At 34.0% G+C, this 1,153,433-nt stretch overlaps 11 protein-coding genes across 19 annotated transcripts in view; 5 read left to right on the top strand and 6 right to left on the bottom strand.

The window, feature by feature from the left end:
- The first annotated feature begins 19,909 nt into the window (after positions 1-19,909).
- Positions 19,910-215,133, top strand: tnc (tenectin). Of its 2 annotated transcripts, none has more exons than XM_072531431.1 (8): positions 19,910-20,021; positions 162,714-162,806; positions 197,904-197,954; positions 203,477-203,686; positions 203,855-204,121; positions 204,186-207,740; positions 207,820-212,359; positions 213,524-215,133. In XM_072531431.1, exons 2-8 carry the CDS (start codon positions 162,722-162,724, stop codon positions 213,621-213,623), a joined length of 8,808 nt encoding a protein of 2,935 aa, XP_072387532.1. In that variant the 5' UTR covers positions 19,910-20,021; positions 162,714-162,721; the 3' UTR covers positions 213,624-215,133. The 2 variants fall into 2 exon arrangements, with proteins under 2 accessions (XP_072387532.1, XP_072387531.1); XM_072531430.1 differs by lacking the exon at positions 19,910-20,021 and adding an exon at positions 69,689-69,881.
- On the bottom strand, positions 146,516-150,791 carry LOC140442077 (uncharacterized). Its single transcript, XM_072533150.1, has 3 exons — positions 148,746-150,791; positions 146,934-148,454; positions 146,516-146,605 (listed from the first exon to the last, which is right to left on the bottom strand). The coding sequence occupies exons 1-3, from the start codon at positions 150,789-150,791 to the stop codon at positions 146,516-146,518; spliced, it is 3,657 nt and encodes a 1,218-aa protein (XP_072389251.1).
- A 7,474-nt stretch (positions 215,134-222,607) lies between the features above and the next one.
- On the bottom strand, positions 222,608-231,148 carry LOC140440512 (FAD synthase-like). The gene is made up of 6 exons (XM_072530897.1): positions 230,938-231,148; positions 230,732-230,826; positions 230,555-230,678; positions 230,321-230,433; positions 229,859-230,142; positions 222,608-222,820 (listed from the first exon to the last, which is right to left on the bottom strand). The coding sequence occupies exons 1-6, from the start codon at positions 231,026-231,028 to the stop codon at positions 222,694-222,696; spliced, it is 834 nt and encodes a 277-aa protein (XP_072386998.1). The 5' UTR covers positions 231,029-231,148; the 3' UTR covers positions 222,608-222,693.
- Positions 231,149-237,965: 6,817 nt separating this feature from the next.
- LOC140441031 (sterol O-acyltransferase 1-like) lies at positions 237,966-305,582 on the top strand. Of its 5 annotated transcripts, none has more exons than XM_072531426.1 (8): positions 237,966-238,110; positions 266,091-266,225; positions 281,258-281,431; positions 283,757-283,905; positions 293,827-293,966; positions 294,045-294,205; positions 294,388-294,699; positions 304,246-305,582. In XM_072531426.1, the coding sequence occupies exons 2-8, from the start codon at positions 266,158-266,160 to the stop codon at positions 304,631-304,633; spliced, it is 1,392 nt and encodes a 463-aa protein (XP_072387527.1). In that variant the 5' UTR covers positions 237,966-238,110; positions 266,091-266,157; the 3' UTR covers positions 304,634-305,582. The 5 variants fall into 5 exon arrangements, with proteins under 5 accessions (XP_072387527.1, XP_072387529.1, XP_072387526.1 ...); XM_072531428.1 differs by lacking the exon at positions 237,966-238,110 and adding an exon at positions 241,680-241,826; XM_072531425.1 differs by lacking the exon at positions 237,966-238,110 and adding an exon at positions 256,726-256,840.
- Positions 305,583-364,661: 59,079 nt separating this feature from the next.
- LOC140441030 (myrosinase 1-like) lies at positions 364,662-389,255 on the top strand. Its single transcript, XM_072531424.1, has 10 exons — positions 364,662-364,798; positions 367,082-367,167; positions 372,117-372,317; positions 374,038-374,218; positions 378,937-379,148; positions 379,208-379,302; positions 384,103-384,375; positions 384,597-384,734; positions 385,111-385,211; positions 389,109-389,255. Exons 1-10 carry the CDS (start codon positions 364,749-364,751, stop codon positions 389,233-389,235), a joined length of 1,464 nt encoding a protein of 487 aa, XP_072387525.1. The 5' UTR covers positions 364,662-364,748; the 3' UTR covers positions 389,236-389,255.
- A 130,005-nt stretch (positions 389,256-519,260) lies between these two features.
- Positions 519,261-1,051,406, top strand: dpy (fibrillin-like protein dumpy). Of its 3 annotated transcripts, XM_072531421.1 has the most exons (113): positions 519,261-519,414; positions 645,887-645,942; positions 797,621-797,819; positions 825,200-825,313; positions 834,442-834,558; positions 863,262-863,393; positions 865,563-865,775; positions 866,311-866,469; positions 868,672-868,920; positions 873,254-873,507; positions 882,991-883,351; positions 883,445-883,813; positions 884,773-886,155; positions 886,235-886,528; positions 886,620-891,392; positions 901,947-902,796; positions 903,724-903,899; positions 904,064-904,987; positions 907,245-907,382; positions 910,762-911,544; positions 923,048-923,191; positions 924,112-924,183; positions 925,425-925,502; positions 926,034-940,436; positions 947,357-947,569; positions 952,796-952,978; positions 956,825-957,316; positions 957,379-958,857; positions 958,954-960,534; positions 960,591-960,905; positions 961,282-961,596; positions 962,435-962,749; positions 962,807-963,112; positions 963,565-963,894; positions 964,107-964,421; positions 964,479-965,117; positions 965,371-965,682; positions 967,176-967,493; positions 967,552-967,878; positions 967,997-968,305; positions 968,851-969,171; positions 969,583-969,909; positions 969,976-970,287; positions 970,659-970,979; positions 971,095-971,736; positions 971,828-973,408; positions 973,549-974,502; positions 974,582-974,890; positions 975,703-976,014; positions 979,000-979,329; positions 979,419-979,727; positions 979,791-980,432; positions 980,608-980,913; positions 981,129-981,770; positions 981,828-982,142; positions 982,200-982,832; positions 982,893-983,198; positions 983,258-983,896; positions 983,951-984,265; positions 984,322-984,654; positions 984,715-985,017; positions 985,072-985,377; positions 985,437-985,757; positions 985,819-986,145; positions 986,207-986,524; positions 986,583-987,221; positions 987,279-987,584; positions 987,646-988,287; positions 988,344-988,658; positions 988,716-989,045; positions 995,231-995,536; positions 995,589-995,894; positions 995,950-996,597; positions 996,684-996,992; positions 997,067-997,402; positions 997,533-998,144; positions 998,223-998,543; positions 998,597-998,917; positions 998,976-999,290; positions 999,345-999,680; positions 999,737-1,000,039; positions 1,000,095-1,000,400; positions 1,000,549-1,000,866; positions 1,008,204-1,008,524; positions 1,009,288-1,009,605; positions 1,009,663-1,010,298; positions 1,010,360-1,010,665; positions 1,010,726-1,011,040; positions 1,011,124-1,012,452; positions 1,012,513-1,012,818; positions 1,012,890-1,013,531; positions 1,013,614-1,013,925; positions 1,013,986-1,014,618; positions 1,014,676-1,015,620; positions 1,021,234-1,021,545; positions 1,021,599-1,022,225; positions 1,022,312-1,023,262; positions 1,023,319-1,023,624; positions 1,023,711-1,024,043; positions 1,024,114-1,024,410; positions 1,024,472-1,024,780; positions 1,025,012-1,025,338; positions 1,033,406-1,033,735; positions 1,038,303-1,039,649; positions 1,039,987-1,040,382; positions 1,040,444-1,041,427; positions 1,041,628-1,043,404; positions 1,043,642-1,044,165; positions 1,044,252-1,044,689; positions 1,044,872-1,045,107; positions 1,045,168-1,045,677; positions 1,048,589-1,048,775; positions 1,050,187-1,051,406. In XM_072531421.1, the coding sequence occupies exons 1-113, from the start codon at positions 519,405-519,407 to the stop codon at positions 1,050,423-1,050,425; spliced, it is 68,886 nt and encodes a 22,961-aa protein (XP_072387522.1). In that variant the 5' UTR covers positions 519,261-519,404; the 3' UTR covers positions 1,050,426-1,051,406. The 3 variants fall into 3 exon arrangements, with proteins under 3 accessions (XP_072387522.1, XP_072387523.1, XP_072387524.1); XM_072531422.1 differs by lacking the exons at positions 961,282-961,596; positions 962,435-962,749; positions 962,807-963,112; ... (9 more) ...; positions 969,976-970,287; positions 970,659-970,979; XM_072531423.1 differs by lacking the exons at positions 979,000-979,329; positions 979,419-979,727; positions 979,791-980,432; ... (29 more) ...; positions 1,000,095-1,000,400; positions 1,000,549-1,000,866.
- A 2,080-nt stretch (positions 1,051,407-1,053,486) lies between these two features.
- On the bottom strand, positions 1,053,487-1,090,212 carry Dp1 (satellite-binding protein 1 Dp1). Its single transcript, XM_072531420.1, has 15 exons — positions 1,090,127-1,090,212; positions 1,089,992-1,090,065; positions 1,080,782-1,081,001; positions 1,078,646-1,078,850; positions 1,077,135-1,077,282; positions 1,075,998-1,076,414; positions 1,071,759-1,072,115; positions 1,069,347-1,069,532; positions 1,069,061-1,069,288; positions 1,068,583-1,068,977; positions 1,068,014-1,068,211; positions 1,065,748-1,066,180; positions 1,065,201-1,065,611; positions 1,056,995-1,057,305; positions 1,053,487-1,056,720 (listed from the first exon to the last, which is right to left on the bottom strand). Exons 3-15 carry the CDS (start codon positions 1,080,955-1,080,957, stop codon positions 1,056,451-1,056,453), a joined length of 3,735 nt encoding a protein of 1,244 aa, XP_072387521.1. The 5' UTR covers positions 1,080,958-1,081,001; positions 1,089,992-1,090,065; positions 1,090,127-1,090,212; the 3' UTR covers positions 1,053,487-1,056,450.
- Positions 1,090,213-1,090,854: 642 nt separating this feature from the next.
- On the bottom strand, positions 1,090,855-1,102,871 carry LOC140440511 (lactosylceramide 4-alpha-galactosyltransferase-like). Its single transcript, XM_072530896.1, has 4 exons — positions 1,102,715-1,102,871; positions 1,095,459-1,096,036; positions 1,091,275-1,091,541; positions 1,090,855-1,091,154 (listed from the first exon to the last, which is right to left on the bottom strand). Exons 2-4 carry the CDS (start codon positions 1,096,004-1,096,006, stop codon positions 1,090,860-1,090,862), a joined length of 1,110 nt encoding a protein of 369 aa, XP_072386997.1. The 5' UTR covers positions 1,096,007-1,096,036; positions 1,102,715-1,102,871; the 3' UTR covers positions 1,090,855-1,090,859.
- Positions 1,102,872-1,105,608: 2,737 nt separating this feature from the next.
- On the bottom strand, positions 1,105,609-1,119,590 carry LOC140440510 (phospholipase A1 member A-like). Its single transcript, XM_072530895.1, has 6 exons — positions 1,119,456-1,119,590; positions 1,112,279-1,112,578; positions 1,108,414-1,108,599; positions 1,108,035-1,108,271; positions 1,107,640-1,107,808; positions 1,105,609-1,105,883 (listed from the first exon to the last, which is right to left on the bottom strand). The coding sequence occupies exons 1-6, from the start codon at positions 1,119,499-1,119,501 to the stop codon at positions 1,105,709-1,105,711; spliced, it is 1,113 nt and encodes a 370-aa protein (XP_072386996.1). The 5' UTR covers positions 1,119,502-1,119,590; the 3' UTR covers positions 1,105,609-1,105,708.
- Positions 1,119,591-1,134,150: 14,560 nt separating this feature from the next.
- LOC140440509 (protein BCCIP homolog) lies at positions 1,134,151-1,135,610 on the bottom strand. 2 transcript variants are annotated; one of them, XM_072530893.1, is made up of 4 exons: positions 1,135,384-1,135,610; positions 1,135,051-1,135,308; positions 1,134,715-1,134,994; positions 1,134,151-1,134,456 (listed from the first exon to the last, which is right to left on the bottom strand). In XM_072530893.1, exons 1-4 carry the CDS (start codon positions 1,135,504-1,135,506, stop codon positions 1,134,242-1,134,244), a joined length of 876 nt encoding a protein of 291 aa, XP_072386994.1. In that variant the 5' UTR covers positions 1,135,507-1,135,610; the 3' UTR covers positions 1,134,151-1,134,241. The 2 variants fall into 2 exon arrangements, with proteins under 2 accessions (XP_072386994.1, XP_072386995.1); XM_072530894.1 differs by having other exon boundaries at positions 1,135,408-1,135,606.
- A 1,756-nt stretch (positions 1,135,611-1,137,366) lies between these two features.
- The window catches only part of Pc (chromodomain protein polycomb), a 19,003-nt gene continuing 2,936 nt past the window's right edge, over positions 1,137,367-1,153,433 (top strand). The window contains exons 1-2 of the mRNA XM_072531419.1: positions 1,137,367-1,137,604; positions 1,147,429-1,147,756. Of these exons, the coding sequence (XP_072387520.1) occupies positions 1,137,536-1,137,604; positions 1,147,429-1,147,756 (397 nt within the window). The 5' untranslated portion in view covers positions 1,137,367-1,137,535. The remainder of the gene's footprint in view (positions 1,137,605-1,147,428; positions 1,147,757-1,153,433) is intronic.

Genomic DNA, 1,153,433 nt, shown 5'->3' with positions numbered 1-1,153,433 from the left:
TTGAAGCTGATTTCGTGTTTGCACCGCTCTTAAATGACGATGCCGCAAAACGTTGCGTTTTGCGCTTCCTATCACTTCCTGCTTTACGCTTGTTTGTTCCAGTTCGTATAAAACGTTCCACTATTCTTTGAATGGTAGAGAGATGAGTGTGCAGTACTAGCTTACTGACTGATTACTAACTGTAAAAGCTTTAAAATTTCACCATGCACCTCATCAAGTCCTGGTGATTTCCCATCTTTGATCCACTTAATGGCCATAGTTACTTATTCGTTTGTTATTTCTGGGTCGTAGGGATTGTTTACTTCAGTCGGACTTTGTGCTGCATCCTCGAATAATTCTTGCATATATTCTTTTCATCTTCGTAATTTATCTTCAATGGTAGTCAAAATCTGGCCTTCAATGTCTACAACTATGCCAATATTACGTTGTTTTCTGGTGTTCTGTACTTATTTAATTTTTTTGTGCTTATGGAAATCGTCAGGTTTGCGTTGTAGTGTTTCAATTTCCAATTCTTCTTCTAACTTTTAATTTTCTTCGCTCTTCCATCATCTGCAATATTTAGTCTGTCATCCATTCTTGCTTCTTTTCTCTTTTTGATTATAGATATTCAAATTGTGGTAATAGATGTCTTCATTTCGTTCCACTGTTCTTCTATGCCTCTAGTAGTGTCTTCAACTATTTTCGCAAAACTCTTATTAATCTCTGGATGTCATTTCCATTTAGTAGTCTTATATCTATCTTGGGCCTCATTTTCTTATGAATTATTTTAAGACGTATGTTAATATTTGCAACCAATAGACTATGATCTGAGAATTTCTAAACCTAATCTAAATTTTGTTTATATTGATAAAGTCAATTTGATTTCTTCTGATTTTCCCTGTTGTATCACCGGGTGCTTTCCATATATAAAGCCTTCTTGGGTGTAATTTAAAAAGTGTATTTAATACAACCATATCCGTCTCTTGGCAGAATTGGATCAGTCTTTCTCCTCTTTCTTTTCTTATGCCAAGACCATATGACCCCACAACGTTCTTGACTGTATCTCGTCCTAGTTTGGCATTGAAATCGTCCACGGTAATAATAAGTTCATGTTTTTTGGTCAGTTTTAGAGAGTCTTCTAGAGTCTGATTTCTGAGAAATTTTTTATTTCTTTTTTAGTGGATTCTGATGTCGTTGGATTTCTAGGAAGATTAAAAATCGTATTGTTTGTCGACGCTTCGTTTAGGTAGATACAACAATAGATGTTTTCCATCGCATTAGGAATTTTAATTAGTAATGGCTTTTAAAAGATATTGGTTAATCTTAACTGAATAATTTACACGGAAGTTTTTGTGGAGGACAGTATTGCGAGATAAAAAAATTCTGACGGGGAGAAAATTGATGAAGCTGATTGGTTAGAAACTATTTTAGGAGGTGAGGAAAAGAAGGAATAAAAATAAGGGAACAGAAGAAAGACAAAGCAGAAACATCTCTTTGTAAGCTTTGTCCATAAAATTGTACAATTCTCAGTGTCAATAAATCATATTTTTCTATTCTATTACTTTAGTTTGTATAATTTTCTGCTTCGGTATATTCGATATTTCTGTTTTATCTATATGTCAATAAATTTTGTTTTCTTTTATAGTTTAGTTTTATTCTCAATTCTCTTCTATGAATCTAAATGCAAAGCAGAAGTAAGACATGAAGCACAAAGCCTGAGCCTGAGAGCTTAATTTATAAAATTTACATTTTTTAACTTTTCTGTGAGAAGCGAAATAGATAAAAATTTCAGTAACGTATATTTTGATTATCATAACAATATATACAGAGTGGTCCTTAAGTAATTGTACAAAAAGAAACAGTAGATTCTACACTTTAAATTATTACGATTTAAGCCAAATTGCTTTTATAAAATGTTGATATTAAGAAAGATACAGGGTGTTAAAGTGCAAATTTAAAATTTTATTTTACGCTATATCTTTCATCTTTGTAAGCATTTATGTATAAAAATTTACAACTGGGTACTTTTAAATATAAGAAATTATAATTTGATGCACACTTTAATGTAGCTGATAGAGGGCGCCACATATGCCACATATCTGACATAAATGTTCACTTAACTTTTTTGCTTCTTAAGTTACCTGTATTTGTGATAAAAACTATTAAATATACATTATTTTAACAAAAAAAAACGGTATACCTGTTAATAACTTCAAAACTCAACAGTTTTCGAGATAATCGTATTTTAAAAATCAGCTGCATATTTCTGATTTAAGGCAATTGCTTCAGGAAACGAAGGAAAAATAGAGAAAAACATTAATACTTCTGAATTTTGGTATAAAATACTTTTAACTAAAGTTAATACTTAACGAAATATTAAATAAAATAAATATATCAGGAAGATAAAATAGGATTTGACAAAATAACAGAATAATAGGATTTTACATCAAACATTTTACGTTTTATGTTAAATTAAAGTCATAATCAAAACATTTTGTTCACAAACCAAATTAAGAAATAGTTAAACTACATAACATAACTTTTTGTCAAAGTAACTGTTCGATATTTCCACCATTTTCTTTGATTCATTTGTCAATATATTCCATAAAGATCGTCTCATATTAAATAGCATCATTGGTTCTAAAGAACCTGTTGCAGTGTTTATTTCTTCCCATAGTTGTTTGCGAATGTTTATGGGATTCTTATAGACACATTGCATTGCTTTAATGCGCCCCATACACCAAAAACCAAGCGGATTAAATTCTGGGCTACGTGGTGGCCATAATGTATATTGGATGAATATATTCTTTTGGATACATATCCAAATCTTATGGTATATTATGAAACTACATCTTAATTATCGCAAAGGTTAAATAATGTATTAAACTGTGATGTATCTCGTTCATTGGTTACTTATATAAACACAGAATAATCTATCGTTGACATTACTTATTTATATGATTAAGTTACAGCTTACGAGTAACTATAATTACATCTCGAACAAATGGACTATTATGATTTACTAACGAACTAATATTATGCTGAACTAAATTGCCTGTGTGTTTACTATATTTATAACAATATCGGTTATTAGGCCAACGATGATATTTTTGTAAAAATACTGAGTCTTTAAGGTTAGATTTGTAGCAAAAGTATTATGAAACAGGACACATATGTGTTATTCAATACCTGTGCTCTAGTTTCTAGTTGTCCTAATAAAAATGGGTAAACAATTTACGTAATGAATAATCAGTATTCTTTTGGGATTTTTTATGAATTAAATAATTATATCATTATCTCTCCACATTTCCAAGGAATATGACTACCACGACCAATCCAACGTTCAGAAAAATTTATTTAAATATGTTCTTACTGCCTTCTCTCTAGAATGTAGTGGGGTACCATCTTGTATAAACCACATATTTTGGGTTTTTAGCATTTTACAATAGATAAAAAGTAATACAACGCCATTATAGAAACTTAAGAAGCGATAGAAAAGGGAAATTGTAAACATGATGACGTCAAACGTCTGAATACGGACACGGCACCTAAAGAAGAAGATGAAGAATCTTTTCTTCAATAAGACATTTAGAAGCTATAACAAAGCATTTTATGATGTTACATTATCATCTTTGAGCTGTTTTAATAAGAATGAACTATGAAATATGCTTATCTACAGGTATTCAGTGCTTTACCGCACAAATATAATAACTAAGAATTATTATGCATCTGACTTATAAAATGCGATTATCTCGAAAACGGTTAAATTTTGAGGTTACTAATAAGTATACCTTTTCTTTGTAAAAAAAGGGTATCTTTAATATTTTTTAACACAAATTATGCTAACTCAAAGAGCAAAAAAGTTAAGCGCAAATGTATGCCTCATCATATATATATATCACGTATATCAGTTACATTAAAGTATGTATAAAATTATAATTTATCCTACTCAAAAGCATCCAATTTTAAATTTTTGTCCAAAAATATTCACAAACGTAAAAGTTATAGCGAAAAACATAATTTTAAATTTCCACTTTAACACCCTGTATCTTTCTTAATATCAACATTTTATTAAAGCACGTCGGCTTAAATCGTAATATTTTAAAGTGCAGAATCTACGGTTTCTGTACAATTACTTAAGGACCACCCTGTATGTATATAGGTTTGTGTTTATTCAGAGGTAAAAAGAAAATAAATAGAATAGAATACTATTACCAAAATACACATTTAGTTAACAACATATTCCAATTAATTTCACTTTGTTTTTCTTTAATTACCATTTTTTGGTTACGATTTTGTTTGTATTTTGACGGCCACTATCCTGCATCTTATTTACATAAATTATAAACGCACAATAAATCAATATAATAGTCACAAGAGCCGTATTATTATTGACAAATTAAACATTTTGTTAAAACTCAACTCCGAACATAATATCTTGCTGTATAACATTGTTATCTAACACCGAAATCTTTTAAACGATCTTGATAATAGCTGCTTCTATAATACATACGAAATTAATGCACAGATCATCCCAAGAGAAAAAAAGAAGACGAACGAATACGGGACCTCTTAATTAATCCATTTACACCCATGTGAAAAATGGTTTTATAAATCTTTAAGACTAATTGGCACCTAGTACAGTTTAGACACTGTATACGGGGTAATCCTTTAGGTTTACAAAAGATGTTATCGTCGTATAAACTTAAAGGGAAAGATAATAACGATTTTTAAAATTACAGTGTTGTTAAAGCAAGCCAAAATGGCTGTATTTAAAGTTAAAATCATCATCATCATCCTCAACCTCTTTCCATCTGTCTGTGTCTTGTGCAGCTTGTATCCAGTTATTGGTAAGACGCTTCTGGTCGTCAATAATCATTTTGTTTAAACCCCACTTACGCATTAAAGTCGCCCATAATTATTGTGTAATATACTGGTGTGGCATGTAACGCTGTTTCTAGGTCCTCAGAAAATTCTTCAATTTCGTCATCCGAATGAGAAGTCGTTGACTGGATTACCTTAAGGTTGTATCTTGCATTTAGTTTGAAGATGAGATATACAATCCTGGGGCTTATGCTGATAATTTCAACTATATTTTGTGTGTGTGCTTTCTATGTATAATGAATCCTACTCCACCATTTGAAGTGTCTTCTTCTCCTCTAAAATAAAATACGTGTCCTGATTTAAGAGTACTATGGGCTTCTCCTCTTCATCTTATTTCGCTGAGGCCGATGATGTCCCATTTTATTCTTTTCAGAGTTCTTCTTCTTCTTCTTCGCGTGACTAGGATTACTCCTGCCCCACTCTGCCCCTTATTCTGTTTCAGTCGTTGTTGACTGTACATTATCTTTCCACCTTTTTGGCGGCCTTCCAACGGGTCTTCTGCTATACGGCTTGTTGTTTTTACAGATGTTCGCTAATCTATCTGGTCCCATTCGGTTTACATGTTAGTTCCAGTGTTTTTTTCTTGTTTTTATCCACCTGTTAATATTTTGAATTTTGCATTGTTCGCGTATACTTCTGTTAGTTTGTCTGTCTCTTAATGATATGCCCACTATTGATCTTAATACTTTCATTTCGATATTGTTGATTTGTTGTTTCGTCTTTCTTGTATCGGTCCTTGTCTCCGCTGCATATGTTAGGATTGGTCTTACTGTTGTCTTGTATACTTTCATTTTGCTTTCCGTGGTCAGATATTTGTTTCTTCATATGGTTTCTCGGAGGCAACCACTTACTCTTGCCGCTTTTGATGCTTGCCTTGTGGTCTCTGTTCTTATATCCCTGTCACTAGTGATCTCTACTCCTAGGTAATTTAATTTCATTAGTTGTTCTACAATTTTGCCGTCTATTTCTAGTTTGCATCTACGCGGCTCTTTACTGATCACTATACATTTAGTTTTTTCTACTGATATTCTCATATTAAGTTGGTTTGCTGTGATATTGAAGGTGTAGAGCTGCCTTTGTAGGTTATCTTTGTTATCAGCAATTAGTACTGCATCATCGGCATAGCATAGTATCGTGATTTTATGCGCTCCCATGTGGTATCCGTGTCGTTTTCTTACTTCGTGAATTATTTGATTCGTCACCATATTGAATAACAATGGGCTGAGTAAGTCTTTTTGGCGGATTCCTCCTTTTAGTTCTATGCATTCTGTTTCCCCTGTTGGCATTATAACTCTGGTCTTGTTGTTCTTGTTAATTTCATTAATTGTCCTTATTATCTGATGGTCTATTTGTTCAGCTTGTAATAAATTTAAGATGTCATTTCGCTTCACCCTGTCAAAAGTACTTTTTAAATATACAAAGCACATGTATGCTGGTTTTCCATATTCAATAGACTTCTCTATTATTTGTCTGATAATAAAAATTGAGTCTATTGTGCTGCTGTTCTTCCGGAAGCCTTGTTGTTCATCTGCCATGTTCGCTTTTTCCTCGATTTTATCTTTTATGACTGCCGTTAACAATTTTAATGTACTATTCATCAGACTAATGCCTCTATAATTTTCAGGATTTCTTGAGTCTCCCTTTTTAAGTATCGGTAGAAGGAGACTTTCCTTCAATTCTGCTGGTACTACTCCGGTATTTATTATATCGACGAATAATTTTAGGAGCCATTTGCGTAGTGTTGTTCCTCCATATTTTAGCAGTTCATTGTTTATCTTATCAGGACTAGGTGCTTTTCTGTTTTTTAATTTTTTTATTCGTCTTGTAACTCTTCTTCTGATATTAGTACTCTATCGTAAGTTTCGTTAATGATTATTTCGCTGTTCTCTTCTTCTCCTTCTCCATATAATTTCGTGAAATTCCCAGTCCATTGTTCCTCCGTAATGTTATCTATGCGTACAAATTTATTCATTTCTGTTTTTTGTCTCCTTATCATATTCCACACCTTTTTCTGGGATCCATAGAGGTCGTATTCCATATCTTTGGTAAATTTCCCCCAGTGATCTTTTTTGATGTTATCTATTTCTTCTTTTACTCTTTTCCTGATTCTCACGTAGTCTTCTCGTGCCTCCGGTGTCTTCACTCCTTTGTATGTTAGGAAAGCTTCATTTGCTAGTGCTTTTACCCTTTCGTCGTACCATGGTGTTTTGTATTCCAGTTTATTTCTGTTAACTTGTCTTTTACCTAAAGCTTCTTCCGCTGCTTGTAGGATACATTTTTTAATAATTTTCCAGGTTTCTTCTATATTCTTTTTAGTCTCTAGGTTATGGCTGTTTAGTTTTTCTGTTAGTCTGTTTCTATACAAGTTTTGTGTCCCTTCTTCTTCTAAGCTTTCTATGTTTAACTTTTCTTCTACTTTTGTATTTCGCTTGCCTTGTGTGGTGATTGCTATATTTATTCTTTGATTGCTTTTCAGAGTTTATTTTTTTAAAATAGGAGTATATAAATATCTATATGATGAACTTAATCGTAGAAAAAGTAAAACAAAGATGCCAAAATGTGAGAGCATAGGTTAAGATGGATCGGACATGTTCAATGTCGAATTGTTAATCACTAAATACGAGGAACTGCTGATTGTCTAGTTTCTGTGATGCTAAATAACGAAATATTTAAGCTTTCTTAAACGGAACACCTGCACTTTAGTATTGTAATAAAATGTTATTTTTCTTATACTCCTTTAACAAGAACTAAGACTAGAACTTAACAACCTAGAATGATAACAAATTTTTTTTTATTTTTATGTGTTAACATAATTTTAGAGTGAAAAATAATTCAAACTTACCGTATTTTAGCGAGTTTCGCCACAAAAACTATAAAATATAAACAATTATTTGACGTCAGCTGGTATTGCAAAACCAGTAATGAAACAGAATGACATCTAACTTGTTAAACTGTTTGTTCGGGCTGTTAGGCAGTTGTCTTCTGAGATTAGTTCTAGATGTTTCACCAACACAAGGGGTTGGCATCTTCTAGAGATGTTAATGCTTCGTTTGTAACCTGAAAATGACATTGGTCATTTCAGGTAATTTTCAGGTTACAAGCGAAGCAGTAACATCTCCAGAAGATGCCAACCCCTAGTGTTGGCGAAACGTGGAGAACTAATCTCAGAAGACAACGGCCTAACAGCCCGAACAAACAGTTTAACAAGTTAGACGATGGCCGTGAAAGCCTAACGCAGTTTATTAGAATGACATCTGTATGTTTTATAACCTATTGTCAGAATAATTTAAAACTGAGTGACATTCTTAATGAATACTTAAAACAGGAATGCATCTGAGTTTATAATACGCAGTTTGATTCGTGAGAAATATTACGTACTTTTAACATAATCACACACAGACAAAATTAATTATAGGGAGAACTGAAGTACTGCATACTTAGACGTAGTCAATGGCAATAGAAACAGTCAACGAGATATTATAGGTACAGCACAACTAAAAATTTTAAGGGCCGTTTTTTTTTTAAATGAAACGTTATACTCTTACCACAAATGAGTAAATAAACTTCCTCGTATTAATTATAAAAGACAAAATAAGAAATCAAGACTTAAGGAAAAGAACAGGTATCAGTGATGTCGTCGAACGTATATCCAAGCTAAAATGGAATTGGGCAGGTCATAGCGAGACTGAAAGACACAAGATGGACCAGAAAACTAATTGACTGGCGCCCAAGAGAAGACAAACGCAGCAGAGGACGACCATCAACACGCTGGATGGACGACATTAGACGAATATCCAAGAAATGGCAAAAAGAAGAACAGAATCGTGAAGAGTGGCGAAAAATGGGAGAGACCTATGTCCAGCAGTGGACAGAAGAGGTTGCATGATGATGATGATGATGATGATGATGATTAATTTCATTGCTTAGTCAGACTTAGTCACTCCGACAAATTAAGATTTAATTGATTTAAAATGTGTTATAATAACACAATAAAATAATTTATTGTGTTTGTGTTTTTAAACATTCAAGTAAGTGATAACGATAGATTTGCTGTTTATTATCAATCCAATAATTATAATTCATATATAAAACTAGCACAAAGTTAATCATACCTAATACATCGTTTTGCGCTAATCGTTCAAAGCTAAGTTCTACCTCCAATAGAAAGGTCCTCTTTGATGGATGTAAGAAACCAATACACACCGCTTGTACGGATCTGTCAATCGATGATCGATTTATGAGGCAAAAAGTACGATAGGTATGTATACTTTGTTATGCAGGTAGTTCAAACATTGGGAATATTACTGAAATCGAGAGTCTACTAGTGGAGTTTAAAGCGGACATTAAGAAGAAAATTGAAGACTTTGATATTAAACTATCTAAACTCAGCAATAAATTAAATCTACTTGATTCTATTACAATAACAAAATTTACCTACAGCATTGTCAATGAAGCCGCTGACGGCATATCTCGTTCCCAAAATTTTTTGGTTAGAGGCATTCCTGAACCTACAGGAGACGCACAAAATAAAGAATATCATGATAAGAATAAAATAAATTTAGCCCTAGAAGTCATTGGATGTCAAGAAAGTCCTGTTACATTTTATAGAGTCGATAAACCACATAAAAATGAACGTTATCCCCGCAAGATAGAAGTGATAATGAGTTCCGAACACCACACTCGAAAAATTCTTCGTAACAAAAATAAACTTTTGGAAAACAAATCTACTGAAACTTATTCTGTTATTGACGATAAGACACCTATACAGCAACTTCGTTTAAAGGAACTTCGTACTGAGCTTGAAAGTAGTAAAAATATTTATTACAACTAATAACAACCTACAAGGTTTAGAGCCAACAATAATTCTTTAATTTTAGACTTATTTTTCACAAATGACGATCAATTAATTTCTACACTTGAAGTGTCCTCTTGTGTGGGTCGTTCTGACCACTCGCTTATTACTGCTCATATTTAATTTAGTTTAACACCGCCTTGCAAGGGACTCTTTTCTTCATACTTCTATTACATCAATTTCTGACCATACAACCGACCGGCAGCTATGGAGAAACTAAAACCTTAGAGTAACATCTAAGCTACCCATTTAATTCGACATAAGCGAAAGGTTTGGCGAACATATAAACTTACTGGTTCCCTTGATTTTCTTGTCCACCGTAATTTTTCTAACCGAGTCATGGCTAAAGTTAAGAACAGAATTTGAAAAATCTATCATTGCAAGTGGTAATAGTAAAAAAGTTTATAGGTACATTCGCACATCTTTATCTTCTAAAGTCTCCATATCATTACTTCAAAAAGCTGACCTTTCTTTATGTTCTTCGAATAACGAATCTTCGGAATGTTTATCGTTATTCCTTTCTCAGGTTTTTACAGATGAACCTAACAATATCTCAAATAATGTACCCACGTTTGTATAAAACTCTTGATAATATATCTTTCACACAGGATGCAATTAAACATCATTTATGGAAATATGCACTAATTCATCACCTAGATTAGACGGACTCACCTCCCTTTTCCTTAAAAAATATGCAAATTCTGTATCCATCCCCATATCTCTCATAATGAATGCTTCTTTTAATCAATGTTCTCCCCCTCTTCCTAAAAATTGGCTTCGATTACTCCGATATTCCAGGTCCGCCTGGTTTCTATTCACGGCAAGGCCATGGAATCGATTATTTTGGAAGCTATGTCTGAGTTTCTTCTAAAATTAAATGTCATCCCTGACCTACAGCATGGCTTTATCAAAGGTCGTTCAATGATCACAAACTTACTTCATTGTGTAAATGATTGGTCCTTATCTTTAAACATCGGCATCCTGTCGATGTAGTCTACTTAGACTTCTCCAAAGCTTCCGAACGGGTTCCAAAACGTCGATTACTATCTAAATTAGATCAATATGGTATCCGCGGAAAGTTATACATTTGGAACAAGATTTTCTATCCGACAGATACTTCAGGGTTCGTATTGGGAAAGACAACTCACTAGATAAGCCAGTCAAGAGTGGAGTTCCACAGGGATCAGTACTTGGACTGCTACGTTTTTGTATCTACACTAGTGATCTTCTGCTCATTGTATCTAGTAAGGTTTACATTTACGCTGATGATACGAAATTATATGTGAATCCAACTATTAACCAACATGTTCTTCAACACGATCTTGGTGCAATATTCAAATGGTCCTCGGAATGGTTACTTCCGCTTAACATTGAAAAATGCGTTATTTTACATATCGGCAAAAATAACCCATCACTGCCGTACTTTATTAATGGACTTCCGTTCAACTCGGTAATCTCACACAAGATCTCGGAGTAATAATTAAGAGTAACTTAAATTGGTCTGATCACATAGTGTCGGTGTGTAAACGTGCAAACTCGAAACTGCTTTTGATCCGTAAATGTTTTACACGTGTATCTCTAACCTCAGTTAGTAAACTTTACTCAATATACGTTAGAACTATTCTTGATTTTGCCGGGCTAGTGTGGAATCTAGATAACAGTGGCGATAAAATCCTACTTGAAAATGTTCAGCATAAAGCCACAAGACTGGTATACGACCGTGTAAGACCTAATTATGAAGACAGACTATCCATGGCTCATTTCATGACACTCCAGCAGAGACGTCTTCGAGGTGATCTAATTATGTCCTTCTGTATTTTAAAACATAATTTTGGGAACCTTAACACCATGTTCACTTTAAATCAAGACGAAAGAATAAGAGGCCATCGTTATAAATTAAAGATGGAACAAACTACTGCAAGGTCCAGGGTGAACTTCTTGTCAAATAGAATATTTAATATCTGTAACAATTTGGATCAAGACACCATATCAGCAACTAGTGTTAACATCTTTAAAAATAAACTCGATAGCACTTTTTGGGGCATAACAGGAGCTCGCTCCTCTGCCCTAATTTGTTATATAATAATAATGCCGTACCCTGTATAAAAATAAAATAAAATTTACCGTTTTTTTTTTTAATTTTTCGACGAACTTGATAGTTTATTGTAGCTTTATTACTATATGTATCGACCTGAAATTTTGGCTTCAGGTTAACTAATGATGGAGATATATTTTTAGTACTAGCAGTTGATTATGTCTCCGCGTGCAAAGCATAAAGGACGCGAAAACAAGTCAAAATTTCTAGCAAATGTAAAGTTCCTGCAATTAATTGTATTGTTCGAAAATATCTTCCAATGACCACCTTTGAATTTGCGCTTCATATAGATATTTGCACTTTAACGACCCTGTAAGAATCTCACGAAACAAGATAACAAAGTATATCGTACACATTCGATCTCTTCGCGGTCATAACAATAAAAGAAAAAAAAACTGCCCGGTTCAACGTCTGGGACCCACACTCCCTATCATTACAGAACTTTTTTCTTATCGCCAAATACCTGTCCGCTTATTACGGCCCGAAATTTCCAAAAAAGAACGAGTGCCCTCATACCGCAAACATGAATCAAGTTACGAGTGTTTCGAACTTTTTTCTTTTGCCAAAGTCCCAATGATGTTGTTGGGCGTGCAACAAAATGAAGTAATCTCTTGACTACATCATTAAGTAGTTTTTTTATTTGTTGCGTTGTGGAATTTTGTGTTGGAAGAGTCAGTTGTGATTATTCGGAAATATGCGTTGTAATATACTTCGCGTTTTATTAAACTGACAGTGGTACCAGAGTTTAAATATTGACGAAACTTTTTTTGTAAATATTATTTATCGATGCTAAAAAATGAAATGACACTATTGGTACATATAAGATTGGAATTTAAATTAACAATATCATATATGCCATCTGTACCTTCATCATCGCAGGCATACAAAAAAAATCATTCTTTTTCTTCTTCTTAAAGTGCCCTCTCCTCAATGGAGATTGGTTACTACAATTTCAAACCCTTCTCTGTCTTCAGCTGTTATAAATTTATTTATTTACTCATCCCTTGTCTTTTCCTTCCTAATCGTCTGTTTCTCTCAAGTTTTCCTTTGACTATTAGTTGAGCATATTGGTACTTAATATTTCTCAGTATATGGCCTATATAGATATAGATAGATATATAGTATAGATGAGGCCAAAGAACTTTTAAATCAGCTCTACCTTTCCTCGCTAGAAGAGGGATTGAAAATAAATATATCTAAAACCCAGATGATGACAAATCTTGTAGTCAGCGAAGATATATGCGTAGGAACAAGATCCATAGACCAGGTAATGGCCTATAAATACCTAGGTCATGAGATTCCCAAACCGTTGAGCTTCTGCGTCGTATAAGACTGACTTAAGCAGCCTTCGGCAAGCTGAACCATATTTTCAAATCGTCTGATATACCAATATGCCTTAAAAGAAAAACGTTTAATCAGTGTGTTTTGTCAGTGTTAACTTACGGTGCGGAAACGTTGACCATGACAAGGAGAACAGTTCAAAAGATCCGTGTGTGTCAAAGGGAGATGGAGCGTGCTATGTTGGGCGTTTCACTACGAGACAAGATCCCAAATCGCCAGCTACGACAAAGAACAGGAGTGGCTGATGCAGTAGAGAGAGTAGCAACACTGAAATGGAACTGGGCAGGTCACGTGGCTCGAATGACAGATAATATATGGGCAAAGCGGATACTGGAATGGAGACCAAGAGATGATGCTTACCGAAGCAGAGGTCGTCCACCAACACGTTGGACTGACGATCTAAAACGTTGTGATAGGAATTGGATGCAAAATTCACAAGATCGAAATAGATGGAAAATTATGAGGGAGATCTATGTCCAGCAGTGGATAAGCGAAGATTGAATGATGATGATATGGCCTATGTAATATGTTTTTCTAATTTTTACTGTGTTAAAAAGTTCTGGTTTGATGTATGAAATGTCCATGAAATCTTGAGGATTCTTCAGTAGATCCACATTTCAAGGGCTTCCAATTTATTTACGGTTGATGATTTAAGGGTGGGTCCACGTTTTAACTGCATAAAAAAAGTAAAGTTCGTGTAACCTTCTGGCTAAGGTCTAGTGTTAGGGTTTTCAGGTCGCGCAAGCGCCCCTAACATGACCTAACGACTACTTTCGTAGCCGGCACCGACGGCTTTACGTGCCCTCCGAAGCACGGTGGCAGCTCAGTTAAATTAGAAATTTTAAATTTTTGTCGGTGCCGGGAATTAACTGCATAGAAGAGAGTAGGATATCAGATATCGATACCTTAATTCGCAAATCGGCCTACTCCACGTTTCATCAAAAATAGTTTTTGGACGCAGTTGGTTTACAATTATAATCCCGCATGATTTGCAAAAACAATCACAAACAAATACAATCACTAGTTTCTGTGTAAATCGGTATTCGAAAACCAGCCACTTCCGTTTTTTCGGAACATTATAATTTTGTCAGCCAACTCACCTAAGTCGGCAATTTTATTCGGCGTTTCAACTACGTACGGGTATCGTTCCACAATAATTTATGGCAGAAAAATTGTTAAAACACAACATAAGGAGAGAATATATTGACAAACAGTTGGATAATAATACAAGTTATAAATATTTATTTATTTAGTAATTGGACATAATTGCTCACCTCCCTGTTTTAAAGATTTAATATTTGCTAGGAGATGGCTGGTTTGCTTTCTTCGTTTTCGGAGTAATCCAATGTTAAGTTTTTTTTAAGCTGTCGTAACCGATTTAAAAATAATTTTTTTCTTAAAGATTTTTGTTACATTAATGTATTGCACTTTTTTAATCTTTATTTTTGGTACTTATTTTCTTAAATTGCTCAATCTTGTATTTATTATTGAATTTATAGTGTAGTGATGGCTTTTTTTTAGATGTTGAAAGCACGCACTCAAAAAATATTGCAAATAAATACTCAAAATGAACAGGAGCGACAGTTAACTAACATTCCCACAGAGTCTTTATTATCGCTAGACTTCTATCATTTGGATATCATGAGCAAGATTGATAGATTAGCTTCTCAATCTGCTTCCTCTATGTTTTCTGCCAATAGCGACATAGATTGTATAAACAACGAACAGCTTCATATAGAAAAGATATTTAGCGCTGAATGCTTCAACGACAGTATTATGTTTGATAATTAGAGTTGTGTCCATAATAATATGCAGACAATTGATAATGTTAGACTTGAAGAGGTTTACTCATTCAATAATAAAAATTACAGTCAACCATTATTTGACGTGAACACCGAAAATACGGTTAATCTTAATGAACCAATTACGTCCCTTTCACACATAGGAGTCCGTTTTACTGGTTCCTTTTTAACGTATACGTCATAAATTTATGCTCTGTACACATAGGCACCGTATAACGTTCAACGGATCCGTCATTACTGGATGCGATGTGAACAGAAAACTCGCAGTGAATACGCCGATATTCTACAAGGATGGACGGTGTCGTGTTATATTGGTACTATCGTCGGAGAAGGAAGATTGAAGATTCGACGTTATTGGCAGCATCCACTTATGGCCCAAAGATCTAGAGATGGTGCTTACAGTTTACTTATGAGTCAGTTACGAGGTGATGAATCAAAATTTTACAATTACTTTCGTATGTCAATGTCTACTTTTGATGAACTTCTTAAATAATTGGAAAAAGATTTAAAAAAGCAAGATACTCGATGGAGGAAAAGTATCTGCCCAGAAGAAAAACTAGTGATATTTTTAAGGTACGTACTTTTATTTTTAAAACTCAGACAGATCTACTAACGTAGCACCAGTGTATACAGATTGTACTGGCGATAGTGCACAATTATTAGGCTGTGGTCTGCTAAAATAGTCCTGGGATTGATAGTGACTAGCACAAGATGTTTGTGTATAGGCTGACCACCCATAAGTTGACTGGCCAACTCTCCTATGTTTAATATTTTGTAGCAGGTTTATCACCCCTGATTGGAATTCCAGAGTTTGGTCATCATCAAGCAAAGCCAAGGACGGCAAAATACTTCAGAAAAACGATAAATTGCGATCATCCTGCTCAATTTTCTCCAGAAGTTTCAAGATGCATATGGAACAATTTAAGTGAAAAATTTATGCGACTTCCTACATCAGTCGGTGTAGTGGATTTAACAAAAATGCTAATTTTTCCCACTGTCTCGGAGCTGGCGACGGAAAAAATATCCGACTTATATATCCGGAATCCACTAAATAGCGGTTAACTGTATATCAATTACAAGGATTTTTTCTTCATCATATTATTAGCGATCGTAGACTCCGACTATCGCTTTGTATACGTCAATGTCGGATCTTATTTAAAAGAATGCGATTCATCAATATTCAAAGAGACAACATTTTGGAAAATGATGCCAGACGGCAGTCTACAAATACCAGCACCATGCGCATTAACAAGAAAAAAAAAACTAAAAGACGTTATCTATTGCTACTATTACAAACACCCTTACAATACGAAAAATATTTTCCTTTAAAACAAAGAAAGACATGCGAAATTTGTAATGGGTGCACGTTGGGTTATGTTGGAAAAGAAATTTATGAAGAGCACAGAAGTAAAAAATTTAGGCAAGAATGGAGAAGGAATCTGTTAAAGAAAAGAAAGAATTTGTCTTTACTGCCGATCTTCAAGCTGTACTTTTGGCGCCACACTCCAGCATGTCATCTAATTATTATAAGACTAAACTCTGAGTTCACAACTGGTACATTTATGACATAAAGCATACTAATGGATATTCCTTTTTGTAAAATGAGGCTGAAGGAGGTTTGAATTCTGATAAATTTGCTATGATTTTGGTAAACTTTCTTATGAAAAAAGTAATTCTAAAAATGGGAGACGACAACAGGCACATATATGTATAATGATGGGTGCTTTTATCAGAACCGAAACGTCACTTTAAGCAATGCTCTCGTTAACTTAATTTTGCTACACAATTTGACTATTGAACAAAAATATTTGAAAGTGGGCCACACACAAATGGAAGTCGACGAAAAAAAACTTTAAATAATTGATGTTCTAGCTGAGTACATTACCATTTGCAGGAAAGCCAAGAAATCAACACCTTACACAGTTGAATACTTAAACTATTCCTACTTTAAGAATTTTAAACAGCTAAATTTTTACAACTCCATAATATCAGGAAAACTGAAGAGAGATCCTAAGGTATTGCTATTTAGTAAATCGTTATCATTATTTTTGGATATATTGGATCGGTGTTTTTTATCTTTATTTTTCAGGTTACCGAAATTCGAGCTCTCATGTATACACCCTCTGGAGAAATATTTTATAAGCTTAGATTGTCTGAGGACTATAAATTACTCAACCAACGAAAAAATTCGTTGGTTGAACAGAATAAATACAATACCGTTTTAAGATTTGTCAAATTTGTACTCTGAAAGCAGAAAAATTACAAGAAAGAAATACTTGGATTTACAGCAAATAAAGAACTTGATGCCGAGAGATTACCATAAGTATTATGACGAGATTTCTCATGAAGACTAGAAATACGTTATAAATCATAATTATAAGTATAATTCCGTTTGTTTTGTTGTAAATTAAACCTATTTTATATTCACCAATAGATTTTTATTTGAATTAATTCTGGTGCATACCAACTAACCCCAACAGTATGTATTTTTCCTGTAAAAGAAAATTGGATAACTGCTTAAAATACCCTAGTGTTGTAGGGACCATTGTATAAATGATAATGTCTTTACATTTTTCCTTTACTTCTGTACAAAACTATGGACTTCTTCGTTTTAGAAATGATTTATGTTTATTTCTATTTCTTTCACAAGAACTTCCTTGGCCGAGGCTAAGATATTAGACTTAATTTTTGCCCAGCTTTCTTCGACTCCATCACTTTCTGTGATATATGTGTTTATATAAGTTACTTGATAAAGAAATTCCGAACGTTATTGTGAAGTTCTTTAACGGTATCTACGATACGGGCCAGATTTCAAAAGATTGCCTATCGCCCTAGCCAAAACAGCACGTGCTAAATTTTGCTAGGTCCTTCGGCTAATAAGCCATTTTTTTAAATTTTCTTAAGTATACTATACACAAGATTATTTAAGAAATGTAAAGAAGGCAGTGGCTGCTGGCTGGAGCCTGATTTCAAAATTGACTTGACACGATAGGGGCGACTTTTAATATGCAAACAATAATACATAATTGTAAATAGAATGTTATTAAATAACATTCTATTTACCGCTTCCAAATGATTTATTAATTTCAACTACCTAACTTAAATTTTGCCTTACCCTGGTATACCAAATTTATTTTACATCACAGTCACTCATTGTTTTACATTCTACCACCTCTTTAAAATACCAAAAATTGCTATTGATTTTACTACACACAAAACACAATACTTCACTAAAAACTGCCTATTCACAAACTTAAGCACAATGACTTTTGCTCCTACTACATCATTCCACTTGACATTGATGGGTACTAACTGATTTTTCATACCATCTTTATATCAGTTAGCCCAAGACTCCAGAACAGATCAGAGGTAATGTAAGTCGAAAAAACTTCACCAGCTACAGGGGGTCATGTAAGATGCCCCCATCTTCAGTTTTTAATAATCAATAAGTTAAGTCTATTGCATTTGCCTTGATAAAACCATGAGGATTATATTTTAATACGGATGTCCTTCGAAAGTTTTTTTAAGTGGCCATACAATGTTTTTTAACAACTTTTTATGTAAGTAGTAAAAAACCAACGTGTTATTTCTATATATTTAAATTTTAACTTGTGTTTTTTAATATTGGTATTTTTACTCTCTCTTTTAGTTAACTGATGATGGAATGATTTAATTCCGAAAAGATCTTCTTAAAATAAAAATCTAAGCTTGTAATAAGCAATTTGTTTATACCTTAATACACACGAACACCACGTGCTTTGTATTCAACAGGTATACTAGCCACTCCTGGATATTTCCACTTCATGGTTTGTTCCAGTTTCACTTTTAACAAAAAGATACCCCAAAACCTTCGAACAAAAGTGTTCGATTCTTGTATCCTTCCCGTTCTCACTTACGGAGCTCAAACCTGGACATTCACAAAAAAGAACATGGACAAGATTCGAAAAACTCAGCGAGCCATGGAACGACAGATGCTTGGTATCTCACTAATAGATCGGCAAACGAACGAAGCAATCCGGAACAAAACAAAAATAAAGGACACCGCGAAACAAGCAGCTAAATTAAAATGGAAATGGGCTGGACACAACGAACGTCTCGAAGATGGTAGATGGAACAAAGAAGTCGGAAACTGGCGACCGTACGATGCGAAGAGACCAAGAGGAAGACCTCAAATGCGCTGGAGCGACGATATCAAAAGAGTCTCAGGACCAATGTGGAAACGCCTAGCACACAACAGGGATGAATGGCGAGAAATGGGAGAGGCCTTTATTCGACAATTCGGATAGAAAAAGGGCTATAAAAAAAAAAAAATAGAAAGCCAGCAGTTACGGCAAAAATACGAGCCCAAAGAGCTAGATGGCTTGGTTACATTATACGAATGCCAGAAAATCGAAATGTTAAAACAATACTAAAGGGGGGAGAAATGGGGAAAAAAGAAGAAGACGTCCAAAATGGTTGGAAGCAGCAAAGCAAGATTTGTCAGAAATAGGCGTGAGAAATTGGAGAGAGAAAGCAAGGAACCGAAAAAAATGGAGGGAAATAACCAAGTTTTTAGAAGCCAGGGGCCTACAAGGCCTGTAGCGCTATGTTAAATATATATATATATATATATATATATATATATATATATATATTCCATTTCACTCCATTTGGGATTTATATCCCTGTAGAGATCCATAGCAATGTGAAATTTCCCTTTCCAGAATATTTATTAGACAAACCTTCCTACAGAGTTTTTTATTTTGTCTAAGTGACAATTTTCGCGAACTCGGAAGTATAACCGGCTTTTGGCACGTGTTCCGGCATCGTAAAGGTCGCTCACAGACCCACCACCTCCGCAGGTAAATCTCCTCTAAAAACGCCGTCCGTCGGCCCTTTGAATCGACGGCGGCGGCGCGCGTCTCTCTTCGGCACCGCCGGCATTGCCGGCGTCGATCGTGTCGTCGGCGTCGGGGCGCTGACTCTCTGTTGCTATCTCGTGGACCGATCTCGCGTGCTTCGAGGGTGCTGCCGCTTATCGTCTCGTGTGTGCGAAAAAGTGCGTTTCGCCGGTTTTCAGGAAATCCAGGTAAGTACGTTGATCTCGGTAATTTTTCATTCAGGTTATGTTTGGTTGCTGTCTTGATTTATTGTTGAAGTCTTTTATACACAAAATTTGGCGGATTCTCTTAAGAAACTAGCATACTAAGTTGCACGTTTTATCAAGGGCCATAGATTGGAATTTTCCTACTTATTTTTTTTTTGATAACCTGTGTTATTGTTCTCGAAATACAATATATTTGTTGCCATCTCTATATGCATCTAACCATTTTTTCATTCGTCTTGTTCTTATTTTTTTATTCTCTTATATTTTTAATCTATGAACTGCCCTACGAACTCTAGTCACGTATCCCAAGCAACAGCATATTTTTGCAGTTTGCCTGGGTTTTGGTCTCCCATAAGACTTTTTAGTTCTGGTAATTGTTCATCTCTTTCACTTATTTTTTTCTACTTTTGGTGCCATTCGCTATGCAGGTCTATGAATGCACAATTATCTTTCCTCCGCTTTTCTAAATACTATGCCAAAAACAGGTATGCCTGACCAGATTCATGGCTCTAAACCATAAATATTTCTGACGAGAAGGTCTTCTTCGACTTTCAAGTGTTTCCATTAAGATCGCATTTGAAGAGAGCAAAATTCGGAAAAGGTATGTGTAAGGCCAGTACTAACATACGCAGCAGAAACAAGAGCTGAAATATCGCTTACTAAAAGATTGATAAGAGATGAAACAGATAAAACTTCTTCTTCTGCGACACTACAGCTAAATTGAACCTTAGCCTACACTTTTCTGGGCCTTAATAGCTTTGAGAACTTCCTCTATGGTTGGAGCTTCTACTTTATTCTCTTTTACGTAGTTCGTACCCATTTTATCTTCCATGTCTACTTGTGTACCAAGTAGGGTCTGAAAATAATTCTAATTATTCGTAAGCCCCTCTAATTTCGCTGTTTTTGAAATTTTCTTGCATTTTTTCTATTTGTCCATTTTCATAGGCTCTTTTTTTATTTCTACATATCTTGTCTGCTTTCTGTCTTGCGACTTCATATGGTGTTCATCCTTCCCGTGTTCTTCTTGTTATATACATTTTGTGTGCTTTATTTCTTTCCTCTATTGCTTGTCTGCACTCGTCATCGAACCATGCTCCTCTTCTCGCCTTTTCCTTGTTTTCCAGGGTGGACGCTGCCGCCGTCAGTACTGCTGTTTTGATATTATTCCATTTGCTCTCTATGGAGTGCAGTTCTAGCGTCCTTAACTCATTTGCGACTTCTTTTTCGAACTTCTCTTTGCATTCCTGAATGTTCAGTTTTTCCAGGTCCAGTTTATTTGTTCTTTGTTGTCTTTCGTTTCTTTCTTTGGTAACTCTGCATCCAAATTTGGTTTGGAGTAAAAGATGGTCCGATCTACAGCATGCTTCTCGTCGTGTTCTCACATGTAAGATCCTACTTTCTGCCCTTTTGTCTATCTGCACATGGTCGATTTGATTGGTTGTGGTTCCATCTGGTGATATACATGTCATTTTGTGTATGTATTTATGTGTATGTGTATAAATTTATCAAAAACTCACCATCTCGCTTGTTTCATTGTGCAGTGGGTGTTTTTCTGTTGTGCCATAGAACTGTACCTCCTCGCCTATTTAAGCATTCATATCACCCATTATAATCTTGATGTCATTTTTGGGCGCATTGACATATACTATCTCTATTTCATTTTAAAAGTCTATAATTGACTGTTTCTTATTCTTCCCTTCCCAGTTTTAGCTCCCAAGCATAGATTTTCTATCATACTTTTCACAGTCAAAGTTTAAATCGTTCAAAACTTTCCACAATGTTTCTGATGGTATGTTCGTCAAAGTTTCATTTTTATTAATGTATGCTACAAGTTTGTGCATGTGCAAGTATCTTATTCTGAAAAAAAAATGATTGCACATTTCTTCGAATTGTTGCTTTTATAATATTTTTTATATCCTGGGGTTTTGTTTTTCTTTGGAGTAGTTTAAAATTGTATATCGATTGCAAATGTAAATCCTTTCTAAGAACTATAGACGCATTTTAATCATAATATTGAATACCGGAATAGATTATGTAGTTATCTCCGTTATTGCTTTATTAAAATTACTGCATTATTTGAAACAAGACCAATACAGGAATTATCAGCTGTGTCGCAAAAACTACGCTATCAATAATTTTGAATATTGATAGTATTCTTGAAAACTATAAACTTTTTCAATAAAATTTAACACAATACATCAATAATTAAAATATATATTGTATACCTTATTATGTAATTGACCTTTTGCATATGCCTATGTATGTCTTAATCATTTTTGTATTTTTCTTATGCTAATAACCCTAAGTGGTTGAAGCAAAATAATAAAAAAAAATAATAGTAATTTTTAAACAGAGTGCAGGACATTTTTGTTAATTAAGAACATGTAAAAGCACTGTTAACACTCTTGTAAATAACCGACTCTAACTACGAAATACTAGAAATTAAGAATAAAAGATTATTTTGGAATATCTTTAGCATTGCAAACAAATTTTTTCTTTTTTTAGCTACAATGCCAAATAATAAAAATAATACATGCAGTCAACGAATCTGGTCTTTCCCATAAATTTTGTTGACCTTATTCAAAATAAACACATGCAGTTTGTGTATACAATGGTCTAGAAATAAAGAGATATACCAAGAAATGACGTAAGATCTCTGTTTAAATAACAGTTAAGTTTTAATAATCAGTGATCAATGTTTCTTGGGAAACTGATTAGGTCAAGCAGTTTCTTAAAAGCTTTTAGTTAAAAGTTAGAATACATATTTAGTTTTAATTCTATATATATATATATATATATATATATATATATATATATATATATATATATATATATATATATGTATATATATTATATATATATAATATAATATATATATAATATATATTATATATATATATATATATATATATATATATATATATATATATATATATATATATATATATATATATATATATATATATATAAAGTAGTTAGGTATTATTGACTGACACGTTATGTAAAATAAAGTTTTATTTTGAGGTTGCAGTCATTAATGAATTTTTACAAAATTAAATTAAATTGGAATATTGCACTTACATAACTGTATAATTTTTAAAATAAGTTAAGTTTTAATGTTTTGCAAATTTGAAAATTTAATGGATTAACCTCATGTTGTAAGTTTTTTTACTAGTTTTATACAATGCTATTTAGTTCTAATTTCGTTGTATTTACTGATACCATATTTTAGCATATCCTGAAGAAGCAAATAAATTTTGCGAAAGCTTGATTAAAGAACAAAGAGTTTTACTTTCCTGCCCTATTAATGACTGCAACCTCAAAATAAAACTTTATTTATATATATATATATATATATATATATATATATATATATATATATATATAAGTATTTATGTATAACGTGTGATGAATTTTATTGAAAAATTTGAATTATTTTTCTCTCTATAAGTGCTGTCTTCTATCCATTGAGGTTTTCTTCTGATCACTGCTATCTGCTTTTTCTTTACTTTCTTTGTTTTACTTTTCTTTCTTTATTTCTTTACCTTGTTTGCTTCTTAGTCCTCAAATATCATTGTTGTCACTCCTATATTTTTTGTAAAAAAAAATCAAATTAATATAAAATACCTAAAAGTTTTCCTAAAAGAAAATTGCTTTTCTCGCGTCGCCCTTCTTTATTTAATCGCATATTTTTCTTCAGCTTTTGAATTCACCACAATCAGATGGATACACAAGACAAATGTTTCGCCATATTCCAGCATCTCTTCTATTTGATTCGAGTAGAGGTATTCTAGGCACAAGAGAGGCACTATTTTCTTTTAACGTGCTGACCCAAAGATGTTTGGATGTTCATCGAGATCTTTATGTATGCTTTATAGACTACAACAAGGCATTCGATTATGTAAAACATGACCGACTTATAGAAGTACTCAAAAACAAGAATCTGGATGTGAGGGATGTAACATTGATATCAAATTTATACTACAGCCAACGATCAAATGTGAAAATTGGAAGAGAAGTGTCAGAAGCAATGGAGATAAGGAGAGGGGTCAGGCAAGGTTGCATACTGTCGCCGTTATTGTTTAATGCTTATTCTGAAGAAATCATACAAGAAGCTTTGGTAAACGAGACAGTCGGCATAAAAGTGAACGGAAGTTAAATTAACAACATTAGGTATGCCGACGATACAGTCATAATAGCCGACAACTTGGAAGACTTAGAAAGAATAATGAACAAAATATTAAGATATAGTGGAGAATACGGACTCTTTCTTAACATCAAAAAAACCAAATTTATGAAAATTAGCAAGAACAACAATACAAACGAAATATTAACGGTAGGCGGCCAGCAGATTAAGAAAGTAAAAAGATATACTTACTTGGGAACGATAATCACAGAAAATAACGATTATACTGCAGAAATAAGAGTCAGAATTGGAAAAGCACGTGCCAACTTCGTGAAAATGAAAACGATTTTTTGCAGCAAAGATCTCTCCCCCAGAATAAGGCTAATTAAATGCTATGTACACAGTGTACTCTACTGTGGAGCTGAATCATGGACATTAAACCGGAATACAATAAATCGACTTAACGCTTTTGAAATATGGACATTTAGAAGATTGTTAAGGATTCCATGGGTAGATAGAATCACGAATACAGAAGTGTTAAGGAGAATAGGCAGAGAGAGGGAAATGGAAAATACAATAAAAGAAAGGAAATTGCAATATCTCGCACATGTGATGAGAGGCGAAATATACAATATCTTGAGACTCATAATTCAAGGAAAAGTAGAGGGTAGGAGAAGCGTAGGAAAAAGACGCGTTTCCTGGTTGAAGAAACTGAGAGAGTGGTTTGGTTGTAGCTCAAGGCAATTGTTCAGAGCAGCTGTCTCGAAGGTCAGAATAGCCATGATGATTGCCAACCTTCGTCGCGGAGATGGCACTTAAAGAAGAAGAAGAGGTATTCTTTAATTAAAACAACATTGAAGTTGGACAAAAGACATTGAGGTTGGACATCCACCTAGGCTTCAAAGAAAAATATTAAAGTTTAAAATTTTACAAGGAACCAATACCACTTTTGGTAAATCTTTGAACCAATATTCGTATGATCTATATACATCGTATGTAATTTAAGAAAAATGGCTTTGAGTATTTCAAATATTAATAATTTAAAATAAACCATATATATGGTATAAACCAAGCAGAATTTCACACTAAAATTGATCAATTATTTAATTGGTTAGGTAGAGGAAGCGAAAGAAATAACAAGCAGATGGGTCCAGCTTTTTTAACATATACTAAATACCAATGTCCCTGATTTAGAACAAAATTTAAATTTAGAAATGACCGAAGACTAAAATAATTACGTACTGCCAAGACATGGAAGAAGACAATTCATTAAAAATCTACTAATAATACGAGTGAAGATGCAAACGGAATTGTAATCGAGCTCATAAAGGAGAGAGGTCCAGAACTTATATAAGGAAGCTTTATATAATCTCTTGATGAAAATATTTGGAGAATAAAAATTCCGATCTTGATATTGGCTAACGTTATTAAGAGAACGATCAGTAAATATGAGATTATAGTTGAAAAGTTTCTAACAATGTAAGTAGTTTTTTGATTTTGCTGTATTTTCCTCAATTTTCTTTTATTCTGTGCCCTAAACTTCGATGATGTAACGATAAGCGTCCCTAAATCTTCCTTCTTGCTTCTTCTTTTTGCTTCCGTTATTCTTAACGTGTTCTTCGGCAATGTCGTTTAATGCATTTTTTCCATATGGAAACCTAAATCTTTTTGGATCTAATTTGAACCATTATCAAAAGACGTATATATTTCCATTATGTCAGTCTCTGTTTTTCTATGCAACCTTCCATCGTCTTTAATAGATTTATCCTGCGCAGGATTTTTCTCCCCCATATTTCAATCTTATTTTCTGAATTTCGGTTTATTATTTACTGTTTGCATCCGTACAACGTCCGGTTTTATGATAGTCCTATAGAGCTTTTCTTTGATGTTTCTTGTAATAAAACTAGTGTGCTTTTGTATTATTGTTGTATTAATTGTTGAACAACACATTACGGCACTAAATAGCAAGGAATCAGCTTTACTACAAAAATTGAAGGAATACATATTTTGAACAGTTTTATAATCAATTGCGGTTAACTTGTTTATTATTACTTGCACAGAGCTGTAGAAAAATTAAAAGTATGCAGTATAATGCTTCAAGTGTCTTTTATCCAATCGTAGGATTAAAAACTCACCTGATTGCTTGTGATGCAAGTTTTCCCTTCGTCAAAAAATTACTATGTTTTCCGTTTTTGCTTAAATTGTTATTCTAGCATCATACCTGGATATCCATACATTAATAAACATATAATAACTGCATTTAAATTTATCGATAACATCTTAACTAGAATTCGATGCCGATTTATCGATGTGATTTAGAAATATTAAAACATATTTCTCAGTAATTACATCTCATCAACGTACCAAGACTATAAATACGGAAATACCAATAACTTCTCTCCGTATCTAGGATAATGACATCGCAAAAACCTCAGAAAACCCGTAAAATAGTCGTAGTGTTTATAAATAATTAGTCCGCAGTGTTGTATACGTTGTGGTTTATTAGGTATAAATAAAAATTTTGAAGTATTAATAGTTAAGAGGATTTTCCGATATGGATGTTGTGTGACTAAAAACAGATAACAAAACAAAGTGGTGATAAAGATTGTTATTGTTTACTATGAAACCTCACCTGTATATTTGGTTTAAAATCTGAGTTGTAATTCACAAAGTGTTAACACAATAATCACTGAACAATATTAATTTCGCAAACGTAATTCTTATGTTCAAAGAATTTTCATTTCAATTTTCAAAAATATGTACCTAACAAGCAGATTAAACGACGTCCTAAATAAATACTACTAGTATTGCCTTAATTATTCATCGAAATTAACGGTACATTAAATATAATAACTAATTAAAAAACTGAAAGAACTGAAAAAGACAATCAAGAAATTGACAAATTAAAAAATTGCTAAGTTGCAGGAAAGATTCAAATTTAAGAATAATTAAGTTTCTGGTCCATATCTTAGTGTTACCGATCTATAACATATTAGCCCATAACAGTACTAGACATGGCAAGTGTTAACACACTTTTTCAAAAGGGAGAAAGTCGACTCTGACGGTGAATATATGCAATTATAAAAATCCTATATTAAAGATCCTTAATTTTGGAGAATGGTTCGTGATGAGGTAGTGATGCGACTCAAATATCTTCTCCTACTCAAATGTCAACCTAACCTTTATGTTGGAGAACCCCGCTATCACAAACAAAGCGCTTATTTGTAAGTATCAGCCGAATAGCTGTAACAACTGGAATTAAAGAAATGTAATTCTATTCTATTCTATTCTACATATAACTCAGCATAATCATAAAAGAAAAAATACAATACTTAAGTCATGTGTTAAGAGGTGAAAGATATGAATTACTCAAAATCATATTGGAAGCTAAAGTGCAGGGTAAACGGTCAGTTGGAAGACGCCAAAACTCGTGACTGAAAGACCTGAGGAGATGATTTGACCGCTCATCCACAGAAATCTTTCGTGCAGCAGTTTTCAAAGATACAATTGCCATTTGGATCGCCAACCTCCGAACGGATACGTCGCAATAAGAAGAATTCTATTAAAAGTAAGTGATGCCAATCCGTCTTTCCGAAGGATGTTGATTGAACAGAGTAGACTGCAATTCTTAACCTCTGTTATGGTTGACATAACACATTCTTCTTCTCCACAAACCCGTCTGGTCAGCGTGGTGGGATGTAGCCAAAACCTCTAGAAAATAACGATACCGATTTTAACAGGCACAGAAAGTACTCCAGGTGGGTAGTAATTTATTCCAAAAACCCACACCGAAGCAGCGGTCTGCTCCAAGGATTCTGGAGGGGAGGCAAGTCAACATCGAAGAAGAAGAAAAACAACATCAAACAACTCCTTATAGCAACATATAACATTTATTTCATGGCAAAACATGAAAAACTCTACGAACTAGTAGAGGGACTGTGTCATATGAATTGGGACTACCAAAAGTTAAAAGAAGATAAGAAAAATATGTGGATTTACATTCAACCGTTGATTGAATAGTTATTCAATCAACGATTCAACCCAAAGGCTCTATTATAAAGGCAAGGAAGACTCTATATATGGTGGAGTAAATTTCTTAATCAATAAGAAGAGGAAAAAACAAATTTAAGTATTTAATAGCATCTCGGACATTGTTACATCTTCTTTTTCTTGATGTGCCTATCCGTTACGAATGTTTGCGGTCATCATGGCAATCTTTATCTTATCTGCAGCAGCGCGGAAAAACTGCACAGATATTCTATTGAACCAGATTCTGAGGTTCTTGAACCAAGATGTTCTTCTTCTTCCTGGACCTCGTTTTTCAAATATTTTTCCTTGCAAGATGGCTTGAAGGAGAGCATATCTGGATTCATTTCGCGTAATATGTCCAAAGAAACTGTAACTTGCGAGACTGTTACATACATGACCTTAAATTTCACAAACCAGAACAAAGATTGTGCAGGTTTATGCTCTAACTCAAGAAGCAACTGATAACGAAATAAATACTTTTTAGTAAAAAAAACTATAGACGACACCAAAGAGCCTAAAATATTAATAATAAAAGGTTTTAAAGCCAAAATTTGAGGAAAGATTGAGGATACTGAAAACAAGATTGAAAATTTTGGATTCAGTATAAGCAACACTTAGCAGGAGAAAATCTAATGGAATTCGTCAAATAACAAAACATGTATGCTTAAAACATCTTTTACAAAATGAAACCTAAGCGAAAGTCGACATGGATCACACTTGTCCACCACAACGTGTCTGCAGGTGGATGTTTTCCTAAGTTGTCTCGTTCTAAAACGTGTTTATAATAGCTTAATTCTTCAATTCTCTTCCAGTTTAAATCATATTCCACGTTTTTCTGGCAATTTTCTTACTGCTTTTTCTGGTTTTACTTGCAAATATAACACATAGAAGGCTAATACTAAGAGAACATCACTCACCCCAGAAATAATGATCACGAACATCCGATAGAGTAAACTTGACATCGCAAGAAGAAGAAAAAAAGATATGTTGAGGTTAGGTCTAGTAGATAAGATACGATACATGGTTAGATATATTTAATGGTGGACAGGAGGCTCGACTTTTAAAATTTGACTCTAGTTCTGAAAACCGTTTTAAAATTAAAAAAATTATATCTGGTTTTATCAAAATATAAATTTTTCACCGAATCTATTCAATAACGGAAATAAAGAATGATCAAACTTTTCCTTTGACCATTAATTTGCACTTTTAATAGTATGTGTCTTTTAAAACCAAATGTCTTAGTCACACTTGTATTCGTATCAAAAACGCTTGGTCACAAAACTTCCCTCTTGACTTACGTCAACAAAAATCTACATTTTTCAATTTAGATGGTTACATCTTTCACAAAACCGATCGTCAGATGCGAAAATATCGTTATTTCCAATTTTATAGTGGTGTACGGTCATTTACATTGACGAAGGTCACTGAATCAGCCTCTAGACCTTGGCAAAGAAATTGTTTTCTTCTCGTGAATAATTCCAAGATACGTAAAACCAGAAATTTCTGTATTAACTGTAAAATAGGGAATTAACCGAAACGTTTTGAACTTATTTTAAGTGGGGATCTGTAATACCGCTGTATTTTTTTATGTATAAGGATAAATTATATCGAGCACTCGTATATTACACACAAAAATTATTTATCTTCTATTATTTTTATTCAGACGGCAGATTTTTGTCCAGACAAGAAGAATGTTTAATTAGATGAACAAACATATTAAATTTGAACACAAGAATAGCGAAAGTTGACACATTAGCACATTTATTTGAGCAAATGAGATACTAGAGAATTTTTCCAAAAAAAATGGAATTAAATGGAAATGGAAACTAAATGAAGAATACTTTAAAAAATGCAGACCCTTGCTACTAGATAGAAAGATAGATAAACCAATACAATGGAGTATCGAAAAAATTCTGTACCTGGATTTATCTACAGGGTATTCGGGTGTTCAGTATGTTCAGTAAAGAATAGCATCATAGAATCATCAATAGAATCATTATGATAGACTAATTGGATATAGGTATCCTCCATCCTCTTCCACTATTCTCTATCCTGTGCGTTCTGTGTCCAATTTTCTACTGTATTTGGTAAATCGTCAATCTATCTTGTTGGTGGTCTACCTCGATGTTTCTTGTTTTCTGTAGGTCTCTATTATATGAGTATTTTGGTCCACCTGCCTATTACCATTTAAACGTGTTATATGGCCAGCTCATCTTCATTTGGCTTGTGAAATCTTTTCTATGACATCTGTTGCTTTAGTCTTTTAGCCCCAGCATTGCTCTTTGAATTGCTCTTAATTTACTGGCAGATTTTTTATTTAATTCTTATTGTTCAATTCTTTACATTTGAAAAACAATATTATGTTTTTCGATACATACAATCCTAAATCAACAACCTTAATTTTATAATTATTACTTAATGCAACCATTAGTAATATTTCCTACTCCAACTATAACTCCAACTCTTTTGATAAAAATCAAAATATACCCCAAGATATTTTGTTTCTTTGGCAAATGAAATCTCTGTTCTTCTCTGCTTGAATTCTCTCAGACACTACCTGAGCAAACCTGCCCCTGACAACGATTGCTATATCGTCAGCATATCCTAGACAATAAAAGCCTTCTGTGGACAGCTTTCTGAGATCATCTACCAAGGTTGCCCAAAGTAGAGGGGACAGAACTCCTCCTTGTGGACAGCCTCCACCTACTTTTGCTTTGATGGTTGCTTTACCCAGAGTGGACATTACTGTCCTATTCTCCAGGAATGCCCTTATCCATCTGCATATTACCGTAGGTGCACGTTTGACTGCCGTAGACAACAGACATATTTTTCGCTTCTCTTATTTTGGTTACCGTAGACAACAGACGTGTTTTCACCTCTCTTAATTTGGTTACCGTAGTAGAAAGGACGCTCCCTTCTCCTCCTCTCTTAGTAAACCACTGCTCACAAAGAAACAGTGCCGATTATACAGTGTAAAAATACCGTGAATCTGTTGTAGACAAACAACGTTAATCTGCTATAGACAAATAAAACTCGTACGAGAAAGAGAATGTATATATAACAATAATATTTAAGCTTTATTATAAACTTAATTCAGCTATTGTCTGTATAACATTTAATTACCTCTCCTAATGATTATGAACCATACTTATTGATACAGTCCTAAAACTCTAAAATTACTTTAATAATTTGGCATATGTCCATAACCTAATCTCAGTGTTAATGTGTCTGTTTCGCTATAAAGTGTTATTAAGATATCCTACCAGTCTATTTGCTTTTTGTACTTAATCTCTCACTTCTTTGTCCAGGTCTCCATAGCTAGACAGTGTAATTTGCAGGTATTTTATTTCCATTACCTGTTTAATTAATTTCTATTTTACATCTGTTTGGTTCTTTACTGACTACTATTGTTTTAGTTTTCTTAGATGAGATTGTCATATTAAATTCTTTTCTCTTATGTTAAATCTGTGGACCAGTCTTTGCAGACTATCTTCATTTTGGGGTATCAATATTGCGTCGTATGCGAAACAGAGTATTTTTATTTCTTTGTTTCCCATTCTGTATCTTCTTCCTTTGTAAATGCTTTTGATGATTTCATCCATGATTAAATTGAAGAGCATGGAGCTGAACGAATCCCATTGTCTTATTCCGATGGCTATTTCCATAGGTTCTTTAAGTTGTCCATCTATTCTGACTTCCATTTTGTTGTTTTGGTAGATGTTTTAGATAGTTTTTATAACATGTTTTAGGGGAACTTCTCTGTTATACAGAAGATGGATTACATCTTTTGAGTCTTACTCTGTCAAACGCTTTCTTTAGGTCAACCAGACACAGAAATGCTGGTCTATTATATTCTAGTGATTTCTCAGTAATTTGCTTTATAACGAATATTGCATCAAATATTTTCATTTTATAACCAAGTAGTTTTATGGCGCTACAATGTATGCATTGTTGTATATCTCCTTTGTTTTTGTCAACAGGTCATAATATACTGCTTATTCATTCGTCTGGTATTTATTACACTTCCACAATTCCACAACAAAATGTTAGCCCTTACTGATATTTCTTCTAACGTTGTTCTCTCTAAATAGAGAATATATTATCTGTTTAACTTATTTGCCTTTGTTTATACCTACTTAGTAGCAATAACCAAGAAATATATATTATTCAGACTTAAATAGTCTTGCATTTTTTATTATTTATGTAAAAACAAAACATATCGATGACACAATCATCAAATATTAAAAAAAAACCCTGTATATGTCTACATAAATTTTTTTTATTAAAATCTTTAATTAACCTTTAATAATCTGTTTATTTTTCTAATCTCGGTCCAAACTGTGCAAATAATAACCGTACAGTATCTATAAACTGTTAAGGTTGATGGCTAAAAGAATGGTTACGCGAACTAGCCTCGGGGAAGGTCGATAGAATAAATAACGATTATACAAATTTTATATTTATTGGATGATTAAACATTCTTTGTTTGGGGATGACGTAAAAACAGTTCCTCTAATCCTCGGAAGATTCACCATCACGATATTCACGATCAGAGGCGCTTGGTGATGAATACGCCAAAGAACCATGAATGAAATCTACGCAGACCTGTGAATTCGACAAAAAAAAATTAATTGGGAAAATACAAGGTTAGCTTGAATGAATTGAAATGTGTACGAGTAGATTGACAGCTTTGGGAAACAAAACAGTCGGAAATTGGTTTCGGTAAAGTATATAAGAAATTACAGGTGATTTTAATTGTTAATTAGTAATTTTTAATTAATCCCATAATACAACATGTAAGAACAAATATATTTATGGGAGTATTTTACGTAGATTACTAATCATGATCGTTGCCGTTCAATCGCTTCCCATTATTGCTTACGCTTCTTCGTATTATCGTGTTCTGAGTTGCATTAGCCCTCTTTCTCTATATTTCGGTTATTGTTTATTGTGTGTCTGTAATGATTTCGTTATCTGTATCTATTCCTTGCCATTTTTGCATCTCTCTTTGCCATTGTGCTATTTTTATGATTTTTATGTAATGTTTTTTTATTCTCCCTTAACTACTTAAAGCCTGGACAAAATTATAATTGCCAAAATGATTTCTAATATCCAATAGGACGGGAACTTTAAGAAAAAGAAGCATTTTAAAAACTATAGTTTTATTCGTAATGTTTAATTGCTTACCATCTACCATCAAAATAATACATAACTATAAAAAATTAAAAAAAAATTAAAACAATGGATTCATGGTAACAGATATAAATTGCATGAAGTAATGAACAGCTATGAATGAGCTTCAATTTCAGATAAATGTTATATTTTAAAATTTTATATTTTACTCATTGTAATTTGTCAAGAGTTTGTATGTTAATCGTTTAGAAAATTTATAATTGTAATTTGTGCGAATATGTTAAAAAAAAATTCAACCCTCGCGTACAAGTTGTAGTCCATGTGACAAACAACTTCTATGAGAAACTGGGTTTATTTATATATTGTATAAAATATGTAAATTTATATTATTATGCATTTTTTTTTGTTATAAATAAACTCTATTATTATTATTATTATTATTATTATTCAGTAATGTTTTTATTGGTGCTAACTTACTTCTTAAAGTAATATTGAAGCATCAATAACTCGAAGCGTTTTGTCCCCTTGAGCCCAATATTCATTTGTTGGTCATGTCCGCTAGCACATTTGGCAATTATTTATGCAATCTATCCATGCTTCTATCTTGCGCCAATCTAATCAACTGTTTGCCTGCCACTGCTCTTATGTCAGTCATATAGTGTGTCCATCTCCAGATTTGGGAAGATGCAGTTACTTTTTACCTACCAAGTAGCCTATTCTGAAATCACTGTATTTTGGTGGTGCAAATAAATGCGGTCACTGCATTATGATCATACCAAAAAGTCTTCTAATACGAAAAGTATCCACCCAAAATAAAAAAAAAAAAGATCCAAAAGTCTACCGCCAGAAGACTGTACAGTAAGTCTTTGATAAATGGTACCTGAGTTACTCCCTCTTGCTTCTTCCATCATATTTTCCAATTGTTCTATGTATTTATTATTGACTATTTCACTAGACTATTTTTAACTGATAAAACGTCATAGCAACGCCACGTTTCCTACTGACAAAACTTCCTCCTGCCCGTGGTTTCTCAGCGAAAAAACAGATATAATAAATCCAGACGCAAAATCAAGATTTGGATGCTAGTCAGGTGAAGAAATAAAAAACTTGGTTTCGAAAAATGTCCCATTGAACACGCTCTCTCTCTCTCTCTCTCTCTCTCTCTATTTGTCAACCGTTTTCCATTCACTCCTGAATGTAGGTCTCTCAAAATTGCTTCCACCTATCCATGCTTCTATCTTGCGCCAATCCAATCCACTGTTTGCCTGCCACTGCTATTATGTCATCTACCCATCTTTTTTGAGGTCTTCCCATGCTTCTTGTTGTCGTCCTTGGTCTCCATTCTAGAATTCTCCGTGTTCACCTGTTGTCATCATATCGGGCTACGTGACCTGCCCAGCGCCATTTCATTTTTGTAATTTTTTCTACAATATCCCTAATCTTCGTTCTACGTCTTATCTCGGTGGTTTTAATCTTGTTTCTCAGTGATATTCCAAGCATGATTCGTTCCATTGCTCTTTACGTTGTTTCTAATTTTTTAGCAGATTTTTTGGTAAGGGTTACTGTCTCCAAGCCGTAGGTCTCCAAGTCTTCAAGGTACAAACTGGTAGTATACATGTGTTATATACCTTTTCTGTAAGTTTACAGAAATTAAGATGTTTTTCAAGATATATGCTAGTTTGCCGAAAGCGCCCCATGCCAGTTGTGTTCTTCTTTTAATTTTAGCATCTTGATTTGTTTTCCTAGTTTGATGACATGACCTAGATATACATAATGTTCAACATTTTCTCAGAACACGCAGAGGTCCAGAAGCTCTATTTGAACCCAATTGTCGGAGTTCCTAAGGGTGAGCAATTTTACGCTTGAAGGATGTACAGTTCTCGTCATATAAAACTAGTACACTTTTTTTTCCCAATGTAAACCTGTGTCTAGACTTGTTCGTGAATTAATTCGTTGTTGCCACACAAACAAGGGAATTGCACTAAATCTAAATAAAAAAGAAACGTTCAAAAATGTTTAAAGCTTTTTCAAAAAACCGTATCTAATAAATTTATTTACCAGAAAGACGGTTGCGTTAATGCATAAAATGTTTAAAGGATCTTAAAACGTAGCGGCCTTATTGGCACAGAGGCGAAATCTTTGTGGACTTTAAACAAGCTTACGATTCTGTTAGCAGAGAAGCATTGTGGGAAACCATGGTAGAAATGGGAATACCTGGAAAGCTGGTACGATTAGCACAGGTGAGTACAGAGAACGCTTCCGCACGGATCAGAATTGGCAGAATCACGTCGGAGAAATTCTTCATTGACACCGGGTTTAGACAAGAAGATCCTCTCGCCCCCTGCTATTTAATTTTGCACTAGAACATGCGGTAAGGAAAGCTCAACCACAACTAACAAACGGATTTGCTGCCCATGAATAAAAAATACTATTGGCGTTTGCGGATGACGTGGACACAATTGCACAATCCATCAGGAATGCAGAGAAGTTTTTACCCTATTCGAAAACGGAGCCAAGGAAGTTGGTCTGAAGGTCAACGACGACAAGACCAAGTACATGGTGGTTACGAAGAACCCAAGACCAAGGGTTTAATGAATACAACTTTGAAGTCATCAAAGAATTTAAGTACCTGGGAGCGATCATAACATTTGAAAATAAATATGAAAAGGACGTAGCCGCCAGGATCATCGCAGGAAACGGGGCATATTACTCATTAATGACTGTACTTAAATCAAAAATACTCTCAATACCAGCAAAAATAAGAATGTACAAGACAATAATTCGTCCCACAATAATGTCAGGAAGCGAGACATGGACTCTGAACCAGCGGGAAACGACAAAATTAGTAGTACTGGAAAAAAAAGATACTGCGGACTATCTATGGGCCTTGCAGAGAAGAGACAACAGGAGAATAGAGAAGAAGACACAATGATGAACTTCAGATAGTATATGGAGATGAAAACATAGTACGCTACATTAAAGCAAACCGAATAAGATGGGCGGGGCACGTACTAAGATCGAGTGACGAAAGATTCCTGAACGCCACATTCTGGGAAAGGCCCGATGGCAGAAGGTCAATTGGTTGCCCAAGAAAGAGATGGAAGGACGCAGTAGCCAGTGATCTACGCAAAATGGGAATACAGCAATGGAAAATAGCTGCTCAGGACCGATAACAATGGAGGAAAATAGTAAACGCAGCCAAGACACATAGAGTAGAGCCAAATGATAATGATGATGATTGGCACAGGGAAAATTGGAATGCATCTACTGTAATTTTATAATGTGCCTGTCGCACAGCCCTCCCTTTAGCTGATTTGATACAATATTTCGTTGAACTGGCAACGTTGCCCTAGAAATTAAAATGACATATGTGACAAGATCAACTTACACAACTTAAAAAACACGATTTTCGGTTATAAGAGTTGTACCAGTTTTTTATGACGTGAACGGTACTACCATAGCAGAACTAGCATAAATTCTCGAGGATTATGTTTATAACATGAAAAAAGGCAATGGCGAAGCCTATAAAGAGTCATCTGTAAAGTCAATGTGTATTCTACATTAAAAATGATACAAGAAAAATATTTTGCGGAGTACGGCATAAAAATCCACCCTTTCATAGATATATCTTTCAAATTGCAAGATTGGCCAGAGATATCAAGCGGAGGCAGCTTCAAAGTGTTCATGAAAAAAGAAAACCAAGTTCAAAAGCATTATCCACTAAAGAACTATTAAAAATAATTTAGCATCCCGATGGAGCACAACAAAAGGTTTTTCACCTTTGCTCACTTGAACTTGCAATGTGGCCGTAAACTGCAAGATTCACTTTTTTCAGAAGGAATTTGACATTATGGGAAAATTTACGGGCTGAAATGAATACAACAGCATTTTTTCCAAAACAGATCAAGGCGGTTCGAAAAGTTTGACAAGCAGCAAATGGCTGGTAAGAAATGCATCAAACGAAAATTTGTGCTCAGTTAGATTATTTTTGAAATTAATGGAAAAAAGGGAACCAAAGATTTTATTACACAGACTCTTTCTTACTGTTCACCCCAACTGGAAGGATGGATCATGGTTCAAAAACTGTTGACTTGGAATCATTACCGTATATAAGCTGAAAAAATTGGAATGGACACAAAAAAACATAAAATAACAAACCATCCTCATCGATCTTTAGCTGTGTCAGCCTTGTTCAAGCAAGCTGTTTCTGAACAAGAGTTAATTAAATTAACGGGTCACTCAAATTCAAGCTCTCTAAAACCATATCTGCAGCTGGATTCCAGTCATCACCAGAAGTTGATCGAAAATCTCAGAACAACAAATGAAGTTGAGCCTTCGAGTTTCCAAATGCTACAGGTCAATAATACACAAAATCATGCTTTGGTAGAAAAGAAAGGGCAAACTATTATTTTTTTTTATAGCCCTTTTTCTATCCGAATTGTCGAATAAAGGCCTCTCCCATTTCTCGCCATTCATCCCTGTTGTGTGCTAGGCGTTTCCACATTGGTCCTGCGGCTCTTTTGATATCGTCGCTTCAGCGCATTTGAGGTCTTCCTCTTGGTCTCTTCGCATCGTACGGTCGCCAGTTTCCGACTTCTTTGTTCCATCTACTATCTTCTAGACGTTCGTTGTGTCCAGCCCATTTCCATTTTAATTTAGCTGCTTGTTTCGCGGCGTCCTTTATTTTTGTTTTGTTCCGGATTGCTTCGTTCGTTTGCCGATCTATTAGTGAGATACCAAGCATCTGTCGTTCCATGGCTCGCTGAGTTTTTCGAATCTTGTCCATGTTCTTTTTTGTGAATGTCCAGGTTTGAGCTCCGTAAGTGAGAACGGGAAGGATACAAGAATCGAACACTTTGGTTCGAAGGTTTTGGGGTATCTTTTTGTCTTTCAGTATGTATGAGAGTTTTCCAAATGCGGCTCATCCCATTCTTACTCGTCTGTTTATTTCGGTAGTTTGGTTTTCCTTATTTACCTTGATATTCTGACCCAGATATATGTATTCTTCTACATGTTCCACTTTTGTTCCTTGGATGGTTATCGTCGGTTGATCATCTTTATTCGACATTAGCTTAGTTTTACTCAGATTCATTTTCAGTCCTTTTTTTATGGATTCCGTATGAAGCTCATCGATCATCGTCTTCAGTTCTTTCCAGCTGTCGGCTATTAGTACTACGTCATCTGCATATCTTAGATGGTTTAAATACTTTCCGTTTATCGATAGTCCCTTCGTTTCCCAATTTAGTGATTTAAATGTCTTCAAGTGCGGCAGTAAATAGTGTTGGAGATATGGTGTCTCCCTGTCTTACTCCTCGGTTGATTTTTATTGGCCTCTTTTTCATTCCGTTATCCATCGTGACTACCATTTCAGCGTGTTGATATATATTATGTATTAATATCCTATATCTAGAATCTATTCTGCTGTTGACCAGTGCTTCCTCAATAGCCCATAATTCTATGCTGTCAAAAGCTTTCTCGTAGTCTATAAATGCTAAACAGATTGGTAAATTGTATTCGTTAACTTTTCTATTAGGACCTTTAGTGTGTGAAGATGGTCACATGTACTGAACCCTTTTCTAAATCCGGCTTGCTCTACTGGTTGATATACATCGAACTTTGTTGTCAATCTATTTGTAATTATTTTTGTGAATGTTTTATAAAGTTGTGATAGTAGTGATATTGGACGATAATTTTTCAGATCTGTATTGTCCCCTTTTTTGTGTATTAATATTGTGTTAGCAGTATTTCATTCCTTTGGTATGAATTATTTCTGCCAGAATTTCTGCAAACTATTATAACTTATAATAATTGTACATTTATTGTTGTTAACAAATAATTAAAGATTATGTTTCGTTGATATGGTGCATTATTAAAGTTTCACTTAGGAAATTTTGATAAAATCACTCGACTGATGTCTCGTGATTTAACTGTCAAAATTTATGTCATTGCCAGTTTTCATGCCAGTCGAAAATATTGCCAGCAAAATTTTTTCACATATGATATTATATACTACAATTAACAATTGGTAATAAACAATTTAAAAAGAAATCCCTAATTATTTCAGCAAAATTTTTTTAATCATAAGATGAAAAATATTTTTCAATTCTATTTATTATGCAATATTCCTGTCCCGTCAAAATTTAAGTGGAAAGCTCATATGTATCTTACATTATATTTTTCATTCTGCTTTGATTTCCCTATTGTTTTGGTATCTAAGGAGATCGATGTAGTTTCATGGCAACAACTAAACGGTAAACAACTGTTTATTTTATTGGGTGAGTTTAATTTGAACCTTCATTATTAAAGCAGTGATAATAAAAACAATGTGATAATAAAATAAAAGATTATTGTGACTTCTGAATGTTTTAATCTACGTTTGATGGTTAGAGATTTCAGTTCAAAAAGACAGTAAAATATGAAGACTGTATTGGAGAATGTGGATGATAAAGCAGAAAAGAGGAAATACGTGACGAAACTGGTAAGAAATTTCTAAAAAGTATTGTTTGGCAAAAATATTCATCCTTTTCTATGAATTTGAGATAAATACGAGATTAATTTCATCTTCTTCGCTTCAGGGATTAAGCAGTTATTGTTCGTACAGATATTCAAATTAGCTGCATCTTTTGGCAACGTCCTATATTTCTTCTTTCATTTAATACGTAATTTAGTATTTAGTGTTTGGTTAGTTAATTTTCAGTCACTGGAGGTAGTTTGGCGATTCTAGGTTATTTTCAAGTAGGCAAGGGAGAATACAAACAAATCTTTACTAAGCGGCGTTCCAGTTTATTCTACATATTCTTGCAAGCACACACGAATTACTAACTCAGCACTTGCGCCCTAAGAATTATTACAAATATATATTAGTTTAGGCGATGATTAGGGTCTTGGTTATGTAGATTCTCTCAACGACGATCGTAGTTCAGAAGTTGATCGAGAATCTGGAATCAAATAAATAGTGAGAATCTTAAACTACTTTCTTGTGGAATCTCTAATTTAAATAACATGTTTATGGGACGTTATGTTTATGGAATTTAGTCACAATTATTGGTTGTAATGATAATCACATTTTTAACTAACTAATGCTTGCCGTTTCGACTTCCACTCCGGAAATCTCAATTTCTCAAATTCTCAAAAAAGATTACTATAAAATTCACATTCACAATTCTGCGAAAATTCACAGTAAAAATTTTTTTCTTTTTATTTTAGAAATCAACTGTTTTTCTTTATTGAACAATTGAAGAACTTCCTCATTGCGTACATGGTATACATCCTTTCAGGGTCTTTCAAGAGTCTTCTATAAATCCATGAAAATGGTTGCGTTTCGATTTAATTTGAGGCAACCATTTTCGTATATTTATCGTCCTTACTCGACGCAATGAGTACAAGAATGATGGTAATTTATATGGGTAAATTTTTGATGCATAGTGGAATATAAATATTCCCAGCATCACTCTTAATGGCTTGATTAAGCGTGAGTATACAGTTTACTTTAATTGCTATCGACACATTTAACTTCATCCATATTTTAAAGGCTTCTAAGCATCTTAAAGAGTTTATTTTAAGCAAACCAGGATTCTTCTTTTTCTTTGTGTGCCATGTTTCTTTTCATGCGTTGTCTCTTTTCATGCGTTGTCTATTGGCATGTTAACAAGCTGCTACAATGCTTCTCGGTGTACCAGACGTACATTTTACCACTTTTAGAAGCGTGTTCGCCGGGAGACTTCTATTGCATAATATAGAACTCCAATTAATGAAGCTTTATCTTGTCTGTTCTATTCTGGTCGAAATTTCCACGTCCTTTCAATCCTGCAGTCAATAATGTTGTAGAGTACTTCTAGCACTGACTCTTTAATATTAATTATTCCAACCACCATCCATTTCGTTTTCTCTAAGTTGATCGTTAAGCCCTTTTTATTGCGATATAAATACAAATTATTTTTATTATGATCCAATTAGTTTTGCGCATCAGAGTCTCCTAAATTTCCTTATCTTCCATCAGATGATACTTCAAAAATCGCTGTCGTGATCACTTGGTTCAAATTCATCGATTTTGGTAAGACTCTTATCATCAGAGAAAAATTGTGGGTCGTTTAGTATCGTTTTCAATTATTCCTCTTCAGTTCGAGGTTTACGCGTATTCCAATTTTTATTATTCATTGCTGAAATAAAATAAACTAACTCTAAATAAAAAACGGCAGTTATAACTTAATATACAGAATATTGTGTCGTCTGCATAACAGAGTGTTTAATATTTTGTTTCCCATTCTCTATCCTCTTCCTTTGTTAACGCTTTTGATGATTTCAACCATGATTAAATTGAAAAGCATGGGGCTCAATGAATTGTCTTGTCTTATTCCGCTGCCTATTTCTATAGGTTCTGAAAGTTGTCGATCTATTCTGACTTCCATTTTGTTGTTTTGGTAGATGTTTTCAATAGTTTTTATAATGTTTAGGGGAACTTCTCTATTATACAGAATATGGATTACATCTTTGAGTCTTACTCTGTCAAACGAAAAACGAAGAAAAGTTACAATAAGGTATAAGAAAATATACTCCAATTATGAAATAAAGCGCTGAGATGAAATGAAACAAATATTGAAAAAGTACAAGATACAGTTAGAAACATGAAATGTCAGAGAAACCTTTCCTGAAGGTGCTCTAAAAAACCAATCCATGCGGCAGGGAAGTATAAGATTGATTTAATGGCTCTGCAAGAGCAAAAACAATAATTAGGGTTTAAAATAACTTAAATAGAAGATATGATGCTCGTTAAAAGTGAATGAAAAGCCAGAATGCTCGGAACGCTTATCTAAACGTGATGTCAAAGTAATTATAGGTAATTGTAATGCTAAAGTGGGAAAAGAACTTCTGTACACTGCAGTAGTTTGTCACCACAGTAAACACGAAGTATCAGTGGTTAGAAGCACACAACCAAAAAGGAAAAGAGATGTACAAAGGTACGTGGGTCTCCCCAGATGGACGTACGGTGAACAAGATAGATGATGTTATGATTGAAAGTAAATACATAAATACTATTAAAAAGGTAAGAAAGGAGTTGTAATTGATTCGGACCATTTAGGAAAGAAAAGTGAAAACAAATAAATTAACCAAGAGAAAAGACCTAAGGAAGAATAAGTAAAAAATAAATATGACGAAGAAATAAATAAAATTTTTCAATATTGTGACCAAAATTTACAAACTAAGCAAGCCTGATAATCAATTAAATCTTCCTTAGAAGAAGCTAGCGAGAAAATAGTTAAAAGCGACTTCAAGCAAAGTAAAATCAAAGATTGGTTTCAAAAACAAAGACGGCAATTTAATTAGTCATCCGGTAAAAATAATGACGGAGTGGAAAAAACACTTCAAAGAGTTATTTAATGGTGAGTTGGAGCGCGAAGTAGTCAACTGGTAAGTTGCAGAAGATAGTTGAAAGGCAGCCTACAGAGAAGGAGATGGCGACAGCAATACAAAAAATGAAAAATAACAGGAGTCCTGGAAAAATGGTAAGAAGAGAGATTCGGAAATAGAATGGAGAGAAGAAAAACAAGAAGTTAATGGCTTTGTACAAAAAAACCTTCTTCTTAGAGTGCCGTCTCCCTACGGAAGTTGGCAATCATAATGGCTATTTTTATTTTTGAACTTGCTGCTCTAAACAAATCAATCGATATGCATTGATACCAATCACGTAGATTCTTCAACCATGTGTTCTGCCTTCGGCCAACAGATCTTCATCCTTGAATCTTTCCCTGTATGATAAGTCTCAAAATTTCATATTTTGGTCCCTTCATCACGTGGCCTAGGTATTCCAGTTTATATAGTGGTGATTAGTTCTGTTTCTTTACCAACCCTCTCCAGTACTTCTTTATTTGTAATTCTATCAGACCGTGATATTTTTAATACTCTGTGGTATAACCAGAGTTCGAAAGCCTCGATTATTTTTAAATTGCATTTTTTTATTGTCCGACTCTCAGCTGCATATAATAATATTGAAAATATATAACAGCGAATGGTACGTAGTCTAATCTCTAAATTTAGATTTTTGCACTTTACACAACTTTATACTTCTGTAGATCTTTTCCTTTATATTTCTTTCTTTTTTTCCAATCTGTAATAGTATTTCTTCTGTCATCCACTGTTTTTTAGCCTCTGACCTATGCTGTATCAAACTTTCTTGAGGTGGTTTCAGTAATGTGTTTTTTATATTATACCACTTTTTATTTACATCCATAATTTGTTTGTTGTCAGTTAGTGTTTTTTGCATATTAACATTCACATTCTTTTTTAATTCGTTTTTTATTTCTTCGTTTTTTAGCATTCTTACATTAATTTTTGGTTGTTGTTTTTTGAGTTCAGTTTTTTTAAATTTTATTTTCACGTCAGCAACTAACGGATTGTGGTCTGAGTTACCATCTGCTCCAGGATAAGTTTTAACTGAGGTTATAGAGTTTTTATATCTGCTATTTACGAGTATAAAGTCTATCTGGTTTCTGACAATGTGGTTTTCTGTATGTGAAGGAGACGTCCATGTATATAGTCTTCTCTTAGGAAGCTGAAACCAAGTATTGGCAATTACCATATTCTTTTCTTGGCAGAATTCTATGAGCCTTTCTCTCTCGTTTCTAGTTCCTAATCCGAACTGTCTAACTGTATTTTCAACTGTACCTAATCCACCAATTTTTGCATTAAAAACTCCTAAAATGTAAGTAATATCTATAGATTTTGTTAACTGGATTGTATTGTGCAATTCTGAATAAAACTTTTCGATCTCATCTTCGGTCTTATCAGCTTTGGGAGCATAAACTTGGATCATATTAATATTATAGTTTCGTGCTTGAATTTTTAGCATTATTATTCTTTCTGAGATTTGAATCACACCTAGCACTGATTTTCTAATAGTGTTGCTTATGATGAAAGCTACTACGTATCGATGATCAGTTTTGTCTCCTCCAGTGTAATAAATATTGTGGTTATTTATTGATATCTCTCCATTTCCTGACCATTGTACATCGCTAACCCCAAGTATATCTATATTTATCCACTCTTTCTCTTTAATAAAATGATGTAATTTTCCAGGCTGATACATACTTCTTACATTCCAGGTAGCAATTTTTATCTGAGAGGGTTGAGTATTATTTTTTTTTTGGTTTTTTGTGCAAGGATTTTGCATGTTGACGAACGAGGAGGCCTTGCGTTCTGATCGTTGTCCTTCCCTACCGTATTTTGGTCTCCGATTACCATAATCAATAATGTCTCTTGCGCAAATAGTGTTAGCCATTATAATTTATACTAGAGATGTTATCAGGGACCTTTAATGCAGTGGTTTCTCGTTGCCTTCTGCATTCTGATGCCGTTGACCACTTTCTTGGTTCTTCCGCCTTCGAGACCAATTTCTCAGTCTCAGGATAACAGAGTGTCCTTCCACTTACTAAGTCATCCGCCTTAAGCCGTTGGTCAGTAAATGGTGGATTGCTTATCCCGGCAAAAACCTAGCATTACCAAATTCGTCAAGTCACAAAGGATCAGATACTTGGGACATTTAGAAAAAATTGCAGCAAATAGAATACCTAAACTGGAATCACGAAACTATACGGTCTCAGAAGAAGAGGTGGGTCCAGAACGAGGTAGATTAAGACTGGAAAAGTAAAGCATAAAACAGAAGCAAATGGAGAAATATTGTTCATCGGGATTTAGAGCAGTTAAAAACTTACTATTTATATTAGGAATAAGCCACAATTTGAGTTTAAAATAAGTTTATTTTTAACGTTTCAATTTCCACTTTGGAAATCGTTCTCAAAATTTCTGAAGTGGAAATTGAAACGTCAAAAAAAAAAATCGGTTGCCTGTAAAGTCGGTTTTACGGGCGAAGATTTTACGTGACAACGTCTTTTTCTCGGTAGAATATTTATTGATATGAATATTATTAAATTGCACAATAGGAACAAGGAATTGAATGAAAATAAGAATTGCATTACTGATTTATTAGGTATTTTATATATTATTTATATTTTATATATTATATTTTTATATATTATTTTATATATTATTTATTTTATATTATATTATTGATCTTATTATTTTCTACAAAATTTATTTGAAAATTTTTTCGATATATCAATTAGTTGCGGAGATATCGATCATTGAAGTTATTGTTTGCTACCAGTATTTTATATATTTATTTTTTTCAGTTATAAAAAATTACTATTTCCAATTGTGTCTACCAAGTATGGCCACATGTATTTGCCTACATATTAAATAATAATAAGTACAGATAATGTTATGTGACGTTCACTTCTGATTAAATATATTTTAATATTTTTAATTTTAAAGAATCAATTTGAAAATCAAAACACTTATTCAGATCGAAGGTTCAAATTTTTGCTAAATAAATTTGAAATTAATTAAAATTTGTAAATGTAAATGGTAAAGTTGGAAATTAAAACATTTACTAAAATTGGAATTTGAAATTCTTGCTAAACACAGTTAAATTCTAACTCCGCGCGTGGTGATTGGTCGGTTTAATTCGTTTGTTTGGTCGCCCTGTTTTGACAGGTTAGAAGTTATAATTTGTTATTTTAAATGTTTGACTAGCAATACGCGCTGTTTCTTCTCAATCGACTGAATTACGATTGATTGCAGAGTGATTTAAACTAATAATTTACTTAACACTATCAACATTTGTCAATAGTATGACATAACCTATAAACTCAGTTTCTCAACTTTTGTGTCAATCTAACAATTAATCAATCAATCATAGTTTACGATAATGAAATATTAGTGTACAATTATTTACCTTTATTGTTGTAGTTGTTGTAAATGACGAATCTAAGCACTCCACATTTTCACTACAGACACAGCTGACGATACTTTCAACGATTTTCAACTTTAGCGATTCAACGCGCCTAATTCTCTAGTGCCGCGCGCAGTGGACCGATCATGTTTGAGTGGGAGAGAGACGCAAGGCATTCGCCGGTCCGGCGGGCCTCTCTCTCGTTCGGCGACTCACTGTAACAGACGTGAGCGGGCGTTACACTTTTTCTTAAATGACTCCGAGCCACAACCTAATTTAAGACGTTGTCACGTCAAAACTTATTTTAAACTTAAATTGTGGCTTATTCACAATAAAAATAGTAACTGCATTAAGATGCCACGAAAAAATAGCTTCAAAATAATAGTTAAAAACTTTGTATTTACTTAAGTTTGAGTATTGATTAAAATAATTGTAATTCGTTAATGTTATGTTTGTATTTTATAAAAACTTGGTCTTAACTGTCTGTTTGCGTATCAATATATTAATAAAAAATATAGATGTCAATTAATTGTGACTTATTCCCAAAGAAAAAATATTTAGTCTACTCCATTCTGTTATATTCTATCTGTGTCTGAATGTCTTCACTTTTATGCAATGAAGTGGCTTTCTCTGTTTGGGGAAAAATGTTTTCATTCGTACCATCATTTCTTTCTCTAAGAAAAGTAAAAAACAATCACTTATAAATAAGTGGACCGTACTTATACGGATCGAACCGATCAAAACAAACCTAAAACCCAAATTCTCTCTAACAATTTCCTCATAATTAAAGTCATCGCCACATTAGGCCGATTCGTTTAAAAAGTGACCTCATATCGTCGAATTCTTTGGATGCCACTATCGAACCACGGTCCGTATTTCGCATTGTAGCCTGTAATTAGGTAACATCTCTAAGAAATTCGGTAGCACCTACGAAATATTCCATTTTTTTTATGTTAAATAGGAGTAATTGCTTCTAACAGTAACTTATACGAACACACAAAAACGTCTGCGATGAGAAAATTTACGTTTGGTTCATTATTATTAAATATTCTCGGTGGAAACGAGTACGAATGCGACCTGACTGGCCCAGATATTTATAATGTTATTATGCTACCAGCTACAAAATGGAATTTGGTAGTTTTTATAGACTTTAATAGTAAACATTAGGCAGAAAAACAGTAAGAATAAAAAAGTACGGTACAAGGTACAAATACGAAAGTTACATACCATGATCAAAAAAAAAAGAATTTAAAAACGAAACTCATGACGTAAGAAATAATATAAAGGGTTTGTAAAAATCTGAAAATATTCTTATTTAAATGAGAAAAAAAATCAAAAACACAGATCACTTTTGTTCTCAAACAGGATACTTTTATTCCTCCAACGTACCAAACCATGATGTTAAAATAGTTTTAGATGTTTTTAATACGAAAATGTAAAGAAAGGAAATATGCAAAATGGTGATATCAAGGAAAAGTCTGCATACTGAGAGCAATGACAATTAATTAACGGTAATTGTATCGCGCAGAGTAAAAGGATGACACGGAGTAGCGCTTGGTGCCATTAAAAAGATGACATGGTGCTCACCAGACAAGATAACAAAAAACCAAATAGACAATGCAAGATACGCAACAAATTTAAAGAACGTAAAGACATCCAAAGAAGATGAAATTAGTTCAGGTCACTCCAAGATTTGCTGTAAGTACAATCAAAAAATAATACTGCACAGAGAAGAAAACAAAGAATCCCAATATAAGGTCGAGGCCCAAGAAAATAAAACTAAAAAACAAAAAGAGAGAACGTTTGAATGACATGCAAATAGCATATGTCTTTTCTTAATTGCCGTATTTTCAGACTTCAGTAAGAGCCTTAGAAGGTGTCCATTTAATTCTGGCAGGTAGCGGTGGGGAAAATCTTTTTTAGACATCTAATGTGCAAGACATCCTGGCATCTTCCGGCCGAATATGATACTTGATCAGAAGATTACAGGGTAGTTCCGGAGTAACCGTGTTCCGGTTAAAACGTTAATAGAGTAGTGGTCTTACCACTCTATAAAAAAACGAAAATCCATTATATTAACCATCACCTTAAAAGAAGAATAACTATATTATATTAATGAAAAACTTATATCTAACCATACCTATCACCATAAATCAGAAAAAAAGTTAAAGAACTGCCTATTACCAAAAGAAAACAAAAATATTTCCGTGGGGCCATAAACTAATTTTAGTACTTATCGTCTTGATTCTCGAGAAAAAAAGAAACCAGATTTTGTATCCCCGGTTTAGTTTCTTTTTCTGTCCTTCTCCTCCTTCTTCTTGATCACCCCAGAGATCAGATAGACTCCACTCTCTCTCCTCTGATCATTATGTTTACCATGATTCTTTCCTCCGGTCTGAAACTGAGTCGCCTCTCGAAGTATCCTCTTTTATTTGCCCATCACTGGTAGTTGAAAATGTGGACGGAGCGTCAGGTACCCCATAAACAGTACCGTCCGCCAAGGCAAATTTGCCTATCCTATTTATGAAGGTGCCCAAACTACCATGTCCGGTCAAAAACTGCATCCCCACCACGGCCTCAGATCTGGAATAAGCTCCTTTATCCACTTTGCCTTTCCGCTATCATTCTTCCATTCCCTCTGCCTCCTCTATCGTTCTCTCCCTCTTCATCATATATATTTCCATCCATCTTCCTCTCATACACCCCTGCCCACTCTTTGCACAACACGATTGGTATCACCGCTCCAATGACATACCTCAGAAAGCTTCATTTGAAACCGTCCTGTAGACGCTAGATACCTTAAGGAGCATTCGCCTCTGCGAAGTCTTCATCAGCTGTGCGCATTTTGTAGTGTTTAGCACGCTACACCACACGAGGGCATCGTAGGTCACCACCGACTGGAAAACTCCATTTAGCACCCTTCTTTTGGTACTAACTGGGCTTCAAATGTTCGGTATTACCCATACCCACGCCTCCAGACTTCGGTTTGCCTTCTCCACCGTGTTTTAGACGTATACTCCGAAACTCAGTCCTTCCGACAGTCAGACTCCAAGATACTTAACTGATTTAACCGGTGCAACCTCCACCAGTTCCACTATAAAGCGAAGAGAGGATTTATTCCGGCTCCCTTTGAAAACTACAACCTCCGTTTTTTAAGGTGCTAGCTGTAGATCGTTATCTCTACCTACTAATAGCATTAGCCAGGGCCGTTTGCTGACTCACCTTCGCAACCAGTGCGGGATCATCGGCATAAGTTACAAGAGTGCATCCCTTTGGCACCTGTATCCTTAGCACGCCGTCGTACAGGTCATTTCACTGGGTGGGAGCTAGTACTGAACCATGCGGAACACCTTGCGACAAGCTGATGCTGGTATCTTTTTCCGTTATGGACCTGTTAGTAAAGTATCTATTCACTACGTTGACCAGGTATAGAATAAAATAAAATTAAATAGAATCTGTTTGGGAAAGCATACAGAAAGGAGTGAACAAAGTAATAGGTATAGCTACTACAGGAAGGAGAGAAGATTAGAAAGATAACGAATGTGCATAAGTAGTTACAGAAAGAATACAACATGGCAACAGATACACTAAAGCAATAACTGAATAATATAGAAAATACCTTAGAACAGCTAACAAAATGTGCCGAAAAGAGGTCATTTGGGTTGAAAAAAAAAATTAAAGAGTTAAAAGATCTAAGAGAAGCAAAACACGTAATAGAATTCTATAAGCAGGTAAAGAACGAAGGAGAAGGCTTCCAACCAAATCCAATTTTCTGTAAAGATAGACGTAGGTAAAGGATAGACAAAGTATTTCAATAAGCTAATGAACCATATAGAACACACAGGGGTAACGTCAATAAAGCAAAAAGAGGAAATATTCAGAAAGCTTTCAAAAATAAAAATAGAGATACCTGGTAGGAAAAAAGTTGTTGACGCTATCAAAGGTCAAAGGACGCTATCAAAATTATAAATCGCAACCATGATCTTACAACAAGAAGAGGAAACCCTAGTTGACAAAATATATGAGCTGATTATATAGCGTATTCACGTGGCAAAAAGAAGAGATGAGATCCGTTCTTTTATATAATAAGATTCGATTATTGTTTTATATTATAATACCGATTAAGTCCAAGAAGTCGTACTGTAAACTCTTTTTTCACTTTGTCAACATTATGGTTATTCAAGCTTTGCTTTCATATAGAAAAAATAGTAATTCTTTAACAGTACCAAACGAAGGAAAGTTACCTCCGCCAAAATTAAAAGCAGAAGCCGTTTGAAAATAAGGTAAATTGTTCTAATAGGGGACGTCCATCTAGTTTCAAAGTAGCTACGGCAGGCGAGGAAAAGAAAAAGAAATCATCATCATCATTGGTGCTACAGCCCTATAAAAGAGCCTCGACCTTCCCAAGTCTATTACGCCAGTCAGTTCTATCCATTGCCAACTGTTGCCAGTTTGCTGCGCCTATTTGTCTACCATCCTCATCTACACCATCCCTCCATCTGAGTTTTGGTCTACCCCTATTTCTACTTCCCACAGGTTGTGACATAAGGATTCTTCTAGGAGGGTTGTTCTGCTGTGATCTTGCCAGATGTCCTGCCCATCTTAGTCTTCCTATTTTTATAAAGGATACTACGTCTTTACCACCAAATATATGTTTATATCTGTGATATATCTCGTAGTTGTACCTCCTTCTCCAAACACCATTTTCACAGATGCCACCAAATATTCGTCTCAGGATCCTTCGTTCAAATATAAGCAGGAGATTTTCATCTGCCTTGGAAATGGTCCATGTCTCCGACCCATATGTCAACACTGGTTGTATAAGGGTTTTGTATATGGTTATTTTTGTTTTTTGGCTTAAGTTTCTGCTTCTTATATGTCTACTCAGTCCAAAATAGCATTTGTTTGCTAGGATTATTCTTCGCTTGATTTCTTCCGTCATGACGTTCTCCTTGGTGATCAGGGAGCCTAAGTATGTGAATTTGTCCACAACTTCAAAGGTAGAATTATCAACCGTGAATTGGTGGCCGATGTTTCTGGCTCTATTGTTGGGTGTTGATGCCATTATCTTAGTAGAAAAAGAAATACCATGCAACAAAACCCATTCTTTGAGAATAAATTATAATTTTAAATAAAATTTGTATCAACTATCATTTAGTTTTCTATGACCTGTTTCACAATTCACCACACGGTATTGATATATTTACATATGTTCTACAAAAAGTATCATTCCGTATTTTCTAAATATATGTATCATTGTGCTCTCCATGTTTTACATTCTCCTAGGGGTAAGGGAAAGCTTCATACGTGCTCGCCCTCAGTGCGTTTAATGGGAAATTAATCCCCATTTAGGCCGAAAATTAAAACAGAGCTACAAATAATCTTCCCCATCTCATGAAATATTCATATCTGATATATTTAGGTGTTAAATATTCAAAAACCTAGGTCAACATGTTTGTCTCGCAGCCTCCCCTCGTGCACAGACACACCCTGTAGCCATAAATTAGTGCCTTAACTGAATCATCATTTCCAACGAAAATCTGAGAGCCTCTCGCTATGAATGAGTGAGAAGGTTGGGGACATACCACCCGACATTGTATGTGAAGTCGTATCGATTTAGGATGAACCGGATTTAGGTAGCAGCAAAAGAGACAGATTTGAAGCTTATTGTACATCTTACAAAAATATCGGAAACCTCTGACATAAAATCCCAGGTCTCTATAGGTATTTATAGAATAAATAGATTTTCAATACAAATATTTGAAATTTCGTATTCTCTAGCTATTTTTGTAGATATCCAGCTTTCAAGACGCTTTAAAACGATTATATCACATTTTCCATCAATGTACAAAATGGCAGATGATCTTCAACGACAATGACCGGTATAACCGTGATGTCTATATAATGCTCCCATAATTTCAATAAATAATATAACCTAAATGTACAATTAATGTCATGAACATATAAGAAATTATTGAAATATTGTTAGGACTGTATCAATAGGGTTGGTAACTAATTAGATAAGGTAATTAACTGTTATATACACCATAGTTAATTAAGTTTATAAAAAACGCTTACCAATATTACTGTTATATACACTCACACACCAATATTTACTTTAGGATTCGTGGTACGTCGCTGCTTCTGTTTGACTAGTCGTTATCAAGAGCCAATAGGTAAGAGCGGCAAAAGCGTTTGTTCTCTACAAGAACCAAATTAAGGGAGGCGATTTTTCTTTTGTATTGTCCAAGAATGTCTGTACTTCTCGCGAGTGGAGATAAAAATAGGTAGGAGGAGTTATTACTAAGGGATGGTTTAAGTAATGGTTTTGATATTGAGGTTGGTAATTACAGGAATGATACAGCGAAAAATGTAATATTGTTTTTCGCGTGTAAAAAATTGAACACTAAAGCAAATAAGAAATTTTGGAAGAAATATATTAAGAAGGATATTGGGACTCATGTGGGATAATGGTTTGTGGAGATTGAATCTGAAGATTTAACCACGAGTTTATTACAAAGAAGCCTGTATAGCAAATTATGCTAAAACACAAATATTTCGCTGGGCAGGTCACCTTATAAAAATGAATAATAACAGAACACCTAGTGGAAAACTTATGGCACGTCGGCTAGTGCAAAGACCAATGAAGAGGTGGATGGACCAAATGAAAATCGATGCTAAAGAGACATTGAGGATAGATAACGAGATAGATAATGAGGAGAGCAGCCGAGGAAAGGGATGCTTGGAGGCGTATACTGGGTGAGGCCGGGATGTTCCAGAGAGAAGCAAAAAGAGGTTTTGAATAAATCAGAAAAATATGCATAAGTATTTACCCAATGCAAAAGAAAAATTTCATCAGTTGCTTTGTTTCTTTGTTCCTTTATTTACAAAAATATCTTAGCTTCTTCTTCAGCCTTAAGTAATCCAACTTTGGACATAGGCCTCCCTTAAATCAATCCAGTGTCTTCTATTTTGCGCCACTTGCTTCCAGTTGTGTCCTCCAATCTTCTTATTATCATCAGCCCATCTCATTTGTGGTCTTCCTCTGCTTCTCTTTCCTAACTATGACCTCCACTGTTGTATTTCGTGGTTCCATCTCTTATCCTTCAGTCGGGCATTGTGTCCTACGAAGCTCCATTTTAATTTGGCAGCATGTTCTCCTGCGTCTTTTACTTTGGTTTTGCTTCTAATCCATTTGTTTGTTTTTTTGTCTATAAGTCTCACCCCGAGCATTGATCTTTCCATCGCTCTTTGTGCTTTTACTATTTTATCCATATTGGACATGGTGAGTGTCCACGTCTGTGAACCATACATGAGTATAGGGAGGATACACTGATCGTAAATTCTGGTTTTCAAATACTGTTCTATTTTAGTGCTTTTCAAGATCCAACTCAGTTTTCCAAATCCTGCCCACGCTAACCTTATTCTTCTGGTAATTTCGGCAGTTTGATTTTCTTTGTTAATTTTCATTATCTGTTTCAGGTAGATGTATTCGCTTACTGTTTCTAAATTTATGTCGTTCAATGTTATTTCTGGAATGTTCTGTGTATTTGTCATTATTTTTGTTTTTTCCAAGTTCATCTTAAGACCTACTTTTTCCGAAGCTTGAAATAGTTGGGTCATCATTGTCTGTGGTTCTTCGAAACTTGTAGCAAATATTACAATGTCATCAGCGTATCTTAAATGACTCCGTTTTCTTCCATTAACATTTACTCCCTTATCTGCTCAGTTAATGTCTTTGAACACGTCTTCAAGTCCAAGTGTGAATAGCTTTGGTGAGATAACATCTCCTTGGCGAACTCCTCTGTTGATTGGTATAGCTTTGGTTTTCGCATCAATTTGTATTTTCATTGTAGCTTTCTTGTAAATATTGTGTATGAGCATTCTGTATCGGGAGTCTATCCTGCAGTTGTTCATAGCTCTCTCTATTGCCCAAAGTTCTATAGAGTCGAATACCTTTTCATAATCAACGAAGCCAATATATAAGTTCAAGTGATATTCATTGGCTTTCTCTATTAGAGTTCTGACTGGAAGAAGATGATCCGCTGTACTGTAACCTTTTCGGAATCCTGCCTGCTCTACCGGTTGATAGCTATCGAGCTTCGACGTTAACCTGTTAGTTATTACTCTCATAAACAATTTGTACATTTGGGACAATCTGATAATAAATGGTAAGACGATCAACAATATAAGGTATGCTGACGATACGGTTCTACTAACGGGAACGCTAGTAGAACTACAACATCTCGTTCAAAGTCTCAATATATACTGTAACAGTTACGGCTTGAAAATTAATTTGAAAAAAACTAAATTTATGGTAATCACGAAATCAAAGAACATCAGAGCTAATCTTGTAATAGACAATACAACGATTGAGCGTGTGTCCTGTTATAAATATCTAGGTGCTTGGATCACAGACGATACTGATCAAACAAAAGAGATTAGATGTAGAATAGAAATCGCTAGATCAGTCTTTAATAGAATGCGCAAACTCTTTTGCAATCGTGATATCAATATAAAGTTACGAATACGAATGCTGCGGTGTTATGTCTTTTCTACCCTGTTGTATGGAGTAGAGGCTTGGACACTAAAACAGTTGACCACAAAAAACATCGAAGCTTTCGAGATGTGGTGCTATAGGCGCATTCTTAGAATATCATGGATGGACCGCGTCACTAACACGCAAGTACTCCAAACTTTAGACAAAAGATGCGAAATTCTAAATGAGATAAAAACTAGAAAGATGGAATACTTGGGGCACATTGTGAGAGGTGAAAACTACGAACTTTTAAGAAATATCATGCAGGGCAAAATTAAGGGCAAAAGAAGTGTGGGAAGAAGAAAAATATCGTGGCTTCGTAATCTACGTGAATGGTTCGGGTGTAGTTCGATTGAACTTTTTAGGCGCGCTGCTAACAAAGTCGCAGTGGCCATGATGATTTCCAATCTCCGCTAGGAGTGGCACGAGAAGAAGAAGACATTTGGGACAGCAGGGAGATTGGCCTATAGTTCTTGGGATCTCCCCTGTCTCCCTTTTTGAAGAGAAGTATTTTCAAACTCTCATTCCAATCATCTGGGACTTCTCCTCTGTGAAGACATTCGTTGATAAGTTTTTTTAATTCTTCGAGAATAATTTCATTCCCCTTCTTCAACATTTCTACAAGTATTCCATCTAGACCCGGAGCCTTATTGTTCTTTAGTTGTGACATTCGTTATCTTAGAAAGATAACTACCGCTACCACTTTTTCCCTCCTCCTTTTTCGAAGTCTCTGAAGTTCAACGAATTGTGAGATCGGTGTCTCTTTGAACAGTTGGTAGATGGATTTCCATAATCCATTTATAATAATAGCTCCAAATATCTTCCTTATGACTTTTCTTTCAAATATTTCCAGTTTTCTTTTGTTTATTCTGTCTCACCCATATCTCATACCCATAGCATCCTATTGGTCTAATAATAGTTTTGTAGATCTTGATTTTCGATCTCCAGTGTGTGTTTTTGAAGCAGAACACATAAGCTAGTAAAAATAACCTTTATTTACCGTCACTATTTTTTAATTTCTGATTTTCTTTCGTGCTTAACGCAACTCCCAAATATGCGACACTTTATACAGTTTCAATACCGTCCTCTAATTCAGTTGTGCGTCTGTTTCCTCTAGCTCCTGCCTGCGTTAGCTTTTTGTCTTTTGAATGTTTATTTCTAGTCCAGTCTCTTTTGATGAGACATAATTTTGATGTCATCGGCAGAGGTAGCAATCTGTATTTATTTATTTGTTAGGTGATTAGCTCTTTCTTTTTTCAACTGACTTTCATACATTTGGGAAACAGGTTGAATAGTGTCGGTACCAGTCCTTCTCCTTGCTTTAATCCTTTGACTACTGAAAAGTTCCCACTGAGCTCATTTTGTATTCTGACAATTGCTGTTGACGAGTTTATTGTTGTTTTTACTATTTGAATGTATTTTTGGGGGATGTTAAAGCCATGCAATATATAATATAACTTCTGTCTATTAATTGAGTGGTAGGCCTGCTTGAAATCAGTGAATATATTGTAGATGTCAATTTCGTATTTTTTTTATAGCCCTTTTTCTATCCGAATTGTCGAATAAAGGCCTCTCCCATTTCTCGCCATTCATCCCTGTTGTGTGCTAGGCGTTTCCACATTGGTCCTGCGACTCTTTTGATATCGTCGCTCCAGCGCATTTGAGGTCTTCCTCTTGGTCTCTTCGCATCGTACGGTCTCCAGTTTCCGACTTCTTTGTTCCATCTACCATCTTCGAGACGTTCGTTGTGTCCAGCCCATTTCCATTTTAATTTAGCTGCTTGTTTCGCGGCGTCCTTTATTTTTGTTCTGTTCCGGATTGCTTCGTTCGTTTGCCGATCTATTAGTGAGATACCAAGCATCTGTCGTTCCATGGCTCGCTGAGTTTTTCGAATCTTGTCCATGTTCTTTTTTGTGAATGTCCAGGTTTGAGCTCCGTAAGTGAGAACGGGAAGGATACAAGAATCGAAAACTTTTGTTCGAAGGTTTTGGGGTATCTTTTTGTCTTTCAGTATGTATGAGAGTTTTCCAAATGCGGCCCATCCCATTCTTACTCGTCTGCTTATTTCGGTAGTTTGGTTTTCTTTGTTTACCTTGATATTCTGACCCAGATATATGTATTCTTCTACATGTTCCACTTTTGTTCTTTGGATGGTTATCGTCGGTTGATCATCTTTATTCGACATTAGCTTAGTTTTACTCAGATTCATTTTCAGTCCTTTTTTTATGGATTCCGTATGAAGCTCATCGATCATCGTCTTCAGTTCTTTCCAGCTGTCGGCTATTAGTAATTTCGTATATTGTTTTGTATTTTGAGGACGATTTCCCATCGGAAAATTGAAACGTCAAAAACAAACTTATTTTAAACTTAAATTGTGACTTATTCTCAATGAAAATAGTAATTGTATTAAGATGCCACACGAAAATAGCTTCAGAACAATATTAAGAGTTGAGTTTCTTTCTTCATTTTCAACATAAAAATGATCAACAACCACGTAGCATCACAAGTAACATAACTACCTAACATCCTTAACAGCCTTAAGCTTGTAGTAATCGCGTACACTTGTTACGAACGTTCGGATGCCAGATCCATCCCTGGTTATCGTAAGAGTGCCACTAATTAGTATAGTGCCATCACACAGGGGTGCAACCCCTCCTGCATCCTGCACACTTGTCGCTCGAAAGCGGCGGCTCTCAAAATATGAAAATACCCAGAGGGTAGACATCCCCGCCCCCTTTGCGCCGGATTCCGTAAAATTGATAATCCATTTAAATGGCGGTTAAACTTCTGGTTAAAGTTATTTAGTAGTTAGTAGCGGGTGATGGAAATAGACTCACTTCGCTTTTTATGTTTTATTTTGATGTTTAGGGCTCGAGGGGAAAGGTTCCCGTCAATATTTCGGGAGTGCTTTATTTTTGGACGAGCAGTACGTTTCGGTTGATTTATAGGTTGTAAAAGATAAACAAAAATAGGACATAGTTCAGTAAACTTTGCTTGGAACATTCTGTAGAAAAATGACAAGAAAATTTATTCTAAAATATACTATAAAACTATCGTCGAACTACTGCTGTTTAAAAAATATCCATGTCGTTACGCTAAATCAAGAAACGGAAAACTACCATTTAATTAGAGAAAAAGAACCATTCCCCTAGTTGTAATTCATTATTCTAACAATAATTTTTGTATAACTTTACTGAATTGACAAGAATGATCTCATGAAAAATGTTGACGATGATTTGTAGCACAAAAAAAATTATTCATTAGATAATGCAGTAATTTTTGAACTAAAAGTGTACAAACCTAAGCGGTATTTGTCGGTTTTTAAATTAAAATGAAAGATGATTAAGAATAAAAAAAAATTGGACTAAAAAATATTTTACTTTTCAATTCAGTTCATATCTAATTGACTATGACACTAAGTATAATACTGACAGTCTATGCCATGCAGGATATCTGTTAAAAACTTTAACATTACATCATCTTTTTAACAAATATTATAACACATAAAAAATGTACAATTTTAAGAGTTTTTACCCAAATATTTTGTGTCTTGATTCATTTATACCTGGTAATAGACTGATAATGGACTTTTTGGTCCAAAAACCTTCTGTGCTGTAGCCCGAAAGTGTCTTTTAATTATAAACCTTTTATAAAGGATTTTTAAAGAAAATTTTTGATTTATTATAGTTTATTTTTGTGTTAAATCCCACAGGATCTTTGCTGTTAGTTGTTGATGATCCCATTGTTGTTTGTAACCAAGCAACAATAAACTGTAACGACTGGGAAAAGTGTTTGTTATATAGGACAGACTTTTCAGAAACTGAAACCACGAATTACAGTGCATAAAAGTGACTGCAGATTAAGACCATGATGAAGACCCAAATTTGACAGCCATGTAAATAGCTTAGGTAGCATTAAACTTGCAAATACAACAATTTTGGGGAAAAACACTAACAATGTCGCCTTTTATTCTCTCTAGTGAGTTATATAACTTAGTAATACAATCAGTAAATTATAAAAGACCCAGATAAAAATACGATAAGTTTATAGAACTTTGGATGGATTTTCTTGGGTAAAAATAGAAGCTTTGATTGTAAATTCTTGTGATGACATATTTGGCTGTGTTAAGATACATCTTTTTCAATTGTTATTGTTCAATTGTTCGATAACTGTACAGTACGAAACCATCCCTGTACATTTTAACAAGTTTTATTAATGATCCGTAAAAAACACATGCGTTTTGTGGGTATATTGTAAATGCAAAAGAACGCAGATACAAAGTGATGTAAAAAGCATTACATTAACTTTTTAATGTATTCTCTCATGTCTGTTAGTTTTATAAACGAAGAGCATACCTCTGCTGTCTGTAAAAATAGAAAATCGTTCATCTAAAAGTGTTCACCAAAGCCATCAATTATCATAAAAAACTCTCTTATACTATACCTGCCATGCACATGCAAACTTGCACTCAATGTTCTGCAACCTCCCAACAGTGGAGGAACTTCGAAGAGGGCAACTGGTGTATGAATTTAAAATTTGCACTTGATTTAATTTGAAAAAATGTAGTTGGTAATTAGCATGGTACTGATCCTGAACGCACAGAAGTTCTTTAGCTGTTAGAGCTAAAAAGGTTCTTAATAAGAATATATATATATATATATACATATTATATATATATATATATATATATATATATATATATATATATATATATATATATATAGATATATATATACATATATATATTTTTTTAAGCAAAAATATGTATTTTAAATTATAATATATTACTTCATCAAACCCACCTATAACTCAATTTGTCTCAGGCTCTATTCTCGTGGCTTAGTATCTCTGTTGTTGTATTTGCAAGTAAGAGGACCAAAGAAATTATAAAAACACACATAAATATCAAATGTAAAATTCATCAATATACTGAATCAACACAAAATTCCTATACCTGCTATATAAAGTGAATAAAATTTTTTAACAGATTAAAATGACATCTAAATTGTAATAATCTAAACATAAAGATCATATATTCCTAACATCTTCTTTAATTCTAGAAATCAAATCAGAAAAACTGTTTCTATTCACAAACCGACAACTTTTCAAACACCTCTATCTCCCTGTAACTGAAAATTTAATCTGCAAATTGACAGGCCTTCTCTTCTTAAAATTCTGCTTCTCCTAGTTCAATGTACTCTCCCCTAGGGTCGATCTTTGCCCAAAGAAATCTCTTATCGAAATAAAATATTGACAATTAAATGCTGCTTACAACATTCCAAATCTGGTGACTTCTCAAAAAAAAAACTTCTACAGCATCGCTTCAGATAATTTGTTTTACTTAAAAAAAAACTTACAATTTGTTTGAAAATGTCTGCTTTGCACTGCTTGGCTGCTACCACAAAACTTTACGACTTTTCCTACTATTTACTTTTTATCAAACTACCAAAAACATCAAAATTTATTTTCTCTTATAACTTTATAAACGAAAAAAATCAAAACAACCTCTTTCTACCAATCTCATATCGAACTCACTCTTTAAAATTGTCTCCTTTTTCCAAAACGAAACCTCTCGTTTTCTTTCATACCATTTTCTAAAATCTCTTCCTTGACTAATCAACACACTCCAATAAAAGACATCTTTATCACTCTTTCTTTTCGATTCAATCCTCTTCTCCTTTCGTTTTATTATACACACAACATACTACTCCTTTTTTGTACACACAACATACTACCCGCTTCTGGCTTGACAACAAAAGCTACGTCATATACTCATTTGGAATACCCCAAAGTCAAACTCTACTGTTGACGGTGGTATCAGAAAACAATTTTCTTTCTTATTCTTTCTTAATATGATTAGATTTAGTTTTCAGAATGTTTAGAGTTTCGTCTATAAATATGTTTGTAAAGAGTAAAACGATGTAGAAACTTACTAGAATATCTGACGGTGATATAGGGTATTTTTTAAAAAGTTCTTCATGCAATTCCGATTCAATTTCAGCTTTAGGTTAACACCATCTTCATACCACGCTAACCTCCACCCAAACCACGTCACAATCGACGGTATAAATGAACCGTCCGCTGTTCCCAGTAGCAATAGTGCATTGATTAGTGATCACTGTAGTAGTGTCTGGGGCTGGGGAGATTGACTTCGGAAGCCCTGAAGAAGATATCAGAGAGTAGTAATGGAAATACTAGAAACAACAGTCATCTCTAAATTGAAGTAGAATATACATTTCTACAAACGATATGTTGATGACTGCTTACTCTGCATTCCGGATCATGAAATGGATCTTTTTAAATGTTCAATAATTTCCATAATAACATTCTATTTACTTATCAACTAGAAGAAAACAATAAAATTACTTTTCTTGATTTAAGTTTAGAATATAACAACACTAACCGAATGATAACAACTAACGGGTTTACAAAAGATGTTTGGTCCGAAAGATATCTAAATTTCAATACCCATTCACCCATAGCCCATAAAATAGGTGTTATGTTCAGTCTTACTGACAGAGCAATTATGCTATCTAGCCCACAATACCATTCCGCAAAATTGAGAAAAGTTAAAGATATTTTCGAAAAAAATAATTATGCACCAGAATTTAAAGACCATCTTTAAAAAAAAGTTATATTATCAAAAATCAATCTAATTCCAATACAAAACCAAAAAAAACCCAAACCATATCTATTTCTAATCCATACATTAATGGATTTCCCGAAAAAATATCAAAATATCAAAAATGAAATCATGATATCATTGGTATGATATTAATGTTGGACATAAATCATCAAAAACATCTAGAATCAAATGTTATTTATAAAATAAATTGTAAAGACTGTAATTCAACATATTATATTGGGCAAACGCACCAATATCTGCATAGAAGAGTTGTTGCACACAAACATATTGTACATACCAACAGATTAAACACAACAGACCTAGCCAAAGATTCTCTAGAAAAAAGCCATTCTTTTGATTTTGGAAATGTACAGATTTTGGAAAAAGAACAAAATTACAACAAAAGATGCATATTGGAGATAATTCACAAAAAAAAAGATCCAAATTCTATCAATAATAAGACGAAAATCAAAGATATTTCCAATATGTATCATAATTTAATAAATTGAGTTGTTTTTAAACGCTCTATGTTAATTTTTTAAGATACGACTCTGAACCACTCGTATTTTAAGATACCTGTCAGATGTCATCTGTCAATGTCAGATAGCAATTTTTTTAATCCATATTAAACTTTTAAAAAGTGTAATACAGCATGGGACACAAAAAAAATTTCCTATTAACACTACATCATAAAAATACGTTAAAGACCATAGATGCAATCCTACTTTCACATAAAAATTTCAGCGTCCCCCATATCAATTAAAGCAAAGATAATTTCAAACGGTTCTCGTCTATAAAATAAATTTTACGTAAACTCTACTCTCGAATTGTACAAATATTTCAATTTCTTTCTTCATTGGCCCCCACTTCTACAACGCTGACTCCTGGATGGAGATCTAACGAGCATTAGTAAAGCTAATCCACAATTAATTTCAGTAAATTAGTTCCTAGACAAACGCGATTGGAACATTGGCAATAAGGATGAAGAGATAGGTCGAAATTATGATTTAGTATTATGGAAATATATATACCTATATATTTATTTACAACCGATCCTCGACTGCCGTATAAATAATTAACAGTTACAATTTTAATAGCTTTCAGAACGATGCTTTGCTTTGAAACCACTTGAGACATAAACATGAACTCCTCAGCGGACAAATATGTTGCATATTTGAATTTATATCTTGTCTATTTTCGATTACTTTATTACTTTAAATATATACATACTCGTACATTGGCAACATCTATTATAAAAGCTCATACTTTTTTAAAGCTTGGACCGTTAGTCATTTAGCCAGCCACATATGATATACAGGGTTAATGTGTAGTGTATAGTGTGTGCATTGAGAAAATGCCTTTTTACTAGGTACAGTCGGCTTCATTGTCTAAGCGAGTACTAATCGGTGAATATAAAATTATATTGAAATGGTTTTGATGTCCTAATACGCTTTTCCGTTCCTAATCGCCAGTGTTTTCCATTTTGATAATCGTCTTTACCACTCAGATTTCTTTTAAACATCGCCTTGACGATACCCTTCATCCATGCTGTAGCCGACAGTATTTTTTGGGGATTCTGCTTTATTCCATTCGTCTGACATGAATTTGCTGTTTTCCTACGTCTTCTATTATATTCCTTTGTACTTCCATTTGTCTCCTAATATCGATATTTCTTATGTCTTTATCGAAACAGTATCTTCGAGACCGTTTAGTCCGGATAACGATGTACAAGAGATGAGATATAGAAATATCTGGGAAATAAACAAACGAAAGTATACACTTCTGTACAGTGGCAAAAATAAACGAGGGAAAATCAGGCTTATATGTGTTTAGAAATATTAGCTAAAAGATACTGAATTTTAACCCAATAAACAAAAAAATACCAAAAATAAACAAACATCCACTAAAAATAGTAGATATTTATCCACTGAAGAACCTAAAAAAATAAGACTGGCGTATTAGTAAGGGATTTTAGATAAAGAGAGGTGGCCTTCGGCCTATTCCACCGCGACCTTTTCAGATCTATTGTGGTCCTCTAGTTCTAGATAACATTCTCTAGCCTGACCCTTCTAATAAAGTCTAGTAGCTTCGAGACTGTACCTTCCATGTAGTATTTGCTGGTGGATTTTCTTCTCCTAATGCAAAGAACCGCACATTTGCCAGACTGTCACACTGACATAAAATGTGCTCTGCTGTTTCTTCTTCGAGGTGACCGAATCTGCACAGGTTATCATCTGATAATCCCATCAGCTTCAAGTACCTATTTAGCTTACAATGCCCTCTTAGAAGACCTACTATGGCCTTGACTATTTTCCTGTCTTTGCTTATTAGGTCTGCCGTTAATTTTGGCAAATGTTCTGTAATGAACTGTTTCGCCTGTCTTTGTCCTGGTGCATTCCTCCACCATTCCAGATGAATGAATGGTATTGATGAGCCTTGTTTGGCCATTTTATCTGCTTTTTCATTGCCCTTATGAACCTCGTGCCCCGGTACCCAGGCTACCGTAACCTTGCTACGGTCTCCTAGTTTATTTAAGGCATGCACGCAATCCCATACTAGCTTAGAATTGACCTCTGCAGAATTGAGTGCCTTAAGTGCTGCCTGTGTACCTGTGTACGAATACAAAACAACCGGACAGACTTTTTCAAAATCTCGCAGGGACTAAAGCAGGGAGATGGGCTGGCACCAACATTGTTTAACCTGGCACTGGAGTATGCGGTTAGGCAAATGCAAACTGGACGAGAAAACCTACTGACCAATAAAACGGTTCAACTGGCTGCCTACGCCGATGATATTAATATTATGAGTAGAACATCAACAGGAGCACAGGAAGCATACGCAGAGTTAAAAACACAAACGAAAAGGCTAGGTCTGGAAATTAACACAGAAAAAACAAAAATAATGGTACAGACGAGAAGAAATATAATCCCACAAAACATTATGCATGAAGATGACATTGAAACGGTTGGAAAGTTTACATACCTGGGAGTAGAAATATATGCCGATGGAGCAGAGGATGGAGAAATACGAAAAAGGATAACGCAGGCAAACAAAGCTTATTTTGCCCTCTCCCATATATTTCGGTCTAAAAGTGTCACCGAAATACAAAGATGAGAATCTATAAAACTTTAATTCGGCCAATAGCATGTTATGGCAGCGAAGCATGGGTCCTGAAAGAAAGTCTCAAAAACAAACTCGACACATTCGAAAGAAAAGTACTGAGGAGAATACTAGGACCTGTGAGGGAAAACGGAATCTTCAGAATTCGATATAACAACGAGCTCTATCAACTGTATAAGGAAACACCCCTGTCAGACTTCATTAGAATACAAAGATTGCAATGGGCCGGACATGTGATACGAATGGGAGAGGATAGGCTACCAAAACGAGCACTGAACGCCAGAATGCAGGGAAAGAGACCAGTTGGAAAGCCAAGAAAGCGCTGGGAAGACACAGTAAGCAGCGACGCACAAGCACTTTTAGGAGTCCGTGTATGGAGAAGAGCAGCCACAGACAGACAAGGGTAGAGGCAAAAAATAAAGGAGGCCAAGGCTCATTTTGGGCTGTAGTGCCGTAGAAGAAGAAGAAGAAGTGCTGCCTGACTATCTGTGAAGATGGCAACTGAACAGAACGTGCTTTCCTGCCTTTCTATTTCTTCCACGCAGTGATGGATTGCAGTTATTTCCGCCTGGAAATAAGGTATTGGTAAGGGAAGTAAGTGATGGACCAAAATAATAAATTGGGCAGAGAAGAGTAAGTTGACAAAGATAATAAAATTAAGATTTCTAATCACACAACATAAACATTAAAGCCCATATAAAATCAGCCGAGATTATATAGAACCAAATTATTCACTCCGCCTGCAGTTTTTTTGGTGGATCAAGTAGTTCGACAGAACTGTTGCCGGTCCCAAGCTCGGGTAAAGGAGGAGGGGGAACCTACAGCCAGGTTAGCATCCTACTGATAGACTTTAAAACCATACAGCTTATAGAAACAGGATTATGCCTCGGAACAGGAATGATTTTATTACGACGACTAACGCGAGAAAAAGGAAAGAGAACGAGTTTATGGAAAACGAAAGAAATATGTTTCACATTGGTACTTGGAATGTAATGTCTCTAAACACAAGAGAGCAGGAAATTACAAAAGAGCTTGTAGAAAAAAATATAGACATATATGCACTACAAGAGACGAAGAAAAAAGGAAAGGGTCAAATTATGCTGGTCAAAATAAACCAGAGCCAAAGAAGGAGGAGGAGGAGGTTGGTACACAGAAAATTTTTACACCAAGTACAAGAATGTAAATATACATCTGAAGAATAGTAAGTGTAAAAGTTAAACTGGATGTCAAACCTCTCTAATAATGTGGACATCATAAGAGAATTTGCAGAGGAACTGCTACCGATTATAGCTAAATTATTTAACCTCTCTCTTATCACTGGATTAATTCCAAACTCTATGAAAATGACGACAGTGTTACCATTATATAAAGAAGAGGACTCAAAGCAACCTGGAAGATATCTCCTTTAACGGACATGTCAAAGATCTTGGAATCATCTGTGAATAACCAAATTGTACAATTCTTTGATTCATCCAGCTAGTGAATTAACAGGCAATATGAATTTAGACATGTTTCACAGTCTCTGCTGCTACTGACTTAATTACAGACATATACAACAAATTAGACAAGGGGTTAAGTTGTATATTTGTATCATCGGATTTGCAAAAAGCTTTCGATACGGTTGACCATGATATACTTATTTCGGTGCTTTAACAATATGGGACTATTTGAGTGGCAGAATACGAAAGGTGCTATGTAACAATGTGTTAAGTACTGCTGTAGATATTGTATGTGGAGTTCCTCAAGGGTCTAAATTGGATCCAACACTTTTTTTGATTTATATGAATTATTTATCCAATTTACCGCTGTAGTCTATGTTGTATCTGTATGCTGATGACACTGGTCTTCTGTATGTCAATGTCAATACCGATCCCAGAAAATTAGAAACTGATGTAGAAAAAGACTTAATAGAATTCCGGTTCAGCCCGGAAGACTGGTAAGTAATGACATACGTGGCAGAAACACCACCTGACACAGAGGGGACAAAAAGGATGTTAGAAACAGCAGAGATGAAAACATTTAGAAAAATTGATGGCAAGACACTATGGGAAAGAGCTAGATGTACATATATACGAAGTAGATGCAAGGTGAAGAACATCAAGAACTGGGTAAAAAATAGAAAAGTAGAATGGAACGATCATATAAGCCGAATGACAACAAATTGAGTAGTAAAGACGGCAAGAGACCAATTAGGAAGACGATCAGTCGGAAGACCACGAAAACGACGGGACTACAACTTACTTCTTCTTTAAGTTCCATCTTCTATCGAAGATTGGAAATCATCATGGCTATGCGGACTCTGTTGATTGCCGCTCTAAAAAGTTTGCACTACTGCATTCAAACCATTCCCTTAAGTTCTTAAGCCAGGATATTCTTCGTCTTCCCACATTTCGCTTTCCTCGGATTTTGTCTTGCATAATAAGTTGTAATAATGCGTATTTTTGCCCTCTCATCACATGTCCTAAGTACTCAAGTTTTCGTCTTTTGATAGGTAAAATTATTTCCGTCCCGTTTCCTATTCTTCTAGTTACTTTCACGTTTGACATTCTTTGAATCCATGATATTCGTAGGATTCTTCTGTAACACCCAAATTCAAAGGCGGCCAACTTATTCAGATGGACTTGTTTTAGTGTCCACGCTTCCAAGCCATAAAGAAGAGTAGGGAACACGTAACATCGAAGCATTCTCAGGCGTAGTTCTAACCTTATATCCCGACAACAAAGAACCTTTTTAAGTTTAATGAATGATGCACGTGCTATTTCAATGCGTGTCTTAATTTCTTTGGTTTGGTCTGCATCTGAGGTTATCTATGTTCCTAAGTATTTATAGTTATTAACACTCTCAATTCCAGTATCTTCGTAAAGTTATTCAGTAACGTAAAGTAAAACGTAAGTTATTCAAAACTTCTCCATTGATAGATATACCTTCTATTGAGTCTGAGAGCGCCTTTTAAAATACCGCTTCACTGTAGACATTGAAAAGTAGTGGGGACAGCACGCAACCCTGGCGGACTCCTCTCTATATTTTGATATTTTGGGTGTACTGGTTGTTAACTTTTACCTTGGCAGTTTGATTCCAATATAAATTAGATATAATTTTCATATCACGACTGTCAATATTTTTGCTTTTTAATATATCTACAAGCTTTTTATGTTGAACCTTATCAAATGCTTTTCAAAGTCTACAAAACATAAGTACATGTCCTGATTCATGGCCATGCATCTCTGAGCCAGCACATTCAAGCCGAACAAAGCATCTCTTGTACTCATACCAATTCTAAAACCAAATTGTGTGTCACTAATTTCATACTCAAGAGTTTTAACAATTCTGCTGTGAATTATTTTCAAAAATGTTTTAATTGTGTGACTCATTAAAGCTATTGTTCTGTGATCTGAGCAAGTTGTTGCACTTGGCTTTTTTTGAATTGCTACAAAGGTCGATTGCAGCCATTGTCTGGGGATTGTGGCAGTCTGATATATTAGATTAAAGAGTTCAACCATTACATCAATAACATCTTCATCGATGAGTTTTAATAATTCGATTGGCACATCATCTGGTTCAGTAGCTTCACCCTCATTTGTGTTTTTAATGGCATAGATGACTTTTTTTCTTAATATTGGTGGTCCGATATCCTCGGTGATTTCTAATGACAGTTCTTCTCTTTCATCATTAAATAGTTGTTGGATGTACTTGGTCCAGTGACATAATCTCTCCTTCATATCAGTAATAATATCCCCTTTATCATTTTTAAGGATATTCGTTCTTGTACGTTTTCTAGAACCTGTCATTTCTTTGATTTTTTTGTGTAAATTAAAGCTATGATACTTTTTATCCAGATCTTCTATTTCCTTGCATCTTTCGGAGAGCCACCTCTCTTTTGCCTCTCGAATTTTCTTTCTGATATTTCACTGAATTTTTTTGTATTTATTCAGGTCTTTTGCTTTATGTTTTCTTCGTTCTTCCATAAGTTCAAGAAGTTCTACTGTCATCCACCTTACTGGAAGCACATTAAAAAACAGACAGAGTCATGTCTATATAAAAAGAAGAAGAAAGAGAAGAAAAAAAAAGAGGAAAAAGAAGAAGAAGACGACGAAGAAGGTGCAATTATATGATAATTTTAAATGTAGATGCACATAGAGAGATGCAGTTGAACTTTGGAAAATTCAAATTTAATACAAAGGAGATGATGAAGTATCCTGGATTGTATATAGGTAAATGACTTACTTGGGAACAACACATATTACAGATATATCATAAAATAGCTCCAGTAGTGAGCATGTCAGGAAGAATTGCTAAATTTATAATTCTCCCTCATCGTAAAATGGTTTAATATTCTGTAATAAACCCACATCCTCTTATATAACCATCATATGGGGTAATACCAATCACAAACAGCTTCATCCACTTACATATTACAGAACATTGCTATTAAATATGTTTTTTAACTGCCACGCCTTCATCCAACAGATCTGTACTGTCCAAAAAGCATATTAAATCAATGTGTACTATGCAAGTTTGTTTATTAATTCATAAATATAAGCTTTCTCAAATAATTACAAATATTTCCCTAATACTGGCCGAAGTGTTAGTGTTAATATGACTATCATACTAGGCAAAGGGGTACTTTTCATACAAGAAGAATTCGTACTTTTTGTACAGAAAGAATGCGAACTTCTGGTGAACAAAAAAGATATACGCAAATGACATGATTTTGTATAATAACCTTCCCGGTAATATGAAGAAGTCAACTAGGAAGATTTAAAATTGAACTAAAACAATTACTTTTTGATAACTACTTTAAACCAGATTTGAATCATTTAAATTTCTGATTGTATGTTAATTAATGAACAAAAACCTTTGTATATATGTAACATATATTAATTAATCAAATTTTTTCTATATTGTGAAATTAATAAACTAAAAAAAAAAGGATTTTATGTAAAGAAAAATTAGCATTTCTACGACAATTATCTTATCGGAAACATTTTACCACCAGTAAACGATTAACTTTTTGCAGTTGGGGATATAAAATTATTGCTTTTATACACCGACCCTTTAAAAGTGAAAAAATTTAACAACTTTAACTAACAAAAGTGTAAAATCTTCAGGCTGTACAGGCATACATAATGTGTGAATGAATTATTAACATTGCACTGGCTGCAACCCAAACCGTACTGGCACTGGCAACGGCAACTGGCGAACCAAAGACCCAAGAGTTCCTCCGAAGCGAAGACTTCGACTTACCCCCGCTCTACCACTATTTAAACTTGCGTCGCCAAGAATCGCACAAGTTGATGTAGAAAAGTGGCGGACGACTGGATTTCGCGGCATACGGTCTTTCGCGAACACACTGTACACTAGGTGACTCGTTCTGCGTGATCTAGTGATCCTTGGAGAGGACTAAAGTGCGATACGGCTAGGACGAGGCAGGATTCTGCTGCAATCTCGACTTTTTTGGTTTTTTTTTGAGGATATTGCTTGAGGTAAGTGAGGTGTTGACAGTGATACAGTGTTGTGATAAGGTGGAAAGGATTTTTCTTTCACACAAAAAGAATTTATGCGGTGATTTTGGGCAACTTGGATTTCCTTCATTTTTCTCTAAATCTCTTAGTATGTTGGAAAATATTGTAATTCAATTATTAATATTAATAGGAAAAATCCCTAATTTAGAATGTATTGATTACTATTTTTTTTGCTTAATATGTTTAAGAAATATATTTAAAAAAGATGAATAACTGTCCATAGAATTTGTGGTATTTTATTAATAAATAAAAAAATATCAGAAAAATGATTAAAATTAAGAAAACTTTTCTATTTTTAAAACGTGAACTTCTAGCGATGTGAACATTTTTTGAGAACAAACGTTTGATATTTTTTTAAAGTGAATGGTGAAAAAATGGGACAAATAAATTTTATCTAGAACTCTATGACAATGTATTGCGAATATAATTTCAAAATTTGTTTAAAATAAATTTTCATAACACAAATTACATTTTAATTATATAAAATAAATTTCAAAAATAGACTACGTAAGTTTCTAATAGCCATATTATTTATAATATTTATATAGGTAAAGAAACATAATATTTCCTAACAAAAAAATATGTAAAAATTAAAATAAAATTATATGGTATTCAATATTCCAAGAATGTTTGGTGTGGTGTCACAAGAATTAAAAAAAATGTTAAAAAATGGATTTTGATATTTTTTTTCTCTTAAATATTTACATTGCTGCTACCCTAGTTTTTCAGTGACACAGAATTTTAAAAATTTTTTTATATAAACAACTAAAAATATATAAAGCTTATATATTGCGTTAAAACTGGATTTTATGATTTTTTCGCTTTTAAATATTTAAATTGCTACTACCCTAGTTTTTTAGTGTCACAGAATTTAAAAAAAGTTGGTATAAACAAGTAAAAAATATATAGAGTACATATTGCATCACGAATGGATTTTGAAATTTTTTGGCTTTTAAAAATTTAGCTACTACACTAGTTTTTTAGCCGTTTTTCCATTTATTGTATAATCTTCATTCAAATATTGTGTTATTTATCATTAGTTAAAAGAAAATTGTGAAAATCTCTTCTTTATTGGTTTGGTTATGACAACTGGATATTCTCCATCCTTTTTGAAATTAAGCAAAAATTATAAGAAGACAATTAAAAATTTCTTATTTATGATCTAATATTTTATTAAATTGACGGTTCTTTATTGTATTTTTATTAAAAAAAAAGTATTTTCGTATTTTTGTTGAATATAAAAATATATCAAATATTTACCCATTTATATTTGGTATTTATTTTAAATTGCATTAAAATTTTTTTACACAGAATACTTATTTGTTTCATATATTATGATTCTGAAGTTTAAATAATATGTACGAAAAATATTGAATTAATTACACGATAATCTGCAAAAATTTTAAAAGATTTTGGGGATTTTTGTATTAAATAATATATTTATTTGCATAACTGGCAAAATCATAGGTAATAATTATAAATTCCAAATATTATTTAATATAAATAACAACAAAGAGACGTTCAGGATATATTCGTATGGATAGTTACTCGAACCGCTGTATTGTTACATTAAAAAATTAAAAAGAACATACCCATCAATACTTAACATCATATGGTTCTGTGAAACTTTTCTAAATATTTTCCAAAAACTCGTAGTAAATTTTTCACAATTTTTATATAAAGCTTTGATGAATATGTACTTGTTTTGAAAAATGACCTTGTTCAATTAACAAATTAATTAATATAGAATAAGAGATCTGCTATGTTCTTGGATAAAATTTCGACAGTATTATTTGTAATGACATCTAGGCCCTTTGTTATTCTTTACATTGTGTCTCAACTTTTTTAGTGGGATGATTAAATATTGTAAAATTACACGTACATAAGTCCCCTATTGAAGTAAATACATAGGGTTGTTGCACGGGCCCGAAATCATATTTAGCTTGACTTAGAAAATCGAGACGCGTGCAGTAACCTTACGGTTTACAGTAATATACATAATATATACATATACACTTATAAAAATAAAAAGATGTTTAACAAACGCCATTTTATTTTTTTATAACTACTAAATTAATAAAATAAAATAAAATTAAAATTAAATGAATTACCTAAAATTAAATAAAATTAACTAACATTAAATAGAATCAAATCGAGCCAAATCGAATAAAATAAATTAAATTAAAAATTATCGCTCAGTGCGTAGATGATTGGAAAATTATTCTTCCCCCTCGGTCCTTCCAGAGTGCCGCATCCCGTTTTTTGATTTATTTTTAAATCCATTATAATGAAATATAATAAAAATCAAAATTAAGTAATTAAACACAAATACAAGATAATAATGTAAATGTAAATGATCAATAAATTCTATATTAATATTGTTCTGAAGCCATTTTCTTGTGGCATTTTAAAGTGATTACTATTTAAATGGGAATAAGCCACAATGAAAGGTTAAAGGACGTTTATTGACGTTTCAATTTTCACTTCGGAAATCTTGAGAATTTTAAATAATAAATTTTGAGAACGATTTCCAAAGTGGAAATTGAAACGTCAATAAACGTACTTTAACCTTTAATTGTGGCTTATTCCCATAGTAATTAAATTCTATATTATATTTAACAAATTTTGAAAATTACCAAAATAAGTTTTTTGAAATTTTAAAGAACTTAAATGTGTGGTATTATTATAAATAAAAAACATTATCAATTCAGTAATTAGCAGACATAAAATTTAATTGATATTGAAATTTATTTTAAAATATTTTTTTTAATTAATTTAATTTCTTTTCTTTTTTATGAACATCTTATTTAGCTTTTTCTATTAGACAATTAAATAGTCTCAGTTAATTTATTGAAATAGTTAGAAATTTTATTCTAACGCCTTATTTTTTTTACGTCACCAGATTTTGTGTTTTAAATTTTTTTCAGGTTTTTAATGTATTTTTTTTTACTTTTCTCTAAAACAAATTAACACTTTTTTTAGTTAATAATCCATAAATAATAAAGGCAAAATTTTGAGTTTTTTGCCTACAACAAAAGCTCCCAACAATATTTCATCATGCATTCACGTACTCATTTTTTGCTGTGATTTAAATAAACAAATTGTCCACAAACATTTATGACTGTTATGTCATTAAACAGTTTATATGGAATTAAAATCTGCCAATAACGTTTTAATGTACATTTCTGTCTGGCAACTGTTTGTTAGTTGCCAGTCAGAAAGATTTTACAGAAGACTTTGGCATTGGAATTCACCGGATTCCAGTCTCAAAAACTCAACCTGTTTTTTTCGTTTCAACAATTTCTTCATTGGAATAAATATTTATATCAACGTATTTCAAATTGCAAATTATTTCGAGTTTTCAGTTTAAAGAATATTCAAAGATTTGGCAATTAGAATTTCGATTTACACGTTTCATAATGTATTTGTAATTTTTTTGAATTATAAAGCCATATCGAAATAAAAATTATAATTATCTAATTTAATTATTTTACTTCGTCATTATCATTGCCTTTGTCCCAATTCGGGGTCGGTTTCCCCAATTACATTTTTCCATCCATAATCTTCTGTTGCTTGTTCATTGGCTGTGTAGGGTCTTGATTCGGAAAAACCATAATATTGCATTTTCACCTTGCTGCAATCTTGTTGCCCATCGACTGTCTTATAGTATTGCTAATTTTAATGTTGTCAGTTGATCCGTCATTGCCGCCCCAACATATTTCAACAATTCATTTGGTATCCTATCTTTACCTGCAGCTCTTCTGTTTTTTAGTTTTTTAAGTACAAGTTTTTTTTAGACTTCATGCTTGCTTATGAGAACTTCTTCGTTTATGGTAATTTCTTATGTTTGTGGTTCCATGTGTTTTTCCAGGTGTTTTTACTTTATCGACATATCCTGCCTAGTCATCTCCATCCAGATATTCGTTTGCCTTCTTCTTCTACTCTTTCCAGAAACTTGCAAATGAACAATTTTTCGTATTGGCTAATTAAGGTCTCGACTTTGAACATGGCATGGTCTTGGTATCTGCTCTCTCAGCTTGGCGTCAATTGCTGCTATCTCTAGACTTCCCTTAACATAGGCATTCTTAATTTTATACTGTTTTGTTACTACACTCATCCACCTAAGCATTATCATTTGCATTCTTATTACACCCCTACTACTTACAACTTACACTGAATTACATGTTGTAAATATCCTATCTTCTTTTAAATTAATCAATTCTAAAATTGTGTGTCTATGAACTTTTTAAGATTATACAATAAATTAGACATGTGATTTTCAAAATCATTATATCTTTCAATATATAAGTATATTCGCAGTAAACTCTTCTAGTCTGTTTATTAGATATTACCTCAACACAGTCTCATGATTGTCGTTATCAGCGTCATGGATCTCCCATTTTCATTTCAGCTATTCATTTCAGCACCATTAAGTGTACTGATAGTTGCTAGGTCATCATCACATTGTATTTACAGTTTATGCCAATCTATGTATTATGGAAAAGCTTCTTCCAAAGTTTATTTACACGTTGTCAAAAATCCTTATGTCTTCAAACGATTTCAATATTTTAGATTCAGATGCACCTCTTCAAAAATTGTCTGCCAGTCTAATTGCATGCAAATCCTTTATAGATGGAACTGTCTGTTTTTTCATCTCAATTATCAGCTTTTCAAAAATTTCCTTTCTATACAGTGATTCAATGTTTTTTGTATAATTTCTTGATCTAAAGGTCTTGACGTTGTATTAGATGGGAAAATTAACGTTCACTGCTTTCATTGGGGGAATCACATGTGTGCAGTAGGTACAGTTGCCTGTAAGGCGAAATTTTTTTTAAACAAGTTCATATGGTTTGTAAAATTTACTAACCAGTTCCACAAGAATTAGGTGCTAGTGTTTTTGAAAATTCTTTCGCCTTTTTACGTAAAATTTTACTCGTTTCGAGTATGAACAAATATTTCATCTATGAGCAATAGTTTAAAAGATATTCTAAATATTTATAATTTAAAAATGAGTACCCGGTAGAGGTGCACTCGGGACGGGAGGAGACAGAAAAAAAATGTTTTGGTTTAGGTCGTCTTAATAAACCGCCACCCGACATTACGGCGACACCGCCAGATGATGATACCTTTAAATCTAACCGTGAACGTGATAAATAAAAAGAAATAAGGGAAAGGTGCCACTTGAAGAAACTAAAGCAATTGTTAAATAGGTCTAATAAATTCACTTTGCGGGACAATGGGACGTCCTGCGGGACGCAAGATAGGACGCGGGACGTGACAGCGAAAATAGCTGCAAGGCTTGACTCTAAAGATGGAAAAGTGCGGGACATGGGACGGGACAATATCCTGTCCCGCATGAAACCCTAGTACCCGGAGAATTGCCATCTCATCATTATTTGATGGCTAATGCTAAAAGGCCGTCGGTAAAAAAATTTAATATTTATCTATTTTAAACTGATTGGTGAACAGATCTGAAATTTTGACGTTTTGTTAAAATATGGTTTTCTGTAATTATTTCCTCTAAACTATAGTTTAGCTATATATAGCTATAGCTAGTATAGCTTTTATAGTTTTTTAAGAAAACAATCGAGTTTCGATGTCAGTCTATTACTGATATCTGCAGCTAATATTTTGTAAGCCATATTAAGTAGAATAGAATAGAAATATGTTTTATTGTCACTAAAAATTGTACAATTTAATTGTACAAAAATTACATAAATTGTCAATATCACAAAATAAAAAGTAATAAAATACACAATCCGCGTATTTATTTAAACATGTATGAGTTATTTAATCGATTTCTACGTTTTTATTTCTTTTCAGGCTGTCAGTTATGTTCTTTTATTTCATGTAATCGATCCTTTGATATATTTCATCCTTATCATACTCGATATTATCAGTTCCGTTTCTCAATTTTTCAAGGTGTTCGTGCCATCATCGATATAATTTGCATTAATCAATTTAACATTCTTCAAAGGGAGATCACCTTTTGTGAATTCGACCAGGAATTTCTTAGAAGGATTCTAAGACCGAAACAAGTCTGGTGGTGTGATTCAACCGTCTTTTATATCGTCATCGATAAAATGGAATATTTTTAATTGCCACTAAAATATTGACTATTACTCAGTACTACAAATGAATATTTTCTAAAATATCTACACTAAATATATATAAAAAATAATTTTGTTATATATAGTCATTTTTTCTGTATAAATGCTAAAACATCTTGTTTAATTCGTCGATTATCTTCCAAGGTTATTTTTTTAGTAGATAATCAGTGATTCAGTTTGATGGAATTTGTTTAGAATTCACAGAGGTATTCGCTATGAGTATGTGTCTTTTATCATCAGTAAACTTTAATTATATTCGTCAGCAAATTCTTCAATTTAAGCAAAGTTTTGTGTGAGTGACAAAAAGATAAGAATATGATGATATTTAAGGCACTATTAATTATTCATATTGATTATAATGCATTGCTAAATAAACAAACCATCCACATTAGTCAAATATGAATTGATACAAAAGAATACATATTTCTACATCAAAAAAATTATTCATCTGGAAATTCAACAAAGGTAGAACATCATATAAATAGCTCTTTTTTAAACTCGGATTGCATCTAATTAATTTTTACCCCTTTTTAGCCGTACATTATTTTTATGTATCTATTATGGGCTCGAGGATGGGTATTAATTTTGGTATAAATAAATCCTTGACTGATCGTGGCTTCCAAATGACTTTGACCATTGTTTGTTTTGGTCTCACATGTATTTTTTAATTTCATCCAGTTCACTTCTGTTATCAAGATGGATTTTTTCGAATTTGTGTTGAGAAAGTTTAAAGTCCAGAAAGAAGTATTTACCTTTATACAGATTCAGCTCGATATTTTTTAGTTTTTCTAATTAAAATGATTTCTTTTAGTTTGCTCTTAATATTAACAGCAAACTCTAATTTTAGTCTACTAAATTCTCTCTTCAGTCTTACTCCCTTCGCCCCGAAGGAGTGTATTGGTTCTTATGATGTAGTACATCTCCATAGATTTCTGTCTCTGGTCATTACCAATAATTCGTGCATTTTCTGTGAATTGGTCAATATATCTTGCTTCGTTTTTGAGTGTATCAGGTTCTTTTTCTATTGCATCGTATTTCTCCTGAATATATTACCGTTTTTTGGTTGTCTTTATACAGATCTTGGCATTATGATCTTCCTCTATGCTCTCTCTTTCTCTACTGGTAGAAATAAAGGGAAAATTTGTTCCGCAAAGTAGTACGGCGATCTTACTACCATTTAGAGCGTACCAAGTAATTAAATTTAGTTAACTCCAATTCGAAGGACCACCCATTAACGTGAAAAATAAGAACACAAGCATTAAACAACACGTAATTTACTGATTAATTTCTAACAGAAATTTCTTCATACTGGAAGGTACACGGCTAGGTGAAGTATCACTTCAGCTAGAAATATCCTATACTTCTTAAGCACAACTACAGTGCTACAGAAGGCTATCGGCTTCAGACAATGGAAGGGGAATCAGCTTAGTGATAGGGCGAATAAATTCTCCAGTACAAACACGGACAATTTTAACTTCTTCATCTTTGCTGCTAATTGATTATATCACTGTTGCTAAGGACCACCGTAACGGAGGTGTATTTTCACTTGTGATTAGAAGGTTTTCAATGTTCTTGCATATATTGTGATATTATTGTTTTTCATCCTTACATTTCTGTAATATTACTACTAAATTATATGAATCAATTTTAAATTATAAATTATGACACTTGACAACAAGTCTATAAAATGTAATTTAATATTAAACCTATGGGTTTTTTTTAATAAAAACAAGGCAAATTATTGCAATTCAAAATAAGATGCCATGAAAGAGGTATGACAAATGACAGTATATATTAAAACAATAAAATTTGAAGTAAAAGTTTTTAGAAATATTGCAATACATGAAATAATGTTGGTCTCGTCGATGTTCCACCATTTATACCACTTATGAAATAGTCGTCCATGTCTTCTATTACTTGAATTCTTAGTCTTGTACTGATCATTCATTTTGGCTAACTATTTCCTCATTTTTCAAATCACATTTCAAAGAACTACAACTTATTTATGTGTTCTTGCTTTAATGTCCAGCTTTCAAGTCCATATTGCAGTATCGAAAACACGTAACATCTCAGTGCTCTTACTCTCAGTTCTAATCTAAGGTCTTTGTTGCAGATAATTGTTTTCATTTTTACAAAGCATTTCTTGCTATTTCTATCCTGGCTCTTATGTCGGTTATTTGATCATTATTGTCTGAAATCCAGGTTCCTAGGTATTTGTATTTATCAACCCTTTCTATCGGTACATTTCCCAAATGTATGTTTGTTGGTATATTTGTTTTCTTTGTTATTATCATGTATTTGGTCTTTTTTATATTCATTTTTAGTCCATATTTTTCACAGAAACTGTTTGTTTTTGTTTAGCAGTAATTGGAGTTGTTCAGCAGAGCTTGCCATAATCACGGTGTCATCTGCATATCTTATGTTGTGTTAATACGCCGTGTTAGTTATTATATTATATTATATAAGTGTTATTCGTCGTTGAAATTCACAGGTCTGATTATCCTTGCTTATTCTGATTTAATGACCAAGATACTTATTAAAAGTACTTTTCTGTCAATTCTACCACTTGATTTTGGATGGTTCGGTGTTCGCTAGGAACCGAATTTGTCATAAATTTGTCAGATCCGCCCATCTTTATAGCTTCTATTACGACGACTCTTTCACATTTTCCATTGTTTAGCCGTCTTCTTAGGACTTTCAGACTTTTATTCTCTTCTATAGGTCGGTGGACCTTTTCATTCTTAAATTTTCTTAAATCTGTCCTTATAGCTTTTCATACTTCTTTATTTATTTTTCGTAGTTTTTCTTCGTCAATGCTTTCGTTTTCTTTGATTTCTCTTCTAGTTTCCATTAGTTGCTTTTGTTGTAATGGTTATTTTTCGTCTTGGCGTCTTTTAGGGTAGCATTTTACTTGAGCCTCTCGAATAGCTTCTACGATATTTTCGTTTAGGGTATTTACATTATTTATGCATTCATTTTGTTGTAGGATTTTATTGAGATATTTTCTTGGTATTCATTTAAATTCATTGGGTTGTTCCATATCGGGTTGGCTTTCTTCCTAATCATTTTGGGTCTTTCTGTTATTAAATTTAATTTTAGTTTGGCTCTTACCATTCTATGATCGCTGCCTGTGGTAAAGCTATGAAGGACTGTGACATCGTTGAATACATGATACTGGTTGAATATATGTTTTTTGTCACTGATTATGTAGCCTATCTCGTTTCTGATCTTGCCATCTTCTGACCATGACTTCTGTGGTCTTTTCTAGGGAAGAAACTATTCATCTGGTATAGATTTTGTTGTAATAGAAATTCTAGCAGTGTTTGTCCACGCTCGTTTCTACCTTTGGATCCAAATTTACCTAGTATTTTTATACCTTGTAAATATTCCCTTTCATATATCAGTAGGTTGACTAGAGGCTATATGTATAACTCGTCCAGAATACCACAGAATAGAAAATATATTACACGATATTTCGCATGTAAAAATCTATACCCTTCAACTTCACGGCCTGACATTAATATTGTATACATTTTGTCCGAATTTATAGATCTGTCATCTAATTAAATTTCATTTTCATTTATATTTTACTGGTAATTAATGAACACCATCGAAATAACCCGTTTTACCAAATATATTAACATTCTTCTCTTAAATATATACATGACCAGACATTAAAATCGTTAACGACGAGACTGACTCAGTGTCAATATTAATTGGCCAATGCTGAAAACTATACATTTAAGATACCTGTTATTAAATATGTTTTAATAAAGCAAAAGGTCAAATATATAATATAAACGATCAGGAAGAAACGTTTAAGAATGTCAAAAAAAGTTGTAAACTTTGACGATTACATAAAACATGTTAGATAATACCAAAGTGGGTGCTTATAAAAAATTGTGTAAGGATTATTATTATACGACAAAACTGTCTGATTCATAATATACTCAAGTTACAAGCAATTCATATAGATTTTTATGGTTTGTTTATAGTGTTTTAATAATGATTCCGTAAAGTCAAACGTTAGTTAGATGATTGGTATTTTTTTGTTTAACTCCGTTTAAAATATATTATTAATCATACAATGAGTAAACTTTTGAGATTTGTAGATCTGTAATGAACATAAAAAGGACTTGATCTACAGTTCCATGTCCTTTTCTAAATCCAAATTGATGTTCTAAGATGAGATGTTTGCTATGATTTGTTTGACCCCGAGCACTGATCTTTCCATCGCATTGGCTTTCTCTATTAGCGTTCTGACTATAAGAAGATGATCCGCTGTAATGTAACCCTTTCGGAATCCTGTCTGCTCTACCGGTTGATAGCTATCGAGCTTCGACGTTAACCTGTTAGTTAATACTCTCATAAATAGTTTGTACATTTGGGACAGCAGGGAGATTGGCCTATAGTTCTTCAGATCTCCCCTGTCTCCTTTTTTGAGAAGAAGTATTGTCAAACTTTCATTCCAATCATCTGGGACTTCACTCCTCTGTGAAGACATTCGTTGCGGTGTTATCAGGGTTCTTGTTTGAGAAATTTAAAACACGGTAAAATGTTTGAGTAACTTTTAGGAATTCGTTCTTTTTTCTTATTTCTTTTTCATCTTTATCCTTCAATGAGATTATTATAGGCTTTCCTAAGTTTGATCTTAAGCATTTCAGGCCTCGATTCTTTTCTACCTTGTTTTCATTGTAGATTCCTAAATCTTCCTTTACTCCCTTCTTTATTTGTTTATTCAATTTTTTGAAACCATCGATGTTTCGCTTTCCTTCGCTTAGAAATGTGCGTCTCTTGTCCATCAACCATTTTGTTCCATCACTTATTCTGTCTTCTTTATTTTTCGTTTTCTTTGCAACAGTCAGTCCTGCTTTCAAGAACTTTCGTTGCATTTTTTTATTAATTGTGTTCATGTCGGAATATTCTTGTTGTGATGTTCTACAAATTCTTTTCTTAAGACTTCTCTGTACTCATCTCCCTTCTGTCGCATTTTAGTTTGATTTATCTGATTACAATAATTATGTGGCCCGTTTCTACTATTCATTTGTTAACTTTTGCAACATTCTATATCTTTGTTGGAAAAAATTAAAACGAAATTTTTCATACGAAATATAATATTGCTCAATGAAATATAAGTGACAATCTTTTGTCTTTTAAATATTAAATTTCTTGCTGATCTGTACAAAGATAAAGTCCGGTGGAGCAAAAATCGCTTAATCTTCTTCAGGTTCGAGTTCTATTTACACAATTAAATAATTTTCCAATGGTATGCAATCGATAACGAAGACATAACTGTTAAATACATGTCCTGAAGATAATTTATACGATATCAAGTGTGATGTGAATTCATGTACCACCGGAGGGCAGCCAACTCAATTAATTATAGATGTTTAGGAGTCTAGGTTACAAATCTTGACGAAATTTGATTTATCGCTGTGTTGTTTGGCTATTTATAGCCCGGCGATGTGAACAGTTACAAAAGAGGAGGAGTTAGGTTTTTATTCGATAAGCATCATTGTTCCCAACATGTTAATTCGTAATTGGATTTTTAATAGATTTTTAAAGAAAAAAATTGAGCTATGATGCGAAACCTAATAACCTACATATTGTTGATGTTCTTAGAAACAATTTAGAACTTTTATTTAATATTTCAAGTAGGTCAGTGTATTTTTTATGCTCTGGTGTACGGTATTCGATTTAGAGCGAAGACTGACCTAATATACACTGACATTTTTTGCATTTTTAATGCATAAATGTATTTTGTGTGGCTGTGACACTATCGTGCTGTTTTTCTTGGCGATAGCTTCATCTACCATCAACCATCACTAAACAAGTTCTTGGAAAGTACTTTTTAACATTCCTACGCGGCAATTATTATAAAATATTGTATCAGAAACCTCCATACGAAGAAATTTGCAGTGAAAAAACTTCTCATCGATGATGATATAAGTAAACTGTAAAATGCGAGCTTGCTAAAAGCTATATGACGATGATAGGAATACATCAGTGATATCTCTTTTCATTGGATAAATCCTGATGATAGAAAAACCATAAAATTCGTATAGAGAAATGGTGAGACTCCAATTTAATATGTCTATATTTATTTTTTAGTGATAATAAAATCTCTACATGACCAGTTTTCTTCTTTCTTTCTTTCTTTCTCCCCTTCCTTTCACCCTATCAGGGTGTCGGATTTGGGCTAGCTGTTTTAATTTCCATTTACCAACCTCTTTCATTCTTTTCTGTTTTCTGCCATTATTTTCAATTCCTCGAGTGATTTTTTAAAGTTTTCAAGCCTCTACTACTTGCTGTATCTATTGGTTTCTTGGTCTGTCCCTTTTTCTTTTTCCGATGTTTTTTGCTTCATAAACTTTTCTTGTTATTCTATTGGATTGCATCCTCATCAGATGCCCATACCAGTTCATTTGTCTCTTTGCTATTTTGTTCATTATCGGTTCCTGGTTGGCCATTCTCCTAATAGTCTCTTTGCTAAATCTATCCCATTTTGTCTTTCCAACTATCCTTTTTAGATGTCTCATCTCCATTGCGTTTATTCTGCTCTTATGTTTTTCCAGAATTGTCCAGTTTTCACTTGCATAGAGCACAGTCGGTATCACTATTGTGTTATATATTTTTATTCTTGTTTCTCGTGCAAGTTCTGTTTTCCCATTATTGGGGATAGCGCATAATATAACTTGTTTGATTTCTTTGCTCTATTTGTTATTTCCCAGTCTATTTTTCCGTCATTAGTTATTATACTTCCCAGGTATTTGTTACTATCTCCAATGTTAGTTGTTACTATTCCCAATTCTGAGTTTTTACATTTTATCTTTATCTTCCTTATCTCCTTTGCTGCTGATTATCATTATCTTACTTTTTTCCTCGTTTATCTCCATTTTTAGTTCTTCTATTTGTTCTACCCATATATCCATTAGTTTCTGCATTTTATTCTCGGAATCTGCTATTAGTACTATGTCGTCTGCATACATTAAGGACTCTATTCTTACCGGTTGTAATCTGCGGTAACCTATTATTGTCTGTTGATTGGTTCTGACTCTAGTGTTTCTTATGAATTTGTTCATTACTATTATGAATAGCAAAGGGCTGAGACTCTCTCCTTGTTTAATACCTCTCTTCCAATTAAATGCTTCCGATATTTCCCCTGTTATTTGTACCCTTCCTTTTACCTCTTTGTAAGTACTTTCTATAATTTTTATCAAAGCATTAGGTACGTTTATTTTCCTCAAGCATTTCCCTATAATATGTCTTTCTATCGTGTCAAATGCTGCTCTTAGGTCTATGAATGCTAATACTAGTTTTCCCCCGTATCTATGCTTCTTTCTGTTAAGTTTCTAATGATATATATGTTGTCATTTGTCTGTCTTCCCGGTCTAAATGCCATTTGTTCTTCTCCCAATACCATTCCTACTTCTTGTCTCAGTCTTTTCTCTATTATTTTCGTATATATTTTAAAGCATACCGATGACAGACATATTGCTCTATAGTTGTCGCAGTTTACATGTTCCCCTTTTTTGTATATTGGCACGATGATATTGTTCTGCCAGTCTTTAGGGATTGTTTGTTTTTCCCACGCCTCTTTATATATTTTCCCTAGCCAGTTTATTCCTTCGTCTCCCACGTATTTTACCATTTCCGGTTCAATTTCATCATCTCCACCTGCCTTGCCTATTTTTATATTTGATAATCCTTCTATTACTTCTTCTCTACTTATTTGCTCTGGCTCTGTGTTTTCTTCGCCTTCATTGATTATATTGTCTTCCTTTATCACTTCGGTATCAAATTTTTTCTCATAATATTCTTTCCATACCCTAGCTACTTGTTCTGGGCTTATTTGTATTTGGTTTGAAGTATCTCTTACTGCGTTTATTTCCTTTCGTTTTCCTTGCCTTATGTGTCGTATTGTCGTCCAAAAGTTTCTATTATTTGTTATATATTCTTCCTGAAGTTCTTCTCCAAATTCTTTTCATGTTTTTGCTTTTGCTTGTGTGACTGTCTTTTTTACCAATCGTCTCTGCCTATAGTATTTTTCTTTATCTTCTTCTAGTCTCGTTTCAATGTATTTTTTCCATGCTATTTTCTTCTTTTTTATTTCTGTCTTCACTTCTTTATTCCACCATCTTGTCCTTTTCAACTGTTTATTATATTTTTTGATTCCACACACTTCAATTGCTGTTGTCTTTAATACTTCACTGTAGGTATTTCATCTTTCTTCCATTGTCCATGTTTCTTTTTGGCAATCTATTTGTCTCAGTCTTTTGTTAGTTTCCTCCTTGTAAAATTCTCGCACACTTTCTATCTTTAGTTTGTTTACATTTACTTTCTTGTACTCTTTTCTTTCCACTTCCTCCATTTTTTCATCCTTCAGTTTTGCAGTGACCATCCTGTGTTGTGTAGACAGTTCCGGTTCCTTTTCCGTTAAGATTTTGTTTATATTTTGTTCTAGGTTTCTCGTATAGACTATATAGTCGATTAAGCTTTTCGCATTTCTCTCTTCAGCCACAAATGTATATTTGTCGTTAATGGTTTGTTCACTGAATGTGTTTCCTATTATCAGGTCATTGGTTTGGCAGAATTCCAGCATTTTAATTCCATTTCTGTTTAATGTTTCTTCCCTATATTGTCCAATGCATCCTAATCCCCTGTTAATGTCCTTACCTACTCTTGAATTCCAATCGCCTAAGATTATTATTTTTTCTTTTGTCTCTCTTAATTTGTCTAATGCTTTTTTAGTTCGTAGAATTCTATCATTATCTCTTCTTCATTACTTTCTGTTGGTCCGTGTATTTGTATTATTCCTATCTTGTCTTTTAGTTCTATTTGGGCTGTGATTATTCTAGATGTTATTGCTTCGTAGTTTGTTATTCTTGATTCTATTATTTTATTCACTATTATACCGACTCCTTCTTTTGCTCTGTGAACCTGTGGTAATTCGGAATAATATAGACTATAGACCAGTTTTCTTAAAGGATATATCATGTGAATATGAGGATGAATTTTGTGCATTAGAAATTACAGATATGAAAACTGTTCTGGTTTTTTTAGACCTATTTGAAAAATTATTAATGTTTTGATCTGCTAATTTTTTAGAAATAATAATAATTGATGATTTGAACACTTAGGAAATAGTGTTAAACTATTAGGAATCTTCTTAGACAATAATTTGGAGTGGAGTGCTCATTCAGGCGACTCAAATTCAGCTTTTACGCAATAGTGCTAGTTCGGTTAGGCTATTTGACAGTTTCGTGAGATGTATTACCTATAGAAAAAGTCCTTTGACGAAAAATAAGAAGTATTAAAAAAATCTAGAATGTTCTAGAATGTCATCGAAAAATCCTGAAATGTCTAGTAATGTCTGGAATCTCAAAAAATGTATATAAGCACAGGGAGTTGACAGTTTAAATAACAGTAGTATTGTGAATATTTATTATTTTGTAGACGTTGTAAACAAGTATTGTAATATGGTTGGTATTTGAGTAAAATAAATTTAAAGAAGTTTGACAGTATGTATGTAATAATTTTCACTCTATAACGCTGCTTTACTTTTCTTGTCTAATTCTGAGTACAAGTTCAATTTTTTGTAATGTACATTTTATTTTTTTTTCTTTTTGTTATAAATTACTTATCGTTTAATAAAATTAATATAAAATAAATTTCGGTCGTTCCTATTTTTGACTTCGTTGTTTCTTTCGTTCAGTTATAGGACAAATTAGATCATAAAACATCAGTAATATTACTTATAGAAATGCCCGTTTGTCCCTTAACTCTCCGCCAATGTATAGTATCAGCAAAGACAATACTCCACCGTTAAGTACAAGTTTAGCCAGTTTCTTCTTCGTTCGAGGTCTTCTTATTTCTTCTACCAGTTAAAGCAAACGATAGTTCTTTAAGATACCTCCGCAATGTTTACCTACACACTTTGCATCCCTGTGTGAGTACCAATGAGAGGACAAACACACACTTTTTCCCACGATCCCCGATGTCTGCTATCATTAGTGATGATTTACTAAGCCTGATGATGGTGCTTTTTGAGTTTTACGACTTATTAACTGATCAAAAAAATATTGCAAAATACGCAAGCGATTTTTCTTACGAAAAAATTTTATTTATGGAAAAATGTTTGACTAACAAAAATTATGAATGAAACATTAAAAACTATACCTAAAATCTATTAAAAGGTAGTGAATTATTTCAACTATATTGGCTGTTATGTTCAACAAATTTATATAAGGAAAAACGTAAAAGAATATGCGTAAAATTTTTAAAAACAAAACAATTCTTAGAAAATTTCCCAAAATATCTTCACAAAAATAAATAATTGAAAAAGTAGTTGGAAAAATATTAATACGTTCAAAACTGTAAGCCAGTCCATTCCAATAATGTCCAAATTAAAATAATTATCAAGCAATTGAACAATCGTTACCTCATTGGGCAAAGAATTCTTATATCAAATATTTTAAACGTTCAATAAGTTTATCTAATGAATTTTTTAAATAGTACCTTTCACAAATTTGCGACCATTTTGGATTAGCGAAGAAATCTTTCTTTCTCAAATTAACTGCGATTCTATTGAACCCTGAGAGCTTCCGGAATTATGTTAATTCATTACGAAAATGTCATGGTATTCCTAATAAATTATTGTTTTTCAATGGTAGTATGGCAGCTTTATTAGTATATAATGTATTGATATTGCCAACTTGAACAAAATGCATATATTGCAGATTTTATGCAAATATCTGGGGATTTTGCATAATGGTATGACTAAGTAACTGGAAATTCCACTTTTAATTTTATTTCATTATTTCAGTCTTAATATTACCGATAGTACCTAATATTCTTGGTATTGCTGTAGCAGGTAACCGATTATAATCCCGTAATAAAAGAGCATTTCAAAAGTTTATTGCGGGGGGATGAATAGAATTTCCTTTTGCAAATGATTTTGTTCTTAAAAATGAACATGAAAACTTAGCATCGTCAGTCGAGCTTGTTTAATTTGTTAACTATGCAACAACAAAGAGTTATCTATAAAGCAATAACTGTAAAACTTTGGCTTAAATGGAAGGTTTTTGTCGAACTACAAATTTGTTACAATTTTCAATTAAGTAAATGTTCAAAGTGGATTTCGTTGTATTGTAAACAATAATACTGTCTATTTTCAAATTTTGCACGAACTTTGGAAAATGTTGTTCTAGTAATAGCGCGATATGCTTGCGTAATTCTTTCTCGCAATTCTCCAAGTAACGCAGGTTGAGTTTTATAAACAACTAACTTGAGGTAACCTTACAGAAAAAAGTCAGGTGGCGGTAAGTCTGGTGACCTTGATGGTCACTCAATAGGACCTCTCCTTCCAATCCATTTGTTCGGATAATTAGTATCCAACTAGTGCCTAACATGAGCTGCATAGTGAGTAGGTGCTCCATCTTGTTGGAAGTGCAGCAAATCTTCGTCTATGTATAGGTTGCCTTGATTATCCCTTTGGTTCTCTAATTCATACACAATTAAAGGTTTGATGGTATTTTCCAGCATATCGACATAAATGTTGCCACTTAAATTGTCTGGTATAAACAAGGGGCCAATTATAGCGTCGCCTAATATTCCTGCCCAAACATTCAGTTTTTCAGGATATTGAGTGTGACCTCTGAATCGATGCGGGTTCGCATCACTCCAGTACTGAGAGTTTTGTTGAAAAGTACATTCATCAGTGAAACAAATACTTTTTAACATTCTCGGTTCAACGCGAATTATTTCAGTCATTTGTTCACAAAACTTAACTTGTCTGGATCATCATCGCCTAGTTTTTAAAGAATTTGTGTTTTGTACGGGGGAAACTTATGTAATTTTAACACATTTCTAACTGACTCATGTGAAAGTTCTGTCACTGCAGATACTTGACGTGTTGATGAAGTGGGCTCTATTGCAAAATTTCCAAGCACCTCAATCTGGGATGCTTCATTCAGTAATCTTGGAGCATCCCTTTTTTATGTTGCACTGATCCCGTTTCTCTAAACTTTTCAACTAAATCGCGGACGTACACGTGACTTACATTTTTGTCCGGATGCCTTTCATGAAATATTTGAGCTGTTCGTAAATAACACTGGTTCTGGGACGCAAATATGAAAATGATCAGGTATACTGTAAACCATCGTGACAACTACAGCTAAATGACACTACTGATCGTACAAATGATGAAAACTAATGACATTTAAAATTCTCAAATAAACCAAAAATTATTGAATCTGACAGAACCCAAAAACATGTTTTATTTAACAAAAACAAATTCCCTCTTATGATTAAAAATAATAGTACGGGAGATAACATTACAAATACAAAAGTCATAGTAAGCTGGCTGATATTAACACCCTGTATAATTATTAAACAATAATTATTCAGGGTCATCAATAGAATCAATAAAAACTCATTAAATTTTCCATTTCAGCCAAAGTTTCACAATTATTGCTTCACCCTGTATAATTATTATTTATACCATTGGATAGCATTTTTATAGTCTTTTCAATGATATATCACAAGTAGGGGTTTGCAATTTGAACTTTTTTGCCCATTGCCCAGATATAGCCCATTGTAAGCTTTAAAATTGACACACTGTATAGGAGTGTATCTAGTAACTTTTAAAACGGGCGACAATTTTTGGATGTGTCTGTAACATATTATTTCACTTCAAGTGCCAATATACTACAGAACGCCACTGCAATCTAATTCAAAATGACGGAAAGAACTCGATAAGCCTTGCAACAGTTGCAAAGCAATTTTAATCCTGAAATATTTGAGCACTAATCAACGTGATGGCGATACTCTCCTAATGATTGTTATTTTATAGATACATAATACTCGATAAAGTAATTGTGTAGTAGATAAGAAAATGAGCAATAACTTTAATAATATTATTTGCGAATGGTCGGTGAGATAATCTGTTTAGAGCGATTTGCATTAAACATTTTTGTGAACAATAATGTTAAGCGTCTTTTATTATATATATAAAACTAAACTTGCTCTAAACAGATTATCTCACCGACCATTCGCAAATATTATTATTAAAGTTATTGCTATATATATATATATATATATATATATATATATATATATATATATATATATATATATATATATATATAATATTTTTTTACTTGAAAGGGAGTATAATTGAGGGAGTGTTATATATGGAATATTTTGTGTTTATGTAAAATTAAATGTTACGCTACCTTTTTGATGGATGCATTCTTTTCTCTCTCCAGAGCGCTGGGTCTGTAGAATCTTGTGTTTTGCTTCTTATACTTGGTTGGCGGTTTATATAAAACTCGCGGTGTTAATCTCGCGGTGGTTATACGAAGCCTGAATTAGGTGAGTGCAGGCCGAATGAACTTTGCATCTCTTAAGTATATTAAGGCGGTGTCTACATGCCTATAGTAGTTGCATAACGTAGCGACACATACAAACATACACTATTTTAACTAAATAGGAAAAGAAAATCCGCTTATACGTATTTCAACGTTATTACGTATCATTAGAGCGTCATATGCAGTGACAATAAAATTACTTTTAAACTATTTGACCAATCGCTTTGAAATTTTGATCGTAGTGTAAGCATCACAATTCCCAACATTCCATGTAATATGAAAGTTCTAAGTTCATTAAAAGAAATTTATAATATTTTTAAAGAACCGAAATTTCTGACTTATTTTGCAGACCTACGTAACAAATAAGGATAGTAGCATTTAAAAAATATTATTTTGAAAGGTTTTATATGACTAATAAGTTTTTTACTCTCAAATCTGTTTCAAATGCTTCACTCTTTGCTGATAGACGAAAACTGCGGAAATTGACCGTTTATTAATTAATTACGTCCAAAAATCGACTGCAGGAAACATATAGGCTCTTGTAATAGACGTCCATACTAGTCAAAACAAATATTGCCTAGAGGAATATGTGTCACAACCAGGGTAATTTCACTAGTAACCCGGTACTAAAAAAAGAAGCTTACAGAAAGATGCTTACCCGACGATCTAGAATAACTGTAGAGAATTACCAGACAAAGAGAAGAGAAGAAAAGAGGATACACAAAAGAAAAAAACGGAACCACTTTAATAAGGAAATTAAATATATAGAAAACCTCAACAGAGAACAAGAATTCAGAGCATTCCATAAGAAGGTTAACATTAACAGAAAAGAATTTAAGGCATTTAATTGGAATAATAGGAATTTAAGCTATTAACTACAATGAAAGATGTATTGAATAGATGAGTGAAATACTGTAACCAGACACTTAATATAGAGGAAGAAGAAGAATACCTGAAAGACGAAAGAAACTAGGAAAAGGAAACAGACGAGAGAGAAGAGGAACCACCAACGATTCTTGAAGTTAAAGATGCAGTTCAAAAACTAGCAAGAAACAACACCTGGAATAGATAATCTCTTAGCTGAACTATATAAAGAAGGTCCGATATCATAATGGCATTGCAACAGCTTATAAAAGAAATATGGATACAGAAATCTCTCCCCAATGATTGGAATATTGGAATACTTTACACCATACACAAAAAGGGAGATATCTTTGAATGCTCTAACCACAGAGGAATCACACTTCTAAATGCAGCGTATAAAATACGGATAGTAGGAAAATACCAGGCTAGTTTGAGAGGTAGTAGATCGACCATTCATCAGATTGCAACCCTAAAACAAATTATAGAAAAAAACAGTGCTATATAGCATAAATACTCATCACATATTTATAAACTACAAAGCAGCCTACGACTCATACAGCAGCCTACATTAAAAGAATCAGCTACAAAAATGGGTTTTAATAATAAACACCAACAAAACGAAGTATATGATAATAAGCACGTAAGCACAAATCCTACAACCACTTGTTATAGGCAAGGACCCACACAGGGTTGTAAAGCCAAAATGATGATGACAGAGTAGTTTTTTTAATTTCCTTGAACTATATATGTCGAGAAGTACGTGTAAGAGCATGCGCGGCTCAAATGTAGACTAGTCAGACTGAGTGGAGAGAGAACCTTAAATCTATGCGTTCAGAAAAGGACAAAGCAACTTTAAATTTCTTCATTTTTCTATATATCTGTCTATATATCTATCAAAAGATTGTTAATACAACAGAAGACGCAACTTTGAAAATATTAATAATCAAATATGTAGATTGATTTTTCTAAGACTTATAAATTATTATATTTTTGTTATATTTTATATTTTTTGGAATAGGCAATTGTGAAGGTTTTTTATGAAGGACAACATTTTGGAATTTGAAATTTTAATAACTAAAAAACAACAGCGACTTCTCTACACAGTACAGCAGAGAGTTTTTCTGTTAAAAAAATGTAGTATGTTACATTTTCACGGTATTTTCATGACTACAATTGAACTACTTTTCCGGGAAATTCATGTGTTGAATTTTTCAATACCTGCTGCGTGTATTTTCTGTAGCAACTTGTGAATCATTGGAAACTTTATTGTACAATAAACGTTTTCTTAAGTTAATTCTAATTCAATTACTGTCTTTATGCGTTGTAAATAAAAGTTATAAAAAATTGTATAAAACATACAGCAATATATCTTGTCGTAATCTTCAGTTGCATCGGTAGATTTATTCGTATTGTGGTACTTGATATAATCGTCATCCGGCTAAAAGAACCCGAATCAATAGAAGATCCCGCGACATCTTAACCTTCGAATCGTAAAAGACCATCCATTTAAGATTGTAAATAAATATTAATAGAATACAAAACGAATGTGCAGCTTAAAATACAAATAGTCAGTACATAAATATTGACTATACAAATACGTTTAAAACGACAATGTATCAGACATAAAAATCCGAATGTAGTGACCGCAACATGGCTACGAACCCGCTCCGTGGAGGTCACTACCATGTGAACATACAGCCAGGCAAGATGAAGAAGATGCATACCTTCCGACTGTGCCGAAGAATCTCCTCCTAACTGTTTTTTTATTGTTGTTATATGCCATTGCTTTTATAGAGATTTGCGTTTTTTGCCACTTATTGGCCGCTGGGAGATTTAAGGATAGTCATCAACTGCTTTGTTCAGGCGGCTTTAACTGCTAAAAATTATGGTGAAACTATTACATACCTTGTTTTTCTAACAATTTCGTTTAGAACTTTCTTAATTATGCACAAAGGCACATACTGCAGATAAATATATATATATATATATATATATATATATATATATATATATATATATATATAATTGTAAACTGTAACTCATGATACACTCCGATGCAAAAAAAACGCAACGGAGAAAATTTTGGTCAAATTCTTCAAAGCATTTCAGTTTTTTTTATTTTTATCCCTCTTTTGATGATTTTTTAGCACACTGTGTAAAAAGTTATAAATTTTAATTTAGTATATTGAGTTTTTTAATACAATTTTATATATATATATATATATATATATATATATATATATATTCAGGGATTCTACAGTATTTACCGCCTTCCCTGGCTCAACCATTTCCATCTCTCTCTCCATCGTTTAGGAATCTCTTACTCATTTCGTCGTCTACTTCGTTCCTCCAGTATTTTCGGGGTCGTCCTCTTTTCCTCCTTCCTATGGGGCTCCATTCAGTTATTCTCTTTATCCATCTGCTCTCGCTAGTTCTTCTTACATGTCCATACCACTTTAGTCTTTTTTGTTCTATATATGTTAGTATGTCTGTTTCTATTGATGCTCTTTGCTTTATTTCGTCATTACTTCTCCTATTCATTCTTGTTACTCTACAGCATCTTCGCAGGCATTCCATCTCTGTTGCTACTATCTTACTGCTGTTTTTCTTGTTTATGATCCAATTTTCAGCTCCATGTCATAATACTTCGCACTAATGTTTTATAAACCTGTGTTTATATCTTCATATTTAGGTGTCTATCCCACCATACTGAGTTAAGTTGTCGGATTGCTGTTCTTGTTTGTCCTAATCTTTGTGTAATTTTTTCCTCTGTTGTTGCCTTTTTCGTGATTATAAACCCCAAGTATTTGAATTTATCGTTTCCTTTGATTGTAACGTTGTCATCAATCTGTTGATCTTCTATGTCTTCTTCACTTGTAGATAGGTACTCTGTTTTCGCGAGGTTAATATTTAGGCCAGCCTTGGTATATTCTTCTTGTAGTTTCTTCATCACATAGCTGAGGTCGTCTTGGTCTTGTGCAATCACTACTTGATCGTCTGCAAAGCTTAACGTATATAGGGATTCGTTCCGTACCGGTACTCCCATGCCTTCGCATTTTCTTTTCCATGTAGTCACAATTTTATATTTGACTTATTATACAGGGTTAATCGAACGGTGGTTTTTATCCTAACTTTGAAATATCCTGTGGAATAATTCCGTTTGAGGATTTTCGTAAAACCTTGTTTTTCGGTTGCAACCATGTCTTCTAAGTATTAAGTTTTTTGTTTCATGTGAAAATATGGATTGTAGGATTTGTAGGAGCGAAATGACTTTGCCACCCACAATTTATGACTTTTTCTATTATTACCATTATTTTTTGAATCAATTTGTAACACAACGATGGGGGCTTTGGTGACCGATATCGAAGGAATATCATATCGACATCCTATAAACACTGTATTTAAATAATGATTAAAAGCAACGACATGATCTTGGTTTTAATGAACAATGATAACAATAACAAAACCTAAAAAAAACAACTTAAATGTAACTTAACCTAAGTACGCAAATAACAAAGAAAAACTATTAAAACCGAACTTAATACTTCGTATTGTCTCCCCTAGCCTCTATAACTGCCTGTACACGTCGGCTCATGCTATCTATGAGGTTGCGAATATCATCTTGCTGGATTTTTTGCCATTCCTCTTCTAGAGCCAAGCGAAGTTCGTTAATTAAGGCTGGTGCGACTTCGCGACCTCTAATATTTTTACCAAACATGTCCCAAACGTGCTTTATTACGTTCAGATCTAGCGAACACGCTGGCCAGTTCATTTGATTAATACCAACTTCCACTAAATATTGCGTGACACACATTGCAGAGTGGGGTCGCGCATTATCTTCCATTAATAGAAAATCATCGACGATATATTGAGAAAGGGGTACTGCGTGATTCGCTAAAAGTTCCTCAATATACCGATGTGCATTCAACGAACCCTCAATAAATACCAATTCAGTGTGCGCCTCTCGGGATATTCCTGCCCATACCATCACCGAACCTTCTCCGTGGCTAACGCGGGTACTCCGTTGTAATGTAATGTAATGTAAAGAACATTACTCCATTGTCCTAAATTCCAATGTAAATGTTCCTTGAAAAATTGTAGTCTAGCCACTCTGTGTCGTGGAAGTAACTTGGGCCCAGTTGCTGGTCTGCAACTTTGCAAACCAAATTCATGTAATCTTCAACGAACTGTTAATACACTTACATTAATGACGATCCAGTAAAACGTTGGCTCTTATAAAACGATCATCTAAAGCGGTAGTTTTGAACTTCCTGCTACTTCCCGCTTTAGACTTGTTTGTTCCAGTTCGTATAAAACGTTCCACTACCCTTTGGATGGTAGAGCGATGAGTGTATAGTACTCTAGCCACATATTCATAATTTCGCCGATCTTCAACCAGAGCAACGGCTTTCGCACAATCTTCGACACTAAGTACCATGATTAATCATAGGTAAACAAAATGTAAGTGTCAATATGACATAATGACAACAGTCACCAAAACCACCTCGTCGTATTACAAAATAACTCCAAAATAATCATAATTAAAAAAATCCTAAATTGTGGGTGGCAAATTCATTTGGCTCTAAAAAATGAACCAAGGCATATTTTGATATGAAACAAAAAACACAATACTTAGGAGACATGGTTGCAACCGAAAAATAAGGTTTCACGAAAATTCGCAAACGGAATTATTCCACAGGATGTTTCAAAGTTAGGATAATAAAACCACGTTTTAATTAACCCCTTACAATAAGTCAAATATAAAATTTTATCAAAAAACTGACTATACCAAATTAAAATTTAGAAATTTATACACAGTGAGTTAAAAAAACATTAAAGTAGGGCTAAAAATAAAAAAAAGAAAGAAATCAAAATTTTCTCCGTTGCATTTTTCTTGCATCTGCGTGTATTAAAAAGCAGTTGTATATTAAAGGATTTTTGCGATGTCTTCTGAATAACTTATTCACAATATTTTTGCACCGGCAACAAAATATCTCACGTATAAAACATTAATATCTTCTTGGCTACAGTTCCATATTTTTTGTGCAAGCTTACTTTGCAATGAATATTTTTACCATTAACAATAACCAGTAAAGGCGACAACGCACATCCTTGTTGTATTCTACGCCTTAATCTTATTTTGTTTTAAAATAAGGTGATATATTAAATTTTTAAATATGTTTTTGTACCCCCTATATTTAAATTATCCCTTATTTCAATTATTTATATGCATATAATGGTCGTTAATGGTAAAAAAGGATAAAATATGGTTTTAAAACTGCCATCCTTTATAGTTGATTGTTTTAAAATGAGGATTACCTATTCTGATTACTTTTTATAAGAACCTACTTTTACTATCAGGAAAATTTTGCCAAACTTCGATATCAGAACATAAAAACGAATTTACCTATCCCAAATATTCTAATCGGAACTTAACAAGATCGAATCAAAAATTTATATCAATCAATCCAGCAATTGCTTTTTTTTAATGTTGAGATCAATGGGCATATCATTTACCCGTTGATATTCTTTCACGATACTTTAAATATTTCTCGATACTTAGAAGTTTTTTAAAATTAATTAAATTACGAAGCTAATTAAAATGCCATGCTATTTCCATTTTTATCCTTTACATAGGGTCATAGAAAAAAGATTGTGTGCAAAATATGCATAAAGTATCTTTTTGTCTTTCAACGCATTATAATAATAAATTAATTTTCTTTCTATTTACATATTGTTATTATAGTTATTTAAAAGCAATTTGTTGCTAATGGATTCGGTCCTCATAATTCTTCTATACATACTAATTATTGCACGTGGACATAAAGTATTTATGAGCTGAGTAGTTACATTCATAGTGGATATTACAAATGTAATCATAATTACTACAAAGTTTACATAAAATGTTAAAAAGCTCTTTAAAACGAAAAAACTTTTTGTGGATATTAAAAATATTCTCTGCTGTAAATTTATAACATGTCATTTATGGTTTTTATCTCTCAAGAAACTAATTTTCTTGCGTTTTCTTATATATTTTTTTCTTTTGCAGGTAAGGCCTTAACTGTAAAATTCACAAAGAGTGTATGACACATCAGGTTATTTATTTCTTCTGTCTGGTGAGTAGCAACAACTGGGTTTTTCCGTGTTTTTAAACTTAACAAAAATTTCTTGTTACTGTTTTAATTGTTTATAACGCAATTTCCATGAAGAATCCCAAATCGTCGCCATCCCAATTTTGTTTATATTGAAAAACAATGTCGTAAATAATAATAATTTTCCCAAGATTTTTTATATAAACGTAGAAGCCGCAAGATAATGATGTATATACTATACAGGGATCATTTCAAAGAAATATGAATCTGATACATCATTCGCGATCTATTATGTGGATAAAGTCTCATTAGTAAAGATAAATGATTAGTTCTTAGTATTTTTGTAGTGTGGTATAATTATTATACAGGGTGTTTCAAAAAGGGATATCATAAATTAAATCACGCATTCCGGGGACAAAAATAAATTGATTGAATCCAACTTACCTTAGTACAAAAGTGTACACAAAAAAGTTACAGCCCTTTGAAGTTACAAAATAAAAATTGTTTTTTTTTGCATTATCTCCTAAACTACTTGACATTTTGTAATAAAAATGGACACGTTACTTTCTTGTTCTGAAAGCATTGTTCATAAAAAAAGAAACAACAAAATCTAAGCGCACAGAAAAATTTTAAGGGGGTGTGCAGCCCTAAATCCCCCTAAACTTTTGAGTACGTTCAAATCAAATGAATTTTGTGGCATCATTAGTTTAACACATTATTTTTAAAAAAATTTTGCCTCTTATCACTTTTTTCAAAAAACAGTTTTTATTGAGTTACGGCCCTTTTCATTAACCTTTAAAAAATTTTGTGCAACTAAATAAATGGCTTAAATGAATTAAAAAGTACAAGAAATGTCTATAACCTCTATAAATATGATATTACAATAAATGTTCAAAATGACCCCCATTTTCTTCAATACATATTCAGTACCGTTTTAATAAGGAAAACCGAATGCACTGAAAAATCATATTTTTCTGACGAAATTGACTTGCAGCTTCAATTATTCTAACCCTCAATTGCTGTTCGTCCTCTATTGTTACAGAATACACTTTCTCTTTCATAAACCCCCAAAAGCAAAAGTCCATGGAGTTAAGACCTGGACTTCTAGGTGGCCAAGAAATAAGTGCGTCACGACCCCTTCCAATCCACCGACCAGGATACTGCCTGCAAAGGTATTCCCGGACTTCATTACTGTAATGCGGTGGAGCGCCATCTTGTAGAAACCACTAATTTTGCCTTATTGCAATATTCACTTCTTCCAAATATTCTTAAATCGTTTGCCAAGAACTGCAAATAATTATCACCATTGTTGGGAAGAAATACTGGGTCTATTAGATTGTTATCCACAATTCAAGATCTTCTTGAGTAGAAGCTAGGAGTACTGTGTCATCCGCATATCGCAAATTAATATTGACTTCACCGTTTACAATTATTTCTTCTTTTTTTTTTTAAGAGACTGCATTTGTGAAAATTCTTTTGGAGTAAATGTGATAATAGTTTACCTCTCCGTATTCCTAGCCCACTCATGTCTTGATTGTGATAAAACGCTGCATCCATTCAACCTTCCCCCTTGCTTTCCTTCTTCTCATTTGCTGTTCTTCTATCACTCTTCCTCTATCTTTCTTATCTTCCCCATGAAAGCTTTTTTATTTTAGTCCCTGTCGCCACAAAGTCTTTTGTTTTCGTCTCCAATTATTCTTCCGTTTCATAGCATTAGATCTATTTAGGAAGTTTTTCATCCGTTTCAGACATATTGTACGTTTGCTAATTGATCAGGCCATTATTACAAATCACCTTAAAGTAATAGTATACGCAGATGATGTAGTTATCATAGCTAAGACAAAGATTACAGTTATAAGAGCAATTGAAAAATTAGATAATGAAGCAAAGAGAATATACATATAGAAAACATATAGATATTAAAGGAAGCACAGTCAAACAAAGACTCTTCCCTTAGAATGGATTGGACACATACTGAGATGACCACAAACAGATATGCTAAGAAGGATAATTAACTGCAGAACACTATGGCCCAGATCTAGATAAAGGCCTTAAAGAAGATACAATTCCAGTAATTATAAAGGCTGGACAGTTCAATTCAAAAACAAAAAGAAAATTAAAAGAGTTACCAGAAAAATCACAAGCCAAATTATAAATGATAAAGGGGAAATAATCCTTCTCACCTCAGAATAGGATTTCCGAAATTCCCTAACGTTAATCATAATCCACAGGAATTGCAAGCCTTTGATGATGATAAGGATGAGTATCAGGCATTAAGGATCATATTATTCTTGCTCAAAATTTGTTGATATGAAAAACATGGGATAGAAAAAACAGTATATATTAACCCATCCCTGTACTTTACGTCCAACCTCGCTAGATTTATCATTACCAATTCAATCCGTATAAAAATTCCTAATGAGTAATCATTAGTATGGACATCTGATACTGCAAACCACACCTACCTTCTTAGCTAAATAATCTGGTTACCAAAAGACTAGTAATAACTTTCTATGTATCATTAACCATGTTAGACAATTTCTTAAAGTCGAGTACGTGAAAACATTCGTAAGTCTGAGCTAAATCCGACGACATTGACATTGTTTCGGACGGTTATGCAAATCATTATGCTACTTTTTAGGTTTTTGTTTGTTATTGTACGAGATTTATGATCGTTTCCGTAAAGTACGTGAACTGAAAGTCACTGACATACTGTCTCGACGACTTTTTATAGAAATCGGAGTAAAAATGAACATTTATTATATTAACTTATGTTCCGTTTGGGCTAAAAATAGCAGAGACGGGTTGTCATAAATTGGAAACAACCGGTTGTTAGGCGTCTAGATCTTGTAGTGTTGCTTTTTAGATACAAACATACGAAATGATATAAAAAAAGTTGTTTGCCTTCTTTGGCTATCACCGTCTATTTGAAAATGACTATGCGGGCACTTACCTCTAATGTTAAAAAAAGAATGCATAACAATTATAGTGTATTTTTATGTATGAGAGAGTAATAAAACAATAAATTATGTATGCAAATCCCTAAACTGTTGATACGGGTGACTCAATGAAAAACAGATATTTGTCAACAAGTTTACAGAAGTATATAGGAAAACAATTTTAAATTGAGTATGACCACCAGGTATAAAGGTTGGAGCAGAATAGAATACAATAGTTGTGAGGCTTACTAATCCCTAAATAAGGTTGCCAGTGTCGGAGTGATGGAGGTTAACAGGTACTAATGAATTTGCAAGAAATGTAAGATGTTTATTTTATTGGTTATATATAACCAATAAAAGTTTAATAAATACCTACCTATTTGCAAAATAAAGTTTAATTCTTTAGATAAAATAAAACGTTTTATTTTATCTGAAATGAGTGCATTCCACGAAGTAAGGGTTTCAACAATCAAACATTTAATTCTTTAATTCCAGGAATCTACGACAGTAATTGACTAGATAATTACCTTCTAAACTTATTCCACAGAAAATGTGATAGTGGGTTTTTCCATTTTGTAGGAAGGTCCAAGTGGCGTATTCAAAATTCTTAACAGTTCACTAAAAGTAGGTACTTCAGTTGCAAGGTGCAGTTTATTGTGTATACTAGTGTTATGGAAAATTTGGAAGTGCCGTGTAAACGCCGAAAAATTGGTCCTCTAACAGTTAATGAAAAAACATTAATATTTAATTGTTTTAAATCATTTACAGACAAACGTTTATGTGAAAGTGTTGATGAGACCGTTGAGTTAGTTAGCAGTACACATGGTGTTGGGAAATCTACGATTTACAGAGTTATTAAAGAAGAGAAATGTGGTAGTTTTCAAATGCCATGTAATGCTCCAGGTAAACCAAAATTTCAAATAGAATATCATTTTAAAGAAGGACTTCGACGGAAAGTGCATGAATTCTTCTTTAGACAAGAATTTCCAACATTGGATAAAGTTCTTGTCTCAGTTCGAGATGATAAGGATTACCCAGAAATGAGTCGAAGTACGTTATGGAAACTTTTAAAAGAAATAGGCTTCCGCTGGAAAAAGAATCCCAGAAAGTCTATTTTATTAGAAAGAAGCGATATTGTCATATGGAGAAGACATTTTCTAAGAACCATAAAGGAAATGAGAAACCAAAAAAGAAAAATATTTTATCTTGATGAAACATGGATCAACGAGGGTCATACACCAAATAAATTTTGGCAGGATGAAACTGTTACAAGTCAAAGGCACGCTTTTGTAAATAACTTATCTACTGGTTTAAACCCACCATCAGGAAAGGGACGCAGGCTGATAAAAGTACACATTGGCAGTTCAGACGGTTTTGTTGAAGGTGGTTTATTAACTTTTGAATCAACTCGTACCGGTGACTACCATGAAGACATGAACGCTGATGTCTTTCAAGAATGGTTCGAACAAATGATAGATCTTCTTCCTAAGAACTGTGTAATAGTAATGGATAATGCAAGTTATCACTCCAGACTTATAGAAGGACTGTCCACAACCAAGTGGTTAAAAAAAGACTTGCAGAATTGGCTGAGTTCAAAAAATATTACGTACCATCCCGGATCTATAAGAAAGGAACTGTATTCGTTGTGTGCCCTTCATAAAGAAAAATTTAAAAAATACGAAATTGATGAAATTGCCAAAAATCGTGGAATGACAGTACTTAGATCCCCACCATATCATTGTGAATTAAACCCGATTGAACTGGTATGGGCACAAATAAAGAGTGAAGTTTCAAGAAAAAATACCACTTTTAAAATTCATGATGTTAAACAGTTGTTTTTGGAGGCCGTAAATAATGTAAAACCTGAAAACTGGGAAAAGGCAGTAAATCACACTATTAAAGAAGAGGAAAAAATGTGGAAGCTGGACAATATTACTGATAAAATGATCGAGCCAGTTATTATAAATCTTGGTTCTGAAAGTTCATCTTCTGAATCTGATTTGGATTTGTAACAAGTAGCTGTAAGTTTTATATTAATATTTTTATTCATCTATTTAACATACCTTAGACGGTTTTAAAAACTCTTTTTCTCTTTTGTAATTTTTAAAAATTAAAAAAAATGTGAATTTTTTAAAACCCTTTTTAATGTAGGCCAGTCAGTTCTAATATAGTGTGTGATAAAAGAGGTCACTTTTGTTTACATACACATAACACTTTATAACACTGAAATAATTCATTTATTTTTTACAATTATTCAAAGTAATTTTTCAATTAATCTTGAGCACGCCCATGGAGTGGTCGGAGCTACCAGTTAAAATTATGCTAATTATTCTCTCGTTCATAAAAATAAACTATAACAAATCATTAAAAGTATTATTTTATTCATAATAAACCATAATGGAACACTGAGATTTATGTTCATTTGGAGCCACCTTTAGTGGATATGATATTTCATGTATTCGCTAGGTACTTTTTAATTACAGCTTTTTGTTCTTTCTTTTTAATTGATAAGATTTAAGATTTAATCTATCTCAAGCATTTTTTTCTAAGCTCTTTCTTATTCAATGTGTTGTATAAACTTTTGCTTCTTCTTTTTTACTGGTTTTTCAACTTGGGGCGAGTCTTCGCCGCATCCACTATAGGTCTCCATCTTCTACGATCTTCTTCTTCTTTGTGTACCGTGCCCAAGTTTTAGGCATGGGTAGCTTCCATGACGATTTGCCGATATCGTTCTCGATCTTGCGCGGCCTGTATTAATTCATCTGCTGATAAGACAGTCCATTGACGAAGGTTTCGGAGGCATGAGTATTTCTTCCTACCAGTTCCTCTTTTTCCGACGATCTTTCCATTGAGTATCAACTGCATTATCCTGTATCTGCTTCGTTTCATTATATGCGAGTTTTCTCTTTTTTATCATCTTTACTAAGTCGTCTTCACCTTGACCTACTCTGTTCAAGACTACTTTGTTTGAAATGTGTTGAATCTACGATATTCTGAGCATTCTACAATATAACCACATCTCGAAGGCTTCTAATTTGTTCATCATGTTAACCTTCATAATCCAGGTTTCACATCCATACAGTAATATAGGATACACATAACATTTTAGGAACTTAATTCTTAGCTGTAAGTTCAGCTGAGAATTGCTCAGAATAGATCTAAGCTTCATAAATTCTCCTCTTGCAATTTCTATACGAGTTTTAATTTCTTCATCCGGATTTAGTGTCTCGTGTATCCAACATCCTTGTTTACTAACCACAAGTAACTTTGTCTTTGTTGTATTTATGCTTAGTTCGTTATTAGAGCATTCTCTAGTGATTCGATCTATAAGGAATTGAAGATCTTCGATACTTTCAGCCATGATCGCGGTGTCATCTGCATATCTGATGTTGTTAATAGTTTCTCCCCCGATTCTAATTCCACATTGCCCTTCCAAGGCTTCGTTAAAAATTATTTCTGAGTAAACGTTAAACAAATTTGGGGACAACACACAACCCTGTCTAACACCTCTTTGAATACAAATTTTGTCTGTTTCTTTGCCGTCTACCAGAATAGAAGCTTCTTGATTCCAATATACATGTTGTAAAAGTCTCAGATCTTTATCATCTATTCCAATCACTTCTAGATATTCGAACAGCCTACCATGTTGAGCCCTACCAAATGCCTTCCCAAAATCTATAAAACAGACGTAAATTGGTTTATGTACTTCCCATGATTGTTGAACTAGTGTTAGCATTGAAAAAAAAGCTTCCTTTGTTCCCAATCCTTCTCTGAAACCGAATTGTTTATTTCCCATTGTGTCTTCACATTTCTGCTTGATTCTATTAAGAATTATCCTAAGAAGTAGCTTGAGAGAGTGACTCATGAGACTAATTAGTCTTAAGTCTAAACATGATGATGTATTAGGTTTTTTTGGAAGTGGGATAAATGTAGACTTAAACCATATTCGTGGCAGTGTTCCAGTTTCATATATCTACGATCTTGCGCTTTCATTTCTCATTATTGTACCCCTCCTCCTCCTAAGTGCATTCTCTGTTGAGGTTGGCGATCAATATGGCAAAATTCTCTCTATTCTGGGCTTGATGAATTAATTCATTTACTTTTGTGTGGGTCCAATCTCTGATGTTTCGTAGCCAAGATTTTTTCTTTCGTCCTATGCCCCTTTTACCTTTAATCTTGCCTTCTAATATTACCTGGAGCTGCTCAAATTCCCTATGGCGCATTATGTACCCCAACCCTAGATAAATCGGCTTCAACATCATCCTTCCATGTTCTTCCTACTGATCTTTCAAAAAACACTGTCTTTGGCCCTGTGTCTTCCTTTGATCTTACTATATGACCTATCCATCTTATTCGGTTAGCTTTTATGTGTCTGATGATGTTTTCAGTACCATGCAGAGTCACGAATTCAGCATTACGGTGCCTGTAGGGAGTATAATGCCCTATTCCCCGTAGCTTTCCTTATTGAAACCTCTTTTTCTACTTCTCTGATTCACTACGGCAGATAGTGACCAACTATCTTCTAATTTCGTTACAATTCTTGCTTTTAGTTCTTTGCTAGCATGTGGAGTCATTTTTGAGGCTGATCAGAATACATTATCTGACAAATTTTAAGATTTGGTAGTAACAGCGACAGTATGTAAATAATAAGTATTTATCCTTCAAAATACACTGCTCAATTTTCTACAAAATACACTTTAAGAGTCGTATCAGTTTTTTTAGGAACCAGCTATACATTAAAAACTTTGTTATTATTTTTATTATCCCCAAGGCAAGCTTTTTTACAGCAACGTACTGAATTCTAGTACTTATTTAATAACAGTTTACTACTTACAACAAATTGTATCACATGTATCGTCTACATTTTTATGCAATCTGTTCTCAACCTACCGGCGTGGTATTGTTATTGTGGGTAATTCTCAAGGGAACCGAACCAGCCTAGAATCTGCTACAATGTTATATAGTATTCAATGCAATTAATAAAATTAATAGGAATATTAATTTAATGAGGCATTTCCTATCTTTATTCGTTGGTTGGGATTCTAGATCTTCGTGGTTAGCAGTTGTTGCGAGCTTGAGTTAATATTTTGTTTTAACTGTCAACACACTTGATATCAGATTAAAGTATTTATTTAAAATTAAATATATCAGAAGTAGAAAGTTCTATTATACAAGATACGAGTATATTATCTAATACTAGTTCATATACATCGTATACAAAAAACTTTACCACTAAATTCGGTCACCTTTTAGTAAAGAATATTAAAATAAATTTTTGAAATATTCATAGTCCAAAAGCCATAGTCCAAAAGATGTATTCAAACTAGAACTTTCGATAGTAGGTGATCAATAATGTAGTTAATGAATTATGCAACCAAAAAATAACAAAACTTCACAAATGATCACATAGCTTACAAAAAAATCACGACAATCTTTACCTTTCACACTAATAGTCAAATTTAATAAAATTGTGACTAATAAAGGGCAAATTATTGGTAGAAAGACACATTAATATAGAAGAAAATAAACAAAGAACTGTAGATCTATAATTAGACACGAAGAGAAAGAGCAAGAATTGTTAATTTGTTGATCAATAATAGATTACAAAAATGTCAAAATTGAACAAACCACCTGTACTCTAAAGAAAAAAAAGTGGTGTACTCCAGTCGTCAGAGATTCGACCGCTAGAAATCATACGAACAAGCTAAATTTTGCTGATAATATCAATTCTGGGACCTCAAAGCAGATGCATAAAAGTTCACCACTTTTACCCACTGGCTTCCCCGTAAACCGCCCCCTCGAAGGAGCGGGAAACGGAAAAAATCATCTTGTTCGGATTTTTTGATATTTTTTAAATGGCAACCATGTCAACAACGCGCTTGGTTATGCGCATTGATTCCGTTTTTAGAATTAAGTAAGAAGTAAGAGTGAACATATACCTAGACGTGTAACATCTATTCTATTACAATTAAACGAAATTACAGTCCACAGCGTTTCAATTCAGTTCTATTTACCAGTGAACCAGCGAAGAAGTGAAGACAAACCAGTGTTTTCACATTCTATTAAACACATCTTACAAAGAATCTGTACGCCGTAGCTTTATTAAAGGTTCGATCTGTTCAAATAAAGACAACTGGTCCCTTTATATCGATTTGTTAAGTAAGAAACTACCCTCAGACTGCTATGCAATAAGATCTGTTTCGAAAGAAATCAATTTAGCATCTTCCAAAACAACATATTTTTCTTTGTTGGAGTCTCATTTTCATTGATGTTATTTTTAAATTACAAAAAAGAGCACTACGATATCTTTTTGGCCTCAGTAGAATAACACATTGCAGAAGCTACTTCAAAAATCACGGGATTTTAACTCTTCCCTCTTTATATATTTTAGAAACTGTTTGATTAATTCGTAAATACTTACATGTTTTTCCAGATCTAATCTAAGATCTAATCATGACTACTCCACCAGAAATTCAACCTTTGATGTGTATTTCCCGATCCCTTCCACTAATTTTTCACGCTTGTCGCGACTTGTGGCACTAGTTCCGTGACACTTGCGTCAGAATTTTACTATAGAAAAAAATAATAGAAGTTTCGCTTCAAAAGAATTCAGAAATTTGTGTGAATCTAATAAATAAAACCCAACATTCGGTTTCAGCAAACACCTTCTTCTACAACGTAGTCTAACTCCGGTCCTGTCCTATTATATCACAATGACAAACCGCCTGGTCAATTAGAATCAAAAGTATTTCCAACATAACTGTACTTAGTACCTACAATTCATCAATCAACAATAAAAAAAACCTCTCGAAAAAATCGCACGATTTAGATCTCGTAGTAATCAGTCCCGAAACGGATCCTTTACATCATCTTAATTGTTCCTTATTACACATCCTTTGCTTCGACTTGAACTTGTTTTCCATGCAGATTCATTAGGTGGATGGATATTTTTTTCGCTGGACGGAGGAGTCACTGACACGTCTGGTTTAACCGCTGATATTCATCTTCCTGTTGCCAATGTACATACCAACTACCCATTGGTAAACACTTGAGATGGTTATTAATAGAATAGGTTCGTAGAAAGAACTGTATTTGGTTGGTAATATGGAATATTTTTTATTGATTTAAAAGATATGTCTATAACTGAATAACCAATAAAAACACAAAATAGTATATTATTGATTTTATATACGGATCAAGAATAATATTGTTGGGATATTAGAGTTGATACAAAAATATAAGACATAAAAATTATCATTAAAAATTTTATATTCGTAATAGACCAGCTAGCTAACGATTTTCCTAAGACGCTAGTTGATACAGGTATCTAAGAACTGTTTTGAATAAATTTGGTAATGATAGTTATGTAATAAACAAAATTATGCAAAAGATTAAACGTCATATTTTACTTATAAACAATATATAAACAATGTAAGATCATTTGATTTTAAATACTAAAGATGAAGACCGATCAATTATATTGACAAGATTGATCATATCTCTCTCTCTCTCTCTCTCTCTCTCTCTCTCTCTCTCTCTCTCTCTCTCTCTCTCTCTGTCTCTCTCTCTGTGTCTCTCTCTCTCTGTGTCTCTCTCTCTGTCTCTCTCTCTCTCTCTGTCTCTCTCTCTGTATTATGAGATTCAGATAACATAAAACGAAAACGAAGGATTTGTCGATGAATGAAATGAAATCAAATTAAAAAATATGGTTTTTTGTCACAACTGTATAGATGAAATGTGTAGTATGAGATATTACAAAAAGACTCTCATCTAGAGATTTATGAATTTTTTAGTGGAAATTTTTTTAAATTAACAAACTTGTGTGCAAAAATCAAAACGACAGACTCACTATTTTGTTCATAACTTAAAAACTTGTCTATCTTGTGTGCAAAAGATGGGCCTGATCGGTTAAATAGTTTTTGCGAAAGTTAATTTCTCTATCAGATTTTTGAAAATTTAACTAATTTCTAAGGCTGGTCCAGATAATATTAGTGAATGAATCTCAGTAATCCGGGGGTTATTGTCTTCGTTAAGTCTTGTACTAGTCTTCTTCTTAAAGTGCCTATCCGTTCCGGACGTTGGCGATCATCACGGCTATCTTCACTTTGCTTATTGCAGCGCGGAACAGTTCAGTGGTAGTCGTGTTATACCACTTTCGCAAATTTTGAAGCCAGGAAATGCGTCTTCTTCCCGGTCCTCTCTTACCATTTACTTTCCCTTGGAGAATCAGCTGGAGAAGGCCGTAACGTTCTTGATTTCTCATTACATGACCTAGATATTCCAACTTTTTAGTTTTGACGGTCATGAGAATTTCACATTCTTTCCCCATTCTACGCAGGACCTCCACATTAGTAACTCTGTCAACCCAGGATATACGTAAGATGCGCCTATAACACCACATTTCGAAAGCTTCGAGCCGATTCATAGATGCAACAGTCAGTGTCCATGCTTCCATTCCGTAGAGCAGAACTGTGAATATGTAGCAGTTCAATAGACGGCATTTTGTTTTTAATGATATGTCTCGACTGTTGAAAATAGTTCTCATTCTAACGAATGCTGCTTTTGCTTTTATTATTCGCTGTTTAATTTCTGTTGAGTGGTCCCATTGGCTATTTAAATTGGTGCCTAGATATGTATATTGCTCGACTCTTTCGATATTCTGTTGGTTGATTGTAAGTTGAGCGTTTAGTATTGGTTTTTTACTAATTGTCATAAATTTGGTTTTCTTTATGTTAAGAGCTAGTCCGTATCTGTTGCTGACTTCTGTTATGCGATTTGTTAATATCTGTAAGTCATTCAGATTATCGGCAAAAACTATAGTGTCATCTGCATATCTAATGTTATTCAACCATTCACCGTTTATTAGTATTCCTTTCGCACAACCGTCTAAAGCTTCCTTAAATACCCATTCAGAATAAATATTGAACAACAATGGAGACAAAATACAGCCCTGTCGTACTCCACGTTCTATTGCAATTTTATCAGTTTTATCTTGTACTAGTAAGCTATGGAAAAAAATAACATTCAAAAAAATAACAAGTACAGTTAATCCGCGATCTTTAGCTTTTCCATCGATTACATATTTTTTATATTTTTGTTTGCGTTGTTAAACGATATTCATGAGTTCTTTTTTAACCATTATCATCATATTATCAAATATGATCTTTTTTTTAACTAGTACTTAAGCATCTTCTTAAAAAATGCCTTTTTCACGCCAAAGTTGGTAGTTTTTCAATTAAACCAGAACCGTAACTGGCATTATCCATTACTATGACAGAATTTTGTGTTATTTTACTAGTCATATAAAAGAAATATTCTTCAAATACTTCTGCAGTCATTTCCTCGTGATAATATTTAGTGGTTCTTGAAATAAATTCTAATAAACCACTATTTACAAAGCCTGTTTCAGATCCAATGTAAGTATAAAAATATTAGTGTACGACCGTTTCCAAGAGGTGGGTTCAAACCATAGGAATAACCTTCCATAAAAGCCTGTCGCGAATTGGTAATATTTTTATCAACCCAACATTTTAAAACAGTGTGCCCTTGGTTTAAACAGGTTTCATCTAAATGATAAATTGTTTTTGTGTTTTGAACCTTTTAATTGTTCTTAGACACTCCCTTCTTCAACAAACAATATGATCTTTGTCAAAAAGTAAAGCTCTTTTAATACATTTTTTCCATGAAAACCTATTTCTTTAAGACATTTAAACAATTTTGTTCTCCCAAAAATATTTCTTTATATAAATAAAAAGACTGAATTTTACGACGTATGGCAGTTTAAACGAAGTCATCAGTTTTCATTAGTTTCTTTCCGATGGGTTTTTTGGCTTGACACCTCTACCAGCTTTCCTTTCTTTTAAAAATCGATAAATTGTTGCTTCCCCAACTCCTGTCTTAACTGAACAACAACCAATAATTTCCCGAACAGTAATGTTTGGAATTTTGTGGACTAACGCATCATACACATTCAATATAATAATTTTTTCCCGTTGAGAAGGACTTTTACGGACCAGTTTCTGTGGAAGTTGACGTGGTTACCATCGTGGAATATATATATATATATATATATATATATATATATATATATATATATATATATATATATATATATATATATATATATATAAGCATCGATTGCGCTTAAATGTCAGCAAAGAGCAAACAATTTAATTTAATCCAGCCTGTGAGACATGTTCACCCCTAAAAATTACGTTTGGGTGTAACAATTCTTTGGAGCGAGGTGTATTAACTCGAATAAAACAGGAGTCACTCCACTCCGTTCCAATGCTCCAGACCATTCCTTTCCTCCCTATAGCACTCTGATGCGCGACAAGGGCACAACTATCAGCCAAATGCTCTTCATGTGGGATTCCTGGGTAATAGAACTCCAACATGGCTCCCTAATCGATTTTAAAATCAGGTCAGCATGACACGCTTTATTCCTGTCATCCTCTAGTGACGTATCCGCGGAACTAAAATTGCTTGCTTGGTCTCAAGCCTGCGCTCCGGACTACGTCTCGTTCGTTGGTGCTCAAGAGTTTGGGCCCTATGTGCCCGGGTTATTTGTTTTTATTTTTTGTTGGCTTTCGCCGGTTTTTGTTAGTTTTTTGTTAATTATTTTTGTTGGCCGAAGCCGTTTTTTATGTTGTTTGTTAGTTTTTTTTGCACTGACTTGAAATTATTGAAGCTACTTATTGACGTACGAAAATAATTTAAAAAATCGTCTTTATCTTCAAGTAATTTAGCAAAAATGAGATTAAATTCTTTATGATCTTTTCGCTTGCTGTTAATTGGGTGCACCCAGAATTTCCTTTTCCTTTTTTTCTTTTAGTCCCCACACTCACCAAAAGAAATTCTTCGTCGTCGGAAAAACTATCTGAGAACATGTTTCAGGTTCAATACTTGGAAAGAAACTAAAATTGACCGGCGCATGTATGCGATCGGAACTCCAAAAAAGAACGCAGAACTCGGAACGCCTGACCCTGTCTGTTTACGCGCGGGCTAAAATATTGCACTTGTTAAACAAAATTCTAAAAAAAATTGCTTTCCCTGGTCGTCAGTCAGTTTAGGGGACTACCCATCTTTTCATTGATCTTTTAATTAAGTGTATAATAATATCTAGCCGTAAGAATACAAAAATATAATAAAGAATCGATCAAACTTTAAATGAAAACCACTTCGATTGATATGAATAACTTAAAACCGTTACGTTTCAAATCTGAATAAAACTTCTTGAACTTATTATCTCCAATTTTCAATAATCAGGTTCATTAACATAGCACTCTACTATCTGTTCTTTTCATATGCTGATATATATCGTATAAAAAATGCAAACAATACGGATCTCAAGAAAAATAACGTCTTTACAGGTATTGTTAGATTTGAAGTGGCTAGTGGTCAAGTTTAGACGTAGGCAGTCGAACAGTATCTTGACATTCTTTGCCAAGTCTTGCGTTGATGGAGACCGTTGCTTTTATTTAGTCATCCCCATATCGAGAGAACTGTTATATCTTACAAGATATCTTTGGGCGGAGGTTTATATACACGGTGGACAATTCACCCGCGATTTTTTACGTAAATTTAGCAATAATAAATCATAATGTTTCTATTTTAAATAGTTTTTAACAAGCTGACAAAATTTTAGTTGATAAAGGTACTTATTAAATCAGCTGAACAGCAAGATCGTAGAAAATAAAGACTCTGTAAAGATGCGGTATTTTTAACGACGTAAGTAGCTGAGAAATGTATATAATATATTAAAACAGTCTATGTTTTTTGCATAGTCTACTAAAGATAAGGTACATCTAGAGAAAAACAAAAAATTACTAAGCATTGTTGCCAAAAATTTATATCAAAGGTTTAAAAATTAAAACATACTTAAACGAATAAACCCTCCTGTACAATTTCCTTCCACTTTCCACTTCCAACAATTTGTAAATGTTCTTCCAGCTTGCAAGAATTTAGCTGCAGGTCTTGATAAAATCTTTTTCAATAAAATCCTTTATAAAAAGGTATATAAAAAACCCAGTCGGGCTATGTTAAATAGACATAACGTTTTCGGAATAAGTATTCCATCATCAGTGTAGGTTAATACATGAATGTAGCCACTAAATATGGGGGTAAAAACCCTTTAAAAATTACTAAATGAAATTTAGTTTACATTATGTTTTTTTTTAAATTAAGATGGTAAAGTTACCGTTGGATTGGTAACATGGCGACATATGACTCTACATTAAGTTGCAAGTCCTGAGACGGTATGGGTCTATTTAACATAGCCCGACTGGGTTTTTTATATACCTTTTTATAAAGGATTTTATTGAAAACTTTTTTAATATATGGTATACAGCCAACTACAGGAACTTAGTTTCCTTGTGGATTTTGATAAAATCTCTTTCTTTTCGGAAAATCTTTTCATTTCTGCCGATACAAAACTTCATAAATTGTACTACATAATACTACCAAAAACTTCCATCATTATGGAGGGAATGTATCGCCATATTAATAAGAAAACAGAAGTTTATAAACTTATTCAAATTCTCACCGTCCTATTTCACTAAAATGCACCATGTGTAAGCTGCTAAAAAACTGATAAAAAACACTTGGTATCTAGAGGTGGTATCTAGAGAAACACATAATTTCAGATTCAGCTCAATACGGTTTCAGACCATCTCGTAGCACTACTGACAGCTTAGTAGTATTACAGATATCACAACCGCCTTCCAAAACAAGAAAGATTATTTGATATCGAAAGCGCCTTCGACACTCTATTATGTTCTACTGTATTGACCAAATTAAAAGAATACATTACATGGAAGAATTAGCATAAAAGCTTTCTCAACTTGCGTTCAAGAAAATGGTGTATATCAGGGATCAGTTCTAAGTTTCACTTTATTCGTAATAACCATCGATATTTAAAAAAATATTTAAACCTATTGCAGTATAGTTTGTATAAAGATGACCTGAGTTTATGTTGTCACGGTAAACATACAAGTACGTTCAGAATTACAAATGTAATCCTAGGTAAAGTTCAAGCTGATATATATGTGTAAATGAACGTGGTCTAAAAGTTTTGGTATTAATTTATATGCTGAAACATCCAAAGTAGTCAATTTTAGTCATATTCAAAGAACGCGCACCGTTCTAATACCTCATATTACATTAAATGATACTCCGCTTACAGTTGGCAGTCAACAAAAGATACTAGGTTTAATTTTTGACAGTCACCTCATGTGGAAACTACTGATCACAAATGTCAAAACCAATTGCTTAAGTAGATTTAATTTTCTACAATCTCTAGCAAACCATCACTGGAAATCTGATGAAAACATAAGGAATCTCTTATCTAAGAAATCTTGACATTATTCCGAATACAGCATTACGAATATGCCTCGGAGAATTTTGATCCAGTTCTGCCGAAAGCATTCGCTGTGAAACCACTGAACTTTCCCTCTCGCTTCGCAGACAATTTTTTCTAACATACTTTACTAGGGTGTCTTTGAATCTAAACAACCCTGTATATGAGATAATTCACAAACCCTATAATTGTAAGCATAACAATAAGACATTACCTGAAATTTTACTTCCCCTTATATAATCGGTTAATATTTCAACTTAAAAAATCCTAAAATCTTATCTTAAAAACAAAACCAACAGCCCAATTCTGAGACAATCTTCCTAGAACTGGTCAACAAAAACTTATATGATGAAATATGATTTTTGGATATTTTACTGCATGTCTTTCAATTACTCTATCCCACATTGTCATTGTGGTTAGTTTTATGGCCCTGTACTTTGTGGAATCTTTATCTAACTTGTTTCTGTTTCCCCTAAAGTTGCCCAAACTTCTCCAGGGAGAAACTTCTCATCTCTTCCAACTGCTTTACGTATTTTTCGAAGTGTTTCTGCAACTAGTTTGATATTTTAGTGATCATTAATTCAACTAGTTTCCTGTTCATTTAATGAACTGTCATCTGTCATTTAATGAACAAATAAATACTTTTTCATCGTTTTTTGGCATCTTTTTCGTGAACTAGTATTTTTCATTTAATCTAATTTTACATCTAATCTAATTATAGATGTAATATAAAAGTTTTATTAACGTATATAAGGACCATAAGACATATTCTTTTTAAGCTGTTACAATTTGGAGGTTAGATTTCCGAATGACAGTTTTATTTCAATCCATAATAAAATGATGCGCACTTTTTTTCAATATTCATTAAAATTATTCTGCTATAATTAATTACTACTACTACTAATTAAAAAATTGTATAATTGTGTAATTGTATACACAAAAGGTGTAGTTAATATAAAATTAGTCAGTGACACTGACAGTATCTTATATTTCTTTCTTTTTTGATTTATTGAGGTTAGAATGTATCAATAAATCCATGAATTTCGTTGCCTAAAATCTGCTCAAAGAAAGATGCTGTATTCAAATATGTGTTTTATCTTGTCAGGTATTAACCTCAAATCGGTAACCTTAGCCAACTATGTAAAGTTAGGAATTATTCGCAGGTTTATAGTAAACGAATTTTAATGACAAGATTTTATATTTCAGGTACTTTCTTGGTGCATTCCGAGCAATAAATCTAACTCATATCCTTGATTAAATGCAGCTCTTCTTCTTTTTCTGCTTTTTTCATTCCCACGAAAGCCATTTCGCACGGCAGGTTATAAGCTAAAACGAGGTCGGCTGTAATTGTATTTCAACTATTTTAGCTGTCTGTCACTCATCTGAAGCGACTATTTTACGACAATCTTTCTTAGCGCTAGTACGTCCATAAAGACTTTATGTTTCATTTGAAACTGAATATAAATTTACTCATTGATCTTTCTTGGGAATTACGTTTCTTCTTCACGTTGCGGTGCAAGCTAGTAATTGCATTCTCGATGGATTGCTAACGTCTTTAAGGCTCTAAGATGGATTCTTAGTGGGTGTACGTAAAAAATTAAGTCTTATGCAAGAGACTGCGCATTTTCTTGACAGTGTGAAAGATCTAAACCAACTAAAGGATATTAGTCTATTGTATATTAATATACATAGACAACTGAACTTTGACATTAATGAAGCACAATTTGGGATTCACAAAAGTCTAGAAATGCGTGAGGATCTTTTTTCACTGATTCAAAGGTGCCTGGACGTCAATCAAGATATAGGCATATGCGTGTTTTTTTTTGGCTGTAATAAAGCATTTGATGACGTGCGACAAGAACAGTTAATGAATGTCCTGAAATCAAAGAAGATACACTTTAGAATCATATCGAGTTTACACTATAAGCAGCAAGCAAAAGTGAGCGTTAATGATCAGCTTTCAGAGGAAAATGAAATTAGATATGGGGTGAGACAGGAATGCGTATTATCGCCAATCCTTTTTAATATCGGAAGAGATTCTGGGAAAACTCTTGAGGGTAAAACATTTGGAATTAAGGTAAATGAAGTTTCAATAATTATTAATATTACTACCAAAAAATGTAACAATATAGCTTTCTTCTGCTTATCTCTCTCTCTCTCTCTCTCTCTCTCTCTCTCTCTCTCTCTCTCTCTCTCTCAAAATAATGCGTTGGCAAATTATCTTAAGGCCAGAGTTTTTTTTGTGCAGAATGCAAAAGCTCATTAGTGTTATTTATGACTGTCCAGACTTTTATATTTTGTAGCCACGACATTTGTTTGCGATCTACTCCTTTCTTGTCCTCAATCTTGCCTTGGATAATTAGTTGAGGGATTGGGGATAGAGGAAGACGGGAAGGAAAAATGGGCTCGGGAAGAAAAAAACTCTCGTAGCTGGTATAAATATTTGTAGCTTTCCAGGGTTTTGGATCAATCCCCAAACGATCTACGTTCCAATTCTTTGACATTTTCCTAAATTTAGTTTAGGTTTGGATTCAGTCGCACAGTTTCTGCACGATGCCTGATCCCTTATACCTTGGCAGCCTATAGCACGTTTCACAATGTCTAAGTAATGCTTTCAAGTTATTTGGAAAATTATAAGAATGTCTTTGAATTACAAATTTTAAAACACTCTATCAGAAAATGCTTTATACTGTCTACTGCATTGCAAGTTTCGCACTTTGGAGGTTTGCTATTTGAGAAGAGATATTCATAAGTGTACCTACAGTGTCCAAGTAGTAGTTGTCTTTGTCCAAACTTTTACATCGTTGGTGACACTCCGATACACCGGTTTCTAATACGTCATTGGTGATAGCGTTACGTGCTACTAGTATCTGCTTGTTCATTCCCTTTGAAATCTGTATAAGATAGTATCCACAAGAAGTGGACTCTTTTGAAATGTTCTTGAGCTTGCATTAGTTCGGTCTTGATCATTTTTTCAGTGGGGTTTATAGGGTAGATGTTTTGCATAGCTTTGACTGAAATTGAGCGAGTTAAAAAAGACTAGACCACAACGAGTTTTTGGTATGTACATGTGTGATAGCTTTAATCAAACCAAATAGTTCTAGAGTATAGATGCTGCAATTTTGAGGAAGTTTAAATTGTGTAATCAAGTGTCATAAAAGTGTAATCCATCTCGTGGGAGGCAAAGTATTGTTATGAAGGACGTCTCTTAAAAATTATCTTGTCCTATCTGTCGTTAATTTAATACCTTTACCCTTATTTTTCTACCCTACCTACTGCCTTAATTTATTTTGCCACTTGCTTTTCCCGTTTCCCGCGTTGTTTATAATCAAAACTTTAATACTATAAAAATATAGCGTATTATTTATTTCTTTTTGATTTAACATGCTACAAACTAAACTTTAATCAAAGTGGCCATCAATTCGCATAAAAAATCGTCGTCCTCACTGCTCTGGTTAATCCAGTACAAGTCTAAACGTTCAAGTTAATTTTTTTAACATACCAGTTAAAAAAATCCACGTCCAGTTCCTCAACCTGTTCATAAGACGTAACTAAAAGAACATTATGCCAAAATAATCGCACCATTAACCTACTAAACTCTACTCTACAACTGACTCACTTCAATGTCTTATGTTAATTCATGTGGTCTTTGACTTGATTTGTTATTGACGGATAAGATCGCACATTAACATTCATAATTCCGGAGCAGAGATACAATGCCTTGTTAAATTGGGTGTATTAGCAACTTTTTATGATTCGTTTGCTTTCGCTAACTGCTTCGTGCTATGAAAATGGGGTTTATGAGGTTTATGCTACCCAAATTACCCTATTTCATTATTTTCTTTTGTAAAATTATTGATGGTTGATATGTATATAACTTTAAATAGATAATTTTATTAATATTTAGTACACAATATTATTCAATTAAAATTACTAAAATGTCAGCTTAGTGTGATTTTATATTACTAATTCCAATAATAAACCCAGACATTGCTCGAAATGGTACGGTACAACCTGATCTACCTCCAGATGAAATAAATCAATTTTTTACTGCAATTGCAGAGAATATAATTACATCTCTTCCCACTATTAATGTCGATGTCCTCTTCAATTATAGAAATTATCCTTCTCCAAGCAAGTCCTTTTTTTTTTCATCCCGTTGTGGAAGAAGAGGTCTCTCAAATAATAAAGTCTCTTGTATTCTAAGTATAATTATATGGTTGTTCACGAAAGTAATAGTTAAATGTTAAAAGTAACTTACCAAATAGTTTTAACACCTTTCACTCTTATTAATTTAATCAACTGGAGTATTTCCACAAATACTAAAATACCCAAAAGAACTACCTATCTACAAAAAAGGCGATTCCTCAAAAACTGACAATTACAGACTCATAAGCATTGTTTCTACTTTTGGGAAAGTGATTGAAAAGGTTATCAAACAACAATTTTATTCCTATTTTAAGTCAAATAATTACTTTAGAAACTCACAATATGGATTCAAAAGTACTCGTTCTACTACGAACGCGGTATTTAATGTTGTGAGCGAGGTGATTGAGTGGCTTGAACGCGGCAATCACATAGCAATTTCTCTTTGTGACTTGTCGAAGGCTTTTGACTGCGTTTCACACGACATGTTTCTCTATAAATTAACTTACTATGGCATCAAAAGTATTCCTTTTAAGCTTTTAACTTCTTATCTATGTGGCAGACACCAGGCGGTAGTTTCTAAAGGTAATCTCTCGATGATTTAAAAATGTCTCATGAGGAAGTTTCTACTAAATATAGCACATGGTTTGCTGAAACAAACTAAGACTTAACTTTGATAAAACGCAAAATTTGGTTAAATCTAGAAGTAATTTATACGATCCAAAACAGATCCAGAACTTCATTAGTTCATTATCATTCATCGACATGAAGTTCATTATTTGTTATTCGCCAAGTAGCAAGGGTTGTCAACTTTGAAACATTAAAAATGACATATTTTTCTTTATTCCACTCTTACCTAAACTATGATTTAATCATATGGGACAATTCAACAAATGCACTTCAAATTTTTAGAATGCAAAAGAAAGCTATCAGGATTTTAGCAGGGGTTGGTTATCTAGAACACTGCCGACCTTTCTTTATAACATTCAAAATTATGCCGCTACCTACTCTGTAGATTACATCTTTCAGATAAAAATTGCCTTAATTATAACTATTACAATATTTTATTATAACTGCAATCTGATCTATAAAGATTAATAAGCAGTTTTGTCACTAACTCACTAGCGATCCTTAGACTCTAATAACTTAATTAAGGACATTTTGATGAGTATCACTGTTGCACTTTACTCTGCAACTTGACCAACTCAAAAGGCTTCTTCCTCTTGAGTCTTCTGACCAAATTCACATTGTCGAGGAGCTGGATGGCCTAGGGGTTACTGTAATTGAGAAGTTGTTTTTCGAGACTTCCGGTAAATTTCTCGACAGTCTGATTAACAGTGTATATCTCTAATTCTCTATGTAGGTCACTGTTTTTGAAATACCAAGGGCATTAACGATGTTCCTTAGCACTTTATTCCAAAAACGCTGGATTATATCTATATGACTTTACTCGGGCACAATCCCACAGCTGAATGCCATATATACGGGCTGAAGAGTTTTTTTTGTACAGAAGAATTTTTATTGCAGATTGGCATGGTGAAATGTCTTCCCAATAACCAATACATTTTCTTGTACCTGATGCCGAACTCTTTTCGTTTCTTGTTTACGTGCAAGCCTGGCGTCTAGAGTGATACCCAAATATTTGGCTGTGCCTGAATAAGGTATCTGGGTATTATTTGGGCTAACTGAAATGTATTTTTCATTCAACTTAATACTCCACAGTTTAGTCTATTCATTAATAAGATTAATGAAAGTTCGTAGATTTGTAGCTGATTCTTCGTGATCTTTGCCTACGGCCAAGAGGGCGGTGTCATCTACGAAGATGGCTAGAGTGTCACGTGTTAATTCGGGAATATCACTGGTATATAGCAGATCTAGGACTGAGCTCAAAACACTATCCTGTGTGTATATTGTTTGAGCCAAAGCTTAAGTAATTTGGATATAAGCCCCTTGTGCCACACCTTATCAAAAGTCTGCTCCACATCAAGAAAGACAGTGGAGCAGACTTTTCCTTCTTCTAATTTTCAATTATATCCGTTATTCTCTGAACTTCATCTTTAGTCAAGTGCCGTTCTCTGAAGCCAAACTGGTGGGATCAAATTAAGTTTTTGTCTTCTATAATTGGTTTCAACCTCCCGAGTAATAATTTTTCGAACAGTTTTGAAATTATAGGAAATAAGTAAATTGGCCTATAGGATAAATCCTCAGTTGGTGGTTTTCTAGGTGTAGCAATCATTATCACCTTTGCTACCTTCCATATCTTTGGTACATACCTAAATCTGAATGAGGCATTAATAAGATGGTTAAGTTTAACTAAGGCTTTCCTAGGAAGTTGTTTTAAAATCTACCCGGTTACTAAATCATACCCAGGAGCTTTCTTAAGGTTAAGTTTTTCTTTTATTTTATTCGCAACTTCTATTGGTGTAGTTTGTCGAATTTCTTTTTTAAGATCATTGTCCTAAGACTCAGAAATCAATTGTTTTTGAGTTAGAGATTCAAAGTATCGGTTTTTATCAAAAATCAATTGTTTTTGAGTTACAGAGATTCAAAGTATCGGTTTTTAGTCCATTTGAATATTAAATATTTGTATAATATAGAAGGTGTTAGTAAATAAGTTTAACAAACTTCAGGGAGAAATTCTGCATGAAAATTATGACAGCTAGATAAACGTATGTCCGAAAATGCTTAGTTTCCAAGATACGGAGTGTTGAAATTTTTCTTATAAATTGACCACTTTATTTATTGCTCTGAAACTGGTTGAATTTGGTGAGTTTTAGTAGGTAGTTATTTCTCGTTTTGCTGTACAAAATTAAGAATTGTGTATTCATCATTTGCGTAGAATCATTGCAGGGACGCAGCTTTCGTCAAGCTGATCAAAAGTTTTCAGTGCTCCATCTTAAAACATCATAAATACTATTAATATAAATGTTTCAGAGACGAGGTTTAAGATGTCTTCCCTCGTATACGAAGAACGTTACTTCCAAGCTAAAGATATCTGTGCAAAATCTGTATCTTCTTCAGTTAGTCGCAACATGTGAGAACACATCTCGCCAAGGTCAACAATACTGTTAGCTAACACAGAGTACAGGGCAATTCAGCCCAATTTTTATAATGCTGCTATTATGGTATAGAATATTCGTCGGAAAATATGAGAATGTCGACAATAACAGCTGTTGTTTACAGTTTCGTAATTTTGAATAAACCGATAGTCTAATAGACGATGGTCGTTATGGGGTAATAGGTACTGGATATTACCGTTACTAATTTCAGTACCAAACGTAGAGTCTTGTAAATGTTGTATATAATTGTCTGTGGCATATAACATGATCAATATCGAGGCATCACACAGAAAATCAAATGATTTATGTGTGTCTTTTATTGTAAAAGTGAACTCGTTCTTGTTAATTGTCCATTTCCATTTCTGGTTGCTGTACGCCTCTTTTAAACAGCGGTATCTTTTGTGCTATTTGCCTTATTTTAAATTTCAACTAATATTTATATATCAGATGTATATTCTTTAGAGACCTCACCATCTTGTTTCAAGATCCATGTTAATTTGGTCTACTCCAGTTGTTTTTTATTGTTCGTTGATGAATTGTGAGTATATTATCTTCTGTGTTATTTTTATTTGGTTTGATTATTAGACAAATTATTAATTTGTCTAATAAAATTTTCCATTGACTGCTAATTTTTTGCAATGGAGTACTTTTTGCCGGTCAAAAAGTGTCAAAGTTTTGATCAATTCATTGATCACTTAGTGATTCAATTATCGTAATCCATTCCTGCTTCTTGTTTTGTTTTTGGTACCCACGATCTCATAACGGTTTTCAAAAAGGTCTACTACCAACAATGTTTTAATATTAAAGAAATTATCAAAATTACAAAGGCACAAAACACAGGAAAAGAGCAATACTTGAGATTTGTTGATATGGAAAAAGTCTTTGACAGAGTGCTAAAGACCAACATGTGGAAATGCCTAGCGAATGTCAATATACCGAGTAAACTTATAAAAAGGCAACAAAGTCTGCACAAACAAACTATCTTAAATGTAGACTTATGCAAATATGCACATAGCATATTTTATGCAAGTATTTTACAATAGATAAAAATCGCTTTAATAATCATCAGAAATACCCATTATTCGCAGTTTGAATGGAAATAAATGGTGCTGATAAATTCTCTTGGTATTTTACACTATAACAATAACAATATACTCCTGAAGAGCTGATTTATATTCCTACATATTTGTTGGAGCTGAACTATGAAGAAGAAACTTAGGAAGACACAAAGTTTTCTTTGAAATGAAATGAAAGCTCTTAAAAGTGCTTAAAATATCCACGAAGATTTTAAACCTCCAAGAGGAGAAAGAACCTGAAGAATAAGTGCGATGCTTTTAATGACAAAATTAAATTTTAATTACAACAGTGCATTGGAGTGATATCAATCCTATACGAAACACCTTCAGCACAGAAAGTGCGAAGGAATGGTTATACCAGTAAGGAACGAATATCTATATACGCTAAAAAAATATATAATACCATGACAAGAAGTATCCTCACTTATAAAATTGGACAATAAATAAGAAAACCAAAAACAAAATAAGAGCAACAGAGATGGAATTCCTAAGGAGAAGCTGCAGAGTAACAAGAAGAGATAGAATAAATAACATGGAGATTAAGAGGAGAATGGGAATGAACTCCGACATAATAGACTACATCGAACAGAAGAGGTTAACCTGGTACGGACATGTCAGAAGAGCAGACCAAAATCGGTGGATAAATAGAATAACAGAGTGGAGCCCGATAGGAAGAAGAAAGAGAGGCAGACCCCAAAGATCTTTCAGAGATGAAGTGGACGAAGCAATGAGTAGAAGAAACCTACAGAAAGGGGACTGGCTAAACAGGAAAAATTGGAGAAAACGGTTAAGTGAAGGAATACAGTAAAAACTGTGAAAATCCTTGTATATATATACGAAACACTTAGGATAACAACCAAAGGAAAGGATAAATTCAAATTCTTGGAGTTTATCATCACGAAAAAGGCAACAACAGAGGAAGAACAACCTTTTTACACAAAGATTGGGACAAACAAGAACAGCAATCCGACAACTTAACTCAGTATGATGGGATAGACACCTAAATATGAAGACAAAAACACAGATTTATAAAACATTAGTGCGAAGTAATATGACATATGGGGCTGAAAATTGGATCATAAACAAGAAAAACAGCAGTAAGATAGTAGCAACAGAGATGGAATGCCTGCGAAGATGCTGCAGAGTAACAAGAATGGATAGGAGAAGTAATGACGAAATAAAGCAAAGAACATCAATAGAAACAGACATACTAACATATATAGAACAAAAAAGACTAAAGTGGTATGGACATGTAAGAAGAACTAGCGACAGCAGATGGATAAAGAGAATAACCGAATAACCGAGCTCTATAGGAAGGAGGAAAAGAGGACGACCCCGAAAATCCTGGAGGAACGAAGTAGACGACGCCATAAGTAAGAGAGGGCTAAGCGATGGAGAATGGGACAACAGAGAGAGATGGAAACGGTTGAGCGAGGGAAGGCAGTGAATACTGTAGAATCCCTGAATATATATATATTCAATATAACAGGGTAAGATGAAAATATTGAATTGAATAGACTAGAATAGAGAAACATAAAATAATCTGATAATAGAGATCATCTTACAAATATAATACTGATGATTACCTGTCATATAAAAAATAAATAATTTTAAACCAACAATACTTCTTTTCGTTCGTTCTTTTAATTATTTTTGTAACGTAAACCTTCCTGTAATGAAATTTTTTTAGTAAATGAGCAAATCACAATATACTTTTACATATTGTAATAATATTCAATATTTTGATACACCATTTGAAAATTTTTTGTCCCTATTTTAATAGCGCCTAGTTCATTATTTATAATTGAGAAATAAACGAAAAATCCCATATCAAACTCTCAACCTAAGCCGTTTTGGCACGTGGGTCCTTTCTAAGCCTCCTGACCCGGTGTTTTGACAGAGCCATTATTGTTGAACGAAAACCAACACCTGGTAGGCCTTCTGTTGCTTTTATTAATTGAACAAAGCTTCTTTATTTTCGAAATAGCATTCTAGGAAATACACGGAAGAGCCATTTTCGGATATGCGGAGGATGTTTGCTTATTTTATAGCGATGATAGTTCGAGATAGTTCTTGAAAAAATAAAATATACAGTTAGTAGAAAGTTTTCGAATGGTTTCTACAGATTCATTTTTAGAAACATGAAACTAAAGTAATTTTTGGTTTCTCAAGTTGACATAAAGTTATTTCAAGTGAGGGCTGTTGATTATTTTATTAAGGGAAAGGAGAAGATTCGAGAATACAAAAAATAAATAGTTATTTACCAAAGCCTACTTAAAATGAGACTCAATTCTTCTGTTTTTATTTGATATGAAGCTTTTTGTCATCTGTTTGTTAAACTCAGCAATTGCATTCGATGGTAAGCGGCGTCAGTCTTTCTTACGACGTTTACACTAAGATTCCAATTTCAGGGCATGTTTTTTACCCATTGGAAACCCATTGCAGAAGATATCAATTTCTTCTAAATGTAGTTTCCTTCCTTAATATTGATATTTTCTATAAATGTTCTGTTTGAAACAATTTTGTATTAGATTTTAAGCATTTTAAAAGCAAAATGATCCCTAGTTTGAAATTTATTATTGTCTCCTACAAAATTCTCCACATTTCGTACCCGTCTCTTCCCCCCAATTCTTGTATATGTTTCGTTACCGTATTTTTTTAAGACTCAATAGAATATTACAATTTCACAGGGTTCGTTTCAATTTGGTTTGTCAGTTGATCAAATAATGTGTTAACATGTGGAATTATTTTGTAAAATGTAGGATTATTAAACTATCTAACGAAATCGTTTGCTTGAACTGTGGTTTCCTTAATTTAAAAGCAAATATGTTGCCGATGGCTAAGATCCTCATATTCTTTATGTACTAATTATTGCTATAGTGAATATTACAAATTTAATAAGAATTGCTACAGTCTCAATAAAAAGCTTCAGAGCTCTTCAGAAAAAGAAACTCCTTGTCGATATTAGATATTCAGTACGATAAATTTGTATTTTAACTCTTAGTAAGCAAATTTTCTTCTGTTTATTTATACATATATTTTTTCTTTTGCAGGTAAGGGTTTAACTCTTAAGCACACAAACAGTTTATGACACATCAGATTATTTACTTCTCCTGTGTGGTGAGTAGCTATAACTAGGTTTTTCTGTGTTTTTAATTTTAAATTTCTTGTTAGTGTTTTAATTGTTTATAATACAATTTCCATAAAGAATAGAAATCGTCACCATACTAATTTTTTTGATAACGAAAAAAATGTAAATAAAGTATTTTCCCAATATTTTTTATATAAACGTAAAAGCCGCAAGGTGATATAGAGTATATATATATATATATATATATATATATATATATATATATATATATATATATATATATATATATATATATATATATATATATGTATATATAATCAGAATTTGGTGTTTATTGAAGGTAAATTAAATGCACGACCAAATACTTACCATGTCGGGATAGTATTATGAGGTTTTTTTCCTGGTTTTTCCCTCATAATTTACTATGGAATCACTAACAGGAGAATTTTACTGTCATCCTGGCATGTGTTTGTCTTTTTAAAGACGAATTACATGCTATGATCTTTTCTGACGGAAATTCTCAAGTTAAAGTTGATTTCATGTAATCGAATGAACTATCTTATAAGTAAAGTCGTCCCAGGAACGCAACTCAACAATATTGGCAATATTATTTTAAAGTCGTCTACTTTAAAATGTATAATGTATGTCTGAATTGTCAATATAAATGAGTCAGATAAAATTAAATTATTAGAAGAATTTTTCACCAAGTAACGAAAAAACAAAATTTGTTTAATTTACTAATGTTTGTATTTTGAGAACGATTTCCGAAGTGGAAATTGAAACGTCAATAAACGTACTTTAACCTTTAATTGTGGCTTATTCCCATTTAAATAGTAATTACTTTAAAATGCCATAAGAAAATAGCTTCAGAACAGACGAAATAATCTGTGCTCTCTTGCATTTTCAGATCGACTATAATTATTTTATCCCCTTAACAGTTTTCACTGCTATCTGCTTATACTTCTCTACGTATCATGTTACCTTTATAATTTTTTGCTAAATCGTCTTTTTATGTTTTCAACAATTTTCTTGTTTTTTTTTTTGTACTTTTTGTAACTCTTGTGCTGATTTTTTTAGTGACAATATTTTCTTAATGCTATATTAGGAATAACTAATTTTCTAAAAACTATTAGCACATTGTTACTTGTATATAAAAAATAGTTTTCTAATAGTCTAGTATAGAAATCCAAGTTCTTGCTAATTTTAGAACGATTTTCAACAGTGTTCTCTACCACAGAACGGAAATATGGTCACAGTTTGGTACCGTAAAATAAGAAGCTTGACGATAGCGAAAGAAGATATAAAATCTCAGTCGGTGGCCCTTTTGTGCCGCACTCACAACACACTATTTGTGGTACTTTAGAAATAAAATGGGTGAAAATGGCGTGCCCGTATATTTTTCTTAGAGGGTGTTACTTTTATTAACTTTAGAGGGTTATGAGAAACATCAATGCAGCTCAGTATTACATAATGATAACTAAATAGGGATAAAAAATATCCGCTCTAAAAATTTTTATTTAAATGGGAATAAGCCACAATTAAATGTTAAATTACGTTTATTGACGTTTCAATTTCCACTTCGGAAATCGGAAGAACGATTTCCGAAGTGGAAATTGAAACGTCAATAAACGTAATTTAACCTTTAATTGTGGCTTATTCCCATTTAAATAGTAATTACTTTAAAATGCCACAAGAAAATAGCTTCAGAACAATATTAAAAAAATCGGTTGCCTGTAAAGTCGGTTTTACGGGCGAAGATTTTACGTGTCAACGTCTTTTTTATATATTATTTTATATATTATATATTATTATATTATTATTTTATATATTATTTATATTTAATATATTATATTTTTATATATTATTTTATATATTATTTATTTTATATTATATTATTGATCTTATTATTTTCTACAAAATTTATTTGAAAATTTGTTCGATATATCAATTAGTTGCGGAGATATCGATCATTGAAGTTATTGTTTGCTACCAGTATTTTATATATTTATTTTTTTCAGTTATAAAAAATTACTATTTTCAATTGTATCTACCAAGTATGGTCACATGTATTTGCCTACATATTAAAAAATAATAAGTACAGATAATGTTATGTGACGTTCACTTCTGATTATATATATTTTAATATTTTTAATTTTAAAGAATCAATTTGAAAATCAAAACACTTATTCAGATCGAAGGTTCAAATTTTTGCTAAATAAATTTGAAATTAATTAAAATTTGTAAATGTAAATGGTAAAGTTGAAAATTAAAACATTTACTAAAATTGGAATTTGAAATTCTTGCTAAACACAGTTAAATTCTAACTCCGCGCGTGGTGATTGGTCGGTTTAGTTCGTTTGTTTGGTCGCCCTGTTTTGACAGGTTAGAAGTTATAATTTGTTATTTTAAATGTTTGACTAGAAATACGCGCTGTTTCTTCTCAATCGACTGAATTACGATTGATTGCAGAGTGATTTAAACTAATAATTTACTTAACACTATCAACATTTGTCAATAGTATGACATAACCTATAAACTCAGTTTCTCAACTTTTGTGTCAATCTAACAATTAATCAATCAATCATAGTTTACGATAATGAAATATTAGTGTACAATTATTTACCTTTATTGTTGTAGTTGTTGTAAATGACGAATCTAAGCACTCCACATTTTCACTACAGACACAGCTGACGATACTTTCAACAATTTTCAACTTTAGCGATTCAACGCGCCTAATTCTCTAGTGCCGCGCGCAGCGGACCGATCATGTTTGAGTGGGAGACGCAAGGCATTCGCCGGTCCGGCGGGCCTCTCTCTCGTTCGGCGACTCACTGTAACAGACGTGAGCGGGCGTTACACTTTTTCTTAAATGACTCCGAGCCACAACCTAATTTAAGACGTTGTCACGTCAAAATTTTTAATACAAGAAAAACAAAACAACTGTGCATTCATATCAATATGTGTATTTCTGTCTGTGTGTATAATTTACACTGAATTCCCGTATTATGTTTCTCATTCTTTCTATCTTGAGTTTGTATCTTCATATGAGATAAATTCAGATCCTATCCATTTTTTTTACTTCCATCTTCTGCTGTTTTAAGAAAATTTACACTTAGAAAATCTTTGAATTGGATAAATATTACTTCTGCTTTAAACGAGTACTTACCATATCAACCAATGCCCCCTCATGTTGGCACCAATTGATGCCGTATCAATATTTTGCTTATCAGCTTCATAGAAAGAGTTTATTAGCCGAATTGAAAATAATTTAGATGCTTACAAAATATTAAAATAAATGAAAAGAACGAAAAAACAGCGTTCCCTCAGAAGTTATCAAAAATATTTTGAGTAGAGACTGGAATTTAGGTACTAAAAATGTCAACAATAGAAATACTATCGTAATAACATAAATTTTGAGCCTCTAATTTTGTAGTTGAATTTTCTTTAAGGATATTTTGACATTTACCAATAGCGGTACTAGTCGGATCAAAACTTGAAATAACCTTTTGATGTCGTCATAGTTTTCAGCTAAAAATATAGCACTTTTAAGCTAAGTTCCCGATCTGGTTAAGACTGGTTCTGGTGGCCAAAGAATATCCTATATACCCATAACGTAGTGGTGCTTTCAGAAATAGGAGTAGGAGCCTTATTTTTGTTTCTAGGGTGAGGGCATGGCTCTTGAACACAAAGCTTATAGTCAAGAATGTACTTTTTGCCTTTCCGATGCGACATTTAGTCTCTTGGGTATTGTCCCATAACTCATTGATTACAGTTGTATTGTGAGACACGTTCAATTCTCATTTGGTTCACATACAGATTTTATCTAGTTATGTTTTCCTTGCTGATGATCATTAGCTTGATTTTGCCGGTGTTTATATCCAGTCCATATGTTCTACTTGTTTCCGTTATTTTGTTTATTAGCCATTCTATGGTATTGTAAAACACTATTATATCATCTGCATATTGCAGGTTATTGAGCTTGACTCCCTTTATTGAGATGCCTTCATCAATATCTTTTATAGCCTCTTTAAAAATGTGCTCCGAGTACAGATTGAATATCAGTGGTAAAATTATGCACCCCTGTCTCACTCCCCTTAAGATTTTGACCTGATCTGTATATTCTACATCTATTCGGAGCACCGCTGATTGATTCCAATACAGGTTAGCTATTATTTTTAGGTCTTTTCCGTCAGTATCTGTCCTCTTCAGCAATTCCATCATTTGTTTCTTGTAGCCAATCAGGCATGCAAAAACATTACAGCTGACGTCTTCGGTATTCTTACCATACTTTCTTTTTATCTTCTTTGGTTATGGTAAGATTGCCTTCATCATCTGTTATTTATCCGCTGTTGCATTTTCAGAACTTTCCAGCTATTTCCTTCACCTTTCGATGGACATTGAAGTTATCATCGACTCTGATACTCCTCTATTTCTTGACCTTGTTTTGTCTTTTGTTTCTCTTTGGCTTCTCTTATCTTTGTTCTGACGATGGTATGTATTCTCTTATATTCTTGGAGATTTTCTTTGCTTTTATTTTCTGATCCTTAAGTTCAAGTATTTCATCGATCATCCACGATTTCCGTGTCTCTGTATCTTTCTTCAGGTGTTGTTCTTTTATTTCTCTCACTGTTTCTTGTATGATGGTCAGGCTTTCCCCTATAGTTCCTGCATTGCTGCATTTTAGCACCTTTTAGCACCTTCAGTCGAACATAGGAATCTTTCATTTTTTTAACATCATACTTCTTCGTCGACTTATTTATAATCTTCTTCATTCTGACTTTAAAATTACCTACAACTGGTATATGATCAGAAGTTATGTCTGCCCCCGGGTATGTTTTGACACATGTACAGCTGTTCCTATTCCTCTTATTGACATACTGTTGGTGTTTGGGAAAGTATGTGGTATTTATTTTCATGTTTTACATTGATTATTTTTTTTTTGCTGTACTATAATGTGATCTAATTCAATGCTGTATTCTAACGACTTTGTTAAAATATATTGCTTCCTGTTATTTCGTAAAATCGAATTGTTAAACTGGCTATCTCATTTATTATTATTTACGTACGGAGAATTCGACTTCTTTTGTTATCTTTGTGTCGCCAATACACACAAGAGTAAAGTATCGTATTACCGTGACAATTAACTTAAATTATCGCAACTCAAAATCGCAATACAATAGAGTGATTTATTGGTATACCCTCTTGGTATACGGACCACCACATAACGGTTAGAGGGTTCTTTCTGGCCATCTTAAGTCTCCAGACGACACTTCGACTTCAACACCGAAACAGTAAAAAGTAACACGGGGCGTCCTGCCTTCTGTGCCTCGGCTGGCGTCGTGACGCACCGCGACCAATTCTTCTGCCTGCCACGAATACATCAATATTTCAAAAGGTGGATCTATATTCTTTGTACAGATAACAGTATGGGTTAAGACCAGTTAATTTCGTAATTTATTCACAGTTGTATTTGCTATTTTTCACTAATTTATTTACAGTCAAAATATTGCATTTTTTCACCATTATTATTCTAATATCACTTAACCAACGACACTTAACACTTAAGTTTTATACAAAACAGTTGGAATACAAAGACTATAATAAATCAGACATTTAGGTAGAATGGAAAATAAAAAACAGGTAAATGATATTAAAAGGATTGGGCAAGGTTTGATGCCAAAACAGGCAATAAATGTCTAAGCTGTGGATTGAAAAACAAAAGTAACAGTGAAAGGGTTAATAAGGAAATTAAGAATGCCAAGTTTTTATTAAAATATCGCTTAAAGAAACTATTATTTTAGCTACATAAATTTCTTCTTCCTCTATATTCTCTTATATCTTTCTCCACAGTGAAATTACGAACTTTTTGCTTCTATTTAATTAGACGCCTTCAAATGATTTATATGATTGTATTTGATTTAACACCATATATCTTTATATATTCATTATCTATTTATTTCCTTTGCTATTTCTATTCAAACTGTTTTCTACAGTTATCCAATATTACGTACTTCAGTTTTTCTGTGTTACGTATTTTAGTCCATACTTATAACATCCAATGTCATCTGTCTCCTATCTTAGAAAAGCTGTTCAATTTTTATTTGTATTTTATATTTTATATACTTGGAAACTTCTCTGTTACGCTAGTTACGCCTCTGACTGCGGAGCTAAGACGAGTGACCAACTATGCCACCAAATGTTTCCTCATATAAAAATAAATTTAATGGCCGTCTCTTCCGCTGTTTTTGACACTTGACCGATAACTCTGTTAAAGAAACCCAGCGTGAGCTCGAAAAGCGCTGTGCGCGCTGTGCCCATTGTACAAGGTGTTGATTATATTCTTTTAATAGTTGTTTGTGCAAGTGTTTATAAAGGATTGTTTAGGTTTTAATGGTTATAGTGTGGTCTCCCTTGTTATTAAACGCTCGCCGTTAATGTTTATTTGAGGTTAAGTACTTGACGACCCTAAGCCGTATGAGATATGGTAAGGAAATGGTGTGCCCGTGGTTTCCTTAACTAATTGATGGATGTAACGGATGATCGACTGACGAGTTTCATCATTTTCATCATTTTTGTCCTTTCTACTTCGACTCTTGAGGCAAGCAATTTGTACTCTTCGTCTTTCCTAATAGATAAACAGATCAACAGAATATAGGATTGATATATTTACTAAATAAGTTGTAAAGACTGCAATTTAACATATATTGGGCAAACACACAAATATCTACATAGAAGGGTTGTTGCACACAAACGTAGTGTATGTACAACAACCAATATGTATATATATATATACAGTAGAGCGTCAATTATCTGAACGTCGATCAACCGAACGACTGGTTATCCGAACTCCCGACTCCCACAATTTTTACAAGACGCTGATTCATTAATTCATTGTCACTGTCACTCGGCATTTAACATAGATAAGAGGGTCATTTAATAGTGTATGCGTCATATTTTTTAAATTATTGTCGATTGTAAATGTTCATATTATGTATTAGTCACTTCTGAGTAGCCGATATTCAATAAACGAAATTTTGTCGCGTCAAAAGCAAACACTTCTTGATAGAAAATGCCAAAACGTAAACGTGTTGTCCTTTCCATGAAAGATAAATACGATATTAATAAACTGTTGGAAGGTGAATCTTCAAAACAGTTATCCAATGAGTACAAGTTGGTAAATCTACCATTACGGATATGTCCCAGCTTGATTCTTCTGATTGATCCACAAGTCGTAAAACTATGAAACTCGCCTCAAACATGGATTTAGATTATGCTGTATATATAATTATGAACATATCGAAGACTGTAAATGTCTCGCAAGTTTAACATGAGCGAATACTATTTAAAGCCCGTGTACGCTAAAATAATACGGTTTTCTATCCAATCGTTCCAGTTCTTAACCGATCATCTAAGAGATAATATCAATTTTTTTGTGGTAAGTGTGACACTTCGAAATATCGCAGATTCTATAGCCAATGACTTGTGAAATTGCCTTAAAGATTGTGTTACGAAATCATGACGGACCTCTAAAAAAGCCGTTAGTTGAGACTTCGCCTTACAATTTCTACCTTTACGTGGAATATTAAATGCTTCCTTTAATGAATCGTACTGTTATCGTCTCAAAAACTGTTAAGTAAACGTCGTTTGTGTTTTCTTTGCAATTTTCGTCTATTTATTATGCAAATTGGAGAAAGAGATTATCTAGAGATCGACGATCGGCACCTTGTTATGACTGTAGATTTTAAATCTTGACACAAACGATTGTGTAAGAATAATTATTGGGAGTTTTAATTTGTTCCGTAAAGAAAGTTAGCCTAAAAAAAATTTTGTAACAAAGCATATCAAATATCTTCTTCTTCTTTCAATACCCTGTCCGATAATCGAACGTTGGTAATTATATTGGCAATAATAACTTTGTTTATGGCGGGTCTAAATAAATGAGCGGTGGTCTCTTGATACCATTCTCGGAGATTTTGGAGCCAGGATGTTCTTCTTCGGCCTGGGCCTCTACTTCAGGCGATCTTACCCTGTTTATGAGGTGTAGAAATGCTGGATGTCTCATTACATGACCGAAATATTGTAACTTTCGAGTTTTTATCGTTTTTTTATTTCTGTGCTCTTTTTCATTCGATGTAAAACTATTTCATTTCTTATTCGATCAACTCAACTTATCCGCAGCACTCTTCTTCTACTAGGCTTCTTTGAAAATAAATTCGGACTAGATATTAAAAAGTAGAGGCGATAGAATACATCCTTGCTTCTCACATTCTGATACCTGATTTTATTCTTATTTCTTTTCCATTATCGCAGGGATTTCGCTGGATAACAGACTGGGAAGCCCTGTGTGCTTGTCTTCTTCTGTCGGATCTTGGTGTCCGAGGACCATGATCAGTATACCTTTCCTTATCATATGATATGGCCATTATGATTAAACTAGGGAATAATAATGGGTTGGTTTCCCGTTGCCTTCTCCATCTCAATATCACAACCATTTAAACTGCTCCAATCATGCATGTGATAGTCCAGTTTCAAGCCGATGCAGAATTATTTCCTCTGCGCCTTGAGCTGGTACTGATGATCGCTGCTGCCCTTTATCGCATATAGTGGTTTTATATAATCCCTAAAATCACGGGATTGCCACTTCCGCAATCCACACCGTACCGAAGGAATTCTTCCCCGGCATGGCTGCCGTTGTGGACTTCATCCGTGACGCTGGATAAGGAACCCTAAGCAGGTACTAGTTTACCGGGTCAAGAAACACCTGGAATCTGAGGAGGGTAGGGATTGATTCATTTTCCATGATAGGACTTTTCAGCGGCAGGCGAACTTTCGACACCAAATTGTCTTTGTACCTGGGGTAATCGAAGGGTCAAATTTTATTATAGGAAATTTCGACACCGCGGCGTAAAGCAGGTAGGTAGGTAATTAGCGGCGATGGACATTTGCACCCAAGCAGGACAAGCGGGTTTTCCCAATATTTATTGTCACGGCGGGGGGCGTGGCACTTCAGTTGTAATTTATTTCTTGTTTGACGTTGACTTGTGCACGTATACGGATATTTAAAAAATGAGTTTGATAAAAAGTTCCCGTGGTCGAGATTTATTAGTGGTGGAGCATTATTCGTTCTCGAAACAGAAAGTGTTAAAAAGCGGCGAGATATTTTGGCGCTGCATCCAAAGAAACACTAAGTGTTCCGCAAAAGTGTTTACAATAGGCTGTGAGGACCTCACCATCACAAGAAGTAATTTGGTACATAATCATGAAGCCGATCCAAAAAAGCTTGAAGTAAAGATGGTAACCAATGCATGTAAAAGAAAAGCCCAAGAGGACATATCGGAAAAGCCTACCAAAATTACAAGAAGTGCTGTTGCTGAGTGTGATGCCAATTTGCTGACGAAAGTTTGTTATTTTTAAATCATCCTGAATTAAATGTAATTGTATTTTCTTTATGTAATATTCGTTTGTTGTGTAAATTAAAAACTTTGTATATGGATGGTACATTTTCATACAGTACCAAATATTTTCTACAATTATTTACTATACATGGCTTGGAAAATGGACATTATTTTCCTTTAGCATACTGTTTGTTAAAGGACAAATTGTCAATGACATACAAAAATTTATTTTCTTTATTAAGGTCTAAGGTTTTTGAAACATTTCAATTATCATTAGAGCCAACTGAAATATTTGTGGACTTTGAAAAAGCAATTCACTGTGCTTTATTGTATATGTGGCCCAATGCAAAAATTAGTGGATGCCGTTTTCACTTACACCAAAACTGGTTTAAAAAAATTCAATCTTTGGGTTTGGTACAAGAATATAAGGATACAAATTCAGAAATTGGAAAATGATTAAGGCATATGTTTGGTTTAACTTATTTAAATCCAGCAGAAGTTGAAGAATGCTTTCTTTATGATTTAATGTCATATAAACCTATAAACGCAACACTTGATATATATGCAGATTATTTACTGGAAAATTACATTTTCGATAGCGCTCTATTTCCACCACACATATGGTCTAATCAGAATCCGTCTATTGCGAGGACCACAAATGCCTGTGAATCCTTTCATTCGAGATTTAATTCTTCTTTTTATTCAACACATCCTTCTATTTTTATTTTTATTAATAAGTAGACACTTATGTCAAAATAAATAGTTTACATATACCAGCAAAAATCAAAGATACTACTGTTAAGGCTACATTGGCATTTTTGGAGAAAATGATGGATAAACTACGATCCCAACAAATACGTAGGTTAGATTTTATAAAAGCTGTATCGTATCATTCCTATAATAGCAAATAAATCATTGTATACAAGTATATTAACGGTAAAATGTACAAAAATTAGGTACTAGTTGTATTATATTTAGATATTATTACAGTTATAAAGAAATAAAATGCATATTACTTTTATTAAAATAAATAAATTAATTAATTATGGTATTTTATTTATGTCGCAGCTATATTTATTTGGTGTCGAATATACATGTAAGATAAAAACGGGAATTGGGGCTGGTGTCGAAAATTGCCATTAAATTTTAGTCGCTGCCTGCTTAGTGTCGAAATTTCCCTAGGCCCACTAACAATAAAGTGGGCAACATTGGGATTAGAAATACCAAAAAAAGAAAGTCTAGTTATTGAAGATAAAAGAAATACTAAAATAAATAAAAAAGTACCTAAATTAGCAAATCAATTTAATACCTATACAAAAAAGGAACAACGAAGCGATGTCGTTCTGAAGTGTATAAGAGTGATACACGCTCTAAATTGTTTAAAGACAATTTTAAATTATAAAGACAAATTTATTTTATAAATTTTCTAAAGCCTTTATTTATTCTTTATAATAATTTTATTTCTTTATTAAATAAATATATTTATTTAATAAATATTTGTTATTATATTCTCGTATAATATATATTATACGTCATTAATCAAAATTGTTAGCAATAAATCAACCGTATCACACCAAATATGATTGAAATGTCAGATTTTAGTCGTTCAGTTTTCTTTCCTAGATGACTTAGTTACCCTACCGGACACACAGTGTGACTTGTCGTCCTAGCCTTTTATATAGATAGATAAGTCACAATTTTACTTTAAAATAAATTTATTTTTACGTTTCATGAAAAATTGTGTAAAATTATAGCTATTTCCAATAAAATTAGTAAATTGTATGACGGTGCCACAAGAAAATAGCCTCAGAACAATATATTTTATTACAGGTAGCTCCTTTTTCCAAAATTTACATAATTAAAGCAACCTGCTGGGATTATAACAACTGCTGTATCTAAATTTAGCATAGTTGATTAAAAAATTCGTATTTCATTATTAAAATATGTATGACCGCTCGTCAACAGCTGTACCACAGGTCAAAAACACCCACATAATTTTTTTTGTCGTAAAAACCCATGTTACGCAAATGAGGTAATCGTTACTTCATAAACCAGCAAAATTCCTTTTGTTTCTGGGAAGCATTCGGCGATTCAAAGAAGAATTGCAGGTTTTGAACGGTTTGCCAATATAGTGGTCAAGGTGAACCAAATTTTCTAGACGTCAAGACATGAATCACTCCGATTGAGTAAGATAAACTCGATTGTAGAGTTAGGATATGTCTATACATCTTAAGAAACATTTTTTTTTTAAAACCATTAAAAATCATCTAAAGAAATCTTGTGTATATAAATAAAAAATTATTTTTGTTAAAAATTTGGACAATCTAATGTGATTAACGTTATTATAAAATGAGGACAGTCTTCATTTTGAAGTTTCTTCACCTGTCGCAGGTTAAAAATCGTTATGACGATTCTACTTTATTCACAGCTATTTTATATACTTGCATTAAACCCATATTAAACCATTTCCTTAAATTTTTAAGCCAAGAAATACTTTCAATGCTGCTCTTGCCTTTTATCTGTCCTTCCATTATTAGACGCTGCATCTCATATCTGGTTCTCCTCAACCATAATATTCCAGTTTTCGTATTAATTCCTATTTTTTATTCATTCTTCACAACAATTCTTCAAGAGGCCAAAAGGTAATGTCAGAGGTGCCATTGAAATCAACGTTTTGGCAAGTAACCCTTGCCTTTCTGAAGATTCTAAAGTGTTTAAAATTTACTCTGCATTAATTTCATTGATATCAGTGTCCCGCTTTACGTTTTGGTAAGTTTATTTTATATATTTTACAATAAATTTTTGTTCTCAATCTTGTACATTTTAGAATGGTGACAAAGGCAAGGGTTACCTGTCGAAAAGTTGATTTCACTGGCACAATAAAATCTAGTTCCAAATTTAATATTTTTTTATTGAACCTAAACCCAACGTTTCTGACAGTAAGATTTTGATTGGCGGGTGAAGCGACGATATTTTCTTTATGAGATGTCTTCATGTCGAAGTTAACCGTATGCCGTCATCTCTTTTATTGAGACAATTTGGCCTTTTTTCAATTTCTAAGGGTTCTCGGATAATTCTTGGTTCAAGACATCAGAGAGGATGTCGAAAGCTCGGCGCAATGATAATCGACGAGGTTCAACCTGGTAATAGTATTAATTCATTACGTGATTTATCAAAGCAATTGTTCAATGTTTTAAACATTCTTTTGCGTCATTCTTTTTCAATATATGAATAACCGTCGATATCAGCCACTGATTCACCTGTCGAATATTTAAAAAACAGGAAGTATAAGCCAATTATAGCTTATAAAAGTTAAATAACCAGACAATATGAAGAATATACCAATAAAAATCTTGGTCTAGATATATTATTCGATATAATACAGAAGACAGTACACAGAAGTGTCTTAATCAATTATAACCAAAATCCGAAACAGACAAGACATACTTGCACATATGAATTTTACCAGAGATTTAAGAAAATAGGCAACCTTCCTAATTTTAATTTATATACGATGACGCAAAAATATTCAGTAAATACCACATTATAATTCAAAGCAATAGAATTTCCTGTCAGTTATAGAGCAGATGGTCAAAAATTCTTGCAAATAAAAATACTTGTATATTCTTGAATAGAAATTGCCTTAATTATTGATACCTAATATCAACCTATTACTTTTAATGAGGCAGAAATATTAAATATGTGAAGTAAGACCAATATTTGGAACCAGGAAATTGATAATATGAATTCTACTGTTATTTCAATATAATTTCAATAAAAGGACTTAGTATGTTAATAAAATATTAGAAAGTTAATTAAGACTTGAGTAAAATTAAGTAATAGATTGACTTGTATTGTGACTGTGTAAAAAACTGTTAAAGGCTGTTACGTACTGGTATCAGGTCAGATTTCTAACCCATTTTCCATTCTCATTTCAAGGTTTGTTTCTTAATTAACTACTTAAAATTGAAAAGAACCTAATTCATTGATGACATTATCTTCAATCATAACTTAGCTCCCAACATTATTCCCTAGGGAACCAGTATTTTACCTTCTGTTCATTAACTTCTATATTTCATAAAAAATTTGATCATCATCATCATAAGTGGCTCGACAATCCCTTGTGGATCTTGACCTGCTCACAAAGAAGTCGCCACTCCTGTCAATTCCTGGCAACTTTTCTCCATTTTCTGACCCTTAGAATCTGTAGGTCTTCTTCCACATCATCCATCCATCTTCTTTATGGTCATCCTCTATTTCTTGTGCCCTCTGGTTTTGAAAATGTTAATCTCTCCGTGTATTCGTTATCTGACATCCTAGCAATATGTTCAGCTCATCTAAGTCTCTGCACTTTAACGAATTTCACAGTATCTGGATCGTTGTATAACTGATATAGTTCAAAGTTGTATCTTCGATGTCATAGTCCATTTTCATTTATGGCCCCAAAAATATTTCTAAGAATTTTTCTCTCAAAAATACCAAGAAGTATTTCATCATTTTGAGATAAGGTCCACGTTTTAGCCCCATATATCAAAACCGGTCTTATTAAGGTCTTATATACATTGAACTTGTGCAACAAGACCGGTGCAACAACACTTTATTGACGATATAGAACATGTAAATAGATTCACATACCTAGGAATGGATCTGGTCGCAAGCAATGAAGAAGAACCGGAAATAAATAGAAGGCTTGTGCTGGCAAATAAAGCCTATTTCGCGATGGGCCACATATTCAAATCGCGAGACGTACACCGGAAAACAAAACTCCGGGTCTATAAAACAATAATCAGGCCCATAGTAAGTTATGGTTGCGAAACATGGGTGGTGACACAGAAATCTGCCAATGCATTAGATGTGTTTGAAAGAAAAATATTACGTAGGATCCTGGGCCCAATAAGTGAAAACAACAACTGGCGAATTAGGTACAATAGAGAAATATACGAGCAATATAGCGAACCAACTCTAGCACAACATACTAAACTGCAGAGATTACGATGGGCAGGGCACGTGGTCCGCATGCATGAGAATAGAATCCCCAGAAAATTATTAAATGCAAGAATGCAGGGAAAAAGACCTGTTGGAAGACCTAAAAAGAGACGGGAAGATGAAGTCGATGAGGATGCCAGGAACTGCCTGGGAACGCGTTCATGGAAAAGAACAGCGGTAAATAGAGATGGTTGGAGAAGCCTGTTGAAGGAGGCCAAGGCCCGATTTGGGCTGTAGCGCCATTGGATGGATGGATGGATGGATGGATACATTGAACTTTACTGCACGTTTTATATTTTTATTTTTTAAATGTTTCTAGACACTGTGAACAGTTCTGTTTGCTATTGCTATGTGTCTTTTTATTTCGTCGCTGAAGGATGTTAACGCAGATGCTAACAGAGTAATGCCTCTATAGTTCTTACACTCCAGTTGATCATCCTTTTTATGCAACGGACATATTATTCCCTTTAGCCACACCTCTGATACCAATATTCTGCCATATAAGTCTTTTAGTTTATGGTTTGCTGCAAAAAGTTGATCACCACCTTTTTTATATATTTCCGAACAGACTTCATCGATTCTCGGGGTTTTATTGTCTTGTGTCTTAGGATTGCATTTGACACTTCTTTTCTTGTTGGCTCTTCACTTTGTAGTTGACGTTGTAGATTTTGTTGATTGTCTATGTTGTAACCTCCTCCAATATCGTTTATATTTAGATGTTCGCTAAAGTGTTGTGCCAATCTGTTAAGGACTTAGTTTTTATTATGTAGAACTTCACCGTTAGTGTCTGTATATTTGCCCATAGTTGGAGAATGTCTTCTTCTTCTTCTAAGTTTTCTGTCCTTATTTGATCTTCTATTTGCTGTCTGTATACATTTACAATGTCGTAATCTATTAGTTTATTAATGTCGATTTTTTCTCTCCTTTTCCCGATCTCCTTTTTTAAATTGGATATTTTCTCTTTAAATCGTGCTTTAACTAAATAGTGGTCACTATCTACGTTTGCTCCTCTAAAAGACCTAACATCTAATAATAATCAATGATTATATGATCTCGTCACCGGTTCTTTGAGCTTTTTTTATTTTTATATATGGCAGGCTGCTAACCTAACCCTACAACCCTCCTCCTTTATCCGGGCTTGGGATCGGCAACATCACCCACCAAGCTACTCGATCCACCGAGTGGGCAATGCAGGCGAATAACACTCAAAGACTACTGGAAACAACAGAAATGAAAGTCTTACGAAAAATAGCAAACCAAACTCTAAGAGACAGAGTAAGAAGTGAGGAAATACGAGCGAGATGTGCTATAGAGGAAATAAACGCGTGGACCAAAAGAAGAAAAATGGAATGGAATCAACACATCGAAAGAATGACGGAAAATAGAATAGTACGAATAGCAGGAGACAAATCGCCAAATGGAAGAAGATCATTGGGACGACCGAGGAAAAGATGGTCAGACAACGTCAATTGAGGCTAAAAACCGAAGTAAAACAGGCATTTTGCCTATTTATAAAGTAGGAAGAAGAAGAAGATTATATGATCTATTTGGTTAATCGTTTCATTATCAGGAGATTTCCAAGTTCCCTTATGTATATCTATATGGGGAAATCGTGTCCCACCTATTAAAAAGTCCTTAGACAACGCAAAGTTTATGATTCTGAGACAAAAAATTTGATAATGTTATAATTGTCATAATGTTTGTATTTATGTAAAATCAATACAAAAGTTACAAAATGCATTTATATTGACTTCGCCAATAAGAGTAGCAATCAGTATAAATTATGTTTAAATGATCACTCAAAATTGGAATGGAAAAATTTGCGAAGAAGAAAAAAGAAAGAAAAAAAAGTTAACTTTAAGACCAAATGACTTCAGCCTAAGTCGAAATTTTTCACTCATAGCAGCTGGTCCATATATAAATAAATTCATAAGCCGATATGCAGTTATGACATACTCTAATACTGTTGATAAGGTAAGCTGATGATAAGCATCAATTTCTTCGTCTATATTCCTATACGGGGTCGGTTTCCGTAACAACATTTCTCCATAAGTTTCTACCTTGGGTCATACTAATATCAATCTCTTTTATCGACTTATTCTGCCTAAATGTCTCCCCCAGGTCTTATTTGCTATTCCTATCCTACTCCCTCCAGGAAGCCGTAGATCGGCAATTCTTCGTATTGTGTGATTAATTGGTGCCAGCTCTAGACTCCCTAATATACTCATTTTTAATTTTATCATTTTTTGTTACTCCACTCATCCATCTAAGCATTCTCATTTTCGCCACATTTATTTGTTGTTCCTTTTTCTTTTGAACTGCTTAACACTCAGTTCCGTACATCATAGCTAAGTCTTATGGCTGTTTTATAGAATTTTCCCTTCAGCTTTATTGGAATTTTTCTGTCACACAACACATCACTCGCTTCCACTTCATCCATCGAACTCTAATTCTGCTGCATGCATCTCCATCCATTTATTTTTCTTGAACCTTGCGTGACTTCCACTAGGTCTCTTTAATCTCAAACTTTTGTTTCCTGACGTCTTTCCAAGTATTTTAATAGCATTATATCTACTGATACTGGCCATCTTCCTCCAAATTGTAATAGCATCATAGATACCAACATAGTACCTTCATTTCATCAGTTCTAATATTTAATTACTATTGGCATTAAATAAATAGTAACTAAAAGAAGTTTTTCACAAAAATCCACATGGATGCTAAATATCTTGTGTAAAAAATGCAATGCACAGTTATTTACATTAGTGTCATAAATCTTGAAATATTTACTTCGCTAGTATTGCTACGAACAAAACATCTTTTATTCAATAAATGTGTACATCGCAAAATACTTACATTGAAATGATTTATACTAATTTTTATTTATAAAACAGAAACATTTAGTATCTACCTGCTATTTTCCTTGCAATCAATCTCTAAATCCTTGTACTTGAATTTTCCTATGAGGCAGACGTATTTATTAGCTGTTTCCCACAAGTATAATGCATAATAAAACTCGTAATTTTTCTATATTACAGTAACAAAAACAAAAGTTGTGAACTCAATACAAAGTACCTCTCATTAGTGGTTTCAACAATACAAGGTCAGGCAATCCTTGAACTTAAAATCAGTGCTTAGAATGCTGTAATATTATAACAATTGCAATGCTTATAGAAGAGGAAGTTCGTAAAAGATGTCAAACAATTAAAATAATAAATACTGAGAGAATTTGCAATTATTATAATAGATGAAGAATTGGGATTGGATGCGTTATCAAACTAAAGCAAGACAGGATTAAAAAAATTATATTAATCAACAAAATTGATGCTTTTACTATTCTCTTTACAATTTTATAATATTTTCAATCAAATTTCCATTCAGCAGCAGTTTTTGTTAGTGTATCTTTTTTAAACTTATTAAATACTTTATCGCATTCGTTAGTAAGATCGTTTTTACGTCTCCTATACAAAAAATTATGAAACATTTCAAAAATCAAATTATAGTCAGGTTTGACTAACGGTTACCCCTTCGTTAGATACACAAATGGACTCTTCCGCCAAACGACCATAGCTCTTACTGATAGGAGGTATCCAGCCCAGGCACTTAACAAGGTCAGAAGCGAACTTTCCCCAGTCTGCTACATTTATGGTATTCTTCCTGTATTTCCACTGCTCGTAATGACTATTGAAATCTCCTACATACATCGCTGGATGGGGATAAGTTTCTAGAACGTGCGTTGGCCATTGCTGTCTGGAGGTTTATAGACGTTGGTGATGGTGATGCTGCCGACTTTTGTAACAGCGGTTTGTATGTTGTCCTTAGAGGAGGAGGTAACAAGGGATGCGTTTTCTATATTGGTTTTTTATGTATGTGGCTGTGCCGTATGTTTGATGATAGGTAGCACCCAGCAGTTCGTAGCCTGGTATTTTTCCCCTTTTTCGGAGATCATGTTCTGTGGGTTTCCTGTATGGCACATATGTAGATATCGTTATGTTTTAGTATCCCTGATAGATACTGTCTTTTGGCGTAGCTTATGTTTTCTATATTAATGTGACAAATTCGAACTGAAGGCCCGAAGTTTTGAGTCATACTTCTGTCATGGTCAGGAGATACTAAGATTGTCTGACCGCCAGTATTTGCTAGTTCATTTAGCGTTACCCAGGGTGCACGTGTAGTATGCTACTACGGACGCGAACTAGCTCTACACCCCAATTAAAAATTGTACGGTATCAAAGAGACAAATACTAGGTATCTTGAATGTAGTTTTATCAAGTACAGTATTTATAATATCTAAGAAATAGGGTTGGTGAGAAAAAGTCTTCAGGCTTGACCCCCTGGAGGGTGTGAAGGGAGAGAATTGTCCACAAACTTTTGTTAGTGTTAAAATCGTTAATGTGGCATTTTGCTACTGATCAAGACTTCCATTCCTTATCTCGTGAAAAATTTATTAGGTCACTACCAGCATTTATAAGCAGTTTGTGCTTCGTCGAAAACAATGGAAAGTACGTTAAAAGCACATTTTTTTAAAGATTTTACCTTGTTTTTAAAAGTTCACCCTATTAATTATTGGTAAATGACTTTAGACAAGAACTGCATCTATAAAATATCCTGTGAATAAAACAATTTTTATGTGGGCGAAACAGCAAGACCAGGATAAATAAGCGTAAAGCATACATCAAAAACAGTGACTTCGACAAATCACAGATATGCAAACATGGGACAATGAGCACAGAGTACATGAAAAGATGCATCAATAATCATTAAAGAAACTGACATGAGTAAGAGAAAAATCAAAGAAGCCCTTTTTAAGTTTAAAAAGAAACCCTTCAGCAGAATGTAGCACATTTTGGTAGCAAGTCCAATACTAAAAGAAGAGGACTCCAAGAATATACCAACCGTAGCGGATATGCAACACACATTACACAAATATAATATACGGACATACCTACATAATGCGCATTCAAATAACGCAGAAACACACAATAATCCGAATTTTATATTCTAAGTTCACAATTTTTTTCAGCTAAAAGCATGGGTGTTGCCTACAGGACCGTGCCCAAGTAAGCCAACCGTCAATTTTGAAAAGACATAATCCCTTCAGTAACATTGACGGTCAAACTGTTTTCACAAAATTCTTGAATAATCTTTTTAAAAACGTAAAACATTAGTTAGTTAAAAATGTAATTTTCATTACAATCAATTGTACTCAGCTATGCCACAAAAAGACAGTTTCAGAATCTCACACTTTTGTTTAAAACTACTTATAATGTATTGCAGCAGTAATAATGAATTAAATTCTTGAACTTTGAACAAAACAATACTTTTGTATCGCTCCAACCGTTCTTTGAACTCGCAATTAGTATTTAAAACAGTATAATCACTGTAACGGTGAAAAAAAGGAAGCAGAAAAAAACCGAAAAGAATTACGCATATTTAACAACCTACTACTTAAGAGTAACGCTAATATTCCGAATATATGTATGAAAACATCCATCACAGCTGTCATTTGTTTGTATTGTTTGCAGAAGATTCATATGTTTACACGCGGGACGAAAGAGCTCGGCAGCTACCAGAGCGTGCGATTCGACGTTTTTGGTAGTAGTACAGTTAAGATTTTTTCGAGCAATTTCGGTAATAAGACAAACAATTCGCCGTTAGTTCGGAATTTTTTTCGACTAGACAAATAGCAAGTCATTTAGTTTAAAAGAAAGGATGCGGCGCTGGCAAGGTAAGTGACATACCTCGAGATCACTCAAGTAAAGTAAAAATTTTAAAATCTTGTGTAAATAGGAAAGAAAAAAGTGCTGGAAAAAAGTGATGGTTCTTTAGATTTAATTAAAAATGTCGAAGCAACTAAGTGCCGTTGGTCATTGGAGTGTTTTAAAAGAAAATTGTAATTAGAAACTCTTATTCTAATAAGAGGTAATTTAATTTTGTACAGTTTTTTTATAATTTCAGATATATATATATATATATATATATATATATATATATATATATATATATATATATATATATATATAGGTATATAGGGTTTTTATCGCTGTTCTCAAAGAATTAGTTTGTAAGCACATTTTGAAATTATCTTTAATATATCTATTATGAAACACACATATATATCTAACATAGCCAATGTAAATTTAAAGCAAAGTATCTTTAAATTGAAATTCTTATGAAACTAAATAAATTATATAGACAATGTAAATTTTAAACAAACTATCTTTAAAATTGAAATTCTTATGACACTAATTAAATTATATTAACAAAATTTTGTACCTTGCTGTCACTGAATGCCTAAATGAAACTGTTCTCCAAAATAAACGTTTTAATCACCACTCAATGTCTTCGTTCTCAGCCTCGGTTATCTTTCTTTTGTAAACTTGCCTTGCCAAATACTCCACAATGTTTTAATTATCAGCTTCCACCATTTTAGAATATTTTTCTTCTTAATAGTATTTATAAATCAGTAAAATATTGTTCTTTCCTCTTTTCTATTTATTCTTCTTTCTAATAATCTTATTTTTTTCAATCACCAAATATTAACTCCAATCCAACATACATTAACTCCAATAAATATATCTCCAATCACAATAATTATACATAACATAATTTTTAATCTTCAATAATATTCTCTTTGTTCTGTTTCTTAATCTTCATTGAACTTACTGAATAATGTTTATATTTCTGAGCCTTCAGAATTATTGTGGACTGTATTCCTTGTATAAAAAATATTTATTCTGACTTTAACACCTTTATTATAATAATTTTATAAGAACTTAAAATTAACAAAACCCAAAAAAGAATGTCTTATTTCTCCTTGACAGCTACGCGCCGTCGTTGTCGCTAGTGTTCGATCCATGCGCCCTGTGGTCCGTGCAGGGACGGCTCTTGCACTGTTGACTGCTGAACATGCCGCCCCCCTTGAAAGGCTTAAGTGATGCCTTTCAAACAACGCTTCTTGTAAACCATAACCATTATTGTTCATCCATTGGCAGGACGGCTAACTTTACACAAGGCCTTTTGAATTCACCTTTAGAAGTACGCACAGTCACAACCCGCACAACATTATCTGTCCCAGCATGTAGTTGCAATATTCTACCCAATTCCCATTTAGTAGGAGGAAGACCATCCTCTTGAATAATAACCAATGATCCAATTTTCACGTTGTCAGCTGCTGTTCTCCATTTGGTTCGCTGCTGAAGTGAAGAGAGGTACTCACGTGACCAGCGTACCCAAAAACTCTGAATTATCTGAGTCAGGTGATGATACCGTTTCAACTTATTCGGATTTATTTCAGTTAGCTCTTCTTGTGGCAGTGCTACAAGTGGTGCTCCAATTAGAAAATGTCCAGGGGTGAGTACACCAAGGTCTTCTGGACTTTCCGACAGAGGTAATAAAGGACGGGAATTTAGGAGAGACTCAATTTGCGTCAACAAAGTATACATTTCGTCATATGTAAATTTATTATTACACATTACCCTTCGTATATGAAACTTTACCGATTTTACAGTTGATTCCCAGATGCCACCAAAATGTGGTGAGTGAGCTGGAATAAAATGCCAATGAATCTTATGTTCCGAAAAATAATCTAAAAAATTTGATTTTACCGTTGCATCATTCATAAATGAATATAACTCCTGCAAATGATTATTTGCCCCAACGAAGTTAGTTCCATTATCAGAATACATATTTTTACATAGACCTCTTCTAGCAATGAAACGTTTAAATGAATTTAAGAATGAATTAGTACTTAAATCATATACAAGTTCAATATGTGTCGCCCTTGTTGTAAAACATGTAAAAATACATATATAGCATTTAACTACTTTACAATTCCGTAAATAGCTTGTTTTCAATTCAAAGGGACCCCCATAATCTACACCACAATTATAAAATGGCCTTGTAGGCAGAAGTCTAGATTTAGGTAAATCTCCCATAAGAGGTACAAGCAATGTAGGTTTGACACGAAAGCAAGTAACACATTTATGCAGAATGTGCCTAACCGTGCTACGTCCAGATAATAACCAAAATTTTAAACGAATTATTGATAGCAATGCTTGTGGACCTGCATGCAAGTATTTATGATGATACGATATCACTATAAGTTTAGTTAATACATGACCGTTCGGGAGTATGATTGGATGCTTCTGGTCAAAAGACAATTCTGACTTTTGAAGACGTCCACCAACTCGTAATAGTCCTGTATCATCAAGAAAAGGATTTAATGATAAGATTTTACTCGATTTATGTATTGGTAATAAGATTTTACTCGATTTATGTATTGGTTTTGATTTTTTTATTGATTGTATTTCCTGATGAAATACTTCATTTTGTGCCATATATACCAAACAGAAAAAACTTCTTTCTTTTTCATCTACAGTAAAAGGACCCGTTGTCTTATTATTAGATGATTTACAATTGGTGACAAACCGAAGTATATATGCAAAAACACGCTGCAATTTAGCTAAGCTGGAAAAACGGTTCCAAATTTCAGCAAATTGGACAGTTGATATAAATGTTTGAATTACCTTCTGGTCAGGTATGATAGAAATGTGTGAATTTGACAAAGCCTTAGTAGGCCAAGACAATTTATGAGAAGCTAACCATGGTGGCCCATTCCACCACAATTTTGAAGTGTTTAATAACTTTGGTTCATATCCGCGCGTAATTATGTCGGCTGGGTTATCATGCGAGTCAACATGATGCCAGCTATATCCATTAGAAAGCCTTTGTATTTCCGACACCCTATTTCCAACGAAGGTTTTCCATTGTGACGGTTCACCCAAAATCCAATGAAGAATTATCATTGAATCAGACCAAAAATGTACCTCATCAAAGCTAACACCTATTGTTGCGATAACCGCCGATGCCAATTTGGCAGCCAATAAGGCACCACACAATTCCAATCTAGGCAAAGATATTGTTTTTAAGGGTGCTACCCTTGATTTCGCACATAATAAATGAACTAAGCAAGAACCACCTTGATCCAGTGACCGAATGTAGAGTGCTGCTCCATAAGCAGACTCTGAAGCGTCACTGAAACAATGTAATTGTCTATTAATTGGATTAGAACACAAAACTTGCCTGCTAATGTGAGTTTTCTCCAAATCTGCAATTGATTCCCTAAACTGGTTCCAAGCTGTGTGTAAATCTAAAGGTAAAGACTCATCCCAATTTAATTTTAATTGCCATAGTGATTGCATTATTAATTTAGCTTTAATTATAACTGGCCCTACTAGTCCAAGAGGATCAAATATCTGTGAAACTAAAGACAGAACTGTTCTTTTGCTAACCTTTGTGTAATTAGAAAAATTGATTTTATATTGAAGCGAATCTATCTTTGAGTTCCAATAAAGCCCTAATGTTTTTGTTGTAACATCATCTGCAAGATAATGTTCAATGTCTCCCTTTATTTGAATATCCTCATCAAAAATTTCAGGTTTGTTTGATACCCATTTTCTAAGTGAAAATCCTGCTGTGCACAAAATATTATTTAATTCATCCTTTAATGATTTTACTTCTTCAATTGAACTCCCTCCTGTAAGCAAATCATCAACATAAAAATCCTTTAAAATCACCTGGGAAGCTAGAGGCAGGTTCAATTGATTCTCATGAGCTAATTGTTGTAAGCTTCTTATAGCCAAAAATGCTGCTGGAGCGGTCCCATATGTTAGCGTTTTCAGCTTGTATGTCTCAATTGGTTGCTCATCCGAAAACCTCCATAATATTTGTTGTAGTTTTTGCTGAGTTTTGCAAACAAAAACCTGTCGATACATCTTTTCGATGTCTGAAGCTATAACTACATTATGTTTTCGAAAACGAAGAAGAATGCACATTAAATCATCTTGTAATTTTGGTCCGACCATTAGAACATCATTTAATGACAAACCACTGTCAGTTCTAGCTGACCCATCAAACACTACCCTTAATTTTGTAGTTAAAGACGTTTCTTTTAAAACTCCATGATGTGGAAGATAGTAGTTGGGTGTTTCTGAATTGAAGTCAGTTTTATCTTCAACCTTTGACATGTGACCCAACTGGATATATTCCTGCATAAACTCATGGTATTTAATTTTCATTTCCAAATTTTTATTTAATTTATTTTCCAATAATTCAAATCTTTTTAGTGCATTACTATAAGAATCTCCTAAGTCAGAAATGTTTGACCTTGTTGGTAATTTAACAACAAAATGACCGTTTTCATTTTTAATCGTGCTAGCTTCAAACAACTCTTGACAATAAATGTCCTCCTTGGACATAACCTTTTTTGCACCAAATTCTTCTATTAACCAAAATTTTTCAATTTGGTTTTCCAAAACATTAGACGAAAAATTACATACCACTGAATTGTTGCTAACCTTAATTGATTGACTAACTGGCCCTGAAATAACCCATCCCAACTTAGTTTTTTGGAGAATTGGTTGATCTTTGCCAAGTTTTATCTGACCCACACATAATAATTGCCAAAAAACTGATGCTCCCAGTAATACATCAATTTGTTTTGAAACCCCAAATGTTTCATCTGCAAGTACAATGTTTTTAGGAATATTTATAAAATCCAAGTTTAAATCCGAAGTTGGTAAATTGTCAGAAATTTTATCAATTACCAATAAAAATGCATTTGTTTGATAATTGCTAAACTTTGATAAAAGTGTCCCATTTAATGCCTGAGAAATGTTTGTTATACCTTGACCTAAACCTTTAACCGGAATGTGTACCTTATCTGCCCGTAATTGTAATTTTTCAAAAAATGAACGTGATATAAAATTTGACTGTGAACCTGAGTCCAATAAAACTCTACATTCATGCAAAATTCCATATTTGTCTTGCATATATACTAAGGCCGTTGAAAGTAAAATATCAGTTTTTAATCTGTATGATATACCTTGCTTAGAATGATTTAAAAAATTAATTGAATCCTGACCTATATCACCCGAATGTGATTCTAAAAAACATGTCTGACCTATATCACCCGAATGTGATTCCAAAAAACCTGTCTGACCCAAAAAGTTTAATTGAGATGTACCTTCCATTGAATTATTATGGAATGCACCTTGTCCCTGAATATGTACTTCCTTTCCCTGATTAGATATGCCATTTCCCTGTGTGTGTGTTTCTTTCTGGGTAGATATACCACAAATTTGTGATTCAACCTTTGATCCGTTGAGTTGAGTTGCATTTGTTTGTAAATGAGAATTGTTTATAAATTTACCATCCATATGTAAAAGAGTATTGTGTCGTTTTCCACAAAGTTTACAACCTCCCCATGTACAATGTTGTACTAAGTGTCCATCCTTTAGACAGTTCCAACATGCTTTTGATTTTGTTACCTCTTGTCTTCTAGCTGACACTGATAAATTATGAAATTTTTTACATGAATAAAAATAGTGCGGTAAATTACAAAGTGCACATTGTTTGGACGTTGCAATGAATGACTTTGATAATGTCATTTTTTGCACCCTTTTTTTTGTTTCCTTTGATATTTGCTCTATATCTTGTTTATCCCTTTCTGAATTTTGTAAGTGTTGTACTTTATGATCTATAAATGCTAAGAATTCCTGTATCGTAGAAAATTCATTAACTGGACCCTTTTCTTGCCATTCCTTATTTGTGTAATAATCAAGCTTTTTCTCTATGGTACAAAGTAAAAGAACATCCCAATGTTCAACTGGATAACCTAACATACCTAGTGACTTTAAATTTCTTTTTATACAACCTGACAATTTCTTTAATTCTAAACTATTTACCTGAGTTATTTTTGGATATTCATATATAGCTTCAATATGACCACGTGCAATAAGTTTTTTCTTTTCATATGTTTCAGATAAAAGTTGCCATGCAATAGTAAAATTTTTGCTAGTAGTTTTTAGCTGCTCCAGTTCATCCTGGGCATCCCCTATTAAAGCCCTTTTTAAATAGTGAAGCTTGTCAACATCATTTAAATCAGAATTTTCTATGACCATACTAGTAAAACTATCTCTAAATTCTAACCAATGTTGATAACAACCATTAAAAGTTGGAACCTCCAGTGGTGGTAACCGTACATTTTTTAAGCTATTTCGATCTAAACTAGTATTGTGACCTGAGTTTGCTATAGTAGCGTTTAAATTAACTTCATTCTTTAATATAATTTCTGCAGAGGCTATTAGTTTAAAATATGCATCCTGAAAATCTAACCTTTCTTGTAATTGTTCCTCTGATGTGTCTAATAAGTCAATTTCACTTTGTATTTGATCAAAATCATTCCACCATTCTTTGCATTTGTCAACCCTAACTTGTAATTCTACTATTTTATCGTGAGTAAAACTGCTTATAAATGAATCAAATTTTGTAATTTGTGCCTTAAAGATACCACGCTTTCTTTTTAAAACTGTTAACTGATCCATTGCATCGACTATGTATAATATTAATAAAGTTTAAAGCTTGCTATTAATAAATCCTAACAAACCGAAATTATAATAACCTTGTGACACAAATTAATATCTCTCTTATTCCAGGATAGGTATTATAGGAATGAAAAATGTGTACTCACCACATACCATGCCATATAAACTTTTTCACTTGCCGATAAAAAATACACTAACTTGTTGCTTGTTGATAAAATCCGTTCGAATGACCATGTATAATGTTTATATTTCTGAGCCTTCAGAATTATTGTGGACTGTATTCCTTGTATAAAAAATATTTATTCTGACTTTAACACCTTTATTATAATAATTTTATAAGAACTTAAAATTAACAAAACCCAAAAAAGAATGTCTTATTTCTCCTTGACAGCTACGCGCCGTCGTTGTCGCTAGTGTTCGATCCATGCGCCCTGTGGTCCGTGCAGGGACGGCTCTTGCACTGTTGACTGCTGAACACTTACTATATTGAACATCTGGACCTTCTGACTGACTATCTTGAAAATCTGACTAACTGACTGACTTTCTGTCCTTACTATCTCAAAATTACTGAACAACTGACTTCCCTATATTGAAATTATGACCGACTGACTTTATACTGACTTCATACTAACTGTGTCTATCGTTTTTTTTCCAAATCACCGAGTATTTATATCTTTTCAATGTTCCCGAATCATCTGGAAAGAAATCATATTCGAATTGTTCTATTTCCTAAATATATGAATCTTCTCGAATAGTCTACCTCGCAAACAGGGTTAACTTCCGTGTTCTAGAGAATTCTTTACTTTTCTATCGAGAATTTTATTGACATTTAGGCTTTTCAGATCAGAATATAAACTTATATGTAAATTAAACACCCCAAATTAATAAATCACACTATTTCAAATCCGTATGTAAACTAAACATCCCAAACCAATAAACAACCCTATTTTACATTCGTAATTATTATTTAACTGTCACTTATTCAGAGTATATTTGGTTGCCTATGCACATGGCTCACTTAAATATATCATAATTATTAAAAAAAAAACTTTTTACACTTATTATATGCTAATTTCTTAAGAATACCCTCATATAAATAATTTTTATAATATTCTCTAGTATATAACTTATAAAGTTTATTAATTAAAAATCATAATATTATTATGCTAATTTCTTTTATATTTATTATTATCTCATATATATATATATATATATATATATATATATATATATATATATATATATATATATATATATATATATATATATATATATATATATATATATATATATATATATATATATATATATAGATGGCAAATTGTTTATTCTGAAACGAGTTGGATTGGTAATCAATTGATGTAGATTAGAACTTTACAAGTCTATAAAATGTTTCCCTCAAAATAAGTCTTAAAAGAAAAGTTCAAGGATATTGGGAATTTTGTACATAGATTCCTTCTGGTGTAAGGAAGAACTCTGTTAAATTTGGAGTTAATTGGTCTTCTTTTTCTTCTCGTTAATATTATTAAGCGTTTTCTTTTTCCTCGATGAAAGGTCATAGAATCTTAAGACTTGGTACATAAATTCTACTAGGTGAAAGGAAAAAGAAAGAAAACTTTGTCACGGATGACAACCAAGTATAAAAATAGATCTCAACAAGAATAACTGCTGGGAATGGAGCATTACCCCTTTTTTCTCTTTTTCAACATTATTGAGATCTACGCTTTTAAAAACACAATCTAAAGTAACACTGTACTTATCAATTATTCATCCAGTTGTTACGGTAGTGAAACCTGAACTCCCAAAGAGACTCTAGTAGCAGATTTGTCTAGGATTAGCAAATTTTGTCAAGAGAAGAAGTGAAAAAGGTGTAAGTAGATTTTCAACCCATACTTGTATTCTTATGCCTTTTATTTTTCATTAATAAAAGTTCCAAAGGCTTGAAACTGGCTGCATAATATGTTCCTCTTGGTGTAAGGAAAAACTATATTGAATTTGGAGTCAATTAATGCCTTCTCAGATTATTATGCTTTTTCTTTTTCTTACAGAAAAAATACTATTGATTTGATTTGAGAGTATTGACCAAAGTCTACGAAATTTTGAGTCAATCAATTTTCTTCTCCTATTCTTATGCCTTTTCTTGTTCTTTTAGAAAAAGTATTCAAGAATTTTGTATGGTACTTCGAGACTTCGTTGTATAGGATAATTCCTTTTCATTTCGTTATTGGTTTATTGTTTATAAAAACCATGAAAAAGATTTGTAGTTGTATATGAAAAATCACAACATTGGATATTTTATCCAGTTATTTTTTCTTCTTGATCATTTGCCAGTTTGCATAAAAACCTTACTTTATCATCCTGCTCTCAGTTCTAATAATGTGTTTATTACATTTAAGTATGTGTCTTATATTGCGTTGGTTGTTATGATAGAGGCCAAAGTCTTCTTGCTTCTAATCATTTCGTTTTCTTCAGATTGAATCAATCCGTATGATTCTTTAATTTTTGATTATTATATTATTAGCTCTAGTAATATTCTATGATAGTATGACTTGTACTTATATAACACTGATTAATTTCAACTCTTTAAGTCAAATTTGCCATTACAATTTTGCGCAAACTTCTTCTTTTTTCAATAATTTTTCTATTCTATTCTGTTCTAGATCAACTAATCCGTCCTACTAAGCTTAAAATATTCAAAGTAGCACCTTTTAAAAGCCTATTAAATAATAACGAACAGGTTAAGATAACATTACTTTGCCGACTTTCGATTTTTTTCAAACAACTTGCCATCCGACACTGTTGTGCCGACGTAAATGGGCCTAACAGTAATCTGAAGAATTATATTCAGCGCTTCTGTCGGTCAAAAGAGATGGGCAACCTCGTTTTGTAGATGGGTAAATATAACGAGAAGATGATGAAAAGAACAATATTGATCTCACACTATTTTTCCTTGTGGCGTTTTTGTCCGATACCTACAGTAATAAGGTTATTATATTATGAATGACAATAAAAGAAGTATGTTATCTTAAACGAAATTAAAAAAAAATTAAAAAGTAAAACAAAACATATATTCGGAAACAATTACAAGTACTATAGAGTTATCTGTCTGTTGAATGTAATCTAAAATTATTAATAATCTAACATTCTCCGAGAAAAATTAAAAGAACTAAACTTTTTAGCTATTTTTTGGGTAGTAATGACTAAAACAAAGCACGATGCTGACAAATACATATTAATTTTGGTGTATTACTCATCAAAAAAGCTAATTAGACATCTTTAAATGAATTTATATCACTTAAAATAATTTAAAACCACAATAAAAATCTTAAAGTCACATTAAATCACTTCAGGTTACTTTAAATCATTTTGCATCAGTTTAAACTAGCTCTATCAATTATTTATTACTTTGTATCAGTTAGGATTACATTTGAACTTTCAAATAATTTTGGATCACTTTAAATTACTTTGGTTTACTAAAAATTAGTAATAAGCAATTTAGGTTCTGATAATTTAATTTATCTCTCACTTTAGGTCAATTTAAATCAATTTAGATCACTTAGTGTCGCTTAAAATAACTTAAGATCACTTTAAATAGCTTCATATTATTTTAGGTCACCTAAGGTTCCTTAACTAATGACTCTAAATCACTTTAAAATTACCTTATACCATTAAAATTACTTAATGTCACTTTAAATTACTTTAGATCACTTTAAATAAGTTTATATTCCTTTGCATAATTCTATATCACTTTTAATTTCTTAGGATTACTGTAAGTTAGTTAGGATCAACTTGGACCTGTTTAAATATATTTATGTCACTTTACAATAATTGATATCACTTAAGATCACTTAAAAACGCTTTAATTTACTTTATGTCATTTTAGACCACCTCAGATTCCTTAAGATGACTTTAAATCCCTTAAAAATACATTAAATCGCTTTAAAATGACTTTGTAGCATTTAAGTTACCTAATATAACTTTAGATAACAATAAATTTGTTTGGTCAATCAAATTATATGATTTTGGATCACTTAAAATCATAGTAAATCATTCTAGATATCTTTAAATTATTCTAGATTACTGTCACTTTGGATTAATTTAAGTTAGAGATAATTTATACGAGTTGGGTTTAATTTAAATATAACTTTAGATCAATTAAAAACACTTTGGGTCATTTAATATTCCTTAAAATTACCTAAGATCGCTTTGAATCACTTTATATCATTTTAGACTTGTTAAGATAACTTTAAATCTTTTTAGACTACATTAAATCACTTTAAAATTGCATAAAATAACTTTAAACTACTTCAGATCTTTTACTTAAATTACTTTAGATCACTTTAAATAATTCTATGTCGCTTTAAATTACTTCTTATTATTCAATAAGTTAGGATCAATTTAGATCTGATTCAATATATTTATATGTCACTTTAGATCAATTGATAACATTTCAAGAACACTTGAAATTGCTTCATATTACTTAAGATCACCTATTATTACTTAAGATAACTTTTAATCATTTAAGCCTACAATAAGTCACTTTAAAACCACTGTATACCATTTAAATTACATAATATCAATTGGATAAAAATAAATGGGTTTGGTTAATAAAATTCTGTTATTTTGGATCACTTAAGATCACATTAAATCGGTCTAGATGACTTCAAATCATTTTAGACAAAGTTAAGCCACTTTGTATTATTTTAAATTAAAGTGAATGTAGATATATTTAGTTCAATTTATCACTTCGGGTCAATTTAAAATACTTTGGATTATTTATAGTTACGTCAAATCATTTAAGATCGCTTTATATCACTTTATAAAGAACAATTAATTGTCACTCAAGAACAATTAATTACAGCATATCACTTCAGACCACCTGAAATTCCTTAAGATGACTTTAAATCACTTAAGCGTACATTTCGCAACAACAGCTTACAATTCGCATTAAAATCACTGTATACCATATAAATTACTTAATATCACTTGGATAAGAATAGATTAGTTTACTCTATCAAATTATAATATTTTGGATCACTTCTATGACAATACATCGAACTAGATCGCTTCAACTCATTATTGATAAAAGTCTTTGAGCCACTTTAAATTAATTTAAATTAGAGGTAATTTAGATCGGTTTACTTTAAATCATAGATTACTTTGTGTCAATCTAAAACAGTTTGGATCATTTAATGTTATTTAAGATCACTTAAGATTGCTTCAGATGACTTTGTAGCACTTTACACCTTTTAATCCCTTTAGATGACTTCAAATCACTTATTACTTAATTAAATGACCGTAATTATTATATCAGTTCATCACTAAATATTATTGAAATTACTTAAAATCACTCTAAATCACTTTATATTATTTTATATTAATTCTGCTGCGTTCATAGATCTGTCAGCTGCTTTCGACACCGTCAAGAAGGAATGATTTATAAACTATTATGCACTATTCCTTGCAAATTCACCGCTAGATTATTACAAAATATGCTCCCCGACAGAGTATTTCAAGTAACTATAGGATCCGAAGTAAGCACCCACAGAAAGCTCAAAAATGGTCTGCCACAAGGCTCGGTACTCGCACCACTGATTTTTAGCCTTTACAACGTAGACATGCCGACAAAAACATCAACAAAGTTTGGCTATGCTGATGAATGGGCTTGATTAACCCAAACAAAGTCACTAGAAGAAGCTGAAGAGATTCTTACAAAAGACCTAGAAGTTACGGGAAATTACTTTCAAAAATGGGGACTTCGCCCCAATGCCTTCAAGACCGAAGTAACCTGCTTCCACCTAAACAACAATCTGGCCTCAAGAACCCTTAACGTTCACTTTGATAACACACGACTTAACCACAATAAACATCCAAAATATCTTGGCTTTGCCTTGGACAAAACGTTAAGCTTTAGAAAACATTTAAGTACAGTTGCCGAGAAGCTAACAACCAGAAAAAACATCATTTAAAGCTCTGCGGCACAACATGGGGGACATCGACATCCACACTCAGGTCTTCAGGCTTAGCTCTTGTTTATTCCGTAGCTGAATACTGCCCGCCAATATGGATCAACAGTGCTCACGTTAGATGTCCAACTAAATAACACCATGCGAATAATCGCTGGAGTAATCAAATCTACAACCAAACACATTGGCTACCAGTTCTGAGCGGCATTCAACCACAACATCTTCACCGACTCAATCTGCTTGAGTCTATACTATATAGAAGAGACTATATAGAAGATACAACCTCCAATAAAAACTGCAGAATCGGCCGCAGCCACAGGGTTTAACATGATCACCAAATGGATCCATGAATGGTCGACAGCTCAACCAAATACAGCCATACCTTGCATCACAGAGACACCTCCTGGATTTGACCTACCACGTAAGACCTGGTGCACACTTAACCGCATCAGAACTCAACATGGTCGATGTGCAGATATGTTGCACACATGTGGTAAGCTACCATCACTGTCATGCAGCTGCGGCGAGGTCCAATCTATCAAGCACATAACGGAAGAGTGCCACCAGCGAGCCTACTAGGGCAGTTTACAAGACTTCCTGTTTGCGACCATCTAGCCGATTAACTATATATACATCCCCGACGTTTGCCCATAAACTGGGTAGGATTTAAGTATTTTTATATCGAGTCAATTTTAACGTTTATTGTAATATTGTAGATGTGTCGAAATGCCATATGCTAAATAAAAAATAAATATCAATTCTACTACTCGGTTCACTTTAAATTAGATAGGATTAACTTAAATCAGTCAAAATGTGCGCCGATATTAAGGATCACTCAGGATCGCTTTTACATGGCCTTATATCACCAATTTAAGATGGCTATAAATCACTTGAGATCAATTTATACCAGTGCAGATTAGTTCCCGTTCGTTTCAAATGGTCCAGATATGATTTGTTCGGATCGGATCACTTGTCCAAATCAATTTAAATTCTGCTAATATATCAAATTCCTATTAATTGCTTTTTAAGAACCGCTGATAAAAGAATGTATGCAAACACCTTAGGTATTTTTAAAATATACCCGTTCCCAGCTCCGGTTGTTTGTCGGACCGGCAGATACTTTAATTAACGAACATGCAGTAACGGTACTGCACGAGAATCTCACAATATATTCAGACGTTTAGACATGCTTGATTAGATTAAACAAATCGAGTTTGTTAATAAGGAAAGTTGCTTGAAATCTATTTCTAGTTAGAATTGGAATTGACTGCAGGCTGTTATTTGCCATTGGGCAGTGACGGACTGCGGATATGGATATCATTAATAAATGACCAGTCTCTATTGATATGGTGGAACTCTCATGTAAGAACAACTAAAAGAAGTCGATGATGTTGTTAGTTATCATAAATTTATACTAACTAATGACGCAATGTATCACGTAGATAATTCTTTGACAATCTCAATTATGTCTAATACTAAAACTAAATTTTTCCTGATAAGTAATTGAAAAGCTAATTTAGGTATGCTCAAATTTTCACGCATATCTATAATATTATCTATTATAAAGTTTTTTATAAGTTCTTTAAAGGTTGTATCATATAAACAGGTGTTGGACATCATATAAATATGCCTACCTAATAATATAATAGTCTCCCATTTTATACCGCTTCGCGACTTTGGGAGTATAGCAGGGTAGTCTGCTATATCTAGGGCCTACGGTATACAAGGAAGGTATCATGGCCAGGGCTACGCTTCAACCGCCTATTATTACCCCTGGTTTTACCCAAGGTACTCATTTTATTTTTTAAATGTCATATCAGACAAATATTAGAAAAAACGACGGAGTACGACATAGACTGCCATTACATCTTCGTAGACTTTAAGGCAGCGTACGATACTATTGACAGGTCCCAATTATATTCGGCGATGATCGAATTAGGAATACCAAAAGGATTGGTAGAATTAATTAAAATGACAATGATGAAAGTCGAATGTAAAGTGCGCGTACAAGGGGATGTTTCAAAACCATTTAAAACCAACAGAGGACTGCGCCAGGGAGATGCGCTATCATGCACGCTGTTCAACCTACCGTTAGAAAAAGTTATGAGAGATTCGGGAATAAACTTAAGAGGTACGATATATACCCGTAGTATACAAATAATGGCATACGCTGATGATATTGTCATAATTGGAAGAACCCAAAATGAAGCAGTGGAGGCTTTCGCACGTATCAAAAATGCCGCAGAAAACATCGGACTTTTGATTAACATCCAGAAAACTAAATATGTGCCGGCCATATCAAGAATTCAACAAAATAACTTAGAGGTGCAGCACGAAACGATAGAAATGGTAGACTACAAAAATAAGACATCCAACGAGATAAAAAAAAGAATATGCGTGGCTAACCGCTGTTATTTTGGCCTGGGCCCTCAACTAAGAGCGAGAAGTATGTCAATAGCAACAAAGTGCAAACTTTATAAAACAATAATACGCCCAGTGCTCACATACGGATCGGAAACATGGGCAATGACGACCCGAGATGAAGAGTTACTGCGAGTCTTTGAAAGAAAAGTATTGAGGACCATATATGGCGGAGTAAACGAACAGGGTTTGTGGAGAAGGCGATATAACTTTGAACTCTATAGACTTTTTGGTGATGCAGATATTGTGAAGACCATCAAAATAAACCGCCTAAGGTGGGTGGACCACGTTATGCGGATGGATGAGAGTGATCCCACTAAAATAACTATGCTAAACAGGCCGGTCGGAAGAAGAAGAAGGGGGCGACCTAAACTCAGATATCTGGACGATGTACAGGAAGATCTGAGGGAGATTTTAGTAAGGGGCTGGAGGAGACAGACACTCGATAGGGAAGGATGGAAGAATGTTTTGAAGCAGGCCAAGGCTCACGAAGGGCTGTAGCGCCAACTGATGATGGGGAGTACACCGGGTACGATAGTTAAAAAATGGCACAATCCTGTTTGGTAACCCTAATCTAACACTAAAAACTATTGAAACACCTGCAAGGTCCCTTTTTCATTTTGTTATTTTCCAAAACCGGATGTAGAAAAGTTAATTTCTAATTTATGTTTAAAAATTATGCCTTAATTACAATCACCGTATTGGATAGCATTTAATGAACCTGTCCAATATCATTTACACATCTAAATTATAGTATAATCATGTAAAATATTGCAGAAGCTGAAAATTACGGCACTGCATTACTGCCAAAGAAAACCTATCAAAGTGTGCGACCAATGCCTCTAATTTTATGTATTGATGGAACAGGAAATAGTTGTAACAGGAAAAAACACCTTCATCTCTGGGAAATAATTAAACATTCAGCTTCGTAACAACTGACAAATTTTATGATCTGTAACAAATTTTATAATTTTATGTTACTTACGGCTAGTCCCAGTAATGGCACTAATTTCTTTACTCATTAAAGGTAATTCTAGCGCGGTTATAATACTTGAGGTGAATTCTAATAGGAAAATGAGGAGAGCTTTGATAAATAATTGTTTTTATCAAGTTAAATTATGTTTTCTGATAATCTGTCAACTATAATTTAATAATAATTGAATATGATTAAAATTGTTCGAAAATTGCCAATTTTTCATAGCCTTTCCTGTGAGATATACAGTATAAGAGAGAATCCAAGATGGGTATGCACTTACAACGGTAAAAAATGAGAGTAAAATATTTAAAACGACATAGCAATATTAGTTGCTTCAAATCATCATATAACGGGGGTCCTACGGCGATTGCCGGTTCCCGCATTTCAGCCTTCATCTTTTCCTATCTCTCCAATCTCCCTCTTCTAAGCCTCTAGATTGCATTGTTTTTGTAATTACTCTTCTCCAGGAATTTGGTGGTCTTCCCCTTTTCCTTCTTTCTGGCGGAACATACATTAAGGCTTTCTTTGGCCACCGCTCCTCCTCCATTCTCATCACGTGACCATACCATTGTAATTGCCTTCCTTGTATTCTATCTGAAACAGTATCTCTAATTCCTGTATGGTTTCGTATTTCCTCATTCCTGATTCTTTCCATTCTCGATACTCGACATGACCTTCTAAGATAATCCATTTCCACAACGTCTACTTTATCTCGTTCATTCTTTGTCATCGTCCAACATTCGGCACCATATGTGGTAATTGGTTCTACAATTGCTCTGTATACGCGAAGTTTGGTGTGCATCTTTATTTAATTAGACCACAGTAATGAATTCAGTATTCGTATGCATTTTTTCCTTGGGTTATTCGGTTTAGTACATCTATCTTAACTCTGCCATCTACTGATATGATGCTTCCTAGATATTTATACTGGTTGTAGCCTTTTATGACTGCGTTTTCAAGCCTCAGATCTGTGGTATTTCCTCCAATTTTTAAATATTCTGTTTTGCTTATGTTTACAGTAAGCCCCCATTTGGCATATTTCTCAAATAATTTTCGATTCATATAATTTATATCTTCCTCATCGGCTGCAACCACCACCTGATCATCTGCAAACAACAATGTATACAGAGTTTCTTGTCCCACTTCGATGCCCATAAATCTACATTTATTTCTCCAATTCCTCAATGCTTCTTGGACGTATATTTTAAAGAGTGTCGGTGACAAACAGCATCCTTGCTTTAGGCCTTTAGTGACTTTAAATTCATTTGAGGTTCTGGTTCCAATTTTTACACAACTAACTGCATTTTCGTACAATTTATATATCGCTCGGATATACGTCGAATCCAATCCGGACCTTTCGAGGACCTCAAACATTTTCTTTAACGGGACACTATCATATGCTTTCTCAAGGTCTATAAATACCAAATGGGTCTCTCTACTTCTTTCGACGCGCTTTTCAATTATTTGTCGTAGGATAAATATATTATCAAGGCAGGATCTCCCGGTACGAAAGCCGCTTTGTTCTTCAATATCTTGTATCTGTCTTCTATCTGTTGCTTCAAATACCTTTCCAAAAAATTTAAAGATTTTTATTTAAAGGAGGAATCGGCGAGAAGAAGCATTATTGACGAAATTATTATTTTTTTACACTGTTGTTTTTTTGACAGCATTTGAAAAATGTAAAAGATTACAATGAACTCACATTCACATTGACGAAGCCACCAAACGAATTTGTTTCGTAGGTTGCTGTGAGAGTAAGATTAATCATTTACATGAGAATGCACTACTTAAATTTAAAAAAATTCCAAAGAATTAGTAACTATCGAATTCGGAATCCACCACTTCTGTAAAACAGAAATAAAATAACACCTTTCTCATGATGTTGAGTTAATTTGATGTGCATGTTTAGAAAAAAACCCAAAAAAAAAACTAGGGGAGTTAAGTCTGGTGACCAAAGAGACCATTTCATTGTACCTCCATTTACTGTCTTGTTTGGCAAATGGAACTCGATTCCCTGAGAATCAGCGGTTGGTTTAAGAGTTGTTTTTTACAAGTGGAAGGAAAGCATAGGTCTATAATTACCCAAGCGATCTGTAATTTTTCTGTGCTTGCTTATTAACAACAATGTATAAAATAACAGTCTATTCATTGCTACATTGTATCGCCAACTGTTTGATTGTTCGATAGTGTCTGCATTTTTTGAAGCGAAATCTTGGCTAACTATACAGGGGGAAACAAAACTAACAAAATATCTGTTAATATTTTAGTAATGTTTATATACAGTTGCGAAACTGCAACAAATGGAACCAGCTTATCATCAGCTAAAAGAGACACTAAGAAAACGACAGTCAGGCAATATTTGAAACCTGCAAACCTGAATTCGAAGAGCTCAAAAGATTAATAATAAACCTAAAGATAACAGTAAGCATGAGAAAACATATTAGCATATTCCTTTTCACATTTATTTGTCCCATAATAGTTGTGAGTATTGTCCCAATACTCACAAAAATAAAAAAACTGTATATGTACTTGATTTTTAATATTTTTTGTTTGTTACAGGAAGCGCCATGTTGGCGTGGACTCGATTGGCAGAGCCAGGACCGGCCTTATTATTTTTCGTCGTAGTATTTGCTCCACAATTTGCGTCTTCCGGTAAGTAAATTGAATTAATTTATATATAAAACTATATCTCTATAAGAGAGAAAATTTTGCCGGCAATATTTTCGACTGGTATGAAAGTTTGTTGACTGGCAATTTTCGCGAATTAAATTTTGACAGTTAAACATCCACTTGACTGACGAGACGTCAGTCGAGTGATTTTGTCAAAATTTCATAAGCGACAATTGCCAAAAGGCAACAAACTTGAATAAAACCAGAAGAAAATTTTGACGGTAACTAATTTTCTCTCGAATAATATTCGACAAGACTATGTCACGAGACAATTAATGCACCATATCAACAAAACATTATCTTTATTTATTTGTTAACAATATTAAATGTATAATTATTATAAGCTATAGTAGTTTTCCCATTCTTGTCCACCAAAGCATGATTTTGTGTATCGAAGGTCCAGCTTCATTTGTTGCTCTGAGATTTTCGATCAACTTCTGGTGGTGACTGGAAACCAGCTGCAGATATGTTTTAGAGAGCTTGAATTTGAGTGACCTGTTAATTTAATTAACTCTTGTTCAGGAACACCTTGGTTGAACAAGGCTGACAAAGCTGAAGATCGATGAGAATGGTTTGTTATTTTATGTTTTTTGTGTCTACTCCAATTTTTTGAGCTGACATTTTTGTCCACTTAGAAACGGTGTAAATTCCAAGTGAACAATTTTTGAACCGATCTATCCTTCCAGTTGGGGTGAACGGTAAGAAATCTGTCTGATAAAATCTTTGGTCCCCTTTTTTATATTAATTTCAAAAATAATCTAACTGGGTATAAATTATCGTTTGATGAATTTCTTACCAGCCATTTGCTGCTTGCCAAACTTTTCGAACCGCCATGATTTGTTTTGGAAAAAGTGCTGTTGTATTTAATTCGGCCCGTAAATTCTTCGATAACATCAAATTATTTCTGGAAAAAGTGAATCTTGCAGTTTACGGCCTCATTGCCTCTCCAAGCAAGTTTAAATGAGCAAAGGTGAAGAAACTTTTTTTGTGCTCCATCGGGGGTTTTCTCGTCGTAGCTTTGGATGATATTTAATAGTTCTCGGTGGATAATGCTTTTCAACTGAGTTTTCTTTTTTCTTGAACGCTTTGAAGCTGCCTATTCTTGATATCTCTGGCCAATTTTGCACATTTGAAAGATATATCTGTGAAAGGGTCGATTTTCTGTACGATACTCTGTAAAATATCTTTCTTGTACCATTTTTGTTGTAGTCACGAGAAATCAAGGACAGAAAGGAGTTTTGTCCGTAGGAAACGTGGCATTGCTATAAAGTTTTATCATTTAAAAATAGTCTAGTGAAATGGTCTGATAAATTTGTTGATCTAACTAACTATTGTTTCTTAACATTAAAGACACAAACGAGTTAGAATTATAACCTAAAAAGGGTAAAACAGCATGACAAATTATAATTGTACACGTATTTTCTGCCAGGTTATAATTACACTTTATAATTAAAAAACACCATACACACTTCTAAATTAAACCTGTATTTGCCATATGTCGAGAAACTGATAACTACTTACAATTATTGAGATGCAAATTATCACTTATATCCATTTTTCTATCGTTCTGGTTGATTATTTTATATTTTTGTTGCGATATTTTTAAAGTAATGATCTGGAAGTGTTTTTTATAACCTCTTAATTATTATTACTGCGTATTGTATATAATTCAAAGTAATTGACAATTATTGTATAAAAAACCCGGGCATTTATATACAGGTACGCCTAAGAAACGATTATTTGATAGGAATTGATCACTTTCTCTAAATGTTGGACAAAAAAAATTATGTTCTCGTTTTATACATATATTATGCTATAATAGGTAATTTATGCTACTGTTCAGGTTTCTGTTGTGACTGAGCATTGAATTCTCCAATATAATTTTATAAATGCTATTAATCCAAGCCGTAGAGACAAAAATGAATGCTTTTGTGCATTAATTAGTGATTTTTTGAAATTAGCACAGCGTAATGAACGACACTGCCTGGAGTAACCTCCAGGTGCGTGCAACTCCAAATTGTTGGTTATAATTGAGGCGTTCTTTGCAAAACTTCATTTGTCAAATTAGATACAACATTAAAAAAAATTAAAAAAAGTTATTTGATTGAATAATATTAAGTTTGTGAAAATTCTCAAATTAGTGCGAATTTTTTTGCGAAGGTCATTTTTTCTTCCGACATATGTGCTTCTGCAGGAAATTTTCGTTAATTGATAGGAAAAAAGATATTTATGGTAGCAAACTAAAAAAAAATGAACAAAAACTTTTGTTTGAAATGTATACAAAATATTTAGTTTTAATCACTTACACAATAACAAAAAAAAATAAAATAAAAAAAAATAAAATAAAAAAAAAATAAAAAAAAAATACAAATAAAAAAAAAATAATAAATAAAAAAATAGAAATAAAAAAAAATATAATGATAATAACAAAAAAAAATTAACGTAGGTACGTACTTATATGTAAGTTAATAGAAGATAAGATTTTATTGTTGTTACGGGTTCTCTCTATAACAATTGTTTAAAAAAAAAATTAATTAATAACTCAAAACATAATAGGCTAATAGATTATGTCTCTAGTCATAAAATGAAACTACACACACACACACACCACTGCTGGTATCATCTTCGCCTGAATCGGTAATCTTTTTAGACTGGTGACCAGATTTTGTGAGCAGTTAGTTATAAAAGTTTTGAGCCCCTGTTTTTTTTTTCAAATATTAGATTAAATCTCTAATGTTTTCTTTTTTCATTTGAGGAATATCCAAACCCTTACTATATAAAGATTTAAATTAAAACTCTTTCGGTATAGCATGTTTGTTTCTTATAAGAAATTTTTACTTGCTACCTGTATAAGTCTGTCTTACTAAAACAACCAGGTTCATCAACTAAATATCTCAACATACGCGCGGTTTTGATTTTTACTGGATGACGAGCAGATCTAAGAAAAAATGGAGCTACTGCTTCTGAAATGTTAAATATCATATACTGATTAACATCAGTTGCGGTAAATGGTGATAGTTTGCTCCTCGCATTCTTGATAACGTTCTCCTATTCTTTAGGCATTTCGATGGTTTCAAATTTTTTATTTTTTTTTTTTTTCAATGAAAAATCTTGGTCGCCACTTACAAATGAATAACCTTGAATAGGAAATACATGTGAGATAGTTTCAAACCTTTGTAAACCATGGAGAAGCAGGAACAAAAATGTCATAAGAACATAGTTTTTATTTTGACCGGCACATTCTTTGTCGTCGCCTTATTAGATCGTAAATATTGAAACAATAATGAAGCTGCTTTGCTTACAATGGTTTCCTCGTAAGAGAATATAGTTGCAGTATTATTTCCGCAATGTGCACACCAAATACGTATAGCTACCTAGCGTAGAAAACTGCATTACTACGTATATGTGGCATTTAAAGGTTTTGTATGTGGTCAAAAGACAAACAACTGTAGTTGTCTGGATCAGCACGTGCTTTCAATTTATAGTTTCTTTTTGTTTATAAAACTTCTCAGCTTCTCTTCCTTAAGTAGAGTTCTTTCTCAGTATTTAATTTTCGCACGTCTTCTGGATCTCCACAACTAGCTAATAGTTTACTTTGATACTAATCACAAGTACCACATGTATCACTTTTCGGTGTAACAATTATATTTGTTTATTCGGGGCTAAAAGGGGGACTGAACAATTACTGGGCTTGAAGATAGAATAAGCAAAAAAATTGAAACGTTTGCGAACGGCCACACGTGTTTTGGTTGGAGAGCACGGTCGTAGACAAGAAATCAAGAAATACTTACAAAGATGTACTGGGCAAATACTAAACAAGAAGATTTCTAAACTATTTAAAATTAGGACTCCCTTTAAAAAAATCCTCTTGCCGCTTTAGGGTTTTTCTTTCTAAAACCATGTCGGTTTACTTAGCCCTCAGACTGTTATCAAATCCCTTGTCACTGGATACAGCTTACAACAAAACTGTGATTAACTCACTTTAAAAAGATTGCCACATGACATTTTGAGCTCAAAGATAATCATTAACAAAACTCATGGAATTGAGGGAAATTTGCCGGTTTTTTTAAAACTCTACGAAAACGAAACTTCTTTCTCAGTCGCAGCCATTACTCTTCTCTTTAGACCGCCACACTCTCTTTGTGTCAAGATCGTACATCCTCGTAATCGATTTTACCCGCATTCAATCTGATTTCTCCTCTGCAATACCTTGAATTCGGAATTGAACCTTAAGGGTGCTGGGTCTTCAAATTTTTGTGGGAACTTATTTAAAATTAAAATGCAATGCAAAAGGCGAGGTCAAATTTGACAATTACGCCATTAATATTTGTTTCCAGATGATTCGGCAAAAACATTTAGAAGTAAACAGCTTCAGGTCGCTGTCACGCATCAGTCAGAGGCGTATCAAATAAATTTTTTATGTGTTTAATATTCGATTTTTAAAAGAAAAAATTATGCTACATTAGTAAGCCGAATTTAAGATTAAATTCGATATGGAATAGTCTCAAATATACTTTATAAGAAGACTTGACACTGGGATCTTCTGCTATGAATATTTTATACATCTTTTTCACAGATAGCGTTTCATGGAGGTAACAGGTATTCGGATTATTTCTTCTTGAAAAATGAAACTGTCGGTTTCAAAAATATTTGAAATGGTTCTTAATCAAAGCCAATCAAAGCAATCGTTTATCCTTTGGTGCTAATCCACTATTAAAGACATTTGTTTGTAGCCTTCGAACTCTTTTATATGTTATTCCATGAAGACCGCAAAAAGCCTTTACACATACTAGTTCTTCTCTTTTTTCCAACCTTATTTTATAATTATAGGCAGCAGAATGTTGGCCTTGGAGCATTTGCGGCACATTACCTCAACTTAGCGTATTATCTCCTTGTTCTGTTAGTAAAACATCTCCAAGTTCGGTGTTTTTTCGGCTTCTTCTTTGTTTTGGAATGTGATAAGATATTAGCCCTACAATAAAATACACTTGTTAATATTTTAATTGTTTATAAAAAGCGGTTAATTTTACCTGCCAAATAACTATTTTGCTTGTTTTTAGTTTCCAAATCATAGAAGTAACCGAAAACTCGAGATTTTTCTTCATCAATAATTTTAGAATAACATTTAAACACCTAAAAAGAACATAAATATTTCACTCCCCATTTTTTAGAATTAATATTTATAACGAACTTCCAATTTGGACCCAGTTGTACTTGTGATTTTTGCATGCCCTTGTAATTAATATGTTTTGTCCCTTTACTTTTTTTTAATGGCACATTTTCACTTGAACATTGTCGTTAGAGTTTATTGCTACTTACAATGAACCTTCTGACAGCCAAGATTTTTCCGCAAAAATACCAATAGCCATTAAAAACTGTGGTTTTTACAGTAAACTGCGCTTGACATATGGGGCGACTCATTCGTCACGGTCCAACTAGCCGTTCTCGAGCTGAACGAAGTCAGAGTGGAAGTGGTAAGGGTAGTCCCACTGCCCCAACCTCTAATACAATTTAAACAAATTCTAAGCTAACTAAACAAAACTAACTCCACTTCTATTGACCGTAGAGAACTGTTTTTTGTAAATTTTTTCTTGACTTGAGCTATAAGAATTAATAAGTTAGAAATATCTGTAATTTATAAGTAGGCTGTAGCTAAATTAATTAATATTATAAAAGGACTACAATCTAATGCTTTTTGCATCAAAATAAGAATTTTTACAAAAGTTATTTTAAATTGAAAATGGCGAAAAATTTACATTTTTAAGTTTTCGATCGTTAATTTTGCGTAAACCATTGGGTTAACTTTTAACCTTAAGAGTGAAAATTATTGCTCAAAAATTAGTTCGGTATATCAATTTTGTAAAATGTAATGTTGTCACCCCTTTTCCGCTTATTTTTATTCCTAACTTGTTGTCAATTGTTGCCCGTTTTATTGACATTACGATTACTATTCATCTCGGCGCTCATCTTTATAGGCAAATTAAAATTGCGATCGTAATCAAAAGTGAAAACTAACAAATCGTCTTCAAGGCAACAATAAACAATTAAACGATGTTTTACAATATGTTGCACCTACTTTTAGCACCTACTTCGGATTTGTTCAGACGACGAACTGAAGTGGCACGACATTGCAATAATTTTTCGAGGTTACTTGGTATGTGTACCAGTAAAAAGAGTTGTAAGCATTTTATAGAACACATGTTAAGTCTCTACACACAATGCATAACCGATTACTAGTTATAACGACATGTCGTGAATAATTAAAGTGGAATGGGAGTGGATAAGCAACCGTAACGACGAGCGATAATATATTTATGTATACTAAACTTTATAAGTAACTAAAAATACATTTTATAGTAGTATGAGAAAAAATACGAGTAAACAAGCTCAGACATAAAAAATCATTCAGAGATATGACAGCAGCAAACAACGATAAAGAAATATGATATACAATTGGAAATGTAATAAAGACGAATTACAGGTAGAAGTAGAAACACTCTGGGAAATGACGAAATATGCACTGGAAAAGTCTTTATTAGTATCAGAAATAAAGTTATGAGGAAGTATACATAGCTCTCAACAGCGACAAATGCAACAAAACTCCTGGTTCTGACAGGGTCCCTAATGAATTCTTAAAACATCTTCCTGACAACTTATAACTACCTTCACTTTTTAATAAAATACTTGAGAAAAAGCAAGTTCCTTCATTCTGGAGTAATATAATCACAACAATGATACATGAAAAAGAACCAAAGAAAGACCCTAAGTTGTTTATGTAAAGTGTGTATGCACATTTTATATAACCGTCTCATGCCATGGTGCGAGCAATTTTCTATACTTCCAGAATGTCACTCAGGATGTCGGCTGAATGAAGGGATAAATGGTCTTCTTCTTCAAGTGCCATCTCCGCGGCAGAGGTCGGCAATCATCATAGCTATTCGGACTTTTGAGACGGCTGCTCTGAAAAATGATCTAAAAAGAAATAAAACAATTTTTAACATATTTGAACCACCAATGCGTAGCTTTTGTAAATGATTTAACAGTACTTGTTGAGATAAAGATAGACTTAGTGAGGGTATTTAAAAAATTAGAAAGAGAAGCAAGAAGTTATCTTCTTCTTCTTCAACTGCCTTGTTAGCTCTTTAGTCAGTCAATTCTGATATTGGTTACTGAATTTCTGAATAATTCATGCGATGTGAGCCTGAACCACTTCCGCAGATTTTGTAGTCGCGAATGTATTCTTCTACCTGACTCACGTCTACTGTCTATTTTTCAATTTGAATTCTGTGGATTACTTGTTGGTGATATGTTTCGTCCAGCGTCGGTGTATCCACATTTCGAATGCTTCTAGTTTTTTCATGAGCCTCTCTCTCCACGTTCAGGCCTACGCGCCCTATAGGAAGATCGGCAAAGTGTAGTGTTTAACAATTTAACTGTAGTTTCAGAGGAAGAGACAAATCCTTGCTTGTGAGGAGCTTTTTTATATTGTTACATGTTGCTCTTGCCTTAATTTCTGTGATCTCTTTCCTCCCATTTTGCATTTACGTTGGTGCCAAGAAGTTATACAAAAATAAAATAAATAAATTCAGAGAGTTACTATAAAAAGTAATCAAGTCTATTCTAGATCACGAAGAAGATTTCTGTGGTTAAATCCACGTCTACTAAGAGAAATAGCCACTCCCATAAAAATATTTAGATACTTACAGATCCATTCATAGTTTTCATTCATAAGCCGATCGCTTGTTCCTGTAGCAAGATTCTATTTTTGTAAGATATACTTGGAAGTTGCAATAAATATGCGGGATTTTTTCTACGTACTGCACACTAACCGAGCGGGAACGTTTGAAAAGGAGCGCGAATTTTTTAGAAATCGCCGGTGGGAAAGCATTAAAATGAAGCATTCAATCAATATTTATAGGCTGTAAGTACAGAGCGTCCGTGTATAATTTGCTGTTAAAATAAATTAAATAGTTGGTGGGAAGTATCTAAGGTAATTTTTGTTGTTCTACATAAATAGTACTGAGTACTTACTGTCACGTATGGCACACACTCTTTAATCTACTTATTGTACCGACTTACTTAAATATTTTGCATAACTACCTAGTTCTAGATATAGTAGTATACCAGGTATATTGGAAGTTCTCCATTAGGAAAAGCATTAAAGAATATCAAATCTGTCAAAACTAATACATCGCAAAATATAAGATCATATCGGAATAAAAAATTGAAAAAATTATATTATCAGAGCTTGTCGATAGAAAACAGATTTGAATTTTAGAACAGAAAAAAAAAGGTTGGCAAGTTCATATCCAAAAACGAGAAATAACAATAAATGAAATCAAAGCAAACTTAAGAAACATGGAAAATAAAAATGCCGGAGGACCTACAGGAAAACCCAAAAGAGATTGGTAAAATTACAAGTGTATCAGTGTTACATTGCCTGTGGGTAGATTATATAGTGGCACAATAAAATCGTGAATCGAATAATAACTCATGGAATCCATGGAAGCGTGGAAATCCTAAAAACTAACAAAATATGGAAACTTCAAGAGCAAAATGGAACAAATCAGAAGCTTGGACGTCCTGGAGGAAAAAAAGTTAACTATTTTATTCATTAAGAAAAGCAATTTGCTTTTAATTAAATTAATTTGTGCACATTAAAGATTTGGTTACGCTATAAGGATTTCGCTTTGTGTTTCTCGTTCTCTCTGTTCTTGAATATTTAGTTGACAAATCTTGGTAAGGCTTCCAAGGCATCTGGTCAGTTGGTTCTTAAAAGAACCGTTTGTATTAGTCGTGTTTGCTGTCTCTTCCATTTTCCTTGTAAAAATTAACCAGGAAAAGATGTGTGGACTGATCTCAGAACGCTCTAGCTCATTTAGCATTACTCAGGCCGTCCGTGTGATATTTCTATGTAAATAATGGAAGAATTGCAATAAAAAAAATGGAGAAAGTGTACTTGTGCTAGCAAAATTAACATGTGTCCGCCCGTATGGCTCTTGCACACGGTATATCGATAACAAATTTCATAGTACTCTGCGCATGATAACTGGAGCTTTAAGATAGCTTTATGGAAATGCAGAACTATACATTCGTATAGTAATTTATACTAGTCGACTGATTTCAAGAGGTGAATAACAAGGATTCAGATCCGGAAGATCCTGAGTAGATGCCGTATTTGTTATAAGACAAATCACAGAAAAGGCCATCGAGTATAATAAACCAGCATATCTATGTTTTATAGATCTGACAATGGCTTTTGATCGCATCCAAGTCGAAGACGTCTTACACCTACTGTATAAAAGAAACATACCAATCAATATTATACAAACCATTAAAAACGTCTACTTCCATAATCGAATACAGGCAAAGATAAATGGAAAACTAACACAGTGTATACCAGTACAAAGCGGTATCCAAAAAAGAAATGTATGACAACTTCTAAATACCCACTACGATGTCAAATCGAAATTGATGGAAAAATAATAAACAGGAAGCAAGGTTTAGATATCTGGGAATAGATATAACTAGTTACGGAGATGTTGAAGAAGAAGTACGAGAACAAAGCCTAAACGCAAGTAAAGCGGCGGGTTGTCATAATGACACAATCTGGAAGAACAAACACCTAAGACAAGACACGAAAACAAGAATCTATAAAGCATCAGTTAGACCTATATTAACATACACGGCGCAGACAAGACCTGGCACACCTAAAACGAGACGACTACTAGAAACAACAGAGATGAAAATACTTCGATGAATACCAGGGAAAAGTCTGGTGGATAGGAAGAGAAGCAAAAGCATAAGAAGAGCATTCAATATAGAAGACATGAATGGATGGGTGACAAAACGGAAACAGGAGTGGAACGAACACATTAGTAGAATGGCAGAGGACAGGATAGTACGAATAGCACGAGATAAGTCAGCAAATGGACGAAGAAGTATTGGCAGACCAAGAAACAAATGGTACGATAATTTGAACAATTTAGGAGGCTAATATTGAAGAAGAAACAGGCTTTAAAGCCTACATACAAGAAGGAAGTAGACGAAAAAGACTGATTCCAGGATTTCATTTGAATTTTAAGAGCCCTTACCAAATGGGGTAGATCTGCTGATTTCTTAGCAAAATGGGGTGGTAAGTTTCAGTGTTCAAATTGTTAATACGACCATAAAAGACAAACCATACATCGCATTACCTCTAAATGCTCTCTCTGAGAGTATCCAGGACTGTGGAGTGACTTCCTTGAAGCAACACTTAAAGCAATGAAATTATTTGTAAAATTCTGTTTTATGTAAATTTTATAGTTTATAACATTTTTCTTAGTTTCTACCATGAGCTTAATAAATTAAATCTGTTCTTCAAGTTGCGAGACAGTTTCGAGATAAAAATTGCTCTCGAGCTTGTCAGTTTTGAGCTTTTTTAGAGCCACGTAAAATATTGTTGATACAGCCAACTTTAGCGTGCTCCCTATATAATTATTGAGCTATTTAAAAAACGATTCTGCAACTTTTTCTATCTTTCTTAATGCAGTCCTGGTTTTGCTGGAGCACACGTCATCGCCGAGTCCACCTGTTATATACCAAGTAACAGTAAATTCTGTTACATAATCACGATTCGACAATATTATCGATTTTTCGAATGCCCGCAGAAAAAGACGGAGAAAAAATAGTACACGACACGAAGCGATATATACGAGAACGGGACAGGACTTGATTCGTCGATTGTTTTTCAAAGGTGCGATCAGAACCATGGACGTATCCCGTGGGACCTTAGAATAAGCGTGAGAAAGAAAAAATCCGAGTAACTTAAAAAATAAAAAAATAATTTTTTTGTAATATCTATTACCACTAATGCCTCCAGGTGGGTCAAGGGTAAAGACATTCAACAAACTTTAAATAACCCTAGAAGATGAGTAGATTGAATAGTTAGATACAAGTCCCTACCAATTCTAAAATTAAATTTTATATATCGTCTGGGTATTTTCATTCTTCACTGTCTTCTTATTCGTCCATTTTGTTTATATACTGTATTTTTTTGAACTGTGTTGCTATTTTTTCTCAACAACACTAGATAGAGACCAGTAGAGTAGTCAAGAGATGTTCCATCTTGAAAATTTGTTAGACTAAGACACTATCGACTGATAATTAATTATGACAAAAGTAACTTGGCTTCTAAATTATACTCTTATGATTTAAAACAAGGTTTGGTACATACTAAAGACTGTTTACATGTGCATACCGAAGATACATGGTATTTAAACTATGACAATCTGTTGATGTCTATCTATTAAATTCAATGTTTGGTAAATTATTTGAAACATTCGAACTACACCAAGCTACTACACAAATCATCCAGATTGCATGAAACACGGAGGTACCGCAATTATTATTAGATCGACAATCAAATATTACGATCTAAATTAATATTCAAAAGATCACATACAAGCACCAAATATAAGCATAGAACTGACTAGGGTTCAATATGAGCAAATACAATAAAAGAAAGCAAATTGCAATATCTCGGACATGTGATGCGAGGCGACAGATACAACATCTTGAGACTCATAATTCAAGGAAAAGTAGAGGGTAGGAGAAGCGTAGGAAGAAGATGCGTTTCCTGGTTGAAGAACCTGAGAGAGTGGTTTGGTTGTAGCTCAAGGCAATTGTTCAGAGCAGCTGCCTCGAAGGTCAGAATAGCCATGATGATTGCCAACCTTCGTCGCGGAGATGGCACTTAAAGAAGAAGAATATGAGCAGCTGTTTACGACACTTCGCAACAGATTTATTGCGGCTGGTGATTATAATGCCACCCATATACAATGGTGCAATAGATGGCATCACCAAAAGGTAGATAACCAATAAAAGCAGCAGAAAACAAAAGTCTTGATTTCAACAGGTGAACCACGTTATTAGCAAACCGAGAGAACCCAAATCTCTGATCTTGTTCATTGCAAAGTATGCAGATGATAATGCTGTCATGGCATCTCACAAAGATCCTGTCATCGCTTCTCAAATCTTACAGACTCACTTGGATGTTATTTCCTAATCGCTAAAAACCCAGCGAATTAAAACAAACGATAGATATGCCTGTTCAACTGTGGCATTAAATGGTCAGTTCCTTCAATAAAAAGAAGATGAAAATATCTTGGAATCTATCTGGACCGACGATTAACTTAGAGGACAATATATTTGCCAAGAGAAAACTGGGCTTAAAACTTAGCAAATTGTATTGGATGTTAGGTCGTAAATCACAATTAACTGTTACCAATAAATTGCTAATTTATAAAGTCGTCCTAAAACCGATATGGAGCTACAGAATCCATTTGTGAGGAACAGCATTCCAGTCAAATATTGAAATCCTATAGAGATTACAGTCCAAAGTACTTAGGATTATCGTAAACGCTCCATGGTACGTAACTAACAGAAGACATCCTACTTCTTCCAGAAGTATGAAGACAGCATAGAAAATCACACCAACTCATTGGTTTAACTCCTAATGAGACGTTCCGTTCAGCAAGGTTAAAAAGATATCTTCCATTTGATCTGTTTGTCAGATTTTCGAACTATAGTACTGTTCGATAGTGTAGTGTTTTGTAGTAGTTAACTTTCCCAAACCAAGCCTTCAATACGTAAAAGGAAAGTGTCACTGGGCAATTTTCCTAAATGTTTTGTTACTGTCATTAACATTTGCCTATTAAAAAAATTTACAGATTGCAAATTAAATGAGATGTTGATTAAAAAAAATGTTTGGTAAAATCATCGATCACAAAAATAGCTTATAAACAAGTAATAGAATAACAAAACCGTTTGCAAACTCAACACAAAACTTGTAGGAGATTGGTGGATTTCAAACAGAAGATGAAACTGGAATGGGAGCATTCAACAAGTTGCTTAGAAAGTGGTCAGTTTCCAAATACTGTAAATTCAACTGATGGAGCTTTCTAAATATCTCATCTGCCTACTTCTCTTTAAATACAAAAGGAGTATTGAAATCCCTAAGACTAAATCCTTGTGAAAACTATATGAAGTATCAGAACAACTCCCAAAGAATAAATGGTACTCCAAAATAAAATGAACTGCGTCTTATTAAAGCCTTTTAGTTTATTATATTGTAAAGTACAGTTCATTCATACATATATGTGATCCAGATTTCCCTAGATTCAAAAACTCACGCCCATTGGAGGAGAAGAAGGTTTGTTAGTCCCCCAACGAAGACGCCGCAACTTAAATTAATTCTGAAGGATCTAAATTTCTCTGAAGGACGATTGGTCTTAAAAATTATGTTGACAAGTATCCAATATACTTTATTTTTGTTTTTTCATGTTCCTCTTAAAATATTGTTAAAACTGTAGACTTCTCGTCTCCAGTAAATAAAGTCAATATTGTAGGTGGCTTCTGTTGTTATAATAACTTGTAAGGAAAAGCTTATGATATTGGAAGATTTATCTGTCTCCAATGGCGCTCCAGCCTAAATCGAGCCTGGTCCTCATCCAAACTATGCCTCCACTTTTGCCGGTCCCGCGCCGATCTTTTTCAGCTTCTCACGTCCAGCAAATTTTGCTCGTCGGTGTCTTTAGATCGGTGCCTCTTTGAACAGTTGGTAGGGTTCATGGTTGTACCTGGATCTACATACTTTGTTTTCAGTAATAGGTCCAAATATCTTCCTTTGGAAGAATTCCAGCTCTCGTTTTGTGTCTTCATTCATCACCCATGTCTCGCATCCATAACATAATATTGGCCTGATAATAGTTTTGTAGATCCTGATTTTCGATCTCCAGTGTGTGTTTTTGGAGCAGAATACATGGACGAGTGAAAAGTAAGCTTTGTTTTCCTTTACTATTCTTCTTTGAATTGCTGGTTCTTCTATGCCATCCTTGTTTAATGCAACTCCCAAATATGTTCAGCTTTCTACAGTTTCAATATCTTCCTCTAATTCAACTGTGTGTCTGTTTCCCCTATCTCTTGCCCGTGTTAGCTTTTTGTCTTTTCAATATTTATTTCTAGTCCGGTCTCTTTTAACTCTGTTTTTAATTCCTCTTCTGTTCTGCGAGACATAATGCTAATTTCATCGGCATAGGCGGCAATCTGTATTGATTTATTTGTTAGGAGAAACCTCTTCCTATATTCAGCTGTCTTATCACATATTCAAGAGTCAGGTTGAATAGGGTCTGTGTCAACCCATCTCCTTGCTTTAATCCTTTGACTATTGAAAAGTTCTCAGTGAGCTTATTTTGCACTCTGACAGTTGCTATTGACCAGCAACTGTCAAAGTCCATTCTTGCTTTTACTTTTACTAGTGGGATATATTTTTGGGAGATGTTAAAGCTATGCAGTATTTGATATAACTTTTGTCTATTAAAGTCGTAGGCCTGTTTGAAATCTATGATATTGGAAGATATGCTAGCTTAAAATCGTGGTTAAAAGATTGTTCTAGCGCTTCATATTAAAAAAAAGTATTCCTGTAACTTTCTTTTATGGACAAAATACTGCAAGAAACTAAAAAAAATGTAAAATCAGCTTTTATAAAGAAAATCTTTAAGAAATAAGGCAGTGAAATATCTACAAAACCCCAAAGAGGGTTTATAGCTCTCGAAAATTTGTTAAACAAACTCATAAAATACTTTTTACTACAAAAGTATTTTAAAACAGTGTAACTCTTCGAGAAACCAGTAGAAAACTTGATAAAATAGTAGAAAAATGTCCTCAAAATAGATCTAAAAGGATCTGATAATTTGATAAATTATAAATTCAACTAGTTTTGATTCCTAATTGCAGAACCAGCTTTCCCTGGCCACTAACGCCTCCTTTAATATACCCACCGATTCTTTACCATTATTCGCTCCTCTAACATTTATAAATATCAATACAATCTCAGTAAGCTACTTATATGGTCGTCAATGATCAAATTATACGCTCATTTCCTGAAAAAGTATCACCAGTCACGACTATGGTTAGCTCAATAGTCGAGTTGGATTTTTTCGAAAGTTGAGATGAGAAGCGTCAAAGGTGGCGTGGGAGAGACGGAATGGTACTCTATGCTGGTACTAGTACTGGTCTCGCAGAAATGGAGACTACTTGGGAGGTCAAGCGGGAAACTCTTTCTTGGATCGATTCAATCATACGGGGTGGATCGATTTTAAAAGAAATATTGTTATAGTTTTTATATAGGTTTACTCATTTACAAACAGACATTGAAGGGTTTCACAATGTTTCTTCCAAAGTTATTGGTTTTTGTTGTGTCTTTTGTATTTGACAGACGTAATTGTAATTAATTACCTCAGTAATATTGTAATAACGTAACGTAATAATGTAAAAATGTTTTATTTCGGAAAAGTATACAAACGTGATCTATTTATGAATCTTCGAGTGACAGCCGTCCTTCAGCGTCATACCAACTTACCTTTCTTGTTAGGTTTCCTGGGTTTGTCGTCTGTTATAAATAAAGCACTTAATTATTGCTTAAACGTCTCGACCATTTACCATTTTCAATAAGCACTTTAATCATATTATAAGCATTACGTAATACACTTTATATTTATGTCTGCACTTTAATTTAGTTTGCGATGAAATGCAAAAGTGATACCTACCCTAAAGCCCCATGGCAAGTACTTTAAAATACGATCGGTGTATATTTTAATTTAAAATATTTGCGATTTAAAATATTTGCCAATGGTGCATTTATGAAAACACCTGAATTTATTAAATTATGATATATATTTTAGAGATCTTTTATACCGCTCTTAGTATTAATAGAATTTTGATCTTTTTTATGTGGATCACCTCTAATATACAACTTTTGTTGTAGTCTTCTTCTTTTTCCAAAATCACTACATTTTTAAAATCAAGAGAATGGCTATTTTCTAGAGAATACTTAGCTAATGTTAAGAGAATACTTCTAGATAGCTGTATAAAAGAGTTTACAGAATAGATGAACACTGTTCAACTCATAATTAAATATATCGTCATCATGTGAGATGTAATATCAATATCAACATAATTCTTACATTTAATTTATAATGATCATTGTATTGTATTAACAATACTTTAAAATAAAAATAAAACTAACTAGTTGATAGAGATATTATAAATTTAAAGATCTTTCTTATGCGTCAACAATGAAAATATGTTTGTGTTATGTAAACACTCAAAGCACTTCTTCTTCTTCTTCTTTTTTAATCATAACCCTGGATTAGTCTTTGCCTATCTGACAATGTCCTTCCATTCAGATCTCTCTTGGGCCCTTCTTCTCCATTGTCTTAGGTTCATGGTTTTCAGGTCGTCTGGAAGACGTGGACGTCATCCAACCATCTCGTCCTGGGCGTTCCTTTTTTCCGCCTTCCTAGCAGCTTAGACTGTAACATGTTCTTTGTCGTTTTCGTGTCTTCTTGCCGCTGAACATGTCCCTACCATGACAGTGTTTGACTTTTCGCAAATCTTACAATGTTATAACCTTCATTTTTAGTTCATTAACCTCGTCGTTTCTCCTGATTCTCCATGTGCCGTCTTCCTCCTGCACTGGGCCATATACATTTCTCAGTATCTTTCTCTCGAATGTCCTGCCTGAGTTGGGCTTCCCCTTTTTTCATCATTACCCAGATTTCACAACCATAGGTTATTACGGTTCTAATCAAAGATCTGTAGATAGTCATTTTGGTTCTTTTGTCTAATAAAAATCATAGTATGTACGATTTACACTGGAAATACGTGCATTAATTTCGCTACTTACGGAATTCTTCTGATTGATTTCTGTGCTCAGATATGTGAAGGCATCCACACGTTCAATATCAAACATCACACACATCCACACGTTGTCTTTTGCTATATTTTCATTCTCAGGTGTTCTTTTGATAGTCATGTACTTTTTTTTTTGTTTCGTTGATTTTAAGCCCTCTTTTTTGTGCTTCAGGATCAATTTCCTTGAACGTTTCCATTAGTCGTGTCTTGCTTTTACTAATAATGGCGACATCGTCTGCATATGCAGTAATTTATACTGTTTTTGGTGTTTGTATGGCCGGTTACATTGGTTTTTCTGTTGACTGCTTTAAGAACTAGGTTGAACAGCATGGTTGAAAGTGCGTCTCCCTGTCTCACCCCCATGTTGACGTCAATCAGGGGAGACAGTTCTCCATCTACTCTAATTGCAGCTTTTGAAACCTACAACGTTATTTTTATGAGGCTGATATATTTTTTGGTATACCTAGATTTTGGAGGTCTTCCAGCATTTTGTCTCTTTTCACACTATCAAAAGCTTATTTAAAGTCTATGTACATATTATATAGTTCTATGTCGTATTCATAAGCTTTCTCTTGTATTGTTTTAAGTATGAATATGTTGTTGCCAGAATGTATTTTGTATATTACATTTAGCAATGTAATTGGTCTGCAATTCTGGCATTCCCTCTTATCTCCTTTTTTATATATTGGCTGTATAAGACCAACTGCTTATTCCTCCGGCATTTGCTCCTTAGTCCATACCAACTTTATCAGGTAATGGATTGTTTCCCAGAGTTCGGGTCCTCCATATTTCAACAATTCTGCCGAAACTACGTCCGTTCCTGGCGCTTTACTGTTTTTTAGTTTCTTTATTATTTGAACTACATCTTTATAGCTCGGTTTTTTAATGCGCTGCTCCGCCGTAAAATACATTGTCTCGTTTTGATCATTTCCATTGTCTGCATTTAGGTTTTCCTCAAAGTATTCTTTCCATCTCATTATAATTTTTTGTTTCTCTGTTAGTATTTTTCCATCTTTGTCTTTGCATATTGTCAATTTTGGTCTAAATGACTATGTGCTTTCTTTTATTCTTTTATAGAATTTCTTGCTCTCGTGTCTGTTGTTATGTTCTAGGATTTTTTGTACTTGTTTTTTCTCTTTTTTTTCTGCATATTCTAGTCGCTTGTATTCTCTCTTTTCATTATAAATTTCTCTGCTATTTCTTGTGTTTCTTTAAAGTTGGTTAAGACTAACTTGAGTGTTTTCCTCTACTGCAGTTCTGCATTTATCTAGCACTACCTTTGAAGATCTATAGTTCGAATGAGATACTAGTTTCACGTGTCTAGAATCTCAGTACAATGACGTAAGCCAGGAGATCACCAAAAATAATTGTGGCACGAAACAGAGCTTCCTTTGCTAATGTAAAGCTATTAAAGGTCACGTTTCTGTCCAGAAAAATTAAAATAAATTGTATAGACAATTAATTTAATCGTAATGACACTGATAAGACCAGTTATCACCTTTGCTGCTAAAACTTGATGGATGATAAAGGAAGATGAGTCCTCTCTTCAAATTTTTAACAGTAAATACTTCAAAGAGTCTACAGACCGGGAAAGATGTAATAATGCTGAAAAAAATACATTATTAGCCAGAAGGAGCAGGTTTTTTTCAATATTAAGGAGTAGGGAGAGTCATCATCTCTACTTGATGAAGTCTAGAAGCGTAGCTTTAATAATCGTGACATTTTACATTTATAAATATAAAAACAATATAAACAATAGTGTATGTATATATAGATTATTAAAATCTAATCTACTATTTACTGAATTACCCAAATACTATACTCCTTATAACACTACAAAGGTACTTCATGAAGATTTATAAGTAATTTGGAATTTTTCGAAGTGAATCAAGGGAGAGAACATGGTTAGGTTTACAAAGTCGAAAAGACTGACGGGACTTGTACTCGTTTAAAGAATATCCCTGGAAAAACCACGTAGACGAAAAAATAAAAGGGCCCAGGAAGTTTGGACCAAGGAAGTGATGGCTGGAGGATGTGCAGTAGGATTTAGGAACGATGCATGTAAGGCGGGGGAGAGATGTGATAAAAGGAGAAAATATTGGATGTAATTAATCATGTCTATAAACGTATTAAGCACAATGAATAAAGACAAACATACCACGTACCTTGTAAAGTTGAGCATGGCAGCAATGACACAAAATATTGTTATGTACTATGATAATCGTCATAAAAAGAGAAAAATATGCGCATAAATATACACTAACTTACCCAAAAATATGCATTAAATATGCATTTTTTGTAGAAAATGCATTTTTTTTTTAGAAAATATGCATACTGTCAATGTAAACATATATTTAATAATGATAACGACAAGGAAGCTAAATTCCTGTAGCTGTCTGTATACCATGTATCACAGAACGTTTTCGGAATTAATATTCCATCATCAGTGTTATCTATATGTACATGTTTTGAGCCACTAAATACTTGGGTAAAAATCCTTTAAATGTTGTTACATTAAATTTCAGTTACATTACAACAGGATAGATACATGACAACGTAAGACTCCACTGGAGATTGCTCTTTTAGTCCTAAGACAAAGTGTCTACGACGATTTGTTGATAGCAACTAGTTGTTGCCTATTAATTGGTATTTTATAAATTGTGACGACGTAATAAAATGTAATAAAATACAAATAAATATGTAAATGTACTTTGCATTTAAATACAAACCCGTTTTAAACAAAATTTTAATAACTAGTACTAATAAATTCAGCACATACTGTATATCTGCTAACACCTGTACCCACCACTCAAAAAAGCATCCTACGAAAGAAAAACACAACCTCTAAAAACCACCTCGCCAACCTGCATAGAAAATAGATCAGAACGTTAGCCAGACACGCTGACGGTGCAATTTCTTTCGCAATTTTCGTTTAAGTCAAGATTCCTTATATAACTATTAGATAACGAACAACACACGTTATGCTCATGGTTGATGCATTCCGTCTAGCGACCGTGAAAACGTTACTTTGCGAGAAATAGTTCTCTCTCTTATGTGCGTATGCATGTATCTATGAACGAGACCGAGAAGTTCATTACCACGGAATTCATTATATTCAGCACGATTTAATGTACGAGAACGGAGAAATGATTCTGAGTCCGTAAGTGTAACCTATGGTTAGTGGTATAGAGGTGGGAAAGTTAAAACTGAGGAAAAAACGTTAATTGGGAGCGATTAAACCTTCTGGATGATAAACATAACTACAACGAAAGAAATACAGATTTAAAAGTTTTAAGTAAGGTGGAGAAGCAATAAAAAGGATATTAACATATTAGAACAAGCTGACTTTCTGATATGGTGAGCGTAATTAAAAATAAGAATAAAAAAGAGATGAATTGAGTTAGAAACACTCGTGTGATAATGTTCCCATATTCCTACGCAAGCTAAAAGCTTTAAAAACTACTAAGATAAAGAAAGCTGTATACGAGCTCTTCAACAAGTAAAAATAATGATTCAGCAAACTGGACTTATTATAAATGTGGACAATGGGAAACATGTCATCATGGGACATTCTCCTGTTTTATGATTACCTCCTATCTGTGATTGGATATTAGAAACACTATTCTAATGTTATTTATAACTGTTTTAAACAGTTGGTTTGTGGTGCAATCAAAAATTCTCGTAAGTTTCTCATCCAGAATATTCTTCTGTACTTTTGGAGTTGTCGTTCATCAGTTTTAATAGTTGAGCAGGGATTTTGTTGAGTCCACTTGCTTTTTCTATTATTTGGATTTTTTATTGCGTCTTTCGTTTCGTTCTTTACTTGTGGAAGGTTGATTCTATTGTCAGCAAATAATTCATGTATGTATTCAATCCATCTTTCAATTTGTTTTTTATCCTGCTTCTCCTGTTATCTCTTTTAATTTTTTGTACATATGGAGTCATATTTTTTGTCATTATTTTTCATTTCTTCCATTGATGGATAAAGAGAATAACCGAACGGAGCCCCATAGGAAGGAGGAAAAGAAGACGACCCCGTAGATCCTGGAGAAAAAAAGTAGACGACGCCATGAGTAAGAGAGGCCTAAACGATGATGGAGAATGGGAATGGGGAGATGGAAACGGTTGAGCGAGGGAAGGCAGTGAATACTGAAAAATCCCTAAATATATATACTTTGGTGTCTTTTATTTTTTTATGTAAATCTTTGTACTCCTCTGGATAGTTTATTTCTTGGCTTTGGTTCGTTTGGTTTGGCAGCGATGTCGTGATGTAAAGGTTGACCTACAGTTGTGAAAAAATGAAAAAGCTTTCGATAGAGCATGACATGAAAAATTAATATCAATACTGAAAAGGTTGCCAATGTGAGTCCATAATACTAGTAGATGGGAAATGAGTCAATACTCACAATCTTAAGTAGTTTTTATTAAACAATTTGGTTTGGTTTCAAGGTAGCCCCAGCCCCTTCATATTTGCCCCAGTACGTTATTCTTATTTGTGTTAAAAACTACAACCTAAAACAACATAAAAACAAGCAATAAACAACTGAAATACAATAAATGACACTAAATAGTAACAAATTGAGTGAGCAGCTATAACATTAATTGAGAGTGAGATTGACAAACCAACCATTGTATTGAGACATTAGTGCCATTGGGTGTCACCAATCTGATGGAAGCTGCACTAAGTCAGCTGTTAGTATAGGGTTTATTAGAGGGACTAATTTCACATACACTAGTAATATCAATACTTATAAATAAACACATTGACAGTAGAATCATAAAGAGAATCCAAACATTATATTACAACCAAAGTGGATAAAGAAATTTAAAAACATTGAAAAAACATTGGACGGAAAACAGTAAAATAAGAATATCAATTTCGATCGGAAAAATTGTTAACTTGTTAAAATAATTCTAATTTTGTTGACTTCACCCTTAGAGTTTGACCAAATCGTCAGAAGTTTAGATATAGTTCATTAAAAAGCTTTTTTTAATGGTTTTCGATACAGATATTATATAAGAAAATACTTAATTCGCTAATCAGCACCTGTAACAGTTATATCACCGCTAGCGCCTCCCACCTCTATAGTGTAACCTGTGGTTAGTACACTCAGGCAGACCAGAAAATAAAGGCCTACGTGCTGGGATATTAGCAAAGATAATACTAAGTAACTACCGGATGATAGAAGACTTTTTACCGGTTTCCTACTCAACAGAAACAAAAGGAAAATCGTTATTTTATGTAATAGCAGGAGTGTGATTCTGCGTTAAGCGTGGATACTCAGCGTGAAGCAATTACTCTGGAGAATACTTAAAATGTTCTGGTTGCGATAAAAATAGGAGACTGTAACGTGTTTTATATTGATTAAATTGATTTTCTATACGTGGTATAACAGGCAGCTGAAAATCTATACACCAGGAAAGAAAGATTGGATGAATTGTACAAAACATTAAGTTGTCATTGTGTAAGATTTATTTATTTGTTTTTCAAAATGTTTTGCATTATTGATTATTTGAAAGAAAAAAGTCATTTAGCGTTAAATCAGGACAGTATGGGGGATGTTTCAATAATTAGATTTTTCTAGAAAACCAATACGACGGCTCTCCTTGGTTTTTTTAAACACGTATACAGACAGCTGCGTTTTAATTTGTAACTTATGTGGAATCCAGCTAGAACAAGCCTTTTCTAAGACGAAATAGTCCAGCAATTTGTTACATCTGCTGGTGTAATACTGCCTAAGGTTGTCCTAATCGTACAGGTTATGACATGAACATCTTGCATTATTAGTTTTTATTCAGCTTAATTTTTTCTGCTATAGCAACTGATTTTTGACCACTTTCACAAACTTCATTGTTAAAAACAGTTGCCATAATTCAGTTCATTACACCAATATTTCACAGTGGTAAATAATAAGGCTTTTTCTCCAAAAGCTGAAGTAGATTGATCGATGCACTCCTGTATTGATAATCCACGGCATTTGGGGTCGATGGAATATTTGCCAGATAAGAACCAGGTGTTTAATAGACAACAAACACCTTTGGCTTGTCTCCATGCTTTGGATGTATAATAACTTTGGACATAACTACTCATCATATGCAGAAACCACTCTAACGTTTGCGGATAAAAACCCTCGATTTACTCTCTGCGAATGTTGTAAGTACCTGATGCTTTGTTACTTTTCATAATTTTCATCATTGAAAGATTCCTTTAACTGACTGGTTCCCTTGTAACACATTCTTTTTTGTACGAGCTTTTCTTGTTTTTCAAGAAGTTGAAGGAGTCACTTGGTCTAGTAAGATCTTCAGGCAACATTTAATTATTTCAATGGTGCCCTGGCAAAGATTATTTATTCTACTATCGTTATTGATCTCAAGGTTGTCAGTCTTCAGATTTTGTATTACTACAACTGCTTTGGTATCAATAAGAATAAGATGTACCAATCTGACGAGTTTTTTGGGTATATCCATAAGCACCAGACTTTCATATAATTTCTTTTTGTTTCTAGTGTCAAAGGCTTTTGAAATCAGTGAAGATCGATGTATTCATGGCTCTTTTCTAACACTTGCCTCAGTATATGTAGTCGCCAAGAGTCTCTTCCGCAAAGGGCGTTAGATTGTTGTATAGGAGAGAAGAAAACACTTTGTATGATATGTTCATTAACATAATTTCTCTATGGTTCGAGCGTTCTTGCTTATTCTCTTTCTTGTGAATGGAGTGTATAAGGCCCTATTTCTATTCTTCATAGATTGTTTTATCATCCCATCCTAAACTATTGATTAAACAGAATAATAATAAATTAAAAAAAACGCATAGAATATTCCTGATTCCTGAAGTCCTGACAAAATTCTAATGTAAACGAATCCCATATTTCTTGCAATTTTTTTTTTCAATTCGTTGATGGACCTGGCAGGATGTTTCCTCAAAGCTTTTTTCATTTCGCGCCACAAAGTCTCTATCGGCGACAAGTCGGGACTGTTAGAAACATATTCCAGAAGGGGGATGCCATGGTCTTCAATCAATTTTAAACTCTTTTTTGAGGTATAACAACCTGCGCCGTCCTGTTGGAAGACAAAATCTTTCGCTGTTCTTTCTCTTTAGACAGTCGGGATGGAAAGCTTCATTTTTCCTGCGAATGACGCGACTCCTACTGCTTCATTTTTCGTACATTTCTAGGTTTTGTAACGACCGAACCTGTAGTTTTGGATCTTCTGACTATTATTCTTACATTATAGCGTGACAATTACAACATATTTGCGATTTCCGAATTAGATTTTCCAGAATTAAAAAGTCTAATAATGATTGAACAAATTTTCTCATCGATAACTTTACCTCGACCCATTGTACAAGCCACGAACGGCAAAAAGCTTTACAATACTACAAAATACATTTGACCTTAACTGACAATATTATTTTGATGTCAATTTTCCATAGCTCTGGATTTTAATAATTATGAAAACATCAACGTATGTTGACATAAGTGAATGCATAGCCAGAGATTAGTGATTTTTTTTTATTGTTGAAAATAAATAAAAAACCATAATTTTTTTTAATAAATATTAATTTTTTAATAAATAATAAAAATGCCATATTAATTAAGATGGGAACTTTATTTATGTTTATGGTAATCGACTTATACTGCAAATTCCATAGGTGGGCCAAATGATATGGGAAGGGGCTCGTAGGTTATGTTATTTTTTAAAGGACTTATTATACTTTCATCTTCGGAAGGTTCATGAATGTCTTTTTCAGCTGATAGGATTACTGATGCATTTTCCACCTCTTTTGCATTCTCATGATTTAGTAGCTGATGGAAATAACAACTATGCTATCAATAATTTTTAAATAAAGTATAGTAAAACTGTAACTAAAACTTTTCTCGACATGCGATCAATGACAAATGCCACCACTTCTTAACAAGGACAGGTGAAACAATCAGGTCAACCGTAATCAAAATAAATGTGACAGCCAGTGTAACATTTGTTCTGTATTTAGTTTACCATAATTCTAAAATATTTTATTAATTACCCAATCATTGTGGTAAATTCTATTGTCAGAATGTTACATCAATATTCATAATAAAAAACGTATCCTTGTCAACTTGCCAATTTATTTGTAGACATCACTTTTGTCACACATTCCATAAAAGTATTTTATAATAGCTCAAATGACACCGAAACACACAATTTTATTATAAAATCAAAATATTTGGGTAGCTTATTTACATATGTTTCGTCGATTTATCTTCATCACTCACAAACACGCAATATATTTATTGAATAATGGAAATAATATTTCATTTTCACTTTCTTTTTATATTTTCATGATCTCATAGTGTTCTACAAATTGGTAAACATATTTCTGAATAATTGTTTTTGAAATTATTGTTTTGTAACTGGTTCCGCGTACTTCCTGTCCACACGTGGACTTTTCGGTTCTACGAAGATTGTTTTTACTTTCTTATATAATCAAAATGGGGACATATTAATATTTATCATAAGTTGTAACCAATCATTTCAGTTTCACTCATAGCATCGGCTATTTTTAGATCAACAACTTAAATTTGCTCAAATGGTTTATTTTCTGGAAATACACCATAATTTTTTATTTTTTGAGGCAAAGTGATTATTGTAAGAACTCGATAAAAACAAAAATCTAAACAAAATAGAAACAAAACAATGGATATATTTATATTTCATTAAAGAACTTTACAATGGTGACATTATTAGACTTACAAAATTAGGAGAGAAAAACGAAAGTGACGAAAATTTTCTCAGTTAACAATCCCCAGACGTAAGCATCAAGCGGTGTCACGTCAGGAGAATTTTTTGGATAGAAGTAATCCCAGTATCCTTTGCCCTGCTTCCTGGCATCTTATCAGTTTTCTATATGTTCATACCTTCGTTTCCTACTCCATACATATGTCCAATGTCAAGGATAATCTCCATGGAGGCGGTTGGGGCAGTCGACATCGTTCCTGGTAATGTTAAATATGCCTATCATGCAAGTTTATTTTTGGTGGTCTTTTGTTGACGTTCAGACAGTGCACCATACGTAATCATCGGTCTGACTACAGCCAAATACAGTCAGTACATCTGTTTGAATTTCATACTCCATGCTTTCCGACCACATATTCTTCGACGTATCCAAAGGGAACAATTTGCTTTGTAGGTTATTCTTTCAAATGAGCGTTCCATGTAAGCTGTCTGATATAATTCCTAGATATTTGCCCTCATTTGCCTCTTTAACAGTTTCTCCATACAGAGCAGGCATCTACATGTTATCTAGGTTCCATCTCCTTGTGAAACTGAATACTACTCTTTACTACTATAGAGAGTTTTTTCCTGTCGCGCCACCTTCTTCTTTTTCTTAGCCTTCTGTCTTCCATGTTTGGACATAGGCCTCTCCCAACTCCCTCCATCGGTCTCTTTTTTGTTGCTATGTCCTCGACTTTTGTTTTGGATCTTACCCAGTCGTTCCTCTTTTTATCTGACAGTCGTATACCTAACATTACTCTTTCCATTGTTCTTTCTGTTGTGGCTAGTTAATTCATGTTTGCCTTGGTTAGGGTCCAGGTTTGACATCCATATGTCGTGATAGGAAGGATGCATTGGTTGAACACTTTGCTCCTCAAGTATTGGGGTATTTTACGGTTCTTAAGTATCCAACTAAGTTTTTCAAATCCTGCCCATGCTAGTCTTGCTCTTCTAGTAATTTCCGAACTTTGGTTCTCTTTGTCAAGTCTCAGGATTTGGTCTAGGTAGATATATTCCTGGATTTATAGTGATACTATCTCACTGCCATTTATAGTTATACCTACATCTGGGGTCATCTGTGTTTGTCATTATTTTTGTTTTTTTTTCATATTCGTTTTTAGGTCGACGTATTGGGAGCTGGCTGCTAATTCCCCCATCATAATTTGCAGTTCCTCGAATGTGCTCTCGCGCCACCTAGTGAGGATATTTAATGTTCTTTGGAGTGTGCTGGATAGAACGTTACCGTATTTTTCTCTTACCATAATTGCTAGATCATCCGCATAGGCCTGTATTTCTACCCTTTGTGCGTCAAGAAGCGAGATTAAGTCGTTCATCAAAAGTGACCATAAGAGCGGAGAAAGCACTTCCCCCTGTGTGTAGCCCTTGACTGGCCAAATCCCCTCCTTAGAATCAGCCTATTTTCCAGCATTGCTTTGATCCAGTTGCATACAGTAGCGGATATCCCTTGTGATGCTGGTGCATCATAAAGAGAATTTCAAATGAGAATGTCAAAATATCTAAAAAGGCGGTTAATGAAATCTCTCCATTATTAATGGTGTGGTTGATTTGTCTAGTGCTGCTTCTGTTGCTTTTTCTTCTTGATATTCATGCTGGTTGCCATTAAGGAGATGATCCCCTAATGTACTCTCCTTAATATGTCTATCAAGAATTTTTTCTATTGCCTTCAACAGAAATGATAAATAAAACAGACCTAGGAAACATACGTTTTGCTGAGACTGAAGCTGACAAAGCAAGTTGTTTGGTGATGAATAATCAGTATTTTAACTTCGGCGAAATAATGTATATATAGCAATACCTCCGAAATTATGATCTTTAAGTATACAAAACATTACTTACATGAAAAATAATCAGTATTTCTTTAGGAAAAATATATAGTGTAATCTATTTGAAATAAGAAAGTATATTAGATTTTCAGAAAAACGAAAGATCTAACAACAACGTAAATACCACCATAGTATTAGCTACATCACAAGACCCTTACCCTTATAAAAATCGTTCAAGCCGTTTTAATTGAGGCGTTCCATACTTAATACTCACTCTATATGTGTTTTTGATTTTTGACAGTCCCAAAATATCGCAGAAATGCTGGTTCTACATTGAATGTCATCGATGACGTTTCACAAAGCCAATCAATAAATGCTGCGTGTGTTCTCTTGACTGTAAAGCATTCCTCTGCCGTCGTTAAGGTAGGTAATTAAATTTTTTGCAACAAATTTTGTGGGTTTACGGTAGTATTAGAACGCGCTGCTTTTACAATGATCGTTTTGATGCGGTTTTTCCTTCGATTTGACTTGCTTCAAATGCGGCACACTTGAATTGTTCCTGTAAATGTATTAACAGCGCTGTTAAACTCGTATAAAAATCTTTCGAATTGTGTTAGAAGAATCAGTGAATCGGAAACATCGTATGCTAAGGTACAGTAATGATGTATGTTAAGTATGAGGAAGTTCTTTTTATCTGTTAATAAAAAACAGACGAAAAGAAGGGACTACAAGTACGTGTCCAGCGAGTATTACGACGGGTAAAGCATAAAATACGAAAAAGCATATCAACAGTTGTACTATCCTTGGTTATATATATTATTAATTAAAATTGGTTATTTTAGTACCCAAGAAAATGTAAAGAAAACTTGCCGAGAGTCTTACAATTTTCCATATCTAACTTAGTTTACTAATGGTTTTCTTAAAACTAAGACACTCTCCTATGTTGTGCTGGTATAATATCTAACAAATATTGCCCTAGTTTAACATGAATTAACATTCATAAGCCTATGAAGTCTCTACTCGTAAATTGCTGCTATATGCTTTCTATTGTGTCGATTGAAATCCCTGGTATGCAAGTACCAAAATCTTCATTTTTCTTTTTAATTTGTACATAGCAAAATTTATTAAAGCTTTGGGTTACATATAGAAATACAACAGTATTGTTTCTTTTAGGACTATACTTGAATCTTTCCATTGAACCCTATGTTCATTTTCCCATGCATGTTTACATATTATTTGGATACACCAAAAATTACCACAAATGAAGAACTTAATATAAATGTACAGGAAGTTCGGAAAATACTTGAAAAGCTCTAGGTAATGACGGAATACCAAACGAGTTACTGAAATATTGTGGAGCAGCAATGACAGAACAATTAACAACATTAATTAATTAAAATTTTAAAAACACAATAATATACCGGAAGAATGGAGAACAAGCGAACTATTTCTAATATTCAAAAAAGGAAATAAAAGACAGCCAGAAAACTACAGAGGTATACTTGTTTAATACTACCCTAAAACCTACAACTAAAATTTTACAAGTGCTAATAAATCAGTGGATAAGTTTAACAGATAAACAACAGGGTTCTCGTAGTGGAAGATCGTGTACAGATGTAATATTCGTTATAAAGCAAATTACTGAGAAATCACTAGAGTATAATAGACCAGCATTTCTCTGTCTGATTGACCTAAAAAAGTGTTTGACAGAGTAAGACTCAAAGATGTAATCCATGTTCTGTATAATAGAGAATTTCTCCTAAATATTATAAAACTATCGAAAACATCTACCAAAACAACCAAATGGAAGTCAGAATAAATGGACACCTTACAGAACCTATAGAAATAGGCAGCGGAATAAGACAAGGGATTCATTGAGCCCCATGCTCTTCAATTTAATTATGGATGAAATCTTCAAAAACGTTAACAAAGGAGGAAGATACAGAATGGGGAACAAAGAAATAAAAATACTCGGTAACGCAGACGATGTAATATTGATAAATTGGGATGAAGATAGTCTGCAAAGACTGATCCATATATTTAACATAGAAACAAAAGAATTTAATATGACAATACCATCTCAGAAAACTAAAACAATAGTAGTCAGCAAAGAGCCAACCAGATGTAAAATAGAAATTGATGGCATCATTATTGAACAAGTAATGGAAATAAAATACCTGGGAATTACACTGTCTAGCTATGGAGACCTGGACAACGAAGGGAGAGATCAAATACAAAAAGCAAATAGACTGGCAGGAAGCCTTAATAACACTATATGGCAAAATGGACACATATTTGAGATCTATCAAATTCTCTACTTTTAATATAAGATTGATGTTCATTTATTCTAACATTTAAATATCTTGGTGGTTCATCATCATCATCATCATAATCAACCTGTATGCGTCGTCCACTGCTGGACATAGGTCTCCTTCAGCTCTTTCCATCTATCTTTGTCTTGTGCGTCTTGATGTTTCACCTAAATAAAATTAATCTTCTTTTCTTTTGCATTTTATTTGTCAAATAATACTTTTTAATAAAAGATTGAAAATCGTTTTTCTTCATGTGCGTCATTTTTCCAAATACGGCAATTTTATACAGCTGTCAAAAATATACTAATGGAAAAATCACGTAAAAATTTGACATGTTAGACTTTGCAAAACGAATGTTTTTTTTTGAGATCGCAGTGCCCTAATCGACAATGGAGATTACATATCAGACCATCAAATAAGGTTGTATGAAATAATAAAAAATGCAACAAGGGGGGCAATGTTAAAGGGACCAACATGACTAATAAAATAACAATCAACGACGAATAGTAGCATATTATTACATGAATTAACTCATTAGATTTTAGCACCTGATCAGCACCGAATAAGTTTTTGCGAAATAAAAATATCTTTACAATCAGATCAAAACATTGTTCTTTTTAACGTTGCCGAAAGTTTCCAGTAATCCATATGCTCTTAGCGACTGCGCGTACGTCTCGAGTTGACAAAAAAAAATAAACCTCGTAACGTAATAAGAAACTTCAATTTTTGCAAACGAAACCGGCAAAACGCTCAAGCAACTTCCAACTGGGGATTCGGAGGCAAAACGCGAGCCAAAACTTATGCATAAATAACGAGAAGTTTGAAAGTTTCATGGGAAAAGTTTAGCATTTCAGCAAAAGGTGTAACTTATTGGGATACTTGGGTTTAAAATTTCATACCGGGAAAAATGTTATTATTCATAACAGGTAACAGATGGTTGGATTAAGTTTGGTAAGTTTATATTACAACACGTACAAGGGGGAGGAACGGTTTAGTCTGCGTTGTTATGCTAAGAAAAAGTTGCTTTTAGTCAATTTTAAACCGACGTTGATGATGTATGATAAATAGCAATTGCTGAGCTTTGGTAAATATATTTTTTGCCGATATCCTGATTATTTGGTTTAATTTAAAAGTCTTTCGGTTATTTAAGACAACTTATTTACTTACCAGTAAAATAAAAAATAACATTTAACCATCCAGTCTTCTGAGTCCAAGATATTCAACATAGAACTTAGAGAATATTCAAATTTCCAGTTATTTCGGTCTTTTAATTCCCAGCGGTTCTTTTGACGTCGTCTGTCCATCGTGCAAGTCATCCACCTCTGTTTCTTCTGTCTGTTCGTAGTCATTTGTCATTTATTCTAGCCACATGGCCCGTCCAGCTCCACTTGAGCCATGCTATGCGCTGTATGACATCTGTGACGCTCCTTCTTCTTATTTCCTCATTTCTAACCCTGTCTCTAAGAGACCTTCCAAGTAACCACCGTTCCATTCTTCTCTGGGCCACTCAGTCTGGTTGCTGTGACCTGGGTTAAAGAAAATGTTTGGGCTGGATGCACAAATTGGTGTTAAGCCACTTGCGTTTTGTAGATGAAATTGTTAATGCAGCCGAGAGTTTAAAGAACGCTTACAAACCAAAATAAATGACCGGTGATGTTATGAGAATAGGTGCCAATGAAGTACGCCAGATTTTTAGCTATATTTACTTGGAACATGAAATTACAATGGGAAAAGACAATCAAACCTGTGAGATTCAGCACCGTATAGGTTTAGAATGCGCAGCATGTGACATATTTTAAAAGGAACGCTACCTATTTGCTTAAAGAAAAAAGTTTACAGCCAATGCATAATGCCAGTAATAACATATGATTCCGAAACAGTAACGTGGACAAAAAAATCTACCAGTAAATTAAAAGTAACTCAAAAAGCAATGAATAATACTATGCTGTTGATAACAAGAAGATATATGATACCAAGCAGGGGATAATACCAATTAAAGCAATTAAAATAAGAGCATTTTGAACTGGTTCCACATAAAGAAACTGTGAAACATGAGATTTTTAAAGATGTATTTAAGTCAGATGTACCTCCATTCGTTTCCGAATTTAGTAAGCAACCAAGTGTACCAGTACAGCCTGAAACTACAAAACCACAACCAGAGAAAATTATACCATCTGACCCTGCTACTTTCAGCTTCAGAAAAGAAAACACAACCAGAAAAAAATGTCAAAAAAGTGGACGAAAAACCTGAAGAGATAATAAAAATGTGGTAAAATAACCAGTAGTTACTCCTGCTAAAATTGCTCCTAATAACGCAGCAGCTATATTGGGTAATGGGCTAAGTAGAGAGTCTGATCTATTGGCGTGATCCCAAGAAGTCTTCTCTCTAATCTTGACTTTAACTTTTAGGATGTATAAAAGTGTTGTACAAGCTGTTCAAAAGACTAGTAATGGAGATCCATTCAAAGAATATCTTGAACCCGATATATCGCTACCCAGGAAAAAATCAAACAGGTTACAGAAGTGGCCATTGCACACGCTTATCCATGCCGCTATCGTGGAACATAGAAGATTAGTTTTGGTCACAGATTTGGTAGACTTCATCAACTTTGCAGTTTTATTATGGACCCTTACTCATGTGGGAGCATAGTTCAATGGAATAACTCTAATATTTCTTGCTTGTGTCGCCCTCTTCACTTTTTAAAAGTTTACTAAGCAAATAAGACTCAAATTGATGCTAATTTCGAGATTTTTGGGACAAAATTGGCTGAACTTACTTCAAAGATAAAAGAGAGGACTAAAACAACAAAAGAATGGAGACCTAGATAAAACAAGGGATACCAAGGTGGGCCACCAATAAAATGGATGGACGACTTACGAAAAACAGCAGGAAATTGGAAGCAGAAAGAACAATGGTGAATGCAAGAGGTTGACAGATGATGATGATGTTAGAATACATCTGGAAGGATGGAAACGAAAGAAATAAGGCAGATCCTACGAAAATATAAATAGAATGGGAAAAGAGGTAAAAGAAATAAATAATAATATGCTTGACCCTAACTTACCTTGTAATAAAATGCAGAAAATAACAATATTATGCGAAAATGAACCGATAATTAGAATATGTAGAAGGTTGTTTAGGAAAGCTACTTCGTTGCTAGAGTAGCAGATGACATATTCATCCAAAAAAATGCAGTGCTTAATAATGGGATATTGACGAAACCCTGAACAAATTATTGCATTAAGCAATTAAGATTATAATCCAGTGGGAAATTAAGTTCTTCATCAAAATATGACCACAAAAAACTTGATTTTACAAAAAAAATACCGTTTTATGCCAAGTCGTGAAGGTAATAATTACGGATATATTTTCGAATTCACTAAATAAAATTAAATAACCCATCAGAGTGGGCAGATAAGCATAAAATTCCCATTTCCTTTTATAATGATAAAGTGATGTAACGACCATTTCGATTCATTCATAAAAGAACGGAGAAAATACCGTTTTAAAATCATTGCGGACTAGAGCTGGCTAGAGTCGTTCTCTTTATTGATTCGGTTGCTTCTTAGGGAATCACAGCTCAGGATTATTTTTTTAGTTAATTTAACGACAGTTTTGTTTGAAATTTAGCAATGTTTTAAAGAAATTTTGATTTATAATTAATAATTTGTAATTTATCAGTCGTAAATTCTATAAAATCGAAACTAAAACTCGATTCAGTATCGTTCCTGCTATGGATTCATTAATGACCGACTCATCTCTATTAAAAACCTGCAAGCACGGAAATGAAATTCTTTTTTCTTTCGCGAGTTTATAAATAGCTGCCAGATCGGACACGATTCAACTTTTTTAAAGCTATTTATATTTATTGCAGTCGTAATGCAGCCACGGAGAAGGACAACTTTTTCGACTAGCTTTAAAGTATTGCTTGAAAGGTCGACATAATCGACAATATCACGAGATAATCGTAGTTTTGTAGTGCTGGAACAAACAGCTAGTCAATATACACTTTTTTGTCTGTCTTTTTGAAACTTTAATATTCTTTTTAATAGTAAGTTCGGTTTAAATTGTATTTTTTCATATTTCTTCTCATATTTTTTTAACTACTCTAGTTTGGGAATAATTTTGATGTTAAGTAAAAAAAAATGTTATTTCATTTAAGATTATTTGTTGACAGCTGACAGTTGCCGCCCTCCGATCTAGAAGCCAAAATGTGGAATAAATCATTTATTCTGTAGTTTGTTATTTTCAACAAAATATTTAGTTACTCTACAGCAACAGTATTAAAACTAAAGTACAAGTATTTATGTATATTAAGAGTGTATTTATACGATTTTAGATACAAAATATTACATCAATCATACTCTTCCAGAACTGTATAACGCTCTGTTTGTTATTTCTCCTCGGCTGCAGCAATTTATTGATTTTATTGGATTATAAAATATCCATATTTACCTGATAACATAAAACTTCCTATTGTATCGTTTAAAGGAAACTAAACAATGACATTATTGTTATATTTCACCTCTAAACTGACTGTTAACAATGGAAAATGACTTTTGGTTTACGTTATGACATTATTAATCACAGGTGATTCACGATGTAGGCAAAAAATATCGGTTCTAGGAATTTGGTCACATAAAAAATGTCGCAATGAAGTACTTACGTGATTTAATATCCGCGCGATAAATATTAGAAAAATAAAAACAATTTCTGAATAAAAACGATACTTGTCACATTTGGAGTAATTATGTTAAAGTAATATTGTTAAAGCTACTTTACTCCAGGCAACAAAAGAGAAAATTCAGGGCTATATGAAAGAATTTTAAGCAATTGTATACAATAATTTTATGCCAACAGATTACACCCTACCAACATAACAGAGAAAACTTTTATTCGTTATGAACCAATTACAAATTTATCGTTGTTATTTAAAAATCTGCAATTTTACCAAAATTACTCCTTGTGGAATGTTTGGCAAAACAAATTATCAACATCCCAAGACGTTTTCTAGTTCGTCGACCCGCAAATCTGCGGTAGGATACCTTATTCTTCATTAGAAACCCACGATTCCAGTTTCCACTTGCTCTAAATGTCACCGCGACTTTGTAAAGACGCTAACTACTATGGTAATTAGGCACTTTTAACCGAAAAATTACAACATTTATAGTCGACGGACGTGTTCCGGTAACGCCTTGAACTTAAACGTTCTTTGAACACATTATATACAGGGGAAAATACTTTTTGTGAGATTGTGAATTACAGATTCGCATAAAATATATTTACTTATAATAAAACATATGGATATAATTTTTACTGAAATTTTGCTGATGATATAAACTCTTTTACAACAATTAATACATCTAAAATATATTTAAACATATTTACAACTATATAAAGAAAATTACATGTACGTCTCACTGGGGGGCTTATTAGATTGTATTTTATTGACCGATTATGATAAGCATTTTAATGATTTTTCTTTTTGTTTCAGCTCCTCTAGAAAACGAACATGAACAAAGCACTGATATCGAGTATTACCCAGGTAAGAATATTGTATATTATTTATAAAACTAAAAATTTGGTACGAGCATTATCTCTGACCAGTAACAACTCATAGAGGGTAATGGCTCGGGTTTCTGGGTTTTACAATTTGACATGGTGTGGAGGCCGAGCAGAGGCATAATCCTTCGACGGCTCGATTCAAATGAGACGATTCCGGCCCTGTTATTACGTATTTTTCGGATTTTGCACTACAGTCCATCATATTATTACGTTTTTCTGTTGTTAAGAGATTAAATGAATTAAACGTGGTTTAACCAACTTTATTTAAACTCCAAAACAACTCACTCACTTACAAATATCACAAATTCTAATAACATTAATAATTGTCGCTTATAATTCATACTGATTGCTTACAAAATAATTCGCGTATACTATAATATAATACTAATAATCTAATGCCGCCTTGGCGGGCTTATATAATGCGACCACAACATATCCACATCGATAGAAATGGTTCGTACAATAATACTCTGGCGGTGAAGAGAGAATTCAGGTCGTCACTAAAGACAGGCCCGCAATAAGGGGTGACGCAACAATATAGTACGATGCTTAGCTTGCATTTTATAATTTAGACTCTTAAATTAGGCTATTTACAATCCAATTAAGTACGTGGAAAATAATATCATCAAGATGGTGACCATCACGTTGGATGCAGTTTTCGATCCTCTTTATGAAATCCTCCATAACACCCTCTAACATCGCTCGATCAATAGTCAGAATTTCTTGGTGAATTGCGTTCTTCAACCCCAATGAAATTACGAAGCTTGTTAGCATATACACGACTCTTTAAATACCACTTTGGAAAAAAATCACAACGTGACAGGTCTGGAGACCTTGGAGGCCACCGTAAATCTGCGAAACGTGAAATGAGTTGTCCTTTTTCCCTTCTGCGTAGTTCTGGAACCAAAAAATTTTGGATCATGTCAACGTAGCGACTAGAATTATGGCAAAAATGGCATAATAATGCCAGTCGGACCAATGGCACACCACACTGTGACTTTTTGAGAATGTAAAGGAAGCTCATGAAGATTTCGTGGGTTTTCAGGAGCCCAGTACCTGTAATTCTGTTTATTACCGGTTCCTTCCAAATGGAAATGAGCATAGTCACTCATTAGAAAATGCTGACCTGTTATCCTCCAAAAGAACTTGCATTCTCGTAGCGAAATCCTCACGTTGTTCAACATTTCTTTCCATTAATTTCTGGACAATCTGCAATTTGTCGAGGTGAAATTTTGGGTCCTTATTCAACATTTTTCTAAACAATTTCTGATTAATGTTTAGCTCAATTGCATGTTTTCGGGCTGACCGTGTAGCTTTTCTGACGACGGTATCTCTCACTCGCTGTATGTTTACAGAAGTTCTTACTGTTCTATTCGGACCTTGTTGCTTTTTTTTTCATGATACTGCCTGTTGTTCTAAAATTCTTTATCCATCTTAAGATTGTGTTGCGAAATGGAACCGCTTCACGTCTACCAATATTAAATTGAGTGCGAAAAAGCCACTGCGTAGCGATCACTGATGCGCTTGTCCCACTCTCATACCCTCAAGCTTCGTACTATACGTTCTAAAAACAACCGGCTCCCGATTGTCACCCAGTATTAGAATATCAAACAATCTTTGACAAAATATTTTAGCGTTATTCTTAATTGTTGTAAGCTTTACTTTTAGCTTATATAAGATTGAACAATAAGGGGTAGCTTTCACTCTAAAAAATGTTAGCACATATTTGCATAGGAAAGATTTCGGATTGGAAGGTATATTGGAAGGTATATCCCCATAAAGTTTCATGTAAATCGATGCATATAAAAATATTCTGAGGTTTTCTACTGTTTAACGTCATATTATGAACAACTATAAGAAGTATAAACCTGAAGAACATGTTGCACTTAACGCTCTGTTACAAAATGCTAATATGCTCAGACAATAAAATGTTTACTTTGCTTATCGATTATTATTATTTATAAAATAATATTATTATCTACTGCTCTAATTTTAGAACGATCTCGTCACCGTTTTCCTTCGTACACTAATGGCTGTGTTTTTTCTTGGTCTTCTAAATGTACCGTATGATGTTGATGGTTAATCACTACCGTGTTTTTGTATATGTCTCTAGGCGATAACGTTAAGAAAGGAATATGTTATAATGTATAATAATTATTGAGGTAATTATAGTTATTTATGGATTTAGAGCAATATATTATTGTCCTGGAGTAACAATTACCACGTTAAGCGATACGGAACACGATAATTACTTGAAATCGATATTGTCACTTTTTGCTCATAATACAACATTTTCGTACAAGCCTTTAATATAAAAAGAAGACTATACTTAAGTCATTAACTTTATTATAACTATCTATTTATAACAGATAGGTATACTAAATAAGTGTTCTAAATGACCGATTTATTTTATCAACAAATCCCTTGGTCCTTTGGTGGACCCATGAACTTGAAACTTTGGCGAAATAGACAAAGAAAGCTTGCGACAAATGCTACTGGATCTCACGATTATTATAGTGCAGCAAATAAAAAATGAAATGAATTATAAACATAATCACTTACGTTTATCGTATCGTTTAGGTATCGCTATGACTTTTACCATGAATAGTGTCAGTAGCGGAAAAAGGATAGGAAAATCAGTATATAGTTAGTTTCCTCAGAGTTATAAGTACAGAAGTATACAAATGTCTTTGTGTTTAACAATATATTGCTTTAATTAAATATTATTTAATCCAATAAAAATGGAGGAAGCTATCTATCATATTTACTCTACTGGTGATTTTAAAGTACTTTTCTTTTCGAGCGAAGTGAAGACATTTTTAAAATCATAACATCAAAAATATTTAAAATTCGTTATTTCTCAAGCACTAAATATTTTCATTTTGTTGGGCTGTGATATTATTCCTGCTTCATATCATGTACGTTAAGTATTTACTTTGTATTCCAGTTCTTCCTTTGGCGAAAATCTCAGTTTTTTATTGATGCTTGTAAAATGAAAGTATTTGCTTGCTAACTGACTGCTGATTTAGCTGTTGATTAATCTAATTTTACTGTGTAAACACATTTCGACTACATTGTCAGTACATTGATTAATTCCGCTCTTACAATAAACTAACTCGTTTATTTTGGCACTTAAGAGAATTAAATTTTTCTCAGAATAAACTTTAAATCTTGATAATTGCCTTTCGTTTTGGTTACTGCTGAATATGAAGGATCAAGTGCGAGAAAGATTATATTTGTAACAATATGATTCATCTAACACATTACTCTTCTTCCAAATAAACACGTTTTGGCCTTTTTTTTGACGTAAGTAATCTTTCTATTGATAGACTAAATCATTGAATATCCTTCTGAAATAAAAAGAATATACTAATCTGGGTATTTTAGATCTTTAAATATATATTCGACTCCCACCCATCCGCAAGGGGATTATCCGCGACTCTATAGAAGCTAGTTTTAATCTGAATACTTATTAATATACTAGATCTAATGTATTATTTTTATTATTATAAGCATTTTCTTACGTGCCACCAATGATCGAATTCACAATTTCCGATAATTCATGATTGACACATAATACCGGCTACTTTTGACCAGTTACGACGCGTGACTTTGGATATAAATTTTTTGTTTGCTGGACCACAGTAACAAATGAAGTAAAGAATGTTAAAAACAATTACTGGGAAAGAATATGCGAAGAAGTAAATAAGTGTGCCAAAAATACAAGATCAAATAGAGCCTGGAAAGTTATTAGAGGACTACAAACACAGAATAAAGACGCTACAGGACTACATCTTATTAACATTCAAGAGTGAAAAGAATATTCTCATAAGCTCCTAACAGGAGATAAAACCGAATTTTATAAAGACGCTTCAGAAGAAATCTACGAAGGGAATGTTCAACAAGAAGTCATAATAACTACAGCCGAAGTACGAAAAAGCCTCATGCAGCTAAAAAATAGAAAAGCTCCTGGTCCAGGAAATTTAAGTAACAAACTACTCAAAGCAGCTTTCGATAAATTAATGGAGATCCTTGCACGTATCTCTAATAAGATAAGTAGAAGACGGGCCTCCACCCAAAAAATGAAATAAAGCCATCATATCTTCCTTTTAAAATAAAGGAAGCCGAAAAAATTGCAAAATTTACAGGGAAAATAGTGTAATATGTTATGTAGCAGGGCGTTATGGACAAGTACTTCTTCGTCTTCTTTTTATATAGACATGATTCATTTTTCAGTGTGCCTCCAGTAAGTTGTCGTTCCATCGTTTTGGTGGTCTTCCACTGATCGTCTTCCTATTGGGGAATCGTCTCTAGACGTCTTTACTACTCTATTTGTTTTCGGCTTGTATGATCATTCCATTCTACTCTTCTATTTCTTACCCAGTCCTTGATGTTACCCACCTTGCATCTACGTCGTATATCTGTACTTCTAGCTCTGCCCCATAGTGTTTTACTATCCGTTTTTTATCTCTGCTGTTCCTTACATCCTTTTTGTCCTCTCTGTGTCAGGTCGTGTCTTTGCGCATATGTCATTATTGGTCTGATGGCTGTTTTGTAAATTCTGCCTTTCATTTCTTTTTCGATATTTTTATTTCTCCATATTGTTTAATTCAGCAACCTGCGGCTCTGTTTGCTCTATTCACCTGATCTTCGACTTCTGTTTCGAGCTTTCCGTAGATAGATAATGTGATGCCTATATATTTAAACTCCATCACTTGTTCTATTACCTGACCTTCCAGGTCCAATTTACATCTTAAAAAATTTGATGTTGTAACCATGCATTTTGCCTTTTTGAGGAAATTAACATGTTAAATTTTCTGGCGATTATGTTAAATTAAATTAAATTAATTATTAAATTAAATTAAATTGGTGCAGCATACGGTGTAAATCATCTTCACTTTGAGAGAGTAGTATTGCGTCGTCTGTACTTGTTGTATTCTTACCTCGCAATAAAATGGTAGCTCTTGTATAAAGAAGATTGGGGTGTACCATTCTGAGGCTGCTGAACCATTACAACCAGTAATCTGGAGTCCATAAGGATCCTTTTGCATGACTAGTGTTTTACAATTCTGTTTTACCATATTGTTTTTATATTTATTACTTATATTAAGTACTTACTAGTATTGTTTATTGGACAGATTGGTCCTATGCAGTTGACAGTTGTGTGCACATTAATCGATTTACTGTTTCAATTTTTAAAATTTTTTTAATTGAATACTTAACTTGCTGAATACTCAATGTTAGTACTCTAATAAAAACTAACTATTGCTTTCAAAGTCCGTGGTTTTTTAACTCTTACTTATTAAAAGCGGCGTCCACATTCGGTGGTTTCTAAAATCGGTGATTTCTAACATCATACTAATAACAACCTAACTTATTCTTTTCTGGGTTTTGGTGAAAAACTACTCGGTAGGATTATTACTCGCGGGAAAAAATATTTGACTACCAGTGGCGTAGCCAAACACTTTTTTCTACGTATATTAATTATTTATTTTGTTTCAGTCGCTGACGCAACTGGCTGTTACTATAATTTCGAGCACTACGATGAAGGTGATAGGATAATAACGAACGAGCCATGTTTAAATTGCACTTGCCACAATAGGATGTTAATGTGCTACCTTAGGGTGTGTCCTTTCACGAAAGCCATCGGACAAGACTGTAAAGTAGAAAAGAAACCCGACCAATGCTGTCCAACTATTACCTGCCCCGAAGGTAAGCTAAATTATTTCCTATTAACAAAAGTACTTCTTTAAAATATAATTATCGAGACTTGGTGCAATGCAATTTTGGTTCAAGTAACCTATCCCTGGTGTGTCTCAATAGTTATAGCAATAATCACTGTATAAGACCAGTAATAAAGATTCTTTTTATTTTGTTCAGTTCCTGTTCAGCTGGTCCCCCACGCCTCAACGACACCATCTACAGCGATAGGTCACCTCAACGAATATGGTTGCTCAATAGATAACTTGTTCTACGCTGACGGTGCTAAAGTGCCATCAAATCCCAACAACCCTTGCGAGGTTTGCTACTGCATTAGAAACAAGACTGCCTGTATCATACAAGAATGTACCTTAACTGGAAAATTGGTCGAAGGCTGCAAACCTGTATATCTCGAAGGAGTTTGCTGTCCATTGCGATATGATTGCGGTAAGATTACCTGAAAAAGTTTAAAACTGCAATGAAAATAAAAACTATTTTTTTTCTTTTTTAGATCATCCAGAATATCCCGAGATCGAAACAACCGCCAGACCTCTTCTTACTACAACGACTACAGAAGTACCGACAACCACTCTTATTCCGACTACTACTGCAGTTCCAACACACTGCACCTACCGCAATGAACTATATGCCGATGGTGCTTTGGTCAAGAAGGACATACCATGCGAAAAGTGTTATTGTATGAGAGGCGATATTGTCTGTGCCGTTCAAGAATGTGGACCAACTCCTTTGGATAAAGTCAAATGTAAAGCTCTTCCACGAAAAGAAGGCCACTGTTGTCCCGATACTTATGACTGCAATATGATTTCAGAAGAGGATCTAACAACTATATCGTCCTATGAGGTTACTACAACGCAGCCTTCAATTGTAACTCCAGAATCACAAACAAGTAAACCCGAAGAAATCGTTACCCCCGACCTTAAAGACAGGGGAGAATTCAGTACAGATGCTGCAGAAACGAAACCAGAAACTACTACCGAAAGATTGACCTCTGTAGTGACAGAAGTAGTAACTGAAATTGCACAAACAATATCATCTTTAGTATTCGGTAATACTGAAGAACCAAAGAAAACCGATAAATCAGAGGAGCCTACCACAGAAATTTCGAAAGAACCTACAAAACAACCGGAAATTCATGAAACCCCAACTGAGAAGACACAAGAAGATACTGAAGCTCCAATAGAGAAAGTAACAGAACCTGCTCAACATGAAACAATTGCTCATGACGAAACTGAAGAACCAGAAGAACCAGAAGACCACCACACTTCGACCGTTGCCAGTAAAGACACATCTACATCATTACCCTCAGGCTTTGAAGACGAACGAACAAGACCAATAGACAAAGAAGGAGAAACCAGAAAACCAACAACACAAGAACCATCCAAAGAAGGCGAAGAAAGCACTACCAAGTTACCTAAAGATACTACTGAAAGTGAAACAGATAAAGGCACTTACGCTGACATAACTCCTCAAGAAACAACCGTTGTTAAAGAAGAGGTAACAACACAACGAGTAGCTATTTCTGAAGAAACAACTATCCGACAGGCTGCTGAAACTACCAAACTTCCTGAAGAAGAACCAATAACGACAGTAAAGGACAAAGAAACAGAATTGCCCAAAGCTGAAACGACTGAAGGACCTAAAGAGTCCCAAGAGCCTAATGATATCACTAGTGAGCAACCTATAGAAACAGAAAAACCATTTGAAACTACATATAAACAGGAAGTTACAAAAGATACTTCTGCTCCCGTAGATGTTACTAGTGAATCATCCAAACCAGAAGAGTCCCAAACAGAAAGTTCCAAATCAGATGTTACAACTGAACTAGAAACTACTAAAGCCACTGACTCTGTTAAATTAGATACAATAACAGAATCACTTCCAACAGAGCAACCAGGAGTTACTAGATTACAACCAATAGAAACACAACCTCCACAGAAAGAATCTACGACTGAGGAAAATCACGAAACAACTGAGAAAGCTCAAGAAACCACTGAGAAGGTTCAAGAAGCCACGCAGAAGGCGCAAGACTTGACTGAAAATACTCAAGGACCATCTGAAAAAGCTCAAGAAACACAATCTCCTAGAGATGTGACTACGGAACCCATTACATCTGTAACACAATCTGAAGTAGCAGATGAATCAAGCGAAAAACCCAAAGACACACAGCCTACTGAGGAGCAAGTACCTACTGAATCAGGTATCACCACGAAGTTGCCTGAAGAAACACCAGCGCCCAATAGAGATATAACTAGTGAACAAACAACGGAAACAAAATCTCAATCAACAGAAACGCAACCATCCAAACCTGATGCAACTACTGAAACATCTTTAGAAACACAAACTATTACGGAAAAAATTGAACCAGTAGAAACATTACCTCCACAGACAAAGGCAACAACAGAACGAATTCAAGAAACAGAAGCCACTAAAGCCTCACCGACAGAAGTATCTGACGAAACGGAACCCACTAATTTGCCACCTATAGAAGTCTCACAAGATACAGACCGTCCTACAGAATTGGCTACAGAAAAGTCTGAAGAAACTGAAGCTCCCAAGGTATCTTCTACAGAAGAACCTGAAGGAACAGAACCATCTAAAGCCCCATCTACAGACAAAACTCAAGAAACAGAATCACCTAATGAACAACCTATAGAAACACAACCTCCTAAGAATCTACCTACAGAAGAACCTAATAAGGCAGAATCAGACGAGCCTACAAAAGAATCATCCACAGAAAACGCTAAAGAAACGGAACCTTCGAAGGTTACATCTACAGAAGGTCCTAAAGAAACTAAACCAATAACTGAAACACCTACCACGAAAGCTGCTGAATTGACAACAATAGAAGAAATGGAGATAGTCACAAGTGCGCCATTAAACGAAACTGAAAAACCACTTTCAATGGATCACAAATCTGAAACAATAGTGCCAACTAAAGAACAACCCGCAGAGACCACAAAACCAGCAGAAACTGTGACAGAAGGTCTAGCTGTTCAAACAACTGAACCTCCTAAGGCGGAGATCCCAACAACACAAGAACCAGTAAAGGAATCTAATGAAATACCGAAAGCTGTATGTACCAAAGAAACGTGTGGCACACAAGACCAAGCTCCTTCAAGTTCGGAAAAACCCACGTCTGTTGAAAAAGACCATACTGAATCTAACCAAATACCCGAGGGCCCATTAAAAGAAACAACTGAAAAAGAAACGCAGAAGCCTTTAGATATTACTGACAAAACACCAACCATATCAGAAACTGAAGGTCCAACCGTTGGTACCACAACAGAAGCTGAAGTTCAAACAACAGAACCAAGAGTTAAGCAAACTGTACCAGCGGAAAGTTCAGCTCATGAATCTACAACGCCCAAAGACATTTCAGAAAGTTCAACAGAAGTTAAGTTGCCAGAGATTACAACAGAAACTCAAGCAGAAACTACATCACATGATATTAGAGAGAATGAAATCATTCCTTCGGTAACAACTGACAAACAACCACAAGAGACAGAATCTACCGAAAGCCAAACTGCAGAGGATAGCGCTACCAAATCAACTCAGGAACCAATTGGAGAAACTAAACAGCCTGAGTCTGTTACAACTTCGGAAGAAATATCCACACAACAAGCACCTGTTGTGCCCTCAGATCAAACAAAATCAGCAGAAGCAACTACAGATTCAAAAACAAGACCAGAAAGCTCCAGTGATGCAACTTCAGAGCCCATAACTGTTATTCCATCGAAACAACCTGAAACTGCAACCCAACACGATGCAACTCCAGATGTTACTGCCACAGAAATTCCAGAAGAACCAGAGGTAACTACAATTGAAGAAAGAGTCCATGGTATTCCTGGAGAGGGTAGCTGTCTGGTAGAAGGACGTACATACAACAACAACTCCAATGTGCCTCCTGTCAATCACTGCCAAGTTGCCTGTAAGTGTGTCAGCTCTATCCTCAAATGTTCCCATGTTCCATGTCCAGATGCACCGAAGGATTGTGTTACTGTAGTACCAAGACCAGAAAATAGTTGCTGCCCTGTATTCCAATGCAGTAAGTGTCATATTTTAAGCTTACGAAAAGAAAAGCGAGTTTTTAAAATTTTTATTTATTATTTATTTTTACTTTTCAGGTACGACAACGTTAGATAGTGGAATGGAATCAAGCAGTCAAGTTATTGAAACAACTACACCCATTCTAGAAGAATCTGTAACTACAGCCGCTAAATCTACTGGATTGCCAGAGGACGAAACTAAATCGCCAGAAACAGTGACCACAGTCAGAATTTCAAGTTCAGAAGACACAGAGAAATCAACAACAGTAGCTTCTGTCACTAATCAGCATGATGTAACTGAGAATGAAATTACAGAACCCGTTATTAAAGTAGAAAGCTGTTCGGGAGAAGCCTGTGCACCATCCAAACCAAGCGAGTCGACTTCACCTGCTGAGCAAGTAACGGAGGCACAAAAAGAAGGTGAAAGCTGTACAGGAGAGGAATGTGTTCCATCAAAGACAAATGATTCGACTGAACCCGTTGAACAAACTACACAAACACAAAAAGAAGGACAAAGTTGTACTGAAGAAGAAGGATGCGCACCACCTAAATCAAGCGAGTCTACACCCCCAGTTGAGGAAGTAACTGAAACTCAAAAAGAAAGTGGAGTCTGTACAGATGAAGGATGTGCTCCATCGAAATCAAGTGAGCCTATACCAACAGTTCAACAAGTAACTGAAAGTCAACAAGAAGGAGAAAGTTGTACTGAAGAAGGATGTGCTCCATCTAAATCCAGTCAAACTACACCGCCCACTGAACATGTAACTGAAACTCAAAAAGAAGGAGAAAGTTGTACCGAAGAAGGATGTGCTCCATCTAAATCTAGTCAGACTACACCGCCCACTGAACAGGTAACTGAAACGCAAAAAGAAGGAGAAAGTTGTACCGAAGAAGGATGTGCTCCATCTAAATCAGGCGAGTTTACTCCATCAGTTGACCAAGTAACTGAAAGACAACATGAAGGAGAAAGTTGTACAGAAGAAGGATGTGCTCCATCTAAATCTAGCCAGACTACACCGCCCACTGAACAGGTAACTGAAACACAAAAAGAAGGAGAAAGTTGTACCGAAGAAGGATGTACTTCATCTAAACCTAGCGAGACTAAAGCACCCGTTGAACAGGTAACTGAAACACAAAAAGAAGGAGAAAGTTGTACAGAAGAAGGATGTACTCCATCTAAATCTAGTGAGACTGTACCACCCGTTGAACAGGTAACTGAAACACAAAAAGAAGGAGAAAGTTGTACCGAAGAAGGATGTGCTCCATCTAAACCTAGTGAATCTGTACCACCTGTAGAACAGGTAACTGAAACACAAAAAGAAGGAGAAAGTTGTACCGAAGAAGGATGTGCTCCATCTAAATCTAGTGAAACTGTACCACCCGTTGAACAGGTAACTGAAACACAAAAAGAAGGAGAAAGTTGTACCGAAGAAGGATGTGTTCCATCTAAATCTAGTGAATCTGTACCACCTGTAGAACAAACAACTGAAGTACAAAGTGAAGGCGAGATTACTACTGTAAAACAAATGCCTGAAAAATCAGAGTCTTCTACAATAAAATCCGAAGGACAAAATGATATAAGTACAGAAGGACAAGAAACCCCTACGGCACATATCCCGGTAGACAGAGTTCAAGAAGTAACTACAGAAAAAGCAACAGAAGTTACTACAGAAATTCGAATTACTCCCAGCACAGAATCGGCTAAACCAGAAGAAATTACTACCAAAACTGGAGATGATAAAACTGAAACCGATGTAATTACTCCTCTGGTTGGTTCCACAGAAGAATCAATACATATTACAACAGATAAAAATGTTGAAACGACAAGTAAATCAACAGAAATTACAGATGCTCCTGTTACCACTAATATTTTACCAGTAGAAAGCTCTAAAGATACAGTAGAACCAACTGAGGAGCTACCAACTGACAAACCAGAAGAATCTAAATCATCAGATACAACTGCGTCTGAACAATTACCTACTAAAGCTCCAGAAGAAAAATTAGTTACTGATGAAACTCCTACAGAAACAGAATCTTCTCAAAAACCTAAAGAGACGGAAGCACCAACTGAAAGTACTGTTAAATTAACTGAAACCGAAAGACCTACAGTTTCTTCAAATGAACCATCTAAGAAGGTGACACCCATTTCAGAACAGGAAACTGAGAAACCGACGACAGAACCTTCATCAGATTACACGCTGACAGAAACAATTGAATCAGAACGTCCATTGGATTCAGGAGCACATATTACCGAAACTACATCTTCAACGTCTACTGAACAAAGTTCCAAACCGTCAATAGAAACTGAAGCGCCAAGCGACCAACATAAAACTGAAGCTACTACGTTATCCATGAAAATAAATGAACCGGTCGAATCTACAACCACAATTAGAAATGAAATTGCAGTTACACAAAAAGACGAAGGTGCAGAAGATACAACAATTAACGCAGTTACACAATCTCAACCAGTATCGGGAGCAACCGAAGGAAGTCCTACAGAAAAAGTAACAACAACCAATGTATCAGAGACAAAAGCTGAAGTGACAACAGTAGGCAGTGACAAAGAAGAACCAGTTGCAGTGACCAAAGAAGAAACAACAGTTGCCAGTACGAAATATCAATCAGAAAATACAGAAGAGGCAACAACGATAGGTTCCACTAAACTGGAAGAAGATAAGCAAGAAGAACCAACGACAATAGGCACTACTAAATTGGAAGAAGATAAAAAAGAAGAACCGACGACAATAGGTACGACAAAATTAGAAGAAGATAAGAAGGAAGAACCAACGACAATAGCTACTACAAAATTGGACGAAGATAAGAAGCAAGAACCAACGACAATAGGTACTACAAAATTGGAAGAAGATAAGAAGGAAGAACCAACGACAATAGCTACTACAAAATTGGAAGAAGATAAGAAGCAAGAACCAACGACAATAGGTACTACAAAATTGGAAGAAGGTAAGGAGGAAGAACCAACGACAATAAGTACTACAAAATTGAGTGAAGATAACAAAGAACAATCTACGACGATAGGTACTACCAAAGTAGAAGAAGATAAGAAAGAAGAAGCTTCAACGATAGGTACGACACGATTGGAAGAAGATAAGAAAGAAGAACCGTCCACAATAGGTACTACAAAACTTCAGGATGATGATAACGAAGAACCAACAACAATTAGTAGTACAAAAGAAGAATCAGATGTAACAACAGTAGCTTCAGCACAAACTGAAAAATCAGCTATATTACCTACAAAACCATCTGAAACCTCGACCGAAGTACCAAAAGAGGCTGAGTCAACCACGAGTAGATTAGACGACGAATCTATCACTAGATCTACTTCCAAACCGTCGGAGACGACAGTTAGTCAGCAAACCACAGAACAGGTTGGCATAACGGAAGCAACTATCAAACCAACACACCTCCCAATCGATGATTCTGTTACAGACGAAAAAGTTTCGGAACCCGTTCAAACCACAGCTGCTGAGCCAGAAACTGCAACAGAAGAAAAGGTACCATTAACTGAATCTTCAAGTCAGTCACCGGTTACAGAACAAAAAACAAATGAACCTGAAGGTACTACACCTGAGTTACGTGTACCAGTAACCGAGCAGTCAAGTCAACCATCGATTACAGAACAAAAGACACAAGAATCTGAAGGTACAACACGACCAACAGTTTCTGAAGAGCAACCAATAGAAGTGGAGCCAACAGTAGAGAGCAACCCTGCTGAAGCAGAACAGACAACAACGGAAGGAAAAATTGAAACAACTAATAAAGCAGTTACCGAACCAGAAACGTCCAGTGCTTCTACTGAGAGCGAACCAGTCACAACAAGTATTGAAGACAGACTGAAACCAGAAGTATCGAATGCCTCTACAGAGAGCGAACCAAATAGTACAACGTCTCCAGTTGATGTGAAACCGGAAACCGAAGCTCCACAAATGTCATCATCTAAAGATGAAATATTTACGTCTCCTCACATTACCACCGAAAGTCCAAAGAATGAATCATCGGAATTATTTACATCTGGACCTCATCAAGAGGCCACAACAAGAATATACCCCGTCGATGGTGAGCTCTCCACGTCACATCCACTGTCTCCGCTTTCAACATCCGAACATCCAACAACCCTGGTACCTACACATGCCAATATTCCTGGTGAACACGAACACGTTCCTGACCTACCGGATTATCACTCTCCTGGAGAAGATTATGACGATGAAGAACCAAGTCCCTTGGGTCCAGGAACCTGCCGATACGGCGGAAAAGTATTCGTATCAGCCCAACAAATTCCAAGAGATGATCCTTGTGATTTCTGCTTCTGCTTCAGAAGCGATATAATTTGTCTGCAGCAGAGTTGTCCTCCTCCTATTCCCAACTGCCACGAAGAACCAATCAGAGGTTTCTGTTGTCCAAGATACGAATGCCCTGTTGCGATGGCAACTGCTCTCAACTTTACAACGACGACAACCACAACGACGACGACGCTGCCGCCACACTTCTTGGCGCACGCGTACCGAGGTAGAGCTACGAAAGTGGGATGCCAAATCAAGGGGCAGGCGTATAATGTAGGAGACTTCATTAGATCTGCTTCAGGGCCATGCATGCACTGCACGTAAGTAGCTGTTTATCTAATATCTACTTATCTAACTATCTAACTCTTAAAACATTTCTATGAGATATTTTTCTTTGTGGGAATTGGAACCATTATCTGATCTAATATGATTGACCAAAACAGTCAATATCTTTGTTTCCTTAAAATGCATCTGGTAAATGTTAGGTTCTTTATTGTGTTGACAAGTTTAGTTAAAGCATTAATTAGTACCAGGAAACAGTGGAAAATCGAGAAACAAAGGAAAGACATTAAATGGAGTTTGACCAAATGCCCTGTTATCAAATTGGTAAGGCAAATAGAATTGCAGGATCATGATTGAATATCAAAGAAGAATCAAATGTGTCCAGAAACAGGACTACAAAATTAGAGACCAACTGCTCTATAAATTTCTCATGTAACATCACGGATGCCTTTATTTTGGTGTTTTGATGGAGTACTATAAAATTAGTCTTAGATGTTCATTAAGAGCCCTAGAACCTAAGGAACCTAGGAACAACCTAGAAGGTGATACATAAGGGTTTAAATTTCTCGTAGATTTTTGGTATTTTCTTCTTCTTTAAGCGCATTGGGTTGCAAGGAAATTGACTACAAGTCACATAATCTTTACTTCATTCGCAGCTGACTTTAATAGTGTCGTAGTGTCAACTGCATAGCACCAGCTAATATTCTTGAGCCAGGCTATTCTTCGTCGTCCAGGGTCACGTTTCCCTTCTATTTATCACTAAATAATTACCTGTTTTAATCACAATTTGATACAAAAGTCTGTAAGTCATCTTTATCTGAAAAACTATGTCATCAGCATATGTTAAGTTGTTGATGAATACTCCGTTGGTAATTATACCTTCTGGAGATCTGCTCCGAAAATCTTTTCTGCATATAAATTAAATAAAAGAAGAGACAATACATAGCTTTGTTGAATTTCTCTCACAGTAGGATATTCTTCAGATGGTATAACCCAAGATATCATGAGCACTGCTGGTATAACCAAATTTAACCCATAAGCATAACGAAAATTATTAATACTCCTAAGGGCGATTGATTTTCATGACTACTTTAATATTTTCAGAGAACTTACTCACACGTCTCTTTTTATATTATACTCTTCTAAAAATATATATTGATATATTATGTAGATTTAATACTTAAAATATTTTTTTGTTTTAGATGTGGTGGAGATGGCCAAATGCAATGTGATCCAAAACAATGTAGTCCAGAACCAATGTTAAGGCAAATGATCCAAGCAGTGTCGAAGAGGAGGAGATGAGCTGCTGCTATTTTATAACTAGTGACAATGCCAGAGAACTGTGCAAAGTGATACAGACATTTTTATACAAATTGACGAACTAGTGTCGAAGAACTTTTTTACAAAAGAATAATATAAACAAGCATTCTCGGGTGCCAAAAATACAGACGTTAATTAGGTAGCGTGCCTTTTTTTATAAAAGAAGAAAATGTCTTTGCGTATTGGTGCAATAGAGTAAAAACAGATATCTAAGAGGAAACAGTGACCAAAGTCCTTATGTATTACTTCAGAACCATACAACAGCTCAATTTACATATTTAAACGTAATCTAACATAACCTTAATCTTTGTAGACCTTATCTCGGATTAATATAATGCCCAAACAAACCAAAAAATACATACATTATTTAATCTGTAATATTTTGAACTTAAATATAATTTTTCTCTAGAAATGAAGAAACTGCTCCCAAGTTTCTTTTTTTGGGTTTGTAACATCACGTAACCTTTCTTTTTAATATAAGCACAAATAATCTCTCTAGAAATAAAGAGACTGCTCCTAAGTTTCATTTCTTTTAGTTTCTAACCTCACATAACCTGTCTTTTTAATTTAAGCCCAAAGCAAACTAGGAATGACTTCTGTATCTGGAGTTAATCCGAAATAAACGTATATAAAGATACCTGTTACCTGATCAAGTTATTATTAAATAGGTATATCTTCTTTATTAGGACTAACTGGTCACTATTATGACAAATAGACTGTTTTTACTTTACATCATAAATGTATACTCGATTATGTAGAATATTTGTAGGTCAGATCTCAGAAAACCTCTTGAAAGGGTGAATTACTATTAATACTATATATTATTTTTTTTTACTACAATAAAAATATATTCAGTAATTATATATTGAATAAAAGCTTCTCATATTTGAGTTAAACAGTTAAAACTGTTGTGTCGAATTGTTGTATGATAAAAAGTATGCCGTTTGTTTTCAATTTGATCTTTCACTAACATGTTCAAGTCAATTTTGTAATAAAAATTAAAAAAAATTACGAATGTTAGTGAGAAAAAACATTTTAAAAAAGAGCTCTTCATGATAATGTTCTGTAACTATTACTTATATAAGAAAATAACTGCAATGAAAAACTGGGCATTTCCTGGAATCTGACCTCATGTAGTGAACATGACTGACGAAATTTTTACACTTTTGTATTTATACAAGTTTTTGGAGTGTCGTTTTTTTATTTTATTTTTGAAAAAAGCCATTTCTTGTAACACGCCGGCTCTTTTAATATTTATATAGTGTTATTTGTGTTGCGTATCCCCAATCGGTCTCAGTTGTTTGACTAGCAGAAATATTGTTTTGTTTCGTGTTTTTTTTTGTGTAGTTAGGTGAATATTGGAAAACCCCCTTTTCTGCTACTTGAACGCTTAGACTACTTCTTGTATATTTATGGATGCTCAATATTATAAGTATAAGTAGATTATGTAGTATTTATCAATAATAATGAATAAATTGTGTAAAGAATATGATATTTTTGTTTTATTTTTGCCACCGTTCCTAATACTGCCATCTCCATATCATGGATAGTATCGTCTCTGCAATGTAGGGTGGCAACTTTTTTCTATTCGGCAGTTTTAGTCTATCTAACTTAACTGGGCAATCGACCAGTCAAGCACGGAAATGTGGAACAACTGCAAGGAGGCTCTGAAATTAGCATCCGAAAGCACATTGGGAATATCCCGAACCCAAGAAAGAAAAGACTGCTTCGACCAAGACCGCAAAAAAAATAACAGATGAGAAGAACGAGGCATTTAGGACCATGCAACAACGGAAAACTAGGACAACAATAGATAGATACAAAAACTTAAGGAGAGAGAAAAACGCATAAACCCAAAAAAGAAACGAGACTCGGAAAATGACATATTAGAACGGCTCGAAAGCCATATGAGTCACGGAGAAACAAGAAAATTCTATCATCAAATAAATATTATTAGAAAAGAATTCAAACCAAGAATCAACTATTGTAATGATAAGGAAGGTAACTTACTTACCAACAAAGAGAATATCCTGTTACGATGGGTAGAGCACTTTCGAGAGTTACTGGAAGGGGAACCTACTAACACTATAGAGCTGGAATACCGAAATGAGGAACTCGTGGAACCCCCCTCGGTAGATGAAGTGAAAATATCTATAGAAAACCTAAGCAGCATCCCAGCAGAGTTATTTAAACACTGTGGAGAGCAGCTCACCAAAGTGATGCGAGAAATTGTTTGTAAAATTTGGTCTGAGTTGCAAATGCCTGTAGAATGGAGCTCAAGCTTAATTTGCCCGTAACACAAAAAGGGAAACCAACTGGAATGCAATAGTTACCACGGAATAACTCTCCTAAATACAGCATACAAGATATTGTCAAACATTTTGCACGAGAGATTGAAGCCTTATACCGAAACGTTTCTAGGAGATTATCAGGCAGGATTCAGGAGTGGACGTTCAACCATTAACCAGATCTTTACACTACGATAGATCCTCGAAAAATCGCAAGAGTTTAACATAGATATGTATCATATTTTGGTCGATTTTAAAGCGGCATATGACAGAGTCTTAAGACCAAGTCTTTATAACGCTATGAATAAGTTAGGAATTCCAAAAAAACTATATGTTTGATAAAAGCGACAATATGGAGGCGTAGATATAACTTTGAACTGAAGTTAGGTTTATTAACCACACTTCAGTGGTTCTTATTTTATGAATTGCATGAATTATTTTAAAAGCAATTTTAAGTTACGGATTTTTTTTTCTGTGTATCATTTGTTTCTAATATTGCCATCGCTAATAATTCGTAACATTGCCATCGACAATATTAGGGACCAAATATTAAACTCTTGCAGAATGCCAAGAAAACGAGTTGTGTGGTCAGAAGAAGATCTACGTTTGGCGCTGCAAGCCATGGCAAACGGAATGTCCATCAAAGGTGCTGCTAAGCGTTACAACATTCCTCGCTCAACGCTAGGTCTTTATCACAGAACATAAAATCCTGTAAGAAAGAATTCACAGATTACCTGAGGTAGCAATGCCTATTACAGGAAAGATTCTAATGAATAGTATGTTTTCTTGAACTACAACAAATCACATACCAAATCCGTTTTCTAAAGAGTCGAATAAAGCTGGTAGAAAATGGCTTATATTTTCTTGAGCAGGCATCCAGACGTAGCTAGGCAAAAAGTTCAACAAATGAATATGGCCCGAGACCAAAAAATGAATAAAACAATCGTCGATTATTACTTTCTTACCTTAAGAGATACCATAGAAAATCTAAACATATTTGACAAACCTGGTAGCATATATAATGTGTGGACGAAAAAGCATGCAGATTTTTATATTCAGTATAACTTCTGGATCGTTATTTATTTTGCGTATTACCTCTTCATTTGTAATTTTATCCACCCAACTTATTTTTAGTATAAGGTGGTAGCACCACATCTGAAAGCTTTCAAGATTTTTAACATTCCTCTGTTTAAGAGTCCATGCCTCCACACCGTAAAGCAAAGTACTGAATACATAGCATTTTAACATTCTAGTTCGTAGTTCGTAGAATACTAATATCACGATTACAAAATAATTTTTTCATTTTTATAAAGGTAGACCTGGCAATTTCAATACGTCTTTTTATCTCGTGATTTTGGTCACCTGTTTCATTGATGAGGGTTCCCAAGTATTTGTATTCGCTTACTTTTTCGAGTTGGGTACCGTTTATTGCGATATAATCTAATCTAATTATACTAGTGTCATGTATTGGATTCTTATCGAAGGTCATATATTTGATTTTTTTGACGTTCATCCTTATGCCGTAGTTATTACATATCTCATTCATACTTTCAACTAGATGTTGTAGATCTTTGTTCTTGCCATTATCACAGTATCGTCAGCATATCGAATGTTATTGATAACTTCTCGATTGACTATTATCCCTTCGTTTGCATGTGAGAGAGCTTCGTTCACTGTAGATATTAAACAAGAGCGGTGACAATATACAACCCTGTCGTACTCCTCTACCTATTTTTATTTCGTCCATGTTTGGTCTTCTATTTTTATATTAGCTCGCTGATTCCAGTACAGATTTAATATTATTTGTATGTCTCTGGTGTCGATGTACTTACCCTCCATGATTTCTTTGAGTTTTTTGTGGCGTACTTTGTCAAAGGCCTGTTCAAAGTCTATAAAGCAGGCGTGTACGTCTTAGTTAACATCTAGACATCTCTGTGTTAGGACGTTTAAGGCAAAGAGAGCTTCTCTTGTACCTAATCCTTTTCTGAATCCCGTCTGTGTATCGTTAATATCGATATCTAACTTTTGATAGATTCGGTTGTGGATGACTCTAAGAAATATTTTAATCTGTTCGATTATCTGAACATTGCATTGCCTTAGTTTTCTTCGGTAAAGTGACAAACGTAGACAGCAACCATTCTTGAGGTATTATACCAGTACTGTATATTGTATTGAATAGATGTTATATTATTCTTCGGTATGGTGACAAACGTAGACAGCAGCCATTCTTGAGGTATTATACCAGTACTGTATATTGTATTGAATAGATGTAATATTATGGTTACGGATTTATCATTCACAAGCTTCAACAGTTCTGTAGGAATTTCATCAGGTCCATTTGCTTTTCCATTTTTAGCGTTTCTTATTGCGTATTCTACTTCTTTTTTCAATATGTCTGGCCCAATTGCATTGATTATCTGAGTTAAGTTGTTTCTATCGCCTTCAAATAATTCATTCAGGTATTCTGTCCCTCTTTTTATTTTATTCTCTAGATCTACAATAAGAAACCCTGGTCCTACTAATAGTTGATGGAGCTTAAAGTCACCTAGATATTTCCATAGTTAAGGCAGTTAACCTCATGGACATGACTTTATTTTGTCTTCCTAGCAACACGTCACACGAGTTACAAGATATGAATAAATTAGTGTTTAAAAGCTTTGAAACGTTTTGGGACCAAGAACTTCTACAGTTTTTAATAACAAACTCTGGCAAGGCAATCACCAAAATGAGGTTTGGAGAAATTTTTACTCCAGTTTGGCTAAAAACAATGACACCATCAACCATTTCTCTGGCTTTGCAGCCACCACATTTATTCGTTTAGACCAGACGCTATATCTGAAGCTGCCTTTGCACCAAGTTTGATCACTTACAGAGAAGAAGACGAAGTAAACTACAGTAGCTTTTAAGATTGATTAGATGTCGTTAGAAGTTCTAGTAAGTCGATTGAAAACGAAGATAAAAACGGGACGAGTACAAATGAAAATCATGTGCCAGAGAAAACTAATAACAAAAAAAGTGTTTAATAACTGTCTAATATACCAAATTATTATCAGATTTTAGTCTTCACATCTTCACAATGACTTACTTGACGATGTCTCCCTCTAGCGAAGATGAACCTATGAAAAGATCTAAGAGAAACTGCAGCTCTGAAGATGGCAGTCCACTAATTGAATTGGTATTTTGATAACGATTTCCGAAGTGGAAATTGAAACGACAATAAATTTAATTCAAATTTCAATTGTTGCTTATTCCCATTAAAATAGTAATTATTGTCTAATTAAATTAAGTATTTTTCACAATAGACCCATGATTTCTCTTACAAATAAAAAACAGAACTTAATTTATATATTATAATATTCTGGAACAGATGTATAAAATATTAGCATTTACTAATAACTATTATACTACTATTGCCACCTGTCATCAAAAGCTCAAAGTTTTGCACAAACTGTACAAATACTATATTGCAAGTTTATACTTTTTTTCTTATATCATAATCCGACATGTCAGTTATTTCAAATTTTATTGTTAAACATCTTAGTTTATATGATAATAATTAAATTTAGTATCAAATAATAATTATAATAAATTATATATTATTATTTTTAATTTAATATTTAGCCTGACTTTAGTGCCATCTATGTAACGTATGCTAAAGGTTTCAAACTCGCAAAAAAAGGAAACTTTAACAGCGCCAGGAAAGTTGTGGCGTAAATTGTCAAGGTGATGAAGGTGAACTATGTATTATAAATTTTATCGAAATCAAAACCATAAAAAAATCTAGTATAATAAATTTTATTGGTGTATTTTGCCTATTTATATAACTTTTTAATAAATAACTGCTTTCTGGAATTAATTTGTTAATAAAGTTTAATGCATGCGGAGGCATTAGAAGTAAATAACGTATGCTTGGCAATATTGCAGTCAAAACTTTGTTAATGTGTTAAGAGGTGGCGCTAGGAGCAAACATAATACATTATTGAATTATTTTAATATTATTTATATAAATTTTTTAAAATATAGTCACTTCGTTATTATCATATAACAACATTATTATCCAGATTTAGCCTTACGGCCCACACTCCCTCTAAGGGGAAACCCCACTCATCCCAGATGCCTACCGTATCAAAAGGATTGTGCTCTGGTGGGACTCTTTCGGTGATATCGAGCCCTAGGTGACTTGGTACGCTGGAGTATCTCCCAAAAATTTTCGTACAATAACATTATTCACATGACAGTCTTCTCACACTTCTGTTATCTTAATTTCTTAATACTAAATCTAGCAAACCCAATTCGTTAATAGAGTTTTGAGATGACTGAAAATCAAAAATAGATAGATATATATTAATTTTAAAAAGTAATATAAAAAATGTTGTTTTATATTCCTTAAAATAAAGTTTGATTAATTCTCGTGACATTTCCTATCTATTAGGTAGGTCTAATAACAGAAAAATGTGAACAATTTTATGGAACAAAAGGCACACTACACGATTTTGAAGAATATATGTAGCGCAATAAGGTTGCCATCACAGTTGCCATTATTCAATACGTCCAAGTCCGTGCGTCATTGATCAAAAAGGCGTACTGTTAATAATTATTAATCCTTTCGCTACGATATTTAAATAAGAGTAGTAGCGGAGAGGGCAGAGTGGGGTATCTAAGATACTATGCCTGAAAATTCAAGAAATCATGGAATTAGGGTTACTATGAAGGCTTTTTTCATTGTACAACAGTATCTATAATTGACTGACATACCTATTTACTATTATAGCAGTTAGGTACAGTTTGAATAGTTTGACTGACAGAACGAAACACACTCAGAGTGAAGTTTACCGCAATTTGCCCCGTAAAGTGAGGAACTAGGACATTGTGGGATGTTTTTATATGATAAATGATGTCAACACCTTTATGTAATCAAAATATAAATTTTTAATTGTAAAAGTCTCTTAAAACAAAATTAAACAATTATACTCAAAATTTGAAAACATACAATGAAATGATATCAAAAGCCTTAAAATAATTAGTCAACAACGCATATGGCACATACAAGTGAGGCATCGTATCCAACCCTCCGTAGACAGCGTCCATGAATAACCACAGTAAATACATACAGCTTCTTCGCCTCATCGGTTTTCTTTATCTTTTTTGGTTTTCTGGCCATTTGGTTATCTGTGCTAAGTCGATAGTTTTGGTGACATTTCTTTGCTCTCTTTGGTAGCCTTTAATGCAACAAGCTCATTTTTATAGGGCGATTCTGTAAGGATTGCCGATTGTGAGGTAATAAATAAACTTCATTCTCAATTTGTTTCGTTCATATTGACAATAGAAGACATTCTCGAACTATTTCCAGACTTATTTGGATCCCTCTTGTGTTTTGAAGCTCAGATTACAACTGTCAGATTGTTACAAACCATTGTTTAGGGCAGAAAGCTTTAATAAACAGTCAACACGTTACCTGCGGAAGTCCCATCATGAGACTTAGACTCTGAACTGAAACTTATTTATTAATAAGAATGTGTATAATCAATGGCATACATGCGCGCCATCCGCACATTGGTGAAAGCACCATGTGGCTCACATGTATGCCATCCGCACGGAACGTGTTGCAGGGATTGTGACATTGTTTAGGTCCTCTGATATTCTTACCAATTACACTGTATATTATATTGTTGACCAAAGCAGAGAAATCAAAGTCCGAATTGAAACTGCAAGGCAAGCATTTGTGAAAATGAAGACAATGCTTACCAACAGAGACCTTCAGTTGCATCTCAGATTGAGGGCTCTAAGATGTTACATATTTTCTATTTTACTATACGGAATGGAAGCTTGGACATTGAAGAAACAACACATAAGAAAAATAGAAGCGTTTGAAATGTGGTGTTACAGAAGAATATTAAAAATTCAGTGGGTTCAAAGGATTACCAATGCTGAGGTACTACGACGTCTAAATAAGGAGTTAGAAATTATGAACAGCATAAAAAGAAGAAAACTAGAATATTTGGGTCACATAACCAGAGGAGAAAAATATGAGCTGCTGAGAATTATTATGCAAGGAAGGATCCAAGAAAGAAGACGCATCTCCTGGCTGAAGAACCTTAAAGAGTGGTTTAACTGTAGTTCACTACAACTTTTCAGAGCAGCAGCCAACAAAGTGACCATAGCCGTTATGATATCCAACCTCCGATAGGAGATGGAACTTTAAGAAGAAGATTATATTGTTCAATCATTCGCAATTCTGCTATGGAACATACCGAATCAACGTTAACTCTAAACTTTTTTGTGTACCTAATACAACAGCTTGAATACATAATGTTATATTTCTTGATTCTCTGGATCTTAACAGTTCGAAGAAAACAATTTGGAAACGGGTAAAAATCAAACTTAGTTTTCTGTAGACTTAGATTACATATTCTTCATTCACTTTTGTGATTAATACATCCAGAAATGGTAGTAAGTTGTTGTTTTCCTTTTCCATAGTGAATTTGAATAATTCTTCTTTACAGTTAATGTTCATCAAAAATTTATTCAGTGCTACTTGTCCATAAGAAAAAAACAAACAAAAATTCCTGAAAAATATGACAAATCTGTGCAAGGTTCTAATACCCCTATAAAGAAGTATTTATTACATTTATCATTTAGGAAGTTTTGGGAAAAAATAAAACAGAAAAAAAGTAACTCTGCATTAATTTTATTTTTGACGTTTTTCCTTAACATTCAAAAACAAATGTTACAAATAAATAATATTAGAAAGTATCCACTGATCGTTACATTTCATCTATGTCATTATTATCTACTATAGATTCCCTAGGAAGTAGTTTCACTAGTGTTTCGTATGCCATTTTTGTGCTCTTCTCACTAACTGACTCCACTGTTAATTTAACCTGATACCGACTGAAACAAATGATATTATTATAGAGGAGATAATAGAAGATATTATAAATTAACTATTTACTGTAGCATCTTCTTGTTTACAAAGTAAATCACAAAAATCGATATGGTTCATATTTTTTTGGTTTGAAAATAGTAATTTAAACTACTTAAAAAATGTGTTTGTTATAGCAGAAAGGTGTTTTCAAAGGGGAGAACTATTAACTGTCTCTTTTCAATCCGGTTTTTTCCTTATTCCACTTACAGAGATTTTAAGACTATTGGCTGAGTTTTGAAGGATTGACAAATGTTTTGTTTTGAACTAGACATTAGAAAAACAGGAAACTTGGCGACACTGAGAACGTGTATCATTTTCAGTGTATCAAGACTTCTCACTCATCACTGAGGCAATAAGAATGAGAATAAGGGGACTTGTAGGTTAGGGAGCAGAAATGTCTATTTGTTGGGCAGCTTGTATAATTTGCTGGTACAAGCAGGTAAATAAAGTTACCAGAAATGTCTGATAATAGCTGTCAGCATTAATAAACAGTAAAGTGTCATTATTATACAGATTCGGCAAATTTTCAACTACCGTATACGTTATTCAGTATGTGGAACAAAGATAACACTTAACTGTTTGAATAGAAGTGAGAGGCAGTCATCATCTCGACGGAGTAGGTATGACTTTTAAACAGTGTTGCTATTATTTCTGTTACATCTTTCCTTCTAAAATTTTAGTCCGATACATGAGTCTAAAATAATATTTAAATCCACTACAGTTCATTGTAGAATAAAAATTAATATTGTCCCAAAAAAATTCAAATAAAGTAGCCACGTAATTGTTATTTTCTAATCGATTTTATTAATTACTTTATTAGTTAACAAAGAACAGTGATTTAAGTAGTTTATGTGTGGCAACAAAGCATTATTCCCCTGAAAAGTTTAAAATTTTAAGCAACGCCTTCTTTTACAGTGCGAAGCGGCATAAAAATACACCGATGACCGACAGTAATTATCAGACATTGATGGGGTGCAGTTCTTTGCATAAAATTATTTCGTCGCCAACTTTTCGTCGGTACATCTTTAAGAAAAACTCAAACACTTATAGGTATTCGAGTTTTAAATGTAATTTTTGTAGATTTTTAGCTGTGGTAGCTAGGAAATAAAACAATAATTAACTTAACAAACATTAACTAAATATAAATATTATTTTTATAAGAAAAAAACCAATCAAAAAATTATTCTAAATAATTAAAATTAAAGGCATTTTTAAAAAATCTCTAACCAATTAAATGTTCAAACAAACCACCATTTTAAGCTAAACAAAATCCGAATCTATCAATTAAAGCAAGTCTCATTGCATTTAGCTGATTTGGTTGTACTCGACTACAAAGTTGAACAATTTTTTTTTTACAATTCTGCTAAATTGGTGGCTCGTTCGAATTCATGCCGATATAATTTTGATTTTAGCATTCCTAAGAAATAAAATACCAAAGGTGCTAAATCTGGTGATCTAGGGGGCCATTTTATTGTTCCTCGTGTAGAAATTATTCGTCCAGGAAATGTTTGTTCCAAATAATTTGTAACTTCGATTGCATTATGTGCTGGGCAACCATCCTGTTGAAACCAAACATCATCGAAGTTGACCGCAAGGTTTCGAACTGCTGGAATAATCTGATTGCGTAATAAATCTAGATACTTTCGTCCATTCAGATTTCCCGTAATAAAAACTGTACCAATTATATTATCGTTATAAATGCCAGTCCACACATTTAATTTATTTCTTTGGGAATTGTGTTTTCACAGCAATACTCAAATGTTTCTTTTCCCTAGACCAATAGCGGACGACAGATGGATTATGACGTTTATGGATTGTGAATGAAGATTCATCGGAAAACATTTTTTAAAAAGTTATTGTTTTTAAAAAGCAGCAATAAATAACTGTATTATTTCTACAATAGAATGGTTCCCATAATACCATTTCACCATTTGAATCTTTTCTTTTTGAAAATACAGTAGAACCTCGATAGGTCAAACCTCAATAAATTAAAAACCTCTATAACTTCAAAAAATTATATGTTCCCTTCCCATCGGAGCCCAAAGCCTCTACAACTTAAAATACACAATCTCGATAACTTAAATAAATAATATCAATATTGGCCCTCAGTAACTTAAAGAAATGTTTTCACAATCCCTATAACATAAAATTGTTTACCAATGACAGCTGAATAGCTTACTGTATCATAAGTTTTGATCACTGTTCTAGAAACATCGATTTAGGTACTGTGTGATACCTTGCTTAAAATGAGTTCAAAAAGAAAATTAACAACGCTAACATATGCTGATAAATTAAAAGCTATAGAAGCAGTGAAAAATGGATTCAAAAGAAAAGAAGTTGCGGCTCTGTTTGGAATACACGAGAGTACATTATCAATCATCATAAAAAAAGAAACCGAACTATTGAAAAAACAAGAATCAGGAGACAAAAATTGCCGAATTCCCTAATTTGGAACAGTGTTTGTTTACGTGGTTAAAACAATATCGAAACAAAAACATCAGTATCAGTGGACCCATACTGAAAGAAAAGGCTATAGAGTTCGCTAATTCACTAAAAATCGATAATTTTAAAGCCAGCAATGGCTGGTTAGAGAATTTCAATAAACGAATGATTTAGCCTTAAAAAAATGTGCGGCGAAAGTACGAGCGTAAGCAAATCAGTCTGCCAAGAATGGAAATCTGACTTGCATAATGTAGTGAATAATTATGATCCCAATGATGTTTTTAATGCTGATGAAACTGGTCTTTTTTTTAAATGTCTGCTTTGTGCAAATACTACGGGCACAGAAAAACTCAAACCTTTAATTATATAGGTAAGTCAAAAAAACCTCGGTGTTTTGCAGGTTTAAAATCACTACCCATGGATTATGAAGCCAATAAAAAAGCATGGATGACAGCAGAACTGGATGAAAAAATGGATGAATAATATAGATTAGCAAAGGGCAACTTGAAATAGAAAAATTGTTCTGTTCATCGACAACTGAACAGCACACGGAGACATACCACCATTAAAGGCAATCAAAGTATAAATAAATGCCTATATTTTAATGAACTTCTGACCTATATTAATCCATCACAACATAGACCCTTGATAACTTAAAACCTGTATAACTTAAAATATTTGGTTTTTCCCTTGGAATTTAACTTATCGAGGTTCTACTGTATACGCTTGGCATGTTAATTATTTGTTTTCAACCTTTTACCACGACAGCTAAAAATCAAAGAAATAGACCTTACCTTATTGACCTTAAACCTGCTGTACAGATAAGGACCGCCTATTCTTTTGAGGGGAAGTCGTAGAGGGGGCAAATGGTTTATACTATTTGTCTGTCTACTGAAGTGCGATATTTATTTAGCTCACGCTGTTGTCGCATCTCAATTTCTCAATTCAGTATTCTTTGTTAATTAATGAAGTAATGATATAATCGTTTAAAAAATAATACTTACATGATTACTTCATGTAAGGTTTGTTGGGGCAATATTAATTTTCATTCTACAATGAACTGTAGTGGATTTAAACATTATGTTACACTCATGTATCCGACTAATGTTTTAGAAGGAGTTATGTTACAGAAATTTCGCAACACTGTTAAAAAATTAGACTCGCTACTCCAAGTGCGTGGATTGTGTCTCACTCGTATTCAAACAATTAAGTGTTATCTTTGTTCCACATACTGAATAACGTATACGGTAGTTGAAAATTTGCCGAATCGGTATATAGTAAACAATATACCTGTCATTATTTTTATTGTAGTCATATGTACTTAGTGCAGTTTAGTGCTTTGTTTTTTTAAATAGGAGATGTCCTCCAATCTTTTTGCATTTCAGAATAACCATTTTTTTATGTACCGTTCGCGTCATAAAAAACTGGTACAACTCTTATTACCGAAAATCATGTTTTTCAAGTTGTGTAAGTTGATCTTGTCACATGTGTCATTCTCATTTCTAGGGCACTGTTGCCAGTTCAACGAAACTATTATATGAAATCAGCTAAAAGCAGGGCTGTGTGACAGACCGCCAGTTTTGAGTATTCTAAAAACTAAAACATCGAGCATTCTCGATCAGTCAGTCACATTAAATTTGTTTAAACATGCATCCTAAAAAATTCTCATATTAATTTTGTAATTTTTCATTTTCTCAATTAAGTACTTATACCTTGATTTGTGTTTTATTATAATTTATGAAAATATTTCAATTCAAATATAGTGATAGATAAAATCAATCTAGACATAACTTTAAATTGTTATAATAAAACATTACAGTGACGTATTGGATCTGTCACTTTATAATCTACGTAGGATAAAGTATAATGTTAGTTTTTGTTAATGTTATCGTTTATATAATAAATAATAAATTAATTTTGGTAGTTGGCCTGTGACTAAACTTATTGATACAAAATACAGTTCGTGTTCGCTAGGTAATTGAAGTAAAAAATTAGATAAAGTAGATGCGTTCCAATGTTCCCTGTGCCAATAATCTAGGTTTAAAGATCCTTCAAATATTTTGGATATTAGCTGAACCCTATCTCTGGTTATTAAATTTATTAAATACGGTTTTTTATTGTTAATGATAAAAATAATACCTATCTAATAATAACTTTATTTTTTTTAATTAGATTTAGTGCAATTCCGTTATCTGTGATGGCAACAGCGAACTAATTCACGAACCACTGTATCCAGTCTGAACCCAGGTTTACATTGGGAAAAAAAAGTGTACCAGTTTTATATGACGGGAAGTGTACAACCCAAAATTTTGTATGTTCAGTATTCTAGTAATCAGGTGACAATTACTATACTTTTGTTGGGCTATATTTGTAGGAATATTTTATTAAATAATCAAGTTGTCATACCTACATATAATGATATGCTAATAACTGAGATAATTCTTGACATTTTTGTTTATTTTCACTATTTAATTTGAGTATCATTTAATTTAAAACGAAATTTACACTTCTACTGTACCCAGTTATAAAGGTACTCCATATAATTCTAAAAATATTTCTTTAAAACCTGAGTTCTTTTAATTTACATTTTTAATTTTGCTATTGGCATGTTTGGTTTATGTCTATTTTGTTAATATGTTGATATTTCTATATTAACTTTTACTTGGCTAAATTTTCTACTGTATTAGAAATAAAAGTTGTTAATCAATAGCAATTATTTATTTATTCTTCTTCTTCTAATGGCGCTACAACCCTTTGTGAGTCTTGGCCTGCTTAACAATGTTCTTCCATTCTGCCCTGTCGGATACTTTCCTTCGCCACTGCCTGATGTTCATGGTTTTAAGATCCCGCTCTACGTCGTCTATCCATCTTTTACGGGGCCTTCCTCTTGTTCTGTTTCCTTGGGGCTTCCATCTCTGGACTACTTTTACAGCTCGATTATCTGGCATTCTTTCTAGGTGACCAAGCCAGTTTAGTCTTTGTGATTTTACAAATCTGACAATATCTGCGCTCTGCATTAGTTCATCCAGCTCGTGGTTCATTTTAATTCTCCACGAACTATCGCTGCATTGGGTTGGTCCAAATATCTTCCTTAGTATTTTGCGCTCAAATATTCTCAGTTGATTTTCATCAGTGGTTGAGAGGGTCCACGTTTCACATCCATATGTGACCACTGGTCTAATTACTGTTTTGTAGATTCTCAGCTTAGTCTCACGATTCAGTAACTTACTTTTCATTAAGTCTTTGTATGCATAAAAGCACTTATTACCGCTAAGAATCCGTGCTTGTATTTCTTGACTGATGTTGTTGTTGTCATTTATTATTGAGCCTAGGTAGGGAAAAGTGGAGGCATATTTGTAGGTATGGTTGTCTACCTTCAGATTCTCATGTTCATTCGATTTTGTGCACTCCATATTTATTTATTTATTACTCTCTCATAATCTTGTTTTCTTTTGGAAAATAATAAGATAATTATGGCAAGAATGTAGAGCGTTATAAGGTAAATGTGTGATTGTATCTTCTTTTTGGTATATATAAATTGTTCAGAAAAAGTTAAATCATAAGTTCTCATAAATAATCTCAATAAATAATGTTTCAATCAATTTATTTTTGTCCAAATATACCCCATACTAGATTTATATATCCATTTCCTAAAACTCCCTCTTCTGTCTTCCAAAAAACCTGGGCAGAATAGTGCACCAAATAAGGGGTACTATTTTTTCGAAAATAATTTTTTAGTTTAACTTATACTTAAGTTTCTTTACATATAGTTTCTTTGGAAGGTTTTCATTATTTCTACATATCAAATGTTAGGGTCGTCCCAGATTTTATCCAGTAATTGAAGTAACTCACACTTAAATCTGTCTTTATTTAGCCTATTAAACATACAACAGTGTTCAGATTGATTGGACTGTGTTTGACTGCACACGATTTAAACTCAGTGATCACTGATATATGCTTCTACAAGTGCCAGTTCATGATTTGATTTAGTATTGGTGAATGTATAGTCTATAGTGTTTTTGAATTTCTTGTGACTCCAGTATGTATACTTTGATTTACAGAGAAAAAGTGTTTATTATTAAAAAAGCCACATTTAGAAGCACTTCAAGGTCATTTTTTGGTTTGATACTTGATATATAGTCGACATTAATATCACCCATAATCTAAAACTTCTTATTCAGCTCTTTTAACATGCCATGTCAAGTTTGTCTTCTAGGATAGAATAAAATTTATTTGGCATAATTCATCACATTTGTATAAATTATGCTAAACTGATAACATAAGCTTTGAGAAGATATTGCCTATCTTACAATGCATTTAAAATCAGTAGACACTATTGAACCATTCAAACAATGACCACTCCCAGAAAGTTTAGAAGACGAGTTATCAACAAAAATCTAGTTTAACATACCAGACACTTATCTATGTTTTTACTTTTTTTTATCTTACGTTTTAATACTTTTTAGTATGCGAACACAATGAAATTAATTTACAAGAACAGTTGACTATTTAGAAAAACGACTGAACCATCTAAATCTATATCAGTAGCAAAAAGACCTTACCTGTTAAATAATTTAGGATAAGATCCAAACTGTACATCAGGAAATTCGTGTACCACTTTGTTCAATATCTGCACAACGTCAGATTCCTTACTTTTCAGGTACAGACATTTTGTGAAAAACTGTTCTTTAGATTGAAATATTGTTGCTTTTACTGAACTAAATGACTTCATCATTAATTCAGGTATTCCAGGAAATATGTACACGTTTCTAACTGAAATGTTTGGGTAGATCAGAGGCTCGGGAGTTATGTTCGACTTAAAGTTGAGCTTTGCAGATTGGGGAATCTAAAAAATATATAATTGTATTGTAATAAGTGTGATGTTTTAATTATCTTGATTATTTAAATAAAGTGTGATGATTCTGTGTACTTCTTTATATAAAACTTGTAGGTTTTCTTAATTAGGCTACATTATGTTGCATTTACCCTCGTATATTGATAATGATTACTCAAAATATACTCACATATGCCATTTTCATTCCAGGAATATTTACATCATTAGTTTTATAAAACTTTAGACACAATTCCTTCAAGGTTGGATCCAGAATTAACTCTTCATTGAAAGCTTTTGCTACGGCTAGACAAAAGTTGTAACTATCAAAACATATTACAGATCAATATTTATTTTATTTACATATAAAGCTGATATAAATTTCAGGTTTGTAGAGCTCGTAGTGATTTTAAAAACAACAACTGACCTTCAAAAGTAATATCATCATGTGTAGGTCCAATTCCACCTGTAGTGATGACATAATCGAAAGAATTGGAAAACTCCTTGACTTCCCTGGAAACATCTTCTACAACATCACCTATAACCGAGATCTGTAAGCATCAACTGCCTATATAAAGGGACAAAGTAAAATGCTGCATCAAACCTTTTTAACATGTACTCCCGCTTTGTAAATTTCCTTTGACAGGTACCTGGAGTTGGTGTCTTCTGTTTGTCCTTTAAGTATCTCATCTCCAATGACTAAAAACCAAACGAATTATTTATGTATTAGTGATATATTCAATTAACATAAAGTTTATGTAACATTTGTTTTCAGTTATATTCAACATGAAAAACTACAGTTTATCTAACCTAAAATTCCTGCAGTTGTTTGCTTTCGTCTTGTTTTGCAAATATGTCTTAAGAGAATTTTATGTGTTGTCCTCCATTTATTAAGTACCATTTTAAAACAAAAAAATATATGTAAGTGTGATGTGAATGTATAACTAGAATTTTAAAGGTTTTAAATGTATATTATGACTTTTATGACCACATGATTTTGACGTTTAACGATACAAGAGTCAGGGTCAGGAGTGTCTATTACTCCATCGCAACGGCAAATGCTGTAAATTTCATGTGCCTCTCGAATTTAAACAAAAATTGTCTTGAGTTTTCAATTTTGATTTGATTTTAAAAAGTGACATAAACATACTAGACACGGTTTTCAAGATCTTATTAAACAGGAACGGATCATATTGCCTTAAAATGAAATTGATAAGTAATTTAATTTTAAGCATACCAAGGAGGTGTTAAGCTGTAATTAATGCTGATAAAAAGGAAACATATTATAATGTTTCCTTTTGACTTTTGACTTTAGTTTTCTTAACACTTTTGTCACTTGAATCTTGCCAACAACGACTAAAGAGTACCATCTTGTCCATGTCTCGTCCAAGAAAACAAATGTGTATAGATCTTCATTTTTAGTTTCACATACTGCTGCATACAGTTTGCAGTTTTTGGCATTTGCCACACATTGCCTTGTTACAGCCGTGGCACTGATTGGAAGTATGATTTCCTTTACAAAATATTTTCAACTGACATTTTTTTCGTTTTTGGATAGTAACAAGTGCTGGTTGTTGGTAGAACCAGAGTTGCTGTGTGTATTTCGGGAGGCAAAGTATGGAGCCTGTAATTCTTCACATAACTGAAGAATACACTTACGACGACTGAGTCTATTTCTAGTTACTTCTTTATAAATAATCCGTAAGACGCGCCATTTGGTCCACTAAATCAACCCCGTATTTGGTTTGGTTATAAAAACTTACTGTTTCAGGACGTGTTTTTCCATCGACAGTAACATCCACTGATTGATGTAACGAGCTCAACAAAAGTACATATTTGTGAATCTTTCCTTGGTATGCAGTAAGTGTTATTTTTTCATTGCATTTCAAGTGTTATATTTAAATATATAAAACATACAATTCTCTACTTTCACGCTTTACGCTTACAGTAACTTCCTTTTTGTTGCGATTCAAAGTATCCACATGACTTGTTGATTTCTTTTGCAATGTCTTGGTTAATTTCATCAATGTGAAGTAGTTATCTGTGGTAACATTTTTGCCCTTTGTGAATTGATTTTTCATTATCCGCAAAACAACGTGTTCACCAACACTTGTATCTTTATTGCGTAGAAGATCAGGACCAGTATAAGGGTAACCATTTACAATATGTTTTGATTCCACGCAAGCCAAAAGTCAAAATTTTGTGCCAAACTTATTTGATATGTACTGTGTGAACATGCACCTGGCTTTAGAAGACAGTAGTTGTTTGTCCACACTGAGGTTCATTCCCGGTTTGTAACATGCACCACTATTTTCTATAAATCCATTCCAAACCGGAAAGACTAGAGCGAATTTGTCGGTTTTCAATCGCTCGGATCTCGTTTCAAATCTGAGATGTCTTAAAATATCCTTAAATCTGTCTCGTGGCATAGTTTTGCCTAAAAAACTGAGCACCCTATGCTGTTGACCACAAGCTGTTGGTTGGGAAATTTTTGGGGCCGTACACTCCTCTTGCGCACATAATAGCAAAGGCAGCCTCCACTCTTCCAAAGTTCCAGTCCATGTGTCATTTTTCAAACATCGATGTGCTTCTGTAATAGTGCATTCTAATAGTGCAACATGCTCTCCTTGATTATAAGATGTCAAGCACTTACCACATTACCACACAATTAGTATATTAGATGAATCGTGTTGTTGAGAAGTAGAAGCAATGTTTACATAAATTGATGACTCTTGTACAATAAAACTTTCTAACTGATCTGAAGCATCAGAGTATTCTCGTATTTTCTATATACGTCATTTCTATTCGTATATACGTATTTTCTGAAACAAATACTACCGTGCTAAGGATAATTTATATTCAAAGTAGATATACAAAGTACTAAAATATCATTTTTAAATTTTGTTAAAAAATACTTCGGAGTAAACTAGAACATTTTGTCAATTTAAATAGTGGTGGTTGGATTGACCGTTGCCGTGTGACCGTTAGAGTGTACCGTTTTTGAGACATCTTCGATTACGGCTTAAAGTTAGGGTTTTGGTAAATACATATATTTAACTTTTTATTTTCAAATGAAAATACTTGTACTGTTGCTGAGACGCCGATGGCCGTATTTACAAATAATATATAGGTGGGATCGTTTATCATTAGTGGACAGATTCGAACGTAGTTATGAGGTCTGAATCGTTTTGTAATGCCCCTTTGTCCGCTTCTTGTCGATCGACAATTAGGAAATTTCATTGGAATCTACCAACTATCTCAAAACACGGAAAGTCCGACTTATTATCCTCGTTAATTCTCGGTTAAGTCTTTCCGGTCAGGCAGGTTCTTTTTAATAAATTTGATAAATATCGCCGAAGGCACGTTAGAGTAATTTTCTGAGAGAACTTAATCCAAAAAGATTTATCTTTCATCACGTTCCTAGCTAAAAGGGTAACGTTATTTTCGATGTCGTTAGAACCTTTTACCTTCCTAGAAATACATACAGGCTGGCCTATCATTTTTAAGTGGGGGATATCACACCTTATTTTTGGGGAAGCTTGTGAAATTTTGGTAAGAGGAACTTCACTTCTGGCAGGGTGATCTTTGAGTAAAGCTGCTTGCTTATATTACCGTCTCTGTGTTATCTTACCGTCTCTGTGAATTTTTTCTTTAAGTGTGTATACACTTAAGTGTTTCAGTTTCCTAATCTAATACCATATTGGATTAAAGATTGGTATAAACTACCTTTAATTTAATTAACTTCAGTATTTAATACGAGTAAGCTACAAATTTAGCTTCAGTGAAGAGTGCAGCAGTCATCAAGGTTTATCGTAAGTTGTATCATATTATCTTCAACTATCTGGGCGAATCTCCGTCGACTATTTCTTCTCCTGTAGTTAAGGTTAACTATTGAGTTAGCATTCAATCGAGGAACATTTAATATTTTAATACGAACTTGAAACCAAGTGCGGGTTGGTTTAATTTTTATAATACAGAATTCTTGAAACCTTTTTGTATTCTTTAGGATTTAAATTTAATCATTTTGTTATTTGCTATAATCGCTATACATTTTTAACCCGTTATCTCGAGATAAGGCCATAAATAGCAAGGAGAGATTTATATCAGCTTTAGTTGAATACTAATAAATACTATCAGGCTTTTTCGCTGATAATTTAAACTGTGAATGATTTTATTATATTATTGTATTTGTAAAGGTATTTCCTAATTATAATACTGTGTATTGTTATATGTATACCACCATTTAATAATTGATGGTGTATTTTTTTAACGTGTGTGTACATTTAGCTGCCTATATCATAGTGGTGTTAAGTATATTGTTTGTTTTATCAATGAATTTTATTTCTCGACTCCTAATAAGTTTCCTGATATAACAATACCACTGAATGTTTGTTTATTATATTAAACAATTATTATACCTTCGACCAGAAGAAAGATCAGGCTGATTAAGTTTCGTAGGTAAGTAGGTGAACGGAGTCTACCTAATATATTTATTATTTGTTTATGTAGTGTGTTGACCAAATTTATTTAATAATTGACTGTTGATATCTTTCCTTATCTCTTTTTCGTTCCTAAGGTTTCTTAATTTTCCCCTTTAACCCCAAAAAGTTAAGTGGTGCCCTTTTTCTATCTTATCTTATCTTTGGTAACTTTACCCATCTATCTTTTTGTTTATTTCTGTATCTTTTCTAATATATCTTATCCTGTAATATCTTCACTTATTTCGTCCGTTGGACCCATTCACGGTTCCAAAAGCTAGTTTCGAACCAACGACTCGCTCTCCACCAACCATCTGGCTGCCGTCCGCAGCGTCTCCATTGGTGACCTTTCTAGCACCATCCAAAAAAGGTTTCCGAGGTTACAATTTGTTTATGTACGGTGTCCACCATTTCTTAACTTTTTATCAAATATAATTAAATTACAATAGGCATTCCTAATGATCATTAGGCTAATTTGCTTAATGTGTTTAGGATCTTTGTAAGCGGTTATATTATATTTTACCTCTCAAGCTCAACAGTTAGAAAGTTTCTGTCTTTACAAACAAACGTACATAAATAAAGTTTTACCCATCACAAGTTGAAAGAAATAATCGTCGAATTTCCGAGAAAGCAATAATAACTAACACAGGACCAGTTTAGCCCCTTCAGAGTTTCATGGTAGGTTTGTTAGAAAAACCATTTAATAAATTTATTTTTTGTGTTAAATAAGGTTTTGTATCAAAATATTAAAAGTCATTAAATATCAAATTATTATTGCCTCAAATAGCAAAACCTGCAGAAGTTATAGAGGCGCAAACATAGACTCAGACCATTGTTTAGTGATCTCAACACTAAGGGCTAGAATTTCAAACTCCAACAAAGAAAAAGAAATAAATAGAAAGAAATGGAATGTACAGAAGCTGAGAGATGCAACTGTTGCAAAACAGTACTGGGAAAATGTTACCAATAGGTTAAGGAATCAAAGTCTAGGCGAAGAAGACCAGAGAGATATAGACTCATTCTGGAACAGGATAAGGGAAGATATTGAGTCAGCAGTACAAGATGAAATAGGAACAGAAACTTGTACCCGAAAAAATCACTGGTTTGACGATGAATGCAAAGACGCAACACAGAAAAAAAATGAAGCCAATGCAAAAATGCTTACCCGCCGAACTAGAACAAGTATAGAGAATTACCAGACAAAGAGAAGAGAAGAAAAGAAAATACACAGAATGAAGAAACGAAACCACTTCGGAACTTCAATATATAGAAAACCTCAACAGAGAGAAATAATTCAGAACATTCTATAAGAAAGTTAACATCAACAGAAAAGAATTTAAGGCAAACACAAATCAATGTAGAAGTTTAAATGGCGATCTCTTAACAACAAGAACAGACGTACTAAACCGATGGACGGAATATTTTAACCAGATACTTAATATAGAGGAAGAATAAAACCCGGAAGACGAAAGCTGCGAGGTAAGCGGAGCAGACGAGAGGGAGGAGGATCCACCAACGATCCTGGAAGTTAAAGACGCTGTAAACAAACTAGCCAGAAACAAATCACCCGGAATAGATAATCTCCCAGCGGAATTATATAAAGAAGGTGGCCACGATATCATAATAGCCCTACAGCAGCTTATAAAAGAAATATGGATACAGAAGTCCCTTCCCAATGATTGGAATATTGGAATACTTTGCACCATACACAAAAGGGTGATATCTTTGAATGCTCTAACTATCGAGAAATTACGCTCCTAAATGCAGCGTATAAAATATTCTCCAATATACTATGCCATCGTATGGCACCATATGCAGAGCGATTAATAGGACAATACCAGGCTGGTTTCAGAGGTGGTAAATCAACAATTCATCAGATTTCAACCCTAAGACAAATTCTAGAGAAAACACTGGAATACGGTGTAGACACGCACCACATATTTATAGACTACAAGGCAGCCTACGATTCTGTAAATAGAAGAGAATTGTTTAGAGCAATGATAGACCTAGGAGTACCAAATCAGTTGGTAAGTTTAACCAAACTAACCCTTGATTAAGTTGAATGCAAAGTACGAATCCAGGGGGAACTCTCTGAACCTTTTAAAACAAATAACGGGCTACGTCAGGGAGACCCACTCTCCTGTATACTATTCAATCTAGCTCTGGAAAAAGTAATACGTACGTCACAAATCACAACTACCGGTTCAATATATAACAAATATGTGCTAATCTTAGCATATGCTGATGATATCAATATTGTTGGGAGAACGGAAAACGCAGCACGAGAGGCGTACGTAGCATTAAAGGAAGCGGCTACAAAAATGGGTTTAATAATAAACACCAACAAAACAAAATACATGAAAATAGGTACGCAACCACAAACACTACGGCCACTTGTTATAGAAAATGACGTCATCGAAGCAGTTAACGAATTTGTATACCTGGGAACGCTCGTCAATACTGAAAATGACACTACCGCAGAGATAAACCGCAGAATTTGCAAGGCTAATAGATGCTATTTTGGGCTTAACCTCCTTTTTAAATCTACAGTTATATCAAGAAATACAAAAGTAAAACTCTACAAAACAATAATACGCCCAGTCCTAACATATGGTTCAGAAACCTGGACTTTAACAAAAAGCAATGAAAACATGTTAGGATGTTTCGAAAGAAAAATACTAAGGCGCATCTATGGAGCGGTAAATGAAAATGGTGTCTGGAGAAGACGATACAACTTCGAACTCTATAGGATATACCAGGAACCAGATATCGTAAAACACATAAAGATAGGACGTCTGAGGTGGGTAGGCCATGTAATGCGGATGGAGCAAACCGACCCAGCTAGAAAAACGCTCCTTGATAGACCTATTGGTCAAAGAAGAAGAGGAAGACCCAGAACAAGATTCCTAGATAACATAGACCAAGATATGAGAAATATGGTAATACGTGCTTGGTGGAGGAAGGCGATGGATAGGGACGACTGGAGAAAAATTCTTGGGGAGGCTAGGACCCACACAGGGTTGTAAAGCCAAAATGATGATGAAATAGCAAAACCACAATAACTTAAAATCGCTACAGGGCCGATTTGGCCCCTCCAACTTTCTAGTGTCAAAAGCAACGGAAAAAAGCAAAAACGACATGTTCTTTGCAACCTTTCCCTGGAAATAAATGGAAGATCATTAGATTGATGCAAAAGATTTGTTTGCAGGTCACAGTTCGCTGCATCTTTCCCCGTATACGCTAATGAAAATCTATTCTGCGTTACGCACATCATTCATTATTCATTACGATTTGTAAACTTTAAATCGTACAATATTACAACAAAATCTAAAATACATAAATAAAGAGATTTCCATTACGTGGTATTACTCATCAACCTTTACGAATACCACAATAAAATTACCTCTTATTAGGACAGAGTGCGATCACTTCTCGGTGCAACTGCTTCACAGCAATACACTTTCAGCGAATTGTCGCCGAACACGCGAATTTGGTGGTACCTAAGGTAAGTGCTAAATTTAGTTTTTTTGTCTGTATATTTAGCGGTTTTGTTTCGTTGTACAGCTTGTTTTGAAAAACTAATTTTATAAATTATTGTAAATTGTTTAATTTGTTTATTTGTAATGTTTACTATATTCTTAAAATCCAGAAAAATTTCTGGTGAAACCATATTTCGTTTTCAACTTAACGGTATTTTTATGCTTTCATTTCAAGAATCCTTAATGCAAGATATGCAGCTTGTATTAATTAACAAATGTCTTTTGCGGTGTTTACATTACAGAAAATGTTCTCCACTTAATTGTACACAAAAATAAAATTACGTAGATATTAAAAGCAAAGATTTAAGCGTCATAATTAGAACTAAATAGGGATTAATATTCAAAGTAAAATTAAAATTGAAATTGTTGAGACCAACTAAACCATCTGGGAAAACGTATGTAGAAGAAATATTTAATATTCTTCTTCTTCTTTTTTCTTGTATGTAGGCTTTAAAGCCTGTTTCTTGAGTATTAGCCTCCTAAATTGTTTAAATTTTTTACTACTACTACTACTAAGGATTTCCACAGTTTTCACTGTCTTCCTTCACTCAACCGTTTTCTCCAATTTTCCCTGTCATTCCAGTCTCCATCTCGCAGGGTTCTTTTCTCCATAGCCTCGTCGATTTCATCTCTGAATGACCTTCGGGGTCTTCCTCTCTTTCTTCTTCCAATCGGGCTCCATTCTGTGATTTTGTTTATCCAGCGTCCTCTGTCCGCTCTTCTGACGTGACCGTACCAGGATAGTCTCTTCTCCTCTATATAGTCGATTATGTCTGATTGCACTCCCATTCTCCGCTTAATCTCTGCGTTTTCAATTCTGTCTCTTTTTGTAAGTCTACAGCTTCTCCTCAGGAACTCCATTTCTACTGCTCTTATTCTACCTCTATTTCTCTTGTTTATTGTCCAGTTTTCGGACCCATATGTCAGGATACTTCTTGTCAGGGTGTTATATATTCTCTTTTTTGTCTTTATCGTAATGTTCTTATCCCACAACACTGAGTTTAGTTGTCTTATACAGTTTCTTGTTTGTCTCAGTCTGTTGTTTATATCTTCTTCTGTTGTTCCCTGGTTCGATATTATGGTTCCTAAATACTTGAATTTATCTGTTCCATTTATTTGTCTTCCCTCGTCTATCTCTAGGTTTCTCATATCCTTGTTTTCTGTTGTTAGGTATTCGGTTTTCTCTAAGTTTATTTCCATTCCGTTGTTTTTATATTCTTCTTCTAGTTTTCTGAGCATAAAGCTGAGATCTTCTTCATCTTGTGCGATGACTACTTGATCGTCGGCAAAACTTAAGGTGTATAGGTATTCGTCTCTTACTGGTATGCCCATTCCTTCGCACTTTCTCCTCCATGGTTTGAGTGTCTTTTCCAAGAATATTTTAAACAGAGTAGGGGACGTAGCACAGCCTTGTAGAAGTCATTTTGTCGTCTTAAATGGATTGTAGGCTTTATTTCCACATTTAATAGCTACTTTGTTTTCTTTGTATAGTGCTTTAACTGCTTTTATTAGTGTTTGTCGGATTCCGAGATCATTCATTGCTTCCCATAATTTGACTCTAGGTATTGAGTCATATGCTTTCTTTAGATCAACAAAAGCCAGATGGACCGGTCTACCTTTTGCCATTTTCTTCTCTATCAGTTGTTCTAATGTGTACGTATGATCTAGGCATGATTTTCCTACTGTGAACCCTGCTTGGTCTTCTCCAATTTTTCCTATTATTTCAGTTTCTAGTTTTTCTTTAATAGTTTTCCCGTAAAGTCTACCTACCGACGATATTATACTAATTCCTCTATAGTTTTAAATTTTTTGTTCTTCCAAATTGTGTTATTGAAAGTTCCCGCCGCTTTACTTGCTTTTAAGCTTTGTTGTCGTACTTCTTCGACATCTCCTTAACTAGTTATATCTATATCCAGATATCTAAACCTTGCTTCCTGCTTTATTATTTTCTCATCAATTTCGATTTTACATCGTAGTGGGTATTTACATGTTGTCATACATTTGTTTTTTTTGCTGATATTATCATATTGTATTTCTTGGCTGTTGTATTGAAGATGTGTGTTAATCTTTGGAGCTCGTCTTCTGTCTCGGCGATTAATGCGTCGTCGTCGACATAACACAATATTTGGATTTCTTTGTTCCCCATTCTGTAACAATAGCCTTAAAGAGAAGTGGGATTAACGAGTCACCCTGTCTGACTCGGCTTTGTACTGGTATACACTGTGTTAGTTTTCCATTTATCTTTGCCTGTATTCGATTATGGAAGTAGATGTTTTTGATGGTTTGTATAATATTGATTGGTATGTTGCTTTTATACAGTAGGTGTAAGACGTCTTCGACTTAGATGCGATCGAAAGCCTTTGTCAGGTCTATAAAACATAGATATGCTGGTTCGTTGTACTCGATGGCCTTTTCTGTGATTTGTCTTAGTACAAATACGGCGTCTACGCAGGATCTTGCGGATCTGAATCCTTGTTCATCTAATAAAGTTGTTAGTTTATTAATTTTGTTGGTTAGGACTTTTGTGGTAAGCTTAAGTGCGGTGTTAAGTAGATTTATACCTCTATAATTGTTGGGGTCTTCTTTATCTCTTTTCTTAAACATTGGTATCATTATGCTGTTTCTCCATGCGTCTGGTATCTTACAGTGCAATATTAGTTTTTGTATAAGTTTTGTCATCTCTAGGGCTATACTTTCTCTTCCATGTTTTAGAAGCTCGTTAGTTATTCCTTCTGATCCTGGTAACTTTCTATTTTTAAGTGAATTTATGGCTATATCTACTTCCTGAAAACTGATTTCTATTTCGTGTCTTAATTCAGGTACGTTATCCTGTTGGTGAGTTCCTTAATTTGTGTTATATTTAGGGTGCTTCCTGAACTACGTACGTCACCCATTTTACCAAAGTTTTAGACCCTTATGGTTTTCGATTTCTTAATCTTTCTTCTCCATATTTCCCCACTCTAGGATTGCTTTCTTTTCTTCCGAATCTGGCTTTAATGCAGATTTCTTTGTTATGATTTATATTTATAAAAACGTCTCTTAATTTTAATGGAAAGATCAAGAAGTAACTACATCGGAGGCAATTGAAGGATAGACAACATAAAAGAATGGCCGATATTTATAAAAAAATTAAATATTCGCTTTAGCAGAATAGTAGAATATAAAGAATAGACAGAGATAAATCACTATTCGGAAGATGAAGTAAACATCGACATAGAAAAAGATGGACTGGAAATTTTTAAACAGGTAGTATATTTAGAAAAAATTAGAAGAAGAGGAAAATGTATATCTTGTAAATTAAAAAAATTATATTATTTCTTAAATTTATTTTTAATTCGTAAATTTAAGACCAATCTCTCAAAATACATCTCGGTATATATCAAAACATTCCTATCATTTGCAGGTTAAAAATTAGCTTTATACATTTTGGCACAACTTAATCATTATACTTAAATAAATGTAAACAAAAGACTAACGTAAATGTCATTGTTTTGTAGATAACCTTACAATAGAAAACTCACGTTTCACATGTTAATAGTACTGTTTATTTTTGTCACAAATCCAATTTTAACAAAAGCAAAATAATGGTAGCGAATTTGTTTAATTCGTAAGTGTAATTATGACGGAGTGGTATATAGTTTAAGTGATTAAATAGATTTTATTTAAAATTAACACAAACAAGGTAAGCTCGTTTGTAAAGTTTATTATAAAAATCCATTTGTACTTGTTTTTGTTACACATCAAGTATTCTGTCAATATAAATTATCTACCTGCGATAATGTAGTACATAGTACAATTACTTTGATTGTAGCAATTAAGGGATGATATTTATGTGCGGTTGTAACATAAAAACTGGTTAATCTTGTTAATTCCATTTGATATATATATATATATATATATATATATATATATATATATATATATATATATATATATATATATATATATTGTTATGATTGTTTATTTTCACTTTGATTTTAATTTATTGAGCCAATAAAAAAATTATAATTTAATTGTTATCAAATGTAAAATAAGACTCCTTATATTACCTGTGTTCGATGGATTCAAAGATTTTCTAGTTGTCCTTTATCGAGATAGAGAAGAAGGATAATAATAAAAGAAAATAGTATATTACAAAAATTAAGTATTCTTTATTTTATATAAAAAAGGAATAAAACAATTTTCAACTTCTGCCGTTATCTTATCAATCAGCATACAAGAAAATGAAATTTTTTATAATAATAAGATTTTAAATCTACATAAATTTATAATAAGTGAAAACCAATTTTTCTTAAACTTTCCTTTACTTGAAACAAAAAACAACAAAACTGTAACTTTTGATTCTCTCTCTCTCTCTCTCTCTCTTGTCGTTTCCTCATTGCTGAGGATCGTGATTTCCTACAATGCGGGCTGTCAATTCTCTCCATCTCTTGCGATTTTGGGCTGCTCTCATGGACTCGGAAAACGTCTCTCCAGTGGCTTTCTGTACTTGATCTGACCATCGGATAGGTGAGCGTCCTCTGCCTCTACGTCCTTCTACGTTTCCGCATACTTTTCCGAACTTTTGATTAGTCAAACAAAACTCAATTCTTTAAATTTGAATGATAATGACCATGATGTCAACACAGATCCTTCACAGATACCAATTTCAATTGTACAAAACACTTACAGCTTTTTTTTTCTTATTGAATTGTATGTTGGTACATACCCAGAAAAGTCCAGTCTCCTCAACGATGTGATCTCTTCTCTTTGGCACCTCGACTCCTTCCTAACGTCTCTGCAAACCTCCTGCAGACTACACAAAAAACACCTGATTCACTTCTCCAAAAACTCAGCTACTTATTTATGACACAAGGACCTCCTTTTGTCAACTTGATGCCGTAAAACTACTTTCACATATACTTCACAAAATGCCCACGGTAGATACAAAGACCTCTTTTAATCTACTTGTTATCTTCTTCTGCAAAACTATTCACTTCTTTACACAATGCCGGTATCCAAACTCACGAACCACACCCTATCTTCTCACAAACGACTGTTTTCTTCGATGGCCAAATTACAACTGCCTCTCCCCGTCTCCTAATCAGGCTAACCCCATTACCATTCAAAAACGACTATCCAATCAAAAGCTCAAATCTTGTTTACTACTGTTAATGTTTGTTCTAAAAATTCTGTGTATCATTTGGGAAGACCAAATTACTGTTTCAGAGAAAGAATAAATAAAAATTGATTTTTCTATCCTCAGTCTGTTAATACACAATCTATATCTGTTTCCAAAGATTAGAATATGGTCATTTAATACACAAACAATGACAAGATTAACTTACAGGTAAAATGTCTTCTAATTCTACACAGAGGGGTTTTTTGATAATTTTGTTGGAAACGGAAAAGGTCGTTTTCTCAAAAAACAAATTTCTATTCTTATCTACACTAAATCGTATCTTAAATTACTATATACAATTTGTTTATAATGATATCTTAAAATTTTATTCCGATGGAACTTTTTATTTATTTTTCTTTGGCTGGGAAAGAAGAAGTATGACAATATATATATATATATATATATATATATATATATATATATATATATATATATATATATGTCAAAGCATATATCATCATCATTCTCAGCATATTCTACGGATTATGGTGTAGCCTCCCTTACATATTCATTCTTCATATCTGCCCACGACTGTCTAAAATTCGCTTTTCTGTGCCATGTTGTACCGGCTTGTTTCCTTATGTCATAGTCCCTTCTTAAATTTGGACGTCTTCTTGGTCTGTTGACGCCTCTTGGATACCACAGTGCAATTCTAGTGGACCACCTATTGTCAGTTCTTCTCGCTAAATGTCCCGCCCACTGCCCTTTTAAAGATTAATTCTATGGATTATTATTAGCATGCATCGCTCCATTGACCTTTGAGTGACTTTGAGTTTTGATATGATCTTTTTCTTTAGTGTCGAAGTTTCGCAGCCGTATGTCATGATTGGTAGTATACACTGATCAAATGCTGTTTTCTTCAAGTGGATTGGCATCTTCCATTTGAATATAAGTATTAAAAGATGTCCAAGCTAGTTTCATTCTTCTGTTAATTTCTGGAAGTAAGGAGCCAGATTTATGTATTAATTGTCCCAGGTATACATACTCGTCTACTGTCTGAAGTGCAGTGTTGTTTATTATTATATCTTGGACATCCATTAGCTCGTTGCACATGGTTTTTGTTTTTGTCAATTTCATTTTTAGGTCAACTTCATTGCTAGCTGCATTTAGGTCGCTTATAAGTTATTCTCCAAATATTAGATGGTTAAGGTATTCTCCATCAATGGATATTCCTTTGTTCTGTCAGTTTATTGTCTGTATATATTTGCTAAAGTTTCTATGTACGGTTTGTCAATGCCTTGTTTGGTCAAAGCTTCTATTACTGCCTTGGGATATATAGCATCGGAAGCCTTCTCGAAATCTGTGAAGGTTAATGCTAGAGGTATTTCATATTCTTTAGCTCTACTCATTAGTTCTCAAAGTGTATAAATATGATCTATGGTACTGAATTCACTTCTGAAGCAAGCTTGTTCCCTCGGCTGTGCAGCATCTAATGCGTTTGTTAATCTCTTGTTGATGATCTTTGTGAATATCTTGTATACGATTGGTAGTAGACTTATAGGTCTGTAGTTTTTGATATCTTCTTTGCTAGCTTTCTTATGAATGAGAATTATGTTTGCTGTATTCCAGTGGTCTGGTATGCATATCGATCTTAGGCAATTCGTAAATATGCCTGCTAAGATTTTCCAGATTGTATCGCTAGCGTATTTAAGCAGTTTCACTGTTATACCATCTATTCCAGCTGCTTTACTGCTTTTCATTTTTGCAAAATTTTATGCTTTCTAGTTTCAGATCCAGAACAATTTTTGATCTATTTAGTCTGACATCTTTTATTGTAGCAATTATATATATATATATATATATATATATATATATATATATATATATATATATATATATTGGTTTATAGAAGCGGATAGGGGCTATGGTTCTGGAGTTTACAAAATCAATTTTGTTGATGACGGTGGTCAACACCATCTTCTGTATGAAGATGGTGTTAACCTAGAGATGAAATTGAATCGGAATTGCGAACAGAAATGGAATATTCACAAATCGGGGGCAGTCCGCACACAAGGAATTTCGAGTTGTTCATTTGGAATATTGTCTTTGATTAATCGGACAAGAGATGGAAATTTTTTTCGGATGGTAAATATTGTCTTTATTCCTCTTGATTTAAGAATTTTCTCTATTTTGTCTGTGATATCCTTGATGTAAGGAAAAAAAGCTTAAGAATCTGAGTGTTTGGGTTGAGATTGAGTAAGAGATTGATGTCTGTGGATGCTCCTGTTAATGTGATTTCGTGGTGACCGTTTTGGATAATACTTTATTGCTTCTTCCAACTCTTCCATGGTGATTGGCTCGGATACTTCTTTGTCGTTATTCACATCTTGCCTATTTTTTTCGTCAAATTCCTCATTTAGTTCAAATTTTTGTGGGCGTATGTCAAATTTTTGTGTGCTTATGTCAAATTTTCAATATATCGTCTGTTTTTGTTTGAAGGTTATTAGAGTCATCATTTAGCGCTCGAACTTGTTTTCCTTTCTTACCTCTTAGTACTTTGATTTTGATCAGTGGCGGATCTAGACATTTGCCTTAATGAACTTGTTCTAATTTTGGACCTTTTTGGGGGAGTGCAATTTCCCTTTTTTCAAGACCCTTGAATACGCCCCCGATTTTAATCCAGAATAATCTATTATTTTCACTATAACTCGAGATTAATTCTTTTCCGAATTGTCTTTAATTTTCATTTTTGGCCTTCCTTATCAATTCTTTATATTTGTCTGTGAGTTCGTGGTATTTTCTTTTGTCCCTCACAAACCAAAATTTTAAACTTTTAAAATTTTGGTTTGGGAGGGTTTGTTTAAAATTTTAAATCGTACAAGTTGTTTCCAATATACTTGAGTGGTTCCGTACTCAAAACTCACACTATATATTAAACCTATGCCGCACTTTCGTCGCGTTGTCTAAACTGTTTTGTAGTAATCATTCAATTAATTATCTTTATTTGTCCATCTTAGGTGTACTTATTTTAAGTGTTAATGTACTCACAATGTACTCAGTATACTTTATCATGGGTACTCTGATTATTAATACTAGTTTGAGATATTTGCCGTTCAATACACATTTTTGTAAATATCATGAATTTAAGTGTCTATGCTATTAGTTCCTTTACTGCTTTTTATACTTACAACAAATTTCCCATATAATAGAAATTAAAAGTTCTAGATGACGAGATTTTCGATAGTATTTGCGTAACGAGAATTTGTACATTATTTCATTGCATTTCTCCACTTTTTGTTTACTGGAATTAATCGATTTGTGCGGTGAATGTCTCGTATAGCAGTATTAGTTTAGAACTGTGAAATCTAAAATTTTACGTTAGATGTTTCAATGGGTATGTACTTAAGCGTAGTGAACATTTATATATGAAAATTTTTGACGTGAATTTTTAAAAAAGTCATTGTATTTTTTTGTGATTTTTATACTAAATCGTAGTCCTCATTCAGTCCAGGATGATCCGACTTAAGATACGTGCTTCTTTTCGTGCGTTTGCAACATTGCATGGACGAAGAAGGTATTAAAAAAAAATACGTTCTTTTAACTTCGCCTCTTTTTATTTACATCAGAATCCGTAAGCATGTTTCATTTGATATGTCATCTTTAGCTACAGCTTTTCTATTTCTCAGCTTTACAAATACTTTTTTTGAACTTCCTGTTTATATTAACTTCTTCGTCTGCAGTTTCTTCTTGTATTTCTTATTCTAACGTCATTTGTTTTTCCTCTGTATATAGGCATAGCTTGTTTAGATCATAAATTCGTATATCCTGTTCTACTCCAGCAAAGAAATGAGTCATACGCGTGATATCCTATAATTTAGCTGTCCTTATGAGTTTTACCAAGAAGCGTATCAGTAGCGGAAAATTTATTTTTTATTTACCGTATGGCATATTAAGAACACATAATTAAAAGCAATATTTCTATAAAAAACGTTAAATGTAGTATTACAAACGAACATCTAATATATCAATATAATCTAAAACATTTTCAGTCCCATTCAGGAATTCCATCTTCTTAGTTTTTCTTGTTGTTCTGTCGATATATTACCCTCCTTATCTCTTCACTTCTTTTGTTTGAATTCTTTTTGCTTTTGTTCAGTTTCTGGTAAAATTTTCTCGTCTGTATTGGCTTACTCAGATCTTGTAGTTTTTGAAGTTCTTTTTTCATAGTTTCTTTCTTCTTTCTGCGGTGGATTTTTTTTCTTCCTTGAGTCTTCTTCTTCTCCTTCTTGATGTGCCTATCCGTTACGAATGTTGGCGATCATATTGGCAATCTTTATCTTATATGCAGCAGCGCGGAAAAGTTGCACAGATGTTGTATTGAACCAGATTCTGAGGTTCTTTAACCAAGATGTTCTTCTTCTTCCTGACCTCGTTTTCCAAATATTTTTGCTTGCAGGATGGCTTGAAGATGAGCATATCTGGATTCATTTGGCATAATATGTCCGAAGAATTGTAACGTTCGAGATTTGATGGTGGTCAGTACCTCTCGGTTCTTATTCATTCTTCTGAGGACCTGCTCAGTTGTGACTTGGTCAGTCCACGAGATCTTAAGCATTCTCCGATATAGCCACATATCAAATGCTTCCAGTTTTCTGCACGTACAAAAAGGACAGAGAAGACGTAGCATCGCAGCATTCTTACTTTTATACCAAGGTTTATACCTTTTATACCTTTCGACAGGGGATTGGTTGATATAGAGTCGACCTTCTGTTATCCTTTTCTTGCTAATTATCATAAGCTTTGTCTTCTTAACGTTTATATTGAGTTAATATTGTTGACTGTAATACGTGATTTTGTTCAAAAGAACTTGTAGGTCTTCTAAGTTGTCCGCAAATACTATGGTGTCATCTGCATATCTGATGTTGTTTAGCCAATAACCATTTAGTAGAATACCTTTTTCAGTTTCGTGCAAAGCTTCGATAAATATTTTTTCAGAGTACAGATTGAAGATTAGAGAAGATAAAATACAGCCTTGCCTCACTCCACGCATGATTTTCACATAGTCAGTGTGTTCACCTTCAACTCTGAGATTTGCTGTCTGATTCCAGTAAAGATTTTTAATTAATTTCAGATCTTGGTTGTTAATTTCTGCTTCTTTTAGTATTTGCATCATCTTGGCGTACTGTACTCGATCGAACGCTTTCTCGTAATCAACCAGACATGCTTATACGTCGCAGTTGACGTCTCTGCATCTCTGGAATAAGACTTGTACTGAGAACAAAGCCTCTCTTGTACCAACAGCATTTGTGAACCCGAACTAGTTGGGGGAAATTTGACTTTAACACAACTTGCGTAGTTATTTATATTCCTTCTCTGTTTGTCGGGTTTGTACCCCTGTTGCATCATTAAATATGCTGTATTTTGTCTCTCTGTTATAGTCTGATATTCTTCGTCAAAACAGTCATTACTTCTTGTTCTTTTTTGTTTATCTTTCATACCTAGTAATTCTTCAGTTGCTTCTTTCATGATACTTCTGCACCCTTCCCACTCTTGATTTATGTTTTCATGTTTTCAAGGAAACTATTTCCTTTTTTCAACGTTCAAAATTCTGGCACTTACCATACTTTCGATCCTGTAGTGATCATAATCCGCATTTACTCCTCTTCTGGTGCGAACATTTATTATATTGGATTGCTGTCTTTGAGTTTACAATAGAATAATCTATGATATTTACTGTAAGTCGGTCTGGTGATTTCCATGTGACTTTGTGTACCTATATCTTTTCGAGCGAAGTTAAAATTATAATATCGATTTCAAAAACACTACTATGAAAAAGTCACTTTTGAAATCAGAGCATCAAAAATATTTGAATCGCTGAGTGGAAAAACGATATAACTCCAAAATCATGCATTTGAGATAACCTGAAAAAACTGTTTATTTTAAAAAGTATACATTACACAAGAAATATGTACATTGCAAGTTTGAAGACAATCAAATTCTTTAAACGAATGTAAAGAAAAAAATTATTTTTGTTTTTTAATAAACGATATGCGCGCCCAAACTTCACTTGGAGTTATACCGTTTTTCCACTCAACATTAAAAATGCGTTGAAAGATTTACGTTATTAATAAAATAAAACAACAAATTTGAATAACGTGTATTATTTGTAAGATATTTGGCCATATAAGTTTTTAGAACGTAAAAGCATTATCATTTTTGAAAGGACCTAAAGGAAATGGTACTTATTGGTCTTCCTGAGTCGCCTCAGCGTCAACATTGGTGCTTTCCCATGACGTAACGTGATAATAAAATTCCAAAACTTCTCCTGTAATGTATCGCATTACATTTTTAAGATTATCAATTTCTTTTATATTGATTGGTAATGTTTTAGTGTATGCAGGATTGGTTGGTAAAATTTGAGTTGCTTTAGGTTTGACTAACTTGAAACTGCTTGTGATGAATCCGCCAACATAATTGCTAGTTGTGACGTACCCTGGTGTAGAACTATCATAAGTAAATTGCCTATAATGTGATATTGTAAATTTATCTTTTGTTCCATCGCAAGACTGGGTGATTTTTTTGTAGTGGTTCGGCCACCAATTTTTGTAGTCAATTATGTCTTTATGCCATATTGTTGAAATCGTAAACGGCTTTAATTTGGGACAAGACAGCATCATCTTTTCGTAATCTTCTGGAAGATATATTCTATCGTATTTTCTTACCACTCTCTTCAAAGTTCCAACGTCCCTATCACAAGGCAAAAAAGAGTGACCACGCAATGGAAAGTAGTGAAAAATTTTACGAAACCGCTTTGAAGCTGCAAGGGCTAATAAATATCTGACTACAGTGTTGTTCCGGTTTTGGTCCGGACAACTATCAGAAAATATGTGGAGCTCTTGAATCTCTGCTGGCATTTTCTGTACATAATCATTAACAAACGTACATACCTCATTGGGGCCTTTCGCTGCTTGTACTTCATGGTATGTATAAAAATGTCCAGTATCGTTTTTTAAATCGTGTATTTCAAACTCATATAACCAAACTGTCTGTAATAAAACATTTCTTGAACAGGTATAACAGGCAAGGGTATATTTTGAATATAGTCAAAAACTATTCCGCCAACATCTTCTCTTTCATGGCACAAGGTAGAGATTTTATTAAGTTTTGACTAAAATTTGTTAGCTCTTCGTTTATGGACTACTAATTCGGCAGCGGCAACTCTCTTTGCGTTTTCGTTTAAATTCACATCTTTAAGTTTTGTGCCCAACTCTTCGCATTGTCCGCAAATATCAACTTGAGGCTGCCCAATAAACAGGCTGTCTAATAAACAGCGTGTTGAGTGTGTGCAGAATAACTAAAATAAACATATTATTTTTTATGACAAAGGACTTGTTTAAAACTATTCCTGTTTCCGCTACAAGGAAAACGCGTGCATTTTTTACAGCAAAACCATAAATTGTTTTTCGCTGGAAAGGGCTAGGCTAATGGTTTCTGTAGCTTAGTCTAAGATCTTCTAAGACCTCTAGTGTTATCATTTTTTGGAGTAGGTGCCTTGTTGAGTCATCCTGCAGGTTTTCAAGTTTCATCTTTCTGATTTATTCGATTTCTCAACCTTATATGTGTGTTTTAATTCGGATTTTGCACGGTACTTTATTATAATTGCTTCCTGTTCTCTGCTGATATCAGTTCTCTTACACTCAAGACTTAAGAACAATTCTCTCAGTTCGACAAAATCTAGTCTACCCTAGACTTATTTCGTCTGTAGTGAAAAAAGTGGTTTTAAAGTAGGTTCATCTACTTATAAAAGGGTACCTTTAATAATATATTTTTTTAATAAAGGTCACAAAGGTTTTTTTTTAAATAAGGTGATTTTAAAAGACATTGAATTAATTTTCTGTGATAAATATTTTTTATATTTTCCGCATTGTCAAAATATAAGTGGCAATTTTTACCATTTTTAACTCTCCAAATCTATCTATCAGACAACTTCTGATAAGTACGAAAGTTATTGATATTCATTACAATACCTACTTGAAATTATTAATAGCGTCATTTGATTTATCTATTTGTTAGGTACCCATTTTAAATATAATTTTTGGGACTTTAATCTTGTGATACACTTTAACCTGAAAAAGTACATAAATTTTGAAAATATTACTGTATACAATATAAATTGTTTTCTTCCAAAGACATCATAGTAAATGGTGCATTTCTAAGGTGCCAATCAGAGCTGAAAGTATTTTTAGTAAAAAGATAAAAAAAGTATCTAAGATACTAAAAGTATGTTAGATACTTTTATTTAAGATACTTTTTGGTTCATTTAAAAGTTACTTTTACTTTAGATACTTCTTAAAAGTATCTAGTATCTTTTATCTTTAAAAGTATCTTTAGATACTAAAAGTATCTTAGATACAAAAAAGTATCTTAGATACTTACTCAGGACCTGAGAAATAGATACTTTTCATGATCCGACAAGCTTCGACCTGTCGCCCCGGTTGTAGCGGGAGAGACGATGTGTATTGTTCTTTGCATCCCGCCCGCCGGCCCGCAACATTATCCGTTTATCTCGTTGGGTGTGACTCGTTGGAATTCCATGTTCGATGCTCTGAACCAGATTCTTAAGTCTAAAGAAAAACTGGAATCTCTATACGAAAAATTAAATTTTGGAAAACAAGATCGGCTCAGAGATACTGACCTAAATTATTTAGCAGAATTATGCCAAATACTAAAACCGTTTGCTTTGGCAGTTGACATTCTTTAAGGCGAACAAAATATGTACTACGGTTTCCTTCTACCATCAATCGTAAGCTTGTTTGTTAAAATTGAAAAGCTTAAAACCAATAAGTTTAAATATGTGGAACCTATTTTGAACGCTCTGACAGTATCTTTAAACTCCAGATTTGAAAAACTTCTTAAGTTGACTAACCAATCTGCAATAATTGCTGCAGTTACTAATCCTTTATTTAAAACACGTTGGCTTACTGCATTTCGAGGAATCAGGAATATCGAAAATGACCTTAGTGAAATTAAGGATTTGGTAATTACAGAAGCTATAAAAATTATGAAGGAAAATGAGGAACAATTAAAACAATTTGATGTAAGTACAAATAACATTACTACTGTAATGAAAAGTAACAAAATGCAAAACGACTTCTTTGAATTTGATATTAACTCCGAATACTCCGATCTTCAAACGCAAAACGAAAACACTGGCTATACTGATTTAGATTATAAACGACAAGCTGAGCTGCAACTATTACAATATTTGGCCGATTCTGAAACCAACATACAAATGTTAAAAAAATATAATATTATACCTAGAACAATTATTTAAAAAGTTCAATACGCCATTACCTTCTTCTGGAGCTGTTGAAAGAATGTTTTCTTTTGCAACTTTTATTAATTCACCCCGACGTCATGCCTTGTCTGATCATACTTTTGAAAATTTAGTTTTACTAAAAGCTAGTGGTTATACTAACTAGTTATTAGCTACCAAAATGTTACTATTTTTTTATATCCTATCCTATTGTGTTTAAAAATTTAATTATGTTGAATGTTCTGTTTTTAATGCACAATGCATCTTATGCTGTTTTTAACACGAATTTATGTTTATTTTATATTGTTTTGAAAATTTAATGTTGGATTTTTGTTTTCAATACATAGTTATTAATAGTTTGTAATAACTTAACGTCTTTTATTTCTTATCTACCCCAAAGCCCAAAGTATACCATTTCAAAGTACCTGCTGGCTTAAACTAAAATTGTATGATAATTTAAAGGGTTAAAATGATGATTTTAAAATAAAAGTATCGACAATCTACTGTAGAGTAGTAGAGTACCGAGTACCTTTATATTATATCCTAAAAGTATCTTAGTTACTACAAAAGCATCTAAGTATCTTAGATACATAAAAGTATCTTACATACTTAAAAGTATCTTAGATACTTAAAAGTATCTTAGATACTCAAAAGTATCTTAGATACTTGAAAGTATCTAGGATATTTTTACTCTAAATACTTTTCCGGTATTTTGTATCTTTAGATACTTTCACAAAAAAGTATCTTAGATACTTAGTATCTTAAGATACTTTTTGCCTCAATTATCTTAAAAGTATTTAGATACTTTTAAAAAGTATCTTTTACAGCTCTGGTGCCAATACGGTGGGAAAATGGATATAAATAAGTTTAAATTTGTAGATACCAGATCATGACTGATGATTATGTCTATACTCCTGTCGTCACAGACGAAAATGCCACTGAACTACTAAAAATTATACGAACAAGCTGAATTTTGACGGGAATATTAATTTTGGGATCTCAAAAAGATGCAAAAAAGTTTACCACTTTTACACGCTGGCTTCCTCCTAAAACCCCCTCATAGGTTCAAAAACGCAAAAAATTCGATTTACCAAGAATGTGTACACCGCAGAAAAAAATGTTTCAAATAAAAAATGTCCTAAAACCGTGCTTCCCTCTAAAACCCCCCTACTGGGGAGTTTTAGGGGGAAGCACGGAGGTAAAAGTGCTTGTTTGTATGATTTTTAGGGGACAACTCTCTGACGACTGGATTACTAATGAAATTGGGATTTTTACGAATTACAAATACAGCCTACAGAGAAATATAAGGTATCCTTAATTTGTTAGCTAATAAGTCAATCAGGTTACATCAATCACTACCACTCGGCTATAGATATTATTAAATTACAATAACAATTCTCCGGAATATAAACACAATCGTATTCTGAACTCCATCAAATTTATATATGCAAACGATTAGAAACTTTCAGCAAAAGCTGGTTATTGCTCTGATGAAATAAAAGGCAAATATTATGGCGTTGGAGCACAAATTTAGTCAAAACTTTTCTTGTTTGAATCGGTATCAATAGAACGATATAAATGTTTTTTTTGGTGTCCCCACCTCGTCAGTCGCTCGAGTAGATAAAAATTCAAGCTAGAAAGATCCAGAACAAAATTGACCCAGTGTCAATAATCTTGTAGTTGAGACACAATAAACTGAATAAAAAAAAATAGGTCTATACTCGTAATCATTTTTTTGTTATTATCATCATTATCATTTTGGCTTTACAACCCTGTGTGGGTCCTAGCCTCCCCAAGAATTTTTCTCCAGTCGTCCCTATCCATCGCCTTCCTCCGCCAAGCACGTATTTCCATATTTCTCATGTCTTCATCGATGTTATCTAGGAATCTTGTTCTGGGTCTTCCTCTTCTTCTTTGACCAATAGGTCTATCAAGGAGCGTTTTTCTAGCTGGGTCGGTTTGCTCCATCCGCATAACATGGCCTACCCACCTCAGACGTCCTATCTTTATGTGTTTTACGATATCTGGTTCCTGGTATATCCTATAGAGTTCGAAGTTGTATCGTCTTCTCCAGACACCATTTTCATTTACCGCTCCATAGATGCGCCTTAGTATTTTTCTTTCGAAACATCCTAACATGTTTTCATTGCTTTTTGTTAAAGTCCAGGTTTCTGAACCATATGTTAGGACTGGGCGTATTATTGTTTTGTAGAGTTTTACTTTTGTATTTCTTGATATAACTGTAGATTTAAAAAGGAGATTAAGCCCAAAATAGCATCTATTAGCCGTGCAAATTCTGCGGTTTATCTCTGCGGTAGTGTCATTTTCAGTATTGACGAGCGTTCCCAGGTATACAAATTCGTTAACTGCTTCGATGACGTCATTTTCTATAACAAGTGGCCGTAGTGTTTGTGGTTGCGTACCTATTTTCATGTATTTTGTTTTGTTAATGTTTATTATTAAACCCATTTTTGTAGCCGCTTCCTTTAATGCTACGTACGCCTCTCGTGCTGCGTTTTCCGTTCTCCCAACAATATTGATATCATCAGCATATGCTAAGATTTGCACAGATTTGTTATATATTGAACCGGTAGTTGTGATTTGTGACGTACGTATTACTTTTTCCAGAGCTAGATTGAATAGTATACAGGAGAGTGGGTCTCCCTGACGTAGCCCGTTATTTGTTTTAAAAGGTTCAGAGAGTTCCCCCTGGATTCGTACTTTGCATTCAACTTTTTCAAGGGTTAGTTTGGTTAAACTTACCAACTGATTTGGTACTCCTAGGTCTATCATTGCTCTAAACAATTCTCTTCTATTTACAGAGTCGTAGGCTGCCTTGTAGTCTATAAATATGTGGTGCGTGTCTACACCGTATTCCAGTGTTTTCTCTAGAATTTGTCTTAGGGTTGAAATCTGATGAATTGTTGATTTACCACCTCTGAAACCAGCCTGGTATTGTCCTATTATTCGCTCTGCATATGGTGCCATACGATGGCATAGTATATTGGAGAATATTTTATACGCTGCATTTAGGAGCGTAATTCCTCGATAGTTAGAGCATTCAAAGATATCACCCTTTTTGTGTATGGTGCAAAGTATTTCAATATTCCAATCATTGGGAAGGGACTTCTGTATCCATATTTCTTTTATAAGCTGCTGTAGGGCTATTATGATATCGTGGCCACCTTCTTTATATAATTCCGCTGGGAGATTATCTATTCCGGGTGATTTGTTTCTGGCTAGTTTGTTTACAGCGTCTTTAACTTCCAGGATCGTTGGTGGATCCTCCTCCCTCTCGTCTGCTCCGCTTACCTCGCAGCTTTCGTCTTCCGGGTTTTCTTCTTCCTCTATATTAAGTATCTGGTTAAAATATTCCGTCCATCGGTTTAGTACGTCTGTTCTTGTTGTTAAGAGATCGCCATTTAAACTTCTACATTGATTTGTGTTTGCCTTAAATTCTTTTCTGTTGATGTTAACTTTCTTATAGAATGTTCTGAATTCTTTCTCTCTGTTGAGGTTTTCTATATATTGAAGTTCCTTTTTTAAGTGGTTTCGTTTCTTCATTCTGTGTATTTTCTTTTCTTCTCTTCTCTTTGTCTGGTAATTCTCTATACTTGTTCTAGTTCGGCGGGTAAGCATTTTTGCATAGGCTTCATTTTTTTCTGTGTTGCGTCTTTGCATTCATCGTCAAACCAGTGATTTTTTCGGGTACAAGTTTCTGTTCCTATTTCATCTTGTGCTGCTGACTCAATATCTTCCCTTATCCTGTTCCAGAATGAGTCTGTATCTCTCTGGTCTTCTTCGCCTAGACTTTGATTCCTTAACCTATTGGTAACATTTTCCCAGTACTGTTTTGCAACAGTTGCATCTCTCAGCTTCTGTACTGTGTTTTTGTCTGTGTTTTTGTTATTATTTTCCACAATATTTTGGAAAAATGAATTAAGTTTTCATATATTAAAATATCCCATGTCTAATGTCTACAATTTGAAGGTATGAAAATGTAAAAAATGTTCGAACACTGTGTACATATTCTCAAATTTTTGTGGAATATTTTAAAATCATTAGTTACCGATATCTATTAAGTTGTAATATAAACCTTTCAGTTCTTGGAAATTTTGTAATTGCGTTGACACCAAAATTTTCTACTGAGACAGGTAATATTATTAGATCATTATACAACCATTATCTTTCTGTATTTATTGTGAAGTAATACAGTATTAGATATATATTAGTGTCGATTGGGGAGAAGTTGATGGTCTATTAGAAACTTCGTTTTAAGGTAAGATATTATTTGTAGACAAAGTATACTCAAGATACTGCAAAAATTGTTTTGTAAAAATTATGTCTTATCTTTTTATTTATTTTGCTAGAGTTTTTTTCGGTTTTATCACAGTGATAACTTTATTATTTTAGATAACAATGTCTTAAAATTGCTAATAAATCTTGACAATAGATTCCCTTATCAATTTTTTCTTCAACTAATATAACAACAAAAGTTTTTTGCGACAGATACCAGAACAGATTTACACAGATTTTACACTAAACACTAGAATTTTGGTAGGTAGGTATCTTTACTTAAAATAATTATATATCGTACTCATTTTTTTTGTATTTACTGTAAGACTCCATTTGTATTCCTCGTGTAATTTTCTAAACATATAACTGCTGCCGTTTCTATCCCGCTGTTAGGACCTGATCATCTGCAAAGGGTTTCATCTTCTACGGAAATTCCAATTTCACGGCATTTCTTTTTTCAATTTTTCAACACCTATTCTAAATATATTTTAAATAATCGGTACTAATGAGCACCCCTGTCTTAAGCCTTTATTTATATAGACTTCCTAAAAAATAATGTTTCTGATTTTGTTCCTTAGCTTTATTTTATACTCAATATCAATATTGTACATTTCTACCATTTTTCGGCACAATAATCTATACTATATATTACATACTATACATCTTAACTTTTATTTCTAATCATCTGTCATTCTGATTCAGTCAATGACACATAACATCACAAAAAGGATTAAAGGAAGTTTTACACTTTACACCCTCTCTTAATATTTTCCTATATTCTCCTATAGTCAAAAGAAAATCTTATTATTCATTTATAAGTGAACAAGCAAATAAATCTATCTATCTATCTATCTATACAGCCCTTGTTGTCCAATTTTGGACATAGGCCTGCTCTTCCTTCTTCCATGCCTCTCTATTGTAGGCAGTTTGTATCAACTTCAGGCCTGCGTGTTTCTTCAAGTCATCATCTGACCATCTCATTTGTGGCCTTCCTCTTTTTCGTTTGTAACTATATGGTCTCCAGTGTATAATCATCTTATTCCATCTGTCGTCTTTCTGTCTTGTGGTAAGTATAGCGAACTTCCACTTAAGTTTTGCTGTCTGCGTTAATACACTTTTGTTTTGTTGCGGATCCAAGTATTTCTTTTCTTGTCTGATAGCCTGATGTTCAGCATTTGCCTTTCCATGGCTCTTTGGGTCTTGGCTATTTTTTCTATGTTTTCCTTTGTAAACGTCCAAGTTTGAGAACCGTATGTGAGAACAGGAAGTATACATTGGTTGAAGACTCTTGTTTTAAATATGGGACTATTTTCTATTTTTTAGTATATAGGAAAGTTTTCCGAATGATACCCAAGCCAACCGTATCCTTCTCTTTACTTCTCCGGTCTGATTTTCTTTATTTAATTTAACTAGTTGTCCCAAATATACATATTCTTTTACTTGTTCTATAGTTGTTTGTGCAATTGTAATTAATAATTCTTCTGGTTGGTTGGTCATAATTTTCGTTTTATTATAATTCATTTGTAAACCTATTTTTGTTGATTCGCTATTTAATTCATCCATCATATTTTGTAATTCTTCCCTTTTATCTTTTAATAATACAATGTCATCTGCATATCTCAAGTGATTCAAGTATTGGCCATTTATGTTAATACCCCGTTTTTCCGATTGTAATTTCCGCATAACATCTTCCAAAGCTTGATTGAATAGTTTGGGTGATATAGTGTCACCCTGTCTGACTCCTCGCCGTATCTTAATGGGCTCCGTTTGTTCAACTATTTTGATGGATGTTGTTGCTTGATCATATATATTGGAAATTAAGTCCGTATATCTCTAGTCTATTCTCCCATTTTGTAAAGACTTCTTTACTGCCCAATGTTCCACCTTATCGAATGCTTTTTCAAAGTCTACAAATGCCATATACATTGGGATTTGATATTCGTTGGCCTTTTCAATTAAAATTTTTATCGTAAGCAGATGGTCGCTTGTACTGAAGCGTTTTCTAAAACCGGCTTGCTCTTTTGACTGGTAATTATCTAACTTATTTGTTAATCTGTTTGTTAGTAGTTTAGTTAACAGTTTGTACATTACATTCAGTAGCGTTATGGGCCTATAGTTTTTCAGATCTTTTCTATCGCCTTTCTTAAATAGTAATAGTGTTATTGCCTCATTCCATGTGGTGGGTATTTGTTTTGTGTTCAATATTTTATTCATTAGTACATAAAGAACTTCCACTGTAGTTTTTCCCCCATTTTTTAGCATTTCCACAGTTATTCCATCTTTCCCAGAAGGTTTGTTATTCTTCATTTCTTTGAGTGCCTTTTTTATTTCATTTTTACTGATTTCTGGTTGTAGGTCAGAGTTAACGTTCTTTATTTTCATCAGTTGAAATCTGCTGATCCGTAATCAGTTGTAACTGATTACGGATTTCTTGGATTGGTTTTTGTTCTGTTTTATAGAGATTTGTATAATATTCGTGCGTTATCTGTAACATTTCTTTTATATTGTTGGTCTCCACTCCTTCTTTGTTCTTTATGCTATTAATTTGTATGTTTCCCAGGTTCTGCTTTAAGCACTTCATGTTTCTATTTTTTTCAATTGTTTTCTCTATCTTTTCTTCCTGTACTCTCCGTTCACACTCCTTGATATTTTTTCTAATAGTTTTGTTTATTTCTTTGTATTCCATTTTATTTCTGTCCTCTTGTTCTAGTAATGTTTTTCTTGTGTTCACAAGAATCTTTGTTTCCTGGGATATGAAACTTTCTTTTTTTGTTGTTGTCTGTGCTATTTCTTTACCCACTTTCATTAGAGTTTCAGTAAATATCATGTTTATTTCAATGATATGTTTGTGTTCTATATCTTCCTTGGTCGGCAATAGTTATTATAAGCAAATAAGTATTCAGTACAAAATAAGTCGCAAACTATTTAACAATAAAACAAACTTAAAATTATTTCAATCTAAATCACTACTTATATTTAATTCTTTTGTTATTTTGTGGGTTCTTAATAAGAGATATACACCCTTGATTCTCTTCATACACAGTAATATTTTTAACTTTTATCTTCATATCAATAAGCAATTTTATTAATCCATAAACACTCTTGCACTGCTGCACATAAAGCTACTAATTCTGCTTCTGAACTTGAAAGATTGACACAATTTGGTTTTCGGGTGACTTGTGCAATCGTATTTCCAAAAATTTTAATTAAGTACAATGTAGTAACCTGTAACCGATTTTCTATCTGTTACATATACAGCCCAATCAGAATCTACATAACAAACAAAAAGTTTTTCTTGTATATTTCTTTTAAAAATCAAATTTACATTTCTAGTCCCCTTTAAATATCTTAGAATTATTTTAAAACTTATCCATACCTCACTTCTGCTTTTATCATGAAATATGCTTAAATAAATTATTGCATAGCTCTAATATCAGGTCTAGATCCTAACATCAGATACATTAAGCAGCGTATGAGCTGTCGTACTGGATAATTATTACTATTATTGCCTTGATTTGTTAAAATCTTTAATTAACATTTCCTTGTCTACCTCAATTCTGTTCAAATCTGGTCCTGTTATTACAATATCATCTGTCTACGTCTATTAACAAATACATAATATGCCAATCTTTAAAAACTTTTGTGTACAAACAGTAACCAGCCTTTGATCTCTTGTAACCCATTTTAAGTAAATATTCATTTAGTCTAATATTCCAACACTTTGATGCTTGCTTCAGTCCATAAAGTGATTTATTTAATTTCAAAACTTTATTTGGTTTACAATTTGTTGTATTTGGTGGGTAAATACATACATTTTCTTTTAGATCTCCATTAAGGAACGCCGTTTTTACATCTAACTATTTAAAGTAGTATTTATATTGATTTCTAACTGTCAGAAGTATTCTAATTGTAATTATTTTTGCCACTGGTGAGTAAAAATCTTCATAATCAAAACTCTCTCTTTGTGCATAACCTCTGATAACTAGTATTGCCTTATACCTATCTTTTTCCTTGTTTTCCAATGGTTTACTTGCAAATACCCACTTTATTTTCAAAATCTCTATCTTTTCTCGTATTTTCATCACTTCCGTCCATGTATTATTTTTCTCCATTGATTCTATTTTCCTCTCCATTGCTTTTATCCATAAATTCCATAAATTCTTATCTTCTCTAACTTCTAACTCTTCTACTGTCTCTGGAAGCCCTTTCTATAAAAGACATGGCATCAAAAGCCATATATAACTCATAGTCACTGTAGTTCTCTGGTATTTTTACCATTCTTTTGTGCCCTTTAGTTAAAATTACATTTTCTGTTTTGTTTACTTGAACTCTCATATTCTTCTATTTCATCATCACTATAATCTTCTTTTATACTTCTTCAAATTCATCATTTTGCTCTTCATTAATTTGTATCTGTGCCTAGTTTTTCTTATGACAAAAATCGTTTTCATTAAAAAGTACATCTCTAGCAGTTACTACTTTTTGTTCATTTACATTCCACAATCTGTACCCTGTATTTGTGTATCCTATCATAATCATTTTTTCTGATTTATCATCAAACTTTTCTCTGAATTGTTTAGTTACATGTACATATGCAGTACATCCAAATATTTTTATATTTTTAATATCAGGTTTCCTATCATTCCATACATCAGCAGGTTCACATTATTTAAATGATTGTTCGGAGTTCGGTTTAAAATATATGCTGCAACCCTGCTTCATTCCAGAATGTTTTTGACATTTTTGCTTCTTCTATCATTACTCTTGCTTTGTCAATTAAACTCCTATTGAATCGTCCTGCGTTTCCATTATATTCTGGAGTATATGGTGTGGTATAATCTATATATATATATATATATATATATATATATATATATATATATATATATATATATATATATATATATATATATAAGCGGGGATCCTACAGCTTCTGCCGCTTCCCGCATTTCGATCGCCATCTTTTTCTATCTCTCCAGGTGTCTTCATCAATGGCTCTGTCTTTCATGGTTTCCATAACACCTTGTATCCAAGACTTGGCTGGTCTTCCTCGTTTCCTTCTATTACTTGGATTGTATTCCATAGCTCTTTTTGGCCATCTGTTGTCGTCCATCCTCTGTACGTGTCCATACCATATTAACTGTCTAGTTTCTATTCTTTCAGAAGTTGTATGTACTCTATCTGTTTTTCTTCTAATTTCAGAATTAGGTATACGTTCTACTCTTGATATACGGTAAGCTCTTCTTAGGTAGTCCATTTCAACCGTGTCAACTTTTTTCTTTCCTTTTATTGTCATTTGCCAACATTCTGCTCCATATGTAAGAATGGGCTCTACCATTACTTTGTAGATAGTCATTTTAGTTCTAATAGTAGCTTTGTTGGACCAAAGTATCGAATTCAGAATTTGAACACTCTTCCTACCTTGTTGCACTCTATAGTCTATATCTCGTTCCGTTGTTCCTTTACTGCAGATAATACTTCCCAAATATTTGTATTCGTAGCACCTTTTCATTTGTCTAATTTCCAAATCCGGGTCTTCGTCTTCACTGCCTATTCGCATATATTCTGTTTTAGACATATTCATACTCATCCCCCATTTTTCGTATTCATCTTTGAGCTTTCTAAGCATATAATCTGCATCTTCTTCACAGCTTGCAATTAGTACTTGATCATCTGCAAAGAACAGCGTTGTCAGATAATGGTTGTTAAGCTTCAACCCCAATCCCGCACATTTTTGTCTCCACTGGTGCAGTGCTTCTTGGATATATATTTTGAATAGGGTGGGGGAAAGACAACATCCTTGTCTCAAGCCTTTCGTTACTGTAAATATCCTTGAGAAAGTATTTCCTGTTTTTACAGTGCTTTGAGGACATTTATAGATGTTCAGTATTGCTTTTAGATATGTTTTACTAAGGTCCGTTTTCGTCAAGACACTAAATAAGAGTTTTAAAGGAACTGTATCATAAGCCTTCTCCAGATCTATAAATACCAGATGCGTAGGGAGGTTTCGAGCTGTTCGTTTTTCAATTACTTGTTGAAGGGTAAATGTGTTGTCCACGCACGATCTTCCTGCTCTGAAGCCGCTTTGTTCTTCAATTTCTTTATACTCCTCTTCTATTCTTCTTTTCAATATATGACCATATAACCTTCCCAGCGAGCTAGTTACGCTAATGCCTCTATAATTTCCGCATTCTTTTCTGTCTCCCTTTTTATAAATGGGGCTAATGTGGGCCAAATGTGGTATAATCTATCCATGTTCCATTCTCTTTGCATAACTGTCTAATTTCATTTGAAATATATTCTCCCCCGTTATCACATCTTAAAGTCACAATCCTTTTATTGAATTTTGATTGTACTATATTCATCTATTCTCTTAAATATTTAACAACCTCATTTTTACCTTTAATAATATAAACAACACAAAAACTTGAAAAACCATCAATAAAAGTTACAAAATATTTTCCTACATCATGACTTAGTGGAGTAATTCCTCCTACCACATCTGTGTGAAATATTTCTAATAATCTTTTAACATCAGATGCTGTATTAAATTTTAATCTTGTTATTTTACCCCTAACACACGCTTCACAAAATTCAACTTTGCTTAATTTAACTATCTAAAGGCACTGAACCATTTTTGTTTACAAGTTTTCTTAGTTTTTCGTGAAAAATGTGGCCTAATCTTTTATGGCATAAATTGTGTATCATTATAGAAAGTTTCAACATTAAAACATTCAACCTATTTCTATGACCCAAGCCTACTAAATTATTTGCATTATACAAAGATACTTGTCTCTGATAAAAAATTACTGTAATATTTGATATTCCTAGTTATCTAACTGATAATAGGTGACGTCTTAATTTTGGCACAAAAAAGACATTTTTAATGGTACATTCTACCTCATTATTTATTACTTGACTTAAAACTTTAATGTTCCTTACACCTATTGCCTGCATATAATCGTTATTTTCAGCTACTGCTATATCAATATTGGATTATCAAGTTGTACATAATCTTGAAAATCGCATTTATTGTTTACTAAGTGATCTGAGCATCCTGAATCTATATAAAACGATAATTCATCTTTATTTTTACATACCTCAGAATCTAATTTAACATAATCGGTCAAAAAACATTATTTTCCTGATTGTAACTGTTGTCTCCCATATCTATGTGTAATTTCCTTGGTTTGAAAATCTGTCTTAATTGATGACCACTACCTCCTCTCTGGCCTCTAAAACTCCTACCTCTGAAACTTCCTCTCATTTGACCATTTCCTCTGTAACATTTATTAAATCCTCTCATAGGTGCTTTAGTATATGTCTCTGCATTTACTCTACAATCCTTTTGCATATGCCCTGACTTATGACATTTGTAACAAACTAAGGTTTCCATTAAGAAAACTGCTGGTTTTTCATATTTTGTAGTACTGGACAAAGATGCCTTCTTTCTTTCCACTTCTGTTCGAAGGTTTTTCTTTACCAATTCAAGTGTTATCTCTTTTGGACTTAAAATTTTCTAGAATTGCAATAACTGTTTCAAAGGATGGCAGCATAGAGAGTAGTAGGTTACGTAATAAATTTTCGTTCATGATTTTCACTTCTGTTGCTTTCAATTGTCTTGTTACATCGTGGAATTCACTAAAAAACTGCTCCAGATCATTGACCTCTTTTAATTTCATAGATAATAATTTCTTTCTCAAAATCATTTGTTCAGGTAGTCCTCTTTTTCATATCGTTCTTATAGAGCATGCCACATATTATAAGTTGTTGGTTTATCTCGAATAACCTCTAATTGATTGTCATCTATACATTGTACAATATTATTGACCTACAATCTCTACCTTTCTGTTTCGCTTCTAACTTTTGTGACTCTTTTGTATAATTATTCTCATTGAACTCCGTAGTAATCCATTGTTCGACTCATTTTTTTTTGCGGAATAATTGGCCCCATTCAAAAGTTCAATATTAAATGTATTCTTTACTATACTTGCCATATTTTATTTCTATAGAGTTTTCTGGGCCCATAACCTGTTGGATTGTAGATTAAAACTCTCACACTTTGTTCCTTAGCTTTATTTTATACTTAATATCAACACATAATACTTAGACATTACTTATTTACTTACAAACTTAGACAAGTTTACCACTCTTATCCCCGGGTTTCTCCCTAAAATCCCCCTCTTAGACTGTAAAAACGTTAGCATTTTTTGTGTAGAACGAACCGTTCTCTCGGAAACATTTGAAGCGACCGTGGATTTCAAATGTCAGTGACGCGAGCGAAATAATTTTTTTAAGTAAAATTTGTATTAACTAGACGGTAAAAATTCGCGTAACTGACATTTAAAATCGCCGGTCGCTTTAAGAGTTGGTTCTGAGAGATTTCTACACTTCGTGTTTAATTTCTACATTTTTTTTTCATGACGTACAGATTCTTGGTAAATCGATGTTTCCAGTTTTTCCCGTCTACGAGGGGGGATTTTAGGGGGAAGCCCAAGATTAGGAGTAACAAATTTTTTGCATATTTTCTAGGGTCCCAAAATTGACATTCTCAGCAAAATTCAGCTTATTCGTATGCTTGTCAAAGGTTTTTAACATAATATTTATCAAACTTACAGCGTAAGCGCGTGAATGGAAATTACAAAAAAAGCACCAAAGCGATGGAAATCAAACGTCTTATAATTATTTTTTAGATAGATATATAAATAAAGAAATTAGATCAAATTAATCAAGAATATCTACTAGAAAAAATTGAGAGCAAACATTTGGGCCGATATTGACGTCAAAGGTTGAAAAACCAAAACAATTTAAATAAGAAAATAATAAAAGCAAAAATAATAAAGCATAGAAATAAACCTTAAACGAAAATATTAAAAGAAATGAATCGTTGACAGTTATTTGTTTGTATTAACTTTCTTTAAATATATTTTGTCCTTCATTTTGCCAAATTTTTTGCACTTCAAGCCACTATATATTTTTATATGAAGTTCAAAGTCCACGTTGTTCTTATCGTTCGTTTAAAAAATGCGGAAAAATGATTTGAAGATGGGGTTATCAAATTAATTTCAAATTTTATTATGATAGATATAATATATCGTATTCCGATAAAATATATAAACGATGAAGTCTATTATTTACAGATAATTCGCCATTAGATACGACAGTATAAGTGTCGTATGTACTTGGAAAGTACGCGTACAGCACTAACGCTTTTATTGTTTTTTTGTTTCCAGGAGCATCACTGGTTTAGTGGAGTTGGTTTACAGTTAGATATTAGTCGGAAAACAAGCATTAGCAAAAATGAGTCCCAATTCGAAGAATTCTATTACGCAGAATGGTCATTACAATAAACAAATGAATGGAAATGTGTAAGTACAAATATTGTTTTCCAATCTTTTTTAAACATTGCGCAACAATTGCGCATTATACATATAATTTAATATAATTTAAGATGTTTACTTTATGATTTTAATAATTTTCATTTTTTTTTCATATTTTTTTTAGTTTCGTTTTCTTTTGTTCTTAGCCCTATGGCTCTTATTACATTTTATATACTCGTATATTTAATCATTTCCTACCAGTATGCTCCTTATATATAGTTCCTTTGTTATTGCTTGATTTTTGTGGTTTCGAGCTTCTCATATACTTTATCCATCAACTTTTACGGCACCTTCCTCTGGTCTTGTTCCTTAAGTCTTCTTTCTTTTAATTACGCCATCTTTGAATTGTGGCGTCTTCCTGTTGACTTTTATTTTATCCTCTATTTTAGCTTCGATTATGAGTAGAAGTTTCTCGTATCTTTTTTTTTTTGATAACGCTCGATCTAATAATTCTTTTTGTTTACTCGTGGGTTGGAGAACTTTGTTTTTCATTGTCCAACTTTTACATACGTGGAGAAAAACTGAGAAAACTTGGGATATGATCATCTGAATTCTGGTCTAATCTTGTAAAAAATATCTTCGTGCTCATAACCTTTTTCCTCTTAGTTCAATTCTTTTTTGGGTTGAAATTAGCTGCCAGATTTTTATTGAGGTTTCATATTTTTAATGTGTTTACGGAATCAGTCTAACGGTATTTTATCCAAATTTTCGCAATTAATTTAAGTATTTTGAGGATGATTTTGTCGAGATTGGTAATTTTTCATAATTATGTCAGGGTATTTTTTATTTATTTGTCTATGGATAGTGAGACACATAGTCTATAACCGTCTAAAAGTTTTACGATGTATTCTTTATAACTGTTAAGTTTTCCTCTATCCCTATAATTATGTTTTTATTACCAATATTTAGGACTGTTTCTTTCTTTTTCTTTATCTTCTTCTTAGAGCACCATTAACGTGAACTATTGCACTTTGGTTCCGATATAATGTTGGGATTATCTTCATCATTTTACTGTCAATAGGCTTATTAATAAGTATTGCTATTAGTTTTTCATGTCTTCTTCTTCTTTGTCAACCATTTTCCATCCACTCCTGAATGTAGGTCTCTCCCAATTGCTTCCATCTTTCTCTATCTTGCGTCAGCTAATCCACTGTTTGCCTGCTCCTATGTCATCTACCCATCTTTTTTGAGGTCTTCCCATGCTCCTTGTTGTCGTCCTTGGTCTCCATTCTAGAATTCTTCGTGTCCACCTGTTGTCATTATATCGGGCTACGTGATCTGCCCGGCGCCATTTCATTTTTACAATTTCTTCCACAATATCCCTAATCTTCGTTCTACGTCTTATCTCGGTGTTTCTAATCATGTCTCTTAGTGATATTCCAAGCATGATTCGTTCCATTGTTCTTTGCGTTGTTTCTAATTTTTTAGCAGATTTTTTGGTAAGGGCTACTGTCTCCAAGCCGTAAGTACAAACTGGTAGTATGCATGTGTTATACACCTTTTTCTTTAAGTTTACAGGAATGGAGGTGTTTTTCAAGATATATGCTAATTTGCCGAAAGCGCCCCATGCCAGTTGTGTTCTTCTTTTAATCTCAGCATCTTGATTTGGTTTTCCTAGTTTGATAACATGACCTAGATATACATAATGTTCAACATTTTCTATGGTATGATATTGTATTGTTATATTTGTCTGGTCTCGACTCAGTATTTTTGTTTTGCTGTAGTTCATTTTTAAGACTACCGCTCCTGAAACTGCATTTAATTGTTGTAACATATCATTTAGTTCTTGGATATTATCGGCTATTAAAACTATCATCTGCGAATCGCAAGTGGTTTAAGTATGATCCGTCGACGTTGATACCCTTATTATTCCATTCTAGTTTCTTCATGTCTTACTCTATTGAAAGCTTTTTCGTAGTCAACAAAGCACAAGTGTAGGTCAACGTTTATATCACGACATCGCTGAATCAGTATATTGATGGCAAAATGTCATTCTCGAATACCCATTCCAGTTCGGACTGGGTTCTGAAGTCTAGGTTTTTTAGATTCTTAATAGTTTTTCTTTTTCGTCAAGAGAGTATTTCTATATGGAATAAATCTTTCCAAACTGTAACATTGCTCCTTTCTTTATAGTTGTTTGGCTCGAATAACCTGTCTATCGGGAACCGGCTGAAGCCAACAAGGTGAATCAGTCCCCGTGGTGTGGAGCTAATGTCTTGTTTTAAACTTTTTTTTATATAGCTTGTGTTTAGTTCTAGCTGAAAACTGGGTGCGGTATAAATATTACTTCTTCTTCTTCCTTCTTGTATGTAGGCTTTAAAGCCTGTTTCTTCTTCAATATTAGCTTCCTAAATTGTTTAAATTATCGCACCATCTTTTTCTTGGTCTGCCAATACTTGTTTGTGGATTTGGTGACTTATATCGTGCTATTCGTACTATCCTATCCTCTGCCATTCTACTAATGTGTTGGTTCCACTCCTGTTTCCGTTTTGTCACCCATCCATTTACGTCTTCTATATTGCCAGCTCTTCATATGTTTTCGCTTCTCTCCTATCCAACAGACGTTTCCCTGATATTCGTCGGAGTATTTTCATCTTAGTTGTTTCTAGTAGTTGTCTCGTTTTAAATGTGTCAGGTCTTGTCTCCGCCGTGTATGTTAATATAGGTCTAATGGCTGCTTTATAGATTCTTGTTTTTGTGCCTTGTCTTAGGTGTTTGTTCTTCCAGATTGTGTCATTAAGAAATCCCGTCACTTTACTTGCTTTTAAGCTTTGTTGTCGTACTCCTTCTTCAACATCTCCGTAACTAGTTATATCTATTCCCAGATATCTAAATCTGGCTTCCTGCTTTATTATTTTCCCATCAATTGCGATTTTACATCATAGTGGGTATTTAGATCTTGTCATACATTTGGGTTTTTCTGCTGATACTATCATATTGTATTTCTTGGCTGTTGTATTGAAGATATGTGTTAATCTTTGGAGCTCGTCTTCTGTCTCGGCGATTAATGCGGCGTCGTTTGCATAACATAATATTTGGATTTCTTTTTTCCCTTTTCTATAACCATGACCTTTACGTACTGTTTGTATCATTTCATCCATTATTATATTAAAGAGAAGTGGGCTTAACGAGTCATCCTGTCTGACTCCGCTTTGTACTGTAATACACTGTGTTAGGTTTCCATTTATCTTTGCCGGTATAAATATTAGATCGTTTATTTTCTGCAGACGGTATACCGGCCCTCCCAGTTTCGAAGTTTCAGACTAAATCCTTTCTTACGTTTCGGATTATTTAACCATATTGGATCACCTCTTTCGACAGTTGTCCCGGTAGCACGAATGTCGAGACTGGCCTTAGATTTATCAGTTTCAAGCTTCAAACTTTTACGAGCAAATTTGTAGACTTTTTTATTTTTTTTTAATTTTCGGGATGAACGTAACGAAAAGAACTAAATTAGATCTTGAGGAAGCTTCATTTCTCTTCCAGTGATCATCATCGATGGAGAATAATCAATCGCTTCATGTTCGGAACCTCTGTAGGCTAGCAGGAATACAGAAATTAAAGTATCCCAATATTTTTGATTATCAGCGACAAACTCTAATATGTAGGATTGACAAACAGTTCTATTATGTATTTTGACCATTCCGTCTGAGTGCGGATTGAGAAGTGCAATGCGAGTTTTCCTAATACCCAAGATTTTTATTAAACCTGACATCATTCTGGTTCAAAGTGTTTATCCTTGATCAGAATGTAACAGTAAAGTAATTTCGTGTCTTGATACAACGTGTGTTATGAACGCATCTGCTACTGTAGTCACTTTTTTATTAATAAGGGATATAATTTCAAGCCATTTTGAAAAACAATCCATTGTGACCATTAGGTATTAATTTGTTTCCTCTCTTTGTCATCGGAAATAGACCGAGAATATCTACTGTTAGTCATTCAAAAGACTCTCTGAAGAAAAATATTGTGCAATTTTACCAAGACTTCTTCTTTGTGCACCTTTTCTACCATTATATAAATCGCATTTCTTACACCAATCTTCCATATCTCGGCGAAAATTGATCCAGTAAAATCTGTCTCGAACTATGACAAGCGTTCTTTTGCAACACGCATCAACATATCCATTATCTAATGTACCGTAGCGAGGATAGTTATTTTCCGATTTTTCAGCGTTTTCCTTCGATTTTGCCCTGAATGATCAACCCGAGTAAGCGATATAGTAGAACATTGGAACGATACCGAGATTCCCATTGAGCCCAGTACGCCTTTATAGTTCCATTGTATTTGTTTATTTCTTACTAAATACGACTTAATCCATTTTTAAGACATTCTCGTATGACTATGAGAATGTTGAAAGAAGGAAACTACATCGAGTATATAGAGCACAAATAAAATCTTTAATTTATTAAAAATTTCTCTCCTTTTAAAATCGTTTGGAATTATATGAATAAAATATATATGTACCATTTAAATTATCAAATATCAATATGCATTTAGAATATAAATTTCATGGTGAATAGTTGCTATTTAAAAAATTAAATAAAAGTTTATATTGTTTCCATAAATTACTATTTTTACATATTAACAGTAGGCAATATGTCACCCTTTAATTTAACAATATATTGAAAAATAGAAGCACAATGCTTAATAAAATACAAGCAAACGACAACTCCAATTGTATCAGTAGATTTGGATCAGATTTAATTAAAAGCTGCATTGTGCCAATGCGCTAGGATATAATGATTGAGAGAAAAAAATCAAAAATATACTACTCTCCAAAATTAACGCACCACCTAAAATGGACCATGATTTTAAAACTATATTTCTTCTGAACCCTTAATTGGATTTCCATGATTCATTTTTCACATTGTAGGTATATTTCTAGTTAATGACTATATTAATTATTTTTTTAAAAATGTCAACGTTTTACTTATATACAGGGTGTAAAAATAAAGTTGTGTTTTTTCATCTAATTTTGCAACACCCGGTGGAATATATTAGAAACAAACGCTACACGTTATTAATATTTTAAGATCGCTTCATTCTTTCTTCACATTTTGGTAAAAAAATCATTACGATACGTTTATTATCAAAAAAGAAAAGTATGTTCAAAGCATTGCAAGATTTCTTACTCTCCAAAATTAACGCCCGACCTCAACTCTACCATAATTATTAAGATATTTTTCTTGTGTATCCTTGATTGGATTTCAATAAATTTTTTTGCTCATTGCAGACCTATTTCTAAGTAATTACGGTATTATTGTTTTCTGGGAAGTGTCAGCATTTCACCTAGATACGGGGTGTAAAAATAAATTTGATTTTTCATCTTATATTGTAACACCCTGTGGAATTTACTTAAAGCAAATGCTACATCTTAATCTTAATACTTTAAAAAAGTTTCATTTTTTTTAACATTTTCGTAAAAAAATCATCAATATTTTTATTAACAAAAAAGAAAAGTACGTTCAAAGCGTAACGTGACTTTATTAAATTGTAAAAATTCAACATTCAATTTCAAGAAATCTGAGCCAAGATGAATCAGGCAATTACTTTAGCTGATGTAGGCTTAAGTTATCGTGAAATAGGCTTGAGGTTAGGGGTATTTCATACTACAATATCACGAGTCATTCAACGTTTTCGAGAAACAAGAGACCATACGAAACGTCGTGGATAAGGAAGAGAAAAACTTACAACACCACGACAAGATCAGTTTATCAGGCTTCGTGCTATAAGAGAACGTTTTCTCACAATGAGACATTCACAAATACAAGTGACAAATGTTCATAATATTCAAATTAGTAGAAACACTATATAAAGGCGTCTCGCCGAACAAGATCTGCAAATAAGGATACCAGTCAGATCTTTAAACGTAAATCATTGTAGAAGTAGATTACAATTTGCCAGAGAGCACCTTGACTGAAATGTTGATGACTGGAAGTACGTGTTGTTCACTGATGAATCGTGGTATTGCTTATATAGCTCAGTGTGAGAGTTAATCGACGGCCAAGAGAACGCTACGCACAGTGTAATATACGACCTATTACTTTATTCAATGGTGGATCTGTAATGGATTGGGGAGGAATATCTCTTACAATGCAAACGGACCTTGTTGCTTTACGAAGAGATTTCTTAACAGGTGAAAGGTATATTAGACATTTTGTCTAACCATGTAGTTCCATTTGCTCCTTACATAGGACCACATGTTGCACGTGTGGTTCGCAAATATTAGAACGAGGTTGGAATACAAACCATGAACTGGCCACCCTGCAGCTCTGATCTCAATCCCATAGAGAATTTGTGGGATATTATTGATCGTCAACTTAGGAGGCGACAACCACCACCTGTCTCTTTTGACGACATAGAAGTTATGGTAAGAGAAGTTTGGGATGCAAATGATCAAGACCAAATACGCTGCTTGATTTTAAGTTATGGAAATACTAGTTATTAAGTGTTTTTGGGAAAGGGCAATTGTTCGAGAATATTTAGGTTATATTTTCTTAGTCTTTATTTGTATTAAATGTCAATAAAGTTTATGTACTTTACAAAAACTTGTTACATTTAAAGTTCTGTATAATCATTAATAATAGAGATATTAAGATAATTTTTTTACGGAAATCTTGAGAAAGAACAAATTGATTTCAAAATAATAAGATGTAGCGTTTATTTCTAATAAATTTCACAGGGTGTTGCAAAAAACGATGAAAAAACACAACTTTATTTTTACACTCCGTATACGGGTAAAACGTTGATATTTTTCAGAAAACATTAATACATTGATTTACCAGGAATAGATCTATAATATGAAAAAAACATCATCAAAATCTAATCATTCGTTCAGAAAAAAAAATAGCTTCAAACTTTTGGTACATTTAAGTTGATGCGTTAATTTTGGGCATTAGTGTATTTAGTATCTTTTATAACATGAAATCTACGCAAAGATCATATACACACAGGACATATTACAGGACAGAAAAAAACAGAAAAAATAACAAGTGAGGATTAACTGTAGTGAAAATATCGTAGAATTTCTTTACATTAACTAATCAAACATATCTGAGCATATACTACTTGAATGGCTAATTTTTCAACACACGCACACACACACACAATACTAATTTCCGACCTGATTTATACTTGCATATCCGTAGGAACATTTGGGCATACAATTCATTTAGGAGGATTTGCCCAGGTAGATCAAGGAAGAATCATCCGAGCTCCACTACTCCCCATGCACTCTTCCTTAACCCGCTCTCATAGCACGCTGACGTGCAATGAAAGTCTACATACTATCATAATAATGCTTGTCACGTGAGAGTCTTGGAAAACGAGACTCCCTTGTGACGTCTTCACCGCGTCCAGGACAGCGTGAGGTGCTTTAGTCCCGTGGTCTTATTTTTCTTGTTATCTTTGTGTTTTGTGTCCGAGCTTCGATCTTCGATAAGTTTCCAGAGCCTTTCGGCTGAACAGACTCCAGATTCTTAACACTCACCTCTGATGGGAACAGGGTCCCTCTCGCCAAGTTTTTAATGTTTTGTTGGTATATACCATTTTTTTATTATTTTTTTGGATGGCCTCCACTTTTTTTGTGTTTTTTAATTTTTTTTTTGCGGGAGTTTGGAATGAGGATCGACTAAAAAGTATCTTTTGCATTTGTTTTCCAATAAAAATGTCAGTTGCGCTGAATTGCGCAAAGATGTCATCATATAAAAAATCTTTTTTAAAAAATTGTTGTCATTTTTAGAGATATTTATATGTATTAAAAAGTTGTCAGATTTTTTCCTCAAACACATCCGGCAACTCTATGTACCACCAATCTGTTCTCCATCTGTCTACACAAGTCCCCTTCGCGCATTTTTCTCAAATATAACAGAGGAATATATTTTAAAATACTTACTATGAAGTAATCGTTTCTTGTGTAAAATGGTATAAATTTATTAAAATTTTTAAAAGTATCCAAAATAGATCTTTAAATTTCCAGAAAACTTCTCAAAACAGATGGAACATGACTTCTACGGAACACAAAAACAAATATGGAGAATGATCAGAGGACAAAGAAAAAAGATAAACAAACTAATAAAAATGAAACACATTCAGAAGGAAACATGGGTAGACTACTTTCGCTACTTACTAAAGGTGACGATAATGAACCACCAACACCAGAGGTGACGACAAACGAAGAAATAAATATTGAGAAGGAAGAGGTAAAGAAAGCAATAAGAAAATTAAAAAATAGAAAATCACCAGGAGAGGACAGAATACCGAACGAACTCCTAAAGTATGGAGGACCAGATCTGACCAAAGAACTATTAAAGCTAATCCAAAAAATAATAGAACAAAACAGAATTCCTCAAGAATGGATATATCCCCTTCAAAAAGGGAGACAAATCGGAACCTGAAAATTACAGAGGAATTACAAGGTATATAACATCAAGCAAAAGCACAGTGGCTTGTAGAAACTTGCGAAGAGATAGAAGACCTACAGAATAAACATGGTGATAGACTTCTCCATAAGAAAATTAAAGAAATGTGTGGGATCAGAAACGCTAGGCAGTGTGGCACAATAACAAGCACGGATGATAGAGTCCTGACCACAATAGAAGAAATAAGCGTTGAATGGCGAACATATATACAAAACCTATTCTCAGACGATAGAACAATAAATATTGATAGACAAACAAACATCGAAAATAACGACTTCCCCCTCTTAACGTCAGAAATAAAATACGCCTTAAAAAATATGAATCTGGATTTGTCCCTACGATACCTCATGATAAAGTGTTATGTATATAGTGTACTATTACACGGCGTGGAAGCTTGGACGTTAACAGTCAGCTCGTTACGACGTTTAGAGAGCTTTCAGATGTGGGTATTTCGTCGTATGCTGAAAATTCCATGGACCGACCGTGTTAGAAATGAAGTTTTAAGACATATGAATAGAGAACGCCAACTCAGAAATTGTCAAGAAGCGTAAAACATCTTATCTTGGACACATATTTAGACACGACAGGTATAACTTCTTTCAGCTTATTATAGAAGGGAAAATAGAAGGCAGACGCGGCCCGGGTAGACGACAATTGACCTGGCTACGCAACATCAATGATTGGACAGGATTAGACTTTCAAAGTTTAATAAGGAAAGCCAAAAATAGGGAAGACTTTGCAGAGGTCATCTCCAACCTTCGTTAAGAAGACGGCACCCAAAGAAGAAGATAACATCAAGAACTGGGTAAGAAATAGAAGAGTAGAAAGGAACGATCATATAAGCCGAATAACAACAAATAGAGTAGTAAAGAGGGCAAGAGACCGTTCCGCAAGAGAAAGACGATTAGTAAGAAGACCACGTAAATGATGGAATGACAACTTACTGGAGGAACATTGAAAAATAGACAGAGTCATGTCTACATAAAATGAAGAAGAAGAAGAAATTTAAAGAACGTTTTCAGTCCTATCGGCCCATCCTCCGAGAAAAATATAATAGTTACAACTAGAAAACCTAGTCATCTAACCACCAGCATCTAACGAGGTCAGATCACCCTCAAATTATGTATAAAGTAATAAATTTTATTTTATAAATAATAATTATGACACTAGGTCGATGTTAAAGGCTTACATTTTTTAAGGAACATGCCAATTCTCTGTCCTAAAAAAGGACATAGTCCAACGAGTGGTGATAACCAACCATTTTAATAAATTTACACCATTTTACACGTTAAAGTTTTTATTTCTTAAATCTATGGTATATAGCGAACCATGATATTTTCTATTTTAAATTTTATATTTTAAAATCTTTCCGAATGTTGTGTATTGAATATGTTTGTTAAAATTATTTTATTTATTGTTAGATATGTTTAAAACTAGTAATTTATTATTAAGTCAAAAACAAAGTGATTAAATAATAATTTGCAACGGAGTATTTTTATTTCTATTTTCGATAAAAACAGTAATGTTGTCATTTGCTAATAATGATATAGATTACAGTTAACATTAGATTTAAAATACTTATTTGATTTATTTACATCAACCAATTACTTTGTTACACTGTTAATACCAACCGGCCACTGATAAATACAGTAATAATACAGAGTGGTCAAATTTTTTGACAAACTTCGTTAAGTGATGTTATTAAGGAGATATGTACTAAAAATATATATACAAAAATAGAAGACAACTTTAAAATTTGTTACAAATATACAGACTCTTTAATTTTTAAATGCATATTTACAATTTACCCATAAACACTACATTGAGTAATTAGTAAATGTGATGGCAATATTGATTTGATTTGGGTACCTTCCAGCGACAGTTCTCCATTTTCACCTATGTAACCAGGTCTTCTGATCAAGATCTCTTCAGTCTTCGTTCTTTCATTGGTGGCTGATATAATTCACAGATAATTTGGCTATGGTGCATTTAATTACGAATTTTGGCTTTGTTGACGTGGAGTGTTATGACATCTTTTACGGTCGGTGCTCCTAGGTCATTGTGGATGATTGTATTGCCCACATACCAAGGGGCGTTAGCTATCATAAGCAGTGTTTTTGATTGGAAGGTCAGCAACATTTTTGTGTTTGAAAGCTCGCTACAGTCCCAGAGTTCTACGCCGTAAGTAGGTACACATTGGTTTTAGTACACATTGGTACCATACAAAATACCAATGACAGTTGTGACTTTCTGCCAAATAATCAATTTGCAAATGCAACCCAAGATCTTTCATTACGTCTCTAGCAATAAAAGGATCGTTATTTAGGTGCCCCTTCTTGTTGTGAATGTGATTTGGGCTGATTTTTAGTTGTTGACTTTATTTTCCCATTTTTCAACCAATTCTCTAATGTATGCAAGTCATTTTGAAGCTTTTCAGATGCTATGTCTGGGTCTTTGTTTGAAACTAAGAGGGCTGTATCATCTGCAAAAGTTGCCACTGTGACGTCATGTATAATAGGTATATCAGCAGTTAAGATTATGGTATAGGAAGTTACCGAGGACATTTCCCTAAGAAACTCCGGATTGGATTTAGTGATAGGTTGAAAAACTATTATTGATTTTTACTTGGAACGAACGTTCGTTAATATATGACTTCAGGACAAGATATAATGCTAGTCAGTAAAGATTTTAATTTATATAGCAAACCGTTTTGCCAGACTTTATCAAAAGCCTGCTGAATATCAAGAAATATTGTACACCTAATCTTTTCTTTCAAACTTTCTTGATTTTATTTAAGATTCGATGACACTGTTGGGATGTTGAATATTTTTGATGAAAACCAAACTGATGTTCAGGTAGTATGTTCTCGAGTGGTACAGTTTCGCTTATTTTATTTAGCAGAAGTCTTTCAAATATCTTGGACATCAAGCTTATCGGACGATAGGAAGAAGGTTCTGTAGGCAATTTACTTAACTTACCAATCATTATAATGTGAGCATATTTCCACTTGATTGAAAAATGGCTTAACTGCAGCGTTCTATTCTAGATAATAGTAAGCATGAGAACTGCTTTTCTGGGTAGATGTTTTAATACTCTCCCATCTAATAAATCGTATCCTGGGGCTATAGCTATCATTACATAAAGTGCAAGCTGCAGAAAGATACTTCTAGATTTAATACATGTTTTGTATCATCGGGGCCACCACATTTAACGCATACGTTGTTAAGCAATATGATTTGGAGTGCCCATAGGCCTGGCATCGGGTGCACTGTATTATACTGTTATTTTATCTTGAAGCATCTATGTTAATTTTTAAGTTTAATAGAAATTCTATTTCTAGTCAATATCGATAAAGACTAGTGGAAGAGGTTCTTTTGTTAGTCTATGTTTAACATTGATTATGTTTTTGACATGGTGGTCTTTTTTAGCAACTTCGGTTTTTGTATCAGTTGTATTAATTATAGGGTTCTCTTACTACTTATTGGTTGTTTTTCTTCATGTCTTTTTGGCTCAGTAATGTTTCCTTGTTTTCTTTCACTTAAAAATCTGTAAATGGTTCTTTTACTAACACCTGTCATACCGCAGCACATAGTCACTATATTATTAACCATAGTTAGATGTTGTTGATGTTTTTTCTCTCAGAGAATACTCGTCGTTTTTAAGTTTAGCAGCAACAAATTGAAACGATAAGATGATGCCATTTTAATGCCTGGACTAAACTACTACTATAACACAACGGTATCAAATTCACCCCAACTTACGCAGGTACTCCTTGTCAAATTCGTCAGTCATTATTAAGGGATTATCCCCTAAGGAGTCAGGGTATTCTATGAATCTAATAGTATTTTTTTAAGCCTTTCTCTCTATTCGGATTGCCGAATTAAGGCCTCTCCTAATTCTCGCCATTCATCTCCATTGTTTATAAGACGTTTCCACATTGGAAACTGACTAATTGGCTAATAAAGTCGGTTCGCTATATTTACGCGGGTTTCGGATTAAAATTTTTATTGTAATTACCCAGTTTTAATTACCTGCTCTTTGGGGAAATATCAACTGGCCAAATGAAATGAAAAATAATCCATAACTTTTTTAATTAAATAATAATGGAAAATCTTTTATATAATTGACAGTATAATAAGGAGAATTACTTCATTAATGGAGTCTAATGTGGCTAATATAAACCTAATAATAATTTTATACCTATTACACTTCACACAGAAAATATGGTCTATGTATATTTGTTCCATGGAGAGAATTTCTAATGAAAAATAAAAAAATTTTACTTGCCAACAAAAATGAAAATCAGTCATTATCATCAAAAATATCATAATCGTCATCATCATCACTGTCATCACCATTAATTGTTATTATGATTGGACTTATTTCGTTTATTTTATTTTCACGATTCCACCAATCTTCTATTAGTTTCTCGCACTTGAATATACAGTTGCACCACATTTCTGGAGTTACAATTGAAAGTGCCTTTCGCCAAGTTTCCCGAACTGCGTCGTCGCTATAACCGTTAGGCCCAATATGGTTGTCATAATATTGTTTTGCTATTCCCCATATATATTCGATGGGATTAAACTGGCAATGATACGGTGGCAGACGTAAAACTTGATGACCGTAACTTTCAATAATCTGATCCACAACAAAGGTTTTTGGTTTTGCGTGGATATTTTCCAAGCGTAATAATTCTCATTTTAAAATATGTTGTGTAAATGGTATATGTTCCTTTGTCAACCATTCTTTAATTTTATTAACAGTCCAAGAATTTGTTGGACTTTTGTTTAATACTTCAGAATGGTAAGGTGCATTGTCTAAAATAATTACGCTGGGCTCACTTAAACCATAAAACCATAAAACATAAAGTTTTTCATGTAACCATTTTACAAACATTTCTGTGTTCATATTATCGTGATAGTCACTTGATTTTGATTTAGATGAAAATATTAAATCAGCACCTTCTATAAAACCCGATTTCCCTCCTGCATGTAAAATTATGTGTCGCTTCCCTTCTCCATCAGTATGTTTGATAGACTTTACAGAAAATATCCATGTTTCGTCTAAATATATAAAATTCGCCCTTTCTTCTTTTAATTTAGAATATTTTCTTAGAAAGTTAATTCTTTTATGCACAACAGAACTTCTTTCACAAAGGGCTTTTCTGTTATCTTCCTTTTGAAATTTGAAACCCAAATTATGTTTCACTTGCCATAGACTTGTTCTGCCAATTTCGTCAAATTTTCTATCTTTTAATTCCGAAAGAATTGTATTTAAGGTCACATGTTCCTTGTTGGCTCGCATTCGATAAATGGTATCACGAATTTCAAATTTTTTTCCATCTGGAATATCTTTCGTTTTCAATGATAGGCGAGTTTTTCGGTGATCTTCTTTCGGCCGTTCATTATTGCGATTTTGTAATACTCCTCTTAGTTTGGTTTCACTAATTCCTAGAGCATCACATACGCGTTGTTGAACAGACATTACCGATTTAAAAGACCGCCATTTTCTTTTTCATCCGTAAAATACTTATGTACACTACAAATTAGACTATCTACATCTAACACACGTCTAGGCATTTTTAAATATTTCCACCAAACATACAATGTCAACACTGGCAAAGAATCAATTCAACTGCAATATTGTAACAAATTTATGCCTACCCTAATGTTATTTTAATGTATTTTAAAATATGACCATTAATACAGTTTTTACCTAATTTTCTGGGAAGTCGTTTACTGCAACTGGTTATCAATGAGCCATTAGCATAATTTTGTTAATACGAAACCCGCGTAAATATAGCGAACCGACTATAGTATAGATATTCCTTATAAATCCAAAAATGGTTCTACTATTAAAAGAGAGAAATTGTTCCACGAAAAAATTAAAGAGCGAAAAAAAATACAGATAATTATTTGTCTAAGATATAACTTTTACGAAATTCGTGGTTTCGCGGTTTTTTTTATTATTATTAGCGTTAAAAAGAGTGTTTAATTTCATGGAGCCTTTTTTTAAGTATATGTAACTAAACAAATTAATGCATAACTCGTAATTAAAAAAAAAACCTTATTAAAAAACCTTATCCGTACGACAATTGTTTATGGTTTTGACGGTAACTCTTAAACTCTATTTGAAGATTTGCATTTGTAATGAGCTACCAGTTGCAAGCAAATAGACTTTAGATATCTCCAGCTTATCACAAGGTCAAGATAGATATATCAAATTGTCTACATTATCAAGTTTGCTTTTTGTTGAATTTAAATTGAAGCTAAAAAGAATTAAATTGGTACCGCTTGGAAAAATCCTAATAATCGACTCGTAAGACAACCGTAGTAGCAGAAAAAGACCAAATAACAACAAAGGATTGAATGACTAATTAAATATCAGACGTTATTCGATAAAGGAACAGGTGGAAAATAAAATCGCCACTCACCGATTTAGTATTTCTCAGGAGACATATTACAACAATTAATTTTAGCTGTTGTACAATTATATTTATGATATATGTATATTTGATTTATGTTTACACAATTTGTTTACTATTTGTTCTGATTTTGTCAATGTTTCTTTCATATTCTTTCTTGTTTTTTCCAGAAAGCAAAAAGAGTACAAGGCATTACAAGAGAAGCAGTTTGAAGCAAGAGATTCGCTAATTGAAGAACTATGCAACAATGTACCTCATATAGCATCGATACAGAACTTTTTTATTGCCACCATATTTTGCCTGTTCACGAGTATTTTGGCAAATGACTATATGGTAAAAGGAGAGTAAGTATTCATTTATAATTTCACTATATTATTTCATTCCTTAGTGATTATTTTTTTCGTATATAAATTATTTTTTTTTAATTTTTAATTTTTTTATATATTTATATATTATTTTTTCCTTGCCGTTGTTCTTTGTTTCTTCCAATATGTATTCCTTTATTATCTGTTGTCATACTTTTCCTATATTTTTTTTCTTTGTTCCATTGCTCTATATTGACTTCTTGAACAGCACGACCATTTTTGTTATTAAGTCCCCAGTGACCACTTATATTCCACCATCTTCGCAAATAGCATTGCTCATCTATTTTATTATAAAATGGGTGCGAACACAGAAATGGCAAGTAGCATAAACTGTGCAATTAAAGAAAACTGGAAGTAGAAAAAGAGGATCCTTGCTTTTTGTCTCTTCCTAGATATGTAATTGGGCGGGCATGTTTTCGACGCTGAAGTACCTGAGGGTCTTAAAAGTACCCTTGTTTTGGACGCTGCCGGAAGGATTATCGCAGGTACCAGATATTAGATATAATTAGGGTTTAATGATGGTCATTGAAATTTACTTAGTTACTAGTTATTAGTTTGTCAGAGAATAGTGAAAAGTGAACATGGAAATTTCAACGTTAGTAAGTAATCGTGGTAAAATTTTGCTCAAAGTGAACAGTTTTACTTTTTCTCAAGATAAAGTACTAAAATCGGGAGAAACGTATTGGAGGTGCGTAAAACGGTCGTGTAAAGCGAAGATATTCACGAAAGGGCCAGAAAAGTTAGTGATCCGAAGTAATCTAGAACATAATCACGAGTGTGATATCAAGACCCTTAATAGACAGATTGTGCGTAGCACTGCCAAAAGGAAGGCTAAGGATAATTTGACCGAAAGGTCGTCCAAAATCATACATAGTGCGTTGAAAGAAAATGTAGATTGCTTGAGCCACATGTCTGTTAAAGACGTTAATTTAATACGAAATCAAATATACAGTGAACGGCGAATGGCTCAACCGAAACTGCCCAAAAGTAAAGAAGAAACTATTGCTGCGGTAAATATTATGAATATCAAAACACTTAAAGACGAGAATTTTATATTTGCGGTTGAACTAAGTTCTAATATTATCATCTTCTCGTGTAACACTAACATGCGTTTTCTGTGCGGCAGTGAAACGATTTATATGGACATATATGGACGGTACATTTAGTTACTGTGCTCAATATTTCAAGCAATTTTTTACCATACATGTATTTATCAATGGACATTATATACCATTGTGTTATTGTTTACTTCCCGACAAATCGGAACAAACCTATATAAAACTATTTAATGTTTTGAAACGCAAATGTGAAGTAATTGGTCTAAAATTCAATCCAAAAATCATTTTCTCCGATTTTGAAATTGCTATCCACAATGCTGCGCGTTTTGAATTTCCAAATGTGCACATTAAAGGGTGCCGTTTTCATCTTATGCAAGCTTGGTATGGTAATATCGGTGGTTGTGGCTTAATTCGGGAATATAAATTGGCAGACAGTGAAATATCTAAATGGCTGAAATATATTTTTGGGCTGCCATTTTTACCTCCCTTAGAAGTCGAAGAACCTTTCATATAAGATTTTATGGCTATTCAACCAAAGAATTCAAAAATTGAAAAGTTTTCCGACTACTTATTGGACAACTACATTGGCGACCACGCAACATTTCCGTCGGAGATGTGGGCTGCGATGAGTGAGAGTTTACAATTAACAACTAATGCTTGTGAATCGTTCCACTCGCGTTTTAATGATAATTTTTACCATGCTCATCCAAATATTTTCCATTTTATTGATGTTTTAAAAAAATTTCAAACTGAAACTTACATTAAAATTAATAGTGTCTGTAATAGTGAAAGTAATAGACTTAAAGATCCAAAGAGTAGAAAAAAAATTATGTTCGTTAGAAATAGGATACATGAGTATCAAACTAACTGTATCGATCGATTCCATTTCGTAAAATGTATGTCGTATTTATTTCAAAGTGACAAATAAACCTTATCAAGCTTAATCTCTAGAATTTTATTACCTGACTTTCCATTTACATTTCAATTACACCCAGCGTCCAAATCATGTATGCAGAAACAGGTATTTTATTTTTCAGTGTCGAATTTTAAATTTAGCGTCCAAATCATGCACGCCCATGTAATTACCTACTTAATAAGCCTTCTTTTCGCTGATTTTACCATTCTTTTAAAGAATAAGTAAAGGATATTAACTAATAGCGGTTTCATGTACATTCGAATATACAAAAAATACTACTGTACCGTCTACTGCCCCACTTTTTTTTGTTATTTAATTTTTTTTTTTCAGATTCAGTCTTGGTTTCCACCTAATAAGAGATTCATTTGCAAAACTCCACATATCGGCATTTTTCTGGGTACTATTTTTGATTGTAACATGCACAGTACATATCGTCTTCAAGTTCTGGGCTCTCGTTCGTGTGAAGTTGATTCCTAATTGTAAGTAAAATTGATTATTATTTGCTTGAAATCTTTAACATATTACAATGCTTGTAATAGTATGGAGAAATTTGTCACTAAGTCATCATTTAATTCGAAGAAAAATAAAGCGAAAAAGTTGTGAATGCGAGAAAGATGTGAGGAACTACAAGAATTGCAACGAAAACATGACGAATTTAATGGACATAAGAAAATAAAAGAAGTTACTGGATTGCACAGAAGAAATACACCCATAGTTGATGAATAATGAATGGCATGTACTATCTTTCGAGGACGAAGTAATGGTCTAATGGGAAAACTACATTAAAGACTTGTTTAAGGATGACTGAAAATTACTACCAAATACAGGACCGTCAATCTTAAAAGCTGAAGTGGGAAAAGCCATAAGCCCAGGCAAAAACAATAAAGCCAGTAGACCAGATCAAATATACAATGAATAACTAAAATTATTATCAAATGACCATATAAAAGAAGTGACTGTACTGTTGAATAAAATATATGATATCAGTGAAATTCCAACAGACTGGTTAAAATCGATCTTTATTCCTCAGAAACCAAACTTTAAGAAATATAGCGATTGTAGACCCATTAGTTTGATGAGCCATGCCGTTAATATACAGTTACATATCTTTCTAAGCAAAACCAATAATTAATGTGAGGGAATAATTGGTCAATAGCAGTTTGGGCTCCTTTGGGGAGATCCCTTGGAACTAGAAAAGCACTTATTTCTTTGGAAACACTTCTTCAACAGTGTTGGGATGAAAGAAAACTCGTTTATATGTGCTTCATTTGATTTTAAAAAGGTATTTGATCACATAGAGCATACCAAATCAATTACCGCCTAGCAGAGCATCCAACTAGATGACAAAGTCATCAAAGTTATTGTTGTTAAACTTTACTGGAACCAAACATCCATTATGGATACAAAAACAGAGAATAGAAGTCAATAAGTATTCCCGAGATTCAAGATTCCAGATTCAAGATTTATTTAACTACGTTTACAAATTTTACATTTATTTGTAGCAAGTCAATTATATGTATAAGTAAAAAAGATAATATATAACATACACAAAATACAATAAGAGATGAAAATACATTAATGCGCATAACATAAAATAAAACATAAATTATACAAAATAAGAAATATACCAACATAGTGAGTACATCCATGTTCATGTTACTGCCTTGATGTGATCAAAGTATTCACTAACAAAGTAAAAAGCAAATCTCTAAAGGTATCTTTTCAGACTTACTTTAAATTTATTCATCGAAAGTTGTTTTAAATCCTTAGGTAGGACATTGTATATATTATAGTCAATTGAGTTTTTTTTGTGATTTACTCAAACGATACTTAACTGTTCTGATGTTATTTGCACCTCTTGTGCTATAATTATGTAAGTCAGAGTGTTTAATTAAAGTATCAGCGTTTTTATGTATTTCTACATTAACGCTATATAGCCATAATGTTGGCACGGGCATTATCTTATTTTAATAAAAAACGGTTTGCAAGATTCCAAGTAGCTAACTTTTGCAATTATTCTTATTGCTTTTTATTGCAATTTAAATATTGTTAGGGCATTGCAAGTGTTTCCCCACAGAATAACACCATAGCTTAAAAATGAATGGAAAAAAAAGTACGTTATTTTCAAGGTATCAACACTTGTAACAAGTTTTAATTGTCTGAGTAAAAATAAGGTACTAGAAAGTTTACCTTTGAGATGATCAATATGGTTATACCACGTCAATGTGTTGTCAACTGTTATGCCTAACAATTTGACATTATTTTTTTCAACACTCACATCGAAGGTAGACAAAAAAATTAAATTTTGAGTTTTGTTATCATTTAGTTTAAGTTTATTTGCTAAGAACCATGATTGAGTATTGGAATTTACATACTCAGACGTGGTTACTAAAACTGAACGATTTTTGTCAGAAAAAACAAAGGTACAGTCTGTCCCAAACCCTTCTTTCAGTGCGTCACTAATTTTGACGTCATATAGGATTTTAAGAATGTCGAGAATTATTGCATGACATTTTAGTTAAATTTGTCAGTTGCAGGATCGTAATCTGTCTTTTTCTAATTGAAAATAATTTAATAATTTTAATATTAGTCTTTGTTCTTTCTCGATATATCTCGGCATATTTAAAATATTTTTATTATACAATAAATAAATACAAAATTAAATTTTCACTGTAAAATGTCTGAAAATACTAACCTGGAATGACAATTATCATTTTATCAGTTGACATTGTGAAAGTACTGTCACGATCGAGACAATCTGCATCAAATTATATTTATGCGCATCATTGATTGGATATCGATTTAGCGTATTCTAAACTCCAACCAATTGTACATCCGTAAGTAGAATTAGCTTACGATAAATAATTTTCTAAGTTCTATGTATAATAATCACAGACTCACGTTTTTTTCTGTCACTTCTCGCTTAATGTGTTAGAGAGAATTCGATCAACTATGACGCACTGAAAGAAGGGTTTGGGACGAACTATAGTGTCATCTGCAAATAAAACTGTTTTAAATGGAGCCGTGAAATTGGGCAAGTCGTTAACATATATTATGAATAATAGAGGGCCCAGAGCTGATCTTTGTGGAATTCCATGCTTTATCTGCTTAAATTCAGAGAGACAATTTCCGTCTGCTTGGTATCTATTCTTTAGATACGATGAAATTAGTTCCAAAGGAGTATCTCTTGTACTGTAAAAATGCAGTTTTTTTAGCAAAATATCATGAGAAATACAGTCGACGGCCTTTCAAAGATCACACAGCAGTTAGACGGCGTAAGACAGGGTCGTATACTGTCTCCCTCCCTCTTTAACGAGTATTCTGAGACTATATTTAGAGAAGCTTTATAAGAGAAAAAGGGAATTATCATAGGAGGAGAAATAAGTAACAATATACGATACGCTGACTATACTGTGATTCTAGCTGAAAACTGCGACAAACTGTAGGAATTCATCAATAGAGTTGACATAGAATGCAAAAAAATTGGTGACTATGGTATTTTTCACAGTAAAATCATTTCCTATCAGGGTTTATACAAAATGACGTCACTCATATTTAAAATTTCCATAATATTAACCTTAGAGTTCAAATTTTCCTAACACAGCTAAAAATAAGATACGCATATAAAGCTGCTCGACCTTTCATAGGCGTCAACATGGTATTATAATAAGAAAAATGTAATCGTGATTACATTGATAATTTTAGAATTATATTGATTAAATATACTTACAAAAACATTTCTTATTATTAATAATATAAATTTTATACAACAATTGAATGATATGCTGGAACAACGTTGTAAACGCCAAATCACATTTTGTCGACAAATTGAAAAAAAAAAACACCTTATAATTGATTATTTTGAAAAAAATATATATTTATGAGCGAATTATGATAGACTATAGGATGCATAACATTAATATCAACAATAATAACCTTAGGTTATACAAAACAAGCATTTATGAGCATATATGGTATATTTTAATAAAACAACGTGTTAAATCCCGTCGGTTAAAACGTTGTTGTGTGGAAGTAAGGCGGCTAAAACGTTGTTTTAGAAATAAAAAATGAAGTACACGTGAAGTTAAGAAACGTACATATTATTAAAAAAATACTTATAAACATGTTTTATATGACATATCAAAATAACATTATTCACTCCTAAGATTTTGATAGTAGCTTACATACTGTAGTGGAATATATTCGGCAATATTTAATAAATTGGCATGTTTTTCTTTTTTAATTGGTAGTGGCCTTTCATAAGCTTCTGTAAGTTTAACATGAGTGACTTCAGTTATAGGCATTTTAGTTGACTTTAAAGAATGAGATGACCATGGTTGAATAGTGTTGTAGGACCATGGATTTTAAGTAGTCAATCCACGTATCCTTTTCTATGTGTTTTGGTTCAATTAGTTCTTTTACCTCCGTTCTTTGACCTCTTATGAAGCACCATATTCCCTTTTGCAGACCGTAGAAGTCATGTTCCATTTCTTTCGAAAAGCGTTTCCAGTGATCATTTTTTATTTTTCTTACAAGTGCATATTTTTCGTCTCTAATTGTTTTGTAATTATGGTATGCCTCTTGTGTTCTGGTTGACATATATTTCAGGTAAGCTTTTTTCTTTTCTTTACATTTTTTCCTTACTTCTATACAAAACCATGGAGTTCTCCGCCTTGGGAACGATTTATTTTTATTTATATTTCTTTCACCAAGAAGTTCCTTGGCCGAGGCTAAGGTATTAGACTTAATTTTTACCCAGCTTTCTTCTTTTGCCTATGAGATCAATTGCTACACAAAGACTTAGAATAGAATAGAATAGAATAGAAAAAAGCTTTGTTCTCAGGATTCACAAGTTACACACAAATATAAATTGTCAATAGAGAGAATGGTGTCAATTACAATTTATAATGGTTGCTATAACAACCTACACTTAACATAAAAGTAATATTAAAATATAATAATAATAATAAGAGTGGCATTTAGATTCAGATAAGAGCCCCCAGTCTCCCTGCAGGTCAGCTTGAAGGTATTCTTCCACTTTGTACGGTTAAAGGTGTATGAGCAACTGTTGAACAGACTTTCTATATTTATTTATGTCAGTTTCTATTTTGATGCTGTAAGGCAGTTTATTAAAGAATTTAATACAGGCATATTCTGTGGTTTTCTCAGATGCTGTTAGTCTATGTATTGGTATATTATAGTTTATGAGATTGTTTCTTGTATTAGTATTATGGTTTATTATGTGTTTCAAGAATTTATGTCTATTTTTAAAAATGAAAAGTAAGCATTCATATATGTATGTTCCAGCCATTGTTAGTATGTTTAGCTTTTTGAAATTACCTCTACATGAATCCCTGTATTCCAAGTTAAATAGAGTTCTGATTGCTCTTTTTTGTAATATAAAAATCTTTTCAGCGTTACCATTTCCCCTACCCCTCCCCCACCCAGAAAACTATTCCAAATCGCATTACAGAATGAAAATTTGAAAAATATACAACTCGTTTACATTTTTCGTCCAAATAATTTGTTGTTATTCTGAAAGAGTAGCATATAGATGCTAACCTGTTACATACCTCACTTAGATGCACTCCAAAATCTAAATTTTGGTCAATATGTACCACCGGAAATTTTGTGCTTTGGTTTAGAGTAACCATTTGCGATTGAATTGAGACGGAGTCTGGTAAGGTACTATTATTTGTTGTAGTGACGAAACGGATATAATTTGTTTTTTCTCTGTTCAGTATGAGTTTATTCATATTGAGCCATCTCTGTAGTTTATCTAATTTATTATTAGCGATATTCAATAAATTATTCAAGGATGACCCTATAGTTAAAATGTTGTATCATCTGCAAATTCCACAATAAGAGTATTCTTATTGTTATCTGTAATGTTTAAAGCTAAATCATTTACATAAAAAACAAAGAGAAGAGGACCTATAATACTTCCCTGAGGAATTCCCACCGAAATGAGACCTTCAAATACTCTACTCTACTCTACTCTGTTCTATTCGTCAGAGAAGCAATTCCTTCCCTCGTACTCAAATTTTACTTTCTGTTTTCTGTTTGATAGGTATAATTTTATTTAATTCTAATCTGGCCCTCTAATGCCATATCTGTAAAGCTATTCCATTAGTATTTTGTGATTTAAAGTATCAAATGTCTTTGATAAATTTAAAAATATGCCCATGGATATATCTTCGTTTTCATAACCCTCATTTATCTTTGTTATAAATTCATAAATGGCAGTCTCTATAGATTTTCCCTTGAGGTACCTATGTTGTGCATGGCATAACAGTCCCTCACTATAGAAAAAACTGAGAAGCCTGACACATATGACTGTTTCAAAAACCTTAGAAAATGATGGTAAGAGGCTTATCGGGCGATAATTTTCTAGTAAAGTGGCATCACCTTTTTTTATACACTGGTTTTACTACAGCTATTTTTAAGTTGTCTGGAAATATCCCATTTATGAAGGTATTGTTTATTATATGACATAAGGGTATAACTAGCTCATATGCACACAGTTTTATTATATTTGTAGGTATCCCATCATAACCTGAAGTGAATTTATTTTTCAATTTTCTGATTAATTCAATTACTTCATATTTATAGTTACTGGCGTTAGAAAAAATGAGTTTTTGTTAAACTGTATTTTGGTGCTGAATTCTATTTTTGGTATATTTTCTAAAAGATATGTAGCAGCATTTAAAAAATATTCATTAAAATTATTACTTACCATGACTGGATCTCCTAGTATTGCTACATTATTTTCGATAGAATTTACCTGTGTGATTTCTTTAACGATTTTCCATATACTTTTTGACGTTTTGTTTGTTTGTACTCATCTTTGTAATGGTCATCTACTCTACTTAACATTAGCAAAAGGTCTAAGCGACTTTTATATTGATTTATTTCATTTGCACTATAGTATTTGATACGTTTTTTATGTTTATTTATATTTTTTTCTGGAAAGCATTGGTCAAATAACAAATAAATGATTTTCATAAATTAGATCTATAGACTTAGATCAATATAAGAATATTATAAGCATGATAGTCGCCGAGATTCCCTAGGAACATGGTACCCTAAGAAGAATTTTTGGAAATTTTTTTAACTGATGAACTAAATGAATCGTCAATGGCATAAAAGTATTGAAGTAACGGCGCCTTAACAGACTAAGAAGACAAGAATAGAACCAGCATGTTATAAGAATAGACAGTGAGAGACTAACTCGAAAAACAAGACATTTAAGACAAACAGACACCAGACAATCAGAAAAGTCCTTTAAAAGATGACGAAATAGCTGGCAGTCAATATCACAAACAGATTACGGCCTTAAGATCGCACAAAAATAGGCATAAGTCAATATAAGAACAAGAAGAAAATATTATATTCATATCAAATATTAAAATATGGTCTTTATTTTATCAAGAACGGAGACATGAACTGCTAAATGAAGATGGTAAAATTCCAAAGGCGTGACCACAATTGCCATAGTTCTACAATTCTAATTGTATAAAATTTCTCGATTTTTACCATTTTTACAGGATATTAGTAATAAATCCCTGAGTCATATCTCTCGGAACAGATAACGTTACGGAATTGCGTAAACCTCTAACAATAATTAATGAAATAACGCATAGTAATCGTACTCGTCGGTACATCTGACATTGGAAATACGAGATACCGATGTAATTACGATTTTTTCTATGAACTACTGTATTTTCAACTTTGATAACAATGTTACGTGTTTACGCGTAAGCTTTGTTGTGATTACCCGATGTTGTTATTTAATTTGGAGGTAGTCAGTGCGTTGGGTACACAGTTCAGGACATGTGCACTGAGACTGAGTGCGATAACGTGATTTAGGTCGTTTAGTCCAAGCGTACCGAAGATATTATAGACTTTTTCTTGTTGAAAATAACATCATCAATGTAAATTATATGAAAATGATTACTGTTAGTTGGACTGATACGAGGGAGGTCAGTTACCCGGTAGTCCTCAAACATTTTTCAAAGCTTTTTTTAATGTTTCCAAAATATTTGATTTAACGTTGTTTTAAATTTAAACAAAACAACGTTAAATCAAATTAATAAAAACTAAAATATGTCAAAATCCAAAATATTTGTTTAAAGTCTGACTTCTTTTAACCTTTAACGCTATTACTGTTCATTTTAGGAAGATGTAAGGGATTCTTTATTACTTAAGGATCTGAACGTGATTGTTCTCGTTTAGGGTCATGGATCCTCTTTAGGTTTGTTGTTGGATTTGTTTCTTTGAACAGTATCAAAGCAAAAAAGTACCAAATATGTCACTGAGGAAAGTTGTCCTTGGCGTGTATTAGCGAAACACATTGGAGGCTGGTGAGATGAAGGTAGAATCAGAGGTGAGAAGTTATGTCTAGATTTTGATGTTCTTTCTAGATTGTGTAATATGTACGCGTGTTTAGGTCTAAGTCTGAAAGAGGCTGTGTTTCTAGGTACTATTGTTCCTGTAAGCCGTTTCCACGTCTACGACCAACTTCAGCACTAGTGTATTATTATTTAGTGTATTATACCAGCTTTATGGGTGCTCCCATTTTTACCATTACCTTTCACAGTGTATCCCTGTTTACAGAGTCATTTGCTTGCTTAAAATCTACAATCATTTGATGTACATCTTTGTTGTATTCCCAACTGTTTCTAAAATTTGACGCAAGATAAAGATCTGGCCTATTGTTAACCTTTTCGGCCAAAAACCACACTGGTAATCACAGATTACCTCTTGTAGACATTACGTAAGATGGCATAAGACAAATTTATTTATTGGGTCACTATTACTTCAAGATTTTCAGTTCTATGTTTGGACCTCCATTCATTTTCAGTCTATTATCAGTCGCCGGTTACTCTCTGTCTAAAGCAGCACACCGTGCCCAGGAGAGATAAGAATGGATAGCAACAATTCGGCAAATACCATAACGTCACCACATCCTTACGAAGGATAAAGGATAGAGGAGGAGAGGATCAGTCGCTACCAACACAAAATTGTTGAAAAATTATCTACAAGTGTCATCTCCGCGGCGGAGGTCGGCAATCATCATAGCTACTCGGACTTTTGAGACGGCCGCTCTTAAAAGATCATTTGATGTACATCCGTATCTCTCTCTCAGGTTGGGCAGTCATGACATTCTACGCCTCCTTATGCTTATCTTTCCTTGGATCTTTCCCTGCATAATCAGTTGGAGTAAATTGTATTTCTCTCCACGTGTAATATGTCCGAGATATTCCAATTTTCTTGTTGTGATTGTATTTAAAATTTCTATTTTTTATTCATCCTTCTCAGAACCTCTTCGTTTGTGACGTGTTCTGTCCACGATATTTTCAGAATTCTTCTATACACCCACAGCTCGAATGATTCTAGTTTTCTCATTCATGTCGCATTTAAGGTCCAAGATTCCATTCCATAAAACAAAGTCGAAAAAACATAGCACCTCGCCAACCTAACTCTTTAGTTCCAATTTTAAATCCCTTGTACATTGTTCTCATTTTGTTGAAATTTGCTCTAGCTTTTTCTATTATGATTTTGATCTCCTGAATGTAACCATTTATGGAGGTAATCATTGTTCCCAGATATGCATATTTGTCCACTTGTTCGACGTTGGTTCCGTTTATTATAAGATTTTTTCGTTATTTCTTTGAGTTTTCGATATTCTCATAAATTTCGTCTTCTTGACGTTCATTGTTAGACCGTACTCTTTTCCATACTCCGCTATTCTGGTCACGTCTCTGAAGATCTTTAATATTTTCGGCTAAGATCACAGTGTCATCCGCATATCTAATGTTAATGGGAACTCCATTTACCTTTATTCCAGCTGTTTCACCCTCAAGAGCTTGTTTCAGGATCTCTTCGGAGGAGGCATTAAAAAGAATTGACGGCAATACGCATCCTGTCTCACTCCACGTCTAATTTTAATTTCTTCTGACAGCTGTTCGTAAACACGTACTTTTGCTCGCTGTTTATAGTATAAATTTGATATGATCCTGAGGTCGTTGTAGTCAATCTTCTTTGATTTCAGGACATTCATTAATTGTTCATGTCGTACTTTATCGAATGCTTTATTACTGTCAATAAAATATGCGTATATATCTTGATTGACATCCAGGCATCTTTGTATCAGTATATAAATGAAAAAAGAGCTTCACGCCTTCCTAGGCCTTTGCGAAAACCAAATTATGAAAAATTATACTTGAATACTAATTAAATCTTTTATCATAAAAAAATAAAAGCAAATTCCTATCGTAAAGAGTCTGGTCAATTGGCTCTGCCAAGAAAAAAATTACTGGTATTTTGGACATTGGTAAATCGTATTATAGTTTTCTCATAGCTCCTAGGTTGCTTATAATGTTTTCTTTAATTTATAGATACAGCTGTAAAAATATGGGACAGGATATGGATAGTGTTAGTATTTGCGTTCCACCTAATGTCCTTCATAATATCTTCATTTATAACAGAGCACTACGATCTACCAGTAGCCTGTTCATCAATAATCCTTTTAGAACAGGTAAAAAGAAATCTTAAACCGATCTTATTTGGCGGTTAAGAAAGTTCAAAAAGTTTGTTAATTATTTTTTTGTTTTAGACGAGACTGTCAATGAAAATCCATGCTTATATTAGACACAACGCTGAAAGAGTTGTGAAATACAAACCACACAGCGACCAAGAGTTGATTTTACCCAAGTTTAAGAATTATTTATATTTCTTGTTTGCTCCAACAATTGTCTACAGAGATGAGTATCCCAGGTAAGTGTCATTTTTTGTTCCATATTCATAGCTAAGAATCAGACTGTGAAAACTATCTAGCACAAAAATAAACGAGAGGAAAGATCAAAAGATCCTTCCTCTCATTTATTTATGTGTTAGGAAGAAAGTTAGTTATAATGGCGATAATTTTGTTGTCAATTATCTAATAATATTGTTTTTAGGACCACAAATATAAGATGGGACTTCGTAGCCTTCCGTTTTCTAGAAATCATCGGCGTCATCATCTACCAATGCTTCATCTTGCACAGATTCGTCTTCCCAGCATATCGCGAATTTGGATTGCGGAAGTTCACATGGGGCGAAGTAATCATTCCGATCATTGAAAACTCTCTTCCTGGACTACTGCTTCTATTATCTGGGTTCTACCAGGTCTTACATTCCGTCCAAAATTTGTTTGCAGAGATACTTAGATTTGCAGACAGACAGTTTTATAAGAATTGGTGGAATTGTGTTACTACGGAGGAATTCTTTAGGTAAGTTACACTTTTTCCAATTTTATTAAATGACTTTATTAACAGTCTGCGAAAATGCATTTGACCAGTTATTTATCGACAATTTTATTTCACGTAAAATTTAGAGTTTATAGCGTTTTCCTTTTGTGCTAAACTTTTATTTGAAATTCGTTTAGAATCATTACTTTGAATTTGAGTTAATTACTTCGAATTTGATGTTAATATTGAATAATATTGAATTTTATTTCTTACTTTAAGGAAATATTAAGTAAAATGATATCTCAGTATCCCGCATTGCTTAGAACAACTGTAAGTTGCCTATATTTGGCGAGACTGTAAATTATTATAAATTGTTTTATAAAATATACTTTTTTAGAGATAATAGAACTTACTTTTTTCATAAATACGATAAAAATATGATATGGAAAATTTTATCGATTTAGTAGGTATACTCAATAAGATTTTAACATTTTTTTCCGTCGACCGTCCATTTATGATCAATTTTAACACTCTCAAAATCATTGATTAATGACCCCTATTTATGAATGATTTTCTATTAATGAACGATTTTATTATAGGCAACACAACATACTTTGCTTGCATAAATTAATTAAACGCTCTGTGATTGGCAGTGACCTGTGGTGTAGGCAACCAAACATATACCAATTTATATTCAAACTAAAAAATTAATTTAAAATGAAGTAGCCGCTGTTAGTACTATCTGTCATTGTATGTCATTATTTACTTTATTGTTTAAAATTCTGTGTATTTGAAAAATCAAAGGATGGATATTGACGAAGAGTTTAATTTAACTCAACCAGAATTTAACTTCTTCTATCACAGAATTTACGGAGGTCCAAGAAGACTTAAATATAAATTTGTCAAAATGCTATACAGCAGATAATCATTTATCAATATCTTCTTTTAATTTCAGTAATTGCACCATTTCGAATAGTAATGTTTCTTCTTCTTCTTAAAGTGCCTATCCGTTCCGGACGTTGGCGATCATCACGGCTATCTTCACTTTGCTTATTGCAGCGCGGAACAGTTCAGTGGTAGTCGTGTTATACCACTTTCGCAAATTTTGAAGCCAGGAAATGCGTCTTCTTCCCGGTCCTCGTAATGTTTACTATAATAAAACTACCACTAAGGACACTTTGAATAAAGTCAATGAAAGCTGAAAAAATTGTTGTTTATCGTTAAGTAAATAAATATTTAAACTAAGATATCTTTATTTCTAAAAAGTACGGTCGACGGAAAAGTTTTGTAACGAACTCGTGAATTAAAATGGCGATTAACAATCTCGAACATTAATGCTTGCAATAAAATTGTAATTGTAACTTGCTTAATAAAATGCCTTGCAATTTTTAGAAGGCTCAGATTAAGGCAGAAATCTGAATTTTGTTTCGAAACTATTTTACGGATTTATTATCAGATGTCGCTATTGCGTCCGTTTCGAAGCCATTTTAGTGTTGCTTCTTAAAGACAGGAAAGATTTATTTTTCACGTTGAGAACGCCTATGAATATCTGTTCTGATGAGCCTTATTAAGGCGAAATACGTATAAACAGATACATAGACGCTTTGTACGTGAAATCAAATCTTGACTGTCTTTTTCATTTTATTCGGATCTACTCTGTATGAGTACAAGAAACCAATTCGCTGGTGATTTCTGCTTAGTTGAGGAGACATGTCGTGGAATACAAATTTTAGATTCCCCATGTCTCTATTAACATCTTTATCAACGTCTGCTTTGCCTTTAAATTTTTAGAAGGCTCAGATTAAGGCAGAAATCTGAATTGTGTTTCGAAACTATTTTACGGATTTTAAAATTTAAGTTTATTTACAATTGTTTCATTAGATTTATAATTAATAAAATGTATTGAATTAATGAACAAACTTAAATTTTTAACTTTATTGCAGAGGAAATATTGAAAAATAGTTGTTTATTGTAAATAAACAATGTTAAACATTTTAAAATTATTTTTAATTCTAAACATATTTTGTTTATATTAATTATTGTCAATGTCGAAAATAAAAAATATTTTACTCTCGAGTAAAAACCACATTTTTTAAAACATTTTTACTAAACTGGTTTTGCTATTTTCCTTACAATTTCATCATATTTTCTCACCCATTAGACCTTCCCAACACTCTAATAGGTCAGAAATAAATAAAAATAAATATTTTAAAACCAAAATTTGCCAAATCAATGTAGTAGTTCTCAATTTATGATAAAAAAAGTTAAAAAAAATAAAATGACGTAGGGGTGAGGGGGACACATGTGGACAAATTTCAAAAAAAAATTTATACCGCAAAATGAGATTCATTGTGAAGTATCGGCTTCTTCAATGTAAGATTCACATATTTGTCTTTTGTACATTTAAATTTGGCAGTAATTAAATTATTTAGGACACGTGCATTAAATTCCAAGTAGAGGTAATTACTGCCGTCCTAACATGAAAGGTCCTATCTGCAAAATTTAAGTTTTGAGAAAATCGAGTTTTTGTTTCTTTTCATTGTATAGCGCTTGGTAATTTAAGAAACTTTTTATGTTTTATTTTATATATTATGACGGAGAATAGAATTTAGTTGCTAGTCATAATTTTGATTTATTCTTTCCAGGTTAGTCGATTTTTGATTATATTGTCACTTAGTACAATTTAACTTAGTGTATGTGAAGTACGTTTTTTTTTTATTTCTTACTGAAATTGTCCTAAATGAAACTGAAATTCCAATTAACTGAACACTTTTAATTTTATTATAATAAGTTTTACACTTAATACACAATTTACATCGTAATATATGTAACATAAATGATATGTATCGATAAAAATATTAAAATAATACTAATAATAATCATTTTCTTCCTTAAAAGCATGTTCGTTAACCGTCAAGTCTTCTCAAAATTATATCTCAATTAACTTCTCAAAATACGCGACATTGTTACACCGCGACATGTATTACGAATCTGGGGACTCGTTAGCCTACCCTTAACGTATCTCATAAAAATATCTTGTAAATCAATAAAATTGTTTTCAAATTATGTTTTGTAATAATTTCTTTTTTTAAAATGAAGACAAACTATATCTTTTAAGTAAACGCGAGAAATCAGCTTTTGTAACTTATATTTGGAGGTACAGTCAGTGAAGTTAAAAAGTAGCATTTTTATTAAATTAACTTTTGATGAATTGGCTTGTTTTACCGTTTCGAAAAAATCGTCAAAATCGTATACCTACTTTTTTTCTTTTGGGGGCAAGCTCAACTTGGCGATGAAATGAATCTGCTGCCATAAAAGTATGACCTGGCTCAAAAAATTTGATTATTATATTTTCTACAGAAATGACTTTTTATCATTTTCTTTTTCATAGCCTAATGTTGCCAAAAGAAATATCTTTTCACGCTTTTCATTTTACAAATACACACCTCTTCGGCTTTCTTTGATGTTAGATAGTATTTGCAGGAATACACTCTTGGTAATGTTTGATTCTGAGATGTGCTTCTTTTTTTCTCACTTTATTTTACGCAGGTCAAAACAAACTGTTTTTGGTGTTCTTTTCCAATAGCCAGTATTGTGTATTAATGTCTTTTTGCCTAGTGTATGAAATTTTTTATTTGAATTTACGTGACTTTTTAACTTTATAAACTCTTATGTAACTCTCTCTTTTTTGTTTCTTTCTTTCGACAAATGGCTCTTCAATTTGTTTTCTTTTTTTTATTTTCCAGTTTTTGTATACAGATTACTCTTAGCTTTATCAACTGTTTTGTTTGTAATTGTGAGCTGTAAAATGAATATCTCGAATGAAATCCTGAACGAAGTTAAATTCGTTTTCTTCTGGTTCTATATCGGATATTATTGTCGAATTCATTGGACCGGCCAGGTATATAATCTGGATCATTCTCTATTTTGGCGAAATACCATAAGTTTACATCTATCGCTGTTCCGGCTAAGTGACGCTACATTGCTACTACCAATGAATATAGACGCATATGCGTCTATATTTTTTGCTACTACTACAAACAATAATTACAATCAGTTATTGCTTATACCTAAGGTAACATTATTAAACTTACCCTTTATCCATTTCTCACAATATATATTTACTTAAAAAACAAAAAACATGAGCGTACACCCAATGTCTGACAATAACAAATACCTTTTATAATTAATTATTTGAAGTTATGTTACAAACATGCTTTTGTCATACTACGCAAAATTGTCCTAACTGATGCCGATTTATGTTAGTAAACATTACTTTTTAGTCAGTTAGGACAAACCATTTAGGTATATAATAAGGCACTTAAGACGCTTATAGGACAATTTCATTTTGTACATACATAGATAATATGTTTACGCAAGCCATGAGCCAATAAAGTCATTTTACCAAATTTTGCAGATAGGACCTTTCATGTTAGGACGGCAGATTAGTCCACATGTGCCCCTAAGGGAGACGCATGTGGACAAGACAATATTTTCTACGAGGCACACATTGGCACAGGTTTTGACAGGTTTGACAATAAAATAATAATATTTTTTTATAAGTGCAATTTTTAATATTTATTTAACATAATACATTGAATTATCCCCTATTATACCCATGGGAATTAACGGAAAACCTAAAAAGAGAGCTGGATCTTGCTGTCCCAATTTTTTTTTTTTTTTCAGGAGCTGGCAAGTTTCTCATAATATCGTTTGCAGAAATATGACTCTCATGCTTCTGATCTGGAAATACAAAATCTTGTCGAGGCGTCATTTTAAAAAAAAATTACTGACTCTTCTAGTTCCTTTGCGATCTGACCAACAAAGAATTTGAATGGTTTTTTTTTGTAGCAAATTTAATGAGAACAAAATCCCCTTTCTGGATATTCGTAAGATCCAATCCAAAATCTTTGCCATCTTCAGTCTCAACTTCCATAAGACTATCATCTGAGTCTTCGCAATAATTCTCAATTTCGCTTTCTGATGTCTCCTCATCAAAAACTTTGCGAATATGGGATTTGGATTTTTTCTTTTTCATATTGCTTGCCTTTCTTTCTTGAGCCCGTTTCCCTTTTTCCTCCTTTTCTCTTATTTCATTTTCTAATCTATTTTTTTCTGGTGTAGCGGTCAGAATGGTTGAAATTTTTTTCTTTCTTCCTTTCTTAGAACTTATTCTCACGGCCCTTGGATATGGACGAATTTGTTCCGGAGTAAGTTTTACATCGGAAATAACTAATTACAATTTTGGAACTTTGTTTTTCGGTGGTTAAAACAGGTCAACAATTATTGTTGACTTGTGGTTGAACATTTGCCGATGATGATGTAGAAGGCATTTCGGAATTAGAGAGTGTACTACAATTTAGACAATCATCAGTTGTGGTATCTCGCTGCGATACATCACTGACTACCGTAACTTCAGCTCCTACGAAATCCTCTGAGGAAAAAATATTTTTATTAAAGGGATAGCAACCAGTATTTAAGAACCCAGAAATAATGTTTTTCCTATTAAATGCTTCGTCAAAGGCTCGAGCTGTTAGATGTGCAATGTCATAAATTGTTATAGCTTTTCCCGGATGTGTAGACATCCAGAAGTTGAATGCTGCACGACAATGACCCTTAAAAGGGCTAAATACACAAAAAGGTGACCAAAAAAGGCTGCAAACGATGTGTTGTGTGTGGAGAAAACGTTGAGAGCACTAAACAATTTTCCCTGCAATACAATATAACATCTAACGTTGCATGTGTATTATGGTTATCCAAAAGTATTAACGCAGGGTTTTCCTTAGAAGCATGCATGTTTTTTTTAATATGCTTTACAACTTCGAGGAATCTCTCATTGGTCATCCAACCACTTGGAGAAGCAATACCTATGCTGCCTTCTGGAGCTCCAGTCAGGAATGACTCTTTAAATCGCACTCGTGGTCGTGGGAAGATATAAACAGATAGAATAGCATTTCCATTGGCAATAATCATTCCAACAAACGTCACTTGCTCACCTCTCACTGCTCCAACTGCTTGTTCCACTTGCTTACAGCCCGTATTTGCGACCACTTTTGACATTTGCAGAACAGTGTTCACTCCGCTTTCATCTACGTTTACGATTCTATCACTAGTAAATCTGTACGTTTTGTAAACAGTCTTTAGGTTATCAAAAAACATGTCTACATTAACTTTATTAAAACTGATGTTTCTGGCTAGACTCGTAGACTCCGGTTTTGGCAAAGATAAATTATTGTGACGCTTTATAAAACCTTTCATCCACTCTATTTCACAAAATGATTTTCCGACCATGATTTTGGCACATATTTTTCAAGCTTCAGAGCATACTCATATGCTAATGTTCGAATTTGAAAGTAGGTTAATCCATACTGTAACTTCGAAAATTGAAGAATATATTTTTTTAATCTTTTATGTAACATGGACTTCTCCAATCCATACTATCTCTCTGCTACGTTTCTAATTGATCCGTTACCATTTTTTATATCGCAAATGGCATGAACTACTATGTTTTCAGGAATATTACTTCTATTAGTTTTTCTGATGTAGGTTATCTTCATTATTTCAAACTGTAAGGTAAAAAAAGATATTTTAGGTTGTTTTGTTTTGAAAAAAACCTATGGGGTACAAGTGGACACTGTCCACTTGTTCCTCTGTATGGTGTTCACATATGCCCCGTATGCCTAGTTTTTCAAAAGTACCGGATATCTGTTTTTACGTTATGACTAGAATACAACTGTAGAAACTTACCTGATATCAAATGTGATAATATTCAAAATACGATGCCGTTTACAAGGAAACACTGAATGTCACTAAATAATATTACAATCTCTAAACAACTGTTTATTTACTTTTACGCGGCAAAAGTAACACAACCCCGTGACACAAACAAATGGCAACTGACATTGAACTTATTTCTTGGCATAGAACTATATTTCCAGTGACACCAAGATGGAATTTTAAAAAGGTCAACTGGATTGACTTTTCTGCGGATCTGGATAAATGCCTAGGGTGGATTACACCTAATATCAAAAACTACCACAGATTTGTTGGTGCCGTCCTAAGTGTAGCCAAAAAACACATACCAAGAGGCTATTGCAAAGAATATATCCCTGGTTTGTCGGAAAATAGCGAGGAATTATATCAGAGCTTTCTTGAAACTGGCGACCAAGAAATAGCGGATGAACTACTGTACAGCCTAGATGCCGCTAGAAGCCAAAAGTGAACCGAAACAGTGGAAAGTCTAAACTTCCAGAAATCAAGCAGACAGGCATGGTCATTACTAAAAAAATTAGGGAGTGGTGTCCGTACGAAACGCCGAGAGGCAGCCGTAAAGCCAGATGCCGTAGCATCACATGTAGTAAAAACATCCAGGACACCAAAGGATAAAGCACACACCATCTACGTAAAGAGAGAACTTAAAACTTTAAAACATGTAGCCACAGAAACGGAGCATTCCCTCCCCTTCACCAGCGAAGACATATCAAAGGCTATTAAAGACGTTAAGCCAGCAAAAGCACCAGGATTTGATAATATTCATCCTGAATTCCTAATAAATTGTGGCAAGTATACAAAAGTTTGGCTGGCTCGATTTTTCACAGACATCATGAAAACTGGAAATATTCCACACGAACTAAAGATAATAGCCATACTAAAGCCAGGCAAACCCGTCGACAACCTAAAAAACTACAGACCAATTGCGCTTCTCTCTGCCTTCTACAAACTATTAGAGAGGCTTATATATAATAGAATCAGTACAGAACTGCTCCAGGTGATCCCAGTCGAACAAGCGGGTTTTCGACCAGAACGAAGCTGTGCAGACCAAGTAATGTCACTCACCACCTACATCAAAGCGGGTTTCCAAAGAAGACTTAAAATTTCAGCGGCATTTATTGATCTCTCGGCAGCTTACGATACAGTATGGGGAGAGGGCCTTATATACAAAATTCTCCGTGCAATCCCCTGTAAACCAATAGCACGCCTAATAGATAGCATGCTCAACGACCGAATGTTTCAAGTAGTTATGGGCACAGATATCAGCCCACCAAAGAAACTTAAGAATGGCCTACCACAGGGGTCAGTGCTCTCTCCACTACTATTTAGCTTATATCTAGCAGATATGCCGGAAGCACAGTCAAGAAAGTTCGGATACGCCGATGACTGGGCCCTCACTACACGATGCAGAATACTAGAAACGTCTGAAGAAGTTCTCACGGCAGACTCATATATATATATATATATATATATATATATATATATATATATATATATATATATATATATATATATTGGGCAAATATTTTCGCAAGTGGCGACTTCAACCAAATGCATCCAAAACAGAAGTTAGTTGCTTTCACCTGAACAATAAACTTGCTGGAAAGAAACTCAACATACGGTTTGAAAATACCACACTTACCCACAACAAAACACCGAAGTACCTGGGCGTAACACTAGACACAACGCTATCATTTAAAGAGCATTTAACAAAAACTGCCCAAATGTTGAGTACAAGAAATAACATTATACAGAAGCTCTGCGGTACCACCTGGGGAACATCGGTTTCCACTCTTCGCTCTACTGCCTTAACCCTTGTTTTCTCGACCGCTGAATATTGTGCTCCAGTCTGGCTACACAGTCCACACGTAAAAAAGGTCGACAATCAGCTGCACAGCACTATGAGGATGATAGCTGGTACAATTAAATCAACTCCCACCCAATGGCTTCCAGTATTAAGTCACATCCCACCTCCACACTTACGACGAGTCGGCGCACTTACACGTGAATACAAAAAGTTCATGAACAATATAAACCTGCCGATCCACCAAGATACCGAGGATGCACGAAATACCCGTCTCCGTTCTAGAAAACCACTAATGAAAACGGCAAGAATGATACATGAGGAGTTTAACATCACGAATGCATGGTCCCAAGAATGGAACGAATGGCAAAATAACATGCCCTGATTACCCACAAGCCATCAGGTGTTGATCTTCCACGCAAAACATGGTCCACTCTAAATAGGATCCTAACCAGACATGGCAGATGTGCATACATGCTACATAAATGGGGAAAGAACCCGTATCCTCAATGTGACTGTGGGGAGAACCAAACCATCGACCACATTATTCAAGAGTGTCCCTCAAGATCCTACAATGGTATCCCTGAAGACTTCCTGTTTGCAACTTCAGAGTCAATTGATTATATAAATACACTTGATGTTTGTTTGTAACTATTTAAAGTTTGTCAAATACCTATATTACTAGTGTTTGTGTATTTGTTCTAAATGTGTTGTAATTGCCATACGATAAATAAATAAATAAATAACCCGTGACACCTAGGAGAGTGAGTTAGAACCACTTGAAAAGAAATCTAGACGGAAAAAAAATCAACTGTTCACTTGTGCCTCTGTCCACACCTTCCCCTAATTTAAACGTAATTTTATGAGATAAAAAATAGATTTTATGAGATAAATATGACACTAGATTTTTATATATAAAGATATATATATAGATCAATATCATAAATATAATAATATACATCAACATATTCAGTAAGAACACTCAATTTATTTCACATTATTATTATTTTCAGAACTTGGAACTGCGTGGTTCACGACTGGCTTTACACCTACGTCTACAGAGATATTCATATATTAACTAAAGGCAACAAAGTATTAGGCAAACTCGCGGTGTTTGTCCTATCGGCAATAATCCACGAATGGGTATTGGCATACCAGTTCAAATTCTACACCCCCGTCATCCTCTACTGCTACTTAATTGCTGCTGTCATAAGCATGTTCCGAGTGCCTAAGATCAAGTGCGTTAACATACTGTTCTGGTACGGTATGATGTTCGGTTCCGGGTTGATGGCTAGCTTGTACACGCTGGAGTATTACGCTAGGACAAATAACCCTGCTTCTGAGTATACTTTTAAGTATTGGTTCTTACCTAGGTGGTATTTATGTGACTGTATTGCTTGATATTGTAAATATTCCAACGATTTTGTGGTTTGATATGATTTTTTCTAGATTTTATGGTGTATTGTAGAAACGTGCCAAGAAATATTTGAAGAGATATATGACGTAATCTCTAATATTATCTTTTGGTTGTAAAAAGACTTGGAATCACTGATATTTGATAGGAATAAACATATATCCGATTTTATTAATATCTAAAAAAAAACCATAAACGATTATAAATTGAACCCTTACTCCAGGGCAGTACGTTTTTTCGGAAATTTAAATAATTCCGGTATATAGCAAGGTTTTTAGTTAACATATACCTTTAGAAAGAAAACCTAAATGTGTCCTATAACGAATTCGGTGTTGTTTTTTTAGTTATTACCAATTTTATTTTCTTCTTGTTCACCGGTTAAGGTTCACCGACTCATGTTTTTCATCAATCTCAAATTTTTCGAAAAAATCTGCTTAAAACGCTCCATCAATAGTTTTTGCAGTCATATTGTGTATTATTTGGAAATATCAAAAGTGTATTAAAATCAAGATACTGCATGGCGATCCTGTGAAATCATAATATAATATCAAAGTCCTCCATACGTGAGGTGTGTATCAAGAAAGAGTATGACGATATTGATACAATCCTTTGATTCAAATCTGAAATTCTGTAAGTCGTTTTAATTGCATTTTTGTTTGTTCAAAAATATAGTTGTTAGGGTATATACATATGTAAACGTGAATAAAAATAAATATACACTGATTTAGTTATTAAGTTTATTTATTATATATTTTTTTACTGAGATAAGAATGTTTTTGTTGATATAAAAATGTATGACGTTAGAGAGAAATTATTCAACGACATAATTTTTGTTTTGTTAAAAACTTATCAGTAGGCTATTATGTAATTCCTTTTTGGGAATGGTGTTTTGTATATAGAGATTGTTATATTAAGAAATAAATTATTTTGTAGATATCAGTTGTATAATTTGACCTTAATTCAATTGATCATTCTCTTGATTCAATTGATCATTTTAGGGTATATCAACCTGACAATAGTCCCTAGACAAGAGGCCGTTATATAGGAGAGTACTGAGAAGAACCAAGTTGATTCCTACTCCTCACACTGTAGGTCACACTTCACTGCCGTTCACCAACGTAGGTCTCACCACACGCTCGTATATGAGGGTCCTAGTAACAAAGTCGGCAATCTCCATTATTTTGACTTTTGAGTAAAACGCAAAACAATTATACGGCTGTATTTTAGGTGATATCGAAACAAATATAGTCTAATATATAAGACAATGGCAAATGACAGCAAATGGTGAAGAAGTTTTACCTAAATTATTAACAGTTTTTTTTTAAATTGAAAAAAAAGATGGAGAATGCCGGTTTTGATACTAAGAGGTGTATATTGCCGGTTTTGATACTAAAATTCGGCAAGAACATAATAAAAGTAACATAATAAGTATTTATGTTACCTTGGAGAGTTTTACAGGTAATTTTATTTATGATAGCTCATAAAAATAAAACAGCTTTGTTTTCAGAATAATGTAATTTAAGAAACAAAATATTATATAAATATTATACTAAAATAGAAGGAAGTTCTTCAAAGAACTCACAAGTTGCTTCCTCCATTTTTTCAGTATCTGGAACTGTATCAGCACTTCCTTCCTGAACTGCTAGCTGCTCTAGTTGATTATTATTAAAGATAATATCTTCAAAAAATTTGAGTTCTTCCATGGTTCTCCAAGTATTTCCAAAGTGCTTGGTGAGAAGTTTATCAACATCTTTAAGCTTAAGTGAATTTACTTTTTGCAGACCACTTTCTATAATAACGGGGTCAATCATATAGATCGTACAACCTTTCTTTAAAACACTTTTAAATGTTTGCAAATCAGTTCTGTAATTAATTTCTCCTCTAATGGTAATATTTCCAGTTTTGCATTTTCTTAGGAAAAAGCGCTTTGTATTTTTAAAAGAAAAAATGCCATGTACCAGTGGGTCTAAAAACACTTGAGATTGTTTTTTTCCAATTAAACACTTTGCAATTTTGCCCTAAGTGAGTAAGTGTAGCTATTTTTAAAAACAATTCCAAATACGTTTTTAGGTGCGATATAACTTCCAGTTTTTTAATATCTTTCTCAATATTACCAAAGACCCTATCAGCTGGCAAGAAAGAATGGCCTACCACCGGAAAAATTACCTCGATGTTTTGTACATGTGTTGGTGCTCTTGATGAAAGCCATTTGTAACACATTCCAATTAGCGTAGTGTTCTTATTTTGGCCACTGCAGCCATCTGCCATTAGTCTAATGGTGGTTACTTCAGAGTGAAAGTCAATTTTGTTAAGCCTGTCAAAAACGGCGGAAGAAATTTCGTTGGAACCTTTTCCAAATTCGTCCTCTGTCCAATAATACGAAAATACATTTTTTTCAGTAAGCTTTGATTGAGACGTTCCCTGGACTATGGTAAAATTATATAAATACAGTTGCCTAGAGTAGTAGGCACTTTGGTCGGGGACCTTAGGAAGTACAAGGTTTTTTTGACAATCAAAAGATAGTGTTATCAAATCATCTAGTGACTCTTTAAGCAACTCAAAAAATGCATTAGCCCGTAGCTTATGAATTTTTCTTTCAACAATCAATTTTTTCTTCTCTTCTTCATCCATAGATCTTTTAATTTTTTCTGCAAACTCAATGCATAGGGAACACATATCCGTACGGGGAGTAGTAAAGCTAAGGTTGTACTTAGTATTAAAAATCATTCTAAAGTATGATGGTTTTACTCTCTCCTCTGGAGAACACTGATTAATATACATTTGGAACATCTTTTGTATTGACAAATCAGAAGAAAGGTAGCGCATACGTGTGGAAGAACGACAATAATGCGATTCAATACTTTTAAAAGTATTAATAAATTTTTGAACTGATTCTTGTTTTCCTTTAAAATTTGAAGTTTTTCTGTCACCGCCTCTTTTTTCCTTTGGTGCTTCTCCTGTTTTTAAAAATGATTTCATAATGTAGGTGAGGCGATGTTTCGTAATATTTAGTATGTTTAAAAAAGCTTTCTGGCACACTGGAATATTTTGCTTTATTACACTATTTCGTACAAAGCATTTCAAAGACGTTGTTTTTGCTTCATGTCTAGAGTTTTTTGGACGGTGACGTTTAGGTAGTTGAACTGTACAAAATTTTAGAATAAAGGAATCTTGACTAAGCTTGTCCTTAACTGCGTAAAACGCATCATGAAAACACTTGATATCTCTCATTGTTAGAGAAGAACATTGATAGGCCTTCGTTTTGTGGCCGCAAGTAGGGAATTGTGGTAACTGTGATGAAGAGTACCTGAAAAGATAACATATTTCAAAAAACTAATTATAATACTGACCTTATAAAATTAACAGTAGCTTGAACAAATCGTTTGTTTTTTTTTATTAGTTTTTTATAATATGTAAAATAGTTTTAATAATAAAATAAATCAAAATATTATATGAATAAAATCTGAATACGGATGACATGTGCTCTTAAACCTAACCTTTCGAGTAAAAACTACAACTAAATTTTAAAGAACGTACCTCATTTTTTTCCGCACATTTTGCTGCCATGTGGACGGATTGCGAATTCGTTTGCGAGCTTTGTTGTTTTCAACAGGAGTTGTAATAGTTTCCATTTTAAAAAAGTAACAAAATAAAAAACAAACAGCTTGGCACCTTGGTTAAAAAGAAACTACGAGAAATTATAACGACAGCGACTCCAGACGACTCCTAGTGGTATATTACATGGTCACTACGAGGATTCTCATTGGTCAAACAGGACATTGCCGACTTTGATTCTAAACCGTTCATGGAGATTGCCGTGTTTGATTCTTAGGCTAAATTTATATGCTATTTTATAGGCGGATAATGCCGTTTTTGATTCTTATTCTCTTTATTTATGTATAGTGTTTTAAAATACGAACAATTTGGTGTAACTAACTTAATTTTGGTAAAAAGTGGAGATTGCCGACTTTGATACTAGGACCCTCATATCTTTCCATTTAACCCTTTCTCGATTTTTCGATGGCCCAACTAACCAGCCTGTATTTTGTGGGCAATTTCTCGATCTAATGTCCCATTTTGCATAGCCATATGATTTTATAAATAAATAACTTTTTTTTGGCATAAATTGTGCTTCTTATCGTCATTTAATGCACCTCCTTAAATCTATGTCCAATATATAAGCGGCATCTCCAAAAATTCGTCTTCTTCTCTATACAATAGGCGTGGATCGAATTTTTTTCACCTGAGTGTAGTTATTAATCTCTATTTTTGATCGAAGATCGATGTAGAATCGTTGTATTGCTTTCACAAATGTAATATTATTAGATGAGCTTTCCAGTACTTGCCAACATCTACATAGAGGTATTGTTTCATAAGCTTTCTTCAAGTGCACAAGTAATAGATGAGTTGGTCTATCCCTAGTCATTCTTTTTTCATTTAGTTGGGTTGAAGTGTACAATGTAGTCGATGCAAAATCGTCCAGCTCGAGATCCTGCTCGCTGCTATAGAGCGTTTCACGTTAAGAAAATAACATTGCGGAGATAGGACCATGTATTTCTTATGGACGATAGAAGCGCAGCGATGCCACGATGAACACCAGCGCGATTCAGGGTTGTATAATTTGTATTTTCGTTTTCACAGACATGAATTAAATTAATGTTTTTTAACGTAATTGACCAAAAGTGCCCATTCGAAACAAGAGATGAAAAGTAGGGAAAATGATTTTAATTAAATAAATAGTATTTACAAAAGATAATTTTATTTTATCTCATTTTAATTATAGTAACGATAGTTTATTTGTTTTTCGGTAAGAATATCATATACCATGAATCATAGAAATCAGTAGAAAATATTGTTTAGTTAACTCATGCACTTTGCCGGCTATTAAAGATTTAAAAGCAAATAAACGGACCGCTTGGAATGCATATATCTAATTACTAATTGCAACTTAAAAAATAATAGGGTGTACGTATGTCAGCGATTTTCTGTCGTTCTCTGAGACTACATAATGATAATAAGGTTTTGTGGTTCTTCAGTTGTTATTCTGACTTTACAGTTAAATGTTAATTGAAAATGGAAATTCGAAAAATATATCGACAATCTAGTAAACCGCATGCCTGAGAGTTTTGGCAACACTGATCTCCATAAGACTAATGTTATTTTCTTAACGTGGAACGCTGTATAGTAGGAAGATTCGTTTTCTACTAGGGTGTTTATAATTTTTCCGTATAATCTACTGAGAGTGCTGGTAAGTTTTGCAGTCTGCCATAAACACTTTTTTATGGATCGGTGTAATCCATCTTTCTATCCAGCTTTCAGGTATATTATCTCCGTTTAGGTATCTACTAAAAAGTTCTGTCAGCTTATTAATAAGCATATTTCAAAAGTTCAGCGGTGATTCCTTCTTCTGGTCCATAGGCTCTTTTATTTTTCATGGTTTTTATACGTTTGGCAGTAGGATAGGAGATATTCAGGTCTGGACTCTTGTAGTTCTTTTGCACAGTGACTTTTAAATACATTGATGTTGATGTTGTCAGATTGACATTAAACATTTATTATCTATTCACTATCTTTACATATATTTCACATATATTTTACATATATTTCATAGGAAGGTATATTTCAACAAAAAGGCTTCAGCCTGAAGCCACGGCTCTGTTCATACAAGAAATGAATAAAGCCAAAGCAGATATCATTGCTTTACAGGAAATGAGGTGGACTAGCTCAGGAATCCTGGAAAAAATAACTGCAATATTTACTACAGTAGAGATCCCACCCTACACGAATTTGGTACTGGATTTATTGTAAGCAGCAAGGTCAAACATACCGTAATTGATTTCAAAGATATTGATCATAGGATATGTCGAATAAGATTTATAGTGAAGTTCGCTAATATTAGCATTATTAGCATCCATGCTCCAATGAAAAAAAAAGAGGATGATGTAAAAGACATGTTCTATGAGGCACTAGACCAAGAGTACGATAAGTGTCCAAAAAATGACATCAAAATAATAGCAGGAGACTTTATTGCCAAATTCGGAAGAGAGAATATATTTTCGCTCACCATCGGAAAAGAGGGCCTACACGTAGACTCTAATGATAACGGTCTCAGAATCATAAACTTTGCGATGTCTAAGAACATGGTAATAGCTAGGACACGATTTCCCCATAAAGATATCCATAAGGGAACTTGGAAATCTTCTAATAATGAAACGATTAACCAAATAGATCATATAATCATCGACGCAAGACACTGCTCTAACTTATTAAATGTTAGGTCTTTTAGAGGAGCAAACATAGATAGTGATCACTATTTAGTTAAAGCACGATTTAAAGAGAGAATATCTAATTTAAAAAAGGAGATCGGAAAAAGGAGAGAAAAAATCGACATTAATAAACTAAAAGATCCCGACATTGCAAATGTATACAGACAGCAAAAAAAAAAAGATTAAATAAGGACAGAAAACTTAGAAGAAGAAGAAGACATTAACCAACTATGGGTAAATATACCAGATATTGTTACAGAAATCGGTTGAAAAATTGAGCGAAACGAAGCCAGAAAAAAGAAATCATTGGTTTGATCATGAGTGCGAAATGGCCACAAATAGAAAAAACGCAGCATATCAAAAAACCATCTACGCAGGTTGTACACGGAGAAAAAAAAAGAGTATAGACGCCTTAGAAGAGAGGAAAAACGTATCCATCGACGTAAGAAGGGGGAATACGAACAGAACACACTCAATGAGATACAAAGTTTATTCGATAAAAATGGAAACGAGGAAATACTACTTACTTACTAATCCTTAAATAATAGCCGTCGAGAATTTAAACCACGAATAAAAATTTGTAAAGACACTAACGGTGAAATTCTACATGATAAAAACTCAGTTCTTAACAGATGGGCACAACATTTCAGCGAATAAATGTCCGTTGCATAAAAAGGGTGATCAACTGGAGTGTAAGAACTATAGAGGCATTACTCTGTTAGCATCTGCAAATAAAATCTGGCAATGTATTGTTTGAAAGACTTAAACATTTTACAAAAGAATATTGATGGTCAATATCAATGCAAATTTACTGCTGGAAAGTCAACTACACGTCAAATTCAAGCACATAGGCAGATTCTAGAAAATTAACTAGAATATAACGTAGATACACAGCATCTCTTCGTCGACTTCAAAGCAGCCTATGACAGTGTGAAAAGAACTGCATTATATAATGCAATGATAGGCGTTGGGATCCCGCCTAAGTTAGTTAAGTTGACCCAACTAACAATGCAAAACGTAAGTTCATGCGTTAGAATTAAAGGAGAAAACTCTACGTTCTTTGACATTAATAATGGTCTAAGACAGGGAGACGTGCTGGCGTGTCTCCTCTTTAATATTGCTTGGAAAAGGGAATCAGACATTTAAATATTAGAATGAATGGAACTATTTTTAATAGATCGACGAAAATTCTCGCATTCGCTGACGATATAGTTATAGTGGGCAGAAGTATGAGAGACATGGTGCAGTGATTTACAAGGCTTGCGGACGTGGCAGGTAAATTAGGACTTGTAAACGAGGAAAAAACCAAATATATGTTGGTTTCTAAAAACCCCCGAAATATCCAACAGAGAATTCAAATTAACAACCATACCTCCGAGCAAGTTAAAGAATTCACATATATCTTGGATCGTTAGTACCTAAACGCAACAAACACGACAAGCGACGAAATAAAAACACACATAGCAATAGCAAACAGAACTATTCACGGTCTCCAGAAACATTTAAAAAATAAAAATATAAAACGTGCAGTAAAGCTCATTAAATACTAGACCTATATAAGACAGATTTTGATATATGGGGCTGAAACGTTAACCTTATCTCAAAAGGATGAAAGACTTCTTGGTATTTTTGAGAGAAAAATTCTTAGAAAGATTTTTGGGGCCGTAAATGAAAATGGGCTATGGCGTCGAAGATATAACTTTAGAACTATATCAGTTATACACCGATCCAGATATTGTGAAATTCGTTAAAGTGCAGAGACTTAGATGGGCTGGACACATTGCTAGGATGCCAGATCATGAATACACGAAGAGAGTAACATTTTCAAAACCAGAGGGCACCAGAAGTAGAGGACGACCACGAAGGAGATGGATTGATGATGTGGAAGAAGACCTACAGATTCTAAGGGTAAGAAGATGGAGAGGAATCGACAGGAGGGGTGACTTCTTTACTGGCGACTGGAGAGAATATTACTCAAAATGTTTCTCAGATTGGTGGCTTATAGAAGTGAACGATCCCAGTTTTTGCGCACGTCGAAAGTTAGTGTGGGTTACATGGCACCCGTAGCACCCGCTGTAACCACGCCTATAATTTTTAGTGATATTTTTATTGGCTAATAAAAAAATTAACAGGTCCAGTTTTTTCTAAAACACATCTGGTCTGATAGACTCGTATATACTCTGTATATACTCATATATCTACTCTACTGCTTTGCATGCTTTAACTCTGCATTTTTTTTTCATTTTTGTCATTAATTATCATTTATAACACCCTGTATAATTTTGAACAATATGTATCAAACTTAACCTTTTCTAAAACCACTATTAATGAAACATCAATTATTCCTTTTTTACTCTCCTTCATAAATAATAATTCATCATTTTAAACGACTTTTTACTACCTGTCAAAAACACCCCAACTTTATTATACATCCGTCTTTCTTACTCTTATTCTTGTCCACTATATAAAAAAAGACCGAACAACTTCTTTCTCCCTTCAAAAAATATAAAATACCTCCAAATCCCTAAACCAGTTATACACGCTATCCACGGCTAACTTGTTCTCAAACCGGACCCGGGGCCGGGGATATATGCTCGACTGACCATCCAATAAAAAACGTAGAATATGGTCAGCATAGCACAAGCCTGTCCAGCTGTTGTCCGGCAGATTAAATGATCACCAATTAAAAATTAAACCGCAACTCAGCGTGGGATTTAAATGGTGTAGTAAAAGTAGTGTCAAAACATCAAGCATGCAGGGAAGGAAGCACAACGGACTTTCATGGCGTTTCCATACACCAGGGCAGCAGAAAAGCCAGGAGGTCGCAAGCGATCTAGCGCTGGCAGGCGGCACATAAACGATGGTTTAGCAATGTTGCCGATGTGAAAATTCTTTCAGTAATATTAATAATTTGTAGTAATAAAAGTAGGAAATGCAAAAAGTGTAACAGATCGTGACGAACGAGGCTTATATCAATATTTAAAGCAACAATTGTTTAGTAAACCAGAAATAAATGGAGAAAAAAAAGCAGAAACACATGTATCACAGAAAATAATGGAGTCGAAGAAAGCTGGGCAAAAATTAAGTCTATTATCTTAGTGTCGGCCAAGGAAGTTCTTGGTGATAGAAATATAAATAAAAATAAATCGTTGCCAAAGCGAAGAACTCCATGGTTTTGTACAGAAGTGAAGGAAAAATGTAAAGAACAGAAAAAAAAGCTTACCTGAAATACATGTCAACCAAAACACAAGAGAACGCTTTTCGAAAGAAATGGAACATGATTTTTACGGTTTTACGTTACAATTATATATGGCGCTTAATAAGAGGTCAAAGAACGGAGGTAAAGGAACTAATAGAACCAAAACACATAGAAAAGGCTACATGGATTGACTACCTAAAAAAGCTATATGCAGACGAAGAACAAACGACGCTAAACCGGAAACATTAGAAATTACCACAAATGAAGAACTACAATACACAATACTACAATATAATTGTACAAGAATTTGGGAAAATACTTGAAAACCAGAAGAACAGAAAAGCAGCAGGTAAAGACCAAACGAATTACTAAAATATTGTGGAGCAGCAATGACAGAACAATTAACAACATTAATTAATATTATTATAAAACACAATAAAATACCGGCAGAATGAAGAACGAGCGAAATAATTCTACTATTCAAAAAAAAAGATAAAAAAACAGCCAGAAAACTACAGAGGTACTACTACAGTTAAATACTACGCTAAAACATACAACTAAAATTAAAATACTAATAAATCAGAGGATAAGTTTAGCAGATGAACAACAAGGTTTTTGTAGTGGAAGATCGTGTACAGATCAGTGGCGGCTGATGTGTTAAAATTTTGGGTAGGGCAAGCCAGCAAATTACAAATAGCTATGTGCAATCAGTGGCGGATCCAGAGGGAGGGGTCACGGGGTCATGACCCCCCCCCCCCCCCCAAATTATTTGAAAACCCATTTATCCTATTGGTGGTAAGTCTAAAAGTGACCTTGCATCAGAGAAAAGTAATCACCCTCAAGATCCATGACCTCCCCAAAAAAAATTCTGTAGCCGCCAGTGTGTGTAATACATATTTTTTTTTGTAAGGAATCTTTTTTTTTCGAATTTTACGATTTTTTTTTTAATTTATTTGGGCAACCGTGCACTTGTTTGCAATTGTGTTGTTTGTTTAAAAATATGTTACAATTATAGATTATGTTACATATTTTTTATCATAATTTAAAAGAAAATTTAAATTACAATTCGATAATTACGTTACAAGTGACAAGGATGATCGGCGTAGGCCCGATCGTCTGGTGCCTAAACAGCAAGCATAAACACGAAAATATAAATCGTTGTCCGGCAAGCTGCTTAACTTCAAACGCTTTTTGTACGGGGATCTTATCTGAGCTGGGTCGGCCAGTTCCGATCGGGCCTATTAATGATATTTAAAATGCCTGAATACGATTCGGTGCTTTCTGTGGTAATATAATAACATAATTGTTTTAACGGATTTCAATTTTAAAGCTCTTAAAACCATTGGGTAGGCCCGGCCTATCCTGCCTACCCCCAAAAGCCGCCACTGGTACAGATGCAATATTCGTTGTATAGCAAATTACTGAGAAATCACTATAGTATAATAGACCAGCATTTCTGTGTTTGATTGACCTAAAGAAAGCGTCTGACAAAGTAAGACTCTAAGATGTAATCCATCTTCTGTATAATAGAGAAGTTGCCCTAAATATTATAAAAACTAACGAAAACATCTACCAAAACAACAAAATAGAAGTCAGAATAGATGAAAAACTTACAGAAACTATAGAAATAGGCAGCGGAATAAGACACGATGATTAATTGAGCCCCATGCACTTCAATGTAATCATGGATAAAATCATAGATAAAAATCAAGAAATAAAAATACTCTGTCACGCAGACGATGCAATATTGATAGCATAAGATGAAGATATTCTGCAAAGACTGGTCCACATATTTAACATAAGAGCAAAAGAATTTAATATGACAATCTCATCTCAGAAATCTAAAACAATAGTAGTCAGCAAAGAACCAACCAGATGTAAAATAGAAATTGATGGCATTAGTATTGAACAAGTAATGGAAATAAAATACCTGAGAATTACACTATCTAGCTATGAAGACCTTGAAAAAGAAGTGAAAGATCAAATACAAAAGCAAATAGACTGGCAGGATGCCTTAATAACACTATATGGCGAAACAGATAGATTAACACTGAGACGAAGTCAAGAATTTTTAAAGCTAGTGTAAGACCAATAATGACATATGCCTCATGAACAAAACTCGACACAGCCACAACGCAAAGGCGACTAGAAACGGTAGAGATGAGAGCACTGACATGAATTACAGTAAATACGCTGAGAGATCGAAAGAGAAGCGAAGACATTAGAAGAAAATGTAAGGTACAGTGTACAAAGGAATGGACACAAAATAGAAAAGAGAATGGAATAACATAAGCAGAATGGAGGAGACCCGTGTCGTCAAAATAGAAAGAGATAAGTCACCAATCGGCAGAAGAAGTATCGGACGACCGCGAAAAAGATGGACTGACAACCTTCCATAAAGGTATTAACCGCCAATGAACAAGCAGAATAAAACAACAGACAAAAATAACAAGTAGAGCAGCTACAAGATAAAGAGGTAGCAAAAAGAATAGAGGAAGAAATAAACAAAAGGTTTTGAAGAATCACGACGTTGAACTTAAAGGAGGAATAGTTCTAATACAAACAGCGATGATACAAGCCCAGACAATAGCATTGGGAAAGCAGAAAAAATACAGAACACTGGTTTGATGAGGACTGGTTTAATATACTCACCTCGAAATAACGAAATATATTTAACAATAATAATAGAGTTCTATATCTACGGGTTTTCAATGAAAACTTTTTACTATCATACGCTTACTTTGCACTACAGTACATTACTGACACTTCTTAGATTTGCCAATTTGCAATCCATGCAAATGTATTTGTTTCCGTCTTCAAATTCTTAACGAAATTTAGAAATACCAGAGAAACTGATACGATTAATTAAAATAACGCTAACTAATACAGTCGACGATAGAAGGTTAACGTCAATAGAAGATTAAAACAGGGACACCCCCTATTAACAGATTCATTCAACCAGGTATTAGAAAAAAAAATTAGAGAAGCCAATAGGTTTCGTAGATGACTTGGTTCTTCTAACACGTTCTACACCAGAATTTCGAAAAATGTTCACAAAATTTGAAGAACAAACTGGAAAATATGTCCTGAAAATATAAATCAAGAAAAAACTAAGTATATATAAATGAAAGCAACAAATGCAGAAGAAAATAAACGGATCACTCTAAGTACGAATGAAAAATAATATAAATTTGCGAAGGAAACAGTTACAAATAGAGAAGGTGAAGAGAGAGAAATAGATAAACACTTGTTAAAAGATAGCAAAGCAGTAGGATCATTAAAGGCACTGTTGCAGGCAGAAAACTCTCCAGGGCAACCAAGATATGTCAACCTCTTCTCCTAAAATAAGACTAGAGCAGAGAGTAGATTGAGATTTTGTTGTAGAATGTTATTAACTGCGTTTGTATAATAAAGGACACAGTTTTAGATAAATAACAAAATTTTATTTAAATATTTAAGAAAAATAATACATCATCGCTCACTCTCTTCTTCATAGCGAGATCCACTTTTTGCTCTTTTTCTTCTTTTCCTCAGAATGCAGATCATCATCATCTTTGGCTCTACAACCCTGTATGGGTCTTGGCCTGTTCAAGAATTAGTCTCCATTCCCCCTATCTTTCGCCCTGGCTTTCCAACTTCTGACCCCTAGATTCCTCAAGTCATCTTCGACTTGAGTTTTAAATCTAGATCTTGACCTGCCTCTCTTCCTGGTTCCTACTGGCTCTTGATATAATATTTGTCTTTGGGGGTCTCCAGTGTCCATTCTTTGAAGGTGTCCTAGCCACCTTGGTCTATTAATTTTAATAGACCGGACGTTGTTGCATTTTTCATAGCATTGATACAACTCAAAATTGTAGCGCCTGCGCCCTATCCCGCTTTCTTGTACTCCTCCATATATGTGCCTAAGTATTCCTCTTTCAAAGCGGCCTAACAGTTCTTCGTCGCTTTTTACCATAGTCCATGACTCTAACGCGTATGTCAGGACAGGTTTAATAAGAGTTTCATATATTAGTATCTTGGTTTTTCTGCTAATTATGTGTGATGTTAAGAGCTGCTTTAGTCCAAAGTAAGCTCTGTTCGCCAGGTATATTCTTCTCTTAATTTCTACGCTTACTATGTTGCTGTTATTTAGTTGTGTTCCAAGATATATAAACTCCGAGACCACTTCGAATGTGTGTGCTTCTGTCACCGGATCTTGTGGTGCCGTTATTTGTGTGCTGTTCATGACCTTCATGTATTTTGTTTTGCATACGTTGACGTGTAGTCCCATTGTCTTCGCGGCTTTTTCTAATGTTTTAAAAGCCTGTATCAGATATCTTTTTGTCCCTGTTACTATGTCAATCTCATCTGCGTAGGCCAATATCTGTACACTTCTATTGATGATCTTACCTTTGGTTGTTATGCCCGATTTCTCTATGGCTCTTTGTAGCGCTATATTAAACAGTAGGCACGATAGACTGTCTTCCTGGCGTAATCCAGTATGTGTTTGAAAAGACCTTGAGACTCTGTTTTGTACCTTGACTTTGCACTCAACTTTCGGAAGAGTTGCCTTTACCAATGTTGAGACAGTCAGACAGTCAGTCAATGTCAGAATGTACATAACCCTCTGAAAGAAACCTGAAAATTTTTTATATGAATCAGGCCATTTCAATGATTAATGATTTTTTGCCATCAGGCCATTTGAATGATTTAATAAAAGTGATTATGCATATAAATTATACAAGTTGTAGAGCTACCAGAATGTATCAATGAGGTAGAAACTCCTGCAGATTGTTTCTAGTTTTTGTCCATGATTAATTAATATCCATGATTGTTGAACAATCAAACATAAAAGCTCTGCAGGATAACATAAACAAACCTGCCAATATTACCGAAAACGAAATGGAGCAATTCATAGAAACTGTAATATTTATGCCATTGGTGAAATTACCATAATCGAGACTTTACTGGAATGCAATTGTAGGTCAACCATAAGTATTTGAATCTACGACCTGCAATAGATTGGAAATTATAAAGAAACACCTTCATTTTAGTGATAATAGTAACTTCGTTCCTGTTGGTAATCCAGGCGATGATAAACTGTTCAAAATTCGGCCTCTATATGGGTTTACAAAAAAACTTCTATGTATAGGACTAAACAGTTATTTTAAATGTACCAATGCCTTTTATATGTCTTAATAAAAATCACAATACATAAAAATATTTTTTATTTCATTATTATAATAATAATTCATGCAGTAGAGGGATAAGAAATTTGTTAAAAAACTTTTGTAATAATTAATATCGAAACGTGGCAACACGGCCTAGCTGAAGTACGTGATTTGTTGCATACCACGAGTGAGGAAAACGTTTAAGCAGAGCCGAGGAGGTAGCTGACTCCTGATCCTTCGCAGTTGGCGGTTCACGGTTGACGCTCCAAGCGTAGCTGCCAGATCGATTCATCTTGTTGTAGAAAACAGGAATCTCTATCTGAGTCGAAAATAGATGATTTTGAACTCAGAAAGGACTTTTTATACATTTTTTACAAATCAGCAACATTGTCGCCGTACATTCCGACTCTTGGAGGTTAAGGTATGAAGGTTATAGGAGTGATAGTGAGAGTGTAGGATTTTGTATTTATTATTTAAAATTTTTAGCTTAAGAGTTAGTCAATTACAAGCTAATAGTTTATATAGTAAACTAATAAAGTGTGTGTTTCGGTACTGGAAAATTCTTTTTACGTTTCAATTATTTTGTTCAGGTGTAATTATTGTAGTTTCATTTAAATGTCTCATGTGTAGTAAACTCCATACATATCTATGTAATAATGTATGAATTTAAATGGCTTCAAAATGGATATGTATCTATAAACTGTGTATTTTGTTGTATGTACCATTAATTTTATTCATGAACTTTGTAGAAAATATACGATTCCAGTTGTTTTAATATTTGTAAAACTAAAACTAAATTAAACATGTTATTAATTGCTATTATAAATAATTATTGAATTGGTTTTAAATGTCGACAGGTAAAATAAGGAGTACTTTTCATTGATTTTAAGTTGTTTTGTGACACTGTTTTTTATGTGTAGGGAAAAATGTCTCACAAGGAAACAAATAATATTATGTTCATAGCAAAAACAGCTAAAGTTTATTAACATATTCTAGAAGGATATTCGTGGAAATGTCTAAGGTATATTTTTGCTAGTACTGTAATGTTGATATATATATATATATATATATATATATATATATATATATATATATATATATATATATATATATATATATATATATACAATATATATATGTATATTTTATTTTTATTTATTTTTCTCGGCTTTTTCTTATTCTTTCATACTTAAATAGGAACATAATATTTATAACTTGCAAAATAGGGTAAATATATCTTTTCCTTTTGTAATACATTATTTTCGTATTGTACTAACTACTTTTCAGACAGTTATTACAAAAATTATACTTTTTTTTTGGTTTTTTTCTGTTTCAATAAGGACACAATAATTAACTTTGAAATGCTCGATTTATTTTATTTAAGTAAATTAGAAACGAATATTAGTTTCATAATGAACATATAAGCTGTTTTTTGGAAAAAAAGTTCAAAAAACTGATTAGAAAAATTTACAGGAATTGTTTTTTCAATTTCAAAACATTTTTGCTAACATATATAATTTGTGACAAAGTGAATGTCGCCAAAAGTGGAGATTAGCAATAATTTTGTTATGTTTTTGAGCCAGAAAACTGCCTACAGCCAGGTCCTTTGCAACCCTTTGTCTTTCCTTCTTTGATTAGTTTTGTGATCTCATATCTCTGCTACTGAATATAGATGTAACTTGTTTCATTCCAAAGAGATTGCTTGGTGTTGAACCGTGTTCTTCTAATATAATAGATTCTGTAATATTTTTTAATCTATTAATATTATATTTAGGATTAATCTTTTAGTAGTCCCATTGCTTAGCAATTAATGGGCTAAGCTAGTAGCTTAGCCCATTTTGTTTTATTATCTTTGCCCAAAAAATATGGACCACTGGCAAAATCTGTCCATCATCTAATTCCTCATTTTCCTGTTCCGTATCGCTTCCCTTTAAGTTTTCTTCTACATGATCTTCTCCCGATTCATCTTCATCATTATACTCATCACCGGTCGAAACTTCTTCAAAATGTGCTCACAATCTTTTTTGCTCTTTTTCATAATCCATAATATCTGAAAAATAAAGTTTTATTATAAAACAATTATATACAAGTCAAAAAATTCTATTATTTCTCTAGACGCACACAGTCTACTGCCATGTCATTTACTCCCACCGGTCTTCTAGAGAACCCGCGTCTACTGAAAACTGCTTTGTTTCGAGCTTTTTTTATACCTTAGCTTAGTTTTCTAAGGCCTCCTTAGTTTTCTAAGGATACTACTATATCATCTGCATATCTAAGATGACTTAGATCCTCTATCCTTTATTTTATCTATTAAGTGACTTGAAAGATGTACAAATTGATTATATAAAGCTTTTTTAGTCCAGTCCAGAGATTTGACCTCTAAAAACCATATGAACAAGCTAAATTTTACTAGAAATGTCAATTTTGAAATAAATTTGAAAAAATTTACCACTTCTTTCCCCCTAAAGAGTTCCAATAGCCCTTTAACCAAATCGCAAAAGAGAATAATGTATTTCTTCATATCTTCCTATCTCGTATAATCACTCTTTTCTCACACTCCTCACTTCTCCATAGTAAGATCAATTCTTTCTTCTATGATGATAAAAGTTTAACTATTTCTTATTCTAAGAATGTAACTCAGTATCTTCCTTTGCCATGGTTCCTTGGAATCTGACTGTTTCTACCATGAAATTTTTACGATATTTTTATCTTATTTTTTCATTTGCAATCTTAAGCATTCTTGAAACTTGAATCTACGACTGCCATGGAAATGAATCGTTTCTCTTGTGCCATTCTCTAATATTTTCGGAGTACGATTTGACGTTGGGGATTATCATCGGTATCTTAAAAATTTGCTATCAATAATTTTCAAACGAACTATAAATAGCTAGGATATCGATTTCCTAGTTTTATCACAATCCTGTCAATTATAAGACAGTGAATTCTTTTATAATTGACATCTCAAGTCTTTCTCATATCCTACATCTTTCCAAAAATCATAAAATTCCATGCACGAGTTTTTCTCCTGTGAACTTGTGTTCACTTGTGTCACTGACTGGAGTAGAAAAACAATTTTATTTAATCTACTACTTCATTCATGCTTCCCAGGTATATTGTATATTTATCAAGAACAAACAAAACATTTCCGACCTCCCAACAAAATATTATTAAAAATTCTATCTACCCACTACAGTTCCACAAATTAACACACACCTCCCGACCCTCCTGTTATCCTACGACCAGGGCCCTCTTAGTTATGAATTATGAGAAAATTTAATATTTCGGACGTCATAAAAATATGAAACGATAAGGAAATATGATGATCGATGATGATTGTCAGCTATTTAATATCTCGTCCATTGATTCTTATCATATTCTGTTTTAAAAATATAGAAAAAGAAATCAACAAAAACTCATAACAGAAGTCAATGGAAGTCTGGGAAAAATTGTTCTAGATACTACAGTATAATAATGTACATGAATAAAATTAATTTTAACTCATTAGATAAATAATCAATAATCATCAAATTTTTTTAATCAATCTACAGTTGTTGCTAAAGGTAAAGAAGAATAGTTTAAGTTAATCTATTTTATCTTTTTACTATATTTACTGTCAAATCTATGACATTCTTTTATTTAAAACCAGATAACTTGCTAATCGAATCATGCAACAAGACGTGTTTTTTTTCTAATGATTGCAATCAATCAAAACAAATAAATAGTAAGCAAAAGTTAAACAAGTTATCAAATGAGAGCTCCCGCTATTAGGATAACAGAATATCGCGCTAGTATCGGTGCACTCAGAGTCCGAGAGAATTTCGGTTCGAAGCAATCGTGATACCTCGCTAGAATCATGCTATCCCGATATAAAGGCCGCCAATTTCGCGCCCAAATACCAACGTGCTAGCGTCACGTGATTTAATGAAATCATGCTTGTCGTTTAGGAGTTTTCAGTGGCGCCATCTAGAGGATAATAGTTAAATTTTAAGGTATTAAAGAGAAAGGAATTCTGTAGTAAGGGTATATAACATAAATCATGCAGGTAAAAATATTCATTTTTTTGGTATTTTCGTCAATTCAGTTCTGTTTTTTTATTTAAACATAAATAAGACATGATTAATAACAGACAAATAGTTTTTATGGATAATAAAGAGAATATTAATGTAGAAATACTTTGAAAAATCATTTCATACTGTAGGATTACATTCGTCATCAAATAAACTCCATTTCCGTTATTTCCGTTACCAATAACTTTTATTTATCACGAACCGCGAGCCGAAAGCCGAAAGTACCATGGCTGAAAAAACATAAAACGCGGTATGATGGTAGCTCGACGGGGGGTCGAGTACACAGTGTAAGTAGAGCACTCAAGACGAAGAGTTGATATGCATATGACGGCATCTCATCTCTATACGACGTACGACGAAAGACGATACTATTTTTGCTATTAAGCCGCGGACCTATTTTAAGTTATAAGTAGTTATTGTTTACGTTAGTTGCATTATTCATTCCTGTAATTTACAAGTTAAACAATAAAGTGTTTGTTTCAATTCGGATCGACCCGTGGCCTATAATTATTAAACCCTAGACGACAAAGAAAAACCCTACATTTTGGGGGCTCGTCCGGGATGAACGATAAACGATAGCGGATAGCAGATAGCAGATGAACGATAAACGATGAACGATGAACGATAAACGATAAACGATAAACGATGAACGATGAACGATAAATGATAGCAGATAGCGGATAGCACATAAAGGATAGAGGAACAGGATATTATATGATTGACGACACAACAACGCCTTGTTTACCAATACCAACTCAAGTAGATGTGCCAAGAACGAGAAACAGGAGCAAAGAGGATAAAGTCTCAACCGACGAAAGATGGTAACAAATTAAAAAACTATTAAAGATGATTTGCTAAGGTAAGAGTTATTTTTCAACATTCTACCAAGCAAATAAGATAAAGACAAAGAAGATAATGTTATTTATATTTATATGACATTTGTGATTTGAAAGTTTTGCATTTGTTTATATAACAGAATTAATAGTATAGTAGATGAACTCTCAGTAAAGACGCACGTGTTTCTTATTATATGAATGAACTATTTTTACTTGACCTAGATTTAATTTTGTGACTATAATAAAAACATTTTCATACATTATTTGAACATTTATGGTATCCGGTTTTTAAACGTTTATGAGTCTTAAGAGTGAATTCCGTAATAAATAGAAATCAATTATAATAAAAATTTTATTACTCCTATTTTTTGTCGACGATATATTTCTGTTTTAGATTAGGAAAACGATAATTTATGTAGGTTTGATAGCACAAATATGCGTTATTATGGTTATTAAAAGACAATGATCATTTTTGAAAAGGTTTCATTTTTTGCATGTTTATAGTTTATATGTAGTTACATATATTTTCGGTATTGTTGGATATTTTTTTAAAAAAATATTTTATTATTATGGCAACTTTGGGTTCTATCGGTAATATTGGCTATAATATTACTCATGCTAAATTGAGAGTTGCTAAAATTTTACATTATATTTGTTTTACCACTGATGGTGAACCTCGAAAAACTAGAAAAGCTTTGCGTGCTTTTCCTGGATTTCGGCTTGACGACACTTCCGAACAATTTTTGAGTAAATGTCAAGACGTAAGTGAAAATTTTGATCTTCCTGATTTAATTGCGGTATGCCAAATTCTTGGTTTAAATTATAAAAATGAAAAGCATGACGTGGTTGTCCGTATTTGTTCATTTTTGAATACCTTTATTAACGACGACGAAACTGAAGACGACGAAGAGGAGGATGACGTATCAGATATAGATGAAGACGACGAAAGACGAAAGGAAGAAAAAAGACAACTGAAAGACGAAAAAACGCAACTGGAAGACGAAAAAAAGACGATTGGAAGAAGAAAGACGGAAAGATGATGAAAGACGTGAAAAAGAAAAACGACGATTGGAAGAAGAAAGACGGAAAGACGATGAAAGACGTGAAAAAGAAAAACGACGATTAGAAGAAGAAAGACGGGAAGACGATGAAAGACGTTCGGAAGACGAAAGACGTGAAGAAAAAGAAAGACGAAGACGTGAGAGAAGAAACGACGAGGATAGACGAAGACGCGAAGGGCGAAATTATGACGAAGGACGACAAATATGTGATGAAAGACGTAGATATGAACGAAATAATGACGAAGAGAGACGAAAATACGAAGAAAGGCGAGATGACGAAGATATTTACATACATGAAGAAATTGGACAAAGGAGTTATAGCGCAAGGAATGACGCTGAAGTTAGATCCGTGAATACTGGAGCGACTGGTATAAGACGACAAGAATCATTTGCATTAAGTTTTAGAGACGTGGAGGACAGCATAAGATCATTTGATGGAAAAGACGAATATCCTATTCGCACGTGGATTATCGAATTTGAAGAAGTAGCTGAGATAACAGGGTGGAACAACCTACAAAAATTAATCTATGCAAAAAAATGTTTAAAAGGACTCGCCAAATTGTTTGTGCAATCAGAAAAAGGCATCAGAAATTGGCCTGAATTGAAGAGACGTCTAATAGAAGAATTCGGAGAACAGGTAAATAGTGCGCAGATACATAAAATGTTGATGGCGAGACGAAAAAAATTTGATGAGACTGTACAAGAATACATGATTAAAATGAGAGAAATAGCTAATAGAGCTTACTTAGAACAAGAAGTTGTTATGCAATACATAATTGATGGAATACAAGACGAATCATCCAATAAACTAGTGCTATATGGAGCAAAAAATTTTGCAGAGTTTAAGGAGAAAATTAAACTATATGAGAGGATACGCGGTAAGAAGGCTACTGGACAAGCTCAAGTCTTTAGAGCAAATAAAGAAGGATTTAAGAAAAACGAAGACATCGTTAGAAAGGACAAAAGAGAGAAGAACGACGTGAAAAGAGAAAACAACATTACTTGTTTTAATTGTGGAAGTAGAGGTCATAAATCTAAGGATTGCCCAGATAAGTTTAAGGGAACGAAGTGCTTTGGTTGCAACAAATATGGGCATGTTTCAAGTAAATGTCCCAATAAAAATTCGACGAAGGCTACTACAGAAAACACAGCTTTAAATGTAATTGAGGTTCAGCCAAAAACAGCGGTTAAGCTAACAATTAATCAGATCACACTAACAGCTTTATTTGACACAGGAAGTGATATATGTACGATAAGAGAAGATGTTTACGATACATTCTTTAACGATATTTGTTTAACACCCAACACCATAATTTTGAAAGGCTTAGGACAAAATGCGAAAGTTAACACATTAGGATCATTCTCTACACAAGCTGACGTTAACGAAGAGAAGTTTGATCTAACATTTCATATTATCCCAAAAGCCGCGACATCTTTTCAAGCAATAATTGGAAATAATATTTTACAACAAGCATATGTTAGTATAAGAGATGATGGGATAGTAATGCATAAGAGGACGAACGAAAACTTTATTATGCACATTATGCTTGACGAAAAAGATAAAGAAGATGAAGTAAAAGTAGCACACATTGAAGACGAAAAACACAGAGAAATTGTTAGACAGTTAATGGAAAGTTATGAACCAAAGAAAACGAAGACGACAGAAATTGAAATGAAAATTGTCCTTAAAAGCGAGGAACCGATTTATGAAAGACCCAGACGATTATCTGTTTCTGAAAAAGAAGAGGTAGACAGTCAGATAAATGAATGGTTAAACGAAGGTATAATTAAACCTAGTTGTTCAGATTTTGCCAGCCCAATAGTATTGGTAAAGAAGAAGGACGGTCGGACAAGAATTTGCTGCGATTATAGAAAAGTAAATAAAAACATAATAAGAGACAGATTCCCACTTCCCCTTGTTGAAGACGTGCTTGACTGTTTACAAGGTGCAAAAATTTTTAGCACTATTGATTTAAAGAACGGATTTTTTCATGTTCCCGTAGAATTTAGTAGTACTAAGTACACATCGTTTGTGACGCCCAGCGGACAGTTTGAATTCCTCAAGTGTCCATTTGGACTATGTAACAGCCCAGCAGTATTTCAGAGGTTTATTGCTCACATTTTTAGAGAATTGACGGCTAAAAAATACGTAATTTATTATATGGATGATATTATCATTCTGAGCTCTGATATAGAAGAAGGGATATATAGATTAAAATTAGTATTGAAATTAGCACAAGAATATGGACTGGAAATTAAAAAGAAGAAATGCCAATTGCTGCAGAAAAAGGTAGAATTTTTAGGATTTATTGTGGAAGACGGAAAAATTCAACCAGGTGATGCGAAGGTCATAGCAATAAAGAAATTTCCTGAACCTAAAACTCAGAAACAAGTTCAATCTTACTTAGGGCTTACAGGTTATTTTCGAAAATTTATAGCCGGATATGCAAACATTGCAAAACCGTTAAGTGACTTACTAAGAAAAGATGAAGAATTTAGGTTTGAAGATAAGCAAAAAAAGGCTTTTGAAACGCTAAAGGAAAAACTAATAAGTGAGCCGGTGTTACACATTTATCGACAAGGTGCTTATACGGAACTTCATACTGATGCCAGCCAGCATGGTTATGGAGCATGTTTACTACAGCGATCAATTGACGATTCCAAGCTCCACCCAATATATTACATGAGTAAAAAAACCACACCTGCAGAAGAAAAGTACACCAGTTACGAGCTAGAAGTACTCGCTATTATAAGAGCGGTAAAGAAGTTTAGAATATATTTACTTGGGAACAAATTCAAAATTGTTACAGATTGTGACGCCTTTAAGCGAACTATGGACAAGAAGGACCTTACAACAAGAGTTGCACGATGGGCACTGATGCTAGAGGAGTACCAGTATGAAATTGAGCATAGAAAAGGTGCTCAGATGTCTCACGTGGATACCCTTAGCCGGTATCCAAAAGTTTTAACGGTTACAGAAGAAAATGGTGTAATACAACGAATTAAAGTGGCTCAAGATAAAGATGAGCACATTAAGGCGATAAAACAAATACTTTTGACAGAAGCATATGAAGATTTTTACTTAGAGCACGAAATATTATACAAGTATGTCAATGGATTAAAACTATTAGTTGTACCGAGAAATATGCAGACTGAGATAATAAGAAGAAGTCACGAGGTAGGACATTTTTCTGAGAAAAAAACTGAGGAAGTAATAGCTAAAGACTTTTATATACCAAAGATAAAAGAAAAAGTTAAAAATGTTATTTCTAACTGTATAGCATGTATACTGGGAAGCAAAAAGGAAGGAAAAAAGGAAGGGACACTTAACCCCATACCAAAACTAGACGGTCCACTGCACACATACCATGCGGATCATTTGGGTCCATTGCAGTCTACAAGTAAGAATTATCAGCATATACTTGTAATTATAGACGATTTTACCAAATTTGTTTGGCTTTACCCGACGAAGTCCACAACGACGAAAGAAGTTATAAGTTGTCTTGAAAAGCAACGAAGAATATTTGGAAACCCTTCTCGAATGATAACCGACCGAGGTACAGCATTTCGATCAGAGGAATTTGAAAGATATTGCCAAGAAGAAAACATTCAACATGTTCTAGTGACAACTGGAGTACCACGAGGAAACGGTCAGGTTGAACGAGTGAATAGAACAATCATCCCTGTTCTTACCAAATTGAGTTTAGAAGAACCTACGAAATGGTATAAAAATGTTGACAGGGTACAAAATGCATTGAACTCTACCTATCAACGAAGTATAGGTACTACACCTTTCGAAGTATTGGTTGGCGTAAAAATGAAAAATAAAGATGATATTCGAATCAGAGAACTCATAGAGGAAGAGGTGATTAAAATATATGATGAAGAAAGAAAAGAACTTCGAGAAAGATGTAAAGAACAAATATGTAAGGTACAAGCTGAAAACAAAAAAGGGTATAATTCTAGAAGAAAACGTGCAAAAATTTATAAGGAAAAAGATTTAGTTGCAATAAAAAGAACCCAGTTCGGCCCAGGACTTAAACTCAAGATAAAGTTCTTAGGTCCATACGAGATTGTCAAGGTTAAAGATAACGATCGTTACGATGTTGTTAAGATTGGTGAGCATGAGGGACCAATGCGAACATCAACGTGTGCTGAGTATCTTAAACCGTGGGTCGACAATGAAAGCGACGAATCCGAGTCGGATTCTGAAGAGGATGGCCGAGTGTAGGATTACATTCGTCATCAAATAAACTCCATTTCCGTTATTTCCGTTACCAATAACTTTTATTTATCACGAACCGCGAGCCGAAAGCCGAAAGTACCATGGCTGAAAAAACATAAAACGCGGTATGATGGTAGCTCGACGGGGGGTCGAGTACACAGTGTAAGTAGAGCACTCAAGACGAAGAGTTGATATGCATATGACGGCATCTCATCTCTATACGACGTACGACGAAAGACGATACTATTTTTGCTATTAAGCCGCGGACCTATTTTAAGTTATAAGTAGTTATTGTTTACGTTAGTTGCATTATTCATTCCTGTAATTTACAAGTTAAACAATAAAGTGTTTGTTTCAATTCGGATCGACCCGTGGCCTATAATTATTAAACCCTAGACGACAAAGAAAAACCCTACAATACTGTAAAAAACTTATTATTGTGTATGAAAAGGCAACCACCTATCTTAAAATTAGTAGAAGGACCTGAAAAAAAATAAACCAGAGCGTATATTTTAGCGGTATACAATTTTTTTAAAAATATTAACAATATTTTTCACCGAATACAAGTGAAAATACAAATTTAGGTTTTATAGTAAGCAAAGTAACTGAATTAAAAATTTAATTTGTCAAATAGGAATAACAATGTTGATATAGATATGGATACCTAAGTATGGAAAACTTGTCGAAACCAATTCTCAGTTATTTATCAGCTACCTTATAATGAAAATTGCATCTGTTTTTGATCTGCTCTGCATAAATCCAAACTGATTTTCGGTTAGTAGTGGTTAGTTAGGATGGCTTCCCAGTTAGTAGTTAGTGAATGAAAATGAATGGATGAAAATTTGCACAGAATACATAAAAATCTAAAGACAGCAGCAATGTCGGGAGAAGGTTTTAAAATTTTCTGAAAGATGTCGCTAATAGTATGATATATTTAAGGAGATATGAGTAGAGCTCTTTTCCATAAGATTTCTTCAAAGTTGTTTCGGTCAGGAAAACTCAACCAGTGTCCAGTATAAGTTTTTTTTCTAAAATGTTGAGGAATTTGGAATGGCACTGACACTTGTTAAGTTCTTTATTTTATATATATTTAGGTACATTTTATTTTTGACGCTATAATAAATATGGTATATTACTTTCTACTGCCATCTCTTTATAAGTAGATAAAGTACAGAATTTTATTGATTTATGTAAAATCATTCAATATAATTCAATCATATTGTACTGTATGGCAGTAGTAGTACTGCAAATTAGTTGATTTCAAAAGATATCTTTGATTATGGTTCTTTTCCAAAGCGGGAAATGGATGGATCTTGTATTTAAAGAGTGACGTTGGGTATTGAGGGGTGTAAAATCAAAGCCGGCAATCTCCCATTTCCATAATTTTGGGAAACTGCGAAAAATTATAGAAACTAACAAAATTAAATTAAAACAATGAAACTGATGAAGAATGATATAAAATTTGGTTTGTGATCGGATGTCCAGAAAGAGTAGCTTAAGAAATGATTCCTTTTTCTTTTCTTTTTTTTTCATATTTTAGTTTGGAGATTGCCGGTTTTGTTTGCTGCAATGCTATGTTTTTGAATTGTAACCACATGTTAGGTATTCTGGCACATTCTTCGTAAAATATCCACAACAAAAAATAATTACGAACATAAGTACTGAAATGGGTTTAAATTTTAACAAAATTTTAACAAAAACGAAAAATAAAATATCAAAATTCAACAATGGCTTGGAAATGGAATCATAACATTTACAAAAGTACTAACCTTAGACGTTTTTCTTCCATTTTTCAGGTTGTCTTATTTGCTTCCTTGCCTTTGTTGGTGTGACAGGAGACGCATTAACTTCCATGATAAAAAATTAATATTTTTTTGTATATAAAACTAATTTCTTAGACACAAATATAGTTTAGGAAAAGCAAAAAAGCAATGTAACGACTCCCAAAACTAAAACAAATTATAATAGCATAATATTACCCCCACCCTTAAAGTATTCTTGCGTATTATCCATTCCAGAATACGATCAAAATTAGAACACAGCATAAGTAAAACACAGTTCGGTTTTAGATACGGTTTTGGAACTCGAGAGCCGCTCTTTGCAATACAAGTCTTGATTCAAAAATGTCTGGATCAACAGAAAGATGTTTACGCCTGTTTTATCGACTATGAGAAAGCATTCGATACTATCAAACATGACAAACTCATAGAACTATTACATCTTACAGGACTTGACACTAAGGACATCCAGATTATAAAAAATCTAGATTGGAATCAAACAGCCCACATGAAGAATGGACATATGGTGAGTGAAAACGTAACCATTTCGAGAGGGCTTAGACAGGGCTGTATTTTTTTGCCACTGCTGTTTAACCTGTACACGGAACAAATATTTCTAGAGGCACTGGAAGAGTACAACGAGGGCATCAAGATTAATGGCGTACCAATAAGTAGTTTTCGATATGCAGATGATACTGTTATACTGGCCGATAACATCGAAGATTTACAGATGATTCTAAATAGAGTAAATACAACTGGCAACCAATTTGGACTGAAGATCAATAGAAAGAAAACTAAATTTATGGTGATCGGTAAAAAGAACATTCAACATATCGACCTGAATATTGAAGCCGAACGTATTGAAAGAGTACACCTATTTAAATATCTGGGATATACAGTAAATGATAAGTGGGACCCAGGCGTAGAGATTAAGATCCGAATTGAAATAGCAAGATCCAAATTCATCAAAATGAGAAAGCTCTTAAATAACCGCCACCTAAGCGTTAAACTCCGATGGCGCGCCACGAAATGCTACGTACTCTCTGCGCTACTTTACGGAGTTGAAGGGTGGACGCTAACAGCAGCAACTATAAAGAAGTTAGCGGCTCTAGAAATGTGGCTGTATCGACGCATACTGAGAATACCTTGGACAGACAAAGTGACCAACACAGAGACGAATGGGTAAAGAGGTGGAATTGTTAACAACTGTTAAAAGGAGGAAAGCGTCATACCTGGGCCATGTGTTCCGTAATGATAAGTACAGTCTGCTTTTGTGTATATATCGTGGAAGGCAAGATTAAAGGTAGAAGAGGTTTGGGCAGAAAGAAGAAATCCTGGCGGAGAAACTTGAGAGAATGGTTTCAAATACCAGAAGCTGCGAACATAATACATGTGGCACTAAACAGAGAAACCTATCGTTTGATGGTCGCCAACCTTCGGTAGAAGACGGCACATAAAGAAGAATAGCATAATGTAACGGCAAATCTAACCATGTGATGATCACGTGCGTGCACTACGTGGTTCTTATTGGCCGCAGCGGAGATTGACGTGTCTGGTACGCACTCAGCTAAAGAGATTGACGCTTTTGATCCCAACATGAACTTTTCACTGAGATTTGTATAAAGTTAAGACCGCTTTTTATACTTACAAATAGTTTTATCTAACAGATAATAAAAAAACGCACCAGATGGCGTCCCTAACTCAAAACAAGAAAAAGTGGAAATTGCCGCCTTTTCTTTTACACCCCTCATATGTGAGTGCTGGGTTTCTGTAGAAGACGGTCTAGTCTGATTGTGTCATGTACTTGGTTGTGCAGGTGAGTTGGTTTGGTGTGAACTGCGGTTGGCAACATGTGCTATACAGTTGAGGATTTGTCCTTTTGCTTCAAATTCTTCCATAGCACCCAGAGAAACCTAAGTCGTCGTTGTTGTAAAGCAGTTAAGTTGATGGTCTTGTGCGTCCATATGATTCCTCGTTGTTTAGATGATTTGACTTCTGATCTGGTCGGACTATCTGGTTAGGATTTGATTTAATTAAGTTATTGTTGTGATCGAGAAGCAGAAAGAAAACGAATAGGTTCTAAATTAGCGTTTGGCACTTTATTAAATTATTGAATTGTAAAATACAAAACTGACTACGATCTAAGCTTCTACATAAGGAGCCAAGCTAACCTCTGATTATATCGCTTGGTGGGAACCATTCCTTCTACTTCTGTTTTCTTCTAATGTTCTTCTACATTAGCTTTATCTAAAGTTTCTTTTTGTTATCTCCTACATTAATCATTGATGATCTAATATTGCCAAAACAATCAAATACGATTAATTCAGGTGTCTTATGATTATATCCTTCAAACTTATCTGAACTTAATTTATTTTCAACAGTTTGATTTAAACCTCCCAACTCATTGAATTTTCCTTTCAATATCTGATCGACATGAAGCTTTTAAAATATATTTTCAGCAACAATTTCACAAATATAATGCCCATCTCCTAAAACCTCATTTATAACTCCTTCTACCCATTTCTTGTTATTAGGATACCTACCTATAATCTCTTACTAACACTCTATCCCCTTTTAAAAATTTTTCTGTTTTTTTTTATTTTTACATGTAACAATTTCTGAGCTTTATTTTCGAATAACAAATCAAAACGGTTTCTAATCTTACGTTTAAAAATAACATCTGAAGGTGTAACACCCGTGGAAACATGTATGTAGTTTCTATAGTGAAATAAATATCTTTGTAATGCAACCTCCAATGACATGTTCGCACCAGTGTCCTCCTTAATAATCTTTGTAACACTACTCTTTAATGTCAACTGCATTTTCAGCAAATTGATAGATCAAACCTAGCAAATACTTCCCTAAATTTACTTATTGTTGCCAAGGAGTCTGTCACATTCATTATGAATGCTTCAGGCCATTTTGAATAAGAATCTATAATGATTGATATCATTTTCCCTCTAAGTAAACTCAAAAAATCAGCATGAACCCTTTCAAAAAAATGATTTCCCTTGCCACTTGGTATAACTGTTGCCTGAATAAGTTCTGCTCTTGAAGCACAACAAACTCTACAATTATTAATAATTTTCTCAATGTCCCTATCTAACGATGGCCACGAAAAATATGCTCGAGCGTTTGACTTCCTAATAATTTGACATTCCTGCAAAAGCTCTTACCTCTGTAATATTTTTGGGTACTGGAATCTTTACAATTGCTTTCACTTTTTCTTTACTTTTCTTTAACCCTTCTGCCAATATGATATACCCTAAATATTTAATACTGCTTTGAAAAAAAAACTACATTTACTACTATTTAATCTAAAACCTGCTTCATCTAATTTTTTTAAAACTTGTATAAATTTGCAACATGTTCAGCATCATCTCTCCCTGTTACCACTACATCATCCAAATAATTCACTGTCCCTGCACAACCTTCCAACACCTTCTATACTGTCCACTGGAAAATTGCACAATCTGGCTTGGTACCATAGGGTAAACGGTTAACTTTAAATATATCATACGGTGTGCTCCACCCAAGAAGTTCTGCTGTCTCTGGTTCCACCTGTAATTGATTGTACGCATTAAAAAAATCTAGCTTACTGAACTGTTTCCCTCCTTGCAACGCTGCAAATAGATCTTCAATTCTGGGAACGGGTTGGTTAAAATTTTGCAAATATTTATTTGTTGTAACTTTGTAGTTACACACAAACCCTGACATCTATTCCATTAGCCTTGTACACTGGTACTAATGGTGTTCCCCATTTTGCATTAGGCACTTGCTCTATCACTTTGCTTTCTTTTAATTTCTCAATCTCTTTAACTACTTTTTCCCTAAATACAAACGGTATCGGAACTGGTCTCCAAAACATAGGTGTAGTTCCTTCTTCAATTTTTAATTTATTATATATAATAATATCTTCTGTAGTAGGTTTTTGATAAACTGTATTCAATATCGAGCTAAACCTACTTACTTTAGTGTCGTCTAAATAGAAATCTGGACCCTTAAAACTTAAACCAAAATCATACCAAATATCACGGCCTAATAAACATTTTGTACCTCCCTCAACAATCAAAATAATGCATTCTTTTTCCCTATTATTTATCTTAACAAGTAATAAAATTTGTCTTTTTGGAGTAACTACCAAGCCTTGATAAACTTTTAACATAATGGTAGTTGGTTCTATATTGACCTGAGGAAACTTTTCTTTATATATATTTTATGGCAAACAAGACAGTCTTGCCCCTGTATCAACCTCAAACGTTATGGATATATCATTAAGTAATACCTGCATTTTGATTGGCTCTAACAAATCATTTTCTAAATGTCTGGACCTCTGTCTCTTTGTTTGCTTGAATACTAAAATTTTTGTCCATTTTTGTTTTGCAAGCCTTAACAATATGCCCTTTCTTTTTTACAGTTCTTTCATGTATAACTTTTAAATTTACAATTTTTAAAATCGTGATTGGCTTTATTACAATGAAAACATAGTAAATTATTAGAATTTACCTTCATATTTGTCTTTCTATTATACTCTGAACTTGCCTTAAAATGTCCTAGATTCACTTCAGTCTGCCTTCGTACACTTGCATTATTCTCCCCATAGTTCATATCAACCTCTCTAGCTTCCCTCATAGAAGCTTCTTTTGACACAGCAATTTCAAACAGCTCTTTCAACTCCGTCCTGTTGGCGTCTCATCCCTACAACAAACTTTTCCTGGACTCTATATAATAGATTTGTACCAAAGTCGCACTCTCCTGCCACATTTTTAACTTTAATAAACCAATCATTGATTGACTCCTGACCTTGTTTTAATGAATCAAACTTTATTCTTCGTCTATATATAGAAACTCCGGGTTTAAATTGACTAGCCAGTAATCTAATTATTTCATCGTAGCTTTTATCTTTTGGCTTAGCCGGTGAATATAAATTTTTCAAAATTTTATAGATATCTTCACTTAAGAGAGTCAACAATACGGCTACCTTTCTATCGGCTTCAATGAAATTTGCCAACAAATACTGCTCCAATATTTCTTCGAACACTTCGAAATCATCGCCCTGCTTAAAGCCTGCTTGGGTTGGGGCCATTTCCTCAAGGTTTAACATATTCAGACTCAAAAACACGTAAAAATAATGATTATTGGGAATTTACCACGTTTTGCTCGTCGCCAATTTATGTTGTGACTGAGGAGCAGAAAACAAATAGGCTCTAAATTAGTGTTTGGCACTTTATTAATAAATCGTAAAATACAAACTACGATCTACTGACTACGATCTAAGCTTCTACATAAGGAGCCAAGCTAACCTCTAGTTCTATCGCTTGGCGGGAACAATTCCTTTTACTTCTGTCTTCTTCTAATGTTCTTCTACATTAACTTTATCTAAAGTTTCTTCCTCGACATTTTCACTAACTTTATCACTACTATCTGGTTCCTCATTACTTACACTGTTATCTCCTACAATAATCATTGATGATCTAATATCGCCAATACAATGAAATACGGAGCTTTTTCGCCAATACAATCAAATACAAAAGTTTACACGGAGTATTTCTTAAGATTCTAAAGTTATAGTTTTGAATATTCGAAAAAAGTTGACGAAAATTCTTTAGGGTTGTAGGTTATGATGCGTTCGTGATATTGGTCGGTTCCTATAGGTTATGAGGAAGGGTCTATTGGGAAGTGGGAAAACGACAGACATGATATAATAGAGGAAAAAAAATTCCGAAAATTCGATATGATAATAAAAGAAATAGTTTCAAACTTTACAAAATTTTGCACAAAACTATCAGAAGTGATCGATATTTGTAATTTTTCTGCTTGAACATTCCTGTAAAAAGAAAAGCTCTTGTAAAAGTTATATATTTTTTTTGTTTTCTTGGAAGATCATCAGTAATAAATATCATAAATTCCGCTATAACCGGAAGTAGCTTATAGATGAAAATATTTTCACTAAACAGTTCTCTCTTCAAAACCCCTTCTATCTAATTTTCAAGATTCGGTTACCGTTAGTTTTCGAGATATTTCTAATTGGCCGTTTATCTGTCGCACCCTGTATATTTACACTGGTTTATGTTAGTGTGTAGCATTTTAAATTTTATAATACGTCACTGTTCGTTTATCTCGTCAGTACGCATAAAGGTTGCCATAAAATCTGTTTTTTGTCTTTTACGAAAATCCTTAATTCGTAAATAACGCTGGATATATTTTTTGTCTATGTGTACTTTCAAATCCAATTTTGTTAATTTGAATTATGTTATCTATTTCGACAAGTTTTTGTCACCTAGAGGATTATATTTCATGATGCCCCCAGAATATAAAAAAGAGTTTTGTTTTGTCTTTCGTCGTTAAAACGCAATAAACTGGAATATTTAAAAAGTTGTTTTTGTCGCTGAACAACGTTTGTTTACATTCGAGTCCCCTAATATAATATTGCAAGTCAGGTAATACAATTTTTCTAATACGTAATAAACCCGTCGTATCTCGTGGTTGAAAAATCTCCGACAATGGTTTGGGATGACCTCAGCGGAGCTGTTTCGCAGAGCAGTCAACAAAACCATGATAGCCTTGATGATCGCCAACATCCGGACCGGATAAGGCACTGAAGAAGAAGAAGTAATAAACTGGGAATATTTCAATGTTTTTTTGGTCGGTTCGTGGCTAAGAATGAGGTCAAGAAATGGTAGATTGTTTGTTTAGGTTGATAGACCACAAAAACTAGCTTTGAGGCGCGAGGGGAATTGATTTTGCGTTGAAATTTGTAAAATGTAAGGCATCGAGGAGTCAAGCGATAGATCTGAGACAGAAAAGATGTTTGAGTAATTAGGAATCGCGAGTCGATTCAAGTTCTTTGTGTTATGTTTTAAGACCGGTTAAGGTGATAATACTCTTTGCAATATGGCAGTTTAAAACAGAGTAATCACTATAAGATTTGTGCACCGGCACTGAAGAAATTTTGTAAAACGAGTATATAGGATGTCCCCGTCGACAGCTTGATTTCCTCCACCAAGTTCCTGTTTCAATCGTCCCTGCGTATGGAAATGGTTTTCTTTTGTCCAAGTTGAGAGTTTTGTCCTTTGCAGCTTCAATCCCAGAGATAGTGCAAGTTTTTTTTTGAAGTTAAGTGAAACAAGTGAAATTAAGGTAACAATTAACATTTTAAATTTTAAAGTAAAGACAGACTTTTTTTGATAATTATTAATAATTGCTTTCATTAAAATTTAAAGGAATTATATTATTTAATAAATTGTAAATCTTATGGTTTAACTTAGCTGTCATTTTAATTGTTTTTTTTTATTTAATGTTAACATATGACAGCTAGCTTTATTTGTTTCGATATTTATTTGTTTTAAAAAAAAGATTAATCTCTGTGCGGTAACATTTGTAAGTTTTTGTAGTATCTCCAACCCCTTTGTAAACGGAGTTTGTTAACGGACACATGTAAGTTTTTTTTTATTCTGTATTTGACAACTATTTATATAGTATATTTTTTATGCCATTTATGTGTTGATAACTGTTTGTATGGGACAAAAATAAACGTTTTGATTTGTTTCTCTGATCCATTTTTGTTTTTATTTTAGACAATCTCCTAACCTTTTTGTATGTTTACTTTTTATAAAGGAAGAAACTTTTTTTCCTCCAGCAGGAAGTTTTTTTGAAGCGGCGTCCCTTTTAAATAGCTAGAGGTATTTCTTCTTGTCTTTTTTTGCCAATTTGTCCAGGAGATTTATGCAAGTAACCCCTTGTTTCATATTTTGGTAGCTACCCCCAATCTCAACCCCTTGTCGTTCACTTATCCACGACCCCAGCTCTCCAAAAACCAACTGAGTGTCGTACGCACTAGTAGCGTTTATTTTGCTTGCCTTATCTTCGCCCCCATAGTTTCTGTCCCCAATTTTCTACCCTATGATCTTACCCTGAGGTAGGCAAAATAATTTCGTTACAAGTGTAACATTTAAATGTCAATTTAAAAAATTTCACATACAAAATTAAAAAAGTACAGGAAATAAATTCATTTTTTTTATAGTGATCAATTACAACTACATCCACATAGAGTGAGATCACCGTAATCACGGTACAAATATTTGGACACATTTGGAAATACAGAAACGATTCACGAACGTCCAATTATAAATTTATAGCGCTGATTTGAATAATCCGAAGGCGATAAAACGTTGCGTATCTTTCGACTATTATTCACTTACGAATTCTCCATGGTCCATCATCACAGAATTAAATGTTTATAATTAATCAAAATTCTCATTGTAGGCACATTTCTCTGACACTTCAATTTTTGTTACAAGGTAATTAAACTCTAAAAAGTCAAAATTTATTACAGGTATTAATTGGTTTTGACCAAATCTTGCGACCTTTAATTCACACTGACGCATTGGCGGAGATACCGCCGATATTCTTATTATTTAATTTTTTTATTTTTGTCAATTTTTCCTGGAAACGAATATACTTAAGTATCAATCTATACAATCCAGTTCATAACGTATGTAAGAACAACTAAATAAGAAACTGGACTAAACATTTTAACATTCAATGAAAGATCATTGTGTAAAGTCGTTGTACATCATAAAGTCGAAGAACGTCATGGAAAAACTTGGACACCTACAATGAGAGTATCAGAGGTACAAAAAAAAAATGCAAACTCCATCATAACACACCCTAACAAGCCAACAACATAACATATCACTACAAGCTGGGAATATACTGATACATTGTGGTAGTTACAATGATATGTTAAGTAATCTGGGAATCTGGTTGCCTTTTTTTTCGTCTGAGGGGGGGGGATGACCCAAATGTTCGTAACACACTTCGGTCCTAGGTATGTTTGGTGGGTAGAACCGTCTTCCAGCCCCGGTTATGCAAGATTCCTCTAGCGTGGCCACGATGATATCCAAGACCGCACGCAGGAGTTGTTCGGACACCTTCGCCAACAATGCCAGAGATATACCTACAAAAAAAACACACTCCTCAGAGGTGAATTACTAGCTGGACCGCTCTGATTGGGATGCAATATCGGCACGGCATTCATCCGATCTCTCATTTACGTACAATTCTCACGCATTCTCAGTACGACTGAATTCTTGTCTCCCTTTGTTCTTCCCTGTTTATGCTTAATCTCGCCCCTTCTCATTCTGTCTTATTTTCTTGCTTGCTCCTGGGCACTCTGCCTTGCTTCGGGTCGCCTTTCTTCTTGTTCCTTCTTCTCCAATATTCTCTTCACATATCTCTAAACTGCTCTCCACCGATCTGATGACCTAAGCATCTCCTGCACTAGTTCCGTGACTGATTGCACCCTACTTCCTAGCTCTCTCTCAAGCTGGTTCCTCTCATCTATCCATCTATCGCATTTCACTAGAGTGTGTGAGAAAGTGTCCGATGTTTCACAGTACAGGCATTTCTCATTTACTGCCTTTCCAAATCTGTATAGGTATGTCCTGAAGCAACCATGTTCTGTGAGCATCTGTGTCAGGAATAATTCAAACGCCGATGCCCGTAGTCCATCCATCTTTCCAGATTAGGAATCAGCGACTTCGTCCATTGCGCCACCCTTCTCATCTCGTCCCATTCATCTTGCCACGCCATTATGGACCTCTTCTTTTCTTCTTTTTTTTTAAATATATATTAACATATGTATATTCTTTCTCTTTCCTTCACGTGCATCGGAATACAGCCGGTGATAACTCTCAGTTTCTCGACAGAGACTGTTCTCTATGCACATCCTACTCCCAATACACTCTTCTTATCTGCTTGGGTAAGCTGCTTTCTGTAGGCTTTTGGTAAAACTGAGCGGGAACACAAAGTGTATTAATACTCATACGCTCATGAAACGCACCTGGCGCATCATAAGGGCCTTCACATTTTATTCTTTTTCAACTTGTCTGGAGTAAAATGTCTTTTATCTTTCCTATAAGCCTCTCTTGGCTAACACTTGTCTCTTCCGACTCCGAATGGCTATTAGGTTTCCGAATGCAGACAGGTCACTATTTCTTTCTCCTACATTCTCATTCACCGAGTGATTGCCGGTATAAGCAATCCCCACTAACTGACCAACGGCTTCGGGCGGATGATTTAGTAAGTGGTAGGGCACTTTCTTGTCCTCGGGTTGAGAAATTGGCTCCAAAGGCGGATGAACCTATTAGTGGTCAACGGCATAAAGATGTAGAAGGCAACGGGAAACCACTACATTAAAGATCGACAGATTTCCCTAGAATAATAACCAAACAAAGTACGGTCAATCATATGGCCCCTAATCCGCGGCGGACCTTTATTGGTCAAGGGGTGCTAAGAATCTCCGCGAGGAGGAGAGACCCGAATGTGGCAACTAACTATATAGAGAACAAATATTTTTTAAATTTCGGGACATGGAATGTGAGCAGTTTGTTCGAACAAGAAGAGACGCACAACACGATTCAGGAAATGAACAGACTGAACCTGGCCTGAAATGCGCTGGCCTGATACCGGTAAAACATTGGTCATTGATAAAACGATATACTACTCAGGAAATGCCACCCAAGATCATCTATATGGAGTTGGAATAATTATCTCCAGGAGAATCCAAGCAGCCGTTGTAAATTTTGTTCCCTTTTCGGATATAATGCTATTATTACAGAGGTAAGCCAGTGAACATTAATGTAGTACAAGTGTATGCTCCAACTACAGATAAATCAGAAGCTGAAACAGAACATTTTTAAGAACCACTCAAACAACTTCTACAATACACAAGAAGGGAAGAAATTATTATAATAATGGGGGTTTAAATACAAAGATAGGAAAAGGCCGAGTCGACAATATAATAGGTGATTATGATTTAGGAATAAGGAATGCTAGAGGCGACAGATTGGCTCAATTTTGTCAAGAAGAAAACCTGGCGATTATGAACACATGGTTTCGATTACCACCCCGTAGACTGTATACCTGGAGGTCACCACATATGTCTCCTTTTTCTGGAGCAGATGTCTCCTCAGACCATAACCTCCTTGTCTCAAAAATGAAACTGAGGGTAAAAAAGATAATAAAATCCAAAAGTTCCAAGGTGAATACTCAGTTACTCAAGGTAAATGAAATCCGTGCTGAGGCTTTAAGTATCAATCAAGAAATGAAGAAATTAACATCAGCAATGAAAAACACTGAGAATGTGAACATTATGTGGAGCAAAATCAAAGATTCTGTTATAAAAACACAAAAAGAAACTCTACAACAAAAAAAAAACAGAAAGCCGAAAACCTTGGATGAGTCAAGAAATACTGGAAATCATGGAACAAAGAAGAAGATATAGAAACAAAAACCCAAATAAGTACAGAGAAAAACATAAATTAATAAGGAACAAAATAAAACAGGCTAAGGAAAAGTGGATGATGGACACATGCATCGCAGTGGAAGAATTGCAGAAAAAGCATGACCATTATAATTTACATAAAGAAGTGAAAGAATTATCTGGAAAATCACGAACAAATACACCTAACCGATTAATTGATAAAAACAATAAACCTAGTGATAAGCCAATTGAAATAAAACAAGTATGGACTAAATATATTGCAGATCTTTTCATGGACATAAGAACGGAAACAACACAAATTGATAACGAGAAAGTTCCAATAATATTAAAATCTGAAGTCCAACATGCTATAACCAACTCAAAATCTGGCAGAACCCCTGGGCCAGATAAAGTTCATATCGAGCTGATTAAACTTATAGACAAAGACAATTTAAATGCAATAACTATACTCTTTAACAACATAGACAAATCTGCTGAGATACCTACAGAATGGCTGCTATCGACCTTTGTTCCACTACCAAAAACCAAGAACCCCAAACACTGTAATGACTATAGATTAATCAACTTAATGTCACACCTATTAAAAACATTTTTAAAGATTATACATGCAAGAATATTGAGAAAGTGACAAGCCGATATGAGTAATAGACAGTTTGGCTTTCGTAACGGCTTCGGAACAGTGGAAGTACTGTAAAGTTTCACAACTCTTGTCCAAAAATGTCGAGACTAACAAAAAGATCTTTTCGAGTGAGAAATCTCTATTGAAACCAACAGGCTGTGGTTACATTAGATGGAAATAGCATGGATGCCCAACAGATAAGTAGAGGAGTGAGACAAGGTTGTGTACTTTCACCATTATTATTTAATATATATTCCGAAGAGTTATTTATGCAAGCACTTAAAAACTGTACAGAAGGGATCAATATAAATGGTGAAAATATAAATAACATTCGTTATACTGACGATACAGTCATTATCGCTGAAAGTGAGACAGACCTGCAGACGGTACTAAACACAATTTGTGACACTGGGGAACAGTTTGGTTTAACAATAAACATAAAGAAAACAAAAACCACGGTTATCAGTAAGAGCGGCAAAGGCATTACAAGGATTCAGATAAAAAATGAAGAAATTGAGCAAGTGGACAAAATGAAATACTTCTGATCTGAATCCGAAATCAGAAATTCGCTCAAGAACAGAGCAATCAGGAGCAGCCTTTTTGAAGATGAGGAAATTTCTGAGTAACCAAAGACAATCTGCAAATCCGATATCGGATGGTAAAATGTTATATCCATCATATTCTTCTTTATGGTGTTGAGGCCTGGACTGTTTATGTTGACTTAATAAAAAAACTAGAAGCTTTTAAGATGTCGCACCATTAAAAGGCGCATATTTAAGGCACATACTTACAAATGATAAGTACGAGTTGTTGCAGCTGATTATCAAGGGTAAAATCGAAGAAAAAAGGCGTCCTGGTAGACGACAAATATCCTGGCTGAAAAACATTGGTGACTGGACCGGGCTAAACACACAGACGCTTTTAAGAAAAGCAGAACCTTCATTAGTGGAGACGGCACTAGAAGAAAAAGAATGTCCGCAAACTTTTCACATCTCTCGAAATCTGTTGATTTTCTGATAAAACTTAATTGATTGATGAAATAAGGAAGCTAATTAGTTGACAAAACAAGGGTTTATCTCAATTTCATAGGAAAACTAACTAAGTAACTTACATATTGTTACTTATATATGTTTCTTTTACAGATGGACATGTTACTATCTTTGCTTTTTGAAGTTTTTTAAATTTAACGATAAAAGAGTGTTGCAATTCTCTCTTTTAACGTAACTAACGCTACCACTGGTTGTTGTAAGGTTAACCGACCCTCCCAAGCTTTATTTCACCAGCACCTTCAAAAACGTATCACAAGTGCTCGTACCAACCCACAGGAAATACCAAAAATGTAGAAATTTTGTGTTCTTAAGCGAAAAATCCACTAGAGTGGGCTTCGTCGGTAAGAGACTCGAAATATGGAGGTGGAGAATTGTATTTTTCGATTTATAATATTGTAATATGGTTGTTTGATAAATTTTATAGCGATTTCTAGTTAGGGATTTTCATACTTTGTATGTGGGATTCGAATTTATGCGGTTAAAGACATTAAGGAAGAACATGGACATTTCGAGTTTGGTTGAACTGATCAAAAAGGAGTTGTTCAATCGAGGTGAACGTACTTCGTCGTTATTAAGTTTAACTACTTAAAATAATAGGAAAATACTTTTAAGTGAAAAAGCTTTGTGTATTCCTGGCCTTTTATTAATTATCGCGTATATGGTTAGATTTATCGAAAGTACTCTGACGGTCATTTTTATGGCCCATAAAAAACTATCTTTGGCTTGGTTGAGGCTGTTTAAGTATAAGGAAGTTCCATTTAAAAATAATTTAAAAATTAGAATCTAATGACTGTTATTCTCGTATTTTTTTGTATTTAATGTTCGTGTAGAGGAATTAGAGAAACAGTAATCAATACCAGAGAAATTGTAAGAACACAAATGTTGGAAGTTAAAAGAAAAATAAAACGGCATATTTAAACCAAAATATGACTTAAAACAAAAAATAGCACTAATGCAATTTGTCGTCGTTATCAAGAATTGGTCATCCAAGAGTAATTAATAAACAAGGAAAAACTGTATAAAAAGAGTGGAAACAATAGTTTATTAAACGAAGAATTTGACAGAAAAAGCAATAGAACCAGTGGAGATAACGACAATGGTGACTTAATTATTTAGAGCACGCCATATATCCTCGTAGCTTGCCTTGTCTGTATACGACTTCCTGGTCACCATACACAGCAAAGATTGAGGACCATCTTCTAATCTCGGTACTCTTCCAACTTTAGGCTGCTGATTTTTTAACTCGTCCAAAAGACCGAACTTCTTATAGAATATGGAGAGATTCCTTTAGACATCTCAAGGTCTTTAGAAATACAGTGGACTAAAGAGACGTTATGCGAAACACTAAAAAGATCCTGCTGAACTTCTGTGGTCACGCCGAATCTAGCACTCTTTCAGATCATCTACTTCAAACCTTTCATTCTTGCATCGAGAAATTAATCTTTCATTCTGTCACTGGCTAACTGGATGTGTTGTCGGACAAGTTGATGAATGTTGTTTATTCTTAACTTCAGGCGGTCGACATATTCTTCACTTTCATGTAACATGTTCTCCGGAAGGTCTGCAGCTAAACTCTAGGTTGCAGAGCAAACGAACTTCACGACCCAATATCAAGCAGGTTGGAGTTTGGCCTGTAGTTTCTTTCACGGCCGAGCGGTAGGCCATTACGAATAAATGAATGTGCTGGTCCCAATCTCTTTAATGTTCTGCCACAAATTTGGACATGTATTTACCCATCGTTCGGTTAATCCTATCGACCATTCCAACTGATTGAGGATACAGGGGTGTCGTTCTGGTCTTATTGACAGCAATCAATTTACAAACATTTTGGAAGAGCGTTGACTCAAAGTTTTGCTCTTGGTCGGAGTGGATCTCCAAGGGAACAAGGGCCAAAAAATTCTTTAACAAGTGCCTCTGCAACGGTAGCAGCTTCTTGATTTGGTATCGCATAGGTCTCAGTACATTTCGTAAAATAATTCATGGCTACCAGGATATATTTATTTCCATCATTCGTTTCTGGAAATGGACCTGCAATGTTGATTGCTACTCTTTCCATAGGACTACCAACGTTGTACTGTTTCATGGGTGCCCTCTTTTTACCAACTGAACCATTACCGGTTGCACATAGTTCACATTTCCGGCACCATCTTCTTACTTCATCTTTACAGTTCACCCAATAGAACCGTTCTCGAACCTTTTGCAGAGTATTTGTAATACCAAAGTGTTTACCTGATGCACCGTCATGTAACCGTCGCAATACTTCTGACACTTTACTTTTAGGTACAATCAACTGAAGCTTAGTTTCTGTACCATCATCGTTCTCAAAGGTTATATACAGAAGATCATCTTTTAGCACTAGGCAATTAAATTGGCTCCAGTAAGACTTGACTTATGGACTACATGCACTAATGTCTTGCCAAGTAGGTCTCTCACTTCGATGCTTCCAATCCAATACTCTTTTTATACATGGATCATCTGCTTGGGCATCTTATAGCAGTTGAGGCTTCATCTAAAACTTTCGGTCTTGCTAGTCGTATAGCTTTCTAGTAGTACTTCTTTATTAGTTTACTGTCTCTCAACTCATTGATGAAGGTATCTACAGCAATTTCTTCCAATATGTTGTCTGGTGGCTTCGGATAAGTCAACAGCGCTATACGAGCAACATCTGCTTCAAATTCTTGCAAATTCCCACTCGCTCGTTGAATTCTACTTCTTAATTGTACTTCGTAGACTTGTTGTAGATGATAATCTTCGTAACGTTTGTCTAGTCGAGTGAGCAAGGTCTGGTAGCACTTTTATTGACCCTTAGGAATCGATCTTAGGATAACCACAGCCTCACCTCGTAAAGCAGCAGTCAAGGAAAGAGCCTTTTCTTATTCTGTCCATTGATTGGCTGTCGCAATAGCTTTAAATTGTCTAAGGTATATGGACCAAGAAGACTTTCCAGCAAATGGTGGCAATTTAAATATCATATGATGTGTCGTTTCGTCTCTCGGTGATTCTTCTTTCACTACAGGATTTAAAACTACTGCGTTAACTAGTGGTAGCACTTGTGAATTGGTTATCATGATCTCTAACTGTTTCATCTTCTCTTCTACCTTATCGAATGTTCTTTAAATTTCTTCGAATTTTTCATTGTTGTGACTACATACTTCGTCGAATCTTCTAGAAACATTTTTGAATTTCTCGTCGTTTTGTCTAGCTGCTTCTTTAATGATTTGAGACGTTTAATCGAATCTTTCATCATTCTTTCTAGAGTTTCCCCAATCATTAGAGAAACATTTTTGAATTTTCCATCAATTATTTTTGTTAAAACTGTTTCTTCTGCTGATTGAAAAATGTCTCTGGTTCATCTCCATTCTTGTTGAGAACATTCTTCAGTCATTCTCGAAGGATCTTCTTGGATCCGCTGCGGTGTTCAACGCATTCTACAAGTTGCTCATGGAGTGTGTTATTGTAGTAATCTATTATTTTTTGACTATATTGGGATTTACGGTTTCCTGTGATTTCCTTAACTTTTTTTTGGATATTAAATAGAAATGTACATTTCCTCTATTTATTTGCTTCTTTCCATCATCCATGCTTCCTTGGCATTTCCAATTTTTCTTCGATCGAGTGCTTGCACTATGAGGATATCTCAAAGTGTGCTTCTGCCCTCTATATTTGCCAAATTGTTCGTACTAAGACATTCTGTACAACAGACACCCTCTAAAACTCTTTTTAATTCATCAATTGTCTATATATTCCAAATTTTCTAGCACTATCATCCTCTTGATTATGTTTCACCAAAAAGCCGAGATATCATTAGGCCATTCACCGCAAGTTGTAAAAATCGTAGAGAAGAAAGACCGCGCGGAATATTGTACAGGTTCTCCTGCGGGTGGTTCAAGTTCAGCGCGCCTCAAGGTCTATCAAGGACGTCATTCGATCTGCCACCATGGTTGTGTGTGCAACCTATAATCCTAGGCCTGTTAGAATACGTGTTTTTATCAAACTCCACTCGGTATTTTCATAAGAAATTATGATCGTTAAGATGCATCATTCGAAAGAATTTTAATCGATAGTTTACGTTATACCAATTCATTTATGTATGTCTTAACATAATCAATACAATCAGTCAATAGAGTTCTGTTAATTATGTATATATATATATATATATATATATATATATATATATATATATATATATATATATATATATATATATATATATATATATTGTCATACTTTTTCTTTTCCAACCAAAGAAAAATAAATAAAAAAAAAATCCATCGAAATAAAATTTTAAGAAATCATTATAAACAAAAATGTATATATTAATTTAAGATAAGATTTAGTGTAGATAAGAATAGAAATTTGTTTGGCAAACGACCTGTTTCCGTTGCAAACAAAATTATCAAAAAACCTTTGTTTAGAATTAGAAGACATTTTACCTGTAAGTTAATCTCTTTATTGTTTGTAGAGTCGAGTATTAAATGACCACATTCTAATCTTTTGAAATATGTATAAATGATGTATTGAAAAAAACCAATTTTAAAGTAAGCTATTTAGTTTTCTCTGAAACCGAAATTAGGCTTTTCCAATATCATAGTAAACACAATTTAAGCTTTTTGATTGGACGGTCGTTTTTAAATGGGAATTTGGGGAGTCGATGATGAGACAGGAGAAGTCAGTCATATTTTGGTCATCGAAAGGAAACAGTCGTGTGTCTCAAGATAGGGTGTAGTTCGTGAGTTTTGGATACCGGCGTAACGAAAAGAAGTGAATAGTTTGAAGAAGGAGATAATAAATAGATTAAAAGAGGTCCTTGTATCTACCGTGGGCATTTTATAAAGGATATGTGAAAGTATTCTTACGGCATCAAGTTGACAAAAGGAGGTCCTAGTGTCATAAATAAGTAGCGGAGTTTGGAGAAGTGAATCAGGTGTTTTTGTGTAGTCTGAAGGAGGTTTGCAGAGACGTAAAGAAGGAGCCGAGGTGACAAAGAAGGGAGATCACATCTTTGAGGAGACTGGACTTTTCTGGGTATGTTCCAAAATACAACTCAAGAAGAAAATAAGCTGTAAGTGTTTGTACAATTGAATTTTATATCTGTGAAGGATCGTTTCGACATCAGGGTCATTAGCATTCAAATTTAAGAACTGAGGTTTTGTTAGGCTAATCAAAAGTTTAAAGTTTTGTGGTTTCTTTTTTTCAAGTAAAGAAAATTTTAAGTAAAATTGGTTTTTCACGTAATATAAATATATGTAGCTTTATAATCTTATTATCATAATAATTTGATTTATTTTCTTGTATGCTGATTGATAAGATAACGACAGAATTTAATAATTGTTTTATTCGTTCATATAAAATAAAGAAACGTAAATCTTTGTAATATAATATATTTGTATTATTATCCTTTTTTCTCTTCCCGATAAAAGACAACTAGAAAAACTTTTGAATCCATCGAACACAGGTAATATAAGGATTATTTTACTTTTGATAACAGATAAGTTATAATTTTTTTATTGGCTCAATAAACTAAGTTTGAACCCAAAATAAACAATCATAACAATATATATATATATATATATATATATATATATATATATATATATATATATATATATATATATACATAATTATATTTGCACAGCTATTGTATGCTTTGGGTTATATTCGTTTTTGACTAAAACTATGTTCTTTATTTCAGTAGATATCAAAGATTGCTTTTCAGTTCATTTTGGCAATCATTTGGCACCACTTGAGTTAATAATTAACAATTAATTGGAAAAAAAATTTGAATTGTTCCAGTATTGTTGCAAGAATTATTTCATTATTATAAAACATTAACTCATTCCGATCTCCCATTTAGAGAGTACTAGCATAAATAGAAATGACAAATAAAAAGTAGACGGTAGTTTAATAGTTTTATTAAAAAGTAAAAGAGTTCATAAAATTTTTTTTAAAGGCCACGCATCAGCAAAATGCTATGTATTGACTTAGGCTAGTACACAAACTTGGTAGCTAAAAACAACACTAGGAGCTCTACCTTTTATTGTCTTTGTTAATTAAGTCTTTGTAAAAACTGTGGTAGGTGGAGATAATTAGATTGTCAGACACCAGACACATTAAATCCTTTTTTCTTGTTGGCAGATATTCCCACCGGTTTCTCATAAACCCTTTTCTTTGACCAGTTTTTTATTGCAGTAATTTTATCAGTAGTAGTCAAATAGTCATTGCCCTTGTGCAATTTTCGCTTCTTCTGATTCTGTTCAGCGAAAACATGAACAGTCTTAAATTTATCAAAATACGATAATTTGTAAAGAAATTTATAAGGTTTTCTCTGACAATTTTCACTATTTTCATATCTGAGAACGAAAAGGTGTCAGAATCAATATTTTTATTGTAATTTGTGCCGATTTCTCCTGTCAAATCCTTGAAATCAATAAAACCATTGTATGAAAATTCTCTTACACGGTACAGTGGAGAGGTTTTCTTCGCACTTTTCATTAGCTGGTTGTACTGGGCCGGCACATAAATGGGTCCATTTTTGCGAAGTCCTCCTTGATTCTGCCTCAATAGTTGCATTAACCGAATCCCCCTCGTTTTGAGTATGCCCGGAGATCAGATATTTATGGAAGATGCTTTTGATATTATTGAGCTGTGTAATGGCCTACATGTACATGTTCAACAAAAATTTGTTTTTTGTTGTCCGCAGCAGTTGGTGAAGAAAATGAAGTCATATCTCCTTCTGCGCTCATAGCTCTCTCTTCAATAAATTTAAAAATACATGTAGCTATTTTATTGGCACCTCTGTATGCATCACCCTCGTGCCAGACATTGCAAATAGCTTGTTTTGTCTTCAAGTCAAACACAGTTAGGTTGTACGTAGATAATTTCGCTTCAAACTTCTCCCTTAGGAGTAGGCAATGCTGCTTGTAAATCGTATGTTGCTACGATGACATCTGCTGCCGATTGAGTTTTATCCATCTCTTTCTCTTTTCGAGACAAGTCTTTTTCCTCATGATGTTGCTTGAGTTTTTCTGCATTATTTTCTCGAAGTTCTTCATTGGAGTTTTAAAACACTGTGCAAAATTGACACTGTTATTTTTTGGGAGTAAAAAATGATAAGTTGTATTTTTAATAAAAAAATATGTAAAAACAGTGTCTAATTTCCGAAATGTTTACCTTGTTGTCTGCATTTCTTAACTTAGTCACGATAGATTTGCGTTATTGACTTACCTCCTTCGATATACTGTCTTGTGGTGTTAGTTTTTGTATAGTGGCTCTCTACTTTTGGGATTGAATCAATGTGTGCTCTTATGCCGTTTAAATAGAAATATTTTCTACTACTATCGGTTTACAGCATTCACCGACGCCTTCCGACTCCTAACCGCCATTCTTCTCTATTTAACCATAGGCCTGGAGGGATTTCTCTTTCCTCTAGTTCTTTTTCAATTCCCTCTCTCCAGCTTCTTCTCGGCCTTCCTCTTTTTCTTCTTCCTTGTGGTCTCCACGTCAAAATCTGTTTCGAAATTCTGTCATCTGGCATTCTCTGTACATGGCCGTACCATATTAACTGTTTTGTTTTTATGTCATCAACTATTGTATGCTTGACTTCCATCATTTCTCGTATTCTCCCATTTGGTATCCGACCTCTTCTTGATTTGCCTGCTGCTCTTCTCCAAAAGTCCATTTCTGTTTTCAGAATGCCGTTCATCATGGATATGGCTTTTCTACCCTGTATGTTTCTGTCTTTTATAGCAGCATCGAGTGTTCCATCTTGAGTTATCTTCATACCCAGGTACTTGTATTCATCACAGTGTCTAATCTCTACCCCATCGTCTAATATAATGGACTGCTTTCTCCCTCCAATACACATGGTTTCAGTTTTCTTAATGTTGACTTCGAGACCCCATTTGTTATATTATTCTATTAGCTTCCGAGTCATGTCACTCAAGTCGTCATGATCCTGAGCAATCACTATTTGGTCATTAGCGAAACATAAGGTATACAGGGTAGTCTCGTCATTGAGAGGGATTCCCATGCCATTACATTTTCTTTTCCACAGCTTGAGTGCTTGTTCCAGATAAATTTTGAAAAGGGTAGGCAAAATACAGCAACCCTGCTTTAGTCCTTTCGTGACCTTAAATCCCTCAGATATCCTTGATCCAGTTTTAATTTTTCCAGTCGTTCCATTATATTAGAAATTAGAAATAGTTTCTATTAGTATGTTTACCACTAGTCTGGCTGAATGAAGTCAGCCTAGTTTTTAAGGAAAATCGTCGAAATTGCGCGAATACTGCTTCCCAATGTAGCCATAAAAAAAGCTTTACATACTCTAAGGCGCAAATTGTTGACTTAATAATAGAATGCATGATTAAATTTTTTAGCATTTTCTTTAGCATAACGATACTTAGGCTTTATTTCAGCTGAGTGACGAACCACAAAATCTCGCTGCTTCTTTATACTGCTAAGTTCCCAGTATCGATTGAATAAAGACAACTGTAATTCTTCTGAAAATTTATAAGGGCAGTTGTGTTGACAATTTCTTCAAGAAGGTCTCATAACTCTTGCTTTAATGATTTTAAACTCCGAAGTATAAGCAACTCGTTTTTCCCTTTCTTGTAGTGGATCCGCCTTCGTTTTCTGGTGGAAGATTATTCACATCAACCAAAACTTCAGGTAATTTGAAGAAGAAGAATTGTAAGGTTCTTCGAATTAAAAAAGAAAATCAAAAAGTGACCTCTCGTATTGAGTAAAAAAGAGACAATAATGTATAAAAATGACTTACATGTGAAGTAATGCAATATCGATGGTAAATACAGCTACCCAGTTTTACAAAGAATTGGTCATAAAATCAAAAATTCACATAGTGCAATAGTATTTGACAGATTATAGTAACTTACTTAATCCATGTTTAACATATTTAAACAAGTATAGTTGTAGTATCAGTAATTGCCAGCTGACAAGGTCGATAAAATCGTTAGAAACTAAATTGACTATATTTTAATAAACCACAGATACCGAAACGCAATAGAATCAGTGAAAGCGTACCCAGGTGCAGACGTGGCGTCGGACCATAACCCTCTTGTAGCAAAGCTCCAACTTCACTTAAAAAAGATACAAAAAGTGATAAACTAAAAGTGATACAAAAGTGATAAACTAAACATACAAAAATTAGAATCAGAAGACGTCAAAGAAAAACTGAAACAAGAAATTAATGCAAACCTAGCATACACGCCGGAATCAATTGATGGTGATGTAGAACAACAGTGACAATTCATTAAAAATGCAATTATCGAACCAAGTCGCAGATAACTCACAACAACCAGATGCAAGAAAGGAGATTGGATGACAGAAGAAATCTTGGAAATGATGGAGGACAGAAGAAGGCAAAAGAATATTAACATAACTCAGTATCAACAGCTGCATAATCAAATAAGAAGGAAAATAAGATAAGCTAAAGAGACTTATTTCGTTTGAAAATGCCAAGAAGTAGAAAACTTACAAAAAAAATATGATAACTTCAATTTCCATAAGAAAGTTAAAGAATTAGCTGGGGTAGCAAAACAAAAAACCTCAAGCATACTATTGGACAAACAAGGAAACATTTTAGTGGAGACAGAACAAAAATTAGGAAGATTGAAAGAATATATAGAGGAATTATTCCATGACCAGAGACAGGAAAATATATATGAAGATAATCAGAGTAAAGACGAGGGACCCGAAATCACAAAGTCAGAAGTTATGCATCCAGTAAAGTCTATGAAAAATAATAAAGCTGCTGGTCCAGATGAAATACCAAGTGAATTGCTAAAACTGGTCTATAAAAAAAAATAGATCTTTTAGTCCAACTACTGAACACAATCTATTCCACAGGAATCATTCCACGTGAAATGCTGACATCAACATTTATTTGTCTACCAAAGAAAGTAAATGCCAAATAATGTAGTGATTATCGAACGATCAGTCTAATGTCACATACCTTAAAAACCCTGCTAAAATTCATCCATAATGATTGGCACAAGAGAGGCACTATTTTCTTTTAACGTACTGACCCAAAGATGTTTGGATGTTAATCGAGATCTTTATGTATGCTTTATAGACTACAACAAGTCATTCAATAAGGTAAAACATGACCGACTTATAGAAGTACTCAAAAACAAGAATCTGGATATGAGGGATGTAACGTTGATATCAAATTTATACTACAGCCAACGATCAAATGTGAAAATTGGAAGAGAAGTGTCAGAAGAAGTGGAGATAAGGAGAGGGGTCAGGCAAGGTTGCATACTGTCGCCGTTATTGTTTAATGCTTATTCTGAAGAAATCATACAAGAAGCTTTGGTAAACGAGAGAGTCGGCATAAAAGTGAACGGAAGTTTAATTAACAACATTAGGTATGCCGACGATACAGTCATAATAGCCGAAAACTTGGAAGACTTAGAAAGAAGAATGAACAAAATATTAAGATATAGTGGAGAATACGGACTCTCTCTTAACATCAAAAAAACCAAATTCATGAAAATTAGCAAGAACAACAATACAAACGAAATATTAACGGTAGGCGGCCAGTAGATTGAGAGAGTAAAAAGATATACTTACTTGGGAACGATAATCACAGAAAATAACGATTATACTGCAGAAATAAGAGTCAGAATTGAAAAAGCACTTGCCAACTTCGTGAAAATGAAAAAGATTTTATGCAGCAAAGATCTGACATTGGCCCTCAGAATAAGGCTAGTTAAATGCTATGTACACAGTGTACTCTACTATGGAGCTGAATCATGGACATTAAACCGGAATACAATAAATCGACTTAACGCTTTTGAAATGTGGACATTTAGAAGATTGTTAAGGATTCCATGGGTAGATAGAGTCACGAATACAGAAGTGTTAAGGAGAATAGGCAGAGAAAGGGAAATGGAAAATACAATAAAAGAAAGGAAATTGCAATATCTCGGACATGTGATGAGAGGCGAAAGATACAACATCTTAAGATTCATAATTCAAGGAAAAGTAGAGGGTAGGAGAAGCGTAGGAAAAAAGCGTTTCCTGGTTGAAGAACCTGAGAGAGTGGTTTGGTTGCAGCTCAAGGCAATTGTTCAGAGCAGCTGCCTTGAAGGTCAGAATTGCCATGATGATTGCCAACCTTCGTCGCGGAGATGGGACTTAAAGAAGAAGAAGTAGTAGTATAAAAATCGCCTTAAATGTTAAAATGAACCTTGAAAAAAGACAATCGGCAATTATTTGAAGATTTAAAACACTAATAATGTATTACAAAGGGTTTTATATCTGGGAATAGTTTCATCTTCATATACCAGATAGCATGTAATACCTTCTTGTTGTTTATGTGAGTTTAATTTCTAAATAGGGTGACCGTCAGGTTTGATTTCATTCCATAAATTTTTGAAAAATATTGAACATGTATTTTTCAGTTTTTTATTTTAGATTAGACTGGGGATATTAGACTGTTTCCATAATTTTCCTATAGTGCCATTTATCAAAAAATGTCTGCAATAAAAAATGAGGGTTTTCATTTAAGATTTTAAAGTTACCCCCCTCACCGCTTTAAGGAGTGTGGCTAGGGGCTCGTGTTCAGTGTCATTCGATAGATTTTTGAAAAATATGAATTGAAAAACACCTGTTTTTCAGTTCATATTTCGACCGTCCCGCTTTTTTACACACACCCTATATAATATATATAATTATGAGAATAATTTTAGAATAATTTTACATGTTCAGTTAATGTCAAGTACTCGGAATTTTTGTGCAGCTGTGGTTATAAATTCTATCAATCCTGAGAGGTATTATCAATCTGTTGATATGCATCTATAAAGTTTTAAATATCTGTTATTTCGTGATAGTCTAATCAACGGGTTATATAGACGTAATAACGGATGAATACAGATATTCAGTAAAACTGTGGTGTCAGAATTCCTAGCTTTATTATCGACATTCCAGTGAGTTTCTCTCGTTTTGGATTTGGCATGTTCAATATGCAATTGACTCTTGAGTGTATCATTATGTTTTTTAATAATAAAAAAGTACATGAAATCAGAACACATAAATATATGCGTTTAAGATCCTAATGTACGTAAAATGATAATAAAAAGATTAAAAATAAAAATCATCCATAAAGAAGAATGTTCGTTTTATATTCGACTCAAGTTTTATATACAGTGTGTAAAAAAGTAGTAAATCTCACTAATATTTCAATACACTTGTAACGAAAATATTTTGCCTACCTCAGGGTAAGAACATAGGGGTTGAAAATTGGGGACAGAAACTACGGGGGTCGAAGATAGGGCAAGCAAAATAATCTTTACCTGTGCGAACGGCACTCAGGGTTTGTTAGGAGAGCTGGGGTCGTGGATAAGTAAAAAATATCAAGGGGATTGGATTGGTGCAACTACATAAATATGAAACAAACGGTCATGAATCTCTTGGGACAAAATAAAAAGAAACAGGAAACACCTCTAGTAATTTATAAAGAGCGCCACTTCAAGGTGCCTAATTATAACTATTACAACAACTAGTTGTAACTAGGGAAATAATTATCAGAAATGCAAAACATATCTTTTTCAAATAAAACTCAAAAAAGGGTTAGTAAAAAAATAAACAAATGTTAAGAAACAAAATTTAACATTTATTTTTGTGTCACCACAAACAGTTACAAAAATAAGACAATACAAAAATATAATAACAATAGCTGCAAAATACAAAAATACAAAAAAGACTTACATGTGTCATCTGTTTACAAAGTCCAGGAGTTGGAGATACTATTATAAACTTTACCGCACAGAGATTAATCTTTTTGAAGTTATACTTCTATACGCACGGTCGGCGTTGGAAATTTGCATGAGAGTGAATCTGTGAAACCATTACATATGTAAGATAATGAGTAAGAGAGAGACAGAAGATATATTTTCTCTCTCTTCCTCTCTCGAGAATAAAAATGTTCCTTCTGTATATATACTCAGTGACATTAGAAGTGTTACACCCAGAAGGAATAATTTCTTGAACTTAATTTTTTGGCAACATGGTAGATTTACATCAAGAATGAAACGATAACGTTGTCAAGAATTTTTATTAACAAGTAATCAAAAAAAAAAAATTAATAATGTGTTTGGCGACCCCGTAGCTGAATACACTCCTGTATACGTCTAGGCATGGACAAAATGAGATGTTCAATGTCTGCTTGTGGCTCCTCGTTCCAAGCAACTTAAACTTCATGTATTAACTGTGCCAGAGTCTGTGCAGGATGGTGCAAAGTGGAGAGTCTCCTTCACATCATATCCCATACATGTTCGATAGGATTTAAATCCGGAACACGGGGCGGCCGTGGCAACACATTGACGCCAGCTTCTTGGAAAAAGTCCATAGTTTGATGAGCAATATGGGGACGCACGTTGTGTTGCTGAAAAAGGACGTCGCGACGGCCGTCGAGATAAGGCAGTAAACTGGTTTGTAAGATGTCTTCAACATAACGCGCAGCTGTGATATTGCCTCGAATAAACACAAATGGTGATCGGTTACCATAGGCAATAGCCCCCCAAACCATTACTCCAACTGACCTGTATACATGCCTCTCAACAGCAAACCCGATATCTCGTCGTTCTCCACGGTGGCGTCTTACCATCCTACGACCATTATGCATTCCTAAACAGAATCGTAATTCATCGCTGAATGCTACATTACGCCATTCTGCTTCCCAATGCTGCCGTTCTCTGCACCAATTCAAACGTTGATGACCGTGGTCCGCAGTCTAAGGAAGCAGTAGTCATGGGAGGAATGAAACCAGTCCAAAGGCTCGAATACGACGGTATAGTGTACGCATACTAACAGGTCTACCTACTACTCCAAACCATTGGTCAGCAATTTAACGCGCAGTAGCAAAACGGTCTCGCAGAGCCAGTAATGTATATAATATATAATATTATATATAATATAATATGTACTAATATTATTATTTATGTGATATGTTTTGTATTATTTAAAATTAAAAGTTAGGCTTTTGTATTTCAAAATAATCACTGTTTTACCGAGAACTGTCAATTTTTAAATCCGTTAGTGTGATGTCTAATTGGCAAATCCTTTACGTGTTTGGTTCTTACGCTGGTGGTTGTGAGCTCGAATACCAATTATGAATTTCCTTTTTTATTTTTGACATATTTAAAAACCTTACGTTAATCTTATTAAATATATGTAATATACGCAAAAAGCATCAATTTTAAAATAAAATAAAAATTTACAACATAATCCGAGTTGTTGGTTTTTTTATTTTTATCTTCGTAAAGTAAGTTATGTATATTGGCAGTTTTAAATACTTATGAATATTACATTTTAATTTATATTGTATTATTATATTGAATTATGTTGCAGTGTATTTATTGTATTGTAATTTTTATATTAATAACAAAATAAACAATGAATTTTACTGCAGAGTATGTGTAAAATTTTTTTTGCATTCAACTCCTTTTATACATATATACAAATAAAAATATATATTTTCATTAAAATATTGATACAATCCTTCATTTACTATAATCCTATTACAGGTCAAATGTTTATATACAGCAAACGATGCACCATATATCTATATAACTAATTCTTTTTCTCTTTCTGCTCTCTCTTACCTATAGCATTACATATGTAATGATTGTGCAGATTGACTCCTATATAAATTTTTAACGTCGAACGCGTGTATAGAAGTATAACTTCTACCGGCAGTCCCCCTGGACTGCCACACCCGTTTTTTTTTAAACAAACAAAACAAATAAACATCGAAAAAAAATAAAGCCAGCTGTCATATATTAACATTAAATTTAAAACAAAACAGAACAAATAAAATGACAGCTAAAGTCAAACCATAAAATTTACTACTTTAAATATTACTATTTTTAAATTTCAACGAAAGCAATTAGGTATTGTTAAAAAAAAGTCTGTCTTTACTTTAAAATTTAAACATAAATAAGACTTACCTGGATTTCACAAAAATTACACTTTAAATTTCTGAAGCCAGAAATTTAAAGAAATTGGAGTTGGAAAAGGGACTGGATCTTACACTGTGAATTGGATCGACCAATCGAGGCCGAAGCCGGCACTGGATACAAAACTTATTACTCTGCCTTTTAAAAATCAGGAACAGGTAAAATTAGACGGCATACACATTATTAACTGCTACTAAAAATTGTTTTACATAACGTAAAACGAAGATTTCCCTGAAAAGGGACAAAAACAGGAAACTACAAATTCAAATTCGACGAGAATTTGGACATAACGCTGGAAACCATCAAGCTAGAATAAACAAACTGCTGAAATAAACAAAACACAACGAAAATTAAGACGTAGATTATTAATTTGAAAACGCAATATCGGGCGGTTTGAACAAAGGAATATCGAAGAATTTACGCCTGTGACATAAACAAACAATAAAATGATTTATTATCGACGGCGGCGACGTAAAAAGAACGAAAGATTATTTGCGTTTTAAATTAAAAGATACGAACTAAGAAATATTGAAAAAATTCTTCGTTATTATAATGCCTACATAAGGGGATTTCAATTTAACACATATACGAGGGGATTCCAATAAATTTCAAATGCTACACACTTCGAAGTATCTTTGCATTTTTTTTTGTCATTTTTCCAATCGTTGATATAAATTTCTGATCGTATTGTACCGTTTTTTAAATAAAACGAGCGGTTCGAATTTATATAAATATATTTATTTATAAGTTTACAGCACGAAAATACCTTATCAACTAACGTAACTCATAGAAGGTATGGTTATATAAAAGTAATTATGTACTAGAACATTCTGGAGGAGCCCACCTCTAATTCGCCTATTTGACGGGTTGATCTCTCTCGCGCTCGATACATCGCCGGAAACTTCTAGTCGCTTTCGAGATGCAACCGTTACACGGGCCACGCCGAATGCATGTTCGTAACGGTATATTACAATAAATAAAAGTTATCTTCTTCTTCTTGTACTGCCTATAAGTTTCGGATGTTGGTGACCATCATGGCAATCTGTATTTTGCAATCTGCTGCTCAGAAAAGATTTGTGGTTGTTGTATTGAACCACGTACATACATTTTTCAGCCAGGAAATCCTTTGCCTTCGTGGTTCTCTTTTTACTTCTACTTTTCCTTGTAGAATTAATTGCAGCAACTCATATCTTTCGCTGTTCCTCATGATGTGACCGAGGTATTTGATTTTGTCAGTTAACTGGGTATTATACATCCTCTTTTCTTTTTCCTTATAAGTTCAGCTTACAAGGTTTTTAAATTTGTCTCCTTGACCTTGTACAGTAAGTATTATTATGATTTGATGTTTCAAGAATATCATTCATCTGTTTCTTCTGATAATGTTTCCACTGTCATCTTGCAGGATGTATAATCTAGGCGATTTATGTTGATTCAAGATTTTTGCAACCTTCCAGGTGTTATTACAGTGATCAAGGACTGTTACATCCATGTCCCTGTTCAATGGCTTTACTATTGTTGCATTTTTATTAAAAGTTGTCTTATTTAATTTTTTTTAGCTTTCATTTTCATTTCAACATTTTCACACAAACATGGATGCAACAAATCAACTGAAATTGGAACTTTGTTTTACATCTTCTGCTATTAAGAAGTTGTGATGGGGAGTATTCCATATCTTTTAATTAATTTATAATATATAAATTAATTAAAATAATTTATTAATGCTGACTGAAGGTCTGCATGCTTTCTTTCATCTATGGTTTTCCTTAACATGTTTTTTGCAATTGACACTGCTTTTTCTACTAATCCGTTTGAACGTGGATAATTAGGACTACGAAAGATTAAAGTAAAGTTCCAATTTCTGCTAAACTTTCTAAATTTTTCACTATTATATGGTACGTTGTCAGTTACAAGAAAATCAGGTGATCCAAATCGTGCAAAAACTGTCTTAATTTCAGCAATTACCGAATCAGCACTTTTGTCTTTAATGGGTAATACCTCTAACCAGTTAGAATATGAGTCAAATAAAACTATTGTTACGATAATAAATACCATGGCCTATAAAACTGTAAATAGATTATGACTAATATCTTTTCTGTTCTAGTCATTTCGGCGAGACTTGTTTACCTGCCGACAGAAACCTCTAGTCCCTTCGCCAAAAAAACCAGCCTGAGTTCCCGTTATTCGAGGCAATTCTTGTATAATTGTACACGAACAATTGTATAATTGTTCGTGTAATATAAATTAGTAATAAAGACTTTAATAAATTGCAAGTGTTATAAATAGAACCTTTAATAAATAAATGAAACAATAAATAATTAGAAGACTTGTAAAACATAACACTACGTAACTTTTTCCAGCATATGTGAAAATGTCTGACCCAACCCTCTCCCATGGTCTTTTAGGTAGTGAATATAATAATAAATATGTTTTGGGTTTTTTTTAGCAAATTTTTCATAACTCTTACATACCCTTATATATGATTTAATATCCATCGCCATACCAGGCCAATAACAAATTTGGCGTGCTAGTGCTTTTGTTTTTTCTATGCCCAAATGTCCCTCATGAAGTAATCCTAGAACTTCTTTTCTTAATGAAAAAGTAACAACTAATTTATCGTCTAGAAAAAGAAGGTCATTAGTTATAAATATATAGATTCTCCTTTAGTTTGGCAAAGTTTTCTGGAATTTTATATTTTTGCTCTGGCCAGCCATTGATGATAAAGTCAAAAACAACTTGTAGTTGGGGGTCTGCTATTGTCTCTTGTCGAAGCTGATTTTTTCGTTCCTCAGATAGCGGTAAATAATTGAATGAACGGCAAACTCTATCTCCGTATCAACAGATCTTTTGTTGTTTTTTAGAAATGCCCTTGATAGTTTGTCAGATATGTACATGCTTTTTCCTGGTTTGTACGATACAACTAAATCATAATCTAATAATTTTAATCTCGTTCTCAGGATTCTAGGTGAAATCGACTGTAAATCTTTTTTAAAAATTGATTAAAGTGGTTTGTGATCACTGTAGACTTTTACACAAGCTCCATAGACAAAATAGTGAAACTTCTTTACAGCAAATAAAATAGCTAGAGTTTCCTTTTCTATTTGAGCATACTGCTGCTCAGTGCCCCCAATCCATCTTTTGATGCATCTGTTTCAATTTCTGTTGGTTTCTTTGGGTTAAATACTGCCAAGATTGGCGAGTTAGTCAACAGATGCCTAAGTTGATGCAGTGAATCTTGATGCTCACACCATGATTGTCACTTAACTGGGTATCATACAGGTACCTAGCGTCTGTGAGAGTATACGACTCACCTCCGTACAATAGTATAGGAAAGATATAAAATCTTAGTAACCTGATTTTCATGGGTATTGATAAATCATGGCATTTGAATAGCTTAACCATTTCTTGAAATGTAGATCTTGCTTTCTCTATCCTACATTTTATTTCTAACGAATGGTCCCAATTTTCATTGAAGTTAGTACCAGGGTAGGTGTATGTTTAAACAAATGTATTTAAACAAATTTGTTTAATTTATTATTGTTTGTATTTTGAGAACGATTTCCGAAGTGGAAATTGAAACGCCAATAAACTTATTTTAACCTTCCACTTATTCCAATCAAAATTGTATCTAAATGAAAATAAAAGATAAAACAGAAGATAAAACAAAACCAATGGTAATAGCTGGAACAGAAAAGGTTAAATGGGATACAGCTGAAATAAGTATATCACTTAAAATACCTATAAGGAATCATAGAAGGAAACGGAAAACAGGACCAGAAAATAAAAGAAACCTTGGGAAGAACCGGAAATATATTTAAGAGACTTGGACACTGACAAAGAAACAAAAACCAAGAATTAATGCTACGGAAATGAAGTTTCTTAGAAAAATAGAAAATAGGAAAATAATATACAAAATTAGCAACGAAACAATTAGACAAAATCTACAACTAGAACCCATAAACGATAAAATCGCAGAAGGACAACTTAGATGGTACTAGGACGTGTGTCGAATGTCGGACGAAAGACTTACAAAGTAAGTGTTCGAAACATGAGCACAAGGAAAAAACAGAAGAAGAAGACCAAGATCTAGATCGATAGAAAGTATCAGGAAGGAACTTGTCGAGACGGTTTTAGTGTGGAGAAAGTACGAAGTCAAATACATGACAGGAAATCCAAACCGCGTTATACCTAAAGGCACAGATCGATTTAAAGAGCACACACATAACATTTAATATTTCTACTCAATTCGTAGTCTTACTTTTCCCACATACCAGAACTTGTATCCTTCACCCTACGCCCCTTGCTCCACGCCGTCTTTTAAATACCATGAATTTGAAATTAATTCTATAAGATCCTATCCTATGTATGTAATTGTAAACCTGTAATGGTAAACCCTGAAACAGTCCTTATCCAAAAATCCGACCAAGGCTCAGTTTGCTTCCGGACCATTTTACCTCAGGAGATGTCATCATTTCAGTATAATTTTTTTTTATTTAATTTAACGTGCTTGTGACAGCTTCGGCCATTAGTACGAGGCACCGTGGATACAATTATATATATATATATATATATATATATATATATATATATATATATATATATATATATATATATATATATATATATATATATATATATATATATATATAATGTCGGGTTACAACGTTCATCGACGTCTTCCGATTTACAATCTCCATCTCATTCTATCGTTTCATATATCGTCCTCCAGTTCTCTTTCTCTGATTTCTTTATCAAATCCTTCTCTCCAACTTCTTCTTGGATACAATTATATATAAGGTACAATTACATATTATAATATACTATAGTTATATATTATTTAGTAAGTTTTCTAGCTTCAGGAACTGGATAGCTGTGATGACTTGACTCTGGTTCGATAATATATCTGTGATGTCGCTCTTCATGCCCAGTTCTTGGCGTCGTTTATTGTAATGAGGGCAGTCCACAAGGATGTGTACAACGCAGATTGGCTTAGGTGTAGAATTCATTAGGTGACCATGTGTAAATCTGGTGTGACCGATACGTAATCTTCTAGCAACAACCATCTCATTTCTAGTTATACCATGGATAATGAACCGCCCAATCGTCTGATCTATTTGGTGTAAAAATGTAGTGGATTGTTTCCAATGATTCTGCCAGTGATTTCGTACGAGTTTCTTTATACTAGTTTTTAGGTCACTGGCAATTTGTATATTATGTGGTGTACAATTGGATACAGCAGCCTCTTTGGCAAAGCGATCGGCGTTGTCGTTACCCATAATGTTTCATTAGTAAAGCTATTTTCATTATTATCACCTGAAAATATTTTCGGACATTTTATACCTTAATGCATTGATTTAAATGTTTATTATAATATTTTATCACATTTTTGGCATGCGTATGTGCTCACTTAATCTAAACATAAAACTGTAGGATTATCCAGCAATACATATTACTGATTAGCGTTTTATCATGTTTTGATTGTACTTAATAAAATCTGTATCTCAAAACCTTTTGACCGTTATTCTTATAAAAATCGATGTATTTGTAAATAATAATCTCTAAAGGTTTTCGAACAATTTATGTAGTAATTATGATATTTAATTTTAAAGTTCTGATTTTAGCTGTTTTATTTATCAACATGTAAGTAAATAATTTTAATGTTTTATCTTTTCTTATAGCTTTTTATACTTCTTTATTTATTTTTCGTAATTTTTCTTCGTCAATGCTTCGTCAGCATTTTACTCGAGCCTCTCGAATAGCTTCTACGATATTTTCGTTTAGGGTATTTACATTATTTATGCATACATTTTGTTGTAGGATTTTATTGATATTGTCTTGGCATTCACTTAAATTCGTTGGGTCATTCCATATCGGGTTGGCTTTTTTCCTAATCATTTTGGATCTTCCTGTTATTAAGTCTAATTTTAGTTTGGCTCTTACCATTCTATGAAATATGAAATATATTCTATGAAAGAGAAGTGACTGGAATGGATCGAAATAGACCGCAAGGTCACATAAAAGACAAAAAAGGAGTACTACTAATAGATTTACCAGAGAAATTAAGACGATGAGAGGAGTACGTTAGAGAACTTTTCCAAGATGAAAGAGGTGAAATGCAGAAAATACAAGAATTAGATCCTTTAGAGAGACAGAAGATCATGATAGATGAAATCAAATATGCTATTAAAACTCTACAGACAATAAGGCAGCTGGATTAGATGAAATACCAGTAGAACTGTTAAAACTACTGGAAGAGGATAACTTGGAAGTATTGACAGATTTATTCAACACAGTGTACGGTACGGGAATAATACCACAAGAGTGACTGAAGTCAGCATTTATTCCCTAAAAAACAAGCAGCAAAAGAGTGCTCTGATTATCAAACACCGAGCCTCATGAATCATAATTTAAAAGTGCTGCTGAAAATAATACATAAGAGAATATACACAAGGCGAGAGGAGGATATCAGTCAGACGCAGTTCGGGCTCCGAAATGGAATGGGTACTCGAGAAGGACTATTTGCCATCAACATATTGATTCAGCGATGTCGGGATGTAAACGTGGATCTACACTTGTGCTTTGTTGACTACGAAAAAGCTTTCGATAAAGTAAGACATGAAAAACTAATACCAATACTTATGCATATATATATTAAAGCTTAAGTCTGAATAGTGCTGAGATGGAAATTACTATAAACACTAAAAAAACTAAGTACATGCTAATTACAAAAAGACCACAAAATATACATCACCTATTGACAATCAATGGTAACGTGATCGAACAAGTAGAAAAATATCAGTACTTGGGAACTTTGATCAATGAAACCAATGATCATACTGCAGAAATAAACAGGTGAATAGAGATTGCCAGATCAGCATTTATACGAATGAAGCCACTCCTAACGTGCAAAAATCTAAATTTGGAGATCAGACTACGTACCATTCGCTGTTATATATTTTCAATATTATTATATGGAGCTGAGACTTGGACATTAAAAAAATGTAATTTAAAAAGAATCGAGGCTTTCGAACTCTGGTTATACCGCAGAGTATTAAAAATATCATGGACTGATAGAATTACAAAAATTGGTACTGGAGAGGGTTGGTAAAGAAACAGAACTAATCACCACTATACAAACCAGAAAACTGGAATACCTAATCCACGTGATGAGAGGACCAAAATATGAAATTTTGAGACTCATAATACAGAGAAAGATTCAAGGAAGAAGATCTGTTGGCCGAAGGCAGAACTGATGGTTGAAGAATCTACGTGATTGGTATCAAAGCAGATAAACTGATTTGTTTAGAGCAGCAAGTTCAAAAATAAAAATAGCTGATATGATTGTTAACCTCCGTAGGGAGACATCACTCTAAGAAGAAGATTCTAGGATCGCTGCCTGTGGTAAAGTCCTATTAAGGACTTTGAAATCGTTGAATATATGTTTTTTGTGAATCATGGAAAAGCCATCTCGCCAACAAATAAAATTTAAAAAAGACTTAAGGCAGAAGGAAAATTATTTGGCTCTTAACTTCACAGATATATTTGAATTTACACCAAACTAAATATTTAGGGGAGCTGCGAATAAAATCATAATTGCCATATTAATCTTCAACCCCTTGCGATGAGATGGAATTTGAATAAGATTTCAACAGGAGTGTTGCCATTTCTGAAAACTTATATAGCATCCCTCGTACTGTATCCCATCATAATCTTCCACTTCTGTAACAACAAAGTCTTGTATGTATATTATTTTGCATTAAAATTTATAGCTCTTCTATACCTAATACTAGTTTCATATTAATGGTCAGTCCTTTGAAGATACCGAAAGAAAAACTATTCAATCGATTCAAACAGCAAGCTTTAACTCGTAAACAGCTAACAATGGGTTCTGGTTAATTAATTTTTGCATGATTTATTTTTCAGTTTGGCTGAAGATTATGTAATTAACAATAAACGATTCCCTGCTGATTTTATGTTCGGCGTGGCAACGTCTGCATACCAAGTGGAAGGTGAGATCGGTTAACTATTTAGTGATGTTTCAAATTTGGAACGTTTTCGGTAACAAATACTATTCTTTTTGTAATTAATATAAATGATAATTATAGTTAAATCTTAGAGAATTCAAAGAATGAAAAGCCTTTTTGAGTTTTCTTTTGATTGACAGAAATATACTATGCGGTGATTTGAATATTAATTACGCTGTTGCTTATGCTACCCAATTATCCTTGTAGACTAGGCGGGATCTGTAGAAATTCAGACCATAATGGACATTTTCCATAGGAAGCTATTTTTTTGCTGGAATCCCTTCAGGATGTGCCCAATATCGATAATCACGATATGCGCCAGTCGCAAACCCTGTGCTAAATTTTTTATTTAACAAAATCTGAAAACAATTGAAAATTTCTCATTTTTTTGCTCCTATATTCGTTTATAATTCAAAAAATATTGATCCTAGAGAAAAAATTATAGGAAGTTAAAAGTTTCGTTATTCAATTTTACACAATATTTCGTTAGCTAGAAATTAAAAATTTAATGTTTAATGTTGAAAAAATAGCAATAATTGGAAAAAAAAATCCAAAAAAAAAGAAGTTAATCCTTTAAATATTTTCGAGTTTTTAAACTTGACTTACAAGCTCCATATTCCGCCTAGAAAAACTTTTTAATATGTTTAAAACGTGTGCTAAATTTTGTTAAGATCGGTTGGATAGGTTTTGCATAATAATTTTGCAATCCAGCCTACTGGAAAAAAATCGTAAATTTTCAAATTTTTAGTACGCCCTAAATAAGGCTTTTAGATAGTTGTAAATTTTTTTACATATAAAGGAAGGCTCAAGCTTTCAAACGCTTTTTGTAAAATTCAAATCGGTTGACTAGGAGAGCCTAGAACATTTTTTAAAGTTTTAAACATTTTTTAGGCTTATAAACAAATTGAATAATTTTACGAGCTTTAAACATATCAATTTCAAAATTTATACACTTAAAGAACATTAAAAGACGCTACTTAAAATAAAAAAAGATACATTCGGCTTACTGGTTGCCGAGATATTGAAGGTCAAAGTTGGCATACATTTGCCGTGTAACCATAAGTGATAGAGGGCTCGTTTTTAAACAAATACCCTCAAGTACTTTTTATATTAAAAGTTTTAAGTAATGCGTTTCACGGCAACATCTATAAAAAGGACAAATAAAAAACCATTTTCGCCTAAAATGTCGCTCGAAATGCATAAGAGGTGGTGGTGGGGGACATTCACTCGAAATGTGAATCGGCGAGTTCAAAATCATAGCGCGCGCTAAAAATTGCATTATCTCGGCTTCTTGTTAACCAATTTTGCTCTTTTTTTATGAATCGATGTCTCGGACGACAAGGATTTCAAATATTATATTTTCAAATACCATTTTTAATTGCAAATTGAGAAATTTGCAATAAACAATTGTATGTTAAACAAGTACATAATTGCATTTTTTCTTCATGCATATTTTTTGAGCTTGCAATTTATACATTGAAGTAAATTGTTACTTTTAGTAAACAAATATGTATTTATAAATTGTTAATAAATAATTTAAATTGTTAAAACAAAGGCGAACGAAAAATTTTTTTTTTCATAAATAAACTTTATTTTGACTTCAATAATTTTTTTTAAGTCTTTTTCTTTTTTTTTGAACGACAAGAATCTTCAGGTTTTATTTCTTCCTCAAAACCTTCATTTTCTATTTCAATATCTTCATCCTCGATCTGTAAATTTAATTTTCCTTCTCCTTCATCTGTAGCTTTATCTTGTGCCTCTAGAAAATCTAAGGAATCCATCGACTCCATATCCATATCTCGTTCAACTTCTTTCAATATTTTACTGTGTTCAATATTTTTACATGTCTGACCATTGCAGTGAAGACAATAGTCAGAACATTTGAGACCATGTTTGATACAACTGCTTGTTTTTGTACAAAGTTTTTTACATTTGCAACTAATATTTCTGAATAATGAGTCAGGTAGTAATACCTGCTCAGTTTGCATTGGCTCAAGACCATTTTAAGTTAGTTCCCACTCCCACTCAGTAGCATTCAGGTTATTTCCAAGCCACTGCTGTACTTGAAAATATACACGAAGCGAGTGTTGCTCAGCTGCAGATTGTGTTGGTGGCAGCATGGACAATTAAAATTTTTTATTTTTGCAACCTTTTTTAAAGCACAAGTAGCGAATTTTATTCAATGTAAAATCGCACTTTGAGTGGCCCGAATATATCTTTTTTTTTTTAAGAAGCGTCTTTTAATGTTCTTTAAGTGTATAAATTTTGAAATTAATATGTTTAAAGCTCGTAAAGTTATTCAATTTGTTTATAATTATTGTCTAGCATATATAAAAAAAGTTTAAAACTTTAAAAAATTTTCTAGGCTCTCCTAGTGAACCGATTTAAATTTTACAAAAAGCGTTTGAAAATTTGAGCCTTTCTTTATGGGTAAAATAATTTGCAACTATCTGAAGGCCTTATTTAGGGCCTACTATAAATTTGAAAATTTGCGATTTTTTTCGAGTAGGCTGGGTTGCAAAATTATTATGCAAAACCTATCCGACAGATCTTAACAAAATTTAGCACACGTTTTAAACATATTAAAAGGTTTTTCTAGGCAGAATATGGAGCTTGTAAGTCAAGTTTAGAAAGTCGAAAACATTTAAAGGATTAAATTCATTTTTTTGTACTTTTTTTCCAATTATTGCTATTTTTTCAACATTAAACATTAAATTTTCAATTTCTAGCTAACAAAATATTGTGTAAAATTGAATAACGAAACTTTTAACTTCTTAGAATGTTTTCTCTAGGAATAATATTTTCCGAATTATAAACGAAAATAGTAGCAGAAAAAAATGAGAAATGTTCAATTGTTTTCAGATTTTGTTAAATAAAAAATTTAGCACAGGGTTTGCGACTGGCGCATATCGTGATTATCGATATTGGGCACATCCTGAATGGATTCCAATAAAAAATAGCTTCCTATGGAAAATTTCCAATCCAAAACAGATCCCGCCCAGACTATTTATCTGAATTATTATTTTAAATCCCTGATTCTATGTACCAGGGATTTAAAACTGGAACTAAGAGTTAGGTTGGCGAGGTGCTATGTTTTTTCGACCTTATTTTATGGAGTGGAATCTTGGACCTTGAATGCTACATCAATGAAAAAACTGGAATCATTTGAGCTGTGGGTGTACAGAAGAATTCTTAAAATATCATGGACAGAACACGTCACAAACAAAGAGGTTCTGAGAAGGATGAACAAAGAAATGGAAATTTTAAATTCAATAAAAACAAAAAAATTGGAATATCTCGGACATATTACACGTGGAGAGAAATACACCTTGCTCCAACTGATCATGCAGGGAAAGATCCAAGGAAAGAGAAGCATAGGGAGGCGTAGAATGTCATGGCTGCGCAACCTGAGAGAGTGGTACGGATGTACATCAAATGAACTTTTCAGAGCAGCCGTCTCAAAAGTTCGAATAGCTACGATGATTGCCGACCTCCGCCGCGGAGATGGCACTTGAAGAAGGGAAGATCTGATCATGAAGCAGTATATACCAAGTTTAACACTCTTAACAAACAATTTATGCTTGAACTTTTGGTTGGACTTTCCCTCTGTGGACATTGACTATAATTTCAGTGATTTTTTAGATAGGCTTGTCTATATTTTCAATAACGCATATCAGCTAGGTATATGCGTTCGCTAATGTACATCAATAAATTTACTACCAACGTTTTTGTTACTAAATATTTCTCAAACTACAGAGGAATCAATCTAAAACTATTAGTATCGTCTGGGAAGCTCTAAAAATGTTGCAAGAGAAACTTGGTCTATAATAAACGATCTTCGAAATAAAACTAACAGAGCTCAAACACTTTCTCTTCCAAACCCTGAAATTCTAAATGAATACTTCGTTAATGTGAGTAAAAATATAACATCAGCTATTTTGCCGCAATAAGATCTTATTTCCTCTCACAAATTTAAAAAAGGTTTCAAATTCATTCTTTATAAGACCAGTTGATAAATCTCAACTGATCCAAACAATCAGTAGTATCAAAAGCAAATCTACCTGTAGTACTGACGGACTATCCATAAAAATTTTCTTAAATCTCCCAAAAAATATGTTGGAAATCCTGGTCTCACTAATTAACGATTCCTTTGAAAAAGGTGTATTTCCAGACTACCGAAAGACAGCCATTATCATTCCTCCTCATAAGGGTGGTGAAAAATCCAATGTCTGCAACTATATACCTATTGCCTTACTACCGGTCCTATCCAAAATTATCGAGAGACTTATAAAAGCCCGACTTATGTCCTTTCTAGTTGAAAACAGCATTTTATCACAAAGTTAGTTCGGCTTTTTATCTAATAAATGTACCAGTGATGCTGTTTTCTGTACTACATGAGGTTTATCAAGCACTAAACAATAATCTTTACCCTGCCACTATTTTTTGTGACTATGCCAAATCTTTTGATTGTGTAAATTACGACATTTTGATAAAAAACTAAATTTCTACGGAATGCGAGGTATTTCTTTGAATTGGTTCCAATTTTACTTGAGGAATAGGAAACAGCTAGTTAGAGTAAATGATACTGACTCTCGTCACAAAAGCATTGAATGTGGAGTACCACAAGGTTCCGTATTGGCTCCTCTTCTTTTTTCTTTTTCTTCTTCTTCTTTTCTGAAGATTGATTGATTCTTTTTGCTGATGATACCATTATTACCTAGAGGAACTCTAATATTGCAGCTCTTCATGCAACTATAACTTCTGATCTACTTAAAATAAAAAACCCTAGGCTAAAGGCCTAGATAGGCTAAAAGCCTAATCCTTGAAGTGCAAAAGAAGATTAAAAAAAACAAAAAAACAATTACACAAAAAATAGCTTCTAAAATATCATACTTTATATTATAGTATACAATGTAATAAATAATCTATTTTAGGTGGTTGGAATGAAGATGGCAAAGGTGTAAACATCTGGGACTACTTTACGCACAAAAATTCTTCGGTTATTCGAGATAAAAATAACGGAGATATCGCTTGTGATTCCTACCATAAAATTAAAGAAGATGTGGCTTTATTAAAAGACCTTGGTGTAAGCCACTATAGATTCTCTATTAGTTGGACAAGAATTTTACCCAACGGTAAGTCGAAAAATACAGTAAATTCATTCTATACATTTTTCGCATTTATACTTGAGTCTTTGACATGTTTTATTTTTTTGGGTCCTCCTACACTTCCTCGTGCTTCAGATTGTTGCAAGAATGCAATGAAAGAAATTTTTGCAAGATGCTGCTCAAGCCGCATGCCGGTTTATGAAATGCAGCTGCATACTGAACACTCATTGATATTATGTATGTCTGAGGACTATTAGCTTTATTGCACACCGAAAAATATGGAATGTTTCTTTGAGGACATTGAAGTCACATTACTCCAAAGCAAGCATATAATTTCATAAATTTCATAAAAAGAAGCCAATAGTGGATAGCAATGTTAGAAAGGGAATACCAAGAAAATTAGTTGAATTAACGCAAATGTGCGTGACAGACTCATATGCGCAAGTAAAGATAGGAAGCAGAACATCTATGTCATTTGGTATAAATTCAGGACTTAGACAGGGGGACCCCTTGTCACCGTTGCTGTTCAATTTTGCTTTACAATATGCAATAAGTAAAACATCGTCTGAGCTGACGGGTTTGAGCGAGAAGGATTTGTTGATCAAGGATCAAAACTGTTGCTGGCCTTTGCTGATGATATAGATGCAGTCACGCATTGTACAAGAGACGTAAGAGAGGTGTTTTCACAGCTCAAGGAGGAATCAGTTAGTCTGGTTCTCCGAATAAATGAATAAAAGACGAAATACATGCTAGTAACCAAAAATCCAAGACCAAGAGTTAGGCAGAACATCAGTATTAATGATCACAACATCGAAGTAGTAAAGGAGTTTAAATACCTGAAGCGATAATCACAGCGGACAACCACATAGAAAAAGAGGTCTCAGCAAGGATAGCTGGGGGAAATAGAGCATTATACTCCCTTTCAAAATTATTAAGATCGATGCTGCTAAAGAGAAAATCTAAATTAACACTGTACAAGTCGATTATTTGCCCAATTATTACATATGGCAGTGAAACATGGACTCTCAACCAGCGGAAAATCAGAAAAAGACAAAATATTGGAGAAGACGCCGCAATGCTGAATTGATGACTCTGTATGGAACTGAAAACATAGTTAGACATATCAAGGCAAACCGAATAAGATGGGCAGGTCACGTGGTACGGTCAGAGGATGACAGAGTGTTAAAGACAGTGTTTTTTAAAAGACCAGATGGTAGAAGATCAGTAGGCCGACCGAGAAAAAGATGGAAGGATGACGTTGAAGCCGATTTATCTAGAATTGGGGTACAGCAATGAGAAATAGAAGCACAAGATCGTACAGGACGATAGTGGATGCGGTGAAGACTCACCCCGAGTTGTAAAGCCAGTGAAGAACAAGGAGAAGAAAGCAATGGCAGTTATGAAGTGCAGAAACTAATTTATCTCTGCTTTATATATTTTCCAAACGCGTTTCATTGGGTATATCTCGGAGTTCAAATTGAAGGAAAAACCATCGGCAACAATAAATATATCGATAATAAATCGATCATGATTAAACGTACCAAAGATTTGCATTTGATTAAGTTACATTTTGTTGTAGCATTCTATTGTATTTTATTCTAGTATTGCTAACCCATTAATAGAATGTAGCAGGCTTTGCATTTTATCCATTTGTGACTTTACAATGGCTGCTTTTATTTTTCTGCTTTAGAATTTTTCTATTCATTTAAGTTAAGTGGCAGTTATTAAGTATTTTATCTTTTTGTAGGTTTTCGAGACGAAGTTAATCAGAAGGGAATCGACTATTACAAAAATCTTATAAGAGAACTAAAGGAAAATAATATAGAACCGCTGGTAACACTCTATCACTGGGATTTGCCTCAATTTTTACAAGATTTAGGAGGATTCTTTAGTAATTCGCTTGAAATTTGGTTCGCAGAATATGCTAGGTAAGTATATAAGTACAAGGGTCCATGATAATCCAACAGGCATGGGACCAAAGGGGTGAAAAGACCAGAAAAACTTCTTTTGTCACCCAGGTATGGCTTTGCCACATGTACGTAATTGGTAGCTTCTCAATTTTAACATTTTTGAAGGCACGAGGTGTTTTGGACTGACCCACGATTAGCAATTTCAATTTGTGGGATCCTGATGCATTCGTGCATACCATGAGAGTGAGACGTTCTTTCTGAAGTTTTCTACCAAAAATGTTTTTTTTTCGACTGAAGTGACAAATGTTGGAAGTTTCCTCCAGTTTAGTCTGGTTTCATCAGCTTTATAAAGTTGTTCACCGTAATTAGATCTAATTCGGTGATATTTTTGCTTAAATTCTGAATAAATTCAGATATCTCAGACTCATCTGCACTCAAATTCACTACACTCATCTGCAAAAATCGTATTCCGTACCGTTTTTTGAAATTTTCGAACCAACCTTGACTAGCACGAAAATCAGTTTTCTTTGTTAATTCCTGATAAAAAAATGAGCTTTATTTTTTAAAATGTCACCCAAAGTAGGAGCTTGTCTGCTTCGTTGTTGCTTAAACCAGATGTGCAGAGCTTCTTTAACATCAGGAAATTCACACATTTTAAGGGTTTTTCTGTCCTTCCTCATCCTCTATAGATTTCATAAATGTTTAGAATTTTTCTTTGTTTTTCATAAAGTCGTACACTGTAGCTCGTCCAATAACATAGAATCTAGATATCGCAGTCGGAGTTTCACCACAATCGCATCTCTTAACAATATCCCATTTATCTTTTAGAGTCAGCGTTTTGTGCTTTCATTTTAAACTTTTGCTCGCTATTGAACTAAACTTTCTAAACCAATTAAATAAAGGTTTTGCATCACGTATTCTTCTTCTTTTTTTTGTGCCTATTCGTTTCGAATATTGGCGATCATTCTGGCTATAATTATTTTATTAACCGATGCTTTAAACAGATTAGTTGTTGTTGTGAAGAACCATTTCCTCAGGTTTTTAAACCATGATATTCTTCTTCTTCCATATACAAAACCATAGACAAAACCATAGACAAACCCATATACAAAACCCTTATACAACCAGTGTTGATATATGGGTCAGAGACATGGACTATTTCCAAGGCAGATGAAAATCTCCTGCTTATATTTGAAAGAAGGATCCTGAGAAGGATATTCGGTGGCATCTGTGGAAATAGTGTTTGGAGAAGGAGGTACAACTACGAGATATATCACAGAGATAAACATATATTTGGTGGTAAAGACGTAGTATCCTTTATAAAAATAGGAAGATTAAGATGGGCAGGACATCTGGCAAGATCACAGCAGAACAACCCTGCTAGAAGAATCCTTATGTCGCAACCTGTGGGAAGTAGAAGTAGGGGTGGGCCAAAACTCAGATGGGGGGATGGTGTAGATGAAGATGGTAGACAAATAGGCGCAGCAAACTGGCAACAGTTGGCAATGGATAGAACTCACTGGCGTAATAGACTTGGGAAGGTCGAGGATCTTTTATAGGGCTGTAGCACCAATGATGACGATGATGATTCTTCTTCTTCCAATTCCTCGCTTTCCGAATATTTTGCCTTGAGGGATTATTTTCAGTAATCTATATTTAGTGATGTTTCTCATTATATGTCCGAGATATTCTAACTCTCTCTTTTTAATCGTATACATCACTTATCTTTCTTTCCCCATTCTTCGTAGTACAGTCTCCTTGGTTATCTTGTCCATCCATGATATCCTTAGGATTCTTCTATATAACCACATCTCGAAGGCTTCAAGTTTTTTCTCCATCGCTTCAGTGAGTATCCAGGATTCAACTCCGTAGTATAATATCGAGAAGATATAACATCGTAAGAGCCTTACTTTTATCTCCAGATTAAGGTTGTGGCTTTTAAAGAGTTTGGCCATGTTGTTGAATGCACTCCTAGCTACCTCTATTCTACATTTTATTTCTTGTGAGTGATCCCATTGTTCGTTTACTATTGTTTCAAGATAGAGGAGAAACCCTGGTTAACTTCCTACATAGCAACAAATATTTCGTAATGAACACATTTTATAAGAAAAAACCGCAAAGAAAGTGGACGTGGTTATCACCAGACGGAAAAACAAGGAACGAAATCGATTACATCATGTGTAACAAGAAAGGCATCGTAGAAGATGTAACAGTAATAAATAATGTCTCTCTGGGTAGTGATCACAGAATGGGTAGAGCTAAACTAAGGATTAAGTATAGCAAACGTAGAATTAACTTTAATAACACGATACAAATAGACACAGAAAAGCTAAAAGTCGATAAAGAAAAATATGCTAGCAAATTAAAACCGCCCAAGCACTGAATCTAGAACAACTCAGCGTTAATAAAATTAACTCAGTTATAACAAAAGAACTATTGAATGCTAGCTCAAAAGTAGCAACCCGCCATAACAACAAAAAATCCAAAATAAGTGCAGAATCGAAGAATATGCTGAAACAACGAAAAGAGCTTCTGTCACTAAACAAAAGAAATACCACAGAATACAAAGAACTTAATCGAGCCATACGAAAACAGATAAAAGACGATATTAAAAAACATCAACAAGAACATGTAGAAAGAGTGATAGAGAAAAATCGAAGTCTGAAATATACCAAACCGAACTTAGGAAAGAAAAATATTATAACTATGAAAAATCAACAAGGCCAACTAGAAACAAGCAAAGCTCAGATATCAAACATAGTTGATAACTTCTATACTGAGTTATACCGCTCAAGAAACGTTCCCTCCGACTCTTCAAAGCAAAATCTGAAAAGACAAATAACAAACGTAAATTCTGAAGTAATGCCCGAAATAAGCGAAGTAGAAATAAAAAATGCAATTAAAGAATTGAAAAGAAATAAAGCACCGGGTAGTGATGGAATTCTGGCAGAAATGTTGAAAGAAGGCGGAGAAGAAGTCATCAGGTACCTAAAAATACTTTTTAATAAATGCCTATTTGAAGGAAACATACCAAAGGAATGGAATACTGCTAATACAATATTAATACACAAAAAAGGGGACAATACAGATCTGAAAAATTATCGTCCAATATCACTATTATCACAACTTTATAAAACATTCACAAAAATAATTACAAATAGATTGACAACAAAGTTCGATATATATCAACCAGTAGATCAAGCCGGATTTAGAAAAGGGTTCAGTACATGTGACCATCTTCACACACTAAAGGTCCTAATAGAAAAAGTTAACGAATACAATTTACCAATCTGTTTAGCATTTATAGACTACGAGAAAGCTTTTGACAGCATAGAATTATGGGCTATTGAGGAAGCACGGGTCAACAGCAGAATAGATTCTAGATATAGGATATTAATACATAATATATATCAACACGCTGAAATGGTAGTCACGATGGATAACGGAATAAAAACGAGGCCAATAAAAATCAACCGAGGAGTAAGACAGGGAGACACCATATCTCCAAAACTATTTACTGCCGCACTTGAAGACATCTTTAAATCACTAAATTGGGAAACGAAGGGACTATCGATAAACGGAAAGTATTTAAACCATCTAAGATATGCAGATAACGTAGTACTAATAGCCGACAGCTAGAAAGAACTGAAGACGATGATCAATGAGCTTCATACGGAATCCATAAAAAAAGGACTGAAAATGAATCTGAGTAAAACTAAGCTAATGTCGAATAAAGATGATCAACCGACGATAACCATCCAAGGAACAAAAGTGGAACATGTAGAAGAATACATATATCTGGGTCAGAATATCAAGGTAAACAAAGGAAACCAAACTACCGAAATAAGCAGACGAGTAAGAATGGGATGGGCCGCATTTGGAAAACTCTCATACATACTGAAAGACAAAAAGATACCCCAAAACCTTCGAACCAAAGTGTTCGATTCTTGTATCCTTCCCGTTCTCACTTACGGAGCTCAAACATGGACATTCACAAAAAAGAACATGGACAAGATTCGAAAAACTCAGCGAGCCATGGAACGACAGATGCTTGGTATCTCACTAATAGATCGGCAAACGAACGAAGCAATCCAGAACAAAACAAAAATAAAGGACGCCGCGAAACAAGCAGCTAAATTAAAATGGAAATGGGCTGGACACAACGAACGTCTCGCAGATGGTAGATGGAACAAAGAAGTCGGAAACTGGCGACCGTACGATGCGAAGAGACCAAGAGGAAGACCTCAAATGCGCTGGAGCGACGATATCAAAAGAGTCGCAGGACCAATGTGGAAACGCCTAGCACACAACAGGGATGAATCGCGAGAAATGAGAGAGGCCTTTATTCGACAATTCGGATAGAAAAAGGGCTATAAAAAAAATATTTTTGCTGCGTTTTACTGTATCTAAAAACCCTATCGAACCAAACTGCTCACGGAAAACACGCGAAATGAAGCATCCGGTAAGAATGAGATTCATATCATGACAGGTTTCAGTACAAGCAAACACGGCGGCGACCTTGACGGAAGGTGCGTCGGACTACCGAACGTGCCAGATTGCAAAACATCGGAGTATCAAGGGTGTACTGTACTAACAACTTGTAGGACTAAAGCCAAATTTAAAAAATATTGTATATTATTTGAACTGTTTTTTGTTCATTTTTTTCTCGAAAACTTTTAAAATTCATTTAGAGTTTAATACAGAAATGACAATACATTTTTTAAATCGTTTTACAGAATTTGCTTCAAAGCTTTTGGCGAGGATGTTAAATATTGGGTAACGTTTAATGAACCTTCATCTATTTGCAACAATGGATATGGTAATGGAAAATCTGCTCCAGGAATTTATAATCCAGGAATTGGAGAGTATCTATGTATTCATAATCTTCTTAATGCTCACGCTGCAGCCTACCATGTTTATGATAAAGAATTCAGAAATAATTACAATGGTGAGAATAAGTATAAATATGAGACAAATATACTCCCTCTTCTAACCTTTCTGTTTTAGGTAAAATAACTATAGTTCATAGTATAAGTTATTGTCAACCTAAAACAAATTCCTCGGAAGACATTGAAGCAGCAGATCAGAAAATGCAGTTCAATGTAAGTAAATATTTATATATGTACCAGTCAATAGTAATCTGCATTTTTATTGACTGATTTATTGATATTCATCCATTGCTAGATAAATTATTTATCCGCTTTAAGAAAACTGGACGAGTACAAGATGGTATTCGAACAGGTAGACCAAAAACTGTTATAAATTACAATATAACTTTGGATTTAATGCAAAGTTTCATTGAAGATCTACATACATTCTCACCCTGAGCTACAAAAATACATGGTGTAGGTCATTGTTCAGTCTTGAGTGTATTACATAAGAATTCATTTAAACCCTACAAAATCCAGTTGCTGCAAGAATTAAATGAAGATGACTACGACCGTATATTACAGTTTAGTGAGGTCATGATGAATAAAATTGTAACTGACGCGGACTTCGTTAACAAGTTTTTCTGACGAAGTAATATTTACACTGTATGTAATTGTAAATCGCCAAAAATTAAGGTATTGGAGTGAGGTAAACAAAACTAAATGTATGATCGGGTGTAGTGGGTACTCAGTGAATTGGACAGTTTTTTCCGGCGGGCGAACTTTCGACACCAAATTGTCTTTGTACCTGGGGTAATCGAAGGGTCAAATTTTATTATAGGAAATATAAATTATTTCAGTTGTAATTTATTTCTTGTTTGACGTTGACTTGTGCACGTATACGGATATTTAAAAAATGAGTTTGATAAAAAGTTCCCGTGGTCGAGATTTATTAGTGGTGAAGCATCATTCGTTCTCGAAACAGAAAGTGTTAAATAGCGGCGAGATATTTTGGCGCTGCATCCAAAGAAACACTAAGTGTTCCGCAAAAGTGTTTACAATAGGCTGTGAGGACCTCACCATCACAAGAAGTGATTTGGTACATAATCATGAAGCCGATCCAAAAAAGCTTGAAGTAAAGATGGTAACCAATGCATGTAAAAGAAAAGCCCAAGAGGACATATCGGAAAAGCCTGCCAAAATTACAAGAACTGCTGTTGCTGAGTGTGATGCCAATTTGCTGACGGTTCCTGACATAGCTAGCATAAGAAAGAACATTTACAACTGTCGTCGTAAACTGTTACCAGGTCCGTTACCAAGAAGCATATCAGAAGTCCATAACGCGGTTAGTAATTATTCTCCTAAAACCTGTCGCAATGAAAGTTTTTTGTTTTTAAATCATCCTGAATTAAATGTAATTATATTTTCATGCGAGACAAATATTCGTTTGTTGTGTATATTAAAAACTTTGTATATGGATGGTACATTTTCATACAGTACCAAATATTTTCTACAATTATTTACTATACATGGCTTGGAAAATGGACATTATGTTCCTTTAGCATACTGTTTGTTAAAGGACAAACTGTCAATGACATACAAAAATTTATTTTCTTTATTAAGGTCTAAGATTTTTGAAACATTTCAATTATCATTAGAGCCAACTGAAATATTTGTGGACTTTGAAAAAGCAATTCACTGTGCTTTATTGTATATGTGGCCCACTGCAAAAATTAGTGGATGCCGTTTTCACTTACACCAAAACTTATTTAAAAAAATTCAATCTTTGGGTTTGGTACAAGAATATAAGGATACAAATTCAGAAATTGGAAAATGGTTAAGGCGTACGTTTGGTTTAACTTATTTAAATCCAGCAGAAGTTGAAGAATGCTTTCTTTATGATTTAATGTCATATAAACCTATAAACGCAACACTTGATATATATGCAGATTATTTACTGGAAAATTACATTTTCGATAGCGCTCTATTTCCACCACACATATGGTCTAATCAGAATCCGTCTATTGCGAGGACCACAAATGCCTGTGAATCCTTTCATTCGAGATTTAATTCTTCTTTTTATTCAACACGTCCTTCTATTTTTATTTTTATTGAAAAGTTAAAAGAATTTCAAGTAGACACTTATGTCAAAATAAATAGTTTACATATACCAGCAAAAATCAAAGATACTACTGTTAAGGCTAAATTGGCATTTTTGGAGAAAATGATGGATAAACTACGATCCCAACAAATACGTAGGTTAGATTTTATAAAAGCTGTATCTTATCATTTCTATAATAGCAAATAAATCATTGTATACAAGTATATTAACGGTAAAATGTACAAAAATTAGGTACTAGTTGTATTATATTTAGATATTATTACAGTTATAAAGAAATAAAATGCACATTACTTTTATTAAAATAAATTAATTAATTAATTATGGTATTTTATTTATGTCGCAGCTATATTTATTTGGTGTCGAATATACCTGTAAGATAAAAACGGGAATTGGGGCTGGTGTCGAAAATTGCCATTAAATTTTAGTCGCTACCTGCTTAGTGTCGAAATTTCCTACGCCCGTTTTTTCATAGAATGAAATTTTATATTATAATTTTGGTTTTTCCCCAATTTTAATGAGATCCAGTTTCGGCAAGACGGAGCTCTAGGTCCTTTTTGGTGCAAATATTCGCCGTTCACCCGATTTGAATCCTAAAGGTTATTTTTATTGAGAATATTGAAGTGAAATCTAAAGTGTTGTAGAGCTTGTAACGAAATATTTTACCTACCACATAGCGTATTACTATGGAGGGAAGTTACTGGGGGTGGAGATAGGGCAAGCAAAATAAACGAAACTTATGCGAACGGCACTCAGGGTTTATTTGGAGTAGCTGGGTCGTGGATAAGTTGAGTGGCAGGGGGGTTGGATTGGGGCAACTACAAAAATGACACAAAAGAGTACTTACATGAATCTCCTGGAACAAATGGGCAAACAAAACAACAAGAAAGGACCTCTAGCAATTTAAAAGAAAGCCGCTTTCGAGGTGTCAAATTATATCGATTACAAGAACAAGTAGTAACTATTAAAATAATTATTAGAAATGCAAAATAAATCTTTTTAAACGAAACTCAAAAAAGGGGTTATAAACTTTTTTTCTAAATAAATAAAAAAAATGGTTTAGAGAAATAAATCAAACATTTATTGCAGTCTCACCACAAACAGTTACAAAAATAGACAATAAAAAAATACTCAAAAATAGACAAAAGACTCAAAGTAAATACAAAAATAACAAAGATAATCACTTCCTTGGTCCTATCTGTTTACAAACTCTGTTTACAAGTGGGAGGTGCTATAAAACTTACAAATAAATTGTTACAAATAAAGAAATATCTTTAAAATGAAACTATTCATAGAAACCTTCTTTAAAAAAACCAAAACAAATTAATGTCAACGAGCTGTCATATGTCAACATTAAATTTAAAACAGAACAATTAAAATGACAGCTAACCACGCCCTAAGACATATATTTTTAATTATTACAAATTCTTTACAAATCCTTATGAAAGCGATTATTATTATTAGAAAAAAATGTCTATCGTTACTTTGTATTACAAATTTCAATAATGAAAGGCTTGCATCTACACATCTTTTAAAATTATTTCTACAACTCTAACCCTTGTTATTTATTACCAGCAAATGTTTGTTACAATACTTGTTTCCCCTTGATACTGCTAACATGATGGATACACAGTACTTTCAGTACCATTTATTCATTCTGGAAATACTGAAAATGCTTTTATTTTTGAAGGTCTGGGTGCTTATTCTTGCTACTTAATAGATAGTTTTTGAACCATCGTCTAAAGCTTTGAGTTTTGTGAAATTTTCATAATAACGTTACAATCGTAGTTGTTACAATAAAGGATTTAAGATATAGTGATTCATCTTCATTATCATCACTGGCTCGACAACCCTTATTTGGGTCTTGGCCTGTTCCAGGATTCTTCTCCATTCTGATCTGTTTCGTGCTTTTTTTCTCCAGTTTTTTATTTTTAAGGTTGTTATATCATTTTCTATTTGTTCTAAGTATCTTAGTCTTCCTCTTGTTCTTTTTCCTACTGGCATCTGTTTGAATATTTTGTTTGGTATTTCGCCTTCTTCTATTCTTTCTACATGTCCTATCCAACGCAGCCGTCCTATTTTAATGAATGTTATAATATCCGGATCCTGGTATATTTTGTATAGTTCAGAGTTGGATCTTCTTCGCCATATTCCGTTTTCTTTTGTGCCCTTATATATGTGTCGCAAGATTTTTCTTTCGAAGGTGGCTAACAACGTTTCCTCTCTTTTAGTGAGTGTCCAGGTTTCTGAGCCATATGAGAGTACCGGTCTTATTAGGGTTTTATATATTTGGCATTTTGTTCTTCTTGCGACGTTATCTGATCTTAGTTGCCTAATTAAGCCATGGTAACATTTATGTGCAATAAATATTCACCTCTTCACTTCCTCCGTAACGTTATTATCAGACGTGACTAGGGATCCCAAGTATATAAAGTTTTTTACCCCCTCTATGTTGTATTCTCCTATTGTTATATTTTGTGGCTGCCTTATTTCTGCGTTTTTACTTACCTGCGTATATTTTGTTTTGGTCTGATTGATTTTGAGACCACTATTTTGTGCAGCTCGTTCCATTTGGTTGTATGACTCTATCATTTCTCTTCTTGATCTTGCGATTATGTCAACATCATCTGCAAATGCTAGTATTTGCACGCTTTTATTAATGATTGTTCCTCGTGTATTGACTGTTGTGTCCCTCAGTATTTTCTCGAGTACGATGTTCAACAAGATGCATGATAGAGCGTCTCCCTGGCGTAGTCCCTTTTTCACATCTATTGTTTCCGTTAATTCATTTTGTATCCGGATTCTACTTTCTACTTTTAGAGATTTTTTTGTCAGTTCTATTAGTTGTGTTGGTATAGTGATTCATCTGGTTATATAAAATATCTCAAGATATATTAACTGATCTCGTTGTTTAGTTGGGTTGGATGGCTGATCCAATATACTTCGGTGACTATCCAGAAATCATGAAGACTCGTATAGCGAAACGGAGCAAATTAGAAGGTTTCATTGAGTCTCGCCTTCCAGAATTCACCAAAGAACAAAAGGAACGACTCAAGAACACTTCAGACTATTTTGCGGTAAACTCCTATGACTCCTACTTTGGGTTTGCCATTCCAGAGCCTGCCATTATTCTACCCCCATCTTTAGATGCGGATTCTGGAGTTGGTGGTACCATGGAAGGGATTGGGGTAAGTATATTTGTCTTGTATTCTACTAAGTGATAAGTAAAGAACATCTGAACACATTTCCATAGGTTTTCCTTCTTTTACTGAATCTTTTATGCTTTTAGGCAGGAGATTGTCACTCTCAATGATTATTATTTTCATGCATGGCTACCAACTCAATGGTTTCTGTTATATTTTCTCTAATATTTTATTTTTAAATTATCCTACGCATTTTTTGTTTTAAGGATGGTTCTTTTGGAATGGGTAAAGTACTACTATGGATTAAAGATCGATACAACAATCCTGATATGATTATTACTGAAAACGGACTAATGACTCAAACAGAAACGTTGGAAGATGATGACAGGATTAGTATGGTGAAAGTATGTATTACAATAAGTTATCGAAAACAAAAAAAAAAAACTTAATTAAAGCAGGCTTTGGAATACCTTTTTTCTTTTGAGTTGTTAGTTTCTTTTGATCTATTTTTGAGTGGGTTGTTAGAAACTTTTTTTAAGCCCTTTCCGTTTCTTCCGTAACATATGTATAAGTTATTTGTTAGTAGTATAATAAAATTCATAAACAAGTTCATTTAAAATTAATAAATAATATCTTAAATACTATTTTTACTTAATTTTTCCAAAAATGTTTGTTAAAATATAAACCTAACTAACACCTTGTATTACGATTTTTTTAATGACTTTATAATATTGACAGTATTTGCTAGTATCGTAAAAATATTTTGTTACTTTGCCATAGAATTGTTTGAGCCGGTTCAGAGATGTTATGGATGAAGTCAACCTGTTGGGATATACGTTATGGAGTGTAATGGATAATTTTGAATGGACAAGAGGATACACGTAAGTATATGCATTACTGTAAAGAAAATTAGTTGTATAAGTAAACTGATTATTTATTTATGAGATTATCGTCCAATTTTATTACTTTTGGTAGTATTACAACAAACTCACCTGGAGAAAGAACGTTTCTTTTGTTGACTTTTATTTCATTTTACTTACAGTTTTTAAATGATGTTTAAGTAAGCTTGAATATGACCAAATTGACCGTATTTTGATAGACAGTAATTATGCAAAACTACTACAAGATGTTGGGAGTTATCAAGGTGCGGATGTGGATTTTGATCTCATACTAATGATTATGAAATTAAATGAGAGGATCCCAAAAATCTAAAAGCAAAGAGCATCATATAAAATCTTTGATGTCACCAAAATCAAGAATAAATACACTGTCGAGAACTTTTAGGTAGATATGACAGCAACTTTGCCTCTTAATGAAAATCTGGGGAATATTAATATGAAGTAGGAATTAATTAAAGAAACTACGAGAGAAGTAGCTCAAAGGAGATTAGGACGTAAAAGAAGAGGAGGGAGAAGAAATAAACGAAAGAAACAGGATAAGATAAAAATACCTAGACAATCCAACTGAACAAATTTAAAGCAAATTTGAAGCAGCGAGGAAAAATGCTACAAATTTTTGTACAGCGCTACAAGTCTTGTAGGCCCCTGGATTCTAAAAACTTGGTTATTTCCCTCCATTTTTTCGGTCTCTTTCTTTCTCTCTCCAATTTCTTCACGTCCATTTCTGACAAGTCTTGCTTTACTGCTTCCAACCGTTTCTTCTTTGGACGTCCTCTTCTTTTTTTCCCATTTCTCCCTTCTTCAGTATAGTTTTAACATTTCGATTCTCTGGCATTCGCATAATGTGATTAAGCCATCTAGCTCTTTGGGTTCGTATTTTTGCCGTAATTGCTGATTTTCCATACATCCTCATTATTTCTTTATTCGTTTGTCTTCTCCAAATATTCTCTGCCGTGTTTATATCTCCGAAGTTTTTTCTGAGCACCTTTCTTTCCCAGATCTCTACTTTTTTTCTTCCTGCTGGTTCATAATCCACGTTTCACTGGCAAACATAACTGTGGGCCGATTACTGTCTCGTAGACTTGCAGTTTAACTGTTCTTGACACATTTTTTGCTTTCAGTAATGAATTTAGTGACCCTATCGCTCTGCTTCCCTTCATTAATCTTTGGACTATCTATTTTTCTTCTTTTTCCGTGTTCGTTATGGTTACTCCACATTCTGGTAAGGTAAATATTCAAATTCTGACACTTTTTCAAAACTATAGACAGTCTCTGCTCCTTTCATTTTGATGTATATGTTATTATTTGTTACCTCTCCTCTCATTTCGATACATTACGTTTCTGTTTGGTTTATTATTAATCTGTATCTTTTCGCTTCTTCTTTAAATTCCTGGAAAACTTTTTCTAAATGTTTTTTTGTTCTCGCTGGTCAGATCATCCGCGTACGTTATGCACTGTTCCCTGCTATTGAAAATAGTCCTGTTTGTGCTTATATTTGATCTTTTTACGGTTTGTTCTAATACTAGGTTGAATAAATTCGTGGATAGCGGATATCCTTGTTTTAAACCTCTATTCACTGTGAACTGTCTTGGAAAGCTTCCTCCCATTGTTACCCTATTCATCGTGTTCTTAAGCGTCATTCTCACTAGCCTTATAAGCTTTTCTGGTATTTCTAATGTTCTCATGGCCTTATATAGTATCGTTCGATTCAGGGAGTCATATGCTTGTTTAAACTCAATAAATAGGATATGCAATATTCGAAATAAATAAATAATAAAATAAAACTAGATTCAAGGTCATATATACAATAAAAATTAATCACGCATTGACGGCGATATGACCCACTGTTTAATATCTGCGAAAAATAAAATACAATTAATGACATAAAATCTAAATAGCAATTACGGTGCGTTAATATACGCACAGAAAGTAGGAAACGGGTCAAAGGAATATATATGGAACGGGCCAATCAACACTCGTCCCAGCAAGAAACGGACAGGCCCAATCAGTACTAGAACACAGGAGAGAATAGATATGTCTTAGATCAATACTCCAAGACTCTAGGGCCAGTGGAGTTGTTGTCAGATCAATACTTCGACGGAACTCTTCTTCTCTTGTGGCGGCTGTTCCTTTACAAGGTCCAAGGCTTTCCATCTCCTCTAGCGCACATCGACGGAGGAGGAACTTGTGGTGGGGATGCCTGTGTAAGAAGCGCTGACGGTACCGAGGCGATGCTTGTCGTTACAATAAGAATATAAGGAATTTCTACCAAGAGGCGAAACGAAGCAGTAAACAATATGAAGAGTCCAAAAATACTATAAGAGCAAATAGGGGCACCTAATAGGTGGAGAAGTTGGATAGATGACTACAGTATTTTAGCGAGTTGCTTAAGTTTGAGAAGTAATTATAAGTAATATGGGAAGGCAATGATCAAGAAGAAGTAGTGGAGATACCGACTATTGAAGAAGTAAGTAAAGTAAGAAAAAACATGAAAAACAAAAGTGCAAGTAGTAATGACATCGCTACAAAACTAATTAAGCAAGAGGAATACGTATTTATAACACATATATGCAGACTACTGATCAAAATCTGCTAACAAAAGAAAATGCCGGAAGCAAGGAGAGAGGCAATAGTATGTCCTATCCAAAATGGGAGACAAAGCGAAATGTGGAAACTATAGGGTTATTACTCTTTTATATGTAACTTTCAAAGTACTCACCAAAATCATAAGAAACAGACTGGACAGGTAATTAAAGGAGCAGGATTACTGCTGAACTGATTTAAAAAAGGCAAATCCTCGATTCACAAAATTTTTGTGCTAAACATGATCCAAACAGTACGTATGAACAACAATTAAACCTAAACTTCTTTGTTATCGACTTCAAACAAGCTTACGAGATAGGATGTCTTTACCTAAACCTAAGAGCACTTGAAAATCAAGAAGAAATGTTTAGGATAGTAAAAGTGATACTACTGAAAACTCACAATAAAGCATGGATAGAAGGAAATTTTAAAGAAAAAAAAAGAGATTAAAGGAAGGGGACTCACTGTCGACAGTACTTTTCAATATCGTTCTGAAGGCATTAACTAGGGAAAGTGGAATATGGTCTAGTTATTAATAAGCAGGAAAAAAAATTATAAAGTATAGCTTCCAAAAGGTATAGGAAATTAAGAAGAGGATTTCGAAAGAAAAGAGAACTGTTAGAGCGCTGTACAAACTATCGAAAGCAAAAAACATCTTAAAGGAGGCAAAATTGAAAATATACCGAACAGTTATCCAACCCACAGACCTTTATGGCACCGAAATTTGGATTATGAATAAAAATCAGGATAATATACTTAATATCTGGGAGAAGAGTGTTTTAAGGAAAGTTTTTAAGATAGCTGTAGATGGTTAAAATATTTGGAGGAGGCAAAACATGCTGAAGAAATCAGTAAAATGCACGAGAACTCGGAAAATAGCCGGATTCTTAAATCAAAAATGCTTAGATGGTTGAACCACGTCACAAGAGTGCAAGATAGAAGAGGGGCAAAGGACTCTTTTCTACTAGATGAAGGGAAGAAAAAAAGAGGACGACCATGAAAGAAGCGGCTCGAATCGTGTAAGAAAGACCTCTAAGGTATATTGAGCTGCTTACTATTCCAGTGTTGTGATGAAAGATGTTAGTATATCCATAAAAAGTTTGATCAAACACATTACACTGTGGTATACCAGCTATAAAATTTACTTTAGGATATGCATGTTTCTTTTGTAAAAAGTGTTTATTTGTACGCCATGTGTTTAAGTAATTATTAATTAAAACTATGAGAGAAATTGTCACACCAAATTTTATTAAGTTCAATTTTAAACATTCAAAATTATTTCTCTTTTCATTTCAGCGCAAAATATGGAATTTACCATGTAGACTTTAACAATCCTAATAGAACCAGAACTCCAAAGAAGTCAGGCGAATGGTACAAACAAGTTATTCAAACCCGATGTTTAACAGATATTTGTGTTGATTAATAAATATAAATAAAGTTCTTTGTAGTTCGTTTAATTTAAATCATATATTACTAACAATATCTGTATAATTAGTTTCCTAAAAAATGGAAGAAATTTTTGGTTTATTTGTATGTGTTGAACTATTCAAAAGTTGTTTTTGTTTTGATAGTGAAGTTAAACAGATGCTTAGACATTATTGTTTGTATTTTGAGAACGATTTCCGAAATGGAAATTAAAACGCCAATAAACTTATTTTATACTTTAATTGTGGCTTATTCCCATTTAAATAGTAAACGTTATTAAAATATCGATTTTTATATTAATTTATCTGGAAAATATGTTGATAATGCTAATAAGTTAATTATTTTTGAGGTGGATCGTGTTATGAGTGAGTGAAATATGGAATTAAAACATGAAATTTACCCAAAAATAAAAGACACAGAGAAAGAAGGAAATGGTTTTTTAGTTTATTCTTTATTCTTTATCAGCTTCAGCTTCAATCATTCTGGAGATACTATTTTCAATTATATCTCCCTAATAACCTCTCTAATTGTATTTAACAACATATCGTTTATATGCTCCAATTAAACAGTACGTTCTCATCCATTATACCAAAATATATTTAACAACTTCCTGGACGTTTTGTTACATATACATTGTATTATATTCAGTTAAATTCGTATAAAGCGTTTATCGTTTAAATAATATTCTTCTGTAGTTACTTATGTAAATCTAGCGTACCGTTAGGGCATAAGTCTTGCGGATGTGGCATTACAATGCAATGCGTCTTTTTGTTTGGCAATAAATAAATTAGGTCCATCATGCAAATCTAACAACAACTGATCACCTGTCAACGTACAAACGGCACTAAGGACATGGGCGGTGCACTGTAGCATACACAATATTATAATTTTGTCAGAAATATATGCAGAGACAGGTTGTTTGAAAGACTGTTTTGTAGAACGTATTTGTTCCCACAAATTTCTTTCATAATAATTGTAAGGTAAATAAGTTTCCTTTAAGGAAGCAACTAATTCAGACCAAGAATTAAAAGATTTTTTTGTAAAGTGATTATGCCACCAAGTAAAAGCAGCACCTTCAAATAGGTCTCCTGCAGAGATGAATAAATCTTCATCAGTGCAGTTCCTAGAAAACTTTAAAGTTTCAATCTGTTCGAGAAATGGAATTAGAGGTTCTTCACCAGAAAATTTTTTAATACCCCATTTATAAACAGGAACAGACTTAACAGGTGAGACTGAAGATTGAGAATAATCGAGGTTTACTCTATCAGGAGTAGAAGCAACAGGTTGGTCTACCATATCAGGTTGATCTACAATGTCAGACAAAGTACCTTCTAATTTCAACAAATCATAGCGGATAGCTTTTTTTAATTTTTCTTCGTCTACAGAAGTTGGCTGTAGACGGGAGATTCTACCAGACAAATGAGTTAAACGAGAACTGAAAGCTTTGAATCTACTATCAGATTTTGTACCTGAATAATCAGATATAAGACTTAATAGGTCAGAATAGGAAGCTAAAACTTGTTGGTAATCAACATCAAAAGATAGATTAACAGAAACATCAGAAAAACTACGGTTACTGGCTTCTTGAGAAAGAAGTCCAGCAAGGATCTTTCGTTTTTCCTCTACTGTATTTGGGACAGAGACATTCCTAATAAGAATTTCATATGATAATTCATCTGTCTTTAAATGTTTAGGAAGCATCTTGAAGAAATAATTTAAAAAAAACTAAAAAATTAATTAAAATACACTATCCACAAAAACTGGTTAAGTTAAAAAAAAAACAAACCACTTAAAGCAGTATAAAAGTACCTACCATCAGAAAAAAACATATAAAAATATCTGAGTATAAAATATATATGCTGAAATATATAAAAATGGTAATACTTTTTAACCCAACATGTGAAAATATATAAAAACAGTCAAAAATATGGAAATATTAAAATTAACTGCAAATAATGATAATATAAACACACAAAAAATATAAATAAGAAAGTATTTATTAAAGTTTGTTATTTGCCACCAAACCAAAAACCCAGAGCACAATTCCCTGAATAAAACAAGTACGGTTGGGCGCTAATGTGTAACGATAAGACTACCAAAGAGAATTGAAGTACTATTGTAAAAAATAATACCTCAATCAACCATGGGAGCTTATCGTCTATACCTTGCCTAGCTCAGTATCTCAAGGGTGAGTTCGTCTTGTCTTAAACCAGGGATTGAACCTGAGTTCTCAGTTGATAGCAAATAAGACAAATTTTAACCAATCATATTTATTTAAATCAATAAAAAAAACACAATAATTAACCCTGCCAAAGCTTAACAGTTATAAGTAGACTTCGGCAAATATGCAAATAAAAATGTAGAAAATATGCGCATAAATATGCACGTGTTTACCCGAAAATATGCAAATATTTTACAAAATATGCATACAAATAAATAAAAAAATCGTAAAATAGTAACAATTTTATTTAAAAACAAAAAGTGTACATAACTAAATATTTCCTACTATTCATTAAGATTTACATTTATTTTAAGTAACTACATCATTTTTAAGTATGAATAAACTTATTTAGAATTATGGTAACAATAAATGACCAAGTGGTGTTCAAAATTTTCTAACAAAAACTTGTGGCTTCTGTCTGAGTACATATATTTATATATGGAAAAACTTCGTTTAACATCAACTGATGTAACGGGAGCATTTTTCAAACTAACCAAAACATTTGGTTCTAAATTAATTGTTTCCGAAATATTTCCAGCTAGAACACTGACTACTTCAGAAAGAATATGGTAACCTTTATTTTTTTCCATAGTAGCTTCAAATTTTTTTAAAATATCTTTTCCAATATTACCTCTAACGTTCCGACAACATGACGCAAATTCTTTTATTAATGCTGTACTTTCGAACAATGACAGTTTTGGTGATTCTAACTGAGTAATTGTTTTTTGAACAAAACTAAAATTTGATTTTATAAATGAAAGTTCTTGTTGAAGCAAGTTACTCTGAAAAGTTTGTTTAGAATCCAAAAGAGATTGGGAACTTTCATCTGTTAACGTATCAATTATGTTCTTTATTTTAACAAAATGATCTGCATAAAAATTAGCTGCTTCTAACCATATTCCCCATCCCGTTAAAATAGGTTGTGGTGGAAGAGGAATGTTAGGTAGCATTTCTTTATAAAGTTGAATTCTTATAGGAGATTTAAGAAATACTTTTTTGACACTGGATATCATGGTATTTACAAGAGGAAACTTTTTTCGTATTTCCTCTGCAACTCTGTTTAATCCATGCGCTACACAAGTAACATGTATTAAATCTGGGAAAAATATTTTTAAATTTTGTCCTGCTTTCACCATATAAGGAGCAGCATCCGATAAAATAAGCAGTAATTTATTAGAAGGAATAGTTGTCGGAAGAAAAAAAGTTGCTAATGTTTCTTGTATAAAACGCGAAATTGTTAAAGCATTTGTTTTCTCAAGTTGCTGGCATGAAATAAGATGAGATTTTGGTAAGGTATCTTCTTTAAGAACATCAATCAATAAATGAGCAATATACTTTCCTGAGGAATCAGTGGTTTCGTCTACAGATATGTAAAAATAATTATCTGCAATTTCTTCCTTAATATTAATTAACACCGACGAGTATAGCCCGTTCACATTATTTCTTCTTAGAGACCGATCACTTGGAACATTAAGTTTGCAATATTTTTTTAGAAACGAACTAAAATTTACATTTGCTAATTTTGAAAGCGGTATGTTTGCAGACACTAATGCGCGACACAAGTCTTCATTAAAAGTTTCTTGCTCATCTAATTTTTTTGAAGTAGATTGGAAACATTTAGCCATTGAAGTTTGATGTTTTCCTCCTATTTTTCCTTTTTTGCAATGTGTGAAGCAGTTCTCACATGTTGGTCTATCTGAAATTTCTTCTCACATGCTATCTATAAATAAAAATAAAAACCTTTATTTTAACCCAACCTTTAAAATATAAAAATATACAAGGTGTTTTTGGTTAATCAAATAACTGGTTTGGAAAAAAAAAACACTCGCTAAGTGTTTTAAATGCAGTATTATTCCACAAATTAGTTTTTGTTACTAACCATTAGTATATCATATAACTTATTTTAAAATTCAACAAAAGTTTTTTTTTTGTTAATTCAATTACAATAAAAATAATTGTGTTTTAGAATAGCTGACTTCATAAAAAAAAGTAAAGGTGAAAATTTTTTCTAAATACACACCATTGTATTGTACCATGGACAATTTTTTCTCACTATAGGAAGCTATTTTTCATTTAAAAACAACCTACGAGTACTAAATTTCAAGTAAATACGTTTATTGGTTTTAAAGTTATTGTTGTTATTAACTAAAAGAATTTAATTTTTTTTAATTTTAACACCCTGTATCTCGAAAAGTAAATAAGTTTGACCCCTCATTAACTATATCGTTTTGTTCAATTTTTCGAGAAGCATCTACAGTCAAACGTTGTAAGTGTCATTTGGAAACACCCTGTATGTATGAAATATTAGATATTTAATAGAAAATATTAGATACTTACAATTTTGCCACAGACTGAACAGTAGATTTTTCCCATATCCATAGACAGCTTTTTATAAGGTTTAATCCAAGTTGAAGCACTGGTTGTTTTAGGCATTATAAAATCACAATCTTCCTTTTTGTTATGCACCACGAGTGTTTACGCTTTGAATATCAAAACAAAAATGATTTACAAATCTGAGCATCAAATTAGAAATGTTTAGGTATCTAATTCAATAAACTGGGAGATTTTGGAAAATCCCTAAGTTAGGAACAAAACTATTAGCCGTTTACCTTCTGTTAAGATACAATAAATTGTAGATAGATTTGGGGATTAGATAATAAAATGCAAATGAGCGAACCCTTAGCGATTATCCAATAACTGAATGCCTCAGTGACCGAGACTTTCTAAGAATGTTGAGGGCTACTTAAATTGATCTTCTTTGAAATTGTAAATGTTTTGTACCTGTAGAGATTACGTACTTAGATCATTTCTTGATTAAAATGACTACAAAATTTTAAACAAGAATTGAAATAAATTGGTATGTTTAAAAATTTTCAAATACAGTATAAAAATCTGAACTTTTATGCACTTTATGCAAACTTTTATACAAATATGCCAAAATATGAAATATTTGCATAAAATATGCACAATATGCAAAATATGCAATATGCATATTTGCCGAAGTCTAGTTATAAGTGTTACTTATTGCTTCGATGGGCGGCTTGTGTGCTCTAGCTGTTGGATCCTCCAATTAGAAGTTGTGGAATTAGAAGTTGTGGCTTCTGGAGAGCTGCAGTCACACGTGGCTGTATGTCCAAATATGCCAATAAGACCAATAAAATTTCGATATGTCCAGTAAGGTTTTGATATGTTCAATAAACCAATACGGTTTTGATATGTCCCATAAAAATAAACTGTCCAGTAAAGTTTTGATATGTCCAATAAAAATAAACTGTCCAGTAAACCCAAGAGAATTTGTAGACTATACAAATGAGTCATAATAATTTTTGCCTTCTTTTATAAATTTCAAAAAGAGGCAAAAAATAATCCCACTACAGAAAAGTTGTTTTGACAGAAAGTGGGAGACTGAATGAAGTTAGCACAGATGTCATAGGATGTTGCTATAGATATCATGAAACTAGCTTGTCAGTCAACACGGAACAGAATAGTCTGCCGAACAAAAGTGAGAGGGCGAATATTTATTCTATGGGACAGAAAGAGAGAAAAAAAATAAAGACAGAGGAAGAAGGGAAAAACAGGGGGCGCCAACTATTTTTATAAATAAAAAAATAGTAAAAATTAAACTGAAGATAAAGAAATTAATAAATTAATAAAGAAATTAAAATGAAATAATTATTAAAATATAAATTAATAGAGATGTGACGTTTATAACGTTACAATATACATGTCATTATTTGTTGCACAACTTAATCTAAAGACTCTATATGAAGTTTTTCTATGTCATCTGTATTATGGAGCATTATTATTGTCATGGAGCAAACATAAGATCCACAAGAATCACTCCAGAATATATGTGAAACCTTTAACAAGATCAGATAAGAACATCTAATAGAAAAGAAAGAGAAGAGGAGAAGTTGGATGAACGACAATATACACAACTCATGGAAGAAAGAAGAAAATCAATGAATAACAAAATAATGAAAAGTTAGGTGCAAGTAGGTTCACCTTGCACATCGGCACGCAGGTGTTTTAAAGGACACAGTGGTGAGCTTTGGGACGTGAGTCTATAGATTTGGGATGGGAGTATAGTTAAAACATGTAGGGAATTGAAACGTACCTATGAAAATGACAGAATTTGGTACTAAAAGAAAGGGGAAAAATTAAGAGCGTCATCTAGTTCTTGGTCGAGTTGCCAGGAAAACTAGACACTTGACCTATGAGAAGATTGGTTTAAGAAAGGTTACTCTCAAAAAAACCAAAATACCCTAATTTCATATGATTAATAGAGTACTGAACATACAAATTTTTAGGTTATACATACACAAAAAACAAAGATTATTACGGAATTAAAAAAAATGAGAAACATATCCTATACAGAAAAACGTGGCATTGCACTTTACTAAATACGTAAGTAATAAGAGTTATACATTGTAAAATTTTTTTTATAACTAAAATAGTAAATAATTTTTAATCCCGTTACCCCTGTTGCTGATACGCCCATGGCCGTATCCGCAAATAGATATGCAGGTGGGCTCTCTCAGCCTCAGCAAATTTTATTGGAACATACCGACTATCACGGAGTTCTCAAAGTACGGATGGTGGTACTCATCAAAAGAGGCCGAAGTAGAATATTTTATGGTAGAGCTTTGTTTACCTTTTTCGGTTTCAGGCGGGTCCTTTTTGATAACTTTGGTGAACACAGTCATAAAAGCTCTTTACAGTATCTTTTTGAAAGAACCTAATTCAAAAGGTTCTATCTTTTCTCACGGTTCCCAACTACAAGAGTCCCGTTACTTACCTAAAACCTTTATATGTTCGAGTATCTTCCTAGAAATGGAAACAGCCTGGCCTTCTTTTAGGCAAGTTGTCATTTTTAAGTGGGGGATATTTAACTTTTTTTGGAAGCTTGTTAAATTTGGAGAGGAAGAAAAGGACTCTGGGCAGGACAGTCTTCGAGTAAAGACGCTTGCTTATCTTATAGTTCTCTGTGAATTTTTTCTTTAAGTGTGTATACACTTAAATCTTTGAAATACCTTAATTTAATACCATATTAGATTAAATATTGTTATAAAGTACCTTCATTTTAAATACCTTCAGTGCTTGATACTAGTAAAGTATAGTAGAATTAGTGAAATAGTGCAGCAGTCATCGAGATTTATTGTAAGTTATCGTAATCATATTACCTTCAATTATCTGGGCGAATAATATTGTAATCATATTACTCAATCCTGGACGAATCTGCGTCAACCATTTCTTCACCTGTAGTTAAGGTTAACTACCGATTTATCAATTCAATTAAAAGAACATTTAATTCTTTTATACGAAATTTCAATCAGTTATTAAGAACATCTCACAAATAATAATTAAGAAACATTCAATATTCAGTAAAAACAGTTAATTAAATTAAAAACAGTGCGAGACAGACATTTGACTTACAACCAAGTGCGGGTTGGTTTCATTTTTATACTACAGAATTATTGTAATCTTTTTGTATTCTTTTGAATTTAAATTTAAATACTTTTGTTTTATTTGCTATAATTGCTATCCATTTTTAACTTTATTGTACCCGTTATCTCGAGATAAGCCTATAAACAGCGAAGAGATATTTCTTTAATCAGCTTTAGTTGAATTTTTTTAAATACTACCAGGCTCTCTTCGCTGGTAATTTAATTTGTGGATAATTTTATTATATTGTATCTGTAAAGGTATTTCTTGATCATAATACTGTTTATTTCCATATGTATACAACCATTTATTAATTGATGGTGCATTTTTTTTACTTGTGTTTACATTCAGCCGCCTATTTAATTGGGTTGTTGAATATATTGTTTTGTTTTATTTATGAATTTTATTTCTCGACTCCTCATAAGTTTTCTGATAAAATACAACCTCTTACATATTTGCCTCTTGAATATTTGCTTATTACATTAAATTATTATTATACCTTCGACCAGGAGAAAGATCAGGCTGATTAAGCTTCGTAGGTAAGTAGGAGTCCACCTAATATATTTATTATTTGTTTATGTAGTGTGTTGACAAAATTTATTTACTAATTAACTGTTAATATCTTTCCTTGGATTAAGTGGCGCCCTTTTTTTATCTTATCTTATCTTTGGTAATTTTACCCATTTCTCTTTTTGTTTATTTCTGTATCTTTTCTAATATATCTTATCCTGTCCAATCTTTACTTTTTTCGTCCGTTGGACCCATTCCCGGTTCCAAAAGCTAGTTTCGAACCCACGACTCGCTCTCCACCAACCATCTGGCTGTCGTCCGTAGTTTTTCCATTGGTGACTTTTCTAGCACCATCCAAAAAAGGTTTCCGAGGTTACAACATAAAAACAGATATATTTCTTAGGTTTACAAGACCTCTATAAGAAGATTATCATCCAAATCCTCTGCATCTGTTAACACATCAACTAAAAGAGATATATAAACTGCATACATCAACTAAAGAAGGTATATAAACTGCATCTATCTCATCCGCTTCTTCTAAATCAGAATCATCCTCCAGTACAGCTTGCGGTTCTTTCACTGAAAGAGGTCTCTTCATTTCATATTTGGACAGTCTAAAAATAGAAGATCGTTTCAGAATACGTATATATAAATGTATTATCATACATATCTGATAATATATATATATATATATATATATATATATATATATATATATATATATATATATATATATATATAAATGTTTTTGATGGGTTGGAGTCAATAAAAGGGGCTATTGGTTAACTATTTAATATCTCGAGCTTTCAATTGTGTTTACAATTCTTATCAAGAGCTGCTAAAAAAGACAAAATATCTTACAAAGTTGAACTATAAAGAAAAACATTTTTTGTTAACTCACCAAATAAAATTAGTTTCGTTAATAAAAATTGCTGCAAATACATGCCAAAAAGAATTAATACTAAAATGCACTTATCTAATAAATTCTTCCCTGAAATTTTAATAATTTTGAAAACATTTTCTTAACAAAAAAATAATTGAATTTATAAATAGTTTAAAAATATTCCATATACATAATCCCATATATATATGGGATTATGTATATGGAATATTTTCTTATAATAATATTTATATGGAATATATATATATATATATATATATATATATATATATATATATATATATATATATATATATATATATATACGATTTTAAAAACACTAATAACAAATTTTACATACTCTCTGGACATCTTGATTCATGGTAAAAATACTGCAAAATTTAAAAAAATAGTTACTAACGAGTAGACTCACTATTATTATACTAAAGAAACCACTACACAGTTGGAAATAATAGCTAAGACTGAAAAATTCAGTATTATTAGTAGACTATCCAATATGGATAATAAATTCACGGATCGCACCAAAGTTTCATAAACGAAACATTATTTTTAAGGCGTTATAAAATTTTATGAGTAGTCATGTGTCAAATTATGTTTGGATAATATTCTACAATCTCTAATTGAACAAGGAATGCTGGTTTGGTCTAATTATTGTAAATATCTTGTGATTTATTATGCGAGCTCAAACTACACCGACAGATATTAGTAAATTTTGAGTGTTTTGATTATTATTTCAAAAATTATACACCACATAATATGGACCATTAAGATAACAAAAAAGACCATTAAGATATGAAAATCGAAGAAAAACAAATTAAAGAAATTTTTCCTTTTCGATACTTTGGCCATTAATGGGTTAAAGAGAAGTGGGCTTAACGAGTCACCCTGTCTGACTCCGCTTTGTACTGTGTTAGTTTTCCATTTATCTTTGCCTGTACTCGATTATGAAAGTAGATGTTTTCGATGGTTTGTATAACATTGATTCTTTTATACATTAGGTGTAAGACTGAGATGCCATCGATAGCCTTTGTCAGATATGCTGGTTTATTGTACTGGTTGGCCTTTTCTGTGACTTGTCTTAATACAAATATGGCGTCTACGCAGGATCTTCCGGATCTGGATAAGTGCGGTGTTCAGTAGATTTATACCTCTATAATTTTTGGGGTCTTCTTTATCTCCTATCGTTATACTTTCTCCTCCGTATTTTAGAAGCTCGTTGATTCCGTCTGGTCCTGGTGACTTTCAATTTTTGAGTGAATTTATTTTTTGATTTTTGTTATTGTGTTGATTATTATTTTCCTTTTCTTTAAACAGTTCCGTCAGGTATCTTTCCGATTCGTTTGCTGGTATGTTATTGTATTTCTTCAATTCTGCCATTTCTTTCCGTTGATTTCTTATAAATTTCCATATTTGTTTTTGTGTACCGTAGAACTCACTCTCAAACTAATTAGTCTAATTTTTTTTATGATGATGTATGAAGTTGTGGATTATTTTTCCTTTTGTGTTTCCTATGATGAGCTATTTTCTTTTTCTCTGAGTATAGGTTAATTTGTTAACGTTTTTGTACATATTGAAGTCCTCATGTTCGTATGTTCTCTTGACAGTCCTGCCAGTACGCGATATTTTTGTTGCATTGAGGCATCTTTTACTCTCTTAACCTTATACTTTTTACCTTAAGACATATTACTCTATATTGAGCTTCAACTTAATTTTCCCACCTGTTGCTCCGTTGAATGAGTTACAATTTTTTATTTGTCAATCGTTCCTTCATTTTTATCAATAAGATGTATTTTTGATTAAAAGAGAATGGGACATTAAATATACTTTTAGAACAATTGGGGCATATGAATTTATTCTTATCATGTACCCACACACTCTTCATGTACGTATTGGCCACATGCAAGACATAATCTCATGTCAGCCTGGCGGTCTTCATTACATACATGACAAAACCATAATTTACTACTTTTTAAATTCTTGTTTATTTTCTTTTCTTTATTTTCTTTGTTCAGATTGTCTTGTTCTTTTTGTTGTTTGTTTATTTTCTTTTCTTCCTGTTCTTTGTTTTTGTCTTTTGATTTTTCTTGTTGTTTGGAAGATTCTTTGTTACTTTTACCTTTGGGTGGTTTTTTTATCGCTGTGGAAAATAAATCCTTCGTAACTTCTTGAACTTTGCTATTAATGGTTGGTTTTCGCTTTGTAGCAGTTATCTTGATTAGGGGCGAAACTAGTAAGCCCATACCTTTAAAAGAAGTGTCTGGTTCTGGAACTTTTTCGGGAGTGAATGGTACCATATTTTCATCTTCGCTGTTTATATCATCAGATGTACTATCATGAACACTGAAATCTGATTCAGAATGAGACGACTCGCTATATAAACGAAGATGTTTTGTTGATTTTTTTTATTACTTATTCCACTTGTGCAGGGACCGTTTTCATCAACTGTAGTAGTTGATGGCTTATTTACGTTGCTATCGTCGACGTCTAGTGGTTCTAACACATTTTCTTCAATATGATTCAGGTATGATGTCTGGGTTAAAAGGAAATATCCCAGTTGCTTTGAACCCAGAGATGATGTTAGCTGGTGTTATCGCTTTAAACCAAACTTTACTAAATATTTCACCAAATTGCATTTTGGTTAAATTTTTCCCAGGTTGAGTTATCAAAAAATTTAAAACCTCCTGATCCCAAAAAGACTCATAACTTTTGAAGACTGCTTTATCCATAAGCTGCAGTTCATGCGTGGTGTTACTTGGAAGACAAAATAAAGTAACACCATAATTTTCTGCAGCTTCAACAATACTTATGTCCAGATGCGATTTTGCACCATCGAATATCAGGAGTGTGGGTCCTGTATTCTTATACTTTGCAAAATGTCCTAGCCATAAAATAAACGCCTCATTTGTCAGGCTCCCTTTCTATGTCATCATTATAGTTGATCCTGGTGGTAGATGATCATTCCATTCAGGCTTCAATCTCTTCCCTTTGAAAAGAATGAACGGTGGGCTTGCCCCAGGGCATTTCCACAACCCACAATAGTGGATACGTTTAGCACCTTTCTTGGCCAATACGGTTTGTTGTTTATGGATCGTTAGACGACAACTTTTCTCGTCCATATTGTACACGTTTCCAGGTTTATCAAACAATTCCAATTTAATGAATACTTCCTCCAATTTCTTAAAATAATCCTTTACAATAAATGGATTCATTTTCTGTGCTCTTGCTGGATTCATTTGCTGAGCCTTCCTTCTAGCCACATCGGGATGTCTTGCAAAGAACAATTTCAGCCATTTCATTCCTGCTAATTTAGATGTATGAGAAAAAGGATTAGGAATGTTCATTATCATCGCATACGAGAATACACTTTTTCTTACTATTTTACTAGTTATTGGCATGACCACCTCTGCTAGTTTATGAATACTGCGAACTAGGTCTCTATCTTGTTCAAAACTTAAAACACTTTTCCTTCCACGACGTTTAACCGAATTTTGGCTGCGATAATGTAGTCCAAGTGTTGTTTGAGGTATTTCATATCGTAATGAAACTTGGCTTATACTGCTTCCAGCTCTTATTGCTTCTAATGTTGCAACGAGATTCGTCTCAGACCACAGGGCTCCCTTTCTATTTGGCATTCTATTGAAAAGAAAGTTTTTATTAATTAAAAGTAAATTTTCATGTTAAGTTCCAAATATTGCCATGGCAATATTAGGAACTATCTCATGTGGCAATATTAGGATCATTACTACTGCGGAACAAAAATGGCGATTTATGTTTTATTCTCTTTTATATTAATTACACAAAATATGGATTAATAAAGTACTTGAATGTACCTACCTGATAACGTTCTCACCCTTCTGTAGTCGGTATTAGCTAGCTTATAACAATCATTACAGTTTTCCCACGTTTTTATAAACAAATCGCACGAAATACACGCTGCTTTGCCGTGAACTGTGATTCAAGGGACAAATTAATAAATTTATGGGGAGTGGCAATATTAGAAGCATGGCAATATTTGGCGCACTTACCTTATATAGTCAGAGACATCCCTATTTCTACAGTTTCGAAATTTTTGATTGTAAATCTCCGCCTCTGGCTCGATACATTTCCTCTCCTATTATCGACCTATGCTCATTGTAGAGGCTGCAGAATCTGAATAAGAACTCGAGTGACAGAGAAACATCGGTCTACGTCAAAATATACTACAAGACAATGCTGCGCCATTACTCAAAAACTACTTATAGAAGTACTTCTTTAAACTCCATAAAGCGAAACGTGATTTTAAAATTATGTCATTACTTTTCATTACTTTCAGTTAAGTGGGGGAGAGCTAACGAACGCCGTACTAGAGGAGATGTGATATTCCACCAAATATCAATAAGGAAAACGAATATTTGTCTATTATTTATTTACTTAGATTTACTTAGAAGAAAAAGACATTAACCAACTATGGGCAAATATACGAGATATTGTATTACAGAAATTAGTTGAAATATTGGGTTCACGTTAACATTGACGCAGGTTGTAGACGGAGAAAAAAGAAGAGTATAGAAGAGAAGAGAAACGTATCCATCGACGTAAGAATACTAACGAACAGAACACTCCCAATGAGATACAGCTTTATTCGATAAAAATGAAACAAAGAAATAATACAAATCATTAAATAATAGCCGTCGAGAATTAAAACCACGATTAAAAATTTGTAAAGACACTAACGGTGAAATTCTATACAGTGTGTAAAAACCAAATGGAATAAATTCATTATTTAGGTTACTGTACATATTTCTAAAAAATCCCGAAACACGTCAAATTTAAATTACAACTTGACATTCTTTAACGTGAAAATGCAACCCCTACCTTCAACCCCCTTAGAATGACAGGAACAACCCCCAATTTTTAAAATAGGAAGTATAGGCTTGTGATATATCGTTTGAAAGGTCTTTTTATTCTCCATTTAAAAATGTTGTCGCTTTCAAGTTTATTAAGATTAATTAAGATAAAATAAATTAAAATCATGTGGTTACCGAAATTCGCTAAAATATACTCAAAACTTATTTCCCGTTTAGGTTTTGATAATGAGAAAGTGAACAAAAACCATAGCAATGTGGTTTTTAGATAGTAACCATTAAAAAACTTAATTAAAAGAATTTCCGTGGCAACGTTATTTTAACACGCATTAGTAAATTGTTTTATTTAAGTTGTCAGTATTTTAATTTAAGTAAAGAGTTCGTTCAATTCAATTCTGAAAAATGGTTAGATTAACGGAAATGCATAAATTAACAGTTTTACAAATGATTGGTTACGGAGATAACACCCAAACACAACAGGAAGTAACTCGCCTATTTCATGAGAAATTTCCTAATTTACCGCCTATATCCCAAGGAACAATAAGTAAAATAGAGAAGCAGTTTCGCGAGTTTGGTCATGTAAGGCAGATAAAAAAAGCAGCTGCCAATGCACTGAGTGATGAACTCAAATTAGATGTGTTGCTTGAGTTTCAGGAAAATCCACATACATCGAGAAGACAGGCATCCACTACATTCAATGCTAGCCATACATCGATAGTAAACATATTAAAAGAAAATAAATTGTGGCCGTGGCCCAGTAGCGACAAAATTGCCGCTACTGGGCCACGGAAAATCCTCACTGGATGAGAGAAGAACAAACTCAATACCCTCAAAAGGTTAATGTTTGGGCAGGGATTGTAGGAAACAATATCATTGGTCCCTTTTTAATTGAGGGCAACTTGAATGGCAACAATTATTTGGCACTACTTCAAAATCATGTCATTCCAACGTTGGCAAATTTATATCCTGATCCAGGAAATCCTCAAGTTCCAGCGAATACGATATGGTTTCAGCAGGATGGAGCACCACCACATTATCAACTTAATGTCCGGCAGTACCTCGATACAATATTTCCCAATCGGTGGATAGGGAGGCGAGGATCGATTGAATGGCCAGCGCGATCACCTGATCTTACATGATTAGATTTCTTTTTATGGGGATATGTGTAGAGCCATGTGTACAAAACTAAACCTTCTGATTTAAATGACTTAAAAGAACGAATAACGCTTGCGATTAGGTCGATCACGCCTGTTATGTTAAATCATGTTAGAAGACAGTTTTATTTGAGATTAGGATGTTGCCAAGACGTTAGCGGTAAACATTTTGAACATCTACTTCATTAACATTCATAGTTCTTTTTCGTGTTCTACATTTTATTACGTTTTGCATTACATTTTAGTTTTTGATTGTATTGTAGCGAATTTCGGTAACCACATGATTTTAATTTATTTTATCTTAATTAATCTTAATAAACTTGAAAGCGACAACATTTTTAAATGGAGAATGAAAAGACCTTTCAAACGATATATCACAAGCCTATACTTCCTATTTTAAAAATTGGGGGTTGTACCTGTCATTCTAAGGAGGTTGAAGGTAGTTGTTGCATTTTCAGGTTAAAGAATGTCAAGTTATAATTTAAATTTAACGTGTTTCGGGATTTTTTATAAATATGTACAGTAACCTAAATAATGAATTTATTCCATTTTGCTTTTACACACTGTATGATAAAACTCAGTTCTTAACGGATGGGTACAACATTTCAGCTAACATCTAAATATAAACGATATTGAAGGAGGTTACAACATAGATAATCAAGCAAATCTACAACGTCAACTACACAATGAAGACCCAACAAGAGCAGAAGTGTCAAATGCCATCCTAAAATTCAAAGAAAATAAAGCCCCATGAATCGATGAAATCTGTTCAGAAATGTAGATAGATAGTTAGATAGATCTGTATTTAAATAGAAAAAAAAACCTAATACACATACACTATAAATTTTTGATATATTGTTTAAGTAACATTTTGAAATTATTGAGACTAGTACATTTGTTTACCGATATTGGTAACTGATTAAATTTAAGGAAGCTTTAAAAAAAATTCATCGTACTTTTATACATAGTTCTAGGTACATATATGTCATCTAAACCTCGGGTATTATAAGAATGAATACTTTTGTTGAAAGAAATTAATTCTTGAAGATATTCAGGTGATAAGCCATTTACTATTTTGAAGACCAAAATCATGGTGAAATAAAACAGTCTATTTTCAACAGAGAACCAATTTAGAGTATTTAACATCGTCCCAATTGGGGTACGGCGATTTGTTTTAAGAATAATTCTCATTCCACGGTTCTGTAATTTTTGTAGCATGTTAAGTTTGTTAAGGTTAAATGAATATAAGATTGATGAGCAATAGTCAAAATGAGGTTGAATAATTGTGTTATATACTGTTATTTTTGACTCCATTGATAAATTTTGAGATATTCTACTCAGAAAGTAAAGTTTTCTGATATTTTTTATGAACGTACTCAAAGTGACTCTCAAAATTCAGAATATTGTCAAGCTGAAATCGCAAATATTTAACTGTTGTGACAATTTCAATTTTTTCATTATTAATATTTAAATTTATGTTTTTAGAATCAAGCAACCTATATTTATGTTTGGTAGTGAAAACCATTGCCTTTGTTGTTTTCACATTCAACTTCAGTTTATTCATTTTTAAATATTTATTAACCATATCTAAAACAGTGTTCATTTTTTGAATAGCTACATTAAAATTCTCATCACTACAACAGATTAGAGTATCATCGGCAAAAAGATTAATAAATTCATAAATTGCAAAGATATCGTTAATGTACAGAATAAATAAAAGGGGGCCTAATACACTACCTTGAAGAATCCCTGTATTACTATCCATTTCAGATGACAATTGGTCTTTAAACCGAACTTTTTGTTTGCGATCTTGTAAATAATTTTCTAACCACGCAATAACTGTACCTCCTATACCATACTGTTTAAAAGTTTAGAAATCATTATTGTCCTGTCAATGGTTTCAAAAGCTATTTTTAAATCAAGAAATACACCGACTACGTACTTATTTTTATCTAAATTACTCTTTATGTGACATAATATAACTTGTAATACTGATTCACAAGAGAATTGTTTTCGAAAACCTGATTGATTATTAATTAAAATTTTATTTTGTGTTATATGTTCTAATAATTGTTCATAAACAGCAATTTTTAATATTTTCTCTATAGGAGGTAAAGTATTGATTGGTCGGAATTCTTCAGCTTTGATATTGTTGGGTATTTTTGACTAGGGAGGGGTGATGGTGCTTATTTTTAATACATCAGGAATTCTACCCGTAGTAAGAGATGTATTAATTAAATTTAACATAACGTCCCCAATGGTTTCAAAAACTTCCTTTACCATTTAGCAATTTAACGTTTCATGTAGTGAGAATTTATTATCTAAATTGCCAACAATTTTTCGCAAATTCTGCATAGAGAACTCTTTAAATTTTTCAAAATTTAAATATAGATTACTATTACCATTACACCATGTTTCAGAATTACCAATACTTTGAACAACACTTTCAATGCTTTCAACAAAATACTCATTAAAACTGCTAGCTATTTCTACGCTGTTTGTTAACCGTTTTAGGCCAGTAGTAGTTTCAAAGATTACAGTGTTTGGCATTTCTCGACTATTATCATTGATTAATTTTTTTAAAGTTTTCCACATTTGTTTTGGATTGTTTCTATACCTGCCTATTTTGTTAAAATAGAACCGCTCTTTTTTTAGCTTTAGCATATTTACTACCTTATTTCTATGTCTCTTAAAAACCTGCCATTTATGTTGTTTTTCAATGACGTCAATACATTTTTTATTCATTATAAAAAGATGGTGACTAACTTTTTGCAGCCATCCATAAACTTATAGTACTTATATATGCAATGCAATTTTAGATTCCCCATGTCTCTAATAACATCTTTATCAACGTCTGTTTTGCCTTGCAATTTCTAGAAGGCACAGATGTCGCTATTGCGTCTAGATCGAAACCATTTTATAGTTGCTTCTAATACGACAGGAAAGATTATCTTCATGTTCAGAGCGTGTTTGTGAATAGCCGCTCCGAAGATCCCTTTTAGGGTGAAATACGTATAAGCGGATACACAGACGCATTATTCGTGAAATCTAATCTTAACTGTCGTTTCTTTTTGAATCACTTTGTATTTTTATTTTAAAAAAATCGGTTGCCTGTAAAGTCGGTTTTACGGACGAAGATTTTACGTGACAACGTCTTTTTCTCGGTAGAATATTTATTCATATGAATATTATTAAATTGCACAATAGGAACAAGGAATTGAATGAAAATAAGAATTGCACAAATTTTAACTATAGAAATATATTTTGTTTACTAAAACATTGTACATGTAAACTTAAACTTAACTAATTTCTATTTGAGTGATTTTGTTGAGGATAGGACGATGATAGGAGAAATATGAAATGAAAGGAAGTGTTTCTGCTGTAATGTGTCTTGAACGCCAAGAACGCTCGAGAAAGACAGAGACACAAGCACGCACCGATTCAACGCGCCTAATTCTCTAGTGCTGCGCGCGCAGCGGACCGATCATGTTTGAGTGGGAGAGAGACGCAAGGCATTCGCCGGTCCGGCGGGCCTCTCTCTCGTTCGGTGACTCACTGTAACAGACGTGAGCGGGCGTTACACTTTTTCATGAATGACTCCGAGCCACAACCTAATTTAAGACGTTGTCACGTCAAAACTAACCGTTTTGCAATATTTACACTTTTTGGAATCGTATATTTTTTGAAACATCCTGTATAAAAAAATTTTGGCCGTTTTTGAGATAAAAAAAATAATTTCCTGTTTTTTTTCGCCCTGTATAAATGGTTTCTATTGTAGGATATCAACTAAAAATAAACAGGTTCCTTGTCTCGCATTTTTGCAAAATTAAAATATAAATTTCGTATTTTACAAGATAATACTTCTGGCAAAACGAAAAGATAATCGTAAATGCGGCTCTGTTAGAATCCTGCTAGTGTTTACGTCTCCTGCATAGGTTATTGAGTTTTAGTATAGATACTTTTCGAAAGATTTATTAGATCAGATACACCAACAGAGACAAAAAAGAGATTAAAATGTTTGATTAAATGACTGTAGAAGTTTAAGAAAACTATGCTATAATTTCACTATTTGGGAGAGTGATTCATCGTTTAAACGCCGAATATCCTCAAATTTAAATGTACACAGCGGCTCTCGAAAACTACCCGTTTTTTCAATTGCAATTTGCGTTTTCTCATAAGAAATTACACAATATATAAGTAGTATATTTATTTGTGCTTCTCTATAGAAAAATTGACCAGGAGTTGTTGTAGAGTGTAGCCAATTCTTGTTCACAAGTAGTAATTATGGTCATACAAAACCTGTATTCTTTCACGCAGCGATTATTACCGTCATAAAAATACCAAAAAACATGATTTTTTCAATAGTAAAAATTAAGCACAAAATTGTAATTAAATAAATTTTATTTATATGTTCCGTTTCGTAACATATTTAAATTTATAAAATAAAAATCGATATTTTAAAACATTATATTTCAATCGTTTGGCAACTTTGGAATTAGCGACGGAACTCCGTTTCAATTCCGACCCACAGAAAGTCATAAAACTGGTTTTTGCCGAGCAAGTGCCCATCAACAATTGTTCATTTACATTGGCGTTTCTGAGGGTAGTGCATGTGTTGCATTTTGTGAATATATTTTATGCGATAAGTTTGTGTTATTGATAAAACGTGTTATTGATAATACGAGTGTTATAAGTGTTATAGTTTGTCGCTTCATAGTAAATTTTTAGTTGAAATATATGCAAAAATGAAAAGCCGCAAAAGAGACGGAAAATGTTAACGTCCGAAGAGAAGGTAATGATACGAAACGTTTATGAAGGAATTGTCGGCAGAAAAATGGCATTAAATGTTAGCCAAGCGGTTGATATTTGTAGCAGTTTAACAAAAGTATCCGTTAGCTGTATTTATCGTGTACTTAAAAATACATCGGAAAATAAAAAGCAAGAAAAAGGTAAAACTAGAGGTAGGAAAAGCATTGTTTTGGATGACGAGACAAGGAATATTATACGTCGAAAAATTCATTCATTATATTTTCGGAGTGAAATTCCAACACCGAAAAATATTTCTCAAGAGCTCGAAAACGATGACTCCTTACCCAAGATATCTCGTAGAGTCTTAATCAGGACCATGCGCGAAATGAACTTTCGATATGTAAAACTCAACAGAAAAAGTATGCTATTAGAAAAAAATAAAATTATTGTGTAGAGAAGAAAATATTTAGAAGAAATACGCAAAATTCGCAGCACTTGACGCAAAATATGTTATTTGGATGAAACCTGGATTAACGAAATTCATACTGTTGGAAAAGTTTGGCAAGATTTAAATGTCTAAAGTAAACGCGAAGCATTTATAGAAGGCTGGTCTACAGGATTAAAAGCTCCATCAGGAAAGGGACGGCGTTTAATCATCACCCATATAGGAAGTGATACAGGGTTCCTTGATGATGGTTTTCTTCAATTTGAGTCGAAAAAAACAGATGATTATGAAAGAAATTGAAAGGGAGGATTCAAGAATGGCTTGCAGAAAAGGGGATTGCATACGAAGAATCAATGCTCAAAATTTAGCTACTTGACATTGCACGGTTAAGGAAAAGTGAATATCTTAAATATGCTGTAGATGAAACTGCAAAAGATTATGGTGTCAAAGTTCTGCGTCTACCACCTTATCATTGCGAACTTAATCCCTTTGAACTTATTTGGGTGAAAGGAGAAGTAGCACGCAATAACAAAACATTCAAATTAAACGAAGATAAGGAACTTTTGATTCAAGCAATCCTCCATGTAACTCCAGAGAAATGGGCTAAATGTATAGGCCACATAATTAAAGAAGAACATCGTATGTGGGAACTTGACACTTATATCGAAGTTTTACTAGAGCCAATTATAATTACACCAGGTGGTGAAGATAATGACAGCGATAGAAGCACTGCATCTTCAGATTTAGACATTTAGATATCTTCAGACAGCGAATATTATTTTCTAATAGTTTAATAAGAACATTAGCATAAAAAAAAACCAAAAACAAAAAAAAACGAGAAGAACATAGTAAGTGTGTATAGTGTTTGTGTTTAAATTTGTTACATCAAACATTATTTTTATTTTGTTTTTATAGAATTTTATTTTGTTTTATAGGATTTTATTTTGTTTTGTTTTATACTGTTTAAGTGTTTTGTTCATTTTATTTAATACGACAATATGGCTCTTAGCGAACACCCATTTAAAAAAAGTAATGCGCCACAAGACATACCTCTGGGGTGGTGTGGAAACTGTCTTAAAATTTGTTTTAAAAAAATTTCATTGTGTAACTCTTTAAGGACGGGTCACGTCAAAAGACGTTTTAGCGTAACTTCCACGACAGCCGGGTGGTATCAGTAAGCTTTCTGCAAAATTACTTGTTTTTTATAGCTTTTTGTTTGTGGCATTCTGTATTTTTAGGGGAATGTAGGGAATGAGCCACAAAATATTTATTCATATGTTTATTTACTGACGTTTCGATCTCTATATCCAGAGACCGTTCTCAATTATACAAATGATAGTAATATTTATTTTCTATAGCTTTTTGCTTGTCGTTCTGTATTTTTAGAAATAATGTTGGGAATAAGCCACAATATATTTATTCAAATGTTTAATTTACGGACGTTTCGATCTCTATAAAGAGACCGTTTTCAAACATACAAATGACAGATATATTTATTTTTCTATAGCTTTTTGTTTGTGGCATTCTGTATTTTTAGGGAGAAGGTTGGAAATAAATCACAATATATCTATTTATATGTTTAATACACTGACGTTTCGATCTCTATTCCGTTTTTAAAGATAGAAAAAAAAGAAGAAAATAAATAATATAAGATTATAAAAATATATAATAATAAACAAATAAAATAAATATAACTATCATTTATATCTTTGAAAATGGTGGCCTATTTCGAACATTAATACTTATTTGAAAAATAAAATATAATTAACGTTAAAAAAAAAATGAGTGTACGTCATTGGATTTTCATACGTCTTTCCACATTTCTGCGCCTTTAAACGATGAATCACTCTCCCAAATAGTGAAATTATACCATAGGCAACTTCACTGAACTGCTCACCATTTTGTTTTTTACCTTTTGGTGGAATTTTTACTAACCAAATATTATAATCGTTCATATAAAAGCTTAAAATATCTACAAAGAAGAAGGATTTAAAGTTAACAAATGAATTTACCTTTATATGTGCTTAATGTGCTTCCGTAGGATAGTTAGATACAGTAATAGACATTCCTTTGAGTTGTAAACAAAGTATTAAAGACTTAAATAAACTTTTAAGTCAACCACCTTGCGCTTTATTTGTATAATTGGATAAACAACTTTCAGTTGACAATCCTTTACCTTTTTAATTATTTCATGGTTGATGTTTTTAATGGAATAAACGATTTTAGAAGGCATATGCGGCTTGCTTGACTCTGAACTATGATGATGATCTGCACCTGGACTGGATGCTATTGCTGAAAATCTGGAAGTCAGTAAACGAAAGACAACAGAATGCGATTAAGAATAAAAATGCAGAAGAAGAAATACGAGTCTGAAAGTTCTACGCAGAAAAACGCAAATAGGGAGAAAAGACAGGCAAAACATGAAAAATCCAGAAGGAAATATCTTAAAGAAATAGGATATTCTTCTTCTTCTTCTTCAGATGCAAATCCACTAATGGATGTTAGCGATCACATTTTCCATTAATTCTCTATTTCTTGCAATATGTATCAGAGATTGTATGTCGTTAATCCCTGTCCATTGCCTTATGTTTCGGAGCCAGGACATTTTCTTGCGTCCCATTCCTCTCTTGCCTTCAATTTTACCCTCGATTATAAGTTGGAGGAACTGTTATTTTTCATTTCGCATGATGTGACCTAGATACGCCGTTTTCCTTTTCTTGATGGTTTCGAAAAGTTGGCGTTCTTGGTTTATTCTTTTATGGACATCTAGAGCCACATTTCGAAAGCTTCTAATCTGTTTATATCCCTCGTTTTAAGTGTCCAGCCCTCTACGCCATATAGCAGCACTGACCACACGTAGCACTTAGTAAACCTTAGTCTCAGTTGAAGATCGAATTCTGAACAAGTCAGTACCTTCTTGAATTTTACGAAAGCTTGTCCAGCTTGCTCAATGCGACATTTTACTTTCCTGTCCGATGCCCAGTCTTCAAAAAGCCACGATCCCAGGTATTTAAATTTACTCACTCTTCAATGGACTTAGTATTCAGTGTTATGGTGGAGTTTTCAAGTGCATCCAAGTTTCTGGAGATGATCATAAATTTGGTTTTTTTGGTATTAATCTCTAATCCCATTCGCTTACTGTATTCTCCGATTATAGTGACAAGTTGTTGAAGATCGACTATGTTGTCACAAATTAAGACACAAATAGGATATTGCAGGTAGGGAAGGTCGGGGTTCAAAGTGCCAGGGGTAGATTCTCCGATCTCAATATCTCTGCGAAGAAAATAGATAGCAAGAAGTTTGAGCCTGAAGTGGATTGCGAAACTTCATTGTATCACGGTATTAAATCAACCATTTAGTGGCGGTGTGTCAGCGTATCCAAATAGTAACAGATTAGTGGAATATAAATATCACGTAAGTAAAATTTTTCGTACTTAAACTTCATGGTCTATTTCAATCAATTTTCTAGCTACTTTTGCCTGACTTGATATTATCACTTAAGCAAACTATAATGATTATCTTTTTAATATCATTGTAGACTTTTTTTACTCTATTTTATTATAATTGGAGGCCACTTTGAAAATGGTATTTGGGGTTCAAAGTTCCTCTGGCGAGGGACTAATTGTTCCACATGCATGGCATCTAGCAGCGACCCCAATTAGCATTATGAACGCATTTAAAAGAGCATATATAAGTCCGTGCAACTCTGATATACCTGAAGGAAGATTTTTCTCCATCTTTTGTAATTGACCGACCTATACCGACTCTATTTCACTGGAATCGAGTCAAAATATAGAATCACAGCTCCCAGAAGTGACAGATCCTGAAGAGCTACCAACGAACCTCAATCAGAACCCTTTAATATTGCTAATTTGCCCAATAATATTGTCAGTGGAGCCACATCTAGCACATTTTCCCCTAGAGCTATAAAATCCTTACCAAAAGCACCATTAAGGTCATCTATATCAACAATGCGACGAATAAGAAAATTAGTGATATTGACAGATACTTTTAAAAATAATGTTTTAACTGAAGAAAAAAAAGAAAGAGAAAACAGCAAAAGAAAAATAGGGAAGACATAACATAGGACGAAGTCCTATAAGATGACCATAGAAGTGATAGTGAAGAAGATACCCAGGAATGGTATTGTGTTGGGGAAGATTTTTTATATACCGTACGTAAAGCTTTCAGTTGGACATAGGTAATATACATTGAGGTAAATGTACAACTGGGCTTTCTCAATCCCACTGCTGCCAACAAGGTCGCAGATGTTTTAGTTTTAACTTTTAGTATCAATTAAGATTATATTGCATGTACATCACATGAGTTAATTCTGCTACGTTAATCTACGTAAATATTTTAAAGTTATTACAATGCAGTTAAAAACCTCTGAACAACTTTATTGTGGACTATATATTATGTATTATTCTAAATGTAGTTAAACACAAATTTAATAAATAATTTATTTAAAAAATTTGAAAAACAAACAATACATTATACTGTATAAAATAACAAGTAAACTAAATAAAAGGTTCAAATATACCACCTTTTTTTGGAAGACAAAAACCTAGTCTATTACTTTTGAAAACTGTTGTAGCGTAATCGTAGCACATGTATTTCTTATTTTATTTTCTAAATAAACTAGATTATGTGCCCTCTTGGGATCGTTGCTACAGATGGTGGATTTAATATGACCCCAGAAAAAGAAATCCATATGAGCCAAATCGGGAGATTTCGCAGGCTATTCAATTTGGATTGTTCCGCTTATAAGGCGATCCTGAAATATTGCATTTAAATATTTTCTCACGATACGCTCATTATGAACCGAACAGCCATCCTGTTGACACCAGACATCTTCTAAACGTGCATCTGGGAGATTCTGAATAGCTGGAGTAACGTTATCTTGTCAACGAGTAAGATATTCAGTTGAATTTAGAATTCCCTGAATGAAAAATGGACCAATTACATGGTAACCGAGAATGCCGGTCCACACATTAAGTTTTTGAGGGCGTTGGGTGCGATGTACAATACTTCGATGTTAATTTTTCTGAGACCATTACCGTGTTCTAGAAGGATTGTGATGACCCCGTAATCAAAATGACGATTCATCGCTAAAAAGAATATATTTTTTATAAATACACTCGCGATCATAAAATCCGGGTCACCTTGAAAATCGCCGTTATTTCATTTTTAACGAGCTTTATCGTAAATAATAATAACACAAATACAAACTAATGCATGTTTCTGAGAATTGTTGTCAGCTTAGCGGTTTCCTTTGTAACAAAGAATTCCAATAGTGCCGATTTCGCGGAAAAGTGCACACTTCTCAAAATGAACGGTACCTGTAACTGCCGTTTGTTTTAAATGTCTCATTTGTGCTTCGACTTTATGTTTAAACGCAACAAACAAACGTTTATTATTGCCGCCATTAGTGTTTATTAGTGCCATTATTAGTGTTTATTAAAATGCCTTGACTGTTGTTGAAACGGCACGCATCGAAATTGCCTACAGGAAGTACGACATTGCAATGTTAGCGTTGCAACAGTCAGGAGAAGACTTCGTTCTTCTGGACTATCTTCTCGGGTAATGGCTACAGGACCGCCACTTGGCCGGGCGCATCGAGTTGCACGACTAGCTTTTGCTCGACAATACGCGCATTGGGAAATTAATGATTGGAGCAAAGTGTTATTCTCAGATCAATCCCGTTTCTATCTAACTGGATCCAATGGTGTAAGAATTTGGAGGAGAAACGGTGAATGATTTTCACAAGCTTGCATTGCTCCAAGTATGCCATTTGGTGAAGGCTCGGTCATGGCTTGGGGAGGTGTATTTTCCGACTTCCGCACAGAATTACCCTTCATCAAAAATGGGTCCTTAACTGCCCGAAGGAACATTACGGAGATTCTGGGACGATTTGAAAAAACGTATTCAAACCCATATACCTCCTCCTAACAACGCACAAGAGCTTAAGGATCTGTTAGTGAGAGAGTGGAATAACATACCTCAACATGTAATCCAGAGAAAAATTTAGAATATGCCCCGTCGTCTGCAAGAGGTTATTAGAGCAAGGGGAGGCAATACACGATATTAGTCATTGAAATTCCACTGATATTTTACCACGTTCTGTATTTTTCATTTTTTCTTTCGTATGTCTGTTTTAACAATTTGGTTTGTTTTCTGCTTTTTCAATAAAAACAATAAAAAAACCGTTTTTTTTCTTTCACAAGAAACTTTGATGACAAATAAAAAATACATTAGTTAAAAAAAAAAGGGTATTACTGCACCAGATGCAAAAATATTCAAGAAACTTGAAATTTTCAAGGTGACCCGGATTTTATGATCGCGAGTGTATATTATTCATTGCAGCTTCACAATGACATTCTACGAAATTGATCTCCGGGAAATAACTCCTGAGTTTTCGAATATTTAAATTTCTAAAGCCAGATTTGTTTAAAACTTTAATAATTGTGGTATGCAAGACCTACAACGTCTTGGCAGCACTTTTAGTGGTTCTGGTTCATCCACCTCAATGGTAGTACAAATACTTTCATCTCTTCTTTCGATTTTCTGTTGTCTTTCGATTTATTGTAAATAATAGTGTGTTTCAAAACTATTTATAATATTTGCAATTGTTTGTCTACAAGATATGTCTATTGCCTTGATAATACCATTTAATTATTTAAACCTTTTCTGGAGACGTGTAAATAAACATTTTAAAACGATAGTCTTCGTTTAACGGTTACAATTGTAAATTGCGTAATTGCGTACAGCTAACAGATTATAAGGTGCTGATTATCGAGTTGGACTATCGCTTACGCTTAGTATGGTGAGATATTGGATATAGACTCGAGAAAGTGCAGTTACCACACTTACCTTGATGTATATTACCTATTTCCAGCTGAAAGATTCCTTTTTCTTAAGGTGCCTTCTCCATTACTGAAGGTTGGCTATAACTACAGCAAATTACTCTCTATCTTGAGCTGTTCTTGTAACGAAAATATTTTGCCTACCATAGAGTAACATTATAAGGGGTAGAAGATTGGGGATAGAAATTACTGGAGCGAAGATAGGGCAAGCAAAACAAATCGAAACTTATGCGGACGGCACTCAGGGTTTGTTAGGAGAGCTGGGGTCGTGGATAAGTAAATGACAAGGAGTTTGGATTAGGGCAACTACAAAAATATGAAACAAAAGGTCATGAATCTCGTGGGACAAATAAAACAAAACACAGAAAGGAAATAGGAAACACCTCTAGTAATTTAAAAATGACGCCACTTCGAGGAGCCTAATTATAACTATTACAACAACTAGTTGTAACTAGGGAAATAATTATTAGAAATGCAAAACATATATTTTTCAAATGAAACTCAAAAAAGGGGTAAGTTAAAAAAAATAAACAAAATGTTAAAAAAAATTTAACATTTATTGTGTCTTACCACAAACAGTTATAAAAATAATAATACAAATTACTATATAGATTAATAGTTACAGAGTACAAGAATAACAAAAAAACTTACATGTGTCCTAGCCGCTTACAAACTCTGTTGCTATAAAGCTTACAAAATTGTTTGGAGGTTAACCTTCTTTAAAAATAAAACAAACTAAAGTAAAAAAAAATAATAAAGCGAGCTGTCTTATGTTAACATTAAATTTAAAACAGAAAAATTAAAATGACAGCTAAAGTCAAATTCTAAAATTTACAATTTTGAATATTACAATTTTTTAAATTTTAATGAAAGCAATATATTTAAAAAAATGTCTGTCTTTACTTTAAATTTAAACACAAAAAAGTTACCTGGACTGCACTGGGGTTTTACACTAAAATTCTGGAACTATAACTGGAACTAAACAAACTGCTTCACAAAACAGGAACAACGAGATTGAAGAAGCACTTATGCAACTTTAGACTGGACTTCTTAAAAAAAAACAGGAAACTGGAATATCAGAATTACTGCAGGCGACACAAATCTGGTAAATACTTTTTTTAACCTCATCTGTAACTACACATACTTCACACTTAACTTTATACTGCTACAATTTCCATGAACAGGTGCAAAAACAGAAAACTTTACAAATTCGACGAATAAATTTCCAAATTTATTCCTAACCATTCCTTCCAGACCTAAGCCAACTGTTTTTTACAGCGACTTAAGTAAGAATGAGTAATTAACTTGCCGGCACAAACTTCTTAGCGATCTCAATGGATGTTTATTTGAAACGCAGAATATTTAGCGGTTTAGATCAAAGAAAAATATCAAAGAAATATAAACAACTCTAAAAATGGCTTACATTAACTTCGGCGACGTAAAGATGAATTGGAAGAATTCGGTGTTTCTACGAAAGGAAACAGAAATACACTAAGATTATTCTTTGATACTTTAAATATATACGAGATATATACGGATTTCAGTACATATCCAAAGAATTTTTAAATGGAATGACGGTATTAGATTTTTGTTTTGATACAGTGCAGCAACAACCGCTGATCAAAAATCTAATACCGTCATTCTGTTTTGTTATTTACTTCGTTTGAAGTACCAGAAACTGAATTCACTACGAATTTTGACCAGGATGAACGGCTTGTGGAATGCAATTTTAGATTCCCTTGCCGAGTAATTTATCCAGCTGTTTGTTTCGCAAATTTTAGGAAACACAGTGGTTAAGCTTTGAATTCGGTTTCGCTAAGTAGAAATCGTTTGATTTCTCTTTTTGTTTAATTTTCAAATGCTATATTCTTAGTATCGAATATGTGTCCATGCCTGTCCTTCTTCTTCTTCTTAAAGAGCCCTCTCCTCAATGGAGGTTGGCTACTACAATTTTAAACTCTTCTCTATCTTCGGCAGTTCTTATTAGCTGTTCAAAATTTAGCCCTGTTCATTGTCGGATGTTTCTGAGCCACGATAGTCTTTTCCTTTCTAGGCCTCTCTTTCCCTCGATTTTTCCTTTCACTATAAGTTGGGCATATTGGTACTTATTATTTCTCAGTATGTGGGCTAGGTATGATGTTTTTCTAACTTTTACTGTGTTAAAAAGTTCTCTTTCCTTGCCTATTCTATGCAGCACTTCTTCGTTTGAGGTATGCGATGTCCATGAAATTTTGAGTATTCTCCGGTAGATCCACATTTCAAAGGCCTCCAATTTATTTACGGTTAATGTTTTAAGGGTCCACGTTTCAACTGCATATAGGAGAGTCGACCAGACGTAGCATTTTGATAAACGTAGTCGAATTTCGAGTTTTATTCGAGAATCACAAAGCAGTTTTTTTATTTTTTCGAAAGATTTTCTGGCCTGTTCTATTCTCGATCTTATTTCTAGATCAGGATTTAGGCTGCTATCGATCCAACATCCCAGGTACTTAAATCTATTGACCTGTTCTAAAATGTGCCCATTTATTGTGCAAGGTTGAGGTACGTTTTGGTTTTTTCGGATTGACATCACTTTGGTTTTTTTAATGTTTATTTTCATACCAAATTGCTCACAGGTCGAGTTGGTCTTGTCGATGAGTCGTTGTAGACCTAAGTCGGAATCCGCAATTAACACTGTATCATCGGCGTATCTGATACTGTTGATATTTACGCCATACACATTGACTCCATCCTTGGAATCCTCCAATGCTTCTTTAAATAGAAACTCAGATTAAAGATTAAACAGCAGAGACGACAGAACACATCCTTGTCTAACTCCCCTCCTAATTTCTACTTCTGCGGATGTGGAACCTTCGATCCTAATTCTGGCGTTTTGGTTCCAGTACAAGTTTTTTAAGAATTTGATGTCTTTTCCATCTAAACCGACTTCTTGCAAACGTTCTAATAGTAGGTCGTGTCTTACTCTATCAAATGCTTTTTCGAAGTCTATAAAGCATATAAATCTCATCAAGCAGTCTCTTATATTTTTCAGCCAGGAGCATTTTCTTCTTTCTGGACCTTTTCTTCCTTCCACTTTCCCGTCCATTATCAGCCGTAGAAAGTTGTATTTTTCTCCTCTGTAAATATGTCCTAGATAACTCGTTTTTCTGGTTTTGAAAGATTTACGTATTGTATATTCTTGAGTTTATATAGAAGACCGGTATGCCATACCTTATTGAAAGCTTCACTGATGTCGAGAAAGGTTGCACTACAGTACCTCTTGTTCTACAGATCATTATTTATCTGTTTTACCAAGCGATGAACTTGTTTTATGGTTTCATTTCTACTGCGGAAACCAACTTGATGTGCGATTAAGTTTCGCTGTAAGAGGACTGGCTCCAACCGTTTTTTTTTTCAAATAATTTAGAATTTTCAAATAATTTTATAATTTACAATTATTTATATTGTTACGTTGAAATCTAATTACTTAAAGTTTGTTAAAGTATGCCAATATTAACACATCAAATAACCTTGATATCTAAATTTAAAATTAAAAATTTTTAGACATTTATTAATATCAGCTTATTTCATAAAACTAGATAACTTAACTTACAGCATTTAAAATAGAAGAAGAACTGTCACACTTTAACCTACATTTGTCAAGTTTACCTCTAAAATCTGATATATAACACATAAAAAACTCATTGTCTCCAAGTAAGAGATGTAGTTCTTTTAAAATCCTCCCCTTTTTAAATTTAATGTCTGTTTCGTCCCCCGTTTTTAAGTGTTTTCTGTGTGTCTTAAAGTGTCTCAATTTTAAAATTTTAACTTTATAATTTGGACTTTACAACAATTTGCCACATATTGTAACATAACTTTATCAAAGAAATTTGATAATTACAAGCTGATATAATTGCACACCCACACAATTTGTACATCTATTCTTATTCATTGTCTCACAACTGTCACCTTCAAAAACAAAAATAAAAATCTCAATAAATAACACACATTTCATAAATATATCTCCAGAATAAATATAAATAACTTTAAAGAACTTAATGGTATAGAACATTACTTTCATCAAACAAACAATTACATTTACCTATTTCTACTTCATTGGATAAAATCTGTCTCCTCAAGAACTTCCCCGTTTACTGTTAAACAATTACAATAGTTGACTTGAGTTCTCCAATCAACAATACAGGATAGTTTGAACCATGTTCTTTCAACCATCAATTAATAGAGTACCGGCATGTAAGTAATGTTTTATTTAATTGTATATATATATATATATATATCGGTTTCAAAACGTCTTGCGTCGTTGTCCGATGCCTAATTTCCACGAATTTCTATCATTCCATTGTTCTTCGGTCAAGTCTCGGGAGCTCATTGCCTTTGTTATTCCCTCCTTCCATGTTCTTTTTGGTCTTCCTCGTTTCTTACGATTTGGTGGTATCCATTTCATGGCGATTTTTGGTAGTCTTGTTTCTGGCATTCTTTGAACATGGCCATACCATATAAGTTGTTTCCTTTCTATGTCTGTTGCCAGTGATCCATCTACCCCCATCCGATTTCTTATTTCATCGTTTCTAATTCTGTCTGCTCTAGATATTCGAAGTGATCGTCTAAATACATCCATTTCTGTTGCTTCTTTTCTTGCAGTTTTCTTTTATTGCTTTCTGTTAGTCTCCATGTCTCTGTACCATAGGTTAAGCTGGTTTTTATGAGAGATTCATATATATTGTATTTTCGTCTTTTACCAATTTCTGAGCTCCAAAGAACTCCGTTAAGGCATCCAATTGTTCTACGGGCCTGGGTTATTCGTTTTCTAATTTCCCTATTGTCTGTGCCTGTGGTGTCGAAATCAATTCCTAGGTAGGTATATTCAGTGCAGAATGCAATTTCGGTTGTGTCCATCTGAATGTTGGATAGTTCTGCGCCTATTGGGAGATATTTTGTTTTTTGTGTATTGAGTTCTAAACCCCACTTCTTGTATTCTTCCTGTAGTTTTCTGGCCATATATGTCAGGTCTTCTTTATTTATTTAATTGTTTATTTATTAATTCATTACAGTTTAATAGACTATTTCACCAATTTGTGGGTCTTACCTTGTCTGCTTAAACATTTTATTCAATTTTAAAAACCACAGACATGTAATATTGGCATAATTACTGTAATTTATATAATTTATATCACCTATCTTTGTTTTACCTTTATTAGACAACACCCTAATATGGGTTTATTATTTTCAGCATTTAATTAACTTTGTATCGCGACCTGAAGATGCTGTGCATATTGTAGAAAGCGAAACCGGTCGTCTGATAGTTAAATTAAATTGATTGTGAGTAAGTCTAATTTATTATTTCTTTTACCTTTTGAAATGGACTCACACAAGCAACACATTCATAATTTAGAAATCATTGGTAGAAAACTTATATCCTTGCATGATGTCAACTCATTGGCACATTTTCCAGGTTTAAGTATCATGAAAATTTCCGCAACAGATACCACAATTGCGACGGGGTTCTTTCTAGACATATACACAACGCTTAATTTATTGTTTTTAATTTAACAAAATATTGCGTTAATCTTCTGTATGAGTATTTGAATATTTGATAATATTTAATCAAGGTAAACATTATAATATTTCACAGTATTCTTTTTCAAACAAATATTCATGTTCTTAATGATCCTAGCACAATTTTTCTTCAAACACATATCTTCACCGTAAGGTCGCCGCTAGACAAAAATCCATCGGTACTTAACATTTTTTCTATTTGCCGAGTAATCATCCTGTTGACTCTCGTAATTTTTTTCAATAAAAAACCAACAATTAATTACGATGACAAGGACGCTGCAATTTTATTTGCGACTCATTTAAAATTAAGTAAAGCTGAAGGTCTGCGGTGTTCTTTTTACTGTGCAAATATTGATTATTAACAATTCTTCATTAGACGCTTTGAAAAAAATGTATTTTTTTCTGCAAGACAATATGCACATATAAATATACGAAATGGAGATTTTAAATAAAATTATAACAAGGTTGAACAAGGAAATAGTGAAACAATGAACATTTGTTTAGAAATTATTTTCTTGTAACATCGATTTTTATCAAAGACCTTTTTAGGAATAATCACAAATTATAAATTTTTCTGGTTGGAATTTTTTGATCTTTTTTCTTCACTGTAGTACGAGCAGTCAAGCAGGATATGAACTGGAGCAGTTAGTTCATACTTTTACACCTCTTTAGAATCACTTTTATTGAAACAGAAAACAATGGAGATTATGAATAAAAATGAGAATTTAGTTTATACTCAAAATTTTGTAGTAAATACTCCACTTGGAATGAATAAAAAACATTAGTAGATACCTGGCTTGAGTAGGTACTCTTATGTACAGTTTGTTGTGAGAACGCTCTCATTTTTTATATGAATAAAAATATCTTTATGCTCTTTAGGATGAGAATCTACTCCATAAATTTGAAATCTAATAATTAGCAGACTTCAGTTTTATCGTGGCAAAGCTATGGCTGAGTTCATGTTTAAATTGTGTAAAAAAATATTATAAACCAAGAAGTACACACACACACACATATATGATCAACCCAGCCCCTAAGGAACATGTGTATACCATTGTAAAGTGGGATTCACATGTCCGAAGATCAAACCGGTCACACTTCGTTATTGAAGTGGTACCTATCTGACCCCCAGGCTTTTCCTCCACCCCTCCTCAGCGTGTGACTTACGTGAGGAGGCTTATGATCTGAAAATTACTTTGGGTGCCCTGGGTAATGGGACACCCTATGTTTTTATTGACTATGGTCAAGCCACCTAACTGTAGGGGTAGCACACATTGCGGCTTTTCTCCCTATTTAGTTTACTGCCTCTATAGAATTTACTCTACCTTGACATCGAGACTGGTGTCCCTAAAAGAAAAAGTGTGTGTTTCGAACAGAGAGCCACCAGCCTGGGCTGATGACTCTCTGTCCGAAAAGAGTGTGTGCTCGTACACTCAGCCGCCGATTTGACAAAATAAATTTTGTTCTCCTCGCCGGCCGAGCATCCGAGTAGGGTCCGGCCACCGAGCCCATGTATGCCGCACATGACCTCGGTGCTCGGAATTCGCGTTTAGATCAGAATACGATCTGCCTGAGGGGCCTATGCCTGACGGCTGGTATAAAAGTCCTGACGGGCCTTTTATACATTTTAATTTGAATTTATTAAGTTTTTGGACAATCAGCATATGACTTTCCATGTTTTGCAGAAGACATGGTTTTGTTTAGACAGTGAGCGATTTTTTTTGTTACCTTAACTACTACTACTAATCTAACTTAACTATGAACTATGCACTCCCAAGTGTATACTGCTCTCACTGTTGCCGAGAGGGGGCATTTGGGCCTGTAGGACCCATCGCCAGCTCTGCGGACTTCTTCCTGTCCTCGGAATTAGACCGGGTGTTGACCATCTTTGCTTGTCACTGATAAAATGGTTTAATACTGCTACTGGTATAAAATAACGGTTACCGTGACAAGTATCTGTTATAGGTAACAGTTCCAAGGAGCAGTTACAAAATAACAGATCAAAAATAGAAAACAGAACAGGTAAAATAGTCTAAGTATTCCTTGACTTACGGAAGGAATAACTTAGTAAGCAAGAACAATAAAATAGTATAAAAGTACAATGCAAAGAAAATGTTTCTAAGTGTTTCTTGACTTACGGAAGAAACAACTTAGAATGAAAAATGAAATACACAAGATAAAAGAATAGAAAAGTGCAGAAATATTCCTAAGTGTTTCTTGACTTACGGAAGAAACGACTTACAAATACGAAAAATCAAATACAGAAAAGATGTGGAAATATTGCTAAGTGTTTCTTGACTTACGGAAGAAACAACTTAGCATAAAATAGAAAATGAAAAAAAACAAATGTATTAAGTATTTTCTTAACTTAAGAAAGAAAATATCGGAAATAATAATGCAACAATGATTATGAAAATATTTCTAAGTGTTCTTTTGACTTACCGGAAAAGAACGGCTTAGACGCACAATTAAAATAACAAGTCAAATATTCAGAGAAATATTTCTAAGAGTTCTTTGACTTACCGGAAAGAACTACTTAGACAAAGTACAAATCAAAATATAAAATAGAAAAAGCAAGATAAATATTTCTAAGTGTTCTTAACTTACGGAAGAACAACTTACAAGAAAAATAAACAATTAAAATAATCAAATAAAAATATCAAACAATCAGTACATGAACAAATATAGATCAATGTAATATTCTAACCTGAAAAGGTCTGAATATACAATAATGCTAAAATAAAATGGTATATAGGAAATCAGAAATAAAACAATAACTTAGTAGGAACAATAATAGCACCGACTAGGTCTACAGTAGAAGAGGCAAGCTCGACTGATCGATGAGAGAAAATCTACCTGCTTTTATGTAAAACAAATCCTTTGTTTTACGTAGCGAAAGTGGAATTTCCCTGCATCGAATCAATTAGAAATTTGGATTTGGCCAAACTTGAAATTTCCAAGTATGTTGACCGATATCCAAATTCCTTGATGCGTCCGGCACGGCTGTCAGCTCCCGGCTGACACCCCTCCGGAGGACATCACACACTACGTGTATATTGTTCTTATATACTATCGGTTTTAGTCTCGCCAGACTAAGACAGAGTTGCTACAGCCATCCAAACTCATCCAACCAGCCATCTCTTGATTGGCCGCAGCAACTTCGCCTCATTTTTTTTGGTGCTCACTGTCTAAAAATTCGTTGCTGTGTGGCTATTCTTGGTTTGCTCTGAATCCAGCTATTTGTTGCTTAGGTCGTCTGTGTTCCGTTGTAACATTTTCGTCGTAGTCTATTAGCTCTCTTAGCAGTCTGCTTGGGTGGTTTTTAGCCCGTTAAATATTTCGTAGGCTCTTTCATTCATTGTTCTTAATATTCTTTCCTGCCCGGAATCTCTGTATAAACCAAGAAGTACGTGTGCTCGTGACTTTAAAGTATTTTATCGATTTAATAAAGAAAATGTTAAGTGGCTTTCAAATAACTTTTTGAGTGAAGAATCAGAAGAAACAAGAGGTGGAGCTGTATGTAACTTCGATAAAATGAAAATATTTTTAAGATTATGTAAGTGATATTGGTGTTCAATTCAGTGTGTAAGATTGTGACGCAAGTTGCTGACCAGATAATAGAAAAATGCGCACGTTGGATAACATTTTCCCACACTCCGGCGGATATAATTAAAGGTAAAGACAAATGGCAAACAAAGTACACTTTTCGTGTGCCGTGGGTGTGATCGATTGCACCCACATAAAATTAAAAAGACCACCTCTTCATGGTAATGAATATATCAATCGGAAACGATACCACAGTATCAACGTTCAAGCCACTTGCAATGCAGATGAGTGGTTTATAAGCATAGACGCATCATGGCCATGATTCACGGATATGGAGCAACACACAAATTTGTAACATTGCTAAAAATGAGTTTAGGAGGTCAAATTCAATAATTTTAGGAGACGAAGGTTATGGCGTAGCACCGTGGTTAACAGTGCCCTTTAGAAATCCAAATACTCCTACAGAGCTTGCTTATAACAAATTATTTACAAAGGAGCGTGTAATAATTGAGAGATGTTTTGGACAACTAAAACAACGATTTCCGATGCTTCAATATAAAGTTCGGGTGTCGATAGAAAATGTTCCAAAACTTGTTATATGTTGTTTTATGTTACACATTGTAGCTAAATATTTAAATAATGAACTCGATCCAATGGAGACCCCAATACAAAGTATTCCGAATCCGCGTCCAGTAGAAGATGAAGATGACATTAGATGAAGTGGGCAACGAAGGCGATCTGTTAGCTTTGAGTTATTGTTTTTTTGCTTCTCTGATTTTGCTCTTTCCTGACTCGTCCTTATTGATGGCCCTATATTTGTGCATATCATTATCTATTTGGCGCTTTCGTCTTTCTTCTATTAATTGCAGAATCTCATCAATCGTACAGGATTTCTTCTTGTCGGTATTTGATATCAGTATTTCTTTCTTTACAGTTTTCTTTATTTATTTTTTCTTCCCTGCGAAAAGTAAATTATAATTTTTGAAGCAGCATGCAGAAAAAGTAATATTAAAGATGCTGCATAATAAGATCGAAGTATTTTTCTGTTACAGTAACAAATGTTCTCTTTTTTGAGTAGTACCGTTACTAATTTTCATCGAACAATTTCACTACAAAAGCCAATCTATATTTACGCCAAATATAGAGAGCTCCCTAACCTTTTACGTCAACTCGAATATTTTAACACTCGAATAACAATTGCTACCCACGCCGAAGCACTATAATTAGCTCAGTATGAATTCCTCGCCTCTTGCTCTTTTCATCTGACACAAAGAAGCAACGAGAGACGTACCACGTCCAAGTACCACTTAAACCATCTGAACTCTTCCCTCTGCTCGAACGGTTCGCCATTATCAGATGCGCATAAATTTATCAAAGAGAAATGCAAACATTTCTAACTGCAATTTCTTAGACAGTTTAAGGACATTGAGAAGAAGGTATCTTTGTGTTTATCAATGTTTGGTCAATTATTTGAAGAAAATAGATTAAATTTAGTTTTGCTTGTAGTTAGGATGAATAAGAATTGTGTTTCTTGTTTAATTGACTACGATCTTAATTTATTAGCGTCTATTCTAAACATATTTTACAATATATTTTTCTAGTAAACTGAGGCATTAGCGTTTTATATGAGTTCGCCATAAATAGTTGACTTTAAAAACTAGATCATATTCAATACAAATCTCTGTGGTTGGTGAACGTGGGCCTAAATCCCTTATATGCATGCATAAAATCTCTCTTTCTTTAGAATAGAAATATGCTTTATTGTCACTAATAATTGTACAATTTTATGGACAAAGCTTACAAAAGTCAGAAAAATAATAATAACAATTTAAGATTTACTAAAATTACATAAATCGTCAATATCACAAAATAAAAGATAATAAAATATACAATCCATTGCAAATTTAACTAAATTGCAAATTGCATAATATTTTATTTATTTTTTTTATTTATGCTATTTATTTCTATATATATATATATATATATATATATATATATATACATATAACAAGCGAGTCTTTTACAGCTGGCGCAGCTTCTCGCATCCCAATTTCCAGCGTTTTCTCTCGAAGCAATCTTCAGTTGTTAGATCTCTGGCGGTCATTGCATCGTCGACATCGTCTCTCCAGGATCGTCTTGGTCTACCTCGTTTTCTTCTAGTTTCGGAGTCCATTCTTCTATTTTTTTTGGCCATCTATTTTCAGGCATTCTCTGAAGGTGTCCATACCAGTTAAGTCTTTTGGCTTCGATTGTGTCTATTATGTCTAGATCGATTTTCATTTCTCTCCGAATATCTTCGTTTCTCACCCTATCAAGTCTAGTGAGCTGGCAACATCGTCTCCAGTAGTTCATTTCCATGGCCTTAATTTTTGATTTGTTTTTTTGGTTTATTTCCCAGAGTTCGGCGCCGTACAGCCCAATACTTTCTATTATTGTTTTATAAATTCTTCTTTTATTTTCTTTTGTTATTTTTTTATTCCATAATAGTCCGTGTAGCTGTCTGGTGGCTGATCTTGCTTGGCCAATCCTGGAGTGTATTTCTTCGCTACTTCCTGCTTTTGATGTTATTTGGACTCTCAAGTATTTAAAATTGTCTTTTGGTTTTATAGTTCCCGTTTCGATTTGTAGGCTTTCTGGTTTTTCTCCTACAACTAAGTACTCAGTTTTTTGTATATTAATTGTGAGGCCCCATTTGGTATACTCATCTTCCAGTTTTCTAAGCATGTAGCCTACATCACTCTCGTCTTCAGCTAGAATGGCTTGGCTGTCAGCGAAGTGTATCGTGTATCACCGATCGTATATCATCTCCGATTGGGATGCCCATATTGCAGCACTTTCTTCTCCACACTGAGAGTGCCTCATTTAGATATATTTTGAAGAGTGTAGGTGCCATGCAGCAGCCTTGCTTTAGGTCCTTACTAATAGGTATTTCTCTAGTTAATCTATTTCCAGTTTTAATGTTTGCCGTCATATTTTTGTAGAGCTGTTGTACTGCTTGTATATTTTTTTTTGCTTATTCCTTGTTTTTCCATTGCTACCCAAAGCATTGAAAGTGGTACACTATCGTATGCCTTTGTCAGATCTATAAAGACTATATGAGTTGAAAGGTCCACAGCCCACAGGCTAATCTTTTCTCGATATCTTGCTTTAGAGAGAATATACTGTCCATGCAGGATCTGCCTGCACGAAAGCCATTCTGTTCTTAAACATCTGTCATCTCTTTTTCAATTTTGTTTTTTATTATTTTTCCATACAGTCTTGAGAGTGAATTTATGTCACTTAGCCCCCTGTAGTTTGAACAATTCTTTCTATCTCCTTTTTTGTAGATGTTGTTAATATGTGCTTTTGTCCACTCCGGTGGTAAGTCGTGTCCATTATAGATATACGCCAGTAATTCCCGTAATACTTGTGGGCTATGTTTTAATAATTAATTTGGTATACCTTGTGGTCCGCATGACTTCCGATTTTTTAGAGTTTGTATTGCATTCTCGACTTACTGTACTGTTATTTCATCGTCTTCACTGAATTTCAGTTCATATGTTGTTGTACTGATGTTCGTGAATTGAGGTCTTGTTTCAGTCAAAAGTTGTGAGTAGTGTTCGATCCAAGATCTTTCTTGTATTAAATCTATTCTACTCGTTTCTTTTCTGTTTGTTCTCAGATTTTTTACCGTTTTCCATGCTTCTCTTGATCTTGTTGACCCTATATATTTGTTGAGTTCTTCGCATTTACTTTCCCAGGAAATATTTTTTGCTTTAGTAACTAAATTTTTTACTTCTCTGTTTGATCTTGCATATGTTCGTCTATCATCTGGATCATTTGTTTGTAGCCAAATTGAAAACGATTTCTTATTACATAGAAAAAAGTATTTTAATGTCATACAGTTCCTCATAAATTTCAACTAAGGAACATTTTTCATGACTGAAAAACTAACTTGTTAGTAAATGCATTGATTATGAAAAAATCAAGAAAAAACCGATGACTCTAAAATGCCGTAACTGACAATGTATTTAGTATAATCTATCATAGTTGATTACACCATCTTTAAAAATATCCCATTTCTAATCCCCCGTATATCACTCGACCTTCACTCACCACAAATTTCTTCAAAAACCACAAAAAATCTCGCTGCTGCATTTGGAACGTGGGTTGAAAATAGCAATTCAAATCAGATGCAGCTGAAATGAAATTTATTTATAAAAAATTGAATCATCCGCGAATTTCGCAATTTTAGAGATGAATAAGCGGCGAAATTCGTGTTGCAACAAAAGAATAAAAGAATCGAGAAGGCGGATGTAACCGTCAGTAAAACGAGAAGTTGTGTAAGACTCCAAATCTGGTATGCTGACATGTTTATTTTCTAATCCCACTTGATAATTATCACTATTTGTTCTTTTCATATTCATGGGTAAATTGTATTCTTGTACTTTTTAACTCGGAATGTTAATCATAGCTTGTTAGACCATTTAATTTGCCATGTTTGTTTAACAGTATACCAAGTTATATTTATGAACGATGAATGTGGAGATAGTTTTTATCATTGGAATAAAAAACAGATGCTTAAATTGTCGTAGCTTAAAGTTTTTAGAAATGAAATGATGTCGATGATGTATATAGATATCATATCCATTCAAAACAAAAGTCACACCTTATAATATTAATAAACATAACACAATCTTTTAGACAATACTTATTAAACAGCTGGGTCTAAAAGAAGATATCTATAACACCATGTTAAGTTCTCTATAACACCATTTCTTCTATTTCCTTTATCTTTATTGGCTGACTGAGATGCTTTTGTTTGTTCCCTACAAGTCTCTTTTTCTTCCTACTTATATCTATTTTTTTTCTATATTTCGGTCATAGCTTTTTCTATAGCATAGTTTTTTTGTTTTTTAAACGCATTAACCTCAGGGTTATTATAACTTAGAAAGGGTGAAGGGAGAAACGTGGAGAAGACATTGCAAGGAAATAGAACAGAAGCAAAAATCTGAAGGTTGCTTAAAGTCCTCTCTAAGAAACCTCAGATAAGTATTCTCTCACTCAAAAAGGAGTTTTCATCATCATTCTGGCTTTACAACCCTGCGTGGATCCTAGCCTCCTCAAGAATTTCTCTTCAGTCATCCCTATCCATCGCCTTTCTGCACCAAGCACGTATTCCCATATTTCTCATATCATCATCGATGTTATCAAGGATTCTTGTTCTGGGTCTTCTTCTATTTCTCTGACCAGTGGGTCTATCAAGGAGCGTTTTTCTAGCTGGGTCATTGTGTTCCATCCGTATTACATGCCCTATCCACCTCAGACGTCTTATCTTAATATGTTTTACGATATCTGGTTCCTGGTATATTCTATAACGTTCGAAGTTGTATCGTCTTCTTTACACTTTATTGTCATTTACTGCTCCATAGATTCGTCATAGTATTTTTCTTTCGAAACATGTTTTCATTACTTTTTGTTAGTCCAGGTCTCTAAACCATATGGTAGGACTGGGCGTATTATTGTTTTGTAGAGTTTTATTTTTATATTTCTCGATATAATTGTGGATATAAGAAGGAGATTAAGCCCAAAATACCATCTATTTGAGGTGCAATTTCTGCGGTTTATCTCTGCGGTAGTATTATTTTCAGTGTTAAGAAGCGCTCTCAGGTATAACCATTCGTTTACTGCTTTGTCGTTTTCTATAGCAAGTGATCGTATGATTTGTGATTGCGTGCTTATTTTTATATACTGCGTTTTGTCGGTGTTTATTATTAAACCCATCTTTGTAGCTGATTCTTTTAACGCTACTTACGCCTCTCGTACAGCATTTTCTGTTCTTCCAACAATATTTATCTCATCAGCATAGGCAGGGATTTGCATTGATTTAAAATATATTGAACCGATGATTGTGATTTGTAAAATACATATTACTTTTTCTAGAGCTAGATTCAACAGTATACAGGAGAAAGGATCTCCCTGGTACAGCCCATCATTTGTTTTAAAAGGTTCAGATAGTACCCCCTGAATTCGTACTCTACATTCAACTTTTTTAAGAGTTAGTTTTGTTAAATTTACCAACTGATTTGATATTCCTAGCTCTTTCACTGCTTTGAAACATTTTTCTTCTATTCACAGAGTCGTAGGCTGCTTTGCTGTCTATAAATATGTGTATCAATGCCATATTCCAGTATTTTTTCTAAAATTTGTTTCAGGATTACAATCTGATGAATTGTCAATTTACCACCTCTGAAACCAGTTATACCTATGGTATAAACATAAATGTAGAGAAGCTCAGTCATTTGATATTTAGAGATGACCTCGTCCTTATAGCCGACCGTATGGATGATGTAATAATAATGTTTGGAAAATTATATCACGCTTCCTTGGAGGTCGGACTAAAGATTAATATAAACAAGAAGCAAATAATGACTAATCTGATGCTAAATCGAAATATTGCTGTTGATGGAAGGGATATTGTGCAGACTATATCGTATAAGTACTTAGGAGTTAAAATTAGGTTTGGCAGAGATAACCAGACATGTGAGCTCCCACGTTGCATAGGATTAGCCTGGATAGCGTTTGGTAAATTAAACTATGTATTTAAATCCGATATACCCATATGCCTCAAAAGAAAAATCTTTGGCCAATGTGTGTTACCTGTACCCACTTATAAAGCGGAAATATTAACACTCACAAAAAAGGTAGTAAATATAATTCGCGTGACTTAGAAGGCTATGGAGCGCCAGATGTTAGGTGTCTCTATAAAAATCGCGTCGTTAAAATGGAATTGGACAGGACACGTCACCAGATTATCAGATAGCCGATGGACAAAACGTATTGTCGAGTGGAGGCCAAGACAAGACGCAGTACGGAGCAGAGGACGCCCACCAACTAGATGCACTGACGACCTGAAGCGTGTTAGCAATAACTGGATGCAAGCCGCACAAGACATAGACAGATGGAAAGAGCTGCGAGAGACCTATGTCCAGCAGGGGACGCATAAAGGTTGATGATGATGATGAAGGACATTAGGTATAATTTCGTAGGTATAATTTAGTTATTGGTTGAAATTCAGATAGATCAGGCTGGATGAAGCGAAGTTTGATAAGAGAATGATGAAGAAGAAGACAAGCATGATCGTCTATGGATAATTTAGATAGGCATCAATTATTTATCATGAAATGAAAATATGATATGATATGATAATATGAAAATTGTGAAATCAACTTCTTTGATATAAGTCTAACAATAAAACACTGAAAACTTTGTTTTCAAAACTTCTACAAAATTTATTATATCTTATCATATCTCTATAAAGTGTAAACACATACCAAAAATAGATCACTTAAGAAAGGCACTCTACCGAAACAGCTGTAGTGATAAGATATTATAATAAATTTTTATTTATTTATTATAAATTTTTATTGTTACAGTAGACTCCCTCTTAACCGGTCCCGCATTAACCGGCCGTCGTATTAACCGGGCGTCGTATTAACCGGTCACACCCCATTCCTATTGTTTTGACTACGAGATGATCATCAAGCGCCGCTTAATGATCGTATCTCGCCCCCGATTGTCAGTTCTGTTTTTGCTTTCGAGGAAGATTGAATTCGTCTTCTGCGAAAATGAGTGAGAAGCATATCCGTGTGGTTACGACGATGGAAAAACGTCTAAGTGTACTTAAACGGATGGACAAAGGTGAATCGGTAAAGAAAATTTGTTCAGAGTTGAATAAGGAGAAAAGTACAGTGAATGACTGGCGAAGGAATCGGCAAAAATTTTGAATTGAGAAAGAATCAGGATTCTTTCTCAATTCTATTAATTCCATCTTTCCACTTTATAAAATGAATAATACTGTCATAGTAATTGTTTATTTTAACCTACTCGCTGAAAATTGTACAACGGGAATTCACTCTATAAAATATTGCGGTTACCATAACTCCTAAATAAAATCAAACAAATATGTCATTTATTTAGATATGCCAAAAAAATTTAAATTTTCATTCTTATAGTTGTAAGCATAGATAAAGAATATATATTACTGAATAGATAGGAAACTGTGTAGGTTATTTCTGGACAATGCGCCATCTGGCGGCCTTAGGAAAGCAACATCTTTTTAAAAAATCTTCTCGTAATTCTTCAAATATAAAGATTAATATTGAGGGTTTGATTACAAAAATAAAACAAACGTTGGTTCTTTTTCTACTTTATTTTCTTTTTTACGTTTTTATATAAACAGTAATTACATGTATTTAAATCTAGTTGGTTAAACAGTGGCTATTCTGTAGTTTCTATAAATTACAACACAGAAACAGAGAAGGAATAGCATCACATTTCAAGGTGGACTTATATCTCAATCCAACATAGCGGGTTTCTGGTCCAAAATGAATTGTGCAAGTCTTGTCTGCCAATTTTTTTAATCCAAATATCATAAAGCTAAAAAATAAATAGTTTGTTTTTAATATTTTCTGTGAAATAATGTTACATAGTATATTTCTAGAGGTTCTTTACAAAAGGACAAATAAACAAAAGTTTTGTAGAAAAAGTTCTTGAAACATTGAAGAATTGCCACATTTTTAATGGCGATAATTTTAATTTCTAAAAAACTTTTACCTAATTCTATATCGGCAACAATTCTAATACACATCATAACGTGAAAGAAAGAAGTTTGGGACATTATCGGACATTTTAAGGCAATTATTAAAAAATAAATAAAATCTTATATCAGCATTTTCTACTTACCGCCGTATCTTTTGGAAAAATATGCATTTGAGCATCCTTATTGTAATTATTACAACCATTAACGCAACAGTTAAAAACCGTAATTATTTAAATATGATGGCAAAAAAGCAAACAATTATTTAATCGCAAATAATACAACTCGAAACACTGTGTCGAAACCACAATAAAAATGGCGTACTTGTTTTGTTGGTTGCGGTATTGCGCAGTCACGAAGCTTTGCTATGAATGCTACGCCCTCTGGTGTCCTTAGGAAATACAAATTTCAGAGGACTGTCACTCCCATAAGAGATACCCGGGCATGGTTGTAAGTATTAAAATATTTATTTTGTTTACATATAATCATTAATTATTCTAATAAATTTACAGTTTTCTCCTGAAGAAGTCACAAAATCGTGACGAAATATTGAGACTGAACAAATAGAGTTTTATTTCCCGACCGATTGCTGATACTATAAATCAATATTTAAAACAGTACGGTCGAAAAAATAATTTGAAAAACATATTATATTATATATAATATTATATATATATATATATATATATATATATATATATATATATATATATATATATATATATATATACAATATTATATATATAATATATAATATTAAATATATATACAAAAGGAACATTTTTATTCTCGAGGGAGGAAGAGAGAGAAAATATATCTTCTGTCTCTTTCTTACTCATTATCTTACATATGTAATGGTTTCACAGATTCACTCTCATGCAAATTTCCAACGCCGACCGTGCGTATAGAAGTATAACTTCAAAAAATAAAGAGCGCATTACAGTTGCTGTTTGTTCAAATGCAGCACACAAAATTCCTCTTTCTACAGATCTACATTCTACAGATCACAAAAATTAGCATGTATGAGCGCTGATCTATTCAAATAATGGTTTGAGCGTAAATTTGTTCCGAGAGTAACGCGCCATCTTAAGAGCGTAAATCTTCCCACTAAAACAGTCCTACTTCTGGATAATGCTCTAACTCATTCTGGAAACCTAACATGTGAGACAGATGACATAAAAATTATCTTTCTTTCTCCTAATGTGGCAAGCTTGGTGCAACCGATGGATCAAAGGGTGATTGAAAGCTTGAAAAGACGATACAGACGTAAATTACTGTCCGAAATTTTACAATGCGCAGAAAGTGAAGATCTCAATCTTATTGATATCATCAAAAAAATTAACTTAAAGGACGTAATTTTCATGTTTGCTTCCGCCGTCCAAGAAATTCCTGCTTCTACTTTCGTTAAGTCTGGGCGAAAACTTTGGGCCAACATTGAGGAACTTGTTAAGTGTCAACAATCACACGAAGAAGATAATTCTACCACCATTCTTCAAGATCTCTAAACGTTATCTGAAAATGTCCAATTGTAGGCCGAACATATTGAAGAGTGGATGAACTGTGACGAGGAATGTGAAAACGAGTTTTTGACAGACGACGAAATAATTACACTAGCAACACATGAAAAGCCCATGAAAATAAGGAGACTGATGATGATGATGTTGACGGAGAGGAAAAGGTCGGCCACACCGAAGCTAGGGCTACAATGGAGGTGGTGAAGTATATTGAACAACAACCTGGGTCATCTTCAATAGTCTTGGTTTAAAAAAAATGGAGAGATATAGCTTTTAAAAATTCACTTAATGTCAAGAAACAGAAGAAAGTTTTTTTTTTAAAACAAGTTTCTAAAGTATTTAAATATGTATATATATATATATATATACAGGGTGAGTCATGAGGAACTTTACATACTTCTACCATATGTAGAGTCTATCAGGGAGCATATCATGTGGCCACTAAAAAATGTCAACTCCTCTTCTTTATTAATTAACAGGGTGATTTGTGTAATTGACCATTTATTTCATTTTACTGTAGTGTTTATACGGCTCATTTGATTTTTAAAATTTTTGCATGATACAGTACACTACTATCAAGCATTCGACTGGTATTAGCTAAACTAAAAAATTCCAAGACTGGCTTTGGAAAAATTAATTTAGGGATTCGTATTAAATATTACACCCTGTATATATATATTTTTAAATGCAATAAGTGATTTTCAAACTACATAAATAGCCAATGAAAACGACATATGCGACAATGTTGTCGCACTTTTATTAAATTTTTAGTGAACGATCAAATCTTACCAAAAATAGAACAACCATAATGAAGTATCAAATTATAAGGTAATTAATTTAAACAAATGTTATAAATTTCAAACATTTTAATTGAAATGATAAACTGAGTCACTGCACAACAAAAAACAGTAACTACTAACAATAACGAAGAACAATTAAAAAAAAACTAAAAATATGTACATAGTTATGATAAACCCATAAATTAGAACTGGAAAAGATACAATAATGGTAACAAAATAAAAATAATTCAAAATAGATTTTCGAAATGGAACCCTGCAGCCTGTACACATTTTTTTGCCGAATTGTTAATTGACGTATTGAATTACGGATACTCTGGGGATCGTTTCTAATAGTATTACAACAATGTATAATTCTATCAATTAATTGTTGTCGGTTATTAATATTCACTGCGTAAACTAGTTGCTTCAATCGTCCCCAAATATGGTAATCAACGGGATTGAAATCAGGGGATCTTGAAGGCCACGAAATAAGACCTGCACGTCCTATCCACCTGTTGCCATAAACATTATTGAGATGTTGTCTCACTGCCAGTAAAAAGTGTGGGGGTACTCCATCATGCTGAAAATACATCCCTCGGATAGCAACGTTCGCGTTGGCAAGCAAATTCGGCAAAATATTTTGTAGAAAATTCAAATAGACCTGCCCTGTTAAAGGACCATCAAAAAAGTGAGGACCTACTAATTGGTTATTTATGACACCAATCCACACGTTAACCGAAAACCTTAACTGAGAACGACGTTCTCGAATAGCATGGGGATTTTCTTCTGCCCACACATGTGAATTTCGTGAATTATTTATCCCGTCTCTGGTAAATTGGGCTTCATCTGTAAATAGTGTCCTGTATAGCGTTGGTCGATTATTGTTAATCCATCTACAAAATTCCAACCTGTCGATCTCATCTCCAGCATGTAGTCGCTAAACCATTTAAATGTGATATGGGTATAGATTATTTTTTTGTAAGACTCTACTTACTTTTGATTGAGTAACATTGAGTTCTCGACTTACTTGTCTAGTGCTTATTGTAGGGTTCATAGTAACGGCGTCCATAATGTCATCTTCCTGCGCTTCATCTACATGTCGCTCTGTTGTTCCACTAGAGTGGAACAACACTCCAGTGTTGTGCCATTTTCTCGCAAATAATTAAAAACTGACTCAAATGTTGGATGACTGGGAGTTCGACGATTAGGAAATCTCCTGCGATATTCTCTACTAGCAGCCCTACCATTCCCATTACAGAATCCATAAACAAATATTATGTCTGCATATTCTGTGGTCGAAAACTGATGTGGCATTTTGAACGAAAGTAACAAAAGCTCTACCAAAACTAACACAATGTACTTAACGTAGATATGACAGAAGAAATATGTATTCTTGTACACATAAATAACAATTGATAATGACAATAATGACAATGGGTATAAAATATCAAACAACGTCAAACGGTCAACGCCAACCTTCATTTTAAACTTTTTTAGATTTATTTTTATTTACTACAGTTGATGCAATGTATTATTATTTGACATAAAATTTTAATCATTTACAATCAACAAAAACTAACACATACAAGAGGTTTGACTTTTTAATCAATTTAATTTATTATTTATCGAAAATAATGCCCCAATACGATCTATGAGTAAAAATTTAAAATTGAAAAACAATTGATTCTATCGTAGAGATAATACAAAGTGACAGTAAAGATGTTAATTTTCTACGTATTAGATGATGTTGTAGGAACTCATTTTAATTAAAATGTTTGAAATTTACAACATTTGTTTAAATTAATACCTTATAATTTGATACTTCATTATGGTTGTTCTATTTTTGGTAAGATTTGATCGTTCACTAAAAATTTAATAAAAGTGTGACAACATTGTCGCATATGTCGTTTTCATTGGGTATTTATGTGGTTTGAAAATCACTTATTGCATTTTAAAAAAAAATTTATAATAATAATAGTCTCCCGTTTTATACCGCTGTCGCGGCTTTGGGAGTATAGCAGGGTAGTCTGCTATATCTAGGGCCTACGGTATACAAGGAAGGTAACATGGCCAGTGTTACGCTTCAACCGTCTATTATTACCCCTGGTTTTACCCAAGGTACTCATTTTTATTCAGGCTAAGTCGACCTGGGGCCTATAGACATTTTTAAAATGTCTAGATGTTCTTGCCGGCGGTAGGATTCGAACTCCGGACCACCGGCTTGCGAGGCAAGCATCCTACCGCTTGCGCTACGCAGGCCCTAAAAAAAATTTATACAGGGTGTAATATTTAATACGAATCCCTAAATTAATTTTTCCAAAGCCAGTCCTGGAATTTTTTAGTTTAGCTAATACCAGTCGAATGCTTGATAGTAGTGTACTGTATCATGCAATAATTAAAAAAATCAAATGAGCCGTATAAACACTACAGTAAAATGAAATAAATGGTCAATTACACAAATCACCCTGTTAATTAATAAAGAAGAGGAGTTGACATTTTTTAGTGGCCACATGATATGCTCCCTGAGGGACTCTACATATGGTAGAAGTATGTAAAGTTCCTCATGACTCACCCTGTATATATATATATACACATAGAAATAAATAGTATTTTTCAACTGTATAATCCGTGATCTTTATTAATATAAACCTTTCTGTACATGTTTGATGTATGTACTTTATTTTTCTCATGAAAATGCCTGCACTTCGAATTAACCAGGCATTTGGTCAACCGGCCAGACTCTGGTCCCGAGATGGCCGGTTAAGAGGGAGTCTACTGTAATAAAATGAATTTCCATCAAGTAACGGTCGAATCCATCACTGATATAAATATGTTTTTTGATGATGAAGTAGGCTTTTTTGTAATGTCGGGTGAGTTTTATAGGCTAAAACGCAAAGACCGCCTTGAAGTGGTCTTGCCAGTTAAAGAATTATCGGTTTTCTATTACAATTTTATTAGCTTTACTAATAATTTAAACTCAAGATGTGTAGTACGTAAAAAGAAAAATATGTGGGAGTAAAATATTACCAATTTCCTATGAATCATCCTATATAATTATAATTATATTAATTAAACGAGCTCCAGTAAAATAATTGCTAGAAGAAAAAAAAATATATTTTACATAAAATACTTTGCAAAGTTCCTTTGCAAAATATTGTATAGTATAATTATCTTAATACGTTTATAGATAATATACTTGTATTCTACAAGAAAGCTACAGGTGGATTTTAATCAGATATCTTCTGATGCTCTAGCTTTTTTGATGCATTGTTTACTCAAGCGTTTACACATACACAAGAATTGTGTGGCTTGAATAATCATTAGGTGAACATTTAAAAACTGTATGTAATCAGTTGAATTGCGTAATTACTTTGATTGGAAAATTGTGGGTCTACATGAAGCAAATCGGATGCTTTGGTAATTGTTTTTCCGCTCTTTGTAAATTTTAAATAAATTTTCAAAGAACAGTGGCTTAGCTTGGACGAAACGAAAGAAATAATTAAAGTTAATGATCATTAATTATTCGTATAAGAACAAATGGTTTTACTCGTCATCATGTGACGGAGGATACAATAAATTCTTCTTCTTCATGTACCATGTCCTTTCAGAACGTTGGTTGCCATTATAGCTATCTTAATTCTATTCACTGCCACCCTAAATAGCATGCTTGTATCAACACCATACCAATCTCGCAAGTTCTTCAACCATGAGGTTCTTCTTCGTCCTGGAATGCGTTTGCCTGCTAGTTTTCCTTGCATGATATTTTGTAGCAACCTATATTTGAGACCTCTCATTACATGTCTGAAATACTCCAGCTTTCTCTGCTTGATGCTTTTTATGATCTCAGTAGTCTTGCTGAGACGTTCTAGTATTGTGAAGTTTCGAATCTTCTCCACCCAGGAAACTTTTAAAATTCTTTTATAGCACCACATTTCGAAAGCCTCAAGGCGATTTAGATCGATTTTATTCACAGTCCAGGACTCGACAGCATAAAGTAAGACCGAGAACACGTAGCAGTGAAGTAGGCGGATCCTCGATGCCAATTTTAGGTCTCTGTTACATAACACCTTGGGACATCCTTCTAAAAGCCGCTCTAGCCTGCTCTATCCTAAATCTAATTTCGCCGTGACTTTCTGCGTTACAATTTATTTGCTGTCCAAGGTAAACGATTTTATCAACTTGCTCAAGTTTGGTATTATTTACATATATAGACAGTTTTATATGCCGTTGTTTACTTATTACGAGTATTTTGGTTTTCCGTATGTTCAGATCCAGACCTGCCTTCCTACAACTCTCAACGACACTATCAAGTAGTGTTTGCAGATCTTCTTGACTAGAAGCTAGGAATACTGTATCGTCCGCATATCGCAAATTATTGATGACTTCACCGTTCACAAGTATTCCTTCTTGTTTTTTAGAAAGTGCAGTTCTGAAAATTCTTTCGGATTAAACGTTGAAAAGCAGGGGTTACAAGAGGCATCCCTGCCGTACTCCTCTTTTAATATTAAGAGCCTGTGATTCCACACCATCTACTAAAACTGATGTTGTTTGATTCCAATATAAATTTGCAATTATTCGAACAGCTCTGCCATCCAAGCCAATGTCTTTTAGAGTTTAGATCAATATAGACGGCTTAACACGATCAAATGCTTTTTGGAAGTCAATAAAACAATAGTATATGTCTACATTTAAAAAATGTCTAAAACATTTTTTACAAGATCAGACCTTAGTCTACAGCTTAGAATCCGAATGATCAGATGTTACGTTTTTTCTGTCTTACTGTATGGCTGTGAAAGTTGGACAATGGACTCCGAAATAGAAAAAAAAATAGATGCCTTTGAGATGTATATATACAGACGAATGTTGAGGATTCTATGGGTACAAAGAGTTACTAATGTTGAGGTACTTCGTCGCATGTGTAAACAAAAAGAATTACTAAGAATAATCAAAGAGAGGAAAATGCAATACTTGGGTCATGTGCTGAGAGGAGAAAGATATGAATTACTTCAAGTTATACTGGAAGGAAAAGTACAGGGCAAAAGATCAGTAGGAAGACGCCAGAACTCGTGGCTGAAAGACCTGAGGAGATAGTTCGACCGCTCATCCACAGAGAACTTTCGCGCAGCAGTTTCCAAAACTACAATTGACATTTGGATCGCCAACCTTCGAAAGGAGACGGCGCAATGAGAAGAAGAAGATATGTCAACAGATATATCTCGACATACGTTACAGTACGTTCATTCCATACAGTGCCTCTCTCGTTCCAAACCCGTTACGGAAACCAAACTGTGTGTCATCCAGGTATTCCTCGCATTTATTGTAGATACGACCATATATTACCTTCAGAAAAATTTTCAACAAGTGGTTTAACAAACTGATGGTTCTATAATGAGCACAGGTTTTAGCTGTTGTCTTCTTAGGTAGAGCTATAAACAGTAAATTAGACCAATCATTAGGTAGTTGTCCGCTTGTATAAATGGTATTGAAAAACGAAGTTACAGCCTCTAAAACATTGCTAGCATTAATAAGCTTGTATATTTCAGTTGTAATTTCATCAGGACCAGTCGCTCTGCCATCTTTTGATGATTGTATGGCTTTTATAACCTCAGAGCGACTTATTAGGGGTCCGTCGCAGTTAGTAATATCGGGTGGTGAACTACTCCTATCGTCTTCGAATAGGTTCGTGACATTAAGGTAATTCTCCCATTCTTTAAGTTTGTCCTCGACTTCAAATATTACTTTACCAGCCTTTAATTTTTAATTATTATACCTGTCTTAATGGTATGCAACCAGTTATGCATACAAGAATATGTAGGGGTAAATATTTATTTTATTTTTGATGTTTTTCCAGTAAATAACAATAAATGTTGCTCAATTTATCTATGTCAGACTTTTTATTTATGCAAAATGTACTAGATTTTATGAAATACATTTCTAAGAAAACACGTTTTGCATGGTTTTTTCTTTTGCCAAAATACAGGAATCTTCGAAATTGAACTCATTTTTCCTTGTTATTGCATGTTCTGTGAGTGTACATGCATTTATTTTGTTGGTTTTTATGTCCCTGCGACGTGAGATCACCCTACTGTGGAAATTACGAGAAGATTCTCCGATGTATACGTTGTTGCAATTGGCACACGGTACAGAATAAACCCAAAATATCAAAATACAGAGAGATACAGTAATAATGACGGATAACAACAATGATTTACAGACATCAGATGTAGACCAAACCAAAGAAATTAGGACACGCATTGAAATAGCACGTGCATCATTTTTTAAACTTAAAAAGTTTCTTTGTTGTCGGGATATAAGGTTAGAACTACGAATGAGAATGCTTCGATGTTACGTGTTCTCTACTCTTCTTTATGGCTTGGAAGCGTGGACACTAAAACAAGTCCATCTGAATAAGTTGGCCGCCTTTGAATTTTGGAGTTACAGAAGAATCCTACGAATATCATGGATTCAAAGAATGTCAAACGTGGAAGTGACTAGAATGATAGGAAATGGGTCGGAAATAATATTAACTATCAAAAGACGAAAACTTGAGTACTTAGGACATGTGATGAGAGGGCAAAAAATACGCATTATTACAACTTATTATGCAAGGCAAAATCCGAGGAAAGCGAAATGTGGAAAGACGAAGAATATCCTGGCTTAAAAACTTAAGGGAATGGTTTGAATGCAGTAGTGCAGAACGTTTTAGAGCGGCAGTCAACAGAGTCCGCATAGCCATGATGATTTCCAACCTTCGATAGAAGATGGAACTTAAAGAAGAAGATAGAATAAACAACATTTGGCAAAAGAAAAAAACCACCCAAAACGTGTTTTCTTGGAAATGTGTTTCATAAAATCTAGTACATTTTGCATCAATAAAATGTCTGACATAGATAAATTGAGCAACATTTATTGTTATTTACTGAAAAAACATCAAAAATAAACTAAATATTTACCCCTACATATTCTTGTATGCATAACTGGTTGCATACCAGGTTTAATAATTAAAAATTAAAACTACCCAATATGGGCCTCTTGTTTCTTGAAAATAAATACAATATTAAGAACAACTAATTACATTTTAATCACATTGTTTTTTCGTTCTGTTCTCTATGTATCAGAGTTAAAGCACACTATCAAAAGATGTCATGAAATAAACTAATTTTTACTATCCTGTCCAAAATTTTTAGAATGTATTGTCCATTATTATATTTTATATTTGTGTGATTAATGTTGAGTGTCAAAGTTTATTTTAAATAATCTCAACGACTAGTAAGTTGCACTGACGAATTGTGATAGTTTCTAAATATTTACACATTTTTTATCTATATTACAGTGTCTTGAAAAAGGAATAAAACAATTCCAAAAGCTTGACAAAAAGTCAAAAGAGTGTTTCTTTAACATCTCGGCCAACCTTCTGACTGCATCCCTAATAAACTGGTGGTTTTGTATATATATATATATATATATATATATATATATATATATATATATATATATATATATATATATATGTATATATATATATATATATATATATATATATATGTATATATATATATATATATATATATATATATGTATTTAAATTCCTTTTATATAATATTAGTATAAATAATATTAGATAATGTGTATGTTCTGTTTAGAGCACAAATTGTATGCCTAGACCTACACAGACGTTGGTGGGCAAATAAATGTAAATGCAGAATCTATTATAAGACGCTCTCAAGCAATAACTCGCTTTAAGATGATAGTAAACACTGAAATTGTTACTGCGAATACAAAAGACCAATTTAAACCAACTCTTGTTCTTCTTCCAATCTCCTTAAACCACGCAATATAGATACTCATACGGATATCTTCGCACCCCCTACTGTGTTATTCCTCAGTCCTACACCAAGTCGCTCAGCGGTACACGTGCAATTAATCTAGCTATTTGGACATCACCAAGACAATCTTGTACTATAATTCCGATTCGTAACATGGCGTGCTAAACTAGGAATGCTATGTGGGGAGTAAAGAAGCGTATTTGAGAAAAAATCTACAATAAGAGATAGAATAAAAGACGGAGCGTTAATTGATGGTTCTAGTTTGGTAACGCAGTGGCGTCTCTATCATATTAATCATGGCATAGAAAATTGATTGTTTTGTAAGTAGTACGAAGAAATTGTATTCGATTTTTATTTTATAGCAATTATATGAAATTCTATAAATTTTTAACAATTACAAATTGCTCATTGACAAATTTTGGTAGAAACTTTTTCAAGTAATTTATTATATATCTTCAAGATATTAATTAGAAGTATTGTGTTGGTCTTTATAACGAATATTGCATCTGTACACGATCTTCCACTACGAAAACCCTGTTGTTCATCTGCTAAACTTATCCTCTGATTTATTAGCACTTGCAAAATTTTAGTTGTAAGTTTTAGCGTAGTATTTAACAAGTTTATCCCTCTGTAGTCTTCTGGCTGTTTTTTTATCTCCTTTTTTGAATAGTAGAATTAGTTCGCTCTTCTTCATTCTTCCGGAATTTGATTGTGTTTTAAAATTTTGCGATGTACGGTGTATCCCGTCTTTACCTGATGCTTTTTTGTTCTTTAGCTTTTTAAGTATTTTACTATCTTCCTGTACATTTATATTTAGTTCTTCGTTTGTGGTAATTTCTGGTGTTTCCGGTTCTAGCGTCGTTTGTTCTTCCTCTGCATAGAGATTTTTTAGATTGTTAATCCACGTATCCTTTTCTATATGTTTTGGTATTAGTTCCTTCACCTCCGTTCTTTGACCTCTTATGAAGAGCCATATTTCCTTGTGCAGACCGTAAAATTCATGTTCTATTTATTTCGAAAAGCGTTCCCAGTGATCCTTTTTTATTTCTCTTACAAGTGCATCTGTTTCGTTTCTAATTGTTTTGTAATTATGGTATGCCTCTTGTGTTTTGGTTGACATATATTTCAGGTAAGCTTTTTCATTTTCTTTACATTTTTCCTTAATTTCTGTACAAAACTATGAAGTTCTTTCTTGGGAACGATTTATTGACGTGACAACGTCTTAAATTAGGTTGTGGCTCGGAGTCATTCATGAAAAAGTTTAACGCCCGCTCACGTCTGTTACAGTGAGTCACCGAACGAGAGAGAGGCCCGCCGGACCGGCGAATGCCTTGCGTCTCTCTCCCACTCAAACATGATCGGTCCGCTGCGCGCGCAGCACTAGAGAATTAGGCGCGTTGAATCGGTGCGTGCTTCCGTGCTTGTGTCTGTCTTTCTCGAGCGTTCTTGGCGTTCAAGACACATTACAGCAGAAACACTTCCTTTCATTTCATATTTCTCCTATCATCGTCCTATCCTCAACAAAATCATTCAAATAGAAATTAGTTAAGTTTAAGTTTCCATGTACAATGTTTTAGTAAACAAAATATATTTCTATAGTTAAAATTTGTGCAATTCTTATTTTCATTCAATTCCTTGTTCCTATTGTGCAATTTAATAATATTCATATCAATAAATATTCTACCGAGAAAAAGACGTTGTCACGTAAAATCTTCGCCCGTAAAACCGACTTTACAGACAACCGATTTTTTTTATTTATATTTCTTTCACCAAGAACTTCCGTGGCCGAGGCTAAGATATTAGACTTAATTTTTGCCCAGCTTTCTTCGACTTCCTCACGTTCTGTGATATACAGGGTGGTCCTTAAGTAATTGTACAAACAGAAACCGTAGATTCTGCACTTTAAAATATTACGATTTAAGCCAACTTGCCTTAATAAAATGTTGATATTAAGAAAGATACAGGGTGTTAAAGTGGAAATTTAAAATTTTATTTTTCGGTATAACTTTTACGTTTATAAATATTTTTAAACAAAAATTTACAGTTGGATGCTTTTGGGTAGGATAAATTAAAATTGTATACTTACTTTAGTGTAACTAATAGAGGGCACCACATATGCCACATGTGTGGCATAAATTTACGCTTAACTTTTTTACTCTTTAAGCTAGCTCTATTTGTGTTAAAAAATATTAAAGATACATTATTTTTACAAATAAAAGGTATACTTGTTACTAACCTGAAAATTCAACCGTTTTCGAGATAAATGCATTTTATAAGTCAGCTGCACAATAATTCTTAGTTTGATATTTGTGCGGTAAAGCACTGAATACCTGTAGATAAGCATAACTCATAGTTTATTCTTATTAGAACAACTCAAAGATGATAATGTAACATCACAAAATACTTTGTTATGGGTGCTAAATGTCTTATTGGAGAAAAGATATTTCATCTTCTTCTTTAGGTGCCGTGTCCGTATTCAGACGTTGGCCGTCATCATGTTTACAATTGCCCTTTGCTAACGCTTCTTAAGTTTCTATAATGTTGTTGTATTACTTTTTCTCTATTGTAAAATACTAAAAACCCAAAATATGTGGTTTATGCAAGATGATACACCACCACATTCTAGAGAGAAGGCAGTTAGAACATACTTAAATACAACTTTTCTGAACGTTGGATTGGTCGTGGTAGTCATATTCCTTGGCAATGTGGTGAGATATTGATATAATTATTTAATTCATAAAAAATCCAAAAAAAATACTTATTGCTGATTACGTAAATTGTTTACCAATTTTTATTAAAACCAATAGAAACTAGAGCACAGGTATTGAATAACACATATGTGTCCTGTTTCATAATACTTTTGCTACAAATCTAACCAGAAAGACTCAGCATTTTTACAAAAACATCATCGTTGTCCTAATAACCGATATTGTTAAAAATATAGTAAACACACAGGCAATTTTGTTTAGCATAATATTAGTTCGTTAGTAAATTGTAATAGTCCATTTGTTCGAGATGTAATTATAGTTACTCGTAAGCTGTAACCTAATCATATAAATAAGTAATGTCATCGATAGGTTATTCCGTATGTATATAAGTAACCAATGAACGAGATACATCACATTTTAATACATTATTTAACTTCTGCGACAAATAAGATGTAGTTCCATAATATACCATAAGATTTGGATATGTATCCAAAATAATATATTCATCCATTATACATTATAGCCATCATGTAGCCCCGAATTTAATCCACTTGATTTTAGTGTATGGAGCGCATTAAAACAACGTGTCTATAAGAATCCCATAAATATTCGCAACCAACTATGGGAAGAAATAAATACTGCAGCAGTTTCTTAAGAACCAATGATGCTATTTAATATGAGACGATCTTTTATGGAATATATTGACAAATGAATTAAAGAAAATGGTGGACATATCGAACACTTACTTTGCCTAAAAGTTATGTTATTTAGTTTAACTATTTCTTAATTTGGTTTGTAAACAAAATGTTTTGATTATGACTTTAATTTAACATAAAACGTAAAATGTTTGATGTAAAATCCTATTATTCTGTTATTTTGTCAAATCCTATTATTAATTATCCTGCTGATATATTTATTTTATTTAATATTTCGTTAACTATTAACTTTAGTTAAAGGTATTTTATACCAAAATTGAGAAGTATTAATGTTTTTGTCTATTTTTTCTTCGTTGCCTGTAGTAATTGCCTTGGATCAGAATTATGCAGCTGAGTTTTAAAATGCGATTATCTCGAAAACTGTTGAGTTTTGAAGTTATTAACAAGTATACCTTTTTTTTGTTAAAATAAAGTATCTTTAATAATTTTTATCCCAAATACAGGTTACTTAAAAAGCAAAAAAGTTAAGTGCAAATTTATACCACATATGTGGCATAAGTGGCGCTTTCTATCAGTTACATCAAAGTGTGCATCAAATTATAATTTCTCATATTTAAAAATACCTATTTTTAAATTTTAATACATAAATGTTTACAAACATGAAAGTTATGGCGAAAAATAAAATTTTAATTTTACAATTTAACACCCTGTATCTTTCTTAATATCAACATTTTATAAAAGCAATTTGGCTTAAATCGTAATATTTTAAAGTGTAGAATCTACTGTTTCTTTTTGTACAATTACTTAAGGACCACCCTGTATGTGTTTCTCCTTTTTTCGGTTATTCTTTTTTGGAATAGGTATCTTGTAAAGTCCCTGTAAGCTTTAGTTTTATCTTTGTGTTGTATTCTGGTGTTTTGTTATCATATGTGTTTTCACTCGAATTTTGCACAATAAAAATTTATGATCGCTTCCTATTTCTGCTGATGTTAGTACTGTCACATCCAAGATTTGAGAGGAACATAACTCGCTATTCGACAAAATACAGTCTATCATAGATCTTTGTCCTCTACTGTTTTCTAAATTGTATTTGTATTGTTCTTTGTAAGGGAAAAAAGTCTCCGTTTTTATGTTTAATATTTTCATTATATAACTATTTTATTTCAGAAACTATATCATTGCCAACACGAACATTAAAATCACCTATAATGATTACATATTCATCATTTGGGGTCTCATTTATTACAGTCTAAAGGTTTTCGTATAAGTTTTCTTGTGGTGGTATCTCTGTTGTTCTCTGGTGTATAGATTGATATCACATTCAGAGGTTTGATTTCCAGTTTAACTTTTACACTTACTATTCTTTCAGAGGTATATTTACATTATTGTACTTAGTGTAAAAATTCTTTGTGTACTAACATGGCGACTCCTTCTTTGGCTCTGGTTTCTTTCGCAACAACACTGTAGATCATCAGATAGTCATCTAGCATAATTTGACCCTTTCCTTTTTTCTTCGTCTCTTATAGTACACATATGTATATATTTTTTCTCTTTTGTAGCTCTTTTGCTCTGTAGCTCTTTTGTAATTTTCTGCTCTCTTGTGTTAAGAGACTTTACGTTTTCAAAACTTTACTCATTGAGTCCTATACTCTTCAATTTAATCATGGATGAAATCATCAAAAGCGTTAACAAAGAAAGAGGATACAGAATGGTAAATAAAGAAAAACAAATACCCTGTTATGCAGACGACGCAATATTGATAGCCCAAGATGAAGATAGTCTGCAAAGACTGGTCCACAGATTTAAAATAAGAGCAAAAGAATTTAATATGACAATATCATCTTAGAAAACTAAAACAATAGTAGTCAGAAAAGAACCAACCAGATGTAAAATAGAAATTAATGGCTTTAGTATTGAACAAGTAATTGAAATAAAATACCTAGGAATTACACTCTTTAGCTATGGAGATCTGGACAAAAAAGTGAGAGATCAAGTACCATAAGTAAATAGAGTGTCAGGATGCTTTAATAACACTATATTGCGAAACAGACACATTAACAATGAAATGAAGTCAAGAATTTATAGAGCCAGTGTAAGACCAATAATGACATATGCCTCAGAAACAAGACCCGACACAGCTACAACGCAAAGGCTACTGGAAACGGCAGAGATGAGAGTACTAAGAAGAATTACAGGAAATATGCTGAGAGATCGAAAGAGAAGTGAAGACATTGTAGAAGAAAATGTAACGTACAGTGTATGAATGAATCGACACAACATAGAAAGAAAGATTGAAATAACTACATAAGCAGAATCGATAAGACCCGTGTCGTCAAAAGAGCAAGGGATAAGTCACCAATCGGCAGAAGAAGTATCGGCCGACCGCGCAAAAGACAAAGTATTAATCTACCAATGAACAAGCAGAATTTGTTATAAAGAGGAAAAAGAAGAAGAAGAAATGTTGGTCTTGGTATCTTCTTCTTTTAATATTGTGTCTAGATTTAGGCGTTGGTAGTCTAATTGACAAGGAGATATCGTTGTAAAGACCTAAAAGACCTAATCATAAGTAACTGTTGATCGTACTTCACATTGCCCTTCCAAAGCTTCATTAAATATTATTTTATTATTTCTGAGGACATGTACCAAGCTATATAAAGTAAAAAGTACAAAGGGGACAACACACAACCTTGTCCGACTTCTATTTGAATGAAAATTGTGTCGGTATCTTTGTAGTCTATTAGAATAGAGTCTTTTGTTTTCAAAATAAATTTTATTCAAGCCTTAGATTTCCACCATCTATTCCAATCATATTTCGCTATTCAAAGAACCTGTCATGCTGAACTCTATTCAAAAAAATTCCGCAATCTATAAACCAGACGGAAATTGGTGTTTGTAGTGCTCATATTCTTTGGAGTAAGGTTAATAAATAAAACAAAGCTGTTCTAATTCCCAATTCATCGCTGAAATCGAATCGTTTGTTTCACATTGTTTGTTTGCTGTTCTGTTCAGAATTCTGTCAAGAATCATCTTGAGGCGCAGTCTAAAAAAGCTTCTCATAAAAGGAAAAAGACAGTTAAGATTTGATTTCACGTATAGAAGGAAAAAGACAGTTAAGATTTGATTTCACGATTTGGTTTCGAAAAACTAGTTTACGAATTCTTCTCATAAAACTAATTAGTCTAAAGATTTTACATCATGATCTATGAATTTTTTTTTGGAAATAAGATTAATATAAACTCAAAATATATTTGTACATCATTAAATGAACTTTTCAGAGAAGCCGCCTCTATAATCTGAATAGCTATTAAAATTGCCGACCTCCATCGTGGAGATGGAACTTTAAGCAGAAGATATAGAGATCTTGGCCTTTAGCGCCAGCAACAAGTACTTTATTTTAGCCATATTTATTGTAAGACCATAAGAATTGTACTCTTCATATTCATTTCTCACAGCAGGTAAATGTGGACAAGGGGAAAATTACTAAGAAGAGTATTACTTTACTCACTCTTTCAAGAAAATTAAAACAAAACAATTTGTTACGCGTCACCACAATGTCCATTTTTCCCATAAAATTATACCTACCACTCTATATGTTATATCGTAAAATGTCACATCTCGTCAGTGGGCGTCAATTTTGGACGTCGTTTAAGGCGAGTGACTTTTTAATAATGCTTAAAATCCTACGTCTGAATGCGAATAAATTAGTTTTTACTTTTTTTAATTTCGCTTTTTTGCACTGACTATCTGTTGTGGGAGTAACTAGTGAGAGTTTTTGTTACCTCCGTGAAATAATCCGTTATGTTATCCAAAGAGGGCGTTGGATTATTGTATAAATAAATCAGACTTAGTACACTGTAAAAACGGATATTTGTTAGATAACTAAAATTGGCATTTATTGATTTTATCTACGTGAACGAGTTAAAAAGTAGTTTGGTAATAATATATTAACGACCGTTAATATGTTTCACCGTCATATGTTTTACTTTATTAGCTTTAGAAACGGTTTATACAGGGTGAAGTATTCACTTTATGAATTACTACGTACACCCTTCTAATTGAATGGGTACCTATTACTCTACAAATTTATTGTCGACAAAAGAGGCATCAGAACTTTAACCACAACACTTGAGTATCATCATCATTCTCTTCACTTTTATTCCTATGCGCGGCCGGCTTCCATAATTTTATTTATCCATAAATTTCTTTCTTGGATTATAGCAATATCCTTTTTACCGACATGTCCTGCCTTAGCCTTTCTTCCCAGGTTTTCTTTGTAGGTATTCTTTTTTCTTTGATTTTTTGTATTCAGTGATCAGCGTCTCGACGTTGAACATGCCTCCTTATCTTAACCTATGCTCTATGTTTTGACATCAATAGGTGCCATCTCTAAACTTCCCCTAATATACCCATTCTTAATTTTATTATTTTTTGTCACTACACTCATTCATCTCGGCATTCTGATTTCCAGCACATAAATTTGTTGTTCCTCTTTAACTGACCAACATTCAGTTATCATAGCTGGTCTTATGACGGTTTTATAGAATTTATTAGAATTTTTCTATCACACAACACATCCGTCGCTTCCTTTTCCTTCTTCTATCCCTCCCTAACTCTACTGCATGCATCTTCCATTGTTGCCTCACAACTCTTTAATACTGATCCTAGGTCCTTAAAATCATTACTTTTTACTATTTTATCACAAGTGATCAATCACGACGCAGATTATCACTCTGGCCTTCCGATCACAAACAGTTTTATTAACTGCGTTGTCATTGGCCACCCGGATGAAGATCGCTGCTAAATTGCCAACACAAAGTGTATAAAAAGGCAGCGCACCTTGTTGGCGGAGTGCCTTTACTACTATTATGCGTTTCATTAATACCTGAGTGAACATTTATTCGATCTAAGAAGACGTCGAAGCGAAGACGATTCCAAAGCTCTTTAGTGCTTTAATGAATACAAAGCCGTTTGGCTACGACATCATTCAAACCACAAGAAGTACAAGAACCGGCTATTGTTGACTGACCTTTTGTTGAGGTAAAGAAAAGTCTAGCAACAGACTTATAATAACCTTGCAGAAGTCGGCTAACAGCTCGCAGAGAACGTTCCCTGGTTATATAGACACGATCTTTGAAATAGGGAAAGATAGGCTGTCTTGAAGCTATTTCAGATCGTGCGGAACTGATACAGCCTCCCGCTAGTCCACTGACGGTCAGGAGTAAATAAAAGCCCCATGTAGGCTTGGAATTACTCCTCACTCGGTGTCCGAGGTGCAGTAACACTTCGCCGCCAAAAAACTTTTCGATACAAATAGTAACAATCCTTACTACTAAGGATTTCCACAGTTTTCACTGTCTTCCTTCACTCAACCGTTTTCTCCAATTTTCCCTGTCATTCCAGTCTCCATCTCGCAGGGTTCTTTTCTCCATAGCCTCGTCGATTTCATCTCTGAATGACCTTCGGGGTCTTCCTCTCTTTCTTCTTCCAATCGGGCTCCATTCTGTGATTTTGTTTATCCAGCGTCCTCTGTCCGCTCTTCTGACGTGGCCGTACCAGGATAGTCTCTTCTCCTCTATATAGTCGATTATGTCTGATTGCACTCCTATTCTCCGCTTAATCTCTGCGTTTTCAATTCTGTCTCTTTTTGTAAGTCTACAGCTTCTCCTCAGGTTAGGAGAATAATCCCCAGTAACAATCCTTACTGGGGATTATTCTCGAGAGGTGGCGGTACGGAAAGAACGGCCGTCGAAGAGTCAGCACTCTGGCGACGTTCAATGTACCTCTCAAGGAGTGTGAACGTGGCCACACGTCGAGGCGTGAAGTGCCTGCATCTCTGTGAGATTCAAGACATCCACTGTGCTCAGAATACTAAACAAATATTCATGTGAGACAAATTCACCTAAGAAATAAACCTCGAACTGTTAAAGTATTCTAGTTGCTGGTAGCACCTTGCTGACCACAGAGTCTCCAGCGAACTTCTCGCCAAGTAGAAGCCTAGATCACATAAACTTCACGAATACAAGGATAAAGTCGAAAAATCTTCGGATTCTCCTCCAGAGCGGCAGTCGAAAATCATCCAGAATTTCCGAATACCTCGGAGGATGGTCAGACCGTACGACTATCATCCTTTACTATCCAAAGTTATCATGTTATTTACAGAAGCAACTCCATCTTCCGTACACACAAAAAGATTAAAGAGGTACATAACCACAGAAAACAACGTAATCCAGGCAGAGTTGTAGTCATAGAAGGCCTGATTTTGAGAACAATTGAAGATAAATTAAGAAGATGGAAACAACAACTGACACATGCAAGAATTATTCGAAGGTACATCAAAAAAACCGACTGAAATAGATAGTCCCTATGGCTCAAAAATAACAAATGAAAAAGTAACTATAGCCATTAAGTGAATTAAAGATATGGGAAATAAAGGTATGATAACATTTTTAAGCCATTAGAGGCACACAAAATCACAGTGTTGACTAAGCTATTCAACAACATATATCAGACTGGCCACTTACCACTGGCTTAAGACTGACTATTATAAATATTCTTATATTATAAAAAATGTGAAGAACACAGTACTAAATGTACTAAAAGTACTCACTATTATTCACTCGCGCACTATATACACCAAATTAGAAGAACACCTAAGTGAAGTTCAATTTGGTTCAGAGCAGGAGGAACATCATCTGCACAGTAAGCATTGTGATGCATGGTAGACAGGACTAGGACACTTCTTTGTTTTTACGTAACGTAAGAAACAAGAGATGCTTCTGGAGTGTATCCGATAAACGGTTCTTTTTTGGTAGAAATTCCCGAGGAACAAATCTCTTATTTTTTTTCACTGTGCCCACACGAGTTAGTGAATTTGCCAGTAATTTATGTGCAAGAGCAAGATCAGTGAAATAGTTATCGCAAGTCACATTCCTCTTCGAATGATAATAAGGCTTAACGAGTTGCTTTACAACTTGACATGCAAGACCTTTGGCTACTGTATTTCCGTTTTTCCTGTATATGGTATTCCACCTAAAGGGTAATATGTTTCTGAGTCACGGGCCCACCATATTTTCATGCCATACTTATCTGGCTTTGAAGGCATATACTGCTTGAAGGGACACCTACCTCGATACGGAACAAGTGGCTCATCTACCATTATGTTTTTTCCTGGTAAATAGTATTTCTAAAAATTTTGGTTGACTTGATTCCACACATCGCGTATTGCTGCTAATTTGTCGTTCCTTCTTCGTTCAGACCTCTTGTCCTTATCGTCAAATCGAACAAATTTTGCTAACTTTTTGAATCGTTTTAACCCCATGGTAGCTTTATATATAGTAGGTCCATAAAATTTACTCCAAAGTATATCTACCTTATGGATGTTGGCACCCAGGTGCCCTGCAGTTAGTAGTAGTCCAATAAAGTTATATAGCTCTGTACAGTCGCAATACTTTCAGTTCTCTATCTTCCGGACTTTTTCGGCTTCTTTATTTGTAGACTTCACTATTTCTTTGCTTTTTATTATGTCGCAGGATCGCGTACGTCCTGTCGGTTGTGGTTGACTCTTCCAGTTAATTCCATCCTTGGTTTCAAAAATTACATATTCTGAAATTTGGGAACTTTTAGCTACACATTCTTCTGCATTATCACTCAATACTACATGCTGATTACCCTTTGCACTTGCTTCCGAAAGATGATCTTCAATTTCAGAGTCACTTTCAATGCCACCTACTTCAGGAGATTCTTCATCATGGGAATCCCATAAATTATTAGCAATAGCTTGCAGTTCTGCAGCTGATAATGGTTTTCGGGACATTTTATTTGCACTATCAACTTTCACTGTCATTTAATTTAATTTTAAGAGCTTAGTTGTCGACACTAATATCGATATCAAACGACTGATAGCAGATGCTAGGCCTACCTAACAATATTATTGCATTCCAACAATGATTATCAGTTTTTAAAATTCATTTAGAATAGATTTAACACCTATTGTAAGCCTCTCTTTGATGTTCACATCAAAGAGATGTTTACATTGTTTGTTACACATTTACACTTTATTATTGGATTTCATAAAGGAATCGTAAAAGTCGTTTAGATAATTCACAAAAACGTTACCTAACTGCCACGTTAATTTCTGTATCAAAGATTTAGACTTGAGGTATAAATACAAATAGGGTTGGACGTCCCGTGTTGCCCCTTTACGTGACAAAATTCTTTCGAAGCAATAATTTTGAAAATGATAATGAATATTTTGAATAGCTCATGACTATGTTGAAGGAAACATACTTCTAAACAAATTTTTTATCAGTTTATGATAAAAGAATTGGCATCTCGAGCCCGTTGGACCCATATTGCCCGGATAAGGGGTAAAATTGTTACGATGATAGTATACCTTCATAGTAAAGATAGCACTTAAAGAAGCAGGTATAATCATGTAATTGTTATTAGTGACTTTCTTAATGTGTGTGAATTGCTATACGATAAATAAATAACCTCATGGTTGGCTGACTACTTTTATGGCCCTATAATTTGTTGTTAATATTGTTGATAATCGCCTTTGTTTGTCTACACAGACACATCGCTGTTTCTCCTGTCAAAGCTTGTAATAATTAATAATTTTCCTCTATTATACATACAACACCCAAATTGACGCAGACTTAAATCTTCTCTAACAACGAAATTAATTTCTGTGAAAAACTATGAACCCGGTAATTACATGCTTCACCAAACATCCACAAAACCATTAGCGCTTTAATTACGTAGATAAACAAACCCGCAATTTAAAAAAATAAATCTTTATCCTTTCTTGCTTTAGTTCTTTGTGTAGACAAAAATAAAATCCGATGAACTTCGAATTGACTGCCACCAGCCTTGGCTGTTTCCTCTTCTTTCTAATTGTTTTGTCTTTCGTACATTCTGTAGCTTTAATCTTCTGGAAATGACCGTGAATGTGCTTGAGTGCATCGTTTTTTTTATACGATTATTATTTTTTGTCGAGGATTAAGATTTATTATGATTATTTGCGTCGTTATGGATGGAACGAATTAGAGTTGTTGATGGATTTGCGTGTAATTGAATTTATTTATTTCCGGACGAGCAGAAATCGATTATAACCTTTTTTTAACAATAATAATGTGCTTGATGTGTGGATTCTTTAATATAATATAATTACGACTGTTATCGTCCATATAATGATACTAAAGTTAATAGAAATCGAATAAACGTACATAAAACAAAATGTTTATCTCCATCTGCTTTCAATATTTTTGCACTTATCCCAGTGCTTTTATTGTTCTTTATTATTTATTTATTTATATACGGGATTACATTCACTCCACTTAATTTTTTCTGTCTTCCTCCTATTTAAGGCTTGGACGACAACAGAATAATATTTTAATCTGTTGTACAACTTTCATAACAAATAACCCAATTTTTGGAGAGTCGCTGAACTTTTTGCGTAAAGTCGTCTTATTAAATCGACCTACGTATGAAACCAGCGTAATTATTCTAGTTTGGCAATTTATTTGCTGGGGAAGGTCGAGTTTTGTATTATATTTTTTACCGATTACCAAACTTGCAGCTATTTTTTTAGAATCAACAAAATTTTCAAAAGAATTAAAAATTACATTTTTAAAATAATCAAACAAAGAAGCTTATGGATAAAAGAAGGAAGCTGAACGAAGAAGGCAAAAGGAAATCTATGGAATATGTAGAAATCGATAAAACAATAAGAAGAATGATAAAAGATAATAAGTGAAAAGAACAAGAAATAAAAATAGAAGTAATACAGAACAACAAAAATATGAAATGTTTAAGACATAAATTAGGTAAGTGTGAAATAAACAAAATAAAAGATGTAAACGGAGTAGAAACAAACATTAAAGATGACATCATAAATATAATCCACCATTTCTACTCATAATTATATAAAACAAAAAAGGAACCACCAGAAGAAATTAAAAACCAACTTAAGGCTAAAATAAAAAATGTCAACTCAGAGCTACAGTCAGAAATAAGCAAATCAGAAATAAAGAAGGCAGTGAAAGAAATGAAAAACAACAAATCACCTGGAAAAGATGGAATAACTGCAGGGATGCTGAAATATGGTGAAAAAGTGGTAATTAATACTCTACATTCCCTTTTTAACAAGATATTAAAAAAAAGAACCCAAACAACTGGAAGGAATCCGTAACCATTATCCTACACAAGAAAGGGGATAAAGCAGATATAAAAAACTACCGTCCTATAACACTCCTCAATGTAATGTATAAACTCCTAACAAAAATTTTAACCAATAGATTGAAGACAAAATTCGACGGATACCAGACGAAAGAACAAGCTGGTTTTAGAAAGGGATTCAGCACAAGTTACCATTTACTAAGTATGAAAATACTTATAGAACGAGCAAATGAATACCACATTCCTCTATATATAGCGTTCGTAGATTTCGAAAAGGCTTTCGACAGTCTCGAACATTGGGCAGTAAAAAGTCCTTTGATTAACAGCAGAATTGACCACAGATATACGGAACTAATAGCCAATATATGTAAGGAAGCCAAAACAACAATTAAAGTATATGAAGGAACGAAATCAATACAAATAAATAGAGTCGTGAGACAGGGTGGCACAATATCACCGAAACTTTTTAATCAGGCTCTGGAAGATATTTTTAAAAGATTAGAATGGGACGAAAAAGGTATAAAAATTTGTGGACAATGCTTAAACCATCTAAGGTACGCTGATGACATTGCATTGATAACCGATAAAAAAAAGAACTATTTGAAATGATGAAAGAACTGGACGTAGAAGCTGCAAAGATAGGCCTTAATATGAATTAAAGCAAGACTAAAATCATAACAAATACAGATGAAGACATTACAATGAGGATCGGACAAGATGAAATAGAACAAGTTCAGGATTATACATATATAACTGGGTCAAACTATAAAACTTAACAAAGAAAACCAAACAGCAGAGATAAAAAGACGAGTTAGACTAGTATGGGCGGCATTTGACAAACTAAGCTACATTCTTAAAAACAAAAGATATCCACAGCATCTTAAGACCAAAGTATACAATCAATGCGTACTCTCTGTTCTCACTTATGGTTCCCAAACATGGACATTCACAAAAGCAAACATGGATAAAATCATAAAAACCCAAAGAGCAATCGAAAGACAAATGTTGCACATAAGACTAATGGATAAAAAGAAAAACGAGTGGATACGAGAGAAAACAAAAGTGAGGGATGTTAGATAAGAAGTTGCAAAATTGAAATGGAGATTTGCCGGACACAATATAAGACAAAAAGAAGACCGATGGAACAAAATTCTAATAAGTTGGAGACCATGGGAATATAAACGAAGCAGAGGAAGACCCCAAATGAGATGGGTAGATGATATCAAGAAGCCGTGGGCTCTAGGTGAATGACTATAGCGACAGACAGAGAAGAATGGAAAAGGATTGGGGAGGCCTATGTCCAAAGATGGACCGAAGAAGGCTAATTAGATAGATAGATAGTATTGTTCTGAAGCTAGATAGATAGATATAGAAGATTTATTAAACGTTCTGAAAATTTCCTACTACACTCTGGATATTTTGTATACTTACTATGAGTCTTTTCTATATATAATTGAATATATTTGATAATTATTAAAATAATCTGACAACCTAGGAACTATGTGAATATTTTTCATTTTGGAATCCGATACTACTATTATTGAATCAATAGCACCAATATCTCTGGAAAAAGGTTAATTAATCCATTTTTTAATTTATTGTATTTATAAAATACCTTGTGAATGCGATCAGTTTTATTTAGGCAAAACATCAAGGCCAATAAATTTTAGAATAAGTGAACATCAATCTTAAATTCATCAAAAATCAATATTAAAAATAGAGAATTTGACAGATTTCAAATATGTAAACACGTATGGAATAATGAACATAGGGTTCAATGGAATGATTCAAGTATAGTCCTAAGAGAAACGAATGGTAAAAAGAGTAAAATCAAAGAAGCGGCTCTAATTATGCTAAATGAGACCAATTGTGTCGCAAAATCCTCGGCAGAATGTAATAGGGATCTGGTTACCCATATTAAAAGATGAAGTTATTAAAAGGAAAAAAACCAGTGTTATTGTCAGTAATATATAGAGAAAACATCATTAATGTTTTTTAAATAACAAACATATAAAATCAGAATTTGGTGTTTATTGAGAGCAAACTAAATGTAAGACCAAATACTTACCATGTCGGGATAGTATTATGAGTTTTTTTTCTGGGGTTTCCTCATGATTTACTATGGAATCACTAACAGGAGAATTTTACTGTCATCATGGCATGTGGTTGTCTTTGCAAAGACAAATTACATGCTATGGTTTTTTCCTGACGGATATTATCAAGTTAAAGTTAATTTCATGTAATCGAATGAACTATCTTACAATAAAGTCTTCCCAGAAACGCAACTCAGCAATATTGGCAATACCATTTTAAAGTCGTCTACTTTAAAATGTATATTATATGTCTGAATTGTCAATATAAATGAGTCAGTTGAAATTAAATTATTAGAAGAATTTTTCACCAAGTAAAAAAAAACAAAATTTGTTTAGTTTACTAATGTTTTTATTTTGAGAACGATTTCCGAAGTGGAAATTGAAAAACGCCAATAAACTTATTTTAACCTTCAATTGTGGCTTATTCCCAATAAAATAGTATCTAATTTAAAATGCCACAAGAAAATAGCTTCAGAACAATATCAAGATTATGAAAATATTGAATCACTAAACTAAGCAAATTAAAATATGTATACACTTAATTTTATAATCATTTATTAACAACTATTTACAATATTTTCTCAGAATATAAATCACTGTCGGTTTACTTTATCTCAACCTTTTAAAAAAGTCTTTATCATAAATACCGGAAGTACAATAACAACTTTAAAAATGAAATACTTGTTCGTCATAGATAAAATATAGTGTGCAACTCGTTACGATTTCCACATGTATGACAGTCTCAAATCGTTAAACATCAAATATGTTTGTCATGCTTGTGTCATATTCCCAGCGTCGATGTAGCTTCGTTCTGACATTAGCTACGGTAAAAAAGAAAAATTGACAGTTGACAGACGAAGAAGAATTGACTATCCGACAGTTAACAAATGGTTCCGATCCTGGCTAAGGTTCATACTCAGCCGGTAATGCAGATTGTCTCGCCCAAGTGCTGCATACTCTGCACCAAATTCTATTCTTGACGGTTTCGATCTTGCTGCAACTTCATCCTTTCATCTACTGCTTGTTCTACACATCCTCCGTGGCATAAGCAACTTCCGATAGTCAATACCTCCCTTTGCTCTTTCAATAAACATGATACTCCTAAAGCTATAATTAAATAATAATCGTTTCTAGACATACTTAATCGAAATCAGTTTCATAAATTTCTTTCTACAGATGCCTCTAAAATGATGTAGGGATGGGTAGTGCTGTTGTTTCCTCTTTCAGCACTACAAAACTAATCAAACTTCCTGCCGTTTGTAGTGTATACACTGGAGAACTATATGATATCGTCGAGGTTTTTCGTATGTTGGAACCAACTAACCGCAATGTAGCGACTTGCACAGACTCCTTATCATCAATACAAGTAATTAAAAATATGTTCTCAGATCATCCTCTGGTAAATTTAATACATGACATATATAATAAACTTATGGACCATGAAGTAATTGTCACTATTGTCTGGGTACCTTCACATATAGGACTTGTAGCAAATGAGACTGCAGATGTAGCTGCAAAAGAAGCTTCTACTTTGGATATACCTATATCAAATATCTAGCTGCGTAAATATAATAAAAAAAATTTCGAAAAGCGTATATATGACAAATGGCAAGCTAATTGGAACACAATTCCGAGTCACTTACACGATAACCAGTTATCCTTAGAGCTACCACACTTAGAGCTTAGTCCCAGAAGACACAAGGTTATTCTAAGAAGATTAAGAATTGGACACACTTGGCTTACACATGGCTTTCTCATGGCATCTACCGATCCACCTGCATGCGGTTATTGCAGCAGTCCCTTAACCGACAAGTATTTCCTTAAATAATATCCACATCTTTTATACTAAAAGAAAACAACCAGTTGGGAGATAATATACAAGAAATGTTGAATGAAACTGAGAAATATGCAGGTCTGTTTAAATATTAAACAACATTATAAACTCTGAATTGTAATTATGTAAACCGGTTAAATTTGTAAAAAATTATGTATTGTGTATTGTCAAATGTAAAACTGTATTTGTACAGTACCATTATATTGTATTATACTGTCACCACCTAGTCGTCGAGACACGTTAATTCAAATAAAAAATATTAACAAATAACATAAATGATAATATATTGCAGTGCTACAGATACATGTCAAGAACGCTAAAGCATACTATAAACGGTTTATTATTTTATTTTAATTAAGTAATATCCATATTTATATTTCGACGACGTACATTATTCAATGCCTCATCTATCGAACGGATTCCAGCAAAATGAAAGAAAAACAAAAACCAACGGCTATGCAAATACTTTACGTGTTTTCATACTTTGTCTATTTGCTTAGCGATCGAAGTACTACCCACCAACAATTCATTAGCGCTCTAATTACAAAGCAAGAAAAACCAGTGGGACGTTCTGGCAAACTGCTTCAAGACAAGACCTTGTTTGTCAACCGGACTTGGTACCACTTCGAAGTGGATGTTTCAATATCATGTATTACTAATAATTGATTGATGTGTAGGGAAAATGCCAATATTTATTTGTACAGTAATTTAATTGCAAAACATGTTTCATATAAAGCAGTAATATTAGTTTGTACGCCCTACATTTAAGGTAGGTACCTTTGGTTTGATAAATTTATTTGCATATAATTTTAAGCACATTCCATATTATTTATGTAGACGTTTTACTTGATATTGATAAGTGGAAAATATTGTATTATTAGACCATGGTCGATAATACTTAAGATCAAAAAATAGTTACAGGATGGAACCCATTGTAAAAGGAAGAAACTATAACAAAAATTAAAGGAAATCTAATTTACGGATGATCTGAGGTCGGGAAGTGGAAATGAGTGAGTTTGTAACAGTAAAAGCTACTGATCGCGTCCATATTTGCGGTAAAACTACAAGTTCAATGGAAAAAATTAAATAGCAAAGTTGTAGGTAATAAAAAGATCTACTACATTAGACTATGAATATCACATTAATCATTTTCCAATGATAATTAGTTATGACAAAGACAAAAAAAAAGTTGTACAACACCATATGAAACGTGGAAATTAAAGTCAGCTGATTGGGAAATATACTCAAACCTAGTAAGCTTACGTACACCAAATCTCATTATATAACATAATATAGACACTAAACATTTAACTTTCACCGACATAATTTTAGATGCAGCTAAAGATTCGATCAGAAAAACCAAAAATATTACCGAAGCTCCTCTTCCTTGGTGGAACACTGGAATAGGGTCTGCTTTAAAGCAAACAAAACATGCTTTCAATATATAAAAGAAGCACAAAACTCTTAATAACTTTACAATTTTTGAATTTTAAGGGCCAGATGTAGATTTTTAATAAAGCAAGCAAAAAAAGAGAGCTGGACCAATTATCTGTTGTACAATTGACTTGTATGTTCCCTTAGTTGTCCAACCAAGGGAACAGGCAGGATTCCGAAAAAGTTACGGAACAAATGACCATCTACAAAGTATAAAAACCCTAATAGAGAAAGCAGTGGAATACAATAAACCTCTAGTTCTAATATTTATCGATTTTCACAAAGCCTTTGACACAGTTGAGCTAAGCAAAATATTACAGGCGCTTAAAGAATGCAGGCTAGATTATAGATATACTAAATTATCATACAAAATATACCTGCAGGCAACAACCACTGTCAGATTACATACTAACAGTAACCGCATAAAAATAGAACGGGGGGTTAGACAAGGAGACCCAATGTCACCTAAACTTTTTGATACGGTGCTAGAACATGCTTTTAAGAATTTGGATTGGATAACAAAGGGAATAAAAATAGATGGAGATTATCTAAACAATTTACGTTTCGCCGATGATATACTTATAATAGCTGAAGATCTAGGTATGGCAAGAGAGATGGTACAGGAACTCGTGGCTACAGAAAATGTAAGTTTAAATATAAATATCTCGAAAACAAAAATCATGACCAAATTAGTACCCAACCAGAACATCAGTATTGGTGGGAAAGAAATAGAACTCGTAGATAGATATAAATACCTGGGACATGAAATTATGATTGGCAGGGATAACCAGACTCATGAACTGAAGAGAAGAATCGGCCTTGGGTGGGCAGCATTTGGAAAACTGAGAGAAACTTTTAAAAGTAAGCTGCCCACATGCCTAAAGAGAAAGGTATTTGATCAGTGCGTCCTCCCAGTCTTGACGTACGGAGCAGAAACACTTACCTTAACAAAAGCAGCAGCTACCAAACTGAGAGTCACGCAGAGAAGAATGGAGCGGTCCATGTTAGGAACAACTCTGCGAGACAGAATAACCAACGAAGACATCAGGAGAAGAACCGGAGTGACTGACATCATCGAGAAGATAGCCAGACTAAAATGGAGATAAGCAGGACACATAGCCAGAATGACAGACGGGCGATGGACAAAGAGGTTATTGGAATGGAGGCCAAGGGAAGACAAGAGAAGCGTCGGTCGACCACCTACAAGATGGACTGACGATTTAAGAAGACTCAATAAAAACTAGATAAATGCGGCGCAAGATAGACGAGGTTGGAAACATAAGGAAGCAGTGGACTCTTGAGGCTGGATGATGATGATGAATTGACTTGTATACGCCCATAAGGAATATATGACAAAAAATAAGGAAAACAAAAGGTTCAAAAACATTTAACCATATTAACAAAATACCTACAAATAATCTAATAACTTCAACCAAACAAGAAATCTCAGACATTTTAGTAACATAGTATCAATTGTATTCAAGCAATCATCAGTACCTTAAAACATAAAAAAGAACACAAGCATCAAAAATTAATGTAGAAGCTACTGCATACCCACTAAACAGTTCTATAATGCCTATTGAATTAAATTAAAGTCTTAATAACCCAAAAATACGTCATCTGGGGCTGATGACATACCACCAATTATTATCGAAAAACTACCTATTAGCGCGAGGCTTACTGTTGTATAATAGATCTTCAACAGAATTTACTCTGCGCATAAAGTTTCATCTTTCTGGCGCGAAGCAATTATTTTACCATTTTTTAACACAATCAACCAAAACACTTATCTTACTTGTATCAACCAATATCTCTTACCCGTAGCATCTGTAAAATAATGGAAAAGATTCTAAGCAAAAGATTAAAAAAGATAATTAGAGAAAAAAATCTCCTTACATCCATCCAAAGTGGATACTGATCAGAACGGTCTAAAATAGATAATATCATAGCATTAGAATCTGAAATACATAAAGCCTTAATACACAAACAAAAATGAATGGCAATTTTCTTTGATATTACAAAAGCATTCGACACAACGTGGACACATCATCATCTTACAAACAATGAAAAGCTAGAAAATAGATGGCAAATTCCCCCGAGCTATTGCTTGGGTACCAAAAGTGCTACAGGCAACAGCGATTAACAAACTAAACCATATTCAGCGAATGGCTTGCATAAATATAACAGGTGCCATGAAAACAACACCAACTGCTGCAATGGAGTTGATCATTGGCATCACGCCTCTAGATATATATGTCAAAGAGGTGGCGCTAGTGACAATGATGCGACTGCGCTCAGCTGGTGCAAACCTTGATGTAGGAATGGGACAATTGAGAACTCGTTTCTGGCGAGAAGAGTTGGATGCGTTACCACTTCTACAGGCAGGCTGCGACTCAATTGAACCAAAGTTTGTCTTTAACAAACCCTACAAAATTGAAACAGGACAGTATATGGAGACAAATGTGGCAAATGCCTATTGCATATACACCGATGGCTCCAAAATGAAAGAAGGCTCAGGATGCAGGATATACTCCAGATCACTGAACCTAAGAATAAAGTGGGGTATGGGCAAAAATGCCAGCGTAGTTCAGACAGAACTGACTGGTATCTCCATTGCCGCAAAAGAGATAACCCAAAAAGGTATAGCAGGTAAAACTATAATCATCTGCACAGATAGCAGACAAGCGCTACTAACCTTGAATAGACCACGTGTCACATCAGGTTTAGTAATGGAGTGTCACAAGTCACTAACCCAAGCTTCGGATGGTAATACCATCATTCTGAGGTGGGTTAAAGGACACAATAGGAATAAAGGCAACCGCATTGTTGACCAATTAGCTAGGAAGTCGGCAGGCCTAAGACTCTTAGGACCTGGGGATCTTTTTGGTTGGTCAACTACAACAATCGCGGAAATTGTCAAATGTCACTCCCATACGCAAACCGTAAAAAGATGGGAAGAAGGGCAAGGATGTAAACTTGCCAGGGTAACACTAAGTAACCTTGAAGAGTCAACATCTAAGAAGTACTTGGGAATGACCAGGAAAAACCTACGTTTGGCAGTTGGTTTTTTAACTGGTCATTGTCAATTAAGCAAACACCTCCATAGACTGGGGCTAGCAGACACACCTCTATGTAGGAAGTGTGAACGAGAAGACGAAACTGTAGAGCATGTCCTATGTGAATGCCCAGAGTTATCGTTAATACGAGAGTACGCGTTCGGCGAGTCCTGGCCCACACCTGCCCACATAAGAGAGATGTCTCCTGGTGACTTGTCCACCTTCCTAGAATTGGCAGGATGGACAATGAGCTAAGGGTGACAGCTCCCTGGGAGGATGCACAATGGGTCAATTGTGGCCTAAGTGCTGTGAAACTTAACTCGCCCTCCCTACTCTACAGATACAGATAGAGAAAAAAATCTCCTTACATCCATCCAAAGTGGATACTGATCAGAACGGTCTACAATAGATAATATCATAGCATTAGAATCTGAAATACATAAAGCCTTAATACACAAACAAAAATGAATAGCAATTTTTTTTGATATCACAAAAGCATTCGACACAACGTGGACACATCATCATCTTACAAACAATGAAAAGCTAGAAAATAGATGGAAAATTCTTAGGCTTTACCAAAGACTTCCTGAAGAACAGAAATATAAAAGTTAAAACAAACGGTGTCAGATTAAATACAAAATCATTGGAAAGTAGTATCCCTCGAGGATCTGTATTAAACCACCTGCTGGTTGTTATAGCAATTCAGAATGTATATAACGAGTTTTTGCTTACACTAAAAGCAAATCTGTACGTGGATGATATTGTAATATACGAGTACATGAGAAGTAAAAATCTAAAATCATCAGCATCAATATTACAAAATACATTAAATAAATTAGAAGGGTATTAAACGGGCACACTTTTACAACAATTAACGAAATGGAATTCTTTGGAATGATATTTGACTTTCAACTCAAATAAACATCGCACATAAATAAACTAATTAAATCATTCATGCCAACAGAGGATATACCTTCTAAAAATCCTTTCTAATCACAAATGAGGTGCAGACACAACTATTCTTATACCATTATATTAAGCTCTAATTAGAAGCAAACTAGATTATGGATGTATATGCTACTAAACTGTTACTAAAAGTCAATTGAACAAACTGGAGATCATTCAATCCACAGCATTAAGCATTATTTTCGGAGCTTTTATAACCACACCAACTAGCAGCCTTTAAGTTCTAGCAGAGGAGCTGCCATTAATTCTTAGAAGGTAATATTTTTTAATGTGTTGTGCTACTAAATATCTTAGTGCAAATGAAAAACCCTGCATAACCAGCTTAATAAGAAAAAACTCTCCAAATCTGTTCTCAGATTACTCCCCTAGAAACTTACCTTACAATGAATTCATAAATCGATTTGAATACGATATCATCACTTGAGAGCCACTTCTACAAACAGATACTAGTTTCCTTCCTGGAAAGTTCAAATAACAAAAGTAGATTTTACCTTACTCAACTATCCCAAACATTTACACAATTCTTCTAAAATAAAATAACAATTCATTTCCAAATATCCTGATTTCAAACTAATTTTTACTGATGCCTCCAAAAGCAGCAATGGTGTAGCGGTGCAGCTATTTTCGAAGACAGTACCTCTGTCACCCGACTATCCAAGGAGTGTAGCATATATACTGGAGAACTGCAAGCACTCTACAATGTACTGAACCAATTTACCAGCAACGATATAAATTTTCTTATTATATCAGATTCTCTGATTATCTTAAATGATGTTAAATAGATATATCCTACTCATTTTAGCACAAATAGCCAATTTAGCACAAATAAAAGACATAAAATGCCAAAACACATGGCAAAACATAACATTCTTATGGCTACCATCCTATGTTAAGATAAGGGATACTGTAGCAGCTGATAAAATAACAACCGAAACTGTCAATAACATGACAATTCCTATAATACAAAACGTACCATTTTCAGACCAAAAATATTAAAAAAAACCTACATTAACAAAACTTGACAAGTAAAATGGAGCCAAACAGAAGCAAAACTAAAAATTATCACACCAGATGTTACTTCTGTTTTACTACCGCATCCAGCTCAAAGATTTTTTCTTTTCTAAGGGTGGAAATGTTTATAAACTGTACCAGGTTAACCCATCCTTTGGGATGGATAGCGTGTGTTGGATTCAGGGCAGAGGAGTAGATCCGAGCCCATTTCCCCCTAGAAGAAGGTCCTGCAAACATATGCCTTTCTGTTATCCTGCCTACAAACTAAAAAAATCCTCTCTTACTTGTACGCAGTTGATTGTCGCACGTGAGATGGCCGCTGTAAGGCTGACGACATTTTCAGAGCATTCCCTTCTCTTATCTAGATCTTATCTCTGTCGATGGCCCAGCTGGTATTTCTCTTTCTTTTTTCTTATTAATGACTGCTCGAATGTAATTGCGTATATTTTTCCATTCCTTCTTACTTCTATCATGAGCCTTTTGTAGGTCGATATCTATCACGTCTCACTCCAAACTAGTGCCGCGTAAAGGATTATTGACTGCACAACACCGTGTAGGGCCCTCCTCTTTTCTGATTTGGGTTTCCCAATGTTGGGCATTACTCTCCCCAGCGCAGCCGCACTAGTCGCTGCCTTCCGGCTACCACCCGTATATACTCAAGCCATCTGCCATATTGGTGTAGGGTCACTCCCAGATATTTAACACATTGCTTTGTTAGCTGTACTGTTGTATATTAGAGTTACATTCCTTGTATTTTCCGTTTGCCCTTCAGAATGATCAGTGATCTATCATCCAGTCCTTCACAACGTTACCCGTATGTCTTACCCAAAATCAGAGATCCGGCTCGTCCCGCGTTACTACCGGCACAGCAATATCATCCGCAAAGGCGAAGGGAGAATGTTATAGCTTCTTCTTATTAGCTGTTCATGACTTCATCATATGTCAGATTCCATAGCGTCAGACCCAAGACCGATCCCTGTGGGACTTAGCCATTACATCAACTAGCGTGCCCTTCTGAACCATGATCCTTCTATCGAATTCCAGCATCACGTTCACCAGACAGTTAGGACACTCCCTCTCCTCCAATGACCGCATCACCTCTTTTCACTGAGTAGTGGTGAATGAATTCCTAACATCAAAGAGCAACAGAGTCGCCCAGCGCTGGCCGTCCCCAATGTCGTGCAGTGCCTCGATTATACTCAAAACTGCGTCAATTGTACTCTTTCCCTTGCAGAATCCGAATTATCTCGGGGATAGGATTCCTGATCTCTCAATCGTGTCGTCGATCCGTCCTCACAGTATCCTCTCGTAAAACTTTCCGATGCATGGAAAAAGGCATATGGGGCAATACTTTTGCCCAGTTTTGGGAAGCAGTACCAATCTTAATGGTCTCCAAGCTTCAGGAAATGCCTGTGCTTTAAGTAATGCATGTGCTCCAAAAGCCACCCAGGTTAGGCGCGTCCTAGACCCTTTACCGGTTCGGGCGGTATCTGGTCTAGTCCAGGGGACTTACGTGTCTTAACGGCATCTAATGTCTTGACTAATTTCTTCATGATAAAGGGTACAGGCTCAACTCCTTCGCCCCTCAACATGCGGTTAAACAAATGCGCTGAAAAAAACGACCTACAACTTTTTATTTACACTTTTCTCACATAATTTCAAAATTTATGCGAAAAATTCAAATAAACGAGTTTTTGGATCTTCAATAAAAACAAAAAAAAAATGGTGAAAACTTATCTTTTTATGGCTCAAAATCATTGTATTTTTTTATTTAAAGTATTCATTTTTCCTCTTATTTTGATTTAATATGGAAAAAGTACTATCAAAAGATCTGCTTTTTTTACAAAAGTCGGTGCTTTTTGTTTGTTGAAATCTCTACTTTCTGATGATGTCTCAGATCACCCCTAAATTATTTTCCTTTAATTTTTGTTCTTTTCTTGATGAGTTTCATCTTACTATTTTTTTCACCTTTGACAATTTTCAAAGGTTTCGTCTCTGGTCTACGATTTGTAGAGGAGCTATAGAAAAAATATTCCATATGCAAAAATGTCTTTTTTACTTTTCAAATTACCGCACTTTTATGTAAACAATTTACATAAATCCGTATAATAATATCGTTGGTTAACTTTCTTTCTGTTTAAAAATCGAATATTTAATATTTTGAAAGTTGGCAAGCTTTCGGTACCACCTACATATATTTCACCACAATGAATTTTGCATTCAAATTTATTTTGCAAACTAAGAAAACGACGTAGGAGTTGTTAAAACAATTATATCTTTTATTGATACGACCTTGTCTTAGTCAGAGGCCACAATATATTACTAATTTAGAAAAAATCAATCATTTAGTTGATTAAATAATTATAGTCTTCTTCATTCCTTATAACTTCCTAGAAAAACACCAAAAATGGTTGGTAGGTATGCTGATGTAACTGTTTAAAAAGCATTTATTTTATAATAATCTACTATTTTAATATTAATATTTTCGAACATATTGGTACTACCCACAAAATCACCGCCTATAACATTATGTAAAACTTTATAACTGCAGAAGAAAAATGTACACAATGTTCTTAAAAAACTATTAAATATTTCGCCGACCTTGTCGTACGTGAAGGTCGTACCGGAGCATACCAACGTCATCCCAGCAGAGCAAAGCCATTACAGTGGCGGTTAGAATGTTGAAAATATCACACATTTCTGGAATCTCTCTCGCTAATGTTCTTTTTTCTACTTTTTTTTTGAGTTACTCAGTACTCGTTAGTATGGGTTCATGAAACACTGATTTAACTTAAGAATATAAAATACAAAAATAGAAAATAAAATACAGTGACCGCGAATCTCAAAATGATTATAAATTTACTTGTTGCAAATGATGCAGTAATTTTAATAACGAAATAATGTGGGTACCTACAAAATCTGTCCAGGTATCAAATATTATCATTAAGAAGCACTATTTATTCCAATAATAATATGTGTTTTCCCTTTTTTAGGTGTTTCCTTTTTAACAAAATATTGGCCAACATTCGGCAAATTGGTCTTTATCTTGTGCAGTTTTTAGTAGGAATCAGTTGTAAACAAACAAACTGTAAAAACTCCTACTGAAAATCTACGTAATGCCCAAGAACGGAATAAGAGTTGTTATAACATTGATCAGAAATGGGAAAATATAAAAGTAGCAATAATTAGCAAACGAAAACTTAAAACCAAAGAAAAGAAAACATAAAGACTGGATGACTGAAGAAATATTACTATTAATGAATGAAAGAAAATCATTCAAAACAAAAAATCCAATTAAATGTAATCGATCGATTAATTAAAAAGCGAATAAAAGAAGCTAAGGAGAGAATGTTACATGAGCAGTGCCAAGAACGAGAAGAAATTGAGAAAAAATATGACTTTTTTAACATGCATAAAAGAATTAGAGAATTAACAGGAATGAGAAAAACACTCCAAACTAGGCAACTAAGAGATGAAAGTGGTGCACTTATAACAGATATAAACAAAAAAATGCAGAGATGGACACAATATATAGCACAACTTTTTGAAGACAAAGAGAGAACAGAAGCACCAAAGAATTTGAGGATGATACTGGGCCTGCCATTATACGAGAAGAAATTAAATATGCAATGAAACAAGCTAAAGGTGGTAAATCTCCCGGGCCTGATGAAGTTCCTATCGAATTATTCAAAATTGTAAATACTGAATCTATTGATCTTCTTTTGGATCTATTCAATACCATATATAGAACAGGTATAATACCTAAAGAATGGCTCCAATCAACATTCATACTGCTACCCAAAAAAGCCAATGCAAAGGAGTGCAATGAACATCGCACCATAGCCTTAATGAGTCATGTCTTGAAATTGTTTTTAAAAGTAATTCACAATAGAATACATAAGAAATTAGATGAAGGCATACGTAATACACAAATGGGATTTAGGAAAGGACTGGGAACACGAGATGCACTATTTGCAGTAAGTGTTCTTTCGCAGAGATACTTAGATATAAATCAGGAAGTATATGCCTGTTTTATTTATTTTGAGAATGCATTTGACAGAGTGCAGCATAATCGGCTTAAAGAAATTTTATTAAATAAAAACATAGACAGAACAGACATTAGAATCATATGTAACCTCTATTGGAACCAAACAGCAAAAGTGAAAGTTGAAAACGAACTAACCGAGGATATCCAGAGCCGCCGTGGGGTCCGCCAAGGGTGTATTTTATCACCCTTGTAATTCAATTTATACAGTAAAGCCATCTCAGAATTAGCGCTTGCCGAAGTCAGTGAAGGCTTTATAATAAATGGTGAGCCACTTAATAACATAAGATATGCTGACGAAACCATCCTTCCGGCAGGAATACTAGAAGAACTGCGACACCTTGCTGAACAACTAAATATATATTGCAACGATTATGGACTAAAAATAAATTTGAAGAAAACCAAGTTCATGATATTTACAAAAGCACAAAACATCAAAGTTAAGCTAGTACTAGATAATACAGAAATTGAACAAATATCTTCGTACAAATACCTTGGAGCATGGATCACAGAAGATTTTGATCAGACAAAGGAAATAAGATGCCGCATTGAAATTGCACGGTCAACTTTTAATAGAATGAGAAAACTTTTTTGTAATCGCGATATCAACATATCGCTCCGAATAAGAATGCTTCGATGTTATATTTTCTCTACCCTTTTGTATGGGGTTGAAACTTGGACACTTAAAAAATCCAACATTAAAAACCTAGAAGCACTCGAAATGTGGTGTAACCGACGTATTTTGAAAATATCATGGATGGATCGCAAAACAAACGAACAAGTTCTCGAACAACTAGGAAAACAATGCGAAGTTTTAAATTCCATAAAAATCAGGAAATTGGAATACTTGGAGCACATCATGAAAGGTGAAAAATACGAACTACTAAGGAATATAATGTAGGATAAAATCAAAGGTAGAAGAAGCGTAGGTAGACGTAAAATCTCGTGGCTTCGCAATCTCCGTGAATGGTTTGGATTCAGTTCAATTGAACTATTCAGGCGCGTAACCAACAAAATTATAATTGCCAGAATGATTTCCAATCTCCGATAGGAGCGGAACATGAAGAAGAAGAAGAAGATACCACCACTTCTAGAAGCCCTAGCAGCAGACTGTAATTTCGACAATATTATAAATTTCTTGAAAGATATTAATGTGTTCCACAAAATTTAATAGACTTATGTAATCTATTAATTTGTTGCTAATGGCCATTTGGTCGATGTGATTATGTAAATAAAAAAAATTGTGACTGAATCCCATATTCACACTGGCACAAAAAAACAGTTTTACAAACTGACTACCTATCTTTCTCTTAATTTAACGTTTTCGGAATATGCATTGAATGATTTCTACGCTTCCGTACTATATATTACCCGCTTTTAGTCTAAAAATAAAAAAATCTACCATGTTTACCTTGCTAGATGATAGTCTGGCTATCTCAGCATCTAAATCATTTTATTTAGTTGTTGCAACTTGAATCAAAATCTCATTAAATAAAAATAGCGATGCTATAATTTGATGTTAAAAATGCATAGTCAAACAATTGATAGCAACCTTGAAATCAATATATTATTCTAATTAGATATAAAAAAATCACCGTTTTAAATAAAACTCATAGGTAATGCAGTTATAATTGGGTATTTTATATTAACAAAAATATTGTAAAAAATAATTTAATGAAACAAGAAACCCACATAGCTCTTTGACTTTATCGCGCAAATTTGGAAGGCGTTAAAGACGTATTTTAAGATATAAAGAAAAGATTACTCAGTAAACGTTGTTTGAGAATTTATCCTGTCGCCAAATGATCTACAAAGACGTTTTCTAATTTATACTAGTTTGAGTATCTTTTCAACACTACAAGCATCTGTGGCTTGATCGTTTCATTTATATAGAACAGCACAAGAACAAATTTTATATTAAATTGACCATTATCAGTATTTTTTTATTGTTACATTACATGTTTCGGCAAGAAATCTCGTCGTTCTTCTTTCAGCAAGTGGTTGGGTGAATAAATTATTTATCAGTTCGTTGTTGTGATCAGTGGTGCGATTTTTATATTTTATTGAGTGATTCTTTATTATACGGAGTATTTTGGATTGGAATGTTTGAAGTATTTCGTATTAGATGGTTTACTACAGCCCCATAGTTCTATTCCATACGCCAAAACTGGTATAAGTATAGATTTGTACAGAAGCAGTTTATTTTTAAGAGGGTACTGAGACCTTATGTTACATAGCCAGTTCATATTTTTTAGTTAAGATCTAGTTGATTCCGTTTAGTTTTATTGTGCGTTGTCCATGTAAATTTTCATCCAGATGCACTCCCAAGTATTTGACTACTGGTTTTATAGGAATGGGAGTATTATTAATATAAACTTGTGGACATTTAGATGTTCCTGTCGTAAAAGTAATTTGTACTGATTTGCTAGCATTAACACTATTGTCATGTCATCTGCAAAGGTAGCTAAGAAGGTTGCTCATTGCTGGTTGGAACGTCTGCTGTAAATATCAGATACAGAAATAGGTCCAAAACGCTACACTGAGGTACGCCAGATTGTATGATGTGGTAATTTGAGTAGCTGTCTTTAATTTGGACAGTTGGTGTGTTAGGTGTAATTTTAGTTTGTAGAGACTTTATGCCATACGCCATATATTTGCTATTCTGTGGCATTATTAGATGGTTGAGTGTTTACGTCTAAGTCCGAATTGGTGTTGTGGTATAATTTCGTTTATGGGACCAACTTGCTCGATTTTATGTAATAGTAGCCTTTCTAATACTTTCCGACATTATTGGGAGTAGGCTTATAGGGCGATATGAATTTGCTTGCGTTGCGGGCTTACCAGGTTTAGGAATCATAGTAACTTGAACAAATTTCCGTTGTAATGGAAAGTATCGAAGACGTAGTATGCTGTTGTATATTATTGTTAATAACACCACTGCTTTTCTCGGTAGCTTCTGAACTAATTCTCCTGTTATCAAATCATAGCCAGGAGCTTTCTTAGGAGTTAGCAGTTTTATTTGTTGCCGAACAGTAAGTTAACATGGAGTTTCGAGGTACATTATTACATCATCATCTTCATCGCTATTAGTATCTACTGCTGCGAATACAGTTGTAAGATACTCTGCGAATATTGTTGTTTTTTTTTGCGTTTGTGCTGGCCCAGGTCATATCTGTTTTTCTTAAAGGTGAATTTGTTATTGTCGGTCGTTTAAATTTTTAGTAGCTTTCCATATAGAACAGTGGTCTTCATGTGAGAGGTTCGAAACATTAAACTAAAAAAAAACGTTTTTTTCTTCATGTAATGCTCTATTTCGTCTATGAATTATCCTGTTAAGGTACGTTTTATTTGGTACCATTAGTTAACCAACATAAACGCAACAATTTATATCATTGTTTAAAAAAGTCGATTGTGACAGTTGCGAAGACTATAGAGGTATCAGTTTATTGTATGAAATTTATCTGCTCCAAAACTATTAATAATAGAATAAAAATATCAGAGAAGTCATTATAGGAGAAAAATGAGAGAAAACATTCTCGCCAAGGTTCCGGCTGTTAATTACCATTTTCCTACTACATCTTTGTCAGCTTGTTCTGGCCCTTAGCATGACATCTAAAACTCTACCTATTAGCGTTAATCCTATAATCGACTGCTCTATGCCTGCATCTTCTCCTTCTTTCAGTGTTAAGAAGCACTTATGAAGAAGCGCCAAGAAGCTTTTATGACCTCACCTCCTATTTTTACTCCTTCTGTCCTGTCATGTAAGACAGAAGGAATAAAATCATCATGAAATATGTTCTTTGAATATTGTTTGCTCTTTATAAATATAGCGTCAGTGTATGATCTTACCGACCTGAAACTATGTTCTTCTTCTGCTAGTGTTCTAATTTCATTTAGTATATTTGTTATCACTTTGGTTGTTAATTTTAGTAGTCTCTTCCTTTTTGAAGAGAGGTATTAGGATGCTTGATCTCCATTTTTGAGGAATTCTGTTTTGTTCTATTATTTTTTTGATTAGTTTTATTAGTTTTTTGGTCAGATCTGGTCCTCCGTCTACTTTGACTGCAGCTATTTGAATGCAGTACAGGTTTACTAACAGATTGCATTTTATTTTAACTGAAATTCCACCACTGTTCTACACGTGTTTCGAGTTATTTAACTCCTCATCAGGAACAATGGTGGAATTAACTAGTATAGTACTAGGAAGGACTAGTATTGCAGTTTGCAGTTGGCAATACTCTCTAGGGCATATAATTTGTTAAATTGCTTCGTACGTATAAATTCAATAAGTTGTTTTGAAAAAACTCTCTACACTATACCAACGAACTGTCCCCCATCTAAAATGCTTATCTTCCTAAAACGACATCCAGTTGGTTGTAAAAAAGAAAGAATTACTTTACCTTCAAAAGGTTTTTTAATTTTTAAAGTGCTAGCTAGCTAGCTCTGTTATTTTTTGGTAAACCAAAGAACCATTTGCACGGCAGTTCTCCGATTTGGTACACCTGATTGAAGAATGCTCTGACAGATATGCTTTTATCATCCAATAGATTTATTATTTTAATCGGAATGTCATCGGGCTCAGGAGTTTTTTCAGCTTTAACTGCTGTATGGCTTTTTAAACTTCTGATTTTAAAATACTTAATACGTTTTCTGCCTTATAACCAGTTATTAGTGTCTGTAGTGGCCTACGATTATTGTAAACAAATAACTGTAGGATATGTTGTTGTCACTCATTACATCGTTTTTTATTAGTTAACAATGCATCTCTTTTGTCGTTATACAGCGTAGATACATTTTTTCTCCTGTATATACCAGAGTGTTCTTTTAAATTTTTATATAAATAAAAATCATCGTGCATATTTTGAAGGTGCTCAATTTATTTGCAAGGATTCCCGTAGCCATATTTTTTGCATCTCTTATCTTTTTGCGAATTAAACGATGAGATCTTATCTATTTTACATAATTGTTGTTCAGGAGGTTTTATTTTTCTCCATGAGATTTAATATATCTTGTATCATTCATTCTTTCTTTGGTCTTGCTTCTTTAAATTCTAATATTTCTTTTCTTCCACTTCTACTTCTACTCTTTTACTCTTTATTAAGTCTTTGATGTCATGTCTCGATGAGACACTTTAAAAGTTTTTATGATAGTACGTGCTTCTAGCTTAAACTAGAGAAACTTTAACACTTACTGAAGAATCTGTAGAAATAATTTAATGGGCCCGAGACATGGAACAGTCGGTACAAAGATTAACACTGATAGGGAGAATTCCAAATATAAGAGCCAAATTAGGAATCACGGATCCAATAAAAATGATAACACACACACTGTCTTCATTTTCGGCAGACGAACTGGATTGTCTTGATTACTAGTTTACAAGTAAATCTTTTTATAGATACGCGTTTTAGTTTTATTTTGTTTCTACCCAATATATGCATCTTTTTATATTTCTTTCCAGAAAGAATGTCATGGTTGCGTAATTTGAGGGAGTGGTTTGGCTGTACCACTAATGAACTCTTTAGGTCAGCTGTAAACAAGATCAGGATAGCCTTGATGATTTCCAATCTCCGATAGGAGTGGCACAAGAAGAAGAAGAAGAAGAAGAAGAAGAAGATATTTCTTTTTCTTCTACAGCACTACAGCCCAAATTGAGCCTTGGCATCCTTTATTTTTTGCCTCCACTCTTGCTTGTCTGTGGCTGATCTTCTCCATACACGGATTCCTAAAAGGGCTTGTGCGTCGCTGTTTACTGTGTCTTTCCAGCGCTTTCTTGGCTTTCCAACCGGCACTCTAGCGTTCAGTGCTCTCTTTGGTAGCCTATCCTCTCCCATTCTTATCCCATGTCCGGCCCATTGCAATCTTTGTATTTTAATGAAGTCTGACTGTGGTGCTTTCTTATAAAGTTGATAAAGCTCGTTGCTGTATCGACTTCTGAAGATTCCGTTTTCCCTCATAGGTCCTAGTATTCTGTTTGCCTAACCGCATACTCCAGTGCCAGGTTAAAGAAAGTTGGGCAAGCCCATCTCCCTGCTTTAGTCCCTGCGAAATTTTGAAAAAGTCTGTTTGTATTCGGTGATTTTGTATTCGTACACATGCCTGAGTTTCATCCATTGTGGCTTTAATAAGTCAAATTAGCTTGTGTGGTATTGCCAATTCAGCCAATATATTGTAGAGTTTGTTCCTTTTGACTGAGTCGTATGCCTGTTGGAAGTTTCCAAACACGTTGTGAACATCAATGTCGTTCCCATGATTTACTCAAGATCTGTTTGACTGTAAATATTTGATTGATTATCGATCTTCCTCGTCGGAAGCCCGTCTGATACTCTCTAATAAAACTTTTTGCTAGTGGTTGAACTTTATATGCTGTACATCATTTTCCCCATCATTTCTCTCACGGAATCAAACATTCTGCAGTTACCCTCTCTTACAAACTTCTCTCTTTCATCCGCCCAATGCTCACACTCCAACATCGTGTATGTCACAGTATCCGAAAAACCACAGTAAAAGCACTGATCGGACTGAGCCCTCCTAAACCTGAAAATGTAGCTGCGGAAGCAGCCATGGCCTGTGAGCATTTGCGTTAGATAATAATCCAGCTGCCTATGCCCACAGTCCACCCAGCTTCGAAGGTTCGGGATTAGTGACTTCGTCCACTCCGCCACATCACGTGTTGCCTCCCACTCTTGTTGCCACTGACCAATTGAAAGTAATCTCTCGGCCAGTCTTATCTCATTCATTTCTCGCTCTCCAATGTTCCGCCCCCTACGACTGTGAATCCTTGCCCTTTCATCTGCCAGCACATGTAAAGGAACACAGCCGGTGATAACCTACAAAGCGGCAGCTGACACAGTCCTGTAGGCACATGCTACCGGCAGCAGACTAGTTCTGTTTACGCATATGGATGATTTTGCACTGGAGTTTGTCTCCTTTTGTATAGATCGGGCATACTATACTTTTCTTCCAGTCGTCGGGTATTTTCCCTTCTTGATATATGTCTTTGATAAGCGCGATCTTTTTATATGTAGCCTTTACAAAACTGTATACACAATTTAAAAACGTTAACATATAAATTAATTGACGAAAAAACCCTCATTGCATACAAATAAATATTTGACGAATTCCGCTAGAAGGTTCCCAATTACGACACTACCAATTTAAAATCGTTACTTTCGTCAAGGAGAACACACTGTACTAACATTTGTTTTATTTTTATGTGTTGTCCTCAATAATTACGTATGCAATTTAGAAAAAAATGATAAAGAAGAATTAATCAATTTTCATTACGTGTGGACGTTGCACAATATCACTTGAATTGACATTGTAATTGGGACAGACGATAAATAGAAATTTTCGAAATAAGGTCAACTTTATTTCCTTACTGTTAATGGTAAATTTGCATTGTATTCAGTTTAATTAAAAACTGTAAGTAAATAAATATAACCTGCATATTACCAACACATTAAAGTACTCATAGATTCAGTTGCATAGAAAGACTTAAGATCGCAAGAAAATAGCAAGATAAAAGCTGATTGATACGATGATGACTAGACTTATTCAAATATGGAAATAAAAAAGTATGAAATATGCGCATAAATATGCAGTATTTTATGCAAAATATGCATGTAATAAAAAACATTTTTAATATTTTTTTATTTACAAAAGTACTTACAATATTATAAATACATAACATATACAATTATTTTAACATATAAATATTATGTATTTTGAATTGTGGTAACAATAGATTATCAAATGATGTTCAAAATTTTCTAATAAAAACTTATGGCTTCTATCTGAATACATATATTTGTAAATAGAAAAACTTCTTTCGACATCAACTGATCTAACTGGGGCATTTTTCAAATTTACTATAATAGATGGTTCCAAATTAAGTGGTTCGGAAAATGTCCCAGCTAGTACTTGAACCACTTCAGAAAGAACCTGGTAACCACTATTTTTTTCCATGGTTACTTTAAATTTTTGAAAAATTACCTTTCCAATACTACCCTTAACGTTTTGACACAATGACTCAAATTCTTTTATTAAAACTGTACTCTCTAACAATGATAATTTGGAGGATTCTAATTAAGTTATAGTTTTCTGGACAAAACTATAATTTAATTTTTTGAATGAAAATTGCTGTTGGAGGATGTTATTTTGGAAGGCTTGCTTAGCTTCTAATAAAGATTGGCAACTATCATCCGTTAAAAGGTTAATTATTTTTTTTAATCAACAAAATAATCAGCATAGGAATTAGCTGCTTCCAACCATGTTGCATGGCAGGTTGCATGGCATGGGTTGCGATGGCAGTGGAACAGCAGGAAGCATATCTCTGTAACATTGTATTCTTACAGGTGATTTCAGGAATACCTTTTTAACGCTCGCTATTAAATATTAACTAGTGGAGATTTTTGTCTTACTTCCTCCGCAACTCTGTTTATTCCATGCGCTAAACAAGTGACATGTATTAAGTTTGGATAAAATATTTTTAAATTTTGTCCTGCTTTCACCATATATGGTGCGGCATCAGATAAAATAAGCAATAATTTATCATTAGGCACAGCAGCAGGAAGAAAAAAGTTTGCTAATGCTTCTTGTAGAAACCGTGATATTGTTAGAGCTTTGATTTTTTTCACTTGTTTACTGGAAATTAAATATGATTTTGGAAAGGTTTCATCGCTAAGTACACCAATCAATAAGTGCACAATGTATCTTCCTGACGAGCCAGTGGTCTCGTCCATACATATGTAAAAGTAATTATTTCGGCTTTTATGTTGTGGATAGATAACTGAGGAGTATAACAAATTGACATTATTTCTCTTTAGAGTTAGTTCACTGAGAATGTTTTGTTTGCAATATTTTTTTAAAAAAGAACTTAAGTTTTCATTAGATAGTTTTGAAAGCGGTATATTAGAAGATACTAATGCACGACACAAGTCTTCGTTAAAAGTTTCTTGTTCGGTTTGTTTTTTGGAACTTGGACACTGAAGGATGATATTTTTCACCGGATGTGGTTTTTACTTTTTTGGTTAAATTTTTCTCGGTTCTGACATGTTGATCTATTTGAAATTTTTTTCAGATGTAATCTAAAAATATTCTATAGTTGTACTCATTTTTAAAATCTAAGATTGTAGAAATAAACTAAAAATGAACCGTTTTTGCATAACAACTAAAATATTTAAATTAAATCAAATAAAATTCGGTGTAGTAATCCTGAAAATATCAAGAAATGACTGTGCAAGAAGGAAGAACCCTCAAATATTTACAAGAAGCTCTTGGTCTTTTCTGTTTACATTTAAAGAAAAAATACTGTGAGCATAAATTAGTAATTAAATTAATTAAATAAGTCCAATATATGATATGTTTTTGTTTTTAGCAAAATTAAAGCAAACTATACTATTGTTAGAAAAAAAATGTTACCGACCTTTCAGTAGACTACTGAATGATTTGAATTTTAAATAGGTATCCTATTTTTTATCGCAAAAAATACATCGATTTATTGCGAACTAGCTTTGTATCGGTACTTTTCTTAAACATAATCTCCAATTTTAAAATCTTTGTTTGTACCACCGTGTAAATTTTTAAAATAAAATAAAAAATAATACGGGTGTACTTACGGTTTTGCTACAACATGAGCACTAAACTTTATCCATATCCATAGATAGCTCTTTGTAAGGTTTATCCAAGTTGAAACATTGCTTATTTTCGGCATTTTTAAAGCACCATAATTATTCACAATTAGAAATACATGTTGTTTACGCCTCCAATTTTACAATAAAAGTGAAACCAAGTGAAACTGACCGTCAAAATAAAAAAATTTAACTTGGGACTCTTAATTCCAGGACAAAACGTGACAAAACTATAAGCCGCTGTCTTTTATTAGTTACTATACCAAGTGATTATAAAACAAAATTAAATATTGGCATTTTCATGCTATCTATAAGTTTAAATATAAAAATATATAGTTAACACCAAATTTTCAAATTATATGCACTTTATGCTCACTTTTATGAAAATATGCAAACTTTGACATTTTTGCATTTTTATGCATTATATGCAAAATATGCAATTTGCATATTTGCCTAAGTCCAATGATGACATTGAAAGTAGTTTATGAAAACACAGGTGAAAATTCGAAGGAAGGTAATCAAGAAACAAAACATTTGAAGAAACTGCGCTGATATAAACAACTACCTAAGGAAAAAAATACTCAAAAATGGAAACTTCTAAAAAATATTCGCACAAAAAACACATCCATTAGTTCCTAGCGGTACGATTATGTAACGGCAAAGTGGTGCCATCTAAATACATCCTCTATCGCCTACGTCGCAAATTTTCAGTTGAAGTTGAAAAGAAGTTTATTAGAACTTTGTTCTGAATCTGTGCCTGGATAAAATATAACGAAAGAAATAAAGCTTCTTCTAAATAAAGTATATAAATCTTATTTTGTATAATAAAGTTAATATTAGAAAACAAATAGTATAAGAAAATATAGATACATATTTTTTATGTAAAAAAGCTTTGATATTTTTTCAAATAAAAAATATTTTATTTTGTTCGTTTAAGAAATTGACTGTTACATATTTGTAACGCTAGGATCTAATGTAAGCATATTATTCAGTTATATTGTACCAATATATCATATGGTTTGTTTTCATTGTATGATATTTTTAGTAACATTTTTCGAAGTATTAGTATACAGAGTGTTTATAGACCTTTAAAATTAAAAAATTTGAAATTTAAAAATGCAGTATGTACCTACTAAGTTCTTTTTTTTTATTTCAGAGGCCTTGCTGCAGTTCTTCAAATAAGCCTGACTGTTCAAGAAGCTATTAATATAGCCTTTGGAGAATACGACGAAAGTTACGTACAACGACCAATGACAAAAAACCAACTCCAGCGACGAAACTCCAGAAGAGGCCAACTCAACAGTTCTGTTCGTCCCTCACAAAACTTCTTTAGGGGATAGAGTAGTTACAGTACAATGACCGCTACCATCCAGTGAATTCTATCACGTGGATTCAACACGGGGCTACCGCTTGAACATTCTGGACTGAATTGCGACGTATCGGACAGCAAGATTAGCTATAATAAAATTATAAAACACCATGTAAAAATCAATATTTTTTAGTCTGATTTTTATTTATTGTATTGTTACTAAAATCTTTGTAAGTCGAAAATAAAAGTTTTAATTTTGAGTTCAGTTTTTAAAAAATTGATTTTCCCAAGAACACTCATAATTCTAGATAGATGACTCTATAGAGGCAATAATTTACCTAGCGCCACCGCATCCGGCTAGTCTGATATTTGGATGAGGATTCCGAAGATGAGGACGAGGGCGGAGATTTCGACAATTTGACAAGTAGCAAACGTCAGCTACTTGCCGATGCAGAAATTAGAACTGCTGATGTAATTATACTAGGAGAAGAAATTCTGAAATTACTATTCAACAGTCAGAATCGACAGAAGGTATCATTTCTTTGGCAAATGATATCGATATTACACCTGCTCATATGGTATATTAAAATGTTTCTGAATCCCGGGATTGGGTTTCGGGAGATATCACATATAACGCGAAACAATTTCCTGAGTCAGATTATTCACTGTTTGAACACAAATCTGTTGTTGATATATTTGAAATGTTTATAGACGAAGAAATCATTTTATTCCTGGTACAGGAAACAAATCAATATGCTACTTTCAAGAATCTAGCCGACCCAGGAGACTCCCTAGAGAAAATGAAATGTTTCATTGCTATATTAATTCTTAGTGGGTATATTAATCTTCCCAGCAAGCGTATGTATTGGGAGCAAAGTCTTGACACTAGAAACGAACTTGTATATAATGCTATGAGACGCTACAGATTTGAGCAAATTTACTTGAATTCTAACGCAAATATTCATAAAGGTGATAAGCTCTGAAAAACACGGCCACTTATAAATCAAGTGAAGGACAGATTCAGAAAGCATTTTGTTCCTGAAAAAGATCTGGCTTTCGACGAAAGTATGGTCAAATACTACGGTACACATAGCTGCAAACAATTTTTAATAGCAAAACTTATACGATTTGGTTATAAAGTCTGGTGGCTAAATACAGTGATGGGCTATTTGATTGATTTCGAGATATATCAAGAAAAATCTGTAACTCCTGATATTGACATGAAAAGAAAGGCGGCAGCAACACTGGTGAAAATAATAGGAGAACTACCTTATAATCTGAAATCTTTTCCATTTTTATTTTACTTTTACAATTTATTTACTACCTCCAGTTTATTGTCTTATTTACGTTTGAAAGGATACGGAGGCACGGGGACGATAAGGGAAACCCGTTTACCTCGAAGCTGTCCTTTATTAGCTAAAAAAGATATTCAGGAAAAGGAAAGAGGATACTAAGATATAAGAGCACTATTAGTAAGACGGATGCTGTACTAGTAGCTAAGTGGGCCGATAAATCCGTAGTTTGCATTGCTTCAAATAGATATGGCATGATCGAATGGATCAGAATGTTGGACAGCACGGGATGCAAATCAGAAACAGAAAATGGTACTGGGCATTGTTTACATGGCTTCTTAATGTTTCAGTCAATACCGCGTGGTGTTTGTATCGAAAATCAAACAACTCTCAGATGTCCTAAATAGACTTTCGAAGGGCTATCGTGCAAGTTTATTTGAAGAAATATTTGTCATCCCCAAGGCACTTGCAGGACTACATCTCCATCTTCTAATGTGCAAAGAGTAGCCGATCAAATTAGATATGATAGGATGGAACGCCTAGTGGATAAAATTTCAAACGACAAAAGAAGACGTGTTGGAAGATTTTGCAAAAGTTTAACACGCACGATGTGTAAAAAATGTAACTTAGGTCTCTGTATTAATTGTCTCTTTACCTATTACACAAACCAAAATGTTTAAATTCCTTTTTCATTATTTTCAGTTTTTACATAAATAGAACTGTTTACAGATATATTTTGTATTTTTTGCACCCATTAGATCCTATCGTTACATATATGTAACATCCTATACGGAGTGATTTATAAATTTGAATGCATAAATTCATTTATTTTTATGCTATGTAACAAAAATATTAGCATCACATTAAAAACTGCGAAAAAATAATCTGTGCACTAATGGGTTAACAAAGCAGTGAGCAGAATTTGAAGAGAACAAATCTTCTTCTTTATTCTAGAAATTACACATTTGTTTCCTATTTTTCTACTTTTAGCATCAAACATAGCATCATACATACCGTCTTTTCAAGAGGCCCCCCATACTTGTTGTCCCTTTCGGTTTTTGTTTCTTTAAAGTATTTTTTTTCCGATATTTTTATATTGAAATTGTTACACATTAAATAAAGTTTGTAGAGGCATAAAAAATTATCAAAGATATGGCAGCCTGAGAGCCGTTCGCAACAGTTTCGTTTATTTTGCTTGCCCTATCTATACCCCAATAATTTCTGTCCCCAATTTTCAACCCCCTATAATAATACCCTATGCGGTAGGCAAAATATTCGTTAAACCATTGTCCAAAGTCTCCTCGCTCTACCCTATGGTCAGATATATAACTTAACTTCTTCAACCCTTATTGCTGGGTACCAGTATTACACCGACAAATAGGGAGAATAATCTATAATATAAAAATGAATCGCAAAATGTGTTGGTAGACGCATAACTCAACAACGCATGGACCAATCTTAACAATTTTTTTTTAAATGTTCCTTGAAGTCTAAAGATGGTTTTTACGGCATGAAAAATTCGAATAATTTCCTGAAAACCCCTAAAACAGCCCTTTTCTTTTTCTCATACAAATATTTTCTAACTAAATGTAGAGTCAATTTGAACTTTATTGCTATTCAATAAAGTTTATATTAAAATACTAGCGGACCCGACAGACTTCAAATATATTTGGAATGTGGCAGTTTATTTCTTTAATTCTCCTGAATAGAATCGTCACCATGATGATAGGGCGGTGTGTGAAGGTCAGCTCGGGTGACCTAAGTATCTTCGCTTCCACGAATTTTGGCCACCCTTTTGGACCCACTAAAAACTCCGACTGGGATGTTTGCCAGAGGGCTTCAAACTAAGAGGGGAACTTAAGGTATAATCTTATTGAAAAATAATCTAAAGGGATAGTGGGAACCTAAAGGTGACAAATATTTATAAAGTGGATGCTTCAATGACAAAACATAGAGATAATTAATTATTTATTATTATTAATATTACTAACATAGGGTTTATAACCGATGTAATAAAGAATAATGAAATAAAACGTATGTAAGTATTTTTAGTAATTGCTTTATTGTAAATCAAGTGAATCATGATTATTAATAAAAATCTGTTTTATTTTTATTGTAGTGCTTTATGATATACAATGTTTTTTGTTTGAATACCTGGTGAACATACAAACAAATCTGATGGTTTTCCAACACGGGAACAGGCAACATACAATTGACCATGTGAGAAACATGGGTTTTCTAGATTAATACCACAAACACCTAATGATTGCCCCTGAGACTTATTAATGGTCATAGCAAAAGCAAATAAGTGACACCGTCGAAGAAGCTACAGAAAAACTACAAAATTAACTAAATAAAATCCATGAATGGACCAAAAAAATGGAAAATTAACCTGAATGAGAATAAATCAGTCCATATAAATTTTACCAATAAGAGAATTAATAATATTCCAATTAGAATAAATGATGTCCAAGTGCCTATTGCAACATCAGCAAAGTACTTGGGGATCACTCTTGGGATGCGAAACTTCGCTGGAAAGCTCACGTGAAGAAGAAAAGAGAAGAACTAGGCATCCTCTACAAGAAAATGTATTGGTTGATGGGAAAACATTCATCTCTATCTATAAATAATAAACTCCTAATCTATAAACAAATACTGAGACCAGTATGGACCTATGGCTGCCAACTCTGGGGCTGTCCCAAGCCTAGTAACATCAAAGTAATCCAGATATTCCAGAATAAAGTGCTGAGGCTTGGGATGCGAAACTTCGCTGGAAAGCTCACGTGAAAAAGAAAAGAGAAGAACTAGGCATCCGCTACAAGAAAATGTATTGGTTGATGGGAAAATATTCCTCTCTATCCATAAATAATAAACTCCCAATCTATAAACAAATACTGAGACCAGTATGGACCTATGGCTGCCAACTCTGGGACTGTCCCAAGCCTAGTAACATCAAAGTAATCCAGATATTCCAGAATAAAGTGCTGAGGAACATCGTAGATGCGCCTTGGTACGTTAGGAACAACGACCTTCACCAGGACCTCAAGATGGAAGACGTCAATCAGATAATCAAGAAATTTGCAGGGAGCCATGAACAACGACTCCATCATCATGTAAACGTCGAGACTATCCAGCTCCTCGACAATACGAACCTAGAGAAAAGGCTCAAAAGAACAAAGCCTTTTGAACTGGTATAATGAGTGAGTGAAAAGCAGAGCAAAGTGTTGTGCGAGTATGCATGCTAAATTGAATGCTAGTTATTAGAAATAATAGGAAAGATACTAGTGAGTAGACACCTAATTTTAAGATTTCATTAGTAATTTAAGTTAGAAACAAATTGATAATTGGTCTTACTGATCAGATTTTAATGTAAGTACACTGCTGTGTCTTTAGTAAAAAAAAAACTTGATTTACAATAAAGCGATTACTGAAAATACTTATATACGTCTTATTTCATTATTCTTTATTACATCGGTTAATAACCCTATGTTAATAATAATAATAATAATAATAAATAATCAATTATCTCTATGTTTTGTCATTGAAGCACCCACTTTATAAATTAGTCACCTTCAGGTTCCCACTATCCCTTTAGATTATTTTTTAATCAGGTTTGAACCTTAAGTTCTCCTCTTAGTTTGAAGCCCTCTGGCAGATACCCTAATCCGGGTTTTTAGTGGGTCCAAAAGGGTGGCCAAAGTTCTGGAAGAGAAAGATACTTAGGTCACCCGAGCTGACCCTCACATACCGCCCTATCATCATAGTGACGGTTCTGTTCAGGAGAATTAAAGAAATAAACTGCCATACTCCAGTTTTATTTGACAGAACGAAGTCTGTCGGGTCCGCTAGTTTACTATAGAAAAAAACAATGATTTTTCCACAAATTTATTTTTATGTACACCATATAAGACTGGTCGTTAACTGTAAAATATAATCAGTATAGTTTTTAGTACAAATCTAATTTAACTTTCAAATTTTCGAATTTTCAAATAATTACATAAAAATAAGTCCTTGATAGATCATCTTAAAATCTTTCCGCGATTTCAATCTACCAAGCTTCTTTGTTTTGTCAATCTTGATTTATTCTTAGATATTCGTAATCGGTAATTAGACGAGACCTTTCTTCACAACAATTAATCAAATTTACACCGATTCTTCTCTAATAAATTGTAAACAAATATTTAGATAATTAATTTGGATGTACGAGTGTAGGTACCCTTGACTGCCATGGTTATTTATGCATCATTACTCCCCTATTTTGAATATATTCTCGGATGACCTTTCTTACGTCGTGTACATTAATTTATGCTACAATGATAAATGCACAAAAATATGTTATTAGCTTTTTATTTATTTAATCGTTTTGCACTTTACAGTATTTAAAGAAACTAAAAGTGTGATGAAATTGCTGAATTTTAAGCGATATTCAACTTAAAGCGAAGCTTTTTGTGTCAGATTTTAGTTTATTGTATTTCTGACGAACAGCTCTTTTTATTATGTTTATTATGTGTGAAAAGTAACGAAAAAGGCTCAAACCATATTTTATATAACAATATTTTTGTTAAATTTGTATTTTTAACAGAAAAGAACAGAAACCTATTAATACACTTCTTTATAATCACTTCTACCCAAGATTTTCATTAATTCTTGTGATAATTCTGATTCAAAATTCGTTCTTGATCAGAATGTTAACTCTAAAGGAACTCCATGTTTTGATACGACATGTGTTATGAATACAACTGCTACTGTAGTCGCTTTTTTATTAGAAAGGGGTGCATTTTCAGTCCATTTTGAAAAATAATCCATTGCGTCGATAAAGTACTTATATTTCCTGTCGGTTCTAGAACCTTTCTTACCGTTACATAAATCTCTTTGTCTTACACCAATCTTAAACATTTTGGTGACAATTGATCTAGTAAAATCTGTCTCGAACTCTGACAAGTGTTCTTTTGACTTTGAAATCTCCTCCAGAAAGCCTGCTGCGGAACACTTTTAATCTGTGATTTTGGCAATAACAAATATTGAACTGTACGTTCTCTGTCTGGACTTTTCCACTTCCGATATAATAAACCATTGGAAATATACAAAGATTCCCATTCCTCCCAGTACGCCTTTATCGGTCCATTATATTTGGTTATATCTTGTCAAATAGGTCTTATTCCATTTTTAAGCCATTGTCGTATGACTTTAAAGTCATTATCTATCTTTAGACTCTTTTTAAGGTTTTTCAGGGAAGTCTGGAAATCTCTTTTTTTTCTTGTAATTTTTCAATTAAAACTGTTTTCTCCTTCACCAATTTCTCGCATTTGTATTCCAGATCGGACTGTGTAGTTTTTGCATTATTTCGAGTTACCTTACACTCCTCTTGCAAAATTGACACCTGTTCTCTTTTATTTTTACGAATCGCTAGTTAATACTTCAAATGAGCAACTTCAGATCCCAGAGTATTTTTTTCCTTTCTGTGGTCTGGGAAATCGTTTTCTTAAAAACCTATATCTACTATTATTTCTAGTGGGACTCTATGACTGACTTCTGGTTGTCGATCTAGGCGACCTTTTAACCTTATGCTTTGTTTCTTCTTTCTTTGTCTGGGATCGGCTTCTTAATTAAAAAATTTTCTGTTTTATTCTGAGATTTTTATTGAATATTTTGCAGTATGTTAAACATTTGGGATAAAATCATTTCCTCCAAATTTCTTTTAATTTTGGGCGAGATCTGGAAACGCTTTTCGTCGTTTTATATTGTATACTGTAATCAAAGTTCTTGTTGTATTTTAGCTTCTCTTGTCAGTCTATGAATGCTTGGATACCAATTTGTTTCAAAAAATCTTTAGATGCCAGAGCGTACGCCAATAATATTTTACTATCGGCTTTAAATTTTAGCAGACTTTTGTAATGTTTTTGATATCGAACTTTCAGATGACTTTGGTAAACCTGCTTTAGATGCTGCTGGTCATAACTGGTCTCTAGAGCTCGAATGAGAAAAAGGTAACTGGATGCATCTTTGGGAAGAAATTGTAAGACAGTTGCTACCTGTTTTATTAAAAATAAGCCACAATCGATGCTGCTATAAAAGACACAAACATACAGGGTAGAAAAGAGATATCTATGATGAACGGCATTCTGTGGGACCAAACAATATCTAAAGCGAACAAACAACTCATATACAACACCATACTTAAAAGTGTAATCATATATGGCAGTGAAGTTTGGCCAATGAAACAAACAACAGAGAAACTGTTAGTAGCAACAGAAATGGACACTTCTGGAGAAGAGTAGCAGGCAAATCAAGAAGAGATCGGATACCAAATGAAAGAATACGAGAAATGATGGGAGTCAAGCATACAATAGTTGATGACATAAAAACAAAACAGTTAATATGGTACGGCCATGTACAGAGAATGCCAGATGACAGGATTCCGAAACAGATTTTGACGTGGACACCACAAGGAAGAAGAAAAAGAGGAAGGCCGAGAAGAAGCTGGAGAGAGGGAATTGAAAAAGAACTAGAGGAAAGAGAAATCCCTCCAGGCCTATGGTTAAATAAAGAAGAATGGCGGTTAGGAGTCGGAAGGCGTCGGAGAACGCTGTGAACGGATAGTAGTAGTAAGCCACAATTGAAGTTTAAAATAAGTTTAGTGACGTTTCAATTTCCACTTCGGAAATCGTTGATTTATAAATACACTTATTTAAATCTTCAATTTCTTCAATAAAAACACAAACGAAAAGGCTAGGTCTGGAAATTAACACAGAAAAAACAAAAATAATGGTACAGACGAGAAGAAATATAATCCCACAAAACATTATGCATGAAGATGACATTGAAACGGTTGGAAAGTTTACATACCTGGGAGTAGAAATATATGCCGATGGAGCAGAGGATGGAGAAATACGAAAAAGGATAACGCAGGCAAACAAAGCTTATTTTGCCCTCTTCCATATATTTCGGTCTAAAAGTGTCCACCGAAATACAAAGATGAGAATCTATAAAACTTTAATTCGGCCAATAGCATGTTATGGCAGCGAAGCATGGGTCCTGAAAGAAACATCCAAAAACAAACTCGACACATTCGAAAGAAAAGTACTGAGGAGAATACTAGGACCTGTGAGGGAAAACGGAATCTTCAGAATTCGATATAACAACGAGCTCTATCAACTGTATAAGGAAACACCCCTGTCAGACTTCATTAGAATACAAAGATTGCAATGGGCCGGACATGTGATACGAATGGGAGAGGATAGGCTACCAAAACGAGCACTGAACGCCAGAATGCAGGGAAAGAGACCAGTTGGAAAGCCAAGAAAGCGCTGGGAAGACACAGTAAGCAGCGACGCACAAGCACTTTTAGGAGTCCGTGTATGGAGAAGAGCAGCCACAGACAGACAAGGGTGGAGGCAAAAAATAAAGGAGGCCAAGGCTCATTTTGGGCTGTAGTGCCGTAGAAGAAGAAGAAATCTTCAATTGTGGCTTATTCCCAATAAAATAGTGTCTTACTATGAGAAGCTGTTAAAATAGTTTTCCTGGAAGTCACTTGTATAATATTCCTGAACAGGAAAAGTTGTGGGAACAGCTTTTTCTATAAATTAACTATGTGTTTTTCCAGGTTAATTCTGCATCCAAGTGTGTTATTTTTCTATCATCAGCCCTACCAGCTCTATCATTAAGATACAGTACACCACATATAATCCTAAATATCCACCTTATATCATTAAAATACACTTCATCTCTCATATTCTCAACTTCAACGCCAAGTTCAATTAAATCTCTATAATGATTGCAGAAATTTGATTCAGTTGGTCTCTCCAATACTCTTTTCCTTGTCTCTCCAATACTCTTTTCCGTGTCTCAGTGCGAATGGTTCCTATCTCACCTGTTCCATCTTATCCCCCAAAAATTCCTATTTTTCCAGTCTGTGTTAAATTTTACTCCCCATTTCTCTCCCAAGTTTTCACAATCTCTTCTCCAACAACAGTTAGCTCTTATTATTTACTGAAATTTTGGCAGACGTCCTTGCTCATACTCGAGAACTATCTTGACATAATTTGAATGTAACTTTATCGTATATAAATACACATGCTCTACGTTAGTTTTTAAATCCAGCATGTAGTTTGAAAAGTACATTGGAATATGTAACATTTTTTTTATAAAAAATTTTCTTACCTCCTGCACTTCCTTAAATTCCCCAATTCCCCGAACTTAAGCTCCGTGTCAGAATACCTCTTCATATATACTCACCTTTATATATACGTACCTCACACTACAACTACTTGGAAACTATAATCAATGAGTCGTGGGAGAATACCCAAGTGATTAAACGTCGCATCGAAAGGCAAAAAGTGCATTCTTGACTATGAGCTCTGTATTCAAGAGCCATGACCTCACCATAGAAACAAAAATAAGGCTCCTTTAATGTTACGTGTACTCAGTGCTTCTGTATGGAGTAGAAACGTGGACATTGACTGCGTAAACTCTATCAAAACTTCAGGCTTATGAGCTATGGTTATATAGAAGGATCCTAAAGATACCATGGACAGACAGAGTTACCAAGGAATTTTAATGATTTGGTCAATATCGTGAAGGGCCGTAAGCTGCAGTAGTTGGCACATGTAATGAGAAATCAAGGCAATGAGCTACTCCAATGATTTTGCAGGGTAAAATTGAAGGAAAAAGGACCCCAGGACGAAGAAGAATATTCTGGCTTGCTAACCTGAAAGCATGGTATAGAAAGAGCTCAACACGGCTATTCCGTATAGCTACCAACAAATTTATCATAGCCAGAATGATTGCCAACGTTCGGAATGGACAGGCACCCTAAGAAGAAGAAGATGATAGTAGAAGATTTGCCTCAGCTAAAATCTCTCGCCAAGCCATTTTGTAGATACTCTAGCCATTCGTCGTTTTTCGTTAAAGTTGGCACTAAATGATAGCCGCGATGTTAATTTTACTCCCAAATAGCAACAGTTAGTAATACCTTCCGCCATTTCTACATTTATTTTCCACTCTCCTTTAATATTTTCACCCAATTGTCTAAACACCATAATTTTAAACGTTTAAGCTCATCTTCAAATTCCATAGCCTACAATATTCATCTAATTTATTAACCATAATTTGTAGAACCCTCAAAAACACTTGCTTGGACTGCTTGCTAACATCACGAAATTATCAGCATAAAGCAATATTCTAATAATAAATCCATTTACATCGACTCCTCTTCCTAAAAAATATGTAGGTCATTAAGAAATAGTGCAAATAACAGCGAACTAAGAATGCAGCATTGCCTAACCCCCCATCTCACAGTTAAACCAACGTGATATACCTTCTCCAAACTGCAGATTGTGTGCCTGTAAAAAGACGTTTGATTATTTCCCGCATTTTAGAAGACAACCCCATACAGCTAAGCTTGCCTTACAGCACTTGTCGATCAATCGTATCAATAAGCTAAATAATAATATTAATAATATTTAATCTATTAATTCTAATAGATTAAATAAGCTTTTATCTGGACCTGGGGACGGGTTGAAATTGTAGAGCCCGAAACCAGTCGTCCAAGTTACAATAAAACCAATTGTTAGTTTTCCACCATTAAAACCAAATGAGTAAGTATTTTCTTTTTTTTACCTATTGAAAATGAATCCACAATTTTAAACAATTCATTATTCAAAAGCTTCATGGAATCGGCTTATCAAATACTCCCAATTGTACTTGTGGAAAAATAGAATATTATATTAGAATGTGATTTACAAATTAATAATATAAACGAACTTTATAAGGAATTAATAAATTCTAAGTGTCGTTTTCCAATAAATTTTAATCTTTTAATATTTTCAAATAATATGGAAATTCTTCATTGCATTTACAAACATATTAAAATATGTAAATACAAGTTGTAAATAGTATAGGCATAATCTGTTAATATGGTTTGAAAAAAAAATTAAAAAAAAAAAAACAAAAAAAGTATACTGCAAATTAATAAAAAAAAAAACATAAAAGAATTAAGAAAATAGAAATGGAACAAAAAACAAAAAAATAAATACAAAAAAAAACAAAAAAAAGCAAAAAACAAAAAAAAACAAAAGAAAAAAAAGAAAAAAAACAAAAAAAAACAAGAAGATATTAAAAGAATAAAAAAACAAAATAAAAATATATCAAAACAAAATTTATGTATCCATAAAAATATTAGGTATATGTAGTACTAACATTTGACTATGAATCTGCAATCAATAATAATTAAAATTCAGTCGATTTTAACAATAAACACAAATAAGTCTGGCTAATTGGCTCTGCCAAAGCCATTTTTTAGAGAAAAAAAAACTTTTAGTTATTAAGTTAGTCAATGTTTATGTTCAAAATTTGACACATCTTTCATTGTTGCAATTATCTAAAGACAAATACCCGTTTAATTTATTTTGCCACCAATGTTGAGTAACAATTTTTGTGCAAAAATTCGCAAAAAGTGTACTAATTACATCTCCTTCAACCTCGTGACAAAATCTTGACACCTTTCTAAATAAAAGAATGATTATATTGTTAATACCTTCTATTACAGACGATGATAACATTTGATAATAGCTCTTTAGATATTCTTGTGAAATACACTTGAACATATAAAATTGATGAACTGCATTAAAATTATTTGAAAAACCTGACGGAGTGATATCATCTTATTTATCACCCAAACAATTAATTTGTTGTCTTTTCTATTTGACTTTGAAGTTTTACAAAAGAACTACTGATAATTGATTTGATGGAAAAATGTTAAATAAAATTTTGTAAACAAATAACGAAATGTCAATGTGAATAGCATCATCGACGCACGAAAATTTTTATAGTTATACTCTGAATTATCTGGAAGAAACATTAAGCTGTCATAAATTTGTCCAAGAGTATTTTTGTTGTATACTTTTACAGCATTTTATATCGTTTTATTTAAGTCTTAATTTTCATCATTATATCTTCAAATATAACACTAAAGATTGCATTAAATGGTGAGTCTCTTCGACTTAACTTTATTTATAAACAGAGTGACCCAAAAGTCTGGAAACGTCCAATTATCTCGTAAATTGCTAGTCATAATTGTACAAAATTTGAGATACACCTATTTTGGGATACGGAGATTCCATATTTGATATTTGCAATGTTGCCAGATTTGCCGTTTCTCTTATATTATTAGTAACTTTAATTTTTCAAATTCATCGCCCTGTATATTCAGTCATTATTGGAATCTCCTATTCAATGCGAGTTCAACCATATGTAACACTTATGATTTTATGTAGTCTTAAAGGTCTTAAATACATAAAACAGAAGTCTGGCAACGCTTAATCGTCTTAATAAATTTTTTAATACTAACTATTTTCAACTACATTAAAACGTAACAATTGATAGATTACAACATTTTTTAACATAATTATTACTTTATCAAGTGTTCAAAATGTGCTCCATTTGTGAGTTGACAGTACCCTAGATGGTAGTTGTGCAATGCGATGGCTAACTAAATATGATGCCTCTGTGGCCTTTTCATTGATAGTTTGATTTACATGCATCATAGTTTTTTGACTTTCCAATAACTGTTCTTTTTTACGTAGAAAAAATTCTTTATTCTTACCTTTAGACTCGGGGTGTACAGTTTCTAAAGGTCAGCGCAACTTGGCAGGTGCCATGGAACTATTAGGAAACAGTTTACTATATAGGATGCAGAGAGGTAAGCCGTTGGAATCAACAAATCCAAAACTGATATATGATTCATCATACTTCCTTTTCTTCGCCTTTGAAACCGTGGAACTTGACGTCGTTGCATAATCGTCTTGATCGGTAATTGCTGTATACTCTGCGCGTACTGCTTCCGAACATTCGCCAACTTTAAGCCAGCGTTCCATTCTTCTTTGTTAAAAACAACAAAATAACTCACGACTGTTACTGCAGAACAGTTTAGTTCAAAGAAGAAATGTACAAAACTGATACAATTAGAATACAGCAGTAGAACAATAAACACTTTGTTTCTATAAATATTTTATAGCAGATAGGTACTTATCGCCCCGAATGTTAATCGCCGACTGACCGACTGATTAAGTGTCAAAGTGTCAAGTGTAGAGGCGCGGTCGTCGAGGACTGCGCGCTCACAAGAGATATGATCAGTGGCAGGCATAGTAAAATTGTACGAGGCAACTAAGTTCGACTGCGCCTCGTGAATCGTGTTACGCCGCATCAGAACAGTCGACCAGAGAGACGTGTTTTTTAAATTGTTTTCTAAATTCTTGCGGAATCCTTACAGCCTTCCTAAATTCTCGCGGAACCTTTACAGAAATCGGACATTGTACTTCTCTCCATTCTTTCTCTCCTCTCAATATTATGTTTACAATGTTTCTTTCATCCAGCCCGAAACCCATTCGCCTCTCGAAATCTCCCATCTCATTTGCCCATCTCTCGCAGTTAAAAATGTGGGCGGGAGCGTCCAGTACCCCACAAACAGTACAGTCTGCCGAGGCAGATTTGCCTATTCTACTTGTGAAGGTGCCAAAACTACCATGTCCGGTCAGAAACTGCGTCAGGAAGTAGTCTAGTTTCCTGAACTTACATTCCCACCACGGTCTCAGATCGGTAATAAGCTCCTTCGTCCACCTTGCCTTTCCACTATCATTCGCCCATTCTCTCTGCCACTCTAGTATTGTTTTTTCTCTCTTATTCTCATCTATATTTACATCCATCCATACATCCTCGCTCGCTCTTTACACAACAAAACGATCGGTATCACCGCTCCAATGACATATAGAGCCTCATTTGAAACTGTCCTATATGCGCTAGATACCCTAAGGAGCATTCGTCTTTGCGAAGTATCCATCAGATTAGCGTATTTCGCAGTGTTTAGTACACTACACCACACAGGGGCAGCGTAGGTTACCACCGACTGGAAAACTCCAATTAGCACCTTCCTTTTGGTGCTTCCTGGGCCTCCAATGTTTGGCATCAGCCGTATCAATGCCTCCAGATTTCGGTTTTGCCTTCTCTACTGTCTTTTGGATGTGTACTCCGAACCTTAGACATTCCGACAACCAGACTCCTAGATACTTAATTGATTTTTCCGGTGCAACCTCCACACCTTCCACTATAAAGCGAAGAGAGGATTTTTCCCGGGTCCCTTTGAGAACTAACACCTCAGTTTTCTGAGGCGCTAGCTGTAGATCGTTCTCTCTGATCCACCTACTAATGCGACGCAAGGCTGTGTTAGCTGCATTAGCCATGTCCGTTTTCTGACTCGCCTTCGTAACCAGTGCGAGATCATCATCATAAGCTACAAAAGTGCATTCCCTTGGCATCTGTAGCCTCAACACCCCGTCGTACAGGACATTCCACAGGATGGGACCTAGTACTGAACCCTGCGGAACACCCTGCGACAAACTGATGCTGGTATCTTTTTCTCTTATGGACCTGTCAGTAAAGTATCTGTTAATTACGTTGACCAGGTACTCACTAACGCCCAATTCTCTCAGCCTGGACATGATATTTTCCCATGATACCGTATTAAAGGCATTCTTGACGTCGAGCAGGATGAGAACCACCCATCTCTTTATATCCTACGTGACTAAAGAGGTTACTTCTGTGACCGCATCTATGGTGGACCTTTTGGCACTAAAATCATACTTTTCTTCGAGCTCTCACTCAAGGCGGCCTTTTATAAGCTGTTCGTACAATTTAGCTATCGAAATAAGAAGGCAAATTGGCCGATATCGTACCTCTTCCTCTTCACCTCTACCTTTCGGTATAAGGACAACCTTAGCTTCTTTCAACATTGTTGGAAACTGCTGTTGTTCAAGCAGTTTGTTTAGCAATCTCAGAAAAACCTGTAGGTATTTTAGTGCGGCGAGTCTTACTGTCTCCGGCATAACTCCATCTATGCCAGGTGCGTTTCGGATCTTCATCCGTCCAATAGCCTTGCCGAGTTCCAACTCAGTGAAAGGTTCCGCATCTATGAAACCAATAACCCTTTCACGCCTATCCTCCACCTGAGGAAAGAGTTCCCGTATTAAACGGAGTCTCTCTACCTCAGGCAGGGGGTAGGGTGTCTTTTTACCCTTCAAATCGGTACAAACAATCTTGAAGCCCTGCACCCAGATATCCCTTTCGAAATCCTGAAGCAGGTTACTCCACCTTTCGTTCTTAGATCTTCTTATCTAATTCCTGTATTCATTCTGCATTCGCTTTATTTCATTTATCCTCTCTTCGAAATCTACTGCTTGTACTCTTCTTAACCTCTTACACCCCCTTCTTACTCTCATGCAGTTTGTCCTCAGATTTTCAAGCTGCTCGTTCCACCAGTATGGTTGTTTTCTTTCATACCTCCTATTTGATCTTACGCAAGCCAACTCCTGTGCATCACTTAGACCCTTAATTAACTAGATCATTATTATATTCATTACCTAGATCATCATTTCTTTAAAGATTATTCGTAGATTGAAACATACCCCTCAATTCGTCCAAGTAAAAAAAAGTGATACTACCGTCACAAAATTAAGGTGTCTAGCATATCGTCCGAATTGTCTTATACAATACAAATTATGTTATGAAGATGACTGAAAACTGTTAGCACAACGACCAGACAAAGAAAAAGCAAACAATGCTCCGCTATTATCATATCCTACTCCACCAATTCTAAATTTCTATTCTAAATTTAATGTTTTGCAGGATTTTAAAAATTTTATATCTAAAGATTTTCGACATTTTTATGAGTCTCTTTCTCATGAGCAAAATTTAATTAAATAGTGAATATTAGTAAGTTTTATAAACTATGACAATTTTGGTTATTTCAACAGTATAATACAGTATTACCCGGATAGATCCAGAATACAACGAACTATTCACAAAAATGTAGCTTTGTCGCTATGTTTGCATAATTCTAACTCTATCCGGGTAATTCTAGTATTATCCGATATTTGCGTTTTAACCGAAACTATATATAGCGAATAATAACTAAAAGATTAAAATTTAGAGGATAAAAAAAGTAGACAAAAAGATATAAATTTAAAATGTTAAATAAGTTTTTTTTTAAGATTTCCGGACTGGAAAATTAATTTTTTGTTAAGATTCATGCATTATGATCCTCTATCAGAGTAATCCAAAGCAGAACTATACAAGTATTGTACTGGCGCATCCTTGGACGGCGCTTGGGCTTTTTAAGAAGAAAGGTTGTGATATGATGTACAAAAATTGTCATGTCATTTGACGCCATTATTAATAAATTTTAAAATTAGCTAAATGAACGTAATTGCGGTGATCTTGAACACATTAAATGCTTTTTGCTCGAGTAAGATGCTGTAATTAAAATAATGGGATGCATTGAATTGCTGATTTTTTTCTATAACGGCTAAGTGACTCACAACACGTGGGGTACAAGTTTTTTTATGTAGTTCCTAATTTAATTGTGTAACCATTTACAATATTGCCTTACGAAGAAACTGGTCCTGTTAATTGTATTGTCGAAGTGATCTAGATAGAGGTTTTTGTTACTAACAGATAAAGAAAAATTAAGAATTCTACAAGAAAAATTCTCAGAAATATTTTGGCCCCAAGCAAACTCAAAAAATATATTTAAAGCAATTATTACATAACTAAAATATTAAAATGGAAATCAAAGAATTCGATATCTCCAAGACCAAAGTATAGATGGAAAGACTACGTCGGCGATGAGATTAAAAAGATGAACAATCTAAACCATTAATTTTAATACTATACCAGGGATTCCCAAACTTATTCGTACCTACTGTGACGAACTTGGGACTTTGTTATTGAAGTTATACTTCTATACGCGTGCTCCACATTGGAAATTTGTATGGGAGTGAATCTGTGAAATCATTACATATGTAAGATAATGAGTAAGAGAGAGACAGAAGATATATTTTCTCTCTCTTCCTCTCTCGAATATAAAAATATTCCTTTTGTATATATATTTAATATTATATATATATATATATATATATATATATATATATATATATATATATATATATATAATAAAATTTATTTATGTGATATGTTTTGTATTATTTATTAAATGTTCATAATTATATTAGTCTTTTGTATTTCAAAATAATAATTTCAATAAATCACTGTATGACCCAGAACTGTCAATTTTGAAATACGTTTGTGTCATGTCCTCGGTAGTATAGTAGTCAGTATCCCAGCCCGTCACGCGGGAGACCGGGGTTCGATTCCCAGTCAAGAAGGAATTTTTTATTAATATTATTACATGGTAAATTAAACACATATGCGTAAGTAGAAAAGTTATGTATATTATTGTCCTTTTTAAATAGTTATGAATATTGTATTTTAATTTGTATTGTATTATTATATTGAATTATGTTGCACTGTATTCTAGTGTATTTTTTTATGTATATTATTGTCATTTTTAAATACTTATGAATATTGCATTTTAATTTGTATTGTATTATTATATTGAATTATGTTGCAGTGTACTGTATTGTATTTTTATATTAATAACAAAATAAATAACGAATTTTACTGCAGAGTATGTGTAAAAAAATTTTTGCATTCAACTCCTTTCATACATATATGAAAATAAAAATATACATTTTCATCAAAATATTGATTCAATCCTTCATTTACTATACTCCTATTACAGGTCAAATGTTGTTTATTAATTGTTAGTAAGTTGTTATTAATTCTGTTTCTCTTTCTGCTATGTCTTACCTATAGCATTACATATGTAATGCTTGTGCAGATTGACTCCCAAATAAATTTGTAACGGCGAATGCGTGTATAGAAGTGTAACTTCTACCGGCAGTCCCACTGGACTGCCATACCCGTTTTTTTTTGGACGCCTCCTTAACCCAACCCCCAATAATACTTACCAATTTTAGTACTAGCCTAGTAACAGAGGGATGTGCTTGCTTTTTTGAGCATATTTATGTTTGATCTTTACTTGTTTTTAATTACTACAACTACAGAAAAGCTCGTTCGCACAAGTACGAAGTCGCACATGGTAATAAAACCATTAATGCTGTAGCATTTGTAAATTTCTTGAAATCTCCTCGTATATCTATTAAATTAAAATCCCCGCATATATGCATTATAATAACGAAGAATTTTTTCCATGTTTCTTAGTTCGTATCTTTTAAGTTAAAATACCCGAAATATATTTCAATTCCTTCTTAGGTCGGCTCGAGTTAATATAAACCATCTTAGAGTTGTTTATTTATTTCGCAGCTGCGTATGTTCCTCGATATTTCTTTGTTCAAACCGCCCGATACTGCGTTTTCAAATTAATAATTTGCGTCTTAATTCTAGTTTATACGTTTTGTTTATACCAAGATTGTGCTAATGAATTTTAAAGATAATTTCATCACTCTTGCTGGAGCTGCGGTCAAGAGTGATAGGCTTCAGCGTTATGTCCAAATTCACGTCGAATTTGTAGTTTTCTTTTTTTTGTCCCTTTTCAGGGAAATCTTCGTCTTGCGTTATGGAAAATAATTTTAGTAGCAAATTAATATGTATGCCGTCTAATTCTACCTGTTCCTGTTTTTTAAGAGGCAGAGTCATAGGTTTTGTGTTCAGTGTCGGCTTCGGCCTCAAATTGTCGGTCCAATTCGCAGTGTGAGATGCAGTCCTTTTGTATTTGATTGTGTCCAGAGAGTTCAACCTCAAATAGATGTAGTTCACCAGAATTTTAGAGTTCAACCCCAGTTATGGTTTCAGAAATTTAATGTGTGATCAAGTGAAATCCAGGTAACTTTTGTTTAAAATTTAAAGTAAAGACAGACATTTTTTTAATAATAATAATTTGCTTTCATACTATAAAAAAGGATTTGTAATAACTAATAAATTGTAAAATTTTAGGGTTTGACTTTAGCTGTCAATTTATTTGTTCAGTTTTTTTTAAATTTAATGTTAACTTATGACAGCTCATTCTATTATTTTTGATATTCATTTGTTTTGTTTAAAAACATCTAAATTTAAAACTCCATGTAATAATAGTTTTGAAAGTTTTTGTAGCAATTCCCCATTGTAAACAGATAGGACACATGTGAGTTTTTCTTTATATTTTTGTACTTGGTAACTATTCATATAGTAATTTTGTATTGTCTTATTTTTATAACTGTTTGTGGTAAGACACAATAAATGTTAAATTTTTATTCTTAACATTTTGTTTATTTTTTTAACTAACCCTTTTTTGAGTTTCATTTGAAAAATATATGTTTTACATTACTAATAATTATTTCGATAGTTACAACTAGCTGTTGTAATGGTTATAATTAGGCACCTCGAAGTGGCGCCCTTTTTAAATTACTAGAGGTGTTTCCTGTTTCTTTTTGTTTTGTTTGTCCCACGAGATTCATGACCTTTTGTTTTATATTTTTGTAGTTGCCCCAATCCGACCCCTTTTTATTTACTTATCCACGACGCCAGCTCTCCTAACAAACGCTGAGTGCCGTTCGCACAAGTAGCGTTTATTTTGCTTGTAATATCTTCGCACCCAGTAATTGATATCCCCAATCTTCTACCCCTTATAATAATACCCCATGTGGTAGGCAAAATATTATCGTCACAATGCAGCAGTACTGATGACACGATGTTCATGAGAAAATGAGCTCCAAAATTAAAACTGTTTGTCCTTGTCATATTGAAGCTTTAGGCTGGAATCTGTCGGTTGTTTTTCTTCCTCTGTTAAAAGTGTCGACAGTGTGGATGACAGGAAAGGATTTGGAAGGAGGTGTTCATAAACATGTGTTGTGTAAACATATTTTTTAAAGATGGATCAAGGATTTCTATCAATTTTTCTTGTAGAATACCTTGTAAAGCAGGAAAACAGTCAATTTCTTGATCTTCCAATTTTCTCTTCAATAAGAGCAACTTCTTCTTCAAAGTAATTTTATCTGCCAACTGCAGGATATCAGTATTGTTTCCCTGTAAAGACCTATTCTTCTTGTAGTACCGTCTCCTATCGGAAGTTGGCTACCATCACAGCAATCTTTACTTTGTTGGCTGCAGCTCTGAACAACTGTATTGAACTGCACCCATACCACTCCCTTAAATTTCGCAACCAGGAAATCCTCCTACGTCCCACATTTTCCTTTCCCGAGATTTTTTCTTGGATTATGAGTCTAAGCAGAGAGTACTTTTCTCCTCTCATTATGTGGCCCAGATATTCCAGGTTTTTCGCTTGTATGGTTTTTATGACTTCGCATTCCTTCCCCATCTTCAGCAGAACATCTTGATTTGTTACTCTTTCTGTCCATGGTATTTTCCACATTCTTCTGTAATACCACATCTCGAATGCCTCAATGTTTTTGATGTTTATCTTTTTCAGTGTCCAGGCTTCCATGCCGTACAACAGAACGGAGAAAACATAGCACCTTAACATTCTCGTTCTTAAGTTTATATTTATGTCCCGGCTGCATAGGAACTTTTTCATTTTGACAAACGATTGTCTCGCTTCTCGATCTCTATTCGCCTCTTGATTTCTCTTGTCTGGTCATTAGTATCAGTGAAGCAAACCCCTAAATATTTGTAGGACGTAACTCTTTCAACTGGCTGATTATTTATGGTTAAATTCACATTGGTGTATAGCTTCTTTGTTACAATCATGAATTTAGTCTTTTTGATGTTCAGTTTTAGACCATACTTTTTGGTATGGTTGTTTATGTTTTCCATCAAAAACTGTAAATTTGCTAGGTTATCTGTTACTATTAGCGTGTCATCAGCATATCGTATATTGTTAATTAACTCTCCGTTAATGTTCATACCAATGTTTTGCTTTAGGAACGCTTCCTGACATTGTTTCGCTATATATATATTGAATAATAGTGGAGAAAGCACACAACCCTGACGCACACCTCGACGAATCTCAATTTCTTCGGTTAACTCATTATCAACTTTGATTTTTGCTGTTTGTCCCCAGTACAACCTGAATATGATATTAATGTCGCGACTGTCGATGTTTTTGCTTCTTAGGATTTCATACAGCTTTTGGTGTCTGACTTTATCGAAGGCCTTCTCAAAATCTATGAAACCTACGTAGAGGTCTTGGTTTACATCCAAACATCTTTGCATTAACACACTCAGACCAAACAAAGCTTCCCGTGTTCCCAGTCCACCTCTGAATCCAAACTGTGTGGCGCTTATGTCCTCTTCTAATTTATTAAATATTCTTTTGTGAATTATTTTTAAAAATACTTTCAGTGTGTGGCTCATCAATGCTATAGTTCTGTGGTCTAAACACTATCTGGCGTTATTCGTCTTCGGGATTGTGACAAAAGTAGAGGAGAGCCATTTCTTTGGTATGATGCCTTGGAAGACCTATTAAGATCATTTAATTTGTTAAATATGTCACAGAGGTGACTTATAAACTTTATAAACTCTAAATTTATAAAGTTTTGCTCATCATCATGTGATTCTGTATGTAGATACGTGTAAAATTCATTTCTTAATTCGTAGACACGTGCGAGTACGTTGCCTTTGGGCAGCCAACGAGAGTTACAATAAGAAATTAAGGAGGTGTGCTCGGCCCCCATTTCTTCACAAAGTTTATGGAAAAGTTTTGATTTCACGGGTCGTGTTTTAATGTAGTTTACCACTTTAATAATCACAACACTTAATCCAGGTGTAACGTTCTTTGCTGCTAAGGCCTATGTATGACACAATGTGTCCATTTTACACTTGGAGCCTTGGATTTGATGGGAGCTTGTAGTCCTCCATACTCTCCTGACGCTCGGGCACTATCCGTACATACTTCTACACAATTATCTCTGTTAATATTATTTTCAGTCATATATGAGTTTAAAATCTCGAACAAATCAGTAGCTTTACAACTTTCACATATTTTTCATAAAAGTTTGGAGAGAGTATCTATTATAAACTTTTTTGCTGACAGGCACTCCATTATTTAGGCATCAGTTTTTAGTTATTTGTGAAGAAGGTGCATGACATCTATGTTATTAGTTTTTTATATTGTCTGTGATGATTATTAGAAGTTATTAAACTACTTTTGTCTGTAAATCTCCTTACTTAAACAAATGATTATATTACATTTACCATTTGCGAGGTAAATTAATTGCAGAAAATGATAAACAGCGGATATCTTGAGGCTGAGTGGCCCAGATCATGCTATAACGTTATTTCTATTATGCCTAATGGGCAGATCTACGTTTAATGCAGTTACGTAAGTACGTAGTGAAAAATCGTTTCTTGTTTGCAGATATTAATAAAGGGGTGAGTTAATTAAAATATCTTATTAATGAATCTAACAAATAAACAAATTTATTGTAGATGAGAAAGAAAATTTTTATCAATAACAATTATAATTTTACAATTTTGACGTGACAACGTCTTAAATTAGGTTGTGGCTCGGAGTCACTCATGAAAAAGTGTAACGAACGCTCACGTCTGTTACGATGAGTCACCGAACGAGAGAGAGGCCCGCCGGACCGGCGAATGCCTTGCGTCTCTCTCCCACTCAAACATGATCGGTCCGCTGCGCGCGCAGCACTAGAGAATTAGGCGCGTTAAATCGGTGCGTGCTTGTGTCTCTGTCTTTCTCGAGCGTTCTTGGCGTTGGAAAACCGAGAAAGCGTCATAATACAAGTTCACACGTGTGGTTAAAGTATCGTCAGCTGTGTCTGTAGTGAAAATGTGGAGTGCTTAGATTCGTCATTTACAACAACTACAACAATAAAGGTAAATAATTGTACACTAATATTTCATTATCGTAAACTATGATTGATTGACTAATTGTTAGATTGACACAAAAGTTGAGAATCTGAGTTTATAGGTTATGTCATACTATTGACAAATGTTGATAGTGTTAAGTAAATTATTAGTTTAAATCACTCTGCAATCTATTTTGCAAACAACTATTGTGCAATTTAATAATATTCATATCAATAAATATTCTACCGAGAAAAATACGTTGTCACGTAAAATCTTCGCCCGTAAAACCGACTTTACAGGCAACCGATTTTTTTTGTGTTTATCTATCATCTTGTTGGTTTTACCGTTGAAATTTGAGTGTGATTGATCTAAAACTAGCTTGCTCCCTATGTAATTTCTGTAAGATTCTTCTCACGATTCTGTTTAGATTATTCTAGATGAGTTTCCCAGAAGATTATAGACAAATAAAAGTAAAATACGTGTCTAAAGTTCTTATATGTTGGATAAATTTCTGTAAGATTTCTGTAAGAGCCACTGGTAGCAAACAATTTCTAATTTAATAAGATCTACCAGGTTTCTACGAGCAAATTCCAAAGAAATCGCTGGTATAAAGAATTCAAAAGCTGTTTTTAACCAACTGGTACCTACAAAATCCCCGGATAGCAATCACTCAAAAGTGGGTTTTAGCTACCTTATAGAAATTTCGAACAACTTTCCACAGATCCCAGATAGATGAGGCAGTAATAATTTGAAAGTAGTCAGTTTAACTGATTGCGTCGTGGTTAGAGTTTTTAACTCTCGCACATTAGTCAGTGTCAGTTTAGTTTTCGATCAAAGGGGTCGACGCATTTCTGGTTTAAGAGTTGTAGACTGTCGCGTATTGAGTATAGCTAGTTATTGTTATATAGCTTATAGTTTAAAAGCTACATGTTTCACAAACGCTCATTGTTAATCAATCAAGTAGATTAATATTGAAGAAAACTTCCGTAATAGTGCTCTCCTGTGATGTTTAACGAGCTTGTGTAAATTGATTGACAGTTTAGATATAAAAACTTTGTGCTAAAACCTTGTAACGAAATATTTTGCCTACCACATAGGGTATTATTATAGGGGGTTGAAAATTGGGGACAGACAAATTATTGGGGTGAAGATAGGATAAGCAAAATAAACGAAACTTATGCGAACGGCTCTCAGGGTTTATTTGGAGTAGCTGGGTCGTGGATAACTGAATGGCAAGGGGGTTGGATTGGGGCAACTACAAAAAAGTGAAACAAAGGGGTGCTTACATGAATCTCCTGGAACAAACAGACAAACAAAACACAAGAGTTCCCTCTAACTATTTGAAAATGGGACGCCGCTTTGAAGAAACTTTTTTTAAAATAAATAGACAAAAATATTCGGAGAAATAAATTAAACATTTATTATTATCTCACCACAACTAGCTACAAATACATATAATGCAAAAATAATTATTATATAAATAGTTACAAAGATTTATATCAAAATAACAAAGAAGAAAAACTTACATATCCTATCCTTTTACAACATCCGTTTACAAGTGGGAGTTGCTACAAAACTTACAAAAAATTGTTATTATGCTATAAACTGTGGCAGAAATAAATTATTACAAATAAAGAAATATCTTTAAAATGAGGGTATTCATATAGGTTAACTTTTTTCTAAAAACAAAACTAACTAATGTCAAAAAAATAAAACTAGCTGTCAGATGTCAATAATTGAAATTTAAAACTAAGAATATTTATGACAGCTATGGCGACGCCCTAACATATGTAATTCTAATTATTACAGTTTCTTTAATTTATGAAAGCAATTATTAATATTATTAAAAAAATGTCTATTTTTACTTTAAAAGTTCAACACAAAAGAGTTACCTGGATTTCATAAAATTTCCTCACTTTACATATTTTCTGAGGTTGGAACTGGAGATTCACTGTTACACAAAAAACTGCATCTAAAGACTGGGACGATGACCAGGGATAGGAAATGTTTCACGGACTCGTGACAGATTAGATATAAAAACTTTGCGCTAAAACCTTGGCTAAATCTTATCTTAGTTGTAAGTTAATCATTAAACTACGTATTGTTTAATGCTTGTGTTCTTATTTTCCACGTTAGTGGGTGGTCCTTCGAATTGGAATTAATTACATTACTTAGTACGCTCTAAATGGTAGTCAGATCGCCGTCCTAATTTGTGCAACAAATCTTTCGTTTATTTTTACCATTATGTGTCATTTGATTTGTCAGGTTGTAAATAACTGTAATCTTTGTTTTTTTGAATTCCTTGGGGCGATTATCACCATGCGGAATTTGTAAAAATAGCTGCCGCAACCACTGACTTTCTTTAGGTCCCACATTTAATAAACGTTCGTTATGTAGTCTATTACATTCGCGATATTTACGTGTTTTTAAATATTTGATAGCGGTTTTAACTTCTTCCTTGTTAATAGTCTGCGAAAGATTGTCTATGTCTTGTGTTTCCCTTTTAACAAGTTTCAGTTTTTGTTTAACTCTAATAGTATATGCTACAACAAGAGGCCACGCGGACTATGAAATAGAGGAATTTTACGATGACATTACTTAAGCCCTAAAGGATACAACAGCACAATATACCATAATACTTTGTGACTACAACGCTGAGAAGGTATGAGATAAAGTTTGGGACAAGTTCATTGTGGTGACAGCTATATAAACACGAGTAACTGTACTTATTTTGCTGTTTCACCAAGTTTGTTAGCAGATCCAAGCGTTCCTTCTATAATATCCAAAGTCTAAATTTTTAGTTGAATCTGTTCATTTTTGGTTTCTTTTTTTTAAGCAGTTATAAAATCTCATTAGCTCTTTTTGCATTTTCTTGTTCTTGGAACTTGCTGTATAATCTGTCTTATCCTAATCTATTCTCCTAATCTTCCTAACCTAACTTTAAAATTGGTCACATGTATTTGTTATGTTTATATAACATTATTTCTAAAAATTATACATCCGTACATAGTTTGGTTTTCGAGACGCAGTTGGTACGAGAGAGAGCTCTCTTTAGCATAGAAGTGCTATTTTAACGATGTAGAGATGTGAATACAGTAAAACACGACAAGCTGATGGAGATATTAACAAATATTGGCCTGACAGGGATGTATACTTTCACCCTTGCTGTTTAACATATACTCTGAGGAAATCTTTCAAGAAGCAGTAGAGGATTTTGAAGCCAGAATTCGAATGAACGGAAAATGTATCAATAACATCCGATACGCGGATGACCCGGTGGTATTCGCTAAAAGTTATAAAGCCCTCCAGGAGTTAATGAAAAGAATCACAGAAGTGAGTCAGAGATATCGACTTTCACTGAACATTAAGAAAATAAAATGTATGATGATCTCTAAGCAGGAACAACATATTTTAAGAATCAGTGTGAATGGTCAACCAATAGAAAGAGTATAACATACACCTGCCTTCCTACGAACGTTGTAACGATGTATTTTGCCTAACACACGGGGAATTAATACAAGGGGTAAAAAATTGGGGGAAGAAACTAAAGGGTGGAGATAGGGCAAGCAAAATAAACGAAACATATGCGAACGGCACTCAGGGTTTGTTAGGAGAGCTGGGGTCGTGGATAAGTAAAAGATAAGGGGGTTGGATTGGGGCAACTACAAAAAATGAAATAAACGGTCATGAATCTCTTGAGACAAAATAAAAAGAAACAGGAAACACCTCTAGTAATTTATAGAGAGCGCCACTTCAAGGTGCCTAATTATAACCATTACAACAGCTAGTTGTAACTAGGGAAATAATTATCAGAAATGCAAAACATATCTTTTTCAAATAGAAACTCAAAAAAGGGTTAGTTAAAAAAAATAAACAAATGTTAAGAAACAAAATTTAACATTTATTTTTGTGTCACCACAAACAGTTACACAATAGACAATATAAAAATACTATATTAATAGTCACAATGCAAAAAAAATACAGAAAAAACTTACATGTGTCATCTGTTTCCAAACTCCAGGAGTTGGAGATACTACATAAACTTGCAAATGTTACCGCACAGAGATTAACCTTTTTTTTTAAACAAACAAAACAAATAAATATCAAAAATGCTAAAACGGGCTGTCGTGAATCAACATTAAATTTAAAACAAAACTGAAAAAAATAAAATGACAGCTAAAGTCAAACCATAAAATTTACTACTTTATTACTTAATTATTACAAATCCTTTTAAACTTTAATGAAAGCAATTATTACTTTATTAAAAAAAATGTCTGTCTTTACTTTAAAATTTGATCAAAAAGTTACCCTAATTCACCAAATCACACTTAGAATGTTCTGGAACCATAACTGCAACTAACTGCGGGTAGATCTGGGCTCCACTCTCTATGCAACGAACACACGAACAAATCCATCTCCATACTGCCAAAAAGCCTTGGATAACAACCAGGGAGAAACAAAACGAGGATGGAAACGACGATGCTTCCAATCCTCACTCAAAACATTAACTGAACCATTAACTGCCACAAAACTACTTTTCAATGCTACATATTTCCATAAAAAGGGACCAAAAACAGAAAACCACAAATTCGACGGATGAATTTGGACATGACGCTGGAAATCACCGCTCTTCACCGCGGCTTTAACGAAAGTGACGAAATTATCTCCAAAAATCGATCACATAAGCTAGAATAAACAAAGCACTTTGGGTATAAACAAAACACAACGGAAATTAAGACGTAAATTATTAATTTGAAAACGCAATATCGGGCGGTTTGAACAAAGAAATATCGAAGAATTTGCGCCTGTGACATAAACAAACAATAAAATGATTTATTATCGACGGCGGCGACGTAAAAAGAACGAAAGATTATTTGGGTTTTAAATTGAAAGATACGAACTAAGAAACATTGAAAAAATTCTTTGTTATTATAATGCATACATAAGAGGATTTCAATTTAACACATATACGAGGGGATTTCAATAAATTTACAAATACTACAACGTCAATGAAAATTAAGACCATGTCCTAGAAATAAAATGGAGGATAAAGAAAGCAATATCTGCATTAAAAAAATGTATAAGCAATTTAAATGCTATGATTTATTATTACCCGTAAAAATCAGGTTACTACGATGTTATCTTTCCTATACTGTTGTACGGAGTTGAGTCGTGGACTCTCACAGACGTTACCTGCAAGAAAATTGAGGCTTTTGAAATGTGGCTTTATCGTCGAATCCTGAATATATCCTATACTAACCAGGACGTTTTATTAGGAAGGAAAAAAGGAAAAGACTTGTTCACCACAATAAAAACAGCCAAAATGAAATACCTCGGTCACATCATGAGAAACAGCGAAAGATATGGGTTGCTGCAATTAATTCTACAAGGAAAAGTAGAAGGAAAATGCGGACAAGGAAGAGGAAGGATTTCCTGGCTGAAAACTCTACGTATGTGGTTCAACACAACAACCACAAATCTTTTCAGAGCAGCTGTTTGCAAAATACAGATTGCAATGGTGGTTGCCAACATCCGAAACGGATAGGCACTTCAAGAAGAAGAAGATCCTCATAAACATTAGCCAGAATAAACACTTTAGCCCATTTAGCATTCTTCAGGGTGCAGGTTTGGTATTCTACCACAGGCGTATGCTAGTTTACAACCTAAGTTTTTTAAATATGTATGTATATATAATCTAATACAGCAAGACCAAGTTTAGGAAGAAAATATGGTAGTATATGATGAAGTTTTATCATTTTTGATGGCATTTTTATAATAAAAAGAATGTTCGCATATTTTTTGATAGTAAAATGTTCATTTAAATCGAACAGTTGTAGTTGAAAAATAAACGTACCTTAAACGATCTGAACAACAACCAACAACATCTAAATATAAACACTTCGGGTCGTGAGTGTAATTTTCAAACAATTTGATCGTTTTAAAATTGATCTCTCACGTAAATTGTTCCATTTCCATTCCACTTTTCGATATATTAGTCCGTTCATGCAAAGCAAATTTCGAATAACTGTAACATTCAACTGTATTTCGTTTCCTCAGGTGCAGTTCATTAAACAAAATCGCTTCAATCTGTTTTGTTGGTTTATCGTCTATCATTTAAAAGTAAATATGAAGAATACCAATTTGGTTGTTAACGTTGTAACGAGTTTATTCGTTCAACGAGGAGATCGAGGAAAAGATAGCTAGATAGATTTTAGATACGAGTTTTCTTTTTCAATTTTATTGAGTCGATCAAAAAAAACCTAAAATAAAGTTTCTCCCAGAAAAACCGAAATGTACCTGTAAAATCAAAGTGTAGTAGTTTTTTCTCAGTTTAAATTATATATCAGTTGCTGGGAGTGATTTATCGATAGACAATATTTACTAATAGATACAACACATATTTTACAATGACTACTTTATGTTGTATTATCATTATCTTTTTTGGCATTAAGGAGATTTCCATGCAGTCAGCCAGAATAAATATGAGGCCCCTAGAAGTATAGGGGTATAAGTGAAATTTTTGTAAATATTGAGAAAACTGCATCGCTGAACTGGAAATCTTTCATTCTATGAGGAGGTAAAGAGATTTAAGCGATAAGTCTAACAGATGCTGCTTTCTAGCAGCAAGTTCAAGTCAATGAGTAGAAAGAGAAGAGATGTAAGTGCACTTGTACCCCTTTTCCACTGTATCAGACTGTTAGTTGAGTTTGTTATCATTGGATTGGATGGGTAGTGGTACAGGTCTTCTAAAGCAATAAAATCTCCCACTGTTGATCAGTTGGTGTTGAGTAATGCTTTGACATTTTAATTTTATGCTTTTCCCATTGACTGTGGGTTCAACTGAACTATTGGTATTATACCCCATGTATACACGTTGTTTTAAATTTTGATTTTTTATTTTTTAGTTATTTCAATTTCATAGTCTAATTTCTTCTTTTCTACAGTATTGGTAGTGCTTGGTAGACCTTTTTATTGTAGTCAATCACCCACTATCTAATAAATTGTTTAGTCTATTTTTTACATTCATACTCTATGTCCACTTCAGTTCTCCCCAAACTAACACCCAAATTATTACTGACAGGTTTGAGTGTGAGATCTGGATTATGCAATCTATATAAAGTGTTTGGGAAATAATTACTATTTAAATGGGAATAAGCCACAATTAAAGGTTAAAGTACGTTTATTGACGTTTCAATTTCCACTTCGGAAATCGTTCTCAAAATACAAACAACTAATGTTTGTATTTTGTTATTAATATTATTTTGGAAATTATGTCGCCAGCACACAAACCGCTGTAAAGTATCATATTTCAGTGACCATTAAGTGAGATTATCACCATTCAAAAGCGCCATGCAAGAGCGCTGATTAATGGGGGAGCACTTGTCCCATAGACCACCTACGAACGACCTGAGGATTTTTCTGACCATCTCAAGACACACTCTCTATCGAGCGTACAGTAATCATCTTGAGTTTATCAGTTTAAGTAAGTCTAAAACGTTATACAGTAGACTCCCTCTATAACGAGAACTGAAATGACAGACTAATTACCTCGTTATAAGCCGATCTCGTTATATAAGACAGACTGTGCATACATATGAATCTGTAGTTTTCTAAACCATTAACTTCCTATAGTGAAGCCATTCGGAGCAATATAAGATGCTAATAAATATTGTTTGAATGGCGTTTTTGAAAAAAAGTTATTTACTTTTATTGTCAATGAAATATATTAAAACATAAAAGAGTTGTTTACTTTTATTATCAATGATATACGTTAAAACAAAAAATCTGTACTTATATTTTTTTCCAACTACATAATGTACAAAGCGTATTTTCAAGGATAACATAAACTACTGTTTCATTCTGAAACACTGGTCCAGTATCATTCTATCATATTTTCTAAAGATGTGAAACAGTTCTATTTATTCATTGTAAAGAAGTTTATTGCGGGCTGCAGTTAAGTTTATTGAGGGGCTGTTTGAAAAGGTATTTATTTATAGCCACGACCCGACCAAAAACGTAAAAAACACGTTTTTGGATCTTATTTTCTCTCGTTATAACCAAATTTGCCTCGCTATAGACGGTTATAGTTCAATAGAAATTTCACGGGACATCTAATGTATCTCGTTATAAGCGAAACCTCGTAATAACCGTGTTCGTTATAGAGGGAGTATACTGTAATACAAAAAAAATTTATCAACCATTAACTTCGAGTTTTTTCGAAGTAAATTAATTTTCCTTCAGTTGAAAAATCGTTTCTTGCCTTTTTCAGAGACCCCTGAAGATGCTCTAGGAGCGAAAGTACTTGGGCAAGATTTAATAAAAACTGTGCTCGATATCTGCCTTCTATTTGATTAAAGTTCATTTATTCGACCATTCAACCTTATATTACGTTAATAAAATATTTGTTTCCCTCTCTTCTTCTCATCTTGCTGTTTTATCTTCCATTTTTGGACATAGGCCTCTCCCAACTCCTTCGATTTCTGTCCTGAACAACATACTTCCAATTTGCTTCGGCTATTTTTTTATAGTCATCTATCCATCTCATGTCTCAAATGTTGTATTGCGACGTTCCAACGTTGGTCTTTCTGTCTAGCAGTGTAGCATGCGTAGCTTCATTTAATTTTGGCAATTTTGGCAGTTGTTCATCTTTCTATCTAATAGTCGTTTACGCAACATTGCCCTTTTTATTGCCCTTTCCGTTATAGTTACTTCAAATAGAAAGATATAAACAAATGCAATTGGGGAAACCAACATCGTTTTTAGTTTAATTACAATACTAAAATTTTCATATTTGCGAACTGTTGACAAATTATTTTGATTAAATAATAATATGAGCAGATTTAAATTAGTATTTTCTTCTTGTACATTTCCTAGTGGTAAATGCTTGTTACAGTTACCCAACAAAATTACTTAGTTATTATTAAAATAAGAAAAATGTATATCCACTCGATACTTTTTACGCCTTCATAGTTATTAAAAATAGCAAAATAAAATAAAATCACAGTAAAAGACCGTTACACTGTAAAACTCCATTAGCAAGTGAAGCGTTAGGCCTCGGCTCTTGTTGATTTACTATCGCAGAACATCCTTTAATTTTCTCTCTTTCGTTAAGAGATTTACTTCTTGTAATTCTCTTTAACTCATAGATGCCGAAGTCATGGTCCATGCATCTAGAGCTCGCTGACCATAACAAGAGAATATAAGCCAGTTGCAGAAATAGTTGACTATCGCCTTAGCTACACTAACAAAAATATTAGAAAAATTATTCACTCGATTGTTCGAAAGCTCATTTAGTTTCCCAAAAAAATTAAATGTTTATTATTGGATTTTCTATATAGGGTGCGGTAATGAAAATAAAACAGAACGAATGTGTTTAAGACATACAATGCCGGCAAAACAATCTTTACACAGTGAATAAAACGCATAAATCAGGATAATTCTTCTTAATCTTCTTCACTGGCTTTACAACTCGGGGTAAGTCTTCGCCGCATCCACTATTGCCCTCCATCCTCTATGATCTTGCGCTTCTATTTCCCATTGTTGTACCCCCATTCTAGACATCAACATCATCCTTCCATCTTTTTCTCGGTCGGCCTACTGATCTTCTAATCAGGATAATTGTTATTTAAATTTTACACATTAATACTTTGTCATATCACCCTTGTAGTCGATGACAAGTTGGATTCTCTTGGGCATGGATTGAGCAAGGTCCAAGAAATATTCTTCTTCCATGGTCACCCACAACCTCTTTAACTCCTCTTTCGGCTGATTTATGTTGCTCAGTCGACACTCTTGAACCTTATTTCAAAATCATTATATTCCAGATTCCATCCAAATCCTCGATGGGATTAAGGTCGGGCGAGTTACGTGGCCCTTCCAATACGTTGATATTGTGATCATTTAAGAATTTTGACACTGTCTTGGCTTTGTGAGCAGGGGCACCATCGTGCATAAAGGAGTCACATATATTAATTTCCCACAAGTTCAATAAATGTGACTAGAACAGTCACATATTTGCTTGCCCTCATTGTAACATTCTTTGCCAAGAAATACAACCGTGCTCTTTTAAGAAATACAACTTTTTTTCATTGTTCAGGTACCCAATGCTGATACCTTTTACAAAAATCTAATCTTTTTTCTTCATTGCTTTTGTAAGCAAGGGCTTCTTTGCAGCACGTCGACTTCGTAATGCTAGATCTTTCTGAAGCCGGTGACGAATCGTTCTTGTTGAAACGTTCTGAAGGAGATCAGGATGTTTATTTTTAGGTTCTGTGGCTGTTATAGAATGGTTCAACATTACTTTACGCCTGATACTGGTGTCAGTCCTATACTTTGTCTTAAAGTTACTAGTATGTACAGGGTAAGATATGCAATGCTAACCCTATGAGAATTTCGCCACGACGTTGCCAGTTTTATGCAGTGAGCGATCTCTATTGTCTATCTTTCAAAATAAACGGAATAAACCAGAAGTTCTCAACAAGTTCTCACGTACAATTTTATGTAATTTACAAATATCGTTTGCTAATAATTTTATATAATAAAATAACATTTGTTTCTAATAGTAACTTATCAACTTTTATCTTTTATTAGTAGCAGTAGTATAATAAAATGTGCAATAAATAAACATTTGTTTCAAAGTTTTAAATAATTCCGGTAATTTCTACTAACTGCCAAATTTAAAATGTTATTTATGTCCCTGCGGTGCTATTACTGCCATAATGTGTAAGGAATTTGTAATTTTGGTTGATATCAACTGCAAATACTTTCTTCTAAGTTATTCAGTAATTAAGAAGCAAATAGAGTAATTCTTATACAGAATATGTTTAAAAGCTTGATACATCCAGGGCCTTAATAAGTCTTTATTTATTCTTTGGAGCGCTTAAACATATTCGAGTTACGATTATTTGTACCATCTTGGATATACTGTTACTATTTTGTTATTGCTATTATTTGTTGGTGGCTGTTGTTGTGATTTGCTGTTGGCAATTATTGTTATTTTCTGTTCTTGGCTATTGTTATATTTGACGCCGAATTTTTACCACAAAATGGAGGAAATTGTTCAATGGAAACGTGGAAAAGCTCTGAAACTTTCAGAGAAACAGATACTAATGAATATTATTAATTATAATCTTAATCGGGATAACAACGATTCTGTATCGAGTATAATTAGAAAAGTGTCAGAAATTAGTGGTGTTTGCGAAAAGACTCTGTTTCGCACACGACAGGAATATTCATTACCTGCTGGATTACAATCTCTAAAGAGCAGGCCCAAGAAGCGAAAGGTTGGTAATTCTCGTGACAACAAGTACGATGAAAGCGGCAGGGGCCAAATTCGTAGAATAGTTCATAAATTTTTTCGTGACAACATACTACCAACAATAAACACCATATTAGCTATTGTAAATGTCGAAGAAACTTTGCCCAACTTTTTACGGGCCACGCTACATCGCTTGCTGAGTGAAAGAAAACCAAACAGCGGAGATAAAATGATAAGTTAGACTGGCATGGGTGGCATTTGGCAAACTAAGCTACATTCTTAAAAACAAAAGATATCCACAGCATCTTAAGACCAAAGTATACAATCAATGCACACTCTTGGACAAACGTGGACATTTACAAAAGCAAACATGGACAAAATTATAAAAACCCAAAGAGTAATGGAAAGACAAATGTTGCACGTAAGACTAATGGATAAAAAGAGAAACGAGTGGAAAAGAGAGAAAACAAAAGTGAGGGATGTTAGAGAAGAAGTTGCAAAATTAAAATGGAGATATGCCGGACACAATATAAGACAAAAAGAAGACCGATGGAACAAAATTCTTATAAGTTGGAGACCGTGGAAATATAAACGAAGCAGAGGAAGGCCCCAAATGAGATGGGCAGATGATATCAAGAAGCACGTGGGCTCTGGGTGGATGACTGTAGCGAGAGACAGAGAAGAATGAAAAAGGATTGGGGAGGTCTATGTCAAAAGATGGACCGAAGAACGCTAATTAGATAGATAGATATAAATAGAATAAAATTCAATAACTTTTTTATGGAAAAAATTTATTGTTTCGGGATTTTTCTTTTTTTCCGGAGTTAAAAGGAGATTAGTTCTTATTATTTTCTCGAGAGACCCCAGTTACAAAATTAATATTCTTTGTGGCATAGATATTGCAATTTTTTTTAGCGCGTATCAATTTGAAATTTCATTCTAAAAAAAAATCGGAGTTCAGAAAGTTCTCTCTGTCACTTTAAGTTAGCGGTATTTTACGAGTAAGTACTGCTAAATACCTCTTGAGTCTATAAACTATTTGGTCGATCTAACTGATATTTAGCACACTTTAATAACCCACGAATTTCTATAATCTCAAGTAGATATATTATGTCATTATGCATAAAACAACATTAACATTTAGAAATTATTGAAAAATAACCGTTTTTAATTATCTTCGTCAATTGTTTTTGTATTTTAATTTTAAAATCGCCAAATGCAAATCAAAGAACTTTTTAAGATCTACTACTTTTATTTAAATCGTTTTTCTGCAAAATGGGTAAGAAATGTTTTATATACAAAAAAAATTATTATTTCAATTTTTATGATTATTAAAAAAACTAAATTAGCTGTATATCTTCACTGATTTGATCAGCTGTTCCTCATATACCTTTTAGACGCTTCAAAAACCTTTATAAGATTTTTTCGTGAAATCAAAGATTTTTCACATATTGACTGGGATAAAATATGTAAATGAAGCAAAGCAACTTTGAAACTGATTATCAGGAATATTTCGTGATGAAGTCATAAATTTCCAGTTGTTAACTGTTGTGTGAGCTTGTAGTAGATTATAAAAATATTTTAACAAATAGATTAATTAAAAATTCTGTTTTACGACCGTATAAATGTAATGCTGACATCCGAAAGATCGTAAAACGAAGATGTTATCAGAAGACAACCATTCTAAGGTCACTTTTAATTGTGCCTATCTAAAAATAGCAAACTCTTGATTTTGTACATCTCACAATTAATTCCTTGAGTTAATCACCTTTCTAATTGCAACATTTAATTATAAAATATTATTTACAAAATATAATCATCACCCCATGCACTTCTTTATTAATTTGTGGTTGGTTAATATAAGCGAGCGATCGATTTGCACGGTGCATTTTTATCAGTGTAGTTGAACAAGCAACTTCGCGGCATTCTCACATAAGCGCGATAGCCAATCCGCGTCAACCTTTCATGGCCACAGAACAAACTCAAGACGTCGATCGCTAAACCTCAAGTCGGACTATTCAGTCTAACTTAAGACTTTATCGTGAGTAGCGCGACCGCCCGAACTCAACACCGTGGAGTGATAGGGCCCCTAGCCCTGGCGACAACTGCCATGGCGACTGGTAAGTCTCTCTTAATCTAAGGACACTAACCAACCCTTTCCTGCTCACCCTCCGATCCTTCTTCGCGCTCGGACCAACAGTGACAGTGCCCTTCGCGGGAGTGATCTTAAGGACTTTGAGTGATGTGCTTTGTGCGGACGAATTCGTCCTGCAGGATATCTCGCGGAACATCTGTTTGCGGAGGTCCTCATTGACAGTGCGATAGTGGTGGTCCGAGCTGAAGTATCCTTGAGTCCTTTCTAACCCGATTTCCTCGTTTTACAAGAATTTTACTAACTTTTGGCGGTTTTATTTAGCGATGAGTAGAGATTTTAATAGGATTAGAACAGAAACCCTACGTTTATTTTAATACCAAAGATATTAATAGTAGAATGGAAAAGAAACTTTTATATTTCGCAAACGCCTGGGAATGCTATTTTATATCTGCAAAATAAATATTTTTTTAGAAAGAAATAAAAATAACAAACGGTTTAAAAACAGTTTTTATATTAATTTAAATATTTAGTTTTTATTTTAAGTTATGTTCTTTTCTAAAATAAAGTTCATTCAACATCTTTTTAAATCGTTATTTTGGTCCAATGTCTCTAGGTGTTCAATACCGTGACTTTTACATTTAATAAAATTTGCCTATCGGTTGTTGTATACCATGCGGTCCATATGTATGGAGTAAATTCATTTTTAGCCTCATTATGAACTACATATGTGAAAAAACTTGAAACAGGTTGATTTTTATTCTTAAATTGCCAATTTACAGTATGAAAATATTATACCCCTCCAGCACCACCGTTGAATTATAAGCACCTCCTCGAAAATTTTAAATAACAAAGGGGGTCGTGTGGTACCTTGTTAGAAAGGGATTTTAGTCCTCTATTCAGCACTGTAAAGTTTTTTAGGTTTGGTGCAATCATAAAGATTAGCAATCATATGAGAAAATTGATTTTTAAGATGTAAAATTTTGATAATGTCTTTATCACAAACCTTTAGATTGAATGAAGATAATAATGTCACCTAATACTTAGAATGTATTTTTCAATATACTTTACAATTAAATTAAATGTTCAAAATGACCACCATTCACTTCTTGACAATAACCGAGGCGATTTTGGAATTCTCGTACATTTTGTACGACCTCGATGATTATTTTGTTAACTTCTTCCGTTATCCTAATTTTTAAATTAGCAATAATGTTTGGTCTATTAAAATATACTTTAGATTTTAAATAACCCAATAAGAAGTAATCGAGAGGAGTCAAATCGGGGGATATAGCCGGCTATTCGATCGTTCCACGTCTTCCAATCCACCAATTGGGAAAAACCTCGTTTAAATAATTTCTAACTATACGTGCAAAATGCGGTGGAGCTCCGTCTTGTTGGTAGTAAATAGATCGATCTATCTCGTTTGGATGATTAACATCAGAAAAAAATCTTCGTAATGTAGGCACTAAAAAGTTAATAAAAAAATCTAGATAAACCTCACCATCAACTCTGCCCTCAAAAAAATAGGGACCAATAATTTTATTGTTAATGATACCAGCCCAAACGTTAACTTTTTTAGGATATTGCGCGTGAGCCTCACACACCCAGTGAGGATTTTCTCTGCTCCAATATCTACAGTTCTATGTGTTAACGGTTCTGTTTAAATGAAACGTCTCTTCATCAGAAAAAACTATTTTGTTAATGAACTGCAAATCTGCGTTCATTCTGTCCATCATCATTACACAGAATTCTTGCCTTATATCAGGATATTCTTCATTTAACTCCTGAACCAACTGAACTTTGTAAGGGTGGTATTTTTCGGTATGCAAAACTCTCAAAATAGATGATTTACTTACATCATGGACGGCGGCAAGTTCTCGAGTTGTCTTATGCGGATTTCCCTCAATCTCTAGAAGTACATCTAAGTTTTTTTCATCAGTAAATTTAACATTTCTACCTGGTTTTTTAATATTTTTTACATGCCCAATATAACGAAACTTCTTTTCAATTTCGCTAACTGTAGACTGCGAAACTTGTTGACCTGGGTATCTAGGTATTATTATTTCACAAACCTCCTTTTGAGTTCATGTTTTATTAAAACAACCAATCATAATTAAAATATCTATTCTTTGAGTCTCGGAGAAATGAGCCAATTAAAATTAAATTTAATACGCGCACAAATATTATACTGACGTCTTTTAGTAGCTTTTTGACTAATAGAAAATGAAAATAGAATACCTGAGTATTTCTAAAGAATATTTTAATAGACCAGGCAATATTGCTAATTTAAAAGTTAGAATAACGGAAGTAATTAACAAAATAACCCCCCAGGTAACAAATGATGTACGTTTCTCAGTTATGATTGCACAAACCCAAAAAACTTTATATTGCTGAACAGAGGACTAAAATCCCCTTCGAACAAGGTACCACACAATCCCCTTTGTTATTTAAAATTTCCAAGGAGGTGCTTATATTTCAAAGAGGGTACTGAAGGAGGATAATATTTTAATAGTGTAAATTATCAATTTAAGAATAAAAATCGACTTGTTTCAGAATTTTTTGACATACTACATAATAACGCTAAAAATGAATTTATTCCATACATATGGACCGCACGGTATATGTGCCCTATATTATGTCTTTGTTTTCATTGTAAATATCTTGGTTTTTCCAAAAATCTATCAAACATTTTCTTGATATTAGCTTTTGATCACCATCCAATTTTAATGTATACCGGTGAAGGAAAAGTATCAATATAGATTGTTATATTCTTGTTTATGTTTTTGTTTATCTTTCCAGAGTTTTTACTACTTTAAACGTTTAGTTATGTTTGTACATATCACGTTCAAATACCAATTTCCTAAACTTTTTGCACAGAAAACTCCACATTTGATATCTTTAATTTCTACAATCACCATAAAGAAAAATTGAAGTAATTTTATTCTGTTGAGCAGTTATTTGTTGTTTCACAATAACATTTATTGCTTTAATTTTTATTGCAATCAAAGTCCACAAGCTGTGTTATTGATTCAATAATAAAATCGTCGCAACTTTTTTTATTCATTATGTATTATTCACTCTTCGCTTCTTTATTATATCGTTTAGTTTTCTTTCATTGCCGCCATTATGATCTATTTCCATTCTTAAATATTTAAACAATTCTACTTGTTCTATTTCATGAATATCAACGGTTTGATAAGGCTTTGATCTCTTCCTTGCTTCTCGCCTTCATAAATTGTAAAAAATTCTGATCTTATATTTTCTGACACACTGTTTTGTCATTGTATAAAGAGTTTGTATGTTTCTTATACGTTTATTGTTATTATTTCTATTACATAGACATTTCCAAATTTTAGATCTAGGTAATCTACCAAAAAAGCCTTATTTGTATATACAAATCCCAGATATAGCTATAGATTTTTTACTATGGTAGTAATTTTCCCTATAGTGCATACATGATCCATTAAGTCATTTGTGACCCCCATGGATCCTATTCAAGGGGTAATCGTTACAATATTTGTTATCTCCTTTTCTTCCCTTGTCAATTATGTTTTTCAGACTTTTATTTTCCTGTTTTATTCTGTTCTCTTTTTTCATGTCATCGTTAATAAAAATTTTATTTTCCTGGATATTCCGCAATTTATTTTTATTCATCATGATTTTTTAATCTTACTATATTTGGCCAATTCCAATTAACACGTTTTTCTTTTTATTTTTTTACAGTTTTTATTTTCGGGTCTATTTTAACTGTTCTTTTTACGTTAAATCTAAATAAAATTAGTTGAAAATATTATACATGAAAAATATTCTACATGAAAAATAAAGTTTTCTGCATAATTTTTTTCCTTTTCCACATGACCAGTTTTTATCGCTTACCATTACCCAGATATTTATACAAAATTTATCAAAAATTTTGAAAACCGTCGTAGTCAAAAATAATTCGAAGATCAATTATATATTTTGAAACTCAATAATTTTATTCACCATTTACTTAGTAAAGGTTTTAATGCAAGTTTTGAAAAATTAGACAAAGACGTCCAGGTTTAAATCACCGTTTAAGAAGTTATTCTAAGGAATTGGTTAAAATAACAAGCAAAAAGTAAACTAAAGAAACAAGATATCCCCAGAATCTAAAAACAAAGCCAATCTGGGAAAATATTCTGGGACTATGTAATTATAGCAAACACAGAAAAATCTATGGAAAGATTTCTTCTTTACAGAAAAAGTGTTTAATCTTTATATTTTAAAAATATTTAAATATTATTTTTAAAAAGCCTCGCCAGCGTCTTAAGGTCGCCCAATGCTTCTTTGCCACATTGTCGATTTATCTGGAGATATTGTTGTTATGATTAACCATTCTATTCTTTTCTATTTTCTTTTTTCTCCATTATTTATTATTTTCTACTTGCGCTACTTCTCCTATTTGGGAGTTTGTTATGTTCAAAGATCTTTTGCAATAATTTTGTGATTTTCTCCACTAATGCTAAACCATTACATTTTAGCAGATTTTTAGGTATTTAGTTTGATGCTGGTGACTCTTCCTTACTGACTTCATATCAAAGTTTAAGTCTACGTCTAATATCAAAGTCTAAGTTGGTCGAAAAATAAATGAATTCTCATTAAAACTAAATTTAAGATTTTTCAACTCTGGTTGCAAAATACAAATGGAAAGTTGCTGATCATATAACACAATTTGCTGGACCGAGATGCAAATAGACCGAGAGTTTATCCAATTTCTGCTTGTTTTGTACAACTGCTATTCCCACCGCTACGTAGACATTTTTGGCGGTGTCTTAATTTAATGTTTGTAGATTTATTTTACTCTTTCATATTCTCAATCCAAGAAAACATGGGCAGATTACTTTCGATCTCCATTTCCTAAAGATGATGATAATGAACCATCAACACCAGAAGTGATGACAAACGAAGAAATAAACATTGAGGAGGGAAAGGAAAGGAAGCATTAAGGAAATTAAAGAATAGAAAATCACCAGGAGAGGACGGACAGAATAACGAATAATTCCTAAAGTACAAAGAACCAGATCTGACTACCTAATACCACAACAATGAAGACCACGCATTTTAATACCTCTCTTTAAAAAGGGGACAAATCGGATCCAGGCAACTAGAAGAATCAACCTATTAAATACAACACTAAAATTAACAACCAAAGCGATAACAAATAAACTGAATGAAATTATAACACTAGCAGAAGAACAACAAGGTTTTAGATTGGGAAGATTATGCAGCGACGCTATATTTATAATGAGTCAAGTGTAAGAAAAATAACTAGAAAAATACCAAACTGGTATATTTGTTACTGGCATACCTCTAAAAATTATTATTAAAACAATCAAAAATATCTACCAGAACAACACGAGAAAAATAAAAATAGAAGAAGAACTAACTAAGCCAATTGAAGTTGACGATGGGGTCAGATAGAAGGATCTCTGAGATCTCATTGTTTAATCTTATCATGGTTAAAATAATAAAAAAAAAGAATAAACAAGGATACCAAATGAGACAATAACAACTTTAATGCAACAATAATCTGCTATGCAGACGATGCAATACTACTTTCCCAAAGTGAAGATGATTTACAACGTATGTTGCACCAATTTAATAAAACTGCCAGAAAATTTAACATGAAAATTTTCCCAAAAAAAGACAAAATGCATTGTTATAATAGCAAATTTACTAAGATGTAAATTGAAGCTGGAAGATCAGATAATAGAACAAGTGATGGAGTTATCACTAGGCATATCACATTATCTAGCTTTGGAAAGCACGAAACAGAAGTGGAAGATCAAGCGAATAGAGCAAACAGAACCGAAGCTTGCCTGAATGAAACAATATGGAGAAATAAAATTACCGGGAAATACTTTTATTGGTTTTGTTTTCTCTCTATTTATTTTTAGTCCCTGTCTGTGGTTTTACAACATATTGGAATCTACTACATCTATCATTACTTTGTACAAGTATTCAATACTTTTAGTAATAATAACTGTGTGTGATGCGTACCTAAAGTTGTTTACGAAAATTACTATTTTTGTTTGCACATTTACTTCAATTCTTGTCATCTTTACGTTCTCAAGCGTTCTTTGAAAAAATTGTTTTTAATATGTATTAAACGCATAAAAAAGTGAATCCAAGATAGATAACGATGAATGGAAAAAAACTTTTAAAAAAAGTTTTATATCGAAAGATTTTTTAAAATAATTCAAATATCTTCTTAATAGATCACCAAACGACCATAAAAATCAAATAAAATATGTTGTTATCTTCTCATATTCTAAAAATTATTATATAACATGAACAAATTTAGAAGTCCATGTTTTTAAAAATTCAGTACGATTTTTATAGAAAACTCAACCTATCGATATAAGCATCTTGCGGCTAAAGTTGGATTTTTATGGCATAATTAACGGATATTTTGTTAACTATACAACTAGTTTGCTTCCAGCGATTTCAACATACCTATATAACTTGCTTGAAGAACTCGTTTGACTTGACATTTTTTACGTCCAAATGTTTGCCGTCTAACATTTTGCACTACGTTATATAAGAAAGAAAACGGAGATGGTGTCTTTGATAATCTTTTTTGTACGAAACAATTTTAGCAGTCAAGAAATATACTTTTATTGATTTAACACACAGTCATCCGATCGAGGTGCAAAAAGGCCTACATCATCTGACAGGATCTGCTATAAAATTACAATAGTCTTTCTTAACACAAATGAAAAAGTATTAATACTTGGAGGATGTATCATTAAAGCGACTGGTAAATCATCTTCTTCACGGGTCTTCCCGAGAAATACTTGATTAAAGATGCAGTAAAACTACTCACTTAAGTTTCGCAGTGATGTCATTTTCTTTCTGACAATACTTATTTTTATAGTCTGTAGATAGAATATATATATATATATATATATATATATATATATATATATATATATATTAGCTTTATTATGATTCCTTTCCCCTGATCACTCTCATTTTACATATTATATTCACAGATATATATTTCTCCGTTTTTTTATCTTTCCACTGATAATTTTTAGGTTAACGTTGCTAATGCTTTTCTTAAATGCGATAATGAATTTAATTTTCTATACATTAAGCCTTAGGCTACAATTTTTCCTACTTTTTAATATTTTGGTTAGAAATCTTTGTGAGTCTGCCTTGATATATCTTCACTTTTAAATAAATATACTTTAATTTAAGAACCGGATGATAGGAACAACCTTAGCTGACTGCTTTTTAATGCTTATGTGTTCCTTTGATTGGCACTGCTGCTTTTGGTTATAGAAAATGTTGAATTATTTATACTTGGTTTTTTGGGCCACATTTTCCACGTTTTAGGCATTTTGAATTCTATCCAAAATTGATTTATAAGATGTAGCATTCTTAACCGTAACAAGAGTTCTGCATAACTTAAAAAGTTCCATGTTTTTATTTGGTCTGCTCTGGTTATTTATTTACTCTTGAATATTATGATCGTCTTTGTAAGCTTTTACATTATTATATGGTCAATTACATACAGTGTCTTTTGTAATCTTTGTAATGTAATTTTTTTTTATTTTTATTTTTATCGAAATATATTATTCTTGATCAAAAGTTTTGCTTGTTCTAAAATCGCATAAAATGAAATAAAATGCAAGTTTTTTAAAACCTTGCCTTTCCAAAACATTTTATAGTTAATTTTATGATATCCCTATGAATTTTGCACTGTTCCGAAATGTACATAATTATGTTTACAATATCTCTTAGTAACTTCAGTCAATAATTTTAAAATTATCAGCATTTTTCAACAGTGCTAACTCTTTATCAAAGAATATATCTTGTACTGTGCTATGGTATTGGGGATGATTCGTACAAGTATGCATTTCAAATATTTAATGAAAAATATCCAGATGTAGGTACCTGTTACGCAGAATGGATTTAAAACATTATTAAAGAAATTTTATGAGACAGGATCTATTGAAGACAAAAAATTCTATAATTAGATTGAATAAAACAGGGCTTAGTGAATTTTACTCTTATTCCATTGCCTGTATCTATCAGTTACGTAAGTAAAATCTATCTAAGCCCTTAATCTAAGCCCTTTATTAATATGTTGAATCTGTTTGTGCGATTCTTCTTTTTCATTATCATCTTTTTTCATATTTTCATATCATCGATTTTTCATCAGCTGATTCAAAATCTGTTTCTTTTTCTGGAGCTTCATTATATTCATCAAAATCTATTTTAATGTCAACATTAGTGGCAAATATTAGAACATTTAGATGATTGCTCAGACAAGCAGTGCAATAATCGGAACATTTCATCCAATTTTTAACGCAGCTGCAAGATTTTGAGCAAATTTTTTTGCAGTTGCCAATTGATTTTGGTATAACTTCCGGAAGTAATAGTTCGGAAGAAATATAACCAAAAGTGAACTTTTTATTTTATTAGTGAACAATAACAATTTTTTCATACACAGAAGAAAAATTAACGGTTACAACCATATGTAAACTTCTCTAGGCTCTCTAATTTATGGGATTTCAATGATTTGATTTTATTTGAAAGATTGAATGCCCCTTTATATGTAAAACAATTTTCAAGTATATGAAACTTTTTTTGTTGGATCTACACAATTTTGAAAATTAATAACTTTTTTTAAAAAATTTAGATTGCAAAAACCACTTGATCAATTAAGCTGACATTTTGAGTAGTATTTTTTTATTTTAAAAACATTTTCTGGGTAACTTTCAAAGGTTATATGTGGCTATTAATTACGTGAAAAAGATTATTAAAAAATATTTTGTGTTTTGACTCTTTTTTAACGGTTTTACTAATTTTGCCATAATAATAATTTTTTTAATTTAAAATTAATTTTATCTTATAAAAAATTAATTGCAAAACTGTATTGTCTTTACAATTTTTTTTAAATTTATAGCTGCCGACATAAAGCAACGAAAAGAAAAAAAATTAATTTTTTAAATTTATTTCACAAATTGTTTAATAAATTATAAGTTCTAATAATATTTCCAAGCCATAAAAGCAAAAAAATAGGAACACGTCAACAATGAATATGCATTTACTGTTAAATAATTTTTTTGAATATTTTCTAATCAATTTTTGAGCAAACTATGCCGTTATCCCTTTACTTTGTACCTAAATTTGTTAATGTGCGATTTCTAGAAAATTGTATCTATCTGATGCGATAGCAGCAGCAAAAAACTATTAGTAGAATATGGTCGATTCAGTTTTAAGTGATATAGATATTAACATTTTTGATAGCTGTGATTAAAAAGCAATTTAGAAAGTGAAAATATTTACGTTAATGATAATTATATTAACAGTTTCACATAAAGAACCTAATTAGCTAAAGGCTGGCGTCAGGTCAATATTTGGTTAGTTCCAAAATAGAAACAATTTAATAGTTATTGAACTTTTTTTATGATTATATGTATGTAAGACTTCAATTTTTAACAAAAATTAAAGAACAAGAAAGTGGGAGAGAAACGTCAGGTAAGATTGAGTAGTTAAGAAAGATTCTGGAACAAACTGATGATCACAGTACCAAATAGATCAGAAATTAGTGAAAAAGACAAGGACTATGTTCAAAAATGTATACAAGGTCTGTTAAAAAATGATAATTATTAGTTATCTCCAATAGTTATCTCATATAACTGGGTAGCATCATAAGAGTGACAATTCATCATATTATCTTCACTAATTTTAACATAATCCAGTCATTAATTTATTTAACATCTTCCATAGCTTTAAAATCTCCTTAAATATAGCAAGAGCAACGATGGATTCAACAATAAACGAACTAAAAACGTCTAAATTTTTAAAGAGCTAGAACAAGACGACGAACTGGCCTCGACAATATTTAACGTTACTCTGGACCATTGATTATAAACCACACCCATGTGTGGTTTATAATCAATGTATGGACTATCCAAGGCGAAGACTGAACGTTACAAGAGCCAATATATTACCAAAAAATCATCAGAATTAAGCCCTTTGCCTAGTATTAAGTCACACAGAACTCAAGAGAAAAATAAATAAATATATATATTTTTTTTATTTAAACATAGAGAACCCACATCAACCACCAAGGGTTATTAGTGGGGGGACATACACAGTAGTACAGTACAGTTTTATAAATTAAAGTATATTATAAATGTTTATGTCTGTTAGAAACTGCAATAAATCCGATATATTTGTCGTAATCGCACTTCTCAGATTTCCACTAATTCCTCGGCATGTTTTTTGAGGTTGGAACTGCGGACAGTCGATTATAAGATGCTTCACGGTGAGTTGAGTAGAGCAGTAGGTACAAATCGGAGCTGGTTCTTTATTTAGAAGGTGTGTGTTAGTATTGTGTGGCTGATTCGAATACGATTTACGATTACTTGATCTCTTCTTTTTCCTTGTTGTGGTAGGCTGGCGTCTACTCGAGGCTTTATTGTTTTCAATTTAGAGTCTGTTGCTTCCCATAAATTTATTATATGATTCATGGACTGTCGTTTATGGTCGGTGTGGGGATACTTAGTAATTTTTGGAACATTTTCATTTCTGATGGATTTTAATGCCAATTGATCAACTTCCTCGTTGCCTTTAATGCCAATGTGTGAAGGTATCCAGATAAATGTAACCTTTTTATTTATATGGTGTAGTACATTAGGTTCATTTATTATATTTTGTGCAATAGGATAGCTAGGGAAAAGTTGATTATTTCCGTGAATTGCGCTGAGTGAATCTGTGATGATTAAAATATTATTTTCAGTCGTTGAAGAGGAGTTTTTGATAGCTTCTAATATCGCTGTGGTTTCCCCGGTGTAAATGCTGCAATGCTGTGGAATTCTAATGGCATATTCAGTTTTTGATGCATCTGTGTATATTATGTGGTGATTTGGATACTTCTCCATAATTTATTAGAATGTATTAATAATAAGGTTAGGATTTGTGATATTTTTTGGGTACTGTGTTTAAGGTAAATCGGTAATAGGTAAGGGGGTAAGCCATGGAGGGAAGTCTAATTTTGTGGTTATGGATAATTTGAATTCATTGCAATTGAAACCTTTTTGATTGATTCTTTCCCTAAAGGTTTTGTCTTTATATTGTTTGTTTCTATACAAATTAGATGTAGGTGCGTTAATAATCTCAGAATATAATGGGTACTTTTTATTGGAAGATATTCTTGCTGCATAATTTAAACTAAGTAGATGTCGTCTTAGATGTAGAGGGGGTTCTCTTGATATTACTTGTAAGCTGCTTACAGGACTGGTTCTGAAAGCACCGACGGCTAATCTTAGAGCTGTTTTTGGAATTGTGTTAAGGTTTTTTAGGAACGTTTTATTTGCTGTTAGCATATTGCACCGTAGTCCAGTTTACTGCAAATAATTGATTTGTAGAGGTTAAGCAGAATACTAGAATCAGCTCCCCATATATTACTGGATAGAATTTTCAGCAAGTTTATTCTATTTTGACAAGTTAGTTATAAATTCGTAATGTGGGTTTTCCAGTTTAATTTGTAATCAAACGTTAGGCCCAAAAAATTTGATTCCTCTGAATGAGATATATTTTGACCGGTATATATTAACGAAACAGGAATGGTATTCTTACGTTTGCTGAATACTGTGTAGTGTGTCTTATTAGTTAAAAAGAGGAAGCTTGTTTTGGAAGACCATTCTTAAATTTTGTATAGAAGGTTCTGTAGTATTTTAGCCCCAGAACAACTAAATCATCAGCGTACAAGTTTGCTTTTATAGGAGGCTTAATTGTATTTATTACGTCGTTAAATGCAATTAAAAATAAAGTTAAATTTAAAATAGAACCTTGTGGAACACCGTTGTCGACTATTCTAGTGGTAGAGGTGTATCAATTTACTCTTACTTGTATTTTCCTTTTATTCAGAAAGTTTTTTTTATAAACGTAATCATATGTCCTTGAACTCCTCATTTATCAAGTTTATTTAATATGAGGTATCTCCATGTTGTGTCGAAAGCTTTCTTCTTCTTCTTAACATGCCATACACCAAAGTGCGTAGGCGACTATCTCATTACTAGAATTCTGTTCTTGGCGGCGTGACACAGCTCGCCTATATTGTGTATTTCTGTCCATTCTTTAATATTTCTTAACCAGGATAATTGTTTGCGGCCGGCTCCTCTCCTACCTTCGATCTTCCCTTGTAGGATTAACTGTGGTATTTCATATTTTGCTCCTCTCAATATGTGCCCAAGGTAACCAATCTTGCGTTTTTTAATTAATTTAAAGAGTTCTCTTTCCACGCCGGCTCTCTTAAGGACGTCATCGTTTCTAACTCTATCCACCCAAGGTATGCGCATCATTCTTCTTAATGACCACATTTCAAATGCTTCAAGTTTGTTGATAGATGTTTTTTTCAAAGTCCACGTTTCCATGCCATAAAGCAAGATGGACCATATGTAGCACTTGACCATTCTGTAGCGTATTTCGAAATGTAGGTTTTGATTACATAGGAGCGGTCTGAATTTCACAAAAGCTTGTCTTGCCATTTGTATTCGGGGTTTTATCTCTTGTTGTGGATCCGATTGGTCATTGAGTGTGGTGCCAAGGTATTTAAAAGTTTTCACGCGTTTTATGCGATCGTCACCTATGCATATTATCGGGTTTTCTGGAGGGTTTCTGCTAATGACCATATATTTCGTTTTCAAAATGTTGATTTTGAGGCCATATTTTTTACCTATGCTATTCACCCTATCAAGTAATAACCTGCTGATCTTCCAATTTATCAGTTATAATTACTGTGTCGTCCGCATAGCGTAGGTTGCTAATTGGTATGCCGTTCACCTTAATGCCTAATTCCGTGTCTTCTAATGCTTCCGCAAATATATTTTCAACATATAAATTAAAAAGCATCGGAGAGAGTATGCGAAAGTTTTATTCACATCAAAAAAGACTACTATAACTTTCTGATCTAGTAAGAATGCATCATGAATGGTTGACTCAAGTGCCACTATGTTGTCGTTAGCAGATCTTCCTCGTCGAAAACCATTTTGGACTTTGGTCAGGAGATTTTCATTTTCTAGATACCATGTAAGCCTGTAATTTAAAATCTTCTCGAGAAGTTTACACATGCTACAGGTGAGAGAAATAGACGGTAAGATGTGGGACAATGAAATATATGCAGAATTAAAACCTGAAGGTGCAATGAGATGGGACTAGAAGTAAACACACAGTTAAGAGAGAAGAGAACTAGATATCGAGTTTAAGTAAAAAAGGTGGTTGTAGTGTATGAGGCTAATTTATTATAGAGAAAATAGAAGGAATTTAATAAAGAATAAAGAATTTTTGAATCTTTGTGGCGATCAATGTAAATACGTTATGGAGATCCGAATTTCACTGTTAAAAACTGTTTAAAGAATTCACCAGGATCTAGAGATTTCGATGGTCTTGATAGTGAGGAAGTGTGAATTATTAGTTGTCATAAATTGGAGGATTGTAACTGCTAATGCTGGGGTCAGAAAATACTGAACGCCTACCCAATTTGGTCAGTAAAAATAAGAATAATTTAAACTGCAATAAAAATATTTCCGCAGTAATTTCATAAAATGATTTACCATCGATACAAACTTGTAAACTCAAATAACAAAAACACAAACATAAAATATTTTATCTGTGTCAAAAATATCATTTAACAATCTCTGTCATTCCATGTTTACCATTTTTGTACATGGTGTTGGAATTTTGCAATGATTAATATAGAACACAAATGATTAACATATGCAATGAAATTGCATGGATTCGCCACACCTCAGTTCTTTATTCTTGCCCGTTTGTGACCTTGCGTAATGGTACCAAGAAAAGGATCGCTGTGTAGTGAAATTTATTGTAAGAATAGGATTGATGAAGTGGGCGGAAGATGTGTGAGAGTATGTGACAATGGACTAAGTAAAAAAACGATCATAATTAAACGTCGATTAAGCCAGAAATCATTCTGAAAAATGTCGTTTTTAGGGATAACATTGTATATTTGTTAAATTAATGAATATATTGAAACTAGCTGAAAAGTAGTTTGTCACAACTGTAGATATGATAAGAATAGAATTAATTTAGCCCTGGAAGTCATCTGACGAATAAAAATAAACTTTTGGAAACAAATATACTGAAACTTATTCTGTTATTGATAACAAGACGCCTATGCAGCAACTTCGATTAAAGGCTTCGTACTGAGCTTGAAACTATAATAATAATGAAACAAAAATAATAGAGAAAATGACCTCACGATCAAATGTGTAAAGGGCTGTCCAAAGATAATGAAACTTCGTTCATAATTCTATTGCAGGTAAATTTACGGATTGGCTTCTTATGTATATGAATCTAAACTCTTTATTTTACAAATTCGCATCAACCCGAAGGTTAGTAGCGAGAATCAGATTTACAATATTAAATATATTATATATTAACAAAATTAATAACTTTTAAGTAGTTTAACATATTTGTGAATGAACAATTTGCACCAAGTGCTTTCTCTAAGTTTATTGAGATACCATAATTGATTCTTGCTGTGATCTAAACTCTCTTGTGTCCAAATTTAATTAATTTATAACTATTGTTCAACTTTTAGACCTCAGATTATTTTCCTACCAGAAACGTGGCTTCTTCTATCCCCCATGCTATTGTAAACATTGATAATGTTCCTATATTTCGAAGAGACAGAGGTACTTGTCGAGGATGAGGAGTATGAATCTATTTAGAAAATGAAATTATTAATACTTTTTCCATTAGTAAGAAAACAATAGACGATATTTCAATTTTACAGACATTAGCTAGCCCATTATTTCCAAAACTGGCACTATCAATTCCAATAATTTGCTTAAAAACTTTTTCATGAACTAGGAGTTAAGTGAATTAACTCCTACTCCCTATAGATTCTAAGAGCTTTCTGACAGGGAAAGTTAGCACCAGGGTAGGATCCTTTTTTTTTCAGAAATACGGACAAAAACCATATAGACGATGACAAAGAATTCGGTGGGAGTGGCAGCTTTATGTTTAGAGATAAATACAGAAATTTGGGGGAGAAAGGAGAACTGAGTGTGAACGACAACCGGTAAAGACTAATTGATATATTTTAAAACAATAAACTAATAAAGAAAAGAGAAAGGCGCCAAACAAAGGAAATGGAACACATATATGTTTAAAAATCCTAAAAAGAAGAATGAGTACCAGCAGAAAATAAAAGTAATATTAAATGAAAGAGGAGAACAAAACAACATTAAAGAAGAATGGAATCCAAACGACAATTACAAATATGGCAAAAAAAACTTTAGGTGAAAGCTCAAGCAAAAGAAATGAGGAATGGTTTGACCAAGATTGTTTGACCATCATTCAATCTTCGCTTATCCACTGCTGGACATAGATCTCCCTCATAATTTTCCATCTATTTCGATCTTGTGCCTCTTGCATCCAATTCCTATGACAACGTTTTAGATCGTCAGTCCAACGTGTTGGTGGACGACCTCTGCTTCGGTAGGCATCATCTCTTGGTCTCCATTCCAGTATCCGCTTTGTCCATCTATTATCTGTCATTCGAGCCACGTGACCTGCCCAGTTCCATTTCAGTGTTGCTACTCTCTCTACTGCATCAGCCACTCCTGTTCTTTGTCGTAGCTGGCGATTTGGGATCTTGTCTCGTAGTGAAACGCCCAACATAGCACGCTCCATCGCCCTTTGACACACACGGATCTTTTGAACTGTTCTCCTTGTCATGGTCAACGTTTCGGCACCGTAAGTTAACACTGGCAAAACACACTGATTAAACGTTTTTCTTTTAAGGCATATTGGTATATCAGACGATTTGAAAATATGGTTCAGCTTGCCGAAGGCTGCCCAAGTCAGTCTTATACGACGGAGAAGCTCAACGGTTTGGTTATCTTTTCCTATGCGAATCTCATGACCTAGGTATTTATAGGCCATTACCTGGTCTATGGATCTTGTTCCTACGCATATATCTTCGCTGACTACAAGATTTGTCATCATCTGGGTTTTAGATATATTTATTTTCAATCCCCCTTCTAGCGAGGAAAGGTAGAGCTGATTTAAAAGTTCTTTGGCCTCATCTATCCTATCAGCTATTAGTACAATATCATCTGCAAACCTTAGATGGCTAAGCTTTTCTCCGTTTATGTTTATGCCCTTGTCGGTCAGTTTTGCCCTTTTACATATATATTCCAAAAGCGTAGTGAACAGTTTCGGCGATATGGTGTCCCCCTGGCGTACTCCACGTTGTATCGGGAATTTCTGGGTTTGACGATCACCCACTCTAACACTGGCTGTTGCGTTTTGGTATATATGTTTAATTATATTTATATACCGATAGTCAATTCGGCATTCTGTCAAGGCTTCCAACATTTTTTGTTGATTTACGGTGTCGAATGCCTTTTCATAGTCGACAAATATTAAAGCTAGTGGTTTATTATATTCAGTGCATTTTTCTATAAGATTTTTTATTACCAGTAGGTGATCGTTTGTTCCATAGCCTTTTCTAAAACCCGCCTGTTCTATGGGCTGATAAAATTCCAATTTATTTTCTAGTCGTTTCGTAATTATTTTTGTAAATAGTTTATAAATATGTGAAAGTAGACTTATGGGCCTGTAATTCCTGAGGTCGGTAGCATCCCCTTTTTTATGAAGTATGATAATTTCTGCGTTATACCACTGGGTTGGTGTTATTGCTTCCTGCAAACATCTAGTGAATAGTTTGGCAAGGACCTGCCATAATCTTTTTCCAGCCACCTTCAAGGCATCTGCCACTATTTCATCGCCTCCGGGGGACTTATTGTTTTTCATTTCTTGCACTGACCTTCGAACTTCATTGGGTGTTACGTCCGGTAAAAGTTCAGATCCCTGATTGATTATCTTTGGTAATGATCCACTCCGGTTACATTGCTGTTCTTTGTATAGTTGTCTATAAAAACTCTCTATCGTATTCATAATTTGAATTCTATCCTCAATGATTTGCCCCTGTTCATTTCTTAATTTGTGGACGTTTTTTCTTCCAATGGACATGCTCTGTCTGAGTACTTTCAAGCTTTTGTTTTCTTCTATTACTCTAGTTATTTCCATCGTATTGTATCGTCTCAGATCTTTTCTAACTTCCTTTTTAATTGTCTTATTCAAAATTCTTAGTTCATTTTGGTTATGATCCTGATTTTCCCTAAGTTTTCTTCTTTCCTCTAGAAGATGTTTTGTGTTGTGGCTTAATTTTTTGTTATTATTTTCAGGACGAGGACAGTATTTCTTTTCAGCTTCTTTCAATATTTGAGTAATATTATTGTTCATTTCATTGATGCTGATATTCTCTAAGTCGTGTGTATCCAAACTAGTCTTAATATTTTCTTCGTAAAGTGTTATATCTTCTGGGAACAGCCACCTTCCACTTTTCTTTTTGAGGATCATTTTTGTTCTTTCAACTTCAGTGTTAAAAGTGGTTTTTGCTCTAACTAGTCTATGGTCGCTCCCTGTTGAAAATTTATTCAATACTGTTACATCCTGAACAATATCTTTCCGATTTGATATTATGAAATCAATCTCATTTTTTGTTCTTTGGTTCGGACTCTTCCATGTCCACTTACGTTGGGGTTTCTTTCCGAAGAATGAGTTCATCACAAAGAGATTTTCCTGATGTAAGAAGTCAAGAAGCCTGTTACCTCTCTCATTTCTCTCACCAAATCCAAAGTTTCCCATAGCAGATTCTGCATCATCTTGTTTGAATCCCAATTTGGCGTTAAAATCTCCAATTATCAATGTGTAATGTGTTTTTGAAGTTTGTATAGCTGCTCTGATATCTTCATAAAATTGGTCAACTTCCTCATCCGGGTGACTCGTAGTTGGTGCGTAAGCCTGTATAATTTTAAGTTTGTATCTTGGGTTTAATTTAAAAATAAGATAAATGACTCTGGTACATATACTTTTTATTGTGATTATGTTTGGTACCCATTTTTTATGGATTAAAAAACCCACTCCTCCAACAGATGAATCTTCGTTTCCTCTGAAATGGAACATATTTCCAGACTTAAGTATTATTTGATCTTCTTCTCGACGTCGAACTTCACTTATACCGATTATATCCCATTTTATGTGTTGTAGTTCATTCTCCAGTTCTATCATTGATGCTTCTGTTGATAAAGTTTGTACATTGTAGGCACATATATGCATTTGTCGTTTGTTTTGGTGGCCTGATCTCTTCCGGTGATTCTTAGCACCCTCTGCTCCAACACTATTCTGACCGCCACCTTGGTCAGGGAAATTGGAACCGCCGGGGACTGAGGGCCGTACACTTGATGTATCCATCATGAGGGGAAATTTGGCCTTGAAACGCCGCGCTGGCCAAGCGTGTTGGCGAGTTTTAGAGTTGTAGTAGAAGGAAATATAGTGACCCGTCTGCCTTCGGAAACCTAATCGCCATTCGGGGTCGGAAGAAACAAGAGTTAGCCAAGAGAGGCTGATAGGAAAGATTAAAGACATTTCACTCAAGACAAGTTGAAAAAGAGTAAAATGTGAAGGCCCTTATGATCCGCCAGGTGCGTTTCATAAGCGTATGAGTATTTATTCACTTTGTGTTCCCGCTCATACCTCGGGGTGTTGACTACAGACTGTATGGCTCGTCCAGCATGCCATAGCATGAAGAATAGGGTGCACGCCATTTTTCCAAAGTTGACACCCCACTCCATGGCCTGACAATACTCATACCCATGTTTGACCAACAAGTAATAAATAGCAAAAATATAGCTAGACGGAAATGTCTACAAAGGTATTCCCGATTGAATAGAAGGGCATATGAAGAACTCAGAAAAGATGCAAAGAAAATATGTAGAAGGAAAAAGAGAGAAATGTTGAATAGAAAAATACAACAAATTATAGATTATAATAACATAAGAGAGGCTAAAAAATTGTACAAGGAAAAAAAGCAATACACCCAAGGATACATAACAAGATCAACAGTTTGCAAGGACAAAAATGGGGCAATTATCAGCGAGATAGAGGAAATAATGAAAAGGTGAAAGAATCATTTTTAAGAGCTTTAAACTCAAAAAAAAACAAAACGAAGATGAAGAAATAATTCACCACATAGCAGAACAACTAGTTCAGCAACCAAGATTGGAAGAAACGATAAACGTCATAAAACATCTAAAAAATCTAAAAAAAGCACCTGGCACAGATGAAATAACTGCAAAACTGATAAAGAATGGTGGACATGCGCTATGGAGGCGTATCCATAAACTAATCGACCGCATATGGACACTAGAAGTCATCGCAGAAGATGGGAAAGTAGGAATCATACTTCCTATATACAAAGGGGGAGACAAACGACTCTGCAAAAATTATAGGGGCATAACAGTTTTAAATGTCGTCTACAAGATAGTATCAGCAATTATATATAGCCGCCTGGAATCGTTTTCGGAGGAGATGATTGGTAAATACCAATGTGGCTTCAGACCAAAAAGATCAACTATAGACCAAATACATATTTTAAGAGGTATACAAGAAAAATGTGTTGAATATACCTATTTACAACTTGTATATCGATTTCAAACAGGCGTTTGATGGAGTAGATCGACAAAAGATGTTAAAGCAACTATCTATGTTAGGGACACCCAATAAGTTGGTTAAACTTAAACGAAACTGAAACGAGAAGCTGCTACGTTTGGTCTATATATAAATGAAAGCAAAACAAAATATATGGAGTACACAAAATCGAATCAATACGAGAATCTGAAGGTAGACAACCATACCTACAAATATGCCTTCACTTTTCCCTACCTAGGCTCAATAATAAATGACAACATCAGTCAAGAAATACTAGCACGGATTCTTAGCGGTAATAAGTGCTTTTATGCATACAAAGACTGAATGAAAAGTAAGTTACTGAATCGTGAGTCTAAGCTTAGAATCTACAAAACAGTAATTAGACCAGTGGTCACATATGGATGTGAAACGTGGACCCTCTCAACCACTGATGAAAATCAACTGAGAATATTTTAGCGCAAAATACTAAGGAAGATATTTGGACCAACCCAATGCAGCGATGGTTCGTGGAGAATTAAAATGAACCACGAGCTGGATGAACTAATGCAGAGCGCAGATATTGTTAGATTTGTGTAAAGTCACAAAGACTAAACTAGCTTGGTTACCTAGAAAGAATGCCAGATAATCGAGCTGTAAAAGTAGTCCAGAGATGGAAGCCCCAAGGAAACAGAACAAGAGGAAGGCCCCGTAAAAGGTGGATAGACGACATAGAGAGGGATCTTAAAACCATGAACATCAGGCAGTGGCGAAGGAAAGTATCCGACAGGGCAGAATAGAAGAACATTATTAAGCTGGCCAAGACTGACAAAGGGTTGTAGCGCCATTAGAAGAAAAGGAAGAAACTAATAATAGGCTTTTATAGATATAAGATATTTATACAGACATGAGAAATTGGAAACCAACTTATAATTTTGTAATTTTTCATCAAGAGAAATTAGTACAATTAAACAATGTCTGAACATACAACGAGAGATAACATGTGAATAGGTCCATTACATGGTCAACGCAAAAATATTGTTCCTATATGGACCAAACTAATAAGCGACGTTATATATGAAAGAACCACAGAAACAAAACAGAAAGAATAGACAATAAAAATTGGACAGTCTGATTCAGAGTATAGAGTATATATTTAAAGTATACAGCAAATTGGTGTCAAAACTAGGGCTCTTATCAAATAAAACCACAAAATTATAGAAGAACTGCTAACTTGAAAGAAACATTTGTACAAAAAATGGGTTACAAACCAAAGCAAGATGACAGACTGAAACTTACGAAATAAAAAAATTACAAGGCGAAGTATTAGTACCGCAAAAGGAGTTTTGAGGGATAAAAATATAAGGAATGCGATGTCAAACGACCTTTTTGACATTTGAAATCCACGAATTGTAACTAATCGTGTTAATATGTCAATTAATGATACAATTCCCACGCTTAACATACAAAACACCAGTTAATAAATACATTTTTAAACTACTAAAACATCCCAAAACCGCAAAATGAATAATTATTAACAATTATCTTAAATCAATACATAAACCCCGAGTTGATTATTAAAACATTATTGTGATTATAGGAAAGATTTCTTGCTTCAAACAGTAGCACGGCTTTTCACAATTATCCGATAAATCATTTTGCAATGCATATATGCAAATTCTAGAAATCCTGGGAACTTCTGTAACTTAACGATGTATTCATCACACAAATATTATTTATGTTTTCCACATATTGTTTCTAATGGCTGAACTGGATTTTTGTTACGATTTCGAGGTTAAAGACACGAGAAAAATAATGTTAGGTGCTCCAAAATACTGACCCCGATAAATACAAATGTTATTATTTTATTTCATTCATAATGTTAAATAATATTAGTATAGGGAAATAAGCAAAAAATCACACAAATTCTGTAAGCAAGTTGTATGTCTTCTTGGTCCAATTCCATAATTACTTTTGATTAAATATGCACTGAAGGTTCGGTTCATATCAAAATTAATTATGGTCCCACAATTTTTTTTGTAATAGAAACTGCGAGTCAGTCTGTCAGTTAAATGTCAAATCATAGTTGCCTATACACTACACAATAATTTTTTTAAATTGAATGGAAAGACGTACATCAATCAAAATACTGGAGCCATAATATTATCATCATCATCATTTGGCTCTACAACTCTATGTAAGTCTTGGCCGCGTTTACTATTTCCCTCCATTGTTGTCGGCCCTGAGCAGCTATTTCCCATTGCTGTATTCCCATTTTGCGTAGATCACTGGCTACAGCATCCTTCCATCTCTTTCTTGGGCGACCAACTGACCTTCTGTCATCGGGCCTTTCTCAGAATGTGGCGTTCAGGAGTCTTTCGTCACTCGATCTTACTACGTGGCCCGCCCATCTTATTCGGTTTGCTTCAATGTAGCGTACTATTTTCCTCTCCATATACTGTCTGGAGTTCATCATTGTGTCTTCTCCATTCTCCTGTTGTCTCTCCTCTGCAAGGCTCATAGATAGTCCGCAGTATCTTTCTTTCCAGTACCAGTAATTTTGTTTCCCGCTGGTTCAGAATCCATGTCTCGCTTCCATACGTTATTGTGGGACGAATTATTGTCTTGTACACTCTTATTTTTGCTGGTATTAAGAGTATTCTTGATTTTAGTACGGTCATTAATGAGTAATATGCAGTGTTTCCTGCAATGATCCTGGCTGCCACGTCCTTTTTATATTTATTTTCAGATGTTATAATCGCTCCCAGGTACTTGAATTCTTTGATGACTTCAAAGTTGTATTCATTGATTGTTACGTTTTGTATAACCCTTGGTCTTAGGTTCTTCGTAACCACCATGTACTTGGTCTTGTCCTCGTTGACCTTCAGACCAACTTCCTTGGCTCCGTTTTCGAATAGGGTGAAAAATTCTTTTGGATCTCTGGTGGATTGTGCAATTGTGTCCACGTCATCCGCAAACGCCAATAGTATTTTTGATTCTAGGGCGGCAAATCCGTTTGTCAGTTGTGGTTGAGCTTTCCTTACCGCATGTTCTAGTGCAAAATTAAATAGCAGGGGGGCGAGAGGATCTCCTTGTCTAAGCCCGGTGTCAATGAGGAATTTCTGCTACGTGGTGCTGCCAATTTTAATCCGTGCGGAAGCGTTCTCTGTACTCACCTGTGCTAATCGTACCAGCTTTCTAGGTACTCCCATTTGTACCATGGTCTCCCACAATGCTTCTATGCTAACAGAATCGTAAGCTTGTTTAAAGTCCACGAAGATTTGGTGTACATCGCAGTTGAATTCCCATAATATTAAATACTTATTTTAATTCAAATATAATACTTGTAGAATCCATCCAATGGAAGATAAACAAGAACAGAATAAATTTGCGGAAAAAGAATGGGAAATCATAAAAGAAAATATTGAGTTTTCCCATGTTGGATTTAACCATTCTGTTAAATGTAAAATAAAGCAGGATTTATCTGTAGGATATTCATTTAATACAACCAATTATGTTATCGATAGTTCCTCTTCAGGGCAATTAAACGTGGAAGTTTCTGTTAAAGAGATCAAAGTAGAGGAGGCTCAAATTGATAATGGTTTTCAGGAGGAGAATATAATGGAAATAATTAAAGCATTACCTGAAATTCCTTGTAGTCAGAAGCCACATATAAATCCCCACATTGAAGACAAACTTGTTAAGTGTGAAATTTGTTTAAAGTCTTTTTCGAAAAATGGTACTTTGAAGAAACATATGAGAGTCCACACTGGAGAAAGATCTCTCCCATGTGAGATATGCTTCAAGTTGTTTTACAAAGCACATGACTTGACAAGACATATGAGAATACAGACTGAGGAAAAACCTCACCAATGTAAAATTTGTTTGAACTCATTTTCCCAAATAGGTGGTTTGAAATTACACATGAGAATGCACACTGATAAAAAACCTTATCAGTGTAAAATATGTTCGAAGTTCTTCTCCAGTACAAGCAATCTGGAAGCACACACAAGAATAAATACTGGGGAAAAACCGCACTAATGTGAAATTTGTTGTAAATCATTTTCTCTAGCAAGTACTTTACAACTGCATAAAGATAGTATACACACTGGGATAAAACCTTACCAATGCAAGATATGCTTTAAGTCCTTGTACAAAACAGCTGATTTAAAAAGACATATGAGGATGCACACAGGAGAAAAACCATATCACTGTGAAATTTGTTCAAAGTCGTTTACCAGTACAAGTAATTTAAAAGAATATAAAAATATACATACTGAAAAAAAACTTAATGTAACTGCAATAAAGTCTCTGGGATAAACAAATAGAATCACTTTTAAACTAATTAATGGATCGATCTGAAATTTGGAGGGTTGACTAAAGACCACAATACCCAACTTTGGGCGGAATAACAAATGCCTAGGTTAATTTTTACAATAATTATAAACAAATAACCTTTTGTCTTATTGTGCAGTTTTTGAAGCAACAAATTAATTTTAGGGCTTTTAAAAATTGCTATTTTATAGTTTTTTATGTTCTAAAAGATAAAGTTTTGTAATTTTACCTCAAATATTTTCAATGGTAAGCAAAAAGACGAATAAACGGCATTTTTTACACAAAATTGCTAATAATTAAAAAAAGACGCCAAAATTTATGCGGAAAACATATAGGTTTTCTTTATATAGGCCTATAATAACTAAAAAAATTGTCAGACATCTGGATTAGTCACAGTCCCGAGAGAAATCTTATTTCCTCGGTCTATATATTAAAGATCTTTAGTTAATAAATCCGGTCAATATATTTTTCTTTTGAGCGCCTTTTCTGCTTCTGAAATGTGGTCCCCCTTGTACGCTTTCATATTCTTTTGTTTGATGGATTCATATTTACATAAAAACTATTATATCTACTACGTCTACAAAAAATAGAAATGAGAAAATAGACAGACTGTTCAAGTAAAAAAAAAACTATTTCTGTAAATAAAAGACACTACTAAGGAAGTATAAGGCAGTTCACAAAGCCAGCAAATAAATTTGACGTATACCATGCCAATAAAACTTAACATGACATTTGTTGGTCTCATCTCCGAAGAAGATATATATTTGCGTCCAGCTATAAATTTTATTTTATTGTATCGTTCACTTCAGTCTCCTTAAAGATACTCTCGATAAAATAGTCGGTAACGGTACTTTCAGGCTAAATTTGCATAAATCACCCACCAGCAATAATTTTCAACTTTTTGACATTTTCATTTTAACTACAAGACATATTTTTATATAAAAATGTCAAGAAGAAATGGTGGGTATGAAAGGTTATAGGCTATTTTCTTGTGGCATCTTAATGCAATTGCTATTTTTGTTATGGAAATGCCACAGTTTAAGTTTGAAATAAGTTTATTTTTGAATCGATTTTGATAACGATTCAGAAATACATTTTATCTAAAATTAAACCTAACAGTAAACAAGAAAAAACAAAGAATTGTATTAATAAAATACCTTGTAAATGCGATCATTTTTATTTAGGTGAAACATCAAGGCGTAAAACAGCGCAGAAAATCTTTGGGTTCTTTCTGTAATGACACAAACATAGCTGGCATTATGGATTCCCCGTGTCTTTTCGATCAGTATTTCCAAACAGTCATTTTGCAAACAACCAGCCAAATTCTGAGACTAAATCTTCTTCTTTTGGTGCTTATTCGTTTGAATATTGGCGATCATTCTGGCTATAATTATTTTATTAACTGTTGCTTTAAATATAATAGTTGTTGTTGTGGAGAACCATTTTCTCAGGTTTTTTACCATGATATTCTTCTTATCTTAATTCCTCGCTTTCCGAATACTTTGCCTTGAAGAATTATTTTCAGTAATCTGTATTTAGTGCCGTTTCTTATTATGTGTAAAAGATATTCTAACTTTTTCCTTTTAATCGTATACATCACTTCTATTTCTTTCCCCATTCTTCGTAGTACAGGCTCGTTGGTTATCTTGTCCATCCATGATATCCTTAGGATTCTTCTATATAGCCACATCTCGAAGGATTTAAGTTTTTTCTCCATGTCTTCAGTCAGTGTCCAGGATTCAACTCCGTAGTATAATATCGAGAAGATATAACATCGTAGGAGCCTTACTTTTATCTCCAGATTAAAGTTGTGACTTTTAAAGTGTTTGACCATGTTGTTGAATGCACTCTGCTATTGAGACTAAATACTTCGTTTAAAATTTTCATACTTGTTTTATCTACAAGCTTAAATTTCGATTTTCTCGCCCACAAACAAGTGTACCATAATAACAAAACCAAAAATTGTTCACGTTTTTAAACAGTGGTAACAGGGTAATCCAAAAATCGGACTTTATTCTTTAATTGTTTTTTTTTTATAGAATTTGTTTGTTTACTAAAACAGTTGATTGCAAAAAAAATGAAATTATAACAAACCAAACCGATTGCATTATGAATTATTCACTTCATCCGTGCATGCATCAGTGAAAGGTCGAAACGGACGAACACTTTGAGGTTACTTTGTACAATAAAAATTAGATGCAAATGCCACAAATTGCATGCTGGGAACGAGAAAATTATAATATTAGAACATATGATTGAAATACGATATTGGCTGAATCATTTCAATGAAATGTGGAACATATTCAATAAGCGGTTAATTGGGTGTTGGTTTTGTTTCCTCTTTCGAGGCTGTGTTTCTGCCGGTGGCGTTTTCATAATCATTTTACGGGAATTTTACTACATAGTTATAAAAAGTTAAACAATGTTTATTTAATAATTTGCCTTATAGATAGCAATTGCTGTTCACATAATCACAATATTTCCAACGGGGTGTGAAAGCATAATGGTTTGACAGTTTCTGAAATAGTATATTCCAAAAAAAAACTACTTTCTTCTCATAAACTGTCTAGCTGTATTATACACGAGAGAATTTGTTAAAGCTATTTTATTAAGTGTTCAAAGAAATTATCATTAAATCTAAAATATTACTTGACTTGACCCAGAATGACACTGAAGTATAGCATTTTTCTTTATATAATTGTTTAGTATATAAGCACAAAATGTCCATATCAAATTTTCAGAAGGAGTTTTCTGATTTCGTGTTAGTTCAAAACAATTAGGAACAGTAATAAAATGTAATAAAAATAATAATTGAATCAAGTTTATAAAAAGCTTACTAATACCACTGTTGTATATACTCACGTTAGTATTACAAGTAGTAAGTTTCACATATGACTTCGATTTTTCTGCAACGAATTCGTGGTGCTTTATCACGTGTACACGGTACTATCCTCTACGGAAGCCGATAGTTAAGAGGCGATTGTTGTTTTTCATAGTCCAAAAATGTCCGTATTTCTAGTTTTCTAGATATTCAAAGGTAGTAGGAGTAGGCAATCAGCAAAAAATATAATATTGTTTTTCACATATGAAAAATTGAACAAAAGCATACATTTTCCTATGTCTTAAGAATAATGAATTAATCGTTTGCTGTTGTTTGGATCAAATGTCTTATATTACACAGCCATGATCTTCCCTGTTTTCGGAATTGAACTTTGCAAAAATGAAAATGACAAATTTTTTGTTATAATGTACTTACTATTTTAATGGAAATAAGCCACAATTGAAGTTACAATAAGTTTATTGACGTTTCAATTTCCACTTCGGAAATCGTGTGAAAACACAAACATTAATAAATTTGTTACTAAGTGAAAAATTCTTCTAATATTTTAATTTTATCTGACTCAAATATATTGATAATTTAGACATATATTATACATTTTAAAGTAGACGACTTTAAAATGGTATTGCCAATATTGCTGAGTTGCGTTCCTTGGAAGACTTTATTGTAAGATAGTTCATTCGATTACAAGAAATCAACTTTACTTTGAGAATATCCGTCAGAAAAAAATCATAACATGTAATTTGTCTTTAAAAAGACAACCACATGCCATGATGACAGTAAAATTCTCCTGTTAGTGATTTCATAGTAAATCATGAGGAAAAAAACCAGGAAAAAAACCTCCTAATACTATCCCGACTTGGCAAGTATTTGGTCTTACATTTAGTCCACTCTCAATAAACACCAAATTCTGATCTTATATATTGTTATTCAAAAAACATAAATGATGTATCCTCGATATGTCACTGACTCACAGATACTGGTATTTTCCTTTTTCAATATAGGTAACCAGATCCTACTGCATTCTGCGAGAAATTTGCGAAACAATTGGTCTCATTCAGCATAATTTTTCTCTTTTTATCATCTGTTTCTTTTAGGACTATACTTGAATCATTCCATTGAACCCTATGTTCATTATCCCATGCGTGTTTACATATTTGAGAACTATCAAATTCTCTATTTTTTAATATAAGATTGATGTTCACTTATTCTAACATTTAATGGCCTTGATGTTTCACCTAAATAAAACTGATCGCATTCACAAGGTATTTTATAAATACAATTCTTTGTTCTTTCTTGTTCATTGTTAAGTTTAGTCTTAGACAAAATAGATCTCAATTTGTTTATTGTTTTAAATGTTGTTGAAATGTTCAATTTATTTTCTATCCTTCTAAGTTTTTCTGATAATCCTTTTATTTATGGTATTGTTATTTTCCTCGTATTATTCCTTGTGTGTGCTGTAGGATCTCGTTCTAAGTTGTTCTATTTTATTCGGTCGATTGTTGAAAATTTAAAATGTTTAAGGAAAACATGGATTCAGTACTGTAGTTGTACTATTGACGGAATCCAAACTATGTTGTTATAAGTCCAAAAACCATATCAAACAAGTTTGTAAAATGTAGTAGTAAATCACTTCTTCTAAATAAAATAAAACTAAAACTTATCATTTTCGGTCTCCATAGAATCCATTCGACCTCATCTACGACACTGATCTGGATTTCTAGATAAACCAAACGATTTTAAAACTAGTACCAGTACTCTAAGTCGTGCATTTCTTTAAAAATGCAAGTTAATTAGCAAATCCAGCTGCCAATACTTGCACCAAGCCATTACGCGGGACTAGAGAAACTATAGAGAAACGTAGCATAGGCGTAGGAATCAACGTTATAATAGAAGTTCAGAAGTTATACAAGAATATAGAATATCAGATCGTGAAGCTTTTTTCTTATGGCATTTTATACTTGTAAAGGATAAAAATTTGATAATACATAGTTGAAAGTATTTATTGTTAAAAGTGTACAATCCTAGCGATTCTCCATTTTGCAAAAGGGGTCTACTTTTCATAATATTAGGCTGTATTTCGTAAAATAATGAAAAAAATAATTTTTTTTTAGAAAACTATTGTTGCCATTACTTTACCTTGGGAGTCCATGAAGTCTTACGTTGTCATGTGATCAGTTCCTATTGTAACTTAAACATCATAGTTTTTAATTATGAAAGATGTAACTCAAAGTTAATCAAACTACATTTACCCACCTATTTAGTAGCTTCAAACATGTACCTCCAGATGGCACTGATGATGGAATAGTTATTCCGAAAACGTTCTGTGATCTAGCCCGATAGGGTTTTTATTATTATACCTTTTATAAAGGAATTTTTTAAATAAAACATATTATATTATTAATATTTGATCAGAAACAGGTTTGTCAGAAATAAACCTAAATATGTTTTGTTAATACGTTGACAGGTGGCGTTAGGACCAAACAATAATTTATTGAATTTTTGTAAAATATAAAAAATAATAAAATTATTTTATTTAATTTTAAAAATATTATTTAAATTTTTAAAATACCAAAAATGTAGTATGAAGCTGATCTACAGTACTGCATAGTGTTCCACTTTCTTTCATTATTTTATGAAAAACCTACAGGCCAATATACGAAAACTCAATTTTTCTTGCAAACTTTTTGCAAAACAGAGGTGTCTTCGTCTGTTCTTTAACAAAGTTGTGATAGTTAAAGACTTTATTAATAATATAAAAAAATATATTTGAATCGCTTCCTAAAGAATTCAATTAACAGATCTTAGAATAGTTTTTCAAATAAAGCGGCCAAAAAGAATATATTGACTGGACCTAAAATATTTAAATTAATACAATTGATAATAATTTACTGATGATAATACTTAAGGCAAGTTATTTATTATTATTTTTTTCTGTGAAACCATTTAATTCATGAGAGATATTATGACAATATTTTAAGGCTACATCAAATTCTGAATAACAACTCAATGATTAGAATAATTTTGCGAAATGGTATATTCTAAAATCCAAAAATAACTCAAACTGGTCACCGTTATTTTTGATTTTTTCGCAATAATTCATTTCACACCAATCCCCATACTAAAAACAATTAAAAATCAGCTTTTTCTACCTCTGACCTTCATTATTATTCAATATTTAAATGATTTATAATAAAGCAAAGGCAAGGTCTTCTAACCCACATCGCGATAGTTGTTTGGTTCATTGTTTAGGTGTATGTTCAAGAACTCTCATTGCATTTAGGAGGTATCATTGGTAAACACTTCCTAAATATTCAATTAGAAGAGTCATTAATGTTTGTGTAAGAAGCGAATCGTTGTTTTAGAGGAACTGATTATTGAATAGTCCCACGTTGAGAGTTTGCTTGAAGGGCACGCCTAAAAATTTAGAATGGAAGAACTGGTCAATTCTGACAACGATCAATTTATTGCAACGGTTTTTATAATAAGATTTTAATGAAAATTTTATGTATAAAAAATTTTGTTTACTTCGACAATATAATAATAAATCTTCTTTAAACAACCTGATTAAAGATAATCGTAAAAATGTTGGTTTTTCTTCCTAATTTTCTTCATTACACTCAATTTTTTATTCTTAGTAAAGCAACAAAGGTTGTCAAAAATAAAGGAAAGTAAGAGTATCAAAAAATTTGTATAAAAGCTATCGAAAAATACTTTGATAGTTTATTAAACGAAAGGAGCGATAGGAGAAAGAGGAACAAGTTGGCTGACATATTTATTCATTAGAATGATGGAAGTGAGACAATTGCTATACGAATGGAAAAGCAGTATATTACTAGATGTTTAAAAACTAGAAGGCAATACAGGCAGATTCGTATTATACACTATAAAATAACATAATATACCAAATTTCAACCTTGTAAGTCCAAAATAGTGGTATATACAAGAAGAAAGAAAAGAAGAACGCAGAAAGGGCTTAGAAGAAACCTTAACTTTAACTTTCTTTATATTTCCCATTTTCTTGCCACCTCTTAAAATCCCGTCCTAATTTTGAGAATTCTCTTTATTATGTATAGCATTATAGCGACGCCCATAACTCTTTAAGCAACTTATTTCCTATAGAAAAGTGGGAAAATCACTATAAAAATTTATAATTATAAATATATAATTTATAAATACAAATATATTTTGAGAACGATTTCCGTGGAAAAATTGAAACGTCAATAAACGTACTTTAACCTTTAATTGTGGATTATTCCCATTTAAATAGTAGTTACTTTAAAATGCCACAAGAAAATAGCTTTAGAATGAAAAACGGGAGATCGCCAGTACCTGGTAATATAGTTGTAGAGTTACTTAAAGCAGAAGGCCTACTCCTTATAGAACGAATAAGTTTTCTATTTAATCAATGCTGCCAACAAATTAGAGTTCCGTCTGAATGGAAAACCGCTCACCACGGAAAAATACAAGATGATGTAAGATATCTGATTATCAAATACCAAAGTGGATTTACGCCTGGTAGATCTTGCACTGATAACTTGTTTATACTTCAACAAATAATAAAAAAAGAATAGCGGTTGGTACCCAAGTACATCTAGCCTTCATCGACCTAGAAAATGCGTATGATACAGTTCTAAGACTTAAATTGTGGCAAGCTTTACAACAACTCGGCATTAGTCCATAACTTTTAGGAATAATCACAGAAGTATACAAGGATATCACTACTTACCTAAAAAGGAAATAGGAAATAGACTATCAGAGCCAATAAAAGTAACTAAAAGACTAAGACAAGGATGCAGTATGTCACCCTTACTGTTTAATTTATATATTGAGGTAGCCCTTCAAAATTGGAAAAACCACTACCAGGGAAAGGAAATCCCCATAGAAAATGACGTACTGTTCTCCCTGAGCTTTGCGGTTGACCTAGTCGTCCTAGCTCAAGATTCTTATATTCTAGAATTTATGATGAAGCTTTTACACATGGAAAATGTAAAATGGAGGTTACAAGTCAGCTTGAAGAAAACAGAATATTTAGTTATTAATTGAGATGCAAAGTTTGAAGTGTTGATAGACGAGGACGTGGAAATCAAAAAAGTTGAAAAATTTAAATATTTAGGTGCACTCATTAATAAGAATGGCTTAGGAGAAACCAAAATTAAACACCGAATTAATCAGGCACGTAAAATTGTACTGAACTCCTTATGATGGGATTGCAACATTTCCAAAAAGAATAGGGCAAACCATGGTTGAATTAGTTCTTTGTTATGGCTCTGAAGTATGGAAAATTAATGCAGACCCGAAGAGAAGAATGTTGGTAGTTGAAATGGATTATTTGAGAAGAAGTGCTAGAACATCAAGGCTGTAAAGAAAGACCAACGAATCTATAAGAAATAACATGAATGCTACAGAAACGGTCATTGATAGAATAGAAAGAAGAGATTTAAAATGGTTTGGACACCTATTGAGAATGTCTGACTAACGTTGGCCCCCAAAACTTCCCCAGATAGAAACCCCCTGAAAGAAGAAAAAGAGGTAGACCTCGAATGGAATGAAGGAATTAGAAGACCGATGGAATCGAGAGGTTTGGAGGAGGAGCATGCCTTGGACCGGGAGAATTGTATAGCATTTTCCACTTTTATCTTTCTGATATGTCTGTCTGTTAGTCTTGTGACTTTTTTCAAGACAATTACTTCTTTATTCATATGTATTTTTATTGACAGACTGTTCTTTTATAGTGTATTTCCAGATATATCTCTGTGAGTTACTATTTCACGTACTCTCTCTATCGGTTACTATCTTTTGAACTATATTTTCATTTTGCTTTTTCAGGTTAAGAGCCAAATTTCACTTTAGCATAAAAATTGATGACCTTTTTGATTGTACTCGTCAAGCTCAATATTAATTGATATTTCCACTTTCTAATATTCTTCTTCATCATCATTATCAGTGGCGTTACAACTCTCTATGAGATAAAGCCTTCTTCAGAACAATCCTCCATTCGCCCCTGTCTCTGGCAACTCTTCTCCATGCTCTAATTCCGATAGACTTCAAATCATTTTCTAGGTTGTCTTGGTACCTAAGTCTCGGTCTTCCTCTTCTTCGTTGTCCGATCGGCCCTCTTCGGTTAAAAACTTTTCTGACTATGGCATCTTCCTCTCGTCTGATTACATGACCTATCCATCTGAGGCGTGCTACCTTAATGAATTTTACAACGTCAGGTTCTCCAAATCTTCTATATAACTCAAAATTGTAACACCTGCGCCACAAACCTTGTTCTTTTATGCCTCCATATATTCATCTTAGTATTTTTCGCTCAAAACGTTTGAGCAATTCTTGGTCATTCTGTGTTAGTGTCCAAGTTTCTGAACCATATGTTAGCACTGGTCTTATTAGTGTTTTGTATACAGTCAGTTTAATTTTTCTAGGCATTTTTGAGGCCATCTGTCTTCTTAAGCCATAGTAACACTTATTGGCGAGCACTATTCTTCTTTTTATTTCTTCACTGACGTTGTTATCTTTGGTTAGCAGCGACCCTAAGTATATGAAGGTGTCAACACCTTCCAGTTCTAGGTCATCAATTATTATCCGTGTAGGTGTCGGGTTGCTTGACCTAGTGCAACACATATATTTGGTCTTTTGAACATTTATATTTAGTCCCATTCAGTGTGCAGATGCTCTTAACGACCGAAATGCTTCAGTCAGATTCTGTGGACCTACCTATGATGTCTATGTCATCTTCGTATCCGACAATTTGTACTGATTTGTTAAAAAAAGTACCATTCGTAGTAATCTGCGACTCTCGAATTATTTTTTCTAATTTCTAATATTCTTCTTTGAATTATTTTTCTTATCGTTAAGAACGTGGGTTTCCTTTCTTAATTATTAATATAATCGAAAACATTATTATGTTTATTTTATTCACGAGCTACCTCTGGAAATTCCTCTTTCCAAAACCGCCAAAATGACATCATGGTTGCTAATTTGTTGAAAAAAATACCGTTACCGCTGGGTACTGAACTTATACCTACCTACCTGTATTCTAAACACTTCCACAGTTCCACTAGTTATTTACCGGGTTTCAAATTGCAGACCAATGTTTGCTAAAGATAAAAATAAATATTCAGCTGTATTTATTTTTGCGAAAAATAAGATTTGCTGTTTGTATGTGACAGGGTTCATATTTGCACTGGACTGTCTTTGACCTGTTAAATATGCCAAGTTACAGCGAGCTATGGAAATGTGAATATTAATAAGAGATGTAAATAACGTGACTAAAATTAAAATTGAAAGAATTATTGATATTTTTTTCAAGTGTAGACGTATATATCTATGAATTATTAGGATGTATATGCGTATATGATGTAAATGTATAATGTGTATATTGGCTTGGTACTTTTGCAAATTCAAAGTTTTCTATGGTTTCGATTTTATAGAGCTCTTCGTATCTACATTACAACGTTTTAAAACAAACTAGTAGGAATAACTGGAAACTTTATCATATGCTTTTTTAAGCTCAAAGAATACCAAATAAGCGTATCGCTTTCCATTTCGGAAATTTTTTCCAAAATACATTAAAATACATCCAAAATTTAAAGAAAATATGTTATTCTATCTGTGATTATATAATTCCAAAAGTTAATGTAAAATACATTCAAAAATTACTAAGTTTTGAAAATAACATAATATCAACATGGCTCCAGAGAATTCTATAAAGCAATTTCCTCTGAGAAAAGAGGACATAGAACCAATTCCATCCATACACTGAGAGACAATCAAGGCCGTATGATAATCGACGGTAAAGAAGTAACTGAAGAATGAAAAGAGTACTTTAGGGACCTTTTAAACATCACACAGGAAGAACAGCACAAAGAAGAGATCTATATCATAGTGAACATACACGTCAAAAAGCCCTCCTTTGAAGAAACCCAAAAGGCCTTAAATAAGCTGAAAAATCACAAAGCGCCGGGTATGAACGAGATACCAGCAGAACTTCTGAAATATGGAGGAGACGCATTACATCGCCAAATCCACCAGCTAATAACGCACATATGGTTAGAAGAAAGGATACCAGCACGATGGAAGGAAAACATAATAGTGCCCATCCACAAAAAAGAAAACAAAACAAAATGCGCGAATTATAGAGGAATTTCACTCCTAAACACGGCATATAAAACCCTCTCAAACATTATTCTTAGTAGACTAATCCCTTATGCTGAAAATGTCCTAGGCGAATATCAAGCCGGTTTTAGGGCAAACAGATCAATAATAGATCAACTATTTACGCTGAGACAACTTCTATAAAAGGGATGGGTGTATAACAGATCCATACACAATCTTTTCATAGATTTTTTAAAGGCATATGATAGCGTAAAAGGAAGCCAAGTATGGAATGCCATGGCGGAGTTCTCAATACCAAAGAAACTCATTCGGATGACCAAAGTTTGTATGGAGGGTGGAATATCTAAAGTACGTGTAAATAATAAACTGTCTGGCAGCTTTGAAATCAACAGTGGACTCAAACAGGGTGATGCGTTATCTCCACTACTTTTTAACCTTGTCTTAGAGAAAGCCATGAGATCCGCCGAAATAAAAACAGAATTGCTATCGGTTCAAGGTCCCAAGCTATTACTCGCATATGCAGATGACATAGATCTCGTAGGAGACTCCATCCTATCCACGAAAGACATCTTCAACAAGGTAGAAGGAGCACCAAGTGAAGTAGGGCTAAAGATTAATTAATAAAAGACGAAATATATGTGTATAAATAGAACGACAAGAAGAGACAGAATAGGACAAAATGTGACAGTCAACACCTTCAATTTCGAAAGAGTACAACGTTTTAAGTATCTGGGGGCCGTAATCACAGCTGACAACGATGTTACTGAAGAAATAAAAGACAGAATCCAATCTGCAAACCGCTGTCTATTCACACTGGATAAGCTCATAAAATCAAAAAATCTGATAAGAAGTTCAAAGATAAAAATCTATAAATCCATCGTCAGACCTGTAATAACATACGGATGCGAAACGTGGACCATGACCAAAGCAAACGAAGAAAAGCTCAGGCGCTTTGAACAAAAACACTTAGAAAAATATTCGGACCTCACCATGACATCACCACAAACCAGTATAAGATCAGAACCACTATCGAATTAAAAGCACTCTACAATGACGCCGATATTGTCCAAGAAATTAAATCACAGCGACTAAGATGGGTAGCTCACGTGCACAGATTGCATAACGAGAGACTTGTAAAAACTGGTATGGGAGGAGATTCCCACAGGCAAAAGATCACTCGGACGTCCCAGAATGCGATGGAGAGATAACATCCAAGCAGATCTCCGAAAAATGAACATTCCATTTGACTCTAGGTTGTTGGAAGACCGAACAAATTGGAAAAAAGTTGTACAGTCAGCCAACACCCACCCAGGGTTGTAGCGCTACGTGATGATGATGATCTACATAGAGCATTGAGTTATGATTTGCAACTCTACCAAATGTTTGCACGCCACGCGAGCAGCGAGCTCACGGCCGATACCGATATCTACAGTCAAATAACTTTTTTTCTCTGACACTTTTTAACTTGAAAATTTACAGAAAACGTCATTAAGTCTTATTAAATTTATAAATTCTCAACTTCGTTACTTAAACTTTTTGACTAAACATAAAATTAATGAATCCCGTAACACAATGTTTAAAAATTTACCACTCTTGATGGAATATGTTTAAGCACTTAAGGAGGATTTCGTTTTTATTAGAATACTTTAAAGATCATGCAGTTATATTTTCAAGAGAAAATATTTATAACGACCAAAATTACAGCAAGTTAAAGTTGAACAATCATTAAAATGCATATTTCGCATTGTTGTCTAAAATTTCATTTTTTAACATGTGCTACTTATTCTGCATAAAATCAAGCTCGAAAACATAAAGAATGGCTAAAATTGGTCATTCAACTAAAAGCTAATACACTGTCACTCGCGTAAAATAAAATGAGGGACTTAAAAGCAAAACGACTTAAGTGCACCTTTATCAAAAATGGAGTTAGCCATTATTAAAATTGCAAAACAAATAGAATCCTTAGCATTGCAGTTGTTGGGATATTAGCTTTCAAGTAAAACAAATAAAGTCCCAGAAACAAATAAACACAAAACGAATCCTTCTTCTCTTCTTCTTCTTCTTTCTCTTTATAAACAATTCTGCATTTATACATTGTACGTTACATTTTTTTCTAACGTCTTCACTTCCCTTTCGATCTCTTAGCGTCTTTCCTGTAATTCTTCTCCGTACTCTTGTCGTCTCGGGGGAATATGAAGGGGTCTTATTCACCTTCAGCTCCTCGGACGCTCTGCACAGGGTCTCGAATATGCTGTCGAGAGTTCCTCTACCCAAGTCCTTTTCGAAGGTATAGACTTGTAGAATATTTATCTTTAAAATAGTCATGTAAGATATTTCTTACATGACAAGGTACACCAAGTTGAAATAAAACATCAGGTTGTAGTCTTCTGATGGCTTGTATTAAAAAATACAAGATATTTCTTAAATGACGAAAATATAAGTCGAAATAAAACATCTGATTGTAGTCAAAAATAACTCTCAGCCAAAGAGTATGGAAAAAATGCAGGAAGCAGCGTCCCAAGAGCACTAAGCTCTCGGAGAGCCCGTGTGGGACTGACCTGGCTGACCTGAAAATCGTCAATATTTATATGCGCTGTTCGAGCGATAAATAGGGATTTCCAGGTTAAGAGCCAACGGGAAAATTCGAGGCGGGGAGATAAAATAGCTAGATAAAGGGAGAGAAAAGGTAGGATGAGCTCATCTGATTTCTTTCCGGCATATTCATTCTCAATAGTTTGTCCATACTATTCATTGTCTAGATTAAAAAAAAACACTTCATTGCTTGGAATGTAGAACTATGGAAATATCTGGGGCTACGCTTACAAAACGAAAACGTAGGCCGCTGAAAGTCCACACGTCAAGTAAACTTAGTAATGGAAACTGCTTACTTTATATCGCCACCAAGGTAAAAAAAAACAACATGGTGGCACTACTTTGTCGTCACAGAAAGTATTAATACTTTATATTACCAATTGCAGGACTTATCCATGAGCTCGCATGTGGATATCGGTGTGTGGTGAGATCATCTACAAATAATGACTTTTTAAGAAACATCCACAGGCCAAAATGATTTTAATAAGATGATAAAATGATTTAAAACAAAATTAAGAAATATGATGAAATGATTCAACATAAAAATAAGAAAGATTTATACAAAATGATAAGTACTTACAGTATTCTTCACAATGCAAGACAAAGAGACCTCCCCTGCACAAAATGAGTGAAAAGTTTAGTAAATGACTGCGAAGAAGCTTATTCATTCATCCTCTTTCGGAGGGTTGGAACCGCACTCTATCAATCATATTGATACAAATCTATTAACGTTCTGCCAATAGAGTGCTTTATTTTTGGCGCAAAAACTATTTCCCTTCACCTCATTATGAACCCAGCTATCGTTGAAGAACACGACTCAATACAATTCGACTAAATTGGATTCTCATTTGAACGTTACATTTGAATGCCAGAAAAATTTGCTAAATCCCAAAAGTCCAGACCAGGAAGCTTATTATCGGCGTCCACTTTACTTTTTGAATTTTTCTCTGTTGTTTTTGGTAGTTCCCAATGCAAAATGTCTAGAGACAATTGCTTTAGCTAAGCATAGACGGAAGGAATCTACCCAAAAGTTCAAGCGACATAGCTTGTCATGAGTTTTTTATCCTCTTCAATAGTTTACCATATATATATATATATATATATATATATATATATATATATATATATATATATATATATATCACAGATTAAAATTAGACTTTTTACTGAATGTCAAAATAAAAATAAAACCATAACTGCTATGTTCTTTAGATCTAACGATCTAATCTTATATCTTAGATCTAAAGTTTTTGATGCATGCATTATTCCGATATTAACTTATGCGGCACAAACATGGACAATCACAAAAAAGAATATGAATATACTTAGAGTCACTCAACACGCGATGGAAAGAGCAATGCTAGGTACATCACTTAAGGACAAGAAAACAAACAAATGGATAAGACAGAAAACCAAAGTCACCGATGTGGTGCAAAAATCATTAAAGTTGAAATGGGAATACGCTCGACATGTAGCTAGGAGCGATCTAAACAAATGGCACAGATCAATTTTAACCTGGAGACCATACCAACACAAAAGACCCAGAGGCAGACCTCCTATGAGATGGACAGATGATCTGAAAAGGACTGCCGGGAAAAATTGGCTACAAGTAGCGTACAATAAAAAATAATGGAAAGGAAGACTTGAAGAGGCTTATGTTCAGATGTGGACGTGAATGGCTAGACGAAGAAGAAGAACTGCTATGTTAAATATTGTGTTCATATGAGATTAAGCCACAATTAATAGTCATGATAATTAAGTTTTTAACTAAAAAAAATGACGTTTTGATTTTAATTCTTACTGTCCTCTTTCGAAGGTTAGTGATCATCTTGACTATTTTGATTTTAGTTGTCGTATGCTGATGACTACATTAATAAACGAATCAGCAGTGGGCGTTTTCTGGAAACTCACTTTTTCACACTTTGAAAACTTTTTGTTTGCACTGTACAGATTAAATATTTATAAACATAAATATTAAAAGATTACTAGCCGGCGGTTCCCGCTAGTTAACCACTCTCTAATTACTATTTCATAATTAATTATAGTCGTCTCTAAATAATGGTAACTCGATTTTACAGTTACACTAATGTACGGCTGTGTCGTAACAAATAATATTGGTAGCTATAAATACCAAAGTCCGATGTTCATCAGATTGTTTATTAAACGATATATCGGAATATGTTGTAAGATACATTAGTGTATAAAAAAGTAACGTCTCTTCTGTAACCAGAAAATCAAGTAATATAAAAATGATTTTACATATTTTCTATTGGTTTATAGATTCTAAATTACAGATTTATTATCAACATTGCTTTTATATCTAAGCAAAGTCGGCTTTCCTCATAATCTATAAACTTTTGTCTTGGGTGGTACCAATAAAAATCTCCTTTCAAAATATGTCATGACTAAACATTGAACATGTTTTACCCATCGTTACCTATGCTTTTTCACTTTGACATTATTTGGTGCCATCCCTAGACTTTAAATATAACCATATTTAGCCATACTGCTCACACTCTCTCTAGGGGAAAAATTCACTCATCCCAGATACCTACATCCCTTGAAGCCTTTGAACTTTGGATATACCGGAGAATGTTGAGAATCCCATGGACTGCCAGGGTCACCAATGAGGAAGTGCTGAGAAGAATGGGTCGAGACAAAAAATTGTTGAGAACGATAAAAGTACGCAAGACTGCATACCTTGGACACATACTAAGAAATAATAAATATAGTCTTCTGCAGGTCATCATGCAGGGTAGAGTCGATGGCAAAAAGGGAATAGGTAGAAAGAGGAAGTCATGGCTGCGAAATATTCGAGACTGGACAAACATGACTGTAGACGAATTATTCCACGTTGCAAAAGACAGAGAAGCTTTTAAAAATGTGGTCGCCAACCTCCGTTAATGGGGACGGCATAGGAAGAAGAAGAAGAAGATACCTACGGTATCAAAAGGATTGAGCCCTGGTGGGGCTCTTTCCGTGCTATCGAGCCCTAAATGACTTGGTATGGTATCTCTCAAAAATTTTCGTACACATCCGGACGTCACGAGGAGTACAGCTTTCTGCATGGTGTTATACAGATGTTTATTCAGGCCCAGCTGTTTTATTTTCCCTAGGAGGTTTTTGGGAATAACACCAGTAGTAGATAGAATAATAGGTACTGTCTGGGTGCTTGTCATTCTCCATTGTCTCCTGATTTGTATTTCTAAATCTCTATACTAATAGTTCGACGCTGTATTGTCGACACATTCTTGGCTCATCTCATTAAGATGTTGCCCACCCAGAGGTTTACTCATTCAGGTGCGCATTTTTTCTTGCTTAGTCAGGTGGTTCATGCGCATTTTTTGTTCCCTCAGTTTAAGGTCTCAGCCTGCACCTGAAAATAAGTTCTTAAATTAGCAATCTGTTTATCCAGTTGCCCACCCAAGTCCATAAGTCTTCTTCCCCCTTGATATCTCGGTAATGTTGTTCTCTCTACTGCACTGCTTGGATGGCGTTTTTGCGCCTTTACTTTTCGCTGGAGACTTTTTATATCCGTTTTTGACCACTTAATAATACCAATTGAGTAGCTAAGCGCGGAACTGGCGTACGTATTTAAGGCCTTAAACAAATATTTGCTATTAAGATATAACCGATTTGGCTGTCTTACTCTTCGCACAAACTCAGAATTTTTTTTTGTTTTTATAAGTTTATGGTTAATTTTTCGCGATTGCTGTACTCCGAGATATTTGTACATATCATTTTCACCCATTGCCTCGATGTTTTGGCCATCTTGCATATCGAAACCTCCGGGCTGAGCCTTTCCTCTAACTATAATTAGTATACGGCACTTATAGTCCAAAGTGCATACTAATACCATTTGAGAAGGTTTCTACAGTTTTTAGCATCTGATCTAGGTCGTTTCGAGTGGAAGCCATTAAGGCCATTAAGATCTAGGTGGAGTCAGCGCTAGACAGAACCAAAGTGGATTCAACGAGTCCCCCAACGAGTTTTTGTTTTAGTGTGTCCAGGCATTGTTGAAGTGAAGCGTTTTCTGGATCATGTCGTGAGTGTTTTAGACTGTTAAACAATATTTCTTCAGCTATCTTGATGATTTTTCTACTTTTTACTCCTCGTATGTATTCCGTTATTTGTCCAATGTCCTCAGCAGTCATTTTTCCCAAGGTGCTATTCTATTACCAGCCCTTCCGATGTTGGTACCCCGTCGTGTTCTGTCCTTAACGCCCATAACATTAGCAATTGCTGTTGCTGCACAGTAAATCAGCATATGCTAATATTCCAATGTGTGGGCTTCTATGATATAATTGGGTAGGACTTATGGAATCATATACATAGAATTAATCACAACTTTAGTTGAAAATATATTTATTTAATGTTTCGATTTCCACTAAGGAAATTGTTCTCACAAGACAAATTGAACTGCTATTCTTATATAACATTTCTATATTATATAGATATAAGGTGGTACTACTGTCTCATAGAGAACCTTTTTAGCTTCTTTGATGAGCATATATTATATTATGGTAAAAACTAGTGAAAATAACAAATCATCTTGTTTTACGTCACTGGCAATATAGAATGTTTAGAAATTAATAACCTTACTTGGTAACTAATATACTTTCCATGGCTATCCACATATTATCCATTACGGTGTTATCAGATCTTTGTCGGAAATATATACAGCTGGTGTATATCTTTATTGAATTTGCAACAGCAATGAACATTTTTTTTACGTTTTTGAACGTTTTTATTGGGGAACATTGTGTAGATTACTAAAAGGTTATTAGTCACTACCAGGTTCGTTATATGTTCATTGATGTCTTCTTGCCAGTGAATCAAAAACAGGAAACATAATAAAAGAACCACATAGAAAAAATGGAAGATGATACATACGTGAAAATAGCATTAGCATGATCGACAAATACAAGAAGGCTAATAAATATGATTATACAATTAGTAACAAAAGGAAAACGTTAACGTTTTTTGCGATTAAGAAAGTAATTGTTACGTTTAAGATACTTTTTATTAAGTTATTTCTTTCTGAGTAAAACAAATTTCTCCAAAATCCTAACTATTGAAAAAGTGTTTATTTAAAGCATTAAAAAATCTAATCTAAATCTAATTTTGATGAAAAGTATTTATTTTTCTTTGCCTGTTTCAAAATAGCAATCCTTTTATGTGTGTAAAAATAAATTCCAATGAATCACTATATAAATAGTAGTTTTTGTATGACATAATATAATTTTTGTGTCGTATATAGACAAGAAAGCGGATCTTTAAACGCCCACAATCGCGCCAAAAAACTTAATTTCTTCACATACCTGCGCAATTGAACATGAAGCAACGATTTAGCAGGTGTGAAAACTTCCATCTTTCTATACAACAAAATCAGCATCAAATGAACCGATATCTGAAAGATCGCCATCAAAACAGCGAGAAAAAGTGAATATAATGCAAGTTTCGGTTCTATGTGTAGTAGATTTTCGATGGTTTGCTAGCATATGTTCCAGTTAAATGTCGGGGAGAGAAAGTGTTGGATTACGTCAAAGAGATTGCAAGTAGTTTCAAGAACACGCGGACGATTACAAACTAGTCTTGATTAAGGTAAAGATCAAGAGTGGTTCGGCTACGTGATTGTTTATCTGGTTTTTATTTAGAACTTGTACAACTAGAATAACAAAATTAAATGATGTGCGTGATGCTTTCTTAATAAGATTCAAGCATCAACAACAACACCCATGCTAATATTTCTCGTTTTTAATAGAAGATAAGAAGGGATATGACCGATGCTATACGTTAAGGAAATGGAAATGTCAACATAAATGTATTTTCAATTGAAATTGTGGTAAAAATCAATAATAAATATAATAGTTAATATTAGTATGCCACAAAAAAATAGCTTCCGAGTAATACTGTCGTTTTTATTCATTTTATAATGTGAATTATTAATCCTGTTGTTGGTATTTCTGAATTTTCTTTTTTTTAATGGCATAGACATCAGCCAGTTGCAATAGATTCTCTAACCAGACAAATATACAATCCTAACCTTCTTCTTCTTCCTACTTTATAAATAGGCTGAATGCCTGTTTTACTTCGGTTTTTAGCCTCAATTGACGTTGTCTGACCATTTTTTCTCGGTCGTCCCAATGATCTTCTTCCATTTGGCGATTTGTCTCTTGCCATTCGTACTATTCTATTTTCTGCCATTCTTTCGATGTGTGGATTCCATTCCACTTTTCTTCTTTTGGTACTCTGTCCTCACTTCTTACTCTGTCTCTTAGAGTTTGTTATTTTTCGTAAGACTTTCATTTCTGTTGTTTCCAGTAGTCTCTGTGTTTTCGCCATATCTGCTCTTGTTTCCGCTGTGTACGTCATTATCGGTCTTATTGTTGATTTATATATCCTGGTTTTTGTTTCCGTTGTTAGGTATTTATTTCTCCAGATTGTGTTGTTGAGACATCCTGCTGCTCTGTTTGCCATGTTTACTTGTTTTTGTACTTCTTTTTCCACTTTTCCGTAGCTTGACAGTTTTATTCCCAAGTATTCAGTTTGCATCACTTGTTCTATTATTTTGTTATTTACGACTAGTTTAGATCGTCTCAGTTCGGCTGATATCACTATCGCTTTAGTTTTCTCTGTTGAGATATTCATGTTGTATATGAGCGCCGTATCTTCGAATTCTTTAATTAATCTTTGTAGGTCATCTTCATTTTCGGCTGTTATTATGGCGTCGTCGGCGTAGCATATTATCCTTATTTCTTTTTCTCCCATTTTATATCCTTTTCTTTTTTTAACTTTCTTTATGATTTCATCCATTATTAGATTAAATATTAATGGGCTCAGCGAATCTCCTTGTCTAATGCCAGTTTCATATTTGATAGTTGCGATAGTTTTCCTTTACATCTTACCATAGCTATGTTATCTCTCTCTATATATATATATATATATATATATATATATATATATATATATATATATATATATATATATATATATATATATATATATAAATATATATATATATATATATATATATAAATATATATATATATATATATATATATATATATATATATATATATATATATATATATATATTGATTTAGAGTATCAGCAATCGGTCAGGAAATAAAACTCTATTTGTTCAGTCTCAATATTTCGTCACGATTTTGTGACTTCTTCAGGAGAAAACTGTAAATTTATTAGAATAATTAATGATTCTATGTAAACAAAATGAATATTTTAATACTTACAACTATAAGAATGAAAATTTAAATTTTTTTTTTTTTTTTTTAAATTTATAAATTTAAAAACTTATTTTTTCTTACAACTATTAATTCTTACAACTATAAGAATGAAAATTTAAATTTTCATTCTTATAGTTGTAAGTATTAAAATATTCATTTTGTTTACATAGAATCATTAATTATTCTAATAAATTTACAGTTTTCTCCTGAAGAAGTCACAAAATCGTGACGAAATATTGAGACTGAACAAATAGAGTTTTATTTCCTGACCGATTGCTGATACTCTAAATCAATATTTAAAACAGTACGGTCGAAAAAATCATTTGAAATATATATATATATATATATACTATATATATATATATATATATATATATATATATATATATTCTCAATGGTTTTTACTAAATCCAGTGATATTCCCTTTTCATATAATAAATGTATCGCGTCCCGAATTCTCACTCTATCAAACGCTTTCTTAAAATCTATCAGACACATATATGCTGGTTTGTTGTATTCCAGCGACTTTTCTTTTATTTGTCTTATTACAAAAACTGCATCCGTGCATGATCTTCCTGTCCGAAATCCTTGCTGTTCCTCTTGCAGAGATATTCGTTCGTTTATTTTTGTCGCTATTATTCTTGTTGTCAATTTGAGTGTTTTATTTAATAGATTTATTGCTCGATAATTATTGGGGTCTTTCTTATCTCCTTTTTTGAAGAACATCACCATGATCGCTCTCCTCCATTCATCTGGTATTCTGTTCGTGGTGATTATTTTATTAATAAGAAGTTGCAGTTGTTGTACAAGGTGCAACTTCTTGCACCTTGTACAACATATTTTATGCACCTCAATATTTTAAGAGTTAATTTGGTATTTGATCCTCTCCTGGTGACTTTCTGTTTTTTAATTTGTTTATTCCTTCTTTCACCTCGTTTTAGGAGATTTCGGTCTTTTCCTCAGTTTACAATCCTAACCCTACTACAAAATTAACAGATAATTAATAGAAGAAGATACGATTATAAAGACATTTTTAATTTTAAGACAAACAAAACTGGAAAATAATGGATAAAGTGTTAAAACATTTAGGATAAACGAAGGATTAAAATCCTAACTTGAAATCCACACGATCAGGAAAAGCTTCATGTTAGCTTACAAATCTTATAGAACTTTCACGTTACTGACTTCTTCTTTATGTGCCGTCTTCTACCGAAGGTTGGCGACCATCAAACGATGGGTTTATCTGTTTTGTGCCGCATGTATTATGTTCGCAGCTTCTGGTATTTGAAACCATTCTCTCAAGTCTTCTCTATAATGTTGTGAGCCTGTAGCCAGCTCAGACTAAATATTAAATAGTGCATACATATTAAATTTAAATAAATTTTTGTAGAGTTTTAATGCTGTTGAAACTTTTAGAGAAGACGTTTAAAAAATATGTGATCAAGATCACCCAGTTTACTGCAATGTTTGTAATTATTGTCTTCAATCACATGTTTTTTGAATAGATGACTTAGATCTCACGCTAATGTTCTTTTTAGCAGGGTAAGTGCTTATTCAATCTTCGGTATCTTCTAAACGTTACAGCGACGTTTTTTTAAGAGGTCCAATTGTTTTTTCCGTTTGAAGTATCCTTCAATAATCATAGCAAAGAGTTTAAAATCCGTGGAGAAATCAATAATATCATTAAGTACTCCAATAAAGAAATAGTTATTGAAGAAAATGGGATTTCGCAAATGCTGTGTTAAATTGTAAAAATACAACAAAAAATAGTAAATTAAAGTTCTGTCGAAGACAATATCTAAGCCTAACATATGCAGCAGCAGTGTCATCGAACCGAAATAATCCAGTACTGCATAACGTTTTTGCTGATCGATTTACAAATAAATTTCAACAAACACATCAAATTGATCATTCTTTTTACTTTCGTCTACAATCATACTTATCCAAATTAAATTTTCAATTTCCAAAAACCTACGATACCTCTTCAATCCACAACCCTGCACCATGGAATATATCTATTCCTGCTGTCGACATCAGTCTAACAAACCTAAGAAAATCAGAGATATCATTAAACAAAAGTTCCATACAGTATTAAACAGATATGGCAATACCTACAACGTATACACCGATGCATCAAAAAATGAAGACAGAGTTGGAGCAGCAATTTATTCGGAAGACTCCTCAGTTAGTTTCAAATTATCGTCAATTACAACCATCTTTTCGGCTGAATTATTAGCAATTCTAAAAGCACTATCGTTAATACAAAACAAAAACAAAGAAATATGTATAATAATTACAGATTCTCTAAGTTCATTATCCTCACTGACTGAATTGTACTGTGACAACCCACTTCTACTTCTTATTAAAAAAGAACTTAAAAACATTTCAAATAAGAACATCCAAGTTCACTTTTTATGGGTGCCTTCTCATATCGGAGTTGAAGGTAACGAAGTTGTAGATAAACTAGCTAAAAACGCACCAACTAACCCGATGTCCGAAGAAAGTAACATATTGGTACAAAACGATTTAAAACCATACTTAAAACAAAAAATAACTCAAAAATGGCAACAAACTTGGAACAACACTCCATCAAGGCTATAAGAAGTCAACAAACATCCACATCTCTGAAACCAAAAATAAAAGACAGAAGAGAGCAAGTGATACTTACCTGTCTCCGTATCGGCCATACAAGACTTACTCATGACTATTTATTACAGCGCAAAAATAAACCAGTGTATGAAGTGTGCAACAGTGTTCTAATGGTAAAACATTTTTTAATACAGGGTCCTAAATGTAACAGTGAACGACTCAAATATAGCATACCCAACTCCCTAATAGATGCCCTAGAAGAAAATACAGATACCCAAAGAATATTTTCTTATCTTAAAGATTGTCAACTTCTTCAAAAGATCTAAAACATACATTGTAATAAACATACATATTATTCTTATTGTAAACTAATGTATATACCTTAATTGTATCAACTGTGACATTAATCTAAATACGCTAATGACCCTGTGTGGTTGATGCGTTATTAAAAAAAAAGTTCTGTCGGTTTCCAACTTCTAAACACAAATTAATGCAACGAGAAAAGTGGATTTATATCATAATAAAACATAAGTAGGTAACATAACCCAAGTTCTGCATTCTTAGTCCCGATTTCGTAATAAGTTTGACGTGAACATTAAATTAAAGTATACTTTAAAGTGCAAATTTCAATAATAATCATGTTGGTTCAGGCTTATTTACAATTTTATTTGTTTTTTCAAATTTAAAAAAATGCTAATCAAGTTCTGATTCCGCCACCTAAAAGTTAACAGAAAAAAAATTAATTTTATTTAATCGGGCGTTAATGTCGCTCTAAAATATTGATATGATATGCAATTATTAATTGTATTTTACAGTGGATATAATAGTTTTTACAGTGGATGATAGAATCCAATTTTTATTATTGCATCTATATTATTAACAGATTTGAAATCTGAAAATTCAGCTGCATAGGTTTTCAATAGTGAACTTTTTAATGAAAATATTCGTGAGCATTTGCAATTTCCGCTTATGTCTGAAGTAGTCCCTAACTTCTATTTGATTTGCATTTGTTGTTAAATTATTGTTTCAAATAATCAAACCTTAGCGCAACCATTTACCTGTCACAGGGTGCAGATAGGCCAGTGATCAGTTGGCAAATCACTCGGGGTCTATGTTAAAATCCCTACTTTTATTGCGGTGATGAGTTTGTACTATCTACGAGGGCATTTATGCTAATTGGTAATGAGTTTACGTGTACCCTTAAAATCAGACTTTGTTTATTTTTTTTGGTCATAGTGTTCTTTGATCAGGCTAAAATTGTAACTGGACAAAAATTACGTTTTTGAAAGCCATAAAACATTTAACCAAAACTTGTAGTTTATTGCTGCTAAATTACAAAAAAATAAGTGCGTAATAAACTCTTTGAGAAAAATCCAATCAGAGTAATAGTTTTTTTTTTATTCTGTGGTTATCCATATCATACTTTATTTTTAGATTTCCTCGCAATTGACAAGTATTGTCTTGGTCAAAATCAATTACATTGGTATTCGGTAGCGGTTTATGCTGTGTTTAAAACGTAAATATTGACAAATTATACACTATGTTTTAATTATGGATAAAGCGAGTTGCGGTTGCCATTGAATGCGTGACTCAAGCCGATAATTTTTCTATTCCGGATCTTAAATTACGAATTTTGGAATTGTTGGGTAAACGGTTTCGTGATGTTGCACATTTTAAATTAGATTTTGAATAATAGAAGTAAATAACACGTTAAAAATATTAATTACAATTTAAATATTTTATGTTCATCATCTCTCCAATTATTACTAAACCTGGGTTTTTGGAAACGATTCAAAATGTTCTTGAATTTATTTTGTACCATTTATGTTTTGTAAATGTAATGAATATCGTTTAATGGACAAAAACTTTACATTGATAAAGATACATTGTAACAATTTTATAGTATATGAACAAGTTTTTACTCGAACTTTTATAAACAAAACCTAAAAAAGATTCTTAAAAATAGTGTAGAAACAATAAAAAAATATTTAGCGAGTTCTGGAATTCAATGTAGTAAATGTTAGAGACATCTCCCTTGAGAAAAATGCAGATTTTAGCATTTTTCAGATTTTTAATCGCTTACAACTCGAAACCCGTCAACAAGAGAAAAATGACAAGAAACCTATTTTGTTTAAAATGACACAAGAAAATGTCTTCCCAAAAATTTCGCCCAGCTCCCTTTAGATTTGTTTAAAGGGGAAATTTTTTAACAAGAATCCGCAAATCTGAAACATTTTTCCTACGGAAGCGATCTCACAACACGGAATAAAGAAATAAACGGAAAATAAGAAAAACGCCTGAATTAAATAATATGATTGTTGAATTAGTAAAAAATTGGGAAAAATCCATAGCAATAAATGCTCTTTTACAATATTAAATCAAATAGTACAGGAACAAAATTCAATAAATAAAATGAGTCTAAAAGTATTAGTCAATATAAAAACATATTAGGTACAATAAAACTGTAACCTTACCATTAAAGACTGCATCTTCATATTATCTAGAAGCTAATAATGATGGTTAATAGTTTCGGAGGGTTTTTGCCCCATTACTAAGCCCAAAAAGTACTTAAACCATCTAAAGCCGGTCCATTATCTCAACTTTTGACGTCCGGACCGGACCATAGTGATAACTTAGTTTTCGAGGCATTAGTGAGTAAATTAAGACTAAACATCTTACATAAATAATTATGCTTACAAGGCACTATAGTCTTTTCGCAATCGCCTTGAAGTAATAAAATTTAGTGCAGTCATTGAAGCACTATTGCTCCGAATTTTTTGACTGTTAACCGAATTGCATACAATTTTGGAATTAGGTTCATCTTACCCTTAACTTCAAAAGTAAAAATGATTTGAACTCCGCAACCACCCTGGGGGTGGTTGCCACCCCTTCTTGGGGGTGAATTTTTTTTTCCAAAATAACATGGGACATCGATAGAAGGCCTAATTTTAAGCAAAAAATCATCAATAAAGTTTTTCTAAAAATCCAACACTTTTCAAGTTATTAGCAATTGAAAATTCGCAATTTTTTCACGTTTTCATCGGTTTTTTGCAAATATCTCCAAAAATATACGTTTTATCGAAAATTTTATCAAAAAACAAAATTGTAGCAGGTAAACAAATGAACGATTTGGTTTTTTATAAAGTATTCTAACTGCAATATTAAGCTAGATATTAAAGATCAAAGCCGTTTTTATTTTGTCTGAAATTTAATCGATGTGGCCAATGCCATCTAGCGGTGAGCAGATGCATTTTAGGTATTCTAGTAAATAAGGGTTTTGTAGTGCTTGAAATAAGCTTTAAAATGAGCACTATTAAAAGTCTTTTGAGCGTAAAATAAGTGAGCTGTATTGCAAATAAGAGGAGCATCTAATGTTTTTTCTTTTAAATCAATGGGTTTCATAAGTGCCATTTCCCCAAAAATTAAAATTAATCGTATTCCGCATAGAATTAACTTTATTATAAAGAGTTTAATAGATTGTATCAGTTTGGCTGCTTTAGGACACATATTTTTCAAAAAAGTCAAGATTAAAAAAAAATTCAAATTAAAAAAAAAAGACCTTTTTTTCATATCTCAAAAATGACGACAGATACGTATAAAAGTGCAGGGATAAATATGATAATCATTTTCGAAAGTGTGGAATAATATTTACTTAAATCATTCTCATTTTATCAAAAAAAAAAAATTTAACAATTTTTTATCAAGGGGTAGTTTTCAAGGGTTGAAAGGGGGTTAAAAATTTGATAATTATTATAGAGAATATAAAATATTACTTACTCTATACTTACATCTTTTTATGTCATACCAAAGTATTTTTTTGTGATTTTTTCAATTTAGGGGTTGTTTGCAAGGGTTGTAAGATTTTTAAAGGGTTGAAAATGATTTTAATATGAAGTAATTGTGTTAGAAAACACTTTACAATTTCACCACTTACTATTAGACATGTTTTCTAGCGATAAAATGGCTCAATGTCAATTTTTCCATTAAGGGGTTGTTCACACCCCTTAAAAATAATAGGCGGAGTTCAGATCATTTTCACGTTTGAAGATAACGGTAAGATGAGCCTAATTCCAAAATTTCATGCAAATCGGTTCACAGTAAAACAATTCGGAGGTAAGACCGTATTTTTCGCTTTATTGACTGCACTATTGTAGAAGCACACACCTTCAGGAGTGATTATTTGCAGTTTACATAAAATGGACATTTAAAAATATTTATTTCGAATAAGGAATGGTATTATTTTAGAATCTACTTTACATGTTTTATCATTTGTATGTTTTAAATATATAAAAGTAACTATTATACTTATTACTTAAAAAATAAACTTAAATTTTGGAAATCTATAATCTAAGGTTTTAATTAACTTCTTAGAAATCAGGAATGTTATGGTTGTAGTTAATTGTAAAAAACAATAATGATAACAACGGGGCGGGATTATGAGATAAGTATACAAGCATTAGTATTTTTTCGGTAATTAATTTATTTTTTTTTTTTTTTTTTATTTAAAGAAACAAAGTCGCATCCACCCAAAGGTTATTAGCGACATTCCTGTAACATTTGTAATAATATTAAATTAACATTTGTAACAATCAATCATTGTAACAATTAATTACAATTTGTGAACAATTGAACATTTGTAACAATTAATTAAGTTAAATTTTGTGTAACATATTTATAGATTTTAAGTAACCTAATAAATTGTTCGGAACTAAACTTTTGTTGAGGAGTGCTTTCAGGTTATTTGGCAAATTGTAAGACTGTCTTTGATTTACATATTTAGGACAGTCTATCAAGAAGTGCTTTATACTGTCTACTGTATTGCAGGTTTCGCATTTTGGAGGTTCACTATTTGAGAAGAGATAGGCATGAGTATACCTACAGTGTCCAAGTCGTAGACGTGTGATAATAGTTTGGCATCTTCTACTTCTGGCTGTGGACTTCCATGAAAAAATATCACTTTTGATGGTTCTGAGTTTCGAACTAGAGTCATTCCACTCCCGATTCCACGCACTTAACACCTTATTTTTGAAATAAACTTTTAGATCGCCTGCGATACTCCGACACTCTGTTTCTGATACGTCACTGGTGATAGCGTTACGCGCACTAGTATCTGCTTCTTCATTCCCTTCTATGCCTATATGAGATGGTATCCATAGGAAGTGGACTCTTCTGAAATTTTCTTGAGCGCTCATTAATTCGGCCCTGATAATTTTCTCAATGGGGTGTTTAGGGTATACATTTTGCATAGCTTTGACTGCGCTGAGAGAGTCAGAAAGGACTAGACAACAAGCCATGTTTTTAAGATTTACTTGCTTGATGGCTTTGAACAAACCAAATAGTTCTGCAGTATAGATGCTGGAATTTAGAGGAAGTTTAAATTGAAAAGTTTCATTTGGTGTTACCACTGCTACTCCAACGCCAAGTTCACCTTTGGATGCATCTGTATAAATTTTAATCCACTCATTGTATTGTTGATCTAGGATTGAATTTAGTTTAACTTTAAAAATAATAGGACTAGTTTCATGTTTATTATATATACTTAACGCTGTAATGACTTTGGGCTGTTCGATAGTCCAAGGTAGATAGTTATTGGTATTTGTTTGAAATACTGTTGGGAATTGAATGTTCAGTCTGGAGCTATATAATCGGATTCTCTCGTAATAAGGTTTGGGGGCACGGGGCTTATTATTGTAATAATTAATATATTTGTTATTAAAAGTATTAAAGTAGAGGGGTTTTTTTATATTTGAGGCTATAGATGTAGCATGCGCTAGAGCTAAGTATATTCTTCGGTAATTTAGAGGTGGCTCGCCGGCTTCGCTCAGTATGCTTTCGGAGGGAGTTGTCCGGAAGGCTCCGAGTGCAATTCTAATACCAGCGTTGTGTATGCTGTCAAGTTTTTTAAGTAGTGTTTTTGAAGCAGATGCATATGCAATTGATCCATAATCTAATTTAGATCTAATTAGTGTTTCTCAACAGAGTTTCCTGATCTGATCCCCAATTTCGGTTTGCCAATGTTTTCATTAGATTCAGTCTTTTATGACATGTTAAAACTGTTTGTTTTATATGTTCTTGCCAAGTAAGTTTTTGATCAAACCACATACCTAAGAACTTTGCCGTTGGTTTAAATGGTAGCATAGTATTGTATAATTTTAATGTAGGGGGCATTGATGAAACCTTTTTGGAGAAGAGTATACCTGATGTTTTTGTTACTGAAAATTTGAATCCGGTCGTTAGAGACCATTGTTCTAATTGGTTTAGAAAACACTGCAAAGCGTTTGTCATTGATTCGGTGTTATTTCCTTTGATATAGACAACAACGTCATCTGCGAAAAGTCGAGCCTTTAGAGGTTTAGTAAGGTTGTTAATAATATTATTTATTGCCACTAAGAATAAAGTAGGGCTTAGGACTGATCCTTGGGGTGTTCCATTTTCTTCACTTTTCTCCTCTGAGTAAGTATTATGTACTCTTAAGCAAAAAGACCGGTTCTGTAAAAAGTTTTTAATAAATTTCAGGCAATTTCTACGAATATTCCATGAATGTAGTTCTTTCAGAATATTGAATTTCCAACAAGTATTGAATGCCCTTTTTAAGTCGAAAAATATTGCAATACAATGTTGTTTGGTTGCTAGCGCTTCATGAATGTCAGATTCTAGATCAAGAATATTGTCAATGCCCGAACGATTTTGTCTGAAACCGTTTTGTTCCGGAACTAAACGATTTGATAATTCTAATGTCCACGTTAATCTAAGATTTACCATTTTTTCCATCAATTTGCTCATAGAACATGTTAAGCTGATTGGTCTGTATGAGTCAGGTTCTAGGATTGATTTTTGAGGTTTTAAAAAAGGTAATATAATAGCTTTAGACCAAATTGATGGAAATTTATTATTTTGCCAAATTAAGTTGAAAAGTTGAAGAATAAATAATTTTGCTGAGTAAGGAAGATGTTTTAGAAATATTGCCGGGATATCGTCTGGGCCCGGGCTAGTATTTTTTAATTCGGATAAAGCATTTTCCAGTTCTTCAAAAGTGAAAGGTAGATCTAACGGATCATTTAAATTGTCATTTGCAAAAAGATCAGTATTTTCTATTATTATTTTCCTTTCAAGGAATGTATCACCATAGTTACTGTTTGAAGACATTTCTCTAAAAGATTCAGCTAGGGTATTAGCTATTTCTTGAGGAAATTAATTTATTGTTATACAAGTAAAATAATTAAAAATTAAACGTTTAGAATACATTCTAATGTAGTTACTATTTTAATTGAGAATAAGCCACAGCTTAAGTTTAACATATATTTATTTTTTAATGTTTTGATTTCCACTTCGAAAATCGTTCTCAAAATACAAATCATTATTATTTTAAACTTAAATTGTGGTTTTTTGCTAATAAAATTAGTAACTGCATTAAGATGCCATAAGAAAATAGCTTCAGAAGAATACATCCTACATCTACAACCTGTATGATCATTATATGATGTAAGTTTTTGATCCAGGAGTGAAAAAATTGATTGAAAATGAACAACACGATACAATCCAACTTTTGGAAAAGTTAATATTGTCGTCGTTTCATATTCTAGTTATTTTTTGTTAATCCGTCTTTCTTAAAAAAATTATACAAATTAAGACTATACGATCGCAGTTGTTAAAATATATATGTACAATATAAACAATTCCTTGCAGTTTATCTATTTGTTTTAAAATTGGTAATAATTTTAAATCATTTGTGGTAGATGAAGCAAACAGAACACGCTGATTACTGTTACCAAATTTTGACAGAGGCATTTCTTAATCAACAATCTTATTTTGTATAATTTCATGCTCAATTGAACACCAAATAGCCGTAGTTATTTTCAGATGTATAAATCGACAAAATACATCGCAAGCAAAACAAATATCATTTTATCTTTCAATTTCTGTCATTTTTCGGATCTAATACAAGTTGAAGTTAATCAGTTTCTGTTACATAGTATCTTATACGACAATTTCAAATTCAGTACAAATATTTTTATTAACTTAGTGGACGATATCTTTCTAATCAAATAGTATGGGTAAAAAATTCTTTTTTGGTCGCTCCTTCTAGACCTGTATATTATAGGCCACCTCCAGATTAATTATTCTTAGAGCCGATCCATTAATCAAACCCAACAATAAAACAAGCGCATATTTTTTGCCAACACCACGTGCTTTCATAATTTAAATATGAATATTTGATTGATCAAAATTGATATCGGCCTCTCCGGTGAGTTATTGTTGGATGAAAATTTCTATTATTATTACTAGCAGCGCCGTCGCTTTTTTATTGGCATCGGCCTTGGCCTTACGATGACCCTTTGCCGATCATCCGGCTAGCTGAGCAATCTATGGGTAATATCCGCTTGCGCGAAGACTTTGGTGAGGTGACTGTCCCTCGTACCTGCATATTCGAATTAATTTTTTCTCTATCAATGACAGCTGCTGCTAGGTACTATATAATTGAGTTAATACAACAACAGCAAAACAATTGTTATTATATATCATAGATTCTCTGTCATTCAAAAATGGCAACACGATGTCAAACAAGGAGTTTTGTGGGTACATTAAGTAAATTCAAAAAAAGAAGAAGCTTTCCTTTAATGACATTTCAATATTTCTGGCTTTTGGTTTGTTCAATATTCTTCATATCTACATTAAAATATCTTGTTTTTCAAATATTTTGTTAAACGCTTTGATGAAAAATTTACCGTCAATTATACTTATCTAAGTATAGAGACACTATGGTCAATTAGGAGACATATTATATGATCAATTAGGAGACACATTGAGTGATATTCCATCAATGGAGAAAGTTATAATAGGATTTGATTTTAATAAACCTGTGGGCCAATCCAAGGCAGGATATGAATCAATACATGGAGGACTTGGATTTGGATCTAGAAATGAAGCTGGAGTTGACATGCTTGAATTAGTAACACCATTAGATATAGCTATTGACAACATATTCTTTTAAAAGGGAGAAACTTAACTTGTTACATACAAAAGTGGACAAAATAAATCTCAAATAGATTATTTCATGACAAGAAAGAAGATATACATGAATGTAAGGACTGCTAGATAATAGTTAGTGAGACAATAAGCCAACAACATAAGTTGCTTGTACTGGACATTGAAGTAAAAAGCGAAACCAAACCAAAATATCGGAAAGGAGCACAAAAAATTAAGTGGTGGATGTTAAAAGATGAGATAGAAGGTCTATTCAGTGCAAAAATAGTAGAAAAAATGTCTTTGAACATGAAAGAAAGACCTAATACAAGTTGGAGGAAGATGACCAGTATCGTTAGAGATAGTGCTATTGAAATGCTTGGAAAAATGTCAGGAATGAAGTTTGAGTTTGACAATAAGGAGACTTGCTGGTGGTCTGACAAAGTTTAAGAAAAAATAAAATAGAAGAGAAGATTAGATAAACAGTGGCCAGAAAAAAGGTCGGATACAGATCTTCAAAGCAATACCGTCGCTAAAAAGAAAGCAAAAGTGTCAGTAGAAAAAGCTAAAGCAGAAGCTTATAATAATCTAGACGATTAACTTGATACCAGGGAAGGAGAAGCCAAGATTTATAAAATAGCCAAACATAGAGCATAGAATGCAAAGATTATAATCAGATTAGATGTAATCGAGACAAAAATATTAAAATACTAATTCACGAATAGGATGTCAAAAAAAGCTAAAAAAGTACTTTGACAGGGTATTAAATGAAGAATTTGACAGACAACCAGTTGAGTTAACGGAGACAGTAACAGTAATGGTGACCAAAATAACAAACGAAGAAGTGGTTCAAGCAGTTCAAAAAATTAAGACAAGAAAAGCAATTGGACCAGATGATATTCCTGGAGAAGTGTGGAAAGCATTAGGAGAGACAGGGTCAACTTGGTTAAAAGGTCAATGACAGACGAATGGAGAAGCACTATATAAGTACCTGTCTACAAAAACAGGAGAGATGTACAACAATGTACAAACTACAGAACCATAAAATTACACCATGGTAATATGAGAGAGACTAATTGATAGACAGATACGTAAAGAAACCGAAATCAATTTGACCGACGATTTTCATTATAAGGCAGTTGATGGAAAAATACAGGTATAAAGAAACAAACGCTCATATGGTATGCATTAATTTTGAAAAAGCATATGATAGAGATCCTCGGGAGATTCTGTGGTGGGCACTTAATAAGAAAAAAGTCCCCGGTGAAAATGTAAAGATTGTGAGAGACATGTATGACGGAGTAACAACTAGTGTTAGGATAGGTGTGGGAGAGACTGATAAATTTCATATGAAAGTAGGAGAGCACCAAGGCTCAGTGCTTAGTCCTTATTTATTCTCATTAGTTCTGGATCAAATAACAGCGAAACTACAGGGTAATATTCGGTAGTGCTTAATGTACGCTGATGATGTAATATTAGTAGGAAATAGTGAAAGCGACTTAGAAAAACTAGAAAAATGAACACAAGCTCTTGATGAAAAAGGTTTAAAACTTAGTAGGACAAAAACAGAGTATTTGAAATATAAAATAGAGTTAGTACAAATAGAGTGATATATTTGGATGGTGAAATGACTGTGAAAAGTAATAGTTTTAAGTAGCTAGGATCGGTGTTACAGAATATTGGGGGAATAGATGAAGTTGGATGGATGAAATGGAAGGAAGCGAGTTGTGTGTTGTGTGACAGAAAAATTCCAATGAAGCTGAAGGAAAAATTCTATAAAACAGCCATAAGACCGGCTATTATGTCGGTAACTGATTGTTGGGTAGTAAAAAGAAAGAGTAACAACGAATGCATGTGCTGGAATAAGAATGCTTATATGGATGAGTGGAGTGACAAAAAAGGATAAAATTGAGAGTATAGTATATTAGAGAAAGCTTAGAGGTGGCACCAATTGTTACTAAAATGAGAGAGCATAGGTTAAGATGGTTTGGTAGATATGTTAGTCACCCAATACGAAGATTTGTATGAAGATATGTATAGATAGTATTATTGCGTTGTAACACAAGCATGACGTAAAAATGTAAAGACGCGTTTAAATAAAATTTACATGGTTAGTTTACATTACAAAGCTGCGAAAGCATGAACACTAAATGTAGAAAACCTAAGAATTTTGTGTATTTTGGATTTAATAAGATTATAGTAAATGTGTTGAACAAATGAACAATTTAAGTAGTATAATGGAATATGGAATAGCACTATGGGGCTGCAGTAAACCTTCAAATATGAAGATACTCAAACATTCTAATCCAAAATACTCCGTATGATAAGTAAAGCTCCATGGTATGTATTTAACCAAACACTTCACAATGATATAACCAAGAATCACTCAATAAAATATAAAAATAGCACCACTGATCACAACAACAAACTGATAGTTTATTGACCCAACCATTGACCCAAACCTACCACAATAATACTTAGAAAAACGTCACTGGATGGTACCTAACTTACGTTAATTTACTTACAGACTATTTACTTATTACTTTGTGTACAGAGTAGCTTGTAAGTACGCAATGGAACAATAAAAAAATAGTGTAATAGGCTTAGAGTGCTTAATACGCAAAGTGAAGAAAAACAAGGATAAAAAAGCTTCTAATGAGGAAGTGAAAACGCCAATTGAGTACTTTTTTATTCTTGTAGTTGATAGCAAACTACGAATATCATAACAGCTAAGATGTCACAAGAAAAGTTTCACAACGACATAAAGAAATCTAGCTTTATAGATGTCAATATTTTTATGTGCTTAACGTGTATTATGTGAAGCCTCCAATGCCTATTTATTAATTTTTCTAAAACCGCTAATAACCGCTGCTAAAAACTGATGTTCGCAGAATGCCATAAAAATGGTAATATTGTCGTCGTCTTTTTACAAATGTCGTAACAGCTTATGTTTTTATCTACTTCTTTAATTGCCTTTTCGTGTGATGGCAAAAGCTACAACAAATCAAATCTTGAACGGTGTAACCTACTCTTCGATCACTTTCTAAACAAATCTGCAAATACTGTGCGATCTTGTTAAACAATTTCAACACACTAAACTGATACTGACACCGATTGGAATCGTGATTGGTATTTCTTGGTGAAAAATTAAAAATGAAATCTGTCAAAAGTTTTTTTTTAATGGCATTGAAATGCCATAATAATGGCATGTCACGAAGGTATTTTGATTAGAAACCGCTTTATAAAGTATCTTTCTTAATGACATTTGCACTTAGTCCAAATTTAATTTATGATAAATTGACTAAAAGCAACAATGTTAGTGTAAAATGCCATGTCTTTTATTATAAACCAAATTAAAAATTTCGTTCTTTTTTATAAACTTCAAGTAGTTGTTCCTTAGTGTAATGTTCTTCAAAGTATAAACTCTTCTCCAATAAAAATTCGTATTTATTTGCTGCTATTAGCTTTCAATTTGGGCAATAATTGGGTCTATTTATATGTCAAATACAACTGTCTAAATCTTGATGGGAGCCTAGACTACACTTTTTTATGGTTTAAACGTTAGACAAGGAAAGAGAGAGGACAGGTAACACTCATTTAATAAACCTTCGCAAAGTGAAGCCAGTTTGCTACTGATTTTTCCTACTGAACCCTACTGATTTTTTAGTAGATCTACTGATTTAACTTCAATTTACTGAAACGCTAGATCGATCTACTAAAAAATATGTAATGATAAGATCATGTTCAAAAAGTGATCATTATATCAGTGTTCAAATATAAATTTTGAAAAAAATCTATTTATTGATATATATATATATATATATATATATATATATATATATATATATATATATATATATATATATATATATATCTTTTATTCTCAATCTACTGAAGAAATAAAATATGACCTGGCAACCTTTCTGGTGCCGGTTTAGGCTTCAGTCAATTCCATACGATAACGCATCCTCTCTTTTTCCTTTTCACGGTTTGACCAGAAAGTACTAAAGCTCCTTCTATCAAACTAGACTGTCTACTACAATGTAAGATGCGTATTGGTTTCGTCAAAGAGTGCTTAAATCGTATAGATTTTATATCCACCATATCATGATATTGATTGAAGTCATTTTACAGTATCTGAATTCTGTTAATACGAGGGACTTCGCCATTGTTTGTGTAATAGTGTTTATTAGAAATGAGATGCATGTCTATAAGAATTCTAGTATTACATCTAAAGTTGATTAGACTTAATAAATCAGAACAGTCAGCAACATATTCTATTCTGAGTTAATCTATAAGCACAATTTCAGAGAAACTTATTTTGAATTTTTTGAAGTTCTTAATCTACTTGAACAAAAATGCTCGACAGTATTAAAGTCAGATTTGACTTGTTTAGCTCTAAAATAATTTTGTAACAAAATTAACTGCTCCTCCACGCTGCTTAGAACTAGTTCTCAAGTTACGATCCAATCTGAAAATGTGGAAGCCAGAATTTGACAATTTATTGTCTGAGTAATCTTGATTTAGCCAAGTTTATACCAGAATAATGACATCACAGTTTCATTGGAAGATGGAAGTTCAAAGATCACCTAGTCTAACACGTATTCGCCAAGATTCTGATAATGGAAATAGTATTTAGTGAGTTAGGTTTTTTGAAGAAGGTTTTTTAGCAACTTTTGAGAGTTCATTTATAAATTTAATAGACAAGTAAAATTTTACCTCTGTTCATGAGCACGTAACTCTGTCAAAACAGTTTTAAATGGTTCTTGTTAAAGTTTCGTTTTATCATAGCCTATTTTTATGCCATCCTCAATACTATTGCGCTTATTAATTGCGGTGCTTGGTCACCATCTTTATTGGCCTGTTTTTGTCTTCAGATGTCTGCAACCCTCGTAATACCTGCAACACATCGTTATGGGCAAGACGAATGTTGTTGAAGATTGGAGTAAGTGAGCTGTTATCAGCTTTTATTCTTACTTGAATGATACTACTTGCTGATTCCGAGATGTCAAATTATTCGCATATTCAGCACGATCCTCAACCTCATGTAATAATGTTTTCACATTAATTGTACCACCAATATACTGCTTCTGGTATTGCACAACTGTCTAGCTTCTCCTTTAAGGAGTTTATCTGCTCCTCTAGTTGAATGAACTTCTTAGTTAAAAGATATATTTCTTTGAAAGAAAGTCTTTGCTGAAGAACAAAATAATTCATTTTTGAACAAGGACTTTCTGCTCACTTTCACAAAGACCCGAGCGTTTCTTCTCCCAGGAAAACAATACGGCAGCTATGACATCTAGGAGCTTTCTCAATTTGATCATCACTGACTGGTTTTAAACATTTTTTTAAGGTTTTATTTCGTCATATAACATAAAAAAATTTCTGTTCAGAAAAAAACTAAGTCTGAACAATAATATCTGCTTAACCAACAACTTTGACCCAAAGATCTCTATCAAGTTTTTATAAAAAGATTCAGTAAATATAAACTTTGTAGACCATTTGGGTTATTTTCGGTATACTTGTTATATAATCACAGTTTATGAAAGATTCGTTGTAATTTGTATTATGAACCAGATTTGTGTGAAGTTAGGCTAGGTTGAGATATATTAATAAAATATTTTTATGTGCCGTATACAGGTTTTACCAATAGTAAATCATCTTATTTTTACAATTATTATTATTTTTGTGTAATTGCTGTAGGCATTTTCATAGAAATCATGTGTATAGCACAAATAGCAATATTTGACATAGAAATACCCACGTATTTCAACATGACTCATTATATAATTATCGCTTTTGTATCAACCATTGTATTCTTTTCCACATACATTACGAAGTCAGCGATGGATCCCAACGTTTAACCTAAAAAACTAGGGTGTTCCTGACCTTTACATACCTACGTTTTAGGACCCATTAAAGCATTATTCCATATTGTTTCTGTCGGCACTAAGGAGATCGTTTATTCTTTTTCATTGTCGTCTTAATTCGTGTGGGATGCGTGGGAAGGTGTAGAAGGACAGTTTTTACTTTCGTAAAGTCATATAATTAATGGTAATGTTGTTTGTTTAATAGTAAAAGACTATTATGGGCTGTAATGAATTATTCTTGAAGAAACCTTGATTTAGTTACGGAACTTAAATAGTATTAACAATACAGTATGTTGGTTACTTGTATAGAATGACATAATTACTTAAAATTTGAATCATAAACAAACTTTTATACTTCGAAATATACTGTAGAGTAGCCAGATAACTTTATATTACATGTATTTTTTACAAATACTGGCGCGTCCAGTAGCAGACAAATACTACCATCTTACAGATATTGCCTTACGTTCTAGCTCAACTTTTATGTCTGCTGTTGTTGCTTAAATAAAACCAAATTTTTATTGTTAAGATAAATAGATATACAGATCCACTAGGAAACTAAGTTCCTGTAGCTGGCTGTAGACCATGTATCACAAAAAAAAATTATTTCAAATTTTTATTAAAAGGTATAAATAAAATACCCAAACGGGCTTTATCACAAATACAGAACGTTTTCGGAATGTAAATTCCATCATCAGTGTAACAAAGTGTACATGCTATAAGCCACTAAAATATATGGGTGAAAACCCTTTAAATGTTATAAATTTACAAATATTTTACATTATATGTTATTAAAAACTAGGATGTTTAAGTTACCGTTGGAATTGGTAACATGGCAACGTATCATCGGTTACTTGGTCCTGAGACAAAGTGTCTTCGAGGACCTGTTGATAACAACTCAAAGTTTGTTTGTTTGTTTGATAACAAACTAGTTGTTATCAACAGGTCCTCGAAGACACTTTGTCTCAGGACCAAGTAACCGATGTAGAGCCATACCTTGCCATATTAAGATTTTTATGGGCAATAAACATGTTTTACCAATAGTGACCACTGAGCTTTTTCCGTTTCTGGTGTTCTTTAGTGCATACAATATTTCTTTCTTTGTAATTTCTATAATTGTTTCTCTGTCGTCGAAAGATATGTCTTGTAGGTTTCGTCTTTCATCTTTGAAGAGCTCATCCATATATTCTTTCCATCATTTTAGCTTTTCGTCAGTCATTATCATAGTATTTCCATTTTTATCTAAAAGAGTTGTGTGGTTTCTTTTTTGCGGCCCTGCCATTTCTTTAACCTTTTTACGTAGGTTGAGTAGGTCGTATTTGTTCTAAAGATCTTCTATTTCTTTATATTTTTCTTCATACTAAGTTAGTTTTGCCTTTCTTATCATTTTTTTGAATTCATTTTGTAATTGTGAATGTCTTTGTTCTTGGCCTGTCTTCTTGCTAGTTGTTTCTCTTTCTTATCGGTTATTTTAATATCCCTTTGCATGGAACGAGGAGGCAGTTTTTTAATGGTTACAATTGTTGGTTTATCTCGTAGGTATTATTAGTATCTAATTTATTAAAATTTTCGTATATTTTCTATTGGAGTTTGTTTTTTATATCAGCTTCTTTCAGTTTTCTAACATTTTTGAGTTCTTTGGGGTTTTCTAATACGTTTAAGCTTAAGCGTGACATTAGTGATTAGTGGGTTATGGTCTGATGTTACATCTACTCCTGGATATGTTTGAACTAATTTGATGGTGAAACGATATCTCTCTTTAATAATTATATAATCAATTTGGTTTCTTACCACTTTTTCAGGTTTATCTGCTGGTGAGTGTCATGTATATAACCGTCTCTGGGCAATTTAAAGAACGTGTTTGTGATTATTACACTTTGCTCTTAGCAAAATTGTATTAGACGATCTCCTGTCTTGTTTTGATGTTTGACAAGGGTGTCACCGGTTAACGCCTGGGAGTCCTTGTCTGTTCCTCCCCTGCCGCATCTTTGGCTCAGATTCTCATGATCAGTTTCTTTTTTTCTTTTAGTACTCATTGGCATGATGATTGTACTACAGATATCCAATTGGATCTTTGATGCAGTGGTTTTTCCTTGCCTTCTGCATTCTTATGCCGTTGACCTTTACTTGATTAATTCTCCTTTGGTGCAAATTTCTTAGCGCCAGGACATAAGAGTGCCCTTCCACTTTCCAGAACTCATCCACCCTAAGCCGTTGGCCAGTAAGTATGAGATTCTGTATACCGGCAATCGCTTGGTGGAATTTTAAAGAATAACCTACTTTAACTAAAAACGTTATTTTCGAACCAAAAAACTAGTTTAAATGTAAAAATATATGTTGCCCCTGATGCATTTTTATTCGACTTTGAAAACGGGCGCATCCCTTTGAGTTATGTAGTATAGAGCTCAATGACATTATGTGACATAAAAGTCTAGTTCTGTGTAAAATGTCATGTTAAATTTTAAATCAAATTTATTTGAAAACAAAAAAATATCTCATTACTAACCATGTTAGAATAAAATGTTTAGATTTTCTACAATGTTTTTTGCTGCAACCTCAAAATAACCCATAATCCATGTAAGGACGATTGACTAATTATATTAGTATAATTAATATTATTTATAATTGAGACCTAGTATCCATCAGTATGTTAAATAAAACTCACGAGCTTTCTTTTTTGTTTTTGTAGTAAGTTTTTCCTATAAATATCTTAATAATTATGTCTTTTAATTTATTTCTGGGGCCTTAGGACATTTTGATGCTAAGAAAATAAAGAGGAATGGAAGCACATTTGTTTTTTTTTTTCGATTTACGAAATGGAAATGGAAACGTCATAGGAACTGATTTTAATTTCCAATAAAAATAATAAATTCAGTCACACAGTTTTATTTTTTGCCTAAACATAAAAATATTAATTTAGTGTAGTACCGTACTTAAAAATCGTAAGCATTTCTGGTACTAATTTTTTAATAGCCAATATAAATTAAGTTTTTACTTGAATGCGAACCCAGCATTGCGGTCAGCACTTGCGATTTGAATGCAACGCTCGAAACACAACTTTATTACAAGTTGTTATGCAACGGATGATAAAATAAATGTCTGCGTCTGATTCCTTGACATTCTTACAAAGGTTGTTATTTTATTCGATTGTATTTCATTTTCCACGAATGTATTCGAGAATCTCGTTCTAGAAGTACCCGGTCTATTGTTTCAAGAAGTGGATGGTATGAAAGAGTACATTTGAATTAAATGTTTCGTCATCGTTACAAGTTATGTATAGAAGGTTAACATAAGGTACTTGTACTTACTGTTCAAGACTATTTTGCCGGTAATAAAAATGGTGTTACTGAGTTTGTTTGATAGCTAAGTAAATTAAGAAAGAAGCAGTGTTCTATGAATAAACATATTATTTTTTAATGCAGCTTATCATATATGAGGAGTAGACTTTTTTGAGGGGCTAAATATAAAAAATATCCGATTAAGTTATCCGTTTAGGAATAAAATTGTGTGTGATTGTAAATTGTTAATGTGCAAACTGAAAACATATAAAAAACTGAATAAAAGGATATAGAAGGAACAGATAAACAACATTCTTCATATAGAGCTGTTAGTGTCCAGGTTTGCATCTGATGACAATCTTCACACCAAAGATTGCTTAATATTGTTCTGAAGCTATTTTCTTGTGGCATTTTAAATTAATTTATATTTAAATGAGAATAAGCCTAAAAATTTAAAACCCTCAGTATGGTGGAGGTATGTAGATGATGTATTCTCAATATGGCCTCATGGATCAGAGTTGTTGGACACATTTCTAAATGATATAAACGATAAAGAAGAGACAATAACATTTACCATGGAAAAGGAATATAATAACACATTACCTTTTCTGGATGTTTTAATCTCTAAGAACGATACTGGATACGAAACTCAGGTGTATAGAAAACCAACACACACCAACAGATATTTAAATTTCAAATCAAATCACAATATTAATATTAAAAAGGGAATTATTAAATCCTTATACGATAGAGCCAAAATTACTTGTTCTAACGAAAATTCGTTCTTGGAGGAAAAACATTTGTTAACAACTGTTTTATTAAAAAATGATTATCCTTTATCGTTTATAAATAAGGAATTTTCAACAATCGATCGAATAGAACAAAACAACTTAGAACGAGATCCTACAGCATATGCAAGGAATAATACGAGGAAAATAACAATACCATACATAAAAGGATTATCGGAAAAGCTTAAAAGGATAGGAAATAAATTAAACATTTCAACAACATTCAAAACAACAAACACGTTGAGATCTATTTTGTCCAAAACCAAACCTAACAATGAACAAGAAAGGACAAAGAATTGCATTTATAAAATACCTTGTGAAGGCGATCAGTTTTATTTAGGTGAAACATCAAGACCATTAAATGTTAGAATAAGTGAACATCAATCCTATATTAAAAATAGAGAATTTGATAGATCTCAAATCTGTAAACACGCATGGGATAATGAACATAGGGTTCAATGGAATGATTCAAATATAGTCCTAAAAGAAACGGATGGTAAAAAGAGAAAAATCAAAGAAGCGGCTCTAATTATGCTAAATGAGACCAATTGTGTCGCGAATTCCTCGGCAGAATGTAGTAGGATCTGGTTACCCATATTGAAAGAGGAAGTTATTAAAAGAAAAATACCAGTATTGGTAAGTCAGTAACATATAGAGAATACATCATTTATGTTTTCTAAATAACAAACATATAAACTCGGAATTTGGTGTTTATTGAAGGTAAACTAAATGCTTTAGTTCATGCCTTCTTCTCCATTTTAATAAAAACACTTTTAAACTGTTGATAAATATCATTAAAGACGTAAACGAGGAAATTTAAAACAGTATAAACCTCAAACTTTGTATTCATAGTATAAGAAAAGTTTTGTGGTCAACTTTCTGTGGCTAATGGACTTGATTCTGTTCCATTCGCTTTTTACACATACGCATTATAAAAAGAAAAAGCATTGTTCAAATGCCTCGAAGACTTTAAAAATCTCTAAGTCGTACGGCTATCTAGTACAGTTTCTACACACGTATACTCGGTTTGTAATTGATTATAGCACAGTTTCTATGAAAGAAGCTTACAACCCTCTGTATACAGCATTGTTTAAAGCAAAAAATATCAATATCGATCTTTTTTGTCTCAAAACAGCTACCCATGCTTAAAATTCTGTCTGTCACTTTATGAAGGAAATACATGTTTTTTGCTTTTGCCTTGTATTTAGAAGAAAATCTCTTACCGCGGAGTAATTATTTCATGTTTGTCATTTGTATTAAGTCGTAGATTATATAGTATACCAAATTTGTATTCACAATATAAGAAAAGTTTCTGTGACTATTGGACAAGATTCCGTGCCATTCGCTTTACACAAATACATAGACTTTAGATATTATATACAATAGAAAAAACAAAACGCATTATTCAAATGCTTCGAAGATTTTGAAAATACACCAAATCGTACAGCTATCTGGTACAGCTCCTACACACTTATACTTGTTTGTAATCCTTCTTCTCCATTTCAATAAAAATACTTTCTAACTGTTGATAAATGTATAACAGTATAATCTCCAAATTTGTATTCACAATAAAAAAAGTTCTGTATGTAACTTTCTGTTGCAAATAAACTGTGTAAAAAACCAACCCCTGACGCCGCGCCTCTGGAGGCGAGACGTAATATTATGATTTTCAAACCCTAACATATTATGGCATCTCGAGAATCCTGTTAGATGGACCAGTGACCTGAGTGTATTTGATCTGGCAGTTTTATATATATTTTAGTTTTACAGATGTAAATAAAACACAAAAAGACAGTATTCGCATTATATTTAGTCAGTTAACGTTAAGCTTTTTGTAAAAGAACCACAATTATACAGCTCTATCAAATCATTCTAATTTTCCTTATAAAATAAACTCTAAAAACCCTTAGATTAATTATTATTAGTATAACATCGTATTATATGTTCGGCTACTCTTCTTATTAATATGTTATAAGTGTTTTTTTATAATTGAACTTCGGATTGAAGAGCGCTGGAAAAATATTTGCAATATCTCAGCTTCTATGACGTGGAGAATATTCATTTTGTTTTAAACTGGTGCAGCTTGGGAAAATAAGAACTGGGATATCTTCACCTCTCGAAAAAATCGAAAAGTAAACCCAGTTTAACGTGTAGAGGTGGAAGCAGAATATGTTGGGGGTTTAATAATAGACTGTTTATGACATTATTTGAGCCTGACGTCAACTGGGTTATTGTTTTCCAAGTTTTCACTGTATAGTGATTGGACCTATGTCTGCTATTCCATTCACAAAAAAATAAACAGGATAATTAAGTAAATCCAATTTGCAAACCTAGGAAAATATCGATGATTTTGAAATCTTCACAAATTACCCAGCTGTTTTTCTCGTATTCAACATTTTCCAAAAGAATTTCTATGTTGTCGTATGTTTCTTTTAAAGCAAAGTAGTGAGCTATTGGAATTGTAGTATAATTGTTTCCATTGTGTAAAATGCTTTCAAAAAAAGTTGTCAAACTAGCTTTTAATAAATCTATAAATTCATTTAGTAGGTTTATAGTCAGTTTCAAAATATTCCATCACTGATTGAATGTTATTACAAAAATCCATTACATCTGTTTCTTGAAAATAAGTAGCAAGTTCTCGTTCCCAATAATGATACCAAGAAAAAATGACATTAGTCGTAGGGAGATTTTTTGTTTTTCAATCAGGATCCAAGAGCTTCTGCAGCATTTTTCATCGTCACTACTTTCACACCACAGCCATTACTAAACATCTTTTAGTAGGAGAGGCAGGAGCAGGTGTAGTGTCGCTATGAGCTACTGGTTTAATAGCAGAAGGTAAGTTAGGATAAACAATAGATTTCTTGTTCTTAACTGAGTTACCACATATATTAGTCAGACAAAAATAACAATCATCTACATGATTTGATAGTTCTCTCCCAACCATCGGTATTCCAAAGGACAAAGTTTTAGTTTTACCTATTGACCATAGTTGCAATGCCTCGTCACAAGTTCGACAAATAGTATGAGTATGTCTTGCAGAAGATTTAAAACTGACGTGTTTTCTGTATCTTCAATGTCGATTATGTTTATCATGAGGCTAATACTTCCCGCAATAATTAGCAGGGTTGCCAAATGTATACAGATACACTTTTTCGCAAATTAGGTACTATCAATATTTCAAAATCATTAATTTTTATACTCACTCACGTGATAAAACCTTCGGTTACATTTTTAAATCTAATGCTTATTTATGCAACCTGTGTAGCAAAAAATACTCTTATTCTTAGACATCAAAATCTCTGTAGCACCCGTGTAATTATCACACGAAGTATAGTTGTTTGGAGTCGATGTTAAACTGTAAACACAGATACATACACCGTATCTACCTATGCTCAAAATTGTGTATGAGAATTTACAAAGAAGCAATGTTTTTTAATTTCTGTCTTTTATTCAATTCTACCCTGAAATTTTTTCTTTAAATTCTTTCTTCGTTTTGCGATTTGATTCGATTTAAATGAAAATCTCTTACCGTCGAGTAATTATTTCATATTTATCATTTGTTTTAAGTTGTATATAAAACAAAAACCAGATTTTATCGCTCACCAATTCATTGTCACAGTTCGATTAAAACCTAGCAAAAAAAATACGATCCGTCATCTCATAAGCAACTATTAAACTTTCAATACCTAGCAGAAACCAGGTCAGCCTTTCACAATACACTCTCCTTAATGAAATAAATCGTTAAGTGTTTTTAATATTGCTTGTAGAATTGGTCATAATTGTATATGATAACAATTACGGCAGTTAAAGAACCATTGTTAATTGATCGGTGAATGTAATTCGATTTAATTTGCTACATGAAAACGAAAACGTACGAAGCGAGGTAGAAGTAGTCGGAGGGTAATTGGAAGTAGTGAGAAATATTAATCTTTTTATAGATTTAATTATAAATAGAATAAGAGAAAGTGTCGGAACATACTTATTTAATACAAATGCTGATGCATAGTGCCCTTAGCGGTCCATTAGCTATTCGAATCTACTATTTATAGTAGTTGATTCTAGAATGAATGTTCATAAACGGTTTTCCTAAAAAAATACCGCAATGAAAGACCACCAATAAGAATATAAAAAGACACGGACACAAAGAGCAGATCTAATAAACATGTAAACGATGTAAAAAATACAAATAAAAATAAAAACTGTGGACCCTACATAAAAAGGTATATTTAGTGAAGATATCTGTACAAATTTATGTGTATGTACAAAATAAAAGAAATATGAATAAAAAGTCCTATTTGGAATGGATTAACATTATTTTAAATAAATGTGAAATTAATTTGGCAAATTAATGTGTCGTTACAAAAAACAATAAAAACATTTATATATAAACATAAAATTAGTGCGTAGTTAATCCTATTCGTCCTTAATCATGATTAAAATTACTAAAATTGTACTGATTTTCAATGTGCATGCGTCCATGCCATATAGTAGGATGCTATAACATTTCACCAGGTTGTATGGCAGTGTAAGTTTAAAATGATTTATAAAGAACGGTCGCATTCTTAGGAAAGAGTTTTTGGCTATTTCTATTCTTTTTTTTATCTCTTGATCTGAATCAAGTGTACTTTTAATTAGGCAGTCAAGAGATATGAATCTTTCTACCTACTCTATATGATGCCCTCTAATCAATATGTTTATTGCGAGTGAGTTACTTTTAGAAAGAATCATTGGTTTTATTTTCTTTTCGTTGACTTTGATACCAATTCTTTCTCGTCCTTCATGTACGATTGTATCTAGCAGAGTTTGTAGATCTTAAAATTATATAAGCGAGCTAAATTTTGCTGAGAATGTTAATTTTGGACCCCAAAAAGATGCAAAAATTTGCGACTTCAGGTCTTCCAGACTTCCAGGGTCACTCAAATTTATCACTTTCATTGACGGTTCGCTATGGAATTTTTATTGTTAAAGCCTAATCTTTAAAACCTATAACGTGAAATTGTGATTTTGAGTTTTGGAAACAAATATTAGGTATTTGAACTATGCCTAAAACGCTGAATTTAAACTTTCACATTACAATCGATGTCACTTCACGTTAAATGCTTCCACAAAGACAGCATTACATGGAATTTGTAACCAAAGTTGTGTTTTTTTGAAACATGTACTAGTGCAATCGAAAAGAAGGAGTTTTAAATATTTTATTTGAAGTATAAGGCCGCTGTCACAATTGAAGACATGAGATGATAAAGGTGCCATGTCCACTTTTTCAGATATTGAGTAATTGAAGGAAACGCGTTTTTACTTATATATTTTTTTTAATAAATTTTATAAAAATTACCAATATCTTATTCGATTAGAATCGTTTTGTACTTTTTTATATAATATATTTTGTTTTTCTAGAATTTAAACTTTTTTAGTAATTTTAATTTTAATGGACATAGCACCTTAATCAACCAACATTTTATGCACATGTTGGTATAAACTTGAGTAGAGAAAGGTGTTATTCACCTATGTTGTATTTAAATTTTAAAAAAATAATAAAAAAAACTATTAAATAATCTGGAAATTAAATTTTATTTGCAGATTAACAAAAGCAAAGTAAGATACATTAAAAATTTATAAACAAAGACACAGAAACATTTAAATTTAACATGAATTACGTTTTTTCTTAGGGTTTTTTAAACATTCTTCTAACAATATCATAATACCATTTATACTCTGCTGGAATAAACGTAAGTTGATCTTGTAGATTTGAAATTTTTTCAGAAGGTAAACCACCGCATTTAGGTAACTTTTGTAAAACAACTTGATTACTTTGTACTATCAGTTCTCTTTTTTTTGTAAGTCAACTTCCATAAATGGGGTAAACGGATCTAAACTAGTTTTGTAAAAATATTTTCCAAAACAACTTACTCTTAGGCACTTCACTTTATCTCGAAAATTTATTTTTTGGTCAAGACTATTAGTGAGTCTTTTGTTTAAATGAAGTTTTGCAGGTAGAGTTTCAAAGCAATAAAAAAAATGTTCCATGTTAAGGCATGCACTTTGTTTGGTACTCGCAAATCTAATAATTTTCCGATATTGGTCTGATATATAAATATTCTGATGTTTTCTAAGAACCTTTTCTATTCTTCCAAAGTCTCTGTCAGAGTCAAGGTAACTGTGACCAACTTCGGGAAATTTATGGTCAATGATCTTAAATATTTTATTTAATATTAGGTATTGAAAAAGGTTAATAATGGAGAAGTTTTTGTTTTGTCCCGCACATTGATCTGACCTGTATTAAATGATTAATTTGGGGATTTTCTTCTTTAAGAAGCAGACAAAATCGTAGCAAACAACTTGCTATTTCATTACTTCCCCTATTGGCAATATCCTCAGTCCATGTAAAAAAATAGGACTTATGACCAGAACTGGTTAAACAGTGGACTCCAAAGTTGTATAGCCACATTTGTCTTAAGTAAAAAGATTTTGACGTTGATAGCTTTGGCAAAGGCATCGTTTGTTGAAGATCCATTGTTATGTAACCTTTTTCTTTGGAAATTTTTACTGCTTCGCGGTCAACTTTCTGCTGGGCAAAAGCAAGTTGAAAATTATTCGAGTGCTCTAAAGAGTTCTCTCCAGCATCGCATAAACTGCAAGTATCACTTTTTGGTACACCCAAAGTTAAACCTTGTTTCAAATATATGTCTGTAAAAAGAGGCCTTTACGAAATATTTAGTTTCGAGCTTTTTTGTTTGACAATCCTCTATATACAGTTGATGAAGTCGGTTAATATTTAGTAAAGGGGAAAGGTATTTTTTATGTGGGTTTTTAGTCCTAGAATAATGTGATTCTTCTGAAGGAAACTGCTTAATATGATTTTCAATGCAGTTTATTACTTCAATGCAGATTTTTGTGATGCCCTTGCTTATGTGGTGAGGGCATTACCTGGCCAGATTTTAAGTCATTTTGAGCTTTAAAAACTTTTTTATCCTTAAATATGGACATAGCACCTTTATCTAATAAAAAAGGGTACTTAGTCATAGGACATAGTACCTTTATCAATTAAAATAATCCTTATTATTAGCAATTTTAGAATCTTGAGTTATTCAGGGGTTGTATTACGACTTTAGGTAACCAAATATACAAATAAGTCATTTTTTGAAAAAAAATGGACATAGCACCTTTATCAACTCATGTCTTCAATTGTAACCCGCTCTCAGTACTCGAGTGGAGTTAAGCACATTGTTACCTGGTTTCGAAGGTCTCCCTTAAAATTCCAGAACTCTCCTGAGCAAAACGGATATGTGCAATCAATAGTAGTTATATTTAGCTTTAAATTTCTATTTTTAATGTCCCGAAATATGATCGAAATCGAAAGATATATCTTTTTGTGAAAAATGGCGAAATCGCTATATTTGACCTGATACTTCAAATAAGACGTTTAAAACTACGTATTTTTGATTGCACACGTATGTATTTTTAAGGCTCAGAGCCTCTGCATATGTCGCTCTGATTGTACCTAATGGGGTTGAAATACGTATAAGAGGCTAGCAGATGCTTTGCATTGAAATTAAATGTAATGCCGTCTTTCTGTTTTAGTTCTTTACTCGGTTTATAGTACTAGAAACTAAATTCACTAAGAATTTTTGCCGTGATAGACGGCACGTGGAATCCAAATTATTCATTCCCTTGTCTTCTAATTTATCAATATGTCTGCTCTGAAAGTTGTAGAAAGCACAGTGGTAAAAATTTGAATTTAGTTTCACCAAGTAGGAAATCTTAGGTTTTCTAGTGTTAAAAGTAAAGATGTTTACGTGAAAATTAATATTTGCGTGTATAAACGGATCCTCGAGCATGGTGGGATTCATTTTTATGTTGTCTATATTTTTTTTTATATTTTCTAATGGAAAAGACAATGTGTAATTATTTTAGAGTATGATCAAAAACATATATTTACAGTTTCTATAGCCAAAGCCAATTCCGTCTCTATTTACCATATTTAACAGAAGCGTTAATCTTTGTTTTCATTAAAATTCTTAAGAATAGTTCACAACTTACAAAATTAATTATCAGTGGTATTTTAAAGTACCCCATAAATAAGACGGTTTTTGTGATTGCCAAAAACACCAAAACAACTTGAGAATTAAAAGACGTCTGGCATATTAAAAAGGTCAAACAGATTTACATAATAGTATGCACCATAGATATTAGATATTCGAAAGTTGGTCAGTTGGATCGTAAACTAATGAAATGCAGTAGATTTCTATTAAATATCAGATAAGTATCGATAGAATATTGTGTTTATTAGACCAAAGTTGAAGAAGGCCATGTGGTGCTGTGGAATATTATAAAAACGGAAAACATTTTGCAAATACTTGCGCTTTGAGGAAGACTATAATTATTTCGGACAAATTCATACTAAATTATATTTCGCAACCGCTAATTTCCTTCAATGAACATTAAGAAACCAACAGCTTAGCACACTTCGATGAGATTTGGTTGCCACCGGCGACCCTGGGTGTTGTTTTTGAATAGCTTGAGTCAAAGTAATCGGGGACTTCCTGATGTAACGTAGAAAAAAAAGAATGATTAAGGAGGTGTTAGTGATGGACGTTCTATAATTTTACCATAAGGAAAGTTATTATGCTTTTTTCTTTTTTATAACAAAGAGGTAATATTGAATCTGTGTTAACGACCCTTGAAATAAAAAAATCACTTCCATGATTAGTGGTTGGCTGTATACCATAATTTAAAAAATTTAAAAGAAGTATAAAAATTTCTCTTTTGTAAATTGGTATATATGAATTATGAAAAAATGTCCAAAAGGATAAGTTGCAACAAAACAGGAACAACTTTTTTTATAATGAGACTTTTTCATTTAAATAAATAAAAAAAATTTCTTTTTCTCTAAATATAAATCATGTTTTACTCTATGTTCCCCTATGTTCCTGAAATGTGTCTATAAATTCACAACTTGGACCATTTTTGTCTACTTTCTTTATTTATTAAAGATATATTTATGATCTTATTTGATAGAATCTATATTTTCATTCTTTTACCACGAATCTACCTTTTTTATACGTAAAAAAGCATTGTTTTTTTTATTTGTTTTTATTATGAAATAGTTTTTAACCTGTCATGCATAAAAAATTGGACAGTAATTATAGTCTCATATAAAAAAATACTCTATCTATGTAGATCCTTTTTCTCTTGTCATTGATCAAATATGACATCAATCAAAAACCTAACACCTCGTCTCACACACGACACGTGTATTCTGAGTGTTCCACGGGAGGCTATTTAAATAAGTTCTTTAATAAACTTGGTTCTACCACCCAGATAGATGCTCCGTAAGATAAATGATAGAAAATATCTCAATAAGTATACCCTTCTTTTTATTGATGGCGTTTTTAAGGATTATTATTGTGTAGGGTTATTATTAACACAGAACCGGCTGAGGAAAATTATACGCGTTGGACAAGTAAGTCACGGAAGGTTTCCAGTTTTCTTTGAAGCAACGCCGACGATGTGGTTATTCTATATTTTTAACGGAATTGCCGATTTGCTATAAATATAAAGGTTAAGAGGACGGAGTATTTTCATCAGCGTGCAGGTATTTATCATGAAATGTTTATATATATATATATATATATATATATATATATATATATATATATATATATATATATATATATATATATATAAGGCTTTCGAGTAACGTAGAAGTTAGTCCGATATCACCAACTTGTAGGGTCAAGGTTTTGATTCTGGAATGCTCCTTCTTCAAGACGACTTCGCTCTACTGCAGTACGAAACAAATAAAATTCTTGTATTGGTGGGATGAAGAAATAAAAAGAAAAATAGTAAAACAAATGAGTAAATACCAAAAACCATGTGTCACAAGAAAAATGAAGCTTGGCGACAAAAGTGTAACATGGTTAACACACACCTAAGTGGTCGTAAGAGTACCGTTAAATGGAGTCAAATTGATCCAAAGGGGTAAAATTGATAATTGCGAATGATTCTGAATATTTTAATTTTCAAAGAAATCTAAGAAGCTTAACAAACGGGTGAGAAGGTTCTTTAGCTTCCTAACTTTCCGGTGTCTGAGAAAAAATTACAAAAAAATGTGCTACTTCATGTTAGTCACATGTTCTCTCTCAACACATGTAAACACGCTATTTTTCAGGATATCAAAATTTACGCGGGAAATTTAAAAATTCCTCTACTTTAGCTTTAGTTACCTACTTTTAGAATCTGCATAGAAAATTGGTAAATATTCCACCTATTAACATATTCAATTACGAGGAGATTAATGTACAAGATAACCCCGGAAATAAGAAAATGATATTTCAACGCGGCAGCAAATATCACGAACAGGTTTTGAAGTTTACTAAAGCAGCAATGACTATAATAATGTATGCCTCGGCGTCAGGATTGCTGTTACCACCATTTATAATTTATAAAGCAGAAAAAATGTCCGATGTACCGATGGACTGAAAATGGTTCAAAAGGATCACCTTGCTGTACTGACAGATGCTGCTGTACTTTCGCTACATGCAAAACGTCTTGAAGTGAAGAAAAATCATCATAGGAGTTAACCTTTCCTCACATTTTACCCTTTCAGATGGCTTGGAGGGAAATTCTTAGTAATTGAAAAAACTATCTTCTCACATTAACCACAATAGATAAGAAAGATTTTCTAAACATGTTAAACACTACCCTTCAGTACATGAAAAGAAAACAAAAACAGCGGAAGAAAACAGCGCTATAAAAAAATTATTGTTTTCTCCTTTGCAGCCACGGGAATTTACCCCTTCTTTCCCGAGAAAGTTTTAAATAAGTTACCTAGAGAAGATGAAGATATAGAGGGCCAAATCAACAACCTTTTGGTACATTATCTAAAGGAGAAAAGATATTCAGCTGCACCACCCAGACAAAATATTAAGCGAACCAAACTTAATGTCCAGCAAGGAAAAAGTGTTGTTGCTCAGCAACCTGATGAAACTGAAAGCGATAATGAAGAAGAGCCACTAAGTGATAACGAAACAGAAAGTGAAACGTCTAACTTCTCTTTAATATAATAATGGATGAAATAATACAAGCAGTACGTAAAACAAAGAAATCCAAATATTATGTTATGCAGACGACGCCGCATTAATAGAAGAAGAAGTATTGGCAGACCAAGAAAAAGTTGGTGCGATAATTTAAACAATTTAGGGGGCTAATATTGAAGAAAAAATTTGCTGTAAAGCCTACATACAAGAAGGAAGAAGAAAAAGAAGATTGTTATTTTGGTAACGCTGATAATTTTGGGTATAATTTTTAAAAAATAGGCTTTAAAACCTACATACAAGAAGGAACAAGAAAAAGAAGAAGAAGATAAACCATGATTGCGATGAATGAATTAACTGCAAAACTCTTGTTTATAATTTATTTTTAGAACCCTTCTCAAAACACTCACTCAACAAAATAAAAACTGAATTAACGTTCCGATTGAATGGAAAGTTCACTAAGAAGTCAATAAATTTGACCGACCAATGTGCTGTTAAAATAAGAATCTGGCATTATTTCCGTTAATGTCATCTACGAGACACGTAGAGAACTTTTCACTGCACCCTCGTAATTTGTCATACATTTTATGTTCAGGTACACTTGCTTTACTTCATTAACAATGCCCATATGTATTAATTATTAAAGTAGACATATTTTCTTCTTGATTGTTTTTGAATAGCTTTATTTAATAGTGTTTTTCAAACTACGCCTTCTTGAAAATAAAACAAAAACATCGCCGTAAGGGCAATATTAAGTGAAACGACGACAACAAAAAACTAAATGAGATACGATTTTTCTTCTACCTCGACATTTTTGTACAAGTACCTAACACACACATCACTTGTCGGCTCATCTTTTATAATCTTCCTCGTAGCGAAACACATTTTGATCCGGTCTCTGTTTTCACCCAACTTAAGAGCGTTCTAACTAGAATATGACGTGTTATTTGATAAATTATAGCATCTACGGAACATCAAGTCAAAGTCTTAAGTCTCTGGCGTTGTATCATTAAAAGTGACTGCATGTTCTTTGTAATCTACCTGCGACCGCGATAAGGGTGTTAGAATAGAGTAAACACTGCTGTTAGGGCATTGAATGCGGGGTTATTTTACTAGAAATTGGATCTAATATTTTAACAAAAGGGTTTACAATCTGTTGACCTTAGAAATAATAGGGAGCATTTTATTCTACAACAATAAAATTAATATCTTTGACTGAATTTCCTTGATTTATCGGTTTCAAAAAAACGTTAATGTTTTGAAATAGTTTTGTTAATTGTTCTTACACGAAGAAAATACTACAAAAAAAGTATGTAAGTAAGTACTTACATAAAAATTGTTGATATCGTATCGTATCGTTAGGAGTATTTATCGTTATCGATAAATATTCCTAACATCGATCTACAAGCTATATTAGCTTAAGTTTTACAACTTACTTTAATTACTATCGAAACTTACATCATTTTTCCTAGTTAGAGTTCGGTAATTTACTGTGGTATATTGTCTATCTATATAAAAGGCTATGATGACAAGTCACAACGTTTTACAACAAATTAAATATTGTTTGAATGTTTAGCAACTTTTGAAGCTCAAACCGAAACGTTTGAGCAACATTATAGTGATTTATTAATCTCTGAACGATAAACCATAGAAATTGAAGCAAAAATATGGTCTGTTCAAGCTGCTTAGATTCAAGTTAAATTCAGTTAGTTAATATCGCTTACACAGTGTTGTAATGTAGGGGGACTCAATTATGAGGCTCTATCTGCAAGGTATATTGATGGAATTCTCCAAGATTTTGTTGCTGGTTTTGTTGGAAATGACTTTGTTCTGAGGCTTGATAATGTCAAGCCACAGTGCAAAAAAACAGTTTTTAAATGAAGTAAACATTCCTGTAATGGATTGGCCAGCATTGAATCCAGACGCAAACCCAATCGACTTCAGTTAACTTAAATACCAAGAAACTCGCATAAACAATATATTATTGCTATATTCTGTGCCCTTTATTGTTTGTATTGCCCCGCCTATGTGTTTGTTTAACTTCTCAAACAGCACCGCCATATTTGATTAAATTTTAGGCATAGGTAAACGCGTTTGAAGGCTTTTATCGCCAAAGATAATGTACCAGTCGACAAGTTTGTAACTTTTAATTATAAAGACCAAGTTGTTCTAACATCTACCGGATGTGGGGAATTATTGACATTGACATTCAGCGCTAGGTGCTAAATGCCTTGTTTCTTTAGATAGTGAATTTGTACAGATTATTTTTATAAATTGGAGTAGGTTTTACAGGTTTAGTGTCACTGATAAAGAGTTTACTATGAATTAATTTGACTTGACAATTAATTTTTTGAGAAATATTTCTTTATATCGCACATTTATAAATGTACAAACATAACTATAATCCATATTTGTAAAAGGTGGACATAATAAATATATATCAATGACAAGGATCTATGATTTTTCCATAACAACAGTTGGCTGTCATTTTGGAAAATCTACGACCTTTGATCACCTTCAGAATAGTTGAAATTATCCGTCTTAATACTCATATTTAACTTCGTTTAGAAATATTTTAAAAGAAGAATGCAGTTTTCAGTACTCTCATGACTATCAAAAACAAGTTTTAGAAATTACCAGCTAAAGACCTTCAACAACGCTGCTGCACATCAAGATTATGTAAATTCACTGCTTTGCATTCTCTTAATAGATATTTTAAATTATAATTAAATTAAAAAAAAATTATTTTGCAAATAACTTTGCTACAAACAAAAGGTTTTACATATGTTTTATATTATGTTAAAATATTTCCGTATTTCAAATATTGTTTAAAACAACGTCGGCTCATTTATTGTCATATAAGACGTTTGATCAGAGGATCCAACGTTGCATAGGATTAATTCTTGGTAGAAGCGATATCAGCATGACATATTTGTGAAAAATCCGTACTATGTCAAGTCAGGATAACCAACAACAAACATTCAAGCACTTGACAGAGATACATTGCTTATATTTCTTAGACGACCTTGAAACTAACAGTTATACAAAAGCATCACATCACAAAAGCTTTACGTATACCATCATAACTCATTTTAATGCACATTTTCTGTAAAAATAAAAGCAAGAAACTGCCTTGGCTAATAGAACTAAAGCCCCTAATAGATGAAAAAATAAATTATACAATATTTGGTTATCTGAAAAAACCATCGAGACAAGAAGACACTAGAAGAAATAATAGAATTCCGCCAACAAGTTATTCCTCGTCAAAGTCTTAAGGAGAGGGATAGCAAGTATGTTGAGACAGAAAAACAAACATGGTGACATTGCCAAAAGGGCATTACATCATGTCCCCGTTGTTATTGGTCCGATTGAAGCATGTGGTGCGTTAAATGAAAGAAAAGGATATAACGAATATATTACGATTGAAAAAACAAATAAGGCGACTACCAAACGAGCACTACACAGTATCTTGATCACTTATGTACGAGATATTATAGGGCACTATGAATAAAAATAGTTTAACTAAAACACAAATTTTGATTTATTGACTTAAAGAAAGCCTCTGGCTGAGTCCAAAATAAACAAACGATCCAATCTTAACATGCGACATAGGAAATGAAAGGAGAAGATAATGAAAGGAGGAGGAAATGAAAGGAAAGAACGAATTTAAGAGAGAAAAGGCAAACAAATAGCGATAAACGAGATATCATAGAGCACTATAGTAAAAATAGATTTTTTAAGACAAATTTTGATTTATTGACTTAAAGAAGGCCTCTGGCTGAGCATAATATAAACAACTGCTTGAATTTTCACACGTTGCATAGTAAATGAAAGGGGAGTATTTAAGAATTTACGTTTGGTAATGGTAACACTAAAAGAAAAATTTAATAGAAATAAAATCAAGTAAAATCACCAGTTTTTTGGATATTGCATCAAAAAACATGTGGTATATTTTGTGCAAATAATGTCGTGAATAAAAAGTAAAACTAATTGTAATTTTCTAATTAATAACATTGAAAAAGCTATTTCTTTAATAATTAGGCTCTTAAAGTATACGCAGCTTATTACACAAAAATAAGCTCAAGACTTAATGACTCTTCTTCACAACACTGAAAACATATTAAAACCCTTTGTTCCAACCACGACTACGAACGCATAAAACGAAAAAACAACCATCAATGCACTTTACATCTCACTTAAATAACCGCCAAGTTATAATAGAGGACACGCCATATACCAATCAAGCAAATAGTTCTCGTTCCTTTTATGGTACGTATATTTTCCAAAGGGTAATAATATTTCACCCGTGATCCTACATAAGCCTGATCGGTTTAACAGCGGGATTTAGAGGAAGAAGACCGTATTTCTCGAGAGTAGATAAAGAATATGATCTATGTATCGTAATAAGATCGTAATAAGTTATTTACTGCTACGTCAGGTATATTATGGATATGTTTAGAGGATTAGAGCTTAGAGAGAAAGAGAGGCACACACGTCTAGAGATGAGTACAGTTTACTGCTACTTTTTTTAATAATAAACTGTGTCATATAGTCCCAGGCCTACTGATTTATAGCTTTGTTTGGTTGTACATAATTTGTTTTAATCTTTAAGTTTACTTGGCAAACTAAAACATTTTCTGTCATAAAAACCTAAATATATTTTTTTAAATCTTTGATTTCTCACCGTCCTCTTTCCATTGTCTCGTTTACTTAATTTCTAAATGATCTTCGAGGTTTACCTTTCTTTCTTTTACATATCGAACTCCATTCTGTGATTTGGTTTATCTTGAGTGCGAAGTCTGCATTTTATAATCGATTATATCGGAAATCATTCAATGTTGTTATACTCCAGGATCAGAGACGAAAATGCAACTCAACCTCTAAAAATCATACCAAAAAGATGAATTTTGCCAAAAATGTCTGTTTTCCTATTATTAAAAGCCCTTTTGGTGTTCTGCAATACGTTTGTTAAAGGTTCTAACTGTTTGACTGATGTAAGTTTTTGGATTTTAGTGGTTTCGGATCTGAAAAGAATAAAATCGGTACAGCCGTTCTTGATAAATGGTCTAACTAACACAATTTATGATTTTCTTATCCCAAAGTTAATTAGTTAATTATTTTTTAATGTTAGAGATCGTCGTTTCGATATTTGTGTTATCGCTGTGTAACCAATTTAGATATTTTAATTATTTCATTTGTTTTACATTTCTATTTCGATTTCTTTTTTCATTTTTAGTAGACATTACGTAAATACTTATTGCAAGAAAATCATAAGAGAACATTTCTCTTCCTTTTTCTTGCCGAGAAATTTAGCAAATATTGTATTACTTAACCGCATTATCCAGTTTTGAGCTTTGTTTGGAGGGCAAATATTGAAAACGAAAGAACTGTGTACATATTTTCTTAACTTCGTTCTCGAGATTTGTATGAAGAGGTTAATGTTCTAATATTCTCCTAAACCAAGGGCGTAGGACGATCACTTTCATAAAGAGACGGTATTTTTTTACTATTATCGAAAATAGGTTGATGTTGTAGTTTTCTTTATCACAAATCCGATGTTTAAATATATTTCAGTGTTGTATAGTGCTTTTTGGAAATAACTTTGGTCATTTAAAGCATGTACATACCACTAATACAAAAAAGAATATCCATGGCACTTAAAAATAATTCTTAAGGATACAACTAAAAGTAGAATAATACCCTTCAGTCTTATTAAGACCACGTAGTGCAAGCCTATCGCACATTTGTCGCACAATTTCAAAATATCCATAATTTTTTAACAGGACGTAACCGTTTTTTGATACCATTTCTAGATGTTTCAAAGCATGTACATCTTCTTTTGTGCAGTTATCATATTTACCAAATACAAACAAATAAAACAAAAATGCATTTTTCATTTTACATCCTCACTACCTTAACATCTTGTCATAGGTACTTGACACAAACTTTCGCGAAAACTTCGCTTGATTTTGATTACCAGTTTTGTAATCAATTTTGTAAGACTTTAACTTAGCTACGTATCTACGTGTAATACTTAACACCAGTCAAATGATAAGTTTTATATCGGGAGGGACTGATTTGTGAATGCCCGAATAAATGCCGTAGCTCCTCTTCTATAGAGCGATGCGTTCGGAAAAATCATACTTGGTGCCTGTCGCTTCCATGGTTACAGCACGCATTTATTAAATGTTATTGTAAAATTTAGTTTGGTTCGGTAAATGTATGTGAATTTATTAAATTTTCAACGAAAAAGTGTGAATATTGAAATATGAAAATATGAAACACAATTCATTGTTTATGCATCAATTTTATAGGAAGGAGGGCGTACTGTAGCCCTCCCTCACCAACCGTCACTGTATGAATTTCAAGGTAGCTTTTTCTTAAAAGTATTTTTACATAGATTACTTTCTTTACAAATAAATTTAATTTTTAAATAAATTTTGTAACTTACGGGCTAAAAATATACGCCCATGCCTGTCCTAAGGTTGTAAAATCGCCATCCTTTTAAATATGATCAATATTGGTTAACGGTTGAGAGAAAACGGACATTAAACAATGGGTTGTTTGAAAATCATAAAATACCACCTTAGTGTCTTATAAATTATCCATAAAATACGGATTGATGTTTTAAGAGTCTACAAAGAAAGACTCATAAAGATAAAAGACAAGTACCTTAGCTAAAAATACCGCAAATATCTTCATGTATAAAGTATTGGAAAATTGTATAATACAGGGAAAGTGTAGACTGCCTACACTTTTCCGTGAATTTGAATGGGAATCATAAATTAAAATATAAAATTCGGTAAACCTCAGTTACGCAAACAAGAGTTCAAGATTTATGAATATTCTTAAAATAAGCAGGTAATAAAAATGATTGTGATAGAAGTTTTTTTGTTGTTGTTAATAGGAAATTTTTTTGAAATAATGTATAGAGAGAAAAACATTCTTCCCTGATACTTAGTAAAAATTATTATTGAGGTGTAACTATGTGTTTTAAAGTTATCATTTTATTCTTCATCTTCAAAATTTCATATACTTTCCCTTATATTTTTAATTTAATATCAACCAATCTTACTTGCTGAATCTGAAATCAATATTTATTTGTGAGACCTTCATTCACTTCTAAGAAATTTTCTACAATATGTTTTAAATCTCCCGCAACCACATAGTTTATATTTCATTTTCATTCAAAATTACTCGTGGAACACCTAGAAACATTCAACATCAGCGCAAACTTCCAATTTGGATTCAGAACTGGTCACTACAAACAAAATGCATTGATAAAAGCAGCAACCTTCATTTCTCAGACATTACAAGAGTACAACAGGCAAGATATCGGCATCTTTTTAGGTGTGTTAAAGGCCGTTAATCAGGTCTGGTATACAGGAATGATTAACAGACTCCACCAAGCCGCCGTGCCCATTCTATTCCTGAGAATAATCCAATTTTACTTAGCTGCTCGGACAACACGAGTCGAAAACGAACTATCCACTACATTCACTCCTCTTGCAGGAGTATCGAAAGGTACTTTAAATCCACCAAAAACTCAACTCGCCTTATTCAAAAACCCCTAACGCTCCCGCCTAGAGCTGGAGCAACGAAACCACATAACGCTCAACGAAAAAAGACTCGATTTCAGACCGTCAGTATCCTACTTTGGTGTAGAATTTACAAAGACACTCAATTGGAACGCTAACTTTAGGAACACCCTAGAGAGGGTAAGAAACAGAGCCAAACTTCTAACAGCACAAGTGGCAAATTTGGGAACATTTAAGTTACTCTTCTACACACCTATAAGATCAATTATAAAGTACAGAGCTAAAATCTATCTTAAGCTATCTTTATTAGGATCTATGCAAATTAATAAATTAAAAAATACAGGCATAATTCTGAATGATCAACTTAAGACAAAGAGTTCTCCCCTCCTTAACCTATTCAGCTAAAGACTATAAAGTGTAAACACGTACCAAAAATAGATCACTTGAGAAAGGCACTCTGGTCGAAACAGCTGTAGTGATTAATAACCTATGATACCTATGATAAACATCCAAAGGACAGAGATAGAACACATACAGCAATATACATATCTGGGTCAAAATGTCAAGGTAAGCAAAGAAAATCAGACTACCGAAATAAGCAGGCGTGTAAAGATGGGATGGGCAGCATTCGGAAGACTATCATACGTACTTAAAAATAAAAATATACCTCAAAGAGTGCGAACCAAAGTGTTTAATTCCTGTATCCTACCTATACTTACATATGGGGCTCAAACCTGGACATCCACTAAAATAAACATGGAGAAGATCAGAAAAACTCAGAGAGCTATGGAACGACAGATGCTGGGTATCTCACTTAAAGACCATAAAACCAATGCAGACATTCGTAATAGAACAAAAGTAAAAGAAGCAGTCGAACAGGCAGCTAAACTGAAATAAAAATGGGCTGGACATAACGAACGTCTTAAGGATGGCCGATGGAATAAAGAAATCGGGAATTGGCGGCCATATGAAGCCAAAAGACCACGAGAAAGACCGCAAATGTGCTGTAGCAACGATATTAAAAGAACTGCAGGACCAATGTGGAAACGTCTTACAAACAACAGAGATGAATGGCGAGAATTAGGAGAGACCTATATTCGGCCATCCGAATAGAGAGAAAGGCTTTAAAAAAAAAAAGATTAATAATAAACTCAACAGTCTTCCGGGTTAAACCGCGTCGGTTATAATTGCGCCGAACTTTCGACATCCTCTTTGATATCTTCTGCAGGGCTTTCGAGGTCTCAGTTCCCGAGACCCCAGACACTACTAAACTGATTACTAACTAGTAATACATTGGTTTCTGCAAGTAAAGCCGCGTTGTAGGAGGCCAGTTCAGTTGAACGAGAAGATGTTTATACGAGGCTAACTATTGCCATGGCAGTAGACAGTTAAAACATGGCCGACTGCTTGTCATCTGGTGAGGGAACTGGCAAAAAACAAGACATCACTACTGGCCTATACCGTTCACACGGCGTTAATTGTCGCGACAATTGAGATTTTGAGTGGAGGGCTCACTGGGCGCAGCTCCTTGTCCTCAGTCTACTCCCGGAGACAACTGAATTTTGGGCCCCAATTGTGAGGTCAGTTGGCAAGGCAATTGGCCTGAAGTGTTTAGACGAAGACGATAATTTCATGCCAGTCAGTTGTCTTCTGACAATTGTCTCGCCAATTGTCATCGTGTAAACCCGGCTTAAGCGACACAGAGAGGCGTCAATACCGGTAAGTATTAGATCTGCATTACCGATCGACTCGTAACTTCAGAACGTTTAGTTCGTCATGACCTAAACCAAAGATATTCCTTGCCTAAACTATCGATGATAACTGTCTGTGGGACTATAAAATGCCAACTGTCAGCTGTTTAATGTCAACTGTTATTGTATACAGGGTATAGGGAGAAAATCATGAAAAATCCGGATATTAATAATTATCAATTCTTTGATATTAATAATGATCAGGGGAATGCATATAATATATTAAAAAAAAAGCGTCAAAAAACCATTTAAATGTCAAGTTTAATGATCAGTGGAATACTTAAGACATAAACTAATACAGTAACAAAGAATGTAACTGCTTAAAAATATATTTTAGGGACCCAGAAGATCACAAAATCAGATCTGTGGTAATTTATTTTTAATTCTGCCCTTCTGATGGCCATCAAGACAGTATAAGACAAATGGAGTGAAAATATCTATTGACTAACAAAAAATCTTGAGGTGTGTCTCTAACAAAAAGAATGAAAATATAGATTCTATAAAATAAGATCATAAATATATCTTTAATAAATAAAGAAAGTAGACAAAAATGGTCCAAGTTGTGAATTTATAGACACATTTCAGGAACATAGGGGAACATAGAGTAAAACATGATTTATATTTAGAGGAAAAATGGACAGAAAAGAAGGTTTGTAAGCATAAGTAACAATTAACCTCAGTAGGTACTATGAAAGCTAGAAAAGAACATTATTAAGGTATATATTATATACTTGCTACCTTGTTAGACCATTGCTTGTAGAATTTTTCTTTTCCGGTTTTTCTTTGTATCCCTATTCTCATGTGTGATTTTAAGTTTTTCAAAATCAGTCTTTTTTTCAACATCAATTCCTTCAATTCCCTCAGTTAGTATTCTTTTAGGTAAACTCGCCCCTGATATTCGTTGTTTTATATATGTTTTAATCATATCATCTTAATATTCTGTTCTTCATATACCTATCTTCTACAACTCAATTTTTTTCTACTTATCCATACTTCACTTGGTAATTTTGCCTCCTAATATATTCTTAAAAACCTTCGTTCTCAGACTTACATTAGGAAAATATAAGTATTATCATCGTCTTATATATTCTCATTTTAGTCCTCTTATATATATTTTCACTTCTAAATAACTGCTTAGAGCAAAGATACAACGATTGTTAGCGATATTTATTTTTTAGATTTTTAAAAGTTGCTTTTAACTATTCAAATCTTTCTTTCTCTTCAAATTTGTACGTTTTTCCTTCTACTGTTGTTATTTTCCAGATATTCTCCTTGTCGATGCTCCTGGTATGTATTCCATATATCCATATTGCTGCCAGTAGTTGACAAAGTCATGAAAGCCATTATTTCTGAGAAGATGACCAAATTCCTTCTGCAGAAACATGTTATTCCAACACAATAAGATGGATTGGTCTCTGGTCGCTTTACTCTAACCAATCTCCTATATTGTTACGTCTTAACTCTTAATGACTGGACGCCATCCCGTAACAGTTAGCAGCCGATTGACGTTGTTTATTTAGATTTCTCTAAAGAGTTTGACCGTGTACCTAAGCATAGACTTCTACATAAGCTAAAAGATTTCAGAGATCGCGGTACTTTACTTCGTTGGATAGATGATTTCCTGACAGATCGACATTACAAAGTTAAAGTTGGTGAATTTTTCTCACAAGACAAGTGGAGTGTCTCAGGTTTATGCCCTTTTACCTCTGCTTTTTACAGTTTATACCAGCGATATTTCTTATTATGTTTCAAGTAAAATATCGTTCTATTCTGATGATACAAAAATATATGCCAGTCCAATCACAAACCAGCTAACCTTCCAAATAGACTTGGACTCTATTTTAACTTGGTGTTCCCAGTGGCTACTACCCTTAAATGCAAAAAAAATGTGTAGTGCTTTGAATTGGTAAAAATAACCCACTTGAGCCGTACTTTTTTAACTGGCAAACATTAGATTCGTTGTTCTCGTATAACAACCTTGGTGTTATCGTAAATAGCTTCCTAAGTTGGTAAGACCATATTGGATAAAGAGATAAGGAGAACAGTGCAAAAAATCCGTGTGGCTCAAAGGGCGATAGAGCGTGCTCTATGAGACACGATCAGAAACCGCCGGCTACGACGAAGATCAGAAGTGATGAATTTGGTGGTTCTCTTTTTAATATGTGTGTTATGATTTGCGTGGTAGTTTAAACATATGTTGATTTTGTATGTACAACAAGGAACTATATTACTAGTTATGACTCTCAAACGTAATAGAATCCCTAAATTTTATCAAAATTACATTTTAACATTTTAAAATGTATCTTCACCAATAAATCTCAATTACAGCGTGAATATTTTCGTGCAATAATCTTCTATGTGAAGTATATCCCCTTTTCTAACAAATATAGCTAATGATGTTAATTTTCTACCGCAATACGTATTAACGGTTGTTATTATTAGTAAAAACTGCATTAGGGACGCCCAAAACCAAAGCAAAAATTTGAATTTCGGATAAATATTCATCAATCACATCATCACCTACTACCCAGTAAGTATCGCTTCCGAGAATTACGTAAAATCTATTACTTAGTTTCTTCAATTAAATCCTCCCACGTCCAACACATCCCTCCATATGGAATATATCATTCAAATCCATAAAAATTACCAACAAACATCGAGAAAGTTCTAACTGAATACTCGTAACAGTGAGTCAGATTTCTCAATTTCGCGAGGTCAGCCGGTCCGCGGGACTGGTCTTTAGTCTTTGGTCTCCGCGAAAGACATTTATTTATTGTAGATACGGAGCGACTACCCACTCCAACTTTAGCGCCTACAACTTGACATTTGCCGAGATAACAAATCGAGTTTTTGTGTTTTTTATCTATTCTTAGCAATTCAAGGATCTAGAGTTTCGGTGTGTGTGCCGGTGAATGTGAGCATGGTGATAAAAAATTGTGATTTTAACTGTACCTGGACGAATATGTGAGCTGGAGAGTATTCAGGTATGTTTTTTGATGACCACAGATGATAGTTAAATAACCCCGTGCTCTTTTATTCTTATCTTTTTAATGCATAACTTTAAATTCAAATTTTTACATATTATAGCAATCTGCATATATTTGGAATATATATAATTTACTAATATTCCAATACTACACGTGTATATACATATACAGTGCTTTTTTAAACTTCTAGTTTTTAGGGAAATCGCAAAAATACGTCAATTAATATTTGAAAGGGAAGACATTATGTCATATGCTTGCTGAGAAAGGCACTCTCTCACCCCCCGTGTGACCCCTTAATTTGATATTTGGATTCTCCTCTTTATACTAATTTTAAAAATGTATAATATACAATGCTTAAAATGATTAGTTTATGAGAAAAATAAATACAAAAGCAACAAAACTCGATTGAAAAAAAAATTATTTTTTTAACAATTTAATTACAAACATTTAAAATGAACATTTCGCTACCAAAAATTGTTACCATAATTGTTCAAAATGACAGTACAATCTTTTTTGAAATGCTTCTCTGACATTGCTTAACAAGTCCGCATTTAATTGTCGACATTATTCCTCTATTTTTTATCGTAAATCATCTAGAGATTCTGGTTGAGTAGCATAAATTTTTGATTTTAAATACCCTCATAAGAAGAAGTCTAGGGTTGATAAATCCGGTGACCTAGGTGGCCAATCCATCATTTGTCCTCTTCTACCTAACCAACGAGCGAGAAAAGTTTAGTAAATCATCTAGAGATTATGGTTGAGTAGCATAAATTTTTGTTTTTAAATACCCTCATAAGAAGAAGTCTAGGGTTGATAAATACGGTGACCTAGGTGGCCAATCCATCATTTGTCCTCTTCTACCTATCCAACGAGCGAGAAAAGTTTCGTTTAAAAATTGTTGCACAAGTAGAGCAAAGTGTGGAGGAGCTTCATCGTGTTGACATACATGCAAATCTTCGGAAAGGTTAGCATCATTTTCTACTATTGTTCTAATTCGATCAACCACTTGCCTAAGTAACTCAAGATATGATGCACCATTTAAATTTTAAGTGATAAAGAAGGGTCCGATACTGTGATCACCTAGGATACCACACCATTCCTTTAGGGATGCTGTGTGTGAAATTCACGCACAATATGTGGATCACTCTCAGCCCAGTCTCGGGAATTATGTCTGTTCACCATACCATTAAATGCTTCTTTTCCTTTAACCTTTTTTTTGCTTCTTTTCTAATCGACGGAATCTGATGCGTTGATCTATTTATTCTTTTTGTACACTTCCATAAAAAGTATTCAGTGGTTTGGTCATCTGTCAGATCGTTTAGGTATTGGTTTATTGATTGATTTTTGATGATATCTATGTCTCCTTTTCACTGTTGGGTGAGTATGTTTATTACATTTGAATTTTCTGCAGTTCTGTTTTTTGCCATGATTGCCTGGCTTTTCTTTTTTCCTTTCATCAGATCTCTAATTTGTTTGGTATAAATATTATGGTATATGATATAATTATGGTATATGTGAAATAGAAAACAACTCTGCATCTGCTGCACAATCTGTAAAAATCGTTTCTTCAATGAACTATTTGGAACAATATCTTTATATAACACGAGTATTAGCTCAACTCTTAAAAGTAATTCTGCCGTATTCATTGGCGGATTGATACCATTCTACTTACTTAATAACTTCTAAGTCACATTTTTTTCAGATTTCTTCACTTTTTTTCGCTTTTTCACTGTACTTCCAGTAATTCTTATGAATTTTCTCATTTTCATCATCTAATTTCGTATTGTTGCTGTATTTAGTTTAATTTAGTTTGTGATTTATATCCGTCATTAAATGATTTTACACTGGCTTTATAAATCCTTGATTTTATGTCAGCGTTAGCATGGCAGTAATTAAATTTATAATCAAACATTTGTCATCAAAAGGGTATGTTAGTCAAATTTACAGCCAGTTATTAAATAGAGTTAATCAAATCACAATTAGCAGAGTAAATAAATTAGAAACTTTACAATTTTAGAATGTAAGAAATACAAAAAGGAAATTTGGGATAAATTATTTTATCAATCTCATTTTTGAAAATATTGGTCGATCTTAGTTGTACTTCTACAAACGCTTTATCAATTCAAAAAGATATTCTCCCTAAATTATTCTATTGTCACGCACAGTAATCGAAACATCTAAAACAATAGCAGCATTGTAAAGTTTGTTAACTATGTAGCCAATTCATTGAAAATTTGCACGGTACATCAATCGCCTTGTGTAAGTTCCTGAAGTTTTCATTTAATGTGCATTTAGCCATAAAAGTACATGCTAATTTTGTTTTCATTATGCGTAAAATCATCTAAATGAAGATTTCTAACAAGGTAGATTTTTATTTGTCTGCAATCATTAGAAATTAATGGAGAAACAAGAATAATAGAAGAATTTTAAATGAAAAATGATCAAAAAACAGTTTAGAAATTAAAAAAAACGAAGTTCAAATAAAGTGATCACAAAAAGCAATAAAGAATATGATTTGGAGCTATTTTTGGTGGAATTTTACTTTCTAATTACTATTTTTGTTAATATTTTATGTGAAGTCTCTACAAGGAACTCCAAAATATTTTTCAAAATGTAAATTTTTGAAAAATTAAACAAATTATTTTTATTTTACGTTACTTGGAAATAAGATTCTTTCATCGGCCATTTCATTTTATCCGCCTGACTTATATTGACAATATATACATGTTTCAAATGAGAAAACTTTAAAAGCGTCTTTATCAAGACTGTTGCATTGCACATACGCTCTTTAAGAGTTATTTGGAGGGGGTTTTGAATATTTGGAAAAGAAAAAAATGTAAGCTTACGGGTATTCCAATTAAAAATCATAAATATTACCTACATCTTGCATTTGTAATACTTGTAGAAGTTCAAGATGACAACCACTTTATGCTATGAAAAATACATGAAAAATATACCAAGAGGAGTTTATTGATACATTCATCAAACACAGATTATGTAGTGATCAGAGGTAAAGAGAGGCACACATATAATAATGCTATATAGGGTTTAAAGTTTTGGAAAATAAATAAATAGATAGTTCGAAAATCAAAGCAATGTAAATTAATTGTTGACGTAGATCTTGCCAACTTACTAGAAAAGGTAGAGTAAGGAATATTGGATCTCACCAACCATAGGAAATTGGGTAGTGCAAGAAAATTGTGCAGACAACAAGTAAACGGTGTAATTAAAGATAAAGGTCTACAAGCAAATGACTAAAGTATCACAAACGTTGGAAGGTAGGATGTGAGAAACAGCGACAGCTGTAAAAAGGGTATTATTGTCTTAATTTTTTTGAGGTATTGGTTCTGGAGGTATTGATTTTGAGGATTGAGCTGTTGGTTCCTAAAAAACTGACACGACTCTTAGTAAGTTTTGGTCATTTTGAGCAGTGTATTTGATTGGTCTGACAATATATTATATTTATTATGGAATTAAGGAATAAAACAAACGACTTGACTCAACAATATATTAAAGCAATAATTGTAACCAAATTAAAATATAACTGGGCACTATCAGAGGCAGCAAAACATTTTAACATAAGCAAAACCACAGTTTTTCTATTAATAAAAAATGGAGGGAAAAAAATTAATATTTTGTAATATCTCCATCAGAATTGATAACAATTTGTAGCCGTTGGTCCATCTGTGTGAAAAGGAATTATGAAATTTTCTTCTTCAGAGAGCTCTTTTCAAGCCTGTTGTATACCGTGCTACAGCTCTTTAGCATTTTAAGGTATAAAATTACGCCGATACAACTATTTTATAATAACCCCCCACACATTCTCGATTGGATTTAAAGCTGGGCCATGGTAAGGTTTCGATGTTGTTATTCTGGAGCCACTGGTTATTATATTTGCAGTGTAAACACTACAATGATCTTGTTGGGGGACAAAATTATTTTCTGGATACAACTGTTCTACACTGGGAATAATGATGTTTCCTAGAAAAATCAGATAAGTCTGCCCAACAAACCTGCTATCAATACCATTCCCATTCCTCTAGATAAAATCCATCCCCATACATTGGCACTAAAATGACCAAATTCTCGATATCTATCAACATATAGAGGATTAAATATATTATTATCTGATATATACACCCCAAATTTACCCTTTTTAGAAGATTGAAAAATTGTCTCATCTGTAAATATTACCCCGTCCCAAAAATCTTGATTTTGTAGATGATGGTTTAAAGCAAATATAAGTCTTGATTGCTTCTGTTGTGGTGTAAGAGCTTGGTTTTTTGCTGCAGTTCGGTACCTAAGAAGCGATGCTTTAATTCTATGCCAAGTTGTTGCCTTTCTTCCCGGAAACTGTGACGTAATTCTTGCATCTTCAAAAGGATTCTGTTGTAATCTCTCTACCATCTTCTAATTTCGTTACAATTCTTGCTTTTAGTTCTTTGCTAGCATGTGGAGCCATTTTTTGAGGTTGAACAGATAAGTTATCTGATAAATTTTAAGATTTGGCAGTAATAGGGACAGTATGTAAATAATAAGTATTTATCCTTCAAAATACACTGCTTGTTTTAAGAGTCGTACCAGTTTTTTTTAGAAACCAGCTGTACGTCCCTTCTTTTTTTTTGCCTTTTCTATCGGATATTAGATATCATCAAAGCTATTTTAATTATTAGGTTTCTCATTCAGGACGTGCTTCTACTACTTGGACGCCTTCTTCGTTTATCTTTTTTTTGCACTGTTTTTTGTAGAAGTATTAATGTTGTCCCTAGTTAGATGGCTCCAATATTTAAACTTTTTTATTGTTGGTTTAATATCAGTTGGGTTGCGCCGATATCCACTTTACTGGTCACCATGTATTTAGTTTTATCGATATTTATCGACAGTCCCCAATTTGTGCATTCCATGTCAACTCTGGAATGCACAAATTGGGGACTGTCGATAAATATCGATAAAACTAAATACATGGTGACCAGTAAAGTGTATATCGGCGCAACCCAACATTAAACCAACAACCACTGCAGAGAGTTCAGAGATTCAAATACCTTGGATGTTGGATTACCCAAAATCTAGATCCATCCTTCGAAATTCGATGTAGAATTGAACAGGCAAAAAACTCATTTCAAAAATTCAAGCCTCTATTATCCAATAACTCATTAAATTTGGAAATCCGTGAGAAGTTTACAAGATGTTACGTGTGGTCTGTACTTTTGTATGGATGTGAAACTTGGACTTTAAATGCCGATATCATGAATAAAATCGAGGCGTTTGAGATGTGGTTGTATCGAAGGATACTAAAAATTCCATGGACTAGCAGAACCAGAAACGAAGAAGTTCTTTGAAGAATGGGGCATCAACGAACTCTATTAAATATTATTAAGAGGCGTAAACTAGAATATCTTGGACATACAATCAGAGGACCAAGATATGAGTTCCTTCGGCTAATTCTCAACGGTAAAATCAAAGGAAAGAAATGGATAGGACGGAAGAAACTCTCTTGGTTGAGGAATTTAGGACAGTGGACAGGTTTGACAGCGGACCAATTGCTACACGTTGCGCAAGACCGAGATCAGTATAACAATATTATAAGCATGGTATTCGCCGACGTTCCGTAGGGATATGGCACTCTAAGAAGAAGATTGTTCATTGTTCAGACTTCTTGTTTTTATATTGTTCTGCTTGAGAGTCCACGCTTTGACATTTTACAATAAGATACAAAATATAATCTTAATCTTCATATTCGTAGAAGGGTACTTATGTCACTTGTATGTAAATGGACCTGGATTTCATCATTTTGAGCAGTTGTTACATTTATCTAAACTTCATTGTACGTTTTCTAGATCATAAACCAAGTTTTCTTGACGTCTTTTTTTCTGCTCACACCCTATCAGAAATTTTTCTTTTTTTACAATCCTTTTCTTTTAAAATTATTGAAAATTAATATGTTTTTATATGGCTCTGATCAGTTTTTAAACAAACAATTATCTACTTTATAATTATTTTGTTAAACAATGTCAATATCTTGTTTTACTTTCATATATAAAACACAGGAACGTTTAAATAGCCGTTATTGATCTCAGCATCATGCAATCAACTACAAAGTATTTTTTTTGTCTTTAATGCCACATTGGATAATTAAACGATAAATATCATAGCAGTAATCCAAATGTAATATTAATTGCAAAATTGATCAATCTTTTAAGAAAACAATTAATATTTTGTGATGTGATATACGTTTTATAAAAAGTGTACATTTTGTCCTATGTAAATTTATTTGAAAACTCACAAATTATTGAAGTTTTTCTAATACTAAAGGGATTGTTTGTTATTAAGTCCGATCCTGCGTTAAATATAATGTATCCAAAAACTAAGCCATGATAACTTTATCTAAAACAAAATCGTCCACAGGAAACAATTCTCGTGAAGTTAATGGAATTTTGAAGAAGAAAATCACGCGAGAAGAATATCAACGAAGCTCTGACGTCGATGTCACTGGTGTACGCATAAAAAACGGTTAGAATGCGTTTGTGTAGTTGGTAGCATTGCTTGCGACTGAGTGTCACTGAGGTCACTACTTTTCTAATGATTTATGACATCATAAATGAGCGCTGCCTCCGTTTTTTTTATTACATACGCCGATGTACTACAAGCTTTTTGTTTAAGAGAATTCTTCATTTTATGAGTGGTGTGAGGCAAATTTAATGGTTTTCTGAAGTTCTAGGAATGAGCGTAATTTGTTACTTTTTCTTAGACAAAAACTAACCTTACGTAGGAGGTTTCGAGAATGTTTTGGTGGCTTCCTCGTTGCTCTTTGTGGTGGTTTTTGTGGCTTTAACTATTTTCCCACTAAAATAAAACTAAAAGTAAAATGTTTAACTGGCGATAAAACGTTGAAACTATCGGTCAGTCACACTGAGTACGGTGCAGTACCTGATGCTTGAAGCAAACTACTTCGTCATTATGTTCAATTCTTCGGATATTTCAGGCCCAATTTTTAATGCTTCTGGGTGAGTGTTGTAGAGGTTTGGTATGTCTCGTTCATTCAGGTGTTTGTTTCTGAGATTTTCCATCAGTTTTTCCTGTTTAGCTGCATTGAAAGCTTTGTTGTAGACTGTAAAATAAATATAAAAGTTTTCGTCAATAGGATCCCTGTTGCATACATTTTATTGAGTCTTTTTTTCAATCCTGGTCCCCGGGAGGGTGTCTAGTGGTCATATTGTCCGTGTCCAAAGATCTCTGTCTCTGGTCATTTCTTTTAACTCTTGCATAGCTCTTATGCATATTCATGATCTATCATATTGGGGATCTCCCTCGTGATCGTCTACCGTCTACCTCTCTTTGGATAATAAGTCTTTCCCTGTTGTATGTGTCTGCTTTCATAACATGTAAAAAGTATTTTAATTGTTGGAGTTGTACTTTGCTGGAGAGCCGTTTGCTGACTTTTATCTCATTTAACTTGTCATCGTACAAGCTATATATCTCCTCAGTTGAGTCATTGGGTTGTGGATAGTCTATATACAATATATGCAGTTCATCATCTTGCTTATAACCACTGTGTAGCAATTGTTTATTTATGAGTGTTTGATCGATTGTTGACCTCCAAGCTTGTTACAGCATAAAAGGGAAAGATAAATACATCAGCAGATGACAATTGCTCCACGACACAAAGAAGTTCAAGATTTAAATAAAAAAAACATGAAAATGAAAACCCTATATTATAATTATAAGAAGTTTAAAGCAAGAAAAAGATTATTGTTGAGGCTTACAACCATTTATTTGGAAAAAAAAGAGTAATAATATATATTTTTTTATTTTCAATCCTTCATTTATAAATAGATGCCAATTAGTAACATCAAAGAACTCTTTAATAGGCGATTTTTCCCTTCATAGACTTTTGAGGTTATGTTTGCATGTTTTCGATATAAAATAGACAATTAAGACAACCCATTGATCCATATTTCACACCGCACTTTTCCGTTTTTAATTATGATCAATTAACACACTTCCATTCGCCGATAATAATGTATGTACAATTAATTTAAAAAAGAAGATTTTTAAGATACTCATTAACTAACAACATAATAGAAGATGTAAAGTAGCGCAAAAACTGTAAAAACAGTCAACCGTGGTAAAGTTCCACTTATGCCATGGTACCATCTTCGGTACTATTCTCATAAAGATCTAACAATTTAGATAAATGGAATGTACTTTCTGAAGAATACAAATAACTAGCCGAAGAGGAAAGGAAGTTTTTCGAAATGGTGATGAAAGGTACAGCAACGGACTTGACTAAATTAGTTTAACATAAATTTTTATGTTTGTAATTTTTAATATGTTACTAAAAGATAGTTCAAGTAGTAGGTACATTGGATCTTTTTCTTCCTTCTTGTATGTAGGCTTTAAAGCTTATTTCTTCTTCAATATTAGCCTTCTAAATTGTTTAAATTATCGCATCACGTTTTTCTTGATCTGCTAACTTCTTCGTCCATTTGGTGATATCTCGTGCTATTCGTACTATCCTATCCTGTGCTATTCTACTAATGTGTTCGTTCCACTCCTGTTTCTGTTTTGTCACCCAGCAGACTTTCCCCTGATATTTGTCGGAGTATTTTCATCTCTGTTGTTTCTAGTAGTCGTCTCGTTTTAGATGTGTCTTATCTCCGCCGTGTATGTTAATATAGGTCTAAATGCTGGTTTATAGATTCTTGTTTTTGTGTCTTGTCTTAGGTGTTTGTTCTTTCAGATTGTGCCATTAAGAGATCCCGATGCTTTACTTGCTTTTAAGCATTGTTGTCGTACTTCTTCTTCAACATATTCGTAACTAGTTATATCTATTCCCAGATATCTAAACCTTGCGTGGGTATTTAGATGTTGTCATAAAACTTGTTTTTTCTGCTGATTTGATTATATTGTATTTCTTGGTTATTGTATTGAAGATATGTGTTAATCTTTGGAGCTCGTGTTCTGTCTCGGCGATTAATGCGGCGTCGTCTGCATAACATAATATTTGGATTTCTTTGTTTCCCATTCTGTAACCATGACCTTAACGTACTGCTTGTATTATTTCGTCCATTGTTATATTAAAGAGAAGTGGGCTTAACGAGTCACCCTGTCTGACTCCCCTTTTACTCTTTGTGTATTTATCTTTACCTGTATTCGATTATGGAAGTAGATGTTTTCGATGGTTTGTATAATATTGATTGGTATGTTTCTCTTACAGTAGGTGTGAGACGTCTTCGACTTGAATGCGATTAAAAGCCTTTGTCAGGTCTATAAAACATAGATATGCTAATTTATTTTACTGAATGGCCATTTCTGTGTACAATGTACAATGGATCCGTTTATTAAATTAGTACTCCTTTTTTGATTAGGCTTCCCTTAAGGAAAAATAGTTAAAAATATTTAACGACATATTATTTAAGCTGAGTAATACCAAGTCGACCTTCATTTCACTGTACAAGTACAGATTTCTCATGGTCGTCAACATACGAAATGGATAATCACTATAAAGAAGAAGATTTATATAAAACCAAATTAATGACTAAAATTAGCGGCAAGATGAATTATTATTATATATTTAAGCTTGCTTATTGTATAATATAGTAAATAAATATAACAAATTAACAACGGCGAGAACACACATCCCTGTTGAACTCTTCTCCAATAATGTCTAATTTAGCATTTTGAATTGATTCAGTTCTGAATCCCTGATAAACATCAAGTCGTAATCTGCCTAGTATTTCGTCGTAATCGTTCGGATTAAACTGTAGATTGCATATAGCTGTGTAACCTTAATGACACATAACTGTATGCAGATAAGTTACCTTCGGTTAAAATTGTGCACGGCTCATCAAGAAGAAGATTTTGACGGCGTTATAAAATATTATACATAGATATACAAATGTAAATAAAAACAATAGTTTCTGCTGATCATCAGCTTATAGTACGAAATTCTAAAAGTGACTTCTCTGTAAAGCGTCTTTTAAATTATATTAAAATCTTTCTACAGTATACAAAAACAAATACTCCAGTAAAATGTACCAATCACTGAGCACAATATTACATTCAGACTGCATTTTACTCTCCAGCATTATGGGTGCATGCATGCTTCAGCGCGATGAAGCTGCTGCCAAGGAAAGATCGTTTGCATAGCAGTTTAAAGTGTTTGACTCACGTGCTGCAAATTAAGTGTGCGGATGGAAGAGCGTTAAGACTCGATGTTGAAATAAAGAAAAGATGGTATGAGTAATTTAGAAAGTTGCTAAACGAAAAACACCAGAGAAGAGACCGAGGATGTGGGATCCAAAATGAGAATGTAATACCGGAGTAACGAGATATTGTCGAGGCTTTAAATAAGATGAAGAATTGCTAGGCAGTAGGATTTAATGGAACAACTGTGGAAATTTGGAAAGTGATTTTAGTCCAGGAATGTGTTTTTCCATTTTGAAATGACGTATAAAAATAATAGATACCTAGATAGATAGATAATAACAGTACCTAGAAGCGCGAATATAACTGGAGGAGGAACATAGAACCGGTCAGTCTAGACACTTTTATAAGGACCTAAAACAATGAAGGGCAACACGACCAACAGCCCAAGATTTACAAAAGACGATGCAGGAAAATTGCTCACAGACGACGAGGAGATAAGCCGCCAATGAAGAAAATATTTTGAGCCACTCCTAAATACAGAAAAACCCACAATGACATGGCAACAAAGACTGTACCAGTTAGCCGAACCTGAAATACCAGGGCCCTAAAGTAAAGTCCGCAATTTCGTCCCATAAAGCCCCAGGCCCAGACGGCATACAGGCAGAACTACTAAAAAAAGGGGGAGAAAATCTCCACCTTGAGATATATCATCTTATAAGAGAAGTCTAGGAAAGAGAAGAAATACCGAAACACTGGCATAAAAGCCATATAGTACCTATCCACAAGAAGGAAGACAAACAAATATGTCGGAACTATAGAGGAATATCCATACGCAGAGAAAATAATAGGCGACCAGATATTCGTCCTACGCCAGGTGTTGGAAAAAAACTGGGAATTCAACCGCGATGTACACCAAATCTTCGTGGACTTTAAACAAGCTTACGATTCTATTCTCGCCCCCTGTTATGTAATTTTGCACTGGAACATGCGGTAAGGAAAGCTCAACCACAACTGATAAACGGATTTGCCGCCCAAGGATCAAAAATACTATCGGCGTTTGCGGATGACGTAGACACAATTGCACAATCCACCAGAGATGCAAAAGAAATTTTCACCCTATTCGAAAACGGAGCCAAGGAAGTTCGTCTGAAGGTCGACTAGGACAAGACCAAGTACATGGTGATTACGAAGAACCCAAGCCCAAGGGTTAGACAAAACGTAACAATCAATGAATACAACTTTGAAGTCGTCAAATAATTCAAGTACCTGGAAGCGATCATAACATCGGAAAATAAATATGAAAAGGACGTGGCAGCCAGGATCATTGCAGGAAACAGGGCATATTACTTACTAATGACCTTACTCAAATCAAAAATACTCTTAATGCCAGCAAAAATAAGAGTGTACAAGACAATAATTCGTCTCACAATAACGTATGGAAGCGAGACATGGACTCTGAACCAGCGGAAAACGACAAAATTACTGGTACTGGAAAGAAAAATACTGAAGACTATGTATGGGCCTTGCAGAAAAGAGACAACAGGAGAATGGAGAATAAGACCACACTGATGAACTTCAGACAGTATATGGAGATGAAAACATAGTACGCTACATTAAAGCAAACCGAATAAGATGGACGGGCCATGTACTAAGATTGAGTGACGAAAGACTCCTAAACGCCACATTCTGGGAAAGGCCCGATGGCAGAAGGTCAGGTGGTCGCCCAAGAAAGAGATGGAAGGACGCAGTAGCCAGTTATCTACGCAAAATGGGAATACAACAATGGGAAATAGCTGCTCAGTAGTAAAATAGTAAACGCGGCCAAGACTTACATAGAGTTGTAAAGCCAAATGATGATGATGTATAAAAATAATACAAGTTACTGGCTGTATAACTAACATTCCAAGACAAATAAAAACATAATCCTTAATTTTCTTAAATGTTCGGAAAACCTCGGTCCGTACCTGTAAAAACTTTTAACGCAAGACATAAAAGTTTCCTAGTATACTGTTAACATGGTCTCTCTTCGTAAAATTGACGTTGAAAACAAAAGAATGGTACCGGTAAAGTATCATTCTCACTACTGTGCTTGATGAAATGATACTTATGTCTTTACAAAAAAATTGGGTTACTACAAAATTAACTGTTATTTTTAAAAAACCGCAGATGATCTAATACTTGAAATTGTTGTATTTTGAATGGGCGGGAACACTGAGAAAAATGAATTTGTTTAACAGCAAGAGGTTATTGAACCGTAGGTGGATTCGGTAGTAATTTTTGAAGTTTAAATTGTTTAAAAACTTTATGAATGCACATAACATTTATTATAATACAGCAGCTAGCTTCAAAAGTTGTATAATAATATAAAAAATGTTTTTTTTGTTTGATTGTTGAAAATGTGTAATTTTTTAGCATTCTAGACGGTATTAGTAGCTTAAAACATTCAGTTATTTGCATTTTAGCTTGTTTCAGGTACTTTCTTTAGCAGTTATGCTAAAGAAAGTACCTGAATTTGAAAAAAAAAAAGCTAGCTGTAGCAAATAAATTGCAATGATATAAAAAAAATTTTTACACGTACATCAATCAAATGATCTGCTTTTTTTCGACAAAAAGTACTCCAGCTCGTGAGAACACACGTTTTTCCAATTTCTAATTTCAAATACCTGCTATGTTAATCAACAGTTACATTTTCAATCTAAAATAATTGTATTTGCGTAACGTGCATGTTAACCAGTGGCGATTCCAACAGGCTGTAAAACAGAATTTACTAAACAGAAGCAGACTAGAAATTATTCCACACAAAACACTACATGTCAAAAATTATCATTGTCTTAAAATTATTTAATTATATGAAAGTCGGTACTCATTAATTTTTATTTTTACCTGGATTTTCTCTTGCATTTTCCTAGGTATGTTGCGTTTGAGCCATAGAAGTAGCCTCTGAAGATGTAGGGGATGATGTACTAGAAATGTAAGTGTAGAAAGTCTTTTCTTCTTCTTCTACAGCACTACAGAACAAAATGGAGCCTTGGCCTCCTTAATTTTTTGCCTCCACTCTTGCTTGTCTGTCGCTAATCTTCTCCATACACGGACTCCTAAAAGGGCTTGTTCTTCGCTGTTTACTATGTCTTCCAACCGGTCTTTTTCCCTGCATACTAGCATTCAGTGCTCTTTTTGGTAGCCTATCATCTTCCATTCTTATCACATGTCCGGCCCATTGCTAAAGTCTGACAGTGGTGCTTCCTTATAAAGTTGATATGTGTTGTATCGACTTTTGAAGATTCCGTTTTCCCTCACAGGTCCTAGTATTCTCCTCAGTCATTTCCTTTCGAATGTGTCGAGTTTGCTTTTGGATGTTTCTTTTAGGACCCATGCTTCACTACCATAGTATGCTATTGGTCAAATTAAAGTTTTAAAAGTCTTTACTTTTTACTTTTTTGGAGTTATTAATGAGAAAATCCAGTACGATGGTCGAACCAAATAAAAGAGATGAATGGTTACTCATATTCTCCGAAGCAAAGCAACACGCACAGGAGAGAGATAATTGGACAGAAATAGTCAAACAAAATACATGACGCCACTACATCCTTACGAAGGAAAAAAGATTCGGGAGGAAGAATCAGAAAATGGTGACTTGTTATAATATAATGATCTACATTGTCTAATTTCTCCATTTCTCATATTTTGTTACCAAAAATCTACATAACGCCCTACTGGTAGCTTTCAACCCATCACTACATATCTTTTCACCGCTAGTATCTTTTTGTTTTTCGTTTTAATGAACACTTTCAAGTATTTTCCTACTTCTCACAATTTTCTCATTAATTACTCCCACAAGACATCTTTGACGCCAGAGAAGATCTTTTTCTACCCTTACACTTCTTGTACATCACATACTACATCTCCAATGGGTATTTCTAGATCCCCAACGCTACATACCTAGCCATCCAGCTCTGTCATGAAAGTAATTTCAAATTCCCACAAATATACTACTTTTTCCCTTATACCAATAACTGCACAACACGATGACTTGCAACTTTCAATATGTAACGAAGTTGTTCAACTAATCAAGGAAGTCTTACGTCCAGCAGTAATTAATTTATAAGCTGAATGATAATGATAATGACCTGCGGTTGCGGTATGGAGAGTGCAAAAATTATTCAAATGATTGTTATTTTTGTAACGCTAATAATTTTGGGTATAATTTTTAAAATAAAAATATAATTATCTATTACAATTTTACACTAATCTACTGTTCTACAACAGAAGACTTTTCTAGAATAGTAACAAAGTACTACAGTAGAATGTAGACTAGAGTGGTGTCTTCAACAAAAACAAAGATGATTAGGTGTGCTGAAAAAAAAAACTTAAGAGAAGTGTTCAAAATGAAAGAGAAAAACTCTGGACCTGAAAATACCGAGAGCAATGTTTGTCCAAGCTATAGGTTTGAAAGAAAAACCAGTAAATTTTGTGATCAATATGTCTATCTTGGACGCCTTGGACAGCTCATCGGAAAACATTTCCATTCTTAACCAATTTGACATTAAAAAATGTTTTACAATATTTCTGCAGCGAATTCTACAGTTCTTTGGTGACATGGTTTACAGAGGTGACGATAATTTAAAGAGATTGAGTATTTCGGGAAACGTTCTAGAAAGTAGACCAAAAGGACAGTCATCAACCAGGTGGTGTGATCAAATTTATGACAAAAATGACCAAAGCAGAGAAATCAAAGTCCGAATTGAAACTGCAAGGCAAGCATTTGTGAAAATGAAGACAATGCTTACCAACAGAGACCTTCAGTTGCATCTCAGATTGAGGGCTCTAAGATGTTACATATTTTTTATCTTACTATACGGAATGGAAGCTTGGACATTGAAGAAACAACACATAAGAAAAATAGAAGCGTTCGAAATGTGGTGTTACAGAAGAATATTAATAATTCAGTGGGTTCAAACGATTACCAATGCTGAGGTACTACGACGTCTAAATAAGGAGTTAGAAATTATGAACAGCATAAAAAGAAGAAAACTAGAGTATTTGGGTCACATAACCAGAGGAGAAAAATATGAGCTGCTGAGAATTATTATGCAAGGAAGAATCCAAGGAAGAAGAAGCATAGGAAGAAGACGCATCTCCTGGCTGAGGAACCTTAGAGAATGGTTTAACTGTAGTTCACTACAACTTTTCAGAGCAGCAGCCAACAAAGTGACCATAGCCGTTATGATATCCAACCTCCGATAGGAGATGGAACTTTAAGAAGAAGGGTTTTTCATTCTGTGAAACTCTTATAGCAGCTGAAGATAAACTTTATCTTTCTGGAAACGATTTTTATATTTTTACCATTACTGTCTTCCTTTTGCTTACCTAGCGTCTCATGAGTTGCTTTTTTTAACATACCTGTTTTCCAAATTACAATGAACATAAGACAATGGAGAAGAAGGGCACAAGAGAGATCTGAATGGAAGAACATAGCCAGACAGGCAAAGACCCATCCAGTGTTATGATGCCAAAAGAAGAAGAAGAAGATGTTTTCCAAATTTCATTCGCCTCTGGAAAATATCATCATACGACAAAAGACGCTGGTACTGGTAAAAGTGTCTTTGGCAACTATCTTTTAAACAATCTTCTTATTGCAAATATACTTTCTTCTTGTTTGAGTGAGATTTAATTCTTGGTCTTCGTAATTGAGATATAAAAAATCTTTGTTACTACCAAATCATGATTCGATAATTTACTGCTAAATTTTGTAAACATTTAGCAGTAAAATGTTCTGTTTATATCTTTTTAAACATTATATTTACTCGTATTATTTTTCTAGGAATAAGCTCACCTGAAGTTTAAGGCAATTTTTAAGTAACTGTTTACATTCTTCTACTTAATGGTTTTTCAACGAATTCTTTCGTTATGATACGCTAGTGAGTGAGACATGCCCGCAATCCAAACCCATAATTTGCTTTATTTCTTTTCCATCTCATCCATTCATTCCGTTTGATTGGCCTTTCAATCTTCGACAGAGCTGAAACAATAAATACTGCGGCATGATAAAAAAACGAATTAAAATTAAGTGAATTTGCGGTTGGGAGAAGATCCAGCGTTTTGTTTGATATTGCACAATATCTTCAAGGTATAATTAGATTTTTTTGAAGTGTGAACACTGAGAAACATATTGATTAGTTCTCGGAGGCGAGTGAAGTTTCGTGAACACTGGGAAACTTATTTGTTAGTTCGTGGATGTGAGAGAGGTATTGGAAAATTGGAAAAATTGTGACACCACGATTATGTAGAAATTTATAATATATAATTGACGTATTTACTTGATGAAAATCCACTATTGTTATATATAAAATAAATTTTTTATAATTATTATAATTTGCATTTTTTTGTAAGCTTTGTCCATAAAATTGTACAATTTCGAGTGAGAACAAAGCATATTTCTATTCCATTCTATTCTAAAGGTTGAAAAATTAGCTGGTTGAGGAAATTTTAGTTTAATTAATGAAGATATAAAGAAGATTATTTTCTTATTATATTTTTGACGGTTAAAGAATATATCATTTAGTTTTGCCAAGGTCTCAATATTACAAATTCTAAAAATAGTTACGTGAGTCTATATTTTTAATTTTATATAAATGGGTAGAAAAACTCCCATGATCTAGTTTCAGCCTGTGTTTCTCAGTTTCTGTCTCATAAGCTCTGCAGAAGGTTTCAGCTATCTTGCTTGTTGGATCTTCTGTTACTAATCCATGGGTATATTTGTGCCTTGTTTCTAGAGAGTATGGCGAAAGACTATCTATTCTTACAAATGACACACAATTTGTAACAGCCCCAGTGTCTTGAATGGACTAGAAAGTGGAGCAGAGCCCGAGCTAAGGGGTTCTCAGAGTGTAGACGACTTTATGTGGGAGCCAATGAAGAACTGGATCGTACGTTCGATCTTATCTGAGAATCATTATTATCAATGGTGGTACATCCTTATACTAGAGCCTTAACCTTTTCCAGACTATTTCGGCAGTCCATATATCCGTTACCAACCGTTGCCAGTTTGCTGGGCCTATTTTTCTTAACTTTTCGGATACACTATCCATTCATTTAAGTTTTTACCTGCCGTTCTGTCTACTTTTCACCTGCTGTGGCATTAGGATTCGTCTAGGAGGATTCCTCTGCTGTGATTTTGCTAGATGTTGATCTTAGTCTTCATACATGGGAGACATTAAGTTTTTGTCACTAGATATCTGTTTGTTCTGATGTCATCTCGCTAGATGTCCAGTCCATCTTAGTGTACCTAGTTTTTGGAAGAAATCACGTCTTCTTCACCAGATCTGTTTGTATTTATGGTATATCCCATAATTGTACCTCCTTTCTCCAAACATAGTTTTCACAACTGCCTCCGAATATTCCTCCCAGGACTCTTCCGCTCAAATATGAGCAAGATATTTTTAAATATTTTGGAGATGGTTTGTGTTTTTGTTCCATAGGAGCAATATATAAGGGATCACACTAGTGTGGATGTAGAAGAGCTTTCTTATCTAAATTTTTCACACAATATTTTAGCGCTCTTTTAAGAGCTAGAGCTTCAGCAGTAGACATGAAGCAGATTTGAGTTTGGAATAACCTAATAGACTATCCAACGAGATTAGATACAGCAGTGACTTCCCCATAATCTAATGTCTAGGATGATAATCTTTTACGCTCAAATGGGAGGATATGTTAGAAAATGAAGATCTCTTGCCGTTTTTTGATAATAAAATTTCAGTTTTTACTTATAAACTTATTAGAATCACTAATAAAGAGATAATTTTCATTTTGAACATACACTGAGGCTCTAAATTGTGCTATTAAACAATATGAAATGAAATATAACTTAGTTAATTAGTAGGTTTTAGGAAAATAAATAAATAAACAAAAAACTCTACATTAATAATGATCTATTTACTTTATTTTTCTGTTAAATATCCATATTCGCAGCAATACAATTTTTTAATGTGATTACACATTTTTTCACTAATTTATTCAGATACCCAAAGGTCGTGTTGGTTAGAACATATTACAGCATTGCACCGATCTTGTAACCATTTGTATGTTAAATAAACACCATACTAGTTCAGGCATTGTGCAATAAACATTGTTTAAGTATTGCATTGGATATATAAACAAATATGACTTCATCGCACCTTAAACATAGAAAAAAATCGTGCTACTTGGAAGCCAAATGCTAATTGAACGCCCGTGCGGAATCATTGTCTTTGATTTAAAAATTTGGTAAGATGTATGACAACAATAACAATGAAAATTTAAGAGAATTTAGAAAAATTATATGTTTTCGATTATTTAGCACAGATTATTTTTCGCAGATGATCAAGTCATTTTTGCACAAGACAGGGAGGATATGGAATATATGATAAGGAAATTAAAGGAAGAATATGAACTAGGGACTCAAGATAAATATGTGCAAGACCGAATACTTATGTATTGGACCCGAGGTTGCAGATTTGAACTTAAGTTTAGAAGAAGAGACTATTAAGAGTTGTAAGGCTTTTAAGTATTTAGGGTCAATGATTAGCCGAGATGGTACTTGTATGAAAGATATAGAAATGAAAATAGCACGGGGAAAACAAGCCACAAGAGCACTTCATGGAGTGATATGGAACAACACTCTAACCAAAGAAAACAAAAAGAGGATCTTTCAAAGCATAGTGATGCATATTATCCTATATCGAGCGGAAGTATGGCCAATGACAACAACAATACGAAATAAAATAAGAACAGTTGAACTGGACTTTATGAGAAGATGTCTACAAATCACAAGAGCGGATAGAATAAGAATGGAGGAAATATGGAACAGAATGGAAGTAAAATGCTCAATTACAAAAAAGTTGGAAAACAGAGCCCTGCAGTTTTACGGGCATGTACAAAGAATGCCAGAGCATAGGTGGCCGAAAAGAATATTAAACTGGGACCCGCTGGGAAGAAGACGGAGAGAAAGACCTGCTACAAGATGGAAAACATACGTCGAAAATGCTATGATAGATAGAGACCTCAGAGAAGGTGACTTGGAGAATAGAGTGCTGTGGAGGACGAAAACGGCGAACTCATAATGGGAAAAGCCGAAGAAGAAGAAGAAGATTATTTAGCGCTAAAAATTGTAAAAAACCATTAAATAATACCAATGTACCAAAAGACTTGAAAGATAAATATTAATATGCATATAGAAACAGCGCCGCATGTCATAAAGAAATGGCCAAGCTTTTCGAACGAGGTCAAACTCTCAAAGGGATATTTATCTATCGAAAGTAAGTAAGTAATAAAGTTCTTAATAAAAATCCTTTATAAAAGGTTTATAAATCAATAAACCCAATCGGGCTATGTCATGAAGCCAAAACGTTTTCGGAAACCATGTTTTATCATCAGTGTCTAGGTGTACATGTTTTGAGCCACTAAATATCTGGGTAAAGACCCGTTAAAACTTATAGATTACGATTTAGTTTACATTATTTAGTCTTATGTATTAGGATGTTTACTAGTGGATTAGATAACATGGCAACGCACGACTCCAGGTTGCTGGGAACGAAGTTGCTGGGCCTGAGACAAGTCAAGACAAGTCCTCGTAGACTCTGTGTCTCAGGACCAGCAACTTCATGTGGAGTCGTATGTTGCCATGTTATCAAATCCACTGGTAACTTTAACGCCCTAATCTTCTCTTCTTTACATGCAAATCCACTAATGGATGTTAGCGATCACATTTTCCATTAATTCTCTATTTCTTGCAATATGTATCAGAGATTGTATGTCGTTAATCCCTGTCCATTGCCTTATGTTTCGGAGCCAGGACATTTTCTTGCGTCCCATTCCTCTCTTGCCTTCAATTTTACCCTCGATTATAAGTTGGAGAAACTGGTATTTTTCATTTCGCATGATGTGACCTAGATACGCCGTTTTCCTTTTCTTTATGGTTTCGAAAAGTTGGCGTTCTTGGTTTATTCTTTTAAGGACATCTATATTTGTGATTTTCGCTGTCCATGGTATTTTTAGGATACGGCGATAGAGCCACATTTCGAAAGCTTCTAATCTGTTTATATCCCTCGTTTTGAGTGTCCAGCCCTCTACGCCATATAGCAGCACTGACCACACGTAGCACTAATATATAAGACTAAATAATGTAAACTAAATTGTAACCTATAAGTTTTAACGGGTTTTTACCCAGATATTTAGTGGCTCAAAACATGTACACTGATGATGGAATATGGATTCCGAAAACGTTTTGTCTTCATGACATAGCTCGATTGGGTTTTTTAATTTATATACCTTTTATAAAGGATTTTAAGAAATTTTTTTTTTAAATAATTGTTGAAATTGTGGAAGCATTCTGGAAATATTATGAACGAAGTTTGCCTACTGAATTTTTGGCATATTGTTTTATGACATAAACCATAGATGATTTTGTAATTATGTATATATATATATATATATATATATATATATATATATATATATATATATATTTCTGATTTATTTACAATAATTACATAATGATATACAATGGATTTGATCAAAACCAAAGACTTGCTGCTGTGCTGTGTTACTATAGTAATAAACAAAAAGTGGACATCTAGAAAAGTAAGCTTCTCAGAAATAAGTGGATATTAGTAAAAAGATTAAAATTAATTAAGAAGAAGGAAGGTAAGAATAACAAATAATAACCTAAACTCTGAAATAAAGAATAACATACTTTAATGTTACGGTACACGATCGATTAAAATCGTGGTAACACCAATCATGTCAATCATCCAACTATTAAAATTTCACTGATGTCTAGACCATAAAATATGCTTCAAACTCATAACTCTACGGCATAGACATTAAAAATTTATTTAATTAAGTTAATACCTCATGACCTGTCTTTAAATGCGACACGTAGTCTATACATTACATTTTAGATTAATTATTAAGGACTTTCACTGAGACCAAACTCATTCTAGTACCAGTATGGATAATGAAAGTAAGCGGGCCGCAAAACTTGTATTAATCAATCCAGTTATGCAACAATTATTATTTCTAGGTTTAAGTGACATTCGTTACGTACTCAATGGTGTATATACGGATATTAAGTAAATAAATTTTTTCTTAATTTAATAATGAATATTATTAAGTCGGAAATGGAAATAGAATATTGGAGATATAGTAGAAAGGTAACGGGAAACTGGTGGAATAAATAATAAATTTACAACAAGGTCGTTTTGAAATATTGTAGTTTACACGACAGAAACAATTAATTTTATAACGATATTGATGTTTTATTAGATAATTTTTGGTATTTCTCTGCTCTTTGTTCTGAGTTTAACATTTAATTTAAAGATAAAATACGTTTATGACAATTCGTTACTATATTTCTCTCAAAAACAGCTGCTTTAGAGCAATTTCTCGTTAAAGGTTCACTTTTTCACATCTTATGAATGTGTTTTGTTAGCGTGAATGTTAAATAAGTATATTAAACAATTCAGTGACTAATAATACTTAATAGAACGTAGGAAATGCGTGAGTTTTCATGGTATCGTCAAAATAATGCTCTTTATTATAAAGTTTTTGTAGTTCTATCAAGTATTTAAATTGTTCGTCGCAGTAGCACAGGAGAAAAACTTGTTTATTATTAAATTCAGTCTACATCTTCTTGTTCTACTGTCAGATACCACCAATCCATCTACAATTCACTGTCTTCATCGTTGCAGTATCAAATGAAAATGACAGTTATTTTCTGGCTGGTGAAATATTTTAGATGCTTTGAAAATTTCACACCAGTCTCGAATATTTCAAAGCGTCGTAAAGCTTCCAATCAGTAGTCCATATATGACATTTCTTCTGACACTTTTTGAGATCCAAAATGTTCACGAACTTTTAAGCAATTTGCGAATTGTATCGTTTGCTTCAATTCAAACAAACGATTTAGAGATTAGATAAATCAGCAGAATAAAATTCCAAGTACATTTTTTGTTGCAGCATCATTTTTCTAAGTTTGGCTATTGTTTCGTTTCTTATATTTTACTCAGATATTACAGATTAAAGAGTCAGGCCATACTAAAGAAAAGCTCTTCGCCAATATAACAAGAATTATATTTAACTTATAGCATCTCTTGTCGTAAAATGTTACTGACCAAACAGAGCCTCCCATCGGATTCCCGGGTGAGGACTATTTCAGGGGAACACCATTACAGTTAAGAAAAACTAGGATATGGCTTTGTAACCTTAAAAGCTTTATAAGTTAGAGTATGGAGTTGGTACACGGGCTCAAAATGGGCAAAAGGAAATATAAAGGACAGAAAAAGCAGGTGAAGAATACAAATTTTGATATGTAGGAAAAAATAACAGTAGGAATAATAGGAGTTAGTATAATTGCTGATACAGAAACGTTAAAAAAAGCTAGAGATAACATAGAAGAAGTTGTAAGAGCGAGTGATAAAGTATGTCCCTGAAGTTTTCGGAAAATTTTAGATTTAAAAGTAATATTGGTAGGAAGCATTGGATCAAGTTGCAATTGGAAACCAAAGTTAGTAAACAACTTAAACAATATAAACTATGTCAGTTTTGACAAATACGGTTCGTTAAGATGTCGTACAAACTTGATACAAACGAAAATGGTATACCATTTCTTAATTTGCCCAAAAGTGTAAGACCAAGAGCTTTAACTTTTGCTCGAGAAGAGAGATGAATTCAGAGTATGGAGTACCAATTAGGAAAGTCTTTGCGAAATGTTGGCCGAAGATATAAAGTTTTACAAATGACTGTAAGTAGAGCAATAGATTGGTTAACTGTTCAAAATATAAATTTTGTTCCCAACCGCGACAATCCTCCAAATGTGCCTCAGGCAAGGCTTTTAGAAGAGTTTTGGGCTGTTTTGAGTCGAATGGTGTATAATAATGGCTGGGAAGCCCAAAATAAAGATCATCTAAAGCGAAGAATTTTGCAAAAATTTCGTGAAAAACAGTCCAAACGCCTATTGCATAGAAGACCAAATTTACTTGCCATCGAAGATAATGGACCTCTTTCAAAACTTTGAGCACATGCGTTAGAATGATGTCAGTTTTATACATGCTAAAGAAGTGTTGAATATAATGTGTGTATGCTCCTCAACTCGACGAGAGTGAGGATAAAAGATAATATTTCTATTAACTGAGAGTCATAATAAGAAGGGATGTCAATAGTCAGTGAGACTGTAAACCAACAAAATACGTTGCTTGTGCAAGTAAGAAGCAAAAAAAAGCAAAATGTTAGAGTGAACCACAAAAATGAAATATTGATTGAAAAGGATTTAGAACAAATATTGGAACAGTGGAGAAAAGCTTTCGACGAAAAACGAAAGGACCTGGAAATAGAGATGAATCATCGGGAAGGGATATCTGAGTATAACTAAGTGGTCCTGATATAAAAGTGGCATTTGAAATGCCCATCATCATCATCATATAACGGGGGTCCTACGGCGATTGCCGCTTTCCGCATTTCAGCCTCCATCTTTTCCTATCTCTCCAATCTCCCTCTTCTAAGCCTCTAGATTGCATTGTTTTTGTAATTTGTCTTCTCCAGGAATTTGGTGGTCTTCCCCTTTTCCTTCTTTCTGGCGGAACATACATTAAGGCTTTCTTTGTCCACCACTCCTCCTTCATTCTCATCACGTGACCATACCATTGTAATTGCCTTCCTTGTATTCTATCTGAAAGAGTATCTCTAATTCCTGTACGGTTTCGTATTTCCTCATTCCTGATTCTTTCCATTCTCGATACTCGACATGACCTTCTAAGATAATCCATTTCCACAACGTCTACTTTATCTCGTTCATTCTTTGTCATCGTCCAACATTCAGCACCATATGTGGTAATTGGTTCTACAATTGCTCTGTATACGCGAAGTTTGGTATGCATCTTTATTTTATTAGACCACAGTAATGAATTCAGTATTCGGATGCATTTTTTCCCTTGGGTTATTCGGTTTTGTACATCTATCTTAACTCTGCCATCTGCTGATATGATGCTTCCTAGATATTTATACTGGTTGCAGCCTTTTATAACTGTGTTTTCAAGCCTCAGATCTGTGGTATTTCCTCCAATTCTTAAATATTCTGTTTTGCTTATGTTTACAGTAAGCCCCATTTGGCATATTCCTCAAATAATTTTCGATTCATATAATTTATATCTTCCTCATCGGTTGCAACCACCACCTGATCATCTGCAAATAACAATGTATACAGAGTTTCTTGTCCCACTTCGATGCCCATAAATCTACATTTATTTCTCCAATTCCTCAATGCTTCTTGGACATATATTTTAAAGAGTGTCGGTGACAAACAGCATCCTTGCTTTAGGCCTTTAGTGACTTTAAATTCATTTAAGGTTCTGGTTCCAATTTTTACACAACTAACTGCATTTTCGTACAATTTATATATCGCTCGGATATACGTCGAATCCAATCCGGACCTTTCGAGGACCTCAAACATTTTCTTTAACGGGACACTAACGGGACACTGAAATGCCCATATGTAAAAATAAAAGAAAGACTTAATTTGTTGATACAACAGAAATGCAATAATGGCATAAAAAAAGACATACATCATAATAAAAATGCAATTGTTTTATCACATTTATAGGTTTTATAATGTTTTGATCTATTAAATAAATATATGGTTGATCATATTAGTAGAAGTTTTGGTTATAACGTACTAAAATTACTATCTTATAATGCTATTCTAAATGAAATTCAATTGGTTCGGGTTGAAGCTTGTTGAAGTAACAATTCGTGTTCTTCTAGTACTTGATGTCTCCTTCTTTGTTGAATTCTGTTATTTTACAATTTGTTCCAGGATTTTTATTAGTGATGCCGTAGGTCCAAAATATCACATGTGCTTAAAACATAGCTTATCAAGCCTATCTATGAGTATATGTATGCAAGCCCCGGCAAGATGAGAAAGACAACATAACAGCGAACCTGTGTTTTTCGCAACTGTACATTGAACCTTTCAAATTATTTAATAGCTTTGATCTAATTGATATTTCGGCAATTTTTTTTTTGACCGACGATAAAAAAATGTGTGGTTGGAATAAAGTTATGAAGAAAGTCATGTCAATTAAGATGGCAGTTTTGTGTCACAAAAGTCTTATTTTATGCGGTTTTTGATTAAATTATAGTTAAAATAATATTGTCTGATTCAAATTTTAAACCATAATTGAAGCGCCAGTATCGCCAGTAATAAATAATTTCCTTTTTCCTTTGAACGACAATAAACAAATTAAATAATTAATAACACATAAATACCTATTTATAACTGTAAAATAGCCATCATCGTTATGTAAGGTAATTATGGTATATCAAGGTCTCTGATGGTTGCTTTATTGATCAACGCGCTAAAACACAGAAAACCAGATATTTTTTAAACATATGGTGAATGTGACTGAAGCATTTTACGAGTAACTACCGAAAAGGCCGTATGCCAGATTTCATGCCTGTTAGATTTAATGATACGGCAGTTAGTCGATTTGTTTCCTGTTGTATCGGTACATATATATATATATATATATATATATATATATATATATATATATATATATATATATATATATAATATAATATAGAGAGTGTCCCACAGTGGGAAAAATATCTTTTCTGAAAAGAGCACTTACACTATCCGTTATCTCAACCAAATGTCCAACACACTATATGGGTACGCCATATCTACCTACTGCTATAATAACTCAATAAAACAAACCTTTACCCAACTCCGCACATAAACACTCAACACAACACTCACATGCACAACCCTATATACACTTATCATTTACCCACACACATCATCCATATAAATATATATACTTATCATTTACCCACATACACACTTTACCTCCACCAAGCTCACAATTACAAACACAAACACCCAAAGAAACAAGCCAACAACACACAACCAATAACTACACATATACCCGCACATCCACAACACCAAACACCAAACAGTGAGCACCACACGCACTTCTTAAGAGTCGAATTCAAATCACAATGACAGGGGGCGTCCTCCTCCACGCGCTTAAAACCAAACAAAACAAAAGGCCAACAATCTAAAAAGGACCGTTTTTCCCAATGGAACTTGTACTTTGTAGCGGGCTTGGTCCATACGGCGCCCAAAAGGTAGGAAATCCTTCTGGCACTCCTGCTTTACAGCCTCCACCCTGTCTTGGAGAGCGGCAACATGAGACTCGCCTTTAACCAATAAGAATACCACCCTTGAAGAGGCACAATAGCCTAAACAAGGTTAAAACATTGGATCGAGTAAAAAACTATATCCTATGAATAAATAAGCTGTAACCGTAAATATGTATTTTAAAGGATTATTTACGTGAATTGAGTGTGTGAGAGTTTGTTAGAATTGGTATTTATTGGAAATTTAAAGACTGCAATAATTAATCTTCACCATATTTAATGCCTTTACTGGATGGCTTTATGTCCAAATCCATGATTTTTCTACATTTTCTTACAAAATTTAAATAGAAGGATATACATATTCCTTCCAAATCCCTAGGCTGTGTTGGATTGTTTTTTGCATAACAGATAATTACATTAAAGGAGTAAACAAAGCATTACCCAAAATTATTGCAGGAGGATAGACCAGAGTATATCTCACAAGACCCTGTAACAACAATAACAGCCAAAGCCGACATCATAGAGGAAGATATATTTAAACAACTAAAGAAAGCCAAATACAACAAAGCACCATTACCAGGGAACATAAAAATGGAGCTGCTGTAAGGATCTTATCATTTATACAAGTGTTGTTTAAAATCGAAGCAGGAGAGGAGATTTCAGAGGAGTGTCCTATCCCACATGTCCTCCATTTTGAAAAAGGTGATAAAAGGTCACCAAATAACTATAGAAGAATCTGTTTAAATTCATTCAATAGCAAGAATCTTATCCACAGTAATAAAAGAAAAAATATAACAACACATGTACCATTATGGCAAAGAACAAGCAAGATTCCGAAAACCCAGATCGTGTCTAGATAATATATTCATCATGAGGCAGGCGATAGTAAAGAACAAAGAGAAAAATGTTAAAACATATGTGACATTTATAAACTTGGGGAAAGCATATGATAGCGTGCCCAGGAAACAACTATGGGAAACAATGACAAAAATGTACCTTAAAGAGAAATATGGAACAAAGTAAATATGGAACAGAATAGAAGTAGACTGCTCAATTACAATAAAGTTGGAAGACAGAGCCCTGCGTGGTACAAATATGTACAAAGAATGCTAGAACACAGATGGCTTGGCTGAAAAGAAGACTGGGACTCACCGGAAAGAAGACGGAGAGAAAGGTGTGCTACAAGATGAAAAACATACATAGGCAATGCTATAATAGATGTCTCAGAGAAGGTTACTATGAAAAAGCCAAAGAAGAAGGGTATACATACAGATTCCTATATTCCAATAAGGTCTTCCAAATTTTGACAGAAATGGGGCGGAAATAATATTATCTATCAAAAGATGAAAACTTGAGTACTTAGAACATGTGATGAGAGGGCAAAAATATGCATTATTACAACTTTAAGACGAAGAATATCCTGGCTTAAAAACTTAAGGGAATGGTTTGAATGCAGTAGTGCAGAACTTTTTAGAGCGGTAGTCAACAGAGTCCGCATAGCGATGATGATTTCCAACCTTCGATAGAAGATGGAACTTAAAGAAGAAGAAACTTTGACAGTTGGTAGCGGCTATATTGTTGAAGCCACATCTGTTAAATTGTTACTTCTTTGCTACGTTCCCCTATTTCAGTTCTTGATGAAAAGACAATTTTTATCTTGTTTTTTTAATTTTGTTTCCCCCTGTCACTTAGTTTTAAACTGTTCTAGTTTTTTTGATAAACACTATAAACGATTAAATAAGTTTTTTTGAGCACATTTCTTTAGATGAATAGGTACTCCTAAGTGTGTCCCTGTCCTTAATGCAAGTTTACCTCTCACCGAAGACGTACTTTGTCAAACGGTGTACCGTTTGCTTTATGTAATATTCAGAGCAATAACATGTTAGTAAAACAAAAACATGTGTCAGTTATTATACTGTAGCGTCTTGACTACGTCTAGTTTTTATACAAGGAGAGCCAAGAACGAGTTACAAAATAGAAAAACGATATCTGAAAAAACTAAAATGATTAAAAACTGTAATAACTTTATTAAAAAACGAGTAAAATTTCGAAATGTAGTACATCTAAAACATACTGCTAGACAGAGAGGGACATAATATTATGAAAGGAAGCGGAATAAAAATAAAATTACGTCGATGGAAGAAATTATTTCAAGACCAAAGACAAGGATATTCCTCTATCAACAGTTTAAGTTTAGACGTAGAATCTGTAACAAAAGATGTCTATATCTAGACAAAATATCATTTTATTCAATAAAATTCTATTTAATATTCCCAATACTGACATACGAATGCTAATCTTAGACTTTAAAAGAAAGCGGAAATAAACGCCACTGAAATGTTCTGGGATGTTGGCAACCATCATGTCAATCTGTATTTTGTAAACTGCGGCTCTGAAAAGATTTGTGGTTGTTGTGTTGAACCACGTACGTAGATTTTTCAGCCAGGAAATCCCTCGCCTTCCTGGTCCGCGTTTTCCTTCTACTTTTCCTTGCAGAATTAATTGCAGCAACCCATATCTTTTGCTGTTCCTCATGATGTGACCGAGGTATTCGATTTTGGCTATTTTATTGTAGTAAACAACACATTTTCTTTTTGCATTCTTAATGAAGCGTCTTGGTTAGTAACGTAATCGATATAGGACGACACGTTAGGGTGGAAAAATATTGTTCTGGTGAAATATAGATACAAAGATAGCTAAGGCAAGGTTACTTACTGTTCCCACTATTGTTTAACTTGTATTTGGAAGAAAAATCTTTCCTATTATTGTTTAACTTTTATTTAGAATAGCAAAAATCGGTCAAAGATTTCCCATGGAAATAAAAGATAACTATGTACCTATCAATACCATTACATATGCCGATGAGACTATACTAATTGCAGAAACTATACCAGATTTACAAATGGTGTTGTATCATGAGTATTATATAAAATTATATTAGATATCAGGGAAGACAAACCAATAGGGAAAACATTAGAGGTAGACCAATAAAAAAGTGGAATAGCGACATAGCAAAAATATTACAAAATAAGGGCAAATCTTTGCAAGAACCAACACAAATGGCGATAAATATAAAAGAATAGAAAAAATTCATTAAAAACTGAATCACCTCCTTCAACACCTAATGGTAGAAGATGTACGATTGTGTAGGTGTATATTTGATATTAGCTAAGTAATTTAACTTCCGCGTTAAAAAGACAAAAGTAGTATCAATTCTAATAAAAATCCAGACCAAATAATGCGGTTTCCGTAACAGTTTGGTACAAGAGAAGCAGTATTTGCTTTTGACGTTTTTGTTTAATTGTACTGAGAAACCTTCAGATATATTTTATAGCTTTAAATAAAGCTTTCGGTAGGGTTAAAATGATAAACTGATGAAAATTTTCAGAGACCAAAACCTAGGCGAATGAGATATACGATTATTATCAAATGTCAATTAGGTATATACAGATAAATAATTGTTCTGAAGCTATTTTCTTGTGACATTTTAAAGTAATTACTATTTAAATGGGAATAAGCCACAATTAAACATTAAAGTACGTACTTTAACCTTTAATTGTGGCTTATTCCCATTTAAATAGTGATTACAGATAAATAATGTAGCTATTATCGGTCAAATTACTACATATACAGATAATGTATCTATCATTAGTAAAAGCAAGCAGCAACAATGGAGTGTTCTAGGAGATTGATCTCGAAACGCGAAAAAAGGGGCATAAAATAAGTGAAGCCAAAACCAAGTACATAAAAGTGAAAAGGACACTTGATAATGGAAATAATATCGCAATATCTAACAATACCATCGAAACAAAGTGTTACCGCAAGTTTTCATATAAATATAACCGGTTTTTCCAGATTGTTTTCCAAATTTCCTGCTGGAAATAAACAAAAAAATACAAAAAGAACTCTTTATTTGAAGGCTTTGCTTTCAATTTTTTCTGTTGAGAAACTGACACATGTTGTGAAAAGAACCGGAATGATGAATGCTGTGTTGATTACAATCTCCATAAAAAGAGACTTCAGGTATACTCCAAGCTAAAAAATGATTTCTTGAGAAAGGCAACAGTTGATAGTGGCATTATTGTCCTGGAATTTAATTACGTACAAAATATACCGTTACCAAAGCTCAGCATAACAAAACAGTTCTATAAAAGAGTTTTATGAATGTACGTATTCAATATACACATGCCTAATGATGGATCATCATAATGTAAATTCCTTCATAGAATCTCAATGTAAAAAGGGAGCAAGTAGTGTTGCTTCATTCATCTTTGACTGTATTCACAATAAATTAGCAGATTATCCTAATACGAAGCGTATTGTTCTTCTATCAGATGCAACTAGAGGCCAAAATAAAAATCAGACTTTGTTACGGTTTTCTTCATGGATATCAAATCTATACAGACTCGAAGTGACACATATTTATCCTGTTCGTGGACACTTCTTTAGTCAGTGCGACAGAAATTTTGGGGTTATGAGACAGGCCTTAAAAAGAGTTTAAGATGTAGACCCAAAGTCTACCTAGAAAAAATCGTACAGAGCAGACAAACTCCTTCTTCTTTTTGCCTCAAACATGACTCCTCTATAATATATGACTGGGATACAGCACTTCTTCCTTATCTTTTGAAAAAGTATGAGCATAGCAATTATAAAAGCACTAGAATATGTTCATCAGGAAGAGGATCAGAATTCTAGAATCTTTTCTGATCTACTTTCCGTTCTTAAAATTTTAAAATCAAACTCAAACACAACCAATGACATTATTTTTAGCATCCAAGCAATACTTAAACATTTACAAGATCAAAATAAATATTTAAAATTCTTCTGGGTCAAAGCACACCCAGCAATAACAAGCAATGAAATTGCAGATCAAATTGCCAAAAAAGCATAGTAATGGGGGAACAAATGGTGAATATCAAGCAGGTTTCAGAGCAAACAGATCGGTAATAGACCAAATTTTTACAATGAAACAAATTTTAGCTAGCTCATATGAATTCAACCTAACATTACACATGCTGTTTATTGATTTTAGACAGGCATATGATACTATAAAAAGAAATAAAGTATATGAAGCACTGGAATATTTTAAATTTCCACCAAAAATAGTAAGACTGACTAAATGCATACTCAATGATACTAACAGTAAAATCATGTTAGAAGGACGGGTTTCGGATAGCTTTATCACTAATAGAGGTCTGCGACAAGGTGACCCGTTATCAACAGATTTTTTCAATTTGATCTTAGAGAAGATTTTACGAGAATGTAACATCTACACTAGAGGCACAATATATCATCACAGGCATCAATGCGTAGCATATGCAGATGATGTTACCTTAATAACAAGGAGACCTGCAGAATTAAGAAAAATATTTACTAGAATAGAGAGAATGGCCAGAAAATATGGTTTAGAAATAAACGAAGAAAAAACAAAATATATGGTGATGAGGGGAAACGAAAATCATCAAGGACAGTCCTTTAAGATACAAAGCCCAAGTAAAAAATATAACTTTGAAGTTGTTAGCCAATTCGATTACTTGGGAGTGACACTAACAAATAGGAATGAAGAGAACCAAGAAATTATAAAAAGAATGGCCAAAGGTAGTAAGAGAGCTTGGAGCCTGACTAAGATACTGAGGTCGAAGATAATATCCAGAACAGCAAAAAAACGAATATATACAACAGTTATCCGACCTACATTACTCTATGCTAGCGAGACCTGGACACTAAATAAAGATATGGAAGTAAAATTAGATAGATGGGAACGAAAAATTCTTAGAAGGATATACGGAGGTGTAAAAGAGGGGAACATCTGACGAAGAAGAACGAATGAAGAAATAATGCAAATATATGGGCAACCAAAAATAACAAGACTTGCTAAAATTCAAAGATTAAGATGGCTCGGACATATAGCAAAAATGAAGGAAGGAAGAATTCCCAATGAATTAATAAACACAGAGGCTGGTACAAAAAGAAAAAGAGGCCGCCCCCGAAGAAAATGGCTGGAGTCGGCAAAAGAAGATCTGAAGTCGCTGCGGGTACAAGATTGGAAAAACTTAGCACAAGATAGAAAGAAATGGAAGAAAACCGTTGAAGCCTTGGGCCTTTGAGGCCTGTTGAGCTGAACTATTTATAATGGGGGAACAAATAAATTACGAATTAACCGCAGATGAACAAATAATCATAGCAAAACAGAGAATAATGATGAAATGGTCCTATTTATGGCAAGAGTACAGGTTTACAAATCCAACACGTTACACCAGACTTGAAACCAAATTAAGGAGAAAACCTTGGTACAAGGAGTACGATTACAGTCGAAAAAGTATAACTACTATCAGTAGAATGAAGTTTGGTCACGCATGTTATCCAGCACATTTATTTAAAATAAAAATACTTGAGAGTGATCTTTGTGAGGCCTGTAAAATCGGTGACCTGGACCACATCTTTTTTGATTGTTTAAAATATAGAGCTCAATCAAAAGAGCTTTTCAGAAAACTTTTAAAAGTAAACATTGAAAGCCCATATAATATACTGCATCTTCTTGCTTTTGACAGAAAAAAAATTTACGATTGTTTGCTGTCTTTCGTCAGAATAACGAATATACAAATATAACCATCTTTGTTGATACCTGATGTCTTTCCTTAATGTATGTATACCTATATGTCCGAGGCCTACCTTTTATCGCTTATAAAAATGCCCTGATCGGTCCCTCGACGAGAAGAGTGTAATCGTTGTGGAATCCTTGTATTGCATCTGATTTTAAAAATTTGTATCTGGCTGTGTGGGTATTTATTCTAAAGCCAATAACAAAAAAAAATGCTTGTTTATCAAAATACACTTTTAGCAGATGGGCCCTTCTTCTAGCTACCGTCTCAATTTAAAGCAATAAACTAAGTTGATTTATGTGTGTACACCTAATATTTTTTCTAATATGAGTTTTGATCAATCATCGAGTAAGATTGACACTTTTTTAAAGCGAAAACAACGTCCTAACCGCCTCGGTCTAAACGTCGTCGATTAAAAGAAAACGGATGTAATTACGAAGCAGAAGAAGAGATCCGAACGCGCACCGAGAACGAGCACTGCAATTTCGTCGGCAAACCTAGGTTTTTAAACAATTTTCCGCTTCTAGTTATTTGTGCGCTCAAACAGAAAAACACACGTTTGAAGTGTAATTACCGACAGGTGTATCTATTCATTCAGTACGTACATAGAGATTTGGATAATTTATATGTTGTTAAGTTCATTATTAACTAAGAGATCGTTATATTACTTAAAAAGCAAACAGGATAAGGGATTAATTAGTTAGACCTGACTTACTAAGGTACTTTGTCATAGCGAGTTAGTGTTAGGAATTTAGTTTGTTCACTGTTTTAATTTTCAGCTTTAAAGAATATAAAATATTGCCATTATTAGCACCCAGCCCTTTGCGTTCACTGCTGGACATAGGCCTCCCTCATTGTGCTCTATCTTGAGCACTTTTCATCCAATGTCTTGACATTTTTTTGAGATCGCCAGTCCAACAAGTAGGGGATCTTCCTCTAATTCTTTTGTCTTACCTCGACCTCCACTCAAGCAATCTCTTCGTCCACCTTTTACCTTTTATCACTGATTTGGGCAACGTGTCCGGCCCGGTTCCATTTCAGTGTGGCAGTTCGGGAAATTACATCGGTAACTCCTGTTCTTCGTCTTAAGTCTTCATTTCTAACTCGATCATGAGGCGATATACTCAGCATTGACCTTTCTATTTTCCTTTGAGCTATTTGCAGCGTTTTAGAAGTGTAGCTGTCAATGTCAAAGTTTTGGCACCGTAGGTGTTTTACGTTTTAACGAAATTGGTATATCGCTTTTAAAGATGTCTTTGAGTTTTCCATAAGCTGCTCATGCTAGGTTTATTCTTCTTCGTAGTTCGCATATTTGGTTGTCTCTTGTGATCTCTATTTCGTGTCCAAGGTATATGTATTTTTCCATTAGCTCTACTTCGTTGTCTCCAATATTGATATTTCCACTGGGTACTAGGTTTGTCATGAATTTTGTTTTAAGACCTACACTGGCACACCCTAACTGAAGTTCATGTAGCATTGTTCATATCTCCTTGAGGTTGTCCGAGAACAAAACTATGTCGTCTGCTAATTTTAAATTTGTGAATGTTCTGCTGTCAATGTTCAGGCTTTTCTCTTCCCAGTTAAGTTTTTTACAAGCATATTCTAGTACTGCGGCAAACAGTTTGGGCCATAAGGTATCACTCTGTCGGACTCCTCTACCGATTGAGATATGATCCGTTTTTTATGTAGTTTCACCGACAAAGTTGCGTTTTTGTATGTATTGTAAAATTACCTTATATATCCGTAGTCAATGCAGCATGCTTGTAGTGCTTCCAGGATTTTGTCAAATTCTACGGATTTATGGAAATCTACAATTTCACGAAAAAATTTATATAATAATGAAGAACAAGGCAAGCAATGATACAATTATAAAATTTTGGGGGAAAAAATAAAAGATAATTAAGCCAAATTGAAACAAGGAGTTAGATGAAGTTAATAAAGAATATAGAGAAAAGATAGAGAAGTGAAAAAATAAATAACACAACAAAAGAATGAAGAATGGGAAAGAACCTGCTTAAATATTGAAGCATACATAGGAGGTACAAGAACTTCGGAGTCGTGGAAAGTACTGAGAGGATTGAAACAAAACTCAAAAGAAAAAATTTAATTGGAAAATATACAGGACAAAGAATGGAAGGACTTTTACAAGGAACTATTAACAGAACAAAGACCACAATTCATTGGAAAAGAAAACAGGCGAAGACGAAGCGGATCCCCACAACAAGAAATAGAAATAACAGATAAGGAAATGAGAACGGCCATAAAAGCAATCAAAAATAAGAAAGCACCGGGACCTGGAGACATCTCACCTGAGCTTATAAAATACGGATCAAAAAATTATACCGGATGATACAAGGGATATTTCAGAAAGCCATAAATGGAGAGCAGCTCCCAAAGGAATGAACGGAGGCATATATGACATCTATATTTAAGAAAGGAGATAGAAAACGATGCGAAAACTACAGACGAATAAGCGTAATATCATCAATAGGAAGATTATATGGGAAGATACTGCGAGAAAAGGTAGAGCAAGCAATAAAAGGCAAAATCAGGGAAGATCAGGCAGGCTTCATGGCAGGAAGATCATGCATAGACCACATATACACACTGGAACAACTGTTGGAAAAGTAAAAAGCAAAAAATAGAGATATACATTTGGCATTTGTGGACCTGAGAAAGGCGTATGACTCTGTACCAAAGGTCAATACTATGGGAGGCAATGTACAAATTAGAAATACAGACGGAACTCATAGAAGCTACAAAAGCTCTGTATAAAGAAAATAAAGTGTCCATTAAAATGGGAACAAGAATCATAGGAAACTTTACCACAACAAAAGGGCTCCTGCAGGGTTGCTCCACATCTCCAATCCTATTCAAAATATACTTAGAGAAAGCCTTGACTACATGGAAAAGAAAATGCGAAGGCATGGGAGTACCGGTACGGAACGAATACCTATATACGTTAAGCTTTGCAGACGATCAAGTAGTGATTGCTCAAGACCAAAACGACCTCAGCTACATGATGAAGAAACTACAAGAAGAATATACCAAGACTGGCCTAGAAATTAACCTCGCGAAAACAGAGTACCTATCTACAAGTGAAGAAGACATAGAAGATCTACAGATTGATGACAACGTAACAATCAAAGAAAAGGATAAATTCAAATACTTAGGGTTTATAATCACGAAAAAGCCAGCAACAGAGGAAGAAATTACCCAAAGATTAGGACAAACAAGAACAGCAATCCGACAACTTGACTCAGTATGATGGGATAGACACCCAAATATGAAGACAAAAACACAGATTTATAAAACATTAGTGCGAAGTATTATGACATATGGGGCTGAAAATTGGATCATAAACAAGAAAAATAGCAGTAAGATAGTAACAACAGAGAGGGAATGCCTGCGAAGATGCTGCAGAGTAACAAGAATGGATAGGAGAAGTAATGACAAAATAAAGCAAAGAACATCAATAGAAACAGACATAGTAACATATATAGAACAAAAAAGACCAAAGTGCTATGGACATGTAAGAAGAACTAGCGACAGCAGATGGAAAAAGGAAGAAGGAAAAGAGGACGACCTCGAAAATCCTGTAGGAACGAAGTAGACGACACCATGAGTAAGAAATACCTAAACGATGGAGAATGGGACAACAGAGAGAAATGGAAATGGTTGAGCGAGGGAAGGCTGTGAATACTGTGAAATCCCTGAATATATATATATATATATATATATATATATATATATATATATATATATATATATATATATATATATATATGAAACAAGGAGTACTGGCTACAAGGCATAACTAATAATAGAGAGAAAGTATGGAAACTCGAAACTGAAAGGTGATCGCTTTTACTAAAAATCCATACCATATAAAAATGATCATATATAATAAAATGCCTATATTGATTGATTTTTAATTTTAGAACAAAGATTTTTATCAATGTGTTTCGCTAAATTTATGTCCTGTTTAAGATTTTGCACTACGTTTTATACAACTTTAGCTTATTTAGACCTTAATAAAAAAATTTCATATGCAGTTTTATATTTAGCTAGTAGCAAACTAACGATTCTTTTTTGTTTTCAGCAAAAATGAAGATAATTATTCCTCTAGTCGTTTGGATTACATGGCTGAATACGACGGTAAGTGATATTATTTATTATTTTAGGAAAATGAATGATAATGACTTAAAAAGAGGAAATAATGTATGAAAAATTAAAATTTAAGTCAATAAAGTGTCTCAACGTAAAACGTATCAATATAAATACAACAAAAACCAACTACATGTATGTAGGAGGGAAAATGACAGTTTTACCTTCTAAAATCAAAATACTACCTACATTTATCTCGAAAAAAAATACTGATCAAAGTGGATGAACGGAAAATGAAATAAGGGAAAGAATAATGGAAGTAATAAAGGAAAGGAAATAATTTTGTAAATTCGCCACGATTCTCTTCAAGTAACTCTGTCTACAAGTATATTTTTATGAACGATGTTGTTCACTGCTCTGTATCTCAAATACTGGCTAAGCTGCTACGAAATAATCACGAAGTAGTAAGGCCTAGATCCATCTTTTTCGACTTCTCTATTAAATATATTTTGATGGGCTTAAAATTTTCCGTGCGCCATTCAAAAATGAGTTTATTTTGAACAATATTAAAGATTTATAATTATTGTGTTCAGTGATCAGGATATGCAATTATACGATTTTCAAAATAATCATTTTTTCTTTAACAACTCTTCACAAGCTAGAGTTAAAGGACGATTTTAGACAGCATTTGGGTTGGAATTGTCGACAGTTATCTATTAGAACCACTTGACCTCAGTTACATAACTTCATTTTCTAAAAAATGAATAGAACACAGCTGTGATTCGTTTAAAATATCTCTCTCTTTTGTCGTTTTCCCATTACTGAAAATCGTGATTTCTTCCAATATTCCTAACAATTTTTCTCCATTGGTCTCTATCTTCAGCAGCTCTAAGAGCTTCCCAAAATGAGTTTCCAGCTGAATTCTTAATTTGGTTAGACCATCTAGTTGATAATGGTAATCTTGATCTTCTCCCGGGAACGTTTCCAGAAACAATTAATCTCTCCAAACGTTTTAAATTAGATGTTAATGCATTACTATGAAGTATCCCTTTTGAACCACCTAACCGTGTTATAGAGCGAAAATTTCCCCATTAGATCAATCTAAGAAGGGGATCCCAACGCATTTGACACTATTTATACTTCTTAGTTTATAAAACGTCACCAATTCCTTCAATTCATTTCACTTACAATATTCTTGTTTATTATAAAAAAAATATCTTTCTCTCTGTGAATACTGTCTTTTTTTAGCTTAATCTACCCAAAAATGTTAAAATCAACATTCTTAACTCTTGGTGGAATCGCAGTGGTCGAGCTATCAAAAAACGATCCGCGTTCTTCTCATTGTGTAAGCAAATGCGAAGGAGAAAGTGGCCGAGACGATATAATGCACTCTGGACACAACCGAAAGTGGATCGAAGACCTCGGGAATATTGAACTTAAGACTAGTTTCATTTTTTAATCTACACCTTTGACAGATCGTCGTCTGGTACTTGTATACATATTTTATCATGAAGATAAGACTAAGATCTTCCGAATGTAGCAAATTTGTAACAAAAATAATGACAAATCGAACGTATACATAGCACATACGTGTTTCGGTACGTAAAATATATAAGAACTGAATAAATAGTGAATGAAGTACAAACTTCAAGTAATAAAATTTAAAAGAATCTTTTTACTCAAGGTTTTTATAAACTGGGAGTATGGAACAAATTGAAATATTGCCAAAATTAGTTAAAAAATTAAAAATTAAATCCCTAAAATGCGACTCCAAACAGAACATTCCTTTTAGGTAAAGATAACAACAAACAATTTGCTTCTGTCAAAATTGACATATATCTTTTTGTTTATCTGCTTCAGTTTTAATTTTTTTCTCTCCTTTCTTTGTACAGACTATCATTAAATAGGATAACTTGAGTGCCAAGGACCTTACATACAACAATTCTTAAATATAAATTACATTTCTTCGTTATTAAAATTATCTTCCACGAGCAAGTATTCCGGTGCTGTGGGAACCGAGCCAAACGACACTGTAAATCTCGCCAGCCATAGAACAAATAAAAACGAATGTAGTGCCGTATTTATGTTTTAATGAGGAAAATATTATTCGCGTTTCATATTCGTGCGAATAATTATTTTATAATTGACCATGAAAAAGATACGGCGCGAAGATTTGACAAGGACGGAACTGAAGAAAATCATTAGCTCTATGGGAAATAACGATGCTATGGTTTGAGAGGTAATAGTTGTCTGGTAAACGCAAATAAGCGAGAGTTCGACATTATGCTGTCAAAGAAAAACTGGATTTAACAAACAAATACTGCAATCAATAAATCCTTCGATACTCTAGTTTTTTTAGCAAAAAAAAAATGTCAATGTTTTTAAGCAATTACTGGTTCATCAGACAAATACCTAAACAATTTAATTCTGAGCAAAAATTATAAAATGTATCATTTTGTCTAAGGCACAGTGTCAGTGTTTTTTTTCGTCTTTATAGAGGGATGGTCTTGAATCTTCAAAAGAGATCTCAGTCCAGGACGCCGCCTGACTGACCTTAGTACAGGATTTGTTCTTCGTACTCCCGGCGATAGTTCCCAAGGTACTTTAAAACGTCCTCAAGTCTCCGAGTCCACACCGAATGCCTATCTGCTAAACAAGACCTTCCTCTGTCATCTAGCGATCCGGAAGCGGAATGGCCGCTGTAAGGCCGGCATTACTACCACAGCACTACCTTCATTCATCCACAGACTGTTACCAAGGAGGCCCCCTGTCTTGTTCCAGATAGCGCGTAAAAGACTGTCATCGCACCTAGTACAACGGGCGTATCACGTCCAGATGGGCATTTCCTGCTTCCCCACAGTCTAACTCATACAGTCTGACTCACTTTTCTACCTTTAACTTCCAGCATCTTTTTCTCTTACCTTTGCTGTTGGTCCAGCTGTCTTTTTTCCTCTTTTTGTTTCTTCTCATTGTAACAAAATATTCACACCTGTCTCTCTTTCCATTTTGTTCCTTTCTACTATCCATCTGTTACACTCTAACATCGTATGTGTCACAGTGTCTGAGTGTCAGCAGCATACGCATTCATCTGTGTCAGTCTTTTCGAACCTAGAGAGGTAGACCCTAAAATACCCGTGTCCTGTGAGCACCTGCGTTAGGAAATAATCCAGTTGCCTGTGGCCACAGTCCACCCAATCTTTTATGTTCGGGATCAGCATCTTTGTCCACTGTGCTACATCCTCCGTGTTGTTCCATTCTTTTTGCCATCTTTCAATTGAACTGTCCCTTTCCTGTCTTCTCGCGGCTATAGTAAGGTTTGGGTCTCCTTCCACCTTCAAAATATGCAACGGAACACATCCAGTGATGGTCCACAAGGTTGACGCAGACACGGTCCTGTAGGCGCATGCCAATTGCAACAGACTTGTTCTGTAAACTCGTGTCATGAGCATCCTGTAGGCCGTTATTTCTACCGCCCCACTCCAGAACTGCTGTCTGTGGTAGTGCCAATTATCGAAAAGGAAGATACTGAAGATATCTTTTAACGGAATTTATTGCAGTTCATAATATCCAACCCAGCATTGATACCATGTTCTAGCATATACTGCAAACCACCGCAGAGCTAGATTTCCATTTGCCAGAGCACAGGTAACCTGTAATAATTACGACTGGGAAAACGTTCTTTTTACAGTTCTTTTAAGAGTGAAAGGTACTAAACCGATATTTTGTGAGAGCATGTTGTACATTTCGCTCCATATATTGGTAACAATTTTTACTAATCCATGATAATGCAAGACCTCACGTTGCACGAACTATAACCAAATATTTACAACAAGTAAATCTTTGGGCTTTGAATTGGCCACCGCATAGTCCAGATCTTAACCCGATCGAACATTTGTGGGACATAATTGGCAGAAGGCTACAAAAGTGTTTGCCACCTCCTAGAACCTTATAGAAGGTAGAAACAATAGCTCTTGAGATATTTCTTGAGTAGCCTCGGATATTTGAAGCCGTATTAGAAGTAGGGGTGGAAACACGCCATACGGACACGTATTGTATTGAATTATTTTTGTTACTTTTATAATGCTATAACTTGTTATTCTTACGTAATGCTAATAAACACGTTTTGTATTATAAAACTACATATCTCCGTTATTATGGCGCATTAGCGATTGAATTAAAAAAATAAAATGTTAAGAAAGACTAAGGCTACAATTGAGTTTTAATTTCCACAGGGTGCTCCGAACTTTGCGAAAAAAACACATTATCATTTTTTCACCCGGTATACAATGATATTTACCTATCTAGCAACAATATTATTATAACGATATTTTTAAAGAGTATGGTTAAAATAAATTAAAAAAATCACTTAAATTAGATAACAGGTTTAGGAAATTCGAGACATCAAAAATGTCCCAATTTAAATGTGTGCCTTAATTTTGCTGTTCACTGATGTATAACATCCATATTTTAAAATGTTTCCTTGTCATATATTAAATTGTAAGACACTATTTATTTTACGTCTACCGTTTGACAGAAAAAAAAAAGAATCTAGTTTTTTTTTAATTGGTTCAAATTGCCTCTACGTTTATAAATAAATAGCACGTTGCATATTAAAGGAAATAAATCAAGTAAATATCGCGCAATTAGTAATAAGAGCATTGCAACTGGCCCATAATTACAAGAAATTAACTTTTATTCTGCTCCGGTCTTTATCAGATCCGAGCAAAAGTGTGAAAACAAGTTCTTCGGAAAAAATCGAATTTACTATTCATCCTTAGAGTCACTGCCAGATCGTATCTTGCAAGAGATATGGGCTGTCGTGTAAGCAAGGAAATTTGTTGAAGGTTATTTTCAGGCTTAGCACTTTAGTGGTAGTAAAACGTTTAATCGGAGATGGTGGAGATAGAACTTTGCATTTACAGACGAGGTAAGTCTTCTTAGAAGACACCGATGTTAATAGAAAAGTATGTCTTACGGATAAATAGCTATAGATGCAAGGATAATCTTGAGTGTCAGAAGGAAAAACAAATTTGGACAAAAATTAGAACTAAATATAAAAAAAAGTGTTATAAGAAAAGGATGCCGAGTAGACTAACTAAATTATGTCCAGAAACTGAAAAAGCACGAAATTAAATTAGTATAATTGAAGTGATTATTTGAAAAACAACACATGTCCATTTTTCGCAAATTCGACTTTCTATATTGTTCCCATAGAATGGTAGTTTCTTTCCCCATCTCACACATTCAAATGTGTAAAAATCTCAGATGTCCAGATTAAACTACATAGAACATTCGGATAGTTTTAGAAAAACAACAGATGTCCAAACGGTTTGTTGTAAAAGCCCTTGTCCCACTCTTAGTCAACGGTCATCCTTTATCACGTTAAAGCAAAGGTATTTTATGATATAAAACAAAAAATTAAACATAAATGTCAGCATTAAAATGTATCTACAATAGCCTTTGACTTTCTGCAAAATCTTCCACTACTCAATTTGACTACAAATAAAGTTTTCTATAGCAGACAGCTTTGGTACTATCCATTTGGTGTACACGACATCGTAGGCAATAATGTCCATATGTTTACTTATCACAAAGGAAAGGCTAAAGGTGGTTAAAATAAAGTGACTTTCATGATATTTCAATATTTGAAAGAACATATATACTCGGTAAAATAAGTGAAATATGGGTTTTCTCCGATGGTTGCCCGGGTCAGATCAAAACCAACGTCTTTATCCGTTTTTATATATCCTGAAGTATGTACTAAATTTAGTATCACAGATAACACACGTATACCCAATACGAGGATATTCATATCTATCTTGCGGTAGTGACTTTAGTCTCATTTCTCGTGCAAAAAACATGGTTGTTGATGTTCCAGAAGCATGGGATGACCTTATTCGGCAGTCAAGACCTAAACCTTCTCCATTTAAAGTGGTTAATACTGGAAAAGAAACTGACTGGTTTCGTATAGACAAAAGTTTTAAGGATTTATTTTTGAAGAATCCAAAACCAAATATCTCTAGTCACTGCTAGTCTGTGCATAGGTCTTTTACATATTCTTGTAATTTGGTCGATATAACTTTCCTGTGATAATAAGTCTCCTTTTTTCTGTGTCTGCTCTCTGCTCTTATAACATGTCCAAATTATTTTAATTTTTGGAGATAGATCATGCTGGAGAGCCGTTTGCTGATCTTTAGCTCATTTAAAACTGAATTAATTGTCCTTTGATCGATCTACGAAATTCATTACATTCTTTTCCAACAGAAAATTTTAGTGGCGTCCTAGGATCCAAGATTCACATTCGTATGTCAGTATTGAGAATATTAAGCAGTTGATCAGCCTACTGTGGTATCTTCCTAATTGCAGTTCGGAGTTCGAAATACAACCAAAGTAAACGGCACCAAAGTAGTGAACTACAGAAGCTACAAAACACGAGAAAAACCCTAAATAAATTGGAGTAATAACATTAAAAGAGCTGCAGTATCAATATAGAAAGGAGTGGCACAAAGAGATAAAGGGATAAACTTGTAGGAGCTCTATATTCGGAAAAACGAATATAAGCAAAGCTGAAAAAAAGTTCTTTATTTTGTTTTAATTTTAGCGTGTTTTTTAGGATATCTGTTCGGTCTTTGTTATTATTTTTTATTTTGTCCTATTTTTGCAAATCATCATATAAAACTGAAGATTTTTTCCACTAAAAATTTTATGCATCCATAAACTTTAAATACTTGTTTTCTTTTGGTGGAAAGCCTTAGGGCCCTACTTCTTTGATACGCGCAGCCAGAAACTCCACCTTAATCTGGCCAGCGTCACATTGGCTATACAGTAACAGAAACAGAAAAGAAATCGATCGAGCGTCGATCCATAATTCATAAATCCGAACAAATCTAGATCGAAGGTTTTCTCGTGAACTAATTGTAGTAGGCGTTGGTCATTGTTGTTCTGCGTTTATGAAAGTAAAAGTGAGATTTCTTCGGTGGAAGGGGAGATACGCTGTTGCGGCTTTTAAATTTATTGGATGTTGCTGTTTTTATAGGGAGAATTAAAATCTTTCGGCTATAAAAAGCAGGTCATTCGCAAGTTTCATTACACTGAGTCATATGGTAGACACTCACTGTTTCATTGTAATGCTTTCATGGTAGATAAAAGAGAAGAAAAACATAAAAACTTATTCTATAGCAGTGGTTCTCAACCTTTTTAAGTCATGTTCATAGTAAAATTTCTTTTATTATTTGTGGTACCACATAACTGAAACCTATACTGTACACGACTAATGTAAACTCACTTGTGTACTACTACTGTGTAGGTACTCCATAGTTCACTCACTAGTACTCGGCGATTTTACAATCAGTGTTGCCGGTGGGACCGGCATTTCGACAATGCTATTTTATTTTTACTTGTGTTTTTGTTTTTTGTGTGTTATTTTATGCGGTGCTGATTTTGGCTGTGTTTTTGCGTACCACCGTAGATAATGATATGTACCACCAGTGGTACACGTACCACAGGTTAAGAACCGCTGTCTTATAGTATGTAGTACTTGAATAAGCGTGTTTGGATGAATATGTAAAGTCTATAAAAAGACAAACTTCGATAATAAAACAGATATAATGACGCTACAATCGTGAGTGGGTCTTGTCCATGGTACAATGAATACAGAAGGTATGATATTGCGCATGACATTTGACAGCTGGCACAGGAGTGTGACGTAGTCAAGACCGCTCGAACCACCTCGTACCCATTATTACAGCTTAACGTACTATCTATTTTGTACTAGCTATTTTGAAATTATGGTCAAAAAATGATCAAATTTTTTTTTAAATGTTTTGTTTTGGTTATAATTGAATAAAAAATATATTTTCAGTAGCATAAAACCTTTACTTTTCCTAGGGATTCAGGCGAAATATTTATTTTTGTTTTCATACATATACTAATAATATAAGCTTTTTTTCTGTATGCAAATCCTTTAAAGTTTAAAAATTTTCTGCAGAGGAAATACTGTGAATTGGTAAATAGTAGTAGATTTGCGTATTCTGTTTCACTGTCACTCATTTCCCAGCAGTTTTACTGAAATAAAAACAAAATAGATTACAATAAAGAAAAATCTGTTTTACAATTCAATATGGTATTTTAGATGAGTTATAATGAAATTTAGTAAAATAAAAAATATACACATTACTATAACCTACCGATTATTATATGCAAAATTTACTTATCAAACAATATAATAATATAAAAATAAGGCACAAATAAGTTCAAACGCAAAACACAATAAATATCGACTTCAGACGACTTTACACCGGCAAGACAGAAGGCTTGTATAAAAACAAAAGTTCGACGATAATATCGGTTATCTGCAAATTACAAGTTATGAGATAATAAATATATTTTAAAGTAACTCAATACTGACTGAGTCATTTATTTTATAATAGAAAAATAATTTAGATATATGCTTACATATGTCTCTTTATACAAATATATACAAGTCGCAAGTAAATATTCCACATCTTTATGAACCATCGCTGTTAAAAATAGGTGCTTTTAAAAACATTTGAATAAATTGAGTGATGTGCATAGTTATGCAACTAGAAAAAACTCCATTATAATATATTTCATTTTATAGATTAACGAAGACCCAGAATTCATAAGAATATATCAGTTTAAAGCTTTTTAACATGTTATTGCAAAATTGTTATTTTTTTAGACAGCAACCTTAAATGGTTCTTTCATATCTATTTGTTAAGTAAGAAACTAGCCTCAGCCTGCTATGCAATTTGCAATAAGAACTGTTTCGGAAGAAATCAATTTAGCATCTTCCAGAATAAGATATTTTTCTTTGTTAAATCATGTTATCATTATTAAAATATATAATGTTATCATTATTATAAACAATACCAAGATAATTTTATGTTTGAATATTACAAAAGATGTCATTTAAAATGTTGTGCAATATTGTGTGACCTCACTACACTACAATATTCGATGGCCAGCTAGCTCATCCGATCTAAATAAAGTTGACTTTATCATTATTTATTTTGATTTTGTGTTTTGTTCAGTAGGTATATACGTACAAATTTTGTGTACCTTCATTACCAGTTTTTTGTATCTTTTTAAACATCTGAAATATCGAACTCTGGAGTATAAGTTAATTAACCTGCACCTACGTGTAATAAAAGATAATTAAAACTTGTTTTATAAAGGATATCTATGTTAACAAAATAACTGTACCAAAAATCAATAAATTTAAATTAACTTTAAAATTTTATTTATGATTAAAATATTATAATAACATAATTTTATCATCTCTTTATAATTACTATAATTAAATTAGCCAAATTATATAAAAAACTTAAAATCAAAAGTCTTTCCTATACTACATTCAAATGTTGCGGGGATAAGCGTTCTACGTCATGCGCGAAAGCGAACCGATTTTGGAACATTATGTATCATACCTTGTGTATTCATTGTACCATGGGTCTTGTCTGTCTGTACAACTATTTTACAACTGGCTCGATCTTTCATCAATCTGTATTCAAACATGATTCAATCGGAATGATCATATTTTGGTAATCTGATTGGGACCTTTTCCAGTAGAAATTTCCCAAATCAGTTTTATCCAAAATTGTTTGGTTGTCAACACTACCCTACACGCCCCTCTAATGATCTGAACAATATCATTATCATTAAAAAGTTCTCTTATTTCTATATTTTTCTTATTTTATACTGATTTACGATTATGTCGTGAAATTGTCTGAGTTTTTCGTTATTTGCTTTGTTCATTGTTCATATTTTACATCCGTATGTTACTAGAGACCTAAAAATGGATCAGTAGATTCTGATTTTTTATATTCTTATCAGGTTGTTTGATTTTATAAGCTTTTGTAATGCGTACAGAGAACGGTTTGCAGCCTGGTTTTTTTTTGTTTCTTCAGTGACATTATCAATATATAAGGAAATGTCACCTTAATGGATGATTAACTAAGCAAGAAAAATAATCAATAATTAATTTGTGATTTCTTTTTTATCTTAATTTGAAAAGGAAAACGAAAGAAAGAGCATCCTCTTTTATAGACTGGCATATGGATCTTTGAGAATTTGCTAATTAACTAAAAACCTTTGCCTTCTATTGCTTGAAATCTGCTTTCTCAAACAGTCAAAATCTGAATTTTTTCTAAATAATTTTCTAATTTTAATCCCTGTATTTCCGGCAATTTTTTGACAATGAGCACAAAGTTCCTCTGTTCTAATGACTTTATTAGATCTGGTAAAAAACTAACATTAACTTTTATGAACATAAGTTCTTTAGCAATCTGTACGTTACTTAAAAATTCTTGACTTTCAGTTATAAACTCTCAGTCATTTTAAATATCTAGCACATTGTCTTTAATGCATCAAAACGATTTGCGTAGAAAATTGCTGCTTTAATCGATGTTCCCCATCTTGTAATTACAAGCTCTGGAGGCAAGCTTACACCTGGTAATTTTTCTTTATAGATTTGCACAGGTAGAGATGCTTTCAAAAATACTTTTAGCGTTTCAAATTTATTTATTGACTAAATTAAATTTACTCCTAAGAACTTCTGCTAGTCTGTTTCTGCTATGTAGAAGACAAGTGACGTGTACCATATGTGGATAATTATTTTTTTAATTTGGCCTATCTTTACCATGTACGGAGCGGCATCTGAATAAAATATTAAAAAAATTTCACTTTTTATTTCTTTTGGCAGAAAGAAAGCTAGAGTCTTTGCTGAATAAAATAGCTTACAGTCATATTATTAGTTTTTTCTAGTTATTTTGCAGCAATTAAATAAGGTTGTATTGGTTAATCCTCTTTTAATGCGCCGATTATAAGATGCACAATATATTGACCACATGAATCTGTACTTTCATCGACGATTACGTAAAATTGTTATCGTTTAAAGAAACTTCAATTTCCTCAATTACTCCATCACACAATACATTCAAATTGACCTTTCTTAGTGTTGCCTCTTTAGGAATATTAAAGTTACAATATTTTTGCAAAAATTACTTAAAATATGTATTTTGCAATTTTTCTAACGGAATGTTTGCTGCTAACAGAGCTTTACATCATCATCATCATTTTGGCTTTACAACCCTGTGTGGGTCCTAGCCTCCCCAAGAATTTTTCTCCAGTCGTCCCTATCCATCGCCTTCCTCCGCCAAGCACGTATTTCCATATTTCTCATGTCTTCGAGCTTTACATGGGTCTTGACATAACAAACATTTTTCTTTTTTTGGTTCATTTTGATCTTGAATATTTTGAAGAGATGTATGAATTGACTGCTGAACGGGTGCTAATGGAATCTTTTTTAGCTTCAACTTATGAGTCGCAGTTTTTAAATGTTGGTAGACTTGTCCTCAAAGAAAATCTGAATTTCCAGGTTATAAAATTACAATTAATAGGAAAAATTTGAAAGTTTTATATAATTTATTTCTAAAATATGCAACATAAATCGTGTGTAGCTTAAATATGCAATGTTGCTTGAAATGAGCAAAATGTGCAATATATGCATCTTTATGAACTTTGCATTATTCCGCTCTTTAATAATAAAATATTTTTTCTTATATTTCTTGTATTTATAAAGCAAATTTGTAAATCTCTTAATTTTGAATGTTAACATCGATTCGATCGATGTTTGTATAGAATTTTAAGCGAGTTTTTCACTTTCTTCTTCGTCTCCTTGAAGAGACAAGACAAGAAGCCATATTTGTAATCTTACAATCCGTTCTCAATTCCAATCGTGTAGTAACCATTGTTTACTATGGTGGGTGTGGAGAAATGTATGAAGTCATTTTAGTTTTTGATCTATATCTGCCGAATTTTAAACATGTATGTTAAACCATAGACAAAATTGTTGTATGTTTTATAGGGCGATAATTCCCTTATGGTATAGAATATTTAAAAAACTTATTTAGAAAAAATGTAGACAATGATATCCTCCATACTTGGAAAATTTGTAGAATCCTACAAGGTCATTATTAAACCTTTACCGCATCATGTGCCATAAATGGCCAAACCAAAAAAAATTTTTTTTAATGTTTTAACTCAATTTTTGTCGTAGCTGCATGACAGCCCATATCTGACACGTACTAATACTGTACACGAGATATGCGGCATAGTTCTGATGGCGAGATATTCAGCCGTGTGCAGTTTCAAGTTCATTCGTGTTGAAATTCTGAACCACGTGAAACAGTGCTCGATATTAGAGGTTATTTTTCATAGTAAAAACGTTTTTTACGTCGAGAAAAAATTGAAATTTATTGTATTGTGATATTAGATATCTGCTTGGTAAGTACTAAAAATTAAGAATGTTGAAAGACTCTCGAAAACCCCAAAAAGGGTTTGTGCTATATATGGCACACTATGAAGTTATGGACTCATTGATTGTTTTTGTAGATATGGATCCGAAACTCGTTTTTGGTACAATGAATGCAGTTAGAATTCCAAATAGTACTAATAGTGAAGAATCAGTTGTCTCCGATGAAGACGGCACAAACATGATGATATTGTGTCAAGATAGTGACAATGAGGAGCGTGAAAATTTACCAAGCAATGTCAAGGAAACTGTCATTTCTGCCATATCCTCAGATGATGATACCCCTTTGTCTGAAAGACTACGATATAAAAGGAAGAAATCTCATAATTGGGTGGAAGTTACCTTCTTCGATTTTACAATTAGAAACTCCGGTCCAATTTTTTAAGTTTCTCTTTCCTGATAGTCTTATAGAGCATATCACAGACCAATCAAATTTATACTCAGTACAACAACGTCCAGATAAACCAGCTAATATAAAAAAATATGAAATAGCACAATTTATAGGAATTACTATTTACATGTCGATAATTTAACTTCTATCAACAAGACACTATTGGAATGCCAATATTGGCCACCGAACAGTTAGCGATGTGATGAGCTGTAACAGATTCGAAGAAATAAAACGTTTCTTGCATTTCAATAACAATGATGACATGATCGAAAATGATCAGCCTGGACATGACAGATTATTCAAAATTAGACCTGTTCTGAGCCAAATCAAAGAATGACTACTCATGGTTCTGAAAGAAGAATTTTTAGCTGTAGACGAACAGATTATACCAACAAAAGCGCGAAGCCAGCTAAAGCAGTATAACTCAAAAAAAACACATAAGTGGGGCTTCAAAAACTTTGTGCTGAGTGGTATTTCGGGATTCAGCTATGACTTTAATTTGTTTGGTGATTTCCAGAGTAATATTGTACCCTAGAAGTACCAAATCTTCGTATGAGCAGCAACGTGGTTGTCAAATTAGCAGATTCGATACCAAAACATCAACATTACAAGTTGTTTTTTGACAATTGGTTCACGAGCATACCTTTTATGATATATCTGACCAAAGAGGGCATTTTACCTTTGGGAATAGTAAGACTTAATCGTGTTCCTGGAGTTGTGACGCTAGCTGAGAAAGAAATAAAGAAGCGCGGCAGAGGACATATGGTAGGAAAAATAGCCAATATAGACAATGGGGATGTCAGTGTAGTGTCCTGGTTTGATAATAAAATCGTTACTACAATGTCAACATATGCTGGAAGTGAACCAAAGGGAGAAAAAAGAAGATTTTTCAAACAAGAAAGTATACATAAAATGATATCTTGTCCTAAGAGTGTCCTAATCTACAACAACTACATGGGAGGTGTAGATCTCCTTGACATTGTGTCCCATTTAAAAAATTGTATGTTTGCTATACCACATAGTTATTAATCATCCCGTAAAATTCCATATATCTTCCAAGTATGAAGAATATTATTATCTACATTTTTTTAATTAGTTTTTTGGGTATCTTGTACCGCAATGGAATTATCGATCGATGTCGTACTAAAAACTCACCCTATATATATATATATATATATATATATATATACAGGGTATTTGGTAGGTCGATGGAAATTTTTTAAGGGATAATAGGTGACGCCATTTGCAAAATTTTTTGCTAATAATGTATGGCTCACACTGTTAAGGTTTCCGAAATAAAGTTTTTGTCAATATTCGAAAATAAGGCTGTGCGTCTATTTTATTTTTAAAAATAATTATCTAAGCGAGATACTTCCCTGACATACAAAATGTTGAATCTTAATGCATTGTTAAAATAACCTTCATTAATGAAACGGGTAAGAAAGGAAAAACACAACAACGACATATCATGCTTTTTGCAACATTTATTATGCCATACCATGCCATATTATGCCATGGTGTACCAACTTTATGGATGCCCTGCACAATATGCACGTGCTGTTACGGCTTGGTTCAACAATCTCTATCCCAATAGGTGGATCGGACGAACTGGACCGATTTTGTGGCCTGCTAGATCGCCCGATTTAACACCGTGTGACTACCACATCTGAGGCAGATTCAAAGAACTTGTTTATCAACTTCCAATCCGAACTATAGCTCATTAGGAATAGTGGTTCTCATTTTGAACAACAATGACTGTTTTCTGAAATTTATACTTAATAAGGCATAATAAATGTTGCAAAAAGCATGATGTATCGTTGTTGTGTTTTACCTTTCTTACCCGTTTCATTAATGAAGATTATTTTAACAATGCATTAAGATTCAACGAAGGGTTTTTGCAGTCTGAGCAAGTAATACGTAAGGCATTTTGTATGTCAGGGAAGTATCTCGGTTAGATAATTCTTTTTAAAAATAAAATGGACGAGCAGCTTTATTTTCGAATATTGACAAATTTAACTTTATTTCGGAAACCTTAACAGTTTAAGCGATACATTATTAGCAAAAAATTTTGCAAATGACGTCCCCTATTATCCCTTAAAAAATTTTCATCGACCTACCAAACACCCTGTATATATATAATATACTGCTTTGGTACATTTAATCTCTTTCCGATGCACTGATGTATTGTTTGAAAGAACAGTCTTTGTATTATAGTGGGGAACCGCCTTCAACATAAATATCAGATCGCTACTTCATTTATTTTATGTTAAATGGTTACCAGATAGGCAAACTAGAAAAATAAAAGCAAGTGCACGCAAGTCGTACCTCGATGTTCCAGTAGTCGACCACATAAACTGATATAATCGATAAAATGTTCAGAGATGGTCTTCTAATTGCGTCTGCTGAAACGGAAGACACATTAATACCATTGAAACGTCTTTTGAAGCAACTAGAAAATAATATTTATGTGTTGCCTTGTAATTATTTTATCATACGTTAAATTTATGTTTCCTTCGTCTTTCTTTTGGGTAATTTTCTCTGTAAAGATGCATTCTACTGCCTTCCAAGGCTATCGGTAGATAATCGAGCCGCTTTTTATTACAAGGAATTTTGTTTCTTCAGTCCATTGGCAGTTTTTTTCTATTCGCACTTTTTGTATTACTTTTAATCTCCTAGTAATAATAAATAAATAAAGTAAGTCCCGTTAAATAAATGCTTTTGAATTTTACTTCCTAAATTTTTCTTCGTTAAATACGTAACTAAAACAGTTTTCGAAATTTTTGTAATTATAACTGTAATAGAGATTTAGTGAACTCCTATGACATTAGTAGTAGATTAGTAGGCGATAAAAGGGTAGAAAATTTTAACAATGATATTGAAATCAACAAAATACTTATTCTTCTGGTGGACACCCTAAGCCTATAATATTTAATTCGGAGAAAATGAAGGACAAAATTTTTTCTGAACAGCTCAAGCTGGATTTACTGTAATATTATCTTCTATGTATATGCATGTGGGTACTAAGGAATAATAAAATGAGTTTGTTTACAAATTTGTTTATGCAAATAAGAGATTTATTGTGGAATGGGCCACTTTTACATTTATCTGTTTCTGGATATGTTTAGAGAATAAATGTCATTCTAAAAAAAAAATGAAATTACAGATTTCAAACCCAAAAACTAAGGTATTAATTATTATCTTCATCATCCTTTTATTTCTTTACAAATAAGTCATCATATTCAGCTTTTATGTTATGTGTAAGATTGAAATAAAAACTACGATAAACAGGAGGAATTTAATCAATCAATGACAGCAGATCTTTGTATTTAGCTTCTTGTATTTTTCTCCCATCAAAAAGTGGATTTAGTACAGCTGATTCCTTGGAGGTTCCAAGTTTCTCCTTATTATAGCGAAGCCACAGTGTTCGTATTCATTTCACTTAATCATCATTTTCCGCAATTCTACGATGAATAAGAGCCATTTCTAAACCTTTGGTAAAAAAAAATTGGCAGGTTCGTATACGATGCTACCTCTTTCGCCACCCGAAAGTCCACCATTCGCTGAAAAGTGAGTGCCCAAGAGATTCGTCAGTGGAAGATAGACTTCTACTAGGAATACCCACATGATCCACACCCGGAGTCGGATTTTTAAAGAGGGCATGATAAAGCTAAGCTACAGCGGACATGTGTTCAGGACAGAAACTTCTATTCCCCCTGAGCCTCTCCAGGAGGCCCCCCTTGGCTTTCTTGAAGAGACTCCGAGTCAGCCTGTGCTGTGTATTTCTACCTGAGGTGTCTACCAGGGAATGTAAAAGAGGGCAGTTAACTTCATATGCCGAGGTCAGGGCTCCGGATAAGTGATCCAAAGAGATCTCCTTAACTTTGCCTCCATACGGGGGAAGATCCACGAGGTTATGGCTGAGCTTCTCTCGAAGGAGTTCCCAGTCTGTAGCTCATGGATTCCCATATGAAATATTCTGGAGCTTAAGAGGCTTGAGCTTCCTGCAGCACTTCGGGAATTATTATTTGTACTCCCTTACTCTATGTGGCGGGAGTTGGAATAGAGCAATTGGAATTACCTACTTTAAAACAAGGAAATAAAAATTTATTATAACTAAGGCATATTTGTCTAAAAATTCATACTCACATTCTATGTCACCACCCACTTCGATTAATGAATTGTTACTCGGTTCATATTTTGAAACAGGATTTTCAAAAGATTGGCAGGCCATTTCTAAAAATAACATATTGACTAATTAATACTTGAAAAAAATCATTTACACTCAAACAGTTCGTTAAGCAGACAAAATTACTTTTTTTATAAACCCCCAAAAACTTGATGTGATACAGCATAACTCCAAATGAAGAATATCTATTGATCTAATCGACTTATATATTCAGCAGTTATAGAAGTGAGTAATACTTATAATCAAAAACCATTTTAAATAAACTTAACATGAACAAAGTTTTATTGATTGCAGTACTTGTAAACTTTCAAATACAACTGATTCTAAAATACATATTAAAACCAAAAGTGGCCCAAAATAGCTTGAGCTGTTTTTGTAATATGAATTATCTAAATGATATAAATGCAAAAGTGCAGTGCACTGCCATCTCTCGACTGGTCAACTAAATTAGGGTTGGGCTGTTCGCCGGTTTAAACTTCTTAATACATATTTGTATACTGTCGTTTCTGCAGGAAACTGAAGTTTTGAAAATTTGTGGATTGGGCCACTATTGCCCTCAACGCCAAAAATTATACACAAATTAATTGTTATAAACTTTGTAACGAAATATTTTGCCTACCACACAGTATATTACTATGGGAGGTTGCAAATTAAGGACAGAAATTATTGGGGCAGAGATATGGCAAGCAAAATAAAATCAAAACTTATGCGAACGGCACTCAGGGTTTATTTGGAGAGCTGAGTCGTGGATAAGTTGAATGGGGCAACTAAAAAAATGAAACAAAAGGGTACTTACATGAATCTTCTGGAACAAATGGACAAACAAAATACAAGAAGGACGTCTAGCTATTTAAAATAAGGATGCCGCTTCGAGGTGTCAAATTATAACGACATATGTGTCAAACTTTAGACTGGTCTTCTTAAAAAACAAGAAACTGGAACATGTGGATATCTTTCAAAACCTCGCTTAAAACTGTAACTGAACCATTAACTGCCACAATACACTACATATTTTCCATGAAAAGGGACGAAAAACAAGAAATATTACAAATTTGACGTAAAATTTGGATTAACGCTGAAGTCAACCGCTCTTGACAACGACCTTAGCGAGTGTGATCTAATTATCTTTTAAATTTATTCGCCCAACTTAGCATAAACAAAACATATAAACTGGAATATTTCTGTCTATTTGCAACGCGCAAAATATCTCAAAGCGGCTTCGATCAAAGAATACTGAGGAAATATAAACTGTGAAATATAAACAAACTATAAAATGGTTTATTATCGACCTCGGCGACGCAAATAAAACAATAAGTTTATTTAATATATTGGTAATGTTTTTGAGTCAAGAAAAGTATTTGTAAAAATAATACGACTAGGTCAAGAAAAATTAACACGTATTGATTTGATTTTTAAATAAAAATTAATTTTTTACTTTGAGCTCGGTCCCATAGTGTCTTGCCATCAAGGTTTTTAAGTGTTTTCATCTTTGCTGTTTCTAACATCCTTTTTGTCCTCTCTGTGTCAGGTCTTGTTTCTGCCGCATATGCCATTATTGGTCTGATGACTGTTTTGTAAATTCTGTCTTTCATTTCTTTCCCGATATTTTTATTTCTCCATATTGTTCCATTCAGGCAGCCTGTGGCTCTGTTTGCTCTATTCACTTTATCTGCCACTTCAGTTTCGAGCTTTCCGTAGCGAGATAAGGTGATGCCTAGATATTTAAACTCCATCACTTGTTCTATTATCTGACCTTCAAGCTCCAATTTACATCTTAGTAAATTTGCTATTGTAACCATGCATTTTGTCTTTTTTAGGGAAATTAACATGTTAAATTTTCTAGCGGTTATATTAAATTGGTGTAACATATGTTGTAAATCTTTTTCACTTTGAAAGAGTAGTACTGCGTCGTCTTAGGAAAATTTGACTAGAAAACTTAAATTAGTCGTTATTATCAGAAAACTTAAACTTCAGTTGCCAAGAAAGAGTGGATAACCCAAGAACCCAAGAACTTTTAAATCTTATGAACAAAAGAAGAAAATAAAAAGAAAAAAACTAAAACATATGAACATATTTAAATATTGACAAATTCAACAATGGGAGGAATATATAAAAGTATTTTCAGTTATTTCAAGAGAAAACACATAATAAGCATGAATCGAACAGCCATCAAGAACCAGATATCACAATAAAAGAAATCGTGTACGGTATTAAAAATTCAAAAAATCGGAGAGGAGCAGTAATTCAAAATTAATTGATAACTGAATTGATCTAAAATAAATTGAAATAATTTACTAAAATAATTGATATCTTTGTTTCATTTCTTTTTCCTCTCTTATTTGCCTTCAAAACCACCGTTTGAGATGTTTCATGTATCTACAGGTTATACTTAATAATAATTTTATGGTGTTGTTGTCTCGTTTTGTGAATAAAAAGCATTTAAAACACGTCGAAGTGCATTCTTGCGGTACACGTACTAAAAGTCAACATGCCAAGGTAACTTTCTCATCAAAACATACCGTATGCTCTCACTCTTTTCTATTTAATGCCAAATTAGGCACAGAACGCACCACGCCTTGTGGGATACGAACTCTCGGTCTCATACTACAGCGGCGAAAATTGCATCGAGTAATTGAAATAATTCGTGGAGAAGAAGAGTCATGTATAATGATAACCGAGCCAAATTGGCAGTAAATTATACCACTTTCAATATTGCTCTGAATCGCATGAGAAAAAGGAGAGTAATTGCAATGACACTGTGTTGTTAGTGCAACCAAGTGCATTACTCTTACTCTCGTACGTTCTACGTTTATGCTGCTGTTTTCAATTGATGGAATGCAACAGTACTCAAAACATAGGCGACTCGTCTACGATATTTTTGTTACAATGTATACAACATAATATGTGCTCATTATCTACTGTTTGTAATAAGGGGAGACCGGTTTCGGGTTTTACCATATATCATCAGGCCCATCCGTATGTTAGTATTGGAAATATTAAACAGTTAATTAATCTTATTTTTAGGGTTAGTAAAATATATAAGTGTCTTTCACCTTCCATATAGTAATGTTTGTTAGATTACATCTACGTTTGATGTCCTCATGTGTTTGTGATCAATAATCCCAGATATACGGTCCCTGCTCAATTTATTAGACTCACTTAGCAAATTCTAGTTTTCTGTATTTTATAATAAATTATAATTGTATAACTTCTTCTTCTTCTTTTTCAGCCTTTATTTGTCCATTGTTGGACATAGGCCTCCTCCAATTGCTTTCACGCTTTTTTATCTTTTGCAATTCTCATCCACTGCTTTCCTGCTACAGCTGTTATATCGTCTATCCATCTTTTTTTGGGTCTTCCCATGCTTCTTTTTGTTTCTCGAGGTCTCCAGAATGTCACTTTATGAGACCATCTGTTGGTGTCTTGTCTTGCTACATGTGCTACCCATTGCCATCCCAATGTCGCTAATGTGTTACGAATTTTGTCTCTGAGGCTTATATTTAACAGGGCCCTCTCCAAGGCCCGTTGAGTTAGTCTTAATTGTTCTGCCATTTTTCTTGTTATTGCCATAGTTTCCAATCCATAAGTTGCAACTAGTAGTATACAAGTGTCATAGGTTTTTCGTTTTAAGTGATTTGGGATTTTTCTGTCTTTTAAAATGAACCTCAACTTACCAAAAGCAGTCCATGACAATTGTGTCCTTCTTTTAATTTCTAGGCGTCTTTAATTGCATGTCCTAAGTATATATATATATATATATATATATATATATATATACATATATATATATATATATATATATATATATATATATTGTTCTACCTTTTCATATTGATGTTATCTATCGTGATGTTTTCTAGGCTATTGCTTAATATCTTTGTTTTGTCGAGATTCATTTTTAATCCTATTTGATTCGATTTGTGATTTAAATCTTGTAGCATTGATTTAAGTTTATGGATATCTGTGCTTATTAGTACTATGTCGTCTGCGAAACGCAAATGATTAAGATATACTCCATCTGTTTTTAATCCCTTTTCGGCCCAATTTAGTTTTTTAAAGACATTTTCTAATGCCAAATTCAATAACTTGGGTGAGATGGTGTCGCCTTGTCCCACACCTTTGCCAAGGTTTATTTTCATAGTTTCCAGATCATCATCTATTTTTACGTGAAAAGTAGCATCATCGTATATATTCTTAAGGAGGGCAGCATATCTTGAATCTACTCTGGCGTCGTCCAATGCTGTTAAGAAAGCCCATTGTGATAATCGACAAATGCCAGATGTAGTGGTATGTTGTACTCTATTGTTTTCTCGATAACTGTCCGGATTATTTGCAAGCGATCGATAGTGCTAAAACCCTTACGAAAGCCTGCTCGCTCCACTGGTTGCTATGCATCTAGCTTAGCTGTCAATCTATTTGTTATTCGGGTTAGTAGTTTGTAAAGGTGTGACAATAAGCTTATTGGTCGGTAGTTTTCTATCGATTTTTGGGTAGATTGACTTCCGCATTTTTCCATGCTTTTGGTATTTGTCCTTCCAATAGGCATTTATTCAGTAATGCTCTCATTGCCTCTTCTAATGCAGTGCCTCTCATTTTTAGCATCACTGAAGTAATTTTATCTTCTCCTGGTGTTTTCCCATTTTTCATTTGTTTTAGGACGGCTCTAATTTCTGATGTTATTATTTCAGGGAGATATTCTGAGCCCACATTTAAGATATGTTTTGTTGGTATACCGGGGTTCGCAAAAGTAGAAGTATACAGCTTCTCATAAAATTTTCGGATTTCTCTAACGATCTCTTATGCGAGCACAATGTTCCACGATCGTCTTTTATCTTTATGATTTTATTCCTGCCAGTGGATTTACATGTTTTTAGTACTTTCATGTTCTTATTTTTCTCTATCGTTTCAAGAATCTGGTTTGTTCTATAAGCTCCGAAGTCTTTTCGAATATTTTTCTTAACGCTTCTGTTGAGCGCTTTATAGTCCGACTTTATAGTTATATAATTATAACTATGTAAGCTATATTTTCGATATGATTCCATTATAAAATGATTCTTTTCATCAACTGAACCCTGTTGGTAATTATTTCCTTGGCTAACTCTTTTTTAGGCACTCCCAGACACTTTTTTTCATTGTGGTTCATGTCTGGTGAGTTGCCGGGCCATGGTAAGAGCAGAATTGCTAGAGGAAAATGTTTTAATACTTTTAACCATCTGGCAAGGTGCTCCATCCTGCATAAATATCTTATGACTATTACCAAACCATTCGTTCACTTGTGGAACCAATTTTGTCTGTAAAACCCTTTTAGATTGGTCTTGTCGCATTGTTTCTTCTACGACATACAATCTCCCACACATTTGCCACTTATCACTGACCATATCATTACTGAGGTGGGATGTTTAATTGCATTAATTACACATCCCTTTTCATATTTCCCCCTGGACGTCTTCGGACAAACTGGGCATTGTCATCCATAATTTGAAATGTGGCTTTATCGCTAAAGCAAACCTGTGAATGTAATTAACAATTATAAAGTGCGAAAATAAAATGATTTGTAATAATTTACCTTGCGTCAATCATCAACAGACTAGTCTTTATGGATCTTAACCCAAGCTAAGCGTTTTTGAGCATTTGTGGTGTTGGTTTAGGCTTCTTAACAGGCCTGCGACATTTGAAGCCTATGCCATACAAATTTCGGCGTACGGTGGCCACCGATACTGAGCATCCTGCTTCTTTTAACTTATTTCTTAAATCTCTATGGGTGACCCTTCTGTGTTACAGCTTAATTTTTTTTTAATTCATTGGGCCCTGAGGGTGACTGAAGGTTTTTTGCCACACCGGTCCTTTCGAACTGACGTCACAGGTAACTTTTATTTGAGTTTTTGACTCAATCTTCTCACTAACGACGGAGATACACCACATGTTCGTGCTATCTCTCTCTAAATAAGTGCTGTATTCTCTAATAGAGCAGTAATGGACGAGATTTTATCAACACAAAAATATTTAGATTTACCCATCTAGAAATTTCAATCCAATATTCATCATCTTGTTTTATAATTAATATTTAACCATAATCAAAAGTTACATTATTATGTAATGCTGTCAATACTTCCTAGTGCAAATTTTAAATAAACTGACCACAAATCTATGTTTTAAATAAAAAAAAAATCAAAATGTAAAACAATTAGTTACTGCACACTTTTAGCACATTCTACTGTCATTTGTAGCAGATTGTTTATTCTTCAGCTAATTTATTAAGATGCCATTTCCCACCCTTTTAGGACTTTTCTTATAATATGTCCTCTCTGTATATATAACGTAGTTGTGAAAACAGTGTACATTCTTGCCTGCTCTGGGTTTTATTAATTTGAAATTGTCATAAATGTGTGTCTGTATAGCTTAGCTAAAATGGAAATTAGATGTTGCAAGAAAAATAAAACATGTGATGCGTCTGTTTGTTAATAAATCGGATGGTGAACATGCCACCTCAGGGAGTTCCAGTCTGCCTGATGTTCTGTGGCAGCTTTTATCTCTTAGTAGATATGTTCCACTAATTTTATTGGTACTGTGACATAAGGACACAAAAAAATCTTAGAAATTCAAATTAAACTTATCTCCAAGCGATAAAAAATTCACGCATTGTCGTTTTATTAACTATTATGTAGGTCATTGTTATATAAACATATTCTGTATAGCCATTATTATCATTTATATTCAAAATTTTAACTTGTAATTTGTTAACCTGTATAACGTTTCTAAGGATAAAAACAATTTATTCACATACATTTTTATCTAAAGTTTTGTCCATTTACTTATGTCTATTTATTCGAGTCAAACGATGATTTGGTGGAACTGAAACCACATATATACCAAGCGAGTATAAAACAGGGTTTTTGGAGTCGAATTTTCTTCTTCCATTTCCGATGCAGCTTCCATTTTGATGGCAAGAATAGCAGGTTCCATATAACAGCTAACATCTAGTATAGAGATGAATACTTTACCCTAATTTTTCGTTTCCATTTTCAGTTTATGTTAACAATTTTTTTGCTTCTGATTAGAAGATTCTTTTCTTTATTGGCAGGATCGCCATGTGACGTAGAGCTCCAGTTACATAAGCCCAACTGCATTTTTATGACGACTTTTCTCCAAAAGAAGACCGAATGGTACTTTTTAATTGAACGACTCAACAGACGTACAATTGACCTAGGTACGGTCCCGACTTACCTGCGATTGCGAATTGCGTCAGCAATACTACTACTCGAATTAAATGAACTGTGAATTCGCTTTTAAATATGTGACATGCAAGCTCGGAAAAAGTAATTATCTATTTGATTATAATAACAATTATATTCTTTTATTTACCAAATATAATTCTAATATCACGTTTATCACGTAAATTGGGCAAAAAAGAGGAAGATTATGAACATTTAATTGGTAACTATGGCTACGGGAAAAGAAACGATAGAGGAGAAATGCTTCTCAATTTCATGAATGAACATAACATGTACTCAATGAACTCCTTTTTCAATAAAAAAAACAAGCAGAAAATGGACATGGATGAGCCCCGATAAAAAGACAAAGAATGAAATAGATTATATCTTAACGAAGAATAGAAACCTAGTTAAAGACGTATCAGTATTAAATCAGTTTGACCTAGGAAGCGATCATAGACTAATAAGAACAAAACTAGAAAGAAAAAGAATACATGAATTTAATAAAAAGATAACGCATGCATTAAATCAAGTTAGCATGCAGCAGATCCACTCCAATGATATTGATGATTTGAATAACCCTATTACCGAAACAGTGAATAAAAGCCTTCTGCAACTGAAAAAACCAAAAACAACATACAATGAATTAGACAAAGAAATATTAAAACAAATAAAAAGAAGGAAGATCTTAAATAAATCTAACAAAAGGGGAACCGACGAATAAAGAGAACTTGATAGGCAGATTAGAAAAGGAATCAGACAACAAAAAAGAAAAGAAAACGAAAAATTAATAACAACAACTATTGAAAAAAATAAGAGTATGAAATGCCTCAGACCGACACTAGGACGACGTCAGATGATATCATTAATGGGAAAAGACGAAAACGAAATCACAACTAGAGAAAACACTGACACGAATAGAAGAATTTTACACAGAACTTTACAGAACACATCAACAAGATGATGAGATGAGACCAGCACGGAAATTAATAAAAAATGTTGGATTAGAAATAATGCCAAAAGTAACAATTTCAGAGGTAACTACAGCATTGGAAACATGAAGAGAAATAAAGCTGCAGGAGAAGATAGTATTACCACAGATATGATATTAGAAGGAGGTAAGGAACTAATTGCAATTGTAACTAAGCTTGTGGACAGTTGTTTACATCAGGGCAAAGTCCCTAAGAGCTGGAACAACTCTAAAGTAATCTTATGAAGAAAGGTGATAGTCGAAAATTGGAAAACTGCAGACCCATCAGCCTACTGGCACACCTGTTTAAAATACTCACCAAAGTCATAACTACTCGACTAACAAGGAAATTAGACGAATACCAACCATATGAACAGGAAGTTTTTAGAAAAGACTATTCAACTTCCGATCACCTGTTAACCACAAAAATATTAATAGAAGATTGTAACGAATACAAGTTTCCAGTTTTCCTAGCATTTGTAGACTACGAAAAATCTTTCGATACCATAGAACACACGGCCGTAATAAACGCAATGCAAAATTGTAGAATAGACAGCAGATATATTAACTTAATAAAAGAAACTATGAACCAAGCTACAGCTACATACTACCTAAATGAAAATGAACACACGAACCCTGTACCATTAAACAGGGGAGTCAAACAGGGAGATACTTTACCACCCAAACTGTTCACCTTAGTTTTGGAGGACGTTTTTAAAAACCTAAATTGGAAATATAAGGGGATAAACGTCAATAGCCGCTACCTCAGTAATCTACGATTTGCAGATGACATAATCCTGATAGCTACTGACCTACAAGAAATGCAAACCATGCTTTTAGAACTACATACCGAATCTTCTAAAATAGGACTGAAAATGAATTTAAACAAAACAAAAGTCATGCACTCTGAAGACACCGTGACAATAATAAACGATAAAGTTATAGAAAAAGTTGAAGAATATATATACTTAGGACAAAAAATAATACTAAATAGGGAAATTCAAACTGAAGAAATAAAAAAAAGAAGAAAGTTAGCTTGGGCAGCATTCGGTAAACTGAACTATATACTCAGAAATAAACAAATTCAATTACATCTTAGATCTAAAGTTTTTGATGCATGCATTATTCCGATATTAACTTATGCGGCACAAACATGGACAATCACAAAAAAGAATATGAATATACTTAGAGTCACCCAACACGCGATGGAAAGAGCAATGCTAGGTATATCGCTTAAGGACAAGAAAACAAACATATGGATAAGACAGAAAACCAAAGTCACCGATGTGGTGCAAAAATCATTAAAGTTGAAATGCGAATACGCTGGGCAGCCTGCTAGGAGCGATCTAAACAAATGGCACAGATCAATTTTAACCTGGAGACCATACCAACACAAAAGACCCAGAGGCAGACCTCCTATGAGATGGACAGATGATCTGAAAAGGACTGCCGGGAAAAATTGGCTACAAGTAGCGTACAATAAAAAACAATGGAAAGGAAGACTTGAAGAGGCTTATGTTCAGATGTGGACGTGAATGGCTAGACGAAGAAAGAAGAAGAATCATGTTTTGCCCTAAATTCAAATTCAACACAGTTTAATTTGATTTTCTAATATTTTTGTGTGTCCTTATGTCACAGTACACTAAATCGGACACTAAAGTAATTTTTATATTATATATCCGACAATTTAATAGGAACAAAAATAAATGACCTACATCACTTCAACACACACAAATCAACGCCTGTTATTGCAAAGTATTAAGCAAAATTCCATAAACTCGTTTAAAAGTAAAGTCTGCAATAAAAGTGAAAATTTCATTACCGAAACAATTGATATTTAAATCTTTTTAAAGCCATAAAGCGTTTTTAATATTCATCCATTGTAATTAACCAGGCAGCTAAATAACATACGTCTCTCCTTTTGTATCTAATACCTGTAAGGTATTTCCTATTGTATTTCATAAATACTCGTATACATCCGGTGTCTGAAAGACTTTTCCACATAACGTACTCTCGACTTCCTCTCTTTCATATTTCTTACTCACTGCACAAACCACAAGTCATTGGCATCTTCATAGTCATTCTAAAAAAAGAACTTTGTAAATGTTGACAATTTTATTGACAAATACATCGTTTATTTATACTTTTTTATAGTATGAGATACAGATAATTGGTCAGTACAGTGTTTCGCGAGGTAAACAAAAAACTCCTTTTTGAACCAAATTCATTTAATCTAATGTAAAATTTGCTCTAATTATTACTTCTTCAAGAAAAACAAATTTTAATTATGTATAAATATCCTGAATTTAATTTTACTTTCAAATTCATTTATTCTGATGGTTGAATTCTACTTTTTAAAACAATAGCAACTTTATAACTCTAAGAATTTATGGATAAATACTTTATGTCCCAAGAATAACACATTTATATGGCTTTCAAAAACAAATATGGTATGCAATACAAACACAACTCTTCTTCTTCTTCTTCCTACTTTATAAATAGGCTTAATGCCTGGTTTACTTCGGTTTTTAGCCTCAATTGACGTTGTCTGACCATCTTTTCCTCGGTCGTCCCAATGATCTTCTTCCATTTGGCGATTTGTCTCTTGCTATTCGTACTATTCTATTTTCTGTCATTTTTTCGATGTGTTGAGTCCATTCTAGTTTTCTTCTTTTGGTCCACCCGTTTATTTTCTCTATTCCACATCTCGCTCGTATTTCCTTACTTCTTACTCTGTCTCCTAGAGTTTGGTTTTTTATTTTTCGTAAGACTTTCATTTCTGTTGTTTCCAGTAGTCTTTGTGTTTTCGCCGTATCTGCTCTTGTTTCCGCTGTGTACGTCACTATCGGTCTTATTAATTAAACAAAATTTGTTTAATTTACTAATGTTTGTATTTTGAGAACGATTTCCGAAGTGGAAATTGAAACGTCAATAAACGTATTTTAACCTTTAATTGTGGCTTATTCCCATTTAAATAGTAATTGTTCTTCCACTTTTCCGTAGCTTGACAGTTTTATTCCCAAGTATTCAGTTTCCATCACTTGCTCTATTATTTTGTTATTTATTATTAGTTTACATCGTCTCGGTTCCGCTGATATCACTATCGTTTTAGTTTTCTCTGTTGAGATCTCCATGTTGTATATGAGCGCCGTATCTTCGAATTCTTTAATTAATATTTTAGGTTCATTTTCGGCTGTGATTATGGCGTCGTCGGCGTAGCATATTATCCTTATTTCCTTTTCTCCCATTCTATATCCTCTTCTTTTTTTAACTTTCTTTATGATTTCATCCATTATCAGATTAAATATTAATGGGCTCAGCGAATCTGCTTGTCTAATGCCAGTTTCATATTTGATAGGTTGCGATAGTTTTCCTTTACATCTTACCATAGCTATGTTATCTTTATATATATTCTCAATGGTTTTTACTAAATCCAGTGATATTCCCTTTTCATATAATAAATGTATCGCGTCCCGAATTCTCACTCTATCAAACGCTTTCTTCAAATCTATCAGACACATATATGCTGGTTTGTTGTATTCCAACGACTTTTCTTTTATTTGTCATTACAAAAACTGCATCCGTGCATGATCTTCCTGTCCGAAATCCTTGCTGTTCCTCTTGCAGAGATATTCGTTCGTTTATTTTTGTCGCTATTATTCTTGTTGTCAATTTGAATGTTGTATTTAATAGATTTATTGCTCGATAATTATTGGGGTCTTTCTTATCTCCTTTTTTGAAGAACATCACCATGATCGCTCTCCTCCATTCATCTGGTATTCTGTTCGTGGTGTTTATTTTATTAATAAGAAGTTGCAGTTGTTGTACAAGGTGATCACCTCCATATTTTAAACACAACTCTTATGTCACAAATACCATGACTGACCTTTAATGTAGGCTCTGTGACGTTTTCCGACGGACACCTATTCTCCTTGACTATGTTATCACAAACTGTCTAAGTTCTCCAACAAATGGGTTAATCTGATTCTGCAAATCTGCTTTCTCCTTTCACAATGTTTCAAAACAGCACTCGTTCGGATTTTCTCCACAAATCAAATCTCCGACTCGTACAAAATAAGACCAGCTATCTCTAGGCCCAAGCATTTTTCTCCTCGACTTGGTGCCTCGTGCCAATTTTATATAATGCTTCTTTTCTTTACTCACACTGGAATCCCTTCGGACACACGGAGTTTGAAATTCTTGACTTGGTCTTTTTTCGTCTTCCACGATTCTGCAAACCCCGAATTAACCACACAAAAACACAACTGCTTTCAACTGGACTGCTTGTTCTGGATGGTAAAAACACAATGATCAAAACTTTCTCGTTTAATTTTACATTGACTCTCTATTTTCCTCCTATCGCTTTCCCACAGCTTATCACACACCATTCATCCTCACCATACCACTTTCCAAAAAATCCCTACTTTATTTTTGTAATAAATCAACGATATTGTATACAACTTGATTTTTCCCAAAGTTCTAGGAGACAATCAGATTAAAAGTTCTTTTATATTTACTAGCACAAAGCCTTATCTCGAAATAAAACTTTAAAAGTTTCTTCAACTAATTGCTTTTTTGAATATCTGAAACAACTTTTATTTCTAACAACAAGAAATAGACGGCAAAATTGTAGAACAAGTAATGAAATTCAATTACCTAGGAGTAGAGATCACTAGTGGTAGGGATATAAGAACAGAGACCACAAGGCAAGCATCAAAAGCGGCAAGAGTAAGTGGTTGCCTCCGAGAAGCCATATGGAGAAACATATCTGTGACCACGGAAAGCAAAATGAAAGTATACAAGACAACAGTAAGACCAATCCTAACATATGCAGCGGAGACAAGGACCGATACAAGAAAGACGAAACAACAAATCAACAATATCGAAATGAAAGTATTAAGATCAATAGCGGGCCTATCATTAAGAGACAGACAAACCAACAAAAGTATACGCAAACAATGCAAAATTCAAAATATTAACAGGTGGATAAAAACAAGAAAAAAAAACTGGAATGAACACGTAAACCGAATGGGACCAGATAGATTAGCGAACATCAGTAAAAACAACAAGCCGTATAGCAGAAGACCCGTTGGAAGGCCGCCAAAAAGGTGGAAAGATAATGTATAGTCAACAACGACTGAAACAGAATAAGAGGCAGACAAACAGGAGTAATTCTAGTCGCACGAAGAAGAAGAAGAAAAACTTAAATCACCATAAAAGTCCACTGTTCTTCGAACACTTCTTATGCTAAATTATTATATTTACAAATTTATCATATACAGAGCATTGAAAATTTATAGTCCCGTGGTCTTTTTCATAAAAAAATTATTTTATTTTCGAGTTAATATTGAACTACAACAATATATACACTTGGACAAAATATGCACATACTATAAAAATAGAAAAAAGTTTGCGAGAATAAAGGGTTTAAAACGAAGGCGATAAAAACGAAGAAATAGCTTTTCGACAATGATTTAAAGCTATACTACTTTTGTAAAAGAAAAACAAATTTTCTGTTTTCCTAAGACCATAACTTCCAAACTATCTAATAGTCCAGTTTTACATATTAGAATTTTCAAAGAGTTTGCAGTAGTCCGAAGCATCTTGACGAAGTGAGCATAGCCGGAGGGGATTTCGAAACAATGCACGTTTTAAAACCAACGTCTACAACCTGCAGAATGATGATAAATATGGCGGGTTATATGCTTTTCGTGATTTATACAATGTCTACAAAGTTCAAGGTACGCCGTGATATCCTTTCAAAGCAAAAGGATTGTTTTAGTACGGCAGGAAAAAGACATAGACAAACATTACTTCATTATTATTCAAGTATAAGAGTTACAGAAGATAGCAATATTTGCTAATCATTTGTAGCCAAAAATCTAGTGAATATTTAGAAGAATACAAGCAACGTCACATGATACATTTACAACAAGAAAAATAATACAAGGAAACTGAAAAATATGTTCTAATGAACGAATCCACAAAAAAACAAAATACATCCAGAAAATGAAAGTTACTAACTACAACGAGATGTTGAAGACCTTAAACAGGCTCTTCTGTTGTTTTTTTTTGTAAATAAAATAAAAGTTTTCTACTCTATTTTCTTAATCCTAAATTACTGTATCACCAACTAACATTTTGTGGTCTACTTGACAAATATTGTACAAAATAAAGAATGTACAAGCATATGGTAAATAACAACTAGAATATTGCAAGATATACCTATTTCAGAGTTAACTAGATTCCTAAAGACTATCTGACAATTCATTTTTCTTCCAATCCAAACGGCCTTTTAATCTCGCCCATCTTTAATTTTCAACTTATATTAAAGGATGAAATAACGGCCCTACATTCGTTAACAGAAAATAATTCAAGGCAACCACAAGACAATGCAGAAGTCAAAATGGTGACCTATTAACAAGGAAAGATGTATTTAATAGATGTGTGGAATCACACATCTATGGAACAGTGAACGAAATTTTATACTTGGGAGCGCTCATTAACACTGAAAATAATACTACCGCAGAGATAAACCGCAGAATTTGAACAGCCAACAAATGCTATTTTGGACTCAATCTCCTCCTTAAATCCACAATTATATCGAGAATTCCAAAATAAAACTCTTCTTCTTTGTCTCGTGCCACTCCTAGCGGAGATTGGAAATCATCATGGCCACTGCGACTTTGTTAGCAGCGCGCCTAAAAAGTTCAATCGAACTACACCCGAACCATTCACGTAGATTACGAAGCCACGATATTTTTCTTCTTCCCACACTTCTTTTGCCCTTAATTTGGCCCTGCATGATATTTCTTAAAAGTTCGTACTTTTCACCTCTCACAATGTGCCCCAAGTATTCCATCTTTCTAGTTTTTATCTCATTTAGAATTTCGCATCTTTTGTCTAAAGTTTGGAGTACTTGCGTGTTAGTGACGCGGTCCATCCATGATATTCTGAGAATGCGCCTATAGCACCACATCTCGAAAACTTCGATGTTTTTTGTGGTCAATTGTTTTAGTGTCCAAGCCTCTACTCCATACAACAGGGTAGAAAAGACATAACACCGCAGCATTCGTATTCGTAACTTTATATTGATATCACGATTGCAAAAGAGTTTGCGCATTCTATTAAAGACTGATCTAGCGATTTCTATTCTACATCTAATCTCTTTTGTTTGATCAGTATCGTCTGTGATCCAAGCACCTAGATATTTATAACAGGACACACGCTCAATCGTTGTATTGTCTATTACAAGATTAGCTCTGATGTTCTTTGATTTCGTGATTACCATAAATTTAGTTTTTTTCAAATTAATTTTCAAGCCGTAACTGTTACAGTATATATTGAGACTTTGAACGAGATGTTGTAGTTCTACTAGCGTTCCCGTTAGGAGAACCGTATCGTCAGCATACCTTATATTGTTGATCGTCTCACCATTTATTATCAGACCAAGATCTTCTTCCTCGAGTGCTTGTTCACAAATAGCTTCACTATACAGATTAAATAAAAGTGGCGACAAGATGCATCCCTGCCGGACTCCTCGACGGATTTGAATTTCTTCTGTTAGCCTACCCTCAACCTTCACATTTGCTGTTTGATTCCAATATAGGTTGCATATAATTCGAATATCTCGGCTGTCTATATTTTTCTTTATTAGAATTTGTCTTAGTGGTTCATGTTGTACTTTGTCAAAGGCCTTTTCGAAATCAATAAAGCAGGTGTAAATTTCTTGGTTCATGTCTAAGCATCTCTGTGAGAGAACGTTCATTGCAAACAGAGCCTCCCTTGTACCCAGCCCTTTTCTGAATCCCATCTGAGTAAATAAAAAAATAAAACTCTACGAAACAATAATACGGCCATTCCTAACATATGGTTCAGAGATCTGGACTCTAACAAAAAGTATTGAAAACACATTAGGATGTTTCGAAAGAATACTAAGGCAAATATGTGGAGCAGTGAATGACAATGGAGTGTGAAGAAGACAATAGGAACCAGATATCGTAAAAAATATTAAGATAGGACGTTTGAGGTGGATAGGGCAAGTAATGCGGATGAAACAAAATGACCCAGCTAAAAAAACGCTCCTTGATAGACCTATTGGTCAGAGAAGACGGAGAAGACCCAGGACAAGGTTCCTTGATAACTTCGATGAAGACATGAGAAATATGGGAATACGTGCAAGGCAGAGGAAGGCGATGGATAGGGACTAGTGAAGAGAAATTCTTGAGGAGGCTAGGACCCACACAAGGTTGTAAAGCCAGAATTATTAGGTATTTTTAGTAGAACTGATTTTCAGGTTATTATAGAACTCTATTTAAATTTCTGTTTTTAGCTGTTGGAGCCTCCACCTGAATAATGTTTTTTTTTTTTGAAAGAATAGGAGTTTATTTGTGTAATGATTATTCTTTCTGGTCATGAAGTCAAATTGGACATGTATTCGGCATTAGTTTTGTTCAAAATTGCTCCCATTTCGTATATGGAATTTCCTTTTATATTGCTAGCATAATATACTTGATGTTCGTTTTAAAGATACTGCCTTGAGTCCGTCCATCGTATCTCACTGACTCCCATTATGTCTATATTCATTAGTTCCATTCCTTTACGGCGTATAAACATTTCTCGCTTTTTTCATATTTTTAACATTTCACGTACATATAGGTTCAAAGTTAAACTGAGAAATGGTTTATTATTATGAGTACATTCCATATTATTTTCGCAGTACTATCATTCTTCTCCTTATAGTTCCTTCTCCTACCCGAGGTTGGCTATCATAACAGCTTTCCGTACCTTATTGGCGGCTGCTCTGAAAAGATCTACTGAACTGGAACTATACCACTCTCTTAGCTTTCTTAGCCAGAAAATTCTTCCTCTTCCTATGGATCTTTTACCCTTGATTTTACCTTGTAATTTGAGCCTTAATATATTATATTTTGCACCTCTGGTAATGTTGCCTAAATATTTCAACTTTCTTGTTTTGTGCTTTATGACCTCGCAATCCTTTTGTAGCCTTCTTAACACTTCTGCATTTGTAACTCTTTGGGTCCATGGTATTTTCAAAATCATTTTATATTCCAACTTCTTTATATTATCCACTTGTAGTGTCCAGCTTTCCATTCCATACAACAAAGTCGAGAACACGTACGCAGGTTCCCAGATATTTGTAGTTATTCATTCTTTCTACTTGTTTTCCCTCGATATCTAGCCTTCCTACTGTGTGTTGCGTAGAAATAATCATGCACTTGCTTTTCTTAACGTTCATTTGTAGTCCATTTTATATATATATATATATATATATATATATATATATATATATATATATATATATATATATATATATATATATTCAGGGATTCTACAGTATTCACTGCCTTCCCTCGCTCAACCGTTTCCATCTCTCTCTGTTGTCCCATTCTCCATCGTTTAGGCCTCTCTTACTCATGGCGTCGTCTACTTCGTTCCTCCAGTATTTCGTATTTCGTCATTAGTTCTCCTATCCATTCTTGTTACTCTGCAGCATCTTCGCAGGCATTCCATCTCTGTTGCTACTATCTTACTGCTGTTTTTCTTGTTTATGATCCAATTTTCAGCCCCATATGTCATAGTACTTCGCACTAATGTTTTATAAATCTGTGTTTTTGTCTTCATATTTAGGTGTCTATCCCACCATCCTGAGTTAAGTTGTCGGATTGCTGTTCTTGTTTGTCCTAATCTTTGTGTAATTTGTTCCTCTGTTGTGGCCTTTTTCGTGATTATAAACCCCAAGTGTTTGAATTTATTTTCCTTTGATTGTAACGTTGTCATCAATCTGTAGATCTTCTATCTTGTCTTCTTCTTCACTTGTAGATAGGTACTCTGTTTTCGCGAGGTTAATATCTAGGCCAGCTTTGGTATATTCTTCTTGTAGTTTCTTCATCATGTAGCTGAGGTTGTCTTGGTCTTGTGCAATCACTACTTGACACCATATTTTATACCGACTTAATGTAATCTATTTACTAAGCGTTACAGTGTTTCTAGTCTGCAAAAACAGAGGTGTCGTCTGCGAATCTTATGTTGTTCAAGATTTTTCCGTTTTTTGATATACCCTGTTGTTCCTCTGATATTGCTTCCTTAAAAATATATATCTCGACTATCCACATTCTTTTCTTTTAACAGTTTTACGAGTTTTTGATGTCGTACTCTATCAAAAGCCTTTTAATAGTGTATAAAGCAGACATAGACATCCTGGTTCATATCATATCTAGGACTGTCATACACTTTACTATTTATATCGTAGTAAGTGGCATGAATATGTTATGTTGCATGCCATCAACCGCCAATAATCCTCCAAACTACGCTTCTCTCTTACTTTATAGACACCAAGAAAGAAAGGCGTTACCTAGTAGCTTGTTAGTGCAGCATACATGGCTGTTTTTACTAATTAACCGTTTTTTTGACGAGATGTTCATTGTACCTCGATTACAATCTCGTAAAACGAACCAGCGTATATAAATTTATGTCGATCGTAATAAATATCTATATTGCGGCCAGTTTATGGCCGTTTCATGTATGCTCTTAATAGCTAAATAAAAGGGAATCATGCTTCAATAAAGAGTAAATGCTCTAATCCATCGCGGAACGAAATCTTTTTATTACTTTGTTAATATTAAAAGACCGGTAATAACTGATTAAATATCTTTCGGGCATTTATTAGCTATTTAAAATTTTATAGAGGATTGTGAAGATAACTGGCATTAGATTCTTGCTATTATTTTTTGCTTTATCTGGTTTGTGGTAGTCTAAGGTCTCTGTTGTACAGTCTGCACATTCATTTAATCATTTCTACAGTTTACAGTTTCTTTTTAACCATCGTTAAATGTTCAACATAGACTTTTTTGTACTGTATTTAAATCGAATTGTGATACAGTTCATTTTAATTTTATAATGTATCTTATTCGAAATTTGGCGTACTAGTCACACCGTTTGTCCAGTAAACTAATGACGCCATCTAGGAAAGAAATCTGAACTACCACCGTTTGGCATTTCAATCATATTTTGTTCTTGAAAAGATAGGTTTAATTAATAATACTGTATTAATTACATATTAATCTAATTAATAAGTAATTCTAATGATATTTTTAAGGTAGAATTTAATACAAAATAATTTAAAGTTTTATGTTAGTTTAGATTTAAAATTCTAGCGTCTCCAAAGAAAGAAACCTGAACAGATAAACTGACAAATAAAATAAATTAAAATTATCTGACATATAAAATATAAAATATTTATTTGCCAAATAAAGTACTGAATAATAAGTTATCTGAAAAATAAATTGTGTTTATTGTAGTTCGTTATTATGTTGTAGGTTATAGCATGGATAATGGTTATTAAAAGGTTAGACATGGATATTAAAAGATTTAATGAAATCGGAGAGTATGATCAGTGTGATGTTTAATGTTTATAAACTTAATGCGAGAATATAATATTTGATGCAGAATTGAAAATTTTAATTTTTGTAATGATAAAGACTTTTTTAAAAGGTTAAGATTAAGTAAACCGACAGTGATCTATATTCTGAGAAAATATTGTTAATAAATGATTATAAAAGTAGGTGTATACATATTACCATTTACTTAGTTTAGGGATTCAATATTTTCATAATCTTGATAATTAAAAAATATGGATTAATGTAAAAATGTATTAATTGGATAACAGTAAAAAATGGATTAATTAACGTTTTTCAAGAGATATTGGTGCTATTGATTCAATAATAGTAGTATCGGGTTCCATACTGAAAAATGTGCACATAGTACCTACCTAGGTTGTCAGATTCTTTTAATAATTATAAAATACATTTAATTATATATAAAAAAGCCTCAAAGTATGCAAAATATCCAGAGTGTAGTAGGAAATTTTCAAATCGTTCAATAAATCTTCTATATAATACACTCTGGGCCAAAATTAACAGGCCACCTTAAAAATGGGTAATTTTTGATTTCTTATATCTCCTAAACCTATTGTCTGATTCAAGTGATTTTTTTAATATGTTATAGCCTTATTCCTTGACAATATCGTTAATATCGTTAATATCGTTAATATCGTTATAATAATTTGGTTGCTAAACAGGTAAATTTTCATTGTATACCGGGTGTACGAATTAACCTGTGTTTTTTTCTTAAAGTTTGCATTACCCTGTGGAATATTCTAGCATTTATAAAATATTGAAATTAAAACCTAACTATAGCCTCATATTTTCTCAAGATTTTGTTTTTTGATTCATTCACTTATGTTGGATAATACAAAAGTAGGTAGTTTAACAACTAGCCACGTTTTTCATCAATACAGACGGTTTAACTCGCCAGCAAAATTAACCCCACCACCTTTATTATTGTTTTGTTTACATTACCTGTGACAGTTTGTTTCCTAAATTTGTGTCATCAAAGGATTTTTGACATATAGTCGTTGTACGACATTGTTGCAAATCTGTTTCCGTGTTAATAACAATTCTTGAACAATTTGTAAGAATTAAAATTAACAATTAAAATTTTAATTTTATATCATTGTGACCGAACATTGTTTAAGTTGAAATTTTAGTGCTTATTTATTGTTTGTTGTTTTTTAAAATGCCACTCGTTCCAACTGATGCTGCTAAGGCAGTGGCTTTAGTTGATGCTGGTTACAGTCAACGTCATATCGCTGGTATACTCGATGTACCCAGAACTACAGTACAAGATGCCATTAGACGATTTGGGGAGACAGGATCGTACAACTGCAGGCCAGGTCAAGGCCGAAAACGATGGACTTGAGTTCGAGATGACCGCTTCATTGTCACTAAAGTATTGAGAAATCGCTTTTGCACCGCTCCTGAAGCTCGTAGGTCTCTTCTTGAGGTGAGAAATGTTAGTGTGAGTAGACAAACGATTAGAAGAAGACTGTCAAAAATAAACTTGAGGGCTTTTCGTCCAGTTCGCACTCCACAACTACTCCCACAACACCGTAGGGCTAGACTTCATTTTGCGCGAGAATATGCTAACGACTATGGCGGAATGGAAGAATATACTGTTCTCAGATGAGAGCAGAATAGCCTTAAAAGGTCCAGATGGACGCCAACGTGTCTATAGACGTCAAAATGAAAGGTTTTCTGCATGCGCTATAACCGAAACAGTAGCTTACCGAGGAGGGTCAATAATGATTTGGGGAGGTATTCCTTACGAAGCGCGTACTGCTCTTGTTGTTTTCGGTAGAGGCAGTATGAATGCCCAAGTATACGTGCAAGAAGTTCTCCAATACCATGTCATACCTTTTGCACCATTCATTGGTGATAACTTCAGACTAATGCTTGACAATGCACGTTGCAATACAGCAAGATCTACCCGTGAGTACCTTAATGAGGTCGGGATTCAAGTTCTACCATGGCCAGCACACAGTCCCGATCTTAACCCAATTGAGTGTATCTGGGACAACCTCAAAAGACGGGTAAGAGCAAGAGTACCAGCCCCTGCATCCTTTGATGAGCTGAAGACAGCTACGGTAGAGGAGTGGCACAATATCCCCCAATCTGATATCCAGGATATCATGAATGGATTGCCAAACCGGCTCCAAGAAGTCGCAAGGGCTAGAGGCGGCAACACACATTATTAATACCCAATTTAGACTTTGATTTCCAAAATATTGTTAATATGAATTTTCTTCGAAGATTTTATTCATTGGATTTTTACTGTAGCAAATGACTTTTGTTCAAAAAGGTTATTTTTTCTTTTCCGCGTAGGTAAAAATTGATAAAAAATATGTCTAGTTGTTAAAGCACCTAACTTTTGTATTATCCAACATAAGCGGATCAATCAAAAAGCAAAATGTTAAGAAAATATAAGGCTATAGTTACGATTTAATTTCAGTATTCTACAAATGCCAGAATATTCCACACGGTGATGCAAACTTTAAGAAAAAAACACAGTTTCATTGGTACACCTGGTATACAATGAAAATTTACCTGCTTAGCAACAATATTATTATAAAATATTGTCAAGGAATAAGGCTATAACATATTAAAAAAATCACTGAAATCGAATAACACGTTTAGGAGATATAAGAAATAAAATATTACCCATTTTTAAGGTGGCCGGTTAATTTTGAACCAGAGTGTATATGGAATATTGATTTTAAATTCTGACAATTTCGTCATACTTCTTGGATATGTTTTTCTAGATACCTACCAGGTAGGAATAAATAATTCTGTATTCTTGATAAGAAGTTTAAATGGAGATAATAGAAATGGATCCGTACAAGGAGATTCTGATTATGAAGTAAAGCTATTTTTAAGAAGTCCACTAAACAATCAATTTATATAATGAATTTCATATTAAAACCAGATATGCAACATAACTTTTTATGTATGGAAGAGAAGGTTTAGGTACTATTTCATCCAGTGGAAGTGGCCATAAGGTTGAAAAGATTCAACCGTTCTAATATACAGCAACATTCTACGAGTATAACCTAGCAAGATATCAAAATTAAGACAATTTTGAAGATGAATTGTTAAATGAAGACATTACTGAACTTTTTAAAGTTGAAGATGTTTGAGCTAACCTCCTATAATATTTTAGTGTTATGGAAAAACATGAGAAGAATCAATAAACATGTATTATTTTTTTATTCGTTATTAAATTTTTCTTTTTAAATAAATGTCTATCCTTCAGATCTGTCAGATATGACAATATTTATCTAGAGGTGAAAAGACCAGCCCTTTCATGCAAGAAGTTTATTATTTTAAAAATTTAAAAACTGGCTGCAAATTTGAAGATCGGTAAAAAATATAGCACAAAACTCGAGCTTTAATAACAAATGAATTGCCTAACTAGAATTACGCTGGTTTTATACGTACAATATGATTTATAAGTCGATTTCATAAGACAGCTTTACGCAAAAAGTTTAGCGATTCTTTAAAAGTGGCTTATTTGTATTTGTATTTGAAAGTTGTACAACAGATTACAATATTATTCTATTGTCGTCCTAGCCTTAAATAGGAGGAAGACAAAAAAATTAAGCGGGGTGATTGTAGATGCAATTGATTGGATCTACATCGAGTATAGATTATTTATTATAATAACATCTCCCACAAATTATCTAAAAGCACATCCGCGCATTTCGCCGAAACATCGATTCGGTGAAAAAGATTTGAAAAATTTCAGCAGGTATTACCCATACTCGCACCTTCAAGCGAATCATTCTTCTATAAGTTGCCACTAAGTGGTTTCATCGAACGTTATATCGAAAAATATGCCCATAAATTCACGATCGCCAGCGTATTTACATCATATTCGCTTAGGTTTATAGACCATAACGGATTCGTAGCCTTCAGCTAGATTTGGCAGCGTTGAATCTTCATACTTAATAAGGGTTTAAATGAGTGATGATTTAAGAGCAGATTAAGCGTCGTTAGGATGTTTTTTGTCGATTTCGAAATTACAGTGTAGACCAAATGGGCTTGGTGATTTTAGATATGTGCTGAATAGCCTCAAGTTTTTGTAGTGGTAAAATTTCTGGAAGATTTATTACCCTACCAAATATGGCTTTTTATTTTATTTTCACTGTACCCGTATACGAATTTACTATTTTTGTTCTGAATAAGCCACAATTTTACTTTAAAATAAGTTTAAATAACAACTTTGCTGTTACTTATCCATCTATTAAAAAATTCGACATAATTACAGCTAATAATATATACCTAATACCAAACGGATCTTATACGAAATTCACAAGGAATCCAACAAAGCTTTTGGAAAATAGGATATACAGGGTGTTTTAAAAAAAGGTAACCCCGTCTCTAGGGTAGGTAAAAAACTGAAAAATAATTGGGGTTTGCTTAGTAAAAAATTTTTGTAACGCCATCCGTTTTCAAGATACAGGGCATGAAGAAAAAAAAATTACGCATTTTTTACGATTTTGCCGAAACTACTGGCAACATTGTAATGAAACTTTATACGAATATGTTTTGGAAGCTGATACATCCCATGAATTTGTTTTATATCTGATTCTCATAGAGGGCGCTAGTTATACGGATCGTACTAAGTATTAGTCAATATAACTTTTTTAAGAGTATAATTATTAATCAAAATTTCAAGTAAGCTTAAACATCATTCAAGTTTACACGAAAAAGGTATTCTTGGTAAAACTCGATACTGTGTAACGTTTTCGGAATATTTTGATTTGAAAATTATGAAGTAATAATTGATGCTGGTACAAAATAGTTAGTAATTAAACAGAACTCACAAGAAGAAAATTAAATTAATGACTAAGAACATAAAATAAAATTCAGTTACAGTAAGTGTTCAAAATGCCCTCCGTTTTCACGAATACACAAGTCTATTCTTTTTCTAAAGATTCCATTAACCTTCTAAACGGTAGGGGATCAGCTATGATGTCATTAAATTGACGTTGAATTCTTTCTTCCAATTCTTGGCGTGAATTTACCTCTGTAGCATAGACTTTTTCCTTAATATACGACCAAACTGCGTAGTCCAAAGGGTTAAAATCGCATGACCGAGGAGGCCAATGAATCGGAGCTTCTGCACCTCTACCAATCCATCGATTCGGAAAATGATTACTCAACCAATTACGACACCTTCTATCAAAGTATGGTGGAGCTCCATCGTGCATAAAAAATAAAAATCTTCGCTCGTTTAGCGTTAAATCTTCTAATATCTCGAATAAGGAATAGTTTAAAAAATCAAGATACATATCACCATTTAAATTTCCAGGTAGAATATGATAACCTATTAATTTGTTACCTAAAGTTGCTGCCCAAACATTAACTTTAAATGAGTGTTGGTAATGTGATACCCTTTTGACTAGTGGATTCTCATCACACCAGTAGTGTGCATTATGGGAGTTAAACATACCTTGTCGCTTAAAGGTGACCTCGTCCGTAAAAAGAATGCATTTTAAAAAATTTGGATTGTGGGCTGTCCTTTGTTGCAATGTTTCACAAAAATTCACTCTAACCGGTAGATCATCTGGCAAGAGCTCTTGGACTTGCCTGTAATGATAAGGATGTAATTGCTATTCTTTTATTATCCGCCAAGTACTTGAAGAAGAAGTATTTGTTTGTCTTGCTATATTCCTTACGCTAACTGTTGGATCTTGATCAAGTAAATTTAAAATATTATTTTCTTTATTAATTGTTCTTGTTGTTCTTGGTCTACCAGAATTTATTTTATTTGGTCTCACATTCCCAGTTTCTCGACAACATCGTTCAACGGCTCTAAATGTTTTTCTACTTGGTAAGTTTCTTCTAGGAAACTTTTCTGCATAACGTGTCACAGCTACACTAGAACATCCTAAACATTCGCCTAAGGTTAATAACATGTCAGTGTATTCAACATTTGAGTACATTTTGATTTGATTTTACAAATAACAAGGTTTCAAAACTATTGTTGATTTATCATCATAATAATCAATAAATGTCAGATTTCCATGGCACACTTGGAGAAAATAGAGGTATACCTATTAGAACTTTATCATTACTACCAGCATCAATTATTACTTCATAATTTTCAAATCAAAATATTCCGAAAACGGTACACAGTATCGAGTTTTATCAAGAGTACCTTTTTCGTGTAAAATTGAATGATGTTTAAGTTTACTTGAAATTTTGATTAATAATTATACTCTTAAAAAAGTTATATTGACAGAATTGACTAATACTTAGTACGATCCGTGTAACTAGCGCCCTCTATGAGAATCAGATATAAAAACAAATTCATGGAATGTATCAGCTTCCAAAACATATTCGTATAAAATTTCATTACCATGTTGCCAGTAGTTTCGGCAAAATCGTAAAAAATGCGTAAAAAATGAAAACGGATAGCGTTACAAAAATTTTTTACTAAGCAAACCCCAATTATTTTACCCTAGAGACGGGGTTACCTTTTTTTGAAACACCCTGTATAGAACTTTATTCAGGTTTAAAGATTATTTAACAGATTATCAAAGAAAATTAATTACACCTCATTTGAGCAAGACACCTCATTTTTATGGAGTACCGAAAGTTCATCACCATTTACACCTAATTAAAGTACCATGAATTCTATAAACATCTTGTCCATTATCTCCATTTTAAGGCAATATTTTTATGGAAGATTTCGAAATAAATATTATTTCTAAACAAAATTTAAAATCCACAGTATGGTAAAGATATGTAGAGGATGTGTTCTCAATTTTTAGATGATGAGTTTTTGAACCCATTCCTGATAAAGAAGAGACAATAACATTTACCATGGAAAACGAATATAATAACACACTACCTTTCCTGGATGTTTTATTCTCAAAGAAGGATACTAGATATGATACTCAGGGTATAAAAATCCGTCGAGTGAGTCACTTGAAACTGAGTAGTAGGCAAATTGAGACTTAAGTGCTGTTTGACGGTTGTTGTATTTCTGGAAAACAAGACTGGTATGTCACACGTGAGGGGAGTAGATAGATTGAGACACCGAACTCGAATGGAACCATATATCTCTTGATAATGACTTCAAAACGTCGAGTTCTAAATTCTCAACGCGGTTCTTTCCGAGAACTCAGTCTATAATTTTATATAGTCACCATAAGCGTAAATTTTTTTTTTTTTTAGTTAGATCTAACTATTTGGCTTTTAACTACGTGGTCGAAGTAATAGTGTGTTCTCTGTCTCTTTGTAATATTTAACAGCAGTCGTTTGGTATCCATCGTCGAAAAACATCTTCATTGGAGATATTCATTCATATTTGACTACGTTTACCTTCTCAACTGTCATCTATTTTGTTTTTGAAATGTTAATTTTGAGTCCTCTTTGGCAACTTGCTTCAATGAGCAGGTTTACTAATGTTTTGGAGATCTTAGTAATAAGTTTTCTTAAAAAATCTGTATTTTCATTGTATCTAATATTGTTGATCTGTCTATTACTGTCTATTATTTAAATACTCTCTAAAGATTCATGTCAAATACCTTTTTAAAGTCGACGAAATAGACGTATACGTTTTTTTGGAATGCAAAACTATTTTGTCAAACGAACATAAAAACCCTCCTCAGCTTCCTAAGCTATTTATAAACCAAAATTGGTGGGCATTAGGTGGGTCTGCTTTTCTTTGGGCAGTGTTATGAACAATGACTCCTATCAATCATCTTATATTGTTCTTCTTCTTTGTAAAGTTCCATCTCCTATCGGAGGTTGGATATCATAACGGCTATGGTCACTTTGTTGGCTGCTGCTCTGAAAAGTTATAGTGAACTACAGTTAAACCATTCTCTAAGGTTCCTCAGCCAGGAGATGCGTCTTCTTGCTATGCTTCTTTTTCCTTGAATTCTTCCTTGTGACCCAAATACTCTAGTTTTCTTCTTTTTATGCTGTTCATAATTTGTAGCTCCTTATTTAGACGTCGTAGTATCTCAGCATTGGTAATCCTTTGAACCCACTGAATTTTTAATATTCTTCTGTAACACCACATTTCGAACGCTTCTATTTTTCTTATGTGTTGTTTCTTCAATGTCCAAGCTTCCATTCCGTATAGTAAGATAGAAAATATGTAACATCTTAGAGCCCTCAATCTGAGATGCAAATAAAGGTCTCTGTTGGTAAGCATTGTCTTCATTTTCACAAATGCTTGCCTTGCAGTTTCAATTCGGACTTTGATTTTTCTGCTTTGGTCATTTTTGTCATCAACCCAGGTTCCCAGATATTTGTATGTCTCTACTTTTTCTATTTGGGTTCTGGTGATATGCTTATTGGGGGTAAATAAGAATATTTTAATGGATTGTAAAGTCTTCTTCTCCCTGTTCTACTTTTTATGTAGAGATCTGTTTTTCAATGTGCCTCCAGTAAGTTGTCGTTCCATCGATTTCGTGGTCTTCCTACTGATCGTCTTCCTATTGGGGAACCGTCTCTTGCCGTCTTTACTACTCTATTTGTTGTCATTCGGCTTATATGATCGTTACATTCTACTCTTCTATTTCTTACCCAGTCCTTGATGTTGTCCACCTTGCATCTATGTCGTATATCTGTACTTCCAGCTGTGTCCCATAGTGTCTTGCTATTAATTTTTTTAAGTGTTTTCATCTCTGCTATTTCTAACATCCTTTTTGTCCTCTCTGTGTCAGGTCGTATTTGTTTTTGCCTTTTATATGTTTATATATTTTTTATATGTTTCTCGTTATTTTTATTTTTCCATATTGTCTCATTCAGGCAGCCTGCGGCTCTCTTTGCTCTGTTCACTTATCTTCCACTTCAGTTTCGAGCTTTCGGTAGCTAGATAATGTGATGCCTAGATATTTAAACTTCATCACTTGTTCTATTATCTGACCTTCCAGCTCTAATTTACATCTTAGCAAATTGGCTGTTCTAACCATTCCTTTTTTTTATTGGGGAAAATTTTCTGGCGGTTATATTAAATTGGTGCAGCATACGTTGTAAATCATCTTTACTTTGAGAGAGTAGTATTGCGTCGTCTGCATATCAGAAAATTTTAAGTTGTTTTTCTTCCATTTGTTATCCTTTTTTAGTTCTTATTTTTTTATTATTTCATCGATAATCAGATTGAACAATAGAGGACTCAGGGAATCTCTCTGTCTTATCCCATTGCCAGCTTCAATAGATTTGATTAGTTCTTCTTCCACTTTTACTTTTATTGTGTTGTTTTGGTAAATATTATCAATCGTTTTTATTATTTCGAGAGGTATCTCTCTTGCGTACAATAACTGGATAACGTCCTTTAATGTGACTCGGTTAAATGCCTGCTTAGGGTCCACAAAACATATATATGCCGGTTTGTTGCATTCTAATGATTTCTCTTGCACTTGCCAAGAAACTTTGTTTTCCTTCTGCTAGTGTTATAATTAAGTTCTCTAAAGTCCTGTTGTAGAATCCGCAAGAGATAATATTAACCCTACTGTACCAAAAAATAAATGTTTCTAATATCAGAGACCCATTTTACAAAACAATCATAGACCAAACTGAGAGGATCATGTGCAAGTCCAATATATCCTAGCAACACAGCCAGTGGATAATAGTAAAAAATAACCAGTAGCTTTAAAAGCCAAAGTACACAGACTGAAGATATCTAGGCAGCCAGTTAAAGTGTCAAAACAAAAAACTATGCAGCAGTAGCAATTAAAAAAAACTAAGTTCAATTCTTAAACACACTTTAGGAGAAAAATTCATTATTAGGTTAGGTTAGGTTAGGTTAAGTAATTGGATCACTAACCCAAAACTATATGTCCCTACTCTAAGCAGAATTTTTTTACATCGACATTTTGTTGTTTAATTTAATACTTTTAAGTATGTCATCTTCATTGAAGATGTACTATTCCGAAAACTTTCTGAACTTTATGATAATCAATTTGGATTTTTAATTTAATTTTTTAATTAAATATATCACTTACAACTACAACAGAAGCTTTATACATCGACGTTCAAGTTATTTTATTTATGATACGTATACAGGGAGAATCCAACAATTTGTTCAGAACTAACGATCGTGATCATTTCTAAAATCAAATACAAAGCAAAGGAAAACTTTTCTAGGAATCAATCAAAATTCCGCAAAAGATTCACCTGCCTACTTGTACGGATGAATGCCTAAAGAACTCAGTGGTGCATGCCTCGGTGATGTCACAGCGTCTTCCAGCCAGAGAAATAACGTTATAAAAATAATAATTCCCGTCCACAAGCCATGACTAACCCAACGCTCGCTGCAGTATAATTTACACTTCAAATAGTTATTGTGATCGTCCAATTTGACATTAGTATGCTCAGGAAGTAGCCCCTTTGGTCATTGTCTATTCCAATATGCTACAAATGACGAAGGAGACGTGAATGCATAAAGAAGCGTGGCTTCGTTCCTTTTCTTTTTCATGCACATGGGAAAGAAGAATTAATCAAACACTCATGCATTGTTGTAGGTACCGATGGCTTTTCTTTCGAGATCGTGAACAAGACATTGTTGGCTTGAAAACAGTTATTTCATTTATTTAACCAGTGTTATTCATGCAGGCACCACATCACCAATTTTATTAAATCGTTTTAACAAGTCTGGGTTATTGGTTACAACGAACACGATGGGAAAACGACAAAATTTGTTAAGGAGAACTAAAAACGCTCAAATTTAGACAAAAATAAAATGAAACATTCTAAAAATGAAAAGTAAGAATGAGAATGAGTAACACGTGCTGTAAATCAATCAGTTTTAAGCTTTTCTTTTAAGTTTTTTCGCATACAGTTTTTTAACCATTCTTTCTTAATGATTTTACATAATTTAATAAACTAGTGATATCTTGTGTACAATTTTTTTCAAGTGTTGGCATTTAAATCTCTTTATGTGAGTTATATATTAAATATCTTTTTCTGTTAGTTGGTGCTAGTTTATTGTTACTTCATTCCTGCATTTATGCCTTTCCAACGCCTTTTCAATTGGCATAATTTAATGTTCTTATCATCAAATGTATTCCTGTTTTTTTTTTTGTTTAATAAGGCAAAGTGGAGGAATGGTGCGAACTTAAGCAGAAATAGCTTCTGTTATAAATTCTTTAAATCCATAATAACGGCCAGTACGCTATAGTAAGCTCAAATTATTCTACTTTAAATACTTAATATAAGTTTTAGAGAAATATTAAAACAAACTACAAAGCATAATATTAAAAAAGAAAAGTGCCTTTGCGCACGATTCCCCATCCTTGAGGGTAATAATGCTCAGGGATTGAGAAATAATGCGCACTAAATTAATGTTTGGAAGAAAAACATTAATTTTAAATCGATGTAATAAAAACGCTTGTGTCAAAAGCTCTGCTTGATTTCACAAGGCACATAACACGCATCTACACGCAGCACATAATTCTATGTTTTTTCCTCTTTTCCCACAAATACAACATATCTGGTTAGGTGTAGCTGGTTTTTCTAATGGTGGTGGAATGGAGCTTAATTCAACATCATCGAATTCGTCTTTTTGGATAATATCTAACAAATCATTGTCTGTTATATCAGAAGATTCAGGTGTTAGCTCTTTCTGCACTCTCTTTTTTTTTGTTTGCCTTAAAGTTTTTTTCTATCTAGCGAGATATCTGAGATTCTCTTGAGATTTTCGTCCCTTAATCGTTTTTTTTCCTGGGTTTCCCCCAGTTTTGTTTTCACTGGTGTGCTTGTAAGAATTTCCGTTTGTTGCTTGTTACGAGATTTTTTTTTAATTTCTGGTTTAACCGTGTTTGGTGTTATTGGAGCAAAAACGAAAAAGGAATTTTAAAGAAAATCGTTGGATGTACATGTAGCAGACTAAACATTTGTAATATCTAACATTGACTTATCAGTAGAAGTATTTTATTTAGCTAGACAATGTAGGAGCCCCTGGCAGAGAAGCTACTACTATCATTTCCTTAGCTGCATTGGCAGGAAGACAATCATCTTCATTTAATTTATCTGGATCTAAAGAACACATTGCAGATGCACAAAAACCTGACACTGCATTCTCCATAATGGCAACGTTCCTAAATGCTTTATGTAACAGCGCAGCGACGTCATTTGTCATTTTTTGATGGCCTGTATTACACAGATAAAGATCATATTCTCTATGAAATGAGTTATTTAAAATATTAATGAAAATCAAGTCCAAAGGCTGAATATGATCTGAGGTGTGTGGTGTAGATGACATCATATGAATGTTTTTTTCTTTGCAAAAATTGTATACATTAATAGAAATATAACTGGAATAGTTATCCATCACTAAAAAGATGGAATCAGTTGCTGTAGGATTTACATATCTTACAAAATTGCACAGCTACTCATTAAAAAGTTCTGTATTGATCTATCTGTTTTTGGAATATTTGTATAAAGCACCAAGTGCGTCCATTTTTCTCAAGTGTAGGAGACATTCTTTTCCTCATGCATAAAATTGCTATGATAGTTTTTTCATGTTCGGCAGATATAGCAGATCCTACCTTTTTAGCTCCTTTAGGTCCATAAACCTTTGGATATTTTTTTTGGACTATTGTTATGCCAATTTCGTCTATATTAAAAAATTCTGTTTGGCTCAAAGTTAAACTTGTCCATAAGTATTTTGATTTTTGAATAAAATAATGTTGTTGATTCTTTATTTGTTCCTTCTGGTTGTCTTAGTGTTACATCAGGATTAGTTTTATAAACCCATACAGCCAATCTTTGCCGGCTAACCTTTTCTATTTATTAAAATTATTTGGCATAATATTTTCTTTAGCATATCTGAATACAAATCGTCTAAGTTCTTTAGGTAAGTCATAGAATAATTTAGCAAGCGTTAACATATATCCGCTTATTTTTTTTCTACTTTATCTGAAAATACAGCTGTACAACCGAAACGCGGTGGCATGTGCAAACCTGTTAATCTTTTTGTTAAAAGTTAATTCGGGAATTTTAAAAGCTCTTCCCATTTCGGTTATATTTTTGTCGTCATTTATGATTGTATACAAAGAATTTTGTAAATCTTCGTTAGTATATGAGAATCGTAGATTTTCTAATATAGTTTCCTGGCATCAGGAAATAAAAATGGTAATTTTGAGATTTACCATTTCATCGTTTGTGGGGGAATCATGCGCACTCCTACGCTCTACTCGTATTACCTTTACGCCTTAAATATCAAACGTCATCACAAACGGAAAATTACTAAACCATATAAACCAACAGATTCACCAAACTCTATGCAAAACATGAATTAAATCAATAGTAAGAAAAACTAGAAGAATCCTTGCAATAATCGGATCTAACTCACCGACAGAAAATAATGGCGTGAACCGTCCACGAGATCGGCCGTAAGGTCTAACTGGTTGAGTTCTTGAATACTTCCACGGAATTTAAAATACAACACAGGGCACAATTACCCGCCGCGCACCATTCCCCCACTTTCCCTTATGTCCCCAGGTACTCCATATGTAAAAAGTAATATTTAACTTTAACATGGCATAAGAAAACAGTTTCAAAACCTCTTAAAAAAGATGTTTTAAAGAAATAAAAAGACTTGGCAAGCAAAAAGATGATGATGTTCATTTTTCATACAGATTTATTATTGAAACGCTCTGTATACCAAGCTTTACATAATGACTATCATATAAATTTATTATAACTATATACAACCCCAAGATCTGTAAATTTTTTAATATTAAATCTTCAAAGATATTAAATATCTTATATTAACAAAAAACACCGTGTAAAATTTCTAAATCCGGGAAATAAATATTTATAAAGAAGATTCAATTGTAATTACTTATAATCGACCAACCTTCACTTTGAGAAAACTTGAAAGAATAAAGATGGTATTAATCATATGGCATATATATTTTTTATACTTTTAAACCTCCTTGTTCATTTTAAACTCCTCCATAATTTCTGCCATTGAGGGATGTACATTTTCTTGTAGTCTATAGTCTTCATTGGAAAATAAGCGTATCGTGAAATAAAAAATGTTAAGTACTATCCTGATAATTATAGACCCTAAAAAGCATTCAATTTTAAATTACACTTTTTTTATGTATCCTTTTCAAACCGCGAAATTTTACACAGAATTATTATAATTACCTTACGAGATCAGAATATATCAAGATATAATAATATCAATTACAAAATTGAAATATTAAATAAAATAAGCGCAAAAAGTGCATCCATTAAGTGGCTGAATTCTCTCCTTAACGTTATAAATATGATGTTACCAAACTAGTCTTTCAAGTTGTAGAGATACTTAAGAAACATAAAAAAAAAAGATTTATAGCTGATAATTGCATTTATGGATTGTTTAAAAACTAAAAGAATAGATTTGAATTATATTGCTTAAAATCTGGTTAGTACGATCAGTTTTGCACAAGAAAAATCTATTTAAATTTCACAAAACTGTCATTTGTAATTGACGTTATGTTATTTTTTGTTATAATATCGCCCTTATTTACTCTTTTCATATTTGTATAAAAATCAGTTTTTATTATTATTATTAGGAACGTTAGAAATTATTTTTAGGTTATGTTTCGACCAGAAGTGCGCATAGACATATAATACAAGATAAATTGACTGCTGCAATACAGTCACGTTCCCCCAGTGCGATAGAGAAAACTGACGCAAAGCATTCCCTGCATCTCATTTTATTTTGTTATGTTTATCGACCACGTGACGTTCTCATTGGTTATTTAAGTGACGCGGTCGATAAACCTAACAAATTAAAAAGAGGTGCAGAGAATGATTTGGGCCAGAGATGCAAAAATTGCGCATAAACATATAATGCTCATATAGATCATAGACATAATACTTGTCTATGGGATTGCACTGTCATTTTTCATGTCACAACAAATTAGTAACACCATTATTTAAATATCAACTTGCAAAAGTGAAGGTTTACTTAAACAAATCTGGTGAGATTTTTTGTATTTTCTTTTAAAATAAAATTGTTTTTAAAATGATTCTGGTGAGCTAATTACACGTTTTCAATATTTCAATATATTTGCATCTAATGCTTTATTATGGATGTCGATAATGCATACGCCTCATTATATTCTGCTATTATATATAACCTCATACAAAACAACAAAAAAATTTTCTATGGCACTTACATTATGACAAAGGCACTGGCCGTTGAAGGGAACATATGATAATCCAGAAAAGGCAACTGGTTATTGGCTTTCACAGCCCTGAAAACAGGTGGGGCTGTCCAGATGTAGGCGATAAAGAGAAGGTATTTTTACCATCTTCGACAAAAATATTTTCACAGAGCAAAAGATAACCAGCAGATTAGCACAGACAAGAACATGTATTAAACAAATGAACGGATTACTGTGAGATTGACAGATTACCAGAAATACAAAGAAGAGAATTTATAACACCTTGGTACGCAGTATAATGATCTATGGAGCAGATAATTGAAAAAAAACGTTTAATTTGGTATGGACATGTGAAAAGAACAGATCATACAAGGTGACTAGCAAAGATTTTGGATTGGAACCCAATAGGAAGAAGGAACAGAGGTAGACCCCGAAGATCATGTAGGGGTTGAAGTGGACGACGCCATGGAAAGACGAGACCTTAGAGATGGAGAATGGCAGAACAGAGAGGACTGGAGACGTTGGTTGAAAGAAGGAAGCCGACGACAGCTGTAAAAATCCTTATATAGATAGATAGACAAAAATATTGACAAAAGAAGCTGACCTCGACATTGAGAAAAAGAAATCCCCGTAAAACATGAAAGCTCCAGTAAAAAAGGGGTGATCTGTGAAACTCTATAATATATCCAATTTATTAACGATACCTTGACAAAAAATAATTAAATTATGGCCAAAACTAATAAAATTAGAGTTATTTTAGATAATTAGAGTTACAAACTAAGAGTTATTATGTGAAATTGCTCTCAAGTGGACTAAATTTAGAAAGAACCGTGCAAGTGTGCACGGGAAATTATGAATACACTAACCCCAAACCTAATTTATTACGAAAAGGGAACTTTTAAGTACACACACCTGACGTATTCGAAGCGATCAAAATAATAATCTCTAAACAGTAAAGCCGTCGATCCCGGCTACCTAACTACCTTTTATCTATCTCTCTGGTTAAGATTTTGATTTACAAAGATTTTCATCCTGGTTAATCTTGGTAAATCTTATCAAAAGCTTTGTTATCATCTATAAAGGAAACAAAGACAGTGCTGATGAAGTGTGTGCGTATGTGTGTACGTGTCGTGTATACTAACGGATAATTTTTTACTCTACACTGATGTGAAAACAACTATAGACAAAGTGAAGAGTCAAGGTGTTTTTTTTATATAATATACCTTTTATATTTTATCTATTTCATTGGTCTATTTTAGACTGTTTATATGAGAATATAAATTGTTGGTAATTTAGTATTAAAAAGATTGTTTTTATATATTTATTTCCAATTCAATTAATATCATTTTTTTCTTGTTTTCAGGTAAGTGGTGTAAAAACTTGGATTAATGCGCTCATTAGTAAGTGGAGAGTATTAATTAAAATGTATTTTAATCATAATTTATTTACTGATGCTTAGATATATATTATATGTTACGTCTATGTTTACTACATCTCGTTTCTAGCAGTGTTTTGGCGTTTCTATTTTTCTTCTTTTATATAGTGTCAATTCCCAGACTTTCTTTGGCCATCTCTCTTCGGTCATTTGTTTTAAATGTATTAACCAAGTTAGTCGTGTGCTTCAATTCAATTCAATAACATTTATGTCGATCCCTTTTTCTTCATTTTCTTCTTCTTGCTCTTTACAAGCAATTCTGTTTATTCATTGGCGGATTAATACGTCTATGGAAGGTTCTTACTCCATCTTTTACATGATCGTATGATACTTCTCTGCCGATTGGTGACTTATTTCTTGCTATTCCATTCTTTTTTTCTATTTTGTGTCCATTCATTTATACACTGTACGTTACTTTTCTTCTAATGACTTCACTTCTCTTTAGATCTCTCAGTGTATTTCCTGTAATTCTTCTCAGTGCTCTCATCTCTGCCGTTTCCAGTAGCCTTTGCGTTGTAGCTGTGTCGGGTCTTGTTTCTGAGGCGTATGTCAATATTGGTCTTATATTGGCTTTATAAATTCTTGACAGACATATCAACCAACAAAAAAACGAAGCATATAAGAGACTCCAGCAGCGCAGAACGAGATTAACTCTGGAAGATTATGAAAATCTTAGAAGAGAAGAAAAGAGAATGCTTAGAAGAAAAAAGAAAGAACAATACGAACACGCTCTAAACGAAATTGTTAACCACCATAATGGAAAAGACTCACGAAAATTCTACCAACAGATAAACAGCTGCAGAAAAGGATTCAAACCCAGAATAATAGACTGTAAAGATAGGGACGGTTCTATAATTAGTAACAAAGAACAGATACTAAACAGATGGGCGGACCATTTTGAAGAACTGCTTAGCGGCAACCACGAAGATGGCGAGATTGAGGATCCCATGTTTCAAATGAATGAAGATGATCGGCAACCACCCCCCACCGAAGAAGAAATTAGAGAAGCCATCGCAACACTGAAAAATAATAAAGCTCCCGGTTCGGATAATCTCCCTGCCGAACTTTTCAAAAATGGCGGTGACCCCCTCATGAAACACATGCATAAACTGATAACTGCAACCTGGCAACAGAAAGAAACACCCACAGACTGGAAGTTAGGTGTACTGTGTCCTATACACAAAAAGGGAGACATGATGGTGTGTGATAATTATAGAGGCATCACTCTACTCAATATGGCATATAAAGTGTTGTCCAACGTATTGTACAAAAGACTCCTCCCCTACGCCGAACAAATAGTGGTAGGATATCAGTGCGGTTTCCGTCCTAATAAATCAACAACGGACCAGATATTTACAGTGAGGCAGATCCTTGAAAAAACCCTAGAGTTCGGCGTCGACACCCACCACATATTTGTTGACTTCAAAGCCGCATACGACTCCGTTAATAGAAATAAACTTCTACTTGCTATGGTAGAATTTCGCATTCCATTTGATCTTGTCCGGTTAACTGAACTTACACTCACAGGTGCAGAGAGCATGGTAAAAATCCAAAACGATCTCTCAAGACCCTTCCATTGCAAAAATGGACTAAGACAGGGTGATGGACTATCGTGTCTCTTATTTAACCTGGCATTAGAAAAAATAATTCGAGAGTCGCAGATTACTACGAATGGTACTATCTTTAACAAATCAGTACAAATTGTCGGATACGCAGATGACATAGACATCATAGGCATAGACATCATAGACACCACAGAATCTCTGACTGAAGCATTTCGGTCGTTAAGAGCATCTGCACACAGAATGAGACTAAATATAAATGTTCAAAAGACCAAATATATGTGTTGCACTAGGTCAAGCAACCCGACACCTACACGAATAATAATTGATGACCTAGAACTGGAAGGTGTTGACACCTTCATATACTTAGGGTCGCTGCTAACCAAAGATAACAACGTCAGTGAAGAAATAAAAAGAAGAATAGTGCTCGCCAATAAGTGTTACTATGGCTTAAGAAGACAGATGGCCTCAAAAATGTCTAGAAAAATTAAACTGACTGTATACAAAACACTAATAAGACCAGTGCTAACATATGGTTCAGAAACTTGGACACTAACACAGAATGACCAAGAATTGCTCAAACGTTTTGAGCGAAAAATACTAAGACGAATATATGGAGGAATAAAAGAACAAGGTTTGTGGCGCAGGTGTTACAATTTTGAGTTGTATAGAAGATTTGGAGAACCTGACGTTGTAAAATTCATTAAGGTAGTACGCCTCAGATGGATAGGTCATGTAATCAGACGAGAGGAAGATGCCATAGTCAGAAAAGTTTTTGACCGAAGAGGGCCGATCGGACAACGAAGAAGAGGAAGACCGAGACTTAGGTACCAAGACAACCTAGAAAATGATTTGAAGTCTATCGGAATTAGAGCATGGAGAAGAGTTGCCAGAGACAGGGGCGAATGGAGGATTGTTCTGAAGAAGGCTTTGGCTCATAAAGAGCTGTAACGCCACTGATGATGATGATGATAAATTCTTGACTTTATCTCACTATTAATGTGTCTGTTTCGCCATATAGTGTTATTAAGGCATCCTGTCAGTCTATTTACTTCTTGGACTTGATCTTTCACTTCTTTGTCCAGGTCTGCATAGCTAGACAGTGTAATTCCCAGATATTTTATTTCCATTACTTGTTCAGTACTGATCCATCAATTTTTATTTTAGATCTGGTTGGTTCTTTGCTGACAACTATTGTTTTAGTTTTCTGAGATGAGATTGTCATAATAAATTATTTTGCTCTTATGTTAAAACTATGGACCAGTCTTTGCAGACTATCTTTATCTTGGGCTATCAATATTGCGTCATCTGCGTAAGAAAGTATTTTTATTTCTTTGCTTCCCATTCTGTATCTTCTTCTGTTGTTAACGCTTTTGATGATTTCATCCATGATCAAATTGAAGAGCATGGGGCTCAATGAATCCCCTTGTCTTTTTCGCTACCTATTTTTATAGGTTCTGTAAGTTGTCCGTCTATTCTGACTTCCATTTTGTTGTTTTTGGTAAATGTTTTCAATAGTTTTTATAATATTTAGGGGAACTTCTTTATTATACAGAAGATGGATTACATTTTTGAGTCTCTGTCAAACGCTTTTGCATCTGTACACGAGCTTATATCGCTCGTTCTCCATTCTTCTGGTACTTTATTTGTGATTTATAATTTTATTAATTAATATTGTTAAGTGTTCTGTCATTGCTGCTCCACAATATTTCAGTAATTCGTTTGGTATCCTGTATTTACCTTCTGCTTTTCTGTTCTTTAGATTTTCAAGTATTTTCCGAACTTCCTCTACATTTAAATTAAACTCTTCATTTGTGGTAATCTCTGGTGTTTCCGGTTCTACCATCATTTGTTCTTCCTCTGCATAGAGCATTTTTAGGTAGTCAATTCACGTATCCTTTTCTATGTGTTTTGGTTCTGTAGTTAATTTACCTCCGTTCTTTTACCTCTTATGAAGCGCCATATTTCGTTTGGCAGATCGTAAAAATCATGTTTCATTTCTTTCGAAAAGCGTTCTCCATGATCATTTTTTATTTTTCTTGCAAGTACACGTGTTTCGTTTATAATTTTCTTGTAATTATCGTATGCGTTTTGTGTTTTGGTTGAAATATATTTCAGGTAAGCTTTTTTCTTTTCTTTACATTTTTCCTTCACTTCTGTACAAAACTATAGAGTTCTTCGTATTGGGAACGATTTATTTTTATTTATATTTCTTTTACCAAGAATTTCCTAAGATATTAGACTTAATTTTTGCCCAGCTTTCTTTGACTCCACTTTCTGTGATATATGTGTTTCTGCTTTCTTCCGCTATTTTTTTTTTGGCATAGTTATCTTGTGGAGTTATCCTGTAAACTTTCAACTTTCATCTTTGTGGTGTTTTGTTATCACATATATGTGTTTTTATTTGGATTTTGCGAATAGCGATGTCGATTCCATATCTGCAAAAATATTTGCATTTCCCACTATATCATTTTTAATGACGTGATAGGAACGCCTTTAGAATTGCATCTTTATTTAGTTTAAGCTTTAGTTTTAACCCTGTATATAAACAAGTATTGCAAATTTCCATGTCCATACTTTAAAATAAAAGAAATAATAATAATAAAGTAATAATTGTATCATTGTGGAATGAACTTGCGTAAAAAATTTATAATACTGCTAAACAGTCTTGATTTAAATTCATTGCATTTAGGAACTACCAAAACTTTACTTGACACCTATCCTTACTACCTTCACCTGCTATCAACTGTTAGAGCGTGAGAGAATCACCTAACGGCCACTTAAACAAATAAAGTTAAAACAAAATTTTATTAAAGGTAAATATACCGTATTTTTTGCCGCGTTCGTGGTTAGCGGGTTACCAGAGTATGACTCGTTGTTTCTTATGTTTATTATATTGAAAATAAGTTGTGTTGTGGAATCTATTCCGACAATGGTCGGTGATGATTGTTTTGGAAGAAAAACACTTAACATTTCAATTTGAACTATATAGGTTGTGGTGTTGATTTTTTGAAGAGATGAATTTACATTGTTAACGGGGCTTTTACTAAAATCGATTTACAATTTGTTTTAACAATTGTGGCCTGACAGTGGGATCTATTGTAAGTATTATTATTAAAGCGGCACCTACTATACTTTATCCTTTCCTTTTTAAAACGACGACATACTGTCCTGCCATCTTTTTTTGATGTCACTGATTCTCTGATTTCCTGATTCCAACTTCGTCTTAAGAAAATAAGTGATGGGCCTTTTATTTTTCCCGTTACTTTCTTATAGCTATTAATAAAACCATCTTTATTTCTTGCATGCACTAAAATGAAACGTATAAAAGGCGTACAAGGGGGCTGTTAAGCCCGTATTAACGAACAAATGCGTCCATATGTAACAATACAGAAATGTCGGCCCATTCATAATTGATTCAATATTTACCCATGATTCTTCAAGATATACAAGATTGTTGTTTTCTTTTGGAAATATATGAATTTCTCATAAATATCGATGGTGTTAAAAATAATTCATCTATGCAGTGCAGCTCTATAAAAATAAGGTTATTTTCCCACAAAGTATATATATTTTTTTTTCGAAATAAATTTTCTGTTTTCTCTGCTACTTTTTGTGCTATTTTTGAAAAATGGTTTTCTTAATTAAGACAATATACGAGTACATAAATTCCAGACACTACTACACTGAAGAAGGGTTATTTATACCGTCGATGATGACGTGGCTTGGATGGAGGTTGGCGTGGGGGCCAGCGTGAGGATTGGCGCGAGGATTGGCGCGGGGGTTGGCTCGTATATTTTTGACAGTAGGATTTTAATTGACGGGTGGACCAGACGGTATTTTCTTTATGAGAGGTCTCAAAGTCGAAAGTAACCGTATGCCGTCATCTATTTTATGAGACAATTTGGTCTTTTTTTAATTTCAAAGACTTCTCGGATAATTCTTCTCTTCTACAAGAATTATCTGCCAATTAAACAGGCAACTACAATTAGCATTCAAATTTTCCAAACAAGCGATTAAGTACTTACTGCAACGTTATAAGTAAGGTTATTTGATATATTATAGTTATTACGGATAAAAATCCTAAAATTGCTGATTGATTGCCTTTTTACTAATCGGGAATTTATGGTATATTCACAATCTAAAATGTATAGCCCAGCAAATTAAGAGGCAGTGAGGCGGTTGGGACATGTGTTTTGGATGCCAAAGAAAAAATATCTTACAAATTATGTAGGCTAGAGGAAGTAGAGGATATGACCAAGAAAGACACGGAAAGATGCAGAGGGACATTAAAGAAAAGGGAATACAAGATTGAAGAGAACAAGTGAAGGACCGAAATACCTGAATTATAACGTCAACTTTAAGTTGGTACGAATAACTAAAGCATTCAATTTAAAAAAAAGCATAAAAAACTGTCGTTAGCTAAACAATTATTGCACGAATCGAAGAATTATGAAACATATATCAATTGGGACAAAAAAAAGCTGAATGATGGAGATAGATGATATTAAAATATCCATTTTAACATTAAATATGTTGGTTATGCCCGTTTGCCGTTTAATCGTCGATATACGATAAGATATTTATTAATAAAAATAAAAATGATATTTATATAGATCTGTAAAGTTAAAAATCCTTTTTCAACCCCCATTGTAAGTTTTTTTAGACGTCATCTGTCCTAGGCAACAATAATTTTTTAATAACTTTCCCAAAATATATTACGAAAGTCTTTTGTTTTGAATTATGTTAAATATCACAGCCATATTTGATTAAAGATGTTTTATTTACTTTCAATCCAAATTAAGAAACAACTTTCACTGCTATTTAATCCGAAGATTCACTTGTGCACGATATTTCAGTGCCAATACCAAATCGTCCTCATTCAAAAGTTATAGACGAGAATATTTATATAATTTAATTAAATATGAATATATTGATTCTTTTTCAATATTATGTTATTAAATAATAATTAAATTATAACATTAATTAAATAATAACATAAATAACAATAAATAATTTAGTTATTTTCTTGTTTTCCTATCTTTCTTTATGGTTTGACTATATATTATCTTCAACAAGGAAAAATTAATTTGTTATCGTCCACTGTATACCATATGTCACAAAAATTAAGTAAAAAAATCCTCTATAAACGGTATATTTATTTAAAAGGTCTTTCGGGCTAAATCACAAAACGTTTTGAGAATAAATATTCCATCTTCAGTGTTGCTACAAAGATATACGTGTTTAAAGTCACTAAATACATAGGTTAAAACCCCATTAAATAGTATCATCATCATGATTGTCTCCACAACCCATGGTGGGTCTTGGCCTGCTCAAGGATAAGTCTCCATTCTCTCCTATTCTTCGTCTTGGCTTTCCAGTTTCGTACTCCCAACATTCTCAAGTCTTTCTCCACCTGATCCTTAATTCGTGCTCTGGGTCTGCCTCTCCTTCTCACTCCATCTATTCTTTGGTTATAAATATGTTTTGGCGGCTCCATCTCATTCATTCTTTAAATGATATATTGATATTAATTACATAATTTTTGTCAATAAAGAATATATTTAAAGTTGCTATCCAAGGTCCGATTGGAGAACACGGCTTCGGACCAGTAACTCACATGGGAGTTTAGGTTGTCATGAAATGAATTTGCTTAAATTGTAAACATCGTATAAATTCTGATAACATGTATACTTTTGTAGGAGCACTGAAGTTGGAATTATATTTCAAAAACTCTATTTTTTTGTGCCGATTTACTAAATTTGACAGTATTTGCTTCCGGTCCGCCTTTCTTTTCTTCTTCTTGAAGTGGCATCTTCGCTGCAGATGTTGGAAACCCCCATGGCTATTATAATCTTACCACCAAGTTAGTGGATTGTACTTCCATGCTATTCCCTTAAGTTGCTCAATCATTAGATTCTTGTCTTTTCTAACTGGATCTTTTGTACATTAAATTAAATCGTTAAGGTACCGCTCAGAATCCATACTTCTAACCGTAGGTTAGCAAAATTGAATAACTTGATAGCTAGGCTCTTTAGTCAAGTTCAGGTAAGTTTTACAAAGTCACTTTTTTTCATTTTGCTTAAGTTAATTAGTCTTAAAAACTAACTCTTGAAAAATTTGAATGTAGAGTACGAATTCAGGGGGAACTGTCTGAACCTTTTAAAACAAATAAAGGGCTGCGCCATTGAGACCCTCTCCTGTATACTGTTTAATCTAGCTCTGGAAAGAGTAATACGTATGTCACAAATCACATCCACTGGTTCAATACAGAATAAATCAGTGCAAATCCTGGCCTGTGCTGATGATATCAATATTGTTGGAAGAACGGAAAACACTGTACGAGAAGCGTATTTAGCATTAAAAGAATCAGCTACAAATCAGCTTAATAATAAACACCAACAAAACGAAGTATATGAAAATAAGCACGCAACCACAAATCCTACGACCACTTGTTATAGGAAACGACGTCATCGGAGCAGTGAATGATATCTGGAAAATAATACTACCGCAGAGATTAACCGCAGAATTTGCACGGCCAATAGATGCTATTTTAAGCTCATTCTCCTTTTTAAATTCACAATTATATCGAGAAATACAAAAAGAAAACTCTACAAATCAATAATACTCCCAGTCCTAACATATGGTTCAGAGACCTGGATTTTAACAAAAAATAATGAAAACATGTTAGGATGTTTTGAAAGAAAAGTACTAAGGCGAATCTATGGAGTAGTGAATTACAATGGAATGTGGAGAACACGATACAACTTCGAACTTTCTAGAATATACCGGGAACCTGGTATCGTAAAACATATTAAGATAGGACGTCTGAGGTGTATAGGTCATGTAATGCGGATGGAACAAAATGACTCAGCTAGAAAAACGCTCCTTGATACACCCATTGGCAAGAGAAGAAAAGGAAGACCCAGAACAAAGTTCCTTGATAACATCGATGAAGACATAAGAAATATGGGAATACGTGCTTGGTGGAGGAAGGCGATGGATAGGGACGACTAGAGAGAAATTCTTGAGGAGTCTAGGACCCACGCAAGTTTATTAGTGCTTTTTCTTTGCGAGGTACTTTGTCATCGAAAAATCGGGGAAAGGATGAAAGGAAAGATATACAAAAGTGTGGTGGGACGTGCGTTGATGTACTGCGTTAAAGCGTGGCATGTAAAGAAGATTCAGGAAAAAAAGATGAAGAAAATGAAAATGTTACGGTGGATATGGACTAAGACTAGAAGGGACACGATTAGGATTGACTTGATTAGGGAAAGAGCCATGGTGACTCGAGTTTTAAAAAAGATTCAACAAACAAGTCATGTCAGTCGTAGAGATGAAAACTACGTGGGACAAAGAATAAAGCTGTTAGAAGCTGCTTGGCTTTTTTAAAGTGATATTTGTGTTTATTATGCCAATATTCCTGGCTATGTTTAATATTTTTACTGTTAATCGTCTGCGTTTTATTATTATTTTGCTTTTTTTGTGTACTCAAAAATTATTTTTTTAATGTTTTTTGTTAATTTATATTCTTAACCCTCTTCAACTATGTTATTTATCAGTATCTAAAGATCTAAAAAAAAAGAGCATTATCAGCATTGCAAAAGAGTGATAACAATACATAACCCTGTCTCATCCCGATTCTGATTTTAACTTATTTTTGTTATGTGTTCAATATTGTGTATTCGCTATCTTTTGTAATCGTGCCGAGAAAGAAATCAAGATTTTTTGGAAAGTAATAGCAAGAAACCGACTATTTTTCTATTAGTCTAATTCCTGTAATACTGATTTTTGCCTTATTGACGTAAAACTATCACATTTTTTACTGCATTTTCTATTAAAAATATTCTCCAGTAAATTACCCTATATATCTCTATTTACAGTTAAACAAAAACCTCTACATTGTTTTCATTGCGCCACCCTGTATAATTAGATAGCTAATCGCATCGCAAACTGCACACATGATACGGCTTAGTCTAACGGATCGAACCATAACGCAAGAATCTGTAGCTGGCAGCAAACAAAACAACCTGTACAACCGATACCCCTGGTATTCTTTTCAAAAAAAAAATGGACGTAACAGTTAGGTACTGAAACGATAATAAGAGCACCGAGGTATTTGTTACTTTGGCATTATGTGAATGATTAGAAAATTACTGGGTAGCCGATTAGTGCGTGGTTCCGTGTGCGAGGTGCTACCAAAGGCCAACGTATGGTGTTGCAACTGCTGGATGAATTCTTTAATTAAAAATTACTTCTTTAGATATTTTTATAATTTAACACAAAATTGTTTTAGTTTATTTAAAATATTTTATAGTAAAATAAATAGAACCAAATCTTACATCCAGAAAAGCTCATAAAATTTGTGAGTGTTAATTCATGTTTGAAAAATATTAATTAAACCAAAAAGACGGTATTAGATTTAATTTCAATTCAGGGCATCCGCCAGCCACTTATACGTATTTCAACCTCATAAGGTATCATCAGAGCGACATATGCAGGCGCTCTGCATATGAGGTATCATCAGAGCCTCTAGCCTCAGACGCTAGATACCTTGGCCTCCATGTTGACCAACTTCTCACTTGGAAAAAACATATCCAGATCAAAAGAAGACAGCTCGATTTAAAATTCCGGTAAATGTATTTGGTTTCTTGGACGTTAGTCAAAATTTAACATACAAATACAAAACCGTACTCAAACCTATCTGGTACTACGGACTACACCTATGGAGCTGGACAAAGCCAACTTTGCTGAGTATCATCCAAAGTTTTCAGTCTAAATTGCTAAGATCGATAGTGGATGCACCATGGTACGTAAATAATCAAACACTTTACTAAGACTTAAAGATTCCTTTCCTCAGAGAAGAAATCTTTCGAGCCACGGAGTCACAAAATGAACCATTCATCATAAAAATAAAATAGTACGGGAATTATTCAACAATGGTGCAGCCAGAAGGAGACTAGATAAAAGCTGGCTCTAAGACCTACTTCAAAACTAAACGAAAATAGAATAAGGTCCATTATTGGATGTCTCTTCTTCACGCCCAAAACCAGTAACACATTACTTAATACTCTGTAATGATGTAGATCATACAAGGGAAAATTTAGGGCAAGAAAACATTAGAATCAGAAGAATATCATGGCTACGTGACTTGAGATAATAGTAAGGATATATGGAACTATTCAAAGTAGCCTCATCTATGATCAAAATATTCAAAATGATTGTCAACCTATGTCGTTAATGATATTTTTGATTCTTTTCATATTGTTGGTAATTGTAATGTAAATTACGGTTGTTGGGGACGTAATATGGAATTGCTTATTCCAGACATTTCGACTACAACTAAACGCGTTTTATAACACGATACGGAAGCAGACGTAGTGATTTATGATCGCTCACTAGTAAGCGAATAAAAACTGAAAACTTTTGCTAATGTACAGAATTACGGCAGCATCAGTTATCTGTAAAAAATTTCGTAAGAATTAATTTTCTACAATCAGTGAAATATAATTTTGGTCAATATCTACTTTCAAAATCGATATATTTTGTTACTTGTTCCATATTCAGTTTTACACAGAATAAAAATAACATTGGTAATGGCTGATAAATACAACGGTCCCGACTACAAGCGCTTCTTAGATAGGACAGGAGTGTTAAGAATCTCCCGATCAGCTAGAATCATATATACATTTTCTGCCGAGAGAAAATTTGTACATTAAATGTAAAAATCACGAAAGAGCAGGAAAAATTCATAGCACAATTAATTAAGGAAGTGAAGTGACTAGATATAAGTATCCTTGGAACTAATGAAATGAGACGACCAGGCTCTGGAAAAGTAACCAAAGATGATTATATTATAGAACGCAGGAAAAGGAAATCCAAAACACAGCAATGAGTTTAATATTGTCCTGGGAAATTTTAATGCAAAGATTGGTGAAGGAGAACACAAAGATGTCTTAGGACAACATGGTCTGGGAATATGAAACATTAAGGCTTAGAAACTTGGTATAGAAAATTTACTACATAAATATTTAGACCTGCTGTTAAGAGTTTGCATAGGTCTTCTATATGCAAAAAATTTATTTATTTTTTTTTATTTCCTCAAAAGTATAGCACATCAAGAGTATTCACCCCAAATTTGAAGTAAATTCAAGCCATATTACTGTAGTTAGAGAGATTTGAATACCGCGCGGTCGGGACGTGCTCATGCGCTCTCAGTTTAAAAACTTTTCGAAACTTTGATTTTCCGTGCGGTATTCACGATTTCTCAAAAATGAATCAACTGGTTTTGCTGAAACTTTGCCCAGTTCATGTTTATAGTATTGTTTCGTGCTAAAACAAAGTTATTGAAAAAAAAATGAAGTTTAAAGTTGTCACTTTAATGAATTTTCGTCTCATATTTTTTAGCATTTTTCCGATTCTCATCGTTTTTAAAACATTTTTTTCATATAAAACAAGAACGGTTGAAATCCCTTCGTTCATCATGAACCAATATTATAAAGTTGAATTGTGGAAAGTTTCAGCAAAATCGGTTAATTCGTTCTTGAAAAATCGTGCCTGCCGTACAGAAAATCAAATAACGACCGCGCGGTATTTATATCTCTGTAACTCCGATAATACAGCTTAAATTTACTTTAAATTTGGTGTAAATACACTTGAAGTAATGTACTTTCGTATGGATTAAAAATAAGTTGATTTTTTTTTTAAAATACAAGACCTATGTAACCCTTATTAAAGCCATAATAGCTAATAGGGTAGCCAACATGATCAATGATCAATATCTGTCATGGAACTACAAGAAGAAGAAGATCTACTGTATCAGAAAGATGGGTATGCACTTTTAACGGTAATAAATATGAGAAATATATTTAAAACAATAGAGCAATTCTATTAAACAGGGCCTCCAAACCAATTATTGTCACAAACCAATGTTTCTGAAAGAAATCTTTTAGAAACAAAAGTTTCTGTAACGATTTGATTTTTAACTGTGTTAGAAATATAATTTTGATCTTTGTCCATTAAGTGGCAACATAATACTAGTATATCTGTTAATATCTCTCGTGAATTGTGTAATACTAACTATATATTTTTTCAGTATCTGTATAACAATAGAGTAAATATAGTAGAATTATCTGTGGTTCGAAAAATCGTAGGAAAACCATTCCTGGATTGTTGCACACTACTTTTTCTATTATATAGAATATTTTTTCTCAAGTAGGTATATTAGTAAAGTTATTTATCAAAATAATCATATTCATTCTAATTATACACAAAAGCGTGACAAATCTGCGCACAGTTACATTTGCTGATAGTTAAATCGGTCTTGTTTTCCTTCACAAAAATAACCGTGGAGCAAACACCGTCCAAGATTTGAGAGACGAGATAGTTTTCTCGGTGCCGTTATACCTTTCAGCACGAATATGATTTGGAATTCGTGTTTTTCTCGGAACTGAACTATTACTATTTTCTGATCTATTCCACACTTTAACCTACAGCGTCGCATATACAGTGTGTGGTATATTAATTATGGTAAATAAATGATCATTATCGAATATTAATGTTGTTAACAGAAACTTTATTTTTATAAGTAGTAAATAGACTGTGTTAGTGTGGCAATGAATATAAATGTCAAATGGTATAAATATCCAAATTATCTTTTTATGAGCTTTAAAATTTTGATTTCTGGTGGATTATTTCTATACTTCTCGTTTCTTATGATATCGTCTTATTAAAGATTATTTTAAAATAATCTTTTTTAAAAACGATTTTCGAAGTGGAAATTTAAACTTCAAGTAAACAATTATAAAATGTAATTTTCATTACAGTTAATTGAAACTTAATCCCAATATTAACATAATAAAGATTTGGAAAACATTTATGAATCGTATTACAAAATTAGCGAGATATCTAACAAAGATACTAACATTATGTATTGCTCACTAGTCTCCCCTCCACATTGTACATGAACACTATAGCGTTACTCAACTGCAGAAAGAGTACAAAGTGTTAAAGCAATAGCAGAAATGATTGACAAAAAAATGATCGAAATAAATATCATCTTTAGAATCACATACCTACTTAACATTTTCATTAAAAACGAACTACCGTATAGGAGACAAATAATTCGTAAAAAATGTCCAAATTCAATGCTAAAAATTCTTTCAGAATCAAGACTTTTAATGTCATCATTGATCTGGCACACACTAGGATGACAAGGTTTTCCAATAAAAATCTATTCTTCAAAGAGAGTATTTAGTTTATAATGGTTCAAGAATCTTTAATTTTGACATTAAATTTATTTGGTTTGAATGATCTTATCTTAAGTTCCAGTATTTTAGAACATCTATGGCTACTACGCTTATATTCATTTGCCTTGGAAGTATAAAAGAAGCAATTTTATTCCCTTTGGGGTGATATTTACTTCTAAAGTCTCGTATTTTCATATTCCCAACGCTTTAATCTAAGTATTATTTCAATAAAATAATATTACATCGGTAAAAAGTATTTTTAGATATTTAAAACTAAAATTTTCAAAAGTCTTTTATAAGAGCTCACTAAAAATCTGAAAAAATTAGAAAGGGAGTTCTACTAACCACCAATCAACATGAATTTTTTTTTCAGATTTTTTAAAAGAGTAGATAAAAGTATTTTTTGTGTAGATTATACAGAAAGGGTGGTTATATTGGCCATCAATCACCACGATTTTCTAAAATTGTTTGAAAGAGTAGATTCTTCTGTAGAAGCAGTTGAAAAATAGCATTTATTGGAGTGTCCAGTGAACATAAAGGCCAGAGAAAAATTCCTCGCCTCTCTGATATTAAAATTAATGAATTTGAATTAAAATAAAACTTTAAAAATTCACAAAAAATATTGATTTACTTTTCATGCATTAGGATTTCAAAAAGTTTAATTTAAAGAGCTTCGAAAGGGGGCCTGGCGCATTCTGGTCTTTTTTTAAGCAGGTAACTGGTAGTAGCACCTTTAAATTGGAGGTTTTTTGGCGCGGACTCTGCGAAGAAGCTTTGAATCCGCCAGATTTTGCGGTTGGAACTCAAAGTTGAAGCGCGCTGAAAAATTTGCAATATTTCCGTTTCTAGAAAATCTAGAATCTTCATTTTTTAAACTGGGGAAACTTAACCAAATTTTTACAACTGGATAATTTTCAATTTCTTGAAAAATCAGAAAACGCCGGAAAATTCACAATGTCGGGTTCTGTTCGGGTAAGTCTCCGCTAGTTTTCGCTCACCGTCCTGTGGCGGTGTGGTAGGTAAATTTAAGTTCATTTTTTAAGTAAACCACCAACCAATACCCGTGTGTAGACGAAACACAAGTTCTGCCGAAATCATTGCCGCTGTTCGTTATGTGTTAACCTTATACTTGGTTTCACGACCACAAATAGACGAATTTTGGGTCGTGACTTGAGCCTTTATCTGTAAAATATTTAACTGACCACGAGCTCAAGATAAAGTACCATAGACAAGGACATGTCTTAGCTGCATGGGCTTGGGAGCAGCTAGAAACTGATCCTTATTTTCATCGATATCATCATCGAAAATCATCTTTAACGATAGAGCGCATTTATGGATAATATATATTATATTACATATATTATTCAGAAACACTTACCTCACAGTTTTTCCTATTCCATATACCGGAAACCCACCAATACAAGCGTTTATCTCAATGTCCAGTCACATCATCACCCCGCCCAACTCAATTCATTTATCAACACTCTTGTTTCCCGTTCCATAACACTTAGCGAACAATCACAGATTATCCAAATCAATTTAGTAATGCAAACACTTTTACAAAACGACTACCACAAAAGCCAAATCAATAAAAGCATTCAAAAACATCCAAATCTCATTCCATCCAAAGAAGAAATGTTGCCGGTTGATCAACCCAAAATCTTTCTACCTTTTATCAAAGGTGTCATTGACAAGATCAGTAGAACTCTTAATCCTTTGAATATCAAAACCATATTTACTACTCACTCCAAGTTGTCAAATCTCGTCAGATTCGCAAAAGACCAAATCCTCAATGAAGACCATGGTGTGTACGAGATACTTTGTTTTAGTTGCCACGTACATACAGACAAACCGACTAATCCATAACCGTATTTATGATACTACTTCAGCCCTAGCCCAACATCATATTTACACAGGCCACAAAATAGATTTCGAAAGAGCAGAACCATCGCTCCTTAAAATCGAGAATTATTCGTGAAGCCATCAAAATTGAAAAAACGGCCTATCAGCTTAAACACGCGATATGACGCTAAAGGACTGCCGGCAATATGGCGACCGCTACTTCAGCATCCACCCGCGCCAACCCGTCCCGCTCAGATTCGTTTCCGCGCATACCGTTCCCGCGCATACTGAGAGTATAAAAGCAGCTACTGTCATCGAATGCCATAGTCTGTGGACTAGTACGCATTTCGATGCGCATCGCCCCGCCTCGAATTTTCCCATTGGCTCTTGACCTGGAAATCGCTATTTACCGCTCGAACAGCGGATATAAATATTGGCGATTTTCAGGTCAGCCAAGTCAGTCCCTCACGGGCTCTCCGAGAGCTTAGTGCTCTCGGGGCTCTGCTTCCTGCAATTATTTTCCATACTCTGTGGCTGAGAATTGTTTCAACTTAAGTTTGTGTTTTTATTTCGACGAAGAAATTGTCATGTAAGAAATATCTTGCCTTTTTCAAGGCAAGACACCGAAGATAAATATTTTTCAAGTCCATAACCCGAAAATGGACTTAAGTAGAGGAGCTCTCGACAGTATATTCGAAGCCCTCTACAGAGCACCCGGGGATATCAGAAGGTGGTTAGACCCTTAATTGTTCCCCCGAGGTAACATGGCGCCCGACTACGTGGTTAAAATCCGAACCCACGACCTAGCTCGAATTCACAGAACGCAACACACCATTGACTTCAACATGGGTTGAAGTCAAGAGAATAATGGGAAGAACCATAGAAAGCAATACTCTAATACTCCGACATCGAGGCCTTCTGCAGACCTGATTCCTTCGACGTGTAGACACCTTTGACGAGCCAGGCTTCTTCGAAGTTAGAAGCCCCAGATGCCGATGGAAGTCCCGGAGTAGACCCAGTCATCGCCCCTCCTACCGAAAGTGGTCGGACGACCACGTAGGCTTCGGCACACTGGTACCCTACGAAACCCCGTTGGATATGGCAGATGGGATCCGGACGACCGAAAAGAAGACGAACCCGTTGGAGGAGTTGGCACCCCGACCGAGGATGGACCTGTAGGAGCTTGAGATGCCGTCATCACCACCGACCTCCCCCTGTAAGTAGTGCAGTGTTGTGTGAATTATTTTGAACATTTTTACTTGTATTTTTATGCATATTTTCTTGTGTAATTTCACATGTATTGTTATTGTATTTTTTATTCAATAAATATTTTTCCCAGCCGCAGAGTCTCCAGAGGAGGGGGGATGTCATCGAATGCCATAGTCTGTGGACTAGTACGCATTTCGATGCGCATCGCCCCGCCTCGAATTTTCCCATTGGCTCTTGACCTGGAAATCGCTATTTACCGCTCGAACAGCGGATATAAATATTGGCGATTTTCAGGTCAGCCAAGTCAGTCCCTCACGGGCTCTCCGAGAGCTTAGTGCTCTCGGGGCTCTGCTTCCTGCAATTATTTTCCATACTCTGTGGCTGAGAATTGTTTCAACTTAAGTTTGTGTTTTTATTTCGACGAAGAAATTGTCATGTAAGAAATATCTTGCCTTTTTCAAGGCAAGACACCGAAGATAAATATTTTTCAAGTCCATAACCCGAAAATGGACTTAAGTAGAGGAGCTCTCGACAGTATATTCGAAGCCCTCTACAGAGCACCCGGGGATATCAGAAGGTGGTTAGACCCTTAATTGTTCCCCCGAGGTAACACTACACAAGGTAAGACCCTGTCAAAAGCTTGTTTAAAATCCATTGTATGGATGTATACTATTTGATTTATATCTCTGCATTTCTGGAACAGAATTTCGATAATGAACAAGGCTTCTCTCGTATCCAAAGCACTTTTAAATCCGAATTGAGTATTGCTAATTTTCTTCTCTAATATCGTGTATATTCTGTAATGTATCACTCGCAGGAAGATCTTTAAAACAGGACTGATCAGACTTATTGTCCGATAATGACCGCATGTCTTTGCAGCATGTTTCTTTGATTTTGTGACAAATATCGATTTAAACCAATCAGTTTATATCCCAGTGTCATAAATTCTGTTAAAGAAACCAAACAGTGCTTTAATTCCATTTTCTACCAAAAAATTTAGTATTTCAACACTTACTTCATCGGGGACAAGTGCTTTTTCAGTTTTTGCCAAGCTGAGCACATATTTAATTTGGCATAGAGGTAAAAAATCTTAGCAAATACCATATCACCTCCAGACCTCCATCAAAATCTCTGGTAAATGTAGTACTAGGAAAATTGTATCAATGTCTCCAGCAATTTTCTTGTTTCTGTCCAACAGAGTTATTCTCTAAGTCAAAAATCTGAAAGCATTTTGTTCGATAATACCTTGTTTGAGACACTCTGTATATGATTGAATGAACACTTGGAATAAAGCAGGAAAAATAGCAGGGCGCATGTTGTGAATATACGTGATCGTGCATGAATATAATCTTCTTGTTGGGCCGTAGGTTACGGAAACTTTGGTCTTTGGGAGCGTGGAATAACAGAGCCCGTGTCCATAGTATGCATGGTGTATATTACAACCCATTGATTATTTATGTCTGACGTCTAATCAACATTTCGCGAGGTAAAACCAAAAGTGGTAGAAAGAAACTTTGGCAAACAGCAAAAAACGTTTGAGAATATTTACAATATGTGTGTAAGCTTGGTTAAAGCTTGTTTTTTGAATTTTTTAAAGTCACATCATGCTCTGAAGTGTTGTTCCGTTAAAAACTCTGTAATATTTTATGTTCATAGACCCATTATGTATTTTAACATTAAAAATGATTGTATACTTATATCGTTTATTCGCTAATAAATTAGTTAATAGTAATTTTATACTCTTGGTATGAACTTTTTAATCTGTCATTTTTGGTGACCACTAGCATTTCCAATTTTTATTGCGCAACTTGCAAAGTTGAGCAAAAGTCAACGGCGCTTTAAGTGACGCGAAAAATGCTGCTGGAAAAAAGTTACTGGTGCATTAATTTCGCCCAGTAGTTTGTTATACAAAAACTGTTGATTTTAATTTTAACTGTAACGATCATTAAACGGTCTTAACACGCCACTGAACCATTCACTTCCTTCATACGAGCAAAGACATAATAATGACATAATTTTTACTGTTATACTTACATTTTAACCGCTGTAGCATACACGTCGCCCAGATTTCTCTGGCCGATAACAGAAATCATTAAAGTTTATTGTGTATGCACTCTTCTTCTCTTCTTAATTGACGACTGGCGATGATTTTTCGAAAATTGCTCAGTATGGTGCACGATAATTAGGCAATGAGTTTTAGAATTGAGTGCACACACATACGAAAGGTACAGTTGGAACCTCCTGTCGTCTCAGCAGTTGTTTTTGATAACTAGTCTATTGAAGGAACGTTACGCATGAGATTAATCAGCATTTTTTTTACATAAAGTAGTACTTCGACAACTATGGCTATTGTTACATGAACACTAACATTAAATATATCAATAATTCATATCGAAAAAGCGCTCACCTCTAATGGTTATACCAGAAGAGAAATACATAAAGCGATTAACAACGTTTCTAGAAGAAAGGACGAAGAAACAGCATGTATAGACAAAGCGTTCTTGCCCTATATATCGGGGGTAACAGACATAATCGGGCGAATACCTAAAAAAGCACTTCACCATCGGTGAAGGACAAACGCGACCCATTAGCAACGGCCGAAGTATACCGAATATGGAATGGCATATGTGGGAACCACGAAAAGACACACAAACACAAGGATAAACGAACATAAAAGCCATTGTCGTTTAGGACATATCGACAAATCTGCCGTTGCCAAACACGCTTTGGGAAATGGAGAACATCGGATACTGTTTGAAGAAACGCAGATGCTGGATAAAATATCACAGTACTATCCACGGTTATATCGGGAAGCGGTGAAAATATATAAGCATCCAAATAATTTTAATCGGATAGACGAAGGACTAAAAATTAATAAAACATGGATACCAATATTAAAATCCACAAACACCGTTCCCGCAAATCACGAAAAAAGAAGAGCTACAAACGATGACACGCCCCCTAATGTCGAAACCAGTGGAGGGAGGCGAGAAGAAAATATAAGTGTTGCCTCCGCAATACAACGCGGCGTCAGTTTCTGCTTACAAGTGAAGCATTAACATCTCCAGAAGATGCCGGCCACAAACAGTTTAACAAGTTAGACGAGGCCGTGAAAGCCTAACGCATTTTATCATACCAATAATGTTTTGTATTTTGAGAACAATCTCCGAAATGGAAATTTAAACGTCAATAAACTTATTTTAAACTTGAATTGTGGGTTATTCCCAATTAAAATGGTAATTTAATATAAATAAAATAACGAACAATAATAATAATTAATATATCACTTTAACTAATCTCTATTAAGTTAAATCTTGTGGTGAAGCTGAGCGGTTTTTAGAAACTGTACAATTTTCATGACCTCTGTAGGGTTGTTGAGAATTTCCATAAAAGTAGGTTTAAAATCAAATGCTTTATACAGGTTTGTGAATGTGAATGGTTGACAGTCGGTGAGGATGAGTTTCATGGTAAGATAAAAACTACAATGGTGGCAAGTTAGACAAGTTCTGAGGACATCAAAATGGTTAAGTTTTGGTGCAAATTAATTTAGAGTCTTAATATTATAATCGATGCTTCTCATCTTGTTAGAAAGTCTAGAAAGAGATGATCAATAAATCCTTGGAGTTATCCTAGTACTATCGTTGGTAGCTTCTTTGGCAAAATGATCTGTTGTTTCATTATCAGTAATTGCAGTATGAGGGAGACTTTTACCTCGTGAGCAGAGAGATTTTGGAAGATGTCATAAAAGTTTTGAACCATTGGGTAGTCAGTGAAAATTGTATTATTTGAATGAATATATGAAAGGAATCTGTACAAATGGCAATATGTCTGTTTTGATTGGAGATGCTTTTAAAAACCCTGTACATCTCTGGGTAACCCATATGATCTAACAAGTTCAAACAAAGTAAAAATGTATATTTGTTATTAAGGAAACGTTGCTAAATTAAGGGGTATATTGGCATTTAAAACACCACGCCTGCCAGACGGGTTGGTGAGTGTTCGCAGTATAATAGCCGGTTAAATCAACTTGATTGCCGCCTGTGACTTTGTGGTACCGCACCTGTTAGGAATGGCATTCTTCAGCCACGGGTCACTAATGACACAGCTGCTGACCTGAGTCATGTCCTCAGTTGATCCGCGGGTACTTATTTGGCTAAGCCTCATTCGTACCTGTCCTGTATATCTACAGGAACTTCCCTATCAGCCATTGGGACACGCCGTGTCGGGGTTGAGGACTCCTCCGCCCAGTCTGTCTTGCGTAGAGAAATGGGGGACCCCTACTAAGTTCAGAATCCCTCCTTTACGCAAGCTGAGAGTGGCACAGAGACGAATGGAACGATCTATACTGGAAGTGACGTTGCGGGACCGAATAAGAAACGAAGATCTGCGAAGAAGGACGAGTATTGCTGATGTTGCGGAACGCATAGCGCAACTTGAATGAAATTGGGCAGGCCATGTAACCAGAATGCATGACTCACGATGGACGAGTAAAATTACACATTGGAGGCCAAGAGCGGACAAACGTAGTAGAGGAAGACCACCTACACGTTGGGCTGACGACATCAGGCGTATCACGAAAAATTGGTAACAAAGAGCACAAAATCGCGAAGAATAGCGGAGTTTAAGGGAGGCCTATGTCCACCAGTGGACGTGATAAATGAAGGCTGGATGATGATGATAATGGTAAATTAATGCTCAACAACACCCATTTTAAGTCTCTAAATGACTCTCGTGAGCGTGTCACCAATTCTCTTTGAAAGAAGGTCCAGATGCCACATTTGAATACGTCAATGAATACTTTTTTGAGTTAAGTTGATTTTTGACTTTTCAGAAGATTTTATACTAATCGTTTAACGACTTTTTTGAGATATTGGTTAAAAATGTCTTCATGTTGGATATTTTTCTACACATCCTAATCTCTTGTATAAATTAAACAAACATCATCATTATCATCATCCAGCCTTCATTTATTACGTCCACTGCTGGACATAGGTCTCCCTTAAACTCCTCCATTCTTTACGATTTGTCTTCCTCTAGTACGTTTGTCTGCTCTTGGCCGCCAATTTGTAATTTTGCTCGTCCATCGCGAGTCGTGCATTTTCGATACATGGCCTGCCCAGTTTCGCTATTTGTCTCTATGTCACTCTAAATTTCGAAGCCGTAGTCTTGGTTAGAGTCATAGTTTCCGCCCAATGACCGGTAGTACGCATTGGTCAAATACTTTCTTTTGAGGCTAATTGGTATGTTGGCCCTAAGTGTGTCTCGCAGTTTTCCAAAGGCTGCCTACTCAAAGTAATTCGTCTTTGGATTTCGAATGTTTGGTTATCCCTGCTGATTCTTATTTCATCACTCAAATACGTATATTTTTCTACCAGTTCCATCACTTTGTCTTGAATAGTTAAATGGTTATTGGGGACCATATTTGTTATAAGTTTATTCATGTCAACAGTTCATAGTTTTGGTCAAGTTCATTCTGAGGCTCATCTTCGAACATACAAAGTTAGATTCAGTTAACATACTGTGGCTTCTCCTAAATTAACTGTGATAAGGATAATATCATCTGCGAAACGGAGATGGTTAAGCTTTTCGCCGTCTACCGTTACTCCTTTATGGTCCCGATTGAGCATTAAAAGGCATACTCTAATGCCGTTATGAATAATTTCGGTGATAACGTATCTCCTTGCCTTATCCCACGTTTTATTTTTATTGGTCAGGTTTTATCGTGTACCAACAGTCATAGTGGCATTTTTGTAAATATTGTAAAAAGTTCACTATACCTATGGTCAATCCTGCTGTCATTCATTGCTTCTATAAGGCTGTCTATTTCGATCGTGCAGAAAGCTTTATGAAAATCTATGAAAGTAAGGACAAGAGGTTTGTTGTATTCTATAAATTTTTCAATGAGTGTTTTTACTGTATGAACGTGATTATTGGTACCATAATTTGATCGGAATCCTACCTGCTCTCTCGGTTGGTAGAAATCAAATTTTTTCTCCAATCTTGGTGTCACTAACCTAGTGAAGAACTTGTATATGTGGTTCAATAGGCTCTATCGCGTTCTATCTCAATTATGGTTATAGCATTGTTCCATTCTTTGGGCACCTATCTTTGCTGCAAACATAAATTTATTCCTTATTATTCCTTAATTTATTTAATACCTTAGCTCCTCCATTTACGATAGCTTCTATTACAATTCCAACCTTGATTCATGATCTTCTTTGAAATGGCTGTTTGTATTCCTGTTTGATCTCCTCGTCAACTTCCATATAATTCCTCGTAGAACTCTTCGACGACCTATATTAACTCGTCTCTACGTGATATTATTTCATTTTGCTTGTTTCTTAATTTATGAATTTCCCATTCGTTAGCTTTCTACGTAGAACTTTCAGGCTGTGATTTTCCTGTATTGTACGTTTAACATTATCGGTTTTAAATTTCCTTAAATCTCTCCTGATTGCCTTCGAAATAGTTTTATTCATATTTTATATTCTCAATATATTCTATTATATTCTCATTAACAAACATATTGTTAAATTGTAAAAAAGTTGTCAAATTGTAAAACAAAAAATAATTCCTAGATTTACATTAAATACATTTTACAATATGAAAGTTTTAATAAACTATACATTAAAATACTTTTGCAATGGACTATACCAAATAAATTATTAAAAATAAAATGATAATAGTTCTCGAAATCTTTCGATTACGCCAGAATGGTGTAATGGCGATGTAAGTGTAGGATGCGGTGTCCTTCGATTCTGCAAGACGCTCCAAATATGGTAGCGACACAAGAACTGCTTAAAGAAACGTCACATTTGTGAGACCAGTACCAGAATTCATTAGCCAATTGCAACCAGTTTCTCGGAATACGAAAACAAATTTACGGAAGCTGAAACCTCACCTTGGAGATAAAAAGAGGGCAGATGGTTGCCTAATCGGCTAAAATTTCCGTTTTTTAATTAATATACCAACATTCCGATGCGTGTGACATATTCGTTGGGTAATTTTGTACAAATATATAGACAAATTTAAATAAGAGCAATAAAATTCTAATATGCAATCGTATAACATTCACAGTTTTCACCTAAAAATAATACAGCTATGACAAGTTTTTACATTATAAGTGTTACTTAGTAAATTTTTTTTTTCTTGACCTTAACCAATCAGCCAGTTTCAAAAATTTCATTTATGGAAAGAAAAAAAAATAAGAAAATAGAGTATTATTGCAATAAAAAATTATTTATTAAACCTTCGATTGAATTATAGGTACGTGGAATGTATTTTGTCCTAGACAAGGAAAGGGGGGGACGCGTAATTGTATGGAAATGACTGAAGCCAAACCGGCACCAGAAAGGTTGAAAGGTCATATTTTATTTCTTCAGTAGATTGAGAATAATGGATATATAGCAATAAATAGCCTGGCTTCACTTTTCGAAGGTTTATTAAATGAACGTTATCTGTCCTCTCCCTTTTCTTGTCTAAGTATTTTGTGTACTCAAAGAAAATGTGGTTCAACTCTCATACTTTCTGATATTCAGTACATAGATTTGAATTAAAGACTTTAGTTTTTGCTAGATGTAGAGGGATACATCCATGTCCTTCTGATCCATCCATCCAACATCCAACTTCATTCTGATTTAAGTTTGTTGTACCGTAGAACGGGGTGACTTTGATTCTATAAGGTGACTTTGATAAAACATGAATATTTTGTTTCAAGAGAGTATACAACCCAAATGTTTCGTCCGTTATGGTGGTTGTCTGAACTTGATTTCAGTGCACATGTTGATTCACTATAGCAGAAGGTGTTTGTGGCCAATATCAAAAGTATACGGTTGTAAATTCACCATTGAAGTTTTTGTTTGAATTTGAAGATTTTATATTGTGTTACTAAATTTAAACATACAGCTCTTACAATAGAATTGCAGGTAATTTTGTGTATGTTGCCTTAATGTAGGTCTAGTTGTCACTATTTAAAATATTTAACCTAACTTATTTCCGTAACTACTCCATGAAATTGAATGATTTCTTATCCGGGGTCACTTTGATACATTTTTCGGGGTGACTTTGATACTTTATTTCTTTTTATAGTTTGCTTAATGAAACTTCAAACCGTTAATTATTTTCAGGATTTCGTCATTATCTGCATGAAAAGAAAAAATTCCGCGAGTTTATAAACGAAAGTTGGGATCAAGAAGCTACAAGAACTTCTCTGACTTCAAATAGTAAACGGAAACTTGTCTGTTAAAGCCGCTTCAGAAAGATTTAAAATTCCGTATGGTACTTTATATAATAAATACAAAGGGAAGCATGTGAAGAAGCCAGGGGGCCAAACTGCGTTGACGGAGCTGGAGGAAAAATCAATCGTGTCCTGCATTGTCAAATGTGCAGATTGGGGATTTCCATTATCGACGCTAGATGTACAACTTTTCACTAAGAGTTATTTAGAAAGAACTGGAAAAATTATCTCTAAATTTAAAAACGGGGTAAGTCCTGGTAACGACTGGGTAAAACTTTTTTTAGAGAGACATAGTCAGCAAATCTCTGAACGACTTGCGTCTAACATTACTAGAGCTCGGGCAGGTGTCACAAAAGAAACGATAGAATCATATTTCAATAATTTAAGAACAACTCTCTGTTGTTCATTGAAACACACGTTTTCAATTACGATGAAACCAACGTTAGTGATGATCCGGGGAAAAGAAGATTGCTTTATAGAAGAGGGACCAAATATCCAGAACAAATCACTAATCATAGTAAAGCCGCCACATAAATAATGATGTGCGGTGCTGCTGATGGTACACTACTCCCTCCTTATATAATATATCGCAGCGAACATATGTGGGATGCATGGACATTAGGAGCTAGATATAACCGAACAAAAAATGGGTGGATGGAGGTAACTTGTTTTACAGACTGGTTTAAGACCATATTATTACCCCACGCAAGACGGCTGGAAGGTAAAAAAGTTATGATCGGCAACAACTTGGCGTCTCACTTTTCAGATCATGTTTTAGAATTGTGTGAATTGCACAATATTGAATTTGCGTGCCTTCCCAGTAATTCAACACACATATGCCAGCCTTTGGATGTGTCTTTTTTTAAACCCATGAAAGTCTCTTGGCGAAAAGTTTTGACGGAATTTAAATTGCGACACCCAAAAATTACTGGTGTACCTAAAGATCAATTTCCGTCGTTATTAAAAAAATGCTTGGAATTAATGGATCAGACAATTGCAAAAACTGAGTACAAATGTGGAGATTGTGAAAAAAGTGCAATTAAGAGAGTTTTGAAGAATGGGTTCGAGGCTTGTGGCATGGTCCCTTTCGATCCAAATAAAGTCTTGAGTAAGATTACACCAATCAACCATGATGTTGATTATGTAGAACCTCTGATTAACGACAGCCTCACAGACTATCTGATGAATAAGAAGTCCGAGATAGAAGTTACTAAACGGCAAAGTAAAAAGAAACTTCATATCCAACCTGGTAAAAGTGTAAGTCGACATATAACGGCAGATGACAGCTCCTCCGATAGCGAGTTAAACAGCTATAATAGTGAAAGCGAAAATGAAATTGAAAATGAAGATTCTGTGGAGGACCAATCATATGAAGATGAGATGAATACAAAACCCTCCCTTGCTGAATTGAATGTTGGAACTTACGTGCTTGTAAAAATTATGTCAGGTAAACAAAAATGTAAAAATTACGTATATGCCGGAAGGATACAAGAGAAATTACCTTTTGACGAATACGAACTCATTGGACTTAAATCACTGGATGAGACCCATAAACATTTTAAAGTTGTGGAGACCGACGTTTTTAACGCTCCTTTCGATGATATCTTAGCAATTCTGAAGACGCCATCGGTTGAAACAAATGAAACAGCAACTACATGTACATTTCCTGGCAGAGTTGATGTTAAAGAAAAATAACTTTGATTTTGTTTCCGTTCAAAATACATTCTTTTGGCTTTTTTTACTATTTTATACTGTTTTACTAATTTGCTAAAATGTTTTTTACCTGAATAAAGTATTAGCTACCTGTAAAATTATTTATTATATACTAATTATTGTGCCTATAGCAGCTGTCAAAGTCACCCCAAAAATTAAAAATGAAATATCTAAAAATTGGCTTGATCGATTTAAAAATGGGTTGACATTGACACCGTTACAGCTTTTATGCATCGTCCAAGCTATTTTAAAATAGGGTATCAAAGTGACCCCACATCAATGGGTGATTTTGATATACCATTACTTATTTTCTTTGAGAAAATCCTCAATTTAAAGATATATATATACTAACAGTATAAATTACATAAACATAAGATGCATCCCAATGGACATTTTTCCACATTTTTGGGATCACCCATTCAAAAGTTACGTAAGAAAATATAAAAAAAATTAACAAAGTCACCCCGTTCTACTATCTTCGAGGTATTATATAATTTTTAAACCAATATAGATTTGGAACTGATTCCTGAATCAGTGAATACTGAGATTTGGATTGTTTGCAAATATCTCGCCATGATTGAGTCCATTGATTTTTAACACTTTGTCTATTAGTATTAACTTAACTTAGGTATGCAAAACCTATGGTCAATTATACATTAGTCCTATATGAGCATTGACCCATAAAGAATTTGATTCTCTTCTTTGTTTTTTGATTTTAACGAATTTCAAAAATGATTCTCTTAATTAGACAATGAATTACTAATGAATTATTGGTACTTCTTGGATATATCTTTCTGCAGGAATGAAAATTATAAACAGCTTCTACCAACAGAGGCAGTGTTTGAAAGTATTTAATCAATTTGTTTTTGCAACATTAAAGATTCTATTTCTAATGTATGTATTCTAGAATAAGCACTTTTGACCAGCTTTTAAGTGAAATTTAATAATCCGTGTATTGCGAAAAATTAAAAGGTTAATTCTTATTCATATTTTCAAAGCTCCCAATGAAAGATTTCCTAAAAAGTAATTGAAAAACTACACGAAAGACAATATAATTTATTAGACTTCGATAAAAAAAATTCTTTATGTAATTATTCTGAGTGCATTGTGCATTATCATCACAAAAGGTTTAAGTTCTGGTTCTAGAGCACAGTGGCCATGGTCAGTTCGCATTGAAAAATAATAGCTTACATTTTGACGCATTGCACCAACGATCAATTGTATATACAGTTATTGTTGGTTTTTGTAAAGACGGTCTTCTTCTTCCTGGCGGAACAAATTCTAATTGTTTTATGTCCAATTTAGTTAGATTATTAGGCGCGTATTTTTTGCCGAGATAGTCAAAGTAGCTGCTTGATATAATTGACCATGGCAAAAGGTTCAATTAAAAAACAAGGTGTTCTACGAAATAGATAAGGAATCGGGTATTATTCAAAAAGAAGATACTCAACCCTGACTTGAGCCATTATCAGTAGTCAGATTCATATATATATATATATATATATTCTGTGAAAGGGCTTTAGTGACTAGGTGAGTATTAATATATATGGATATTTTGGGTTTTGTAGTCAAATACTGGCCTTTAAGTATAACTCTTGTTTGTTAAGCTTTCGTGTTTATTTAACTCTTTCCCAAAACATATTAAAAATTAAAACAAAAAACTACATTAGGCAATTGACGTTGTGTCAATGAAGTTGTGTCTTCAACAGGCTTACCCTTGTGAGGATTGTACTATAAAATTAGCAGAATTACTTAACATTTGACATTATATTATTTTATTTTCTTTTTCTTTTAGTCAAAACCTATTACGACGGTTTCCATGTCTCTTCTATTTTTTATATTCATTTTAGGTTAATTTGACAGAGAAAGTGTTTATGTTTATGCATAGAAGTGTCTATGAGTATGCATATAAGAAATGTCTATGATTATGCATATGTACCAACAAAAAGCAAATAAATTAGTAACAGATCTAAAGAAAACATTAAAAATAATGAATTTAAAAGCAAAAAAATTAAGAATTTACAACTCTATAGCACCTAGATTCTACTCTCTACAAAAAATACATAAACCAACCCTAGCAATGAGACCAATTGTTGCATCCATTGATTCTCCAAACAGTAAATTATCCAAGTTCTTAACAAAAATATTAACAAACGCATACAACACAAAGAATAATTACTATATAAAAGATTCATTTAGTTTCAGCTCCTTTATCAACAATTTCAAACTTTCCCCAAATTATTTGTTCGTAAATTTTGATGTAATATCATTGTCCACCAACTTGTCATTTCAGCAAATCATGAATACTATAAAAAAACAATGAACAAACATCTCACAACACAGCTCAATAGATTTTAATTTATTGGTAACAATACTATCCTTCATATTTGACTCAAACATACTGGTCTTCAATGAGGTGTATTACAAACAAACAACATTGTACACCCATGGGAAACGAAATATCACCAATCCTATGTCACTTTGTACTGAATGACTTAATTGAAAGCTGTATTAGCAAGTTACCATTTAATGTTCCATTTTTAAAGAGATACATGGACTTGCAATTTACAGTAGAATTAGAAAACAACAACTGCATACCATTTCTAGATATGATGTTACACCGTGATTCAAACAACGTTCTAAAAGCAGAATGGTATGAAAAACCAATATATAGCAACAGGTTTATTAATTACTTTTCAACACATCCATCTACGATGAAGACCAACCTAGTATTAAATATGAAAAGTAGGGTTATAACTTCATCACATCCTGAGTATAGAACAGTCGGTCTTAAAAAACTAAAAACGATCAAGTTATAGAACTAATTCACAGCGAACCTTCTAAATAGACCTATTTTTGATGTTTCACAAGTCATAACGACAGATCAAACAAGTTTCAACATACAATCAAAATACATTGTTCCACTCTTTACCATATATTCCAGGTTTAACAAATAGACTATTAAATACATTTAGAGAAGTACGTAATATCAAAATTGGAACCAGAAATATAAAAAAAATATCGAAATTACACACCAAACTTAAAACACCCTTAAATATTAAAGAAAGCTCCAATGTAGTGAACTTTCTACCCTGTAATAATTGCAATATAATATATATTGGACAGACGTCCAGAAATTTGTCTGGAAAATTAATATCGCATAGAAAAAACAGCTTCTAACTGAACGAATGAACAAACAAAGGCTATTGTGGGCCAAAAAGTACTCTAATTGGACTGTAGATATCTGGAGAAAAGTCCTCTTTACAAATGAAACTCAATTTATAGTTCGTCAGGACGTCTGACAATGAAAACGTTACATCATCTCCTATTGATCAAACCGTAAAACATCCAGTCCAAAAAATGTTTGTGGATTTTTTTCAGACATAGGCTTTGGATCTTTGGTACCAATCGAAGGCATGATTGTTCTCGTGCGCTCTCATTTACTGACTAATCAGCATACTGGAAACATCTCCAAACACGGGAAAAATTGTTCATTGGTTGAAATAAGGGTTATTCCAACTTTTGAGCAATTTAAAATTTCCAATTGGTCGATTTTACGGAAAGTCCACTTTCATACGTCATAATCCTTTAGAACAAAAGATTTTCTTGTATGCAAGAAGGTGGATTTTCTGTAGTCGGCCAGTTCGAGCTCATCCTCGTATTTAAGACTCTAGGTTCGGTGCTAGTCATCCACCTAGATTCTGCCTTATTATTTTACCATTTGCTTTTGATTTTTATTGATATTTTTGTGCATTTTGTGCTATATTCTGTACTTTTCTACTGTGATATTTCTCATAGATCACACACAAAGAAAGTACCCATTTACTTGCTATATTATTATTGCGTATTGTTTTGTTTGAATATATTTGTTGCGATATCTCTCATAGTAGACCATACGCTCGAATACATTCCCATTTTCTGCTATTTTATTATTGCTTTGTTTTATTTTGAGTATATTCGTTGCGATATCTCTCGTAGGAAATACTCCCATATTTCCTACGAGATATGCTTGGTATACTCCCATTTATATTCTCCGGAGACCATACGCTCGAAATATTTACATTTCTTTGTATACTTGTTGTCTCCTTCCGTAAATTAAGGGGTCACAAGCAATTTTCGAGGATTCCTTCCGTAAGTCAAGGAATCTCTCACATATTTGCCTTTTTATTGTCGCATTTTATATCCATTTGTGTACACTATCTGTGCACTTGCAAAAAGCTTTCTGTGGTATTTTGCAACGCGATCAAGTACTAAAGCCCATAACCAAAACAGATTTGTGACAGTTTCGATCCCGAAACATACACGAACCTGTGTATCTCATACAATTCGTTCTATACCCTCACGAATTGTTGGAACAAGAATGGTGGACACTCGTAGCACATCCCGGTCCAATTCCCCGTACCGAAAGAAGCCCCTAGAGCAGGAAACAGGCCAATCTGCCGCTCTCCACGCCTCTCGGCAATATGATGAACAGCCAAAAATACAAATCCATGTTTGGACACAGAACTTCAAAAATGTCAGCCCCAAGGAGGAGAGATTCTTCAATAGGACTCCGCTTCCTGTCACAAGTTAAAGCAAATTATGGAATTTTTCCAAAAAAGGAACATTAATGCTTTCGATTGGCCCGGTAATTCGCCAGACCCCAACCCCATTGAAAATTTATGTACAATTTGCAAAGCTAGACTGCGCTAGAGTGTACTACTAAAATAAAAATGATAAAAGCGGTCATTCAGGTTTGATTTTGAGATGAAAGCATATCTGGAAACTGTCAGAAGCTCGTAGAATCTATGCTAAAACGGATAAAGGCAGTAATTGTAGCCAAAGGGGGATATATTTTCTACTAAATGATGTAAGTTTACCTTTATAGTTTTGTCAAAATATAATTTTTTTCTAAATAAACTGTTTTTTCATTAAAACAGCCTATGATTCCATTAACTCGCACAATACTGTACATTATGTAACAATAGTTATTTACATTTAAAAATTAGGAATTTTTAGGTTTTGTGCGGTTTTCTAAGCAACAAAGTAGTAAATCAAAATTCAAAAATAGCCATTATGAAGCTTTAAACGTGTTTTATCAAATAATTACCTATAAATTCATTAAAAATGCTTTACTTAAAAAAGACGAAGATTCTTAAAATGGTGTATGTTTGGTTTAGGCTATTGAGGTCCACAAAACTTAAAAAAAAATGTCAGATACTTGACCAGGTCAAAGTCATGCAAAAACCTTACTTCTCTCGACTATAAGTACACCTGTATCTTAACAACTTTTAACTGTGGGAAATCGTCATATCTCAACATTGTTGCAAAACGAATCTCACCTTAGCATAAAATCAGTTTCATGCAAATATTCCCTCTCGTTCGCGTACATTCGCAATCCAATTAAACGCTATATCAGCCCGCTTTTTAATTTTTTTTCATTGTAATTATTAAATAAAAGGATAATGGTAGAATGGTTATAGAAAATTGTAGCACAGACAAATCTCGCAATACCAATTTTCGTAAGTGTACGCTTTGACTTGGAAATACATATATTTTAAAAGCGAACGCCAGCTATTAATCCACTTCATTGTTCTTCGAACTATAATTTAGTACCAACTGGATCGAAATTAAATGGATTGGCTTCAGTGGCGTTCACACGTATGGTACTAATACGACACAACTACATATACATCATTCTCTCTGTTGAGACATAAGTAATGAAAATGTTTATATTTAAAAAAAAAAATTAAAATGAATAAAATATTTTCACAAAAAATTAAAAAAGATGAGATTTCAGATCTAATAAATGGTGAAAATAATTCTCTATCAATAGTAACTGTTTACTTATTCGCTCTTATATATTCGATAAATTCGATCTTATATATATGTATATATATATATATATATATATATATATATATATATATATATATATATATATATATATATTACAGGATCCAACTTGTAAATACATTTTGATGACGGCTATCGTCGTATTCCCATTCTCCTCCGCCAATCCTCCCGGTCCAAGGCATGCTCCTCCTCCAAACCTCTCCATTCCATCGCTCTTCTAATTCCTTTATTCCATGAGCGTCGAGGTCTACCTCTTTTTCTTCTTCCAGGGGGCTTCCATCTGTGAAGTTTGTGGGGCCGACATTCGTCAAGGCGCGTTTTCACGGGTCGATCTGGATTGAACGATTTAGGTCGATTATGAAATCGAAAGCAAATTGAATATGTAAACCATAAATCGACTTGGCCGTTCGGCGGAGTGAGTCGATTCGACGGAAGTAGAAAGACTGTCTACTTTTGACGGGCGATTGTCGCCGAATCGATGTCGAACGACTGGAATCGAATGTGTAAACATCTGGTTGAATGGAAACACAACGTACCGAAAGCCGAGTAAAGTACTAGCGTGTATAAAGTTGTTGTTTTTAGTACGACAAGCTGTAATTTTGGGAAAAAATGACTGAAAAATGGTCAGATGCAGACATGGCAAGATTTTTGGACGCTTATCAAAACTATAATGTATTATGGAATCCACAAACCGAGCTTTATTGCAATCTACACGCTAGGCGAGAGGCATTGCAAGCAATTCTACAACATATGAATAAACCCAATATATTAGAACAACATACAATCGTGAATTGAGCAAAGTATTGAAATCACTAAAGAGTGGCTCTGGATCTGACGACTTATATGTACCGGTTCTAATTTGGCTTAAACATACTGAGAGTTTTCTGTGAACAGTAACGATGGGAGGCAAAAAAAGCCAATCAAACATGATAGGTAGATAATATTTTTTTTTATTTTTAAAAACATTCATTGTGTTGTAGTAGTCCTTAATAAATCATTTACACGTAGCTGTCTCCAGTGGCTAGAAATCGAAGAGCTATTTGCAATTTTAGACCTGCTGGTAATGCTTCACGCATATTTATATCGTTTTTTTGACTTGTCTCAGCAGTTTTTTCTAAAATTTCTCTAAAATGAGTATTATCCAATCTTAGATACTTTCTATAAGCCTCTGGATCTTCTACAACCATTTCTTGAAGCAGGATTTGTGATGCACCATGGGTATTTCGTCTCACAATCCACGGTCGGGTCTACCACGTTCGTTTTTTTTTTCTTTTTGTTTGATTTAGCGATTTCTTCCCAAATTCCACAACAAATTAATTGCACACCTACATTAATCATTTTAGATGACGCCATTTTGTACCACAATTAATTCAACATTCATATCCTGTCGTGTAAACCTTTTTGCTTTCCACACAGATCGAATTATGCTCGAACGATCCAAATCGTTTAACCTAGATCGACCCGTGAAAACGCGCCTTCAGGCATTCTCAATAGGTGTCCAAACCATTTTAAACCTCTTCTTTTTATTCTGTCAATGACCGTTTCTGTAGCATTCTTGTTATTTCTTATAGATTCGTTGGTCTTCCTTTTCAGCCTTGATGTTCTAGCACTCCTTTTCAAATAATCCATTTCAACTCCCAACAATCTTCTCTTCAGGTCTGCATTAATTGTCCATACTTCAGAGCCATAACAAAGAACTGATTTAACCATAGTTTGTCCTATTGACGTGACAACGTCTTAAATTAGGTTGTGGCTCGGAGTCATTCATGAAAAAGTGTAACGCCCGCTCACGTCTGTTACGATGAGTCACCGAACGAGAGAGAGGCCCGCCGGACCAGCGAATGCCTTGCGTCTCTCTTCCACTCAAACATGATCGGTCCGCTGCGCGCGCAGCACTAGAGAATTAGGCGCGTTGAATCGGTGCGTGCTTGTGTCTCTGTCTTTCTCGAGCGTTCTTGGCGTTCAAGACACATTACAGCAGAAACACTTCCTTTCATTTCATATTTCTCCTATCATCGTCCTATCCTCAACAAAATCACTCAAATAGAAATTAGTTAAGTTTAAGTTTACATGTACAATGTTTTAGTAAACAAAATATATTTCTATAGTTAAAATTTGTGCAATTCTTATTTTCATTCAATTCCTTGTTCCTATTGTGCAATTTAATAATATTCATATCAATAAATATTCTACCGAGAAAAAGACGTTGTCACGTAAAATCTTCGCCCGTAAAACCGACTTTACAGGCAACCGATTTTTTTTCTTTTTTTGTTCCTTTTGGAAACGTTGCGATCCTACCATAAGGAGTTCAGACATCCTACAATTTTACGTCCCTGATTAATTTGGTGTTTAATTTCGGTTTTTCCCAAGCCGTTTTTATCAATGATTGCACCTAAATATTTAAATTTTTTCACTAAGAGACTTACCATAAATTCTAGATCATAATAATCTTGAGCTAGGATGACTTGGTCATCCGCAAAGTTCAGTTCAGGTCTATCTTTCGTACTTGCTTTGTTCCGAGGTATTTATACCTTATCACCCATCAGCCAAAACGACCAGAACAGCAAGGCCATTTTCACCCATAGCCTTGCTGTTCTCGCCATTTTGCATATCGAGTCGGCCAGGCTGAAATTTCCTTTGATTGTATTTAAGACACGGCACTTGTCAAGACCAAAGTGCATACTAATATCATTAGAGAAATTTTCTACTGTTTTCAGCATCTGATCCAGGTGGCTTCGAGTGGAATCCAATAGTTTTAAATCATCCATATACAATGGATCAACAAGCTTTGCTACAACAGTAGTGTTATTTTTGATGCTAAAACATTCGTATGTTATTAACTTATTATTGACCATTTCCCCCACCACAAAACTTATAAATATATTGTTTTTACAATAATTTTCAATCATTGTACATTTCATAAATATATGAGTGTACTCTGATTTGATGATTTTACTGTAGAACGCACCAAATTAATTTGTATTGCTAATGGAATAGTTTTTCCGGAAATTATAAATTTTCATCACGCCATTGAGATACGAGAAGGATTGATAAGTAACATCATAGGATCTGATTTTCAACGACTGTCATTTTATCACAAATCTAAGGTTCTTTCCTTTAGTTCTATAACAAGTACTATTGAAGTCAAAAAATCTCCTGTCCAAATTGCTTTGAAATCATTTTATTGTAAAATATCCAGAAAAAAAATTTTCAGATATTTTTGTTTATAACTTTTTTATTGTTTATTTTACGATAAAAAGTAATAGATATAAAATTGTAGAAAATTTAATTTTCTGCAAATAATGTTTGAAAAAATTTTCTGTAGTGTTGCTATTTTACGAGATACAGCACGAAAACTCTTTGTCCCGTTTTTTCCAAGATGGCGGCCGAGGGCCGAAGGTAGCGGATCCACAAACTTGAATTTTAGCTTAAACTAACCCTTCCTCTGACAAATACAACAATGAATGTCACTTTTTAATGGATTATCTATGTAATTACTTTATAATATACTAGCTCATGTATGACCTCTTAAACCATAATGATCGTTCCACCACTGTGTAAACATTCTTGCGCATTTTTGTATTTCAAAATTATACCATAACAATCTGATTATTCTGAATTCCGCCCAGAATTAAAGTTTTATTTGGGAAAAGTAGCAGAACTAATAGCGGTTGAGTACCACTCTTAGTCCAAGTACGATGGGCATGGTTATGGTACGTAGTAAAGAGATAATTTGGATACGGGAACAACTGTTATTTTCAAACGTTAAATCAGATACGCCTAGGACAACGACCTTCGGCTTTCTCAGATTAAGATCGATTGCGAAAGCTCATTTAAAGTGGGTAATAATCGAGGAGGAATAATAACTTATTTAAATGTTTTCCTCGAGGATTGAATGCACTTGGTATAAGCAGTTTACATTCAGTATTCCGGGATCTCTCTTGTAATGATTTTTTCTTATTTACGCGTATATGCCACATCAACAGTGCAGGAAATAATATAATTTTGTACCTTTTAAATGTTTATTGCTGTTGGAATAATTTCAGACAATATAATTTTGAAGTCAGCTGTGATTCCACGTGTTCTTCTTTCTTGCCTGAAAAATAGAGAGCCAAACAGGTTATGTTTTTCAGTCAGTGGAATGGAGCAGTTAATGCTTGTTGGAAGTGGATTTTTTTTATTAAAAATTTGTGTGTTCGTCATCAGTTGACATCCCTGCACCTTTGGATAAGCACTTGTATAGCGAATAGAGTTTCTGGGGTGCCTAAAGTATCCCGGAATCCAAATTGTGTTCATGACACTTGTTCTTCACATTTGTTTATATATTCTGTTAAGTATCACTTTTAAAAACTTTTAAGTAAGTGCCTCATTAGGCTAACTATACTCTAGTCTTCGCATGTTTTTGAATTTAATTTTTTTGGTATAGTTACGAAGATCAACTTTATCCCGCTTTGTGAAATATTTCCAGTTATATACATTTTTTGGCACTGGTACTTTCTATAAAATCAGCCTTGTTATCGTATAAATTTCGATGCTCGACGTTTCGGCACCCATTTTGGAGCCATTTTCAAGAGAGATACGGTTCCGTTTGAGTTCGTGGGTCTCAATCTGCCTACTCCTCAGTGTTAAGTGACGACCAAGTATGGAGAATTCTGGCGACATCTTGTCTGGCAACTTCACACATTAGATCTCTTCCTCTCACACTTGAATGGAATACATCCTAGCATTCCATTTACGATGGAAGTTGAGTCTGAGGCGTCTTTGCCTGGATTTTCTAAATAATCATTTGCAATAAATACTACTGCAAAATGTACCGCTTATTATTAGACAAAGAATGTGGTTTTTACACGATGAAGTTCCAGTTCACCACACTGCTCCTATTCACAATCATCTAAATAATAACTTTCCTGAGAGGTGGACAGACAGAGGAAGACCAACTGTTTGGCCACCTCGATCACCGGAATTCTCCAAAATTGATTTTTTCATGTGGGGCTACATAACATACCTTGTCTATCAGAAGCCTCCAACAGCGCCCGATGAGATGAAAAATAGAATAAGAGAAGCTTTGAATAAAATTGACTTAATCGTAATTTCGTTTTGTAGTTCATCCTGTATACAAATTTTAGTGAATGATTTTAATTAAATTTAATTTAAAAACTACAATATATTGTTTACGTTATTATATAAAATAAATATTTGTTTATGTATTACTTCTTTATGTGCATGGTGTTGATTTTATAGGGATTTCCTCAAGGGATTTTCTCAATATATATATATATATATATATATATATATATATATATATATATATATATATATATATATATATATATATAGTGAACTTTTAAGAAATATCATGCAGGGCAAAATTAAGGGCAAAAGAAGTGTGGGAAGAAGAAAAATATCGTGGCTTCGTAATCTACGTGAATGGTTCGGGTGTAGTTCGATTGAACTTTTTAGGCGCGCTGCTAACAAAGTCGCAGTGGCCATGATGATTTCCAATCTCCGTTAGGAGTGGCACGAGAAGAAGAAGAAGAAGATAGTAAACTCTTAAATATTGGGGAAATCTGCAAGAAAGACTCTAATGTGTATCAATTGTTTCGCCGAACGTTTTCGCCAAAGAGAATTAATTTGGCTTCTTCAGGGCTGAAAAAGAATAAATTATAATTAGCTACCATATATTATCTATTAAAACATTTTTGATCTTACCGTAACTTAGAATTGTAGAGTTAGAATATTAAAAAACTTTGCTAGTAACATAGTGGTGTTTTTTGTTACTATGTGCAAAAAAAGTTTTTTTTAAGGTTTGAAATGTATGGTAGCTTTGAACTTGACACGTAAAGGCTTACCCAAGGTTAATCGAAAAACTCAATGTAACTACATTTAAAAGGAGGTAATTCTTTGAATTGTCGGCAATAACTAAATTTTTGATTTTTAGATAGTTAAAAGTGAGGTTCTGTTTTAGCCAGAACGCAAGCGCTGACAACTTCATTAGTTCGTATGAATCTTTATGTCGTTAAGGTTCATTGGTAAAAAACGAATGAATTTAAATCCCAGTAAAGGAAAATATTATTTTGATTTTCTTTATTTAATTATATTATATTGTTCATGTATTATTGCATCTTATTGAGATGTATTTAAGAAAAGCAAGGGAATGTTATATATTTTTTGTTAATGAAAATTAATTATAAAGGTATGTTAGTTGTTAATGGATATATCAGTCAAGTTAGTTATCTGTGATATAGTATTGTTCTTGGTATCTGATTTAAGTAACAGGTGGTATATATCGCTTAGATTCTTGATGTCACTCTTAACATTAATGGAGAAGTCGTTGAGGAAAATATAAGACATTTCAATGAACTCTCTTTTAGATTTATTGTTCTCACGGTGGAGAATTGTGGTGTTAGTATAGTCCATGAGATGACCAGTGGAATGGACATGTTTGGCTAATGCACAACGGTCAGGGTGAAGTCGAGAATCACTTTTGTGTAGTGTAATACGTGATTTCAATAATTGAGATGTTTGACCGATGTAGGAATTGTTGCAAGAGAGACATGGAATGTTGTAGACAATATTACTAAGCCTATCTATGGGAGTCTTATCTTTTATCTTAGAATAAAGATTATTAATTGTTAGGGCTGATCTACAAGCCACATTAAGTTTAATGTTGTTATTATTATTGCCAAGGCTATTTTCAACACTTTTCAGAATCCCTGTTAACCCCGGAGTGATATCTCTGAAATATGGTAATGAAAAATATTTGTTTATAGGAGTATCCGAGACTGGGTTCCCACTTAAGACATCAGGATCAGCATTGTTAGTCGCAAAGGAAGGTGAAATTATGATTATATATATATATATATATATATATATATATATATATATATATATATATATATATATATATATATATAGATATATATATATATATATATATATATTTATATATATATATATATATATATATATATTTATATATATATATATATATATATATATATATATTTATATATATATATATATATATATATATATATATATATATATATATATATATATATAGTCATAACAATGAACAATTACCAAAAGAGAACACGTATGAAAAGTGGTTAGAATTAATTTAATGCATATTTTTCTACACTGACGATCCTCTAAGCAAAGTTATTTATAGAATAATATAATAACAGTACCTTTGTTATTTGAAAATGGTACAACGAACCCTGTCTTCTTCTCAAACAACGGATCCTATTAATATTAATATATGCCCACAAAGCTGGCATTCTAGAACAAGTACCACACACTGGTTCATATTTTTGTATGTTAATGAAGAAGGTTAACTTCGAGAATTTGATATTAATATAAAAAAATGTAACAGGACTTCTTGCAGAATTAATAAATTATTTTAATAGAGTGAATTATGTATGGATAAAGCAAAGAAGCCGACAAGGTAATTAAAATAATAGATTTATTAAAAGATAATCACTCTAATAAGGAAGGTTATTTAGTTGAGGAGCGTGCTCATTGAAGATGTTCTTTGAATTAACTATGGATTAATCAGTGACTACTAAAACAATAATGGGTGCAATTAAAGTAAATTCGTTCTACTCTTTCCATCGCAAGCTCTGCAATTGAGGTTGGCAATAATCGGCTACTTTTCATTTTACAGGTAGATATGACGCATAATTTTATTCAAAAACAACATTTTTAAATATTCAAACATTTTCCTTGTTAAATACTTTATTTATTTTCTGGATCTTTTCCTGTAATATTATTAGTAGTAGAACAATTTTTGGTAGCATTATTATTAGAAAATTTTATTTCCCAAAGAGGTAAGTAATATGAAAACTAAATTGAAGGGTACAGAGAAGAAACCAGATCTGTCATTTCTTTTCGCAACTGAGTAAATTAAATTTTAATGTTCAAAACCAATTATTTTTATTTCAAAAAGGGATTATAAACCTGGCAAAATAAATAACCAAAAACTAATAACTAGACTTCGGCAAATATGCATATTGCATATTTTGCATATTGTGCATATTTTATGCAAATATTTCATATTTTGGCATATTTGTATAAAAGTTTGCATAAAGTGCATAAAAGTTCAGATTTTTATACTGTATTTGAAAATTTTTAAACATACCAATTTATTTCAATTCTTGTATAAAATTTTGTAGTCATTTTAATCAAGAAATGATCTAAGTACGTAATCTCTACAGGTACAAAACATTTACAATTTTAAAGAAGATCAATTCAACATTCTTAGAAAGTCTCGGTCACTGAGGCATTCAGTTATTGGATAATCGCTAAGGGTTCGCTCATTTGCATTTTATGATCTAATCCCCAAATCTATCTACAATTTATTGTATCTTAACAGCAGGTAAACGGCTAATAGTTTTGTTCCTAATTTAGGGATTTTCCAAAATCTCCCAGTTTATTGAATTAGGTACCTAAACATTTCTAATTTGATGCTCAGATTTGTAAATCATTTTTGTTTTGATATTCAAAGCGTAAACACTCGTTGTGCGTAACAAAAAGGAAGATTGTGATTTTATAATGCCTAAAACAACCAGTGCTTCAACTTGGATTAAACCTTATAAAGAGCTGTCTATGGATATGGGAAAAATCTACTATTCAGTCTGTGACAAAATTGTAAGTATCTAATATTTTCTATTAAATATCTAATATTTCATACATACAGGGTGTTTCCAAATGACACTTACAACGTTTGACTGTAGATACTTCTCGAAAAATTGAACAAAACGATATAGTTAATGAGGGGTCAAACTTATTTACTTTTCGAGATACAGGGTGTTAAAATTAAAAAAAAATTAAATTCTTTTAGTTAATAACAACAATAACTTTAAAACCAATAAACGTATTTACTTGAAATTTAGTACTCGTAGGTTGTTTTTAAATGAAAAATAGCTTCCTTTAGTGAGAAAAAATTGTCCATGGTACAATACAATGGTGTGTATTTAGAAAAATTTTTCACCTTTACTTTTTTTTATGAAGTCAGCTATTCTAAAACACAATTATTTTTATTGTAATTGAATTAACAAAAAAAAAACTTTTGTTGAATTTTAAAATAAGTTATATGATGTACTAATGGTTAGTAACAAAAACTAATTTGTGGATTAATACTGCATTTAAAACACTTAGCGAGTGTTTTTTTTTCCAAACCAGTTATTTGATTAACCAAAAACACCTTGTATATTTTTATATTTTAAAGGTTGGGTTAAAATAAAGGTTTTTATTTTTATTTATAGATAGCATGTGAGAAGAAATTTCAGATAGACCAACATGTGAGAACTGCTTCACACATTGCAAAAAAAGTAAAAATAGGAGGAAAACATCAAACTTCAATGGCTAAATGTTTCCAATCTACTTCAAAAAAATTAGATGAGCAAGAAACTTTTAATGAAGACTTGTGTCGCGCATTAGTGTCTGCAAACATACCGCTTTCAAAATTAGCAAATGTAAATTTTAGTTCGTTTCTAAAAAAATATTGCAAACTTAATGTTCCAAGTGATCGGTCTCTAAGAAGAAATAATGTGAACGGGCTATACTCGTCGGTGTTAATTAATATTAAGGAAGAAATTGCAGGTAATTATTTTTACATATATGTAGACAAAACCACTGATTCCTCAGGAAAGTATATTGCTCATTTATTGATTGGTGTTCTTAAAGAAGATACCTTACCAAAATCTCATCTTATTTCATGCCAGCAACTTGAGAAAACAAATGCTTTAACAATATCGCGTTTTATACAAGAAACATTAGCAACTTTTTTTCTTCCGACAACTATTCCTTCTAATAAATTACTGCTTATTTTATCGGATGCTGCTCCTTATATGGTGAAAGCAGGACAAAATTTAAAAATATTTTTCCCAGATTTAATACATGTTACTTGTGTTGCGCATGGATTAAACAGAGTTGCAGAGGAAATACGAAAAAAGTTTCCTCTTGTAAATACCATGATATCCAGTGTCAAAAAAGTATTTCTTAAATCTCCTATAAGAATTCAACTTTATAAAGAAATGCTACCTAACATTCCTCTTCCACCACAACCTATTTTAACGCGATGGGGAACATGGTTAGAAGCAGCTAATTTTTATGCAGATCATTTTGTTAAAATAAAGAACATAATTGATACGTTAACAGATGAAAGTTCCCAATTTCTTTTGGATATCAAACAAACTTTTCAGAGTAACTTGCTTCAACAAGAACTTTCATTTATAAAATCAAATTTTAGTTTTGTTCAAAAAACAATTACTCAGTTAGAATCACCAAAACTGTCATTGTTCGAAAGTACAGCATTAATAAAAGAATTTGCGTCATGTTGTCGGAACGTTAGAGGTAATATTGGAAAAGATATTTTAAAAAAATTTGAAGCTACTATGGAAAAAAATAAAGGTTACCATATTCTTTCTGAAGTAGTCAGTGTTCTAGCTGGAAATATTTCGGAAACATTTAATTTAGAACCAAATGTTTTGGTTAGTTTGAAAAATGCTCCCGTTACATCGGTTGATGTTGAACGAAGTTTTTCCATATATAAATATATGTACTCAGACAGAAGCCACAAGTTTTTGTTAGAAAATTTTGAACACCACTTGGTCATTTATTGTTACCATAATTCTAAATAAGTTTATTCATACTTAAAAATGATGTAGTTACTTAAAATAAATGTAAATCTTAATGAACAGTAGGAAATATTTAGTTCACTTTTTTTTTAAATAAAATTGTTACTATTTTACGATTTTTTTATTTATTTGTATGCATATTTTTTAAAATATTTGCATATTTTCGGGTAAACACGTGCATATTTATGCGCATATTTTCTACATTTTTATTTGCATATTTGCCGAAGTCTACTAATAACAATATTATTTGACATAACCTAAGTTTTTGATGGAACCTGAGGGTTTGATTCTGCTGTTTCTTAGGACGTTCCTCCAGCCATCTAGTGTTTCGGTGTAAGATTTTGCGTTGACAAGGCTCATGTTTTTATTGCACCCAAAATAAGAATGTCCACAAATAGGGAATATAACTTTCACACTCTCAAGATGGTTTACAGTATGGACCATATAGTGTAAAAAACGTATCACTATGTAATTTTTATTTTGGCACGCACAAGAATCATGTTTTATTGTTCTCACTCATACTCATCTTTTCCTCTAAGACAAAAATATCTGTCTTTATAAATATCACAATTACTGCGCGTATATTTTCTTGGAAATCCAAAAGAGATATTGAAAATTTCTTGAAAGATGTCATGAAACGTTGTATAGCTTACTTTGTTCTCATTAATGGGATCGTTGTACATTTAATGGTCTTTGGCAATATCAAGTTCTTCCAGTTAATAAATTTTGGAAAAATTTTTACCCCGAAATGCTTGTATAAGAGCCACCATTTTTGATTTGTTTCAGGAGACAAGTTAAGCGGTCAATTACAATGCTTTCCTCTGCCAGTCACCTTCGAAGTACCAAGTTTACATAGATTTTTCTTTGTAGTTTGCACAAGCCGATTTTTAATATCAGAATGTCTCGCTTGTCAGTGGAGGAACGTTTTTAAGATTTTTAAAAAATTTTATCATCATTCACAGCATTAAATCGTTAATATTAACCTTTTTTATGTTACTATGAAAACTTAGCAACTACCTTTGAAAAAATCTGAAATACCTGAGCGTCCTTCTCGATTACGGTATTTCTATATGTGTATCTTGGCGAAACCACACACTTCATCAGTTATTTTATCAATCACAATCAATCAGCAATGCATATCCAACATCTGTGAATAATTTAGTATTTTTGTAGTAGCTATCAACGATCGCATTCGAGATATTACGTGTATGGTTCCCGGTTATTTGTTGTTTTATTTTCAAGTTTATTAATACATTCATTACGTTATTATTTGTGTCTTCAGATAAGAATCTCGAGTGAAAAACCTACCTAGTCGAACGTTACTTCAAGGTTTTTGTCGAAGATGAGATTTAATGGATATGTGTTAGAGATGTTCACGTTCGGATCTGAATCGTGATCTGGATTATATATTTGAATTAGTATCAAAATGAACTGTTATATTTATACCTCTTCTCAACATTCCTTTTCCTCGATTTAAGCAATTTTGCTTGTTTTTGACGGAGTAATACCTCCATCATTTGCAAGGTTGGCTTATACTTCTTGATATTTGAACCACTCCTGTGTCCTCCATTCTACATATTTGATTAATTCAGTATTTGATTAACTCAGTATTCTTATTTTCATCGCTCCAACACCCTGTGAGCTGTGCCTGTGTTTGATCTTGTAACGATTCAAAAATTAATTTAATTTAGAAAGCAGTAACTTCTATGCGACCCTGTATAGGGTTTTAAAACTTCTTCTTCTTCTACTTCTTGGAGATCTTTCGATCTGTTTAATTCTGAAGCTACCTCTGGTTAATTTCCTGGAAGATAGATTGCCAACTATCCCTCCATGTTTTAGGTGGTCTTCCGGGAGGTCTTGAACCGGGCGGGTTGTTTTCAGCATAGAACACATATTGTTAGTGTTCTATGCTAACAAAAAGAAGAAGTGATTAAGACAGGTGCTGTTTCGATAAGTGACAGTTGAAACAACACATGACTTAAGTAACAATTGCTTGTCAAAAATGCCGGCCATATGGTTTTGTTTGCCATTTTTCCTAGATGCGATTGGTTTGGTTTTAAAAATATGTGTATTTTCATATCAATTTTACTATACACTAAGAGATAGTGTCGACATTAAGCTAAGATTAAAAATAACATCTTTAATTATGATGATTGTAAAGAATGTTTTTCCATTACAGCAAGTTCTGATGAAGCCCAAAATTATGTGGCGAAAGCTTGACTTTTCTGTCAACTGTCTGTTATATATATATATATATATATATATATATATATATATATATATATATATAAATCAATTATTTCTATTAAAACTGTAAAGTCCAGTCACCGTATGTTGCAAAGGTATTAACATCGTGAGTATCCTAAAGCTCTCCCTGATTTATGTCCTTTACGATCATCTTCATAAACACGTACTAGTTCCGATTAGAATCTGATTAACATTAACAAAACGCCACAATCACTTAATCTGAGTTGGACTCACTATCAAGATGACATCCATTAAGTGCCATGCTCGATAAAAATCTGCTCACCGATGCGTAATGGAAGAGCTTGTTAATTTTTTTCATTGCGACGTCCTTAATAATATCACAGCGACTGTACTTTTTATTTATATTCCAGCAAAGAAATTGTAATTAGTGGAGACATTTTTTTTTGCTGGTACCATCAAAAGCGTTACGGAGTGATTTCGTTTAATTGAAGCGGGGATCTTTAGCGATGGTAGACGAATAATCAACGTTTCCTGTTCTTTCTCAAATTAAGACCTCCCATGGTCAATTTGACTTAAAAATGAAAAACATATCGCTTCCCTATTTTTAAGGTTAGGTTAATGTTCATTTATACTGTAGTCATGTATCATCCTTGTCTTCTGCTATTACTTGATCATCGGTAAAAAACAGACTGTATGTATGATTGTTTTCTAATTTACCCACACTTATTTCCACCTTTTCTTCCCCACTTATTTAGAGGTTTGGTCTTAAATTTTTTCTTTCTTCTTGTATGTAGGGTTTAAAGCCTGTTTCTTCTTCAATATAAGCCTCCGAAATTGTTTAAATTATCGCACCATCTTTTTATTTGGTCTGTCAATACTTCTTCGTTCATTTGGTGATTTATCTCGTGCTATTCGTACTATCTTGTCCTCTGCCATTCTACTAATGTGTTCGTTCCACTCCTGTATCTGTAATATTGTTCTGAAGCTATTTTCTTGTGGCATTTCAAAGTCATTACTATTTAAATGTCATCTGCAAACCTTAGATGGCTAAGCTTTTCTCCGTTTATGTTTATGCCCTTGTCGGTCAGTTTTGCAGATGATATTGTACTAATAGCTGATAGGATAGATGAGGCCAAAGAACTTTTAAATCAGCTCTACCTTTCCTCGCTAGAAGGGGGATTGAAAATAAATATATCTAAAACCCAGATGATGACAAATCTTGTAGTCAGCGAAGATATATGCGTAGGAACAAGATCCATAGACCAGGTAATGGCCTATAAATACCTAGGTCATGAGATTCGCATAGGAAAAGATAACCAAACCGTTGAGCTTCTCCGTCGTATAAGACTGACTTGGGCAGCCTTCGGCAAGCTGAACCATATTTTCAAATCGTCTGATATACCAATATGCCTTAAAAGAAAAACGTTTAATCAGTGTGTTTTGCCAGTGTTAACTTACGGTGCCGAAACGTTGACCATGACAAGGAGAACAGTTCAAAAGATCCGTGTGTGTCAAAGGGCGATGGAGCGTGCTATGTTGGGCGTTTCACTACGAGACAAGATCCCAAATCGCCAGCTACGACAAAGAACAGGAGTGGCTGATGCAGTAGAGAGAGTAGCAACACTGAAATGGAACTGGGCAGGTCACGTGGCTCGAATGACAGATAATAGATGGACAAAGCGGATACTGGAATGGAGACCAAGAGATGATGCCTACCGAAGCAGAGGTCGTCCACCAACACGTTGGACTGACGATCTAAAACGTTGTCATAGGAATTGGATGCAAGAGGCACAAGATCGAAATAGATGGAAAATTATGAGGGAGATCTATGTCCAGCAGTGGATAAGCGAAGATTGAATGATGACTATTTAAATGGTAATAAGCCACAATTAAAGGTTAAAGTACGTTTATAGACGTTTCAATTTCCGAAGTGGAAATTGAAACGTCAATAAACGTACTTTAACCTTTAATTGTCGCTTATTCCAATTTAAATAGTAATGATCTGTTTCCGTTTTGTCACCCATTCATTTATGTCTTCTGTATTGCTTGCTGTTCTTATGTTTTTGCTTCTCTCTCTATCCAACAGACTTTTATTGTATACTGTATAATATTGATTGATTCTCTCTCATGTTTAAATAAAAAAAATGTAGTTTTTTATAAGTCAAACCTAGAATTTTTTTAAATTGTTATTAACTGTACTCCCTCCCCACATAATCGTATTATGTGTTTGATTCATTCTCAGCTTATTATATTACCTACAAATAAATCTACGGTGTTTGAATATTCATTTCGAATTTCCTAACACACACCAACGATCTTTTGCAATTTCCCGAAAGCGCATTTTCAAACAAATAGCCATAAAGTACAAGTGTTCACGTGTCCGTGTACGGCTAATAGAAGTGTAAAATTTATGGGTGCTATCTCAGCATCACCACGATGAAGGAGGGGACTTACGATTTGTGAAAATACTTGATTGAATAACTGAAAAGTATCTACCACGTACAAGGTGAATTCTCGGTATTGTGTCTTAAACAGTAGTAAAAACTTTGACGTAAGAAAGAGATATCTAAAAGCAATTATTAAAATTAGAACAAAATAATCATATCACTTATAAAATATGTATTTTGTCTGTTTCGTCTTCGTAAGAATAATATTACCATGCTTTTCGTTGTCTTCCTGTATGATTTTCTGTATTTTATATTATAATTGAGAATTTTTTTATCAATTTTTGTTTTTGGTCTTAGTTTGGTTAGAAAGATATCAAATAAAATTAGTTTTTCACCTGTTCAGACGCATTACAATTGAGAGTGTACATCGCTATAAGCATTATATCTATACCACCGTTTGTAATTAAAATATTACATAATTATTTTTAATTTTTATTGTTAACATTTATTAAAATACCACAATTCCCGCTTGATTTTAAAAGTGACATATGTCATGTCAGATTGTAACTATTGCCATGATATTGTTCGTTGTTGTATTGTAATGGCCGTTGGCTATCAAGATTCTTATTATTAAAAGTATTCAATAACTAGTGAAATATTGTTTGTTTTACTGCTTCAAATCCAGTAATCACTTCAACATTAAACTATGAAAAAAATATTGTTTTTTCAACGAATGCATTATGTGTCTTTTCACGTATGGAATTGCCGAACTCGCCTGACAGCTCGTGCAATTTTCCATTCATGAAAAAACATACAATTTAGGCATTTGTTGAATAAACTATTATTTCAACTGTACTAAATTTAATACTGCGTAAATCTTATAGATTAATTAAACTTTAATAGTAGTACTAAATATGTTTTTTTTCTAGGTAAGTGACCAATTAAATGTATACTAGCAGAAACAGCAACTTTAGTAAGTAGAATCTTCTATAGAGAATGTTTTGCAATGTTTTTCAATAGGAGTAAATAATGATAGTTCAGTAAAGAAGATTGTAGGTACTCTTAACTTAAGAATAGAAGAAAAGCCCAGACAACTCATTCTTTAATCTCAGTATAAAAATAAATTTTTCTCATGTAGTGACAGCAAGCGATCATCATCATCACGTAGCGCTACAACACTGGGTGGGTCTTGGCTGACTGTTTTCCAATCTGTTTGGTCTTCCATCAACCTAGGGTCAAATGAAATGTTCATTTTCCGGAGATCTGCTTGGATGTTATCTCTCCATCGAATTCTGGGACGTCCGAGTGGTCTTTTGCCTGTGGGAATCTCCTCCCATACCAGTTTTACAAGTCTCTCGTTATGCAGTCTGTGCACGTGGCCTGCCCATCTTAGTCACTGTGATTTAAATTCTTGAACAATACCGGCGTCCTTGTAGAGTGCTTTTAATTCGATATTGGTTCTGATCTTGACAGCAAGGGATGATACTTGTTATTTCGTGTAGAAAAAACATGATATTTTATTCTTGTAATTATGGTACGCTTGTGTTGTGTATTGTTGTGTATTGCTACCTTGCTCTGGGTTGACATGTATTTCGAGTAAGTAAGTTACTTTTTCCTTTCCTTACAATTTTCCTTCTTGCTGAAATATTTTGGCATATACCTCTAGTTTGGATGCTATGAGGTTTTTGGATAGATGAGTCTTTTATTTTCTGTACTAGAACTTCAAATGAGGGTAACGTTTTGTGTTATTAAATTGTCATAGGAATTGGATGCAAGAGGCACAAGATCAAAACAAATAGAAAATTAGGAGGAAGATCTATGTCCAGCAGTGCATAAGTGAAATTTCAATGATGAATAAATTAAAACTATCGTATTGCGGGTGTATCGCTCTTGAAATGCAGTAATTTAGATACGGTTCCAAGAAATTTGATATTTTAGCAGCGTTTTTGTACTTTTGGGATTAATAGTTTCCCGAAAACGTATATTGATTTAGACAAGTCGTTTCTCAGAACTTACCAGCCAACAAGAACGTGAGAATTCAAAAGAAGATGCTGTAGAGATATAATAAGAAGAAATTAAAATATATAATTACGAGGCATGTTTTTTAAGTAAGTACCGTTTTGCGATTCCGCCGCCGCAGCGCTACGGTCGGCGTTCCGCGCATGAGCGCTGGTTACCTACATCTCTTGTCTACGCACTGACGCCATTACAGTCTGATTCTTCATTGTATACTTGTTTACTCCAGTGTTTAAGATGACTCCAACAATCGTGAGTCACGCTGATTGTGAAGTACGGGCTGTTATACGATTTCTTAGTGCTAAAGGCGTAAAACCGATCGATATTCATCGTGAGATCGTTGAAGTTTACGGACAAAACATTATGAGTGATGGAATGGTAAGGAAATGGGTGAGAGCATTTAAAGATGGCCGCACAAATGTGCATGATGAAGAACGGAGTGGGCGTCCTTCGGTCGTTAATGAAAATTTGGTGCAGAAAGTGGACGAAAAGGTGAGAGAAAACAGACGCTATACAATTTCATCATTGTCCGACTGCTTTCCTCAGTATTCTCGTAGTGTTTTGTATTGCATTGTTACCGAGAACTTGAATTACCGGAAATTGTGTTCACGTTGGGTTCCAAAAATGTTGATGGATTTGCACAAAACTCAACTGTCATCATTGTCCGACTGCTTTCCTCAGTATTCTCGTAGTGTTTTGTATCGCATTGTTACCGAGAACTTGAATTACCGGAAATTGTGTTCACGTTGGGTTCCAAAAATGTTGACGGATTTGCACAAAACTCAACGTTTAGGCAGTGCATTGACTTTCCTTGAGCGGTACCTTAGTGAAGGTGAAGATTTTTTAGACCAAATTGTTACTGGTGACGAAACGTGGGTGGCCTACGTTACACCAGAATCGAAACAACAATCCATGGAATGGCGACAGTCATCATCACCCAAAAGAGTGAAGTTTAAGCAAACAATTTCTGCCCGGAAAATCATGTGCACAGTTTTTTGGGACAGAAAAGGAGTATTGCTAGTGGAGTTTCTGCCTCGTAATGAGACAATCAATGCAGCGTCTTATTGTGAGACATTGACAAAATCTGCGTCGTGCAATCCAGAACAAAAGACGTGGCAAGTTGAGTAAGGGTATCGTTTTGCTGCATGACAATGCCCGTCCACATGTAGCTAATCAGACCAAAGATCTCATCAAATCATTTAAGTGGGAAACTCTAGATCATTCTCCATACAGCCCTGATCTGGCGCCCAGCGACTACCATTTCTTTCAGCACTTGGAGAAACACCTGGGCGGTCAGCGTCTTCAAGACGATAACGAAGTCAAAACATTTGTGATGCAGTGGTTAACAAGTCAGGCGCCAGAATTTTATCAGGAGGGTATTCAAAAACTGGTGCCACGTTATGACAAGTGCCTTAATATTCACGGAAATTATGTAGAAAAGTAGATTAAGGTACAGGCTTTCATGTAAAAATTAAATTATTGCCATATCTTTGCACGTCTTTTTTTAATTCCAAAACGGTACTTACTTAAAAAACACGCCTCGTACATAATATAATAAAATAATATACTGCAAGGTAATATTATAATAGAGTAATAAAAATTTTAAAAGCAAAATATGTAAATAAATACTAAATACTCCCAGCACTGGGATTGGAAAAACAGTTTTTAGTTTCCCTAATACTTCGTTGCTCCCTTGTTTGGCAACGGTTATATTTTCGGTATTTATTTTTGTAGTTTTTGCTAGGATTGAATCTTCGTTAACCCTAAACAATTCATTGTCCAAGCTTTAGTGTTTTTTGTTTATTTCTGTTAGTTCACCTTTTTTTTCTGTGCTCTAATAAATCTTCTTGAAAAAAACATGTCTTTAGTGTCTTCCACAATACTTTTGTATTTACTAATAATTCTTAAACGATATGATTGAATTCTCCATCAAGTGTACACCTTAATAAGACAATTGTAGATGTTTTACCTAAATAACTTGTTAAAATTTGATCCCGTGACAAATTATCATCATTACATACTCGAGTAACCATAAAAGCCAAAATGACCATTTCAGATAATGAGCACCCTTTTCAGTATACGACCTCGGATAATGCCTTCGTCTTCAGCCGTGATTACACCTTTCACCCAGTATACTTGGCGTATCGTACGTATTGGCCGAAGATTATTACATACGCCTTTCTTGTTTTTATGGCAACAACTTGTTAGAATCATATTTTTGAACCGTACTTCCGCAAACTTGGTAATTATCAGATGCTTATATATGTGTGAAATTATCAGTTACAACGAAGTATAACCAAAGCGAGGGTGTGATATTAAGTGATTTCAATGTATGATCTGAAATAAATTGATAGAAAAGATATACAAATAATTGAGCAAGAGACTTTGGTATTGCTGTTAAAAACATATTAATTGTCGCTAATATAAGATACTACGTTTATTGACCACTTCTACAAAATATGAGCAAGTAGAGTTGTTTGTTCTAAATATACAAAAATCAGCATGGGAAGTACTCCTACTCTAAGGTCAAAAGTGAAAAAAACGATTATCCTAAAAAAATAATTAAAAAGGTGTTGTACTGTGTCAGATGCTTTTTGGTAGTCCACAAAGTAGGTGTAAACATCGCAAGTCATATATCTGCATCTTTGTATTTCCACTTTGCATAGCTTGTATATTCTCCGATGTATAATTTTAAGAACTTTAGTGTTTATTTCCATATCACTGTGGTTTACTATGAGTGCGTAGACTTGTATAAGGTTAGTGTTCATCGGTGACGTATTTAAGAGGATTGTATCGTTCACTGGTATGAAGTTGTTGAAATGTTTGGCTATACTTTTATGTGTGATAAGTCCGACTCCATTTTCTGATCCTGAATAGTATACTCTATATTCTTCTATGTCACAATAACTTGAGTTAGGCCACCTTATCTCGCTTGTGTCTATTATTGCTATTTTCATGCGCTCCAGTTCTTTGATTGCGCATTGGATTTTTCCTGATTGAGCCATAGTCCTAACGTTCCAAGTGGATATTCTCTTCCGACCATTCTTGTCAATTTTACTTATAGATGTGTTATTGGGCATCTCACAGCGATTTTGCATATTAACGACCCGGGAGGCCCTGTGATTATGGGAATCATATCTCTTGCCGGATGTTGATTTCTGATGTCCATGATCAGTAAGAGAGTTTGTGTTGTGTTGTACAGCCATTATGATTGTATTAGAGATATCTATAGGGATCTTTAATATAGTGGTTTCTCGTTGCCCTTTATATTCTTCTACCGTTGACCAAACCACTGATTCTTCCGCCTTTGTGGCCGGTTTCTCAGCCCCAGGATGAAAAAGTGCCCTACCATCTACTAACTCGTCCGCCCGAAGCCGTTGGTTAGCAAATGGGAGATTGTTTATACCGGCAATTATTTCGTAAATTACCTGTTGGTCCACGGGAGGTATTTTATTTCCCTCCTACCCACCGGTAAACCGGGTCAGGCATTCCCCTATCCGATACCTGGGAACGCGCTCTCTACGACTTACAGATTCTCCCGTGAGAATCTTATATTAAAAATAGAGAATTTGATAGATCTCAAATATGTAAACACTCATGGAAAAATGAACATAGGGTTTAATGGAACGATTCAAGTATAGTCCTAAAAGAAACAGATAACAAAAAAAAAACAAGAAGCGGCTCTAATTATGCTAAATGAGACGAATTGTGTCGCAAATTCCTCGTCAGAATGCAGTGGGATCTGGTTACCCATATTAAAAGAAGTTAATAAAAGGAAAATACCACTATTAGTAAGTCAGTAACATACCGAGGATACATCATTTAGGTTTTATAAATAACAAACATTCCCATCGTCCCATTGGCCATCTCTAAGATCCCTTGTACTCATTGCCTTGGTTCTTCTTCTTTCCATGTCTTTTTGGGTGTTCCTCGTTTTTTACGATATGGTGGTACCCACTGCATAAACTTTTTGGGAATCTTGTGTCTTCCATTCTTTGAACATGACCATGTACCAAATTAACTGTTTTCTCTCAATATCTGTTGTTAAGTAACCGTCTACTCCAATTCGTCGTCTTATTTCCTCATTTCACACTCTTTCCCTTCGGGATATACCTAAAGATCTTCTAAACACATCCATTTCTACAGCTTTTAATTTTTTTCTGTTGTTCTCGGTTATTCGCTTCGTATTTGTGCTCCGTAAAGTAGGCTGCTTTTAATTAATATTTCATATATATATATATATATATATATATATATATATATATATATATATATATATATATATATATATATATATATATATATATATATATATATATATATATTGTATTTTCGCTTTATTCCTATTTCGGAGCTCCAAAGTATTCCATTTAGGTAGCCAATTGTTCTTCTAGCTTGTGTTACTCTTTTCTTTATTTCCTCATCGTCTTTTCCCGTTCTATCGAAGATTACTCCCAGGTACGTGTATTCACTACAGGATGTAATTTCTTCATTATTCTCCAGTTCGATATTGGATAACTCACCTCCTATGGGTAGGTATTTAGTTTTTTCCACAGTAATTTTCAAGCCCAGCTGTTCATACTCCTTCTTTAGTTTCCTTGTCATATACTCTAGATCGTCTTTATCGTTAGCTAAGATGACTTGGTCATCAGCAAATTGTAAGGTATATAAACAAACCTCTCCGAGGTCTATAGCCATACCAAATTTTAACAAACATAAAATCAGAATTTGGTGTTTATTGAGAGCAAACTACATGTGAGACCAAATACCATGTCGGGATACTATTATGAGGTTTTTTTTCCTCATAACTTACTATGAAATCATTAACAGAAGAATTTTACTGTCATCATGACAGTAAAATTGGTTATCTTTTTAAAGACGAACCACATGCTATGATTTTTTCTGACGGATATTCTTAAGTTAATGTTGATTTCATGTAATCTAATGAACTATCTTACAATAAAGTCATCCCAGGCAATCATTTTAAAGTTTTCTAGTTGTCTACTATGTCTGACTATGTCTACTATGTCTACTAAGTAACGAAAAACAACAACAACAGGGCCTGCGTAGCGCAAGCAGTAGGATTCTTGCCTCGCATGCCGGTGGTCCGGAGTTCGAATCCTACCGCCGGCAAGAACAACTAGACATTTTTAAAAATGTCTATAGGACCCAGGTCGACTCAGCCTGAATAAAATGAGTACCTTGGGTAAAACCAAGGGTAATAATAGGCGGTTGAAGCGTAGCACTGGCCATGTTACCTTCCTTGTATACCGTAGGCCCTAGATATAGCAGACTACCCTGCTATACTCCTAAAGCCGCGAAGCGGTATAAAACGGGAGACTATTATATAACAAAAAACAAAATTTGTTTAATTTATTTATGTTTGTGTTTGGAGAACGATTTCGGAAGTGGAAATAAACTTATTTTAAACTGTAATTGTGGCTTATTCCCATTAAAATAGTAATTACTTTAAGATGCTACAAGAAAATTGCTTCAAAACAATATTTTTATCTTTTGCTGAATATTTGCTGATTGAATGATTAAAAAACTATCTTCAGATGATTTCCTGCAAAAGGTAACGACTCGCCAACGAAAATAAAATAACCCATAAAATTTGCAGCACCTGAACAGGATATAGCTGTAAAATCATTCTCCGCCGACCTCTGTTTACGGATAAAGGCAATAAGAATGATGATGATTACCACAATTTATTATTCAGTGTAATTAGTATCATTTATGCGATAAATAGTGCTCGGACTGTTAACGTAAATCAGCAAATTCTTTAGTACAGCGCGAAACCTCGAAAGCTATAATAACGAGAAGTTCCACATCTAACTATGTAATATGCTAAAAATTGTATCCTCCTATAACTCATCTGCCTCGAAGCAAATGTACATTAGACGGAAGTCTAATAGTAAAATGAATCCGAATCATACTGTGGAACCACATCCGTCCCTCAAGGCTATTAAATTACCTACCGTTATCACAAAGGTCGTATTCCAATTTTAAATTTTTGCAGTGCATTTATAATGTTATGAAGGTGTATTTTGTGCTTGCAAACCAAAGGTTAATAATTACAAATTAGAGCAATTCAATATCGGAGCAGAAAACATGTACATGACATATATAATACTCTGACAAGTAATTGATATTTAACTGCAAATATAATTGTAATTTTTGTATGAAATTCCCTTTTAACAGGTATATTATTAAATGTTCATTATTGAAAATATGCATCGCTTTATTAAGGTATATTACAAATTACAATTGGCTGGGGGCTTTTAGATAAGTACTTGTTATTTACTCAGTTTACTTTGGCCTATTTTAATTAAAAAATCAAATAATGTGATAATAATAATGTAATTTATAATGTGATTAAAGGCATAAAATAGAGTTAAATGCACATCTGGAACGATCTTTGATGTTTCATTGATTTATCTATCTACAACATATATCTGTACTTCAAGCTTTGTCCCAGTGTGGTTTACTATCAATTTTGTGTTTTCATCTCTGCTGTTACTTACATCCTTTTTGTCCTCTCTGTGTCAGGTCGTGGAAACCTGCGGCTCTCTTTAGATAATGTGATGCCTAGATATTTAAACTCCATCACTTGTTCTATTATCTGACATTCCAGCTCCAATTTACATCATAGTAAATTTGTTGTTATAACCATGCATTTTGTCTCTTTTTGGGGAAATTAACGTGTTAAATTTTCTGGCGGTTACATTAAATTGCGCAGCTTACGTTGCAAATCATCTTTACTCTGAGAGAGTAGTATTGTGTCGTCTGCATAGCAGATTATTTCTACCATTTGGTATCCTTTTTTAGTTCTTACTTTTCTATTATTTCATCCATAATCAGGTTGAACAATAGGACTCAGGGAATCTCCCTGTCTTATCCCATTGCTAGCTTTAATAGGATCAGTTAGTTCTTCCTCTACTTTTACTTTTATTGTAATGTTTTGGTAGATATTTTTGATGATTTTGATTATTCCTAGAGGTATCTGTCTTGCGTACAATAAGTAGATAACGCCCTTTAAGCTGACCAGATTAAATGCCTTTTTAAGGTCCACGAAACATAGATCTGTCAGTTTATTGTATTCTAATGATGTCTCTTGCACTTGTCTCATTATAAATATAGCATCGGTGCGTGATCTTCCCGACCTAAAACCTTGTTGTTCTTCTGCTAGTGTTATAATTTCATTCAGTTTATTTATTATCACTTTGGTTGTTAATTTTAGTGTAGTGTTTAATAAATTAATTCCCCTGTAATTTTCTCCGTTTTTGAAGAGAGGTTTTAGGATACTTGATGCCCATTCTTGAGCAATTCTCTCTTGTTCTATTATTTTTTGATTAGATTTACTAGTTGTTTGGTCAGATCTGGTTCCGGCGCGCACCTTAACTGTCTCTCAAACTCTGTAAAACCTCTTTAATCCTACACGAATTTGATCCAAAACCGATACATGAACTGGCTCCCGTCCAGAGGTAAAAGAGGTATAATATACACCAGAAATTAGAAATGTACTTCCTTTTAAATGTAAACAATTTATTTGTTAAAGAAACTGCAACTTACAGATAATACAGGTTGATGCCTTCTTGACATATTTTTTACAAACTCAAAAGCAGTTATACATTTTTCCAACGTATTTGATGTTCAATGAAAGTTCTTTTGAGACGTATTGGTTTTCGGCATACTCTTTTAGGAATACTTCTACTTCTTATTTTAATATAGGTATGTATTTGAACATTTTTTAGAACCTGCAAAAATTGGAAAATGTTTGGATGATAAGTATAAATTTTGAATGAATTTTGAATGGAAACTCTCGAACGCATTCGTCGTTCTTCGTAGAGACGTACTATTGTCGGCCCACATGGTAGGTGGAAATTTGGCGTCCTTCAACAATGTAGTTCTCCACCAAGAAATCTGAAAATTTTTGATCTGCTGGTTGTATGGGTAAGATAGTGTCTGGGTGTCCAAAAAACAAGACTAAACACGTATTTTAAGTAACACGAAATGTCTGATTCTTTCAAATATTCCGTTGCCAAGCCCAGTTTCTGAATCTTTCGCCACCTGTTACATATAATTAAATTTTATATGGACTAACAATCATTTAATGATAACAACATAAAACTACAACATCTTTTTAACTACCGATATATGAAAGTGTAGTAATACCAAAGGAATAGCTTAACTTACAATTCATAGCTATATTAGCTAAATTTGACCTAAAAATATTCTTAAAGATCATATGGATCAGAATGGAATTTATAAAAAATGTGAAATAGACATAAGTGTCTCTCAGCTTGGATTTATAAAAGCCTTGGAAACAAGAGAGGCGTTGTTTGCGATTCAAATACTCAAAAAATACTTCAAAAAAGGATATTTCTGTTTCATCGACTACTAGGAGGCTTTTGATAGAGTTTAACATGAAAAATTGTTGTATGAATTAGAGAAAATAAAGCTAGACGGAAAAAATCTGGTGTTCGACAAGGCCGTGTCACGTCTCCATTCATATTCAAACAAGGCCCCTGACGACCAATGATCATGGGGGAATAAATGTTTGTTTTATTAGGAGAGCTATTACTTCAAGCAATTGCTGTATTTTAAAGTAATAAACATTTCTAAATCTGAATCTGGGAGAATAAATTTTCTTTCTATCTATATTAACTATCCGTCAACAATAATTTTAGAATTATTTTAAACTAGATACAGCATATCGTAAGTCAAATATCAGTTGTAGAAGTTTAGTATGCAAAAACAACAATTTATATTCAATATCATTGCAAAATATTCAATTTATGAGATTTAAATCTCCAGATCCAATTTTAAACTGGTCATCCAGTTCCATAACATCCATCGCCTACCTACCTAAATTTCCAAGAATTTCATCGGGAGCCAATTCACGCAAACCCTTTTATCGGTATAGAGCTTATGACCTGCAAGCGGGAGCCAATTCATGTGCACCCTCTGGTTCTCCGTACTCTAGGAGTTCGTTCGGTATTCTCTCCTCTTATACCCTTTCAGGTATCGAAGTGTGATTCCAGTTTATCATTTATCTATTTTCCCACTCTGTTTTATTCTTTGCTAATCCCTTCATCTCCTCTATGGTTTTTCCACTTTCCCTTCCATATTCTTCTCTTCTCTTCTTCTTCTCGTTGACTTTTCTATTCCTATTATTCTCTTTACCAGTAGAATTTGATCCATTCTTACTTCGTGACCGAACCAATCCATTTGGTTCTTTTTAATATTTGCCAATATTGGTTCTTGACCAGTGCTATTTCTGATATATTTACTTCCTATTCTGTCCCAATTCGTCTTGCCTCTATTTTCCTAATATGCTTTATTTCTAGTGCATTTATCTTTGCTTCCTGTTTCTTGTTAAATATCCAGTTTTCACTAGCTTGTGTTATGATTCATATTGTTATAATATTGTGAATTTCCTTTTTACTTCTAATTCAATTTCCTTATGCCCTAGTATTGTTTTGCATAGTTTATTTTAGTTGCTTTGTTTCCCCTGTTTGCTATTTCGACATACATTTTTCCATGTTTTGTTAACACTGTACTCAATTATTCGAACGTGATAACCCTCTCTAAATCCTTTTCCTTGCACTTGTTTTCCTTGCACAATCACTATTTTTGTTTTTTCTATATTTATTTCCATTTTCCTTTTGTATTTCCTCCGTCCTTCCATATTTCCCCCCTATTTATCATGCCAAAAAGCTGATCTTAGATCTATCAAGTCAAGGAAGAATTCTTTGTTCTCCTCCAATCTTCTTTCTATTACTCCTTTCACTACGAAAATGTTGTCATTTACTTGTCTTCCTGATCTAAATATCGTTTGTGTATCGTGTAGTATGTTCTTGACGTAATTTCTCAATCTGCTCTCTGAAATTTTTGTATATAGCATACTTATGCGAGACATATTGCTCTATAGTTTTTTCACGGTGTTTAATCTCCCTTTTTATGTATGGTTACTATTAAATTGTTTTCCCAACTTGTGAGTATCGTTCCTATTCCCCACGTTTATGACATTCCATAACTATTCTATTCCTTTCTCGCCTAGCCATTTTATCATTTCTTAAACTAACTGATCTTCTCCGCAAGCTTTTCCTACTTTAATGATTCGTACTGCTTGTTTCACTTTCCATTCCTTAACTGTGTGAATGAGGTTAACTTTGTATGTAAATTAATGGTAAAATAGAATTCACTTACCATATTTTGAGTCACATAAATAACTTCTAAATGCAAGCACAGGACAAAAAAAAACAGCAAAAAATCCAACAAACTGACAGCCACAAGTAAACAAACCAGAAACGTCACAAATTGTACTTAAAATCTGAAAACGTCCCCAAGCGTCTTTCTTGTACCCATCTCTTTTCGATGTACTGAGTCTAGAGCGTTAATAAAAATAACATGTGTCTGTACTTAGTAACAGGCGGTAGCTGGTTTGTCTTTAGTTTAGACCACAATCATGCTAGATAAAGAGTATGTGTTTTATCTCACTTTTCTAATAAAAATATTTATTATTTTCTGAATTATGGGCTGTTAAAAATATCTTGAAACACCCTGTAAAGTGTCGGTGCAAGAATGAAACCTTGAGGTACTCCTACAGTGGAATGGAAAAAAGTTGAGAGGTGATTTTTTACTTTAACTTTGATGCTTATGTCTGAACGATATTATTATCAGTAGTTTCTTCTATAGATTCCAACGTGCTAGACTAGAACGAATGTTTTTTGAACTACAAGAAAGATACCTAGAACGAATTTTTCTTATGTAGATTTTATGCCATTTGTGTAGCGATCTCAGGCTACGTAGTTGAGGTCGAATAATTTTATGTTGATTATAACGTTTTTATAACGTCATTTATTGCAAGATCAAATGTATTGTGGGTTGTCTGTCAATAAAATCTTGATCATCTTCAAATACACAGGATTATTATTCTGCCTGCACAACTTAATACAGTTTATTCATCTTTAATAATATCTATAATTTATGATTCATTCTTAAACACCGGATTCATTTTTTATATCGTCAAATCAGCTATAAATTCAAACCAACATTAGACTAATCCTTACTAATAAGACAACTTTTTAGTTTTTACCGATACAGCGTTCATAAAAATAACCAGGTGTAGGTAGAATTTTATTTTTTATGGCTCTGATGACAAAACCAACATTGCTGCTATAAATAAACATTAATTGACATCTTAAACCAATCAAATATTTATGTGTCTTCTTGTTTTCGTACAAAAATTCACACCGCAGGTTTCTGAACTTACTCCTACCTATGAAAGATTCTTTTCTGCTTTCGTGTAGGTGTGGAGACCAATAAAGGCCATCAGAGACTAACAGCCAAGAATGGGCACTAATATTTACTTTCGTTGGTATGGTAAAGACAATGGATCGGACTTGAAAATGAAGGTTATTTTGATAATGGTCACTATAAATATTAAGTGTATGGTTTTCTTCGAATTACCAAATTAATATAATAAATATAGTATCAGATAATTTAATATTAGAAGTTATGTACAAACTAGATCCGGTGTGTCAGAATTCCATTATCGACGAAAAAGATGAACGTTATGGCGATTGGAGGTAAATACCCCATCATAACTTCTTCTTCTTGTATATAGTGCTTATCCGTTTCAGGATCATGGCAATCTGTATTTTGCAAACGCTGCTCTGAAAAGATTTGTGGTTTTGTGTTGAGCCACGTACGCAGATTTTTTAGCCAGGAAATCTTTTGCCTTCCTGGTTCACGTTTTCCTTCTAATTTGCATTGTGGAATTAATGACAGCAACCCATATCTTTGACATGACCAAGGTATTCAATTTTGGTTGTTTTTTTTTTGTTTTAACAACTCATTCCCTTTTTGCATTCTTAACCTTCAGCAACTTACATAGGTTTTCTGGACATTAAATCTAACATTGATCTCAGAGACGGACATAAAAAAAATGTTTCCATTGACCCACGTTCAAGCGTAGGATTTTGGTTACTTCTTAAGGGGATGAAATTAAACAAGAATAATACCTATTTTTAATTTATTTAGCCTCTTAAACATTAAAAAAACACCAAACAATAAAAAACAATTCAAAACAAAAACAAACAATTCAAATTTAATTATATCGAGCTGGTTATGGTTATATCATTGTTATTTAGATAATTCTCAATGGCATCAGTAATAAAAAAGAAGTAAGAAAAATATTGGAAATATATCCATACATTGTTAAAAACTATCTAGTAAATTCATCGAAATATTGAGTACATTTTTCACAGAAGGGAGTCACAAATGTTTACAACGATGACATGTGAATCTTGCCTTCCTGCTTTTTTTACTGAAACAAACGAAACATCAGCCACCTTAAAGGTTCCTTTTTGACCTCGGTAATGTTATATATTTCCTGAATTTCTAGTCTAATTGTTCTTGGTACACCTATGAGGTTAATGCGCTTTCTCACGTGTGTTTCAACTATAGTTTATTTTTATGAACGAGAGAGTAATTAGCATAATTTTAACTGGTAGCTCCGACCACTCCATGGGCGTGCTCAAGATTAATTGAAAAATTACTTTGAATAATTGTAAAAAATAAATGAATTATTTCAGTGTTATAAAGTGTTATGTGTATGTAAACAAAAGTGACCTCTTTTATCACACACTATATTAGAACTGACTGGCCTACATTAAAAAGGGTTTTAAAAAATTCACATTTTTTTTAATTTTTAAAAATTACAAAAGAGAAAAAGAGTTTTTAAAACCGTCTAAGGTATGTTAAATAGATGAATAAAAATATTAATATAAAACTTACAGCTACTTGTTACAAATCCAAATCAGATTCAGAAGATGAACTTTCAGAACCAAGATTTATAATAACTGGCTCGATCATTTTATCAGTAATATTGTCCAGCTTCCACATTTTTTCCTCTTCTTTAATAGTGTGATTTACTGCCTTTTCCCAGTTTTCAGGTTTTACATTATTTACGGCCTCCAAAAACAACTGTTTAACATCATGAATTTTAAAAGTGGTATTTTTTCTTGAAACTTCACTCTTTATCTGTGCCCATACCAGTTCAATCGGGTTTAATTCACAATGATATGGTGAGGATCTAAGTACTGTCATTCCACGATTTTTGGCAATTTCATCAATTTCGTATTTTTTAAATTTTTCTTTATGAAGGGCACACAACGAATAAAGTTCCTTTCTTATAGATCCGGGATGGTACGTAATATTTTTTGAACTCAGCCAATTCTGCAAGTCTTTTTTTAACCACTTGGTTGTGGGCAGTCCTTCTATAAGTCTGGAGTGATAACTTGCATTATCCATTACTATTACACAGCTCTTAGGAAGAAGATCTATCATTTGTTCGAACCATTCTTGAAAGACATCAGCGTTCATGTCTTCATGGTAGTCACCGGTACGAGTTGATTCAAAAGTTAATAAACCACCTTCAACAAAACCGTCTGAACTGCCAATGTGTACTATTATCAGCCTGCGTCCCTTTTCTTATGGTGGGTTTAAACCAGTAGATAAGTTATTTACAAAAGCGTGCCTTTGACTTGTAACAGTTTCATCCTGCCAAAATTTATTTAGTGTATGACCCTCGTTGATCCATGTTTCATCAAGATAAAATATTTTTCTTTTTTGGTTTCTCATTTCCTTTATGGTTCTTCGAAAATGTCTTCTCCATATGACAATATCGCTTCTTTCTAATAAAATTGACTTTCTGTGATTCTTTTTCCAGCGGAAGCCCATTTCTTTTAAAAGTTTCCATAACGTACTTCGACTCATTTCTGGGTAATCCTTATCATCTCGAACTGAGACAAGAACTTTATCCAATGTTGGAAATTCTTGTCTAAAGAAGAATTCATGCACTTTCCGTCGAAGTTCTTCTTTAAAATGATATTCTATTTGAAATTTTGGTTTCCCTGGAGCATTACGTGGCGTTTGAAAACTACCACATTTCTCTTCTTTAATAACTCTGTAAATCGTAGATTTCCCAACACCAAGTGTACTGCTAACTAACTCAACGGTCTCATCAACACTTTCACATAAACGTTTGTCTGTAAATGATTTAAAACAATTAAATATTAATGTTTTTTTATTAACTGTTAGAGGACCAATTTTTCGGCGTTTACACGGCACTTCCAAATTTTCCATAACACTAGTATACACAATAAACTGCACCTTGCAACTGAAGTACCTACTTTTAGTGAACTGTTAAGAATTTTGAATACGCCACTTGGACCTTCCTATATACAAAATGGAAAAACCCACTATCACATTTTCTGTGGAATAAGTTTAGAAGGTAATTATCTAGTCAATTACTGTCGTAGATTCCTGGAATTAAAGAATTAAATGTTTGATTGTTGAAACCCTTACTTCGTGGAATGCACTCATTTCAGATAAAATAAAACGTTTTATTTTATCTAAAGAATTAAACTTTATTTTGCAAATAGGCAAAGAATTAAACTTTATTTTGCAAATAGATAAAATAAAACGTTTTATTTTATCTAAAGAATTAAACTTTATTTTGCAAATAGGTAGGTACTTATTAAACTTTTATTGGTTATATATAACCAATAAAATAAACATCTTACATTTCTTGCAAATTCATTAGTACCTGTTAACCTCCATCACTCCGACACTGGCAACCTTATTTAGGGATTAGTAACCCTCACAACTATTGTATTCTATTCTGCTCCAACCTTTATACCTGGTGGTCATACTCAATTTAAAATTGTTTTCCTATATACTTCTGTAAACTTGTTGACAAATATCTGTTTTTCATTGAGTCACCCGTATCAACAGTTTAGGGATTTGCATACATAATTTATTGTTTTATTACTCTCTCATACATAAAAATACACTATAATTGGTACCCAAGATACAAAATTTTTTCGCTCTATTTTTTTTCTGTTGAATTATTGTCAAATATAACAAATAAGTGAATATCAGCCATATTTAACAATCCATAAAAAATCACCATCGGCTAACGTCTTGTGATTCGTGCACAGTTATAAGCTGCACTCAATTTGTCGACCGTGTCCACACCTCCTTTTGTCTTGTTATAATCACAAATTATATCTGGTTTGCCGGTCTTCATGTCTATTTCATCATCACAGTGCACATCTTAAAATGTAAACATACTAGATGTTTTATGCTTATTCATTTTCATTTCAGCTGGAATTTGAGGTTTGTTTTTCCTAAGAGTTCCAATTGTCCATGAGTCCATGATCGTTCCGAAGTTTATCCGCTAAAACAGTGCTTGTAAAAAAATTGTCTATCATTATATTACGTTTAGATCCTTATATCGGTTGACATAATCTTGGTACTAAGGAAATATTAGAAGTATCCTTCTCATACGACCCTATTGGCTATTTTCTGACATGTACCTCCATTTTTTGTCACATTTTAGCGTCAGCTATAGAGTATATCTTCATACCATAAATATTTGGTTTGAATGGTATATACCCAAAATCCGCACCGACCTATAAATGCCTGTAACGTCTCATCAACTGTGGCGTACTGTGAAATAGAAAAATACTTTGATAAATTTGCGTTAAACTCATCAAACAGTTCTCGGATGGCAACCAGTTTATCAACAAATTGTCTCTCTGGTCTTGAGGTAGTATCGTCGAATCGCAAGTTCTAAAGTAACATTTTGAATCTTTACATCGATATGGTTAACCGAAAAATTTCTCTGCTCATACCGTTAGTTCTGAAAAGGTCCGAAGGATTTGCCTATTTTTACCAGCAATATAGAGTAATCCGAATAAGGCTTTCAGTTCATCTATATCTGTTAGCCTTGCTGTTTTGTTGGATTCAGAATATTGTTTTAATTCGATATGTCGGTTTGTGTAGAATACTATTTTTTCTAACATCTCATTTGTGAAAAACAAGCTCCATATTTCCATTGGTGTTTTCTTGTGCCTAGCTTCACCTTTTACTCCTGGCGATTGGGTTACTAAATTGTCAGCACGGGTTGGCACGTTCTTGCTTTGATATTAATGTTTTTCGTTCCGAATCACTATTCTCATCTTTACTTAGATGAGCTACATCAGATGAGACTTTATCAAAAAGTCGTCAAAATCTTTTTTGTTCAGCTTCATAACTGCATGTAGCCATTTTCTGAAACAAAAGTGTGAAATGAAACAACAAAACTCTTTCGGCATAATTATTATATACACAAAAAGTAAATGAAAGATCACCACCAGAAATCTCATATAATGATTAAAAATACACGAACACTTTACTTTGTTATAAATAAAACATATTAATATTACCCCCTTATTAAGACGGATTTAATACCACCAAACTAACATCGGTTTTTGGAACAAAACTTGCCAATAATTGCATAAGCACCTGACACTGATGACTCAAACTTCAACACTAAAACCAGACACTTAAATCAGACAGCTACTGAGAGCGGCGACGATAAATAACGAACGATTCGGATATAATCGTGAAAACTCGAAGTGGTCCGTTTGACAGACCGAATTTTAGTCACGAAAGGTTAATAAAAGGTCCTGGTTAGTGATGTAGTCAGTATAGGATATCTTCAGGATTCGACGATAAAGCCACATATCGAAAGCCTCAATGTTCTTGCAGGCAGCGTCTGTGGGAGTCCACGACTCAACATCGTACAACAGTATAGGAAAGATATAACATCGTAGTAACCTGATTTTTATGGGAACTGATAGATCATGGTATTTGAACAGCTGAGCCTTTTTGGAAATGCAGATCTGGTGTTCTATATCCTACATTTAATTTCTAGGGAATGGTCCCAATTTTTATTAACGTTCATACCAGTGTAGGTGTATGTTTTTACTCTTTCTATTGGTAGACCATTCACACTGATTCTTCTAATTTGGGATTTTCCATTAACTCCTGGAGGGCTTCATAACTATCAGCGGATACCGCCGTGTCATCCTCGTATCTTATGTTATTGATAAATTCTTCGTTAATTTGAATTCCGGCTTTAACATCCTCTACTGGTTCTTGAAGATTTCCTCAGAGTATATGTTGAATAGCAGGGGTGATAGTATACATCCCTGTCGGACCTACGTTAGATTTTGATACCATCGGATTCTCATATCTCTGTACGGATAGACGATGTTTGATTCCAGTCAAGATTGCTAATAATTCTTAGATCACATGTATTTATTCCAATATTTGTTATGTTTTCATCAGCTTGTTGTGTTTTACTATATTAAACGCTTTATGGTAATCAATGAAGCATGCATTTTGTTCCATTGGGTAAAATAGGGGAACTCAGTTAATTTTATTATTTTGGGAACCCTTTTTCTTTTTAATGATACTCTTGCAATCTTATTAAGTAATATGTCAGTTTAATATTGTTCTGAAGCTATTTTCTTGTGGCATTTTAAAGTAATTACTATTTAAATGGAAATAAGCCACAATTAAAGGTTAAGTACGTTTATTGACGTAATAGAGATGTAACGTTATAAACGTCACATCTCTATTAATTTATATTTTAATAATTATTTCATTTTAATTTCTTTATTTATTTGTTAATTTCTTTATCTTCAGTTTAATTTTTACTATTTTTTATTTAAAAAGTAGTTGGCGCCCTCTGTTTTTCTTTTCTTCCTCTGTCTTTATTTTCTCTTTCTTTCTGTCCCGTAGAATAAATATTCGCCCTCTCTCTTTTTGTCCGGCAGACTTTTCTGTTCCGTGTTGACAGACAAGCTAGTTTCATGATATCTATAGCAACATCCTATGACATATGTGCTAACTTCATTTAGTCTCCCACTTTCTGTCAAAACAACTTTTCTAAGGTGTTGGGATTATTTTTTGTCCCTTTTTGAAATTTATAAAAGAAGGCAAAAATTACTATAATACTCATTTTATGGTCTACAAATTCTCTTGGGGTAAGTACTTTCATTGTGATATTTATTCTATAATTCTGACCGCATTTCCAATATTTGTAACCTTACTTTCTTTCGAAAGCACATTTTTTTTCTAATATATGCATTAGGACTCTTTAACAGAATTTAACTAAATAGTAACAATCATATTTCATTTTATCCTTGCCATACGCTATTTGTTTAATTGTAATTTTGTAAGATGGCAAGGAAGTTTAACCTTTCTTTTTGATGTGTCTCTCATGCAAGCTGTTCCTTATATTTTAGTTTATTGGCATATCGACAACCTTATTGGCTTTATTGGCTTTATTTGACTTAATAATATTGACAACTTTATTGACTTTATTGGATTTAACAACCTAATCAGGACATACAACCACATGTGAGTGCAGCTCTCCAGAAACCACAACTTTTAATTGGAGGACCTAACTGCTAGAACACACAAGCAGCCCATCGAAGCAATAAGTAGCACTTATTAACTGTTAAGCTTTGCCGGGGTTAATTATTGTTTTTTTATTCTTTTTAATAAATATGTTTGGTTAAAATTTGTCTTATTTGCTATCAACTAAGAACTCAGGTTCAATCCCTAGTTTAAGACAAGACGAACTCACCCTTGAGATACTGAGCTAGGCAAGGTATAGACGATAAGCTCCCATGGTTGATTAAGGTATTATTTTTACAATAGTACTTCAATTCTCTTTGGTAGTCTTATCGTTATAACGTTTGTATTTTGAGAATGATTTCCGAAGTAAAAATTGAAACGTCAATAAACGTGCTTTAACCTTTAGTTGTTGCTTATTCCCATTTAAATAGTAATTATGTCAGTTTAACTCATTTAACTCTCGTAACAACAATTTAAATCCATTGATTACTGGTTTAATCTGAAGAGATACTTGATAAAAGCTGATATACCTCAAAGAATCACTTGCAGAGTAATATTTTTATTTTTATGTATTTTTATATTATTTTTCTTGTCATTCTAACGCTGATGGAAAATTTTTTAGTAAAATCCGAAATATGTAATACAATTTTATTGTGCCAGTCCGGATCTGGTCGTCACGTTAAATGTAAATGTGGTATTCGCGCCATGTAGTGGTTGTGGAACATTACATAATAGGAGATTCTTTGGATATTTACTTAGAGGAATACCGTGTACATGCTTCTATTCATATAAAGTAGAGAGAAGTGTTCTGTGGCTTTTTTGAACTATTTCAAATTCTCGCAAGCACAATGTAGGATGAAACATGTTCAAATCGTGAGCTTTGTATAACTGATGTAGTTGTTATTACAAGAATTGGTATTCAATTTTAACACAAAGTAAAACATCAAATTCATATTAAAATAATCAGACAAAGTGACAATAAAAATAGAAGAGCAAAAGCAAGTCACGAAATAAAAAGAAAAATGAGAGAAAGGACAATGAAAACTAAACAAAAAAGCAATTGAAGGGGTTAACCCGATAGTTTAATAAAGTTTAAAAATTATGGAACCGAAAATATGTTTGTATTAATAAAATTATATATTTGATAAAGGGTTTAGTTCAATCAAAACATTTTTTCATATGGTTTAAGTAAAAAAAAATAAATACAAAAAGTAAAATTTCAAAACATTTTTATTAATAAACAGAACATTTTTGGAGGTACCATTAACATACGTGTAGAACGCCCTATGAAGGGATTAAATTTAAACTCTTAAAACAAAATAATAAAAATAAATGATTTTATAAATACCTATTACAAACTATAATAATAACAGGACCAACTATTTAAAAAAAAAACTCGTCAAAAATGGAACTCCTATGAAATGTTCTTTTTGTGTCTATTTTGGTACGGTTCTTAGTAATCCTCTCGTTTGAACAAATTAATAGATAAAACACCGTTACCTATGTCTACCGTTAAAATACAAAACATTTTATCCAATTAATTAAAACAAAAAAAAACAGTACCGATTATCTCTCTTTCAGTAAAAATTTAGGAATATGTATTTTAAAGGAAGCGTTCATTTTTATTACTGCTATTAATTAGGTTCTTAAAGTTTTATCAAACTCCAATAGATAAAACGATCCGTCTACACAACGAGACATTGAAATATTTAGGTACAAGTTATTTAAAATCTATATGTTGACCATCGGTTACGTTTAGTTTTCTTGCGTAAGCAGTGGAGGCCAGTGAGTGAGTGAGTCGGATCTTTTTAACGGGTTCACTAATTCGTTTCTTAAAATGATTCTTAAGGATCTATGATTGTATGAAATGCCAATAGGCTCTTTGTTGGCTAGTACTGGTGTTGATGCTCCCAAACGACGTTTCTGGTGCAAAATCAGCAGTTATTGCGGATAGTTATCTAGCAGAAAACAAAAAATTGACAACATTTTGTATCACATTCAATACAAAGTCGTGTCATGTAGTTTATATCTGGACCTGAGTATTAAAAGGGCCAAACACTGATAAGAAAGATTTTTTGAAACTTTATTTTGTTTGATTTACATTCACGATACCAAAACCCTTTCTTCATTTTTTTTCTGTGCACTAAATCTTTTTTAAGGACATCTCCATAATTTAAAAATTCTTCTTGTCCAACCTTAAATACGCTAAGCTTGTTTTTTTTCTGTATACTGTCTTAATAAAATTTGTCCAATCATGTGGCACCTCGATTTCCATTGCAGTTTTCTTTTAGCTTTTTCAATGAATACATATATCATATCGGCCTCCATATGGGTGTGCCCTGGCTCTATAAAGTGGTGGTTTATCTAAAGTAATGAGTTTGTGTCTGGTAGCTCCTTTAAAATCCTGCAGAACATTGTAGAAACATAAATGTTTCTATTCGGCCCAGTGCATGAATCGCTGTTAAAATTAAGGGTTTTATTGTCTTTTAAAGAAATATCCAAGACAAACTTTCTTAAACAAGAAGCTATTTCTTGACCTCCACATCCTGCTTAGTTTTGTTCCATAAAAAACAAATCCCTTCATTGCCAATAGTATCTGTTTAATAAAGAGTTAGATTGTAGAGCCACAGGTGTCTTTTGTAAAACGATACACCATTTCTCAAGAAGGGGGTCGGCAAACATTTTTCGAAATCAAATGAAACAGTCACATAACTTGGATTAAATTTACTTCTTTCTTTATAATTCTTATTATTTTCATAGCAGTTTTGAACCCATGTTTGAGCATATGTTTCAACTGTTTAGCAATTTTGGGTTAGTTTTTATGCATTCCTCTTCCATCTGGTGGTCATACCCCACCATGGACCCTTTTTTTCTCTCTGCAATCATTCTTATCTTTTTAATAGAAATATCAAAGGTGCTTAAGTATATGCTTTAACAAACTTCTGTTCGATTTCCGGTATAATCTTTTAAAAAATGTTTCCTAGAAAAAGATCTCCTGCTTTCCATTTTCTATGGTGCCAGCCTTTGTCTATCTTTGAGTTTTTCTTCCACACTTTCCGCTGACACTTGATCTTGAGCGTGTCTACTGAATTGGTAATATTGCGCAAATATATTCTGTCTTTGAGCATTATCAATCTTATCATAACACTTTCCCTACAGTGGCATGCTGACTATAATACATTAGCTTTCTTTACCTTCCCTTTTTTAGTTTTATATTCCTCGCCTTTACGTTTTTGTTCTTGTCTTTTAAGTTGCCTTTAATCTTGAATACGTTTCACTCGTTTCCTTGATATATTTTTTTCTACTGTAACTGTTAAAATAGGCTCATCCTCTTCGCTATAGTTTTCATCTGGACTATAATTAAGATCTTGATCATCAGAAACGTCCTCGCTATTTTCTGATTCCTAAAAAAATTAGAAAAACAATCTAATTGGAAAAAAAAATTAGCTTTAAAAAAAGTTAAAGACATAAATTAAAAAGTATGTTGGAAGCACTTACGTATAAAGTAAGTTTATGCTTTTTTGCTTTTTCATTTTGTTGAATGCTTTCATGCATTTCATTAGGTTTTTCTTCAAGAAAACTCATTGAATTTAATGGCGGAATATTCTAAAATAAATGAATCGACATTTTAAAACTATAACCACCTAAACGTTATACATAGGTACAAAATATACAACAACTATGTGATAAAACTTATTACTATATTATTAAACCCGTAAGTGTTAAAGATTAAAGATAAAAATTAAAAAAAAAATAGCAAAGACCCAAAGAGCTATGGAAAGTCAAATGCTGAACATCAGGCTATCAGACAAGAAAAGAAATACTTGGATCCGCAACAAAACAAAAGTGACCGATGTATTAACGCAGATAGCAAAACTTAAGTGGTAGTTCGCTGGACATACCATAAGATAGAAAGACGGCAGATGGAATAAGATGATTATACACTGGAGATCATATAGTTACAAACGAAAAAGAGGAAGGTCACAAATGTTATGGTCAGATGACTTGAAGAAACACGCAGGCCCGAAGTGGATACAAACTGCCCACAATAGAGAGACGTGGAAGAAGGAAGAGGAAGCCTATGTCCAAAATTGGACAGCAAGGGCTGTATAGATAGACAGATAGATAGATTAGTCTTGACTGATCCATCGCCGAGTCGATCGCAATATTGTTAGATGTCTGAAATTGCATGTCTACATCTTGTGGGATCATTTCCACAATAACAGCAGCATTACTACAAACAGTTTGGGTAAAAGAAGTTGATATGGACTCTTCAGTAGAGTGATCTAAACCCGTTTTTTATATTAATAAAATAACGCAATTTGCATACCTATTTTATCTTAGTACTTTTTTTAATTAGTACCATTTTCGTTTTTATTTCTATCGCCAACTTGTCCTGAGTCTTTAATTAAAGACAAGACCCTTTTAGTTCAGCTTGAATACAAGATTATGTTTTTGTAAGGGCGTTAATGACGTTAAGAATAAAAAGGCTAAAGTCCAATGCTCACTGGATATTGGCCCTTTAGTTAAGTAGAGTGAGCAGTTCTATGTGCACTTTAGCCGTTTTATTTTAAACTGATTTGGAGATAAACCCAAAATTAAAATTAAGAAATCGGCAACCATTCATACAAGAAGATTGGCCATTTTTTATTAAAAGTTTTGAATATTATAATTTTTGTGGCAAAAATTTTAATACTCAGGTCCAGATTATGAAGCCACGTTGGTTAAGGGGTTAGAATTCTTTCTTAGCGTGAATTCCTATTATTTCCAACACCAATTAAAAAGGTAATTTTCATTATAGTCAATTGTGGCTTAATCCACAAGAAAACAGTTTCAGAACAATTTTTAAACAACTCTTTTATTTTGAGAACACATGTCTTGCAGATACTTGGCTAAACTGCAATATAAACAACGGCTCTTCTACAAAAGGAGACATTGAAAAATTTAAGTACGAGTTATTTGAAATTTATAAGGCGAATTTTAAAGCAAACAGACTGCGAACTTTGGCGATGTCCGCAGCTTCTTGCGGATGGGAATACCAGTTTCTCTTTTCTCGAATTAAGATATCCGTGTAATAAGTTTCGGACAAGTCAAGATAAGAACGGTGAATTTTATAACGTCCAACAAGAGAACTGTATAATATTGTTGGATTTATGGTAATGGCTAAAATATAAAATATGCTTAAAGGTACGGTGTCATCGGAGAATTTACAGATGGCTTCCCAAAAACATGTTGAAGATACTTACGTTAGATATATGAATTATATATGCGTATGAGGACTCTATATTTAAAATTTTCCTGAAAAACTTTTGCGCAAACATATGATTTTATTAATTTTTCCTGTTAGACAAGGCAGTATCTGTTTTGGGTTGGTTAAACCGTATATTATCCTATTTTTTGCTTTAATCACTTTAAAATATTATTAGAAATGATAATTTTAATATGAAGACTTTTCAAAAGGTGGTCTAATTTTTTTTAAACAGCTGCTTCTATTTTGGTTTACATTTTCTACATGCATATTTTATCATTCACCCTTTATCAGATCCTAAGTCCATTCTTTATATAAATAATTTTTCCCCAGACAACGTAATAGAACAAGTAGAAAAATATAAGTACTTGGGAACTTTGATCAATGAAATCAATGATCATACTGCAGAAATAAACAGGCGAATAGAGATTGCCAGATCAGCATTTATACGAATGAAGCCACTCTTAACGTGCAAAAATCTAAATTTGCAAGTCAAACTCCGTACCATTCGATGTTAAATAAAGAAGTACTGAAGAGGGTTGGTAAAGAAACATAACTAATCACCACTATATTAACAAAAAAACTGGAATACCTAGGCCACGTGATGAGGAGACCAAAATATAAAATTTTGAGATTAATAATACAGGACAAGATTCAAGGAAGAAGGTCTACAGATCGATTGATTTGTTTAGAGCAGCATGTTCAAAAATAAAAATAGCCATAATGATTGCCAACCTCCATAGGAAGATGTTACTTTAAGAAGAAGTCTGGAATTGTGCGGTAGAGATATCGACCTACAAGGGGCTCATTATACGAGTGGACAAATGATTCAGTTGCGAGTAGCATGCCCTACAGGACTGTAACTGCGGCAGCCTTGGTTTTTGTTTATCTGAATGTATCAACAATAGAAAGGAGGCATCTCTACAGGGTGTTTCAAAAAAAGGTACCCCGTCTCAAGGGTAGGTAAAAAACTGAAAAATAATTGGGGTTTGCTTAGTAAAAAATTTTTGTAACGGCATCCGTTTTCAAGATACAAGGCGTTGAAGAAAAAAAAAATTTTACGCATTTTTTACGATTTTGCCGAAACTACTGACAACATTGTAATGAAATTTTATACGAATATGTTTTGGAAGCTGATACATCCCATGAATTTGTTTTTATATCTGATTCTCATAGAGGGCGCTAGTTACACGGATCGTACTAAGTATTAGTCAATATAACTTTTTTAAGAGTATAATAATTATTAATCAAAATTTCAAGTAAACTTAAACATCATTCAATTTTACACGAAAAAGGTACTCTTGGTAAAACTCGATACTGTGTACCGTTTTCGGAATATTTTGATTTGAAAATTATGAAGTAATAATTGATGCTGGTATAAAATAGTTAATAATTAAACAAAACTCACAAGAAGAAAATTAAATTAATGACTAAGAACATAAAATAAAATTCAATTACAGTTAGTGTTCAAAATGCCCTCCGTTTTCGCGAATACACAAGTCTATTCTTTTTTCTAAAGATTCCATTAACCTTCTAAACGGTAGGAGATCAGCTATGATGTCATTAAATTGACGTTGAATTCTTTCTTCCAATTCTTGGCGTGAATTTACTTCTGTAGCATAGACTTTTTCCTTAATATACGACCAAACTGCGTAGTCCAAAGGGTTAAAATCGCATGACCGAGGAGGCCAATGAATCGGAGCTTCTGCACCTCTACCAATCCATCGATTCGGAAAATGATTACTCAACCAATTACGACACCTTCTATCAAAGTGTGGTGGAGCTCCATCGTGCATAAAAAATAAAGATCTTTACTCGTTTAGCGTTAAATCTTCTAATATCTCAAATAAGGGATTGTTTAAAAAATCAAGATACATATTACCATTTAAATTTCCAGATAGAATATGATAACCTATTAATTTGTTACCTAAAGTTGCTGCCCAAACATTAACTTTAAATGAGTGTTGGTAATGTGATACCCTTTTGACTCGTGGATTCGCATCACACCAGTAGTGTGCATTATGGGAGTTAAACGTACCTTGATGCGTAAAGGTGGCCTCGTCCGTAAAAAGAATGCATTTTAAAAATTTTGGATTGTGGGCTGTCCTTTGTTGCAATGTTTCACAAAAATCGACTGTATTCGGTAGATCATCTGGCAAGAGCTGTTGGACTTGTCTGTAATGATAAGGATGTAATTGCTGTTCTTTCAGTATCCGCCAAGTACTTGAAGAAGAAGTATTTGTTTATCTTCTGGCTATATTCCTTACGCTAACTGTTGGATCTTGATCAAGTAAATTTAAAATATTATTTTCTTTATTAATTGTTCTTGTTGTTCTTGGTCTACCAGAATTTATTTTATTTGGTCTCACATTTCCAGTTTCTCGACAACGTCGTTCAACGGCTCTAAATGTTTTTTTTACTTGGTAAGTTTCTTCTAGGAAACTTTTCTGCATAACGGGTCACAGCTGCACTAGAACATCCTAAACATTCGCCTAAGGTTAATATCATGTCAGTGTATTCAACATTTGAGTACATTTTGATTTGATTTTACAAATAACAAGGTTTCAAAACTCTAATTATTCAACTCTAATAAATGTCAGATTTCCATGGCACACTTGGAGAAAATAAAGGTATATCTATTAGAACTTTATCATTACTACCAGCATCAATTATTATTACTTCATAATTTTCAAATCAAAATCTTCTGAAAACGGTACACAGTATCGAGTTTTACCAAGAGTACCTTTTTCGTGTAAAATTGAATAATGTTCAAGTTTATTTGAAATTTTGATTAATAATTATACTCTTAAAAAAGTTATATTGACTAATACTTAGTACGATTCGTGTAACTAGCGCCCTCTATAAGAATCAGATATAAAAACAAATTCATGGGATGTATCAGCTTCCAAAACATATTCGTATAAAATTTCATTACAATGTTGCCAGTAGTTTCGGCAAAATCGTATAGAATGCGTAATTTTTTTTTCTTCAACGCCCTGTATCTTGAAAACGGATGGCGTTACAAAAATTTTTTACTTAGCAAACCCCAATTATTTTTCAGTTTTTTACCTACCCTAGAGGGTTACCTTTTTTGAAACACCCTGTATAAATGAAGGGAGGATTAAACTACAGCCTTAAGAAAAGAAGAATGAGAAAGATCAGTGGAAAGATGGCAAGGGGTGTGGAACAACAAGGAAGATGTTGCCCAGTGGACTAAGATGCTGAGTCCGAACCTAAGAGACTGGCTGGACTGTGTTCACAGGCGACTTTCTGAGGCAAGTGCTCACATGGCACGGGTGTTTAGGATCTATCTTCATATGTTTGGAAACTCAGATACAGACAAATGCCTAGGACAAAAATAGTTAAGCAAATTCTTCTATTATCTCTTCTGAGTTGTACTTTCGCATTAGAATCTTTCAATATCAAATCGAATAGATCTGTACGTTTTGTTGGAATTCCTAGGATTTACATTTGCCTAATTAATTTTTGGGGATTAATCAAATTAAAATAACTTTTCAACATCGCAAGAACGTTAAATTCAATTAAAGTTATGTCCAGGTCTTCATTATATTCTTTGAACGAGTACATACAGATTACATTATTATCATCATCATCGAATGGTAAATTATATCTATAAAACGCCATAGTTATGCAGATATACAAAATAAACAATAAATGCTGCCATAAAAGCGCATAATAGTGCATACATTTGCATATCTTTAGTCCAGATAAGGCAAACGATCTAATTAAGACGTATCATTCTTTAATAAATTCCCGAAAGGTATTAAAGCTAATAGAGGTATTCTTAATAGACGAATTATAAGGCAATCGTCTTTCTTGCACATTGTATATATAAATGAAATAACAGTGTGTTGAACCGTTAGGTAGATTCATTAGTAGCTTTTCAACGTCCTTGTGTCAATTTTCTTGTTGCGTCAACCAAAAACTAAAGGCGACCATACACACGAAACAGGTTCGTTAGTATGAGAATCACTGGAACGGCTAAAATTGTTATACAAGGTGACAGGTTATGAAAGTACCGTTATAATAATAAAACACATATTTTAAAGATATTCATTTTGTTTTTTTTTAAGAAACACGAAGAAATAGTAAATTGTAATTTACAAAGCGATGTTGTCTATCTAATGCCGTTCGCTCCAGATCAGGGATTCCCAAACTTTTTTGTAACACGCCTCCTTTTGTTGAAATGAAAGTTTCTCGCACCCCCCGCCCATTAACAATAAATTGTATGGGCATAGGAACAAAACAAAAACAAATATTTATTACATAGAAAACAAAACATTAATTTATACTGCTATAAGTTACAATAATATCAGTTTTTATAAAATACAAAAATTAGCGAGTTAGCGAGATGGATGTGCTTGCATTTTCTTTACTAGTATGCTTATTCGTTGCAATTAAGCATTAAGTTTATTGCAATACTTTTTTTTAATTGCCACAAGTGTTGAAAATGCTTTTTCGCACAAATAGGTGCTTAATATAAACAAAGAGCTTCACGTGATATACTAGGATAAACTTGGATAAACCAAAATGAAGGTTTGTCAATTATGTCAAAGTTGTATTTGGCAGAGGAATCATGTATATCATCCTATACTGTATATATATATATATATATATATATATATATATATATATATATATATATATATATTGTTATGGATCAGTTTATCGATCAGAAATAGAATAAAGAATTTTTTTATTATTTTAATATACGGCGGGCATATAAGTTAAAATACAACCCTGTACTTATTTGTAATAGTTAGAATAAGAGAAGACATTGTTCCGTGACGGAACAGTTTTTCCTTGAAAGACTGAGTGAATAGTGAAAGGACAATGGAACCCGTATAATTTTATAGATTTAAGAATAATCTTGTAATTGTATTTTGCGGTGGGCATTTTTCGAAAGTAAATAAGAATTAGATTTAGATATGAGATAACAAGAATTTGGAAACTTATTTCTGTTGAAAAAGGCAAAATTGTTAATGGTTTCTGAAAAGTAATTTGAGTGAAAGTAGTTTATTTGTTTTAAATATTATGTTGGAAATTTTCTAAATCGAAAATAAGTGGGAAAAATGAATGCTTATGATTGGTTAAAAAGGAATGATGGGGAATGAGAGAGTTGAGAAGGTTTGTTTGGGGAGATTGAAAAGATTATTATGTTACCGGCAGACCAGAAGAGAAGACGTGTTTTCGTGTAGTCAATCTGAGTACCAGTGTTTTCGTTTGTTAGTGAAAAAGGTGGAAGCTGAGAGCAGATCAAAATCGAGAAGATTAATACCTCTTTTGAGTCTGCATAGTCCACGAGACATAATTGGGAAAGAAAGGAGAATTTGTGAATAAAGAGTAACGGTCAAAAGAGGCTTGGGCTTGTGTTTTCGGAGGAGTAGTTTGCTGGTATGCGGTTTGGATCGATGCTGAGAACGGGAAAGATTTGATGGTAGCCGGACATAATCAATCAAGGAAGGAACTGTGGTTTGATCGAGAGGAAACATCATTGGTGAAAAAAAAATAGAGGTCAGTCAAATAATTTGAATGAAAGAAAACTTTAAGATATTCTAAAGATAAAATCAAATATAAGCATACGAACTAAGATTCCAAGTTTCAAAGAGTTATTTTTTTGTGAATAAATTATATTTTATATGGTCAATTTTTTAGTAGATATTATTATAAAACAGATCAATAGATGGTTTGTAATTAAAATTAAACTTAGAGTATAGGAGTTTGTTGGGAAAGATAATTGCCCACAAAAGTTACTTATTAATATTCATCGTATTGCTTATTGAAAATAAATAATAATTTGTGTGGATATTTATGTTGTTTTAATGTTAGTTCCGTTTCCTGTTCTATCCCGATTATGAGCAACTAGGAGATACTGAACCCACTAGAAGAGATATATAAAGTAAACTGATTAAAGTAAAATTAAAAAGGCACCCTGAGAATTTTTAATAGTAATTGATTTGTATGACTCTGCATAAATTAGTGAATTAATTAATTAAATAATTGGATTAATTAAATTAGTGTTAATCAATAATAAAACATCATAAAGCAGATCACAACAATATATACAGTATAGGAAATAATTTAAGGAAGATATACACCTTCAACGGTAGAAAATGTGAGAAATATATTTAAAAATTCATAGCGTTATTAGGTCCCCCAAATACCTTGTCGAAAATTGAATATTGGAAAAAATTCACGAGGAGAGGTTCAACATTGTTGCCAAAATTATTGTTTCTATTTAAACTGTCGTCTTTTTTAGCATTTAAAAAATGTGTGCTAAGACAACCGAATTTTTTAATTCAGACATTATTAAATAGAATTTATTATTGTTTTGTATTTTGAGAGCGATTTCCGAAGTGAAAATTGAAACATCAAAATAAACTTATTTTAAAATAAAATTGTGGTTTATTCCGAAATAAGCTTCCATTTAAATTCGATTAAATTCGAAAACAATTCGAAATTCTAAACCAAATAAAATTCTTAACGAATTTAAATAATTAAAAGAACCCATCACTTTGTGCCAAACAGAAACCAAATCTATTATACAACGCCTTTCATATGCCTTTGAATTCATTTGCTTATATGTTTTGGCTAAGTTCGATTATCTTTTGTCTTAGTTGCTCCAAATTGGTGGCTCACTCGAATTCACGCTTGTACATATTGGTCTTTAGCATCCTTCAAAAATAAAATCTAGGAGAGCTAAGTCGGGTGACTTCGTTGACCTAATCACACGTTCACAAAAAATTGAAGCTAAATAGTCTCTAACGGCTGTGCATTTTCACAATTTTTAAGTTATTGTAAATAACACAAGTCACTTTTCAATCAAACGTGTCAGACTTCTTAATTGAAAGTCTCAAAATATAACGAATACTCCTCGTAAATACACAAAATTAAACGCTTATCATGTAGAAACAGCAACTTCTAAGCTGATTAAAATGAACCTTCAATGTCACGACAAGGTTCCATGATCACATGTCTGCTATAAAATCCTAGATTCGTATCTTCTGCTAATATTGATGATATAATAGAATGTTTCTTTTACTGTAATTGATGTTTAACGCCTGGCTTGCTGCGACCCAAGGTGAATGACGATTTGCTATAAAAATAATTTGATGGTTAGTTATTCTGTAGGTTAAATTGTTCCTGCTTCTTAATAGCTTTGCTTTAATTCCCAAGTCTATTACCGATGTGTAAATAAACTGCCAGTGGAAGATTGCTTGAGGGTCTTCTTTTCGTAGTTATCTTAATTTGCATATGCATGAATCCAACAAGATGGCTATAGACAAAAAATTATGGAATTATGGAAATTTAATTAAGTACAAATGAAAATGAATATCGTTCTGAAGTTATTTTCTTGTGACATACTAAGTAAAGCAACATTAATTGTGCCATTAATATCGCTTTGTGCGTATTTTAGTTTTTTATTGGACTTAGAACAGAAATTATTGAAAGAAAATGTTATCTACAGATATCAAAGCACAAATAATATGCACTCTCAGTTACATCAAATGATGACAATTGCAGATCCTGAATTGGACGTTTCTAATGTTCGACCTGGAGCTAACATAGCTTCAGGACAAGGTTGGTATCACTTATGCCAGAGAAAAATCCCGAACGTCCCGAAATTACTGAATTTTGTTAAAAAGCTTTGTTTGTGTTGGTCATTCTGTGTAAATTCCATGTTTGTTTTGCAACGATAATTAATTTTTTTGAATGAAGAAGTTAGTACTTTCTTGGTAAAATTATGTTTCTTAGTATAATAAACAAGTTTTAATTATCTTTCAAATCAATTTTCCCGACACTTACTATAAAAAAATGGATAGACGGATGGGGTGCAACAGTTGTTTACGTCAGAATTTAGGCACCGTCTTACGAGGGTTAAATTAAAAATTTAACACCCAACATTTCATTTAAAAGCTTTTAAAAAATATATAAAAGCTTGTAGCAGGATGTTTCAGGCCCATACCTTAGTAATTCTAGATACTATTTTATTGGGAATAAGCCACAATTGAAGGTTAAAATAAGTTTATCGGCTTTTCAATTTCCACTTCGGAAATAGTTATCAAAATACAAACATTATTTGGTAAAAAATTCTTCTAATAATTTAATTTTATCTAACTCATTTACATTGACAATTCAGACATATATTATACATTTTAAAGTAGACGACTTTAAAATAGTATCTACTTTAAAATGCCACAAGAAAATAGCTTCGGAACAATACTTAGTAATTCTCTTCCATCTTCTTCTATATCTAGCTTCTTTCCTCCAATTTTCTATCTTCTTTTCTTGTAGATCTTCCGCAACTGCTTCCCTCCATCTTCTCCTCGGTCTGACTCTTTTTCTCTTATCATCCGGTGTTCTCAATGCTATGTTCTTTACCTCTCTACTGTCTTCCATTATAAGAAGATAACCTAGCCACTGCAATCGTCTAGCTTTGACAAAATCGCTTATTGTCCCTTCGCCGAACATTTAATAAATTTCAGCATTTATTCTTCTCTCCCATCCTATTTCTGACAACTTTCCTCCAAAAATTCTGCTTAATATTCTTCGTTTCTATATTTTAATTTTCTGTTGTAGTTTCTTTGTTAACACCCATGTCTCGCACCCATACGTTACAGTAGATCGCAGGATAGTTTTATACAGCCTTATTTTTGTATTTCTCGATACCTCTTTCGATTTTATTATGCTTTGCAAACTGCCTGCACACTTGTTTCCTTTTACTATTCTTAGATCTATTTCCTTGTCTTCTTCGCATTTATTTCTCACGAGAACTCCCAGATACATGGTAATCCTCCTTCTCTTTAATTTCCAGAATTTCTCTCCCTAATGTAATTTCCATATTTAGTTTTCTGCTTTTCTTTTGCTTATTCTTCAGCTCCATGTATTTGGTTTTACTTATATTTATCTGTAATCCCATATTTCCTGCGGCGTCTAGAAGATTCTTAGCTATTTTTTCTAATTATTTTCTACTCCTAGCCAAAATTACAACAACATCAGCATAGGCTAGACACTGGTCTGTTATTATCTTTTTAAGGGCCAAATTAAATAGCGAGGTGAATAGAGGATCCCCTTGTTTTACACCTTTCTGAACTCTATGAAGTATTGGCTCTTCTTTCCATTAATCTTAACTGCGCTTGTAGTGTTCTGAAGCGTCGTATGTACCAGTCTAATTCATCTCATCTTAGATGAGATTTTGAATTCCTGTCGTGCCTTCATCAGTTTTACTCTACCTACATTGTTATAAGCACCCTTAAAATCCACAAAGAGAAGGTGGGCCGGTATTTCGCATTCATATGCACCAGAGAGAACTTGTTTCAGCACAAATAAATGTCTACTAGTTGATCGATTTTTTCTAAAACCAACTTGATAGTCGCCCAATATATTTTCTGTGTACACTTCTATTTTTCTTTTTAGGATGGTTGCCAGTACTTGTATGTGACGTCCAGGAGTGCTATTCCTCTATAGTCATCACAACTTACAGATCTCCCTTCTTATGTATTTGGTATATTATAGACTTGCAGCACTCTTTAGGCTTTTAAAAATGCTGATCTAAAATACATGTTACACTTTGGTTAAAAAATTTGCAGTTTCTTAGCAATACGAGAAAAGTTTTTAATATGTAGGTATCTGTCGATCTTATCAACAAATTTATCGTTTTTTTTTCATTTCAATGAAGTTAATACTTTAAAAGAAATTTGTGTGTTGTGAATTTAATTTAGAATTCTGAACTGTTGAAAATGTTTAAAAAAATTAAAATATTTTCACTATTAGTTTATTTTAAAATATTTATAAATTTTGGGTCACGAAACAGATGGTACGATGATGTTTAACTACCTGGCTCCAGGGTATAAAGCCATATGATAACATCTAACACCTAATCAAAGAATACACCAGTTGGAATATTCTAAACTTCTTGGACTAAATACTTAGTTTAGTTTCAGTATCAATAAAACAGATATAAAAAAATCTTAAGCTTATATTAACGTTTTGTTTTCGTATTTCAATTGAAATTTGCATCTATTGTGGTAATATGTAGAAAAAAGAAAGAGAGAAGCATTAAATATATGAAATAAACGACAAAAAAGGAGGACCAATAACTGTACAGGGAATTACAATTACGCACTCTTATACTATCTTGATTTTCGCCAGGGCGGAGTTGTTGAAAGAACTAAATTGTTGTGAATAGAAATAAGGATAGTGCAATTTTTTTAATGTAATTTTTTAAAACAAATAACCAAAAACAAGATAAGAGAAAACCTCAAAAATAGAAAATCAACAAACAGTCAACAGGGACAACATTACACAGTAAAAACATCAATAAGATGTGGGGAAAGGTACTTAACATATTGAAAGTGTTTTTTTATGTGAAATCAAAAACAAAGTAAATAGTTGTAGATCATTATCCATGTGACTAGATACTCGAAACCGATCGTTTCATTTAAAACCACTCGTAAGTGTAAGTTTTTTTCTTTTTTCATAAAAATCATTATCTTAACGGTAAAAATGACAGTGAAAACAATTTGTTTAACAATGTTTCCAATATAAACAGTAATGCAAGAAACGCATGTTTAAAACCAATATTTTCAAAAGATTTTTAATCTTCTCTACTAATAGCTTAACAAATAAATAACGTTGAAAATACTATAACAGTTAAACTAATTCATTTGTCAGGTTTGTTTATGAAAATATTAAAAGGCTTAGGCGTCACTAACATAGAGGTTATATATGTACCGGTAAATATGTATTTTGTGTTGTCTAACAATACATCTTTATCGATTTTTAAAAAAGCAATAATTAGAAACTTCTCGGATTAGTTTTTAACTATCTGAGAAGAGGATCAAAGTCTTAAGATTACCAATAAGACATCTAAAGACAATATATCATATTCTGTGCTTCATAAAATGGTAAATACTTCAAGTACTCATAGAGTAATATCATTCATCAAATGTGTATTTAAAACTTTCGACAAACTTATTATAAATTACCTTTACTCCAATTGTCAGTGACGAAAATGCAACTGAACCCCTAAAAATCATACGAACAAGCTAAATTTTGCCGAGAATGTCAATTTTATGACTCCAAAAAAGACGCAAAAAAGTTTACTACTTTTACCCTCGGGCTTTTTCCTAAAACCTCCTCGTAGAGGGGGAGAAAACGGACAAAATGGATTTACCAAGAATCTGTACGCTATAGAAAAAAAATGTTTTAAATAAAAAATGTAGCTAAGATAATTCTGAACAAAAATGAACCTTTCTCGCAGAAACAACAATTGAAGCAATCGGCAATTTTTCTTATCAGTTATGCGCGCGCGAAATCAATGTTCAATAAAATCTGTATCAGCCTGACGGTAAAAATTCGATATCTTTTGATCAGAGTGTCGTATCGACCAAAATTAAGATGCGTTTTAAAGGTAAAGAGTACAGCTTTTGTTCGCAATTTTTGTATTTTGCCGCAAATAAACTGAGTTAAAATGGTGCATTTTAAATTGTTAATAATTTAGAATTTAAAGATTCTACCGAATCCACTGCAGAAACCATAGAGGTTTAGGTTATCAAGGTCCTTATAACTTGAAAATTTTTTCAGATATCTGGTCAAAGTCACGGGAATACCTGATTTCTTTGGACTAATAGCCTCTAATACACTAATAACATGCGGAACTGTAAAATAATGACAGGTGACACGCAATGACTTTTGTAGGTTTTGCGTCTAGTGTATTTTCACTTCTACACGACTCTCCATTTAACATTTTTAAGCCATCCATCGTTTAACATCCACTGTATTGTATAAAAATACACCTCTACTGTTCAGTTAAACTTCGAAATGATTCACTTACTGAATTAATTATTGTAATAACAGCCATTACAACATCTAATAGTAAATTAAATTAATTGCAGGCATATAAAAACTTATATAATTTATCTCGTGTAATCGAACATCGAGCATATGTAATTAGATGTTATTTTGCGGAAGATTATAGATCTTAGATCTAAAAACCTTGGTTCCCAAGCTGTAATGTTTTATTGATTTGTTTGAAAAGTGATGTCTCGTTAACTTTACCTGAGTCACACAATAGTCGAAGAGCTGTATATATAAAAGATTAAACGACTTGACGTTTGACAGAAAAACAAAAATAAACTTCGCAGGTAATCAAACAAAACAAAATAATTCGTTTAATTGACATAATAACAATCATGTTGACAACGATTTCCGAAGTGGTAATCGGAACTTCAATTATAACATAATTTTTTTTTAACCGCATCAACCACTGATGGTTATTAGTGGGGGCAAAATACAATAATTACAATATAAAATTACAAAGTAAATTACAATTTTAGTTTGTATGTTAATTTATGTTAAAGATCTATGAAACATAAAACATAATTTATAATTTGTTAAGGATATAAATGTTCTTTAGATAGTTATATAAGCTTTTAAAATTTGAATTTTGTACCTTAGAGATAAAGAATTGAATTACCAGTTTAGCAGTAATCGAGAAAACAAGGTTAAAAGTTTCATAATATGGAAATGAAAAAAATTTTTAATAAAAATAAAATAAAAATGAATATTCGGCTTTTTTATAATTTAATTAAATAATTAATTGAAGCACTAAGCTATACAAATATCAAAAATATCTTATACCTGACCAAAATTGAGGCACTTGGGGCTGTTTATCACTAAATAAAAAATCAGGTGAAGAATTTAAAATAAAAGTTGTAACTCCAAATCTTCTTTTTTATGTGCCGTCTTCTACCGAAGGTTGGCGACCATCAAACGATAGGTTTCTCTGTTTTGTACCGCATGTATTATGTTCGCAGCTTCTGGTATTTGAAACTATTCTCTCAAGTTTCTCAGCCAGGATTTCTTCTTTCTGCCCAAACCTCTTCTATCTTCAATCTTGCCTTCCACGATAAGCTGTAGCAGACTGTACTTAGCATTACGAAACACATGGCCCAGGTATGCCGCTTTCCTCCTTTTAACAGTTGTTAACAATTCCACCTCTTTACCCATTCGTCTTAATACCTCTGTGTTGGTCACTCTGTCTGTCCAAGGTATTCTCAGTATGCGTCGATGCAGCCACATTTCTAGAGCCGCTAACTTCTTTATAGTTGCTGCTGTTAACGTCCACCTTTCAACTCCGTAAAGTAGCGTAGAGAGTACGTAGCATTTCATGGCGCGCCATCGGAGGTTAACGTTAAGGTGGCGGTTGCTTAAGAGCTTTCTCATTTTGATAAATTTGGATCTTGCTATTTACTCCAAAATCTACCCGAAAAAATTAAATAAAAAATTAAATATAACTAAGAAATTCAGTCTGAGTCGACGTTTTCTTCCTCTTGCTGCGCTGTTATCATTTCTCTATAAAAGCTTTGAAATTGAAACGGTATCCACTCACATAACTTCAAAATATGTTGATGTTTCTTTGCAGTTATATGGTTCTTATATTGCGGTTATGTGGTAGTTATATGAACATGTAGGTTCATTGAGGAGAGTAGGCAGCTTGTGTGGAAATGGTGCTACGCTTTGTCTAGATTTTCTACTTAATTTCACCGTTTTTAATTGTGTATCGGTATATTCTGTTTTGTAAAAAAGCAGACCTTGGCCATCACAATGTACTTCTAGCCACACTGCTGATGACATAGGAAAACTTTGCTTTTCAGTATTTATTTTTCAGCTAACAAATGGAGCCTCTGGAGATTTATACAATATATTGAAGTTTTTAAAGTCATTTAGTTCCATATTCCAAACTGTAGCTCTTACCGATCTTACTAATTGCTGTCAATTCCACGGTGTAACAATACTCAATGCCGGTTGCTTCTTTAGAGTACGTTCAATAAGACCATGAACATGGTCTGCTTCTATGTGGGTATGACTTTTGAGTAAAAACTTATGAATAACTAAAGAAGGACAAATACTCACAAGAAAAAAGTAATTGACTGCCATCATAATATTTCTGTTCTGACTTGACAGTTAGTTGTCTGACCATATTATCAAGGTCTCTGTGTTAGATTTTTTTACAACTTCTTCTGTCCACTTCAATAAGGCTGACGATATTTCGTTAACACCTGTACCAGCAACAGATTCATCCCACATCACACAATAGGACTTCTTTTCTGTAACATCGTAAATGGTGAGATTTAAAGTTCAAAGCTTCAAGCAATAAAAGCTTTTTGAGTTAAATAGATAGGGGATGGGTAGACATTTTTGCAAATCTAGCATAATAACTTTTGTTTTTTTAGAACAGTTTACTTTGTCAATCTTTTTTACCGATGTATAGAATATCAGCATCTTTGAAGTGGCAATCAAATTTCTCTTGAATTGCTGCTCGCTCATCCGCTGATTGAGTTTCTTGTAATGTCATAGTAAGACTCTCACACACCTCACAAGTGTCATTGGATGGCATTTTCAAACCAATATTAAACTCTGTTTTAAAAATATGTCTATATAGCCACGATTTGACTATCTTACTTTTTTGCAAGTCGTCTTCTTCACATTTAATTTTATAAAGACCATACATCTTGTCGATATTGAGTTTGCTTCCAAGATTTTTTTTTTGATTTTGTTACGGCTATAATGACTTTCATATATTGGGAATAACCGAATATGACACTTAGCACTTTGTGTTTGACGAAACACTTGAGATCGGGTGCCGATTCAGTAACATCGACGACGCACTTTGTATTGCTTTACGTGCATGATGATCGGCTTTTTCGTTGCCTTGCAAACCAGTATGAGATGGGATCCAAATGAAACTAACTTGCTGTTTTGTTTCGTTTCGAAGATGTAACTGTTGTTGAATTAAATAGCCTATGGAATTATTTGTGTACACCTGTTTTATCGTATATAATGAACTGAGGAAATCAGTCATTATCTTTTTTTGGTCTAGGTTGGAGGTAGAGCTTTAGCAGAAGTGTCAAAGAATTTTGAAAATTGGATACGATGTGAGGATAAGGACCTTCGAATTCTTTTGTTACTCTTGTAGAATGGAGGATCTGCCGAACTGTTTTCAATGTAAGTTTCTTTGAAACGCTCCCCAATGGTATGATAAAGAGAGGGATGTGATTTTATTGTTTGAGTGCTTGAAGTGTAAGCTAAAGAAAAATACATGTTTGCAGGTTTTAAAGGTGTGTTATTCAAAACATTATAGGATTTCAATTGGCTGGTATGAAAAGCTCCTGTAACTATTTTTAATGACGTATTTTGTATAATTTCGAGTTGACAAAGTACTGTTTTCTGTAAAAAATTAACCTATAATCAAGTTTTATCTTATAAGTGATTTATAAATGTCATTAAAGCTTTTAAAATCTGATCCCCAATTGTTGTTACACAAATTTCGCATTAAATGAAATCCAGTTTGACAAGATTTCTGAGTGTGCATTTTCCAAGATAGTTTTTTTATCAAAGAACATTCCTGAAATTTTATATGGTCAACATATTCTAAACTTTTCCCATATATTTACAGATCTGAATTTGTGAATGCCCATATTTAGAGAATAATATACACTTTGTCTTGGTTGTAGATAATTGAGATCCCACAGATTTAGATCAATTTTCTAGATAGTTTAGTGCAGGATCTTTTGTATGGAATATTAATTTTTCTTTTTTAAATATAAGGGATGTTCAATGCTGCAATAACCCAGATAATACTAATACTGCAATAAAATAATAGCAAACTTTATTTTCTTCATAGTGGAACCTGATGGACAAATAGTTCTGGTTCTAAGGATGGCAAACCTTATATCTGGTTAAAGAGATTGCTACGAAGAAGATCAATTATAGTTTCTACATGCAGAGTGTATGGTATGGATTTAAGATACAAATAAAAAAATAGTTTAAAGAATAAAAGAAACGAACGAAACATAACCATTTGATATTATTTGTATTTGAACACAATCATGCTATCGCAATTTTAAGATAATTGCATATCATCAGATATACAATGTAAAAACAGCTGTGTAAAAACTTAAAACCAAATACCAAGAAGATGATTGCATATTTTTCCAACATGATCACAGCAGAATCATAAGGTAGATTATGCTTTAGGTGAATATTGTGACGCAAGATGCTCAGAAGATAAATTTTTCTCACTGGAAAATCAAAGTACAGAAAGAACGGGAATTCGACAAACTTTTGATATGAATAAAATTGATTTTATTTTTTTTTCTATTGGTTTATTTTCATCCATATCTAAGAAAATAGTTATTTTTACAATCTTACTGATTGCTACAGTACTTCATAATAAAGATAATTAAGTAATTTGTATAAAAATAGAGTCAAGGACATCGCTAAAAAAAAAATAAAACCCATAAAGCAGCTCTAACACTATAACCATACCATTACTGTTTTTTTACTTCGATGTTGATTGACTTAAACACCTTGTTTATGTCGAATTTTAAAATACTGCTATCCTCATACTTAATTTTAGAACAAAAACGGAACAATTACGTAATTTAAAATATATTTCAAATATAACACTATATTCATCACACGCTATTGAAGGTGTTTTACAAAACTTATTATTAAAGATGAGTAAAAAATCATTGCGATGGATTTTTGATCATAAATTACGCGAAGATGTTCACGGTCTTTTTTTTTATAGCAATGGATTGATTTATAAACAACCTTTTGTTAATTTTGAATCGTGATATCATTGCTTTAAGGAAACGTTATAACTAATTAGTTAACAACTTTGACAAGTAATAAATACTTTACGTTACCAGAAGTAGTCGTCAGATTTTGATGTGATTGCGGTGTATATAATTAATTGAATTATAGTGGCAAGATTGCTTTCCTTAAACTTTACAAGGATGTAAAATACTTCGGAAGTTAAGTGCTACATAGGTTTTTGTTATTTTATCCAGATTCATCAAAAATGTTTTTGTTACTATGTGATATATCGTCAAATGTTCATAAATTGTTATTATTAGTATTCATTAAACAACCATGGTGCTGCATTCACTGTAGCACGGTCAAAGATCTATGCGAACCAATTATTTACCATATTTGATCACATATTTATTTCCTTCTAGATAAATCACTCAAATTATGCAACCAGAATTTGTTATAGACCAATAACACGAGATGTTATGTTCAAGTTGAACCAGGTATTGCTGAATTGCAATTTATTTTGTGTATAATGATAATTTGGATATTCATTTAAAGCTAAAAATGCTGATTGAGGTATTATTAAATTCCATAAATATCTCTTCCAGAAAAATCAAAATTGTCGAATAAAAATAATCCAGATAAAAAAGTAAACTCGTTTAACAATATATCTTAGGTATGTGGTTTGATAATCAACTTACTTGGAAAGAACATATTAGACAATTAGTTTTGACTTGTCGTAAGAAACTTAACCTAATGAGAACACTGTAATATAGATATTCAAGAGAATTAATAATATTCCAATTAGAATAAATGATGTCCAAGTGCCTATTGCAACATCAGCAAAGTACTTGGGGATCACTCTTGATGCGAAACTTCGCTGGAAAGCTCACGTGAAGAAGAAAAGAGAAGAACTAGGCATCCGCTACAAGAAAATGTATTGGTTGATGGGAAGACATTCCTCTCTATCCATAAATAATAAACTTCTAATCTATAAACAAATGCTGAGACCAGTATGGACCTATGGCTGCCAACTCTGGGGCTGTGCCAAGCCTAGTAACATCAAAGTAATCCAGATATTCCAGAATAAAGTGCTGAGGAACATCGTAGATGCGCCTTGGTACGTTAGGAACAACGACCTTCACTGGGACCTCAAGATGGAAGACGTCAATCAGATAATCAAGAAATTTGCAGGGAGCCATGAACAACGACTCCATCATCATGTAAACGTCGAGGCTATCCAGCTCCTCGACAATACAAATCTAGAGAGAAGGCTCAAAAGAACAAAGCCTTTTGAACTGGTATAATGAGTGAGTGAAAATCAGAGTAAAGTGTTGTGTGAGTATGCATGCTAAATTTAATGCTAGTTATTAGAAATAATAGGAAATATACTAGTAAGTAGACACCTAATTTTAAGATTTCATTAGTAATTTAAGTTAGAAATAAATTGATAATTGGTTTTATTGACCAGATTTTAATGTAAGTACACTTCTGTGTCTTTAGTAAAAAAAAAATGTAATTGTATGACTTATTTCTTTTGGTGTCTTCCTGTTCTTCTCATTAAGCTCATCAGAGCATTCTTCCATGTTGCATCTTGAATCTAGTTTATAAAGGTCTCGGTGTCAGCATTAAGTTTTTTTGGTTTCTAATACTCCCAACCCGTTTTTGAAGTTCAAGCAGTCAGTTGTTTATTCACTAACCTAGGTGGCAACTATATTTCTATTACTTTCCTTCAGTTTTCTTGTAATCTTCCTATCTCCCACCACGTCACTCGCCTTCCACTTTTTTTATTATGATTGTGTAATAATTATTCATTATAAACTAACAATATTTTATTAAAAAAAGAATAAGTATATATATATATATATATATATATATATATATATATATATATATATATATATTAAAGCTTTCATTCAATGGTAGTGTGGGTTTCTTCTTGTAGTGACTCCCCCTCGGTTTTTTTTTCTTCTTAATCTGTAAATTTTTTATACTGTACGTATTGCAGTTTTCAGATAGTATATGGTGTTTTAAGACAATTTCACTCTTGTTAAATTAATGGTAGATTAAATAAAATGTCTTCATTAATTTTCTTTAATGCATTTGCTCCCATTTATACCACAAACAGAAACAATCTGTATATCCCCTCAGGCGGTGTTTGTGTTTGAAAAATATTTAAAAGCGTAAGGTTGGTCTATTCACGAGAGTTCCGCTAGACAAAATAACTGTAACAGTAAAATAATTGTATAATATTAATCAAAGAACTGGTTATTGTAGATTGTTGATGGGTTGTGTCATCATACCATCATACCGTTTTCGGAATGTTGAGAATTAAACGTCTTATTGTGGATCGACGCTTCGCGATCATCCTCCTACTGTACAAGGCTATGAAAAAAAGTAGTTAGCCAAATAGGTTTTTAATTAATAGGTACTAACTACATTGTTAATGGTAGTGATTTTGTTTTTTAAATGTAATCGTTTTTTCTATAATAAGTCAAAGGGGACTTTGGCTCAGCAAATAAAAATCTAAACTGAATCGTCATAAAAAAAAGTATATCCGTTAGTTTTGTGCAGTACATATGCACTCAAGAGTTAGAGAATCCAAATAATGTGGAACAGATAGCAATAAAAGCTATATAGAGAAAATTATGGATTCGGAAGTGAAAAGGCCATCGAGTACAATAAACCAGCATATCTATGTTTTATAGACAAAGGCTTTCGATCGCATCCAAGTCGAAGACGTCTTACACCTATTGTATAAAAGAAACATACCAGTCAGTATTGTACAAACCATCGACAACATCTACTTCCATAATCGAATACAGACAAAAATAAATGAAAAACTAGCACAGTATATACCAGTACAAAGTGGAGTCAGACAGGGTGTCTCGTTAAGACCACTTCTCTTTAATATAATAATGGACGAAATAATACAAGCAGTACGAAATATTAACAGAGATGAAAATACTTCGACGAATAACAGGGAAAAGTCTGCTGAATAGGGAGAGCAGCCAAAAAAAATAGGAAGAGCATGCAATATAGAAGACATAAATGGATGGGTGACAAAACGGAAACAGGAGTGAAACGAAGACACTAGTAGAATGGTAGAGGATAGGCTAGTACAAATATCACGAGATAAGTCAACAAATGGAAGAAGAAGAAGAAGGAAGTGAAAACGTCCGGTTCCGGGAAACCCATAAAAATACATTATCTGGGTTTTAGTATTTCTGTTGGGACCTTTGCTTGATTGTAATTTTTGAATATTATTGGTGTTTCTGTTGTAACTGAGCATTGAATTCTCCAATAAAAACTCGCTTGCTTTCATGATATAATACTTATACCTACACCTTGGTTAATTCTAAATTAACAAGAATGTTGGAACGCCATTAAAAAAATGTTTATCCTCGCTGATTTTTACAAGGGAAATGAACATGACCTCATATGAAACTGTGATGTTTGATGCGAATGGTTATTCTAAGATCCCCTAAATTTGTCAAGTAAATATTGAACGTATTTCTGGACCATAAAAATGAATATAGGTCTAAAATGTCTAAACAATAAAGCGGATTTAGATTCGATTTGGAAAATAGATAACACCAACGAAGAAAAGAAAAAATTATATGATATATTCTTGCATCACGTAATAGCCATAGCTGGTCATCCTGCTGTATATGTAGCTGATTTTAGTAGCTACCCCAAAGTTTAAAACTACCTTACTATTGAAGATCTTGGTAACTCACCATATATCTGGTCCAAGTCAATAATTTGCAGCTAATATTTGAAACAAAAGTTAAAAGCACGTTTATATCAGCTGCCTGGAGAAGAGGTTCAAGCCCGGATTTATGGTTTGTAAGTCGAAATCATCTAGTTTAACCACCTCCATGTCCTAGAAAAGTACGTAACAAAATTTAACACTTACAAAAGATTGCATGAGGCTATAAGGACATATTGAATTCAAATCTGGGAGACTGCCAATAATACAAATATGCAAAGACTACAAAGATTCCGATCCACAGTTCTTTGTGATATCTGCAATGCCCTATGGTATGTATGACCTGAATGTTGAAACTGTTAAAGGAGCAACTGCCATTCAGTGTACAAACTACTTCAAGAGACTATAATTTCATCCAAATCCATTCGCCAATGACCTCCTGACCCCACCACTGCTTAGAAGACTAAAAAGGTCTTCTAGATCATTCTCTATGATCTCTTCTAGATGATCTTCTAGATTATTCCACCGCTAGGAACTCAGCTAGAAGTTACTCATTTGTATTTAAGTCAAAAATTTGGTAATGTTAACTTTTTTTTCATCTTTTACGAGGAGGGGTGGACCGAAACATACCTCGGTCCTGGAAGATGGGCAGAACCGCCTTCCAGCCTTGGTTATGGATTCCTCCAGCTTGGCCACGATGATATACGAGACCGCACTCAGGGTTGTTCGGATATCATCGCTGTCAATGTCAAAGACCTACCTGCTAAAAAAACACCCTTCTCAGCGATAAATTACACAATTCTCACGCATTCTAGCACTTTCTCACTACCACTGAACTCTTTCTTCTTCTTCTTCTAGTTCCATGACCGTTATCGATCGTTAGATATCATGTTGGCTACCATATTCGCTATCGTGACTTTATTGACAGCAGCTCTAAATAACGATGTAGTTGATTTTCCATACCATTGCCTTAGATTTTTCAACCAAGATGTTCTTCTCCTACCAGGACCACGATTACCTTGGATCTTTCCCTGAATGATCAGATGTAAAAGATCATATTTTTCAGGGTGTCTCATAATGTGACCGAAGTATTCTTAACGGAACTCTTATTTTCCTGTATTCCTCCCTGTTCATGTTCAATCTCGTCTCTTCTCATTCTGTCTTATCTTCTTGCTTGCTTCTGGACATCCTGCCTTCCTTTGGATCGCCTTTCTTGTTCCTTTCGCTTAAACGTTTTCTTCACCTATTTCTGAACTACCTTCAATCGATCTGGTGACCTAAACATCTCCTCCACCAGTTCCGTGACTGATTGCATCCTACTTCCTAGCTATCTCTTAAGCGGATTCCTCTTATATATCCATCTATCGCATACCAATAGAGTGTGTGAGACAGTTTCCGATATTTCACAGTCCAGCTATTTGTCATTTTAAGCCTTTCCAAATCTGTAAAGGTATGCCCTTCTGTTCTCGTCCCATTCCTCTTGCCACACCATTATGGACCTCTCCCATTCTTCTATTTTAAACGTTCTGTTGCTATGTCTTCATTTCTTCTATCGTATATTTTTCCTCTTTCCTTCTTTAGCACGTGCATCGGAATACACCTGGTGATAACCCCCAGCGTCTCGGCGGAGACTGTTCTATATGCACATGCCACCCTCAGTAGACTCTTTCTATCTGCTCGAGTAAGCTGCTTTCTGTACGCCTTTGTTAAAACTGCAGTACTCCAGACAGACGTAGCGTCGAAGATGGTCAATTCCACAACAGAATGAAGGGCCCTCCTACTCTCAGTTTTGGGCTCTTCGATGTTGGGCATGGTTCTCCTAATGCGGCGGATCTTATCGCAGCTCTTTGAGTCACCGCCTTTACGTGCTACTCCCACCTTACGTGCTACACCTCGTTAATACGTATTGTTTATTGTTATATTGATACCAGATTGCAACAAATAAAGAAAGTTTAAAAAAAGAAGTTATAGGTTAAATAATCTATAATCTATTTCTAATGAGTGTAGAGTAATAAAATCTCATGAAGTATTCAAAAGCGCTACAGGGTAATCCGTCAATAATCCGTCAATAAATTCCGTCCGCATTGCAAAATTCTGTCGTTTCATAAAGAGCAGGTAGGTATCACCCTGTTTTAAGGGATTAGTTTATTGTTATCGACAGATAAACACTGAGCCAGAGGCGCGCTAGTGGGTTAATTGACAAAAGAATATGCATTCTTAAAAATCATATTAAAGGAAATAAAAATGTAATACAGCAGAACAGTGTTATTAAAAAAATATAAAATGTAACAATAAAATATATACGAACCGAAATCGGGAAATACTCACAAACACACACGAATGAACTTTACATATTGAAACACTTGTGGGGAGTTTAAATCAATTTATTCACAAAAACTACAAAAACTTTACTGGATACGTTATTACAATTCTACATCACTATAGTCTTCATCCGAAGAACTGTTATCATCCCCTGGTGTTATAATTATAGGGTCAACCACCTGATCGACCAAGTTGTCCAGTTCCCACATTTTATCTTCCTCTTTTAAAACATGCTGGATTGCTTTTTGCCAGTTTTCTGATGTGATTTCCATAATGGCTTGATCAAACAATACCTTGACATCTTTCATTTTAAATGTGGTATTGTGCCTTGCAACATATCCTTTAACTTGTGCCCATATAAGTTCTATGGGATTTAATTCGCAATGATATGGCGGTAGGCGTAGCACAGTTACTTTATACTTTTCTGCTACATCTTCTACGGCATATTTTATGAAGCGAGATTTATGTTGTTTTACTACGGCTAGTAGTTCCTTCTTTATTGAATTCGTCTCAAACTGAATACCTTTATTTGACAGCCAGTTAATAATTTCTTGCTTTCTCCAAGCTGAAGTTGGTACCTTCTCTATGCGCCTTGAATGGTAGCTTGCATTATCCATAACCACGACCGAATCAGCTGGAAGAAATTTTAACATTTCCCCGAAGTAGTCTTCGAAGACATCCGAATTCATGTCCTCATGATAATCTCCCGTCCGACACGACTCAAAGCTTAACAAACCTTCTTTTAAAAATCCTTCTTCGCTTCCAATGTGAGCAATTATAAGCCTCTTCCCTTTTCCCGAAGGCACTTTAATACCCGTCGAAAGGCCTTCTATGAAAGCTTGGCGAGCACTTGTTACATTTTTATCTTGCCACATTTTTTGGACTATATAACCTTCGTTTATCCACGTCTCATCAAGATAAAAAATTTTCTTGTGCTCTCTGCAGTACTGTTTTCAAATATTTTCGTCTCCAGCAAATGATTTCATCACTTTCCAGTAATAGTGCCTTTCGATTGTGCTTTTCCCAGGAAAAATTCATACTTTTTAAAGTTTTCCATAAAAGTTTTCTGGATATCAAAGGAATATCGTTATCTTGGCTTATCTCCATTAGTATTTTGTCAAGGGTGGGTATTTCCTTTTTAAAATAAAACGAATGAACTTTTCTTCGAATGTCACGTTTGGTGTCTTCACCTAAGATTTTTATTGGTCTTCCTGATTTTCTCTTGCATGGACTTAACTGGCCTGATATCTTTCTTTCTCGCAATAATTTAAAAATCGTGGACTGTCCAATTCCAGTCATTCGGGCACATCGCTCAACACTTTCTTGCACAGACAAACTAGGGTGATCGTGTTTTATGCAATCATATACATTTAAAATTATAACTTTTTCACTAACAGATAGCGGAGAATTTTTTACACCTCTTTTCTTTGGAATAAATGTCGCCATTTTATAACTTTTTCACTATTTCTATATCACAATATTACTGTACGTTTAATTGGTGTAGTAACAATTACTAACTCGAATGTCGAATGTCGAATGATAATAATAAAATAAAAGAGGGATTATAATGAAAGTGTAAGTAAAACCTCATTACGCGTTATTAGTCTTCATGTTGATTTATTTTAGTTCTTAGTAATATTAGGAGGTGCGTCATACCCTTATCAGTTTCTTCTAATGCTTTTATTCGTTCAGTAAGGAAGTGAATTTGTTTTTATAAATAAAAATGTAATTAGCTTTAATGACCATATAATGGAATACGAGTTTGAAGAATAAGTTAATCGAAAAATTAAATAAAATTGGTTATCACAAAATATCCAAAATATGATATTTTGAGGTACATCAATTTTTGACGACGAAGTTGACATCCGTCCATTTGCCTACGCCCATGACGACACCGAAATTCAGGCAAATTTTATGACACTTTATGATTTATTACTCTACACTCATTTGAAACCAATTATAGACCAGGATATATTATTTTAAAGAAACAAGAGTTTTATAGAACCTATCCCACAAACGAGCAAAACCCCTGATTTATTAGACTATGGAAAACTTCTAAAAGAAGTAGAATTTGTTTACATAGAATATCTGGTTATATCTTTTTTCCACTCTCCTATTATCTCCGCTCTCCAGGGCCCGTACATAGTCCATAGAACCTTCCGTTTTAAGACTAATAGTTTTGATGTTTGACTTTGGTTATTGTAGGGCGGATTATGATTTTCTTGATCCTTATTTAAGCAACCTGTCTAGAGAATAATACGTTTAATTCCTAAAATAATTCCGGCTTTAACAATTCCAGAAATTGGAATTACCATATAAAATATTCCAAAAATAGTATTAAATTAAGTGACCGTTGCTTTTTCAAATAAATGAGGATTCAATTTATAACGGAACAAATGAAATTATTTTGAGTTTTTGACAGCTTGCAAAAAACTACATTAAGAACATAAAAAAACAAATGGTCTAGCGTATTGATTTCTACCAAAGCAACTAACTTAAAAAACCAATAATAACAACAGAAAATGACGTATAATCATTTTTATTTGATTACTACATTAACTAAGATATTAATTTGTTTTGTTTTTGTTTCAGACTGGCCAATCCTTCGGAGGGATTGGATTCGGTATACGACGAGAAGTGTTTTTTCTAAATCTCGAAGACGGATATTTCGGCTGCCAAGTCAACGAATCGACAGACGTTTTACAGTTGTTCGAATTATCAAAATTATGTGATGGAACGCCGAACTGCTTCCTCGGTTCCGATGAATTAACCAAAGAACTTAAATGTACAGGTGAGTGTCTCTTTCTCTTACGATGTCGCTTTTTATTTCTGTCACGACTTTAACGTAGTGGTATTTTCTGTAACTGTAACTTAAGGTTGGACGATAATTGCAACTGTATGAACAGAATTTGAGAAGAGAAAAATCGAGGAAAATCTCTCCTCTGACATATATAATAAAAAAGCTTTAATCTAATTTTCTCTTCGGGCTCTTCAACAACAGTTGAATATGTTTATTATTTATTTAAATAAGCAGCTTCTTTTTCTTTAAGTGCCGTCTCCCGATCGGAGGTTGGATATCATCGTCACTATCTTTACTCTATCTACTGCTGCTCTAAGGTACTTGCTTTTTTGTTGAGTCTTTTTTACTTATTCCGCATACTTCCTTAGCTGCATCCAGTAGCCTTCCATCCAGTAGCTGTGTTAGATAGGTCCTTGTAGTTGTTCCATAAGTTGTTTATATTATTATTCTCGCCCGTTTCTTTTATTGCTTTAAGTTTTTCGTTTAGTTTCTTCTCAAATATTTTTGCCATTTCTTTATTTCTTAGCTTCTACGTTTTTATCGTCTCTTTTACAATTGGTTTTTCCTTTTCTGTACAAGACTTTTAGTCAATTATGAATTTTTCCTTTCGACTTTTTACTTCTCTAGTATACACGTGGATTTCCTTGTGTTTAAAAAATGTATCGTCGTATTGTTAAAGTGCAAAACTCTAGCAATGTTCCATTGTTATTCATATTGTGTTCCATAAGTTCCTATATGTCTAGTATATATTTCGTTTTTCATTCCTAACCTACTGTTGAAATCCCCTGAAATGTATATTCTTGCGGCTTCTCTTGCAAACGTTAACTCTTCCCAAAATTTATCTTTGCTTTGTGCGTTATCATCTTCGCTTGGTCCATATACTACTATAATGATTATTTTCCATTTTCACTATTCCTTGTTTTTGTCTTGGTCTCTGATATTGCTAGTATACTTAATTCTGCAACCTTAAACTCCTCTACTATTTATATTGCTTTACCATTTATGCTGTTTATGTTACAAACTCCAATTTTCTAAATTTTATGATCATTTTTTCTCCTAATGAATCTATGTCATATGCTTTTCGTTCTCTGATTTAATTTATTCGTGTCTGTCAAATCTGTTTTGCCACCTATTGTCTCCGTCTTTCCGATTTCTGGTCCTTCTTCACTATTCTCCTTTTTTGCATCCCAATATTTTTAGAACGGCATTGCGCCTTTGTTTTCCCTAACCCTACTTTTACGGTTTTACCATTTTCACTAAGTTCTTTACATTTTTTGGTTATTTTTTTTCTCATTTATCTTTCTTTGGTTATTAGATAGAAATAATAAATATAGTCTTCTGCAGGTCATCATGCAGGGTAGAGTCGATGGCAAAAAGGGAATAGGTAGAAAGAGGAAGTCATGGCTGCGAAATATTCGAGACTGGACAAACATGACTGTAGACGAATTATTCCACGTTGCAAAAGACAGAGAAGCTTTTAAAAATGTGGTCGCCAACCTCCGTTAATGGGGACGGTATAGGAAGAAGAAGGTTATTAGATCATCATTTATGAATACCTTTTCACCCTTTAGCTTTTCCAGCTGAGTTTTTTTGCAGAATTCTATTTTTTTTAGGAGTTCTTTTATTTGTAGTAAACACGTTTTCTGGCCTAGTTTTATTGCTCTTTCTATAATTACTTCTTCCTTTATCTGTATTCTTATGAAATTAATGATATCTTCTTTTATTTTCTCTTCATCTGTATCAATCCTTAATTAGGTTACCACAATATTGTTTCTTTTCTATTCCTTTTCGATCCGCTCTAATATATTTTCCACCTCATTTAGACGTGGCTTTTGTATTTTCTAATTCCACTTTTATTTTCAGTTTCTTCTTTTATTTTCATTTCTCTTAGCTCTTTGTACACTTCACTTACTGTGTGCATCTCCTTCTTCGTCACGCATAGATTATTGTTTTCTCTCAGCTAGCAGTGGATCCTTTCCTTCCTTTTTACATAACCTGAATTCCCTTCACTCTGTTTTCATCTTTTGCGAGAGGTAGGACTGCGGGAGGAGTTATTTTCAACACAACGGTTCACAGACATCACTTCTATTAATCCTGTTTTCAATAGTTTCAATTTATACGTTTATATTAATTATCGATTAATATATCCGACTTTCTATACACATACTCAACGTCGCACTCGTTCTTGACAGAGTTTCGTTTGCTGGACCTTTTTTTTATAACCTATATTTTTGTCCTTTCTCTGATGCTATTTACCAATTTATCAATTTACTCTGTCTCCTCACCACCTCTGTTGTGTATTCAACTTATCTATCACCTCTACCGAATTATTTTCCGTTATAATGAGGTGTATTATAGTGTATATTGACGGAAAACAAAACGTAGTTTCTTTCATCAACGTAAGGTTGCAGTTAATCTTTTCTAATAAAACTTCCCGCCCTCTTGCAATAAAAAAAAAACAGATTAATAAAACAATTTTTAGGTTACACCTAGTAATATTATAAATACTACAAAATTTCTATATGTATTCGAAAAAATAGTTTTCCAAATACGATTTATAAACAATAGTTATAAACAATGGTTATAAATAAAAAAAGTTATAATACCTCTATAACGGTTTGTGCTGCTAATAATTGACCACCATTGTCACGTTTGTCTTCAAAATATTCAATTAGTTTTGCTATTAATTTGTTTATAGCAGCTGTACAAATGTTGTTGCGGTATTTTTATTGTATTGCATTTAAATCAATCAACTCATTTGATCATTTGAATCAGAATAATTAGATAAGAATCACAATCAAATCGAGAGAATATATTTTGTTCTGATATTAACAACAGATGTTTAGAAATTCTACTAAAACAATCTGAGAAGACATATGTTTAAATCAGCTATTTACAAGTTGCGAATGGTACGTAAGAGAAACAGTTAACATCATATTCATAAAAGGAACAGAGAAACAGTTTACGCTGTGTTTTCGAAAATAAGATATTTTTTATTTGGCAACAGAGCTCACCTGAAGAAGATTTATGCTTCAAAAAGTTTTTGGAGATAAATTTGGTTGAACTATTATGTCATCGTATTGGTAGTAGATTTTTATGGCGAAATGAAGGAGGGGTCACACTGCAAAGAAAGCTATGTAATTTGATACTAAGAGTGTGGAGAGAGGAGAAGATGTCAGAGAGATGGAGTAATGCCGTAATTTGTCCAAGCCATAAGAAAGGTGACATAATCCTTTGTGAAAATTACAGAGGGATAGCGCTACTGGAGGTTGTGTACAAATATTAGCAAAGATCATAAGTAATAAATTGAAAAAATACGAGAATGGTACAGTAGGTAAATACCAAGGAGGGTTTAGAACAGAAAGATCGACAGTGGATCAAATATTTACCTTAAAATTGATACAAAATAACAGTACCGAACAAAATCTAGGACTCCACATGCTCTTCATTGATTTTAAACAGGCGTATGACTCTATCGATCAGGAAAAGTTGTATAAAGCTCTACAAAATTTAGGAATATCAAAAAAGTTGATAAAATTATTGAAAATGTCTGTCGCTAACAAGTACAAAAAATAGAGTGGACATAGAAGGAAGTATTTAGGACAAGACAAGAGGATCCACTTTCTACTGATCTGTTTAACTTTTTCTTGGAGGCAATAATGAGAGAAAGTAAGATCCAAACTACGGGTATCTTCTTCCACTATAAACAGCATTGTATAGCGTACGCAGATGATGTAGTCCTCTTAACAAGAATAAAAAAGAACTTGAACACATGTTTAAGACCTTTGAAGATGAAGCAAGAAAATTTGGGTTATATATAAATTTAAAAAAAAAGGTTACAAAATTGAAAATGCTAGCCAGTTCGAGTATTTGGGTGTAACAATAACGAATAAAGGGAAAGAAGAAAAGAAATAGAAAAGAGACAGCGGGGGGAAACTGGCGAAGAAGAACAAATAAACAGGCAATGGAGATGTATGGAAAACCCCTAATTGTACAAAAAGTCAAAGCACGGAGAGTCAGGTGATCACTCGAATGCCAGAGAAACGTTGTATAAAAAAAGCTTTTGGAGGAAGCGAAGGTAAAATGAAGAGAGGAAGACCGCGGAAAAAGTGGTTAGAAGCAGTTACAGGTGATTTAAATGGTATAGGAGTGCATAATTGGAGAGAAAAAGCAAACGACCGGAAAAGTGGAAAAAATTAACGAAGAAAATAGAAGCCAATGGCGTACATGGCCTGTAGCGATGTTATATGTATATATATATATATATATATATATATATATATATATATATATATATATATATATATATATATATATGTATATATATATATATATATATATATATATATATATAGTATAGTTTTGTGACGGCTTTTGTTATGTTACTTTTACAGTTTTAAGCATTTTCTTTGTTCTTATTTTGTCTGGTTCTGTAGCGTATGCCTTTAGTGCTAATCATTATTATTATTGGACGAAGACAAGAAACAAGAAAATAACGATAGAAAGTTTGTGTATTCAGAAATAAGGGGAAAACAAGTGACAAAAGTAAAAACAATAAATAAAGTAATTTTTTTAGATTTTCTGATTGCTTTTCACAACAGTACATGCAGTTTTCCGAGGTGGTAACCACAGCCATCTCTCAAAACTGCAAATATACCGTTTTCAATGAGCATAATAGCTTATTGTGTCACTTGTTTGTATCAAATACGTCCTTTTTCGACTAAATTGGCTATTACCGATAAACCTAGGTTAAAGAAACGCTTACCCCTGAAAGGAATAACAAAATTCGAAGCATGTTTTCTTTAATGAAGTAAAACCATATTTTTTCCTATGATGAACAAAGCACTGATTGACAAAGTCTCAGTTAGCAACCTTCGTTTAATTCAAAACCGCCTAAAAATGTGTAAATCACGACGTGAACGTTTCACGGCAAAAGTCCTAGACCTAGGAATTCCGCATTGAAGGCAAGCGCATACCCGGCACGACAGATGGGTGCATAATCAGCTATTTTAATATTACGTAGAGGTATTCACTTATATCTCCAATCTTCTTAGTGTTACCTTATTCCGCCAGCCGCAAAGATATTATTTCCCGATTGATACGATTGTTTGACGATTGCGATTAGCTGCACCTGCGCGACGCCGTTATGTCTCCGTTTTTAAAAGATTCAATGCACTCAAGGGCAGAAGTTTTATATAATCGCAATTATACAGTGACGGCAAAACAATTAATGTTACAACTTATAAATTGAATAATCTTATGAAGAATCGAGTACCAACATACATTTTTGCATTTAGTCGTTTCACGTAAATTTAATAGTTGTCACAATTGTTTAAATGCTAGCTTAAGATCTATTCGCCTAATTATCGTTTAAATTTCGAAGTTAAGTAGGGTCATCGGTAGTATCAACAATGAAGAATGGTTTCTATTATAGTTAAAATCACCTGGAGAAGACGCTATAGTACAGTTAACCAAATATAGGAAAAAGTTTGTGTGAAATAAAAACAGCATTTAGCAGAATTGGAATGTTAAACAGAAATAAAAACATATTTCATTATCAGTTACTACAGCACTAGTTGAGCCTTGACCTTTCCCAGTCTACTTCCCCAGTCGTTTCTGTACATCGAGAACCGTTGCCAGTTTGCAGCACCCATCTTCCTCGCGTCTTCATCCCCACCATCACTCCATCACAGTCTCGGTCTACCTCTACCACCATTTTTTACTGATGCCGCTAATTAGCATTCGTCTGGGTGGGTAATTTTTATTTAATCTCTTCACATGTTCAGCCCGTCTAAGCCTATCTATTTTTATGAAAGATATTACATCTCTACCATTACCTATTTCTATATACTTCTCGTACAGTTCGAAATTATATCGCCTTCTCTAAATACCCTCTCACAGATTGCGCCCATCATTCTGCGTAGTATCTTCTTTTCGAAGACGAGCAGACGATTTGCGTATGTTTTGGAGATGGTCCATGTTTCTGACCCATATGTCAGCACTGATAAGATCAGTGTTCTACGTATTATTAATTTGCTTTTTTGCTTCTTTAGTCCAAAAGAACATTTGTTCGTTATCAGTACTCTTTATTTTACTTCTTCAGATGTGTCATTATCGCTTGTTATGAGAGAATCCAGATATGTACACTGTACAGAGATAGGGAGATGCGCTGGTCACATATATGACAGCGCATCTGGCTTCCATAAGCCCTATATGTTTCAAATTCTTGTGACAGATCGCCTTGTATTTGCACTGGGCTGATCATTTTACTGATAGTTAGTTCTTCTTCTTCTGGTTCCTATCCGTTTCGGATGTTGGAAATCATATTGGCAATCATAACCTTGCTCGCTGCGGCTCGAAACAGCTCCGTTGAGGTTTTCTTAAACCATGTTCTTAAATTCCGCAGCCATGATATTCTCCTTCTACCGGGTCCTCGCTTACCTTTGACTTTACCTTGCAATATAGACTGCAGCAGGGAGTAACGGTGCTGATTTCTCATAACGTGTCCCAGATATTGCAATTTTATGCGTTTGATCGTAAACACAATCTCTGGTTCCTTCTTCATTTTTTCTAGAACTTCCTTGTTCGTGATCCTTGCTGTCCATGATATTCTCAGCATTCTTCTATAAAGCCACATCTCAAATGCTTCAAGTTTTTTAATAGTGGTGTCTGTAAGCGTCCACGCCTCCGCCCCGTACAACAACACAGAGAAAACATAGCATCTCAAATGTCTCATTTTTGTATCCAGGGATATGTTGTGACTTTTGAAGATGGCGCTCATTTTGTTAAAGACCGTTCTTGCCTTTCCTATGCGGCACTTTATTTCCTGTACATTGCTCCACTGTTCGTTTATAATAGTTCCCAGGTAGCAATACTGTTTTACTCGCTCTATCTGCGTCCCATTAATGTATAGATGAACCCCATTTATATTCTCCTTGCTGACAATCATTTGTTTGGTTTTGTGGGTATTAATGTTTAGTCCGTACTGTTGACTGTACTCGTTTATTCTGTCCATTAGTCTCTGAAGTCCCTCTAAACTATCTGCTATCACCATGGTGTCGTCGGCATATCTAACATTGTTTACTCTTTCACCATTTAGAAGGATGCCTTCGTCTATTCCGTAAAGAGCATCGTTAAAAATTTTTTCTAAGTACATATTACATATCAACGGCGATAGAATACATCCCTGTCTAACTCCGCGTAGTATTTTTATGTGATATGTTTCTTCTCCGTTAATTTTCATGTATGCGGTCTGATTCCAGTATAGTTCTGAAATTATTCTGAGGTCTTTGTCATCCAGGTCTGCTTCTTTTAAAATGTTTATCATCTTTTGATGTTGAACTCTGTCAAATGCCTTTTCATAGTCGATCAAGCACGCGTATACGTCGCAGTTAACGTCCCTGCATCTTTGAATCAGTACCTGTACTCCGAAAAGTGCCTCTCTGGTACCCACTGCGTTAATGAAGCCGAACTGTCTGTCTGATAGTTAGTTAGTATATATATATATATATATATATATATATATATATATATATATATATATATATATATATTCAGGGATTCTTCAGTGTTCACTGCCTTCCCTCGTTCAACCGTTTCCATCTCTCTCTGTTGTCCCATTCTCCATCGTTTAGGCCTCTCTTACTCATGGCATCGTCTACTTCGTTCCTCCAGGATTTTCGGGCTCGTCCTCTTTTTTACTTTCCTATGGGGCTCCATTCGGTTATTCTCTTTATCAATCTGCTATCGCTAGTTCTTCTTACATGTCCATACCACTTTAGTCTTTTTTGTTTTATATGTTAGTATGTCTGTTTCTATTGATGTTCTTTGCTTTATTTCGTCATTACTTCTCTTATCCATTCTTGTTACTCTGCAGCATCTTCACAGGCATTCCATCTCTGTTGCTACTATCTTACTGCTGTTTTTCTTGTTTATGATCCAATTTTCAGCCCCGTATGTCATAGTACTTCGCACTAATAAATGTTTTATAAATCTGTATTTTTGTCTTCATATTTAGGTGTCTATCCCACCATACTGAGCTAAGTTGTCGGATTGCTGTTCTTGTTTGTCTTAATCTTTGTGTAATTTCTTCCTCTGTTGTTGCCTTTTTCGTGATTAAGTACCTTAAGTATTTGAATTTATCCTTTCCTTTGATTGTTACGTTGTCATCAATCTGTAGATCTTCTATGTCTTCTTCACTTGTAGATAGGTACTCTGTTTTCGCGAGGTTAATATCTAGGTCAGCCTTGGTATATTCTTCTTGTAGTTTCACAAACTAAAAATAGGTATATAAATATGTATGGTGTCCCATATATAAAAACATAAGTTGGTATTATATTTCTTTAGTGAGACCCTCTAAAAAAATTTTGGGACGCCTTTGAACGCTTCGTCGTTTTCGACATTTTTCAATATACGCCCTGTATTTCGCTACTGTAAGGAGTTATTATGATTTGATTGGGCAATAATTACTTTAACGAAAAAATAAGTCATGACATCTTATCTACTTTTTTATCTTTTATCTTTATCTTTTCTAGTTTTTGGTATACCCTGCAAAACATGTCAATTTGGGACACCCTCTATAGGACTCTTTCAAGAGTTTTAAATTATAGCGAGTCCTTTTCTTGCCCTGTAAAAAAATAATAATCCTGTAAAAAAATCATCACAGTGTAAACATCGAGACACTCTATACGTATGTACTTCGAGCTCCGAACCATTTATAATCCTTAAATAATCACCACCGAGTACAATTTCCTTGTAATTGTTTTTCGAAATGTGACTTTTAACCTCTAACAAGTTCACGTTTAGCAGTTCACGATTGGACAGCAACCACTAAACAACTAAACCAACAACCAGCCATGGTTCACAAGCCAATAATTCTTTAATTAAAGGAAAGACGCACTCACACAATTCATACCGGTCGTTTCAACAATTTCACGACGTATCTTCCGGAAAATACCACTATAACCAACGGCGAGTCTGGCGTATTCTTTGCTAGTTCTTTTGCCGATATTAACGAGACAAGTTTTTATAGCTATGAAATCATAAAAATTAAAAAGCAAAAGGATGCAGCTTACGTACATAATTCCTTTTACTTTTGTTTCTCTGAGTGCTTTTTAAAGGTTTTTTTTTTCATATTTTCTTGTATTACATTCAAGTTTGCTATTTTTGAAATAAATAAAATTCAAACTCTTTACTTATTCTGAGGGATATTCTCGTTTAAGGCTCTGTTCATACGTATTATTGAAATGAGCTTACTACATCACTAAAACTCAAACGCTTTAACTATCTTATACTTTCAACGATGTTATGACTCTTTTAGATTTTTTCTTTTATTTCTGCACCTTCATATTTCATTCATTATTCTTTCTAGATTTTCTAAATTATCAGCTATTATTACTGTATTATCAACATAACTAATATTGTTCGTTAAAACCTCATTTACTTTTTTCCCTGCTGTTTCTGATTCAATAGCTTTTTATTGTAATCTATGATTTTGGCGTAATAAATCCCCAGGAGAAGTCAGGGTAATGACCGAAAGCCTAAAACTAGGAGGAAATAAGCTCTTACTGACACTTGCTAAACTGTTCAATAAATGTCTGTGCGAAGCGATAACACCGACGCAGTGGAACAACGCGGAAATCATCTTACTTCATAAGAAGGGAGATATCAGCGACCTTAGAAACTACCGCCCCATTAGCTTGTTGTCACAAGTATATAAGCTATTTACAAGAGTTATTACCAACAGGCTAGGAAGTAAGTTGGATTTCTATCAGCCAATAGAGCAAGCAGGTTTTAGAGCAGGATATGGCACGAATGATCATTTACAAGTAATTAAGAACTTAATAGAAAATAGTGTTGAATATAACAAGCCATTAGTTATGATATTTGTTGACTACGAAAAAGCTTTCGACACATTAAGTCATCAAAAGATGTTAAAAGCCTTAACAGAGTGCCGTATAGATCATCGCTATATAAACATGATAAAATACATCTATCAAAATGGGACAGCAAGTGTGAAACTGACAGATAAAAAGACCAACGTATTTAAAATACAACGGGGAGTGCGACAGGGAGACACAATTTCGCCAAAATTGTTTACAACATTATTAGAGCATATGTTTAAGAACGCAAATCTGAGTGAAAAAGGAATTAATGTCAATGGAGAAATGTTTAGTCATTTGAGGTTTGCTGACGATATTGTCCTTTTTGCTGACAGAATCGATGATGTAGTATCGCAACTGGAGAAACTATACCTAGCCTCCCTACAAGTAGGATTAAAAATCAACCACACAAAAACACAAATCATGACAAATCTTGTGTTAAGCGAAAAGATTTCAGTAAATGGCATGCATATTGAAGAAACCACCTCATATAAGTACTTAGGACATGAGATACGCATAGGAAGAGATAATCAAACGTGCGAACTAAGCCGCCGCATAGGACTCACTTGGGTGGCATTCGGCAAGCTAAGCTATGTTTTTAAATCAGAACTGCCTATGTGTCTTAAAAGAAAAGTCTTTAATCAGTGCGTGTTGCCAGTACTTACATATGGTGCAGAGACATTAACACTATCTAAGAAAGTAAGAAATAAAATTTGTGTTACCCAAAGAGCCATGGAACGATCGATGTTAGGCATTTCTCGTAGGGATCGGATCACGAACAAGGAAATAAGACGGAGAACAGGAGTGACAGATGCCATAGAAAGAATTATGACCCTTAAGTGGAACTGGGCGGAGCACATAGCTAGAATGTCGGATAACAGATGGACACAGCGAATAATACAGTGGAGACCGAGACAAGAAGCACATCGAAGTAGAGGTCGTCCACCAACAAGATGGTCTGATGACATAAAACGGATCGACAAAAATTAGATGCAAACAGCACAAAACAGAAATACATGGAAAAGACTGAGGGAGATCTATATCCAGCAGTGGATAGATCCGGGTTAAATGATGATGATGATGATGATGATGATTTTGGCGATAAATCTCCCATGAATACAGTTCAGTATTGAAATACTCAAAGAATGGCTGGTGAAACTATTTCAAAAAACAAAAAGGCAGACTAACACAAAGATAAAAAGGAAGATCTAGGTCAATGTGATAATAAAAGACTCATGTTTATCGGATAATATGGAAGAGACTTTGGTCTTTACCAGCAGATTTTGGTAAATAAAATAGGAGAACAAGCTGTTTTTAAAGGAAGAAAACAAACCAATCTTATTATAAATAGAAAGAAAACTAGAAAGGTGCTTCACGTAAACTTATGGAAAAAATAGTCAACAAAAGATTAATGTTGAACCTAGAACATAATGATCAACTTACCATCGAACAAGCTGGCTTTAAACCAGGCAGCTCATTCACAAAGCTTTTAAAAATAATCAAAAATGTATGGCAATTTACTTTGACATTACTAAAGCATTTGATACAGTATGGAAACATCGTATATTGAATATTCTAAAAAAAATGGAATATCAAGGAAATATTTTGGCTTACATAAACAATTACCAATAAACGATATAACAAAAATCATTGCGAAGCCTGTTCAGGCAAGGCTATATACCGATGACCTAATTATTTACATCAAAGGCAAGAACGTTAATTGTATGGCGTCAATATTACAAGAACACTTAAATAAACTAGTAAATTGGTCCCTAAGTACCGATTTCAGGTTTTATTGTAATAAAACAAAATGTATAATATTTTCAAAAAAAAAATATCGAGAATAATCTGAACCTAATGCTTGAAAGCCAAAATCTTTTATATACAAACGAAATAAAATTTCTGGGAGTGATATTTGATCCACAGTTAAATTGAAAAAGTCATATCTAGCAGTTAGTTCTTTCATATCGAAATGACCTTAACTTGTTAACGTACCTAGCTCACAAAAGTTGGGGTGCCGATGGTAAAATACTACTCATGTTATACAGGTCCTTAATTAGGTCCTAAATTGATTGCGTATGTGTTGCATATGAATCTGCCAGCACAACAACGTTAAAATCTTTGGATACGTTACATAATACCTCCCTAAGGATTATACTTGGAGCATACAGAATACCTCTAATAAATAGCATACAAGCTGATATAGGTGAACCCAAGCTAGAGCATCGTAGGCAGCTATTAACCCTTAACTACACTTCTAGCATAACTGTAAATAAAAAATTCCAATAAATAACATTTTAGACATATCCATGGCTATAGTGTATTTTTATGTATGAGAGAGTAATAAAACAATAAATTATGTATGCAAATCCCTAAACTGTTGATACGGGTGACTCAATGAAAAACAGATATTTGTCAACAAGTTTACAGAAGTGTAAACTTGTTGACAAGTGTATATAGGAAAACAATTTTAACTTGAGTATGACCACCAGGTATAAAGGTTGAAAGCAGAATAGAATACAATAGTTGTGAGGGTTACTAATCCCTAAATAAGGTTGCCAGTGTCGGAGTGATGGAGGTTAACAGGTACTAATGAATTTGCAAGAAATGTAAGATGTTTATTTTATTGGTTATATATAACCAATAAAAGTTTAATAAGTACCTACCTATTTGCAAAATAAAGTTTAATTCTTTAGATAAAATAAAACGTTTTATTTTATCTAAAATGAGTGCATTCCACGAAGTAAGGGTTTCAACAATCAAACATTTAATTCTTTAATTCCAGGAATCTACGACAGTAATTGACTAGATAATTACCTTCTAAACTTATTCCACAGAAAATGTGATAGTGGGTTTTTCCATTTTGTATATAGGAAGGTCCAAGTGGCGTATTCAAAATTCTTAACAGTTCACTAAAAGTAGGTACTTCAGTTGCAAGGTGCAGTTTATTGTGTATACTAGTGTTATGGAAAATTTGGAAGTGCCGTGTAAACGCCGAAAAATTGGTCCTCTAACAGTTAATGAAAAAACATTAATATTTAATTGTTTTAAATCATTTACAGACAAACGTTTATGTGAAAGTGTTGATGAGACCGTTGAGTTAGTTAGCAGTACACTTGGTGTTGGGAAATCTACGATTTACAGAGTTATTAAAGAAGAGAAATGTGGTAGTTTTCAAATGCCACGTAATGCTCCAGGGAAACCAAAATTTCAAATAGAATATCATTTTAAAGAAGGACTTCGACGGAAAGTGCATGAATTCTTCTTTAGAAAAGAATTTCCAACATTGGATAAAGTTTTTGTCTCAGTTCGAGATGATAAGGATTACCCAGAAATGAGTCGAAGTACGTTATGGAAACTTTTAAAAGAAATAGGCTTCCGCTGGAAAAAGAATCCCAGAAAGTCTATTTTATTAGAAAGAAGCGATATTGTCATATGGAGAAGACATTTTCTAAGAACCATAAAGGAAATGAGAAACCAAAAAAAAAATATATTTTATCTTGATGAAACATGGATCAACGAGGGTCATACACCAAATAAATTTTGGCAGGATGAAACTGTTACAAGTCAAAGGCACGCTTTTGTAAATAACTTATCTACTGGTTTAAACCCGCCATCAGGAAAGGGACGCAGGCTGATAATAGTACACATTGGCAGTTCAGACGGTTTTGTTGAAGGTGGTTTATTAACTTTTGAATCAACTCGTACCAGTGACTACCATGAAGACATGAACGCTGATGTCTTTCAAGAATGATTCGAACAAATGATAGATCTTCTTCCTAAGAACTGTGTAATAGTAATGGATAATGCAAGTTATCACTCCAGACTTATAGAAGGACTGCCCACAACCAAGTGGTTAAAAAAAGACTTGCAGAATTGGCTGAGTTCAAAAAATATTACGTACCATCCCGGATCTATAAGAAAGGAACTTTATTCGTTGTGTGCCCTTCATAAAGAAAAATTTAAAAAATACGAAATTGATGAAATTGATGAAATTGCCAAAAATCGTGGAATGACAGTACTTAGATCCCCACCATATCATTGTGAATTAAACCCGATTGAACTGGTATGGGCACAGATAAAGAGTGAAGTTTCAAGAAAAAATACCACTTTTAAAATTCATGATGTTAAACAGTTGTTTTTTGAGGCCGTAAATAATGTAAAACCTGAAAACTGGGAAAAGGCAGTAAATCACACTATTAAAGAAGAGGAAAAAATGTGGAAGCTGGACAATATTACTGATAAAATGATCGAGCCAGTTATTATAAATCTTGGTTCTGAAAGTTCATCTTCTGAATCTGATTTGGATTTGTAACAAGTAGCTGTAAGTTTTATATTAATATTTTTATTCATCTATTTAACATACCTTAGACGATTTTAAAAACTCTTTTTCTCTTTTGTAATTTTTAAAAATTAAAAAAAATGTGAATTTTTTAAAACCCTTTTTAATGTAGGCCAGTCAGTTCTAATATAGTGTGTGATAAAAGAGGTCACTTTTGTTTACATACACATAACACTTTATAACACTGAAATAATTCATTTATTTTTTACAATTATTCAAAGTAATTTTTCAATTAATCTTGAGCACGCTCATGGAGTGGTCGGAGCTACCAGTTAAAATTATGCTAATTACTCTCTCGTTAATAAAAATAAAGTATAATGACTGCTAACGCAGAATTTATCATGCAATGAGCCTACTTAACTGTAAGCAATTTCCACCCTTATATCAATACAAAAATATATTTTCATCTTCAGCTTGAATTAAAAAAATTTCAACGGTCAATTGCAGTTTATTACAATTCCAAAAAAAATAGCACCAATCCTAATCTTGTCATACAAATCTTCAGAGATCTAATTAACTCCCATTCCGATTACACAGTATACTATACAGACGGGTCTAAAACTGAAAATGGAATCGCAGTGACAATAATTAACAACACAGAGATTCTCAAACATAGAATTCCAGATACTGCAAGTGCAACTATATTAACAGGAGAACTTTATGTAATTTACCAAGCGATACTACATGCAAATGCAAATAACATATACAAAATATTTATCGTGACAGATTCTATGTCATCACTACAAATAATCAGGAAAATATACACGCAGCATCCATGAGCTTTACTTATAAAGGAAGAACTAAATAAATTGCATACTAAAGATACAAGTATCAAGTGTCTTTGGGTCCCATCACATGTTGGAATAGCAGGTAACGAAACAGCAGACAAAAATGCCAAAGAAGCTATAAACGACAACAGTATCCCCATATTACCTCAATCTATAAGTATGGATCTAAGAAGCTATTTCACAATGCCACTGTTACTGAGAACTGGAACAATAAATGGAAATCCACACCATCAAAACCATATAGAAACGGGGAAACAGCTATTTTAAAATTCTATTCAGAATAAGAGTACAAAGTACAAAGTACAAGAGACAAGTTCAGTACAAAGATTCCAGTATCTTTGTTGCTGGATAACAAACGATCTTGACCACGAGGTCGAAATACTTGCTCGTATAGAATATGCTAGGTCCACATTTCAACGAATGGAAAAATTCCTAATAAACTCTACATTATCGTTGGATATCCGATACCAATTTGTAAAAACGTTTATTTATTCCATATCGCTATACGGAGTGGAAACATGGACTCTCGGAATTACAAGTATGAGGCGTATAGAAACCTTTGAGATGTGGGTTTTTCGAAGGATGCTAAAGATCTCTTGGACAGAGCACGTGACCAACAACGAGGTTCTAAGAAGAATGGCTACTGAGAGAGAACTCCTAAATATTGTAAAAAAACAGAAAAACGAGTTATCTAGGACATATTTACAGAGGAGAAAAATACAACTTCCTACGACTTATAATGGAAGGGAAAGTGGAAGGAAGAAGAGGTCCAGGAAGAAGAAAATGCTCCTGGTTGAAGAATGTAAGAGACTGGACAGGCATGGACACACATTCGATACTAAGAACAGCTCAAGATAGAGAGCAATTTGCTATAGTTATAGCCAACCTTCAGTAATGGAGAATGCACCTTAAGAAGAAGAATTCAGAATAAATAAAAATATTTTTAGATATTTATTTAATTCCTTGGAATTTTGGTATATTGTATTATCACATTTATTGTGATAAATGTAAATACACACCATCAAAAACATATAGAAACGGGGGAACAGCTATTTTTAAATTCTATTCAGAAAAAATAAAAATATTTTCAGATCTTTATTCAATTCCTTGGAATGTTGGCATGATGTTTTATCACATTTATTGTACCTATTGTTCTAAAATCTTGTTCTAAATTAATTTCAGTGATCTTCCAGTATTTTTTGTACAGACTTTTAGTCTCTGATTGATTACATTTGCAAAAATTTCGTATGATATGACATTTACGAAAATTTTAACAGGTTTCCTTAACGCTCTTTTACTTTTGATCATACATCTTGTGCTTGTATTATCTCTTGTAATTGAACACATTTTAGTGAAGTAAAGTATGGCAAAACAATCCATAGACATTACTCAATCTATTACCACGCCATTTACAGAAGCGAACCACAGATAAAATTAGAGAAAAAAGGTAGTTAATTAGATACAACACAAACTCCCCATCAAATCGCGAATTGTATAAAAAGCCAATAAAAAGTCTATAAAAATGTGGCTTGGTTTATGTCGCGAAGTGATGTAACAAAGATCCCGAACACGTCTATCAATCTTTATTTATAACCACTGCTGCAACCGAGATAGCTACCTACCCTGTTCTCTTTGAGCCAAGGCAATCATGTTTCCATAGGTACATAACATTCGTGGAGTGGGATTTGTACAGAGTGTCCCAAAAACCACTCAATAAAGAAGCAGTTTTTGAAAAAAATACAGATTGTTGATTAAAAATTGTGAACTCTTTATAGATTTCTTTAAGTATATGGTACAATCATCATTCTCAGCGTATTCTACCGATTATGGTGTAGCCTCCATACATTGTCGTTCTTCATTTCTACCCACGATTGTCTAATATTCGTTTTCTGTGTCATGTTGTACCGGCTTGTTTCCTTATATCACTGTTACATATTTCTTGGTCTTTGACGCCTCTCGGATATCAATGTAATTCTAGTGACTTCTTCTTGCGAAATGTCTTGCTCACTGCTATTTTAAAGATTTAATTCTGTGGATTAAATCAGTGACCTTGGTTTTCTTTTGGTTTTCTTGGTTTTTTCGATCTCTGTTTGGTATACCTAGCATGCAATGCTCCGTTGACCTTTAAGTGACTTTTAGTTTCGCTATTATCTCTTTATTTAGTGTCCAAGTTTCGCAGCCGTATGTCATGATTGGTAGTATACACTGATCGAATGCTTTGTCTTTCAGATGGATTGGCTCCTAGATTTGAATATGACTGCATTTTTACCAAAATATCTCCAAGCCAGTTTCATTCTTCTGGTGATTTCTGGGAAGAAGGACTCAGGTTTATGTATTAATTGTCCCAGGTGTACATACTCCTCTACTATCTCAAGTGCAGTTTTGTTTATTATTACATCTTGGACATAAACTAGATTATTTGCATGATTTTTTTTTGTCCGGTTTGTCTACAAATCTTAAATAGCTGTAGTATTCTCCATTAATGTATAGGCCTTTGTTTTGCCAGAAGAGCTGTGGCGATATTGCGTCTCCTTGTCGGACGTCTCTGGTAGTGGAAAATTCTGAAGTGTTTTCATGAATTTTTACTTTAGCTTTTGCTTGTCTTTAAGTCTCTATTTACGGTTTGCCAGTGTCTTGGTTGGTAAAAGCTTCTATTACTGCCTTGGGATATATACAATAGAAAGCCTTCTAGAAATCTATGAAGGATAATGCTTGCGGTATTTCATATTGTTAAGATATCCTATTTGCTACCTTTCTTATAAATGAGAATTATGTTTGGTGTATTCCAGTGGTCTCGTATGCATCTTGATCTTAGTCAATTCGTAAATAAGGCTGCCAAGATTTTCCAGGTATTTTTGCCAACGTATTTAAGCAGTTCCACTGTTATGCCTTCTATTCTAGCTGCTTTGTCGCTTTTCATTTTTGTAATTGTCGATACTACTTCTTCCGTAAGGACTTCTGGTACATCTTCTTGGTTACTGATTGCTTTTTCAAGTGTTTCAGGGGCTTTGTATCTTTGTAGAGTTCGCTGTAAAATTTATTCACGAGTTGTTATGTTTCATTTCTGAAATTAGCATCTCATTAACAAAAATGATAAAATTTGGGAAACAATGCAATAACTTTGCTATTAGAAACCTTTACCAAAGCATGGCAGAAAGATAAGGTGCCAAGAGACTAGTCTAAGAGAGCCAATTTACCAGAAAGAAGATAACTTGCCTTCATGTTTCATTGAAATCTTATCTCCTCAGAATGCAACACTCGACTCCTTCCATTTCATCCATCCTGCTTTATTTGTACTGTAAGGATCTTCATATATTTCCCTATTTTTTTTTAGAATCTCTTTACCATTCAAAGATATCGTTTTATATATTTCTAACTCTAGGAAGATAGTTCTGAATGCCATCACGAGCTTAAGAATAATTCAAAATTACGGTATCAAAATCACGTTCTTTTCTAGTAGAACACTCCATTTGTAGTATTCTTGAACTCTTAGCTACAACGCGGTGATATTTTTTTTCAAATCTCACTAATGTTGAATCTTATTTAAAATCTGGGACACCCTTTACAAGCGGGTAATCTGCAATAGTGAACAGAAACTAGCATCGTGGCCATGAATCATTCATTGGCATTTAAATGGGCGACTTTTGTTGCCCTAACAACATATATCTACAGTCGTTTAACGTGGTCATCTCTTTCTATTTAGCCTTTCCTCGTCTTAAATATAATCGGGATTTAGTGGTAGTCGAAGATGGTTATCTTCCTTTTTTGTTACCGATACCCATTTTGGTCAGCGGCAAATTATACGATAGGTTTAAAAATAGCTGCGAAATCCCAGCTCGCCGAGAAAGAATGCCGCTTCATCAACTAAATTATTTAATATAATTAGTGTTAGCCATGAAAAAAAACGTAGAAACCCTTTGTTACATCCTCAGAATTTATAACTGCTTCGTTCACGAAGAGATTTTGATTTATTGGGCACACTTTTCAGGAATATATTTGATGATTAGTTACCTTTAAAAATCTTACAGAGATCTTTAAGAATGGCAATCTTGGTTTAATAATTCATTCAGCCCTACATTATTGTTTTTTGGTAGTTGGTTCCACGAACCACCACAAGTAAAATACAGTTTTCTCTGGCTGATTAATATTTATTATGGTAGTATTATTTCTCACCTTACGTAGTATGCTTAGTTTTCTTATGAGATGGTAGTTTCGGGAAAGCAACAGAAAGGGTCCATATTAAAGACAGAAAAAATAAGAAATAGTCGTGAAAAGTCATGTTGTGAAAATATGGAAGAGAAAAGCTGCATAAGGCTAAACAATCGTTAGTGAAAAAGATCTGAGAATCAGAAACATCTTCGAACAAATGGAACCGAGATACTATTATCCTCATTTATAAAAAAAGTGACAAGACAAAAAGACAAAGTGGTGCGCAGGAATTCATCATCACGTAGCGCTACAACCCTGGGTGGGTGTTGGCTGACTGTACAACTTTTTTCCAATTTGTTCGGTCTTCCATCAACCTAGGGTCAAATGGAATGTTCATTTTCCGGAGATCTGCTTGGATGTTATCTCTCCATCACAATCTGGGACGTCCGAGTGGTCTTTTGCCTGTGGGAATCTCCTCTCATACCAGTTTTACAAGTCTCTCGTTATGCAGACTGTGCACGTGGCCTGCCCATCTTAGTCGTTGTGATTTAATTTCTTGGACAATATCGGCGTCATTGTACGTGCTTTTAATTCGATATTGGTTCTGATCTTATACTGGTTTGTGGTGATGTCATGGTGAGGTCCGAAAAAGTATTTTTCGTTCAAAGCGTCTGAGCTTTTCTTCGTTTGTTTTGGTCATGGTCCACGTTTCGCATCCGTATGTTATTACAGGTCTGACGGTCTGACGGTCTGATGCGCAGGAATTGTAAAGGAATAAAGTTACTAAACATAAAATACAATAAGTTATCAAATATGCTGAAAAGAAGAATAACTCCATTTGAAGAAGATAATCTCGGAGAGTTTTACTATTAGAAAACTACTGGAAAGGAGTTGGGAATTCAATAAAGATATGAATTGGCTGTTTATAGATTTTTAAGCATGTGTTATCATCGTATTAAGGATAGTCTGTGTAGTGCAATGGAGCAGAGAGCAAGTATAGAAGTACTACGTAAGATTAATAATTTAACTAAAATATTTATCGATAATTAAAGTAGGTTAAAGTAGAGAAACATACTATCGATCCATCTTATAGCTCGACAGCTCAATTCGAGTCCTGACCTCCCTCCCTCAGCAAACGTCTCCATTCAGTACTATCTATAGCCATTTTCCTTCACGATTGACTGCCAAGGAGATTTCTCGCATCCTTGTTCACGTACATATTTATACATATATACCCCGACCAGTAATGAAGGGCACTCCAATCACAGGTTCTGGTCCTAGAGGCAGAGTAGAGAAGCTCTGTTTTGCCAGGGCGTTGGCCCGTTCGTTCCCTTCTTTGCCTGTGTTATTCCTATTTGTCAAAAACCAGTTTAGAACTGACTTTGGGCACTTCGAAAGCCCTCAACGCTACTTGACAGACCAGATAGAGATGGTCTTGCCTGAGCCAGCTCTACCTATTATCTCCTGAGCACATACCAGGATCGTAAAGATCTTGGCCTGAAAGACTGACGCATGGGAGCCGACAGCCTGGCCAGGTTCAAATCCAATTCCGGTACCATATACTCCAGCACCTGCACGCTTGTCTGTTCTGGACCCATACGTGAACCAGATCAGCCGCCTTCGACGGATCACTGCAGGCTCTCGTTCCATCCACTTATCCCGGTCAGGAACCGGGAGGAGGATGGAACGATTGAACCAAAAAGAAGGATGAGAACTTAAATGAGGGCCTTGCTGTTCTGTGCCATACAGAGCATAGGATAACAACTAAGGACCTGTCTCTAAATGTCACAAGGGCCCATCCGCCCATTCATTGCCAACTAGTATCCCGAGCAGTTGAGACGATAGGCTGCCATCATGGCTTCGTACTCTACAATAAGATGTAGAGGAGGTAAATCCAGCAGAGCCTTAAGAGCCGCTTTGGGAGTGGTCCACATGGCTCCTGAGAAGCCAACGCATGCCAACCGCTGGAAGTGAGTCAACTGGGCCCTAGCTGAAACCAGTCTGGACCGGGGCCACCACATAATGGCCGCATACGTCAGTATAGGCTTTATCATGGATAAACTACATCCAACGTAGAATTTTCGGCTGCAGATCCCATTTGCTGCAGCGGCCTTCTTCATCTTGGCATCGAGATGTTCCTTCCGTGAAAATTTAGAATCCAGAATCACTCCTAGAAACTTCACTGACTTAGAAACGGATAAAACTTTACCATAAAAAGTAAGCTCTCTGGTAGGTCCGATGGTACTTCTCCGAGTAAGCGGAACCACAGCAGTCTTCTCAGTATTAACACCAGTGACTGCTCCCGACACCATTCCTCAACAAGTCCGAGGATTGTACATGTGAAATGAAAAACAAAAGGAAATAAAAACCTAATCATGAGCAAACAGACTGAAAAAGAGAAAAATCAAAGAAGCAGCATAATGTAGCACGCTCTGGTTGCCAACAATAAAAAAGAAGTTAACAACAAGAATAAACCAACATTATCGGATTCCAAAAAATTTTTAAACATATCATCTATCTTCTTCTTCTTAAAGTGCCTATCCGTTCCGGATGTTGGCGATCATCACGGCTATCTTTACTTTGTTTATTGCAGAGCGGAACAGTTCAGTGGTGGTCGTGTTATACCACTTTCGTAAATTTTGAAGCCAGGAAATGCGTCTTTTTCCCGGTCCTCTCTTACCATTTACCTTCCCCTGGAGAATCAGCTGGAGAAGGCCGTCACGTTCTTGATTTCTCATATCATCTAGAATTATACATTATACATTTACAACACACAATACACAAACATATAATAAACATATAAAATCCTACATAAACACATAAAATTATCAGAATTTGATATCCTGGAAACGATTTCTGTGGTAGAAATGCAAATGTGAAAGATTTCTTATTTAATGTTCATTCAGAATAAACAAACATTGAGCAAGGCGAAAAATAAGTGAGTTCCAGATGTTTCTCACATTTTTTCTTTCATTTATAAAATGATCTTCAGAGTTTAATTTGTTATTTTATAAGTAGGGCTTTTGTCTATTGGCTTAGAATAACTTAAAATCCCAGTTTACTAATCAAATCGTCTAGGTCTATAATTTTGTGTATTCGCTATTACTGTTATTATATTAATTCAACTTTTATTTTTCATGCCCCTGTTTTCCAATCTTTGTTTTATTTTCCTCAATCCTAAAGTATCTTTTTCTGTAAGTGTAAGAGACCATTATATTATTAAATCTTATATACTGGTTACAGACTAAGTACTCATACAACAAAGTAGATGAAAATCCCAATTTGCTCCAATTAAATGCGAACCATCCGCAAAATGTAAGGCAGCGTTTTCTTTATTACCTTCGCCGGCACAAAATTGCATCGGTGTCCGACAATTTTCAGCATAACTGTTACTGCATGCAGCAAATAGCTTCAGACAAAGAAATCAGGGTTGAGATAGGTCGGGATTCTTGTATAAAAACATGCCGAGCCAGTAGCGCGCCCGTGACGGCGAAAGGGTTGAACCGGCATTAACCAGACTTTTTTATATTCTTATTCGGTGTTTTAATACAATTATATAAAGGTTAATAGGTTACTCAATAAGTATTGCGGTTCGATACGAGAGGGCATTGCTACTATGCTAAATTTTTCTTGTTATGTTGGTACACTTTCCATATGAACGTATCTGAAGTTTCATTTCGATCTGTCAATTTATTCACGATTTAGTATCGATGTTTCACAGTATTTTTTACAATGAAATAAATCGAGTATAGTGCAGTGATTGAATTTTTATTTTTGGGTTTAAAAGCAAAGTAAATTAACAAACGAATGCTAAACGTGTATAAGGCCTCTTTCTTTGTCTTTAATTAGTACAGTAGAAAGATGGGTTGCTGAGTTTAAATGTGGTCATACAAGCTTTGAAGACGAACCACGGCAAAAACATCTAAGAACAGCGATAATACAAAAAATCGTAGAAAAAATGCAGTACCTATATCATCGAGTGATTGAAAGAGATTTAGTAGAAATCCCAGTCAATGTAAGCAATATTTTGACTTAAGTATTAGGTTTCAAAAAGCTGTGATCACAATTGAATAAAACCTCATTCGAATGTGACTGTCTCAGCAACATTTAGAGCGTTTTTGAAAGAATAAAGTGGATTTTGTGCGATTCATCACTATGGATGAGGCGTGGGTCTAACACCATGATTTTAAATCAAAATGAGAGGCTGAAGAGTAGTCGAACCTGATTTTTGACTCTTTTGGCTTTGACTGAAGTATTGGGTTTCAAAAAACGTGATCACAATTGAATAAAACCCCATTCGAATGCGACTTTCTCAGCAACCTTTAGAGCGTTTTTGAAAGAATAAAGTGGATTTTGTGCGATTCATCACGATGGATGAGACTTGGCTCTATCAACATGATTTTGAATCAAAACAAGAGGCTAAACAGTGGTCGAACCTGGCTTTTTGGCACCTAAACAAAAATCAGCCAAGAAGCTTCAGTTTTTTGGGAAGGGAAAGAAATTTGTGTATGGATTACTTGCAAACTAGTAAAAAACTAAATTCCGAATATTAGTATAACGTTTTAGATCAGCTGAAGGAAAAAATTCGTGAAAAAAGACGCGGTTTGCAGAAGAAAAAAATCCTTTTTCATCAGGATATTGCACGGTGTCATATGAGTATATGAGCATTTGACAATGGTTAAAATCCTTGAATTAGTTCGAATTGTTGGAGTATCCACCGTGTTTACCAGATTTTGCCCTTAGCGACTTTCATATTTCAATACCTAAAAAATGTATGCATGCAAAGCGTTTTTTGTTAAATGATGAGGTCATAAAAGCTGTGGAAGCTTATTTTGCAGCCCTTCCGGATTCTCACTTTAGGAATGGAATTAATAAATTGGCATCTCGTTGAAACAAGTGTATTAATGTTCAGAAAGATTATACTGAATAATACCGTCTATTTTAAAGCATAAAACTGTTTTCTTATCGAATTGCAAAACTTATATAGAGAATTATATATTATATCGAATTGCAAATTTATATAGAGATGTAGAAAATCTAAAAATGGCAAAATATTACCTAAAGACGAAGTTTAAACGGACATATACAAATATTACTTTAAGGAACTTTTCTTCTACTTTGGAAGCCGCACATTCTACACAAACATCGGTCATATATCAACCAATTAGCTTATTGTAAATCTTCGGGATTTCGGACTTCGTTAGCATACTCAGCACCCTTGTATCAAGGCAACATCATGTCCCATTACACCTATTAGTTTTGTAGATGTTGTCTTACTGTGTCAAAGTTTTGCCTGAATGACCCTGATTGAAATCATTTAGATCTATTTGAAATAAAGAGTAAGAGTGTGTGATCTGGGGCACATCTCTACCAGTTCTTTTTGTAGACTCAGAAAAGTCATTTATTTCTGACTCCTTTTTTGAGCCATTTCTATTTATCTCTTCTTCTTCTTCTACGGCACTACAGCCCAAAATGAGCCTTGGCCTCCTTTATTTTTTGCCTCCACCCTTGTCTGTCTGTGGCTGCTCTTCTCCATACACGGACTCCTAAAAGTGCTTGTGCGTCGCTGCTTACTGTGTCTTCCCAGCGCTTTCTTGGCTTTCCAACTGGTCTCTTTCCCTGCATTCTGGCGTTCAGTGCTCGTTTTAGTAGCCTATCCTCTCCCATTCGTATCACATGTCCGGCCCATTGCAATCTTTGTATTCTAATGAAGTCTGACAGGGGTGTTTCCTCTATTTATCTCGTATTTATTTTATTCCCACGCATTGTGGCGAAATGCTATCAGACATGACAGTGCGCTCATACTGCGCAAATGCTATTAATACGGCTCTAACATATTTCTTTATTAATAATACAGATTACGCTTTTGTAAAATATTTGTTTACAATATATTTACCATCAAAAATTCAATTTTTCGGTTAATGTCTTTTTTTAAGTTTTATTACCTCATAAATTAAACCCTTTTGTATATATTATTTACATATTATATGAAGAGACAAATCTAAGCCTCAATAAAACGAGGTTATCTGTATAAAAAATAATTTGAATCGAACCTATTCTGTCTTTTCTATACAAACCTGTATTTTTTGGTATTCTATTCTCACTAAAAGGGTTTTAATAGCTAATCGTAAAATGTTTTACGATTAAATCATCATCATCATTGGCTCTACAACTCGTAGTAATATCCCCAAAGATTAGAAAACAGGAATATGCATGCCAATATTCAAGAAAGGATGTAATGAAAAGTGAAAAAAAAAACCCAGAAAAACAACAATATTTACCATCACTGCCCAGTTTTATGAAAGAATATTAGAAATGGTTAAAATCAATCATAGCAGAATAAATGGAAGAACAACAGAGTGGATTTATATACTGTCATTGGCAGACAATCAAATTATTGTAACACAGTACGAGACAAAACAAATGAGCTAGAACCAGAGACCATCTAAAAAAAACGTGGAAGATCTGAAGAGAAGAGGAATAACAGAAACAATATGATAAGTAATTAAAAGTTAGCGTCCCAAAATAAGTCCAAGTTACAGAAAAATTTCCATAAAGTGCTGCAGAAGCAACTAAAAAAAGGTGAAGGTTACATTTCGTTTTTTAGTAACTTTTATCTAAAATTTTCAGTTACAGATAACTCCATAAATAAAAGATACACTCTTTGAGACCTTTTAAACAAATGCCGTTTTTTATTCAACGTCTTTATTCGCATGTACGCCGCTGCATCTCTTAATTATCTCGTTTTCTACAAAGCCTCAAGTTTTTTTAATCTTGCTCTACACCATTGGCCTGCAATACTGTTAATAGCTTGTTTTTCGAAATAACTGGTTTTAAAACGGCCTTATAAAGTATTTTTAATGATTCTTTATTGATAATTTGCATAAAATTTGAATCGCTGTTCATTGTCTCGAAGACCTACTTAAGATGTTTTACACGGGTAGGTACCTGGTGGGTTGGAAAAGCGATAAAAAATATTTTTAAGAAATTTTTAATATAATTGCTATCAAACTAGTCATAGAAAGAAATATATGAACATAACTGACTGGCTTCTGCTTTTTTGCTGCTGTTTCGGCCTATTAAGCACCACGAAAATTTTTTCATCCTTCTCATGATTGAGTTTTGTCCTCTGCCAGTAGGTTTTCATTTAAATGGAATGTTTCTCTTTCACTTCTTGTGACCACTTGCTATCAGAACAAGGAGCTGGGATAGTGGGAGGGATAAGGTCCTTAGCAGACTTTATCTTTCACTTTACCTCTGAGACCTTGACAATCTTGGAGGTCACCAGGTGGAGTTTTCACTTGTTGCAATTATTTTTTAATCTGGCTTGCCCGTTTTGAGATTGAAAAGTGAATGCGATGGATAGGTCTTTGAGGAGTCTTACATTCTAGTTGATCATAAAACGTCATCCTCCATTTTCTCATGTTGGTAACAATATCGTCCAAGTGTTTACGTAACTCACGATTGTGTCTTCGGCAGAATTCTTCATTTTTTTTGACTAGTCCTAATATTTTTTCCAAAACGTTTCAATCGGTTATTTCATGTTTTTGTAATGACCATTTCTTGACCATATTTAATCATTTGAATGCATATAGGACTGACGACAGCCTGATCACTGTACAGAGTTTTAAGTTTAAAGATAAGGTTCTACTCTTGTAGAGGCCTTTGCACAGATGGAATACACCTTTTAATGTTGACCATTTAATTACAATGGCAGTATTCTCTGAATTAATGCTTGCAATAAACTCAGTTTTACTGAATGCTATTTTCTGGACAATTGTTGCGACAATTGATACTGTATTCAATCTGTGTGAGACCACCACACACACATATGCTGAGAAATTCACTAACTCAACACCACTATGGCGGAGATGTAGAGAAGGGCCTAGAAGATCTCTGGACGACGATGTACTTCTAGCAAACGAAATACCAAATACCTACTGAAAAGTTCAATGCAAAAACAGGAAGAAATGGAAACAAATCACGACAACAGCAAAAAGGTACAGCAAGTTCTAAATGATAAGAAGAAATAATTCACCTCACCTCAAAATATGATTTTCAGCGAGCTGTCTCGTTAGCTGTGATTTCCCGAGGATTGCAGCGCTTTGACAATAACGATGATGATAATAATGATAATGAAGAATTTAAAAAACTTACTTAATACTTAAAAATATAAGATTCATATTGATTTAAACTATTTTTATTTTCCAGATAATTGTCGGAAGAACGATCACTGCCAAAAGGATGGATGTCAAAACGGTGCTTGCCTAGATAGCCAGTGTCACTGTAACGATGGGTACGGAGGATGTAGCTGCGAAGTGCCAGGTAAGAATTAAAAACAAAACTTATATTTCATTCTTATTATTCGTGGAACACGACAACTTTTAGTTTTAACATTTATGCATTAATCGAACAGTAAAAAAAAATAAAATGTATGCTTATAAAAAGATATCAACTCAGAATTGATATCAATTCATGTAAGATGATTTTGATAGGAGAACTTATGTTTATGAGCGCAATGATGGCAATGTTAGGTAACAATTTGATCCAGTTACAAGATGATTTATTTTCTGATAAGTATAACTTTAATCTTAACGATTCGGTCTTAACGGTCAAAATTGCCGATTTGTCGACAGCTGATCCAGCAATCTCAAAATGATGACATTTATTAATGATTTTTGTCAGAAGTAGGATCATACTCTGTGGAAATTGTTTTAGACATTTAGGACCGATGTCATTAAGTCTGGGAGAATTAGTTTTGGTGGTGCCTTAATAATTTTTCGTTTTTCTGACGTATATAGATTCCATGGTGTGCTCATGGAATTAAAAAAGTATTACGGGCGAACTATGAGTTTAAATAGATGATTAAAGTTTGGGTTTTGTGTGATTTGGAAGTTGTTTTGATAAAATTTCTGAAAGTTTCAGCCTTTTCCTCTTTTGAATGTATTAGAGTGATAAAGTTATAGGAGAAAGTATGTTTGATTTGACCAGAATTGAAAGGTACTACTAACTAGAATATGATCTGGAATAGATGATGCTTTTACATTCAAAAACGTGAGTCTTTTGTTAGTGACTCCAAAAATGGAAAGATTTAATAAAAATCCAGATAATAGAATGTCTTCTCTTTTGAGGTACGGTCACCGAATTGTGTATTTCTGTAGTTGAAATCGTCCATTATAATTGATTGGTTTAAAGTAGCAAAATACTCTTAAAGAAGAACACATAGCATGTGATTTTAATGTATTTTATGTGAATTTGTGTATAGAGTGTGGTATTTCTTGTTTCATGAGGATACCGTTCCAGCAGGAAACCTGACAACGGTTTTAATGTTTTGTTGGGAAGTTCGTATCAGTGTCACTGAGACACTTAGTGATGACAGTACAGGGATGTTATATTTTCGTAGAATATGTTTGATAATGGGTCTGTTTTTGGAGATCTACTGGCAGTTTAATGCTCCTAGGGCAAGTCCATGTTAAAGGTTTAAAAAACGGGTGTGGCAGTCCAGTGGGACTGCCGGTAGAAGTTATACTTCTATACACTCGTTCGCCGTTAAAAATTTATATAGGAGTGACTCTGCACAATCATTACATATGTAATGCTATAGGTAAGAGAGAGCAGAAAGAGAAAAAGAATTAGTTATATAGGTATATGGTGCATCGTTTGTTGTATATAAAATTTTGACCTATATTAGGAGTATAGTAAATGAAGGATTGTATCCATATTTTAATGAAAATATATATTTTTATTTTTATATATGTATAAAAGGAGTTGAATGCAAAAAAAATTACACATACTCTGCAGTAAAATTCATTGTTTATTTTGTTACTAATATAAAAATTACAATACAATAAATACACTGCAACATAATTCAATATAATAATACAATATACATTAAAATGTAATATTCATAAGTATTTAAAACTGCCAATATACATAAACTTACTTTACGAAGATAAAAATAAAAAACCAACAACTCGGATTATGTTGTAAATTTTCATTTTATTTTAAAATTTATGTTTTTTGCGTATATTACATATATTTAATAAGATTAACGTGAGGTTTTTAAATATTTCAAAAATAAAAAAGGAAATTCATAATTGGGATTCGAACTCACAACCACCAGCGTATGAACCAAACACGTAAAGGATTTGCTAATTAGACATGACACTAACGGAGTTCAAAATTGACAGTTCTCGGTAAAACAGTGATTATTTTGATATACAAAAGCCTAAAATAATTATAAACGTTTAATTTTTAATAATACAAAACATATCACATAAATAATAATAATAATAAATATTATATTACTAGTATATTATATACGTATATATAATATATATAATATTAAATATATATATATACAAAAGGAACTTTTGAGAAAAAAGAATTTTTATTCTCGAGAGATGAAGAGAGAGAAAATATATCTTCTGTCTCTCTCTTACTCATTATCTTACATATGTAATGGTTTCACAGATTCACTCTCATGCAAATTTCCAACGCCGACCGTGCGTATAGAAGTATAACTTCAAAAGTAAATCAAATTGATACGCTCGACTACGGTACACATAATGGTTGTTATTAGGTCTCTTTTTTTCGGAAGGGTACTGAGAAGGATTAGAGTAATTAAGAAGATAATTAGGATTTTTAGGGAATTTTGTTTCGCTTTGGACAGCGCAAGGCAGAGTGTTTTACGCAGTTCATTTAGGATGTGTGAGTACAGGACACGCACTGTATTGGTGGTCTTTACCTTATTTTGGACAGATAAAAGTTGTGTTACGTAATTCTATGATGTTGTGACCGTTTGTGCAGCATTTGCTACAATATTTGGGGGTGAAACCGATTGGATTAGAGTTATATGGAAGTTCCACACGATGTGCATATTTGTTTTCAGAACTGGTCAGGACTTTGAAGAACTTGTTTGGATAGCCTGTTTTTGCGGTTTTACTCGACATAGATGGATGTCCTGTGATTGAATAATATTTGTCAAATCCTCTTCGGAATAGTCCTTTCTATATTTATAATAAAGAAGAGGAAAATATGTGTTTTAGGTTAGAAGTTTGGGCCCGAGGAAACGTATTTCTTGAGGTGGATCACCTTTGGTGTAGTCGATTTTTTTCCGAAGATTTCCGTTGCATTGATGATCGGAAGAATGCACTTAAGTTTGAGATGTTAAGTGAAAATATATTCGATAATATATTATCATTCGAAAGTATATCGAAATTATATTAGATTCGAAGGTTTTTGGATTGTTTTTATTTAATTTGTAATATTAGCGTTTTTACGTGGTTTGGCTGACGCTGCCGCAGCGAATAAGTTTCATGGTTTGAAAATTGAAGGAAAAGCTTCTGTGGTTTGAATTTTTGATCTAGAAACCACTGAACTGGCTAGAGTAGATTGATTTTTGGGTTTTGTTGGGGTTTTAGGGATGGAAAATCTAAAAATTCATTTAGGGTTTGCTGTTAAGGAGACACTGACTAATATTTGGCCTCGAAACATGTTATACTTTTCGGTGAGGATGTATGATTGAGTTTGCAGGTCGAAAAGCATCTGTCCAATATTTTATGGATGAAGTTCCTCGTTGGTGGATTGTATTAATTCTTCAGCCATATTTAGTGGCTCTTAGGCGTTAGATACTACAAAACGAAGGCAAATGATCTAGTCACCGCCTTTGTAGAGCATCTAGACCTCAGAATTTCTCAGTATGAAAATCACTGGGCTGTATCAGCAGACTCATCTTGGCAAAGGGGTAAACCAATCTCATTAAGATATCTTGTTTAGACACACCAACATGCGTAACTAAAGAGATTTCTCTCTGTGCTTATATTTACTTATTTTGGTGCAATTTACCCCTCTACGGAAGAATTCCTCGTTTATAACCCTCAAACAAGACTTTAGCTCTGCTTTCTAATTTCACTACAACTGTTTACGCTTAAAGTTTACCCAAAACGTAATTTTCTACATTAACCTTGTTGTTCTATATGACAGAAAACACCAGTTTATTTTAGATTTATTATTTATTTATTACAAAATAATATTTTTAACAATCCAATCAATAATAATAAGAAAAGGTATGAATGATAAAATGCAGCTTTAACTAACATGTATTTTGTATTTTATCATAATACATTAACCTGATGATCCTACTATATTCAGGAGATAAACAAGAGACTTCTGCTGCGACTACTGTACTCCCCAATTCCGACTTATAACACCATCGTACCCATGGAATGTATGGTATACAGGGAAACATGTTTCCTAAGAGATTTCTCACAGGGCTGTCGAACTCTGGAGGATTATAGTGTTGGCACGATATCGACAGATTTCTGGCAGTTCGTCCCTACTCGAATAAGAATCAAATGGATATAAAGACAAAAGAAAACAGAGGTGGCTCAGAAGAGCACTTAGAACTGATTGACTCTATAGAGTCCACAAAGAAAACGAGTAGAGCGGCACCTATAGGTATTAATAGATCCCAATTAGGATTCTACTGGCAGCACAGCTTAGAAACTGCAGCACAGTAAGGCAGCTTCCGCAAAATTCACTATTACTATGAGAAAGTTAAATGTTGACTTAAAAAGAGCATACAAGAGCCAAATACGAAATAAAAAGTACGTACGTAATAAAAAGGTACACAAGTACCAAATCAACGACCTCAGAAGCCTTGTTAATATCTATTTATTAATTATACGAGAATGTCATCGACTTCACCTTCGCATTTTTAATTGTTCCTTCAATTTCTTCGATAACGTATTATGTCCACCTTCTCATGATCTCGTCATCTTTTTTGTATACTGAAGAAAATATAAAAACAACAAAGACAAAAGAGTAGCATAAAAACAAACCAGATGAAGGTGTATAGTTTGAAACTAAAATTGAGCAGATGACAAGATAATTTATTATGGAAAACCTAAGACAGCACACATGAGGGCTGCATCTTGTATATGAGTGTATATTTATTCATAATTTATTCGAATACAAAACACGAAGTGTACATTGATGGTGTAATCACAGCAGAATATATTTTTGGTCTGTTTTTAATCTAAATATAGTCAAACAACTCATTCTACATGCATGAATACCTGTCATTCCACGTCATATCAGTATCAACAGTGATGAGAAGTTATTAGAGATTTTTCTTCCAAGGTATTAAGCGATTAGAGGTGCTTGTGACTTTTTAGTGGAATGACTCGTTAAACCATCCTATGCAGTTATTAAGAAAGATTCTCATTATTGGCCATTACAAAAACGTTTGCAGTTGATCTTGCAGCAAAGTTTTGCAAATCATTATTAAAACGATAAGTACATTCAGCTTAGTGTAGATTGTCTGTCGTTACCTCTTTCCTTATCGATTACTTATTGTTCTTAGAAATGCTTATATCGTGAGATTTTATGCTTATCTCAAGATGTCCTTCGTTGAGGTTCATTTACACTATAGAAAATGAGTCTTTTAATCTGTCTATTTATTTTAAAATGAAGTTTTACTTGCTATACGAGTATATCTAAATGATAGGAACTTTGTCGAATTATACAAGGTAATTATACAAGGTAGATCAGTCAATTTATACAGACTTTCGTTTTTTTTTTTTCACACAGAACTAAAATTTGGCAAATCATTATATCCCATTAAAAATGGGAATTATTTCTCATCTTCTTTCTTACCTAAGGTATGTGCGTTTTACTGCAGGTTAATGCTATGCGCATAATAGTTTCCTAACGTCATACAACAACTTCAAAACTTGAAAACATTGCTGTGAACATAACAGCTTCTTCTTCTTCTTCTTCCTCTTTATAAGCAATTCTGCTTTTTCATTGGCGGAATAATACCTCTATGAAAGGTTGTCACTTCATCTTTTGCGCAGTCCTCCGATACTTCTTCTGCCGATTGGTGACTTATCTCTTGCTATTTTGACGACACGGGTCTCCTCAATTCTGCTTATGTGGTTACTCCATTCTTTTTTTCTATTTTGTGTCCATTTGTTTATACCCTGTACGTTACATTTTCTTCTAATGTCTTCACTTCTCTTTCGATCTCTCAGCGTATTTCCTGTAATTCGTCTCAGTACTTTCATCTCTGCAGTTTCCAGTAGCCTTTGCGTTGTGACTGTACCGGGTCTTGTTTCTGAGGCATATGTCATTATTGGTCTTACACTGGCGTTGTAAATTATTGACTTCATTTGTGTTAATATGTCTGTTTCCCGATATACTGTTATTAAGGCATCCTGCCAGTCTATTTGCTTTTTGTACTTGATCTCTCACTTCTTTGTCCAGGTCTCCATAGCTAAAGAGTGTAATTCCCAGGTCTTTTATTTCCATTAGTTGTTCAATACTGATGCCGTCAATTTCTATTTTACATCTGGTTGGTTCTTTGCTGACTACTATTGTTTTAGTTTTCTGAGATGAGATTGTCATATTAAATTCTTTTGCTATTATGTTAAATTTATGGACCAGCCCTTGCAGACTATCTTCATCTTTCGTTATCAATATTGCGTCGTCTGCGTAACAAAGTATTTTTATTTCTTTGTTTCCCATTCTATATCCTTTTCTTTTGTTAACGCTTTTGATGATTTTATCCGTGATCAAATTGAAGAGAATGGAGCTCAATGAATCCCCTTGTCTTATTCCGCTGTCTATTTTTATAGGTTTTGCAAGTTGTCCATCTATTCTGACTTCCATTTTGTTGTTTTGGTAGATGTTTTCGATAGTTTTTATAATATTTAGGGGAACCTCTTTATTATACAGAAGATGGATTACATCTTTGAGTTTTACTCTGTCAAACGCTTTCTTTAGGTCAATCAGACACAGAAATGGTGGTCTATTATACTCTAGTGATTTCTCAGTAATTTGCTTTATAGCGAATATTGCATCTGTACACGATCTTCCACTACGACAACCCTGTGGTTCATCTGCTAAACTTATCCTCTAAATTATTAGCACTTGTAAAATCTTAGTTGTAAGTTTTAGCGGAGTATTTAACAAGTTTATACCTCTGTAGTTTTCTGGCTGTTTTTATCTCCTTTTTTGAATAGTAGAACTAGTTCGCTCGTTCTTCATTCTTCCGGTATTTTATTGTGTTTTATAATTTTATTAATTAATGTTGTTATTTGTTCTATCATTGCTACTTCACAATATTTCAGTAACTCGTTTGGTATCACGTCTTTACCTGCTGCTTTTCTGTTCTTTAGGTTTTCAAGTATTTTCCGAACTTCCTGTACATTTATATTAAGTTCTTCATTTGTAGTAATTTCTGGTGTTTTCGGTTTTAGCGTCGTTTGTTCTTCCTCTGGATAGAGCATTTTTAGGTAGTCAATTCACAATACTCACTCGCGTTAATTTATGTGCGTCAGAGATGCATTTGTCGTAGTGTTGCCCAAATGCAAGAACAAGACGAGACTTAGACAGTCTTGGTCTTGGTCTTGCGCCAATACACCTGGTCTTGGTCTTGGTCTTGGTATTGCACTCCCGGTCTTGGTCTTGGTCTTGGTCTTGTAGCAAGAGTCTTGCACGTCTTGCAGTTACCCATTAGCCTATTGCTATTTATTAAACGTTACAAGGGAAGTTTGAAGCCACGATCTAAGCGATCCGTGCCTATGCTCTAACTAACCCAGCTATCTACTATGCCCCATGAAAGTCAATCAAACATGGTTAAAACACAAAAAAACCAAATTAATGACATAAACTTGACTATTTTAAAGAACATTTTCTGTCTAGAAAGGTATTGATGGACCTCCACCATATATGAAATGGAAATCTTAAAAAAGATTGGTACGTGGCAAAAATCCAAATACAGGTATCAAGGGCACATATTCTTTAGGTGATAATATAACAAACAATAATCCACTTATTAAAGCAACATAAATGTTATTAACAATCTTAGCTCTACTTTTATATAAAAAACTAACTTGAAAAAATAAAGAATAGGTAAGAAAGTAATGATAATCAAAAGAAGTTAGTTTAAATTAAGGAGATATCTACTTAATAAATACATTAATTTACCAAAATGAAGTAGTAGGAATATTTTTTTAGGAACCAGAATTTTGGTTTTTCAGGAAGAAATATTTGTAATTCTTTTTTGTGAAAAGATATTAGATGCTTCCTTAAACCTGAAGTGTTTCTGTTTTTTATTTTCATTTTAACCTTTCTATGTAGGCACAATTCAAACAAAGCAATTTGGGATGCATAAATTATTTCGAAAAACTCATCAAATTTGCTTTTAGGTCTTTTATATCTATAATTCCAACGCTCACTACTCCGACTATTTTAAAACTATTTAAATCTTTGTCCCCCATGTCAAATTGTAAACTTGTCAAATGAAGTTTAGTGATGTCGAAAAAGTACCTACTACTATAAATGTCCGTTACTATTCAATACCCTAAGTATCTAACAACAAACCAAGAATTATAATATATCGTTACTTCGGTATTTTGTTTACACGGTAAGCTACATTATCTGTTATTAATAAACTTTTGAATATTATCGCGCTCTTTCAGCAAATTTGGTTTAACCGAATGATCTCATCGCACACTCAGCAGAAACAATAATGTTTAGTCTTGTCTTAGGCCGATAAGATTTGTTTATTTAGATTCCTCCTAACTAAATTATAGTGGGAAAAAAATTGAATTAGTAAGTGGGACGTGGGTGTCCGTAATAATAAGTGTTATATTTTTTATAGCTAAGGTGACATATTTTTAAAAAATTTCGATACGATATTACTGTCGACGTATCAATGCAAGATTATTTTATGATTAGAGGGCGGCTATAAATCTGGACAATTAATTTCAGAGCGAAGAAGTCGCTGAAAAATAATGTACAAAATATTTTATTTTTACATTGTAATTATGATCTCTGAGCACGTGTCAAATGTGTTGTTTTTAATGAATATTTTGATTGATGATTTTGATGTATGTTTATGGTATTGTTCGTAATGCGCATAAGTCCAGTTTTTTAAATTTTTATTACATAATATTTTTTTGCGTCTCATAGAGTATTTAAACATATACCCGAACTACAATACTCGCTAAAACGACACTCCGTCCTAACTGCAAGACGCAAGAGTCTTGCAGGCTTAGTCTTGTTCTTGCGTAAATCTTGCACGGTCAGTCTTGGTCTTGGTCTTGCTAAAATTAGGCAGTCTTGGTCTTGGTCTTGGTCTTGCAAAAATGCAAGAACAAGACCAAGACTGCAAGACCAAGACCGAATTTGTCGGTTATAAAGGGACCCATTGAGGGACCTGGCTTTTTATCCAAGGTACCAAACGAAACGATCTGTTTCAGCCGTACACCGGCAGAGGTGAGGTTGGTCTTTGTGCAGCATTTTAATAGCTTGAATTAATCTGCTCTGAGTACCTAGTCGTCCAGAGTGTATACACTTTTTTTATAAATAACAATAAACAAAATTATAAATAATTTTAAAAGTTGTCAGTAATTTTTGTTTAACATGTATCTTAATTTTTGCAGATGAAAACGAGTGTAAATACAGACCATGCGACGTATTTGCTCATTGTACCAACACCCTTGGCAGTTTCCACTGTACATGTTTTCCAGGTTATCAAGGAGATGGCTTCCATTGCGAGGGTAAGTTTTTATTCCCTTTTGATTATATCTTAAATATAAAACGGAAATAACATAATTTTTTAGTAGCAAAGTCTGACTTTGGTAACAAAGATTTACCGTTAATAACTTGCGAAATACAGATGGTACTGTAACCATTGCAACGATTATAGGTAGATTGATAATATCTAATGTCTATTATAGCTTAGGTATAGATAGTGCTAAGAAGGACATAAATATAAATGCAAAATAACGAAATATATGCTTATTATTTCAAAAAGACAAAGGAGATAAAATATAAAATATTGGAACTTATAATACAGAGAAAGATTTGATAACGAAGATCTGGGAATCTGTATTATTCTATTGAATCTTATACTGAAAGAAGGATGTATGGTAGAAAATACAGACTTTCTTCTTGATGTGCCTATCCGTGACGAATGTTTGACGATCATCATGGCAGTCTTTATCTTATCTGCAGCAGCGCGGAAAAGCTGCACAGATATTGCGTTGAACCAGGTTCTAGGATGTTTTTCTTCTTCCTGAACCTCATTTTCCATATATTTTTCCTTGCAAGATGATTCCTAGGAGGGCATATCTGGATTAATTTCGCATAATTTATTCGAAGTCTTGTAACTTTCGAGATTTGATGATAGTACTTCTAGGTACTTCTTCATTCTTCTGAGGGTCTCCTCATTTGTGACTCGGTAATTCCACGGGTTCTTAAGTATTCTCTGATACAGCCACATCTTAAATGCTTTCAATCTTCTGCAGATATCTTCGTTTTAGTTCTAAGATTCAACAGCATAAAAAAGGCTGAGAGGACATAGCATTGCAGCATTCAGAGTTTTATAGCAAGAGAAAGGTTGTGGCTCTTGAAGAAGGCCTCCAGTTGAAAGTGGATGTAGCTTTTCAATGCGTGCTCTTCTCGCGGTGACTCACAATGGAGTGTGGAGAAGACGATACAACTTCGAACTTTATAGAATATACCAGGAACCAGATATCGTAAAACATATTAAGATTGGACGTCTGAGGTGGATAGGGCATGTAATGCGGATGGAACAGAATGACCCGGCTAAAAAAACGCTACTTAATAGACCCAATGGTCAGAGAAGAAGAAGAAGACCCAGAACAAGGTTACTCGACAACATCGATGAAGACATGAGAAATATGGGAATACGTGCTTGGTGGAGGAAGACGACGGATTGGTACGACTGAAGAGAAATTCTTGAGGAGGCTAAGACCCACTTAGGGTTGTAAAACAAGAATGATTAATGATGACGAGTGCTGACTGAACTGACCGATGGTGGCGCGGGCAGAATGGTTTCTGAAATTGCATCCAAACATACACCAGTCACTATCCGCTGTTGGCAGTAATTATCATTTGTAACGTAATTTAATGATTTCTTCTTCTTCTTTTTACGTAGAAATGACTGTGTCTGTTTTTCAATGTTCCTCCAGTAAGTTGTCGTTCCATCGTTTTCATGTTAATAAAGTCTATCTATTGGGGAGCCGTCTCTTACCCTCTTTACTACTCTATTTGTTGTCATTCAGCTTATATGATCGTTCTGTCGCCTATGTCATTATTGGCCTGATGCCTATTTTGTATATTCTGTCTTTCATTTCTTTCCCGACATCCTTATTTCTTCATATTGTTTTATTCAAGCAACCTGTGACTCTGTTTGCTCTATTTATTTGATATTTCACTACTGTTTCGAGCTTTAAGTAGCTAGATAATGTGATTCTTAGATATTTAAACTCCATCACTTGTTCTATTATTTGACCTTCCAACTCAAATATACATCTTAGCATATTTGCTGTTCCATGCATTTTTTCTTTTTTGGTAAAATTAACATGTTAAATTTTCTGGCGGTTATATTAAATTGGTACAGCATACGTTGTAAATAATCTTCAGTCTGAGAGAGTAGTATTGCGTCGTCTACATAGCAGATTATTTTAATTTGTTTCTTCTCCCATTTGGTACCCTTGTTTAGTTTTACTTTTTTATTATTTCATCCAAAATGAGGTTGAACTATAGAGGACTCAGGGAATCTCCCTGTCTTATCAGATTGCTAGCTTCAATAGGGTCGGTTAGTTCTTTTTCCACTTTTATTTTTATTGTGTTATTTGGTACATATTTTCGATCGTTTTAATTATTATTAGAGGTATCTCTCTTACGTACAATAAGTAGATAATGTCTTTTAATATGACTCAATCAAATGCCTTCTTAAGGTCCACGAAACATAGATATGCTAGTTTATCGTATTCTAATGATTTCTCTTGCACGTGCCTCATTATAAATATAGCGTCAGTGCATGATCTTCCTGATCTAAAACCTTGTGATGATTTCTTGAAAAACATATTTTATCTTTAAATATTTGAATTATTACAAACCAATTTGAAATATGATTATATAGTTTTAACTACTGAAAATAAATATTAGATTTTAGGGGATGCAACTCTTCCCTTGCATCCATGGACCGCGTACCCTTGATTCTTACGTCTATATAGACTTTACCTGCTCTAAAAGTAGAACTTTATTAATTATTTATATCATTATTAAAAAAATTGTTATTTTGAATAGACCGTGCTATCAGATATTAAGAAATCCGGTATAGATTGTGCCCACGTAATTTTTTGCGTATTTAACCTCTACGTCGAAATGAATGAACCCACAGAATCACCTGGTATCTTCATAAATATTCTTTCAATCATCTAGCATTATCTGTTATTGAATATGATTAATCCCACCTATAAAAACAATCTCCTTGTCATTTATTTCAATTTGATTTTTAAGTAGTACCGTTACAAAAGTGGCGTTGATGTATGATCGTATTTACGATTGCCGTTGTACCCATTACTGCTATTATGATTATTGTATCTATTATATCTATTATTGCCGAACGGGTCAGTTTGAGCGTATTGATATAATACAAGAGCTTTTTATCAAAATATTGTCGGTTACAGGAACCAAACGATTTTAACTGTGAAATGTTGAATAAACGGATTACGGGTCGTTGATGTCGAAATTGATATTGAGGTAGGTCCAGTCTCTGAAGGTATTTGTCGGTTAACAGTTCTTATCCTGTAATTTGAGACCGAACCGGTACTCGGAGGTGTTTTTTTTTCTTCGGCTACTGTTGTAAAGCTGACAGCTTTTTGTCACCGACGAAATATTCTAATTTGAGTAATTTACTTGGGAATAACGAGCTCCGACAAGAGTACACAGGAAATTGTTTTAGAGAGGTGAGATAATGAGGTGATACACGCAAATGAAATAGCAGGACTTGCTTAATTTCATCTTCATTTAACTCCAATCTTCAGTTATTACACAAACAATACAGAACGTAATTAACAATTATAAAAACTACATATAAAAAAAATAGAATCAATGCAATTAGTAATTATAATAATGTATGAAGTTTTTTTCATTATGGTTATGTTTATATCATGTTTAGTAAATAACAAAGCTAAATTTTTAACAGCTAATAAGAACAGCTGAAGACAGAGAAAAGTTTACAATTGAGGACCCTAGAAGTAAAGGGGTATAAGTCACATTTTTGTAAATATTGAAAAAATTGCATCGCTGAACTGAAAATCTTTCATTCTATTTGGAGGTTAAGGGATCTAAGCTATAAGTTTAACAGGTGCTGCTTTCTAACGGCAAGTTACTTAGCTTCCAAGCCAACTATAAGTATGGCTTCGAAGAGAAAAGATACAGGTGTACTGGTACCTCTTTTCCATTGTGCCTTTTGTTGTTAAAGTAATAATGTAAAATGTAAACTGCAGTGTTTTATGTTAATATAAACTACAGTGTTTTTAAGAAGAGCTTGTTCTGGATTCGGAGGCGAGATAAGTAAAAAAAATAGGGCTAAAATAGCAAAAAATTCAGGTAAGCTTACATGGACAAAAAACACAATACTTATGAAGCAAAAAATTACGAAAACTTGAAAATCATCATTGTAGAAACAAATGTACCAATAATATATCACAAAAACAAAGACTTTCTCCAGAAAGATCTCCAAACAGCTTTTATAAATCGATCCATACAGACTGAGCCTATAAAAAGAAAAAAACTAAATCCAGTTAGCAACACAGAGGTGTCCTGTGTTAATATTCTGGATGGTTTTGGAGTATGTAAACAGTTTATAATGGAAATTCTTAATGTCTCCAACAAACGTTTACAAAATGTAGTTGAAAGCAAAAAAAAAAGTCTCCTCAGACGTGTCATGCATAGACAAAAGAGAAAAGTTTTAACGTATATTGCTTGGTAACTGTTTTTACAATACCCAAAAAATACAGACCTTATTTATGTAGTTGGACTGCCGTTTTCACTGAAGCAAACCAAGAATCTCCAACGATTATACGGCCAGACCCATACCATGGTAGGTGCACAAGAATGGTCTCAATATATGAAAAGAAAACTTAATGAAGAATAACTTAAATGGGGCCTGTAAAAAATTTTGACAACACGGAGTCTTTAGTAGTAAGAGAAAGCAGTAGACATTTAATAATGGAAAACCGATCATTAGTAAACGCCAGCTACAAATATATAATATCTTCACTCCTCAGCCTTTCTGTAAGATAACCCAAGCACCTTATAACAAAAACCTAGGACAAACTATGTTACAGAGTTATTAACAAGACATATAAATGAGGAAAAATCCCAAAAAGTTAAAAAGAAGTATGGACTATGTTCATTCGCAAATAGGAACCAAGGGACTATTGAGAAAACTGCTGATGTATTTTACAAAATTTGATAAAAGAAATATTTAAACCATATAAAATAAAACAACAAGCAGATCATTGTTTGTCAGTTATATTTTTACTAACGGCTTTACCAATAGGTACTTCCGAATTTTGACAATTGATAGCAGTCGTACTATTAAAGCTATATCTGTTAAATTGCCTGTCGGGAATTCAGTCTCTTTTGCCAAATATCCATGAGTGTATATAGCCTACGCCAACATATGTAAATGATAAAATTGTTTTTAAACAATTATCGCTATATTTGGTGTCGAAAATGAAAATAGGTGTCATTTTCAAGGAACATTCAGCTCGATTCGCCCATTTTGCGATCGCCTAATCGTTCTATCGAGAGAGTTATTCTGTGTGGTGGATCCACTGGTTCAGTAAACAATCAAGTAAAACCCGTATGTTGACAAAAATATAGAGCTGCTGAAAACATCGCTGTTGTCCGTAAAATTGTGCAGAAAAATCTGAACCAATCGATTTCACTTTGCTCACAAGAACTTAGCATTTCACAGACCACAACTTCACGAATTGTGGCAAATTAATTAAAGAGCCTGTATACTTAACTTGCAACGAAATTATTTTGCCTACCTCAGGGTAAGAACATAGGATATAAAATTGGGGACAGAAACTATGGGGGTGAAGATAGGGCAAGTAAAATAATCGAAACATATGCGAACGGCACTCAGGGGGTTGTTGGAGAGCTGGGGTCGTGGATAACTGAACGACAAATGGCAAGGGGGTTGAAATTGGGGCAACTACAAAAAAATGAAACATAGGGGTTACTTACGTAAATCTCCTAGACAAATGGGCAAATAAAGACAAGAAGAAATACCTCTAGCTATTTAAATGGGACGCCGCTTCGAGAAAACTTCCTGCTGGAGGAAAGAAAGTTTCTTGAGATTTTTCTAAAATAAATAAAAAAATGGATCAGAGAAACAAATCAAAACGTTTATTTTTGTCTCATACAAACGGTTATCAAACATATAAATGGCACAAAAAATATACTATATAAATAGTTGCCAAATACAGAATAAAAAACTTACATGTGTCCGTTTACAAACTCCAGGGGTTGGAGATACTACAAAAACTTACAAATGTTACCGCACAGAGATTAACCTTTTTTTTAAAATAAACAAAACAAATAAATATCGAAAAAAATAAAGCTAGCTGTCATATGTTAACATTAAATTAAAAAGAAACAATTAAAATGACAGCTAAGTTAAACCATAAAATTTATAATTTATTAATTATTACAAATCCCTTTAAATTTTAATGAAAGCAATTATTGTTTTACCAAAAAAATGTCTGTCTTTACTTTAAAATTAATATGTTAAATGTTACCTTGATTCACTAACTTTGACACTTAACTTTGGAAAACTTGCTATCTCTGGGATTGGAGCTGCAAGGACAAAACTCTCCTTGAACAAAAGGAAACCATTTCCATACGCAGGGACGAAGATCTGACGCAGATTGGGCTGGATCAAGCAGGCAAACGACAACAAAGCTGGTGGGACATCCTATATAATAATTTTCAAAAGTTTCTTCAGTTCCGGTGTACTGCACAAGTCTTACGATGATTACTCTATTCTAAACTGTCATTATGCAAAGAGTATTATCATCTTAGCCGGTCTTAAGACATCCACACCAAGAAAATTGAATCAACTCCTGATTCCTAATCACCCAAACATCTTTTTACTCTCAAATCCCCTGCTTGACTCCTATGCGTTAGATTTTACAAATTCAACCAAAATAAATTACCCTCGCGTCTCACAGCTAGTTTTGGTCTATGAACCTAAACAAACAAAATACCCTTCTTGACCTCGTTCTTACAACAAAATCTCTTGACAAACCGGGGTATTTGGGGGCTTGAATGTAAACAAATCGTTGTTCAGCGACAAAAAAATCTTGAAATATTATAGTTAGAAATAACATGTATGAAATGGGGAATTTTGAATGTAAATAAAAAAAAAACACCCCCAGTGCTAATACGCCTTTTATTGATTATTTTAAACGTTGCAAACAGACAAATAGGGGTATCTTTAGAAATTTTTAACATATAAATATTTCGTAGTTAAAAAAAAGTTTAAAACGCTACAAACTAAATGACAAATAAAAGAAAATCATTATTGTAATACCCTCTGATAATTTCAGCAAGTAGTACACCTAGTGAGTTGGAAACACACCAAGAAAATTGTTGCCTCTTTATAAAAACTACAAATTAATCGAATGTCTGCAGGTATTTCGTAAACACTGGAGATAAACGTGCTACAGGCACTAGCCAATTATCCATTTAAGTGAAATGACCACGATAATTTTGCCCTCCGTGTCAAATGCTCTGACATGTTTATTACATTTCGAATAAAATATTTACATGAGCAGCATGCAAGACCTTTCCTATAAATACATATGTAATTTAAGATCCATCAGAGTCTATAATTTTGTCGTAGAGTATACAGATAAATTTTATGTCGTATTATCCGTATTTACAGAGTGAGAAAGAACTTACGAGTTCGTGTGAATTAAGGAAGGAAAGAAGAGAAAATACCTTGAATACATATAATCGTAGTAACTAAAATAGTAGTAATATAAATGTTATAGTCACTGAATTAAATCAATTAAGTGAATAGTCGTGCAAATAATAGATCATTGGTATTCTAGGACGCTAAAATATCATTATCACGATCATTATCTTGCGAATGGGTCTACACCATTCGGCGTTCCTCGCTTCTTAGCCTTCATCTATTCCTATTTCTTCAACCATAATTTTGAAGCTTTCCGGTTCTCATGGTATTCTTCACTACTCTGTTTTCATTTAGCCTTTGCCTTCCTCTTCTCCTTCGATGTTTTGGCTCCCACTTCCATATTTTCAAAGGCTATCTATCTTCTGATATTCGTCTTAAGTGATCATACCAATTTAGTCTTTGCTTCTGTAGTATCTATTCTCTCTATCTTAAATTTTGCTCTTATTTCTTCATAAGTGACTCTGTCCAACTGATTTAATCCACAACTTTGACGCCAAAAATCAATTTTCTGTGCTTTTAATCTGTTTTCGTTTTTTTTGTAATCTTTCACACCCTCGATCCGTATGTGGCAATGTCTCTACATTACTCTTGTAAAGTCGTTATTTAACTTCCACTTTTTTGTATTCCTTTTCCAAATAACGAAGTACATTTGTTTAATTACTACTATCCCATTTTTAATGCCCTCTCTTTCACTTTAATTAACAATCCAAGATATTTTTATTTGTAGCCAGCGTTTACTAAAGATCGTTTTTTAATAAAACTATTAAATCTTTACTGCTTCCTTTTACTTTAAATACTCCGTTTTGTCAAAATTTTTCCAGGCCTCATTTGAGTTATTCTTCATTAGGTTTTCTTTCCATATAGTGGGCGTATTTTTCTACATCTGCTAGAATAACCTGATCATTGGCAAAGCTAAGGGAGAACAGTATGTCGTTTTTTACTTCAATTCTCCGAGAGAGGGATGTAACCAGAGAGGGATGTACCAATTTTAAAACAGCTTGTCATCTTACTATACAAATCTCTTATATACGTGATTGATGTTTTTTATTTTCATTGCAGTCCAGGGTCTAGAAAATGGTCTGCTGTCGTACGATTTTTTCAAATCGATAAAAACTAATTGCGTTTCTAGATGCGCTAGCCTTTTATCTGTAATTTGTCAAATACAAAATGTGTTATCTACGCAGGATCGTTCAACTCTGAAACTACTCTACCCTTCAGTTTCTACATACTAGTTTTTAATTCGAGATTTTTTCATATAGTCTCCCAGTGCTGTCGAGGACGGTAATTCCACGATGTTTGAACACCTCCTTTTGTCACCCTTCTTAAAGATATTGGTGGTATAACCTTTTCTAAAGTGTTTATGTTGTTCTTTGATCAGACATTTATTAAACAACCAGGTCAACAAATAAAATACATTATAAAGTGTTTTCTTTAAGAAAACCATTTATACTCTACCTGGTCCAGGAAGTCGGCAGTTTTTAAATGTTTTTAAAGTTTTCTCCACTTCGTCTAATGTAATTTCATGTATTCTCTTGTCCTTTATGTGTATAAATATATCAGTGTCGTCACTCTGGAATTCAACTGTGTCTTCTTTCATTTATCATCATCATTAGTTGGCGCTACATCTATTCGTGAGCCCTGGCCTGCCTTAAAACATTCTTCCATCCTTTCCTGTCGAGTGTCTGTTTTCTCCATTACCTTACTCCAATCTCCCTTAAATCGTCCTGCACATCATCCAGGTATCTAGATGATGAACTGCAGGTAAAAAATATGTAACAGAGTATACACATTAAATTGACTAGTAGGTATCTTCTTCATCCAGAGATCTAACCAACTGGATTTAGAGACTTATTAGGGTAATAAACTACGTTCTGACAGCAATTCTTTGCATTATTTACGTCAGAATAACTAAAAGATTTAGAGAATTGTGTGGTGATATACAGTTCAGATTTATTAAAGGTTTAGGGATCCCGGAAGCTCATTTCTCGGTGAAACTCTTGATTGAAAAGTGCTGCAATCGGTGACACAATGTTTTTTAAGAACTTGCTACTCAGAAATAGAAATTCTTTGTATTGGACGTAGAAGGTATTGAAGATTCTAACCTTATTTATATTGTTCTAAACAGTTCATATAAGGTACAACAAACCACTCTCTTAAGCTTCCAATCCAAGATGTTCTTCTGTAGCCCAGATGCCTGCATTTTTCGATATTTCCTTGTATTATACTTTGCGGAGATATATGTAAAACACCAACCGTTTTAGCCCACACAACTTGATAACACGATAAGAGGTTGTGAGTCTCTAATAAGTTTGATCCTTAGATCGACATTCGCAATAATTAAGATAGTCTTTATTGATATTGATATAAATTGATACTGATATAAAAGATGAAACACACTGTATATAGTTGTTCTAACCTTCGAAGTTTAGAAAATTTCATGAACTTGGCATCGCATAATCGTCCGTATCTTCGTCACGACCTTCCTCGTGTTATCCTTGATGCACTAAGCATCCGCGCGTGCGTGATCACGATATGTAAAGTACCCTTTGCAGAAGAATGTTCGCTGGCTTGCTGTTTGCCCGAAACGTACGAACAAATACCAAAGAAAAAACGAAGAAAAAGAAGAATGTATAAAGAGAGACTACCTAGGTGGCATTTGTATTTTTTTTGTAGTGAAACAGATATATGACTTAAGGGTAATAAAATTATTTTGATGTCATTCCTTTACGGAGTCTACGGCAAGTAGATCATGCATATCCAATCATTTTAATGTACATTTGAAATCAGTTCTAAGTTAGCAGGTAATAAATGTAGCTTAAAAAAGGGTAGTTACAACTTTTGTTGCATTTTAGTATTTTTCATAGACCATAAACTGTCCAACGTTTTTCGATACAATTTGAACTATTCTGATCGTTGTTTATACCCTTCTACATCGGCCAATAATAGAAAATCTCTAAAAATTCTAAATTTATTTTGGTTATTACCCAGCAATAAAAATAAATAAAAGTAAAACCAAATTATAGAATAATTTACAGCAAAAATACACCAACGAACAGGATATCCTGATTAGATAGGTAGAACATTTCTAAACCTGCAGAACTAGAAACAAAATTAGATAATTATAAAATTTGTCACAGTAGATGAAGTGAATGAGAACCTGTATAAGATGTTTTCAGCTTTTTTTCCTGTACTGGTCTAATTAATGGCACCAAATTTTTATAATGTTTTGAAAGACAAAATTTTTAAATGTTAATACAAATACTTTCAAATACCACTTTTCGATGGTAATAAATAAATTTAAAAAATTTCTGTAACAACCATCTTGTATGAGAGCCTTACTCTGAAGTCTGTCTGACAGGTTTAAGGCTAGCCTATTCGATCATTAACAAGATCTTTCCTTTTTTATACCAAATTCTTGAGAAAGCTCAAGAGTTTAACATCTATAACAATCTATACCGCCTGTTTGTCGACTTTAAAAAACATATTATGACACTATTATAAGACAGAGCCTATCGAATGCTATAAATTAATTTGGGGAATCCAAAAATGACTACTGGATGGCACTTTCAAGAAATTACATCAAGAAATTTACTACCAACGTCTTTGTTATTGAATATATCTCCAAGTACAGTAAGAAATTAAAGTACTTTTATGTATAAGTAACTAGAGTATTTTTATTTATATTTGGGTACCACAAGCAGCAACTTAAACTTATTAATTCGTAAGGTTTTATTATGCAATTTGCAATTTATTTAAATTTTGCAATGGATTGTGTATTTTATTATCTTTTAATTTGTGATATTGACGATTTATGTAATTTTAGTAAATTTTAAATTGTTATTGTTATTTTTCTGACTTTTTGTAAGCTTTGTCTATAAAATTATACGGTTTTCAGTGGCAATAAAGCATATTTCTAATCTATTATATTCTAAAAACTCATATATATGATAAAAATAACCATCGCTAACATGCTATCCCCAGTAAAAATTCCGAACGACACATCAGCCCACTTTGAAACACACAGAGGACTTCGACAATGAACTCAAAATAGATTTAGAAAAGGTCATTAGAGACGCTAACTTAAAAAATAGGTGAACTATATTTAATATATCAATCCAGACTGACAACCTGGATATCATTACAATAATCAGGCCAAAAATAATAGAAGTCCTAACAAACCCAACAGTTGCAGCAGAACAATGAATATATAAACCTGAGTAAAGACGTATAAACGTTTTAAAACGTACAAATATCTTCCGGTATAAGATAAAGGTTGGACAGGAGGATAGTCCTGGCTCTCGTATATGAAAAGAAAATACTACACAAAAGATTTGGAGCGGTTTGTAAAGACAAAACATGAAGACGCAGATACAAGTTTGGGCTACAGAATAGAACATTGTTATGCAATTAAACAATTCCGTCTACAATAGGCAGGACATGTAGCCTGAGCACTCGAATCAAATATGATGAAAAAAAACACAAAAGCGCACCGATGGGAACCATAAACCGGTGTAAAACAAAGCTCCGATGGATAGAAGCTGAGAAAAAGACCAATATATTGAGAAGATAGATGCTATTAAGTAAAAAACTATACCACAATACTCAATTTGACGCTGGATACTTAAGAAAGTCGAGGTTTTTTAACGACTGTCGCATCACGTATGATGATGATCCCGTGTAATTACTAATAAAAAACTTGTTCATATTCATGTCCTTTATATATCACCATAGGGGATGTAAGGGCTTGTCAAAGTATGGTCACTTATACACTCCCACGGTGCCTTACAGAGGGTCTTCGACCAGTCTATTCGAAGTACCCTCTGCGTATCTTCTATCTTTAGTTGATAATTAACATCTCTTACACAGGAGTAGCAGGTGGACAAGGTCCAGCCACAGAGTCTAAACGTTCGTAGAACTGGAGCAGAGCCCCAACATCGGACTCCCAGGGTGCAGGGGACCCTATTTGGGAGCCGATACCAGACTGGCCGAGAGCAGAAAATGTCGCATATTTATATGTTTTTATGTGGCATTTTCAGATCTCTCGGCCAATAGAAAAATTGACATACGTTTTAAGGCGACGCGATGCGCATCGGGGTACGTATTAGTCCACGTTTAAGGCACCAGGATAACATATACATTACTGTGAATTTTTATATCAAAGATCGTACGCATTTGCGACGGATATTTTGTAATAGTGCATTGTTTTCAGGTTTATAATGGTCTAGATACATTTCTTCCTGATGTTTCGCTGGCCACTAATTGAAGCCACAGCCTCAATGGCAAAAATTAAAACAAAATTATTATAATTCGTATTATCCCGTCAGAAGTCGCATAGTGAATAATTTAATATTGTCTAATTTCTATAAAGGAACTGATCAACTATTCAAAAAGCTTTATGGCAATATGACATAACATTACCATAAAATCGAACCTGACAATTGTATGGAACCGTTAGTTTTATATCTTAATTTGGTCGAATCGATCAACATCCGTTTTATATCATTTACATTAGACCGTTACTTCGTACAATGATATAAAGGAATTCTTGAAAACAGCATATTTATTGGACAAATTGATTTCTTTTATTTCATTACGCTTGAATTCTTTTCGTAATTGAAACAAAAATTATTGGGAAAATTTCAAGTGTTGTTTTTTGCTCGTATGAAGCTGAGCTCGTATGAACTTATGGATTGCCACATAATATTTATAATTTGGGCATTATGTAAATAATGCTGATTTTTTCACTTAAAGATTTGTTTTGTGTGGTTGATCAACCCATTCTGGGTTTGGTTTTACAGTTTCTGGTGTGAATTCGCTATTTCCACTTCTTTTCTCTATTCTTCTCTCTCTTTGATTGTCCTTTTTATATTACCAATTTCCAGTCTCCTTAAATCTTCTTCCACTTGTCTCTTTTTCTGTCAGTCTTCTACTTCTGTTTAGGTCAATTCTTCTTCTTCATCATCTTGTTCTGTGTTCTCTGTGTTCTCTGTTCTCTATCCGTTTCTTGATATATTTTTTCGAAATACTTCTGCCATTTTACTACTTCTATATCTATATTAGCTGTCCGTTTTCGATTACCTAGTAGTAAGTATTGGTAAAATGGTTTTGAGTTGTGTCTATTATTTTCTGTTTCTATCTCGTGCATAATTTCTTCTATTTTTTTATTTTTTCTGTTGTATATTTGTAAATAAAAATTTTTTTTTTTCTTTACATCTCCATGTTTCGCTAATTATTTGTTAGTTTCATCAGAAGAAACTACGATAGAATTTATAAAATTAATAAAAAGAAAAGTTTTATAAATTATTAGACTTACAGAGTATTTTTTTATTTTTTAATTAGTGATTAAGAAACACAAAAAGCCAACATAAAAAAAGCACAACTACATATTTAACAAACAATAGAAATAGTCAGTTTTATACATGTTAAAAATACACAGTATGGATAAAATTTTTATTGTTTATACAGTAAAATTAATTTAGATTATTTAGAATATTACAGTAAATATTTCTTTTTAGTTAAGTTTAGTTAATTATTGTAATTTAATGACTCTTGTGGTGGTCAACTGCCGCACAGGTATTTTTCTCTTTTTTACGATCACTTTTGTGTTGTGTTATTCTCTGTTTGAGCCAGTGTTAAGTTTGACCGATATAACAACTCTGTAAATCCGAACAAGGCAACAAATAGTTTTATAAAGAGTTGGAGTCTTGTCTTTTACTTTTGTAAACAGTTGTCCGTTTTTTAATAAATTATATTTAACCATTCGTATATTAGTAAATTGTTTAAATAATCTAGCCGCAAAAGGGATTAAATGCTTTATCAATGGCAGTTTTTTATATTGAATTCGTTGTACTGCTCCGATATTAGTAGGACCGTCAAAAATATCCAGAGTTAAATATTAGTTTTTTGAGGATATATTTTGGGTATTCATTATTTGCGAAAGTGTTTAATAGCAAGTTTAAGTTTCTGTTCATGAACTTTTCGTCACTTATAATACTGACCCTATTTTTCATTTCAATTATTGTATTACTTTTCACATTTATTTGATATCTTCGCTCTTAGTTTTTTTTTCTACTAGGTGGTGATTAGAGTCTAGATTTGCGCCTCGGCGATTTGCAAAGATAATACCTGAGCAGTGTTGAGTGTCATTTGCTACGTGAACTATTTGGTCGATTGTGTTCCCATCTGGTGACCTCCATGTTTCGTTGTGCACATTTTTATGCTGTAAAGATATGCTTGCTAGCATCATATTTAGGGATGTAGCTAGGTTGATGAACTTGACTTTACTGCCATTGCCAATGGTTGGTCTACGGCAATCTTCCTGTACTACTTTTGCATGAAGATCACCCAAAATTATTTTAATATTGATTTTGGACCTTCGTTCGACCTGTCGTAGAATGTTTGTATTATTAATATAGCTATTAATTTTAGCAATAAACCAATTTTTTACAATAAATAGGAGGTCTTAAAATAAAATCGCTGTATTATAATTTTTACCGGGAGTCCGCCTCTGATGTTTTGTCACTAAGAACCAATAACTGTGGTTATTCCATTAATGACAGTGGCAATAATAACACTAATCTTGTAACAGGGGGAAAATCAAGATGATATATTTTGAGAAAAGCTATACAAGACATTCATGATTGATAAAAGCTAATTTGTGTGCTATTATTTTCGGTGGTCGTCAGCAAATATACAGTTACATAATAATGAAAACTGTTTAAAAGTGACGACAGTTATTCTCATAAGGAAGAAGTTAAATTTTTCAAAAAATTTTAACACGGAAGAGCATTCACTAATAATATTCATAATATTATCATAAAAAACGTTTCTATCGTCCCGAAGACTCTTGCAGCCATTTAGTTATAGGTGAAAGTAATTACATACAATAATTATAATTTTAAATAAAAATAAACATAAAAACGATAAATATCTTGAACATGGATCATTTATTTTTATGTTTCTCTATTAGACAAGCATAAAAATATTTTGTTTTCACATAAACCGCATCAACCTTTGACACAGTATTCTAAATATGGTCAAGGCCTGATGCAATTGGTCGAAGCGCCACGATAACTATAATATAATGACTCTAATCATATATTATTAGATATGGACGAAGTTTTTGCGAAATTGACGACATACTATATTGGTATAAGAATAAGTTGAGACCCGCGGTTTCGAAAAAAAAAAAATAGTTTTGACCTTCAGTTAACAAACTATGTGGGGTTAATATTATAATTCGAGATTCGGTTATTGTTAAGTATTATTCCAATATATGTATATATAATCAACTAATTAAAACTAAAATGTCAATAACTCTCATTACATACATCACTGTGTCTTGGTTGTTTGTATTAATTATAATGGGGTATAATTCCAGTCTCCAAATAGGTATTCTTTCTCTGAATTAAAGGCCAAATGTATATCGCGGTGAAGCATAAATCAGTCTAACCTTTCGCGTTTGAATTGGTATCAATAGAACGAAATAACTGTTATTTCGGTGTCCCCATCTTCAGTCATTCGGATTGATACAAATTCAAACTAGGAAGGTTCAACTAATGTCTATAAAATCTTTACCACGTTAGTGGTTAGCGCACAGAGGTGTCATCTACTCTGATAGCGAAGTACGAAAATGATTTAATATAACCATTTTCTATCTCTCTGGGCTATCGAAACGTGTAAACGATTAAAAGGTTTAGTAAACGCTTGCTATTGCTCTAATGAATTAAAAGCCAAATATATATGGCGTTGACGTTATATACGAGTTTAAAAGATGCTTCCTTCTTTGCAATATAATTTCTTAAAAATAAAGTTATGTTTACTGCCATATTAGGAAATTCCACAAGTCCACGCCTTGGTGAATCTTTTTCACGCAATACCTGTAACAATAATTAGTTTATTAAAACTATATATTGAAAACAAAATTGTATAATTAGAAGAATGAAGATGAAAAAATGTATCATCAGAAATGGAGTACTTAAGGTCGATCTGCACTCTCATATAATTTGTTTCTGATCCTAGAGATAGCTCTACTGCGGCATGCTGCTGTGGTAAAATTTTCAACTTATTATTTCTACATGATGACTGTAATATTTTCAAACCCTAACATAAATTACAGTTTTCTATCGGTATATCTATTGGCTGAGTTGCCAAGTTGTGTAGACAGTTATTTTAATAAATACGCTTTACCATTTAATGCTGATATCTTTATTACTAGTAGACCAAGTATGCTAAGATATCATTTTACCATACATAAAGATATCATATTATCTTTATGTATAATAACTGCTCTGCTGTGTCAATCGGAAAATAGTATATATCGTGTTCATATAGTGAATTCATTAACAAACATGTTTTAATGATTTTACCAAATATACAAAGTTACGCCCTTGTAGGAACATATTGTTATTATAAATTGTCCTACTACTAAAACTAATGCTAATACCAATATAAAAATTACCTCTATTACGTTATGCAAGGAACACTATTGTTTGTAAATTATAAAATAATTAATTAAAAAGCCTAAAATAGGTTTTTTATAGATATATTACTTGTAGAGTGTAAATTTTATGACATCTTACTTTCAAAACAAAAGTTACAGTACCATTCCTGTAAGTTTCAGCATGGTCAGTTCAAAACTTCAAACCGATAACATTCTTATTAAAGTTTGTTGTAATCTGCCAAAGTGTTGTACAAAGTAATTGATATGGCAACCCTGTTAGTATGGCATTTCGTTTGAAGCGTTTCCGAAAGTAATGCTATCTATCGATGATAAATATTACCGATCGGTGGCACCGAGAGATGAAACCATCTCTCTACAATACAATTTAATGGCGGCAGTTCAAGATATAATTCTTGTTTAACGAGATTTTTCATATGTTTAGGAAAAAATATTTAATGTTTTATTGCAAATATTTTTGATTTTTACAGTTTTATATATGTTGTTATTCAATTTTTTCCGGTTTCTTACCGGTAGCTTTATTATAAACCAGAACATATTATTTTTTCCTATTGTGTCAAAACTGTACATTCAAAAATTTTCAAAAAATTCATAAGTATTTCTTAGGATTATATCTTCATGTTGTAAAAAAATTAACAAAATTGTATGTTTGGTTTTCCCTTTTTATACTTGGAAAAAAATAGTTTTTCTGAGTTTTTTCAAAAACGAAAACATGAAGTTTGCTCACAATTTGTCAAAATACTTCTAGTTATCACATATATCTTCTCAAATTTTTTCAAATTTTTTGAATTTGTAGTTTGTCTTTTGGGGGGGTGCAGATCAACCTTAAAATGCTCGAAAATGATGATTATGTAAATAACCCGAGGAAATATTAAGTCTAAGGAAGTCCAAGAAAAAAATGACTTAAATACAATATTTAACGTTTACTTCGAAGATAGGTATATCAACCACGTGTTTATTACTAAGGAGGGTGAAGAAATACAGAGAAAGATTTTGTCTAGAACCTATACCATCATTTCATTTGAAAAATGTATAATTTTATAAAATAAATTACAGCAATAACAAAGAAAATTGTAAATAGCCGGAAGAAATGCAAATACCTGTAGTCGTCTGAAAGATCCATTCTCATTTTAAGGCTATCCTTTATTAATACATTACAAATTTCAAAGAAATCTGTTCCAAAGTAGTAATTTGTGGGTTTCACACATGCAATTACCTCGATATTTATACATATATCCACAAGGCGTATGCCAAACGTTGATGCAGTTGTTTATACTCGTTACTGTAGCTTGACCATCCATCGTAAAAACCATCTGACTGCCGCATTCCTTTATTAATACGAGCTACTTACGTTTTACCGGTTAATTCCACCAAAAAGAAAGGCTACATTTGCTAAAAAACAGTAATTAAGAATAACAATAGAAATTTGAAAATTGCCATCAAAAGTCAAGATATTTAGTATTATTGAAAATACGTCTTAAGTTATGTTTTATTAATAATGTACCACTTTGTGGATTTATTGACGTTGAAGAAGAATGCGACACTGTAGCTCATAATAACCACTTAATAACACAAACAGACAGGCGTCGTCCCACACACTACGATCACTTTATTTTATAATACATTTCAAGCACAAGTTTTGGTACTGATTCGAAATTCCATGGAAGGGTAACTGACCAGTCGCATTAGGATTAGGAGGCGTGGCAAATTTGTTGGATGCGAAAAATCAGAGATAATAACAAATAAACATTAAAGGCCTTCTCACAGGCAACACCTTTCCGGTTAAGGGTTGAGTAAAAAAACAATGTTACCTAACGCATTGTTTGAACTCTCCTTCCGCTTCTTTAACGCACCGTCATGCTTAACAAGACCCTTCCCCAAATTGAGTGATGTAATACTTGAACTACCCCTATAGGAACAATGCAATCAATTTGGGGATCCATATTTTGCAATAGAACAAAACAGAATTCCTCAAGAATTGAGATCAAGCATCCTAATACCCCTCTTCAAGAAGGGGGACAAATGGGACCCATAAAATTACAGATGAATTAATTTATTAAACACAACACTAAAATTAACAACCACAGTGATAACAAATAAACTGAATGAAATTATAACACTAGCAGAAGGACCACAAGGTTTTAAGTCGGGAAGATGATCCACCGATGCTATATTTATAATAAGGCAAGTGCAAGAGAAATCATTAAAATACAACAAACCGGCATATCTATGTTTCGTGGACCTTAAGAAGGCATTTGACCGGGTCAAATTAAAAGACTTATTTTACGCAAAAGAGATATCTCTAGGAATAATCAAAACGATCGAAAATATCTACCAAAACAACACAATAAAAGTAAAAGTAGAAGAAGAACCAACCGACCCTATTAAAGCTGGTAATGGGATAAGACCGGGAGATTCCCTGAGTCCTCTATTGTTCAACCTGATTATGGATGAAATAAAAAAAAGTAAGAACTAAAAAAGGATACTAAATGGGAGAGAACCAACTTAAAATAATCTGCTATGCAGACGACGCAACACTACTCTCTCAAAGTGAATACGGTTTACAACGTATGCTGCACCAATTTAATATAACCGCCAGAAAATTCAACATGTTAATTTCCCCAAAAAAGACCAAATGCATGGTCAAACAAAGTTGTAAATTGGAGCTGGAAGGTCAGATAATAGAACAAGTGATGAAGTTTAATTATCTAGGCATCTCATTATCTAGCTGCGGAAAGCTCGAAACTGAAGTGGAAGATCAAGTGAATAGAGCAAATAGAGCCGCAGGTTGCCTGAATGAAACAATATGGAGAAATAAAAATATCGGGACAGAAATGAACGGCAGAATTTACAAAACAGTCATCAGACCAATAATGACATACGCGGTAGAAACACATCATGTAGGTACTGGGTAAGAAATAGAAGAGTAGAATGGAACGATCATATGAGCCGAATGACAACAAATAGAGTAATAAAGATGGCAAGAGAGGGTTCCCCAATAGGAAGACGATCAGTAGGAAGACCACAAAAACGATGGAACGACAACATACTGGAGGCATATTGAAAAACAGGCAGAATCATGTCTACATAAGAAGAAACAAAAGAAGATATTTTGTAGAAATTTTTACTGATATTGACGTGAACTATATGATGGACGAATACATATGAAATATTCAGTGACTCAGAAATACATTTTAACCCAATCAAACGGTATCATACAATCATATCATGAACTGCATCGATATTTGCGGTGGTTAACAAAAATATCGTAAGTGAATAATTATTTCTTCTTTGTCCATTAAGGAGATTGGCGCATTAACACGGCCCATCTGCAGCAGGTCTGAAGAGTTTTTTTTAACCAGAACATGAGTCGTCTCCGCGGTCATCTTTTTCCTTCCACTTTCTTTTTTTCTTTCCTTCGTAGCGTTAAGTTGTTTTTGTCTTTCTACTTTCTGGACGACGTTGATAATAAGCCAGTTGAGCGCACTTGGACCTTTGACCTCCATGGCTTGAACCGTAAGTGTATCTGCTTCGCACTTTGGTGACCGTACGCGCATGTCTATTATTTGAATATGGATGAGTCATGCAATCAATTTTGGAGGTTAATGCATTCGATTGTTGAAATCATTCAAAAAATGGTAACAGGGTACAGCCGCATTTCCCATTTAAAATCTCATAAGAAATCGCTAAGGTTTATTCTGCTCATTTTTTGAGCGTTTTGTGGTGGTGGTAGAATATTTCGTGGGATCGTGACATACGATCCATCATTGGAAAGGAGAGGGGATAGCGAATCTTTTGAGGCAGAAAAAACATATATGGCGGCATTGCCAAAAGGAAATCACATCATATCTCCGTGATTATTGGTCCGATTGGAGCGTGATTGTGTATTTGTTCTCTGGTCTGTTGGGAGACATCAGTTTCTTATAATAATGCTTTAGTAACGATTATAAGAGAATCTAAGATCTGTAAATATTCTACAGATTACTATTTTGTCTTATCTTACAGTGTAACTTATATTTTTACTACATTTAAAAATGTTAAGGATAAAGTTTTAAGCATCGTTTTAATATTTAGTGGAATGGACTAGAGGAAATCTACTTAAACAAAATATGCTAATTAGCTAACAGGTTATGAAAAGTAACATTTTTACAAAGTGAGGAATTGTTTAGTTTATAATATGAGTTTGTCTATGACACGAAAACAGCTATTTTATTTATCGATTATACTATTTAAATATAATAGCTGCGGTGAGAAAAGAAACTCTTAAATTATCGAAAATACCAACTAGCCTGTAGAAACAAGGTGGTAATACGTTAGTAGGACACAAAACTAAATAACTTGTACAAAATATAGAAATAAATCCAATAAAACCACATGGCTAATAAGTCTAATTGGATTTTTGATCCCGTTTTTCTTAGAAAATGCTTTGTTACCAATTATTGATTGTCAACTACATATTAAAATAATTGACAAAAAAGGAGCTGTCATTTATATGTATAGTGTAATTATTCCACTATAACAATATTTGTTGGCTGTACACAGAAAATACGATTGCTAAAAAGCTAACCACAGGAACACCTGTAGGAAGAAGAAGCAAAAGCCGACCGCGAATTAGGTGGTTAGATGGAGTTAAAACCGACTTACGGATATTAAAAATCAGAAGATGGCAACATGTTGCCAGAAACCGAACAGAATGGCGACGAATCTTAGGGCAGGCCAAAATCCACAGAGGATTGTCGAGCCAATGATGATGATGATGATAACAATATTAAAAACTGGAATGTTAGAATGATAAAATGTTAGAATGATACAGCAAGCTTTACTAATAAAGAACTGCACTTTTCATCCTTATTTAATAGTTGGTGAAAGATAAATTTTATAAGCACAAGACCAGAGTACTTGGATCTTGGGTAGTAGCTTTCCGATCTAGTGTTTTGAATAAAAGCATAAACTATGCTGATTGTAAATGATTAGAAATAACCTCAACGGAGTTTTCAACTAAATTTTTTATTAAGCAATATAAGGTTTTTAATAAAAGAGGGAATGGAAAATAAGATTTTTATCCACCTCTAGAGATAACGACGCCGAAAAAATTATCTATAGCAATTTTCTCACCAAAATTGGAAAAAAGAGACATCACCAACTGCAATACTTAGTAGAGAATATAATATACAACATACTGGGCAATATTACAAACAACCATATTAAGAAGCATATAGAGAATAGCTCAACACTAGACAGACTTCTAGCTAAGCTTTTTTAATGATCCTAAGACAGAATAGATTTATTTTCACGTTTCAGAGCGACTGTAAAAGCTGTTCTGAAGAGGCCTATTAGGCCGAAATACGTATAAGCGGATACACAGACGGACTATACGTGAAATCAAATCTTAACTGTCTTTTCCTTTTTATTCCAATTTACTTTGTACGAGTACTAGAAACCAATTCGCTAAGGATTTTTGCTTAGTTGAGTAGATATGTTGTGGAATGCAAATTTTAGATTCCCCATGTCTCTAATAACATCTTTATCAACGTCTGTTTTGCCTTGCAATTCTTAGAAGGCACAGATTAAAGCCAAAATCTGAATTTGGTTTCTAAAATTAGTTTACGGAGTTTATATCAGATGTCGCTATTTGCGTCCATTCAAAGCCATGTTAGAGTTGCTTCCTAAGACAGAATAGATTTATTTTCACGTTCAGAGCGACTGTGAAAGCCGTTCTGAAGAGGCCTATTAGACCGAAATACGTATAAGCAGATACACAGACGCACTATACGTGAAATCACGATAACATACAATATAGTCACGATAACATACGGCTAATAACATAGATTTCTCATAAGAAACATACGGCTTCCCGAAACAAACCTTAGGGATTCCCAAAACTTAGGGATAAAATATAAACCCCTATTTTTTGTTTGTGTTCTATAGAAGAACTCGGAATAGAGGATGTGTCAACATGGACTGGAGCATGAGCATTTTGGAATTTGGAGATCATGAACCACACAAAATTTATTTAGAACTCTGCGTTACAGGAAGAGTTTAAAAGAAAGCGAAACATAACGAATGAAACAGGACCCCAACTCAAAATCAAACAATAAATACATGCTTATAAAAAGTTTACTCTCTAATTTATAATTGCAAGATTCCAAATCTCGCTTTTCGACACGATCACCGCCCCAGTTATTGTTTCGCTGACCCATAAGGACTTCATCTACAACACCCACCAGCAAAGATCTAAATCTTCAAGCTACTGCCCAAGGTGCTAATCATTTTTTTGATGTATAATGCTAAAAAATAACGTCAATCGTCATCTTTAAGTAACAGTCATTGATCTTGAGAGGACGTTGCTCTTTTCGAGAGAGGCGCTAGCGCTTATAGTAGAGGTGGGAGGTGCTTTTTAGGGGAAGTAACTGTTAAATGAAAATTGGAAGAGAAAAAGAAAAAGAAATGATGAAATGCATTTTTAACGTTTCCTCAAAGATATTTTTTGGAAAAAAGACGTGCTTATTTCACGATCGACAGAAGAATGATTCGTTTTCTATTAGTTCTCCTACTATATTTCCTAGATCTGCTACTTTCTCATTCCTTTGTGATTTACAAACGTCCTTTACTTTTTTATTATTAAGTCTGAAGAGGGAGCCATGAGTTAATCTGGTCATTCATGTTTTCACTGATTTTAAATTTTTCTCTGTTTTCCATTAGAAGGTTTGCAAAATAATTTTTCCATGTTTGGGCGTTATTGGTGATTTTATGTCTTTGGTATTCGCTTTCCTTACGTTTTTAAATACTTTTCAACTTTCTCTTCTTCCTTTAGAACATGTTCTCTCCCAATTGTCATTTTTTTTTTTCGTACCCATTACTTTTCTAACTCTAACTTGGGTTTCTTAAAATTTAATTGTGTCTGTCACCGTTAAGACCTTAGGTGATTGCGATACTGTTCCTGTTTTATTCTATTTTCTTTTTAATTTCTGTTTTCCACCAATAAGTTTCCACATGTGTTGCTGTTGAATAACTGCCCTGGTCATCAATCCGCTGATGAACTTCGTACTGAAGATGGTAAAATTTTTGTCATATTCTTAACATTCAACACGACAGCGATGATTTATTCAATGGAACAGAATGTCATCCAGGGCACAGAACTGCGCTACCGAAAAGCTTTACTCTCCAATATTCTTGCTGAGAGCAAAGTGGAACGAATCTGGCAGTAGCTTTGAAACAAGTTAATCTGAAGGACGTCGTTTTTAATTTGGCAAATTGTTGGTCATCCATTTTACAACGTTTGATTCAACTTTCTTGGAAAAACTTGAGCCCAAACTTAGTGGCTGTTGTTAAGTTCTCATCCAATGAAAAAGACATCATTTTAAGCTCCCTTATCGCTCAACTGACTTAACACAACACGATAATAATTACTGAATCTAAGGTTCAAGAATGGGCATCAGGTGGCCGTGACAAAGAAATTGACCCCCAAGAAATGTTCACGGGTGAAGAAATTGTAAGGGTTATTTAAAATGAAGAAACAGAAGATGGGGATGTCGATGATGAACCACCTGCTTCAAAAACTTTTGCTGCTGAAGCTGTTAAAGCCCTGAACACGGCCATCAGTTGGGCAGAAGACAACCTATAAGAGCCAGAGCGTTTGATCAGCAAGTTGAGACTGGCGTTCAGAAAAAAATTACAGATTTTTTACTGCTTTCCATTGAACTTTATATAGATAATATGTATTTATTAAATATATTGTATATATATTTGTATAATATAATATTTTATTAATATACATAAAGCATTTTCAGTCATTTTCATTGTGTTTTTGCAGTTTTTCTTCTCCCAATAAAAAAGTCAATAGGAGACAATAGGAGACTATAACATCGAAAGAGTGAAAAATTTTACATACCTAGGTTCACTAGTTACCGCAAATAACAATGTCGGTGAAGAAGATAAGAGAAGAATACATATCGCTAATAAAACATATAATGGACTAATTAAACATCTAAGATCTAACAACATCACAAGAAAAACCAAATGCAAAATATACAAGACCCTGATAAAACCGGTCCTTGTATATGGATCAGAGACATGGACACTGTCGAAAAGCGATGAAAACCTATTAGGCACATTTGAACGAAAAATCCTTAGACACATATATAAGGGGGTAAAGGAAAATGACATATGGCGCAGAAGATATAACTTTGAACTATACACAGCATACAATGAACCTGAGATCATAACATCCATAAATATCGGACGTCTGCGCTGGATGGGCCATGTTGAACGAATGTTGGAGACTGAAACACCAAAAAATATTATGAGGCAAACACCAGTAGGAAGAAGGTCAAAGGGAAGACCCAAAGTCAGATACATGGAACAAGTAGAACAAGATCTGAAAACACTTAAGATTACCAACTGGAAAAACAAAGCAAGGAACAGAACAGAATAGCGGAAAATCCTAGAACAAGCCAGGACCCAGAAAGGGTTGTCGAGCTACTGATGATGATGGTGAATAAAAAAGTCAAAGGTCGTTTACCCGAGATCGTTCGGGTTCAAGCGACCGCACTGTAATATAATTTGGTTAAAATACGAAATAATAAATAACTAATTAAATTACGTTACAGTACCACCTACTTTACCACCTTTTTCTTGATTAAATATTGACTATAAGCACATATGCTTGGATGTATAGTAATTTCCAGCCAATGCCAATCGGTCAAAATTTAACCAACGAAGCCGAAAAATACTTATGGGACTGGGATCAACAAACCGACTATACTAAACATTTTGACTGCGCCATGACGTCACTGTGGTCAACGATATATCGCTAATAAAAATACCATCTCATCCCACCTCTATATATTGTTGTGTGCCTATGAAATGAAGCGAGCAAAACTTTCTGAAAACTCGAAGATAGTTACTAATAGTACAGGTTACGTGGACTAATGCCTAGTTAATACATGATTATCTCGCCGTTCATAAAAATCCTAATTAGCTAATAATAAATTGATTCTATTACATTGAATAATTATAAAGATGTGACCATCTTGAATGATTCTTCGACGGTAATAATGTCAATCTTCATGGTTTTAACCTGTGGTGGTACAGCTTAGCATTTTTTCACAAAAGGTGACGAATGAAGATATTTCAAGTCAGAAAAGACATATTATAACTTCTCCATAATTAAATTCGTAGTTATTGCTGCTGTATTTGTTCTCCTCTGAGCGAAATTAATACTAATCGCTTTTTACAACAGTCCATTTTACAGATCAAAGAAGCCGAAGGAAAGGCTAATTCTGCCATAATTCAAAAAGCAAAATAATTAACACATTAAACTTAATAATAAATATTTTAATGTTCTTGCTTCCTTTTTACGCAAATCGGTTCATTCATGCTATGCAGAGGCACACATGCGTCACAAATATTTAGGACTTTTCATTTAATGAGTTTAGTATTTGTTGAAAGGGTCCCACGATACTTCTATTATTATGATAAGCAAATTTATGGATTTTGAATTGTACTACAATGGTTTAAATTGCTTACCTTAAATCAATCTTACTCAGGCTCTGTTTTCGTGGTTCAGTATCTCTGTTGTTGTATTTGCAAGTAAGAGGACCTTAAGGAATAATAAAACACATAAATATCCAAAATTTTCATCAATATATTGTATAAATAAAAAAAAAAATCAATAGAAAATATCATATGCAAAATTCCTCAATATAACGTCAGCAACAAAAATTCATATACTATAAAATGGATAAAATTTTATAACATTTTCAAAATTATGACATATAAATTACTAGAAAATCAAAGCATACAAATCTCAAATATCCCTAGCATGTTTGACAAATTGTAGGGATAGAAAAAGTTGTTTCTCTAATCACGTCGATAATTATTAGTAAAAAACCAACTTATCTTCCTATAGTTGTCCTTTTGAGAAATGTAAGATCAAAGTTGAAACTGCAAATAAGATCGTCTTTTTCTTCTGGAATCTGGTTTCTCCTGGTTAAGTGACCTCTCCTCCTGGTTAGAACTTTGCCCAAAGAGAATATTTTTGTCGGACAGAAATAAAAAACTCTGCCAATCTGGTTCTGCTTCCAATCGCTCCAAAATCTGGTATCCTCTCAAAAAGATCTCCCTAGCCCCATCTCACATAACTAGTATTTAATAAAAACTTACAATTGTTTGGAAGCTCTCTGCCTTTGTACTGCTTGGCTGTAAAATCACTCACTCCACGGCTTTTTAGACTACTACACTTCTTCTTCTTTAAGTGCCGTCTCTCGATCGGAGGTTGGATATCATCATCACTATCTTTACTCTATCTACTGCTGCTTTGAAGAGTTCTATAGAACTGCATTTAAATCAGTCCCTTAAACTCTTCAACCATGACACTCTCCTTCTTCCTATACTACTTCCTCCTCTTATCTTTCCCTGTATTATCAGCTTTAGCAGTTAATATCGCTGTCCCCTCATTACGTGTCCCAGATATTGTAACTTTCTTATTTTTATTGTGTTTATTATTTCGCATTCTTTGCCCATTTCTCGCAATACGTCCGTGTTAGTTTTCTTCTGTGTCCATGCTATTCTAAGCATCCTCCTGTAACACCACATTTCGAAGGACTGTAACTTATTTGTGTTCTTGCTTTAATGTCCAGCTTTCAAGTTCATATTGCATGTATCGAAAACACGTAGCATCTCAGTGCTCTTACTCTCAGTTCTAATCTAGGGTCTTTGTTGCAGAGAATTGTTTTCATTTTTACAAACGCATTTCTTGCTATTTCTATCCTGGCTCTTATTTCGGTTGTTTGATCATTATCGTCTAAAATCCTAGGTATTTGTATTTATCAACCCTTTCTATCGGTACATTTCCCAAATGTATGTTTTTTGATATATTTGTTTTCTTTGTTATTATCATGTATTTGCTCATTTTTATATTCATTTTTAGTCCATATTTTTCACAGAAACTGTTTGTTTTTGTTTAGCAGTAATTGGAGTTGTTCAGCAAAGCTTGCCATAATCACGGTGTCATCTGCGTGTCTTATGTTGTTAATAGATCTTCCGTTAATTAATATACCTTTACTTTGAGATATTAATGCTTCTTCAAAAATGGCTTCACTATATACATTAAATAGTAATGGGGACATAATACATCCCTGCCTAACTCCTCTCATGATTTCAATTTCTGGACTGGGTTCGTTATCTATTACGATTTGTGCTCTTTAATTCCAGTAGAGGTTTGTTATTATTCGTAAGTCCCTAGGGTCTATGTTTTTTGTCTTTAGAATTTGGACTAACTACTACACTATCTATCAAAAAACCCGCAGAAAATCAATATTTTATTTAATAATTTTACCAAGAAACACAAACAACCTTTTTCTTCCAAATCTTGTAATCGACTCCTCCGTATTTTTTCTTTCTTCCATCAACAAACTTGCCGCTTTCCCACCATTTTCTAAAGTCTCCCCCTTCGCCAATCAAAAATACCAACTGCTATTATATTTACGTTCAGTGTCCACCTATTCTGTGACATGGTTCTTGGAATCAATTATTATATCAACCCGCACTTTTAGCATTAGAAATAATTTCTTATTTGAAACTTAATCCTAACCAAATACCTTAAATTTATTTTCTTACCTAGTTTTCTAAATAGAAATAAAAAATTCGAATAATTCAATATTTCAAATAATTCCGAGATAGATAAAATTAAGGATTAAATATTTTATATTATATATAGATATGTATATATATATATATATATATATATATATATATATATATATATATAGAAATCGGGAAAATTAACCTTTATACAGCCAAAATATCAAAGCCGGGAATCGACATTGAAATCATAGAATTTTCTTTATTTTCTTTACCTACAAATAATCTATGATTTTTCTTCCATTGGTTATAGTTGTATTATGTATTTCACATTTTCATTTTACTACTTTTTATTATCAGTTAATAGGTTTTATTATTGTATACTAAAAAACTCTTCTTTGTTCTAGATATAAATGAATGCGACGACCCCGCAATAGCAGCCAGATGTGTGGAAAACTCGGAATGCTGCAATCTTCCGGCTCATTTTCTGTGCAAATGTTTACCTGGATATGAAGGAGATGGAGAAGTTCAGTGTGTTGGTAAGTCGGCTAATTTTTTCTTTGAAAGCCATCTGTTTTACATCAGTCATACTGTGTAGCATGTAGAAAGTCCTTAGGAATTCAGAATATGTAGTATTTTTTACAGTAAAATTATTTCCCGTCAAGATTTATACAAAGTGACGTAACTTGTATTTAAAAGTTCCAAAAAGCGCAACTTCGAAAGCGCATGGTTACATGCTACATTTGGTCAGTCCTCTTATACGGTGTCGAAGCATGGACATTAAAAATATTCACCATTAATCGTCTGGAGGCCTTTGAAATGTGGCTGCACAGACGTATACTAAAAATTCCATGGACGGCTATGCTGACAAATGTGGCAGTCCTTGAGAGAGCAAATGCTGCTCGCGAGCTGCTTGATAACATCAAATGTAGAAAGATGGAAAATTTTGGACACGTAGTAAGGGGAGACCGATATAATATTCTTCAACTTATTATGATGGGTAAAATCGAAGGACGCAGAGGAATTGGAAGAAAGCAGGCCTCTTGGTTGAAGAATATCAGGGAGTGGACAGGAATGAGGAAAGCTGAGAATGAGATCATAATCTTAAAATTGTTATTAAAAAACTGTAATCAATTTATATCTTATTCTTCTTCTTAGCCTTTTGTTGTCCATGTTTTTACATAGGCCTCTCCCAACTCCTTCCATCGGTCTCTATCCTGAGCAACATATTTCCAATTGGTTCCGGCTATTCTTTTAATGTCATCAACCTATCTCATCTGTGGTCTTCCTCTTGGTCGTTTACTTTTGTAAGGTCTCCAATGTTGTATACCCTAGTATTCCAACGTTGGTCTTTTTGTCTAGCAGTGTGGCCCGCGAAGCTCCATTTAAGTTTTTCAATTTTTGTTGCTATGTCCTCGACTTTTGTTTTGGATCTTACCCAGTCGTTTCTCTTTTTATCTGAAAGTCGTATACCTAACATTCCTCTTTCCATTGTTCTTTCGGTTGTGGCTAGTTTATTTATGTTTGCCTTGGTTAGGGTCCAGTTTTGACATCCATATGTCATGATAGGAAGGATGCATTGGTTGAACACTTTGCTCCTCAAGTATTGGGGTATTTTGCGGTTCTTAAGTATCCAATTAAGTTTTCCAAATCCTGCTCATGCTAGTCTTGCTCTTCCAGTAATTTCCGCACTTTGGTTCTCTTTGTCAAGTCTCAGGATTTGCCCTAGGTAGATATATTCCTGGATTTGTTTTATCTCACTGCCATTTATAGTTATACGTCTGGGGTCATTTGTGTTTGTCATGTTTTTTTGTTTTTTTTTTTTGTCATATTCATTTTTAGGCCGACGCATTGGGAGCTGGCTGCTAGTTCCCCCATCATAATTTGCAGTTCCTCGAATGTGCTCGCTATAATCACTATGTCTTCAGCGAATCTGAGGTGGTTTAACTTGTTGCCATTATCGTTAATGCCATAGGTTGACCAATTTGTAGTTTTGAAGACGTCTTCTAGGGCTAGGTTGGTCTTCAACAATATTTGTTATTTTATATTTGTCCTTCTCTTTTTTATTGTTGGCGTCTTTAATTTTGTTGATTTTTTGAACTCCCAGTGCAGGTCTAAGATATTTTAAGCCTCTGTTGTTTTCAATGACTCGCTCTATTAAGTTCTCGTTCCATTTTTGTATGTCGCGTTTTAGTTCTTTTCTAATTGTTTTATTAAGTTCTCTGTATTCTTGAGTATGGCGTTTATTTTGCGCTAGTAGTTGTCTTCTTTCCGTCATTAGCTGTTTAGTTTCATTGCTTATTTTGTCTTCTTTAGTCCTTGTTTTCTTTGCGACCTGTAGTCCTGCTGCGAGAAGGTTTTTATTTATATTTTTGGTAATCTCGTCAATTTGATCTTGATTATGTGAAGGATTAGATTCGAACTTATCCGCTAAGACCTCTCGGAATTGCTCTTCATTTGTTCTTAGTTTAAAGGCATCTATCCTCGTTGTTTTTTTAAAAATCTCTCTTCTTTCATGTTAATATTTATTTTTGATCTAACTATATGATGGTCACTACCCGTTGTTACCGTTTTTGGTAGTTCCGTTAGGTACGACCCATGTCCACTTTCTGTTAGGTTTCTTTTTGTAGAAGGTATTCATAGCAAATTATATGTTTGGAAAAACCCCGTAACAAATGTCTTAACGATTAAAAAATATCTGTTTTCAGACATCGACGAATGCCGCAATCCCAACGCTTGCGGTCCAAATGCTATATGTCAAAATACTCCCGGAAACTACACCTGCCTATGTCCGGAAGGTTTCCATGGAAATCCCTACAGCGGATGCATCGACTTTGACGAATGCCAACACCCACACGCTTGTGGACCCGGTGCCATATGCCAAAACGTCGTCGGAGGGAGAGAATGTTATTGCCCACCAGGTTTGTACATCATTTTTGTTCTATAGAAGGTACCTTTCACGAATTTACACCGATATTTTGGATTAGAGATGAAAGGTTTACTTAAACGGTCCGCTCCGCTGAGAAAGTTAAGAGCATATGCTCCTAATAGTAGAAAAGCGCAATACGGTATTAACTGATATAAATAATAGTGATATAAATAATATAAATACATATTATATATACACTTATAAAATTCATCTTATTTTTTTAACATCTCTAGAACATCGATCGATTCCAGGGTGGTTTTAAAGGCGAAAAAGTATTTCTATTTTAATTAATAAATAATAATAACAATATGAATAAAATAAGATACCACAAGAAAATAGCTTCGGAATAATAGTGAGAAAATATGATGAGATTGTCATCACTAAAACCGTGGCTATGTTCACGTCTATTTACCTGGAGTTCGATCCTTCGCCGAGAAGAGTTTTTTGTTTTTGAAATCCATTATAACGAAATATTGCCTTCTCGCTTTACATGTACTGAATAATATTAAGTTTACTATTTTTTGTAGGTTATGAAGGCGACGCTTATACGACAGGTTGCGGCGACATGGACGAATGCTCAAGATCCCAGCCCTGCGGCCGCAACGCACTCTGCTCCAATCTAGACGGAAGCTTCAAATGCACATGCCCACCCGGGTTCATAGGAAATCCCTTGACTGAATGCACAGGTATTTGTTTGGTCAATAACACCTGCCCTTGTACATATGAAACTCCCTTGTATATATACACTACAAATTTCAACAAGTGAAGACTGATTTTCTTGAAAAAGTTTCATGAATAAGATTGTTGCTGAGAATTAAAAGTCAGATATAGTGTAGGATCGTCTTACAGCTGAACATAGCTTGGAAAAACTTCGCAAGATGTGAAAGATTAAACTATAATACAAGAATGTATAAAATTCATCTTGAAAGTTTTTCGAAACAATGCAATTTTAGTGGCAACCAAAATAATTACTACCAAATATTTTTTAAAAGTCTGAGAAATTTTTTTTCTAATAAAACAAAAGAACTACCAAAATACTAATCAGCTTTATTCTATGTAGTTTGATTAATTTGAATCAGTAGTCATCATTTTTCCACTTAGTTGAATTCTTTGTGTTGGTGAGACAGATATTGCCTGGACGTCACTTATCAGTTGTCACTTATCATGTCATTTGTCAGATGTTTTGTCCACATGGAACTTAAATATATGATAGATGTCATTACACTTGATAATAGAAATATAATGTATTCAAAAATTTATTATTTGGTAAATCTGCTTTACAAAATATATCTCAAGAGTTGGTTAAACATATTAAAAAATAAATATTTTGGTGTCACATGTAGTATTTTTTATAACAAACTCATTAATAGTTTTTGAAAGACTTACTAAAGACCTACAAAGCTTCTACGAAAATCAGTTTTTTTATTTGATTAACACTACAAATGTCACCTATGGTATTTCAAAAACTGTACAACATTCTCATGATACCGAATAATCAACTAATTTAACTAAGTATCACGTACATAGAGAATGTATTCACGGCTGAATAATGCGCTGAAAACGATTAATAAAAAATAATTGACGTCATAAAAATCCCAAAATAATCTACCAAAAAAATCATTCATTCATTTTGTACATTACATTTAAAATGGTTCTTGTATATATTAAAAATGAAAATAATGTTAGAAATTATTTAGAGGAACACTATATTCAAGATTTGCATGAAATACTATTGTACGGAAACATAAAATTGAAACTTAAACTGCTGATTTTTTTTATAGAAGAAAACAAAATAGTATTCCGCAGACATTAAATATAGAAAAACATAATAAAAATCGCTGTAAACAATGCTTTTTTAATAATACTAACTTTTATGCTCTATATTTTTGTTTGTTACACTCCAAGAGGATTTACTAAAGTTTGTACAGATCAGTGTTGAAATGAGTCACACTAGATTAAAAAGAGACTCCCTAAATAAAACGAAGTTTAGTAAAATTCAAGCGTTTCTGTCATTTGGGTTAAGCTTTGCTTTAACCCAAACTGATAAGTGTCAAATCAACTCGAAACTATAGGTTTTCCGGGGCTCAGAGGCATAAATTTATATAGATAATGGTCAAATTTTATGCCCTTGACGCATATTAATAATTATTATTCTATAAGTTAATGTTATACATGAATTTTGGGCTAGATGATGACTCCAAAAGTGAGTCGAAAGCTCGATGGAACTAAATGTAACAGATCGAAATGAAGTGAGTTTAATATTACCATTTATTGTTATAATAAATAAGAAGAGTTTTGCCGAAACCTTTCGGAAAACATCTTGTATTCTTTTTTATTTATATCTTCTATATAAAGGAAAATTACACTTACTTAAAGGACAACTAGAAGAATTAGTCTGAAAGTAGTAGACAAAAACACAATATACAAAACTTTTAGATCTCTGAGATTACAGGGAAAACTTAGTGATCTATATACAAGAAAAAAAAACAAAATAATACACAGGTTGCGGAATTCCGGAGGTATTCTGCTTAAATTCCTTTTTTATATATAAAGGTGAAGAGCTCTTAAGTTGCTTAAGAAGAAAAATTGCACTAAAAGAAAAATATGAAAGTAGAGGACTTGAATAAATCTGGTAATAGTTAATCCCGTTATAGATTTAGAGGCTTGTGTATACGCTACACGCCACGTCATTTTTAAGATACAGAAAGCGTGTGTTAAGACGCGTTCTTGGTAAAAAGGAAACACCAACTCGTTCCGTGGTACGTTGTTTCTTAATGTAAATTAAATCATACAAATTTATACAAGAGCCATTTCAACATTAACTGACCCCATCCATATCTCAACTTAACGCTAATCAACTAACGCTTTTCTATAATCGGCCCGCCTAGACATTAACGAATGCGAGTCATCCCCCTGCGTCTCCGGAGCCACTTGCCAGAACTCTAACGGCAGCTACTCATGCTTGTGTCCCGAGGGATATACGGGAGCGGGCTTGCCCCACGACGATTGCCAAGACATCAACGAGTGCGATCGAGCGGGTGCTTGCGGGATTAACGCTCGGTGCATTAACGTTCCCGGATCCTTCAAATGCATCTGCCCGCAAGGTTTCACCGGACAGGGACACACTTTCTGTGAAAGTTAGTGCTCAATTTTCATGATATACCATTGGATGGTAGACGATGACTACTGTTAACGCCAACTTGTAACTTTATTTTCAATTTAAGTAATATTAATTTGATATTATCAAGTAGAGTTTTTATTGGTATTTTTGTTCGACATTTTTTGTCGACAAATAGTTAATATATTTATATGGTTTATTAGCCACTTGTCCTGAGATATCTACACCCCAGAGTAGGAAGCGAAACCTGCAAGAAGTACTGACTGGACATAAACCTAAAAACAAGAACCAAGAAATGGAGCAAGATTTGACTCTCTATAAACCGAGAAAAAGTTGAAAAAATAGATGAAGATCAGCAGCAAGATGCGTATATGACATAAACAAAGCTGGCGGAATACACTGCATGGCGAAAAAAAGTAGATAAGTAGCCACTTTAGGACACTTTGACCTTTGACCCAATTTTATGGTGGAGGCATCATTTTTTACTGGAGGCATTTAATATGTCACGTTTTATGTCGCATGTCACGTATTATGTCATGGTTTATGTCAAATGTCACGTTTTATGTAAAATGTCGTATTATGCCACGTCAGGTTTTTACATCACGTGACAATACGTGACATTTGACATAATACTTGATATTTGACGTAATACGTGACATAATACGTGACATTTGACATAATACTTGACATAATACGTGACATATTACGTGATATAAAACCTAACATAATACGTGACATAAAATGTGACATAATACGTGACATTTGACATAAAAATTGCCATACTACGTGAGACATTACGTCATATAAAAACTGACACAATATGTGATATAAAATGTGACATAAAACGTGACATAATACACGCCTTTACTAAAAATGACGTATCCACAAAAAATGGGATTAAAGTGTCCCAAAGTGGCTACCTATCAACTAAAAAAACATTTCTCTACTGGTTTTCTGATTTCTTGGTAATTATATATTTCAAACATTAGAGGTATTGCAATTGTAGATAGAAATAGATGAAATAGGAGAATCAGCATGAACATTCAGAAAGATGAATCACAGATACTCCAGTTTATAGCGAAAAAATTTTAATTTGGAACAGCAGAAGAAAGCTTTTGGAAAAGCTTCACAAAATATTTTATTGTGTCCACATTATTAAATTACTTGGAAACTTGGTAAAGAGGATCTTTAAATGTTGAGATATGGAAGACTGTGCAGGGTATGAATAATGGATAGAATTATGAAAGTTTTGAAATTTGTAATAATAGTTACAAAACTATAGTTCTATAATGGTTCTACAATACTTTTTTTGAAGATAAATCTGACAGACTGATCTCAGCGGTTTACTATATCCAAAAACTTCGCTGACGATGTCAGTGTTTGATCATAGCAATAAGATCAAGGCATTGAGATAAATACGTCTTCCAAGATAAGAAGCTAATAATCTGTATAAAAATTTTTATTGTTAAAGAAAGAATTTCATATGACTTGATATTCTTTGGTGTGCACGATTCAGAGTATCTGTGCACCAAAGATGACGATGTGGCGTTAACAATGGTTTATTTGGAATGCAGTATTTTAGATTTTCATCTTATTTTTCATAAAAAAAAAGAAACACAAAGAGGAGTTGAAATTGTGCATACTAATATTTAAGTATATTAAAATTATTAAAAAGTATACTAAATTTTCTATGTTCCTTAGTGTATGAATAACATCGGAACTGTTTTATTGCCCTCTAGAAATTTTTATCTTCAAATTCCCCTCGTTCTAATCTATTTTAGATTATTTTCTTTAAATGATCATAACTGATCTTCCTCCTTCATTTCTGTTTGTAAATATTTATAATATTAAAAGCCTTGGCTGATGTTTATTAATCTTCTTCAAAGCTAACTCATAAAAAATTGACCAATTAAAGGAGTTAATAGAAGATTTCTGAAAATATACTACCATATAAAAGTTTATTTTAACTTTTGGTGTTTTTTTGTGACGATTTCATTCCGTAATTTATGGACTTTGGTTTATGAGCACTGGAACTCATTGATCTTTTACTATACTTATATTACCTAGAGCAAGTCCGGCTTATTCTTCCTTATGGATAGTATTATTTTTATTTAGAGGAGTAGACTCTGTCAATCTCCTGTTTGTTTACTCCATAAGCTTTCTTAACGGTTCGGCTTGACAAATGTCAATCCAAAGACTTTCTTCTCAGATAACCCAGCCGTGGTAACTGACAGAGGAGCGTGAGAACGTTTCCTTCTTTTTATCATATAGGCAACACCTTGGATTATGCACCAATTCAAGTAGATGTAGGTCTAAGTCTGCAATGTGAGACTTAAAATTCCCACTACGTTGATACCAACCTGTTTCTTATTCTTACTCTTAATATGGGAATCCAGGGATCTCTTTAATAGAATCCTCATAAGACTACCCCAACCGGTGAATTCCAATGACTAACTAGGACCCCGTGGGCCTTAGTCAACTAGTCTTTATTGATCTGTTTATTCCCCCCACACCAGTGTCTTCAGATTCAGATTAAAATATTCTTGTGGATCATTACTACAGCAGTTACAGTTCTATTGCATTCAAAAAATTAGCTATACTAGGCTGTCAAGCCATTTATTTATTTATACACACATACCTATAAAAAAAGCGGCTTTCAGAATTGTTTGAAAACTAAAGTAAAATCGTTATTTTGATCATAGATCATTATTTTTTAGTTTTATCATACTTACCTATAATAATTCTTAGGCCCTAATTTCGTTATATAGTGAGTCTAACTTGTACATTTTCATATATGACATAAAAATCATACACCAGGAAAAGAAAATTTAGTTTTTCAATGTAAGTATATAACTTTTTCAACTCTTCATTTTATTCTTCTTCAAATTTCAAATTTCCTTCGCGTCATTGATTTGACTTTTTCAAATTTATGCACTGCTGAACTTTCGAATGTTTTCGTAAACTGCTCAAAGCATATCTGAATACTTTATCACACTGTCTATAAACTGTTGTACCATCTATATCATAAACAGAAGCATACATTCATTATTATCGATACCAATCATTGCATCAGTCGTATTTGGAAAGATTATTATACAATATACGGTATTGATTATATAGTGTTACGCAAGGTTCTGGTTTTAAAAGATAGTGTGAGTACATAAACATTTTTAATCTCTCAACAAAATAAAAAAACAAAAGTATTGGTGCGATCTGACAGAACGTGGAGTGTCGTTCTTCATCGACGAAGAGATGTAGAAAATACATAGTAGAAAAAGACAAAATATAAAAACGTAAAACACTCCAACGTGGAATACCTTTTTTACCCTCAAAATTTGTGGTTTACGATCAGTGGGATAGGGCAAAACTGTCTATTTATGGCCAACGCGGTCAATCCCACCATTTGTCACTACATTGAAACAGTTCAAAGGAAGGTGGAAGCTATTGTATAGCACGTACTTACCCCATCAAACCTTTCGACGTGACTAGGGATAGGTACGGTCAGTGTCGTGGTAATTTTACTTTACTATTGTCGATTTCCTGTTTTTCTTTGCCGACCGACGTTAACCAGCAAACAGTGCCTTTCCTCGAGCTGTGAGATGCTGAATTGAAAACAAAAGTATCAGTAAATATTAATGAAAATGGTATGCGACGAAAAAATAAACAAATTTATCACCATCATAAAAACCTAAAATATTTTCTTCATTGCTTTATTTAGTATTTTTTGAATAAATTCCTAATTTAACTATTGTTATTATTGATACACATCTCTCCGACCAGAACTTTACGGAACTCTGTATTTTAAAAGCTTCAAAAGTTCGGTTTTGCAAAATTTGAAATAGGAAGTCAAATTCAATGTGCGAATTTCGGTGTTTCCCTGTAGTGTAGTGCCTGCTATTCTTCCCTGTATGCCTAAGGTTGGTTACCGCATATAAAATGTAGATTTTGATCCAGTAGTGAAGATTCCATTCAACTATTTGAATGGTTTTCAGCTATTTCTTGGTAAACTTGGTATGTATCTTCCACATAACATAACTAGTACCTTATTACTATATAGATATGTGTATTATTTTCCTACTTTTATATTAGTGTTTTGCGTACTGTATATTAATATTTTAGAAAGCCTAACGTACTGTATGCGTTTTGTATAAACTTCGCATCTCCTGCCTGTACTGTATTTTGTATATGTATATTCTAATCTCTTTTTGACTTTCAGCTGTTCTTTGGCTTTACGCCGGTCTTTACTTGTTCTTTGTACTTTGTACTTTTGGTATATACTCTTCAGTAGGTAGCGTTCCCTTTCTTAGCTCTTAAGAACTGGTTTTCGAATCGTTTTTGTTGAATGTTCTCAGATATTAACGAATGCGCCACCAATCCCTGTGGGAAAAACGCCGTCTGTAAGGATACAGTGGGTAGTTTCACGTGTGCCTGCAAAGAAGACTACACTGGAGATCCTTTCAAAGGATGCGTGGACATTGATGAGTGTGCTACTTTAGAACTGCCTTGTGGAAGTCACGCTGTTTGCGAAAATACCGAACCTGGCTACAACTGCAAGTGTCCGCAAGGGTATCAAGCTAATCCTAGTCCAAAAGTGGCATGTGAACAAGTAAGTACAACATATTTTATTAATTTAGTACTCTAGTGTACTCTAGTACAAATCCAATAAACTATTTTTATTGTATGTTCCATAACAAACTATAAAATAAAAAATAAACTCCAAAATATTGTCTAATGTAGCAACAAATAAAAATTCAAATTTTTTCATTCCTGAAGTAGATATTTTTTAAATCAAAATTATAAAATATTTTCAAAATATGGATACTCAAATCGAATATTTTCTCCTAGCGCTCGAATAACAGCTCTTATCCTTTCTGTCATAGACTGGATCAAAGAAGCAATCTCGTATTGCTGTATTTGTTTCCAGTAGTTTATTAGCGCCTGTTCTAATGTCACCACAGTTGTAAAGTTGCCATAATTTTGCCTAAAGACTCTTTCCAAGATGTCCCACAACTGCTCTATCGGGTTAAGATCTGGAATTCTAGGAGGCCAGGCTAGTTACTGAAAAGCAACATCTGTAAAGTATTGCATTGCTACCGTGGTTATGTAATTCAGCGCAGTATCCTGCATTCTTCTAAATGTGCCTATCTTCTAGAGATGTTGGCGACCACATTGACCCATCTTATGCTATTCACAGCAGCTCGAAATAGATCAGTTGACGTTAGACCAGTCCACTTCCTAAGATTGGCCATCCGGGATATACGTTTACGTCCAGGGCCTCTCTTATCCTCAATCTTGCCTTGTAGAATCAACTGTAGAAGTCGGTATTTATTATTACGCATGATGTGGCCTTTGCGGACAACTTAGAAGACCCACAATTTCTCATTAACAAAATTACGTATTACAGTCAACAATATGGACTCAATATAAACGTTAAGAAGACAAAGCTTATGATAATTAACAAGAAAAGAATAACAGAAGGTCAACTCTACGTTAACCAATCCCCTGTAGAAAGAGTGACGCACTACAACTACCTTGACACCATAATAAATGAAGAATGGACCAAAAACCAGGAGATTAGAGCAGGCATCGGAAAAGCTAGATCCACCTTCAATCGGATGGGGGCCTTCTTCAAGAGTCACAACCTCTCTCTTGATACGAAAGTAAGAATGCTGCGAAGCTACGTCTTCTCTGTCCCTTTTTATGGTGTTGAATCGTGGACCTTGAACGAAGATATGTGCAGAAAACTGGAAGCATTTGAGATGTGGCTATATCGGAGAATGCTTAAGATCCCGTGGACTGAATGAGTCACAAATGAGGAGGTCCTCAGAAGAATGAATAAGAACCGAGAGGTACTCACCACCATTAAATCTCGAAAGTTACAGTTCTTCGGATATATTATGCGAAATGAATCCAGATATGCTCTCCTTCAAGCCATACTGCAAGGAAAAATAGTTGGAAAACGAGGTCCAGGAAGAAGAAGAACATCTTGGTTAAATAACCTCAGAATCTGGTTCAATACAACATCTGTGCAGCTTTTTCGCGCTGCTGCAGATAAGATAAAGATTGCCATGATGATCGCCAACATTCGTAACGGATAGGTATATCAAGAAGAAGAAGAATGATGTGGCCGAAGTAAGCCAATTTTCTGTTCTTTACGGTGTTAATAATTTCTTTGTCTTTTCTTAACCTCTGAAGAATAGTTATGAGGCCCTCAACATACGTCGGTAGCACCACATTTCAAATGCCTCTAATCATTTTATGGCATCTTCTGTAAGGCTCCAGCTTTCTACTCCTTAGAGGAGGACACTAAAGACGTAACATCTAAGAATTCTTATGCTTATATTGATACTTAGAGATAAGTTGCAAAGAATCTTACTAAGGCTGTTTAAAGAGCTTCTGGCTATTTCAATAGGAGTTTTTATTTCGTAGCTCTGATCCCAAGTATCCTATTGCAGCCCAAATAGCATATTTTTTCTACTCTTTCTAACGGTGTATCGCCTATTGTAATTTGGGCTTTTATGTTGGTGTTCTTACTAATGATCATTATTTTATCCATCATCCCTTGGAGTCCCTGCTCACTATCTGCCAGCAACACTGTATCGTGCATATCTAATATCGTTTATAAGTTGGCCATTTACAGCAATCTTCTGATTCGTCCAAGGCCTCTCTAAAGATGGTTTCAGAGTATATGTTAAATAATGCCAGTGACAATCTAATCGCACTGTTGCTTTTTGGAGATATAAGTTTGAGATCAGTCTTATATCCTTACCATCGAGTCTTGATGTTTTTAGGATATCGATTAGTTTTCCATGTGGGACTTTATCAAATGCCTTCTCGAAATCATTGAAACATACATACACATCGCAGCTGATATCCCTGGCTCTCTGTATTAGAACTTACAAACTAAAAAGTGCTTCCCTCCTTCCGAGTCCTGCTCTGAATCCAAATTGAACTTCACTCAGGTGTTCTTCCAATTTGGTGTATATGCGCGAGTGAATGATAGTAAGGAGTACTTTAAGTACATGGCTTGTCAAACTAATTATTCTATGTTCTTCACATTTTCTAGCGTTGTCTTTTTTAGGAAGTGGAATGAATATTGATAGTAAGTAACCAGTCTCGTAGATGTTGTTGAATGGCTTCGTAAAAACTGTGTTTTGGTGTGCCTCTAATATGTAGCTTTAAAATTTCACCATGCACCTCATCAAGTCCTGGTGATTTCCCATCTTTAATCCGTTTAATGGCCATAGTTACTTCTTCGTTTGTTATTTCTGGGCCGTACGGATTGTTTATTTCAGTTGGACTTTATGCTGCAACTTCAAATAATTCTTGCATATATTCTTTCCATCTTCGTAATTTATCTTCAATGGTAGTCAAAATCTGGCCTTCAATGTCTACAACTATGCCTGTATTGAGTTGTTTTCTGGTGTTCTGTACATCTTTAATTTTTTTGTGCATGTGGAAATCGTCATGTTTGCGTTGTAGTATTTTAATGTCTGTACATTTCTCCGTCAAAGATGCTTATTTTGCTCCTTTTATCTCCTTTGATATAGTCTTATACAACTTTTTGTATTGGTTGCCATTTCTACCTTTTAATTTTCTTCGCTCTTCTATTATTTGCAATATTTTATCTATCATTCATTCTTGCTTCTTTTCCTGCTATCTTGCTATTCCTATGCTATCTTTCCTATGCTTTCCTAGGGAAAAATTTTCACCTACAAAATGCATTTAAGGTAATATATGTTCTTCCAGACGTTCCCTAATGTACCAATCAGCAGTAAAGCCACCTGCCCCTAACATAACAATATCTGTATGTACTTCCAAAGAAATGCCGCTCCATACCATTATACGTACACCACCAAACTGTGTTCTAGGAGTTAAGCTTAAAGGTGGGTACACATATGCGAGCAGAACTGTTCTCGAACCATTTGTGAACGCTATATTCGTATAATTTGTACGACGGGACGAACCGCTTGCGAGCTGTTCGTTCGTTGCTCGTCAGGAACTACGGCCTGTCGGTTTTTGGGACGAACACAAAGAATGTTCGCAGTTAAATTTGGACGATGTTCGCAGCGATATTGTCTGTTCGTGCCGTCGTCGAATCGAGAGTGTATGACTTGTTCCTAGTTTGACTTAAGTACGTATTTTTCTGCATGAACCCAAGTTTTCCATGATTGCACAGTGTTCCGAGAATAAATGTATTTAACTTATTGACTTATATCAGAATAAGAATCCTCTTATTCTGGGATCTGAAAGACCCTGATCATGTTCGAAAAAACTTAAAAGATGATGCATAGCGCAAATAGGTGAGAATGGACATGCCGCCAGAAGACTGTAAGTGGAAAATGATAACCCTATGGGCATCGTTTAGCCGCGAAAAGAAAAAGGTCTCCACAGGGACTGGTGAAATAGGAAAGGGTGAGAACAGAAATTCTGAAAGCATAAATTATATTTTACCTTACTTTACTTTTTCGTGTCTGGATCCGACTACAGTTTTTCTGCCCAATATCGGGCTACGTCTACACCCTTTGTATTTGCGACCCATAAATCATCGAGGGTGCACTGTGATGGGCAAAGTCTGCATACTCTCAGGTGCTCCATGTTCTGTATTTCCCCACATTCACAAAGTGCGTCGCTGTCTGTCTTGATGCCCCATTTAATCAGGTTCTGTTTTACAGGGGCAACACCTGTGCGTATGCGATTCAGTGTCCGCCAGGTTCTCCAGTCCAGGTTCATTCCATTAGGTCGTTCTGGATGTAGGGGGAACAGTTCGGGTGGTTCGACGCTGACATTTCTCATAAACCATTTCCTTGATTTAAGTCGGCTGATTCCTGGTGGTTCGTCAAACCCGTATAATTGGTGCCTTTCATCGAAAGTTTGCCTGAACTTCTCCACATATTGTGAGGCGCATCTACGGTCATCTGGTGATAAGAATCCAGCTACCCGGTACAGTAGGGGTAGGGGGGTAGGCTTCATACAACCGGTAATTATTCTGCATGTTTCATTTAACGCCGTAGTGACTTGTTGGGCGTGTCTAGATCTACCCCAGACGGAACAAGCATATTCCCCTGTTGAGAAACATAAGGCCTCAGCTGTTGTCTTCAAGACCTGGGGGTTTGCACCCCACTTGCTCCCTACAAGTTTCCGGAGAAGGTTGTTTCTCGTAGAAACCTTTTGTCTTGTGTTCTGACAGTGGAATTTATACGTTAGTGACCGGTCTAGTACTACTCCAAGATATTTGGGCTTATCAGTATGTTTCAAGCGTTGTCCCTCCCAAGAAACATTCAGCTTTACATGCGCCAGTTGGTTGTTGAGATGGAATGCACATACTTGGGTTTTAGTAGGGTTTGGCTTTAATGAGTTTTGTTTGTAGTAAGTTGACATCATGTTTAAAGCCTCTTCCATTGTCGACTCTACTTGTGTGAGTGTTTTCCCCTTTACGGCTATACCAAGGTCATCAGCGTAGACAAAACTCTCAGTCTGAGGGTGCATTGGTTGGTCGTTGGTGTAGATGTTAAATAAGGACGGCGCCAGAACGCTTCCTTGAGGTAGGCCATTTTTTTGGGTTCTCCATCTGCTCTTCTTTCCATTTAGCAAAACGTAGAAACGTCTATTACACAACAGTGATCTAATGATATTTACCAGGTCGTAGTCAAGCACAGTGTTATAGATCTTAGTTAGCAGGGTTCTGTGGTTTATCGTATCATAGGCCGCTGTGAGGTCTATCAAGGCTACTCCCACTATGTCTTTCTGCTCAAATCCCTCCTCTATGTATTCTGTTAGGTTCAGCACTTGGCCTGTGCATGATTTACCTGGTCTGAAGCCTGCTTGTTGTGGGATTAATTTTGCATCTAATTTTTCCTGGATGCGGTTTAAAATGAGACGTTCATACAATTTATACAAATGGCATAGCAGGGATATCGGACGGTAGCTACTCGGTAGTTCAGGGTCTTTCCCAGGTTTCAGAAGGGCTACTACTTTTGATTTACGCCACAGTTTTGGAATCTGGTAGGTAGAGCGACAGATGTTAAATAGATCGAGCACCCATTGTCCCGCTTTTTGCCCGAGGTGTTTTATCTGCTCTGTTAGGATTTCGTCCACTCCAGGTGATTTTCCATTTTTCATACAGTCAATACCATTTTTGAGCTCTTCGATGGTAAATGGGTTTCGCAAGAGAGTTGTTTCCTGGTCTTGAGTTCTTATAATCTTTGGCGTTTTGCAACGATTGTTTGTTTTGCCATTCAGAAGCAGTTGGTGGGCTATCTGATTTGGTGTTATTGTACATAGCTCTTTCATCTCTGTGGGATCACCATTAAGTTTTTTGATCATATTCCAAGCCTGCTTGCTACTGTGCGTCATATCCATTTTACTTAAAGTCTCGCTCCACCGTTGTTGTCTGGAGGCACTTAGTGTTTGCTGTAGTCTCTCCCCTATCTCTGCCGTAACTTCGCTAAATGGGTCTTTACTATATTCTTCGGTGTACTTTGTCATAATGTCTTTTGCTTCATCGTTCAGACCAGATATGTAATGTTGTTGACATCCTCTGAGTATGTGTTTACATGAGATTCGTTTTACAAGTTTGATAAACGCGTCATAGTTTTTGGGGATCGGGACTATATTTTTCACTTGTGTTTCCAATTCATCAGCAAATTTTGCCCAGTTCGCTTTTTTAAAATTAAACCTTCGTTTGAAAGGAATTTTGGGAGCTTTTATAGCGCTGTAAACGGTTATTCCCACGGGCCTATGTTGCGTCTTCGGTATAGGCTTATATACCTTCCTAACGCAACGGTCCTCTAAAGACATGCTGATGAAGGTGAGATCAGGGTTGTAACCTTTCTTCCATATTTTGCTCTGGAACGAATAGGGCAGTTTTGGGTCATGTAGAAGTGCCAGGTTGTTTTGTTCAGCCCACGATTCCACAAGATCTCCATTCTTATCAGTTGAAGCGTAGCCCCAATGGACATTATGACTATTAAAATCACCCAGAATGAATCTGGTTTTTTGAGAAGCGAAATTTTTTGGGGGGGGAGAAAACAAAGTCTCTCTGGGGTGGTTTATACACAGATGTCACTGTGCAGGCTCCTATTTCGACGGTTAGTATTTCAATGTCGTTGTAGCATGTTTTTTCAGCTGATGTTACATCAATATCTCTTCTCACGAAGATGGCGCTTCCATGTTTTGCACTTGAATGTTCAATGATAAGCTGCATTCCCTCAACGCTAGGTCTATGTGCTGATATGTCACGGTGAGTCTCTTGTATACATAATATATCACACTTTTGGATTTTACACAGTTCAGACAAAATTTCCTGTTTGTTACAAGTAATACCCTCAATGTTTATGGTCATCATTGTCAGTGTAGGCTCTGAGAAGAGCCGTTGATTCTCGTTACTTTGTTCGGATCCAGTGGTGGAAGGATTGGCCGCCCGAGGGGCGTTTCCAGGGAGCGCCAGTGACATATTGTTCTTATAATATCACTTGCGTGGAGGCTCCTTCCGTGCTCCCCTATATTTTATATATTTTACCAAATCGTGTTCATTAAAAATGAATAAAGTAATTATATTCATTTCTATACAAACAAATCTGTTACTTCGCACAAGTTGATTCGTCGCTTTCCATGGATCGCGATGAGTTCGCTGTAAACATATTTTCAACGAACTGTTCGCGAACAGCTCGCGAGCAGTTCGCGAACAGTTCGGCTCGCATATGTGTACTGTGTACCCATCTTAAACAACATTGGACATAGCATTTTTCTGGCCTTGTCCATACTCTTTAATGGCCATCAGTACTCGATGACGAGTATTCAAGTAGCCGGTCAACTTTGGAGCGCTGTAAAATCCGAAGAAATTAATAAAATTAAACAAATTTTTAGTGAAAATTATTCTTTGAAAACCCCACTATAATATTGCTCTGATGTCATTTATTGTAAATTAATCAGAAAATTTATAAGGCCTAAAAGAAAATTTTTCAGTTATTTTTATTTATAACCTTTTTATTTTCGATTTTACGACTAAAACTAATATAAATAAAGTTGTACTCAATATAGTTTGTTACAAATAATGTCTAATAAATTTGCTGTAGAGTTACTACAGACCCTTTGCACCCCTTTCCCAAGATCGCAGGAAAAAATAAGCTTATTTTTATCCCCTCAACGCATAAAAAAAAATAAAATTGCTTCATCTTAAAAATACAACCCTCATGTAACTTTTCAATGGACTAAATCTGAATAATGCTGACTGACAATATAGATATCGAATGTCATATTTATGTTAGCAATTGGTTGTATACATTATGGTACGATATTTATATTTGTTTATGTTAGGTATATTCCATACTTTTCCGAAATATGGACGTCTGTATAAATAAATAAAACACTTCTATTTTTTTGCAAGTATGTTCAATAGTATACATTCTGTACAATAAACACAATATTATTCTGAATTTTATTTGGTTCGAAGTCAGTCGTTAGTTATTACATATAATAAAATTTCCTTTTATACAATGGACATATTACATCATCAACCAGCCGCGATTTTCTAGCGTCAAAGCATTCAGACAGTAGTTCAAGCGTTCGTGCTGTAACGACTAACGATTCAGTGAATGATGAGTGAGAAGGAAATAGAAAGTAGTGAGTGTTGTGATATAAGCAGTGGCAATGGTAAACAAACAGTTGTATGACAATTTATGAATTATTGAAGTGTGCTAAATCTTAGCTTATAGATCAACCAAATAGTTTGTAAGTTATTCAATTTATTAGGCAGACGTATTCAGCAGATTGCAATCGTTTCTTTAAGGTTCTAGTTTTAAGATAATAAAAAATTTCAACATTTTATCAAAATTGTTATTCAAAAACCCGTTTGAAGAATGGCTTACTTTTTACCTTATAAACTTTTATAATAACTTTGATATTTTTTGTGTCACGTGTTTGTAAGAAGGCTCACAGAAAATATGATGAAAACAGACAATCTTTAAAAAATCTTGAGGAGTATATAGGAATCGAGAGAGTATTTTTTTCTTAAAATCATATTTCCATTGTTCAAGCGAGCTGGAAAAATTTGCAATCAAATTCTTTGATCTGGTAGAATTGTATTAAACGGTCACCACGTTTGTTTCGATTTCGAAGATCATATTTACCCACATATACATCTACTTTGTCTTGGCCATGTTTGGTGAAGTCACCAATGATATCCTGATATCCATAAATCGATCGATGCTATATGAGGCCATGAAAATATTAGAAATACCAGAAAAGCTTATAAGGCTAGTGAGAATAGCGCTTAGCAACACGAATTTAAAAGATTCTCGGACAGGCGATATTTTACGAGTATCATTACTGTAGCGGGTTATACCTCTTTACTTCTTGCCATATGTCATCGGTAAAAAGGATAGTAAAATTTAGATTTTTGTTAAAATCTGTTAAATTTTCAGCTCTTCCAAAAATTGCCATATTCCTATTGCCAAAAGTACTATCTTGGCTCCTATTGGTCATAGAAAAATCATTTTTGCCATCTTTACTTACAATCGCGTAATATAAAAAATATCAAAAATTATTATTGCAAAGCAGACAGATTGATGAATTAGTCGGCAAAGGAATTCATAGTGAATCAGTTTCTAGTACTCGACTGAGCAAAAAAATAAAACAGAAAGACAACTAGTTTAAATAATCGCTCTATGGGATAAACAACTATGTATTTGATCGATCTAGCTGAGAAATAGTATACTCCGATAACTCATTAAATACCATAATATCAATTAGTTATATTACATGTTATTATACAAAAAACAAAGTCAAAAACATTTACAATTACTGCAAAAAAAGAGTTTTTTGAAATATTCTCTCTAACTGGGACTTTTTTAGATCTACAACTTTTGTTTTAAACCATTTTTCTCTAAAATGTATAAAAAACGTTTTATAGGCAAAAAATGATTTTTTTACTTTTTATAATTGCTCAAAAATAAACAAAACAAAATCAGCAGTACACCTTTAAGGATTTGTCATCAGCTATCTCTCATATACCTTCAAAAACCTTAAAAAGCCTGTATAAGATTTTTCCAGATTAATTTCTGATATTAACAATTTTATATTTTTTCAGATTGACGTTAATATTTTATGCAAATCAAACTTTGACTGTACAAATAACGCCGAATGTATAGAAAACCAATGCTTCTGTCAAAAAGGTTTTATCGCCAAAGGCTCTGTATGTCTGGACATCGATGAATGTAAAGACAATCCATGTGGACCGTTCTCTGTATGTACAAACACAGTAGGAAGCTTTAGCTGCGGTTGTGAAAAAGACTACGTAGGGGCACCCCCGAAAATTCAATGTAAAGCTCCCTGTGATGACGTTTCCTGCGGAGATCACTCTTTCTGCAAACCAGACGGTAATGAAGCCTATTGTATATGTGATGATGGATATACTTTTAACGTGCAGGACATTTCACTAGGATGTGTAGGTCAGTATATTCAGAAATAATTTAGCAATTTTTAAAAAAATGTTCCGTGATAGAATAGAATCACTATAAACATGTATGTGAAATTTGTTCTAGATATCGACGAATGTGACGCTGTGAATGGTCCAAGTGGACGTTGTGGAGCTAACGCAATCTGTACTAATCTCCCGGGAACATTCGCTTGCCAGTGCAAACCAGGCTTTTCCGGAAATCCTAACAACCAATGCAACGATATTGATGAATGTCAGAATGCAGCAGCTTGTGGATTGGGTGCTGTATGCACAAACTTACCTGGTTCTTATGTATGTGACTGCCCAATTGGCACTATTCCAGATCCTGATCCCAAAACAAAATGTAATGAAATCGTTACTTGTAATACAGATATTGATTGTCCTGGAAATGCTATTTGTGATCAGAAAAAGCAATGTTTATGCCAAGAACCCAATATCGGCAACGACTGCAGACGTAAGTACCTATTATTTCCTTAAATAAGGTATTTTAGGCTTATTTTCTTTATTTTTAAAACACTTTTATTGCATTGATGTTACGATTTTCTATACTCTGTTTTCCTTGGCTACAATTTTTTTACTTCTTTACCTAGTCTGTGAATTTTTCTGAGGTTTGTCTTATCTTAGACAATTATGAGCTAATCTTTTGCAAAATTCAGTGAAAAGTGTTCTTTTAGCATCGTTAAGGTTATAGAGTTTTCTCATCATTTTTAATTGCCACAATGTGGCACTTGAAAATTCCCAATTCTACGTATAGCCTCAACATTAGTCAACCGATCCACCCATGAAACTCTTAAGATGCGCTTATAATACTACATCTCAAAGGCTTCAAGCTTTTTAAAAGAGCCATCAAAAAGCATCCAAACCTCTACTTCGTACAAAAAGGTAGTAAATCGTGGCTTCTAAACATAGATTTCATCGTTTCAGATTACAAAACTACATATGCTTTTACTACATAACCGTCAAACGTATTTTTGATGACAGCGCCAACTAAGACAGTATTTACATTAAGCTATGTTCATATAATATTATTGTATTCAACTGTATTGTAATTCTTCTTCTTATTGCGCCGACTCCTTTCGAAGGTTGGCAATCCAAATGGCAATTGTAGTTTTGGAAACTGCTGCACGTAAGATTTCTGCGGATGAGCGGTCAAACCATCTCGTCAGGTGTTTAAGCCAAGTGTGCTCTATTTCAATTGTTGCCGTTTGGTGCCAATATAGCTCTGAGATAATTCGCAAGTCTTGTTCGTCAATTCCAGTTGTTGTCAGAATTTATTGTATTCTATTGTAATCATAATATTGTATTCAGCTATTAAGAGTGCAATATATTATATTACACTCTTAATAGTTGAATACAACATTTTTTCATTTTGTGATATTTTCTTCAAATATCTTATATATTTATCTATTCCAGATCCCTGTGAGACCACAATCTGCGGATCTAACGAAGAATGCATGTTAATAAACCAAGAAGCGAAATGCATTTGCAGTTCTGGATTTACTGGTACCAGCTTTGGCTGTGTGGATATAGACGAATGTGCCGGAAATCCTTGTGGCCTTGGAGCTATCTGTAAAAACGAGCCTGGTGCGTTCTCCTGCCAATGTCCTGGAGGAACTTCAGGAGATCCTTTCACCTCGGGCTGTCTAAAATCCACAAAACCTACAGAATGCTCAGATATTAATCCATGTCCGGCTGGAGAACAATGTGTATTGGATGAGTACTTAAATGAAAATGTTTGTATCTGCGTTCAAGGATACACTAGAGATACATCCAGTAATAAATGTAGAGATATCAACGAATGTTTGGAACTGAAAGAGAAAGCAGTCTGTGGCATTAACGCTATGTGTAAAAACTTACCTGGAAGTTACGACTGCCACTGTCCTCCAGGATTCAACGGCAATCCTTTCTTGGAGTGTTTGGAATGTAACAGCCCTGATTGCCGTTGCCAGCCACCATACAAACTACATGAAGGCAATTGCGTTTTAGACAGTTGTGGTCCCGATGGGTCCTGTCCCAGTGGAGCTGAATGTGTGACAATAACAGGAGGAGTTAGCTACTGTGCTTGTCCAAAAGGCTTCAAAACTTTGCCAGATGGCTCCTGTGTAGATATAAACGAATGTGCAGAACAACAACATGTTTGTGGATACGGCGCGCAATGTATTAACACTTTGGGCGCTTATGAATGTCACTGCCCACAAGGTTACTCTGGAGATGCGTACAAAGAACAATGTTCTCCTGCTCAGAAAAAGTGTATAAGCGATAAAGAGTGTCCTACTAATGAAAAATGCATTCAACCTGGCGAATGTATCTGCTTCCCACCATTCTTCAACGATCAAAAAGACGGAAATAAATGTAAAAGTCCATGTGAACGTTTTGTTTGTGGTATAAATGCCAAATGTACTCCATCCGATCCACCAAAATGTATGTGCGAAGCTGGTTTCAGAGGTGATCCGGCTCAGGGATGCACAGATATAGACGAATGCAAAGACGATCCTTGTGCTTATGGGGCCCATTGTTTAAATCAGCATGGTGGCTATAAATGTGTATGTCCTAAAGGAATGACAGGAGATGCTTATAAAGGAGGTTGCATTCTTGAAGAACCTGGTACAGTTAAATCCGAGTGTCAGAATGATGCAGACTGTGCCAGTATTTTGAGTTGCCAAGAAGGGACCTGTATTAGTCCTTGCGCGACAGTACTTTGTGGTAACCATGCAATTTGTTCAGCAGAGAATCATAAAGGGAAATGTAGATGCAAAGTTGGATACGAGAAAAACAGCAGAGGCCAATGTGTGTCAGGTAAATTAACCCTAATTATTATTGTTAAAATCTGCATGTATTTTATAGACACAGTTTTTTATTAGTTTCTTCTTTTCAGCATGTGAAGGTTTCATTTGTGCCTCAGGAGCTCAATGTATCGTCACTTCTACAGGCCCAACATGTAAATGTCTTGAAGGACTCTTAGGTAATCCATTTCCAGGTGGTCAATGTACCACAGATGTTTGTTCAAAGAACAATCCCTGCGAAGAACCGAACATTTGTATCAACGGTAGATGTAGACAAAGGTGTCAAGGTATTGAATGTGGTGTTGGTGCCCATTGCGATAACTCTACAAATCAGTGTGTATGCGATCATATGTTTGATGGAAATCCCAACTTTTTATGCATGCCAAGTAAGTCTTTAACCTAATATTTAATATTTTACTAGCATATACTTCGTATTAGTGTAGCTGCGGAATGATTAATTTTTGTACTTTTTTTTAGCTATTGAAAAACCATATTGTAAACCATCTTGTGGCAAAAACGCGCATTGCGAATACGGCCTTACCAATCAATGTGTCTGTAACACAGGTACAGTTGGCAACCCTTACGAAGTGTGCGAAAGAATCGAGAAAAAATCCTGCAATTCAAACTCCTGCGGAATAAACGCACAGTGTAAAGAAACATTAAACAACATAGAATGTTTCTGCAGTAGAGGCTTCACCGGCAATCCTTACATTTCTTGCGAGGACATAGATGAATGTAACAGTAAAGTATGTGGCAATAGCGCAGTTTGTATTAACACACCAGGAAGCTTTGATTGTAGATGTAAAGAAGGTTATGCAGGCAACCCATTTATCATGTGCTCACAAGTCCAAGGCGGTATTTGTAGAGATCCTCAAGATTGCCAGTGCAGTGACAAACTATTATGTCCAAACGAATATACATGTGAAAGAGGACAATGTCAAAATCTATGCAAAAACGTCAGATGTGGTCCCAAAGCGTCCTGCCAAAGTGGTAAATGTGTTTGTTCAGTTGGTTACATCGGCAATCCTCGAGATCTTGTCAAAGGCTGTTATCCCGAAGGTCAATGTAGTAGCAACTTAGATTGTCACGATACCCAAATATGTTTCCAGTCGAGCAAAGGAGTTAGAAAATGCGTGGATGCATGTAGTAAAGTCCAGTGCGGTCCAAACGCATTATGTCTTGCACAAAATCATAGATCTTCGTGCATCTGCGCCCCTGGGTACAACGGAAATCCCGGTGATCTTGAATTTGGTTGTCAGTTGGAAGAAAGAGTAAATCAAAGGATTTGCGAAACTGATGAAGACTGTAGCTTCGGTACAATCTGCGCAGTAGACGCTAGCGGTATTCAAAAATGTATTAGTCCTTGTGAAACTGTAGCTTGTGGTCCAAACGAAATGTGTCAATTGGACGTTGGCGGTCATCCAACTTGCGCATGTCGTGATGAATATATATGGAATCCTGTTAACTCTGTTTGCGAAAAACCGTCAATACCTGATTGTAAAACTGACAATGATTGTGAATCTGTAGAAGCTTGTCAACCCGATGCTATAGGTATTCTAAAATGTACACATAGTTGTACACATTTCACGTGTGGACAAAACTCTGCTTGCGTGGCAGAGTCTCACAAAGGTCAATGTCAATGTTTAGCTGGATATACTGGAAATCCTAATGATAGAGAAGGTTGTATACCAGTACTACAAAACAAATGCTCATCGGATGCTCAATGTCCAGAACAAGAAACCTGCAGGAAACATTCGGAACACAATATTCTCATGTGTATTCCAGCTTGCGATCAAATAACTTGTGGACCTAATGCAATATGCGTTGTCAACAACCATGTACCACAATGTCAGTGTCCTTCTGGCTCATATGCGGGAGATCCAAACGATCTGGTAAAAGGATGTAGTCAGGTACCCTGCGTATATAATGCAGATTGCCATACAACACAGTTATGTAATCGTATGACACACAAATGTCACTATGTGTGTGATGATGAAGCTTGTGGGACTAATGCTGTCTGTATTGCGGAAAATCACAAAGCTACTTGCCAATGTCCTCCTGGCACCAACCCGAACCCTACTGCTGATATAGAATGTGTAGCTGTCAACGTGTGCAAACCTAATCCTTGTCACAGTACAGCTATCTGCAGGCCTGCAGCATCTGGAAGTCATACTTGTACATGTCCGCCTGGTACTACCGGAGAACCTTATTTATCAGGCTGTAAGAAAGAAGGAGTGTGTTCAGTAGGTAATGCCGATTGTCCTCCTACTTCTGTATGTAAAAATGGGAAATGTGTAAACCCTTGTGAAGATATTAAATGCGGTCCTAATAGCATATGCTCAGTAGAAAACCATAAAGCTGTTTGCACATGTTTAGCTAAATACGTTCCAGCTGAAGATGGTTGCCTTCGCATATCAACAACTTGTAACAACGACCGAGATTGTGGAGATGAAGTATGTATTAACAATCAGTGTAGATCAATTTGCAAGAACAACAAAGACTGTTTAGTAGGAGAGACATGCTACCATAATGTTTGTGTCGTAAGTTGTACGGATCACAGTCAATGCTACAAAGATCAGGCTTGTGTAAATAATACTTGCATTATTGGTTGTCGAAGTAACAAAAACTGCCTGTCTGATCATGCTTGTATCAACAACAAATGTCAAGATCCCTGCGAAAAAGTCGATACATGTGGACCAAACGCTATTTGTTCTTGTAAAGATCATAAAACACTGTGTAAATGTCCAGACGGGTTTGAAGGAAATCCTACACCTCAACAAGGATGTATCAGAATACCATCATTGTGCCAAAATGATCTAGAATGCCCTAATAATCATATTTGCTCCCAAAATCAATGCGCTCTTTCATGTTCAAACAATAACTTGTGTGCAGTAGGCGAAAGATGTTATGGAAATATATGCGTTAAGGTTTGCTACAGCGATGGAAACTGTTTGCAAGGAGAAGTATGTAAAAATGGAGTATGTCTGCCAGGCTGTGCTTTAGATAAAGATTGTAGAACCTCCCAAGTTTGCATACAGGGACAATGTAGATGCACTGAAGGTTTTATAGACTCACCTGAAGGATGCACTGACATAGACGAATGCAAAAGTCACCCTTGTCACTCGACTGCTATTTGTAAAAATACACCAGGATCTTTCAGCTGCGCATGCCCAGAGGGTAAAGTAGGAAATCCTTTGACAGAGCCCGGATGTTCAGAACCAGTACAATGTAGACGTGATGCTCAATGTGCTGACAAATTGATCTGTAAAAGAGGCAAATGTATCGACCCATGTGATACCAATCGCTGCGGAAATAGTGCTATTTGTAACGTTTCTAAGCATAAATTATCTTGCACATGTCCACCGAAACACCTAGGAGATCCTTACGATTCCAACCTGGGATGCTTTAAAGTAGAATGTATTAGAGATGATGACTGTCAATCAGACCACTTTTGCGATGAGCATTCTAACAAATGTATTAGTACTTGCGACGTTGTCAATTGTGGAAAAGGTACTTGTTCAAGTAGCAATCACAAAGCTCTATGTACATGTTTAACTGGATATGCGTTTAATAAAGAAAAATGCGAAGATATAAATGAATGTAAAGATTCCAATCCTTGCCACGCTACTGCTACTTGCATAAATACAGATGGAGGCTTTACGTGCATATGCGCTGAAGGATTAGTGGGAGATCCTTTAACTACGGGTTGTCGCAAACCAGGAGAATGCTCTTCAGATGCGGACTGTCCATCTTTGGCAGCTTGTATTGAAAATAAATGCAAAAATCCTTGTGAGTCACCTGGTATCTGTGGACTTAATGCTGAGTGTATACCTATCGGACACGTAGCTTCATGCAAATGTCCACCTCGTACTAAGGAAGATACCAACAACAACTGTATCCCTATAGAATGTTTGGACAAAAACGATTGTTCTAAAGATAAAACCTGTATTGATTCTAAGTGTCAAAATCCTTGTGAATTGCCAAACGTGTGTGGAGAAAAAGCCTCATGTACTGCTGATGATCATCAAGGTGTATGTGCTTGCCAACCAGGAACTACGGGAGATCCACGTATTGGATGTGTGGCTATACAATATTGTGCACAAGAGTCGCAGTGTCCTTCTGGACTAAAATGTTATAATGGAATATGCACTTCGATTTGCACTACTGCTAGGGAATGTATCGAGGATCAACTGTGTATCCAAGGTATATGTCAGCCTACCTGCAAATCTAACTCTACATGTCCAGAATATCAATTTTGCCAAAACAATATATGCATTCAAGAACAGAGATGCAGGATAAACACCGATTGTGAGTTAACAGAAAAATGTCTGGCAAATAATTTAGGCCAAAACGAATGTACAGATGCTTGCGAGGGAGTACTATGTGGAAGAAATGCCGAGTGCTTCTCTAAAAACCACAAGCCTTCCTGTCACTGCAAACGTGGCTATAAAGGAAACCCCAGCGATGACAAAATAGGTTGCCAAGAAGTAGAATGCGAAACCAGCGAGCACTGCTCAAATGACAAACTGTGTGACCAGTACATGTGCAAGATTGCTTGTTTGGTTCATAATCCTTGCGGCAAGAATGCGCTTTGTTCAGCAGAAAGTCACAAACAAGTTTGTTACTGCCAGCCTGGTTATACCGGAGATCCTATCAAAGGTTGCCACATGATAGATTTCTGCAAAGATAAACCGTGCGGACCAAATGCAGTATGCCATAACTCTCGGGGATCTTTTAGATGCCAGTGCCCTCTGGGTACCGTCGGCGATGCATACAACGGTGGCTGTAATCCTCCAGTGGAATGCAACAGAAATTCAGATTGTCCGGTGAAAGCCAAATGTGATACTACTAATGGTATCCACAAATGCAAAGACGTCTGCGAAAACACATTGTGCGGATCAAATGCCGAATGTATAGCTGTTGACCATGCCGGTTATTGTACTTGCAGGAACGGCTACCAAGGAAATGCTACCGATAAAAGTGTAGGGTGCAAACCGAGATTGGTTAGCTGTAAGACCACCTCTGACTGTCCATCGAATACATATTGCTACGAAGAGATATGCAGTCCACCATGCGAGACAAATGAAGAATGCCAACTTAACGAACAATGTTTAAAGGGCCAATGTTTAAATCCGTGTTCCTTGAATAGAGCTTGTGGTATTAATGCCGTTTGCCTAATTGATAATCATGTTAAGACGTGTAGCTGTCCACCAGGATTCACAGGCAAAGAAGACGTAGAATGCGTGAGACGTAAGTAAATTTATATTAATTATAGCGATTACGTATACTTTTTGCACATCTGTTTGAATTATTTGGTGATTTTTTTTGGTTTAGGAAAGATAAAAATTGGTGGTAGTAAAATTCCTATATCTAGCATAAACAATAAACAGTCCTCACTTAATTGACAAGCTTTCCTCTCTCGCGTGATACAACTTCTTCGATCTGGTATTCACGTTTCACTCCGATAACTTCTTGTTTTTGTTATATTATGGTAATACATGTCTATGTCTGAAGTCCATATAAAAACAGTAGTGAATACTATAAGCTTTTAAATTGTAATATTAGAAAAGAAATGTCGCTGTTAAGTGAGTAGTGTCGGGAAATTGAGGAATACGAAAATATGACAGCTAATGTTCATCGAAAAATGAAGGAAATGACAATGAGAAAATAAAAGCACATACATATAATAAAAGACTTAAATGGTAAAATTCTCACAGAGACAAAACATCAGCTAAATACATCATCATCATCAGTGGCATTACAGCTCGTTATGAGCCAAAGCCTTCTTCAGAACAATCTTCCATTCGCCCCTGTCTCTGCCAACTTTTCTCCATGCTTTAACTCCGATGGATTTTAGATCATCCTCTATGTTACCTTGATACCTAAGTTTTGGTCTTCCTCGGGCACATCTTCCCACTGGTCCTCTTCGGTCGAAAATTTTTCTGATCGTTGCATCTTCATCTCGCCTAATTACATGTCCTATCCATAGAAGGTTTGCTAATTTAATACATTTTACAACGTCAGGTTCCCCAAAACTTCTATATAACTCAAAGTTGTAGCACCTACGCCACAAAACCTGTTCTTGGACTCCTCCATATATTTTTCTTAGAATTTTTCTCTCGAAACGTTTAAGCAATTATTGATCGTTCTGTGTAAGTGACCACGTTTCTGACCCGTATGTTAACACTGGCCTTATTAGTGTTTTATATATGGTAACTTTAATTTTTCTGAGTAGTTTTGGGTAGTGCACTTATTGGCAAGCACTATTCTTCTTTTAATTTCTTCGCTGACATTGTTGTCTTTGGTCTGTAGCGAGCCTAGGTAGACGAAGGTGTCCACACCTTCCAGTTCCAGATCATCAATTAATAGTCTAGGTATCTGGTTGCCTGATCTAGTAGATCAGGCGTAGATCTGTGCGTTTATTTTTAATCCCATTCTCAGTGCAGACGCCCTTAGTGATCGAAATGCTTCGATCAGAGATTCTGTGGACCTAGCAATAATGTCTATGTCATCTGCATATCCGACCACTTGTACAGATTTATTAATGCAGATGGTGCCATTCATATTAATATGGCACTCTCGAATTACCTTTTCAAGTGCAAGGTTGAATAAGAGACACGACAGTCCATCTCCCTGTCTCAGTCCATTTTTACAATGGAAGGGTCTTGAAGAGTCGTTTTGGATTCTGACTACACTCTCTTCACCTGCGACTGTAAGTTCCTTTAGTTGAACAAGATGAAGCGGCATTTGAAATTCCACCATAGCCTGTAAAAGTTTTTCTCTGTTGACTGAGTCGTATGCGGCTTTGAAATCCACGAATATGTGGTGGGTGTCGACTCCGAACTCAAGCGTTTTCTCAAGAATCTGCCTGACTGTGAAGATTTGATCCGTTGTTGATTTATTGGGTCGGAAACCGCACTGGTAGTTCCCAACTATTTGTTCAGCATAGGGGAACAATCTTCTGTACAATACGTTGGACAATACTTTATATGCCACGTTAAGTAGGGCGATGCCTCTATAATTATCACACACCATCATATCTCCCTTTTTGTGAAGAGGGTGCATTACACCTAATTTCCAGTCCGCGGGTGTTTCCTTCGGTTGCCTCAGATTTTGGTTACCAATTTATGCATGTGTTTAAAAAGGGTGTCATTACCATTTTTAAAGAGTTCAGCAGGAAGATTGTCCAAACCAGGGCTTTGTTATTTTTCAGTTTTGAAATGGCTTCTCTAATTTCTTCTTCGGTGGGGGGCGGCTCTTGAGCGTTTTCATCCATTTCAGACAAAGTAATTTCTATTTGGTCTTTTTCACGACTGTCGCTAAGCAGTTCTTCAAAATAATTCGTTCACCTGTTTAGTATCTGTGTCTTAACATGCTGTTATTCTGGGTTTGAATTATTTTCTGCAGCTGTTTATCTTCTGGTAGAATTTTTGCGAGTCTTTTCTATTGTGGTGGTTAACAATCTCGTTTAGAGCGTTTTCGTATGGCTCTTTCTTTTTCCTTCTAAACGTCCTTTTTTCTTCTCGTCTAAGATTTTCATAGTCTTCCAGGTTTGATCTCGTTCTGCGCTGCCGAAGTCTCTTATATCCTACATTTTTCTGTTAGTTAATTAATCTACATTCTTCGTCAAACCAATCTTCGTTTATTTTAGCCTGGTTGGATTTTAAAAAGCCTTTAGCCGCTATATGGATAGCTTCATTGCATTTGGTCCAGTGTTCTTCTATACTTAAATTTTCGTCAATTCTTGTCAGCTCTTCATTTAAAACGTTCCTGTAGTTATCGCTAGCGTCTTCAGATTTTAGCACATCAGTATTATATTTCGTAGATTTTGTGCTCTGGCCCTTCTTAGCGTTTGATATACGAGCCCTAACTTTTGTTCTTACAAGGTAGTGGTCAGAGTCTATATTAGCACCTCTACATGCTCTTACATCTAGTACGTCCGAGAAATGTCGACTATCAATTAGTTCATGGTCAATTTGGTTTTTTGTTTCACCGTCTGGTGATTGCCATGTGGCTTTGTGGATATTTTTGTGAGGAAAACATGTACTTACTACCACCATTCCCAATGATGCTGCGAGTTCAATCAGGCGTAAACCATTTTGGTTGCTGACAGCATGAAGACTATGCTCGCCGATAGTGGGTCGGTAAATAGTCACTTGGCCGAACTAAATACATAGGTTGTCGAAATCTGTCAAAGAACTGTTCAGAGATGATGATAACAAATAACAAATGAGCTAATTAAAGAAACAGATTAAAAACCTTTACGGCAAGAAGTAAAATATGCACTGAAATTAACAAAAGAGAGGAACATTTTGGTAGATACATTTTGGTACATTCAAAATGCTAAAGAGTGCTCAGAACACCGGACAATTGTACTAATGAGCTATTTGCTGAAGGTGTTTCTGAGTTTATTTTAACGCTTGCTTATTTAAAAAAAAACTTTTAAACTGCCATATTTTTATGGATGTTCAGAATGGACATTGTCATGTGCTTTACATGTTTACCTCTTGCCTTTTTAAAATCATCAATATTGTCGCTGTTACATGTCTAACGGTGAACGTAGCATAGCAGGCCCATGCCTATCAGTAGACTTCTGTTAGGCACTACACGGAAAAGAAGAAGAATTGATGGTTTACATTGAACGATGACAGAAGAAGAATTGATAGTTGGCTTCTTTGTCGCCACCGCTTTTATTTGACACCCCATATATCAAAATCAGACCAATAGCAACAAAGATACGTTATAGCGCTCATTTGGCAATGCCGCCATCTTTGTTTTTTCTCTTAACGTATTCGTTGTCCCCTCCCCTTTGCAACGAGCCCTCGTACATCATGATCGGCACAATAGAAACGAAGATACAATATAATGTCCTTTGGCATGCTCCGATGCGTACGGCACATACTGCGTTCAACCCCATTTTTCATCCCCTTTTCAACGACCCCTCACACGTTATCCTACGTTTGGCATTTACGACCGAGGGTTGCGATTTTAAGGGATGCGATTTAGGGGATAGGTCATAGGTCAGTAACCGTGTATTTATCTACTCGTGCATATTTTTATTTAATATATTTTGTCTGTAGTCCATATCTTTCATAAGGAAAAAAATCAAATAAGACACCTTCAAGGTACGTTCGCTTTTTATTGGTTTACTCTTTTATCAAATAATATTTCAGGTTTACTCACACACCTTCAAAAAACAATACATTCAGCCGCTATTAGTTAGTGGTATGACCAGTAATATACAGCCGTACCCAAAATTATTGATTCACCAATAAAAATATAAGAACTTAAAACTAGTTTTTCTGATAAGGCGAGGGAAAAACCTGTCCCAAATTTATTCGACTAATAGCAAGTTTTGAGTGTTGGTGTTGTTGATTTGTAACTGTTTTGATTTGAACGAATCATATTGGCAGTTACTTATTTTGGAATCATTTTATTTTTAATAGGAAACTAGAAATATTTGTCAATTTAGAGGGTTAATGTCATATTAAAATAAAATAAAAACAATATAATGTTTGTTAAAGTAATTACGTTAAGAAAATATTTAAATGCAAATATTTTTTATGCTTTCCTCAATCGTGTTTGTTTTATTAAACTGTTTATTTACCATCTACTCGTTACATTCTGAGTATTAAATAAATTGGTTGATAATGATAGCTTATGGTTGTTGCCAGCATGTTTCAATTCACCTTGATGCATCTAACCTGATCTTCTGTCAATCTCTCTTCGGTCTTCTAATTCTTGCTGGAGCATTGACAAGAGCATTGATTAGTAACTTATCCTAATTTCTATTTCTATTTCTGTATTTAGCTGCATTTTGGTGTATAGTATCTTTTATGAACGGTATTCTCAGATCTTCATGGAGAATTTGTTTGGATAAATACTAAGGAGCATCTGCCATCATCTTCAGCATTTTGGACTGATATGTTTGGAAGATTTTTGTATTTGAAGGTTTGAAAGCGTAGCGTAGAAACATTTTTATAATTTAGGTATATTGAAACCCTATAACTGTTGTCAATTGGAAGCTCGTAATTCTTGCTATTTTTGTCTGTCCAATTCCTTAGGAATGGACAGGCATGGATGTGGGTTTTTGAAAATTTCAAAGAGTTTATCATATCATACTCGTACTCTATTTTTCTCTTATATTGTCGAGTTAAACCGTAAAATATTTTTAAGCACGTTTTCAAGTACTCTTCTAGTAATTTTTTTATTTTCTCGTTGAATCCTTGATATTTTCTGAAGTTAGTCTTAAATTTCTTCTTTTTGGTTCTCTTTTTTTGAGCTTTTTTCACGTAATTGCAGAAAGTTGATTTTTATTTTCCAATACGTCCATTAAAGCAGTGGCGTACCCAGAATTTGTCTGAGGGGGGGTTTTGAAATTTTTTTATGCTACCTCCATTTTGAGTCCCTAAAATTTGGGTTTTAGTTTAATTTAAAGTGCTAAAGATGGCAGTGCCAAAGATTCAGGTATCTATTATCCTGCCTACCAACTAAAACCACCCTCTCACCCCTGTAATACTGACGACATTTTTGGAACACTCCCTTCTCTTATCTAGATCTTATCTATTGTTCTGAAGCGATTTTTTTTAATGGGAATAAGCCACAATTGAAGGTTAAAATAAGTTTATTGACGTTTGAAATTAATCCAACTTGTAAATACAATACATTTTGGAGACGACTATTGCCCCGTATTCCCGTTCTTTTCCGCTGATCCTGCCGGTTCAAAGCATGCTCCTCCTTCAAACCTCTCGATTCTATCGCTCTTCTAATTCCTTGATCCCGTGAGCATCGAGTTCACCTCTTTTTCTTCTTCCAGGTGGCTTCTATTTGTGAAGTTTTTGGGGCCAACGTTCGTCAAGCATTCTGAATAGGGGTCCAAACCATTTTGAACCTCTTCTTTCTATTCTGTCAATGACCGTTTCTGTAGCATTAATGTTATTTCTTATAGATTCGTTGGTCTTCCTTTCCTGCCTTGATGTTCTAGCACTTCTTCTCAAAGAATCCTTTTCAACTACCAACAATTTTCTGTTCAGGTTTTTGCATTAATTTCCCATACTTCAGAGCCATAACAAAGAACTGATTCAACCATGGTTTGCCCTATTCTTTTTTTGTTCCTTTTGGAAATGTTGCGATCCCACATAAGGAGTTCAGAGGTCCTACAATTTTACGTCCCTGATTAATTCGGTGTTTAATTTCGGTTTCTCCCAAGCCGTTCTTAGCAATGAGTGCACTTAAATATTTAAATTTTTCCACTTGTTTGATTTTCACGTCCTCGTCGATCAACACTTCAAACCTTGCATCTGAATTGACAACTAAATAGTCTGTTTTCTTCATGCTGACTTATAATCCCCATTTTACATATTCTCTGTATAGACGCTTTATCATAAATTCTAGATCATAAGAATCTTGAGCTACTCTTGGGGGTTTAACCCCCAAAACCGCCACAGCAGTAGAGCCTCCCTCGTGTCTCCAGAGGCGAATTATCTGTCATTCTTTATCAAATAATGCATTGTTATTTGTATAACAGAAAGTAATTTCTCAAAAATATGCATTGCAAGGAATTGTCTGCAAATAGATTGTGGGATCTGGACAGTCTACAGTCACCCATGTGGGAGAGTTGTGACAGTCCAGAGTGTCTTTCTATTGGGAACCGTCTCTTGCCGTCTTTACTACTCTATTTGTTGTCATTCGGCTTATATGATCGTTCCATTCTACTCTTCTATTTCTTACCCTTTTTCTTCCACTTACCATTACTCTTCTATTTCTTGATGTTCTCCACCTCGCATCTACGTCGTATATCTGTACTTCTAGTTCTGTTCCATAGTGTCTTACCATCAATTTTTCTAAGTGTTTTCATCTCTGCTGTTTGTAACATCCTTTTTGGCCTCTGTATCAGGTGTTATTTCTGCCGCGTATGCCATTATTGGTCTGGTGACTGTTTTGTAAATTCTGCCTTTTATTTCTTGCCCGATATTTGTATTTCTCCATATTGTTTCATTTAGGCAGCCTGCGGCTCTGTTTGCTCTATTCACTTGATCTTATACTTCAGTTTCGAGGTTTCCGTAGCTAGATAATGTGATGCCTAGATATTTAAACTCCATCACTTGTTGTGTTATCTGATCTTCCAGCTCCAATTTACATCTTTAAGTAATTTACTCCATTTACATTTTAGGAATTAAAGAACATTAAATCATGATTTTCGGGTTCCTTAGTGAGTTCGGTGCATTATTATTTAAAAATGATTAAATACTGGTACCTACTCACATGTGATTTTCCAAAAACAGTTTTCTTGCAATTTCCTTCAATTGACGTAACCTCTTATCATTTTTAGAATCAGTATATAGTAGAAGTATCACTGGTTGCCTAGTCGCAAATATAATTTACTATTTGCATTTGGCACACTGGCATAAAAATTACAGGTATTACGGAAGTGGACATTGCTGTTCAAACTCACGCCGCACTCCTTTATTTATAGACAATCTAAATAATATATGGTTAAATGCTCGAATATGTGAGTTTCGCTAATAAGGCAGATATTCACCACAGTTCTTTATGTCATGTTCAAAGTACTTTCGCTCTGAGAGCATCTTCAGAAACGTTTCTTTAAAAAATAGTGTGCTATCCAATCCATCCAATAATGTCATAAATATTCACATAGAATTATCAATATTTTTGTGAATGTTTATGACATTCTTGTGCTGGATAGTTTACAATTTTTTTACGGATTGAAACATACTCTGAAATGGAAAGTACTTGGGCAAGATTTAGTAAAGAACTGTGCTCGGTATCTGCCTTTTATTTGTAAACAAATAATCTAACTTGTTCTTGTTATTTTCTGAATATCTGATTCTTATTTTAGTTTTGTTGCGAATCTCATTTTATTTTCCTTTTTTTCTTTCTACTTTTCTCTATAGGCATAAATGCTTGTATATCTTTCGTCATGAACAGGCATTTATGGATTTTTTAATTATTACAATTATTTTCCTATTATGCGAAGAATAATTCATCACTCTATCGACCAATGAGATACTTCGTCGTATAATATTCGTCTCCAGCTTCTTTATGGATCCTTTTGACAGAGTTCAAGTTTCCACTTCTTATATAATATAATATAATAGCAAAACTGAAATTAAGTGTGAGTCCGAGGTCTTAATTGTTAGAAATTGAGTTGGTCTTAATAAATGATAATCTAGTCTTAAGTGTCTGTTATTTTATCTCTACGGAATGGTTCCATCCATTGTTTACATTGGTACTGAGATGTTGCATATTTGATGTAATTAATGTTAAGTCCTTCTTTGTTCACTAGAATTCCCTAGTTCACATCTTTTGTGGCATTTTAAAAATTTGTTCGAAGTATCTATTAAAGAGAAAGTGAACAATATGCATCGGAGATAGAAGATGTCATTGCAGCACTAAAAAACAATAAGTCAGCAGGTCCGGACAATGTACCCTGCGAAATATTAAAGATCCAATGTAAATCAGACAAACAAATCCTTGATAATCTAGTTGAACTTTTTAACAACATATATAATAGCGGTAAAATCCCGGAGAACTGGCTGCAGTCAACATTTATTACAATCCCGAAGAAACCAAATGCCCAGATCTGTGATGACTACCGGCTTATAAGCTTGATCAATCATGTCACTAAAGCGTTCACTAAGATCATTCATAGAAGAATATATGATAAATGTGAGTCAAATATTGATAGATCGCAGTTTGGCTTTCGGAAAGCACTTGCAACTAGAGAAGCAATTTTCGCTCTCCAGGTGCTTATACAGCGGTGTAGAGACGTTGATAAGGACGTGTATTTGTGCTTTGTGGATTTTAGAAAAGCATTTGACAATGTCAATCATGAACAATTGATAGATATTCTGCGAAAGACAGGTATTGACGACAATGACATTCGAATTGTGGCAAACCTATACTGGGGTCAAACAGCAAGAGTAAAAATTGGCAACGAACTCACTAAAAGTGTGCAGATCAAAAGAGGTGTCCGTCAGGGGTATATATTATCCCCACTCCTATTCAATATTTATTCCGAAGAAATATTTAACAATTGTATGGAAAATGCAAATGAGGGCATAAAAATAAACGGCGAGTTAACGAACAATATAAGATATGCCGACGACACGGTGATCCTTGCCAGTACCATAGACGAATTACAACAGGTAATGGAAAAAGTTTATTCAGTTAGTGAGGAATACGGCCTGAGCCTCAACTGGTTGGACAAAGTGGATGCTGATAAGCAGGAAGCAACAGCCTGCTCTACAGTTACGGATAAGTAACATACTAATTGACCATGTAGAATCTTATGTGTACCTTGGCACCAACGTAAATGCAAAATGGGAACAGGCCACAGAAATTAAGGCGAGAATAGAACGAGCTAGAGCAGCATTTAGCAATATGAAAAAGCTCCTCATAAGCAGGGATTTGTCTCTTCCCCTAAAACTACGTCTAGTTAAATGCTACATTTTTCCGATCTTACTGTATGGTGTGGAGGCCTGGACGCTGACGGAGACGCTCACGAGAAAACTAGAAGCATTCGAAATGTGGGTGTACCGACGTATTCTTCGTATATCCTGGACCGAACATGTCACCAACATAGAGGTAATCCAAAGAATCGGAAAGGAGAAAGAAATCGTGAATACAATTAAACAAAGAAAGCTTGAATATCTAGGCCACATATTGAGACACGATAAGTACCGTCTACTGCAATTGATTGTCCAGGGAAAAATAGACAGTAAGCGAGGGCCAGGCAGGAGAAGACACTCGTGGCTCCAAAATCTGAGGAAGTGGTTCGGGCTCACATCGGTCGAACTATTCAGAAGCGCCGCAAACAAGATCAGAATTGCCATGTTAATAGCCAACGTTCGCAAAGGACAGGGCACTTGAAGAAGAAGATGCATTCTTGTTGTACTTCTAGTCCATTGGAATGATACAAACTTAGAGACTTTCTCAAAACTGATCAAAAATGGGTTTTAGTAATTAAACTTTCAGAAATGAGTTTTAGTGTCGACCAGACTGAATCCGTGTAGATACAATCATCATAGCGCTTGCTGCATTCTATTCATATGATTCTGTGACTTTCGTAGCAGAGGACAGTGACATTATTGTGTATCCAAAGGGTCCAATTGTTTTAAACCTACAAAAGGCTGTAAGTCACATCAATTATACAAGATCGACATTTACAAGATCGACAAACTTAAATTCATCAAAATTTTAAAGAAATATCCTGAGTTAGCTTGCGGAACAGCATTATTTCTCAGTGAGAAAGCCGAGCCATCTTTGCTCACTGTTTTTTCGTCTCTTTATATGGTGGAAACAAAGATTATTCTCTGACAACATCCTCGAAATAAAGAAAGTGACCAAAGAGACTTCGTTTCCAGAATCTTAACCAGGAAACACTACGATTCTGAAGATTGGAGCTAGAAAAAGCATGGAAAAATTTGGATAACGATCAAAACTTTCAAAACTCCAGCATCCCCTGAAGAACTTCTGAAATTAATTTTCTGCAGATGAAAGGTATACCGTGGAAGTATGTGTAGTTGCCGAAAAGCTGACCTTAGATGCTCTGACTGTGCTTTAATTGTTCTGGTGAAACCTGTAGTAACATCATGGAAATATCAAAATAAATCGAAAAATTCGAAGATGAATTACCCACAATGATGCCAATTCTAACTCCCGTTCTTCAAACAATAAAACTTTATACTAATTATATGATTATAAACTGTTGCAATAGTTTATAAATTTAATTTTTTCTTCTTTAAACCCAATTCAAAGTTAATAAGTATGTTTTTTTTTTAGTTCCTGTATCATGTTCGACCAATAGCGATTGTTCTAACACTACCATCTGCAAAGAAAACATGTGCACACCGCAATGCAAAGCAGACAACGATTGTGCCTTCAACGAAAAATGTCTCAAAGGAAACTGCCAACTGACTTGCCGTGTAGATAACGACTGTTTCTTGGGTCACATCTGCGTCAACAATATGTGCTTCTACGGCTGCCACAACGACGACGATTGCACCAGCAGCGAATCCTGCAGAAATAACAAATGTATTGATCCCTGCAAAGAAAATCCTTGTGGAGCCAACGCAATTTGTGCAGTCTCAAATCATAGAGCTACGTGTTCTTGCGGAAAGGGCCTAGTGCCTAATCCGTCAGCTACAGTTGGCTGTGTGAGAGCTCCACCTCAAGTCTGCAGAGAAAACAGGGAATGTCCAAACGGTAATGCCTGTATTGAACGATCTTGTAGACTAATCTGTTCTTCAGATAATAACTGCTTGAGCAACGAAAGATGTGAAACACCTTCTAAAGTCTGTAAACCAATCTGCAGAAAAGACGATGACTGTAACAGCGACCAAGTCTGCGATGGTTTGGTTTGCATCATAGGATGTAGAAGCGATAGTAAATGTCCTTCTGATCAAGCGTGCATCAACGGCAAATGCGTAGATTTGTGCACAGCACCGACGGCCTGTGGAATCAACGCAGAGTGTGCAATAGTAGATCATAAGAAGATTTGTACTTGCCCCCTTCCACTTACGGGAAATCCAGTTGAAGGTTGTAAACATCCAGTAGAGTTCTGTAATGAAAACAAAGATTGCTCTAAAGGCAGTACTTGCCATGGTGGAATATGTCAGGCTACGTGTAAAGTGTAAGTATACTAGTTAATGTTTTGGTTGCTTATTTAATTCTTCTTTAAGTGACTCGTTACAGATAACAGAGGTTGGCAATCATCATAGCTACTCTAACTTTCGAACCAACTGCTCTAAAGAGATTGTAAAGAGTATTTATTTCGGATATTTCGGTTTCTTCGCACATCCATCGATCAATTACTCCCTTCTATATTTTCATGGTGTGACCAAGTAGTTTTATGGTCCTGTAGTTTGTGCGTTGTTGCATATTTCCTTGATATTTGTTTTGTTGTATATCTACCTTGTTTTGTGCTTCTCCATTCATACGCAACCTGTCCTACTTACATAATTCTATTAAACAAATCTGTTATCCAACTTGTTCCTGTTCTGTTCCTGGATATTATCTAGTCCAAGCGCTTTTTCTTTCTTTATTTTTGATATGTTTAAATAACTTTCCCATTTGATATTTTGATGACCAATGCTGTTACTGTCTTCGTTAACTCAAATGGTTTTCTGGCAAATTCTTCATTTAGTAAAGTGGCAAAGTATTTTTTCCGTCGTTTTGTGAAATATTTTCTTAGTATCAGTATTTTATACAGAGACCTTCCGGTCTCTTGTATTCTCAAACTTTTTTCTTACGTGTTTTTTTATCTTTTATGTTTCAGTTCAACTTTTGTACTATTTTTGGCCAGGATAAACCTTGTTTCTCATCTTTGAATATTCACTACATTTTTTCCTTGTTTTCATATTAGTGTAATAACTTTTTCGTATCTCTTCCTTTACACCATTTGTATAATTTTTACAGAACGTTAAGTTCTGCAGGTACGTCTGGTTCTTTTAAGTTTCCCTGAACGTAATTCTAAGTTGATAAATAATTATAACTCTTTTCTTTATATTTCAATTAGTATTTGGATAATATTTTTGAAAATAGGATATCTTTTTTTTAGGGATCGTAACTGTCTGGCTGATGAAAAATGTATTAGAGGAGTCTGCAAAACAGTGTGCAACTCTGACGCCACTTGTAATGCAAACCACATCTGCGAGAATCGTATTTGCGAAATAGGTTGTCGTAGTGACAGCGATTGCCCACTAGATAAAGCTTGCATCAATAATAAATGTCAAAGTAAGTAAAATAAAAAATTTGAAATAAACACTTCATTATTTTTACAATAAACACTTTTCAACAAACATTAGCTAATGATCATAACATAAACTCATATCATTATCTTATGACAGCTTATTACGTGTTACCACGAATTATATTAAGAGTTTTGTTTTTTTTTTCAGATCCATGTGAAAAAACTACAACATGTGGAGTCTGCGCTCAATGCTTAGTCAACAACCACGTAGCTCAGTGCAGCTGCCCAGTTAACTTCCTCGGCAATCCTCTAAAAGCTTGCACACAACCGGCCATCAAATGCAATCCCAACTGCGACTGTGACGAAGTGGGCGGTTATTGTACGAAACAGTGCTCGACGAATGACGATTGCGCATGCGGAGAGAACTGCGTTAACAAGAAATGTCGCAGTAAGTGTTCAGCGCAAGTATCCTGCGCTCAAGGACAGATCTGTACAAGAGGAGCATGTTTGCCCGGTTGTAGATCGAATAATGATTGTCCAAACGCTGAAATTTGCAGCAACAGAAAGTGCGAGAATCCTTGTAAGGCAAATGCTTGTGGAAAGAACGCTTTGTGCACTTCAGCTGATCACAGAAAGGTCTGTCTATGCCCCGATGGCTACAAAGGTGATGCTAACAGAGCATGTGTACCATTCGAATGTCGTAAAGACTCTGACTGTGAATCGAACAAGAAATGTGGAGACGACGGAGCTTGCAGAAACCCTTGCCTGGAACAAAAAGCTTGCGGTATTAATGCCCAGTGTCGCGTAGTCGACCGTCAACCTTTATGTACATGTCCACCAGGTTACCTCGGTAACGCCCAAATAGAATGCAAACAGGGACGAACAGAAGAATGCTTAAAGAACACTTGCGGACCTAATACCAGGTGCAAAGAAAAGGAAGACGGTGGATTTGAATGCGTTTGTGCCACTGGCTGTATAGGAGATCCGTACAAGGGATGCGTGTGTGAGGGAGAGTTGATTTCTCTGTGCAAGAACAAATTATGCGGGGTGGGTGCCCATTGCAAAGTCGTAAATGATAAAGCTCAATGTTACTGTCCTCAAGATAAACCTGCAGGGGATCCTACCATCGAATGTAAGTATAAGAACAGTTTTTAAAAACTTATACATGAAATGTATCCCCTATTTAGAATCTACATTGTGATTCTTTGAGCATCCCCAATCTTCACTTAATATTTTCAAGTATTCAACTCAAAAGGAGCTTTCCTGTTATTTATTTCTCTTGTATTAGATTATTACAGTTTCAATGCAGTGTATTTTAATTGTTGGAGATGGACTTTGCTGGGTTTGCTGACTTTTAACTCATTTAAAATTGAATAATTTTTAACTGCCCGTATATATTAAATAATTGTGGAGATAGTATACATCCTTGTCTGACATTTTGTTCTGGATGGAAATCGGTTAAGAGTGTTGTGGTACGTCTACTTCTTTTAGTATTTGAGTACTTCTGCTGTTATCATATCTGAACCTGGTGCTTTGTTTTATTGATCCTGGAGTTTATTGATCGCCAGTCCTATTTCATTTTCGAATATGTTAGGTCCTTCTTCCATTTCTTCAGGAGTTTGGTAAACAAGTTCCTGGCGTTTATCATCTGTATATAGATCCCGGCAATATAATCTCCATGTCTGCTATATCTTCTCTGTTGGTTCTTAGGACTCCTGTGTGGTCTTCAACGGTTCAAGTTTTGGCTTTAAAGTCTCTTGTTATGTATCATATTTTTCTAAATAGATCTCTTGGCTGATTTTTTTGATCGATGCTCTCAATTTCTTTGCATATACCAATAAAGGACACACTTTTTTGCACTTCTTGGAGAAGACCGTCCTTATTTCTTAGTTCTATCCTCTTTGTCTCTCTTTGTTTGATGGGCGCTTTAAGTTTGAGCTTAACTTTAGCTATGATTATCCAGATTATGTTTTTTAGTATTTATATAAGTTGTCTCTGTTGGACAGTATCAAAGGCCTTCTCGTAATACCCAACCTGTAACCCAAGAACGGATTCCGATATCCCTGTACCAACACCTACATACTTAACAAAGCCTCACCTATAGCCTTTCTATTTCTGAAACCACACTGTATATATACTATATTCTATGTACTGATTGTGCAGTATTTGCTAAAAAAAAATATTTTGCTTCTTAGGTAGTGCCAAAAAGGTGGAAATTAGCCAATCTATGGGAATGTTGTCACCTCAGTCATCAATATCATCAAACTGTATGCTTCCACTGCTGGTCATAGGTCTCCATCAGCTCTTTCCATCTGTCTCTGTCTTATTGCTTCATCCATACTATCGGCTATAAGGATGATGTCATCGGCAAATTTCAAATGAAAGATTCTCTCCATTTATGCTGATACCATGCTCGTTCAGATGTGCCTTCTTACAAGTATGTTCTAAAAGCGTCGTGAATAGCTTTGGAGGAAGGGTGTCTCCTTACCATACTCCTTGCTATATACAGAATTTATTTGTTTTTTGATCAGATAGTCTTAAGCTAGCTGCGGCATTTTGATAGATATATTTGATAATGTTAATGTAGCGATGGTCTATTCGGCATTCTGTCAATGCTTTTAACATTTTCTGATGGCTTATGGTACCGAATGCTATCTCGTAGTCGACAAATATCAGTGCCAATGATTTGTTGTATTCTGCAAACATCTCTATCAGGTTCTTTACCACTAATAAGTGGTCGTTAGTGCTGTATCCCGATTTAAATCCAGCTTGTTCTCTAGGCTGATAGAAGTCTAATTTAGCGTCCAGTCTTTTTTTGATAATTTTTGTGAAAAGTTTATATTTGTGTGAAAGCAAACTGATAGGACGATAGTTTTTTAGATCTGTTATGTCTCCTTGCTGGTGTAAAAAAATAATGACTGCATTCTTCCATTGAGAAGGAGTTTTTCCTTGGTAGATGCATTCGGTGTAAAGCTTGGCCAAAACCTGGATAATTTTATTTTCGCCTAGTTTGATCGCTTTGACCACTACTCCGTCATCGCCAGGGAATTTGTTATTTTTCATTTCTAAAAGTGCCGTTTTGATTTCGTATGGAGTTATTTCTGGCAATAATCCTGATCCCTGGTTTGTGATTTGGGCAGGGGCTGATCTTGCCTTTCGTCGGTGCTCTCATACATTTCGCAATAAAACGATCCAACTACCTCAATGATTTTGGTTCTATGAGTAGTAATTTTTCCATCTTTGTTTTTTATTTTGTACATATTTTTGTTGCTTATGTTTTTCGTATTTCGCCTCAAAACTGTTAAACTTTTGAATTTAAAGTTTACTACAACATTGAGTGATTGCTCTATATGAGAATAGTACCTCTTATTTGTGTTTTTAATTTTTAGGTTCTATTGAAAAAACAACTCCAGATTGTAGGACAGAAGGATGCGGTAAAAACTCTGAATGCATAAGAGAACATGCTTTCTTTGTTTGCCATTGTTTACCAGGTTATTCAGGTACTCCTGATAAAGGATGCGACAAGGGTGAGTCTGGGTACCGCACAAAAGTCGACCTACTTTTAAATTTATTAGACTTTATATGTAATTTTTTGTATTTGTATACAGTACAAGGCTTTCTGTTGTCGAAAAATATACAGTTGCGTAATTTAGAATGTTTTTCAAAAAGTAGCCAATCTTTTACGGTCTGGAGACAGTAGTAGAATAATTGTTTGTATTAAAAAATATTTAGGTTGTGAATTTTATTGCAATCAGTCCCCAGCATTTGTAAACGTTTGGTTACTTTACAAAAAATGTTACAAATAATACACACCCAATGTTTTTGTACAAAAATTCGTGCACGCAGATGCTGTTTGTTATTTAATACAGTATTTTTGGTCGTGGTTCTTAGTTAAAGGAAGTGGCACATACCGCAATAATTTCTAGATTCAATATTCTTTTTTGTACAAAAGTTTCACTCGATCTACAATTTGCAATCACATAAACCTACTCGTCAGAAATGTTCAATAATCCTGACGTAATCTTGTCGTTAAAAATAAAGTTTTAATCAAGCAGGTCATCAAGAGATTATCTTGATCTACAAAATTTATAGTAGAACGTGATTTGAAATTCTCGATAACCCATCTCCAACTATTCACATCATTCCACTCAGTCACATCAGGACTACTTTCTTCACTGGTTTTAATGTAAAATTCCTTAATTCCTTGCATTTACCTTGTGAATTAATTTCTGTCAAATCGTCACCTGTCATTTGTCATTGGTCATTTGTCTTTTTTACAAGTTTTCCTAAATATAAATATATAATAGTTGACTTATGTTAAAAATATGTACATATTCTTATAAAACTTAAAATTTAGCTCATAATATAATTGTCAAAAATATAAATGATATAAAAAATTGTCATATTTCCCAATAACTTGATTTTCAAAGTCCAAAGATAGTACTTGATGGTCTAAACTTATTAAAACTTTAACAGCAACGACATATTTAAAACATATCCAATATTTTCCAAGTGCTACAACCTTACTGATTGAAGATACTCTTTCTTTGTAAATAATGTACTAGTTGTTCCGTCATGTGGAATGTACACTTTTTACGGTACCAATCTGCCTGTCACATTATCCTAATCAATAATGCTTCCCATCACCCGATATTTTTACTATCAGACACATTCCACGCAACTGAGTGCAGTTGGTTTAATAAACATTACACTTGAATATAAGCACCAGCAGCGCAAAGCCACCGCGCAGCGGGTATGATGATATGTCAGATTGGGAACTATACTTCGGCTCAGAACTTGGTGCAGTTTTCACCCCGAAATGTACCTTTGCGCTTTTTGGGTTGCCTACGTTCAGCTCCTATATAATTATAAAATTGATAATTGTACTTCTTGACTGCACCAGGTATCTTGAGGGAGTATACTGCAGAATTCAGAAATAGAGAGAGGTACTTCACAGTAGAAACTAGTGAAGGTATGTATAATTATTTGGCCTGTCTACAATGTTGGCATTTGTTACTAAATTATTTGAACGTAGTACACAATATTTAAAAAGTATAAATTTATAGTAAGTACATGAATATCACTGACAGTCAACGTAATTTTTAATATTCTTCTAAATGTCTGTATGACAAAAGTTTGCCATCTTTCTTACATAATATTGGTTAGATAAGAGACCATGCTTCAATAAAAATATATAAGAAAACATAACATCAGAGATGGCCCGCGCATAGTAGGTAATTTTTTCTTTTTTGTTATTTATTTTAAATAAGCTTAAATTGATATATATGGAAATAAATCACAATATATTGTAGTAAAAATCAATTTTTTTTAGCATTTCGATTTCCAATCTGGAAATCATTTTCAAAAATTCCTGAAGTAAATAATTTATATACCTAACCTCTAATATGTTGTTATTTTCAATAGGTGATAAATGAAATCTTGACAATTTAATTTACCTGTTGGTACCCCCTTAGTATTGGTGTATTCTTCTTTAAGCATCGGTAACAAGATCTTGCTATTTTGTATTGATTTTACTATACAATTTGCTTCTTTTGGTAAGATGAGGACTGCCTTTTTTATTTTCCTCTTTTTAATTTATGTTTCTGTCAAAACTCTTGATGCATCTTTCCATTGTACTCAATGTTCATTGTCCCCAACATGTTTGCATATCTGAGATCTATCAATCTGCTCATTTATCTTAACGCTTTCTGACAGGTTCATTAAAATAAGTCTGATTTACGCTTTCTGACAGGTTCATTAAAATAAGTCTGATTTACTTAAGCCTGTCCCTCTTGGTCATTTCTGCATTCCATACCTATATTAGATAAATGGCATTCCTTTGTAAAGAAGTGAGATGAAGATTTTTAGTTCTTCTTCTTTTGATGCCTATCCTTTGTGGATGTTGGCAATCACGTTGGTCCATACAACTTTGTTGACAGCTGCTCTAAATAGATGTATGGTAGTCATTCCTGCCCACTGTTGATGTTCTTCAACCACGATGTCCTTCTGCTCCCTTGAGATCTTTTGCCTTCTATCTTACCTTGTAAAATTAGTTGAATTAGTTAATACTTCTCATTACGCATCACATGCCCTAAGTATGTCATCTTTCTGGTTTTCACGATACGCATAATTTCCAGATCTTTTTCCTGGAGATTAATATTGAGGTAGTTTCCATTGCTTTACATGCCATTATATGCCATCTGTCCATTGGTTTACTTGACGTAAATCTGTAAACTTTTTTTCTATCCGTCATTTGGGGAACTCTTATACTTATGGGGAAGACATAATTGATATAAGGGGACAAAGAAGCAATATACAGGATTAGTTATTAGTACGTCATCGGTCGATAATTCCATTGTGGAACAAGATATCCAAAAAAGAAAATGTATATCTTGTACCATATCGTGTACCATACCAAAAGGATATCTTGTACCATAATGGAAATAGTAGAAGAATGGAATTAGTAGGAAAGTAGTAGAATAGTGTATCTAAAACTAATATCTAAAGCACTATAAAATTTTAAACTCTTTGTATAGGATTAAAACCGTTTAAGTTCAAGTAATAGATTGCCAATCAACGTAGGCGTTTTGAAAAAACACTTGTAATTTCGATTAAAAATTAAAATCTAGATCTGAATTCTGTAGGATGAAAGGAGCATTCTCACATTGATATTTGTATATTAGCATTTATTTTCTATATTCACCCTAAAAAGCTAAAGCTACAAAGCTATTGATGCTTGTAAATACTGCCGCTTTGATCGGTCATGTTGAGATGGCCTCTTTCATTTCTCTCCATCCTTCTGACTGTCTTTATCAAGCCCGCATGCGTATTGATTGTGCATTCTTTCTACGGTATTGTTTTCTTATAAAATGCTTTCTTTTCTTGCCCACCCTGGTGTTTCCGTAGCTGCTGAGTGTAATAGTGACTTAGAATGCCCGAACAACAAAGCTTGCATCAACTTCCAATGCGTTAACCCGTGCACGCTGAGAGGAGCCTGCGGACTGAACGCCCTGTGCGAGACGATTCTACATAGACCTAGATGTTCCTGTCCAGAATGCTACGTTGGTATGGCAGGCACGGCGTGTTATCCCGATGAGAAATGTTTGACGATACATGGAAGACCTAACAAGATACATTGTTTATCGAACGAAGATTGCTCTGATAATTTGGCTTGTGAAATATCGACTGGAGAATGTGTAGATCCCTGCGAGAACAAATCGTTTAAATGTAGAGGAAATAAGAAATGTGAAGTACACCATCATAGACCAACATGTGTCTGTAAGAAAGGTTTTCTGGTCAATGATCAAGGAGAGATATCTTGTGCTCCTGACAACACTGAATGTTACCAAGACAGCCACTGCCCTACGAATAAATCCTGTATACAGGGACTTTGCCAGAATCCTTGCACAGCTCACGGTCGATCAGCCTGTCCCGCTGACAAAAGCTGTGACGTGGTTAACCATAAACCAGTTTGTATTTGTTTGAAAGATTGTACTCCTTCTTTGTCGATATGTTTAAGAGACAACGGTTGCCCGCAAGATCAAGCTTGCAGAGCGTTTAGATGCGAAGATCCATGCAAAACCGCCAATTGTCCAGAAAGCACGCCATGCTTCGTAGAAGATCACAAACCGAAATGCCAATACTGCCCGCCTGGTTTTAAAACTGATCCTAAATACGGATGCGTTAAAGGTAAACAATTATTATGGGTGCAAATTTCTTCTAGTGCTACGACAAAATGAACAGCTTGCGGGTATTGAGTATATGCGTAATAAATTATCCAAAACTTTCTCTTTTTGCTACAGCCGTTTACCTTTTTACTGCAATTCAAACCATACTACAAAACTTTCTACAACTTTTAATACTACAACTACTTTAAAACGTTTACTTTTTAAATTTTATATTAACCACGACTTCACTAGCTCTAATCCCCAATATTACTGTACCATTTTCGTAAATACAGATGGCAGTACGATGTAACAAGGTAAACTACTTTTGGGGGTGCTAAAGATCGTCAAGATTGCATGGTTTTGGTAGCACCAAACGGGGTTTGTGAAAGATATTACTTTACATTATTTATTTCCTAAACTTCTACGATGTAAAAAAACTAATACATTATACTACGGTTTTAGGGATGACAACAAACAAAAAATAAACATTTTAGCTTAGCTATGTACAAAGGTACACTTCATAAAAATAAGTTTTTGTATAAAATGGTCAACAAAATCAAAAAACCACACTTTTTTTTCATGTTTGTTGATTTTTAAAAGGAGACACATTTGAATATTATTTTATATGAGATTAAACCACAATTGAGTGTTTTTTTTTCTCTTAGTAATCAGCAATTCAGTAATCTGTCCATGCGGACAATAAGCGTTTGTTCTGGACAATTGACTTGTACTACTGTGTTACAGAATTAGCTTGACTAACATGTTTGCTTGGTTGTGATACAATATTTGATCAAAGCAAGCAAGCAATTTAATTAAACCCAGCCTGTGAGAAATGTTCGCCCCTAAGAATTATGTTCGGGTGTAACAATTCATTGGAGCGAGGTGTATTAACTCGAGTAAAAACAGAAGTCACTCCACCGCGCTCCAATGCTCCAGACCATCCCTTTCTCCCCTATAGCACTCTGACGCGCGATAGGGGCACAACTATCAGCCAAATGCTCTTCATGTGAAGGTCTCGGGTAATATAACCTCAACATGGTTTCCTAACCGAATTCAAAACTCAGGACAGCGCATTGTAGCTATGTTCCTGTTATCTTAATGTGGCTTATCCGCTAACTAAAATTGCACACTTTGGCCTCAAGTCTCCGCTCTGAGCTAGGCTCAATTCGGCGAGTTGGTGCTCAAGGGGTTGGGCCCTACATGCCCGGGTTTTTAATAGTTTTTGTTAATATTTTTTTGTGGCTTGCGCCGGTTTTTGTTAGTAGTTTTTAATTTTTTTGGTGGCCGAAGTTGTTTTTTGGATTTTTTTTTAGGATGTCTGAAACATAAAATCAGAATTAGTGCATATTAATAAAATAAATTATTTACTTAAAATTAACTGGGTCCATGCTGTACGTTGCGATTGTCCACGAGTGTTATGAGCTACGAACTATCTTCATTGTGCGTTGTTGTTGTTTTTTGAAGTGTTTCCTCTCTGGTGTTTTGTTTTTTCTCTCTGGTGTGATTGTTGATTTTCTCTTTAGTATTATGATCAGCTAACATTTATACTATCTGCACTATAAGCTAAGAGGTTTTTTGCTTAATTTTAGTTATCGTTTGCCTAGCACATTTGCGGTGAGACTCTCTCACGGTATATTACACTGTATTCACTTACCACTTTCATTGATGGGGCTGCTGCCTATCTTTCGATGATTAAATTCGGTACACAGTAGGGGCATCCAGTATCATGCTGAGTGTCTTGTTTTGGAATCTTCTTCCAGAGCTAGATTTCGTAGGTCCAGATTGGTTTTAAAATGGCTTTGTAGATTAGTAGTTTGTTTTCTACAGATATCTTTGAGTTCCTGCCTATAATCCAATATCTTCTTCTTCTTTTTCCTCTTTATAAGCAATTCTGCTTGTTTATTTTCGGATTAATACCTCTATGGAAGGTTGTCACTTCATATTTTGCGTGGTCGTCCGATACTTCTTCTGCCGATTTGTAACTTATCTCTTGCTACTTTGGCGACACGGGTCTGCCCCATTGTGCTTATGTGGTTATTCCATTTTTTTTGTGTCGATTCAACTATACACTGTACGTTACATTTTCTTCTAATGTCTTCACTTCTCTTTTGATCTCTCAGCGTATTTCCTATAATTCTTCTCAGTAATCTCATCTCTGCCGTTTCCACTAGGCTTTGTGTTGTGGCTGTGTCGGATCTTGTTTCTGAGGCATGTCATTATTGGTCTTACACTGGCTTTATAAATTCTTGACTTCGTCTCAGTGTTAATGTGTCTGTTTCGCCATATAGTGTTATTAAGGCATCCTGTCAGTCTATTTGCTTTTTGTACTTGATTTCTCACTTCTTTGTCCAGGTCTCCATAGCTAAACAGTGTAATTCCCATGTATTTTATTTCCATTACTTGTTGAATACTTCTTGGGCTATCATCTTTACCTGCTGCTTTTCTGTTCTTTACATTTATATTAAGTTTTTCATTTGTAGTAATTTCTGGTGTTTTCGGTTCTAGCGTCATTTGTTCTTCCTCTACATAGAGCTTTTTTAGTTAGTCAATCCACGTATCCTTTTCTATGTGTTTTGGTTCTATTACTTCCTTTGCCTCCATTGTTTGACCTCTTATGAAGCGCCATATTTCCTTTTGCAGACCGTAAAAGTCATGTTCCATTTCTTTCGAAAAGCGTTCCCAGTGATCATTTTTTATTTTTCTTACAAGTAAATGTGTTTCGTTTCTAATTGTCTTGTAATTATGGTATGCCTCTTGTGTTTTGGTTGACATGTCTTTCAGGTAAACTTTTTTCTTTTCTTTACATTTTCTTTACTTCTGTACTAAACCATGGAGTTTTTCGCATTGGGAACGATTTCTTTCGCCAAGAACTTCCTTGGCCAAGGCTAAGACATTGGACTTAATTTTTGCCTAGCTTTCTTCGACCCCATAGCTTTCTGTGATATATGTGTTTATGCTTTTTTCGGTTACTCTTTTTTAAAATAGGTATCTTGTGGAGTCATCCTGTAAGCTTTCGACTTTTATCTTTGTGGTGTGTTCTGGTGTTTTGTTATCACATATATGTGTTTTCATTCGGATTTTGCACAATACCAATTTATGATCGCTTCCTATTTCTGCTCATTATAGTGCTCTTACATCCAAGATTTGAGAGGGCAGTAACTCTTTATTTCACAGAATACAGTCTATCATAGATCTTTGTCCTCTACTGTTTTCAAAAGGGTATTTGTATTGTTCTTTATGGGCGGAGCTGCAAGCTTATTGAAGATGTATTTACGCCATACGTCAGTCTTCTGTCCAGATGCATTCCTAAATATTTAACGCCATCAACTTGAGGTAAAATGTCGTTGTTCAATGGGACTATTGGACCCATTTTTTGCTAAGGGAGAATGTGATGTATGTCGTTTGCTTTCATATGCCATTTGGATAACCACTTTTGAATTTTCTTTAGACTGGTTTAGAACTGCCTTGATGCGTTGTCTGAATCCTTATTTGAGGTAATAACAACTGTATCATCTGCAAAGGTGTCCACTGTGATCATCGGAGTAATAGAAATGTCAGTAGTGTAAATTAGATACAGCGTTCAGGGAAAACAATGAGAAAAAATCTATTGTATTTAACTGAAGTGTTAGGAACTTATTTTTAAAACCTGAATTTCAGAACTAAAATTAACATCCACAAGGAAGATAAAATTCTTGTAGTTGGTTGTATACCATAAATTGTAAAAGTTTTATTTAAAAATCCCTTATAAAAGTTACATCGGTAATTAAAAACCCTTTCGTGCTACATCACAATAGAACGTTTTCTGACTAACAATTCCATCATCAATGGATCAATTTTTTTATTTATTACTTTTTTTTAACAAGTTGGTGTGCTGTTAAAGTTAGTAATAGATACCCTAAATGGCAGCGTAAGACTCCCAATGAGGATGCTTAGTCCGAGACGATGTTTCTCCACTCTAATTAATCCATTGAAAGGTTACATTTGCCTTACATTTTTAAGAGGACGCAATTTGATTTTTTTGATGTGTGGAAGGGGGAGGGGTTAGTATAAGATAAAGTTCAAGTTTGTGGTGTCGGCCACTCTTTTCTCCCGGCCGCCATTTTGGAAAAAAGGGGGCAAAGAGTTTTCGCGCTGTATCAAATTAAATTATCTACAACTTTATTCCTATTACTTTTAATAATCGTAAAATGGAAAATAAAAAAGTTATAAACAAAAATAACTAAAAATTTTTTACCAAATTTTTTTTGGGTTTTCTAAGTATTTTTCTGGTTATTTTACAATAAAAAGGCATCAGAGCAATATTATAGAGGGTTTTCAACGAATAATTTTCACTGCAAATGTGTTTAATTTAATTAATTTATTAGCATTTTTAGAGTTTTACAGCATCCCTATGCCTAATGTTTTATTATTATTTTTGTCTTCATGTAATTTGTTACTTTGTTAACATTTCTCTGGTATTATTAGTTTATTATCGACCTTTTTCCCGACCACCTATCAGGTAGAGTCTGGAGTTGCGCTTTTTTAAGTGGTATTCCCAATAGGCCTAATTCACTGACAATTTCCAGGCGAGATAACATCCAGCTATTGTTTTTTCATTTTCTTTGAGATTGCTGGAGATTTTCATCCAGGCTGCGGTTCAGGATCTAATTAAGTATTGAAGGTGAAGGTTTGCGAAAGAACGGAAGTTAGAATTGGCGTCATTGTGGGTAATCCATCTTCGAGTTCTTCAAATTTCTCGATTTATGTTGATATTTCCATGATGTTACTGCTGGTTTCACCAGAACAATTGGGGAACAACGCAGAGCATTTGAGGCCTGCTTTTTGACAACCACGGATACTTGCACAGTTTCCTTCGCATCTGCACAAAATTAATTTCAGAAGTTCGAGTTGCTGGAGTTTTGAAAGTTTTGATTGGTATCCAAATTTTTTCATGCTTTTTCCAGTCCCAATCTTTAGGATCACAGTGTTTCCTGGTGATAAACTTAAGCTGCATCTTGTGTTGACGGAAGCGATAATAAGTTAAATGTAATTTTGGTCAGTGTCTTTATTTCCAACATATAAGGTGACGAAAAAACATTCGCCAATGACAGTGGGCAAAGATGGCTCGGCTTTCTCGCTTAGAAATAATGCTGTTCCGCTAACTAACTCAGAATGTTTTTGTAACATTTGGATGAATTTAAGTTTGCCGATCTTATAAGCTACTAATGTTGTGTCGTATACTAAAAAAATATGGAGAAGCAGCAAATTATCTGCAATGACGTCGCCATATATAAAACTTAAAGGTCAGTATAAATGATGCGACTTCACCCTTTTGAAGGTTTAAAAAGAATGGACACTTTGGACACACAACATTGGACTGCTCCCTTATTAATGCCGTCTCCTCTGCTACGACAGTAACAGAATCATGGGCTTGGAATGCAGCAAGCACAGAATGGATGATGACTGCATCTGCATTAGATTCCGCCTGGTCGACTCTAAAACCCACCTCTGACCAAAAAGAAAATTTGTTCAAAAATGTTCAGTTATTTTTGTTAATACCTTTTTTATTTTTTATTTTACCATAAAAAGTAATGGGAATAAATTTGTAGACAATTTAATTTGGGACAAATAACCTCGAATAAAATTTTCTGTACGGCTGCTAGTTTATGAGATACAGCGCGAAAACCCTTTGCACTCCTTATTCCAAGATGGCGAGTATTCAAGAACTCTGCCAACTTTGGAGCGCTCTAAAACCAAGAAAATGAATGAATTTAAACAAATTTTTAGTGAAAAATATTCTATGAAAAACATATGATATTGCTTTGATCTCATTTTATTATAAAATTACCAGAAAAAAAGTTATAAGGCCCAAAAGAAAATTTGTTTCAAAATTGTTAGCTATTTTTGTTTATAACTTTTTTATTCTTCATTTTACGATTAAAAGTAATGAAAATAAAGATATAGACAATTTAATTTCCTATAAATAATGTCGAATAAAATATCTTATAGGGTTGGTAGTTTACGAGATACAAAGCGAAAACCTCGTAGCGAGAACCCCGTGACGACCCCACATACTTGAACTTAAGCTTATATTTTTCTAAAAAGACATAAAAAATGTAAAATTTCAATGGACTAAATATAATACACAATACCTTTCAACACTATTTTAAATCATCATCATCATTTGGCTCTACAACTCTATGTGAGTCTTGGTCGCGTTTACTATTTCCCTTATTTGTTGTAGGTCCTGAGCAGCTATTTTCCATTGCTGTATTCCCATTTTGCGTAGATCACTGGCTACTGCGTCCTTTCATCTCTTTCTTGGGCGACCAACTGACCTTCTGCCATCGGATCTTTCCCAGAATGTGGCGTTTAGGAGTCTTTCGTCACTTGATCTTAGTACGTGGCCCGCCCATCTTATTCGGCTTGCTTTAATGTAGCGTACTATGTTTTCATCTCCATATACTGGAATTCATCATTGTGTCTTCTTCTCCCATAGAGGCCCATAGATAGTCCACAGTATCTTTCTTTTCCAGTACCAGTAATTTTATCGTTTCCCGCTGGTTCAGAGTTCATGTCTCGCTTTCATACGTTATTGTGGGACGAATTATTGTCTTGTACACTCTTATTTTTGCTGGTATTGAAAGTATTTTTGATTTAAGTACGGTTATTAATGAGTAATATGCCCTGTTTCCTGCAATGATCCTGGCTGCCACGTCCTTTTCATATTTATTTTCAGATGTTATGATCGCTTCCAGGTACTTGAATTATTTGACGACTTTAAAGTTGTATTCATTGATTGTTACGTTTTGTCTAACCCTTGGTCTTGGGTTCTTAGTAACCACCATGTACTTGGTCTTGTCCTCGTTGACCTTCAGACCAACTTCCTTGGCTCCGTTTTCGAATAGGGTGAAAACTTCTTTTGCATCTCTGGTGGATTGTGCAATTGTGTCCACGTCATCCGCAAACGCCAATAGTATTTTTGATCCTTGGGCGGCAAATCCGTTTGTCAGTTGTGGTTGAACTTTCCTTACCGCATGTTCCAGTGCAAAATTAAATAGCAGGGAGGCGAGAGGATCTCCTTGTCTAAGCCCGGTGTCAATGAGGAATTGCTCCGACGTGGTGCTGCCAATTCTGATCCGTGCGGAAGCGTTCTTTGTGCTCAACTGTGCTAATCGTACCGGCTTTCCAGGTACTCCCATTTCTTCCATGGTCTCCCACAATGCTTCTCTGCTAACAGAATCGTAAGCTTCTTTAAAGTCCACGAAGATTTGGTGTACATCGCGGTTGAATTCCCAGTTTTTTTCCAACACCTGGCGTAGGACGAATATCTGGTCTATGGTCTACCTTCCCGGTCTGAATCCGCTTTGGTAATCGCCTAATATTTCCTCTGCGTATGGTGTTAGCCTTCTAGACAGTATTATGGATATAATTTTGTATGTTGTATTGATTAACGATATTCTTCTATAGTTCCGACATATTTGTTTGTCTTCCTTCTTGTGGATAGGTAATATAATTTAAGTATAGTACCTATATAATATTTTAAATACAGTTAATAATTTAATACTATAATATTAAACGTCACAAATAAAAGCATTCATACTAAGAAATATCAGAAATATATAATGTAAAGTATATCACAAAAAAATGTTTATAAACAATCAACTTCAAATAAAATATTTCATAAAATGTTATCAAAATATTCATTTTGTTATTTTAAACATCTTGAAACATTTAGGAACCGAGACAAATGGACGCGCCCTGATTAACGCCATATGCATGGAGTCTTCCATCTTACTCTTTTTCCCTAGGTCACTGCTTGTAAAAATGTATATACTATCTTTTGGTGATGGGAAGCTTGCATTTTTTATTTAGATGTAGAAGAATTAGAACCGCTTATAGATTTTGTTTTTTAATTTTTAAGTTTTCTTGTTGATGACTTCATGTTTTTATAAGATGCGTTTGAAGATTTTTTGTTTCACGACAATTGTAACTATTCAGCATTAATTTCTGTTATTTTTGCTTTGTGGAATCTTTTTCGAAATTTTCAAATAATTTTTAGAAACATTAAGTCTATTTGGTATCACAGCTGTCTGCTAGGATGTCCCGAATCTACATTTTAGGTAATTAAAACCTAAATGGTGGGATTTTAAGATATTCTTGGATTCAGCCGATAGTTAATCAATAACAGTATCTTCTAACACTTTTTATTTGTTGCGAATATTCCCGATAGTTCTTTAAAACGTGATTGTATTTTTTATATATTTTATTTAAAACAGTCAATATTTTTACTTAAGATTAGGATTTTGTGATAAGAAAAATATAGAATATATTTCTCTATAGATCTAGTAAAACGCCAACAACCGACTAACCGAATAACCACTGACTGTATTCAAAATAATAGCCAAGAAATTATACAAGATATGAAAAAGAAGTTCAAAAATTGGAAAAAATGCAAGATACAACCAAAAATTATTGTATATTGGTAAACGCAAAAAACAATGGATAGCTGATAAAACCTTGAGACTAATGGAAAACAGACGAAAACAGAAAAACAAAAGCACTAAAGAATATAACAAAATCAATAACAAAATCAGAAGAAAAATTCAGGATGCAAAAGAAAAGTGGTACAGAAGCAACTATCTTGAAATAGAAAAACTACAGGAAATGAATAACACGTTAAATATGTATAAAAGATGCAAGAAATAACTGGATCTTATAGTCAACTGCAAGTGGTCCACTTGACAAACAAGGAAATGTTATAGTCCATGAAAAAGACAAAATGGAGAGGTGGAGGGAATATATTGAGGAACTGTTTGATGTCGAAAGAACATAAATTCAAATGGAAAATATATCGACTGGTTCAAATATAACCTTTTGTTAAATGGAAAGACCTATAAAACTATCAAAGAATAGAAAATCAATCGGGCCAGATGAAATTCCTAACGAAATAGTCAAACTACTCAACGTTTAAGGTAAATTCTCTTCTAAACCTCCTCAATAAAATATACGAAATAGAGCATATACCAACCGAGCAGCTACTGTCAACATTTATAGTCATATTTATAATTTCACAAATAATGTATACCTCGGCACAGAGGTTAATGCTTCTATCATACTAACAAACTTTGAACTATGAGCTTATAATACAATTTAATTTAGGCCGTTATTGCAACATTTAGGAAGTTCAATTAGAAAATATATTTATAAAGTTTGCTGATTTTCCGGTTTAATGGACTCTAATTATTAAAATATTACTCGATATGTTTCACAATGTTTTCGTTATACACGGTGAAACTATAAAAGGTTAAGAGGTTAAGAATAATGTGCGATTACAAATTAAGGGTTTAATTTGTGATTGAACAACATGAATTATGGAAATTAGTGAAAATCAACATGCAGTGAAGCAAGAGTGTATTTTACCGACGATTTTATCCGACGAAGAGGTGATAGAAGCCCTGTAGGCCTGTTTCTTATTTTTGCTGATTGAAAAAAAGTTTCTTCATCAGCATTAGAGCCTTATTTGGAACAAATATTTTTTGCATGCAACCACAATAAATCCTAAAAGTATAAAAGTATTAGTATATTGCATGGAATCTATAAAATGTGCTCCATTATACATTAAAAGTATTACAAAAGGCTTTATGGGAGAAAAACAACGCAGTTTTTGAGATGAGAAGTCTGCTAATAAAAATGATTTTAAAACAAATTATCCAAAAAGAGAATTGATAGATTTTATAAAAGCCTTTAAAGAGACAAACTATTTGGTATTATCCAAAAAGAAGTATGTTATCAGAGCAATTAAAAGTATGTATACAAATACTTCAGTAGTTACACAAATTTCGAGAAAGAGAGAGCCATTCATAACGAAATTCAAAATTTTCAATTCCAAGAATATTAACGAACAATGTAAAAAAGCATACAATGATAGCTTCATGACAATGACCTGTTATATAGATCAGAAATACTCTGTTATATGGATGAAAATGGCGCAAAGATAGAACTCTAAAATTCAAGCTAGCGAAATGGTCAATTTCAGAAGGGTGAAAGGTACTGAAGAGGCTTGATAGAAGGGCAGATACAATAGGAGTACAGGAGAAGCATCAAAAAGCAGAGTGGGTTGGCGCTGAATGTAGGTTGATTATAAGACAAATGGTCGATGTGAGAGTAAAATATTTACCACTAGGAACAAGAAGTAAAAAATATAGAGTACAATATCAAAAGAAGAGAGGCAACAAATGTGTGCGGACGAAAGAAAATTTAAAAATAAAAGAGTTAGAGATCAGTTATTAAAAAAACGTTACAGAAAATTCTATAGAAATGCGAGAAAACTATCAAACAAGTTTAAACCTAGGGAAAGTTTTTGTAAGGATAAAGAAGAAAATATCCTGACTGATGATGAAAGCATTCTAGAAATGTGGAAAGAATAGTTCTATGAGCTACTAAATCATGAGAATTCTGAAGAGGTGGAAAATGCAGCTGTAGTCTTATCAGCTGAGATACAAGTTCATGAACCTGCCAAAGATGTAATTATGAGTATAATAAGTTCTTTAAAAACTAATAAAGTACCTGGTATTGATACAATAACAGCTGAATTATTAAAAAATGGGGAACCAGCACTATGGAAACAAATACATGTTCTAATGACTCAAGTATGGAATGACGAAACAATCCCTGAAGAATGAAAATGAGCTTTATACACCCCATTCACAAGAAAGAGAATAATCAAGAATGCTCTAACTATAGAGGAATAACGTAAACATGTAAACATGTAATGTAAACTATAGAGGAATAACGTAAACGGAATAACATATCATAAAAAGTGTTTTCTTCCCTTTTGTATAACAAACTGGTGCTCTTTGCGGAAGAGATCGTTGGTGACTGCCAGTGCGTATTTCGGCCAAACCGATCTATTAGTGATCACATATATATGCTGAGGAAAGTGTTCTAAAAGAGCCATGAATACAATATGACTATTTACACAAAACTGTCTTTATACTATGACATAAACTGTGTTTTCTTGATTTCAATTAATTCTTTGACATTATAAATAGAAAAAAACGATGTCGAAGCCCTAAAAATCTATAAACGCCATCATGCTTATGGGTATTCCCAAAAAACTAATCAGATTGGTATAGCTTAGTCTAATTGACACCAAAGCAATGTAAGAAATTCAAAAAATATGACAAAATGAGAAGGCAAAAGTTTAGATAAACAGGAAATCTTTAATGTAGGGAAAACAAAGAATAATTGCTCTCCCTATTAAGACTTCCTCGAAAAAAAACGCTTTTAGAAGAATTAATATAGCAAATAGATACGTAGATTTTATTTCATTGAGTATTTTATTTCCCATGAATAATTTTATCTAAATATTTGTTTTTTGCGATATTTTAATTATATTTTTAAAACTTTACTTTAATTGTAGATACAATATTAGTAAATATGTTATAAAAACGAATATATAACGGGAACTTATCAACATTATGGGTGATAGAAGATATTTGTGGAATTTTATTCACTGTAATCATGTCTTGGTTTCTGTTTAGATATACAATGTCGCTCACACGATGAGTGTCACATCAATCTGGCATGCATAAACCGAAAGTGTCAAAACCCATGTGCCGTTTCGAACCCTTGTACCCAGTCGCACGACTGTAAAGTACAAGAACATCAACCAGTGTGCGTCAAAGGTAAGTAGAACAAAAAAAGTTAACCAGAGTTGGAACTATCAAAAAAATTGTAAAGGAGTTATTAATTACATTACAAAACAAAGATATTAAGCAACAGCCTAGAAAACATCACGATAGATAACATCAATAAAGAAAAGGTTTACAAATATCAAATATCTTTGTTTTGTCGGGATTCATTTTTAATCCTATTTTATTCGATTTGGGATTTAAACCTTGCAGCATTGATTTTAGTTCATGGATATCCGTGCCTATTAGTACTATGTCGTCTACGAAACGCGCAAATGGTTAAGATATACTCCATCTATTTTTAATCCCTTTTCCGCCCAATTGAGTTTTTTGAAGACATTTTCAAATGCCAAAGTAAATACCTTGGGTGAGATGGTGTCGCCTTGTCTCACACCTTTGTCAAGGTCTATAATGCCATATATGCTCATAACTGTTGCCTGGAAATTCTATGGAATTAAAAAAAAGTAGAAAAAATATGATTACACTAGACATTTCATGAATTTTCGATGTCATCTTGAATGTTCTCAAACTACTTCTTCTTTTCCGTCAATGGACTTTGTTTACCTCGGAAAAATCTTGGGCAACTTGTACATATATAATCATATTGCTGAAAGTTTTAACAAAGCGTATGTTAATTGTCTGGTTCATTAGCGATTAAAAATTTTGCTGAGACTGGAAAATTTTTTGCGCTATTTCCCAGTTTTTTCAACTATGGAACAAAGTAGGTGAGGCTATTTTGTTATCAAATTTTATCAATATATCCTTTCTTGTCTTGTTCTTCAGTGGTCTGTGATTTCCGGTGGTTCAAGCACAAACTGTCAGATTTTCTGTAGGAGTTTTTCATCTCTTAGTGGATATATTTCTTGTATTTTTATTTATGAATTTTAATTTTATTAATAAAGACTTATTTTCAGTTTGTCAATGCCAACGAAATGAAGACTGTGGAAATATCAACTTCCAATGCGATGGCTGCCAATGCGTACCAGGTAGTATTATATTATTATGATGAATTTGTTTATTTATTTTAATTAGACTCATCTGTAGTAAGACTAAAAGTAAGACAACACCAAGCGAATATTATTAGATAGAGTTTGCTTATGCTAGATCGGGGCCCATTTATGAGCCCTTCAGATACTTAGACCTTCTAAGACGAGTCCATTGTATCACCCCTATCATACAAAATACTCCCTTAAGGACCTAGTCTTCGACGTTTCTGGGGCCCAGCCTGCTCCGGGCTCCCATATATGCAATAATCAGTTGGAGCTCCAAGTCTGAGCCCTTTCTGCCATTCTGAACGTCTAATCCTTTAGTAACCTTGTGGTTTCACATAAAGCCATAAGTGTCTTTAAGGGTCACTCACTCATTTATCACGGTTGTATAAAAACTGAAGCCAGGATTTCCCCCCTTTGATAGGCAAGTGCCGAGCACTTCCAGAGGACCTGTGAGGAGGATTCCTCCTCCTCATTACAAAGACGGCACCGTGGGCCATCCGCCGACAGGAGAAGTTGTAAGACACCTCCACAACTGGCTCAGGACTGCTGGAACCTTCGCAGAAGAAGTTCTTTGGGACCACCTCGACCAGTACTAATGGGCACTCCAATCACAGGTTCGGGTCCAATGAGGCCTGTGTTGCCAAGTCAGCCCGTTCGTTTCCTTCCACTCTGTGTGTCTCGGTACCCGTACCAAGTTAACCCTTTTGGTCTTTGCAACATCAACAAGTACGCTCTTGTACCCAAGAATCTTTGGGCGATTCCAAAGTCCTTGCGCTGCTTGACTATCAGAGCAGATACAGATGGTCCTGCTTGAACAAGCCCTAATAAGATAAAGTACTATCATACATACTACCTAGTCATACAAAACGGCTGTACACTACACAAAAACGTAGTTAAGAAAAGTTCCCAAATAACAGCCAATAACCAACAGACAGAGCAATCTTATGAGAGAGTTGTACAAAAAAATTAACAATATGTTATACACCAAACCATTTCTCATGCTGTTGAAGTTGTTTCAAACATAGGTAATGCAAATGCGAGTTTAAAAAAAAACTTTAAAAAGGCAATTAGTAAAGAAAAAAAAGTTTGAAATAATAAATGATGAACATATGATAGTGTAGAAGGAAATAATAGCTTTCAATGTTTTCTAATAATAGAATTGAGCGACTGATGATCACAATTATGTTTATAAACAATCTTACAGACTTTTTTATTTACACAAATTTTTTTTCTAGGCGAACCTCGAATCCCTCTATGCTCCCATTGCCCACCAGGTGTATCCTGCGACCCTGTTACAGGGGCCTGTCTGGAGGGTAAGTTTTTACCGATATTCTTAACAGATCATTTAATCAAACGTGTTGCTGTTTTTATTATCACCACCTCCCCATTTCCCCTCCTTTATACATGGAACGATATTAACAGAAGATCATACCGCAAAGGGGTAAGCTTTTTGCAGAAGGAAAATAAATATTTTTAAGGGTTTTTTAATGTTTTGTCTGTTGCAGCTTTTACCATCTAACTGTATATTTTTTCTAACATAGAATCATTGTATAGTTTGTAAAGAAATAGCAACACTCACCTTATGTGACTAATTTATCGATTCTTCATTGTAATCTAATACCCGCTCTCCTTTTTCCTTTATTTTAGTATCAATTTAAATAAGAGAATTTCAGGTGTACATATTGTAAAAGTTTAGTTTTGTATAGTGTACATTTTTGTAAAAAGAATATGGTAATGGTTTGCTTCAATATTGCATGACGTAAAAACCTCATCTCATCCCACATGTTTCAATAATACTGTAAATATTAGATACTAACTTTGATTTATTGTTTTTAAAATAACAGATATGGTTACTACACCTGCAACACTAACCGAAACACAACCCGTGACCTTTTCACAAATAACAAATGCTACTACCTCTACTACCAATCTAACATTTAGTACAAATACTGAAGAAACTAGCGCGCCCTCTACCCTGCCTTATGAACCGATAGAACCTAGAACTATACCGGACGAATTTGAAACAACGACACAGCGCAAAATAGTAGTTGTGCCTGAAACTACGACTACTGAAAAAATTGTAAAGATTACAGCAGAAACACTGAAATCCGAAGAAACTACAAAACCCTCTGTTATATCTACAATATATACAACATTATCGTCTATTTTCACGACTCTTCCCAACAAAGAAACAACGGAAGAGAGTACTACACTAATGATTACTACACAATCAAAAGAAGAAGTTACTACTGGTAGTCCAGAAACCACCATTACCGGTACAATTACAACTTCTGAAGAAATCATATCAAAAGAAACTACCAGTCGAGAATCTGTTACAACGAATGAAACAACAACGATAAAACCTCTAATAACTCCTGAAGTTACAACTTTTAGTACTGAAACCTTGATAACAGGAGGATTTACAAATTTTGAAGCACAAACAACAAAACAGGAAACTACTAGTCAAGAATCTATTACAACAAGTGAAACAACAACTACAAAACCTCCAATAACTCCTGAAGTTACAACTTTTGGTACTGAAACCTTAACAACAGGAGGATCTACAATTTCTGAAGAACAAACAACAAAACAGGAAACGACTAGTCAAGAATCTATTACAACCAGTGAAAAAACAACGACAAAACCTCAAATAACTCCTGAAGTTACAACATTTGGTATGGAAACTACGACAACAGGTAGATCTACAAATTTTGAAGAACGAACAACCAGACAAGAAACTCCTAGTGAAGAACCTATTACTACCAGTGAAACAACGACAAAATTAGCAACAACTCCTGAAGTTACAACTTATAGTACAGAAATCTTGACAACAGGAGGATCTACAACTTCTGAAGAACAAACAACAAAACAGGAAACCACTAGTCAAGAATCTATTACAAGTGAAACAACAACGTCAAAACCTCTAATAACTCCGAAAGTTACAACATTTGGTACGGAAACCACGACAACAGTTGGATCTACAACATCTGAACAAAGAACAACAAAACAGGAAACTACTAGTCAAGATTCTATTACAACCAGTGAAAAAACAACGACAAAACCTCTAATAACTCCTCAAGTTACAACTATTGGCACGGAAACCATGACAACAGGAGGATATACAACTTCTGAAGAACAAACAACCAGACAGAAAACTACTAGTCAAGAACCTGTTACAACCAGTGAAACAACAACGACAAAACCACCAACAACTCCTGAAGTTACAACTTCTGGTACGGAAATAATGACAACAGGTAGATCTACAACTTCTGAAGAACGAACAACCAGACAAGAAATTCCTAGTGAAGAACCTATCACTACCAGTGAAACAACGACAAAACTAACAACAACTCCTGAAGTTACAACTTTTGGTACGGAAACCATGACAACAGGAGGATCTACAACTTCTGAAGAACGAACAACACAACAGGAAACTACTAGTCAAGAATCTATTACAAGCAGTGAAAAAACAACGACAAAACCTCCAATAACTCCTGAAGTTACAACATTTGGTACGGAAACAACGACAACAGGTAGATCTACAAATTCTGAAGAACGAACAACCAGACAAGAAACTGCTAGTGAAGAACCTATCACTACCAGTGAAACAACGACAAAACTACCAACAACACCTGAAGTTACAACTTATAGTACAGAAATCTTGACAACAGGAGGATCTACAACTTCTGAAGAACAAACAACAAAACAGGAAACCACTAGTCAAGAATCTATTACAAGTGAAACAACAACGTCAAAACCTCTAATAACTCCGAAAGTTACAACATTTGGTACGGAAACCACGACAACAGTTGGATCTACAACATCTGAACAAAGAACAACAAAACAGGAAACTACTAGTCAAGATTCTATTACAACCAGTGAAAAAACAACGACAAAACCTCTAATAACTCCTCAAGTTACAACTATTGGCACGGAAACCATGACAACAGGAGGATATACAACTTCTGAAGAACAAACAACCAGACAGAAAACTACTAGTCAAGAACCTGTTACAACCAGTGAAACAACAACGACAAAACCACCAACAACTCCTGAAGTTACAACTTCTGGTACGGAAATAATGACAACAGGTAGATCTACAACTTCTGAAGAACGAACAACCAGACAAGAAATTCCTAGTGAAGAACCTATCACTACCAGTGAAACAACGACAAAACTAACAACAACTCCTGAAGTTACAACTTTTGGTACGGAAACCATGACAACAGGAGGATCTACAACTTCTGAAGAACGAACAACACAACAGGAAACTACTAGTCAAGAATCTATTACAAGCAGTGAAAAAACAACGACAAAACCTCTAATAACTCCTGAAGTTACAACATTTGGTACGGAAACAACGACAACAGGTAGATCTACAAATTCTGAAGAACGAACAACCAGACAAGAAACTGCTAGTGAAGAACCTATCACTACCAGTGAAACAACGACAAAACTACCAACAACACCTGAAGTTACAACTTATGGTACAGAAATCTTGACAACAGGAGGATCTACAACTTCAGAAGAACGAACAGCAAAACAGGAAACTACTAGTCAAGAATCTATTACAACAAGTGAAACAACAACGACAAAACCTCTAATACCTCCTGAAGTTACAACATTTGGTACGGAAACCACGACAACAGGTAGATCTACAACTTTTGAAGAACGAACAAGCAGACAAGAAACTCCTAGTGAAGAACCTATCACTACCAGTGAAACAATGACAAAACTACCAACAACTCCTGAAGTTACAACTTCTGGTACGGAAACAACGACAACAGGAGGATCTACAACTTCTGAAGAACGAACAACAAATCAGGAAACTACTAGTCAGGAATCTATCACAACAAGTGAAACAATAACGACAAAACCTCTAATAACTTCTGAAGTTACAACTATTGGTACGGAAACCACGACAACAGGAGGATATACAACTTCTGAAGAACAAACAACCAGACAGAAAACTACTAGTCAAGAACCTGTTACAACCAGTGAAACAACAACGACAAAACCACCAACAACTCCTGAAGTTACAACTTCTGGCACGGAAACAATGACAACAGGTAGATCTACAACTTCTGAAGAACGAACAACCAGACAAGAAACTCCTAGTGAAGAACCTATCACTACCAGTGAAACAACGACAAAACTACCAACAGCTCCTGAAGTTACAACTTTTGATACTAAAACTTTGACAACAGGAGGATCGACAACTTCTGAAGAACGAACAACAAAACAGGAAACTACTAGTCAGGAATCTATCACAACAAGTGAAACAATAACGACAAAACCTGTAATAACTTCTGAAGTTACAACTATTGGTACGGAAACCATGACAACAGGAGGATATACAACTTCTGAAGAACAAACAACCAGACAGAAAACTACTAGTCAAGAACCTGTTACAACCAGTGAAACAACAACGACAAAACCACCAACAACTCCTGAAGTTACAACTTCTGGTACGGAAACAATGACAACAGGTAGATCTACAACTTCTGAAGAACGAACAACCAGACAAGAAACTCCTAGTGAAGAACCTATCACTACCAGTGAAACAACGACAAAACTACCAACAACTCCGGAAGTTACAACTTTTGATACTAAAACTTTGACAACAGGAGGATCGACAACTTCTGAAGAACGAACAACAAAACAGGAAACTACTAGTCAGGAATCTATCACAACAAGTGAAACAATAACGACAAAACCTCTAATAACTTCTGAAGTTACAACATTTGTTAAGGAAACGACAACAGGTAGATCTACAACTTCTGAAGAACCAGCAACCAGAACCAGACAAGAAACTCCTAGTGAAGAACCTATCACTACCAGTGAAACAACGACAAAACTACCAACAACTCCTGAAGTTACAACTTTTGGTACAGAAACAATGACAACTGGCAGATATACTGCTTCTGAAGAAATAACAACAAAACAGGAATTTACTAGTCAACAACCTACTACAACCAGTGAGACAACAACGATAAAGCAACCAACAACCGAAGAAAAAATTACATCGCAAGAAACTACTACATCAGAAAGTACGTCAGAGACCTTGTCTACTAAACAAGAAACTACACCGCAAGAAATTTCTACTCCTGGTTCCGTAGAACCACTTGAGCCAAGAACTATTCCCGAAGAAACTCAACAAACAACTCAAAGACAAACGTCAATTTATACTGAAACTGAAACTGAACTATCTGGTATGACCCAAAAAGTTACTGGTGTAATGATAGATAAGACTACTACAGAAAAAGTTCCAACTACTACAGAAAAAGTTCCAACTACTACAGTAGAACAACCAGTAGAAGTTGAAATATTAACAACAAAACAAAAAGACTTTACTGGTATAACAACTCAACGAACCACCGAAAGTGAAACATTAGAAACTACTGAAAGTGTCCAAACAACTACAGAAAAACAACCTATAGAAGTTGAAATACTAACTACAACGAAACAAAAAGAACTAGAATCTACAACTGAAGTATCTGCTACTACCCAAAAAGTTACTGGTGTAGGGATAGATACGACTACTACAGAAAAGATTAAAACTACTACAATAGAACAACCAGTAGAAGTTGAAATATTAACAACAAAACAAGAAGACTTTACTGTTATAACGACTCAAGGAACGACCGAAAGTGAAACATTAGAAACTACTGAAAGGGTCCAAACAACTACAGAAAAATTACCTATAGAAGTTGAAACACTAACTACAACGGAACCACAAAAACTAGAATCCACAACTGGGAAAAGTCTTACAGAAATAACTACAGAATACTTTGAATTAATTACAACTAAGATTTTCACAACTCTTGGAGTAACCACATCTGAAATAAATACGGAACCCACTGCAGGTACCAACATAACACAGCAAACACAAAGCACTGAAGGAACAACCTTCGCCAAATCGGAACTAAATACGACTACTTTTGAAATAACAACGCAGCCATATTTGGCTACAAAAGAAGGTAGTGAATTTACAACTACAAGTCAAGAACCTCTTAGAACAACAATAAAAGAACTAACTACGAAACAAGAAATTATTACTGATAATACAGAAACTACTTTAAGTGAAAGAATCACCACTTCTGAAGAAAAAACAACTACCAAGGAAATTACAACCCAAAGACCTACTACAAAGCAATATTTTACTACTATAAAAGAAATAACAATGCCATCAACTGTTGGTACCACAGAGTATATTACAACTGAAGGAAAAGTTATTATTCATGCACAAACGACAGCTTCTGAAAAAATTGTGACAATAACACCTCAGTATATAACAATGCCAACAAAGGAAAAAGAAACAGAATTGCCGCATTCTACAACAGAGGAACAAATAACTCACACGACACAAGCAATTTTCACTGAAACATTAACTCCAGCATCTATCGAACCAGTTGAGTCTAGAACAATACAAGAACAAATAGAGACTACTACAGAAGGAGTAACTTTCGTATATCCTGAAACAACTACTTCTCAAAAATATGTAACCATTACTCCACAGTATCCAACAACTAAGAAAGAAACAGAGACTGTACTGATTTTAGAAACAACGAAACCCTCAATAATTACCCCAGAAATAACCCAATACACAACAAGAACTTTAACTGAAAAAACTACTAAAGAAATGGAAAAACAAACTACAACTGAAAAACTTGGGATAACAACTGAACTAGAAATGACATTCATAACGGAATTAACACAAAATAAAACTACTTCAGGTCTTAACCAAATGTCTGACACAACACCCAGTGCAATCATTACAGAAGTTACAACGAATCCAACACAACCACCACTAGTAACACAAGGCATAACGTATCCTACCTCCATTGAAACTACTGCAAAAATAACTGAAGTACCTAGCATAGAAATATCTAATGCAACAACTGCCACTGAGTCCACTGTTGCAATCACATCTCAAAAATTAGAAACAACTACATCAACTGAACATTCAACTTTAGCACCTACTACTAAAGGAACTGAGGAGAAAACTAGCACTAGTCCTGAAAAACAAGAAATCACCTTCTCTACCGTTACTACAAATGTTGTAACAGAGCAAACAGTACCAGTTACAAGAGAAGGTAAAGAAAAGGTATACACTACAGAGAAACTACCAGAAACAACATTTTCGCCTATTACAACAGAACTTGTAACTGAACAAACTGGAGGAGAATATACTGTAAAGGTTACTACAGAAGGCAAGGAAAAAGAATATACGACGGAATCAACTTTGGCTCCTACGACTGCACAAAGACAAGAAACAACATTTTCGCCTATTACAACAGAACGTCTAACTGAACAAACTGGAGGAGAATATACTGTAAAGGTTACTACAGAAGGCAAGGAAAAAGTAAATACGACGGAATCAACTTTGGCTCCTACGACTGCCCAAAGACAAGAAACAACATTTGCGCCTGTTGCAACAGAACGTATAACTGAACAAACTGGAGGAGAATATACTGTAAAGATAACAACAGAAGGCAAAGAAAAGGCGACGGAATCAACTTTGGCTCCAACGACTGCTCAAAGGGAAGAAACGACATTTGCGCCTGTTGCAACAGAACGTATAACTGAACAAACTGGAGGAGAATATACTGTAAAGATAACAACAGAAGGCAAAGAAAAGGCGACAGAATCAACTTTGGCTCCAACGACTGCTCAAAGGGAAGAAACGACATTTGCGCCTGTTACAACAGAACGTGTAACTGAACAAACTGGAGGAGAATATACTGCAGAGGTTACTACAGAAGGCAAGGAAAAAGTATATACGACTGAATCAACTTTGGCTCCTACGACTGCCCAAAGACAAGAAACAACATTTGCGCCTGTTACAACAGAACGTGTAACTGAACAAACTGGAGGAGAATATACTGCAGAGGTTACTACAGAAGGCAAGGAAAAAGTAAATACGACGGAATCAACTTTGGCTCCTACGACTGCCCAAAGACAAGAAACAACATTTGCGCCTGTTGCAACAGAACGTATAACTGAACAAACTGGAGGAGAATATACTGTAAAGATAACAACAGAAGGCAAAGAAAAGGCGACGGAATCAACTTTGGCTCCAACGACTGCTCAAAGGGAAGAAACGACATTTGCGCCTGTTGCAACAGAACGTATAACTGAACAAACTGGAGGAGAATATACTGTAAAGATAACAACAGAAGGCAAAGAAAAGGCGACAGAATCAACTTTGGCTCCAACGACTGCTCAAAGGGAAGAAACGACATTTGCGCCTGTTACAACAGAACGTGTAACTGAACAAACTGGAGGAGAATATACTGCAGAGGTTACTACAGAAGGCAAGGAAAAAGTATATACGACTGAATCAACTTTGGCTCCTACGACTGCCCAAAGACAAGAAACAACATTTGCGCCTGTTACAACAGAACGTGTAACTGAACAAACTGGAGGAGAATATACTGCAGAGGTTACTACAGAAGGCAAGGAAAAAGTATATACGACTGAATCAACTTTGGCTCCTACGACTGCCCAAAGACAAGAAACTACATTTGCACCAGGCACGACAGAAGTTGTAACTGAACAAACAGGAAAAGAGTATACCATAAAGGTTACTACAGAAGGCAAGGAAAAAGTATACACTACAGCTGAATCAACTTCAGCTCCAACGACTGCTCAAAGACAAGAAACAACATTTGCACCTGGAATAACAGAAGTTATAACTGAACAAACAGGAGAAGAATATACTGTAAAGGTAACAACAGAAATCAAAGAAAAGGCAACAGTATCAACTTTAGCTCCCACGACTGCTCAAAAAGAAGAAACAACATTTGCGCCCATTACAACAGAACGTGTAACTGAACAAACTGGAGGAGAATATACTGTAAAGATAACAACAGAAGGCAAAGAAAAGGCGACAGAATCAACTTTGGCTCCAACGACTGCCCAAAGACAAGTAACAACATTTGCCCCTGTTACAACAGAACTTGTAACTGAACAAACTGGAGGAGAATATACTGCAGAGGTTACTAGAGAAGGCAAGGAAAAAGTATATACGACTGAATCAACTTTGGCTCCTACGACTGCCCAAAGACAAGAAACAACGTTTGCGCCTGTTACAACAGAACGTGTAACTGAACAAACTGGAGGAGAATATACTGCAGAGGTTACTACAGAAGGCAAGGAAAAAGTATATACGACTGAATCAACTTTGGCTCCTACGACTGCCCAAAGACAAGAAACTACATTTGCACCAGGCACGACAGAAGTTGTAACTGAACAAACAGGAAAAGAGTATACCATAAAGGTTACTACAGAAGGCAAGGAAAAAATATACACTACAGCTGAATCAACTTCAGCTCCAACGACTGCTCAAAGACAAGAAACAACATTTGCACCTGGAATAACAGAAGTTATAACTGAACAAACAGGAGAAAAATATACTGTAAAGGTAACAACAGAAAGCAAAGAAAAGGCAACAGTATCAACTTTAGCTCCCACGACTGCTCAAAGAGAAGAAACAACATTTGCGCCCATTACAACAGAACGTGTAACTGAACAAACTGGAGGAGAATATACTGTAAAGGTTACTACAGAAGGCATGGAAAAAGTATATACGACAGAATCAACTTTGGCTCCTACGACTGCCCAAAGACAAGAAACTACATTTGCACCAGGCACGACAGAAGTTGTAACTGAACAAACAGGAAAAGAGTATACCATAAAGGTTACTACAGAAGGCAAGGAAAAAATATACACTACAGCTGAATCTACTTCAGCTCCAACGACTGCTCTAAGACAAGAAACAACTTTTGCACCTAAAACAACAGAAGTTATAACTGAACAAACAGGAGAAGAATATACTGTAAAGGTATCAACAGAAGGCAAAGAAAAGGCGACAGAATCAACTTCAGCTCCCACGACTGTCCAAAGAGAAGCAACTACATTTGCACCGGGCACAACAGAAACTGTAACTAAACAAACAGGAGAAGAATATACTGTAAAGATTACTACAGAAGGCAAGGAAAAAGTATATACGACAGAATCAACTTTGGCTCCTACGACCGCTCAAAGACAAGAAACAACATTTGCGCCTGTTACAACAGAACGTGTAACTGAACAAACTGGAGGAGAATATACTGTAAATGTTACTACAGAAGGCAAGGAAAAAGTATATACGACAGAATCAACTTTGGCTCCTACGACTGCCCAAAGACAAGAAACTACATTTGCACCAGGCACGACAGAAGTTGTAACTGAACAAACAGGAAAAGAGTATACCATAAAGGTTACTACAGAAGGCAAGGAAAAAATATACACTACAGCTGAATCAACTTCAGCTCCCACGACTGCTCAAAGACAAGAAACAACATTTGCACCTGGAACAACAAAAGTTATAACTGAACAAACAGGAGAAGAATATACTGTAAAGGTAACAACAGAAGGCAAAGAAAAGGCGACAGAATCAACTTTGGCTCCTACGACTGCTCAAAGACAAAAAACAACATTTGCACCTGTTACAACAGAACGTGTAACTGAACAAACAGGAGGAGAATATACTGTAAAGATAACAACAGAAGGCAAAGAAAAGGCGACAGAATCAACTTTGGCTCCCACGACTGCTCAAAGAGAAGAAACAACATTTGCACCTGGAACAACAAAAGTTATAACTGAACAAACAGGAGAAGAATATACTGTAAAGGTAACAACAGAAGGCAAAGAAAAGGCGACAGAATCAACTTTGGCTCCTACGACTGCTCAAAGACAAGAAACAACATTTGCGCCTGTTACAACAGAACGTGTAACTGAACAAACTGGAGGAGAATATACTGTAAATGTTACTACAGAAGGCAAGGAAAAAGTATATACGACAGAATCAACTTTGGCTCCTACGACTGCCCAAAGACAAGAAACTACATTTGCACAAGGCACGACAGAAGTTGTAACTGAACAAACAGGAAAAGAGTATACCATAAAGGTTACTACAGAAGGCAAGGAAAAAATATACACTACAGCTGAATCTACTTCAGTTCCAACGACTGCTCTAAGACAAGAAACAACTTTTGCACCTAAAACAACAGAAGTTATAACTGAACAAACAGGAGAAGAATATACTGTAAAGGTATCAACAGAAGGCAAAGAAAAGGCGACAGAATCAACTTCAGCTCCCACGACTGTCCAAAGAGAAGCAACTACATTTGCACCGGGCACAACAGAAACTGTAACTAAACAAACAGGAGAAGAATATACTGTAAAGATTACTACAGAAGGCAAGGAAAAAGTATATACGACAGAATCAACTTTGGCTCCTACGACTGCTCAAAGACAAGAAACAACATTTGCGCCTATTACAACAGAACGTGTAACTGAACAAACTGGAGGAGAATATACTGAATATGTTACTACAGAAGGCAAGGAAAAAGTATATACGACAGAATCAACTTTGGCTCCTACGACTGCCCAAAGACAAAAAACTACATTTGCACCAGGCACGACAGAAGTTGTAACTGAACAAACAGGAAAAGAGTATACCATAAAGGTTACTACAGAAGGCAAGGAAAAAATATACACTACAGCTGAATCAACTTCAGCTCCCACGACTGCTCAAAGACAAGAAACAACATTTGCACCTGGAACAACAAAAGTTATAACTGAACAAACAGGAGAAGAATATACTGTAAAGGTAACAACAGAAGGCAAAGAAAAGGCGACAGAATCAACTTTGGCTCCTACGACTGCTCAAAGACAAGAAACAACATTTGCGCCTGTTACAACAGAACGTGTAACTGAACAAACAGGAGGAGAATATACTGCAGAGGTTACTACAGAAGGCAAGGAAAAAGTATATACGACTGAATCAACTTTGGCTCCTACGACTGCCCAAAGACAAGAAACAACATTTGCGCCTGTTACAACAGAACGTGTAACTGAACAAACTGGAGGAGAATATACTGCAGAGGTTACTACAGAAGGCAAGGAAAAAGTATATACGACAGAATCAACTTTGGCTCCTACGACTGCCCAAAGACAAGATGTTACATTTTCACCAGGCACGACAGAAGTTGTAACTGAACAAACAGGAAAAGAGTATACCATAAAGGTTACTACAGAAGGCAAGGAAAAAATATACACTACAGCTGAATCAACTTCAGCTGCAACGACTGCTCTAAGACAAGAAACAACCTTTGCACCTGGAACAACAAAAGTTATAACTGAACAAACAGGAGAAGAATATACTGTAAAGGTAACAACAGAAGGCAAAGAAAAGGCGACAGAATCAACTTTGGCTCCAACGACTTCTCAAACGGAAGAAACGACATTTGCGCCTGTTACAACAGAACGTGTAACTGAACAAACTGGAGGAGAATATACTGCAGAGTTTACTACAGAAGGCAAGGAAAAAGTATATACGACTGAATCAACTTTGGCTTTTACGACTGCCCAAAGACAGGAAACAACATTTGCACCTGGAACAACAAACGTTATAACTGAACAAACAGGAAAAGAATATACTGTAAAGGTAACAACAGAAGGCAAAGAAAAGGCGACAGAATCAACTTTGGCTCCAACGACTTCTCAAACGGAAGAAACGACATTTGCACCTGTTACAACAGAACGTGTAACTGAACAAACTGGAGGAGAATATACTGCAGAGTTTACTACAGAAGGCAAGGAAAAAGTATATACGACTGAATCAACTTTGGCTTCTACGACTGCCCAAAGACAGGAAACAACATTTGCTCCTGGAACAACAAAAGTTATAACTGAACAAACAGGAAAAGAATATACTGTAAAGGTAACAACAGAAGGCAAAGAAAAGGCGACAGAATCAACTTTGGCTCCTACGACTGGTCAGAGACAAGAAACAACATTTGCGCCTGTTACAACAGAACGTGTAACTGAACAAACTGGAGGAGAATATACTGCTGAGGTTACTACAGAAGGCAAGGAAAAAGTATATACGACTGGATCAACTTTGGCTTCTACGACTGCCCAAAGACAGGAAACAACATTTGCACCTGGAACAACAAAAGTTATAACTGAACAAACAGGAAAAGAATATACTGTAAAGGTAACAACGGAAGGCAAAGAAAAGGCGACAGAATCAACTTTGGCTCCAACGACTTCTCAAACGGAAGAAACGACATTTGCGCCTGTTACAACAGAACGTGTAACTGAACAAACTGGAGGAGAATATACTGCAGAGGTTACTACAGAAGGCAAGGAAAAAGTATATAGGACTGAATCAAGTTTGGCTCCTACGACTGCCCAAAGACAAGAAACTACATTTGCACCAGGCACGACAGAAGTTGTAACTGAACAAACAGGAATAGAGTATACCATAAAGGTTACTACAGAAGGCAAAGAAAAAATATACACTACAGCTGAATCAACTTCAGCTCCAACGACTGCTCTAAGACAAGAAACAACTTTTGCACCTAAAACAACAGAAGTTATAACTGAACAAACAGGAGAAGAATATACTGTAAAGGAAACAACAGAAAGCAAAGAAAAGACGACAGAATCAACTTCAGCTCCTACGACTGTTCAAAGAGAAGAAACAACATTTGCGCCTATTACAACAGAACGTGTAACTGAACAAACTGGAGGAGAATATACGGTAGAGGTTACTAGAGAAGGCAAGGAAAAAGTATATACGACAGAATCAACTTTGCCTTCTACAACTGCCCCAAGAGGAGAAACTACATTTGCACCCGGCACAACAGATACTGTAACTGAACAAACAAGAGAAAAATATACTGCAAAGGTAACCACAGAAGGTAAAGAAAAGTCGACAGAATCAACTTTGACTCCTACTACTTCCCAAGAATACGAAACTACATTTTTATCTGTCACAACAAATGTTATAACCGAGCAAACTACTGCGGGTTCTACTTTGCTCCCAGTTACATCTCATACGCAAGAATTCACGGCAACAGAACCAAACTATACTACGGAACAAGTACCAAAAGAAACATTTGCAAATACTGAACGATCGAAAGCAACAACTATGATGCAACCAGTTGTAACATTTGGTGAGACATATACGCCTTCAACTGAAACAACTCTATCACATAGTACAAATTTTGTAACTTTAGAAACAGCCAGCGGAAATGATAGTAGTACAACTTTAATAGCGTCATCTGGAGAAACTACTACCACAGTGAATATTTTCGGAAATTATACTGAAACATTAGTAACGGAACAAGAAACGACGCCATCTATTATGATTGTAACAGGGCAAGAGGAACCTAAGAATACAACAGGTCTTCCTCAAATTACGGAAGCTACTACGGTAAAATCCACTGAAAAAGTTACTACAGAGTTTCCTTACTTTTCAACGCAGGAGATAATAAATGAGAGTACTACTCAATCAGAAGGAACTTCTGTACGAATGGGAAAGGAATTTTTAACAACCCATGAGGCTACCCCAGGAACCACTCAGCAAGTTAGTTTTGAATATAACTTAACAAAACCAACTACGTTGGTAACTGAAGAGTATGTTAAAGAAGTGAGTTCAACTTTACCAACAACTTTAGAAAGCTTAATAACTGGGCAAACAATAAAAACCGTTACGAATACAGGTATCTACGAAGAAACTACAACTTTGAAAGTTGCAGAAGAAACCACCACATCTTCAGACAAACCTCTACAAACACAAACAGCTATAGGTAGTACAGATACTGGTTCTACAATTTTAAGTAGTTCACCAACAGTAGTAACTATGACGGGTAGTAGTGAGATGATCACTTCTGAGGATCTAACTTCCACGTTACCAACTGTAGGCAGTACCGAACAAGTAACATTAGAGGTACAAACTGCCACAATGCCGACAAGTTTGACCGCTACCGTTACTGCTACCATGCAAAAAGTATCAGAGTCGGAGACAACAGGAGTACACACATCCACCTTACCGACTACGTTAGGTAGTACTGAAGAAATAACAACTCGAAGAATAGTTACACAAATAACTACTGTAGAGGGAAGGCATGGGGGTTCAGGCATAACAGCTGAAACTGAATATACAACCACTATATTACCACCGATAACTATTATGAACTTGACTGATATGATAAAGAATACAACGAAAGAATGCTGTGATAATAAAGACTGCTCAGGGGTAGAGGTGTGTATTTCGAGACATTGCGTTCACGTGTGTAATGTAGGAGGCGCTTGCGCAGAAAACGCAGATTGTCTAGCTGTAAACCGCACTGCCGTTTGCTTGTGTCCAGAACAATATTTCGGAGACCCGCATAGGATGTGCTTCAAAGGTATAAGACAAGTATTTTCAAACATGGAAGTCATACTTAAAATGTTTAATAAGGCTATTACTCACTTGAAAATATGACGTATTTGGTAATTTTGATGAAAACCAAGTTTTACCAAAGTTATGTATTTTCTCTGTCGATATAAACCAAGCAGTTTGTTTTATCGTTATTTAAAAATATTCATTTTACGTAGTGATACAAATAGTTTCTTTGTTATATCAATTATTTATATTATTTAATTTTAGTTTGCTAATCACTAGGCATATTCTGGAAAACTACGCTTTTTCGGTGTTTTTCTATGCTGTTGGAACATAAACCATTACAGCAGAAAAATCTACTCAAAATTACATTTATTCTGAGAATAGGTTTTTGTTAATAAATATATTTTTTAGACTACTGTACCTTTATATATATATATATATATATATATATATATATATATATATATATATATATATATATATATATATATATATCTTTCTTTTTTCTTAATTACTCAATATTTCGCCATTTATTTAACAGCTTCTTCAGGAGTAAACTAAAACAATTTGAACATTACAAAAAATGGCGTACAAATACATTTTAAAACACTTACAGAATTTAAAAGATTTCGCTAATAAAAAATGACATTGAAGTATTTGAAATATTGAATGTCAAGATTAAATTGTCCTAAGCACGTTCGTTACAGCTATACGATAAAAAATTAAAATTATTTCAAATGTAAAAATAAAAATAACAATAAAAGAAAAGTTAGAAGAATAATATTTCTTTGATGAATTATTAAGGTTAGTTGTTATTAAAATGAATGTTGGCTATTTTGAATATTTATAAATTTTGTTCAATATGTTACAATATATGTTACTTAACTGTCCAGTGTCCGTTTTATAATTTAAAGTGTTTTTATTTTTGTTAATGTAATACATCTCAAGAAATAATCTACTTTTGTAGTTATCAGTCTGTGCCAAAATGTGAGCTTTGTTATAGTCTAGCATATGACACTAGAATTCATCAAAGAAATATTATTCTTCTAACTTTTCTTTTATTGTTATTTTTATTTTTACATTTGAAATAATTTTAATTTTTTATCGTATAGCTGTAACGAACGTGCTTAAGACAATTTAATCTTGACATTCAATATTTCAAATACTTCAATGTCATTTTTTATTTGCGAAATCTTTTAAATTCTGTAAGTGTTTTAAAATGTATTTGTACGCCATTTTTTGTAATGTTCAAATTGTTTTAGTTTACTCCTGAAGAAGCTGTTAAATAAATGGCCAAATATTGAGTAATTAAGAAAAAAGAAAGATTTTTATTACAGACCACTTTACCCGATAATTTGAACGTATTTATATATATATATATATATATATATATATATATATATATATATATATATATATATATATATATATATATATATATATATATATATATTTGATTGACATGGGAATATCAAAATTACCAAATATTTAGAAAAATGTATTAATATTACATTCTAAAATTGAAATATTAATATTGTCACAAAACATCATGGTTCGCAAACAATTAAAAAACAAAACAAATAAAAATATGTTGTAGTGTAAAATGGAATCACAATAGTTGTGAAACAATTTTCCGGTATCAACAGGATTTGCCCTTACCCAGCTTAGATTTTTTACACTGCAATGTACAGATAATCACCAAAATGTTTGCCACACACATTTTGAGTTCTGAGTGTTCAACCATTCAAAAGTTGTTTCCCTTTGGATGGGCTTCATTAACCACGTTTTGAATTTTTGTTTATTGTTGATTATTTATATTCTGGCACTATACACAGTAGATATTGTCGTAGTGTTGTAAATACACATCTTGATGTGCACTCATCAGGTGTATTGGGTGTCCCCTCTTTTCCATAATTCCAAGTAGTTTATCTCTATAAACCCGATCAAAGGCTTTTTCAAAATATTTCACTGCAATCTGCGTACGTTGCATATGTTCATGACTTTACTTCTGTATCTCTAGAGTAGGGAGGGTGATTTAAGTCCCACAGCACTTAGGCCACAAATGACCCATTGTGCATCGTCCCAGGGAGCTGTCGGCTTTAGCTCATTGTCCATCTTTCCATTTCTAGGAAGATGGACAAGTCACGAGGAGACATCTCCCTTAAGTAGACAGGTGTGAGCCAGGACTCGCCGAATTCGTACTCTCGTATTAACGATAACTCCGGGCATTAATATTGGACATGCTCTATAGTGTCGTCTCGTTAACACTTCCTGTATAGAGGTGTGTCTACCAGCCCCAGTGTGTGGAGGTGTTTGCTTAATTGACAATGGCCAATTAAAAAACCATCTGCCAAACGTAGGGTTTCCCTGGTCATTCCCAAGTACTTTTTTGATGCTGACTTTTCAAGGTTACTAAGTGTTACCTTGGCAAGTCTACATCCTTGCCTTTCTTACCATCTTTTCACAGTTTGCGCGTGGAAGTGACATTTGACAATTTCTGCCATGGTTGTAGTTGACTAACCAAAAAGATCTCTAGGTACTAAGAGTCTTAGGCCTGCCGACTTCCTAGCCAATTAGTTAGCAATGCAGTTGCTTTTATTCGTATTGTGTACTAATCCTGAGATGACACGTCTATTCTAACGTCTATTCAAGGTTAGTAGCGTTTGTCTGCTATATGTGCAGACTAGTTTTGCCGGCTATACCTTTTTTAGGAGATATATACCTACTAAAAAAGGATCTCCATATACCTATGGAGATACCAGCCAGTTCTGTTTGGACTACGCTGGCATTTTTGTCCGTACCCCACTTTATTCTTAGGTTCTGAGATCTAGAGTATATGTTGCATCCTGAGCTTTCTTCCATTTTGGAGTCATCGGTGTAAAAGGAATACGCATTTGCCTCGTTTGCCTATCTATACTGTCTTGTTTCGATTTTGTAGGGTTTGTCAACAACAAACTTTGATTTAATTGAGTTGCAGCTTGCCTGTAGCGGTGGTAGGGCATCTAACTCCACTGCATCCGTTGGTGTTGTTTTCATGGCACCTGCTATATTTAGGCAAGCCATTTGCTCAATATGGTTTAGTTTGTTAATCGCTGTTGTCTGTGGCACGTTTGGTATCCAAGCAATAGCCCTGTAAGTTATCATTGGCTCTTTTAGCTCTACTATCTAAGTGTGAATTCCATGTTAACTTCATGTCCATGGTTATACCAAGGTATTTCACCTCGTCAGAAAGGTTAGACTGTAGTTTAGAATCTTTGGGAATACTCAGCCCGTGATTTTTCTTTTTCTGGTGAAGAAAACCATCTCTGTCTTCTTAGAATTTATAGATAGTTGTACTATGTTTCTATTGGTCGCAGAGCAACTTGTAATCTCTCACATAGTGTGTTCTCAAACTTACCGCTTTGCAGGATAGCAATATTGTCTGCATAGTTATTGTGTAGAACCCGTTGCTGCTGAGTTGGTCAATCAGGGTGTCTATAACTATGTTCCAGAGGAGTGGTGATAGCACCCCTCCCTGTGGGTACCCCCTCCTAACCATGCATCTACCAGAAACGTAGTCTACATTTATACTTATTGCTCTATTAGAGAGCATACTGAATAGCATTCGCTCACGGATGGGGGAACATGACATTGCGCTGTTAGATGATGGTTAATCAAACGCTCCCTCAATGTCTATGTCTATAAATATACCTAGGGTGGATTCTTTATTATTCAGCGATCTTTTAATTCTTCCCACTACTTGATGCAGAATCGGTGGATCTTCCCGAAGTATATGCATGCTGATTTGGGTAAAGTAGGTGATGAACCAAAACTTCATCCCTTATGTAGCTCTTGCATAGCCTTTCCATCGTTTTTAAGAGAAAAGATGTTCAGCTAATTGGTCATAAAGCCTTTTTAGGGTGTATGACTTCAATTTTAAACTAATTTATTATTCTTCTTAGTGTATCCCATCCTTTAAGGACAATTGCGATTATCATGGCACATTTCACTCTGTCTGCAGCAGTTCTGAATTATTTCGTTACTTTGATGATATTTTTCAATCCTCCCTGGATGCTAAATATATATAGGAATGTAGGGGTGACAATATTATGGATAGAAAATATATAAATACATTTTTGTACATTATGTATTTTTATTTACCAAATATGTAGATGATTGTATATATTTTTGTAAATTATGTATAATATGAAAGAATTTAATTATTAGCACTTTTAATAGGACTAATTAAATAAAAATACATTTGCAAATATTCAAAAAGGAATGTAAAAATAGAATAAAAAATATTTTAAGGGTATCGACATGAGATTGCCGTTCTGTTAAATATACCTTAAGTTCTTCTTCTCGTCTTTTGTTATTATTATTGATCCACTATAGATCTGTCTCTTATTACTAGCAAATCCCAAAGGTAACAAGTCTTAATATTGTTATCAAAAGTGTATTCAATTTTTTAGAAACAATTTTAGCTGATCATTTTTTTCTGAATAAATATTTTAACACACACATTTAATGGCTTTAAACATGTATACCTAGTAGCAGCACTGAAGATGGAATATTTATTTCAAGAACGTTCCGTGGATAGCCCTTAAGGGCTGTTTTAAATAAATATATCTTTTATAAAGGATTTTATTATATTTTTTTGACTATGAAATATCAAAAGTTTATCAAACAAATTTAGTTTATATTTTCAGAAAGCTACTTGACTGCTATTTTAAAAAGTACTTCATGTTTTCTGTCCTCAAATAATAAGTAAAGGGTGTTTTTGGGGAGTAATGCATCTACTACTTCGATTCTAGGATTATACAATGTATTCATGAGATATTTTTGTATATCTGTCTGATTTACTTCAGTTTCTGTACGCATGGGTCCATTTTTACCCCAATTAAATACCCAGGAGTGGTTAGTTTAGTACTTAGTGTAGGATGCTTTTCTGTCATACTTTTATTTCCGTATTTTTCGCTCAAACTTCTATATCAAAACTCCATGAACTCTATAAAGTTACGATATTTAGAAATTTACATCCTCATCTTGTAGTTTTTCGTAGTTATCTTTAATATTTTAACTATAAACAAACTAAATAGATATTTATTTTCACTTTCTTGGCTCAAAGAGGCTTTTTATCTCAGGTTTGTGCAGTTTACTTTAATTATCATCGATGAGAGGTCTTTTAACTTCATTTTTCTTGATAAACAAAGTATTTGAAATCATTTTTAGATGCCAAAACATAATACAATAGTACATAATACAGAACCAACTGAAGATTTTTTGACTCCATTTTTGAATATTTGCAAAAAAAGTGAAAATATTTTTAATTTTGCATGCTTATAATTTGAATTTAAACGGTTAAGGTTAGATTCCCAGTTCCTTGAAATATTATTCCTTAATATATAATAATAGTCAGGATAATACATATGTTTCATATCCATAGCTTCAACACGTTCGCTGGCAGTCGATACGAAATACCAAAGAACGTCGACCGATTTACTATCACTAATAGCTGCAAAAAGTTCTGGATATTTTGAGCTGTGCAATTGTATATGCTAGTACAGACTAATAAAACAAATACTTATCGCAACTCGCAGTTATCTAGCGGATACTTATTTCCACTGTAGCTCAAATATTATTACTTTTCCTATTGATCTTAAATCCCTTGCTAAATCGCTTAAATCTAATCCCAGATACTCGAATCTCTAGACTTGTTCGCTAAAACTTTTATCTAATGTTTATATTTGTCTTTCCGCTATAAATGGAATAGGAAACTTTGTGGTATTTTGATATTTCTTTTCCTTTCTTCCTATTTTCTGAGAGTGTTCATAAATATATTTTGTGGCTGGTAATTTCTATGAGTACCTCTTGATCTCTCTTAATTCACCATGCTAATTTTAATTCAACATTTTGTCCCGTAGTTCTTGCCGTTGCTAAGATCGTCTTCAAATGTTTCTGTCCTGCATCTGTGCCTTGGCGATCGGTTTTATGAGTGTGTTTATTTTTTAGCGGACAGTTTGCTATCTGGCATCAACTTTGAATCCTCCTCTTTTTTTCTGCCTTGGGACCGGCTATTTTGCTGTTAAACTACTTATTTTGATATTCCTTTTCCTTTCTTCCTATTTTCTGATTTTCTGAGAGCATACATATATTTTGTCGATGGTTATTTCTATGAGTACCTCTTGATATGTTTTATTTCAGCATTCTAATCTTAATTCGGCACTCTATGCTGTAGTCCTTGTCGTTGCTAACATCGTCTTCAAATGTTTTTGTCCTGCATCTGTGCCTTGGCGATCGGTTTTATGAGCGTGTCTCTTTTTTAGCGGACAGTTTGCTATCTGGCCTCAACTTCGAATCCTCCTCTTTGATTCTGCCTTGGGACCGGCTATTTTGCCGTTAAACTACTTATTTTGATATTCCTTTTATTTTCTTCCTATTTTCTGAGAGCATAAATATATTTTGTGGATGGTTATTTCTATGAGTACCTATTGATCTCTTTTATTTCAGCATGCTAATCTTAATTCGGCACTCTATCATGTAGTCCTTGTCGTTGCTAGCATCGTCTACAAATGTTTTTGTCCTGCATCTGTGCCTTGATGATCGGTTTTATGAGCGTGTCTCTTTTTTAGCGGACAGCTTGCTATCTGGCCTCAACTTTGAATCCTCCTCTTTTATTCGGTCTTGGGACTGGCTATTTTGCTGTTAAACTACTTGCTCCACCTAACAGCAGCACATACAGAGTTTAAAATAATATTAATAACTACAGTTCACTTCTTTCGTGTAAAAACAGCGTTTTTATTTAGTTTGGTTCAACTCAATTTGATTATGTAATTAATTGCCTCTTGGTGCATGTAAATATTTTGCAGTATTTAATTTTTATCTATAAAATATGATCCTGGCAGCTAACGTGTTGAAGCGCTCAATAATGTACTAATTTGTTAATAAATAACTGTCCACCAGAACGCCCTACGCCCGTGCCAAGATCTTGCAAGTCTGATATGGACTGCCTCGAAAGTGAGGCGTGTTACATGTCACAGTGTTCGAACCCTTGCGAATTTACAAGCGCCTGTGCTGAAACTGCCATATGTCAGACAAAGATGCACAGGCCTATTTGCACATGTCCCACGGGATACGAAGGAAATCCCGCAACTAACTGCTTCAAAACACCCACAAGTAAGATAACTACCACGTTACTTGTGAATTTGGTGCTTTTCACACGCTGGTGGATTATCTTGTAAAGACAATTTGCTTTAATTAGTCATTTATACTACGCGAATCAGAAGTATTTTTTCAAAATTGTCATCAAAAAGGTTTTTTTTATTACAAAAGAGTTTAACCACAAAATTATCAAAAGACTCCACCTGCAGCGTATCGAGAAACTTCAAGCTGTTAAGAATTCAATGCCAGAAAGAATAGTCAATATAGAAATAAATTCCTACCCAATCAATATGAACATTATTCAGATATATGCTCCAAAAGCTGATAAATCTGAAGACGTTCTAGACGAGTTCTGTAATGATTCGCTAAGAGAGACTATAGTGCCAAGGTTGGAGAAAACCAAGAAAAATGTGGTGATATCATAGGGCCATTTAAATTGGAGCATGGAGGAGGAACTTGTAGTCACTAACACTTTCTTCAAATTACCGTTGAACGCTTGTACGATTATACTTGGAGATCACCACAAGATCATACAATGGTATTGTCAGAAATTAGTTAGAAGATATCGTGGTGCAGACATAAAATACGATAACAATGCACTGATAGGCAAACTTAAGCTAGAAAAAATAAGAAATAGGTATAATAATACAAAGTTTACGAGTAATTTAAAAAATTCAATGCAATGCATCTTCTTATTGCACGAAAGTTTTTATCCGTCAGAAACTACAACAACTTGAAGAAGAATCAGGTCAAACGTTTCATTACAAAGCACAGAAAACTATTTTAGAAGGCCAAGTAGGTTTAGTTGTAAACAAAAGACATTCATAAAAAATAAGAGACCACCACATCAAACTCAGATGGCGAAGAACTCAAACTTTTCTGTGACGATGTAACTGAGACCTTCAAAAAATATCCAACTCATTGCACTAGTTGGCGATTTCAACGCAAAAATTGGTAAAAAACAAGATGAGCCCGAAACTTCAATGAATACACAAAAAGAAATGAACCATGACTAGGTTATTGAACTATCTACAGCACCATGATCTCTACGCAGTCGAGATATATGATCCAACGTAAAACACTTCTAAATAAATTTACAATTGATAGCAACCAAAGAATGGTCAGGATCTAAAACAAAAAATAACAAAAATGCTGTTGAAACATCAAAAAAAGAAATAGACCTCCCTAAAAACCGGACACTGTTTCAAAAATTAGTTACAAAGAACTTAAATAAGGTGCATTATACGGAAAATCGTATAGATAAGCGACATTCCTAAACAACAATAGACACCGGAAGAGAAAGAACAGAAATAATAAAAAGAAAAATGGAGTAAGACAAGGAGATGAGCTCTCAACGCTACTATTTATTCTATCGCTAGACAAGATAATAAAAAAGCTGTCAAACGCAGGAACTATAAACAAGAATGTAGTACAAATAATAGGATATGCGGACGATATAACCATAGTAGCAACAAATAAAAGGGCATTAACGAAACCTTCCAAGAAATAAGAAACGAAGCCAAACTAAGAGGACTGGAAATAAATGAAAATAAAATAAAATACAGAACGTAAGCAAGAAAAAGAAGACATAAATGACAGAACTGACAACAGATGCACACAGTTTCGAAGGAAGAAATGAAAGTGTAGAAGTGAAAAGAAGAGTTCAAGTGGGAAATACAGCGTTTTATAGAAATAAAAAAATATTTAGACCAATAGTAGTATATGCTGCAGAAACATTTACATTAACAGCAAGAGAATAAGAGAACTTGAAAGTTTTTGAGAGGAAGATTATCAGAAAAATACTGGGACCAATAAGGGAAGAGGAAGAGGATGTAAGACAATGGATGAATCACGAAATACAAAAATGGATGGATCAAGAGAACATAGAGCAATAGAAGCACAAAAAACTAGATTGTATGGACACATATTGAGAAGAGAGAAGAGCAATTCGTTAAGAGTTATAACGGAATGGATACCACCGGGTAAAAAAACCAGTTGAGATCTAAACTGAGATGGAGACAACAAGTGGAAGAAGACTTAAGGAATATGGAAATTAGAAATATAGAAAGGATAATCAAAGAGAGAGAAGAATGGGAAAATGTAGTGAAAACAGCGAAGTCACACCAGACACTGTAAATCCAAACTCAGAATGAGATGATCCTCCATACAAAAAAGAATCTTCAAGTGGAAACAGCTTTAACGCTTTCAGGAGCGTATAACTTGTATATAATACAGGGAAAAATCGTATTGTGAGTTTAACAAAACTTAACGAATGCATTATGACAGGAACAAAAGATGTCAAAAATAAATTTTATCCCAAAGAAACTATAACAGAAGAAATACTGAGTTTTAACAAAAAAGTGTATATCTCTGAAAAGGAATAGTGTATATCTCTGAAATTACTCTGTGGGAGATAAAAAATGTACTGTTATTTCTCAATAAAACACAAGGCGTGTGCCGTGGATTTTTTGTTCTTAGTGGAGGCTTTAAGATGGAGTGCTACTGAACAATATTGAGAATCTCGTGGACCGTGTATTAAACGGTCAAGTCATGAACAGGCTCGGTAAGCAATGCGAAATTATTTCAACTGTAAAGAAGCGCAAATTTGGATCACATAATGGAAAATCAACAGAGTTATGGTGTACTGCAGTTTATATTGTCAGGAATAGTAGCAATTGAATAGCTCTATCGGGTGGTGAATCGTCAAACTAGCCAGAGGAAACTGAATGGGAAATTCTAAGTTGTTGAATTTCTGCTTCCCTAATTTTTTTACATCAAAAGGCATAAGAAACTGTTTGTAGAGGACTAAAATCTATATTAAAACCAAATGTTAAATTTCTTCTACGAATTAAACGTAAACAAAAATTTTGCAAAAATATAATACATTTTTTAGGGCACCCCTAAAAGTCAGGTCACACGTATTGCAAGAATGTGTATGACGTGTTGCGTTTAATAATATTGATGTAAAATGTTTGACAATATTTGAATTGTCAATATTTTTATTTTATGATTAAATTATAAACAAGAAATTTTACTTAATACTACTACTACTACTGAGCAATAAATATTACTTTGTAAATAATAAATTATATTGTTTACAAAGCAATCTATAACATAAAGCTATAACAAATGTCACAACAATCCGCCATTTTGTACTAAACAGTATCAAAATCGATTGTAAAATTCTTGTCTAATGTTATTTTTTTGCACACTCTTTAATAATTCGCATTTTTAATGCTTCAATATCTGTAAACTTTTGGTCGGAATAGATTTTTGATTTTAGATGTCCTCAGATAAAATAATCGTTTGGAGCTAGATCTCCCGATCTCGGAGACCACTTAATGTTACAGTTAGGTCCAATCAAACAATTATTAAAGCTGTTTTTAAGGAATTCCTTAACCTCCCAGTTATTGTGCGTAGGGAATCAATCCATTTGAAACCAAATTTCTTCTTCATCTAAGGCTATTTCTGCAAGTCTCGATAAAATATCTTCAGGTAGCAAGTCTAAAAACTTTTTTGAATTCAAATTTTCCTCATAGAAAAATGGTCCAATCATATTATGTCTAAATATTTCTAAATAGACATTTATTTTTCGACGATATTGGTTATGCCTTTCAATAATATCCCCAGGCTTTCGTAACAAAATTCCGCTCGTCTCTCACCATCTCCTTCTCTTAGTTCTTGATGACATTAAAATTTATATGAACGAAGTTTATTCCTTTTTAAAATGTTTAAGGCCATGGAATTATGAATATTAAACTGGTCTGCAATGGTCAGAGAACTTATTCTAGGATTTTCTACAACTGCTGTTAATACACATTTATGTCATTCTGATTTGCTAAAATTCTTGGTACCTCAGCAATATTGTTTGTGCAGATAAAATTAGAAATCACCGTCCCAGTATTTTTGAAATTTTGTAAAATCCTTTAAATTGTTGAATGACTTGGAATTGGTCTATTGGGGTATCTCACACTAATAAAAAAACTGACACTTCGCGCACTATTGCCTGAATAAAACATGTTTATTATTGCTACTTTCTCCTCAAGTGAGTACATTTTTTACTCAACTTTTATTGTTTTTAAACCAATAAATCACAAAATAAAAATTTTGGCAATTCAAATATTGTCAAATATCAGAAACATCAATATGACCAAACGCAACACGTCATTCTTGCACTGTGTGTGGCCTGACTTTTAGGGGTGGCCTGAAAAATATATTATATTTTTGCAAAATTTTGGAATATGTTTACTTCGCAGAACAATTTTAACATGTGTTTTTGATACAGATTTGAGTCCTCTACAAATAGTTTTCCATGACTTTTGGTGTAAAATAATTAGCTAAGCAGGAATTCACTAATTTAGAATTTCCCATTGAGATTCCTATTGCCCGTTTGACGATTCAGAACCCTGTATAATCTTACAAAATAATTTTCACTATTTGCCGCTAGACTATTAAAGCAGCAGCAAAAAAGGACAAATTTATCCATGTTAATCACCGTCTTTAGCGGATAAGCATCTTAATAACAAAGATTCTGAGAAAGCAACTACATATTAAGATGATTGGAGAACATTCCATACCTAAATGAGAATCATCCAATACGTTCAAAGAACCAAATTTCTAGACGGAACAAAAAGACATAACTGTATGAGACATGTCTGGAAGCTTTCAAATTGACTTTACTCACTTAAATTCCTGAAATTTTTGACATTAACAAAACCTTAAATATTTGAAATAAAAAGTATGTGATTTCTAAACCAGTATTGTGAAAAGCAACAAATTCAAATCAATATAAATCAACAAAAACAATTAAAAAAGTCCGACTCATCTCAAATGTAATTAATTGCCCTACAAAAACTAATGAAATAATTGTTTATTAATCAACAAAAGTAATCAACAACTATAACTTGTACAAATATAAATATTCTTTGTAAAAATAATAATTGGTTCATAAGTAAAAAGTATTTAAACAAGAATGTTACCTGAACGTTGTTTTATGCTAAAATTTAATTTGTTAATTAAACTACCACATTATTTAAGAATAACGTTAAAGGTAATCATTCTTTGTTAGTATCTTTAACATCTTCAACTTTTTCTATTGATCATAAATTTCTCAATCACAACAAAATGTAGAGCAAAGAATATAACTTTCATCTTTCAATAGATGTAAATATATAAAAATGTTCTCAAATAGAGTAGCCTTCACTTTCTCTTACTATTTTCTCTGCACTCTTTCCAATCTAGTGACTTGCACAAGAAACGAAGAATGTCCTCTAACCGAAGCATGCATAGGCAATTCTTGTCAAAGACCTTGCGACGTCAAGAATCCATGCGCACAGCATGCAGTCTGTATAAATACCAACCACGGCTGTGACTGCAGTTGCGAAGAGGGATACCATGGTAACGGCTACGTTGAGTGTCAATATGGTAAGTTCATTTTTAGTAAAAAATCTATTACATAATAGTTCTGTGTAAAGACATTTGCTACCACCACCACATACACACAGCATTATTTATTATTACAGCTGCATTTAGGATAAAAAAATTTAAGAAATAAAACATATCATGAATATGAAACTTACATCTTTGGTGTAAAAGTTGTCTAATGCTGAAAAAAGTCAGTTATTTTCTTCTGCACAACCCTTTCCGAAAAATAAAGTTTTTCTGTACTGTCCTTAATAATCTGAGCTGCTTTTTTGGTAGTTGTGAATGCCTCAATGAACTGGTAAAAACTAGATATGATCTCGGCAGCTCTCATTGCTTCTTGGATTGTAGGACAATCAACGCCGTCTTCTTCTTCTTTATTATCTTCATCAACATCCATTTCCACATCTTGCACTTGTTCTACAATTTCTTTATCACTTAAAACTTGAAATGTTTCTACCTAATCGTCTACTGAAATGTAAGAGTCAAGATCAGTTCCAAACTCTCTCTGGTTTACACTAAATTTTTGTATCCACTTTGACAAAGGCATTTCGTCATCCTCATCAAAATCCTGAACATTGGGAGAAACTACAGTCAATTGAGCTTGACGAAAGCACTTACAAATTGTCACTGACGTAACCGCACTCCACGCATTGTCTAAAAACTGAACTGCATCAATTATGGTAATATTTACGGGTTCCCCATTGTCCATACAAAAAATCATCCTTTTCAAAAGCTATTTCCGATAATGGCACTTTAAACTTCTTATGACTCCTTGCTCCATAGGCTGCTAGACCCTCGTGCAGTTGGCTGGTAAAAAAAACTTGGTTGTTATTGGTTAAATTAAGCTTGGGATGGGCTGCACATGACAGTTGTCAACTAAGAGAAAAAATTTTCTTTTTTTTTTTGAAGAGAGTTCCTTGACCCACTTTCTCAATTCTTCTTCAAAAATAGCAGAAGTCATCCACGATTTTTTGTTGGCTGTGTAGTTTACAGGCAGTGTTTTTCTGTTTTTGAAACATCTAGGATGTAAACTTTTCCCAATAACCAAAAGCTTTATTTTCTCTGTACCTGTCATGATTGCACAAACAAAAGCCGTGACCTTTCGTTTGGAAAGCTTTCCACCGACACATTTTTAATTTTTGTAATTTAAAGTTTTGTCTGGCGGTAATTTGTAAACGACACCAGTTTCATCGCCATTGAAGATATCTTCTTCCTTTTATGGTTACCATGTGTTTTGTAACCAATCACCTGTCACGTTCTTGTCCACACATTGTGCCTCTCCAACAATTATCGCGAAGGAAATTGAGTGCCGGGCTTTAAATCGATCTAGACAGCCGTTCTTCTTCTTATGGTACCCTATCCAATTAGTGGATGTTGGCGACAATTCTGGCATACTCCTCTCGGTCTTGTGTGGCTCTAAAGAGTTCATGGGCATCGAGGTTTGTCTAATCCCTGTTTTTAGCTATGAGTATTTCTTTCTTCTGATGCCCCGTTTTGCTTCTATTTTCTTTTCTATTTCCTTTTTATTATTGGCAGCAATTCTCGTTCTCTGCCCATTCGATTTAATACTTCAACATTTGTTTTGTGATCTGTCCAGGGAATTTTAAGTAGTCTTCTAAATACCCACATTTCAAAGGCCTCCAATCGGTTCATCACATTGGCCTTTATGGTCCGGGTTTCTACACCATATAGCAGTATAGAGTAAATGTAACATTTTACAAAGCGATATCGAAGCGTTAAGTTAAGGCTGCTGTTGCTTAGCAAGGTTCTCATATTAGTAAATGCTGTTCTGGCTTGCTCAATCCTGCTACGTATCTCTATGTCTGGATCTAGATTTTCAGTTATCCAACTACCGAGATATCTGAACTTGAGGACCTTTTGGATGTTCTTATTGTTTACTCTTATATTTAATTGCATATTTCGTGTTCTGCTAACCACCATTACCTTCGTCTTGTCTATATTAATCTTCAAGCCCAGTCGTTCTCCTTCAGTGTTTATTCTATATATTAGTCGTTGTAGCGCTTCTTGGCTATCAGCTATTATGACTGTATCATCAGCATAGCGAAGATTACTAATGGCCTGTCCGTTGATTTTGATTCCATCTTCAGTGTCACCTAAGGCTCTATCGAAAATCGTTTCAGAGTAAAGATTAAAAAGGAGGGGTGACAGAACACAACCCTGTCGTACACCTTTTTCAATTAAGAAATATGATGTAGATTCCAGTCCTACTCTCACAGATGCCACTTGATTCATATAAAGGTTCTTTATGATTTTAAGATCATTCTCATCTATCGAACGTTCCTGGAGCAATCTTACTAATTCTGAATGATTAACACAATCGAACGCTTTCTGGTAATATATGAAGCATAGGAAGACATCTTTTTGCTGATCTCTGACTATATATTCTTGACTTCATCTCAGTGTTAATGTGTTGTTTCGCTGTTTCGTTTTCCTTCTATTTGTTGTGGTAACTGTTCAATGGAAAACGAAATCTTGAATTCTTCCAGTTACTTGTTGGTTAGTATTATTAGGACTTCCCGTGGTTTTAGTAAATATTAATACATGTTGCTGTTTGGATGTCTTGTAACAGAATGGCAGAATGGTTTTTTTCGACCGGAAGGTTGATTGGAGCCAGATGCCTTGTCGGTATGCCGTAACGGAACTTCTTATCTTACCTTCGCGACAAGTTGTCGCCGGGATGCAAAAGACGACAGGGGCGTCGTCAGGTCATTTAGGTTTTAACACTTTTTGATTTTTGTAATTGATCTCTCACTTCTTTGTCCAGATCTCCATAGGTGGACAGTATAATTCCAAGGTATTTTATTTCCATTACTTGTACATCTGGTTGGTTCTTTGCTTATTACTATTGTTTTAGTTTTCTGAGATGAGATTGTTATATTAAATTCAATTGCTCTTATGTTAAATCTTTGGACCAGTCTTTGCAGACTATTTTCATCTTGGTTTGTCAATATTGCATCGTTTGCGTAACACAGTATTTTTATTTATTTGTTCCTCATTCTGTATCCTCCTCTTTTGTTAACGCTTTTGATGATTTTATCCTTGATTAAATTAAATAGCATAGGGCATAATGAGTCCATTCGGCTGCCTATTTCTAAAGGTTCTGTAAGGTGTCCATCTATTCTGACTTCCATTTTGTTGTGTTGATAGATGTTTTCAATAGTTTTTAATTGTACTTTGTCAGATGCTTTCTTTGAAAATCCTTTCAAAACCTCTAATGAACTAGTTACAGTCAATGGAAAGAAGCATCGTAACTTTATTGTTGATCCATGTAAGTGCAATCTGGTGTTATAACAAAGATATGTCTGTAAATATAGACTTTGTAGCAAAGCGTGGGGTCTGAAACCTAAAATGATCTTCTTTTGTACGAGTATATTGAATCTCGATAGTGTATAGTGACATCATGTCTCGATAGCTCAGATCGTGGATTTATTTCCTTCTTTGTCTTGAGTTCCATCTTAAAGGAAGCTTAATGTAGACCATGGACAATAATTGCCGTAGTGCTTCAAAAAATTTACCTCAGAATAATCAAAATTGTTCCCATTGAACGCTCCTCACTCAAATAACGTCTACGTTAAATTGATGGCCAGTAACCAGTGACCAGAGTAACAACCAGGTAGAGGAGATATTCTCTTCAGGAGGCATATGCCTAACCTAGCGATTCCTCTCACTTTTTTAAAACCAAAAAAGCTGTTAATCACTGGTCTAAGTTGAAACTAATTTTTTCGATAACATTATTCTATCATTTTATATTTTATTACCTTAAAAACCGTTTTTGACCAGCCATTTAAATACCTAATATGCAAAATAATAATGGTTTTTTTTTAGTTGATAACTACAAACCAATATGTCAATACAACGAAGATTGTCCACCCAACAAACTCTGCGACAGGCTAAACAGAATCTGTATAAACCCTTGCGATGAAGAATCTTGTGGTGAAAACGCCGAATGTCTACCTAAGGATCACGGTATAGAATGTCGCTGTCTTCCAGGATTTGACGGTAATCCGTATACAGATTGTTACGCTACAATCGGTTGCAGAGCTGACAGTGAATGTCCATCACACGAAGCTTGTATTAACGGCCTATGTACATCTCCATGCAAGTGTGGCTTTAATGCTGTATGCGACGTGCTCTATCACATTCCTACTTGTAAATGCCCACCCGGATATCAGGGAGATGCTCTAGTAGCATGCCAACCACCAAGAAATCCGTGCGAACCTAATCCGTGTGGACTCAACGCACTTTGCGAATTAGACGAGGGTAACCCTATATGTTTCTGTCCAAAAGGTTTAACCGGAAATCCATTTAAGAATTGCAGTAAGTATACAAGTTAGAGCAAACTTTGAACGTCAGTACTATATATTCTTCATTATTTTTAGTTCCTGAGGGCGACGAGTGCTCACCAAATCCTTGCGGTCCAAATTCTGGTTGTCGAGTAGTGGGAGGAAATGCCGTTTGCTTCTGTCTACCAGAATACGAAGGAACACCACCTCACATTCCATGTTCTCTTCCAATCAACCCTTGCGATCCATCTCCATGCGGTCCTAATACCCAATGTGCTGTCCTAAGTAACGGTTTTGCCAAATGTACTTGTCTACCAGGTTTCATTGAAAGTCCAAACACTATAAGAGGATGCGTGGAAGCCAAAAATCCATGCGAACCGAACCCTTGTGGTCATGGCGCTTATTGTGATCCTTTACGCGAACCTATTTGCTTCTGTCCGGTGGGTACTAACGGAAATCCTTTCAGAAATTGCATCGAGCCTAAAATTAACCTTTGCAGTCCAGGCCCTTGTGGAGCAAATGCAGACTGCTACATCACCAACGATGAGGAACAATGTTTCTGCAGACAAGGTTTTACTGGCAATCCTTATACTGGTTGTAGACTACAACCCCCTACACCATGCATACCAAGTCCATGTGGACCAGGTGCTCAATGTACAGTAACAGCAGAAGGCAATTCATTATGTAAATGCCCCGAAGGTTTTGGAGGAGATCCAATAGGACCAGGCGGTTGTCATGGATACGAGTGTGTAGTCGATGATAACTGTCCTAATAATAAGGCTTGTATAGGATATAAATGTAAAGATCCATGCCCAGGTGCTTGTGGAATACATGCTAGTTGCAAAGTAGAAAGACATCATCCAGTGTGTGCCTGTGAATACGGTTTAACCGGTAATCCAGTAATTAGGTGTTACGAACTACCACAACCTTTACCAGAAAACCCCTGCTTGCCTTCACCTTGTGGAATCAATACACTCTGTCAAAACCTCAATGGTAGAGCAGTATGTTCATGTTTACCTGACTTTATAGGTGATCCTACCTTTGGCTGCCAACCTGAATGTGTTCTTAACTCAGACTGTCCTCTGAACAAAGCTTGCTTAAACAGACATTGTATAGATCCATGTGCAGCAGGTCACCTCTGTGGTGTGCATGCTAGCTGTCAAGTGAGAGATCACACAGCTACTTGTGTGTGTCCTCAAGGTTTCATGGGTGATCCGTTCTTCCAATGTATACCAACGCCGATCATTTCTATTCCATCCTATCCCAACGTAACTGTCCATCCTTGTACGCCTTCACCTTGTGGTAATATGGAGTGCAGTATATGGGGCACAGAAATAGCCATCTGTGATCCATGTTTGGGACCTGAAGCGCCGTATAATCCTCAATGTCGACCAGAATGTTTAACAAATGCAGATTGTCCATTCGATAGAGCCTGTTTAGGATATACTTGCGCCGATCCATGTCCTGGAAGTTGCGGTGTTAATGCATTGTGTTCAGTTGTAATACATACGCCAATATGTAGCTGTCCACAAGGCTTGGTAGGAGATCCATTTCAACACTGCTCAGTACCTTTACGTAAGTTTTTATAACCAAATATTATAGCTATTTGTTTTAATTTTCTTATGATTTGAGTTATATTTCGGATTAAATATGTTGTTATATTTTCTACAGGTCCTGAACCGCATGTGCAACCGTGTGAAACCGTAATGTGCGGAGAAAATGCAGAATGTAACCAAGTTCACAACGCTTTATCTTGCACCTGCAAACCAGGATTTTACGGCAACCCTTGGATCGCTTGTAGACCAGAATGTGTGGTCAATCCAGATTGTCTTTTGAACAAGGCCTGTATTAACAACAAATGTGTGGATCCATGTGCTGGAGTATGTGGCGTAGGAGCTCAGTGTGACGTAGTTAACCATGTTCCAATATGTGCTTGTCCACCTCATTTCACTGGAGATCCGTTTGTTAGTTGTTATGAATTCAAACCATCAGTAGAACCTTTACCAGGACCAAATCCCTGTGATCCTTCACCATGCGGACCCTTCAGTAGATGTTTGATATCTCATCAAGGTTTTGCTACTTGTTCTTGTCTGCCCAACTACTATGGTGTTCCTCCGGTTTGCAAACCTGAATGTATAGTTAGCTCGGAATGTCCTCAAACCTATGCTTGTGTGAATCAGAAATGTGTTAATCCATGTACTGGAACATGTGGTGCCAACGCCTTATGTACAGTGATTAACCATAATCCAATATGTAGCTGTGCTCCAGGACAACAAGGTGATCCTTTCGTTGGTTGTTATACTCCACCAACAACAGATAAGCCTAAAACAAATGAAAATCCTTGTGTGCCATCCCCTTGTGGACCTAATTCTATTTGTCAAGTCAGAGAAAACCGTCCTGTGTGCTCCTGTATCGCTAATTATATAGGCAGTCCACCGTATTGTCGACCTGAGTGTACTATAAGTCAAGAGTGTCCAAGAGATAAAGCTTGCGTTAGAGAAAAGTGTGTGGATCCTTGTGTGGAACTTTGTGGTAGAAATGCCAAATGTGATGTTGTTAACCACAATCCATTCTGTAGTTGTAAACCTGGATACGAAGGAGATGCTTTTATAAGCTGCTCTAGAATCCCCCCAGTCATCAGACCGGTAGATCCATGCAATCCATCACCTTGTGCTGAGAATTCGCAATGTACTGTCCAAGATAATATTGCCCGGTGTACTTGTATTCCACCATACATTGGTAACGCTTACGTTGGAGGTTGTAGACCCGAGTGTACTATGAATTCAGAATGTGCCAGCCATTTGGCTTGTCTTTCACAACATTGTAGAGATCCTTGTCAAGGTCTTTGTGGAATCCATGCAGAATGCAGTGTAGTCAACCATGTACCAGTTTGTGCTTGTGGAAGAGGATTAATAGGAGACCCATTTACCGCTTGTAGAAAAAGACCAGTCGAAGAAGTTAATCCTTGTGAACCATCACCTTGTGGTCCTAATAGTGTTTGTAGGGTCAAAAACGAACAAGCCATCTGTTCATGCCAAGTAGGATACTTTGGGGTACCTCCAGCTTGTCGACCCGAATGTCTAGTTACTTCGGAATGTACATCTGATAAGGCTTGTATCAATCAGAAATGCCAGGATCCTTGTGTCGGTACTTGCGGAATAGCAGCAAGATGCCAGGTACACAACCACAATCCGATCTGTATCTGTCCACCTAATCACTATGGAGATCCATTCATACAATGTACAAAGATAGGTAAGTACTGTTTGATGATTGAGTGTTCCTTTTGGCTAACAGACTGTGTTTTACAGTTAATCCAAAACCAAATATTACACCATGTATTCCATCCCCTTGTGGAGCCAACGCAGAATGCAGAACCGTTGACAATAGAGCGATTTGTTCTTGCCTGCCCGACATGTATGGAGTACCACCTAATTGCCGACCAGAATGTTTGATCGACCAGGACTGCCCTCTTAACCTAGCGTGCGTAGGTCAAAAATGCAAAGACATTTGCACCGGCTCCTGCGGATTCAATGCTCAATGTAACGTAGTCAACCACAGACCCATCTGCAGCTGTCTGCCAGGATTCATAGGAGATCCATTTTCTGGGTGCAACATCGAAGCTGGTAAGTTGCATGAGGTTTTATATATCATCATACTTTCATAATACATATAATTAATGCACCGAAAAAAAAAACCAGCAAGTAATGTTAAAACTGTTTTAAACTAAGACATATTAAAATATTGTATTTTAAAAAATTATAATATCGTTGAATTACAAATATACTTAAAAACATAATGAAGATTGATAAATATATAATAAAATATGGTGTAAAAATGCTGGTATTCATTTATGCTTGCACATCTTGACATTATCATCATCCTTATTCTTTTGTAGTTACTGTAATTAGCCTTTCTTGTATGTATATTATGAACTATACTCTTTTCTTTTGTAGCTATTGCATGTATGTGTTCTCTACTTGCTTCTTTTTCTTCTTGTAGTTATAGATGAACCTCACCACCCGTGCAACCCTTCCCCATGTGGCTCTAATGCCATATGTACCGAAAGAAACGGTGCAGGTGCTTGCACCTGCATACCAGATTACCACGGAGATCCCTATTCGGGTTGCAGGCCAGAATGCGTATCCAATAATGATTGCCCCCATGATAAAGCCTGTTTGGCCATGAAATGTACCAATCCTTGTGCTGGAAATTGTGGAATAAACGCGGAATGTACAGTAATAAATCACAATCCTCAATGCTACTGTATCCAAGGTTTTACAGGAAACGCATTGGTTCATTGTAGGGAAATTCCACGTAAGAAATTTTATAACTTAAAATGAATTGCTGCTCCAATTTCTGTCTTAGTATTCTTAGAAAAACTAAAAGCTACATGTGTTAACCTCAGGGATGGAAAGTCTTGTAGAAACCTAGAAAAATCATCGTATATTCCAGTGCTATGATTCTTAAATCCAGTCCTGATGCGCCGCTCGGGGCAAACTGGCAACGTGGTCAGCCGTTCTCCCGTAAGAAACACATTGCCTATCTTACCTGTACTACATTCTAACTGTGGCTTCTACTATAGTGTAATGTAAGTTGTATACATTTGGTGCAAATTGCGCAGTTTGCTAATAATTATAAGAACTCTGTTAAATTTGAAAGTAGAAGATCGTCTTCTTATTCTCAAATTCTTATGTCATTTCTTTTTTTGGAGGGAAAGTCCTAGAGTCTCCAAACTTAGTCATAGATTCCTCTTAGTGTGGGAAACAACTGTATATGAGATAATAGATATTCTGTTTCTTATTAAATTCTTTTTAGATTACATATTTCTAATTAAATGTAGTTTTTCATCAAAAATATAAATGAATTCATATCGCGTTAGTTATCTTGATGTTTTCTTCTTCTTAATATTTGATTCGTGTGTTTTACTTTTTTTAATGCCATTATCGTTAAGCACATGTTCAAAATAACTACTTGATACGTCTCCTGGGAGTAACACTGTGCTTAAACAAATATTCAGGAAAAATAGAAAATTATTAAATACATCGATTTCTTGTATAAATCGTCGATATTTTATAAAATATTTATGAGTACTAATACAGAAATTAACGACGATTAGCAAAATCGGCATACTAAGACCTTATTTCTTGAATAGCAATTGAACCACCAAGAAGAAATCCTTGTGTACCATCACCTTGCGGTCCTTATAGCGTATGTCGCGTTCAAAACGACAGACCAGTTTGCTCTTGTCTCGAGGGTTGTATAAACGCCCCACCACATTGTAGACCCGAATGTATGGTAAATTCAGAATGCCCCAGTGATCTAGCCTGTCAAAATATGAGATGTGTTGATCCATGTAGAGGCACTTGCGGACACAACGCTCTATGTAAAGCTGTCCTGCATAGTCCTATATGCAGTTGTCCTGTTGGCTTCATCGGAGATCCCTTCACTAGATGTTTCAAAGAAGAAAGTAAGATCGTACTGAAGTTTAGCGAAAGTCGAAAATATTATATTACTTCCTTTTTAGGGCCACCTGTTGTTGTAAACCCTTGCGTACCATCTCCTTGTGGATTGTTCTCTGATTGTAGAGTGCTCAGTGATAGAGCCGTATGTTCTTGCCTAGCAAATTACTTTGGTCGTCCGCCAAACTGTCGGCCAGAGTGTACTGTTAACTCACAGTGTTCTTCTAGTCAATCTTGCGTAAACCAAAGATGTACCGACCCTTGCCCAGGGTCTTGCGGTATAAATGCCGAATGTAGAGTAGTAAATCATTCGCCTCAATGTTATTGTGCCAACGAATATACTGGGGATCCTTTCTCTGGATGTCATTACAGTAAGAATATCAGCAGTGTAGATATCACATGTCTTTTTGATTGAAATTGTTGAAAAAATCCCTTCCCTACACACTGATGTTTTGAAAATTCGCAGTAGAAAGAAATTGTTTAAATTTTATGATATTTATTATCTTCTCTAGATTTTTAAGATGAATAAAGTGATTAACTGATGAAATATCCACCTACTTAATATAATAGTAAACACAGAATCTATTAGTAATCTAAACATTGGTTTCTGGAATATTTCATATTTTCCTTTTGTTATTTCTAGTAACCATTACACTTTTTGTTTATCTAAAACGAAAAATCCTTATATCGTCATTGTTACGTCAAAATTTTTCCTTAATAATCAAGTTTTTTTGTTAAGTGACATTTTTCAACAATTTCAGACCAAATAAAGGACATTTGATATTAATTCTTAAACAAATTTTGTAATCCAAACATATTTTAGTCCCTCCCGTGATCGAAGAAACACCTCACCCATGTAATCCATCACCATGTGGCGCAAACGCGATCTGTAGAGAACAGAACGGTGCAGGATCTTGTTCTTGCTTACCAGATTATTTTGGAGACCCATACTCAGGCTGTAGACCCGAATGTGTAACAAACTCAGATTGTCCCAAAGATAGATCTTGCGTGAACCAAAAATGTGCAGATCCTTGTCCAGGAACTTGTGGAATAAATAGTGAATGTCAAGTATTTAATCACATACCAACTTGTTACTGTCTACGAGGATTTACGGGAGATCCTTTTAGAACTTGTCATGAAATCGATATTTCCCGTAAGGATTCTCTTTTTATCTAGTAGTGTTGAGATAAAAGGCATAGCTTGTATTTAAATGCTCATAATCAGTTCTGTTTTGATTAGATTATTATGCTCTTTACCATTAAGTCGTTAAATAGGATAAACTTTCAACTATATTTTATTTCAACACTGCTTCTTTATCTCTTTTTTCTACAAACATATATTCTATCCTTTTCTTTTTTAATCTAGCTCCACCAGTGGCACATATAGATCCATGTAGACCTTCACCTTGTGGACCGTACAGTCAATGTAGATCGGTAGAATCGAATGCCGTATGTGCTTGTCTAAAAGATCATATCGGATCTCCACCTCTTTGTAGACCAGAATGTACCGTAGCTAGCGATTGTGGTCAAGATAAGATTTGTTTGAATCAGAAGTGTAAAGATCCTTGTCCTGGTACTTGCGGATACAACGCTAGATGTCACGTAGTTAATCACAATCCAATTTGTAGTTGTCCGGCAGGGCAAACTGGTGATCCTTTCGTCAGGTGTATTAAAGAAGAGAGTAAGATAAAACACCATTGTATGATAGTTCAAAGATCTAATCAAGTAATCTTTTTAGAGACTATTAATCCAGTTCCAAATGAAAATCCTTGCGTTCCTACTCCATGTGGTCCTTACTCTCAATGTAGAATTGTTGGTACGCAAGCTGTATGTTCTTGTTTACCTGATTATGTGGGTAGAGCCCCTAACTGTCGCCCTGAATGCACCATTAGTTCCGAATGTCCTGGAAACTTAGCTTGTATCAATGAAAGATGTAAAGACCCTTGTGTAGGTTCTTGCGGATTTTATGCTAGTTGTGCTGTAGTAAATCATTCTCCAAATTGTATATGTGAAGCTGGTTACACCGGAGATCCGTTCGCAGGATGCTCCCTTATCATAATCGTAGAAGAAGAAAAGAACCCTTGCAATCCTTCTCCATGTGGAGCTAACGCTATTTGCAGGGAGCAAAACGGAGCAGGGTCATGTACCTGTGTGCCGGACTATTTTGGAGATCCTTACACTGGATGTAGACCAGAATGCGTCACTAACGCGGATTGCTCAAGAGATAGGGCTTGTTTGGGTATGAAATGTAAGGACCCGTGCGTAGGAACGTGTGGAGTTAATGCTGAGTGCAGAGTCGCAAACCATGCACCATCTTGCTTCTGTGTAGAAGGGTATACTGGAAATCCAACAACAGCCTGTCATGTGATTCCACCTAGTATGTATTTTTGGTAGTTTGCTAAGAGGTATGCCTTTAAAGAACAATCAAATTGTAATGTTTCATAATCATCTTTTTTATGGAGCAATTAAAAATAGTACCAAAAGTTAAATAAAATTCAAATGAAATGTTTAAGCAAATGATAGAATAAACTAAAATTTCAGTTTATTTGATACGATATTGGGAATAATCTTATTGGCATACTTCTTATTTGAGAAGTCCTTACACTTTTTCACTCTTTCTATCTTTTAAGTTCAAGTTCCTCGAACTCAACCTTGTCAACCGTCACCTTGTGGACCTTACAGTCAATGTAGAGCGATAGAAGGACATTCTGTATGCTCTTGTCTGCCAAATTATATCGGTTCGCCACCAACTTGTAGACCTGAATGTATGATAAGCGCCGATTGCTCGTTAGACAAGACTTGTATTAACCAAAAATGTGTAGATCCATGCCCAGGAACCTGTGGACTAAACGCCAGATGCCAAGTTATAAACCATAATCCGATTTGCAGTTGTCCTTCTAATTATGTTGGGGATCCATTCATAAGATGCGTTCTAGAAGAAAGTAAGAAATCGTCATGTTAAATATTTGTATTAAAAAAATACTAATATGTTACAAAAAGTGCTCTTAACAACTAGAATCTCCTTATTACTTACTGGTTCTATCTGTATTCATCTTTTATTAAACTTCAAATCTTCAATATCTGAGATTGTTGAGTAAATCAATTCAAATTACGATGCTATTACCTGTCTTCTTTGATTGCTCCATTTGGTACTAGCACCTTCATATTAAATTTACCTCCATAGTATGTTTAAAGATAAAAAATAAAAATGTAAAGTTCACAAAGTTACACTACAACTAAGTCCTTTAAAACCATTGCAACTTAAAAATATTTTCCCAAACTTGTCAGTAGTCAAAATGTTTTTTTTGGCAAGGAGATGGTAAATCTTCTAAAGATCATAACGGTCTGTATCACTTTAAGGATGACCAGGCGTGTGTTTAATTCAGGGTGGAAGACCCATTCGCACGCAGTCCCCCCAAGGAAGTCGAGCTCACAGATACAACCATAGCTCTCTTAGATACTCTCCAGACCGATGCATCATATGAATAGTTCGTCATCTCTCTTCCTCCCCCCCTTTTTTATCTTTGCTACAGATTCATCTCTAATATTTCCTTCTTTTTGGCAATTCCTACCTACTAAGTCCTTTCCCGGTTTCGAGATAGGTATGAGATGTGCCGTTTTGAGATATTCCAGGAACTCTTGTCTTCTTAGCAGATGCTTTATATTATCCTGTACCCATTGCACCTTCTCCTCAATGATGATTTTTAGTATCTCGGGTGTTATCCTTTCAGGCCTTGCCGCTTTTCCAGCTTTCAGCATACGCCACTTCTTTCCTTGTGAATTCAGTCACGGGTATCTCTACCTGGAGTGACGTAAACCTTACTTCTTCCCTCTGTGGAAAAAGAGTTTCGATAAATTTTTTCCTCCGACTCTCTTTGATCTTAAATAAGCCTCCTGTTTCTTGACAACTATTTTGTAGGCGTCTTTCCAGATATCCTTTTCAAGATTTTCGCAAAGTTCTTGTCAACATTCTTTATGGTTTTTTAATTGTTCTACCTTCTCTTCCATCACTCGGTCCTCTCCTCTGTCTCTCGTGATTTAATTTTTATTCTTAGCTCGATGTACACCGATAGGGACGACTGTTTTCTCTCCTATCCTGCAGACTGCACCTTTCTGCCATATTTTTTATCTTCTCGTATCCCTCTGCGAAGTTTCGGCCCTCTATCCCTTGGACTTCCCTCCCTTCCTTGTTGTTGTTGAGTACCACCGTACCAAAGAGACCAATTTGAGCATTGTACTTTATCGTAATTGACGGTATTTTTATAAGTGATGTCTTTATTCTCCCCTAAAGTTCCTCCTTTTTCCAGAAGGAGTCCTTTCACAGCCTTGTTACATTTTCTTACATATATCTTGCTCTGTAACTTTTACTAAATACGTAAAGAGCACTTTTTGTAATCAATCCTATAAATATCTTTATAAACCAATATATACCTAGGGCCTCCAGTAGTAATACCAGAAAACCCTTGCCAACCGTCGCCTTGTGGTAGTAACTCACAATGCAGAGTGATAGGTACTACACCAGCATGTTCTTGCTTAGCTGGTTATATCGGCCGTCCACCCAACTGTAGGCCAGAATGTGTAATAAACGCTGATTGTTCAGGAAATCTGGCTTGTCAAAGAGAAAAATGCACCGACCCTTGCCCAGGATCTTGTGGTAGCAATACTGATTGCATGGTTATTAGTCATAGACCTGTTTGTAGTTGCAAAACCAGATATACTGGTGATCCTTTCTCTGGATGCAACCTCATTCCAAGTAAGACCATCGATATAAAAAATGTTAACCAAAATATACTTATTAAAAAAACTTTTAGTTGTTACTCCCACACCAGAACCGCATAACCCGTGTAATCCCTCACCATGTGGTGCCAATGCTGAATGTAGAGAACAACACGGTGCAGGTGCTTGTATTTGTTTACCAGAATATATCGGGGATCCTTACACAGGATGTAGACCTGAATGTGTTACCAACACTGATTGCGCAACTGACAAATCGTGCTTAAACAACAAATGCAAAGATCCTTGTCCTGGTACCTGTGGAATTAATGCGGAATGTCACGTAATCAATCACTCGCCATCCTGTTCTTGTCTTCCTGGATACACGGGCAATCCATTGACTTCTTGTAGGGAACCTCCAAAGAGTAAGCAAAAAATAAAACCAACCATAGTCTATTCTGCCAAAAATTATCAATTACTGTGATAAATTTAAAGCAGAGTACGATATTTTATAATTTCTTTAAAAATATTTATTATCCGTAGTTGAAATACCTAAAAATCATTGTCAACCATCACCTTGTGGTCCATATAGTGAATGCCGCGAAGTAGACGGACACGCAGTATGTTCTTGCCAGACAAACTATATCGGTTCACCTCCTGCATGTAGACCTGAATGCATGGTTAGCTCGGAATGCTCACAAAATAAAGCATGTATCAAACAAAAATGTAAAGATCCCTGCCCAGGAACTTGCGGCCTAAATGCTAAATGTCAAGTTATAAATCACAACCCGATATGTAGCTGTCCTCCACAGTATACTGGGGATCCTTTCCTTAGATGTATCTTAGAAGAAAGTAAGCTAGGTTCTATATCTTTCTGTATTTAATTTTTATTCTACTGTAGTTTGCTAAAGCTATATAATTTTGTTTTTATGCAAGTGATGTTACATATGTCTTGAGGAATGGCAACATCGGTGGAGAACAGTCAAAACTGACATAGTACCGTAAAGGTTTGATGTTTTCTGCTCTTAGTCTAATCAATTGTTTCTTTGTAATACGTTGAGACTACGAGTTGACACAGAAACGTGGAATCAACAAATCTGAGTGAGTTTAAACGATTTAGTAGTTAGGCGTGATAACAGACCATGCAATATAGATCAAATAACCTTTAAAGGCACGTCAATCACTCAGACCGAATGAATTTTTTCTATTCTTAATCATCAAAAAATGGCGGATCATAATTTCTCGATGCATGAAGACGTGGTTTTATTAATAAACATTTCTCTTGGGTTGCCTACCTCAAAACTGATGTAACCATCGTATTATTTGTAGATCTTTGACCATGCTTTGCAAACTACTCTATATCTTCTTTATGCATGTTATCTATCCATCTTTTTTAGAAACGGCTGTTGAAGTACCTAGTGGTAACCCTTGCGTACCTTCACCTTGCGGTTCTAATTCTCAATGTAGAGTAATAGGATCGCAAGCGGTATGCTCTTGCCTGCCAAACTATCTCGGCAGACCTCCAAATTGCCGACCGGAATGCCTTATAAACGAAGAATGCCCCGGAAACCTTGCATGCCAAAACGAAAAATGTATAGATCCTTGTCCTGGCTCTTGTGGTTCTTTTACTTCTTGTACTACTATTAAACACACACCTATTTGTGAATGTTTTACGGGCTATACAGGGGATCCTTTCCGAGGATGTGTTCTACTACCTCGTAAGAATTGTTTTCTTTTCATTTTCATTTTAAGGATGTTCAAACACTCAACATAAAAACCAATCATTTCTAATTATACAGATATAAAAAAAAACATTAGTTTCCAGGCTTTTGTGGTCTAAAATTATTTCTTACTTATGCTTCATCTGCTGCTGAAGCAGACCTGTCATAGGCAGTTCAATAACAGAGCTCTTCTGGGCTTGTTATTAACCATAAGAGTAGTTTACAAGTTTTTGAACATCCTTTACTATTGTAGATACTTATATTGATACTTTTATATTTTCTTACTATTTTAGATATTTGTACATTCTTTTTAAACATCTTTTACTACTGTAGATACCTATATTGTGTAGATACTGTTATATACTCTTACTTTTTTAGTTACTTCTTTACTCTATACTGTATTTTTAGCACCTACTGTTACCGAAAGTCCTCGAAACCCTTGCAACCCTTCACCTTGTGGAGCAAACGCTGTTTGTAAAGAAAGAAATGGAGCAGGTTCTTGTAGTTGCCTTCCAGAATACTTTGGAGACCCGTACAGAGGTTGTAGACCTGAATGCGTAACTAACTCAGAATGCGATCGTAGCAGAGCCTGTGTTAATAATAAATGTATTGATCCCTGTCCTGGAAGATGCGGAATAAACTCTGAATGTAGAGTTATAAATCACGTTCCTTCTTGTATTTGTATCACAGGCTATACAGGCGATCCAGCTAGTCGATGCAACCTTATTCCGCCTGGTGAGAATCATACCTATTTAAAAAATAACAATTGGAAGGCTCTATCTAACTTCTACCAATTTCTAGTTACTCCTGAACCGACTCAACCATGCCAGCCCTCACCTTGTGGCCCAAATAGTCAATGTAGAGAAATAAATGGCCATGCTGTTTGTTCTTGTATTACTGGTTATATCGGCTCTCCTCCAATGTGTAGACCAGAATGTATAGGCAGCTCTGAATGCGCCCAAGATAAAGCCTGCGTTAATCAAAAATGTGTAGATCCATGCCCTGGCACTTGCGGAATCAATGCTCAATGTAGAGTAGTAACTCACAACCCCATATGTGTGTGTTCCTCTGGTTATACTGGCGATCCATTTACATCCTGCTCCAGAATACAAAGTAGGGGTAATTCACATTTAAAATGCTCCCATTTTGATATCGGACTTCTCTTTTTTAGGTTATAGTATGTAAAATGTAAATTGTAGATGTATTGCATGACTACTTTCTCTCAATTCTTTTATAGGAAAATATATTGCATAATACACAATTACTTCCAAAAACTCTCCGCTTTTATTTTAAGATCTAGTAGTCCTATTATAATGTAACCGTTTGACATAATTTTTTTAAATTTGAAAATCTATAGTATATAAAAGCATTTTGTTAGTGAAAGTGATTGTACTGTACAATATATATTCTTCTCCGAGATCAAATGGGTGCTATCTATAAAACTGTACATTTTTCCTGTATCTCTAAACTATCTTCTTTTCTAGTAACTACGCCTAAAGACATAGAAAACCCATGCGTACCATCTCCCTGCGGCGCGAACTCTCAATGTAGGGTAGTTGGTACTCAGCCTGCATGCTCTTGTTTGCCCAACTTTATCGGTCGACCTCCCAACTGTCGTCCAGAATGTATAAACGACTTGGAATGTGCTAATAATTTGGCGTGTAGAAATGAAAAATGTATAAACCCTTGTCAGGGATTCTGTGGTATTAATGCTCTGTGTACTGTTGTCTCGCATGTTCCTGTTTGCTCTTGCCTGCCTGGATATCAAGGAGATGCTTTATCTTCTTGTACTATTACGCCTTTGAGTAAGACATTTTTTCATTTATTCATGGCATCAGTCATTTAAACATTGCTACACTTTCAGCTTCTACAGGTACTTTGTAAGACTACCATAAACTTAAACATTTATTATTTTTACAGCTACCGAACGTACACCACCTCCAACGCCATGCACTCCTTCTCCATGTGGACCAAATGCGGAATGCCGTGAGAAAAATGGAGCTGGAGCTTGCTTATGTCTACCAGGTTTCCACGGAGATCCGTACGATAACACACGAGGTTGTCACCGAGAATGTGAAGTTAACGATGACTGTAAATCTCACTTGGCTTGTATTGCATTTAAATGCGTGGATCCCTGTCCTGGAACTTGCGGAACTTTAGCAGAATGTAGAGTCAACAACCACATACCAACATGTACTTGCCTACCAGGTTATACAGGAGATGCATTCTTTCAATGTAAAGAAATTAGAAAGATCCCTCCAGTTAACGAAAATCCTTGCCAACCTACACCTTGTGGACCGAACAGTCAATGTAGGGAACTTAACAAACAAGCAGTTTGCTCATGTTTACCTAATTACATAGGATCTCCGCCGGAATGTAGACCAGAATGTGTGGTTAGCTCCGAATGCCAACTCGATAAGGCTTGCATCAACCAAAGATGTAGTGACCCTTGTCCGAATACATGTGGATTAGGAGCACAATGTACAACGAGAAATCACAATCCTATTTGCGCTTGCCCACCAGGATATACGGGAGATCCATTCTTGAGATGCATTTCACAACGTAAGTTTAAAAAAATCTCTAGTAACAGTTCTTCACAACTAAAATTTACACTCACTTTAATCATACTAAACTACTTGCTTAATATTTTCAGCTGTCACGGACGAGCCAGTAACAGAACGTCCAGCATCTTGTTATCCATCTCCTTGTGGTCCTAATTCGCAATGCAGAATATCAGAAAATACTCCAATATGTTCATGTTTGCCAGACTATTTAGGATCCCCACCAGAGTGCAGACCAGAGTGCGTAATAAGCACTGAATGTGAGAGTCAGCATGCTTGTATTAATCAAAAATGTAGAGATCCTTGCCCTGGTTCTTGTGGAGTCAATGCCGAGTGCCACGTTATCAATCATTTACCAATTTGTACTTGTATTGTATTACATACGGGAGATCCGTTTACGCAATGTAATCCCATACCAAGGGAGACAGAAAAACCGAAACCTCTAAACCCATGCAATCCGTCACCATGCGGTCCTAATGCTGAATGTAACAATGGAATATGTACATGCCTTTCTGAGTACATTGGAAACCCATATGAGAGTTGCAGACCGGAATGTGTTCTTAGTTCAGAATGTCCAAGAGATAAAGCATGTATCAAGAATAAATGCAGAGATCCTTGTCCTGGAACGTGTGGTCAAAATGCAAGATGTGATGTTATTAATCACATACCAGCTTGCTCTTGCCCTGATACTCTCACAGGAGATCCATTTACTTTGTGTAGAACAATAGATGAAATCAAACCAAGGACAGATCCATGCAGTCCTTCGCCATGTGGACAAAACAGTCAATGCAAAAATATTAACGACCATGCGGTTTGTTCATGCCTGCAAGGATATCAAGGAACTCCACCATCATGCAGACCAGAATGTATTGTAAGCTCCGAATGTCCTTCGAATAGAGCTTGTGTTAATCAAAAGTGTATCGATCCCTGCCCTGGATCTTGCGGACTAAACGCAGCTTGTGAAGTAAGAAACTACAGTCCAATTTGTAGTTGTAGAGAAGGATATACTGGCGATCCATTCCAGAGCTGTAGACAAATCATTATTGAGCCGACACCTCCTACACCAATCGACCCGTGCAGACCTTCTCCATGCGGACCTAATTCTATTTGTAGAACTACAGGAGATAGTCCATCATGCAGCTGCGCTCAAGGATACATAGGAACACCTCCTAACTGTCGTCCAGAATGTGTTATTAATCCAGACTGTCCTAGCACTCAAGCTTGTATTAACAACAAGTGTAAAGATCCTTGCCCAGGAAGCTGTGGAGTAAACGCCGAATGCGTAGTTATTGCCCATACAGTCTCATGTACCTGTGTTACAGGTTTTACGGGCAATCCATTCATTCAATGCGTAATTAAACCTGAAGAAAAACCGAATCCTTGTGAACCTTCTCCTTGCGGACCAAATGCAGAATGTAGACAACGAAATGGAGCTGGCTCTTGTGTGTGTATCCAAGATTATTATGGAAATCCCTATGAAGGATGCAAACCTGAATGTGTATTAAGTTCAGACTGTGCAACCAATAGAGCTTGTATCAGGAATAAATGCGTAGACCCTTGCCCTGGAGTATGCGGACAAAATGCTGAATGTTCTACAATCAACCATGTTCCGGCATGTACTTGCATAGAAAACTTTGTTGGAGATCCGTTTGTGAACTGTCTTCCTGCTCCAAGTAAGTATTTTAAAATATTAATGGTTTGCCATAATTTTAAGAGCATAATAATATTTTAAATAAATGCATTTATTATGCAAAGTTATGAGTGATAACAATATTAATTCTGTCGAAAACTATTCAAATAAATCTTGTTTCAGCTCCAACAGAACCAGTAGAAAGTGAACCTTGTTCACCAAGTCCTTGCGGTTTTAACAGCCAATGCAGGGAAGTAAATAACCAAGCTGTGTGTTCCTGTCTTCCTGATTTTATTGGCTCTCCACCCAACTGCAAGCCCGAGTGTGTTGTTAGCTCAGAATGTCCACAAGATAGAGCGTGCCATAAATTCAAATGTGCCAATCCTTGTACCGCCTCTTGCGGTATTAGTGCCAATTGCCAAGTTATCAATCATGCCCCTATCTGTAGTTGTAAATCTGGTTTTACAGGAGATCCATTTACGAGATGTTACGAAATCCCTCCTACGCCTCCTAAACCAAAACCAGTTGAAAATCCCTGCATACAATCACCATGTGGACCAAATGCTGAATGTAGAGTCATTAACGAGCAAGCTTCTTGTAGCTGCCAACCAAACTACTTCGGATCACCTCCAAATTGTAGACCTGAATGTTTAGTAAATACGGATTGTGCTTCCAACTTGGCTTGTATTACTGAAAAATGTAGAGACCCATGCATAGGTTCGTGTGGATTTAACGCTGAATGTAGAGTCCAGAATCACATCCCCATATGTAGCTGCTTACCAGACTATACAGGAGACTCATTTTCCGAATGTACTAAGATCATATTGACGCCAAAACCAAAACCTGCTGATCCATGCAATCCATCTCCTTGCGGACAAAATGCTGACTGTAATAATGGTATTTGTACCTGTGTACCTCTGTACAGAGGAGATCCATATTTAGGATGCAGACCAGAATGTACCATGAATTCAGATTGTAGTCCTAAACAAGCTTGCAGTAACTTGAAGTGTATCGATCCTTGTCCAGGAACTTGTGGACAGAATGCTGTTTGTGACATCGTCAATCATATACCAACTTGTAGCTGTCCACCAGGTCAAGAAGGAGATCCGTTTGTACATTGCAGACCTAAGAAAATAGGTAAAAATATACCTTATTAATTCGTCTTACTACATTAATATTTAGTGGTTTTTGATACTATATTTACTTATTCTTTTAGAAGTACCAATCAACCCTTGCCAACCTTCCCCATGCGGTCCAAATAGTGTGTGCAGAGTTAACAATGGTGTAGCTGTATGCTCATGCCAACAAGGTCTCATCGGAAGTCCACCATCTTGCCGACCAGAATGTGTTATTAGCGCTGAGTGTCCATTAAACCAAGCATGCTTGAACCAGAAATGTGTAGACCCTTGTCCTGGAACTTGCGGAATCAACGCCAAGTGCCAAGTTATGAACCACAACCCCATCTGCAGCTGTATCCAAGGCAATACTGGAGATCCGTTCGTAAGATGCTATCCGGAACCAAAAGGTAAGTTTTTTTAATAGCTTTTTATATTAATATAGGAAATTACATCCAAATTATGTCATCTTGTGTATAACAAGAAACTGCTTTATCTTAGTAGTTCCGTGTTTATTTGGCCTGCTTATGTTGCTTTTCTATTAACATTTTGATCACCTTCATTCTTACTATTCTATAAAACTTCTAGTGTGAGACACAGCAGTGCGTTAATTTTGTTCCAAGTGAGACTTTTCCTATTCTATTCGGTTGTTTTATCATTATGTATTTTTTCTTATGATTGTAGATGTGGTTGCCCAGAAATCCCTTTTGCTTCGTTCTTCCACTGCTCCTATCTCTGTCTTATTTAGCAAAGTACTTCTGATAAGCTTATTTCTTTTGCAATTACTGCATTTTTTACCTGTTGATTCTATTTCCGTAACACTTTTCTGCTTCTTTCCCTCTTTTTTTTCACCGTGTCTCATAACCTCTTTTTTATAATTCTAATAGATGCTTTCATTTTAAAGAATGAACCGTTGTATCATTTATTCCTTTCTAAATAAGACTTGTTATCTTAAACAAATAATAAAACACCTGACTTAAAGCCTTACTGAGTACTTTTGAGTTCCTGTAGACTACTATAACCATCATCTTTGCCCGAATGATCATTTCTGACTCTTAACTTCCAAATGAAAGAAATTTCCTTCGTTTCAAAATGACATTTTGTAATGTTAAAGCGTATAAACCATCCAAAGTTTAAAATATATTTAGTATTCGTCTAATTTTATGCTTCATTAAATATTTTTTAACCAAAGTAGTAAACAAATTACCTTATTTTTTTGCAGTGCCACCAAAACCAGTGAATCCGTGCGACCCGAGCCCTTGCGGTCCGAACTCGGTCTGTCAAGTCCGCGGGGAAAGTCCGGCGTGTTCGTGTCTCGAAAATTACGTCGGCACTGCACCGAACTGCCGACCGGAATGTACGATCAATCCCGAATGTGTGCGACCGCTCGCTTGTATCAATCAGAAGTGTCGCGATCCGTGCCCGGGCAGTTGCGGGTCTAACTCGTTGTGTAGTGTAATCAATCACAATCCAACTTGTACGTGTGTCAATGGTTTCACCGGGGATCCGTTCCAGGGCTGCGTTCCAGCACCAGGTAGGATTTTTTAAATTTTGTTATTTTCGCTTAGAATTTTGCATGTCTGAAAGAGAGAAACAGTAGTGAAAGAAGAGAGAAGATTTCAGCAGATCGCTAGTACAGCATGGAGTTATTTGAAATGTTAAATGATCTTAATGAAAAAAAAAGTAATAAAACAAAAAGGGTGTTATAACAAAAAATTGTTCTTTTAGTTTAATTAAGCGCAGATTCAATTGATTTACAAAACATTAAAATAATTTATCACTATATTTAACATGAATATACTCTTAATTAACATTAATAAATATATACAGATTAAAAAACATAGAACACCAAATAAGACAGATAAAATTTAGGTACCGACATCGGAATAAAAGAAGAAGAAGAAAAATCAGCATCGCTCCTACTGTTTCTTACACAGACTGCAAATTCATTAAAAAATACCAATATATTTTAATTATTCAATATTACTATGAACATTGAGTTTGACTTAAAAATAATATGACTCATAATCTTTGAAGATGTTGAACCAACCAATTTAGTGCTTATTTCTTATTCCCTAACCTCGTATTTATTACTATTTAAGAATTTAGATCCAAATTCTGTTGCTTTAATTGCTTTTGTATTTCCATCTTCTTTCTTATCTTGTTTGAATAGAGCCACAGAGAAAACTCCTAATTTAAGTTGAGGAGAAAATAAGATATCTAGGATCTGGAGGTACTTCTACGAAACAAGACAGACAAAGGAAAATTTAATATAAGGAAACACTTTCAGAATGACTTTTTAACCTTAAAATTGAAACTGAATGATTGTATTAAATTTATAAAACCTAAGAAACGCCCGGGGGATTATCTAAGACAATCGGGAGAATTCATAGGACAGTTTGGGCTTGGAGAAAGAAATGAGCGAGGAGACCTATTGGGTGAATTTGTATCAGAAGAAGCGTTTGTAATTACTAACACTTACTTTTAACTCCGTACAGAACATTATACACGTGGAAATCACCTCAAGATACTTCAGGCCACATAGTACGAAATCAAATAGATTACATTATGATTAATAAAAGATTCCATGTAACAGCATTACATCAGTCAAGACATACCCAGGAGCCGATATCAAGTCAGACCATAACCCACTAATTTGCAAAATGAGGGTCAGGCTAAAGAAGATTCCACGTAGTGTCAACCCAAAATACGACATCAGGCTACTTAAAAACCAACGCACAGAACAGGGTGTAAAACAGTATATACATAGCAATTTGAATACCGTTATTCAAAACGGATTTAGTAGACCAGGCGCTTGAAAAATTGTATAGATTGTTAATTTCATATTGCAAAGAGTTCGTCCATCTCATTTCGCTCATTCCCATGGTGTCTATTAATAGTCTATCCATCTCCTTGATTGCATTATGAGTCTTACCGGCCTCGTGTAATGTTTTAACATTCCATGTGCAGATCTTAAGCATTTTGTTTGCACTAGATTGGCAAGGATTTCGTCTGTTGGCGACCAAAAAGGCCTTGCTGTCTTGTGATTGTCCTTCTCTGCCGGATCTTGGTATCCAGCGGAGTATTATAAGACTAAAGATCAAAAAATTTGCAATATATATTGGTATTTTTTTATTTTTTTTATGTTTGCATGCTGAGTTAGATTTTAGAAAAGTTTTTCGTATTTTAAATATACACTTAGAATGATACGTTTAAGATCCAAATACATAACCTCTATAAAATTGATAAATTTTTAATAAAACAGTGAAGTGTTTGAAGAAATATTTTTTGTAAAGTCAAGATTGATTTTAATATGCAAAACCGAATTGGGATCAAATAGATACACTTATTATCTGAAGATTACATGTTTTCATTACATGAAAATTACTATGTTTTCGGGAAGAACCGCATTAAGAATTTCAAACTCGACGTTTCGGCACCTATTTTGTAGCCATTATCAAGAGGGATATTGTTCCGTTCGAGTTTGGGATCTCAATGTGCCTACTCCCCTCACTCGTGACGTATCAGTATCTTGTTCTGTACAGAAACGTCTAGTTTTAAATTCTCAATGCGATTCTTCCCGAGAACTTAGTAAAAAACATTTCTTAGTTTGTATCTTGTCTCTACTTATGTAGGTTACTACCTTTATTAATAAATGCTCTTACACTATTTAAAACACGAAAAACTTAAATACAATATAGTTAAGCTTGCATGGCTGTATATACTAATGCTTTATCTGCACGAAGGGGATTAAAAAGGTAAGGAAAATCCCCCACCGATAACAAGGAGCTTCAAGGCAGCCTGATACCTTTTGCAATCCACATGCTAATGCCAGAACAACCCCCACCCACCCCCAAACAAACTATAACACTGCGCTTAATAAAATTGGTTCACGAGCGTATAAGCCGACTACCCCTTACCCCACTCAATAAAGTCTAAATTAATAGCTTGCCCGGTGTACCCCTACCCCGCCTGAAAGACTCAGCTAATAAAAACCAAAAAGCTTGTTTCGTAAAAGAATTATAGTCATTATACGGTTAACCCCCAAAGTTATACCCTAAACGAAAACTTTTTTACCAAACAAGCCCATAATATTTATAACCACAAATATGCTTACCTACCCCTGCCCCAACAACAGCTAATTAAACCCCCTTGAAAAATTGGTGATAAAATGCTTACTTCCCCCACAAAACAACAGCTAATGTGCGGCCACAAAACAATGCTTACCCTGAAATAAATGATTTCCCTGAACTTACAAACTATGGTCCCTTAAACTGGTGAATAAATGCTTATCCTTACCCTAATAAAAAGCGAAAGTCAAAAAATGCTTACAAATGGTCGAATTTTTGCGGTTAATAAATGCAATGATAAATTTACATGGTAATCACTAGCTTTGGAGCACAAAATAATCACTTAATCAAATTTAAACAACAACAAGATGGCAATTGCAGCTTTTTTGCTTACCACGGTTTGACCTAACACTTTTGATTATACATTCTAATTCCCTGTTTCGTTATAGCCATTATATCCCGTCCTGAAACAATAAATCCCTGCGTACCATCTCCGTGTGGTACCAACGCTATCTGTAGGGAACGAAATGGAGTTGGTTCATGCCTTTGTCCTCCCGATTACCTTGGAAATCCGTATGAAGCCTGTAGACCCGAATGCGTCCAAAGTTCGGAATGCCCCTCCAATAAAGCTTGCGTCAGAAATAAATGTATAGACCCCTGCCCTGGTACTTGCGGTCAAAATGCCCTATGTCAAGTCATTAACCATAGCCCGAGTTGTAGATGTTTGGAGGAATACACCGGAGATCCATTTAACAACTGCATTCTGCTCACAAGACAACGTAAGATATGATTTATTATTTTTTATGTATCAATACAAATTATCTACATTGTTCATTACCCTAAAATTTAACTAATCCTTGATATTTAGCAACTGAAGTAACACAACCCTGCCAACCATCCCCCTGTGGACCCAATAGTCAGTGTAAAGAAGTGAACGATCAATCGGTATGCTCTTGTTTACCAAATTATATTGGTTCTCCACCGGGATGTCGACCAGAATGTTTGGTGAGCTCAGAATGTCCAGCAAATCAAGCTTGCATAAATCAAAAATGTACTGACCCATGTCCTGGAACTTGCGGATTGAACACTAAATGCCAAGTTATTAACCACAGTCCAATATGTAGTTGCCAGACTAGTTATATAGGAGACCCCTTCACAAGATGCTATCCTCCTCCTCGTAAGTTTGTTTCGACAATAACTAGTAATAAAAAGACTAATATACACATTTTTGTAATTTTAGCTCCGGTAATTACTGAAATTACAACTGTGATACATCCATGCAATCCATCACCTTGTGGTCCAAACTCCCAATGTAGAGAAATCAATAACCTACCCTCGTGTTCCTGCCTACCAGAATTTATAGGTGCTCCTCCAAACTGTAGACCAGAATGTAGCATTCAATCAGAATGTTCCAGCAATTTGGCTTGTATAAGACGAAAATGCATCGATCCTTGCCCAGGTTCTTGTGGTCTTAACGCAGTTTGCAATGTTTTCAATCACCACGCAACATGTTCCTGCCCATCTGATATGACTGGAGATCCATTCAACAATTGTTTCCCCAAACCCCCCCAAGTACCTGCAGTTACAGTCAATGATCCTTGTAATCCATCTCCTTGTGGAGCTAATGCGCTATGTGAAGGAAACGGAAGATGCACTTGCATCCAGGATTATCAAGGCGATCCTTATAGAGGTTGTAGACCCGAATGTGTTGTGAATACTGACTGTCCCAGAGAAAGATCATGTATTAGGAGAAAATGTGTAGACCCTTGTCCTGGAACTTGTGCTAGCACTGGAACTTGCCAAGTAATTAATCACATTCCAATGTGTAGTTGCCCACCAGGATTTACTGGAAATGCGTTCGTAGCTTGTCGTGCGGTTGAAAGTATGTATTATTGCCAAAATTCTGCTAAACCTCTGTTGAATCATTTACGTTGTTAAAACGGTACAAAGCTACTGCATACCTAAAGCGCACACGGTACAATGTAAAAGATTTAATTGAGATTATTAGCCAGAAAGTTTCGATTGACAGGAAAATATTAATCAATTACAATTTTTAGTTCCACAAAACTTAAATCCGTGCAACCCCACGCCCTGTGGTCCTAATAGTCAATGTAGAGAAATAAATCAGCAAGCTGTATGCTCTTGTTTACCTGGATATTCAGGATCACCACCCATTTGTAGACCAGAATGTGTTTCAAGCTCGGAATGTAGTCTGTTAAAGGCTTGTATTAATCAGAAATGTGTTGACCCATGTCCAGGAACGTGTGGTATAGGTGCCAAATGTCAAGTTATCAACCATAACCCGATATGTACTTGCGCAGGTGATTTTATTGGTGATCCGTTTACAAGGTGTTTCCCAAAACGTAAGGATGCTCTAATATGTATAAAGAATAGGAAGAATAATAGATCAGTCAGTTAAGGGGACTCTTTGGTTAGATATTGCTCAGTACAATAAAGGAGACTTATAAAAGTGGACAGAAATTTATAATTGAGGCTGATTTATTGCTCTGCCTATCTTTTTAAAAATGTATAACCACTGTAATACTTATATTTCCAACTTTTTTCCAATTTTTTTTAGCAATAGAACCTGTTGTTATTCCAACCAACCCATGTAAACCGTCCCCTTGCGGACCTAATTCAGAATGTCGGGAAATAAACGATTCACCATCTTGTTCTTGTAAACCAGAATTTAGAGGTACTCCACCTAACTGCAGACCTGAATGTGTCAGCAGTAGCGAATGTCCAACGAATTTAGCCTGTATCAATCAAAAATGTAAGAATCCCTGTGAAGGTATCTGTGGCATCAATGCTGAGTGTCGTGTAGTCAGCCATATTCCCAACTGCGTCTGTTTGGCTGGTTTTGAAGGAGATCCATTTAATCAATGTTCTGAGATAAGGTTGCAAATTACAGAGGTTATAAATCCATGCAATCCGACACCTTGTGGACTCAACGCTGAATGCAGAGAGAGAAATGGAGCTGGAGCATGTGTCTGCTTGCCTGATTTTACTGGCAATCCTTACGAAGGTTGCAGACCAGAATGTCTTTTAAATTCTGATTGTGCTTCAAATAGGGCTTGTCTTAAAAACAAATGTATGGACCCTTGTCCAGGTACTTGCGCCTCGAATGCCTTTTGTAATGTTATAAATCACCTTCCAACTTGTACTTGTAACCAAGGATATACAGGAGATCCTTTCAGATACTGCAGTTTAATTCCAGAACGTAAGAAATCTACTATTCTATATTTTAACAAAATGCTATATAAATATCTTATTTTAGCTACTATAGTTGTACCATCCAACCCGTGCCAACCATCTCCTTGTGGACCAAATAGCCAATGTCGTGAAGTAAACAAACAAGCAGTATGTTCTTGCTTGCCAGAATATTCCGGTAGTCCTCCAAACTGTAGACCGGAATGTACAATTAGTTCAGAGTGTCCTCAAGATAAGGCTTGCTTGCATAAAAAATGCGTTGATCCTTGCCCTGGTACATGTGGTTTAAATTCAAATTGTAGAGTTAATAATCATAGTCCATTATGTAGTTGTAAGTCAGGATATACTGGAGATCCATTTACAAGATGTTTTATTGTTGAACGTAAGTCTTACTATTCAGCTTATTAAAACAGACCATTAATTGATTTCGATTTTTTAGCTATCATAGAAATTATTCCTGAAATAATAAATCCCTGTGTTCCTTCACCTTGTGGTCTATACAGCAATTGTAGAGAAATAAATAATCTCCCGTCATGCTCGTGTTTAAGTGGATATATTGGTACCCCACCAAACTGTAGACCAGAATGCTTAATAAACTCAGAGTGTGCCAGTAACCTTGCTTGTATTAAAGAAAAGTGTAGAGATCCGTGCTCAGGATCATGTGGTGCTGGAGCTCTCTGCAGTGTTATTAATCATACTCCAATATGTACATGTCCTGAAGGCTACACAGGAGATCCATTCACTTATTGTCAAATAAAACCAACTAGTGTAGCAGTGATTGAGACTGATACCTGCAATCCAACTCCTTGTGGTCCAAATGCTGAATGTAATGATGGTATATGCACTTGTATTTCTGAATACCATGGAGATCCTTATACCGGTTGTAGACCTGAATGTACCTTAAGCCAAGATTGTCCTAGAGACAGAGCCTGCGTCAGAAATAAATGTGTAGACCCATGTATAGGAACTTGTGGAAGCAACGCTATTTGCTCAGTCGTAAATCATATTCCAACATGCTCATGTTCTGAAGGATATGAAGGCAATGCCTTTACGATATGTCAAATTATCAGAGGTAATAACATATTTTCATGTTCCCTTTGACAGGTAAAATAAGTTAATTTATTCGTTTTAGTCGAAGTTTCAAAGAATCCCTGCAATCCAACACCGTGTGGTCCAAATAGTCAATGTAGGGAGATTAATGGCCAATCGGTTTGTTCCTGTGTTCCCGGATTTTTAGGTACACCTCCATCTTGCAGACCAGAATGCGTTACTAGCTCAGAATGTCTTCTAACACAGGCTTGTGTTAATCAGAAATGTCTAGATCCCTGTCCTGGTACTTGTGGTATCAATGCTCTTTGCCAAGTAAGAAACCACAACCCAATTTGTAGTTGTCCAAATGAATACTCAGGTGATCCCTTTACTAGATGTACAATTATAGGTAATTAATAACCAATTATTACAGTATTATAAAACTTAAATTTACTTTTTCTTCTACAGTCATTGAACCAGATGTTATTGAACAAATAAATCCTTGTCAGCCTTCACCTTGTGGTGCCAATGCTGAATGTAGGGTATCTGGAAATTCACCTTCTTGCTCTTGTCTACCAGAATTCATAGGAACTCCACCAAACTGTAGACCTGAATGTGTTAGCAGCTCTGAATGTTCTAATCACCTAGCCTGTATAAACAGAAAATGCAAAGATCCCTGCGTAGGAGTATGTGGTCAAAATGCCGAATGTAGAGTTGTCAGTCACACACCCAACTGTATTTGTAGTCCTGGGTATTACGGAGATCCTTTCACCCTTTGCAACGTTCAACAAGCTGTGGAAATTCTTAATCCTTGTGAACCTTCTCCATGTGGTTCTAATGCTGTCTGCAAAGAACGAAATGGAGCTGGATCTTGTATATGTTTAGCAGATTATTTCGGAGATCCATACAAAGGATGTAGACCTGAGTGTTCCATCAACTCAGACTGTCCTTCCAATAGAGCATGTGTTAATAGCAAATGTAAGGATCCTTGTCCAGGAACATGTGCACCTAATGCTGAATGTCAAGTTATTAATCATCTACCATCATGCAACTGTCCCTCCGAGTTTACAGGAGATCCATACCAATTCTGTCACGTAATACAAATAAGTAAGTTTTTTTAAAATATCTTTCTGATCATAGCTAATTGTCTATGACTTTTAGTTGAAGTAGAAACTCCAAAGCAACCGTGTCAACCTTCCCCTTGTGGTCCAAACAGTCAATGTCGTGAAGTCAATGGTCAAGCAGTATGTTCTTGCTTACCTAATTATATAGGAAGCCCACCAGGTTGTAGACCAGAATGTACAGTGAGCTCAGAATGTACATCTGACAAAGCATGTCAGAATCAGAAATGTGTAGATCCCTGTCCTGGAACTTGCGGTCTCAACGCCAAATGTTTGGTCATTCACCATGCTCCAATTTGTAGTTGTCTGCCCGAATTCACAGGAGATCCATTTACAAGATGTTATTCGTTACCACGTAAGACTCATTAATTAATTTTCATTTAAAACCCAATTTAAAATCTCATATTTTAGCACCAGTTACCGTCGTAGAGCCTGAGATAATTAATCCATGTGTTCCTTCACCATGCGGACCCAATTCAGAATGTAAACAAATAGGATCTTCTCCAGCTTGTTCATGTTTACCAAACTTTATGGGTAGTCCACCCAACTGTAGACCAGAGTGTAGCGTAAACTCAGATTGTACCAGCAATTTTGCTTGCATAAACCAAAAATGTAAAGACCCTTGTCCTGGATCTTGCGGACAAGATGCTAGATGTAGTGTGTTTAGTCATACTCCAATTTGTAATTGTCCAGAAGGGTATACTGGTGATCCGTTCAGTTATTGCAGAATTCTACCACCTACAAGTACGTACCAATATGATTCCGTAAATAAACTTTTATTTTATACCAATTCCGTTTTTTTAGCTCCCGAACCAGTAATCGATCCTTGCAGTAACTCACCCTGTGGTTCCAATGCCGAATGTCTCAACGGTGTATGCACTTGTTTGCCAGAATATCACGGTGATCCTTACAGAGGTTGCAGACCCGAATGTGTGTTACACACAGACTGTCCAAGAGATAAGACTTGTATAAGAAATAAATGTAAAGACCCATGTCCTGGAACCTGCGGACAAAATGCTGAATGTACTGTTATTAACCATATCCCAACTTGTTCTTGTATTGCGGGATACACTGGAAGCGCCTTTATACAATGTAATCCCATACCAGGTATTTTATATAATTTGCGTTAACCAGTGGTATCTTCATCAAAATATTTTTTAGTTGAATTGCCAAAGAATCCTTGCAATCCTACACCTTGTGGTCCAAACAGCCAATGTCGGGAAATAAACAGTCAAGCTGTCTGTTCTTGCGTGCCAGGTTTTATCGGATCCCCACCAACTTGCAGACCAGAGTGTGTAGCAAGCACAGAATGTTCTCTAAACGAAGCTTGTGTTAATCAGAAATGTATAGATCCATGTCCAGGAACTTGTGGAATAAACACTCAATGTCAAGTCGTAAACCATAACCCAATCTGCAGTTGTAAGCAAAGGTTTAGTGGAGATCCTTTCACCAGGTGCTCGTTAATAAGTAAGCAGGTAATCAACTTGCTTAATTATATCCCATTAACATACGAATGTCTATTTTAGTTGAAGAAACAGTTGTTGTTCCTACAAATCCGTGCCAGCCGTCTCCTTGTGGCGCGAATTCTGAATGTAGACCAGTGGGAGATTCTCCATCCTGTACTTGCTTGCCAGACTTTACGGGCTCTCCTCCAAATTGTAAACCAGAATGTATTAGTAACTCAGAGTGTACGAATCATTTAGCATGTATAAACCAGAAATGTAAAGATCCTTGTGTTGGTGTTTGTGGTTCAAATGCCGAATGTAGAGCTATAAGTCATACTCCAAATTGTCTATGTCCTGCTGGATTTACAGGAGATCCTTTCAGCCAATGTTTACCTCAGCCACGTAAGACATTACAATATTTTAAAATAATCAATTATTGTTAATACCATATAATTACTTTTAGAAGTCATACCTACGGAAATACTTTCTCCATGTTCTCCTTCTCCATGCGGAGCCAATGCGGTTTGTAGACAACAAAATGGTGCTGGATCGTGTTCTTGCTTACCAGAATACATAGGCAATCCCTACGAAGGATGTAGACCAGAGTGTACTCTAAATTCAGATTGTCCTTATGATAAAACATGTGTCAGAAATAAGTGCATAGATCCCTGTCCTGGTACTTGTGGCCAAAACAGCGACTGTCAAGTAGTTAATCATTTACCATCTTGTACATGCCGAATTGGCTATACTGGTGATCCATTTAGATTCTGTCGAATATTACCACCAGAACGTAAGTTGAGCTTATTTTGTGTTTCTTCTGTCATTTGATAATACTGTATAATCGTTTTTAGCGGTAGTAGAAGAACGTCCTCAAAATCCTTGTAGCCCTAGCCCTTGTGGTCCAAACAGTCAATGCAAAAATATAAACAGTCAAGCCGTCTGTTCTTGTCTGCCCAATTATATAGGAAGTCCACCCGGTTGTAGGCCTGAATGTACAGCAAGTGCTGAATGTCCACAAAATAAAGCTTGCATCAATCAAAAATGCGCAGATCCATGCGCAGGCAATTGTGGGTTAAATACAGATTGTAAAGTCATAAACCATAGTCCTATATGCATATGCAAAGGAGGTTACACTGGAGATCCATTTTCTAGATGCTATCCTACACCTCGTAAGTACGACAAATCACAAGAAATAGCCGTATAGTAAAATATCACACTTTATTTTAGCTCCTGTCCCTGAACCAGTAATACCGGTAATTACAAATCCATGCGTACCATCACCATGTGGGCAAAATAGCATTTGTAGGGACAACGGAAACTCGCCATCCTGCTCATGTTTACCAAACTATATAGGCACTCCACCAAACTGTAGGCCTGAATGTACGATTAATTCTGAATGTGCCAGTAATTTAGCTTGCATTAGACAAAAATGTACTGATCCTTGCCCTGGATCTTGCGGAGCTGGTGCTGTATGTAGTGTCACAAATCATAATCCCATATGTTCATGTCCCGAGGGATTCACTGGCGATCCGTTTACCTACTGCCAACTAAAACCAAAGCAAGTGACACCAGTGATAACAGATCCATGTAATCCTAGCCCTTGCGGAGCAAATACACAATGCAATGACGGAATATGTTCTTGTTTACCTGAATACCAAGGTGATCCTTACGCTGGTTGCAGGCCCGAATGCGTATTAAACAACGACTGTCCAAGAAATAAGGCTTGTGTTAGAAACAAATGTATAGATCCATGTGTAGGTACTTGTGGTCAGAACGCTGAATGTGCTGTTTTAAATCATATTCCTGTATGTAGCTGTAGAGATGGTTTTACAGGAAGTGCTTTCATATTATGCAGGGAAATAGAACGTAAGTTCAGTATCAGTTGTAAGTCGATATTTTTTTTAAACAAACTTTTCCAATTAGGTCTACCACCTGCTAATCCATGTTCTCCAAGTCCATGTGGTCCAAACAGTCAATGTAGAGAAATTAACGGACAAGCAGTTTGTTCTTGTGTCCCAGGATTTATCGGTTCCCCTCCATCTTGTAGACCTGAATGTGTAACTAGTTCAGAATGTGCTCTAAATGAAGCGTGTCAAAACCAAAAATGTGCCAATCCATGTCTTGGTAGCTGTGGAATAGGAGCGCTTTGTCAAGTCGTAAAACATAATCCCATTTGCAGTTGTCCACCCAAGTACAGCGGTGATCCATTTACACGATGCCTGTTGATACGTAAGATACACTAAACGTTGTTGAAGAAACATTATTTTTATTATATATTAAATATTTTTAGAAGAAGTAGTGGCGCCTCCAAGTCATCCGTGCTCTCCATCACCATGCGGACCTCATTCACAATGCAAGGAAATAGGTGATGCTCCAGCTTGCACCTGCTTAGAAGGTTTTCTGGGATCTCCTCCAAATTGCAAACCAGAGTGCATCAGCAATTCTGAATGTGCAAATCATTTGGCTTGTATCAACCAAAAATGTAAAGACCCTTGTCCAGGAATATGTGGCCAGAACTCAGAATGTAGAGTAGTCAGTCACACACCCAACTGTGTTTGTTTACCTGGTTATCAAGGAGATCCTTTCAGTTATTGCAATTTACCAATACCAGTTCTCAACGAGGTTTTATCACCTTGCAATCCTTCACCATGTGGTGCTAATGCAGAATGTAGAGAACAGAATGGAGCAGGATCTTGTGCATGTCTTAGAGATTATTTAGGCAACCCTTACGAAGGCTGTAGACCTGAGTGTACTATTAACTCAGATTGCCCATCTAACAAAGCATGTTCAAACAACAAATGCAAAGATCCCTGCCCGGGAACTTGTGGACCGAACGCTCTTTGCCAAGTCATAAGCCATGTTCCATCTTGTACATGTAATATCGGATACACTGGCGATCCGTTCAGATTCTGTTCTTTGATTCCTAATAAACGTAAGTTGCTTAATTTCTTTTTAAGAATACATTTTTATTAAATATAATAATTTTAGCTGTTATTGAAGAACCGTCAAATCCGTGTCAAAATTCGCCTTGTGGACCAAACAGCCAATGTCGTGAAGTAAACAAACAAGCAGTATGTTCTTGTTTACCAGAATATTCTGGTAGTCCTCCAAATTGTAGACCAGAATGTGTAGTTAGTACAGAATGTCCCCAAAATAGAGCTTGTATAAACCAAAAATGTGCTGACCCTTGTCCGGGTACTTGTGGAATAGGAGCTACATGCCAAACTATTAACCACAGTCCTATATGTTCTTGCAGAAATGGTAATACTGGTAATCCATTCACAAGATGTTATCCATTACCACGTAAGTCAGCATATCGGTTAATGTTATTTGTCTTTGTTAACCTTATTTTTTTATTAGCTTCACCACCCGAAACAGTTGAAGTGAAAAACCCTTGTGTTCCATCTCCTTGTGGACCAAGCTCTCAATGCCAAGAACGTGCCGGTTCAGCAGTATGCTCTTGTCTGCCCGATTTCATCGGTAGTCCACCCAACTGTAGACCCGAATGTACCATTAACTCAGAATGTGCTAGCAACTTGGCGTGTATCAATCAAAAATGTAAAGATCCTTGTATAGGGGCCTGTGCCATTAACGGCTTGTGTAACGTCATTAATCATGTACCCACATGTACCTGTCCAGATGGTTATACAGGAGATCCGTTCAATAATTGTGTCCTGAAACCTGTCATACGTACGTATCTAGTTCCATAGTTATTTAGACCAGGGAACTAATGATTTTCCCATGACACTCGTTGATACAGATATCTAACAACTGATTTTGTTGTTGTGTAACCAACTTTTACCTCTAAACGATTGATGGAATTTGCAGAAAATATTTCTGTTGCAGTAAAAGGCACGGTAAACTGCACTAGAGTTCTCCATAATCTATTTAATTACTTACTTTGTTTAGAATATTTTCGCCTGTAATATCAGAATTAATTTGTATAAAACGAGTAAAAATTCAAATGGAATTTTAAATATTATTGTTTATTTGGCTAATAATGAATGTATAAATATGATGGTTAACCTGCTGTACAATTATTTTGTTAATAACATTATAATAGTGTACTTACTGATTATTTAAATTTATAAGTCATCATCATCGTCACTAAATTCACTACCGCTATCATTATGTAAATCTTTAATCACTGGAATAATTTCACTAATTTTATTTTCCCGGATCCACCACTCTTCTATTAATTTTTCATATTTATTTACAGTTTTGGCCCATATTTCTGGAGTTACAATTTCAAGAGCTTCTTGCCACAATTTCCGTAACTGCATCGTCACTGTATCCACTGCATCCAACGTGATTATCATAATACATTTTATATATACCCCAGATGTGTTCGATGTAGAGGTGTGCTTATTAGTTCTTTTAGACGAACTAGTTCAAGAGAACTATTTCACAAAAATGAACTAGTTCAGTGAACTAGTTCGCGAAAGAACTATTTGTAGGACCGAAATCGAAATCCAACCCTAACATAACTGGTTGCCAGATGTCTCGTCTTATCATCACACAAGCTCGGCGCCGGCCGCGCGTTTTCTTCGGTTTTCAGTCAGTCTTTCACTCTTTCACTACCATTATACAAGTAGTTCGGGTTCGGAACCATTTCTTTCGATCGTATGTTTAGATTTAAATGTTTTAAATTTATTTCTCAAATGTTTTGCAAATAACTTTTTTTTTATTTGCAAACAATTATTAAGATTTGTTTTTTATTAGCCGTTTTAAATATAAATATGGCTCACGTATGACTTATTTTCATATTTACGTATATTTAAACTCATAGGTATCTATATTAGGTTATTTCTAAAAGAACCTTACAAAAAAAATCAGTGAATTTTCTAGGAACATTAAATAACACATATTCATTCTCACTTTTACATAAAAGTATATTTTATGTAGATGCATCAATCATTTTAACCATAACTTAAAATTGTTATTTCAAAATTACAATACGAGAAACAGCACAGCATGTCAACATTCAAGCCAATGCATGGGCATAAGATCCGAACCATTATGATATTTAAGACTGTTTATGTTATTGTCACGTTCATAAAAATTATGATCTGTTATCTGAGGCTAATCGACACTTCTTTTTTTAAACTAGTCAGTCCATCCCATTCTCAAAATAATAAATATATGATCTCATTCATTCATTATTTTCTTCTTTAAAAGTTGAGACACAATTTATAATGCAAATCGTTCGCAGTGAACTAGTTCTATGAAAATTAATTTCAATTAGTTCAGTTGAAAGAATCGTTCATTTGAACTATTTCGATGGTGAACTACACATCTCTAGTTCGATGGGATTAAACTGGCAGTGATACGGCGGTAACCGTAGTACTTGATGTCCATAACTTGATACAATTTGGTCAACTATATAAATTGTTGGTTTTTCGTTACGTTTCGAAATTTCCAGTAACTCTGATTTGAAGGCGTATTTCGGGAAATTGATATTATTTTTAACTAACCAATTTTTTATGCTCGGTACGTTTCACGACTGTTTTGGTTGTTTCTCCAAAATATCTGAATAATGTAAGATGCATTATCTAAAACTATAACTGATGGTTCACTCAGACTAGGTAACAGTTTCTCCTCAAGCCATTTAACAAACATATCTGCATTCATGTTTTCATGGTAATCAGCAGATTTTGATTTTGAAGAAAAAATCAAAGAATGAAGAATGATATGTCTTTTGCCTTCGCTATCTGTGTGTTTTATTGATTTTATGCTGTCGTTTTGCCAAATTCTTTTAATTCCACCCTTTGAAAATATCCGTGTCTCATCTAAGTATACGAATGTTGCATTTTCAGATTTAAGTCTAGTACATTCTCTCAAAAATTTAATTCTTTTGTGAACCACACTACTCCTTTTCCATAAAAGTAACCTATTATTTTCTTTTTTGAATTTAAATCCTAAATCTCTCAACACTTTCCAAAGACTAGTCCGCTTAATTTCAGAAACTTGTCTTTCTCTTATTTTGGCCAATAAAGTATCTAAACTGACATATTGATTGTTTTCGCGTATTCGATATAAAATATTGCGAATTTCAAATTTTTTTCCATCAGGTAAGTCAATGCTCCTAGAATGTTTACGAGTTGTTTTCTTGTCTTCGTGATACTCAGTCACAGTAAGATCTTCTTGAGAATCTCTGACAGTCTTCTTTACAGTTTTTTGCTTTCTTTCACTTATCCCAAGTGCGTCACAAACGCGTTAATTTATACATAATAATGACTTTAAAGGTTCACCATTGTCTCTTTCCATGGTAAAGTATTTATGCACATTTGCAATTAATTTATCAATATATAACTTACGTCTAGACATGATGGTCAATTGAAACTACACTTTTGAATTACAATATACTGAGTTTAGATCAATATAACAGAAACTTTCTAACTGTTGTGCTTGAGATGTAAAATATAATATAACCGCTTACAAAGATCCTAAAGACATTAAGCATATTAGCCTAATGATCATTAGGAATGTATATATAATAATAACGGATTGATTACGGCTATTGCCGCTTCTCCGCCCCCAATTTCCATATTTTTCTGTCATATGCAGTTGCCTCTTCTAAGTCTCTTGCCGCCATTGCTTCATCAATATCGTTGCGCCAACTTCTCCGTGGTCGTCCTCTCTTTCTTCTTTCAAGAGGGATCTATTCCAGTATTCTTCTAGGCCATCTGTACTCTGGCATTCTTTTAACATGTCCGAACCAGATTAATCGTTAGGAATGCCAATTGTAATTTAATTATGTTTGATAAAAAATTTAGAAATGGTTGAAAACCATACATAAACAAATTAAAATGTTTCCCATAATTATTTTATTTTTAGTACAAGTGAAGGGTAAGGGGAAAAAACAAACGATGTCACAAAAGTAACTTACAGAGAAAAGTTAATCAACGTGACTAATCTGCTGGTTATGATCTTAGAAATAAATAAAACTGCATACAAATATTTTTAAGTAGTTTATTACTATATTATTAATATCTAAACAAAAGAATACGAACTTAACATTATTAGATTTTGTTGAAAAAATAAAAAAGCACGTTAACGTCACAAATAACTTGTTAAAAACCAACGTTGTCCACTTTCTACATAAGCCTACACAGAGATTTTTCATTTGTATAGCAATGTTTCGTAAAATTCTTGAGCATTTTGAAGACAAAATCGTTTTAAAACTTGTAAATCGTTGTACTTAGCCTGGGAAATCGGTAATGGTCTATGGTATGCTTGACTTGGTAGCTCAAATTCGCCATCTTTCATTTTTCTTGGAACAACAGATTTTATTGATCTACCTGTTATTTGCTTGCTTTCCCAAATGCCATTATAAGTGGTTCGGTAAAAAACCAATCCGCGTTTGTCTTTCACCAATCGAAGTTCTCTTACTTGTTGCAGAGCTATTGGACACTTACGAATAAATTTTTCTTGGAGAAATGTAGTCCACTGTTTCGTTAATGTCTGGTCCACGTCTATAACTTTGGACGGTTCCGGCTTTTTTCTTGCATCTTTTAACACATTTATCCAATCTACGGATAGTTCAATCTTAGTCTTCAAATTTATCAAGCCCATGTTTTTATCACATTCTAGATACGAATGTCCTCTAATGGGGAATGTAACTTGAATAGTATCTAGACGCTTTATGTCATGGACAATGTAATGAAGTAGCCGAACAACTGTGAAATTTTTATTTTGTCCACCAGCTGAGTCGCAGAAAATGTGAAGATGACGGACTTCTGTTGGTAGTTCATTAAAAATGAAATAGAAGAGAAACGATGATACCTCGTCGGATCCTTTCCTTGACACATATTCAGGATATGTAAAAAAACAGGATTTTCCTGAAGACGGCACATGAATGTTGCAAGAAAACATAGAAAGTTGTCTCCTATAATAAACATCGTTAGTGCTGATGTTGGGTAGCGAAATGTTTTTCTGGTAGTCCATGACGATTGATTCATATTCAAAAGTTCTCCTAGCTTTTATTCGGGCAGCTCGTTTTCTATCATAGAAAACTTGGGCACGACTTTTGTGCAAGTTATTTTCAGTAGATAGAGCTTTTATCTGTGCTGCATCGTCAACAGAATGAAAAGTCTTGATTTTTGCATTAAACTCATCACACTTGCTACAGGTATCTGCCCTTGGGTATCCAAATGAAATGTTGAATTTGTTATTAAAGATATTTCGGTACGTGTCATATGAAACAGATGCAATAGGATACTTTTCTTTAAACATTTGGAACATTTTCATAATATTTAACTCTTCACTTAAATACACTTTTTTCGAGTCCTGAATGCTATAATGACTTAACCTGCCCCGAAATGAAGCAATATGTTGCTGAATTTGGTTACTCAAATCAGAAGTTAACTGACGATGTTTCGAAGAATGCTTTCCTCTTTTGTCGACAGGAGCAAGTCCGGATGTTTTCAGAGATGCTTGAATATGAACCAACTTAGATCTAGTAATACCATGCATTGCAGTAAAAGCACTACTGCAGACAGATATTTCTTCTATGTTTTCTCTCTTCACTCGTACTCTGTAGTGGTAGGTAGCATCATGGTGTTGTTCTCCATCGACTTGTCGTGACCTTCGTCTTACAACTGGCAATACAGCAATCAATCCAGCTAAATAACAGTTTTGAGCATCAATTGATTCTAGTTGATTGAATCCGTTAAGTATGTTTTGCCTCTCTTGAGCAGTAGTGTTTTCAAAACACTTCAGTCTTTTACACTTACAATCATCTCCTAACTCGTGAGCCTGCAATCTTAACTTTTTCATTACATCTGCAGTTCGACCAATTTTCTGTCGTTTCTTGGTTTTTTTTAACAGATCGTCACACAAATATTCTTCACTCGAACTTATCTTGACATAAACTGCCGCGAAAGACGAAAAGAACAAAACATGACGTAAAATTGTCACGCCCTGTTAACTGTCGTTGCTATGCAACTAGTTGGACTACGTCGGTTGTTTACCAGTACCGCGCGGACAACGTTTGTTTTAAACCAGTATGGGTATTTTCTAATGCTTTCTTATTTGGACACCGTTGGTATTATTCCTATACAATTTACCTGATTTGATTACCTGAAATTCTTATAAAATGGACATCGTTTGTTTTTTCCCCTTACCCTTCAAGTATTTTCGTTTGAAAATAAAAAGTTAAATATATTTAGCAAAACCCTAACTTTAACCCGTAATCGCAGACGTATCAAAAACGGTACACTCTAACAGACATATTATGCTCAGTCTAACCACCACTATTTAAATTGACAAAATGTTCTAGTTTACTCCGAAGTATTTTTTAACAAAAATTAAAAATGATATTTTAGTACTTTGTATATCTACTTTGAATATAAATTATTCTTAGCACGAAAGAAATTTACTTTAAATAACATTATGCAAGAATACTATTATTGAAAAACAATGTAACAAAATATGCAAAACTATGAACAACGGGTTAATGACACATATATTTATTTTATACCTAAAATTTAGCAAAGTGTTAAACATTATGGAGAACACCAGTGCAGTTTACCGTGCCTTTTACTACAACGAAAGGATTTCTGCGAATTAAGTGAATCGATTAGAGGTGTAAGTTGGTTGAATGTACTATAACCAAAATATATGCAAAAAAACTCCATTTTTTACTATAAACAATATAATATGTACAATGTAACATCGCTATTTGATTTCAAATACTTAAGGTGGGGACCGTTAAATTATATGGAAAACTGACACAATTTTACTTAAAAAGCATAGAAAATCCTGATACCTGTATTAATGAGTGTCTCGAAAAAGGCTTTTGATTGGCTAATTTCTCTGCTCTTATTACTACATCTAAGATATAGTTATTATTAAATCATTAAAAAATATTGTAGAGCCCTCAGTTGAACAAGATCCTTGCAATCCCAGTCCCTGCGGACCGAATGCTGAATGCAGTAACGGCATTTGTAGTTGTATCACCGAATACCAAGGAGATCAGTATAGGGGATGTAGACCTGAATGTATATTAAATACCGATTGTCCCAGGAATAAAGCTTGCATAAGACAAAAATGTAAAGACCCATGTCCTGGCACATGTGGACAAAATGCCGAATGTTCCATTTTCAACCATATTCCAGTCTGCTCTTGTATTCCTGGATACACAGGAAATGCTTTTGTATTATGTAATCCAGTAAGAGAAGGTAAATTGCTCAATGTGTGTTATAGATAAGTGCTAATTTGGTTGCATTTTAGTCCGACCCAATGTCAATCTATGCCAACCCTCACCTTGTGGTCCAAATAGCGAATGTAGAGAAATCAATCAACGAGCAGTGTGTTCTTGCATAATTGGTTACAAGGGATCTCCACCAACTTGCAGACCAGAATGTATATCTAGTTCAGAATGTCCACTCAATGAAGCATGTGTTAATCAGAAATGTATAGACCCTTGCCCTGGTACTTGTGGTTTAAACGCAAAATGTCAAACTGCCAATCATAATCCTATTTGTAGTTGTTCACCTCGACATACTGGTGATCCATTTGTAAGATGTCTCCTCTTTGGTAAGAAATAATACTAATATTTGTTGGAATTATTGTTATCTACTTGCAATTTTAGTTGTAGAGCCTGTTGAAGTTCCGACTAATCCTTGCCAACCATCTCCCTGTGGCCTAAATGCTGAATGTAGAGAAATTAATGGTTCCCCATCTTGTTCTTGCTTGCCGGAATATCTGGGGGTACCTCCAAACTGTAGACCGGAATGTACTAATAACATGGAATGTGCCAGCAACTTAGCGTGTATAAATAAGAAATGTGTCAACCCTTGCTCCGGAATGTGTGGACAGAATGCAGAGTGCCGCGTTGTCAGTCATACGCCGATATGTGTTTGCGCTCAAGGCTATACAGGAGATGCTTTTATATCTTGTCACATAGATCAAGTAGAAACCGCAGTAGAAAATATTTCGCCATGTGTGCCGTCACCTTGTGGACCAAACGCACAATGTAGACCTAGGAATCGAGTAGGTTCCTGTACATGCATGCCTGAATATATAGGAAACGCTTATGAAGGCTGTAGGCCAGAATGTTCCTTGAACACGGATTGTCCCCCAAATAAAGCATGTGTTAAAAACAAATGTGTGGATCCATGCCCAGGAACATGTGGACAAAATGCAAACTGCCAAGTATTACAACACTTGCCCTCTTGTACTTGCATACCTGGCTACACAGGAGATCCATTTAGGTTCTGCAGTATACAGACTGTAGAAAGTAAGTGTTGAATTTAAATTTATTTTTAATTTGTTCATTTTATATTTTGATTTAAAGAGAAAGATTAATCGCCCAAACTGTTTTAGTTCCTAAACCACAAATGCCATGCCAACCGTCGCCATGTGGTCCCAATAGTCAATGTCGTGAGGTAAATGAACAATCAGTATGTTCTTGCTTACCCAACTATATAGGAACTCCACCAGGATGTAGACCTGAATGTACAATAAGCTCCGAATGTCCACAAGATAAAGCTTGTATAAACCAAAAGTGCAGCGATCCTTGCCCTGGCTCTTGTGGCTTAAATACAAAATGTCAAGTTGTTAATCACAGTCCTATCTGTACTTGCGTTCAAGGATACAGTGGGGATCCATTTGCTAGATGCCTACCAATACCAAGTAAATATCCACCTATTGACGTGTTTATTTTCCTTTTATTTTACTCAGTGAATCTTATTCAAACTTTATTTTAGCTCCTCCTATAAATGTTCCACTAGCACCAGTACGCGATCCGTGTGTTCCGACGCCTTGTGGATCAAATTCAGTATGTAGAAATTTGGGTAATTTGCCGTCTTGCTCTTGTATAGTTGGATATATGGGAAGTCCTCCAAATTGTAGACCTGAATGTTCCAATAACTTCGAATGTGCTAGCAATTTAGCTTGTATCAGAGAAAAATGTGTGGACCCATGCCCAGGATCTTGTGGAGCTTTGGCTCAATGCTCAGTAATTAACCACACGCCTACATGTTCTTGTCCTGATGGATATACTGGAGATCCGTTCACATATTGTCAACTAAAGCCACCTACAGGTATATTCTGTAATATTATATATGCATATATATACATATATATATATATATATATATATATATATATATATATATATATATATATATATATATATAAAGTAAAAGTATTTGATTTCTAAAATTATTTTAGTGGAACCAATTGAGAAAGATCCATGCAATCCATCACCGTGTGGAGTAAATGCCGATTGTAGTGGTGCTGGTGTCTGTACTTGTAGACCCGAATATCAAGGTGATCCTTATAGGGAATGCCGACCTGAATGTGTGCTAAACAACGATTGTCCAAGAGACAAGGCTTGCTCCCGAAATAAATGCATTGACCCGTGCGTTGGCACTTGTGGACAAAACGCAGAATGTGCTGTTATTAATCACATACCTTCGTGTACATGTCTACGAGGATATAGAGGAAATGCTTTTATAAACTGTAATCAAATTCCACCTGAAATACCCAAAAATCCTTGCCAACCTTCACCATGCGGTCCAAATAGTCAGTGTAAAGAAATCAACGGACAAGCAGTATGTTCTTGTGTTTTAGGATATTTGGGAAGTCCACCAAATTGCAGACCCGAATGCGCGGTCTCCACAGAATGCCCTCTAAACCAAGCTTGTGTTAACCAAAAGTGTGTAAATCCTTGTCCTGGTACTTGTGGTCTTAACTCTGAATGTCATGTCGTTAATCACAACCCGATATGTAGCTGCATCAGAGGTTATTCAGGAGATCCATTTACAAGATGCTTAATAATTCGTAAGTTCTACAGCAGTTTATTTTGCTACGTTTTAATCATACCTTGATAATATAATTCTAAAACGTATAAAATTTTAGCTCCTGAAAAACCAGTACAGTTAGATCCTTGCAATCCATCACCATGTGGTCCAAATTCGCAATGCAAACCTATAGGTGACTCCCCGTCTTGCTCATGTTTGCCAGAATTTACAGGTTCTCCTCCAAATTGTCGCCCAGAATGTGTGAGTAACTCGGAATGTGCCAGCCATTTGGCCTGTATCAACCAGAAATGCCAAAATCCATGTTCCAACGGAGTTTGCGGTCAAAACGCAGAATGCAGAGTGGTTAGTCATACTCCTAATTGCATCTGCATTAACAATTACGTGGGAAATCCATTTGTTGTTTGTTCCCCTCCACAAAGTAAGTCCACAAAGGTATTTGGTGTATGGAAATATTTATTTATAATGTTTTAGAACCACCAGTAAGAGAAATAGTGACTCCATGCTCCCCATCTCCTTGTGGATCAAACGCTCAATGTAGAGAACAAAATGCTGCAGGGTCTTGTGTATGCTTACCTGATTTTATAGGCAATCCTTATGAAGGTTGTAGACCAGAATGTACACTAAATTCTGATTGTCCCTCTAATAAAGCATGTGTCAACAACAAATGTAAAGATCCTTGTCCAGGAACCTGTGGGCAGAATGCCAACTGTCAAGTTATTAACCACCTACCATCTTGTACTTGTATAACAGGTTATACTGGAGATCCGTTCAGATACTGCAATGTAGCTGCTGGTGAGATCTTAATGATTAAAAAAGGTTCTATTCCAAATAATAATAATTTATCTTTTAGCTGTTATCGAGGAACCTTCTAATCCTTGTCAACCTTCTCCTTGTGGAGCTAACAGTCAATGTCGCGAAGTCAATAAGCAAGCGGTATGTTCTTGTTTGCCAAATTATATTGGAACTCCTCCAGGCTGCAGACCAGAGTGCACAGTCAGCTCTGAATGTGCTCAGAATAAAGCATGCATAAATCAAAAATGTGGCGATCCCTGTCCCGGAACTTGTGGTCTGAATACCTTGTGTAACGTTATCAACCATAGTCCTATTTGTAGCTGTAAGGTACAGTTTACAGGAGATCCGTTCTCAAGATGCTATCCCATTCCTCGTAAGTTTTTTCTATATATACTTAGACTTTCATCATCCAATGAATGTTTTTTAGCTCAACCAGTCATAACTATTGAAGAATCAACACCAAACCCGTGTGTTCCTTCCCCATGCGGTCCAAACAGTCAGTGTAGAGAGATAGGATCTACCCCATCTTGCTCTTGTTTGCCAAATTACATCGGTTCACCTCCAAACTGTAGGCCAGAGTGTGCCATTAACTCTGAATGTTCTAGCAACCTAGCTTGTATAAATCAAAAATGCACGGATCCTTGTCCAGGCTCTTGTGGATCGTTGGCTCAATGTAATGTTATTAATCATATCCCAACTTGTACTTGTCCCGAAGGATATACAGGAGATCCGTTTAGTTATTGTCAGCTTAAGCCACTGATTAGTAAGTCCTCGCTAGTAATAAAATAATTCTGAATTTACTAAAAATTTCATTTGTAGCAGAACCTGTTCAAGTTGATAAATGTAACCCATCACCATGTGGACCAAATGCTGAATGTAATGAAGGAATATGTACATGTTTACCAGAATATCAAGGTGATCCTTACATAGAATGTCGACCAGAATGTGTACTCAATAATGATTGTCCTAAAAACAAGGCCTGTGTAAGAAATAAATGTAAAGATCCATGTCCTGGTACTTGTGGACAAAACGCAGAATGCTCTGTAATCAACCACGTGGCTATTTGCTCATGTATACCTGGATACCAAGGCAATGCTTTCGTACTTTGCTCCAAGGCAATAGGTACTGCTAATTTACAATTTGAATCCATCTTTTCTAACTCCTGTTTTTGTTATAGTACCTCAAAATGTTAACCCATGCAACCCAACACCTTGCGGACCAAACAGTCAATGTAGAGAAATTAATGAACAAGCAGTGTGTTCATGTGTTCCAGGATTCATAGGCTCTCCTCCAACTTGTAGGCCTGAATGTGTGTCTAGTTCAGAATGTGCTCTTAACAGAGCTTGTGTTAACCAAAAATGTATCGATCCTTGTCCGGGAACTTGTGGAATAAACGCTCTGTGTCAAGTGGTAAACCACAATCCAATATGTAGCTGCCAACCAGGTCAAAGCGGAGATCCGTTTACACGATGTGTGACAATAAGTAAATTTTTAAATAAATCGATATATCTTGATTGAAATGAAACCAATAACAGTACTCTTGTAATGTATTGTTAATGGTTTCAAAGGCTTAACCTATATTTTCAGTCAAGAAATATGACCGACACAGTAATAACTAGTCTTTCTTGCAGAAGTGGAACCAGTAGAACAAGTGAATCCATGTCAACCGTCCCCTTGTGGACCTAATTCCCAATGTCGTGACATCAGCGGTTCGCCATCTTGTTCTTGTTTACCAGAATTTACCGGTACTCCGCCAAACTGTCGCCCCGAATGCGTCAGTAACTCAGAATGTGCGTCCAATTTAGCCTGTATCAATCAAAAATGTAAAGACCCATGCCCTGGTATTTGCGGACAAAACGCAGAGTGTAGAACTGTTAGTCATACCCCACAGTGCGTATGCGCCACAGGATATGTAGGCAACCCATTTTTCAGTTGTGATTTACCACCATGTAAGTTTATTAGCGCATTTATTAGCTGTTGTTTCCCACCAAAAAAATACTAATTCCTCTCTCCCCAAATGCTTGATTTACTAATCTCTGGATCCGTGATTGCAAACAGGATTTGATAGGCGTGTTAAGGTTTTTGAGTGTAGGTTAGAGGAAGAAATTAAAGGAAATAACAAAATATGCGGTCTACAATAAAGAATACTTGTTATTTCATATAATTTCTGGTAAAAAAATTTAATAGAGCGAAATATTTCATGTCTGGCGTTTTAGCAAAGAATTTTGGAGCATAAAAATGAAAAACGTCTTTCTATTTACTTATCATAGGTATATACTCTTCCTTTCAAAATATATATTACGTTACTTTAATCAATATATTTTATCTAACATACAGTTCATAAGTATAAATGTTTACCAAAGATAACTTTGAAAAATATGTGTAAAATAAGATGGTTTTTAAACTTTCTAAATTTTATCAAGTATCACCTTGACTGCGGCGGTTAAATACTTAGTATACTAGTTCTTGCGTCAGATGTCCCCGGAGATACGTTATGGTCTATTCTGTCTGTGCGACTGTGCGTCACATGCCCCCTGTGGCATATGTGTACATGTAAGTACTTCATGTCCTCTAGTACACAGATGTGCTATATATATGCATATATTACATACCTTATAATAACTTTTGCATATATTACATACAGAAAACTATTATAGAAGTATTAATCTACTTTCCTCTCAAACAGGACATGCCGCCAACATTCGGTGTAGCACACACAGCTAAACAAATTTTCTCTTGGAGGTAATTGGATAGAATTAAAGGTGTTTATAAAAACAAAATACTTTATATTAAAATAAACAGCATAAACGCATTTTAAAATTAATTGGCAATTTCTGCTTATTCTTATTAATTATGTGCCTTATTAAGACAAAGCAAACAATATCCAGGTTGAGCAGGGAAATCGGAACAAAAAGTTATAATACTACGAACTTTTTTATTCACTTCACGTTAACTTAAACCTGAAGATTTCAATACTTGACTTGACGAACGCCTTTACATGGCTCTCGTCGTTTCGTTCCAAATCCTTCAAGTTTGGTAAAAGTATGCACTCTTTTTTTGAAGTGGTTTTTCTTCAGGTGATTGTATTAAATTATAAGCTAACTGATGTCTAAATTCTGTAATGCTCATTTTTGTTTCAGAGCACATATTGAATAGAATTAAACTATTAACAATTGCTGTTCCGAGTATCATCTCAAATACTACTTTCCTAAAAAAATTAATAAGAAAGAGATATTAAAATTATAATTAATTTTTTTTTCTTACCGGTACCATTTCAAGCTTCGACGTAGCACTGTATGGTAAGATGACATCTTCTCAGAATAGTCTACGCCTTTCTTTGCAGAGTTAATCAATTATACATTTCGGTTTTACAATATCTTCCTTTTGTCTATTCTGCTTTCCTGTTGGAATCAACTGTTTAGTATAGGCTGGGACACTTGAAATTATTAACACAGATCTCTTATCGATCCACTTAATATTTCTTAGTCCATCTTTGTTTTTTCCAATGACCTCTGTTAAAAGGACAACTTGTTGTTAGAACAACTGCTTCAGAGTGTGCTACATTAACTGGTTGTTGTTCGTTTTCCCCAATGTAAATACTTACATTGAAAGTATAGTCTTCAGGAAAACAGAGTTTGTATAGTTTCACTCCATATTTATGAGTCTTGTTGGGGATGTACTGACGAAAATTGAGTCTCCCTCTGAAAGGTACCATAGATTCATCTATAACGAGAATGTTGCCAGGCACCATTATTCTTTGAAAATCTTGAATCAACTTCGTAACTAAATTTTCTATTCTGCATAATCTATTAGTGGTATCAGATGTCTCATTATTTTTAAAATGAAGAAGTTCCAAGAAAAGCAAAAAGCGGTCTCGAGTTAAAACTTTTGCGATAAATTTATTATAAAATATATCACCTTTCTTCTTTAAGTGCCATCTCCGCGACGAAGGTTGGCAATCATTATGGCTATTCTGACCTTCGAGACAGCTGCTCTGAACAATTGCCTTGAGCTGCAACCAAACCACTCTCTCAGGTTCTTCAACCAGGAACTCCTAGCCTTTACTTTTCCTTGAATTATTTATTTGTCTCATATCATCTTTAGACCAATATAAATTTAAATATGGTCTGTGAGTAAGACCTATTGTGGTTATTACTCTTAAGAAGGCTCTTATTTCAGTTTTGTTTGTAGCTGTCCATAAATTTAACCTGGATTTTCTTGAGTGTCGCATACTTAATTGTTGAACACCATAAATGTTGGTTTCATTAACAATAATATCCAATATTTCATTAGTTACGAAGTGACTAAAAACATCTATTGGTTTCTGTACCTTATGCGGTTCAATACCAACTAATGTATTCTTTCTTACTACAAAATCATCACCATCTACATATTCTTCTAAATCACACCATTCATCACTACCACTATTCTCAGCACTGTTCATTATTATTTGATGGAACTTGCTCATATGGTGCAATAATAATTTCGTCGTCACTATCAATAAAAGAATTTAAATTGGAGGATGAAGAGGCATCGTCACTGTCAAAGGGATCTTCGATACTTTCGGCATCAGATGGAGATTGAGTTGCTGTCTGCTCATTCTCCATATCGAGTTCATCAGCCTGTTCGTTATCCATTTTGTGTTCGATTTCTGTTCGTATAAACTGTTGTTCGTTTTCATTATTAAAATTTTCATCACTTTCAATCAACCCTGTATTATCATGTAATTCATTTAAAATAGTATTTGTTTCAGAACTCTCTCCACAGTTTTTATGATCACTGATTGTTTGTTCATTTGCAACTTGCTCCTTTTGTTTTACTATATCAACCATATATCTTGTAACGAATTATTTTATTTGCCTACCATAGGGTCAGATTATAAGGGGTAGAAAATTGGGGACATAAATTATGGGGGTTGAGATAGGGCAAGCAAAATAAATCGAAACGAATACGAACGACACTCAGGGTTTGTTAGGAGAGCTGGGGTCGTGGATAAGTAAATGGCAAGGGGGTTGGATTGGGGCAACTACAAAAAAATGAAACAACGGGGTTACTTACATGAATCTCCTGGGACAAATGAACAAGACTTTTAGCTATTTAAGACAAAAAAAGGGCGCCGCTTCGAAGGATCCTAAACTTGCTGGATGAAAAAAAAGGCTCTTCCTTCCTAAAAAAGTAAACACAAAAAAATGTTAGGAGATTTTTCTAAAATAAAAGACAAAATGGTTCAGAGAAATGAAATAAACATTTATTTTTGTCTCACATAAACAGTTACATAAACAGATAAACAAATTATATGGGTTTATACCAAAATAAAATATAAAAAAGACTCACATATATCCTATCTGTTAACATAGTTATAAATAACTATTAAGTTATTTATAACTGTGGCAGAAATAGAGTATTAAAATTAAAGATCTATCTTTTAATTAAAATGAAAGTTCATAAAGTTAACCTCTTCAAAAAAAACAAAATAAACAAACGTCATAGAAAATTTAAGGCTAGCTGTCATATGTCAACATTTACACTGACGACAAAGAACAAATAAATTGACAGCATAAACACACCCTTGAATTACAATATATAATACATATTACATTATTTAAATTGTTATGAAAGCAATTATTGTTATTTGAAAAAAATGTCTACTTTACTTTGAAAATTAAACACAAAATGTTACCTGGGTTTTCACATAAAATTTTGCACTGAATCTTCTAGGATTATTGCTAAAATTTCTGGGGTTGAACTCTCTGGACATGATAAAAAAACTGCTTCAGGAACAAAACAGGAACAGCGAGGTTGAAGAAGCACTGAACACTTAATTTCTGCTATAATTTCCACTCAAAACCGTTGTTTTGGAGACATTTCCTATGACATGCGATCGTTTATAATGTAAAAGTTTCAATTCTGCATTTTTAGTCATATTTCAAATGCCTCATATTGATTGCCAAAAATCGAAATTTTCATGTTATTGGTTTTGAAGACTGATCTCCAAAATGAAAATTTCACTACAACCGGTCAATGAAAGTGGATTTTATAGGGAAGCCCGGGGGTAAAGGTGGTATTTTTAGGGGTCAAATCTCTGACTACTGGACTAAAATGACGATGGCATTTTTACATGAATTGTAAAGAGTAATAAAATGTCCTACGTGCCTCAGTTCGACGAGGTTCTACCCCGGTTAGCCTTTTTTTTCAAAACTTCACCGACAATAAATTTAAAAAGCAGCTTTTAACAGATTAAAAGTTCAAATTTTATTAAAACATTCAGTTTTGTTTGATTAAAACAAAGCGATTTTACTTCTCCAAAAACTGAATTCATGACTTTAAATTTATAAAAGTCGTAATGTCTTCGGTTCTAATTAACGAAAATTAATGCTTTGTTTTATTTACCTCGAGGGATATATCATAAAAATGCATTTAGTTAATTTGTGAATTATTTATTTAACCGAGTAATTTGTTTAAAGAATTTAAAATAAATAGCGAAATATTTATTAAATAAAATGAATTTGATATCGATATTAAGAGTAAACTAAATATTAGACTGAATGTTTACTTGGTCAAGATAGTATTTTCAGTTTATTCCTCGTTTACTTATGATTTACAATGAAATTATTACAAAAAAATTTCCTGCAATGATTCAACATAATAGACAATTTGTTGTTAATAAAGAGCGACGTCGTACCATCAAAATATTTCAATATATCATAATGACAGGATGATGGTGATAATATTAAACAAGTACCTAATATTAGGCAAAGAACATATAGGGCGGATCATGTCAACGATGTCATAGAAAGACGGGATTAAAGAGATGAAAAATTATCTGAAACCTATTACCTATAAGAGAGTCAATGCAAGATACCAGACGCCTGGAGAAACAGCAAAATGATACTAATGTTCAAGAAAGGAGATAAACAAGACCCCAACAATTATAGAGGTATAAATCTACTGAACACCGCACTTAAGCTTACCACAAAAGTCCTAAACAACACAATCAATAAACTAACAACTTTATTAGATAAACAACAAGGATTCAGATCCGGAGGATCCTACGTAGACGCCGTATTTGTACTAAGACAAATCACAGAAAAGGCCATCGAGTACAATAAACCAGCATATCTATGTTTTATAGACTTGCAAAGGCTTTCGATCGCATCCAAGTCGAAGACGTCTTAAACCTACTGTAAAAAATAAACATACCAATCAATATTATACAAACAATCGAAAACATCTACTTCCATAATCAAATACAAGCAAAGATAAATGGAAAACTAACACAGTGTATACCATTACAAAGCGGAGTCAGACAGGGTGACTCGTTAGGCCCACTTCCCTTGAATATAATAATGGATGAAATAATACAAGCAGTACGTAAAGGTAATGGTTACAGAATGCGAAACAAAGAAAACCAAATATTATGTTATACAGACGACGCCGTATTAATCGCCGAAACACAAGACGAGCTCCAAAGATTAACACACATCTTCAATACAAAGGCCAAGAAATACAATATGATAATATAAGCAGAAAAAACCAAATGTATGACAACATCTAAATACCCACTACGATGTAAAATCGAAATTGATGGGAAAATAATAAAGCAGGAAGGAAGGCTTAGATATCTGGGAATATATATAACTAGTTACGGAGATGTTGAAGAAAAAGTACGACAACAAGTCGGACATAAATGGATGGGTAACAAAACGGAAACAGGAGTGGAACGAACACATTAGTAGAATGGCAGAGGATAGGATGGTACGAATAGCACGAGATAAGTCAGTCAACAAATGGACGAAGAAGTATTTTCAGACCAAGAAAAAGATGGTGCGATAATTTAAACAATTTAGGAGACTAATATTGAAGAAGAAGCAGGCTTTAAAGCCTACATAGAAGAAGGAAGAAGATAGTCAATTGGATCTAGGTACTTTATAAGGTAAATTGTAAGAGTTCAACCGTAATTCAACATACTCGTATATTGGAAAGACGCATTAGTATTTACGTAGACGAATTTTTGCACACAAAAACAGCATAAGAAACACTTAATCTAATATTATAGCCCCAGCCAAACATTATTTAGAAAATAAGTATTCTTTCGATTTTGAAAATATACAAAGTTTACAGAGTCAAATTATAATAAAATCATGAATATGTTGCTTGTGTGAGTCCATTTCAAATAGGTAAAAGAAATAAAATAAGACCGGTTTCGCTTTCTACACTTTGCAAAGCATCTTCAGGTCAAACGGTACAAAGTAAATTAAATCCTGAAAAAAAGGAAAAAGACAGTTAAGATTTGATTTCACGTATAATGCGTCTGTATATCCGCTTATACGTATTTCACTCACTTTAAAAGGGATCTTCAGAACGGCTATTCACAGACGCTCTGAACGTGAAAATAAATATTTCCTGTCTTGGTAAAAGCAACTCTAACATGGCTTCGTATGGACGCAATATTTGCAAGGCAAAACAGACGTTGATAAAGATGTTATTAGAGACATGGGGAATCTAAAATTGCATTCCACAACATATCTCCTCAACTAAGCAAAAATCCTTAGCGTTTCACGTATAGTGCGTCTGTATATCCGCTTATACATATTTCACACTAAAAGGGATCTTCAGAACGGCTATTTACAGACGCTCTGAACGTGAAAATAAATCTTTCCTGTCTTGGTAGACAAAGTTCTATTCTGTGAGTAATTAATAAAATATTTGTTTATTATAGATAATAAATATTTAAAAAGAACCAACCTGTATCAATAATAAAATCGACATCAAAGAGCTCTCCAGTAGATATTATAATTTATTAATTAATTTACTACTACGCGGGAAAAAGTCATATCATTAAATAGAAGTGCACAGGCAGAATCCATCTATATTTTCTTTTATCTTGCAATTTACATTCGATTATTTTGCAAACGATTTACGAAATGGCAACCGAAACGTCAAAACATACTCATTTTCAATTAAAATTGTAATTAATTTCCATTAAAAATAGTAGATAACATGAAAGTGCTATAAGAAAATAGTTTTAGAACCATCTTAAAATAAAAGCCATAACAACTATCACAACTGTTTGTGAACATCTTTGTTTTAATTTAGATACCAGAAATGAACAGACATGAATAATTTTGCTCTATAAAATTTTCCAAAGGTTTGTGACAAATTCCGTAACATAACTCAATTTGCCACAATCTCTAGGCGTTCTGCTAATGGAAACAGGTGAATTGTTCGATAACCCTGGTCATCTCCAATCCCAAACATGATAAAAAACTTTGCAATTCCCTTTCAGCTCCGCCCATAGAGAAACCCTCCCCGTGCCACCCCTCCCCTTGCGGAGCGAACGCCGAGTGTAGGGAACAAAACGGCGCAGGAGCTTGTATCTGCTTACCCGACTATATTGGCAACCCTTACGAAGGCTGTAGACCCGAATGCGTTCTTAGCTCTGACTGTCCCTCGAATAGAGCTTGTATGAGAAATAAATGCCAAGACCCTTGCCCTGGAACTTGTGGCCAAAACGCCAATTGCCAAGTTGTGAATCATTTGCCTTCTTGTACGTGCATTCCTGGATATTCTGGGGATCCATTCAACTATTGTACTGTAATAATAGAGAGTAAGTTCTTCCGGATTTTAGAAATATTTTTCCATAATTTTATGCCATAGTCTTTTTAAAAATTTAATGAAATATAAAGATATAAAAGTCTGCCTTGGATTTGAAATTATTTTAATAAGACTGACGATTATTTGCAATTTTATTTAAAAACAATTCATTCTTTCGCTGTCAACTTTTGGATGGCGTACATATATAAATTCGTTTTTGAATTAATTCGGACTTAAAGAGGTTATCAGCTTAGTTTTAAATTTGAAAAAATAACGGTTTAAACAAACTTAAAACATATATTGTCAGACTTTTGAGGTTATAATGTATAGTTGATAGATTTCTACTATTTAAGTTAAAGTTGGTTCGTATTAGGTATTAGGAAACTGAAATTTACACTTGAAGTGGACTTTTAATTTATTTAGTGTTCACTTTAAACTGATTATGATAATGGGTGTTATTAAACAGACGATTTTATATTGTTGTTGATTGGATGAGTGACATTTATGACTTTAGACAAATAAAGCTTTGTTTCAAAAATTATGTCAGGGCTATACTTCAGAGACGTGCAATATGATTAATTTTCAATATTTTTTAATAAATATAAACAGCAAGAAATTAAAACATTTAGAATTCATTTTTTCTCAGAAATCAAGTATGCTAAAATTCTTTATATTTCATTAAAATATTCAAATGATATTTTTATACCAACAAAAAAGTATCTGTATTTTATAACCCACCAACTATTACTTATACCAATAATATTTCTTAAAACTAGAAATAACTCCAATAGAAGAAGTCAATCCTTGCCAGCCATCACCTTGCGGCCCTAACAGTCAATGCAAAGAAGTAAATAAACAAGCAGTGTGTTCCTGTCTACCAAATTACATCGGTAGCCCACCAGGTTGTAGACCGGAATGTACTGTTAGCTCGGAATGTGCTCAAAACAGAGCTTGCATTAACCAAAAATGCGCAGATCCTTGTCCAGGTGCTTGTGGATTGAATGCTAAGTGCAATGTTATGAATCACAGCCCTATTTGTAGTTGTGAGTCTAGATATATAGGAGATCCGTTTACAAGATGCTACCCTATGCCTCGTAAGTTACCCCTACGTCTGATTTTTGACCACCAAATTACTAATAAATTTATTTTAGCACCTGAACCTGAAGTAATAATACCAGAGATCAAACAACCTTGCGTGCCAAATCCCTGTGGACCTAACTCTGAATGTCGACCCAATGGACAAGATTATATATGCCGATGCTTGCCAAATTACTTCGGTCAAGCACCTAATTGCAGACCTGAATGCGTAGTGAACTCTGATTGTTCACCTAATGTAGCTTGTATGAATCAAAAATGCGTAGATCCTTGTCCAGGTTTGTGTGGAATACAAGCTCTTTGTAGTGTGAGAAACCATATTCCTTCTTGCGTTTGTCCTGAGAGATATACCGGAGACCCATTCACTAGTTGTATTTCACAACCAATAGTTGAGCCGGAAGAGATTGATCCATGCAATCCTAACCCTTGTGGTCCCAATGCTAGATGTAACGACGGTGTATGTTCATGCTTAGCAGAATATCACGGAGATCCATATGCAGGATGTAGACCTGAATGTGTCCTACATACAGATTGTTCTAGGGATAAAACTTGTATAAGAAATAAATGTCAAGATCCTTGCCCGGGAACTTGTGGACAAAATGCTGAATGCACTGTTATCAATCATATTCCTACATGTTCTTGCATTCGAGGATTTACAGGAAATGCTTTTGTAATGTGCAATCCTATTCCAGGTAAACTAATATCAATATTATATAATATATTACTATTTCACAAACAATATCTCCTTTTTAGTTGAACTACCTAAAAATCCTTGCAACCCATCTCCATGTGGTCCAAATAGTCAATGTCGGGAAATAAACAGACAGGCTGTATGTTCTTGTGTACCAGGTTTTATAGGAACACCACCAGCTTGTAGACCAGAGTGTGTTTCCAGTTCTGAATGTTTGCTGAATCAAGCTTGCGTTAACCAGAAATGTATAGATCCATGTCCTGGTACCTGCGGAATTAACGCAGTATGCCAAATAGTGAATCATAATCCTATATGTAGCTGTCAAGCCAGATTCTCAGGAGATCCATTCGTTAGATGTACACCGATAAGTAAGAAACATCTTTTAAAATCAAATTCCACAGTTAGCTAAACAAAAGTTCGTGTTTTAGGAGAAGCAGCTGTAATACCAACTAACCCGTGCCAACCGTCACCTTGTGGTCCAAATTCTCAATGCAGAGCTATTGGAGATTCTCCATCATGTTCTTGTTTACAAGAATTTATCGGCACTCCACCTAACTGTAGACCAGAGTGCATTAGTAATTCAGAATGTTCCTCCAATTTAGCCTGCATCAATCAAAAATGTAAAGACCCATGTCCAGGCACTTGTGGTTCTAACGCTGAATGTAGAGTTGTTAGTCATTCACCTAATTGTGTATGTTTATCAGGATTTTTTGGTGACCCATTCTTCTCGTGCCAACAAATCGGTATGTATAACAACAGATACTCTGTAAATCCTTTTTCGACAGACTTGTTTGAATTTACTATTCACGAAAAAACATAATTTTAGTTCAACCCGTTCCTGTAGAAAGACCAACTCCTTGCCTTCCATCTCCATGTGGCGCTAACGCCGAATGCACTGAAAGAAATGGTGTAGGAGCTTGCAAATGTCTACCTGACTACTTAGGAGATCCTTATGGAGGATGCAGACCAGAGTGTAGTATTAATTCAGATTGTCCTTCAAATAAAGCTTGTGTAAACAATAAATGTAAAGATCCGTGTCCTGGAGTCTGTGGTCTAAATGCTGTATGTCAAGTAGTAAACCATCTAGCTTCTTGTACTTGCCTGACTGGTTACCAGGGAGATCCGTACAAATATTGCAACCTCGTACAAAATCGTAAGAAATATTTATTTAATAATTCTTCAAAACTTCAACCTAATAATTTTATCATTTTAGTCATAGAAACTCCAACAAATCCTTGCCAACCATCGCCTTGTGGACCAAATAGTCAATGCCGTGAAGTAAATGAACAGGCCGTTTGTTCTTGTTTGCCAAGTTATATAGGTACTCCACCAGGTTGCAGACCAGAATGTACTGTAAGCTCTGAATGTAGTCACGACAAAGCATGCGTCAATCAGAAATGTGTGGATCCATGTCCAGGTACTTGTGGACTAAACGCCAATTGTCAAGTGAATAGACACAGCCCAATATGTAGCTGTCAGAACGGATTCACAGGAGATCCATTTACTAGGTGTTATCATATACCTACACCACCTCCCGACCGTATTGTACCCATCAATACATGTGTACCTTCACCTTGTGGAGCTAACAGTCAATGTAGAGATATAGGAGGTGTACCTTCCTGCTCTTGCTTACCTGAATATATCGGCAGCCCTCCATCATGCAGGCCAGAATGTACTATTAATTCTGAATGTTCTACTAATCTTGCCTGTATCAATCAAAAATGCAAAGATCCTTGTCCAGGTTCTTGTGGATTCCAAGCTTTATGTAATGTTATAAATCATGTTCCCACTTGTACTTGCATCGAAGGCTATACTGGTGATCCATTTACCAGTTGTCAGCCAAAACCGGTTGTGGTAGACGTAAAAGAAGATCCATGCAATCCTAACCCTTGTGGTGCTAATGCGGAATGTAATAATGGTATTTGCACGTGTGCCCTAGAGTATCATGGAGACCCGTACTCAGGATGTAGACCAGAATGTTTGCTGAATAACGATTGTCCAAGAAACAAAGCATGCGTCAGGAATAAATGCATAGATCCTTGTCCAGGAACATGTGGACAAAATGCTGAATGTGCTACAATCAATCATATACCCAGTTGTACATGTTTACAAGGATTTGAAGGAAATGCTTTTGTCCTTTGTAATCATATATCAGGTATGATCAGAATAACTAAAAAATATATCCAGTTTTCTATTGAAAATATCGTTTTTTTAGTTCAAATACCCAAGAACCCATGTAATCCATCACCATGCGGACCAAATAGTCAATGTAGAGAAATTAATGAGCAAGCAGTATGTTCATGTGTCCCAGGTTTTATAGGATCTCCTCCAACTTGTAGGCCAGAATGTGTATCGAGTTCCGAATGTGCTTTAAATAGGGCTTGTGTTAACCAAAAATGTATCGATCCGTGTCCAGGAACTTGCGGAATTAACGCCCTGTGTCAAGTTGTCAATCATAATCCAATTTGTAGCTGTCAACCCGGACAAAGCGGAGATCCGTTTACAAGATGTCTACCAATAAGTAATTATTTTTACATTCTTTACCAAATTTCAGTTGTTTCTAACAAATTAAACCTTTATAATAAATTTCAGGAGAAGAAACAAATATTCCTAAACAACCTTGCCAACCGTCCCCATGTGGACCGAACTCTCAATGCCGTGAAGTTGGAGACGCTCCTTCTTGTTCTTGCCTACCTGAATTCATCGGTACTCCACCTAATTGTAGGCCTGAATGTGTGAGCAATTCAGAATGTGCTAGTAACTTGGCTTGTATTAACCAAAAATGTAAAGATCCATGCCCAGGATCGTGTGGACAAAACGCCGAATGTAGAGTTGTTAGCCACACGCCAAATTGTGTATGCCTGTCCAATTTCCAAGGAAATCCATTTATACAATGTCTACCGAAAATAGAACCAACTATTATTGAAAAACCTACACCATGTATACCTTCACCTTGTGGAATTAATGCTGAATGTCGAGAACAAAATGGCGCAGGAGCTTGCATCTGTATAAGAGATTACATAGGTAATCCTTACGAGGGATGCAGGCCAGAATGTACACTTAACTCAGATTGTCCATCCAACAAGGCTTGTATAAACAATAAATGCAAAGATCCTTGCCCAGGAACATGTGGCTTAAATGCTGAATGCCAAGTTATCAATCACTTACCAGCTTGCGTTTGTATCACTGGATTTACAGGAGACGCATTTAAAAATTGCAGAGTTGTTGAACCAAGTAAGAAATTGCTCATTTCATAATAAAATAATTTCTCACCGAAAGTAGTTACGTTATTAAAACAATCAAAAAAATGTTTCAGTTATAGAAGAAAAACCAAATCCATGTCAACCTAGTCCTTGTGGTCTAAATAGCCAATGTCGTGAAGTTAACAGTCAAGCTGTTTGCTCTTGCTTACCAGAATACACAGGAAGCCCACCAAATTGTAGACCAGAATGTACAGTGAGCTCGGAATGTGCTAACAATAAAGCATGTTTAAATCAAAAATGTATAGACCCCTGTCCTGGAACATGTGGATTAAACACTAAGTGCGATGTTATTAATCACAGTCCTATTTGTAGTTGCCAAAACGGTCACACTGGTGATCCATTCACCAGATGCTACCCTATACCACGTAAGAATATTTCTAAATTAACTTTCCACCATGTATTTTTTACACTTCATTTCGTTGTAGCTCCTATACCAGATATAATTGAAGTGAAAAATCCTTGCGTACCTTCCCCATGTGGACCAAACAGTCAATGCCGTGATGTAGGAGGAGCACCATCTTGCTCTTGTCTTCCAGATTACGTTGGACTTCCTCCAAATTGCCTACCAGAATGTTCAGTACACTCTGATTGTGCCAGCAACTTCGCCTGTATTAGATTGAAATGTAGAGATCCATGTCTTGGAGCTTGTGGATCTTCCGCTGTTTGTAATGTTGTTAATCACATTCCAGTATGTCTTTGTCCAGAAGGTTACACCGGAGATCCATTTAGCTATTGTCAAATTAAACCAGCTATTATTGAACCTGTAGAAAAAGATGATTGCAACCCATCTCCTTGTGGGCCTAATGCGGAATGTAATAACGGAATATGTACTTGCTTGCCAGAATATCATGGTGATCCTTATAGGGAATGTAGGCCTGAATGCGTTCTAAATACTGATTGCGCAAAACATTTAGCTTGTATAAATAATAAATGCAAAGATCCCTGTCCTGGTACGTGTGGGCAGAATGCTGAATGTTCTGTATATAATCACATTCCCACTTGTACATGCAATGAAGGTTTTCGAGGCAACGCTTTTGTACTATGTCAACCTATACCAGGTATTATATTCGACAATATTAGTTTAGATACTTTACTAAATATGTTAATTATTTTAGCTGAAATTCCGAAACATCCATGCAATCCCACCCCATGTGGTCCAAATAGTCAGTGTAGAGAAATAAACGGTCAAGCTGTCTGTTCTTGCGTCCCTGGTTTTATCGGATCCCCACCAAATTGTAGACCTGAGTGTGTAACGAGCACAGAATGTTCTTTGAACGAAGCTTGTGTAAATCAAAAATGTATAGATCCATGTCCAGGAACTTGTGGACTTAACACAAATTGCCAAGTAGTAAATCATAATCCTATTTGTGTTTGTTTGCCAAGATATAGCGGAGATCCATTCACTAGATGTTTACCAATCAGTGAAGAGCCCATAGAAACACCAAATCCCTGTCTACCATCACCGTGTGGTCCAAACGCACAATGTAGGGAAATAAATGGTTCGCCTTCATGTTCTTGCTTACCAGAGTTTGTCGGTTCACCTCCCAATTGCAAACCAGAATGTATCAGCAATTCTGAATGTGCCAATCACTTGGCTTGTATAAACCAAAAATGCAAAGACCCTTGTCCAGGAATATGTGGCCAGAATGCTGAATGTAGAGTAGTCAGCCATACACCTAACTGTGTGTGTATTCAAGGCTATGTCGGTGATCCCTTCGGACGATGCGAACCACCCCAACATAACAAGATTGAACTCGTACATCCATGTATGCCATCGCCTTGCGGTGCTAATGCCGTTTGCAAAGAACTAAACAACGCAGGATCTTGCACATGTTTACCAGAATATATAGGAAATCCGTACGAAGGTTGTAGACCGGAATGTGTATTGAATTCTGATTGCCCATATAACAGAGCTTGTGTTAGGCAAAAATGTGTCGATCCTTGTCCCGGATCATGCGGACAAAACTCACAATGTCAAGTAGTCAACCACTTGCCTTCTTGTACCTGCTTACAGGGATATACTGGAGATCCATTTGTTTTCTGTAATGTTATTAGAGACCGTAAGTATTTCAGTCTTTAGATACTTGTAATACTTTAATCCCTCAATCGTATATGAATTATCTTAATTGAACAACATTTTGTGTAATCAACTTTAAAGGTATTACTATTAGTAAAGCTATTGGTCACATTTTTTCAATGTAATTTGATTAAAAATCATGGTTTCTGGGTGGAACGGCGTCGAACTTTGAGTACACGTAGCTTTCCACTTCTTCTCTGAAGTCTTCATCAGAACTTCCTGGGTCTCAGTCCTCTAAGCCATCATTGAACAGTGCACAGTAAAGAAATGATCTGGAGGCTCAGAAGACTGAGATTCCAGAAGACCTGCTCAGGAAATATTGCATGTTAAATACCCTTTGTATTCCATAGTTGTCCTATTTTTCTTTACTCGTAAGGTATCCGATCATGAATTGTTCTTGTTACTATTTTTTCCGGCATCCATGTTATATAACCATAACATTGAGGTTGTATCTTCTCGATGTTATCTGGTAGAGTTAAACTTGCTACTATGTTTTACCTAATTGTCTCATTTCGTATCATATCCGTTTTCTTTTTTACCGATGTACACTTCCTCCTCTAATTCATTTTTACTGTGTTTAGTTTTTGTTACATCCTTTTATTAATTATCAAAACTTCGGAAACATATGATACAGCTTTCTATCATCGTTTCATAGATTTTTTTAGGTCTTCTTTCAGATATTGTTATTCCATAATACTAAACGTAAGTGGCTCATAATTTCCCTTCATTTTAATACCTTTCTATCGATATCTCATCGTCCAAACCATCTTCAATGAACAAAATATCCAAATAATCATATTCGTGTACAAATCTAGTAACAGCGTTTCCACATTAAGTTCCGACCAGTTCCTCGAAGTAACATGTAAGGTTTTTACCTTACTTTACATTAACTTCTAGTCAACAATTTTGGAATTCTACCATTAGTTTACGTATAGTTGATGTCATCCTTATCTTCCGCCAATATCAACTGATCGTCGATAAACAAAAGGGTGTATATACACTGCTCCAAAAAATTAAAGCACCACTTTAAAACTTACCATATAACAGGAAAATATTAACTGAAATGAAAAGCATTTTATTTCGTATTATTTTACTTTGTAAAACCAACATGTGATGTTGTCGCTAACCATCCTCAATATTCATAAACTTAATACAATATTAAAACAATTAATACAAAATCTCTAATTCTAAAAATAGAAATTGTTCAATTTTTTTGCTTAATAAGACGTATTTCCACCCCTGCTACGAATGACAGCTTGGCATTGACGATAAACGGTCTTAAAGTATTCTTCATTCCAAATTTGGACAAGACGTTGTTCCAGTTCCTGCAGAGTGTTTGGTTGAGTAGGAAAATTCCGTAGACGTCTACCAAGCAAGTCCCAAACATTATCTATAGGATTGATATCGGCACTATTCGCTGGCCATTCCATAACGTCGATTCCAACTTCCTCTAGATAATTTTGCACTATATTTGCAACGTGCGGTCGTCCATTATCATGCATTAGAACAAAATTTTCGCCAATATAACGAGCAAATGGCACAACGTGGTCTTGAAGAACGTCAACGATATATCGGTGAGCGTTGATGGTACTGTTATTCAACACCACCAAGTCTGTACGACCCGTTAAAGAAACGCCACCCCAGACCATAACCGACCCTCCACCGAATAACGTCGTTCCTCGCATGTTACACTGTGCATACCGTTTGTTCTGACGTCGGTACACGCGAATACGCCTATCACAATTGTAAAGATAGAATCTGCTCTCATCTGTAAACAGAAGTCTATTCCAATCAGGCTCCAACCAATGGATATGATTTCGTGCAAATTATAAACGCGCTCTGCGATGAGCTACGGTCAAGGCTGGCTCTCTGGCAGGTATACGATTTACCAAATTACCTTCCTTGAGACGTTGGCGAACAGTTTCACAGCTGATTCGAACATTATGAACATCTTCAAATTGGGATTGTAAGCTTCTGGTAGTTACAAATTGTTGTCTTAGGGTGCGAAGTCGTAAAAAACGGTGTTGAACGGACGTTGTTACACGATGTCGAGATTGTCCTGCACGCCTAAAGTGACTATCGGTCTCTCTGTACCGTTCCATCATTCGTGAGACCGATGTACGGTGTACGCCGAACCGTTACACTAAATGTCTGTAATTCCAACCTTTTTTGAGCAAAACCACTATTTGAGCACACTTTTTATTAGTCAAATTTCTCGATTCGCGTTGCATTTTGATTAAAACAATAGCAAAATGTTACCACCAAACAGCAATAGTTCACACAACGACTGAAAAATGACACTAACCTCTTATCGATATTAACAAAATTACAGCACCTTTGTTTTGTGTTCCTTAGAAATCGGTTAAAACAAAAAAACAATACAAGTAATCTGATAAAAACATTACAAACACATGGTATATTACATACAAAAATGAATACAATTAAATTTAAAACACCAATGAATCGCTTTTTTTTGTTTTTGTAAATGGCGCGTTAATTTCTTGGAGTAGTGTATTATTAGATTCAGATATATTTATTTTTATTACTCAACACAATACTTTTCCATTTTCCTAAAAACATATCTAAAGTTAAAACAGTGTCAGAGATAATTTACACTAACAGTTCAAAAATGTAACAATATACAGGGTGTTCCATTAAAAAAAAGATAAGTTTGTTCCACCTGCCAATATGGGTGGCTCTATATATTTGAAAATGTTTTTAGAGTATGCTCCTATACGAGCCCCTTCCCATATCAGTTGGCCCAACATTAGATTGATAAGAAAATTAAATTTTAGAGAACAAAAATAAAAGCGCAGCGTAAATTTTAGAAGTTTTAATGCATCGATCAACATTTTTGAATTTCCTATTATAGAAAATATTTTATAACGTAATGAAAACTATTGATTAAACATAATAATAATAAATTTAAAGAAACGCACAGAATGTCATATTAACAAAAAAATATGAAAGTTTAACACTGAGTTACATCCCCTTTATTTTTAATGGCATCTACAATTCTTCTAGGCATAGTTTTTACCAAGTTCTGACAAAATTCTAATGTAAACGAATCCCATATTTCTTGCAATTTTTTCTTCAATTCGTTGGCAAGTGTGATAATGCGTCTTAATGCCCTTCGATCTGCTTCCCTTATTTCTAGGTTTGTGACGACCGAACCTGTAGCTTTGTATCTTCTGACTATATTTCTTACACTATAGCGTGACAATTGAAACATATCCGCGATTTCCGAATTGGATTTTTCAGAATTAAAAAATCTAATAATGATTGAACAAATTTTCTCATCGATAACTTTACCTCGACTCATTGTACAATCCACAAACGCCAAAAAGCTTTACAATACTACAAAATACATTTGACATTAACTGACAATATTATTGTTGTGATGTCATTTTTTCATAGCTACAGTTCATCCCAAACCCTTCTTTCAGTGCGTCATAGTTGATCGAATTCTCTCTAACGCATTAAGCTAGAAGTGACAGAAAAAAACGTAAGTCTGTGGTTATTATACATAGAACTTAGAAAATTATGTATCGTTCACGGGTATTTGCATATTAAAGCGAATTCTACTTACGGATATATAATTGGTTGGAGTTTAGAATGCGCTAAATAGATATCCAATCAATGATGTGCATAAATATAATTTGACGCAGATGGTCTCAATAGTGACAGTACTATGATAATGTCAACTGATAAAATGATAATTGTCATTCCAGGTTAGTATTTTCAGACATTTTACAGTGAAAATTTAATTTTGTATGTATTGTCATAAAAATATTTTAAATATGCCGAGATATACCGAGAAAGAACAAAGCCTAATATTAAAATTATTAAATTAGAAGATATTCATATGTATTAAAACGGTTCTTTTTAGAACCACATTTTATTAAAATATAAGATATAATTGATGCCAGCCACATATCCCCTGTAATCATTGATTTTAATGAATTAGGTTCTAAATCGGATTGTGGATTGTTTGAAATATAATATTCATTTTTGTTATTCATAAAAAAAGAAGGTAAACTTACATTCAGTATCTTGTTTTTTAACTAAACTCCATTAACACTATTTCATCTACATACCGAAACTGGTAGATTAACTCAAAAATCAACTGCTTTACTATTTAAACTGTCCATTGTTTTTTTACCTAAACTTCATAACACTCTTTCATTTGCACACCCAATCTAGTAGAATAACTCACTATTTAAACTATTTTCACGATTTTATGATAAATCTTCACAAAATTAAACTAATGGCTGCCACAGAAACTTTCCGAAAATTACTTATCCGAATATGACTGATTTCAATCGATGCTATTTTATCACAGGAATGTTTGCTTTGATGCCTTGCAATTGCCAGTAAATTTTTTTATCTCGCAGTCAGCTCTTAAAGATTCTATAGGAGGAAGCATTATTTTAAATAAACAAACATTCCAATTCCATAGTGTTTATAATAAATAATAATAAATCCATAAATAAATCTTAGCTAATTAAGCACTTTCTTTGGAATGTATAGAATAGCAATTATGACAAAATGCCGTTCCAATATAATGCGCAATAAAAATTTTTATACAGGACGGGACCTCTAATATGTAAAGTAAAAAAAAAATTGAATTCTTAAAGTTTTTACTTCACATTTTAAAAAAATAATCTTTTCACATTTAGCTGATTACAATCCTGCAACTGTCAGATTTAACTAAAATGTCATGCAATAATTCTCGACATTCTTAAAATCCTATATGACGTCAAAATTGGTGACGCACTGAAAGAAGGGTTTGGGACAGACTGTACCTCTGATTTTAACTTAATTAAGAAAAAAATCAACGTATGTTGACATAAGAGAATGCATAGCCAGGGCATAGAATAATAAGCAATCAGAATGCACACTCTGCTTGTCAAGATAAGTACGCTCATCTCGTTCACGCAGACGGAACCAGCCAACGGAACTAGTGCTGTTCAGCGACATTTTATCTGGTATGCATAAAAAATTAACCCGGTTTAATTTATTTACGGCAACCATAGACATAATATGCACTATTTTATTCGTACTTTTAGTTGAAAAATAGATTAAATTATTCTAAATTTACTAAATTATTAATCTCTAAAAATTTAAATTACAGTTCTGTCGTAGCTTGTCACAAATTTCTCAATCCGAGTCTATGTTTCCGTTTAAAACATGGCGATCGCGTGCTGACACACTTCAAAGGCGGCACCTGAGAGTGGGCATTCCGATTGTTATTTATTCTGTGGCAAGGGTTTAGTGAATTTTTTTTTATTGTTGAAAATAAATAAAAAAACCATAAGGGTAATGTTTTTAATAAATATTAATAAAAATGCCATATTAATTAATATGGGAACTTATAAAAACATGCAGAGTATAATTTGTTTATGGTAATCGACTCAAACTGCAAATTCCATAGGTGGGCCAACTGATATGGGAAGGGTATATGCTCCAACTTTTACCTAAATATTTTTTTTTCGTATCCCTTACGACAAATGAGTAATTTGGCTTACTTAATGCCACATCCTGTATAAGGTTTTAATCCCAACACTGCTTTCAACTATAATATATGATCTTTTAGCTGTGCCTGTGGAGACAAACCGTTGTCAACCATCCCCTTGTGGACCGAACAGTCAATGCAAAGAAGTGAATAACCAGGCTGTTTGCTCTTGTTTACCAAATTACATCGGTAGCCCACCAGGTTGTAGACCGGAATGTACTGTTAGCTCGGAATGTGCTCAAAACAGAGCTTGTATTAATCAAAAATGCGTAGACCCATGTCCAGGCACTTGCGGTGAAAATACCAAATGCGATGTGATTAATCATAGTCCTATTTGCCGATGTGCAAACAGCCATACCGGTGATCCGTTTACCAGATGCTACCCAATAGAACGTAAGATGATAAATTCTTTTATGTGGAATGAAAATAACACTATTCTATTTTAGCTCTAATTGAAAAACCAGTATTAGTTCACCCGTGCGATCCATCGCCATGTGGTTCCCATGCTATTTGTCAAGACGTCAATGGTATACCATCTTGCTCTTGTATATCAGGTTATTTAGGTGTTCCACCAAGTTGTAGGCCTGAATGTACGATTAATTCAGAATGTCCCAGTAATTTTGCTTGCATAAGAGAAAAGTGTAGGGATCCATGTCCAGGATCTTGTGGAATAGACGCAAAATGTAACGTTATAAACCATATACCAGTATGCACTTGCTTTGAAGGGTTCACAGGAGATCCGTTCACCAGATGTAACCAAATTATCGTGATACCAGATGTTGAACGCGATCCATGCAACCCATCTCCTTGTGGTTCTAATACTCTTTGTAACGACGGTATATGTACTTGTATAGCCGAATACCATGGTGATCCTTACCAAGGATGCAGACCTGAATGTTTATTAAATAATGATTGTCCCAAAAACAAAGCTTGCATCAGAAACAAATGTGCTGACCCTTGCCCCGGAACATGCGGCCAAAATGCTCAATGTAGTGTTATCAATCATATACCATCATGTTTCTGCGGAGAAGGACTTACTGGCAATGCTTTCTTCTCATGTTCACCAATACCAGGTAAATAATACATGTAATTACTACTCCTTTAATCAATTAACTGAGGTGCCAACTTTTTGTTAACGACAATTTTTCTAAAATTTTAGCCCCAGTACCAAAGAACCTTTGCAATCCCACCCCATGTGGTCCAAATAGTCAATGTAGGGAAATAAACGGTCAAGCTGTCTGTTCTTGCGTTCCTGGTTTTATCGGATCCCCACCAACTTGTAGACCTGAGTGCGTATCAAGTACAGAATGTTCTCTGAACGAAGCTTGTGTAAATCAAAAATGTATAGATCCATGTCCAGGAACTTGTGGAATCAACACAAATTGCCAAGTAGTAAATCACAATCCTATTTGTGTTTGTCTACCAAGATATAGTGGAGATCCATTCACTAGATGTTTACCAATCAGGACAGAACCCGTAGAAACACCAAATCCTTGTTCACCATCACCGTGTGGTCCAAACGCACAATGTAGAGAAATTAACGGTTCGCCTTCTTGCTCATGTTTACCAGAATTTAGAGGAACACCACCCAACTGTAGACCTGAATGTGTTATCAATACCGACTGTCCAACTAATTTAGCTTGTGTGAACCAAAAATGTAAAGATCCTTGTCCAGGTGTATGTGGAACTAATGCCGAATGTAGAGTAATATCTCATTCACCCAACTGCGTCTGTTTACTAGGTTTCTCAGGTAATGCCTTTGTACAATGTTCTGTATTCACACCTCAACCAGCTGAACAAATAAAACCGTGTATACCATCACCTTGTGGTGCAAATGCTATCTGCAAAGAAAGAAACAATGCTGGTTCCTGCGTCTGTCTTCCGGATTACCTAGGAAATCCTTATGAAGGATGTCGACCTGAATGTTCCGTTAATTCCGACTGTCCTTTCAACAAAGCTTGTATTAACAACAAATGTAAGGATCCTTGTCCAGGAACTTGCGGCCAAAATGCTGACTGCCAAGTTATTAAACACCTACCATCTTGTACTTGCACAACAGGCTATACTGGAGATCCGTTTAGATACTGCACCGTTCTTAAAATCGTTGAACGTAAGTTGGAATATCAACCTTTTTCGTAAAAACTTCTAAACCTATATATTTTACAGCTGTCCCCGAAAAACCATGCCAACCTTCTCCTTGCGGAGCCAACAGTCAATGTCGTGAAGTCAATGGCCAAGCCGTTTGCTCTTGCTTGCCAGAATATGTCGGTAGTCCACCGGGTTGCAGACCGGAATGTACTGTTAGTACAGAATGTGTTCATAACAAAGCTTGCGTCAATCAAAAATGCGTTGATCCATGCCCAGGTACTTGCGGCATCAATGCTCAATGTAAGGTTGTCAACCATAACCCTATTTGTACTTGTACAAATGGCAACACCGGTGATCCATTCACAAGATGCTATGCTATTCCAGGTATAATAATATTATAACAAACTTGAAATATTCAACTAGTTGGTTTGATATTTATTCTTCTTATTTATTGTTAACTGAAATTTTAGCTCCTAAACCAGATATCACAGAACCTAAAAACCCATGTATACCATCCCCATGTGGACCAAATAGCCAATGTAGAGATTTAGGAGGCCATTCGATGTGTCTTTGTTTGCCAGAATATTTCGGAAGTCCTCCAAATTGTAAACCTGAGTGTGTTGTAAATTCAGAATGTCCAAGTGATAGAGCCTGCATTAACCAAAGATGCAAAGATCCTTGTCCAGGTTCCTGTGGTATTAGTGCCACTTGTGAAGTTCGAAATCATAATGCTATTTGTGTATGTCCTTCGGGATACAGTGGAGACGCTTTTAGATCATGTTTCCCTGTTCCTCCACCAAAACGTAAGTATCAATAACATAAAGTAGGGTCTCAACCATTGTTATCTGAAAACTGAGTTGATCTATCTTTTAGCTGAGCCCAAGAACCCTTGCTATCCTAACCCTTGTGGTCCTAATGCACAATGCACAGACGGTATATGTAAATGTTATCCAGAATACCAAGGTGACCCTTACGTAGAATGTAGGCCAGAATGTCTGGTGAACCAAGATTGCCCACGTGATAAAGCTTGTATTAACAAAAAATGTAAAGATCCTTGCCCCGGAACTTGCGGACAAAACGCTGAATGTACAGTATTTAACCATTATCCCTCTTGTACTTGTCTGACTGGTTATTCTGGAAATCCATTCTTTATATGTAATACAATTGTAGGTAAGTATTTTATAAAAAATCTGCATAAGAACCATTTATTAAGATGTAATTGTTTGTGTAGAACCTCCACCAGAAAATCCATGCTACCCAACACCTTGCGGACCGAATAGTCAATGTAGAGAAGCTTCTGGTCATGCAAGCTGCTCATGTGTGCCTGGTTATTTGGGTACACCGCCATCTTGTAGACCAGAATGTGTCAGTAGCTCTGATTGCCCGCTCAACAGAGCCTGTCTTAACCAAAAATGCGTGGACCCTTGTCCTGGTACTTGCGGTATTAATGCCCTCTGTCAAGTTGTTAGTCACAACGCCATCTGTACTTGCCCTGAACGTTATAGCGGAGATCCGTTTGTGAGATGTCAAGTGGTAGTCGGTAGGTTCAATTATTAAAAAACCAATATATGTTAAAAATAAAACTTTTTTAATTTACAACTGTCAAAATTAATCCTCGTGCTGTCACAATTAATAAACCTTTGCATCCCTTTATTACTTTTAACAAATTTACGCAAAATTTACTACAAACTATATTAATAGTGACAGTAAAAGGATAAACTACTGTTCGTTGGTCGAACTCTGATATTTACATAAATATTTCTTGATCTAGTAACAGAAAAAATATCCAAAATTGACGCCATTAATCCGTGTACCCGTACTTTCTGCGGCTTATACGCTCAATGTGAACCAACCCCAACGGGTACCGCCAAATGCAGTTGCCTCCCCGATTACCTTGGTGCCCCGCCTAATTGTCGACCGGAATGCCAAAGCAACAGCGACTGTGCAAAGAATTTGGCATGTATCAATCTTAAATGCAAAGACCCTTGTCCTGGCTTATGTGGATTGAATGCTAGGTGTTTAGTAGTCAACAATATACCTAGCTGTTTGTGTACAGACGGTTACACGGGAGATCCGTTTACGATGTGCCGTATAAAATGTAAGATATTGTATTATTAGTAACTAATATTTTTGTTTACGAGCTTACTAACCTGAAATATTTATTAACAATAGTATAAGTATCTGATCTTAACTAATCTCATAAATATTACTAGATGCTAAGGTAATGTGTCTACTGTATATATCTAAATTTATCGCAAAACGACTGTTGTGATATTTTCTTATAGCAGGTCAACTGTTCATGATTGCAAACGATAATTAACTGCAAGGAAATCTAGCACACGAGCTATAACGATGAAGAGCACTGCCGAAAACTGCTTTTTAAGCCTAGAGCTCTTGAAATATCACTAAATCAAGGGTCTTTGGAGACCCTTGATTTAGTGATATTTTAAACTGAATCTTGAATGACTGGTCTTGTGAAAACTTTCTTCAGAGATGCTACCTGTCATCTTTAAGTCAATACTGGATCAGCTATCCTTCATATATCTTTTAGAACATTCTTTACGTGAAATTGATGATTTTTTTTACCGATTCACTGTGGTATTAATTTGTGCTTTTATTGAAGTTTTCCTGGATATGAACGCTACTTTCTATATCTACTTGACGTAGGCGTAGATGAAATAGGAAGTGTTGCTCTGGGTGTCGGATTGTTACGATTAAATTATTTTTGATTTTCTTGAGAATGTTACCGACTATAATTTCTTCTTTTTCCTATATTAGACCAAGAGTTTGTTTTTATCTAATCTTAAGGCTGTTTTCCCATCCCGTTTTCACAAAATTCTATATTTTACACATATTTTCTATTTTATTATTTGGTATTTTGTCTCGTTAACGATCTCGTTTTTGACGGTCTAAATCATTTTGTTGTTTTAGCTGTATCTGTTCTAATTATGTCGTTATTAATTACTATTTTAATCATTTGGGTTGTCTTGACACCACTAAAAATTGTAGAAATTGTAGAACTGTACACCACTGTAGAAATTCAGACCATAATGGACATTTTCCATAGGAAGCTATTTTTTTGCTGGAATCCCTTTAGGATGTGCCCAATATCGATAATCACGATATGCGCCAGTCGCAAATCCTGTGCTAAATTTTTTATTTAACAAAATCTGAAAACAATTGAAAATTTCTCATTTTTTTGCTCCTATTCTCGTTTATAATTCGGAAAATATTGATCCTAGAGAAATAATTATAAGAAGTTAAAAGTTTCGTTATTCAATTTTACACAATATTTCGTTAGCTGGAAATTGAAAATTTAATGTTTATTGTTGAAAAAATAGCAATAATTGGAAAAAAGGTACAAAAAAATGAAGTTAATCCTTTAAATGTTTTCGACTTTCTAAACTTGACTTACAAGCTCCATATTCCGCGTGCTAAATTTTATTAAGATCGGTTGGATAGGTTTTGCATAATAGTTTTGCAATCCAGCCTACTGAAAAAAAAATAGCAAATTTTCAAATTTATAGTAGGCCCTAAATAAGGCACTCAAAGAGTTGCAAATTTTTTTACATATAAAGGAAGGCTCAAACTTTCAAACGCTTTTTGTAAAATTTAAATCGGTTTACCAGGAGAGCCTAGAAAAATTTTTAAAGATTTAAACATTTTTAGGCTTATAAACAAATTGAATAACTTTACGAGCTTTAAACATATCAATTTCAAAATTTATACACTTAAAGAACATTAAAAGACGCAATTAAAATTGTATCGGTATTGTATATGGGACACTCGAAGTGCGATTTTACATTGAATAAAATTCGCTACTTGTGCTTTAAAAAAGTTTGCAAAAATAAAAATGTTCAATTGTCCATGCTGCCACCAACACAATCTGCAGCTGAGCAATACTCGCTTCGTGTATATTTCCAAGTACAGCAGTAGCTTGGAAATAACCTGAATGCTACTGAGTGGGGGTGGGAACTAATTCAAAATGGTCTTGAGCTAATACAAACTGAGCAGGTATTACTACCTGACTCATTTTTCAGAAATATTAGTTGCAAATGTAAAAAACTTTGTACAAAAACATGCAGTTATATCAAACATGGTCTCAAATGTTCTGACTATTGTCTTAACTGCAATGGTCAGACATGTAAAAATATTGAACACAGTAAATATTGGAAGAAGTTGAACGAGATATGGATATAGAGTCGATGGATTCCTTAGATGTTCTAGAGGCACAAGATAAAGCTACAGATGAAGGAGAGGAAACATTAAATTTACAGATCGAGGATGCAGATATTGAAATGGAAAATGAAGGTTTTGAGGAAGAAATAAGACCTGAAGATCCTTGTCCTTCCAAAAAAAGAAAGACTTTAAAAAAATGATTGAAGATTGAGTCAAAATAAAGTTTATTTATGAAAAAAAAATTTTTTTCGTTCGCCTTTGTTTTAATAATTTAAATTATTTATTAACAATTTATAAATACATATTTGTTTACTAAAAGTAACAATTTACTTCAATGTATAAATTGCAAGCTCAAAAAAAATGCATGAAGAAAAAATGCAATTACTTGTTTAACATACAATTGTTTATTACAAATTTCCCAATTTACAATTAAAAATGGTATTTGAAAATATGATATTTGAAATTCTTGTCGTTCGAAACATCGATTCAGAAAAAAAGAGCAAAATTGGTTAACAAGAAGCCTAAATAATGCAATTTTTAGCGCCCGCTATGATTTTTAACTCAACGATTCACATTTTGAGTGAATGTTCCCCACCACCACCTGTCATGCATTCCGAGCGACATTTTACGCGAAAACGGTTTTTTATTTGTCTTTTTTATGGATGTTACCATGAAGCGCATTACGTAAAACTTTTCATATAAAAAGTACTTGACAAGACGAGGATATTTGTTTAAAAACGAGCCCTCTATCACTTATGGTTACACGGCAAATGTATGTCAACTTTGACCTTCAATATCTCGGCAACCAGTAAGCCGAATGTATCTTTTTTTTTTTAAAGCGTCTTTTAATGTTCTTTAAGTGTATAAATTTTGAAACTGATATGTTTAAAGCTCGTAAAGTTATTGAATTTGTTTATAAGCCTAATATATATAAAAATGTTTAAACTTTAAAAAATTTTCTAGGATCTCCTAGTGAACCGATTTGAATTTTACAAAAAGCGTTTGGAAGTTTGAGCCTTCCTTTGTGAGTAAAAAAATTTGCAACTATCTGAGGGCCTTATTTAGGGCCTACAATAAATTTGAAATTTTGCGATTTTTTTCCAGTAGGCTGGGTTGCAAAATTATTATGCAAAACTTATCCGACCGATCTTAACAAAATTTAGCACACGTTTTAAACATATTGAAAGGTTTTTCTAGGCGGAATATGGAGATTGTAAGTCAAGTTTAGAAAGTCGAAAACATTTAAAGGATTATCTTCATTTGTTTGTACTTTTTTTCCAATTATTGCTATTTTTTCAACAATAAACATTAAATTTTCAATTTCTAGCTAACGAAATATTGTGTAAAATTGAATAAAGAAACTTTTGACTTCTTATAATTTTTTCTCTAGGATCAATATTTTCCGAATTATTAACGAAAACAGGAGCAAAAAAATTAGAAATTTTCAATTGTTTTCAGATTTTGTTAAATAAAAAATTTAGCACAGGATTTGCGACTGGCGCATATCGCGATTATCGATATTGGGCACATCCTGAAGGGATTCCAGCAAAAAACTAGCTTCCTATGGAAAATGCCCAACCCAAAACAGATCCCGCCTAGACTAGAAGCCCTTCGACCGAAGTCATTTGATGTTTTCGACGTTCGATGGAAAATTTGGTCTTTCATCCACATTACAGCGAACGAATTCGTTTGCAGTCATTCGATCAGTGTCGCGGGTATTTGTGGTGATTCGTGACGCGGCAGTTATTTATTTGATGTAAATTGTTAAAAATGACATAGGATGAGGATATAATTATTGCAAGTGAGTTGTATATTATTATTAGTGAGGCGGAGGCCGAAGCAGTAAAAGACCTCCCCAAAAAACGACGAAAACGGCGCTGGTAAACAACATCATTGTTCAAAAGCAGAAGCCGGTATAGAGGGATAGACTTATTTAATGATCTAAAAGCTGAAATGGAATACGTACTTTTTAAAATTTTTGTATAATGAAGTCTACTGATTTTGAATGGTTATTAAATAAAATTGGTCCAAAAAACGCGAAAGAAGATACAAAGTTTAGAGAAGCGATACCGCCAACAGAAAGGTTAATGTTAACTCTATTTAGCTGCTGATGACTCATATACAAGTTTTATGCACTGGATTCTATAAAACTTACCGCTCTCGATATAAACCAATAAGTTTTAAACAAGAAGAATTAGTCCACAAGTGCAAATAAAGTTAGGTAATGAAATAACAAAAACAATCACCGCAACAAAAGGCCTCAAACAGGGATGTGGTCTCTCACCTACACTTTTTAACATATATATAGATCAGGCTTTGAAAAGATGGTATAGAAAATGCGGAACAATGGGCATACCAGTACAAGAGAATATATTACATTCACTACTTTTCGCAGATGATCAAGTCATTTTTGCACAAGACAGGGAGGATATGGAATATATGATAAGGAAATTAAAGGAAGAATATGAACTTTGGGGACTCAAGATAAATATGTGCAAGACCAAATACTTATGTATTGGACCCGAGGTTGCAGATTTTGAACTTAAGTTTAGAAGAAGAGACTATTAAGAGTTGTAAGTCTTTTAAGTATTTAGGGTCAATGATTAACCGAGATGGTACTTGTATGAAAGATATAGAAATGAAAATAGCACGGGGAAAACAAGCCACAAGAGCACTTCATGGAGTGATATGGAACAACACTCTAACCAAAGAAAACAAAAAGAGGATCTGTCAAAGCATAGTGATGAATATTACCCTGTATGGAGCGGAAGTATGGCCAATGACAACAACAATACGAAATAAAATAAGAACAGTTGAACTGGACTTTATGAGAAGATGTCTACAAATCACAAGAGCGGATAGAATAAGAACGGAGGAAATATGGAACAGAATGAAAGTAAAATGCTCAATTACAAAAAAGTTGGAAAACAGAGCCCTGCAGTGGTACGGGCATGTACAAAGAATGCCAGAGCATAGGTGGCCGAAAAGAATATTAAACTGGGACCCGCCGGGAAGAAGACGGAGAGGAAGACCTGCTACAAGATGGAAAACATACGTCGGAAATGCTATGATAGAGACCTCAGAGAAGGTGACTGGGAGAATAGAGTTCTGTGGAGGTCGAAAACGGCGAACTCATAATGGGAAAAGCCGAAGAAGAAGAAGAGGAAGAAGAATTAATCCACTCCAATATTGCAAATTAGAAAATCAAAACAAAATCGCGACGACGTTTGACACTTTTACTCGGAAGCGTACACACTAAACATAGCCAAACGAATTCGTTCTTCAAATTTCTTTTGATGTACCGCCCAATGAGCAAACTCTAGCGAAGGCAAACGCATGCGTTTGCTATCGTTTGTTGAGGCGTATTCATTTACCGAAGGCGTTTGGTCGCAAGCAAGGCTTCGGCCATATGCGTTCGTCAAATGTGTACGCGGATTTAGATGAAGATTTTAATATTCGTACCATTCGCTGTTCCTTTGTTATCTGAGATGAGAATTGTGTCATCCCCAAAACAAAGGATCTTTATTTGTTTTCTGTCTAGTTTGTATCCCAGTCCTGTATTTAATTTCTTCTATGGTTTTGTCCATTGTTAAGTTGAAGAGTAGAAGACTTTATTAAGATCTACCAATTACGTAAAGGCAGGTTTGTTATACTAAAATGCTTTCTTAATAATTTGTCTGACATATATATAGCATCTATGCCGTTTGCCCTATAGATGCATAGAAAAAGGGCATTGTCAACCAAGGATCAGAACTACTACCGGAAATCACAATAGACGAAATCAAACTAGCCCTAAGAAAAGCTAAGAATAACAAATCTTCATGCGAAGATTGTGTAGTTACTGATGCAACCAAAATCGGAGGCACTTGCCTACTAAGAAAATAAAAAACCTTTTCAACGTGTGCCTTTTGGAGAGCAATATAGGCGACAAATGGCACAATGCGGAGGTAATTCTATTTTACAAAAAGGGAGATCCCCATGAATTAGAAAACTACAGACCTATAAGTCTTCTTAGTCACCTATACAAACTCCTTACAAGAATAATAACTAATCGTCTTGAGAAAAAACTTGATTTCTACCAGAGCAAGCGGGATTTCGTACCGGATTTGGAACAAATGATCACCTATAGAGCATTAAAACGGTAATAGAAAAGACTATCGAATACAATCGACCACTCGTTCGGGCTTTTGTAGATTTCCATCCTTTGACAAAGCCTTTGACAAGGTAGAATTTGACAAAATCCGGGAAACACTACAAGCATGCCGCATTGACTACCGACATACAAGGTTAATTAACAATACATACAAGAACACAACTATGTCGGTGAAACTACATAAAAACACGGATCATATCCCAATCGGCAGAGGAGTCTGACAGGGTGATACCTTATCGCCTAAACTGTTTACAGCAGTACTAGAATATGCTTATAAAAAACGTAGCTGGGAAGTAGAACTGGTAGAAAACTACATTTACCTTGGACACGAAATAAAGATCACAAGACGAATCCAAACATGCGAACTACAAAGAAGAATAAAACTAGCATGGTCAGCCCATGGAAAACTCAAAGACGTCTTTAAAAATGATATACCACTTACTTTAAAACGTAAAAGATTTGGCCAATTTGTGTTGCATGTGATGACCTATGGTGCCGAAACTTTGACATTGACAGCTACAACTTCTAAAACGCTGCAAATAGCTCAAAGGAAAATGGAAAGGTCAATGCTGAGCATATGATCAGCATCTATAGATGATATATTATGTCGAAAGCATTGTTGCTCCTCATTGATACTGTATTTTTTATTTATGATCTTCTTCTTATAATGCCGTGCACTTATAGTGCGTTGGCGAATTATCTTAAGGCCAGACAGTTCTTCTATATTTCGTAGACATGACATTTGTTTGTAACCTACTCTACTCTTGCCCTCAATCTTTTCTTGGAAAATTAGTTAAGGGATTGCGTATGTTTTTCCCCCAGAATATGGCCCATATATCCAATTTTTCGTACCTTGATTAAGTTGAGTAATTCTCTCTCAGTGTTTGCCCTTCTTAAGTCTTCCTAGTTTCTCACCCTATATGTCCATGGTATGCGGAACATTCTTCACAAGGTCTCCAAACGTCTTCCACGTTATCCAACCATCTCCTCCTGGGCCTTCCTGCTTTCCGCCTTCCTACCGGCTTCCACTGTAACATCTTCTTTGTCGTTTTCGTGTCTTCTTGTCGCTGAACATGTCCCAGCCATGACAGCCGTTGACTTTTCACAAATCTTAACCTCGTCGTTTCTCCTGATTCTCCATGTGCCGTCTTCCTCTTGCACCGGGCCATATACTTTTCTCAGTATCTTTCTCTCGAATGTCCTGAGTTGGGCTTCCTCTTTTTCCGTCATTACCCAGGTTTCTCAACCATAAGTAACTACGGGTCTAATCAAAGTTCTGTAGATGGTCATTTTATGTTCTAGGATTTCTTGTACTTGTTTTTTAAAGCCTCTATTTTTTTTTCTTCTGCATATTCTAGTCGCTTATATTCTCTTTTCGTTATTAATTTATTTAGTCTAATATTTTTAAAACGCAAAAAGATATGAACTATTTTCAATTTTTATTATGCACAGAGTGGAAATAACATGCTACATTATTGGTAAATAACTTGTAAGCATTTTAAAGAGTTTTGTTGAGCTGCTAAAATTTACTATAGAGTACTATAGTCTCCCTATATATGTAATATATACTAAAGTAATATAAAGTATTATAGTCTCTCTATATTACAATCCCCTATTTGAATGTCTGGATGCTAAATACTTTTTCATAATTTATTTCATGAATAAAAACAGCTTGCTTAATACTAACTTATGCCGTAAGATTTTAAATATAGTAACAAACGATATAGCTACGATATATAATAACATTTATTTTGCGATTAGTGTATAACTATAACCAATACTTTCTTCGGTTAAAAATTGTAGCAGTAGTCTAATTCGACAATATGTTTCCAGCACCAGAACCAACACCATCACCTCAACCTGACAACCCATGCGTACCAACGCCATGTGGACCGAACGCTCAATGCCGTCTTTCAGCCGGCTATGGAGTATGCGAATGCCTGCCGGAGTACCACGGAAATCCTTACGAGGGCTGTAGACCAGAATGTATCTCAAATTCAGAGTGTCCGATGAACAGGGCATGTATCGGGAACAAATGCAGAGATCCGTGTCCAGGAACCTGCGGTATTGCTGCTGAATGCGACACCGTCAATCATGTTCCAATTTGTTCTTGTCCCGATGAGTACACTGGGGACGCATTTAGACAGTGCACACGAGTTCCAGGTAAGATTCACAATTATTTACCAGTTTTCTGTTTTTTGTTTAGCTGCTCTTATGTACTATAAAAGGCGGCCATCAGCCATAGCTATTCTTTTTATCATTCCTCTCATTTTTCCAGTGCTTTCATAAATGTTTTGCCTTTTTTCTATCGATTTTCCACTTTTCTTCCCAATCTCTTTGTTTTCTGTGCCCTCTCTTTGTTTTAATTTTTTTTGCCTCATAAGCTCTTTTACCAATAATTGCTTTCTTTTAATAACTTTTTTTTGATTCTTTGTACTTATAAGTTCTCTTTGATTATTTCGTTTCTTATTCTGGCATGTTTTACTTATCTTCTTTAAGAACTTCGTTTGTCTCGTCCAAGTTTTTTCTATACTACATCCTACATATACATATATACATTATTCGGAAAGATTTCCGCGGTTAGTACAATTAAACCTAGAGCTAAGATTAATATTATTATAAAAATTAATATTAAACTCACCAGTCTTCCGGGTTGAATCGCATCGATATCCATTGGGCCGAGCTTTCGACATCCCCTCTGATGTCTTCTTCAGGGCTTCCGACGTCTCAGTCTCCCGAGCCCCCAGACACTACTACATTCACTAGTCACTTCAAGTTCACTCACTAGTTCACTACTACGACTGGGAGCAGGAGATGGTTCATTTATACCGTCGATGGTGACGTGACCTAGGTGGGGGTTAGGGTGGGGATTGGTGCGAGAGTTGGCGCGAACATTTTATAATAGTATTAATCTTAGCTCTAGGTTTAATATATATATATATATATATATATATATATATATATATATATATATATATATATATATATATAAAATAAAGTTTTATTTTGGGGTTGCAGTCATTAATAGGGCAGGAAAGTGAAACTCTTTGTTCTTTATCTAGCTTTCCCAAAATTTATTTGCTTCTTCAGGATATGCTAAAATATGGTATCAGTAAATACAATGAAATTAAAATTAAATAGCATTGTATAAAACTAGTATAAAAACTTACAACATGAGGTTAATCCATTAAATTTTCAAATTTACAAAACATTAAAACTTAACTTATTAAAATTATCTAGTTGTGTAAGTACAATATTTTAATTTTATTTAATTTTGTACAAATTCATTATGACATTGATTATGTTGATGTTTGATTAATGTCAGAAAGACACTCGTTTCTGTTTATTATATTTTTTGTTGTTGATAACTAGCTCTTGATTGTTATTATGGTTACGTACAAAGTGGCGCCAAATATGAATATTTAAATTTTTTGAAATTATAGTATTTATAGTCAGAAAATCTAATATTAGAAAATTATAGTATTAATTTTCGTAAGACAGAATGTAATTATAGATATTGCTTAGTTTATCAATATCAGTTTTTTTATTAACACATTGATATTTATTTATGCATACCATTTCTAAGAATTCTCTTTTATTTAATTGGTTTTCACGTCTTAATATATTAGTTTCATTGAAATTAAATGAATGATTTTTATTAATTGCTTGATCTATTAATGCACACGTATTTTTATTATTTCTAAGGTCACTTTTATGTGATGTTAGTCTGCCTATTAGATTTCTAGATGTGTGTCCGATGTATGACTTATCACAATTTTCGCATGGTATTATATAAACTACATTTGAGCTTTCCATAATGCTAATAGCTGATTTAGTTTTTGTATACAATGATGCTAATGTTTTAACATTTTTAGTTGCAATTTTAATATCAGAATAGTTAGCAAAGACTTTATTTAGTTTGGGTGTTAATGTTGGTATGTAAGGTAGTGATGTGAAAGTAAATTGAGATTGCACGATTTGTTGATTTGGTTCTCTTGTTTGATTCATGTCAATCATTCTATTATTAGGATTGTTAAATAAAAATTTGTTAATTATTTTAATTGGGTATGAATTCTCTAATAAAAAGTTTTTCACATGTAAATTGTAAATGTTCACTATAATTATTAAAAGTTTGTAAAGTTTCATTTATTTTGTCTGTAGGTAAAGCAAGTATTAAGTCATCGACAAATCGTTTGATAAATGGGATATGAAAAGGCAATTTATTTAAAGAATCTCTTATTAAATCGTCTAGTACATAATTACATAATATACACGATATACTTGAGCCCATAGGTGTGCCAAAAATTTGTTTATAGAATGCATTATCAAAAATCAATACATTAGAATCAAAAATGAATTCTAAAGTGCTTAAGAACGTTTTTTTGTTAATTTTGCAATTTAATTTGATTTCATCCCAATGTCTGTTTATACTATCATTAATAATATGTAGTGGTAAATTAGTAAATAAAGATATAACGTCAAAGCTTACTATTATATAATTATTTGGTAGTTGATAGTTATTGATAAAATTACTTAGTTCAAAGGAATCTTGTATAGAGAAACCATTATCTAAGCTATTTAATTTTAATTTCATTGTATTTACTGATACCATATTTTAGCATATCCTGAAGAAGCAAATAAATTTTGCGAAAGCTAGATAAAGAACAAAGAGTTTCACTTTCCTGTCCTATTAATGACTGCAACCCCAAAATAAAACTTTATTTTACATAACGTGTCAGTCAATAATACCTAACTACTTTATATATATATATATATATATATATATATATATATATATATATATATATATATATAAATTTAATAAAGAGATAGCGGCTTTCGCTAAAAGATTATATCTTTTACATATATATATATATATATATATATATATATATATATATATAGTCGGTATCTCGACACCGGCTAGATGAAGACCGACCATCGCACATAGGGGTATTTGAACGATTTAGTCGGCCAAAATTATTTTTATACTGTATTGTATTTTAAAAAACGTTACTAAGCCGAACAGATAGTTTTTATTAAAAAAATTTTTTTTAACAAAAAATACTTTACTTATTCCTAATCCGATAAAACTTACTATCGTAGAGTATAATATGTTATGATTGCTGTTAATAACATAGTAATTAAACACTTATGGGAATGCCTTTGTCCAGCAGCGGATGCAAATATACTGAAGAAGAATAATCATTCAGAATCACTAGTATCACTTTCACGATTATCTAAAGGCATATTTTCTCCTTCGCTTCCGGAAGAGTATCCAGCTGGGTTGGGATCGGTAGATTTGCAATGTTTCAGATAAGAAACTACTTTTCTTCGAACTCAAAAGTAGGCGATTGAAAATATCCCTGTTGCAGCTTTCTCTTCAAATATTGTACTTACACAACTAGATAATTTTAATAAGTTAAGTTTTAATGTTTTGTAAATTTGAAAATTTAATGGATTAACCTCATGTTGTAAGTTTTTATACTAGTTTTATACAATGCTATTTAATTTTAATTTCATTGTATTTACTAATACCATATTTTAGCATATCCTGAAGAAGCAAATAAATTTTGCGAAAGCTAGATAAAGAACAAAGAGTTTCACTTTCCTGTCCTATTAATGACTGCAACCCCAAAATAAAACTTTATTTTACATAACGTGTCAGTCAATAATACCTAACTACTTTATATATATATATATATATATATATATATATATATATATATATATATATATATAAATTTAATAAAGAGATAGCGGCTTTCGCTAAAAGATTATATCTTTTACATATATATATATATATATATATATATATATATATATATATATATATATATATATATATATATAGTCGGTATCTCGACACCGGCTAGATGAAGACCGACCATCGCACATAGGGGTATTTGAACGATTTAGTCGGCCAAAATTATTTTTATACTGTATTGTATTTTAAAAAACGTTACTAAGCCGAACAGATAGTTTTTATTAAAAAAATTTTTTTTAACAAAAAATACTTTACTTATTCCTAATCCGATAAAACTTACTATCGTAGAGTATAATATGTTATGATTGCTGTTAATAACATAGTAATTAAACACTTATGGGAATGCCTTTGTCCAGCAGCGGATGCAAATATACTGAAGAAGAATAATCATTCAGAATCACTAGTATCACTTTCACGATTATCTAAAGGCATATTTTCTCCTTCGCTTCCGGAAGAGTATCCAGCTGGGTTGGGATCGGTAGATTTGCAATGTTTCAGATAAGAAACTACTTTTCTTCGAACTCAAAAGTAGGCGATTGAAAATATCCCTGTTGCAGCTTTCTCTTTTCTGGCATACAGATTCTTGGTAAATCGATTTTTTTGCATTTTTATCCTCCTACGAGGGGGATTTTAGGGGGAAGGCCGGGTGTTAAAGTGGTAAACATCTTTTTAGGGGTCCCAAAATTGATTTTTGGCAAAATTCAGCTCGTTCGAAGGATTTTTAGGGATCAAATCTCTATAATAAACAAATTTTAATATAAGTATATTGCAAATATATTTACATAACGGTACAAGGATTTCTAAATGAGCAATTTACTAGCTTGATCTTGTTGTGTACATTTGCCTCTAGACCGCTACTTTTAAATCCTTTTAGGATTTCTATATATATTTAAATCTTAAACTAAAATACTTACGATATAGTATCAGTAAGAATAGCTCTAATTTTGATATTTGTCTTTTTAGAACGACCACCACGCAACCCATGCAATCCATCACCGTGCGGCATCAATACCGTATGTCGCGAATCAGGCCAAAACGCAATTTGTGAATGTCTGCCAGGTTTCTTCGGAACGCCAACTGCTGGCGGTTGTAAACCAGAGTGTACCATCAGCGCTGATTGTGACAGAAATAGAGCTTGCCTCAACCAGAAATGTATCGACCCATGCCCTGGCACTTGTGGATTCGCAGCTGTTTGTAACGTCATTAACCACAGCCCTGTGTGCAGTTGTCCACCTCCGCTCATAGGTGATCCTTTCACTTTGTGTAGGGAAGCTCCAAAAGAAATAAAGAAAGATCCATGCAATCCATCGCCATGCAATATCAACGGAGAATGTCGAGTAATAAATGGTGTAGCAACCTGTTCATATCCGGAATGTGTTATAAATCAAGATTGCCCCAGAGATAAGGCGTGTTATTCTCAGAAATGTGGAGATCCTTGCAGAGGAGCTTGTGGGCTTAACGCGTTATGCCAAGTTGTTAACCACAGAGCAATATGTTCTTGTCCTACTGGATATGTCGGATCGCCGGAAGTTCAGTGTCTGATAGAAGATCAACCTAAACCCAAAGTTGAATGTACCCAAGATTCGGATTGTACCAACGATAGGGCTTGCCTTAACAGCAGATGCGTGAGCCCTTGCACTACGAGTCTTTGTGGAAATAACGCAGAGTGCCGCGTACAACTACATAGAGCAATCTGCACTTGTAGAGACGGCTTTACTGGAAACGCCCAACATGCTTGCTACGAAATAGGTTGTAGATCAGACTCAGAATGTCCACCTACCCAATCGTGCGTTAACAAGGAATGTGTTGATCCTTGCTCGTTTACATCATGTGGTCTAAATGCTCTTTGCAAAGTAGATTATAACCACAAAGCTAGATGTTACTGTCCCAACAACTTCAGAGGAGATCCGTTCGTACGATGCGAAAGACCGGAATGTACTAGAGATGAAGAATGCTCTTACAATTTAGCCTGCAGAAATGAACGATGCTCTGATCCTTGTAACTGCGGTAACGGAGCTACCTGTAGAGTGACCAACCACAGACCTCAGTGCTCTTGCCCACCGGGTTATATCGGAAATCCATTGGTAGAGTGTACCGTCCATTCTGACCCAGAACCAGAATGTAGAGCTGATGCCGACTGTCCTAGAAAATTGGCTTGCTTCAGTGGAGTCTGCAAGAATCCTTGCTTCGAAACCAATCCATGTGGAAAGAATACCGAATGTATAGTAGTAGATAGCCTTCCTTTGAGAACCATGTCATGTATGTGCTTACCTGGATATATCGGAAATGCTGATACAGAATGTAGACGAGGTAAGTGTTTTGAATTGTTGAGATATATGGAATGATTTTAGGACTTTATTGAAGGAATTTCAAACGTAAAGAATCCATCTTCAATAAAGCTATTAGAAATCATGCTGTATATTGTATACTGATGTTAATTTGAGCTTTATATTTTAGGATTTGGTAAAACCTTTTACCCCTTTTACCGAACAGCAACACTATATTTCGTTCTTTATGTTTTGTTAGATATTTTTACGTGTACGCTTAACCAATCCAATGTAGGCATACAATATACGTTATGCGCTATTCTTGGTTCAGCGAACAATGCAAGTTTTGTAGCAGCCATCTTAAATCATAAATGTTTTAGAACCAAGACCCGAACCTGGATGCAAGAGTAGTGCAGAGTGTCCATCAACCGATGCCTGCATCAATCGTCAATGTGTGAACCCTTGCGCTTTAGGTAATCCTTGCGCACTCAACGCTGAATGTACACCAACCAACCACAAAGCAGTCTGCAGATGTCCACCAGGTCTTCTTGGAGATCCGCTCACCAAATGTTATGAACAACCTCAAACCAAGCCTGAGTGTCAATCAGACTCCGAATGCACGAATGACAAGTCCTGTATCAATCAGAGATGTCAGAACCCTTGCGAACTGACCAATCCATGCAGTGCTCTAGCTGAATGTAGGACTCTCTTCCACAGACCAACGTGTTCGTGCCCACAAGGCTGGTTAGGAAATCCACAAGTATCCTGCTATAAACGTAAGCTCTAGATTAAACAATACTTTATATGAGAAAATACTAAACAATAATTATTTTGTAGCTGAATGTACTTCAAACAGTGACTGTCCATATGATAAAGCTTGCATCAACGAATATTGTCAAAATCCTTGCGCTTCGCAATCATGTGGAAGAGGAGCAGAATGCATAGTACAACGACATGTCCCACAATGCCAATGTCCTTTAGGAACTCAAGGCAACCCCCTTGTTTCCTGTATCACTGGTATATGTCACTACAACGAAGATTGTGCAGATCATGAAGCTTGTGATAGATTAAACAGAGTATGTAGACCAGTATGTGATGAAGATACATGCGCAGACAATGCAAAATGTATAGGACAACAACACCAACCTAAATGTACATGTCCACCTAATACTACCGGTAACCCATTCGTTAAATGTATAGGACTCTTGCCTCCAGAACCTGAATGTAAATCAGATTCAGAGTGTCTATCTCACTTGGCTTGTATAAACAGTCGATGCATGAACCCATGCAGTACAGAAAATGTTTGTACAGCTGATCAAGAATGTCTGGTACTTGATACATTACCTTTAAGAACTATTATGTGTCAATGTCCACCTGATACCGTAGTTGATGCATCTGGAAAATGTATAAGGTTGATTTCACCAAAACCACAATGTATTGTAGACTCAGAATGTAGTGATAGTGACAGATGTATCGCTGGTACTTGTATCGAAGCTTGCAGGGTTGACAGATGTGGTATAAATGCTATTTGTACATCAAGAAACCACCAAGCAATATGCACTTGTCCTCCTGGATATATTGGAAATGCCCACTATGAATGCAACAGTATGCCCAAAAAACCAATTCCATCGAAGGGCCCTGAATGCTATAGAGACAGTGACTGTACTTATGATCGAACGTGCAGAAATGAAGAATGTGTCAATCCTTGTATAGAGGACAATCCATGTGCTAGCAGCGCTTTCTGCTCCGCTAGGAATCATCAAGCTGAATGCAGATGTCCTGAAGGCTACGAAGGAAATCCCAAGATCAATTGTATTGCACGTAAGTTGTTTTGTGTTTTTAATATAAAATTTTTCACCCATCTGCTTTAGCCAAGAGTTTTTTCTTTTTTCATTTGGTAAACTTTTTTGGTTTCATTATGTACTAGTCCCTGTGAATGCGATAGACCTTTTAATAATAACTTATTAGTAAATTTGTTTTCATATTAAGAGTTTTTATCAAAAAATATTTTTTTGTTTTAGCACTTGGTCCCACGGTTGGCTGTACATCTAACTCAGACTGTCCCAAGAGCGAGTCTTGCATCAACCGCATATGCGCAAGTCCATGTAACTGCGGTCCTAATGCAGAGTGTAGAGTGGGCGACCATTATCCAACATGTCTCTGTAGATCAGGTTACTCAGGCAATCCACAACTAGGTTGCTTCAAGTTAGGCTGTCAATCAGATAATGAATGTTCCAACGACCAGCAGTGTTACAACGGCCAATGTATTAGTCCTTGTATATTAGGAAATCCATGTGCTAAGAATGCCGAATGTTATGGAAACAACCATAGAGCTACATGCAAATGTTTGCCAGGTTTCGAAGGTAATCCTGTGACCAGATGCGAAAGAATCGAGTGCCGCGTTGACAATAACTGTCCAAATAATAGAGCATGTATTCAACAACGGTGTGTAGATCCCTGCTCTGCAGTAGCTGAACCACCATGCGCTCAGAATGCTATTTGCTACGTTACAAACCATTTAGCAGGATGTTATTGTCCGCCGAATCTACCAGAAGGTAATCCACTATCCTATTGTATACCTAGACAAGTTAAAGAACAGCCAGAATGCGAATTTGACAATGATTGTCCTAGTAAATTGGCATGTATTAGACGTCAATGTGTAAATCCTTGCGAAGAACTATCACCATGCCATCCAACAGCTCACTGCAGCGTTTCGGACACTGTTCCAGTAAGAACAATGATTTGTACTTGTCCTGAAGGTTGGGTACCAAATGAAAATGGGGAATGCCATCCAGTTATAGTACCAATACCACCAGGATGTACCAGCGACAATGACTGCTCAGATAATGAAGCTTGCATTAACAGATTATGTAGTAGTCCGTGTGAATGCGGCACCAATGCAGACTGTAGAATCCAAAACCACAGAGCTGTTTGCTCTTGTCGTGAAGGCTATGAAGGAAATCCAAATCTTGTCTGCCATGCAGTTGGCTGCAGAGTCGATTCAGAATGTGGCTCAGGAAAGGCTTGTATTAATGGAAACTGTATCAACCCATGTCTTGTCAAAGATGATTGTGGAATCAACGCAGAATGCTACGCCCACCAAAATAGAGCTGAATGTAGATGTGCTTCGGGATACAGAGGCAATCCACTTGAACGTTGTATTGTCATTGGATGTCTATCAAATAGTGATTGTCCTGGCGATAGACAATGTATCAATGCTCAATGTATCAACCCTTGCATCTACGATAATCCTTGTTCCCCAAGAGCAGAATGTAGTATTCACAATCATCTAGCCGTTTGCAGATGTCCTCCTGGACTCACTGGCAATCCATACTTTGACTGTAAACCTCAACCTCAACCAGAATGTAGAGAAGACTCGGAATGTCCTTCCAGACTAGCCTGCCTTAACAACAAATGCCAAGATCCATGCGCAGTTCTTGAACCATGCCGGAGACCAGCTGAATGTCAAGTAATTGGAACCGTGCCTGTTCGTACAATGATCTGCGTTTGTCCACCAGGATATATTAGCAGCGGAAGCGGTACTTGCAATCCAGTCACAGCCATCAAGGTTGTAGGTGCTTGTGCAAGCGACAGCGAGTGTCCATCAGATAAGGCTTGCTTTAACGGCATATGCAGAAACCCATGCAACTGTGGACCTAACGCCGAATGCAGAATCAAAGATCACAAACCAGTTTGTACTTGTGAACAAGGATATGACGGAAATCCAGAGCTGGAATGTCACAAAGTCGGCTGTAGAGCTGATTCCGAATGTTCACCACAACATACATGTGTCAACAGGTAGGTTTACTAAATAGTTTTTGTTATTTCTTAATAATATCAGTCCAACACAAAACTTTTTAAATCTTTGATTTTTATAAATTTAGTTCCAGCATAGATATAGTTCCAAAGTATAGTAGATAAATCTTTTTCGCAAAGTTAGTAATGTTTCTTTGGTGTTTTAATCACAAACTTACCACAAATATAACAAAAACTGTCAACAATGGTGATATAAATTTCGATATGTTTGTTTTTTAGACAATGCATTCCTGTTTGTGCTTCTGATGGTTCTTCCTGTGGAGACAAAGCAGTATGTTACGGATATAACCATCGCGCTATTTGCGACTGTCCAGCTGGACTTCAAGGAAACCCTAGGATTTCTTGTACAGTGGTTGGTTGTCGAACAGACACAGATTGTCCATCAAGTCGTGCCTGCATCAACAGCAGATGTGAACTACCTTGTGAAGTCGCCAATACATGTGATGCTAAATCCCTCGCTGAATGTAAAGTCCATAACCACGTAGTAGAATGCATCTGTCCACCAGGTACTGTCAGTGATGGCAAGATGGGTTGCATAGTAAGAGAAGAGAAATGCAGAGTTGACTCGGATTGTCCATTACAATTTGCTTGCCTTGGATTTGAATGCGTTAACCCCTGCAAGGCTACTAAACCATGTGGAGTTAATGCCGAATGCACAGTTTTAAATACTCAACCTGTAAGAACTATGGTGTGCATCTGCTTGCCAGGATATCAAGGAAATGCTGCTGAGAAATGCAATCCAAGTAAGTTTTATATAATTTTATACCATTATTTAAGATTCTCACTCATGTGTCTTCAAATTTTTATTAATCTCTTTTAATATTTTCAGTTGCAATCTGCAGAGAAGATAAAGGGTACATTCAAACACCAGACGGTCGGTGCGTCTGTGCCCCCAACTTAGCTCTCAATGAAAACGACGAGTGTGTGCCATGTCCTATCGAAAAAGGTCTTAAGATCGACGAAAGAGGTCGCTGTGTCTGCGCTCTCGAACGAGGTCTCATTATTGACGAAAGAGGAAACTGTGTATGCCCAATCGAATTCGGATACCACTTTGACGAAAAAGGCAACTGTGTACCAGACAGAGGACCTGAATGTGATACCGATGACGATTGTCCTGATCATAAGTATTGTAACCAAAGGATCAAAATTTGCGATAATGCTTGTAAATTGAAGCACTGTGGAGAACACGCTTACTGTAACGCTACAAACCATGTTGGTAGATGTCATTGCATCAAAGGCTATACTGGAGATCCTGATGTGCTTTGTAGTAAGTAGCTATGACATATTTAATTTAGATTGTTAAGCTATTTATAAGCTCACTGTTGAACATGGCTACCATATTCCTCAAATTTGTGCTAATTTTTGGGAAATCATTTTCACGTGGGCATTTGTCCAATAAAGAAGTACTTCCGATTAGAAAAAAAAGTTAAAAATGATATTCTTTTCCAGATCAAACCAGCTACTACAAAAAACAAGACTTCCCCAAACCGGACCTGACCGTTAACTGCCTATCAGATGGAATTCAAGTTGAAATACGACTAACTGAAGTTGGTTTCAATGGTATTCTATATGTTAAGGGTCACAGCAAAGACGAAAAATGTAGACGAGTTGTTACGATAGAAACAGGAGAAAGAGTTGAATATTTCAAGGTTCATTTTGGAGAATGTGGACTTATTCATGTTAATGTAAGTAACCTTTAGGTAAGTTAAAGCTTTAAAGTTTAATATGCATTGATATTTTTATAGGGAGAAGCCAGTTTTGTGCTGGTCATCCAAAAACACCCGAAACTAGTGACCTACAAAGCCCAAGCTTACCATATCAAGTGTGTCTACCACACAGGCGAGCAAAACGTGACCCTGGGCTTCAATGTTTCGATGTTAACCACGGCAGGAACCATCGCTAATACAGGACCACCACCAACGTGTCTAATGAAGATAGTCACACCCACTGGTGAGGAAATTAACTCAGCAGAAATCGGTGACAACTTGATGCTTCAGGTCGACGTACAACCTGGCTCCATCTACGGTGGATTTGCCAGAAGTTGTGTTGCTAAAACTATGGAAGACGCCGTGGAGAATGAGTATATTGTAACAGACGAGAATGGGTGTGCTACTGATCCAAGCATCTTCGGCGAATGGGACTATAATCCTGACACGCAGAGCTTGTTGGCCAGTTTCAACGCTTTCAAGTTCCCTAGTAGCGATAATATCAGATTCCAATGTAATATCAGAGTGTGCTTCGGAAGATGTCAACCGGTAAGTTTTATTATTTTAAGACCAAAGTTTTCAATGGAGTGAGATAAATATATAAGTCTAAAAAACTAGATCAAATGCTCCTTCTACATAACATGACAGCACGCTACCTAAGTTATCACTTTTACATGCGTTTTTGATGATTTCGAATAGCAAAAAGTCACTTCCTGCCAAATCAGGACTTTATCTTCGATAATCTATAAATTTCATGTTTAGAATGCTAAAAGGCACTTATTTGGGATGGTATGATACAGCTCACATCATAACAGTGAAAGAACACTCCGTTTTTGGCTCTTTTTCTGTGGTTTTATAACTTTGAGTATTGACCGAGTTTATTACTTTCCCCCAGTTTTATAGGTCTTGTGCAGTTATCTCCCGTTTTTGTTACGTAGATAACTAGTTACTGCATCCATCTTTTTCTTCAACCAACTGACTTTATACCATCGGGCCTTTTCCAAAAGGTTGTAATAAGGAATCTTTCATTATTCGATCTCAGTACATTTCCGGTCAACCTTATATTATTTTCCTTAATTTTTTTTCCTTCGTTTTCCGTCTTAAGACTAATAATTTTTTATCCCACGCTGGTTTTCTACACATAATTGTTGAGCATATTAAGGTTTCATGTACGCTTATCTTCTATAAAACCAAATTCATGGCGACTAACACAAACACAAGAGCTGGAAATGTTGACACAAATTTAATCATCAATGACCAAAACTTCGAAGCAGTCAAAGAGTTCATATATCTAGGGACATCGGTTAACCCCAATAATAACACATCTGAGGAAATAAAAAGGCGAATAATAATTGCAAACAGGTGTTATCATGGTCTATCAAAGTACTTAGCTAACAAACGTCTGTCTCAAAAAACTCGTATAAGGCTGTATAGAACACTGATAGTCCCCGTTCTCACATATGGATCAGAGGCATGGACGCTAACGAAAACAGATGAATCCGCTCTATCCATTTTTGAAAGAAAGGTGCTACGGAAGATATTCGGAGCGGTCTGTGAGAACGGAGTATGGAGGCGTAGATATAACTTTGAACTGCAGAATATCTACAAGCATACGTTTGGTGGTAAAGATATTACCACTATAATTAAGCGAAACCGCCTGCAGTGGGCAGGACATGTAGCCCGGGCCCCTGAGTCAAACATGATAAAAAAGATTCTAACAGCGCAACCCGTAGGAATGAGAAGACGGGGTAGACCAAAGCTAAGGTGGATGGACGGGGTAACACAAGATGCCGAGAAGATCGGAGTCGGCAACTGGAAAATGCAAGCGAGGGACAGAATAGAATGGCGTAGAAAGCTTGAGAAGGTCGAGGCCCTCTAAGGGCTGTAGCACCAAGATGATGATGATGATGATGATGTACGCTTATCTTCACTATTCTTGATTTAAACAAAGTCGTTATGACATAATACGCCCTAGCGACGTTGGAATAATAATTACAGCTTCTACATTTTTTTCTGTTTTCGGCTGTTAAGACTGCTCCCAATTTTTTAAGGACTTGTGTCAAATTAGATGAGTATGTCAACATATTTGACGTTTCTACGATAATGTATGAACTTCTGAAGATATCTCCTTCAATTTTTTAATAAAATTTATGAAACTGGCTATATATCAACGGATAGGCTTTTATCGACTTTTGTGACGATACCTAAAAAATATGTCAGCTTGATGAGCCATGTTTTAATAATATTTCTTCGAATTTTGTGCTCAAGGATATACCAAAAAATAGAGAACAACTTAGTGACACACAGTTTGGGTTCCTCAATAACCTTGGAACCAGAGAAAAACTGTTTAGTATTCAAGTTATGGTACCTACAGAGATGTAGAGATGTCGTCCATCCAGTTTATAAGTTTTTTATTGACTTTGGAAAAGGCCTTTGATCGAGTAAAACATACTGAATAATAGTTATTCTTCAGCAGGTAGCAAATATTGATAATTTGATGTACGCGTATGACACGGTGATCATTTCAAATAGTTAGCTTTTCCCTTATGGTCGCATTGTCATTGTCAACATTTATTGTTAGTTGTCCAAATATTTTCATCTTAATTTCCATTATTTGTTACCATTGATTTGCTGGTAATCTTGTAAATGTTTTCTTTATTTATTTTTTATTAATATTGATACTTCTTTACCTGCTCTTTCATATTTGTCAACCCCATTCCATATGTGTGTATATTTCCCGAAAATTGCGTCTCCGTGATCTTTTTTTTTGTTTCACTTAAGACTATTATATATGTGTCTAGTCTATCGATTTCTGGGAGTATTTCATTTTGTTTCGTTGCGATTTCTTGTATATTCCACGTTCCTATTCTCATAGTCCTTTTTCTTCGCCTAAGTCATATATCCTTGTTTTCGTCCTACGAGGTTGTGTTGGATTGTTTTTTTAGCAGGCCCGGCCCCTCAACTCCCTGATCTTCGAAGGACCATAATTCATGTTCGTTAATCAAAATCATTTTCATATTCAATCTAGGGTCATTATCGGTAAATCCATCCAGGATACTGGGAGGGAAACAATAGGTTTGGATATGAACTAGGGGTAAGACAAAATTAAGGCTCGCGTAGGCAGGGGCGCATCTCTGAAGTAGATCTGTCACCTATCCGGATCATAGATGAGTATTTACTCGCTACTTGCTACTTAAATATAAGTAAATTTAAAATAGTAAAGTCTGGTAACCTAGGTGGCCACTCTGATAGGTAGGCACATATTTGCCTACCTACCATTAACCTACTAGTATCCAGTAACAGTAAAATGACGTCAATATTTTCCATTTTTGTACAAAAGTAATTGCTACAAAATATTTGACATACCTTGATATAGAACATCTAACTTTTTGTCGTTGTATATTTTATAAGTCATAGTTTTGTAAAATAGAACTATACAACAAGAAATCTTTTTTCGCAGGTTAACTGTCGTGGATATAACGCCTTTGGTAGACGGAAGAGATCCGTCGAAAACTCGGAAAATGACACCGATGTAGCTGTTGGAGGAGACCTCTTATCTGGGCAACTCAGAGAAGAAATCACTATCCAGTCCAATGCCATATTGACTTTCGAAAAACGAGAAGAACGATACCCAGATCCTCAAACAGGTGAGTGAATTAATTAATTTCAAAGTTATTAATACATAAACTACTTCATATTACAGACATTTTTTAAAGGTAGATCACAAAGTTACGTGAAAACTACAGTATTATAGATTTGTAGAAACTACGGCGATATTTGTATAAAAACATTATTTTTATTTACGAAAAAATGGGCAAAAACAAATCCTGCTCTCGTCATGAAATCTGTTGTTCTCGTGCAAAAGTAATCGATTTCTTTCTCTTCACTTCGTCAAGCTTTACCGCCTACTCCAAGATCCCAATTGCTTCTATCTTTCTCTGTTATGCAAGAATCTCATCTACTGATGCTCTGTGTCCACTTTTTATCATAATATCTGTCTAAGTGGCCGTCCCATCGCCACTTCATTTTTACTATCTCTTCCACGATGTCTCTGGTTTTGCTCCGATCTATTTCTGTTTTCTAATATTGTCTCTTAGAGATACTCTCAGCATATTTCGTTCACAACAAAATTGTCGTGTGCACTGATTCATTATCAGTATTAAATGCATTACAAAACTTTGAAGTCACAATTGACAGCAATATGTTCATATTAAAAATTTTTCAACAGTTACTAAAATTATCAGATTTATCATACGATGTTAAGTTCGTCTGGGTTATGAGACATTCAGACATATTGGGTAATAAATAGTATTGCGAATTCAATAGCTAAAAATCCACTAAAGCACCCATATACATTGACTGAAGAATTGAACACATGTGATTTTCTTGCATATTATTTAAAACAGTATATTAAATTTAAATGAGATAGACGTTGAATTGGGTAAGGTGAAACTACAGGCACTCATTTGTTTAAATTACAACCAACAGTGGCTGCGAATAAATTTTACAAAGTTGCTGCACTAAGTAGAAATACAGTGTCGACCATCCTAAGATTAAAAGTAGATCGGGGATGTTTTCCGAATCATAAAATCGGAGTTCTCCCAACAGACAAATGTGAGTGTGGAACTAATATCGCTGATCTAAATCACATATTTTTTAACTGTTCCTTACATGTCAATACAAGGATGTGGCTGCTTCAAGAATCGCTGAAAGCAGGTTTAAAGACGCAGATAAATTAAAGATGTTAATGAAAAATTTGATCGTTTGATTGGAAATTTCCTGTGTATGTGTACCTATTTGTTGCCCACCTATCTAACCATGGTTTATGTCCTGTGTGTTATAATGAAGTCGCTCTGATGAACCCCTGAGCGTGAAAAGTGTCCTCCTTGTATAATCCTGAATGAATGAATATTAATATTTATATGTAGCTACGTGGCTACAGGTTCTAAGCCGAGGCTACAATACAAAAAAATAACTAAATTAGTGGAGAAAACAAGTAGTTTAGTCGACGTATTATCAATAATTTTTATGTACTGATATTTTTTTGTACTTTTCTAGCTCCAAACGCTCAAAGAGCAGAAGATATCTGCGTCTCAATGATAGGTTTCATCATTGCCCTAATAATCACTGCCTTATTGGCCTTGGTAGCTGTAGCTGTGGCAGTCTCCTGTTGGTTGATGGCTTATCGTCGCAGGCCAAAATCTTCAGGACCACTACCGCATCCGCCTGAGTTCCCGAACCCGCTCTTCACGACGCCGGAACCCATGGCAGAGCCAAGTCCAGACTACCTCACATAAAACATTCCGAAAGATTAGTAATTATTAAGTAATACTCTAAATTGACGAAGTATTTTGAAGTACCGACGATTTAATGTTAAGGATAAATGAAAATACTCGATAGAATCGTCAATTGTAAATTTTTATAGTCGATTCGTGATCGATACGTTTCTTCTCGTGAATCCGTCCAATGCTACTCATGAAATACTGCCGAAAGAGAAGAACTATCGTTCCGAACGAACATAGCGAATATACTATAGTTTAAACTTTAGAAATGTGTACCAACGTCCTAACAAGACCAACACGAAGAATCTGAAGAGAAGAGGTGTAGCCAACGAAGTCGACGGATACACATTTCTACTATCTTTTCCATTGGCTGAAATTAACCAGTGTTCTTTTAGAGACAAGGGAAAAATTGGGTGGTGGTTTTTAACGCTTTAACAAAAATTTTCTCGGATCTACAATACGGCCCTTGCTTTTACCTACGTATCTCTTGTAACGTTTCGACTCTTTTGTATATATTAAGTGATGTTTCATCTAAGCAGCCTTTGGAAGACGTAGCCAATATAGCATCTAAGTTAAATATATGAATATTCTCTGAGCCTGTATAAAGTGTATGAATGAGAATCGAGTGTGGAGTTATGGCTCCAGAAGTTGTAGCTCCAGAATTATATGGTGCTGACTGATTTTTTTATACTTGAAACAGTCAAACTTTAGTCAATCGATTTTTTTTAAATAGTACCTACCTATTATATTTTTTATGTAATTTATAAGTTGTGAGAATTCGTTTAACCAATATAATAAATTTCAGTAGTATTTATTTTAAACAACGAATCTCTCTACAAGTTTCTAAAATTGATTGAATGACTACGCTACTTTTAACTAATTTCATTTTTATTTATATTTTGTGTCCTTTTTGTGTAAAATGACTTCTAACGATAATTTCTTAAAAATTGTCATTTGTGATAATCGCTTCTTTAATAAAAAATGATTTGTTTAATACATTTTGTGTTTTATTTCAATCACCAAGTATACAGTCTTCTAATACCAACATTTGTTGTGAACTAGTAATGTCTAATGATAGTTGGCAACATCACAATTGTCAGAATGTTATCAGTAAAGATGAGGAAATATGCGTATATATATGCAAGCATTTTTACTAAAATATGCAAAAATATATATGATTCTAATTATAACAGCCAGCAGTTCAGTCGCCTCATTCCACTTGCACTGTCGCTATATCGTGCCTGCCGCCATTTTCGCCTCTCTCTCTCTCTTATTCATACTTGCCTTTACCCCTGTGTTGTCGACCTCTCCTTCTTCCTACCTTTGCGGGCTCAGTTCTGCCTCCTTGATAACTGCTAGAACTGCATCTAGCTCTCGCTTTTCCTTCTCTTTCATCGACAGCACCGTTCTCACATAGTTGTGGATTTTATTCCACCAGCACTCATCCATCACCATCTTCTATATAACAAGCTATCATATTCTATAACGCAGCCGCATTATTCGCAGGCTTCCGGACCACCTCCCGCACGTGACGCCCCCCCCCCCATTTTCCATTCTGGTGCAAGGTCACTCCTAGGTAGTTTACTTGTTTCTTGGGTGTTAGACATGCTCCTGCACATTGCAATTCAACACTTTGCCTGTTCCTTTTCCCCTTCAGAATGATGGCTTCGGTTTTCTCTGTCGCAAGTTTCAGTCCATGCTGCGTCATCCATTTCTTTATATTGTTCTGAAGCTATTTTCTTGTAGCATTTTAAATTAATTACTATTTAAATGGGAATAAGCCACAATTAAAGGTTAAAATACGTTTATTGACGTTTCAATTTCGACTTCGGAAATCGTTCTCAAAATACAAACATTAGTAAATTAAACAAATTTTGTTTTTTGTAACTTAGTGAAAAATTCTTCTAATAATTTAATTTTATCTGACTCATCTATATTGACAATTCAGACATACATTTTAAAGTAGACGACTTTAAAGTGATATTGCCAATATTGTTGAGTTGCGTTCCTGGGACGACTTTACTTATAAGATAGTTCATTCGATTACATGAACTTGAGAATATCCGTCAGAAAAGATCATAACATGTAATTCGTCTTTAAAAAGACAAATACATGCCATGATGACAGTAAAATTCTCCTGTTAGTGATTCCATAGTAAATTATGAGGGAAAAACCTCATAATACTATCCCGACATGGTAAGTATTTGATCGTGCATTTAGTTTACTTTCAATAAACATCAAATTCCGATTTTATATGTTTGTTATTTAAAAAACATAAATGATGCATTCTCTATATGTTACTGACTTACCAATAGTGGTATTTTCCTTTGACTTCCTCTTTCAATATGGGTAACCATAAAATAAAGGAGGTAAGGTAAAAAAAAAGTGTGAAAATGATAAAAAACGTATTTTCGAATTTTATCTTTATGAAAGAGTTAAATGGGGACTTTTACAATAAAATTTGATAATGTGGAAGAAAAATGTTGAATTACCAACTGAGTTTTGAGGTTATGTGCAAATAAATGATTAAAAAACCGGTTTTTTTATTTTTCGATGCTTTCCCTTGAAAAATTGAAAATTCTACCTTGGCCATTCAAAAGAACGAAAAAAAATACATAAAAATTAGTATTTAAAAGTTAGCCAAAAATTATTAACATAAGCTAAGAAATTATTGAAAATTTCAATGATTTTTCCTAGGCTCAATTTTCAATATAAAAATTTGAAAAAAATCAGGCTATTTTGTATTCGAAAGATACATCTTCATGAATTTTTTCAGATTTTTAAAAGGTAAAATTGCGTCCAGAAAAAAATAAAGTCGAAAAAAGCTTATTTTTTAGATTTGAGAGGTTCTATGGCCTTTGGGAAGCTAAAAATTTGTACGAAGTCATGTTTTTATATGCTTTATTGAAAGCGCTACTGATCGGTGCGGGGACACTTTTGACCATCTTATCCCGTTATAGCCTTTTAGGATAATAGGGCAGGGATGTTTTATCATTCCAACCTTCGATAACGAAGATGGCACTAGAAAGTGATAAAACTGGCTTTGTTTTAAAAGGTTGGTTAAATTAAAAGAATCTTAAAATTTTTATTTGTTTTTAATATATTCTCTCCCTCAGGTTAGTCCTGGGCTAACAAAATTGACCTCAAGGACTCTGTAAAATAATATATTTATCATATATACAATGATTAACAGCAAAACTCAAAATTTTACAAACAAATGTATTAAGTACTGCCGAATCGGATTCAACAATACACAATCAGTCGATATTTTCATCATATACGTTCAGTTTTAACATACCTAAAATATAATTAAATAAAAAATTAAAAAATACAAATTCTGTTACCTCTCAGGACAGATGATCCAGTAACATAGAAAAAAGAACCTGCGGTAGTACTGTCCGCCTCGCCTCCGTTCCAAAAACTTCCGTTAACAATCTGTGTACCCCGAGGAGTCATCCTAGACCCACTTCCCAATGTATGAAAATATAATCTGGACACCGGAACGGACGAGAGGCTAACAAAACCGAGATTCCCTTTCCGCATTGAGGTTGTACGGGCGAGATAATTTTAGTACGATCGTATAAAAAAATGAAATTTGTAAGGAAGGCACGATCCACTGCCTTGTTTTTCGAAAAAAAGGGCAGAGAAGTTATGACACAAATAAAAATATATAAAAGTTCAAAAAATATAAATATAAAATATATTGATAACACAATGATATGCGACAAGTATGCATATATGGAGTTACGGTCCAGACACTTTAGATCGTTTTTTTTTTCATTTTTCGTTTTCCCTTACTACAAAAACTCGACAAGAATGTGCAGATTACGCGGCAACCTCCCGATCACATTGTAAATTTGGCAACATCGACGTTGGATACGTTTCCCAAACGTTGCCAACGCAGCAACTTTTCAAGATCTAATATCATACTCCGACTGATTCCAGGAAACTATTTACAGGTACACAACGAGTAAATAATAGACATTTTTATCTTATAACAGTCATAATAAAGGAAAAATGTTGACGATTATTGTTGTAACAGCTTCTAATGCCTTTGTTTAGCATACCAAGTCAACTAAAATCAAGCTAACAAAGAAATATTCTATTATTTAGATTATGAGATAGTCTTAATGTAAACTGTCGCCTACTTTAAATGACTTTTGTTCAATTGTCGATTTCTTTTGAATGTGACATAATTGCCTTGTCAATTGTCATTAAATACTCTTATTGTCAGAACGTAGTTAATATTTCAATCACTAGAGGGCCACGTCGGCAAACAAACTAATGAAAATCAGTCACTATCGTTTCGTGCTGTTTCAATATAAGGGACGGACAAAGTAGATCGAGTGGTTTGACGGAAGTCGACGCGTTTCCATGTTAAATCTAGTCCGCAGTAAATATTAGCGTCCCTCAGTATAATTCCAGAAGCATTAGTCGATTTCGTCGTCACATTTCCTTCGTATCACTTTCAATGTAAACATGAAGTAATTTTTTTATATCACAGAATTTCTACCCCTGCCCTTTTTAATTCTAATTTTTGCCATCTAAAGTGTGTGTCCCGATATGTAGGCCAGCCCGTGGATCATCCTGAAAGTATTTTTTGTTTAATAGAATCACTCCATCGTTTATTGTCGTCATATTGTTCTTTTAGATTACCCACGATAAATTCGAATTAAAAACATATCATCAGTGATAGATAAATAGTACATGAGCAATCTTTGGTTTCGTATGTCCACAGGCCGTTGCCCGAAATAGGCTTACAGTACGTACCTAACCGTAATATAGCTCGGAGCGACAACATACATAGCAAAAAACTTAAAAAAACATAAAAACTTGTAAATATCATAACATCTCTACTTATTAGTGCCGATACTAGGCCGCACAATGCCTCCGTTAGGGAAGACATCGATTTAATATCGTAGATAAAAGAAACCAGCAAAAGTTTTCTCTCTTTTTTATTCAGTTTCAATGTCGGTGAACCTTTATTCGCGAGTCCAGGTACGTCGCCAGGCCATTTTAACTATTTTAATGCAGCAAACAGTGAGGGAAGAGGGTTGCAACGTTCGCAACTAACTTAACAACTAAGGTTAGTATTTTAAACATAACCTCAACTTTGACTGCGCTCTCTACGCTCCTACCTTTCGTCGAAAGTCGGGAGAACTGTCACCGATGGCGACATCTGGCGGCTAATGCAATTTCAATAAAAAAATCAAAGATTTTTACCGTTGTTGTCATTTTTACTACAACAATACCGCTTTATATCTGTATTACAGTTTATTTCAACACCCAACTTTATTTTTACCATATATTTGTATTTAGATGAAAGAACAAAAGATACTAAACTGCACAAAAATTTAAATTAAAAGTTCTGAAAGCACTGATGACTCCATAGAATGCGTCGAAAGCTCGACCAAATCAAGTCAACGGAGAAAATAGCAACAATGAAAATCAACGACTTACATCATATCTTCATAACTATATCGTTTAGAGTAATAATTTAACCGCCAGAGTTGCATTTGATTCGGTTTTAGTTCTCTTTCGCGACGTTTTCGCAAGAAAAGTTTCTAAATCTAGCAGGGGATGCTTATTTTTGTGAACATCTATTATTAAATATTTGTTAATGTTATTTATAGTTCGAGATATACGAAATCTAGCATTTCTCTTACAGGAACGTTCACGTCGCGAAATTTGCTTCTTAATAATTATTATATATTTTTGGCAGTGATCATTGTGTACTTTCAGATTTATTTTTATTGAAAAAGTGAAAAAAACTCGTGAATATTTAACCGAAAAACTCAAACATTAAAGCAACACTTAAATTCTTAAATGCTTTGGGCGCATCTGACGCCGCATAGATAAAGAAACTAAAGTGAAACTATCAACCACAACAGAAACTAGTAAAGATTAAACCAAGCACAAGTGCTTGGAACCAAATCAAAACATTTTAAAATATATCAAACTAAAAACGAATATACTCAATAGAATAAACGTAGTTTTCGACAAAAAGTAGGAGCGAAAAAGCGATGCATCAGTTACATTTTTATCGGCGTGATCCCCAGGCGCCCGCTACCGGAGCAGGAGAAGATTGGGGTTCTTCTGCGTTGCGTCTGAAGGACGGGAACTCCGTTACGCTGGCGGTGTTGGGAGCGGCGGCTCTCTGTTGTTCCCATGGACCGCCTTGGACGACAAATCCGTTGTTGGGTTCATCCCTGTTGCGATGGGCGTTGTGGTTTTGAGCAGCTGGTGGTTCGAAGTGGGAGCTCAAGGTGTGAAGTCTATCTCGGGTTTGTAATTCATTGTAGTCTTGCAACTGAAAAGAAAAAAAAAAAAGAATGTTGAAACGAGAATAAAACTAATATCAAATGTTATTAATAATCCTGGCACCTTGAAGTTTATTTAGTTAATATAAGAAAAATTGTATGTTTCCTGCAAAGAATTCAGTGTTATTTTTATTTATTAACAATCAAGTGCTATAAATGCAATTTTTTCGAATTTTTTACTCTATTTTACGAAAAACTGGAAGCTGTGTAAATATAGAAAACACTCGATACTCAAAATAATGTAAAAAAATTAAAAATACTTACATATTCTTCGGCTAGATTGAGCAAATGATCTTTGGCTTCGAGGACGCTCTCCTCTTGGCCAGTGATGATCACGAGGTTCTCGTCGGTGTCCCCGTCTCTCGGGAATTTAATGTCGACGTTGAAATCTTCCATGATCTTCCTGATGTTGCGCCCTCGGGCGCCGATTAGTCTGGAATGGACGTTAGAATCGATGGAGATTTCTTCTTTGACTAGCTCGTTTAGTTCGTTGACGATCTTCATAATATCATCTTTGGCATTGTTGGCGTTGGTTTCGTAACCGGTGATGATGATGATTGATTCTTCTGGGTCACCTATAAAACAACGAACGGTCAAGTAATTGATTTAAAGTACAAAGCAGATTAAAAGCACAAATCCCTATCTAATAAAATAAGATTTAGCCAAACTTAGTCCCTTTCTAGGGTAACACACTTATTCCAGTGGCGGCCCGTGAGGTAGTGCCATAGAGCCTTGACACTATCTTGCTAACTATGCAGAAACATATTTTTTTATCTTTAAAAAATCTTAATGCCTGTTAATTATTTTGTGTGTATTTCTTTTTATCTTCATAAATTATATGAAATTTGGCAACTGTGTGCGCAATCCAATTCTCACAACCGAGGCTAGCAACCCACTGCGGATCGAATAATCTCCTGGTGTCAAAATCATAGTGGCTCCTATGAAAAAAGAAAGATTTTACGAGCATCCTATGTGAGTGACAGAGATAGAGCTATATTATATATTTAGTATTACGTTTAAATGAGACTACTTGAGCCACACACGAGATCTCGAGATGGAAGTTTTAGTAGATCTTATCTACTTCAAGTTTATTTTACTGCTGCTATTGTGTTTATTATCTAAAATAATATTTTGATTATTTCGTACATTTAATTTATTTATTGACAATGAATCAAATGTATATCTTAAAAAACTCTTTTGGTGGTTTTTTGTTAGAAAAAAAACTACAAATTAAAGAACTTGGTCGGCCTTTACCCGATTTAAAAACTGAAAAACAAAATGTAAGTGGACAAAAACTTCAAAACTCGATGTGGCCACCTTTTGCCTTGACGATCTTCAAGCGATCAAAAAACGAGTTGCATGCTGCACGAATGTGACCTTCCGGTATTTTGGCCCATTCACGTATAATTGCTTTCTTCAGCGCATCCATACTGGCATATTTTTTAGTCCTCACCCTGCTCTCCAAAATGGACCAGATGGAATAGTCCATCGGATTTGCGTCTGGCGAATTCGAAAGCCATTGTGTGGATGAAATGAAGTGTGGAACATGGTTTTTTAACCATTCTTGGTTCACGCTAGCTTTATGAGACGGTGCCGAGTCTTGTTGGAACGTCCATGGTCTACAACCGAAATGTTTCGTCTACAACCACGGCTCTAAAGCAGCTTCTAAAACAGTTTCCCGATAATAAGTTGCATTGACTTTGACACCAGATTCAATAAAAACGATTGGAGAGCGTCCATCGGCGGTTACAGCTGCCCATACCATTACTTACACTACCTATCAAGAATCGAACAAGCAAGGAAAACATTCATGAGCATCAAAACATTTTTTACAAGATCAGACCTTAGTCTACAGCTTAGAATCCGAATGATCAGATGTTATGTTTTTTCTGTCTTACTGTATGGCTGTGAAAGTTGGACAATGGACTCTGAAATAGAAAAAAGAATAGATGCCTTTGAGATGTATATATACAGACGAATGTTGAGGATTCCATGGGTACAAAGAGTTACTAATGTTGAGGTACTTGTGTAAACAAAAAGAATTACTAAGAATAATCAAAGAGAGGAAAATGCAATACTTGAGTCATGTGTTGAGAGGCGAAAGATATGAATTACTTCAAGTTATACTGGAAGGAAAAGTACGGGACAAAAGATCAGTAGGAAGACGCCAGAACTCGTGGCTGAAAGACCTGAGGAGATGGTTCGACCGCTCATCCGCAGAGATCTTTCGCGCAGCAGTTTCCAAAACTACAATTGCCATTTGGATCGCCAACCTTCGAAAGGAGACGGCGCAATGAGAAGATACCATTACTTGAGATGGGAAATTGATCGGGTGACCGTTCGTAAGCTCAAACTTTCGTAGGTGCGTTCGGTCAAGTAAACACGATCATTTTGAGAGTTTATGAACTGCTCAATAGGGAAATTTTTCTCATCAGAGAACACTATGTTCGGAAATTCGTCACGTTCGCGCAGGCGTAACAGCTCCTTTGCTCTTTCAACCGAACTGTTTTTTTTTTCTTTGGTGTAAAATTGAGTGCTTTTTGGAACTTGTAAGGCTTGACCTTGAGCTCCTTTTTCAATATTCGTTTCATGCTTCGCTGGGATATTTTCAGTTCTTTGGCCATTTGATTACCACTACGACGTGGATTTCGTTCAAGTCGAGCCTTCACTTTCCGAACCATTTCAGGTGATGTTGCTGCTTTTTTTCGTCCACCACCATAGCGTTTGGCAATGCTACCAGTATCATTATAACGAGTTATGGTGCGATACACAAACATTTTATTCACTTTGAGGTGTTTGAGCTGACGAACAATAGCTGGTTGTGATTTTCCAGCCAAATATAACGCAATCACACTATTACGTTTAAATTCCATTGCAAATAACTTTTGTTGTATGTATAAAACTTAAATGCAAATGCTTTTGACGGCTTATAAACATACTGAAGTGTTATCAGGCCAACTTTGACGTAGCTGTCATTATCGATTTGACAGATATATCGATGTGAAGTTGGTAACAGTTCAATTGTGTAACCCTGTATAGGTCTAAGACTTTTGCGTCATATTTATGTGGCTTGAAAAAAAGTTCAATAATCGAATTATCAGCGTTTAAACTATTTATAATAAAGTAATAATAAAATTATTTCTTTTCTGTCCAAGAGATAAATCCATCTTTTTTTGTGTTTTAGACATGTCGAGAATTATTGTATCATTTTAAATAAATATGACTGTTACCAGGGAATGTCATCGATAACGTCACAGTTTAGGATATGAAAAAGCTCAGAAAGGAGCATTTGCTTTTCCACTTGTTGGCTAGACTGGACACGTCTACAAGTTTCTAATTTGCCAGTAGTGTACTGTTTTTACGGAAATTGACTGGAAATGTACTGGAAATGTACTGAGAAGCACATTTTACATTTTGTTCTAACGTTTCGATTTCGAATGAAATGAGAATTTATTGAGACAGTTTGATAAAAGATGAAAATAATTGTAAGACAGCATAGTGAGTATTTATAATAATATAAAATCTCAAAAAAACTACACTGTCAATTTATTTCCCAAAGTTTTGGAGGTGACAAGTCTATTGAAAAAACTTGCCACTAACGAGCTTTGGATACTGAATTCAATGAATCAAAAATAATGCGCTGGAGTAAGTGTTAACCGGCCCCCTATTAATTTATTTATTTTTAGCACGTGAACAAAACGCTCGAACAGGTCGATTTTTAAAATAATTGTGGTATATTATAGCAACGTAAAAAATATTTATTACAGTCTATATTATTACAACTAAATTAATGATTCAAGATAGGTATGTAACGAACGGCAAGTGACAAGTAATACTGAATAAACAAATTGCAGAGTAATTAGAACAATTAGAAGCTAAAACTTATTTTAATGTAAAAGATGTTCAAAATGTTTCCCATTTACTTCTTGTCAGTAATAGAACCTATTTATTTCGATCAATATCACAGCATTGTGAGATAATTCTTTGGCGCAGTTGGTCAATTTTATCTGTTTGTGTCTGATACACTTTGGATTTTGGATGGTAACCCCATAAAAAAATCTAAAGGAGTTAAGTCAGGAGATCTTGGTGGCCACTCTATATGTCCCCGCCGGCCAATCCATCTTGCCGGAAAAATATTATCTAGATCATTTCTCACCCTGGCGGCATAGTAGAGCGTAGCTCCGTCTTGCTGAAAATATGACGTTTTTGGGGAACTTTTGCGGATGATCGCTAATATGCCTGATCAAACATTTAGTTTTTGTGGAAATTACGTGTGACCTTCTAGAAATAATCTGGGATTTTCATCAGACCAGTATCTAACATTTTGACGATGAACGTGACCATTAAAAAAAATGTCGCTTCGTCACTAGAATAAATGTGTTGAAGATAATTAGGATTCTGTGCAATATTATTTCTCATGGTTTTGCAATACGCCACCTGTCTCTCTGGGTCAGCCTCTGTTAACTATTGAATCACTTTCATTTTTTTAGGATAACATTTATTTCTCTTCAGAAACTTTAAAATTGTTTTCTGATCTACTTCACAAACTTGAGCAACAGTTTTAGTAGAAGTGGACGGATTAACGACAATCTCACTTAACACGGAAGTCTGTTTATGTTCGAATAAACTTTTAAACAGCAGTTTTTAATATCAATAAAAGATGGAAAGAACAAGAAACTCTCGAGAGAAAGCAAGGTTCTGGAAGACCAAAAATATCTACCGCTCATGAAGATCATACGCTGTTGGAGAGATTAGAAGAGAATTCTTTTGAAGATGCGAAAACTGCAAGAATTATGTCACAGTTTCCGGGAAGAAAGACAACAACTTGGCGCAGAATTAAAGCATCGCGTCTTAGGTACCGAACTGCAGCAAAAAAACAAGCTCTTACACCACAAAAGAAGCAACCAAGACTTATATTTGCTTTAAACCATCAGCTACAGAATCAAGATTTATGGGACAGGGTAATATTTACAGATGAGAAAATTTTTCAATCTTCTAAAAGGGCCAAATTAGGGTGTATACACCAGATAATAATATCCACTAGGAAGCTAAGTTCCTGTAGCTAACTGTATACCATGTATCACAAAAAATGGTTCGGTATTGTATTGTTCAAACATTGCTCAAGTTATAACTTAAGAAAAGTTAAGAAAAAAGGGCGTTTTTCTTTTTCTTAAGTTATAACTTGAGCATAACAATGTTTGAACAATACAATACCAAACCACCCATCAGCCATCAATTTTCCTGTTTATATTGCATACTGGTCAACACACAAAACAACTTACCATCTTCACCCTTTAAACCGAACCAGTAATTTATGTTCATGAACTTATAACTTAAAAAATCTATTACATTTCCCAGGTACCAAATGTTGTTTTTTGACATAGAGGGTCTTCCATGCTTAAGTTGTAAGTTTAGCAATACATGAACATTACATTACGAAAACATTCTTTTCATATTCAAATTTTATCTTAACAGTAAATTCAAACATATCATTTACTATATCACTCCTCAACAATAAATTTTATAGAACCATCTTCCTACATATGTCTTTTTCACTATTTCCTAGGTCCCAAATGTTTTATAACATACATGACCTGTTGCTATATTCTTTACTTAAGAACAATAAAATATAGACACATGTATAGTTGGTTGCCTATTGATACCTACAAAATTTCATGTATCCCATTTTATCTAAATTAATTTATAAAACAAATTTTTCAATGTTTTTCAACATAAATATAGGACAAATTCACATTACAGACTACAACATTGATGGTTGATACTGTTATATTATTATAATTATAATTTATTCAATTTTAAATAATGCTGGCTTCTGTCATTTTAGACAACTACTTAGTTTTCGACAAACTTAATAATAATAAAAATAATAACAACAACCCTATTTTATGTAAAAACTATTATAACATAACATAACAATATCTTTATTTTTAGAGAATAATATACATTCCGTGAACATAAAATTATTTAAAAAAAACAGTGTCACAAACAAAAATATTATTTACTTATTCCTAACCGTTACATATACAGATAGTCCTCCACAGAATATGGCTCAAGAGCTACCAGTAATTTAAATATTTGATGTTTATACAAACTTAATCTTTCCTCCCTTTTAATAGGTTCAGGCAGTTTATTAAACAATTTGATGCAGCAATAAAGAGCGTTTTTTTCTGTTATACTTAACCTGTGTATTGGAATTTTATAATTATATAACCTGGTATTTACTATACTATTGGGCTCAAAGTTCCTAAAGAGTATTTTATTCTTATATAGAAACAGTAAGCATTCTTGAATAAATACAGTGTAAACTGTTAAAATATTATTACTCCTAAAATGCCCTCTACATGATTCCCTACTTTTTAAGTCAAACATAACTCTGATTATTTTTTTCTGAACCAGAAATACATTATTTATGTCCCTACTGTGGCCAAAATTTATTAGACCATATCTAAATTTTGCTGCAAAATTAGCATGATACACTGTTTTTAATGAGTTACTATTCATGTATTTTTTAGAACTCTAAAGCTGTAAATCACTTTACTCAAAGACATACATAACTGGTCAATATGTTTATCCCAACATAAAAAACTGTCAATATATAATCCTAAAAATTTGGTACTGCTGCTAATATTTAAAGTGTCATTATTTGCAATAATACTGTTTGGCATATCTGAATGTGCATAATTTGTCTTAAACAAAAGAAGATCTGTTTTATTTTGATTTAAAACCAACCTATTCATAGAAAACCAGTCTTTAGCTTTCTGGAACTCTAAACTAGCATTAACGCTTAGAACAGACTTTCTTTACCACTGACTAAAATGTTTGTATCATCTGCATAATTTGTTATGCTGGAAGTAGTATTAGCCACTAGACCATGAAGATCATTGATATAGATCACAAAGAGTAAAGGACCAATCACACTTCCTTGTGGTACTCCAATATTGATAGTGCTTTCAGATGAGATGCCTATTTCAGTGTTTTTATGTATTTTTACTAAATGTCTCCTATTTGCCAAGTAGGACTTAAACCAGTTCAATGCTGGTCCATGTATACCCTATTTCTCCAATTTGTCAAATAATAGGTCATGCACTAAACAGTCATATGCCTTTGATAGGTCCAAAAAGAGACCCAAAGCCATATGACCAATCTCAGTACATTTCAAAATATCCCAGACAAATTGAAAAATCGCAGTCTGAGTTGATTTTCCCTGTTGATAACCATGCTGATTTGCACTAATAATATGACATTTTGTTAAAAATTCTGTTATCCGCCTATACATAGTCATTTCTAAGATTTTTGAAAAGGAACATAGAAGGCTAATTGGTCTATAGTTATTAATTAATTTAGGATCACCCTTTTTGTAAACAGGTGTTACTATGGCAGTTTTCAGGCATTCAGGAAATACACCAGATTTTAGTGAATTATTTATGATTGTAGTGAGAGGATTCACTATCTCCTTTATACAAAGTTTAAGGATTTTAGTGGGTATTTCATCAATTCCACAACTCATTTTGTTTTTTAAATTTTTAGTTATATCCATAATTTCAGTTTCTGTCACAGGTGCGACAAACACTGAATTTATGTTACTTGCAATGTTGTCTTTATATTCAGTGTATTGTAATTGAGATAAAGTGTTATTTAAAGTAGTATCATTTATATACTCTTTATAAAATGCAGGGATTCAAAATAATTTCAAAATTTAGACCTTAATAATTATTACAATTTATGAAATAACATAATATGTAATCAATTGTTTGTTGTTTTTTTGTTTATTTTATTATTTTTCTGTCATAATACAAATTATATAATGTCAAACCAATCAAATACACTGCTCAAAATGATCAAATCTTACTAAGAGTCGTATCGACATAGGAACCAGCTGTACATAGGTACATTGAAACTCTTTCTCGCATAATTTAGGTTCTGTAATGTAATTTCCCATTAAAAAAAATCAAAGTTATTACTGGCACCTGGAGAGGGATCGCGTAAAGTTCGAAACATTGATGCTATAATATACTATAATTATTTTAAAAATCGACCTGTCCGAACGTTTTGCTTAACGTAAATAAGTTAAGGTCCAAATATGTCATTTCTATGTTTTTTTCTGGGTTTAACTCCACGTGGAATAGTTTTTGTTTAAAAAAAACCATTGTTTTGATGACGTTTCGGAAAGGTCACACTTGCCATTTTCAAGTCAGATTAGTTCGGCTTTTTCCTAAGAACTGATGGTTCTCCTCGAAATAATGAATTCAGATTTTTCATTATTTTTAAATTGTCGACGCGTCACTTAAATCGCCTTAACTTGTAAACTAACAATCCGATTAACCTCAAATTTCGACGGCATTTGAAGGTCACTACTCTTCTGATTAGTAGTCACGCCACTTATATGTGCCGTATAGTAAATCAACTAAAATTAGTTTTAAAAAAAAATTTGTTAATAAAAAATCCTTACCTTTTTTGGGGAATGTGATCTGTACATCATGATCTTTCCTAATCTTGGTGATAACAGCTCCCTTCTTGCCGATAATCTTAGGGTGGTACTCTGGAGGTACTTCGACTTGCAAACCGAACGACCTCAACTCCCTGTCTTTCCTGTCGGCTTCGAGATCCTTAACTCTGTCGAGAAGCGCTTGCTTGGCATCTTCGACGTTATTCGCCGTGCCGGTGATCTTAATGATATCTTCTCTGATGTCTTGAGCGGAAAGGACGATGTGGACGTCGTACCTGTCCATTAGGTCTTTCACATCGCGACCTTTTTGACCGATGATGGAACGGTGGTAGTCGAATGGAACGTCTACTGCAATCGTAATTGGAACTAAGTCCAATAGAGCTTGTTTGGCTTGTTGGCAATTTGTTTCTTTTCCTATAAGACCAATATTCATTACATACACTTACTTTACCCAAATAATTAACATAATAAACCAATGTATCTATTTCCAAGACTATTTTTTTAATATTTAGGTGATTTTATTGTACATAAGGTGGATTAATGAGCTTACCTGTTATTTTGATCACATCGCACTGCCTAATGGGCTCAGTATCGATATCTCCGTTAACTTGTTCGTGATTGTACAATTCTTGGTTGTCTCTTTCGGGGAATTTGATTTGCACATCGAAATCTGAAGTAATCATTTGTACTTTACGTCCTTTGGAACCCATAACGGTCCTATGATGTTTCTGAGGGATGATGCATTCAATAGTGACCATCGATTCCAAATCTGCTATGATTTCGTTGATTCTGGTTTTAGCTGCTTCTATGCACTCCTTGGGTCCTTTGAGTACGACTCTGTCGCTGTCGACGCCCGAACGAGGGAAGGAGATCATCACTTCTCCGCATTCCTCAGAGATTCGGTTCAGGACTTCACCCCTGCGAGCTACGAAGTGTTTGTGGTGGCGCGGTTCGACTTGCATTACGCTTTCTATTATATTGTCCTACAAAATATAGATTATTACTTATAAAGTGAAAATTTACAGTAGTTGGCTGTGTACCACAGTTAAAAAAACTTACAATGAAGTAAACACTTCTAGTGTACGGTATAGTTTATAAAATTAAAGGTTTTTATGCCGTTTTGGAAGTGGTTCTTTGCAAATGTTCAAAGTAAGTGATCATGCCACATGTTTTTTTATATTAACAGTCAAAATTGTACCCCTCTTAGGTTTCACGGACGATGATCTGATAGGACCGAAAACGCATCGGAAGTTTACTTCACTGTAAACCGATGTAAAGGGCGTTGCACGAGATTTGTAAAAACAAACACAAAGTGTCCTTTAAATTTTGAGATAGACTGCATTTATTTAGTCGTTCGAGGCCATAACACTCACTTCTTTCTTATAGTTTTAGAACTTTTACAGAAATAACATATATAAAATGTTACAACTTCTTACTTTAAAAATGCACAAACCCATGCCCGAAAATATTAATAGACAACCCTAAACTTTAACTCGCTTTATTTCGAGAGTTTCTTCATTCTTCATTTTTTATTAATAGAAAAACTGTGGTTCTGCTTATGTTCTGCTGCCTGTGATATATCTTTTAATTTGGTTACAATTCTTGCTTTAATATATTTTTGAGTTAAGTCGTTTGTTTTATTCCTTAATAAAATAAAAATAATAACAACCCTATTTTATGTAAAAACTATCATTTATATAATCTTTATAAAATACAGGAATTCAAAATATCAAAATTTAGACCTTAATAATTATTGCAATTTATGAACTAACATATGTAATCAATTGTTTGTTTGTTTATTTTATTTGTCTGTCATAATAAATATAATATAATGTCAGACCAATCAAATAAACTGCTCAAAATTATCAAATCTTACAAAGAGTCGTATCAGTTTTTTTAGAAACCAGCTGTATATCTATTATTATTATCATCCATAATTGTTTGTGGCGTCGGTTGACGGGACTTTGTTGTGGACGGGACTCTGTTCCCATTTTGGGACACTTGGGCGAGACGGTGTGACGTCACTGTCGATTAGTGTTCAATCTGCATTACCGACCGAGCATGTCTTCTTAACGTCTCCTTTTCGGGCGTCTGTCATGTCAATTTTTCCTCTTTTCCGTAGCTATTGTCAGAACGAAGCCACCGACCAATGGGAACAAAATACCGTCCACAACAAAGTCCCGTCTACCTTCGTCCCCACTCCGCGCTCAAGCACAGAAGATGGGACACTTGGGCGAGACAGTGTGACGTCACTATGGGCAAGGGTTGAATCTGCATTACCGTCCGAGCATGAACCTTAGCCAAGACCGGTACCGTTTGTCAACTGTCAATTCTTCTTCTTTTCGGGCAGCTGTAACGTATTCTTTTCGGAATTGACATTGCCATGTCAATTTTTCCGTAGCTAATGTAAGAGCGAAGTCACCGACCAATGGGAATAAAACCCCGTCCACAACAAAGTCTTGTCCACCTTCGTCCCCCTCCACGCCAAAGTCGCTCCTTATATGGCCATGACATCGCCTCGTGATGACGTCATAGTTGTATTATTACTTATGTAGTTAGACTATCCGCTAGTCGGCGTTGGTCATTTTAAATTATATTTTACTTTTCAATATTACAATCAATTTACAAATAACATTAAACAAAAAGGGTTTTCCTCACGGGGACTCGAACTGGCGACCACCCGCACCGAAGCAGAGCACGAATACCGCTAATCCATGTAGCCGTTTAACATCATCTAATAATTTGATGTAGCAATAATACTAAGACACTATAAACTTGTGATACATATAAATGATTATAATTATGCATAAACTTACAATATCCTTAATTTTGGATTCCAAAGCGGCCTTGGCTTCTTCGACGGCCTCTTTTTTGCCAATAATAGCGATCACCTCTCGATCTTCGTCATCGTCGGCTGGGAATATTATACGAGCACCGGTGGAGTCTCTGATTTTCTTTATGTTGGCACCATTTTTACCGATGAGGAATTTGTGATGTTGAGGTTTGGCACGCACCTGGAATATTAACCATTTTATTTATAATTAGGACATTAGCCAAATTAAAGCAATGAGTTAAATCACTTTTAATAACAAAGTGGAACGTGGATGATCCGGAGCTGAAGGGACCAAAAATACTTCGATGTATCCCAACTTTGAATTGAAAAAAATAATAAAAAAAAACATACTGTCGTACTTTTTCGTGCAGAAAAAACAATAAACAACATTAACAACGTTGAAATTTTAACCGTATATTTATATTCACCAACTTATCAACAATATTTCCAGTTCAGTGCGTATGTAACCCAATGTAAAGGCTTTTGAACACCCTTTAGCACATAAAATACTACAAAAAATCTGTAATTAGTTATTTGCAAGAGAATACCCACCTCGGCACTAAAACTGGCAAGTTGTCTTTCGTTGGCTAGATCCAACAGCTGTTGCTTAGCTCTTTCGACGTCTTCTTTAGGTCCTCTGATAGTAACCTTATCGCTTTTGCTATCAGCCGTGGGGAATTTAATAGTGACGCCACCACAGTCCTCCATGATCGAGTGAATGAGCTTTCCTTTGGCACCGATGAGGGAATTGTAGAATTTAGGCGGGATCGTGATTTCTTCAGTTACGATATTCTCTAATTCGTCTTGGATCTTACGGATTTTTTCGCAGGCTTCTTCGACGTTTTCTTTTTTGCCGGTGATTGTTATGGTGTCGTTTTTGTCGCCTTCGTCCGGAAGATCGATCTTGGTTTGGGTCTCTTCACGGATTTTGCGAATGTTAGCACCACCTGAAATACAACATTGAAACATCGGCATTCACAACATAACGTTGGCAGTTAACGTGTTAAATAATATATAGTAGGAATAATACCTTTTCCTATGATGAATTTGTGGAATTGTTTGTAGATGGGTAGGTCAATTTTGTACCACGATTCGTTCAGTTCTTTGACTAGCTTCTCCAAGTGCCTGGCGCACTTATCGACATCCTCCTTTGGTCCTCGCACTTTGACGATGTCGTTGCGGTCTCCTGGACCGGGGAAGTAAATTTGTACTTGATTAAATCTATCTCTTATATCTTTGATATTTTCACCTTTAGTACCTAAAATGTATCTTTCTTTAGAAATTACCATCTATGCTGTGGAGTTAACGAAACTTACCTATGATATTCCTGTAATGTCTTTGTTCTATGATTACGTCCTTTTCTTTTTCGTTCTCTAGCTTGAAGATTCTTTGTTCTAGTTCTGCTCTAGTACTAGCAACGTCTTCTCTGTTGCCTTCAATTCGAACTAGACCGCTCTCGTCTATGTTGATTAGTACGTTAAAGTCTTCCTTAAGTTTATTTACTGAAACAATAAAGAGATTAACCACTGAAACAACAACGAATTAACATTTTCTATTAGTATATCGGCACATTCTTCTTCCTCTTTAACACAAAATGTGTTAAAACTGATAATGGTATTACTATTTATTATGTACCAAGAAGGTAAATGGAATCCTTAATCCGATTCAGTGTGTTATGTATTACCTCATGAGTCATACCCTGTAGTTTTTCAACGAATTGTCTAAAATAACGAAAAATATAAGGGTTGTAGGGAAGGAAATTAATTTTTTAATTGCGTTCCTAAGTTCTGTTATTCCCTGTTCCTTACTTATCTGAGACTGTGCTCAGAACGCAGACAGGGGGCGTTCCAATGGCTAATAGAGATATATATGTAAACTCATAAGAAAAATTGAAAACAGTGCTTCCCGTATCTGGCTTCAGGAAAGTATCGATAAGTTAACAGCACAACACATTTTAAAACAAAGGAACAAACTTCTTGCCTTATGTGGAATTTAGAAGCAGCGTTGGTAGAATGGATAGCCCAACTTCGTACCACATGTATCCATATCGAGTCAAATAATTGCTGCAAAAGCACAGTTTTTTGATGCGTTGAGATGAGGAAATTTTGATGAATCATTTGTGAGGTTGACTCGTTTTAAGCAAAGACATGGGATACAGGAGACAGGACTTCATGTAAAGAAGCTTAGCTGTCACCAACAGGGAGCTGAGTAATTTAAAAGTGAGTTAGAACAGTTCCTTTCTTCAAATGATCTGAGCTATGAACAAATTTATATAACAGACGAATCGGGGCTCTTCTAGGAATGTCTTCCAACTCTCAAAGAGAACGGATCACAATTATGTCTTGGAGCAATGCTAAAGGAAGTTACAAAGTGAAGTGATCGGTAATTGGTAAAGTAGAAAAAAACTCCTTCCGTTTTCAGAATACCGAAACCAATTCAAGATTAAATACAATGACATAGGGAAGTACTGAATGATGTGGAAAATTTTTTTCGGCTAATTCTAACATATTTTGGAAAATTATTAATTGATATTTTTGTATAATTGTTAATGAATAAATGAGCTGTGAACAGAGCACGAAACAATGAGTAAAAGTGAAGCAAGTTGCAGGATCGCAGGAGTTGTTCAAAAATTCCTTAGGCTTCATCATAATCAACACACAACATGTGTGTAAAAAAGAGATGGTTTCATCAGATGAGTTTGTGGTATGTCCAAAGCAGCTATTTAATAACTACAGTGCTCAGATTACTCAGATATTGAAGATCTATTGAAGACAAAAATACTGTTACAAACTAATGAAAAAAGGTGACCATTGATAAGTTACCTTTTCACTCTAGCTTGTCATTATTTCGCACTATTTCTTTTACAAAAACCTTATTATTGAAGGGACTTGCTTAGATCTATAGTGCATATTTTGTAGATTATGAACTATGTTGTAACAACTAACATATCGATTAAAGATTGGTTATTTGCAACACGCACTCTGATTTACACTTGCAAATTTGAAATTTTGCACAGTCGTTTTGTGTAAAAATGACGGCAAAGTGTATCTATAAAGGGCTTTCTTCTTGAAAGGGTAGAAGGCACAAAGTTTAAGACTAGACTAGGGGAACATTCCTTTGGTTTCCGTCAAATTTTAATGTTTACATGATTGTTTGGATTGTTGTAGTGTAATTTACAGTGAACTATGGCGAAAACCCCTCGGATATCCATCGAAAATTAGAGTGTGTCGAATTAAGGTCAACAAAGAAATCATTCGCAAGATGCTACACCAGAATTCGAACATGTGAAAGATTTGCGCGAATATGGCGCCACTCCTTTTCATCCAGGAAGCATAATGATGTGGTGTAAATGGGCTGTATACATCTGACAACATTCAAATTTGAACCACTGTGCAAATTTGATTGATTCTGGGCTCGCACCAACATTTTCATGAACTGCTTTAAGGCTACGTGTTTAACGATGACTTGAAAGTCTTTAATACCACTAATAATCCAATGTGGATTAATCTCTTCCCGTTTAATGAAGTTAAAAAACTCTATCGACCATATTTTATTCAAAAATTACAGATAGTAGTTGGAGATGTTCCATTATTTTCGAAAAATTTCGCCAAACTGAAAACACTTCAGTGTTGAACAAAAGCCTAAATATGCTTAACACTTTACTATTAATGCAGTTTGAAACATAAATAAATAAAAAAGCTGATTTATAGATGTAAATCTGTACTTACTGTTGGCACCACTTTTTCCAATGATATGCTTAAATAGTCTAGGATCCACGTGCATTTCCAAAAAGGTCATCTTACTGATAAGGTCCTTCGCAATGCTTTCCAGCTGTTCTTGTGCTTTTTCCACTTCTTCGGGCGGCCCTTCGATTTTGATCTTGTCGTCCTTACCGGTGAATTCGACGTGGACCTTTGGCAAGTTTTGTGTGATCTCTTTGATGTTGGCACCCTTGCGACCGATGATGTATTTGTGGATCCACGAGGGGGCGTCCACGTCGCTTGAGCGAACGGAATTGGCCTTTTCATACACTACGCTCAAGGCGAGACCTAGTTTATCGTGAGGGCCACGCAATGTGATGGTACCTGAAAAATAAAATGATATATGTATGCATAATTGCAGATAGTTACATTTTGAGGATAAGAAATCTAATATAACAGGTTCTAAAAAGTTTAGCTTCCCTAGCAGCTAAAGACAGAAAAAGACAGAGACATATTGTCTTTATACTTTTTGGAGAATCAAAAAATAAAATATGATATTTACATTGTGTAAATATTAATAAGAAAATATTAACAAACATTTGCCTCTAAAAGGGGTGTAGAGCTAGTTCGCGTCGTAGTAGAATACTACACGTGCACCCTGGATAACGCTAAATGAACTAGCAAATACTGGCGGTCAGACAATCTTAGTATCTCCCGACCACGACATACAGAAGTATGACTTAAAATATTACCAACAAGCTCTTTTCAGAGCTATTCTACTAGACAAATCAGGCCTACAGTTCGAATTTGTCACATTAATATAGAAAACATAAGCTACGTCAAAAGCCAGTATCTAACAAGGATACTAAAAGATAACGATATCGACGTCTGTGCCATACTGGAAACCCACTGCGCAACAGAACATGATCTCCGAAAAAGGGGAAAAATACCAAGCTACCAAGATGTTCTGCTGAAGATGGGGAAGGAATGCGAAGTCATAAAAACCATACAAACGAAAAAACTGGAATATCTGGGCCACATAATGAGAGGAGAAAAGTACTCTCTGCTTAGACTCATAATCCAAGGAAAAATTTCGGGAAAGAGAAATGTGGGACGTAGGAGGATTTCCTGGTTGCGAAATTTAAAGGAGTGGTATGGGTGCAGTTCAATACAGTTGTTCAGAGCTGCAGCCAACAAGTTAAAGATTGCTATGATGGTAGCCAATCTCCGATAGGAGACGGTACTGCAAGAAGAAGACCAAGCTACAAACTGCTGGGTGCTACCTATCATCAAACATACGGCACAGCCACAAACATAAAAACAAATATGGAAAACGAATCCCTTGTTACCACCTCCTCTGAGGACAACATACAAACCGTTGTTACAAAAGTCGGCAGCATCACTATCACCAACGTCTATAAACCTCCAGGCAAGCAATGGCCAACGCACGTTCTAGAAACTTATCCCCATATCTGGCGTCAAGAACAAGTAACGTTCACTTTGATAACACGTGACTCAACCACAATAAACATCCGAAATATCTAGGCGTGGCCTTGGACAGAACGTTAAGCTTTAGAGAACATTTAAGTACAGTAAAAACCAGAAATAACATCATTCAGAAGCTCTGTTCAAACATGGGGGCATCAGCATCCACACTCAGGTCTTCAGGCTTAGCTCTTGTTTATTCTGTAGCTAAATATTCCGCGCCAATATGGATCAACAGTGCTCACGTTAAAAAGATAGATGTCCAGCTAAATAACACCATGAGAATGATCGCTGGAGTAATCAAATCTACACTAACACATTGGCCACCATTGCTAAGCGACATTCCACCCTCACGTGATGCAACCAAAAGTCGACTGCGCTCCAGAAAATCTCCAATACAAACTGCCGAATCAGCCGCAGCCACAGGGTCAACATGATCACCAAATGGATCCATGAATGGTCGGCAGCTCATCCAAATACAGCCATACCTTGCATCACAGAGACACCTCCTGGATTTGACCTACCACGTAAGACCTGGTGCACACTTAACCGCATCAGAACTCAACATGGTCGATGTGCAGATATGTTGAACAAATGGGGCAAGCGACCATCACCGTCATACAGCTGCGACAATGTCCAATCTATCAAGCACATAACGGAGGAGTGCCACCAGCCTACGAGGGCAGTTCACAAGACTTCCTGTTTGCGACGATCGAGTCGATTAACTATATAAACAACCTCGACATTTATTGTAATATTGTAGATGTGTAGAAATGCCATACTCTAAATAAAATAAATGCCTCCAAAACAGTTTGACAAGAAGTAACATAACCTAAAAAAAAATGAAATACTTCTACGCGCTTGCGTGAAAGTCAAATCTTAAATACTACATTAGTCCAGGAGCTTACGCTAAAAAGAAGTAAAAGTGTCTCAAACTAATGAAAAAAGATAACCATTGATAAGTTATCTTTTCACTCTAGCTTGTCATAATTTTGCACTATTTCTTATACAAAATTCTTATGATTTAAGATATTTGCTTAGATCTATAGTGCATATTTTGCATATATCACACAGTGTTCGAGAGAATAATATATACGAGACTATTAACAAAATGCTTTGATAGACTTTCCAAAAAAATCTCAATGGAGAAATTAGCAACTTTAGAAGTTTGCAAAACGACCTACCACAAGGGTCAGTTCTGTCTCCCCTCCTATTCAACATTTACACATTAGATGTTTCGGCTATTATTTCATGAAAATTTGAGTATGCTGACGACATGGCCCTGGAAGTTCAAGAAGATATATATATATATATATATATATATATATATATATATATATATATATATATATATATATATATATATATATATATATATATATATATATATATATATATATACAAAACTCAAAGATTTGGGTGTGCAGCGGAAGATAGGACAAAGAAGTACTCTTTTTAGTTAACCACGCTTTCGCAAATCTTTATTTGCATCATCAGGGTGCTACAATAAACAAAATTAGTACAAAATACAGAAAAGAATTATTTTGCATCTTACACTAATTGAGGTTAGTTGTCGTGATGTTTATTAAATGAAATGGGCAACTCATTTGACCCCTACAAATGATGGCGAAAACTATCCAAAATTGTTCTTAAAAAAACGTTCTTTAACAAATACATATTTAAAACACTTTAAAACACATATTTGGTTGTGAATTCGTTACTGCCAACTTAAAACGATAGAACGTTAGATCTTAATGATAACAATTGTTATCATTAAGAATTGTTATCATTAAGATCTAACGTTCTATCGTTTTAAGTTGGCAGTAACGAATTCACAACCAATTCTTTTGTTTCTGATAAGAAATTATAACCTAAATTTTATATTATGACATGTTCTGTAATTATTTTAACATAATTTTATTTGAGTGTTCTTGTATATGTGTTTTAAAGTGTTTTAAATATGTATTTGTTAAAGAACGTTTTTTTAAGAACAATTTTGGATAGTTTTTGCCATCATTTGTAGGGGTCAAATGAGTTGCCCATTTCATTTAATAAACATCACGACAACTAACCTCAATTAGTGTAAGATGCAAAATAATTCTTTTCTGTATTTTGTACTAATTTTGTTTATTGTAGCACCCTGATGATGCAAATAAAGATTTGCGAAAGCTTGGTTAACTAAAAAGAGTACTTCTTTGTCCTATCTTCCGCTGCACACCCAAATATTTGAGTTTTGTATTCTATTTGATCAGCGTTGATGACAAGCGTTTATCGCTTTTTCAGTATATATATATATATATATATATATATATATATATATATATATATATATATATATATATATAAATATATATATATATATATATATATATATATATAAACGCCTAATATAATGAGACAGTAGCAAACCTATTGCACCATATGATCAGCAAGGATTAGTCTTCAGCAAGACAGTATGTTATGACACTAACAATAGACTGTACTGAGTGAACAAGTCAACGTTCTCTTGATACACAATCGGCGCCCAACGTAGGGCTACCCACATTAAGATGACACGATGTATAAAAGGGATATACGAAAAGTAAAGCTCGAATTGAACAAGTGATCCCAGCATTCTATTACAAACTTTTTACACAACATGTATTTTCTTCTGTAGTTTCAATACATCTTTGACAAACTTTATTTAATCATTATAAACCACGTAAATATATTTTTTTATTAAAAATGTTGATTTCGAATATAAAACAAAAATAACATACATCAAATCGTAAAAAAACTTACCAGTTGGTGAATCAGTCTGTGGAATCTCGACGCTAACACCGGTAGTCTGCAAGATCTCCTGAATCGTAGATCCTCTTGGTCCAATCACGTATCTGTGTTGGCTCTTGGGCACCTCCACTGAAACAGTCCCCAATTTCTTCTCGATCGATTTGTACAAATCCTCGATTTTGTTCTTAGCCGCCATGACACCTTCCTTCTCGCCGGCAATGAAGATTTCATCTTTGTTGGCGGAAGGTGGTGGTACGTTGATTTTGGCACCGGTTTCTGACATCATGCTGTTGAGGTTTTGGTTGAAGGGACCAGTTATGAAAGGATGGAAATGCCTGGGGATGTTCAGACGTTCTGAGGCCTTCTTGGATTGTTGGTCAGATGTCACGCGAATTTCGTGTTCGGCCTTTTCGATGCCTTCTTTAGTACCTGTAATGAAACAAATGTAGTAAAAATCAACTGTCAGTAATTATAATTATTGCATATTCATCCATACAAGTCACCGACTTAAGGTCGATTCTCACTATACGTTCCGTTTACTTTCCATATCCGTGGCTTTCCATTTACATAAAATATTATTAAACACAAACCATATAGTATATGCCCACTTTCCGTTCCGTTTACCGACCATTCCCGAAGCCTCGCGTTCAAGATTACCGGCCACGTATTTTTTCTGCGACAAGCTGCGATGTGTCGGGTACGGTATGGATAGTGCGAATATTATCAGCGGTTCGCGGTTCAGTCTAAGTTGTTAAGATAAATATGAATGACGAAAAATTGATAGGAACTTGTCAGGCAAAATAATGCCTTATATGATTTTGAAAATAAAAAATATAGCGATAATTCATTTAAAGACAATATTCGGTCAGCTATTGTCAAGGAACTCGATGCCGAATAAATTTTAAATTATTTGTTTGTTTATGTGTATAATGCAAAATCTTAGCAACTGTGATACTGGATGACTCAGAAAAAGTAATTTTTGTCTACACAACTGAATGTGGAAGTTGTTTCCACTCTAATATAAAGTTCAAAAACCAGACTTATTGTAAGTAAACGCGACGGCTACTGAGAATTGTGGTTAAAACAATGGGAGGTATATGGAACGGGTATGGAAAGTAAACGGAACGTATAGTGAGAATCGACCTTTACCTGTTATCGTAAGAATGTCTGATGGATCGTTCATGGCAGGTACTGAAATCTTTGTCGCTGTGGTCTTCTCTAATTCTTTCAGTCTGTCACCTTTTTTGCCCAAAATCCATCTGTGGTGTTCTTTTGGAATTGCTATTTGTCTATTTGCCTGTAAATAAAAAAATACTGAAGCACAATCTGATAAGCAAGAACTAACTTACGATTATTGGGAATATTAGTGTGTTGATACAATTAAAAAAAAACCAAAGGCTTGAGCAATATTCCCGGCTGGATCACCTGCAGGACAATGAACCATAACACCAAACTCATCTTTCTCCCATGATCATTGGGAAGATTGTAATCACCGAAAACATAGATATCCTGTGCTCAGTATTGAAGAACAACATTTTCCACAGTTTGACAACGCCAGTTGTATACTTCACGAGGTAATTGTTGAAGTATGTAAACATCACCGACCACAAACTTGAGTTCATTAAGTTGACATAAGATATATATTTCTCAACCCGATCTTCACGAATACTAATGGTTTGTGATTTTAGCTTGTTAACAAACACTAGTACAGCACCGCCACTCAACTTTGCATTGGTTCTCTGGAATCTATCAAATCTGTAGATACTAAAACCATCACATTTAATTTCACAATCAGTTGTTTTATCATTCAAGTTACTCTCCACTAAAATAATTATATTGTACAAGCAAGAGGAAATACTTTTCAGGATCTTTGGATCCTGACATAGGAAATCTTTGTATGAATGCCTCACAACATTTTGATAAAAAACTGTTAATGGGAAGGATACTAGTTTTTTTGTAGTTTAACTTCACAAACTGTAGGAACACCACTGCGGTATCTAATGCATAGATTTTTAATATCCGTAAGTCGGTTTCAACTCCATCTAACCACCTAATTCGCGGTCGGCCTTTGCTTCTTCTTCCTACAGGTGTTCCTGTGGTTAGCTTTTTAGCAGTCGTATTTTCTGGCATTCGTATTATGTGTCCAGTCTAAGTCGCTGTGTTTTAATGAACGTTATGACATCTGGCTCATCAAAGAGCTGATACAATTCAAAATTATATCTTCTGCGCCACTACCCTTGGTCGTTTATAGCTCCAAATATTTTGCGGAGTATTTTACGCTCAAATATTCCCAAAAGTCTTTCATCTTTCTGCGTTAGAGTCCAAATTTGTGCTCCATATGTAAGGACCGGCCTCAGCAATGTTTTGTATATAATAATTTTAGTTCTTCTTTGAATGTTTCTTGAGTTGAAATGCTTTTGGAGTCCATAGTTAACTATTAATATTAATTAACTATTACGCACAATATTATTTTTAATATGCTTCAAAAACCTAAAAAGTTTTTAGAAAAATAAAGGAGCAAAATGTTGTGTGTTTTGATAACCCGGCCCTAAATCAAATGCACAAATTGCAGAGATTTATTATTGTCGCTGCTTGAAATTAAATAGATTTTTTGTAGAGCTATGAAAGTGTGTAAAAAAATTCTTAAGAATTGTTCTTACCTGCGTTTGGAAATGTGTCAAAATCTTTCGTCTTGCTTCTAGTACTTCATTTTGTTTGCCAGTCACGAGGAATGTCAGTGACTGATCTTTAGCGTGAGATATTTCAATGTGGGCTCCTGTTTCCTTCATTATGTTACCGCAGATATGATTTGATTCGCCTTCGCCGAATTTTTGAACATCGAGTTTGCGTTCTTCGTATGGAACTCTAAAAAAAATTTAAATAAAAGTTAAATGTGTAACCAATACACAGTTATTCTGCAGAATGGATATTTCTGACTAAAGAAAGATCATTCTGATCTAGTACACCGCGGAAGTGACCACTATCTAGTAATTGGAATAACTCGACTACCAAGTCAATGAAAGAATACTGGACATAAGTATTTTGTAGCTTATTCTCTTCTGACAAGTTTGATAGCTCTGTCATTGCAGCATATTCCCCTGTAGCCTAAGACCCATACTACAAGTATGGTATGAGTATGCACAACCTTCACGATCCAAGCAGTATTTTTGAGAAGAACCAGATCTCTCACCAAAATCATTTATTTCTGCATTTAAAAAACAATTTTGGTCTAGTGTCATCTTTCAGTCAGTGTAACAAAATTGACTCCTGATCGTCCTGAGGTTGTACTTCACTTTCATCTGAGTCTGGATTTTCACCTAACGTAACATTGGTTTTGGTACAAGTGTTTCTGCATCGTGATGAAGGGGACGAATATTTGAGGGGAGATTTGGTTATGAAATGGAATGCTTTGATTTTGAGTTGAATCCTTTGAACCGAAATAGCGGTACCCCAAAGTCCTTTTCTTTTTACCCTAAACCAGTTTCGAAGGTCCTCCATACATCCCTTGTAAACTTTTTAAAGAGTCCAAACTTTGTCTTGATCACCACGATTTAGTCCAAAGTATGCAAAATACACTTTCTTCACAAAGTCTGGTAAATTAAATAGTGTTTTAACACCGTATATTGGTCACCGTATCAACAATAAAAGCCATAAAAGTTCATTTTTACCAAAAGTTCTGGCCTATCCGGATGGTAAAGTACCAATTAATAAAAAATTGAAAATATAGGCAAGTTCATGGACTAGAGGAAAAAAGATCATTTTTAGAAGAGATTATACAGTGGATTACTACTGATGCAATTAATGATGATTAATGCTTATACTTTGTTAGACAGACAATAAAATTACAAAAAAAAATTTAGGTTAGGTTACTTTAAAAAAAAGGTTAGGTTAAGATTAATATAATATTAGATTAGATTTTTCAAATCAAATTTGTAGACCTTTTAAAAGTTAAAATGTATGTAAAATTTTACTTTATGCGCATATCGGCCATATTGATTTGAAAGATTAAAAATCTTGATGACTAAACAATATTATGTATTTTTGCATAAGTTAATAAAAAAATCAATATTTATTATTTTTTAATTACGTTTGTTATAGCTAAGACAATTACATATTTTTGCTGGCTTTTCATGTAAATTTTTTTGGGTATTTTATTACTTTTTGTTTGATTTTTTTTGTATTTTTTGATTTTTGAGCACTTTTGACACAGTTCACCAAAAATAAGGCTTATATAAGGCTCTTGGTAAATAATTACGCAGAAAGTACAATACATTGTCGCAAAGAAACGAAGTTGATACTATCTCATCAAGGTTATAAAAAAAACTGAGTAGGAAGCGTACACATAGTGTACCTAATGTCAGCTACTGAGCCGCACTTGGCGTTTTGCGCAGAGAGTTCACACACAGTATGTAAGATAAAGATAGGATGCCAGTACCTCCGCATCTGTGATATAATTTGCAATTGTAAGACAGTATAGTGAGTATTTATAATCATATTATAAAACCTCAAAATAACCACACTGTCAATTTATTTCCCAAAGTTTTGGAGGTGACAAGTCTATCGAGGAAACTTGCCACTAACGAGCTTTGGATACTAAATGCAATTTTTAAAAAAGATGGTATCGTAGGCGGTACAGTAGACTAGAGCCAAGCTTTATACTGTTTTCTGTATTTTTAAAATTCAAATATTTTTAGAACTAAATAAAGTAATTTTATTATTTATATTTTAAACAAATTAAATATCTGTTTCGAAATAATAAAACCAATAATGTTTCGAAATAACATGAGAGAACTCACCTAAATACTTGAGTAATTGTTGTCGATCCAACTCTCATCTTGTTGTTGGTCCATTGTCCTATGCTGGAGTTAGTTTGCTGTTGTGGTGTCGATTCCGGTAGAGCTGGAAAAAGATCGTCGTAGCTTCTTACAGAGGGCTCGTAGGCCGCTCCGCCTTCCATCACTGGTTGCTGCATTTTATTGGGATTGTCCTGATTCGTGCCAAGTCGTTACAGCAACACTGCAAAAAATCACAAGTTTTATTTATCATCGATATCTCGCTCTAGCCAAATCGTTAGAGTTTACTTGACTAGTTTAGTTGTAAAAATCCGTGTTAAATATATTCAATAATGAGTACGTCCATGGCAATATTTTTCATATTTTATTATATCTTGTCACAAGTGATCGAAAAGATGACAAACAATTTTTTTAATGTCTTCAGATTGCTTAGATAGCCAAGATAAAAATTAAAATAATTGAAGCCAAACCTTTAACCCCATTGTTGGATATAGTATAACCAAAATAGAATCAGATAAGCCGAAACTAAGTTAAGTAGCACAGTATTACTTTCAAGTCTCTTTACAAAGCAAGAGTAAAAGAAAGCATACTGCTATAAACTCAGTGTATTTGGTAACTAATACATTAGATCCGCGTTTGAATGGTGTTCATTTGACCAATGGAGAGCAAATTTGTGGTACTGAAAACTTTTTTACTATAACAACTTATTTAGTAGTTCGCAGCATGGTTTTCTCGCAGGGAGATCTATTGAGACAGCTACCTATGATTTTATATCAAAAATTTTAAGAAAACTACTAAAATATGAAAACACTAGGTGCTTTTTGGACCTATCTAAGGCTTTCGATAGCCTAGATCATTTTTTCTTATTACAAAAATTACATCCTTTGGGAATACAGAGAACGGCTTTAAAATGGATCAAATCATTTCTCACAGATAGGTCACAAAAAGTATGCTTGGAGAAAAAGGGATGAAGGTTTACTTTGAACCGATCAATTTAAAATTAAGCATACCACAGGGGAGCGTCTGGGGGCTTTTTCTCTTTTTGGTCTACATAAACGACCTTCCAAATGCAGTGGTTAGTAGTTCCTTAAACCTCGTAAATTTCGCTGATGACTCAAATGCGCTTTTCTGGGAAAAACATAAGAAACACTCCACACAGTGGCAGAACAAACTCTAAGCAAGGCCGAACAGTGGTTCAGTGGAAATAGGTTGTCGCTTAATACTGATAGGACAGTTTTTGTTTACTTTAGAACCAGCCAGTCACGAGTCCCAGATACAATCAATTTTCTATCACAAAACACGGAACCAGCTAGATCAGTTAAATCTCTTGGTCTTCATATTGACCAGAATTTGAATTGGGGAGAACAAAACAGTTTTGAAGAGCTATCTAGACCAGGGGATTTTACTATCAGTATATAGGGTGTCCAGAAACTCTCCTGACAAACGAAAACCGGAGATTCCTCAGATAATTTTAAGACGATTTAACCCAAATCATCTAGTCCGAAAATGCTACGGACGCCTATGACAGGTACTAGAAATTGGCAAATAATGGAATCGATTTAACTCTGAAGGATAAATCATACCAAGTTTCATTTTTCTAAATAGAAGCGTCCTGGAGGAAAAAAACTAATTACAAGGCGCCATCTTCAAAGAGCTCTAGCTCCCTTAGGAAGCATTTTCGGACTAGCTGAATTGGGTTAAATCGTCTTAAAATTATCTGAGGAATCTCCGATTTTCGTTTGTCAGGACAGTTTCTGGACACTCTGTGTAATGCAAACTTTTATTCTGTTATGCGATATGGAGTAATCTTCTGGGGTGCTGGAGGGGTTAGTTCAACTGTCTTTGTAGTCCAAAAAGGGAAGTCCGGGTGATCTTAGGACTAAATGCAGGAGAATCCTTGTAGAGACTAATTCACATCACTCAATATAGTCACTTTCTCAGCCATCTACATATTTGAATGTATTATGTTCCTTTTTAAAAATTTTACTTTGTTTTATCACTTTCTTCCCAATCATGAATATAATACAAGAAGCCTTAATTTGAATTTCCCACTTCACAGATCGTCTCTAACACAAAGAAGTCCTTTGTATGCATGTGTTAAATTTTACAATAGTCTACCATCTGACAACAGGAAACACACTATAGAGCTTTTAAAAGAAAGGTTTTCCAACACCTAGTTAACATTGAGCCCTATACTGTGGCAGAGTGCCTGGCCTATCCGTCTTCCTGATCAGCATATTTAATTTGTAATGTTAATATATTTTAATCTGTGACGTCAATATATATTTTTTTAATCTATGATTAATAATGTGACGTTATTTGCTCAATTATGTTAAAACAAACTTTATGCAAATAAAAATTTACTCTACCCTACTCTAAATATCTCAAAATTCAATTTATCAAAGATTTAAATCGGTCAAGAGCTGTAAAGCACAATAACGAGATGGAAGACCATACCAACCAATTTGTCAGAAGACTATCCCATCAACAAATCGATGATGTTAGGCCAAAAGGCCTAACCCTCAAAAACTGAAAATTGAGATTTTTCTGAAAGACAGCAGAAATACAGCCCTGGAAAAAGGTCATATTCCACAAATGAATATACAGCCACTGGGCAGCTTCCTTACGCATCAACACTGTTGCTTATTACTCCACAGTTTGTAGAGTAGATTGTAAATATGCAGTTACTAAAATAAAAAGAATAATTTGACTATAGATCATTGTAAAAACATGAAAATACTTAATTATTTTTAATTTTCTTATTTCTGCCACATTTCGGAAGATTAGGCCATAATGTAGGATCATCGTAGCATAAAATATAACATTTAAATATTAAGCGCAATGTAAATTGTAAGGGAAGTCGAAATCTACGTCAAAATATTCAATTGTAAGACATTGTACAGAGTTAGTTCTAACCATGTAAAAAAAAACTCAAAGGGACAATGTCCGTTTATTTTCCAAAGTTTTGGAGGTGGCGAGTCTATCGATAAGAAATCGCCACTAACGAGCTTTGGATATCAGTTAATAATTGTACAAATGAAGAATAAAACAACTTTGTAGATGTCACTTTTACATTTACTAAAATAAAAAACCAGAATTAAAATGGGACAAGAAATCACCTCTCCTTTTCAAACAACAAAGGGACTAAGACAAGGCTGCTGTCTGTCACCCACCTTATTTAAAATCTATTTGGACAGATCCTTAGTAAATGGGTAAAAAAATGTAGAAACATGGGAAAAACGGTGGAAGAAAACACGCTACATACACTTTTCTTTGCGGATGACCAGGTAGTAATTGTCGAAGACAGCTACGATCTAGGCTATATGGTAAGAAAACTGCAAGAAGAATATGAGGTGGCAGATCTAAACATGAATATGAAAAAATGTGAATATCTCTCAGTGGGAAATATGTGACCTAGTCTTGGAAGACGACAAAATAGAAGGTGTGCAATCCTGCAAATATCTGGGGGTCATTTTCAACAAGAGGGGAAATAGCGCAGATGAATACTGCTGTTTTTCTTGTTTATAATTCAATTTTCAGCCCCATATGCTATAATACTTCGCACTAATGTTTTATAGATCTGTGTTTTTGTCTTCATATTTAGGTGTCTATCCCACCATACTCAGTTAAATTGTTGGATTGCTGTTCTTGTTTGTCCTAATCTTTGCTTAATTTCTTCCTCTGTTGTTGCCTTTTTCGTGATTATAAACCCCAAGTATTTGAATTTATCCTTTCCTTTGATTGTTACGTTGTCGTCAATCTGTAGATCTTCTATCTATGTCTTCTTCACTTGTAGATGGACCAGAAAACCGAAAACCGAGGTACTCTGTTTTCGCGGGGTTAATATCTAAGCCAGCCTTGGTATATTCTTCTTGTTGTTTCTTCATCATGTAACTGAAGTCTTCTTGGTCTTGTGCAATCACTACTTGATCGTCGGCAAACCTAAACGTATATAGGTATTCGTTTGCCTTCGCATTTTCTTTTCCATGTAGTCAAGGCTTTCTCTAAGTATATTTTGAATAGGGTTGGAGATGTGGAACAACCCTGCAGGAGTCCTTTTGTTGTGGTGAAGTCTCCTATGATTCTTATTCCCATTTTAATGGACACTTTATTTTCTTTATACAGAACTTTTGTAGCTTCTATGAGTTCCGTCTGTGTTTCTAATTTGTATATTGTCTCCCATAGTTCTGACCTTGGTACAGAACCATATGCCTTTCTCAAGTCCACAAATGCTCAAATGTATCTCTATTTTTTGCTTTTTTCTTAGTTGTTCCAGTGTGTATATGTGGTCTATGCATGATCTTCCTGCCGTGAAGCCTACCTGATCCTCCCTGATTTTTCCTTTTATAGCTTGCTCTAAATTTTCTTGCAGTATCTTCCCATATAATCTTCCTATTGATATTAAGCTTATTCCTTTGTAGTTTTCCTTCCATTCTTTGTCCTGTATATTTCCCAATTTAATATTTTCTTTTGAGTTTTGTTTCAATCCTCTCAGTACTTTCAATGACTCCGAAGTTCTTGTACCTCCTATGTATGTTTCAATATTTAAGCAGGTTCTTTCCCATTCTTCATTCTTTTGCTGTGTTATTTGTTTTTTCACTTCTCTATATTCTTTAAAAACTTCATCGTTGTTTGTAGTCAGCTATTTTCTGTATAGTTGCTTTTTTTCTTCAATTATTCTTTTTGTTGGTTCATTTAGTTTATAATAGTGCTGTTTATTTGTTATATGTTCTTTCTCTCCAAGGGCTTTGAATGCTGCTTGTTTTATACTCACCTTTATATGATTGTATATTTCTTCAATGTTGCTATATCTGAATTCTATTAATTTTTGGTCTAGATGTTGTTTGCATAGTTCTCTTATTGATTGTTCTTGGAGTAGTTCTATATTGTACTGTTTTTCTCTTTTAGTGTTCAACAGTTCTTCTGTAGAGGGGGTCTTGTTATGTTTCCAATTAATGCCCATTTTTGCTTTCAGTAGTTTATGGTCAGTTCCACATTCTGCTCCTCTTCTGACTCTCACATCTTTTATCTTTATTGTGGTATCTTGTTTGACTACTACGTAGTCTATTATCGATTTCAGCTTTCGTGTTTCTTGCGTCCATGTATATTTATGAATATTTTTATGTATGAAGAATCCGTTGGTGATTTTTAGGTTGTTTAGTTTGCATAATTTAATCAGACGTTCTCCGTTATCGTTTTATTCATTTATTAATTATTAACAACAAAAAGAAAATTAAAGGCGAGAATGAACTAATGATTCATTGTTAACATCGATGTGGAAAAACAGTAATGCTAGCTTGGCAGGTGAAGGCAATGGATAGTGAGACTGAAAAGAATAATTAAAACACCTAAACAGAACAGTTATGTTTCATGACACATCAAACGATACATACATTCAAAAAGAGTCACCACAATTATTACCAAACACCAAGAAACAAAAGAAATAGATCAAATCGATAAAATCTTAGCTAACCATGATGTCCATCTCCAAACCTTATGGATCAACTCATCATGTAAATCTTTAAACAAACACAGATGATATAATAAAGTTTAAGATCTGCCAAATGTTAAGCGAATCTGTATCCACTCCATGAATTTAAAGTATTCCCTCTAGCTGAAGTTCAGTGAACCTGTCTAACCAAATGTAGTGCAAACATTTACAGATTGTGTAAGGATGTTTAGAAGAGTTATTGAAATTCAACACAAAAAGTTTTGAAAAGTTAAAAATTGAAAGACTTGAAAGGTTGCAATAAAAAAAAATTGAAAAAACTTTCCAGGGCTTTATAAGGAGATGTTAAAGATATCTTAGAACATTGGCTTCATATAAAATTCCAAATTCTTACCACTGTTTTTGACATTTGAAAAAGCCATTTTTATGATTTTTCAGACACAAAACCTATTGTAATTCGAAAATGATTTACTTTAGAGATAAGTCCACCCAAATCTTTTTGTTCATAATGAGAACAAAAATAAGAAGTTGTTTTCCACTCTTATTCCAGGCAAAAAAAAACATTTTACAATTTCTTTAGAAATTTTTGACCATGATTTTTTTTCGACAACATGTAGATTTCTTATCAGGTAACTATTTAATAAGCTTATACAAAAAAAATCTAATTGGAATATTTTTCCAACTAAAAGTCCCAAATAGCCTAGACTAAATGCTATAATTAACCCCAATCCAGTTAAAACACAAGCATCATCATTTTGCAGCAAGTCCTTGAAATTTGTTTATCTCAACAAGTATATTTAACGCAGACTTTTATCTTTTTTATAACATTAGTTTGTTTCCTGATAAAAGTTTATTTCAGCTGATAAAAATCTTTGGCTACTGATTTGTATTATAGTCGCCAAAATATTTTGAACGAAAATGTATGTTTATATAAATTATAAAATACCTATGTAATTATTTGACAAGATTAAAAGTTGTATAAGTTTTTATCTTGTGTTATCTGACATGTTTTATTAGTCTCATTTTTAAAGCTCTCATTATTTCATTCTTCTTTTGGTTGGATGTGGGAAAACCTGATGTAGGTTTTGTCTTTTTAGCTCACTTTTGAATCTGTGCTTTCCATATAATCTGTTTTTTCAATGGAAAAAAGCAGCATCTGCTTCTAAGAAGATTACTGAAGAAGAAATATTTTCAATAAAGGAAAATTAGCGCTCAGTATAACCTATCCTTGGATATTCTGGGCCATACCATTAGTGATCCCACATCATGACTAAGGTGTACACTCCCTCCTTAAATCTTCATTTATTTTCAACATGCTTCCTACCAAATGCAAATTATTTTCATGTGATGTCTAAGAAACTTTGGACTATTTACTTATCACCATCTACTTATTTCTATCCCCTGAAGTTGATTTTTGTTTTGACTATTGTCAAATCTAAATTCCTTAAGGAAGTCACAATAATTGGAAAATATCACAATGGACTACCTAACGTCACAATGGACGGGGTTTTAAAAACCTTTCCAAACATTTCTAATTTGTGTGTGTCCCATAAGAAGTTGGAAATATTGGTTGTTAATTTATTTATTTATTTAACCTCCTTTAAAACAAAAAATGATTGTTATTGCATTAAAAGAGTGCTTACTACTGCTCAGAACTAATAACTATAATAAAAACTAACCTAACCTAACCTAACCTAACCTAGACAGAATAAAACAAGTAAAAACACTATACAACTAAATTAAATTGTAAGACAAGAACTTTTGCAGACTAGAAATTTGTTTCAAAAGCAACTTTTATTGTTTCACAGAATTTAAAATAAAAAATTAATGGGAAAATCCCAGTAGTTGGCTGTATACCATCATTTAAAAAAACATACAGAAGTTAAAACACTTCACAATTGTATTTATTTATATAAAAACATATAGTTAAAACTTTTAAAAGTGTTATCAAAATTTATACAGTAGCATAACGTTTTCGATCTAATCAGATCATCCTCAGTGCCTTATGTAGTTGAATGTTCATTGTTAGCTTCAGCTACATAAGGCACTGAGGATGATCTGATTAGATCGAAAATGTTATGCTACTGTATAAATTTTAACGACCCTTTTAAAAGTTTTAACTATATGTTTTTATATACCTAAATACAATTGTGAAGTGTTTTAACTTCTGTATGTTTTTTTTAAGAATTTAAAAGTCTATATCACAGTTAATTATCACATGATTACATTCTTCTAACATCTTATTTATGGGTGAAAAATCAGTCTTATTAGTTGTGTACAGTTGCTTGTTAGATTTTTCGCTGAAATATTACTCCAAGATCTTTACAAGTGTTCTTTCTTCCAAATACAGTGCTAGAAATTTTGTATTGGTTCTCCATGTGTTGTGTTTTTCGAGTGATAGTAACAACATGACATTTAGAAGTGTTTAGAAACATTTTCTTATCATCGATCCATTGACTTACTGAGTTTAGATCACATTGCAGCATCCCAGAGTCCTGCAGAGTTGAAATTTCTCGAAATATCTTAAAATCATCTACAAATAGCAGGCTTGTCTAAAACTTCACACAGTAAGGCAAATCGTTAATAAATATAGCGAAGAGGACCCAAGTTGCTAGTGGTACACCTGATGTCGACATAAATGGCTTAGATAAACTGTTCCCCACTTTAACTTGATTTAACCTATCAGAAAGATATGACCTCATAAACATACATGCTTCTGAATCAAAATCAAATTTGCTGAGCTTTTCAATAAGTATACAGTGATTAATCTTATCAAAAGCTTTGGTACAGTCTAGGCAGTACAGTCTTTGGCACCAAAAGTTAAATTGCATTTTTTGTTGTGAATTGTATATAAATTTGGCTTTACACAAACTGTATTTTTGCCCATATTGAAAATTTTTAAATATTGCAAAAAATAAATAATAAAAATTAATTATTTATTAAGTAAACTTTTGACAAATAAATGTATTTATTTTACATACAGCATAGATTTTACTGGAGATTAATTTCAATTGTATCAAAACACTGCTTTAAAATTATATCAATTCTTTGATATTTTTGTATTGTAGTAATAATTAATTTAAAGAAAATACAAGCAAAAGATCCAACCTCCCGTTATCAAACAATCAACAATGATAATAGTATTAACGAAATGCCAAATCATTACTTAAATATTCATTAAATAGTAAATCTATTATTGAAATATTCAAATGACAAACACCATTAATTGCTTGAATAGATAAAGCTTTATAAATCCAAAAGACTAATGTAGGTAAAGATTATAACTTATTGTCGGTAAGAGAAAGCCAAGAAATGTCAACAACTTCGGAAAAGTTATAAAAAATTATATTGTTCATTGCCCTCTCAAGGATCATCACCAGAAATGGCAACATTTCATCTAACTGATTTAGACGGGAGGCTGTTATATGTCTGTAATAAAATTTAACAAATTTTCACTCATTAAAGCCTTAATTGATAGATTCGAAACGTACATTTTAAAAAATTAAAAGGCATATCTACAAATGGTGTCTATTCAACATATGGAACTAGGAAAGACCATGTGGCTAAATTTTTACGAAAAATTATCGGAATTTTAACAATACCAATAATACAACAGTGGTAATTATTAATTTACTTGTCCCCGTATTTGCTTTCATTAGCCTAAATTAAATCAGAAATGCTGTATTTAAGTCTACGTGTCATCTCCAGCATGTTGACCTGTACCACAAAACAAACCCGAAAGTTAATAACTAAAAGAAACTTACTGTACTGTAAAAACAGAAAATCCGTCCTAGAAAATCCTGGATCTTCGTAGAATCTCCAGCTTTACTTGGTCTTGCTGAAACAAGAAATCAAACGTTAGATTTTCACACCGAAAAAATATTTACACGTTGACGTACCTACTGCCAAGTAGAAAATGAAGAAAATTTAGATAAGAAGAGTACTCTCAATGCGCAGTGTCGAAAACTCATTCAACTGCTCAAGTACGTAGACACCGAATTTACCACCTTGTCAGGAAATTGCAATCTGCTGTCGACGTAGCCCCAGCTTCCAATAGTTATTGACAGATGGCATAATAATCGAAATTATGACAGGCTACGTTTACACTAACTGAATAAAATGTATAATTTTATTCAGTTTGTGCAAATTAAAAATTATATAATCACATTAATAGATATTTGATATTACCTATACAAGGCTATTTTATTCAGATGATGAATAAAATTATACTAAAAAATTCCTTTATAAAAGGTATATATGTATATACCTTAATATATACATTTTATAAAGGAATTTTTAAATAAATTTTTTGTGATACATTGTATACAGCCAGCTACAAGAATTTAGTTTCCTTGTGAAAATTATTCTGTTTGCTAAAGCAGAAAAAGCTAAATTTTTTTATTAACTTATTTGAGATATATAAAACAAAAGAACAATTTTCCAAACTTAAATTCGCACATTATTAACTCTTTATAAAAGAATTAGTTTAGAAAATGAATTAGTGGCATTTCTTTTCAGTTATGTACTTCTATATATTTTTATATTGTCTCTAAACTTTTCTTGTTGTTTGTAGTTATTACTAAAAAGATTATTACTAAAAGATTTAACGAATAAAAAAAGAAACAAAATCATTTAAAACATTTTATTTCCTATTTCGTACGTCTTCGGACAAAAGTTTTTAATGAGATGAAAAAAAGGTGACTTGTTTGTCAGTAGACTGGTGTTTCGTTTCGGATCCCAAGTATGAAAAGTATAACTTTTCTGGAAAGCATCCACGACTTTTTCCAAATTTTCTTCTTCTATGTACTTTTCAACAGAGTTGGTGTCAATTGGATAAAAGTAATTGCTAGAAAGAACAGTGATATCTTGGCAGATTTGAGCGCCGACATTTTGAAATGCTTCAGCTTCACAAGTTGATTTTAGAAACCTACAATAAAAATATTTAAAACAATAAAACAGACTTTTTATAGTTAATTGAAAAGAAAATTTTATTAAATGAATATTGCACCAATTTCTGTTGGTAAATCGATTAACCATTCTTGCTTACCTTGTAAACACGTCAGAATTATCCGTTTTTTGGAAGTTTTCACTGAACGTGTTAAATTGAGTGTTGTTGAATTTAGTAGCGAGAAAATTTAGTGAATTGGATATTAGTCTATGACCAGGACCATCCGCCTGGAAACCAAGGATATCTGTACTAACTTTTTGACTAGATTCCATACCAACAAAGTTAGCAGGAAGGTCGTCCAGCGGTTTGGTAACTATCATATCAAGGTCTATCCATATGCCTCCATATTTCCACAAAGTAATATACCTAAAATATATACATATATAGAGTTAATATTAATGTTGTAATCGCAAGTTTTAAGACTCTAAAGGTAAATAAAAGAAAATGGTACAGTAAGTGGTACTGTAGACTAGCACAAAGCTTCATAGTACCTAAGTTTCTGTATTTCTAAATTTAAAAAAAAAATTGAAACATTTCAAAAATCAAAATAACAATATGGTCAGTTTTGACATTTTGTAGGTATACCTATCTAATGGCATCTGCTCGTTAGGTGCACAAATCAACTCTTCCGCTGTGACTGTATAAATATGTAAATGTTTTACCAATACATAACTTTTTTTATCGCACTTTAATACAATAGTTGAACTGATAATAGCAAAAATCTAACATTGTAAATATACAAATGGTTACTAGGAAAACATTTAGAAATGTTCTGAGATAAATGAAAAATGGAAATGCTGCTAAATATCTTCTAAATAAAGATAATACTCCAAAATAATGGCACACCTCTTCTATTAGCTTACAATGTAATAAAAATATGCAGCAATTTATTTATTATAAATGTATTAAATTATAGTGTAACCAGTTCTGTAGGGAAAAGTGGGGATCATTCGGCACATTTAACTTTAGCGATTAAAATCTAAAATATAGCTAAAGATGATTTGTTTCACTCTTCAGTGTTAATGGGGGATATTATTTTACACATATTTTAAGTTACTAATTCACTAATTTTCTATAAGTTATATTGCCGAATGATAACCACCGGTGGGGAACATTCATCTAGGATTGATCTGGTTTGTTAAAAGTTAAATACAAAAAACACATTAAAATAAGTAAACAAAGGGTTTTTTTATTACCATTACATTAAACACCAAACTGTAAGTAAGTAGGTAAGTAAACTAAAATTAATCGCTATTACTTAATGTGGTCAAAAATTTATCTTACGTTCAAAGACAAAAAGTTAACATTGAACTTAAACACATTCGAAGCCCTTTTGTTCTATAACTGAAATATTGTTACGATAAATTCTGACCCAAAACCGTAAACATATTTATTACTAATATTCTCATTCATTCACGTATTTTCTAGGTAATATCTACCTGACACACGATGGGTCCCCCTCCGCTATAAAAACAACAATCGAACTTTCTGGAGACGAGCCGATATAAAAATACCAGTCTTGAGACCATTCGCCGCTCTGTCTAGTAGTCGAGAAGGCCATCGACTTTTCTAGTCTAATAGTATTGGGTATATAACAGGACCTTTTTGGAGAAAACGGGCAGTCAGAAAAGAAGATCGCGACGCGTTTCAAATGTAACGTCCGTATAGATAAATTATGTAATTATTAGTCAAATAAATTGTTGTACAGTGGTTTAATAAATTGATATAAATTATCGTGTTAATACAATCGTGTATCGTGTAATAATATCGGTAAAATAACAATAAATTAGAATTAATAAAGACATAACAATATCATCAATATCAGGAAATTAAAACTGTTATTTGCTTTTTTGCGTAAGAATTTAACTACAAAATCGGCATCTTGTAGGGAAATGATTTTTCCTATGTAATAAATTTCTAGTTTCTTAGGAACCACAAATCTTATAAGTATAAAGGCATCTATAGAAAGAGTATCCTTATCGGAAATAAACTTCATATCCGGCAAAAAATCTTCGTCGGACGACTCAACTAACGAAAGATCGATACTAGATTTTCTTGAACTGGATATATTTCTTTTGGCACTGTTTCGTACCAAATCTCTTTTTACAGATTTTTTCGCTTTTATTCTTATTTTTCCTCCCTTATTCTAAAATTTCAGTATATATTGTTGCCTTAGATTTTCGGGAAGTACTTTTTTTGTTAATTTCGACATTTGCCTTTGGGAAGGGTCTAATTTTATCTAAACACAAAGGATTTGAAGTAGAGGGTACTGGAACTGTCATTTTCTCGATAGTAAAGTCTAGCATTTCTGCCGGAGCTGTTGGGGTTGATTCTCTGTGGACGAGAGTATTCTCAGCTAGTGGTTTGTCGGTCACTTCGCTTGCTATAAAGTCCGTATCGTTAAATATTTGGCGGTTTAAAGTCCAAAGTCCAGTATTTTTGAAGAAGCTTGTAGTGTTTAATAGAAAAAGGTTTTGCACCTAATGATGCGTAGCCGCTAGATATGTTTTAAAAGGGCCGTAGACTCCAACGTTTAAAGGCTGCAACCTGTGAGTGATATGAGGGGGGAACGACAGCAGTACGATTCCATTTTCTTGATACAGTCTTATTACTTCCACAGAAATGTGGGATTTATCGTTCTTCTTCTTCAAGTGCCCTGTCCGTTGCGACCGATGTGAGCCCAAACCACTTCCTCAGATTTTTTAGCCACGAGTGTCTTCTCCTGCCTGGCCCTCGCTTACTGTCTATTTTTCCCTGGACAATCAATTGCAGTAGACGGTACTTATCGTGTCTCAATATGTGGCCTAGATATTCAAGCTTTCTTTGTTTAATTGTATTCACGATTTCTTTCTCCTTTCCGATTCTTTGAATTACCTCTATGTTGGTAACATGTTCGGTCCAGGATATACGAAGAATGCGTGAATGCTTCTAGTTTTCTCGTGAGCGTCTCCGTCAGCGTCCAGGCCTCCACACCATACAGTAAGATCGGAAAAATGTAGCATTTAACTAGACTAGAATCGTTATCTACAAGCAGCAAAACTCTATTTTGTTGAGTACATTTCACATGACTGACGAAGTGTTTTATTACCCCAGGAAAAACTTCTGATGTCATCTATCCCCTTTTGTTTCTAAAAGCAATAGCTGAGGTTGGATATTTATCTCCTAAGTATTCTACTGGGTTTCTTATTCTAGGGAATACAAAAACCGATGGAACTGTTCCTTCTGCTGCATTAACAATACCAACAAAAGTAATAAGTTCCCCCCTGTCTTGAGAAGATATATGAGCAACTTGCTTTTTACCCTTAGGAGCAACAACCCTCGTAGGAAGCATTACTGTCGTCAAGCCAGTTTCATCTAAGTTCCACATTTCTTCTGGTCCAAACATGTACTTTTCAAGAATGGATATGTATTTGGAGAAAAAATCATTAATGACAGGTTTATTAAATGCCATTGCCCTGCTGATGCTTGTGTTCTCTGGCTTACGTAAAGATATATCTTTTTCGTGCCTTTTCATAACGCCTCTTAACCAGTAAGGGCCTAAGAGATGAACTTTTATTATAAAACAATTATTATAATAATCATATGCCACAAACCTACGATCTTGTTAAGATTCCAAGATGTTGGCACCTTACATCGCAGTATGGAATTCGCATAATCGAAGGCTAGACTGCTTATTTGCTTGTAGTTTAGCCCATAATTCAAATTAGAACATTTTTTTATGTAAAATACAAGTTGTTCGTTTTAATATTTGTCTTGATGTATATTTGCCTGAAAACGACACATCCTCCTCACTTTCCTAACCAGAATCCTCCCAGTCAGTCAGAATCTCTGCTTTTGATTTGAGTCTGTGATGTTGAGCTCTGTATTTGAGTTTATGTTTTGCCATAATAATATAGGTAACATAGTAGCCTAGTACGGATTACACAAATCAAATTTTTATATAAATTTATATAAATTTATATAAAAACTTACCTTGAAGACACTATTTTATACTTCACTCGGAAAAAATATCTAAAAAACGTGGGAGCACCAAGAATAACTAGCCCGGTAACGTACTGATATACTTTCAATCGTTTATACTAAAACTGGCGCGAAATTCAAATAGAATTCAAAATTATTAAGGATAGCCGAATGTTCCCTATAGGCGAATGTAGACCTCTTTCCCCTACTAAGGTTGTATGGTAGAGGTTTAAAGAAATTAATTGAAAAGCATTTTTCAGATGTCGAAGAATAAAGAAGTGTAAGTATATGTGTATATATTTAAATTAAAAGACCATATTTACCTAAAAGAATCAAGTGCGTCGTTTATCACACCTCCAAACTTCTCCGAAAAGGCTGGAGTAAGCACGTCCTCCATAAAGGTACCTTTGCTAAACTGATTAATGTTGGCATAAACAAATTTAACATTTTTGTAAGTCAACAATCCTTGTATAAGCTTATCCGTATCGTCGTCTTCCATTTTTATAACACCAGGAGAATTGTAAATCAGAGTTACGTCATAATGGGGGTTCAAACGGGCGGCGCTCTCCACTGCACACGCGTGTCGAGCGGAGATGGTAATTTTGTCCTTAGTGTTAGACTCGCAAGAAGTTTCGTGAAAGAATATCGTTTTTTCTGAAGTGACTTGTAAGTCCAATATGTTAGGTAGAGTTTCCTTGTCCTCTATGTAATAGCACTCCTTTGGATATGAGGCTGCTTTATCAGGTGTTGAATATCCTAACATAAATATACCACAAAGTAGGACTATTAATAGTATCAACGAGGTCAGGTATTTCCAAAAAGTTGTCCTTTTTCTTTTATAGGTGTAATGGATGAAATAAAATAAACGCATGGTTCTGAAATCTTGCTAGGAAGTACTAAGCTGAAAAATTAAACGAAGGTGTTAAGTTTAGAATAATTTATTGGATTATTGGACTGTTATTATTTTGTATATAGTAGAAATCGAAAATCTCACACTGATTTATCAGTCTGTCCCAATGATTCTGGGGGTGGGGGGACAAAATACTGACGACGCGAAAGATGAAAAAACCGTTTCTTCTTCTTCTTAAAGTGCCCTCTCCTCAATGGAGGTTGGCTACTACAATTTTAAACTCTTCTCTATCTTCAGCTGTTCTTATTAGCTGTTCAAAATTTAGCCCTGTCCATTGTCGGATGTTTCTGAGCCACGATAGTCTTTTCCTTCCTAGGCCTCTCTTTCCCTCGATTTTTCCTTTCACTATAAGTTGGGCATATTGGTACTTATTATTTCTCAGTATGTGGCCTAGGTATGATGTTTTTCTAACTTTTACTGTGTTAAAAAGTCCTCTTTCCTTGCCTATTCTATGCAGCACTTCTTCGTTTGAGGTATGCGATGTCCATGAAATTTTGAGTATTCTCCAGTAGATCCACATTTCAAAGGCCTCCAATTTATTTACGGTTGATGTTTTAAGGGTCCACGTTTCAACTGCATATAGAAGAGTCGACCAGACATAGCATTTTGATAAACGTAGTCTAATTTCGAGTTTTATTCGAGAATCACAAAGCAGTTTTTTTATTTTTTCGAAAGATTTTCTGGCCTGTTCTATTCTCGATCTTATTTCTAGATCAGGATTTAGGCTGCTATCGATTCAACATCCCAGGTACTTAAATCTATTGACCTGTTCTAAAATGTGCCCATTTATTGTGCAAGGTTGAGGTACGTTTTGGTTTTTTCGGATTGACATCACTTTGGTTTAATGTTTATTTTCATACCAAATTGCTCACAGGTCGAGTTGGCCTTGTCGATGAGTCGTTGTAGACCTAAGTCGGAATCCGCAATTAACACTGTATCATCGGCGTATCTGATACTATTGATATTTACGCCATTCACATTGACTCCATCCTTGGAATCCTCCAATGCTTCTTTAAATAGAAACTCGGAGTAAAAATTAAACAGCAGAGGCGACAGAACACATCCCTGTCTAACTCCCCTCCTAATTTCTACTTCTACGGATGTGGATCCTTCGATCCTAACTCTGACGTTTTGGTTCCAGTACAAGTTTTTTTAAGAATTTGATGTCTTTTCCATCTAAACCGACTTCTTGCAAACGTTCTAATAGTAGGTCGTGTCTTACTCTATCAAATGCTTTTTCGAAGTTTATAAAGCATATAAATATATCTTTCTGTTGGTCGTAGCATTTTTGGGCGAGAACTAGTAAACTGAACAGAGCTTCTCTCGTTCCCATGCCGGCTCTGAATCCAAACTGATCGTCTCCGATGATTGTTTCGCACTTTCTATAGATACGATTATGTACGATTTTTAGTAGGATTTTTACTGTATGACTCATAAGGCTTATCAGACGGAACTCATTGCAGTGTTATAGATTTGGCTTTTTTGGTAGTGGGATGAATATTGACTCCAGCCAATCTTGGGGTATTTGGCCTGTATCATTAATGCGATTGAATAAAAGGACAAATATTTCGATATTTTCTTCGCTGATTAATTTTAACGTTTCTGGGTATATTCTGTCTGGACCTGGGCTTTTATTTGTTTTAAGATGATTAATTGCATTTATGATTTCAGATTTCAAAATTGTTGGCCCTTCGTTGTTATTTTCCAATCTTGGTTCTTCTCGTATGTCGTGAAAAAGAATTTTAATATAGTTTTCCCATTCTTTCAGTTTATCTTCCGTTGATTCTAGCAGTTTGCCATCCGTGTTCAGCATGGTGTGAAAAGTCGTTCTCTTGGTAGTCGATGTAAACTCTTTTACCTTTTTATGTAAATTAAAAAAATCATGCTTTTGTTGTAGTTCTTCTATTTCCACGCATTTTGTTTCCAGCCATTTGTCTTTTGCTTCGGTTATTTTTTTTTCGAATTATTCTATTTAGTCTTTTGTATTCTCCGTCCTTGTCATTTTTTCCTTTAGATTCTCTTCATTTGTTTATTAATTGTAAAATCTCTTCTGTCATCCATTCCTGTTTGTTATTTCTAGGTGTTACTTTTAGATGTTTTCCGTTACATTGTTCATTTGTTCTTTAATAGTTTTCCACAGAACGTTTATGTCATCGTACTCGCTAATTCTATTGTGGTCGATATTTCCTAAATTTTTGTTTAATTCTTTATTTACTGTCTGATGTATGGTGTCGTTTTTCAATAATTGGATGTCTAATAGTTGGTGTTGAGGTTTTTGTTTCTTTATTAGTTTCCATCTTGCGCGAACTTTTGCATTAACAGGATTATGATCGGAATTGATGTCAGTTCCAGGATATGTTTTTGCACTGATGATTGCATTGTGATATCTTTTGTTGACCAATATGTAATCTATTTGGTTACGGATTACTCTGTTTTCATTGTGTTGTGGTGAAGTCCAAGTGTACAACCTGCGAGGGTGTAATTTAAACCATGTATTTGTCGCTACCAAAACCTTTAACACTCTTTATCTGTACCTACAATACCAGAACATTATTATCTGAAGAAAAAGTCACCGAAATGGAAATCGAGATGTCAAAAGTAAAATGGGATATCATTGGAGTCAGTGAAGTAAGGCGACATGGAGAAAACCTGACAACACTAAAAACAGGGCATATATTTTACAGTATAGGTATTGAAACCGAATCAATCGGGGGAGTCGGTTTCTTTATACACAAAAGACTTGCAGATAATATAGTAATTACAAGAAGCATATCCACAAGAGTAGCCTATTTAATCGTAAAGCTAAACCGAAGGTATAAAATAAAGATTATTTAAGTATATGCTCCAACAACGGACCATCCGGATGAGCAGATTGAAAAATTCTACGATGATTTCTCAACGGCACTGAAAGAAACACCAACACACTACACGATTATATGCGGCGACTTCAATGCAAATATCGGTCTAAAGCAGGATGAACAGCAAACAGTACTATATAGGTAAATTTGGTTCCAAAGGCAGAAATGAGCGAAAAAAACATATATTCAACGATATAACAATCCTTAATAGCTTTACCACAGGCAGCGATTATAGAATGGTAAGAGCCAAACTAAAATTAGACTTAATAACAGAAAGATCCAAAATGATTAGGAAGAAAGCCAACCCGATATGGAACGACCCAATGAATTTAAATGAATACTAAAACAATATCAATAAAATCCTACAACAAAATGAATGCATAAATAATGTAAATATCCTAAACGAAAATATCCTAGAAGCTATTCGAGAGGCTCGAGTAAAATGCTGCCCTAAAAGACGCCAAGACGAAAAAATAACCATTGAAACAAAGCAACTAATGGAAACTAGAAGAGAAATCAAAGGAAACGAATGCATTGACGAATAAAAACAACGAAAAATAAATAAAGAAGTATCAAAAGCTATAAGGAAAGATTTAAGAAAATTTAAGAATGAAAAGGTCCACCGAACTATAAATGAGAATAAAAGTCTGAAAGTCGTGAGAAGATGGCTATGGCTAAACAATGGAAAATGTGAAATACACAAACTAATGAACAAGAAGAAGTCCCCATATCAAATAGAGAAGAACTACTACACATAGTTGAAGACTTCTATCAAGAACTATACACAACTCAAAGAGAAGACCAAACGAACTTGGAAGTTGGATCACTGGTACTTATCTTCGTAGACTTTCTCAAAGCCTCGATACCGTGGAATTAGACAGCATTATAACTGCTCTGAACAATAGTAGAATAGACTACCGGCTTACAAAGTTAGTACAAACATTGTAGCAAAACGCCAACTTTTTCTCGGTCTATCACGTTTTCTCTTTCCTTCTGGTTGCCATTTTAATATTTCTTTTGGTATTCATTCTTCATCCATTCTTTGTATGTGTCCGAACCAGATAAGTTGTTTTGTTGTCAGGTCATCTGTGATTGTTCGTTTGATTCCCATTATTTCTCTAATGCGTTCGTTGGTAATCCTTTCTCTTCTAGATCTTCCTGCAGCTTTTCTCCAAAAATCCATTTCGGTCGTTTTCAGCGTTGCCAGTGTTCTTTCTTTCAGTGGCCATACTTCACAGCTGTATAAAGTGATACTTTTTACTATAGTCTCATATATCCTCTTTTTATTTTCTTTGCTGATGGATTGGTCCCATAAAATGCTGTTTAAAATTGTAATGGCTTTTCTCCCTGACGTATTTCTCTCTCTTATGTCTTTGTCTAATGTTCCATCTTGTGAAATAGTGATACCTAGATATTTGTAGCCACAACAGTGCTTTATCGTGGTGTTATCGTCTAATATGAGATCTTTTTGTTCTACTCCAATGCACAGGTATTCGCTTTTCTTTTTATTTACTTCTAGACCCCATATATCATATTCTTCAATTAATTTTCATGCCATATAGTTTAAATCGTTATAATCTGGAGTCATTATTACTTGATCGTCTGCAAAGTTGAGCGTATATACCATAGTGTTGGTGAGCGGTATACCCATTGTCCTGCATTTTTGTTTCCATCTTTTTAAAGCACTTTCGAGGTATATTTTAAATAAAGTGGGGACAGACAACATCCTTGCTTTAATCCTTTTGATGTTAGAAATCCATTTCATGGATGTCATTTTGATGTAATTTGATGATGTTATTTGTATCCCTGCTTTTATTTTTGTTATTGGTTGGTTGTATAGCACTTTGACGGCTTTTATTAATTCTTTATTAATATTCGTGCTTTCTATTAATTGCCACAGCTTCTTCAGTGGAACGCTGTAGTAGGCTTTCCGTAGGTCCATATAAATTCTTGATTCCGTGCCATCTTTTTTTTATTATCTGGGTTAAGGAGAAAATGTGGTAAATAGTGGATCGACCCGTACGAAATCCTGCTTGTTCTTCTGCTTCATAATCTAAGTATTCTCCCTCGATTCGGTTCTTTAAAACCTTTCCATATATTCGACTCATAGATCCGGTTACAGCTATTACTCGGTAATTTTCACAATTATTTTTATCACCCTTTTTATGTATAGTACTGAGGTATGATATCTTTCATTCCGTAGGGATTTCGCTTGTGTTTATGCATTCTTGAAATAGTTGTCGAAGACATTCGTACAATTTGTTCGTTCCATACTTAAACAATTCCCCGGGTATATCCCCTGGTCCGGGTGCTTTGTTCCTCTTCAGCTGTTTACATACATTTTTAATTTCCTCTGTTATTAATCTTATTGGCGAGCCGACTATTGAAATTCTATCTTGGTTTTGATTTCTATGTTCTTGAAATTCGACTTTATTCTCTACCAAAAAGTTCTTTGAAATACTCTTCCCAGTCTTCAGATTTTATGCTGTGTATTACTTCTTTATTCTTTTCTTTTCTCAATTTTTTTTATCAGTTTCCAGCTTTCTGTGCTTCTGGTTCCTCCTAGATAAGTATTTATTCGTTGGCTGTTTCTTTCTCAAGACTCGTTCTTCTTCTTAGAGATTTTCCTTCGTACTTCTGCTTGTTTTTCTGTATATTTTATTTTGTCTTGTATTGATTTGGAGCTTAAATATTGTTGGTATAGTTGTCTAAATACTTGAAGATGGTGTACAAATGCAATATTCGTTATAAAGCAAATTACTGAGAAATCACTATAGTATAATAGACCAGCATTTTATTGTCTGATTGACCTAAAGAAAGCGTTTGACAGAGTAAGACTCAAAGATTTAATCCATTTTCTGTATAACAGAGAAGCTCTCCTAAATATTATAAAAACTATCGAAACAAAACAACAAAATGGAAGTCAGAATAGATGGATAACTTACAGTACCTATAGAAACAGGCAGCGAAATAAGACAAGGAGATTCATTGAACCCCATGCTCTTCAATTTGATCATGGATGAAATCATCAAAAGCGTAAACAAAGGAAAAGAACACAGAATGCGAAACAAAGAAATCAAAATACTCTGTTACGCAGCCGACGCAATATTGATAGCCCAAGATGAAGATAGTCTGCATAGACGGGTCCACAGATTTAACATAAGAGCAAAAGAATTTAATATGACAATGTCATCTCAGAAAACTAAAACAATAGTAGTCGGCAAAGAACCAACCAGATGTAAAATAGAAATTGATGGCATCAGTATTAAACAAGTAATGTAAATAAAATACCTGGGAATTACACTGTCTAGCTATGGAGACCTGGACAAAGAAGTGAGAGATCAAGTACAAAAAGCAAATAGACTGGCAGGATGCCTTAATAACACGATATGGCGAAACAGACACATTAACACTCAGATAAAATCAAGAATTTATAAAGCCAGAGTAAGACCAATAATGACATATGCCTCAGAAACAAGACCCGACACAGCTATAACGCAAAGGCTACTGGAAACGGCAGAGATGAAAGTACTGAGAAGAATTACAGAAAATACGCTGAGAGATCGAAAGAGAACTGAAGACATTAGAAGAAAATGTATCGTACAGTGTAAAAATGAATGTATACAAAATAGAAAAAAAGAATGGAAACATAAGTAGACTGGAGGAGACCCGTGTCGCGAAAATAGCAAGAGATAAGTCACCAATTGGCAGAAGAAGTATCGGACGACCGCGCAAAAGATGGAGTGACAAAAATAATAATTATTGAAAGCATCGTATTTTTTAAATAAATAATTCAAATTTTAGTACTTACCTGCAAAAATATGTAAACCATAAGACGAAGGCCTTTCTTAAAAACTACACCGTTAGATATTTTTTTTACTATTCCTGGATTTTCAACAAGTGTAATAGTATTTAAATTATTTATTATTCTGAATTTTCAATATGGTAGTTGGTTAAAAATTATCTTTATGGTCTGTTAATGTCTTATCATAAATTTGTATATTTATCAGAAATCTATGAGGTCAAACCGAACTAACAGTAACTTTTAGTTGATAATTGAAAATAAAACTCTGGCAAAAAATAATTTTATTAAGGACCTTTTATAGATTTTTATAATATACTGGCTGAACCGGCAAACTTCGTACCGCTTGAAACAATATATTGATAAACAATGTCTTTGTTTTTTTTGCATTGCATAAATAAACAAACTAAAAAATGTTAAAGGTTTCTAAATTTCTAAAAGAATAGCTGCAAAAGAGACTGTTAGAGAACCATCACCTCAAAAATCTGCAAAAGCACATCAATAAAAATACCCAAAAGTCCCCTTTCTTCTTCTTAGGGTGCCTGTCCGTTCTGAACGTTGGCGATCATTCTGGCTATGATGACTTTGTTGGTTGCTATACGAAATAGCTGTGTTGAGGTTTTTCTATACCATGCTCTCAGGTTAGCAAGCCAGGATATTCTTCTTAGCCCTTCTAGATATAGCCCTTCTATGGTTGAAAAACACTATTGTATCATCTGAGCTTGACTTCATTTATTGAGATACCTTCATCAATATCTTTTAGAGCCTCTTCAAAAATGTGCTCCGAGTACAGATTGAATACCAGTGGTGAAGTTATGCATCCCTGTCTCACTCCCTTTAATATGTTGACCTAATCTGTACATTCTATATATATTCGGATCACCGCTGATTTTAGGTCTCTTCCACCAATCCCTGTCCTCTTCAGCACTTCCATCATTTGTTCATGCCTGACTCTATCGAAAGCCTTCTTGTAGTCAATCAGTCATGCAAAAACATCACAGCTGACATCTCTACATTTCTAAAACAATACTTGCACGCTAAATAAAGAGCCTCGTACCAACGGCGTTCACAAATTCAAACTGATTGATGGCAATTTGTTTCTCGCATTCCCGGTAAATTCTTTTGTGGATGTCCTATAGTCTTCACAAACTTTTGCCCCTGGTTTTTTGGCCAATGATACGAACTCCGATTTGAGCCACTCTACTGGTATTTTTCCTGCCTTGTATATTTCAATAATATTTCAGTTATTATTTTTATTTGTTCTGCATCTAATAGCTTCAGAAGTTCTGCAGGAATTTTATCAAGTCCCGGTGCCTTTCCATCCTTTTGCCTGACGGCTGCCGTTATTTCTACTGGTAAGATTGCGGGACCTGAATTTTCTTCAATGGTGGGTTCTTGTATTGTTATAAGGTCGTGGAAAAGTTTCTCCAAGTATTCTTCCCATACTTTCTTTTTATCTTCTTTGGTTATGGCAAGATTGTTCATCATCTATTATTTTTCCGCTATTGCGTTTTCGGAGCTTTCCAGCTATTTCCTTCACCTTTCGATGGACATTGAAGTTATCATATCGACTCTGATGCTCCTCTATTTCTTGACATTGTTCAGTTTTTTGTTTCTCTTTGGCTTCTCTTATCTTTCTTCTGACGATTATATGTATTCTCTTATATTCTTGAAGATTTTCTTTGTTTTTTTTTCTCTGATCCATAAGTTCAAGTATTTCATCGGTCATCCACGATTTCCGTTTCTTTGTATCTTTCTTCAGGTGTGGTTCTTTTATTTCTCTCACTGTTTCTTGAATGATGGTCAGACTTTTCTCCATAGTTCCCTCATTTCTACAGTTTAGAGCCCTTGTATTGAGGTATTCACTCATCTTCAGTAGAACATTGGGATCTTTCAGTTTTCTAACATCATACTTCTTAATCGACTTACTTGTGACCTTCTTCATTCTGACTTTGAAATTACCTACAACTAGTACATGATCAGAATTTATGTCTGACCCCGGGTATGTTTCGACAGATGTACAGCTGTTCCTATACCTCTCATTTACTAGCATGTAATCAATATGATTTCTTAAAATCCTTCCCACAGAATTCTGCGGAGATTTCTAGGTGTACAATTTTCTTGGGTGTAGCTTAAACCAGATATTCATTATTTCTAATTGATTTGCTTCCGCAAAAATGTCCAATGTATCTCCTCGATCGTTCCAGTTTCCTAATTTCCAAATGGTCCAACTGCAGATGATGTTTTTCTGGCTCCAACTTTGGCGTTGAAGTCACCTGTGACAACTGATAGGTCTTGCTTTTTCAACCTTTTCACGACTTAATTAATGCTATGGTATAGTTCTTCTATGTACCTCTCTTCTACATACACTTGAATTATATTGATGCCGATCGGTCTTGCATTCAGTTGTATGAGCATCACTTTGCTGAGATTGGGATGAAGTTGTCAACAGATTTTGTCACTTCTTTTATCAATATAATGCCGACACCTAATTCATGTTTGCCGTTTTCTGTTCCAGTAAACGCGGTGTTCCCCGATATTTGCGGTTCCGGAACCTGGCCAACGCATTTCGCTTATTCCCAGAATATTTAATTTCATGTGTGCCATTTCTTGTATTGCATTATGGATTTTACCTTCCTGTGCCATGGTTTTCACGTTTGATCACATTCTGATGTCTTCTTTGCATTTTAATCTTTTTGTTATACTTGTAACTGCTCACCCCGGAGATCCAATTGAGGTGCTTACTCCGGAATTGAATTCCGCTGCAAGCATAACCATTTGATTCTACTAGGACTTATCCAATCCGGATCTTTAATGAGGTTTCTTGTCCCAATCTTTCTTCCTCATCTCTATGCCGTTGACCGCTTGAACGGTCAAAGTCCCTCTTAAACTTTAAATTATTCTCTTACAATATTATCTTTATTCAGACTTTAAATAACAGTTTTACAAACAAATGAAACTGTACAATATTTAAATAAATAAAAAAATAAAACAATTTGACTTTCAACTAAATATATCTACAGTAGTGGGATTTGGAGAATGTGGTCCCTCTATGGGACTACTGGATGGTACTACTGTCTCTGGTGGGTTTAAGCAACATCTGTTGTCGCCAATGAGGTTTCTGCTTCTAGGACAAAATGGTGGGTATTTATCATGAAGACAGTAGGATCCTGTAGCTCTAAAAATAAAACACGTATTAATACGAAGACATTATTAAAAGAACCAAACATTTTTTAGTTTTTGTATCATTGTTTAACAATCTGTGTTATCTCATTTTAAAAGAAAAAGAAAGAAATAACGTTTGATGAAGACTCAAATTTCTTTTTATAGTTTTTCACAAGCTTTTAATAGGAGGAATCTGCACATCCATAATACCTGATCATGTGGTGGTATTGTAAAAAAATTATTGAAGAATCTTTGATAGTTTAGGTCTGATGGTAGCGTTCAGATAATTTATTAGAAGCTGTTAATGTTTGATGCTGGTAATAGATTCAATTATATTAGTTTTTTTATTATTACATTGCATGTTTACAATCTACTCTATACGCAGAGTAATAAGTAAATAATCTGTAAGTAAATTTATGTGAGTTAGGTACCGTCCAGTGAGGTTCTTTAAGTATTATTGCGGTAGGTTTTCTGGCCATACTCTCTTCAATCTTCTTTCGGCAACTGATTAAGTGAATAAATTATTTATCAATTCGTTGTTGTGACCAGTGGTGCGATTTTTATATTTTATTCAGTGATTCTTTATGATGTCCTTAAGTAATGGGATGTCCAGATCATTGTGAAGTGTTTGGTAAGATACGTACCATGGATTAGATTGTTTGAAGTATCTTCGTATTTGAAGGTTTACTACAGCCCCATAGTTCTATTCCATATGCCCAAACCGGTGTAAGTATAGCTTTGTCCAGAAGCAGTTTATTTTCAAGAGATAACTGAGACCTTTTGTTAAATAGCCAGTTCATAATTTTTAGTTTAAGATCTAGATGTTTCCGTTTAGTTTTAATATGCGTTGTCCATGTAAGTTTTTCATCCAGATGCAATCCCAAGTATTTGACAACTGGTTTTGTAGAAATGGAAGTATTATTATTATAAACTTGTGGACATGTCGATTTTCTTGTTGTAAAAGTAATTTGTACTGATTTGCTAACATTTACACTGATTTTCCATCGCTTAAGCCAGTTTTGTAATTGCACTAAATGATTTTGTACTTTTTTGACGCTCCATTAGGGTCGATATCCACTGCCAAGATTCTTGTGTGATCGGCAAAAGTAGCTGAGAAGGTATCATTGCTGGTTGGAACGTTTGCTGTAAATCAGATACAGAAATGTGCCCAAAACGCTACCCTGAGATACGCCAAATTGTATGATGCGGTAATTTGAGTAGCTGTCTTCAATTTGGACTTGGAAGTAACGATCAGTAAGATATGATTTTAGTATAAAGTATAGTTGGTCTGTTAGATGTAATTTCAGTTTGTAGAGAAGACCTTTATGCCATAGTCTATCAAATGCCTGTTGTATATCTAAAAACACTCCAGCGCAAAACTTTTTGTCTTCGAGAGTTGTTTCAATTATATTTACTATTGTGTGGCATTGTTGGATGGTTCAGTGCTCACGTCTAAATCCGAATTGGTGTTGTGGTATAATTTCGTTTATGGGAACAACTTGCTCGATTTTATGACATGTAATAGTAGCCTTTCTAATACTCTCGACATTAGATTTACATGAACCTGAGCAAATTTCCATTGTATTGTAAAGTAAAGTATCGAAGACGTAGTATGCTGTTGAATATTATTGTTAATAACACCACTGCTTTTCTCGGTAGCTTCTGAAATAATTCTCCTGTTATCAAATCATAGCAAGAGCTTTCTTAGGATTTAGTATTTTTATTATTATATTACTAATTAATAAAAATCATCTTAATATTTCACTTACGAAAGTGGCGTTCCATGTCCCATTTCCACTGGAATTCCAACTCTGACGCCGGGTCTTGGACCTGAAGGACATCTTCTCGAACATGGTTCGGCCCTTTTCGCCATTTCTGGGAATAAACTCTCTGCCATATAACAAATCGCCCACACGTGACTACACAACTGAATATCAACTAGAAAAATAAAGAACACAATTTATATTGAGAGCTTACAAAATACATGTTTTCCACTGGACTTTTAACGAAACTATTACTAAAATAAAAACGTTGAATAAAACCAATAACTTTATCTGTTTAATTGCGATAAGAATCAAGTAGTCCATGCCCATAAATAAAACAGTGAAACGTAACACGGAAGAGACCAGTCAAATGGTAAACTTTAAAATTTTAAAATACTTACTATCAGCGTTTTCGCAATAAGGTTGTACTCTTCCACCGTTAATACAAAAGTCCACATGTCCACCTCTTCCTCCACCCCCGTAATGTCCAGCGTTGGTATGTAGAACATGAACTGCCAAAGCATTTCCACTGGATAATCTGGAGCCCGGAGGGATAAATGGCTTGGCTGGATCCAGTGCTACAATTCTATGAAGACGGAAATTGACGAAGCGAGCAATCAATCCACAGACGTGAGAACCTACAGGCAGGTAAAAGTTAATGTAAGTTTGAGAATTCCATTTTCCTTTTCTCTTATTTGGTTCTCTTATTTAATGAAAATTAGTTGATTATTAAATTATTTAAAGAGATAATATCGAACGACATTTTTTACATATACAAACCTAAAGAGTGTCCCACACAAGTCAATCGATCTGTTGGAAGCCCAGCGGTCCTCAAAGAAGTCAGCAATTCTCCAGTACACTTCGCCACAGTCTTCATGTTGTTTACACCGGCTCTGTAACAAGGAGGAGGTCCAAGTCTTCCCCAATCTACTACCCATACATTGTAATTGCCGTTTCTGATGTATGCTGTAACATAGACATAATTTTATTTGAGATTGCTTGGAAAAGGAACTCGTTGCTGTAAAGTATGTACCATCTGATCAGCAACAAGCTGACGTTTTTACAAAGTCATTGTCAAAAGCTAAATTCACCTGTTTTGGGGAACTTTTAAATGCTGTTGAGTTGTAATAGTATTGTAGTTAAGCTGATATAAGATTGGAGATCGATTATATCGCTGCACCAATCAGGTTTAGAACTCCATCAAAGCCGTAAAAACTTACCCGGGTGCGGACGTAGTATCAGACCACAATCCGGTGGTATGTAAGTTTGAAGTAAAGTTAAAAAAGCCAAATGTAAAGAACAGGCCCGAAACGCTAGATATTAGGAAGCTTTCCAACAATAATATTAAACAACAGATGCAGGAGAATTTAAATACCGAAATATCAAAAATCCTTAAAAATAACAATGAACCGCTGAAAAAGTGGAGTGGAATTAAAGAAGAGATTAGGACTTCAAACACTAACTTTTTACTACCTGATAAGAGAAAAAAGAAAGACTGGATGACTGCAGAAATCCTTGACATGATGGAAGAGAGACGGATATATAAAACTAAAGATACTGCCAAATACCGTGAAACCCATAGACGAATAAGAGCTGAGATAAGAAAAACTAAAGAGAAATGGTTCTCGGAGAGATGCGAAGAAATCGAACAGTGCGAAAAGGTATACAACTATCACAATATGAATAAGAAGATAAAGGAACTCACAACAAAGAAAACTACAATATTTTATCGAAAGGGCTGTGCAATGATAATGGAAATCTACAGCTAGACCCCGACAAAATAGTTAGAATCTGGGAAACTTATGTGGAACAACTGTTTAATGATGACTGTCCTAGTGGGTATACACTGAGCAATGATGATACTGGCCTTTCTATTCTAAAATCAGAAGTGGAGAATGCTATAAAGGGTCTTAAAAATAACAAAAGACCAGGCAACGATAATGTATAAGGGGAAGTATTGAAAATGCTGTGCGAAACAAACAGTCAATTTCTAGACTCACTCGTCAGACTCTTTAACAATATTTATAACAGCGGGGAGTTTCCTGAAGACTGGCTAGAGTCAACTTTTGTTGCCATACCGAAAAAACCAAAAGCAAAGTCTTGTGATCAACATCGGATGATAAGTCTAATTAACCACATTTCGAAGGCATACACCAAGGTTATTTACAACAGAATAAGCAAAAAATGCGAGGATAACATTGGAGATTCGCAGTTTGGGTTTCGGAATTCTCTTGGGACAAGAAAAGCACTTTTAGTCTACAGGTACTCATCCAGCGCTGCAGAGATATGAACAAAGACGTGTACATATGCTTTATAGACTACGCAAAAGCATTCGATAACGTAAAGCACGAAAAGATAATTGAAGTTCTCCATAAGATCGGAGTCGACTACAGAGACATTCGAACAATAGCGAGTCTCTATTGGGGTCAAACAGCTAAGGTGAAAGTAGGATCTACATTGACCAATAAAATTGAGATCAAGAAAGGGGTACGACAGGGCTGTATCTTGTCTCCTATTCTTTTTAATATATACTCAAAAGAAGTATTTAAGACAGCGCTGGAGAAAAGCACAGAAGGCATAAAGATAAATGGAGAAATAATTAATAACATAAGGTATGCTGATGACACTGTGATATTCTAGCAAGTAGCATGGAGGAACTGAGTTGCCTAATGAGTAAGATACAAAAATCAAGTGCACAATACGGACTCAGACTAAATATCACAAAAACCAAATGGATGTTAGTAAGCAAAACCCAACAACCACCACAGCAACTGATATTAGACAATGAAAGAATTGAACACGTGGATTCGTACATATACTTGGGAACAACAGTCAACTCAAATTGGGAAAAAGCGAAGGAAATACGTATAAGAGTAGAAAAGGCAAGAGCATCGTTCACTAGCATGAAGCAAATTTTCACCTCTAAAAGCCTCACCCTACTTCTCAAAATTCGACTTCTGAAATGTTATGTATTCCCGGTTTTGTTATATGGAATGGAGGCGTGGACAATGACCGCAACATTGATGAAAAAAGTAGAGGCCTTCGAAATGTGGGCTTACCGACGTATATTACGTATATTCTGGACTGAGCACGTTACCAACGAAGAGGTACTACGCCGGATAGGTAAAGAGAGAGAGGTAGGAATAAGTATAAAGAAAAGAAAGTTGGAATACTTGGGTCACGTTATGAGACATAATAAATATAGAGTACTACAGCTGATCGTTCAAGGGAAAATAGACAGCAGAAGGGGTCCAGGGAGGAGAAGACACTCGTGGCTCCAAAACTTGCGGCAATGGTTCGGATTGTCATCTGCTGAACTATTCAGATCTGCCGTAAACAAAGTCAGAATAGCCATGTTGATTGCCAACGTTCGGAACGGACAAGGCACATGAAGAAGAAGAAGATTGGATAATGATGTTGGTATTATAATTATATATGGGACCTTTTTAGTGTTAAGGATTGGCACTACCTTTGCATAACAAGGGAGACAACGAGTCAACAAGAAATTCATATTGTATCCAGGCATTGTTGTTATAATAAAAACGTTTTTATTTGTTAATGTATTCGTTGTAATATTTCATCAAGTAGATTATTTCCCACGTATCCCTAGAAGGCTACGTATTCCTAAATATATATAAGTTGTTACAAAATATTATGCCAGACAAACGCGCTCCAGGACGAAGAAATACTTACGGTTGAAGAACTTGTGCTTTTGGTATGGTATTGATACAAGTATGCTCTTTAGGATGGCACTGAATAATATTAAGATAACTATGTCAGTAACCAACGTTGTGAAAAGACATGGGACACGAAGTAAAAGAATAAGTTCTTCCAGTACTAAAATCATGTATTTAAATGACTTATTCTCTGGTTTATTCGTCCTTACCAATTTGTAGGACAATATTTGGATCTAATTACGCTGGAAACGTTGTCTTATATTGATTTGAAATCATCACAATTACAATACCAACTTAGGTCTACGTGTTCGATTTCTTTGACCTCAATTTAATCTATGAACGTAGGTGGATATTCCAATAATGCAATCATTGGATCAACTTTTTTTTCATTTATAGTTAAATCCTTTCACTTTTGCATCTCATTAATGAATGTTTATTTATGTAATTGACAATCTCGTTCGGTGTTTCTTAAAGTGGTGTCAGCGTCGTTGCCGGAACTCAGTAATGAGTTCGGTCTTAATTTTACTTCCTATTTTATCGAGTATACAAATACTATATAAAATCTTAGATGTCTACTCTAAATATCTAAAACAAACGAAATAAGACCAAACAGGTAATTGAAAATGCGTTCAAATAGCAACTGAAGTCAAGTTATATACAAAAGAAGGACTTGATGACCGCTGAGATTCTGCAACAAATGGATAAGAAGAAATCATAAAAATAAAGATCAGAAAAATACCGCCAAATTAACAGAAAAATTTAAAAAAATATAAAGAAGGCAAAAGCGAGATGATTAGGAGAAAAATGCAGGGAAATAGAAAAGCTTGAAGAGAAATATGACTAACACAACATGCATAAGGAAATTAGACAAATGGCAACTCAAAAAATATTGTGTGTCCACCTAAAATAATTGTCATGGACAAAACTTATAGACTCTAATCCAATAAAAGAAATAACCAATTTATTACCATCTCTAAGCACCACCATCGGCAATTCATTATCTCCACCAGCGTATCCGTGGATCAGCATGATGTCTTCCTTCAGAGGATCCCAAATGCTTTGTCTTAACCAGTCAGTTTGCGTGTAATCCACTACAGCTTTTTGTCCTTTGGTATATAAAATGTACGAAACATCCTTATCTGGACACTGAGAATTGGCCGGACGGTAGACGCAGTCCTGCAAGGTGAGATTGCTACTGACGAAGTTGTGTAAGAAGAGAGCATCCTTCACTGGGTTGTTCGGCAGCGAAAATTGACATAGAGCAATTGCTTAAAAATAAAATTTCGTTAAAATTGACAAGTACTTTGTTTGTTTTATAAATATAGGGTTTTTAATTAAACTATTTATAACTTTAAATTGACCAGATGTTATCAAAAAAGATTAAGTAAATACGCAAAAGGTAGAAATTATTCAGCACTGGTTTAAATAAGATGAAAACATGACGATTCATAAAAAATCTTGATACGTAAATTTTTTCGAAGAAGCATCGAAAAACTGAAAGCCGGAATATTCGTTGCTCTTTAAACAAGGCAATTTGTTACAAATCCATAGTTCACAGCATCAATGAACTAAGTCGAATTTTCAGAGCATCAATGAACTAAGTCGAATTTTAGTAATACAATGAAGAAGGTACATACTTAATAAAGAAAAAGAACTAACACTATTATTAGGCCATTAACCATAACCTAGAGTCCTAGACCATTAATAAACTTACCCTATTACCAAAATATTACAAAAACAGATTAAGTAAATCGACTAAACGACGAGTTGTCATATTTTCTTTATAAATTGAGACTAGCATCTGTACATATAGCAGCAAAAAATCCATTGGAAGGGAAACTAACCAAATAAATTATAAAAAAAATCATATTATTTGTGGACAACAAAGATAGAAAACCAAATAAAAGAAAAGAACTAAACTTACCAAAAGTGACTGACCATAGGAGATCAAGAAAGCAAACTTATAAAACAAAAAAAAGGAATAAAAAGCAGAAAAAACAGTTTTACTACTTCTTTGTACTTTTAATACATCAACTACCAATGTCCTAAACCGTCAAAACGGTTGATTAAACTTAATTACAGATATTAATAAAAACGTTAGACCTGGGGCGAGAATTCGTCTCACCCGGTATTAGGAAGGTTAATCATATTTACCGATTAATTAATTCATAAAAAACACAGAATTCCGAGCAGAATTCCTTAAAAAGTAAAATTACATATTTTTTCTTAGGTCTTCTTTCAACGATGGTTAAATCAGAAGCGATCAAAAAGACGGTTTTTTTGACACAAGTGCCACGATCCACTATGTACGAACTTATAAAAGATGGTCCAGTGTTGCGAAAAAAAAAAGAAGGGATTCTGGTGCCCATCGAGTATTACCGAATTTTCATTTATCAGCTATACGGGAAACAATATATCATAATGTATTCAGTCAATAACTTTAAATAAACTTTTGAGTGAATTAAAAAAAACGGGTGTGGCAGTCCAGTGGGACTGCCGGTAGAAGTTACACTTCTATGCACGCATTCGCGTGTTTCAACGCGAATGTTTCATAAAATTCATTGTTTATTTTGTTATTAATATAATAATACAATACAAATTAACATTCAATATTTATAAGTATTTAAAAATGACAATAAGATACATAACTTTTCTACTGACGCAGATATGTTTTACCATTATACATTTATCATGTAATAATATTAATAAAAAAGTCCTCCCCGACTGGGAATCGAACCCCGGTCTCCCGCGTGACAGGCGGGGATACCGACTACTATACTACCGAGGACATGACACAAACGTATTTCAAAATTGACAGTTCTGAATCATACAGTGATTTATTGAGATTATTATTTTGAAATACAAAAGACTAATATAATTATGAACATTTAATAAATAATACAAAACATATCACATAAATAAAAATATTAATAAATATTTTATTATATATATAATATTATATGTATATATATCTTTATACAATATATATAATATTAAATTATATATACAAAAGGAACATTTTTATATTCGAGAGAGGAAGAGAGAGAAAATATATCTTCTGTCTCTCTCTTACTCATTATCTTACATATGTAATGATTTCACAGATTCACTCCCATACAAATTTCCAACGTGGAGCGCGCGTATAGAAGTATAACTTCAAAAACAAAGAAATAATCCCCGATTGTCATAAAACTACTTTTTGGAGGTTTTTAAAATCTCTATTGACATTAGAGGATAATGATAATAGTATCTACAACATCATATATCAGTATGTAAAATCTACTAATATTACTTTATAAGCAGAAAAAAATCAAATCAATAAATGAATAATATTAAAAAATAGAAAAAAATAATAAAAAGAAATTAACAATAACAATAAAAGAAAAGTTACAATGTTATATAGACTTATATAAAAAAAAAACAATAAAAATGAAAATAAGTAACCAAAATATTTAGGCATTTGCTAACACACTAAAATTATTGTATCCCAATTTAACATGTATATACTATTAATATGTTTATAATGTAAACAATGGAAATGGATGATAGAACTATGAGAAAACATGACTGGCCTTTTGGCTTTGCCAGTGTCATTAACCTAGGAAAATGGTTTTATGTTTAAAACAGTGAATTAACGGTGGGCAATTATGGAATCCAGCCGTTTAATAAAGTGGAGGTTCGATTATTTGGAGAGTCTAAGGTCTTTCAGGAGTGAAGGAAAGAACTTGTATTATTTGGATGAAACTTGGTTCAACACCCAAGATATAGTTAAAAAATGTTGGACCGATGGTAGTAAAAATTGCGATGTTCCTCCCTCTAGACGGAAGATAATTTGTATTTTACATTGTGGGGGAGAATCAGGATGGGTAGAAGATGCTTTATTACTCTCTGCTAAGAGTGTAAGCGATTGTCGCTTTGATTATCATCAAGATATGGACAATACTTTGTTTGAAAAGTGGTTTGGGCAGCAATTACTACCTAAAGTAAAAAGAAATAGCGTTATTATTTTGGATAATGCTCCGTATCATTGTAGACTAAAGAGTAAAATTCCAAACACTAATTCAAACAAAGCTGAAATTCAAGAATTTTTATCAAAACATGAAATATATTTTATGGATTTTTACACAAAAAAACAACTTGTAGAACTATTAAAATTAGTTAAATATGAAAAAAATTATGTTATCGGCAGGCTAGCTGAGAATTATGGCAATAAACTATTAAGATTACCTAATTATTATTGTGTACTGAATCCAATAGAATTGTTGTGGTCTCAAGACCGAATATAATAATATTACAGCAGATAATTGGAACAAGTGTACAGAGCATGTCAAAAAACTAGAAGAAAAATACTTACAGTTTCAAAACATTATAAATAGAGGAGTTATAGATTTAAACGATAGCAATGATGGTGATACCAATTTGTATTTTTTCACTATGTTACATATATATTTTAATATAAAAGTATTACTTTCATGTATTCTTCTTTTACTTCGTGGGATTGCCGTAATTTTGATAAAATGTATCAGTACCTATATAAGTCCGACCCTGTATACAACTATACCTATGGTATAATTTCACTATTTGAGAGAGTGAGTCATCGTTTAAAGGCCCAGAAATGCGGAAAGCTGTTTGGAAATCCAGTGACGTACACTTACTTTTATTTTAACGTTAATTATATTTTATTTTTCAAATATTAATGTTCGAAATATGCCACAATATATTTATTTACAAGTTTTTACTGACGTTTCGATCTCTATATCCAAAGACCGCTTTCAAAGATATAAATGATAGTTATATTTATTTTATTTGTTTATTATTATATATTTTTATAATCTTATATTGTTTATTTTTTTTTCTATCTTTAAAAACGGAATAGAGATCGAAACGTCAATGTATTAAACATGTAAATAGATATATTGTGGCTTATGTCCAACCTTCTCCCTAAAAATACAGAATGCCACAAACAAGCAGCTATAGAAAAATAAATATATCTGTCATTTGTATGTTTAAAAACGGTCTCTTTATAGAGATCGAAACGTCCGTAAATTAAACATTTGAATAAATATATTGTGGCTTATTCCCAACATAATTTCTAAAAATACAGAACGACAAGCGAAAAGCCATAGAAAATAGATAGTACTATCATTTGTATAATTGAAAACGGTCTCTGGATATAGAGATCGAAACGTCAATAAATAAACATATGAATAAATATTTTGTGGCTCATTCCCTACATTCCCCTAAAAATACAGAATGCCACAAACAAAAAGCTATAAAAAAGAAGTAATTTTGCAGAAAGTTTACTGATACCAACCGGCTGTCGCGGAAGTTACGCTAAAACGTCTTTTGACGTTACCCGTCCTTAAAGAGTTACACAATGACATTTTTTTAAAACAAATTTTAAGACAGTTTCCACGCCACCCCAGAGGTATGTCTTGTATCGCGATACTTTTTTTAAATGGGTGTTCGCCAAGAGCCATATTGTCTTATTAAATAAAATGAACAAAACACTTAAACAGTATAAAACAAAACAAAATAAAATCCTATAAAACAAAATAAAATTCTATAAAAACAAAACAACAAACAAAACAAAAATAATGTTTGATGTGTTTAAACACAAACACTATACACACTTACTATGTTCTTCTCGTTTTTTTTTTGTTTTTGGTTTTTTTATGCTGATGTTCTTATTAAACTATTAGAAAATATTATTCGCTGTCTAAACCTGAAGATGCAGTGCTGCTATCGCTGTCATTATCTTCACCACCTGGTATAATTATAATTGGCTCTAGTAAAACTTTTATATAAGTGTCAAGTTCCCACATACGATGTTCTTCTTTAATTATGTGGCCTATACATTTAGCCCATTTCTCTGGAGTTACATGGAGGATTGCTTGAATCAAAAGTTTCTTAATTTCGTTTAATTTGAACGTTTTGTTATTGCGTGCTACTTCTCCTTTCACTTGCTCCCAGATAAGTTCAATGGGATTAAGTTCGCAATGATAAGGTGGTAGACGCAGAACTTTGACACCATAATCTTTTGCAGTTTCATCTACAGCATATTTAAGATATTCAATTTTCCTTAACCGTGCAATGTCAAGGAGCTAAATTTTGAGCATTGATTCTTCGTATGCAATCCCTTTTTCTGTAAGCCATTGTTGAATCCTCCCTTTCAATTTCTTTAATAATCACCTATTTTTTTCGACTCAAATTGAAGAAAACCATCATCAAGAAACCCTGTATCACTTCCTATATGGGTGACGATTAAACGCCGTCCCTTTCCTGATGGAGCTTTTAATCCTGTATATCAGCCTTCTATAAATGGTTCGCGTTTACTTTTGACATTTAAATCTTGCCAAACTTTTCCAACTGTATGACCTTTTCCAACCTTGGTTAATCCAGGTTTCATCCAAATAACATATTTTGCGTCCAGTGCTGCGAATTTTGCGTATTTCTTCTAAATATTTTCTTCTCCGCACAATAATTTTATTTTTTTCTAATAGCATACTTTTTCTGTTGAGTTTTACATATCGAAAGTTCATTTCACGCATGGTCCTGGTTAAGACTCTACGAGATATCTTGGGTAAGGAGTCATCGTTTTCAAGCTCTTGAGAAATATTTTTCAGTGTTGGAATTTCACTCCGAAAATAAAATGAATGAATTTTTCGGCGTATAATATTCCTTGTCTCGTCATCCAAAACAATGCTTTTCCTACCTCTAGTTTTACCTTTTTCTTGCTTTTTATTTTCCGATGTATTTTTAAGTACACGATAAATACAGCTAACGGATACTTTTATTAAACTGCTACAAATGTCGACCGCTTGGCTAACATTTAATTCCATTTTTCTGCCGACAATTCCTTCATAAACGTTTCGTATTATTACTTTCTCTTCGGACGTTAACATTTTCCGTCTCTTTTGCGGCATTTCATTTTTGGAATCAACATCAGAATTTTGCAGTCTTCTCTTGGAACAACTCGGTTTTTCGTCCAACTCCAATAAAACTTAAACCAAATAATCACAGAATATAACTAAAAATTTACTATAAAACGACAAACTATAACACTCGTATTATCAATAACACGTTTTAACAATAACACAAACTTATCGCATAAAATACCCTACCCTCAGAAACGCCAATGTAAATAACCTATTGTTGATGGGCACTAACTCGACAAAAACTAGTCTTACGGCTTTCTGTGGATCTGAATTGAAACGCAATTCCGTCGCTAATTCCAAAGTTGCCAAACGATTGAAAAATATTGTTTTAAAATATCGATTTTTATTTTATAAATTTAAATATGTAACGAAACGGAACATATAAATAAAATTTATTTCATTACAATTTTGTGCTTAACTTTTACTATTGAAAAAATCAGGTTTTTTTGTATTTTTATGACGGTAATACAGGTCAGGTGGAAGAATACAGGTTTTGTATGACCATAATTACTACTTGTGAACAAGAATTGGCTACATTGTACGACAACTTCTGGTCAAGTCTACTATAGAGAAGCACAAATAAATATACTACTTTATATATTCTGTAATTTCTTATGAGGAAACGCAAATTGCAATCGAGAAAACAGGCAGTTTTCGAGGGCCGCTGTGTACATTTAAATTTGAGGATATTCCGCGTTTAAACTATGATATCACTCTTCTAAATTGAGGGTTTCTACTTTAGAAGATTAAATCCGAAATATCCTGCAACGAACAGTACACTGTACTTTTTTTATAAAAATAATAAATTTATATAAAATAATAAAATTGCATACTTATATCCAAATTATAAATGCATATTTGCATATTATTTATACATATTTGTGCATATTCCGCCTGTTTTAAAATGCACGTTGCATTTAGACATTTTGTAGTGTATATTTTCCAGTCTCTAGTTTATTAGTCTCATTTTAAAGATATGATAAGACGATAAAAATTTGCTTATTTTTCTGGAAGAACTGTATTTTATAAATACCAATCATTAAAATAAACAAACCAACGCTGAAACGTATAAGAATTTCCGCGAATAAAAAGCACACCAATCAAAAATATAAATTTTTTTAAAGCTATTTAATCGTAAAATTTTTAATTTGTTCTACTTGACTACAATACATAAAAATATACTACCTTAATAAATAAGATTACTTACAAATAAAAGAGAAAAACAATAATCCACCTGCGACTTTCAAACACATATTTATTTCAACACTGTTTCGGAATTACTGTTTACATTCAAGAAATTCTTGCGAATAATAACTTCTTATTTTAATACCCCGTGTGCCATGCATCGTATATTATGGTTACGGTAAAAAATCGTGTCGGAAGAAAGTTTTGAGTTGTGGTTGTGGCGAAGAAATGACAAACATCGAGGCTATATCTTCGATTGGCCAATTTTTTATCCGAAATTGGGTTTTTGGAATATAACATATATTCGAAATAATTATCGGTGAATTTATGTTTGAAAATAGAAATTTTTGAAATATTCAATAATACTGGTTTGTGTAATATTTACTACAAAGTTTGTTAAATACAACATTAACAATAAGTGTGTAATAAACATGATTATAACATGAGAGACCTATAGTCCAGTAGGATGTCGTATACTTTCTCTACGTAGTTTATTATTCCTAATGGTTCAATTAATTTTAATACAGTGAACACTGTTTCATCTGTGTAATTTGTATATTGTAATGTAAAAATATCTGACATCTTTATAAGCCAACTAGATCAGAGAAATTAGCAAAAAAATGCCTTTTTCATGACATTTTTGATACGTTGCTTAAAGTTGCTTACTATTTTATAAACTTCATTATTAATAGTAATAAGAGAAATTTATTACCTATATAATTAAAAGATATACATAAGGGAACTTGGAAATCTCCGTAAAATGAAACGATTTATCAAATAGATCATATTTTATTATCATCGATGTAAGACACTGCTCTAACTTATTAGATGTTAGGTCTCTTACAGGAGCAAACATAGAGAGTGATCACTATTTAGTTAAAGCACGATTTAGAGAGAGAATTTCCAATTAAAAAAAAGAGATCGGGAAAAGGAGAGAAAAAATCGACATTAATAAATTAAAAGACCCGACATTGCAAATGTATACAGACAGCAAATAGAAGATCAAATAAAGGCAGAAAACTTAGAAGCAGAAGATAATAACCAACTATAGAGATATTGTGTTACAGAAATCGGTTGAAATATTGGGCAAAACCAAGTCAGAAAAAAGAAATCATTGGTTTGATCATGAGTGCCAAATGGCCACAAATAGAAAGAACGCAGCGTGTCAAAAAACCATTGACGCAAGTTATACACGGAAAAAAAAAGAAGAGTGTAGGCGTCTTAGAAGAGAGAAAAAACGTATTGTTACGATAAATATATGATTCATATTTAACTGTAAACATCATTTTCTATAGTTTATTTTTATGAACGAGAGAGTAATTAGCATAATTTTAACTGGTAGCTCCAACCACTCCATGGGCGTGCTCAAGATTAATTGAAAAATTACTTTGAATAATTGTAAAAAATAAATGAATTATTTCAGTGTTATAAAGTGTTATGTGTATGTAAACAAAAGTGACCTCTTTTATCACACACTATATTAGAACTGACTGGCCTACATTAAAAAGGGTTTTAAAAAATTCACATTTTTTTTAATTTTTAAAAATTACAAAAGAGAAAAAGAGTTTTTAAAACCGTCTAAGGTATGTTAAATAGATGAATAAAAATATTAATATAAAACTTACAGCTACTTTTTTTTTTTTCCTCTTCTTTAATAGTGTGATTTACTGCCTTTTCCCAGTTTTCAGGTTTTACATTATTTACGGCCTCCAAAAACAACTGTTTAACATCATGAATTTTAAAAGTGGTATTTTTTCTTGAAACTTCACTCTTTATCTGTGCCCATACCAGTTCAATCGGGTTTAATTCACAATGATATGGTGGGGATCTAAGTACTGTCATTCCACGATTTTTGGCAATTTCATCAATTTCTTATTTTTTAAATTTTTCTTTATGAAGGGCACACAACGAATAAAGTTCCTTTCTTATAGATCCGGGATGGTACGTAATATTTTTTGAACTCAGTCAATTCTGCAAGTCTTTTTTTAACCACTTGGTTGTGGGCAGTCCTTCTATAAGTCTGGAGTGATAACTTGCATTATCCATTACTATTACACAGTTCTTAGGAAGAAGATCTATCATTTGTTCGAACCATTCTTGAAAGACATCAGCGTTCATGTCTTCATGGTAGTCACCGGTACGAGTTGATTCAAAAGTTAATAAACCACCTTCAACAAAACCGTCTGAACTGCCAATGTGTACTATTATCAGCCTGCGTCCCTTTCCTGATGGTGGGTTTAAACCAGTAGATAAGTTATTTACAAAAGCGTGCCTTTGACTTGTAACAGTTTCATCCTGCCAAAATTTATTTGGTGTATGACCCTCGTTGATCCATGTTTCATCAAGATAAAATATTTTTCTTTTTTGGTTTCTCATTTCCTTTATGGTTCTTAGAAAATGTCTTCTCCATATGACAATATCGCTTCTTTCTAATAAAATATACTTTCTGGGATTCTTTTTCCAGCGGAAGCCTATTTCTTTTAAAAGTTTCCATAACGTACTTCGACTCATTTCTGGGTAATCCTTATCATCTCGAACTGAGACAAGAACTTTATCCAATGTTGGAAATTCTTGTCTAAAGAAGAATTCATGCACTTTCCGTCAAAGTCCTTCTTTAAAATGATATTCTATTTGAAATTTTGGTTTCCCTGGAGGCTTACGTGGCATTTGAAAACTACCACATTTCTCTTCTTTAATAACTCTGTAAATCGTAGATTTCCTAACACCAAGTGTACTGCTAACTAACTCAACGGTCTCATCAACACTTTCACATAAACGTTTGTCTGTAAATGATTTAAAACAATTAAATATTAATGTTTTTTCATTAACTGTTAGAGGACCAATTTTTCGGCGTTTACACGGCACTTCCAAATTTTCCATAACACTAGTATACACAATAAACTGCACCTTGCAACTGAAGTACCTACTTTTAGTGAATTGTTAAGAATTTTGAATACGCCACTTGGACCTTCCTATATACAAAATGGAAAAACCCACTATCACATTTTCTGTGGAATAAGTTTAGAAGGTTATTATCTAGTCAATTACTGTCGTAGATTCCTGGAATTAAAGAATTAAATGTTTGATTGTTGAAACCCTTACTTCGTGGAATGCACTCATTTCAGATAAAATAAAACGTTTTATTTTATCTAAAGAATTAAACTTTATTTTGCAAATAGATAAAATAAAACGTTTTATTTTATCTAAAGAATTAAACTTTATTTTGCAAATAGGTAGGTACTTATTAAACTTTTATTGGTTATATATAACCAATAAAATAAACATCTTACATTTCTTGCAAATTCATTAGTACCTGTTAACCTCCATCACTCCGACACTGGCAACCTTATTTAGGGATTAGTAACCCTCACAACTATTGTATTCTATTCTGCTCCAACCTTTTTACCTGGTGGTCATACTCAATTTAAAATTGTTTTCCTATATACTTCTGTAAACTTGTTGACAAATATCTGTTTTTCATTGAGTCACCCGTATCAACAGTTTAGGGATTTGCATACATAATTTATTGTTTTATTACTCTCTCATACATAAAAATACACTATAACAAGTATTTTAGCAGGTAATACCCAAATGGGTCCCCTCTTATACCTGCGATTGGAATTCTCCAGAAAAGGGTCAAATAAATTCGTTGGCGACAGAAGATCAAAGAAGCTTCGAGACCATTCAAGGGTCAACATCTGTGGGCTTCGAGAGATTCCAGGCTAACGGCTGTTTGATATAAATAGAGGAATTCTCATGGTGTTAGAAAGTCTGAAAAATAATATCGCGTCGAGTTTCTAATTGTAACGCGGAAATAAATAATGTAAATAAATAATATAAATTAAAGTAGTGTAAGCATATTGTATATATAAATTAAATAAAGACTTTAAATAAACTAAGTTTTAGAATATTTTTATAATAAAGTTAATAAATTAGACTAATAAACTCAGTACAGTATCCATCGACGTAAAAAGAGAGAATACGAACAGAACACTCTCAATGAGATACAAAGTTTATTCGATAAAAATGAAAACGAAGAAATACTACAAATCTTTAAATAATAACCGTGGAGAATTTAAACCACGATTAAAAATTTGTAAAGACACTAACGGTGAAATTTTACGTGATAAAAACTCAGTTCTTAACAGATGGGAGCAATATTTCAGCAAACATCTAAATATAAACGATATTGAAGGAGATTACAACATAGACAATCAACAAAATCTAAAACGTCAACTACATAGTGAAGACCCAACAAGAGAAGACGTGTCAAATGCCATTCTAAAACTCAAAGGCAATAAAGCCCCAGGAATCGATGAAATCTTTTCGGAAATGTATAAAAAAAAAAGGTGGTGATTAACTTTTTGCAGCAATCCATAAACTTCTTCTTTTGGTGCTTATTCGTTTCGAATATTGGCGATCATTCTGGCTATAATTATTTTATTGACTGATGCTTTAAATAGATTAGTTGTTGTGGAGAACCATTTCCTCAGGTTTTTTTAACCATGATATTCTTCTTCTCCTAATTCCTCGCTTTCTGAATACTTTGCTTTGAAGGATTATTTTCAGTAATCTATATTTCGTGCCGTTTCTCATTATGTGTCCGAGATATTCTAACTTTCTCTTTTTAATCGAATACATCACTTCTCTTTCTTTCCCCATTCTTCGTAGTACAGTCTCGTTAGTTATCTTGTCCGTCCATGATATCCTTAGGATTCTTCTGTGTAGCCACATCTGGAAATCTTCAAGTTTTTTTTTTCATCGCTTTTGTGAGTATCCAGGATTCAACCCCGTAGTATAGTATCGAAAAGATATAACACCGTAGGAGCCTTACTTTTATCTCTAGATTAAGGTTGCGGCTTTTAAAGAGTTTGGCCATGTTGTTGAATGCACTCCCAGCCTTCTCTATTCTACATTTTACTTGTTGTGAGTGATCCCATTGTTCGTTTACTATTGTTTCAAGATAGGTAAACTGTTTTACTCGGTCCACTGGTATATTCTTGATAAGCAGTTGGATGTCTCTAATTTTATTTTTGCTAATGGCTGTAAATGAATTTTGATATTTTTACTTGAAGTCCAAATCTCTCACTTATTTCATTTACTTTGTTTATTATTTGCTGTAAACTGTTTAAACTGTCTGCAAAAATAACGGTGTCATCTGCATAGAGGATATTGTTTAGGCGTTCTCCATTTAAAAGGATTCCATGTTCGCAATTTTCCAAGGCTTCACTAAATATTTCCTCTAAATATAGGTTGAATAATATAGGTGAAAGTATACATCCTTGTCTAACGCCTCGCAGAATCTGGATCGCTTCCGTCTGTTCATCTCCAAGATTTGTTCTTATTGTGGCTGATTGGTTCCAGTATAAATTTTGTGTTATACGCCTGTCTTTATCATCTATTTGGGCTTTTGTTAGAACATCCATCATTTTTCTGTGTTGACAGTGTCAAATGCGTTTTGGTAGCCCACAAAATAGGTGTAGGTATCGCAAGTCATATCTCTGCATCTTTGGAATAATATCTGTAGACTTAACAGTGCATCTCTCGTACCTACGCCTTTCATGAATCCAAACTGTGTTTTGTATTCTCTCTTCGCATAGCTTGTATATTCTGCGATGTATAATTTTAAGAAAAAGTTTTAGTATATGGCTCATTAGACTTATTGGCCTAGATTCTCCGCATTTTTTTGGCTCCCTGTTTCTTTGGTAACGTAATAAATTCTAAAACTAGCCAATCTTTTGGAATATTGCCTGTGTCATAGATATTATTGAAGATTTTACATCATCATCTTGGTGCTACAGCCCTTAGAGAGCCTTGACCTTCTCAAGCTTTCTACGCTATTCTGTTCTGTCCCTTGCTTGCATTTTCCAGTTGCCGACTCCGATCTTCTCGGCATCTTGTGTTAGCCCGTTCATCCACCTCAGCTTTGGCCTACCCCGTCTTCTCATTCCCACGGGTTGCTCTGTTAGAATATATTTTATCATGTTCGATTCAGGGGCCCGGGCTACATGCCCTGCCCACTGCAGGCGGTTTCGCTTAATTATAGTGGTAATATCTTTATCACCGAATGTATGCTTGTAGATATTCTGAAGTTCAAAGTTACATCTACGCCTCCATATTCCATTCTCATAGACCGCTCCGAATATCTTGCGTAGCACCTTTCTTTCAAAAATCGATAGAGCGGATTCATCTGTTTTAGTAAGCGTCCATGCCTCTGATCCATATGTGAGAACGGGGACTATCAGTGTTCTATACAGTCTTATACGAGTTTTGAAGAATTCGTCATCAAGAAGTTTAAGAAATTCAGACTGTACTCCGTCTGGTCCTAGAGCTCTCCCTTCTTTTAGTAATATTATGGCTGCTCGCCCTCTCACCAAAAAATAAATTTCGTATGTAATTTTTCCATAAACTAATAGTACTTATATGGCAGAATGACTTGCTACCAAAAGAGTGGCTAAAGGGAATAATATGTCCGTTACATAAAAGGGGCGATTAACTGGAGTGTAAGAACTATAGAGGCATTACTCTGTTAGCATGTGCGTATAAAATCTTCGGCAATGTATTGTTTGAAAGACTTAAACATTTTACAAAGGATATTGTTGGTCAATATCAATGCGAATTTTTTGCTGGAAAGTCAAATACCTACACATCAAATTCAAACACATAGGCAGATTCTAGAAAAGTCACTAGAATATAACATAGATCCACACCATCTCTTTGTCGACTTCTAAGCAGCCTATAACAGTGTGAAAAGAACTGCATTATATATTGCAATGATAGACTTTGGGATCCCACATAAATAATTTAAGTTGACCCAATTAACAATGCAAAACGTAAGCTCATGCGTTAGAATTTAAGGGGAAGACTCTACGTTGTTTGACATTAATAATGGTATAAGACAGGCGCTGGTATGTCGCCTCTTGAAAAATACAATCAGACAACTAAATATTGTAAAAATTTATTTAAAAATCCTTTATAAAAGGTATATAATTAAAAAACCCAATCGGGCTACATCACAAAACGTTTTCGGAATCTATATTCCATCATCAGTGTGTCCTAAAAGTATATAACCACTTTAATTAAAGAAAACATGAAATTTAAAATTTTGACCAAGGTATTAACTTGCTCGTACTGGTCCTACCTGATCCTTTTTAACCTAAATGTTAAATTATTAAATATTAAAGTCCTAAACCGACTCCCTAGTGCCAACAGTGCAAATGTTCGAGAAGTAGAAGAACATGTTAGCAATGTAGTGGTTAATATGCTGAAATCCATGAGATATTCTGATACTCCTACACAACGACGAAAGAGAAAGAAGGTCGCTGTAGTAGGTGGTAAAAGTATAACTGGAGCAGACTTTAGAGAAGAATAAAGTGAAGTCGAACAGCTTGATTTAGATTAACATAACGACAAAAATATAGAAGAGAATGAATCGAGTGAAGATGAAGAGGTCGTTAACAGAAGTGAAGATGAGGTCAAATCAGATGATGAGAAAATGAATATTTCTTTAAGCTAGATTGCTGAAAATCAAAAAGGGACACAAAATTAGGGGATACAAATGACCCTGTTGCAAAGCAACAGGGTCTTTTGTGTCCCCTAAAGTAAGAAAGTTGTATATTTTTCTATATTTTCATACTTAATAAACGATATAAATTCCAAATTTGTATGTTTATTTTATTTTTTTTTTTTTACTAAAAAAATGAATTGCACATATTACTAATATATTTTTAAACGTCTCTATTGACCTCCGGAATGGTATATAAGCCAAACTAATTCAAAACAAAGCATTGTTTCTTTTCGCCCCGTTTGGAGGGTAAATAGAAAAAGACTACTTTTTTTTATTTTTTTTTTAATTGGGAAACTTTTTCAAATGTTCTCACTAGACCCTTAAACCTATTAGCCGTGACACACGTTTTGCATATTTTTCGTGGCCGATTAGATAAATAGCAACCTAACTACAAAGCCTGAAAACCTCAAAACTGTTTCTATTGACCCCGTTTTACGGTAAGTACATATGATTATCACCAAATTTATCAAAAGCAGTTGTTACTTTAATAGGTAGAAAGAGGAAGTCATGGCTGCGAAATATTCGAGACTGGACAAACATGACTGTAGACGAATTATTCCACGTTGCAAAAGACAGAGAAACTTTTAGAAATGTAGTCGCCAACCTCCGTTAACGGGGACGGCATAGGAAGAAGAAGAAGTTGTTACTTACCTCTATCAACGAGTGTTATGGAAAAATCTTTTGTTTCCTGGTCTATATCTGTCTAGCAACTAGAGGGAAAATCCACCCGACAAGAAATGCAAAGAATGCCAGAAATAATAAAAAGCGATCAGTCTGTAATACAAAATTCCAAAGATCTTAAACAAAAAGAGGAGGATGCTTAGACTATAATATATAAAATACTATAGATCTCCGTTTATTCAAAATAAAAACTTTTCAATGAAAACCATTTGCTTGCCATCATATACTCGTAAATTCACCACAGTACTTCCTCTTTTTCCTGAGAACCTTATAAGGAACGCTAGCGCGAAGACAAAACTACCTTCCGTTTTCAGGAAGGAAATATTCTGTATAATAAAAACTGTTAACCGAATAACTGACTGGAATAATAAGAATTGTTATTTACATAAAAGAAATCAGTTGTTTACTTTGATCAGCCAATTCGATGGATGTATTTTTATTTGTCTGCCTACTTCAAAGAATTAACATAAAGGTTTTTCAGTAAGTTAAACTAGGTCAAAATAAATATGTTTAAACGTATTTCGGTATGGTCTTGTGTTCTGCCTTGATGGGCTTGTCAAGAAAAAAAAGCTGAAAAAAATCTTATAAAGATTTTTGAATGTTCTAAAAGATATATAAGTGATGAGACGTATATATGATTTTGCTTTGTTTTTTTTTAACAATCATAAAAAGTGAAAAAATAATTTTTTTTTAGTAGAAAACGTTACTTATACATTTTAGAAAAAAATGGTTCAAATAAAAGTTGTAGTTGTTAAAAGGTTCTATAATTTGCGAGTTTCTAAAATAAATAAATAAACAATTGACCGAAATAATTGCAAAAAACCCTTATTTTTGCAGCAATTTATAAATGTTAATAACCTTGTTTTTTGAATAATGACATTGTGATATAACTAGGGTAAACTGGTCCATAGTGGGACGTTTTTTTTTCAAAAGTATATAACACCTTGATTAAGAGTTTGTAAATTATAGTAAGGGTACCTATGCATGGATATGGATGTAAGGAAGTAAACTAATAATAATTTCAAGTAATCCTTTATTTATACTAAATGTTATTCAACAAGTGTCACTATGGCCCACTCGTCATACTATGAACCACTATATGGTCCATTGTGGGAATCATAGTGGTCCATAGTGGGATTTTTAGTAAAAAAACTCTTTTACTCTAGTTTAAATTGGAAAAAATTCACAGGGAACATAAACTGGCGAGCAGCCCTAGCTGTACTTCCACTAATGGCAGGAGGGGGTAGCTTTAGTAAAATATCTTCTGCTTCTACGGTATCTACATCGGGTTTGTCGGGGAAAACAAATTTGCCGGCCACAATTCTCTTCGAGAAAGAGATATTATATTCATTTCCACTTATCTTAATAACCTGGCCGACATAATGTTTTTTTTGTCATGTATCTTACTATAACATAGTCATGACTTTGAATAGACAAATCTTGGTTTTCTGATGTGAAGCTTTCTAAATCGCTAGAATCGTTGCAGATCTCTTCACTAACATCACTGTTCGTACTAATGTCGTCATTAAAAACTTGACGTTTAACTTTTTTAGCCTTCTGCTTTTTTTCTTCTGAAAATGTTTTTTTAGTCAATCTTTCTTTATGCTGTTCCTCTATGGCATCTTTTATGGGGGTGTCTGTTATTATTGCATTAATTGGGACATGTCGTGGTTCTTTTACATCCTGAACATCTACATCCTGAACATCTTTCACATCCTGAACACCTTCGTTAGCCTTATATTCGTTACCACTTCCATTTTCATTTTCTTCGGGCCTATCAGTGGCATAAGATGACATAAAATCACTCTCTGTAAAAATTTGGGAATTCGGGGGTGCTATACCTGTTTTTTAAATCCTTTGAGAATGTTGACAGGAGTGAATGCTTTAGGGTAGGCGGTACCAACAACATTACAAACATCATAAATGCTCATAGGTATGGCAGGATGATTTAGCATCCCGTCATCAATCCTTGGTTATAATAGCTTTTAAATGGAAAGAAGCAGCTCACGTCGAGCGGTTGTAATTTATGTCTTAGGTACTTACTTTCCGTGTCTGGGACACCAACAGCTTTAAATTTTGTGTTTCCAATTGTTGGCCACATAGATGGCCCTGTCATTAGCTAAGAATAGGTCTTCTTCTGTGCAGGTCTCTCTCATCTCTGTGCATTATAGTAGATGGTGACTATTCTGAACTGTACCACAGTCGCAGGTATCGTCCTCCTGGTATCCCCATTTCTCCAGGTTATTAGTACAACGTGAAACGCCAGTTCTTAGCCTGTTTAGCGCTTTCCATGTGGGATACGGCAAATTGTGTCCAGCGGCCATTTCCTCTGAGAGAGCAAAATGTGTTGTAGCTGACGCTTGCCATAGGTGTATTCGGCGCGTCTTTGGCTATTCGGAAAGGGATCGTGATTTTTTCAGAAAGCTTTTCCGAGATCTTAATCTACTTGGCTGAACTTGGTGGTCATACAAGGGGTGTCTTCGATCCGTCTCCTGTTTCTTTCGTTCTATCTCTGACGTGACCTGTCTTCTGATAGCAGGTGGAGCGATTCCAACTATAGGGTAGACCTCTTCGAGAGGTATCGATTTCAGGCAACCAGATATTATACGAACCGTTTCATTTAACGCAACATCGACGTTTTTATCGTGAGCAGAGTTTTCCCACACTGGACATGATGCTAAGGCAGAAGTACGGAGAGTGTGTGGTTGTGCTCCCCATTTTGTGTTTGTTAGTTTGCAGATGATATTATTTCTGGCGTTTACTTTTTTCTTAATATCTTGACAGTGATATCGGTAAGACAGAGTTCTATCCAGACGTACGCCGAGGTTGTTTGGCATCTCATTGTGTTCCAGCATCTGACCACGCCATTCCACCTCCAGTGTCCTTCGGGCATGCTTGTTTCTAAGGTGGAAAGCACACAAAACATTACCTATACTGGGTCAAATCTGGTCCGAATTCTTGTGTTTTCGGAAAACACTCGACCGCACGCACAATAGTCAGAGGTCAACTGAGAGTACCGTACAAAATAGGAAAATTCATAATTGGCCAGTGCCGTGCACAGTTTGTAATATTGGTTAAATTATAAAACTAAATTTGGTCGGGTCAATATTGACCTATCATACCAGTTGAGTGTTAATAGCTTTGACCATATTTGAGGCATTATCAGTTACTGCAAAATGTACTTTTCGTTTTAGACCCAACTGATTAATAATTTCACTAATTTCAAAAGCGATGTTTTCTGAATTATGGTTTCCAGAAAAATGGCAGCAGCCTAATAAAACATTGTTCTGAAGCTATTTTCTTGTGGCATTTTAAATTAATTTATATTTAAATGGGAATAAGCCACAATTAAAGGTTAAAATACGTTTATTGACGTTTCAATTTCCACTTCGCAAATCGTTCTCAAAATACAAACATTAGTAAATTAAACAAATTTTGTTTTTTGTTACTTAGTGAAAAATTCTTCTAATAATTTAATTTTATCTGACTCATCTATATTGACAATTCAGACATACCTTATACATTTTAAAGTAGACGACTTTAAAATGATATTGCCAATATTGTTGAGTTGCGTTCCTGGGACGACTTTACTTATAAGATAGTTCATTCGATTACATGAAATCAACTTTAACTTGAGAATATCCATCAGAAAAGATCATAACATGTAATTCGTCTTTAAAAAGACAAATGCATGCCATGATGACAGTAAAATTCTCCTGTTAGTGATTCCATAGTAAATTATGAGGGAAAAACCAGGAAAAAAACCTCATAATACTATCCCGACATGGTAAGTATTTGATCGTGCATTTAGTTTACCTTCAATAAACACCAAATTCCGATTTTATATATTTGTTATTTAAAAAACATAAATGATGTATTCTCTATATGTTACTGACTTACCAATACTGATATTTTCCTTTTAATAACTTCCTCTTTCAATATGGGTAACCAGATCCTACTACATTCTGCCGAGGAATTCGCGACACAATTGGTCTCATTTAGCATAATTAGAGCCGCTTCTTTGATTTTTCTCTTTTTACCATCCGTTTATTTTAGGACTATATTTGAATCATTCCATTGAACCCTATGTTCATTATCCCATGCGTGTTTACAGATTTGAGATCTATCAAATTCTCTATTTTTAATATAGGATTGATGTTCACTTATTCTAACATTTAATGGTCTTGATGTTTCACCTAAATAAAACTGATCGCATTCACAAGGTATTTTATAAATGCAATTCTTTGTCCTTTCTTGTTCATTGTTAGGTTTGGTTTTCGACAAGATAGATCTCAACGTGTTTGTTGTTTTGAATGTTGTTGAAATGTTGAATTTATCCTTTTAAGCTTTTCCGATAATCCTTTTATGTATGGTATTGTTATTTTCCTCGTATTATTCCTTGCATATGCTGTAGGATCTCGTTCTAAGTTGTTTTGTTCTATCCGATCGATTGTTGAAAATTCCTTATTTATAAACGATAAAGGATAATCATTTTTTAATAAAACAGATGTTAACAAATGTTTTTCCTCCAAGAACGAATTTTCGTTAGAACAATTGTGGCTTATTCCCATTTAAATATAAATTAACCTAATAAAACAGTTTTAAATTCTAAATTTTCGGTTAAATATTGTCTTGTTAATGCGATGTAACTCTCAGTTACTCCAGATGTCCAGAGGTCAGTAGTAATACAGATATTTTCAACTTCTTTAACAACTTGTGATCTAATAATTTGCTCAGTTTTGATATAACATTCCTGAAGCAATGAACCTGACAAAGTTTTCTTGTTGGCGGTTTATATCCAGGAATCCACCCTGCAAACTTTTTAAATGCTTGTTCTTCAACTATGGAAAATGGATGAAACGAGTCTTTACATATCTATTTGTTTTTTTTTTGTTCTAAACTAATATTTTTATTAATGGAAGTATCCATCACCTTCGAAAATGCAGATCAGTCGTAAATCGAAACTCATTCATTAATCAGAATACCCAGTTATTTTATTTTCAACGTTTATCGATAGCCCGACTGTCCCGAAAGAGTTATTTTTAGTTTTGTAGTAGTCTCTCAGATCAACTAATCGTCCTCGTCGACGGAAAGTGTTCGTTGCTCCTCTGTTTACGTCTCCACAAAACGTAGCTTTTTTGAATCAACCATCAACTAGTAGGCTTAACAGTGAGAAACCGTAGATTCATAAATGACAAATAATGATTTAAAATGCAGGAATTTTCTGATAAAAATGAAGGTGAAAAAACAAAAGAAAGAAGCTGGTTACTTCTATAAAAAAAGAAGATTGTGTATTGAAAATCAACCAGTACAAGAAAAAGAAACTGGTAAAGATGACTTAAGTCTATGGTGTATTTATGATGAATTGGACATGACTCATCTAAACATACACCAGTATCGAGATATATAAAAGAAGTCGACATGTATTTGTCTGATGATATATTACCCACAAAAAAATTCGAACGGAGATTGGAACTGTCCATTACAGTGGTGGAAAAACCATCGCCATGTGTATCCTAACTTAACCACTATATTCATAAAATATTGTAGTATTGTAACAAAATCTGTTCCTTGTGAACACATGTTGAAAATCTGGTTTAATTTTAAATAAAAGAAGAACATTGTTAACAAGAAAAGTGGAAAAACTTATGTTTTTAAATGCCAATTTAGACGATTCGCCATTTAATAATGTGTAATGTAAATGTAAGTACTATTTGTATATTTAAAATGTCAACGACCCACCTCTAGTTTCTTAGGTATATTAGGATCGGAACCAGAGATATGTAAAATATCTCTGATCAGAACTAATCATCTCACTAATGGGCATCAATAAGAAATATGGAGCGGAGACCAAGGGGAAATATGATTGTTATCTTTGTCTATTCGCTGAAAATATGATTTTATATCTGTGTTAGATATCCTGTTAAATTTTACCATACTGACCATAAACTTTTACCTACACTGTATATTTGGTTAAGCAACCTCTAGGGATATATTTTGGTGATATTTGTTTTATGATTTGTACAAATTTATTGTATGAATCAGAGCACAGTTCTAGCTGGGAAACTTCTTGATTTACTTCTTCAGCGAATTTTTCCCATTTTGCTCATTTATTCTTTATCTCACAGATATTTTTTTATTTCACAGAAACAAATGACATCAACTTATTACCTGCCACAATTAATTATCGAAATACTGATTAAATTAAATATAAAAAAAAATTATATCTATAAAGGTGTGGGTCGGCACTGCTGACCCTGAACGGCCGCCACTAGATGACAATGTGCAAAGATCCAGCAGATCTACTGTAATCATCTAATCTTATTAAAATCTTTTGCTCTGCTTGAAAATTTTATATAAACATTGCCCTTTCACTCTATTTAATTTCAACTTATTCTCTAGATATATGTTCTTTTAGTTTTTGTTATAAATAATATGGGGTTAAGTCAAAGTTTTAACAAAAAACAACTGGTATAAAATCAATTTATTAAAAAATAGGTTACAACAACTTGCAAAAATAATAAACATTTTAGCTCTTCAACCTTGCTTTTTAAAAACATCTATGGTTTGACAAAAAGCGCTATTTTTGAAATAATATTCTTCAGTTTACTGGCCTTAAACATTATAACTTTTCTGTAAGGAATAACTTGCTTATCTTCTGCCAACCACCTGCCCCCCAATCCAACATCTGATTCATTGGCAACACTAAACTCAAAGCCAATATCAGCGTCTTTAGAGAATATTTCTTCCTCGTCATTGGTAAAAATTACTTCATCTGAAAAACAAAATAGACAGTTTACATATAAATTTAGTACTTATACTTGTATTATTACAATTGATTCTTTAATTGTTGAAAGAGGTTAGGCACCATTTTCTACTGATTCTAGTTATTGCAAAAATTCTTCTTTCTTTTGTACAAAATTTTTTCAACTATACACTGAAAAATTTTAAATCCTATACAGGTACATTTAAAGAATTATTATTATTCGTTGTTGTTTTAGGTAAATTATTATACTTCATCTTTTTGTCTTACCTTTATTATCTTTGGACCGACAGGTTTTACATATCATAACATAGTACTCAAAATCATACGATGGATCCTTTTTCTTCATCCTATCCACTTCTTCGCTTAATGTGTTTAACATAGGAACAGATATTTGAGCTGGAATATTAACAAAGCGTTCATTTACTAAAAATCCTAGCCTACTATGTTCTGTAACTATTTTCCTAATTTCAGTTTGGATGGATTCATCTGCATGTTTTTTGCTGAGTTCTTCAAGCAAAGAAAAGAATTGCTGCACACATGGAGTCTCCTAAAACAAACAAATCTATACAAGGAACAATATTATTGTAGAACAGCTAATTCTACCTTGTGCGAACCCAAATTGACGACACTAGCGATACCAAAAACGTCTTTTTCATCACTCATTTCAACATCTTCATCCTCATCATCGCTGTCGCCATAGCTTTGTTTCAATACAGAACCTACACCATGTTGTGCAATCAGTAAATCACTCATTTGGGAAAGGTCTATATGAGCTTTAAGGAATAACTGATTTAATAGTTGCTTAATACCATGAAAATCTTGTACCTCAGGATTCCGTCCTTCAAATGTTGCTTGAATTTCCTAAAATATTAACCGTATTTGTCCACATTTTTACAAAAAAATTATCTTATTTCATTTAAATTTTACTTTTTATACCTGCACGTGGTTCATATCAATTACCTTCTGTCCATGGTAAGTTCCCGAATCACTCTCTTCGTTACTTGATCCTTCGGATTCAGATTTGGAAGGTGCTCTGGACTTCTTCTTTGGTCCTGCCATAATACTGCCAAATTAATTAAAATACGATTTCAAAACAAAGTTACAGTCCGGTTGGTCCGGTATCCAACAGTACGTCAAAACAATTTTAAATTTTCTAACCTCAATAATTTATAGGTTAATTTTGACAATTTTGACACACCATTTGTAGAGTTGGAGTATTTCATAAGTAACAGATTAATAAAATAAAAAATAATCTGTAATGATCATAAGCAGTACCGATAAAAGAAAATTATGATGGACTATGACTATATATCAAAAATAAGATTGTATATAAAATGAAGTAAATAAACAGAAAGAGAAAATAGTCACCAAAAGATGAGAGATTTTAAGAAACTGAATCAAATCATATTTAAGGTAATCAAAACTGAAGAAAGCCGATAAATTAAGAGAGTATTGAGTAAATATATATATTTTTAAACTGGTTTGAGTCTTGTAAACTTAAAATCAGTAACCGAGTAGTAGTAACAAGGACAGCAGAAAAATAATGAGTTCCAGAGAACACTACGATTTTGCACTAAAAATCTACCAGACAAAGTGTACAATTCAAGATCAAAAAAATACTACTAATAATTGATAAACAATTATAACGACGACAAATAATTGATAAACAAAGCGCTTGACAACCACCTAGAGAAAAATTTGGAAGGCAGTTGCAAGGCACAACAAATTTTTGTTGTGCCTTGTGGAAAGTTGCTTAGTGAAAACATCTGTTCACTACTATAAAGAGAAAATAGAAGGCTAATGTATAACGATGATAGAATAGTTATGTTATGTAACAATCTTCCAATCATTATCGTTATTTTAATAAGACGTCCTTAGATAAAGTGTCAAAAATAACAACTCTCATCTCTAACTCTAAGTACATTTCATAAAAATTTTATTATTGAAAATTGAAAATAGATCATACTTTGGAATTTTAACTAATGATACCTTATCAATATTCTTAAATAAACTTTTAATTTCTTATTTGAATAGCCTTTGTACACAATGGCATATTTTTAACGTAAATTAATAACATCTAAAGGTACCTATGATCAAATAATATAGAAAAAAAAGAGGTTATTCTTTGTATGTGGGTATATTTTATTTTATAAAAACCCTTAAAAGGGCAACATTACAAGCACGAACGTTTTCGGAACAACTGTTCCATCATCAGGTTAAAATGCAGGTTAACATGCCTGAGCCACCAAAATATTTGGGTAAAAACCCTTTAAATTGAAAAATGTTACCGAAGAATGTACATGATGTTTATAATATTATATGATGTTTAATATTTTAATTAGATTTTACTTCAGGTAACATACACCCATGCTTAAGTGAGTTCCAGTGTCCGGAGAGTACACCTCTTCAAACGGACTACGGTTGGCAACTTTTGTTATACGTGGTATACAGCCAGCTACAGGAATTATTTTCCTTGTGGATTTTTTTAAATAATATAGATCTATAGTCTTTGGTATGCTGGTATTAAACTCACGCAAAGGTGGAAATTATAGGTTTAAAAAATTTTGAATGGAATTAGTTAAAATATTCAGAGTGAATTTTGTATAAATTATTTACTATTTAATTAAAAACGTATCTGCACTCCCTTAAAAAATATTAATGAATGGGTCCAGAGGATAGATACTGATGAAATAAAAATATTTATAATATATGTACAATTAAAAGTTTGCTTCTTAAACTTGCATATAATTAAAACAACTTCTAAAATTAGATGTTAATTTGCATATTTCTAAAATAAAAAAATGTAAATTATATTCGTTAAAAAGTTCCTCCAACCAACTGTCAATTTTCAGTGATGCAAACTGCGAAACCAGAACCAGATTCACATAAATTCCCTAGCCTGTTGTACTATACAAAACATATAGAAAATGGACATCAGGAAGTGATTTTTGTCGCGTAAATTCAATGAAAATTAATGCTTTTTTAAGGAATATGCCGATAATATTCCTAAAACTGTTGTTTCACGAAATAGAAAATCTAATAACGTGAATAAAAAGTGACATAAGTGAGGTCTACAAATTTGAAAACAATGAATCTCATGGTGGGTGACGATCGTGTTTATGCCGCCGAGAGAATTACTAGGAAAAGGATTCGAAAGGTAAACATGAATAGTAAAGAGATGTAAACAATAAAATAATAAAGTATTGTTTGGGACTTGTCATATTTGGCGGTTGGAACAAAAAAGGGCCGAATTATTAATGGGAATTCCTTATTTTATGGTCAAAATGTCAGAACACCATTAAATTTAATTTAACATGTTGACTAGGTTTTAAATGTTTTTGATGGAATTTAAAACCCTCATTAATGGTGCAATTAGTTGAATTTCGTCGAGCTTGTGGTTTGTTGTGTTGAATGTAAATAAATAAAAGTTTTTCTATAATTTATATTATATTAAAGTCGACTATTCCACAACTTAAGTATAATTTCCCAATAAAAATATATTAATGGGAAAATATAGTTAAAACATCAAAGCTGATATAGTTTTTTGGATTACACATGATTAAGGATTGTTAAAATTATTTGGAATTGGAGTAGACATTTTTCTTTGTTGTTATAAATAGTTAATTTGTTGAAATTTACTTTCATCTATTAAATGATGAGTGCTAGGAATATAGTTTTCAGTTTTGTGGTTTCTTTGTGAAATAGTGGTATAACATTTTTCCTTCTGTTCAAATACTACAAATTATGAAATCATCATAATGTCATATAAAAAGTGGGACACTAGCAAAAAGGGAACAAATAGAGGTTGAAATACAACTGAAATAAAATGCCTGTTTATTTGGATTTTTTTGTAAATACCAGAGTAAATTAATTGGAGTACTAAGGACAATCCTAATAGTGTCTTAAACCAATGGCTCTAAAGTGAAGTCACTGCAAAACTAGAACTTGTTGGTTAGGGAGATGATCTGATGCCACTTCAATTGTAAAATACAATTGCAGCAACATTTGAGATGTAATTAGTACATCAAAGAAAAGCAAAACCAAATTTTGAAACTTAATTTTTATGTATAATATTTAGTAAAAACAACAAACTGCAATGTATTCAGTCCCAGTGATGAAACATGATGTAGATCGTTTAAAAAAATGTTATTCTTGTTTTAATTTTTGCAAAATCAAATTGTCAATAGGATAATTAATATCTAATTTATTACATTTCTATGTAAAATGTTTATTCTACTACAAATCATTCATTTAAAATCCTAACTGCTGACTCAAAACCTATATTTATCACATCAACTGGAATTGAAACCACATTAACCCATTCACGGCCAAAGGTGCGTAAACGCAACCTTTATTGTTAATTTTTTTTTGGCCCGAAAATAATTTTTGTTTTCTTTTTATTGAAGTAACATCTCAATAGATTGAGGTATATAGTATCATTTTTCTTTTGACAAAAATATTACTTTTTAAATATTTTAAGATTATTATAATTTTGCATAATTTAATGATTTATGCACATCTTCATACAAAAATTTTTTCCGATACTAATTATAAACTTAATTCATATTTTGTATTCTATAATTATAAAAATATGTTGAAATTTTTATTATTCTAAAAACAAATTCATTCATACTTTAAAAATAAGGTCTATAATTGCATGTTTATACGATGGATTCGTATACGCACCTTTGGCCAAAACCATATTATATTTTTTTCGTAGACTAAACAATCTGAAATTACTATCTCGTCAATAGTCAATACACTTTATTCACTATTTATAAAATTGCTGTGTGCTGTAAACGTTATATTTGCTTTTTTCTTGACTTAAATCAGTTTGAAAGTTTCCTTGTGTTTATTTGTTTTATATTCCATATAAGTTGAAATGAGGTAAGCTAAATTATTATCATATGAATGCGTGTATATAGTAGTAGTAGTGCATTTTTTTGTTTATTTTAGTAAATTCTCGAAATATGAAATGAAGAGGGCACTAACTAGTAAAGAGATAATGGCTTTGTTAGAAGAAGACTCAGACTGTGAAAATGCTGACTCACTTGATGTGGTTTATGTGCCGCCGGAAACAGATGAAATTTCCAATGTAGAAGACATTGATGATATTATTGGTACAGAAGGAATAAAAACAGATATTGTAGGTACATATGAAATACAAGTGAATGGGAATTCTGACGATTCTGATGATGATATTCCTCTGAACCACAGATCAAAACGTCCAAAGAAAGAACCAGACAAAAATAATAAATCCAAATTTGTCCCAAGTTGGGTAAAAACAGATACTCCTTCGTACTCGGCAGTAATTCAACATCAGTCTGATCGATATTTAGAAAATATAAAAGCCAACCATGGAGGCAAGTCACCTATTGAAGTTTTTTCACTCTTTTTTGATAAAGAAGTAAGTGAGAGCATTCGATATTTTACAAATATTTATGCATCGCAAAATAACCGTCACGATTTTGAAATGAATGATACAGATTTAAAAAAATTTATTGGCATATGTATATTATCTGGTTATCACACTCTGCCTCAAGTTGATATGTATTGGTCGAAGGATGAGGATAAAGAAGTGCACATTGTAAGAGAAAGCATGAGCCGACATAGATTTCGTTCAATCAAACAGAACATACATTTGTCACATAACATCTTACTGAATAAAAATGATAAATTGGCAAAATTGTCACAAATTTTTGAAATAATTAACCGAAAGTTTGCACAATTTGGAGTCTTTGCAAAAAATCTTTCCATTGACGAGGAAATGGTTCTATATTTCGGGCGACATTCGTGCAAAATGGCCACATTATAAAAAGAGACGATAATAGTGCAAGAAGAAAATGTCGGATGTGCAAAAGTAATACTATTTATTTATGTAAAAAGTGTACAGTGCATCTACACCCCGAATGTTTCGAAAATTTTCATCTTAAAATTTAATTTACAGTTAAGATATAATATGTTCCTTTTTTAAAAATTGTATGTGTATTCGGCCAAAGGTGCGTATACGCACCCACCTGTTTTTCCTTTCATGAGAAAAAAAAAATTCTTTTTGGTTGTAAATTAGTCTTAATTTATGTGTTTTTAATCCAATCTAATAAATCAATTGTCCAATTTCTCTTTGTTTATTGTCTCGGCCCTTAATGGGTTAAACAATTAAATTTATTATTTTACTATTTTCCATAACACTAGCAGAAAAAAATATTATTTTGGTGCCGTAATGTGCATACTATACATATATTTCTTTTTGCGAAAATACCATAAAATAAGTAATCATCCAAGCATTAGATGTCAGCCAGTTTTAATGGGTTTTGTAAGGCATATATGAATCTCTTGAAATTAAATTATATATATTATACTCTTAAAGGGGTTGGTATTTTTATAAAATGGAAACCTCTATGGCTAATGAATCTTTGGCATAATTGGAGACTTAACCCACTGGAATCATATATACGATGTAGGTAAAAGTTTATGGTCAGTATAGTAGAATTAGAATTTAACAGGATATCTAACACAGATATAAAATTGTTATCTGTGATTGTTTTATAAAAAACTACCATTGTTATAAAGTGCAGACAACTCAAGAAATATTTTGAAAAATATTTTGTTTACAGATGAGTTCTCCTTCACAATTCACATGAAACATAATCCATCCATTGTACGTTATTGGTCTCAGGAGAATAAGCATTTGAGTGTGTCTGTGTGTACGCAGTATCCACAAAAGTTGAATGTATGGACTGGAATTTTGGGAGACCATATTATTGGTCCTTTTTTCATTGAAGGCAATTTAAACGCAGTTAAATATCTCTAATTACTGCAAAATCAAATTATTCCTGCACTTCAACTTCAAATTTCAATGAAATTTGGTTTCAACAAGACGGCTGTACTGCACATAATGTAAAAGCCGTTAGAGACTATTTAGCGTTAATTTTTGCTGAACATGTCATTAGTACAGACAGTACTATAAAATGGCCCCCTCGGTCACCCGACTTAGCTCTTCTAGATTTTTATTTTTAGGCGATGCTAAAAACGAAATTGTACAGGCATGAGTTCGAGCGAGCCACCAACTTGGAGGAACTGAAGGAAAAGTTATTTCAACTTAACCAAAACATATCGGCAGATGAACTCAATTCCATGAGAAATGCGACTTGGTTATTGTTCGTTATAATTTGGTGGTCTGCTTAATTTAATTACCTAAGAATTTTATTTGGTTTAGAATTTCTAATTTTTTTAAATTATTTTTAATTTAAATAGTAGTGTTGGAATTATTTTTTATTTGATTTCATTTTCATAGAACACATTTTATACTTTTATACTTACTACTTTTATCCTTTTTTGCTTCATGTTTATGGAACTAATTTTTATTTTCACACCTACTGCCTCCAAAAAATCTAAACGAAAATGTGGTTTCAAAGATATTATTTGGAAAATACCAAATAATATCTTATTTTTAATTAAAAGACGTAATTTTTCGTCCAGTTTAAATTTAATATAATACATCTACTCCTTCCTAATGCTTTACTAGTACTGTCTTTATTTATTATGCTTTATGAACGTCCAACCCACGAACCCATGCAATACTCATGGCATACCAAACTAGTTCTGTTCTGCTCATTACCACAATATTAAAATCAAAGTGTCATTACTTTGACGACGCGACGTTTGCCAAATAATTTTGTATGAAGCTTTTTTATTCTGGCATCATAATTCAGTTTATTATTTTTATTGGGAATAAGGCACAATGTGACTTCAAAATAAGCTTATTTTGATGTTTAGATTTCCAATTCGGAAATCGAACTTAAAATATGAAACATTAATAAATTTTATTTATATAAAACAATTTCCAAAGTGGAAATCAAAATAATTAAACTTATTGTAAAGTAAAATTGTGGCATATTCCCAATAAAAAACAGTAAGCTGCGATTTAAATCAATTAACCCAAATTTGATTATCCTAGAACATTGTTCAAATGCTAAAAAGACAACAGGTCAAATAAAACCAATAAGTTTGGCAACCTTGCACTTCCCTTCTTCTGTTGAATTTAGTATTTCCACTAATGCATTTTCGACGATATAAAGGGCGGACCTAATTTTTTCACTCCATCTCACGTGAGGTCCATATTGAGGATAGATTATTACCCAGGCTGTACATAAAAAAAGTGGGCACAAAATACAGATAAATTAGAGATTGGAACAGCACTAAAGCTAAATCTCAGTTTACCAGTAACAACTTTATAATGGAACAAACTAAAATAAGTACAAACTTCGGATAGTTTACAGTTTATTTTTTTCTAATCATATTTTTTAATATTATGTAATTAGTTAATTATTAATAATATAGGTTCAGTTAACAACACAAAACAAAATATACTTACACTATCTAATTAATACTAAAGAATGTTTATTTTGTTGGCAACTAAATATTGGGACATAGAAGAAGAAATATTTATTTTTAAAACGGAGTAGTATCTCCCTTAGACTTTATGGCCACTCGAATTTGATTGAGCATTTACTTGACAAAGGATCTGCACTATTCAGAGGTAAATTCATGGCAAATCTGCTCTATTTTAACTAAGTTCATGTAATATCCGTTGTGGATTATTCATTAGTGTCTGTTTTATTTTATGCTATACTGTTTCAATGACATTTAGGCCAGGACTGTTAGAGGGCCAAGAAAGGACATTTATATTGTGGTTTCCAACCCAGTTGTTTGTGAATGTATCTCAGGATGCTTCGTGCAGCTCAAAAATATAATTGTTGCCAGCATTTAATTTTACAATACTTGATACTAGGCTATTTTGAAGTATTCCTTAATATTTCGCAACATTTACAGTACCCTCAGTAAATTAAAAACATCCTAACCCTGAAACTGCCATCCAACTACAATCAGTCATCACTTATTTTAGGAAAGTTTATGGTACATTTCAAATAGTCTGTGAAAAGCCTTATGCTTATTATGAATAACTCGTTTGCAGTAATCATCACATACATTGGATTTTTATTCTTCACTAAAAATTACTCGGGACCAATCTTCTACCATCCTAGAAACCTAGATTTTGTCCAAACGAGCTTGGCATGCTTTTTTGCTGTTAACAGTGGATTTTCCTTTGCTTATAAGAAAATATACTCCTTTAGTTTAGAAAGCTAAAAAATTTAATTTTCAAAAACAAAAAAAAATTCTCAGCAGCTTTATTAGATATGAACATGAAATATTAGAATCAAACATGATTTTTAAATATTATTTTGTCTTTAAATTAAACAAAAAAATATTTTTTTTAGTTTCCATGTATCAAAAAGAGTGCGTAGAGGGTTTTCTAGAGGGTGTTTCAGTTAAAGTCTCAAAAGGTGTAAGGATTGCAGCCACTGAATCCTCGCTGAGCCGGCTTCTTTGTTTCCTCATGGCCAAGTCAGCACTGGATAAGATCCTTTCTGCTGGGATGGACGTAGCTGTAATTGATAGAATATTTTATTCTGGTAGTCTTTCCAGCAAGATAAGATGTCCATGCTTCTGTTTTCTCATTCTTTGTTGTCTCTCTTCATTGTTTCTCCCAGGTTGAGGCTTTTTTGTTCATATTTTTTATATAAATTCTCTGAGTTTTGTCTCGGAAGCTTCGAGTTTGCGGCGAGGAACGATTACTAGAGAAATACAGTACACCCAATTTGTTTTATTTTAGTATGTATTTGATAATTTTATTTCTTGCCGCTATACAAGAGTTTTTCAAATGGAATTCTTTGTTATTGTTTTCGTCAATATTAATTTCTAATACATATTTTTTTGTCGACATAGTCAAGTAATAAATTTTTGTTCATGGCCACACTGTGAGGGGTGACATACTTTTCCCCTCCTAGTTAGGCTGTAACATTTTTGCAATTTTTAAGAAACCCTTAAATTAGTTTTAGTATATCCCATTCTGCTTCTTGGGTTCTGAATGGTATTAATTTTGAATTGCTGAACAGAAGAAAGTAAGGGAAAAAAAGTTCTTTTTATTTATCACATTCACTGTTAGATTCAAAGGTGTCATGATCTGGTGGTATCGCCGTAATGTCGGGTGATGGTTTATTAGAAGGAGCTTAACCATAAAAATTGTTTGCGTATCAGGCGTGTATCGTAATAAATTAAAAAGGATTGTCGAAAATATTTTAAAATTGTCTGTGCTTCTTAATGTATTATGTTTCATCAATATGAATTATTAAAACAGAAAAACCCGTCCCGTCCCGCTTGTATCTCTAGTGGGGACTCAGTTAAATGGGAAATTGAAAAATTTCTGGTGTCTGCCAAGGATCAGATCTGGGCCATCCGTCTTGGTAAGCCAGTAGCATAGCCACTGAGCAGTCAGCATCTGTTGCAATATTAGTTACACATGAAATTTATCTGTAACAAATATCTATCACACCTGTCCTAACACACTTGACTACTTTCTTATTAAGAACTACATAATATCATATAAATATTTGTTATAAATCTATGAAAAGGATAGTTTCAGTATAATGTTTCCATAGAAAAAAAAAAATGTTTACGAGATAGATGTGTGCTAATACCTACAAATTTTAAGCAAGAAGGACCTTAACATATAGTAAGACCAAAAGCAGATTGTGAACAGGAGACAATTAAAAAAAGCACAAGAAAGGTGAATATAATAAACAAATGAAAAGTAATAGAGGACATACAAAACATTAGTAAATAGAAAACTCTCTAGGAGTGGTGAATGAAAGCTCAAAAAGGGCTAGCATACTATCTAAAGACACTTTACAAGAAAGAGCATTGTTTCTGTATTTTTTGATAATATTTGTGATCATTTGATTTCTTTAAATTAAATCAGCTTTCCTCAAATGAAGATGTTCTGGAAATACACCGTAAAAATACTGTCCATACAATTGTAAAGTCTTACATCTTGAAATGTACAATGTATAAATTGTTTCCGAATTAAGGTGAAATGTAAAATAGTTCATTCTTTAATTTATAGTTTTTTTACAAAAATATATAAAAAAGACTAGCTGACCCGGCAAACGCTGTTTTGCCTTATAAATTATTTCTAGTTTCTAGATAAATTCTAGTGTAGACAAAAAGTTCCTTACTTATTACAAGTGTGTAAGTATGTGGTATATGCGTGAAATGGGCGAGGAGCGCTATGAACGATAAGGGAATATAAAAATAACAAACGCCAAACAATATTATTTTCAAGTTATTATAGTTTATTACTTAAAATTACATATCACATATTAATTACTATAGTAACCCTAACAAACAAAATCAATCTCTTAATGCTATAGCGTGAACAATATTTTTTGTTAGCCCATCTTTAGCAAGCACAAACAAACTGGATGGTTTACCCACTCGAGAGCATGCTACGTACAATTGCCCGTGTGAAAAACATGGTGTACTCAAATCTAAGCCACAAATAGACATCGTTTGGACTTGGGATTTGTTGATTGTTATTGCAAATGCCAATCTAATCGGAAACTGAATTCGTTTGAATTGAATTGGCACATCTGTAGGTATGATAGGAATCCGTGGTATTAATATATTTTCACCTTTGAACTTGCCATTTAAAATGCTGGCTTCGATAACGTTTTTCATCAATTTTCGAATAACTAATCGCGTACCGTTGCACAGCCGTGGCGGGTTTAAATTAGGAAGCAAGATAATTGGAGATCCAGCTTTCAATTGTAAATTATGCGGTGGCATGCCTGGCAAATCCAGTGAGTTCAAAAATTCTGTGGGAAAATTGACAGCTTCGCTGGCATCGCAAACTGTATCAATAGATTTGTATGATACCAAGTTCTCTGGCAACAGTTGTTGTATCTTCAAATTTAAATTGTTGACGTCTGCATTTTTTGCTGCTAAAATAGCTCTTTCTGCAAGCCACTCATGATTTATGTACTGTGTGTGTACATCAGGAAATATTTGTTTAATGAGAGTATCTTGCGAATCAGCGATTGTGCAGAAATCGGTCGGTAATTTTATGTATCCAGTTTCATCTGAGAGTTACACAGAAATAGAAAATTAATAATTGTGAACGTTACTACTACACTTGATGCATAAACAATAATCATGGATGGCCGAAAACTGTGTAGGGAGTGAGAGAAGTCTTGTGTGAGTGAAACAGGAGACCGGCTTCAGTTTATGGTATAGTGTGGCATTTCACTCACCAGTAAAGGTGCGGCAAATTTGAAGAATCTAAGATTGGTAACACTAAGCATATTATCAGGATTAAACTTTAATAATAAAAATAAATGTTTATTTTCTTAAAAAACATTTTAGATTTTTAATCGAAGTACAGTTAAAAACACTATAATTGATGAGTTATCGAGCGAGATGAAAAATGATTAAATTACTAAAATAGCCATAAAAAATAGGGGTTGTAGATAAAAAAGTAAAAGTTTAGGGTTGTATGTATTTTTTAATGCAACATTATAAAAAAACAAAAATAAAAAATTTCGTCGAAAAATAAAAAAAAAATTAAGGGTGAACAACCCTTATCACTTAAGGGTATGAAAAATAGATAGTAGCCGATTCTCAGACCTATTGAATGCGCATATAAAATTTGGTAAAGATCGGTAAAGCCGTTTCGGAGGAGTACGGTAACTAACATTGTGACAGGGAAATTTTATATATTAGATTCATACTGGGAAAGGCTAGAGAATTATTTCGGACCAATATCAAAATATCTGAGTAATATCCAAAGCTCGTTAGTGGAGATTAATGGATTAGTGGAGACAATTAAAACAATGTCAATCAAAATTTGTCTGTGTCAAATGAGTAAATGGTAATTTTTTTATCACAAGATAGTACTTTTCCTGTCATTTTACTGAATACGAGGATGTATTGATATTTATATTATTGACTAGTAAGACCCAGTTCTCGAAATTATTATGGCCTGGTTCTTTTAAGCCCTGAATCAAATGTGACCCAATTTTGACTTTAAAATTTTCTAGTCTTCTAGAGAGGGATGTTTTACTAATATTTCATTTGTACTTCCAGGGTGTGGTGGAGTATCTAGTAAAATGGAAAGGCTGGAGTCAAAGGCACAATACTTGGGAACCCGAGGAAAACATCTTGGACAACCGCCTTATAGAACTCTACGAGCAAAATCACAGACCGGATGGAACCCTCAAAAGGGGACCTAAGAAAAAACACCATTCTGCTGCGGCTCCAGTAGCAGAAGACACCGAAGATGAGGGAGTCAGGAGTGGGGAGGAAAGTCAAGATGAAGGTCCATCTGAGACTGTGACTCCCGCACCTCCTGCAGCCAAAGGCAAAAGCAAACATGAGGCGAATGCTCGTGTTGAAGACGATGATACTCGGGCGGGTTAGTATATTGTAAATGTAAATGTATAATGTAAAGTGACTTTTACATGGCAGCAATGCAGTTGTTTTTAAAATTCCGTGGAGTAGGTATTACATTGCATAAATTAGAACATAGTCTAAAATAACTTGCAATATTTCATTAAATTTGAAGTTTCCTGCTTTGTGTTCATACAGTGTACAATTATTTTGACATCTAAGATATGATTTGGATTGGTTTACATGCATCAGCTTTGATTTTTCGTCTTTCTTGACCTTTTATATAAAAATTAATCACAAATTACATAGGGTCATTGTGGGTAATTGGAAATAGGGGTGATTGGAAACAGTACTCCCGACGGCTAGAAATGAAATATGGCAACAATGTCACAGGCACAAAATTGCAATTCCATCTTTGCTTATTCTGTGAAATGACATTCAGTTGTTTACAGGCCAAGTGAATCCCCATTTTGTGCAACTTAAATTTAATTGTTTTTAAACACATAAAGCGATTTAGAACAGTGTCAATATTTTACAAATTTCATCTCTTTGTATTAAGAGAATTCTTATATTTCTTAAAATGTTAATTTGAAGGTTAATTACTACAAGAAGTAAGTACATTAAGTGTTTACAATCACCCCAGTTGGGTAAATGGAAATCAATTTTTTCTATTAAGGGAGTTATTTTGTTACAGAGCTCTTACCATTTTCAAAATGCCGAGAAAGTACATAAGAAAGAGAGAACCACCAAAATACTCTTTGAATGATTTAGTAAATAAAAATTAAAAAAAAAGGTGTTAAAGGTGTTGACGTTTATTCCTTTAATTCCTGTTTAATCCTTTTCAATAATTGTTGCTTCTTTAAACAACCATTCTCTTTACACTATTGTCACAACCCCCCTCCCAATTTTTTCGACCCTATTGTTAACTTCATAACCATCCACATCTATCATACCTCACTATTTCATCATTTTTACACTCTTCACGTTTACATCATATTCCTGCCCATTCTTCTTTCTTTTGCTATTTCTCTGTCATTTCATATATCAACCACCTACTCATTAGTTTTAAACTCAGTAACCATTTAAACATAACCCAACAATTTATCAGAATTCACTATTTCCCGCTTTACCAAAATCCTTAATCAACCATTGCTTCCCTCTCTTAGTCAACAACTTAGTATAGCACACTCACAAATCAAATTTTAGGCTTTTATATACCAAATTTAATACAACCAAAATATATTTTGTTCAGGGTGCTACATGCTTTAAGCATGAAGGACCTCTATTATCTCTAATTTGTTGATTAACTCATTTATTTTCCTTTAACCCCCTCCCCTTTATTCTTTAGTCATTTCCTTTACTTTTATTCTTATCAAGTCTCTGAGGAGCTCAGCCTTTTCAATTTTAAATTAATTCCATATGTTATAACTTTAATTCCTTCAGCCGGAAGATTTCTAACCCTTTTTTCAATTTATTAGACTCACTTATATTAACCTTTTTACCATACGAGCAGTATTAAACAATTTCATTTAAATACGAAGTCTTATATTAGCTACAAATATATACTATTTAATTTTACCTTGTCCTAGATGTGAGCAACATAAAAGGACAATTCCATATATCTAAGCTAATTTGTCACAAATTACACTTTTTAGACCACACTCCATACGACAAAGAGTAACATAAGCTGCCTAATGCATACGTCATTCTCTTAAACATGACCTTTAACAACTTCAGTAATTTTACATCTTTTTATATCCAAAATTAAATAATTAAAAAAAAAAAATTTTAAATCCCAACACCTGGATTACTGTTATCATTTTTAACATCATCAAACTTTTGAATCTTTTGGCTGTAGTAATGCTATGTTTAACTAATATTGTATCATGGTACATTGACATTTTGTTTTCGACACCGTTCATGGGTATCTTGTCAATCAGTTACCAGCTGAAGTCCGTTTGAAGAGGTTTACTCTACGGACGCTGGAACTCACTTAAAGCATGGGTGTATGTTACCTGAAGTAAAATTTAATTAAAATATTAAACATCAAATAATAATAATAACATTATGTACAATCTTTGGTAACTTTATATGTATATTTTAAAGGGTTTTTACCCTAATATTTTGGTGGCTCAGGCATGTTAACCTGTAAGTATAACCATTTTGTTTTTTTAACCTTAGTCAAAATTTTAAACCACGTTTGCTTTAATTAAATGGTTTATACTTATTTTAGGTATTTTTAACCTGATGATGGAACTGTTGTTCCGAAAACGTTCGTGCTTTTGATGTAGCCCTTTTAAGGGTTTTTTAAATATATACCCATTTACAAAGATTTAACCTCTTTTTTGTGATACGTGGTATACAGCCAGCTGCAGGAATTATTTTCCTTGTGGATTTTGATTTAGTAAATGTCGTGGCAGACGTCCAAACAAAAAAAAGGAATGTATAGGGAGGCTGCTGCTTACTACAGTATTCCACATTGCGTTATTTACAATCGCATAAATGGTAGAAACATACCAATAGATATGATGGTAGCTAGATGGTGTGTCTACTGCATTTTCAGACAAAATTGAAAACCATATTGTGACATGTTTAAAAGCCAGAGCAAATGTGGGCTATCCTTGCGATAAACAAGAGTTAATAAATGTAGTTGGTGAATACGTTTGAGTCAATTGCCTACAAACTCGCTTCCAAGATGGCATCCCTGGCGAAGATTGGTATCTTGCATTTATGACACGGCATCCTTTGCTTTCGCTAAAGAAACCTGAGCATATTCAAAAACTTAAAAAAGATGCTCGAAAGCCAGAAATCATTTATGATTTCTATTATGAACTAAAAGAAGTTGTTCAAAATAATGGCCTTAATGACATCAGTAAATCCATGTTTGTATTTAATGCTAACGAGAGTGGATTTAGTAGTGATCCCTCCAGAATTAGAGCAATAGGATCAAAGGGTAAAGCTCTATGTAGAGTTTCTGGTGGTTCTGGGCGGGATTCCACGACAGAACTCGCATGTGTTTCAGCAGATGGAAAATATTTACCACCGTTCATCGTTTTTAAGGGTGCTGCTGTCCAAGCAAGATGGAGAGTTGGATCCTTCCAAGAGAGATACAGAATTTACCAAATCAAAAAGCTGTACTCTTATATAATGGCCACCGAAGTCATATAAGTATTCGAATAATTGAACAAGCATTAAAACATAACATTGACCTTATTAAGTTTCCCAGTCATTTAACGAACACATTGCAACCATTTGATCAGTGTGTTTTCAAATCAGTTAAATATACATGGGATCGAAAGTTGGTAGCATATGAAAAGAAGAGAATGGGGAAAGGTACTGGACATTTATCTAAGGACAAATTCATAGAACTTCTAAGTGAAACTTGGCAGGAGGCTATGCCCTCACAAAATATTATATCTGGTTTTGAGACTACTGAGGTGTATCCTGAATCCGAATTTAATTCAGAGCAGCTTCAGTTTTATAAAGAAAAAATACTCTCCTCAGAAAGACAAAGACCTCAGAATAATTTCAGAACTATACTGGAATCAGACCGCATACATGAAAATTAACGGAGAAGAAACAGATCACATAAAAATACTACGCGGAGTTAGACAGGGATGTATTCTATCGCCGTTGATATTTAATATGTACTCAGAAAAAAATTTTAACGAGGCTCTTTACGGAATAGACGAAGGCATCCTTCTAAATGGTGAAAGAGTAAACAATGTTAGATATGCCGACGACACCATGGTGATAGCAGATAGTTTAGAGGGACTTCAGAGGCTAATGGACAGAATAAACGAGTACAGTCAACAGTACGGACTAAACATTAATACCCACAAAACCAAACAAATGATTGTCAGCAAGGAGAATATAAATGGGGCTCATCTATACATTAATGGGACGCAGATAGAGCGAGTAAAACAGTATTGCTACCTGGGAACTATTATAAACGAACAGTGGAGCAATGTACAGGAAATAAAGTGCCGCATAGGAAAGGCAAGAACGGTCTTTAACAAAATGAGCGCCATCTTCAAAAGTCACAACATATCCCTGGATACAAAAATGAGACATTTGAGATGCTATGTTTTCTCTGTGTTGTTGTACGGGGCGGAGGCATGGACGCTTACAGACACCACTATTAAAAAACTTGAAGCATTTGAGATGTGGCTTTATAGAAGAATGCTGAGAATATCATGGACAGCAAGGATCACGAACAAGGAAGTTCTAGAAAAAATGAAGAAGGAACCAGAGATTGTGTTTACGATCAAACGCATAAAATTGCAATATCTGAGACACGTTATGAGAAATCAGCACCCTTACTCCCTGCTGCAGTCTATATTGCAAGGTAAAGTCAAAGGTAAGCGAGGACCCGGTAGAAGGAGAATATCATGGCTGCGGAATTTAAGAACATGGTTTAAGAAAACCTCAACGGAGCTGTTTCGAGCCGCAGCGAGCAAGGTCATGATTGCCAATATGATTTCCAACATCCGAAACGGATAGGAACCAGAAGAAGAAGAAGAAGTAAAATACTAGTGGATTTATTAACAAAACATTAATAAATGAAGCTGAACCATCATCATCCAAACACCAAACATCTGTAGCTAAATCTGCAACATCAATTGCCGAATTAGATATGTCTAGTTTTATTTCTCCAATCAAAGACAAACTGGACCGTATATTTCATGTGGAGTCAACAAGAACGACAAGAAAACTTGACTCTGACATAGTTAAAGAAATTGCTCCCACAGAGAAAAAGATAATTCCTCAGCTAACACAGTTGGTCTATGCAGAAGTATTAACTGCTAGTGACGTGTTGAACATAATAAAGGAACAGAAGGATCTTAGAAAACAGAAAGGAAATGGAAAAAGAAGTAAAGTTTGAAAAATTGCTGATTTGCTTGAAACTTCAGTACCAAGTAAAAATACAAATCCAAAGAAACGTAAACAGTCATTGTCGTCATTTGATGCAAGTGAAACAGAAGTATCTTATGCTGAGAGTGATGACAGTCCATGGGATGAACAGGTAGAAGAAAAGCTACAAGAACTAGAGGCTGCAGAACACCACAAACTCCAGCAGAGGAAATTTGTATTAGTAGAATTCAATGAAACGGCTGACAACATCTTAGAGATATCTTTGTATGATCGAAGATATTGATTGGGATGAAAATGAAATTAAAGTTATAGCTCTAAAATGTATGAATGGTACCTGCAAGCAATTTGCCATACACGAAACTGACATTAGTTTCGTCAACCTTGAACAAATTATTGGTATAGCCCCTGAGCCAAATATTTTTCCTAATAAGTTTCCTAATAAGTTAGACATTTTTGAACGTCAGTAAATAAGGGAATATTTATAATTTTAAAAATTCGTTTGTTATACCTATTTATTTTATTTTGATAATAATTTTTTTTATAAGTTTCCTTAGCACATATATTCGGGGGTAAGTGGAAACATTGACGTGTTTAATGGAACCACATTGCACGATTTTTAGATTACAAACCATGTATCATTTTACTCCAGTTTCGTATAGATTATGTTTAACAGAAGCAGAGATCATTGTTTACATTTACCCCATTTTTCGTGTTTCCAATTACCCTGACTGACCCTAGTAAACTTAAGTTTTTAATAGTCAACTGTCAAATGAAAAGTAACAAGAAAAATTTGATTGTATTAAGTTGTATTGCCTTGCATTGCCTCA

Source organism: Diabrotica undecimpunctata, chromosome 5, assembly GCF_040954645.1.
Source record: "Diabrotica undecimpunctata isolate CICGRU chromosome 5, icDiaUnde3, whole genome shotgun sequence".
NCBI classification, from domain to species: domain Eukaryota; kingdom Metazoa; phylum Arthropoda; class Insecta; order Coleoptera; family Chrysomelidae; genus Diabrotica; species Diabrotica undecimpunctata.
This window is presented reverse-complemented; position numbering and strand designations above follow the sequence as displayed.

What these genes read in the sequence shown, in the direction of transcription:
- LOC140441031 (XM_072531426.1), top strand. Translation starts at nt 266,158, where the DNA reads ATGAGTCCCAATTCGAAGAATTCTATTACGCAGAATGGTCATTACAAT. An exon ending in GACTATATGGTAAAAGGAGA is followed by an intron (nt 281,432 to 283,756) that starts GTAAGTATTCAT and finishes TTTTTTTTTCAG; the next exon opens with ATTCAGTCTTGGTTTCCACC. An exon ending in CAATAATCCTTTTAGAACAG is followed by an intron (nt 293,967 to 294,044) that starts GTAAAAAGAAAT and finishes TTTTTGTTTTAG; the next exon opens with ACGAGACTGTCAATGAAAAT.
- LOC140440510 (XM_072530895.1), bottom strand. Translation starts at nt 1,119,501, where the DNA reads ATGTGTTTGAAAGTCGCAGGTGGATTATTGTTTTTCTCTTTTATTT. An exon ending in GATGGTGGTGCTTAGAGATG is followed by an intron (nt 1,108,600 to 1,112,278) that starts GTAATAAATTGG and finishes TCTATGTTACAG; the next exon opens with CATACATCAGAAACGGCAAT. An exon ending in TTGTGTGGGACACTCTTTAG is followed by an intron (nt 1,108,272 to 1,108,413) that starts GTTTGTATATGT and finishes ACCTGCCTGTAG; the next exon opens with GTTCTCACGTCTGTGGATTG.
- LOC140441030 (XM_072531424.1), top strand. Translation starts at nt 364,749, where the DNA reads ATGATATTTAATTTTAAAGTTCTGATTTTAGCTGTTTTATTTATCAAC. An exon ending in GTCTGCATACCAAGTGGAAG is followed by an intron (nt 367,168 to 372,116) that starts GTGAGATCGGTT and finishes AATCTATTTTAG; the next exon opens with GTGGTTGGAATGAAGATGGC. An exon ending in ATTCAGAAATAATTACAATG is followed by an intron (nt 379,149 to 379,207) that starts GTGAGAATAAGT and finishes TTTCTGTTTTAG; the next exon opens with GTAAAATAACTATAGTTCAT.
- LOC140442077 (XM_072533150.1), bottom strand. Translation starts at nt 150,791, where the DNA reads ATGGATCAGTTAACAGTTTTAAAAAGAAAGCGTGGTATCTTTAAGGCA. An exon ending in AGGTTAGCAACAATTCAGTG is followed by an intron (nt 148,455 to 148,745) that starts GTATGTAATTTT and finishes GAGTTTATGCAG; the next exon opens with GAATATATCCAGTTGGGTCA. An exon ending in CTATCATACCTGACCAGAAG is followed by an intron (nt 146,606 to 146,933) that starts GTAATTCAAACA and finishes TTGATGATACAG; the next exon opens with GACTATTACGAGTTGGTGGA.
- Dp1 (XM_072531420.1), bottom strand. Translation starts at nt 1,080,957, where the DNA reads ATGCAGCAACCAGTGATGGAAGGCGGAGCGGCCTACGAGCCCTCTGTA. An exon ending in ACAGACTGATTCACCAACTG is followed by an intron (nt 1,072,116 to 1,075,997) that starts GTAAGTTTTTTT and finishes TTTATTTTTCAG; the next exon opens with GTACCATCACATTGCGTGGC. An exon ending in GATCACATTCCCCAAAAAAG is followed by an intron (nt 1,057,306 to 1,065,200) that starts GTAAGGATTTTT and finishes GTTGTTTTATAG; the next exon opens with GTGACCCAGAAGAATCAATC.
- dpy (XM_072531421.1), top strand. An exon ending in CAGATGCTACCCTATACCAC is followed by an intron (nt 1,013,926 to 1,013,985) that starts GTAAGAATATTT and finishes ATTTCGTTGTAG; the next exon opens with CTCCTATACCAGATATAATT. An exon ending in AGATCCTGATGTGCTTTGTA is followed by an intron (nt 1,044,690 to 1,044,871) that starts GTAAGTAGCTAT and finishes ATTCTTTTCCAG; the next exon opens with ATCAAACCAGCTACTACAAA.
- tnc (XM_072531431.1), top strand. Translation starts at nt 162,722, where the DNA reads ATGTTGGCGTGGACTCGATTGGCAGAGCCAGGACCGGCCTTATTATTT. An exon ending in TGATATCGAGTATTACCCAG is followed by an intron (nt 197,955 to 203,476) that starts GTAAGAATATTG and finishes ATTTTGTTTCAG; the next exon opens with TCGCTGACGCAACTGGCTGT. An exon ending in AACTATTACCTGCCCCGAAG is followed by an intron (nt 203,687 to 203,854) that starts GTAAGCTAAATT and finishes TATTTTGTTCAG; the next exon opens with TTCCTGTTCAGCTGGTCCCC.
- LOC140440512 (XM_072530897.1), bottom strand. Translation starts at nt 231,028, where the DNA reads ATGGTACTTAATAAATGGAGGACAACACATAAAATTCTCTTAAGACAT. An exon ending in AACAACTGCAGGAATTTTAG is followed by an intron (nt 230,827 to 230,937) that starts GTTAGATAAACT and finishes TTTGGTTTTTAG; the next exon opens with TCATTGGAGATGAGATACTT. An exon ending in TGATGATATTACTTTTGAAG is followed by an intron (nt 230,434 to 230,554) that starts GTCAGTTGTTGT and finishes ACTTTTGTCTAG; the next exon opens with CCGTAGCAAAAGCTTTCAAT.
- LOC140440509 (XM_072530893.1), bottom strand. Translation starts at nt 1,135,506, where the DNA reads ATGGCAGGACCAAAGAAGAAGTCCAGAGCACCTTCCAAATCTGAATCC. An exon ending in TTGATATGAACCACGTGCAG is followed by an intron (nt 1,135,309 to 1,135,383) that starts GTATAAAAAGTA and finishes TTAATATTTTAG; the next exon opens with GAAATTCAAGCAACATTTGA. An exon ending in TCGGTCCAAAGATAATAAAG is followed by an intron (nt 1,134,457 to 1,134,714) that starts GTAAGACAAAAA and finishes TTTGTTTTTCAG; the next exon opens with ATGAAGTAATTTTTACCAAT.
- LOC140440511 (XM_072530896.1), bottom strand. Translation starts at nt 1,096,006, where the DNA reads ATGCGTTTATTTTATTTCATCCATTACACCTATAAAAGAAAAAGGACA. An exon ending in GACGCACTTGATTCTTTTAG is followed by an intron (nt 1,091,542 to 1,095,458) that starts GTAAATATGGTC and finishes TATATATTTTAG; the next exon opens with GTATATTACTTTGTGGAAAT. An exon ending in AATTCTGACGTGTTTACAAG is followed by an intron (nt 1,091,155 to 1,091,274) that starts GTAAGCAAGAAT and finishes TTTTTATTGTAG; the next exon opens with GTTTCTAAAATCAACTTGTG.